The sequence below is a fragment of the Haematobia irritans genome, chromosome 3, assembly GCF_050003625.1.
Source record: "Haematobia irritans isolate KBUSLIRL chromosome 3, ASM5000362v1, whole genome shotgun sequence".
NCBI classification, from domain to species: Eukaryota; Metazoa; Arthropoda; class Insecta; order Diptera; family Muscidae; genus Haematobia; species Haematobia irritans.
This window is the reverse complement of record NC_134399.1, coordinates 167,271,820-168,425,252: the sequence shown is the minus strand read 5'-3', so window position 1 is coordinate 168,425,252 and position 1,153,433 is coordinate 167,271,820. Positions and strand designations below refer to the sequence as shown.

General features: G+C 32.5%; 11 protein-coding genes, 2 long non-coding RNA genes and 1 pseudogene across 16 annotated transcripts in view; 6 read left to right on the top strand and 8 right to left on the bottom strand.

Moving 5' to 3' along the window:
* Positions 1-43,678: 43,678 nt before the first annotated feature.
* On the top strand, positions 43,679-55,909 carry LOC142229995 (gustatory receptor for bitter taste 66a-like). Its single transcript, XM_075300601.1, has 5 exons — positions 43,679-43,970; positions 47,447-48,243; positions 55,218-55,403; positions 55,463-55,552; positions 55,635-55,909. The coding sequence occupies exons 1-5, from the start codon at positions 43,700-43,702 to the stop codon at positions 55,821-55,823; spliced, it is 1,533 nt and encodes a 510-aa protein (XP_075156716.1). The 5' UTR covers positions 43,679-43,699; the 3' UTR covers positions 55,824-55,909.
* A 47,656-nt stretch (positions 55,910-103,565) lies between these two features.
* LOC142229208 (uncharacterized) lies at positions 103,566-105,355 on the bottom strand. Its single transcript, XM_075299749.1, has 2 exons — positions 105,249-105,355; positions 103,566-105,065 (listed from the first exon to the last, which is right to left on the bottom strand). Exons 1-2 carry the CDS (start codon positions 105,255-105,257, stop codon positions 104,046-104,048), a joined length of 1,029 nt encoding a protein of 342 aa, XP_075155864.1. The 5' UTR covers positions 105,258-105,355; the 3' UTR covers positions 103,566-104,045.
* Positions 105,356-114,767: 9,412 nt separating this feature from the next.
* Positions 114,768-116,742, bottom strand: LOC142229207 (uncharacterized). The gene is made up of 2 exons (XM_075299748.1): positions 116,635-116,742; positions 114,768-116,360 (listed from the first exon to the last, which is right to left on the bottom strand). The coding sequence occupies exons 1-2, from the start codon at positions 116,641-116,643 to the stop codon at positions 115,359-115,361; spliced, it is 1,011 nt and encodes a 336-aa protein (XP_075155863.1). The 5' UTR covers positions 116,644-116,742; the 3' UTR covers positions 114,768-115,358.
* A 10,345-nt stretch (positions 116,743-127,087) lies between these two features.
* Positions 127,088-128,009, bottom strand: LOC142228590 (uncharacterized). The gene is made up of 4 exons (XR_012720216.1): positions 127,956-128,009; positions 127,787-127,829; positions 127,551-127,615; positions 127,088-127,147 (listed from the first exon to the last, which is right to left on the bottom strand). It is a non-coding gene; the product is annotated as an uncharacterized LOC142228590 (long non-coding RNA).
* A 63,156-nt stretch (positions 128,010-191,165) lies between these two features.
* LOC142230100 (lectin subunit alpha-like) lies at positions 191,166-192,319 on the bottom strand. Its single transcript, XM_075300737.1, has 3 exons — positions 192,160-192,319; positions 191,980-192,091; positions 191,166-191,917 (listed from the first exon to the last, which is right to left on the bottom strand). Exons 1-3 carry the CDS (start codon positions 192,271-192,273, stop codon positions 191,283-191,285), a joined length of 861 nt encoding a protein of 286 aa, XP_075156852.1. The 5' UTR covers positions 192,274-192,319; the 3' UTR covers positions 191,166-191,282.
* Positions 192,320-198,369: 6,050 nt separating this feature from the next.
* Positions 198,370-199,487, top strand: LOC142230517 (lectin subunit alpha-like). Its single transcript, XM_075301163.1, has 3 exons — positions 198,370-198,525; positions 198,609-198,720; positions 198,782-199,487. Exons 1-3 carry the CDS (start codon positions 198,409-198,411, stop codon positions 199,423-199,425), a joined length of 873 nt encoding a protein of 290 aa, XP_075157278.1. The 5' UTR covers positions 198,370-198,408; the 3' UTR covers positions 199,426-199,487.
* A 6,643-nt stretch (positions 199,488-206,130) lies between these two features.
* On the bottom strand, positions 206,131-207,371 carry LOC142229328 (lectin subunit alpha-like). Its single transcript, XM_075299885.1, has 3 exons — positions 207,206-207,371; positions 207,025-207,136; positions 206,131-206,967 (listed from the first exon to the last, which is right to left on the bottom strand). Exons 1-3 carry the CDS (start codon positions 207,329-207,331, stop codon positions 206,378-206,380), a joined length of 828 nt encoding a protein of 275 aa, XP_075156000.1. The 5' UTR covers positions 207,332-207,371; the 3' UTR covers positions 206,131-206,377.
* A 2,029-nt stretch (positions 207,372-209,400) lies between these two features.
* LOC142230596 (lectin subunit alpha-like) lies at positions 209,401-210,631 on the bottom strand. Its single transcript, XM_075301236.1, has 3 exons — positions 210,468-210,631; positions 210,287-210,398; positions 209,401-210,229 (listed from the first exon to the last, which is right to left on the bottom strand). The coding sequence occupies exons 1-3, from the start codon at positions 210,591-210,593 to the stop codon at positions 209,610-209,612; spliced, it is 858 nt and encodes a 285-aa protein (XP_075157351.1). The 5' UTR covers positions 210,594-210,631; the 3' UTR covers positions 209,401-209,609.
* A 6,675-nt stretch (positions 210,632-217,306) lies between these two features.
* Positions 217,307-1,014,507, top strand: Fur2 (furin-like protease 2). Of its 4 annotated transcripts, XM_075301234.1 has the most exons (18): positions 217,307-217,440; positions 293,314-293,486; positions 293,711-293,856; positions 795,253-797,134; positions 858,138-858,242; positions 859,284-859,535; positions 874,452-874,586; positions 902,140-902,299; positions 928,139-928,442; positions 939,637-940,770; positions 940,843-941,030; positions 941,189-941,345; positions 974,660-974,934; positions 982,385-982,661; positions 986,970-987,169; positions 990,276-990,554; positions 995,434-995,684; positions 1,012,982-1,014,507. In XM_075301234.1, exons 4-18 carry the CDS (start codon positions 795,812-795,814, stop codon positions 1,013,435-1,013,437), a joined length of 5,496 nt encoding a protein of 1,831 aa, XP_075157349.1. In that variant the 5' UTR covers positions 217,307-217,440; positions 293,314-293,486; positions 293,711-293,856; positions 795,253-795,811; the 3' UTR covers positions 1,013,438-1,014,507. The 4 variants fall into 4 exon arrangements, with proteins under 4 accessions (XP_075157349.1, XP_075157350.1, XP_075157347.1 ...); XM_075301235.1 differs by having other exon boundaries at positions 293,314-293,856; positions 859,284-859,526; XM_075301232.1 differs by having other exon boundaries at positions 217,314-217,444; positions 293,314-293,856.
* LOC142231278 (uncharacterized) lies at positions 426,267-431,388 on the bottom strand. Its single transcript, XM_075301893.1, has 3 exons — positions 429,451-431,388; positions 428,162-429,402; positions 426,267-427,668 (listed from the first exon to the last, which is right to left on the bottom strand). The coding sequence occupies exons 1-3, from the start codon at positions 431,386-431,388 to the stop codon at positions 426,267-426,269; spliced, it is 4,581 nt and encodes a 1,526-aa protein (XP_075158008.1).
* Positions 486,651-491,990, top strand: LOC142231277 (uncharacterized). Its single transcript, XM_075301892.1, has one exon. It carries the CDS (start codon positions 486,651-486,653, stop codon positions 491,988-491,990), a length of 5,340 nt encoding a protein of 1,779 aa, XP_075158007.1.
* Positions 935,226-939,454, bottom strand: LOC142228954 (small ribosomal subunit protein uS11A-like; annotated as a pseudogene).
* Positions 1,014,508-1,058,061: 43,554 nt separating the features above from the next.
* On the top strand, positions 1,058,062-1,058,747 carry LOC142231959 (uncharacterized). The gene is made up of 3 exons (XR_012720975.1): positions 1,058,062-1,058,229; positions 1,058,320-1,058,505; positions 1,058,560-1,058,747. It is a non-coding gene; the product is annotated as an uncharacterized LOC142231959 (long non-coding RNA).
* An 84,762-nt stretch (positions 1,058,748-1,143,509) lies between these two features.
* LOC142231276 (lectin subunit alpha-like) overlaps positions 1,143,510-1,153,433 on the top strand; it is a 14,762-nt gene continuing 4,838 nt past the window's right edge. Inside the window, exon 1 of the mRNA XM_075301891.1 lies at positions 1,143,510-1,143,593. Within this exon, the coding sequence (XP_075158006.1) occupies positions 1,143,510-1,143,593 (84 nt within the window). The remainder of the gene's footprint in view (positions 1,143,594-1,153,433) is intronic.

The following is a 1,153,433-nucleotide window of genomic DNA, read 5'->3' as shown; positions in this document are numbered from 1 at the left end:
AGTGTATATATTCTTGATTAGGGAGAAAATAAATTTTAAGACAATATAACGATGTCCGTTTTTTGTTTGACAGGTGAGTTCCTTTTGATACATTGAACGAAACAAGCTATCGACTTGAAACTTGGCACAAGTAGTTGTTATTGATGTAGGTCGGATGGTATTGCATATTGCCATATCGGTCCACTTTTACGTATAGCCCCCATATAAACGGACCCCCAAATTTGACTTGCAGACCCTCTAAGAGAAGCAAATGTCATCGGATGACATTTGCTCTATATGGTCTCTAATAACTATGCAAAAATTGGTCCACATCAGTCCATAATTATATATAGCCCCCATATAAACCGATCCCCAGATTTTTCCTCCGGAGCCTCTTGGAAGACCAAAATTCATCTGATTCAGTTGAAATTTGGTACGTGGTGTTAATATATGGCCTCAAACACCCATACAAAAATTGGTCGAAATCGTTCCATAATTATATATAGCCCCCATAAAAACCGATCCCAAGATTTGACCTCCGGAGCCCCTTGGAACAGCAAAATTTATCCGATTCGGTGGAAATTTGGTACGTGATGTTAGTATATAGTATCCAACAACCATGCAGGAATTGGTTCATATCAGTCCATAATTATATATAGCCCCCTATAAACCCATCCCCAGATTTGACCTCCGGTGGATAAGCAAAATTCATCCGATCTGATTGAAATTTAGTACGTGGTGTTAGTATATGGTCTCTAACAACCATGAAGGTATTGGTCCATATCAGTCCATAATTGTATATAGCCCCCATATAAACCGATTCCGAGATTTGGTTTTGGAGCCTCTTTGGAGGAGTAAATTTCATCCGAGTCAATTGAAATTTGGTACATTGTGCTAGTATATGGCCGTTAACAACCATGCCTAACTAGGTCCATTTCGGTTTATAGTTATATATAGCGCTCAGATAAATCGATCCCAATCTCACAAAATTGGTCCATATCAAGTTCATAATTGTAGCCACCATTTAAACGACCCCCATATTTCAATTCTGGCTCTCCACGTACCGCGCAAAAGTCCATATCGATTCGTAATTATTTGTAGACTTACCTATACATAATTTTGTCAAAATTTTATTTCTATAGAAAATTTTGTCAACATTTTATTGCTATAAAAAATTTTGTCAAACGGCCTTTTTTGTTTAATATATACCCCGTATGGATTAACTTACAATTGAGAAGACGGTGTTAGGAAGTGTTAAGATACCTTGCCATCGGTAAGTATTACCTTGCCATCGGTAAGTATTACCACAAGTAATTCGATTGTGGATGACAGTCTTTCGCAGAAGTTTCTACGCAATCCATGGTGGAGGGTACATAAGATTCGGCCTGGCTGATCTTACGGCCGTATATACTTGTTTTATATATAATGCACTGAAGACGTCCGAAAACTAACATCAGTATACAAGTAGCGTCAGGTTTCATAGCAAATAAACGAAATTATTAATTGCAAACAAGCAGAAAAGGAATATTATCACCTCAAATATGTTTCAAGAGCAACATTTAATTATTGGATGGTAACCATGTAACATGTTTATTGTAAAAATGTTGTTTTCTCGACAAACGTAACATGTTTGCCGAATTATGTATCTGATCATAATTGCCGAAAAAATAACATGGTTGCGTGAAACATTTTACACGGTCACGCCCCAAAAATAATATTTTGCTTTTGAAACATGTTTGAGGTGATAATATTCCTTCTATGGGTGAAGGAAGAACCTTAAGGCATTTTAATTTTTTATCACACAGGAAGGAGGTAGGACTATATAGGAAGGATTATTTGTCATATTTCATTCCTTTTAACGAGTATGGTATCCTAATTCCAATCATTTGATATCTAACACAATATTTCTCCTAAAACTATAAACCCAAAAATAGTCATTATTCAAAATTGAATGTTGACATGAGCTTTCACTATATATTTAGAAAATTTTACACTGTTGACAGTTTTATTGACATAGTATTTGTATTCCCAAATTGTTTTAAATTGAATTTTGAAAATACTTAAATACATTTGAACTTCAAGATTTATACAGATGTCTTGGGTTGGTGTACTTGTTAGTTTTATATAGATCCTCACATAGAGATGAAAGATAAGACACTTTTCACACACACAAAACTTTTGTGGAAGGAAGTAGGGTTGCTTACAAAAGGCATTACATCAATGGTTGCCTTTTTGCTGCCGAATATCAATTTGATGCTCTTCTATAGTCTGTTTTCGTTTGAAGTTCTTAGCAAAAGCGTATTTAATGTATTTTCTTTTGAGTTCAAAATGAACATTTTCGTTATCCTTCATAATGCAAATTCACCCGTATGCGTTGGGACACATATGGGACACAACACAGTAAAAAAACGCATTTCCGGTTACAAAGATTTTGTCTTTACTTTAAAAATTTTGGTATTGATTCCGAGCCAAAGAAGCGGAGAATACAAGTGAGGATACTTTCAAGACACAATTCTCCTTTAAATTTGGGTTTTGTGTACTTGCTTTCAGGAAGCAAATTTTAATTTTTCGTTTTTCAGCTGTTTTTCGCGTTAAAGTCCTTTAAAAACGAGTTAACGACAACTTTATTTTCCAAATTAACACCCGACTTCCAGAAATTATGCTATGTTTCAAGTAAAAAACGTCTTTAATATAAAGTGTTGAAAAACATGTCCTATATTTGAAAGATTTTTTACTTTGTAGTCAAGATGCAAAAATACAGCAAATTTAAAGACAATTTCATTAAATTTAAAGAATTTTTCTGAATCCTTAAAATCAAGTTGACCTTAGCCCAAACATTTTTTCTAGCATTTTATGATACTAATTTTTAAGTGAAATCACTCAATTATAAGGACAACACTACTTGATTGAAAAGTTTATCGACTTTTGGACAAGGAAAAAAAACTTTCTATTAGAGAAATGCGTCTAAGCAAAATTTGATTTCGTATTTTAAAGACATGAAATCTTTGACCTCACGACAATATTTTTTTTTTTCAGTGCATGCAATCACGATGTATACACTGAAAAAACAGTGAACCCACCAGGAAGAAAAATTTCTGTTAATTTTAGAAAATTTTGAATATTTTTAGAAAATTTTAACTAAACAGTATAACCAACGCTGGTATCACGCCGATGTCATAAAAATAAGTATATCTTTTTCGACAAATTCAAGCAAATGTATTAGACATAATTAAGTTTTTTCACTTGTTAAAGAAATTTTTGTAGTTTGAAGGAAAAAATTGGAGTTCAAAATTGCAAGAATGTCTTTAGTGACATACGAAGTTCATGATGAACGCATTTGTAGTAAAATTTACAAATTTAAAGAAATATTGAAATATTTTGTGGAAGACACAAATTTAGTTAATCTTTATCTGTCATTTGTGTATATTTTTCCTGGGTTTTAGTTAATTTAACTAACGTACACAAAAAATTATTAGAGTAGAGGAAACTTTCTCCAAACATAATAATTCCATGAACTAAAATAAAGTTAAATTGGCTTTAGTGAAATACTCTCTATTCACTTTTTTTTTTTGGTGTAGTAACGCATATTTCGTATACTGGTATATAAAAATTGGTAAACATATTGAATTTTCAGTTATTATAAAGAATTTTCAGTAAAACAAGGAAAGATTTCGCATTTCGCAAAAAAAAAAAAATATTTCCTACTAAACAGTTGACTGAAGTTGCAAAATTGTTCAAATAATAATTTAGTTGATACAATTAACTTTTTAGTCAAAATAGAAGCATTAAGTAAATTAAGTCAATTATATATTTTTTTAAATTTTAATTAAAAAATTAATTGATACAATTAACGTTTAAATCAAACCAGGAAAGCTAAGCCATTTAAATGTGATGGCTTTTTATTTTTAAATAATGTATTTCAAACAATCATTTTCTAATCAAACTAAAAACAAAAAGTCCGATATAAAAATAACAATTAATGTTTAAATCAAACTCGGAATCGAACCCACGAACTTGTGGATGCAAGCCGGGTATGCTAACCATTGCACCACAGTGGCTCCCAACTCGGAAAACTAGGTCAGTTAAAACAAGTATATACGGCCGTAAGTTCAACCAGGCCGAATCTTATGTACCCTCCACCATGGATTGCATAGAAACTTGTACTAACGACTGTCATCCACAATCGAATTACTTGGGTTGCGGTAACACTTGCCGATGGTAAGGCATCTTGAAACTTCCTAACATCGTCTTCTCAATTGTAAGTTAGTCCATACGGGGTATATATTAAACAAACAAAAAACAAGTATATACGGCCGTAAGTTCGGCCAGGCCGAATCTTATGTACCCTCCACCATGGATTGCGTAGAAACTTCTACGAAAGACTGTCATCCACAATCAAATTACTTGGGTTGTAATATCTTAAAACTTCTTAACATCGTTTTATAAATTGTGAGTTAGTCCATACGTGGTATATATATTAGACAAAAAAAAGTTATGTATAGGTAAGTCTACATATAATTACGAATCGACATGGAAATTGAAATATGGGAGTCGCTTATATGGGGGCTATATAGAATTATGAATTTGATATGGACCAATTTTTGTGTGATTGGGGATCAATTTTTCTGAGGGCTATATATAACCATAGACCGATATGGACCTAGTTGGACATGGTTGTTAACGGCCATATATGTTACTAGCACAATGTATCAAATTTCAACACGGATGAAATTTGCTCCTCCAAGAGGCTCCAAAACCAAATCTCGGGATCGGTTTATATGGGGGCTATATATGATTATGGACTGATATGGACCACTTTGGGCATGGTTGTTAAATATCGTATACTACCACCACGTAACAAATTTCAACCTGATCGGATGAATTTTGCTTCTCCAAAAGGTACAGGAGGTCAAATCTGGGGATCGGTTTATATGGGGGCTATATATAATTATGGACCGATGTGGACCAATTTTTGCATGGTTGTTCGAGACCATATACTAACACCATGTACCAAATTTCAGCCGGATCAGATGAAATTTGCTTCTCTTAGAGGCTCTGCAAGCCAAATCGGGGGATCGGTTTATATGGTTTATAGGCGGTTTATATGTAATTATGGACCGATGTGGACCAATTTTTGCATGGTTGTTAGAGACCATATACTAACACCATGTACCAAATTTCAGCCGGATCGGATCAAATTTGCTTCTTTTAGAGCAATCGCAAACCAAATTTGAGGGTCCGTTTATATGGGGGCTATACGTAAAAGTGGACCGATATGGCCCATTTACAATACCATCCGACCTACATCAATAACAACTACTTGTGCCAAGTTTCAAGTCGATAGCTTGTTTCGTTCGGAAGTTAGCGTGATTTCAACAGACGGACGGACATGATCAGATCGACTTAGAATTTCACCACGACCCAGAATATATATACCTTATGGGGTCTTAGAGCAATATTTCGATGTGTTACAAACGGAATGACAAAGTTGATATACCCCCATCCTATGGTGGAGGGTATAAAAAGGACCCACTAAATAAAAAGTGAACTGTTTTATAGGAAGAATGAACTACCTCGCACGAAAATTGAACTAAATTTTACTCCCCATTTTGTGATTTCCACAATACGTTGTTAAAACCAGGAAATTTTAATGCCCTCTTGTAGTTTTTAACTGCAGTTCACGAAATTACATCATCTCATAGAAGAAAAAATTAACTAAAAGTAAAGAAGAAAACCATTGGCGCCAAATCATGACCATTTTAACCATACAATAGTTCATTCTTACTATTTTTGGGAATCGTACGAAAATCTTATTTTGCTTTTGTTCATATTTAACTTATGTGTACGGTCATTGAACTCTATACTCACGCTTAGTTTATAAAATTTTTGAGACATACTTAAAAAAAGTAAGATTTCATTAAGCTGTGGAAAATTTCGATAAAAATAATAAAATTTAACGACAAGCAAATAATTTTTTTCCAATAAAAGTAAGTTAAATTTAGCGTTAGTTTAACAACGGAAATTTTTTTCTGTGTACGTATATAAATTAGTTTATTAAAATTTTCTATAGAAATAAATACAAAAATTTTCTACATAAATACAATTTTGACAAAATTTTCTATACAAATACAATTTTGACAAAATTTTCTATAGCTATAAAATTTTGACAAAATTTTCTACATAAATAAAATTTTGACACAATTTTCTATCGAAATAAAATCTTGACAAAATTTTGTTTAGTAAAAAAATTTGTTTTCTTTATTTTATTCGACCTTTTTAATTGTCTTGTGTAAATCAGTAACTAATCACCTCGAGCTTGATTAGTTACTGATTTACACAATAAAAAAAATTAGACAAAATTTTGTATAGTAATAAAAATTTTGACAAATTTTTTTTTTTAGAAATAAAATTTTGATAGATTATTTTTGAGGATCGGCTATATATAACTATAGACCGATATGGACCAATTTTGACAAGGTTGTTAGCGGCCATATATTAGCGCAATGTACCAAATTTTCCTACTCCAAGAGCTTCGGAGGTCAAATCTGGGGATCGGTTTAAATGGGGGTTATTTTTGTTAGAGACCATACACCAACACCATGTACCAAATTTCAACCGCATCGGAAGAATTTTGCTCCTCCAAGAGGCTAAAAGTAATTGAAAATTGTTGTGTTGTTAATTCAAGAATTTAATTGAGTTTTGCAATCAACATCAATTAAATTTTTAATTGCATCAATTAAAAAATTAGTTGAAATTTTCAAATCAAATTATTTAATTTTTTAGTCAAATATTTTTTATTCCCAATTAAGACCGTAATTCATATTATCATTGTCGTGATTGAAGACATTTCAATTAATTTGGGTCCATAGATATCTGTGCTGAATTTACTTTATATCGGGCAATGTTTTGGTATAGCCCGGTCTTCTAGATTTTCTTCTCGGTCACCTAGACACCATAGGATTTATTCGATTTATTTGAAGTTCGAAATATAGAGGTATATTGATCACAAAGAGGTGTGCCAGATATGGGTAAAGGGTGATACGGTCAAAATTTGGTCAAGGGAAAAAGCGTGTAAATCGGTGAAATCGTTTATTTAAAAATCAAATTAAATTTCTTTTTCAAGTTCAATTAGTATAAAATTTAGGAAAAATATTCAGTTAGGCTTTCGCTTTTCCAAATCCGAATTGCCGGGCCTCACGCTTGACACCTGCCATCAGATTTTGTACACCCACCTTGTCCACCTTCTTCGCCGCAGAAAGCCAGTTTGCCTTGAACTGCTGCTCGTCCTTAGCAGTTTTTTGGTCTTCTTTAGGTTCCGCTTGACAATAGCCCAGTATTTCTTAATTGGGCGGAGCTCTGGCGTGTTGGGAGGGTTCTTGTCCTTGGGAACCACCTGCACGTTGTTGGCGGCGTACCACTCCATGGCCTTTTTACCGTAATGGCAAGATGCCAAATCCGGCCAAAACAGTACGGAACAACCGTGTTTCTTCAGGAAAGGCAGCAGACGTTTATTCAAACACTCTTTCATGTAAATTTCTTGGTTGACAGTCCCGGAAGCTATGAAAATGCTGCTTTTCAAGCCCCAGGTACAGATGGCTTGCCAAACCAGATATTTCTTTGCGAACTTTGACAGTTTTATGGGCTTGAAAATATCTGCTACCTTTCCCCTTCCTTTTGCCGTATAAAACTCCTGTCCCGGAAGCTGCTTGTAGTCGGCTTTGACGTAGGTTTCGTCGTCCATTACCACGCAGTCAAACTTCGTCAGCATCGTCGTGTACAGCCTCCGGGATCGCGCTTTGGCCGTCGTATTTTGTTTATCATCGCGATTTGGAGTCACTACCTTCTTGTAAGCCGATAGTCCGGCTCATTTTTTAGCTCGATGCACGGTTGTAGGCGATACACCCAGCTTATTTGCGGCATCTCGGAGAGAGAGGTTAGGGTTTCGCTTGAAACTACCGGCAACTCTCTTTGTCGTCTCAGCGGCTTCCGGTTTTCGATTACCCCCCGATCCAGACTTCCTGGCTGTCGACAAACGTTCCCCAAACACTTAAATTACATTTGTAACGGTTGATTTGGCAACTTTTAGCGATTTTGCCAGCTTTGCGTGCGAGTAGCTCGGATTTTGGCGATGCGCGAGTAAAATTTTGATACGCTGCTCTTCTTGCCTGGACGGCATTTTGACAACTGAAGAGTGAATTCCAAAATCAAAATAGGAGCAACATTCTACACACACACACCTTCAAAATGAGGGGGGTTCAGGTTTTTAAAATGCAAAATTGAAAGAAATACGTCAAGTTTATTCTGTTCCAGAAATTCTGTAAGTTTCAATTAACCCGCTGCGATAAGGGAGGTTTCAAAGGAAACTGTTATATTTTATTCATGGTGCTGAGTTTGTAAATTGCAGCTCGATCCAAGTTGCTGCCGTATATATTGATTTTGATTGTAGTAGCAAATAAAAATATGTATACAATAATTTCCAAATGCCCCATTATGGAGTGCCCCATATTTAAACTACCAAACAAAATCCTATTTAAAATGATGAAATAAAATTCAAATCGAAAAAGTATAAAACTTTTCAACGAGTATCTACTTATCCTTTTTTTTTTTGTTGACTTAAAACTGTCTGAGATTTATGCACACACCAACCATGGAAACTCCAATGATGATATGTGGAAAATATTCAAGATGAGAAAAAAAAAATATTACAAAAGGAAATCATCATCATATTGTGGCTTTTGTACAATTTAAACTTGTATACTATGATGAGAGAATAAAAAAAAGTAGCGAAACGGAACAAAACTTTTACAATTTCCATATTAACTTTGATAACTGGATTCACAATAAACGCACTGTGAAATCTCCCCGACACTTGGGTAAAATCTCAATGTTAGTCCTTGGACGAATTTATTGCGAATGCGTCTAGGCGATAAGAAAGTCAAGAGCCCACAAAACTCATATCTCGTATTTGTAGTCGCAAAAAAAATGTATATATAAGGGGAAATAGTATCATATTCATAATCTGGAAATAAATAAACAAATCTATGGCATTCTCTCTGTGTGTGGTTAATGTTGTAAAAATATTTAAATGAATGGCTTAGATTTATATGGCATTTGCTATAGCAAATTCAAATATAGACAAACACAATGCATAATGTATACATATGTATATATGTCTCCACATGGGAGCAAAGGAAACTTATAGTGGGATCTGAGAAAGACTACCAGCATACCCACAAAAATATTGTATGGCCAGAGTTTTCATTAAATTGATTTAAATAAATAAGAAATAGCTACTGCGGATTTTATAATACACACGAGAGACATTCAAATTTAAATTCGATTTTTAGACTTTTGGAAAAACATCGAAAAATTTTACACGCAAATAAATAATTCTTTCCTCCCAAACGAAATTTTAGACAAACAAAGTTCGTTTCTCATTTGCTTTTCGCTGTAAGGAAGTGTATTTGGGAGAAAAGTATATAATTTTTGTGATAAACGTTTATTCTTTTCCAGGATGTAAAAACAATTTCATAAAGACAAACTCAAAAAAAAAAACAAGTATATACGGCCGTAAGTTCGGCCAGGCCGAAACTTATGTACCCTCCATCATGGATTGCGTAGAAACTTCTTCTAAACACTGCCATCCACAATCGAATTACTTAAGTTGCGGTAACGCTTGCCGATGGCAAGGTATCTTAAAACCTCCTAACACCATCTTCTAAATTGTATGTAAGTCCATACGTGGTATATATTAAATCAAAAAAGATCGATCCAATACGTATATGATTCAGTTTGACAAAATAGACATAAAATTTTGACAAAATTTTCTACAGAAATAAAATTTTAATAAAATTGTCTATAGAAATAAAATTTTCACAAAATTTTCTATAAAAATAAAAATTTTCCCAAAATTTTCTATAGAAAGAAAATGTTCACAAAATTTCTACAAAAATAAAATTTTGACAAAAATTTCTATAGAAATAAACTTTTGACAAAATTTTCTATAGAAATAAAATCTTGGTAGATTATTTTTGGCTTGAGTAGCAACCATGATTATGAACCGAATAAAAATTGAAAAAAAAAAATTCTATAGAAATAAAATTTTGACAAAATTTTCTATAGAAATAAAATTTTGGTAGATTATTTTTGGCTCTAGTGGCAACCATGATTATGAACCGATATGGACCATTTTGTGTGTGATTGGACCTATTTTGGTATGGTTGTTAGTGACCATATACTTACACCACGTTCCTAATTTGAACCGGATCGAATGAATTTTGCTCCTCCAAGAGGCTCCGGAGGTCAAATCTGGAGAACGTTTTATATGGGGGCTATATATAATTATAGACCGATATGGAACAATTCTGGCACGGTTGTTAAATATCATATACTAACACCATGTTCCAAATTACAACCGGATTGGATGAAATTTGCTTCTCTTGGAGACTTCGCAAGCCAAATCTGGGGATCGGTTTATATGGGGGCTATATATAATTATGAAACGATGTGGACAAATTTTGCATGGTTGTTAGAGACCATATACCAACATCATGTACCAAATTTCAGCCTGATCGGATGAAATTTGCTTCTCTTTGAGGCTCCGCAAGCCAAATCTGGGGATCGGTTTATATGGGGGCTATATATAATTATAGACCGATGTGGACCAATTTTTGCATGATTGTTAGAGACCATATATCAACACCATGTACCAAATTTCAGCCTGATCGGATGAAATTTGCTTCTCTTTGAGGCTCCGCAAGCCAAATCTGGGGATCGGTTTATATGGGGGCTATATATAATTATAGACCGATGTGGACCAATTTTTGCATGTTTGTTAGAGACCATATACCAACACCATGTACCAAATTTCATCCGGATTGGATGAAATATGCTTCTCTTAGAGGCTCCACAAGCCAAATCTGGGGATCGGTTTATATGGGGGCTATATATAATTAAGGACCGATATGGACCAATTTTTGCATGGTTGTTGGAGACCATATACCAACACCATGTACCAAATTTCAGCCGGATCGGATGAAATTTACTTCTCTTTTAGGCTTCGCAAGCCAAATCTGGGGATCGGTTTATAAGGGGGCTATATATAATTATGGACCGATGTGGACCAATTTTTGCATGGTTGTTAGAGACCATATACCAACACCATATACGAAATTTCAATCGGATCTGATGAAATATGCTCCCGTTAGATGCTCCACAATCCAAATCTGGGGATCGGTTTATATGGGGGCTATATATAATTAAGGACCGATATGAACCAACTTTTGCATGGTTGTTGGAGACCATATACCAACACCATGTACCAAATTTCAGCCGGATCGGATGAAATTTACTTCTCTTTTAGGCTTCGAAAGCCAAATCTGGGGATCGGTTTATATGGGGGCTATATATAATTACGGACCGATGTGGACCAATTTTTGCATGGTTGTTAGAGACCATATACCAACACAATATACCAAATTTCAGCCGGATCGGATGAAATACGCTTCTTTTAGAGGCTCCACAAGCCAAATCTGAGGGTCCCTTTATATGGGGGCTATACGTAAAAGTGGACCGATATGGCCCATTTTCAATACCATCCGACCTACATCGATAACAACTACTTGTGCCAAGTTTCCAGTCGATAGCTTGTTTCGTTCGGAAGTTAGCGTGATTTCAACAGACGGACGGACGGACGGACGGACGGACGGACGGACATGCTTAGATCGACTCAGAATTTCACCACGACCCAGAATGTATATACTTTATGGGGTCTTAGAGCAATATTTCGATGGAATGACAAAGTTAATATACCCCCATCCTATGATGGAGGGTATAAAAAACATTGTCTTCTTGCTAATTGCATTTTCCCTCACATCTTTCTCACATCCACGACGTTTTTTAGTTCTTAACACATTTTCCTGTAATACCAACAATGTAGAAGAAATTGTACGATTTTATAAATTTTTAAAATTTGTTTACCTTTCGCCTGGACGGAGAATCGAACCGTAGACCATGCACTTTGTAAGCCAACACACTAACCACTGAGCTATGTACCTGTTATGGTCATCAATAGATAAATATCCATATAAGTTATATTTATATAGCATAGCTTGCGGCGCCCACGAACCGAATAAACAAAGTTTATTTAACAGAAACAAACATTTAGTTTGGCACCGTGCAGCAGTGGTTGCTACGTCCGACTTTTTTTACATATATTCCAAATATGTTCGGAAGATTCCGAAAAAATGTTCAACATTACATTGTAGTATATTAAATTTTGAACGGTAAAATGTGTCTTATTAAAGACCTAAAGTCAGAAAAGAACAGTGTTTGATATAAACGAAAGGGACTGTGTTGTTGTTTCAAAACTAACTTTTTTTTTATTGAAAAAATAAAAATTTTGTAACGAATGAATTTTTTTGGTGATAAAAGTTTAAAAATTTCGAAGCAATTCAAAAACCTCTAACAAAAGAAAAACGTTTTCCAAACGTTTTTTTCTTTGCGTGTAAGTAGACTTGGGTAATCTTCGAGCTTTGATATTTTTTTGAAAACCGATTGACGTGGTATAATCGTCTTTCAATATTGACCAAAACTGAACTATCGATATTTCAACGACTATATAATTGAATTTTCAACATGCTTAAAATTTGGAAAAATTTTTATTTTTAAATTCATTGTAATCTCTAGCCTACAATTGCCCAGCAAAAAAAGCGTTGCCAAAAAAGTAATGCAAATATTCTTTTTGAATCCGGAAATGGTGCAAAATTGTCACAGAAGTGATGCATTTAACATGGGCTTGTCATAGGACGGAAGTTCTCAATTTCAACAGCCGTTGCACTGAATTTGCATCACTTCTTTAGGTGTGATCCGAATTCAATGGTTTGGATGTAAATTAAAAAATTCTGTGATATTTTGTCAAATAAATAATTTTTTATAATTTTTAATGGATTCTAACGCTTGTCGGAAACGTTTGACCTCAAATACTTTCAAAAATTCACAATTTTTTCAGATTGGATTTAGCACGTTTTATCGACAAAATTTTAATGATTTGTTCCATTTTATGAATTCTTATTCTGTTTTTAACCTATTTGAAACAAAGAAAGTTAAAATTACCCATTAAAAGTATGAAAAAACCAAGTTATAAAAAATTCAATTAAAAGAACTTCCTGGGTATTTAAAATAAAGAACATCATTGGGAGTGCATCTTCTGGAAGCGTTTTTAAAGTTGTGCCTTTGGAAGAACTTCCAAATTTTTTGCTGGGTGGCTTTTGGCTCCAAGAAATAAAGCCTCAATAAAATGAGGCACCAACAGAAAAATTAAATAAAGCCCCACATACAAATGAATTGGAATGGACAACAATTTTTGTGTGGAGTTTTATTTGTTATTATTTACGAGTAATTAATATGTTTATTTTGGAACTTATCACATTGTCAAATATAGTCCCAACCAATATCATATAAGGTCTCGAGAATTAAATCGATAAAAAATTTTTGAAACTACAACCAACTTTACAAACAAAAAAATGCACCGATATAACCCATATTCGATCCAGATTTTTGTAGACCTAAAATAACTCTACATTTCTAATCCCAAGCTGAATGTTCATCACACTAATTTGTTATTGAATTTCAAACAAATCGGCTGAAAATTCCGGTGTCTAAAACACCCGGAAGTCAAATCGGGAGATAGGCCTATACTGAGACTATATACAAAATATGGACCAAAGCGCACCGCATTCAACACACTTAATTATTTGTTGCCCCAAAAATAGCTTTGTATTTTCAATTTTAGGCAAGTAAGATTAAAATTGCGGTGTCTGCACTCAAAAAAAATTTTACTTGGATCCAAAGATTTTCTTTTCGCGGTATATTGATATATCAAAAAAGCCAGTTTAAAAATCCAAATTATTGCGGATACCTCAAAGTAATAATGTAATAATTAAAAACAAAAAAAAACTTTAAACCAAAGATGCTAAATCCTCAAAATAATTCTTAGTATTTATTTGAAGCATTTTTATTTTAAATCTAAAGATTCAATATTTCAGTAAGGATGATTTTTTAAATCAAAAATATGTTTCTTTATTTTAAGGAAAATTAGCCTTAGTTCAAAGACAAAGGAGGGGCGCAAATTAAAAAAAAAATTAATTTAATGAAAATCATTTTTAAAGCAAAGATTTTAAACTTTATTTTAATTAAAATTTCATTATTTTAAAGAAATTTAACCTTAATATTTTGCAAAATGGTACATCCTACAATTTAGATTGTAAAGGGTGATTTGTTAAGAGCTTGATAACTTTTTAAAAAAAAAAAACGCATAAAATTTGCAAAATCTCATCGGTTCTTTATTTGAAACGTTAGATTGGTCCATGACATTTACTTTTTGAAGATAATTTCATTTAAATGTTGACCGCGGCTGCGTCTTAGGTGGTCCATTCGGAAAGTCCAATTTTGGGCAACTTTTTCGAGCATTTCGGCCGGAATAGCCCGAATTTCTTCGGAAATGTTGTCTTCCAAAGCTGGAATAGTTGCCGGCTTATTTCTGTAGACTTTAGACTTGACGTAGCCCCACAAAAAATAGTCTAAAGGCGTCAAATCGCATGATCTTGGTGGCCAACTTACCGGTCCATTTCTTGAGATGAATTGTTCTCCGAAGAATGGCCATAGAATCGCGAGCTGTGTGGCATGTAGCGCCATCTTGTTGAAACCACATGTCAACCAAGTTCAGTTCTTCCATTTTTGGCAACAAAAAGTTTGTTAGCATCGAACGATAGCGATCGCCATTCACCGTAACGTTGCGTCCAACAGCATCTTTGAAAAAATACGGTCCAATGATTCCACCAGCGTACAAACCACACCAAACAGTGCATTTTTCGGGATGCATGGGCAGTTCTTGAACGGCTTCTGGTTGCTCTTCACTCCAAATGCGGCAATTTTGCTTATTTACGTAGCCATTCAACCAGAAATGAGCCTCATCGCTGAACAAAATTTGTCGATAAAAAAGCGGATTTTCTGCCAACTTTTCTAGGGCCCATTCACTGAAAATTCGACGTTGTGGCAGATCGTAAGTCTATTCATGATGAAATGTCAAAGCATACTGAGCATCTTTCTCTTTGACACCATGTCTGAAATCCCACGTGATCTGTCAAATACTAATGCATGAAAATCCTAACCTCAAAAGAATCACCCTTTACAATCTTTAATATCACGTAAATATTTTTTCAGTGTAGAAGCTCAAGTAGTCAAATAGTGAGATGGGTCTATATGGAGAATATATGAAAATATGGATCGATATATCCCGTATTCGACACACCTATATGTTGACCAAAAATACCTTTAGTTATATATTTTAGGAAAACCGGATAAAAATTGCGGCATCCAGGAGTCCAGAAGAAGAACTCAAATTGAGAGGTTGGTTTATGTGGGGAAATATCAATCTCGTTATTTGTTAGTACTTAACATTTTTTTCGACAAAGAAAAACATGTTTTTTTTTCGACAGAGAAAAAAATATTACCTTGATGTTAAAGATTTAAGGACAAATTTCTTTAAAATAACGAAATTTTAAATAGAATAAAATTTATGATATAAAGTTTAAAAATTTGGATTAAATATAAAAAGCTTCAAATATAGCCGATGACTGCTATTGAGTTTTATTTATTTTTTTTTTTTTTTTTGGAAACTATAAATACATCTGTTATAAAAATTCTACTAATGTCATATATGTAAAGGGTGATACGGTCAAAATTTGGTCAATATAAACTTGACGTATTTCTTTCAATTTTGCATTTAAAAAACCTGAACACCCCTCATTTTGAAGGTGTGTGTGCGTAGAATGTTGCTCCTATTTTGATTTTGGAATTCACTCTTCAGTTGTCAAAATGCCGTCCAAGCAAGAAGAACAGCGTATAAAAATTTTGCTCGCGCATCGCGAAAATCCGAGCTACTCGCACGCAAAGCAGGCAAAATCGCTAAAAGTTGCCAAATCAACTGTTACAAATATAATTAAAGTGTTTGAGGAACGTTTGTCGACAGCCAGGAAGTCTGGATCGGGGGGAAATCGAAAACCGGAAGCCGCTGAGACGAAAAGGAGAGTTGCCGGTAGTTTCAAGCGAAACCCTAACCTCTCTCTCCGAGATGCCGCAAATAAGCTGGGTGTATCGTCTACAACCGTGCATCGAGCCAAAAAACGAGCCGGACTATCGACTTACAAGAAGGTAGTGACTCCGATTCGCGATGATAAACAAAATACGACGGCCAAAGCGCGATCCCGGAGGCTGTACACGACGATGCTGACGAAGTTTGACTGCGTGGTAATGGACGGCGAAACCTACGTCAAAGCCGACTACAAGCGGCTTCCGGGACAGGAGTTTTATACGGCAAAAGGAAGGGGAAAGGTAGCAGATATTTTCAAGCACATAAAACTGTCAAAGTTCGCAAAGAAATATCTGGTTTGGCAAGCCATCTCTACCTGTGGCTTTAAAAACAGCATTTTCATAGCTTCCGGGACTGTCAACCAGAGAGTGTTTGAATAAACGTCTGCTGCCTTTCCTGAAGAAACACGGTTGTTCCGTACTGTTTTGGCCGGATTTGGCATCTTGCCATTACGGTAAAAAGGCCATGGAGTGGTACGCCGCCAACAACGTGCAGGTGGTTCCCAAGGACAAGAACCCTCCCAACACGCCAGAGCTCCGCCCAATTGAGAAATACTGGGCTATTGTCAAGCGGAACCTAAAGAAGACCAAAAAACTGCTAAGGACGAGCAGCAGTTCAAGGCAAACTGGCTTTCTGCGGCGAAGAAGGTGGACAAGGTGGCTGTACAAAATCTGATGGCTGGTGTCAAGCGTGAGGCCCGGCAATTCGGATTTGGAAAAGCGAAAGCCTAACTGAATATTTTTCCTGAATTTTATGCTAATTGAACTTGAAAAAGAAATTTAATTTGATTTTTTAAATAAATGATTTCACCGATTTACACGCATTTTTCCTTGACCAAATTTTGACCGTATCACCCTTTATGTCCGACCTCGATTTAGTTAAATGAGGAAAATTATACTTAAATGAATCATAATCATTCACTAAATTCGTAATTCTCATAAAATAATTCAGAATTTATTAAACTTTTTAAATTTTACCACAAATGCGCCCATATTGAACTTTATATGGCGCTAATGACATTTTTTCAATTTCGAATTTCAAGTTTTGGTTGGGTAATAAATTCACTTCAAAAAGATTTTCACTCCAGTACCACTGATCGCAGACATTGAACAATGGGTACAGAAAACAAGTATATAAGTTCTTAAGTTAGGCCGGGCCGAATCTTAAATTCCCACCAACATGCATCAAAAAATATTATTGTTTCCTTAGAAAACTCTTCGTCAGGTTACTTGAAAATACATGTAGAGAATTTCACGTGGATTTGATGACAGATAATCGCCAAGCAAACGTACATACCAACATAGAAGACTAAACACATGGGCGCTTTACCAAAACATGGACCGATCCACACCATATTTGCTACACCTATTTATCGGATAAAAATTGAGGTGTCTCTAAGTCAAATCCGGAAATCGGTCTATATGAGGGTATATCACAATCGATCGATACGCCCCATAATCGGCTTACTTATGTGTGGACATAAAATACCTCTTGATGTTGAATTTCAGGCAAGTCTCATAAAAATTGACAACACACTTAGTGGTCAAATTTGGATATCGGTCTATAAGAGGTAAATACGAAAACATGAACCGAAATACACCATATTCGGCGTACTTATGCGTAGACCCCAGAATTTGAATTTTAGGTAAATAGTATAAAAATTGTGGTGTTTAGAAGTCCATGAAGTCAAATCGGGAGATCGGTCTATAAGGGGGGTATACCAAAACGTGGACCGATACACACTGTATTCGACACATTTATACGTCTCGATTTAGACTTTCAGGCAGATCGGATAAAAGTTCGGATATCTAGACGCTCAAGAAGTAAAATCGGGAGATCGGTCTATATGGGGGCTATACCAAAGCATGGATCGGATCGATACACACCATTTTCGACACAATTTTAGACAAACCAGATAAAAACTACGGCTTCTAGAAGCCCAAGAAGTAAAATCGAGAGATCGGTCTATATGGGGGGCTATACCAAAACATGGATCGGCACTCCCATTTGTGGTCGCAAAATACCTTTAGATTTCCAATATCAAGCAAATCGGATAAAAACTACGGTTTCTAGAAGCCCAAGAAGTAAAATCGAGAGATCGATCTATATGGCGGGCTATACCAAAACATGGACCGATACACACCATTTTCGACACACCTATTTGTGGTCCTAAAGTACCTCTACATTTCCAGTTTTAGGCAAATTGAATAAAAACTACAGTTTCTGGAAACCCAAGAAGTAAAATCGAGAGATCGATCTATATGGGGGCTATACCAAAACATGGATCGGCACACCTTTTCGTGGTCCCAAAATACCTCTAGATTTCCAATTTCAAGCAGATCGGATAAAAACTACGCTTTCTACAACCCCAAGAAGGGGGCTATGCCAAAAAAAATTGGTTATAGCCCTAATACACACCATTTTCGGCACACCTATTTGTGGTCCTAAAATACCTCTAGATTTCCAATTTCAGGCAAATCGGATAAAAACTACGGTTTTTAGAAGCCCAAAAAGTAAAAACGGGAGATCGGTCTATATGAGGGCTATACCAAAATATGGACCGATACACACCATTTTCGACACACCTATTTGTGGTCCTAAAGTACCTCTAGATTTCCAATTTTAGGCAAATTGAATAACAACTATTATATCAAAACGTGGATATAGCCCATCTTCGAACTTGGCCTGCGTGCAGACGAATCTGTGCTAAATTTCAGGACGATAGCACCATTATTGAAAACTGTAGTGTGATTACAACAGACAGCAGGCCAGACGGACATGCTTATATCGTCTTACAATTTCTCACTGATCAAGAATATATATACTTTATATAATCGGAAAATGATATTTCGATGTGTTACAAACGGAATGACAAACTTATTATACCCCAATCATCATTCTCTGGTGGTGGGTATAAAAATGATTATGCCTAATAAATTTTCTTGAATTTTTCAAAAAAAAAAAAAACGTTGTTTCAGTATGTAATACTCAGCGTTGCCAGAATTGTTTCAACAAAAACCGCTAGATTTGTCCAAAAAACTAGCCAAAAAAAAGCTAAAAAATTTAAAAAAATAGCTAGAAAAAAGCTAGATTTTTTTCTATCAAAAGTCACATTTTTGATTGAAATTTAACAAACTTAAAGGCTCTATTTCACTTAAAAAGCATAATATTTTAATTGTATTCAATTTAATTCCATTTCTGTGAGATTGTAAGAAAATCTAAGTCATATTAGCTCTGTTGGCGTACTCGATACATTTTGATTACTATCACAAATTTTTACTGGAAGTCCTTCGTTTATATTTCCTTGTAAAAACATTTTTCTCAGTGAACTTGCAATTGTCAGTTGGTTAATCATGTCACATAGAACTGCATTAGAAAATGTCACATAGAACTGCATTAGAAAATATCTATATATTTCGTTTTAACTGAATTAATGATAAATTCGTGAACGTGTACACTTCTCCTAATTTTACCCAAGAGAATAAAACCCATTATAACTGTCTTGCAAGTTTATAATGAATAACTTTTATTCGAAAATTTCCCAAACCTACTGTTGTCCAATTTTCGTAAATGTAAATCCATCCAATTAATAAATAGCAGATTTGTTTTGATCCTATCACGACGAATTTTTTATTGCATTTTTTGGTGTTAAAAAAATAATACCACATTCAAAACTTTATTTCCTTAATTATTTCTATGTTCGGTTCCAAAGATTTTGTACACTAATGGTTTTTGTATTGATTTCGAGTCAAATTTGAATTTATTCGTTTTCTCAGCTTTTTCTTCATGAGCTATCACAGTGCTTTAAAAACGTGCTAACGAAAACTTAAATTTTCAAATTCAGACTCGACTTTAAGTAGAAATTAGATAAAAACGAAGTTTTATCCATATTTCAATAGGAACATGCCGAAAATAAAAAAAGCCAAAAATAGCTAAAAGGGTCATGAAAAAAAGCCAGAAAAAAAGCTAAAAGCTAAATGCATTTTTTTCCCGCTAAACGTCTTCAAAAAAAGCCAAATCTAGCGGGAAAAAAGCTAAATTGGCAACGCTGGTAATACTCACTGTGACAATAAAGACTTCTGTATTCAACATTTCTTTATTTCATTTCATTTCATTATCATTGAAGCACTTACATACGTTTCAAAACTTTTGGCAAAATCCACATGGAAAACTTAAAAAATAAATAAACGATAAATTTATTTATATGAATGTACCAATTTCCAAAAGTAAAGTACAGTACAGTACATAGAATATAGAGTCATCTTAAAAATTCAAAAATTATGAATTTTTTGCCAAGGAAAACCAAACGATATAGTTTACAACTTCAAGAAAATATTTGCGTTCGCTGAAAAACAAATGACATCTACACAAAACGAAAATAAAACCTTCAGAAAAGAAAAAAAAACAACGCCAAGAAACCCCGAAACAAAACCAGACAAATTTTACCATAATCAACAAAGATTTTATGGTAAAGTCGAAGAATGACATGGTGTCTGAATGCAAGGAAAACATATGAAAACAAAAAATGTTTCTCAAATACGGAAATGAATGAAAATAATGCCAAGAAGCAGGCCAGACGCACTACAGAACCCTCCTAGTATGTGTATTCAAGCAAAAGTCATGGTTATATTCATTACGAAATGTATGCTTTTGCCACATGAACATTTCATGACATCATAGACCGGAAATGGTGTAATAAAATGACAGTAAGAACATCCGTTTCAAAGTCATCTTCATTCGAGAGCAATTGTAAACAATTGCATATCCTGGTCGTCTCTGAAACAGACATTGTTAGTGACTCATACAAAAGTACGCAAAAGTTTGCGGGTATTGAGTTGTGCATAGTGAACCGTGTAAGTGTGCGTGTGAGAGACTTGTACTGTAAAATCTCCCTATTTAATGTAACGATTTGCTTTCTTCTGTTAATAATACCACTCTTGCATATTGCTTAGTATAGAATACGATCCTACGATTGTAAAACAAATTTATTTTCTCGAGTGAGAACCTTATTTTGAACTAAAGTTAATTTAATTCTATTTTAGTTCATGGAGGTATTACACCGAAAAAAAGTAAACTGTTTTATAGTTAGAATAAACCTACTCGTATCTACTTTTGGGATGTGCAATTTACAAAATATTAAGGGCAAATTTCTTTAAAATAATGAAATTTTAATTAAAACAAAGTTTGTAATCTTTATTTAAAAAAAAATTGTTTTTCATTTAGGACACAAATTTTGTAAATTTGCAACCCTTCAATAAAGTCACGTGTCTTTCTTTTTAAAATAATGACATTTTAATTAAAACAAAGTTTGTAATCTTTATTTAAAAAAAAAATGTTTTCCATTTAGGACACAAATTTTGTAAATTTGCAACCCTTCGTTAAAGGCGCGTGTCTTTGAATTAAGGAAAATTTTCTTACAAATAAAGAAACACATTTTTGATTTAAAGAAATCATCCTAAAATTAACTGAACGACTGAATCTTTAGATTTAAGATAAAATAGCTTCAAATATAGGCTAAGACTTATTTTGAGGATTTAACATCTTTGGTTTAAAGTTTTTTGGAATTAAGAAATAATTTATACTTTGTGGTAACCGCCATAATTTTGATTTTTAAACTGGCATTTGTTTGTACGTGAATAGCCTTATTAATATATCGCGAAAAGAAAATGAAAATTCGATAAACGAGATCTTAATCCAAATTTTAATTTCATTGATCATAGATTAAGGCCAGATAGGTCGCTAAAAAATGTCTTTATTTTAAAGAAGCCGCATCTTTGGCTCGGAATAAATGCCAAAATCCTTAAGAGAAAGTCAAAATCATTGGATCCCAGTTAACTTTTTTTTTTGAGTGCAGAATTTCCTAAATTTTTACCAATTCCATCTTGCCCATCTTGAACTTCATATGACCATAAATAGGTGTGCCAAAAATGGTGAGTATCGGTCCATGGTTTGGTATTGCCCCCATATAGACCGATCTCCCGATTTTACTTCTTGGGCTTCTAGAATCCGAAGTTTTAATTCAATTTACCTGAAATTGAAAATCTAGAGGTATTTTAGAACCATAAAGAGGTGTGCCAAAAATGGTGAGCATCGGTCCATATTTTGGTATGGTCCCCGTATAACCGACCTCCCGATTTGGGGTCTTGGACTTATACAAACCGTAGTTTTTATCCAATTTTCCTGAAATTGAAAATCTAGAGGTATTTTCGGGCCATAAAGAGGTTTGCCGAAAACGGTGAGTATCGGTCCATATTTTAGTATAGCCCCCATAAGAACGATCTTCCGATTTAACTCCTTAGGTTTGTAGAAACCGTAGTTTTTATCCGATTTGCCTGAAATTGTAAATATTCTGGTATTTAAGGCTCACAAAAGCGTGTATCGGAATAAGTTTCTTTATCGGTCCATTTGGTAATACCTCCATATAGACCTTTCACTTCTTGAGGGTATAGAAGGCGCACTGATCATGAAAATTGCTTGAAACTCAATGTAAAATTTCCAGATTTTACTTCTCGGGGGAAAATCTACAGATTTAAGATTTCAAATCAAGACGTTATTTCTTACACACTTACAAGAGATGTTAATGATTCCTCTAAAACTCAAACAAAAATGGTTCTTATAAATCCAGATTCTGATATAATCTTTATAGGTAAAATCTTTAACTTTATCTTCGTGAAGTGTACTGGTTGAACTGGTCTTCTTGATCTGTCCTCAAACCCCCCTGAAATTTCAAAGGAAACCCTAATATTTGATTCATGATGGTGAGTATTTAAGATTCGGCCCGGCCGAACTTACTTATGTTCGTCCGTCTGTTCAAATCACGCTAACTTCCGAACGAGACAAGCTATCGACTTGATACTTGTCACAAGTAGTTGTTATTGATGTAGGTCGGATGGTATTGCAAATGGGTCATATTAGTCCACTTTTGCGTATAGCCCCCATATAAACCGATCCCCAGATTTGGCTGCGGAGCCTCTAAGAGAAGCAAATTTCATCCGATCCGGTTGAAATTTAGTACATCGTGTATGTATATAGTGTCTAATCACCATGCAAAAATTGGTCCACATCGGTCCATAATTATATAAGGCCCTCATATAAACCGATCTCCCGATTTGACCTCCGGAGCTGTTTGGAGAAGCAAACTTCATCCTATCCGGTTGAAATTTGGTACGTGGTGTTAGTATATGGGCTTTAACAACCACACCAAAATTGGTCCATATCGATCGATAATCATATATAGCCTCCATATAAACCGATCCCCAGATTTGGTTTTGAAGTTTCTTGGAGGAGCAAATTTCATCCGATTCAGTTGAAATTTTATGTTTTTTGTAACTTATATGAGATCATATGAGATTATATGATAACTTATCGTGAGATCAAAGATTTCGTGTCTTTAAAATACGAATGCAAACTTTGCTTAGCATAGAAGACGCATTTCTTTAATATAAAGTATTTTTCCTTGTCCAAATGTCGATAAACTTTTCAATGAAGTCATATTGTCCTTATAATTAAGTGATTTGGCTTAAAAATTGGTATCATAACATGAAAGAAAAAATGTTTGGGCTAAGGTCAACTTGACTTTAATAATTCAGAAAAATTCTTTAAATTTAATGAAATTGTCTTTAAATTTGTTGTATTTTTACATCTTGACTACAAAGCAAAAAATCGTTCAAATATAGGACATGTTTTTCAACACTTTATTTTAAAGAAGCTTTTTACATGAAACATAGCATAATTTCTACTGGAAGTCGAGTCTTAACTTGGAAATTAAAGTTGTCGTTAACTCGTTTTTAAAGGACTTTGATAGCATATGAAGAAAAAAGCTGAGAAAGCGCAAAATTAAAATTTGCTTCCTAGAAGCAAGTACATAAAACCCAAATTTAAAAGAGAATTGTGTCTTAAAAGTATCCTTATTTGTATTCTCCGCTTCTTTGGCTCGGAATCAATACCAAATTTTTTAAGGTAAAGACAAAATCTTTGGAACCGGGCATGCTTTTTTTTCAGTGCATCCAAAAATTAGTCCCTATCGGTCCATAATTATATATAGCCCCCATATAAACTGGTCTCCAGATAATAATATATAGTAATAATCATAGTAATTCGATTGTGGATGACAGTCTTTAGTAGAAGTTTCTACGCAATCCATGGTGGAGGGTACATAAGATTCGGCCTGACCGTATATACTTGTTTGGTATACGATTATCCGATTTTTTGGAAGCTTAAAATATTGATATTAAAATATTTATAGTCATCGAAGTTAAGGCAATTTTGTGTAATATTGAGATTTAAACTCAGTTTGATAAACATCTTCTTTTATGTAACTAAAGATACCCATTTTTAAGTTGGATCTCACAAAGGACAAAAAAAAAAATTCACAGAAAAGTTTATCGACATTTCGTCAAGGTCAAGTTTATTTAACTTAGTTTCAGAGCAATGCGTCTTCGATTCTAAACAAAACTAGTATAATTAGATAAAACTAGCAATTGTATTTTAAAGGACCAACATATCAACATATTTCTTTCAGTATAATCTATGGGATAATAAAATCCTTTGTATATTTCTTCGATAAAATAAAGTTTACGGCTATATATATAAGTTACACAATTTCCTATCAGATCTACCATTTATAGATATTAAAATTTCTTAACTTATATTTAAATCATGGAATATTCTTGAATCTATTGGGTAATATAAGGGGGTTTGATTGTTTTAGCCAGCTTACTTTATATAGCACCACAAAAATGCATCTCTGGTAGAAAATGCACTTAAAAGACCATTATCTCAAAAAGGACATAAAAGGGGCGTTAAAACTCACATGGAAAAAAAAGGCAAAAGTCTCTTGATATGCCATAACCAAAACAGTTAAAAAAAGACAGTGATATAATAAACGCCCTATAGTACTTGTCCGTCGTCATGAACAAAGAACTAAAAACAATTTTGTAAACACTAAGAGAAATTCCTAATAGGAAGCTTAGGAAGGGTAAAGTATTCGGCAAAGAAAAGCGTAATTAAAACAATGTTCTTTTGGATACAGAAGTGGTACAAAATTGGCTCAGAATGAATTTGAGATGGCCTTGTAGTGAGCTTTTGGTATATAAAAAGTCAGCATGAAGTGTTTTGAAGAGAACATTATAGTCGATTGCACCCGAATTTAGGGCCCTACTTGTTTTTCTCTATGCTCAAGATAATTTTGTTTTTTATCTGACTACACATTTTTCCCTGAGTATTACAATTGAATGTGGTTCATTTTTCTCTCATAACAGTGGTAAAGTTCATCGTAAAAGCATCTTAAGTTTATATTTTGATTTTCCTTTCCAATGTTCACTTGGAAGAGAAAGAAGAAGATTTTCCCATTTTAGTGCAAAACAAAAATGGTAATAATTCAGAGAAGAAATTTCGGCAATAAACAAAGGTTTTCGCAGTATGATAAAAGCAGTTCTATGGGTACTTACTTTTTGACATGTCTATGCCTTTCGAAGTACGCTTGAGAGACTATTAAAGAGTACTACTCCTTCTGCATCATAAAAATTTCATACTTTTAATTGCCGAAAAACTCAAATGTATTATTCATTGATAGTTGTATGCATATTACTTCGTTTTCATTTCACTTTATTAATTGGAAAGATTATTTATAGCCTCAAAGATTAATTAAACAATTTAACGAGGACTTTTAAGATATGTATGTAGGTAAAAACTCTACTTGCATATATTTTTTGAGGGAATTATCCAATTTTATTTAACTATGCCTTGTGTATAACATCCTAACAAGTGATCCCTTTATTTGGTAATTGCATCAATATTCAACACCATATATAGAGCTCTCAATTAAATATGGTCACTTATGTGGAACATTAAAGAGAGAATGCCAGATGCCCAACGATAGAATGGTAAAAAGCTACCACAATTCAAAGTATCCTAATTACACAGACAATAAAAACTCAAATACAAATTAAATCGCTGGTCTCTGAATATGCCAAAAAAATGTGTCGCATATTTTAACAATAAGATGAAAAAAAAATATTATAAACGGCCGAAAGTTCGGACAGGCAGAATCTTATGCACCCTCCACCATGTATTTCGTCCACAGTTCTACAAAGGCTGACATCCACAATCCACGAATTACTTGGGTTGTGGTAACTGTTGTCTATGACAAGGTATCCTACAACTTCTTAACACTGTCTTCTTCGTTCTTGATCGGTTTATACATAAGCGTCTATATATTTTATAAATTTATTCATGGTAGTTAAACGTTATGTTCTCAAATTTTTCTCTTCCTTGAGGCGGATGTTATATGTGGCTATATGTAATTGTGAACCGATATGGACAGATTTTGAATGGTAGTTAGGGTATATTGACCTCACATAGAAATCAACCGGATCGTATCAGCATATTGCTCCTTCAAGATACTCCGGAAAACATATATGGGGGTTATGTAATTATGGACCGATATAGACAAGCTCTTCCAGGAGGCTCTATAAGTCAAAAATTTGGATCGGTTTATATGGGAGCTTTACCTAAAAATGGTTCGATATGGTAAATTTTCAATACCGTATGACCGACATTAGTATCAACTTCTTGTGTTTCAAGCCGATAAGGTTGCTTTGTTCGTGATTTCAACAGACGCACATCGCTAGATCGACTCTAAATTAGAGGTGTGCACGTGAGTAATAGTTTACTCACGCTCACGCACACTCACGACTGAAAAATCATATTCACGCACACTCACGCACGATATTTTTTGGTAGGACTCACGCTCACGCACACTCACGAAAAGAAAATTTGTACTCACGCACGAAAACGTCGTGACTCACGAAAAATACCATGACTCACGAAAAATACCGTGACTCACGGAAAATATCGTGACTCACGAATAATTTTATGATTAATTTACCTTGCCGAAGTGTCTGATAACATGAGCATTATTAAAATCGAGAGTGTTATTAAACTCTTAACATCCCAGGTGTTACTAAAATTGTAATTGAATTTAACTCTTACGCGTTTTATGTTGGTGAGCAGGAATATTTTCGTGAGTGTAATTCGTTACTCACGCACACTCACGAAGATATTATTTTCGTGACTCACGCTCACGCACGACATTTTGGTTTGTTAATCACGCTCACGCACATTCACGCTGTTGTATGAGCGTGACTCACGACTCACGCACGAATCACGAAAATTTTCGTGAGTCACGATAATTGCGTGTCACGTACACACCTCTACTCTAAATTTTACGACGACCAATAATTTATATATTTTATGAGATCTGAGACTGGTCCCTTGATTCGTTGCAAATGAAATGACAGTGTTAGTATATGCCCCTCTTCACCATCCTATAATGGAGGATATAAAAACACCGCAATATAAAGGCTAGATATACAATTCAAATTACAAATGGAATTGCGTGAATAAATTGCGTTTACGAATTCTCCTGAACAGAATGGCTTCAATAAATATATGTGGTTTGGTTGCCATAGATCTAATATGAATGTCGAGCGAAAAATCAAAAAACAAACAAAATACTCCCTTTTAATGAATTCGTTAAGAATGAGTACTGTAAAACAAAAAATGTATAAACAATAAAAAGGGACAGATGAGTACTAAAAAAATAAAACAAAAAGGGAGAAAAATATTTTGTACAAATACTTTAATTAGTATGACATACACAGACGAAAATTCTACTATAGAAGTAAAATTTTGACAAAACTTCCTATAGAAGTAAAATATTGCAAAAAAAAAAATTATACAGAAATGAAATTTGAACAAAATTTCCTATTGAAATGACATTTTTACAAAAAAATATGGAAATGAAACTTTGACAAAATTTCCTTTTTAAATGAAATTTTCACAAAATTTCCTTTTGTAATGAAATTTTGACAAAATATCCTATAGAAATGAAAATTTGACAAATCTTCAATATAAATGAAATTTTGACAAAATTTCCAATAGAAATGAAATTTTTATAAAGTTTCAGGTACAAATGAAACTTGGACAAATTTTCCTACAGAAATGAAATTTAAAAAAAGAAAAAAAAAATGTAATGAAATTTTTACAAAATTTTTTATAGAAATGGAATTTTGACAAAACTTATAGAAATGAACTGACAAAATCTCCTATGGAATGAAATATTGACAAACTTTGCTATAGAAATTAAATTGTGATAAACCTTCCTATAAAAATAAACTTATGACAAAATTTCCTATAGATAAGAATTTTCCTTTAGAAATGAAATTTTGATAAAACTTCCTATAGAAAGAAATTTTGACAAAACTTTATACAAACAAGTATAAACGGCCGTAAGTTCGGCCAGGCCGAATCTTATATACCCTCCACCATGGATTGTGTAGAAACTTCTACGAAAGACTGTTATACACAATCGAATTACTTGGGTTGTGGTATCTTAACTCGTTTTCTAAATTGTGAGTTAGTCCACACGTGGTATATATTAGACAAAAATGTATGTAAGTCTACAAATAATTACGAATCGATATGGACTTTTGCACGGTACGTAGGGAGCCAGAATTGAAATATGGGTGTCGCTTATATGGGGCTATAAACAATTATGAACTTGATATGACCAATTTTTGTGTGATTGGGGATCGATTTTTCTGAGGGCTATATATCACTATAGACCGATATGGACCTAGTTAGGCATGGTTGCTAACGGCCATGTACTAGCACAATGTACCAAATTTCAACTGACTCGGATGAAATTTGCTCATCCAAGAGGTTCCAAAACCAAATTTCGGGATCGGTTTATATGGGGGCATATATGATTATGGACTGATATGGACCACTTTCGGCATGGTTGTTAAATATCATATAAAGGGTGATTCTTTTGAGGTTAGGATTTTCATGCATTAGTATTTGACAGATCACGTGGGATTTCAGACATGGTGTCAAAGAGAAAGATGCTCAGTATGCTTTGACATTTCATCATGAATAGACTTACTAACGAGCAACGCTTGCAAATCATTGAATTTTATTACCAAAATCAGTGGCAGAAAATCCGCTTTTTTATCGACAAATTTTGTTCAGCGATGAGGCTCATTTCTGGTTGAATGGCTACGTAAATAAGCAAAATTGCCGCATTTGGAGTGAAGAGCAACCAGAAGCCGTTCAAGAACTGCCCATGCATCCCGAAAAATGCACTGTTTGGTGTGGTTTGTACGCTGGTGGAATCATTGGACCGTATTTTTTCAAAGATGCTGTTGGACGCAACGTTACGGTGAATGGCGATCGCTATCGTTCGATGCTAACAAACTTTTTGTTGCCAAAAATGGAAGAACTGAACTTGGTTGACATGTGGTTTCAACAAGATGGCGCTACATGCCACACAGCTCGCGATTCTATGGCCATTTTGAGGGAAAACTTCGGAGAACAATTCATCTCAAGAAATGGACCGGTAAGTTGGCCACCAAGATCATGCGATTTGACGCCTTTAGACTATTTTTTGTGGGGCTACGTCAAGTCTAAAGTCTACAGAAATAAGCCAGCAACTATTCCAGCTTTGGAAGACAACATTTCCGAAGAAATTCGGGCTATTCCGGCCGAAATGCTCGAAAAAGTTGCCCAAAATTGGACTTTCCGAATGGACCACCTAAGACGCAGCCGCGGTCAACATTTAAATGAAATTATCTTCAAAAAGTAAATGTCATGGACCAATCTAACGTTTCAAATAAAGAACCGATGAGATTTTGCAAATTTTATGCGTTTTTTTTAAAAAAAAAGTTATCAAGCTCTTAACAAATCACCCTTTAGTAAAACCGCGTACCAAATTTCAATCAGATCGGATGAATTTTGCTTCTCCACAAGGCACCAGAGGTCAAATCTGGGGATCGGTTTATATGGGGGCTATATATAATTTTGGACTGATATGAACCAATTCATGCATGGTTGTTGGATACCATATACTAACATCACGTACCAAATTTCAACCGCATCGGATGAATTTTGCTCTTCCAAGGGGCTCCGGATGTCAAATCTGGGGATCGGTTTATATGGGGGCTATATTAATTATGGACCGATGTGGACCAATTTTTGCATGGTTGTTAAAGACCTTATACTAACACCATGTACCAAATTACAGCCGAATCGGATGAAATGTGCTTCTCTTAGAGGCTCCGAAAGCCAAATCGGGGGATCGGTTTATATGGGGGCTATATATAATTATGGACCGATGTGGACCAATTTTTGCATGGTTGTTAGAGACCATATACTAACACCATGTACCAAATTTCAGCTGGATCGGATGAAATTTGCTTCTCTTAGAGGGTCTGCAAGCCAAATTTGGGGGTCCGTTTATATGGGGGCTATACGTAAAAGTGGACCGATATGGCCCATTTGCAATACCATCCGACCTACATCAATAACAACTACTTGTGCCAAGTTTCAAGTCGATAGCTTGTTTCGTTCGGAAGTTAGTGTGATTTCAACAGACGGACGGACGGACGGACATGCTCAGATCGACTCAGAATTTCACCACGACCCAGAATATATATACTTTATGGGGTCTTAGAGCAATATTTCGATGTGTTACAAACGGAATGACAAAGATAATATACCCCCCATCCTATGGTGGAGGGTATAAAAAGAAAATGTGAGAAACATTTTTATAGAAATAAAATTTTGAGAATTTTGTCTACGGAAATGAAATTTTGACAAAATTACCTATAGAAATGAAATTTTGACAAATTTTTCTATAAAAAAGAAAATGTGAGAAACATTTTTATAGAAATAAAATTTTGATAATTTTGCCTACGGAAGTGAAATTTTGACAAAATTTCCTATAGAAATTAAATTTTGACAAATTTTTCTACAAAAAAATAGTTTTGGCAAAATTTCATATAGAAATAGTAATTTTAACAAATTTCCTATAGAAATTAAATTTTGACAAAATTTCTTATAGAAATGAAATTTTGACAAAATTTCCTATACAAATGAAATTTTGAAAACATTTCCTAGACATATTTTCACAAAATTGCCTATACAAGAGAAATTGTGAGAACATTTTTTATAGAAATGAAATTTAAAGAATTTTGCCTATGGAAATTAAACTTTAACAAAATATTAAATATATTAAATATTAAATTAAATTTTGAAAAATTTTCTATCGACATAAAATTTTGACAAAATTATTTTTTTTATAAAATTTTCTATAAAAATGAACTTATATTTAAAATTAAAGTTTGAAAAAATATCCTATAGACATGAAATTTTGACAAAATTAAATTTTTCATAAAATTTCTTGAACTTCCTACGGAAATTAAATTTTGATAAAATTTCCTATATAAATTAAATTTTGATGAAATTTCCTATAGCAAATAAATTTTTACAAAATTTCCTACAAAAATTTTTACAAAATTTCCTATAGAAAAGGAATTGTGAGAATTTTTTTATAGAAATAAAAATTTAAGAATTTTGCCTATGGAAATGAAATTTTGAGAAAATTTTTTATAGAAATGAAATTTTGATAAAATTTCCTGTAAAAAAGAAATTTTGATAAAATTTCCTATAGAAATGAAATTTTGACAAAAGTTCCTATGGAAATGAAGTATTAATAAAATTTTCTTTAGAAATTAAATTTTGATAAAATTTTCTATAGAAATGAAATTCTTTATAAAATTTCCTATAAAAAGGAACTTTTGACGAAATTTCCCATGGAAATTAAATTTTGATAAAATTTCCTATAGGAATTAAATTTTGATAAAATTTCCTATAGAAATGAAATTTTGTCAAAATTTCCTATAGAAAAAAAAATTGTGAAAAAAAGTTTTTATAGAAATAAAATGTTAAGAATTTTGCCTATGGAAATGAAATTTTCAAAAAATATCTTATAGAAATGAAATTTTGACAAAATTTCCTATAGAAATAAAATTTTGACAAAATTTCTTATAGAAATGAAATTTTGACAAAATTTCCTATAACAATGAACTTTTGACAAAATTTCCTATACAAATGAAATTTTTCAAAATTTTCTACAGATATTTTCACAAAATTTCCTATAGAGAAGAAATTGGGAGAACATTTTTTATAGAAATGAAATTTTAAGAAATTTGCCTATGGAAATGGAATTTTGACAAAATATCTTATAGAAATTAAATTTTGACAAAATTTCCTATAGACATGAAATTCTGGAAAAATTTCCTATAAAAATGAAATTTTGACAAAATTTCCTATAGAAGTAAAAATTTGACAAAATTTCCTATAGAACTGAAATTTTGACAAAATTTCCTATAGAACTGAAATTTTGACAAAATTTCCTATCGAAATGAAATTTTGACAAAATTTCTTATGGAAATGAAATTTTGTTAAAATTTCCTATAGAAATTAAATTTCGATAAAATTTCCTATAGAAATAAAGTTTTCACAAAATTTTCTGTAGAAAAAAAATTGTGAAAATTTTTTTTTATAGAAATGAAATTTTAAGAATTTTGCCTATGGAAATGAAATTTTGACAAAATTTCTTATAAAAATTAACGTTTGACAAAATTTTCTATAGAAATGAAATTTTTTATAAAATTTCCTATAAAAATGAACTTTTGACAAAATTTCCTATGGAAATGAAATTTTGATAAAATTTCCTATAGAAATGAAATTTTTACAAAATTTCCTATAGAAAAGGAATTGTGAGAAATTTTGTATGGAAATGAAATATTGATAAAATTTTCTTTAGCAATTAAATTTTGATAAAATTTTCTATAGAAATGAAATTTTGAAAAAAAAAAATACCTATAGAAATGAAATTGTGACAAAATTTCCTACAAATATTTTGACAAAATTTCCTATAGAAATTAAATTTTGACAAAATATTCTATAGAAATAAAATTTTGACAAAATTTCCTATAGAAATAAAATTTTGACAAAATTTCCTATAGAAATGAGGTTTTGACAAAATTTCCTATAGAAATGAAATTTTGACAAAATTTCCTATAGAAATGAAATTTCCTTTAGAAATGAAATTTTGATAAAAAGTCCTATAAAACATATCCGAAAAAAATTGGCAATATCATTAAATGTTGGTTTCACTGCAATGTGGAACACCGTTCGGACTCGGCTATAAAAAGAAGGTCCCTTGTCATTGAGCTTAACATGGAATCGGGCAGCACTCAGTGATAAGAGAGAAGTTCACCAATGTGGTATCACAATGGACTGAATAGTCTAAGTGAGCCTGATGCATCGGGCTGCCACCTAACCTAACCTAAATGTTGACAAATTTTCTACAGAAAAAATAGTGACATAGAAATAATATTTTATCACAAAATGTTTAGGAGAAAGTTCTTAGAAAAAAACCGTCCATACATCTTAAGGAGTTTCTTGGAAATAGCAATTTCCAATCGTCATTCTCAATGTCATTGTGGTACATATACTACAAATGAATAGATTTACATATAATCAGCCTAATTATAAGCTGTCATGCAGGCAATATTTGTGCGGTAGCAAAAAATGAATAACTGTTTCCACTGAAATCTCTTACATTTGATCTTCATTGTATTGGGTATCAATTGTCCTGATACGTTTTCTTTTATCTTAAGTGTGTCTCGTTTGTTTGTCATGTAACTACTTGGGAGAAAATAATCTTACAACACTCCATATACAGATATGCTCGCATTCACTGTCAAGAATGGATGTCCTTTGAAAAGTACATAATAAGAGTATTTATTAGTTTGTTTTGTTGGTAAATCATAGTATCGTATCGGTATTGAAGATAACCGTATATTGGATTGATGAAATGAAAATTCGATTATTTATTAGGCATTTTTGTTTACTTCAGTGCCTTTTCTTTTACATGGTTTTTTTATTCTCCTCAACATTCGTACTTGACATCGTCCCGAGGCATAAGGGGACTGAAGATACCTTCTTACATAGCCCCCTAAGAATTGATCATAAATTGTTATTGGTTGACATTGTAGTCGTAAATAACGCAACAAATAACAATTTATCATAAACAATACAAAATAAGCGGGAGTATTTGGTTTGCTTGCACAGTTTTTCGGGTAAGATAGACAAGTAAAACCATTTGATACGAAGACAAGAGGTTGGAAATATTTGTTAATATATACACACAAAAAATAATTCTTTTCGCTCAAACGAAAGGAAGTTTGTTTGGAAGAAAACTATAGATGTTTTTGCGTTAAACGTTAACTATCTTAGAGGATATAAATATTTTGAATTTTCTGGCAAATTTCATGTTCATTCTAACTTCCATGTAATTTTTTAAATTTTTAAGCAAATACACTATCCACTGATCGATGTAGCTCTTATTGTCATCAAAAGACAATTATCGTTGTAGCCATCAATGCACAAGCAAACGCATACTGTCAAGCAGTTCTATTTATAGAGCACATTTCTGAGTACACACAAGCCGATGTAAAGAAACTTTATTTAAAGAAGCCAAGCCACTTTAGGTTTTGAAATACAACTTTTTGAAACTAAAACATGCAATATATAGAACGCCCACCTTGCGTACATAGGGTCCGAGGTTCAATCCCGGATTATCTCCTCTCAGCAATGCTAGTGACACTTCCGAGTGTTTCAAATCTTCTCTTGGCGGTAATGTGATACACAGTTCGGTCTCGATTATAAAAGTCCATTCAGTTAAACATGGAATTGGGCAATACTCAGTGACAAGAAAGAAGTTCACCATTGTGGTATCACAATGGATTGAAAAGTCTTAGTGAGCCAGAACTGAAAAAAATCCTATAGAAATTAAATTTTTACATAGTTTCCTGTAGAAATGAAATTTTAAAATAATTTCTTGTAGAAATGAAATTTTGACAAAAATTTCCTGTATAAATGAATTTTTGGGAAAATTTCCAAAAATTAAATTTTGACAAATAAAAAAAAATTTTGACTATATAAAAATGAAATTTTAACCAAATTTCCTATATAAAAATGAGATTTTGAGAAATATCCTTATAGAAGCGAAATTTTGAGACCATTTTTTATTGAAATGAAATTTTGAGAAAATGTTGACAAATTTTCTACAGAAAAACTAATGACATATTATAGAAATAGAATTACGTACCGGTCTCTAAGTTTAACTATTGCACTGTTAGAAAAATATGTTCTTCATATGTTCGGATATAAACAAAATGTGTTTCGGGCACAACACAATATATTTAAGTGCAAAAATATACTGTTCCTAAACTAGCACTAAATGCTTGGGACACATACGTTAATATGTTAGAATATATTATGTTTGGGGACATGAATGTTTCATAAAAATAATATGTGTGAATGTAAACATATAAAAATGTACAAATTTCGAGTAAACATATATATGTTGTGATATTTTATTCCGAGAGCGACAGATAGAGAGTATAGAGAAGGAAATAGAGATGGAAACCCGGAGGGTTGACATAAGATATCAACATAACACAGCGAGAAAATCAAAAGATAGTAATTTCTGTGACACCGCTTGTATGTTGTTTGGAAAAACTGTTTTATGATAAGGTCAAAATATTCAGACAAAGAAAATATAAAAAAGAAACGGTGGAAAAATTATAAAGCGATCTTCATAAAAATAACGAAATGGCAATATACTCTTTTTAGTGTTGGGACAGTAAAATAAAATAAGTATATACGGCCGTAAGTTCGACCAGGCCTTATGTACCCTCCACCATGGATTGCATTGAAACTTGTACTAAAGACTGTCATTCACAATCGAATTACTTGGGTTGCCGTAACACTTGCCGATGGCAAGGTATCTTAAAACTTTAGACAAATTTTCTATAGAGATAAAATCTTGACAATATTTTGTATAGTAATAAAATTTTGACAAAATTTTCTATTCAAATACAATTTTGGTAGATTATTTTTGGGGATCGGCTATATATAACCATATACCGATATGGACCAATTGTTGCATGGTTGTTAGAGACCATATACTAACACCACGTACCAAATTTCAACCGAATCGGATGAAATTTGCTTCTCTTAGAGTCCAAGCCAAATCGGGGGATAGGCTTATATGGGGGCTATATAAAATTATGGACCGATGTGGACCAATTTTTGCACGGTTGTTAGAGACCATATCCTAACACCACGTACCAAATTTCAACCGAATCGGATGAAATTTGCTTCTCTTAGAATATCCGCAAGCCAAATCGGGGGATCGGTTTATATGGGAGCTGTATATAATTATGGACCGATGTGGACCAATTGTTGTATGGTTATTAGAGACCATGTACTAACAACATGTACCAAATTTGAGCCGAATCGGAGGAAATTTGCTTCTCTTAGAGGCTACGCAAGCCAAATCGGGGGATCGGCTTATATAGGGGCTATATATAATTATGGACCGTGTGGACCAATTTTTGCATGGTTATTAGAGACCATATATTAACACCATGTACCAAATTTGAGCCGAATCGGAGGAAATTTGCTTCTCTTAGAGGCTCCGCTAGCCAAATCTGGGGATCGGTTTATATGAGGGCTATATATAAATATGGACCGATGTGGACCAAATTCTGTGATATTTTGTCAAATAAATAATTCTTATAATTTTTTATAAATTTTGATGGATTCTAACGCTTGTCGCAAACGTTTGACCTCAAATATTTTCAAAAATTCACAATTTTTATACCCTACACCACACTGTGGAACAGGGTATTATAAGTTAGTGCATATGTTTGTAACACCCAGAAGGAGACGAGATAGACACATGGTGTCTTTGGCAATAATGCTCAGGGTGGGTCCCTGAGTCGATATAACCATGTCCGTCTGTCAGTCCGTCCGTCCGTCCGTCTGTCTGTGAACACATTTTTGTGATCAAAGTCTAGGTCGCAATTTAGGTTAGGTTAGGTTAGGTTATGTGGCAGCCCGATGTATCAGGCTCACTTAGACTATTCAGTCCATTGTGATACCACAGTGGTGAACTTCTCTCTTATCACTGAGTGCTGCCCGATTCCATGTTAAGCTCAATGACAAGGGACCTCCTTTTTATAGCCGAGTCCGAACGGCGTTCCACATTGCAGTGAAACCACTTAGAGAAGCTTTGAAACACTCAGAAATGTTACCAGCATTACTGAGGTGGGATAATCCACCGCTGAAAAACTTTTTGGTGTTCGGTCGAAGCAGGAATCGAACCCACGACCTTGTGTATGCAAGGCGGGCATGCTAACCATTGCACCACGGGTCGCAATTTAAGTCCAATCGCCTTCAACTTTGGCACATGTTCCTAATTTGGGTCAGAATAGAACCCTATTGATTTTGGAAGAAATCGGTTCAGATTTAGAAATAGCTCCCATATATATCATTCGCCCGATAATATGGACCCAGCAGCCAGAGTTTTACACCGATTTGCGTGAAATTTTGTACAAACATAACACTTAGTCGTATAGTCAAGTGTGCAAAATTTGATTGAAATCGGTTCAGATTTAGATATAGCTCCCATATATATCTTTCGGCCGATATGGACTTATATGGCCCCAGAAGCCAGATTTTTGGCCGAATTTGGTTGAAATTTTGCACTACGAGTACAATTAGTAGTATAGTCAAGTGTGCAAAATTTGATTGAAATCGATTCAGATTTAGCTATAGCTCCCATATATATCTTTCGCCCGATATGCACTTATATGGACCCAGAAGCCAGAGTTTTATCGCGATTAGCTTGAAATTTTGCACAAGGAGTACAATTGGTAGTATAGTCATGTGTGCCAAATTTGATTGAAATCGGTTCAGATTTAGATATAGCTCCCACATATATGGTCCATATAATGGTCAAATTACCAACATTTTCCTTGTAAAATCGCCACTGCTTAGTCGAAAAGTTGTAAAAATGACTCTAATTTTCCTAAACTTCTACTACATATATATCGAGCGATAAATCATAAATAAATTTTTACAAAGTTTCCTTAAAATTGCTTCAGATTTAAATGTTTCCCATATTTTTTTACTAAAATTGTGTTCCATCCTAGTGCATTAGCCAACTTAAATTTTGAGATTTTGTAAAAGTCTATCGAATTCTGTCCAAATCGAGTGATATATATATAGCACCCAACACATTTGACGGATGTGATATGGTATCGAAAATTTAGATCTACAAAGTGGTGCAGGGTATAATATAGTCGGCCCCGCCCGACTTTAGACTTTTCTTACTTGTTTCAGATTGGATTCGACAAAATTTAAATAATTTGTACCATTTTATGAATTCCTACTCTGTTTTTAACCTATTTGGAACAAACAAAGTAAAAATTACTCATGAAAAGTATGAAAAAACCAAGTTATAAAAAATTGAATTAAAATAACTTCCTGGGTAGTTAAAATAAAGAACATCATGGGGAGTATATCTTCTGGAAGTGCTTTTGAAGTTGCGCCTTTGGAAGAACTTCCAAATTTTTTTGCTAGGATTATTTGTATTACAGAAAAAGGTGCCAAGAACTAAAAAATTTCGTGGAAGTGACAATTATGTGAGGGAATGAGCACAATCTTCTTGGGGAAAACATTCTTCCAAGCATACAATATTTTTGGGCTCAAAATGCTTCCAATCATATAATATGTTCACATAAAACAAACATAATAATGTTTCGGCAGTATCCAATAATATATGTGCTTCCTGCAAAATATGTTTGGAACATATGTATGTTAAGAAGCGATTTTTTTTGTGACGGTGTGGTCCTAGTTTGAATAAGAAATAGTAATATGTAAATTAAGTAAGATGTAATTTAAGAAGAATTTTTACCATCCATGGTTGACGGAACCATCGAACTCCATTTTCCTTGTTATTATTTTTTTGTTTTTTTTTCTGTTTTCTTAAGAAATTGGATACGATTCTGCATTATGGGTGCTATACTTTCCAGAAGTGACAAAAAACTACGAAATGTTTTGAAACACTGTGCAAATATTCCATAAAGCATACCTTCAAAAAGATTTAGTTTTATTTCATTTTTCGTAGACAATTGCTGTTGGTCCATGTCAATAAGCCCATGACACCCACACTCCTTGTATTAGCACTTCGACAACGACATCAACAGCTTTAGCAAACAAATTCTACCAATGTTTGCATTTATTATTAATGATTGAATGAATGAATGAACAAACCAACAAAGGACTGAATGCGTAGATAGATAGATAGATGGATGGATGATTATTTGTAGCCCATGAATGTAAAGAACAATCTTTGAACCAACTTAGAGCCAGTAAAACAATTTATTTTCGTATCTTGTTTACAGAAAAATACATAATATCTATTCCTTGGAAATATTTATTCAAAGCAAAAATATGTTTAATACATGAATAAATTTTGTTTCGATGCTTTAAGCCTGGCAATTGTGAGCCCAGGCGGAGATACCACATTGGATATAAGCATTTTTATACCCTCCACCATGGATGGGTATATTAACTTTGTCATTCCGTTTGTAACACATCGAAATATTGCTCTAAGACCCCATAAAGTATATGTATAATCTTGGTCGTGGTGAAATTCTGAGTCGATCTAAGATCCGTCCGTAAGTCCGTCCGTCCGTCCGTCCGTCTGCTGAAATCACGCTAACTTCCGAACGAAACAAGCTATCGACTTGAAACTTGGCACAAGTAGTTGTTATTGATATACGTCAGATGGTATTGCAAATGGGCCATATCGGTCCACTTTTACGTACAGATTTACCTATAGCTCCTATATATATGTATCGTCCGATTGTGCCAAATTTGACGGTAAAACTCTTATTTATGAACCAATTGTACACACAAAAAAATAAAATATGAATTTGTACATAAATTTGTACATTTTTATAAATTTATGGACTTTTTCATAAAAAATGTGTACATTTACATAATATATTGTTTTCATAAATACTTGTATTGAAATTATGAATCTTTTAATAATATATAGTGACGGTTTCATAAAATTAATGAAATTTTACTTAATATATCAAAAATACTGGTTTTCTTTTACAGTGAGAGAGCCACAACATAGAGTTACTCTCATATGTATACAAAACAAGCATATAATACGAGATAACAAAAAAACGAAACATAACGTTTTGAAGGTAACACGCGAGTTTGATGTATTTGAGTTTTTCAGTACAGTTTGAGTCGCCGTCGCGATTTGAAGATTTTTTATTGCTGTAAAAAAAATTCCGAAAAAACAATATTAACTGGAGGCGTTGGTGCTCATGTTTATCAATAATATAAAATATTATAAAATTATATTTTTTGATGTATTTGAGTTTTTCAGTACAGTTTGAGTCGCCGTCGCCATTTGAAGATTTTTTTTGCTGTAAAAAAAAAAAAATACGAAAAAACAATATTAACTGGAGGCGTTGGTTGATGTTTATCAATAATATAAAATATTATAAAATTATATTCTTTGCTGGCTTGACTTTAATGCTGATTTTAATAAATGTATTCATACATTTTGACCAATTATGCAGGCATTAAGAATCAGGAGAAAAAAATTAAAAGAAAAGAAAAGTTTTTAGTACATATTATGTAAAGATACATATTTTTCAATGACAAAAATATGTATACTTCATTTGTAATATTAAATATTCCATTCATATTATGTACACATTCATAGTCAATGAAAACCTGTATTTTTGATTTTATGAATTGTTTTCATATAATTTATGAATCCCGTGTTTGGAAAATTTTTGTGAACACTATTCATAAAATAAATGTATTATTTTTTTGTGTGTACTCAAATTTGGCTAAAGTGTGATACGGTCAAAATTTGGTCAAGGGAAAACGCGTGTAAATCGGTGAAATCGTTTATTTAAAAAATCAAATTAAATTTCTTTTTCAAGTTCAATTAGTATAAAATTCAGGAAAAATATTCAGTTAGGCTTTCGCTTTTCCAAATCCGAATTGCCGGGCCTCACGCTTGACACATGCCATCAGATTTTGTACAGCCACCTTGTCCACCTTCTTCGCCGCAGAAAGCCTGTTTTGCCTTGAACTGCTGCTCGTCCTTTGCAGTTTTTTTGGTCTTCTTTAGGTTCCGCTTGACAATAGCCCAGTATTTCTCAATTGGGCGGAGCTCTGGCGTGTTGGGAGGGTTCTTGTCCTTGGGAACCACCTGCACGTTGTTGGCGGCGTACCACTCCATGGCCTTTTTACCGTAATGGCAAGATGCCAAATCCGGCCAAAACAGTACGGAACAACCGTGTTTCTTCAGGAAAGGCAGCAGACGTTTATTCAAACACTCTTCAACGTAAATTTCTTGGTTGACAGTCCCGGAAGCTATGAAAATGCTGCTTTTCAAGCCACAGGTACAGATGGCTTGCCAAACCAGATATTTCTTTGCGAACTTTGACAGTTTTATGTGCTTGAAAATATCTGCTACCTTTCCCCTTCCTTTTGCCGTATAAAACTCCTGTCCCGGAAGCTGCTTGTAGTCGGCTTTGACGTAGGTTTCGCCGTCCATTACCACGCAGTCAAACTTCGTCAGCATCGTCGAGTACAGCCTCCGGGATCGCGCTTTAGCCGTCGTATTTTGTTTATCATCGCGATTTGGAGTCACTACCTTCTTGTAAGTCGATAGTCCGGATCGTTTTTTGTAGACGATACACCCAGCTTATTTGCGGCATCTCGGAGAGAGAGGTTAGGGTTTCGCTTGAAACTACCGCAACCCTCTTTGTCGTCTCAGTGGCTTCCGGTTTTCGATTTCCCCCCGATCCAGACTTCCTGGCTGTCGACAAACGTTCCCCAAACACTTTAATTACATTTGTAACGGTTGATTTGGCAACTTTTAGCGATTTTGCCAGCTTTGCGTGCGAGTAGCTCGGATTTTGGCGATGCGCGAGCAAAATTTTGATACGCTGCTCTTCTTGCTTGGACGCATTTTGACAACTGAAGAGTGAATTCCAAAATCAAAATAGGAGCAACATTCTACACACACACACCTTCAAAATGAGGGGTGTTCAGGTTTTTAAATGCAAAATTGAAAGAAATACGTCAAGTTTATATTGATAAAATTTTGACCGTATCACCCATTAGTCGATCGTATTTGGACTTACACGTAGCTCTTACAAAATAATATTGTCCGATTTTTACCAATTTGGATTTATTACCCACAACTAATTGAGCGATTTCCTCTTTATATACCCTAAACCACATAGTGGTCAGGGTATAATAAGTTTGATCTGCCAAAAAATGTGCCTACCAGAAATATTGATTTTAGACCCAGTATCGATCGATTCAGAATAACTTCCTGAGTCGATCTAGCGCTTGGTGTCCGTCCGTCTGTCCGTATGTACATGTATTTGTTGTGCACAGGATTCCGGTCGCAATTATTAACCGATTTTGATGAAATTTGGTATAGGAAGTTTTATGGGCATAAGGACGAACGCTATTGAATTTGGCAAAAAGTAATCTTTTTCATCATACAAATCGGTTCGGATTTAGATATAGCTCTCATATGTACCGCCCGATTTTCCCATATTTGGATACAAAACCCTTATTTATCAACCGATCTTACTCAAAGTTGGCTAAATGTAATCTTCTATAGCACTAACTATATGTGCAAAAAATCATCGAAATCGGTTCAGATTTAGATATAGCTCCCATATAAAGGGTGATGCGGTCAAAATTTGGTCAATATAAACTTGACGTATTTCTTTCAATTTTGCATTTAAAAAACCTGAACACCCCTCATTTTGAAGGTGTGTGTGTAGAATGTTGCTCCTGTATTGATTTTGGAATTCACTCTTCAGTCGTCAAAATGCCGTCCAAGCAAGAAGAGCAGCGTATCAAAATTTTGCTCGCGCATCGGGAAAATCCGAGCTACTCGCACGCAAAGCTGGCAAAATCGCTAAAAGTTGCCAAATCAACCGTTACAAATGTAATTAAAGTGTTTCGAGACAAAAAACGAGCCGGACTATCGACTTACAAGAAGGTAGTGACTCCAAATCGCGATGATAAACAAAATACGACGGCCAAAGCGCAAATTCTTATGTTTAATACTTCAGTAGGGTTGGTTTAGGGTATGATATAGTCGGCCCGCCCGACTTTCTACTTTACTCACTTGTTGTTATTGATTTTTTTATTAAAAAATTTGTTGAATCAATTAAATTTTTAATTGAACTTGTTAAAAATTTAATTAAAATTTTAATTGGTAAAAATGTTTCTGTGTAGTGATGCGTGTATGCATATGACTTTTGAATGAATGAATTCAGAGCCGGTTATAGGTGAAATGTCCCACACTTGGACATTGCATGTCTTATATATCCATCAAATAATTAAATATTACACCCTCTGTGTCATAAAACTCTTCATGACTCTAAACGCGTATACCTTCACAAAAGTCTTCACCCAATCATTTATCTATTTTATTGTAATTTTATGGGCAATACGATAGCAATATCAAAATTTATTTATTTACAAAGCAATTGGGAAATGAAAAGATAAATAAAATTTAATTACTTAATCAAGCAAACAATAATTACAATTTTATCAATTCAACAGATCACCCAGACATTCCACCGCACTCCACCCACCTCCTGTCAAATCGATTCGATGCGTTGACAATTGGCACGGCACATCGACACTTAAGTGATAATTGGTTTTAAATGATGGCCTACCATATTCACTGTTGATTGTCGTCTCTGTAGGAAATAGGTATTTGCAAAAGGCACAATGGCATATAAGAAAACGGAAACATTCAACCAAACCGGACAACGGAGGCAATTATTACCAAGGCCTATATTGGAGCAGTTTTCCCTGCTTTTCTATATTGGCAAATGTTTCGGCATTATCTCTCAGGATTTTGGAGAGTTTCGCAAATATAAACATTTGGAGAAGTCTCTAACTGGGACTTGTTTGGTTATTGTCATTATGGTGTACGTTTTCATTAGTTACAATTTAATGGTATGGCTGTTTTATGATCCAGAATATTCGATGGAAAAAGGTGAGTTAAGAGAAAACAAATGTATACGGTCGAAAGTTTGCCCAGGCAGAATGTTATGTACCCTTAACCTTAGATTGCGTAAAAATTTCTATTTTAAACTTTTATCTAAATACAATCGATTAATTGGCTTGAGGTAGTATTTCGTTACCGATGGCAAGGTATATTAAACGTTCTTAACATTGTCTTTTAAATTGTATGTTAGTCTATATGTAATATATGTTAGGTTAAAGTGGCAGCCCAATTAAGATTCAGGCTCGCTTAGACTAACAGGTTGGCTAATAATTCCCCGGTCTGACAGATGGCGTCGCTAGTATTAAATGCATATTATTTTTATATAGTACCAACCTTCAAATGATTCGTGTCAAAATTTGACGTCTGAAAGTCAATTAGTTTGTGAGATAGAGCGTCTTTTGTGAAACAACTTTTGTTATTGTGAAAAAATGGAAAAAAAGGAATTTCGTGTTTTGATACAATACTGTTTTCTGAAGGGGAAAAAATACGGTGGAAGCAAAAACTTGGCTTGATAATGAGTTTCCGGGCTCTGCCCCAGGGAAATCAACAATAATTGATTGGTATGCCAAATTCAAGCGTGGTGAAATGAGCACGGAGGACGGTGAACGTAGTGGACGCCCGAAAGAGGTGGTTACCGACGAAAACATCCACAAAATGATTTTGAATGACCGTAACATGAAGTTGATCGAGATAGCAGAGGCCTTAAAAATATCAAAGGAATGTGTTGGTCATATCATTCATCAATATTTGGATATGCGGAAGCTCTGTGCAAAATGGGTGCCGCGCGAGCTCACATTTGACCAAAAACAACAACGTGTTGATGATTCTGAGCGGTGTTTGCATCTGTTAAATCGTTATACATCCGAGTTTTTCCGTCCATATGTGACAATGGATGAAACATGGCTCCATCACTACACTCCTGAGTCCAATCGACCGTCGGCTGAGTGGACAGCGACCGGTGAACCGTCTCCGAAGCGTGGAAAGACTCAAAAGTCCGCTGGCAAAGTAATGGCCTCTGTTTTTTGGGATGCGCATGGAATAATTTTTATCGATTATCTTGAGAAGGGAAAAACCATCAACAGTGACTATTACATGGCGCTATTGGAGCGTTTGAAGATAGAAATCGCGGCAAAACGACCCCATATGAAGAAGAAACAAGTATATACGGCCGTAAGTTCGGCCAGGCCGAATCTTATGTACCCTCCACCATGGATTGCGTAGGAACTTCTACTAAAGGCTGTCATCCACAATCGAATTACTTGGGTTGCGATAACACTTACCGATGGCAAGGTATCGTAAAACTTTTTAACACTGTCTTCTAAATTGTAAGTTAGTCCATAAGGGGTATATATTAAACAAAAAAAGGGCGATTAAATACGTATATAATTCAGTTTGACAAAATTTTCTATAGAAATACAATTTTGACAAAATTTTCTATAGAAATAAAAACTTGACAAAATTTTCTATAGAAATAAAATGTTGACAAAATTTTCTATGGAAGTAAAATGTTGACAAAATTTTCTATAGCAATAAAATTTTGACAAAATTTTCTATAGAAATAAAATGTTGACAAAATTTTCTATAGAAATAAAATGTTGACAAAATTTTCGACAGAAATAAATTTTTTACAAAATTTTCTATAGAAATAAAATTTTGACAAAATTTTCTATGGAAATAAAATGTTGGCAAACATTGCTATAGAAATAAACTTTTTACAAAACTTTCTATAGAAATGAAATTTTGACAAAACTTTCTATAGTAATAAAATTTGACAATTTTTACATGGCTGTTAGAGGCCATATACTAACGAAATGTACCAAATTTCAACCGCATCGGATGACTTTTGCTCCTCCAAGAGGCTCCGGAGGTCAAATCTGGGGATCGGTTTATATGGGAGCTATATATAATTATGGACCGATATGGACCAATTTTTGCATGCTTGTTAGAGACCGTATACTAACATCAGGTACCCAATTTCAAACGGATCGGATGAATTTTGCCCCTCCAAGAGGCTCCGGAGGTCAAATCTGGGGATCGGTTTATATGGGAGCTATATATAATTATGGACCGATATGGATCAGTTTTTGCATGGTTGTTAGAGACCATATACTAACACCATGTACCAAATTTCAATCGGGTAGGATGAAGTTTGCTCCTCCAAGAGGCTCCGGAGGTCAAATCTGGGGATCGGTTTATATGGGAGCTATATATATTTATGGACCGATATGGACCAATTTTTGCATGGTTGTTAGAGACCGTATACTAACATCAGGTACCAAATTTCAACCGGATCGGATGAATTTTGCCCCTCCAAGAGGCTCCGGAGGTCAAATCTGGGGGTCAGTTTATATGGGGGCTATATATAATTATGGACCGATATGGACCAATTTTTGCATGGTTGTTAGAGACCGTATACTTAGACCACGCACCAAATTTCAACCGGATCGGATGAATTTTGCTGCTCCGGAAGGCTCCGCAAGCCAAATTTGGGGATCGGTTTATATGGGGGCTATACGTAAACGTGGGCCGATATGGCCCATTTTCAATACCATCCGACCTACATCAATAACAACTACTTGTGCCAAGTTTCAAGTCGATAGCTAGTTTCGTTCGGAAGTTAGCGTGATTTCCACAGACGGACGGACAGCCGGACAGACGGACAGACGGACAGACGGACGGACGGACGGACATGCTTAGATCGACTCAGAATTTCACCACGACCCAGAATATATATACTTTATGGGGTCTTAGAGCAATATTTCGATGTGTTACAAACGGAATGACAAAGTTAATATACCCCCATCCTATGGTGGAGGGTATAAAAAGTGTTGTTCCACCAAGACAACGCACCGTGCCACAAGTCATTGAGAACGATGGCCAAAATTCATGAATTGTGCTTCGAATTGCTTCCCCCACCCACCGTATTCTCCTGATTTGGCCCCCAGCGACTTTTTCTTGTTCTCAGACCTCAAAAGGATGCTCGCAGGGAAAAAATTGGCTGCAATGAAGAGGTGATCGCTGAAACTGATGCCTATTTTGAGGCAAAACCGAAGGAGTACTACCAAAATGGTATAAAAAAATTGGAAGGTCGTTATAATCGTTGTATCGCTCTTGAAGGGAACTATGTTGAATAATAGAAACGAATGTTGACAAAAAAAAATGTGTTTTTCTTTGTTAGACCGGAGACTTATCAGCCAACCTGTTACCATATATACGTTAAGGTCTCATGAGACCCCAAAGATCTTTCAAGAGCATATTGTTATTTTTAGACGGTGAACAGATAACTTGTATGCATCTAAAGATCCCAATTTATTGTGTAGGTGTATGTGTGTTTTACTTCGAATGATATCATTAGCTTGTTCTTATTTGTTTTGATGCTACATCAAATCCACCTAAACCTATATATACAAATAAGCTTCAATGGCCAAACTTATTTCTCTTCTTATTTATTTTTTCTTTTCCAGACAATTTCACCGTAGCTATGGGACTGTTCTTAACCTTTTTCAGTATATTCATGTATATGACTGATCGTGTTAACTATTTACGTAAAGAGGATAAATTCATAGAAGTTTTTGATACACTTCAAGACATTGATGATGAGTTTATGGACCTCGGAATAGAAGTGAATAATGGTTTCCTGTACTATCGAATATTAATCCAAATAGTGGTGGCAACTCTATGCGAGTCGTTAATTTGCATCTTCACCTTTGCCTTTCTGGTCAATCATGAGTCGTGGTTAAATTTAATATGGATCTTTACAGCAATTCCAACCCATTGCAATGCCTTGGATAAAATCTGGTTTAGTTCCTTAATGATGGTTATAAAATATCGCTTTGAACTCGTAAATGAGGAATTTAATATGCTGGCACAAAATCTTCAAAATGACGTCAAAGAGAAACAAAGTAATATGGCGATTTTCAAATTGGAGAAGGGCAAAAAATCAAATCAACAATCTTGGAAGTCAAAAATTCAACCTACAGATATTATTCAAGTCTCACCAAAAGTAAATTATAACCAAGAATTGGGTCATTTAAAAACTACTAGCAAACCGAATATTTCACATTCTCCATTGATGCCGCAGTTATCCATAGAAATGGTGGAAAATCGATGTGAAAAACTCTGTCAATTACATAGTGAACTTTGTTCAATGGGTGAAGATATTAATGGTGTCTGGTCTCTTCCGAATTTGGCATTTATGGCTTATGGATTTGTAATGATTACGGCGCAATTGTATTTCTATTATTGTGCCTATGCAAATCAGGTGAGTTTCGAAATGTGGCTATCAAACAATCAGAAATCAATAGTCCTCAGGAATCACCTGTATATAAATGCACCATCCTATTTGCACAAATATGATCATATAAACCTTCTATGTTACCGACTTTATTCACAAGATAATCGCATATAATAATGACCAAAGAACTTCAGATTTAAATAAATCTATTTTTATACCCACCACCATAGAATGGTGATGGGGGTATAATAAGTTTGTCATTCCGTTTGTAACACATCGAAATATCGATTTCCGACTATATAAAGTATATATATTCTTGATCAGGGAGAAATTCTAAGACGATATAACGATGTCCGTCTGTCCGTCTGTCTGTCTGTTGTAATCACGCTACTGTCTTCAATAATGAAGCAATCGTGCTGAAATTTTGCACAAACTCGTCTTTTGTCTGCAGGCAGGTCAAGTTCGAAGATGGGCTATATCGGTCCAGGTTTTTATATAGTCCCCATATAAACCGACCTCCCGATTTGGGGTCTTAGGCTAATATAAATCGTAGTTTTTATCCAATTTGCGTGAAATTTGAAATCTAGAGGTATTTTATGACCATAAAGAGGTGTGCCAAAAATGGTGAGTATCGGTCCATGTTTTGGTATAGCCCCCATATAGACCGATCTCCCGATTTTACTTCTTGGGCTTATAAAAACCGCAGTTTTTATTCAATTTACTTGAAATTGGAAATCTAGAGGTATTGTAGGACCACAAATACGTGTGCCAAAAATTGTGAGTATCGGTCCATGTTTTGGTATGGTCCCCATATAAAACGACCTCCCGATTTGGGGTCTTGGGCTTATAGAAATCGTAGTTTTTATCCAATTTGCCTGAAATTTGAAATCTAGAAGTATTTTATGACCATAAAGAGGTGCGCCAAAAATTGTGAGTATCGGTCCATATTTTGGTATAGCCCCCATATAGACCTATCTCCCGATTTTACTTCTTTGGCTTATAGAAACCGCAGTTTTTATTCAATTTACCTTGGAAATCTAGAGGTATTGTAGGACCACAAATACGTGTGCCAAAAATTGTGAGTATCGGTCCATGTTTTGGTATAGCCCCCATATAAAACGACCTCCCGATTTTGGGTCTTGGGCTTATAGAAACCGTAGTTCCTATCCAATTTGTTTGAAATTGGATATCTAGAGGTATTTTAGGACCATAAGAGGTGTGCCGAAAATGGTGAGTATCGGTCCATATTTTGGTATAGCCCCCATATAGACCGATTTCCCGATTTTACTTCTTGGGCTTCTAGAATCCGAAGTTTTTATCCTATTTGCCTGAAATTGGAAATCTAGAGATATTTTCGGGTCATAAAGAGGTGTGCCGAAAACGGTGAGTATCGGTCCATATTTTAGTATAGCCCCCATAAGAACGATCTCCCGATTTAACTCCTTGGGTTTCTAGAAACCGTAGTTTTTATCTGATTTGCCTGCATTTGTAAATATTCTGATATTTTAGGCTCACAAAAACGTGTATCGGATTAAGTTTTTATCGGTCCATTTGATAATGCCTCCATATAGACCGACTTCACTTCTTGACGGTGTAGAAGGCGCACTGATCATGAAAATTGCTTGAAACTCAATGTAAAATTTCCAGATTTTACTTCCACAGATTTAATGTTTCAAATTAAGACGTTATTTTATAATTTTCTTGCACACTTACAAGAGATGTTAATGATTCCTCTAAAACTCAAACAAAAATGGTTTTTATAAATCCAGAATCTGATATAGTCCTCATAGGTGAAATCTTTAAATTTATCTTCGGGAAGTGTCGTCAAGTCCTCAAGCCCTCCTGAAATTTCAAAGGAAACCCTAATATTTGGTTCATGGTGGTGGGTATTTAAGATTCGGCCGGGCCGAACTTAGTGCTGTATAATTTTTTTTAGAGATGAACTCAATTTTTACTTCACTTGAAGTTTTTTTTTGAAGTGCTAAAAATTCCTTATTTTACGTAGTCATTGATATGCGAGATGTTTCCATTTGTCTGTTTTAAGATATTTGCTTGTATTTCAGATTTTTTTTTTAATGTTATTAAATTTGATTAAGTTATTAACCAACTTTGAAATATACTTACGGAAAATTGGTACAAATTTTGACTGACGGACCTATCACAGATGGTGATGATGCTCTAGCTTATTGCGATTTTTAAGTTTTTATATAATTTCTATTTTCTCTTGATCGATTAAAATCTTATTGGAACTACACATTTATTTAAATAAAGTTATTCGGTTATTCGTTTTGTACAACCTATTCCAAAATGTTTCCTTTCTGGTGAATTCTACCGATTTCCTACCCAGCAAAAAATGGAGCAAAAAATGGAATTAGCGCTGATTTATGTGGGCGATGTTCCGATTTAGAGCAGCTTCTACATAGCTGATATAATTGCTCATTTTAAAAGAAATATTGCTCAGAAGTGATATATAATCTTGAGTATAGCAGAGTAGGCGTGAAGGAAAACAGCACTACCTTTCATGCATCTATACTGCATGAATTGGTTGCAATAACGTAAACGAATGAATAAACTAGTTTGATTACTCGTTTACGTTATTGCCATCTATTCATGCAGTGTGGATGCACTGCCTACTTTATTGTATACCAAAAAGCGCAACTAAACTCTTACTGCTGAAGTAGTTTTTGCTGGGTAGTTCACTCCGATACGAATTTAATGAATGTTGTTCAAAGTAGTTGTTGTTCCATTGCAAGGTTGTCATGTCAGCTATAGTGAGATTGAGACAACCTTAGGCATTAGTGGGACCAGCATATATTCAATATTATATGAACATTGGACTGCCAAAAAATTTGTTCACGTTGAATCGCACACAATTTGTCAGTGGCTCAAAAAGGCTCGTGTCGATTGGTCGAAAGAACTGCTTCTGGATATTTCGCAATCGTACCAGTACAATGCAGAACAGTCTATTCTTAGTGGTACACAGGAATTTGTTTTTCCACCTGTCTTGAAAGAATTTAGGAAAACATCGAAAACGCATCACTCTTCTCCACTATAATGCGAACTCTCACACATCAACTAAACCAACGAAATTTTAGAATACTCAAAACATCGATCATCCAGATTTGGCATCAAAGGACTTCTTTTTAGCCCCGTACGTAAAAATTAAATGTGAGGTTAACGATACCTGGAGAATGTATCTTTTGCAAATGCCTCAATCGGAGTGGCGAAAGTGCTTCGATGTTTGATGATTAATATTTTTTGATCTAAAGGTGGGTATTAAGTTGGAGTTTAGCCGCTAAATTCGTCATTTTTTCACTAAAGTGAAAACACAATCAGTAAAACAAGGCATAAAATTATACATATTTGTTGCATATTTCATTATAACTTGATGGGAATAGCCCAAAGCAAATTTTAACAAAGTTTGTATTCTTTAAAATGGTTTATTAAAGAAAAGTAATCGTGAAAAAATGACGATTTTAGCGGCTAAATTCGAACTTAATATCCACCTTAATACCGAAATAAGAAAGGCCTCATACCCCTCATATATCAGGGACGATAAATGATGTCGACGAACTTAGATACGAGACTAGCATATCAGTTAAAGATATTAGCGCAACGCAAAAACCAAAACCGAAAAAATTTTGGTGGTTACATATAAAGCTGCATATTTATTTTCTCTTTTATTTTCTAGACCTATCTTTTTTATTTAATACCCATCCAAAAGTGATGTTTTTTGTATATATTTTTCATTACAAATGTATATATTATTATTTCCTAAATAATTTAAAAATTGTAAATCTTAAAAAAAGAACTAGTTATAACATAATTATTATACTAGAGTGCCCTTGCATGGGACGTTGTATATAGATCCGCTACACAAAATATTGTTAACTTTTGTTTATTTAAGTTTATTCAAATTTATATTTTGGAAATAAATGAACACTAAAAAAAATGATGTCGACGAAAAAGTACTAAAAATGTATTAGAACCAAAAAGTGATAAAATTCATAATATCAAATTTAAAAACTATTGTATACTTATATTTAAATCTAGACCTTATTGGATTTTTTTTAGAATTAAAAAAAAAAAAACTAGTATATACGGCCGTAAGTTCGGCCAGGCCAAATCTTATGTACCCTCCACCATGGATTGCGTAGAAACTTCTACGAAACACTGTCATCCAGAATCGAATTACTTGGGTTGTGGTATCTTAAAACTTCTTAACATCGTTTTCTAAATTGTGAGTTAGTCCACACGTGACTTTTTTAGACAAAAAAGGTATGTAATGGGTGATACGGTCAAAATTTGGTCAATATAAACTTGACGTATTTCTTTCAATTTTGCACCCCTGAACACCCCTCGTTTTGAAGGTGTGTGTGTGTGTAGAATGTTGCTCCTATTTTGATTTTGGAATTCACTCTTCAGTTGTCAAAATGCCGTCTATGCAAGAAGAGCAGCGTATCAAAATTTTGCTCGCGTATCGCGAAAATCCCAGCTACTCGCACGCAAAGCTGGCAAAATCGCTAAAAGTTGCCAAATCAACCGTTACAAATGTAATTAAAGTGTTTGGGGAACGTTTGTCGACAGCCAGGAAGTCTGGATCGGGGGGAAATCGAAAACCGGAAGCCGCTGAGACGACAAAGAGAGTTGCCGGTAGTTTCAAGCGAAACCCTAACCTCTCTCTCCGAGATGCCGCAAATAAGCTGGGTGTATCGTCTACAACCGTGCATCGAGCCAAAAAACGAGCCGGACTATCGACTTACAAGAAGGTAGTGACTCCAAATCGCGATGATAAACAAAATACGACGGCCAAAGCGCGATCCCAGAGGCTGTACACGACGATGCTGACGAAGTTTGACTGCGTGGTAATGGACGACGAAGCCTACATCAAAGCCGACTACAAGCAGCTTCCGTGACAGGAGTTTTATACGGCAAAAGGAAGGGGAAGGGTAGCAGATATTTTCTAGCACATAAAACTGTCAAAGTTCGCAAAAAAATATCTGGTTTGGCAAGCCATCTGTACCTGTGGCTTGAAAAACAGCATTTTCATAGCTTCCGGGACTGTCAACCAAGAAATTTACGTGAAAGAGTGTTTGAATAAACGTCTGCTGCCTTTCCTGAAGAAACACGGTTGTTCCGTACTGTTTTGGCCGGATTTGGCATCTTGCCATTACGGTAAAAAGGCCATGGAGTGGTACGCCGCCAACAACGTGCAGGTGGTTCCCAAGGACAAGAACCCTCCCAACACGCCAGAGCTCCGCCCAATTGAGAAATACTGGGCTATTGTCAAGCGGAACCTAAAGAAGACCAAAAAACTGCTAAGGACGAGCAGCAGTTCAAGGCAAACTGGCTTTCTGCGGCGAAGAAGGTGGCAGGTATCAAGCGTGAGGCCCGGCAATTCGGATTTGGAAAAGCGAAAGCCTAACTGAATATTTTTCCTGAATTTTATACTAGTTGAACTTGAAAAAGAAATTTAATTTGATTTTTTAAATAAACGATTTCACCGATTTACACGCGTTTTCCCTTGGCCAAATTTTGACCGTGTCACCCTTTACTTACACCACCTACCAAATTTCAACCGAATCGGATGAATTTTGCTCATCCATGAGGCTCCGTAGGTCAGACCTGGGGATCGGTTTATATGGGGGCTATATATAATTATGGACCGATGTGGACTATTTTTTTCATGGTTATACAGACATCATGTACCAAATTTCAGCCGGATCGGATGAAATTTGGTTCTCTTAGAGGCTCCGCAAGCCAAATCGGGGGATCGGTTTAGATGGGGGCTATATATAATTATGGACCGATGTGGACCAATTTTTGCATGTTTGTTAGAGACCATATTATTACACCATGTATCAAATTTCAGCCGGATCGGATGAAATTTGCTTCTCTTAGAGGATTAGCAAGCCAAAGTTGGGGGTCCGTTTATATGGGGGCTATACGTAAAAGTTGACCGATATGGCCCATTTGCAATACCATCTGACCTACATCAATAACAACTATTTGCGCCAAATTTCAAATCGATAGCGTGTTTCGTTCGGAAGTTAGCGTGATTTCAACAGACGGACGGACGGACATGCTCAGATCGACTCAGAATTTGACCACGACCCAGAATATATATACTTTATGGGGTTTTAGAGCAATATTTCGATGTGTTACAAACGGAATGACAAAGTTAATATACCCCCATCCTATGGTGGAGGGTATAAAAAGTTATTTTGCTAAATGTTATTTATATAGAAAATTTTGTCAAAAATGTATTTCTATAGAAAATTTTTTAAAAATTTCATTTCTAGAGAAATTGTTGTCAAAATTTTATTTCTTTAGAACATTTTGTAAAAATATTATTTCTATAGAAAATGTCAAAATTTTTATTTTTATAGAAAATTTTGTCAAAATTGTATTTCTATAGTAACATTTTGTCAAAATTTTATTTACATAGAAAATTTTGTCAAAATTTTATTTCCATAGAAAATTTTGTCAAAATTTTATTTCTATAGAAAATTTTGACAAAATTTTATTTCCATAGAAAATTTTGTCAAAAGTTTCAATAGAAAGTTTATGAAGCAGTACCTCCTTCTGGGTGTTTAAAATATATGTACACTATCTTATAATAAAAGTGGTAGAAAAAAATCACATTTCACGTTTCACATTTGCGGACGAATGTGGTATAGACAATATTCCTCTCAAAAATGTTGAGATTCTGCAATAAAAACTAAAATATCCTCATTTTAGAATATGTTGATCTCTTCAATGTTCTCTATTTATAGTTTTGAGAGTTGAGTTGATATCTAAGAAACGTTCACATTTAGGGCAAAATAACTCTATATAGAGTAATTGTGATGAAAAAGTACCAAATGGCTCGCGATCGTGCCACGGTGCTCTTGGCAGACGAAATGTATCAAAAAAAGCACAACTTTATCAACCCTGTCATATATCTTTAACTCTTTCTTATTTGTAAAATCTTACTTCTTTCATTATTATTATATCAACAGACTATTCCATCGCTATTTCGATCAGCAAATAGTTTGGCATTAACCATCATATACCTATTCTATGTGTCTGCAAAATGCATTACAATATTAATGATGAGCTGGTTAACTAGCCTGGAATGTAAGAAAACTGGAATATGCATACATCGATGCGCCACATCGGCTGACAGGGAGGAAATCTATGAAATGGTGAGAGCGATTTGCAAGTACATTGTATTAACCGGCAGTAAATTGATTTTCAATTTTAGGTTAATCACTTGTCGTTGAAGCTATTCAATCATGCTGTTGAATTTAATGCATGTGCTTATTTTACATTGAATATGGATACACTTTCTGGCGTAAGTTCTTATTTATTTTTTATTTTATTTTGATTTTTCTAATGCGGACAATTTACAAAAACAAAAATCTTTCTTTTTTCAGTTTTGTGGCGCTGTTAGCTCATATCTCATAATTTTGATACAATTTAATATAGAACAGCAACAGGTTAAGTCAGCAGTCACAAATGGAGACGGTACGCAAGTCCTCAAGGATAATGGCACGTTTGTTAACTTGCTTGCTCAGAATTTTACAGCTATGATTTCACAAATATTCACAGAAGGAATTAATTAATCATTATATCTAACATAGTTCATTATTTAAGAAATTAAGTTACTTTCAGGAACTAAAATTCATTATGCACCTAATGTTACATGTTACACCCATGGTCGCCTAAATTTTGTCCACCTTTGAGAGTGTCTAGCTATGAGAGGTTAATTTTTATGTTTTAATATAGCAAACGTCCCATACAACTGTTCATGTTTTCGAGGTGCCCGGTTTTCAGAGTGTCCAAGTTTAGACACTCTGAGTTTCACTGTATTATGACGGAGAACCTGCAACCTCCAAAACAATCGCATTTCTAACATATGTGCAAAACATATTTTGCAGGAAGCACATATATTTTTGGATATTGCCGAAACATTATAGAGTTTGTTTCTTATGAACATATAATAAGTTTGGAAGCACTTTAACCCAAAAAATGGGAGCCACCGCGGTGCAATGGCACGTCTTGCAGTGGATTATCCCACCTTAGTAATGCTGGTCACATTTCTGAGAGTTTCAAAGATTCTCTAAGTGGTTTCACTGCAATGTGGAACGCCGTTCGGACTCGGCTATAAAAAGGAGGTCCCTTGTCATTGAGCCACGGGAGCCACCGTGGTGCAATGGTTAGCATGCCCGCCTTGTATACACAAGGTCGTGGGTTCGATTCCTGCTTCGACCGAACACCAAAAAATTTTTCAGCGGTGGATTATCCCACCTCAGTAATGCTGGTGACATTTCTGAGGGTTTAAAAGCTTCTCTAAGTGGTTTCACTGCAATGTGGAACGCCGTTCGGACTCGGCTATAAAAAGGAGGTCCCTTGTCATTGAGCTTAGCATGGAATCGGGCAGCACCCAGTGATAAGAGAGAAGTTCACCAATGTGGTATCACAATGGACTGAATAGTCTAAGTGAGCCTGATACATCGGGCTGCCACCTAACCTAAGCTAACCCAAAAAATATGTTATGTTTGGAAGAATTTTCTCTCAAACAAAATTGTTTTCTTACTTAAATTATAAATTATTTGTCATAAATCAAGTATAAACTTTAATATTTTTCCAGCGAATCCTATAGTTTATCTTAACGATAACCATTCAAGAGTACATTATTTTTAAAACCTAAGTAATATATTTTTATACCCTCCACCATAGGGGGGGGGGGTATATTAACTTTGTCATTCCGTTTGTAACACATCCAAATATTGCTCTAAGACCCCATAAAGTATATATATCCTGGGTCGTGGTGAAATTCTGAGTCGATCTACGTCCGTCCGTCTGTTGAAATCACGCCAACTTCCGAACGAAACAAGCTATCGACTTGAAACTTGGCACAAGTAGTTGTTATTGATGTAGGTCGGACGTTATTGCAAATGGGCCATATCGGACCACTTTTACGTACAGCCCCCATATAAACCGACGCTCAGATTTGGCTTGCGGAGCCTCTTGGAGGAGCAAAATTCATCCGATCAGGTTGAAATTTGGTACATGGTGTTAGTACATGGTCTCTAACAACCATGCGAAAATTGGCCCACATCGGTCCATAATTATATATAACCCCCTGCTGCGAAAATTATTTCTTTTCGTCAACCCATATAATACTGAAAACTATCGATCAAAATACCGTCGGAAATTTCATCCAAATAACCAAAACTTCATTAATGCACATGCAAAACTTGATTATCATCATCGGGATTAATGATCATTGATCAATTCATTAGCAGAGACAAAGCATAGTTTATTTTGTTTGTAACGTTTGCTATGCTTGCCCCTCACCGCAGCATCAAAGCCTAAGCAACATCATCGCATATCGAACCCATTACTTAAGCAATGCATGCATCGGTTCATGTTGGGAATTGCAGAAAAGAAGATGTATTATTATTGGATCCCAAATTTTGGTGTCCACATCCAGATTCTGGAGAGAAGAAATACACTCTCGAGAGGAATCTAACAAAGTATTGATAGACTGAAAACTCCCACCTGACTTTGGCACATTAAAAAGTTTGGAGATTAGGTTTCCAACAAGCATTCGCTTGTTATGATACCTTGTCTCAAAGATTCTCCATGCGGAGTCATAATTAGCCTCGGTGGCTGAAATATTACGAATTAAATTGGCAGCTTCGCCCTCGAGTGTAGCACGAAGATAATAGAATTTTTGGATTTTATTTAGCGAGTCGTTTTAGTGAACAAGTGAAAAATAAATATCACGGAAAGGGATCCAATCTATGTATTTACCTGAGAATTTTGGTAAGGAGATTTGTGGAAGCTTCGAATCGGAGCATAAAATCATGTCGGATCGACCATGTGGTGCTACAAAAGTACTTGCCATTGGTGGTTGCATCACGGAGCGATCAGGAAGAGAATCGCTTAGTTTTCCTTTGAAAATCAAGTACTTTTCCGAAAAGTCAGAATAGAAATCGTTTTCCAGATAAGGTGCCTTGTTGGTAAGAATAGAGGAATCTCTAACATGCTGTTAAAATTGTCTCATGTTGAGCCTGAAATCTATAAAAAATGTCATCTATTCTTTGGGCCATTGCGGTAACATAACCATGTGTTTTTTCGGCTGAACTTGTTTTAACTCTCAACCAAACCCATACAAAAAAACAAATTATAAAAAAACCAATCTGTGTGGAGCATAGCTGGGTGCAAACCAAATGCTACAGTTGTCCAAAAAAATAAATATTTTGAGTTTGTATTTCCTCTTCTTTTATTTGTATTATTTTCATGTGTAACAATTCGAAAAATCAACTATAAGTATCTTAACCCATATATATTTAAATTTGTATAAAGTGGCAGATTTTGAATAAAAATACAAAATGTATTGGAAATCTGCTATATTGTAAAAAATATTGTTTCATATGTACATATGTTATAGTTACTCGAAATTTCTAAATGTATATACGTTTACAACGACACATATTATTTTTGTGAAAAATTGATGTCCCAAACATAATAAATTCTAACATATTAACATATGTGTCCCAAACATTTTATGACAATTTAGAAACCTTATATTTTTGTACTTAAAAATGTTGTGTTTAAAACATTTTATTTCGAAAGCCATTTGGCTTATATCGGATCATATTAAAAACATGTATATCCGTGCAAAATTTAAAATATTAGACAGAGGAACCATAAATAAGGTCCGAATATCCTCTCTTTTAAAAAATGTACATAATTTTTTAAAGACTATTTAGAATGATGCCGAAAACAATGTGTATCCACGTATATCATTGGCTATGGCGGCTTAGTAACGAGCTCCAATTACCCGTTATAGAGAAAAATAATAGCTTCATATTTATCAAGTAAGTGAGAACATAAAGGAATTCATGCACCACTTATGATTCACCAATATCGTCAAAGTCTATAAAGAATAATCCTTAGAGTGTAGTTTAAATTTACCCAAAACCATTTGTTACAATATAAAATGCAATCGCCACTCACTCAATTTATTTGCCATATATGAGGCTTTACTACGCATGGATCGTTATACTCATTTTACGATAACCTCTACAGAATTTTATCATCGAAAATATACTACACTCTCGTTCTGGATACTATGAAGGCATTTCACCAATTTTGTATCAAAAACAATTATATTAGGATTCATTTGAAGGAACACGAAAGATGGGCTGGCTCTATAATATTGTGTGAAATACAAGTAAATGTATAACAGGATGGGTTGGAGTTATGGACATATGGTAAATGTTAAATGCAGAGCAAAATTCTTAATGTTAATACTAAGTGTTGCATTTACTGCCTTTTTAATTGATTCGATTACAGATTTAATTGATTTTGTTCACATAACTCAATTACCTTTTTTGTCTATAATAACTTCACTTTCAGATTAAACAATTTTATTGTAGAGTTACACAGTCTCATACGATTAAAGAAATTGTATTTTCTTTAAATAATAAAATATTATAAACTATGCATATACATAATTTAATTTTTGTAAAATAATTTGAAAAACAAAGTATTTGTAAATTTTTAAGAAATTGTTTTTTGGTGTGGTTTATAAACAACAACAAGAAGCATGTTTAGTTAGAAGGTTAAAAATTCAGGTATATGTAAACTTGTGTAAGACTGTGTACATCCAAACCAAAACTTGAACCCACCATGAAAAAAATTGTAGGTTTAATTTAGAAATTTTAACAAAACTATTTTACCTATTTTACACATAAGTTATTTTTTTGTCAAATTCAAGAAAAATCTTTCAAAATAATAAATGTTCTATAATGTTTAGGAAAATTCATAAGCGTAGGAAGGCCTCTGGGGAGGGGGCTTAGACCCCCCAGAAAAATTTTAGCCCCCCCCCAGAATTTGAAAACCTATTTACGATTTTACATTTTTATAAAAATTAAACAAGTATATACTCGTACAACGCACAAAGTTCCACTAAAGACTTTCATGCGCAATCGAATTACTTGGGTTGTGGTAGAAGTCTGATATTTATGAAATAAAGCTGTGGTTGAACTTATGACTTAGTTGAATAACTAAAGCTCCTTTATTATTTTGTTTAGTCTGGTTTAGTCAATTTAATTAAAAAATAGTAATTGATATTAAAACTATTCTTTCATAAATTAATATCTTTATAATGCTGCAAAAAAGCGTCGCCAAAAAAGAAGTGAAAATGTTCTTTTTGGGTCTGGAAGTGGTTCAAAATTGGCGGAGAAGCGATGAATGTAATATGAAATTGTCATAGAACGAATGTCCACCGTTTCAACAGCGTTGCAATGAATTAGCATCACTTCTCAAGGTGTGATCCAAATTCAGTGTTTTAAATGTGAATTAAAAATTTTGTGATATTTTCTCAAATAAATAATTTTTATACTTTTTTATGATTTTTAATGCATTCTAACGCTTGTTTGAAACGTTTTCCCTCGAATATTTTCAAATATTATCGATTTTTCTATAATGGATTTAGCATTTTTGTGGCAAAATTTGAATAATTTGTTCCATTTTATTTAGTCTTACTCCATTTTTGAACTATTTGAAAAAATAAAACAAAAAATTACGCATTAAAATATGAAAAAAATGAAGTAAAAAACTTCCTGTGTAGTTAAAATAGTCAACTTCTTTGTGACGACATTTTTGGAACTGCTTTTAAAGTTGTGCCTTTAGAACAACTCCCAATTTTTTGCTGGGAAAAGTGTGGAACTACCCTACGGGAAATTGATCAACCACAGAACTAGTACAGGACTAGTCTCTGGTGTGTATGGACCAGTCCCAGTTCTGGTCAAAACGTATGGAAGGGACCGTCCACTTTTACATGGACACTTCCTGGGACAATTTAGCAGGAGCACCCCATAAACAGTCTCGGACAAACTCTTAGAAATCTCTTTCAATTTGGGCTCCTAATCGAACCCGAAATGAATAAAAAAAACTTTTGAAATATATCAAACAAAAGATTATTCTTATAATTTTATTTCACTAAATGTGAAAATTGCAACTAACTGGAGCACAGGTACCAGTTCTGTGATAGGTCCGTCAGTGGCAATTTGCACCAATTTCCCGTAGGCTACTTTTAGTTGCTTTGTTAGTTGTCGAGTTATTTTGATGTCTATTTTTTTATTCAATTTTATGAAATAAAACATTAGTTGAACCTATAAGTTCAGTCCATAAAGATTTAGCTAGGGGGGCTATAGCCCCCCCTAGGAAAATTGTCTAGCTACGCTAATGGGAAAATTTCATAATTTGAAGGAAACAATTGGCTAAATGTTATCAATTTAGAAATCTCTGAATTTAAGTAAAATCTCCTTTAAAGAAAAATTAACTATTTTATCCGAATTTCGAATTTAATAAAATTGTGTACACCATTTCTTTAAAACTTATTTCTCATTTTCAGAGTCAGTTTCTCAATACCTTTTGGTTATTTATCATAAAACAGCACATCCCACACAAAAAATTACTAACCGGTGGTATATCTTCCTGTTAAGTATTAGTTGGTGGATGAGAAGCTGTTGTAATTAAAGTTAGAAAAAAAAAATAAGGAAATTGTTTTCATATTTGAAAAATGTTTACTAAATACAACAAAATTTCATGAAGTAAATTTAAAGTTAAACGATGGCTATCGAACTTTTCATTGATTTTTTCCAATGGTATGATAATATGGAAATATTTTTGTATTTAATTAAAATGTTAAATGAAAAAATTATTATATTCATTAAAAACGTAAATTATTTGAATTATATTTAACTGACCTTAGTTCACAAAGTTGAAATGTTTATTGTGGTAACTAACATAATTTTTTTTTTTTTTATTGTAGGCACATAATAGTTTGCTTTTTATACCCACCACCATAGAATGGTGGATAATAAGTTTGCCATTCCGTTTGTAACACATCGAAATATCGATTTCCGACTATATAAAGTGATCAGGGAACATGTCCGTCTGACCACCTCAATAATATCGCTATCGTCCTAAAATTTGGGACGGATTCGTATTTCTTCTGCATGCAGACCATGTTCGAATATGGACTATATTGGTATACGTTTTAATATAGCTCCCATATAGATCGATCTCCCGAATTGACTTCTTGAGTGCCTAGATACAATGGACTAAAAAGTCTAAGTGGGTTTGGCAATAAATCGAGCTGCCACTTTACCCTAGACACCCCAATTCTTATCCGATTTGCCTGAAATTCAAAATTTAGGCATATTTTAGGTATGCTGAGTATGATGTGAATCGGGCCACGTTTTGGTATAGGCCCCATATAAACTGATCTTCAGATTTGACTTCTTGGGCTTCTCAATACGGCAATTTTTATTCGATTTTCTTGAAATATGAAATCTGGGGGTACTTTAGGTGCGAATATGGTTTATATCGGTCCAGGTTTTGATATAGCTGGCATATAAACCGATCCCTCGATTTGTGGCTTGAGCACCTATACACCACAATTGTCACGCGAATTGCCTGAAATTGGAAATCTAGAAGTTCTTTAGGTTCACAAAGAGGTATGCCGAAATTGGTCTGTAGAGAACGATGTCCCGTTTTGAAATCTTGGGCATCTAGACTCACAAGTTGTATGCGATCGTCGTGAATTTGTAAATCTATATAATCCTAATATACACCGGTCTTCCCATTTAACTTCTTGACGGGATAGAAAGCGCATCTAAATTGCACGAAACTAGAAGTAACATTTCCCGAGTTTACTGCTCGTGCTCAATTAACCAGCTATACTGAAAGCAAAGCATCCCCGGTTCCAAAGATTTTGCCTTTACTTTAACAATTTTGGTATTGATTCCGAGCCAAAAAAGCGGAGAATACAAGTAAGGATACTTTTACGACATTTCTCTTTTAAATTTGGGTTTTGTGTACTTTTTTTAATTTTTTATAATTTTTCGTTTTTTCAGCTTATTTTCTTCATATGCCATCAAAGTCCTTTAAAACCGAATTAACGACAATTTTATTTTCCAAATTCAGACTCGACTTCCAGTAGAATTTATGCTATGTTTCATGTAAAAAACGTCTTTAAAATAAAGTCTTGAAAAACATGTCCTATTTTTAACGATTTTTTGCTTTGTAGTGAAAATGCAAAAAGACAACAAATTTAAAGACAATTAATTTGAAAGAATTTTTCTAATTATTAAAGTCAACTTGACCTTAGCTCAACAGTTTTTTCTTTCATGTTATGATACCCATTTTTAAATCAAATCACTTAATTATAAGGACAATACGACTTCATTGAAAAGTTTATCGACTTTTGGACAAGGAGAAAAACTTTATATTAGAGAAATGCGTCTTCTATGCTAAGCAAAATTTGCATTCGTATTTTAAAGACATGAAATCTTTGGCCTCACGACAATATTTTTTTCAGTGTACGATGATGAGTTTTCAAATGAATCTATTATATCTGATTCATGGTGATGGGTATTTAAGATTCGGCCGAGCCGAACTTAATAACGGATATAGTTGTTTTCTTTAATCCAAATATTCAAAAAAAAAAAATTATAATCATTCTTTTAATTAAAATTTGTCGTTAATATTGGTAAATTGCTTGTCCTAAAATCAAGGTTGCATAGTTTTTCATATTAGGTGAATACTTTTTTAAAATAAGTCCTTTAATATTTTTTCTCTTTAAGACAATTATTCATTAATATTCTGTAAATTTATTTCTTTTTTACTTTGGGTTCATATTAGTCATATAATTTTTTTTGTACAAAATTAAAGTTTTTTGTATTCCGCCAATTTGTATTGCATCTTCAAAGTAAAATATGGATTTTAAGCGGTCTATTCTGCATTTCTATATTTTCAGTAGAATTTGACTTATCGTTAAATTTGGGAACACACTATAAAAGGATTTGACCCTCTTTAATACGTATATTATTTTGTCAATTTCCTTAATATACGGTCTAAATTTTCGTTACGATTCTAAACTTTGAGAATACCAGTCCTCCTCTTCTTTTTCGATACAAAAATTCAATCCATCCTAATGTATATAGTCATTTGCCGAATTCTTCTAGATGATATGGTATGGGAAAACAAAAAGTAAAATCGAAAAACACACGGCAAATAATTTATCAAAGCAACAGTTTAAAGCCTTAAGTGGCATCTGCTTGAAGCACATTCACCTATACCTACTTAATCTATTGCATAAAGGATATTACACGCTTACATATGCAATAAAATAGCGCAGCAATAGAAGTGACAATAAGACCGACAACGACACCTAAAATTTTGCAGGTCATGGGGATTTTTGAAACACATGCTCTCACACCAACACTCAACCATACGTATAACACTCATACATGTTGTCTCACACATAGCCATCAAATGAATTCCAAAAGCAATTTCACGTACAATGTGTTAACCTTGAGTAATGACCGAGAGCGAAACATGTCTAAGAGAAATCCTAAAACGATAAGCTTTACTACCTTACAAAGTGGCTGTGACGTTTAAACTCGAAAAAAATGTACAACACCTTCTCACCTTTTCGTTGTTTTTTGCGACAGCACAGCTAGGGCTCAAATCGAATAATGTCTAAAAACTTATAAAGCTGAATCGAAACACATATTCTAGGCATAGGCGTAGGAAGGCCTGTGGGTAGGGGGCTTAGACCTCCCCCAGAAAAATTTTAGCCCCCCCAGAGTTTGAAAGCCTATTTACGATTTGCTGTCGTTTTTAATATAATATTAAACAAGTTCCAAGCACAAAGTTAGTGGAACTTTAATGCACAATAGAATTATTTGCGTTGTGGTTGCCGTTCCCGATATAGTTGGCAATATATAGTTTTATTTCTTAAAATTGTCTTGTAAGTTATTCCGTATGGGAATTATGTTAAATACAACAAGTATATACGGCCGTAAGTTCGGCCAGGCCGAATCTTATGTACCCTCCACCAAGGATTGCATAGAAACTTGTACTAAAGTCTGTCATCCACCATCGAAGTAATTGGGTTGTGGTAACACTTGCTGATGGCAAGGTATCTTATAACTTCTTAACACCGCCTTCTCAATTGTAAGTTAGTCCATATGGGGTATATATTAAACAAAACAAGTATATACGGCCGTAAGTTCGGCCAGGCCGAAACTTATGTACCCTCCACCATGGATTGCGTAGAAACTTCTACTGAAGACTGTCATCCACAATCGAATTACTTGGGTTGCGGTAACACTTGCTGATGGCAAGGTATCTTAAAACACCGTAATATATACCACATAGTCCATACGTGGTATATATTAAACAAAAAAGGCCGATTAAATGCGTATATAATTAAGTTTAAAGTTTCTATAGAAATAAAATTTTGACAAAATAAAATTTTGACAACATTTTCTATAGAAGTAAAATTTGAAAAAAATTTTCTATAGAAATAAAATTTGAAAAAAATTTTCTATAGAAATAAAATTTGAAAAAATATTTTCTATAGAAATAAAAATTTGACAAAATTTTCTATAGAAATAAAATTTTGAAAAAATTTCCTATAGAAATAACATTTTGACAATGTTTTCTATAAAAATAAAATTTTGGTAGATTATTTTAGGCTCGATTGGCAACCATGATTATGAACCGATATGGACCAAGTTTTGTGTGATTGGGGATCGGCTATATATAACTATAGACCGATACGGACCAATTTTGGCATGGTTATTAGCGGCCTTATACTAACCCACGTTGTAAATTTCAACCGGATCGGATGAATTTTGCTCCTCCAAGAGGCTCCGGAGATCAAATCTGGGGAACGGTTTATATGGGGGCTATATACCATTATGGACCGATATGGACCAATTCTTGCGTGTTTCTTAGAGACCACATTCTAACACCATGTTCCAAATTTCCACCGGATCGGATGAATTTTGCTCCTCCAAGAGGCTCCGGAGGACAAATCTTGGGATCGATTTATATGGGGGCTATATATAATTATGGCCTGATATGGACCGATTTCTGCATGGTTGTTAGACACCATATAATAACACCATGTACCAAATTTCAGCCGGATCGGATGAAATTTGCTTCTCTTAGAGCACTAGCAAGCGAAATTTGGGGGTCCGTTTATATGGGGGCTATACGTAAAAGTGGACCGATATGAACCAGTTTGTGCAGGGTTGTTAGAGACCATATACTAACACCATGTACCAAATTCCAGCCGGATCGGATTAAATTTGCTTCTCTTAGAGCAATCGCAAGCCAAATTTGGGGGTCCGTTTATATGGGGGCTATACGTAAAAGTGTACTGATATGGCCCATTTGCAATACCATCCGACCTACATCAATAACAACTACCTGTTCCAAGTTTCAAGTCGATAGCTTGCTTCGTTCGGAAGTTAGCGTGATTTTAACAGACGGACGGACGGACAGACGGACGGATCAACTCAGATTTTCACCACGACCCAGAATATATATACTTTATGGGGTCTTAGAGCAATATTTCGATGTGTTACAAACGGAATGACAAATTTAATATACCCCCATCCTATGGTGGAGGGTATAAAAAGGCCGATTAAATACGTAAAAAATTCAGTTTGACACAATTTTCTATAGAAATAAAATTTTGACAAAATTTTCTATAGCAATAAAATTTTGACAAAACTTTCTATAGCAATAAAATTTTGACAAAATTTTCTATAGAAATAAAATCTTGACAAAATGTTGTGTAGTAATAAAATTTTGACAAAATTTTCTATAGAAATAAAATTTTGACAAAATTTTCTATAGAAATAAAATGTTGCCAAAATTTTCTATAGTAAAAAAATTTGAGCAAATTTTCTATAGTAATAAAATTTTGACAACGTTTTCTATAGTAATAAAATTTTGACAAAACTTTCTATAGTAATAAAATTTTGACAAAATCTTCTATAGAAATAAAATTTTGGTAGATTATTTTTGGGGATCGGCTATATATAACTATAGACCGATACGGACCAATTTTTGCATGTTTGTTAGGGATCATATACTAGCGCAATGTACCAAATTTCACCACATACCAAATTTCAACCGGATCGGATGAATTTTGCTCCTCCAAGAGCTTCGGAGGTCAAATCTGGGGTTCGGTTTAAATGGGGGTTATATATAATTAAGACCAATTTTTGCATGGTTGTTACAGATCATATACTAACATTACGTACCAAATTTCAACCGGATCGGGTGAAATTTACTTCTCTTAGAGGCTCCGCAAGCCAAATCGGGGGATCGCTCTATATGGGGTCCATATATAATTATGGACCGATGTGGACCAATTTTTGGGTAGTTATGAAATAGGAAAATTGTCTGGCTACGCTAATGATTCTAGGAAGGGGAAATTTGGAACCATCTTCATAAATTTTCGACCAGTAGCACGGTCGAAGCCCAATATTTCAGGCTCATTTAGACTATTCAGTCAATTATGATCAGCATTGCCGTTGTGCCACTTTTTTGGCGATGCTACTTTTGTGCGAATTTAATTTTCTTCCGAACATATATGGAATATATGTAAAAGAAAAAAATTTTTGGTGTTCGGTCGAAGCAGGGATTGAATCCTCGACCCTTGGTATGCAAGGCGAGTATGCTACCATTGTACCCAACTAAATGTATGTTTCTGTTAAATAAAGTTTCTTTTATAGGCTCGTGGGCGCCGAAAACTATAATATATAAATATATCTCTTTGACTTTTTGCATTGTTTGTGTCTTGATGGTTAGGTTAGGTGGCAGCACGTTGTATCAGTCTCACTTAGACTATTCAGCCCATTGTGATGCCACAGTGGTGAACTTCTCTCTTATCATGTTAAGCTCAATGACAGGGGAGCTCCTTTTTAAAGCCAAGTTCGAACGACGTTCCACATCGCAGTGAAACCACTTAGAGAAGCTTTGAAACACTCAGAAATGTCACCAGCATTACAGAGGTCGGATAATCCACCAAGTGTTTCATAATAAAAACGAGATCCCTTGTCATTGAGATAAATGTAAAATCGGGCAGCACTCAGTGAAAAGAGAGAAGTTCCCGACTGAGTTTTCACAATGGACTGAAAAGTCAAAGTAAGCCTGAACCTAACCTAAGCTAACCCTCTGCGAATTTAATTTTCGTCAGACGAACGCGAAGTAAGCCATCGTCAGAAAAACGCCTATTGACAATGGGGATATTTTAACCCTGCGAAGAAGAATAAGAAATAGTCGAGGGACTATTTTGGTAGATACAAAATTTTTATTCTTGCCATAAATAAAAACCTTTTTATTGTAAAACAACAGCCGATTGTATTTAGTGCAATCGTTTGTTTTGAACAAAGTTTTTTCAAATGCACTTGTGTGTGCATTGAACACTGGTTTTTATAAATAGAAATACTTATATTAACGGTATGCGTTACTCGTGTGATAATGGCTATAGCAATATGTATGTGTTGATGACAATAAGAACTACATGGCAAAGATGCCATTTTGCTATATATATAGCCCCCAAATTTGGCTTGCGATTGCTCTAAGAGAAGCAAATTTCATCCGATCCAGCTGAAATTTTGTACATGGTGTTAGTATATGGTCTCTAACAACCATGCACAAACTCGTCTATATCGGTTCACTTTTACGTATAGCCCCCATATAAACGGACCCCCAAATTTGGCTTGCGATTGCTCTTAGAGAAGCAAATTTTATCCGATTCGGTTGAAATTTGGTACATGGTGTAAGTATATGGTCTCTAACAACCATGCAAAAATTGGTCCATATCGGTTCATAATTACATATAGCCGCCATATAAACCGATCCCCCGATTTGGCTTGCGGAGCCTCTAAGAGAACCAAATTTCATCCGATACGGCTGAAATTTGGTACGTTGTGTTAGTATATGATCTCTAACTAACATACAAAAATTGGTCCACATCGGTCCATAATTATATATAGCCCCCATATAAACCGATCCCCCGATTTGGCTTGCGGAGCCTCTAAGAGAAGCAAATTTCATCCCATCCGGCTGAAATTTGGTACATGGTGTTGGTATATGTTCTCTAATGACCATGCAAAAAGTGGTCCACATCGGCCCATAATTATATATAGCCCCCATATAAACCGATCCCCAGATTTGACCTCCGGAGTCTCTTAGAGGAGCAAAAGTCATCCGATCCGATTGAAATTGGGTACGTGGTGTTAGTATATGGTCTCTAATAGAGGTGTGCGCGTGACACGAAATTCTCGTGACACGCGTGATTCACGCGTGAATCACGTGAGTCGTGAACAAAATCCAAGCAACTCTCGTGAATGTGCGTGAATGGGACTAAAATAAATATGTCGTGCGTGAGCGTGCGTGAGAAATAAAATCGGTTCGTGAATGTGCGTAAATAAAATTCCTGCAAAATCACGCTCACGAATATAATCAACATTTAATTCACACTCTTATATTAACTGAAATTAATTTAGCTCTCTATTTTTGAATTTTGTTACCTTTGCTGATTTCCTTTGGAAAATATCGTGAGTTTCGTGAACTTGTCGTGAATCATGTAATTGTCGTGAATCGTGCGTGAACGTGAGTCTTTAAAAGTAGTTCGTGCGTGAGTACTGGTTTTCATTTCGTGAATGTGCGTGAGTGGGTTTGGCACGTATCGTGCGTGAGCGTGCGTGAATAAATATTTTGCTTCGTGAATGTGCGTGAGAGTGAGTGAAATTTCAGACACGCGCACACCTCTAGTCTCTAACAACCATGCAAGAATTGGTCCATATCGGTCCATAATTATATATAGCCCCCATATAAATCGATCCCCAGATTTGTCCTCCGGAGCCTCTTGGAGGAGCAAAATTCATCCGTTACCCGGTTGAAACTTGGAACGTGGTGTTAGAATGTGGTCTCCAACAAACACGCAAGAATTGGTCCATATCGGTCCATAATAATATATAGCCCCCATATTAACCGTTCCCTAGATTTTATCTCCGGAGCCTCTTAGAGGAGCAAAATTCATCCGATCCGGTTGAAATTTGCAACGTGGTGTTAGTATAAGGCCGCTAATAACCATGCCAAAATTGGTCCATATCGGTCTATAGTTATATATAGGCGATCCCCAATCACACAAAAATTGGTCCTTATCGGTTCATAATCATGGTTGCCTTTAGAGCCAAAAATGATCTACCAAAATGTTATTTTTATAGAAAACATTGTCAAAGTGTTATTTCTATAGAAAATTTTGTCAAGATTTTATTTCTATAGAAAAGTTTGTCAAAATGTTATTTCTATAGAAAATTTTGTCAAAATTTTATTTCTATTGAAAATTTTGTCAGAATTTTATTTCTCTAGAAAATTTTATCCAAATTTTATTTCTATAGAAATTTTTTCCAAATTTTACTTCTATAGAAAATGTTGTCAAAATTTTATTTTGTCAAAATTTTATTTCTATAGAAACTTTAAGCTCAATTATATACGTATTTAATCGGTCTTTTTTAGTTTAATATATACCACGTATGGACTATGTGGTACCGCAACCCAAGTAATTCGATGGTGGATGACAGTCTTCAGTGGAAGTTTCTGCGCAATCGATGGTGGAGGGTACATAAGTTTCGGCCTGGCCGAACTTACGGCCGTATATACTTGTTTAGTCTATATTATTCTGAAGGGTTTATAAATAAAATTGTGCATTACAGGTCTCCTATTGTATTGAGTTAAAAGAAAAATAAATAGCCACTTTTCCAAAAATATTTTTTTCATGCCTAAGTACTTATCAAAACACCTTCGTATGTACAACAGTCTTTGAATTTTTCTTAGCACCAACGTTGGATTCATGGACTAATAGGACTTCAATTTTGAATTTTGACACAATTCAACGTCAATTCACAATCGTTTTTCCCTGGCTGTAACGTCTGAACATACACTAAACTCACAGGCACAAACACTTCAACACAATCCCCAAGGAATCTCATAGAATTTTCGCTATATGACAAATTTAGATGGTTTTCTTCCGTCATACATTTCGTTTTTTCCCCATTCGCTAGCCTACTTAACAAAAGACCATTTTTGCGAAGTGAAGAATAAATATAATCTGCAAAATTTGCCACATTTTTAGAACGAAATGATACTGCAAAGAATTGGGGGAAAGGGCAGAAGATCGTTGTGGCAAAAAAAGAAAGTTAAGAATATTCCATTTTTTTTTTTTTGTCATCAAAAAGAAAGTAAATTCACAAAGGAAATGAAATGGTATGTGAACGATTATGGACGGTGTACTCGTACGTTTGTTATAATAGTAAGTGAACTACAAGGGAGGAAAATCCCCATATATACACTAGTCCTTGCCACCCTTAGAAATAGAAAAGCATTTTAGTGGCCTTTAAAGTGTCATAAATTTTACGCTTAACAAAAGCTCAGTAAAGCCTTAAATTGGCCAAAAGTTGTGGACCATCCTTGTCATCGTTTTCGTTGTGAAGGGAAAAAATTGTCCCTTTTACCATTTTATTTGGAGACTTTCATTTATCCTTCCATTTACAACTTTAATATGTATGACACAGGACCTCTTTGTTGCATCAAAGACATTTGATGTGAAAGTGTTATTATGACTCGCAGAGTACTCGTATATGTGTGTGTGTGTGCAGTAGAGAAAGAGAGAGATGGAGAGTTTGTAAATTGCTTTGAGTATGACCCCTTTTAGTGGAATTAGTTGTATTCTCCTTATTTTCCATAGGCATATGATATTGTCAGGCACTAAAACATGTTAACATGAAAATGAAGTGGTTAACTAGATGACCATAGTATAAGAACTTTCTATTTAGCCAAATGACATAAATGTTTAAGGATAAGAGCTCAATCCTAAAATTCTATGCATGTCATATACACATACACATACATACATTATGTGTATGTATAGATCTCGCAGATTCATGTATTCGAATTAACGCTTTGGTTCTCCTGAAGGCTATGATCATGTAAATCGATTATCCTGGTTCTAAAGATTTTTTGTTTACTTTATTTAGTTTGGGACTGTTTCCGAGCCAAAGTATCGGATAATTGCAATTATTGTTTAAATTTGATTTTCGTACAGGCGAAAAGATACGCCTTCTTGCATTTTGATAAAAATATTTATCAGGGGAATTATTCAAAATTTGATAATGTTTCGATTTCGTATTTGATAAAAAAAAAGGATATACGGCCGTAAGTTCGGCCAGGCCGAATCTTATGTACCCTCCACCATGGATTGCATAGAAACTTGTACTAAAGACTGTCATACACAATCGAATTACTTGGGTTGCCGTAACACTTGCCGATGGCAAGGTATCTTAAAACTTCTTAACATCGTCTTCTCAATTGTAAGTTAGTCCATACGGGGTATATATTAAACAAAAAAAGGCCGATTAAATACGTAAATAATTCAGTTTGACACAATTTTCTATAGAAATAAAATTTTGACAAAACTTTCTATAACAATAAAATTTTGTCAAATTTTTCTATAGAAATAAAAATTTTGACAAAATTTTCTTTAGAAATAAAATTTTGAAAAATGTTTTCTATAGAAATAAAATTTTGACAAAATTTTCTATAGAAATAAAATCTTGTCAAAATTTTGTATAGCAATAACATTTTGACAAAATTTTCTATAGAAATAAAATGTTGACAAAAGTTTCTATAGAAATAAAATTTTGAAAAAATTTTCTATAGAGATAAAACTTTTACAACATTTTCTATAGAAATACAATGTAGACAAAATTTTCTATAGAAATAAAATTTTGGCAAAATTTTCTATAGAAATAAAATTTTAGAAAAATTTTCTATAGAAATAAAATTTTGACAAAATTTTGTATAATAATAAAATTAAATAAATAGTAAAAGAGATATGTTTGTAACAGGTTGGCTTTTACTCCGATTTAATTGAAATTTTGCACAGGGAGTAGAATTAGCATTGTAGCTATGCGTGCTAAATTTTGGTGAAATTCTGTGTCGATATAAGCATGTCCGTCCGTCCCTCTGTCCGTCTTTTGAAATCACGCTAACCTCCGAACGAAACAAGCTATCGACTTGAAACTTGGCACAAGTAGTTGTTATTGATGTAGGTCGGATGGTATTACAAATGGGCCATATCGGACCACTTTTACGAATAGCCCCCATATAAACCGACGCTCAGATTTGTCTTGCGGAGCCTCTTGGAGGAGCATAATTCATCCGATCCGGTTGAAATTTGGTAGATTGTGTTAGTATATGGTCTCTAAGAACCATGCGAAAATTGGTCCACATCGGTCCATAATTATATATAGCCCCCATATAAACCGATCCGCAGATTTAACTTGCGGAGCCTCTAGAGAAGCAAGGTCTCTAACAACTATAAAAAAATTGGTCCACATCGGTCCATAATTATATATAGCCCCCATATAAGCCGATCCCACGATTTGGCTTGCGGATCCTCTAAGAGAAGCAAATTTAGTCCGATCAGGCTGAAATTTGGTACATGGTGTTAGTATATGGTCTCTACTAACCATGCAAAAATTGGTCCACATCGGTCCATAATTATATATAGCCCCCCTATAAACCGATCCTCACATTTGACCTCCTGAGTCTCGTGGATGAGCAAAATTCATCCGATTCGTTTGAAATTTGGTACATGGTGTTAGTATATGGTATCTAAAAACCATGCAACAATTTGTCCATACCGGTCTTAATTATATATTGTCAAAATTTTATTTCTATAGAAAATGTTGTTAAACTAAATTATATACGTATTTAATCAGCTTTTTTATACGGTCAAAATTTGGTCAAGATAAAACGCATGTAAATCGGTGAAATCGTTTATTTAAAAAATCAAATTAAATTTCTTTTTCAAGTTCATTAGTATAAAATTCAGGAAAAATATTCAGTTAGGCTTTCGCTTTTCCAAATCCGAATTGCCGGCCCTCACGCTTGACACCTGCCATCAGATTTTGTACAGCCACCTTGTCCACCTTCTTCGCCGCAGAAAGCCAGTTTGCCTTGAACTGCTGCTCGTCCTTAGCAGTTTTTTTGGTCTTCTTTAGGTTCCGCTTGACAATAGCTCAGTATTTCTCAATTGGGCGGAGCTCTGGCGTGTTGGGAGGGTTCTTGTCCTTGGGAACCACCTGCACGTTGTTGGCGGCGTACCACTCCATGGCTTTTTTACCGTAATGGCAAGATGCCAAATCCGGCCAAAACAGTACGGAACAACCGTGTTTCTTCAGGAAAGGCAGCAGACGTTTATTCAAACACTCTTTCACGTAAATTTCTTGGTTGACAGTCCCGGAAGCTATGAAAATGCTGCTTTTCAAGCCACAGGTACAGATGGCTTGCCAAACCAGATATTTCTTTGCGAACTTTGACAATTTTATGTGCTTGAAAATATCTGCTACCTTTCCCCTTCCTTTTGCCGTATAAAACTCCTGTCCAGGAAGCTGCTTGTAGTCGACTTTGACGTAGGTTTCGTCGTCCATTACCACGCAGTCAAACTTCATCAGCATCGTCGTGACAGCCTCCGGGATCGCGCTTTGGCCGTCGTATTTTGTTTATCATCGCCATTGGGAGTCACTACACAGAAAAAAATATCACCAAAATATTTCCAATTAAAAAGTTAATTGAAGTTGATTTTTTTTTTTTTCAATTAATAAATTAATTGGTACAATTAACTTTTTAATCAAGATAGAAACATTAAGTTAATTAAGTCAATGATTGAAAATTTTAAAATTTTTAATTAAAAAGTTAATTGATACAATAAACTTTTAACCATATTCGGAAGACTAAGTCAGTTAAAAAAGTGATTAATTTTAAATTAAAATTTTTTTCAAACAATCAATTGTTAATCCAAATAATAATTCTAAGCCAATTCAAAAGGTAATTGAAAATAGTTACTTTTTTTTAATTAATAAATTAATTGAGTTTTGCAATCAACATCAATTAAATTTTTAATTGAATCAATTAAAAAATTAATTGAAATTTGGTAATGAAATCAATTAATTTTTTAATCAAGATTTTTTTCTATGCCCAATTAAAACTGTGATTGATACTATCATTTTCGTGATTGAAGACATTTCAATTAAAAAATTAATTGGATCAATTAATTTCGTGATTGAATCAGAAAAAAATTTTTTGTGTGTACCTTCTTGTAAGTCGATAGTCTGGCTCGTTTTTTGGCTCGATGCACGGTTGTAGACGATACACCCAGCTTATTTGTGGCATCTCGGAGAGAGAGGTTAGGGTTTCGCTTGAAACTACCGGCAACTCTCTTTGTCGTCTCAGCGGCTTCCGGTTTTCGATTTTCCCCCGATCCAGACTTCCTGGCTGTCGACAAACGTTCCCCAAACACTTTAATTACATTTGTAACGGTTGATTTGGCAACTTTTAGCGATTTTGCCAGCTTTGCGTGCGAGTAGCTCGGATTTTCGCGATGCGCGAGCAAAATTTTGATACCCTGCTCTTCTTGCTTGGACGGCATTTTGACAACTGAAGAGTGAATTCCAAAATCAAAATAGGAGAAACATTCTGCACACACACCTTCAAAATGAGGGGTGTTCAGGTTTTTTAAATGCAAAATTGAAAGAAATGCTTCAAATTTATATTGACCTAATTTTGACCGTATCACCCTTTAATATATACCCCCTATGGACTAACTTACAATTAAGAAGTTGTAAGATACCTTGCCATCGGCAAGTGTTACGGCAACCCAAATAATTATATAGTTTTTCGAATATGCTTTAGCTTAACAGCCATGTTATGAAAACTATCGAGTTTGAGTATGATTTGATTCAAGATTTTTTTAAGATTTTGTTTGTGTCGAGTCGACTAATTCTGACCACCAAACGACTTCTTCGAAATCTTCATTGATTTTGCGACACAAAAAAGAGAATTATTAGACATATTGGAATTTTCAATATTTTGCGATCAAGGTTTGAAAACTCAACATGTAAAACAAATAATAAAGTGCACTCAAACAATGATAAGTTGAGTCCACAGATTTTAGTCTTCCCTTAAATATATTGGTATTAATTCCCAGCCAAAGATCACTGCGTTAACGCTGGGCTATATAAATTTCAAATTGAGGTACATATCTCATTTATCGAATTTTCGTTATTTTTTTACTATATATCAACAAAGGTATTCACATACAAATAAATTTCGGTTTCAAAAATCCAAATTATAACAGAAAAACATTTTTTAAATTGATTTTTTTAATTAAAATTTTTTTAATTAATTTTTTTTAATTTAATTTTTATTAATTTAAAAAAATTAACCAATGATGCAAATTCTTCAAAATAAGTATTTGTCAATTTTTGAGGTTTTTTATATATAAACCAAAAATACTATATCGCAGATAATTTAATGATTAATACCCATATTCAAATGAGTTAATGTAAACTTTAAACCTACTTTTACCATACAAATTGTTTCGATGAACTGTTGGTAAATTGTTTGAAATAACGACATAATTCTTTAAATTAAACATGTGAAAAGAAGTTTCCAGGACTTGTGTCCAAAATTCAAAGAACAGAATTCTTAAGGCAAAGATTATGAACTTTCTTTCAATTAAAATTTCTTTATATTGAAGAAATTGGGGAAAGTGTACCCGATAAGGTTCCGACATACACAAAAATTGATACTGTGTATCTTTTGGTTCTGAAAATCAATAATTTGTTTAGGTATAGGTAGCATCCACATACTGGAATATTCACAAAATTTTACTATTGCGAAACTGGGGTTACTTTACTAAAAAAAATATATATATATACACTGAAAAAAATATTGTCGTGAGGCCAAAGATTTCATGTCCTTAAAATACGAATGCAAATTTTGCTTAGCGTAGAAGACGCATTTCTCTAATATAAAGTTTTTTTCCTTGTGCAAAAGTCTATAAACTTTTCAATGAAATCGTATTGTCTTTATAATTAAGTGATTTGACTTAAAAATGGGTAGCATAACATGAAGGAAAAATTTTTTTGGGCTAAGGTCAACTTGACTTTAATAATTCAGAAAAATTCTTTAAAATTAATGGAATTGTCTTTAAATTTGTTGTCTTTTTGCATCTTGACTACAAAGCAAGAAATCGTTAAAAAATAGGACATGTTTTTCAACACTTTATTTTAAAAACGTTTTTTACTTGAAACATAGTATAATTTATACTGGAGTAGAGTCTGAATTTGGAAAATGAATTTTATAGCATATGAAGAAAAAAAGCTGAAAAACAAAAAAATAAAATTTGTTTCCTAGAAGCAAGTACACAAATTTAAATTTAAAAGAGAATTGTGTTTTAAAAGTATCTTTACTTGTATTCTCCGCTTCTTTGGCTCGGAATCAATACCAAAATTGTTAAAGTAAAGACAAAATCTTTGGAACCGGGCATGCTTTTTTTTCAGTGTACGAATGCCTGTTTTGCTTAGCAATCCAAAGGTCAAAAAACGCTGTTCGGACTAGACTATAAGAATAAGGTCCTTTATCATTGAATCGGGCAGCACTCAATGATGACGAGTGAAGTTCACAACTTGTGGAATCACACTGGACAGAATAGTGTAAGTGAGTCTGAAATATGGGGACCACTATACCTAAAATAACCTAATGTGCCCTCGAGGCATACACTGACATCATACATCTAAACTGCTCGAATGAAATTTGTTCGTCTATGGGGCTTAAGAAGTCAAATCTGTGGGTCGGTTTATATGGGGGCTATATAAAATATATAATTTTTGCATGAGTTTTATCTGATGGTTGGTTAATACCAGGTATACCGGTATGAAGTGAGCGTAAATAAACAAACGTCTCGATAGGGAACATTTGTTGTGAACGAGCCTTTATTTTTTATTTGTTTGCTATGACATCTGTGAAAAATATTTAGTATACGTCAAGTCATTGAACAGAAAACATTATATTTTTTCATCATGTTAAAAATGTTTAATTTTGTACCAGAAAGTGATGATTTGCGGAAAGCATTAACTTTTTGTTTTCATTTGAAGAAAAGTGCTACAGATTCGCATGAAAAGCTTGTCGAGGCATATGGTGATCATGCTCTATCAGGAGCTACATACATTATGATGGCTACAACGGTCCACAAATAATGATTTTGATGTGAGAAATGAAGAACGTGGAAGACCACCAAAAAAGTTTGAAGACGCCGAATTGCAAACGATACTGCATGGAGATGGACAGCAAATAGCAACAATGTTATATGTTGCACAACAACCATAGCTTTTAAACAACTGATTAAAAGCTATGGGAAAGATCCAAAAGTGTGGAAAATGGGTGCCACCTGTATACTTGGTATTTGGATTAAAATCATAACGTTCTTGAATTATTACGTTCATTTAACGAAATTGGGTACGAAACAATTGAACAAGTTTCGTAAATTTTAATGTAAATTTCGAAGTTTTAAGAATTTTTCATAAAGTGTAGAAAGAGAATCCATAAAATACCCTGTTATAGCATTTAGCTTATGTACACTCAAAAACAAGTTTACTTGGATCCAAAGATTTTGACCATCCCTTGTAACGACGAGTTTCCTCCGGTCGCTGGGGTATTGCTCGCGGGGGAAGGGTCCGTCACAGAAATTTGTTTTGTACAGAGAAAGGAAAAGACGGTGTTTTATGTCGATATTTAAGTTTTATTTATGGTAAATCGTTAGAATAGTATATAATTTGTTGGGCTGCGGGTGATGTGAGTACGGGGTACTACTTTGACGAGGCTTGATATGGTGGCCTGTTTAAGCACACCGGCCTAGACTGACGACGGATTTGGTCTGATGGACGGTAGGGGTCAGCTGATTTGCGTCGTATCTTGGTAAGGGTCTGGACACGATCCTGCACTGGCGAATTTGGGTGATGAAATGGCGACCTGGCTAAGTACGCTCTCGAAGTCCAGGCAGAATCATGCGTTGGCGAATGAGTGTGATTGACTGGCGACCTGGCTAAGTACGCTCTGAAAGACTGGGTGAGCAAATGGCGACCTGGTTAAGTACGCCACTTAAATACGGTGAGACGTGTGTAGACGAGACAGTTGTGAGTCAAAGGTGGTCCTGTGAAACATGATGTGGAGCGAGGGGAGCTGGAACAGTACTAATGAACGCGGAATAATTAGCGAACAGTGCCCTAAGGCGAACCAGAGACCAGGGACGACAAAGTGGATGAGTGTGACGATACTAGGAATGGTGACCTTGGTAAGTACAACGTTAATGGGATCGTGTAGATCTGGGGTGACAGCGACCTGGGTAAGTACACAAGTCAAACGAAGGTCAGCGACAATGGGATCGTGTAGATCTGGGGTGACTGCGACCTGGTTAAGTACACAAGCCAAATGACGGTCAGAGACGATGAGATCGTGTAGATCTGAAGTGACTGCGACCTGGGTAAGTACACAAGTCAAATGCACTGCGGGCGGTTAGTCTACGGTGCGGACTGAACACGTGGTACAACCTAAAACGGTGAATAGAGGTCAAGCTAGGACAAAGTCAATGAGATCGAAAGTGACTGTGACCTGGATAAGTACACAAGTCAAATGAAGGTCAGAGGCAATGGGATCGTGTAGATCTGGGGTGACTGCGACCTGGTTAAGTACACAAGCCAAATGAAGGTCAAAGACGATGAGATCGTGTAGATCTGGAGTGACTGCGACCTGGGTAAGTACACAAGTCAAATGTACGTGGGCTGTTCGTCTACGGTGCGGAGTGAACACGTGGTACAACCTAAAACGGTCAATGAGATCGTGAAGATCGAAGGTGACTGCGACCTGGGTAAGTACACAAGCCAAATGAAGGTCAGAGACCATGAGATCGTGTAGATCTGGAAGCAATTCGAAGTTCAATTCATGAATTTTCGCCATCGTTTTCAATGACTTGTGGCACGGTCTTGGAGGAACAACACTTTTTTCTTCTTCATATGGGGCCGTTTTGCCGCGATTTCGACCTTCAAGCGCTCCAATAACGCCATATAATAGTCACTATTGATGGTTTTTCCCTTCTCTAGATAATCGATAAAAATTATTCCATGCACATCCCAAAAAACGGAGACGGTTCACCGGTCGCTGTCCACTCAACCGACTGTCGATTGGACTCAGGAGTGTAGTGATGGAGCCATGTTTCATCCATTATGAATAATAGATAATAAGAATTCAAAATGAGAAGAAAGAGGTAGAAAATAAAAACAATTTATATAACAAAACAAACCAAAGTCAAGAGCTAAGCTAATATGTTGACGAAAACGAACGTCGGTGACTTTCGTCGTTACACCCTTAAGGATTTTGGTTTAGTTTCCGCGCCAACTTTTTCAAATTTTGTAATATCCCAAAAATTTACTATCTCAAATTTGAAAAAAGTCAGAGTTTTGATTCTCATCACAGACCTTTCTAGTCACATGGCAATGAATGAATAAATTTTATAGTCTGATGTAAAGCAATCAAAAGGAAGATTTTCCTACTACGACTCAGTCTTCCTATATATACGGTCCAAATTTATCCAAACAAATAAATTTTTTCATGCATACTTTACATCTCATATTTTTTTTTTTTGCATTTGCAAAGTCATAAAATACAAGGGAACACCTTTTGTATTATATGATAAAAATAATTGTTGTTTATATAAGCATATGATTTATGAATCAAGAAAATATTGAACTAGAGACGCAGCATAACAGATAAACAAGGAAAACCAAGAATCCAATGAATCAAAATGGGAGGAAAATTTCAATGGACAACCAAACCTATTCTTTCGTGGAGAAAGAGAGGGAATCTTAATATATTTTTGGGGAAAACTAATAGGAAAAAATGCAGAAAAAAGCGAACGCCAACAGTCATTTCTCTTCCCAAATGTTTACATTCATATTCATCCAAGCAACAAAACATTTTATACTTCAACGGATGTGGCATATCACTTGAGGATATTACAAACAAATCCGGGTGGTTCCGTTCTTTGCACAATACCGATGGCATACAAATATGCAAAATTTCGTGTTACTATTTGTAGGTATGTGTGTGTGTGCGTATTTTAGAAGACGGACTGATATGTTACATATATACACCTCTAGAGAAGCAACAATGTGAACATCAGCATCTTTCATTCCATTACTGTGGTAGCCACAAAATATCTTTAGATGGTCCCCCACATTCTTCTTGGAGACTTTATGTTATGGCAATAATATCCGTTTGTATTCGAATTTGAACGTAAATTCCTTTCCTTAATATGTGCATATGTTTGAAGCAAGGAAACGGAAGGATACTGATGTACATATTATTTTAGTGTTTCATTGTAACATTTTTGTCAATGTACGTTTGCCTGCATGCATACATAGAAATGAAATGCATCGTATTGAAAAAATAAAATATAGATGGATAAGTAACATTTTTAGAATATTTCCCCATTGGTTTCAAGCATGTATTGTTTTAGAATATGCAACAAATTTATAATAGTGAATCACTTTGTACAAACAACAATGTTTTATTGCATTCGACAAAATCTTTATCGTACTATTCTAGCTCTATTGGCATCTCTATCATAACATATCACATTGAAGATTATAGCAATATCTCGATATTTATATGAAAAATCATTAACCCTTTCGACCCTAAAGTTGCCTGTGGGCAACTTTTTGTGTTTTTGAGACTAACTATCAGCGTTGTTTTTATTTTTGTTCATAAAACTGTAATGGTATCGAAAGGTACAAGTGTTTTCTCAAGTTGAATAGAAAAAAACAGCTAATTTGGTTGTCAATTAGCATAATTTTTGTTATTAAAGGGTGATACGGTCAACATTTGGTCAATATAAATTTGACGTATTTCTTTCAATTTTGCATTTAAAAAACCTGAACACCCCTCATTTTGAAGGTGTGTGTATGTAGAATGTTGCTCCTATTTTGATTTTGGAGTTCACTCTTCAGTTGTCAAAATGCCGTCCAAGCAAGAAGAGCAGCGTATCAAAATTTTGCTCGCGCATCGCGAAAATCCGAGCTACTCGCACGCAAAGTTGACAAAATCGCTAAAAGTTGACAAATCAACCGTTACAAATGTAATTAAAGTGTTTGGGGAACGTTTGTCGACAGCCAGGAAGTCTGGATCGGGGGGAAATCGAAAACCGGAAGCCGCTGAGACGACAAAGAGAGTTGCCGGTAGTTCAAGCGAAACCCTAACCTCTCTCTCCGAGATGCCGCAAATAAGCTGGGTGTATCGTCTACAACCGTGCATCGAGCCAAAAAACGAGCCGGGCTATCGACTTACAAGAAGGTAGTGACTCCAAATCGCGATGATAAACAAAATACGACGGCCAAAGCGCGATCCGGGACTGTCAACCAAGAAATTTACGTGAAAGAGTGTTTGAATAAACGTCTGCTGCCTTTCCTGAAGAAACACGGTTGTTCCGTACTGTTTTTGCCGGATTTGGCATCTTGCCATTACGGTAAAAAGGCCATGGAGTGGTACGCCGCCAACAACGTGCAGGTGGTTCCCAAGGACAAGAACCCTCCCAACACGCCAGAGCTCCACCCAATTGAGAAATAATGGGCTATTGTCAAGCGGAACCTAAAAAAGACCAAAAAAACTGCTAAGGACGAGCAGCAGTTCAAGGCAAACTGGCTTTCTGCGGCGAAGAAGGTGGACAAGGTGGCTGTACAAAATCTGATGGCAGGTGTCAAGCGTGAGGCCCGGCAAATTCGGATTTGGAAAAGCGAAAGCCTAACTGAATATTTTTCCTGAATTTTATACTAATGAACTTGAAAAAGAAATTTAATTTGATTTTTTAAATAAACGATTTCACCGATTAACACGCGTTTTCCCCTGACCAAATTTTGACCGTATCACCCTTTAGTACACACGTGCCTCAAGAAAAAAAATTATTTGCGAATTTGGAAAAAGGCTTTTATACATGTGACTTTTTTCAAAAATTACAACAAAAGTATTGAAAGTTTTTATTAAATCTATTGTAGTACACATCAAATAAAATATTTGTGGAAATCAAATCTTAGAATTGCAAAACAAGAATAGGTGAGAAATTTTTAAAGTTGTAAAGTTACCTGTGGGCAACTTTGGCAAATTTTGGCAGTAAAATTACATATTTTTGGGCATGAGATGTAGAGAAAAAAGGTTTGAAAAACAATGATATTGAAAAAATTTTGAACTTCGTTTGGGATGTCCCAGTGACGAGGAAAATATATCTGCAGTTCTAGAGAGGAATTTGGAAGCAATCGTAAAAAACGAAAAAGTCATACTTCTTGACAAAATACTAATGGATTAGCACGAATATTGGCGCTTTATTATAAATCTCGTGAATGTGTGTGAACGGGACTAAACAAAAATGTGTGGTGCGTGAGTAAAAATCAAATTTTGTTCGTGATTGTGAGTGAGTTAAATTTCTCCGAAATCACGCTTACGGTAAAAAGTCACGTTCACGATAAAAATTCATGTTCACGATAAAATACACGATCACGATAAAATTCACACTCACGGTAAAACAGAGACACAAAAAATCACACTCACAAACAAATTCACGTTCACGATTAAATTTAAGTTCACCGATTTTATTCAAGCTAAAGATTTCAATAGCGTGAGACAAGAGAAATTTCGTGATTTACGAGAATTTTATTCAGCCACGAAAATTGTCGTGTTCCGAAAATAATCGTGATTCACGAGATTTATCGTGAATTGCGAACATTGGCGTGAATCGTGAGTCATAAACAGTGTTGGTGCGTGAGCGTGCGCGTCTATGACTTTTCATTTCGTGAATTTGCGTCACGTGCGTGATTACAAAGATTTCTTCGTGAATGTGCCTGAGCGTAAGTGAAATTTCACTCACACGCGCATTCAAGTATATATTTTCTGTAAAAATAACAATAAACTTAAAACAAGTAAGGAAAGTCTAAAGTCGGGCGGGGCCGACTATATTATACCCTGCACCACTTTGTAGATCTAAATTTTCGATACCATGGTATCGACGGATGTGATATGCATATCACATCCGTCAAATGTGTTGGAGGCTATATATAAAGGTTTGTCCCAAATACATACATTCAAATATCACTTGATTTTTGATAGACTTTTACAAACTCTATTGACCATTTTTGTCGAAATCAGAAAAAACATATATGGGAGCTATATCTAAATCTGAACCGATTTCAACCAAATTTGGCACGCATAGCTACAATGCTAATTTTACTCCCTGTGTAAAATTTCAACTAAATCGGAGTTAAAAATTGGCCTCTGTGGTCATATGAGTGTAAATCGGGCGAAAGCTATATATGGGAGCTTAGTTTTGGGAATTGTAGTTCAATGAAATGATCGCTCACTTTAAATCTTTTCCGATCAGTGAACTAGTTCGGTCAGTTAGTTCATTATCGGTCAGTGACTGGGTTATTTCAAGTTCTTTTGTTGCCCTTGTCCAGTTCATCATAAGTTACAAGTATTTGCTCTGCATCGATTTATTCATCCCGCAGAAATACCTACGAAATAATCCCGAATAATTTCTGTGCGAGAAACATTGCCAAGGGAAGCGAAAATAACTGAGTGAAAAAACTGATACCATGTCCTTGGATAAATTGACATGGTGAATGAAAAACATCGATTGATGCGAACTAGTTCAGCCCGTTCATTTCAGTGATCCGTTCAATTGAACTAGTTCGGTCGCGAACTACTCAACTCTATGGGAGTTATATCTAAATCTGAACCGATTTCAACCAAATTTGGCACACTTGACTATAGTACTAATTGTTCTTCTTGTGCAAAATTTTAAGTAAATTAGGGTAAAACTCTGGCTTCTGGGGCCATATAAGACCATATCGGGCGAAATATACATATGGGAGCTATATCTAAATCTGAACCGATTTCTTCCAAAACCAATAGGGTTCTATTGTGAGCCAAAACACATACTTGTGCCAAATTTGAAGTCGATTGGACTAAAACTGCGACCTAGACTTTGATTATAAAAATGTGTTCACGGACAGACGGACATGGCTATATCGACTCAGGAGCCCACCCTGAGCATTTTTGCCGAAGACACCATGTGTCTATCTCATCTCCTTCTGGGTGTTGCAAAGATATGCACTAACTTATAATACCCTGTTCCACAGTGTGGCGCAGGGTATAAAAATCCAATAAAAGGTAATACGTCTATCATTAGAAAACGAACTCTGCCCAAAGTTGCCCACAGCCAACATTCTCTACCGCCTAAACGAATGGGCGTGGCGACCCGAAATTTTGGCTAGACGCTACTTAAATGACTTCAACATGATTAAAAGTAAAATAAAATTTTTAGCGATACCTATAAAACTTCGGGGTCAAAAGGATTAATAACTTGACCAATAAAATTGAGTTGAAAATGTGTATTAAATATTGTGGCATACTGCTGTATGCTTTCGCCTAAAAGTATGTAATGTAAATTAAATCCAAACAATGCGTTAATGTTCAAACTGCATAATTTAAATAGCTTTGAGATGATAATATATATACACTATGCTTTTCCAACTTTGCAAATTTGTAATTGTGCAGTTGTGTATAGTTTTTGGCGCAAACGTTAAATTTTGAGATTATTGTCAGTGCTGCCAAGTGTTTTTTTCTTTTGAGACTTTATAACTACACTCGCAACATGATTCTAAACACTAATGACATTCGATTTTTTATGGATTTTGAATTTTTAGATGATTTTTATAGAAATTTTGATTTTTTGGAGGTGGTCCCGAATTATCGCCCTTTTCGCTCTAGGACGTATATTCAAGGAGATATGGCCAAAATAAGTTTTTCATTATAAATTTGATTTTTTCGAAGATTTTCATAGAAATTTTGATTTTGGCGTGTGGTCGCGAATTAATGTCTTTTTCGCTCTGGAAAGCATATTCCTGTCATGCTCAATTGAGGGGTGTTGTTCTAGGCAAGGAAGTTACACTAATAGAAAAACTTACGTTCCAAACTCGTGAACAGACGATGACAAAATGAAACGGAAACGTTCACAAAAAAAAAAAAATCAAAACGGAATGTTTACTGTTTCATCCACGGAAGTTCAGGATTTCATGAACGGCTTTCGTATTTTTTTGGCCCTGAAAAGTCTTAAAATATTAGTTGAACGTTCTTGTCGCAACTCCGTCGGTGCTACAATGTGCTAAGGTGACTGTTAACGCGTATGGAGCAGACAATTCAGGTTCGGATCACGATAGCGTTTTTTTTTTTTCTTTTTAAAAATTCGTAACCACAATTAAGGTATAATTACATACCATGCGGTCATGCGTGCGTACGTTATGGGCAATTGTCAAAAAAGTTAAAATGTGGGAAGAAAAATTGCATTGTACTTAGGTTAGGGGGCAGCCCGATGTATTAGGCTCACTTAGACTGTGATACCACATTAGTGAACTTCTCTCTTATCACTGAGTGCTGCCCGATTCCATGTTAAGGACCTCCTTTTTATAGCCGAGTTCGAAGGGCGTTCCACATTGCAGTGAAACCACTTAGAGAAGCTTTGAAACCCTCAGAAATATCACCAGAATTACTGAGGTGGGATAGTCCACCGCTGAAAAACTTTTTGGTGTTCGGTCGAAGCAGGAATCGAACCCACGACCTTGTATATGCAAGGCGGGTATGCTAACCATTGCACCACGTTGACTCCTGCAACTAGAATTTCGAACTTAAAAGTCATCAAACTAAGTCAACAGATGTTCTTGCATCAAAGCCTCTACAATTTCCTAGGCATAAAACTTAAAATCAATTATTTAAGGCATTTGTACCATATTGCGTACAATGGATATTCCAGGCCATTCTGTGATTGTGCTGCTTAATGCTGATTGCCCAGAATACTTTATCCAATTCAATTTGGGACCATTACCATCCATTAGTTTTATTATTGACATGACGGCAGTGGAGTACTATGAAATATAATATTTTAGTTCATCGTGCATCACAAAAAACAAAAAAAAAAAAAAACAAATATAGCAAATAAAATATACCGACAAAAAAGGTTGCATTGAATAAAAGGATTTGACTTCACACAAAACCTAGTGACTCTGGTCCTCATAAAAATAACTACCTGTAGTATTATTGTTCTTGGTATTGTATAGAATTCTATCTAAATGCAAATTTTCTCGTTTTAACTGAGCAGTGTTATTTCAAATGCACGCACTATGGAATGACATAGAAACCAACAAAAAAGTTACTACTGCACTGTGGTCAAGGACCTCAGTTGGGTACCTTCACAATATGCTATTTTTGAGATCTTGTTTTTGTTTCGGCTTGGGACATTGACTTTTTTCCTTCGTTATATGTTGTGGCAGTTGTGGGGGTTATATAAGCATTGGTTTTCTAATGGAAAATTAAAACTGAAAATTATTTAAATTTACACTAAAAAAAACATTTAAATACTGATGTTGATATTGGGCACATTTAATTTAAGCGGACGTTATTTCTTCGATGAAATATGAAATTAAATATTTTTATTACGCCACTGGAAATGTTTGTTTACTCTGCCGAAGTTCTATAAAATAGTGAACTTCTATAAAATAACCCATTTTATTTACTTAAGTATAAAATATTTAAGTTTTATTTATTTAAGTATAAAATATTTAAGTAACTGGATCTTAGCTGTGATAGCACTGACCTGGGTTCTCTAGGAAGTCGTCTCTCATCGTCGCTGGTAGATGGTGGTCTTCCCCCAGCACAACGCTGCATTGGTAAGAATCTATTGCCTTCTGAACTGCTGCCGTGTGTGCCGCCCTCAATGCCGTCCTTATTGCTCCATCACTGTCATCGCCGATCATCTGGTCTATTGACTGGATATCTTTCCTAAAATCAAACCGAATGAGCTTGCCTCATTCGGTTGGTATCCTCCTGTATGTGGCGTGGTTTGGATGGTTTATCCCCCTGCACTTTATCAGATGCTGTTGGGTGAGGAGTGTGCATTGTTGCCTCACCGATAGCATTTTGGTCTCGTGTTGCAGATGCTGTTCTGGTGTCTTAGAATGATATCTAGAGGCAATCCGCAACGCAGTATTTTGCACCGTTTGAAGATTTCTCCATTGTTGTTGTTGCTAAAAATGAAAATTAATCACATTTGTATGGCAAAATCCGTATTAAGGAGTGGTCACATGAAGTTGGCATGTACAACAAAGTTGTTCATAATATACATTTCTTCCCTCAACAATTCGTAAAATATTAAATAGTTCAATAGCTGTAGTCGAAAAACGGAAAAAATCAATGATAAAAGTGGTAATTTTTTCGACATTTTTCTGACTTAATAATTCAGCATTTTTGTTGGCCGAGCCAGGAGCAACAACTTTGTTGACTACCCCAAAACTAAATTCACAACATTTTTCAAGCTATGGCCATACGAATATTGCAAAAGTGCTCAAAATCGAATTTGGTGACAAAATTATAGAGGCTCATAAAAGACGAACGGCATCCAATCTAGCAAAATCCAGAAATTACTTTTCTCCTCTCATCGAGTACTTTCGTCTGGGATAAATGATTTTTTGTGTTGCACTGTGTAATCATTAATTTCGTTTTACCGCTCAGTTTCTGATTAAACTTGACAAGAATTCCGACCGCCAGAACTACCTTTTTCTTCACTTCTGAATATGCTTATTCCCAGATAGGTTACTTGCAGTGAACACGCAGTTTTTTAGACTATTCCCCTGGGAACCCCAAAAATAAAATCGCTTAAATTACTCTTAGATCTATTTATATGAACGTATTGCTTTCTATTGCCCATGTAACTCCTAAATAGTAACAACTCATCATCCATTATTCCATAGTACTTCATTTTTTTAAAGAAAATATCATGATCAAATAAATGATCAAACTCCTTTTTAAAATCGAAAAATATTCCTCAAACCCCATAATAATGTTCGTTCGAGAATTTCCCAATTGTCCTTTAAGAATTTCGGATATATTTTTATCATAGTCAGGACTCTATTTAACAGAAATATGTCATACCGTCTCAATTATATCTTGAACTTCGATATTAACACGTCTAAGACGCTTATTGTATCGACAAAATGCACTTCCATAGTTTGTATCACTTCTCTTCTGATATTTCCAAAATAATCATTAAATGTATTTGATTTGATTTCATCACAAGTTATATAACTGTCCCCCCGGGACCTATCAACTTGATTTATTTACACTTGGATCTATAAAGAGTACGAGTTTTGTCAATGAATGTCCAACATTTCTTTACATCTCTTTCCGGCAAACATGTGATTATAGATGTAGTATTTCTCTCAACACATTGCTTAATAATTAAAAACGTTCTTTTTAGATTTTCCTATAATAAATGTTAATTCCATCGCTTTCGTTCACGTTGTATCCGATATTATTTTTCGATGGTCTCTTCACCACGAAAATACGAGATGCCATGAAACCACAGCATTTTGAGAACTTAAACCATCGATTTGATGTGTCATCCAGTGTTGCCAGTATTGGGGATTCTACCCCAAAATGGGGATATTTTTCGTGAATTTATTTCTATAGAGAGTTTTGCCAAAATTTTATTTCTATAGAAAATTTTGTCAAAATTTTATTCTTACAGAAAATATTGTCACAATTTTATTTCTAAAGAAAATTTTGTAATCTTTTTGTCTGTAGCAAGTTTTGTCAAAATCTTATTTCTATAGAAAATGTTGTCAAAACTATATCTTATAGAAAATTTTTTCAAAACAATATTTTTATAGAAAATTTTTGTCAAAACTATATTTCTATAGAAAATTTTGTCAACATTTTATTTCTATAGAAAATTTTGTCAAAAATTGTGTCAAATTTTTTTTCTATAGAAAATTTTGTCAAAATTTTATTTCTATAGAAAGTTTTGTCAAATTTTTTTTCTATAGAAAATTTTGTCAAAAATTTTTTTTCTATAGAAAATTTTGTCAAAATTTTATTTTTATAGAATATTTTGTCGAAATTTTATTTCTATAGAAAATTTTGTCAAAAATTTATTTCTATAGAAAATTTTGTCAAAATTTTATTTCTATAGACAAATTTTTCAAAATTTCCTTTCTATAGAAAATTTTGTCAAAATTTTATTTCTATAGAAAATTTTGTCAAAATTTTATTTCTATAGACAAATTTGTCAAAATTTCCTTTCTATAGAAAATTTTGTCAAAATTTTATTTCTATAGAAAATTTTGTCAAAATTTTATTTCTATAGAAAATTTTGTCAAAATTTTATTTCTATAGAAAATTTTGTCAAAATTTTATTTCTATAAAAAATTTTGTAAAAATTTTATTTCTATAAAATTTTTGTCAAAATTTTTTTTCTATAGAAAATTTTTTCAACATTTCATTTCTATAGAAAATGTTGTTAAAATGTTATTTCTATAGAAAATTTTGTCAAAATTGTATTTTTATAGAAATTTTTGTCAAAGTTTTTCTATAGACAGTTTTGTCATAATTTTATTTCTATAGAAAATTTTGTCAAAATTTTATTCTTACAGAAAATGTCGTCAAAATTTTATTTCTAACGAATATTTTGTAATCTTTTTTTTGTAGCAAGTTTTATCAAAATCTTATTTCTATAGAAAATTTTGTCAAAAATATATTTCTAAAGAAAATTTTTGTCAAAACTATATTTCTTTAGAAAATTTTGTCAAAATTTTATTCCTATAGAAAATTCTGTCAAAATGGTATTTCTATAGAAAATATTGTCAAAACTATATTTCTATAGAAAATTTTGCAAAATTTTATTTTTATTTTGTCAACATTTTATTTCTATAAAAAATGTTGTCAAAAATGTTGTCATATTTTTTTTCTATAGAAAATTTTGTCAAATTTTTTTTTCTATAGAAAATTTTGTCAAAATTTTATTTCTATAGAAAATTTTGTCAAATTTTATTTCTATAGAAAAATTTGTCGAAATTTCCTTTCTATAGAAAATTTTGTCAAAATTTTATTTCTATAGAAAATTTTGTCAAAATTTCCTTTCTATAGAAAATTTTGTCAAAATTTTATTTCTATAGAAAATTTTGTCAAAATTTTATTTCTATAGAAAATTTTGTCAAAATTTTATTTCTATAGAAACTTTTGTCAAAATTTTATCTCTATAAAATTTTTTGTCAAATTTTTTTTCTATAGAAAATTTTGTCAACATTTTATTTCTATAGAAAATTTTGTCAAAACTATATTTCTATAGAAAATTTTTGTCAAAACTATATTTCTTTAGAAAATTTTATTCCTGTAGAAAATTCTGTCAAAATTGTATTTCTATAGAAAATTTTGTCAAAACTATATTTCTATAGAAAATTTTGCAAAATTTTATTTCTATAGAAAATTTTGTCAAAATTTTTTTTATAGAAAATTTTGTCAACATTTTTTTTCTATAAAAAATTTGTCAATTTTTTTTTCTATAGAAAATTTTGTCAAATTTTTTTTTTCAATAGAAAATTTTGTCAAAATTTTATTTCTATAGAAAAATTTGTCAAATTTTTTTCTATAGAAAATTTTGTCAACATTTTTTTTTCTATAGAAAATTTTGTCAAAATTTTATTTCTATAGAAAATTTTGTTAAAATTTTATTTCTATAGAAAATTTTGTCAAAAATTTATTTCTATAGAAAATTTTGTCAAACTTTTATTTCTATAGAAAATTTTGTCAAAATTTCCTTTCCATAGAAAATTTTGTCAAAATTTTATTTCTATAGCAAATTTTGACAAAATTTTATTTCTATAGAAAATTTTGTCAAAATTTTATTTCTATAAAAATTTTTGTCAAATTTTTTGTTCTATAGAAAATTTTGTCAACATTTTATTTCTATAGAAAATGTTGTTAAAATGTTATTTCTATAGAAAATTTTGTCAAAATTGTATTTTTATTGAAATTTTTGTCAAAGTTTTTCTATAGACAGTTTTGTCATAATTTTATTTCTATAGAAAATTTTGTCAAAATTTTATTCTTACAGAAAATGTTGTCACAATTTTATTTCTAACGAATATTTTGTAATCCTGTTTTCTGTAGCAAGTTTTGTCAAAATCTTATTTCTATAGAAAATTTTGTCAAAACTATATTTCTATAGAAAATTTTTGTCAAAACTATATTTCTTTAGAAAATTTTGTCAAAATTTTATTCCTATACAAAATTCTGTCAAAATTGTATTTCTATAGAAAATTTTGTCAAAACTATATTTCTATAGAAAATTTTGCAAAATTTTATTTCTATAGAAAATTTTGTCAACATTTTTTTTATAGAAAATTTTGTCAAAATTTTTTTTCTATAAAAAATTTGTCAAATTTTTTTTTCTATAGAAAATTTTGTCAATTTTTTTTTCAATAGAAAATTTTGTCAAAATTTTATTTCTATAGAAAAATGTGTCAAATTTTTTTTTTCTATAGAAAATTTTGTCAAAAATTGTTTTTTCTATAGAAAATTTTGTTAAAATTTTATTTCTATAGAAAATTTTGTCAAAATTTTATTTCTATAGAAAATTTTGTCAAAATTTTATTCCTATAGAAAATTTTGTCAAAATTTTATTCCTATAGAAAATTTTGTAATCTTTTTTTCTGTAGCAAGTTTTGTCAAAATCTTATTTCTATAGAAAAGTTTGTCAAAATTTTATTTCTATAGAAAATTTTGTCAAAATTTTATTTCTATAGAAAATTTTGTCAAAATTTTATTTCTATAGAAAATTTTGTCAAAATTTTATTTCTATAGAAAATTTTGTCAAAATTTTATTTCTATAGAAATTTTGTCAAAAATGTTTGTTTTCTATAGAAAATTTTGGCAAAATTGTATTTCTATAGAAAATGTTGTTAAAATGTTATTTCTATAGAAAATTTTGTCAAAATTTTATTTCTATAGAACATTTTGTCAAAATTTTTATTTGTATAGAAAATTTTGTCAAAATTTTATTTCTATAGAAAATTTTGTAATTTTTTCTGTAGAAAATTTTGTCAAAAATTTATTTCTATAGAAAATTTTGTCAAAATTTTATTTCTATTGAAAATTTTGTCAAAATTGTAGAAACAAACATTTTGTCAAAAAATTTTTGTTTTCTATATAGAAAATTTTCTCAAAGTTTTTTTTTCTGTATTCATTCATAAATACAAGGAACTCCGAACTCGCAGTTTCATGTCTCCAGCATTTGGAAGACGATTATCAGTCCCTTGGTGTTGTGGTTCGAAATCTTGATCTTATTGCAGTTTGCTGGATTACTATCACTGATTTTCTACAGCAGAGCCTTTTGCTTTATTTTTGTTTTCAAAAAATTGTCAAAAATGTATTGGTGATTTTTGTGAGGAACTTAAATTTATATTGGGGTTTTTTGGGGAAGAAAACATCATAATTTGGGACAAGAGCCAGTAAAATACTGGCAACACTGGTGTCATCCGCTGTATAGTTCTGACATGGAATCGAATGACTATATTTTATTTATTTAGTGTATGCGATCGTAATGGGGAATCTTTTGAAAAACCATAAAGCGGTTTTCGATGATTAATATTTGCTTTTGTTCTCCAATCCCGAAATATAAAAGACAAACCTCATATTTTATTCCCTCTTGCATTTCATTTAATTTAGTTTCATTTGAACATAATTTAATTTAATTAAATAGATTCGTTTAGCTTCGATTTTTAGTTGCATACACAAGTATCAAAATACTCTTTCTGCCCTTATTATTTTAATTCATAGACTTTGTCTCTATTTATATATTATTTCATTTAATATTTATATTTAAAGATATTAAATATAATCTATAAAATAATTTTTAAGCTTATTAATACATAAGTAATGTATTATTTTGATAATAAATTCCATTTACCTATACGTTTTTAATTGGATACCAAGTTTGTCAACATTCCACTTCATTTAGCAACATGATGCCATTCAACGCAAACAAACTCAACATGTGTAGCAACACTTAACGATTATAACATTATAGCATACCCGAAGAGCGTCTACAAACATAACAAAAACAACGTGTTGCTCTTCACCATTGTATCACGTGTTTTGTTAACTCTCTTAACGTCAGTGGTTCTTCTGCGTGGAGTATGGGGAAAAAATTGTTGTTGTTTTATAGTGGATGGTAAGTGGCATGGCGCATGACTACAATAATGAATGTAGATTTAACGGTTTTTTTCATGTCATCATGTTTTACCATGTCTCGCGTCCATAGTATTAATGTCAAAAGTCATTTACGAACAACCATAGAGAAACCAAATATATTTGTCATGTTTGTTGATGGCTATTCTGGAGAACTTGAGGGTGGGTGTGAGAGAAGATGAGTACTAGTACGGGAGAACTATGAAGGAGAGCGAAATCAGCCGTTGTTTGACAGTTGGCATGTCCATTAAACAGCTGTAGGTAAACATTGAAAACAAGTTGTCGTAGTTCGTGTTGTTAATATTTTTGCAATCTCGATGTTTCTTCTTTAATTATTTAACAATTTCGTTGTAATTCATGCTAAAAAAAGCTAAACGGGCTTAGTTTATTGATATTTCGGGTGTTTTAAATCCATACGATAGTCAATTTATTTTGAAAATTGTAAAGTGCAAAGAAAAGTGTAATCAAATTTAATGAAAAGCAATATTAGAGGATTGAAACCCGTATCAGCCTGCATCCAGGCATTAGTAAATCAATGAATAAGAAATCTAAACTAGTTTTGGCAATTGTGCAAAAATTACGAAATCATTATTTTCATCCAATACGCGTTTATTTATGTTTTGTCGGTTTTCACAGTTTCCCCCCATTCATTTTGAGATTTTATTTCACCTCCCATCCTGACCAGTAGCTGCAAGAGAGCGAAGTTTCCTTAGTTTTGTTGTGTGTTAATTGAAATGTCTTCTTCGTGTTTGTTGTGGTTAATGGCGGGGTTTTATTGAAAAAAAAAAATATCGTAATAAACAAGTCAGTGCAAGAAACCAGATCTACAATCCTCATATCCTACGTAATGATACATTTATTTATGGAATAATATAGTGTTTTTAATATTTTAAATCTGGTTTAAATTTAATTAGTGTCATCACCATACATAAAATATTGACGTCATGTCTCCACCAGACTTACTGCCTTTGTTTTCTTTGGGTTTTCCCTTTCGTTGTTTTGTTTGAGTGTTTTTGTATGTGCTGCTTGTAAATGTCACTTGCTGTGGTGTCTTCAATCCAACATTTTTGAATATTAAATGGTGAGTACGAAATGTCATTGCTTAGTGCTTCCTTACTATTTGCCTATAGAAACTCTTATACAAATTGAAATCACCATATCAATAGGTATAAGGGTTTGCAAGTTCACCTCACCTTAATACTAGTCGTATGGGGACTAATGGATTCATGGTGAAAGAATCGATTCGACCTATATTGAATTACGTATTAAGTAATTTCAATAATCTTTAATGGAGCAAAAGCTTGATCTTTTGAGTTACCCTAAAAGGAGTCACTTTTATCCACATTACCATAAGGGTCGACTCCTCATTCTCTGTTCGTATTTAACCGGATGATAAACTACCGGTATGTAAAAATTTTTATACTGCGAAAGGATTCTTAATAACCAGACATTGAGAAACCGGCGCTAAATATGCAGAGTATTAACCATACCTCGAAGAGCATATTGCTTAGACAAATTTCATTGTTTGTCAATTATTCTGAATTTTAAAAATTAAGTATTAATGAAAGTTGAATTATTGAAAATAATTTACAGAAAATGGATTTCCTTTAAATCACAGCTAAATTAATATTTTGAATTGAAACATTTTGCAAATTATTGCATGTTAAATTTGATCTTCAATAATTTTCATATTTGCAAAAAATCGAAACTTTTTGCTTGTTCATCTTTTTTCTTTCCCTGTGCAAAATTTCACTTAAATCGGATTACACATTTGACCTCTGTGGTCATATGAGTGTTAATCGGACGAGCCACCGTGGTGCAATGGCTAGAATGCCCGCCTTTCATACACAAGGTCGTGGGTTCGATTCCTGCTTCGACCGAACACCAAAAAGTTTTTCAGCGGTGGATTATCACACCTCAGTAATGCTGGTGACATTTCAGAGTGTTTCAAAGCTTCTCTATTTAAAAAGGAGGTCCCTTGTCATTGAGTTTAACATGTAATTGGGCAGCACTCAGTGATAAGAGGGAAGTTCACCACTGTGGTATCACAATGGACTGAATAGTCTAAGTGAGCCTGATATATCGGGCTGCCACCTAACCTACATCTAAATCTGAACCGATTTCAATGAAATTTAGGATACTAGACTGCACTACTAATTGTACTCCTTTCAAGTAAATCGGGGTTAAACGCTGGCTTCTGGGGCCATATAAGTGAATATCGGGCGAAATATATATATATATATGGGAGCTATATCTAAATCTGAACTTTTCCTTCCAAAATCAATAGGGTTCTATTCTGATCCAGAAGGACATGAGATAGACAAGATGTGTCTATCTCGTCTCCTTCCGGGTTTTGCAAACATACGCAGTAACCTATAATGCCCTATTCCACAGTTTGGAAAACATGTACCGAAAATGTTTTTCTTTTGTTAAAGCTTTTTTTAAATTTCAAACTTTTATTACCAATACATTTGTTTTGTTACAAAATTTTTAGTTTCGCAATAAAACTATAATTTTGATCCAAAAACACAACACATTCCGTTTATGTCAAGCACTGTTCTTTTCTGCCTTCAAGTCTTTAATAAAACACATTTTGAAGTTTCATAATAATAATTTAATGTCAAACATCTTTTCGGAATGTTCCGAACATTTTTGGAAAATATATGTAAGAACAACTTTTTGATGTTCGGTTTAAGCAGGGATTGAACCTATGATCTTTACATTGGCTCGTGGGCGCTCAAAACTATGGTATATAAATATAACTGTTTGTGTTGCTTGTGCTTTGATGGCTGTAGCCATAATTGTCTGTTGATGACAATAACAGCCCAGTGGAGGATAGTGTGTTGGTTTACAAACTCTGTGCTCTGCTGTTCGATTCTCCGTCCAAACGAAAAGTAAAATTTATAAAATCTAATAATTTCTTCTACATTGTTTTTATTACAGAAAAAGGTGCTAAGAACTGATAAAAAAACCTCGTGGAAGTGAGAAAGATATGAAGGAAGATGCAATTAGTCAGAAAAAACCGTTTTTTTTTTTAGTTAGTCTTTTGTCTCTTTTTATAAATAGTATTGTTTTTACATCTTTTAAAAGAAATTTTAAAATTTCGTTTGGGAAGAATGAATTATTTTTTTTTTTTGCGTGCCCGCCTTTACGAGTAGTCTCGTTTTTATAGTCTTGGTTTTACATCCTGTAAAAGAAATGGGAAACGATATTTGTTTGTCTAAAATAAAAAATTTCGGCGGTAAGTTACACTCAAAAAAAGTGAACTCTCTATTTCACTAAAGCCAATTTAACTTTATATTAGTTCATAGAATCATTATGTTTGGAAAAAGTTTACTTTACTCAAATAATTTTTTTTGCGTACGTTAGTTAAATGAACTAAAACACAGGAAAAAATTATACAAAAATAAAGCATAAAGGTTTCCTAATTTCGTATTTCTCAAATAGTATAGTAGTTCATTATTTCCTTAAATTTGTAAATTTTACCAAAAATGTGTCCATCATGAACTTCGTATGGCACTAAAGACATTCTTGCAATTTTGAACTCCAAGATTTCTCTTAAAACTACAAAATTTTCTATAACAAGTGCAAAAACTTAGTTATGTCTAATAAATTTTCTTGAATTTGTCGAAAAATATTTACTTATTTTTACCATATCGGAGTGATGCCAGCGCTTGTAATACTGTTTAGTTAAAATTTTCTAAAAAAATTCAAAATTCTCTAAAATTAATCGAAAGTTACCTTTCCTGGTGGGTTCACTGTTTTTTCAGTGTATCCTCTCCCAGAATTTTTAGAGTATTTGAAAGCTTCTCTAAGTGGTTTAACCACAATGTGGAACACCGTTCGGACTCGCCTATAATAAGGAGGTCCCTTGTCATTGAGCTAAACATAGAATTGTGCAGCACTCAGTGAAGAGAGAAGTTTACCACTGTGATATCATAATGGACTGAATAGTCTAAGTGAGCAAGAAATATCGGGCTGTCACTATACCTAACCTAACCTACACCAGAGGCAGTATAAGCTTCCTCTCCCACACTGAAAAAAAATATTGACCTAATATGGAAGATTATGCAACTTAAATTTTAGGAATCGAAATTTACCCAAAGTTACGGACAAAATTCTTTTAAATAATGACATTTTAATTAAATGAAAGTTTATAATCCTTGCTTCAAAATTTTTTTTTTTTTCATTAAATTTAGGACACAAATCTTGAAATTTACCGTCTCTCTGCTGAAGTTGTAGATCTTTGAAGTAAGGCTAATTTCCCTTAAAATAAAGAAAACATTTTTAATGTTAAGAAATCGTCTTTAACTCAACTGACATATTGCATTTTTAAATTTAAGATAAAATCGCTTCAAACATAGGCTAAGACTTATTTTAAGGATTTGCATCTTTGTTTTAAAGTTTTTTTTTATTTTAACATTAAGAAAACTGTTTTTACTTTGAAATACCTGGCATAGTTTGGATTTTGAAATTGGAATTTGTTTGTAAATAAATACCTTTATTAATATATCGCAAAAAGAGGATACAAGTTCGATGAATGAGATCTGCATCTAATTTTAATTTTATTTATCCTAGATTTAAAGCCAGGGAGGTCCGTCAAAGATGTCTGTATTTTAAAGAAGCCCCATCTTTGGCTCGGAATCAATACCAAAGTCAAAATCTTTGGATTCAAGTAAACTTTTTTTTTGAGTACAATAATTGATTGACCCTACCGAATCAGTCGTAAACTATCTGGCGTCAAATCACCGCAGTCGAAATCGGGTACTTCGTCATCGTAATGTAGTTTACGCGGATCACCGCAGTCGTTATCGAATTGTTTCTACTCAAAGTTGAACACGATAGGTAACATGCTATCGAAAACGAAGTATGTAGTTATTGTTGAGCGGAAAAAGATAAACGCAAAGAAACAAGAAGTTGGCGAAAATGTATTATTCTCCTTTGGCAAAATACAATTAAGAAACGATAATATTAGTTTATTTTAGAGAAACGGATCAAAGAAAGGAATGCCCAATAGCCGCTTCAAAAAAAAAAACTTATTTTTTCAAGAACATATTTAAAAGCTTCTTTTGACAGACGAAAACGTCTTTTAATTCTATGGATGTTAATAAAACACAATTAGTTAAAAGCACTACAGTTGGGAATTATAGTTCCTTTAAGTGATCGCTCCTTTTAGTTCTGTTCCGCAATAGGAACTCATTCCTTTTGCTAGTTCCTTTTTTAATCTCGTTCCCCATGCCAGTGCCGCTCATTTTATTCTCAGTGTTTAATATGCTACGTTTTTATAAACAGAAGAAACAACGAATCGGTTGATGGTTCAACGCACGAAAGGGAAAGATATAGCTGAATATAGTGAAAAAGGTTTCATACGACACAACAAATATATCTAACAATCATTTCACAGGCCATGTAAACCATATGGGAGTTTTTTCTATTAGAAATTCCCAATAGGTTTACATTGCTCGTAAATTTTTACGGGAGCATAGTAGTACCCCTAAGAAAAAAAGGAACTGTTGAACTAAAAGATCGAAAGAGCTGGAACTAGTTCCCGTAGTTCCTTAAAGTGAATAGTTCCAATGAACTAGTTCCATCCGGAACTACCCAACCCTAAAAAGCACTAACTTGAAATAGAATCACTTACTCTACTTCAGGCAATGCTAAAGGACTGCTTTTGTCACGAATATTTTTCCTTATTAATGCCACTTTGTACTCATCCCCTGAATCTGAAGACGAGGAAAACAAAAACCACTTGGATTCATAATATCCCAGCAAAAAAAGCGTCGCCAAAAAAGTAATGAAAATGTTCTTTTTGGATCCGGAAGAGGTGCAAAATTGACGCAGAAGCGATGAATTTAACATGGGCTTGTCATAGGACGGAAGTCATCCATTTCAACAGCAGTTGCACTGAATTTGCATCACTTCTTTAGGCGTGATTCGAATTCAATGCTTTGGATGTAAAGTAAAAAATTCTGTGATATTTTGTCAAATAAATAATTTTTGTAATTTATTATAATTTTTAATTGATTCTAATGCTTGTTGGAAACGTTTGACCTTAAATATTTTCAAAAATTCACAATTTTTTCAGATTGGATTTAGCATGTTTTTCGAAAAAATTTAAATGATTTGTATCATTTTATGAATTCTTACTCCGTTTTTAACATATTTGAAACAAAAAAAGTTAAAATTACCCATTAAAGGTATGGAAAAACCAAGTTATAAAAATTGAATTAAAAGAACTTCCTGGGTAGTTAAAATAAAGATCGTCATTGGGAGTGCATCTTCTAGAAGTGCTTTTAAAGTTGTGCCTTTGGAAGAACTTCCAATTTTTTTTTTGCTGGGATATTTTTACACATATATTTTAACACACAAAACAATATAAATTTCTCAGAAATAACATATTTTGATCACCAAAACTTATTTTGAAATTCTCTTTCGCTTCCAATTTCTTATTACCCTATGTTTACAGAAATGTAAAAAAGGGTAGTAGACAAAATAAACTACGATCGAATGCGGTGATCCAAAAATTTGCTGCGATCGAAATGTTTCTCTATACGAAACCGAACTCGATGACAAATGCGGTGATTTGACCCCTGATCGAACACGGAGAAGGCAATGAAGGTAAAGAATCAATAAAGAATCGTTGAATTAAAAATCGTTGAAAAAGTCCACAGTAAAAATATCACTGACATTTTTCCAATTAAAAATATGAGTGACTTAATTAACTTTTTATTTAAAACAATTAATTTTTGTGATTAATTGTTTGGTAAATGGGATGTGGCAACAAAATATGTTGGTTAGATTCTGATAGTAGATGACATCAAATAATTGGGGAGGATAACAAATTGGCTGTACCAAAAACTGATTGACCCAAAGAAACGACCTGAAGAACGAGAAGAAAATGTCTTGATACTATCTTTACAAGAAAAAAATTGAAATGATATGGGCGACGATTTTGTCGTCTTTTCATGTATATATGTATATATATTCTTGATCAGGGAGAAATTCTAAGACGATATAACGATGTCCGTCTGTCTGTCTGTTGTAATCACGCTACAGTATTCAATAATAGAGCTATCGTCCTTTTTCTTTTCTCTGCAGGCAGGTCAAGTTCGAAGATGGGCTATAGCGGTCCAGGTTTTGATATAGTCCCCATATAAACCGACCTCCCGATTTCGGGTCTTGGGCTTATAGAAATCGTAGTTTTTATCCAATTTTCTTGAAATTTGAAATCTAGGGGTATTTTATGACCATAAAGAGGTGTGCCAAAAATGGTGAGTATCGGTCCATGTTTTGGTATAGCTCCATATAGACCGATCTTTCGATTTTATTTCTTGGGCTTATAGAAACCGCAGTTTTTATTCAATTTACCTAAAATTGGAAATCTAGATGTATTGTAGGACCACAAATACGTGTGCCACAAATTGTGAGTATCGGTCCATGTTTTGGTATGGTCCCCATATAAAACGACCTCCCGATTTTGGGTCTTGGGCTTATAAAAACCGTAGTTTTTCCAATTTGTCTGAAATTGGAAATCTAGAGGTATTTTAGGACCATAAAGAGGTGTGCCGAAAATGGTGAGTGTCGGTCCATATTTTTGTATAGCCCCCATATAGACCGATTTCCCGATTTTACTTCTTGGGCTTCTAGAATCCGAAGTTTTTATCCTATTGGCCTGAAATTGGAAATCTAGAGGTATTTTCGGGTCATAAAGAGGTGTGCCGAAAACGATGAGTATCGGTCCATATTTTAGTATAGCCCCCATAAGAACGATCTCCCGATTTAACTCCTTGGGTTTCTAGAAACCATAGTTTTTATCTGATTTGCCTGAAATTGTAAATATTCTGGTACTTTAGGATCACAAAAACGTGTGTCGGATTAAGTTTTTATCGGTCCATTTGGTAATGCCTCCATATAGACCGACTTCACTTCTTGATAGTGTAGAAGGCGCACTGATCATGAAAATTGCTTGAAACTCAATGTAAAATTTCCAGATTTTACTTCTCGGGTGAAAATCTACAGATTTAAGATTTCAAATCAAGACGTTATTTTATAATTTTCTTGCACACTTACAAGAGATGTTAATAATTCCTCTAAAACTCATACAAAAATGGTTCTTATAAATCCAGAATCTGATATCGTCCTCATAGGTTAGGTTAGGTTATGTGGCAGCTCGATGTATCAGGCTCACTTAGACTATTCAGTCCATTGTGATACCACAGTGGTGAACTTCTCTCTTATCACTGAGTGCTGCCCGATTCCATGTTAAGCTCAATGACAAGGGACCTCCTTTTTATAGCCGAGTCCGAACGGCGTTCCACATTCCAGTGAAACCACTTAGAGAAGCTTTGAAACCCTCAGAAATGTCACCAGCATTACTGAGGTGGGATAATCCACCGCTGAAAAACTTTTTGGTGTTCGGTCGTAGCAGGAATCGAACCAACGACCTTGTGTATGCAAGGCGGGCATGCTAACCATTGCACCACGGTGGCTCCCTCATAGGTGAAATCTTTAAATTTATCTTCCGGAAGTGTCCTCAAGCCCTCCTGAAATTTCAAAGGAAACCCTAATATTTGGTTCATGGTGGTGGGTATTTAAGATTCGGCCCGGCCGAACTTACTGCTGTATATACTTGTTTTAACTATTGGTACGTTTTTAATTTTAATAAAAAGGGAATGTGATGTAATATAGACCAGTCCCTCAGTTTGACCGTTCAGTTAAACTTCGACACATCATACGAGTGTGTACTAGCAAAAACTAATTTTCTTCAAACGAAATTATAAACCAACGAACATCTTTCAGAAATATCGTTTTGTGGTAGAGAGGTTTGCTTGGAGTAATAGTATATTATATTTGTGATAAACTTTGGCGTCTATTGCAGGATGTAAAACAAAAAGGACTTCATAGGGTTATGGTACCGTTACCTCAATTTTTACTTCATATGGAACATTTATAATCACTTCATAGGGTTGAGGTACTGGATATTTAGTTTCATAAAGAATCTTCTTATTGACTTCATGGAGTTAAGGAACTGACACTTTCACTTCATAAAGGTTGTCTACAGTATGTATCACTTAGTCCATGTATTTCTATTTATAGCCCAGAGTGTAAGCGCATTTACATATACTTTGTTTAAAGAAAACAAACAATTTTAGTTGCAAACATCAGATGCTCCGTTTTATAGAAGCAATAAAACGTTTGAGTATAACCAAAACTGAAAGAGCAACATATTCTAAAATTTTCGATAAATCAATTCCAACAATTTCGAAAAATCAATTTGACAAACATACTTCTCCTGTATTGGTTAAGCTACTTTTGTAGTTTAGTTAACGCATGGTTTTAAGCTGAAATCAAAACAATAACGATAAACGTTTTTTGGTTTGTGTGCAACGTTTAATAAGCACACAATAATTGAGTATTAGACAAAAAGTAAGACATTCAAGATCAACTTTTGTCCTGTTTTACTTAACATTTATTTGGAAGAAGGAAATAACACTTAACCTAACAATGTCAACATGAGTACTATAAATAAGGTAATAATACATTTGGTATATTCTACAATGCAATGTCAGGGGAAACAACAATCAAATCATATGATTGCCTATCCCCTAACGTACTTGGATGAAACAGATCCCCCTAATCCTTGTTTGGCTCAAACAAGTTTCAGGTTGAATCCTCAATATGGATATCTCGTTAGATTTCTTCTCTTAGTGGTCCGTTCAGCTCAACTTTGGCGTAGTGTGCAAAGAAAAAAATTCTTGAAATGATGGAACAAAATTCTGTATGTTTTGGTATTCACTTGTAATCGCGTTCTATGCTTTTTTGGCTAAGACATCCCTTGGATATAATCGGAAGAGGCATTCAAATCGTTGATTCCTATATACAAATATCAGTTAGTCTTTTTGGTTGGTTTGGTTTGTGGAGTGATGTTATTTTTTATGATGGTAGTGCTGATAACTGGCATGATGTTCTTCATGACCATGACCATGTCCTTCTCCCTCTCCACCACCATGTCCGTGTTCATGCTTTTCAAAGATTGGCACTTCAACATGATATTTTTCGGGAACAGGAATTTCTTTGTGGACTGGAACTTTGACTTCCTGATATACGGGATATGGTTTTTCAACGGGCACTTTAACTTCATAAGGTATGGCTTTCTCTACGGTATACGGAATCTTCTTTTCCACGGTATAGGGTTGTGGAACGGGAACCTTAACGTGGACTGGATAGGGTTTTTCAACTTCAACCTTGTATGGTTTATCCACTGGAACTTTCACTTCATAGGGTACCTTCTTTTCCACAATCACTTTATAAGGTTTCTCAACCTCAACGGGATAGGGCTTGGGTACTTCCACAGGATAAGGTTTCTCTACAGGCACTTTCACCTCATAGGGAACCTTTTTGATGACCTCATAGGGTTTTGGTACGGGAACTTCCACTTTTACCTCGTAGGGAACCTTCTTAATCACTTCATAGGGTTGAGGTACAGGGACTTTGACTTCATAAGGAATCTTCTTAATGACCTCGTAAGGTTGGGGAACTGGCACCTTCACTTCATAAGGTTTGTCCACAGGATATTTCACTTCATAGGGTACCTTCTTTTCCACAGTGTATGGTTTGGGTACATGTACGGGAACCTTAACATATTCCTTTACATGAACGGGAACTTTTTTCTCTACGATATAGGGTTCCGGCACTGGCACCTTGACCTCATATGGCACCTTCTTTTCCACGGTATAGGGTATATGCTTGATCACTGTATATGGGACTGGAACCTTTTTCTCTATAGTTATGGTTTTGATATGTTCATGATGATGATGATGATGGCCATGATCACCAATATGTAATCCACGCTTTTCTAAGGTTTTGTCATTTTCATTAGCCTTGGGTGCTGCCTCCTCAGCACAGCTAACCATAGCCCAGCACAAGGCGAGACAAGGAAACACAAACTGTAAAAGCAAAAAAAAAAAGTGTAAGGAAAATATAAGTAAGACTAGGAAATGGAAAGCTAAGCTAAGTCATAGGTATTACAGCTTAATGTGAATTACAACATTTCCGTTGCACAGGTTACACTACATTTGAAAACTTTCTTTTAATTAAATCAACTATGGTCCACAACTAGCACCACCTACCATGCGCATTGTTGAGCTGATGCGGAAAAACTATCACACTAAACTTGGTTGGTTGCTTTTTCCACGAGATCCGAATTGAGACTGACTGAAGTCTTGGTGTCGCTGTTAATCTTTTATAGCTAATGATTGGAATTTTGCCACTCACCATGTTGTAATGTGGCTCCTCCTCGTGTGCCCTCAACAGACCAGTCATTCAGGCGCTAGTTTTTCTTCGAGGACGGACGAACATGAGCTGCTATTCGATGTAATGAGTAGATGCAAAAAAAAAAAGTGTAACGAGTGAGTCTTCAAAAGAGCTCTGATCACATACATACGCTCGCTTCGATATGTGAGTGCACTTGCGGTGCTTGGTTAATATCCAATGGTTCCGTTCACATACTTCCTGGCATGGAAATGGATGAACCATGTTACAGTTAAATAAATTATACAAAAAATAAACCGCAAACATCCTGTAAGATAAGATAGTTACGTTTAATTGGAGTTTCCCCGTCGTAATAGTGGTGACATAGAATACCAACCCATCCATCCAACTTTTTTTGGTTTTTGGATTGGAGTTCATAAATCTAAAATATCAAATTTTAATAATGCAACCACATCTAATATTTTTGGTAGTTTGCAGAAAATTCAGAATTACTGAAGTGTACCGCATTACACTTGAAGCCATATCAAATATCATCTTGATAATCATGAACGTTATTATATTACATATAATGTTCTTGATCATATATGTTCTTGAAAGGGCTGCCAATAAAATTTCAAGAAAAATGGTCACTATAATATAAATAATATTAAAATTGAACATATTTTTTTGGGTAAACACAAAACAGAAGTATTTATTTCATATAGAAAACAGAAAATTAATGTACACAACTATGCATTTCAATAAAATAAAATGCAAAGTAATCAGGTTTTTATGCAAATAACATTAAAGGGTGATACGGTCAAAATTTGGTCAAGAGAAAACGCGTGTAAATCGGTGAAATTGTTTATTTAAAAAGTCTAATTAAATTTCTTTTTCAAGTTCAATTAGTATAAAATTCTGGAAAAATATTCAGTTAGGCTTTCGCTTTTCCAAATCCGAATTGCCGGGCCTCACGCTTGACCCCTGCCATCAGATTTTGTACAGCCACCTTGTCCACCTTCTTCGCCGCAGAAAGCCAGTTTGCCTTGAACTGCTGCTCGTCCTTAGCACTTTTTTTGGTCTTCTTTAGGTTCCGCTTGACAATAGCCCAGTATTTCTCAATTGGGCGGAGCTCTGGCGTGTTGGGAGGGTTCTTGTCCTTGGGAATCACCTGCACGTTGTTTGCGGAGTACCACTCCATGGCCTTTTTACCGTAAAGGCAAGATGCCAAATCCGGCCAAAAAAGTACGGAACAACCGTGTTTCTTCAGGAAAGGCTTCAGACGTTTATTCAAACACTCTTTCACGTAAATTTCTTGTTTGACAGTCCCGGAAGCTATGAAAATGCTGCTTTTCAAGCCACAGGCAAAGATGGCTTGCCAAACCAGATATTTCTTTGCGAACTTTGACAGTTTTATGTGCTTAAAAATATCTGCTACCTTTCCCTTTCTTTTGCCGTATAAAACTCCTGTCCCGGAAGCTGCTTGTAGTCGGCTTTGACGTAGGTTTCGTCGTCCATTACCACGCAGTCAAACTTCGTCAGCATTGTCGTGTACAGCCTCCGGGATCGCGCTTTGGCCGTCGTATTTTGTTTATCATCGCGATTTGGAGTCACTACCTTCTTGTAAGTCGATAGTCCGGCTCGTTTTTTGGCTCGATGCACGGTTGTAGACGATACACCCAGCTTATTTGCGGCATCTCGGAGAGAGAGGTTAGGGTTTCGCTTGAAACTACCGGCAACTCTCTTTGTCGTCTCAGCGGCTTCCGGTTTTCGATTTCCCCCGGATCCAGACTTCCTGGCTGTCGACAAACGTTCCCCAAACACTTTAATTACATTTGTAACGGTTGATTTGGCAACTTTGAGCGATTTTGCCAGCTTTGCGTGCGAGTAGCTCGGATTTTCGCGATGCGCGAGCAAAATTTTGATACGTTGCTCTTCTTGCTTGGACGGCATTTTGACAACTGAAGAATGAATTCCAAAATCAAAATAGGAGCAACATTCTACACACACACACACCTTCAAAATGAGCACGCAGAGAAGGAATATGATCACCTCAACCATGTTTTAAGAGTAAAATGTTATTTTTGTATGGTGACCATGTAACATGTTTGTCACTAAAATGTTATTTTCTCGTCAAATATAACCTGCTTGCCGAGAAGATAACACCACCCAAAAATAACATTTTGCTCTTAAAACATGGTTGAGGTGATCATATTCCTTCTCTGGATGAGGGGTGTTCAGGTTTTTTAAATGCAAAATTGAAAGAAATACGTCAAGTTTATATTGACCAAATTTTGACTGTATCACCCTTTAATATAAAAATCATTTTCTAGTTAAACAAAAATATTTCGTTATTTTTGTATAAAAAATCAATTTTTCTAAAATATTGTTATTAATTGAGTAACATTTTTATTTAAAAATTAAATATTTTGAAACTCAAGAAAAAGTACCGTGTTTTCAAAAGCAGGTGATTTTTTGTGGTGTTTGCGATAGATACTCGTATGTCTATATGTGGTTATTTGTTTATACTGTGCTAGAATTGTATTATAATTAGCAAAAACTTCCTACGTTTGCTGTTGAGTGTGGAAGAATCATGATTATTTGTACGAATTTTGGCAAAACTCGAAAAGCCAAAGTATTCCATGTTTTTTGTTCAGAATTTTTTTCAGAATTTTTCTCAAAATTTTTCAAATTTATTTTAATATTTTCAAAAATTTATTCAAAATGTAAAAACTTTAACTTCCTAAACTATGTGCCTAAGGAACGGGGTTAAAATCGAAAAAAATCGGAATTGTCCATTTTGTGAGTAAAAAATCGTCAAAATGCCGATAAATCGGCAAAACTGGCAGCCCTGGTTCTTGACATTGTATTGTACATTCGAAGCTCGATTTAACGAACGATATATTGTCAGGCCCTTTCGTTATTTAGAAAAATTCGTTAAATTGAACGGGAATATTAAATGTTAACTTTTGTTGAAAATCGTACTTTTTCTTACCAGATGAGTAAAAATTCATAAGTATTAGGCAAAAATAAACAAAAAAATATTACTTTAAATAATCCTTTCAAATTGTGAACTTGATCTATCTAGGTTAGGTTAGATTAAAAAGAGGATCCAAGATTCGCTGTCTTATGGGTGCTTATAAAACAGGTTGGCTGATAAGTCCCCGGTCTAACAAAGAAAAACAAATTTTTTTTTGTCAAAATATGTTTTCATTATTCAACATAGTTCCCTTCAAGAGCGATACAACGATTATAACGAACTTCCAATTTTTTGATACCATTTTGGTAGTACTCCTTCGGTTTTGCCTCAAAATAGGCCTCAGTTTCGGTGATCACCTCTTCATTGCAGCCAAATTTTTTCCCTGCGAGCATCCTTTTGAGGTCTGAGAACAAGAAAAAGTCGCTGGGTGCCAGATTTGGAGAATACGGTGGATGGGGAAGCAATTCGAAGCCCAATTCATGAATTTTTGCCATCGTTCTCAATGACTTGTGGCACGGTGCGTTGTGCCACAAGTCATTGCTTTGCCGCGATTTCGACCTTCAAACGCTTCAATAACGCCATATAATAGTCACTGTTGATGGTTTTTCCCTGCTCAAGATAATCGATAAAAATTTTTCCATGCGCATCCCAAAAAACAGAGGCCATTACTTTGCCATCGGACTTTTGAGTCTTTCCGCGCTTCGGAGACGGTTCACCGGTCGCTGTCCACTCAGCCGACTGTCGATTGGACTCAGGAGTGTAGTGATGGAGCCATGTTTCATCCATTGTCACATATCGACGGAAGAACTCGGGTGTATTACGAGTTAACAGCTGCAAACACCGCTCAGAATCATCAACACGTTGTTGTTTTTGGTCAAATGTGAGCTCGCGCGGCACACATTTTGCACAGAGCTTCCGCATATCCAAATATTGATGAATGGTATGACCAATACGTTCCTTTGATATCTTTAAGGCCTCTGCTATCTCGATCAACTTCATTTTACGGTCATTCAAAATCATTTTGTGGATTTTTTTTATGTTTTCGTCGGTAACCACCTCTTTCGGGCGTCCACTGCGTTCACCGTCCTCCGTGCTCACCACGCTTGAATTTTGCATACCAATTAATTATTGTTGATTTCACTGGGCAGAGTCTGGAAACTCATTATCAAGCCAAGTTTTTGTTTCCACCGTATTTTTTCCCTTCAGAAAACAGTATTTTATCAAAACACGAAATTCCTTTTTTTCCATTTTTTTCACAATAACAACAGCTGCTTCACAAAAGACGCTCTATCTCACAAACTAATTGACTTACAGACGTCAAATTTTGACACGAATCATCTAAAGGTTGGTACTATATAAAAATAATATGCATTTAATATTAGCGACGCCATCTATGTGTCAGACCGGGGACTTATCAGCCAACCTGGTATTCCAAAAGTTTTTTTTGTCCCAGACTGTTGTATGTGGACCTGTCTCGTCCTACTAAGTTCTCCCAGGTCATGTACTTTGGAATGAGTCCAAGCCGTGTCCTGCAGTGTAAATTTACCCCCGTCAATGACAAACCCGTATTAAAGTGACCGGTCTCTTCCATACGTTTCGACCAGAATTGAGACTGGTCTATTCACACAAGGGAGTAGTCTGGTACTGGATCTGGGGTAGATCCATTTCCCGTAGCGGAGCTGCCACTCTATCTAACCTAACCTTACCTAGTTACCCGCGCATTGAAATCTTTGGAATGCCGTTCTTTGTGGACAATTCCTAAGGACTTAAACAATTCTCACAATCATCATATATTGCTGATTTTTTGATATTTATTTCCTTTCCGTTAAATCGAACGTAAATTTGGTTCAACCGTTCGTTAGAGTAGTCAATGTTAAGAATTTGTACGTTCGTTAAATTGGATTTTCACTTAGCTCTATTGAAATTTAAGTGTGATAGAGCCCTCCGGAATTTAAATGTGAATACATCTTTGTTAGAGACCATATACTAACACCACGTGGTGGAGGGTATAAATATAATTGGATCATTTAATTTCGTGATTGAATCAGAAAAATTCTGGGTTTGACTCTTCATCCGAGCAAAAGGTAAAATTTAAAATAATTTATGAAGTCTGCTATTTGCTTCAACATTCTTCGTATTACAGAAGAAAGTTTTGAAGAAGCAATTAGTCAAAAATTAAAAAACAAAAAAACAAGTAAGGAAAGTCTAAAGTCGGGCCGACTATTTTATACCCAGCACCACTTTGTAGATCTAAATTTTCGATACCATATCACATCCGTCAAATGTGGTGGGTGCTATACATAAAGCTTTGTCCCAAATATATAAATTTAAATATCACTCGATCTGGACCGAATTTGATAGACTTCTACAAAATCTATAGGCTCAAAATTTCAGTCGGCTAATGAATGCACTAGGGTGGAACACAATGTTATTAAAAAAATATGGGAAACGTTTAAATCTGAAGCAATTTTAAGGAAACTTCGAAAAAGTTTATTTATGATTTATCGCTCGATATATATGCCTTAGAAGTTTAGGAAAACTAGAGTCATTTTTACAACTTTTCGACTAAGCAGTGGCGATTTTAAAAGGAAAATGTTGGTATTTTTACCATTTTTGTCGAAATCAGAAAAACATATATATGGGAGCTATATCTAAATCTGAACCGATTTCAACCAAACTTGGCACGCATAGCTACAATGCTAATTCTACTCCCTGTGCAAAATTTCAGCTCAATCGGAGTAAAAAATTGGCCTCTGTGGTCATATGAGTGTAAATCGGGCGAAAGCTATATATTGGAGCTATATCTAAATCTGAACCGATTTCAACGAAATTGGGCACGCATAGCTACAATGCTAATTCTACTCCCTGTGAAAAATTTCAAATTAAATCGGAGTAAAAGATTGGCCACTGTGGTCATATGAGTGTAAATCGGGCGAACGATATATATTGGAGCTATATCTAAATCTGAACCGATTTCAACCAAATTTGGCACGCATAGCTACAATGCTAATTTTACTTCCTGTGCAAAATTTCAATTAAATCGGAGTAAAAGATTGGCCACTGTGATCATATGAGTGTAAATCGGGCGAACGATATATATGGGAGCTATATCTAAATCTAATCCGATTTCAAAAAAAATTGGCACACTTGACTACACTAATAATTGTACTCCTAGTGCAAAATTTCAACCAAATTATGGTAAAACTCTGGCTTCTGGGACCGTATTAGTCCATATCGGGCGAAAGATATATATGGGGTCTATATCTAAATCTGAACCGATTTCAATAAAATTTGGCACACTTGACTATAGTACTAATTGTTCTTCTTGTGCAAAATTTTAAGCAAATTATGGTAAAACTCTGGCTTCTGGGGCCATATAAGTCCATATCGGGCGAAATATATATGGGAGCTATATCTAAATCTGAACCGATTTTTTATACCCTCCATCATAGGATGGGGGTATATTAACTTTGTCATTCCGTTTGTAACACATCGAAATATTGCTCTAAGACCCCATAAAGTATATATATTCTGGGTCGTGGTGAAATTCTGAGTCGATCTAAGCATGTCCGTCCGTCCGTCCGTCCGTCTGTTGAAATCACGCTAACTTCCGAACGAAACAAGCTATCGACTTGAAACTTGGCACAAGTAGTTGTTATCGATGTAGGTCGGATGGTATTGAAAATGGGCCATATCGGTCCACTTTTACGTATAGCCCCCATATAAAGGGACCCTCAGATTTGGCTTGTGGAGCCTCTAAAAGATGCATATTTCATCCGATCCGGCTGAAATTTGGTATATGGTGTTGGTATATGGTCTTCTAACAACCATGCAAAAATTGGTCCACATCGGTCCATAATTATATATAGCCCCCATATAAACCGATCCCCAGATTTGGGTTGCGGAGCCTAAAAGAGGAGCAAATTTCATCCGATCCGGCTGAAATTTGGTACATGGTGTTGGTATATGGTTTCTAACAACCGCGCAAAAATTGGTTCACATCGGTCCATAATTATACATAGACCCCATATAAACCGATCCCCAGATTTGGCTTGCCGAGCCTCAAAGAGAAGAAAATTTCATCCGATCCGGCTGAAATTTGGTACATGATGTTGGTATATGGTCTCTAACAACCATGCAAAAATTGGTCCACATCGGTCCATAATTATATATAGCCTCCATATAAACCGATCCCCAGATTTCGCTTGTGGAGCCTCTAAGAGAAGCAAATTTCATCCGATCCGGCTGAAATTTGGTACATGATGTTGGTATATGGTCTCTAACAACCATGCAAAAATTGGTCCACATCGGTCCATAATTATATATAGCCCCCATATAAACCGATCCCCAGATTTGGGTTGCGGAGCCTCAAAGAGAAGCAAATTTCATCCGATCCGCCTGAAATTTGGTACATTATATTGGTATATGGTCTCTAACAACCATTCAAAAATTGGTCCACATCGGTTCATAATTATATATAGCCCCTATATAAACCGATCCCCAGATTTGGCTTGCGAAGTCTCCAACAGAAGCAAATTTCATCCAATCCGGTTGTAATTTGGAACATGGTGTTAGTATATGATCTTTAACAACCGTGGCAGAATTGGTCCATATCGGTCCATAATTATATATAGCCCCCATATAAAACGTTCTCCAGATTTGACCTCCGGAGCCTCTTGGAGGAGCAAAATTCATCCGATCCGGTTCAAATTAGGAACGTGGTGTTAGTATATGGTCGCTAACAACCATACCAAAATTGGTCCAATGACACAAAAATTGGTCCATATCGGTTCATAATCATGGTTGCCACTAGGGCCAAAAATAATCAAAATTTATTTCTATAGAAAATTTTGTCAAAATTTTATTTCTAGAGAAAATTTTGTTAAAATTTTATTCGGTTCATAATAAAATTTTCATCATTGTCAGAATTTTATTTCTATAAAAAATTTTGTCGAAATTTTATTTCTATAGAAAATTTTGTTCAAATTTTATTCGGTTCATAATCATGGTTGCCACTCGAGCCAAAAATAATCTACCAAGATTTTATTTCTATAGAAATTTTTTTTTAAATTTTATTTCTGTAGAAATTTTTGTCAAAATTTTCTTTCTATAGAAAATTTTGTCAAAATTTTTATTTCTATAGAAAATTTTGTGAAAATTTTATTTCTATCGAAAATTTTGTTAAAATTTTATTTCTACTTTTTCAAACTGAATTATATACGTATTGGATCGATCTTTTTTGATTTAATATATACCACGTATGGACTTACATACAATTTAGAAGATGGTGTTAGGAGGTTTTAAGATACCTCGCCATCGGCAAGCGTTACCGCAACTTAGGTCATTCGATTGTGGATGGCAGTGTTTAGAAGAAGTTTCTAAGCAATCCATGATGGAGGGTACATAAGCTTCGGCCTGGCCGAACTTACGGCCGTATATACTTGTTTTTAAATCAATCTGTTCTGAGCCAAAACACATACTAGTGCCAAATTTGAAGTCAATTGGAGTAAAACTGCGACCTAGACTTTGATTACAAAAATGTGTTCACGGTCAGACGGACATGGCTATATCGTCTCAGGAGCCCACCCTGAGCATTTTTGCCAAAGACACCATGTGTCTATCTCGTCTCCTTCTGGGTGTTGCAAACATATGCACTAACTTATAATACCCTGTTCCACAGTGTGGCGCAGGGTATAAAAATAGATATAAACTTTTACACAAAAAATTATTGCAAAAAATAATTGCTTCTCCCCAAACGTAACAATGTAGAAGCAAATATTCGACTTTATAATTTTTTAATGTTTACTTATTCTCCATAAGGAGAATCGAACAGCGAACCATACAGTTTGAAAGCAAGCATAATATGCGCTGGGCCATGTAGCTTCTAATTAACTACTTTATTTCATGAAATCAAACCACTTTAGATCTTTCCTTCTTACTAAGGAGATACCAGATACAAATTTGGGATACTGAAATAAAGAAATTTTACTCATATTTCGAAATTATTAGAAAAATTCGGAATGATGTGCGGTATTGCAGAGATAAAAAAAAATACAAATGAGCATTGTTTAAGGGATGAAGTCAAAACAAGTTTTTGATATAACCGAAAGCGACGTTAATTTTTGAATACAATTTTTTTATTGCAAAAATAAAAACGGTGAAATAAAAAAATTTTTGTTGATACAATTTTGAACCTTTCGAAAAAATTTAAAAATTGGTAAGAAAAAAAATTTTGTGATAGCCTTTTTCCAAAAGCTATTCTTCTTTGCATGTGGCAATTGGTTTATTTTGCAACAATTTAAATTTTAGTGTCATTTAGCTGTTCTAGGAAATGTTTCCTTAAAAATTGCTTTACACATGTCGCATGAAACGTAGATTGCTTCAATTCATTTGTTCATATCCTTCAAATAAAAAAATGTTTTTCTTTCTTTTGATTGTTCATTTCATTCTAACTTATTTTATGTATTTTTGATAGAAGAAAATATTTTGCTTAAACTACAATGTCAACATGAGTATTAGATAAGAAAATAATACATTTGGCTTAATCTAGGATTTGTTTTTTTTTTGTTTTGGGGAGAGGACAGATTACGTCAAGTGGTAACTTGACCTCTGATCCTCCCGATCACGTTTGGATGAAACAGTTCAATGCTTATTCACATGATGGTGATGGCGAATAAGACTCAGTAGTTTTCCTCAATATGGATAGCTCGTAGTGTTCCTCTCTTCTTCTTCGTATTCTCTCTTCTCAATAGGCCGTTCAGCTCAACAGTGCATGCGTTTAGTTATTTGCATCCTTAGATGTATTTTAGGATTTTGGCAAATAATTTAGTGTTTGTTTTTCACTTGTAATCGCTTTCTGTGCTTGGAGATAAGAAGCGTTTGATTGATGATGATGATTGATGGTTGTGCTTGCGTGGATTAGTCGCTGCAATTTGAATGATGGATGGATGATGGTTGTTGTCTCGTTAGTCTTATGTTATAAAGCAATGTGGAGATTTACTGGGAATCCTTATTTATGATGATGATAGTGGGAATATCCTCCATGACCACCCCCATGTCCATGATGTTCAAAGATGGGAGCTTCAACGTGGTACTTTTCAGGAATTGGAATTTCCTTGTGCAAAGGAACTTTAACCTCAGAGTACACGGGGTAAGGTTTCTCAATTGGAACCTTGACTTCATAGGGTACTGGCTTCTCTACGGTGTAGGGAACCTTCTTCTCCACGGTGTAGGGCTGGGGCACAGGTACCTTGACATGTACGGGGTAGGGTTTTTCAACCTCAACCTTGTAGGGCTTGTCTACGGGTACTTTAACTTCATATGGCACCTTCTTCTCCACAATGACTTCATAGGGTTTTTCAACTTCCACGGGGTATGGCTTTTCAACTTCGACGGGATAGGGTTTCTCGACAGGTACCTTCACTTCATATGGAACCTTCTTGATGACTTCATAGGGTTTTGGCACAGGGACCTCTACTTTGACCTCATAAGGGACCTTCTTAATAACCTCGTAGGGTTGAGGTACAGGAACCTTGACTTCATATGGGATCTTCTTGATAACTTCGTAGGGTTGAGGTACTGGTACTTTTACTTCATAAGGTTTATCCACGGGATATTTGACTTCATAGGGAACCTTCTTTTCGACAGTGTAAGGTTTGGGAACATGCACAGGAACCTTAACGTATTCCTTGACATGAACAGGGAATTTCTTTTCGACAATATAGGGTTCTGGTACAGGGACCTTGACCTCATAGGGTACCTTCTTCTCAACAGTGTAGGGTATGTGCTTGACCACAGTGTAGGGAACTGGAACCTTCTTTTCGATGGTAACTGTCTTGATGTGTTCATGATGGTGATGATGATGACCATAATCTCCTAAATGTAATCCACGTTTCTCTACAGTCTTATCATCTGTAGCAGATTTTTCGGCAGCTTTATCTTTTGCGGCAGAGGCAGCTTCTTCGGCACAGCTGACCATTGCCACGCACAAGGCGAGACAAGGAAAAACGAACTGGAAATAAAAAAGAAACAAAAGTGATCCAATTATTTTCTTGCATGTGCAATTCCCGTCTCAAGATGATTGCATAATTCCAACTGGCTGGAAACCCCAAAGACTGAAGCAACAGCTTTTGTTTTGTTGCACAAGCGCCTTCATTTCAATGGAGCGTCACCACATTTTCCGGGTTGTTGTGCAACACACAACAAAAGTACAAAGTAAAAAACATAAAAATCCCATCCACATAGCTTGGCTTGTGGTAACTCGAAAGACTTTTTTGATGGCTTACCATGCGCATTGTTGAGCTGTTGGGAGGAAACTATTACACTAAACTATTGCTTCGTATTGAACGAGATCCGAATTGATACTGATTCAAACAACTTGCAACTACTGCCTTTTTATACTACTACTCTTTATGGGCTTCTGCCCAATCGAAGCAACCACCACCATTCACCTCTACCATGTACATGTACCGATTGCCATAGCATTGGTGAAGATGACGACGTCGAGTATGCGCAATGAGCGTTGTTCAACGCCATATGCATTCAACGGTAATCTAGGCTAGCAGTCAGCAAGTTTGGCAGTCAAAAATTACACAGAGGCCGACGGACGGACAGATGCCAGTGTTTAAGACAACAACTGGCCAATGTAATGTAATTTGGAAGTGTAAAAGCCCCACAAAGGCTGTAATGGCGTAATTATAAGGTACATCTATTGTTTTGTTTCTGGTCGAGGGCGGGGGGGACTATTTGCGAGCAGCAATACTACTTGCAACGAAATCATCCAGGGGGAAGCCATGTATTGTGACTTTCGCATAATATTGTTGGCTACCGAAAATTGTTGCAAAATTTTGCTGACTGACTTTAGACACTGTAGCAAAGTGTTTAAATAAATGCCACTATTTTCCATAATGGAGAATAATTGTGCTTAGTAGAAATTAATTAAATCAAATCAATTCTAATTATGTTGAAATTACATAAAGAAATTTAATAATTGAATTAAGATTTGTATTTTAAGCTAATTTCAGTTTTAATTCAAATTTTAAATATAATTCTTTTACCGATTACTACGATAAATCTTATTTCACATCTAAGAATTTTAATTAATTTTATACAATTCAAGATTTATTCGTAAATAATATGAAAATAAAATAAAAAGAAGAAAAGGATTTGATTTGATAAAAAATGCACCTCCAGGAATCTCCGGAAATCAAATCGGGGAATCGGTTTATACGGGGGCTATGGAGCGATACACATTTTTGTGAGCCTTAAATACCAGGATATTTACAATTTCAGGCAAATCGGATAAAAACTACGGTTTCTAGAAACCTAAGGAGTTAAATCGGGAAATCGCTCTTATGGGGGCTATACTAAAATACGGACCGATACTCACCGTTTTCGGCACACCTCTTTATGGCCCGAAAATACCTCTAGATTTCCAATTTCAGGCAAATTGGATAAAAACTACGGTTTCTATAAGCCCAAGAAGTAAAATCGGGATATCGGTCTATATGGGGGCTATACCAAAACATGGACCGATACTCACCATTTTTGGCACACTTCTTTTTGGTCATAAAATACCTCTAGATTTAAAATTTCAGGCAAATTGGATAAAAACTACGATTTCTATAATCCCATGACCCCAAATCGGGAGGTCGGTTTATATGGGGACTATATCAAAACCTTGACCGATATAGCCCATCTTCGAACTTGACCTGCCAGCAGACAAAATGCGAGTTTGTGCAAAATTTCAGCACGATTGCTTCATTATTGAAGACTGTAGCGTGATTACAACAGACAGACAGACATTTCTCCCTGATCAAGAATATATATACTTTATATAGTCGGAAATCGATATTTCGATGTGTTACAAACGGAATGACAAACTTATTATACCCCCGTCAGCATTCTATGGTGGTGGGTATAAAAACTTTAAAGTTAGGTTAGGTTAGGTTTGGTGGTAGCCCGATGTATCAGGCTCACTTAGACTATTCAGTCCATTGTGATACCACATTGGTAAACTTCCCTTTTATCACTGAATGCTGCCCGATTCCATGTTAAGCTCAATGACAAGTCTTAGCCTCTATTTGAAGCGTTTTTTTTTTTTCTTAAATTTAAAAATTCAATATGTCAGTTGATTTAAAGACGATTTCTTTAAATTAAAAATGTTTTTTTTTTATTTTAAGGAACATTTGCCTTACTTCAAAGATCTACAACTTCAACAGAGGGATGCATAATTTCAAGATTTGTGTCCTAAATTTAAGGAAAAATATTTTTGAAGCAAGGATTATAAACTTTCTTTTAATTAAAATGTCATTATTTTAAAGAATTTTGTCCATAGGATTGCGTAAATTTCGAGTCCTAAAATTTAAGTTGCATAATCTTCCATATCAGGTCAATATTTTTTTCAGCGTACTTACGCACGTACCAAATTTCAACCGGATCGGATGAAATTTACTTCTCCAAGAACATCCTCAAATCCAATCTGGGGATCGGTTTATACGGAAGCTATATATAATTGTGGACCGGTATGGACCAAATTGTGCATGGTTGTTAGAGGCCGTAGACTTTCACCACGTAACAAATTGCAACCAGATCGGATGAAATTTGCTCCTCCAAGAGCCTTTGCAAGCCAAATCAATAACAACTACTTGCGCCTACAAAATGCATTTAACCCTTTCACTACCGATGTCCACTTAGAAGGACATTCGAAAAAGACACCAAATTCTATTTTCCCACTTAGTTTCGATTTATTTCTCGATGTTATTTTAGAGTAGAGGCTTTAATCTAAATAAGTTATAAATATTTTCCATATTGGTGAGCACTAAAAAACATTTTTATAAACATCTTTAACACCAAACGAAAAATATGAAAATTTGAGACAATTTCTCTACTGTATGTCTCTAGTAAATGAACATTTATACAAAAACTACACTGAGAAAAAGCATGCCCGGTTCTAAAGATTTTGTCTTTACTTTAAAAAATGTGGTATTGATTCCGAGCCAAAGAAGCGGAGAATACAAGTAAGGATACTTTTAAGACACAATTCTCTTTTAAATTCCGGTTTTTTGTACTTGCTTCTAGGAAGTAAATTTAAATTTTTCGCTTTTTCAGCTTTTTTCCTTCATATGCTATCAAAGTCCTTTAAAAACGAGTTAACGACAACTTTATTTTCCAAATTAAGAATCGACTTCCAGTATAAATTATGCTATGTTTCAAGTAAAAAACCTCTTTAAAAGAAAGTTTTGAAAAACATGTTCTATATTTGAACGAATTTTTTCTTTGTAGTCAAGATGCAAAAAGACAACAAATTTAAAGACAATTTCACTAAATTTAAAGAATTTTTCTGAATTATTAAAGTCAAGTTGACCTTAGGCCAAAAATTTTTTCTTTCATGTTATGATACCAATTTTTAAGTGAAATCGCTTAATTATAAGATTAATATGACTTCCGTGAAAAGTTTATCGACTTTTGGGCAAGGAAAAAAACTTTACATTAGAGAAATGCGTCTTCTATGCTAAGCAAAATTTGCATTCGTAGTTTAAAGACATGAAACCTTTGACCTCACGCAATATTTTTTTTCAGTGTATGAATCAATATATATATATATATATATATATATATATATATATATATATATATATATATATATATATATATATATATATATATATATATATATATATATATATATATATATATATATATTGGGTCGAGGTGAAGCTCTGAGTCGATCTAGTGATGTCCGTCCGGCCGTCTGTTGATATCATGCTTCCGAACGAAACAAACTATCGACTGAAACTTCGCACAAGTAGTTGTTATTGATGCAGGACAGACGGTATTGCGAGTAGGCCATATCGGTCCACTTTTAGGTATAGTCTCCATATAAACCGATTCCCAGATTTGGCTTGCAAAGGCTCTTGGTGGAGCAAATTTCATCAGCTCCGGTTGAAATTTGTTACGTGGAGGAAGTCTACGGCCTCAAACAACCATGCACAGTTTAGTCCATATCAGTCCATAACTATATATAGCCACCATATAAACCGATCCCCAGATTTGATTTCAAGAGATTCCTGGAGGTTCAACAACTACTTGTGCCAAGTTTCAGTCGATAGTTTGTTTCGTTCGGAAGCATGATTTCAACAGACGGCCGGACGGACATCACTAGATCGACTCAGAACTTCACCTCGACCCAAAATATATATATTTTATTATGTCTGAGGCTAATATTTCGAAAGTTAATATACCCCCATTCTATGGCGAGAGAATAAAAATGTGTACTTATATTAAATCAGAAATTAGGTTAATCCCATTGCTCAAGACTTTGGACTTGCACTGTTAGAAAAATAGGTTTTTCATATGTTCCGATATAAACAAAATGTGTTTTTTAAACACAATATATTTAAGTGCAAACATGTAATGTTCCTAAACTAACACTAAATGTTTGGGACACATATGAATGGTTCATGAATTGTTCATAAAAATAATATAAATTTACAATTTCGAGTAAACATATATATGTGGTGATATTTTATTCAAAGAGCGACAGAGAGAAAGAGTATAGAGGAAGAAATAAAATGAATTATTAAATAAAGGAAAAAGTGAAAATATGGCAATTTTAGACCGATAGAGGTAAAAATGAAATTAAGTACAAAACTATTCGTTAATATATATTCATATTTATTTGTATTTCTAAACACAATAAGTTTTAAATGCATTTAAAATTGTGTTAAATGCTAGTAAAAAACTGTTCCCGCCTAAATAAATTTATGTGTATATTATAAAATTATTTATGTATGTTTATACTCGACTCCACGTTCTTCTTTTGTTAGAGGTTTTGAATTTATTCCAAAATTTCAAACTTTTATACCAAAAACAAAATTGTTATTTTTGCAGTAAAAAATAATATTTTATCCAAAAGCTCAGACAATTTCGTTTATATCAAGCACTGTTCTTTTCTGACTGTAAATCTTTAATAAACCACATTTCGAAGTTTCATTATAAAAATTTAATATAGTATAAATATAAATGTGTAAATTAAAAAAAAAATGGTGTGCGGTCGGAAAGGTAAAATGTATAAAATTAAATAATTTCTTCAACATTATTTGTATTACAGAAAAGGATGCCATAAACTAAAAAATTTCGTGGAAGTGAAAATTATGTGAGTGAATGAGCACAATCTTCTTTGGGAGAAAATTCTTCCACGCATATAATATTTTTGGGCTAGAAATGCTGCCAAACATATATTATGTTCACATAAAACAAGCACAATAATGCTTCGGCAGTATTCAATAATATATGTGCTTCATGCAAAATATGTTTGGAACATATGTAAGAGAAGCGATTTTTTTTGAGGGTGTGGATATCGTACTGCTAATCAAATTTAAAATCATTTTATACCCTCCAACATTGGATGGGTGTATACTACCATTGGAATTCCGTTTGTAACGCATCAAAATATTGGTATCAAACCCAATAAAGTCAATAGAACGACCTGAATATATAAAGAATCCTACATGGGCGTAAAAGACAGTTTTTCATATTTTGGATGTAAAAATTAAATGTTTGGAACTCAAATTTTTTAACACAATATTTTTAAGTGCATGCATATAATGTTCATAAACTAGCATAACATGTTTGGGAAATATAAGTTAATATGTTAGAACATATTATGTTATGTTTCACTATCTCTCTCAATCGGATGATTTCACATTTGTAACCGCATATGCGACATATATTGAAATTCCCTTTTTTTGAAGGTAATTTGTTATTAAAATATGTATATATCATGTAATTTTTCAAAATTACATTTGAGTTGCGAATCTTTTCTTATCTGGGAGAGTTTTATTAGTTAATCTCAAAAACATTTAAAATATCAAATTTCACTTTGCGCCACTGTATTGCAGATTTTTCATGGAGCCCCCATTTAAATGTCCAGTGGTATTTTTACTATAACACATATTTTCGGCTGGTCTATATTTCATGTAAAAAATAATTGATAGATTGGTGATCTGGATATTGGCTTTTTCTTATCAGTTTTGCATCAGATATTGAAATGGATTGCTGGCTGTATTTGTGTATCAGAGATTTTTGTTTTTGCAAAATTACACATAATCACGGACTATTTCCCATTTACTTATGTATATTACTTTGCATTGCCAAAATAGATTGTTATTTAGTTGAAGTTCCATTTAAGTTGCTTTTGTTTTGTTTTGTCTGAGCTTGAGACATATTTGCAATACCATGCCCAAGAAAATGTATGATAGATATGTTTATCCCAAATAAGACACACAATAGCAACAACAATTAACTTCAAATTCGAGGTTATGTGGGAATAATGTCTTGTCATGTTTTATGGCTACTGTTGTGCAGAAAAAATCGCTTACATTTCTGAGTGAATTATCTCTTAATCGAAATTACATAATTCGTAATTTGTTAAATGTAATTACAGTCTCTAATGGCAAATAAAATTTGTAGTATGAGTAATAGTAGTAGTATGATTATTAGACTGGTTTATATTTATGTGAATCAAATAGTTTTCTCTACATAGAAAAAAATATTTTTTTGTCTTCAATCACGAAATTAATTGAAATGTCTTCAATCACGGATGTGATAGAATTAAAAATTAAATGCGATTTAGTTATACTACCCGGAGTCGACTCCGGAGTCGGAGTTGAGGCTGTTGAAAAATGCTGGAATCGGCTCGACTCCACAGCTCTGAATGATTTTATCAATCACCTAAGTCAATTACTTTGTAGTTGATCCAATTAAAACATTAATTGATGCAATTAATTTTTTGATTGACTTTGGCTGCAATAAACAAATTTGTTGAATCAATAAAATTTTTAATTGAATATTTTCAAAAATACAAATTAAATTTTAATTGGAAAGAATTTTGGTGCTATTTTTCTCTGTGCACTATGTTACGAGTACATTGTCGGCCAGCATTTAAATATGTGTACATATTTTGTTTCTCGTAATATTGCTCGTTACCGTGATACGGATACTATGAAAGACGGTAACAACATCAAAAATTATCCGAAAAGTGAAGGCTACATTTGATCGAAATCCAAGCCGCTGTGTTATAAAACTTGCTACCAAAAAAAAAATTGATACCAAAATCTCCGGATCTTCCACGTTTGCGAAGCGGACATGGGACAAAAAATACTAAAGATTATCGATACTTTGGTATTTTTAGTGAGAACCATATTCTCCAAACTATCCAAGACGCAAACATGGAAGATTCGGAGATTTTTGTATCAAAAAATACTGCAGATTCACTATATTGCATGCTTTATTTCGTTTAACATTTTATATGTTTACTTCATGAGTGTATCGTTTAAATATTGCTCATAAATGCTACACTAAATACTCTTGCTTATGTTGTAAAAGGGCCCGTCTAATAAACATTTTTTTATTATATTGAGCAAAATGTTCGATAACTATGAAGTTAGTGACGAAGTAGTTGGGATGTAAGAATTTAGTACAAGAAAAAAATCAAAAGAAACTAACCAATAATACACACACAGAAAAAAGAGCCTTTGGAACTAAAGGAAAAAAGTTCATCAATTTAGTTTAGCCAATTTATTTCCATTAAGTTAAATTTTTGTTTAAAATAATAAAATTTACTTGCTTCAGTAAAAAAATCCTGAACTGAAAAGGAAATAGGAATAGTTCATTAACTGGAATAGGGCATGGAATTTTACTAATACTGTTTCTTCGCTGGGTATAAGAATTTACTACTGAACAAGAAAATTTTATTCACTGATAACAAAGAATTCGTAAAAATAAACAAAATATGAACTAAAACCAAGTTTCCTCAAAATATAGTAAAATTTCTTATAAAATGATAATTCTGACTTCCTTTATTATGTTATAGAGAGATTATCATACATACGAAGAACACTTGGCATAGAAAAATATTTTAGTTCATTCGTACTAAGAAGTATTCAATCCTTTTGAAACTTAAGGAGAAACACTTGTTAGAATATAGGAAATCTTCCCACATTTCTTTTATCTACATGTAATCGATACCTGTCATCGATGTAATCGATATGTTTGCGTGTGGGTTGTTTTTTTAGTTGGAATCGCGTTGTTATGGTATAGGAGGGATTGTTCACCACCAAAGCGATACATTTGGAGCCAGTTACAGATCTATATGCCTCAGCATTTCTAGCGGCGTTTTCCCGATTCATGGCGCGTCGCGGCTGTCCGCATAAAATGTATTCAGATAATGGGCGGAACTTTGTCGGAGCTGCAGACCAATCTCAGAAAAATTGTCTCAGAGCTACGTGATGAAGTTGTATCCAAATATGGTTTACAAGGCGTGGAGTGGCACTTTAACCCGGCTTCGGCACCCCACATGGGTGGATTGTGGGAGGCTGGCGTTAAAAGCTGCAAAACACACCACAAGAAAATATCTGGACAGATACGGCACACATTTGAGGAATTTGCCACAATACTTGCTTCAATAGAATATTGTCTCAACTCGAGACCACTTTCGCCTGTATTGGACAATCAAGAAGATTTGTCCGCTCTAACCCCAGGCCACTTTTTGATTGGCACTTCGTTGTTGGCCCCAGCAGAGTCTGAGGAAATACCTTCTAAGACAGCGCTTCTTAATCGCTGGAGAAAAGTGAAGATAATCCAACAGGAGTTTTGTCGCCGTTGGAAGACGGAATATCTATCCGAGCTTCAAAAGCGTTTTCGGTGGAAGTCACCTCAAGACAATTTGGCCCTTAATGACCTCGTGGTAATACGTCAAGAATCGATTGGCCCAACAGACTGGCGTCTGGGAAGAGTAGTAAGACTGTATCCAGGGAAGGACAATCACGTTCGGGTGGTTGATGTTAGAACTCAAAGCGGTATTATTACCCGTCCCGTCCACAAGCTTGTACTTCTACCACGCTCACAAGAATAAAATAGTCATAATCAAACATTTTATCTGGCCCACAACTAGTTGATTTTAACCCTATGCTTGATTGTAAATGATGTACCTCACCTTTCACAGATGAACATCGACGACGATTATCTGTGCCCCTTGTGTATCTCGAGACATCCTCTGCGACTATGCCGCCGTTTTCTCGCGATGAACCCAATAGAGAAAAGAAGTCTTATTACAGCCAAATCTGCGTGTAAAAACTGCTTAGGACTATCACATGAGCTTGAGGGTTGCCGTAGTAAATCTGTGTGCTTCATATGTGCTATGTTGCACCACACGCTACTGCATTTGCCAGAGGAAACATACCCAACGTGTTGGCTTCAAATGACGGCTTGGGCAATAATGACAAGCGAAAATACGCCAACAGAGCGCAACTTGGTCCGGGTACTTCTAGACCCGACCATCTCATCGAGTTATTATACACCAACAACAAGCTGCCCCATGGCGTGGGAAAAGTCAGGGGTTCATGACTGCGTTAGAACTGCCACGATTCATTTGGCACGACGAATAGAGGAGGCCATGGTCAGTCCGACAGTCCAAATAATCGGTGGACCCATTAAGGAGAAGCATGGCTAGTCAGAATTGGCAGACTACGGGTTTTACATTCCGTACCCATGCAACATTGTGTTGGGAGCAGATGTCTCAAGGCTCGTATACCTAGGCTTGCCGGAGCAAGACTCAAACGGATATTTCGTTCAACGAACTATCTTTGGGACATCATTCTTTGGGGAGGTCGAGGCTGAACCAATCAACTAGAGCGAGGGCCAGTGTGTTATTAGTATAATATTCCATCATAATCAGCACATGAATTTCAAAATTTTTGGTTACAATTAATTAGACATAAGTCCGGTTGTTTACATCATGAACTTTAATTTTCTTTTCTTAAATCGATTTAACTGAATTGCTGCTAATTTAATGGAAGTCTTTGCACACTGAAAAAACAGTGAACCCTTTTCCATTGCAAAATGAACTAAACTGTAGTAATATTGACCATGATTTAGCCCTTAAGATTTTTTTCAACTTGTCTAGTTTATAATTTTCTTAAATTCTAGTTCATCTATAACATTGTAGTTTAGTTCATTTTTACAACACCATAAGATTTATATACCCCTACCAAGTTAAAAAGTCAGTATTATTTTGGTTTACTTGCTTATTTTGTGGGAAACCCGATAATAAAAATTGGTTAACAGTCTCTTTAAAATGTCGACGACTAAACTATTTTTAAATCAATCCTTCCACAATACAGAGAAATTAAATAATTAAAGGAACAACAAACCGTTTTACTATTATGAAAATTTTCATATATTAAAATTAAACTTTCTTTAAGCAAAAGTACTTTATTATAAAAACTTATGATGAAAGTTTTTAATACAATGTTTTTTGTGAATAAAAATTATGACCACGTGGAACAGAGAGTAGTTCATTTTAACGCGCTGTTTGGACATTTTGACTTATCCTTTTTTATTCATCGTAGGTAATTATTTCACATATCTTGCTGGAAAAAAATGGAAACAATAATGAAAATTGTTAAAAATTAACACCATGTTATGAAATATAATTTTTAATTCTTCATTTTAGCTTGTAACTTACCATATTTGGGGGCATTTTATCAAATGGTGTAAGGAATTCAACTTTCCTTTGGAAAACGTATCTCATAAAATTTGTACCTGAAACAATTAGAAAAATAATGAAGTATTCTATATAAACTCATAAAACTGTCTTGTTATCGATGTGAAGGATATAATAAAATAAATATTCTAGTTGAAAGAAAGCCAAAGTTTTAATATAAAACTTACAAATTCTCTATTAAATTGTACGCTGAGGGGAAATATAAAAAGTTGTCCAAATTTATTTGGGTTACTCTGAAATTAAATATTAAATAAAATTATTAAATAAGTTTTCAAAAAAACTAATGAAAAAAATAATAATAGGCATTAAAAACCAAATATTCTTGATAACCCTAGACAGTCATCATTCGTCAAAATGACGACACGTAATTTAATTTTCGATTTAAAATGGATTTTAGTCTATTGGGAAATGGTGAATTTAAGTTATACTAATTCGACCGTTTTATGAATTTTTGTTTTATACTACTTAAAACCAAATTGAATAAGAAAATAAACAAAAGTTTGGTTCACTTTTTCGCTCACGATGAAAATTTTAGCGTCTTGAAATGAGCCGTAGTCAAAATGACAAAGTCTGACGTTAATGTACAAAAAATAAGGATGACTGTCCAGGGCTAAAAGAAAGTTAAAGAATCCTTACCAATTCACTATTAAATTACAGGCAAAGGAGTACTAACAATTTGTCCAAATGTTTAAGGGGTTATTCTGAAATTAAATATTTGTTTTTACATTAAAAATATTACATTGGTTTCCAAAAAAATTGATTAAAGAAATACTAAAATAAGGCATTAAAAACCTGTAGTTTTGATGATAAAAAGGTCACAAAAACGTAAATATTCTAGTTAAAATAAAGCCAATTTTTAAAAGAAAACTTACCAATTCTCTATTTTTTATTTGTTCGAATCCATCTGGAGTTGCTCTGAAATTAAATATTGTTTTTACAACAAAGAAAAGCATTAAACTGGTTTCCAAAAAAATTAATTAACAAATAATAATATACATAAAAAATATTTTTAAAAGAAAGTCATATTAAAAAAATACTTACCAATTTATGAATAAACTATACGCTGAGATATAACAAAAATTTTCCAAATTCATCTGGAATTGAATATTAATTTTTTACATAGAATAATAAAAATTTCAATACACTTTCAATTTCAACATATTTTCCTAAATATTCGTAATAACTTTTTTCTAAACTACCGATAAAATATTAATAACTTTCATTTAAAAGGTTTAATAAACAAACACCAATATATGTATCAAAAATCCAAAATATTCCATGCCTTTATACTCCCTTGTTGCATACCTACTTAAAAGATGCAACAGCCCACGCCAACGCCAACTATACAACTGAAGCATGCCAAACAAAACCAAGCAAAGCCAAAACATTCCTACAACAACAAAAACACATGTGCCTTTATTGAAAACAACACCTCATCCAGCCAAATAAACCATCCCCGAATAACAGACACACACACAAACCACTAAATGCACAAAAATAACAAACAACCCCACGCTCATGTATACACAACAAAACTCAAGTAATGCGCTTTACAGACTATCAGTCATTCCGGACGGAATGTCGATGTTTCTAAAGAATCTTACAGTGTGTCGGATCGATACGACTTGCCGGCGATGACTAAATAATCGGTAAATGTGTTATCGATCCCATAAACATGCAGCAGTATCGATTATGCCTTCGGACTTAACTTATAATGTGCACAATATATGGGATATGTTCGACACGAGCACTGTCGTCCAGAATAACTGATAGTCTGTAAAGCGCATAACATCATCTTTACATTAATCACATTCCACTATGCCGACAAAGATCTCTGTACTATGCATTAGTTCATCGCATCTGCTAACAATTTACTCTAAGAATAATATTCGTAAAGGCACACCAGTTTACGATCAATGAAACGTTTAACTTAAAATTTGCAAAATTTTCAAGAAATGTTATCTACCATTTTTGACGAAAATGTCTATAAATTTAATTACATGTGAACTAAAAATATTTCATTGGGTAATTTTTTACCAACAATTATTAACTATAGGAATTGTCAGTAAGAAATTGCTATCCACTTTCAAGTTCATTTTTCGTAAAAAAATATTTTCTCACACAAAAAAATCTTATAGTAAATTGCACTTATTATTTACAAAATACTTCACATTTCACAAGTAGTTTTATAGCATGACAAACGAATTTTTAACTACCAGTTAAGAAATTTTTTAAGGAAATTTCCATCGTATTTTGTAGGCCATGAACTAAACGATTGCTACTTAGAATTTGTAAAATTTCCTTCCGAGTAGTTAATTTTCGTTGAAGATGCGAAAAATGAACTAAAATTCTGGAAAATTCTTGTAATAAATTAATGTAAAAATTTTCTTAAATTTACGAGACACTTTTTTTTCTGTGCACAGTGGTGCAAGGGGGGCGGCATGTCCACACGTCACGTCGACCGCTAATTATGGCTCGATCAAAGAAGTTATCGATTACGGCGTGTGGACGTGTTGACCCTCTCGCTTTTCTAGTGAAGTTTTTTTGTTTCTTTTTTTACTCTTGTTTTTTCATTCGAAAAATTGTCGTGGTTGTGAAAGGAGCCGAACTAAATCCTAGTATTTTCATAGAAGCTAACAAAAGCTAAGCTAAAAACAGTATACAATTTACAGTGTAAATAAAGTGAATTAATATTGAAACTATTGAGTTTTTATATTTGTATCGAAACAAAAATTAGTGTCTCGAATACTGCTGCTGGATTTTTAGTGAGTTGTCAGATCAAGCCCGGCGGCAAAAATCCACTTGCGCAGTTCTAATATCGATAGACGTGTGCCGGTTCGACTATTGGTGAGTGCGACCAAGGCAAGAGTTGGCCCAAACAATAGTAAAATAATATAATAAATTACAAATAAAATATATAAAACATTTGTTATTTTAAATTAGTGAGAAAAAAATATGTTCGTGATGCTGTATAAAGAAAGAAAACAGAATAACAACCCCTTCATTCGTCTTCATTTTGGAATCTTCAATTAACAGGTAACATTCAGTGACGCTAATCTTTTGGGAAAAAATTGGTTTATGATTTTTTATATTTGTAGGTATTGAAATTGTAAAAGGAGGACAAAATGCTTACGCAGCAACTTATTAAAAGTGAAAGGTACAGTTGATGACATTACATGGAAATTAAAAATAGGGAAATAATAATATTTCAAGGCCAGTCGAGGCTGTTGATTCTTAATAAATATATTTAATATATTAATAAAACGTGTATTTTATTGAAGAAAAAATTGACTATATAAATAAATAAAATTGTATTTAAAAACGAAGGTAAGCAGTTCTAAGTTTGAAGTAAAAAGGTTTACCACAAATATGTCAGATTAGTCCCCATGAATGAAAAAAGTTCAATAAAATCATTCCATATATGAATTCAATTCAGTTAAATTTGTTCATTCTGTAGTATAGTGGTACATAAATATATGAAAATTTTAACTAATATATGGAATGCATTCTACCTAATTTCAACGAAAATCACATCGTTCAAAAAAATAAAAATGTCTTTGGCGCTAAACGAATTTCAATTTTCTTCACAATGAGTTCATTTTAACTTAATGAAGGGGTCACTTTTTTCTGGGTGCAGTATACTTTTGAAAAACAAAACTGTCAGAAACTTATATTCAACTATTTTTGTATTTACTTCAACAATTTGGCGCTTAATTCAGAGCAAAGCAGCATCAAGTGAAGGATATTCTTTTTTTCAAAAGCAAAAATGTCGGAAATTACATCAAATTTTAGAAGCTGTTTAGAATCTGACCGACAATGCCATGATACTCCGCACGAATGTGGCTCTGCGGTATTTTGGACAATTTCCGGCGAAGCCGTGTCTTGAGATGATCGGCTTTTGGTAGTTTTTAGTGACAACCTTACTCTCATACAAGTATATAAAGCAGTAAGTTCGGCCGCGCCGAATTTTAAATACCCACCACCATGAATCAAATATTATAGTTTCCTGTGAAAATTTCAGGGGGATTTGATGACAAGCAGATCAGTTCAACCAGTACATTTCCCGAAGATAAATTCAAAGATTTTACCTATGAAGACTAGATCAGATTCTGGATTTATAAGAACCATATTTGTTTGAGTTTTTGAGGAATCGTAAACATCGTGTGCAAGTGTGCAAGAAAACGATAAATAACGCCTTGATTTAAAATCTAACATCTTAGATTTTTCCCCCATCATTGAAATGATTATCAGAAATAAAATCTGGAAACTATAATTCAGTTTCAAGCAATTTTCATTAGCAGTACACATGGACCGATATTCACTATTTTCGGCACACCTCTTTATGTTCCTAAAATACTTCTAGATTTAAAATTTCATGCAAATTTGAAAAAAACTATGATTTCTAAAAGCCCAAGAAGTAAAATCGGGAGATCGGTCTATTTGGGAGATAAACCAAAACATGGACCATTACACGCCATTTTCGGCTCTCATATTTAAGGTCCTAAAATACCTCTAGATTTCTCATTTCAGGCAAATTAGGTAAAAACTACGGATTCTAGAAGCCTAAAAAATAAAATCATTTCTTAACAGCTATTTATATTCTTAAAAACCTCCAGATTTTCGATTTCAGGCAAAGTGGACAACAATTACGGTTTCTAGAAGCAAACAGTAATATCGGGAGATCGGTCTATCTGATGGCTATATCAAAACATTGACCTATACTCTTTCGGCATACCTTTTTATGGTCCTAAAATACCTCTATATTTCCAATTTGAGGCAAGTTGGATAAAAACTACGGTTTCTATAAGCCCAAGAATAAAATCTGGAGATCGGTCTATATGGGGGCTATATAAAAACATGGTCCGATACTCATCATTTTCAGCACACCTCTAGGGTTCTAAAATACCTCTTGATTTCTAATTTCAGCAAATTGGGTAAAAACCACAGATTTTAGACGCCCAAGAAATAAAAACTGGAGATCGGTCTATATGGGGGCTATACCTAAACATCAACCGATAGTCACCATTTTCGGCACACCTCTTTATGGTGCTAAAATACCTCTAGATTTCCAATTTCATGCGAATTGGATAGAAACTATCGATTCTAGAAGCCCTATAAACATAATCGTGAGATCGGTCTATATGGGGGCTATACCAAAACATGGACCGATACTCACCATTTTTGGCACACCTTTTTGTGGTCATAAAATACCTCTAGATTTCCAATTTCAGGCAAATTGGTTAAAAACTAAGGTTTTTATAAGCCCAAGACCCCAAATCGGGAGGTCGGTTTATATGGGGGCTATATCAAAACTTGGACCGATATAGCCCATCTTCCAACTTGACCTGCCGGCAGACAACAGACAAGTTTGTGCGAAATTTCAGCACGATTTCTTTATTATTGAAGACTGTAGCGTGATTACAACAGACAGACAGACCGACAGACGGACAGGCTATATCGTCTTAGAATTTCTCCCTGATCAAGAATATATATACTTTATATAGTCGGAAATCGATATTTCGATGTGTTACAAACGGAATGACAAACTTATTATACCCCCGTCACCATTCTATGGTGGTGGGTATAAAAATGCTCCAGATGTAAAACACAAACGAATTGAGATCTGAAGATATTGGTGGCCACTGCACTAAGAAAAAGTTTACTTGTATCCAAAGATGTTGACCTTCCCTTAAGGATTTTGGTATTGATTCCGAGCCAAAGATGCAACTTCTTTAAAATGAAGATATTTTTTAGCGACCTATTTCGCTTTAAATCTACGATCAATAAAATTAAGATTAGGATACAGATCGCATTTATTGGAAAAAATGTTTTCTTACTTAAAAGAAAAACTTTAAACCAAAGTTGCCATATCCTCAAAATAATTCTTATGCTATGGTCACACTGGGCAAATATTTGACAGAAATCGAAAAAGAATGAGACGCCACAGTCAAACCTGCAGTCATTTTGAGCTCATATTGGATATATAACATAATGGCAGGGTTATTTTCCAAAAACCGTATCCAGATATTTGGAAAATGCTTCCGGAAAAATGTTTGATACTCATTTTGGTCAAATATTTGCCTAGTGTGACCATAGCCTTAGCCTATATTTGAAGCGTTTTTATCTTTAATCAAAAGATTCAATATTTCAGTTACTTTAAGGACGATTTCTTTAAATCAAACATGTGTTTCTTTATTTTAAGGAAAATTAACCTTAGTTCAAAGACATGCGACTTTAACGGAGAGATGCATATTTCCAAAATGTATGTCCTAATTTTAATGAAAACAATTTTTGAAGCAAAGATTATAAACTTTATTTTAATTAAAATTTCGTTATTTTAAAGGAATTTGTCATTAATATTTTGTAAATTGCGCATCCTCAAATTTAGGTTGCGTAATCTTTAATATCGCGTAAATAATTTTGTCAGTGTGTGCGATAAAAATGAGGCTGGGAAGTCACACTTGCTTGACGCTTGCTGATTCTGATTGGTCCATGGTCTCCGGCCAAAATGTTTGTCTGCCCAAATGTTTGTCGGTTTCAATATTGTCTTTAGGACATTTTCTTAATTTGACCCATCGACGACGAATACGAGTGGGGAGCTACCATCAGTCGTTAAGGCGGCCCACACCATTGTCATCGGTGGCGTTTGAGTTTTGGTGTCCAATGGAAGGGGTTAATTTTTAGCTGAGGTTTTTTACTTGTTTGGCAAGTAAACTCGATAATTTTATTTGTTCACAATATCCTCTGTCCAATTTGCATGAAATTTTAAATCTAGAGGTATTTTATGACCATAAAGAGGTGTGCCAAAAATGGTGAGTATCGGTTCATGTTTTGGTATAGCCCCCATATAGACCGATCTCCCGATTTTACTTCTTGGGCTTATAGAGACCGCAGTTTTTACTCAATTTACCTGAAATTGGAAATCTAGAGGTATTGTAGGACCACAAATACGTGTGCTAAAAATTGTGAGTATCGGTCCATATTTTGGTATAGCCCCCATATAGACCGATCTCCACATTTTACTTCTTGGGCTTATAGAAACCGCAGTTTTTATCCAATTTACCTGAAATTGGATATCAAGAGGTACTTTAGAACTGTAAAGAGGTGTGCCAAAAATGGTGAGCATCGGTCCATGTTTTGGTATGGTCCCCATATAAACCGACCTCCCGATTTGGGGTCTTGGGCTTATAGAAACCGTAGTTTTTATATAATTTGCCTGAAATTGAAAATCTAGAGGTACTTGAGGACCATCAAAAGGTGTGCCGAAAATGGTCCGTATCGTTCCACATTTTGGTATAGCCCCCATATAGACCGATCTCCCGATTTTACATCTTGGGCTTCTAGAATCCGCAATTTATATACAAATTGCCTGAAATTGGAAATTTATAGATATTTTAGGGCTATAAAGAGGTTTGCCACAAATGGTGAGTATCGGTCCATGTTTTGATATAGCCCCCATATAGACCGATATCCCGATTTTACTTCTTGGGCTTCTAGAATCCGAAGTTTTTATCCTATTTGCCTGAAGTTTTAAATCTAGAGGTATTTTCGGGTCATAAAGAGGTGTGCCGAAAACGGTGAGTATCGGTCCATATTTTAGTATAGCCCCCATAAGAACGATCTCCCGATTTAACTCTTTGGGTTTCTAGAAACCGTAGTTTTTATCCAATTTGCTTGAAATTGTAAATATTTTGGTATTTTAGGCTCACAAAAACGTGTATCGGATTAAGTTTTTATCGGTACTTTTGGTAATGCCTCCATATAGACCGACTTCACTTCTTAGTTCTTGAGGGTTTATAAAGCGCACTGATCATGAAAATTGCTTGAAACTCAATGTAAAATTTCCAGATTTTACTTCTCGGGTGAAAATCTACAGATTTAAGATTTCAAATCAAGACGTTATTTTATAATTTTCTTGCACACTTACAAGAGATGTTAATGATTCCTCTAAAACTCAAACAAAAATGGTTCTTATAAATCCAGAATCTGATATAGTCCTTATAGGTGAAATTTTTAAATTTATCTTCGGGAAGTGTCCTCAAGTTCTCAAGCCCTCCTGAATTTTCAAAGGAGACCCTAATATTTGGTTCATGGTGGTGGGTATTTAAGATTCGGCCCAGCCGAACTTACTGCTGTATATACTTGTTTGAACTCCGACATGGATTTCGATCAAATATGGGCCTCATTTCTCGGCTCATTTTTGGTTTTGTTACCGGTTTTTTTTCGCCCACTTTTTTGGACGCGATGCAGCTGCGGTTTTTAAAAATGATAGCAACCTGAAGTTAGTTACAATACATAAATAAAATCTCACATAAGAATAGAATTGATTGAGGGTATCATTTAGTCGCCTCCGCCCGACTGTAGTTCTTTTTTTATTGTTTCTCGCATATTCTTCTGCAGAGTCTAATAACATCGATTATATGAATTTATGTCTTGATTAACTAAACGTCATTGTTAATTGGTTACATATAAATTTGTTAAATGCTAACCATATGTAATAACAAAAGAAACAAAAAACAAATCTTAAGACAGTGAATGTTGCTTTAAAATCAAAATGAATAAAAAAGCCACAGTTAAATACATGCCACACAATCCAATAGGGCCCAGTTTTTTACCTGTTGAATTGGTTACGAGAGTTTATGTTGAATCATACAGCTTGTCATTACAATAGACACTCATTATCACACTATAAACCACCTGTTGTAAAAAAAATAAATAAATAATGGATGCGTATGAAGTTTTATATTTTTAATCTGACAAAAGTTAAGCCCTAAATCATCTTTTGTATAATATTTTGGAAAGAAAATCATCCGAATGTCTGTATTTTAAAGGTCACTATCAAGTTTGTTTTTTAATGTTTTATTTTAGTGCAATATAAAGATAAAAGATTTTCAACCAAATGTTTGTTTTTAATTCGTTTTAGTGAGAACTTTGATAATATTCAACAATACTCTGAATTTATTGTAGTTTACATCATATCTTATAGCCTTGACGACAAAGGATTGGATAAACAATTCAATATTTTTAATATCAAAAAGAGTTTTTTTTTTTATACCCTCCACCATAAGATGGGGGGTATATTGACTTTGTCATTCCACTTGTAACACATCGAAATATTGCTCTCAGACCTCATAAAGTATATATATTCTGGGTCGTGGTGAAATTCTGAGTTGATCTAAGCATGTCCGCGTGTCCGTCCGTCTGTTGAAGTCACGCTAACTTCCGAACGAATCAAGCTATCGCCTTGAAACTTCGCACAAGTAGTTGTTATTGATGTAGGTTGGATAGTATTCCACATAGGCCATATCGGATCACTTTTACGTATAGCCCCCATATAAACGGACCCCCAGATTTGCCTTGCGGAACCTCTTAGAGAAACATATTTCATCCGATCTACCTGAAATTTGTTACACGTTGTTGGTATATGGTCTCTAACAACCATGCGAAAATTGGTCCACATCGGTCCATAAATGTATATAGTCCCCATATAAACCTATCCCCAGATTTGGCTTGCGGAGCCTCAAAGAGAAGCAAATTTCAGCTGATCCGATTCGGTTTAAATTTGGAACGTGGTATTAGTATATAGTGTCAAACAACCATGCAGGAATAGGTCCATACCTGTCCATAGTTATATATAGACTCCACACCAAAAAAAAAAGTGAACCCACCGTGGAAGAAAATGTAGCTTTATTTTAGAAAATTTTAACTAAAATAGTTTTCTAATTGCAACATGTTACAAATAAGTTAATACTTTTTGTCAAATTGAAGAAAATTTTTTAAAAATAATTAATTTGTTTCTGTTGTTTAAGAAAATTTCATATGTTGAAAGATAAAATTGGATTTAAAAATTGTTAAAATGTCTTTACCGCTGTACGAAGTTCGAGACAGGTACAATTTTAGTAAAACTTACTCATTTGGGAGACTTATGAACTCAGTTTAAGCAAACTTCTGCCATTTTAGGAAAATATGAACTATTTTATTTTTTAGTAAAATTGTGGACTATATTTGTATACAACTTTTTTGTTATTTTTAGTTCACTTCATTAAAGTTAGCAATAAATTATTCAAATAAGGAACATTTACTCATATTATGCTAAATTTAACTAAAATCAAGTAATCTTCATGAACTAAAATAAAGTTCAGTATGCATTAGAGCCCCTTTTTTCTGGGTGCATATCAAAGAGAAGCAAATTTCATCCGATGCGGCTGAAATTTGGTACATGATGTTGATATATGGTCTTTAACAACCACGCCAGAATTGGTCCATATCGGTCAATAATTATATATAGCCCTTATATAAACCGATCCCCATATTTGATCTCCGGAGCCTCTGGATGAGCCAAATTCATCCGATCCGGTTGATATTTGGTACGTGGTGTTAGTATATGATCTCTAACAACCATGCGAAAATTGGTCGATATCGGTCCATAATTATATAAAGCCCCATATAAATCGATCCCCAGATTTGAAATGCGGAGCGTCTTGATGGAGCAAAATTCATCCGATCCGTTTGAAATTTGGTACGTGGTGTTAGTATATGGTGTCTAACAACCATGCAAAAATTGGTCGATATCTGTCCATAATTATATAAAGCCCCCATATAAATCGATTCCCAGATTTGAGCTCCGGAACCTCTTGGAGGAGCAAACTTCATCCCATGCGGTTGAAATTTGGTGTTGAGCTAGTATATGGCCGCTAAGAGCCATGCAAAAATTGCCAATGGGACATATGGGACCTTTTTTGCGTATAGCCCCTATATAAACTGATGCTCAGATGTGGTTTGCGGGGCCTCTTGGAGGAGCAAAATTCATCCGATCCGGTTGAAATTTGGTACATGGAGTAAGTATATGGTCTCCAACAATCTTGCAAAAATTGGTCCACATCGGTTCATAATTATATACAGCCTCTATATAAACCGATCCCCAGATTTGGCTTGCGGAGCCTCTAAGAGAAGCAAATTTCATTCGATCCGGCTGAAATTTGGTACATGGTGTTAGTATATAGTCTAACATCCATACAAAAACCATCGGACAATAATTATATATAACCCCCATATAAACCGATCCCCCGATTTGGCTTGCGGAGCCTCTAAGAGAAGCAAATTTTATCCGATTCGGCTGAAATGTGGTACCTGGTGTAAGTTTCTAACAACTATGCAAAAATTGATCCACATCGGTTCATAATTATATAATGGTACATGATGTTAGTATATGGTCTCTAACATCCATGCAGAAATTGGTCCACATCGGTCCATAATAACATATATAGCCCCAATATAAACAGATCCCCAGATTTGACCTCCGAGCGCCTAGGAAAAGCAAAATTCACCAGTGCATGTCGGCCAATAATTCTATGTAGCCCCCATTTAAACTGATCCCCAGATTGACCTCCGGAGCTCTTGGTGGAGCAAAATTCATCCGATCCGGTTGAAATTTGGTACATTGCAATAGTATATGGCCGCTAACAACCATGCCAAACTTGGTCCATATCGGTCTATAGTTATATATAGCCGATCCCCAAAAATAATGTACCAAAATTTTACTTCTATAGAAAATTTAGTCAAAATTTTATTACAATACAATTTTTTTAGAGATTTTTTTTTCTATAGAAAATGTTGTCAAAATTTTGTTTCTATAGAACATTTTGTCAAAATTTTATTACAATACAAAATTTTGTCAAGGTTTTATTTCTATAGAAAATTTTGTCAAAATTTTATTTCTATGGAAAATTTTGTCAAAATTTTATTCCTATAGAACATTTTGTCAAGATTTTATTTGTATAGAAAATTTTGTCAACATTTTATTTCTATTGAAAATTTTGTCAAACTGAATTATATACGTATTTAATCGGCCATAAAAAATTATAAAAATTATTTAATTGGCAAACTATGTTATCACAACATTTTTTAATTCACATCCAAAACACAGAATTCGGATCACACCTTAAGAAATGATGCAAATTCAGTACAACGGCCGTTGAAATTGTGGACATCCGTTCTATGACAAGCCCATGTTAAATTCATCGCTTCTGCGCCAATTTTGTACCACTTCCGGATCCGAACAAACGAACTTTTTTACTACTTTTTTGGCGACGCGTTTTTTGCTGGGATAGTTTGCCCTTAGTAGTAGATTTTGAACGATATTACTATATCAGCTGTATAATAAATTGGACTTCGAAATTGTTGTATATCCTAATTTCCTCATGCTAATTTTAATTTCTTGATTAAAATCGAAACCTTAATTAATCACAATAACTGCACTATATCAATTCATATAATAATATGCATTAATCATTAATTGATGATTTGCCATGGGAAATCAAATGATAATCCAATATTTGTCTATCATATGATATTTTCGGCCATCATAATTATAGCCATAAATTATATTGGGATGAGATTAATTCTTAACTATACAAACCCATTGAAATTGTGGCGCAACATTCATAATACTGAGATGATATCTTTTCAATTATCGCATTAAAATCCTAAATAAATATTATTATCATACCATTATTCGTTAACAAGCAAGTCTCCGGTGTGGCGCTCAAAACACATGGAAACCATATGTCCCCTGTTCCACAGTATCATTACAAGGCGTTAAATATACAACACTTTAGCATAGGGTGGAACTTATACGTTTTTCGGTTTGTTTTTAAGTTTGTTCGATATAAATAAAAATCAAATCTTTATTTATATTAGAAAAAATACAAATTTATCGATAATTTAAAATTTGTGGCAACTCGATTTTTTCGTAATATTAATTTTGTTTTTCGGGAAGTCGGCATTTTAACATATTACGGACAGGAAAAATTTTGTAAAAGAAAAACATAGTATCCAGTTGTCAATAACACATAATTATGGCTATAGCCGTCAACGCACAAGCAACACATACAGTTATATTTATAGACAAGATTGTTGTGTGCATACACCCTGATTTAAAGAAACTTTATTTATAGCAAACATATCACTTTGTTGCAAAAATAAAAACTTCGTAACAAAAGATTTTATTTTTTCGATAAAATTTGAACCTTTTGAAGAATAACGTTACCATACCCGTTTTTCATACGTTTATTTTCTTTGAATGTTTACGTCTCCGAAGTAATCCTACTAACAGTTGATTTAGAAAGTCGTTCAATTTCCATTAGTGCAATTCCTTTTGAAAAATTCTATTTCCGTTTTCTTTCCAAAATCTAAAAAGTCCATTATTCGATTTTTATATTCTAAGTTTAATTGAACTCAAATCGATGATTTGACTTTGGCAAAGGAAATGTGAGATGTTTGTACCAAATATTATTAAAACAAATTCGACTATCAAAAAAACCTTTTTTTCGGTTTAGTGTAATTTACTTTGGATTTAGTGCATTATCTGAATGTGGTAATTCCAAAACGCCCGTCGATCCAAACATCTTGCAGTCTAAAGGGCTTTGCCCAAATAAATTTTACTAACATATATTTTCTCTGTTGATTAAGTCACTCTTGTAGTTTAGTCAAAATTGAAAAGTATAATTTAGGAAACTCGACACTTCCCAAAATTGGAAGAGTCAGTTTTTTTTAATACTAGCGTAACCCGGCCCGCTTTGCTGCGCCTTCCGAAGCGTATTTGTAGGAATATTTTGCGTCAACCCTATCCTTCTTGCTGAAAACAAATTCGAAAAGATTTGAATTCTTTCAAACAAATCGGACTACTTGCTTTTTCGTTTATTGGTACAAAGACGGCGGATATGCATATGTAAAATGGTTCGTCTTAAAAAATGTCGCGAGAAGGGGGTACCCTTTCCTCCAAAAGTTTTAAGTACGTTCTGTATTCAAGTAGTTGGATAATCTTCTATATTTCTTGTGAATTTTAAGTGCGGTTTGTCAAGGAAAGTTATCCTTCTCCTCAACATATCTGAAAACTAAGCACTATATTATAATAACATACAAAGAATTACTGTTTCCCATCCAATAAATCGGAAAAAGCAAAAGTAGTAAAACATTTTACAACATTAACATTTGCTAAAATGTTGGAAAATGATGCACCCTCTACATTGGCAGCTAATTTCATGTAAATTTAAGTTCTTTACTAAAAAGAAGTCTGGCAGAAGCCTGTGCAAAAATCATAAAATTATGTACCGAGTTCCCATTTACGGACAACCCTCTACTTTCAATTTAAGAAAAAAAGGACAAAAGGGAACTCTATCTCCACCTTCGCTCCACTCCGACCCGATATCGGACTATCACGTACCCTATACCAATTTCACAACTACTCAATGGTCCCTATAAATTCTATCGAAGTAAATCGACAAAGTTTATTTCAATTTTCCACTTCCCCAACCAGATATCGAAAAATCATATACTAATTTAAAAATCATGTAAAAAATTTAATCACCTCCTCCCACGTTCCCTGTAAATTTCAAGTAGATCGCAGATGTTTAAATTTTGCTCTATTGTTTTAAAGGGACGTCACTTTCCCCGATACAATATCGACAAACACCTTAGTGAATAGCACCCCTAACCTTCCCTTGTCCTTCTTGAAACTTTCCTTCAAGTGTGGGGCAAGGATGGTTGCCTCTTCGTTCATAACCTTCGCCCACTGCATTTGTAAATTTCAAGAAAACTTAAGATTTTTTTGCAGTTTTAGAGGAGGACCTCCTCCCCGACCAAATAGGGAAAAGTGATGTAACGTATCTTTTGTAAACGTCTCAGAAAATGTCAAGCAAATTATAAGCCTAAAGGGGTTCAACTATTAATATCGTAACCTCTCCCCAGTCCTCAGTAAATTTCAAGTAACTCGGTAAAGTTTAATTGTTTCTCTGTATGTATTTAAGAGAAGCGGATGTCTCCCTATGCCCTTATATTTTTATTAAAAAATCAGGAACCTGATATAAATTTCATAACCTTTTGTTAATTTAAAATTTCAGTCGGGGGAGTTTAGTTTTGTTTTCACTGTTTTTTGTTTTTTAAAAAAAAAAGTCGAACAAAGGGGAGGTCCCCCTCCGCCACCAAATATCGAAATATAAAGTAGCGGATCATTGTCTAGATGCCAACCCCAACCTTCAATGAAAATTTCAAGCAAATCGCATAATTTTGTTCCAAGTTTCAAAAAGTAGGGGAAATGGAGGCCCCCCTCCCCGTCCACATACCCCATATTAATTCCATAACCTCAACGCATATTCTCTATAAATCTCAGATAATTTAGAGAATTTTAGTTTTTTTCACTGTACTTTAAAAAAAGTCGAACAAAGGGGAGGTCCCCCTCCGCCACCAAATATCGAAATATAAAGTAGCGGATTTTTTGTCTAGATGCCAACCCCAACCTTCAATGAAAATTTCAGGCAAATCGGTCAACTTGGTCCAATTTTCAAAAAGTCCGACAAAGGGGAGGTCACCCTCCGCGACCAGGTGTCAAAAAATGAGGTACCCTATTTTCACAACATGAACGCCCCTACGATCTCTGAAAGTTTCAAGTAAATCGGTTTAGCCGTTTCGGAGCCAACTCGGAACATACAACAAACAAACAATCAAACAAACAAATAAACAAACATAGATTGAATTGTAGATTTTATATATATAAAGGGTGGTTAAAATTTCAAGGGCCGATGTTGATTTTGAATAAAACACAAACTATTTAGGAAATTATTGTAATTTTATTTTATTATGATATATTGGTATTACTCATTTATGTATGGAACAAAATATCGGCCAAATGGGCGCCGCGACCTCGGTGGCACACCTTCATCCGATGGTCCAAATTTTCGATGAGGCATAATGAAGGTTCTATGCCGTTAATGTGCCGAATTATCTCATTCTTTAGCTCTTGAATTGTTGCTGGCTTATCGACGTACACCTTTTCTTTTAAATAACCACAAAGAAAAAAGTCCAACGGTGTCAAATCACATGATCTTGGCGGCCAATTGACATCGCCATTACGTGAGAAAACACGGCCATTGAAATTGTTGCGCAAAAGAGCCATTTTTTCGTTAGCTGTGTGGCAAGTGGCACCGTCCTGCTGAAACCACATATCGTCCACATCCATATTTTCCAATTCGGGCCATAAAAAGTTCGTTATAATCTCACGATAGCGAACACCATTCACAGTAACTGACTGACCGGCCTCATTTTGGAAAAAACGGCCCGATGATGCCGCCAGCCCATAAACCGCACCAAACAGTCACTCTTTGTGGGTGCATTAGTTTTTCGACAATCACTCTTGGATTCTCATTCGCCCAAATGCGGCAATTCTGTTTATTGACAAATCCACTGAGGTGAAAATGTGCCTCATCACTGAAGATGATTTTCTTCGAAAATTGATCATCCACTGTTGTCATTTCTTGGAACCATTTAACACGTTGTTGGATTGTGTATCTCTCCATGGTTCAAATTGAGTAAGTCTGAAATAGAGAAATGTCAAATAAAATTCGGAAAAAAAACTTGGCGTTTAGGTGAGGTTCACATTCAACATCGGCCCTTACAATTTAACCACCCTTTATATTAAAATAGTAAATTATTGGCTTTTGCAATTGTTGAAAAGTAGACTATTGAAATAGAGACTCCACTTTTTGATGAATTTTCCGCATGAAACGAATCATTTTTAATTTTTTCGTCAAAATTCGATGAGTGGATTTTGGTTACATCTTACAACATTAGAAATTAGACATTGTAATTAGAATCAAATAGTGGATTTTCGAGTGGAATGCCGATTTTCAATTTTATTACCAAATTTGAATAAGCCCATATTTTGTTTTTTTTTTTAATTGAAATTGAAAAATTGATTTTCGCCTTTTAAAAAAAATCGATTTTTTCACCTTTCATGAATTTGTAAGTCAATGTTTTGAAAAAGTCGATTTAAAAATTTTCCAGTAATTGAAAAGACGATAAATAAAGTCGCAACTCTTCAATTTTTGATCAAATTTTATCATGAAACGATCACATTAATCACATCGTCGATTTTTCCGTTCGATTAAAATTCAATTAGTGCATTTTGGTCACTATAAAAAATCGCTTAGTTGAGGTTGCAATAGTTCAGAATTGGATTAGTCGATTTTAAAGATTACCAAATGTTAATTTATTTTGCACAAAAGCCAATTAGTTGAAAAGTTGAAACTTGAAAAGATTTTTGTATGCTTATACACTCAAAAAAAAGTTTACTTAGATCCAAAGATTTTGACCATCTTTAAGGATTTTGGTATTGATTCCGAGCAAAAGATGCGGCTTCTTTAAAATAAAGACATTTTTTAGAGACCTTTTTGGCTTTAAATCTAGGATAAATAAAATTGAAATTATAACAAAGATTTCATTTGTCGAATTTTCATTCTCGTTTCGCGTTATATTAATAAAGCTATTCACGTACAAACAAATGACACTTTAAAACACCAAATTACAACGGATACATCAAAGTAAAAAAGGTTTTCTTAATTCCAAAAAAAAAACAACTTGAAACCAAAAATTCTAAATCCTCAAAATAAGTCTTAGCCTATATATGAAGCGTTTTTATCTTAAATTTTAAGATTCAACTTTTCAGTTAATTTAATGACAATTTCTTTAAATAAAAAATCTGTTTCCTTACTTTAAGGAAAATTTGCCTTAGTTCAACGACATTCGACTTTAATAGAGGAACGCAAATTTCCAAAATTTGTATCCTAAATTGAATGAAACAAAATTTTGAAACAAAGATTATAAACTTTATTTTAATTAAAATTTCATTATTTTAAAGAAATTTGTCCTTAATATTTTATAAATTTCGCATCATAAAATTTAAGTTGCATAATCTTTAATATCACGTAAATATTTTTTTCAGTGTAGGGAAGGTTTTGTGTGTGACATATTTTAGTAATTTTACAAAACTATGAATATGGGATGACAGATTCATTCGATTATTGGATTTTGGTTACTATAAAAAATCGATTAGTTGAATTTGACCAACATAAAAAATCAATTAGTCGATTTGACTCGATTTTCCAAAAGTTTCCAGAAATTCAGAATTTTAAAGATTTAAATATCGACTTCTTTGAAACAGAGTCGATTAGTTAAAAGGCGATTTTGTATCCTTATAGGGGCGGTCTGGTATTTGGCATATTTGAGTATTTTTTACAAATCTATGAATATCGGATAACGGTCATTATATGACTGATCTATATATCGGAACGATAGTAATTTTCATATTAGGAGAATGCAGACAAGTTCGAGAACGAAGAATAATTTCGTACAAAAACAATGAATATAATCCGAAATTCAGTATTCATGGTTTTCACTTGTCTATAGATCTACCCTAACGTACTGATTTATACAATCCTTATAAATTATGCATGAGACATGGGATTCAATATTTAATTACACCTATTATTGTGAGGATGCTTGCCATTTGATGTGGAAGAAGTCCTTCCAGCGATAGAAAGAAATGGATACAGCACAAAGGACAAAACAAAGGAATATCCCTTCGTGTACTTTTCAACGAAGAGGCTAGAAAGGATACACTTCTAAAATTGGGAGTATGATGAAAACAAAAATACCGCCTAACACCTTCTTAATCGCTATGACATCATGATATTATTATAATTATGGACTTGTGATGTCATTATCATCATCATCTTTAGAGCTAAGACTATAAAGTGTTGTTTTTCTTGGAATAAATTTCAAAATTTTTTAATATAATTGTGTTACAAATAAATGTAAAAAGGCTACATTTTTGTAATATTTATGTATAGCACACATAAGAAAAAACTAAAACAAGTCCATAGATTTTGTCTGGTCATGGTTGATTGATTGAGACAAAAGGGCAATTCGCTTTTTGTACCTGCCTATTCACCTATGTGCCTATCTATTCACTTGTCAGAGTATCACTTGCACTTTAGACGATTTGTTTTTTACATTGTATTTGGAATCGCATCAATTATTGCTATTGCTGGCAAAAAAAGGGTTAAACGAGAGCCGCTTGTGCTCATGGCAATGAGAAAGGAAATACTTTTTTTTGAGCGAATGGGGGAGTTACCACAGTAACCACCACTTTTAAACCATCTCCAGAAGTTTCATCACGTTCATAATCAAAAGCGACATGGATTTGCTCAGATTATATTTGCAGGCTCCATTAAGGCCTTTTAAATGCAATGTAAGATTACATGCGGGGAATGAATATGATAGCCTTTTAGAGCAAAATTTTATTTTTGATTGGGGAGAAAATAACATTTTCCCAGAAAAATATTGTTTTCTTGTCAAACTTAAAGGGTGATACGGTCAAAATTCGGTCAAGGGAAAACGCGTGTAAATCGGTGAAATCGTTTATTTAAAAAATCAAATTAAATTTCTTTTTCAAGTTCAATTAGTATAAAATTCAGGAAAAATATTCAGTTAGGCTTTCGCTTTTCCAAATCCGAATTGCCGGGCCTCACGCTTGACACCTGCCATCAGATTTTGTACAGCCACCTTGTCCACCTTCTTCGCCGCAGAAAGCCAGTTTGCCTTGAACTGCTGCTCGTCCTTAGCAGCTTTTTGGTCTTCTTTAGGTTCCGCTTGACAATAGCCCAGTATTTCTCAATTGGGCGGAGCTCTGGCGTGTTGGGAGGGTTCTTGTCCTTGGGAACCACCTATACGTTGTTGGCGGCGTACCACTCCATGGCCTTTTTACCGTAATGGCCAGATGCCAAATCCGGCCAAAACAGTACGGAACAACCGTGTTTCTTCAGGAAAGGCAGCAGACGTTTATTCAAACACTCTTTCACGTAAATATCTTGGTTGACAGTCCCGGAAGCTATGAAAATGCTGCTTTTCAAGCCACAGGTACAGATGGCTTGCCAAACCAGATATTTCTTTGCGAACTTTGACAATTTTATGTGCTTGAAAATATCTGCTACCTTTCCCCTTCCTTTTGCCGTATAAAACTCCTGTCCCGGAAGCTGCTTGTAGTCGGCTTTGACGTAGGTTTCGTCGTCCATTACCACGCAGTCAAACTTCGTCAGCATCGTCGTGTACAGCCTCCGGGATCGCGCTTTGGCCGTCGTATTCTGTTTATCATCGCGATTTGGAGTCACTACCTTCTTGTAAGTCGATAGTCCGGCTCGTTTTTTGGCTCGATGCACGGTTGTAGACGATACACCCAGCTTATTTGCGGCATCTCGGAGAGAGAAGTTAGGGTTTTGCTTGAAACTACCGGCAACTCTCTTTGTCGTCTCAGCGGCTTCCGGTTTTCGATTTCCCCCCAAACCAGACTTCTTGGCTGTCGACAAACGTTCCCTAAACACTTTAATTACATTTGTAACGGTTGATTTGGCAACTTTTAGCGATTTTGCCAGCTTTGCGTGCGAGTAGCTCGGATTTTCGCGATGCGCGAGCAAAATTTTGATACGCTGCTCTTCTTACTTGGACGGCATTTTGACAACTGAAGAGTGAATTCCAAAATCAAAATAGGAGCAACATTCTACACACACACACCTTCAAAATTAGGGGTGTTCAGGTTTTTTAAATGCAAAATTGAAAGAAATACGTCAAGTTTATATTGACCAAATTTTCACCGTATCACCCTTTAGAATGGTTGCCGAAATCAGATACATGTCTGATAAACATGGTTGCGACATGTTCTCCCTCCAAAAATAACATTTTGTTCTAGCAGTTGTTTCCAGAACAACAACTGATTTTGGAGGACCTTCTCGAAATTCTTCTTGGAGTGACCTACGATATCAGTTAAATTCACCACACCATCGATAAGCACTGGTCCTTGATGAAGATTCATGGTCAAAATTTGAATTAAATTCATCGATGCACTGTTGATGTATTAACCCACGTCGAAAGTTGTAAAAAAATAATCGCACGAAAATGTTTACGATTTAATTCGATTTTCTGGCGAGATCAAAGCCAGAAAATAACTTCAAAATCAAAGTCAAAATCAATCAGCCCTTAACTCTGCGAAGAATTCAATTTTCTATAGAAATAAAATGTTGACAAAACTTTCTATAGAAATAAAATTTTGACAAAATTTTCTATAGAAATAAAATTTTGACATTTTTTTTATAGTAATAAAATGTTGACAACATTTTTTATAATAATAAATTTTTGACAAAATTTTCTATAGAAATAAAATTTTGGTAGATTATTTTTGGGGATCGGCTATATATAACTATAGACCGATATGGACCAAGTTTGGCATGGTTATTAGCGGCAATATACTAATGCAATGTACTAAATTTCACTACGTACCAAATTTCAAGCGGATCGGATGAATTTTACTACTCCAAGAGCTCCGGAGGTCAAATCTGGGGATCGGTTTAAATTTGGGATACATAGAATTATGGACCGATATGGACCAATTTTTGCATGGTTGTTAGAGATCATATACTAACACCACGTACCAAATTTCAAGCGGATCGGATGAATTTTGCTCCTCCAAGAGCTCCGGAGGTCAAATCTGGGGATAGGTTTAAATGGGGGCTACATAGAATTATGGACCGATATGGACCAATTCTTGCATGGTTGTTAGAGCCCATATACTAACACCACACCCTCAAAAAAATCGTTGCTGTAACATATACCCCAAACACATTTTGCTTCAAGCATATATTTTTTCAGGATTGGTCCAAACAAAATATTGTTTGTATTGTTCAAACATATTATGTTTCACCTTAGGGCATACACTGGTAGTAAAAAATTTTAACGAAATTTTCTTTGTGTGTGGCAGCATAATCTCTAGATCTCTCTTTCTAAACACATAATATATGTTTATAGGTTATTTCCAAATTAATATATGTTTCCATCTAAGACCATAAGCGTAGGAAGGCCTCTGGGGAGGGGGCTTAGACCCCCCCAGAAAAATTTTAGCCCCCCCCCCCCAGAATTTGAAAACCTATTTACGATTTTACATTTTTATAAAAATTACAACGCACAAAGTTCCACTAAAGACTTTCATGCACAATCGAATTACTTGGGTTGTGGTAGAAGTCTGATATTTATGAAATAAAGCTGTGGTTGAACTTATGATTTAGTTGAATAAAAAATAGTAATTGATATTAAAACTATTCTTTCATAAATTAATATCTTAATAATGCTGCAAAAAAGCGTTGCCAAAAAAGAAGTGAAAATGTGGTACAAAATTGGCGGAGAAGCGATGAATGTAATATGAACTTGTCATAGAAAGAATGTCCACCGTTTCAACAACCGTTGCAATGAATTTGCATCACTTCTTAAGGTGTGATCCGACATCAGTGTTTTGAATGTGAATTAAAAATTTTGCGATATTTTCCCAAATAAATAATTTGTATACTTTTTAATGCATTCTAACGCTTGTTTGAAACGTTTTTTCAAATATTATCGATTTTTCTATAATGGATTTAGCATTTTTGTGGCAAAATTTAAATAATTTGTACCATTTTATTTATTCTTACTCTTTTTTTAAATTATTTAAAAAAAGAAAACAAAAAATTACGCATTAAAATATAAAAAAATTGAGTAAAAAACTTCCTGTGTAGTTAAAATAGTTAACTTCTTTGTGAAGACATTTTTGGAAGTGCTTTTAAAGTTGTGCCTTTAGAACAACTCCCAATTTTTTGCTGGGAAAAGTGTGGAACTACCCTATGGGAAATGGATCTACCACAGAACTGGTACAGGACTGGTCCCTGGTGTGTATGGACCAGTCCCAGTTCTGATCAAAACGTATGGAAGGGACCGTCCACTTTAACATGGGTTTGTCATTGATGGAGTAAACTTACATTTTAGGACGCGTCTTGGACTCATCCCAAAGGACACGTCCTGGGACAATTTAGCAGGAGCAACCCATAAACAGGTCCTCAGGAACTAGTCTCGGACAAACTCTTAGAAATCTCTTTCAATTTGGGCTCCTAATCGACCCCGAAATGAAAAAAAAAACTTTTGAAATATGTTGAACAAAAGGTTATTTTGATAATTTTATTTCACTAAATGTGAAAATTGCAACTAACTGGAGCACAGGTACCAGTTCTGTGATAGGTCCATCAGTGGCAATTTGCACCAATTTCCCGTAGGGTACTTTTGTTGTTTTATTATAAATTGATTGTCGAGTTATTTTGATGTCTATTTTTTTATTCAATTTTATGAAATAAAACATTAGTTGAACCTATAAGTTCAGTCTATAAAGTTTTAGCTAGGGGGCTATAGCCCCCCCCCCCCTTGGAAAATTGCCTAGCTACGCTAATGATGGGGGCTATACGTAAAAGTGGACTGATATGGCCCAGTTGCAATACCACCTGACCTACATCAATAACAACTACTTGTGCCAAGTTTGAAGTCGGTAGCTTGTTTCGTTCGGAAGTTAGCGTAATTTCAACAGACGGACGGACGGACATGCTTAGATCGACTCAGAATTTCATCACGACCCAGAGTATATATACTTTATGGGGTATTAGAGCAATATTTCGATGTGTTACAAACGGAATAACAAAGTTAATATACCCTCCATCCTATGGGGGGGGGGGGGGGGGTATAAAAATATTACAGGGTGTTAGGTAGTTGCAAATGTTTTGAACAGGTCGAATCATACGATTCTTTACCTTTCGTGAAACATAAAATATAACAGCCCATTCATTTTCCCAATTAGAATTTGGAAATAACACTCCATAAAGATTATTTTTTAAGTGGAAGCGAGACAATAAAGTTATTACTATTATGGGAGATATACCTAGATTAAGTTCATGGTAGGACTAGTTGCAAATGTTTTGAACAGCAACAAACGGAATGACAAAGTTAATATACCCCCATCCTATGATGGAGGGTAGAAAAAAAAAACAACTAGTATATACAGCAGTAAGTTCGGCCGGGCCGAATCTTAAATACCCACCACCATGAACCAAATATTAGGGTTTCCTTCGAAATTTCAGGAGGGCTTGAGGACTTCAGGACACTTCCCGAAGATAAATTTAAAGATTTCGCCTATGAGGACTATATCAATTCTGGATTTATAAGAACCATTTTTGTTTGAGTTTTAGAGGAATCATTACATCTCTTGTAAGTGTGCAAGAAAATTATAAAATAACGTCTTGATTTGAAATCTTAAATATGTAGAAGTAAAATCTGGAAATTTTACATTGAGTTATGGTCCTAAAATACCTCTAGATTTCCAATTTCAGATAAATTGGATAAAAACTACGGTTTCTATAAGCCCAAGACCCCAAATCGGGAGGTCGTTTTATATGGGGACCATACCAAAACATGGACCGATACTCACAATTTTTGGCACACGTATTTGTGGTCCTACAATACCTCTCGATTTCCAATTTTAGGTAAATTGAATAAAAACTGCGGTTTTTATAAGCCCAAGAAGTAAAATCGGGAGATCGGTCTATATGGGGGCTATACCAAAACATGGACCGATACTCACCATTTTTGGCACACGTATTTGTGGTCCTACAATACCTCTCGATTTCTAATTTTAGGTGAATTGAATAAAAACTGCGGTTTCTATAAGCCCAAGAAGCAAAATCGGGAGATCGGTCTATATGGGGGCTATACCAAAATATGAACCGATACTCACAATTTTTGACACACGTATTTGTGGTCCTACAATACCTCTCGATTTCCAATTTTAGGTACATTGAATAAAAACTGCGGTTTCTATAAGTCCAAGAAGTAAAATCGGGAGATCGGTCTATATGGGGGCTATACCAAAACATGGACCGATACTCACCATTTTTGGCACACCTCTTTATGGTCATAAAATACCTCTAGACTTCAAATTTCAGGCAAATTGGATAAAAACTACGATTTCTATAAGCCCAAGACCCAAAATCGGGAAGTCGTTTTATATGGGGACCATACCAAAACATGGACCGATACTCACAATTTTTGGCACACGTATTTGTGGTCCTACAATACCTCTAGATTTCCAATTTCAAGTAAATTGAATAAAAACTGCGGTTTCTATAAGCCCAAGAAGTAAAATCGGGAGATCGGTCTATATGGGGGATATACCAAAACATGGACCGATACTAACCATTTTTGGCACACCTCTTTATGGTCATAAAATACCTCTAGACTTCAAATTTCAGGCAAATTGGATAAAAACTACGATTTCTATAAGCCCAAGACCCAAAATCGGGAAGTCGTTTTATATGGGGACCATACCAAAACATGGACCGATACTCACAATTTTTGGCACACGTATTTGTGGTCCTACAATACCTCTAGATTTCCAATTTCAAGTAAATTGAATAAAAACTGCGGTTTCTATAAGCCCAAGAAGTAAAATCGGGAGATTGGTCTATATGGGGGCTATACCAAAACATGAACCGATACTCACCATTTTTGGCACACCTCTTTATAGTCATGAAATACCTCTAGATTTCAAATTTCAGGCAAATTGGATAAAAACTACGATTTCTATAAGCCCAAGACCCCAAATCGGGAGGTAGGTTTATATGGGGACTATATCAAAACCTGGACCGATATAGCTCATCTTCGAACTTGACCTGCCTGCAGACAAAAGACGAGTTTGTGCAAAATTTCAGCAGGATTGCTTCATTATTGAAGACTGTAGCGTGATTACAACAGACAGACAGACAGACGGACAGACGGACATCGTTATATCGTCTTAGAATTTCTCCCTGATCAAGAATATATATACTTTATATAGTCGGAAATCGATATTTCGATGTGTTACAAACGGAATGACAAACTTATTATACCCCCGTCACCATTCTATGGTGGTGGGTATAAAAACACACGTTACCATTGTGACATTAGGCCTCTGTTTTACAAGGCCTTGTGGCTATGATTCCCTTAACTTAGACTTTTATATCCCATGTGATGAGTGTATGCCATAGATATCAATTTTCATTAGTAATCCATTTCCCCGCAAGTTTTTTTTAGCTGTTATTCTTTGTCGACATTTGATTTCAACGGAGATGGCTTTAAGACCTCAATTTGGTGGAAAAGGGGTTTTATATCTAACCACAAAATCCAACACCACACCACCATCCACAACACTTTTCTTATTTTGTTTTTTTTTTCCTCCACATAACAACACTGACTGACTGACGCATGTTCGAATCAAGTGAATGAATGACGCAATGTCATAGATAGGGAAACGGGTCGTTAATTTTATCATTGTATTTTAATTTGCATATGATATAGGCTCATATGGTCTTAAGGTAATGGAAGAAAGGTCATTGCTTTTTTCTCGTTTGTGGCAACAATATATAGGGGAGGGGATTGGATAGCAAATTGGAAAACCGGAAGAATTAAATACTTTCATGTTGTTTAGGAAATTGGTTGGCAATAAAAGTTAGCTTATCAAAAAAAAAAATTGGATAATAAAACAGATAATGCGGCCAGAAACAGCTTTAAATGCCCAGTAGCAGAAATCGTATACGAGTAATTATACTTGAGAAAAAAATATGTCACTTGTGCAGTCGAACTAGAGTGATCCAAAACCGGCCAGTGAAAACCTTTGGACCGGTTTTTCGTTTTGCACCGATTGTCGGTTTTGAATAAAATCCCATTTTCTTTGGACCGGTATATGGCCGTAAGTTCGGCCAGGCCGACTCTTATGTACCCTCAACCATGTATTGCGTAGAAACTTCTACTAAAGACGGTCATCCACAATTAAATTACTTGGGTTGCGGCCGATGTCAAGGCATCTTAAAACTTCTTAACATCATATTCTAAATTGTAAGTGGGGATATATAGTAGACAAAAGAAAGGTCGATTAAATACGTACATATTCAGTTCTTGACCAGTATATATACACTGAAAAAAATATTGTCGTGAGGTCAAAGATTTCATGTCTTTAAAATACGAATACAAATTTTTGTTAGCGTAGAAGACGCATTTCTCTAAAATAAAGTTGTTTTCCTTGTCCAAAAGTCGATAAACTTTTCAATGAAGTCGTATTGTCCTTATAATTAAGTGATTTGACTTAAAAATGGGTATCTTAACATGAAAGAAAAAAATTATAGGCTACGGTCAACATGACTTTAATAATTCAGAAAAATTCTTTAAATTTAATGAAATTGTCTTTAAATTTGTTGTCTTTTTGCATCTTGACTACAAAGCAAAAAATCGTTCAAATATAGGACATGTTTTCCAAAACTTTATTTTAAAGAAGTTTTTTACTTCAATCATAGCATAATTTGTACTGGATGTCGAGTCTTAATTTGGAAAATAAAGTTGCCGTTAACTCGTTTTTAAAGGACTTTGATAGCATATGAAGAAAAAAGCTGAGAAAGCGAAAAATTAAAATTTGCTTCCTAGAAGCAAGTACACATAACCTAAATTTAAAATAGAATTGTGTCTTAAAGGTATCCTTACTTGTATTCTCCGCTTCTTTGGCTCGGAATCAATACCAAATTTTTTAAAGTAAAGACAAAATCTTTGGAACCGCGTATGCTTTTTTTTCAGTGTAGGGACGGAATAATTACGAACCGATATGAACTTTGGTGCGGTAATTATAGAGCCAGAATTGAAATATGGGGGTCGGTTTATATGGGGGCTATATACAATTATGAACACGAGTCTACCAAAAATGGCAGATTTTTAACTGTTTGGTAGATTGATAGAATTTTTGATGTTTTGGAAGATTTTGCAAAATATTTCTCTCCAACTATGAAATGCTTAATAAATTTTCAATAGAAATAACATTTTGACAAAATTTTCTACAGAAATAAAATTCTGACAAAATTTTCCATAGAAAGAAAATTTTGACAACATTTTTGACAAAATTTTGTATAGAAATTATATTTTGGCAAAATTTCCTAAAGACATAAAATGTTAACAAAATTTCATAAAGACATAAAATATTGACAACATTTTCTATAGAAATAAAATTTTGACAACATTTTCTATGGCAATAAAATTTTGGTAGATTATTTTTGGCTCGAGTGGCAGTCGTGATTTTTCTGTGATTGGGGATCGGTTTATTTGGAAGCTATATATAATATAGATCGATACGGATCAATTATGGCATTGTTGTTATCGGCCATACACTAGCGAAATGTACTAAATTTAAACCGGATCGAATTAATTTTGCTTCTCCAAGAGGCTCCGGAGGTCAAGTCTGGGGATCGGTTTATATTAGGGATATATAATTATGGACCGATATGGACCAATTCTGGCGTGGTTGTTAGAGACCATATACTAACACCACGTACCAAATTTCAACCGGATCGGATGAAATTTGCTTCTCTTAGAGGCTCCGCAAGCCAAATCTAGGGAGATCGGTTTATATGGGGACTATATATAATTATGGACCGATGTGGACCAAGTTTTGCATGGTTATTAGAGATCATATACCAACACCACGTACCAAATTTCAGCCAGATCGGATGAAATATGTTTCTCTTAGAGGAATCTGGGGATTTGTTTATATGAGGGCTATATATAATTGTGGACCGATATGGACCATTTATTGCATGATTGTTAAAGACCATATACCAAAACCATGTACAAAATTTCAGCCAGATTGGAAGAAATACGTTGCTCTTAGAGGCTCCGCAAGCCATATCTGGAGGTCCGTTTATATAGGGGCTATATGTAAAAGTGAACCGATATGACCCATTTGCAATACCATCCGACCTACGTCAATAACAACTACTTGTGCCAAGTTTCAAGTCGATAAATTGCTTCGTTCGGAAGTTAGCGTGATTTCAACAGACGGGCGGACGGACATGCTTAGCTCGACTCAGAATTGCACTACGACCCAGAATATATATACTTTATGGGGTCTTAGAGCAATATTTCGATGTGTTACAAACGGAATTACAAAGTTAATACACCCCCGTCCTATGGTGGAGGGTATAAAAAACGGTTTTTGGTTTTTTATTTTCGATGTAAACTGAAGTAAGAAAACTTCCCGAATGTGTTGCCTGCGCACTTCTAACTCTTTTCTGAACACTTCCAACATAGTATTCGCCCATGCTGTCAAATAAAATACGCTAATTTTCTAAAGAAATCCCAGACTGTTTGTGCAGTATATTCAATAAAATTTTTGGTTTTCGAGGCTCTTCAACATCGTATTTAATATAACATTTATGAAATATTCACAAAAAGCATATGAAAAATAAACAAGCATATACGGCCGTAAGTTCGGCCAAGCCGAATCTTATGTACCCTCCACCATGGATTGCGTAGAAACTTCTTCTAAACACTGCCATCCACAATCGAATTGAACCGGATCGGATGAATTTTGCTCCTCCAAGAGGCTCCGGAGGTCAAATCTGGAGAATGGTTTTAATTATATATATATAATTAAAACTGGGGATCGGTTTATATGGGGATCGGTTTTGTGGAACAACTTCCACAAACATTCAAGTTTCAAATCAATAGCTTGTTTCGTTCGGAAGTAAGCGTGATTTCAACAGACGGACGGACATCGCAAGATCGACTCAGTATTTCATCGCGACACAGAATATATATATATATATAATTTATGGGGTATTCAACCGCTCTATCTATGTGTTACAAACGGAATGACAAAGTTATCCGTCCCCCTTTGGTGGAGGGTATAAAAATAAAGTTAAATCACAATAGGATCCACCGAACTTTGTGACCTATATGTTACATGGTGGGCTCGCTTATACCAACAAAGAATCGTAGACTACTGTGAACATTAAAGGATTGTGGCTGTCGTCTATTTCATCATCATCATCACAGTTGCTACCGTTATAGCCAGCCTCGCCAATATCAACAACAGCATCATCTATTCAATAATGATATTGGCCATGGTGGAGGGGTTAATGGTTATCGGTTACAACAAATATCGCATATACAGATACTCGTAGACTGATAGTGGAACTTATAGCGATTGGTTGGTAAACTCTTTAAATTGTTAGGGGTGGCGCAGGATTATTGTAAATATTTACCAAAGAGTGCAAACATTGATGACCCTCCTTCAACCAGAGTGTCACCGCTATTAGGAACGATGGTGGTGGCTTTGCATGTGAATTGTAGGGTTTGTATATCACATTGGAAAACTTTTCTGATAATGATAAGAGATGGTCTTCCAAAGGCACACTATATATTAGAAATCGATTTAAGGACATTTGTACAGACGTGAAATACACGGAAATGTCGTCAGGAAATTGAGACATTTTAATAATGTACACAGGAAAAAAAGTTCGTTGTTAAACTGATTCCAAAAAACTATGGATATTGCAAAAATAATATTATTTATGTTTTTTTTTTTTTTTTAGAATTGTTAAGAAAATTTCTCCAGACCATTGATAATTTCTTTATTTCAAGTTTTCACTATCAATATTAATTAAAACATAAGAAGCAAGGATGGAAAATACACTTTTTAAGAAAGTACAAAAAATGTATTTTTGAGCGAAAAAGTACTTTTTACTAAATTTCAATAAAAATTCCATTGGGAGATTATTGCCAAGAGCTCCTTAGACTGCATTTTAAAGCAAATAAAATTTTATTTGTCAACTCCTCAATTTTAAAAATTTTTTGCTTAATATCCGACAACGACTACCATGGTATTGTAATCACGGTTGCCACACTTGGTAGAATTCTACTGTTTGGTAGAGTTTTAGAATTCATGATACTTCATAAATTTTCTATAGAAATAAAATATTGTTTTGTTATTGTTGGTTTTTTTCCTTAATCATTGTTTTTATTTTTGATTTCAGCTTAAAATCATGCATTGACTAAACTACAAGTGTAGTTTAACCAACAGAGGAAAAGAATGTTTGTCAAGTTTATTTGGGCAAAGCCCTATAGCAGAGAATGAAGATGCCGAGTCGCGCCGCCAAACCGTTTTTAGCAGTCGATGCCTCCGCCGAATATGTCGACTCATCTCGACTCAAATTTAGCCGTCAATTAGTCTAAAATATTGATTTATAGCAGAAAAATTTAATAATATTTGTTATAGTTTTTGCCAAAATTTTGAACTTTCCATCAAGTTTCTATAATAGTTTTAAAAAAAATTTAGCTCAAAAAATTTGAATGAAATGTAAATTTGATTGTAAGATTGGTTCTACAACTAATCTCCTTACAATTCGGAAAACTTCAAATTTATTTTATAAAAGATAATAGAATAGACAATTTTTATCGGCTTAGCCGTCAAGCCGCAGCCGCCGGAGTCAAAAATTTATTGCCAGCCGCCGCCGACAAAAATGGGTCGGCTTCATTCTCTGCCCTTTCGTTTCAGAATTACCACATTCCTCATCAGCATTCTCTACTTGCAGCAAAACTATCAACCAATTATCAGAATAAATTCAGGCAGTTCACTAAACCCATAAGTGAACCACACTTGAACCTTCGGAAAAAAGGTTTTACAAAAAATTTGACAAACGTTCTTTTCCTACACTTGTAGTTTAGTCAATGCATGGTTTTAAGCTGAAATCAAAAACAACAACAATGAAATAAAATATTGACAAAATTTTCTATAGAAATAAAATTGTGACAAAATTTTCTATAGAAATAAAATTTTGATAAAATTTTCTATAAAAATAAAATTTTGATAAAATTTTCTATAGAAATAAAATTTTGACAAAATTTTCAATAGAAATAAAATTTTGACAAAATAAAATTGTAACAACAGATGCTATAGAAATAAAATTTTGATAAAATTTTCTATAGAAATAAAATTTTTACAAAATTTTGTATAGAAATTAAATTTTGACAAAATTTTCTCTAGAAATAAAATTTTTACAAAATTTTCTCTAGAAATAAAATTTGTACAAAATTTTCTATAGAAATAAAATTTTGTCATAATTTTATTTTTATAGAAAATTTTAGATGTAAAATGTTAACGAAATTTTCTATAGATATAACATTTTGACAAAATTTTCTATAGAAATAAATTTGACAAAATCTATATTTTCTATAGAAATAAAATTTTTCTACAGAAATAAAATTTTGACAAAATTTTTTATAGAAATAACATTTTGACAAAATTTGCTATAGAATAAAATAAAATAAAATTAATAAAATTTTGACCAAATTTTCTATAGAAATAAAATTTTGACCAAATTTTCTATAGAAATAAAATTTTGACAAAATTTTCTCTAGAAATAAAATTTTTACAAAATTTTCGATTGAAATAAAGTATTGACAAAATTTTCTTTGGAAATAAAATTTTTACACAATTTTCTATAGAAATAAAAATGTGACAAAAGTTTATATAGAAATAAAATTTTGATAAAATTGTCTATAGAAATAAAATTTTGACAAACTTTTCTATAGAAAAAATATTGACAAGGTTTTCTATAGAAATAAAATGTTGACAAAATTTCTTATAGAAATAACATTTTGTCAAAATTTTATTTTTATAAAAAATTTTAGATGTAAAATGTTAACAAAATTTTCTTTAGATATTAAATTTTGACAAAATTTTCTATCGAAATAAGATTTTGACAAAATTTCCTATAGAAATAAAGTATTGACAAAATTTTCTTAGGAAATAAAATTTTTAAAAAATTTTCTATGGAAATAAAATTCTGACAAAATTTTCTAGAGAAATAAAATTTTGACAAAATTTTCTATAGAGATATAATTTTGATAAAATTTTCTATAGAAATAAAACTTTGACAACATTTTCTATAAAAATAAAATTTTGACAAAATTTTCTATGAAAATAAAATTTTGACAAAATCTTCTATAGAAATAAAATTTTAATAAAATATTTTATAGAACTAACATTTTGATAAAATTTTCAAGAGAAATAAAATTTTGACAAAATTTTCTATAGAAATAAAATTTTGATAAAATTTTCTATAGAAATAAATTTTTGACAAAATTTTGTATAAAAATAAAATTTTGACAAATCTTTCTATAAAAATAAAATTTTGACAAATCTTTCTACAAAAATAAAATTTTGACAAATCTTTCTATAGAAATAAAATTTTGGCAAAATTTTCTATTGAAATACAATTTTCTATGGAAATACAATTTTGACAAAATTTTCTATAGAAATACAATTTTGACAAAATCTTCTATGGAAATAAAATTTTGATAAAATATTCTATAGAAAAAAAATTTTCACAAAATTTTCTAAGGAAATAAAATTTTGATAAAATTTTCTATAGAAATAAAATTTTCACAAAATGTTCTATAGACATAAAATTATGACAAAATGTTCTATAGATATAAAATTTTGACAAAATTTTCTATAGAAATAAAATTTTGACAAAATTTGCTAAAGGAATAAAAATGTTAACCAAATTTTCTATAGACATAAAATTTGGACAAAATCTTCTATAGAAATAAAATTTTGACAAAATTTTCTATAGATATAAAATTAAAAAAAATCCATAGAAGTTAAATTTTGACAAAAATATTCATAGAAATAAAATTTTGATTAAATATTCTATAGAAATAAAATTTTGACAAAATTTTCTATAAAAATAAAATTTTGACAAAATCTTCTATAGAAATAAAATTTTAGTAAAATCTTCTATAGAAATAAAATTTTGACAAAATTTTCTATAGAAATAAAATTTTGACAAAATTTGCTATAGAAATAAAATTTTGACAAAATTTTCTATAGAAAAAAAATGTTGACAAACTTTTCTATATATATAAAATTTTGACAAAATTTTCTATAGAAATAAAATTTTGACCAAATTTTCTATAGAAATAAAATTTTCATAAAATTTTCTATAGAAATAAAATTTTGACCAAATTTTCTATAGAAATAAAATTTTCATAAAATTTTCTATTGAAATAAAATTTTGACAAAATTTTCTATAGAAATAAAATGTTGACAAACAATAAAATACAATTAAAAAAAAAATTCCAAAAGAAAAAAATTTTTGACAATTTCTCCAAATGTTGGTAGATTAGTTTTGTCTTAAGTTTCGACCGTGACTGTAATGCTTCGCATTATTTTAGTACGCGATCAATAGTTTCTTTTCTTTTTTTGACAAAAACATTCTTGAACTTCAATAAAATCGTGTTTTTGATTATGGCTTTCACAAAATCGTGATTTTCTTCCTGCATGAACTTGTCTGTTTTGTCAAATTTGTAAAAGACTATTATCAAATAAAGATTTTGTCAAAATATTAAAAAAAAAAATTATCAAAGCTATTGTACCATAAATCTGATATCGGCTCACAAATGGTACTATATCATTCGTGGGGGTACTACGGTACTGACCAGGGTGAAAAGGTATTGAAAAAAGTAGTATAGTACTGCATTTCCCATCCCTGATAAGAAGTGGTTCGTATAATATTTTAGTAAGAATGAATTACAGCGTGGTTAACATGGTTATTTAGCGTCAATGATATTTTTCTTTACTTTTAATTCATTTTTGCTTTTATGATGGTGAACGGTAATCAAAAATCCAAAAATGTCAAATACATACATCTCTATGTAAGCAAATTGCTTTTTTAGTTCCCTGTATCAACAATAAATGATGACAAACAATACCGCAAACCCTAACCGATAGACCTTCTTGGTGATTACAATGTTGACACAAAGTGGGTTTTGAATGATAGTTGATTGGGTTATTGAGCTGGAATTCCATAACAACGATGATGATGATGATGACGATGATTATAACTCCGAAGGGCAAAACAGGATGTGTGCAAAGGAGCACCAGGAGCAGTCATCTCTGGTGTTGTTATAAAATAATGGCATTACTGCACAAATTATTAGTGATAAGAGGATTGTCTTTGTTGTTTATTTTGCTTGCTTGGCCTGCTCTCTATATCTGGATCTAACGCTATTACTCCTTTCGATGTTTTTGTTGCCTCGACGTTGATAACAAAAAATTCTTCTGTGGATGATGGAAATTATTGACAAGTTTTTCATCGATTTACACTGGCAAATGTCTCTAACTTTGGCTAGAACTTTGATGTGTAATAGACCAAGAGAAGGGTTCAACTTTAGTCTTCGTTAAACTGAAAAACAAGCAGGATTTGAAAATCTGCAAAAGAAGACCAAGGAATGTGGTGTTATGTGTGTTTTTGATGGTTCGAATTATGGTAATGTCTGATATATTTTTGTCATGGAAAAAGTTTTCGTTTTGTAATAAAAATACCACCACAGATTGGCTTAATAGTTTTAAAAAGTTTCATCTTGAATGATAAGAATAATTCGCCGATAATATTTTCAGGAAAAATCCCATAGATTGTTTGTTTGGAGGGTTTTAAATTTTTTGAATATAAGTTGTACATGAATTTAGTTTTGCAGAACTTTCAATTTATATGACTGATGTTTCGTAAAAACACAGTCTACCTTATATTCGGTATAGATGGGAACTGGTTAACATTTTTTAATATATAATCAATTGTGGCATGATATTTGAAAATAGATAGTCTATTTAAGATAGTGACAAAATTCAGTGTTACTGCGCTTACACTGACAAAACAATGAACCCATCAGGAAAGAAAAATTTTAAAAAAAGTTAATTGTAGAAAAAGTTGATTAATTTAGAAGAAAATTTTAACTAAACTTTCAAAAAAAAAAGTAAATAATTTTCGACAAATCCAAGAAAACTTTTTAGATAAAATTATTATTTTTCATTTATTAAAGAAAATTTTGTAGTTTGGAGGAAACAATTGGATTTCCAAATTGCAAAAATGTTTTTTTGTGCCATTCGAAGTTCAGGATGGACGCATTGTTAGTAAAATTTACAATATTAAATATTAAATTCTGAACTTTGTTGTGGGAGACACGAATTTGTGTATAATTTTTTGTTCTGTTTTAGTTAATTTTATTAACGTTCACAAAAAATTATTAAAGTTATAGAAACTTTCTTAAAACGTAATAATTCCATGAACTAAAATATAATTAAATCGGCTTTAGTGAAATATAGAGTTCACTTTTTGAGTGTATGTGGGCTCATAAGCCTGAGACCCAAGATTACATGTCCTTCAAATACCAATGGGAATTTTGCTTAGCATGTAAGACGCATTTCTCCGATATTAAGTTTTTTTTTCAATAAACTTTTCATTGAAGTCGTTTTGTCCTTAAAGTTAGGTGATTCGACTTAAAACTGGGTATCCTAACATGAAAGAAAATTTCGTTAGACTAAGGTCAGCCACTAAGGGAGCCACCGTGGCGCAATGGTTAGTATGCCTGCCTTGCATACACAATGCTGGTTACATTTCTGAGTGTTTCAAAGCTTCTCTAAGTTCTTTCACTGTAAACGGAAAGGCGTTCCGACTAGGCTATAAAAGGGAAGATCCCTTGTCATTGAGCTTAACATGGAATCGGGCACCACTCACTGATAAGAGAGCAGTTCACCACTGTGGTATCACAATGGACTGCATAGTCTAGGTGTGCCTGATACATCGGGCTGCCACCTAACCTAACCTACACGGACGAAAAAGATTGTATGTTTGGGTGCAAAAATTAAATGTTTGGAACTCAAATTTTTAAACATAATATTTTTAAGTGCAAGCATATAATGTTCATAAACTAGCATAACATGTTTGAGGCATATATTTTAATATGTTAGAACATATTATGTTTGGGACATAAAATGTTTGTAAATATAATATGCTTGGATGCAAACATATATTAATTTAGAAATATACTATAAACATATATGTGTTTAGAAAGAGAGACATAAAGTGTATGCTGGAAGTAAAATAATGCAAGTAACCAATTGGCGCCTTAAAAATATATATACACAAAGAAAATTTCATTAAAGATTGGAAAAATACTATGTGTGAATATAAACAAGTATAAATTTATAAATTTGGAGTAAACATATATATGTGGTGATATAAGACGTCGCCAAAAATTGTATATGGTTAAGTAAAAATATTAAAATGAGTATTCGGAGAGAAAATTCATTCGGAACCAAGAGAAAAGACATTTGAAACAAGTATATACAGCAGTAAATTCGGCCGGGCCGAATCTTTAATACCCACCACCATGAATCAAATATAATAGTTTACTTTGAAAACTCTTCGTCATAGTGGGTTACTTGATAATATATATATAATTGTAGGGGGTTTGATGACAAATCTTCTCCCAAGCAAGTCAGTTCCCGAAGACAAACTTTAAAGATTCTACCTATGAAGACCAGATCAGATTCTGGATTTATGAGAACCAAAGAAAGAAGTGTTTACTTTTTTGAGAAACGTAATTTTAGACAAAGTTTTCATTTGATACAAATTTTAGACACAATCGTTGAAGAAACGAAATTACTTTATAAGAAAAGGAAATTTCGTTTGTCTAAAATTTAGTTAAAGATTTCTAATTTCCAGCAAATCGGATAAAAACTACGGATTCTAGAAGCCAAAGAAATAAAGCCGGGAGATCGGTCTATATTGGGGCTATACCAAAACATGGACCGATAGGCACCATTTCCTACTCACATATTTGTGATCTTAAAATACCTTCAGATTTTCAATTTCAAACAAATCGGCTAGAAAATATAGTCTCTAGACCCCCAAGAAGTAAAAATCGAGAGATAAGTCTATATGGGGGTTATACCAAAAACTGGACCGATGGTCCAAAAATACCTCTAGATTTCGAATTTCCTCTAGATTTCGAAAATATAGTTTCTAGAAACCCAAGAAGCAAAATCAGGAGATCGGTATATATGGGGGCTATACCAAAACATGGACCGATGGGTACCATTTTCGCACACCTTTTTATGGTCCCAAAAGAACTCTAGATTTTCAATTTCAGGAAAGTCTGATAGAAAATATAGTTTCTAGAAGCACAAGAAGCAAAATCGGGTCTATATGGGGGCTATACCAAAACATGGACCGATAACACCACTTTTGGCACACCTTTTTATGGTCCTCAAATACCTCTAGATTTCCAATATCAGGCAAATCGGATGGTAAATATAGTTTCTAGAAGCCCTAGAAGCAAAATCGGGAGATCGGTCTATATGGGGGCTATACCAAAATATGGACCGATGGGCACCATTTTCGACACACCTTTGTATGGTCCTCAAATACCTCTATATTTCCAATTTCAGACAAATTGGATAACAACTATGGTTTTTATAGGTCCAAGACTCCAAATCGGGAGGTTGGTTTATATGGGGGCTATATACCTCTAGATTTTCAATTTCATACAAATCGGATAGAAAATACTGTTTCTAGACGCCTAAGAAGCAAAATCGGGAGATCGGTTTATATGGGGGCTGTACCGAAACATGGACCGATATGGACCATTTTCTACACACCTCTTTATAGTCACAAAATACCTTTAGCTTTCCAATTTCAGGCAAATCGGATGGTAAATATAGTTTCTAGACGCATAAGAAGCAAAATCGGGAGATCGGACTATATGGTGGCTATATCAAAACATGGACCGATGCGAACCATTTTCGATACACCTCCTTATGGTCCTAAAATACCTCTAGATTTTCAATTTCAGACAAATCGGATAGAAAATACTGTTTCTAGACGCCTAGGAAGCAAAATCGGGAGATCGGTCTATATGGGGGCTACACCAAAACATGGACCGATAGGGACCATTTTCGACACACCTCTTAATGGTCCCAAAATACCACTAGATTTCGAATTTCAGGCAAATCTAAAAAAATTACGGTTTTTATAGGCCCAAGACCCAAAATCGGGAGGTCGGTTTATATGGGGACTATATCAAAACTTGGACCGATATAGCCCATCTTCGAACTTGACCTGCCTGCAAACAAAAGAGGAATCTGTGCTAAATTTCGGGAAGATAGCGCCATTATTGAAGGCTGTAGCGTGATTACAACAGACAGACAGACAGACAGACAGACGGACATGCTTATATCGTCTTAGAATTTCTCCCTGATCAAGAATATATATACTTTATATAGTCGGAAATCGATATTTCGATGTGTTACAAACGGAATGACAAACTTATTATACCCCCGTCACCATTTTATGGTGGTGGGTATAAAAAAGATCATGAATTTTGTTTATCATTTTCGCATTACGGGCACTTTTTTTGTTTCGTCAAAACAAATCGGAACTTACACTGAAAAAACAGTGAAGCCACGATGAAGAAAACTTTCGGTTAATTTTAGAAAATTTTGAATATTTGTAGAAAATTTTAACTAAACAGTATTACAAACGTTGGCATCACGCCGATTGCATAAAAATAAGTAAATATTTTTCGACAAATACAAGAAAATTTATTAGACATAACTAAGTTTTTTCACTTGTTAAAGAAAATTTTGTAGTTTGAAGAAAAAACTTGGAGTTCAAAATTGCAAGAATGTCTTTAGTGACATACGAAGTTCACGATGGACGCATTTTGGTAAAATTTACAAATTTAAAGAAATTCTGAACTATTTTGTGGAAGATACGAATTTAGTTAATATTTATGCTTCATTTGAGTATATTTTTTTTCCTCGGGTTTAGTTAATTTAACTAACGTACACAAAAAAGTATTAGAGTAAAGAAAACTTTCTCCAAACATAATATTTCTATAAACTAAAATAAAGTTAAATTGGCTTTAGTGAAATAGAGAGTTCACTTTTTTTTTTGAGTGTAGGACGAGTAAGTCAAAATATTCAAACAAAGGTAATTAAAGGGATCTTCATAAAAACTAACGAAAGGGCACTATACACTGAAAATAGCGTGCCCGGTTCCAAAGATTATGTCTCTATTTTAAAAATTTTGGTATTGATTCCGGGCCAATGAAGCCGAGAATTCAAGTAAGGATACTTTTAAGACACAATTTCCTTTTAAATGTGGGTTTTGTGCATTTGACTCTATGACGCAAATTTTATTTTTTCGCTTTTTCAGCTTTTTTCATATGCTATAAAAAGTCTGTTAAAAACAAGACTTCCAGTAGAAATTATGCTATATTTCAAGTAAAAACGTCTTTAAAATGAAGTGTTGAACAACATGTCCTATTTTTTAAAGTCAAATCACTTAATTATAAGGACAACACGACTTCATGGAAAAAGTTTATCGACTTTTGAACATGGAAAAACTTTTTATTCGAGAAATGCGTCTTCTGAGCTAAGCAAAATTTGCATTCTTATTTTAAGGACATGAAATCTTTGGCCTCACGACAATATTTTTTTCAGTGTACTCTTTTTAGAGTTGTGACAGTAAAATGAAAACATTGGGAAACAGTGAAAAATTAAACAGTAAGATCTATAAAAACAAAGTTTAGTTCATCTTTATTAATAAGTAGTCCAAGAGGAGTTGACGGATATTTTCGAAAATAAAAGCGGACATTGAGTTCGAGTTTTGCCACTAAAATTATTTCTCATTTTAGCGGCAAAACTCGAATCGATAATACCAGAATAACATTATAACTTTTTTCGGCAAATTGTATTATAACTTGGTGGGGAATGATACAAAGGAACAATTGAATAAGTTCACACAATTTTTTTTTCTGATTCAATCACGAAATTAATAGATCCAATTAATTTTTTAATTGAAATGTCTTCAATCACAGAAATTATAGTATCAATTAAAAAATTAATTGGCAGTCAAATAAAAAATTAATTGATCCAATTAAACAATTAATTGATTCTATTAATTTGTGTAGTTGATTTTTGTTTCAATGAAAAATTTGTTAAATCAATTAAATTTGTAATTGAATATTTTTTAAAACTCAATTAAGATTTTAATTGGAACAATTTTTGTGAAATTTTTTCTGTGTTTATTTTCTTTAAAATAAATTATTAAAGAAAGCAAACAATTGTTCGCTTTTGAGTGGTTACGTTAACTTTAGGATTCGATGGAAAAATATTTATATATATACTCAACTTAACGTTCTTCTTTTGTAAGATTTTTTAATTTCTTCGAAAATTTCAAACTTGTATACAAAAATCTTTTTTTGTTACAAAATTTTTTATTTTTGCATTTCGTTAATATCAAGCACTGTTCTTTTCTGACTTTAAGTCTTTTATAAGACACACTTTATAGTTTCGTAGTAAAAATTTAATATAGTAGTATGTAATGTTGAACACCTTTACGGGATATTCTGAAAGTATCTGGAATATATGTAAAAAAATAAAAAAAAGTGATGTTGGTCGATGCAGGAATCGAACCCAGGACCCTTGGCATGCAAGGCGGAAGTACCAACCACTGCTCCACTCGCCAACAAATGTATGTTTAACAATGTTATTTTGTTAAACAATATTATCTTTGCATCGGCTCGTGGGCGCCGCAAGCTATGCTATATAAACATAACTTATAACGATAATTATCTCTTGATGACCATAACAGCTACTTAGCCCAGTGGATAGTGTGCTGGCTTAAAGACGGCGTGGTCCGCTGTTCGAATCCCCGTCCGGCAAAAGGTAAAATTTAAAAAAAAATATAAAATTGAATATTTTCTTCTGCAATGTTTATATTACAGAAAAAGGTGCTAATAACTAAAAAAAACTCGTGGAAGTGAGGAAAATGTGAGAGAATATACAATTAGGCAGACAAAATTTTTGAGCACAATCTTCTTTGGGAGAAAATTCTTCAAAGCATATAATATTTTTGGGTTCAAAATGTTTCCAAACATATTATATGTAATAACATAATAACATATAGTTTTTTGGAAAACAACATTATTGAATTTGGATGGAAAAATACATCATGTTTGGAACTTAGACTACCAAAACATATTGTATTGTTTAGACCAATATGCTTTCAAACATATTATATATTGGAAGAAATCAAATATAGAAATGTTTGGGCAATACCCAAAAATGTATATGCTTCAAGCAAAATTTGTTGGGGAGTATATGTTACAGAAGCGATTTTTTTTAGGATGCACCATATTTGGCACACCTTTTTCTGCACCTGCAGTACCTTTGGATTTCCAAAAAAAAATCGAATGAAAATTGAGGTGTCTAAATGATCAAGAAGCCTAATTGGGGGATCGGTGTATATGGGGGTCCTGAACCTATATAGCCCATTTTCAAACATGACCTGCTTGCAGACAAAAACGAATCTATGCCAAATTTTAGGACGATGGAGTCATAGAAGGCTGCAGCGTGATTACAACAGACAGAGAGACAGACAGATGGACATGGTTATATCGTTTAGAATTTCTCAAGAATATTTACACAGAAAAAATTTTCACGAAAATGTTTCCAATTAAAGTCTTAATAGAGTTTTAAAAAATATTCAACCAAAAATTTAATTGATTCAACAATTTTTTTTTTAATTGAAACAAAAACCAATCACAAAAATAAATAATATCAATTAATTTTTTAATTGGATCAATTAATTTTTTAATTGACTTTCAATGAATTTTTTAATTGATACTATCATTCCTGTGATTGAAGACATTTCAATTAAAAATATAATTGGATCAATTAATCTTGTGATTGAATCAGAAATTTTTTTTGTGTGTATCTGTTTTATATAGTAGGTAATCTATATTTCGATGTGTTACAAACGGAATGACAAAATTTATTATACCCCCATCACTTTTTTATGGCGGTGGGTATAAGGTTGAAGTATACATATATGTCGATCCGATGTTGAGGTGTTTTACAGGTTTATTTCAAAAGATGCCATTGTCCCCAATTGATTACCATACTGAATTTACTGACTTTCGAATTTTTGAATTTTAGTCGGTCTTTGACTTTTGCATCCTTGGCCGAAATTAACCTGCCCGCACACATAAAATAGTCTGGGACAAACATCAGCACAATAATATTATTTAATACCAAAACGTGAGACCGACGGACATTGTTATATTGTTTTTATATTGTCTGCATGGAAATGGAATAACCAAATTATTATGGTGATAGTGTGAACGGCAATGACCGACGAAGAATAATTTCACCTTTCTGTCACATGGTATTGTATTACAAGAGGGGAGAGAAAATGCTATAAAAAATTCTCATAATTCAAATACGAACAATAAATAAATGAGAACTTCTGCGCACTAATAACAGAAATGTCTTGGTAGCAAAAACAACAGCCAAGGCATTACTTTCTCCAGTTTCTTATTACAACCAAGATGCCATCTCTAAGTTCCGAAAAACGAAATTTTAAAATTCTGTTGACAGTTCAAGATGATTTGTTTAAGTAATCTAAAGAAATGACAAATATAAAGTGGCCAACAAGGAATGGTTGGGTGGGTGGTTGGCTGGCTGTGTATCTGTGGTGGCAGTTGGAATGTCTCTTTGATAAGATTAAATGGGGATTAACATCTGCCGAAACGAGACCCCCACATTGAATTGAAAGACATGTACTACAGCGGCTGTGGCGCTTAGGGAAATCGTCTTATGACTGCCGATGGTTATGTCAAAAGAAGACAACAAACAAAAACAACTGTCCTCTCCTCAGAGGATTTCCGTTAAAATTAAGTTATCAATCATTTTATGACAGCAATGCTTTTTCCTTGTTTTCATGCAGTGGTTGTTTGAAATTTTAACTCCAAATGTGTGTTTGAACTTATTAAACATCTGCTCTTACTTGGCCTTGGTCCAAGGACCTAATTTTCTTAAGAATACAAAAATTACATATATTCCATTCATTGTCAAGAGGCGTAACTCATAGGGATGGGGTGGAATGACATGGGGATTGGGGGTCACTTAAAGTGGCATTAAATACTATTATCCTGTATCAACGCTAACACATTTATTTTAGGACATCTTGAATTTTAAGAAATTTCGGGAGACATGTGTACTAGTTTATACCAATGGTCAAGGCAATAAATTAAAATAATTTTTTATAAATATTGTAGGGGGAAAATTTTACCCCTCCACCATAGAATGGGAGGTATATTAACTTCATTCCCTGTGTAATATATTCAAATATTGGTCTCAGACGCTAAAAAGTATATATGTATATTTTGGGTCGAGTTGAAATCCGGACTCGATCTAGCGATGTCCGTTAGTCCGTCCGCCTATGAAGATCACGCTAACTTCGGAACGGAACAAGCTATCGCCTTGAAACTCGGCACAAGTAGTTTTTATTGATGTAGATCGGATGGTATTGCAAATTGGCCGCATCGGACCAATTTTGGGTATAGCCTCCATATAAACTGACCCCCAGATTTGTCTTGCGGTTGAAATTTAGTACGTGATGTTAGTCCATATGTGGTATCACAATGGACTGAATAGTCTAAGTGAGCCTGATACATCGGGCTGCCACCTAACCTAACCTAACCTAGTCCATAGCCTCTAAGAAGCATGCAAAAATTGGTTCATATCTGTCCATAATTATATGTAGCCCGTATATAAACGGATCCCTAGATTTGACCACCGGAGCCTCTTGGTCCATAATTATATATACCCCCTATACAAACCGATCCCCCGATTTGCCTTATGGAGACTCCTGGAAGAGTAAATCTCATCCGATTCAGTTGAAATTTGGTACGTGATGTTAGTATATGCCCCCTAAAAGGCATGCAAAAATTGGTTTATATCGGTCCATAATTACATATAGACCCCCATATAAACTGATCTCCAGATTTTACCACCGGAGCCTCTTGGAATGGCAAATCTCATCCGATTCGGTGTAAATTTGGTACGTGATATTAGTATATGTCCTCTAATAACCATGCAAAAATTTGTCCATATCGGTCCATACACTGAAAAAAAGCATGCTCGGTTCCAAAGATTTTGTCTTTATTTTAATAATTTTGGTATTAATTCCGAGCCAAAGAAGCGGAGAATACAAGTAAGGATATTTTTAAGACACAATTCTCTTTTAAATTTGGGTTTTGTTTTCTTGCTTCTATGAAGTAAATTTTAATATTTCGTCCTTTAAAAACAACTTTAACGACAACTTTATTTTCCAAATTCAGACTCGACTTCCAGTAGAAATTATGCTATATTTCAATTATGCTATATTTCTTTAAAATAAAGTGTCGAAAAACATGTCCTATATTTGAGATTTTTTGCTTTGAATTCAAGATGCAAAATGACAACAAATTTCAAGACAATTTCATTGAATTTAAAGAATTTTTCTGAATTATTAAAGTCAAAGTGACATATTTTCTTCCATTTTTAACCCTTTAACTACCGAAATAAACCTGATGTTAAAAACTTTAATTTTTCTTCTGGTACTAACATGTAATTTTTCTTCTTGTACTAACAGCACACTGAAAAAAATATTGTCGTGAGGTCAAAGATTTCATGTCTTTAAAATACGAATATACATTTTGCTTAGCATAGAAGACGCATTTCTCTAATATAATGTTTTTTTTTTTTCTTGTCCAAAAGTCGATAAACATTTCACTGAAGTCGTATTGTCCTTATAATTAAGTGATTTAATTTAAAAATGGGTATCATAACATGAAGGAAAAAATGTTTGCGCTAAGGTCAATTTGACTTTAATAATTCAGAAAAATTCTTTAAATTTAATGAAATTGTCTTTAAATTTGTTGTCTTTTTGCATCTTGACTACAAAGCAAAAAATCGTTCAAATATAGGACATGTTTTTCAACACTTTATTTTAAAGACGTTTTTTCCTTGAAACATAGCATAATTTCTACTGAAAGTCGAGTCTTAATTAGGAAAATAAAGTTGTCGTTAACTCGTTTTTAAAGGATTTTAATAGCATACGACGAAAAAAAGCTGAAAAAGCGAAAAATTAAAATTTGCTTCCTGGAAACAAGTACACAACAACCAAATTTAAAAGAGAATTGTGTCTTAAAATTATCCTCACTTGTATTATCCGCGTCTTTGGCTCGGAATCAATACCAAAATTTTTAAAGTAAAGACAAAATCTTTGGAACCGGGCATGCTTTTTTTTCAGTGCATGTAGAACAAAAATTGCCATTTTAAAAACCTACCTCAATTACTTCAAGAGCTATGTTATATGAGCTTGTTCTGAAAACTTGATTCTTGAATTGTGACCAAATGGCCTTTCGAAAATAAGCACTATTTGGCCTATAATATCCCTCAAAGTGTGAGAAAAAATACAAAAAAAGAATCCGAAATATATCAGCTATAGTTTTTGTATGAATGTCCATTTACTAGAAACATACAGTAGAAAAATTTTCTCAAATTTTCGTATTTTTCGTTTATTGCCAAAGAAGTTCATAAAAATGTATTTTAGACCTCATCAATATAGAAAATATTTATAGATTATTTAGATTAAAGCCCCTACTTTACATATATTAGAGAAATGCGTCTTCTATGCTAAGCAAAATTTGCATTCGTAGTTTAAGGACATGAAATCTTTGGTCTCATGAAAGACATTTTTTTGGATTAAGGTCAACTTGAATCTAATATTTCGATGCGTTACAAACGGAATGGCAAACTTTTTATACCAGCGCTCTGTGATGACTGGTATAATTGAATAAAATGATCTGATCTGGGTAACATTTTTTTTCAGTTTTATACTAATATACTAAACAATTAAATTGAATTAATTCAAAATTAGAATTATCCTCTATGACCTTATCATCTATGTCTATCGGACAGAATTATATACATATTTTGTTTTTGTCTTTAACAACCCAGTAAACAAAGCGTCGCCACTTCCGCCAAAAATCCGGAAGTGGTGCAAAATTGACGCAGAAGCGATTAATTTAACATGGGCTTGACATAGGACGGATGTCCACCATTTCAACATCCGTTGCACTGAATTTGCATCACTTCTTAAGGTGTGATGCGAATCCAGTGTTTTGGATGAAAATTAATTTGTGATTTTTTGACGAATAAATATTTTTTTTTTAATGATATTTAGTGCATCATAACGCTTGCGCGGTATGTTTGACATCAAATATTTTCAAAAATTCGCAATTTTTCTAGAAAGTATTAAACATTTTTTTCGGCAAAATTTAAATAATTTGCACTATTGTATTAATTCTTAATCTGTTTTTAACCTATTTGAAACAATAAAATTTTAAATTTCCCTGAAAAATATGAAAATAGTGAGTTATAAAAAATTGACTCAAATGAACTTCCTGTGCAGTTAAAATAAAGAACATCTTTGGGAGTACATTTTTGGAAGTGCTTTTAAAGTTGTGCCTTTAGAAGAACTTCCAAATTTGTTTGCTGGAAAATAAAATTATTTAAATATTAATGCAAATTTGTAAAACAATTTTTGCCATTATTCAAAACAATTTTGTCAATGTCGGAAAAATTGCATTTAAAAAGTAATTATATATTTTTTAATATTTAAATTTGTTGGTTTCTTTCTTTAATTTGGAAGACACCATTTTCTATATGTAAGATGAAATAGAGAAAATCTTTTTTTTTTTCGAAATACATTTTAATTCTTGTTCACAGCCAATGGAAATGTTTCATAAATTGCATTCAAACATTTATTTGAGATGGCTAAAGTGATGCAAATTTGACCTAATTCCATTCAAGCTTCACCAAAAATGTAAATGTATTTTTTTTTTTGGGAGAGCTCTGCTATGCTCGCCACTTTGTTTGCATAAACATTTGTGTAATTGTACACTTAAAATAAAATTATGAAAAAAGACAAAAATGAGCAAGAGAAAATAAATTCGACACTTCATTACAGCTTAAATCCGGTTTAAACCATATCATATGTTTTATGTATCATATGTTCGCGTCCGAGTTTGGTGTATTCTTAATTACCTTATTATTATTTACTTGTTTATTTTTGTTTAAAACCACCCAATTTCTTTAACTGTATGGCTATATCTACTAAAGTAATGCAACCTAAGAGCTATTTCTCATAGTTTCTTTTTATAAACTCCACCATAGAATGCGGATATAATAAATTTTTCATATCGTATGTAATGCATCGAAATATTGGTATCAGGCGCCCGTAAAATATATACAGGGTTGTTGGTTTATAACACAACAAAATAAACGCTATATTTTTTTGTTGTAATTTGTATATCCTCCACCATAGGATGGGGGTATATTAACTTTGTCATTCCATTTGTAACACATCGAAATATTGGTCTAAGACCCCATAATATTCTGAGCCGTGGTGAAATTCTGAGTTGATCTAACTGTGTCCGTCTGTCCGCCCGTCTGTGAAAATCACGCTAACTTCCGAAGGAAACAAGCTATCGACTTGAACGTTGACACAAGTAGTTGTTATTTATGTAGGTCGGATGGTATTGCAAATGGGCCATATCGGACCACGTTTACGTATAGCACCCATATAACCCGACCCCCAGATTTGGTTTGCGGACGCTCTACGAGGACCAAATTTCATCAGATCTGGTTGAAAGTTGGTACGTAGTGTTAGTATATGACCTATAATACCCATGCAAAAATTGGTCCATATCGGTCCATAATTATATATAGCCCCCATATAAACCGATCACCAGATTTGATCTCCGGAGACTCTTGGAGAAGAAAATTTCATACGATCTTGTTGAAATTTGGTACGTGGTTTTAGTATATGATCTCTAACAACCATGCAACAATTGGTCCGTATCGGACCTCCGGAGCCTCTTGAAGGAACAAAATTCTTCCGATCCAGCTGAAATTTGATAGGTGGTGTTAATACTCGTATATAGTCTCTAACATTCATGCTAAAATTGGCCCATATAGATCCATAATTATATATAGCCCCCATATAAACCGATCTCCAGATTTGACCTCAGGAGCCTCTTGGAGGAGCAAATTTCGTCCTGTTAAAATACTACACTGAAAAAAAGCATGCGCGGTTCCAAAGGTTTTGTCTTTACTTTAACAATTTGGGTATTGATTCCGAGCCAAAGAAGCAGAGAATACAAGTAAGGATACTTTTAAGACACAATTCTCTTTTAAATTTGGGTTTTGTGCACTTGCTCCTAGGAAGCAAAATTTAATTTTTGTTTTTTTTTTCAGCTTTTTTCTTCACCCTTCTACCCTTAAAAACGAGTTAACGACAACTTTATTTTCAAAATTCAGACTCCACTTCCAGAAGAAATTATTTTATCCTTTGTTTCAAGTACAAAACATCTTTAAAATAAAGTGTTGAAAAACATGTCCTATTTTTGAACGATTTTTTGCTTTGCAGTCAAGATCCAAAACGGCCATGAATTCAAAGACAATTTCATTATTTTTAAAGAATTTTTCTGAATTAATAAAACCAAGGTGACCTTACCCCAAAAAAAATCTTTCATGTTATGATACCCATTTTTAAGTCAAGTCAACTATTTACAAGGACAATATGTTTCTCAACTTTTGGACAAGTAAAAAAAAACTTTGTATTAGAGAAATGCGCCTTCTAGCTTAGCAAAATTTGCATTCGTATTTTAAAGACATGAAATCTTTGGCCTCGCGACAATACGTTTTTCAGTGTAGTATATGGTCTCTAACAACCATGAAAAAATTGATCCGTATATATGTAGGCCCCATATAAAGCGATCCCCAGATTTATCCTCGGGAGGCTCTTGGAAGATCAAATTTCTTGGAGACCCAAATTTCATCCGATTCGGCTGAAATTTGGTACGTTGTGTTAGTATATGGTCATGTCAACAACCATGCCAAAAGTGATCCATATGGGTCCATACACTGTTAGAAAAATATGTTTTTCATATGTTCCGATATAAACAAAATGTGTTTCGGGCACAATTTTTAAACACAATATATTTAAGTGCAAACATGTAATGTTCCTAAACTAACTCTAAATGTTTGGGACACATATGTTAGAATATATTATGTTTGGGGCATGAATGTTTCATAAAAATAATATGTGTGAATGTAAACATATATGCATTTACAAATTTCGAGTAAACATATATATGTTGTGATATTTTATTCAGAGAGCGACAGAGAGAGATAGTATAGAGAACGAAATAGAGATGGAAACCGGGAGGGTTGACGAAAGATATCAACATAACACAGCAAGAGAATCAAAAGAGAGCAACTTGTGTGAAACCGCTTGTATGTTGTTTCGGAAAACTTTTTTATGACAAGGCCAAAAATTTGATATGCTTAAGTCTAAATATTATTTAATTTGAATATTAGAATGAGTATTCGGAGTAAAGAGAATAGACATTTGAAAAAAAAAAAACAGCATGTGCTTTCGCCTTGAGAGCAGCATTTTATGTATGTGTGGACATGTGTTTTGTTTATCATTTTGGCGTTATGGGCACAATTTTTTTCTTGGTTCGTTAAAAGAAATAGGAACGTACGAGGAGTAAGTCAAAATATTCAGACAAAGGAAATTAAAAAGAAACGGTGAAAAATATACAAAAATTACAAAGGGATCTTCATAAAAATAACGAAAGGGCACTATACTCTTTTTAGTGTTGGGACAGTAAAATGAAAAAAGGAAGGAACAGTGAAAAATTAAACTGTAAAATGTATAAAAACAAAGTTTAGTTCCACTTTGTTAATAAGTAGTCCAAGAGGACTTGACGGACATTAAGTTCGAGTTTTGCAGCTACAACAATTGAAAAAGTTTATTTTCTTTAAAATAAATTATTAAAGAAAAGTAAAATGCAAAACAGGGCCATTTTAGAGCAATAATGCCAACTTAATACCGGCCTTAAAGGTAAACATGAAATTAAGTACAAAACACGATAAGTTTTAAATGCATTTAAAAAGGTGCTAAATGCTAGTAAAAAACTGTACAGGCCTAAATAAATGTATGTGTATATTATAAAATTATTTATGTATGTTTATACTCGACTCCACGTTCTTGTTTTGTTAGAGTTTTTGGATTCCTTCCAAAATTTCAAACTTTTATACCAAAAACAGTTTTTTATTACAAAATTGTTATTTTTCCAATAAAAAAAAAATAATATTTTATCCAAAAGCTCAGTCCATTTCGTTTATATCAAGCACTGTTTCTGACTGTAAATCTTTAATAACCCACATTTCGAAGTTTCATTATAAAAATTTAATATAGTATAAATATAAATGTGTAAATTACAAAAAAAAAAAAAAATGGTGTACGGTCGGAGCAGGGATTGAACCCACGACCCTTTGCATGAAAGGCGGACATGCTAACCATTGCTCCACGTGGCAAATAAATGTATGTTTCTGTTAAATAATGTTTTGTTTGCATCGGCTCGTGGGCGCTGCAGACTATGCTACATAAATATAACTTATAACGATAATTGTCTATTGATGGCCATAACAGCTACGTAGCCCAGTGGATAGTGTGATGGCTTACAAACTGTATGGTCCTCGGTTCGATTCTCCGTGCAGGCGAATGGTAAAATTTAAAAAAAAAAATATAAAATTGAATAATTTCTTCAACATTATTTGTATTACAGAAAAAGGTGCCAAGAACTAAAAATTTCGTGGAAATGAAAATTATGTGAGGGAATGAGCACAATCTTCTTTGGGGAGAATTCTTCCAAGCATATAATATTTTTGGGCTCAAAATGCTTCCAAACATACAATATGTTCACATAAAACACACATATTAATGTTTCGGCAGTATCCAATAATATATATGCTTCCTGCAAAATATGTTTGGAACATATGTTAGAGAAGCGATTTTTTTTGAGGGTGTTGTTATACACAGATAAACCGATCCCCCGATTTTACTTCTTCTTGGATAAGCAAATTTCATATTTTCTTGCTAACATTTGGTACTAATCACACAAAAAATGGACCATATAGGTTCATAACTGCACTGAAAAAAAGCATGCCCGGTTCCAAAGATTTTGTCTTTACTTTAAAAATGTTGGTATTGATTCCGAGCCAAAGAAGCGAAGAATACAAGTAAGGATACTTTTAAGACAGAATTCTCTTTTAAATTTTGGGTTTTGTGTACTTGCTTCTAGGAATCAAATTTTTATTTTTCGCTTTCTCAGCTTTTTTTCTTCATATGCTATCAAAGCCCTTAAAAACGAGTTAACGACAACTTTATTTTCCAAAGTAAGACTCGACTTCCAGTAGAAATTATGCTATGTTTCAAGTAAAAAACTTCTTTAAAATAAAGTGTTGAAAAACATGTCCTATATTTGAATGATTTTTTGCTTTGTACACGGATGAAAAAGACGGTTTTTCATATGTTTGGCTATAAACATTATATGTTTGGAACACAAATTTTTAAACACAATATTTTTGAGTGCAAGCATATAATGTTCATAAACTAGCATAACATGTTTGGGACATATATGTTAATATGTTAGAACATATTATGTTTGGGACATAAAATGTTTGTAAATATAATATGCTTGGATGCAAACATATATTAATTTAGAAATAGCCTATAAACATATATGTGTTTAGTAGCTTGGAGCGCTATTTAACAGGGAGCGATATTGAATTAAGTTGGTGGTTGTTGCTTGTTATTACAAAATTAACATTTTATTTTTCCTTGGGCAATTGATCAGCTACTTCTTTGATCCTTACAAACTGTGTGGTCCGCTGTTCGAATCCCCGTCCGGCAAAAGGTAAAATTAAAATAAAAAAAAATCATACAATTGAATAATTTCTTCTACAATGTTTGTATTACAGAAAAAGGTGCTAAGAACTAAAAAATCTCGTGGAAGTCAGAAAGATGTGGGGGAATATACATTTGGGCAGAAACAAAATTTTGAGCATTCAGGTCGAAAACCTATGTTGTTAGCACCTATATTACCTGTTTATTTTAATAATTCATTATGATTGTAAATATATAAATAAATAAATAAAATTTTGAGCACAATATTGTTTGGGAGAATTTTTTTTAAGCATATAATATTTTTGGGTGCAAAATGCTTCCAAACATATTATATGTTCACATAATAACATATTGTTTTTTGGAAGACAACATTATTGAATTTGGATGCAAAAATACAAAATGTTTGGAAATTGACTACCCAAACATATATTGTTTAGACCAATATGCTTTCAAACATATTATATATTGGAAGAGATCAAACATATAAATGTTTGGGCAATAGCCAAAAATGTATATGCTTGAAGCAAAATATGTTTGGGAGTATATGTTACAGAAGCGATTTTTTGTGAGCGTGTAGTCAAGATGCAAAAACACAACAAATTTAAAGACAATTTCATTAATTTTGAAGAATTTTTCTGAATTATTAAAGTCAAGTTGACCTTAGCTCAAACATTTTTTCTTTCATGTTATGATACCCATTTTTAAGTGAAATCACTTAATTAAAAGGACAACACGACTTCATTGAAAAGTTTATCGACTTTTGGACAAGGAAAAAAACTTTATATTAGAGAAATGCGTCTTCTATGCTAAGCAAAATTTGCATTCGTATTTTAAAGACATGAAATCTTTGACCTCACGACTGAATATTTTTTTCAGTGTGTATATAGCCCCGTATAAACCGACCCACATATTGAACTTCTGCCTCTTTTTTATCGCGCAAAATTTCATACAGTTCAAGAACTGAATTATATAGCTTTTTAGTTTGGCTTTTTTGCCTAATATATACCCCGCACGGACGAAAAAAGACTTTTTTTCATATGTTTGGGTGTAAAAATGATATGTTTGGAACTAAAATTTTTTAAAACAATATTTTTAAATGCAAGTATATAATGTTCATAAACTAGCATATCATGTTGGGGACATATATGTTAATATTCTAGAACATATTATGTTTGGGACATAAAATGTTTGTAAATATAATATGTTTAGATGCAAACATATATTAATTTAGAAATAGCCTATCAACATATATGTGTTTAGAAAGAGAGACCTAGAGAGTATGCTGCAAGTAAAATAATGGAAGTAACCAATTGGCGCCTTAAAAATATATCCACACAAAGAAAATTTAATTAAAATTTTTATACCCACCACCATAGAATGGTGACGGGGGTATAATAAGTTTGTCATTCCGTTTGTAACACGTCGAAATATTGATTTCCGACTATATAAAGTATATATATTCTTGATCAGCGCGAAATTCTACGACGATATAAGCATGTCAGTCTGTCCGTCTGTCTGTCTGTTGTAATCACGCTACAGCCTTCAATAATGGCGCTATCTACCTAAAATTTGGCACAGATTCGTCTTTTGTTTACAGGCAGGTCAAGTTCGAAGATGGGCTATATTGGTCCAGGTTTTGATATAGTCCCCATATAAACCGACCTCCCAATTTGGGGTCTTAGGCTTATAAAAACTGTAGTTTTTATCCAATTTGCGTGAAATTGGAAACCTAGAAGTATTTTAGGACCGAAAATGGTGCCTATCGGTCCATGTTTTGGTATAGCCCCCATATGGACCGATTTCCCGATTTTCCTTCTTGGGCGTCTAGAAAGTTTATTTTCTATCCGATTTGCCTAAAATTGGTAATTTACAGGTATTCTAGGACCATAAAGAGGTGTGCAGAAAATGAGGTGTATCGGGCCATGTTTTGATATATAGCCCCCATATAGACCGATCACCCGATTTTACTTCTTGGGCTTCTAGAATCCGTAGTTTTAATCCAATTTACCTGTAATTTGAAATCTAGAGGTACTCTAGGACCCTAAAGGCGTGTGCCGAAATTGGTGAGTACCGGTCCATGTTTTGATATAGCCCCCATATAGACAGATCTCCCGATTTTATTTCTTGGTCTTCTAGAATCCGTAATTTTTGCCCAATTTGCCTGAAATTGGAAATCTAGAGGTATTCTAGGACATTGAGGAGGTGTGCCGGAAATGGTGAGTATCGGTCCATGTTTTGATATAGCCCCCATATAGACCGATCTCCCGATTTTATTTCTTGGTCTTCTAGAATCCGTAATGTTTGCCCAATTTGCCTGAAATTTGAAATTCTAGGAAAATAATGAGATGCGCCGAAAATGGTGATTATCGGACCATGTTTCGATATAGGCCGCATATAGACCAATCTCCAGATTTACTTCTTGGGCTTCTAGAATCCGTAGTTTTTATCCAATTTGCCTGAAAATGGAAATCTTGAAGTATTCTAGGACCATAAAGGGGTGTGCCGAATATATTGAGTATCGGTACAGTTTTTTATATAGCCCCCTTATAAACCGGCCCTCTGATTTGGGGTCGAGATTCTAGAACCACAATTAAATGTGCTGAATACTGTGTGTATCTTTCCATGTTTTGGTATAGTCCCCATTACACCGAACTCCCGATTTAACACCTAGGGTTTCTAGAAATCGTAGTTTTTATCCGATTATCCACAAATTGAAAATATACTGGCAATTTAGACACATAACAAAGTGTAGTTTTATCGGTCCATTTGGTAAGGCCTCCATATAGACCGATTTCACTTCTTGAGGGTATAGAAGGCGCACTGATCATGAAAATTGATTGAAACTGAATGCAAACTTCCAGATTTTACTTCTCGTAGTCATTTAAATAATTGAGATGAAAATCCACAGATTTTAGATATCAAATCAAGGCGTTATTTCATCATTTTCTTGCACACTTACAAGATATGTTTATGATTCCTCTAAAACTCAAACAAAAAATGGTTCTTATAAATTCAGAATCTGATATAGTTTTCATAGGTAAAATCTCTACATTTATCTGTGGGAAGCGTACTGGTTGAACTGATCTGCTTGGGAAAATATCTATCATCAAACCCCCCTGAAATTTTCAAAGGAAACTATTATATTTGATTCATGGTGGTGGGTATTTAAGATTCGGCCCGGCCGAACTTAATGCTGTATTTACTTGTTTTCTACCAGTGTATACCCTAAGATGAAACATAATAATAATTTGAACAATGCAAACAATATTTTGTTTGGACCAATCCTGAAAATATATATACTTGAAGCAAAATGTGTTTGGGGTATATGTTACAGAAGCGATTTTTTTAGGGTGCGTATAGTTAGTCCATACGAGGTATAAAGGGTGATACGGTCAAAATTTGGTCAATATAAACTTGACGTATTTCTTTCAATTTTGCATTTAAAAAACCTGAACACCCCTCATTTTGAAGGTGTGTGTGTGTAGAATGTTCCTCTTATTTTGATTTTGGAATTCACTCTTCAGTTGTCAAAATGCCGTCCAAGCAAGAAGAGCAGCGTATCAAAATTTTGCTCACGCATCGCGAAAATCCGAGCTACTCGCACGCAAAGCTGGCAAAATCGCTAAAAGTGGCCAAATCAACCGTTACAAATGTAATTAAAGTGTTTGGGGAACGTTTGTCGACAGCCAGGAAGTCTGGATCGGGGGGAAATCGAAAACCGGAAGCCGCTGAGACGATAAACACAGTTGCCGGTAGTTTCAAGCGAAACCCTAACCTCTCTCTCCGAGATGCCGCAAATAAGCTGGGTGTATCGTCTACAACCGTGCATCGAGCCAAAAAAACGAGCCGGACTATCGACTTACAAGAAGGTAGTGACTCCAAATCGCGATGATAAACAAAATACGACGGCCAAAGCGCGATCCCGGAGGCTGTACACGACGATGCTGACGAAGTTTGACTGCGTGGTAATGGACGGCGAAACCTACGTCAAAGCCCACTATAAGCAGCTTCCGGGACAGGAGTTTTATACGGCAAAAGGAAGGGGAAAGGTAGCAGATATTTTCAAGCACATAAAACTGTCAAAGTTCGCAAAGAAATATCTGGTTTGGCAAGCCATCTGTACCTGTGGCTTGAAAAGCAGCATTTTCATAGCTTCCGGGACTGTCAACCAAGAAATTTACGTGAAAGAGTGTTTGAATAAACGTCTGCTGCCTTTCCTGAAGAAACACGGTTGTTCCGTACTGTTTTGGCCGGATTTGGCATCTTGCCATTACGGTAAAAAGGCCATGGAGTGGTACGCCGCCAACAACGTGCAGGTGGTTCCCAAGGACAAGAACCCTCCCAACACGCCAGAGCTCCGCCCTATTGAGAAATACTGGGCTATTGTCAAGCGGAACCTAAAGAAGACCAAAAAAACTGCTAAGGACGAGCAGCAGTTCAAGGCAAACTGGCTTTCTGCGGCGAAGAAGGTGGACAAGGTGGCTGTACAAAATCTGATGGCATGTGTCAAGCGTGAGGCCTGGCAATTCGGATTTGGAAAAGCGAAAGCCTAACTGAATATTTTTCCTGAATTTTATACTAATTGGATTTGAAAAAGAAATTTTATTTGATTTTTTAAATAAACGATTTCACCGATTTACACGCGTATTCCCTTGACCAAATTTTGACCGTATCACCCTTTATATTAGGCCGATTTAGAAGATGATGTTAAAGAGTTTTAAGATTCCTTGCCATCGGCGAGTATTACCACAACCCCAGTAATTCGATTTTGAATGACAGTCTTTAGTAGAAGTTTCTACGCAATCCATGGTGAGGGTACATAAGATTCGGTCAGTCCGCACTGATGGCCAATTGAAAGTGTACAGTTTTAGCTGACCTCTTTGGTATGTAAACTGGACCCTTTTGTTTGTAAGAGCTTCTCATCGGAGAAAGCTTAATTTAGTAACTGGCCAGTTTCGTGCAAGCGAAGCACCACCTTGGCTTTTTCGAGTCTAACTTTTTGTGCATCTCTTGAGCTTTCAAGCTCACTTTTCAATATGTGTTCTCGCGATAGGGTCAGTTCCTACCACTGCGGCGTGAACTGTCATCACATGTGGCCTTCACTTTTCGGATTATACCTGTACAGAAAAATATCACCAACATATTACCAATTAAGAAGTTCTTTGAAGTTGAAAATGTTTTCTATCAAGAAATTAATTGATAGCATTAACGTTTTAATCAAGATAGACACATTAAGTTAAGACAATGATTGAAAATTTAAAAAAATTAATTGATACAATTAACATTTTAATCAATCTAAAAACACTAAGTCAGTTAAGAAAGTAATTGAAAACAGTTGCGTTTTTAATGAAAAAATTAATTGAGCTTTTCAATCAACATTAATTAAATTTTTAATTGAATCAATCAAAAAATCAATTGAAATTTGCTAATGAAATCAATTAATTTTTTAATCAAGTATTGTTTATGGCCAATTAATATTGTGATTGATACTATCATTTTCGTGATTGATTTCGTAATTGAATCAGAATTTTTTTTGTGTGTGGTGTTGTCACGGTAACGAGCTATGGTATGAGGTATGTACAATCCATGGTGGAAGGTATATACATTTCCGTTTGGCCGAATTTTATGTCGTATTCTTTTTTTTAGTTTTTAAACAATTATTCTACAATTCCATTCATTGTGTGTTCTCCTATAGCCGATGGCCATTTATTACAAGAAATAGTTTTGTCTTGCAAAGATTCTGTTCTTGAGGTTTATTCAGAGACCTATGCTTCAATTTTGTTGTTAGTGGCCGAACCAGCATATTTTTCTTGAAACAATGAAACTTTCTCCTTTCTAGAGGAAGAATAAATGAAGAAGATTTTAATGTTTTTCCTCGAAAACAATAGAAATAGTTTTATTGGTCACAACTCAACAAGGAAAAACTAAATGGACATTAGACATATATTTTTCTGTTTAGGTTATAACAAAAACAAAAAAACATATCGATGTCTACATTCCAAAGTGTGCTAAGTCTAAAAAGTGCATTTTACAGGAAACAAGTTCAAAGTTTTGTTTTTTGAAATTTCTCAAAACCCGTATAAGATAGAAATTCCCTTTTTTTCGGTCTCAAGATCATATTTTTTATAATTTTTTTTTTTAACATGTATGAACTTAAAATAGTGATAATAGAACATGGCTAAAAATGACTTAGACCACTTTAGACCGAACAAAGCTTTTTGTCCTTTTTGGATTGGACAATTTTTAAAACTTTAATCACAGGATAAGTACAATAATAACCATGACGTTTGATAGAAGGGTCCAATAAATTCCAAATTTTGACAGGATGCAATTCACATCAATCCGAATAAAAAACAGCGAACTCCATCAAAACATGCTAAGTCGACTTAGCGTACTCTGGAATGAGGCATATCGATGGTGTATGGAAACTTTTAAGCAAATGCGGAGAAATCGTGTTTTTTTTTTTTTTTTTGTTAATTTTAAAAATACTTCGATTTATTTTACTTTAATATTTAAGGTTGTAGAGACAAACGTCATGTGCTAAAAATGTAGAAAAGCGTTTTTTGATGTGTAGATGGTTAGATAGAAACACCCTACAAAAAATATTCGTTGTAATGTTGATCCGTCTGTTATCGAGGGTTGCGCTATAAGTATTTATGTATTACATATCGTGCAGTACATTGTGTGCACTGACGAAAAAGACTGTTTTTCATATGTTTGAGTGTAAATATTATATGTTTGGTACTCAAATTTTTTAACACAATATTTTTAAGTGCAAGCATATAATGTTCATAAACTAGCATAATATGTTTGGTACATATATGTTAATGTGTTAGAGCATATTATGTTTGGGACATAAAATTTTAACAAATATAACATGCTTAGATGGAAACATATATTTATTTAGAAATAGTCTATAAACATATGTGTGTTTAGAAAGAGAGACCTGGTATGCTGGAAGTAAAAAATTGGTGCCTTAAAAATATATATATGCAAAAATTTCATTAACATTTTTTTCTACCAGTGTATGCCTAAGGTGAATAATAGGTTTTAACAATACAAACAATATTTTGTTTGGACCAATTCTGATAATATATATGCTTGAAGCAAAATGTGTTTTTGGGTACATGTTACAGAAGCGATTTTCTTTGTGGGTGTGGCTTCGGCGGAAGTGTGACTTCGGCGTATTCCAAAAAACTTAACCAGGAGGCATTTGGTGAAGATGGTGATGACAGCCGAAGCGGCCACAAGGTGATTACCATATTTTTTGGGATTAAAAAGAATGCAAGCCGATTTATTGGGACACTTTAACGATGATTTGAAGAAACACCGAATCCATATATAATTTAGTCGTGGTAACTACACGCAATGAAATTATGCGTTCCTCTTAGTCGAAAATTTAAACAAACAACTATCTTCTAACAATCTTCTTGATTCTTTTACAGAGTGTAAAGACATTTTCATAAAGACTAACTCAACGTATCCTCAACTTTTTTTGACTTCCACGTAGTTTATTTAGTTCTTAGCACCTTTTTCTGTAATACAAACAATGTAGATGAAATTATTTGATTTTATAATTTTTATACCCTCCACCATAGGATGGGGTATACTAACTTTGTCATTCCGTGTGTAACACATCGAAATATTGCTCTAAGACCCAATAAAGCAGTGTTGCCAACTTCCCCAGGCCAAAAAGCACCAAAAATATATTATAAATTGTAACATATCACTTCCCACCACAAAATCGAAAATTAACTGCTCTACTAAAAAAAAGTATAACTTCCGAAGATATAGAACTCTTGTGTATTGAATTTGTTATTTTATGATGTTATGAACCGCTATTCAAGTATACACCTTGATCAGTTTTAATGCTTTCATTCACTTCATTTTGATCAGTAATGTCTTTCACCTTTCAAAATATTAATATTTCAGTTGTGCGTGCTTTTGTGAATTTAATACAAACGTTTTTAATGACATCTTTATATCTTTATACCCTAAATAACACTATTAATAAAAAAATAATAAAATAATCAATACCACCTTCATAAAAATCAAATTCTATATTTGGCAATAAAGTTGAGTTTCTTAAGCTCTTGAAAGTCTAATCCAAATTTTTGTATCAATTAAACTTAATACTGTTTAACATGAAAAAAGCACCAAAAGCACTAAATGAAAATGCCAGAAAGCACCACGTTGGTGCTGTTTTTGAAAAGGCACCAAAAAGACAATTTGGTGCTTTTTACAAATCATAAAGCACTAAATTTAGTGCTAAAAGCACCAAATTGGCATCACTGCAATAAATTATATAACATATATTCTGGGTCGTGGTGAAATTCTGAGTCGATCCAAGCATGTTCGTCCGTCCGTCCGTCTGTTGAAATAACTTCGGAACGAAACAAGCTATCGACTTGAAACTTGGCACAAGTAGTTGTTATTGATGTCGGTCGGATGGTATTGCAAATGGGCCATATCGGTCCACTTTTACGTATAGCCCCCATATAAACGTACCCTCAGATTTGGCTTGCCGAGCCTTCAAGAGAAGCATATTTCATCCGATCCGGCTCAAATTTATTACATGGTGTCCATCGGTCCATAATTATATATAGCCCCCACAGAAACCGATCCCCAGATTTGGCTTGTGGAGCCACAAAGAGAAGCAAATTTCATCCGATCCTGCTGACATTTGGTACATGGTATTGGTATATGGTCTCTAACAACCTCGCAAAAATTGGTCCACATCGGTCCATAATTATATATAGCCCCCATATAAACCGATCCCCAGATTTGGCTTGCGGAGGCTCAAAGAGGAGCAAATTTCATCCGATACGGCTGAAATTTGGTACATGCTTTTGGTATATGGTATCCAACAACCATGCAAAATTGGTCCACATCGGTCCATAGTTATATATAGCCCCCGTATTAACCGATCCCCAGATTTGGCTTGGGGAGATTCAAAAAGAAGCCGATTTTCATCCGACCTAGCTGAAATTTGGTACATGGTGTAAGTAAAGGGTGATTCTTTTGAGGTTAGGATTTTCATGCATTAGTATTTGACAGATCACGTGGGATTTCAGACATGGTGTCAAAGAGAAAGATGCTCAGTATGCTTTGACATTTCATCATGAATAGACTTACTAACGAGCCACAACGTCGAATTTTCAGTGAATGGGCCCTAGAAAAGTTGGCAGAAAATCCGCTTTTTTATCGACAAATTTTGTTCAGCGATGAGGCTCATTTCTGGTTGAATGGCTACGTAAATAAGCAAAATTGCCGCATTTGGAGTGAAGAGCAACCAGAAGCCGTTCAAGAACTGCCCATGCATCCCGAAAAATGCACTGTTTGGTGTGGTTTGTACGCTGGTGGAATCATTGGACCGTATTTTTTCAAAGATGCTGTTGGACGCAACGTTACGGTGAATGGCGATCGCTATCGTTCGATGCTAACAAACTTTTTCTTGCCAAAAATGGAAGAACTGAACTTGGTTGACATGTGGTTTCAACAAGATGGCGCTACATGCCTCACAGCTCGCGATTCTATGGCCATTTTGAGGGAAAACTTCGGAGAACAATTCATCTCAAGAAATGGACCGGTAAGTTGGCCACCAAGATCATGCGATTTGACGCCTTTAGACTATTTTTTGTGGGGCTACGTCAAGTCTAAAGTCTACAGAAATAAGCCAGCAAATATTCCAGCTTTGGAAGACAACATTTCCGAAGAAATTCGGGCTAATCCGGCCGAAATGCTCGAAAAAGTTGCCCAAAATTGGACTTTCCGAATGGACCACCTAAGACGCAGCCGCGGTCAACATTTAAATGAAATTATCTTCAAAAAGTAAATGTCATGGACCAATCTAACGTTTCAAATAAAGAACCGATGAGATTTTGCAAATTTTATGCGTTTTTTTTTTAAAAAAAGTTATCAAGCTCTTAACAAATCACCCTTTATATAGTCTCTTGCAACCATGCAAAAATTGGTCCATATCGGTCCATAATTATATATAGCCCTTATATAAATCGATCCCCAAATTTGACCTCCGGAACCTCTTGAGTAGCAAAATTCATCCGATTCGGTTGAAATTTGGTACGCAAAAATTGGTCCATATCGGTCTATAGTTTTATATAGCCGATCCCCAATCACACAAAAATTGGTCCATTTCGGTTCATAATCATGGTTGCCACCATTAGCGTAGCTAGACAATTTTCCTAGGGGGGGCTATAACCCCCCTAGCTAAAAATTAATAGACTGAAGATATAGATTCACTTAACGCTCTAATGCCCAATCCTGCCTTTAGGCGGGCTTCGTTATATGAGGAAGTCTTTAGTAAAAAACACTTTAAGCCAACAAAACTGGGTAAAATAAAAAGAAAATTTCGTTAAAACTGTTCAAGAGGCTTTGCAGCATATACTGAATTTCACCGTATAAATTTTTCTTGTGGCAAAAAAATTGGGGCATTAGAGGGTTAATATTTTATTTTATAAAAATGAATAAAAAGTTAGACTTCAATATAACTAGACAATTAATTTATAATAAAGCAACTAATAGTTCCATAATTTTTCCCAGCAAAAAAAAAATTGGAAGTTGTTCTAAAGACACAACTTTATGGTAAAAGCACTTCCAAAAATGTCCTCATTAAGATGCTAATTGTTTTAGCTATACAGGAAGTTTTTAAATTCAATTCCTACAACTTTTTTTTCATAATTTTAATGGGTATTTTTTTAAATACGTTAAAAAAGGGTAAAAATTAATAACATTTTGCCGCAAAAAAAACCAAATCTATTCTAGAAATATCGATAATTTTTGGAAATGTTCGAGGTCGAACGTAAGAATGCATAAAAAAAATAAAAATTTTTTATTTGGAAAAATATCACACAAATTTTTAATTCACATTCAAAACACTGAATTCAGATCACATCCTAAAAAGTGATTCAAATTCAGTGCAATAGCTGTTGAAAATTGTGGACATCCGTCCTAGGACAAGCCCATGTTAAATTCATAACTTCTGCGCCAATTTTCCACCACTTCCGGATCCAAATATAACATTTTCACTACTTTTTTGTTAACGTTTTTTTTGCTGGATATATAAAAACAATGGAAAATCGTAAATAGGTTTTCAAATTCTGGGGGGGGGGGGCTAAAATTTTTCTGGAGGGGTCTAAGTCCCCTCCCCAGAGGCCTTACTATGCTTATGGTTGCCACTCGAGCCAAAAATAATCTACCAAAATTTTATTTCTATAGAAAATTTTGTCAAAATTTTGTTCCTATAAAAATTTTTGTCAAATTTGATTTCTACAGAAAATTTTGTCAAAATTTTATTTCTATAGAAAATTTTGTCAATATTTTATATTTATAGAAAATTTAGTCAAAATTTTATATCTATAGAAAATTTTGTCCAAATTTTATTTCTATAGCAACTTTTGTCAACATTTTTTCAAACTTAATTATATACATATTTAATCGGCCTTTTTTAGTTTAATATATACCACGTATGGACTACCTTGCAATTTAAAAGACGGTGTTAGGAAGTGTTAAGATACCTTGCCATCGGAAAATGTTACCGATGTAATTCGATTGTTTATGACAGTCTTGAGTAGAAGTTTCTACGCAATCCATGGTGGAGGGTACATAAGCTTCGGCCTAGTCGAACTTACGGCCGTATATACTTGTTCTAATTCATTTTTAATTTTTTTTTATGAGATGGTGTAATTTCGTTGTGGTTAAAAATTAGGATATTAAATTTTCCTGATTTTAACAACGCTTTGTGGAAATCTTAAAATATGTAATATAATTTAGTTCTAATTTCTCACGACGTAGGTCATTCTTGCTATAAAACAGTTTACTTTTTCTGTGTATGTAATTTTTGGGCAATTTTTCAAGGAGCCTCAAGTAACCCCAAAATATTTCTGGCCTAATCCTCAGACCTGAAATATTTTGGAATACTTTTTTTTATTTACGGCAAAATTGGAAATTGTGTTGATAATAAAATTTGAACTTTAATAAAAGAACAAAAACAGAAGCTTTATTTTTTCCATGTGCTGTAGGCCAATTTACCAATATTTTCCTAAAAAAACGTCTTATTTTATTTATTTATGTTTTTGCTTTGGTACCTCATTCCTCGGTGAAACGAAATAAATCCACAAACCATAATACTACACCCCAACAATTTTGGCTATGAAATCATTTTGTGAGGGCTTTCTGAATGCATTTACAAAGCGAAAAAAGATGTTAATTATATATTTTTTATTTATTTTTATTTTTTAATATTTATATTTTTCTTAACTTTTCTTTACAAATGATTAAATTACTTTGTTTTTTTTTATAATTTATAAAAAAAATTTACAATTTCTTAAAGTTGGTTCTTATTACCAAGAATATGTTCAATGGATACTTGAGCCTCTTGGAATTTCTTAGAGAATTTGTTGTACATATTCTCGGAAGCATTTTGCAATTCAGCATCCATATCACGAACTGTTTGCAGGGCAGCTTCAACATAAGATTTCAATTCTCTATTAGGGTGCTTCATGTCACGATCACCATTGGAATTATGTTCCAAATTTTGTTGCATTCTCATCAAATGGCGAGTGATCTCATTGTTCTTCTTTACCACTTGGTTGACAATGCGATTGATTTTCTCCATGGATTTGTGTTGTTCGTTCTGTTGCGAATTGAAAAGTTTGCTGGTGATATCCAAAACTTTTTGGCTCTTTTCATGCAGAGAATTATGATGAACGTTTTGAGCATGTTGCTCTTCACAAATGTAGCCAATTTGTTTGGTGCATGGTAGATCATTCCATTCAAAGTTGGCAGTCTTGGAGCAAATATGGGCACAATGTTCATTGGAGTTGGCATTGTTGGGACCGCCTTGAGCCCAATTGTTGTAATCCATACGGTTGCCCGATGCTGACCAATAGAATGGACGATGTTTATCCTTGTTGGTATTGTATTCATCATTGGCACCCAACCATAAGTCAGTGGAGCGTCCTAAAAACGAAAAACCATATAAATTCCAATTTTTTCCTTCGATTTCCATTAAAACCTCATACCGAATACAGACTTGAGTAGATTAACTAAATCCTCATTTTTCTTTTCCGATTTAATTTCAACCAATTGTAAATTTCTTCTAGAGCAAGCTTGACTAGCAGCAAGCCAGTTGTACTATTAGATTATATAAAAAGAAGAATAAGAATCTTTTATAAACAATATTTATTGCATTGTAGGATTACCTTTTGATCAGCTTCGATCAGATATTTTTTGCCTTCCCTACTTTTGTACCATTGGGGCTCGGCTATGACCATACCAACGAGGGCAGCGACCAATAAAATTTTAAAAATGCCCATTATGCAGTCCACTATTCCAAATAAAACTGATGATATTTGCCCCTTTAATCCGCTTATATATACAATCAATAGGTGAACGTAGCTGCAAATCAAATACACTAAAGAACATTTTTTGTTCTTTTGCATTAACTCACCGTGGGATAGGGGAAATATTTTGTCATTTTCCCACTTTGCAAAATTGTTAAGGCGGTGTGGCCATTCCGTCCATCATTCGAACAAATAGACATATCGGTTTGAAATTTTGCAGAAATACTTCGCATCGTAGTCCCATTGGAAGCGAACTCATTATTACTTAAACTTTTTATTTAGGAATGTTTTCGTTGATTCGCTTTCGGCTGAATTTCTGTTAAATTTAACTACATAATTATGGACATATATTTTGAACAAAACATGCCAATATTGATTTCTTCAATAATCATACAAATTTCAAATATTTTTGTTAACCAGTGTAAGAATTTGTTAATGCTGCATATGGTCAAGACACTTGCCAATTCTGCATTATTGTTCTCATAGCGTCACCAATAGCATTGACATAATCATAAGAAAATTTATATATTGAAGTCCAGTGAGACCGACTGCCTTAACTCTTACTTATACACTGCAAAATAATATGATAACTTTAAACATGTTTTTTTTTTTGTCGCAAAAATATTATTTTCTCACCACGTATATAGATACGAAATCAGCAACATAATTTCCTTCCTTATCAACTTTTGATGAATGCATGAAAATGAATAATCTTAGAACCTTTGATGGCAAACGAGTTTTGTTAGAAAGAAAATGATGAAACATGATTGTTTTACTGAAAATATGATGACAACGGAATTTTATAAAAAGACAATTTTGAAGAGAAAATTTGATAAGATAAGGAAGTTTTATGCCAAATTTGATGACAAACGAATGTTTTAAGAAAAGGCAATAATGAGGAAAATACACCCAAAGAAAAAATACTTTCCTCAGGAACGAATTTATGACAAACAAAATTTCCGAATTTATCTTGAAACACCCGTCGAGTCGACTGCTGTTAACTTTCAAGTTCAATAGCGTAAAATCACGATCTCCTAGACTTGTTTCGAAGCACCGAGATCTTATTTTTGGAGTATTTCTTTCAACCAATCGACAATCAAATTTTAAGGTTGTCTCAATCTCGTGGTAGGTCACATAACGATATTGTAATATTAAAAAAAAAAAAACAAAAATAAAAAAATTTTGGCCAAAATTTTATTTCTATAGAAAATTTTGTCAAAATTTTACTTCTATTGAAAATTTTCTCAAAATTTTATTTCTATAGAAAATTTTGTCAAAATTTTACTTCTATTGAAAATTTTCTCAAAATTTTATTTCTATAGAAAATTTTCTCAAAATTTTATTTCTGTAGAAAATTTTCTCAAAATTTTACTTCTATAGAATATTTTCTCAAAATTTTATTTCTATAGGAAATTTTCTCAAAATTTTATTTCAACAGAAAATTTTCGCAAAATTTTATTTTTATAGAAAATTTTATTTCTACAGTAAATTTTTTCAAAATTTTATTTCTGCAGAAAATTTTATCAATATTTTATTTCTGTAGCAAATTTTCTGAAAACTTTATTTCTATAGAAAGTTTTATCAAAATTTTATATCTGTAGTAAATTTTCTCAAAATTTTACTTCTATAGAAAATTTTCTCAAAATTTTATTTCTATAGGAAATTTTCTCAAAATTTTATTTCTATAGGAAATTTTATCAAAATTTTATTTCTATAGAAAATTTATCAAAATTTTATTTCTATAGTAAATTTTCTCAAAATTTTACTCCTATAGAAAATTTTCTCAAAATTTTATTTCCATAGAAAATTTTGTCAAAATTTTACTTCTATAGAATATTTTCTCAAAATTTTATTTCTATAGCAAATTTTCTGAAAATTTTATTTTTATAGGAAATTTCCTCAAAATTTTATTTCTATAGAAAATTTTCTCAAAATTTTATTTCTATAGAAAATTTTTTCAAAATTTTATTTCTGTAGGAAATTTTATTTCTGTAAAAAATGTCCTCAAAATTATATTCCTGTAGAAAATTTTCTCAAAATTCTATTTCTGTAGAAAATGTCCTCAAAATTTTATTTATATAGAAATTTTTCCCAAAATTTTATTTCTGTAGGAAATTTTATCAAAATTTTACTTCTATAGAAACTTTTCTCAAAAACTTTTTTTCTATTGAAAATTTTCTCAAAATGTTATTGGTATAGAAAATTTTCTCTAGATTTTATTTTTATAGGAAATTTTCTCAAAATTTTATTTCTATAGATAATTTTCTCAAAATTTTATTTTTATAGAAAATTTTATCAAAATTTTATTTCTATGGAAAATTTTCTCAAAATATTATTTCTGTAGAAAATTTTCTCAAAATTTTATTTCTAAAGAAAATGTCCTCAAAATTTTATTTCTATGGAAAATCTTCTCAACATTTTATTTCTATAGAAATTTTTCTCAAAATTTTATTTCTGTAGAAAATTTTCTCAAAATTTTATTTTTATAGAAAATTTTATCAAAATTTTATTTCTGTAGTAAATTTTCTCACAATTTTATTTCTATAGAAAATTTATAGTTTTACTGCAAGTAGAGGATGCTGATGAGGAATGTTGTAATTCCGAAACGTGCGTCCACCAAACTATCTTGCAGTCTATAGGGCTTTGCCCAAATAAATTTGACAAACATTCTTTTCCTCTGTTGGTTAAGCTACACTTGTAGTTTAGTCAATGTATGGTTTTAAGCTGAAATCAAAAAAACAACAACAATGGTTAAAATTTTATTTCTATAGAAAATTTTCTCTTTATTTCTATAGAAAACTTTTTCAAAATTTTATTTATATAGAGTATTTTATAAAAAATTGTATTTCTATAGCAAATGTCCTCAAAAGCTTATTTCTGTAGAAAATTGAATTGCCTCTTCAATTTTTTTCAAGAATTCGATCAATCTACCATACAGTAGAAAATCTACCACTTCTTTAGGATTCTACCAACTGTGGCAGCCGTGCTTGTGGATCCCGTTGCTTCGAATATTCCTTGCTCTCCGGTGTGAACCGAAAGTCTAATTTTCCATCGACAAAATTTTATTTCTATAGAATTTTTTCTCAAAATGTTATTTCTGTAGAAAATTTTACTTCTATAGAAACTTTTCTCAAAATGTTATTGGTATAGAAAACTTTCTGAAAATTTTATTTCTTTAGAAAATTTTCTCAAAATTTTATTTCTATAGATAGTTTTCTCAAAATTTTATTTCTAAAGAAAATTTTATTTCTATAGAAAATTTTCTCAACATTTTATTTCTATAGAAATTTTTTTCAAAATTTTATTTCTATAGAAAATTTTCTAAAAATTTTAGTTCTATAGAAAATTTTATCAAAATTTTATTTCTGTAGAAATTTTTCTCAAAATTTTATTTCTGTAGAAATTTTATCAAAATTTTACTTCTATAGAAACTTTTCTCAATTTTTTTTTTTCTATAGAAAATTTTCTCAAAATATTATTTCTATAGATAATTTATTTCTTTTGTGTAAGCTATACCAAATAAAAATAAATAACTAAAAAAAATAATTTTCTCAAAATTTTATTTCTTCACAAAATTGTATTTCTATAGAAAATTTTCCCAAATTTTATTTCTATAGAGAATTTTCTAAAAAATTTTATTTATATAGAAAATTTTCTCAAAATTTTATTTGTATAGACGGAACGACGCCGAAAATTTTGCGCAAGCAATTATTTGATATGGCTACTGTCTGAGATATATCTCGTAGAGCCGCAATTTATACACCAACAAAATGTACAGGCTTCTCGAGTCAATTTCAAGTGACGTCGTTGTGTGCACACCATAGATGGAATTTTTATACCCTTCACCACTACTGTGGTACAGGGTATAATAAGTTTGTGCATTTGTATGTAACGCCAAGAAGGAAAAGTCTGAGACCCATCGTTTAGTATACCGATCGTCTTAGAATTAAATTCTGAGTCGATTTAGCGCCGTCCGTCCGTCTGTCTGTCCGTCTGTCTGTCTGTTGATGTATTTTTGTGTGCAAAGTACAGCTCGCAGTTTTAGTCCGATTGTCCTAAAATTTGGTATAGGGTCCTGTTTCTGCTCAGAGACAATCCCTATTGACTTTGGAAAAAATCGGTTCAGAATTAGATATAGCTGCCATATATATTTTTCACCGATCTGGTCATAATTGGCGTGTATATCAACCGATCTTCCTCGAATTCCGTACATTCGAATATTTTAACAGTCTAGAAAAACTTGCAAAATATCTGCCAACTCGGTTCAGATTTAGATATAGCTCCCATATATAGCTTTCGCCCGATTTACACTCATTTGCCCACAGAGGCCAATTTTTTGCTCCGATTTAGTTGAAATTTTGCACAGGGAGTAGAATTAGCATTATTGCTATGCGTGTCAAATTTGGTTGAAATCGGTTCAGATTTAGATATAGCTCCCATATATAGCTTTCGCCCGATTTACACTCAAATGACCACAGAGGCCAACTTTTTGCTCCGAATTAGTTGAAATTTTGCACAGGAAGTAGAATTAGCATTGTAGCTATGCGTGCCAAATTTGGTTGAAATCAGTTCAGATTTAGATATAGCTCCCATATATATGTTTTTCTGATTTCTACAAAAATGGTCAAAATACCAACATTTTTCTTGTAAAATCGCCACTGCTTAGTCGAAAAGTTGTAAATATGACTCTAATTTTCCTAAACTTCTAATACATATATATGGATAGATAAATCATAAATAAACTTTTGCGAAGTTTCCTTAAAATTGCTTCAGATTTAAATGTTTCCCATATTTTTTTACTAACATTGTGTTCCATCCTAGTGCATTAGCCGACTTAAATTTTGAGTCTATAGATTTTGTAGAAGTCTATCAAATTCTATCCAGATCGAGTGATATTTAAATGTATGTATTTGGGACAAACCTTTATATATAGCCCCCAACACATTTGACGGATGTGATATGGTATCGAAAATTTAGATCTACAAAGTGGTGCAGGGTATAATATAGTCGGCCCCGCCCGACTTTAGACTTTCCTTACTTGTTTCATTTGCAAATGATTAATTTTTAATTTGTATTTAATTTTATTTTTTCCTTTGTTCTTTTGATAAAATTTTAAATCTTGTAGTAGAATATAAGATTTTGTATATAAAATTTTTGTTTTTATTTATTTATTAAAAAATGTAAAACCCTCATAAATTATGATATTAAATGTGGACGATTAGATTTTCGACCTAATATAATTATTTTAATGCAAAATGACTGATTTGTACTGTAATTCTGGTTGTGCAAAAAGAATTTGAGTCAGATGACCGCGATATAGAGTGCGATGACTGCTCAAATGTATAGACTTGAGACGTTTATACATTTCTTGATCTATGGAAATATGAGATCTTTATTCTAAACAGCCGCAATTTTATTCTATTATAGTTGTTCAAACTGGGCTTTTACGTACGGTCAAAAATACTTACTATAAAAACCACAATTTTCTTTCATTAACCCCCATTTTCATGAAGCTCCGTTAGTGTTCCGTTAGCTAACGAACTTTTAAACTGTACTATGGACATATCTGTCATTTTGCCTATATATTCCAGATGCCAGTTAGAAATTTAACTGCCGAAAAATTTTCAGTTAAAGTTGACCGAAGAGAAGATATTTGCAATTTACTTTCTGTTAACTGGCAGTTAAAGCCAAACGGAGCTACAAGAAAATGGCCGTAAATGCAAAATTTTTAACTTTAAAATTTTTTTAATTAAAGTAATTTCGCTAAAATTATTTGCTATAGGAACAACAAATCAAATATTCTCTATAAATAGATCATGCATTTTAAAACAAAAAATAATATACTCGTATTACATAATTTTTCCAACAAATATTTATGGAACTTTTATTTGGATCTATAAAAATTGTAGGGTGCATTAAAATTCGGAATATTTGTTGTCATAAGTATTTAAAATGACGCTTAAAAGAAAAAAATCAATTCAGCACTATTTGGGAGTATAATCAATGTTCGCTGAAAGCAGAAAATTTAACACCATCAATACTATATGGTATATATATTTATGAAAAACTCAAAAATAACTTAGTTCATCATAATTTTGCAACACTATTATGATGGTTTTCTTGAAATTGGTATTAGCGACAGTTTTAATTGGCCTAGCTATTGCTGAGCCCCAGTGGTACAATAGTACCAATGACAAACATTATTTAATTGAAGGTGAAGCAAAAGTGAGTGATATGAAATTATTTTAGAAAAAACAAAAAGAAATTAAAAAAATATTTGCAACTTACTTCCTTTAAAAATATTTCAGTACAATTGGTTTAGAGCCAAACATGAATGCTCCAGAAGAGATTTACAATTGGTTGAAATTCAATCGGAAGCTGAAAATCAAGATTTGATTCAGTTATTGCGAAAAGTTTTTGGTATGTTGGGAAATTAATCTGCAATAAAGGTCGATTGTAGTAATTCTCTTGCTTTCCTTAGGAACCTCCACTAGTCTTTGGTTGGGAGCCAATGATCAATTCAATGCGGACATGAATACCAAACGTCCTTTCTATTGGACTACCTCGGGTAAAACCATGACCTTTAGCTATTGGCATCAGGGGGAACCCAACAATGAACGCAACCAAGAACATTGTGTCCATACATTTTCCTTTAATCCCGATTTCAGATGGAATGATGTTTCATGCAGCAATCAATATGGTTTCATATGTGAAGAGAAAAATGGCCATATTGAGTATCGTTCATCGTTAAAGGAGAAACGTGAACAAGTTGTCAAGATTATGAAGAAATTCTCTGAATCTTTACAGCATGAGGATGAAAAGCTATTGGAAATTGTCCATCAAACACGTAGTCTAATTACAAGGAATAACAATGATGTTGAAACTTTCCTAGAAATGGTTTACAATAAACCATCAAATTGGCATGATTACAATGAAGGTGAAACCGAGAAGGACATCACAAATCGTGAGAGTGAAAGCCGCTTTACCCCTGAGACCAATCACGTGATTTCAGAACTCAGTGAGAAATTGGTGCGTTCCAGCGAAAAAGTCTATCAAAAATTGTCGCAACAATTCCAGGAAGTCCAAAGGACTATTGAAGAGGTTTTGAAAAATAATTCCGAATAATTTGATAATTTTACATTGTTTTTTTTTTTTGTAAATTTTTAATAAAAGATTTGGAAATATAAGTGTTTTATTTAAGATTTTTTTTGTGCCATACACCATAGGTAATAAGTTGGCTTAGAGGTATCAAAGACTTAGGATCGAGTAATGGTCACTGATAAGTGTGTATGTAGCTTCACTTAACAAACTAGAGCCAGGGCGAGAATGTTTCGCAAATAGTTAGTGGGATGACAAAAATGTTAGTCTACACTAGAACGAAGTTTACTTGGATACAAAGTTTGCCTTTGGTATTGAGTCCAAACCTAGGCTCTATAAAATTAAAATTAAGAATCTGATCTCATTTAACGAATTTTTCTTTAAAGGGTTAGAGGGATAACAACAATGGCAGTCTACACTCAAAAAAAAGTTTATTGGGATCGAAAGATTGTGAACTTGCCTTAATGATTTTGGTATTGACTCCGAGCCAAGTACACGCACAGAAAAACCATGTTTGGACATGGTTGCAGCATCCATTTAATGCTTATCTAGAGCATGTAATGCATTATGTCTTTGTAAAAATAGTTTTCTAGCGGAAAAAAATGTATGGTGGCAATAAGCATTCGAATGGTTCTCAAATACCGCAAACATGTTCTATCATTTAAATGATAGAATTTGAGACCATTAAATGGTCGGGAAAATCATGTACCTGACCATTCAATTTTTTTTTACTTTTTTTACAGGGAAAAAAGTATTTTTATAGGTTAAGTATATACATGTCTAAAACCATTACATGGCCATAAAGACCAGTTACATTTTTTCGTGACCATTTAGTTTTTTAACTTTTTTGCAGCGAAAAGAATTTTATAAAAACATTGAGCAGATACACACGATTTCCATTTTGCGCGTCAGTCGTGTGTTGATTGTTTCTTGGAATGGACGGAGAATACGGATTTACTGTGTTTTGTGTTAATTTATTTATTCAGAAGTGGCACGTGGTTTTATGTGAACACAAAAAAGGAAGGTGTTATTGGAAAAATGTACCTGTGTTTGTTCTGAATTTTGCAATATGGATCATTTATTTTTATTTGCAGTTACATGATGTCTGCGTTTGTACATTTGATGGGCATGATGTAAATATGGAATAATTACTTATTGTTGAAATTGAAAAAAAAGAGTGTGTAAAAATATATGATGTTTGCTTGAACGGCATTATAAATACAAATAAACAATGAATTAGTTTATAAATAAATAAAAACAAATAAATTTAATTTTGTGTTTTCTTTTCTCAAGTGGCGTCCTTTTTTCGACGATGAAAAAAGTGTTTTTCATAAAGATCAAAACATTTTAGGTTGTCACAACCATGTTCTTTTAACTAGGTGAAAAACTTACATGGTCGCCGCAAAAATAGTTCCTAAAGGATGATACGGTCAAAATTTGGTCAATATAAACTTGACGTATTTCTTTCAATTTTGCATTTAAAAAACCTGAACACCCCTCATTTTGAAGGTGTGTGTGTAGAATGTTGCTCCTATTTTGATTTAGGAATTCACTCTTCAGTTGTCAAAATGCCGTCCAAGCAAGAAGAGCAGCGTATCAAAATTTTGCTCGCGCATCGCGAAAATCCGAGCTACTCGCACGCAAAGCGGGCAAAATCGCTAAAAGTTGCCAAATCAACCGTTACAAATGTAATTAAAGTGTTTGGGGAACGTTTGTCGACAGCCAGGAAGTCTGGATCGGGGGGAAATCGAAAACCGGAAGCCGCTGAGACGACAAAGAGAGTTGCCGGTAGTTTCAAGCAAAACCCTAACTTCTCTCTCCGAGATGCCGCAAATAAGCTGGGTGTATCGTCTACAACCGTGCATCGAGCCAAAAAACGAGCCGGACTATCGACTTACAAGAAGGTAGTGACTCCAAATCGCGATGATAAACAAAATACGACGGCCAAAGCGCGACCCCGGAGGCTGTACACGACGATACTGACGAAGTTTGACTGCGTGGTAATGGACGACGAAACCTACGTCAAAGCCGACTACAAGCAGCTTCCGGGACAGGCGTTTTATACGGCAAAAGGAAGGGGAAAGGTAGCAGATATTTTCAAACAGCATATTTTCAAGCAGCTTGAAAAGCAGCATTTCATAGCTTCCGGGACTGTCAACCAAGAAATGTACGCGAAAGAGTGTTTGAATAAACGTCAGCTACCATTCCTGAAGAAACACGGTTGTTCCTTAGGTTAGGTTAGGTTATGTGGCAGCCAGATGTATCAGGCTCACTTAGACTATTCAGTCCATTGTGATACCACAGTGGTGAACTTCTCTCTTATCACTGAGTGCTGCCCGATTCCATGTTAAGCTCAATGACAAGGGACCTCCTTTTTATAGCCGAGTCCGAACGGCGTTCCACATTCCAGTGAAACCATCCGTAATGGCAAGATGCCAAATACGGCCAAAACAGTAAGGAACAACCGGGGGCCACCGTGGTGCAGTGGTTAGCATGCCCGCCTTGCATACACAAGGTCGTGGGTTTGATTCCTGCTTCGACCGAACACCAAAAAGTTTTTCAGCGGTGGATTATCCCACCTCAGTAATGCTGGTGACATTTCTGAGGGTTTTAAAGCTTCTCTAAGTGGTTTCACTGCAATGTGGAACGCCGTACGGACTCGTCTATAAATAGGAGGTCCCTTGTCATTGAGCTTAACATTGAATCGGGCAGCACTCAGTGATAAGAGAGAAGTTCACCAATGTGGTATCACAATGGACTGAATAGTCTAAGTGAGCCTGATACATCGGGCTGCCACCTAACCTAACCTAACCTAACACCATGTACCAAATTTCAGCCGGATCGGATGAACGAACGGACATTGGCAGAATGACTCAGGGCTATAGTGACAAAGACCCTTATGTGTCTTTTTTGTCTCCTTCTGTATGTTGCAAACATATGCACACCTGATCCACAGAGTGGTTCAGGGTATAAAAATGCAATTGACGAGAAGATGGCTATTTCGGATTTTTCTTCTTCATAAATTCTCTTTATCATCGTAGTCATAGTCAATCTAAAAAAACTCAAAAAAAGGAACAAAATATATTTTGTGCAATACTCCTTTCCTCGTCAAACCACGCGGACAATTGTTGCGCCTGAAAAAATGCAAAGCAAATTTTCTGTAGTGGCAAAACTTGGTTCTCCTATAAACTGTTAATTTTGAAGGATTGTTTTTCGATTAACCCCCATTTTCATAAAGCTCCGTTAGTGTTCCGTTAACTAACCAGCTTTTAAACCGTATTATGGACGAAGCTGTCATCTTGCATATATATTCCATATGCCAGTTATGAACTTAACTGACGAAAATTTTTCAGTTAAAGTTAACTGGAGAGAAGATATTTGCAATTTACTTTCTGTTAACTGGCAGTTAAAGCCTAACGGAGCTACATGAAAATGGCCGTAAATGGAAATAAATTGGTTGTTGGGTTTATTTAGATCTAGAAGTTTTTCTTCTAGATCTAAATAAACCCAACAGCGTCTTCAAATCTCATACGAAAAAAAAAACGAATCATTCAAAAATTCATTTAATTCGTTTTTCTTTTTATTATAAAAACAATAAGACTATAATTAAGTAATACATTTTATAAAATTTCCATGGATAAATAATTGAGTCACCCTGGTTCGACCATAACCCTTCTTTTGTTTATATTACGGCTGTTATTAGCGATTAACCCAGTCCCGATTAACCCTGTCCCGAAATCCCGGGATTTTATATATTTTTTTTTTTATAATTGACCCAATTTGGCTTATTGTATTATCGAAACAAATTGCAATTGGTGTCTTCATTCATTATAAACAACCCTTAGACCAGTGTTGGCTGTGAAAGATGTTTTTAATCTGCAATGATATAAGATCGCGTATATAAAGGGTGGTTAAAATTTCAAGGGCCGATGTTGATTTTGAATAAAACACAAACTATTTAGGAAATAATTGTAATTTTATTTTATTATGATATATTGGTATTACTCAATTATGTATGGAATAAAATATCGGCCAAATGGGCGCCGCGACCTCGGTGGCACACCTTCATCAGATGGTCCAAATTTTCGATCACGTTGAGGCATAATGGAGGTTCTACGCCGTTAATGTGCCGAATTATCTCATCCTTTAGCTCTTGAATTGTTGCTGACTTATCGACGTACACCTTTTCTTTCAAATAACCCCAAAGAAAAAAGTCCAACCGTGTCAAATCATATGATCTTGGCGGCCAATTGACATCGCCATTACGTGAGATAACACGGCCATTGAATTTGTTGCGCAAAAGAGCCATTGTTTCGTTAGCTGTGTGGCAAGTGGCACCGTCCTGCTGAAACCACATATCGTCCACATCCATATCTTCCAATTCGGGCCATAAAAAGTTCGTTATCATCTCACGATAGCGAACACCATTCACAGTAACTGACTGACCGGCCTCATTTTGGAAAAAATACGGCCCGATGATGCCGCCAGCCCATAAACCGCACCAAACAGTCACTCTTTGTGGGTGCATTGGTTTTTCGACAATCACTCTTGGATTCTCATTTGCCCAAATGCGGAAATTCTGTTTATTGACGAATCCGCTGAGGTGAAAATGTGCCTCATCACTGAAGATGATTTTCTTCGAAAAATGATCATCCACTGTTGCCATTTCTTGGAAGCATTTAACACGTTGTTGGATTGTGTATCTCTCCATGGTTCAAATTGAGTAAGTCTGAAATAGAGAAATATCAAATAAAATTCGGAAAAAAAACTTGGCGTTTAGGTGTGGTTCACATTCAATATCGGCCCTTACAATTTAACCACCCTTTATATGATGGAACTTAGGATGCCTTTATATTATTACGATGTTACTTAAAACCATGAAGTATAAAAGTAAATACTTAAAATCATTTGTTGAGTAGGATATCAACATAAAATAGCTTTTAATTTATTTTTGTGTTCATATATATTTAGTTAAGCAACAATTTAAAATTGCTTTATAATTTACATTTATGTTCTTTTGTTTTTTTTTTAATAAAATTTAATTAAACCAAAATTGATTAATGTACTAAAATTTTTTGATGTTGTAGATTGTTATTACTCAAAATATTGAAAAAATCACGAAAAATTCGGGATTGAGATACCGGATCCTGGGATTTATAAAAATCGATCCCGAATTGCCATGGAAGCCGCCGCCGAATATATCGACTCATCTTGAATCAAGATTTGCCGCCAGTTAATCAAAAATATTTAGTTAAATCAGAAAAATATATTAATAATTGTTGCATATTTTGTCAAAATGCTTAACTTTCCACCCAAAATCCGTCGGCATCAAGTTGCTATAATGATTTTACAAAAACTTAGCTCAGAAAATTTGAATTAAATGTAAATGTGATTGTAAGATTAGTTGTACAACTAAACTCATTACGTTTCGGATAATTTCAAATTTCCCGCCTCCGCCGACAAAAATTGGTCGGCTTCATTCTCTGTTGCATTGCAACAGAGTACAAAAGTGTTTTATTTTATTACAGATCACCCTGTAAAACTTTTCGATATACATTTCAAATTCACCTCAACAATAGTAATTGAAACATACTTTTAGGCACCCATTTGTAATGTCACTTATGGTTGCTTTATACTATGCGAAGGGAGCCACCGTGGTGCAATGGTTAGCATGCCCGCCTTGCATACACAAGGTCGTGGGTTCGATTCCTGCTACGACCGAACACCAAAAAGTTTTTCAGCGGTGGATTATCCCACCTCAGTAATGCAGGTGACATTTCTGAGGGTTTCAAAGCTTCTCTAAGTGGTTTCACTGGAATGTGGAACGCCGTTCGGACTCGGCTATAAAAAGGAGGTCCCTTGTCATTGAGCTTAACATGGAATCGGGCAGCACTCAGTGATAAGAGAGAAGTTCACCACTGTGGTATCACAATGGACTGAATAGTCTAAGTGAGCCTGATACATCGGGCTACCACATAACCTAACCTAACCTAACCTACTATGCGAAATTTAAATAGTTTTTATGAAGATAGTAATCTTTATTATTATCATAAAAATATGGAAAAATTAATACAACGAAACATGCAAAAACCAAGATGACTTAAATCGATCTAAATTTAATATACGCTATTGCGATATGTTGTGGTAACTGCACCCAGAGAAGGAATATGATCATCACAGCGACCATGTAGCATTTTTGTCGCAAAAGTATTCTTTTCTCGTCAAACATAATATGCTTTCAGAAATCAGATACATAATCTCCGAGACAGATTTATTCCAGTGACAGGTCATTTTATTGTTTATAAGCAGTTAGTGAACAAACAAAATGATCAGGATAAAATTTATGCCATCAATTTGGCCACCAGAACTCAAGCCGATGATCGATACCCGCTAAATGTCGTAAACACAGTATTGAAGCCCTCAATTGAGGCCACACTGAAAAAAGCATGCCCTGTTCCAAACATATTGTCTTTACTTTAAAAAATTTGGGTATTAATTACGAGCCAAAGAAGCGGAGAATACAAGTAACATAAGGATACTTTTAAGACACACTTCTCTTAAATTTGGGTTTTGTGTACTTGTTTCTAGGAAGCAAATTTTAATTAATTGCTTTATCAGTTTTTTTCTTCATATGCTATCAAAGTCCTTTAAAACGAGTTAACGACAACTTTATTTTCCAATTTAAGACTCGTAGAAATTATGCTATGCTTCAAGTAAAAAACGTCTTTAAAATAAGGTGTTGAAAAATATATCCTATATTTGAACGACTTTTTTTGCTTTGTAGTCAAGATGCAAAAAGACAACAAATTTAAAGTCAATTTCATTAAATTTAAAGATTTTTTTCTGAATTATTAAAGTCAAGTTGACCTTAGCCCAAACATTTTTTCTTTCATGTTATGATACCCATTTTTAAGTGAAATCACTTAAAGGGTGATACGGTCAAAATTTGGTCAATATAAACTTGACGTATTTCTTTCAACTATGCACTTTCCATTTCATTGCTAAATGACTTAGTCATCACTTCGGACATTCCAGCTAATTCAGCATGAATATTACGAATGTTTCTCATCTTATCCTCTACCACTGAATTCACTTCCCTTTTATGCTCGGCCAAAGCATGGCTAATATCGAATTCTAATTTTGTGTGAATATTGTGGAGAAGTTCTTTAAGCTCAGTTTCAATCGTCCTGATCTCTTTTAATTGAATCTCAAATTTTTCGGTGAGCAATTTTTGCTGACGATTAAATTCTTCATGCAGCTTCATATTCGTTGCCTTGGCAATTTTTTGTTTGGCCTCCATGGACTTCATAACATCGGCATGCAAATGATGGTCTTCACATATGAAACCCAAACGGGCAGTGTCACAATGATTATCGTTCCACTGATATTCAGATCTGGAACTCCAAGTGTGAACACAATGTTCATCATGTCTATCATTGTCAGGATTATTATGGGACCAATATGCAAATGTCATTGGTTTTCCAGAAGATGACCAATAGAAAGGTCTTTTGAACTCCTTATTTTTATTGTATTCATCATTGGCCCCAAGCCAGAAATTGTGAGAGTTACCTGAATCGTAGATATTTAGTTTAAGCTCTACGATATAGAAAATACGTACTAACTCACCATACAAAGGCTTTAAGATAGCTATTAGAGCTTGATTCTTTACCTGAGAATGCACTTCCACCAATTGCATATTGCGACGGGCACATTCATGGAATGCTTGAAACCAATTATACTGCAACAAAAAAATATAATTTAATTAAAATCATTTTTACATTTTCACAAATTTTATTGAATATTTTACCTTTTGATCTCCATCAATTAGAAATTGTTGTCCATCTGTTGTATTCCGCCATTGAGGCACAGCCTCTGTTATGCTAATTAAACTGAAAACAAAACCGATGACAATTTTTAGGTTAATGCGAGACATGTCTCTACAGATGTTTGCAAAAATTAAAACTGATCGAACTTTTTGCTAAACTTGGCATATATTAAGGAATCCCATTGTATGCCATCAAGAGGTTCTTCCCCTTGGGCCAACAGGTTTTTATTGGTTTTTTTGTCCATTCTAAAAAAAAACATCATGATAGCTATCATGGAAAGTCAAAGATCAATTGATGATCTTTGCCAATTGGATGGGATGGCTCATAAATACGAAGCAAATGTTCTGGTATGACAAAAAATATAAACAAATAAAAATAAAGGCTAATAACAAAGGAAAATGATGAGGTAAATTTTTGTAAACCTCTCAGAGCTAATGATGCGTTAATGAATCTTAAAGGTTTTACCACAAATATGCTTTACGTGGTCAGAGACCAATATTTCGAAGCGTTACAAACGATTTGGCAAAGTTAGTCTATCCCCATTCCTTGATGGAAGGTATAAAGGGTGATACGGTCAAAATTTGGTCAATATAAACTTGACGTATTTCTTTCAACTTTGCATGTAAAAACCTGAACATTTTGAAGGTGTGTGTGTGTAGAATGTTGCTCCTATTTTGATTTTGGAATTCACTCTTCAGTTGTCAAAATGCCGTCCAAGCAAGAAGAGCAGCGTATCAAAATTTTGCTCGCGCATCGCGAAAATCCGAGCTACTCGCACGCAAAGCTGGCAAAATCGCTAAAAGTTGCCAAATCAACCGTTACAAATGTAATTAAAATGTTTGGGGAACGTTTATCGACAGCCAGGAAGTCTGGATCGGGGGGAAATCGAAAACCGGAAGCCGCTGAAACGACAAAGAGAGTTGCCGGTAGTTTCAAGCGAAACCATAACCTCTCTCTCCGAAATGCCGCAAATAAGCTGGGTGTATCGTCTACAACCGTGCATCGAGCCAAAAAACGACTCCAAATCGCGATGATAAACAAAATACGACGGCCAAAGCGCGATCCCGGAGGCTGTACACAACGATGCTGACGAAGTTTGACTGCGTGGTAATGGACGACGAAACCTACGTCAAAGCCGACTACAAGCAGCTTCCGGGACAGGAGTTTTATACGGCAAAAGGAAGGGGAAAGGTAGCAGATATTTTCAAGCACATAAAACTGTCAAAGTTCGCTAAGAAATATCTGGTTTGGCAAGCCATCTGTACCTGTGGCTTGAAAAGCAGCATTTTCATAGCTTCCGGGACTGTCAACCAAGAAATTTACGTGAAAGAGTGTTTGAATAAACGTCTGCTGCCTTTCCTGAAGAAACGCGGTTGTTCCGTACTGTTTTGGCCGGATTTGGCATTTTGCCATTACGGTAAAAAGGCCATGGAGTGGTATGCCGCCAACAACGTGCAGGTGGTTCCCAATGACAAGAACCCTCCCAACACGCCAGAGCTCCGCCCAATTGAGAAATACTGGGCTATTGTCAAGCGGAACCTAAAGAAGACCAAAAAACTGCTAAGGACGAGCAGCAGTTCAAGGCAAACTGGCTTTCTGTGGCGAAGAAGGTGGAAAAGGTGGCTGTACAAAATCTGATGGCAGGTATCAAGCGTGAGGCCCGGCAATTCGGATTTGGAAAAGCGAAAGCCTAACTGAATATTTTTCCTGAATTTTATACTAATTGAACTTGAAAAAGAAATTTAATTTGAATTTTTAAATAAACGATTTCACCGATTTACATGCGTTTCCCCTTGACCAAATTTTGACCGTATCACCCTTTAATTATAAGGACAATACGATTTCATTGAAAAGTTTATCGACTTTTGGACAAGAAAAAAACTTTATATTAGAGAAATGCGTCTTCTTTGCTAAGCAAAATTTGCATTCGTATTTTAAAGACATAAAATCTTTGACCTCACGACAATATTTTTTTCGGTGCACAGTCCATGAACATTTGAACAGAATTGAGCACTATCACACTCAGAAAGCGTCAATAAGAATGCCTTAAAAATTAGGTTCCGCGTTTCATTTCTAACACACAATGGCCACATCCGACACAAATATCGAAAATGTACTCACTTGTTTTTCATGTTGAACTCAGAGTCCCATTTAAGAAAAAAAAAAAACAAAAAAATGAGATTTTATGGTCCACTAGTTCTGTAGGTTTGATTTACAGAATCATATGGTCCACTCCATCATTTGTCAATATTTTAATATGTAGTTTAATGGGTTTTTTTAAATTTTTTAAAGTCTATGAACATTTTCTTAAAAATTAGTTTTGATACTAAACAATTGCCTGTTTCGGTATCAGGCTAACATGTAATATTACAAAATCCCCAGTTATCACAAATTAAATAGGTCTTCATAAGCATTTTTAGCACTTTCCATTTCATTGCTAAATGACTTAGTCATCACTTCGGACATTCCAGCTAATTCAGCATGAATATTACGAATGTTTCTCATCTTATCCTCTACCACTGAATTCACTTCCCTTTTATGCTCGGCCAAAGCATGGCTAATATCGAATTCTAATTTTGTGTGAATATTGTGGAGAAGTTCTTTAAGCTCAGTTTCAATCGTCCTGATCTCTTTTAATTGAATCTCAAATTTTTCGGTGAGCAATTTTTGCTGACGATTAAATTCTTCATGCAGCTTCATATTCGTTGCCTTGGCAATTTTTTGTTTGGCCTCCATGGACTTCATAACATCGGCATGCAAATGATGGTCTTCACATATGAAACCCAAACGGGCAGTGTCACAATGATTATCGTTCCACTGATATTCAGATCTGGAACTCCAAGTGTGAACACAATGTTCATCATGTCTATCATTGTCAGGATTATTATGGGACCAATATGCAAATGTCATTGGTTTTCCAGAAGATGACCAATAGAAAGGTCTTTTGAACTCCTTATTTTTATTGTATTCATCATTGGCCCCAAGCCAGAAATTGTGAGAGTTACCTGAATCGTAGATATTTAGTTTAAGCTCTACGATATAGAAAATACGTACTAACTCACCATACAAAGGCTTTAAGATAGCTATTAGAGCTTGATTCTTTACCTGAGAATGCACTTCCACCAATTGCATATTGCGACGGGCACATTCATGGAATGCTTGAAACCAATTATACTGCAACAAAAAAATATAATTTAATTAAAATCATTTTTACATTTTCACAAATTTTATTGAATATTTTACCTTTTGATCTCCATCAATTAGAAATTGTTGTCCATCTGTTGTATTCCGCCATTGAGGCACAGCCTCTGTTATGCTAATTAAACTGAAAACAAAACCGATGACAATTTTTAGGTTAATGCGAGACATGTCTCTACAGATGTTTGCAAAAATTAAAACTGATCGAACTTTTTGCTAAACTTGGCATATATTAAGGAATCCCATTGTATGCCATCAAGAGGTTCTTCCCCTTGGGCCAACAGGTTTTTATTGGTTTTTTTGTCCATTCTAAAAAAAAACATCATGATAGCTATCATGGAAAGTCAAAGATCAATTGATGATCTTTGCCAATTGGATGGGATGGCTCATAAATACGAAGCAAATGTTCTGGTATGACAAAAAATATAAACAAATAAAAATAAAGGCTAATAACAAAGGAAAATGATGAGGTAAATTTTTGTAAACCTCTCAGAGCTAATGATGCGTTAATGAATCTTAAAGGTTTTACCACAAATATGCTTTACGTGGTCAGAGACCAATATTTCGAAGCGTTACAAACGATTTGGCAAAGTTAGTCTATCCCCATTCCTTGATGGAAGGTATAAAGGGTGATACGGTCAAAATTTGGTCAATATAAACTTGACGTATTTCTTTCAATTTTGCATTTAAAAAACCTGAACACCCCTCATTTTGAAGGTGTGTGTGTGTAGAATGTTGCTCCTATATTGATTTTGGAATTCACTCTTCACTTGTCAAAATGCCGTCCAAGCAAGAAGAGCAGCGTATCAAAATTTTGCTCGCGCATCGCGAAAATCCGAGCTACTCGCACGCAAAGCTGGCAAAATCGCTAAAAGTTGCCAAATCAACCGTTACAAATGTAATTAAAGTGTTTGGGCAACGTTTGTCGACAGCCAGGAAGTCTGGATCGGTGGGAAATCGAAAACCGGAAGCCGCTGGGACGACAAAGAGAGTTGCCGGTAGTTTCAAGCGAAACCCTAACCTCTCTCTCCGAGATGCCGCAAATAAGCTGGGTGTATCGTCTACACCCGTGCATCGAGCCACAAAACGAGCCGGACTATCGACTTACAAGAAGGTAGTGACTCCAAATCGCGATGATAAACAAAATACGACGGCCAAAGCGCGATCCCGGAGGCTGTACACGACGATGCTGACGAAGTTTGACTGCGTGGTAATGGACGACGAAACCTACGTCAAAGCCGACTACAAGCAGCTTCCGGGACAGGAGTTTTATACGGCAAAAGGAAGGGGAAAGGTAGCAGATATTTTCAAGTCAAAACTGTAAACTGTCAAAGTTCGCAAAGAAATATCTGGTTTGTCAAGCCATCTGTACCTGTGGCTTGAAAAGCAGCATTTTCATAGCTTCCGGGACTGTCAACCAAGAAATTTACGTGAAAGAGTGTTTGAATAAACGACTGCTGTCTTTCCTGAAGACACAGGGTTGTTCCGTACTGTTTTGGCCGGATTTGGCATCTTGCCATTACGGTAAAAAGGCCAAGGGGTGGTACGCCGCCAACAACGTGCAGGTGGTTCCCAAGGACAATAACCCTCCCAACACGCCAGAGCTCCGCCCAATTGAGAAATACTGGGCTATTGTCAAGCGGAACCTAAAGAAGACCAAAAAACTGCTAAGGACGAGCAGCAGTTCAAGGCAAACTGGCTTTCTGCTGCGAAGAAGGTGGACAAGGTGGCTGTACAAAATCTGATGGCAGGTGTCAAGCGTGAGGCCCGGCAATTCGGATTTGGAAAAGCGAAAGCCTAACTGAATATTTTCCTGAATATTATACTAATTGAACTTGAAAAAGAAATTTAATTTGATTTTTTAAATAAACGATTTCACCGATTTACACGCGTTTTCCCTTGACCAAATTTTGACCGTATCACCCTTTACAATTTTAAAATACAAACTAAATGCTGGGTTATGAGGATAATTTTTTGGAGGTGCTATAAGGCCAAAAAAAAATCGGTCCAGACCAGACTTTATCCTACAATAGCATGACCCGACATTATCCTATAATATCAAACTCCAAGATATTTCACGTTATTATGAAAACTTATGTTCGACCCGATTTCTACAATTTGAAAACGAGTTGAGTTCAAACGTATTTAAAGGCTATGTTTCTCTTGTAAAAAAAATATTTTTTATACCCTGCGCCACACACAGGGTATTATAAGTTAGTACATATGTTTGCAACACCCAGAAGGAGACGAGATAGACACATGGTTTCTTTGGCACAAATGCTCAGGGTGGGCTCCTGAGTCGATATAGCCATGTCCGTCTGTCCGTGAACACATTTTTGTAATCAAAGTCTAGGTCGCAGTTTTAGTCCAATCGACTTCAAATTTGGCACAAGTATGTGTTTTAGCTCAGAATAGATCCCTATTGATTTTGGAAGAAATCGGTACAGATTTAGGTATAGCTCCCATATATATCTTTCGCCCCATATGGACTAATACGGTCCCAGAAGCCAAAGTTTTACCCCAATTTGGTTGAAATTTTGCACAGGGAGTAGAATTAGCATTGTGCCAAATTGGTTGAAATCGGTTCAGATTTAGATATAGGCCAAAATACCAACATTTTCCTTGTAAAATCGCCACTGCTTAGTCGAAAAGTTGTAAAAATGACTCTAGGTGCAGGGTATAATATAGCCGGGCCCGCCCGACATTAAATTTTCCTTATTGTTTTCTTTGCTTTTAGCTCATTTTTTTCTCATATGAGAGGTTGTAATTTTATGAACTGCAGTTAAAAAATACAACAGACCATTAAATTTACCTTGTTTTAACAACGCTTTGGGGAAATCTCAAAATGTGGAATACACTAAATGGTCGATTTTCGTACGAGTTAGTTCATTCTTCGTATAAAACACACTACTTTTTTCGCCATAGCTTAACCAACAAAGGAAAGTTATGTTTGACAAATCTATTTGGGCAAAGCCCTTTCTAAACTTGAAAAATTATTAATTAATTAAAAAAAGTTCAAACTAAACAGTTTTTGTTTTTTAACAAAAATCTCTTTCGAAATGAATATTGAGGTACACAACATAGCCCCAATGTTGCTTGTTGCATTTTACAAGTTTTTGTGATTTTGAAGAGATTTACCTTAAATACAAATTGTCTCTTAGAAAAAGAGAAAATTATATCACACGCTCATTGCATTTCAGTTTCGTTAAGTTTTTATAGAAAGTTAACTACTAAGAGTAAATACATTCCGAAGAGAATTGTACAAAGCTCTTATTATGATGGCTTAATAAGAGAGTGTGTTATGTGGGTGATTGCAAATAACCAGGGTGTTGGAGAGTTTAATGTACTTGGTTTTTATTACTGTCCGAAGGAAACAAACTTGTCGTATAACAGCAACATCTAGTATATAAATATATACAATTGTTTTGTTTTTACTATAACGCGGGTGTGATGATGGGAATTAAGTAAAAAGCGGAAGTGAAAAACAAAAACTAAATGATGACATATAACACGAATAATTTTAGTAACACAATTTTAAGTTTCGTTAATTAATAGGATATAGTGTAGATTAAATGCATTATTATTTCATAATTGCTAAATATTCACTATGTTGCAATGGTTAGGATTGCCACTTGGTATTGGGGTAGTCAAGGACTGGATTCCTTTTTGTGAGGGAAGTAAAATACGTCTCACTCAAATATAGAAAAGCCGACTTTTAAAAGCTATAAAAGATCGTTCAAGTCGATAAACTTTCCAGTGAAATCGTTTTGACCTTATAATTAAGGGATTATATTTAAATATAATTAAATAGAAACGTTTCTATTAAATATTAATTCGATTTAAATATGGTTATCTTTACATGAAAGAAAATTTTGTTTGACTAAGGTTAACTTGGCGTCTGAAAAAAAATGTCTATCAACACTTCATTTTAAAGACAATTTTTACTTGAAACATAACATTATTTCTACTTTAATAGAGTCTAAAAGTAACGTGGGGTTACTTTCTTTAAAGGAATAAATTCAAATTTGTGTTCTATCATCAAGCACGCGAAACTCAAATTTAAAAGAGATGTGTGTCTTAAATATATCCTTACTTGGCTCGGAATAAAAAGCAAACAAATAGTGTAAAGGGAGCCACCGTGGTGCAATACTTAGCATGCCCGCCCAATTTTGCCTTAACATAAAAAAATTTTGATTTGTTTTGTCTTTTGACTAATTTTGATAATCTTTTTATATTCGGTTTCTTTGGCTTTTTCTGGTCTACCGATGTATCAGGCTCACTTATACTATTCAGTCCACATTGGTGAACTTCTCTCTTATCACTGAGTGCTGCCCGATTCCATGTTAAGCTCAATGACATGGGATATCCTTTTAATAGCCACGTCCGAACCTGAAATATCGGGCTTCCATTATACCTAAACTAACCGTTTGTGTAAAGATAAAATCTTTGGAACCGGGCAAGCGTTTCATTTCTAATAATGACTATGTAATCTTTCTAATAATGACTAGTCTTACAGAGGGGATGGTTAGGTTAGGTGGCAGCCCGATGTATCAGGCTCACTTAGACTATTCAGTTTATTGTGATACCACATTCGTGAACTTCTCTCTTATCACTGAGTGCTGCCCGATTCCATGTTAAGCTCAATGACAAGGGACATCCTTTTTATAGCCAAATCCGAACGGCGTTCCACATTGCAGTGAAACCACTTAGAGAAGCTTTTAAACCCTCAGAAATGTCACCAGCATTACTGAGGTGGGATAATCCACCGCTGAAAAACTTTTTTTGGTGTTCGGTCGAAGCAGGAATCGAACCCACGACCTTGTGTATGCAAGGCGGGCATGCTAACCATTGCACCACAAAGGGGATATAAACCACAGTTGAAAAACAGTTTGGTGTTGCACCGAAACTTGGATTGATTCCATGTAAATAGTTGTCTACTGAGGAAAAATTGTAGAAAAAAACTGAGAAAATTGAAAGTGCACTGAAAGCAATTTTGACCTAATACTGTCGTGTTTGCAACCTAAATTTTACCTAAAAGCAAAACATAAAAAAATTTGGGACATGAATCCACAGAATTTATAGAGCAATATTAAAAGCTAGACAGGTCTCTAAAATGTGTTTATTTAAAAAAGCCGCATCTTTGGATTGGAATCAAAATTCTAAAGGTAAGCTGAATATCTTGGGATTCCTGTAAACTCTTCTTGAGTGTGGGCATTTAAAAATATCAAGGATTAGTTCATTTCATTACAGTTGACGAAACCTATATTCACTGTTAAGGACCGAGGACAGTCGAACCAAAAAATAAGCGAAAGAAAGTGTTATGGGCTGGGATCACAGTATTCTAGGAAGATGTGATCCATCCGACGAAAAACATGCAGGTTTACGGCACTCAAAAAAAAAAGTATGACCAATTTAACGAAAAACAATTTAACTTTATTTTAGTTCATGGAATTATTAGGTTTGGAAAAATTTTTTTTTTTACTCTAATAATGTTTTGTGTACCTTAGTTAAATGAACTAAAAATGAGAAAAAAAGTATACACAAATGAAGCATAAAGATTTACTAAATTCGTACTTTTCACAATATAGTTAATTATTTGTTTAATTTACTACAAATGCATTTCTTGCAATTTCGAACTTCAAATTTAAAGATTTACTAAATTCGTACTTTTCACAATATAGTTCATTATTTCTTTAATTTACTACATTTCGAACTTCAAATTTTCCCTTCAAACTACAATTTTTTTTTAACCAGTGAAAACAATTAATTATGTCAAATAAATTTTCTTCAATTTGTCAAAAAATATTTGCTTATTTTTGATGTAAGCATTTGTAATGCTCTTAAAGTTTTCTAAAAATAATCTAAAATTTCTAAAATTAACCAACATTTTTCTTCAGTGTGCTCACCCCTCCTCGAGTGAAATTGGTCAAATTAGTAAAATATGTGCTGCCCAAACAACCAAATTCTGCTAATTTTGATAACTTTAATATCAACCACTGAAGCATTTTTCCGATTAAACGAATGAAATGGTAGAGCATTATAGCGTTAAACAACGGTGAAGTCGAAAATTATAATAAACCAAAACGTCGAATAATTATACACCCTATATCTGACCAAAAACCCGAGCTTCCCGGTAGCACATACAAGTTATGTTTATTGAATCATATTTTTCTTCTTTCCATATTTTGAATTGCATTCCATTATTTGGAATAGTTTGAAATGTTCTCCATATTTTTCATATCTGATTGTATGTACTAATGTCTTTGTTTATATTTTTTGTTTGTTTATTGTTTTGCAAATTTTCTACATAGTCTCTCCAAAAGTTGATTTCGTTTACTATTACCTTACTCAATAGGTGTACTCTTGTCATTCCATACAACAATAAGTTTTGGGGCTCTTCTCTCTATCTATCATTAATCTTAAATTCACATCTCTACAATTGAGAGAGAGAGAGTGAGAGTAAAAGGTTTCGTTAAATTGTGGAGCTTGTGTTATCTCTGCCAGGCTTGCTGTTACTGCTGCAGCAGTCAACATTTTTGTTTGCTGCTTTACCTTTTACTACTCACTGTGTATCTGTTATACTCCACCATCTCATGATTTGTTTGATTGGAGGCATAATATTAAATGCACAACTCTCCCATTAGCATCGCATACGCAATACACACGTACACACGCACAAAAACATTTGAACAATCATCAATTGAACGAAAGTGTCTGTTTGGGGGCCATCCACACTTTGAGTTTTACTACAGTGAGTGGTGTTTGTGTTGTGTTCTGCTAACGTAGTCGTTGCCGCTGTCGTCGTCGTTGTCGACGACAACCACCCATCTACCGTAAGAGTATGTGAGCCCAACATGAAATCCAATTTGAAAACTTCAGTTACAGTTGGAGCGTATAGCCAAACGGTTCGTTTTCTACCAAGTAACGCTTTGTATGTGTTTTCAACGTGTCTCGTGTCGCGTCGCATCATCGTAGTACAATCGTGTAAAAGAAATACCAGAAATTCAAATTTTTTAGTGTATGTGTGTAATTGTTGCATTATATATTTGTCGGCTTTTTCCTTTATTATCAATTTGTTGATGGGAAAATAAAACAAACTCAACTTAATTTTTTTATGCTATATTGTGCGTGTGTATATATGCCTTTTATGTTGTACTGTGGACAACGAGTATATCATCTCACTAACTAGTATTAAGCCATGGTACTCTAACTTAGTCAAAAACAACAATAAATACAACAGGAACGAAAACAAGTACGAAGCCAACCAATACCACAACCACCACCACCACCAGCACTATATAACGACTACACAACACGACGAGGGCAAATTAACGGGCGGAATTGTGAGTGTGATTTGTTGTTGTTGTTGTGCCTTTTTTGTTATTGTTTGGGATTTTCTAACCGAAAAAAAAATCAAATAGAGCTCCCATGATTGTAGCAAAGAAAGAAAATGTCAAAAAAACCAATTCGTAGAAACGCAAACGGAATTTCCCAACTTAACCAGAGGATCTTCTAAACCTGTCTCTTATCACAAACCAAAAAGTATTTTAACAAAAGGAAAATTCTTATAAGAATAAAAGAAAAAAATTATTGAGAGCACTCCAAAGTTGAAATCAAAAGTGTTTTGCCCTCATCTCATGACATTGGCAATCGTTTACCACCGAAAGTGCACACAATTCGTTTCGTCGTGATTGTCGTCAGTGGCCGTGCCTTCTCGTCGTATTTACGTACTTACAAAGTGCGTAAGTAGGTGCTCTACTCAAATTTTGTTGTTTGGTAGGGTATGACAACGTTCAACTCCGGTTTAATCGGTTACTGTTGTTCTTGGTGTTTTTGTTCTTTTTGTCTTCTTCTTCTTCTTTATTCTCGGCTTTGCGTGAGAAAAAGAGTGTACGTGTTCGTGTGTGTATGCATGTTTGGTGGAGCCTCTCGAAATATCCCAACCTACTTAAGTAATGAAAAAGAAATTGTGAAAATTATTCCATGACATCTGTTGTTGTTAACTTCATTCTGGTTAGAAATTAAAGAGAGAGAGAGAAAGAGAAAAAAGTGTTTGTATTTTATTTAAGTGAGTTTTTGTTTCCAGAGATAAAATCAGCATCATAAAAACCCAGTCCAACATAAAATTGTAAGTGTTCGAAAAATAAAAGTTATAGTTTTATTAAAATTTTATGGATTTACGAATTAAAAGAATATTTATTTAGTAGTTAATGTAGTAACATAGGCCAAGTGTAAAATGCCACCAATTTTCCCTTTTCAAATCCCTTCTTTGACTTTTGTAACAAAATGAGTGTAAGTGTAAAATAATTAACAAAAATACATATGGTTGACTGGGAAAGTAATAGCCTTACTCCCTGTACTAAGAATGGGGCTATAGTAAATATTCTTCATTCCACTTGTAATGCACCGGAATTTAGCTGTTATTGCTGTAGGTGGGTGAGAAGTGTAAATCTTGTATATTGCTTAGTTTGTTTCTGCGAAAAACGAATATCTTCATCTATCTCCGTAAATAGTGTATCAAACCCAGGGATGCTAGCTGATTTATGCGAAATAATATGCAGCTTAGTTTTTCGTGCGAAAAATCCAGGGTTATATAAATATGTGTCTGAAAGTGCTCAAAACAAAGATTTCGCATTTATACCGCGCTAACGTTTTTTATATGGAGTATAACAGTTTTTCGTGCGAAAACGTGATCTTAGTACTAGATGATTAACCCTCTAATGCCCCAATTTTTTTTGCCAGCTGATTAAATTTTCAATGTTAACGAGACAAAAGCAAGAAAACTAAATAAGAAAAATTTATACGGTAAATTTCAGTATATGCAGCAAAGCCTCTTGAACATTTTAAACTAAGTTTTCTATTTATTTTACCCATTTTTGTTGCCTTAAAGTGCGTTTTACTAAAAGCTTCCTTATTAAATGAAGCCCGCCTAAAGGCGGGATTGGGCACTGGAGGGTTAAAAACCTAGAGCTTGATTTGTGTTGCCTTAAATATCCACAATTAAATTGGAATACAAGAATGAAACAGAAAGTACACTACTACACCCAAAAAAAGTGAAACCACCACGAAAGAGTTAATTTTAAATTTAAAAATGTGTGACTAAACTATATTACAAACGCCAATATTTTTCCACAAATTAAATAACATTTATGTCTAAACTAATAATATTTATTAGATTAAATAATTTATGAGATATTTTACAAACGCCAATACGATAAAAATAAGTAACTATTTTTTCCACAAATGAAATAATATTTATTAGATATAGTTGAGTTTTTTATGGTATAAAAAATTTTGCATTTTGAAGAAAACGAAAATTGGAGGATTTTGTAAAAATGTCTTTAGCGACATAAATTTGGCGTATGGTTAATTTTGACAAATTTGTTTGTAAAATTAGGAAATTTTGAACTACCTTGTGAGAAATTCAATTTTAAAAAATTTCTTCTTAAAAAAAAAATTAAAATTTAACTTTCTCATATTTAATCAAAAAAAGTTTACTTGGATCCAAAGATTTTGACATTCCTTTAAGGATTTTGGTATTGATTCCGAGCCAACGATGCGGCTTCTTTAAATCAAAAACATTTGTTTTATTAAAATTAGGATACAGATCTCATTTATAGAATATCCATTATCTTTTCCCTATATGTTAATAAAATCATTCACGTACAAGCAAATACCACTTTAAAAATGTAAATTATATCGGATACTTTATAATAAAAAATTTTTTCTTTGTTCCAAAACTACTTTAAACCAAACATGCTAAATTCTCACAATAACCCAGCAAAAAAATTTAGAAGTTCTTCCAAAGGCACAACTTTAAAAGCACATCCAAAAGATGTACACCCAAAGATGTTCTTTATTTTAACTACACAGGAAGTTCTTTTAATTCAATTTTTTATAAATCGTTTTTTTCCTATTTTTAATGCGTAAATTTATTTTTTTTTGGTTTTAAAAATGTTAAAAACAGAGTAAGCGTTAATAAAATGTTACCAATTATGATATTTTGTCGAAAAAAAAAATTCTAAATCCATTCAAGAAATATTGCGAATTTTTCAAAATTTTTCAATTCAAACGTTTCAGAAAAGCGTTAGAATGTATTAAAATATCATAAAAAAAAAATTAAAAATTATTTATTTAGCAACATATGGCAAATTTTTTTTTAATTCACATCCAAAACAATGAATTCGGATTACACCTTAAGAAGTGATGCAAATTCAGTGTAACGGCTGTTGAAATGGTGGACATCCGTCCTATGACAAGCCCATAATAAATGCATCACTTCTACGCCAATTTTACACTACTCGAAAAAGAACATTTTCATTACTTTTGTTGCGACGTTTTTTTTGCTGGGAAGTCTTAGCCTATATTTGATTAGTTTTTATCTTAAATTTAAAGATTCAATATCTCAGTTAATTTAAGAAAAATTACTTTAAACAATATATGTGTTTCTTTACTTTATGGAAATTTTGTCTTAGTTCAAAGACATGCGACTTTAACGGTGGAATGCAAATTTCCTAAATTTAATGAAAAACTTGTCTTTATTACAATTAAAATTTCGTTTTTTTTAAAGAAAATATTTTAAATATTTTGTAAATTTCGCATCCTAAAATTAAGGTTTCGTAACATTTAACCCTCTAATGCCCAATCCCGCCTTTAGGCGGGCTTCGTAAAATCAGGAAGCTTTTAGTAAAACACACCTTAAGACAACAAAAGTGGGTAAAATAAAAGGAAAACTTAATAAAATCTGGTCAAGAGGCTTTGTAGCATATATTGAATTTTACCGCATAAATTTTTCTTGTTTCGTTTTCTTGCTTTTGTGTCGTTAACATTGAATATTTAATCAGCCGGCAAAAAAATTGGGGCATTAGAGGGTTAATATAACGTAAATATTTCTTTCAGTGTTGGAAAAATTTTAATTCAAACATAATTAAACAAAAAGTGAAAAAATTAATTTACTGACAGTAAAACTGCCTGAAAAGTCAAATCATGGTCATTTTTACTATCATTTAAAAACAGTCATTAATTTTTATAAAAATTTAAATGACTGTTTTGAACACATTTTGTAATATTTATACGTAAAAATTTCGTTACTGGCACTTTGAGTAAAATTTTTAAATAATTTTAAGTAGTCGCATAAAGTGCAAAATAGTTCAAAATAAAAATTATTACTATACCCAAAAAAGGAATATGATCACCTGAAACATATTTCAAGAGCAAAATGTTATTTTTGAATGGTGACCATGTAACATGTTTGACGCAATCATTTTATTTTCTCCCAATTTATGTATTTGATTTCGGCAAACATGCTATGTTTGGCGAGAAAATAACATTTTTGAGACAAACATGTTACATGGTCACCATCTAAAAATAACATTTTGCTCTTGAAACATGTTTGAAGTGATCATATTCCTTCTCTGCGTGCAGATATTCACAAAATTCTTTAAAATTGAATTTGAACTTCAGTTTAGTTAATCGCACAGGATGGAGGTCATAAATTACGAGCTACTTTTCATTTCTGCGTAAGAAACTAATTTCAAATTATTAATTTTTTCTACTTTTTTCTTCATGTGCTAAAAACGTTATTAAAAACGTATTAACGACAGCTTTTTTCAAACTCAGACTCGACTTCATGTAGAACCACCCAGCAAAATAATTTGGAAGTTCTTCTATAGGCACAACTTTAAAAACACTTCCAAAAAAGTCCTCCCAAAGTTGTTCTTTATTTTAACTTCACAGAAAGTTCATTTGAGTCAATTTTTTTTATAACTGGATTTTTTCATATTATTAATGGGAATTAATTTTTTTTATTTCAAATAGGTTAAAAACAGATTAAGAATTGATAAAATGGTACAAATTATATAAATTTGGCCGAAAAAAAATTCTAAATCCATTCTAGAAAAATTGCGAATTTTTGAAAATCTTTGATGTCAAACGTTCCAGACAAGAGTTAGACTGCATTAAAAATCATAAAAAATTTTAAAAATTATTTATTTGTCAAAATATCACAAAATTTCTTAATTCACATCCAAATCACTGAATTCGCATCACACCTTAAGAAGTGATGCGAATTTAGTGCACCGGCTGTTGAAATGGTGGACATCCGTCCTATGACAAGTCCATGTTAAATTCATCGCTTCTGCGCCAATTTTGCACCACATCCGGATCCAAAAAGAACATTTTCACCACTTTTTTGGCGACGCTTTTTTTGCTGGGCAACGGTAGGTTTCAAGTAAAAAACGTTTTTAAAATAAAGTATTGAAAAACATGTCATATTTTTTAACCCATTTTGTATTCATCAACAAATTCAAAGACGATTTCATTAATTATGAGGGGTTAAAGCAAAGATGATCATAGTCAAACAAAATTTTCTTTCATGTAAGATACCCATTTTTAAGTCGACTTCATTGAAAAGTTTATCGACTTTTGGTAAAGAAGGGTTTTTCCTAGAAATATCATAGAAATATGTCTTCTTTGATGCTAAGCAAAGCTAGCATTCGTATTTTAAAGGCATGAAGTCTTTGGCCTCACGGCAATATTTTTCCAGTGTGCTTCTCTTAGCATCGAAGAACAACTTTTGTTATCCAATATCTTTGCAATTCTCATTGTGAAATATAGTTAATTTCCACCTTCAAAATTTATAACTACATTGGCCCCTGTATGCGTGTTATTTTTGCGATACAATTCAATACTTGTCTCTACCTAAAGTAGATGGAGTTAATATGAGTCCTACAAAATGCACAACCAAAACATCCCAAATATTGAAGCTTATTATCTCTTCTTATATATGCTTAGTGTCATCCATTGTTGATTTATGCTTATCCCCCTCCCCTTCACCAACTCTTTCTCTATCTTCACAACCAATTCTACCTCTTGTTGAATTAACTTTCCATTTTTTTGTTTTGGCGTTTTGTTTAACATTACCATTTGTTGTCATACCCCGTTTTAATTGCTCTCTCTCAACAACAACATCAACAACAAACACAGAAAGACACTGTAGCAACTGATCTCCCCTGTGTATAATGTTTGTTTCTGTCAACAAAATTAACATTGAACGAAATGTTATTATTAACATTTGTATACGATTGACCTATCTTCACTCTAGTCTGGTCTAAATGGGGATGTATTGTGATTTTGCCTCTTAACTTATATTTATGTTATAAATAAAAATCGATAGTAAAAATTTTTTAATTTTCAATATAATTACAACAACATAATTTTTATTTTATTTTTATTAAGATTAAAAGGCCAATTCACATAATACTATGTTCGGGGTTTCCACCAAAACACTTAGAAGTGCTAAAATATATATGAAGACGATTATATTTTAATCGAATCTTGTTATATTATGAAAGGAAAAAAACTCAAGGCATTGATTGCGAAACATTTCATATTTCTAAATTAATAGGTTTAAAAAAAGTAACCCTGAAATCTAGCTGGTTTTCAGCTTGAAAACTTAACATATTACTTACCTTTGAAATCGATTAAACGATTCATAATTAAAACTAATGTTTTAAGGCCACATCAAACTATTGATTCCAGGGCTTTAAAGTAGATTTTTGCGTTGCTCTAGACTATAGGTACTATGGTTGCATAGAGTAACATGATTGCATAGAGTAAATCTTAAAAGTTTGGCTTTCATGTCCAGACTAATAATATTAGCATGATTATATAAAATTAGCAAAATAATGATTAAAGTGAAAGAATGAGTATGACTACTCTCGTTACAGTTTCAATGTGGGTGTTTCGAGGTTTTCAGATTCCATTTTAAAATGTACGTGAAATTTAATTAGTTCTTTATGTTTCCTACTTTGATATTTTATGCAGAAATAAAAAATTTTAGTTTTATATGCGGTTATCACCTTGAATTATATTTAATTGTGTTCAAATTGTTATAATTGTATATGTACGTGATTTTTTCCAAATATCCAAAGTAAGATAATTATTCATTTTTAAGTATAAACAGTTAACAAAAAGTCTTTAAAAAATACTTGTGCTAATTATAATCTGAAATTTTTGGAAACTTTTGAACATTTTTCGTTGTGGTGTCTTTAAAGATAAACATGTACTCGTATATGAAATCATAAACCAACAGAAAATTTTGTGAGCCACATTCACGATATAAGTGCAGAAATTGTGTCGAAATGACGATAAAGTACACAGATCTGATGCACATAATTGAGAGATTTCTCGAATTTCGGTTAATGATATAAAGATTTAAGTGACTCTTAAACAATAAACCAAATAGGTGAAACTATTGAATTCACAATTTTGTACATTTTTCAAAGACCCCAAATTAGGTTTTGTTAGCTATTTTGGGTCATTTCTATTGCATCAAATTTTGAAGAAATTGTGTCGAAATGACGATAAAGCACACAGATCTGATGTACATAATTGAGAGATTTCTCCAACTTCGGTTAAAGATATAAAGATTTAAGTGACTCTTAAACAATAAACCAAATAGGTGAAAATACTGAATTCACAATTTTGTACATTTTTCAAAGACCCCAAATTAGGGTTTGGTATCTATTTTGGATCATTTCTATTGCATCAAATTTTGAAAAGAAGGCTATTTTAGGACAAAAAATTTACTCAATATTTTCTACAAGTTTACTAGAAAACGAAATTTCATTTTAAAAACGATCTGAATATTTGTTTAATTTTAATCAATTGATTTGTTCTATATATAAAAAAAATTCAGAAATTAAATTACAATTTAATTAAAATTAATTTAATTAAATTACAATATTAATTATATTAATTAAAATTTAAATAAATTAAAAATAAATAAAATCTACACTAAAAAACCAAGTGAACTCTCTATTTCACTAAAGCCAATTTAACTTTATTTTAGTTCATGGAATTATTGTGTTTGGAGAAAGTTTCCTCTACTCTAATAATTTTTTGTGTACGTTAGTTAAATTAACTAAAACCGAGGAAAAAAATATACACAAATGAAGGATAAAGATTAACTAAATTCGTGTCTTCCACAAAATAGTTCAATATTTCTTTAAATTTGTAAACTTTACTACAAATGCGTTCATCATGAACTTCGTTTGTCACTAAAGACATTCTTGGAATTTTGAACTCCAATTTTTTCCTTAAAACTACAAAATTTTCTTTAACAAGTGAAAAAATTTAATTATGTCTAATACATTTTCTTGAATTTGTCGAAAAATAAATACTTATTTTTATGACATCGGCGTGATGCTAGCGTTGGTTATACTGTTTAGTTAAAATTTTCCAAAAATACTCAAAATTTTCTAAAATTAATAGAAGTTTTTCTTCCTGGTGGGTTCACTGTTTTTTCAGTGTATATTAACTTTGTCATTCCGTTTGTAACACATCTAAATATTGCTCTAAGACCCCATAAAGTATATATATTCTGGGTCGTGGTGAAATTCTGAGTCGATCTGAGCATGTCCGTTCGCCCGTCCGTCCGTCTGTTGAACTCACGCTAACTTCCGAATAAAACAAGCTATCGATTTGAAACTTGGCACAGGTGGTTGTTAATGATGTAGGTCGGATGGTATTGCAAATGGGCCATATCGGTCCACTTTTACGTATAGCCCCCATATAAACGGACCCTCAGATTTAGCTTGCTGAGCCTCTAAGCAAAGCATATTTCATCCGATCCGGCTGAAATTTGGTACATGTCATTGGTATATGGTCTCTAACAACCATGCAAAAATTGGTCCACATTGGCCCATAATTATATATAGCCCCCATATAAACCCATCCCCAGATTTGGCTTGCGGAGCCTCAGAGAGAATCAACTTTAATCTGATCCGTTTGAAATTCGGTACATGGTTTTGGTATATGGTCTCTAACAACCATACAAACATTGGTCCACATCGGTCCATAATTATATATAATCCCCATATAAACCGACCCCCCGATTTGGCTTGCGGAGCCTCAAAAAGAAGCAAGTTTCATCCGATCTGGCTGAAATTTGGTACATGGTGTTGGTATATGGTCTCTAACAACCATGCTAAAATTGGTCCACATCGGTCGATAATTATATATAGCCCCCATATAAACCCATCCCCAGATTTGGCTTGCGGAGCCTCAAAGAGAAACAACTTTCATCCGATCCGGCTGAAATTTGGTACATGATGTTGGTATATGGTCTCTAACAACCATGTAAAAATTGGTCCACATCGGTTCATAATTATATATAGCCCCAAATATTTATTCCGATCCCCTGATTTGACCTCCGGAGCCTCTTGGAAGAGCAAAATTCATCCGATCCGGTTCAAATTTGGAACGTGGTGTTAGTATATGGCCGCTAACAACCATACCAAAATAGGTCCATATCGGTCTTTAGTTATATATAGCCGATCTCCAATCACACAAAAATTGGTCCATATCGGTTCATAATCACGGTTGCCACTCGAGCCAAAAATTATCTACCAAAATTTTATTTCTATAGAAAATTTTGTCAAAACTTTATTTCTATAGAAAATTTTGTTAAAATGTTATTTCAACAGAAAATCTTGTCGAAATTTTATTTCTATAGAAAATTTTGTCAAAACTTTATTTCTATAGAAAATTTTGTTAAAATTTTATTTCTATAGAAAATTTTGTTAAAATTTTATTTCTATAGAATATTTTGTAAAAATTTCATTTCTATAGACAATTTTGTCAAAACTTTATTTCTATAGAAAATTTTGTCAAAACTTTATTTCTATAGAAAATTTTGTCAAAATTTTATTTCTATAGAAAATTTTGTTAACATTTCATTTCTAATATTATGTTAAAATTTCATTTCTATAGAAAATTTTGTTAAAATTTTATTTCTATAGAATATTTTGATAAAATTTCATTCCTATAGAAAATTTTGTCAAAACTTTATTTCTATAGAATATTTTGTTAAAATTTTATTTCTATAGAATATTTTGTTAAAATTTCATTTCTATAGAAAATTTTGTCAAAATTTTATTTCTATAGAAAATTTTGTTAAAATTTTATTTCTATAGAAAATTTTGTCAAACTGAATTATATACGTATTTAATCGGTATTTTTTGATTTAATATATACCACGTATATATTAATTTACGTACAATTTAGAAGACGGTGTTAGGAGGTTTTAAGATACCTTGCCATCGGCAAGCGTTACCGCAACTCAAGTAATTCGATTGTGGATGGCAGTGTTTAGAAGAAGTTTCTACGCAACCCATGGTGGAGGGTACGTAACATAAGCTTCGATCTGGCCGAACTTACTGCCGTATATACTTGTTTTAACTTGCAGTGTATTGCTTATCGGGTGAATGCTATGGGTCTGGCCGAACTTACGGCCATATATACTTGTTTTAACTTGCATTGTATTGCTTATCGGGTGAATGCTATTGGGTAACAAATTCTGGAGACGTTAACTTTGGAAAGAAGAACATCTGGAGCAATTTTTCCCACCGATGTATTTTCATTCAAATAAAATTATACCGTGATAGCATAATGGTATAACACATAAAATTGTTAAAAAATATATATGTTCACATAATGAATATTCTGAATTAATGACCATGGTCTTCTGATCTTCTATTTCTTGCTGATTTTCTTCTACTGGCAATCTTTAAGTTTGGAATTATAACATTGTGCATTTTTGTAATTTTGTTGTTGACCTTCTTTAAAAGAAATGGAAAGTTTTGTCATTTTATCTTGGTTATAAGCACACCAACATTTGTTCAATTCCATATAAATAACTGGATTAGACTAGATAAAAATCTTAAACATTTTATATTTTACTAATGTTGCTTTCGATGAGACCATTAATTTTTAATTTGTATTCAAAAATTCTTATTTATTATCTGCCATCACATTGTCCACAATTAAATTAAAATAAATGTTATCTTTAATTTGAATTTCTTCAAAGCTAATTTATATCGAATGACAAAAAAAAAGCCAAATTAATGAAGATACATAAACTAATGAATTAGTTTCTTCAAACAGGATAGTAAAAATTGAAGATAGTTAGCAAATAATGAAGGGGAAAGGTATTTTGAAAAATCTTCTCATGTTATGTTATTTGTCATCACTGTATGGTGCACATTTATGTTTATTGTATATGTATATTTATTAACGTAAAGCAGCTTAGGGTAAAATATTTGCATGACCACTAAACATGTTATATGTTCAACGTCCAAAAATAATATTTTTCTCTACATGCACTGGGTGCATTAACAAAATCGAAGTTATGTGTTATTTATACCAAACAAATGCTCCAAAAATGCTCTCCATAGCGTTTGAATAAATCTATTTGACAGTTTTTTTGCCCACAAACAAAAAAAATCAAATTAAGTATTATCAAAATGTCAACTACATTATTATTTGTTACATTTTGTCTATTTGCCATCGTAATTGTTCCTGTTTTGTTGTCAATGCAATTTCGTGATGTCGATTTAGTTGTGTTTTTCTATTTTTTTGTTTTTTTTTTTTTCAAATTGTAGTTTTGTGCATTTTTATATTTTATTCGTTGTGGACTTCACTTGAGTTTGATTATTTGATTTTTGAGAGTTAGTTGGCATGCCAGGCAATCATATTTGGCCATATCAAATCTTTCCAATTAAATTGTTGAAATTGATGCTCATACATTTGAATGAACATATTTGAATATAGATTATGATCAAAACATACAGAAACGAAATAAATATAAAAAGTGGTGCTATAGATTCTCAAACATTTTATATTTCAGCTAGCTAACTAATTAAAGTGAACAAAAGAATTATATTCGTATAAATAGAAGAACAAGTGGTTGTAGTACAACCACTTGAATTCAATTTTATTTAATATGATAAACAACAATATAAAAAGTAAATTAAAAATAAATTGCTTTTAATAGGGCACGAATGGGATGAAATACGAAAATAATTAGGATTTTATAAATTTATTTTTTTATGTGGTTTTATTGAGTACCTACACAACAATGCTAAAATCTTATAATTTTGGCAGGATTATACATTTTACAACATATTGTTTATCTTCCAATTTGTAGATTTTTGCATTTTCGGGCAAAATTTGATTTTCAAGTTTGGTTTTAGAATACATAGAAGTAGTATAGATTTTCCATAACTGCTTTATGATGTTTTAGATGCAACAAACTTATTTTCGTAGAATTCGGTCACAATTTTAAGGCGTAAGAATTTTTTTCTAGTTGTATCTTGAAAGACACAGTGCGTATTTAAGGGTTAAGAAATTATTCAACATTTTTACGTTTTTAATAAAAATATTAATTATTTCAATTAAATAAAGTTGTTTAAATTAAAAAAAAAAACAACAAGTATAGACGGCCGTAAGTTCGGCCAGGCCGAATCTTATGTACCCTCCACCATGGATTGGGTAGAAACTTGTACGAAAGACTTTCATCCACAATCAAATTACTTGGGTTGTGGTATCTTAAAACTTCCCAGCAAAAAAAGAGCTTCCAAAAAAGTAGTTTGGATCCCCAATCTGTGATCCGGAAGTAGTGCAAACTTGGATCATCTCCAATGAATTTTACATGGGCTTGTCATAGGACGGAAGTACTCCCTTTTTGGATCCTTTGCATTGCTTTAGAAGTTGTGCTCTGGAAGTTAATTTGAATGAAGAAATTTAAAAAGCGAAAAAAAAATTTTTTCAGCCAATTTCACTTTTTTTCATCCGTATGTTTTATTACACTATTATTTCCCAATTATATAATTTTTACAATTTGAAAAACTTTTTCGCTCCGACCAGGGACTGAACCTGGGTTTACTGGCACCATAACAGAACGCCTTAGCACACTCAGCCACAAACGCCATTGAAAATAAAGCGTCGAAAGGTCAATTCAAATGTTTGTGATATGATCGTAATACGACACCAAGGAATAACATTCTAATTGCTTCTCGAGATGTTCTTTATTAGTATGAACGAAAAAATAAGAAACGCAGTTCAAATCTCACCAGCGGCAATTTTTTATCAAATATTTTTCTAAAAAAATATTTGTTTTGTTATGCATCGTTTTTATTTTTTATTTTCGACCTATATTTTCGTATAAATATATTTTTTTCATTAAAAATCAACAACAAAATTAAAAATTCTCGTAATTTGCAAAACGTTCTCAAAAGAACTTCTATGGAAGCGAAAAAGTCAAATGGCGCAGGTTCAAATCCCAGCGGGGATGAAATTTATTTTTTATTTTTATTATTTTTTTACTTTTTTATTTATTTTCTATTTTTTAATTTTTATTAATTAGTTTTCTATTATTTTGTAAAATTGAATTGTCCAATATTTGCACATAAAATAGCCTGATTGCGTTCTTTCTAATACTTGTCCACAAGGACTGCATCGGAAGTAGAAAAAAATCATTGGGGGATCCCAAGATGCGCTTTAGAAGAAATATTTGTGTACTTGTCCAAAAGGACTGCATCGCAAGTGGAAAAAAATCATTGGGGGATCCCGCGATGTTCTTTAGAAGAAATGTTTGTGGACTTGTCCAAAAGGACTGTATCGGAAGTTGGAAAAACTCGATGGGGGATTCTGGGATGGGCTTTAAAAGAAATGTTTGTGGAATAACTTCCAATTTTTTTTGCTGGGTTCTTAACATCGTTTTCTAAATTGTGTGTTAGTCCATACGTGGTATATATTAGACAAAAGAGTTATGTATAGGTAAGTCTACAAGTAATTACGAATCGACATGGACTTTTGCACGGTACGTAGATATTTTGATATTGATTCCGAGCCAAAGAAGCGAAGAGTTGAAGTAATGGAATATTTAAGACACAGCTCTCTTTTAAATTTAGAGTTTTGCGTATTTGTTTCTAGAAAACAGATTTTAATTTATAAAATTTTTCAGATTAATGTGTCATGTGCTAACAAAGTCCATTAAAAATATGTTAACGACATCCTAAATTTCCAAAAGCATCTCGTATTCTCAAACGTTTTTTAGCTTTATAGTCAATATGCAAAAAGTCAGCAGATAACGACGATTTCATTAATTCTGAAGATTTTTCGGAAGTATTAAATCCAAGTTGACCTTAGTAAAACGAAATTTTTAATTTGAAGAGAAATCACGTAACTATAAGGACAAAACAACCTCATTGAAAAGTTTATCGACTTTTGGAAAAAAAAACAACTTTATATCAGAGAAATGCGTCTTCTGTGCTAAATTCGCATTCGCATTTTGAGGACATGAAAAAATCGGTCTCACAACAATATTTTTTTCACTATACTGAGAGGTTGCACTTCAGTTACTTAATTTTCTTAACACTACTCACTTCATCTCCAATTATGCAAATGTTGACATTATTTTGTTTGTTTTTTTTTTATTTCTGACGTACTAAAATTGTCATAGATCCAATGTTCTTGAAGGTCATAGAATTCACAGAGTTTACAATTTCATCTGCGACAAATTTACCTTAAATATTCTTGACCTTATGTCAGTATCAATTTATTATAGGGTCTCATACTCCATGTAATCACCGCCAGTGACAATAATATCCAATAGCAATTCTTAATAATTCAATCAAACACAAAAAAAAAAAACGCAAGTGCTAGAAATCTGATAATTCATAAGAAATAAGAAACATGGCTTTTGTTGTTATAATGTGGTTGTTGGTTACAAAATGCTAATGACAAGGATGGTTGTGACAACAAAGATGGTGGTTATAATGATGACGATGACTTAGATCAACATTTTTTTTTTGTTTTTAATGGCAATGTCCCTTCACAATTGTCATGGACAACAATTGAAGAAGCAATTCTAGCATTTTATGTGCGTGGGGTTTGCTTTTGGGCTCTCTTCTCCTTTGTTCTGTTTTTTGATGAAGTTGAAATGACACGAAGACCTTCAATTATGCCATAGACATTGCCCACAATGCAAAGGCATAATTAAAAAAACAAAATCTTCAAACCAATTCTTTATGGTTTGTCTTCTTTGAATTGGAAATGCTTGGAATTGAATTGAGATTAAATTTATTAAGATTTCTTCAATCTTAATTAATTCAAGTGGCCAACAGCAATAGCAGGTATTTTATGATAAAGATTACTTTGATGAGACCATTAATTAGACAACTTTGTAGTGACAATCTTTGAAAGAAGATGTCATGACAAATGTCAACAACAATAGAAATAATGCTAAAATAGAATTAAGGAAATATAAATCTGTTTGGCGATTGTATTACCTTTATTTAAATATTTGAAAAGATTACAACAATTTTTGAGTGTTAAATTTTAATTAGAGTAACGATGGATAAGAGACAGTTTTGCCAGTATTGGGGATTTGTCCCCAAATTGGGGATATATTTTCGTGAATGGGGGCGAAATTTTTGAGTTGGTGACTTTCGGATTTGGTGGGAAATTTCCATAAATTTGGGTAGTTTTGTGGGGATTTTTTCGAGAAATAGGTTTAATATTTTTTTAACAAAATTTTATTTCTATAGGAAATTTTGTCAAAATTTTATTTTTATAGAAAATTTTGTCAAAATTTTATTTTTGTAGAAGATTTTATAAAAATTTTAGTTGTATAGAAGATATTTTCAAAATTTCATTTTTATAGAATATTTTATCAAAATTTTATTTCTATCGAAAGTTTTGGCAAAATTTAATTTTTTTAGAAAATTTTGCCAAAATTGTATTTTTATAGAAGATTTTTTCAAAATTGTATTTTTGTAAGATTATCAATATGTTATTTCTATAGAAAATGTTGTCAAAATTTTATATCTATAGGAAATTTTGTCCAAATTTTATTTCTATAGGAAATTTTGTCAAAATTTTATTTTTAGAAAATTTTGTCAATTTTTTTTGTAGACAATTTTGTCAAAATTTTATATTTATAGAAGATTTTATCCAAATTTTATTTTTATAGAAGATTTTTTCAAAATTTTATTTTTATAGGAAATTTTGTCAAAACATTTCTGTGGAAAATTTGTCAAAATTTATTTTTTTTTTTTTTGAAAATTTTGCAAAATTGTATTTTGTCAAAATTTTATTTTTGTAGAAGATTTTTTCAAAATTGTATTTTTGTATCTATAGGAAATTTTGTCAAAATTTTATTTCTATAGGAAATTTTGTCAAATTTGTAAATTTGACAAGCATACTTTTCCTCTGTTGGGTAAGCTACACTTGTAGTTTAGTCAATGCATGGCTTTAAGCTGAGATCAAAAACAACAATAACGATTGAAGAGAAGCCAACAATAACAAACAAAACGAAAAATTTTATTTTTATAGAAAATTTTGTCAAAATTTTATTTTTTTAGAAAATTTTGTCAAAATTTTATTTTTATCAAAGATTTTTTCAAAATTGTATTTTTGGAAGAGGTTTTATCTAAATTTTATTTCTATAGAAAATGTTGTTAAAATTATATATCTATCGGAAATTTTGTCAAAATTTTATTTCTATAGGAAATTTTGTCAAAATTTTATTTTTATAGAAAATTTTGTCAAAATTTTATTTTTTTAGAAAATTTTGTCAAAATTTTATTTTTACAGGAAATTTTTTCAAAACATCATTTCTGTGGAAAATTTGTCAATTTTTTTTTAGAAAATTTTGCAAAATTTTATTTTTGTAGAAGATTTTGTCAAAATTGTATTTTTATAGATTTTTTTAAAATTGTATTTTAATAGAAGATTTTTTCAAAATTGTATTTTTGTAGGAGGCTTTATCAAAATTTTATTTCTATAGAAAATGTTGTCAAAATTTTATATCTATAGGAAATTTTGTCAACATTTTATTTCTATAGGAAATTTTGTCAAAATCTTATTTTTATAGAAAATTTTGCCAAAATTTTATTTTTAAAGAAGATTTGATCAAAATTTTATTTTTATAGAAGATTTTTTCAAAGTTTAATTTTTATAGGAAATTTTGTCAAAATATAATTTCTATGGTAAATTTGTCAAAATTTATTTTGTTTAGAAAATTTTGCCAAATTTTATTTTTATAGAAGATTTTGTCAAAATTGTATTTTTATAGAAGATTTTTTCAAAATTGTATTTTTGTAGGAGGTTTTATAAAAAATTTATTTCTATGGAAAGTTTTGGCAAAATTTTATTTCTATAGAAAATTATGTCAACATTTTGTTTCTATATAGAAATTATTGATGGTGAGAATTAAGACAAATTCGAAGTTTGGTTCCGATCGGACCACTCCTCTACATACTTCCCGTATAAAGGGATCACAAATATCTGATTACATAAATGAGATAAGACAAATAGAACAAGTATATACGGCCGTAAGTTCGGCCAGGCCGAAGCTTATGTACCCTCCAACATGGATTGCGTAGAATCTTCTAATGAAGACTGTCGTCCACAATCGAATTACTTGGGTTGCGGTAACACTTGCCGATGGCAAGGTATCTTAAAACTTTCTAACACCGTAATATATACCACATAGTCCATACGTGGTATATATTAAACTAAAAAAGGCCGGTTAAACACGTATATAGTTAAGTTTAAAGTTTCTATAGAAATAAAATTTTTACAAAATAAACTTTTGACAACATTTTCTATAGAAATAAAATTTGGAAAAAATTGTCTATAGAAATAAAACTTGGATAAAATTTTCTATAGCAATAAAATTTTGGCAAAATGTTCTATAGAAATAAAATTTTGACAAAATTTTCTATAGAAATAAAATTTTGGCAAAATGTTCTATAGAAATAAAATTTTGACACAATTTTCTATAGAAATAAAATTTTGGCAAAATTTGCTTCTCTTAGAGGCTCCGCAAGCCAAATCGGGGGATCGGTTTATATGGGGGCTATATATAATTATGGGCCGATGTGGACCAATTTTTGCACGGTTGTTAGAGACCATATACTAACACCATGTACCAAATTTCAGCCGGATCGGATGAAATTTGCTTCTCTTAGAGCAATCGGTAGCCAAATTTGGGGTTCCGTTTATATGAGGGCTATACGTAAAAGTGGACCGATATGGCCCATTTTCAATACCATCCGACCTACATCAATAACAACTACTTGTGCCAAGTTTTAAGTCGATACCTTGTTTCGTTCGGAAGTTAGCGTGATTTCAACAGACGGACGGACGGACGGACGGACATGCTCAGATCGACTCAGAATTTCACCACGACCCAGAATATATATACTTTATGGGGTCTTAGAGCAATATTTCGATGTGTTACAAACGGAATGATAAAGTTAATATACCCCCATCCTATGGTGGAGGGTATAAAAATGAACGTCAATTGGAAACGGTTATATATCGCCCTGTGAAATTTTGCATGGTTAGAGCCGAGATATTGGGCAAGCAGTGAGGCAAATTGTGAGACCATAGGTGGACCGAAATCCTACAGGCCTCTAAAAAATTGGTCCACTTGGCTATTGGACAAGTTCATCAATTTTAATTTTTTTTTTAGAATTTTGACCCGTTTTGTTAAAAAATCTTGTTTTATATTTGTTATTAGTTTTTTATCGAGAAAATAAAATTTTGCTAATTTTGAAAAAGTATCGCTATTTTTCAATAGTTTCAACAAAATTTACAAAATTTACAAATTTTACAAAACATAAACTTTCTAAAAAGTTATATTCTTTACAAACAAAACATTGTTTTTATTTTAATTTTTTGAATTGAAAATTAACAACAAATACAAAACAAAATAAAAATACAGAAATGAAATTCAGAGTTATAATTTGTTGCTAAAAGTCCTCAAAGTTGGTGGGAAAGAATATTAATAACTAAATTTTCACCTGTTTTAAACATTACTTTTTTTCACAATTAGCAAACAATTATTTTGTGAAGATAAAAGTGGATACTGGTTTCGATATTTTAGCCAGAAATTTAACCGTTGCAAATAAAGTGAACGACTAATAGTGAAAAACCTACAAATAATTGAGTTTACAATTTATCCTTACTGCAATTCTTCATCGCTTCATTGGCTCGGAATCAATACCAAAATCATTAATGTAAAGATAAAATGTTTGAAACGTGGAAAGGTGTTTTTCAGTTAACAACTAATTAATGTAATTTAATGTCTTTTAATCGAAGTCCATTTTCCATCGATCTGATATTCGATTCTTTTGCTGCTTGGAACAAAATCTTAAAAATTGTATTTTTATACCATAAACAATGTCTAAGATTTCATTGTCATTCTATAACGTAAAATATGTCTGTATATTCCTATCAAAGCTAAACAGAAAAATAATTGTCTATTTTTGTGTCAGTTTATCAGCTATTAAAACCTATATACATACATAGATGTATGGAAAATACGAATGTTCGTGATGGTATTGCCGCATTGCCTTTTTTGTTTTTGTCGGGTACGACCGGCGGCCAGTCGGTTCATTTAAGAGCAATTTATAATCTCAGAATATGCGATTGTCTGTTACGCTTCAGTAGTTGCAGTAGCAGTATTTAGGTTGTTGGTCCATCTTTTATGGGCGAACAGACAGACAGACAGACGACCGTTTTATTTCAATTCCCTTTCAATTTCTCGTTGTTTCTACTTCTTCCATGGGGATTTTTTTTACTTTCGTTTACTGGGAAAGAAGCAAATTATTTACTTTTCTAGGAATTATACTTGGGGTTTTTTCCGTTTTGTATTTTTTTTTTCTCTATTTTTAATGACAATAACAAAATTAATTTTATTTTCTTTTAAATCATCTTCAATTGTGCGATAACTTTAATTTATTTATTTTCGTTTTCCTTGTTATTATTCATTTTTAGATGTTTTTTCTTCTATATACATAAGTATTTATATTATTTCTTTGACAGATATTTACTTCTGTATCGTTACGCGGCGTCTTAATTTCATTTGTAAAATATTGAAATTATCGCCATTAATTTGTTTTGTGTTTAAGAATGGCTTTTTTGTTTAGATTTTTATTTTCGCTCATTGCAAAGATTTCCCATTGAACGTATAGGCTTTACTAGATATAGAAATATCCTTTGGGGTTTGTTAATGGGCCAACAAAAGAAATATTGTCTTTTGAAATGAGCCCTCATGGAATGGTGTAATTAATGACAGTTGAGTCATTCGCTATGGAATATGTGGTTTAACAGTTTAACAATAAAATACGAGTAATATATATAGCTTTGATTTGATTGTAATATAAATTGGATTAGATTTCGAATATGGTTGAAGATATAACACCGAAAGGATATAAATCCTCAAATGAAAAATAAACTGAGTTACGACTTTTTTCATAATCGAACCTTAGTAATGCTGCTTACATTTCTGAAGGTTTCAAAGCTTTTCTAAGTGGTTTCACTGCAATATGGAGCGCGATTCGGACTCGGCTATAAAAAGGAGCTTAATATAGAATCGGGCAGCACTCAGTGATAAGAGAGAAGTTCGCCACTGTGGTATCACAATGGACTGAGTAGTCTATGTGAACCTGATACATCGGGCTGCCACCCAACCTAACCTAACCATAATCGAAGAAAAATGTCCCATCGTTGTAATGTTTATAAAATCGTATCTAATTTTTTATTGCAAATATAGGATGGGGGTATATTAACTTTGTCATTCCGTTTGTAACACATCGAAATATTGCTCTAAGACCCCATAAAGTATATACACTGAAAAAGAAGCATGCCCGGTTCCAAAGATTTTGTCTTTACTTTAAAAATTTTGGTATTGATTCCGAGCCAAAGAAGCGGAGAATATAAGTAAGGATACTTTTAGGACACAATTCTCTTTTATATTTGGGTTTTGTGTACTTGCTTCTAGGAAGCATATTTTAATTTTTCGTTTTTTCAGCTTTTTTTCTTCATATGTTATCAAAGTCCTTTAAAAACGAGTTAACGGCAACTTTATTTTCCAAGTTCTGACTCGACTTCCAGTAGAAATTATGCTATGTTTCAAGTAAAAAACGTCTTTAAAATAAAGTGTTGAAAAACATGTCCTATTTTTGAACGATTTTTTGCTTTGTAGTCAAGATGCAAAAAGACAACAAATTTAAAGACAATTTCATTAATTTTGAAGAATTTTTCTGAATTATTAAAGTCAAGTTGACCTTAGCCCAAACATTTTTTCTTTCATGTTATGATACCCATTTTTAAGGCAAATCACTTAATTATGAGGACAATACGACTTCGTTGAAAAGTTTATCGACTTTTGAACAAGGAAAAAAGCTTTATATTAGAGAAATGCGTCTTCTATGATAAGCAAAATTTGCATTCGTATTTTATAGACATGAAATCGTTGACCTCACGACAATATTTTTTTCAGTGTATATTGTGGGTCGTGGTGAAATTCTGAGTCGATCTGAGCATGTCCGTCCGTCCGTCTGTTGAAATCACGCTAACTTCCGAACGAAACAAGCTATCGACTTGAAACTTGGCACAAGTAGTTGTTATCGATGTAGGTCGGATGGTATTGAAAATGGGCCATATCGGTCCACTTTTACCTATAGACCCCATATAAACGCACCCCCAAATTTGGCTTGCAGGCCCTCTAAGAGAAGCCAATTTCATCCGATCCGGCTGAAATTTGGTACATGGTATTGGTATATGGTCTCTAACAACCATGCAAAAATTGGTCCACATCGGTCCATAATTATATATAGCCCCCATATAAACCGATCCCACGATTTGGCTTTCGGAGCCTTTAAGAGAAGCAAATTTCATTCGATCAGGCTGAAATTTGGTACATGGTGTTAGTATATGGTCATTATCAACCATGCAAAAATTGGTCCACATCGGTCCAGAATTATATATAGCCCCCATATAAAGCGATCCCCCGATGTGGCTTGTGGAGCCTCTAAGAGATGCAAATTTCATCCGATCCGGCTGAAATTTGGTACCTAGTGTTAGTATATGGTCTCTAATGACCATGCAAAAATTGGTCGAAATCGGTCTATAATTATATATAGCCCTCATATAAACCGATCCCCAGATTTGACCTCAGGAGTCCCTTGGAAGAGCAAAATTCATCCGCTTCGGATGAATTTCAACAAAAAAAAAAAAACATTTTCTTGCTAATTGCATTTTCCCTCACATCTTTCTCACATCCCCGAGATTTTTTAGTTCTTATCACCTCACTTCCACGAAGTTTTTTAGTTTTTAGCACCTTTTTCTGTAATACCAACAATGTAGAAGAAATTATACGATTTTATAAATTTTTGAAATTTTTTTACCTTTCGCCTGGACGGAGAATCGAAACGCGGACCATGCACTTTGTAAGCCAACACACTAACCACTGAGCTATGTACCTGTTATGGTAATCAATAGATAAATATTCATATAAGTTTTATTTATATAGCATAGCTTGCGGCGCCCACGAACCGAATAAACACAGTTTATTTACAGAAACAAACATTTAGTTTGGCACCGTGGAGCAGTGGTTGCTAAGTCCGACTTGCATGCCAAAGGTCGTGGGTCGATCCCTGCTTCGACCAAAGTTTGTTTTTTTTTGTTATTTTTTTTAACATATATTCCAGATATGTTCGGAAGATTCCGAAAAAATGTTCAACATTATATTGTAGTATATTAAATTTTGAACTGTAAAATGTGTCTTATTAAAGACCTAAAGCCAGAAAAAAAACCGTGTTTGATATAAACGAAATGGACTGTGTTGTTGTTTCAAAACTAACTTTTGTTATTGAAAAAATAAAAATTTTGTAACAAACGAATTTTTTTGGTGATAAAAGTTTAAAATTTTCGAAGTAATTCAAAAACTCTAACAAAAGAAAAACGTTTTCGGTACACGTTTTCCAAACGTTTTTTTCTTTGCGTGTACCTATACATACCTTTTTTGTCTAATATATACCACGTATGGACTAACTAACAATTTAGAAAACGATGTTAAGAAGTTTTAAGATACCACAACCCAATTAATTCGATTGTGGATGACAGTCTTCAGAAGAAGTTTCTACGCAATCCATGGTGGAGGGTACATAAGATTCGGCATGGCTGAACTTACGGCCGTATATACTTTTTTTTCTTTAAACATTGCATAATTTCTGAATTTGGAAAATAAAGTTGTCTTTAAGTCGTTTTTAACCCTTATATTATGTTGGGGTCATTTGATGACCCACATCGTATTTTTCATCAGCCCATTTCTTACTGCTGGTAAATAAATAAAAGTTCTTACTAGTAAGTGCATGAATTGTTGACATGTACCGAATTCTTGCTGAGTAGTAAGAACCTTTAATTATATTCCAACACTAAGAATTGCTCTTATGAAAAATATGATATGAGTCATTCAATGACCCCAACATAATATAAGGGTAAAGGACTTTGATAGAATATGAAGAAAAAGGTGAAAAAACGAAAAATTTAAATTTGCTTCCTAGAAGCAAGTAAACAAAACCAAAATTTTTAAGGGAATTGTGTCTTAAGAGTATTACTTATATTCTCCACTTCTTTGGCTCGGAATCAATACCAAAATTTTTAAAGTAAAGACAAAATCTTTGGAACCGTATAGTATATTTTTTAAATCATTCAACACTTTGCACACAATATAAGATGTATATACGAAACAAATTAGGGCAATTTGTATTTAATGAATTTTCTTTATAATTATATACATATTTGTTGTAATTCGTATTGATTAAAACGCTATATTAACCCCTTTCCAAATGAACTATTTTATTATTTAATTAAATTCATAAATACTATTGAATGGAACTTTTATTACTCACCCTTAATAATAAAAACACTTTGAAATTTATTTACTCAGGCCATATGTGTTTGGCTCTATATTAATTTCCACGTATCATTCTTTAGTAACCATTTGTGTTATTTACGGTTAATGCAATAAAAAATTATTCAATAAAAAAGTGTAAATTTCTGGAATTTATTAATAAATACTACTGTTTTCTTTATGGTATTAAAGTTCATAAAACAACTGGAATTTTTCCATATATTTTTTAGGGAAAATTAATTTATTTTACTCACACTGAACAGGATATTGTCGTGAGGCCAAAGATTTCATGTCTTTAAAATACGAATGCTAATTTTACTTACCATAGAAGAAGGATTTCTATAATATAAATTGTTTTTTTTTCTCTCCAAAAGTAAGTAATTCGACCTAAAACTGGGTATTTTTATATGAAAGAAAATTTTGTTCGACTAGGTTAACTTGACTTTAATAATTCTGAAATTTTTTTTTTATATTTTTTTATATTTCTTGAGAAAGACGTTTTTGCTTGAGACGTGGAATAATTTCTATTTAAAGTCTATTGTGAATTTGGAAATATAAGTTGTCTAATTCTCCGCTTGTTTTGTTTTTTTTTCAGTGTACTTTTTATTATTTATAGAGGGACCAGTAGATAATATTTTTCATTTGAATTGATATTGACAGATAGTATATAGATTACTAATATTTTTTTTTTTCTTTGCAACATGCAGTTTACATAATAATAGCCATTAGGTGAAAATGTTCAATGAGTAAAACAGATCCTCAAATTGACGTAAGTGTTTTGTAATTCTAAAACTAAATATTTTGTTCGATACCTATCCAGTGTCCTATTGTATTATTTTATAAATAACTATTCCACAATATTTACTAAAGCGGGTAAATATTTCGATTAAATATTATATACTCAGTACGCCAGCGTTTACGACATTGAAAATGTAACACAAAACTTGAATTGAATAATTATCAGATCTTTTGACACGTGGACGGACAAATGGTTCTCCTGCTATCGTTTTAACTTCTTGAAAATCTAAAAGGCTTCGATAAAAAGCTCATACTTCCATTTCTCAATATATGCCACATTTTAAGTTGCCTGGTTTAGTTGCAATTTTGGAAAAACAATCTTTAAAAGCAAAAATAAAATAAAGCAAGTAAGTAAAGCAGAAAGTCGGGCGGTGCCACTATATCATACCCTAAACCACCCTTACTGAATTAGTAATCATAAGCATTTGTGGGATAACATTGATATAGGTCTGGGAGATAAACCGCAGTTGCATATTTAAGAAAACTACGGGGTACATGTTTATGGGTGCTTTGTCTCAATCTGACTTAGCTCATAGTCAGTGTTGCCAGGGAAAATTTAAACAAATTTTATAAAACAAAAATGGTTCTAAGTACTTAATTATCTTAAAACATGAAAATGCCTACTAAATAAATTTGTATTACCACCACGGTTGCCACAGTTGGTAGAATTCTACCAAAAATAGTATTTTTTTTTAATCTCTATAGAAATAAAATTTTGGAAAAAGTTTCTATAAACAATTTTTTTTGAGAAAATTTTCTATACAAATAAAATTTTGATAATAAATTCTATAGAAATAAAATTTTGAGAAAAAAATACAGAGAAATAAAATTTTGCGGAAATTTTTTATAGAAATAATATTTTGAAAAAAAATCTATAAAAATACAATTTTGACAAAATTTTCTATAGAAATAAAATGTTGACAAAATTTTCTACAGGAATAAAGTTTTTACAAAAATTTCTATAGAAATATTTGTTTGGTTGATTTGTGGTAATCTTCAAATTTTGTTAGATTTTTTTTTTGCACTAGTGGTAACTGTTGTTACCACACATTGTTAAAGATCAAGCCTTGCCGGCTTCTAATTTCCTCCTGTGGAGCCACCAACATGTAAAAATTATTACAAATTGTGTTGAGTGAAAATGTCCCTACATTGTGGCTCCACGTCCTTAAAGACGCTAAATATTAGAAAAAACCTACATCTAGCAATACTGGATGTCGTTGATATTGCACCTACGGGGTTAGTATGCCAATAATATTGAGACCATTATTAAAAAAAGAGAAAATCGCTCAATTAGTGTGGGTAAAAAATCCAAATTTGTAAAAATCAAGCAATATTCTTATGTAAGAGCTACAAGTACGTATAAATACGATCGGCTAGTACATCAAAATTCGGGTAACATTGGTTAATAAATAAAAGTATTATGTCCAAATTTGGGAAAATCGAGCGATGCATATATATGGAAGCTATATGTAAATCTGAACCAATTTGTATAATATTTTGCGGGTGTGATTACTACCACAAAAGGTTACCTTGTGCACAATTAGAGTAAGATCAGTCAAGAAATGAGGCCTCTTTGGTCAAAAATAAGTTTATTAGGGGCCATTTTTTTTCAAAATCGGGCGATACATATTTGGGAGCTATATCTACATCTGAACCGATTTCGATGAAATTTTGCACATACCGCTAGTACTATAGAGGACTGAATCTAGCCAGCTTTGAGTGAGATCGGTTAATAAATAAGGGTTCTATGGCCAAATTTGGGAAAATCGGGCTATACATATATATGGGACCAATATCTAAATCTGAACCGATTTCGATGAAATTTTGAACATATAGTTAGTGCTATAGAAGATTACATTTAGCCACTTTGAGTACTATCGGTTGATAAATAAGTGTTTTATAATTAAATTTAGAAAACTCGAGCGCTACATATATATGGGAGCTATAGCTAAATCTGAACCGATTTCGATGATTTTTTTCCCATATTGTTAGTACTATAGAAGACTACAGTAAGCCAAGTTTGAGTAAGATCGGTTGGCAAATAAGGGTTTTATGGCCAAATTTGGGGAAATCGGGCGATACATATATATGGGAGCTATATCTAAATCTGAACCGATTGGGATAAAATTTTGTAGAATTGAAGGGTGTTGAAGAAGATTACTTTTTGCCAAATTTGATGACGATCCATTTGTAAAAAAGCGCAACGTGACCCCATTTGTCGAAATCGGGCGATACATATATATGGGAACTATATCTAAATTTGATCCGATTTCTTCTTCGTCCTTGTGCCCAGAAAACAGCCTGTAGCAAATTTCATCCAAATCGGTTAATAATTGCGACCGGAATCCTGTGAACAACAAATACATGGATAGACGGACGGACACCAAGCGCTAGATCGACTCAGGAGGTGATTCTGAGTCGATCGGTATATTTTTATGGGGTCTAAAATCAATATTTCTGGTACGCACATTTTTTGCCAAATCAAAGTTATTATAACCTGACCACTATTAAAATTATAAAATCTCAAATTTGTCAATCGATACAATCTTTGTACACGGAAAAATTCCGCAACGCTAAATTGAACTTAACTTATAATATTATTAGTTTTTTTCGAAAATTTCCACAGCCCAATGAAAATTTTCCTCTGTGTAAGTAGGTCTCAAACATTTTGTGAACTAAAAGCGCGTATAAAGATCAATGACCGCATACAAATTATTAATATCCCAGCAAAAAAATTTGGTAGTTATTCCAAAAGCACAACTTTAAAAGCACTTCCAGAAGATGCACTCCCAATTATGTTCTTTATTTTAACTACACACAAAAAAAAAATCACGAAAATTTTTCCAATTAAAATTTTAATTGAGTTTTAAAAAATATTCAATTAAAAATTTAATTGATTCAACAAAATTTTTTAATTGAAAGAAAAATCAATCACAGAAATAATAGTATCAATTAATTTTTTAATTGGATCAATTAACTTTTTAATTGACCTTCAATTAATTTTTTAATTGATACTATCATTTCTGTGATTGAAGACATTTCAATTAAAAATTAATTGGATCAATTAATTGCGTGATTGAATCAGAAATTTTTTTTTATGTGTACTCATTCAATTTTTTTCAATTTTTTTTTTTAATTCAATTTTTTATAACAGTTTTTTTTTTTTGTTCATACTATTAATGGGTAATTTTAACTTCTTTTGTTTCAAATAAGTTGCAAACAGAGTAAGAATTCATAAAATGATACAAATCATTCAAAAATTTTGTCGAAAAAAAGTTCTAAATCCACTCTGAAAAAATTGTGAATTTTTGAAAATATTTGAGGTCAAAGGTTTCCGCGAAGCGTTTAGAATCCATTAAAAATATCACAGAATTTTTTAATTTACATCCAAAACATTGAATTCTGATCACACCTAAAGAAGTGATGCAAATTCAGTGCAACGGCTGTTGAAATGGAGGACTTCCGTTCTATGACAAGCCCATGTTAAATTCATCGCTTCTGCGTCAATTTTGCACCACTTCCGGATCCAAAAAGAACATTTTCATTACTTTTTTGGCGACGCTCTTTTTGCTATGATGAACTAAAGCAAAAGAAAATTTTTGTATGATTCCCAAAAAAATAAGAATGAACTACAATATGGTTCAAATGGTCATGATTTGGCGCCATTGATTTTATTCTTTGCTTGTAGTTCATTTTTTCTTCTATGAGTTGTAGTTAAAAAGTATAGCAGGGCATACAATTTTCCCTGATTTAACAAGGCTTTGTGGAAATTTCATAACGTGGAGTATAATTTAGTTCAATTTTCGCATTAAGTGCTCTGAAACATGTGGGTCTATCGTCTCCTTTTGGATGTCAAAGCTAAACTGTGAAATTAGTTATAAATATGGCGGAGTAATATTTATAACTAATTTCATAGTTGAATAATTTATATAAATTTATATTTCTTTAATACAGAGAATTTGCAAGTGCTTATGCTCCATAATACTTACATTATTATCAAATATTCTTTCCAAATTCCAATTAAAATTGATTTATAGCAACAGTACTCGTTATGGTCGTCAATGTGGACTCATTTCCGATTTCACGAAAATGACTTGAAATTCAAATCAATTTCCGATTTAACAATCAAGGCATTGTGAAGGACAATCAATGTGAAATTGATGAGCAAATAATTGCAGCTGTTCAAGCCGGTTTGTATTGCTTATAAAAAAAAAAAACAACTCAATTGAAACTCTTTAAATATCTTAAAATAAATGAGATTTATTTCAACGTTGTTTACTTTAACACTTGAAGAATACGAGATTGCATAAAAAATGCAAACACACACAAATGCTCATCTAACATTGTGATTTTGCCAAACAATCAAATGGGGTTTTAATAAGATGACATTATTGGTTCCTCGTGTTGTTTTGTTTGCTTACGATTTTATATTAACATTGCCAAAAATAATTAAATGTCTGATTTACTGGGTTTAAATAATTAACAAAACCGTATTTATTTTCTTGTTCTTAGTTGTTCCATAGAAAAAGGGGATCTTTTTTTTGACAAACAACAAAATGTTCTAGAAATGGGGTGTATATAAAATTAAGTATTGTTTAAAAAAATTACCATTCATAAAAATAAAATAAATATTTATTTTTATCAACACAACAAACGTGTTTGGGGATTTTCGTAAATAACTTTTTGTCATTACATAGGTTGCAGATGCCAATATTTTTAGAAAAAAAAACATTAATTAAAAAATACATTAATCGAATGGCTGATATGAATTGCAACCAATTTCAGCTTGCTATCATTTCTAAACCGCTTGTCTGACAGCAGGCCTATTTATTTCAGCGACAGTTCATATTATTGGTTACAAGTCCTACGGATTGGGAGTCACCGTGGTGCAATGGTTAGCATGCCCGCCTTGCATACACAAGGTCATCGGTTCGATTCCTGCTTCGACCGAACACCAAAAAGTTTTCAGCTGTGGATTATCCCACCTCAGTAATGCTGGTGACATTTCTGAGGGTTTCAAAGCTTCTCTAAGTTGTTTCACTGTAATGTGGAACGCCGTTCGGACTCTGCTATAAAAAGGAGGTCCCTTGTCATTGAGCTTAACATAGAATTGGGCAGCACTCAGTGATAAGAGAGAAGCTCACCAATGTTGTATCACAATGGACTGAATAGTCTAAGTGAGACTGAAACATGGGGCTGCCACCTAACCTAACCTACGGGTGGAAATTGCCACTGATGGACTGTGCGGGACTGGTGTCGGAGCTTATGTTTGTCAAAATTTTTAAATTTTAATATAATGTATTGATTTATATACCGTCTTGATATTAAAATTTTGTTGGATGTACACATTTACTGGAATACAATTGTCGGAATACAGTTAAACCTCTCAGAAGTGGACACATTTTGGGGGTGTGCACTTATGTGGAATTAATTTTTATACCCTCCACCATAGGATGGGGTATATTAACTTTGTCATTCCGTTGCTCTAAGTTGCTCTAATATTGCTCTAAGACCCCATAAAGTATATATACTCTGGGTCGTGGTGAAATTCTGAGTCGATCTGACCATGTCCGTCCATCTGTTGAAATCACGCTAACTTCCGAACGAAACAAGCTATCGACCTGAAACTTGACACAAGTAGTTGTTATTGATGTAAGACAATGGTATTGCCAATGGGCCATATCGGTCCACTTTTAAGTATAGCCCCCCATATAAACGGACCCTCAAATTTGGCTTGCGAATTCTCTAAGAGAAGCAAATTTCATCCGATCCGGTTGAAATTTGGTACATGGTGTTAGTATATGGTCTCTAACAACCATTCAAAAATTGGTCCACATCGGTCCATAATTATATATAGCCCCCACATAAACCGATCCACAGATTTGGCTTTCGGAGCCTCTAAGAGAAGAAAATTTCATCCGATCCGGCTCAAATTTGGTAAATGGTGTTGGTATATGGTGTCTAACAACTATGCAAAAATTGGTCCACATCGGTTCATAATTATATATAGCCCCCATATAGACCGATCCCCCGATTTGACTTGTGGAGCCTCTAAGAGAAACAAATTTCATCCGATCCGGCTAAAATTTGGTACATGGTGTTAGTATATGGTCGCTAATGACCATGCAAAAATTGGTCCACATCGGTCTATAATTATATATAGCCCCCATATAAACCGATCCCCCGATTTGGCTTGCGGAGCCTCTAAGAGAAGCAAATTTCATCCGATCCGGCTCAAATTTGGTAAATGGTGTTGGTATATGATCTCTAACAACTATGCAAAAATTGGTCCACATCGGTCAATAATTATATATAGCCCCCATATAAACCGATCCCCCCGATTTGGCTTGCGGAGCCTCTAAGAGAAACAAATTTCATCCGATCCGGCTGAAATTTGGTACATGGTGTTAGTATATGGTCTCTAATAACCATGCAAAAATTGGTCCACATCGGTCAATAATTATATATAGCCCCCATATAAGCGGAGCCTCTAAGAGAAGCAAAATTCATCCGATTCGGTTGAAATTTGGTACGTGATGTTATTATATGGTATCCAATAACCATGCAGGAATTAGTTCATATCAGTCCATAATTATATATAGCCCCCGTATAGATCCCCAGATTTGACCCCCGGTGTCTTTCGGAGAAGTAAAATTCATCTGATCTGGTTGAAATTTGGTACGTGGTGGTAGTATATGATTTTTAACAACCGTGCCAAAAGTGGCCCATATCAGTCCTTAATCATATATAGATCTATATAAACCGATCCCGAGATTTGGTTTTGGACCCACTGGGAAGAGCAAATTTCATCCGATTCAGTTGAAATTTGGTACATTGTGCTAATATATGGCCGTTAACAACCATGCCTAACTAGGTCCATATCGATCTATAGTTATATATAACCCTCAGATAAATCGATCCTCAATCGCACAAAAATTGGTCCATATCAAGTTCATAATTGTATATAGCCCACATATAAGCGACTCCATGTTTCAATTCTGGCTCTCTACGTACCGTGCAAAAGTCCGTATCGATTCGTAATTTTTTGTAGACTTACATACATATACATAACTTTTTTGTCTAATATATACCACGTACACGCAAAAAAATAATTCTTTCCTCCCAAACGAAATTTTAGACAAACAAAGTTCGTTTCTCATTTGCTTTTCGTTGAAAGGAAGTGTATTTGGAAGAAAATTATATTTTTTTTGTGATAAACGTTTATTCTTTTCCATGATGTAAAAACAATTTCATTAAGACTAACTCAAAAAAATTTTTTCTGGCTAATTGCATTTTCCCTCACATCTGTCCCACTTCCACGAAGTTTTTTAGTTCTTAGCACCTTTTTCTGTAACACAAACAATGTAGAAGAAATTATACGATTTTATAAATTTTTAAAATTTTTTTTTACCTTTCGCCTGGACGGAGAATCGAACCGCGGACCATGCAATTTGTAAGCCAACACACTATCCACTGAGCCATGTAGCCGTTATTGTCATCAATAGACAATTACCCATATATATATATTATTATATTTATATAGCATAGCTTGCGGCGCCCACGAGCCGATTAAACAAAGTTTATTTAACAGAAAAATACATTTAGTTGGGCACCGTGGAGCAGTGGTTGTTACGTCTGACTTGCATGCCAAGGGTCGTGGGTTCGATCCCTGCTTCGACCAAAGTTTTTTTGTTTTTTTTTTACATATATTCCAGATATGATCGGAAGATTACGAAAAAATTTTCAACATTACATTCTACTACATTACATTTTTACTATGAACTGTAAAATGTGTCTTATTAAAGACCTAAATTTAGAAAAGAACAGTATTTGATATAAACGAAATGGACTGTGTTGTTGGTTCAAAAATAACTTTTTTTACTGAAAAAAATAAAAATTTTGTAACAAACGAATTTTTTTGGTGATAAAAGTGTATACTTTTCGAAGCAATTCAAAAAACTCTAGCAAAAGAAAAACGTTTTCGGTACACGTTTTCCAAACGTTTTTTTCTTTGCGTGTATGGACTAACTCACAATTTAGAAAATTCGATTGTGGTTGACATTCTTTCGTAGATGTTTCTACGCAATTCATGGTGGAGGGTACATAAGATTCGGCCTGGTCGAACTTACGGCCGTATATACTTGTTAATTTTTATGTGATAATATAGAAAATGTATCACGAAAGATGTACACTTTTTAGAAGTTTCCGCTTTTCAGATTGTTCATCATATTCCACAAGCTTATCCTTTCTGCTGCGATTCGGATATTAAAAATGAAACAGGTTCTTAAGAGATTGTCTCAGACTGGTATATGAGGACCAGTCTATGGGGTGGTTTTACTAAAATTGTCTCAGGTCGTGTCCTAAAGTGTAAATTTACCCCGTCAAAGACAAATCCATTTTAAAGTGACCGGTCCTGGTACTGGTCCATACACACAAGAGAATAGTGCTCTACCGATCCTGGGGGTTAATCCATTTCCCGTATGGAGCTTACAAAAGCAGTTTGATCTATAGCATTCAGAAATAAAACTATTCGCCACACATGTTTTATTTTTCGTACCATTGTTGATTTCCATGACAGTGGCAATGTTGCCCCGCGCTCAAAATGTGGACGAAACAAACTAACAACATCAGAAATGATCTGAAAAATGAAGGTCAGTTTTGATCAAAATCCACGCCGCAGTGGTAGATAACTTACATTTGAACTGAATATATAGCGAGAAAGGATGTAACACATGTTGAGAAATCAGCTTGGTGAAAGTCAGTTCCAAAAAGTGCAAGAGCACAAAGATTCACAAAAAAAGATGGAATGAGAAAAGGACATGCTTCACTATGTGGGCCCACGTAAGGGCAAGGGTATTCAATGACTGTGGGGTCAAAAAAAATAAATAAATTAACATCCAAAACACTGAACTCGAATCAGACCTTAAGAAATGATGCAAATTCAGTGTAACGGCAGGTGAAATAGTGGACATCCGTCCTATGACAATCCCATGTTAAATTCATCGTTTCTGCACCAATTTTGCACCACTTTCGTATCCAACAAGAACATTTTCGCTACTTTTTGCGACGCTTTTTTGCTGGACTTTCAAATAAAACACTATTTGTCTCCAGAACCGAGGCTATTGAATTTGGACAAACGATGATAAAATCCATGTACAGTGCATTGTTAGATTCCCTCAAATTTTGGACTTTAGCTCACTCTCAAATGTTTTTGGATTTGTTTTTTTTAGTACAACGGCTAGACTAAAGTACACAAAAGCTGTTTATTCTCCAACAAAAATATTTCTAAGAATTTTTTTTGGTCTTGATGGTTTTTCTTGTTTGTCTTGTGAAGTTGGTCAAGTTCGTTTGGTTTTGTTTTGACGCCAGGTTAAAAGAAAACGCGTTTTCTTTATTTTGTTGTATTGAGAATTTTCTTAAGCCACACTACTCTTGCCACCTTAATTAGCATACACTTCTATGGTAGTAATTTTAGATTCACATGTATTCGAGTACTGTCGATTTTGAGAATTAAACATTGCTTTTTTAAAATAAATCATGATTTTTTATCGCACATCATAAATTGTATGTATAATGTTAGCAAGCAATTGGCCACTTAGCTTTATTCAATAGTTATAACTAGTGGTTTACTCTATTGAGTTGCAAGACACGTTGGTTCTGTAAAATAAATCAAAGAATTTGGAACTAAGACCTTGGCTTAGAATATGAAATTTACAGTTAAAAAAATAAAATAAAAACAGCTCAATTCAGTCAAAGGTTTTTTTTTTTTTTTTAATTTTTCAAAAAAAAAAATGTTAAATCGTAGCAAGAACACACCTTAAGTGTTAAACAATTTTTCTTAGAATTTAAAGGCTAATGATTTGTTTAGATAACTAACCTCTTATTGCAATGATTGAAAATCCATTCCTTGCGTTTTTTTTATAAAAATACTCTTACTTTTTTTAACATCTTGTCAATAAATGTCTGTTTTTCCATTCACGCGAAAAATGTTTATTTTTCAATTTTCGACAATTGCTTATGTTTCCCATTAAAAAAAAAGTTTACAATTACTCATTTCAGACAAGTGCTGGGGTAATATTACGTATTGACTGAACACATAAGCACAAAGTAAAACGAGAAAAAAACTTAATTTGTGTGAATTGAAATTTAACAAAAAGGCGTTAATCATTATATACAAAAAAAAAAAAAAAAACTTCAAAGTCTTGGGAAATTTTGGCTAGAGCATTGTGTTGATTGTTTTACCTCAGGGGCGTATATGAAAATAATTTTAATAGAGGGATTATGTTTTTAGTCGCCTAGCTACGACAGGCACGCAAAGAAATAATACTTTCCTCAGAAACGAAAGTATAGACAAATGAAATTCCTCTTTGCTACAAAAAAATCTTCTTTGCTACTAAATCGGAATATATTACAAGCTTCAAAACGTTAGTCTCCAATCGTTTTTTTTTTTGATTTACTGCCATTTTCATGTAACTCTGTTAGGCTTTAGCTGCATATTAACAGAAATATGGAATATACACAGTCAAGAAAAAAATGTTGGGTATAACATCGACTTTTAAATCAGTATATGTTTTTTTCGAATTGGCTAACTTTGACACGAATTATAACCTTCAAACGGCCGACAACCAAATACACGCTACCCGAAAGTGCCTTAGCGATATTTAGGCCCATTTTCGACGAATTGCCGGCTTGAGATGATTGACACTTTGATATTTGTTGTGTCAACCTTACTCTGCAAAATGCCCCAAGAGCAGAAGTCCGGAGGATTGAGATCGAGGTTAGTATATTTTTTACTGTTTGTTTGGATTGAAAGAATTCTTGATATTTTGGTAGATTTTGCAAAATATTTCTCTCCAACAAATTGTAGAAATACAATTTTGACAACATTTTCTACAGAAATACAATTTTGACAAAGTTTTTCCAAGAAATAAAATTCTAAGAAATAAACTTTTCTATAGAAATACAATTTTTACAAAATTTTCTATAAAAATAAAATTTTGAGAAAAATTTCTACTTCCTCTTACTTCATTCTAACCTGGCAAAGGAAAGAGAGACGTTTGTACAAAGATTTATTTACGCAAAGGCCAACTATCATAAACCTTTTTTCGGAAGGTTCGAGTGTGATTCACATTGAGTTAAGTGAACTACCCGAATTTATTCTGATAATTGGTTGATAGTTTTGCTGCAAGTAGAGGATGCTTATGAGGAATGTGGTAATTCCGAAACGTGCGTCCATCCAACCATCTTGCAGTCTATAGGGCTTAGCCCAAATAAATTTGACAAACATTATTTTCTTCTATTGGTCAAGCTACTCTTGTAGTTTAGTCAACGCAATGGTTTTATAGCTGAGATCAACACAAGAAATATGAAATAAAATTTTGGCAAAATTTTCTATAGAAATACAATTTTGGCAAAATTTTCTATAGAAATAAAATTTTGACAAAATTTTCTATAGAAATAAAATTTTGGCAAAATTTTCTATAGAAATAAAATTTTTTACAAAATTTTCTATAGAAATAAAATTTTTGGCAAAATTTTCTATAGAAATAAAAATTTGGCAAAATTTTCTATAGAAATAAAATTTTGACAAAATTTTTTATAGAAATAAAATTTTGACAAATTTTCTTATAGAAATAAAATTATGACAAAATTTTCTATAAAAATAAAGTTTTTACAAAATTTTCTATAGAAATAAAATTTTTACAAAATTTTCTATAGAAATAAAATTTCGACAAAATTTTCTATAGAAATAAAATTTTGACAAAATTTTCTATAGAAATAAAATTTTCTATAGAAATTCAATTTTGACAAAATTTTCTGTAGAAATTAAATTTTTACAAAATTTTTTATAGAAATACAATTTTGACAAAATGTTCTATAAAAATAAAATTTTTACAACATTTTCTATAAAAATACAATTGTGACAAAATTTTCTATAGAAATAAAATTTCGACAAAATTTTCTATAGAAATAAAATTATGACAAAATTTTCTATACACATAAAATATTGACAAATTTTTCTATAGACATAAAATGTTTACAAAATTTTCTATAACAATAAAATTTTTACAACATTTTCTATAGAAATACAATTTTGACAAAATTTTTGTATAGAAATAAAATTATGACAAAATTTTCTATAGAAATAAAATTGGGACAAAATTTTCAATAGAAATAAAATTTTGACAAAATTTTCTATAGAAACACAATTTTGACAAATTTTTCTATAGAACTAAAAGTTATGACAAAATTTTCTGTAGAAATAAAATTTTCTATAGAAATACGAAATAAGTTTGACAAAATTGTCTGTAGAAATAAAATTATGACAAAATTTTCTATAGAAATAAAATTTGTAAAAAATTTTCTATAGAAATAAAATTTTTACAAAATTTTCTATAGAAATAAAATTTCGACAAAATTTTCTATAGAAATACTAATTTGATAAAATTTGTTATGGAAATAAAATTTTGACAAAATTGTCTATAAAAATAAAATTTTGACAAAAATTTCTATAAAAATAAAATTTTGACAAAATTTTCTACAAATATAAAATTTTTACAAAATTTTCTATAGAAATAAAATTTTGACACATTTTCTATAGAAATACAATTTTAACAAAATTTCCTATAAAAATAAAATTATGACAAAATTGTGTATAGAAATAAAATTGAGACAAAAATTTTTGTAGAAATAAAATTTTAACAAAATTTGTTATACAAATAAAATGTTGACAAAATTTTCTGTAGAAATAAAATTATGACAAAATTTTTATTGAAATAAAATTCTGCAAAATAGGATTTTTTGTTTGGTATTTTTTTATTAAAATTTTGGTACATTATTTTTTGCTCGAGTGGCAACCGTGATTGAGATCCGCAGATTTTGGTAGCCATAGTGCTGTGGAAAGTGGAAAAAGGACCTCCTTTGTAAGTCTTTTGTCAGCCTTGCGAACAATGACATTTTGAATGTTTCAAAGCTCCCCTAAGTGTTTTGTGTGTGAAACGCCTTTCGGACTATAAGGAGGAGGTTCTTTGCCATTAAGCCAAACATTGAATCGGTATGAAAGGAAATCACCATTGTGGTATCACAATAGTCTAAGTGAGTCAGAAATAACAGTCTGTCACTATACCAAATCTAATTTACCAATAAATTTAAATATCCCAGCAAAAAAATTTGGAAGTTCTTGCAAAGGCACAACTTTAAAAGCACTTCCAGAAGATGCACTTCCAGAAGATGCACTCCCAATGATGTTCTTTATTTTAACTACCCAGGAAGTTCTTTTAATTCAATTTTTTATAACTTGTTTTTTTTTTCATAATTTTAATGGATAATTTTAACTTTTTTTCAAATAGGCTAAAAACAGAGTAAGAATTCACAAAATGCTACAAAACATTAAAATTTTGTTGAAAAAAATGCTAAATTCAATCTGAAAAAAATGTGAATTTTTGAAAATATATGAAGTCAAACGTTTCCGACAAGCATTAGAATCCATTAAAAATTATAAAAATTATTTATTTGACAAAATATCAAAGAATTTTTTAATTTACATCAAAACATTGAATTGAAAATTGGACGCTTTGTTTGCTGCCCAGCCCAAAAAGTGTCGCCAAAAAAGTAATGCAAATGTTCTTTTCGGATCCAGAAGTGGTGCAAAATTGACGCAGAAGCGATGAATTTAACATGGGCTTGTCATAGGATGGAAGTCCTCCATTTCAACAGCCGTTACACTGAATTTGCATCACTTCTTTAGGTGTGATCCGAATTCAATGTTTTGGATGTAAATTAAAAAATTCTGTGATATTTTGTCAAATAAATAATTATTATAATTTTTTTATAATTTTTAATGGATTCGAATGCTTGTCAGAAACGTTTGACCTCAAATACTTTCAAAAATTCACATTTTTTTCAGATTGGATTTAGGATTTTTTTCGACAAAATTTAAATGATTTGTATCATTTTATGAATTCTTACTCTATTTTTAACATATTTGAAACAAAAAAAGTTAAAATTACCCATTAAAAGTATGAAAAAACCAAGTTATAAAAAATTGAATTAAAACAACTTCCTGGGTAGTTAAAGTAAAGAGCATCATTGGGAGTGCATCTTCTGGAAGTGCTTTTAAAGTTGTGCCTTTGGAAGAACTTCCAAATTTTTTTGCTGGGTGGGTAATAATATTTGTATCATAAAATTTCATTAAATTGAAATCAAAATTAAACTAAATTAAATTACAATCAAACTGAATGAAACATAGTAAAGAGATATTAAATTGGGCTAATTATACAATATTATAATAAATATCACACTGTATCTTTTAATTTTCATAAAATGTAACAACTTTTGTGCCTGATTAATGATAGCTGACATCTTTGAGTTTTTTGTTTTCGAAAATTTCTTTAAGTTAGTTTTGTATTCTTCACTAGTGACATATAAATCTTGTTCTACTTTTTTTCTTAGGTTTATTCAATGTAAATATTTAAAGTCTCTAGTTGTTCATTCCTACATTCGTGAGCCCGTAGATTTGTTTATGGTTGCTACGGATGTTGTTCCATATAAAAACAGGAACATGGGGCTTGATGGCCTATTGCATATTTATATAGAGTTGGTGCTTCGTTCGCTGGAAATGCTTGTGGAATTGTCTATGGTGGCGTCTTGTTATTGTTTTTATTGTTCACGTTGTTGTCGAAAGATTATTAACAATTTATGTTAAACAAATAGCCTAGAATATAAAACGAAGTGAAAGAGAAAATTGTTTGACAGACGTATAGACGGACACCAGGGGCGGTCGATAGACGGACAGATTTGAAGATAGATTCCCAGGTATACAGTCCTACTATAACACTTGGCAGACATGCAATTGAAGCATCTTTTTAGCATGTTACATATTTATTGTTTCTTGTTTTTTTGAGTTGATATGTTTATGAAATAAAGTCGATTTACTGGTAGTTTTTTTGTTTCTTTTAAAATTTACGATTTTTTTTTGTATTATTTTTAATTCTACATTAAAGATATAGAGTTTTGTTAATGTTTTTTTTTTTAATATTGTTGAATTGCACAATACGAAATATTTCTTGAAAAAAAGAGAAGGTAAATACTTAAGTTGAAATGGACATTACATTTTCTTTATTCCCCAGCAAAGCAAAGAAAAAGTGTTTTTTGGTACGTGATAATAGTATACAATGTTAGGAGTTTCCACCAAGTTTGTGATATTTTTTCGGGGATAGCGAGAAGAAATTTTTACAAAATTTTTGAAAAAATTTTCTATTGAAACAAAATTTCAACAACATTTTCTATAGAAATACAATTTTGACAAAATTTTGGACAGAAATAAAAATTAGACATATTTTGTCATAATTTTCTATAGAAATAAAATTTCGACAACATTTTCTATAGAAATACAATTTTGACAAAATTTTTGACAGAAATAAAAATTTTACAATTTTTTCTATACAAATAAAATTATGACAAAATTTTCTATAGAAATAAAATTATGACAAAATTTTCTATAGATATAAAAATGTCTATAGAAATAGAATTTTGACAAAATTTTCTATAGAAATAAAATTATGACAAAATTTTCTATACAAATATAATGTTGACAAATTTTTCTATTGAAATAAAATTTTGACAAAATTTTCTATAGAAATAACAAGTAGTTTTTATTGATGTAGGTCGGATGGTATTGCAAATGGGCCGTGACGGACCGGTCCTCAAATATGGCCTCCGGAACCTTTTTGTTTTCACCCGACCCGCTTGAATTTGGAACATGATATTTATATATGTCCTCTAACAACCATGCAAAAGTAGGCTCACACCGATTCTGTATATATAATTATGTAGCCATGTAAATCGATCCCCAGATTTGACTACCAGAGCCCCGTGGAGAATAAATTTCATCCGATTTGGTTGAAATTTTGTACGTGATGTCGGTATATGCTTTCTAGCAACTTTGTAAAAGTCACTCGATATCGGTCCATGATTATATATAGCCGCAATATAAACCGATCCCGAATATTTTATTTAACAAAGACTCTATATGGACTAAGTTACAATTTAGTAGACAAAATGCTTAAGATTCCTAGCGATCGGCCACTGTTACCGCAACCCAAGTAATGCGATGTTGGATGACATTCTTTACACAGAAAAAAAATTTCCGTAGTTAAACTAATGCTAAATTTAACTTATTTTTATTGGAAACAAATTATTTGCTAGTAGTTAATTTTTATTATTTTTTTCGGAATTTTCTACAGCTTAATGAAATCTTACTTTTTTTAAGTATGTCTCAAAAGTTTTATGAACTAAACGTGGGTATAAAGTTCAATGACCGTACACATAAGTTCAATATGAACTAAAGCAAACGAAGATTTTCGTACGATTCCCAAAAATAGTAAGAATGAACTACTGTATGGTGATGATTTGGCGCCAAATGATTTTGTTCTTTATTTTTAGTTCATTTTTTCTTCTATGAGAGGATCTAATTTCGTGAACTGCAGTTAAAAAGTACAACAGGGCATTACATTTTCCTGGTTTTAACTTTGTGGAAGTCTCAAAATGTGGAGTAAAATTTAGTTCAATTTTAATGTGAGGTAGTTCATTCTTCCTATAAAACAGTTCACTTTTTTTTCGGTGTGGTAGAACTTCCCAGCAAAAAAAGCGTCGCCAAAAAAAGTAGTGAAGATGTTCTTTTTAGATATGGAAGTGGTGCAAAATTGACGCAGAAGCGATGAATTTAACATGGGTTTGTCATAGGACGGATGTCCACCATTTCAACCACCGTTGCGCTGAATATGAACCACTTCTTTAGATGTAATCCGAATTCAGTGTTGTGGATGCGAATTAAAAATTTTTGTAGTATTTTGACAAATAATTAATTTTTATAATTTTTTTTTACGACTTTTAAAGCAATCTAGCGCTTGTATGAAACCTTTGACCTCAAATATTTGCAAAATGTCGAAATTTTTCTAGAATGAATTTAGAAATTTTTTCTACAAAATTTTAATTATTTATGCCATTTTATTAATCCTTACCCTGTATTTTACATATTTGAAATAAAAAAAAATTAAAATTGCCCTTTAAAAGTATGAAAAAAACGAGTTATAACAAGTATATACGGCCGTAAGTTCGTCCAGGCCGAATCTTATGTACCCTCCACCATGGATTGCGTAGGAACTTCTACTAAAGGCTGTCATCCACAATCGAATTACTTGGGTTGCGATAACACTTTCCGATGGCAAGGTATCGTAAAACTTTTTAACACCGTCTTCTAAATTGTAAGTTAGCCCATACGGGCTAACTTACATATTAAACAAAAAAGGCCGATTAAATACGTATATAATCTAGTTTGACAAAATTTTCTATAGAAATAAAAATTTGACAAAATTTTCTATAGAAATAAAAACTTGACAAAATTTTTTATAGAAATAAAATGTTGACAAAATTTTCTATGGAAGTAAAATGGTGACAAAATTTTCTATAGCAATACAATTTTGACAAAAATGTCTATAGAAATAAAATGTTGACAAAATTTTGTATAGAAATGAAATTTTGACAAAATTTTGTATAGAAATAAAATGTTGACAAAATTTTCTACAGAAATAAATTTTTTACAAAATTTTCTATAGAAATAAAATTTTGACAAACATTTCTATAGAAATAAACTTTTGACAAAACTTTCTATAGAAATGAAATTTTAACAAAACTTTCTATAGTAATAAAATTTGACAAAATTTTCTATGGAAATAAAGTTTTGGTAGATTACAAAATTTTCTATAGAAATAAAATTTTGACAAAATTTTCTATGGAAATAAAATTTTGACAAACATTTGTATAGAAATAAACTTTTGACAAAACTTTCTATAGAAATGAAATTTTAACAAAACTTTCTATAGTAATAAAATTTTACAAAATTTTCTATGGAAATAAAGTTTTGGTAGATTACAAAATTTTCTATAGAAATAAAATTTTGACAAAATTTTCTATGGAAATAAAATTTTGACAAACATTTGTATAGAAATAAACTTTTGACAAAACTTTCTATAGAAATGAAATTTTGACAAAACTTTCTATAGTAATAAAATTTTACAAAATTTTCTATGGAAATAAAGTTTTGGTAGATTATTTTTGGCGATATGGACCAATTTTTGTGTAATAAGTCATCGGCTATATATAACTAAAGAGCGATATGGACCAATTTTTACATGGCTGTTAGAGGCCATATATTGACAAAATGTACCAAATTTCAACCGTATCGGATGACTTTTGCTCCTCCAAGAGGTTCCGGACGTCAAATCTGGGGACGGTTTATATGGGAACTATATATAATTATGGACCGATATGGACCAATTTTTGCATGGTTGTTAGAGACCATATACTAACACCATGTACCAAATTTCAACTGGATCGGATGAATTTTGCTCTTCCAAGAGGCTCCGGAGGTCAAATCTGGGGATCGGTTTATATGGGGGCTATATATAATTATGGACCGATATGGACCAATTTTTGCATGGTTATTAGAGGCCGTAAACTAACATCAGGTACCAAATTTCAACCGGATCGGATGAATTTTGCCCCTCCAAGAGGCTCCGGAGGTCAAATCTGGGGATCGGTTTATATGGGGGCTATATATAATTATGGACCGATATGGACCAATTTTTGCATGGTTGTTAGAGGCCCTATACTAACATCAGGTACCAAATTTCAACCGGATCGGATGAATTTTGCTCCTCCAAAAGTCTCCGGAGGTCAAATCTGGGGATCGGTTTATATGGGGGCTATATATAATTATGGACCGATATGGACCAATTTTTGCATGGTTGTTAGAGACCATATACTAACATCAGGTACCAAATTTCAATCGGATCGGATGAATTTTGCCCCTCCAAGAGGCTCCGGAGGTCAAATCTGGGGATCGGTTTATATGGGGGCTATATATAATTATGGACCGATATGGACCAATTTTTGCATGGTTGTTAGAGACCGTATACTAAGACCACGTACCAAATTTCAACCGGATCGGATGAATTTTGCTGCTTCGGGAGGCTCCCCAAGCCAAATTTGGGGATCGGTTTATATGGGGGCTATACGTAAACGTGGTCCGATATGGCCCATTTGCAATACCATCCGACCTACATTAATAACAACTACTTGTGCCAAGTTTCAAGTCGATAGCTTATTTCGTTCGGAAGTTAGCGTGATTTCCACAGACGGACGGACAGCCGGACAGACGGACAGACGGACGGACGGACAGACGGACAGACGGACAGACGGACGGACGGACGGACATGCTTAGATCGACTCAGAATTTCACCACGACCCAGAATATATATACTTTATGGGGTCTTAGAGCAATATTTCGATGTGTTACAAACGGAATGACAAAGTTAATATACCCCCATCCTATGGTGGAGGGTATAAAAATTTAATTGAAAAAACTTCCTGAGTAGTTAAAATAAAGAACGTCTCTGGAAGAACCCTTTAGGAAGTGCTTTTAAAACTGTGCCTTTAGAAGTACTTCCAATTTTTATACCCTCCAACATAGGATGGGGGTATATTAACTTTCATTCCGTTTGTAACACATCGAAATATTGACCATAAAGTATATATATTTTCTGGGTCGTGGTGAAATTCTGAGTCGATCTGAGCATGTCCGTCCGTCTGTTGAAATCACGCTAACTTCCGAACGAAACAAGCTATCGACTTGAAACTGGGCACCAGTAGATGTTATTGATGTAGGTCGGACGGTATTGCAAGTGGGCGATATCGGTCCACTTTTACGTATAGCCCCCATATAAACGGACCCCCAAATTTGGCTTGCAGACCCTCTAAAAGAAGCAAATTTCATCCGATCCGGCTGAAATTTGGTACAACGTGTTAGTATATGGTCTGTAACAACCATGCAAAAATTGGTCCACATCGGTCCAATATTATATATAGCCCCCATATAAACCGATCCCCTTATTTGGCTTGCAGAGTCTCTAAGAGAAACAAATTTCATCGGATCCGGCTGAAATTTGGTACATGATGTTAGTATATGGTCTCTAATGACCATGCACAAATTGGTCCATATCGGTCTATAATTATATATAGCCCCCATATAAACCGATCCCCGGATTTGGCTTGCGCAGCCTCTAAGAGAAGCAAATTTCATCCGATCTGGCTGAAATTTGGCACATGGTGTTAGTATATGGTCTCTAACAACCATACAAAAACTGGTACATATCGGTCCATAATTATATATAGCCCCCATATAAACCGATCACCATATTTGACCTCCGGAGCCTCTTGGAAAACCAAAATTCATCTGATTCAGTTGAAATTTGGTACGTGATGTTAATATATGGCCTCAAATACCCATGCAGAACAATTGGAATTGGAACAATTAATTTTTTAATTGACTTTGGTGATTGTCACACAATATCATTTCTGTCATTGAAGACATTTCAATTAAAAATTATTTCAATCATAAAATTTCGTGATTGAAGCCAATATATATTTTAGGTATTATTTTTTTTTAATGAAGTCCAAATCGATAGGACTTCTTCTCTATTGTCCAAATCTCAATTTACCTTAAACTCATTTACATATTTAAGCTTTCAAGAAACTACCCAAATTATTGCCAAAACTTAAATTGAATTAATTTCAATGAAATGGAATTGAATATGAAATTAAATTATTATTATTTGTCATGAAATTAATTATCGATTTGTAGATTTTGTATATCGTCCAAATCTCAGGCAATGAATACAATACAAGTAACTTTAACTTTAAAGCATCTCTACCCAAACTATTGGCCAAAGCTTCAAATTATTACCAATCAGAAAAAGGGACATTGCCATTCAGTTCCCAGATGTCTTTTCAAAAACGTTTATTTTGTGATTTACAAGAAGAAGAAAAATTAAAACCCAAAAAACACCAACAAATTGCCCATTGAGACTTATTTTACTGACCATAAAATCAAATCTAAATATACATAAATTTCATTTACACTCTCACTCTCGGTTTTGCTCCTCTCGCTTTATTTCGTTCGTTCGTTCACCATCGCAAGAGTAAATTGTCTTTGCATTTGAATCTCAAGGGCCATAGGCCACATGGCACGATTGTTCAAAAGCAAAACCCGAATTATCAATAACGACAATGGGAGCGGGTGTGCGGGTATTACCGACCATTGTGAAATTGGCCTTGGGATATACATGGCCTATTTTAGAAAACTTGAATCATTCGCTTATTTCCAAGTTTAATGTAAAAATACTGAAGAAATAAAATGAAGGAAAGAAATTGTTGTTTCAGCTGCTGCACAGTGGTTGCAAAAGGATATTCTTCAATTAATGTAGTTCAATACCGAGGAAAAATACCTGCAAAAATAGAGATGACGCACATACTGTCGTCCTCACAGCTGGGAATTGCTAAAGAAATCCATTGAAACTAGAGTCACATACGCGCAAATATTTTATTTTCTATTTCCAAAATTTTATGCATACACAAAATAGGTTTCTTTAAGGACAAATATATTCCTCAAGTAGCATGAACTATAAATATGCCATATAAGTTATAAGCTACACCGAAAAAAGTAAACTACTTCATAGGAATTTAACTAAATTTTATTCCAATCCCTCAGGGTTTTTTTTTTGCAATAAAAATAAGTTAAATTTAGCATAGTTGAATGACGAATTTTTTTTACTGTGTACCAACATCCTTAAAAATAAATTCATGCTTAGAATTGGAAAAATTAGAATTTTTAATATATTTTTTAAATGCAATTTCTTCAGTTTCGAAAACGATCAATCACAGATTTCAATTTAAAAATTATTGTTATTATGAATTTAATTATTCGTTGTGAATAATTTTTATTTTTGTTAAAATAATAATGGAATCAATTAATTTTTTAATTGAATATGTTGCAAAATTCAGTTAAAATTTTAATATTTTTTAGTGTTCCTCCAAATGTTCCCATCGACATCCAATTACACCGAAAGAATTCTCTTCGTTAATTTTACGACGAATTCTTCATTAACTATTCTTCCTGAATTCTTCATTAAAATAACGAAATTTTCATTCATTTTCGTAAATTTTACGAAGAACATTTTACGAATATACGAAACTTCTACGAAACATTCTACATTAACTTTTCTTCGTAAAAAGTTCGTACTTTTAACGAAACTTTCTTCACATTTCATGAATTTTGTGAAGAAGTTTTTACGAATATTTTACGAAACATTCTGCGTTAAAATTTCTTCATAAAAAGTACGAAACATTTTCTTTGAAATAACGAAGAAGTTTCATTGAAGTTGTAAAATTTCCGTTCGCGGCATTAAATTGTCTTTTATAATGTGCTTGAGTGTATTCCTTTATTCTATTTTTTTATGCAAGTCTATGCTACTTCTCATTTGGGTGATAGCGCGCTATGAATAAAAGTGAAGCAATAAAACTAAAAATTATTCAAAAACTTAAGATGTAAAGTAGTGATGTCATTTTTCACACTTGCAACTACAACCAAATGCACTTTCGACTATAAATTTTTTTTCTAAAAGTTCGAACATTTTTCAGAAAAAAGTACGAAAATTTTTCATAAAAAGTACGAAAATTTTTCGTAAAAACTACGAAAATTTTTCATAAAAAGTATGAAACATTTTCATAAAAAGTACGAAGATTTTTCATAAAAAGTACGAAGATTCTTCATAAAAAGTACGATTTTTTTTCTTACAAACTACGAAAATTTTTGAAGAACTTTTCTTCGTAAAAAGTACGAAATATTTCGTACTTTTAATGAAAAGTTTCTTTGGTTGTAAAACAATGACAAATTTCGTACTTTTAACGAAATTTTTCGTTCTTTTTACGAAGAAAATTCTTTCGGTGTAGAGTTTCCTTCAGCAATAGCTCATCAGGTAATATTCACATATCAGAAGCCTCATTGAGAGAGAAAACACCGAATTCCTATTTGTCTATGGAAAATATCTTCCACTGTCTGTTGTTTCGATGTTTTTGTGGAAGTCTGTAAAGAAAGAAATCTTTAAAATTACAAAAGTTTTATAGATCTTTTTGTGGAGTTTTCTATGGATTCGGGACTAGAAGTTAGACAGTGGCATCCTTTTTGTTCTGCTGTTTTTTTGTAATTTTGCTGGTTTCTTTTTCTACACCCCCTATATGTTAGCTTTTTCTGCAAAAGATTAAAGCCAAACTTTTTTCAGTAAACTCTAAATTCAATCGCTAAGGTTTCTATAGGATTTTGTTTTGAGTTCTCTAACCGGCTGGATGAACGTTGAATAGCCAACTGACTAAAATGTCTGTTGTCGTCATTGTTGACATTTCGTTTCATTTCAATGGATTTGTACGTCCATTTTCTGGTGCAGTGGCTTAAAGAAATAATAAGTATAGGAAAATTTGACTCGTTTTTACAAGTTTTCGACTTAGCAAAAAAGATTTTACAAGGAAAATGTGGATATATTGGTAAGTTTTACCCAAATCCAAAAAAAAAAAACATATATACGAGAGATATATCTAAATCTGAACTGATGTCAACAAACGTAACTTAACATTTTGTCTCTGTTGTCATATGAGTGTAAATCGGGCGAAAGATATATATGGGAGCTATATCTAAATCTGAAGCGATTATAACCAAATTGGTTACTACACTATCAGTTGTACTCTTTTTGCAAAAATTAAAGCCCATCAGGAACAAACTCTAGCTTCTGGAAGCATATAAGTACACATTGGGCGAAATATATGTATATGGGATCTATATCTAAATCTGAACAGATTTCTTTCAAAACCAATAGGGTTCTATTCTGACCCAAAATACATACTTGTGCCAAATTTGAAGTCGAGTGGATTACAAATTTGAGACCTAGATTTTGATCACAAAAATGTGTTCAAAGACAGACGGACATGGCTAGATCGACTCAGTGGCCGCCCCTGAGCATTATTGCCAAAGACACCATGTGTCTATCTCGTCTACTTCTTGGTGTTGCAAACATATGCACTAACTTATACAGGGTATAACTACATGTACACATAAAACTATACTGAAAAAAATATTTACGTGCAATGGTTAGCATGCCCGCCTTGCATACACAAGGTCGTGGGTTCGATTCCTGCTCTCTGAGGGTTTCAAAACTACTCTAAGTGGTTTCATTGCAATGCGGAACGCCGTTCGGACTCGCCTATAAAAAGGAGGTCCCTTGTCATTGAGCTTAACATGGAATCGGGCAGCACTCAGTGATAAGAGAGAAGTTCACGAATGTGGTATCACAATGGACTGAATAGTCTAAGTGAGCCTGATACATCGGGCTGCCACCTAACCTAACCTAATATCACGTCAATATTTTTTCAGTGTATAATTAAGTGATTTGAATTAAAGATGGGTATCATAACATGAAAGAAAAAAAATTGGGCTAAGGTCATCTTGACTTCAATAATTCAAAAAAATTCTTTATTCATGATAATGAATTTTCCTTTCATCAAGGAAACGTTACGTAGTATTAACGAATATTTTCATTATTTTAATAACTATTATCAATCAATGAAAAATGTTTGTTGACTCAATTTTAATGAAATTTTCTTTGTGTAAAAGAAGATCCATCGATAAGATAACTGCATTGCAATGCATTACATACAAAAAGAAAAACTTTACATATTTTCCTTTCTATGGTGATGTACATAAAAAAGAACGTAAGCCAACTAAGACAAACCAAAGCTATTTAGATGTGGCGTTAAGAGTTTCCAACAAACGAACAACAGTAACCAACAACCCAAATGTCATTATGGTTACATTCATTCGGTAAGCAACTATTGACGGCATTTTTTGCAGTTTTTCTACGTTTTGGGTATTCTTTTTGAATTTTATTTCGTGGATTTTTCGGTGGTTTTTATTTCACGTTCAATTGTCAGCTCTTAGAGTGGTATATCTTCACTCGCAAGTTTTTTTCTAGCAGAAGCAAAAACGAGTAGAACAAGCCAAATGCCGCTCATACAAAGGCCATCTCATCTCGGGCATCGACTGTTAAAAAGGAAATAAATTCCTTAAGGTATATTATTGAGATATTTGTAATACGGTATAATGGAAGGAAAGAAAACCGAATGACTTTGAGAAATTTCGAGTATATACACTGAAGAAAATAATACCGTGAGGCCAAAGATTTCTTAACCTAAAAATACAAATGTGAAGTTAGCATAGGATGGAAGACATATATAAAGCTTTTGTACTTCTCCAAAAGTCGACAATGAAGTGATTTTGTTCTTACAGTTAAGAGTTTCGATTTTATATGAAAGAAAATTTCTTTGGACTAAGTTCAAATTCGCTTTTCCTTTATACCCTCCACCATAAATTTGTTATTCTTTTTGTAATGCATCAAAATATTGGTCTTAGACCCTTTAAAATTCTGGGTTGTGGCAAACTTCTGAGTCAATCTAGCTAGCCATGTCCATCCATCCAGCTGTTGAAATCACGCTAACTTCCGAACGATATATGCTATCGACTTGAAACTTGGTACAAGTAGTTGTTATTGATGTAAGTCTGATGGTATTGCAAACTGAACCACTTTTAGATTTAGCCTCCATACAAAACAGACGACCAGTGTGTCTTGCGGAGCCTCTTGGAGGATTAAATTTAATCCCATCCGGTTGAAGTTCGGTACGTGATGTTAGTATATGCACCTCTAATAACTATGCAAAAATTGGTCCATATCGGTCCATTACTATACATAGTCCCCAATAAAAACCGATCCCCAGATATGACTTCCGGAGCCTCTTGTAAGACCAAATTTCATTCGATTCCAGTGAAATTTGGTACGTGATTTTTATATACGCCGTCTAAAAACCATACCAACATTTTTTCATTTCGGGCAATAATTATATAGAAATAAAATTTGGACAAAATTTTCTATAGAAATAAAATTTTGACAAAATTTTCTGTAGAAATAAAGTTTTCACAAAATTTTCTATAGAAATAAAATTTTGATAAAATTTACTGTAGAAATCAATTTTTGACAAAATTTTCTATAGAAATAAAATCTTGACAACATTTTCTATAGAAATAAAGTTTTCACAAAATTTTCTATAGAAATAAAATTTTGACAAAATTTTCCATAGAAATAAAATTTTGACAAAATTTTCTACAGAAAAAAGTTTTGTACAAAATTTTCTATATAAATAAGTTTTTGAAATATTTTTCTATAGGAATAAAATTATTTTTTTATTTATTGTTTATTTTAATCATACAGTAAATGTATGATAAAAAAGAAAAAGGGAAAAGTAGCATTGGCTGCTAAGGCCATCAGCTAAGGAATAAAATGTTGATAAAATGTTGTATAGAAAAAAAATTTTGACAAAATTTTCCATATAAATAAGTTTTTGACAAAATTTTCTATTGGAATAAAATTTTGACAAAGTTTTCTATAGATATAAAATTTTAACAAAATTTTCTATAGAAATAAAATTTTCTGTAGAAATAAAATTTTCTATAGAAATAAAATTTTGACAAAATTTTCTATAGAAATAAAATCTTGACAAAATTTTCTATAGAATAAAATTTTGACAAAATTTTCTTTAGAAATAAAATCTTGACAAAATTTTCTATAGAAATAAAATTTTGACAAAATTTTATATAGAAATAAAATTTTGACAAAATTTTCTGTACAAATAACATTTTCTATAGAAATACAATTTTGACAAAATTTTCTATAAAAATAAAATTTTGATAAAATGATCTATAGAAATAAAATATTGACAACATTTTCTATACACAAAAAAATATTGACAAAATTTTCTACAGAAATAAAATTTTGACAAAACTTTCTATAGAAATAAAATTTTGACAAAATTTTTTAATAGAAATAAAATTTTGACAAAATTTTCTATAGAAATAAAATTTTGTCAAAATGTTCAATAGAAATAAAATTTTGACAAAATTTTCTATAGAAATAAAATTTTATCAAAATTTTCTATACAAATAAAATTTTGGCAACATTTTCTATAAAAATAAAATTTTGATAAAATGTTCTATAGAAATAAAATTGTGACAAAATTATCTATAGAAATAAAATTGTGACGAAATTTTCTATTGAAATCAAATTTGGGCAAAATTTTTTACAGAAAAAAGTTTTGACAAAATTTTCTATAGAAACAAAATTTTGACAAAGTTTTCTATAGAAATAAAATTTTGGCAAAATTTTCTATAGAAATACAACGTTGACAAAATTTTCTGTAGAAATAAAATTTTGCCAAAATTTTCTATAGAAATAAATTTTTGACAAAATTTTCTATAGGCATAAAATTTTGACAAAATTTTCTATAGAAATAAAATTTTGACAAAATTTTCCATAGAAATAAAATTTTGATAAAATTTTCTAAAAATTTATTTTTTTGACAAATTTTTCTATAGAAATAAAATATTGACACAACTTTCTATAGAAATAAAATTTTCACAAAATTTTCTATAAAAATAAAATTTTGATAAAATGTTCTATTGAAATAAAATTGTGACAAAATTTTATTTGGGAATAAAATTTTGATAAATTTTTCTTTAGAAATCAAATTTTGACAAAATTTTCTATAGAAATAAAATTTTGACAAAATGTTCTATATAAATAAATTTTAGACAAATTTTTTCCATGAAATAAAATTTTGACACAACTTTCTATAGAAATAAAATTTTCACAAAATTTTCTATAAAAATAAAATTTTGATAAAATGTTCTATAGAAAAAAAATTGTGACAAAATTTTCTTTAGAAATCAAATTTTGACAACATTTTCTATAGAAATAAAATTTTGACAAAATTTTATATGTCTATAGACATAAAATTTTGACAAAATTTTCTATAGACATAAAATGATGATAAAATGTTCTATAGAAATAAAATTGCGACAAAATTTTCTTATGAAATAAAATCTTGAATAAAATTTTGTATAAAAATAAAATTTTCACAAAATTTTCTATAGACATAAAATTTTCACAAAATTTTTTATAGAAATAAAATTTTGACAAAATTTTCTATAGAAATAAAATTTTGACAAATAAAATTTTGACAAAATGGTCCATAGAAATAAAATTTTGACAAAATTTTCTATAGAAATTAAACTTTGACAAAATATTCTGTAGAAATAAAATGACACAATTTTCTATTGAAATAAAATTTTGACAAAATTTTTTTCTTAGTATTAAGAAAGCTAAACTCCATGTTAAAAGACAATTGTATGCTAAATCATCCTTACTTTAATTCTTCGCTTCTTTAGCTCGTAATCATTACCAAAATTATTGGTCTAAAAATAAGACCTTTGGAACCGGACAAACTTTTCTTTCCAGTGTAGAAAAATATGTCGGATGTGGAAAGTTATTTGTTGTATTAGTGGTATGTAAAATTGGATATTTTGTTCTCTGTAAAGTTTTCTCAATTATGGTTTTAACCAATATCTTTTCAAATTCATGCTTAAACCCCACACATAGAAATTACAAGTGTGTAATGGTCATAGGCGTAGTTGTGAAGGGGCTGAACAAACCCCAAAAAAAAGTTGGCCCCATTTTTATCTCAGCCTTATTGGACATGAAGATTAAGGAGTTGGTGTTATCAAGTTATTGAAAAGAAATTGCCAGATACCAATCTACACAAGCCTGACTATATATGTTTCATCGCTGACTAATTCAAATTTTCAAAATTACATACTCGAGTTATACTTCCGATTTGGGTTACCGTTTTCAGAGTTTTCTATTGAAATAGAATTTTTAGATGTAGCTAGCCTGGTTCACCCTCATCAACAAAATTCTAGCTACGCTTAAGGTAGTGGCTCAATTCAAAGGAAAATTATTTTCAAGTATCAGCGAACTCATGTGTGAATCTGTATCTGGTTGAAAAACTCATTGAATTGTGTTACACTTCTAGTTTAGGTTTTCTTATATATGTTTTCCACTTGAAGCTGTAACTGGTGTTTTTTCTTCTTTAAGAATTCATTTTTTTTCTATAAAAATTGTTTGTTATTTTGGCTTGAATGAAACTCAATGGAGAAGAGTGGAATAAAAAAAAAAGAGAGCAACCAAAATGCCAAGCATATCGACAACGACAATTACTTGTACTGGCAATCATACCATATTGTCGAGGTCATGCACCAGTTTTTTTTTGCGTTTTCTCAGCCAGTCATTCTCTTTTCCACAGACATGGTTGCTTCTCAACAATTCCAAGTAGTGGCATAAAATGAAAAGATACCTTTCGATTTTTATGGCATATTCCATATGTAAGAATAATATCTGGTACACTTTATTGGTAACACGATGTGCCAATCCTACACATAGAGAAATAGGTGTTTTTTTGTGGCAGTGATCTGGGGATGAGTGGAGAAAATGTGTGCTATTGTATTGTGGGAAAATGAAGTTAACTTACGCTCAACAAAAAATTTACTTAGATCCAAAGAGTTTGAACTAGAATTCTAACAAAAATGTACCAGTTTTGTTGTTTGTTGTCTGGTAAATTGGTGATGTTTTGGTAGATTTTTTAAATTCTTAATGTTTTGATAGATTTTGCGCAATATATCTCTCCAACTATAAGAGGTACTTTTGGAATATGTTTCTATAGAAATAAAATTTTGACAAAATTATCTATAGAAATAAAATTTTAACACAATTTTCAATAGAAATACAATTTTAACAACATTTTCTATAGAAATAAAATTTTGACAAAATTTTCTATAAAAATAAAATTTTGACAAAATGTTCTATAGTAATAAAATTTTCACATAATTTTCTATAAAAATAAAATTTGGCAAACATTTTCTATAGCAGTAAAATTTTCAAATAATTTTCTATGCAAATAACATTTTGATAAAATTTTTCTAGAAATAAAAGTCTGACAAAAATTTATATAAAAATAAAATTTTGGAAAAGTTTTCCAAAATGTATTCTAGAAATAAAAATTTTGACAAAATTTTCTATAGAAATACAATTTTACAAAATTTTCTATAGAAATATAATTTTATCAGAATTTTCTATAGAAATAAAATTTTGACAAAATTTTCTAGAGAAATACAATTTTGACAAAATTGTCTATAGAAATAAAATTTTGACAAAATTTTCTATAGAAATAAAATTTTGACAAAATTTTCTATAGAAATAAAGTTTTGACAAAATTTCCTATAGAAATAGAATTTTGACAAAATTTTCTATAGAAATAAAATTTTGACAAAATTTTCTATAGAAATAAAATTTTGACAAACTTTTCTATAGAAATAAAATTTTGACAAAATTTTCTATAGAAATAGAATTTTGACAAAATTTTCTATAGAAATAGAATTTTGACAAAATTTTCTATAGAAATAGAATTTTGACAAAATTTTCTATAGAAATAGAATTTTGACAAACTTTTCTATAGAAATAGAATTTTGACAAAAATTTTTATAGAAATAAAATTTTGACAAAATTTTTTATAGAAATACAATTTTACAAAATTTTCTATAGAAATATAATTTTAACAAAATTTTCTATAGATATACAATTTTGACAAAATTTTCTATAGATGTAAAATTTTGACAAAATTTTCTATAGATATAAAATTTTGACAAAATTTTCTATAGAAATAAAATTTTGACAAAATTTTCTATAGTAATAAAATTTTGACAAAATTTTCTATAGAAATAAAATTTTGACAAAATTTTCTATAGAAATAGAATTTTGGAAAAATTTTTTTCTATGAGGTAATGTGTCGACAAAACTTTATATAGAAAAACAATTTTGACAAAAATTTCTATAGAAATAAAATTGTGACACAGCTTTCTATAGAAATAAAATCTTTAGAAAAATTTCTTTAGCAATAAAATTTTTACAAAATGTTCTAAAGAAACAAAATGTTGATAACATTTTCTATAGAAATTAAATTATCTAAGAAATAAAAATTTTGAAAAATTTTTCTATAGAAATACAATTTTACAACATTTTTCTATAGAAATATAATTTTAACAAAATTTTGAGAAAAATTTCTATAGAAAAAATTTTGACTAATTTTTCCATAGAAATAAAACTTTGACAAAATTTTCTCTAAAACTAAAATTTTTATAAGTTTTTTCTTGAAATAAAATGCATACAAAACTTTCAGTAGAAGCACAATTTTTACAAAACTTTCTATAGAAAAAAATCTTTACAAAATTTTCTTTAGCAACACAATTTTTACAAAATGTTCTATAGAAACAAAATGTTGATAAAATTTTCTATAGAAATAAAAATTTTGAAAAATTTTTCTATAGAAATATAATTTTAACAAAATTTTGAAAAATTTTCTATAGAAACAAAATTTTGACAAAGTTTTCTATAGAAACAAAATTTTGACAAAGTTTTCTATAAAAAAAAGTTTGACAAAATTTTCTATAGAAATAAAATTTTGACAAAATTTTCTATAGAAATAAAATTTTGACAAAATTTTCTATAGAATCAAAATTTTTCAAAATTTTCTATAGAAATAAAATTTTGACAAAATTTTCTATTGCAATAGAATTTTGGCAATATTTTTTCTATGAGGTAAAGTGTCGACAAAACTTTCTATTGGAAAACAATGTTGACAAAGTTTTCTATAGAAAAAAAATTGACAACATTTTCTATAGAAATAAAATTTTGACAAATTTTTCCATAGAAATAAAACTTTGGCAAAATTTTCTCTAAAAATAAAATTTTCACAATTTTTTCTAGAAATAAAATGCATACAAAACTTTCAGTGGAAAACAATTTTGACAAAACTTTCTACAGAAACAAAATGTTGATGAACTTTTCTCTAGAAATAAAATTTTGATAAAATTTTCTTAGAAATAAAATTTTGACAAAATTTTATATAGAAATACAATATTGACAAAATTTTCTATATAAACACAATTTTAACAAAATTTTCTATGCAAATAAAATTTTGACAAAATTTTTCTAGAAATAAAATTACGATAAAACATTCTATAAAAAATAAAGTTTTTGAAATGTTTTCTCTAGAAATACAATTTTGACAAAATTTTCTATAGAAAGAAAATTTTGATAAAATTTTCTATAAAAATAAAATTTTCACAAAATTTTCTATTGAAATACCATTTTGATAACATTTGCTATAGAAAGAAAATTTTGACAAAATTTTCTATAGAAATAAAATTTTGACAAAATTTTCTATAGTAATAAAATTTTGACAAAATTTTCTATAGAAATAAAATTTTGACAAAATTTTCTATAGAAATAGAATTTTGGAAAAATTTTTTTCTATGAGGTAATGTGTCGACAAAACTTTCTATAGAAATACATTTTTGACAAATTTTTTTATAGAAACAAAAGTTTGACTTAAATTTCTATAGAAAAAAAATCCCAGCCAGATCTATACTAAAAGGCTGTGGAAAGGTTCATTCGCCCGAACCGAAACATGTACAGTCCAGGCGTGTATAGATTTGTATCTGGCGTTTTCTTTTCAATGGCTCTATTGACCATGTTCCTTAATCTATATCTGTCCATAAAGCTCGAAAAATAATTGTATAATTAGAGAAAAAAAATCTTTACAAAATTTTATATAGAAACAAAGTTTTTACAAAATGTTCTATAGAAACAAAATTTTGACAAATTTTTCCGTAGAAATAAAACTTTGACGAAAAATTTCTCTAAAAATAAAATTTTGACAATTTTTTTTTTAGAAATAAAATGCATGCAAATTTGACAATTCTCGATAGAAATACAATTACTCATTAAATTATTAATTAATTACTACTCATTAAATTATTTTAATTATTATAAAATTAAGTCATTTACGGCAATTTTCATGTAGCTCCGTTAGGCTTTAACTGACAGTTATTAGAAAGTAAATTGCAAATATCTTCTCTCGGGTAACTTTTAACTGAAATTTTTTCGTCAGTTAAGTTCCTAACGGGCCTATGGAATATAAAGGCAGGATGACAGCTTCGTCTATAATACGGTTTAGAAGTTGGTTAGTTAACGGAACACTAACGGAGCTTTATGAAAATCGGGGGTTAGACTTATGTTTTCTGTGGTGTTTCTTCTCTATGTATATCAATATACGACCAATATGAGTGGTTCTATTTTTTTCAGTATATTTTTTTCGCTTCAAGCTCTGTCGCATTCTTTTTTATTTGTGTACAATTACAAGAAAAAAAGCTTTAAGATTAAATTTGACTTGAAAATGAGAGACTTCGTTTGTTTTTTGTGTTGGTCTCATACATTTTCACAATCAATGCTCTGTCGTATTCGCTTCACTTGCTTCACTTTGCTGTCAGTTTGGATCGTTTGTCCGTCCAGACGTTTGTTTGTTTTTTTTGCCGTTTTCTGTTTTGGTAAGAGTAAGTGGTGGCTCATTCAATTTGCCCAAGGAAATCTACAAGGAATTATAAAAGAATTGATTGTCAAAAATATGATATGAGTCGTAATATTGTGTGTTTTTTTATGTTGTCTACCATCGTCTTTGGTTTGTTTTCTGACATTTATATTTTCGAAATTGTCATTGTCAAGATTTTGAAAGATAAACATCCTTTTGATGAAGTTGGTGGGAGATGAAGAGCCTTCTGTATCATGTAGATAAAGTCCAAATGTGAAACGAAATTTTTGATTTTTCTTCTTTGGTTTTACCTGGTAATGACCTAAATTAAGTCAATATTCTTGAGAATGGATGTGAAAGGAAATTGTTTTGTGTATTTAAACAAATTGATTTGGGATGGTTGAAGATTACAATGAATAATGATTGAATAACTTTTTTTTAGCGAAAGTATTGACATTCCCTTTTTGACATTGTAGACATAAATTTACAGATGGTGGGATGGGATTGCATGGTCCCCTGTATGTACCATTAGATTCAAGCTTCGTCGACTGTGAGTAATTGGTGCATGTCAAACCCCTCAAATACTTCTCTAAAATATCCAATAACTGTATACGAAAAACCGATTTTACTACCACAATATTTAGAGAAGCAATAAAAAGTGGCTGCATACATATACTTAAATCTGACTCTATATGAAAAAAAATTTGTACAAAATCTACAGACTAAAATTTAAGTCGGCTGGGCTCTGGGCTGGAACACAATGTTAGTTAAAAATATGGAAAACATATAAATATAAAATAAATTTTAGCCAACTTCGCAAAAGTGTATTTATGATTTATCGGTCGATATATATGTACTAGAAGTATAGGAAAAGTGAAGTAATTTTCCCAAGCTTTCGACTAGACAGTGGCGATTTTACTAGGAAAATGTTAGTATTTTGGCCATTTTTGCCGAAAACAGAAAAACATGAATATGGCAGCTATATCTACATTTGAACCGATTTCAACCAAATTTAGCATGCATAGCTAAAATATCAATACTACTTCCTGTGCAAAATTTCACTTAAATCGGATTACAAATTTGACCTCTGTGTTCATATGATTGTCTATATGGGAGCTATATCTAAATCTGAACCAATTTCAACCAAATTCGGCACAACTGCACACCTTGGGCAAAATTTAAAGCATATCAGCTATATCTAAAACTGAACCGATTTCTTCCAAAATTAATAGGGGTCCCAAACACATACTTGTGCTAAATTTGAAGTCAATTGGGAGACAGAAGGTCATGGCTAGATTGACACCAAAGACACCATATGTCCTCTGGGTGTTTGAAACATAGGCTTTAACATATAACACCCTGTTCCAAAGTGTGGCACGGGGTATAAAAATATGAATTAAATGAACGTATATTGACATTTTACTACATTTTACCTAAATGTGGCCCGATATGGCCCATTTGTAATACCATCCGATTAAAAACTAAGCTCATAGAACTAATTATGCTTCATTTGAGCCAATTTTGAGATCTTTAAAGGAATTCAATCACTTAAATAATAAATTTGAATTAGATTTTTCAATTTCCCTAAATAGATTTAATACTATCTTAGACTTAATTTATTTTTAGAATGTCTAGTCTGTAAGGAATGTATTCCATAGACTGAAATAAATAAATAAATAAATAAATAAAAAAAAAATTTCACAATAGTTATATAAAATGTCAATAGACCGACCCTCAGATTTCGCATACGGAGCACCTTGGAGGAGCAAATTTTATCCGATGCGATTGAAAATTTGTACACGATGTTAGCAACAGGTTGGATGATAAGTCCCCGGTCTGACGCATAGATGGCGTCGCTAGTATTAAATGCATTTTTATATAGTACCAACCTTCAAATGATTCGTGTCAAAATTTGACGTCTTTAAGTCAATTAGTTTGTGAGATAGAGCGTCTTTTGTGAAGCAACTTTTGTTACTGTGAAAAAAATGGAAAAAAAAAGAAATTTCGTGTTTTGATAAAATACTATTTTCTGAAGGGGAAAAATACGGTGGAAGCAAAAACTTGGCTTGATAATGAGTTTCCGAACTCTGCCCCAGGGAGCAGCTCGAGCTCACATTTGACCAAAAACAACAACGTGTTGATGATTCTGAGCGGTGTTTGCAGCTGTTAACTCGTAATACACCCGAGTTTTTCCGTCGATATGTGACAATGGATGAAACATGGTTCCATCACTACACCCAGAGAAGGAATATGATCACCTCAAACATGTTTTAAGAGCAAAATGTTATTTTTGGGAGGTGACCATGTAACATGGTTTTCGCAACCATGTTATTTTTTCGGAAATCATGTATCTGATTTCGGCAAGCACGTTATATTTGACGAGAAAATACACCCGAGTTTTTCCGTCGATATGTGACAATGAATGAAACATGGTTCCATCACTACACCCAGAGAAGGAATATGATCACCTCAAACATGTTTTAAGAGCAAAATGTTATTTTTGGGAGGTGACCATGTAACATGGTTTTCGCAACCATGTTATTTTTTTGGAAATCATGTATCTGATTTCGGCAATCACGTTATATTTGACGAGAAAATAACATTTTAGTGACAAACATGTTACATGGTCACCATACAAAAATAACATTTTGCTCTTGATACATGTTTGAGATGATCATATTCCTTCTCTGCGTGTACACTCCTGAGTCCAATCGACAGTCGGATGAGTGGACAGCGACCGGTGAACCGTCTCCGAAGCGTGGAAAGACTCAAAAGTCCGCTGGCAAAGTAATGGCCTCTGTTTTTTGAGATGCGCATGGAATAATTTTTATCGATTATCTTGAGAAGGGAAAAACCATCAACAGTGAGGGTGATACGGTCAAAATTTGGTCAAGGGAAAACGCGTGTAAATCGGTGAAATCGTTTATTTAAAAAATCAAATTAAATTTCTTTTTCAAGTACAATTAGTATAAAATTCAGGAAAAATATTCAGTTAAGCTTTCGCTTTTCCAAATCCGAATTGCCAGGCCTCACGCTTGACACCTGCCATCATATTTTGTACAGCCACCACCAAGCCAATTTGCCTTGAACTGCTGCTCGTCCTTAGCAGTTTTTTTGGTCTTCTTTAGGTTCCGCTTGACAGTAGCCCAGTATTTCTCAATTGGGCGGAGCTCTGGCGTATTGGGAGGATTCTTGTCCTTGGGAACCACCTGCACGTTGTTGGCGGCGTACCACTCCATGGCCTTTTTACCGTAATGGCAAGATGCCAAATCCGGCCAAAACAGTACGGAACAACCGTGTTTCTTCAGGAAAGGCAGAAGACGTTTATTCAAACACTCTTTCACGTAAATTTCTTGGTTGACAGTCCCGGAAGCTATGAAAATGCTGCTTTTAAAGCCACAGGTACAGATGGCTTGCCAAACCAGATATTTCTTTGCGAACTTTGACAGTTTTATGTGCTTGAAAATATCTGCTACCTTTCCCCTTCCTTTTGCCGTATAAAACTCCTGTCCCGGAAGCTGCTTCTAGTCGGCTTTGACGTAGGTTTCGTCGTCCATTACCACGCAGTCAAACTTCGTCAGCATCGTCGTGTACAGCCTCCGGGATCGAGCTTTGGCCGTCGTATTTTGTTTATCATCGCGATTTGGAGTCACTACCTTCTTGTAAGTCGATAGTCCGGCTCGTTTTTGGGCTCGATGCACGGTTGTAGACGATACACCCAGCTTATTTGCGGCATCTCGGAGAGAGAGGTTAGGGTTTCGCTTGAAACAACCGGCAACTCTCTTTGTCGTCTCAGCGGCATCCGGTTTTCGATATCCCCCGGATCCAGACTTCCTGGCTGTCGACAAACGTTCCCCAAACACTTTAATTACATTTGTAACGGTTGATTTGGCAACTTTTAGCGATTTTGCCAGCTTTGCGTGCGAGTAGCTCGGATTTTCGCAATGCGCGAGCAAAATTTTGATACTCTGCTCTTCTTGCTTGGACGGCATTTTGACAACTGAAGAGTGAATTCCAAAATCAAAATAGGAGCAACATTCTACCCACACACACACCTTCAAAATGAGGGGTGCTCAGGGTTTTTAGATGCAAAATTGAAAGAAATACGTCAAGTTTATATTGACCAAATTTTGACCGTATCACCCTTTATGGCGTTATTGGAACGTTTGAAGGTCGAAATCGCGGCAAAACGGCCCCATATGAAGAAGAAAAAAGTGTTGTTCCACCAAGACAACGCACCGTGCCACAAGTCATTGAGAACGATGGCAAAATTTCATGAATTTGGCTTCGAATTGCTTCCCCACCCACCGTATTCTCCAGATCTGCCTGCAGCGACTTTTTCTTGTTCTCAGACCTCAAAAGGATGCTCGCAAGGAAAAAATTTGGCTGCAATGAATAGACGGTCGCCGAAACTGAGGCCTATTTTGAGGCAAAAACGAAGGAGTACTACCAAAATGGTATCAAAAAATTTGAAGGTCGTTATAATTGTTGTATCGCTCTTGAAGGAAACTATGTTGAATAATAAAAACGAATTTTGACAAAAAAATGTGTTTTTCTTTGTTAGATTGGGGACTTATGAGTCAACCTGTTATATACTCCCTAACAACCATGGAAAAATTGGTCCATATCGGTCCATAATTTATACAGCTCCCATATAAACCGATCCCCAAAAGAACCGAGACAAAGAAGCGGAGAATTCGAGTAAGGATACTTTTAAAACACATTTCTCATTAAATTTTGGGTTTTTCGTACTTGATTCTAGGAAGAAATTTTTAATTTTTCGTTTTTTTCCATCTTGTCTGTTCATATAGTATCAAAGTCCTTTAAAAACGACAACTTTAATTTCTAAATTCAGACTTGAGTTCCAGTGGAAATTATGCTATGTTTCAAATAAAGAATGTATTTAAAATAAAATATTGAAAAATATCTATTTTTGAACGCTTTTTTGCTTTGTGGTCGAGCTACAAAAAGGTCAAAAAATTTATAGACTATTTTACTAATTTTAACAAATTTTTGAAAATTATTAAAGTCAATTTGACCTTAGTCAAACAAAATTGTCTTTCATGTAAAGTTACCCTGTTAGAAGTCGAATCATTTAATAATAAGAATAAAACTATTTCATTGAAAAGTTTATGGACTTTTGGACAAGAGAAATGCCGCATCTATATTAAGCAAAATTTGCATTTTTATTTTCATGACATGAAATCTTTGGCCTGTACAGACAGGCACTCCTGAGCATTTTTGCCAAAGACACCATCTGTCTAACTCATCTCCTTCTGGATGTTGAAAATATAAGCACTAACTTATAATACCTTGTGCCTCAGTGTGTGGCGCAGTGTTGCCAGGTTAGGGGTTTTCGCCCCAAATTTAGGGGTTTTTTTTACGTTTAGGTGGATTTTTTGGGGTAAAATTTATTTGGGGGGATTTTTGGGGGTAAAAAATTATTTCAGACCTTATAAAGTGGAGCAATTCTCAAGCACATTCGGAACAATTCTAGCATGAGTTATGAGAAAAAAGATGCGGAAAGTCAACAAGAAGATCCTAAATACAAACAAATATCCAATAGCATTATTTTCGTTATCTTTTTTAAAATCTTCTGTTGAAAGGGCATTTTTAATATTTGACAAAATTAAAAAACAATCGTATTTTAACTTAGCAGCTGAAATCTTTTTAAGAGTAAGCCCGCTTTTTAAATTGATATACATATTGTATTATTACATCCATAGAAAAAATAATTTTCTCAGGGATGAAATTTTAAACAAACGAAAATCTCTTTTGTTTTAAAGTTTTTATTTCCTTAAATAGCAAATTTTATTTTTTATTTACTTTATTTATATATTTGTGTTAAATTTAATTTTTAAAGTGTATCACCACATGATTTTTTTCGCGTAATTTTGGGACCACTTTTTGTACTTTTATATTCTGAAATTTTTTGGGGGTTTTTGAAAAAAGCTTAGACCAATTTAGGGGTTTTTTCTTAAGATTTGGGGGGGAAGAATCAAAAATTACCTGGCAACACTGGTGTGGCGCAGGGTATAAAAATACTTTCTCTTCTCGCAACAAACTGAAAGTCAACCAAAAGACATTCATTAAATCCCATGTATTAACTTTAACCTCTACCTCTAAACAAAAACACAAAAATTAAATATTTTACACATAATCTATCGTTTATATTCAATTGTTTTGTCAGACAAAAAAAAAAACACAGATATTCTTGAAAAATTCTTTGGCTCGTTTACGCGGTCTACACCCATATTGAAATTTTGGTAAATTTGGGAAAAAGGTAATAAGAAACCCCCCAAAAAAATACGAAATATTCAAGTAAAACGTGACATTGTTACAAATTCTTCTTCGAATTAATTATATTACTAAATTTGCACAAAGTATTCGCATTTTCTTGGCATCTATTTATGAAGAAATAGAAAAAAAAACAAAATAAGGACTAAATTAAATAGGATGATTTGAGAAGAAAATAAAAATTTAGCAGACTCGAGAAAAAATTTGGAAATTTGAAAAAGATGGAATTACAATGAAAAATAAATTACACAAATTTTAAAATACCTTGATTAAATATTTTCAAATACATTTAATTCTTTTTACCAGATATTACATTCTTAGAAGTTGGGTTAAAATACCCTACAAATTGATGTTACTGTGGTTACTATTTGCCTTTTTATTTCTTCGAAGTTTCTGCATTTCAACAGCCACTCGTAATTAAGGACAGTATTAACATCAAAACTTGGTAAACTGCTGCAATAAAATGTAAAAAAAAAACAACGAAACTTTCTTTAATACCCCGATTACTACGATGTCCATAAGCGAGAATATAGTCGACGTCCTCGTATGTTCACTGGTGGGAAAAAAAGAAGAACTGAAATCTATGCGAAAAAAGACGCACGGACAGTAATAGGAGAAAACTTTTCAAAAGTTGACACGTTTAAAGGACATGGTAGCATTAAAAAGTCTATACTATAGTCAAGAACATTGCTCTTAACTAAACTTAAGATTAGCTAATGAGCTCATGGTGTCATAAAAAAAGTATGAACCAAATGAGAGTGTAATAAAGTAGTCAGTAATTTGTTAAAAACATTAATTAAAGTCTTGCATTAACTTTTGGTTATGTTGAAATTATTTTGCTATTGCAATTAACAATGTAACAAAGGGAGCGATAAAAACATATTATTAACTTTAATAATTTAATCGTAGAAAAATTTTGTTACTTAACAAAGTTATTAAATATTGGAGTATTTAATTTATATTTTGGGAAGTGCCTAAATCCTAGTTAATGGATAGGCTCTAATGCAACAAAGTAAAGAGCTATATCATTTGATTTTTTATACCCTCCACCATAGGATGGGGGTATATTAACTTTGTCATTACGTTTGAAACACATCGAAATACTGCTCTAAGACCCCATAAAGTATATATATTCTGGGTCGTGGTGAAATTCTGAGTCGATCTGAGCATGTCCGTCCGTCCGTCTGTTGAAATCACGCTAACTTCCGAACGAAACAACCTATCGACTTGAAACTTGGCACAAGTAGTAGTATTGATGTAGGTCGGATGGTATTGCAAATGGGCCATATCGGTCCACTTTTACGTATAGCCCCCATATAAACGGACCCCCAAATTTGGCTTGCAGACCCTCTAAGAGAAGCAAATTTCATCCGATCCGGCTGAAATTTGGTACATGGTGTTAGTATATGGTCTCTAACAACCATGCAAAAATTGGTCCACATCGGTCCATAATTATATATAGCCCCCATATAAACCGATCCCCCGATTTGGCTTGCGAGGCCCCTAAGAGAAGCAAATTTCATCCGATCCGGCTGAAATTTGGTACATGGTGTAAGTATATGGTCTCTAACAACCATGCAAAAATTGGTCCACATCGGTTCATAATTATATATAGCTGCCATATAAACCGATCCCCCACTTTGGCTTTCGGAGCCTCTAAGAGAAGCAAATTTCATCCGATCCGGCTGAAATTTGGTACATGGTGTTGGTATATCGTCTTTAACAACCACGCAAAAATTGGTCTACATCGGTCCATAATTATATATAGCCCCCATATAAACCGATCCCTAGATTTGACTTGCAGAGCCTCTAAGAGAAGGAAATTTCATCCGATTCGGCTGAAATTTGGTACATGATGTTAATATATGGTCTCTAACAACCATGCAAAAATTGGTCCACATCGATCCATAATTATATATAGCCCCATATAAACCGATCCCCAGATTTGGCTTGCGGAGCCTCTAAGAGAAGGAAATTTCATCCGATCCGGCTGAAATTTAGTACATGGTGTTAATATATGGTCTCTAACAACTATGCAAAAATTGGTCCACATCGGTCAATAATTTTATATAGCCCCCATATAAACCGATCCCCCGATTTGGCTTGCGGAGCCTCTAAGAGAAGCAAAATTCAGCCGATCCGGCTGAAATTTGGTACATGGTGTTAGTATATGGTCTCGAATGACCATGCAAAAGTTGGTCCACAGCGGTGCATAATTATATATAGCCCCCATATAAACCGATCACAAGATGTGACCTCCGGAGCCTCTTGGAAGACCAAAATGCATCTGATTCAGTTGATATTTGGTACGTGGTATTAATATATGGCCTCAAACACCCATGCAAAAATTGGTCGAAATCGGTCCATAATTATATATAGGCCCCATATAAACCGATCCCCAGATTTGACCTCCGGAGCCCCTTGGAAGAGCAAAATTCATCTGATTCGGTTGAAATTTGGTACGTGATGTTAGTATATGGTATCCAACAACCATGCAGGGATTGATTCATATCAGTCCATAATTATGTATAACCCCCAATAAACCGATCCCCAGATTTGACCTCCGGTGCCTTTTGGAGAAGCAAAATTCATCCGCTCTGGTTGAAATTTGGTACGTGGTGTTAGTATATGATATCTAACAACCAAAAGTGGTCCATATCGGTCCATAATCATATATAGCCCTCATATAAACCGATCCCGAGATTTGGTTTTGGAGCCTCTTGGAAGAGCAAATTTCATTGGAGTCAATTGAAATGTGGTACATTGTGCTAGTATATGACAGTTAACAACCATGCCTAAATAGGTCCATATCGGTCTATAGTTAATATAGCCCTCAGATAAATCGATCCCCAATCACACAAAAATTGGTCCATATCAAGTTCATAATTGCACATAGCCCCCATATAAGCGACCCCCATATTTCAATTCTAGCTCTCTACGTACCGTGCAAAAGTCCATTTCGTCCATATACCTCTTTGTCTAATATATACCACGTATGGATTAACTCACAATTTAGAAAACGATGTTAAGAAGTTTTAAGATATCTTGCCATCGGTAAGTATTACCACAACTCAAGTAATTCGATTGTAGATGACAGTCTTTCGTAGATTGTGGAGGGTACATAAGATTCGGCCTGGCCGAACTTACGGCCGTATATACTTGTTTTTTTTTTTTTTTTTTTTTAATTTTATTGTTAGGTTAGGTATAGTTGCAGCCTGTCAGGTTCACGTTGACTATTCAGTCCATTGTGATACTACAAGTGGTGATCTTCTTTCTTATCAGTGAGTGCTGCGTGGTTCTATGATTAGCTCAATGATTTGAAAAATAGGTAATTTTATAGCAGAGTCCGAACGCCGTTAGATATTGCGGTGAAACCACTCATAATATATGTTAGAAACTTTGAAACACACAGAAACATCACCAGCATTACGGAGAGGCTATAAGCCGCCGCTGTAAAACTTTTTGTTCTTTGGTCGAAACTGGGTTTGAATCTATGACCTTTTGTATGCAAGGAGGGCATACTAAGCATTGCATCCCGGTGACTCCCTAATTTTATTGTGCGAAAATAACAAATATTGAAAATAACATGAAGTTTTAGAATCAGTTTAGATTGCTTGGAGTCAAAATTAACCAAAGTGGATTTGCAGTATTCTAGCCCATCAAAGGTGTACATTTTCAGCTTAGTAAACCTGTTAAAATTGTTTGTCCACAAACTGCTGATTTTAAGATAACTTCCCATTGGGGAAAACCAAATTCAGTAAAAGGTCTTCTTCGCGCAAGCAAAGCAACTACTTGGCTATATCCAGTCGAACTTTTTTTTTGAGCATCGTTGAGCTCATGCACTTTTGCATTAATCTCAGCTCATTTTTCATTATCACACTGCCAAAGACCCATGTAAGTAGTGTTCACCTCTCCACTCGCCCACGACATCACTACCAAATCTGTGAAGAGCCGCCGATCACCTGGCAAGTTTCGAGCAAGTTGTGGACTGTTAGATCTCGCTTCACCGCATCCAGAGATCCAAAACCCATCATAACCACAGCCAAGGAGGGCTCCATAAGATCTGACACAACCATCCTCTCCTACAAAATTCTTAACTTTGTAAAACAAATATTTCTCACAGCACTAAAGTGTATTATGGGAGCCACCGTGGTTCAATGGTTAGCATGCCCGCCTTGCATACACAAGGTCGTGGGTTCGATTTCTGCTTCGACCCAACACCAAAAAGTTTTTCAGCGGTGGATTATCCCACCTTAGTAATGCTGATGACATTTCTGAGGGTTACAAAGCTTCTCTAAGTGGTTTCACTGCAATCTGGAACGCCGTTCGGACTCGGCTATAAAAAGGAGGTCCCTTGTCATTGAGCTTAACATGGAATCGGGCAGCACTCAGTGATAAGAGAGAAGTTCACCAATGGGGTATCACAATAGACTGAATAGTCTAAGTGAGCCTGATACATCGGGCTGCCACCTAACCTAACCTAACCTAAAGTCTATTACCTTAAAACCGTAATAACGGTACCTTTCTGTGACGTACCCCGGCCTCCAAAAGTCTTCCCCTAGTCGATGTCGGCAATATCCGTCGTTAAAGTTTTGCACCCGTTCTCGCGATAAGTTCAACTCACGAGCTACACTAAAAAAAAAATATTTACGTGATACCTAACCTAAATTTTAGGATGCGAAATTTACAAAATATTGAGAACAAATTTCTTTAAAATAATGAAATTTTCATTAAAATAAAGTTTATAATCTTTGCTTCAAATTTGTTTTTCATTAACTTTAGGACACCAATTTTGTAAATTTGCGTCCCTTTTTTAAAGTCGCATTTCGTGAACTAAGGCTAATTTTTCTTAAAGTAAAGAAACACATTTTTGATTTAAAGAAATTGTCCTTAAATTAACTGAAATGTTGAAACTTTAGATTTAAGATAAAACGCTTCAAATATGGACTAAGACTTATTTTTGAGGATTTAGCGTCTTTGGTTTAATGTTTTTTTTTTTTTGAATTAGGAAAAATTTTTTTACTTTGAAGTATCCATTATAGTTTAGATTTTTAAACTGGCATTTGTTAATAAACCGCGAAAAGAGAATGAAAATTTGATAAATGAGATCTGTATTCAATTTTCATTTTTTTGGTCCTAGATTTAAAGCCAGATAGTTCGCTAAAAAATTTATTTATTTTATAGAAGCCCCAAGATGCGGCTTCGAAATCAATACCAAAATCTTTGCATCCAAATAAACTTTTTTTGAGTGTATAACAAGCCAATATGGATATATTTTTTTTGTGGTTGGGGACGGAAGTTTTGAGCTGATGATTTGGGGGTTAGATGGGGAATTTCCAGAAATTTGGGGATTTTGTTTTTTACAAAAACTTGTTAGAAATTTATTGCGGATATTTGAGGAGAAATACTGCCAACGCTGCCAACACTGATCACACTATTACGTTTGAATTTCTTTATGGAATTCTAAACCCATCAACAGGTTCTTCAGGTGTCGAAAAATGTTATCCTTTCATTTTCTATTACGGGTATAAAAAGAAATTATATGGTGTAACGTCAGGACTATACGGCGGATGACCCCTCAAATCAGATCCGATGTGTGAAAACTCCCATTGTTCGGGTGAAGAATGATCGATCTTTGTCGGTTGATTTTTCTGATTTCTTGAAGCACATTCATGTGCGACTCATAATTGACTGTTCTGCTTTGTTCTAGTGGTACGAGTGCGACAAGTTCAGTTTTTTTCCCAAAAAACATGCGATCATTTGCTTGCAAGTGAATCGTGCACGTGCACGCAGAGAAGGAATGTGATCACCTCAAACATGTTTCAAGAGCAAATGTTATTTTTGTATGGTGACCATGTAACATGTTTGTCACTAAAATGTTATTTTTTCGTCAAATATAACCTGCTTGCCGAAATCAGATACATGATTTCCGAGAAAATAACATGGTTGCGAAAACCATGTTACATGGTCACCACCCAAAAATAACATTTTCCTCTTAAAACATGTTTGAGGTGATCATATTCCTTCTCTGGGTGTGCAACAATCGTCTGCTATCTACTTGCGGACTAATATACGTAAATCCACGATTCATCACCTATCACGATGTCATAGACGTGTTTCGAAGCACCGTCATCGTAATTTTGGAGCATTTTCTTTGGAATCCAATGCGAACAAATTTTTTTCATGGTCATATGTGCATTCAATATTTTATGTATGCTGGTCCTACTAATACCTAAGGTTGGCTCAATCTCATGATAGGTGAAAGCATCAATGGTTTCCGAAACAACAACGAATTTTGGACGACCTTCACGAAATTCCTGTTGGAGTGACCTCGATTGAATTTACTATGCTATTGATAAACAGTGGTCCTTGACAGAGCTGCGTCGCCAAAAATTGAATTAATATCATCGATACCCTGTTGTTGAGTTGATTCACGTTGAAAGTTGTAAAAAATAATCACACCAAAATATTCAAAATTTAAATCAATTTTTTTGGTGCTAGATGAATCTTTTAAGTTGCTGTAAATAACAAAAATAACGCTCATATGTAATATCAAAAATATCAAGCTTTACAATAGAGCTGTCAGTTGCAACCCAAGATTGCAACACTAGGGTTGCCCAATCCCGGCGTACTTGTCTGATCACCCACGAAAAATGTGGGGTCTAAGCAAGAAAATTATTCAGATCATAGTTATTGAAACCTGAACCCCCACCTGACGTGGGGAGTTAGTCTATAAATACTGATTTTGTCTACTCAGCATAGAACTAAACAAAATTTTAATTTTTTTGCTTACTTCAATCGAAATAATAACATTCACACGTTTTGTTACAAACTGCCAATGTCATCTCACCGCAAAAGCTAGACATTCCAAAGTCTCGTGCAAAATAAAATATTTGGATTTTTTCTTTAGACTTATGGATTACCTTCACTTTTCTAGAAAAGAAAAAAAAACTTTTATGTTAACAAAAAAAAATATATAATTTTGTTTTTAAGTAGAAAAAAAAAACAATTTAAATACACATACATATATGACAATTCTAAACTTTCTTTTTTCTTTCTTTCTTTTTTTACAGACCGCAAAAATTGCGACAGCAGACCCAAAAAACAAAAGAGAGTGAAGAGGGCAAAAAACCCCACCAACAACCAACCGGCTGTCACACAATCAATGAAATCGTTAAAAAAAATCTCCATAAATAATTAAATCACATGAAGTATCGAGACTAAAAAAAATAAAACGAGATTCCACATCCACAGACAAAAAAGAGAAGTAATCGAATTTTATGTCATTCGATTTTCAAACAAAAACACAAAAAAAAATATATATTGAATTTATTTTGGGAAAAACGGTCAAAGAAGACTAATAAAACAAAATTCCTATCGTGTATTTCAATGAAGTAAATTAAGCGTGTAGTAAAAAATGTGAACTATTTCTGGATCCTGTTGAATATCGAAGAAGTGTCCATATGATATTCTCTTAATACGATAACCAACAAAAGTAAAACTTTTCTATGCGAAAAAAAGTGAAAATAAATTTGCATAATTCTGATTAAGAGCTCTATTCGAATGAGTGCCTATATCGGTGTATGGTTGACTTTTTGGTTGCTGGATTATTGGCAAATTTAGTTGATTTTTTTTTTGTCTATTGAAACGCAAAATCATTTGAAAAGTCCAATACACAAAAATTCCCGCTTATTCTGAAGTGTACTTAACAAAGAAAGAAAAAAAAATTGTATAAATGAAACAAAAGGCCCCAAAAACAAAGTGGAATCACCACAAGACAACGTTTTGAAGATTAGAGAATGCTGACTGAGGCATACATACGCATATTAACTAAAACCACAAAATAAAAACGTCACGGTCCCACTAGGGCTGGCTGGCTTGCTGGCTGAGTTGAATGGCAACGATGACGACCCAGTCAACCAATTTTTATTTTAGCTATGGGAAAGTTGGAGAGTGAGGGGAACTTCATTTGTTATTCCAACAACGTTGCAATATTAAAACAGCCATAACTGTGTGCCTTTTCCCATTGCAAACACCTTCACAGCCCCCCCCCCCCCCTTTACCATTCTAACTTACCTCTTATCTTATTTCAAGCTTGAATGGTGTTAACGAAAAAAAAAAATAAGAAAAACGAAAATTCTTAACAATTCTTGACTCTACCGGCTCACGCATTCTTTTTCATTGACATTCACCAATGAAACCGGCCACTTTTTATGGGTTATTCAGTCAAAGACAATCAAGGGAAAATCATTGAATTGTATGTCAATTTGTTTGGGTATTTGGTGGTATATCTTTAATGATGAAGTAGCTGTTTTTTTGTAAATCTAGGGATTTAGGAAAATGAAAAACAAAAATCTTGAAAAATCTTAGGATATTTCTCGATATTCAGAAAAACAAGGGCTTCACGGGATTTAAAGAGTAAGAAGCGTAGTGTTATCAATAAATATTGTGACCTCCTGACAGTTAATATATCCTGGGGTTATAAATAAACCAGCTGATTTATATGTGTAATCACTTCTTCTTTTACTACGAGTAAAGGAATAATGTTCTAATGAGAAATATCCTAAAAATGTATTTTATATCGAATTTTAAGGCCATCAATTACTAAAATGGAATAATTTAATTCCGGCTCGATATTATGAACACGATCTTCATATTGATGAAAATCGTTACATACAAGTGGTAAAAATCCCTCCGTAGAGAATTTCATAAAGAACAAATTGCAATCTCGGTAAGGTATAGTGGCAGTCCGATATTTCAGACTGACTTGTGAGTATTCAGTCCATTGTGATTCCCCAGTGGTGAACTTATCACTGAGAGCTTCCCCGATTCTCAATGACAAGGGACCTCTTTTTTATAAACGAGTCCTAACGACTTTCCAGATTGCCCTGAAATCACTTAGAGACATTCAGAAATGTTACGTGCATTACTGAGAGGTGATAATCTACCGCTGGAAAACTTTTTGGTGTTTACTAGAAACTGGGATTGAACCCATGATGCGGACATGGTAATCCTTTCACCACGATGGCTCCTCATCTCCATTTTGCGAAAGACCGATAACAGACGGATGAGCAAGAGCGAGGACAGAAAAAGGATCAGACGGACGTACATGGAAACAGCGGGAACTATTCTAAACTCTGAATCGATATTCCATGAGGTAGTCAATAAAAAACGGTTATATCATTATTTTAATGAAAATCGTCACACTGACAGGGACTTTTCGTACGATCGCCCAAATAGTTAGAACGCTTCTTTAAAATGGTCGTGATTTGGAGCCATGGGAGTATTTTCCTTGTTTTAAAAACGCTAGAGATCTATTTTCGTCCCAGGTAGTCCATTTTTCCAGTGGCCTTTTTTCTGTTGACATACAAGTACAGAAAATCGTTTCATACACATTTTCAATAAGATTAAATAATAATTGCGACTATAATCTAGCGAAAGATAAATGGACTGACGGACAGACGCAGGGGCAGGAGGGAGGACAGAAGAACCAACAGACAAACTAAATGGCAGATATAGAAAGAGCTGTCAAGCATGGTTAAGTGGCAGCCCGATGTATCAAGCTCACTTAGGCTATTCAGTCCCTTGCACCACGATGGCTCCTCATCTCCATTTTGCGAAAGACAGACGGATGAGCAGGAGGGAGGACAGAAAAAGGAACAGACCAACGGACATGGCAAAAGCGGGAGCTATTCTAAACTCTGAATCGATGTTCCATGAGGTAGTCAATAAAATATAGCTATATCATTATTTTATTGAAAATCGTCACACTGACAGGAATTTTTCGTACGATCGCTCAAATAGTTAGAACGCTTCTTTAAAATGGTCGTGATTTGGAGCCGTGGGAGTAGTTTCCTTGTTTTAAAAACGCGAAAGATCTATTTTCGTCCCAGGTAGTCCATTTTCCAGTGGCCTTTTTTCTGTTGACATACAAGTACAGAAAATCGTTTCATACAGAAGATCCAACAGACAAACTAAATGGAGACCAGGCAGATATAGAAAGAGCATGGTTAGGCTAGTTGGCAGCCCGATGTATCAAGCTCACTTGGTACGGGATGTTAGTATATGATCTCTAACAATCATGCAGGAATTGGTCCATATCGGTCTATAATTATATGTAGCCCCCATATAAACCGATCTCCAGATTTGACCTCCGGAGCCCCTTGGAAGAGCACAATTCACCCGTGGTGTTAGTATATGGTCTCTAACAACCATGGCTAGGTTAGGTTAGGTAGCAGCCCGATGTATAAGGCTCACTTAGACTATTCAGTCCATTGTGATACCACATTGGTGAACTTCTCAGTACTCAGTGCCCGATACCATGTTAAGCTCAGTGACAAGGGATGTCCTTCTTATAGCCGAATCCGGAAGGCTTTCCACATTGCAGTGAAACCACTTAGAGAAGTTTTGAAACCCTCTGAAATGTCACCAGCATTACTGAGGTGGGATAATCCACCGCTGAAAAACTTTTTGGTGTTCGGCCGAAGCAGTAAGCCACGACCTTGTGTATGCAAGGCGGACATGCTAACCATTGCACCACGGTGGCTCCCGTCAAGCATGGTTAGTATACGTATTCAAAGGGCCAATATTTCTAACAAGAATATTTTAGGCTCACCGGGATACCATTATCGTGAAGATTGTGAAGTTCTTCCTACAGATTACTTATTTATTTCATTTTTTAATTTAATCAATTTTTATTTAATTATTATTTCCGAAACAGATTCTCTCAAAAACATAAAAATTTGTTTTAACGAAATTATCAAATATTTAATAAAATACTCGTAGGGCCATATTTATTAAAATCGAGACATACTTAGAAATGAAAATTTTGTCTTACCAATTTCAAGAATTAGACAGACTAACAGATGAACGGACAGACGGACGGTCGAACTATATTCACTGAAAGTAACTTGGCCCCATGAGAGTCCCCGTCATTGCATTACATTGGTTAGAATACCTGCCATGCATTCAAAGGGTCATGGGTCCAATTCCAAAAATTCTTCTTATAGCAGAGAGAGAATTTTTCGTTAAGCTTAACATAGAATGCTACAGTATTCATTAATAACTGAAATCTTATAAATTTACTGCACTCAAATTTAATATGTCTAGGGAATTCTCTTACTTGGTAATATTCGAAAAAAGAAAAGCGTATTTCGCTATGTCCAAAAGTGTAAAACTTTCCATTAAAACTGTTTTGTCCTTAGTGTTATGAGATTCAATATAAAAATTAGTATATTTAAATAAATGAAAATACTTGTCCTTCAAAGTTAGTTCAAAGCTTTTGAAATCGTCCTTAAATTCATTACAGAAGCCAACCCGAAATTGTTTTATGCTTTTATTTTTAATTTCTCATTTCTTGTAATTTTCCTATTTCTTTTGAATTCTGTTCTTCACAAATGGATGGGATTTATTAGGTTGATATAAATCCCATCCATTTGTTTCAACCCGAACGCCATCCCTATTTCTGAAACCACACAATTTGTTAAAGCTTTCGATAACAAATGAATAGAAATCAAGGGGGAAGAAAAACAGCACTCTGTGCCAGAACCAGAAGGACATTAAAAGAATCCTTAATATTTATAACGCGTTTGAAGGGCTCGTTTGTATAAATTTTTTTGGCAAACCTAACCCAACCTTTAACTTTGGCCTGGGGGTTCATCAGTTTTACAGATGAATGAAAAAATCAATTCGATTCAATTATTTCTTCTATTTGTCATTGCCATTTTTTGTGCGCCAGTATTAGTTTGCATTCTCTTTCTCCAAAAAGAAGTCCTTGTTTCTTCTTCTCTGTTTTTTTTTATATCAACGACCCAATTTCATTTTTCTTATTTACGTGACACCATTTAAGCTTGAAATACAAATGAAAAAATACAAAACACTTGTTTTATATTCTATTTGTTTTCTCTCTCCGTTTTTTTTGTTTCTTCCTTTCGATTGCAATTAAATTTGAATACAACAACAACAACATCAATGTGATGCCGTCAATCACAGGCGTCACAGCTAGATTTCACGTCCAAGTAACCGGCAAACAACAGAACTACAAAACTTGGACTTAACTGTGTGAGAGAAGCTTAGCGCTCTACAACGACTCTCGTTTCATCGCTAACGATTCACACACGCATTTGAGATCTAGCAAAAACGCCTAAAAAAAAACCCATAATCTGGTAATTATTTCTACGCTAAACGTGTTTTCATGTGTGAGACAACCTAAATCAAAAAATCGTTTTTATCAATTTAAATTAAAATCTGCTGACGAAATTAACAAATTATACAAATAATTAAAATAACGGCAAACAACGGAATTAAACTTAAATGTTGTTAACTTAACATACTTTTGCCAATTATCGTCGTGGATTAATAGTCATCGTCAATTTTGTAACAATTGCAGCCATCATTTGCCTGAGTAAAGTGGAAGACATTGCAGGATTATCTTCGAAAATCGTCAACGTCGTTGCTGTCATCTTTGTATTTCCTGTATACGAAACGCTCAACATTGGAAGCAACAAACAACAAATAATTTTTTATAAAAAAAAGGTAAGTACAACATTTGTGTTTACCTTTATATAACATCAATTGGTGATACCTAACGAGTTTAAGAGATGATAGCATACGAGGGTTGCCTTTTATATTTCGGGATTAGAAAACGGCTCCATGAAAAAAGTCCCCAAACTCACAAATAAAAGGAGTCCCCAAAATTGATGACTTATTCCATTATGTAAGTTAGGTTAGGCATGAGACCGACGACTGTCTTCCAAATGTTCGAAAAATGAAAATGGGAGTTCGAGGCCATGTATTTATGGACGAACATTTATTTCTAAGTACTCAAAAAATAAAATTAGGTGGTAGATACATATGGAGGTGAACCATCTTCATAATTTCTATATTTATGGAATATATTGTCCAAATCAGTGATGAACACAGATAACAGGACAACATTTAGGCTCGATACTCACGAAATGATTTCACAATTGTAGACAAATGTCTTATCCTAGCTGAGTAAAATTATAAATTAGCGCTTGGACCACCAAAATAAGTTATTGCAAACCTGATTTTTTATACTGAACGGATTTCGAAAAGATCCCCACAAAGATCCCCAAATTTATGAAAATTCCCCACCAGATCCCCAATTCAAAAAAGTCGTCCCCATTCATTGGGGATTCCCCCCAATTTGGGAGGAATCCCCAATACAGGCAACAATGACTTAGAGAAGTTTTGAAACCCACAGATATGATACCAACATTACTGAGATGGGATATTCCACCGCTGAAAAACATTTTGGTGTGTGGTCAAAACTAGGTTTGAACCCACGACCCTGTGTATGCAAGGCGGGCATGCTAACCATTGTACCACGGTGGCTTCCTATATCATTATATAATAATTCCCCAAAATATAAAATTATACCCCAAAAATTGAAATAAATCGTCAAAATACAAAATGAAATATATCCCTAATATTTTGGGGACTTTTTCGCAAAATCAATAATAACAAATTTATGAACTAAATTCATTATTTCTTCATTTTAGTTCATAACAATATCAACTTCTAACAGAGGTATTAGTAGTGGGTACATATTTGTAAAGAATCCTCGACTGAGGTACGGCCATTTGGACAATCATACCTGTCCAAACCCTTTGATATACTATCAGCATGACATTCGCTACAAAATTTTAAACGTCTGCAAGGCATAGTCACGACGTTAGGAGCAGCTTTGCCACAATGATTTTTTTTTTGGACCAACAGTTTTCCAAAAGTGGACCAAAATTCGTACCAGCGGACCCTTTTTCCAAATTAAATTAATATCATTTAAAATTTTTCCAAAATTTTACTTCACTACAAAATTGTGGCAAATTTTTATATCTATACAAATGTTTGTCAAATTTTATTTCTATAGAAAATTTTGTCAAAATTTTTATTTCTATAGAAAATTTTGTCAAAATTTTTATTTCTATAGAAAATTTTGTCAAAATTTTTATTTCTATAGAAAATTTTGTCACAATTTTACTTCTATAGGAAATGTCGTCAACATTTGATTCCTATTGAAAATTTTGTCAACATTTTATTTCTACAGAAAATTTTGTCAAAATTTTATTTCTAAAGAAAATTTTGTCAAAATTTTATTTCTATAAAAAATATTGTCAAAAATTTATTTTTGTAGAAAATTTTGCCAAAATTTGATTTCTATAGAAAATTTTGTCACAATTTTACTTCTATAGAAAATGTCGTCAAAATTTGATTTCTATAAAAAATTTTGACAAAATTTGATTTCTATAGGAAATTTTGAAAAAATTTTATTTCTATAGAAAATTTTGACAAAATTTTATTTCTATAAAAAAAAAATTGTCAAAAATTTATTTGTGTAGAAAATTTTGTCAAAATTTGATTTCTATCGAAAATTTTGTCACAATTTTACTTCTACAGAAAATGTCGTCAACATTTGATTTCTATAGAAAATTTTGACAAAATTTGATTTCTGTAGAAAACTTTGACAAAATTTTATCTCTATAGAAAATTTTGACAACATTTTATTTCTGTAGAAAAATTTATTAACATTTTAGTTCATTAGAAAATTTTGACAAAATTTTATTTCTGTAGAAAAATTTATTAAAATATCATTTCAGTAGAAAATTTTGACAAAATTTGATTTCTATAAAAATTTTTGTTGAAATTTTATTTCTATAGAAATTTTTGTTAAAATTTGACAAAATTTTATTTCTATAGAAAATTTTTACAAAATTTTATTTCTGTAGAAAAATTTATTAAAATATCATTTCAGTAGAAAATTTTGACAAAATTTGATTTCTATAGAAATTTTTGTTAAAATTTTATTTCTATAGATATTTTTGTTAAAATTTTATTTCTATAGATATTTTTGTTAAAATTTTATTTCTATAGAAATTGTTCTCAAAATTTTATTTCTATAGAAAATGTTTTCAAAATTCTATTTCTAAAGAAAATTTTGTCAAAATTTTATTTCTATAGAAAATTTTGTCAAAATTTTATTGCTATAAAAAAAATTGTCAAAAATTTATTTGTGTAGAAAATTTTGTCAAAATTTGATTTCTATCAAAAATTTTGTCACAATTTTACTTCTACAGAAAATGTCGTCAAAATTTGATTTCTATAGAAAATTTTGACAAAATTTGATTTCTATAGAAAACTTTGACAAAATTTTATTTCTATAGAAAATTTTATTTTATTTCTGTAGAAAAATTTATTAAAATATCATTTCAGTAGAAAACTTTGTCAAAATTTGATTTCTATAGAAATTTTTGTTAAAATTTTATTTCTATAGATATTTTTGTTAAAATTTTATTTCTATAGAAATTGTTCTCAAAATTTTATTTCTATAGAAAATTTTTTCAAAATTCTATTTCTAAAGAAAATTTTTTCAAAATTCTATTTCTAAAGAAATTTTTGTCAAAATTTTATTTCTATAGAAAATTTTGTCAAAATTTTATTTCTATAAAAAAATTTTCAAAAATTTATTTGTGTAGAAAATTTTGTCAAAATTTTATTTCTATAGGAAATTTTGTCACAATTTTACTTCTATAGAAAATGTCGTCAAAATTTGATTTCTATAGAGAATTTTGACAAAATTTGATTTCTATAGAAAATTTTGACAAAATTTTATTTCTATAGAAAATTTTATTTTTGTAGAAAAATTTATTAAAATTTTAGTTCATTAGAAAATTTTGTTAAAATTTCATTTCTGTAGAAAATTTTGTCAAAATTTCTTTTCTTTAGAAAATTTTGTCAAAATTTAATTTCTTTAGGAATTTTTTTCAAAATTTCAGTTCTAAGAAAATTTTGCAAAAATTTTATATTTATAGAAAATTTTGTCAATATTTTATTTCTATAGAAAATTTTTCAAACTTTTATTTCTATAGATAGTTATCGCTTCTAATGAAAAAAATTGTGTATCTAAAGTTAAGCTTTAACTTAAATTTTTTTTATGAGTTTATTTCTGTTCAAAATTTTATTTCTATAGAAATTTTTGTCAAAATTTAATTTCTACAGAAAATTTTGTCAAAATTTTATTTCTATAGACCAAATTTAAAAATTAATAATTTTTTTGGACCAATCAGACCGATCGGATCAAAACGGCAACCCTGGTTAGGCGTCTTATTCTTACACACTACACTACGAATTTTTTAATTTCTGCTTTTCATACGCTCCAAAAACGAAAAAAAAACTTTTGTTTTAACATTCATTGAATTGTATGTAAATCGATATAATTTGATGAGTTTGGTTATATCGGATTGTAATCCATTTATTCTCTTATGCGTTATTGACAGTGGCTGTTTATTGCCTAAGAAGGTTTCATTTAGGACATGATGTTTTTTGCAGTATATACGTGCCTCCAAAAATGTCTCAATATTCTACCATAACATATTAGCATTCCATCTGTCAATAAGGCCACTCGCTTTATACGATATAATCCTGCACTCATACTTTTGTACACCATTGTATGCCGAGTTCTTTTGATAAATCATTTTGTAAATATACAATGTAGAGCAATTGATTTTATATCTGATTTTATAGCACTTTTTTCAAAAAGTGCGCATGAAATAACTCCCCACAATATGAACAAATTCCAATTGCCTCATTCACTTCCCAGCAAAAAAATTTGGAAGCACTTCCAAAAATGTCCTCCCTAGGATGTTCTTTATTTTAACCACACAGGAAGTTAATTTTAAGTCATTTTTTATAATTTGCTTTTTTAATATTTTTAATGGATAATTTTAATTCTTTTTTTAACAGAGTAAGAATTAATAAAATGGTACAAATTATTTAAATTTTGTCGAAAAATGTCATTCTAGAAATATTGCGAATTTATGAAAATATTTGAAGTCAAAATTTTCAGAAAAATGTTTGAATGCATTAAAAATCACCAAAAATTATGAAAATTATTTATTTAGCTAAATATCAAAAAAAAAATTAATTCACAACCTAAACACTGAATTCGGATCACATCTTAAGAATTGAGGCAAATTTAGTGCAACGGTTGTTGAAATGGTGGACATCCGTTCTATGACAAGCCCATGTTAAATTCATCTCTTCTGAGCCAACTTTGCACCACTTCCGGATCAAAAACGAATTTTTTCACTACTTTTTTGGCAACGTATTTTTTTCTGGGTTTATAAAAATTTCCATTAAATTTTTTGTCATTTCGATTCATGCCTTCTCGACTTTTTTAAGAGGTATTAGTATAAAAGATCTACATCGCATTATCTTTCCAATTCGAAGTCGCCTATTTGCATTTCTTAAAGATGTTAGCAATTTTTTTATATTATAATTTTAATGTAAAATGTATAATATAATAATGTAATGTAAAACAATATTATCAATTAAAAATTATTTTTTAATCAATTTGTGTATTAACACATCAATTGATTAGAAAATAATTTTGAATCAATTAATTTGTTAATGGAGTATTATTTATTTTAGTTAATTTAAAATTTTACTTTGAAAAATGACACTGCTACATTCTTTTCCACCGAGGATATTTTTCAGACTTTAATGATAAATAAATTTATTCAAGTAGTATTTCTTGCATATAATCACTAAGAAACTATTTCTAATATGTTTTTGTTATAGCATACATAAAGGGGTTTCTATTATCCTAAAGCATAGCATACTTTTAGGGGTTATGTAAACTCCATGGATATGCTGCATACTGTTGGAAGTTTGTTTTATGCAATTTATTTAACTAATGGATTGAATAATATCCTTTTTATATCTTGCATAACGACCCATCTAATTAATTGAAGATCTAAACAAAATTCTTTCTTGCCAAACTTGAGCTAATATTGTGCAAAAAAAAAAACAAATTTCATTTATGGCGTTTGCTAAAATTCACAAAACGAACTCGAACTCCTTCTCTCTCTATCTCCATATCTTTCGAACAAAACAAAAACTAATTGGTTTTTAGTGCATAAAACTTCATTGAGTTTACTCTGCTGGAAAAACAACAAGTCAACAGCGATCATCCATAACTTGTGCAACATTTTAAGCTTAATTAAAAAACTATGCACCATGCATCTTTGTGCACAAACGTCTATAGAATCAGGAAAGCTAGAAAGAAAATTTCATCCAGAGTTTGGCATAAATGCTGCACATAAGCATGCCATAACATATCAGGTTATTTAACCATCCTACAAATCTCCTTCCTTGTATGGCAGGTCAGGTGGCCCAAGGAATATATCCTTCGTTTAATACCTAGAGTACTATGTTATTTTGTTTTTGTTTTTTCTTTTTTGCTTAAAGCAAGGATAAGTCAGAATTTATTTAAGATGGAATAAATTTCAAAGTCATATCTTTCATAAAAACCAGAAGAAGCTGGAAAGCTTCTGGTTTCTGTTTTTTCTTGTGGCTAACAGAAGAACAACAGCAACAGCAACCTTATTCGTTAGGAATACTCCACTTGGTTGAATGTAGCAATGTGGTTAGCATCCAACATCAGCTTCCAGCCAACAAACACCATGGACTATTACGTGTGAGATGAACGTGGCCCCAGTGTATGTATATTGCCAAACGTGCTCTGCACATTGAATTTGGAAATGTTGTCGTTTTTCCCAGGGATTCTTTCCTTCTGTGTTATGTTCTCTGTGGCATTGCATTGGCTAAGGCTTCTTCTAGTACACTCGAAAAAGTCGTTTTGTGTTTGAAACTAAAGTTGTTGTTTTGACTTTAATAACAACAGTGGTCCTCCACAAATATAAACAAATAAAACGGTTTACTACCTTTCGTAGTGGACCCTTTTCATCAAATCAAACACATTGACTAAAAAAAGCTGGCATAAGAAAGCTAGGTTAGGTTAGGTTAGGTTAGGTGGCAGCCCGATGTATCAGGCTCACTTAGACTATTCAGTCCATTGTGATACCACATTGGTGAACTTCTCTCTTATCACTGAGTGCAGCCCGATTCCATGTACTCCGTGGTGCAATGGTTAGCATGCCCTCCTTGCATACACAAGGTCGTGGGTTCGGTTCCTGCTTCGACCGAACACCAAAAAGTTTTTCAGCGGTGGATTATCCCACCTCAGAAATGCTGGTGACATTTCTGAGGTTTTCAAAACTTCTCTGAGTGGTTTCACTGCAATGTGGAACGCCGTTCGGACTCGGCTATAAAAAGGAGGTCCCTTGTCATTGCGCTTAACATGGAATCGGGCGGCAGCACTCAGTGATAAAAGAGAAGTTCACCAATGTGGTATCACAATGGACTGAATAGTCTAAGTGAGGCTGATACATAGGCTGCCACCTAATCTAACCTAACCTAACCTATCACAATGGACTGAATAGTCTAAGTGAGGCTGATACATCGGACTGCCACCTAACCTAACCTAGGGAAGCTTTGATATACTTAGAAGTGCCAGCAGCTTTACTGACGGGGAATAATTCACCGCTGCAAAATGTTTTGCTATCTGTCGAAGCTGGAATTGAACTCACCACCCTTTATTTGTTTGACATACTAACCATTACACCACGATTGCCCCAATTATTAAAAATAGGATGGCGAGGCTTTAGTGCTCTCAGTCCTACGCTCATCTTAGGGTAGATTGTATTTAGGCCAAGAGCTCGATAGCTATTCGCAAACATGGTCCGGCTTCTTGAAGACTGAAGTACACTAGAGGAAATTGGATTCCTTGGCACATCTTCAACGTTTATCTTAGCATCCTTCAAATACGGGATATGTGGCAAATAGAGAAGATACTGAAACTAGGAAAACAATCAAAGTATGGAAACTCGCATCCGTTAATTGCTCTCTGGTCCTCTAGCCTTCAGTACTATAGTAATCTTTGCTTCGTATAACAGTTTGAAAAATCTCAAACTCGAATGTTATCATCCTTTTTTTTATGTGGCTCTAATGCCTAAAGATAATTCAAGGAATTCAAGATCGCCAAGAACTCGACAGCTCCAAACGATTTGGCTGTGATATAGGCTAGTATACTTTCAATGTGTGCTAACGAAATTCCGGATGTATGGAAAACAGGGAAGGATACATTATGTAGAACTCCTTCCTTGATTATCTTAACAGAATACATGGAATTTCGATGAACAACATAGGGCCAATGGAGAACCTATGTAGAGTATTTTTTTATGGTTACGTAGAGATGAGACGGAGCTTTTGGGGGGGAAGATACCTCCATTCGCATGAGGACTTCTGTGTCGACAGGACACATCCCAAGACGACAGCAAGCATATTTCCTTCTTGGACTAAACAGGTAAACAGATATACTGGTAACATAAATCCTAAGTCCTAGAACCTTTACGCCTCCTAATCGCGCAAGCCCTTTTTGGACTCCCAGCAATATTGAGATCTAAAGGGAAAATATTCAAACTGCATCAAAATACCTCCCTGCAGATTATTGCCGGCTGCCACTTCAAAAACATCGGAATAGCACTTGCAGCATGAATTCAAAATGCTCTCCATAAAGGAGCACTGTACGCTACTCACCCACTAGCATTTGATCAAAGGCAGTGGTCTAAATTAAACGCCAATTTAGAAAGATACCAATACTATTAGGTCCGACATCGGAACAGATCTCACATCCATCACCTGATTGGTAACACAGCTAATGAGACATTGAGGATCGTGTAAAAAGTTTCAGAAAACAATATTTTCTTACCATTTTAGCATTGTTCCTGTTAGTTGATGTGGTTGTAGCAGCTTGGAGAACCTGATGTGATAATCCTTAAATACATGTTGACTTCGTTCCGGCTTCATCGCATTTGATTATCGTGGGAGCCTGTTTTTACATCACTATTTACATTATACGGATTTTGTATTCTAAGCTAGAGGCACTGCTGACTATTGCTATTTATAGCTTCTTTGTTGGTGTTAGTGATGCGTTATATATTCCCTGTTTTTATGGTCTTGCTTTATCTATAGAATGGAAGTGTGACCGTTTGCACATGTATAAGCTGACACTCGAATAAATGATGAATTCAATAATTACCGAATGTAATTTATTTTTGCCAGTGCCACAAATATTGGATGTGCTTCTGGAAATACCAGATCGATGCTTTCTGGCAACTCTAGGCATTTGACTAGCAACTCTAGGCATTTGACTAGCTGCCTTTCAGTTCTGAACCATCTCATTACAAGCTGAGACTCAAGTCGCCGAGTAGTGCCGCTAATTTTTTCCTTTTTGCCTACAGTATTCCACGTCGACTTAACATAATCAAAAAAAAAATTAGACGAACTGTAGGTGGTCCCATCACTGAAAAAATAAGATTTCTTCTTTGCACTTTACGACCTCCTTTTATATTCCCCGCATATTTCCAATGTCTCGGTTCCTTTATGTTGACCCAAAGAATCTAAAAATCGCTACAAATTTTAGCCTCAGAAATTCCCTGTATGTAAAATTTTCAAATAAAAAAAACGGCGTAAGGGAAAGGACCCTACTGATAAAGATAAGAAAATGGGTTTTACTATTTTCAGATTGTAAACTCCCCTAACTGGGCATTCAAATTGATAAAGACCTTCAGTCAGGTTCTTGATTAAAAAAATAAATCCTTTTTATAGCCGAGTCCGAATGGCGTTCCACAAGCTTTGAAACCCTCAGAAATGTCACCAGCATTACTGATGTGGGATAATCCACAGCTGAAAAACTTTTTGGTGTTCGGTCGAAGCAGGAATCGAAACCACGAGCTTGTGTATGCAAGGCGGGCATGCTAATCATTGCCCCACTGTGGCTCCAGTAAATTTGCTTATATGATGTAATCGAGATTTTCAAATTTCATACATTGTCTACAGTTCGCTCAAGACCATATCATGCACAAAATGTATATGAAGATTTTGAAATTTCCTACCAAAATTTTAAAATAATTTCGAAATGCGTTTCATGCAAAGCAATTCACTTTTGGTGGGCTAATTAAAAAATTTTTTACTTTAATTAAATTAGATATAAAAACAGATAACAATTTCCTCGCGGTGTATGCACATTTCATTCTTTTCCAAAAGCATTTCCACCCAATTCATTGTTGCCTCCCGGTCTATATAAGACTAGGTACGTTCTAGTATGATCCCTTTGTACTTTTTTTTTTTGTATTTCATCCGTCGACTTTTTAGTCCCTCACCCGTTTGCCAGCCAGCCAGCCACTACCATTGTTTAGACCTCAGATTTCTCTTGTTCTTATCTAAACAAACAAAACACGTGCCAATCTAGAAACCAACATTAAATAAACAACTTGGCAAAATGAAATATTTTGAAGACATGTTAAGAAAAATTCTAGGGTTTTGTTATGGTTACTTATTGTTGTACTTTTCTCTATGGCTGTGTATGTCTGTCTGTGTGTTTGTAAATGTTTGTGTTTGTTTTGAGATCCTAATGCCAATTCACAAGTGGTTTTAGCACCGGTCATGCGTAAGTATAAAGATATTCTCTGTTTTTTTCTTTTCAGTCAGCAATCTTTTCAAGTTATAAAGTAAATTTTTAATTCTCCGAATTAAAATTAAAATGTTAGATTCCTGTTGTGGGGGTCCTTAAATTAAGTGTTGTCATAACACTTCAAGAAAATTACAATAAACACTCGGTGATGGGGGAGAGAATGCCGGGGAAAAATTTAGAGTTAATACGTTCCTATAAAGCTTTATGATATGGTATTTACATAGAAAATCCTAATGCTGTCAAATATATGGCTGAAGTTAAATGAGCTACAGTCCTATTGAAATCAGCACTATTCTAACTTAATCTGAAAATCATTTTATAAAGTTTTATAATGAAATACCAACTTAATTAATTAATTAATTTTGCATTATCTTGTATCTTATACAAGAAATTCAAGTCCTTTTTAAATGCCTCAAAAACGGAAAATTTAATGTACTCTCGGTTTCCAATATGCTTGTATTTATTTTTCTAATTCTAAATTATGCTCTCTCATGACACAATTGCTGTGTTTATAGTTGAAAAAACCAAACGGATACACATCTGTAGATTACTTATAGTTCAAATTTAGAACAACACAAGTGTTAGTAGCTACAACTAAAACATTTGCAACATATTTCGGAAAATATTGGACACTCAATTGTGTGCCAGGATCAGTAGTAGCAGTAGTGGGTGGTTGTAATATCATAGAAATCTCTCAGACCATAATTCTACAATCAAAACATCGAAAGGATGTATATATCCAAAAATGTTGTTTTTTTTATTAAGCCTTTGAAATATGTACTACATGTCTAAAAAATTAAAGTGATATGGAAGAAAATCTCAGTTGCATAAACATTTCTATAGTGGTCTATCTTCTATGTACTCGTATGGGAGCGGAAATACTCCCCAACGTTCTATGGAAAAATAAACCAACAAAAGAAATGATAACTTGCTCTCTTCTATACATACTTTGATATGACAATGGACATTTCGAAATATGCACACACACATTTTAATACATTTGTTGTTCTTGTATACGTTCACTAGTATGTGAGTGAATTACAGTAATGAGCAACACCAATACAGAACAGCAGTAGCAGCAAAACACTGACACCAGCCAAGTTTGGTATCAGTGGTTGAGTATGGTTGGTCATGATAGGTCCTTGCTGAATTTCTCTTCCTCCTCTTCTTCTTCTTTTGCTGCTGCTTCACTTCCTCTTGTAAATGTAGACCATACCATACGACACAATCGCAACCTACGTTGGAAATGTTATGACAGCATACTTGCATGCGAATTTTTGGATGTGCGTGAGTATATGGGTATCAGGGTTGCCATTTTGGTCCGATCGGACCAAAATTGGTCAAAAAAAAACTATTAAATTTTAAATTTGGTCCGATGGTCGGACCAAATGGAATTTGTTGATTTTGGTCCGTTTTTGTCAAATCGATAATTTTTCAAAATTTTTAAAATTTTCTGTAGAAATAAAATTTTGATAAAAAATTCTATAGAAAAAAAAATTTTGACAAAAATTTCTATAGAAAAAAATTTTTTGACAAAAATGTCTATAGAACTAAAATTTTAACAAAATTTTCTATAGAAATAAAATGTTGGCAAAATTTCCTAACGAAATGAAATTTTGAAATAATTTTTATAGAAATAACATTTTGCGATAACATTCTATAGAAATAAAAGTTTGACAAAATTTTCCATAGAAATAAAATTTGGGCTAAATTTTCTATAGAAACAAAGTTCGGACAAAATTATCTGTAGAAATAAAATTTGGACAACATTTTCTATAGAAATAAAATTTGGACAAAATTTTCTATAGAAATAAAATTTGGGTAACATTTTCTATAGATTAAATTAAATTTTGAGAAAAATTTCTATGGAAATACAATTTTGGCTCAATTTTCTATAGAAATAAAAGTTTGACCAAATTTTTTATACAAATGAAATTTTGACAAAATTTCCTAAAGAAATGAAATTATGACAAAATTTTCTATAGAAATAAAATTTGGACAACATTTTCTATAGAAATTACATTTTGAGAAAAATTTCTGTAGAAATGGAATTTTGACACAACTTCCTAAAGAAATGAAATTTTGGCAAAATCGTCTATAGAAATATAATTTGGACAAAATGTTCAATAGAAATGGAATTTTGACAAAATTTGCTAAAGAAATAAAATTTTGACAAGATGTTCTCTGGAAATAAAATTTTGCGATAACTTTCTATAGATATAAAATTTTGGCAAAATTTTCAATAGAAATGGAATTTTGACAAAATTTCCTAAAGAAATGAAATTTTGGCAAAATTTTCTATAGAAATAAAATTTGGGCAAAATTTTCTATAGAAATAAAATTTTGACAAAAATGTCTATAGAACTAAAATTTTAACAAAATTTTCTATAGAAAAAAAATTTTGATAAAATTTCCTAAAGAAATGAAACTTTGAAATAATTTTTATAGAAATAAAATTTTGCGATAACATTCTATAGAAATAAAGTTTGGACAAAATTTTCTATAGAAATAAAATTTGGACAACATTTTCTATAGAAATAAAATTTGGGCAAAATTTTCTATAGATTAAATTAAATTTTGAGAAAAATTTCTATGGAAATACAATTTTGGGTCAATTTTTTATAGAAATAAAAGTTTGACCAAATTTTTTTCTAGAAATGGAATTTTGACAAAAATTTCCTACGGAAATGAAATTTGACTAAATTTTCTATAGAAATAAAATTCGGACAAAATTTTCTATATAAATTAAATTTTGAGAAAAAATTCTATAGAAATACAATTTTGAGAAAAATTTCGATAGAAATAAAAGTTTGACAAAATTTTCTATAGAAATGGAATTTTGACAAAATTTCCTAAAGAAATGAAATTTTGGCAAAATTTTCTATAGAAATAAAATGTGGACACAATTTTCTATAGATATAAAATTTGGGGAAAATTTTCTATAGAAATAAAATTTGGACAGAATTTTCTATAGAAATAAAATTTGGACAAAATTTTTTATAGAAATAAAATTTGGGCAACATTTTCTATAGATTAAATTAAATTTTGAGAAAAATTTCTATGGAAATAAAATTTTGGGTCAATTTTTTATAGAAATAAAAGTTTGACCAAATTTTTTATAGAAATGGAATTTTCACAAAATTTCCTAAAGAAATGAAATTTTGACAAAATTTTCTATAGAAATAAAATTTGGACCAAAATTTTCTATAGAAATTAGATTTTGAGAAAAATTTCTGTAGAAATGGAATTTTGACACAACTTCCTAAAGAAATGAAATTTTGACAAAATCGTCTATAGAAATATAATTTGGACAAAATGTTCAATAGAAATGGAATTTTGACAAAATTTCCTAAAGAAATAAAATTTTGACAAGATGTTCTCTGGAAATAAAATTTTGCGATAACTTTCTATAGAAATAAAATTTTGGCAAAATTTTCAATAGAAATGGAATTTTGACAAAATTTTCTATAGAAATAAAATTTGGACAAAATTTTCTATAGAAATAAAATTTGGACAAAATTTTCTATAGAAATGGAATTTTGACAAAAATGTCTATAGAACTACAATTTTAACAAAATTTTCGATAGAAATAAAATAGTGGCAAAATTTCCTAAAGAAATTAAACTTTGAAATAATTTTTATAGAAATAAAATTTTGCGATAACATTCTATAGAAATAAAGTTTGGACAAAATTTTCTATAGAAATAAAATTTGGACAACATTTTCTATAGAAATAAAATTTGGCAAAATTTTCTATAGATTAAATTAAATTTTGAGAAAAAATTCTATAGAAATAAAATTTTGGCTCCATTTTCTATGGAAATAAAAGTTTGACAAATTTTTTTCTAGAAATGGAATTTTGACAAAATTTCCTACGGAAATGAAATTTGACCAAATTTTCTATAGAAATAAAATTTGCACAAAATTTTCTATAGAAATTAAGTTTTGAGAAAAATTTCTATAGAAATACAATTTTGAGAAAAATTTCTATAGAAATAAAAGTTTGACAAAATTTTCTATAGAAATGGAATTTTGACAAAATTTCCTAAAGAAATGAAATTTTGGCAAAATTTTCTATAGAAATAAAATGTGAACACAATTTGCTATAGAAATAAAATTTGGACACAATTTTCTATAGATATAAAATTTGGGCAACATTTTCTATAGATTAAATTAAATTTTGAGAAAAATTTCTATGGAAATACAATATTGGCTCAATTTTCTATAGAAATAAAAGTTTGACCAAATAGAAATGGAATTTTCACAAAATTTCCTAAAGAAATGACATTTTGACAAAATTTTCTATAGAAATAAAATTTGGACCAAAATTTTCTATAGAAATTAGATTTTGAGAAAAATTTCTGTAGAAATGGAATTTTGACACAACTTCCTAAAGAAATGAAATTTTGACAAAATCGTCTATAGAAATATAATTTGGACAAAATGTTCAATTGAAATGGAATTTTGATAAAATTTCCTAAAGAAATAAAATTTTGACAAGATGTTCTCTGGAAATAAAATTTTGCGATAACTTTCTATAGAAATAAGATTTTGGCAAAATTTTCAATAGAAATGGAATTTTGACAAAAATGTCTATAGAACTACAATTTTAACAAAATTTTCTATAGAAATGAAAGTTTGGCGATAACATTCTACAGAAATAAAGTTTGGACAAAATTTTCTATAGAAATAAAGTTTGGACAAAATTTTCTACAGAAATAAAATTTGGACAAAATTTTCTATAGAAATAAAATGTTGGCAAAATTTCCTAAAGAAATGAAACCTTGAAATAATTTTTATAGAAATAAAATTTTGCGATAACATTCTATAGAAATAAAGTTTGGGCAAAATTTTCTATAGATTAAATTTAAGTTTGTGAAAAATTTCTATAGAAATAAAATTTTGGCTCCATTTTCTATAGAAATAAAAGTTTGACAAAATTTTTTATAGAAATGGAATTTTGACAAAATTTCCTAAAGAAATGAAATTTGACCAAATTTTATATAGAAATAAAATTTGGACAAAATTTTCTATAGAAATTAAATTTTGAGAAAAATTTCTATAGAAATAAAATTTTGAAAAAAATGTCTATAGAACTAAAATTTTAACAAAATTTTCTATAGAAATGAAATTTTGACAAAACCGTCTATAGAAATATAATTTGGACAAAATTTCAATAGAAATGGAATTTTGGCAAAATTTCCTAAAGAAATAAAATTTTGACAAGATGTTCTCTGGAAATAAAATTTCGCGATAACTTTCTACAGAAATAACATCTTGGCAAAATTTTCAATAGAAATGGAATTTTGACAAAATTTCCTAAAAAATGAAATTTTGGCAAAATTTTCTATAGAAATAAAATGTTGACAAAATCGTCTATAGAAATAAAATTTGAACAAAATTTTCAATAGAAATAAAATTTGGACACAATTTTCTATAGAAATAAAAAAATTTTAACTTTTAAATTATATTATATGTAATTTATTATTATATGTTTAAATATTATTATATGTAATTTGGAAAAATGATCCGCTGATACGAATTTTGGTCAAATTTTGAAAACATGTTGGTCCAAAATGAAAATTCATTGTGGCATCGCTGATGGGTATGTGTGAGAGAGTGGCTTTTGTGGTGTACTCACATCGTGTGGATATCTATGTACAGGGGATTGAATGTAGCTAGCGAGTGTTTATTTGCATGTTTATCTTAAATTTAAATTATGCCAGTGTGTAATTAGAAAATGTGTGCCTTGAACACGAAATGGAATCACCCACATACACACACATTTACAAATTTCAACAGAAGGGCCAAGTCTATCGGAGCTAAAACATATAAAGGATGGACAATGTCAGCAACAGAGACATAACATTTAAAATATTAAAGTCCGAAAAAGTTATATGAAATATTTTGGAAATTTATTGTGCGTTATATGTATGGGCCATTTATTGTACAAGATGACAAGATAAAATTAGATGTATTGAAAAATTGTAAATAAGATTTCTAGTAACTTTAATTCGTTATACCTATAATTTAGAAATATAAAAATTATACTAAAAAAATAGTAAACCCACCAGGAAGATTTTTTTTTATCAATTTAAGTTAATTTTAGAAAATTTTAATGGAACTATATTACGACTGCCGATAATATCTTAAAAATTAATAAATATTTTGCGACAAATTCAAAAAGATTTTTTAGACATAATTAATTTTTTGTCGCTTGTTAAATACAATTTTGTAGATTGAGGAAAAAAATTGGAATTAAAAATTTCAAAAATGTCTTTAGTACCATAAACTAAGTGGGTTTGTGGTAACTAAAATGTACCAATATTAAGAAAATTTTAATTATTTTCCCCATTTTTAGTTCATTTAACTAACGTTCGCAAAAAATTATTAAAATCAAGGAAGCTTTCTCAAAACATAATAATTCCCTAGAAGATTAACTTTTTTGAGTGTTTACGCAGAAAAGGAATATGATCACCTCAAACATGCTTCAAGATCCAAATTAAATTTCGGGATGGTGACAATGTAACATGCTTACCGGCATCAGATATATAATTTATTAGAAAATAACATGATTTCGACAAACATGTTACCTGATCAACATCCAAAAATAACATTTTTCTCTTGAAACATGTTTGATGTGATCATATTCCTTCTCTGTTTGTAGTGTTGTTGAGACAAAATATTCTAACGACATTTTAATAAAAAGTAAATTGTGCAAATTATTAGATCATTAAAAAGTCTTATATACAAGTAAACACCGAAAGTATAGTTTTCTTTTCTGAGGAAAGAAATTGTAGACAAATTTCTTTAACGGAAAATTTAACAGAAAATTTGTCAAAATTTTATTTCTATAGAAAATTTTGTCAAAATAAAATTTCTATTGAAAATTATTTCAAAACTTTATTTCTATAGAAAATTTTGTCAAAATTGTTTTCTATAGAAAATTTTGTCAAAATGTTATTTCTATAGAAAATTTTGTCAAAATTTTATTTCTATAGAAAATTTTGTCAAAATTTTATTTCTGTAGAAAATTTTGTCTCAATTTTATTTTTGTAGAAAATTTTGTTAAAATTTTATTTTTATAGAAAATTTTTAAGATTTTATTTCTATAGAAAAATTTTCAAAATTTTATTTCTATAGAAAATTTTTTACCAATTTTATTTTTCTAGAAAATTTTGTCAAAATTATTTTCTATGGAAAATTTTGTTAAAATTTTGTTTTGTCAAAATTTTATTTCTATAGAAAATTTTGTCAAAATTAATAATATTACATTTCAGTTTTTACATATAAATTAATTCATATATTATTTTGTTATTGAAAAAAAAAATTATTGTTCTTTACCATTATTTTAAAACGTCTCTTGTGGTTAAGCATTTTAAATAATTTTTAATTAACATTTTCACAATGACACTTCTCAAGAATTTTCTCCCTCACACCATTAATAATGACAAGCATAAGCGGTTAATTAGTTTCGGTTTATTTCACTCCTGCTGCCAATTCGGCTTAACAATATTTTAATTTCTTTTAATTACAACATTGTGACACTAAAGTATACTTGAGTTGGATTTAATTTAGTTTTTGCCTCGCAAAAGATTGTTAACGAAGTAATCAAAGTTTTCCCTTAAAACTTTCTTTAAAATAATATGGAATGGGAGAACGTATATGAGCCGCCAGATCAAAAATGGACAATTTACATTGAAGCACGAAGACAATAATGAGCCAGAACGAATTTACATCTGAGTTAAAATGAAACAAAAAATGTTAAATGGGCACGAGTTTCGAGTTAGTTTCGCATAAAAATGTTGAAATATTTTTAATAATAGACCACCCATTACAGGGTTTACGTTAATCCTTAACATTGTGTCTTTATCTCCCCAGGTGGGAATGCGGAAGGATCTTCTGTCAGGCTATGTTGTTGATGAATCCCAAGGAAAAACTAACTTGAAAATGTCTCAATCTACTTTGCCTTTATCTTGTTATTATTTTTCTTTTAATTCTAGAACACTTATTTGATGAGGGACTTTTTGCGAAGTTTGTTGTTTTTGTTGGTGTTGCTATGTAGCACTGTTGGCATAGCATTAACCCCAATTTTCAACTCAAAACTTTGAGGTCATGTTCAATTGTTGTTGTTGTTGTTGTGTTGTCAGTCATCATGCTTTAAGGCTCGAACCATTGTCATTGGGCCATTGTCATTACACATTCATTGCCGTCGTCGTTGATAACGTTGGTATGCGTGGTTTATTCGAACAATTTAACTTTGGTACACGCAGAAAAAAGAAGAGAGGGATTTTCTAGTAAAAACAAAACTTTCGAACGCCTCGAAAAATTTATTAAAATTAAGCCAAAGATGTTTTTTTACCTTAGCATAATGACAATTTTTCATTGAGACAATGAAAGTGTTCATTAATAGTATGAATAGTTTCATTATTAAATAGAAAATTCATTACACCAGTGAAATGTTTCATTATGAAATTCTTTTGTTGACTACCCAGCAAAAAAAATGAAATTGTTCCACAAACATTTCTTTTAAAGCGCATTCCGGGATTCCCTATCGTTTTTTTCCACTTCCGATGCAGTCCTTTTGGACAAGTCTTAGAAAGTATGGAATTAGGCCGTTTTAAGTGAAAAGTTAAGTTTTGGACAATAGAAAATCAATAATAAAGTAAAAAAAAATAAAAAAAAATCATCTCCTCTGGGATTTGAACTTGTTCCGTTTGACTTTTTCACTTCCATGGAAAACCTTTTGAGAAGGGTTTTAATTAAATTACAATAATTTTTAATGTTTCGTTGATTTTTAATGAAAAAACAAATATATTTATAAAAAAATATATGCCGAAAAAAAAAACAAAATAAAAACGATGTATAACATAAAAAAATATTTTCTAAGAAAAATATTTAATAAAAAATTGCAGCTGGTGAGATTTGAGCTAGCGTTTTTTATTTTTTCCATTCATAATAATAAAGAACATCTCACGAAGTAGTTAGAATGTCATGCCGTGGTATCATATTAGGATCATATGACAAACATTTGAATAGACGTTTTGATCTATCGTGTTCAATGGCGTTTGTGGCTGAGTGTGCTAAGGCGTTCTGTTATGGTGCCAACAGACCCAGATTCAACACCCGGTGGAAGCGAAGAAGATTTTCAATTTGTAAAAATTACTTATAGGAAAATAAAAGTGCAACAAACAATACTAATAAAATTTAAAGTGAAATTGGGAAAAATAGTTTTTATTTTTTTTTATACCCTCCACCATAGGATGGGGGTATTTTAACTTTGTCATTCCGTTTGTAACACATCGAAAAATTGCTCTAAGACCCCATAAAGTATATATATTCTGGGTCGTGGTGAAATTCTGAGTCGATCTGAGCATATCGGTCCGTCCGTCCGTCCGTCCGTCTGTTGAAATCACGCTAACTTCCGAACGAAACAAGCTATCGACTTGGCACAAGTACACGCAGAAAAGGAAAATGATCATTTCAAACATGTTTCAAGAGCAAAATGTTATTTTTGTATGGTGACCATGTAACATGTTTGTCACTAAACTGTTATTTTCTCGTCAAATATAACCTGCTTGCCGAAATCAGATACATGATTTCCGAGGAAATAACATGGTTGCGAAAACCATGTTACATGGTCACCACCCAAAAATAACATTTTGCTCTTAAAACATGTTTGAGGTGATCATATTCCTTCTCTGGGTGTATTTGTTATTGATGTAGGTCGGATGTTATTGCAAATGGGCTATATCGGTCCACTTTTACGTATAGCCCCCATATAAACGGACCCCCAAATTTGGCTTTCCGATCCTCTAAGAGAAGCAAATTTCATCCGATCTGGCTGAAATTCTGTACATGGTGTTAGTATATGGTCTCTAACAACCATGCAAAAATTGGTCCACATCGGTTCCTAATTATATATAGCCCCCATATAAACCGACCCCCGATTTAGCTTGCGAAGCTTCTAAGAGAAGCAAATTTCATCCGAGGCGGCTGAAATTTGGTACATGGTGTTAGTATATGATCTCTAATGACCTTGCAAAAATTGGTCCACATCGGTCCATAATTATATATAGCCCCCATATAAACCGATCCCCAGATTTGACATCCGGAGCCCCTTGGAAGACCAAAATTCATCCGATTCGGTTGAAATTTGGTACGTGATGTTAGTATATGGTATCTAACAACCATGCAGGAATTGGTTCATATTACTCCATAGTCATATATATATAGCCCCCATATAAACCGATCCCCAGATTTGACATCCGGTGCCTTATGGAGAAGCAAAATTCATCCGATCTGGTAGAAATTTGGTACGTGGTGGTAGTATATGATATTTAACAACCATGCCAAAAGTGGTCCATATCAGTCCATAATCATATATAGCCCCCATATAAACCGATCCCGAGATTTGGTTTTGGAGCCACTTGGAGGAGCAAATTTCATCCGAGTCAATTGAAATTTGGTACATTGTGCTAGTATATGGCCGTTAATAACCATGCCTAACTAGGTCCATATCGGTCTATAATTATATATAGCCCTCAGATAAAGCGATCACCAATCACACAAAAATTGGTCCATATCAAGTTCATAATTGTATATAGCCCGCACATACGCGATCCTCATATTTCAATTCTGGCTCTCTATATGCCGTGCAAAAGTCCATATCGATTCGTAATTATTTGTAGACTTACATATATATATATATATATATATAGCTTTTTTGTCTAATATATACCACGTATGGATGGACTAACTCACAATTTAGAAAACGATGTTAAGAAGTTTTAAGATACCACAACCCAATTAATTCGATTGCGAATGACAGTCCATGGTGGAGGGTACATAAGATTCGGCCTGGCCGAACTTACGGCCGTATATACTTTTTTTTTTTAATTCTTCATCCAAATGAACTTCCTAGGCACAACTTCTAAAGCAATGCAAAGGACCCACAAATGGAGTACTTACGTCCTATGACAAGCCCATGTAAAATTCATTGGAGATGTTCCAAGTTTGCACTACTTTCGGATCCAAACAACTTTTTGGAAGCTCGTTAATGATGCGAAACTTTTTCTTTCACTATAGTTCATTCCTCCTATTTTTGAGTAGTGCACGCAAATTTTGTTCTGCTTTGGTTACCATTGAACGTATTTGTAAGATTCGGCCTGGTCCTACTTACGGCCGAATATGCTTTTGGGTACGTTAAAAAATCTCTCAGTGTACTTCTTTCGTGCTTATCACTTGAAACCATCATAGAATTTTTCTTTCCTAATTATATCAACCTCTTGTTCAATGCGTGTTATGTACAACACCCGCCAGCCCATGGGATATACACTGGCTACAGAATGGGGATCGCTATAAAAATAGCATTTGCTTGGACTACCAACGGCATGAAATAATAAAATAAAGAGCTTCTTCGTAATGGTATAACCACTGTCTAAGCTTGGATATCCTTTATTTTATGCTGTTGTCATTTAGTTTTATATCAACATCATCGTAGACATGGCCATCATGCTTGCCAATATTACTTGACGGTAATTGTCGTAATATTGCAACACGCACCTTTCAAATTTCTCACCCACTCTATCTCATAATTGTTTTTGGTGCGACCTTTAGAAATTATTATTAAATTTTCTTAGTTCTTGAGAAAATTTGTATCCTTCATGTATTTTGAGAAGGCTTCTTCATACCTTTTTGGCTGAATTTTTGTATGTTTTGTTTTTTTCCATTTGTCAGATTTTTAAGACAACATTCAAAAGTTGTTGAAATTTTAATTAAGTTTGTTTTTTACCCTTTGCGCTATTTTCGCTGAACGTAAGACTTCTTCATGGTTTGCCTTATAGGGTTCGTCGTAAGAACATCTTACATCAATATGATGATTTTACAAAAGACCTCTCATAAAGCTGACTTCATAGGTGTATGACAAAATGTTGTCTCCCAAGGTTGTCGATCTTCTCTTGTCTGAGCCTTTGCCTTTGTAATTTTAAGAAATTATTTCATTTGCCATTTTTTTTCTTATTTCTCTCTTTTACCTTTCCTGGGTCTCTTACCTTACCTTACAGCATTATTAAAGGGCACTGTCATTAATTCTTCCCTTTTTTACATTTTTAGTGTCCTTTAAGTGTGCCTTTTTAATGTCGGCACACCTTTTTTTTTGGGAAGGGAAATCATTAGGAAAAGGTATGGTATTAATATTTAGGATTTCTTTTTTCTTGCTAAAATTAGTTTGCAACATTGTTAAAATTATGTTGAAAAAAGAGCTTTAGGAGCAATTCAGAGAAATTGAATAAATCAGTGTTGTTGGTCAAGTCCCATTTTTTTTTGCTGTTGAAAATTTAAAGGTATTTTTTAGGGTCTCTTAAACTCATGATGTCTTTGAAAAGCCGTTTAAATTTGAATGAAAAATTTTGTTTCTTTTTTAAAGTCAGTTAAAAATTCACGACAAGGAGAATATTGAATACTGTTAAACACATGATTTCTTGGAAATCAAATGATTGAGTTTACCATGGGTCTATTTAAATTACTAGCTTAGATGTCCTGTCATTAGTACGAAAAAAATAGAGTCGGTTTGTATTGAATTAGAATAGTTAGGTGAATTGAAAAGATTGTCAACGTACCTATTAAGATTCCAGATATATATATAAAGAAGAACATCATTTGCGCCAAATCATTGTTCATTCTTATTATTTTTGAGAATCGTACGAAATTTTTCTTTTGCTTTAGTTCATATTCAAATTATGTGTACCGTCATTGAACTTTATACCCACCTTTAGTTCATAAAATGTTTGAGACACACTTCAAAAAAGGAAAATTTCATTGGGTTGTGGAAAATTTCGAAAAAAATCGCAAAATTTATATGCCAACAAATATTTTATTTTTGCAATTTAGCATTAGTTTAAATACGGAAATTTTTTCGGTGTAGGGCGGAATTCGTATTTTTTAAACATCCGCTGCATTGATTTCGCATTAATTCTTCAGATATAAAATTAAAAATTTTCAATCGGATCGGATGAATTTAATCTTCAAAGGTTAGGTTAGGTTAGGTGGCAGCCCGATGTATCTGGCTCACTTAGACTATTCAGTCCATTGTGATACCACAGCGGTGAACTTCTCTCTTATCACTGAGTGCTGCCCGATTCCATGTTAAGCTCAATGACATTCCAGTGAAACCACTTAGAGAAGCTTTGAAACCCTCAGAAATGTCACCAGCATAACTGAGGTGGGATATTCCACCGCTGAAAAACTTTTTGGTGTTCGGTCGAAGCAGGAATCGAACCCACGGTCTTGTGTATGCAAGGCGGGCATTCTAACCAATGCACCACGGTGGCTCCAAGAGGATACGAAAATGTGGTCGGACCTACATTGATAACAACTATTTGTACAAAGTTTCAAGTCAAAAGCGAGATTTCAATACTTCAAACGCTCAGACCGCGGTGTAAGATTTAAGCCCTAAATATTCGGTAAGAACATCAAACATTGTGGCTTCGCCGTGAATGCTTCGATTTGCATTTTGAACACCTATGCTTCATTCGGCAATTTAAAAACAAATACTGAGACTTTGGCATACAACGGAAACACTGTACACACAAAAAAATCAATCTGATTCAATCACGAAATTAATTGATCCAATTAATTTTTTAATTGAAATGTCTTCAATCACAGAAATGATAGTATCAATTAAAAAATTAATTGAAGGTCAAATAAAAAATTAATTGATTCAATTAAAAAATTAATTGATACTATTAATTTTTGTGATTGATTTTTGTTTCAATTATAAAATTCGTTGAATCAATTAAATACTAAAGACTGTGGAAAGGTTCATTCGCCCGAACCGAAACATGTACAGTCCAGGCGTGTATAGATTTGTATCTGGCGTTTTCTTTTCAATGGCTCTATTAACCATGTTCCTTAATCTATATCTGTCCATAAAGCTCGAAAAATAATTGTATAATTAAATTTTTAATTGAATATTTTTTAAAACTCAATTAAAATTTTAATTGGAAAAATTTTCATGAAATTTTTTTCTGTGTAGCTTCGTCCTTCTGTTCAAATAATGAAACTTTGACTTGACAGTTCAAGCACTAACATGAGACTTCCATCTTCATGCACTGAGATTCCAAAAAAGTATTTTGGATCCCCAATTTGTGATCCGGAAGTAGTGCAAACTTGGATCATCTCCAATGAATTTTACATGGTCTTGTCATAGGACTGAAGTACTCCATTTTTGGATCCTTTGCATTGCTTTAGAAGTTGCGCCTTAAAAGTGTATTTGGATGAAGAAATTAAAAAAAAAAACAAAAAACCTTTTTCAATTTCACTTTTTAGTTTTTATCAGTATTTTTTGCTATACTTTTATTTTCTAGATAATAAGAAAATAAAAGTGTAGCAAAAAAATGTTTACATATTGAAAAACTTCTTCGCTTCCACCGAGGGTTGACACTGGGCCTTTTGCCACCTTAACAGAACACTCAGCCACAAACGCCATTGAACACGATGCATCAAAACGTCTTTTGAAATGTTTGAGATGAACCTAAAATGTCACCACGGCATGACATTCTAACTACTTCTTGATGAATGAAAACATAAAGAATGATGGTTCACTAAAGATTTTTTTTTATTAAATATTTTTTTTTTAAATTATTTTTTTTATGGTATAACATATTGGCTGATAAGTCTCCGCTCTAACAAAGAAAAACACATTTTTTTTTGTCAAAATTCGTTTTTATTATTGAACATAGTTCCCTTCAAGAGCGATACAACGATTATAACGACCTTCCAATTTTTTGATACCATTTTGGTAGTACTCCTTCGGTTTTGCCTCAAAATAGGCCTCAGTTTCGGCGATCACCTCTTCATTGCAGCCAAATTTTTTCCCTGCGAGCATCCTTTTGATGTCTGAGAACAAGAAGAAGTTGCTGGGGGCCAGATCTGGAGAATACGGTGGGTGGGGAAGCAATTCGAACCCCAATTCATGAATTTTTGCCATCGATCTCAATGACTTGTGGCACGGTGCGTTGTCTTGGTGGAACAACACTTTTTTCTTCTTCAAATGGGGCCGTTTTGCCGCGATTTCGACCTTGAAACGCTCCAATAACGCCATATAATAGCCACTGTAGATGGTTTTTCCCTGCTCAAGATAATCGATAAAAATTATTCCATGCGCATCCCAAAAAACAGAGGCCATTCCTTTGCCAGCGGACGTTTGAGTCTTTCCATGCTTCGGAGACGGTTCACCGGTCGCTGTCCACTCAGCCGACTGTCGATTGGACTCAGGAGTGTAGTGATGGAGCCATGTTTCATCCATTGTCACATATCGACGGAAAAACTCGGGTGTATTACGAGTTAACAGCTGCAAACACCGCCCAGAATCATCAGCTCGTTGTTGTTTTTGGTCAAATGTGAGCTCGCGCGGCACCCATTTTGCACAGAGCTTCCAAATATTGATGAATGATATGACCAACACGTTCCTTTGATATCTTTAAGGCCTCTGCTATCTCGTTCAACTTCATTTTACGGTCATTCAAAATCATTTTGTGGATTTTTTTGATGTTTTCGTCGGTAACCACCACTTTCGGGCGTACACAGCGTTCACCGTCTCCGTTCTCATTTCACCACGCTTGAATTTTGCATACCAATCAATTATTGTTGATTTCCCTGGGGCAGAGTCAGGAAACTCATTATCAAGCCAAGTTTTTGCTTCCACCGTATTTGATCCCTTCAGAAAATAATATTTTATCAAAACACGAAATTCCTTTTTTTCCATTTTTTTTCACAATAACAAAAGTTGCTTCACAAAAGACGCTCTATCTCACAAACTAATTGACTTACAGACGTCAAATTTTGATACGAATCATTTGAAGGTTGGTAATACATAAAAATAATATGCATTTAATACTAGCGACGCCATGTATGTGTCAGACCGGCAACTTATCAGCCAACCTGTTACATAGTTTTTTTTTTTTTTTTTGCATATATTTTTGCATAAATATATTTTTTCCATTAATCAACAAAAAATTAAAAATTATCTTAATTTGCAAAACCTTCTCATAAGAACTTCCATGGATGTGAAAAAGTCAAACGGCACAGGTTCAAATCCCAGCGGGAATGAATTTGTTTTTTTATTATCGAATTCTTCAATTCTTCAAATATTCTAATATATAGATTCCGTAATATATGAATCCATTTTATTCTGTAATACTGTTTTTTTTACTCTTCTCCATTTTATTGGACATGAAGTCATATGTGGTCCCATATGGAGGTTTTTGAGCTTTTTTGGTTTGAAATTAACGTTTTCCACATTCCAGTCGCCCCTACATTATTGAAGGTCCCTTCAAAGAAGGTAGATTTTCAATTTATGAAGAACATTTTCCCTTTCAATATTGAAATAACTTTTGATGGACTTTTACCTGATGAAAATTTCCTGTTTTCGATTTTTTTCTCCTTCACTTCAATTTGTTCATACTCCCATTAAGCGTAATCAACACTTTTTTCTTTTTATTTTATAACAAAAAAACATCTAATAGGCAAAGTTATGACTTGTTGCGAAAAAATGAACATAAATGGATGAACAAAAGATGAAGAGGAGCTAGCAAAAAACAAAAAAACACAAAGTATGAAGTCAAGTCGAAATTAAAACAAACATTACATCACAAGTAATCTGTTAACTTAAATAAAAACGCAACAATGGCAGTAATAGGAGAAATGTTGGCATAGGCATTCCAGTATTGTACCAGTCCACCAGCCACCCATGTAGCCAAACAACCAATCAGTCAGTCACTTAGTCCCAATCATAGCCAAGAAATGAAAATGAAATACAGAAAGGCAAAAATAGAAAACACGCACCTATAGACACAAATGATAAATGGACAGACAGAAAGACAAACAATGGATGGATGGATGGATAGACGGAAGTGCGAATAGACCAGACCAGTAGAGCAACTCAAATCCAACAAAAACAAATAAAAGAAATGATTACAACCATAAAAACTTACTGAAGTGCGAAACTTTTGGTTTATATTTCGCTTCACTCACACATTCATACAATATAGATATTTCTTCCTGCTGCCACGCCCCATGGTAACTAAAAGGGTCCCCCCAAATTTTCGATTTGATTCACCAAATTGTGATCATTCCCTCTTTCCATTAGTCCTCCATTATTTTCCCCTGTACTTTAAACACTTCTTTTTGCCATTTCCTAGATATTTTGTTCTATCTCTCTTCATTTGTATTCTTCTTCATAATCATAGAATCATGGGAAGTGATGATGGTAGGAGGGAGGTAAGGAGTATGCGAGGGGAAAACTCCACAGAAAGTCGAAGAATACAAAAAAAATGATTGTATTATTATTTAAGCTTAGCATAAAAAAACAATAACAAAATCAGCTTTATGAAATAGAAGAAACGCCATGGCATAGACATTCAGCTTAAAGGGAGAAGAGTGAATTGTGTGTGGACGTGCATCTATGGACCACAATATATTCCCATTGAAACAGAGAGTGGAACTTTTTTGAAAGAAAGAAAGCAACAACGAAAACTCATAGCGAAACTATTCACAGCTACCATAAATTTCTTGATTTCAAACAAGTGAAAGGGAATCAATTCGTCGACGTCATTGTGGTCATTGTGTCTCTTTGCCATAATAACGAAATGAAATCCGTATTCACAAAATCTACAGCTCTATAGCTGATCTGGCATTGTTGGTGGTTACCTAAGCTATGACCAGAGTTATAGAACAGAATTAGGTCACATCATGATAATACCGAGAAATATACAAGAATTCAACTTTTAACTGTTGTCAAGTGCAAGCATTAATTATCATATTAGAAATTCACGATATCTTTTATATGTGGAAGTCAAAGACACAGCAAACTTTTACTTTTTTTACTCTTGAAAAGAAATTATTATTTTGAAATATCAAGTTCTGAAATTTCAGTCACGAAAATTGCTTGAGGAAAATGTTTCCTCACTGACGAAAAATGTTGTAGAAATTCACACTCAAGAAGTGAAAATGCCTATGTGGGTGTTTGCGCACAAAATTCTACCAAAAATACCCAGCAAAAAAGCGTCGCCAAAAAAGTAGTGAAAATGTTCTTTTTGGATCCGGTAGTGGTGCAGTGCGGAACCCCAACCTGGCAACACTGGCGAACAGACTATTCACTGGGCTACGTACCTGTTATTGTCATCAACAGACAATTACGCTGTGGCCACAGTCAAGCAGTTATATTTATAGAGCATAGATTTTGGCGCCCACGAGCCGATGTAAAGAAACTTTATTTAACAGAAACATACCTTCAGTTGGTATGTGTCTTATTGAAGTCAGAAATGGACTGGAGTTTGTAACAAAAATTATTTTCTCATGCAAAAATAAAAAAATTATAACAAAAAATGTTGTTTTGGTGAAATTTTGAAGAAATTAAAAAAAATGTTTTCTTTGCGTGTACGCTTCACTAAAGTTGTTCTGAGGTGCAAAAGTTCAATGGATTGGCGGTATGAAAATGGGCACCAAAGTGGCTTTATACTCCGGCCGCAGTCCGCACCCAGAAAAGGAATATGATCACCTTAAACTTTTTTCAAGGGCAAAATGTTGTTTTTGAATGGGGAACATGTAACATTTTTTCGCAACCATGTTGTTTTCTCCGAAATATATATCTGACTTCGGTAAGAAAGTTCGTGTTTGGTGGGAAACTTGTTTCAAGAGCAAAATTTTGTTTTTGGATGGGAAACATGTAAAATTTTTTCGGAACCATGTTATTTTCTCGGAAATATATATCTGATTTCGGTAAGCAAGTTCGTGTTTCGTGGGGAAAAAAATATTTTTGCGATAAACCTGTTCCATGTTCCCTATCTGAAAATAATATTTTGCTCTGGAATCATGTTTGTGGTGATCATATTCCTTTTCTTGGTGCGGCCACGCAAAAATCATATCTCGTGCGATACAATGCTGTTCGGAACAACAAAAGTGTATATACACAAAAAAACAAACGCCGAAGTATTTGAAAACAATCTTTTTTTTGTCCGTTTATTTGCCACCATTGTCAAATCCCTGAATATGAACATAGGCTCCACTTGAAAACGAAGCACAATCCCAAAACAGAAATTGAGGTATATTTTGATTTGAAATACTAGGATTTATTATCATAACCCAATTGGGCTCCAAAAATAAAATGAAGTTAATCTCCAGAAACCATGACATGGCGTCCAACGTATTACGATCGGAAGATTTTGGTGGTCAATGTGCGTTAGAAACGCAGCAAGAAACGTCCTTTCTAAGCTCTTCTTGGTTGACGCATGCTCAGTGCGATGGTGCCGAGTTGAAATGTCCATCGTATGAGGTCGAAATATTTGTTTGCCCAGGGGTTCAATACTGTCTTTCTGATATTTTATCAACTTCCATTTCCTCAAAATTTTCCGCAAAAATTAGAATTTTCCTTTTGGGTCGAGTGTGTTTCAAATCGGTTCCGATGACCACACACCAAAGCGTGTATAATCGTTACAACCAAGTAGAATAAAACTGGTATGCAAGTAAACAAACTTGTACCATATTTTGATATTGTCGAATCTGATTTAAGCATGTCGCATATTTTTATACCCTCCACCATAGGATGGGGGTATTAACTTCGTCATTCCGTTTGTAACACATCGAAATATTGCTCTAAGACCCCATAATGTATATATATTCTAGGTCGTGGTGAAATTCTGAGTCGATCTGAGAATGTCCGTCCGTCCGTCTGTTGAAATCACGCTAACTTTCGAACGAAACAAGCTATCGACTTGAAACTTGGTAGAAGTAGTTGGTATTGATGTAGGTCGAATTGCAAATTGGCCATATCGGTCCACTTTTACGTATAGCCCCCATATAAACGGACCCCCAAATTTGGCTTGCGATTCCTCTAAGAGAAGCAAATTTCATCCGATCTGGCTGAAATTTGGTACATGGTGTCAATATATGGTCTCGAACAACCATTCAAAAATTGGTCCATATCAGTCCACTTTGACGTATAGCTCCCATATAAACGGACCCCCAAATTTGGCTTGCGATTGCTCTAAGAGAAGCAAATTTCATCCGATTTGGCTGAAATTTGGTACATGGTGTCAGTATATGGTCTCTAACAACCATGCAAAAATTGGTCCATATCAGTCCACTTTGACGTATAGCTCCCATATAAACGGACCCCCAAATTTGGCTTGCGATTGCTCTAAGAGAAGCAAATTTCATCCGATTTGGCTGAAATTTGGTACATGGTGTCAGTATATGGTCTCTAACAACCATGCAAAAATTGGTCCATATCAGTCCACTTTGACGTATAGCCCCCATATAAACGGACCCCAAATTTGGCTTGCGATTGCTCTAAGAGAAGGAAATTTCATTCGCTACGGCTGAAATTTGGTACATGGTATTAGTATAAGGTCTCTAACAACCATGCAAAAATTGGTCCATATCGGTCCATAACTATATATATCCCCCATATAAACCGATTCCCAGATTTGGTTTGCGGATCCTCTAAGAGAAGCAAATTTCATCCGATCCGGCTGAAATTTGGTACATGGTATTAGTATAAGTGCTCTAACACCCATGAAAAATTGGTCCATATCGGTCCATAACTATATATATCCCCCATATAAACCGATTCCCAGATTTGGTTTGCAGGTCCTCTAAGAGAAGCAAATTTCATCCGATCCGGCTGAAATTTGGTACATGGTGTTAATATATGGTCTCTAATGACCATTCAAAAATTGGTCCATATCAGTCCATAATTATATATAGCCCCTATATAATCCGATCCCCAGATTTGAACTCCGGAGCCACTTGGACGAGCAAAATTCATCCGATCCGGTTGAAATTTGCAACGTGGTGTTAATATATGGCCGCTAATAACCATGCCAAAATTGGCCCATATCGGTCTATAGTTATACGCTGAAAAAAATATTGTCGTGAGGTGAAAGATTTCATGTCTTTCAAATACGAATGCAAATTTTGCTTAGCATAGAAGACGCATTTCTCTAATATAAAGTTTGTTTCCTTGTCCAAAAGTCGATAAACTTTTCAATGAAGTCGTATTGTCCTTATAATTAAGTGATTTGACGTAAAAATCAGTATCATAACATAAAAGAAAACATGTTTGGGCTGAGGACAACTTGACTTTAATAATTCAGAAAAATTCTTAAAATTTAATGAAATTGTCTTTAAATTGGTTGTCTTTTTGCATCTTAACTACAAAGCAAAAAATCGTTCAAATAGAGGACATGTTTTTCAAATCTTTATTTTAAAGAAGTTTAAAAAAAAAAGCTGAGAAAACGAAAAATTAAAATTTGCTTCCTAGAAGCAAGTACACAAAACCCAAATTTAAAAGAGAATTGTGTCTTAAAAGTATCCTTACCTTTATTCTCCGCTTCTGTGGCTCGGAATCAATACCAAATTTTTTAATGTAAAGACAAAATCTTTGTAACCGGGCATGCTTTTTTTCAGTGTATATAGCCGATCCCCAATCACACAAAAATTGGTCAATATGAGTTCATAATCATGCTTGCCACTCGAGCAAAAATAATCTAGAAAAATTTTATTTCTATATAAAATTTTGTCAAAATTTCATTTCTGTAGAAAATTTGGTCGAAATTTTATTCCTATAGAAAATTTTTTCAAATTTTATTTCTATAGAAAATGTTGGCAAAATTTTATTTCTGTAGAAAATGTTGTCAAAATTTTTATTCTATAGAAAATTTTGTTAAAATCGTATTTCTATAGAAAATTTTGTTCAAATTTTACTTCTATAGAAAATGTTGTCAAAATGTTACTTCTATAGAAAATGTTGTCAAAATTTTATTTTGTCAAAATTTTATTTCTATAGAAAATTTTGTCAAACTTAATTATATACGTATTTAATCGTCCATTTTAAGTTTAATATATACTACGTATGGACTACGTGGTATATATTACGGTATTAGGAAGTTTTAAGATACCTTGTCATCGGCAAAAGTTACCGCAACCCAAGTAATTCGATTGTGGATGACAGTCTTCAGTAGAAGTTTCTACGCAATCCATGGTGGAGGGTACATAAGCTTCGGCCTGGCCGAACTTACGGCCGTATATACTTGTTTTATCATCATTTCATTTTGGTAGTGTCCTTTATTTCCACTTTTATATTTCCCATTGAAAGTTTCTCCCAATCAATGATCATTTTCATTGAACTATTTTTTTTTTATTGAAATTCATGAAAATTTAAATTACATACAAACACCCCTTAACCTATATTGCTCTCTCGTACTTAACATTTAATAAACTCAGCAAGTACTTTTTCATAGTAAAAGTTTTTAATTATAAATTTCAATGTTTCCTCTCTTCTCTGGGATACTGGAAACCTTTCATTGACGTGTCAAATTCTTTCATCCCAGACTGTTCTCATCTATCGTTTGGTCGTCTTTTGTTCTTCTTAGTTATTATCCAAAAAATGGCTATAATGCCATTATTCTTGGGTGCATTGTGTTTTTTGCCTTTCTGATCTGGTGTTTTATTTTTTCACTTTATTTCTCCTCCTCCTATGGGTTTTTGTTTTTTTGGTAGCTTTAGTCTTTTGCTGCAGTTAGTCTTCTCATTTTACGGCAGCATTGATGAAAGCTTAAATGTCAGCAAGCTGTCAAGAGCTATTTTGGCTTTATTTGAGAGCCAATGTAATATAAAACTATGTTTCCGTGATACTCCCATGGAGCAATAACGTTGTGCACTCAGCCATTCAATGTGAGCAACCACTGTGAAGTTAGTCTATGGTATTTTTGCATTTTCGTGGCGAACATTTGTGTTTAAATTAAATTTTAGTTGGCTGTTCTTTTTTGTTTTGTGGAGTTTTTGGGTATTAGCTTTAGTTTTGTTTTACATCATTGTATTCTCGTTTCTCTTACTGCATTCATTGTTTTTTACGAGCAATTCTCAATTTTTTTTTTATTTTATTTTGGACAGCTATCATATTAACGTTTATGACATCAAGTATTACGGATGAATTGTAGACACTATGGCGTATATGTCTTAAAGTATCGTTGGGAAAGAAATATTCAAAGATATGCTGCAATAGTAGAGACTTAGGTTTCACTGGACTAATATGGTGGATATACCTTCGATCCCGTAGAGAAAAGTCTCATGATTAAACTACTGATATAAGTTTTTGGTTACCTCAGTCTATGAGTTTAACATAAAGTGTAGGAGAAGGTCTCAGGGTTTAAATACGGATTAAAGCCTCGGTTTTGATAGTGAAGTGACGGAAGGCTCAGCGTTTGAGGTGCAGAAAGAAGGGTCAGTGTTTGAACTGTAAACAGAGGTTTCATTGAGAGAACGAGATGAGGGAATTTTTGGGTTCAATAGTCGATTTGTGTCAACATTACCTAAGTATCTCTAGCAGCAAAGCGTGCAGGAGTAACGCCAGGTTCAATCATGGTCTCGATATCTGTTGTATAGGTGTGCGCGTGAGTAATAGTTTACTCACACACACACACGTCGGAAAAATCTTACTCACGCACACTCACGCACGATAGTGCTTGGTAGGACTCACGCTCACACACAGTCATGACTCACGAAAAATACCGTAACTCACGAAAAATATCGTGACTCACGAATAATTTTATGAGTAAGTTACCTTAGCGACGCGTCTGAAAACATGAGCATTATTTAAATCGAGAGCTTTATTACAGTCTTAACATCCCAGGTGTCACTGAGATTGTAAATGAATTTAACTCTTAAGGGTTTTATGTTGGTGAGCGGGATTATTTTCGTGAGGGTAATTCGTTACTCACGCACACTCACGAAGATATTATTTTCGTGAATCACGCTCACGCACGACATTTTTGTTTGTTAATCACGCTCACGCACACCCACGCCGTTGCCATGAGCGTGACTCACGACTCACGCGTGAGTCACGAACATTTTCGTGAGTCACAACGATTTCATGTCATGTGCACACCTCTAATCTGTAGCTGTTTCAGTTGAGAGCCACTACAGATACTATCAAAGTATTTGAACTGCCATCCGAAGTCTAAGTGTTTGTTCATGAAACCCAAAATCGTCTAGAATGAGACTAAAATAAATTTCGATATATTTGATATTACTATCGACCACAGAAATAATTATGGTCCGACACACTCGAGTGATTTTTGACGTTTCGTTCCTCTCGAGGTGAAAGAAAATTCCACGAACAGGCATTAATTGTTATACCCTGCGCCACACTGTGGAACAGTGCATATGTTTGCAACACCCAGAAGGAGACGAGATAGACACATTGTCTCTTTGGCAATAATTCTCAGGGTGGGTCCCTGAGTTAATTTAGCCATGTCCGTCCGTCCGTCTGTCTGTGAACACATTTTTGTGATCAAAGTCTAGGTCGCAGTTTAAGTCCAATCGCCTTCAAATATGGCACAAGTTCCTGTTTTTGGTCAGAATATAACCTTATTGATTTTGGAAGAAATCGGTTCAGATTTAGATGTAGCTCCCGTAGTAGGGAGCCACCGTGGTGCAATGGTTAGCATGCCCGCCTTGCGTGCACAAGGTCGTGGGTTCGATTCCTGCTTCGACCGAACACCAAAAAATTTTTCAGCGGTGGATTATCCCACCTCAGTAATGCTAGTGACATTTCTGAGGGTTTCAAAGCTTCTCTAAGTGGTTTCACTGCAATGTGGAACGCCGTTCGGACTCGGCTATAATAAGGAGGTCCTTTGTCATTGAGCTTAACATGGATTCGTGCAGCACTCAGTGATAAGAGAGAAGTTCACCAATGTGGTATCACAATGGACTGAATAGTCTAAGTGAGCCTGAAATATCGGGTTTCCACCTAACCTAACCTAGATGTAGCTCCCATATATATCTTTCGCCCGATATGTACTTATATGGACCCAGAAGCCAGAGTTTTACCATGATTTGCTTGAAATTTTGTACAAAATTTGATTGAAATCGGTTCAGAGTTAGATATAGCTCCCATATATATCTTTCGCCCGATATGGACTTATATGGCCCCAAAAGTCAGAGTTTTACCCCAATTTGCTTGAAATTTTGCACCACGAAAACAATAAGTACTATAGTCAAGTGTGAGATATAGCTCTCATATATATATTTCGCCCGATATGGACTTATATGGCCCCAGAAGCCAGAGTTTTAACCCAATTTTGTTGAAATTTTGCACCAGGAGTACAATTAGTAGTGTAGTCAAGTGTGCTAAACTTGATTGAAATCGGTTCAGATTTAGATATAGCTCCCATATATATCTTTCGCCCGATTTTCCGTCGTATGAACACAGAGGTCAAAGTTGGAGTCCGATTTATGTGAAATTTTGCACAGGGAGTAGAATTAAAATACTAAGTATGCATGTGAAATTTGGTTGAAATCGGTTCAGATTTCTATATAGCTTCTATATATATGTTTTTCCAATTTGGGCAAAAATGACAAAATACTCACATTTTCCTTATAAAATCGCCACTGCTAAGTCGAAAACTTGTAAAAGTGACTTAAATTTTCCTTTATTTCTAACCGATGTCTATCGACCGATAAATCATAAGTAAATTTTTGCGATGTTGCATCAAAATTGGTTCAGATTAAAATGTTTCCTATATTTGTTTTTTTTTTTTTTTTAATTAACATAGTGTACCATCCCAGGGGATTAACCGACTTAAATTTTAAGTCTATAGAATGTAAATTTTGTTCAGATGGAGTCAGATTTAAATGTATGTATTTGGGACAAAAACCTTTATATGTAGCACCCAACACATTTGACGGATTTGATATAGTATCGAAAATGTGGTTTTACAATGTGGTGCAGGGTATAATATAGTAGGATATCGGAAAGTTTCAACTGCGGATCAAAGTCGCAATGATTGAACTGTTGATCGACCTATAGTACTGCAGCTGCAGATTAAAACCTAAAGGATCGGATTGCAGACCAAAAGTCTCAGTGATCGAACTGCAGATCGAAGCCACAATGTTGCAGTTGCAGTGTTGGAATGCAGTTGCTTAACAGCAAACCAATAGCACTTACTAATGTCAGAATAGTAAAACAACTGATTGGGGAGTCAGCGTTTTGAAAATCGGAACCCCAGTGTTTGAACTGAAGAATTCAACTGCAAATCGAAGCCTCAGTGATCGAACTACAGATCGAAGCCTAAGTTCTCCAATTACTGATCGAAGCCTCAGTCTTGGCACTCCAGACGTAAGTCTAAGACTTTGGCTAACCAAAGTCTTTCTGTCAACTTTGAATGACAGTACACAATAACAGAAAATGCCTCCATATATAAGAGTCGTCGAAGACAGCTGCAGATTAAAACCTCAAGAATCGGATTGCATAACAAAAGTCTCAGTGATCGAACTGCAGATCGAAGCCATAATACTGCATTGCAGATTAAAGCCTCAGTGATCGAACTGCAGATCGAAGCCACAATGTTGCAACTGCAGTGTTGGAATGCAGTTGCTTAACAGCAAACCAATAGCACTTACTAATGTCAGAATAGTAAAACAGTAGATGGGGGAGTCAGCGTTTTGCAAATCGGAACCTCAGTGTTTGAACTGAAGACTTCAACTTCAAATCGAACCACAGATCGAAGCCTGAGTTCTCCAGTTACTGATCGAAGCCTCAGTCTTGGCACTCCAGACGTAAGTCTTATGGCCTGTTCCTGTATATCGAACGAAAGCTTTCTTTCGTATTCCAAACGAAAGAAAATTGATTTTTGTTCTTTTATTTCGAAAGGCAAGTCACTTCATATTTTGTTGTCGAGTAATAAACGAACATATACAATAAGTGTCAAGAAGAAAGTAAAAGCATTGTTAACATTTGAATGAATTCTCAGACCAAAAATTTAAAAATACTCATTTTTAATAATCAATGTATTCTCATACAAACGAATCGAACTTTCAAAAATAGAAAAACCCAAATTCATTCGAATTCGAGTGACTGCCTTTCTTTCGAACTGGTTTTCGTTCGATATACAGGAACAGGGCATTAGACTTTGGCTAACCAAAGTCCTTCTGTCAACTTTGAATGGCAGTACACAATAACAGAAAATTCCTCCATATATAAGAGTCCTCGAAGACATTGTTTCCACTTAAGATCATAGGAAAGCATTCAGAAATCTATTTTATTACACCAAAGAATATACTGGTATTAGAATTATTAAACGGCAGAGTGGAGATTCAGAGTTTAGACTGAAAATCGGAGTCTCAGTGTTTGAACTGCAGATTTTAATTTCAGTATTTCGATGGCTGATCGAAGTTGGATCTGCAGACTTAAGTATTCGAGTTGGAACTACAGTCCAAACCTCAGTGTTTGAATGGTTTATAAAAACCTTTGTGTAAACATTTGAATGACAGTATATAATCACATTAAATGTCTATGCATACATGGTGGCTGATATGTATTGAAACCAACGTCAACTTGCTATCATTTCTAAAATGCTCGGATGCAGTATTTGGACATTAGATCGAAGCCTCAGATATCGAACTACAGACCAACAGTATCAGTGATTGAACTGCAGATCTAAGCCATAGTACTTCAAGCGTAGATCGAAGCTTCAGAGGTCGAACTTCAGATCGAAGCCTAAGTTCCTCAATTGCTGATCGAAGCAGGATTGTAAAGGAGTTCCTTTACTGATAAAAAACTAAATTCCTTCCTATGGAATAGTCCTCATATGTCTTGTTTCAAGTTCCCCTTAGTCGATCTAGCAAATCCGTTTGTCAATCTGTCTGTGAACACATTTTTTTAAGTCTAAGTAGTAGTTTTGGTCCAATCAACTTCAAATTTAGCACAAGTATCTATTTGGAGTCAAAATAAAACCCTATTGTAATCGGTTCAGATTTAAATCTAGCTCCCATATACAGTGCACTCGCGGTAACGTGAACTAATTAAAGCCAAGAGAGTTCACGTTAGCGAACTTCAGCGAATTTCAGAACAAAACATCGCCATATTCTGGAGTTTTACACGTTCTAGCATTAAAGTCTTTTATTTTTATTATTAGTAATATTAAAAACATAATTTAACTTCATGAAAAAATTAAAAAAGAGATCTGAAAAATATCAGTGGGTACGGAATTAAAGAACAATTAAAATTCACGAAAAAAAGCTAAACTAGATCTCAAAAAATTTGCGTAGGTGTATTTTAAATTGTATTTGGCATTGTGAATCTGCCTTTAACGTAAAATTTCATGTTTTTCAGCGTTACGCAGTAGTTTGTGTCAGAAAAAGCGTGTTCACGTTATGCGGTGTTCACGAAGGATATAAGATGGTATCGAAAATTTAGGTCTACAGAATGGTGCAGGGTATACAAAAGTCGGCCCTGTCCGATTTTAGATTTTCCTCACTTGTTTTAATTTTCTCTTTAAGGAAAAAGTAGTAGTTAATATATGTCAACCTTGGAAACATTTGTTATATGGTTTAACATTTGTCTGGATTTTTTTTTTTTTTTTTGAAGATTTATACAAATATAAAAAGCCCCTCTGTGTGATATATTTATTTAAATTAGCCTTAGGTAGTTTTTGATATTTACCAGTTGCTTTTATAAAATGTAATCAAATCAATTTATTTTTCAAATATTATTAATGTGTCAAAGCTCCTCTTCCACACAAAACATCATCACTTTGTATTATAAATTCCATTCATTTGAATATCGATCGATATATCATAAATACAGAAATTCATTTATTACTAATTAAAAAGCCAATTGTAGTTGTGATACGACTAATAGACCCGCACTGAAACTGACATAGACATAAGAAATTGATTGAAATATTCAAATAAATTAATTAAAAGTGTGAGAGAATATAATATTTGAATGACAGTTTCACTCATTAGAAGGGTTAGTTTCACATTTCAATCGATGATTTTTTTTTGTATAATAATGAATTTCCATTTCATATTTCAATCAATGTTTTATTTCGTGTCTATAATTTATAACTTTTGTAACAATGGACAATTCATTGAAATGAGATACTTTAATGAAATATTTCCTATGATGGTAAGCAATTTATTTTTATATATACCACCACATAATGGGCTTCAAAAACTGTTGGTTATTTGCCCAATGTCTCTAAAGGCAATTGTTCAAATGAATTAGAACATTTCTATTTTTTTGACAGTGTATGCTGGAACAGCTTTCCGACAAGCGTTATAATCCATTAAAAATTATAAAAAAATTATAAAAATTATTTATTTGACAAAATATCACAGAATTTTTTAATTTACATCCAAAACATTGAATTCGGATCACACATAAAGAAGTGATGCAAATTCAGTGCAATGGCTGTTGAAATGGAGGACTTCCGTCCTATGACAAGCCCATGTTAAATTCATCGCTTCTGCGTCAATTTTGCACCACTTCCGAATCGAAAAAGAACATTTTCATTACTTTTTTGGCGACGCTTTTTTTGCTGGGTTAAAAAACAAAATCCGATACTCCCAAAAAATATTCTCTTTAAGCCGTGCTTACATTTTTTTCAATTTTCCAAGTAGTTTTAGAGATATCGTTCGGCCGTAAGTTCGGCCAGGCCGAATCTAATGTACCCTACACCATGGATTGCGTAAAAACTTCTACTAAAGACTGTCATTCACAATCGAATTACCGATGGCAAGGTATCTTAAAACTTCTTAACGCTGTCTTCTAAATTGTAAGTTAGTCCATATGGGGTATATATTTAAAAAAGGCCGATAAAATACGTATATAATTCAGTTTAACAAAATTTTCTATAGAAATAAAAGTTTGACAAAATTTTCTATAGAAATTAAATTTTTTGCAAAATTTTCTATAGAAATAAAATTTTTACAAAATTTTCTATAGAAATAAAAAGTTGACAACATTTTCTATAGAAATAAAATTTTGACAAAATTTTATATAGAAATAAAATTTTGACAAAATTTTATATAGAAATTAAATTTTGACAAAATTTTATATAGAAATCAAATGTTGACATATAAAATTTTGACAAAATTTTATACAGAAATAAAATTTTGTCAAAATTTTTTATAGAAATAAATTTATGACAAAATTTTATATAGAAAACAAATTTTGACAAAATTTTATATAGAAATAAAATTTTGACAAAGTTTTCTATAGAAACAAAATTTTGACAAAATTTTCTATAGAAATAAAATTTTGACAAAATTTTCTATAGAATTAAAATTTTGGTAGATTGTTTTTGGCGATATGGACCAATTTTTGTGTGATTGACGATCGACTATATATAACTATAGACCGATATGGACCAATTTTTGCATGGCTCTTAGCGGCCATATACTAGTTCAATCTACCCAATTTCAACCGAATGGGATGAATTTTTCTCCTCCAAGTGGTTCCGAAGGTCAAATCTGGGGATCGGTTCATATGGGAGCTATATATAATTATGGACCGATATGTACAAATGTTTGCATGGCTATTAGAGACCATATACCAACACCACGTACCATATTTCAACCGGATCTGAAGAATTTTGCTCCTCCAAGAGGCTCCGGAGGTCAAATCTGGGTATCAGTTTGTATGGTGGCTATATATAATTATGGACCGATATGTATAAATGTTTGCATGGCTATTAGAGACCATATATCAACACCACGTACCATATTTCAACCGGATCTGAAGAATTTTGCTCCTCCAAGAGGCTCCGCAAGCCAAATCTGGGGATCGGTTCATATGGGCGCTATATATAATTATGGACCGATATGGACCAATTTTTGCATGGTCGTTAGAGACCATATACCAACACCACGTACCATATTTCAACCGGATCTGATGAATTTTGCCCCTTCAAGAGGCTCCGGAGGTCAAATCTGGGGATGGGTTTATATGTGGGCTACATATAATTATGGACCGATATGTACCATTTTTTACATGGCTGTTAGAGACCATATACCAACACCACGTACCATATTTCAAGCGGATCGGATGAGTTTTTCTCCTCGAAAAGGCTCCGGAGGTCAATTCTGGGGATCGGTTTATATGGGGGCTATATATAATTATGGGCCGATATGTACAAATTTTTGCATGGAGACCATATACCAACACCACGTACCATATTTCAACCTGATCTGAAGAATTTTGCTCCTCCAAGAGGCGCCGGAGGTCAAATCTGGGTATCAGTTTATATGGTGGCTATATATAATTATGGACCGATATGTATAAATGTTTGCATGGCTATTAGAGACCATATACCAACACAGCGTACCATATTTCAACCAGATCTGATGAATTTTGCTCCTCCAAGAGTCTCCGTAGGTCAAATCTGGGGATCGGTTTATATGGGGGCTATATATAATTATGGACCGATATGTACAAATTTTGGCATGGAGACCATATACCAACACCATGTACCATATTTCAACCGGATCTGATGAATTTTGCTCCTCCAAGAGGCTCCGCATGCCAAATCTGGAGATCGGTTTATATGGGGCTATATATAATTATGGACCGATATGTACAATTTTTTACATGGCTGTTAGAGACTATATGCCAACACCACGTACCATATTTCAAGCGGATCGGATGAGTTTTGCTCCTCGAAGAGGCTCCGGAGGTCAAATCTGGGGATCGGTTTATATGGGGGCTATATATAATTATGAACCGATATGGATCAATTTTTGCACGGTTGTTGGACACCATATACTAACACCACGTATCATATTTCAACCGGATCGGATGAATTTTGCTTCTCCAACAGGCTCCGGAAGTCAAATATGGGGATCGGTTTATATAGGGGCTATATATAGGTTAGGTTAGGTGGCAGCCCGATGTATCAGGCTCACTTAGACTATTCAGTCCATTGTGATACCACATTGGTGAACTTCTCTCTTATCCCTGAGTGCTGTCAGATTCCATGTTAATCTCAATGACAAGGGACCTCCTTTTTATAGCCGAGTCCGAACGGCGTTCAACCTTGCAGTGAAACCACTTAGAGAAGCTTTGAAACCCTCAGAAACGTCACCAGCATTACTGAGGTGGGATAATCCACCGCTGGAAAACTTTTTTGGTGTTCGCTCGAAGCAGGAATCGAACCCACGACCTTGTGTGTGCAAGGCGGTCATGCTAACCATTGCACCACGGTGGCTCCCTAGGGGCTATATATAATTATGGACCGATATGGACCAATTTTTGCATGGTTTAGAGACCATATACTAACACCACGTACCAAATTTCAACCGGATCGAATGAATTTTGCTCTTCCAAGAGGCTCCGAAAGCCAAATCTTGGGGTCGGTTTATATGAGGGCTATACGTAAAAGTGGACCGATATGGCCCATTTGCAATACCATCCGACCTACATCAATAACAACTACTTGTGCCAAGTTTCAAGTCGATAGCTTGTTTCATTCGGAAGTTAGCGTGATTTCAACAGACGGACGGACATGCTTAGATCGACTGAGAACTTCACCACGACCCAGAATATATATACTTTATGGGGCCTTAGAGCAATATTTCGATGTGTTACAAATGGAATGACAAAGTTAATATACCCCCCATCCAACGGTGGAGGGTATACAAATAAAATTAAAAAAAAAATGTTTTGTTCTTTAAAAATTCCTAAAAAATAAAAATGAAAAAAAAACAAACTTGAACTGTGTTATTATTAAAAAAATTTACAATATTTGTATTTACATAATTTTAATAAACAATGTTGACCATTTTCGTTTTTTTTTTTTTTCAGGTATATTGAATTCTATACTTATAAAAACTTCTATAGTAAATGAATTGAAACTGTAAGTAGATTTTAAGACACAAATTTAAATCTCACCCCAAACTGAAAATCACATTGATTTATGTGAAGCAAATGTGCAATCTGACTCGAACTTGGACTGCTGCCCCGTACTTACAGTCGTCTTAGGACATTGCACCACCGACGGACTTTCCATAGGAACGTTTAACGAATATTTTAAGGATTTTCAAAGAAAGCTGAAAACCATTCATGAAATCATGAACGCTCGTAGACGAAACCGTGAACAATCGGTTTTGATTTTTTTTAACGTTACAGTTTAATTTTGTTACCGTCCATTCACGATTTTGGAACATAATTTTTCTTATTAGTGAAGCTGTGCTAATATATCGTGAAAATGGAATAAAAGTTCTATAAATAAAATATGTATTCTAATATTAATTAACAGATCTATAGCTATAAAAAAAGAAACAGCATCTTTGGCTCGGAATTAATAACAAAATTTATATAAAAAACTTGGTAATTAAAAGATATTTCGTAATCTTTGCTTCAACATTTTGTATACTCTCCTCCATAGAACGGGCCATATCAGACGTCTTTTAGGTATAGCCCCCATATAAACCGACCCCCATATTTGGCTTGCAGATCATCTCGGTGGAGTAAATTTCCTCCGTTCCACATGAAATGTGTGTTAGTATGTGGCCTCTACAACCTCAAAAAAAAAAACGGAAAAATAAATTTCATATGATCCGGCAATGACCATTCCAAAGTTGGTCCTCATGAGGTCATAATTATATACATCTCCTATATAAGCCGATCCCCAGAGTTGACTTCCGAAGTCTCTTGGAAAAAAAATTTCATCTGATGCAATTTAGCCTTGTAAGTACCATGCAAAAATTGGTTCATATCGGTTCAAAAAGGTACCACCGAGGTTGCTACTATCATGGTATACACGCACACCTAACATAAACTCTCACACCCACTTTCAAGCTCATTGTCATGCCTATGACAAAATGCTTACGTGTCCATGTGACTTGCAATGCTTTGGTGTATATCATTATTATGCCAAAGCTTCTATAATACAGCAGAGGTCTGCTGCTGATGCTACCGCTGCTTGATGACCACAGGATTTTCTAAGATTTGAATGGTGTCACGATATTATGGAGAAAGGAAAAGAGATAGAGAGATGGAAAAATCTCGCACTACATCTATGACAGTAAGGGAGGGTGTGTGTAATGTTAATGATATCATGTTAATTTCTTGTTGTTGTCAATGTATTTACTTGTACATAGTGTCCTTACTGGAATCATTATCATCCTCATAACTCCCCCGTAAGCTTGGGGATAATGATGCTCTTTCGGTTGCCTAGTTTCCAGCCCAAAAGTAAATAAGGATGAACAAGAAGAATCTGTTGCCCATACAGTAGATCCCTTTTTTGTGATGACAACAAGAATATTTTTGGGATATTTGCATAAAACGTATAGATTTTCATGCATAATCACATTAGGTTGAAGCATACATAAGTAGCAGTAGCAGAAGTAGGACTATTGTAATATACTATCATGACATGTAAGGATAAATGCCTCGAAAGCTTTCTACAAATAACGAAGATAAAGAGAAGGATGGTGTGGCTGTGATGGTGATAATGGTACAGATGGTGGTATTTGCTGTGATCATCAGGTCACTGATTCATACTTCATATACTTCTTCTTTGTCATGATTAAAGACTATGAGAACATATTCGCTTGTCTTTGGTTTGAAGCGGATTACATTTTATACATATTCCGTATGTAGGACGGAGGATAAAATGATGTTTAAAAAAACACTAATTTTGGGAGAACCGGCTATCAGTTATTCTTCATTAATCTGACAGGATGGTTGGTGTTTGGCATTTGCTGAGACCCTATATTGGGAAGCATAGTTCTTCTCTTAATAATCCTTATATTGGTATTTCTCATAAAGAAGTCCTAAGCCGAAATTCGTTATAATTAGATCAAAATTGCTAGCACGATCTTGACAATTATAAACTATAAATTCCAAGTATTACTTTGGCAATATTGGTGGACCACTCAGGAAGCTTTTAGCCAACTTGCGAATTGGTTGCTTTATTTAAATAGGTTGTCATAAACATTTGACTATTTGGAAACATTTTTTTTTTTTTTTTTAAATCGTTTAGTCAAAATTTGGTGTGTTGATGTGCAGATTCATCATCATCATTATGATTATCGTATTGTCCCCATTATATGGAAATTCTCGAGCTATATCAACTAACCTCATATATAAAATTACCACAAAATTTGCTCCTCCATGAGTCTCCGGAAATCAATTCTGGATATGGGTTTGTATGAGAACTGCATTGTTTGCATTGTTGCTAGAGATCATGTACTGACATCACGAACCGATATTGGTTAATTTTCGCATGATTATTAGAGGGAATAAAATATTATCATGTACCAAATTACAACCGGTTTTGGATGAAATTTGCTCCTCCAAAAGGTTCCGCCAGCTAAATCTTGGCTAAGCTTATTAATTAAATTTTTGGCGATGAAGCTCCATCGAGGATCAGTGTTCAGGTGAGGTTGTAATTCCCAAAAACACAAATTTCGTTAAGGTCGTCCAAAATCAGTTGTAGTTGCGGACACTATTGATGCTATGCGCCAACAAGATCGTCATATGACATATCGTGAGATTGACAAAACCTGTGGAATTAGTGGGACCATTAGAATTGATTGTCAAAAAAAAAAAAACAAAAAAAAAAAAAAACAAGTATATACGGCCGTAAGTTCGGCCAGGCCAAATCTTATGTACCCTCCACCATGGATTGCGTAGAAACTTCTACGAAAGACTGTCATCCACAATCGAATTACTTGAGTTGTGGTATCTTAAAACTTCTTAACACCGTTTTCTAAATTGTGAGTCCATACGTGGTATATATCAGACAAAAAAGTTATGTATAGGTAAGACTACAATAATTACGAATCGATATGGACTTTTTGCACGATACGTAGAGAGCCAGAATTGAAATTTAGGGGTCGCTTATATTATGAACTTGATATGGACCAATTTTTGTGTGATTGGGGATCGATTTATCTGAGGGCTATATATAACTATAGACCGATATGGACCTAGTTAGGCATGGTTGTTAAGGACCATATACCAGCACAATGGGGACCCATCGTGGTGCAATGGTTAGCATGCTCGCCTTGCATACACAAGGTCGTGGGTTCGATACCTGCTTCGACCGAACACCAAAAAAGTTTTTCAGCGGTGGATTATCCCACCTCAGTAATGCTGGTGACATTTCTGAGGTCTAAGTGGTTTCACTGCAATGTGGAACGCCGTTCGGACTCGGCTTTAAAAAGGAGGTCCCTTGTCATTGAGCTTAACATGGAATCGGGCAGCACTCAGTAATTATAGACCGATTTCGACCAATTTTTGCATGGGTGTTTGAGACCATATATTAACACCACGTACCAAATTTCAACTGAAGCAGATGAATTTTGGTCTTCCAAGAGGCTCCGGAGGTCAAATCTGTTGATCGGTTTATATGGGGGCTATATATAATTATGGACCGATGTGGACCAATTTTTGCATAGTCATTAGAGACCATATACTAACACCATGTACCAAATTTCAGCCGGATCAGATGAGATTTGTTTCTCTTAGAGGCTCCGCAAGCCAAATCGGGGGATCGGTTTATATGGGCGCTATATATAATTATGTACCGATGTGGACCAATTTTTGCATGGTTACTAGAGACCATATACTAACACAATGTACCAAATTTCAGCCGGATCGGATGCAATTTGCTTATCTTAGAGGATCCGCAAGCCAAATAGGGGGATCGGTTTATATGGGGCTGTATATAATTATGGACCGATGTGGACCAATTTTTGCATGGTTGCTAGAGACCATATACTAACACCATGTACCAAATTTCAACCGGATCGGATGAAATTTGCTTCTCTTAGAGGCTCCGTAAGCCAAATCGGGGGATCGGTTTATATGGGGGCTATATATAATTATGGACCGATGTGGACCAATTATTGCATGGTTGTTAGAGACCATATACTAACACCTTGTACCAAATTTCAGCCGGATCGGAAGAAATTTGCTTATCTTAGAGGATCCGCAAGCCAAATATGACGATCGGTTTATATGGGGGCTATATATAATTATGGATCGATGTGGACCAATTTTTGCATGGTTATTAGAGACCATATACTAACACAATGTACCAAATGACAACCGGATCGGATGAAATTTGCTTCTCTTAGATGCTCCGCAAGCCAAATCGAGGGATCGGTTTATATTGGGGCTATATATAATTATGGACCGATGTGAACCAATTTTTGCATGGTTGTTGGAGACCATATACTAACACCATGTACCAAATTTCATCCGGAGCGGATGAAGTTTGGTTATCTTAGAGGATTCGCAAGCCAAATTTGGGGGTTCGTTTATATGGGGGCTATACGTTAAAGTGGACCGATATGGCCCATTTGCAATACCATTCGACCTACTTCAATAACAACTACTTGTGCCAAGTGTCAAGTCGATAGCTTGTTTCGTTCGGAAGTTAGAGTGATTTCAACAGACGGACGGACGGACATGCTCAGATCGACTCAGAATTTCACCACGACCCAGAATATATATACTTTATGGGGTCTTAGAGCAATATTTCGATGTGTTTCAAACGGAATGACAAAGTTAATATACCCTTATCCTATGGTGGAGGGTATAAAAAGGTTTGCTTGTTTCCAGAGATAATGATCTTACCTTAAATTTCTTTACTTCAAGGACATACGACTTCAACGAAAGGACGCATATTTCAAGGATTCGTGCTTTAAATTTAACGAAGAAAATTCTTAGGGCAAAAACTGTGACATTTTTATTGAAATTATTTTTTTTTTTTAATTTCAACAAATATTTGTCCTTAAATTGTGTGTATTAAAATTTAAGTTTATGTATAGTATATTCATATTAGGTCAATATTTGTTACAGTGTAGGATTTCCCCCAATCTAATCCAGTTTAAAATTCCCCCTCTTATATTAGCAAAATAAATGGATAGACTTTGACTACGAACAGTAGTTTCGTTTCACTTCTTCCATGGAACCATACGATATGAACAATAACGGTGGATACAATAGTTTTCATTCTGGCTAGCTCAGTTTGAATATAGCCAGCCTACCCCCATACTACGTCCTTTAATGTTCTTTCACACGCTGTGCTTGTTAGTGTGTGTGTGCGTGTACAAGTACAAGATATGCAAATTTCATTTTTGTTCCTTCCGGAGCTTCATAGTTTATCCTTTGCACGATGTTTTACGCATTCTACCAAGACGAATATTCCAATTTTTTAACTTCATTTTTCTTTATGCCAACGCAAATCATTAAATTAAAGAGCAGCGGGCAAAAATAACGGACATACTTCTCTTGAGTATGGTATGCAGTCAGTGGATTTTACGTTACTACATAATGTGTAAGTTAGCCTTGTGATAAAAGCATCCGTAAAAAAACGTAAAAGAGATTGAGGATGTAGAGATAGAGAGAGAGAGAGAGAGAGAGAGAAATGAAGAAAAGTCTGGCAAATGGCACTGTACAAGCATCGTTTTTTTTTATCATGAAAGTGTTTTTAATACCCATGAACGGATTTACTATGTGAAACCGTGACAAGAAGCTAGGAGGATATTAATGTCCTTGGAAAATGGCAACTATTTCTAAGACGAAACTTTCAGTGGCGATGAAAACGGGGATTATTCAAAGTGTGATATAATCTTTAATATTATTTTTTCTATATCTTTAAGGATTAATTATAAATTAGATGTGGGTGGTGAAAGTTTTTGAGTAACGATAATTGTAAGGGGATAGTTTTATGCAATCTAGGAAGAATTAATTATTAAAATTTGCAATATTCTTAGAGTTGGTATAAGAAGCAAAGAAAACGGTTATTTCAAATCAGGCATTCATAGTACATTAATATTGCAAAGCTTAGACACCACTGTTACTCTGACCTAGTGTGAGATTAGACAACCTTATCTTTAGGATATGCAATTTTCACTATATTAAATAAAAAACAAGTATATACAGCAGTAAGTTCGGCCGGGCCGAATCTTAAATACCCACCACCATGAACCAAATATTAGGGTTTCCTTTGAAATTTCAGGAGGGCTTGAGGACTTGAGGACACAACCCGAAGATAAATTTAAAGATTTCATCTATGAGGACTATATCAGATTCTGGATTTATAAGAACCATTTTTGTTTGAGTTTTAAAGGAATCATTAACATCTCTTGTAAGTGTGCAAGAAAATTATAAAATAACGTCTTGATTTGATATCTTAAATCTGTAGAAGTAAAATCTGGAAATTTTACATTGAGTTTCAAGCAATTTTCATGATCAGTGCGCCTTCTCTTCTACACCCTCAAGAAGTGAAGTCGGTCTATATGGAGGCATTACCAAATGGACCGATAAAAACTTAATCCGATACACGTTTTTGTGATACCAGAATATTTACAATTTCAGGCAAATCAGATAAAAACTACGGTTTCTAGAAACCCAAGGAGTTAAATAGGGAGATCTTTCTTATGGGGGCTATACTAAAATATGGACCGATACTCACCGTTTTCGGCACACCTCTTGTGACCCGAAAATACCTCTAGATTTCCAATTTCAGGCAAATAGGATAAAAACTTCGGATTCTAGAAGCCCAAGAAGTAAAATTGGGGAATCGGTCTATATGGGGGCTATACCAAAATATGGATCGATACTCACCATTTTCGGCACACCTCTTTATAGTCCTAAAATACCTCTAGATTTCCAATTTCAGACAAATAGGATAAAAACTACGGTTTCTATAAGCCCAAGACCCCAAATCGGGAGATCGGTCTATATGGGGGCTATACCATAATATGGACCGATACTCACAATTTTTGGCACACGTATTTGTGGTCCTACAATACCTCTAGATTTCCAATTTCAGGTAAATTGAATAAAAACTGCGGTTACTATAAGCCCAAGAAGTAAAATCGGGAGATCGGTCTATATGGGGGCTATACCAAAATATGGACCGATACTCACAATTTTTGGCACACATATTTGTGGTCCTACAATACCTCTAGATTTCCAATTTCGGATAAATTGAATAAAAACTGCGGTTTCTATAAGCCCAAGAAGTAAAATCGGGAGATCGGTCTATATGGGGGCTATACCAAAATATGGACCGATACTCACAATTTTTGGCACACGTATTTGTGGTCCTACAATACCTCTAGATTTCCAATTTCAGGTAAATTGAATAAAAACTGCGTTTTCTATAAGCCCAAGAAGTAAAATCGGGAGATCGGTCTATATGGGGGCTATACCAAAATATGGACCGATACTCACAATTTTTGGCACACGTATTTGTAGTCCTACAATACCTCTAGATTTCAAATTTCAGGTAAATTGAATAAAAACTGCGGTTTCTATAAGCCCAAGAAGTAAAATCGGGAGATCGGTCTATATGGGGGCTATACTAAAACGTGGACCGATAGTCACCATTTTTGGCACATCTCTTTATGGTCATAAAATACCTCCAGATTTCAAATTTCAGGCCAATTGGATAAAAACTACGATTTCTATAAGCCCAAGACCCCAAATCGGGAGGTCGGTTTATATGGGGACTATATCAAAACCTGGACCGATATAGCCCATCTTCGAACTTGACCTGCCTGCAGACAAAAGACGAGCTTGTGCAAAATTTCAGCACGATTGCTTCATTATTGAAGTCTGTAGCGTGATTACAACAGACAGACAGACAGACAGACAGACAGACAGACAGACAGACGGACAGACGGACATCGTTATATCGTCTTAGAATTTCTCCCTGATCAAGAATATATATACTTTATATAGTCGGAAATCGATATTTCGATGCGTTACAAACGGAATGACAAACTTATTATACCCCCATCACCATTTTATGGTGGTGGGTATAACAAGTAAGGAAAGTCTAAAGTCGGGCGGTGCCGACTATATTATACCCTGCACCACTTTGTAAATCTAAATTTTCGATACCATATCACATCCGTCAAAGGTGTTGGGGGCTATATATAAAGGTTTGTCCCAAATAAATACATTTAAATATCACTCGATCTGGAAGAATTTGATAGACTTCTACAAAATCTTTAGACTCAAAATTTAAGTCGGCTAATGCATTAGGGTGGAACACAATGTTAATAAAAAAATATGGGAAACATTTAAATCTGAAGCAATTTTAAGGAAACTTCGCAAAAGTTTATTTATGATTTATCGCACGATATATATGTATTAGAAGTTTAGGAAAATTAGAGTCATTTGTACAACTTTTCGACTAAGCAGTGGCGATTTTACAAGGAAAATGTTTGTATTTTGACCTTTTTTGTCGAAATCAGAAAAACATATATATGGGAGCTATATCTAAATCTGAACCGATTTCAACCAAATTTGGCACGCATAGCAACAATGCTAATTCTACTCCCTGTGCAAAATTTCAACTAAATCGGAGTTAAAAATTGGCCTCTGTGCACTGAAAAAACAGTGAACCCACCAGGAAGAAAACTTTCGGTTAATCGGTTATTTTAGAAAATTTTGAATATTTGTAGAAAATTTTAATTAAACAGTATTACAAACGTTGTCATCACGCCGATGTCGTAAAAATAAGTAAATATTTTTCGACAAATACAAGAAAATTTATTAGACATAACTAAGTTTTTTCACTTGTTAAAGAAAATTTTGTAGTTTGAAGAAAAAACTTGGAGTTCAAAATTGCAAGAATGTCTTTAGTGACATACGAAGTTCACGATGGACGCATTTTTGGTAAAATTTACAAATTTAAAGAAATTCTGAACTATTTTGTGGAAGACACGAATTTAGTTAATCTTTATGCTTCATTTGAGTATATTTTTTTCCTCGGGTTTAGTTAATTTAACTAACGTACACAAAAAAGTATTAAAGTAAAGAAAACTTTCTCCAAACATAATATTTCTATGAACTAAAATAAAGTTAAATTGGCTTTAGTGAAATAGAGAGTTCACTTTTTTTGAGTGTGGTCATATGAGTGTAAATCGGACGAAAGCTATATATGGGAGATATATCTAAATCTGAACCGATTTCAATCAAACTTAGTACACTTGACTACAATGCTAATTCTACTCCCTGTGCAAAATTTCAACTAAATCGGAGCAAAAAATTGGCCTCTGTGGTCATATGAGTGTAAATCGGGCGAAAGCTATATATGGGAGCTATATCTAAATCTGAACCGATTTCAACCAAATTTGGCACGCATAGCTACAATGCTAATTCTACTCCCTGTGCAAAATTTCAACCAAATTGGGGTAAAACTCTGGCTTCTGGGACCGTATTAGTCCATATCGGGCGAAATATATATATGGGAGCTATATCTAAATCTGAACCGATTTCTTTCAAAATCAATAGGGATCTATTCTAAGCCAAAACACATACTTGTGCCAAATTTGAAGTCGATTGGACTAAAACTGCGACCTAGACTTTGATTACAAAAATGTGTTCACGGACAGACGGACAGATGGACATCGCTATATCGACTCACTAACCCACCCTGAGCATTTTTGCCAAAGACACCATGTGTCTATCTCGTCTCCTTCTGGGTGTTGCAAACATATGCACTAACTTATAATACCCTGTTCCACAGTGTGGAGCAGGGCATAACAAGTATATATCGCCGTAAGTTCGGCCAGGCCGAATCTTATGTACCCTCCACCATGGATTGCGTAGAAACTTCTACGAAAGACTGTCATCCACAATCAAATTACTTGGGTTGTGGTATCTTAACCCTATAACTATATATAACTATAGACCGATATGGAACTAGTTAGGCATGGTTGTTAACGGCCATATACTAGCACAATGTACCAAATTTCAACTGACTCGGATGAAATTTGCTCCTCCAAGAGGCTCCAAAACCAAATCTCTGGATCGGTTATATGCGGGCTATATATGATTATGGACTGATATTGACCACTTTTGGCATGGTTGTTAAATATCATATACTACCACCACGTACCAAATTTCAACCAGATCGGATGAATTTTGCTTCTCCAAAAAGTATCGGAGGTCACATCTGGGGATCGTTTTATATGGGCGCTATATATAATTATGGACTGATATGAACCAATTCCTGCATGGTTGTTGGATACTATATACTAACATCACGTACCAAATTTCAACCGAATCGGATGAATTTTGCTCTTCCAAGGGGCTCCGGAGGTCAAATCTGGGGATCGGTTTATATGGGGGCTATATATAATTATAGACCTATGTGGACCAATTTTTGTATGGTCATTAGAGACCATATGCTAACACCATTTACCAAATTTCAGCCGGATCGGCGGCTATATCTAAATCTAAATTTCAAAATCAATAGCGATTGTCTTTGAGCAAATGCAAAACTCTGTGCCAAATTTGAGGACGATCGGACTTAAACTGCGAGCTGTACTTTGCACACAAAATTACATATACAGCCAGAAGGACGGACAGACAGACGGACATCGCTAAATCGACTCAGAATTTAAGACGAAAGGCGATCGGTATACTAAACGATTGGTCTCAGACTTTTTCTTCTTGGCCTTACATACAAATGCACAAACTTATTATACCCTGTACCACAGTAGAGGTGAAGTGTATAATTACCCTTCGTCCAGACGGAGAATCAAAACTCGGAGCATACTGTTTGTTCTTTGTCATCAACATACGGTTATCGCTGTAGCAATCAACATACAAAGAAGTAGCCAAGCAGTTCTATTTACAGACCGTATTGTTGCGTACACACAAGCCAATTAAAAAAAAAATATTTGAAGTAAACGAACACCGTTACTTGATCCCTTTCTTACAATCGACCTACGAAATTTGGAAACGCAAATAATGTAATTTTTGAAGAGGTGTTGTCAAACATTTCATGTCCATAAAATACGAATGTGAATTTTGCTTAGCATAGAAGACATATTTCAAATTTTTATCCTTGCCCAAACGTCGATAAACTCTTCAATAAAGTCGTTTTCTCCTTATAATTAAGTGATTGGACTTGAAAATGGTTATCTTTACATAAAAGAAAATTTTCTTTCACTAAGGTCAACTTGGCTTTAATATTTAGTTATTTATTTATTTATTGTAGATTAATTTACAAAAAAATAACGATAAATATAATAAATATAAAAAAAAACTTTAAAAATTCTGAAAAGTTAATGAAATCGTATTTAATTTTTTTTTTTGATTTTTGTATCTTAATTACAAAACACAATAGCGTTTGTTTTTCGATTTTTTATTGTAAATGCGTTTTTTACTTGAAACGTAGCATAAATTCTATTTGAAGTCGAGCCTGAATTTGGAAATTTAAGCTGTTTTGCTTTATAGTAAAGATGCAAAAAGACAATAAATTTGAAGACAATTTTATTAATTTTGACATTAATAAAAATATGGATTCATAGTGCTTAATATAAACGAAATGATTGTGATAATAAGTTTTTTTTTATTAAAATGCATTTATCGTCTGTGATGCGCATTCAAAACCGTTATTGTGGCGGAGCACTTTTATTTTCTATTGCAAAAACAAAAATTTTTTATCAAGAAAGTTTGTTTGGTGATGAAATTTTAAACGTTTCGGAGAAATTGAAGAAATAGTCACAAAAGCATAAGGTTTGCGATTCCCCTCTTCTGTTTGTGTTTTCTTTGCATATGGCTATTTCGAAAAAAAAAAATCTAATAATTTAAATTCCTTGTAACGAACTTAATGCCCTCTCTTACCTCTATTATACGAAATTTAACTGTATGCAAAATATCAATTTTTATTCCATTTCTGTGAATTTATTCTAACAAATTTCTCTCTGTTTTCATTCACACAAGAGCGCTTATCTCAAAACAGACTTGAAAAATAAAACACATTCGCATATAGGATAATTAAGTAAATCTACCATTAAATTTGACATCTCCATCCTTGGTTCCCATGCCTGCCATGCTCAACATAATTTCACTAAATCAATGTCAGCTGGGGTTTTTTGCAGTCACAAACGAAAGTTGAAAGAGTGAGCGCAAACCAAATGAATGGTGAGAGTATGAGTGATGTGAGTATATGTATGTGTTGGTTTGTCCTATTTTCATATCAGCGATTTTTCTTTACTCATCCTGGCACCCCCCAAACCCCATATACACTTCGACACATCTACCAGCCATAAAGAAAAATCAACAACATCATACAATAAATTTTTAAGTTCGTATGAGAATTTGTTTTCTGTCTTCGTTATGTGGGTGAGTGAATGTGTGTGTGTCTGTGGATGTAGATGTGATGAGTCGAGGGAAGCAAACGAATGTACTCTATGGTTTTTCCTTTGCGTTTTTTTTGTATTATTTGCAGTTTTCCAGCCCAATTCCGGCCAGAAGACATTATCATAGTTCAACCACAGAAAAAAATCTTTGTTGATTTGGTTTTTTGTTTTGTTTTCGTTTGCAATAGGACCCAAGAAAATTTTTAAATACTTGGCTAAACAGGAGAAAAAATTTAAAGAAGATAGAGATTTAATTTTATTGTTTATATAAATATTAATATAGAGATTTAATTTTAATGTTAATTTAAATTTTAGTTTTAATTTAAGTTCTGATTTTAATTTTAATTTTAAATTTAAAATTGCATTTGTAATTTTTTTTTTATTTTCAAAATTTTATTTTTATAGAAAATCAAAAATTTTATTTCTATAAAAAATTTTGTCAAAATTTTATTTCTATAGAAAATTTTGCAAAAATTTTATTTCTATAGAAAATTTTGTCAAAATTTTATTTCTATAGAAAATTTTGGCAAAATTTTATTTCTAAAGATAATTTGGTCAACATTTTATTTCTATAAAAAATTTTGTCCATTTTTTTTTTTTTATTTTCAAAATTTTATTTTTATAGAAAATCAAAAATTTTATTTCTATAAAAAATTTTGTCAAAATTTTATTTCTATAGAAAATTTTGCAAAAATTTTATTTCTATAGAAAATTTTGTCAAAATTTTATTTCTAAAGATAATTTTGTCAAAATTTTATTTCTATAGAAAATTTTGTCAAAAATTTTATTTCTACAGAAAATGTTGTCACAATCGTATTTCTACAGAAATTTTTGTCACAATTGTATTTCTATAAAAAATTTTGCCAAAATTTTATTTCTATAGAAAATTTTGCAAAAATTTTATTTCTATAAAAAATTTTGTCAAAATTTTATTTCTAAAGATAATTTGGTCAACAATTTATTTCTATAAAAAATTTTGTCAAAATTTTATTTCTATAGAAAATTTTGTTAAAATTTTATTTCTATAGAAAATTTTGTCAAAATTTATATCTATAGAAAATTTTGTCAAAATTTTATTTCTATAAAAAAATTTTGTCAAAATTTTATTTCTATAGAAAATTTTGCAAAAATTTTATTTCTATAGAAAATTTTGTCAAAATTTTACTTCTATAGAAAAGTTTATCAAAATTTTATTTCTATTGAAAATGTTGTCAAAATTTTATTTCTATAGAATATTTTGTCAAAATTTTATTTCTATAGAAAATTTTCTTAAATTTTTATTTCTATAGAAAATTTTGTCAAAATTTTACTTCTATAGAAAATTTTGTCAAAATTTTACTTCTATAGAAAATTTTGTCAAAATTTTACTTCTATAGAAAATGTTGTCAAAGTTGTATTTCTATAGAAAATGTTGTCAAAGTTTATTTCTATAAAAAATTTTGTCAAAATTTTATTTCTATAGAAAATTTTGTCAAAATTTTATTTCTATAGAAAATTTTGTCAAAATTTTATTTCTATAGAAAATTTTGTCAAAATTTTATTTCTATAGAAAATTTTAATTTTATAGGAAATTTTGACAAAATTTTACTTTTATAGAAAATTTTGTCAAAAAGTTATTTCTATAGAAAATTTTGTCAAAATTTTATTTCTATAGATAATTTTGTAAAAATTTTATTTCTATAGACAATTTTGTCAAAATTTTATTTCTATAAAAAATTGTGTAAAAATTTTATTTCTATAGAAAATTTTTTCAAAATTTTATTTCTTTAGAAAATTTTTTTCAAAATTTTATTTCTATAAAAAATTTTGTCAAAATTTTATTTCTATAGAAAATTTTGTAAAAATTTTATTTCTATAGACAATTTTGTCAAAATTTTATTTCTATAAAAAATTGTGTAAAAATTTTATTTCTATAGAAAATTTTTTCAAAATTTTATTTCCATAGAAAATTTTTTTCAAAATTTTATTTCTATAAAAAATTTTGTCAAAATTTTATTTCTATAGACAATTTTGTAAAAATTTTATTTCTATACACATTTTTTTAATGCTATTTCTATAGGAATAAAATTTTGTCAAAATTTTATTCTGATAGAAAATTTTGTAAAAATTTTATTTCTATAGAAAGTTTTGTCAAAATTTTATTTCTGTAGAAAATTTTGTCAAAATTTTATTCTAATAGAAAATTTTGTCAAAATTTTATTCTAATAGAAAATTTTGTCAAAATTTTATTTCTATAGAAAATTTTGTCAAAATTTTACTTTTATAAAAAATTTTGTCAAAATTTTACTTTTATAGAAAATTTTGTCAAAAAGTTATTTCTATAGAAAATTTTGTCAAAATTTTATTTCTATAGAAAATTTTGTCAAAATTTTATTTCTTTGGAAAATTTTGTCAAAATTTTATTTCTTTGGAAAATTTTGTTTTGAATATTATTTTTTTTTTAATTTTATTTCTAATTAAATTTTGTCAAAATTTTATTTCTATAGATATTTTTTTATTTCTATAGAAAATGTTGTCAAATTTTTTTTTTAGAAAATTTTGTCAAAATTTTAATTTTATAGAAAATTTTGTCAAAATTTTACTTTTATAGAAAATTTTGTCAAAAAGTTATTTCTATAGAAAATTTTGTCAAAATTTTATTTCTATAGAAAATTTTGTAAACATTGTATTTCTATAGACAATTTTGTAAAAATTTTATTTCTATAGCAAATTTTGTCAACATGTGATTTTCATAGAAAATTTTGTAAAAATTTTTTTTCTAATTATACAATTATTTTTCGAGCTGTATGGACAGGTATAGATTAAGGAACATGGTTAATAGTTCCTTAATCTATATCTGTCCATAAAGCTAGAAAAATGATTGTATAATTAGATATAATGCATTTAGACGTCAATCGCCTGTTTCGGTATCAGGCTAACATGAAATATAAAAATTTTTTTCTATAGAAAATTTTATTCCTATAGAAAATTTTGTCAAAATTTTATTTCTATAGATTTTTTATACCCTGCGCCACACTGTGGAACAGTCTGTCCGTGAACACATTTTTGTAATCAAAGTCGCAGTTTTAGTCCAATCGACTTCAATTGGCCCCAGAAGCCAGAGTTTTACCCTAATTTGCTTAAAATTTTGCACAACAAAAACAATTAGTACTATAGTCAACTCCGATTTAGTTGAAATTTTACACAGGGAATAGAATTAGCATTCTAGCTATGCGTGCCAAATTTGGTTGAAATCGGTTCAGATTTATATATAGCTCCCATATATATGTTTTTCTGATTTCGACAGAAATGGTCAAAATACCAAAATTTTCGTTGTACAATCGCCACTGCTTAGTCGAAAAGTTTTAAAAATGACTCTAATTTTCCTAAACTTCTAAGACATATATATCGAGCGATGAATCATAAATAAACTTTTGCGAAGTTTCCTTAAAATTGCTTCAGATTTAAATGTTTCCCATATTTTTTTACTAACATTGTGTTCCACCCTAGTGTATTAGCCGACTTAAATTTTGACTCTAGATTTTGTAGAAGTCTATCAAATTCTGTCCAGATCGAGTGATATTTAAATGTATGTATTTGGGACAAACCTTTATATATAGCACCCTACGGATGTGATATGGTATCGAAAATTTAGATCTACAAAGTGGTGCAGGGTATAATATAGTCGGCCCCGCCCGACTTTAGACTTTCCTTACTTGTTTTTTGCTGTGTTATTAATGGTACGTCTACCGCTCTGCCCTTTCTTTTTAGCAATTTTTTTGTTGCGAAAATTATTGCTACAATGGAGCCATCTAGGGGGGACAAAGTGAAAACATAACTTTCTGACGTCTTTCGTCGACAACAACAACAACAATTATGATTATTATGACTCTGATGGTTTTGAAGATTTAAATGATTTCCTACTGGATTTAATGGTGTGTTAGAAGTTGTCGCCTGACTGCCTTTTTTCCTTACGGCGATGATCTGAAATTTATTGTCGGGAAAAAGTTGCTAACCAGGGTTGTTTGAGTTTCCGATTGTTGTGCTGTCTCCATTTATTTCATGCATGGCGTTGAGATGCTTGATGTCATTTATATTTAAATGAATTTTAAAGCTGTTCTAAAATATCCATGAACAAAAATATATCGTTATACCATGTATGTATATGTATGGGTGTGCGTGTTATGTAGGTGTATGTGTCATGTTATGATAAACATGTCCTCGAAAATTTTGGAGCTATTATTTTGAGGGAATTTTTACACTGTGGATTTTGTCACAGTGGTGGGTAGATGTGTAAAATAACGGAATGGAAAATGAATGAATGAAATGAACACAGAAAAACATATCACACATTTTTCCAGATGGTGAAAAATATTCAATTAAAAATTTAATTTTATAAAATTTTTTAGATTATTAAAAATTAATATTTTATAGTTGAAATATTTAAAATTAAATATAATGATATTTTATAGTTAAATATTAATAATTATTGTTTACTGGACATGTTCAATTGGTACTACCATTTTTGTGATTGAGGCAGCTTCGATTAATCAATTATTCAGTTAATGTAGATCACGGGAAGTTTTTAATTAAAATTTTTATAACTCGCTTTTTTCATATTTTAATGGGTAATTTTAATTTTGTATACCCTGCGACATACTGTGGAACAGGGTATTATAAGTTAGTGCATATGTTTGCAGAAGGCGACCAGATAGACATATGGTGTCTTTGGCAATATTGCTCAGGGCCGGCCCCTAAGTCGATTTAGCCATGTACGTCTGTCCGCGCCATCCGTCTGTCCGGGCCATCCGTCTGCGAACACATTTTTGTAAGCAAAGTTTAGATCGAAATTTTAGTCCAATCGACTTCACATTTGGCACAAGAAATCGGTTCAGTTTAAGATATAGCTCCCATATATATCTTCCGCCCGTTATCTACAAATATGGCCCCAGAAGCCAGAATTTCAGCCTGATTTACTTTAAATTTTGCACAAGGAGTACAATTGATATTCTCGTAAAGTTTGCCGAATTTGGTTGAAATCGGTTCAGATTTAGATATAGCACCCATATATATCATTCGACCGATATGCACTTATATGTCCCAAGAAGTCAGAGTTTTCCCCTAATTTGCTTTAAATTTTGCACAGGAAGTACCATTAATATTGTAGCTATGCTTGCCAAATTTGGTTGAAATCGGTTCAGATTTATATATAGCTCACATATATATGTTTTTTTCTTATTTCGGCAAAAATGGCTGTTACAAATCGGCTAATGTGCTGGGAGGACAATGTTAGTACAAAATAATATCCTTTCCTACAATGTAGTGATTTATCTGTCGACAGATATTTATGAGAGATAAAGGAACATTTTTAGACATTTTTATAACTTATCGACTTAGCAGTGCCGATTTTTCACAGAAAATGAGGTTATTTGGGGCATATTTGCCCAGATCGGAAGAACATAACTCTGAGCAGATGTTTACAAAATTTGGTGTTTATTGCCAAAATCACCAGGGGCCTATTTTGTTTTCTTCTAAGTATTGGAAATGCAAATTTGTAATTGTATTATTTAATTTTTGATTAGGTTTTCAACAATCATCGTTTTTTGTAATAATTTTTTCTGTTCCTGTGTGGCCGGGCTCACGAACACTTTATGCATAGTTTGTAGAATTGCTTAGTCAATATGCCGGTCGGAAAAGGTGTCTGTCCATTTCTCTGACCATGGATGGTTATTAATTTTTTACCAAAAATTCGCTTTCATTCTATATTCAATATTTCCCCATTGTTTCAATTTTTAGTCACTTGCTTATGTCGCTAGGCCACCGATCCCATACGTTTATTATGTATTTTAACTTTGCAGGGGAAGAAAAATCTACATGTAGCCTTGTCTTTTAGATGTTGTTGTTAACTGTTGAATATTAATGCAAATTATACCTTAGAGTATCAGTACACAAACACCATGTCCTGCGTATCTATGTTCAACACATAATGCAAGCACATAGGCCAATCCTCCCATGTTATGTTTATGCGACTTATTTATTTTATCGTAGCACAACATTGAGCTCATAGTAGACTAAGTCGATTGGCAATTTTTTTTGGTGAAAATCACAAAAAACTATATCATCTTATTTTCAATTAAATATCAAGATTTGTAGTTGAGCAAATATTCAATCAAAAAACAATTCTACAAATTTTTAAATCACATAAATTGATTGAATAAAAAAGGTCTTAACAACCATACATGAAATTTTTCATCGTCGCCAAATCATTACCACACTGAAACATATATTGTCGCGAGACCACAGATTTCATGTCTTTAAAATACAAATGCGACTTTTGGGTAGCAGAGAGAAGTATTTCTCTGATATAAAGTTTTTTTTCCTTGTAAAAGAGTCGATAAACCTTTAAATGACTCGACCTATAAATGGGAATCTTTGCATAAAAGTTTTTTTTTACCACGTTCAAGATGACCTAAATAAATTTTTGACAAATTTTTTTATAGAAATAAAATTTTCAGAAAATTTTCTATAGCAGTAAAATTTTAATAAAAATTTTCTATCGAAATGAAATTTTGACAAAATTTTCTATAGAAATAAAATTTTGATAAAATTATTGTAGAAAAAAATGGTACAAAATTTTCTGTAGAAATAAAATGTTGACAAAATTTTTTATAGAAATAAAATGTTGACAAAATTTTCTATAAAAATAAAATTGTGGTAAAATTTTCTATAGAAATAAAATTTTGACAAAATTTTCTACATAAATAATTTTTTGACAATTTTTTTATAGAAATCAAATTTTGACAAAATTTTCTATAGAAATCAAATTTTGACAAAATTTTCTATAGAAATCAAATTTTGACAAAATTTTCTATAGAAATAAAATTTTGACAAAATTTTTTTAAAGAAATAAAACGGTTACAAAAGTTTCTATATAAATAAAATTTTGACAAAATTTTATTTTGTCAAACTTTTATTTTTTTTTTTTTCTATAAAAACTTTGTCAAAATTTTATTTTTTTTTCTATAGATTTTTTTTATACCCTGCGCCACACTGTGGAACAGGGTATTATAAGTTAGTGCATATGTTTGCAACACCCAGAAGGAGACGAGATAAACACATGGTGTCTTTGGCAAAAATGCTCAGGGTGCGTTCCTGAGTCGATATAGCCATGTCCGTCTGTCCGTGAACACATTTTCGTAATCAAAGTCGCAGTTTTAGTCCAATCGACTTCAATTGGCCCCAGAAGCCAGAGTTTTACCCTAATTTTCTTAAAATTTTGCACAACAAAAACAATTAGTACTATAGTCAACTCCGATTTAGTTGAAATTTTACACAGGGAGTAGAATTAGCATTCTAGCTATGCGTGCCAAATTTGGTTGAAATCGGTTCAGATTTAGATATAGCTCCCATATATATGTTTTTCTGATTTCGACAGAAATGATCAAAATACCAACATTTTCCTTGTAAAATCGCCACTGCTTAGTCGAAAAGTTTTAAAAATGACTCTAATTTTCCTAAACTTCTAAGACATATATATCGAGCGATAAATCATAAATAAACTTTTGCGAAGTTTCCTTAAAATTGCTTCAGATTTAAATGTTTCCCATATTTTTTTATTAACATTGTGTTCCACCCTAGCGTATTAGCCGACTTAAATTTTGACTCTAGATTTTGTAGAAGTCTTATCAAATTCTGTCCAGATCGAGTGATATTTAAATGTATGTATTTGGGACAAACCTTTATATATAGCCCCCAACACATTTGACGGATGTGATATGGTATCGAAAATTTAGGTCTACAAAGTGGTGCAGGGTATAATATAGTCGGCCCCGCCCGACATTAGACTTTCCTTACTTGTTTTTTGCTGTGTTATTAATGGTAAGTCTACCGCTCTGCCCTTTCTGTTTAGCAATTTTTTTGTTGCGAAAATTATTGCTACAACGGAGCCATCTAGGGAGCACAAAGTGAAAACATAACTTTCTGACGTCTTACGTCGACAACAACAACAACAATTATGATTATTATGACTCTGATGGTTTTGAAGATTTAAATGATTTCCTACTGGATTTAATGGTGTGTTAGAAGTTGTCGCCTGACTGCCTTTTTTTCCTTACGGCTATGATCTGAAATTTATTGTCGGGAAAAAGTTGCTAACCGGGGTTGTTTGAGTTTCCGATTGTTGTGCTGTCTCCATTTATTTCATACATGGCGTTGAGATGCTTGATGTCATTTATATTTAAATGAATTTTAAAGCTGTTCTAAAATATACATGAACAAAAATATATCGTTATACCATGTATGTATATTCGCTAATGTATGGGTGTGCGTGTTATGTAGGTGTATGTGTCATATTATGATAAACATGTCCTCGAAAATTTTGGAGCTATTATTTTGAGGGAATTTTCACACTGAGGGGACTTTGACACAGTGGTGGGTAGATGTGTGAAATAACGGAATGGAAAATGAATCGAATAATGAGCACAGAAAAACATATCACAAATTTTTTCCAGATGGTGAAAAATATTCAATTAAAAATTTAATTTAATAAAATTTTTTAGATTATTAAAAATTAATATTTTATAGTTAAAATTTTTAAAATTAAATATAATAATATTTTATAGTTAAATATTAATAATTATTGTTTACTGGACATGTTCAATTGGTACTACCATTTTTGTGATTGAGGCAGCTTCGATTAATCAAGTTATTCAATTAATGTAGATCACGGGAAGTTTTTTAATTAAATTTTTTATAACTCGTTTTTTTCATATTTTTAATGGGTAATTTTAATGTTTTATACCCTGCGCCATACTGTGGTACAGGTTATTATAAGTTAGTGCATATAATTTGTTTTAAATTCTGCACAGGGAGTAGAATTAATATTGTAGCTATGTTTGCCAAATTTGGTTGAAATCGGTTCAGATTTATATATAGCTCACATATATATGTTTTTTTCTTATTTCGGCAAAAATGGCTGCTACAAATCGGCTAATGTGCTGGGAGGACAATGTTAGTCCAAAATAATATCCTTTCCTACAATGTAGTGATTTATCTGTCGACAGATATTTATGAGAGATAAAGGAACATTTTTAGACATTTTTATAACTTATCGACTTAGCAGTGCCGATTTTTCACAGAAAATGAGGTTATTTGGGGCATATTTGCCCAGATCGGAAGAACATAACTCTGAGCAGATGTTTACAAAATTTGGTGTTTATTGCCAAAATCACCAGGGGCCTATTTTGTTTTCTTCTAAGTATTGGAAATGCAAATTTGTAATTGTATTATTTAATTTTTGATTAGGTTTTCAACAATCATCGTTTTTTGTAATAATTTTTTCTGTTCCTGTGTGGCCGGGCTCACGAACACTTTATGCATAGTTTGTAGAATTGCTTAGTCAATATGCCGGTCGGAAAAGGTGTCTGTCCATTTCTCTGACCATGGATGGTTATTAATTTTTTACCAAAAATTCGCTTTCATTCTATATTCAATATTTCCCCATTGTTTCAATTTTTAGTCACTTGCTTATGTCGCTAGGCCACCGATCCCATACGTTTATTATGTATTTTAACTTTGCAGGGGAAGAAAAATCTACATGTAGCCTTGTCTTTTAGATGTTGTTGTTAACTGTTGAATATTAATGCAAATTATACCTTAGAGTATCAGTACACAAACACCATGTCCTGCGTATCTATGTTCAACACATAATGCAAGCACATAGGCCAATCCTCCCATGTTATGTTTATGCGACTTATTTATTTTATCGTAGCACAACATTGAGCTCATAGTAGACTAAGTCGATTGGCAATTTTTTTTGGTGAAAATCACAAAAAACTATATCATCTTATTTTCAATTAAATATCAAGATTTGTAGTTGAGCAAATATTCAATCAAAAAACAATTCTACAAATTTTTAAATCACATAAATTGATTGAATAAAAAAGGTCTTAACAACCATACATGAAATTTTTCATCGTCGCCAAATCATTACCACACTGAAACATATATTGTCGCGAGACCACAGATTTCATGTCTTTAAAATACAAATGCGACTTTTGGGTAGCAGAGAGAAGTATTTCTCTGATATAAAGTTTTTTTTCCTTGTAAAAGAGTCGATAAACCTTTAAATGACTCGACCTATAAATGGGAATCTTTGCATAAAAGTTTTTTTTTTACCACGTTCAAGATGACCTAAATAAATTTTTGACAAATTTTTTTATAGAAATAAAATTTTCAGAAAATTTTCTATAGCAGTAAAATTTTAATAAAAATTTTCTATCGAAATGAAATTTTGACAAAATTTTCTATAGAAATAAAATTTTGATAAAATTATTGTAGAAAAAAATGGTACAAAATTTTCTGTAGAAATAAAATGTTGACAAAATTTTTTATAGAAATAAAATGTTGACAAAATTTTCTATAAAAATAAAATTGTGGTAAAATTTTCTATAGAAATAAAATTTTGACAAAATTTTCTACATAAATAATTTTTTGACAATTTTTTTATAGAAATCAAATTTTGACAAAATTTTCTATAGAAATCAAATTTTGACAAAATTTTCTATAGAAATCAAATTTTGACAAAATTTTCTATAGAAATAAAATTTTGACAAAATTTTTTTAAAGAAATAAAACGGTTACAAAAGTTTCTATATAAATAAAATTTTGACAAAATTTTATTTTGTCAAACTTTTATTTTTTTTTTTTTCTATAAAAACTTTGTCAAAATTTTATTTTTTTTTCTATAAAAATTTTGTCAAATTTTTATTTCTATAGAAAATTTTGATAAAATTCTACACAAATAAATTTTTGACAAATTTTTTTATGGAAATAAAATGTTCACAAATTTTTTTAAAGAAATATAATTTTTACAAAATTTTCTATAGAAATAAAATTTTGACAAAATTTTCTATAGAAATTAGATTTTGACAAAATTTTCTTTAGAAACAAAATTGTGACAAAGTTTGCTATAGAAATAAAATTTTGACAACACTTGCTATCTAATTAAAATTTTGACATAATTTGCTATACATACATTTCTTTATAGAAATATAAAATTAGAAAAAAAATCCATAGTAATGAAATTTTAACAAAATTTTTTTTTGACGAAATTTTTATAGAAAAAAATGGGACAAAATTTTCTGTAGAAATAAAATTTTTACAAAATTTCTATAAAAAAACAAGATTTTGATAAATTTTCTACAGAAATAAAATTGTGACAAATTTTTTATAGAAATCAAATTTTGGCAACATTTTCTATTAAAAATAAAATTTTGCGAAAATTTTCTACACAAGTAAATTTTTGACAAATTTTTTTATAGAAATAAAATATGAACAAAATTTTCTGTAGAAATAAAATTTTGACAAAATTTCTATAGAAACAAGATTTTGACAAAATTTTCTACAGAAATAAAATTGTGAAAATTTTTTTATAGAAATCAAAGTTTGGCCAAATGTTCTATTAAAAATAAAATGTTGGCAACATTTTCTATTAAAAATTAAATTTTGAAAAAAATTTCTACACAAGTAAATTTTTGACAAATTTTTTTATAGAAATAAAATTGTAACAAAATTATCTGTAGAAATAAAATTTAGACAAAATTTCTATAGAAACAAGATATTGACAAAAATTTCTACACAAATAAGTTTTTATCAAATTTTTTTATAGAAATAAAATTTTGACAAATTTTTGCTATAGCCATAAAATTTTGACAAAATTTTTTTATAGAAATAAAATTTTGACAAATTTATCTACAGAAATAAAATTTTGACAAAATTTTCTACAGAAATAAAATTTCGACAAAAATTTCTATAGAAATAAAATTGTGACAACATTTTCTGTCTAATCAAAATTTTGACATAATTTGTTATATACAAAGTTGTTTATAGAAATATAAAATTAGGAAAAAAATTCCATAGAAATAAAATTTTAACAAAATTTTCTGTGGAAATAAAATTCGACATTTTCTATAGAAATAAAAATTTGACAAAATTTTTATAGAAAAAAATGGGACAAAATTTTCTGTAGAAATAAAATTTTGACAAAATTTCTATAGAAACAAGATTTTGATAAAATTTTCTACAGAAATAAAATTGTGACAAATTTTTTATAGAAATCAAATTTTAGCCACATGTTCTATTAGAAATAAATTTTTGGCAACATTTCTATTAAAAATAAAATTTTGACAAATTTTTGCTATAGCCATAAAATTTTGACAAAAATTTTTTTAGAAATAAAATTTTGACAAATTTTTCTATAGAAATAACATTTTGACAAAATTTTCTATAGAAATAAAATTTCGACAAAATTTTCTATAGAAATAAAATTGTGACAACATTTTCTATCTAATCAAAATTTTGACATTATGTGCTATATACAAAGTTGTTTATAGAAATATAAAATTAGGAAAAAAATTCCATAGAAATAAAATTTGACATTTTCTATAGAAATAAAAATTTGACAAAATTTTTATAGAAAAAAATGGGACAAAATTTTCTGTAGAAATAAAATTTTGACAAAATTTCTATAGAAACAAGATTTTCATAAAATGTTCTACAGAAATAAAATTGTGACAATTTTTTTATAGAAATCAAATTTTAGCCACATGTTCTATTGAAATACATTTTTGGCAACATTTTCTATTAAAAATAAAATTTTGAGAAAATTTTCTACACAAATAAATTTTTGACAAATTAAAAAAAAAATAGACAAAATTTTCTATAGAAATAAAATTTTGACAAAATTTTCTATAGAAATAAAATTGTGGCAAAATTTTCTATTTAAATACAATTTTGACAATTTTTTTTATAGAAATAAAATTTTGACAAAATTTTCTATGGAAATAAAATTTTGAAAAATTAAAAAAAAAAAATTTACAAAATTTTCTATAGAAATAAGATTGTGACAATATTTTGTATTGTGAGAACATTTTGTATAGAAATAAAATGTTGTCAAAATTTTCTACACAAATAAATTTTTGACAAATTTTTTTATAGAAGTAAAATTATGACAAAATTTTCTATAGTAATAAAATTTTGACAAAATTTTCTATAGAAATAAAATTTTGACAAAATTTTTTATAGAAATAAAATTTTGACAAATTTATCTATAGAAATAAAATTTCGACAAAATTTTCTATAGAAATAAAATTGTGACAACATTTTCTCTCTAATCAAAATTTTGACATAATTTGTTATATAAAAAGTTGTTTATAGAAATATAAAATTAGGAAAAAAATTCCATAGAAATAAAATTTTAACAAAATTTTCTGTGGAAATAAAATTTGACATTTTCTATAGAAATAAAAATTTGACAAAATTTTTATAGAAAAAAATGACACAAAATTTTCTGTAGAAATAAAATTTTGACAAATTTTTGCTATAGCCATAAAATTTTGACAAATTTTTTTTATAGAAATAAAATTTTGACAAATTTATCTACAGAAATAAAATTTTGACAAAATTTTCTACAGAAATAAAATTTCGACAAAAATTTCTATAGAAATAAAATTGTGACAACATTTTCTGTCTAATCAAAATTTTGACATAATTTGTTATATACAAAGTTGTTTATAGAAATATAAAATTAGGAAAAAAATTCCATAGAAATAAAATTTTAACAAAATTTTCTGTGGAAATAAAATTCGACATTTTCTATAGAAATAAAAATTTGACAAAATTTTTATAGAAAAAAATGGGACAAAATTTTCTGTAGAAATAAAATTTTGACAAAATTTCTATAGAAACAAGATTTTGATAAAATTTTCTACAGAAATAAAATTGTGACAAATTTTTTATAGAAATCAAATTTTAGCCACATGTTCTATTAGAAATAAATTTTTGGCAACATTTCTATTAAAAATAAAATTTTGACAAATTTTTGCTATAGCCATAAAATTTTGACAAAAATTTTTTTAGAAATAAAATTTTGACAAATTTTTCTATAGAAATAACATTTTGACAAAATTTTCTATAGAAATAAAATTTCGACAAAATTTTCTATAGAAATAAAATTGTGACAACATTTTCTATCTAATCAAAATTTTGACATTATGTGCTATATACAAAGTTGTTTATAGAAATATAAAATTAGGAAAAAAATTCCATAGAAATAAAATTTGACATTTTCTATAGAAATAAAAATTTGACAAAATTTTTATAGAAAAAAATGGGACAAAATTTTCTGTAGAAATAAAATTTTGACAAAATTTCTATAGAAACAAGATTTTCATAAAATGTTCTACAGAAATAAAATTGTGACAATTTTTTTATAGAAATCAAATTTTAGCCACATGTTCTATTGAAATACATTTTTGGCAACATTTTCTATTAAAAATAAAATTTTGAGAAAATTTTCTACACAAATAAATTTTTGACAAATTAAAAAAAAAATAGACAAAATTTTCTATAGAAATAAAATTTTGACAAAATTTTCTATAGAAATAAAATTGTGGCAAAATTTTCTATTTAAATACAATTTTGACAATTTTTTTTATAGAAATAAAATTTTGACAAAATTTTCTATGGAAATAAAATTTTGAAAAATTAAAAAAAAAAAATTTACAAAATTTTCTATAGAAATAAGATTGTGACAATATTTTGTATTGTGAGAACATTTTGTATAGAAATAAAATGTTGTCAAAATTTTCTACACAAATAAATTTTTGACAAATTTTTTTATAGAAGTAAAATTATGACAAAATTTTCTATAGTAATAAAATTTTGACAAAATTTTCTATAGAAATAAAATTTTGACAAAATTTTTTATAGAAATAAAATTTTGACAAATTTATCTATAGAAATAAAATTTCGACAAAATTTTCTATAGAAATAAAATTGTGACAACATTTTCTCTCTAATCAAAATTTTGACATAATTTGTTATATAAAAAGTTGTTTATAGAAATATAAAATTAGGAAAAAAATTCCATAGAAATAAAATTTTAACAAAATTTTCTGTGGAAATAAAATTTGACAAATTTTTTTATAGAAATAAAATTTTGACAAAATTTTCTATGGAAATAAAATTTTGAAAATTTTTTTTAAAAAAATAAAATTTTTACAAAATTTTCTATAGAAATAAAATTGTGACAACATTTTGTATAGAAATAAAATGTTGTCAAAATTTTCTACACAAATAAATTTTTGACAAATTTTTTTATAGAAGTAAAATTATGACAAAATTTTCTATAGTAATAAAATTTTGACAAAATTTTCTATAGTAATAAAATTTTGACAAAATTTTCTATAGAAATAAAATTTTGACAAAATTTTCTATAGAAATACAATTTTGACAAAATTTTCTATAGAAATACAATTTTGACAAAATTTTCTATAGAAACAAAATTTTGACAATTTTTTTTTATAGAAATAAAATTATATACTATACTATGTATGTGCCTGTATCAAAGACCATTGTCTATATTCCATTGCGTTTTATTAATTCTGTTATCGCATAAAGCTTATTAGTGTTAGTAGATGTAAGCATGTGTGTCATTTCATGTTGTTGTGGGTTTTATGTGCGCGTGTGCTTGTGTGGTTGATTATCCCTGGTGTTAGGATTTTATCACATTTGAACAGGCTCCTGTTACATTTGGAACTTAAATTTTTAAACGCCCATAACATGTTTCCTTTTGCTAATCTTTAAGATGCTAATCTAAGTTAATTTGCAAAGAGGGCTGGTGTCCATAAAAACGAACAAAGCCTACACGTTAATCATGACCATGACATGGCTACATAGTTTTTAAATTACGAAAGATTTATCGTTTTGATATGAAACTAAAGGAAGAAAATAAGGTTTTCATAAATTCATGACGGGCCTTGCTATCTCTGTTTAGTACTTAACCGGAGGATAAACCATTAAGTAAGTAAAATGTTTGCATGGGATCAGCTATTTTACACTGAAAAAAAAGCATACTCGGTTCCAAAGATTTTGTCTTTACTTTAAAAAATTTGGTATTGATTCCGAGCCAAAGAAGCGGAGAATACAAGTAAGGATACTTTTAAGACACAATTCACTTTTAAATTTAAGTTTTGTGTACTTGCTTCTAGGAAGCAAATTTTAATTTTTCGCTTTCTCAGCTTTTTTTCTTCATATGCTATCAAAGTCCTTTAAAAACGAGTTAACTGCAAATTTATTTTCCAAATTAGGACTCGACTTCCAGTAGAAATTATGCTATGTTTGAAGTAAAAAACTTCTTTAAAATAAAGTTTTGAAAAACATGTCCAATATTTGAACGATTTTTTGCTTTGTAGTCAAGATGCAAAAAGACAACAAATTTAAAGACAATTTCATTAAATTTAAAGAATTTTTCTGAACTATTAAAGTCAAGTGGACCTTAGCCTATAAATTTTTTCTTTCATGTTAAGATACCCATTTTTAAGTCAAATCACTTAATTATAAGGACAATACGACTTCATTGAAAAGTTTATCGACTTTTGGACAAGGAAAATAACTTTAATTTAGAGAAATGCGTCTTCTATGCTAAGCAAAATTTGTATTCGTATTTTAAAGTCATGAAATCTTTGACCTCACGAAAATATTTTTTTCAGTGTGTCGACACAATAAATAACAACAAAACATTGAAAAACCGAAAAGCAGAACTTATTTCCGAATTTATTATTTAGGTGGGCTTTTAGAGGATACTATTCCACTATTCTCATAGCAGTGCATAGAAAAAAGTAGGAGTACTCTGAAAAAAAATTATTATTATGATCAGGCCAATGATTTCTTGTTCTTAATGATGATTTCTAAGATCAAGTTGGCTTTAATAATTCTTCAAAATTAATAAAATCATTTTTAAATTAGTTGACTCTTTGTACCATATCTGCAAAGCTAAAAAGAGTTTAAAAATTAAAGATGCCTTCCATCCCTTTATTTTATATACATTTGTTACTTGACTCTGAATTTTGAAATTAAAGCTGTCACGTTTTTAAAGGACTTTGATATGAAGAAAAAAACTGAGAAAACCGAATAAATTAAAATTTGTTAAGAACGCACAACTCAAATTTAAAAGAGAATTGTGTCTTAAAGGTGTTCCTACTTCAATTCTTCATTTCTATGACTCGGCTACAATGTCAAAATCAGAATATAGAATATATGAGGATTGCCTTTTTTTGGTATTAGGCAACCCTACACTGAAAAAAAAAAAACAGTGAACCCAGTAGGAAGAAAACTTTTGGTTAATTTTAGAAAATTTTGAATATTTTTAGAAAATTTTACCTAAACATTATTACAAACGCTGGCATCACACCGATATCACAAAGTAAATATTTTTCGGCAAATTCAACAAAATTTATTAGACATAATTAATTTGTTTCACAAGTTAAAGAAAATTTTGTAGTTTGAAGGAAAAAATTGGAGTTCAAAATTGCAAGAATGTCTTTAGTGACATACGAAGTTCATGATGCACGCATTTGTAGTAAAAGTTACAAATTTAAATTTTTGTGTATATTTTTTCCCCGTTTTTTAGTTAATTTAACTAACGTAGACAAAAAAAATATTATAGTAAAGGAAACTTTCTCCAAACATAATAATTCCATGACGTAAAATAAAGTTAAATCGGCTTTAGTGAAATAGAGTGTTCACTTTTTTTGAGTGTAGTTTTGCAATCTGCCAACTGACAGTTCTATCGTACAACTTGACATTTTTTAGTTTGTGCGCAGTTTTGACATACAAGCGCTATTTGTATTGTTTACAGCCACTGGAATGATTCACCTCAATAGTGTATCGATGAAGCTTCGTGGAGGACCAGTATTTATCGATGGTATTTATCAACCGAGGCCGTAGTTCATTCACTGCCCTGTTCCAAAGATTTCGTCTTTACACTAATGATTTTGGTATTGATTCCGAGCCAAAAAAGCGGATAATTGATTTGAGGACACATTTAAGACACAATTCCCTTGTCGAGTTGAGTTTAGCGTACTTGATTCTAGGAAATACATTTTTATTTATTCGTTACTTCAGCTTTTGACTTCATATGTTATTAAAGTCAATTAAAAAGGTTTTAACGACAACTTAAATTTTTCAAATTCAGACACGACTTGCAGTATAAATTATGCTAGGTTTCAATCTCCTATTGGTCATCTCCTATTTTTAAACTCTTTTTAGCTTTGTAGTCAAGATGCAAAATATCAAAAAATTTAAATATGATTTTATTAATTTTGGAAAATTTTTTCAGAACTATTAAATCCAAGTTAACCTTAGTAAAACGAAATTTCCTGTCATATTAGGACACCCAATTTTAAGTCGAGTTACTTAACTATAAGGAAAAAAATACTTCATTGAAAAGTTTATCGACTTTTGGACATGGAAAAAATCAGAAAAATATGACTGCTATGCTAAGCAAATTCGCATTAGAAATTTAAGGACTTGAAATCTTTGGCCACACGACAATATTTTTTTTCAGTGCTCCAAGACAAATTTCGTGAAGGTCATTGAAAATCAGTTGTTGTTCCGGAAACCATTGATGCTGTACGCCAACTGATATCGCAAGATCATCATGTGACCCATCATGCGATTGAGACAACCGCAGGCATTAGTGGGACAAGCATACATTAAATTTTGCAAGAACATTTGACCATTAAAAAAAATTGTTCGCTTTGGATCCCAAATAATTTGTAAATTTCTCAAAAAGAGACTCGTGTCGATTGGTCGAAACAACTGCTTCAAAAATATAATTGCGGTGCTTCGAAACGCGTCTATGACACCGTGACAGGTGATGAATCGTGGATTTATGCGTACGATCCAAAGACGGATCCCTCTTCAAACAAGTAAGGAAAGCATAAAGTCGGGCGCGGGCGACTATATTTTCAAAAATTCCCAATTTTTCTAGAACAGATGTAGCTATTTTGTAGAAAAAAATTTAATGTACCATATTATTTATTATTACTATGTTTTTAATCGATTTGAAGTAAAAACAAGTAAGAAAAGTCTAATGTCGGACGGGGCCGACTATATTATACCCTGCACTAATTTGTAGATCCACATTTCCGATGCCATATCCAATCCGTCGAATGTGTTGGGTGCTATATATAAAGGTTTGTCTCAAATACATACATTTAAATCTGACTCAATCTGAACAAAATTTGTAAGACTTCTACAAAATCTATAGACAGGGCTAATGCCCTGGGGTGGAACACAATGTTAGTAAAAAACAAGTGAGTAAAGTAGAAAGTCGGGCGGGGCCGACTATATCATACCCTAAACCATCCCTAACGAATTAGTAAACATACGCATTTGTTGGTTGTCATTTGCACAGATTTTGGGGAAAAACCGCATTCCCATATTTAAGAACATTAATGGGTACATGTTTATGGGAGTTTTATCACAATCTGAACAGAAATGTCTGATATTAGGAGCTTTAGTTGATTCTGAACCTACAGAATTAGTATTGACTCCATTATTAAATGAAGGCAATCTGACCACATTTATCGAAATCGAGCGATACATATATATGGGAGTTATATCTAAATTTGTTCCGATTTGATTCAAATTCAATAGCGTTCGTCTATCAATTAAGTTTCGTTGAGGATCAGCATTTATCGATGGTATTTATCAACCGAGGTCGTAGTTCATTCACCTAAAAAAAAAACATGCCCTGTTCCAAAGATTTCGTCTTTATTTACACTAATGATTTTGGTATTGATTCCGAGCCAAACAAGAGGAGAATTGATTTGAGGACAAATTTAAGACACAATTCCCTTGAAAATTTGAGTTTAGGGTATTTGATTCTAGGAAATATATTTTTATTTATTCTTTACTTCAGCTTTTGACTTCATCTGCTATTAAAGTCAATTAAAAAGGTTTTAACGACAACTTAAAATTTTCAAATTCAGACTCGACTTGCAGTAGAAATTATGCTATGTTTCAAGTAAAAACATCTTTAAAATAAATTGTTAAAAAACATCTATTTTTAAACTCTTTTTAATGGGTACATGTTTATGGGAGTTTTATCACAATCTGAACAGAAATGTTTGATATTAGGAGCTTTAGTTGATTCTGAACCTACAGAGTTAGTATGCCACTAATATTGACTCCATTACTAAATGAAGGCAATTTGACCACATTTATCGAAATCGGGCGATACATATATATGGGAGTTATATCTAAATTTGATACGATTTCATTCAAATTCAATAGCGTTCGTCCCTGTGCCAAAAAAAAAAACGACACATACCAAATTTAATTTACCAAATTCGGTTACTAATTGCGACCGGAATCTTTCGAACAACAAATACATGGATCGACTCAGGAGGTGATTCTGAGTCGATCGGTATATATTTTATGGGGTCTAAAATGAATATTTCGGGTAGGCACATTTTCATCCGATTCGGCTGAAATTTGGTACATGGTGTTAGTATATGGTCTCTAACAACCATGCAAAAATTGGTCCACATCGGTCCATAATTACATATAGCCCCATATAAACCGATCCCCCGATTTGGCTTGCGGAGCCTCTAAAAGAAGCAAATTTCATCCGATGCGGTTGAAATTTGATACGTGGTGTTAGTATATGGTGTCTAACAACCCTGCAAAAATTGGTCCATATCGGTCCATAATTATATATAGCCCCCATATAAACCGATCCCCCGATTTAGCTTGCGGAGCCTCTAAGAGAAGCAAATTTCATCCGATCCGGCTGAAATTTGGTACATGGTGTAAGTATATGGTCTCTAACAACCATGCAAAAATTGGTCCACATCGGTTCATAATTATATATAGCCCCCATATAAACCGATCACCAGATTTGACCTCCGGAGCTTCTTGGAAGACCAAAATTCATCTGATTCAGTTGAAATTTGGTACGTGGTGTTAATATGTGGCCTCAAACAACCATGCAAAAATTGGTCGAAATCAGTCAATAAATATATGTAGGCCCCATATTAACCGATCCCCAGATTTGAACCCCGGAGCCCCTTGGAAGAGCAAAATTCATCCGATTCGGTTGAAATTTGGTACGTGATGTTAGTATATGGTATCCAACAACCATGCAGGAATTAGTTCATATCAGTCCATAATTATATATAGCCCCCATATAAATCGATCCCTAGATTTGACCTCTGGTGCCTTTTGGAGAAGCATAATTCATCCAATCTGCCTGAAATTTCGTACGTGGTGGTAGTATATGATATTTAACAATCATGCCAAAAGTGGTCCATATCAGTCAATAATCATATAAACCGAACCCGAGATTTGGTTTTGGAGCCTCTTAGAGGAGCAAATGATTTGTATCGGAAAAAACCCAAATAGCAGCAACTAACAAATCACATTGACTTTAGCAACGGCGTACTCGCATATACGATAAACTGGGTTTCACTCAAGGTTATCTAAATTAACTTTGTTAACTAACAACAGCAACCACAAATTGTGTTAACCCAAGTCACCATAATAAAGTTAACTTAATTCACCACTAAAAATGCCACATAAAAAATCTTTAAGAAAAATTATTAGATTTTTGTTGGTATTATTGCGCGTTTCATTCGTTGCAAATTAGTGTTATTAACATTGGTTCAACACGCAAATCGCAAGACATTTATGATAGGCCAGGAGACAAACAAACAAAAAAAAAAAACACAAAACGCTCGAAACTTCCACAAAGAAATGCTGTCAAGGCAAACTCTTAGGTTAAAAAGCTCTAAAACTGGTTACCTATAACCACGAAAGAACAGCGCAATTAAATGAGAAACATGGACAAATATCTAAATAGGACTGTAGAGAGTAGTGGAGACCCGAGCGAATTGATAAAGTGTAAAGAAAAAAGTAAACACTTAAAATAACGTCATTTAGAGACCATTAATTACACAAAAAGGAAGTAGAAAAATGAAACAAAACTATAGTAAGAAATTCCCCTTAGGAAAAAAGCACGTAGTTGCAGTAAATGAGAAAACAGTGTACCAAAACATATGAATTCAGTCTAGCGGAATTTTCCTATATAATCGTACATACACCCTCAAAAAAAATCGCTTCTCTAACATATGTTCCAAACATATTTTGCAGGAAGCATATATATTATTGGATACTGCCGAAACATTAATATGTTTGTCTTATGTGAACATATTGTATGTTTGGAAGCATTTTGAGCCCAAAAATTTTATATGCTTGGAAGAATTCTCCCCAAAGAAGATTGTGCTCATTCCCTCACATAATTTTCATTTCCACGAAATTTTTTAGTTCTTGGCACCCTTTTCTGTAATACAAATAATGTTGAAGAAATTATTCAATTTTATAATTTTTTTAATTGTTACCATTCTCCTGGACGGAGAATCGAACCGAGGACCATACAGTTTGTAAGCCATCACACTATCTACTGGGCTACGTAGCTGTTATTGCCATCAATAGACAATTATCGTTATAAGTTATATTTATGTAGCATAGTCTGCAGCGCCGACGAGCCGATGCAAACAAAACATTATTTAACAGAAACATACATTTGTTTGCCACGTGGAGCAATGGTTAGCATGTCCGCCTTTCATGCAAAGGGTCGTGGGTTCAATCCCTGCTCCGACCGTACACCAATTTTTTTTTTAATTTACACATTTATATTTATACTATATTAAATTTTTATAATGAAACTTCGAAATGTGGGTTATTAACAGTCAGAAACAGTGCTTGATATAAACGAAATGGACTGAGCTTTTGGATAAAATATTATTTTTTTTATTGGAAAAATTTTGTAATAAAAAACTGTTTTTGGTACAAAAGTTTGAAATTTTGGAAGGAATCCAAAAACTCTAACAAAAGAAGAACGTGGAGTCGAGTATAAACATACATAAATAATTTTATAATATACACATAAATTTATTTAGGGGTGTACAGTTTTTTACATGCTGTTTTTTTTTTCAAATGTCTATTCTCTTTACTCCGAATACTCATTCTAATATTCAAATTAAATAATATTTAGACTTAAGCATATCAAATTTTTGGCCTTGTCATAAAACAGTTTTCCGAAACAACATACAAACAATTTCACACAAGTTGCTCTCTTTTGATTCTCTCGCTGTGTTATGTTGATATCTTTCGTCAACCCTCCCGGTTTCCATTTCTATTTCTTTCTCTATACTTTCTCTCTCTCTGTCGCTCTCTGAATAAAATATCACAACATATATATGTTTACTCGAAATTTGTAAATGTGTATATGTTTACATTCACACATATTATTTTTATGAAACATTCATGCCCCAAACATAATATATTCTAACATACTAACATATGTGTCCCAAACATTTAGAGTTAATTTAGGAACATTGCATGTTTGCACTTAAATATATTGTGTTTAAAAATTGTGCCCGAAACACTTTTTGTTTATATCGGAACATATGAAAAACATATTTTTCTAACAGTGTATATTCAGCCAGGCTGAATAACTGGTTTCCTATAGAAAACTGTATTGCAGTCAATCTGAAGTATATATAGTTAGCGTGAATTAAAGTTTTCCTATACAAAACTGATATTCAGCCACTCTCAACAGCTGTTTTCCTACAGAAAAATGTAATGCAGTAAAGCTACATAATATATAGGCTGAATTTAATTTTTCATATAGAAAACTGTATTTCAGCCATAAAAATTTTAATTCAGCCTTGCTAAATTACAGTTTTCCCATTGAAAACTGTATTCAGCCATGCTGAATTAAAGTTTACCTATTGAAATCTAAATTTAGTCATGCTGAATTAATGTTTTTCTATAAAAAAATGTATTCAGCAACGATGAATTAAAAATTTCCTATTGAAAACTAAATTCAGCCATACTGAATTAAAGTGTTCCTATAGAATACTCTATCAGCCAGGCTGAATTAAAGTTTTCCTATCGAAAACTCTTTTCAACCAGGCTGAATTAAAGTTTTTCTACAGAAAACTATTCAGCAAGGCTAAATTAAAGTTTTCCTATCGAAAACTCTATTCAATCAGGCTGAATTAAAATTTTTTCTATAGAAAACTATTCAGCCATTCAAAATAAAACTTTTCCTACCGAAAACTCTATTCAGCCAGGCTGAATTAAAGTTTTCCTATCGAAAACTCAATTCAGCCCGGCTAAATTAAAGTTTTCCTATTGAAAACTCTATTCAGCCAGGCTGAATTAAAGTATTCTATAAAAAAAACTCCGCCAGGATGAACTCAGCTAGGTTGAATTAATGTTTTCCTATAGAAAATTGTAGTTAGCCAGGCTGAATTAAAGTTTTCCTATAGAAATCTCTATTCAGCTAAGTAAAATTAAAGTTTTCCTATATAATACTCTATTCAGCCAGGCTGAATTAAAATTTTTATATAGGAAACTATTCAGCCATTCAAAATTAAACTTTTCCGGAAAATTTTAATTCAGCCTGGTTAAATTACAGTTTTCCCATTGAAAGCTGTATTCAGCCATGCTGAATTAAAGTTTACCTATTGAAATCTAAATTTAGTCATGCTGAATTAATGAACTCTTTTCAACCAGGCTGAATTAAAGTTTTTCTATAAAAAAACTATACAGCCATTCAAAATTAAACTTTTCCTATTGAAAACTCTATTCAGCCATGCTGAATTAAAGTTTTCTTATCGAAAACTCTAGTCAACCAGGCTGAATTAAAGTGTTCCTATTGAAAACACTATTCGGCGAGGCTGAATTAAATTTTTCATATCAAAAACTCTATTCAATCAGGTTGAATTAAAATTTTTGCTATAGAAAACTATTCAACCATTCAAAATTAAACTTTTTCTGTCGAAAACTCTATTCAGCCAGGCTGAATTAAATTTTGCCTATGGAAATCTCTATTCATCCAGGCTGAATTAAAGTTTTCCTATAGAAAACTCTATTAAGCCAGGCTGAAATAAAGTTTTCCTATAAAACAAAAAACTCTGCCAGTATGAACTCAGCTAGGCTGAATTAAACTTTTCCTATAGAAAATTTAGTTAGTCAGGCTGAATTCTAATTTTCCTATAGAAAACTCTGTTCAATTCTCTAATCAGCCAAACTGAGTTAAAGTTTTCGTATACAAAACTCTACTCAGCCATGCTGAATTAAAGTATCCTATAAAAAACTCCGCCAAAATGAACTCAGCTAGGTTGAATTAAAGTTTTCCTATAGAAAATTGTAGTCAGCCAGGCTGAATTTAAGTTTTCCTATAGAAAATTGTAATCAGCCAGGCTGAATTAAAGTTTTTCTATAGAAAATTTTAATCAGCCAGACTGAATTCAAGATTTTATATAGAAAACTCTATTCAGCCAGGCTGAATTAAAGTTTTCGTATACAAAACTTTATTCAGCCAGGCTGAATTACAGTTTCCTATAGGAAACTCCATTCTGTTCTATTAAAAATATTTAAAAGAGGTCTATTAAGTTCAAAGCACTGTTCGTTTTTTCCTTTGTTGGTTTTAACTCTTCCAAAACCTTTAGTATAATGGTGTGACCTAACAATCCCACACACCGCAATACCTAGAAAACCAGTTAGAATTATGACTGAGATTACGAAAAACAATTATAGATAACAAAAAAAGGGAAAGTACAAAAACTAGAAAACAACATTCATGAAAAATGTAAAAGCATTAAAAGGAAATTTTAGCACATTACTTTGCGGGTATAGGTCTTGCTTTTGGTGTCCGTTTCCTGTTGGTGGTTGAAATCATTGTACCCTAAACATGAACCCCCTTCTCCAAACCAGCTCATTAGACATCCCTTTTTGGGGGCAAAGCTATACCATCTACATGCCACTCAAAATATATGAAATGGGCTTTTATAAATTCGTTTTCGTCTACTCTCCTTTTTCCCCATTCTTTTCTCAGCAAAAGGATATTTTCATTATGGTTGCTGTGTTGTGTGAATGGAATTTTATAATTTTCTTGAATATGGTGTAACAATGATATTGTTTACATATCTTTTCATGATATTTTAGATATTTGTAGCCTGGGGATATTTTGGTAGACATGTATATGGACACTCAATGTCAGATTAAAGACATGTGTCTGGCTGCCTACGAATTATCCCTAAATCAATGTAACTGTATATGTGTGTGTTTATTTAAAAACAAAATATCTTGTAGCTTTAGGGTTAAATTTAATGTAGGCTTTTGAGAATTTTCTTTATTGAATTGTATGAATTTCATGTAGTAGACAAATTTCGCATCAACATTATTTATAAGTGCTTGGAGAATTGATTCAGCTGATTAAACAAAAAAAAAAAAAACAATTGAAATTATTTCAAAATCCTAAATGAAGTTTTATTCATGATAGGTAGGTTTTCGGTAATTTTTAATCAGGTTGAGCAAAAATTACTCAGCAAGGCTTCATTTAAAACTGTGTAAATTAATTTTTACTTATTGGAAAATAATTTTAGCAAAGCTGAATTAGAGTTTTCCTATCAACAATTGTAATAAACCAGATTCAATTACAGTTTTCCTACACGCAAAAAAATAATTCTTTCCTCCCAAACGAAGTTTTAGACAAACAAAGTTCGTTTCTCATTTGCTTTTTACTTTAAGGAAGTTTATTTGGAAGAAAAGTATATACTTTTTGTGATAAACGTTTATTCTTTTCCAGGATGTAAACACAATTTCATAAAGACTAACTCAAAAAAAAAAAAAAAAAAAAACAATTTTTTTTGGTTAATTGCATTTTCCCTCACATCTTTCTCACTTCCACGAGGTTTTTTAGTTCTTAGAAAAAATTATTCGATTTTATAAATTTTACCTTTCGCCTGGATAGAGAATCGAACCGCGGACCATGCAATTTGTAAGCTAACACACTATCCATTGAGCTATGTAGCTGTTATTGTCATCAATAGAAACTTATCCATATAAGTTATATTTAAAAAGCATAGCTTGCGGCGGCCACGAGCCTATTAAATAAACTTTATGTAGCAGAAACATACATTTAGGTGGGCACCGTGGAGCAATGGTTGCTCCGTCCGCCTTGCATGTAAAGAGTCGTGGGTTCGATTCCTGCCGAACACCAACAAGTTTTTATACCCTCCAGCATAGGATGGGGGGGGGTATATTAACTTTGTCATTCCGTTTGTAACACATCGAAATATTGCTCTAAGACCCCATAAAGTATATATATTCTTGGTCGTGGTGAAATTCTGAGTCGATCTAAGAATGTCCGTCCGTCCCTCTGTTGAAATCACGCTAACTTTCGAACGAAACAAGTTATCGACTTGAAACTTGGTACAAGTAGTTGTTATTGATGTAGGTCGGATGGTATTGCAAATGGGCCATATCGGACCACTTTTACGTATAGCCCCCATATAAACCGACGCTCAGATTTGGCTTGCGGAGCCTCTTGGAGGAGCAAATTTCTTCCGATCCAGCTGAAATTTGATACATGGTGTTAGTATATGGTCTCTAACAACCTTGCAAACTTTGGTTCACATCGGTCCATAATTATATATATAGCCCTCATATAAACCGATGACCTCCGGGGCCTCATGGATGAGCAAAATTCATCCGATTCGGTTCAAATTTGGTACGTATTGAAATTTGGTACATTGCGCTGGTATATAGCCGCTAACAACCATGCCATAATTGATCCCTATCGGTCTATAGTTATATATAGCCGATCCCCAAAAATTATATTTCTATAGAAAATTTTGTCAAAATTTTATTACCATAGAAAATTTTGTCAAATTTTGTTGCTATAGAATATTTGGTAAGAATTTTATTTCTACAAAAAATTTTGTCAAAATTTTATTTCTTTAGAAAATTTTGTCAAACTGAATTATTTACGTATTTAATTGACCTTTTTTTGTGTAATATATACCCCGTATGGACTAACTTACAATTGAGAAGACGGTGTTAAGAAGTTTTAAGATACCTTGCCATTGGCAAGTGTTACCGCAAACCAAGTAATTCGATTGTGGATGACAGTCTTTAGAACAAGTTTCTATGCAATCCATGGTGGAGGGTACATATTGGAAAATTAATTTAGTAAGGCTGAATTAAAGTTTTCCTATTGGCAACTAAAGTCAACCGGGCTGAATTAAAGTTTTCTTATTGAAAACTTAAATTAGGCAGCCTGCATTAAAGAATTCCTATTGAAAACTAAATTCAGTCCGACTGAATTAAAGTTTTCTTATTAAAAACTATAATCAACCAGGCTGAATTGAACTAAGTTCCTACTGGCTGATTTAAAGTTTTCGTATTGAAAACTCTATTCAGACAGGCTGAAGTTAAGTTTTGCTATAGAAAACTCTATTCAGCGAGGATGAATTAAAGTTTTCCTATTGAAAACTGATTTTAGTCAGGCTGAATTAAAGTTTTTCCCTTGGAACATGGATTCAGCAAGGCTGAATTAAAATTTTCGTATTGAAAACTGTAATAATCCAGATTCAATTACAGTTTTCCTATAAAGGGTGATACGGTCAAAATTTGGTCAAGGGAAAACGTGAGCAAATCGGTGAAATCGTTTATTTAAAACTGTAATAAACCAGATTCAACTACAGTTTTCCTATAAAGGGTGATACGGTCAAAATTTGGTCAAGGGAAAACGTGTGCAAATCGGTGAAATCGTTTATTTAAAAAATCAAATTAAATTTTTTTGCAAGTTCAATTAGTATAATATTCAGGAAAAATATTCAGTTAGGCTTTCGCTTTTCCAAATCCGAATCGCCGGGCCTCACGCTTGACACCTGCCATCAGATTTTGTACAGCCACCTTCTTCGCCGCAGAAAGCCAGTTGGCCTTGAACTGCTGCTCGTCCTAAGCAGTTTTTTTGGTCTTCCTTAGGTTCCGCTTGACAATAGCCCAGTATTTCTCAATTGGGCGGAGCTCTGGCGTGTTGGGAGGGTTCTTGTCCTTGGGAACCACCTGCACGTTGTTGGCAGCGTACCACTCCATGGCCTTTTTACCGTAATGGCAAGATGCCAAATCCGGCCAAAACAGTACGGAACAACCGTGTTTCTTCAGGAAAGGCAGCAGATGTTTATTCAAACACTCTTTCACGTAAATTTCTTGGTTGACAGTCCCGGAAGCTATGAAAATGCTGCTTTTCAAGCCACAGGTACAGATGGCTTGCCAAACCAGATATTTCTTTGCGAACTTTGACAGTTTTATGTGCTTGAAAATATCTGCTACCTTTCCCCTTCCTTTTGCCGTATAAAACTCCTGTCCCGGAAGCTGCTTGTAGTCGGCTTTGACGTAGGTTTCGTCGTCCATTACCACGCAGTCAAACTTCGTCAGCATCGTCGTGTACAGCCTCCGGGATCGCGCTTTGGCCGTCGTATTTTGTTTATCATCGCGATTTGGAGTCACTACCTTCTTGTAAGTCGATAGTCCGGCTCGTTTTTTGGCTCGATGCACGGTTGTAGACGATACACCCAGCTTATTTGCGGCATCTCGGAGAGAGAGGTTAGGGTTTCGCTTGAAACTACCGGCAACTCTCTTTGTCGTCTCAGCGGCTTCCGGTTTTCGATTTCCCCCCGATCCAGACTTCCTGGCTGTCGACAAACGTTCCCCAAACACTTTAATTACATTTGTAACGGTTGATTTGGCAACTTTTAGCGATTTTGCCAGCTTTGCTGCGAGTAGCTCGGATTTTCGCGATGCGCGAGCAAAATTTTGATACGCTGCTCTTCTTGCTTGGACGGCATTTTGACAACTGAAGAGTGAATTCCAAAATCAAAATAGGAGAAACATTCTACACACACACACCTTCAAAATGAGGGTGTTCAGGTTTTTTAAATGCAAAATTGAAAGAAATACGTCAAGTTTATATTGACCAAATTTTGACCGTATCACACTTTAGACAACTTTAATCAGCCGGGAAAGTTTTTCTATTGGAAAATTAATTCAGTTTTCCTATTGAAAACTAAATTTAGACAGGCCGAATTAAAGTTTTCTTGTTGAAAACTAAATTCAGACAGGCTGAATTAAAGTTTTCTTGTTGGAAACTGTATTCACCCAGGCTGAATTGAAGTTTACTTAATGAAAACTGTATTCAGCTATTATGAATTAAAGATTTCCTATTTGAAACTGCTTTTAGTCAGGCTGAATTAAAGTTTTTCTATTGGAAAATGTATTCAGCAATGCTGAATTAAAGTTTTCTTGTAGAAAACTTTATTCAGACCGACTGAATTAAAGTTGTCCCCATTGAAAGCTCTATGCAGTCGGCAGAATTAAAGTTTTCCTGTAGAAAACTTTATTCAGCCCGATTGAATTAAAGTTTTCGCATTGAAAACTCTATTCAGCCCGGCTGAATTAAACTTTTTCCATTAAAAACTCTATTCAGCCGGGTTGAATTAAAGTTTTACCATTGAAAACTTTATTCAGCTCGACTGAATTAAAGTTTTCCCATTGAAAACTCTATTCAGCCCGGCTGAATTAAAGTTTTTTCCATTAAAAACTCTATTGAGCCCCGCTGACTTAAAGTTTTTCCATTGAAAACTCTATTCAGCCCGGCTTAATTAAATTTTTCCGATTGATAACACTATTCAGCCAGACTGAATTTAAATTTGCCTATTGCCTACAACTCCATTCAGCTAAGTTTAATTATAATTTCCTATTGAAAACTGTATTTAACCGGGCTGAATTAAAATATTCCTATTGAAAAAATTTTTTCAGTCATTCCCCATTCCCAAAAAAAAAAAACTTTAATTTCACTCTTCTAGTATGTATAGTTTTATTTCTGTGGTATAATAAATTCCATGACACCATCATAGTTTCTTTTTGATTATATTGCATATAGATAAATAGAAAAAAAGATTTAGAGCATATGCAGTAGTCACGTTTTTATGTAAAACTTCACCGTAATGTGTGATAAAACTGAATTTTCCAATAATTATCAAAATGCATATCACAATCTGAACCACATATGAATTGTGGTTGATAAATGCTTCTCGAATAGTTTTATAGAATCTGTCATAGATCTCAAAATATCTTGCTTGGTTTACAAGCAATGAATATGGTTTCCAAAACAATTTGGGGTTTTGACCTTGTTACCACATCGAGATTCTTCGAATTACAGCAAAAGCATGAAGAGAATGCAAATAAAATAAATTCACTTGAAATACGATGTATGATATGGTATCAACCAAAAAATATAAAATGTAGAAAAATACAAAGATAATATAGTATAAAAGTGGTATATGGAATATATATATAAATGTAATATTCAGAATAATTTAAAGTTTATTTACAAAAGCGACATTTTGTAAAATGTTTAGCTGTTTTAAAATTTGGTAAAAAAAAACATTAATTCATCTATGTTAAATAAAGTCTTCTATACGAGAACTGAAATTCAAATAGGCTGAATAACCTTTTCCGAAGGAAAATTGAAATTTGCTTAAGAAAACTAAAGAAATCTTTAAACCATAATTCCCTACACACAGAGAAGAGATTGGTTGGAAATCGGTTGAAGTAATGAAAATTCTACATTTATAATTAAATACACAGAGAATACAGATTGGTTGGGACGATCGAATTTATTGCTAACCTCCTTTTGGTAGTTGCAGCTACTATCACTTGGCAGTTGTGTCTCCCAAATAATTCGGTCCTGCCAATCGAACGATGGCAAGGAGGGCTTACATGACATAAAGAGTTGATTTTGTCCACCAATAAATTCTGCTGTCACCTTCATCATTCGGTTGTGTTGATCAACCATCGAAGTACATATAACCGAATTATAAAAAAAATTGGTCCCGCTATCTAAATAACGCTACCCATATCAAATGTTTTAATGAGAGAAGTTCAGTTTTTTATTAAGTATTTTATTATTATTTCATTTTGTTATAGCTCCAATATATGTTGGTTTGAAGGGGCAAATACGACAATAATACACATACATATTTTACCCACGAGACTAAACAAGACTTGACTTAATATTTTACACAGAGAGTAGATTTCACATTCTCGAAATTCAGATTTAGATAAAGCCTCCATATATATGTTCTTCCGATTTGATGAAATATGGCCAGAATTCCAACATTTTACACACAATTTGCTTTACCCATATTGTAAATATGTAGTCTACACATCGCAATTGCATACTTTCTACAGAGTCTGTTAGTTAAGCCTTCGGCTTCTGATTTGGCCACATATTGTCCAAAAACCCACAATTCACGAATGGTGCAGGGTATAATATTGTCGGGTCTCAACTAGTCCGCGATTTTAACTCCTACAAACATTCGGATCAAACAGGATCCAGGATCCAAGCTGAATCACAATCTCCAAATTTACATGCTAGAAATGGGGTACATGGAGTTATTTTGAATTATCTAAATAATATATCGAGTACAAACCATTGTCCTCTCCTTAGATTATCCATAAGGTGTTGCGCATGAGAAGCATCGACATTTTTAACCCATTTTGTTGCTTCGATTTAAAAGTTTAAAATAAAATACATTTTTGTACTTCAATTAATTTTTATTAACGCAAATGACATTTAAAAATTTCAAACGCCATTCGGCTGTGAATGCTATATGAAAATGTTGGCAACTAAATGATAGTTAAAAAATTTCCTTACGGTTGGTCGTATCAACTAATTTTACTCAAAATTTTTCAAAGGAGGTAGATTTGGCTGCTACAACCGTTTATTTTGTAGCATGACATAAATTCTGTTAAAAGTCTCATCAAATAGTTACAGTTACGAACAAATACATATAAATACAGAAAATTGGTATAAATAACCTATATTTATTTCTAAATGTAGAATGTTTATTACTACAACGGAATTCCAACCACTCTCTTCTCTGTGTGTATCAATTGCCCCAATCTATGTACTACACGCAGAGAAGGAATATGATCACCTCAAACATGTTTCAAGAGTAAAATGTTATTTTTGTATGGTGACCATGTAACATGTTTGTCACTAAAATGTTATTTTCTCGTCAAATATAACCTGCTTGCCGAAATCAGATACATGATTTTCGAGAAAATAACATGGTTGCGAAAACCATGTTACATGGTCACCACCCAAAAATAACATTTTGCTCTTAAAGCATGTTTGAGGTGATCATATTCCTTCTCTGGGTGTATATATGCAATCATACGTGGGTCTCTACTACAATGTTTCGATTATTTCAATGGATTTACATTTGTGATAGAAGACAGACAGTTGTAGGAGCTAACTGTCTCTACTTTAAAAAAGTTTGCCCGTATTCGGTGACACAACCTGCCATAAATAATTGTCGTAACTGTCACTTTGTTATCACAACTTACGGATGGCTTTCACAACCGAATGCCATTTGAATTATTGTACAAATGTCATTTCTATTAAAATATTAATTTCATGTCTAAGGAAGACGTATTTTTTTAATTTTTAATCTTCAAAACATAATTTGTTACCTGGAGAACTCGGAATGTAATAGATCGGATAAGAAATGCACTTCCACAATGGTCAAGCAGTGCTCCGAGACACCACTTTAATGTACCAATCTTCACAGTTCCAATAGGTATTTAACCCTAGCATCCAGTCTATGATTTTATCAATTAATCAAAACTTTTGTCTTTTAGTTTAGTAAACTACTGGCCAGAGAGGTTGACAACTTAATTCCGTGCTAAAGCAAATATAAACTCTCTCGATAGCTGGCGACGTCGGCAAAAAGTAAATATTTTTAATCTGCTATAATCTCAATAGTAACGATTTTCATCATTTTATGCACATATCAGCTAAACAGGTGCAGATGTTCATGCAATATGTTACGAGATGAGCCTTCAAGTAAATTTCTTATGTGTCCTCCATTGAGTTGGGTATTATACCCTCCACCATATGATGGCGTGGAGGGTATCAAGATATGGCTCTGAGACCCCATAAACTATATATTCTTAGTCGTGCTGAAATTCTGAGTCGATCTAGCCATGTCCGTCCGTCTATTGAAATCACGTTAACTTCCGAACGAAACAAGCTATCGACTTCAAACTTAACACAAGTAGTTGTTATTGATGTAGGTCGGATAGTATTGCAAATACATATTGCCCCCATATAAACCAACCCACAGATTTGGATCCTCTTAGAGCAGCAACATTCATCCGATTCGGTTGAAATTTGGTTCGTGGTGTTGGGTCGATATCGGTCCATAATCATATTTAGTCACCATATAAACCGATCCCCAGATTTGACCTCGGGAGTCTCTTGGAGGAGCAAAATTCATCCGATCCTATTGAACTTTGGTACGTGGTGTTAGTATATGGTATTTAACAACCATGAAAAATTGGTCTATATCGGTCTATAATTATATATAGAAACTGATCCACAGATTTGACCTCCGGAGCCCCATAATTCATTCGACTCGGTTGAAATTTGGTACATTGTGCCAGTGTATAGCCGCTATCAACCATACAAAGCCTGCTCCATATCGGTCTATAGTTATATAGCCCCCATATAAAACAAACCCCATATTTCAAATCTAGCTATCTAATTACCGCGCAAAAGTTCATATCGGTTCGATCTTTCTGCGTATTTAGTTGTTTTCGATACGAACATATATTAATTAATTTATTAATCAATTTTTATTTTGTTTGTAGTAAAATTTTTTTTTTGCCACATAGGATGATGCGCAAATTCATGGCGAAAGATATACGAGCTGATTTACAACCAACTTAATCGCTAAAAATTAGAAATTGTAATTTTCATAATTTGATATGAAATACAATGAATTAAGATTTATTTTCATTTCATATTTTTAAATAAAATAAAATGTAATATTTAATTGGGAAGGAATTGGTTTTTAATTTGGCCATGAGTATTATTAAGGTTGGGCAACACAACCGAATGATGAAGGCGGCAGCTACAACCAATGTCGTCGGCAGACCCAACCAATACCACATTAGGCATTGGTTGTGTCGACCGAATCAGTCGGGTGACACAACTGCCAACTGATAGTTGCTACAACTGCCAAAAAGAGGTTGGCAATAAATTCGGTTGTCACAACCAATCTGTATTGTCTGTGTATAGAAAGTTTTATTCGACACAAATTAAGGGACTACATGCAAAAAAAATTACTTTCCCCCAGAACGAAATTTTAGCCAAACGAAATTCTCCTTTCTAATAAAGTATTCTCGTTGAGACCAATTAAACTCGAATTTATGGCAAACGAATCAACGACAGCATCTAAACTGTTTCATTAGTTTTTAACATAAAGAAATATTTTAAGCGCCAAAAGAAATCTTCGTTTGTCTAAAACCTGGTTCCTCATAAAAGGAAATCCTTCTTTCAGTGTATAATCAGATACATGACCTATGGTGAGAGAGGCTGCCGAGGCGTTTACTTCCATAATTCAAGATAAAAAAAGCAGAAAACACGAGAAATATGAAACGGAATGACATGTATACAGGTAATGGCATCTGTAATATAACTCAAATCGCATTCAAGCATTTTGCTAACGTGGATAAACAAATGTACATCAACCAAAGTACATACAAATCCAAATCTGGGCATCTGTTTATATATCTGCTTGTTTACTCACTTACTTACACACCAACACTGTTGATCACACTCATGACAACCTGGAAATGCCAGTGTTTTCAACATGTAACGACATTATTTAACGAAACACAAACACATGTCTGTGCTTCTATGTTCATTTTGTGTGCATCCTTGTTTCTTGGAGCTCGCACAAACTGGCTAATAGTTCTATGCCCGTTTGCTTTCTACCCACAGAACGTTAAACACGTGGAAGGACATGTGCTGTTATTATTGCCAAAGATTTGGTAATGCCAGTTAAAGCTGGCTATTAAGGATTTCCGCTGTTTTAATATTTTATGTAAGAGCTCAATGGTCCACAATCGTGGAATGGAGTTTGTCAATGGCTGTATGGTTTAATTTAGGAGTATGTGAGGTTCTCAATTTGTTTGTGAAAAAAGGCAGCATTTGATATAACGTTTGGAAATCATTGACGATATTAAATTTTAACAAGTTACGGCCGGGCCGAATCTTAAATACCCACCATCATGAAACAAATATAATAGTTTCCTTTGAACATTTCACGGGGGGTTTGATGACAGATATTTTCCCAAGCAGATCAGTTCAACCTGTACGCTTCCCGAAGATAAATGTAAAGATTTTACCTATGAAAATTAAATGAGATTTTGGATTAGTAAGAACCATTTTTTGTTTGAATTTTAGAGGAATCATTACCATCTCTTGTAAGTGTTTAAGAAAATGATAACGCCTTGATTTGAAATCTAAAATCTGTGGATTTTCATTCCAATTATTTAAATGACTACGAGAAGTAAAATCTAGAAATTTTACATTCAGTTCCAAGCAATTTTCATAATCAGGGCACCTTCTGTACCTTCAACTGCTGAAATCGGCTTTAATGGAGGCCTTACCAAATGGGCGGATAAAAACTAAATCATATACACTTTTTTGTGGGTCTAAAATGCCTGCATATTTTCAATTTGTGGCAAATCAGATAAGAACTTAAATTTCTAGACCCCAAATCGGAGGGCCGGTTTATAAGGGGGCTATATCAAAAAATGTACCGATACACAATATATTCGCCATACCTCTACATGGTCCTAGAGTACCTCTAGATTTCCAACTTCAGAAAAATTAGATAAAAACTTCGGATTCTAGAAGCCCAAGAAGTAAAATCGGATGATCGGTCTATATGGGGACTATACCAAAACATGGGCCGATACTCACCATTTTCGGCACACCTCTTTATGGTCCTAGAATACCTCTAGATATTCAATTTCAGGAAAATTGGACAAAAACTACGGATTCTAGAAGGCCAATAAGTAAAATCGGGAGATCGGTCTATATGGGGGCTATACCAAAACATGGACCGATACTCACCATTTTCGGCACACATCTTTATGGTCCTAGAATACCTCTAGATATCCAATTTCAGGCAAATGGGATAAAAACTACGGATTTTAGCAGCCCAAGAAGTATAATCGGGAGATCGGTCTATATGGGGGCTATATCAAAACATGGATCGATACTCACCATTTTCGACACACCGCTTTATGGTTCTAGAATACCTCTAGATTTCCTATTTCAGGCAAATTAGATAAAAACTACGGATTCTAGAAGCCCAAGAAGTAAAAACGGAAGATCGGTCTATATGGGGGCTATACCAAAACATGGTCCAATAATCACTATTTTCGGCACACCTCTTTCCGGACCTAGAACACCTCAAGATTTCAAATGTCAAGCAAATTGGGTAAAAACTACGGATTCTACTAGAAGCCTAAGAATAAAATCGGGAGATCGTCCTATAGGGGGGCTATAGCAAAACACGGACCGATACTCACCATTTTCGTCACACCTCTTTATAGTCCTAGAATACCTTTAGATATCCAATTTTAGGCAAATTGGACAAAAAATACGGATTCTAGAAGCCCGAGAAGTAAAATCGGGAGATCGGTCTATATGGGGGCTATACCAAAACATGGATCGATACTCACCATTTTCGGCACACCGCTTTATGGTCCTAGAACACCTCCAAGCTTCCTATTTCAGGCAAATTGAATAAAAACTACGGATTTTAGAAGCCCAAGAAGTAAAATCGGGAGATCGGTCTGCATGGGGGCTATATCAAAAGATGGTCCGATAATCACTATTTTCGGTACACCTCTTTATGGTCCTAGAATACCGCTCGATTTCCAATTTCAGGCAAATCGGACAAAAACTACGGTTTCGATAAGCCCATGACCCCAAATCGGGGGATCGGTTTATATGGGAGCTATTCCAAAACCTGTACCGATGTTGACCATCTTCGAACTTGGCCTGCGTGCAGACAAAAGACGATCCTGTGCCAAATTTCAGGACGATAGTTCCATCATTGAAGATTGTAGCGTGATTACAACAGACGGACGGACATGCTTATATCGTCTTAGAATTTCTCCCTGATCAAGAATATATATACTTTATATAGTCGGACATCGACATTTCGATGTGTTACAAACGGAATGACAAACTTTTATACTCCCGTTACCATTCTATGGTCGTGGGTATAAAAAATCAAAAAAAAATCTATCCAAAAATAATCCTCCAAATCTTGAAGAAAAGTTTTCAATAAAACCTTATATCAAAGTTTTTTGTCGTTAACATATTTTTAAAGAATTTTGGTAGCACATGAAGAAAAATGTTGATAAAATAAATGTATTGAAATTGTTTCCTAGAATCAAGTACGCGCAACGCTCAAATTAAAAAAAAAAAATGTGTTTTAAAAGTGTCCTTACTTCGATTTTCTGCTTCTTTGGCTCGGAATCAATGTCAAAATTATTAATGTAAAGACAAAATCTTTGGTGCTGGGCATTCCGTTTTTCAGTGTAGCTCTTCCAAAAAATAGGTTTTATAAAAAAAAAAAAAAATTAATTGAAAATGTATAAAATATATAAAATATATAAATACTTTGTATGCCAAACCGTAAGATATAACTCATTGTTTTTCCCACTGTCAATCTCTGCGAAACTGTGAGAACTTGACACGTTGTATCCTTAAACAAAAATATTATTGTATACAACATGAAAAAGCTCCATTCAACTTTTGACAAATTCCTCAATATCATTCTATTTCAAATGCAAGCCTTGGGCTATGCGACAAATCATTTACCTTTTTGGATTATATTCACAAAACAAAAGCAAATAATCTGCACAAAAGAAAAATGTATTAACTTTTGAAATAACTTCCACAGGAAATTTAACGAAAACACACAATCTTTTGGCAACTCTTTACACGCGACTTGTTAACTTTTCCGCATCACTTTACAGTCAAACATATTCCCCTTGACAACCAACAAATGTTATACTTTTGAGCCACTACATTTACCATAAGACATAGAATGAAAGAGAAAGGGGAGGGAATGAAACATCTTTTATATTTTTTTTTTACTTTTCCTGAAATATTATATGGTTATAGGAAGTAGCATAAGATACAAATGTTGTATCTTTTAAAGTTTTGTCTTCTGGAATTGTTTTTCAAATTATTGTAAGCCTTAATTTCATAGTAGGTTAACTCGTAAAATTTTGAGTTTTAGAAGAGTGGGAAAAATCTTGTCTTATATTGTCGGTGTTGTTTTAAATAAACTGTTAAATTCAAATCAATGCCATATACACAGATGAAAAAAATTTTTTTCATAGGTTTCGGAGTAAAAATTGCTTACCACATTATTTTTTAAGTGAAAGTACATAATGTTCATAAACTAGTATAATATGTTTGGGACATATATGTTAATATTACGTTTGGGACATTGCATTTTCTTAAATATAATATATGTGGATGCAAACATATATTAATTTAGAAATTTCGTATCAAAATACATATGTTTAGAAACGTCAGAGAGCGAGACAGAAAATAGAAAAAAGATAAAGATGGCAACGGAGATAGATTACGAAAAACTACATCATAACATCAAATGCCAACAAATGAGAAATATTTTATTGTGGATAACTATGAATGCAAGATTCATTTTGGTATGTGTCTGACACATGAACGAGGCACCCCAATTATTTGGAATAAGAAATCCCGAACATTAACATAGACTAGAGTGGGCACCGTTACTAGTAGCGATAAGTAATGCTAAATTACATTTCAGAAAAAATTGCCAATAAAATATACCTTTGTTTTCTAAAGTTGTGTAGTACATAATTTATATTACAAAATAACATCATTGAATAGATCCATGTCGTGGAGCGTGGTATAGTGTGTTGGATTACAATACAACAGGGGTGAGTTCGCACTTTTTGGGTATCTTTATGGTAAAGATATTATTTTTAGAAAGCTGGTATGCTTGCGAAGAAGTACTTATTTTTCGACTGCTGGTATGCTTGCACGGAAGTACCTTCCTCCAATGTCATGCCCGTGTAAAAGTATTACTACTGATATATGCACAAGGAAGTTGTTACCAATTTGGCGCAGGAATATTTGTACTTATACCTGGCAATAGGAGTTTTTGCTGGGTAATGTCAAAATGTTATTCCTATAGAAAATTTTGTCAAAATTTTATTCCGATAGAAAATTTTGTCAAAATTTTATTTCTATAGAAATTCTTATCAAAATTTTATTTCTATAGAAGATTTTGTCAAAATTGTATTTCTGTAGAAAATTTTGTCAAAATGTTATTCCTATAGAAATTCTTATCAAAATTTTATTTCTATAGAAGATTTTGTCAAAATTTTATTTCTGTAGAAGATTTTGTCAAAATTTTATTTCTATAGAAAATTTCGTCAAAATTTTAATTATATAGAAAATTTGTCAACATTTTATTTCTATAAAAAAATTTGTCAAAATTTTATTCCGATAGAAAATTTTGTCAAAATTTTATTCCTATACAAATTTTTGTCAAAATTTTATTTCTGTAGAAAAATTTTTCCAAATTTTATTCCTTTATAAAATTCGTCAAAATTGTATTCCTATGGAAAATATTATCAAAATTTTAATCCTATAGAACATTTTGTCAAAATTTTGTTTCTATAGGAATTTTTGTCAAAATTTTATTCCTATAGACATTTTTGTCACAATTTTATACCTATAGGAATTTTTGCCAAAATGTTATTCCTATAGAAATTCTTTGTCAAAATGTTATTCTTGTACAAAATTTTATTCCTATACAAAATTTTGTCAAAAACCTATAAGAATTGTTGTCAAAGTTTTATTTCTATAGAAAATTTTCTCACTATTTTATTCCTATAGAAAATTTTGTCAAAATTTTATTCCGATAGAAAATTTTGTCAAAATTTTATTCCTATACAAATTTTTGTCAAAATTTTATTTCTGTAGAAAATTTTGTCCAAATTTTATTCCTCCAGAAAATTTGTCAAAATTTTATTCCTATAGAACATTTTGTCAAAATTTTGTTCCTATAGGAATTTTTGTCAGAATTTTATTTCTATAGAAATTTTTGTCAAAATGTTATTCCTATAGCAAATTTTTTTCACAATTTTATACCTATAAGAATTTTTGCCAAAATGTTGTTCCTATAGAAATTTTTGTCGAATTTTTTTTCCTATACAAAATTGTGTCAAAATTTTATACCTATAGGAATTTTTGTTCTTATAGAAGTTTTTGTCAAAATTGTATTCCTATAGAAAATTTTGTCAATATTTTATTCCTTTAGCAAATGTTGTCAACATTTTATTCCTTTACAAAATCTTGTCAAAATTTTCTTCTGAAGAAAATGTTGTCAAAATTTTATTCCTATAGAACACTTTCTCACAATTTTATTCCTATAGGAATTTTTGTCAAAATTTTATTGCTATAGAAAATGTTGTAAAAATATTATTCCTATAGAAAATTTGTGAAGTACCTATTAGAATACTACCAAACAGTAAAAAATCTACTATTTTTGGTAGAATACTACCAACTGTGGCAACCGTGTTTCCGAAAGAATCTGCAATAGACTGACCAAAGTATGGTCCCATAAAAGAAAGAATTATCACACAAATTGTCTACAACTAGAGGTAGCATTCCCGATTGTATTTCTCGTGCTCATTCGAGCAACGGGTGTAAATCTCTACAAAATTTAGACAACAAATCATATGAAAGCCGTTATTTCATTTGGTTTTCTTATAAATCCAGAATATCACGTATTCTCCATATGTGAAAACTTTAAATTTAAATACAGGATAGTTATGTACCATTTGCAAAAATCTACTAGAGTAGGTATGTTTCATCAAATTCCCTTGAAATTCTAATACTATCGGCCCAACTGATCTTTAGGCTGTATATATTTGTTCCTATTCATCAATTCTTCAAATCTTTCCTCAGGACCAACTAAAGTTTTTTTTAGAGTTTTATTGAATAATTGTATCGATTTGCATATACATACATTTCACACCAGTATTTTTTCAAATGGTTACGCTTGTGTTGAGATATTTGGGTTATTGTTTTTCTTGAGCCTATGGCATAACAACCGCGTAAAAACAACCACATTCACATAACCAACAAAAATAAAGAAGCACTCATATCTGTACACTGAAAAAAAAAAGCATGCCCGGTTCCAACGATTTTGTCTTTACTTTAACAATTTTGGTATTGATTCCGAGCCAAAGAAGCGGAGAATACAATTAAGGATACTTTTAAGACACAATTCTCTTTTAAATTTGGGTTTTGTGTACTTGGTTCTAGGAAGAAAATTGTGAAGTTTTCGTTTTTTTTTCTTCATATGCCATCAAAGTCCTTTAAAAACGAGTTAACGACAATTTTATTTTCCAAATTCAGACTCGACTTCAAGCAGAAATTTTGCTATGTTTCAAGGAGGAAACGTCTTTAATGGAAAGTGTTGAAAAACATGTCATATTTTTGAACGATTTTTTTGCTTTGTAGTCAAGATTCAATTTGTTGTCTAATTTAGAGACAATTTCATTAATTTTTAAGAATTTTCTGAATTATTAAAGTCAAGTTGACTTTACCCCAAAAAAAATTTCTTTCATATTATGATACCCATTTTTAAGTCGAATCACTTAATTATAAGGACAATACGAATTCATTGAAAAGTTTATCGACATTTAGACAAGGAAAAAAAACTTAATGTTAGAGAAATGCGTCTTCTATGTTAAGCAAAATTTGCATTCGTATTTTAAAGACATGAAATCTTTGGCCTCACGACAATATTTTTTTTCAGTGTATATGAACATTTCAGCCGTAACAACAAAATCATTTATTCGCTATTCATATATGTACATATATTTATTTGTATGTGTGAATATTCATGTCATGGTATTGACTACAATACACACATATACATATGTGTGTGACATTTCAAGCCACAACAGATTCACAAAGAATCTGCAAGTTTTTTTTCGTTGCCCTGAATATAAAATAAATTGATTGTTAATTATCGTATTGGAAATGATAAGAAGACAATGAACTTGTAGCAACATTGTATTGAATGTTCATATATTTTTATACCCTCCATCATAGGATGGGGGTATATTAACTTTGTCATTCCGTTTGTAACACATCGAAATATTGCTCTAAGACCCCATAAAGTATATATATTCTGGGTCGTGGTGAAATTCTGAGTCGATCTAAGCATGTCCGTCCGTCCGTCTGTTGAAATCACGCTGACTTCCGAACGAAACAAGCTATCGACTTGAAACTTGGCACAAGTAGTTGTTATCGATGTAGGTCGGATGGTATTGAAAATGGGCCATATCGATCCACTTTTACGTATAGCCCCCATATAAAGGGACCCTCAGATTTGGCTTGTGGAGCCTCTAACAGAAGCATATTTCATCCGATCCGGCTGAAATTTGGAACATGGTGTTGGTATATGGTCTCTAACAACCATGCAAAAATTGGTCCACATCGGTCCATAATTATATATAGCCCCCATATAAACCGATCCCCAGATTTGGCTTGTGGAGCCTCTAACAGAAGCATATTTCATCCGATGCGGCTGAAATTTGGAACATGGTGTTGGTATATCGTCTCTAACAACCATGCAAAAATTGGTCCACATCGGTCCGTAATTATATATAGCCCCCATATAAACCGTTCTCCAGAATTTAAGGCCGCTGATAACCATGCCAAAATTGGTCCATATCGGTCTATAGTTATATATAGCCGATCCCCAATCACACAAAAATTGGTCTATATCGGTTTATAATCATGGTTGCCACTCGAGCCAAAAATAATCTAGCAAAATTTTATTTTTATAGAAAACATTGTAAAAATTTAATTTCTATAGAAAATTTTGTCAAAATTTTATTTCTATGGAAAATTTTGTAAAAATTTTATTTCTATAGGAAATTTTTTCCAAAATTTATTTCTATAGAAATTTTTATCCAAATTTTACTTCTATAGAAAATGTTGTCAAAATTTTATTTTGTCAAAATTGTATTTCTATAGAAACTTTAAAATTAATTATATACGTATTTAATCTGCCTTTTTTAGCTTAATATATACCACGTATGGACTATGTGGTATATATTACGATGTTAGGAAGATTTAAGATACCTTGCCATCGGCAAGTGTTACCGCAACCCAAGTAATTCGATTGTGGAGGACAGTCTTCAGTAGAAGTTTCTACGCAATCCATGGTGGAGGACCGTATATACTTGTTTTTTTTTTTTTAAATTATTCATTTTCCAGAAATATGTCTTTATTATTGTATAAATTGCCTCGAACAATCCATTGGTACACTACTGAATAAGCAATATTTTGAAGAAATCATTTCGAAGCCAGGAAAATTTCGACCATTTACACTTGTCTCTTGCAAAAGTCTGACTCTAATGGAACAGAAATGAGTTGAAAAACTTCTGAACAAAAGGAAAAACAAAAACTCCATTATGTGTCTTCGGCACCAACATTCACGGCAAAAAAGAAAAAAAACTAATTTTCCCTTGTATTACGACTTCAATGATGTTGATAATAATAATAATCATAAAAACTAACAATACCAAAAAAAAAAAAAAAAAAACAACGAAATCAAGAGGAAACGGAAAGAATGACTAGACGATGGTTACATATACTAATACAAACTTCAACAATGATGATGACGATGACAAAGACTACTACAAGTACATGCGTTTGTTATTAAGACTCTTTTTGCTTTGCAAAAAAAAAAAAACAATATTCGAAAAAGGAACAAAAATGAAGATTTTCGTTAATGCTGAAATGCATTAACGAAAGGCTTATTTAGAATTAGCGACACATCTATCAGTGTTTATTGGTGCCCAATGGAAACAATGAAGTTTGAGTTTCTTTTGAAATTTTACTTTGTGGCATCGGCTTATAAGAACATGAATGTTCTTATACGAGTATAATTTGATGAACGCAAAAGCAAACGAGCCTACGAGAAACAGAAAATAAATAATTCGCTCAAATTGTTGAATTTCTGTTTTTTTATGGAGCTGGGTATAATAATTTAACCTCAATTAATTATTTCTTTATTCATTGTAATAAAAATTGAAATTAACCATTTTCTAATAAATATCTTCTCTCATTTTAGGTAACGAATTATTTACTGTGTAAGTAGTAAAACTAATTAAAAACAAGTATATACGGCCGTAAGTTCGGCCAGGCCGAAGCTTATGTACCCTCCATCATGGATTGCGTAGAAACTTCATCTAAGCACTGCCATCCACAATCGAATTACTTAAGTTGCAGTAACGCTTGCCGATGGCAAGGTATCTTAAAAACTCCTAACACCATCTTCTAAATTGTATGTAAGTCCATACGTGGTATATATTAAATCAAAAAAGATCGATCCAATGCGTATATAATTCAGTTTGACAAAGTAGACATAAAATTTTGACAAAATTTTCTACAGAAATAAAATTTTAACAAAATTTTCTATAGAAATAAAATTTTCACAAGATTTTCTACAGAAATAAAAACTTTGACAAAATTTTCTATAGAAAGAAAATTTTGACAAAAATTTCTACAGAAATAAAATTTTAACAAAATTTTCTATAGAAATAAACTTTTGACAAAATTTTCTATAGAAATAAAATCTTGGTAGATTATTTTTGGCTCGAGTGGAAACCATGATTATGAACCGAATAAAATTTGAACAAAATTTTCTATAGAAATAAAATTTTGACAAAATTTTCTATAGAAATAAAATTTTGACAATGATGAAAATTTTATTATGAACCGAATAAAATTTTAACAAAATTTTCTCTAAAAATAAAATGTTGACAAAATTTTCTGTAGAAATAAAATTTTGGTAGATTATTTTTGGCTCCAGTGGCAACCATGATTATGAACCGATATGGACCAATTTTTGTGTGATTGGACCAATTTTGGTATGGTTGTTAGCGACCATATACTAAGACCACGTGCCTAATTTGAACCGGATCGGATGAATTTTGCTCCTCCAAGAGGCTCCGGACGTCAAATCTGGAGAATGATTTATATGGGGGCTATATATAAATATGGACCGATATGAACCAATTCTGGCATGGTTGTTAAAGATCATATACTAACATCATGTTCCAAATTACAACCAGATTGGATGAAATTTGCTTCTCTTGGAGACTTCGCAAGCCAAATATGGGGATCGGTTTATATGGGGGCTATATCTAATTATGGACCGATGTGGACCAATTTTTGCACGATTGTTAGAGACCATATACCAACACCATGTACCAAATTTGAGCCGGATCGGATGAAATATGCTTCTCTGAGAGGCTCCACAAGTCAAATCTGGGGATCGGTTTATATGGGAGCTATATATAATTATGAGCTGATGTGGACCAATTTTTGCATGGTTGTTAGAGACCATATACCAACACCATGTACCAAATTTCAGACGGATCGGATTAACTTTGCTTCTCTTTTAGGCTCCGCAAGCCAAATCTGAAGATCGGTTTATATGGGGGCTATATATAATTATGGACCGATGTGGACCAATTTTTGCATGGTTGTTAGAGACCATATACCAACACCATATACCAAATTTCAGCCGGATCGGATGAAATATGCTTCTGTTAGAGGCTCCACAATCCAAATCTGAGGGTCCCTTTATATGGGGGCTATACGTAAAAGTGGACCGATATGGCCCATTTTCAATACCATCCGACCTACATCGATAACAACTACTTGTGCCAAGTTTCAAGTCGATAGATTGTTTCGTTCGGAAGTTAGCGTGATTTCAACAGACGGACGGACGGACGGACGGACGGACATGCTTAGATCGACCCAGAATATATATACTTTATGGGGTCTTAGAGCAATATTTCGATGTGTTACAAACGGAATGACAAAGTTAATATACCCCCATCCTATGATGGAGGGTATAACACGTCTATATATGGCCGAAAAAAGAACACCGTGAAATTTCACCAATTTCAATACACTTTGTATGGTCTGATACCCAGGGCTGTGGAGTCGGGCCAATTTTGCTCGACTCCTACTCCAGCATTTTTCATCAGCCTCGACTCCGAAACTGACTCCGGGTAATATAGCTAAATCTCATTTTAATACCACTAATTTATAGTTCTATTGTGGGTAGTATACATTTCACATTTTATGCCCATTGTACTCGGGCGGGGCCGACTATAATATACCCTGCACAACTTTGTATTTAGATCTACATATCGATGAAATCTCAAATCCTTCAAATTTTTTGACTACTCTGGCTCTGATTGCAGCAAAATCTTTTTTTAGCATAAAAGATGTTTCCTAGAATAAAGTACAAAAAAACTCAATTTGAAGAAGGGAGATTTCAATACACTTTGTAAGAAGGGATCAATTAAATTAAGGAAAGGTTTTCTGTCTCCAGCAAAAGTTGTCTTAAAAGAAACACATATTGCTTTATTATATCCATGTACTCGTACTTCTACGTAATATATATACGTCCACACATGTAACATTTCAAAATAAAGAACAAACAAAAACCCTCCACCCTTTCAACTTTCAAAACAAGCAGACGTTGAACAAAACGAATAAAAATGTGTCATTTGCAACTTATTTACAACGTTTTCCCATATCATCCTTTCTACTGGAAACTATCTGCTGATTTCACACTATGGGTATGCTATGATAGCGCTAAATTTGGGTGTATGTGTGTGGGCGTATATGTGTTTGTATTGTGTATATGCGTATGGTGCTCTTGCATTACCAGTTGGTGAAATAAAAGGTGTCATCATCATCACCATCATCATTTTACTGTCAGTTTCACATACATTCTCTTTTAAACAACTACACATATGTGCAATTGTATTCACAAAGTTATTGTGTGTTGCCAGTGTTACCAGTATTGGTGTTATTTTCGTGGATGGGGACAATTGTTGTTTTGAGTTGGAGACTGGGGGATTTGATGGAGAATTTCCAGAAAAATTGGCGATTTTTGTGAGAATTTTCGCATTAATAAATCTGATTTGGAATAATGGTAGTTTAAATATATTTGTTTGTTTTTGAAATCTTAACCCTTTAACAACCGATGTCCACTACAGAGGTCTCTGGAAAACGAAATGCGTTTTGGAACCACTGTGGGGCGTATATTATTTTTTTATGGCCTTCACCGTGTGTTGAAATCACGCTAACTTCCGAACGAACCAAGCTATTGACTTGAAACTTGGCACAAGTAGTTGTTATCGACGTAGGTCGAACGGTATTGCAAATGGGCCATATCGGACTATTTTTATGTACAGCCTTCGTAAAAACGAACCCCAAAATTTGGTTTGTGGAGCATCTACGAGAAGCATATTTCATCCGATCTGGCTGAAATTTGGTACGTGGTGTTGGTATATGGTCTCTAACAACCACGTAAAAATTGGTCCTCATCGGTTCATAATTATATACAGCCCCCATATAAACCGATCCCCAGATTTGGCTTGCGAAGCCTCAAACAGAAGCAAATTTCATCCGATCCGGCCGAAATTTGGTACATGGTGTTGGTATATGGTCTCTAACAACCAGGGAAAAATTGGATCACATCGGTCCATAATTATATATAGCCCCCATATAAACCGACCACCAGATTTGCCTTGCGAAGCCTCTACGAAAAGCATATATCATCCGATCTGGCTGAAATTTGGTACGTGGTGTTGGTATAGGGTCTCTAAAAACCTCGCAAAAATTGGTCCTCATCGGTTCCTAAGTATATATAGCCCCCATATAAACCGATCCCCAGATTTGGCTTGCGAAGCCTCAAAGAGAAGCAAATTTCATCCGATCCGGCTGCAATTTGGTACATGGTGTTGGTATATGGTCTCTAACAACCTGGAAAAAATTGGTCCATAATTATATATAGCCCCCATATAAACCGATAAACAGATTTGGCTTGCGGAGCCTCTAAGAGAAGCAAATTTCATCCGATCCGGTTGATATTTGGTACGTGCTGCAAGTATATGGTCTCGAACAACCATGCCAGAATTGGTCCATATCGGTCTATAATAATATATAGCCCTTATATAGACCGATCCCCAGATTTGGCTTGCGGATCCTCAAAGAGAAGCAAATTTCATCCGATCCGGCCGAAATTTGGTACATGGTATTGGTATATGGTCTATAATAACCATGGAAAAATTGGTCTACATCGGTCCATAATTATATCTAGCCCCCATATAAACCGATCCCCCGATTTGGCTTGAGAAGCCTTAAAGCCGATTTGGCTTGCGAAGCCTTAAAGAGAAGCAAATTTCATCCGAACTGGCTGAAATTTGGTACGTGGTGTTTGTATAGGGTCTCTAACAACCACGTAAAAATTGGTCCTCATCGGTTCCTAATTATATATATAGCCCCCATATAAACCGATCTCCAGATTTGGCTTGCGGAGCCTCTAAGAGAAGCAAATTTCATCCGATCCGGCTGAAATTTGGTACGTGGTGTAAGTATATGGTCTTGAACAACCATACCAGAATTGGTCCATATCGGTCCATAATTATATATAGCCCCCGTATAAACCCATCCCCAGATTTGGCTTGCGGAGCCTCTAAGAGAAGCAAATTTTATCCGATCCGGTTGAAATTTGGTACGTGGTGTTGGTATGGGGTCTCTAACAACCACGCAAAAATTGGTCCTCATCGGTTCATAATTATATATAGCACTTATATAGACCTATCCCCAGATTTGACCTCTGGAGCCTCTTGAAGGAGCAAACTTCATCTGATTCGATTGAATTTGGTACATTTCGCTAGTCTATGACCGACAACAACCATGCCAAAATTGGTCCGTATCGATCTATATTATATATTGCTCCCAAATAAACCGATTCGCAATCATAGAAAAATCACGTGGCAATCGTGCCAAAAATAATCTACCAAAATTTTATTGCCATAGAAAATGTTGTCAAAATTTTATTTCTATAGAAATTTGTGTCAACATTTTATGCCTTTTGGAAATTTTGTCAAAATATAATTTCTATACAAAATTTTTTCAAAAATTTATTTCTATAGAAAATTTTGTCAAAATTTTATTTCTATAGAAAATTTTGTCAGAATTTTATTTCTGTAGAAAATTTTGTCAAAATTTTATTTTTATAAAAAATTTATGAAACATTTAATAGTTGGAGTGGAATATTTTGCAAAATCTTCCAAAACATCAAGAATTCTACCAATCTACCAAATAGTAAAAAATTTGCCATTTTTGGTAGACTCGTGTTCATAATTGTATATAGCCCCCATATAAAGCGACCCCGATATTTCAGTTCTGACTCTATAATTACCGCACAAAAGTTCATATCGGTTCGTATTTATATCTTCCCTATATATACCGTTCAAGAACTGAATATATACGTATTTAATCGACCTGTCTTTTGTCTACCATATATCCCGCATGGACTAACTTACAATTTAGAAGATGATGTTAAGAAGTTTTAAGATGCCTTGCCATCGGCCGCAACCCAAGTACTTCAATTGTGGATGACCGTATTTCGCAGTATTTTCTACGTAATCCATGGTGGAGGGTACATAAGATTCGGCCTGGCCGAACTTACGGCCTATATACTGTTTTTGTTTTTTTTTTTTTTTTTTAATAAAAGTCAAAATTGTATTTTGGTTTTTTTTTTTACATAAATTGCAAAGTTTTGACGAAAGCGTCCTAATTTTGGGACAAAAGTCGGACAAATACTGGCAACACTGTTTGCGATAGTGTGAAAGGATCCCATTTTACCACTACAAATGGAACAAATAAATACATATGTATATGTGAAAATATGTTGCAATATCATTTCACACCACATTCAATATATGACTGGCCGTATGTGTATAAATATCCCAATGTGAATACACATACACATGCACTGGTGTCCAACACCACCCGCTTGTTCAAGTAACTAGTTATAGACTATTAAATTCACCTATCACCAATAAGTACCACTAGTTACTCCCAAATCTACTCGACATGTATTTAACTGGTGAATTTAACATGGGGATGTCATTGGAGGGAGCCAATTGGATATCCTTAGCATTACGTTTAGCACAAGAAATAAGTAGTAACTGTGGGATACATATATAAATACTTTCATTTCAGTATTGTAGTAATTATACCACAAATCGATTAAAATATAATTTGATTATTTTAATTTATTTATTAACATGAATTAAATTAAATTAAAATTAAATATATTTCACAAATATATTTAAAGGTAAAATTAAAAATACAAAACATAAAACTTAATTTAAATACATAATAGAAAGGTGTCTTTACGGGAACGCACCGCATAGCATGTACATCTGAATGATAGTGGTACCTGAAAATAAAGAATATAATTAACAAAATAATGCAAAATGTATACCATATTATTAGTATACTTACTAAAAAAAACTTCCGCAATATATCCAAACACGTTTTTATTAAATTGTTTTCTAATGCTCTGCAAAAAACGTCTTGCTACGAAACCAACAGAAAACTAACTAAATTATGAGTTTCTGAAAATTCTAAAGTATTGAGATGAGCTTTGTTGTTTTTTTTTGTTCTTCAAAATAACGGATAATTATCTCAGAGTGCTGTAAAAATTGTCCAGCAAATAAGAGAGTTCTCCCGCGTCGATTTTACAGGCAACCAGTTATCTGTGTTATAATTATTCGACTATTCCAAGGATTACTTATCTCCTCTTAAATAACCAGTCAACCTTGTAGTTGTTTATATAAATAGCGAAAATGCGACAATGGAATTTCTGTGTATGTGTGTGTGTGGGTGCTGATATGTCTCCCATTCAACAAACATTACACATTCTTTCTAATGAAACTTTTGTTTAATGTTTTCCCTTTATTTCCTTGTTTTCTTTTATTTTAGGTGAGCGAGAAAATCCTCTATTATACGATGTAATCTTTTTGTATTAAACTGCGTTTTTCTTCTATTCCTCTTTCCTCTTTGCTGTTTTGTTTCTTTTGACATAGTTTAGTTTTGTGTCTCTGTGTTGTTTTGTTACTCTCATGTTTTGTGTCCTTAACAAAGCATTGTTTGTAGATTTCTTTCGGTAGTGTATGAAAATAAGCCAAAAACGAAAAGAATCTTGCTTTTTTATGAGAAAAAAAAAACGTTAAAAATTACTGCATTCTTTAAGTACTTTTACCCGAATAGTTGCTAATGTTATTAGGGAGAATGAAAAGGATTCTTTTGCTTTATGTACACTTTCTACAGATATACTTTAGGTTTCGTTTTTTTTTCTTTCTTTTGCAAACAAAACTACTAAGGGCCTAACTTAATTCATAATAAAATGTAGATGAAATCTGCATCAGGAATAGTTAGAATCTAAAGCTAAAACTAAACTTTATGACAACTTTATGAAGTAAACAATAAAACTTGCTCGTTTTTAAAGATAGAAGCTATATCGCAATTTAGGGACCAAAATACCTCGAAACTTCCAACTTCAAGAAAATGGGATGAAAATTTAGGCATGTCCTTAAGACATGGTTATATCGAAATATAGATACAACGAATTTGTGGGACTTAATTGGATAAAATTGGATTAAAAAAATGGCGTATAGATGCTCAAGAAATCAAATCTGGTGTTCAATCTATATGGACCGCTTCCGTCTATATTGACCTGCTTGAAACACGAGTTTGTGCGATATTAAATTATTGAAGGTTACAACAGGCAGACAAACAGCAGAGACGCACACAGAATTATGTTTGGTGAGATGGTGGCGGATCGAGCGAAAGTATACTCCGTTCTCTGGCTAGTCACAGTCACAGTTGCCACAGTTGGTGGAATTCTACCAAAAATGGTAGATTTTTACTGCTAGGTACATTAGCAGACGTTTTGATGTTTTTATAGATTTTACAAAATATTCCTCTTCGACTACGAGGTACTTAATTTTCTATAGAAATAAAATTTTGACAAAATATTCTACAGGAATAAAATTTTGAAGAAAAAATTCTATGGAAATAACATTTTGAAAAAAAAAATCTATAGGAATAAAATTTTGATAAAAACGTTCTAAAGGAATAACATTTTGGAAAAAAATTCTATAGGAAATTTTGGAAAAAAATCTGTAGGAATGAAATTTTGAAAAAAAGTTCTAAAGGAATAAAAAAATGGAAAAAATCTATAGGAATAAAATTTTGGAAAAAAATCTATAGGAATAAAATTTTGGAAAAATAGTTTATAGGAATACAATTTAAAAAAAAATTTCTATAAGAATAAAATTCTGAAAAAATTTTGTTTCCAAACAATTTATTTTCCAATAGGAATAAATTTTTGACAAAATTTTCTATAGGAATAAAATATTGATAAAATTACGTATAGCAAAAAATTTTGAAAACAAATTTAAAAAAACAAATTCTATAGGAATACAATTTGACAACATTTTCTATAGGAATACATTTATGACATCATTTTCTATAAGAATATAATTTTGACAAAATTTCCAATAGGAATAAAATTTTGATAAAATTACCTATAACAGAAAAAATTGAAACAAAAAATCTATAGGAATAAAATTTTGGCAAAATTTTCTTTAGGAATAAAATTTGATAAAATTTTCTATGTTGAAAAAATTTTGATAAAATTTTCTATGTTGAAAAAATTTTGAAAAAAAAATCCTATGGAATAAAATTTTCTATAGAAATACAATTTTGACAAAAATTTCTATGAATGCAATATTTTTAAAAATTTTAATTTTCGTATTACGTCATACCCACAAAGTCCATTGTGAATAAGTTCTCCCCCTTTAAAGAAGTGGTAACTTTTCTTTCGAAGAAAAAAAAAAACATTTTTTGATTACTTCTAGGGTGTCCAAATAGCCGTTTCTTTTAACGGTTGTCGATTTACCCGAAAATCAAGATCATTTTATAAACCGATGTTCGGGTGTTTATTTTGCCCAAACCCGGTTAACCGGTTAAATGTTAAAGAATAAAAATCACTATAGGTCCATTGCGATACCTCCAGGTAATTTTCTGATCATCTTCTACGTGAGGTGGTCCACTTTAAAATTGCTCAAGAAATACGATTTATTCGTATATTTTTAAAGATATTTAAAACATCCAACCAGAGGTCCTGATGAACGCGATTATGTTCCTTATGCTATACTATCGTAAAACGGTGAGCGGCTGAAAGAAAAACAACCCTCCACCATGAATTGCGTAGAAACTTCTTCTAAACACTACCATCCACAATCTTAAAACCTCCTAACACCGTCTTCTATATTGTATGTAAGTCCATATTAAATACGTATATAATTCAGTTTGACAAAATTTTCTATAGAAATAAAATTTTGATATTTTTTTTTTTAACTTTACAATTATGATTCGAGCTTAATGGTCAATTTTAGATTAAGGAACTTTTTATTAATGAGTCATTGAAAAGAAAACGTCGGTTCGGGCGAATGAACCTTTCCACAGTCTTCCGTATAGATCTGGCTGGGATAGATAACTCATTTTTGGGCCCTTTATGCTAACTCCTTATGAAGAAAACATTTGGGAATTATCCCCTTACAAATTGAATCGTCTTTACTTCAGTTTGACAAAATTTTCTATAGAAATAAAGTTTTGACAAAATTTTCTATAGAAATGAAATTTTAACAAAATTTTCTATAGAAATAAAATATTGACAAAATTTTCTATGGAAATAAAATTTTGGTAGATTATTTTTGGCTCGAGTGGCAACCATGATTATGAACCGATATGGACCAATTTATGTGTAATTGGAGATCGGCTATATATAACTATAGACCGATATGGACCAATTTTGGCATGGTTGTTAGCGGCCAAATACTAACACCACGTTCCAAATTTGAACGGGATCGGATGAAGTTTGCTCCTCCAAGAGGCTCCGGAGGTCAAATCTGAAGAACGGTTTATATGGGGGCTATATATAATTATGGACCGATATGGACCAATTCTGGCACGGTTGTTAGAGACCATATACTAACACCACGTTCCAAATTTCAACCGGATCGGATGAAATATGCTTTTCTTAGAGGCTCTGCAAGCCAAATCTGGGGATCGGTTTATATTGGGGCTATATATAATTGTAAACCGATGTGGACCAAGTTTTGCACGGTTGTTAGACACCATATACTAACACCACGTTATAAAGTTCAACCGGATCGGATGAAATATGCTTCTCTTAGGGGCTCTGCAAGCCAAATCTGGGGATCGGTTTATATAGGGGCTATATATAATTGTGAACCGATGTGGACCAAATTTTTGCATGTATGGAGAGACCATATACCAACATCATCTACCAAATTTCAGCCGGATCGGATGAAATTTGTTTCTCTTTGAGGCTCCGCAAGCCAAATCTGTGGATCGGTTTATATGGGGGCTATATATAATTATATGGACGGATGTGGATCAATTTTTTTATGGTTGTTAGAGACCATATACCAACATCAAGTACCAAATTTCAGCCGGATCGGACGAAATTTGCTTCTCTTTGAGACTCCGCAAGCCAAATCTGGGGATCGGTTTATAAGGGGACTATATATAATTATGAACCGATGTGGACCAATTTTTGCATGGTTGTTAGAGACCATATACCAACATCATGTACCAAATTTCAGTCGGATCGGATGAAATTTGTTTCTCTTTGAGGCTCTGCAAGCCAAATCTGGGGATCAGTTTATATGGGGGCTATACGTAAAACTGATCCGATATGGCCCATTTGCAATACCATCCGACCTACATCAATAACCACTACTTGTGCCAAGTTTCAAGTCGATAGCTTGTTTCGTTCCGAAGTTAGCGTGATTTAAACAGACGGACGGACGGACATGCTTAGACCGACATAGAATTTCACCACGATCCAGAATATATATACTTTATGGGGTCTTAGAGCAATATTTCGATGTGTTACAAACGGAATGACACACTTAATATACCCCCATCCTATGGTGGAGGGTATAAAAAGAAATTGTTTTATTAATTGAAACCCCGGTTAACCGATGAGCAAAACCTGATTTTTCACTATAGAACGGGTAATTGGTAAATTCCAGCAAAACAATTTGGGAGTTCTTCCAAAGGCACAACTTTAAAAGCCCTTCCAAAAGATGCATTCCCAATGATGTTCTTTATTTTAACTACCCCGGAAGTTCTTTTGATTAAATTTTTTACAACTTGATTTGTTCATACTTTAAATGGGTAATTTTAACTTTTTTTGTTTCAAATAGGTTAAAAACAGAGTAAGAATTCATAAAATGGTACAAATCATTAAAATTTTGTCGAAAAAAATGCTAAATTCAATCTGAAGAAATTGTACTGCAGTGAAGATATTTGAGGTCAAACGTTTCCGACAAGCGTTAGAATCCATTAAAAATTATAAAAAATTAAAAAACTATTTATTTGACAAAATATCACAGAATTTTTTAATTTACATCCAAAACATTGAATTCGGATCACACCTAAAGAAGTTATGCAAATTTAGTGCAACGGCTGTTGAAATGGAGGACTTCCGTCCTATGACAAGCCCATGTTAAATTCATCGCTTCTGCGACAATCTTACACCACTTCCGGATCCAAAAAGAAAATTTTCATTACTTTTTTGGCGACGCCTTTTTTGCTTGGATGTTTAGGACGTCCTAATAATTGTCCCGCCCTTTACGTATGTCCCTGGTGGTGGTTATAAAAAAATTAGTAATAAGACTCGTTGCAGAGTTAAATGGGGGCAAATATGACCTAACCTAGCTTTCCAACATAAACCACCTGACCGTCAAATAAAATGTGTTTCCTACTGATTTCTATAGAATATTTTTCAAATCTTCCAAATTTGATATTTCTTTTCGTAGTAATAGGTATGTGTTCCCATGTATTTTTGACAGGTGGAACCGGATTCTTCCAGTGATATATCGTTAAAATTTTTTCCAATGTTGTAGAATTCATCGTTAATCTTTTGTGTTGTCATAATAGTACCTTGTAAACATGACAAATAGCAAAAGCCTTAAACGTTAATAAGAAAAATGACAAATACATCTGTTGTTGTAAAGGTACGCGATGGAATTGTATGTACTCGTATAACCATAATAATAATCAACACGCAAAATAAATGTTGTGACAAAACTTCATACAAAATGTTATATTAACCATAAATCATAATTAATTAATAAAACCACTAATTGAGCACTGTCATCAACAGACATTGCAAGCAAGCACGGCTAAATTGTAGAATTAAAGAAAAAATCAATAAATTACATTTAAATATAAATTAGTGTATTTACAAAAAACAAAAAAAAAACTCATTTTAATTACAGGCCGTATTTCAACAAAGGTGTAAAAACATTTATGCCCATTAACAAATTCAAATAAACTAAATGCAACCTTAATTTGAAGTAAATCCCTAATCATGGTTGCAGAAATAATCGCCTGTATTGTTAGCGGTTTTTGAAAAAAAAAACACAAACAATTGACAGCTTGGGTTCAAATGGCAGTCGGCATTGTTTCATACTCACTTAGGTGTTTTAGTCGAATATTTACTTCAGTTTCCAATGTTGTAAATCAAAAACGAGGTAGTAATTGTCCAGTAAAACAAGCGTCGCCAAAAAAAGTAATGAAAATGTTCTTTTTGGATCTGGAAGTGGTGCAAAATTGGCGCAGAAGCGATGATTTTAACATGGGCTTGTCATAGGAAGGATGTCCACCATTTCAACAGCCGTTGCATTGAATTTGCATCACTACTTAAGGTGTGATGCGAATCCAGTGATTTGGATGTGAATAAAGAAATGAATAATGAAATATATCCCTAATTTTAATTTTGTACAGTTACCCAGCAAAAAAACGTCCCCAAAAAAGTAGTGAAAAAGTTCTTTTGGATCCGGAAGTGGTGCCAAATTGGCGCAGAAGTGATGAATTTAACACGGGTTTGTCATAGGACGGATGTCCACCATTTCAACAGCCGTTGCATTGAATTTGCATTACTTCTTACTCTGTGAATCAAATTCAGTGTTCTGGATGTGAGTTAAACAATCTTGTCATATTTTGACAAATAAATAATTTTTATAATTTTTTTATGATTTTTAATGCATTAACGCTGCTGACATCATAGCTTCTCTTAAGTGGTTTCGAGATTCAAGTGATATCCCAATAGACTGAATAGTCTAATTGACCCGAAATATCAGGCTGCCACTATACCTAACCATCTGTGGTGTCACAATGTATTGAATACTCCAAGTGAACCTAAATATATCGGGCTGCTACTACTGCTAATCAAACCTTACCTTTTTGGTATTTTATTCAGAATTTTTAATTATTATGTGAGCAGCTCACTTTGCAAACGATTTTTATACCCTCCACCGTTTGTAACACATCGAAATATTGTTCTAAGATCCCATAAAGTATATATATATTCTGGGTCGTGGTGAAATTCTGAGTCGATCTAAGACTTGAAACTTGGCACAAGTAGTTTTTATTGATGTAGGTCGGATGGTATTTCAAATGGGCCATATCGGTTCACTTCTAAAGGGTGATTTGTTAAGAGCTTGATAACTTTTAAAAAAAAACGCATAAAATTTGCAAAATCTCATCGGTTCTTTATTTGAAACGTTAGATTGGTCCATGACATTTACTTTTTGAAGATAATTTCATTTAAATGTTGACCGCGGCTGCGTCTTAGGTGGTCCATTCGGAAAGTCCAATTTTGGGCAACTTTTTCGAGCATTTCGGCCGGAATAGCCCGAATTTCTTCGGAAATGTTGTCTTCCAAAGCTGGAATAGTTGCTGGCTTATTTCTGTAGACTTTAGACTTGACGTAGCCCCACAAAAAATAGTCTAAAGGCGTCAAATCGCATGATCTTGGTGGCCAACTTACCGGTCCATTTCTTGAGATGAATTGTTCTCCGAAGTTTTCCCTCAAAATGGCCATAGAATCGCGAGCTGTGTGGCATGTAGCGCCATCTTGTTGAAACCACATGTCAACCAAGTTCAGTTCTTCCATTTTTGGCAACAAAAAGTTTGTTAGCATCGAACGATAGCGATCGCCATTCACCGTAACGTTGCGTCCAACAGCATCTTTGAAAAAATACGGTCCAATGATTCCACCAGCGTACAAACCACACCAAACAGTGCATTTTTCGGGATGCATGGGCAGTTCTTGAACGGCTTCTGGTTGCTCTTCACTCCAAATGCGGCAATTTTGCTTATTTACGTAGCCATTCAACCAGAAATGAGCCTCATCGCTGAACAAAATTTGTCGATAAAAAAGCGGATTTTCTGCCACTGATTTTGGTAATAAAATTCAATGATTTGCAAGCGTTGCTCGTTAGTAAGTCTATTCATGATGAAATGTCAAAGCATACGGAGCATCTTTCTCTTTGACACCATGTCTGAAATCCCACGTGATCTGTCAAATACTAATGCATGAAAATCCTAACCTCAAAAGAATCACCCTTTACGTATAGCCCCCATATAAATGGACCCACAGATTTGGCTTGCGGAGCCTCTAAGAGAAACAAATTTCATCTGATCCGGTTAAAATTTTGTGCATGGTGTTGGTATATGGTCTCTAACAACCATGCAAAAATTGGTCCACATCGCTCAATAATTATATATAGCCCCCATATAAACCGATCCCCTGATTTGGCTTGCGGAGCCTCTAGAAGAAACAAATTTCATCCGATCCGGCTGAAATTTGGAACATGGTTTTGGTATATAGTCTCCAACAACCTTGCAAAAAGCACTTCTTACTCTGTGAATCAAATTCAGTGTTTTGGATGTGAATTAAAAAATCTTGTCATATTTTGACAAATAAATAATTTTTATAATTTTTTTTCTAACGCTTGTCCGAAACGTTTAAATTAAAATATTTTAAAAATTCGCAATATTTCTGGGATAGATTTTGATTTTTTCTTCGACAAAATTGCAATAATTTGTACCCTTTTATTAAAGCTTACTCTCTTTTTCACCTTTTTGAAACAAAAATATTAAATTTGCCCATTAAAAATAAGAAAAAATTATTATTAATTGAATTAAAAGAACTTTCTGTGTAGGTGAAATAAAGAACATCTTTGGGAGTACATCTTTTGGAAGTGCTTTTAAAGTTGTGCCTTTGGAAGAACTTCCAAATTTTTTTGCTGGGTGGTATGTGCATGGTCATCCATGAAAGCGGAAATCTGCCTCCTCCAGGTTCGAATCATGCCTAATTTGCTCGATTATAAATTCGTAACCACTATGTTTTTAGATCATGAAACCAGCGTTCTTTTGACTACGCATGGTGTCATTTTATTGTTGTCAGATTGACACCGTCTTTTCTCGGTTTGACACCAAATGTGTGTTGATTCACTTTCATAAACGGATCGTTTTGAATCGTGCACACCGTTCATGATTTGTTTTATGGGTGTTGTAGTACTAGAAATATCTTCTTCATTTGTTTCACATGCAATCCAAAATACTACAATGATATCACAACTGAAGAATTAATGCGGATGCTTAAAAAGATGATTTCCGTTCTATGGCAAACAATGTAAAACTCTTTGCTTTTGATCCGACTTTCCACCACTTCGGCATCCAAGCAGAACATTTTTTTTGCTTCTTGGTCTACGTTTTGGCTTTGTATTTTTCTTCTGAATCTAAGGAATTTACATCCCAGAAACTATTACCTTTTTCAAAGTCTGACAACAGCTATGTAACCACGAACTATCTTCGTTCTTGTCTCCCAAAATCTTACGATTCTTCGGTATTCTATTATCGGTCTTATGCAGACCTTTGGTTCTCATCAATTGTCGACCATTCGAGAAGAAATGCATGGACTATGGTGATCAGCATAATATATTTTGAAATGGCAACGGTGACACTAAGTGTTTGTCTTTTGGTGACACTTGCCTGTCAGGAGGCTGAGCAGAGTCATGAAACTGCACCCAAACGACTGCGTTAAAAGCCTTTTGGCATCAACCGGCACAAGGCAACTCAAGCCCTTCCCTCCAAGAAAGCAGAAGTCCCCAGAGCTATAAAAATTGGCGCCCAACGTGGGGCACGAACTCACGACCATGAGATTAAGAGTCTCATGCTATACCGACTGAGCTAACCGGGAAACCCTTTGCAACTCAGTCTCTCACATCAGGATGCCAGCAGTTGTGTTCCTCTAATGCTTGGAATACAAGAAATATTTGTTCAGGCTAGGGGCTTCAAGATAATAACTCTTAATACTCCGAGTAGTGTGGTGCAGACCATCGATTCTCATCAACTCCCTGCTATTCGAGAAGAAATCTGTTTACCCAGTCGATAAATTCATAAATTGGTTATTATCTATACACTTTAGTTAGCAGGAGCCACCGTTGTGCAATGGTTAGCATGCCCGCCTTGCATGCACAAGGTCGTAGGTTCGATTCCTGCTTCGACCGAACACCAAAAAGTTTTTCAGCGGTGGATTATCCCACCTCAGTAATGCTGGTGACATTTCTGAGGGTTTCAAAGCTTCTCTAAGTGATTTCACTGCAATGTGGAACGCTGTTCGGACTCGGCTTTAAAAAGGAGGTCCCTTGTCATTGAGCTTAACATGGAATCGGGCAGCACTCAGTGGTAAGAGAGAAGTTCACCAATGTGGTATCACAATGGACTGAATAGTCTAAGTGAGCCTGGTACATCGGGCTGCCACTTAACCTAACCTAACCTAGCATGAGATTTTGAACATTTAACTCAAATTCCATCATGTCACTCGAGTTATAAATAAGAACAGAAAATAATTGTCAAATCGTCAAAGTCATGCTAAATTTAACTAATTTTTATTGCGAAAAAATATTTGCTTATAGTTTTTTTATACCCTCCACCATATGATGGGGGGTATACTAACTTTGTCATTTCATTTGTAACACATCGAAATATTGTTCTAAAATCCCCTAAAGTATATATATTCTGGGTCGTGGTGAAATTCTGAGTCGATCTAAGCATGTCCGTCCTTCCGTCCGTCTGTTGAAATCACTCTAACTAACTAAGAGAAGCAAATTTCATCCGATCTGGTTGAAATTTGGTACGTGGTGTTAATATATGGCCTCTAACAACCATTCAAAAATTGGTCCATATCGATCCATAATTATATATAGCCCCCATATAAATCGATCCCCAGATTTGGATTGCGGAGCCTATAAGAGAAATTGGTCCATATCGGTCCATAATTATATATAGCCCCCATATAAACCGATCCCCAGATTTGTCTTGCGGAGCTTCTAGTAAAAGGCAAATTTAATCAGATACGACTGAAATTTGGTACATTGTGTAAGTATATGGCCTCGAACAACCATTCAAAAATTAGTCCACATCGGTCCATAATTATATATAGCCCCCATATAAACCGATCCCCAGATTTGGATAGCGGAGCCTATAAGAGAAGGAAATTTCATCTGATCCGGCTGAAATTTGCTACATGGTGTTTGTATATGGTCTCTAATAACCATGACAAAATTGGTCCACATCGGTCTATACTTATATATAGCCCCCATATAAACCGATCCCAAGATTTGACCTCCGGAGCCGCTTGAAGGAGCGAAATTCATCCGATTTGTTTGAAATTTGGTACGTGGTGTTAGTATATGGTCTCTAACAACCATGCAAAAATTGGTTCATACCGGTCTTAATTATATATAACCCCCATTTAAACCGATCCCCAGATTTGACCTCCGGAGCTCTTGGAGGAGCAAAATTCATCCGATCCACTTGAAATTTGGTACGTGGTGAAATTTGCACATAGCGCTAGTATTAGAGGTGTGCACGTGACACGAAATTGTGTCGACTCACCAAAATGTTCGTGATTCGTGCGTGAGCCGCGAGTCACGCTCATGACAACAGCGTGAGTATGCGTGTGCGTGATTAACAACCAAAATGTCGTGCGTGAGCGTGAGTCACGAAAATAATATCTTCGTGAGTGTTCGTGAGTAACGAATTATACTCACGAAAATATTCCTTCTCACCAACATTAAACGCTTAAGAGTTAGGTTAGGTATGGTAAATTAATTCGGTAAGGTAAATTAATCATAAAATTATTCATGAGTCACGATATTTTTCGTGAGACACGGTATTTTTCGTGAGTCACGACGTTTTCGTGCGTGAGTGTGCGTGAGTACAAATTTTCTTTTCGTGAGTGTGCGTGAGTCCTACCAAAAAATATCGCGAGTGAGTGTGTGTGAGTATGGTTTTTCAGTCGTGAGTGTGAGTGAGCGTGAGTAAACTATTACTCACGTTCACACCTCTAGCTAGTATATGGCCGCTAACAACCATGCCAAAATTGGTCCATATTGGTCTATAGTTATATATAGGCGATCCCAAAAAACGATCTACAAAAATTTTATTTCTATAGAAAATTTTGTCAAAATTTACTTTCTATAGAAAATTTTGTTAAAATTTTATTGGTTTAGAAAAATATACAATCTACCAAAATTTTATTTCTATAGAAAATTTGGTCAAAATTTTATTACTATACAAAATTTTGTCAAAATTGTATCTACCAAAATTTTATTTCTATAGAAAATTTTGTCAAAATTTTATACGTATTTAATCGTCGTTTTTTTTTTGTTTAATATATACCCCGTATGGACTAACTTACAATTGAGAAGACGGTGTTATGAAGTTTTAAGATACCTTGCCATCGGCAAGTGTTACCGCAACCCAAGTAATTCGATTGTAGACGACAGTCTTTAGTACAAGTTTCTATGCAATCCATGGTGGAGGGTACATAAGATTCGGCCTGGCCGAACTTAAGGCCGTATATACTTGTTTATTTTGCAAAGCAGAAAAACTCGTAACACTCTCCAAAATAGTATATGTGAACCATTGCACGGTAATGATGTCATGATTTGGCAATAATGCTATTTTTCGTTACTTTTAGTTAAATTTTTCCTTTAATGAGAAGGAATTATTTTGTAAATTGTACTTACAAATACCAGATCATTACATTTCGCTTGTTTTAGCAATGTAGTGTTATAAATTTCCCATAAAACAAATAAAATTTTTTCTGTATGTTCTAATTGGAAATTTTTAAGTGGTATCATCTGTTGGAAACATAAATTTCATACTAAAGCCAACCTTTCACTTTTTATTTCTGTTTCTAATTTAATTTAAAATAAAATCTACTTGGCAATTAATTGTCATATACGAACTCTGTTATTAACTTTTAATTAAAATAAATAATTTAATATATTGTTTGTTGTTTTTTTTTTCAGGTAAGCTCATTAATATACAATTTGTATACTGTCATTGTCTGCAATTACAAAAAAAGTAAGTAAAATTTATGGATATTTACAACGAATTGAGAGAATTAAAGCATTTAGTTGCAAGTTGAATAATTTCCAGATTTTTTTATTACACAATGTTTTTTTCTTACACTAACATGTAATTCCCACAGTTTGCCAGCAAAAGTTCCCTTCATTATGATTAATCATCATAAATACAATGAACCAAGTTGGTGATATGCTTAAACATTTTCTTTTTTTGTTATGTTTTCTTTAGTAATTTCTTGTTATAAATTCGCAATTGTATTGCTTAACTTAACACATGAACGAATTGAGGAGTGACTTCTATAGGGTAGATGCATTCACATTTAATGTGAATGAATGTTGATATGAAAATATTTTCAATTGTAAGCTTTGAAAAAGGGGGGAATGATACAAAAAAAAAACTGTTGCAATTCACTATGAGATCGTTTGCCAATAGCTAACGAAATGTTATGGGCTAGGTACTCGTAGAGTTAGCTCATTGAAATTATTCCACATGACAGCAACTGAACAATATGGTATCCATATTATGATCTCTTCAGAATATACATTTTTCTCGCTTAAATATTTTCTAGAATCATGTCTATGAAATGGCAATTGAATCACATTTTTCTCATCCCTATTTGATTTTGCTAATAAATCAAAATGTTATGGATGCAGTGATGAAGATGCAACAGCATTTTATGCAGTGTATAGATAATTTTATTGCGAAGCATAAGATAGAAGACCCATTGGAATGATGGCTCTTTTGTTCTTCTACCTTCTTGAAGTACAATAGTGCCAGTTCATCTCGAAGAAGCAGCTGGTTCATTTTGCATGACTTAATCTCAATAAAATCTTTGAAATGAACTGCACCTATTACTATTATAGACGGATGCAAGAATCCACAATACTACCATACAAACCAGAGTACCAAATTCTGGGTCGATGGGTTTCTACTGAAGTTAACAAACTGGACACTGAGATTTTTTCTAAGAAGGCGGTTTATTGTTCATTAGTCTTCAAATTTGACTTTTATTTTTTTTTGTTTTTAACAGTTCCATTTATGAGTGGAAATCTATGAAATTTTTGTCCTTTGGCTGAGTGAGCCATAGAATCGCTCTCCATAGACTGAAATAAAAGCCGGCCATCGACGAGAGCACGAAAACTCAGTTTCGCACTCCAAGATGGCATTAGTTTCCAGAGTTATAACAAAAATGGCGCCCAACGTGGGACAAAAACTCACAACCCTTTGATTAACAGTCTCATGCTATACCGAATGAGTTACCCAGGATACCGTTTCGCCGTCGACCGCCAACTCAGTTTCTCTCTCCAGATGACAGTAGTTCCCAGAGCTAAACGAAAAATGGCGCCCAATGAGGTGCAAGAACTCACAAATATGGGATTATTATTATGAATGAATGGCAATATAAAAGAAGAGTAATGAAAAGGCGCTGGTTTATAATTTGAAACAAAATATTTGGCTTTACTTAATAAATAATTGCTTCGTAGGAAGAACTCAAAACACGAGAGTGACAAAGTGGAATGTCAACAAGTATATACAGCACTAAGTTCGGCCGGGCCGAATCTTAAATACCCACCACCATGAACCAAATATTAGGGATTCTTTTGAAATTTCAGGAGGGCTTGAGGACTTGAGGACACTTCCCGAAGATAAATTTAAAGAATTCACCTATGAGGACTATATCAGATTCTGGATTTATAAGAACCATTTTTGTTTGAGTTTTAGAGGAATCATCAACATCTCTTGTGAGTGTGCAAGAAAATTATAAAATAATGTCTTGATTTGAAATCTTAAATCTGTAGAAGTAAAATCTGGAAATTTTACCTTGAGTTTCAAGCAATTTTCATGATCAGTGCGCCTTCTACACCCTAAAGAAGTGAAGTCGGTCTATATGGAGGCATTACCAAATGGGCCGATAAAAACTTAATCCGATACACGTTTTTGTGAGCCTAAAATACCAGAATATTTACAATTTCAGGCAAATCAGATAAAAACTACGGTTTCTAGAAACCCAAGGAGTTAAATCGGGAGATCGTTCTTATGGGGGCTATACTACCTCTTTATGACCCGAAAATACTTCTAGATTTCCAATTTCAGGCAAATAGGATAAAAACTTCGGATTCTAGAAGCACAAGAAGTAAAAACGGGAAATCGGTCTATATGGGGGCTACACCAAAATATGGACCGATACTCACCATTTTCGGCACACCTCTTTATGGTCCTAAAATACCTCTAGATTTCCAATTTCAGACAAATTGGATAAAAACTACGGTTTCTATAAGCCCAAGACCCCAAATCGGGAGATCGCTCTATATGGGGGATATACCAAAATATGGATCGATACTCACAATTTTTGGCACACGTATTTGTGGTCCTACAATACCTCTAGATTTCCAATTTCAGGCAAATTGGATAAAAACTACGATTTCTATAAGCCCAAGACCCCAAATCGGGAGGTCTGTTTACATGGGGACTATATCAAAACCTGGACCGATATAGCCCATCTTCGAACTTGACCTGCCTGCAGCCAAAAGACGAGTTTGTGCAAAATTTCAGCACGATTGCTTGATTGTTGAAGACTGTAGCGTGATTACAACAGACAGACAGACAGACGGACAGACGGACATCGTTATATCGTCTTAGAATTTATCCCTGATCAAGAATATATATACTTTATATAGTCGGAAATCGATATTTCGATGTGTTACAAACGGAATGACATACTTATTATACCCCCGTCACCATTCTATGGTGGTGGGTATACAAAAGTGGATTCCGAAAAGCGGGGGGTTGATGACATTTGACGTCTCTATTTTCGTACCCAATGACAGAAAAGTATAAAAATCCTAACGGTGTGATTACACTTGAAAATTAAAATGTTTTTTTTTACAAACTTTAACAAAACGGTATTTGAACTTAAATAAGTTTCATGCTCCTCCAACTGAGCTAACCGAGAAACCCTTTTGCTATCGACCAGCGCAACTGAGTTCTTCGCTCCGGATGGCAGCAGTCCCAAGAGACATAAGAAAAATGGCGCCCAACGTGGGGCACGATTAAGGATCTCACGTCGACTGAGCCATGCCATACCTCATGCCAATATCGCGGTAGTCCCCAGGGCTATGACGAATATCTAGTCAAATATAATTTTTATGACAGGTAATATCGACTAATCGAATTTTAATAGTGACCACAATTGACTAATCGATATTCTACAAAATAATTGAAAAATCGAATATGCATTAAGGACAGAAGGGAATGTAGATTGTTTTCATCATCAAAAGGAGAATTTTAAATGGTTGCAAAAGTCACATGATTGTTCGTTGATGTGATGCCATTTTTTCTCTCAGATATCAATGACAGGTTTGTAACCATCATTGTTAACAAGGCTCAATCCTTGCCATATCCAGATACGTTTTTGGGCCCAACTTCCGTGATATGCACTTGTAGATCCGCAAGAGCAGCCAGACCATTGATCCTGATATTGACAATCCTCCAACGGCATGAGAAAGCAAGAGCGCTACTTTTAAACGACTTTTCCAATTGTTAAAGGAGTCGAAGAGTCGAAGAGTCGACTATTCGACACTCACTACAATCCCGAGAGGGCTACCTTTTTGAAAAATCGAGATTTTCATAGGCCAACGAAAACAATTTTAAGGAACGCCAAAAAGCTCGATTTGGATAATACGTCTCAATCTCGCTGTTGGCGAAAAAGAGAACAACTTCTCAAAATGGGCGCCATGAATTATGGAAGCTAGCAAAATATAAGATACTAAGACCACATTACAACAATTAGTCGGCTGTATTGGCAATCTGCCCATGAATACATAAAGAGGACATAACAGAGGTGACAACAGTACCGGAATACAATCGCTGATATAGATCCTTGTAGTGACTCAGTGGGAACAAGTATATACGGCCGTAAGTTCGGCCAGGGCGAATCTTATGTACCCTCCACCATGGATTGCGTAGAAACTTCTACGAAAGACTATCATCCACAATCGAATTACTTGGGTTGTGCTATTTTAAATCTTCTTAACATCGTTTTCTAAATTGTGAATTAGTCCATACGTGGTATATATTAGACAAAAAAGGTATGTATAGGTAAGTCCACAAATAGTTGCGAATCGATATGGACTTTTGCACGGTACGTAGAGAGCCAGAATTGAAATATGGGGGTCGCTTATATGGGGGCAATATACAATTATGAACTTCATATAGACCAATTTTAGTGTGATTGGGGATCGATTTATATGAGGGCTATATATAACTATAGACCGATATGGACCTAGTTAGGTATGGTTGTTAACGGCCATATACTAGCACAATGTACCAAATTTCAACTGACTCGGATGAAATTTGCTCCTCCAAAATGGCTCCAAAACCAAATCTCGGGATCGGTTTATATGGGGGCTATATATGATTATGGACTGATATGGACCACTTTTGGCATGGTTGTTAAATATCATATACTACCACCACGTATCAAATTTCAACCAGATCGGATGAGTTTTGCTTCTCCATAAGGCACCGGAGGTCAAATCTGGGGACCGGTTTATAAGGGTGCTATATATAATTATGTACTGATATGAACCAATTCCTGCATGGTTTTTGGATACCATATACTAACATCACGTACCAAATTTCAACCGAATCGGATGGATTTTGCTCTTCCAAGGAGCTTCGGAGTTCAAATCTGGGGATTGGTTTATATGGGGGCTATATATAGTTATGGACCGATTTCGACCAATTTTTGCATGGGTGTTTGAGGCCATATATTAACACCACGTACCAAATTTCAACTGAATCAGATGCATTTTGGTCTTCCAAGAGGCTCCGGAGGTCAAATCTGGTGATCGGCTTATATGGGGGCTATATATAATTATGGACCAATGTGGACCAATTTTTGCTTGGTTGTTAGAGATCATATGTTGACACCATGTACCAAATTTCAGCCGGATCGGATGAAATTTGCTTCTCTCAGAGGCTCCGCAAACCAAATATGGGGATCGGTTTATATGGGGGCTATACGTAAAAGTGGACCGATATGGCACATTTGCAATGCCATCCGACCTACATGAATAACAACTACTTGTGGCAAGTTTCAAGTCGATAGCTTGTTTTGTTCGGAAGATAGCGTGATATCAACAGACGGACGGACATGCTCAGATCGACTCAGAATTTCACCACGACCCAGAATATAAATACTTTATGGAGTCTTGGAGCAATATTTCGATGTGTTACAAACGGAATGACAAACTTAATATACCCCCATCCTATGATGAATGAGAAGTAACCAATTGGCGCCTTAAAAATATATCCACACAAAGAAAATTTCATTAAAATTTTTTTCCACCAGTGCACTATGGGGCAAATGACCGGATTCTGCGGCAAAAAGTCAGTTTTTCGGTAGTTTAAATTGGAAAAACTGATAACGTCATTCTGTTTCAGACATCCCAGTAGCTCGAAATACAAAATATTAGAAACATATGGCAACTCATTGTTTTTAAAACAAGCTGGCAAAGTTGGCTGTTTTTAGATAGTTTACATTTTGAATCGCTAGTCAAAAAACACATTGTAGAAAATTGGTTGTAAAAACTAAACTGATAAGCGAATCTACATTGTGTAAAATGGAAAATAGTACTACAAGTACGTAAAATAATACAAAAATATTAAAAATTCGTTTGTATTTGTGCGAAAAGAAATGTGTTGTGTTAAAGTGGTAATTTTTTGTTTTATAATTTTCATGTAATGTTTGTGTTTCGTGGAATGGTACTTTTTGTATTCACTTGTATTCACCTACATTTTGGTATGGGAAGAAAGGCTATTGTGTGTACTTTCATGTGTTTTTAAGTTTAATTCCGGCAGAGTCCGGCTTATCATGAAAAAAATTCAGAAAATCCAGTGTTTCTAAATATAAAAAAATTGAATTCGTTACATTTTGACTGCAAAAAGGTCGGAATTCCTTTGGTGTCGCATTCCAATTTTTTAAGGAACGCAAAGTAAGCTTGCATGGCATCAATAATTAAGAAAATATATAATATTTTCGCTCGAGCCAAACAAAAATGGAAGAAACACAAAGAGCAGATGCGTCTCACTGGCTGTTTGCTGGAAATGCTTCACTAAATAGAAATAAATGTTATAATAAAGACTTGATCATGCAAAGAAGGACTCGAGGATTCACAGAATAAGAGGTCTTTTGAATAGAGCCATCTTTGTGTGCAATTTGAAGCAAATTAAGGTGAAACTCTGGCCTCAGGGACCAATAAAGTGCATATAAGGTGAACGATATATATGAAAGCTATATCTAAATCTGAACCGATTTCCACCAAACTGGCGTGTATTGCTAGAATGTTAATACTGCTCCCTGTGCAAAATTTCACGTAAATCGGAGTAAAACTTTGGTCTCTATTGTCACATTTGTGTAAATCGGACGAAGCATATATATGGGAGCTATATCTAAATCTACACCGATTTCAACCAAATTTAGCACACATGCAAATACTATCAATTTTACCCTTTGTGCAAAATTTGAAGAAAATTGGGATGAAACTATGGCTTCTTGGGCCTTATATGTGCGTATCGGGCGTAAGATATATATGGTAGCTATATCTAAATCTTAACCGATTTCTTCCAAAATTAATAGGGCTCTATTCTGACCCAATACTCATACGTGTGCAAAATTTAAAGTCAATTAGTTTAAAATTGCGATCTAGACATTGAATACAAAACCAGTGAAGGGTATAAATACTAAAGTTTTAAGTGGGCGTGTCAGTGGGCGGATCGGTCTGAAAATTTTCATGAGGTCTTCTGACGTTATGCACAACATGTGTTCCAAATTTTAAACCGATAAGTGCATTTTTTTAGTTTTTGCCTCAAAATCCGGTCGTTGGCCCCATAGTGCAGTGTATGCCCTAAGGTGAAACATAATATGTTTGAACAATACAAACAATATTTTGTTTGGATCAATCTTGAAAATATATATGCTTGAAGCAAAGTGTGTTTGGGGTAAATGTTACAGAAGCGACTTTTTTTGAGGGTGTATTTGCAAGCCCTTCAAAACTTCTCTTTATAATTCTTTATATCTTAAAAATTAAAACAAAATATATATATTTAATTGAAAAATCATCTTCCAAAATTATGCTTATTTTACAAAGACTGTAATGAACTTCTACTTTCTCTGGCTATGAATGTCAGACATCCATTAAGATCGAATTCCAGGAACTGTCCATCATAAACCTCTCAATCTACCCGCTGCTGGCTATATTAATCTGCTAAACCAATTTATGCAATCACCATAAGAGAGTCCTTGCCACATAAATTCAATTTATTCCTTTGAAATGGAAAAATAACAAGCTTATATGAAAATTTATCCTCTTCCACAACACCAGGACTAAAGTCTCTCTCTCGATGGACAACAAGAATTTCCTGAATTTATTAAAACCCACAATAGAGTGAAAAGTTGTTGAAAGGGTCAAGATGAAAATTTACTTAATAAAATAAAACTTTAACTGTGAAACTGAAACCATCGCCAAAATGTGAGTTTATGGAGTAATAGCGAGAAAAAAAAAATAAAATTGAAAATCGCAAAAGGAAAACAAAACAAACGTTGGCTTAAATTGAAAGCAAAATGGGGGAAGTGTCTACTCAAATGTCCATAAAGACAACATGATTCTAACATTAGCCGCAATGGTTTGAACCAAAACCTTTTTTTTTTTTGCCATATCTCACTAACTAACATGACACAATCTCCTTGCTATTTGAAAGGAAAAACAAAGAACTAGAAATGAAAACTTGAATGGTAGGATTAAGTGAGAGAGGTGTGGGAGTACAGCGTTTATCAAAGGGGTGGCAAAATCGATATGTTCTACATGGCAAAATAGAGTGTGACCTTTTTCAGTTTTTTCTTCCTTTTAAAGAAGGAAGAAGCAAAATGCCTAAGGAGTGAATAGATATGAGTGTTTAATATACACTAGTCTACAAAAGGGATCTACGGAAATTTAATTTTAGATGTATAGATGAAAATATAATTTTTGTTGAAATTTTAGTATTCCAAGCTGATTTAATTTTCTTATACCTCACGGACAGCCCAATTTCCCCACATATTTCCCTATTATACCGAAGCATTCATTTACCCAATAATCTGCAAAATGTCAGCTACATCGCTTCAGATATAGGCATAACCCTTTCATCACAATTAAGAAGTGGGAGTCTGTAAAACTTGTGCTCACCATCACCACTCTACGAGGGCAGTTCGGAAACTTCTTAGCCTAGCACAAAAAGCGCGGTATAAACAGAAAAAAGTTAAGTGTTTTCGAAACTTCCATCTCTGTTATGAACACATGTTAAATTTTGTTTCGATCTGGCAACTCCTTCATATAGAAACAGGTGTTCAAAAATGACGCATCCGCAATTTTTTTACAATGGAAACATTAGAAATGCGTGCTGTCATTAAATATTTACATAAAAAAGGTTTATCGGGACAAGAAATTCATAATGATATGGTGAATGTGTTAGGTGAAAGTACTCCTTCATATGCAACAGTAAAAAATTGGATTGCTGAATTTAAACGTGGTCGTACAAGCATTGAAGATGAACCACCTAGTGGACGTCCAAAAACAGCAACAACAACAGAAATTGTAGCCAAAGTGCATGATATGGTATTAAATGATCGACGAATAAAAGTGCGTGAAATTGCTATTATCATGGGCATCTCAAATGATCGAGTCCATTTAATTTTGCATGAAGAACTACAGATGAAAAAGCTTTCTGCAAGATGGGTGCGGCATTTGTTAACAGTCGATCGAAAACGCATAAGAATGAACATTTCTCAAACTTCTTTGGATCGTTTTAAGCGAAATAAAATGAATTTTAAGCGTCGTTTCATAACTGTTAATGAGACATGTATCCACTACTATACTCCAGAGACAATAGAACAATCCAAACAATGGACTGAAGCTGGAGGAAGTGCCCCAAAGAAGGCAAAAACAATTAAATCGGATGGTAAGGTTATGGCAACGTTTTTTTTTTGGACTTCAAAGGTATTCTATTGATTGACTATCTGCAAACGGGTAAAACAATAAATTCAGAGTACTACTGCAACCTTTTGGATCAATTAAATGTATAAATTCGAGAAAAACGTCCTGGCTTACAACACAAAAAAAATAATTTTTCATCATGACAACGCACCAGCGCAAAAGAGTGTTTTAAATATGGCTAAAATCAACGAATTATAGTACGAGTTGCTTGACCACCCACCTTATTCTCCTGATTTAGCTCCCAGTGACTTTTAATTGTTCCCAAATCTAAAAAAAATCCTTGCTGGCAAGCGTTTTACCTCAAAAGAAGATGTAATTACGAGAACAGTCGTAAACCACTATTTTGAAGACCTTGAGGAAAACTATTTTAATCCAGGAATAGAATTGCTAGAAAAGCGTTGGACTAAGTATATTCAAGTTTCAGGAGATTATATTGAAAAATAAAAATATTTTTGAAAAACTAACTATTCTCTTTCATTGATAGGCTAAGAAGTTTCCGAACCGCCCTCGTAGACTGATCTCCATATTCTCATTGCCATCTAGACAACCAATTTTTATACCCTCCACCATAGGATGGGGGTATATTAACTTTGTCATTCCGTTTGTAACACATCGAAATATTGCTCTAAGACCCAATAAAGTATATATATTCTGGGTCGTGGTGAAATTCTGAGTCGATCTGAGCATCATGCTAACTTCCGAACGAAACAAGCTATCGACTTGAAACTTGGCACAAGTAGTTGTTATTGATGTAGGTCAGATGGTATTGAAAATGGGCCATATCGGTCCACTTTTACGTATAGCCCCCATATAAACGGACCCCCAAATTTGGCTTGCGATTGCTCTAAGAGAAGCAAATTTCATCCGATCTGGCTGAAATTTGGTACATGGTGTTAGTATATGGTCTCTAACAACCATGCAAAAATTGGTCCACATCGGTCCACAATTATATATAGCCACATCGGTCTACAATTATATATTTGGCTTGCGGAGCCTCTACGAGAAGCAAATTTCATCCGATCCGGCTGAAATTTGGTACATGGTGTTGGTATATGTTCTCTAATGACCATGTAAAAATTGGTCCACAACGGCCCATAATTATATATAAACCGATCCCCAGATTTGACCTCCGGAGCCTCTTAGAGGAGCAAAATTCATCCGATCCGGTTGAAATTGGGTACGTGGTGTTAGTATATGGTCTCTAACAACCATGCAAGAATTGGTCCATATCGGTCCATAATTATATATAGCCCCCATAAAAATCGGTCCCCAGATCCCCGGTCTATAGTTATATAGTGGCGATCCCCAATCACACAAAAATTGGTCCTTATCGGTTCATAATCATGGTTGCCACTCGAGCCAAAAATAATCTTCCAAAATTTTATTTTTATAGAAAACATTGTCAAAATGTTATTTCTATAGAAAATTTTGTCAAAATTTTATTTCTATAGAAAATTTTGTTAAAATTTTATTTCTATAGAACATTTTGTCAAAATTTTATTTCTATAAAAAATTTTGTCAAAATTTTATTTCTATAGAAAATTTTGTCAGTATTTTATTTCTATAGGAAATATTATCCAAATGTTATTTCTATAGAAATTTTTTTTCCAAATTTTACTTCTATAGAAAATGTTGTCAAAATTTTATTTCTATAGAAACTCTAAACTTAATTATATACGTATTTAATCGGCCTTTTTAGGTTTAATATATACCACGTATGGACTATGTGGTATATATTACGGTGTTAGGAAGGTTTAAGATACCTTGCAATCGGCAATTGTTACCGCAACCCAAATAATTCGATAGTGGATGACAGTCTTCAGTAGAAGTTTCTACGCAATCCTTGGTGGAGGGTACATAAGCTTCGGCCTGGCCGAACTTACGGCCGTATATACTTGTTTTTTTTTTATCATATTTGCTTAAAATTTTAAATCTGTAGTTTATTTGGCTTCACAAATAGGTGTGTCAAATATAGTGTGAATCGGTTTTGGTATATTCCTCATATAATCCGATCTCCGGATTTGATTTCTTGGGCTTCCAGACAACGCAATGTTTATCCGATTTGCTGAAATAGGAAATCAAGGGGTATTTTAGGTTCATAAAGAGATATGTCAAATTTGGTTTGTATCAGTAAAAATTGGATATAGCTTCCTGAAGCGTACCTCTTGAACGAATCTTCTCGAGGAGTTTGTTTCATTAGGTTAGGTTAGGTTAGGTTAGGTGGTAGCCCGATGTATCAGGCTCACTTAGACTATTCAGTCCATGTGATACCACATTGGCGAACTTCTCTCTTATCACTGAGTGCTTCCCGATTCCATGTTAAGCTCAATGACAAGGGACCTCCTTTTTATAGCCGAGTCCGAACGGCGTTCCACATTGCAGTGAAACCACTTAGAGAAGCTTTGAAACCCTCAGAAATGTCACCAGCATTACTGAGGTCGGATAATCCACCGCTGAAAAACTGTTTTGGTGTTCGGTCGAATCAGGAATCGAACCCACGACCTTGTGTATGCAAGGCTGGCATGCTAACCATTGCACCACGGTGGATCCCAGTTTGTTTCATTAAATCAATTAACCCGCTACGAAGAGAAGGCTTTACAAAGACGCTATTATATTTGATTCATGGTAATGGGTATTAAATATTCGGCTCGACCTAACTAACGGGCATATAAAGGGTGATTCTTTTGAGGTTAGGATTTTCATGCATTAGTATTTGACAGATCACGTGGGATTTCAGACATGGTGTCAAAGAGAAAGATGCTCAGTATGCTTTGACATTTCATCATGAATAGACTTACGATCTGCCACAACGTCGAATTTTCAGTGAATGGGCCCTAGAAAAGTTGGCAGAAAATCCGCTTTTTTATCGACAAATTTTGTTCAGCGATGAGGCTCATTTCTGGTTGAATGGCTACGTAAATAAGCAAAATTGCCGCATTTGGAGTGAAGAGCAACCAGAAGCCGTTCAAGAACTGCCCATGCATCCCGAAAAATGCACTGTTTGGTGTGGTTTGTACGCTGGTGGAATCATTGGACCGTATTTTTTCAAAGATGCTGTTGGACGCAACGTTACGGTGAATGGCGATCGCTATCGTTCGATGCTAACAAACTTTTTTTTGCCAAAAATGGAAGAACTGAACTTGGTTGACATGTGGTTTCAACAAGATGGCGCTACATGCCACACAGCTTGCGATTCTATGGCCATTTTGAGGGAAAACTTCGGAGAACAATTCATCTCAAGAAATGGACCGGTAAGTTGGCCACCAAGATCATGCGATTTGACGCCTTTAGACTATTTTTTGTGGGGCTACGTCAAGTCTAAAGTCTACAGAAATAAGCCAGCAACTATTCCAGCTTTGGAAGACAACATTTCCGAAGAAATTCGGGCTATTCCGGCCGAAATGCTCGAAAAAGTTGCCCAAAATTGGACTTTCCGAATGGACCACCTAAGACGCAGCCGCGGTCAACATTTAAATAAAATTATCTTCAAAAAGTAAATGTCATGGACCAATCTAACGTTTCAAATAAAGAACCGATGAGATTTTGCAAATTTTATGCGTTTTTTAAAAAAAAAAGTTATCAAGCTCTTAACAAATCACCCTTTATAATTGTTTTCCATAACATTTTATGTATTTTTTTAGCATATATATGTTTTTAGAATATCTCTAAATAATTTGGATTTTTTTTTAATATTTTTTTTTCTTAACTTTTGATTTTTTGTATGCTAGTATTATTGACAAATATTCTGTTTTTTTACTTTGCATAGTTTCTCTTTGTTTAAGGACTGCCTGTTTTGACAGCCCTGGAATTTGTCCAATATGTAATGGGACAAATTCCTAACCCAATGGTTCGGTTTGGGTATGCAAATTGTATTGAAATATAAAATAAAACTTTACCTTGTATTTGGGCCAACTTACAACTTACAAGCTTCCACAGTTTCAGGCAACAAACAAATGGTAGTAGTAGAGCCAGCTTCCACTTTTATCAAAAATTTAATTTTATTATGGAACACTTTGGTAAGATGCTTCACTTTATGTTTCGAATATTTTCCTTTACTTTAGAAAACTCAATGTTTGACCCACAGGTATGGTACTTTCTATTTAGTTTATTTCTCTACGCAAGAGTTTTTTTTATAACACAATTGACTCAAACACCTTTTCCCATTAATTAAATGTCTCTATGAAAGAGTTATTCGAACACACTTCTAATTACTTAGAATGTCTCTATAAAAATCACTATTGGCCCACTGTAGTAAGAACACGATCGTTTCACTTTCAACACCTTTCAATAATGATTTATTATTTGCCAAACTTCAAACTTCTAATAATACAAAAAGAAGAGACAGTTATAATATATGTACATATGTATGTATGTCAGCTTGTGTTTACATTATGTATATGTTGATCGTTGCCCCAAAGTGTTGCAACAACAAAAACGAAAATATTGTAAGTAGAGAATCAAGAATGACATTTACGATATTGGTAGTAGGGATGCCAGTATGAGATACAAAAATAGAGATTCAATATCAAGACTTGAATTCAAAGTAATTTCAAACAATTTTCATGTTGAATTAAAATGAATAAATGATTGGTAAATTGAATTCATGTATACTATTTGAAACAAACAAACATAAGAAAAAACAATAAATCATGATGATTTAACATGCCGGGCCCCATTGAAACCCTTGGTTTCAATCAATTGGTAATTTCGCCAACTTTGCCACTGGACGTCTGAGTAGATTAGTTGGAGTTCGCACATCTGCAACTCTAGCATAACCATCATCACCTGAGACAATGTTTGTTACACGTCCAATTGTCCATTTCAACGGTGGGACATTATCTTCATGGATGATGACCATATCATTAACCTTAAGATCTTGCTGCGGGGTTTGCCATTTATAACGATGTTGAAGTTGAGCCAAATATTCTTTATGCCATCTGCGCCAGAAGTGCGACTTCACTGCAGAAATTTTTTGCCATGATTGCAAATGAGAGACATCTGGGTCAAAATTTTTCCTCTCTGGTAAACTGAGTAAAGGGCAACCAATTAAAAAATGTCCCGGTGTAAGGGCTTGAAGATCATTCGGGTCAGTTGAAGCTGGAGAAATTGGGCGAGAATTCATAACGGCCTCTATTTCCACTAAGGCTGTGGATAATTCTTCAAATGTGAGTCGTGCATTTGGAAGAGTGCGAAACAAGTGACCCTTAGCCGATTTGACCGCCGCCTCCCATAACCCGCCAAAATGTGGTGCTCTTGGAGGGATAAATATAAATTGAATATGTTTCGAGACAGAAAATGATTCAATTTTGGATTTTGTTTCTTCTAAGTGGAATTGTTTGTGGAATTCCTTTAATTTTGACTCAGCGCCAATAAAGTTTGTAGCATTATCGCAATATATTTTGGATGGGAGACCTCTTCGACCAATAAACCGCTTGTGAGCTGCTATGAAAGCATCACTTGAAAGGTCGGAAACGGCTTCGAGGTGGACTGCTTTTGTCGCAAAACAGACAAAAACAGCTATATACGATTTGTACGGCGTTTTTCCTCTAATTCTGAGATACGTTGCAATCGGACCAGCAAAGTCAACACCAACAACCTGGAATGGGCGAGAGCCAGATACACGATCCTTTGGCAAATTTCCCATCACCTGAGTCAAAAGCTTTGGCTTATATTTAGTGCAATGTATACAGCTATAAACCACTTGTCTTGCTAACGAGCGACAATTGATGATCCAGAATTGTTGTTGTATTAACGACACCAGAGCTCTAGGGCCAGCGTGGTAATTTGATTGGTGAAAATGGTTTATCATAACTTTAACAAATGGGTCAGATTTAGGCAGGAGGAATGGAAACTTCATATCTTCAGGTAAGTCGGAATTTAGAAGTCGACCTCCAACACGAACTAATTCGACTCCATCAACTTCTTGTATGAAGAGAGCCAAAGACGATAAATGGTTGTGTAAAGTCCCAGAATTGTTTATTTGCTTAATTTCATTCGAAAAATAGTGACGTTGAATCGCCCAAATAATACGGTGAAGTGAATGATTCAGTTCATCAGGAGATATAGTGAGGCAGTTTCTAAGTTTTTTTCGACTGAAATCGGAAAATATATGAGAAAATTCTGAGGCATTTCAAATAGTTGCTAAATTTGTGAACCGCTTGAACTATATATGGCACATCTTCTTGTTGCGCGAGTAAAATTGTTTTCCTTTTTTCTATCGTCATTTCTTCTTCGCTGACATTCGGACCATCAAACGGTGGCCATTCAGATTCGGAAGATCGTAGAAACGATGGGCCATAAAACCAATTAGAATTCTCCAGTTCGATAACTGAGCATCCTCGTGACACTAAGTCTACAGGATTTTGGTCTGTAGGTATATATTGCCAATATATATCATTTGATAAATTTTGGATTTCAGAAACTCTATTACCGACGAAAGTTGATAAAGTTGATGAATGAGTTCTGATCCAATGTAATGTAATTTGCGAGTCAGACCAAAAATTTATTGTTGAAATTGAAAAATTGAAATGATCTTTTAGTTGATTCCAAAAAATTGCAAGTAAATGTGATGCGCACAATTCTAACCGGGGCAAAGATCTTGTTTTTAGTGGGGCAACTCTAGATTTTGAAGCTACCAGATTTGTAACAACATTGCCGAATGAATCGATGCATCGGAAATAGAGACAACAACCATACGCTTTAGTAGAGGCATCTCCAAATCCATGTACTTGAAGATCAATCAAATTGGTTAAACGAATGAATCGAGAAATTTTTAATTGGGGTAGATTATGGTAATCAGCCAAAATATTAGTCCAAGCACTATCAATTTCTTGAGGCACAGATTCATCCCAATCACATTTTAAAATCCAAAGTTTCTGTAGCAAAATTTTTGATTTAATGATTAGAGGGCTGATTAACCCCATTGGGTCAAAAAGCGTAGATGTAAGAGACAGAATTGTTCTTTTCGTATTATGCGAATACGATTTTGATGGGCGAAATTCAAAGCGGAAAGTATCATCTGAGGTGTACCACGATATTCCTAATGTGCTAGTATAATCATCGTCAATTCGAACCTCTTTTATACCAGTATCAATCAAGTTTAAATTGGGACAGTTACTATGCCATTTTGAGAGAGAGAAATTTGAATGAGTCAATATTTCTGTTACCTCCTTTTTGATGGGTTGCAATGTATGCAAATCATCAGCACCAGTAATCATATCATCAACATAGAAATCTTTTGTGACAACAGCCTTGCCACATTCGTGAGAATTGGGAAATTGTTCTGCGGCATAATGAAGACTTCGTATTGCTAAATATGGGGCAGATGCAGTTCCATATGTGACAGTATTCAGGGTATATGTTTTAATCGGACTGGTAGAATGATCACGCCATAAAATCAGTTGCAAATGTCTATCATCAGGATGGACCAATACCTGCCGATACATTTTTTCAATATCGGCTGTAAGGCCATACCTATGACATCTGAAGCGCAGCAAAGTTATTAGTAACTGATTTTGAATTGTGGGACCAACCATCATGATATCGTTAAGAGACAATTGAGATGAGGATTTGCATGATGCGTCAAAAACCACACGAAGTTTGGTCGAGACACTTTGAGGTCGTAAAACACAATGATGGGGAATGTAATAGTTTGGAGAAGAAATCGATTTTTCTTCTATTGGAGACATATGTCCTAGCTCTTCATATTCTTTCATAAACTTTGAGTACTGTTCCTTCAATTCAGAATTTTTATTTAATTTTCGTTCAATAGAAAGAAAACGACGAAGAGCTATGTCTCTTGAATCACCAAGAACCATTGGGTCTTCCTTAAGAGGCAATCTCACAATGATTCTTCTATCATTTTGGACCGATACATTTTTAATGAAATGATTTTCGCATTCCTGTTGTTCCAATGAAAATGGTTGGCGTTTGCCTTCAACAGATTCTAATTTCCATAACATTTCAACATTATTATTGATTTTTGAAAATATATCTTCTGAGACAACATAACTTGTTTTTGAAGGTCGATTCAAATGATTACTTGTATATTTTCCGGAAACAATCCACCCTAACAGTGTCTTCTGTAAAGTCGGTAGATTTTCCCCAAGACGAATTTGTCCCACAGAAAGAAGTGAGAAAAATGACTCGGCACCAAGTAACATATCGATACCACGCCTACGATGGAATTCAGGGTCAGCTAATTCAATGTTGTTGGGTAGATTGAAATCCGTTATCGATAAATTCTCATCAGGATGATACCCAGTTATCTTTGGGGAAATTAAGAAATCGAGGGACAATTCGAAATTATTTAATCGAGATCGGACAGTACTTTGTGTTTTGTATGAAACTTTTACACCAGAAGCACCAATTCCCAAAATATCTATAGGATTTTTCGATTTCCGTAAATTGAGTGAATTTGAGAAAGATTCCGTTATGAAATTTACTTGAGAGCAAGAATCAAGAAGTGCTCTCCCCATTCTAAAATTCCCCTCAGAATCTCGAATTAAAACCAAAGCAGTCGCTAAAATAACATTACTTATTTGTGAGTCAGAATTTTGTCGAAATGTACCGTGAGTTGAGGCAGATGACGTAGTCGGAGTTTCTTCTTGCTCCTCTTGCTTATGTAAAAGCGAGTGATGTTTTTGTTTACAAAATCTGCATGAATATCGAGATGGACACTGCATATACATGTGTCCCTTTGCAAGACAGTTGAGACAAAGTTTATGTTGTTTTGCTTGCTCCATTCGTTGATTTGGAGGCAAAACAATGAATCGTTGACAAGTTGTTATAAAATGACCAGATTTTGAGCAATGATTGCAAATTATTTCTTGAGTCATATTTTTCGCCAGCAATGAGTGTTGCTTCGATGGTTGATTATTATGTGAATAATTCGATGAGGTAGATGGGTTTTGTTGTTTAGATGTTCTTCGGCACTGTGCATCGAGTTGTTGACAACGTCTGTCCAACATAGAGCAGCAATCAGTCCACGAAGGTAATTTCGAGTAATCAATAAACTCATCCCATTTCTGTTTTGTTTCAGGGTCAACTTTGCTCATTGCCAAATGAATTATGAATGCGTCACAAATTTGTTCATATGAGCCAAGTGATTTCAGAGAACTATAAAGGGCTGATATAGTGTCTACAATATTTCTTAATTGCTTTGGGACAGGTTTACTTGATTTAGAAATTTCAAACATTGATGTTACGTTTTCCAAAAATATCAGTGTGTCATTATCGTACCTCTCTTTGAGTCTGTCGAGGGCACTCTGATAGTTTTCATCTGTGACTTGAAACGCTTTAATTGTTGATAAGGCCTCACCACTGAGACACGAAAGTAAATGGTTGAATTTTTCCGTCACTGGAATATTTGGGTCCTTATGGACTAAATTGTTAAAAGTATTTATAAAATTTTTGTATTCTAAATACTTTCCATCAAACTTAGGAAGTTTCAAGTTAGGAAGACGACTTGATGAGTGTTGAGGGACAGAAAAAGATTGTTCAGTAACACTATGCCGTCTACCACTACCAATCAGATCTAAAATTTTGGTCTTAATAGTGATGTAAAGTTCATCTATATCAGCCCTACCATCGTCTAGAGGAGACAGCCTTTCAATTTGGTTCTGATAATACGAAGCCTGTTTGTAGTATGACTCAATAATGCCTAATCGACATTCTAACTCAGTATGAGACAATATATTTTTTCCTTCGACAACATTTTTGATTCGGGTCATACTACCTTTCGATGAGGCACGACGCTGTTTTAATTCTTCAAGCGATGGGCTTGGCTGTGTTATTTCTTCACCGTTTGGCATTGTATATTTTTTTTAGTTCAAAATTATGTATACAAAAACTCCGAAAATATACTTCCCAATAAATTTAAATTTCGAGACAGAATCAATATAATATGATTTATAATTTGAATGTTGTTGTAAAAAAATTCACCGAGGCAATTTATTTCCTATGTGAGGATTGCAATGTATGCGATGTGATTGCCCTTTGAAATTCCAACAACAATCCAATATGTGAAAAATCAAAATTAAGAAAATGGTGGAAATTCGATGTGGGCCAATAACATAAATGATTTTATTCGCGGCACAAAATATTACCGAATGCAATTTAAAAATGGCGTAAAATTTCCAGGGGCAAAAACAAATGTATTCCAATAACGTTGTCAGTGATTATGTAACCGCACGAATTATACAAATGGGTTTTCGTGGTACTGAGACACTCGCTACTGAATTTTATTAAATTCAGAATATTAAAAAATGTTACAATGCCACTGAATATTTGTCCTGTCACGGTCGCCAATGTTTAAGGACTGCCTGTTTTGACAGCCCTGGAATTTGTCCAATATGTAATGGGACAAATTCCTAACCCAATGGTTCGGTTTGGGTATGCAAATTGTATTGAAATATAAAATAAAACTTTACCTTGTATTTGGGCCAACTTACAACTTACAAGCTTCCACAGTTTCAGGCAACAAACAAATGGTAGTAGTAGAGCCAGCTTCCACTTTTATCAAAAATTTAATTTTATTATGGAACACTTTGGTAAGATGCTTCACTTTATGTTTCGAATATTTTCCTTTACTTTAGAAAACTCAATGTTTGACCCACAGGTATGGTACTTTCTATTTAGTTTATTTCTCTACGCAAGAGTTTTTTTTATAACACAATTGACTCAAACACCTTTTCCCATTAATTAAATGTCTCTATGAAAGAGTTATTCGAACACACTTCTAATTACTTAGAATGTCTCTATAAAAATCACTATTGGCCCACTGTAGTAAGAACACGATCGTTTCACTTTCAACACCTTTCAATAATGATTTATTATTTGCCAAACTTCAAACTTCTAATAATACAAAAAGAAGAGACAGTTATAATATATGTACATATGTATGTATGTCAGCTTGTGTTTACATTATGTATATGTTGATCGTTGCCCCAAAGTGTTGCAACAACAAAAACGAAAATATTGTAAGTAGAGAATCAAGAATGACATTTACGATATTGGTAGTAGGGATGCCAGTATGAGATACAAAAATAGAGATTCAATATCAAGACTTGAATTCAAAGTAATTTCAAACAATTTTCATGTTGAATTAAAATGAATAAATGATTGGTAAATTGAATTCATGTATACTATTTGAAACAAACAAACATAAGAAAAAACAATAAATCATGATGATTTAACACTCTTCTTTCACAATTAATGTTTTTTTTTTTGTTTCTTTCCAATATTTCCAAAACTCTTTACCCAGTCAAGAGTGTTTATGATATTTTTCTCCATTGGCAACTTTAGTGGTTTCTTATGTTGCTCAAAAGTTTACCAATGATTTTCGTATGGATAAACATTTTGGTCGAAGGACTAACGGAATGGAGAGATGTAGAGGATATCAGGTCAAAATGTTAAGTTTTTGCCATGGCCTTTCACACTCACATTTCAATCTAACAATGTGGCTAAGGAGGTGTTGCACAAAACTTGTACATAAAAATAAATTGGGGGCGTATATTAAACATGTCAAAATATATTAAAAAGCTTTTAAGCTGTTTGTTTTTTTTTACCATTTTGAAGGATACCCTGAAATGTTAAGCCAATAACACTGTCGTATTACGGTAGGCGTAGAGCCTTTTCCCTCAAAAAAGGGGGGAAATTCGATATACCATGTAAATCGAAATTAAATCTAAATGAAAATGACAGGGAATCTTTAGAGTTCGTTGTTTTTTTTGTTTATTTTTTGTATTCACTCTGAACAAAATAAATAAATAAATAAAAACCATAGTCAACCAGCATCCCCACCAACAAGTTCAAAAATTACACAAAAGTTTGTTAAGAAAAGTTTGACCGGAATTCACTTTGATTGGTTGCACTGAGAACTCGTTGTTGTCAGTTCCGGTTGAAAATTGAGGTAACGTTTTTTTTTTTTTTTTTGTTTTTGTTTGAGTTCTCTGGTTTATGGCAAAGCCACTTTACACACCGCATTCATTCAAGACAATTAAAGCCTGCCTTTGGGGGTTTGGCGAGTGTATTTTTTTTTTTGTTTGTTTCTCTGTGGTAGTTTTTTAACTGTACTCCAATGTGGCCAACTTAAAAGACAGAGTCAAAGTCAAAAAAACAAAAGTAGTTTTTTAAACACATTAAAGTGACCACTAAATAAAAAAAGCCAAGTGGTTAGACTTTTTCTAGGACAAGTAGAACTTTTATTGAAAAGTAAGTTGGCCTATATAATTTTGTTTTTTTAATTTTAATTTTAATTTTAATTTTTTTTTTTTTTTTTTTATACGAGTAGATATTGAGTCACTGACAAAAATGGTTTATTTGGTTCCAAAGAGGGAACACAATTTTTGTTTCTATACTTACTAGGTGAAAATGCTTAATCCCGATTTGATTTTCTATGGTTTTATAATTAATTTTCTAAACCTTAGCCTAACATAACGGCCTATTGATATAATATTCCCGGGAGATATATCCATATTTCTGATTTACAAGCCGTTCGTAATATTTTGGTGTCTCGTTTGGATTATCCTAAATACAAAAGCTATCCTATTTGTCTCTAATGGATAAAGAATTTTAAAATAGTTTGTTGCAAATTACAGTGCGGCTGATATATGATGCAACCAACTTCTGGCTACTATCATTTCTAAATCGCTCATCTGAGAGCTAACAGATGTAATCCAATAATAGTTAATTTTATTGTTTACAAGTTTACAAAAGCATTTTTATCCATTGCATTCAGAAATAACCTTGTCGTGATGGAATTTAAGCGTAATAATATGATTGTTTTATATGTGACTTGAAAGAAACAAGTAGCTTTTGTTCGAGCCTTCCAGCAATTTTATATAGAAATAAAATTTTGCTAAAATTTTCTATTGAAATAAAATTTTGACAAAATTTTCTATAGAAATAAAATTTTAACAAAATTTTCTATAGAAATAAAATTTTGTCAAAATTTTCTGTAGAAATAAATTTTTGACAAAATTTTCTATAGAAATAAAATGTTGACAAAATTTTCTACAGAAATAAAATGTTGACAAAATTTTCTACAGAAATAAAATTTTGGCAAAATTTTCTATAGAAATAAAATTTTGACAAAATATTCTATAGAAATAAAATATTGACAAAATTTTCTATAGAAATAAAATATTGACAAAATTTTCTATAGAAATATATATTTTGACAAAATTTTTCATAGAAATAAAATTTTGAAAAAAATTTCTGTATTATTAAAATTTTTACAAAATTTTCTATAGAAATATATATTTTGACAAAATTTTCCATAGAAATATACATTTTGACAAAATTTTCTATAGAAATAAAATTTTGACAATTTTTTTTAAATAAATTTTTGTCAAAATTTTCCATAAAAATATAATTTTGACAAAATTTTCTATACAAATAAAATTTTGACAAAATTTTCTATGAAAATAAATTGCTGACAAAATTTTCTATAGAACTAAAATTTTGACAAAATTTTCTATAGAAATAAAATATCGACAAAATTTTCTATACAAATAAAATGTTGACAAAATTTTCTATAGAAATACAATTTTTCACAAAATTTTCTATTGAAATAAAAGTTTTCACAAAATTTTCTATTGAAATAAAATTTTGAAAAAAAATTTCTATAGAAATAAAATTTTGAAAAAATTTTCTATTGAAATAAAATTTGGACAAAATTCTCTATAGATATAACATTTTGACAAAATTTTCTATAGAAATAAAATTTTGACAAAATTCTCTATAGAAATAAATTTTCGACAAAATTTTCTATGGAAATAAAATTTTGACAAAATTTTCTAAAGAAATAAAATTTTGAAAAAATTTTCTATAGAAATAAAATTTTGACAAAATTTTCTATTGAAATAAAATTTTGACAAAATTTTGTATAGAAATAAAATTGTGACAAAATGTTCTATAGAAATAAAATTGTGACAAAATTTTCTATAGAAATAAAATTTTGACAAAATTTTCATTAGAAATAAAAAATTGAGAAAATTTTCTATAGAAATAAAAACTTGATAAAATTTTCTAAAGAAACAAAATTTTGACATAGTTTTCTATATAAATAAAATTTTGACAAAATTATCTATAGAAATAAAATTTTAACAAAATTTTCTATAGAAAGAAAATTTTGAAAAATTTTCTATAGAAATAAAATTTTGACAAAATTTTCTATAGAAATAAAATTTGGAAAAAATTTTCTATAGAAATAAAATTTTGAAAAATTTTCTATGGAAATAAACTTTTGACAAAATTCTCTATAGAGATAAATTTTCGACAAAATTTTTTATTGAAATAAAATTTGTCACAAAATTTTCTATAGAAATAAAATTTTGAAAAAATTTTCTATGGAAATAAAATTTTCACAAAATTTTCTATTGAAATAAAATTTTGACAAAATTTTTTATAGAAATAAAATTTTGACAAAATTTTCTATGGAAATAAACTTTTGACAAAATTCTCTATAGAAATAAATTTTCGACAAAATTTTTTATTGAAATAAAATTTGTCACAAAATTTTCTATAGAAATAAAATTTTGAAAAAATTTTCTATAGAAATAAAATTTTCACAAAATTTTCTACTGAAATAAAATTTTGACAAAATTCTCTATTGATATAACACTTTGACAAAATTCTCTATAGAAATAAATTTTCGCCAAAATTTTCTATAGAAATAAAATTTTGACAACATTTTCTAAAAAAAATTTTTACAACATTTCCTATAGAAATAAAATTTTGACAAAATTTTTTATAGAAATAAAATTTTGACAAAATTTTCTATTGAAATAACATTTTTCACAAAATTTTCTATAGAAATAAAATTGTGACAAAATGTTCTATAGAAATAAAATTTTGACAAAATTTTCTATAGAAATAAAATTTTGACAAAATTTTCATTAGAAATAAAAAATTGAGAAAATTTTCTATAGAAATAAAAACTTGATAAAATTTTCTAAAGAAATAAAATTTTGACATAGTTTTCTATATAAATAAAATTTTGACAAAATTTTCTAGAGAAATAAAATTTTGACAAAATTTTCTATAGAAATAAAATTTTGACAAAATTTGCTATAGAACTAAAATGTTGACAAAATTGTCTAAAGAAATAAAATTTTGACAAAATTGTCTATAAAAATAAAATTTTGACAAAATTTTCTATAGAACTAAAATTTGCTATAGAACTAAAATGTTGACAAAATTGTCTAAAGAAATAAAATTTTGACAAAATTGTCTATAAAAATAAAATTTTGACAAAATTTTCTATGGAAATAAACTATTGACAAAATTCTCTATAGAAATAAATTTTCGACAAAATTTTTTATTGAAATAAAATTTGTCACAAAATTTGCTATAGAAATAAAATTTTGAAAAAATTTTCTATAGAAATAAAATTTTCACAAAATTTTCTATTGAAATAAAATTTTGACAAAATTCTCTATTGATATAACATTTTGACAAAATTCTCTATAGAAATAAATTTTCGCCAAAATTTTCTATAGAAATAAAATTTTGACAACATTTTCTAAAAAAAAAATTTTGACAACATTTTCTATAGAAATAAAATTTTGACAAAATTCTCCATAGAAAAAAAATTTCGGCAAAATTTTCTATTGAAATAAAATTTGTCACAAAATTTTCGATATAAATAAAATTTTGAAAAAAAATTTCTATAGTAATAAAATTTTGAAAAAAATTTGTATAGAAATAAAATTTTGACAAAATTTTTAATAGAAATAAAATATTGACAAAATTTTCTAAAGAAATGAAATTTTGACAAAATTTTCTATAGAAATGAAATTTTGACAAAATTGTCTATAGAAAAAACATTTTGACAAAATTCTCCATAGAAAAAAAATTTCGGCAAAATTTTCTATTGAAATAAAATTTGTCACAAAATTTTCGATATAAATAAAATTTTGAAAAAAAATTTCTATAGTAATAAAATTTTGAAAAAAATTTGTATAGAAATAAAATTTTGACAAAATTTTTAATAGAAATAAAATATTGACAAAATTTTCTAAAGAAATGAAATTTTGACAAAATTTTCTATAGAAATAAAATTTGGACAAAATTTTCTATAGAAATAAAATTTTGACAAAATTTTCTATAGAAATAAAATTGTGACAAAATTTTCAATAGAAATAAAATTTTGACAACATTTTCTATAGAAATAAAATATTTACAAAATTTTCTATTGAAATAACATTTTTCACAAAATTTTATATAGAAATAAAATTTTGACAAAATTTTCTTATTCATATTTTAAGGATATAAAATCTTTGGCCTTAAGATTTTCACTTTTCATATTAATTTTTTTTCTTTAAATTTGTATCCATTGGCAGTTTAACGAAGTAATTTATTTGATAAACGTAGGCTAAGCTTTTTATTTTTAACTTTTTATATATGTATGGTGCGGGGAGTATTTACCATATCTGTGAATGCAACAAAGGCTTGATCGTTCATATTGTTAATATTTTTTTAACGGAAATTCACAATTAATTACACCATTTAGAGTTTACATTTTAATATTTTCCCTTTGACATTAAAACCTTTAGATGATCTATTGCCTAGTAACAAAATCATTTTTTCAAGGGCGGTTGCGATGGCTCTTTGCATTTCACTTAACAAAATTAAATATCAAACAACAAAATTATTGCTCGTTTATACAGAAAACCATCGAGGTTATTATTGTTGAACAAATTTCAATGAAACAAAAATAGCTTGTGGTTATCATCGGTACTTTAAATCAACTAAATGAAGCATCAAAAAGCAACAAAAGAAAAAAAAAATAATCAGAAACACGAAACTTTACAAATGCTCATAAAAAACGTATTATTGTTAGAGGTAATTTGTATATTTTGGAATTCATCAAAAGGCCTTTTCACCAGTGTTATTGAAACCTCTTCAACGATCATTTGAAATAGGAGACTTATAAATGCAAAATTGTACAAACATAAACAGTGCACTTGAAATAAGCCCACAATATATTCCTAATTTTTTTTCATGTCATCATTTTGAATAGTGGTCAATATAATGATGGTATCATGAATAGTAGTATATACCAACCATTAAATAATAAGCTTAAAATCTTTAGGTAGTAAAGCTTAAAATTAGGTGAAATAAATTATTAGGAGGTGCCGTTTATATTACACCAAACCAATTATAGGAAATTGTCTCAACACAGAAAAATACACCCTCTTAAATATTGATAAAAATGTCTATCATGAAAATTATTCAAATTTTGATAAAATTTTGCATTGATAATTTCAATTTCTTTTCGTATTTGATAAAAAAAAAGTTTGGATAACAAAGGCGAAATCTCAATTTGAAATGGCTTCTAATTGGAGAAAGCCAAATACGCTATCTGGCCACTTTCGTCTAAGCAAAGCAACTCTGTAGCATTTTTCCAGTTGTGCATCGGTAATTTCTTACACTTTTTGGGAGTTGAATGAATTTTTTTTTCAGCTCTCGGTCAAGTTTTCACCATTGCGGCGTGGATTTTGCACCCGGTGGTGCAACCACGGTTGCCACTCGAGCCGATAAGAATCTACCAATAAATTGTAGAAAAGTAGAAAAACAAAAACTACCAAACAAACATTTAAATTTTTTTATAGAGTTTTTTTTAAACTTTGATTGCTATGGAAAATTTTGTCTAATTTTTTTGCTATGGAAAATTTTGTCAAAATATTAGTTCTATAGAAAATTTTGTCAAAATTTTATTTCTATAAAAATTTTTGTCAAAATTTTATTTCGTTATTGTTGTTTTTGATCTCAGCTTAAAGCCATACATTGACTAAACTAGAAGTGTAGCTTAACCAACAGAGGAAAAGAATGTTTGTCAAATTTATTTGGGCAAAGCCCTATGACTGCAAGATGGTTGGATGGACGCACGTTTCGGAATTACCACATTCCTCATCAGCATCCTCTACTTGCAGCAAAACTATCAACCAATTATCACAATAAATTCAAGCAGTTCATTAAACCCAACAATAAACCACACTTGAACCCTCCGAAAAAAGGCTTTACATTGATTTTATAGAAAATTTTCTCAAAATTTTATTTTTATAGAAAATGTTGACCAAATTTTATTTCTATAGAAAATTTTCACAAAATTTTATTTCTGTAGAAAATATTCTCAAAATTTTATTTCTATAGGAAATATTCTCAAAATTTTATTTCTATAGAAAATTTTCTCAAAATTTTATTTCTATAGAAAATATTCTCAAAATTTTATTTCTATAGAAATTTTGTAAAATTTTTATTTCTATAAACAATTTTGTTAAAAGTTTATATATTTTTTTATATATTTTTGTATATATTTATTTTGTCAAAATTTTATTTCTATAGAAAATGTTGTCAAAATTTTATTTCTATAGAAAATTTTGTCAAAATTTTATTTCTGTAGAAAATTTTGTCAAAATTTTATTTTTATAGAAAATTTTGACAAAATTTTATTTATATATTTTTGTATTTATTTATTTTGTCAAAATTTTATTTCTATAGAAAATGTTGTCAAAATTTTATTTCTATAGAAAATTTTGTCAAAATTTTATTTTTATGGAAAATTTTGTCAAAATTTTATTTCCATAGAAAAATTTCTCAAAATTTTATTTCTATAGAAAATTTCGTCAAAATTTTAGTTCTATAGAAAATTTTTTCAAAATTTTAGTTCTATAAAAAATGTTGTCAAAATTTTATTTCTATAAAAAAATTTTGTCAAAATTTTATTTATATAGAGAAAACTTTGTCAACATTTTATTTCTTTAGAAATACTTGTCAAAATTTTATTTTTATAGAAAATTTTGACAATATTTTATTTCGTTATTGTTGTTTTTTTTTTTTGATCTCAGCTTAAAGCCATGCATTGACTAAACTACAAGTGTAGCTTAACCAACAGAGGAAAAGTATGCTTGTCAAATTTATTTGGGCAAAGCCCTATAGACTGCAAGATGGTTGGATGTACAGCTGTTTCGGAATTACCACATTCCTCATCAGCATCCTCTACTTGCAGCAAAACTATCAACCAATTATCAGAATAAATTCGGGTAATTCACTCAACCCAACGTGAACTACACATGAACCTCCCGAAAAAGGGTTTGATAGTCGGCTACTGCCTAAACAAATCCAACCATCTTGCAGTCTATAGGGCTTTGCCCAAATAAATTTGACAAGCATACTTTTCCTCTGTTGGTTAAGCTACACTTGTAGTTTAGTCAATGCATGGCTTTAAGCTGAGATCAAAAAAAAAAAAAAAACAACAATAACGATTGAAGAGAAGCCAACAATAACAAACAAAACGAATGAATATTTTATTTCAATAGAAAATGTTATTGCTATAGAATTTTTATTTCAATAGAAAATGTTATTGCTATAGAAATTTTGTTAAAATTGTATTTCTATAGAAATTTTGTAAAATTTTTATTTCTATAAACAATTTTGTTAAAAATTTATATATTTTTTTATATATATTTATATTATCAAAATTTTATTTCTATAGAAAATTTTGTCAAAATGTTATTTCTATAGAAAATTTTTATCTCATTTTTAACATTTTTATTTCAATAGAAAATTTTGTCAAAATTTTATTTCTATAGAAAATTTTGTCAAAATTTTATTTCTATAGAAAATTTTCTCAAAATTTTATTTCTATAGAAAATTTTTCAAAATTTTATTTCTATGGAAAAATTTTTCAAAATTTTATTTCTGTAGAAATTCTATCAAAATTTTATGTATAGATTTTTTGTCAAATTTTTATTTCTTTAAACAATTATGTCAAAAAAATTTCTATAGAAATATATTGCAAAATCGACCAAAACATCAAGAATTCTACCAATCTACCAAACAGTAGAATTCTAGCGACTACGGCAACCGTGGATGCAACACTGCCAGTGTGACCGTAACAAGCAACAGTACGAGAAACAAAAGATTTATTCACACCTTAATGGAGGAGGACATTAACGATTACCATGTATGGTTTTCCAGCCCAATGTAAAGCAATCACAATTTAATCACGAATGACTCTATGTCGGAATGCAATATACCAAAAAGCTCTTGTTAGCTTGTAAGCAATAAAATTAACTACCCCTGGATTAAACCTACACAGAAAAAAATGTCTCGAAAATTTTTCCAATTAAAATTTTAATTGAGTTTTAAAAAATATTCAATTAAAAATTTAATTGATTCAACAAATTTTTTAATTGAAACAAAAATCAATCACAAAAATAAATAGTATCAATTAATTTTTTAATTGGATCCATTTATTTTTTAATTGACCTTCAATTAATTTTTTAATTGATACTATCATTTCTGTGATTGAAGACATTTCAATTAAAAAATTAATTGGATCAATTAATTTCGTGATTGAACCAGAAAAAAATTTTTTGTGTGTATCAGCTGTTAGACGAATGGTTTAGAAATGATTTACTATGATTTTTTGCTGAGACTCTTTGGTTGGAACTTTCCTTTGAAATACATACCGTTCAGGGATTTATATACAGTTTATTTATGTTTATGTTATTAATTTAATTTATTTATGTTTATGTTATTAATTTAGAATGTAATAAAACCCAAATTCAGCACATATGCTGAATGCTTTCGCTCGACTGAAATGTCAAAATCAGCTGATTTTTCTTTATAAATCCAGGTGTTTTGGGCATTCTAGTCGAACGACAGCTCTCTTTTCGGATATGAGAAATTGGCTGTTATTGATAACTTTTTTTAGAATTCTCATGTGTTTTTATACCCTCCACCATAGGATGGGGGTATATTAACTTTGTCATTCCGTTTGTAACACATCGAAATATTGCTCTAAGACCCCATAAAGTATATATATTCTGGGTCGTGGTGAAATTCTGAGTCGATCTAAGCATGTCCGTCCGTCCGTCCGTCTGTCCGTCTGTCCGTCCGTCCGTCTGTCCGGCTGTCCGTCCGTCTGTGGAAATCACGCTAACTTCCGTACGAAACAAGCTATCGACTTGAAACTTGGCACAAGTAGTTGTTATTGATGTAGGTCGGATGGTATTGGAAATGGGCCATATCGGACCACGTTTACGTATAGCCCCCATATAAACCGATCCCCAGATTTGACCTCCGGAGCCTCTTGGAGGGGCAAAATTCATCCGATCCGATTGAAATTTGGTACCTGATGTAAGTATATGGTCTCTAACAACCATGCAAAAATTGGTCCATATCGGTCCATAATTATATATAGCCCCCATATAAACCGATCCCCAGATTTGACCTCCGGAGACTTTTGGAGGGGCAAAATTCATCCGATCCGGTTGAAATTTGGTACCTGATGTTAGTATACGGCCTCTAACAATCATGCAAAAATTGGTCCATATCGGTCCATAATTATATATAGCTCCCATATAAACCGATCCCCAGATTTGACCACCGGAGCTTTTTGGAGGAGCAAAATTCATCCGATCCGGTTGAAATTTAGTACGTGGTCTTAGTATACGGTTTTTAACAACCATGCAAAAATTGGTCCATATCGGTCCATAATTATATATAGCCCCCATATAAACCGATCCCCAGATTTGACCTCCGGAGCCTCTTGGAGGGGCAAAATTCATCCGATCCGGTTGAAATTTGGTACCTGATGTTAGTTTACGGCCTCTAATAACCATGCAAAAATTGGTCCATATCGGTCCATAATTATATATAGCCCCCATATAAACCGATCCCCAGATTTGACCTCCGGAGCCTCTTGGAAGAGCAAAATTCATCCGATCCAGTTGAAATTTGGTACATGGTGTTAGTATATGGTCTCTAACAACCATGCAAAAATTGGTCCATATCGGTCCATAATTATATATAGTTCCCATATAAACCGTCCCCAGATTTGACGTCCGGAACCTCTTGGAGGAGCAAAAGTCATCCAATGCGGTTGAAATTTGGTACATTTTGTCAATATATGGCCTCTAACAGCCATGTAAAAATTGGTCCATATCGGTCTTTAGTTATATATAGCCGATGACTTATTACACAAAAATTGGTCCATATCGCCAAAAATAATCTACCAAAACTTTATTTCCATAGAAAATTTTGTCAAATTTTATTACTATAGAAAGTTTTGTCAAAATTTCATTTCTATAGAAAGTTTTGTCAAAAGTTTATTTCTATACAAATGTTTGTCAAAATTTTATTTCCATAGAAAATTTTGTCAAAATTTTATTTCTATAGAAAATTTTGTCAAAATTTTATTTCTATAGAAAATTTTGTAATCTACCAAAACTTTATTTCCATAGAAAATTTTGTCAAATTTTATTACTATAGAAAGTTTTGTTAAAATTTCATTTCTATAGAAAGTTTTGTCAAAAGTTTATTTCTATAGAAATGTTTGTCAAAATTTTATTTCTATAGAAAATTTTGTAAAAAATTTGTTTCTGTAGAAAATTTTGTCAACATTTTATTTCTATACAAAATTTTGTCAAAATTTCATTTCTATACAAAATTTTGTCAACATTTTATTTCTATAGAAATTTTTGTCAAAATTGTATTGCTATAGAAAATTTTGTCAACATTTTACTTCCATAGAAAATTTTGTCAACATTTTATTTCTATAGAAAATTTTGTCAAGTTTTTATTTCTATAGAAAATTTTGTCAAATTTTTATTTCTATAGAAAATTTTGTCAAAATTTTATTTCTATAGAAAATTTTGTCAAGGTTTCATTTCTATAGAAAATTTTGTCAAAATTTTATTTCTATAGAAAATTTTGTCAAACTAGATTATATACGTATTTAATCGGCCTTTTTTTGTTTAATATATACCCCGTATGGGCTAACGTACAATTTAGAAGACAGTGTTAAAAAGTTTTACGATACCTTGCCATCGGCAAGTGTTATCGCAACCCAAGTAATTCGATTGTGGATGACAGCCTTTAGTAGAAGTTCCTACGCAATCCATGGTGGAGGGTACATAAGATTCGGCCTGGCCGAACTTACGGCCGTATATACTTGTTTGGTTTGTGGTTGTTACAAGTGCATTACAGCAATTTTTTTGAATTATCTATTAGAGCATTGCATCGGTCATATATTTTTGTGTTCGAGAACATCTCGAAGCCCAACAAGTAAGGTAGAGATTTGTAGTCGTTCCCGTTTGGACCGATGTTTGTAAGTTCGAATACAACCATAACTCGTTCTCGTTTGTGTTGTATGAAACGGTCAATCAAACAACTTCAGTCTTCGGGATCAAACACAACGAGTCAAATTGTTTTCGAAAACAAAGTGAAGGAATCGAGGATTTCGAATCTTTTTTTGCCCTCACGTAGTAACAATAACAACAACTTTTATATGTATTGTACGTTTGTTTAGTTGTAAGTTGATGGAAAGGCGCTTGTGTATGAAGTAAAAAAATAACATAAAGTGGCAAAACCTTCTGCATTTCTATGTCAAAAGGTATTAACAGCAAAACAAAATATTGCTCTAGTTTTTAGGAGAAACATTTTGGATGATATTTTTGGGCATTATAGTAAGTAATCGTTAAAATTGCAATTCACTTTTTCGTATAAAAAATAAGGGGCATTCGTATTTAAAGGAAATAAAACATTTTTCCTTTTTCTATAGAAATAAAATTTTGACAAAATTTTCCATAGAAATAAAATGTCGACAAAATTTTCTATTGAAATAAAATTTTCACAAAATTTTTTATAGAAATAAAATGTTGATAAAATTTTCTAGAGAAATAAAATTTTGACCAAATTTTCTATAGAAATAAAATTTTTGATAAAATTTTCTATAGAAATAAAATTTTGATTAAATTTTTTATAGAAATATGATGTTGACAAAATTTTCTATAGAAATAAAATTTTGAGAAAATTTTCTATAGAAATAAAATGTTAATGATTTTCTATAGAAACAAAACTTTTTTTTTATATATTTACTCGTTTGCGAATAAGTTCATTGTTCTTTACTTCTAAAAAAATTTCCCTGAAGACGAACATCGGAGACGTCTCGAAATATTGGATAATATTAAATAAAAATACAACTCAAAAAACAACATCTGTTTTTATTCATATGACCTCAAGCCGAACTATACAAATATAATGTTGATAAAATTTTCTATAAAAATAAAATTTTGACAAAATTTTCTATAGAAATAAAATTTTGACAAAATTTTCTATAGAAATACAATTTTGATAAAATTTTCTATAGAAATAGAATTTTGATTAATTTTTTATAGATGTTAACAACATTTTCTATAGAAATAAAATTTTGACAAAATTTTCTATAGAAATAAAATTATGACAACATTTTTTATAAAAATAAAATTCTGATAAAATTTTCTATAGAAATAAAATTTTGATAAAAATTTGTATAGAAATAAAATTTTCACAAAGTTTTCTATAGAAATAAAAATTTGATAAAATTTTCTATAGAAATACAATGTTGATAAAATTTTCTATACAAATAAAATTTTGATAAAATATGATCCGTTTGCAATACCATCCGACCTACATCAATACATTATGCCAAGTTTCAAGTCGATAGCTTGTTTCGTGCGGAAGTTAGCGTGATTTCAACAGACGGCCGGACGGACATGCGTAGATCGACTCAGAATTTCACCGCGACCCAGAATATATACTTTATGGGGGGTCTTAGAGCAATATTTCGATGTATTTCAAACGGAATGACAAACTTAATATACCCCCTTCCTATGGTGGATGGTACAAAAAAACAGACAAAAAATACAAAAATAAATTTACTTTTGCTAGTTACATATAAAAACATAACAAATTTAAACATTTACCTTGTTAGAATTACTCATTTTATCGTCAATAAGCTTAACTATTAATTACACACTTATATCTAAAGAAACACAAACTGTATGACTTCTTTTCTCATTAAGCATGATTCCATTTTTTGTCATAACATACTCGAGAACTTTGGAAATTCCCGAAACTCCCGCTAAATGTTCGAGTATTCTCGATTATTTCGTTTTACCAAATGCAATCGAATGTTTGCTTGCGACCGAGAATGGAAACAAATGCACAACTTCAATGATGTGACGTCACAACAACATTCACTCGATACTGAATTATTGGGTGTGATTCAAACCATGTCTCATTCATACATTTACATTCATTCGAACCGATTCGATCAAGCCATTGTTCTCATTCTATTCATTCGATCAACGAAGATTATTCAGTCTTCTCGAACCGTTTCATGAGTGCAGTTGTGTGCGCTATGAATGAATGTTCTCATGCAATGCTCTATTATCTATGACATGATTTTGTTTTCTGTTTTGTTTGTGCTATTCATGATATACTCTCAGATCGTGTTCGTGATTTTTCTGCGATAGATGTGGTTATGGTGGTTTTAATTGTTTCTTTGGTTTGCCGATAAACAAAACGTGTTTTCCTCATTACCAGTTTGATTGGTGCATTACACAAAAAAACAACGTAATACGAAACGGATGTTTATTCTTATCAATGAATTTTTGTGACACGAAAAATGTACTTAACTATCTTTTTTTGTGATATTTTATTTGATGTTCATAGCTAGGTTTATTTTTTGTCTGAAGGGGAAATACAATTATTTGTTATTGCGAGTTTTACAAAAAAAAAAAAAAAACATTTATTTAAAATTGTGTCAATTTTCCCATGTTACACAATAAAATAGCTAGGATCTGTAATTTTGGCCTAATTTCATGAAGATATTCCTAAATCATGAAATTGGGCCAAAATTTTTTGATTTGTTTTTTGCAGGGATATCAAGTTATGCATACACTGAAAAAAATATTGAAAGATTATGCAAACTAATTTTTTGTGTAGTACAATTTTGAAGACAAATTTCTTTAAAATAAAGAAATTTTTATTTATTATTTGTATTAAAGACATTTTTATTATAAGAAAGTTTATCACCTGTCTGTCTGTTGTAATCAGGCTACAGCCTTCAATAATGGCGCTATCGTCCTGAAATTTGGCACAGATTCGTCTTTTGTTTGCAGGCAGGTCAAGTTCCAAGATGGGCTATATCGGTCCAAGTTTTGATATAGTCCCCACATAAACCGATCTCCCGATTGGTCTTGGGCTTATAAAAATTGTACTTTATATCCAATTTGCGTGAAATTGGAAATCGAGAGGTGTATTAGGAACATCAAAAAGTGTACCGAAAATGGTGCCAATCGGTCCATGTTTTGGTATAGCCCCCATATGGACCGATTTCCCGATTTTGCTTCTTCTATTTTCTATCCGATTTGCCTAAAATTGGAAATCTAGAGGTATTCTAGAACCATAAAGACGTGTGCCGAAAATGGGTTCATGTTTTGATGTAGCCCCCATATAGACCGATCGCCCGATTTTACTTCTTGGGCTTCTAGAATCCGTAGTTTTTATCCAATTTGCCTGAAATTGGGAATCTAGAGGTATTCTAAGACCATAAAGACGTGTGCCGAAAATGGTGGGTATCGGTCCATGTTTTGATATAGCCCCCATATAGACCGATCTCCCGATTTTACTTCTTGGGCTTCTAGAGTCCGTAATTTTTACCCAATTTGCCTCAAATCGGAAATCTAGATAGGAAAATAAAGAGATGTGCCAAAAATGGTGAGTATCGGTCCATGTTTCGATATAACCTCTTTATAGACCGATCTCCCGATTTTACTTCTTGGGCTTCTAGAATCCGTAGCTTTTATCCAATTTGCATGAAATTTAAAATCTAGAGGTATTTTAGGACCATAAAGCGGTATGTTAAAAAATGATAAGTACCGGTCCATGTTTTGATATAGCTCCCATATAGACCTATCTCCCGATTTTACTTCTTGGGCTTCTAGAATCCGTAGCTTTTATCCAATTTGCCTGAAATTTGGAATCTAGAGGTATTCTAGAACTGTAAAGAGGTGTGCTGAAAATGGTGAGTATCGGTCCATGTTTTGATATAGCCTCCATATAGACCGATCTCCCGATTTTACTTCCTGGGCTTCTAGAAACGTAGTTTTTATCCAATTTGCCTGAAATTTGGAATCTAGAGGTATTCTGGAACCGTAAAGAGGTGAGCCGAAAATGGTGAGTATCGGTCCATGTTTTGATATAGCCCCCATATAGACCGATCTCCCGAATTTACTTCTTGGGCTTCTAGAATGCGTAGTATTTATCCAATTTGCCTGAAATTGGAAATCTAGAGGTATTCTAGGAAAATAAAGAGATGCGCCGAAAATGGTGATTATAGGGCCATGTTTTGATATAGCCCCCATATAAACCGATCTATCGATTTTACTTCTTGGCCATCTGGAATCCGTAGTTTTTACCCAATTTGCCTGAAATTGGAAAACTGGAGGTATTCTAGGACCATAAAGGGGTGTGCCGAATATATTGAGTATCGGTACAGTTTTTGATATAGCCCCCTTATAAACCGGCCCTCCGATTTGGGGTCGAGATTCTAGAACTACAATTAAATGTGCTGAATACTGTGTGCATCTTTCCATGTTTTGGTGTAGCCCCAAAGTGTATATGATTTAGTTTTATCGGTCCATTTGGTAAGGCCTGCATATAGACCGATTTCACTTATTGAGGGTATAGAAGGCGTACTTATCATGAAAATTGCTTGAAGCTGAATGCAAAATTTCCAGATTTTACTTCTCGTAATCATTTAAATAATTGGGATGAAATTCTACAGATTTTAGGTTTCATATCAAGGGCGTTATTTCATCATTTTCTTGCACACTAGTCTAGTTTTCATAATAGATAAAATCTTTACATTTATCTGTGGGAAGCGTACTGGTTGAACTGATCTGCTTGGAAAAATATCTGTCATCAAACCCCCCTGAAATTTTCAAAGGAAACTAGTATATTTGATTCATGGTGGTGGGTATTTAAGATTCGGCCAGGCCGAACTTGCTGCTGTATATACTTGTTTTTTATTTATTTTGACTCAACGGTTGATGAATACGAGCTAGGAGTAACCAAACTACCAAAACAAGAAAACTTATCTACCTCATATATCCTCTTTCAATGCTCCAATAATTTTCCATTAACACTCAAGTATTGAGTTCTTTACAAAATTTTATGCCACTACCATGTTAAATATTAAGTAAAACGTAAAATTATGGAAAAAAATACTTACGAGTGGAATGCAAATGTTCGTTGAGGGAGTGTGCGTTTGTTTTCTCTCGATCTGACATAAATTTCACTCTGTTAATTAAATTCATACGAAAAGGAATTCCACTGGAAACTTCATTCATATACACTTTATATTATAGACTGCTCTGTCAGTATCCAATTTTGTACAAGTCCTTGTTTAAGCAGAAATTTCAACTGTGATTATCACACGCATATGAAATGCATGGAAGTGTGATGAAAGAAACAAAAACAAAACATGCAATATACATTTAAAATATTTAAATATAATTTACACATTACCATGGTGAAGAATTTTTGACGTAATTCATGTGTGCATTGTATAATAAGTCGTCATTTTTTACTTTTGGCAATTTTATTAAGAGGTGGGTGCTAAAATGAAATATTTACATGGGCGAGGAGTAAATAGTTCAAAAATTTATTGGAGATAATAAACACAAAAACAAATAATAAATGTATCCAAGGAAATAGCAAAAAAATTTGGCGAAATAGGCAAATCAATTAATGTCTTTTTAAATAGCAAAATATTGGCTGTTATTTTTGAAACTCGTTTACAAAATGTTTCATGTTGAGTGAAAAAAAAATATGTTAAGTATATAACGACGAAAGTCGGTTACGCTCGTTTTCGCCAACACATTTATTTTCGTTTAATTATTTTTGAATTACTTCATTTTATTCTTTGCGTTATCGAGAAATTATTAAATACCTATTATATTTATGTTGCAACAAGAATTCCCATTGCATTAAAGGATGATACGGTCAAAATTTGGTCAAGGGAAAACGCGTGTAAATCGGTGAAATCGTTTATTTAAAAAATCAAATTAAATTTCTTTTTCAAGTTCAATTAGTATAAAATTCAGGAAAAATATTCAGTTAGGCTTTCGCTTTTCCAAATCCGAATTGCCGGGCCTCACGCTTGACACCTGCCATCAGATATTGTACAGCCACCTTGTCCACCTTTTTCGCCGCAGAAAGCCAGTTTGCCTTGAACTGCTGCTCGTCCTTAGCAGTTTGTTTGGTCTTCTTTAGGTTCCGCTTGACAATAGCCCAGTATTTCTCAATTGGGCGGAGCTCTGGCGTGTTGGGAGGGTTCTTGTCCTTGGGAACCACCTGCACGTTGTTGGCGGCGTACCACTCCATTTCCTTTTTACCGTAATGGCAAGATGCCAAATCCGGCCAAAACAGTACGGAACAACCGTGTTTCTTCACGTAAATTTCTTAGTTGACAGTCCCGGAAGCTATGAAAATGCTGCTTTTCAAGCCACAGGTACAGATGGCTTGCCAAACCAGATATTTCTTTGCGAACTTTGACAGTTTTATGTGCTTGAAAATATCTGCTACCTTTCCCCTTCCTTTTGCCGTATAAAACTTCTGTCCCGGTAGCTGCTTGTAGTCGGCTTTGACGTAGGTTTCGTCGTCCATTACCACGCAGTCAAACTTCGTCAGCATCGTCGTGTACAGCCTCCGGGATCGCGCTTTGACCGTCGTATTTTGTTTATCACCGCGATTTGGAGTCACTACCTTCTTGTAAGTCGATAGTCCGGCTCGTTTTTTGGCTCGATGCATGGTTGTAGACGATACACCCAGCTTATTTGCGGCATCTCGGAGAGAGAGGTTAGGATTTCGCTTGAAACTACCGGCAACTCTCTTTGTCGTCTCAGCGGCTTCGGGCTTTCGATTTCCCCCCGATCGACAAACTTTCCCCAAAAACTTTAATTACATTTGTAACGGTTGATTTGGCAACTTTTAGCGATTTTGCCAGCTTTGCGTGCGAGTAGCTCGGATTTTCTCGATGCGCGAGCAAAATTTTGATACGCTGCTCTTCTTGCTTTGACGGAATTTTGACAACTGAAGAGTGAATTCCAAAATCAAAATAGGAGCAACATTCTACACACACACCTTCAAAATGAGGGGTGTTCAGGGTGTTTTTAATGCAAAATTGAAAGAAATACGTCAAGTTTATATTGACCAAATTTTGACCGTATCACCCTTTAATTTCTAACATACTTTATTGAACTACTATACTTTAAGTATACATGAAATAACCAGAATACCGTTATCGGTTGGCCTTGCCCATCAACATACGCGGCTGCAGCAACGACGACATGGAGGTAGCAAAGTAACGTGCAGCATATACATCGTGGTTGAAATGTAACGGCATTAAAGTGACGGCGACTGCAGCCTGACGGCCTATTTAAGGAAGCTGCAAAGGCAAATCGTGGTCATTTGGAGATCATACGTGGACGAGTCAACAGGTGGTAAATAAAGTGTGAAATAATATTCAAGGTGAAGACTTTCTAGTGGAGAGTTATTGAGTGAATGTGAAATCCTGTGTCGCATAGATTTGAACAGGCCAGTAAATCTATGTACAAGGTAATTCAAGGTCACCGGTTTACGTGGCACCACGTTGTTCCCTCCACATCAAAGACGTAACAGCCCGCAGTATTTTTGACTTTTGTACTTAACAAGGTCATTCTCGATCTTCACGATCCCATCGACTTCGCCCCATATTTTACCTGTGTACTTATCAGGTCGCGGTCACCCTAGATCTTCACGATTCCATGGACTCTACGTTTGACTTGTGTACTCACCCAGGTCGCAGTCACTCCAGATCTATACGATCCCATTGTCTCTGCCCTACGTTTGACTTGTGTACTTACCCAGGTCGCAGTCACTCCAGATCTCCATGATTGTATTGTCTCTGCGCTACGTTTGACTTGTGTACTTACCCAGGTCCCAGTAACTCCAGATCTTCACGATTGCATTGTCTCTGCCGTACCTTTGACTTGTTTACTTACTCAGGTCGCAGTCACTCCTGATCTACACGATAGTGTGAAATAATATTGAAGGTGAAGACTTGCTAGTGGAGTGTTATTGAGTGAAAGTGAAATCCTGTGTCGCATAGATTTACTGGCCTGTTATTGTACAAGGTAATTGAAGGTCACCGGTTAACGTTGTTCCCTCCACATCAAAGACGTAACAGCCCGAAGTATTTTTGGCTTGTGTACTTATGAAGGTCACTCTCGATCTTCACGATCCCATTGACTTCGCCCCATATTTTACCTGTGTACTTATCAGGTCGCGGTCACCCTAGATCTTCACGATTCTCTTGACTCTACGTTTGACTTGTGTACTTACCCAGATCGCAGTCACTCCAGATCTACACGATCCCATTGTCTCTGAACAACGTTTGACTTGTGTACTTACCCATGTCGCAGTCACTCCAGATCTTCACGATTGCATTGTCTCTGCGCTACGTTTGACTTGTGTACTTACTCAGGTAGCAGTCACTCCTTATCTACACGATCCCATTGTCTCTGTCCCACGTTTGACTTGTATACTTACCCAGGTCGCAGTCACCCCAGGTCTTCACGACACCATTGACTCTGTACATACCAAGTTCACATTTGCAATTGTAATCGCACCGATCCACTCAGCTGTTCCTAGCCCATAGCTCGCCCCGGGTCATTGTTCGTTTGCTATTCCCCATCACTTAGCATTATTCTAGCTCTTCTCGTTTCACACAAGGTTTCACTGGACCACCTTTGACTCAGCACTGTCTCGTTTCCATACGTCTCACCGGATTTACAGGCCGTAACATACTTAACCAGGTCGCCATTTAATCACCCAGATTCGCCAGCGCATGATCCTGCCCAGATTTCCAGAGCGTACTTAACCAGGTCGCCATTTCATCACCCAGATTCGCCAGCGCAAGATCCTGCGTCACCATTCAGCTCGCCCATTCCTATCATACCATTGATCAGGCCAAACACGTGGCCAGTCTAGTCCGGTGTGCTTATCCAGGCCACCATCTCACCATCCAGACCCATCGAAACAGTACCACGTTCCGGAACGTGTTCACACTACACGTATCTCCAGTCATTATATACCACTCCAATTATAGATGATTTACCATAGATAAACGTTAATCCTCTAATGCCCAATCCCGCCTTTAGGCGGGCTTCGTTAAATCAGGAAGCTTTTAGTAAAACTCTCCTTAAGCGAATAAAAAATGTTAAAATAAAAAGTCAACTTAGTTAAAACTGTTCAATAGGCTTTGCAACGTATACAGTATAATTTTTTCTTGTGTAGTTTTCTTGATTTTGTATCGTAAACATTGAATATGTAATCAGCTGGAAAACAAAATTGGGGCATTAGAGGGTTAATATCAACGTATAACACCATATTTTCTGTCACTACACAAACAAATTTCTGTGACGGACTCTTCCCCCGCGAGCAATACCCCAGCGACCGGAGGAAACTCGGCGTTACAGGTAGTGGTAGTGGCCTTAAATTCCACCGAACCGAATTTGGAATACCCACCACCATGAATCAAATAGTTGCCTTTGAAAATTCTTCGTTATTTGCAAATGTATAGAACTTCAGATGGATTTAATGACAGATTCTTTCCCAAGCAGATCGATTCAAATTGTACACTTACCGTAGATAAATTTAAAGTTTCTTCTTGTGGATTTATAACAACCACTTTTGTTTGAGTTTTAGAGGAATCTCATCTAAGCATGCAAGAAATCCTGACAAAATAACGCCTTTCATATGATTTTAAATCTGAATTTTAGAAAATTTTACCCGAATTACTCGAAAGAGCACAAGAAGTAAAATCGGAAAATCTTTCCTATAGTTTCTTGCAATTTGGATTATTAGTGTGCCTTTCATGTTCTTCCAATCGGGAGGCCGGTGTATATGAGGATTATAAAATAAAATTTTTCCAATATTATCCAAGTTGATCACAGGTATTTGGGAACCTATATTTCCGGCAAATCGGCAATCTATATTTCGATGTGTTACAAACCGAATGCCAAACTGATTATATCCCCATCGCCATTTTATGGTGGTTATACATTAGATTTGCAAAGTTGAATTCGTTCCATGAAGTATTACATTAAATCACATTACCTCTTTACCCAATCTATTATTTAATTGATGTGACTTACTTTCATATGGTATCTTGGTCATGTGTATATTTCTTGGTAGAATTACATTTAACTGAAAGTAATAAAAAAAAATAAAAATTTAATATTTGCTCTTACAGTGATAATATTAACGCGATGCTTAAGCTTCGTTTCACAAAACAAAAATCAGAGCAAAACGAAACAAAACAAAAAAAGGACCTACACAAATATTCACTACACTTATTTAACTTTTCCATTTGCATGAAGATATTATGACAAACTTTTCGAAAAAAAATGCATTAAGCGATTTATTATATTTATGATATATGTATGTATGTGTGAGGGTTATATAAATGGCTACGAAGGATGAAAAAGGGTTGTGTATGTAGGGAAGTCAACTGGCAAACAAGTGATTGTGTACCACTTAGAATTGACTGTTGTACGTAACTCTAGTGGAACGATTGCTACATTGCCAGTTTATCCGAAAAAGTGGCGATAATTTGCTTGGAAGTGCTTCGTGCGCGAACTAATTTTGTAGGATTTGGCTCATCTTGAAACAACCATAACATACGGTCGACTGCTTTTTATTTTTTAACTCATACGCTTAAATCCACGATTCATAACCTGTCACGATGTCATAGCTTAGGTTAGAGTGGCAGCCCGATTCAGTTTCAGGCTCACTTAGACTATTCAGTCCATTGTGACACATTTTATTCACGCACATTCACGAAACGGGTTTATTTCTCCCGGCCGAATCTTAAATACCCAACATCACGAATCAAATCTAATAGTTTCCTTTGAAATATCGGAGTTTTGATAACAGATATTTTCCCAAACAGAGCAGTTAACTAGAACTCTTCCCGAAGATAAATTTAACAAGTATATACAGCAGTAAGTTCGGCCGGGCCGAATCTTAAATACCCACCAGCATGAATCAAATATTAGGGTTTCCTTTGAAAATTCAGGGGGGTTTGAGGACAGATCAAGCAGAGCAGTTCAACCAGTACACTTCCCGAAGATAAATTTAAAGATTTCACCTATGAAGACTATATCACATTCTGGATTTATAAGAACCACTTTTGTTTGAGTTTTAGAGGAATCATTAATATCTCTTGTAAGTGTGCAAGAAAATTATAAAGCAACGCCTTGATTTGAAACCTTAAATCTGCAGATTTTCACCCGAGAAGTAAAATCTGGAAATTTTACATTGAGTTTCAACCAATTTTCATGATCAGTGCGCCTTCAATACCCACAAGAAGTGAAATAGGTCTAACAGGTTGCCTGATAAGTCCCCGATCTGACACATAGATGACGTCGCTAGTATTAAATGCACATTATTTTTATATAGTACCAACCTTCAAATGATTCGTGTCAAAATTTGACGTTTGGAAGTCAATTAGTTTGTGAGATAGAGCGTCTTTTGTGAAGCAACTTTTGTTATCGTGAAAAAAATGGAAAAAAAAGAATTTCGTGTTTTGATAAAATACTGTTTTCTGAAGGGGAAAAAATACGGTGGAAGCAAAAACTTGGCTTGATAATGAGTTTCCGGACTCTGCCCCAGGGAAATAAAAAATAATTGATTGGTATGAAAAATTCAAGCGTGGTGAAATGAGCACGGAGGACGGTGAACGCAGTGGACGCCCGAAAGAGATGGTTACCGACGAAAACATCACAAAAATCCACAAAATGATTTTGAATGACCGTAAAATGAAGTTGATCGAGATAGCAGAGGCCTTAAAGATATCAAAGGAACGTGTTGGTCATATCATTCATCAATATTTGGATATGCGGAAGCTCTGTGCAAAATGGGTGCCGCGCGAGCTCACATTTGACCAAAAACAACAACGTGTTGACAACGTCTGAGCGGTGTTTGCAGCTGTTAACTCGTAATACACCCGAGTTTTTCCGTCGATATGTGACAGTGGATGAAACATAGCTCCATCACTACACTCCTGAGTCCAATCGACAGTCGGCTGAGCGGACAGCGACCGGCGAACCGTCTCCGAAGCGTGGAAAGACTCAAAAGTCCGCTGGCAAAATAATGGCCTCTGTTTTTTGGGATGCGCATGGAATAATTTTTATCGATTATCTTGAGAAGGGAAAAAACATCAACAGTGACTATTATATGGCGTTATTGGAGCGTTTGAAGGTCGAAATCGCGGCAAAACGGCCCCATATGAAGAAGAAAAAAGTGTTGTTCTACCAAGACAACGCACCGTGCCACAAGTCATTGAGAACGATGGCAAAAATTCATGAATTGGTCTTCGAATTGCTTCCCCACCCACCGTATTCTCCAGATCTGGCCCCCAGCGACTTTTTCTTGTTCTCAGAACTCAAAGGGATGCTCGCAGGGAAAAAATTTGGCTGCAATGAAGAGGTGATCGCCGAAACTGAGGCCTATTTTGAGGCAAAACCGAAGGAGTACTACCAAAATGGTATCAAAAAATTCACGAATCAAATTTTAGTTTCCCTTGAAACATCAGAGTTTATATAACAGATACAACAACATTCTCTATAGAATTGAAATTTTGACAACATTTTCTATAGAAATAAAATTTTGCCAAAAATTTTCTATAGAAATAAAATTTGACAAAATTTTCTATAGGAATAAAATTTTGACAAAATTTTCTTTAGAAATAAAATTTTGCTAGATTATTTTTGACTCGAATGGCAACCATGATTATGAACCGATATGGACCAATTTTTGTGTGATTTGGGATCGGCTATATACAACTATAGACCGATATGGACCAGTTTTGGCAAGGTTATTAGCGGCCATATACTAACACCACGTTGCAAATTTGAACCGGATCGGATGAATTTCGTTCCTCCAAGAGGCTCCGGAGTTCAAATCTGGGGATCGGTTTATATGGGGGCTATATATAATTATGGACTGATATGGACAAATTTTTCAATGGTTGTTAGAGACTTTATACTAATAACATGTACCAAATTTAAGCCGGATCGGATGAAATTTGCTTCCCGGATCGGATGAATTTTGCTCCTTTAAAAGGCTCCGGAGTTCAAATCTGGGGATCGGTTTATATGGGGCCTATATATAATTATGGACCGATGTGGACCAATTTTTGCATGGTTGTGAGAGACGATACACTAACACCATGTACCAAATTTCACCTGGATCGGATGAAATTTGCTTCTCTTAGAGGCCTCGCAAACCAAATATGGGGGTTCGTTTATATGGGGGCTATACGTAAAAGTGGACCGATTTGGCCCATTTGCAATACCATCCGACCTACACCAATAACAACTACTTGTGCCAAGTTTCAAGTCGATAGCTTGTTTCGTTCGGAAGTTAGCGTGATTTCAACAGACGGACGGACGGACATGCTCAGATCGACTCAGAATTTCACCACGACCCAGAATATATATACTTTATGGGGTCTTAGAGCAATATTTCGATGTGTTACAAACGGAATGACAAAGTTAATATACCCCCCATCCTATGGTGGAGGGTATAAAAAGATGTCCGCTACAGTGACTCGAACCTGTGTTGCCTGCACAATATGCATTAATAGTCACCTTAGCTCATTGCACCAACGGCGGAGTTGCCATAATAACGTCTAACGATTATTTTAAGACTTTTCATGGCCAAATAAAAACGAATGCCGTTCATGAAATCGTGAACATCCGTAGACGAAATCGTGAACGTTCCACTTCATTTTGACAACGTCCGTTCACGATTGTGAAACGTAATTTTTTCTATTAGTGTACCCAAGGAGTTAAATCGAGAGATCGTTCTTATGGGGGCTATACCAAAATATGGACCGTACTCACCGTATTCGACACACCTCTTTATGGCTCGAAAATACCTCTAGATTTCCAATTTGAGGCAAATTGGATAAAAACTACGGTTTCTATAAGCCCAAGAAGTAAAATGTGGAGTTCGGTCCATATGGGGGCTATATCAAAGCATGGACCGATACTCACCATTTTTGGCACACCTCTTTGTGGTCCAAAAATACCTCTAGATTTCAAATTTCAGGCAAATTGGATAAAAACTACGATTTCTATAAGCCCAAGACCCCAAATCGGGAGGTCGGTTTATATGGGGACTATATCAAAACCTGAACGGATATAGCCCATCTTCGAACTTGACCTGCCTGCAGACAAAAGACGAGTTTGTGCAAAATTTCAGCACGATTGCTTATTGAAGACTGTAGCGTCATTACAACAGACAGAAGGACATGTTTATATCGTCTTAGAATTTCTCCCTGATCAAAGATATATATACTTTATATAGTCGGAAATCGATATTTCGCTGTGTTACAAACGGAATGAGAAACTTATTATACCCCCGTCACTATACTATAGTGGTGGGTATAATAATCGCACGAAAATGTTCACGATTTAGTACCATTTTTTGCGCGAGATGAAGTTTTTATATTGCTCTAAATAACAGTCGTATGTTAAAACGTTCTCAGTAGGTTGAACCTCAAAAATTGTCAAACTTTACGATAGGATTGCCAGTTGGCAGAAGGCATTACTAGGGTTGCTCAATCCTGAAATATAAAAGGCAAACCTCTTAGGAGCACTCTTTGATATTTTGCACAGTTTTCCTTTATTTTGCACAGTTTGACTTTATCAAATAACCTAAATGTTTTGTAAAGGCTTTCAAAACTGGTTTCATTTAAATTTGATAAAAAAAAATATAACAGTTTTACATTTGCCAAAATCTTAATGTAAAATACAAAACTGCAAATATAACTTTACCTATACAATTAACTTCAAACAATTTCACACAATTTCTTCTTCTGTGAAATTTTCCAAATATTTTGTTTTGAAAAAAAAAACTTTCATCATGACTTTATAACTAAGCCCAATATACTCGTATTTGGGCTTTTACAAAAGTGCTTACTTTTAAATTTAAACAAGAAACAAACTCAACAAATAAATAAAAAAGTTTAACATTTGCTAACAATCTCAAAGTATAAAAGAAAAAAATATTTAATTAACTTTATGTTCTTATTTGAATCTTAAAAAGAAGAGAGAGCTTGCTTGTTTTCAAACCCTTTCTTCATATAAGAACATGATTGTTTCTTTTAATTTCTCTTGCAAACTGTAAGACAAAACATATGAATTTTACTCCGAATTATTTCATTACTCAACAGATAATGACTGACATTTACGATGTAATAAAAAAACGAAATTTCAAAGCTTTTTGCCTTTTTAGCGTATTGCCAGCCAAAGCTACTTTATGCTTTTGATATTTTTGTATGTATAAGGATTTCCGCTTAATATTCCATTTGAACTACATTTTTTAAGATATATTAATAATCAGGATGATGGGGCTTAAAGCAGGTTGAATAATTCCTTTCCACCATTTTTTTTCGGTACAGAGTTTAATATGCAAATTAAAGTTATTTTATATTCTCTCTTTTTCTCTTAATTAATTTACTAATTAAAATGCATTTAGTGATGGAGAGTATAAATAACAAAAACCTTTTAGATATTTGCATATTTTATAATAAGATTAAATAGAAACTCAATAAACATGTCCGATATACTCTATTAATTAGTGTAAATTGAATTATTTTCCATGTATCCTTTTAGACTGTTAAAAGGATTTTAACAAGGATTTCCAATAGGATTTGAAATAAGTACACTGGTAGCAAAAAAAATTGAAAATTAGTCATTAAAAAATTTTCGTTATTTTAATGAATTTAATAACGAAATATTTCATAATAAAATAATTTCATAATATTAATGAAAAATTCTTTGGCTCAATATTAATGACATTTTCATTGTGTGCATATATGCAGCGTGGGGGTTAATTTCCTTTAATTTACAATAAAAAATTCGTCAACGTTTTGGAATAGTCACCGCCACGTCTCCTATAAGCTCTTACATCAGTTCTACACCTTAATACTGTTACTGTCCCAACACTCAAAAAACAGTGAACCGACCAGGATGGAAAATTTTGTTTAATTTTAGAAAATTTTAACTAATGTATTATAAACGCGGGTGTCACGCCGATTTCACAAAAAAATTAAATATTTTCGACAAATTCAACAAAATTTATTAAACATAATTATATTTTTTGCTTAATAAAGAAAATTTCGTAATTTGAAAACAATTCTAAAAAATTCTGAACTATTTTGAGGGAGCTACGAATTTTAGTAAATCTTTGAGCACATTTTCCACTGTGTTCGTTCATTTAACGAACGAACTCAAAACAAGTATATACGGCCGCAAGTTCGGCCAGGCCGAATCTTATGTACCCACCACCATGTATTGCGTAGAAACTTCTAGGAAAGATTATGATCCACAATCGAATTACTTGGGTTGTGGTATCTTAAAACTTCTTAACATCGTTTTCTAAATTGTGATTTAGTCCATACATGGTATATATTAGACAAAAAAGTTATGTATAGTTAAGTCTACAAATAATTACGAATCGATATGGACTTTTTGTACGTAGAGAACCAGAATTGAAATATGGGGATCGCTTATATGGGGCTTTATACAATTATGAACTTGATATGGACCAATTTTTGTGTGATTGGGAATCGATTTATCTGAGGGCCATATATAACTATAGACCGATATGGACCTAGTTAAGCATGGTTGTTAACGACCATATACTAGCAAAATGTACCAAATTTCAACTCACTCGGATGAAATTTGCTCCTCCAAGAGGTTCCAAAACAAATCTCGGGATCGGTTTATATGGGGGTTATATATGATTATGGACTGATATGGATCACTTTTGGCATGATTGTTAAATATCATATACTACCACCACGAACCTAATTTCAAGCAGATCGGATGAATTTTGCTTCTCCAAAAGGCACCGGAGGTCAAATCTGGGGATCGGTTTATATGGGGGCTATATATAATTATGGACCGATGTGGACCAATTTTTGCATGGTTGTTAGAGACCATATACTTACACCATGTACCAAATTTGAGCCGGATCGGATGAAATTTGCTTCTCTTAGGGGCCTCGCAAGCCAAATCGGGGGGTCGGTTTATATGGGGGCTATATATAATTATAGACCGATGTGCACCAATTTTTGCATGGTTATTAGAGACTATATACTAACACCATGTACCAAATTTCAGCCGGATTGGATGAAATTCGCTTCTCTTAGACGCCTCGCAAGCCAAATTTTGGGGTCCGTTTATATGGGGGCTATACGTAAAAGTGGACCGATATGGCCCATTTGCAATACAATCCGACCTACATCAATAACAACTACTTGTGCCAAGTTTCAAGTCGATAGCTTGTTTCGTTCGGAAGTTAGCGTGATTTCAACAGACGGACGGACGGACATGCTCAGATCGACTCAGAATTTCACCACGACCCAGAATATATATACTTTATGGGGTCTTAGAACAATATTTCGATGTGTTACAAACGGAGTGACAAAGTTAATATACCCCCCATCCTATGGTGGTAGGTATAAAAATATTGAAGTTAAAGAAACTTTTACAAAATATAATATCTCCTAGAACTAAAATAAAATTAAATTGGCCTTAGAGAAATAGAAGGTTCACTTTTTTTTTTAGTGTGATATCCCGGGACTTTCTCCATCAAATACGATAATAACGTGTTACAAACGTAGAGAAGCTTAGGAAATGATCGTAAAGCCAAGATAGATGCTTCGAAAGTTTTTGTTTGACTATGTAGAGGAATTGGAAAAGAATCATCCACTATGACTAGAATGATCAAAACCGGTGGATCGGTTTATCTTCTTACGCCGATTGTTGGTTTTCGTGAAAAATCCCATATTCGGTGGATCGGTAAACCGATGTTCCCATTTTGACCAAATTTCAACCGGATCGGAAGGAATTTACTCTTCCAAAAGGGAGCCACCGTGGTGCAATGGTTAGCATGCCCGCCTTGCATACACAGGGTCGTGGGTTCAAACCCAGTTTCGACCAAACACCAAAAAGTTTTTCAGCAGTGGATTATCCCACCTCAGTAATGCTGGTAACATTTCTGAGAGTTTCAAAGCTTCTCTACGTGGTTTCACTGCAATGTGGAATGCCGTTCGGACTCGGCTCTAAAAAGGAGGTCCCTTGTCATTGAGCTTAACATAGAATCGGGCAGCACTCAGTGATAAGAGAGAAGTTCACCACTGTGTTATCACAATGGACTCAATAGTCTAAGTGAGCCTGATACATCGGGGTGCCACCTAACCTATCGCACTCAGAAAGCGTCAATAAGAATGCCTTAAAAAGGAGGTTCCGCGTTTCATTTTTACCACACAATGGCCACATCCGACACAAATGTCGAAAATTTATTCACTTGTTTTTCATGTTGAACTCAGAGTCCCATTTAAGAAATGGGACTCTGAGCAGTTTTTGCTGGGATTAAAATTAATAAAAACAAGTATATTAAATAGTAAGTTCGGCCGGGCCGAATCTTAAATACCCACCACCATGAATCACATATACTAGTTTCCTTTGAAAATTTCAGGGGGTTTGATGACAGATATTTTCTCGAGCAGATCAGTTCAACCAGTACGCTTCCCACAGATAAATATAAAGATTTTACCTATGAAGACTAGATCAGATTCTGAATTTATAAGAACCATTTTTTGTTTGAGTTTTGGAGGAATCATAAACATCTCTTGTAAGTGTGCAAGAAAATGATGAAATAAAGCCTTGCTTTGAAATCTATAATCTGTGGATTTTTATCCGAATTATTTAAATTACTACGAGAAGTAAAATCTGGAAATTTTGCATTAAGTTTCAAGCAATTTTCATGATCAGTGCGCCCATGTACCCTCAATAAGTCAAATCGGTCTATATGGAGGCCTTACCAAATGGACAGTAAAAACTAAATCATATACACTTTGTTTTGGGTCTAAAATGCCAGTAAATTTTCAATTTGTGGCAAATGGGATAAAAACTATAATTTCTAGAGTTAAATCGGGAGCTCGGTGTAATGGGGGCTATACCAAAACATGGAAGGATACACACAATATTCAGCACATTTAATTGTAGTTCTAGAATCTAGACCCTAAATCAAAGGGCCGGTTTTTAAGGGGGCTATATCAAAAACTATACCGATACTCAATATATTCGGCACACCCCTTTATGATCCTAGAATACCTCTAGATTTCCAATTTCAGGCGAATTGGATAAACACTACGGATTCGAGAAGTCCAAGAAATAAATCTGGAGATCGGTCTATATGGGGGCTATATCGAAACATGGTCCGATAATCACCATTTTCGACACATCTCTTTATTTTCCTAGAATACCTCTAGATTTTCAATTTCAGGCAAATTGGGTAAAAACTACGGATTCTAGAAGCCCAAGAAGTAAAATCGGGATATCGGTCTATATGGGGGCTATATCAAAACATGGACCGGTACTCACCATTTTCGGCACACGTCTTTAGGGTTCTATAGTACCTCTAGATTTCCAATTTCAGCCAAATTGGATAAAAACTACGGATTCCAGAAGCCCAAGAAATAAAATCGAGGGATCGGTCTATATGGGAGCTATATCAAAACATGGAGCGATACATTTTCATTTTCGGCACACCTCTTTATGGTCCTAGAATACCTCAAGATTTCCAATTTCAGGCAAATCGGATGGAAAATACACTTTCTAGACGCCCAAGAAGCAAAATCGGGAAATCGGTCCATACACAAAAAAAATATCACCAAAATATTTCCAATTAAAAAGTTAATTGAAGTTGAAAATTTTTTCAATTAATAAATTAATTGATACAATTAACTTTTTAATCATGATAGAAAATTAAGTTAATTAAGTCAATGATTGAACATTTTAAAATTTTTAATTAAAAAATTAATTGATACAATTAACCTTTTAATCAAATTCGGAAGACTAATTCAGTTAAAACAAGTATATACGGCCGTAAGTTCGGCCAGGCCGAATCTTATGTACCCTCCACCATGGATTGCGTAGGAACTTCTACTAAAGGCTGTCATCCACAATCGAATTACTTGGGTTGCGATAACACTTGCCGATGGCAAGGTATCGTAAAACTTTTTAACACTGTCTTCTAAATTGTAAGTTACTCCATAAGGGGTATATATTAAACAAAAAAAAGGCCGATTAAATACGTATATAATTCAGTTTGACAAAATTTTCTATAGAAATAAAATTTTGACAAAATTTTCTATAGAAATAAAAACTTGACAAAATTTTCTATAGAAATACAATGTTGACAAAATTTTCTATGGAAGTAAAATGTTGACAAAATTTTCTATAGCAATAAAATTTTGACAAAATTTTCTATAGAAATAAAATGTTGACAAAATTTTCTATAGAAATAAAATGTTGACAAAATGTTCTATAGAAATAAAATGTTGACAAAATTGTCTATAGAACTAAAATGTTGACAAAATTTTCTACAGAAATAAATTTTTTACAAAATTTTCTGTAGAAATAAAATTTTGACAAAATTTTCTATGGAAATAAAATGTTGACAAACATTGCTATAGAAATAAACTTTTTACAAAACTTTCTATACAACTGAAATTTTGACAAAACTTTCTATGGTAATAAAATTTGACAATGTTTACATGGCTGTTAGAGGCCATATACTAACGAAATGTACCAAATTTCAACCGCATCGGATGACTTTTGCTCCTCAAAGAGGCTCCGGAGGACAAATCTGGGGATCGGTTTATATGGGAGCTATATATAATTATGGACCGATATGGACCAATTTTTGAATGGTTGTTAGAGACCATATACTAACACCACGTACTAAATTTCAATTGGATCGGATGAATTTTGCTCATCCAAGAGGCTCCAGAGTTCAAATCTGGGGATCGGTTTATATGGGAGTATATATAGCTCCCATTATGGACCGATATGGACCAATTTTTGCATGGTTGTTAGAGACCGTATACTAACATCAGCTACCAAATTTCAACCGGATCGGATGAATTTTGCCCCTCCAAGAGGCTCCGGAGGTCAAATCTGGGGATCGGTTTATATGGGGGCTATATATAATTATGGACCGATATGGACCAATTTTTGCATGGTTGTTAGAGACCGTATACTTAGACCACGTACCAAATTTCAACCGGATCGGATGAATTTTGCTGCTCCGGAAGGCTCCGCAAGCCAAATTTGGGGATCGGTTTATATGGGGGCTATACGTAAACGTGGGCCGATATGGCCCATTTTCAATACCATCCGACCTACATCAATAACAACTACTTGTGCCAAGTTTCAAGTCGATAGCTAGTTTCGTTCGGAAGTTAGCGTGATTTCCACAGACGGACGGACAGCCGGACGGACGGACGGACATGCTTAGATCGACTCAGAATTTCACCACGACCCAGAATATATATACTTTATGGGGTCTTAGAGCAATATTTCGATGCGTTACAAACGGAATGACAAACTTATTATACCCCGTCACCATTCTATGGTGGTGGGTATAAAAAGTGCTGATTTTTTTTTTCGTGATTGAAGACATTTCAATTAAAAAATTAATTGGATCAATTAATTTGGTGATTGGAACAGAAAAAAATTTTTTTGTGTGTATGGGGGCCGATAGGCACCATTGCGGTACACTTTTTGATGGTCCTAAAATACCTCTAAATTTCCAATTTCAAGCAAATTGGATAAAAACTACAGCCCAAGTCCCCAAATCGCGGGAGGTCGGTTTATATGGAGACTATATCAAAACTTGGACCGATATAGCCCATCTTCGAACTTGACCTGCCTGCAAATAAAAGATGAATCTGTGCCAAATTTCAGGACTATATCGCCATTATTGAAGGCTATAGCGTGATTACAATAGAAAGACAGAGGGACATCGTTATATCGTCCTAGAATTTCTCGCTTATCAAGAATATATATACTTTACATAGTCGGAAATCGATATTTCGATGTGTTACAAACGGAATGACAAACTTATTATACCCCCGTCACCATTCTATGGTGGTGGGTATAAAAAAACTAAAATTGTACAATTAACACAAAAGATTTCCTGTATTGGGATTTCAGAGAATGTCCTTTCTATATATTTGGCATTTACCCTTACAAGATTAAAATATTAACTTCAGTAGCCAATACTTTTAAATGGCCAACACGACGAGGCTATTGGTTTACATGTAAAAATTTAATTCAGCAACAAGAATGCCAATACAATTCCACACAGTGTCATAAGAAAACTTACAAATTGACAAAATGAGAGAATTAATAACATTAGCATGGCGGACCATGAGTATCAGCATCGGATCTACATCAGAAATTCCAAACAGCAAAGTAGAATCATGGATTTAGTAAAGGAAATGGAATAATATACACATTTCGAACACCCACGGAGCTAACAACATCTCACAATTGTAATGCTCTCAGGATATCAGAAGCCAAGAGAAATGGAAAAAACACCACAACAACAACAGAACAGTAGAGAATTGCAAGCCTGAGTAAAAAACATTAAAAATGTAATTAACATACATTGTTATGTTAATTAAACTCATTAAGCATCCGGTATTTTTTCCAACATTTTTGTATTGATGTTGGATTTGTTCTTGTTGTTGTACTCTAGTGACCGACCGTTCTGTTCCATGAGAATAAGGGAGTGAACGTTATGCTATAGTTGGTGTCTGTGTCTGTGGGAAAATTCATAAAATTCATGGGTTCAACAGGATTTCGAGAATATCATATACTCACACACACACACATCCATACATGGAAATGATTGCTCACAATGCGAAACGAATGTGAGCAGCAGCAGCACATCAGAGATATGTATATTGCGGACAAATTGTTGGGTGTATAAATGAACACACATACGCACACACTCAGGATCGTACACGAATGATGAAAGCTTTAAGGGTGTTTGTCGGTTGACTGAAAAATAACTTCCTTGATGTGTTAAAAAATTTGTGGCTTAAAACTCACAATTATGTATTTTTCCGCAAGTCTTTTTTTCTGTTTTTTGCTGTCGTCTCTGGCTTATATTGTGTTTTCTGTTAATGATGTTGGTTGGCACATTAATGTTATCCAGAAGGGATTCGAAGTGTAAGTTTATATAGTGATATAACGTTGGCAGTGGAACTGTAAACCTTTTTTTGGTAATAATTTAATACATATTGTTTTCTTGCTACATATATTTTTGGGAGCGATATTTATGAAGCCCTACACGAGTGCGTGGTCAAGTTACACCAACTTGGCTGAGGCAAAAAAAGAAAAAATAAATTCAATTAACATAAATTATATTAAAATAGAATTTAATATAAATTTAAAATTAAATCTAATCTTTAACAAAATTGAAAATTTTCTTGACCGTGAGAAAACCTTCACAAATTTCACAAATCGTGATATGACAATATTTCAAATATGTATGCGTTCCATGGCGGTGATTCTATGGTAAGATTCGAACCGGCCGAGCTTTTGGCCTTTTATACATTTTTTTATTATAATTAGAGTTTTCCATTTAGAATGAACCAATGTATTTGATAGTATAAAAATAAACCTTATCATATCCGAGCACATGTTTCTATTATATTTTCGATTGGAAATATTTTCTTTGATTTGATTAAAATTTTAATTGCGATAAGTAATATATTGTTTTGGCTTTATTTTTTAATTTGATTAAAAAATTATTTATGTCAGTTAATGTTTTAGTTTGATCAATGCCAAAATCATTAATGTAAAGGCCAAATTTTTGGAGTCAAGCACGGTTTTTCAGTTTAGAATGTTTTACGCAATCTATAATGGTGGGTGCCTAAGATTCGACCATTTATACAATTTTATTTTTTTCTGTAATTTAATGCACTATTAAAGCTTCTACATATTTCAATAATTCAATCTCTGTTGTATTTGTTCCATTTTTTTTTTTTGTTTGTTGGCCGCTTAATGTCTTTTGCTCATAATTTCTGATGCTGTTTCATCATTATCTCTCTTATCTCTTTTGTATCATTGTATTTAAGGATGTTTTAACGACACACCGGAAAACCAACCCCCCATCACAATAAAATGAGAATTATTTACTCAGTGGTCGGCAATCTGTGATCGAAGCTGATGGTAAGCCTATAGATGAAGGGTGCGGTTGTGGTGCCTTGGCGCGCCGACTGGAAAATATGGTTGGGTTGCCCTTGTCCCTTGTCTTTGTCGTGAATATTCCCTTGTCTTTGTCGTGAATATTCATAAACTTAATTAATCCACAATGTAATACAGTTAGTTAAATAAGCTTATGAAGGTATGGTGATAGTCGGTAGTGGTGTTGGTAATATCCTTGTGGCTCACATCAAGCAATTCAAGCCGATACTGCTAATGTAGTGAGGACGAGCTTTTTTTGTATGCTTTGTTATGCATTGGTGTTAATTAACATTGGCTGGTGTTGGTAATTGCCTTTGAATTGTTAATTTTGTGGAGGTCAATAAATTAATTTAAAATTTCGTTAGAAAAATAGATTAAAAGGAAAACTTTAATAGCTATGGTAAAAATATAAGGAAAGTAATATAAAGTAATTATGTGATAATGAATTCAAATTTTCCTCAAAAAAAAAAAAAAAAAAAAAATGAAGAACTTAATTTTTCTAGAGATTTTAAACTTATATTTTCCCGTAACCACAGTTGGTAGAATTCTACTCAAAAAGGTACAATGACAAAATAAAATTATGTCACAATTTTTTATATAAATGAAATTTATGACACAATTTTCTACAGAAATAAAATTTTGACAAATTTTTCTATAGAAATAAAATATTGACAAAATTTTCCATAGAACTAATGTTAAACCCAGTTTCCAAGCCAGGAAATTGTACAACTAATATTTTGACAAATTTTTCTATAGTTATAAAATTTTGACAAAATTTTCTATAGAAATAAAATGTTGACAATATTTTCTATAGAAATAAAATTTTAACATAATTTTCTATAGAAATAAAATTTTGACAAAATTTTCTATGGAAATAAAATGTTGACAATATTTTCTATAGAAATAAAATTTTGACAAAATTTTCTATAGAAATAAAATGTTGCCAATATTTTCTATAGAAATAAAATTTTAACATAATTTTCTATTCATATAGAAATAAAATTTTGTCAAAAATTTCTATGGAAATAAAATTTTGACAAAATTTTGTATAGAAATAAAATTGTGACAAAATTAGAAATAAAATGTTGACAAAATTTTCTATAGAAATAAAATTATGTCACAATTTTTTATATAAATGAAATTTATGACACAATTTTCTACAGAAATAAAATTTTGACAAATTTTTCTATAGAAATAAAATATTGACTAAAATTTCTATAGAAATAATATTTTGACAAATTTTTCTATAGTTATAAAATGTTGACAAAATTTTCTATAGAAATAAAATGTTGACAATATTTTCTATAGAAATAAAATTTTAACATAATTTTCTATAGAAATAAAATTTTGACAAAATTTTCTATAGAAATAAAATGTTGACAATATTTTCTTTAGAAATAAAATTTTGACAAAATTTTCTATAGAAATAAAATGTTGCCACTATTTTCTATAGAAATAAAATTTTAACATAATTTTCTATTCATATAGAAATAAAATTTTGTCAAAAATTTCTATGGAAATAAAATTTTGACAAAATTTTGTATAGAAATAAAATTGTGACAAAATTTTCTATAGAAATAAAATGTTGACAAAATTTTCTACAGAAATAAAATTATGTCACAATTTTTTATATAAATGAAATTTATGACACACTTTTCTACAGAAATAAAATTTTGACAAATTATAGAAATAAAATATTGACTAAAATTTCTATAGAAATAATATTTTGACAAATTTTTCTATAGTTATAAAATGTTGACAAAATTTTCTATAGAAATAAAATGTTGACAATATTTTCTATAGAAATAAAATTTTAACATAATTTTCTATAGAAATAAAATTTTGACAAAATTTTCTATGGAAATAAAATGTTGACAATATTTTCTATAGAAATAAAATTTTGACAAAATTTTCTATAGAAATAAAATGTTGCCAATATTTTCTATAGAAATAAAATTTTAACATAATTTTCTATTCATATAGAAATAAAATTTTGTCAAAAATTTCTATGGAAATAAAATTTTGACAAAATTTTGTATAGAAATAAAATTGTGACAAAATTTTCTATAGAAATAAAATGTTGACAAAATTTTCTATAGAAATAAAATTATGTCACAATTTTTTATATAAATGAAATTTATGACACACTTTTCTACAGAAATAAAATTTTGACAAATTATAGAAATAAAATATTGACTAAAATTTTCTATAGAAATAAAATTTTGACAAAATTTTGTATAGAAATAAAATTTTGACAAAATTTTCTATAGAAATAAAATGTTTCCAATATTTTCTATAGAAATAAAATTTTGACAAAATTTTCTATAGAAATAAAATGTTGACCATATTTTCTATAGAAATAAAATTATAACATAATTTTCTATTCATATAGAAATAAAATTTTGTCAAAAATTTCTATAGAAATAAAATTTTGACAAAATATTCTATAGAAAAAAATTGTGACAAAATTTTCTGTAGAAATAAAATGTTGACAAAATTTTTTATATAAATGAAAATGTTGACAATATTTTCTATAGAAATAAAATTTTGAAAAAAAATTTTTATAGAAATAAAATTTTGACAAAGTGTTCTATAAAAATACAATTTTACCAAAAATTTCTATAGAAATAAAATTTTGACAAATTTTCAATAGGAATAAAATTTTGACAAATTTTTCTATAGAAATTAAAATTTGTCATAATTTTCTACAGAAATACAATTTGACAAAACTTTATACAGAAATGCTATTTTGACAAAATGCACTATTTTCTATAGAAATAAATTTTAACATAATTTTCTATTCATATAGAAATAAAATTTGTCAAAAAATTTCTATGGAAATAAAAATTTTGACAACAATTTCTATTGAAATAAAATTTTGACAAAATTTTCTATAGAAATAAAATTTGACAAAATGTTCTATAGAAATAAAATTTTGCAAAATTTTCTATAGACATAAAATTTTGCAAAATTTTCTATAGAAATACAATTTTGAAAAATTTACTGTAGAAATAAAATTTTGGACAATATGTTCTATAAAAAGAAAATGTTTTATAGAATAAAATTAAAAAAAAAAAAAAAAAGATATATATATATATATATATATATATATATATATATATATATATATATATATATATATATATATATATATATATATATATATATATATATATATATATATATATATATATATATATATATATATATATATATATATATATATATATATATATATATATATATATATATATATATATATATATATATATATATATATATATATATATATATATATATATATATATATATATATATATATATATATATATATATATATATATATATACTTTAAAAACTTTAAACACACTTCTAAAAATGTCCTCCTAAACATGTTCTTCATTTTAATTATACAGGAAGTTATTTTAATTCAATATTTTATAACTTGATTTTTTTGCTATTTAATTATTCGAATTTTATCACAAAAAAAATGTGAATTGTTGAAAATATTTGGTATCAACGAGAAATAAACATTTTAAGAATTTTTCTATAGAAATAAAATTTTGACAAAATTTTCTATTGAAATAAAATTTCGACAAAATTTTCTATAGAAATAAAATTTTGACAAATTTTTCTATAGAAATAAAATTTTGACAAATTTTTCTATAGAAATTAAATTTTAACAAAATTGTCTATAGAAATAAAATTTTGACAAAATTGTCTATAAAAACAAATTTTGACAACATTTTCTATAGAAATAAAATGTTGACAAAATTTTCTATAGAAATAAAAATTTTACAAAATTTTCAATAGAAATAAAATTTTGACAAAATTTTCTATAGAAATAAAATCCTGACAAAATTTTCTATAAAAGTAAAATTTTGACAAAATTTTCTATTGAAATAAAATTTTGACAAAATATTCTATAGAAATAAATTTTTGACAAAATTTTCTATAGAAATAAAATTTTGACAAAATTTTCTATAGAAATAAAATTTTAAGAAAATTTACTATAGAAGTAAAATTTTGACAAAATTTTCTTTTAAAGTAAAATTTTGACAAAATTTTTTATAGAAATAAAAATTTGAGGAAATTTTTAAAATAAAATTTTAAGAAAATTTACTATAGAAGTAAAATTTTGACAAAATTTTCTTTTAAAGTAAAATTTTGACAAAATTTTTTATAGAAATAAAAATTTGAGGAAATTTTCTATAGAAAAAAAATTTTAACAAAATCTTGACAAAATTTTCTATAGTAGTAAAATTATGACAACATTTTCTATAGAAATAAAATTTTGACAAAATTTTCTATAGAAATAAAATTTTGACAAAATTTTCTATAGAAGTAAAATTTTGACAAAATTTTCTTTTAAAGTAAAATTTTGACAAAATTTTCTATAGAAATCAAAATCTGAGAAAATTTTCTACAAAAATAAAAATTTGAGAAAATTTTCTATAGAAATAAAAACTTGACAAAATATTCTATAGAAATAAAATTTTGACAAAATTTTGTATAGAAATAAAATTTTGACAAAATTTTCTATAGAAGTAAAATTTTGACAAAATTTTCTGTAGAAATAAAAATTTGATAAAATTTTCTATAGATATAAAATTTTGATAAAATTTTCTATAGAAATAAAATTTTAACAAAATTTTCTATAGAAATACAATTTTGACAAAATTTTCTATAGAAATACAATTTTGACAAAATTTTCTACAGAAATAATATTTTGACAAAATTTTCTACAGAAATAAAATTTTGACAAAATTTTTTATAGATATAAAATTTTGCCAAATTTTCTATAGAAATGACATTTTGACAAAATTTTCTCATTTTTTTTTAAGTAAAATGTTGACAAAATTTTCTATAGAAATAAATTTTTGACAAAATTTACTATAGAAATAAAATCTTGACAAAATTTACTATAGAAATAAAAATTTGACAAAAGTTTTTATAGAAATAAAATCTTTGCAAAATTTTCTATAGAAATAAAATTTTGACAAAATTTTCTATAGAAATAAAATTTTGACAAAATTTTCTATAGAAATAAAATTTTGACAAACCTTTCTATAGGAATAAATTTGTGACAAAATTTTCAATAGACGTAAAATTTTGACAAAATTTTCTATGGGAATAAAATTTTGACAAAATTTTCTATAGAAATAAAATTTTGACAAACCTTTCTATAGGAATAAATTTGTGACAAAAATTTTGATAGAAGTAAAATTGTGACAAAATTTTCTATAAGAATAAAATTTTGAAAAAATTTTGTATAGAAATAAAATTAAAAAGAAAATTCTATAGAAATAATATTTTGACAACATTTTCTACAGAAATAAAATTTTGACAAAATTTTCTATAGATATAAAATTTTGACAAAAATTTCGATAGAAATAAAATTTTGACAAAATTTTCTATAGATATAAATTTTTGACAAAATTTTTGATAGAAGTAAAATTTTGACAAAATTTTCTATAAAAATAAAATTTGGACAAAATTTTCTATAGATATAAAATTTTGATAAAATTTTCTATAGAAATAAAATTTTAACAAAATTTTCTATAGAAATACAATTTTGACAAAATTTTCTACAGAAATAATATTTTGACAAAATTTTCTACAGAAATAAAATTTTGACAAAATTTTTTATAGATATAAAATTTTGCCAAATTTTCTATAGAAATGACATTTTGACAAAATTTTCTATAGAACTAAAATTTTGACAAAATTTTCTATAGAAATAAAATTTTGACAAAATTTTCTATAGAAATAAAATTTTACAAAATTTTCTATAGAAATAAAATTTTGACAAAATCTTCCATAGAAATAACTTTTTGACAAAATTTTCTATAGAAATAAAATGTTGACAAAATTTTCTATTAGAATAAAATTTTGACAAAATTTTCTATAGAAATAAAATTTTGACAAAACTTTCTATAGAAATAAAATTTTGACAAAATTTTCTATTAGAATAAAATTTTGACAAAATTTTCTATTAGAATAAAATTTTGACAAAAATTTTATTCTTATAGAAGTAGCATTAAAAAAATGTCAATAGAAATAAAATTTTTACAAAATTTTCTATAGAAATAAAATTTTGACAAAATGTTCTATAGAAATAAAATTTTGCAAAATTTTCTATAGAAATAAAATTTTGCAAAATTTTCTATAGAAATACAATTTTGAAAAATTTTCTATAGAAATAAAATTTTGACAAAATGTTCTATAAAAAGAAAATGTTGAATATAATTTTATATAGAAATAAAATTTAAAAAAAAAAATACATATATACAAATAATATAGAAACACAATTTTGACAAAATGGTCAATAGAAACAACATTTTCTATAGAAATAAAAGTGTGAAAAAAAAATTCTATAGAATTAAAATTTGGACAAAATTTTCTATAGACATAAAGATGTGACAAAATTTTCTATAGAAATAAAATTTTGTCACAATTTTTTAAATAAATGAAAACTTTGACAATATTTGCTATAGAAATAAAATTTTGACAAAATTTTCTATAGAAATAAAATTTTAACAAAATTTTCTATAGAAATTAAAATTTGTCACAATTTTCTACAGAAATACTATTTTGACAAAATTTTCTATACAAATAAAATTTTGATAAAAAAATGTCAATATAAACAAAATCTTGCAAATTTTTCTGTAAAAAGAAAATGTTGAAAAAAAAAATTATATAGAAATAAAATTAAAAAAAAAAATATCTATACAAATAAAATTTTGACAAAATATGCTGTAGCAATAAAATTTTGAAAAATATTTTCAATAGAAATAAAATGTTGACTAAATTTTCTAGTTACAAAATTTTGACAAAATGTTCTATAGAAATAAAATTTTAACATAATTTTCTATTCATATAGAAATAAAATTTTGTCAAAATTTTCTGTAGAAATACAATTTTGTCATAATTTTTTATATAAATTAAAATTTTAACAAAATTTTCTAGAGAAATAAGATTTGGACAAAATTTTCTATTGAAATAAAATTTTGACAACATTTTCTATAGAAATAAAATGTTGACAAAATTATCTATAGAAATAAAATTTTGACAAATTTTTCTATAGAAATTAAATTTTGTCACAATTTTCTATAAAAAAATTTTTGACAAAACTTTCTGCAGGAATACTATTTTGACAAATTTTCTATAGAAATAAATTTTTGCAAGTTTTTCTACAAAAATAAAACAAAAATTTTAATTTTTGTTTTAGGAAATTCTATCAAAGTCTCCCTTTTTCTTAGGGTATATTTACTCAAATGAAATGTTGCTATTAGGAGTAAAGAAAATACAAACAATAAACTTGTAGAAAAAATGATAGAAAACTTCTTTTAAAATTTTCTTCAAATTTTGGTAAATTATTTTCTGCTCGTGTGGCAACTGTGGCCGTAACTCTTTTTTATTTTTTTAAGTCAATTATTGGTCGTAGGGAAAAAAATTATGTTTTCAGGCTTGCATATCAAATACTCTCCTATCCCCCTCCCCTCCTTTGGGGTATTTATTTATTTTTGTGTGGCTGAAAAAATCCTTTAAACAAAATATCTTTGTTGGTAATCTTTATGGAGTTGGGGTTCTGATTTCTCTCATAATTTTTGGCCCATTTCTCTACCTAGCCAAAAATGAAAAAAAAAATACGTGAAATTGGGTCAAACGAATGAAACTGGCATCCTCTTTAGTTTTTGTTGGAAAATGCGTTTCATGGCATAATGTTTTTGGATGTTGTTTCCGGATGTTGTTGGTCTCAATGTGGCGTTGATATTTTTTTTTCATTCTCACTAAGCATTGCTAAGGCCATTGTTTTTGTTATTATTATTATTTGCATAATAATAAAGCTGAGTAAAGCGTAACATAAACACAGGAAGAAATAAACGATTTATACACTGAAAATTCGATAAATGAGATCTGTATCCTAATTTTAATTTAAAGCCAGATAGGTCGCAAAAAATGTCCTGGTTTTAAAGAACCCGCATCTTTGGCTCCGATAAATACCAAAATCCTTAAAGGAAGGTCAAAATCTTTGGATCCAAGTAAACTTCTTTTTTGAGTGTATAAAAGAGAGCAAACCTGTATCGAGGATGAGAGGGTCGTATCAGCTTTAAGATATGGAAAGACCAAAAAAAATTAATTAAATAAAATAAAATAAACAAATATCGCAATTTTGGCAATTTTTTGTGTGGTTTGTTTTTTTTAAATTATTTTTTTTTACAGATTTCTCTTGGCACGTTATTAAGGAATTAACTTCAATAACCATGCTCACAATAGAAACATATTTTCACACAAAATATTTACTATATAATTTTGTGTATGAAAATGGATACAGAACACATATGTTTTGCAGATCGGTTGCAAAGCTTGTCATAAATTCGGGTGTAGAGTAGTTGTTGAATTCTAAAAGAAGACAAGACTGTTGTAACACTATCTCTTTCACGACTTCTTCTCATTTTAACAAAAAAATAAAAAAAAACTTTTTGGCGAAATTACTGCAACCTTCTTCTCAATGTAATGACTATGAGATATATAAAAAAAAAATTTAGCGAAATTCCATTTTTCCAAGTGAGACAGCAGTATTATATTTGCAATGCTGAATAGCAGAACTGAGGACACAAAGCAAATATTGTTAACGAAAAAAGTGTAAAATTTCATTAGCTAATGACAATTTTCATTAGCAAAGCAATAGTGTCGTGAACACAAGGACAACTAACTCAAAAGGTAAGCAAAAGGATGAACTTTGCAACAGAAACATTTCCAATGAAGGACAATTCATCGATAGCTGTCATTGGAAACTATTCATATGCCATGTGTTCAAATTAGTTTTTCGTTTGTTTTTGTGACATCAAATGTAAATGGAGAAAATTCTAACTAAAAAAAATTCTCTGCTGATATAAAAAACGTTAGAAAATATGAACTAGCTTTAAAAGGTTCAAAATGGTAGGATGGAGAAGGAACGTCTTTATTATCGTATCATTCGATACAAATGGAAATTTAATTACTCTTTTAATGTCGTTGTTTAAATAACTAAAATATTATTATTATATTACTGTACACTTTTAGTTGCCATATAATTTAATAAGATTTGTGTTTTTCTTTGCAGGTAATAATCCGGTATTCCCTTCGATTATGAGTGAGTAAAATCAAAAAAAAAAAAAATATTTTTTGTAAAAATTAAAAAATTAAAAAAAATTAAAACTAAATTTTATTTGCATACAACGTCCATATTAAAGTAAATTTAAAATTTTCTTTACATTCGATCAATATCGTTGTTATAGAAATTAGCAATTTAAATGATTACAAAAAAATCTTCTCTCATTCAAGGATAATTTAAGCAAAATATTTTCGATGAGAAATTTTTTCGGACCTCATCTTTAGCATTTGGTGTCAAAGACTCACTCGTATTAGAAGCAAGCAAGCAACATCGCAACCCCTACCTTCTGAATTAGTTTACCAATATAATTAAGACCATTATTAATTAAAGAGGAATTGCTATTTTATACCCTCCACCATAGGGTATATTAACTTTGACATTCCGTTTGTAACACATCGAAATAGTGGTCTATGACCCCATAAAGTATATACATTCTGGGTCGTAGTGAAATTCTGAGCCATCCGTCCGTCTGTCCGGCTTTCCGTCCGTTTGTCCGGCTGTCCGTCTGTGGAAATTACGCTAACTTCCGAACGAAACAAGCTATCGACTTCAAACTTGGCAAAAGTAGTTGCTATTGATGAAGGTCGGATGTTATTGAAAATAGGGCATATCGGACCACATTTACGTATAGCACCCCCTATAAACCGATCACCAGATTTGATCTCCGGAGCCTATTGGAGGAGTAACATTCATCCGATCCGGTCTCTAACAACCATGCAAAATTTGGTCCATATCGGTTCATAATTATATATAGGCCCCATATAAACCGCTTCCCAGATTTGACCTCCGGAGCCTCTTGGTGGAACAAAATTCATCCGATCCGGTTGAAATTTGGTTCATGGTGTTACTATATGCTATCTAATAACCATGCAAAAATTTATTTATATCGGTCCATAATTATATATAGGCCCCATATAAACCGATCTCCAGATTTGACCTCCAGAGCCCAATGGAGGGGCAAAATTCATTCGATCCGGTTGAAATTTGGTACGTGATGTAAGTATATAGCCTCTAGCAACTTCAAAAAATTGGTCCATATCAATTCATAGTTATATATAGCCCCCTTTTCAACCGATCCCCACACTGAAAAAAGCATACTCGGTTCCAAAGATTTTGTCTTTACTTTAAAAAATTTGGTATTGATTCCGAGCCAAAGAAGCGGAGAATACAAGTAAAGATACTTTTAAGACACAATTCTCTTTTAAATTTAGGTTTTTTTAAAATAAAGTTTTGAAAAACATGTCCTATATTTGAACGATTTTTTGCTTTGTAGTCAAGATGCAAAAAGACAACAAATTTAAAGACAATTTCATTAAATTTAAAGAATTTTTCTGAATTATTAAAGTCAAGTTGACCTTTGCCTATAAATTTTTTCTTTCATGTTAAGATATCCATTTTTAAGTCAAATCACTTAATTATAAGGACAATATGACTTCAGTGAAAAGTCTATCGACTTTTGGACAAGGAAAATAACTTTATTTTAGAGAAATGCGTCTTCTATGCTAAGCAAAATTTGTATTCGTATTTTAAAGACATGAAATCTTTGACCTCACGACAATATTTTTTTCAGTGCAGATTTGACCTGCGGAATCTCTCTTTGACCTGCGGAATCTCTTATATTATAAAATTATTTATGTATGTTTATACTCGACTCCACGTTCTTCTTTTGTTAGAGTTTTTGAATTCCTTCCAAATTTTAAAGTTTTGTACCAAAAACAAAATTGTTGTTTTTGCAATAAAAAATAATATTTTATACAAAAATCAGTCAATTTCGTTTATATCAAGCACTGTTGATGACTATAAATCTTTAATAACCCACATTTCGAAGTTTCATTATAAAAATTTACTATAAACAAGTAAGGAAAGTCTAAAGTCGGGCGGGCCGACTATATTATACCCTGCACCACTTTGTAGATCTAAATTTTCGATACCATATCACATCCGGCAAATGTGTTGGGTGCTGAACATATAAAGGTTTGTCCCAAATGCATACATTTAGATATCACTCGATCTGGACAGAATTTGATAGACTTCTCCGTTAATGCACTAGGGTGCAACACAATGATAGTAAAAAAATATGGGAAAGATTTAAATATGAAGCAATTTTAAGGAAACTTCACAAACTTTTATTTATGATTTATCGCTCGATATATATGTAGTAGAAGTAGAGGAAAATTGGAGTAGTTTTTACAATTTTTCGACTAAGCAGAGGCAATTTTAAAAGGGAAATGTTCGTATTTTGACCATTTTTGTCGAAATCAGAAAAACATATATATGGGAGCTATACCTAAATCTGAACCGATTTCAATCAAATTTGGCACGCATAGCAACAATGCTAATTCTACTCCCTGTGCAAAATTTCAACTGAATCGGAGTAAAAAATTGGCCTCTGTGGTCATATGAGTGTAAATCAGGCGAAAGCTATATATTGGAGCTATATCTAACTCTGAACCGATTTCGATCAAATTTGGCACACTTCACTACTAGTTGTACTGCTAGTGCAAAATTTCAATCAAATTGAGCCAAACCTCTGGCTTCTAGGACCATATTAGTCCATATCGGGCGAAAGATATATATGGGAGCTACATCTAAATCTGAACCGATTTCAACCAAATTTGGCACACATGACTACAATACTAATTGTACTCCATGTGCAAAATTTCAACCAAATTGGGCCTGAACTCTGGCTTCTGGGGCCACATAAGTCCATATCGCGCAAAAGATATATATGGGAGCTATATCTAAATCGGAACCGATTTCAATCAAATTTTGCATACATGGCTATACGACTAAGTGTTATGTTTGTACAAAATTTCAAGCAAATCGTTATAAAACTCTGGCTGCTGGGTCCATATAAGTGCATATCGGGCGAAAGATATATATGGAAGCTATATCTAAATCTGAACCGATTTCTTCCAAAATCAATAGGGTTCTATTCTGACCCAAAACAGGAACATGTGCCAAATTTGAAGTCGATTGGACTTAAACTGCGACCTAGACTTTGATCACAAAAATGTGTTCACAGACAGACGGACGGACGGACGGACGGACGGACGGACGGACAGACGGACATGGTTATATCGACTCAGGGAACCACCCCGAGCATTATTGCCGAAGACACCATGTGTCTATATCGTCTCCTTCTGGGTGTTACAAACATATGCACTAACTTATAATACCCTGTTCCACAGTGTGGCGCAGGGTATAAAAAAAGTGTTCGGTCAGAGCAGGGATTGAACCCACGACCCTTTGCATGCAAGGCAGACATGCTAACCACTGCTCCACGTGGCAACCAAATGTATGTTTCTGTTAAATAATGTTATGTTTGCATGGGCTCGTGGGCGCTGCAAACTATGCTATATAATTGTAACTTATAACGATAATTATCTGCTGGTGACCATAACAGCTACGTAGCCCAGTGGATAGTGTGTTGGCTTACAAACTGTATGGTCCTCGGTTCGATTCTCCGTGCAGGCGAAAGGTAAAATTTAAAAAATTTATAAAAGTGAATAATTTCTTCAACATTATTTGTATTACAGAAAAAGGTGCCAAGAATTAAAATATTTCGTGGAAGTGAAAATACCGAGTATGTTAGGGAATGAGCACAATCGTCTTTGGGAAAAATTCTTCCAAGCATATAATATTTTTGGACTCAAAATGCTTCCAAACATATAATATGTTCACATAAAACAAACATATCAATGTTTCGGCAGTATCCAATAATATATGTGCTTCCTGCAAAATATGTTTGGAACATATGTTAAAGAAGCGATTTTTTTTTGAGGGTGTAGAGGTTAAACAGTGCCGGAGATATCACCCCGCCCTGGGGAACTCCTTGTTTGAATCTACGGGGTTTTGATTTCTTGTCCCTGAATTCCACGTACGACTGGCGTCCACACATATAATTCACAACCCAATGCTTCGTTCCTGCCGGTAGGGACGTATTCTCGATGTCCTCAAATAGTGTGGCATGGTTGGCCGTATCGAATTCTTTCGATAGGTCAAGCGCCACCAGGACCGTTCTATGACACGGCTTGGGCTGATTAAGTCCCCTCTTGATATGTGTCGAAATGGCATGTAAGGCTGTCGTCGTACTGTGTACCTTACGGAATTCATGTTGATGATGGACAGCTAGAAAATTCTCCACAAGGCTGGGGAGGAGTAGTGCCTCAAGTGTCTTGGCTACTGGCGAGAGAAGGGATATCGGTCTGTACGATTCACTTTTATGAAAACTAGCCTTCCCGGCACTCGAAACTCGAGTGCATTGTAAGTCATTAACGGTGGGATAGAGGTCCTAGATGATACGGAACTCTAGCGAACTCTATATCATACAATTTATGTTAATTAGTTTTTAAAATAGTCTTCTCTGAATTCTGTAACTGATATTTTACATTGTTCTTCTATATTGTGTGCAAGTAAAGTTAATCGGAGTATGATATAAGTGGCGCACTATTTATACAAATGTACCCACACTTTTTTTAAAAGTTTTATAAAAAGTAGTGTTTTTTGATGTTACTCATTTAAGGTGGCAATAAAGGTCGAGTTCATCCGCTAAAATTGAGAACAAATCTGAAACAACAATAAGAAATTATAACTTTTTTGAAAAAAAATATTATAACTTGGTGGGGAATGCATAAATTTAAAAAGCATAAATTTAAAAAAATCAGTCCTCATTACTATCAGGCTAACAGATAATAAAATAATTGCAAATTTTTTCTTTAAAATGAATTATTAAAGAAAACTAACAGTGAAAAAGGCTTTTTTACTTTGATAATGTGAAATTAATACCCATCTTTATCGTAAAATTATAAAAAAAACTATTCGCATACACTAATTTGAAAACCATTTCCTTACTTTTAAACCAATAGTCTTTAAATGAAACAACAAAATGTTTTTTAATGTGAAAAACTAAAGGTTACTAAATAAAAGAGGCTCCTAAAGATACACACAGATTTTCTACACCCTCAAAAAAAATCGCTTCTTTAACATATGTTCCAAACATATTTTGCAGGAAGCACATATATTATTGCATACTGCCGAAACATTAATATGTTTGTTTTATGTGAACATATTATATGTTTGGAAGCATTTTGAGCCAAAAATATTATATGCTTGGAAGAATTTTTCCCAAACACGATTGTGCTCATTCCCTAATATACTCGTAATTTTCACTTCCACGAAATTTTTTAGTTATTGGAACCTTTCTCTGTAATACAAATAATGTTGAAGAAATTATTCACTTTTATAAATTTTTTAAATTTTACCTTTCGCCTGCACGGAGAATCGAACCGAGGACCATACAGTTTGTAAGCCAACACACTATCCACTGGGCTACGTAGCTGTTATAGTCACCAGTAGATAATTATCGTTTTAAGTTACATTTATATAGCATAGTTTGCAGCGCCCACGAGCCCATGCAAACATAACATTATTTAACAGAAACATACATTTGTTTGCCACGTGGAGCAGTGGTTAGCATGTCTGCCTTGCATGCAAAGGGTCGTGGGTTCAATCCCTGCTCCGACCGAACATTTTTTTTTTGTTTTTTTTTTTTTTTTTTTTTTTTAATTTACACATTTATATTTATACTATATTAATTTTTTTTAAATGAAACTTCGAAATGTGTGTTATTAAAGATTTATAGTCAGTAACAGTGCTTGATATAAACGAAATTGACTGATTTTTGGATAAAATATTATTTTTTATTGCAAAAATAACAATCTTGTAATAAAAAACTGTTTTTGTACAAAACTTTAAAATTTGGAAGGAATTCAAAAACTAACAAAAGAAGAACGTGGAGTCGAGTATAAACATACATACATAATTTTATAATATAAACATAAATTTATTTAGGAGTGAACAGTTTTTTACTAGCATTTAACACCATCGCTCTAAAATTCCTTTTATTTTTCTTTAATAATTCATTTTAAAGAAAATAAACTTTTTAAATTGTTTTAGCTGTAAAACTCGAACTTAATGCCCGCTTTTATATTTGATGGTGTCCGTCAACTCCTCGTGGACTAATTTTTAATAAAGAGGAACTAAAGTTTGTTTTTTTACATTTTACTGTGTAATTTTTCACTATTTCCTCCTTATTTCATTTTACTGTCCCAACTCTAAAAAGAGTATAGTGCCCTTTCGTTATTTTTATGAAGACCCCTGATTTCTTTTAACGAACCAAGAAAAAAAATTGTGCCCATAATGCCAAAATGATAAACAAAACATATGTCCACACATACATAAAATGCTGCTCTCAAGGCGAAAACATAAGCTGTTTGTTTTTCAAATGTCTATTCTCTTGGTTCAGAATGTATATTCTCTTTATTCAAATTAAATAATATTTAGACTTAAACATATCAAATTTTTGGCCTTATCATAAAACAGTTTTCCGAAACAACATACAAGCGGTTTCACAGAAATTGTTCTCTTTTGACTCTTTTGCTGTGTTATATTGATATCTTTCGTCAACTCTCCCGGTTTCCATCTCTATTTCTCTCTATACTCTCTCTGTCGCTTTGAATAAAATATCACAACATATGTATGTTTAGTCGAAATTTGTAAATTTATATATGTTTGTATTCACACATATGATTTTTATGAAACATTGATGCCCCAAACATAATATATTCTGTCTAGTTTTGGAATCTCTATAATATCATACTTGCAATTTGAAATATATTTTAACTCCAGATGTCGTTAAGAATACTTTCGTTAACTTTTGGATTGTATGAATTTTGTTACGATATTTACATTAGTTGGTAATACATCAATTGAATAAAAACTCACTTGCGATTCAACCACGAAACGACTCACTTGGTAAGACTTTTTTTCCTCCCTTGCTGGTCTAAGTACAATTGCAAACCATCCACTTTCTTCCTTTTCCTTTCATGTGGACCGAATTTGGAACATTGTTCGAGGTGATATTTCATCTGACCTATATCAGCTAATCGATTCTATTTTTTCTCCATTCTTTTGTGACTACTCAAGAAAAAAGTCCCACACGTTCATTATTTGGTCCTTCGAGCCGGATCTTGAGAGACAGTCCACATCACTAGTATTGGTCAAGGAATCATCTGCTCCTCATACTCTTGGATCATCTCGATTTCCAAATTATTCCAGGTTTGCTTTCCATTTTGTTCTCTGGTACGTACTTATGTAGCAACTAATTTAGTCTTATGCAAACGATTGATATCAATAGTGCGTGTGACCGGACGAAAAATATAAATTCGTGTCGTTATCGTTTCAAGAATCACAAATTGAGCTCAGAAAAGTGCGAGTCGCGAAGGTCTCTATGAATTTATGAATAATTTGTATAAAACATATATAATGTGCCAGTTTCAGTGGAAATATTCTCCGTAATTATATACAAAATTTCATAAAGCTCCATATAGTGTTCGCTAATATTTATAATTTTGGAGGAAATTTCGTGTTTTTTGAGGTATAATTCAAGTATAAAGTCAGGGGGCAATTTCTGTATCAAATGCAGTAAAAAGTTTGTAAGGAAAATTACCATAAACTGCCCCCATGAAACGTGAAATTTCTACATAACCTCAAAGTGTAAGATATTTAAAGAAAAAGAATAATAATATCATGTGGTGTTGAAAGAAGCAAATATACAAATATACATATATATGTCTTCTACCAATTTTCATTTCGTGGATTAACCGTTACTTTTCACATTGCGCCTTGCCTGAATAGTTATTGGTACGTACGTTCTACACTTTTTTCTCTTTGTCTATTCTATATTTCATATACCTTAGCGAGAGGGCTAACAAAGAAGATCACAAACAAAGTGTTATACTTCAAAGGCAATCTTCTCTTTCCTTTTTTTGATTGGCATATTTATTTCCAGTGTTCTCTTTGAATAATAGCTCCCTATACAAATATCTTGCTACGAGTACCACCATATATGCGAATAGACAGATTAATGTTGGATACTAACAAAATACTCAATCGAAATAAAATAGCCGAGTTTTTTTTGATGAGTACTTCCCACCACTCAATTTTTTTCCGAATTTTAGTTTTAAAATTGTTTTTTGTAATTTGTAATAGAAAATCATATTTCTCATATTTGGAGAAAGACTACATATTTTTTTGTTTTGAGAATAATACTCATCCGTAAATACAACAAATATATACTTGAAATATTCTCACGTTGGTAATCCTGCATTTGTTACACATATATTTGTGCCTGCCGACATTTTTTTTATCTGGCAAATATTTTATACTTTATACATATCGATAATCATTTATTGTTTTTGTGTACCTAACGGCTAGACCACTTTCCAAGGAGAATAAGAAGCAGCATTTACTCGTCATTGTCTTCCAATATTTTTTTTTTTTTACTCTTTATGTTCCATTCCATCATTTCCACTCGTTACATTTACTCGTTGCTGAATGCAAAATTATTGTAAACAAACAATTGGAAAGAATAATTTATTTTTTTTTTTTCACGAAATGAGACATATACATGGAATTGGCGAGTAGGAATTTCACTTTATCGGAAGAAACTTAGGAGATGTGGTGTACATATATACGCCCTCAAGTCATTATTTCATATGTCATTGGGGGACACTGAACAACGAAAGTATTCATAGGGTTGTTTTTTCTTTACTTTCCAATCCATATTTAGTTTGAAGCAATATTTGCTTTTTATATATGAAAGGGGACATTTACGTTCTTCCAGGAATTCTTGGCAAAGGTAAAAATTTTGTATGATTACACTTTTATGCGAATATAAGAGTTGTGTGCTACATCAGATCTTTGAACATCCTTCATCCAATTTCTCATTAATCGGTCTTATATCTTTCCCGGGTTGTGGATATTATACGATTCACTGCCACAACTCTACTTCGTCCCAAGTTTATCTGTATTATCCTAGTTGATCCCATATTGTTCGCAGGAGATAATGGCGTTGGATAGGTTCATCAGGGCTAATGATAAATTGGTCAAATTCGAGCAAGAGCTCACCGAACAGGTCATATCGGAATCGAGTGTGTTTGCTCTTGAAGTTCATCGAGACGAGTTGAAGGCCATATGGGTAACGATCAAGACATTGTACGAAAAGTGTATCGATGAGCTTGACGAGGAGGATGGAGTTGAGAATGGCGAAAAAACTAAAAAGATGCAGACTAGAACCCAAACTCGGACCGATAAACGAAAAGACGCGGATTCAGATTCCGAAACAGACTCCGATCAAGAGGGTTCTGAACTCGACAGCATAAACGCTAGATTCCATAAGTCTTATGACACATATGTGATGCTTGTTGCAAGGATAAGTTCCGATATTCACTCCAGATCTAGGACCGAAGTAACATCCCAGGTCACGTCCTCACGCAGTAGCTTCCATTTGCCTCCTTGTGACACCGAGTCCTTTAGGGGCGACTACCAGTCTTGGCCATCCTTTCGAGACATGTTCTCGGCTATATATATACGTAACTCGAGTCTTTCCAAAGTACAAAAACTGTTTCACCTACGTAACAAGACAAAAGGCGAAGCCTTCGACATTGTAAATAAGTGTCCTTTGACAAATGGCGGGTTTGACATCGCCTGGGCGAGTTTACAGGAAAGATTTGAAAACAAACGTCTACTTGTTCACAGCCAATTACGTATACTTTTTAATTTGTCACCAGTTGGTTTAGAATCTGGTGAAGAGATAAAATGTCTCCAACGTGACATAAATTCATGTATTTCCTCCTTAGAACTATATGACATTGATATATCGTCCTGGGATGCTATATTAGTATATATCTGTTCAACGAAGCTCCCTAGAACTACCTTGTCATTATGGGAACAATCGCTTCAAAATAAGAAGGATATTCCCAAATGGTCGGCTCTCAATGACTTTTTGTCCAACAGATTCCAAACATTGGAAACCGTTAGTGAAATCAATTCTCACCACAATTCGAGGAAGTCTGCCATATCACATTCCACCACAAAACCGTCAAACCCATCCGCTTCTAAAAAGATAAACAGCAACCATGCTCAAGTTTCTTCCAATCAAACAACCACAATATCCTGCAATCTGTGTCCATACGAGTCCCATCCTATTCGTAAATGCCCAAAATTTCTTTCAATGTCTGTCGACGAGAGATTATCATGCATTCGAGACCTTAACCTTTGCATAAATTGTTTTTCCCGAGGTCACTCGATTAAGAAGTGTAAGAGTTGGTATAATTGTTCCTTCTGTCGTAAAAGACATAACTCTCTTTTACATCGAGAACCCATAGCGCAGTCCAATGATACGACTCCTAATCTCACTAGCTCACTACAGTCCACACATTCCAATATTCAAGTAGAGTCTACTCATTCGGCTGAGCCATTTAATCAACCGTCCACCAATGTCCAATCTTGCTTCGCCGTACATGCTCAAAATGTTCTCTTGGGAACAGCTGTTGTTAAAATTAGACATTTGGGTTTGGAATATCTCGTACGAGCTTTAATTGACTCTGGTTCACAGGGAACTTTTGTTTCTCAGAAGATTTTTGATCTTCTTAAACTACCATTCCATCCGATAGAGGCCGAAATTTCGGGGTTAAATGGGGTTACCTCGGCAAACGCAAGGAAGCTTGCTTCATTTTCCATAAGCCCTCGATATGATTCCGATTTGGAGTTAAAGGTTAAGGCCTTAGTGGTTCCCGGGTTGTCTGGCAATCTTCCTACACGTTCGATCTCGCCACACATTTTAAAGAATTTCCCAAATTTACAATTGGCAGACCCAAAATTTTATGAAAGCTCCCGAATTGATCTTCTTATCGGAGCTGATGTTTTCAATCAAATTCTACTCGATAATATACGGCGTAATATTTGTGGCTCATTAATTGCTCAGGAGACGGTTTTCGGCTGGATAGTCACTGGACCTATCCAGAACAACACCAATGTATCCTCCTATTCCACCATAGTCTCATATTTTACTGAGACAACTCTGGAAAAACAGCTTAAGCGTTTTTGGGAGGTGGAAAATCTTCCGCAAAATCCTCTGCCATCCTCTGCCGACGAGTATTGCGAAAAGCTGTATTCAGATACTACTTCACGAGATTGTGATGGTAGATACATCGTGTCGCTTCCCTTTAAGGAGCCATTTTTAGATAAATCGATTCAATTGGGACAGTCAAGGGCTACTGCTTATGCACAATTCGTCAGAAACGAACATCGTTTGTTAAAAATTCCTGATCTTAAACACAAGTATGACACTGTTATCCAGGAATACTTGGATCTACGTCACATGGAAGCTGTTGCTTCTCCCCCGTTAGATGGGCATTCTGAAAACTACTATCTTCCCCACCATTCTGTTATGAAGCCAGAAAGTACCACGACTAAGGTCCGAGTGGTATTTAATGCGTCGTGTCCAACTTCTTCTGGCAAGTCCTTGAACGATATACTTTATCCAGGTCCTGTGCTCCAAAGGGACATAACTATACTTCTTTTGAAATGGCGTTTCTATCGTTATGTGTTTAGTGCCGACATCGAAAAGATGTATAGGCAGATAAAGGTGAACTCAAGGGACACTCCTTTTCAGCGTATTCTTTTTCGTTCGGATCCTTCGGGTCCAATCCATGACTACGAGCTTAAAACTGTTACGTTTGGTGTAAATGCGGCACCATTTCTAGCAATAAGGACATTGTTGCAACTAGCTGCCGATTCCAAAAGTAGATTTCCATTGGCAAGTGAGATAATTGAAAACGACATGTATGTCGACGATATCATTACTGGTGCCCATAACATGGATTCGGCTCTTGTTGCAAAAAAGCAACTGATTGCAGCACTTGACTCTGCTTGTTTTCCTCTTCGAAAATGGGCTTCAAATTCTACTGAAATCCTGAGTGACATGCCAAAACAACACTTGTTGAAGGAAGACTTTCTGAGTTTCGAGGATAGTAGCCAGACGAAAACATTGGGTGTGCGTTGGAACGCAAAATCTGATCGTTTCATATTTTCAACTAATGTATTATCCCATAGAGCTGAGTATACTAAGCGGCAGGTTCTAGCGGACATCGCTAAAATTTTCGACCCAGCTGGATGGCTGGCTCCCATAGTAATTCTTGCTAAGATACTGATGCGGAAAATATGGCTTTCTGGTGAAGGCTGGGATGAAAACATTTCACATGATTGTCTTCGAGATTGGAAAAAATTTCGTGACAGCTATTCCATGGTCGAGAGCATACAATTACCACGATGGGTTTCATACTCCCCCACATGCAAGATAGAGTTCCATGCGTTTTCCGATGCATCCGAAAATGCATACGCAACAGCTATATATGTTCGAGTTCTTTTGGAAAACAATTCAATATGTGTTAATTTGCTAGCCTCCAAATCTCGAGTTTCCCCTGTGAAAACCCTTTCTATTCCCAAACTCGAGCTTTGCGGAGCTACTCTTATGGCCGAAACAGTCGATTCCATTATTCCTTCTATGAAGATCCCTAATGCCGAAATTTACAAATGGACCGACTCGACCATTGTGCTTGCTTGGTTGCAAAGACCACCATGTCATTGGAAAGTGTTTGTAGCGAATCGAGTTTCTATTATAGCAAATAAAATCGGGACGGACAAATGGCTTCATATAAATACTGCTTATAATCCTGCGGATTTAGCCAGTCGTGGTGTCTATCCACAGGATCTTATTAATAATAGCTTGTGGTGGCATGGGCCAGAGTGGCTTCAAAAACCGGAAGATTGTTGGCCTTCTAACGCGAATTCTTTCCACGATACCGACCTCGAAAAGAAGCCTGTATGTGTACACATGACAGTTCTTCCAGATTCCGAAGACATTTTACAAAGATTTTCATCCTTCAATCGGGCAATCCGAGTTTTGTGTTATGTATATAGATTTATTCACAATACGAGTTCGAAGTATGTGTCCTGTAATCATCCCACAAGATCCTTGTCAACACAAGAGGTGTTAAAAGTGAAAAATTGTCTAATTATGCTTGCACAAAAGAAATTTTTTCCTAAGGAGTATCAGGCACTGTCACAAAAACGCGACGTACCAAAAACATCATCTATTCTGAATCTTAATCCATTCCTGGATAGTAATGGCTTAATCCGCTCATTGGGTAGACTCGTTTACTCCCCCTCTCTAGACTACGATGAGAAACACCCAATTATTTTGTCCTATCACTCCTATTTTACAAAGCTTTTGGTTCAATTTACGCATGTACATGTCTCCTTGCATGGGGGTAATCAAGAGGTTGTTAATCTTATCCGAATGCAGTATTGGGTACCCCGATTGAGGAACCTGGTGAAATCTGTAATCCATAGCTGCAAAATCTGTGTCCTTCACAAAAAGAAAACACTGTCCCAAATGATGGCCGCCTTGCCCCCAGAACGTACCACGTTTCATAGACCATTTTATTCTACTGGTATAGATTTTGCGGGCCCATTCGATATAAAAAGTTTTATTGGAAGAGGCTCCAGACTCACCAAAGGCTATGTCTGTCTCTTCGTGTGTTTCGCTACTAAGGCAATACACCTAGAACTGACTTCCTCCTTATCTACTCCTGTTTTTCTAGCGGCTTTCCAAAGATTTATTTCACGAAGGGGATGTCCTAGACACATATATTCCGATAATGGTACCAATTTTGTTGGTGCCTCGAAAGAAATTAGCAGGAATTTTCTTGAGGCTTCCCGTTCAGGAATAATTTCACAATTCATCCATCAAAATGTGTCCTGGCACTTTATTCCACCCGGTGCTCCACACATGGGCGGCTTATGGGAAGCCGGCGTTAAAAGTTTTAAGACACATTTCAAAAAAGTCTCTGGAGGTTTCAAGTATTCATTCGAAGAATTTTGTACTCTTTTGGCAAAAATTGAAGCTTGTCTAAACTCTAGACCGATTTCAACTATGTCTGAAAATCCAGGTGACTTAAATCCTCTCACTCCAGGACATTTTCTGACCGGAAATGCCATTCTAGCTCCACCAGAACCTATTTCAGACGATCGTCCAGAATCCATAGTAAATCGGTGGCAACGGGTGAAGGTCCTGCACCATCATTTTGTTCAGAGATGGAAATCTGAATATTTAAAGGAACTTCACAAAAGAAATAAGTGGAAGCAACCGGAGAAGAATATTGACATCGATTCTATTGTGGTAATCCGTGACGAAAATACATCTCCAAATGAATGGAGAATTGGGCGGGTCACACGGTTTTTTCCCGGAAAGGACAACCGCGTTCGAGTAGCTGAATTGTACACACAAAAGGGAGTTATAACGCGCCCTATTGTAAAACTCGTTATTCTTCCAACTCAATGACATTGTTTTTTGCTGTTTTATTTTTCAATTTATTTTCAGATTAAATAAGTTATATTTTCCATCCTTTTTTGAGAAAAAAAAAAAAAAACCAAAAAAAAAAAAAAAAATGCCTCGGATTATAACAAACCGTCCGGCCGATTCGAATCAAGCTCTCAATAGACGGCAACAGAAATCATTTCAGTGTCGGGTTTGCTCAAAACATCATCCATTGCGATTTTGCCATAAATTTTTATCACTGGATTCCAAAAAGAGGCAAAAGGTTGTAGAACGCTATAAATATTGCAAAAATTGTTTGGCTCATCGACATTCCCAAGCAAGATGTTTTTCTAAAACAGGATGCCACAAATGTCATCGCCCACACCACACACTACTACACCGAGACTCTGCATCATCTCATGAGAATGATCATATTGAAAACCTTTCAACAGAATCTGCCATAGCACCTAAGTTTCAAACACCGCTCATTACCATCTTACCAACTGCTACAGCAAAACTTGTTCACGATGGCCGCCTACATTCTATACGGCTTCTCATCGACACTGGCTCTTCTGTTAGCCGTATATCGAAAGAGGTCGTAACGAAATTCGGTATCGTAACTAATCGTCTTGGAGACTCCCTTATGTGTCAAGTGACTATACGCTCTCATTCAAATCGACAGTTTCGAATTACGGCTGTAATGCGTGTGGATAATCGCATAAGCATGAGAACACCTTCGAAATCTTTGCCAGGACCTTTAAAGGATAAGTTCGTTAATCTTGTACTAGCAGATCCTTGTTTTTCCGAAACTGGTGCTATTGAAATGATTTTGGGTGCCGACCTCTACCCTAAAGTTATGCTAGCTGGAATAATACCTAATATTGATGGAAATTTAATGGCCCAAAATTCAACACTAGGGTGGCTTATATCAGGCAACTGCCCATTGTAACTCAATATCGACTATTTGAAATATTTTTTGTAATATTTATGAAATTTTTTGAAGCAAATGATTTTTTTTTTTTTTTACAAACCTTATTAATTTAACTAATCATAGCTTACGAACGAACAAGAATGAAATTAATTACTATTATTATTACTTTTTTTTGATGGTACCCATCAAGGGGCCCGGAATGTCTAGTTTTGGAATCTCTATAATATCATACTTGCAATTTGAAATATATTTTAACTCCAGATGTCGTTAAGAATACTTTCGTTAACTTTTGGATTGTATGAATTTTGTTACGATATTTACATTAGTTGGTAATACATCAATTGAATAAAAACTCACTTGCGATTCAACCACGAAACGACTCACTTGGTAAGACTTTTTTTCCTCCCTTGCTGGTCTAAGTACAATTGCAAACCATCCACTTTCTTCCTTTTCCTTTCATGTGGACCGAATTTGGAACATTGTTCGAGGTGATATTTCATCTGACCTATATCAGCTAATCGATTCTATTTTTTCTCCATTCTTTTGTGACTACTCAAGAAAAAAGTCCCACACGTTCATATTCTAACATATTAACATAGATGTCCCAAACATTTAGTGTTAGTTTAGGAACATTACATGTTCGCACTTAAATATATTGTGGTTTAAAATCGTGCCCGAAACACATTTTGTTTATATCGGAACATATGAAAAACATATTTTTCTAACAGTGTATGTTAATTTTTTAATGTAATTTCCATATATTTTATTTTCGAAACCAAATTTTTAGTTAACTTAAAATTTAGGAGATTAGTATATATATTCAATATGGCTCGTGTACTGAAAGCATACCCTATTATTTCTATGCTTCATCTTACCTAAACAAACTTCTTTAAAGCGGCAGTGAATATTATTTTATTATTTCATAAACAGAACAAGTATATACGGCCGTAAGTTCGGCCAGGCCGAATCTTATGTACCCTCCACCATGGATTGCGTAGGAACTTCTACTAAAGGCTGTCATCCACAATCGAATTACTTGGGTTCCGATAACACTTGCCGATGGCAAGGTATCGTAAAACTTTTTAACACTGTCTTCTAAATTGTACGTTAGCCCATACGGGGTATATATTAAACAAAAAAGGCCGATTAAATACGTATATAATCTAGTTTGACAAAATTTTCTATAGAAATAAAAATTTGACAAAATTTTCTATAGAAATAAAAACTTGACAAAATTTTCTATAGAAAACAAATGTTGACAAAATTTTCTATGGAAGTAAAATGTTGACAATTTTGACAAAAATGTCTATAGAAATAAAATGTTGACAAAATTTTGTATAGAAATGAAATTTTGACAAAATTTTGTATAGAAATAAAATGTTGACAAAATTTTCTACAGAAATAAATTTTTTACAAAATTTTCTATAGAAATAAAATTTTGACAAACATTTCTATAGAAATAAACTTTTGACAAAACTTTCTATAGAAATGAAATTTTAACAAAACTTTCTATAGTAATAAAATTTGACAAAATTTTCTATGGAAATAAAGTTTTGGTAGATTACAAAATTTTCTATAGAAATAAAATTTTGACAAAATTTTCTATGGAAATAAAATTTTGACAAACATTTGTATAGAAATAAACTTTTGACAAAACTTTCTATAGAAATGAAATTTTGACAAAACTTTCTATAGTAATAAAATTTTAAAAAATTTTCTATGGAAATAAAGTTTTGGTAGATTATTTTTGGCGATATGGACCAATTTTTGTGTAATAAGTCATCGGCTATATATAACTAAAGACCGATATGGACCAATTTTTACATGGCTGTTAGAGGCCATAGATTGACAAAATGTACCAAATTTCAACCGTATCGGATGACTTTTGCTCCTCCAAGAGGTTCCGGACGTCAAATCTGGGGACGGTTTATATGGGAACTATATATAATTATGGACCGATATGGACCAATTTTTGCATGGTTGTTAGAGACCATATACTAACACCATGTACCAAATTTCAACTGGATCGGATGAATTTTGCTCTTCCAAGAGGTTCCGGAGGTCAAATCGGGGGATCGGTTTATATGGGGGCTATATATAATTATGGACCGATATGGACCAATTTTTGCATGGTTATTAGAGGCCGTAAACTAACATCAGGTACCAAATTTTAACCGGATCGGATGAATTTTGCCCCTCCAAGAGGCTCCGGAGGTCAAATCTGGGGATCGGTTTATATGGGGGCTATATATAATTATGGACCGATATGGACCAATTTTTGCATGGTTGTTAAAACCCGTATACTAAGACCACGTACTAAATTTCAACCGGATCGGATGAATTTTGCTCCTCCAAGAGGCTCCGGTGGTCAAATCTGGGGATCGGTTTATATGGGGGCTATATATAATTATGGACCGATATGGACCAATTTTTGCATGGTTATTAGAGGCCGTAAACTAACATCAGGTACCAAATTTCAACCGGATCGGATGAATTTTGCCCCTCCAAGAGGCTCCGGAGGTCAAATCTGGGGATCGGTTTATATGGGGGCTATATATAATTATGGACCGATATGGACCAATTTTTGCATGGTTGTTAAAAACCCTATACTAAGACCATGTACTAAAGTTCAACCGGATCGGATAAATTTTGCTCCTCCAAGAGGCTCCGGTGGTCAAATCTGGGGATCGGTTTATATGGGGGCTATATATAATTATGGACCGATATGGACCAATTTTTGCATGGTTGTTAGAGGCCGTATACTAACATCAGGTACCAAATTTCAACCGGATCGGATGAATTTTGCTCCTCCAAAAGTCTCCGGAGGTCAAATCTGGGGATCGGTTTATATGGGGGCTATATATAATTATGGACCGATATGGACCAATTTTTGTATGGTTGTTAAAAACCGTATACTTAGACCACGTACTAAATTTCAACCGGATCGGATGAATTTTGCTCCTCCAAGAGGCTCCGGTGGTCAAATCTGGGGATCGGTTTATATGGGGGCTATATATAATTATGGACCGATATGGACCAATTTTTGCATGGTTGTTAGAGACCGTATACTAAGACCACGTACCAAATTTCAACCGGATCGGATGAATTTTACTGCTCCGGGAGGCTCCCCAAGCCAAATTTGGGGATCGGTTTATATGGGGGCTATACGTAAACGTGGTCCGATATGGCCCATTTTCAATACCATCCAACCTACATCAATAACAACTACTTGTGCCAAGTTTCAAGTCGATAGCTTGTTTCGTTCGGAAGTTAGCGTGATTTCCACAGACGGACGGACAGCCGGACAGACGGACAGACGGACGGACGGACAGACGGACAGACGGACAGACGGACGGACGGACGGACATGCTTAGATCGACTCAGAATTTCACCACGACCCAGAATATATATACTTTATGGGGTCTTAGAGCAATATTTCGATGTGTTACAAACGGAATGACAAAGTTAATATACCCCCATCCTATGGTGGAGGGTATAAAAATATAATGTCCCTTAAACTTTCAAAATGTTGACATTTATAGCAATATTACTTATTTAATTATTTTAAAGATCGTCTTCTATTTCAGTAAAAGATACCCATATTTCAAACAAGTCTTTGCAATGAACTTTATTGACATAGTTATTGCTATTTATATTATAAGCATATTAATTACAACTTTATGCGGCATTGCGTAAAAACTTAAATCAATTGCGATTGTTTCATGACTATGAATTTCATTACTAATGGAAATATTCGCTAATAAATTCTCTTATTGCAACTTTTATTGCAAAAATACTAATTATAAATAATTCTATCTATATTTCTAAATTTTACTCACAAAACAAAATTTTCCAATGAAAACTTTGGCTTGTTTGTAAACTTTGGTTTTCTGTATAATTTCATCATTAAATTGGCAAATATCTACGGATGAAAAATGACTCTCGCAGTTGGAATTATTCTACTGAGAAAAAAGGATGCTGGGGTAGTTCAACTACGTTTCATGAATTCGTTGTTTTTTTTTTTTGTTTTTGGTTTTGTTTGCTCACATTTCAGCATACTTTGGCCAAAAGAAAGTAATGCAATTTGTACCATAAACAACAAGAACAACAACAATGGTAATAATAATAACGTAAACTATAAACTTTATTTTACTATGATTTGAAAAATAACCTAGTTCAAGGCTTGTAGTGCTAGCTAGAAGAGAGAAGATTCCAAAGAGAGAACGTATAAAACTCAACAGGGGCGGAACTTAAATTTCCCTTATCGCAAATAGGAGATAGAAGTTTGAAACTGTAGTTCGAAACAAGTATATACGGCCGTAAGTTCGGCCAGGCCGAAGCTTATGTACCCTCCACCATGGATTGCGTAGAAACTTCTACTGAAGCCGATGGAAAGGTATCTTAAAACGTCCTAACACCGTAATATATACGATTAAATACGTATATAATTAAGTTTAAAGTTTCTATAGAAATAAAATTTTGACAAAATTTTCTATAGAAATAAAATTTGGAAAAAATTTTCGATAGAAATAAAATTTTGACAAAATTTTCGATAGAAATAAAATTTTGACAAAATTTTCTATAGAAAAAAAAAATTGACAAAATTTTCTATAGAAATAAAATTTTGTCAAAATTTTCTATAGAAACAAAATTTTGACAAAATTTTCTATAGAAATAAAATTTTGACAAAATTTTCTATAGAAATAACATTTTGACAATGTTTTCTATAAAAATAAAATTTTGGTAGATTATTTTTGGCTCGAGTGGCCACCATGATTATGAACCGATATGGACCAATTTTTGTGTGCTTGGGGATCGGCTATATATAACTATAGACCGATGTGGACCAATTTTGGCATGGTTATTAGCGGCCTTATACTAACACCACGTTGCAAATTTCAACCGGATCGGATGAATTTTGCTAATCCAAGAGGCTCCGGAGATCAAATCTGGGGAACGGTTTATATGGGGGCTATATATTTATGGACCGATATAAACCAATTCTTGCGTGTTTGTTAGAGACCACATTCTAACACCATGTTCCAAATTTCCACCGGATCGGATGAATTTTGCTCCTCCAAGAGGCTCCGGAGGACAAATCGGGGGACCGGTATATATGGGAGCTATATATAATTATAGACCGATTTGGACCAATTTTTGCATGGTCATTAGAGACCCTATACTAACACCATGTACCAAATTTCAGCCGGATAGGATGAAATTTGCTTCTCTTAGAGCAATCGCAAGCCAAATTTGGGGGTCCGTTTTTATGGGGGCTATACGTAAAAGTGGACCGATATGGACAAATTTTTGCATGGTTGTTTTAGACCATGTATCAAATTTCTGCCGGATCGGATGAAATTTGCTTCTTTTAGAACAATCGCAAGCAAAATTTGGGGGTCCGTTTATATGGGGGCTATACGTAAAAGTGAACCGATATGGACCAATTTTTGCATGGTTATTATACCCTCCACCATAAGATGGGGGTATATTAACTTTCATTCCGTTTGTAACACATCGACATATTGCTCTAAGACCCCATAAAGTATATATTCTGGGTCGTGGTGAAATTCGAGTCGATCTAAACATGTCCGTCCGTCCGTCTGTTGAAATCACGCTAACTTCGGAAAGAAACAAGCTATCGACTTGAAACTTCACATAAGTAGTTACTATTGATATAGGTCGGATAGTATCGCAAATGGGCCATATCGGTCCACTTTTACGTATAGCCCCCATCTAAACCCTCGCCCAGATTTGGCTTGCAGAGCCTCTTGGAGGAGCAAAATTCATCCGATCCGGTTGAAATTTGGTACATGGTGTTAGTATATGGTCTCTAACAACCATGCAAAAATTGGTTCGTATCGGTCCATAATTATATATAGCCCCCATATAAACCGATCCCCAGCGTTGGCTTTCGGATCCTCTAAGAAAAGCAAATTTCATCCGATCCGGCTCAAATTTGGTACATTGTGTTAGTATATGGTCTCTATCAACCATGCAAAAATTGGTCCATATCGGTCTATGTATATAACCCACATATAAACCGATCCCCAGATTTGACCTCCGGGGCCTCATCCTAGCCGGTTGAAATTTGGTAAGTGGTCTAAGTATTTGGTCTTTAAAAAACCATTGAAAAATTCGTCCATAATTATATATAGCCCCCATATAAACCGATCCCCAGATTTGACCTCCGGAGCCTATTGGAGGAGCAAAACTCATCCGATCCGGTTAAAATTTGGAATGTGGTTTTAGTATATGGTCTTTAACAACCGTGCAAAAATTTATCCATATCGGTCCATAATTATATAACCCCCATATAAACCGACCCCCCAGATTTGACCTCCGGAGCCTCTTAGAGTAGTAAATTTCATCCGAGCCGTTTGAAATTTGGTAAGTGGTCCAAGTATTTAGTCTTTAAAAACCATGCAAAAATTCGTCCATATCCGTCCAATTATATATAGCCCCCATATTAACCGATCCCCTGATTTGGTCTCCGGAGCCACTTGGAGGAGCAAAATTCATCCGATTCGGTTGGAATTTTTATATTGTGGTAGTATACAGCCGCTAACAACCATGCCATATAGCCCCCAGATGACCCTATCCCCAATCACACAAAAATTGGTCTATATTGGTTCGTAATTGTATATAACCCCCTTATAAAGCGACCCCCGTATTTCAATTCGGATCTCTAATTACCGCTCAAAACTTCATATTCGTTGGTATTTATTTATACACTTCCCTATATACCATATACCGGGTCAATAACTGAATTATATACGTACGTAATCTGTTATTTTTTTTTTTGTCTAATATATACCACGTATGGACTAATTTACAATTTAGAGGACGATGTGAAGAAGTTTTAAGACGGCAAGGTCATCGGCAAGTATTACCACAACCCAAGTAATTCGATTGTGGATGACAGTCTTTAGTAGAACTTTCTACGCAATCCATGGTGGAGGGTACAAAAGATTCGGTACTAAAGTCATTTTTGCAATTTTGAACTGCGAGTATTTCCTTCAAACTACTAAATTTTCTTTAGTAAGTGAAAAATAATAAGTTTGTCTAATACATTTTCTTGAATTTGGCGAAATTTATTTACTTATTTTTATGAAATCGGCGTGACATTAAATTAACTAAAATATTCTTTCCTGACGTGTTCACTGTTTTTTCAGTATATAAGTGCAAGCATACAATGTTTGTAAATTAGTATAAAATGTTTGGGAAATCATTTGCGTGGATGTAAATACATATATGGGATATTGAAAGGGAGAGTATACACTGCAAAATAAGTTTACTTGAATCGAAAGATTTTGATTTCGAACCAAAGATGAGGTTTCTTTAAAATTGAGATGAGTCGTTTTTTCGGCACGTCATTGAAAAAAAATCTCGCGTTTTTGATTTTTTCTCCCAATATCGTTGATTTCAAATGTAGCAAATTTTCTTAAAAAAAGTAAAGAAATTTCCCATAAAAGTGAATTGCGCTTCCCTTTAAAACAATGATAGAGAAATCGAGTTTTTTTTTCACATCTGACCCACCCTGACATATCTTCTTGTAGTTTGAGGAAACCAAAAGTAATAATGGTTGCTACAACTAACAACTACAACTATTTGTCGTTTTTAACATTGTTTTTGACAGTTACTATTAAATATCATCTGCAAGTCATATGTCCTTCTCACTCTTTTAGGACAGAAACCTTTTTCATTGTAGCCAAGGGGTTGGTGTACATAAATGGCTGACTTTCATGGTGGTGGTTGAACATAGTGGCATTACAAAGTTATAGCCTTCAATCGCCGCCCACAAGAATAAGGCCAAATTTCAAAAGTTTTTTTTTCTTTTATTCGTTGCTCTGTATCAAGTCCTCGTTTTACTGTAACAGCTTGCATTGCAACCTCTTTGGTGGTAAGTGTAAGTGGTTACTGGGTTTAGTTACTTTAACCGTAGGAGACCTCAGCCTTCTCAAAGGAGTGTAAACCGCAATTTTTAGTTCATACTATAAAACATGGTTTACGGTTCGCATTCTGGGAAATTTTCCTTTTTTCGTTTTTTTTTTTTTGTTTTCGCGATTTTCCACTAGCGAATATCTTTTTTCGTATTCCTCAGACATTTTGAGACTTTTATATTTTTTCTCGTTCTCGTTTTAAAAATGTTTTAGTCAGAAGGTATTTGGCTTTAATGTGTGGGTGGGTAGATGCCCTTAGATATTCTGGAAAAAATTGCATCAATAAAAAAGCTTCACTTTCAGTGGCAAATATCATTTGATATCCTGTTTTGGGTGAAGTAAAGGTAATTTATTTTCAGTTGTTTACCTTAAATGCTATATTCTTGTAAAGTGACATAGTGTATGGAGAAAAATTAAACAGTAAGATATATATGAGTAGTCCCTCACTGTATGTAGAGAATTGATATCATTGGATATGAAAAAGTGTGAAAAAGCCATAAGGATAGTAATGAAATTCGTTTGATGTTTTACAGAGTCGAATGAAACAAGTCCAATCTATGGATAGTAAAGAGAACGAAAAAGGTAACTTTTAGATTTTTTCCAAATTTTTAAAAGTCAATATTTAGGTTTGGTTAGATATAGTGGATTGAATGGTCTCAGACTCACTGAGATCCATTGTGATACCACAGTGGTGAACTTCGATTTTTTGGTTATTCGACTTTTGCAAATGTCGACGTTTCCACTTTTTACAAATTTGATGAAGACCAATTAAAATTTAAATTAATTTTTCATGTTAGCCTGATACTGAAACAGGCGATTATCGTCCAAATTCATGATATCTTCATATTACAATTAATTATTCTTCAAGCTTTACGGACAAAGTAGATCAAGGAATTTGATCAATAGAACCATTGAAAAGAAAACGCCAAATACAAATCTATACACGCTTAGACTGTATATCTTTCAGTTCGGCCGAATGAACTTTTCCACAGCCTTTAGTATGGATCTGGTTGGGAGAGATAACTCAATTTTGTTCCCTTTATGCTAACTTCTTATGCAAGTAAAGCTCGAAGAATAATTAATTGTAAAATTAAACTATTGAAATTAAAATTAAAAAAAAAATGGAATCTAAAATAAAATTAAAGTGGAAATTAAAATTTTTATGTTAGCCTAATATCAAAGCAGGCTGGTTTTTCGCCCAAATATTTTACATATTATTACAATTCTAATACGAACTAATTGGACATGAAGATTAAGGAATTTGTATTATAAGGCTGCACACACGAAAAAAATCATGCAATCACGAAATTAATTGATCCAATTAATTGTATTTAATTGAAATGTCTTCAATCACGAAAATGATAGTATCAATCATATTTTCAATTTGGCACTTGATTTAAAAATTAATTGATTTCAGTTGCAAATTTCAATTATTTTTTTTTTTTTAATTGAATCCATACAAATAAAATTTTGACGATCCGGCTGAAATTTGGTACATGCTGTTGGTATATGGTCTCTAACAACCATGCAAAAATTGGTCCATATCGGTTGTTAATTATATATAGCCCCCATATAAACCGATCCCCAGATTTGGCTTGCGGAGCCTCAAAGAGAAGAAAATTTCATCCGATCCGGCTGAAATTTGGTACATGCTGTTGGTATATGGTCTCTAACAACCATGCAAAAATTGGTCCACATCGGCCCATAATTATATATAGCCCCCATATAAACCGATCCCCCGATTTGGTTTGCGGAGCCTCTAAGAGAAGCAAATTTCATTCGATCCGGCTGAAATTTGGTACATGGTGTAAGTATATAGTCTCTAATGACCATGCAAAAATTGGTCCACATCGGTCTATAATTATATATAGCCCCCATATAAACCGATCCCCCGATTTTGCTTGCGGAGCCACTAGGAGAAGCAAATTTCATCTGATCCGGCTGAAATTTGGTACAAGGTGTTAGTATGTGGTCTTTAACAACCGTGCAAAAATTGGTCCATATCGGTCAATAATTATATATAGCCCCCATATAAACCGATTACCAAATTTGACCTCCGGAGCCCCTTAGAAGAGCAAAATTCAACCGATTCGGTTGAAATTTGGTACGTGATGTTAGTATATGGTATCCAACAACCATGTAGGAATTGGTTCATATCACTCTATAATTATATATAGCTCCCATATAAACCGATCCCAAGATTTCAACTCTGGTGCCTTTTGGAGAAGCAAAATTCATCCGATGTGGTTGAAATTTGGTACGTGGTAGTAGTATATGATATTTAACAACCATGCCAAAAGTGGTCCATATCAGGCCATAATCATATATAGCCCCCATATAAACCGATCCCGAGATTTGGTTTTGGAGCCACTTGGAGGAGCAAATTTCATCCGAGTCAGTTGAAATTTGGTACATTGTGCTAGTATATGGCCGTTAACAACCATGCCTAACTAGGTCCATATCGGTCTATAGTTATATATAGCCCTCAGATAAATCGATCCCCCAAATTGGTCCATATCAAGTTCATAATTGTATATAGCCCCGATATAAGCGACCCCCATATTTCAATGCTGGCTCTCTACGTACCGTGCAAAAGTCCATATCGATTCGTAATTATTTGTAGACTTACCTATACATACCATTTTTGTCTAATATGTACCACGTATGGACTAACTCACAATTTAGAAAACGATGTTAAGAAGTTTTAAGATAACACAACCCAAGTAATTCGATTGTGGATGACAGTTTTTCGTAGAAGCTTCTGAAAAAAGAGGAAGCCGCTCAAAATAAACCCAGCCAACTGCACTCAAATCGATGATTTGACTGTGGCAAAGGAAAAGAAATATGTTTGTATGAATTTATTTCGGCATAAGCCGGCTATCATGTAAAACCTTTTTTCGGAAGGTTCAAGTGTGGTTTACTTTTGGGTTTAGGGAACTGCCTGAATTTATTCTGATAATTGGTTGATAGTTTTGCTTTAATGAACTTTTTTCCGAAACGTGCGTCCATCTAACCATCTTGCAGTCTATAGGGCTTTGCCCAAATAAATTTGACAAGCATACTTTTCCTCTGTTGGTTAAGCTACACTTGTAGCGTGGTCAATACATGGTTTTAAGCTGAAATCAAAAAAAAAAAAAAAAAAAAAACAACAATTTTTTTTAACTAAAAATTTTATAATTTTGAATCATTGAATTAATTAACTTTATGTTTCTATTGTGATCAAAAAGTTAATTGTATCAAATAATTAATTGGAACATTTTTCAACTTTAATGAACTTTTTAAATTGAAATATATTGGTGATATTTTTCCTGTGTATGGAAAAGAAAATGCCAGATACCTATCTTACAAGCCTGATTATAGATATGTTTCAGTGTTGGCTAATACACATTTCCATAGTATCTAGTAAGATCTGGCTGGGAGCCACCGTGGTGCAATGGTTAGCATGGTCGCCTTGCATACACAAAGTCTTGGGTTCGATTCCTGCTTCGACCGAGCACCAAAAATTTTTTCAGCGGTGGATTATCCCAACTCAGTAAGGCTGGTGACATTTCTGAGGGTTTCAAAGCTTCTCTAAGTGGTTTCACTGGAATGTGGAACGCCATTCGGACTCGGCTATAAAAAAGAGTTCCCTTGTCATTGAGCTTAACATGGAATCGGGCAGCACTCAGTGATAAGAGAGAAGTTCACCAGTGTGGTATCACAATGGACTGAATAGTCTAAGTGAGCCTGATATATCAGGCTGCCAACTAACCTAACCTAACCTGACCTAGTAAGATCTGGCTGGGGGAGGTGATTCAATTTGAGTTTCCTATGAAAATTACATACGAGAATCATTTCTCCCAAGTTGAACCATTTCTTCCATCTTCTCATATTACTACAATCCCTTAATCAAATATTTTCGATTTTTCAACTTTTTACAAATTTGATAAAAAATCGACTTTTGCTATTATTGAAAAGGCGACATTAAAATTGAAATTAAAATTATAATTATAATGCTTTTGAAAAAAAATATGCTAATATTGAACTAAAATACACCAAATGTCTTGAATTACCAAGATGAGGAAAATAATCGACTTTGGTCGATTATTGCTTTTTTGCCGAACATCGGCTTCGGCCATAAAACCCCGCTTCGGTCGAGCTCTAATGTACGCATAAAAAATAAGGGGAGTATAAATTGGAGTATAAAATATTGGTTATTAATAAGGGTATTGAGGCCATATTTGGAAAAATTGGACGATACACACTTTATCGAAATCCGAACCGGTTTGGATGATTTCTGACTGGTCTATGTTGATAATATAGAAGATTACATTGTGCTAACTTTGATCGGTTTAAAAAATGAGGGTTTAAGATACATATTTTATGGGAGCTATATCTAAATCAGAATTTCGATGATATTTTGCAGACCAAAAGTATTCTGAAAAAGATTACTTTGAGTCAAATATCTAGTTTGATCCGATTTCTTCCAAATAGCGTTCGTCCTTGGGCCGAAAAAACGCCCTGTACCAAATTTAATCAAAATCGGTTACCAATTCAACCGGAATATAGCTTGTTGTTCGCAACTAGGACAGACGGACGGACTCCAAGGGCTAGTTTGATTCAAGAGGTGATTCTGTGATTTCTGGTGGGCATATTTTCTTGCAAATCAAAGTTATTAAAAAGTTGACTGATAAGTCCCCGGTCTAACAAAGAAAACACATTTTTTTTTTGTCAAAATTCGTTTTTATTTTTCAACATAGTTCCCTTCAAGAGCGATACAACGATTATAACGACCTTCCAATTTTTTGATACCATTTTGGTATTACTCCTTCGGTTTTGCCTCCAAATAGGCCTCCGTTTCGGCGATCACCTCTTCATTGCAGCCAAATTTTTTCCCTGCGAGCATCCTTTTGAGGTCTGAGAACAAGAAAAAGTCGCTGGGGGCCAGATCTGGTGAATACGGTGGGTGGGGAAGCAATTCGAAGCCCAATTCATGAATTTTTGCCATCGTTCCCAATGACTTGTGGCACGGTGCGTTGTCTTGGTAGAACAACACTTTTTTCTTCTTCATATGGGGCCGTTTTGCCGTGATTTCGACCTTCAAACGCTCCAATAACGCCATATAATAGTCACTGTTGATGTTTTTTCCCTTCTCAAGATAATCGATAAAAATTATTCCATGCGCATCCCAAAAAACAGAGGCCATTATTTTGCCAGCGGACTTTTGAGTCTTTCCACGCTTCGGAGACGGTTCACCGGTCGCTGTCCACTCAGCCGACTGTCGATTGGACTCAGGAGTGTAGTGATGGAGCTATGTTTCATCCACTGTCACATATCGACAGAACAAATCGGGTGTATTACGAGTTAACAGCTGCAAACACCGCTCAGAATCATCAACACGTTGTTGTTTTTGGTCAAATGTGAGCTCGCGCGGCACCCATTTTGCCCAAAGCTTCCGCATATCCAAATATTGATGAACGATATGACCAAGACTTTCCTTTGATATCTTTAAGACCTCTGCTATCTCGATCAACTTCATTTTACGGTCATTCAAAATCATTTTGTGCATTTTTTTGATGTTTTCGTGGGTAACAACCTCTTTCGGGCGTCCACTGCGTTCACCGCCCTCCGTGCTCATTTCACCACGCTTGAATTTTGTATACCAATCAATTATTGTTGATTTCTCTGGGGCGGAGTCCGGAAACTCATTATCAAGCCAAGTTTTTGCTTCCACCGTATGTTCTCCCTTCAGAAAACAGTATTTTATCAAAACACGAAATTCCTTTTTTTCCATTTTTTTTTCACAATAACAAAAGTTGCTTTACAAAAGACGCTCTATCTCACGAACTAATTAACTTACAGACGTCAAATTTTGACACAAATCAGTTGAAGGTTGGTACTATATAAAAATAATATGCATTTAATACTAGCGACGCCATCTATGTGTCAGACCGGGGACTTATCAGCCAACCTGTTATACCCTTATATATTTACGGCCATTTTCATGTAGCTCCGTTAGGCTTTAACTGCCAGTTAACAGAAAGAAAAATGGAAATATCTCTTCTCCGGTTAACTTTAACTGAAAAATTTTCAGCAGTTAAGTTTCTAACTGGCATATGGAATATATACGCAAGGTGACAGATATGTAGATATCACGGTTTAAAAGTTCGTTAGCTAACGTAGCACTAACGGAGCTTCATGAAAATGGGGGTTAGGGTATAATTAAAGTGAAAAATAAAACTAATATAATAATACAAATAAATTTAAAATTGAAAGTAAAATACGATTAATTTTAGACCTCTTACAAAGATTAAAAAGAATTTACACCAACATGTAATATAAACAATTAAAACTACTTCCTTTAGTTTTTGTTTGTTGTTATTTACTCCCCTTCATTAAATAGATAAAGCAATTAAATCTTAAAAAAAAAAAAAACTTAAAAGCAAATTTAAAAAAAATGTAACGAGAGCATTCAGTGATGTAAAATTGTATTTACCTTTAATTTTACGCCTTGTTAAGTTTTAACAAACAATCAACACACATACATACACATAATCTCTCACTCATTCATTTTAACGAACGAACGCACACACACACACACACACACACACACACACACATAAATGTAAAATGTTCACTCGATAGACCACAAAAGAAATTAATGCAAAGATGAACGAACGTGCTTGGTTAGGTGTGCATGTCCTTGTTACACCGGTCTCACATTTAATTTAGGGCTTTGCCATTATTTTTTGTTGCTCATTGCAAACATTTGTTGTTTTTGTTAACTTTGGTTTCGTGAATATACCACTGTTGTTGTTGTTCTTGTGGTTGTTGTTTTTATATACATATAAAATGATAATTATGGCTTGAAGCTCCATAACATCAGGGGAGACGTTAAGAGTCATCATTTCTCTTATTACCATCAGGGATAAGAAAGTGACAGTGAAAAGAGAGCGAACAAGATAAAGGAAACAACCACAATGTCAGCCTGGCCAACATAGGCCGCTAGCAAGAATCTGCCCCAAAGAAAGTACCTGGCATGTTGGTTTTCCTTGTGGTTATCCCCAACTGCCTTTACTGGCTGGTAGTTGTTGTTGCTTCTGTAGCTGTTGACTGCCTCAATGTGTTAACAATGCCACATTTAAGCCAAGACAGCATTCAGCCGCACCACATACGCCATCCGGCTGCTAACACACCGGGCCCAACGGAATGCCAAGGACCAAGGGAAAAAAAGTGTCATCAAAGATGATAACAACAACGATAGCTTTAGTAATTCCGCCACCAAACACCGTTAAAAGCTTTAAATGAAAAGCGCAAGTAAACCGAAGGAATTGCTTAAATGAAAATTTAAAACTCCTACGGGGCCTCTCAGAATAAGGACAATGTGTCATCATTATGATCTTTCGACTTCTGTGCAATAAAGCAATGACTATCAGCTTTGCCATCAGCCATTTCAGTCTATTTGCTAGACTCTTATGTCAGGTGAAATGTCCTGTGCCTTGTTTATTTTTTTTTTTTTCACATCCAGATCCATATCAAATATGAGAGTGAAAAAATGTGACATTTTCTTCCTATACCAAGAAGAGATTATAATTTGTTACTTTAGTGTGTAAGTGTCTCTGTAGAATGTACTCGGCATTACTTCTGGATTGTAGCAGAATATCATCTTTTGCAAAGTGGCTTGAGTAATGCATGAATGGGACCATAGGTAATATTCCCACAGGATAATGTGGAAATTTCTGCCTTTTGCCATGTATCATTGTTGATGATAGATTCAATGCCTTATGGCAGAATATTATTATAGTGGTGACATTTTTCGTAGAACGAGGCAAATATGCTCATTAGAAATGTTCTCAAAACTTCGTTACTATAGAAATTTTATCGAAATTTCATTTCAAAAACAAAAAATTGTTCAAATTTAATTTCTTTAGAAAATTTTTAAAATTTTCATTTCTATAGGAAATTTTATCAAATTTTCATTTCTATAGGAAATTTTGTAAAAATTTCATTTCTTTAGAAAATTTTATCAAAATTTCATTTCTATAGGAAATTTTGTAAAAATTTAATTTCTTTAGAAAATTTCATCAAATTTTCATTTCTATAGGAAATTTTATCAAATTTTCATTTCTATAGGAAATTTAGTAAAAATTTCATTACTTTAGAAAATTTTATCAAAATTTCATTTCTATAGGAAATTTTGTAAAAATTTAATTTCTTTAGAAAATTTTGTCAACATTTCATCTCTATAAAACTTTTTTTCAAAATTTAATTTCTTTAGAAAATTTTGCCAAAATTTCATTTCTATAGGAAATTTTATCATTTAGAAAATTTTGTCAAAATTTTATTTCTATAGGAAATTTTGTAAAAATGTCATTACTTTAGAAAATTTTATCAAAATTTCATTTCTATAGGAAATTTTGTAAAAATTTAATTTCTTTAGAAAATTTCACCAAATTTTCATTTCTATAGGAAATTTTATCAAATTTTCATTTCTATAGGAAATTTTGTCAAAATGTCATTTCTATTGAACATTTGTCAAAATTTAATTTTTTGAGGAAATTTTGTCAAAATTTCATTTCTCTAGGAAATTTTTCCAAAATTTTATTTCTACGGGAATTTTTGTAAAATTTCATTTCCATAGGAAATTTTTTGCAAAATTTGATTTCTACGGGAATTTTTGTTAAAATTTCATATCTATAGGGGAATTTTGTCAAAATTTCATTTCTATAGGAAATTTTGTCAACATTTCATTTCTATAGGAAATATTGTCAAAATTTCATTTCTATACGAAATTTTGTCGAAACTGCATTTCCATAGGAAATTTTTGGCAAAACTTTATTTCTATAGGAGATTTTGTCAAAATATCATTTCTAAAGAAAATTTTGTAAAAATTTATTTTTTTGAAAAAAATTTGTCAACATTTAATTTCTATAAGAAGTTTTGTCAAAATTTCGTTTCTATAGGAGATTTTGTCAAAATTTTATTTCCATAGGAAATTTTTTCAATAATTTATTTCTATCCGAAATTTTGAAAATTTTCATTTCTATAGGAAATTTTTCAAAATTTCATTTCCATAGGAAGGTTTGTCAATAATTTATTTCTATCTTATTTCTCTAGAAAATTTGGTCAAAATTGCAATTTATACAGAAAATTGTGACAAAATTTTATTTCTATAGAAAATTTTGTCAAAATTTTATTTCTATAGAAAATTTTGTCAAAATTTTATTTCTATAAAAAATTGTGACAAAATTTATTTCTATAGAAAAGTTTGTCAAAATGTTATTTCTATAGAAAATTTTGTCAAAATTTTATTTCTATAGAAAATTTTATACGAAATTTTGTCGAAACTTGATTTCCATGGGACATTTTTGGCAAAACTTTATTTCTATAGGAAATTTTGTCAAAATATCATTTCTAAAAAAATTTTTGTCAAATTTCATTTCTATAGGAGATTTTGTCAAAATTTTATTTCTAGGAAATTTTGTTAAAATTACATTTCTATATTAAATTTTGTCAACATTTCACCTCTATAAAACCTTTTTCAAAATTTATTTTTTTAGAAAATTTTGCCAAAATTTCATTTCTATAGGAAATTTGATCATTTAGAAAATTTTGTCAAAATTTTATATTTTGTCAAAATTTTTATATTTTCTATAAAAAATTTTGTCAAAATTTTATTTCTTTAGAAAATTTTATCAAAATTTTATTTCTATAGAAAATTTTGTCAAAATTTTATTTCTATAGAAAATTTTGTCAAATTTTATTTCCATAGAAAATTTTGTCAAAATTGTATTTCTATAGAAAATTTTGTCAAAGTTTTATTTCTATAGAAAATTTTGTCAAAATTTTATTTCTATAGAAAATTTTGTCAAAATTTTATTTCTATAGAAAATTTTGTCAAAATTTTATTTATATAGAAAATTGTGACAAAATTTTATTTGTATAGAAAATTTTGTCAAAATTTTATTTCTATAGAAAATTTTGTTAAAATTTTATTTCTATAGATTTTTTTTTCAAAATTTTATTTATATAGAAAATTGTGACAAAATTTTATTTCAATAGAAACTTTTGTCAAAATTGTATTTCTATAGAAAATTTTGTCAAAATTTTATTTCTATAGAAAATGTTGTCAAAATTTTATTTCTACAGAAAATATTGTCCAAATCTTATTTCTCTAGAAAGTTTTGTCAAAATTGTAATTTATTGTGGCAAAATTTTATTTCTATAGAAAATTTTGTAAAAAAATTCCTTTCTATAGCGAACTTTGTCAAAATTTCATTTCTGTAGGAAATTTCGTCAAAATTTGATTTTTATAGGATTTTTAATTTTGTTTTGAAAAGTTTCAAAAATTTCTTTTTGAACAATTTCGTTTTGAAAAATTTAATTTCATTTCTATAAGAAATTTTGTCAAAATCTCATTTCTATAAGAAATTTTGTCAAAATTTAATCTCTTTAGAAAATTTTGTCAAAATTTCATTTCTATAGGAAAATTTATCAAAATTTCTTTAAAAATTTCATTTCTATAGGAAATTTTGTCAAAATTTCATAGGAAATTTTGTCAAAATTTCATTTATATAGGAAACTTTGCCAAACTTGCAATTATATAGGAGATTTTGTCTAAATTTCATTTCCATAGGAATTTTTTTCAATAATTTATTTCTATCCGAAATTTTGAAAATTTTCATTTCTATAGGAAACTTTTTCAAAATAACATTTCCATAGGAAGTTTTGTCAATAATTTATTTCTATCTTATTTCTCTAGAAAATTTTGTCAAAATTGTAATTTTAAATAGAAAATTGTGACAAAATTTTATTTCTATAAAAAATTTTGTCAAAATTATATTTCTATAAAAAATTTTGTCAAAATTTTATTTCTATGGAAAATTTTATCAAAATTTTATATTTATAGAAAATTTTGTCAAAATTTTATTTCTGTAGAAAATTTTGTTAAATTTTATTTCCATAGAAAATTTTATTTCTATAGAAAATTTTGTCAAAATTTTATTTCTATAGAAATTTTTATTTTCAAAATTTTATTTATATAGAAAATTGTGACAAAATTTTATATCTATAGGAAATTTTGTCAAAATTTTATTTCTATAAAAAAATTTTGTCAAAATTTCATTTCCCTAAGAAATTTTATCAAAATTTCTATAGGAAATTTTATCGAAATTTCATTTCTATAGGAAATTTTGCTAAAATTTAATTTCGTTAGAAAATTTTATCAAAATTTCATTTCTATAGGAAATTTTGTAAAAAATTCCTTTCTATAGCGAACTTTGTCAAAGTTTCATTTCTATAGGAAATTTCGTCAAAATTAGATTTTTATAGGATTTTTAATTTCGTTTTGAAAAATGTAATTTCATTTCTATAAGAAATTTTGTCAAAATTTAATTTCTTTAGGAAATGTTGTCCAAATCTCATTTCTATAGGAAATTTTGTCAAAATTTCATTTCAATAGGATATTTTTTCAAAATTTTATTTCTACGGGAATTTTTGTTAAAATTTCATATCTATAAGGGAATTTTGTCAAAATTTCATTTCAATATGAAATTTTGTCAACATTTCATTCATAAAGGAAATATTGTCAAAATTTCATTCATATACGAAATTTTGTCGAAACTTCATTTCTATAGGAAATTTTTGGCCAAACTTAATTTCTATAGGAAATTTTGTCAAAATATCATTTTTAAAGAAAATTTTGTCAACATTTATTTCTATAGCAAATTTTGTCAAATTCTATTTTAAAAAAATAGAATTCTATTTCACTAAAAAATCTTCTAAATTTCGTTTTTATTAAAAAATTCCTTTAACAATTTTTCCTTACCAGGTGTCGTTGTCCCTCGTACATTTGTTTGTATTCCAGTAAAATTTCATCATTTGAATGCCTATTCATACTGTTTACTTTTCCTTTTTCATAATAAATGCGTAGGGAAACCTCTTCTTTTGAGATGGAGATGAAATGGTATCGATTATTTTTTCGAACCTCTTACGAGAAACATTTCGGCTTCTATGGCCTTGAGGGACCTTATGATGTTATCATAAATAATCTTATTTCAATAATCTGACATAAGAGAGCCACATGGGTACACCAGCAGATAAGTGTATTTGGATACAAGACTTCCATAGTATTTGCAAATACCTTGGAAGGCTATCAATGTAGCAAAAAAAAAAAAAAACTAAGGAACCAGAAAAAGTGGATGCCCATTTCTGTGGAAACCCTAATATATACAAGTTTTTATATAGACAACGGCTTAGTTTGGCTTGGCTGGTAGTTTGGCAAAGGAGTATAAAAAAAAAACGAATAAAGTAAACCGAAAATATCCCACAGTCGATTATGCTTATGAGGATGATGATCCATCAACTGTCTAAGGAATTAAAAATCACTAAACTCTAAAGAGGATTGATTGAAGGCTTACTTTGCCTCTACTTTCTATGCCAAAATCGAATTTATTTTCTTCATTTTTTGTTGGACAAATATTTGTTTTAATGATGAGCCTTTGAGACCAGGAGAAAAATCTGTTGAAGGAAATGCATTTGCATTAGCTATGCGAATATATTTCATGTATTCACATATATTGAAATAAATTCCCATGAGATCGCATACACAAATACACCAATTGAATGGCTTTAATAGAAATTTAATATTTAATTTGCTTGTCTTATCTGGACCATTATGTTCACTTTTTTGGACCATGACATAATATTTGCTAGTAAATCTTCTTAAGAATCTCCATAAAGGCCACATGTTACAGTGTGTTAACACACTAGGATATTAATTTAGCTATCAGTTTTTTTGAAGTATGCTTTTAGGCAGTTGGTTCTGAAGCCAACGATTACGCAAAAACAGTAATGGTTTGTAGTTAAGGATTATGTTATTTTCATCATGCTGCAAAATATTATTATTATTTTTAATAACAACAAATTATATTGTGAAGATATAAAATATAAAAAAAGTTAATACAGATGAGTTCTAATCCAGAAATATAATACAATTAAAGGTTAAAGTGGCAGCCCGATTAAATTTCAGGCTCACTTAGACTATTCAGTCCATTGTGATAAAATAATAGAATTAAAAAAAAAACACACAAAATGATTGAATTAATAACAACAAACAGATTGACTTTATAATGATAATAATAATAAATGGAAAACTAAAAATTTAAAGCCAAAAAATGTTTTTGATGTAATTTTTTCGTGGTTTTAAATTAACTAATTAAAATAATATAAATAAAATTAATATTAATTCCCTTGAATATAGATTGTAATATCAAACTCTTCTGTAAATATTCAAGTTTTAAAGTCGCTAAGACTAATCTTCTTAAATCTTAGTATTCTATTCTATAAAAAATAAATAAATCCATTGAATTTGTTTGCTAATATGATCTATTATCGTCGAATTTGTTACGCAAATGTAAGTAAACTTTTTCCCACTTTTACCTCTCTAGTCTCCCTAAAATCGCCTTGTATTTTCATAAAATCATGGAACTGGGATTTTTTGAAGCATTCTTTTCATTCTATTTTTCCTAGGAAAAATAAACAGTTACACATAAGCATATGAACAATATTGCAATTCATTTGCTTTCTGAGAATTCTATTTAAATATTGCGAATATTTACTTTATGTCAGAAATAGATGAATGAAGAAGAAAACGAATTTTGAGAAGCGTTTCCTCCTCCTCATGCATTTCAACGTACAAACAACAAAAATGAAAGAAAATTAATTCCAAAGAATTTTATTCCAGCTTAAAATTAACTTCTGTATCAAGGATAAGTAAAAATCATGTTCTATAGATATTCTTCTTAATTAAATGTAAAATTAAAAATAAGGTAAATATGGAATGGGAATTACTACTGGCTGTATAGATTTTCCCCTATAAATTCATACACTCAAAAAAACAAAAAAAAAATGAATCCTCAACAAAAAGTTTACTTAGATCCATAGATTTTAACCTAAGAATTTTGGTATTATTTCCGAGCCAAGGATGCGGCTTCTTTAAAATAAAGAATTTTTTAACAACCTAGGTTAGGTTAGGTTAGGTTATGTGGCAGCCCGATGTATCAGGCTCACTTAGACTATTCAGTCCATTGTGATACCACAGTGGTGAACTTCTCTCTTATCACTGAGTGCTGCCCGATTCCATGTTAAGCTCAATGACAAGGGACCTCCTTTTTATAGCCGAGTCCGAACGGCGTTCCACATTCCAGTGAACCACTTAGAGAAGCTTTGAAACCCTCAGAAATGTCACCAGCATTACTGAGGTGAGATAACCAACCGCTGAAAAACTTTTTGGTGTTCGGTCGTAGCAGGAATCAACCCACGACCTTGTGTATGCAAGGCGGGCATGCTAACCATTGCACCACGCAAAAAATCGTTCAAATATAGGAAGTGTTTTTAAAAATTCTATTTTAAAGAAGTTTTTTACTTCTTAACAAGTCGAGTCTTAATTTGGAAAATAAAGTTGTCGTTAACTCGTTTTAAAGGACTTTGATAGCATATGAAGAAAAAAAGCTGAAAAAGCGAAAAATTAAAATTTGCTTCCTAGAAGCAAGTACACAAAACCCAAATTTAAAAGAGAATTGTGTCTTAAAAGCATCCTTACTTGTATTCTCCGCTTCTTTGGCTCGGAATCAATACACAATTTTTTAAAGTAAAGACAAAATCTTTGGAGTTGGGCATGTTTTTTGTCGGTGTATATTATACCCTGCACCACTTTGTAGATCCACATTTTCGATATCATATCAAGTCCGTCAAATGTGTTGGGTTAGGTTAGGTGGCAGCCCGATGTATCAGGCTCAGTTAGATTATTCAGTCCATTGTGATACCACTTTGGTGAACTTCTCTCTTATCACTGAGAGCTGCCCGAATCACCTCCTGAATCGATCTAGCGCTTGGTGTCCGTCTGTCCATGTATTTGCTGTTCACAGGATTCCGGTCGTAATTATTAACCGATTTTGATGAAATTTGGTACAGGTAGTTTTTTTGGCACATGGACGAACGCTATTGAATATGGAAGAAATCGGATCAAATTTAGATATAGCTCCTATATATATGTATCGCCTGATTTCGACAAATGGGGTCACGTTGCACTTTTTTACTAACCGATCGTCGTCAAATTTAGCACAAAATAATCTTCTGCATCATCCTTTAAGTCTGCAAAATTTCATCGAAATCGGTTCAGATGTAGATATAGCTCCCATATATATGTATCACCCGATTTTGCCAATTAGGTCATAAAACCCTTATTTATCAACCGATCTTACTCAAAGTTTGCTAAATGTAATTAAATGAAATTAGGAGCAGGCAAGGCTTGATCTTTAACAATGAGAGGTAACAAGAGTTACCACTCGTGCCAAAAAAATAAGAATCTAACAAAATTTGAAGATTACCACAAATTACCACAAATCTACCAAACAAATATTTCTATAGACATTTTTGCCAAAACTTTATTCCTGTAGAAAATTTTGTCAACATTTTATTTCTTTAGAAAATTTTGTCAAAATTTTATTTCTATAGAAATTTTTTTCAAAATGTTATTTCTATGGAATTTTTTCTCAAAGTTTTATTTCTATAGAATTTATTATCAAAATTTTATTTCTATTTAAATATTTCTCAAAAAAATTGTTTATAGTACAAATTTTTGCAAAATTTTATTTCTATAGAGATTTAACAAAAAAATTACTATTTTTGGTAGAATTCTACCAACTGTGGCAACCGTGGTGGTAATACAAATTTATTTTCTAGGTTATATACGTTGCATTTTCATGTTTTAAGATAAAGTACTTAGAACCATTTTGTTTTGTAAAATTTGTTTAAATTTAACGAAAAATATTGTAGGAAAAACTATTTGGGAATGTATGGGAAAGTAGGGAACTTTTTTTGTTCTTCTAGGGTAAACCGAACATTTTCCCTGGCAACACTGAATATGAGCTATAGTCAGATTAAGACAAAGCACCCATAAACATGTGCCCCTTAATTTTCTTAAATATGCAACTGCGGTTTATCTCCCAGACCTATATCAATGTTACCCCACAAATGCTTATGATTACTAATTCAGTAAGGGTGGTTTAGGGTAGTCGGCCCCGCCCGACTTTCTACTTTACTTACTTGTTGTACATATTACCAATAATGCGCCCATCATGAACTTCGTATGGTATTAAAGACATGTTTATCATTTTTTTATAACTAATAATTTTTTTTTTGATTTTGTCGTAAAAATTTTACTTGTCTTTGTGAAATCGGCGCGACGCCTATTTTAAAGTTAAAGTTTTCTAAAATTAATCTAAACTTAATATAAAACAAGTATATACAGCACTAAGTTCGGCCGGGCCGAATTTTAAATACCCACCACCATGAACCAAATATTAGGGTTTCCTTTGAAATTTCAGGAGGGCTTGAGGACACTTCCCGAAGATAAATTTAAAGATTTCACCTATGAGGACTATATCAGATTCTGGATTTATAAGAACCATTTTTGTTTGAGTTTTAGAGGAATCATTAACATCTCTTGTAAGTGTGCAAGAAATTATAAAATAACGTCTTGATTTGAAATCTTAAGTCTGTAGAAGTAAAATCTGGAAATTTTACATTGAGTTTCAAGCAATGTTCATGATCAGTGCGCCTTCTACACCCTCAAGAAGTGAAGTCAGTCTATATGGAGGCATTACCAAATGGACCGATAAAAACTGAATCCGATACACGTTTTTGTGAGCCTAAAATACCAGAATATTTACAATTTCAGGCAAATCAGATAAAAACTACGGTTTCTAGAAACCCAAGGCGTTAAATCGGGAGATCGTTCTTATGGGGGCTATACTAAAATATGGACCGATACTCACCGTTTTCGGCACACCTCTTTATAACCCGAAAATACCTCTAGATTTCCAATTTCAGGCAAATAGGATAAAAACTTCGGATTCTATAAGCCCAAGACCCCAAATCGGGAGGTCGTTTTATATGGAGACCATACCAAAACATGGACCGATACTCACAATTTTTGGCACACGTATGTGGTCCTACAATACCTCTAGATTTCCAATTTCAGGTAAATTGAATAAAAATTGCGGTTTCTATAAGCCCAAGAAGTAGAATCGGGAGATCGGTCTATATGGGGCTATACCAAAATATGGACCGATACTCACAATTTTTGGCAAACATATTTGTGGTCCTACAATACCTCTAGATCTCCAATTTCAGTTAAATTGAATAAAAACTGCGGTTTCTATAAGCCCAAGAAGTAAATTCGGGAGATCGGTCTATATGGGGGCTATACCAAAACATAGACCGATACTCACCATTTTTGGCACAACTCTTTATGGTCATAAAATACCTCTAGATTTCAAATTTCAGGCAAATTGGATAAAAACTTCGATTTCTATAAGCCCAAGACCCCAAATCGGGAGGTCGGTTTATATGGGGACCATACCAAAACATGGACCGATACTCACAGTTTTTGACACACGTATTTGTGGTCCTACAATATCTCTATATTTCCAATTTCAGGTAAATTGAATAAAAACTGCGGTTTCTATAAGCCCAAGAAGTAAAATCGGGAGATCGGTCTATATGGGGGCTATACCAAAATATGGACCGATACTCACAATTTTTGGCACACGTATTTGTGGTCCTACAATACCTCTAGATTTCCAATTTCAGGTACATTGAATAAAAACTGCGGTTTCTATAAGCCCAATAAGTAAAATCGGGAGATCGGTCTATATGGGGGCTATACAAAAAACTTGGACCGATACTCACCATTTTTAGCACACCTCTTTATAGTCATAAAATACGTCTAGATTTAAAATTTCAGGCAAATTGGATAAAAACTTCGATTTCTATAAGCCCAAGACCCGAAATCGGGAGGTCGGTTTATATGGGGACTATGTCAAAACCTGGACCGATATAGCCCATCTTCGAACTTGACCTGCCTGCAGACAAAAGACGAGTTTGTGCAAAATTTCAGCACGATTGCTTCATTATTGTAGACTGTAGCGTGATTACAACAGACAGACAGACAGACAGACATCGTTATATCGTCTTAGAATTTCTCCCTGATCAAGAATATATATACTTTATATAGTCGGAAATCGATATTTCGATGTATTACAAACGGAATGACAAACTTATTATACCCCCGTCACCATTCTATGGTGGTGGGTATAATTAACCAAAAATTTCCTTTCTGGTGGGTTCACTATTTTTGGAGTGAATAAATTAAATTTTCTGCGGACATGTAGCTAGTAGCAACAATTGAGTAATTTCTTTTATTTGAGCCTCAAAATAAGTTTTAGCCTATTTTGAAGCTTTTTTAAGGGAACTTTGCTGTACTTAAAAAACATTCAACTTTAACACGGGTCTAGAATTTTAAAGAATTGTGTCCTACATTTAAATAAAACAATTTTTAAATTAAAGATAATGTACTTTGGTTTAATTAAAATGTTCTTTATTTAAAGAAATTTGTCCTCAAAAATGTTTAAATGGTGTATCTTAAAATTTTGGTTCAGTGTATTCAGTGTACTTTTGCAATATGGATTTACAAAAAATCCATTTTATTCATATCCCATATTCCATGGTTTCCTTGGATAAATAAATGTTGCCTCTATTAATGTCCAACCAAAGCCATAAATGTTAACATATTTAACCATTCTCAATTAATATCAAAATTAAAAGCATTACGACTTTATGTGCAAAAGAAATTATAAAAATTTCCAATAAACTGTTGTAGGGTTTATTGTCGTGTAAATATCTGTCCTGTACCATGCTTTTAAAAAAATCACTGTAGTGAAAGCATTCGTTATTGTTCAATTATAACCCACATTTCTACCACCTCACACGCCAACGATAAATACGTTTTTATAACGCACTTATGAAAGTTAATATTAAATTATGCACTTATTTCATACTCTACTACCTCACACATTGCACGTGCAACAGTCATAGTTACTTCAGAGATATAAGAGGGAGAGAGTATAAAAAAGAATTCCTGATAAGTTAGCACACATACTAGAATCAGGTGAACATGAATTTACTCACTCACACTTATGCATATGCTCACGTGCTGATGAGTAAATGAAGATGCACGATGCAATGTACTTTTCCACTACATTATTTAAGAAACCAATATAAAAACATTCATTTACAGGGTGACTGATTTGTAATGCAACAAAGTAAAGCGATATATTTTTTAATTGTATTATTCAAAAGCGAAAAATATGGGAAATAACATAAAATTATAAAATTAGTTTAGATTTGTTCGAATTGGTTCCCTTTGGAACGAAACTTACACACAAATGAAAAAACGTTTGGAAAACATTTTTTTTAATTTCTTCGAAATTTTTAAACTTTTATAGCCAAAAAACCAGTAAGGAAAGTCTAAAGTCGGGCGGGGCCGACTATATTATACCCTGCACCACTTTGTAGATCTAAATTTTCGATACCATATCACATCCGTCAAATGTGTTGGGGGCTATATATAAAGGTTTGTCCCAAATACATACATTTAAAAATCACTCGATCTGGAAGAATTTGATAGACTTCTACACAATCTATAGACTCAAAATTTAAGTCGGCTAATGCACTAGGGTGGAACACAATGTTAGTAAAAAAATATGGGAAACGTTTAAATCTGAAGCAATTTTAAGGAAACTTCGAAAAACTTTATTTATGATTTATCGCTCGATATATATGTATTAGAAGTTTAGGAAAATTAGAGTCATTTTACAAGGAAAATGTTGGTATTTTGATCATTTTTGTCGAAATCAGAAAAACATATATATGGGAGCTATATCTAAATCTGAACCGATTTCAACCAAATTTGGCACGCATAGCTACAATGCTAATTCTACTCCCTGTGCAAAATTTCAACTAAATCGGAGTTAAAAATTGGCCTCTGTGGTCATATGAGTGTAAATCGGGCGAAAGGTTTATATGGGAGATATATCCAAATCTGAGCCGATTTCAATAAAATTTGGCACGCATAATTACAACGCTAATTCTACTCCCTATGCAAATTTTCAACTAAATCGGAGCAAAAAATTGGCCTCTGTGGGCAAATGAGTGTAAATCGGGCGAAAGCTATATATGGGAGCTATATCTAAATCTTAACCGATTTTGCTGATATTTTACAAGTTTTTCAAGACTCATAAAATATTCGGATGTACGGAGTTTGAGGATATACACGCCAATTATGACCAGATCGGTGAAAAATATATATGGCAGCTATATCTAAATCTGAACCGATTTTTTCCAAAATCAATAGGGATCGTCTTTGAGCCGAAACAGGACACTATACCAAATTTTAGGACAATCGGACTAAAACTGCGAGCTGTACTTTGCACACAAATATACATCAACAGACAGACAGACAGACGGACATCGCTAAATCGACTCAGAATTTAATTCTAAGCCGATCCGTATACTAAAAGGTTAGTCTATGATTACTCCTTCTTGGCGTTACATACAAATGCACAAACTTATTATACCCTGTACCACATTAGTGGTGAAGGGTATAAAAATCGTCTGTTACAAAATTTTTATTTTTTAATAAAAAAATATTTTTCAACCAACAACACAGTACATTTCGTTTATATCAAGCACTTTTCTTTTCTGACTTTAAGTCTTTAATAAGACGCATTTTACAGTTTCATAGTAAAAATTTAATGTTGAACACCTTTTCGGAATCTTCCGCACATATATGCAACATATTAACAAAAATTTTTTTTTTGGTGTTCGGTCGAAGCAGGGATCGAACTCAGGACACTTGGTATGCAAGGCGGACATAGCAATCACTGATCCACGGTGCCAAACTAAATGTATGTTTCTGTTAAATAAAGTTTGTTTACTCGGCTCGTAGGCGCCGCAAGCTATGCTATTTAAATATAACTTGTATGGATAATTGTCTATTGATGACAATAACAGCTACATAGCTCAGTGGATAGTGCATGTATGAAATTTTATTTAGATCCTGGAAAGGAATAAACGTTTATCACAAAAATATATACTTTTCTTTCAAATAAACTTCCTTAAAGCAAAAAGCAAATGAGAAACGAACTTTGTTTGTCTAAAATTTCGTTTGGCAGGAAAGAATTACTCTTTTGCGTGCAGCTTCAAACGACCGACATAGCCATAATATAGGGGCAGCCTGATATCTTCGACTCACTTAGACTATTCTATCCACTGTGATGCCACAGTGGCGAACTACTTTCTTATCACTGAATGCTATCCGATTCTATGTTTTAGTGTTTTGACTACAAAGCAAAAAGGCGTTTAAAAAAAGATGATGTTTTTCAACACTTTACATTGAAGGCGTTTTTTACTTGAAACATGGCATAATTTCTACCTGAACTCGAGTTCGAATTTGGAAATTTGAGGTGTCCTTGACACGTTTTTAAAACAAGTAGATACAGCACTAAGTTCGGCCGGGCCGAATCTTAAATACCCACCACCATGAACCAAATATTAGGGTTTGAGGACTTGAGGACACTTCCCGAAGATAAATTTAAAGATTTCACCTATGAGGACTATATCAGATTCTGGATTTATAAGAACCATTTTTTTTGAGTTTTAGAGGAATCATTAACATCTTTTGTAAGTGTGCAAGAAAATTATAAAATAACGTCTTGATTTGAAATCTTAAATCTGTAGAAGTAAAATGTGGAAATTTTACATTGAGTTTCAAGCAATTTTCATGATCAGTGCGCCTTCTACACCCTCAAGAAGTGAAGTCGGTCTATATGGAGGCATTACCAAATGGACCGGTAAAAACTTAATCCGATACACGTTTCTTGTGAGCCTAAAATACCAGAATATTAACAATTTCAGGCAAATCAGATAAAAACTACGGTTTCTAGAAACCCAAGGAGTTAAATCGGGAGATCGTTCTTATGGGGGCTATACTAAAATATGAACCGATACTCACCGTTTTCGGCACACCTCTTTATGACCCGAAAATACCTCTAGATTTCCAATTTCAGGCAAATCGGATAAAAACTACGGTTTCTAGAAACCTAAGGAGTTAAATCGGGAAATCGTTCTAATGGGGGCTATACTAAAATACGGACCGATACTCACCGTTTTCGGCACACCTCTTTATGGCCCGAAAATACCTCTAGATTTCCAATTTCAGGCAAATTGGATAAAAACTACGGTTTCTATAAGCCCAACAAGTAAAATTGGGAGACCGGTCTATATGGGGGCTATACCAAAACATGGACCGATACTCACCATTTTTGGCACACCTCTTTATGGTCCTAAAATACCTCTAGATTTCCAATTTCAGGTAAATTGGATAAAAACTACGGTTTCTATAAGCCCAAGAAGTAAAATCGGGAGATCGGTCTATATGGGGGCTATACCAAAACATGGACCGATACTCACCATTTTTGGCACACCTCTTTATGGTCCTAAAATACCTCTAGATTTCCAATTTCAGGCAAATTGGATAAAAACTACGGTTTCTATAAGCCCAAGAAGTAAAATCGGGAAATCGGTCTATATGGGGGCTATACCAAAACATGGACCGATACTCACCATTTTTGGCACACCTCTTTATGGTCATAAAATACCTTAAGATTTAAAATTTCAGGCAAATTGGATAAAAACTTCGATTTCTATAAGCCCAAGAAGTAAAATCGGGAAATCGGTCTATATGGGGACTATATCAAAACCTGGACCGATATAGCCCATCTTCGAACTTGACCTGCCTGCAGACAAAAGACGAGTTTGTGCAAAATTTCAGCACGATTGCTTCATTATTGAAGACTGTAGCGTGATTACAACAGACAGACAGACAGACAGACAGACGGACATCGTTATATCGTCTTAGAATTTCTCCCTGATCAAGAATATATATACTTTATATAGTCGGAAATCGATATTTCGATGTGTTACAAACGGAATGACAAACTTATTATACCCCCGTCACCATTCTATGGTGGTGGGTATAATAAAAACAAAGAAAACAGAAAAAGGAATAAATTCAAATTTGTTTTCTACCCAGCATAAACTGGGTAAGCACTAGTGATTCTTTCAGTAATACCGGTAATCAAAAAGTTACTACTTGCAGTATTACCTGGGATTTAAAAATAACTTACCTGTGTAGGCAAAAAGTGATTCTTTCTATTAATACCGGTAATCAAAAACATATCTTGAGGTCTGGGTTCGGCTATACAGTGGGCACCGTTAATAGTAGCGATAAGTAATGTCAAATTACATTTCAGAAAAAATTGCCAATAAAATATACCTTTGTTTTCTAAAGTTGTATAGTACATAATTTATATTACAAAATAACATCATTGAATATATCCATGTCGTAGAGCGTGGTATAGTGTGTTGGATTATAAAACAACATAGGTGAGTTCGCACTTTTTGGGTATCTTTATGGTAAAGATATTATTTTTGGAGAGCTGGTATGCTTGCGAAGAAGTACTTATTTTTCGACTGCTGGTATGCTTGCACGGAAGTACTTTCCTCCAATGTCATGTCCGGGTAAAAGTATTACTACGGATATATGTACGAGGAAGTTGTTACCAATTTGGCACAGGCATACTTGTACTCATACCTGGTAATAGGAGTTTTTGCTGGGTAGTATCAAGTACGCAAAATTTAAAAGAAAATTGTGTCTTACTGTGCGTTGAAACCACGTGAAGAAGCTTTGTGCGACATACACTGCACGAAAGTTGCTCTGCGGTATTTTGGCTGATTCCCGAAGTGATCGACATTTGATATATTTAGTGCCATATTTACTCTTCACAATGCCCCAGGCACAAAAGACGATTGCCAAACGAGCCAAAAATAATCTACTAAAATTTGAAGAAAATTTGACCAATAAGTACCAAATAAAACATGTATATACGGTCGTAAGTTCGTCCAGGCCGAAGCTTATGTACCCTCCACCATGGATTGCGTAGAAACTTCTAATGAAGACTGTCATCCACAATCGAATTACTTGGGTTGCGGTAACACTTGCCGATGGGAAGGTATCTTAAAACTTCCTAACACCGTAATATAGACAACATAGTCCATACGTGGTATATATTAAACTAAAAAGGCCGATTAAATACGTATATAATTAAGTTTAAAGTTTCTATAAAAATAAAATTTTGACAAAATAAAATTTTGACAACATTTTCTATAGAAGTAAAATTTGGAAAAAATTTTCTATAGAAATAATATTTGGAAAAAAATTTCTATAGAAATAAAATTTTAAAAAAATTTTCTATAGAAATAACATTTTGACAAAATTTTCTATAGAAATAAAATTTTGAAAAATTTTCTATAGAAATAACATTTTGACAATATTTTCTATAAAAATAAAATTTTGGTAGATTATCTTTGGCTCGAGTGGCAACTATGATTATGAATCGATATGAACCAATTTTTGTGTGATTGGGTATCGGCTATATATAACTATCGACCGATACGGACCAATTTTGGCATGGTTATTAGCGGCCTTATACTAACACCACGTTGCAAATTTCAACCGGATCGGATGAATTTTGCTCCTCCAAGAGGCTCCGGAGATTAAATCTGGGGAACGGTTTATATGGGAACTATGTATAATTATGGACCGATTTGGACCAATTCTTGCGTGTTTCTTAGAGACCACATTCTAACACCATGTTCCAAATTTCAACCGGATCGGATGAATTTTGCTCCTCCAAGAGGCTCCGGAGGTCAAATCTGGGGATCGGCTTATATGGGTGCTATATATAATTATGGACCGATATGGACCGATTTTGGCATGGTTGTTAGAGACAATATAATAACACCACGTACCAAATTTCAATCGGATTGGATGACTTTGTCTCCTCTAAGAGGCTCCGGAGGTCAAATCTGGGGATCGGTTTATATGGGGGCTATATATAATTATGGCCGATGTGGACCAATTTTTGCATGGGTGTTAGAGACAATATACGAACACCATGTACCAAATTTCAGCCGGATCGGATGAAATTTGCTTCTCTTAGAGGATCTGCAAGCCAAATTTTGGTGTCCGTTTATATGGGGGCTATATGTTACGTAAAAGTGTACCGATATGGCCCATTTGCAATACCATCCGACCTACATCAATAACAACTACGTGTACCAAGTTTCAGACGGACGGACGGACATTCTCAGATTGACTCAGAATTTAACCACGACCCAGAATATATATACTTTATGGGGTCTTAGAGCAATATTTCGATGTGTTACAAACGGAATGACAAACTTAATATACCCCCATTCTATGGTGGAGGGTATAAAAATACCACTGCAAAAAAGTTAAAAAATTAAATGGTCACGAAAAAAATGTAAATGTTCTTTATGGCCATGAAATGTTTCAAGACATGTCTATACTTAACCTATAAAAATACTTTTTTCCCTGTTAAAAAGTAAAAAAATTGAATGGTCAGGTACATGATTTTCCCGACCATTTAATGGTCTCAAATTCTATCATTTAAATGGTAGAACATGTTTGCGGTATTTGAGAACCATTCAAATGCTTATTACCACCATACATTTTTCTCCGCTCGAAAACTATTTTTATAAAGACAAAATACATGGTTTTCGCGGCAATTACATGCTCTAGATAAGCATTAAATGGATGCGGCAACCATGTCCAAACATGGTTTTTCTGTTCGTGTGCGATTTTCATAATGCTGTTCGTAAGAAAATTTCTGTTTATTTCACTTAAACTAGATTTTTGCTTATACCTCGTTTACGCTTACAATTTAGTTCTTCAGAGAAGTAATTTCCCCGACGGACATACTCTTGCGAAAGTGAACAAGAGTTCCATTTAGTAGTAAATGCTTACCAATTTTTAACTATGTTAACTCCAAATTTATTCGGTAATGCGAATTTTTTCTGGGTATTTTATGTACAGATTTTTTATTAAACATTTTATATAAATTTTCTGAAATGTTTAATTTTTAAATGACAAGAACTGCGAGAATTGTACTCCAATTTTTTGTCAAATGATTATATGTTTACATAGTCACTCATCTTCCGGCCTAACTTTAATACGACATATGATTAGCAAAAATCACAGCAGTATTGTCGGTTGTGAGACATTATTATTATATAAAAAAATAATTATATCCCATATCTGTGTAATTACCAATTCTTTCCTTCTAGTTGGCTTGCCTTCTAGTTGGTAATTACCAACATTTAATAAAATTTATTGAATTCCATAATTATTGAATATTTTATTCTTTTATCATTACAGGTATACCAATCCCAGAACGCATATAGCTTAAGGTAGTGTATTAAACAAATTAATACCATAATTTAGTTGGTTTTGGAAAGCATATTTCCGAAAAGGAAGATATGCCATAACTTATATCCAATTCCTAATAAATAGAAATATTTATTTTGGATAAATAGTTTAAAAATGCTTATACACATTTATGAGGTCAGAAAAATAACCATATTTTCTTAATGGAATATTTTTGCAAAATATTTTCCTAATAAATATCTCCCAAAAAGATTTTCACTGCAAAAGTTCCTTTAAATAAAATATCTAGGATGAACTATTCAAATTATTTTAAATATTTCCATTAAGTGGCCGTGACGAAAATCCTTTATCAATTAGAAATTTATAGATAAAGATGCTTTTAACACAAATCCGGAAAATAAAGTAATAATAAATAAAATTACAAATCATGAAATGGAAATGTTTGCTACCCATGCCACCAACTAGCATGCTAAAAGCTCATCATCATGGGTCTCATGCAAATATTTAAATATTCACATCTACATCTGCAAACGATTGTTTGTTTTTCGTTAAATGATGGATGTTTGGCCTCCAACACACACACACACACACACTTACACAAATACTCATACACAATGAACTCTGAGCATAGGTTAAGTGTTAAAACCATTGACCCCTCACGCTCAACGATTAATGGAAATATAAAACAAACGAACATATTTTTCGTTTATTCCAATGCCACTGCTCCGTATAACCATGGCCCGCCCACACCTACACATTTACATATGATGGCTGATGGTTTACGATTAAAGTTGCAAGGATAACTGTCATTAGTCATGTATGAGTAAAGTATTTGCACATGCACTTTCACACACATACACACAGAGGCCCGCATTTCATTCACACTTAACGAGAATCTATGAGAGAAAAACAAACGCTACGACAGGACATTGACAAAGGACATTTTTGCAGACAATCACATTGCTGGTATTTGCAATGTTTTATTTATACAAGTCCCGTGTATACAAAATGTGATCCATTGCGAATATTAAAAAAAAAAACAAATAACAAACGGACGACAACAACAACATTGTAATCATATAAAACATAAAGTTTCACACTTTGTTCTGCATCAGATCGCAAGTACTTATGTAAATACAACAAAATACACTGATTTAATGAACGTGTGTATTTTAAAGAGATTATACTGTTGGCCATAGGATGGCAGTACAGTGTTACAGTGTTTTTTTTAAGCGTTGATACTTTTGTGGCACTAAATGCCTTAATTTTAAATTTTAGTACCAACTTTTTATCATGTTGTGCCACTTTTTATACCCTCCACCATAGGATGGGGGGGTATATTAACTTTGTCATTCCGTTTGTAACACATCGAAATATTGCTCTAAGACCCCATAAAGTATATATATTCTGGGTCGTGGTGAAATTCTGAGTCGATCTGAGCATGTCCGTTCGTCCGTCCGTCCGTCTGTTGAAATCACGCTAACTTCCGAACGAAACAAGCTATCGACTTGAAACTTGGCACAAGTAGTTGTTATTGGTGAAGGTCGAATGGTATTGCAAATGGGCCATATCGGTCCACTTTTACGTATCGCCCCATATAAACGGACCCCCAAATTTGGCTTGCAGAATTTGCAGAGAAGCAAATTTCATCCGATCCGGCTGAAATTTGGTACATGGTGTTAGTACTCTAACAACCATGCAAAAATTGGTTCACATCGGTCCATAATTATATATAGCCAACCGATCCCCCGATTTTGCTTTCGGAGCCTCTAAGAGAACCAAATTTCATCCGATCCGGCTGAAATTTGGTACATGGTGTAAGCATATGGTCTCTAACAACTATGCAAAAATTGGTCTACATCGGTCAATAATTATATAGAGCCCCCATATAAACCGATCCCCCGATTTTGCTTGCGGAGCCTCTAAGAGAAGCAAATTTCATCCGATCCAGCTGAAATTTGGTACATGGTTTTAGTATATGGTCTCTAACAACCATGCAAAAATTGATCCACATCGGTCCATAATTATATGTAGCCCCCATATAAACCGATCCCCCGATTTGAACTCCGGAGCCTCGTGGAAGAGCAAAATTCATCCGATTCGGCTGAAATTTGGTACGTGATGCTAGTATATGGTATCCAAAGACCATGCATGAATTGGTTCATATCAGTCCAAAATTATATATAGCCCCCATATAAACCGATCCCCAGATTTGACCTCCGGTGCCTTTTGGAGAAGCAAAATTCATCCGATCTGATTGAAATTTGGTACGCGGTTTTACTATATGATATTTAACAACCATGCCGAAAGTGGTCCATATCAGTCCATAATCATATATAGCCCCCATATAAACCGATCCCGAGATTTGGTTTTGGAACCTCTTGGATGAGCAATTTTCATCCGAGTCTGTTGAAATTTGATACATTGTGCTAGTATATGGCCGTTAACAACCATGCCTAACTAGGTCCATATCGGTCTATAGTTATATATAGCCCTCAGAAAAATCGATCCCCAATCACACAAAAATTGGTCCATATCAAGTTCATAATTGTATATAGCCCCCATATAAGCGACCCCCATATTTCAATTCTGGCTCCCTACGTACCGTGCAAAAGTCCATATCGATTCGTAATTATTTGTAGACTTACATACATTTTTGTCTAATATATACCACGACTAACTAACTCACAATTTAGAAAACGATTTAAGATACCACAACCCAAGTAATTCGATTGTGTATAACAGTCTTTCGTAGAAGTTTCTACGCAATCTATGGTGGAGGGTACATAAGATTCGGCCTGGCCGAACTTACGGCCGTTTATACTTGTTAAATAATTCCTTTCATCACTTCTGCGCCAATTTTGCACCACTTCCGAATCCAAAAAGAAAATTTTCACTACTTTTTTTGGTACCGCTTTTATACTGGAATGGAATGCGTATAATATGCCTTCATCTTTCCCCTTAAATTCTGCCCATATAATAATACATGTAAATGCATTCATATTATGTCCAAAATCTTTGTGTTTGCTACACGCGACACCATGTCTATTGAATTTAAAACAACAACATTATAGGTTGTGCGGACATACTAGCATAAATATTACAATATAGAATTTATTTAAAGCTGTACAACATTTGACATTCACCAGTTATTTACGAAGCAATCTGAAAAAACAGAAAAATAATGGGCGGAGGAAAAATTGCTTTCGAGATTTTGTGTCGTCAATTGGGAAGCTCTTTTATAAAAAGAAAATTTGTAAATTAAAATGTAACAAAATGAGAGTACATTGATAAGACAATAACAGATTGCAAACTATTAAGCAGTTGATTCGATTACACGTAGAGCTGTATTAAATATGGTTTAGATCAATCCATGGTTTGCTACACTGAAAAAACAGTGAACCCACCAGGAAGAAAACTTTTGGTTAATTTTAGAAAATTTTGAAAATTTTTAGAAAATTTTGAAAATTTTTAGAAAATTTTAACTAAACAGTACTACAAACGCTGGCATCACGCCGATATCACAAAAGCAAGTAAATATTTTTAGACAAATTCAAAAAAAATTATTAGACATAATTATTTTTTTTTAATTGTTAAAGAAAATTTTGTAGTTTGATGGAAAAAAATTGGAGTTCAAAATTGCAAGAATGTCTTTAGTGACATATGAAGTTCATGATGGACGCATTTGTAGTAAAATTTACAAAATCTAAAGAAATAATGAACTATGTTGTGAGAAATACGAATGTAGTAAATCTTTATGCTTAATTCGTTTATAATTTTTTCCTGTTTTTTAGTTCATTTAATTATCGTACGCAAAAAATTACTGCGGGAAATTTGGTCAACATTTTATTTCTATAGAAATTTTTTCCAAAATTTTATATTTATAGAAAATTTCACTTGTTAAAAAAAATTTTGTAGTTTGAAGGAAAAAATTGGAGTTCAAAATTGCAAGAACGTCTTTAGTGACATATGAAGTTCATGATGGATCCATTTGTAGTAGAATTTAAAAATTTAAAGAAATAATGAACTATGTTGTGAGAAATACGAATTTAGTAAATCTTTATGCTTAATTCGTGTATAATTTTTTCCCGTTTTTTAGTTCATTTAACTATCGTACGCAAAAAATTACGGGAGTAAAGGAAAATTTCGCCAAACCTAATAAATTCATGAACTAAAATAAAGTTAAATTGGCTTTAGTGAAATAGGTAGTTCACTTTTTTTTTGAGTGTATGTCCCTTATATACACCAGTCTTCCGATTTGAACTCTGAATGCATTATAATCTAAGCATTATACCTACGGTTCCCGCTCGATTCACAACAAATCTACCAAAATTTGGGAAACTTTTACTGAACCCCTACCAAACAAAAATAACCCCTATTTTGTAAAATTTTATTTTATATTATATAAAAAATGTATTTCTATAGAGCCACCGTGGTGCAATGGTTAGCATGCGCGCCTTGCATACACAAGGTCGTTTGTTCGATTCCTGTTACGACCGAACACCAAAAAGTTTTCAGCGGTGGATTATCCCACCTCAGTAATGCAGGTGACATTTCTGAGGGTTTCAAAGCTTCTCTAAGTGGTTTCACTGGAATGTGGAACGCCGTTCGGACTCGGCTATAAAAAGGAGGTCCCTTGTCATTGAGCTTAACATGGAATCGGGCAGCACTCAGTGATAAGAGAGAAGTTCACCACTGTGGTATCACAATGGGCTGAATAGTCTAAGTGAGCCTGATACATCGGGCTGCCACATAACCTAACCTAACCTAACCTATAGAACATTTTGTCAAAAATTTTTTTCATAGAAAATTTTGTCAAAATTCTATTTTTATGGAAATTTTTGTCAAAATTTTATTTCTATAGAAAATTTTGTCATAAGTTTATTTATATAGAAAAATTTTGTCAAAATTTTTTGTCTGCGGGAAATTTGGTCAAAATTTTATATCTATAGAAAATTTTTCGAAAATTTTTGTTAAAAAAATTTTCCATAGAAAATTTTGTCAAAATTTTATTTCTATACAAAATGTTGTCAACACTTTATTTTTATAGAAAGTATTGTCGAAATTTCATTTCTGTTGAAAATTTTGTGAATTTTTTTTTCTATACAAAATTTTGTCAAAATTTTTTGTCTGCGGGAAATTTGGTCAAAATTTTATTTCTATAGAAAATTTTTCGAAAATTTTATATTTATAGAAATTTTTTGTCAAAAATTTTTTCCATAGAAAATTTTGTCAAAATTTTATTTCTATACAAAATATTGTCAACACTTTTTTATAGAAAATATTGTCAAAATTTCATTTCTATAGAAAATTTTTTAATTTTTTTTTAATACAAAATTTCTAAAAAAAATAATATTTCTATAGAAAATTTTGTCAAGATTATATTTCTGTAGACAATTTTGTTAAAATTTTATAGCTTAGAAAATGTTGTCCAAATTTTATTTCTATAGAAAATTTTGTCCACATTTTATTTCTATATAAAATTTTGTCAAAATATATTTCATAGAAAATTTTGTCAAAATTTTATTTCTATAGAAAATTTTGTCCAAATTTTATTTCTGTATATTTTTGTTTTCAAATTTTATTTCAAGCGAAATTTTTGACAAAAGTTTATTTCTATAGAAAATTTTGTCAATTTTTTTTTTATATAAAATTTTGTCAAAATTTTATTCCTATATACAATTTGGTCAAGATTATTTTTTTTATTTTTTTTTGTCTATAGAAAATTTTGTCAAAATTTTATTTCTAAGAAAATATTTTCAGCATTTTCTTTTTATAGAAAATTTTGTCAAAATTTTATTTCTATACAAAATGTTGTCAACACTTTTTTTTATAGAAAATATTGTCAAAATTTCATTTCTATAGAAAATTTTGTAATTTTTTTTCTTACAAAATTTCTAAAAAAAAAAATATTTCTATAGAAAATTTTGTCAATATTATATTTCTATAAACTAAGCAATACAAATTGTATTGCTTAGAAATTTTTGTCCAAATTTTATTTCTATAGAAAATTTTGTCCACATTTTATTTCTATACAAAATTTTGTCAAAATATATTTCATAGAAAATTTTGTCAAAATTTCGTTTCTATATATTTCATTTTGTTAAAATTTTATTTCTATAGAAATTTTTGTCAAAAGGTAATTTCTAAAGAAAAATTTGTCAAAATTTTATTTCTATAGAAAATTTTGTCAAAATTTTATTTCTATAGAAAATTTTGTCAAAATTGTATTTCTATAGAAAATTTTGTCCAAATTTTATTTCTGTATATTTTTGTTTTCAAATTTTATTTCAAGCGAAATTTTTGACAAAAGTTTATTTCTATAGAAAATTTTGTCAATTTTTTTTTATATAAAATTTTGTCAAAATTTTATTCCTTTATACAATTTGGTCAAGATTATTTTTTTTATTTTTGTTTTCCTATAGAAAATTTTGTCAAAATTTTATTTCTAGAGAAAATATTTTCAGCATTTTCTTTTTATAGAAAATTTAGTCAAAATTTTGTTTCTATAGACAATTTAAAAAAAATGTATTTCTATAGAAAATTTTGTCAAAATTTTATTTCTATAGAAAATTTAAAAAAATTGTATTTCTATAGAAAATTTTGTCAACATTTTATTTCTATAGAAAATTTTGTAAAGATTTTATTTCTATAGAAAATTTAAAAAAAAATTTATTTCTGTAGAAAATTTTGTCAAAATTTTATTTCTATAGAAAATTTTGTCAAAATTTTATTGCTATAGAAAATTTTGTCAAAATTTTATTTCTATAGATAATTTTGTCAAAATTTTATTTCTACAGAAAATTTTGCCAAAATGTTATTTCTGTAGAACAATTAGTCAAGATTTTATTTCTATAGATCATTTTGTGAAAATTTCATTTCTGTAGGGAATTTTGTCAAAATTTTATTCATTGTTGTTGTTTTTGATTTCAGCTTAAAACCATGCATTGACTAAACTACAAGTGTAGATTAAACAACAGAGGAAAAGTATGCTTGTCAAATTTATTTGGGCAAAGCCCTATAGACTGCAAGGTGGTTGGATGGACCCAAGTTTCGGAATTACCATATTCCTCATCAGCATCCTCTACTTGCAGCAAAACTATCAACCAATTATCAGAATAAATTCGGGTAATTCACTCAACCCAAAGTGAACTACAATTGAACCTCCCGAAAAAAGGTTTATGATCGATTGAGTGCAGTTGGCTGGGTTTATTTTGAGCGTGCTTCCTCTTAGTTTATTCCTATGTTGGTGGATATAATACAATATTGTTGTCAAAATTTCAAGTAAAATTCATTTTTCATATCGTAATTCAAAAAAATATAACAAGGATTTCATTCAACAGACATCTAAATATGCGGTTTACACACTCAAAAAAAGTTTACTTGAATCCACAAAGATTTTGACCTCCCTTAAGGATTTTGGTATTGATTCCGAGCCAAAGATGCGGTCTCTTTAAAATAAGGAATTTTTTTTGCGACCTATCTGGCTTTAAATCTAGGACCAATAAAATTAAAATTGGGATACAGATCTCATTTATCAAATTTACATTCACTTTTCGCGGTTTGTTAATAAAGGTAATCATGTACAAATTATTGGCAGTTTAAAAACTCAAATTATAACGGATACTTCAAAGTAATAAATGTTTTCTTAATTCCAAAAAAAAAAAAAAAAACATTAAACCAAAGATGCTAAATCCTCAAAATAAATCTTAGCCTATATTTATTTGAAGCGTTTTTATCTTAAATATAAAGTTTCAATATTTCAGTTAATTTAAGGACAATTTGTTTAAATAAGAAATGTGTTTCTTCACTTTAAGGAAAATTAGCCTAAGTTCAAAGACATGCGACTTTAATGGATTAACGCCAATTTACAAAATTTGTGTCCTAAATTTAATGAATAAAATTTTTGAAGCAAAGATTATAAACTTTATTTTAATTAAAATTTCATTATTTAAAAGAAATTTGTCCTTAATATTTTGTAAATTTAGCATCCTAAAATTTAGGTTGCATAATCTTTAATATATCTTACATTTTTTTTTTTTCTGTGGAAGTTGATTTTCGTTTGCAGCCACTATGAAATGAAAACAGCATAAATGAGGAAAAGTTCTGTCAACGTGATTATCTAAATTAGCTGATATCATCAATACTTAATTCCATAGAAATTTGCTAAAATAAGACATACAATACAATCACAAAACAAAACATCAATGTTTCAATTATCAAAACTTTATAGAAGTTTGCCCAAATACGTAATTTCATTAAATGACTTATTTTACCTAACTTTATCCACACTTAATCTTGATCTTACTTAAGTGAAATGACCCTTATAATATGGGCCCATTAATAATATACATTTCATATTAAATGCGAGTGTATGTGTGTGTGAATGTGTATGATTGCAAAATAAGAGGACATAGTGAATTGAAGTAGCCTAATGGTAGAGGACAAAGTTTTCGACAAATACCAATTTAGCCAAGGTTTTGCAGAATTCACCCGATGCTCTAGGAGATATAAAAGTTTGAAGTGTTGAACTGGGTTCAGTGCATAGTCATCACCATTACCATCATAAACTTCATCATCATCAACATCGTCAGTTTTATATGTCCATATTCACAAACACCTAACATCAGGGTGTTTGCACTTGGACACCAATAGCTGGCATCTTTCTCTATCCTCCTCGATCGAAATTGTCAACCTCAAAAAAGGAACATGGCTGGTAGTTTCATTTCCATTCATATAATATTTCATTTTTGTTCCATGTCCATTGGAATAGACACACACAAACACACAGGCACACACTAAAGTATACCAAAATGGATATTAGAGAACTTTTGTATCCATATGTCATATGTATATGTACACACTGGCAGAAAATATTGGACGAATATATTTTAAAAATTATGCAACCTGTACATATTTGAAAAAGAAATTATCAAGTTGATGAAAAGGGACTTAATTATATTTGGTACGACTCCAATAGTTGTAACAAATTAAAAAAAAAAATTAACCCATTTTCGTATCTGACCAATATGGCAACGTTGATTTCAAATTTTAATTTCATAGAGCGTAGATTTCGGATCTGACCAATATGGCAACGACAAATTTTAATTTTATAGAGCCTAGAGTTTACTCTCTAAAACTGTTTTTATTTTAAAGGGGCGTCATCTTTGGCTTGAAATCAATTGCAAACTCCTTAATGGAAGATGAAATTCTTAGGATTCACGTACATTTGGAGTGTTACATAGATTTGTATAAAATAGAAATTTTAGAAGTTGTATGGTTCTAAAAAACGTCTGTGTGAATGTCAAAATCTTTCCATCCAAGTAAACTTTTTTTTTATGGTGTAATCAGTTATTTTATTGTAGTTGAGTACATATTACCAGGGTTGTATTTGGGCGTTGGTACGAGTGTGTTTGTGTGTGAGTTAAAATATCACATATTTGATTTATTGTGCCATTCGTGTCAAGTTTGCTTGCAAGCCTGTTTTTCACTTCTTTAGATCTCCACTTTACATTCGTTATTAGAGGGGTTCGATATGAATAAGTTTCTCCCTCTCCTTCTCCTTCTCCTTCTCACTCTACTTCCCCCACTCCTTCTCCCTCTCCTTCTCCCCTCCTTCTCCACTAGTATGTGTATGTATATGTTGAATATCTATTGTCAATGTCGGTGCTGAAATATAGTGTCTATATATTTGTTTGTATTGTGGGCTATTCTAACATCATTTCTATGAATCTTAATGTCCTACTGGTTAACTGCTATTCTCTGGTAGGTACTAGCCAATGTCGGTGATGTTACTGGTTTGGTTGGTTGGTGAGGTTGTTTTGTGATATTTAAATAAATGTAGACATTGTCACATTGATGAATGTTTCATAGAGAGTTTCGACACTTCTTCAACAGACACGCAGCGTGTCGCTATTTTCTAAATTGTCCTTTTGGCATTACTATGAAATTATAAATAATGGCATTCTATTCATGAAATTTATTTTATTTTGGGCCATCACTATGTGTTCGATATTTTTTGTTCGTTGTTTTTTTTTTTTTTTTTAGTCCAACAACTCTAGAGGTATTTACATTTTAAATAGAGTGATATAAATAAATTTGTTTAAAAAATAGTTCCTGGAAATGGTCTATATAAATAAATACAAGTATATACAGCAGTACGTTTGGCCGGGCCGAATCTTAAATACCCACCACCATAAATCAAATATTATAGTTGCCTTTGAAATTTCAGGGGGGTTTGATGATAGGCATTCTCCCAGAAAAGCAGTTCAACTAGTAAACTTCCCGTAGATAAATTTAAAGATTTTATCTATGAAGACTATATCAGATTCTGGATTTATAAAAACCATTTTTCTTTGAGTTTTAAAGGAATCATTAACATTTCTTGTAAGTGTGCATGAAAATGATGAACAAGTATATACGGCCGTAAGTTCGGATAGGCCGAATCTTATGTACCCTCCACCATGGATTGCGTAGAAACTTCTACTAGATACTGTCATCCACAATCGAATTACTTGGGTTGCGGTAACACTTGCCGATGGCAAGGTATCTTAAAACTTCTTAACGCCGTCTTCTAAATTGTAACTTAGTCCATACAGGGTATATATTAAATACAAAAGGCCGGTTAGATACGTATATAACTCAGTTTGACAAAATTTTCTATAGAAATAAAATGTTGACAAAATTTTCTGTAGAAATAAAATTTTGACAAAATTTTCTATAGTGATAAAATTTTGACAAAATTTTCTAAAAAATACAATTTTGACAAAATTTTCTTAGAAATACAATTTTGACAAAATTTTCTAGAGAAATAAAATTTTGAAAAATTTTTATATAGAAATAAATTTTTGACAAAATTTTTCTATAGAAATAAAATTTTGACAAAATTTTCTATAGAAATAAAATTTTGAAAAAATTTTCTATAGAAATAAAATTTTGACAAAATTTTCTGTAGAAATAAAATTTTTACAAAATTTTCTACAGTGGTAAAATATTGACAAAATTTTCTATAGCAATAAAATGTTGGTAGATTATTTTTGGCGATATGGACCAATTTTTGTGTGATTGGCGATCGGCTATATATAACTATAGATCGATATGGACCAATTTTTGCATGACTGTTAGCGGCCATATACTAGCGCAACATACCAAATTTCAACGGAATCAGATGAATTTTGCCTCTCCAAGAGGCTCCGGAGTTCAAATCTGAGGACCGGTTTATATGCGGCCTATATATAATTATGGACCTATGGTTAGCTTAGGTTAGGTGGCAGCTCGATGTATCAGGCTCACTTAGACTATTCAGTCCATTGTGATACCACATTGGTGAACCATATTGGTGAACTTCTCTCTTATCACTGAGTGCTGCCCGATTTCATGTTAAGCTCAATGACAAGGGACTTCCTTTTTCTAACCGAGTCCGAACGGCGTTCCACGGTGCATTGGAACCACTTGGAGAAGCTTTGAAACCCTCAGAAATGTCATCAGCATTACTGAGGTGGGATAATCCACCGCTGAAAAATTTTTTGGTGTTCGGTCGAAGCAGGAATCGAACCCACGACCTTGTGTATGCAAGGCAGGCATGCTAACCGCTAATTGGACCTATTTGGACCAATTTTTCATGGTTATTAGAAACTATATACTTACACCACATGTCAAATTTCAACCGGATAAGATGAAATTTGCTCATCCAAGAGGCTCCGGAGTTTAAATCTGGGGATCGATTTATTTGGGGCTATATATAATTGTAGACCGATATGGACCAATTTTTGCATGGTTGTTAGAGACCATATACTAACATCACGTACCAAATTTCAACCGGATCGTATAAATTCTACTCTTTCTAGAGGCTCCGAAGTTCAGATCTGGGGATCGGTTTATATGGGGGCTATATATAATTATGGACCAATGTGGACCAAGTTTTGCATGGTTGTTAGAGACCATATGCCAATACCATGTACCAAATTTCAGGCGGATCAAATGAAATGTGCTTCTCTTAGAGGCTCCGCAAACCAAATCTGGGGGTCCGTTTATATGGAGGCTATATGTAAAAGTGGACCGATATGGCCCATTTGCAATACCATTCGACCTACATCAATAGCAAATACTTGTTGCAAGTTTCAAGTCCATAGCTTGTTTCGTTCGGATGTTAGCGTGTTGAAAACAGACGGACGGAAGGACGGACATCCCTAGATCGACTCAGAATATCACCACGACCCAGAATATATATACTTTATGGGGTTTTAGAGCAATATTACGATATGTTACAAGCGGAATGACAAAGTTTTCGATACCATATCACATCCGTCAAATGTGTTGGGGGCTATATATAAAGGTTTGTCCCAAATACATACATTTAAATATCACTCGATCTGGAAGAATTTGATAGACTTCTACAAAATCAATAGACTCAAAATTTAAGTCGGCTAATGCACTAGGGTGGAACACAATGTTAGTAAAAAATATGGGAAACGTTTAAATCTGAAGCAATTTTAAGGAAACTTCGAAAAAGTTTATTTATGATTTATGGGTCGATATATATGTATTAGAAGTTTAGGAAAATTAGAGTCATTTTTACAACTTTTCGACTACGCAGTGGCGCTTTTACAAGGAAAATGTTGGTATTTTGACCATTTTTGTCGAAATCAGAAAAACATATATATGGGAGCTATATCTAAATCTGAACCGATTTCAACCAAATTTGGCACGCATAGCAACAATGCTAATTCTACTCCCTGTGCAAAATTTCAACTAAATTGGAGTTAAAAATTGGCCTCTGTGGTCATATGAGTGTAAATCGGGCGATAGCTATATATGGGAGATATATCTAAATCTGAACCGATTTCAACCAAATTTTGCACGCATAGCTACAATGCTAATTATACTCCCTGTGCAAAATTTCAACTAAATCGGAGCAAAAAATTGGCCTCTGTGCTCATATGAGTGTAAATCGGCCGAAAGCTATATATTGAACCGATTTCAACCAAATTTTGCACGCATAGCTACAATGCTAATTATACTCCCTGTGCAAAATTTCAACTAAATCGGAGCAAAAAATTGGCTTCTGTGGTCATATAAGTGTAAATCGGGCGAAAGCTATATATGGGAGCTATATCTAAATCTGAACCGATTTCAACCAAATTTGGCACGCATAGCTACAATGCTAATTCTACTCCCTGTGCAAAATTTCAACCCAATTGGGGTAAAACTCTGGCTTCTGGGACCGTATTAGTCCATATCGGGCGAAAGATATATATGGGAGCTATATGTAAATCTGAACCGATTTCTTCCGAAATCAATAGGGATCTATTCTGAGCCAAAACACATACTTGTGCCAAATTTGAAGCCGATTGGACTAAAACTACGACCTAGACTTTGATTACAAAAATGTGTTCACGGACAGACGGACATCGCTATATCGACTCAAGAGCCCACCCTGAGCATTTTTGCCAAAGACACCATGTGTCTATCTCGTCTCCTTCTGGGTGTTGCAAACATATGCACTAACTTATAATACCCTGTTCCACAGTGTGGAGCAGGGTATAAAAACCTCCACATTTTCAATTTCAGGCAAATTGGACAACAACTACGGTTTCTACAAGCCCAAAAAGTAAAATCGAGAGATCGGTCTATATGAGGGCTAATTTCAGGCTAATTGGATAAAAACTATGGATTCTCATCATTTTTGACACACCTCTTTATGGTTCTAAAATACATATATATTTCCTATTTCAGGAAATTGGATAAAAACTACGGATTCTAGAAGCCCAAGAAGTAAAATCATGAGATCGGTCTATATGGGTGCTATACCAAAACATGGACTTAAGATTCGCCACACCAACCAACTTTCGCTCAAATTAATTAATTTTTAATTAAATTAATATATAATAAAATATAAAAGCTTATATGCTAATCGATGTGTAAAATATGAATACTATTTGCCAAGTTTTGAAAAAGATTTTAATTAGCCCTTTTCATTATTTATTTATATCTTTAATTGGTCAGTTAATGCTTCACTGAATGTTTATACAGGCATTGATGTAAATAAATCAATTTTGCAAAGCCCATAGCAAAAACATCTAACTAGAAACTCTGGGGGATGTCTATTACTATACCGTTAAGATGTGATAGAGGTCCTTGGAACATATGAAACCTACACATGTTCTTTTTTACTAGGATTTTTTTTCTATTTTCTATTTTATTTTCTTCTTGCTTTTGGTTTTCTCTATTCATTTGCTTTGAAATGGAAATTTAATATGAACAAGAAATTTCAGAATGCATCATTGAATACTGCAAATCAATTGAATTGGGTCAAGTTGTGTTAGAGCTTGATCTGGGCAAATCTGGGTCGTATTCACATAGTTGCATGTCTGAGTAGCTTTATCCTCATCTAAGCCCGATGTTTACTTTGCCATGTGCATGTTAATAATAATAGTGAAGATAAAACATGTAGAAAAAACCATGAAATGCAAGATAATCAAAAGGACGATGTTTAATCCTGACTAAAGGATGAGAAAAAGGATATGATGAATAATTAATCGGATTTAATTTCAAAAGATTGAAAAATATTCTAATTACTTTTTAGAATAAATAAAGTCAATATATGCTATTTATTAAAAAAAGAAAAAAAAAACAATCTATGGATGCTTCATACATTGGTGGTATTATACACTAAAAAATATAATCATGCGAATTTTACTTAGCGCAGAAGACGCATTTGTTTTTTCCTTGTTTAAAAGTCGATAAACTTTTTAATGAATCTTTTAGTAAAGTAAAATGAAATTATAGTTAAATGATGCCAATTAAAAAATGGGTACCATAACACAAACGAAAAATTCGTTAGACGAAGGTCAACTTGAATTTAATAATTTAGAAAAATTCTTCAAAATTAATGAAATCGTCTTTAAATTTGTTGACTTTTTGTATCTTGACTATAAAACAAAAAATTTCCAAAAAAAGGAGAAAGATATTTTTCAACACTTTATTTTAATGACGTTTTCCACTTGAAACATAGTATAAATTTTACTTGAACTCAAGTATGAATTTAAAAATTTATGTTGTCGTTAACACTCTTTTAAATGTCTTTGATAGAACAAGAATACAAAAGGAGAAAAAACGAATAAATTCAAATTTTATTTCCTACTATCAAGTACGCTAAACACATATTTAAAAGAGAATTGTGTCTTAAATTTGTCCTTATTTCAATTCTTTGTTTCTTTAGCTCGAAATCAATATCAAAATTATAAGTATAAAGCCAAACCAGGTACCAACGATTGTTGTTTTTCAGTGTAGACAATCGAGTTTTTTTTTTATCATTTATTTCAAATAACAAATTCGTCCATCAGAGCGTAGATTCATGAATTAATGAGTTCCACTGAAATATTATGACTGCTATATAATTATATTTATTGTAAATATAAAATAATATCTTAACTTTCCCCCCCATCAACCATCCTTACCGTGTAGCCAACTCATTTAATTTTCTCTATAAATATATAATTTTCTCACCACCACCAATTGTCATAAAATATTGACCATAATATTGTGAATATCACACCTGGCAATCAAATAGTGGTCGTTGATTAAATCCACATGTTATGCAGTTTCAATAAATGCCCATCGTTTTTCATTTTGTTTTCATAATGAAAAGTCGAGGCAATTTTGAGCATCACATAAATGGTGGTTATGCTATATGAGTGTTGTCATGTCGGTCATAAAACGGATTCGATTTGAAAAATGAGTCAATATAATACAAAAAACTGAAAGAACTGTGAATAAAAATGTTAACAAAAAACACAAACACTAGTTGTTCTTAAATTATGAATGGCTTGGTCAGTGTTGCCAGTATCGGGGATTTTTCTCCAAATCGGAGATATTTCTTCGTGGATGGCGACGAAAATTTTGCCTTAAGTTCGGCCAGGCCAAATCTGATGTACCCTCCACCATGGATTACATAGAAACTTCTACTACACTAATATATTCATATCCTGTTGCAGAATAGAGTACACATTAATTGAAATAAACATAAAATGCTTATTCATTTTCTTGAGAACGAACACGACCATTGAGATTTGTCAAACGGATGGACAATTGTTTGGCACGTTCAACAATTTCCTTGCATTTCTTGGAGGAAACACCGTGAGCGATTTCACCATAATATACACGGTTTTGCATCATCAAGACCTCGAGTTCTTTAACATTGTGAACTAAGAACTTCTTGAAGACTGTGACGGTGACAAAATGAAACGGAAACGTTCACAAAAAATCAAAACGCAATGTTCACAATTTCGTCCACGGGCGTTCACGATTTCATGAACGGCATTCGTTTTTCATTGGCATGATAAGTCTTAAAATAATCGTTAGGCATTATTATGGCAACTCCCTCGGTGGTGCAATGTGCTAAGGCGACTGTTAACGCGTATGGTGCAGAAAACACAGCTTCGAGTCACGCTAGCGGAAATCTTTTTTAATTTTGTTTATAAAATCGTAACCATAACGTTTTCAAATCATGAACGCTGCTTGTTGTTTTGACAACGCATGGTGTCATTTTATCGTTGTCAGATTGACACCGCCTGTTCACAGTTTGACACCACATGTGTGTTGATTCACTTTCATGAACGAATCGTTTTGTAATTAGCACGCCGTGCATGATTTTTTCTATGAGTGTACAGACTGTCATCCACAATCGAATTACTTGGGTGGCGGTAACACTTGCCGATGGAAAGGTATCTTAAAACTTCTTAACACCGTCTTCTAAATTGCAAGTTAGTCCATACGGGGTATATATTAAACAAAAAAAAAAGGCCGAATAAATTCGTATATAATTCAGTTGCACAACATTTTATATAAAAATAAAATTTTGACAACATTTTATATAAAAATAAAATTGTGAAAAAATTTTCTATAGAAATAAAATGTTGATAAAATTTTCTTTGGAAATAAAATTTTGACAAAATTTTCTATAGAAATAAAATTTTGACATAATTTTCTATAGAAATAAAATTTTGACAAAATTTTCTATACAAATAAAATTATGACAAAATTTACTATAGAAATAAAATTTTGACAAAAATTTCTATAGAAATAAGATTTTGAAAAAAATTTTCTATAGAAATAAAATTTGACAAAATTTTCTATGGAAATAAAATTTTGACAAATTTTTCTATAGAAATAAAATTTTGACAAAATTTTCTATAGAAAAAAAATTTTGACAATCTATAGAAATAAAATTTTGACAAAATTTTCTATAAAAAATTTTTTTGACAAAATTTACTATAGAAATAAAATTTTGACAAAATTTTCTATAGGAATAAAATTTTGACAAAATTTACTATAGAATTAAAATTTTGACAAAATTTTCTGTAGAATTAAAATTTTGACAAAATTTTCTATAGAAATAACATTTTGACAAAATTTTCTATAGAAATAAAATTTTCATTTGTTTTGTTTTGTTATTGTTGGTTTTGTTCTTTAAGCATTGTCGTTGTTTTTTTTTTTTTATTTCAGCTTAAAACCATACATTGACTAAACTACAAGAGTAGCTTAACCAACAGAAAATTTTGACAAAATTTTCTATAGAAATAAAATTTTAACAAAACTTTCTATAGAAATAAAATTTTGACAAAATTTTCTATAGAAATAAAATTTTGACAAAATTTTCTATACAAATAAAATTTTGACAAAATTTTCTATAGAAATAAAATTTTGACAAAATTTACTATAGAATTAAAATTTTGACAAAATTTTCTATAGAAATAAAATTTTGACAAAATTTTCTATAGAAATAAAATTTTGACAAAATTTTCTATAGAAATAAAATTTGACAAAATTTTCTATAGAAATAAAGTGTTGACAAAATTTTCTATACAAATAAAATTTTGACAAAATTTTCTATACAAATAAAATTTTGACAAAATTTACTATAGAAATAAAATTTTTACAAAATTTTCTAGAGAAATAAAATTGTGAACAAATTTTCTGTAGAAATAAAATGTTGATAAAATTTTCTTTGGAAATAAAATTTTGACAAAATTTTCTATAGAAATAAAATTTTGACAAAATTTTCTATAGAAATAAACTTTTGACAAGATTTTCTAAAGAAATAAAATGTTGGTAGTTTATTTTTGGCGATATGGACTAATTTTTGTGTGATTGGGGATCGGCTATATATAACTATAGACCGATATGGACCAATTTTGGCATGGTTGTTAGCGGCCATATGCTACCTTAATGTACAAATATCAACCGAATCGGATGATTTTGCTCCTCCAAGAGGTTCCGGAGATCAAATTTGGGGATCGGTTTATATTGGGGCTATATATAATTATGGACCGATATGGACCAATTATAGCATGATTGTTAGAGACCATATACTAACACCACGTACCAAATTTCAACCGGATCGGAGGAATTTTGCTCCTCCAAGAGGCTCCGCAAGTCAAATCTGTGGATCGGTTTATATGGGGGCTATACGTAAAAGAGGTCTGATATGGCACATTTGCAATACCATCCGACCCACATAGGTTAGGTTAAAGTGGCAGCCCGATTAAGATTCAGGCTCACTTAGACTATTCAGTTCATTGTGACCTACATCAATAACAACTACTTATGCCAAGTTTCATATCGATAGCGTGTTTCGTTCGGAAGTTAGCGTGATTTCAACAGACGGACATGCTTAGATCGACTCAAAATTTCACCACGACCGAGAGTATATATACTTAATGGGGTCTTAGAGCAATATTTCAATGTGTTACAAACGCAATGACAAAGTTAGTATACTCCCATCCTATGGTGGAGGGTATACAAAAGTTTCCTCCTATTTATTCCACGGCTTTCATAATTTTCTGTTTTCTAAGAAATTTTTCACTATTGTGAAATTATTTCGTAAGGACTCGTGTTGGCCCCGCATCTGCGTGCATCACTGATTTGGAAAATATATATCCTATACATATATAATAGAGTTCATAGCGGTGCAACAACGCTTTTTGATCGATCACCCAATTTTATTTCTTGAACGAAGTTTTGACTCATAAATGCACATGTTGACCGAACTTCCATTTTCATTTCTCGAGCATTTAGAAGACGGTTTGCATAAGGTAAAAAGTCGATGACTCTTTATACCCATAAATAATTCCGATAAGGGCTTGTATCGGATGATTGATTTGAGCACCAGTCTCCTGTTTTTATGTTTTAAAATCTTCACCTTAGTGTAACTCGCAAACTGGTATAACGAAAATTGTATATTTTTCCAATTTGTTGAGCACTATCCATTGAAAAAATCAATTAAAATAAAGGTCACGTATTAACTTCTGATTTACTTGAGCGAAGCAGTGAGTTTCAATTAAATATAAAATACATATATTGGTTTTAATGTTGTAAGGACTTTTTATCGCTAATAAGAGAAGGACAATGTTTAATCAATTTCGTAAACTGAAAAATATTTTAATTCTTAAATAACAAGCAATTATAATTAATACTTTTTTATTTCATTTTTCATTGCAGGTAAATGTTTAAGTCTTACAGGTAAATATTTAGTCTTGGTAGTGTATACCCCAAAAAAATTGGTTAGAGGACGCAACAGATAAGTCTGCTAAAACTGTCTATTGAAGCAGGTAAAGCAATCACTATTTGTGTGTGTGTTTTTTTAACACGATTACAATAAAAAATTGGTCATATACACTGAAATATATATTGTCCTAATAGGAAATGTTATGAAACTTAAATTTTAAGTCACGAAATTTACACAATGTTAAGGACAAAAGTCTTTAAAATAAAGAAAAAAATATTTAAAATTCGCATTCCTCTGTTAAAGCCGCATGTCTTTGAAGTAAGGCAAATTTTCCTTAAACTGTTAAAAAAAAACATTTTTGAATCAAAGAAATAGTCGTTAAATTAACTGAGATATTGAATCTTTGGATTACAGATAAACCGTAAGTTCGGCCAGGCCGAATCTTATGTACCCTCCACCATGGGTTGCATAGAAACTTCTACGAAAGACTATCATCCACAATCGAATTAATTGGGTTGTGGTATCTTAAAACTTCTTAACATCATTTTCTAAATTGTGAGTTAGTCCATACGTGGTATATAAAGGGTGATTCTTTTGAGGTTAGGATTTTCATGCATTAGTATTTGACAGATCACGTGGGATTTCAGACATGGTGTCAAAGAGAAAGATGCTCAGTATGCTTTGACATTTCATCATGAATAGATTTACTAACGAGCCACAACGTCGAATTTTCAGTGAATGGGCCCTAGAAAAGTTGGCAGAAAATCCGCTTTTTTATCGACAAATTTTGTTCAGCGATGAGGCTCATTTCTGGTTGAATGGCTACGTAAATAAGCAAAATCGCCGCATTTGGAGTGAAGAGCAACCAGAAGCCGTTCAAGAACTGCCCATGCATCCCGAAAAATGCACTGTTTGGTGTGGTTTGTACGCTGGTGGAATCATTGGACCGTATTTTTTCAAAGATGCTGTTGGACGCAACGTTACGGTGAATGGCGATCGCTATCGTTCGATGCTAACAAACTTTTTGTTGCCAAAAATGGAAGAACTGAACTTGGTTGACATGTGGTTTCAACAAGATGGCGCTACATGCCACACAGCTCGCGATTCTATGGCCATTTTGAGGGAAAACTTCGGAGAACAATTCATCTCAAGAAATGGACCGGTAAGTTGGCCACCAAGATCATGCGATTTGACGCCTTTAGACTATTTTTTGTGGGGCTACGTCAAGTCTAAAGTCTACAGAAATAAGCCAGCAACTATTCCAGCTTTGGAAGACAACATTTCCGAAGAAATTCGGGCTATTCCGGCCGAAATGCTCGAAAAAGTTGCCCAAAATTGGACTTTCCGAATGGACCACCTAAGACGCAGCCGCGGTCAACATTTAAATGAAATTATCTTCAAAAAGTAAATGTCATGGACCAATCTAACGTTTCAAATAAAGAACCGATGAGATTTTGCAAATTTTATGCGTTTTTTTTTAAAAAAAAGTTATCAAGCTCTTAAACAATCACCCTTTATTAGACAAAAAAGTTATGTATAAGTAAGTCTACAAATAATTACGAATCGACATGGACTTTTGCACGGTACGGAGGGAGCCAGAATTGAAATATGGGGGTCGCTTATATGGGGGCTATATACAATTTTGAATTGATATGGACCAATTTTTGTGTGATTGGGGATCGAATTATCTGATGGCTATATATAACTATAGACCGATATGGACCTAGTTAGGCATGGTTGTTAACGGCCACATACTAGCACAATGTACCAAATTTCAACTGACTCGGATGAAATTTGCTCCTCCAAGAGACTCCAAAACCAAATCTCGGGATCGGTTTATATGGGGGCTATATATGATTATGGACTGATATGGACCACTTTTGGCATGGTTGGTTAATATCATATACTACCACCACGTACCAAATTTCAACCAGATCGGATGAATTTTGCTTCTCTACAAGGCACCAGAGGTCAAATCTGGGGATGGGTTTATGGGGGCTATATATAATTATGGACTGATATGAACCAATTCCTGCATGGTTGCTGGATACCATATACTAACATCACGTACCAAACTTCAACCGAATCGAATGAATTTTTCTCTTCCAAGGGGCTCCGGAGGTCAAATCTGGGGATCGGTTTACATGAGGCCTATATATAATTATTGACCGATTTGGACCAATTTTTGCGTGGGTGTTTGAGGCCATATATTAACACCACGTACCAAATTTCAGCCGGATCGGATGAAATTTGCTTCTCTTAGAGGCTCCGAAGGCCAAATCTGGGGATCGGTTTATATGGGGGCTATATATAATTATGAACCGAGATGGACCAGTTTTTGCGTGGTTGTTAGAGACCATGTTTTAACACCATGTACCAAATTTCAACCAAATCTGAGGGTCCGTTTATATGGGGGCTATACGTAAAAGTGGACCGATATGGCCCATCCGACCTACATCAATAGCAACTACTTGTGCCAAGTTTCAAGTCGATAGCTTGTTTCGTTCGAAAGTAAGCGTTATTTCAACAGACGGACGGACATGCTTAGATCGACTCAGAATTTCACCACGACCCAGAATATATATACTCTATGGGGTCTTAGAGCAATATTTCGATGTGTTACAAACGGAATGACAAAGTTAATATACCTCCTATGATGGAGGGTATAAAAAGTTAAAATTACCCATTAAATATATGAAAAAAGCGCTGTATGAAAAAAAGTTAAGTTAAAAGAACTTTCTGTGTAGTTAAAACAAAGAATATTTCTGGGAGGGCAGCATTCATAGAAATAGAGAAATTCTCCACCTGTTCGGACTCGGCTATAAAAATGACCCCTTGCACAGAAAAAAAAATCACAAAAACTTTTCCAATTAAAGTCTTAATTGAGTTTTAAAAAATTATTAAATTAAAAATTTAATTGATTCAACAAATTTTTTAATGAAACAAAAATTAATCACAAAATTTTTTTAATTGAATCAATTAATTTTTAAGTGACTTTCAATTATTTTTTTAATTGATACTATTATTTCTGTGATTGAAGACATTTCAAATAAAAAATTAATAGGATCACTCAGTGATAAGAGAGAAGTTCAGCAAATTGGTATCACAATGGGCTATCACTTTACCTAACCTAAACCAAACTGAAGTTGGTTGCAATACATATCAGCCACACTATACACTTCACAATAGAATTACTAAAGTTATAAACAGTAAAATTGAACAAAATGGGGTAAATTTATTTTAATTAAAAATATATATGACCAAATGTATATGCAAATAAATTCCAACATTTATTTTAATTCAATACTGCCCGTAGTATGAGCGCATAATGAGCAGATCCGCCTTTTATGCGATGGCCACATGCCACAGTGTTCGAAATTGCAAACATCAGAGAGTGGTATTCTTACAATAAATATGAGTATAATCATCACGTTCTTTGGTCATAACATTGGTAAATAGGTCATTAAATTTAAATAAATATTTGAAATCAATTAAATTCAATCCAATGGTAAAACACCATTTTGCTTGTTTTCATTTGAAATCGAATAAATTTGCTGCAAAGCCTATTTGGCAATAAGACCTCAAACATTTAAATTAGGTTAATTAACGCTAGGTGAAAATACAAATTTTGTTTGAAATTTTTAATATCAGTTAAAGCAAATTTAAAGCAAGTTTTTTATTAAATACAAATTATGAAAAATTATACACTCAAAAAAAAGTTTACTTGGATCCAAAGATTTTGACCTTCCTTTAAGGATTTTGGTAGTGATTCCGAGCCAAAGATGCGGGTTCTTTAAAATAAGGAATTTTTTTTTGCGACCTATATGGCTTTAAATCTAAAAAAATAAAAATTAAAATTAGATACAGATACAGATCTCATTTATTGAATTTTCATACTATTTTTCCGGTATATTAATAAAGCTATTTACGTACAAACAAATGCCAGTTTAAAAATCCAAATTATGACGCATATTTCGAAGTAAAAAATATTTTCTTAATTCCAAAATAACTTTAAACCAAAGATGCTAAATCCTCAAAATAAGTCTTAGCCTATATTTGAAGCGTTTTTATCTTAAATCGAAAGATTCAATATTTCAGTTAATTTAAGGACGATTTCTTTAAATCAAACATGTGTTTCTTTACTTTAACGAAGGTTTGTTTTAGTTTAAAGTCATGCAACTTTAACGAAGAGACGCAAATTTTCAAAATGTGTGTCCTAAATTTAATGAAAACAAATTTTGAAGCAAAGATTACAAACTTTTTTTAATTCAAATTTCATTATTTTAAAGAAAATTGTCCTTGTGTAAATTATTATGAGGCTATAATTATAATAAATTGAGGTTGCGTAATCTTTAATATCACATAAATATTTTTTTCAGTGTAGGAAAATTAATTAATTTAAAAAAATATTCCCTTGAACTCAAAGTTCAAAATAACCAATTTTTTATTTTGTTACACATCTATGGCCCATTCAAGAAAAAGTTCTCACAATAGTCCCATGTAAATCTAATGGAAATCGCCCTTAAGCCAAAAAAATATTTGCCATAAACGAGAATAACTTCTTCTTCTTCTTCTTCTTCTTTAAATCATCATAGAAATGGCGAGAGTTTGAATAACATACTGCCAACCAATAGTTAGATCATAAATATTCTACTTGGCTAAGTTCTGTATTTTGTGGACACCAAGGACAATTGTCCTGTGTGTTGAAAAGAAGAAAAGCCCCGATGTGTATGAGTGAAATAAGTTTAGAGTTATTGCAAAAAAAAAAGAGAAAAATACCCTTTCAGCCAACAGAAGGAAATGAAAATGCAATAAAAATAGTAAACAATATAAATATATAGCATAAACAATAATAAAAAAAAAACAGAAACAAAAAATATTGTGAAATTTTTATGATATTACACATTTGCTTTAGTACTAACTCTGTAAATGCATTGCTCGCGTGTGTTGACCTCATTGATTCTGGGTATATGACCATTGTTTACACTTGCCAAAGTCCATATAAACCAATTTAGTGGAGACAGCAAATTTCAGCTGTTGGAGTATTTGCAGGAATTACGAAGGTTTTGTTTTTTTGGTTTAGATGTATGAAAGTCAGTCGTAAGTCTGATCGTATGGATTGTTTTAAATGAAATTATATTAAAGTAGACTTAACTGAATTAAAATCAAGTATATCGACCAGGCCGAATCTTATGTGCCCTCCACCAAGGCTGTGGAGTCGAGCCAATTTTGCTCAACTCCGACTCCGACTCCAGCATTTTTCATCAGCTCGACTCCGACTCCGACTCCGGAGTCGACTCCGGGTAATATAACTAAATCTCATTTTAATACCACTAATTTGTAGTTCTATTGGGGGGTACCGTAAGTGGATCGATATAAAGTATCGTATTTATTTATGTGTGCAAAAAAAGGTCTTAATTTTACATTAGATGCCAATTAAACTCTTTATTTCAAATTTAGGGCAATGTTTAAAAAATAAAATAATGCTATAAATACCCATCATAATATGAGTCGGGCGGGCGGGCCGATTATAATATACTCTGCACAACTTTGTATTTAGATCTACATTTTGATAAAATCTCAAATCGGACTTCTACAAAATCTCGGACAATATTTGGGAAATATTTATAATTGTTTAGACAATTTCGCAAAAATGCATTTATGATTCATTCATTGAAAAATTTGAGTCATTTCTACAAGTTTTCGACTTAGCAGTGAGTATCAGTGAGCATACAATTTTGGAAAAATTTTTGTCTAGTAAATAAAATTTTGCAAAATTTTCTACAGAAACAAAATTTTGACTACATTTTCTATAGAAATAAAATTTTGGCAAAATTTTTTATAGAAATCAAATTTTGACCAAATATATAGAAATAAAATTTTGAATAAAATTTTTATACAAATTAAAGTTATAGAAATAAAAGTTTGAAGAAATTATCAATAGAAATACAATTTAAAAACAAAAATGTGTAGGAAACAAAATTTTGCAAAATTTTCTATAGAAATAAAATTTTGCAAAATAACATATTCTATAGAAACAAAATTTTGACTACATTTTCTATAGAAATAAAATTTTGACTAAATTTTATATAGAAACAAATATTTCTATAGTAATGAAATATCGAATACATTTTTATAGCAGTGAGCATCAGTAAGAAAAAAATGAGAAAATTTGCTATAGAAATAAAATTTGACAATTTTTTCTTATAGAAATAAAATTTAAAAAAAAAAATTATCAATAAAAATACAATTTTAGAAAAAAATTTTGTGTAGTAAATAAAATTCTGCAAAATATTCTACAGAAACAAAATTTTGACTAAATTTTCTATAGAAATTAAATTTTGACAAAATTTTCTAATAAAAAAATTTACTACTATAAAATTTTGGCAAAATTTTCTATAGAAATAACATTTTGACCAAATTTTCTAATAAAAAATCTATTACAATAAAATTTTGGCAAAATTTTCTATAGAAATAAAATTTTGACTTGAATTTTTATAGAAATAAAATTAAAAAAAAAAATATTGTAACAAACAAACTTTTGCAAAATTTCTATAGAAATGAAATGTTGACTAAATTTTCTATAGAAAAAAATATTTCTATAGTAATAAAATTTTGATAATTTTTTTATAGAAATAAAATTTTGACAAAATTTGCTATAGAAATAAAATTTTGACAAAACTTTTTATAGAAATAACATTTTGATAAAATTTTCTATAAAAAACAACTTTGAAAAAATTTTCTGTCAATATTCCACATATGTATATGGCCTTAAAATAAAATAAAAAAATTAATTTCGGGCATTAAAATGGATCGATCCAGCCCATCTGCTAGTCTAACATTCTAGGAAACATCAAAAGATAGCCGTAATTGGAAGTTGATTTTCATTTACAATCATGCTGTACATTGATCGAATGAATAACGCAATGTAAACTAATTTGCGTAAAAACTTGCTTAGTTACAAAAATGTGAAGTGTTTTAAAAAATTTGGTTTAGCCGGAGTCGAGCAAAATTTTTACGACTCCGACTCCAGCAAAATCTTCAGAATCCGACTCCAAGACTCCGACTCCGGCTCCGGCTCCACAGCCCTGCCCTCCACCATGGATTGCATAGAAACTTGTACTAAAGACTGTCATCCACAATCGAATTACTTGGGTTGCGGTAACACTTGCCGATGGCAAGGTATCTTAAAACTTCTTAACACCGTCTTCTCAATTGTAAGTTAGTCCATACGGCGTATATATTAAACAAAACATTTTTGACAAAGGCCGTTTTGAGAAAGGCCGATTAACTACGTATATAATTCAGTTTGACAAAATTTTCTATAGAAATGAAATTTTGACAAAATTTTCTATAGAAATAAACCTCTCCCCACGTCCTCGCTAAATTTCAAGTACATTGGAAAAGTTTAATCGTTACTCTGTATGTAATTAAGGAGAAGCGGATGTCTCCTTATGCCCTTTTATTTTTCCCCGACCAAATATAAAAAAAATTAAGAACCTGATATAACAGGTTTGCTGATAAGTCCCCGGTCTAACAAAGAAAAACTAATTTTTTTTGTCAAAATTCGTTTTAATTATTCAACATAGTTCCCTTCAATAGCGATACAACGATTATAACGACCTTCAAATTTGTTGATGCCATTTTGGTAGTACTCCTTCAGTTTTGACTCAAAATAGGCCTCAGTTTCGGCGATAACCTCTTCATTGCAGCCAATTTTTTTCCCTGCGAGCATCCTTTTGAGGTCTGAGAACAAGAAAAAGTCTCTGGGGCCAGATCTGGAGAATACGGTGGGTGGGGAAGCAATTCGAAGCGCAATTCATGAATTTTTGCCATCGTTCTCAATGACTTGTGGCACGGTGCGTTGTCTTGGTGGAACAATACTTTTATCATCTTCATATGGGGCCGTTTTGCCGCGATTTCGACCTTCAAACGCTCCAATAACGCCATATAATTGTCACTGTTGATGGTTTTTCCCTTCTCAAGATAATCGATAAAAATTATTTCATGCGCATCCCAAAAACCAGAGGCCATTACTTTGCCAGCGGACTTTTGAGTCTTTCGGAGACGGTTCACCGGTCGCTGTCCACTCAGCCGACTGTCGATTGGACTCAGTAGTGTAGTGATGGAGCCATGTTTCATCCATTGTCACATATAGACGGAAAAACTCGGATGTATTACGAGTTAACAGCTGCAAACACCGCTCAGAATCATCAAAACGTTGTTGTTTTTGGTCAAATGTGAGCTCGCGCGGCACCCATTTTGCACAGAGCTTCCGCATATCCAAATATTGATGAATGATATAACCAACACGTTCCTTTGACATCTTTAAGGCCACTGCTATCTCGAAATTCCTGTTTTCCATTTTTTTCGCAATAACAAAAGTTGCTTCACAAAAGACGCTCTATCTCACAAACTAATTGACTTACAGACGTCAAATTTTGACACGAATCATTTGAAGGTTGGTACTGTATAAAACTAATATGCATTTAATACTAATACGACGCCATCTATGTGTCAGACTGGGAACTTATCAGCCAACCTGTTAAATTTCATAAACTCACCCAGTTTTTACCGTAAAATTTCAGTGGGAGAAGTTTAGTTTTGTTTTCACTGTACTTGAAAAAAAGTGAGGCAAAGGGAAGGCCCCAACCCCTACCAAAATATGGAAAAATAAAGTAGCAGTTATTTATTTAGACGCCTCCTTCAACCTTCCCTAAAAATTTCAAGCAAATCGGATAATTTTGTTCCACGTTGCAAAAAGTGGGCAAGGGGGAGGTTCCCCTCACCATCCACATATGAACACATCAGGTACCCCGTATTAAAATAAAGTAAAAATAAAGTAGCGGATATTTATCTAGATGCCAACCCCAACCTTCAATGAAAATTGCAAGCAAATCGGGCAACTTTGGTCCAATGTTCAATAATTGTGGCCCCCTCCCCGTCCACATATGAACACACCAGGTACCCCATATCAATTTCATAATCTCATCGCATGTTATCTGTAAATCCCATATAAATTAGAGAATTTTAGAGTTTTCACTTTACTTAAAAAAAAAAGTCCGACAAAGGGGAGGTCCCCTCCGCGACCAAATATTGAAAAATAAAGTAGCGGATTTTTGTCTAGATGCCAACCCAAACCTTCAAGAAAATCGGCCAACTTTGGTCCAAGGGACGTCCCCTTCCGCGACCATGTATCAAAAAATGATGTGCCCTATTTTCATCACATGAGCGCCCACTACGATCTCTGAAAGTTTCAAGTAAATCGGTTCAGCCGTTTCCGAGCTTACCCGGAACATGCAAACAAACATACTTTCAATTTTATCTATAGAAGATACTCTTAAGTATGCTTTTATTTAATAAACATTAATTTCCGTTTTGCTATTTCCGTTTCCATGAAAATATTAACATAGAAGAATATGCGCATACATGAAGAAAAAAAATCTATAACAATATTAAATAACATGAATTATGCAATGAAAGTGTAAATAAAATTCATTCATTGGCATAAGCAAAAAAATCCCTCTCGGAATCCGACACACTCATCTTTTATATATAGCAGATAGCTCATAAACTCATATACATACTGCCATATATGGTGGTTATTATGCCATGTGTGTTTATGTATCAGAGAGTACTAGAATTCTGTCGATGTAAGAACGTGTGCATGTGTGTAGCCATACGATCCCGCATAAGTGTTCAAGTGTTACAATTGAAAATGTATGAAATCTTATTATAATAATGCAACTCACACACACTCACACACACACTGACTTTTGTTGTCATAACCCAGCAAAAAAAAAAAAGAATTCCTTTATATGTTGATGTGTGTCTAAAGTGAAAAAGAACGCATACACATACACATTTGGCTGTGAATAAATGTATGAGTGCAACTCCTCTGGCAAAACGTTTGGTACACACACGTAGAAGAAATATGATTAGATTCAGTATAATAATGTTATTTTTGAACGGGGAACATGGACATTTTTGTCGCAAAAATATTGTTTTCACGACAAACATAATAATGCTTGCCGGAATTAAACACATAATTCCCGAGAAATTAAAATGAATGCGACAAACATGTTACATGTTTCCTATCCAAAAATAACATTATACTCCTGAGACATATTTTGAGGTAGCCATATTCCTTCTTTGCGTGTATGCACATGTAAAAATAGATGAACATCGGAGCACCGAGATGTGGTAGTGAAAACTTTAGTTAATTTAATTTAATTTTTTTAACATAATAAACAGGGTGACTGATATGTAATACAATCAAATAAAAAACGATAAACGTCTTTTTATTTTTTGTTTTTATATTTTATTGTTCAAAAGCAAAAAATATCGGAAATATGATCATATTTAAGAATCACTTTAGAGTTGTACGAATTGGATACCCAGCAAAAAAGTTTGGGCTTATATCCTGTTTCTGAATCGAACGAAAAAAAATTGATTTGGGTTCGACGACAAATGTTGAGAACGAAACCAACGTATACAATATGGCAGTTCATGCCACTATACAAAATTACCCAGCAAAAAACTTTGGAAGTTCTTCATAACGCACAACTTTAAAAGCACTTCCCAAAAAGTCCTCCCAAAGAAGTTCTTTATTTTAATTGCACAGGAAGTTCATTTGAGTCAATTTTTTATAACCCGCTTTTTTCATATTTTTAATGGGAAATTTAAAATGTTATTCCATTAAATATTTATTCGTCAAAATATCACAAAAAATTTTTTACTCACATCCAAATCACTGGATTCGCATCACACCTTAAGAAGTGATGCAAATTCAGTGCAACGGCTGTTGAAATCGTGGACATCCGTCCTATAACAAGCCCATGTTAAAATCATCCCTTCTGCGTCAATTTTGCCCCACTTCCGGATCCAATAAGAACATTTTCACTACATTTTTAGCGACGCTTTTTATACCCTCCACCATAGGATTTGTCATTCCGTTTGTAACTCATCGAAATATTGCTCTAAAACCCCATAAAGTATATATATTCTGGGTCGTGGTGAAATTCTGAGTCGATCTGAGCATGTCCGTCCGTCCGTCCGTCTGTTGAAACCACACTAACTTCCGAACGAAACAAGCTATCGACTTGAAACTTGGTACAAGTAGTTGTTATTGATGTACGTCCGAAAGTATTGCAAATGGGCCATATCGGTCCACTTTTACGTACAGCCCCCATATAAACGGACCCCCAAATTTGGCTTGGGAGGCCTCTAAGAGAAGCAAAATTCATCCGATCCGGCTGAAATTTGGTACATGGTGTTAGTATATGGTCTCTAACAACCATGCAAAAATTGGTTCACATCTGTCCATAATTATATATAGCCCCCATATAAACCTATTCCCCGATTTGGCTAACTTCCGAACGAAACAAGCTATCTACCTGAAACTTGGTACAAGTAGTTGTTATTGATGTAGGTCCGATGGTATTGCAAATGGGCCATATCGGTCCACTTTTACGTATAGCCCCCATATAAACGGACCCCCAAATTTGGCTTGGGAGGCCTCTAAGTGAAGCAAATTTCATCCGATCCGGCTGAAATTTGGTACATGGTGTTAGTATATGGTCTCTAACAACCATGCAAAAATTGGTTCACATCTGTCCATAATTATATATAGCCCCCATATAAACCTATTCCCCGATTTGGCTAACTTCCGAACGAAACAAGCTATCGACTTGAAACTTGGTACAAGTAGTTGTTATTGATGTAGGTCCGATGGTATTGCAAATGGGCCATATCGGTCCACTTTTACGTATAGCCCCCATATAAACGGACCCCCAAATTTGGCTTGGGAGGCCTCTAAGTGAAGCAAATTTCATCCGATCCGGCTGAAATTTGGTACATGGTGTTAGTATATGGTCTCTAACAACCATGCAAAAATTGGTTCACATCTGTCCATAATTATATATAGCCCCCATATAAACCTATTCCCCGATTTGGCTAACTTCCGAACGAAACAAGCTATCGACTTGAAACCTGGTACAAGTAGTTGTTATTGATGTAGGTCCGATGGTATTGCAAATGGGCCATATCGGTCCACTTTTACGTACAGCCCCCATATAAACGGACCCCCAAATTTGGCTTGGGAGGCCTCTAAGAGAAGCAAAATTCATCCGATCCGGCTGAAATTTGGTACATGGTGTTAGTATATGGTCTCTAACAACCATGCAAAAATTGGGTCACATCTGTCCATAATTATATATAGCCCCCATATAAACCGATCCCCCGATTTGGCTTGCAGAGGCTCTAAGAGAAACAAATTTCATCCGATCCCGCTGAAATTTGGTACATGATGTTAGTATATGGTCTCTAATGGCCATGCAAAAATTGGTCCATATCGGTCCATATTCTTCCCATTCGGTTGAAATTTGGTACGTGATGTTAGTCTATGGTATCCAACAACCATGCAGGAATTGGTTCCTATCAGTTCATAATTATATATAGCTTCCATATAAACCGATCCCCAGATTTGACCTCCAGTGCCTTTTGGAGAAGCAAAATTCATCCGATCTGGTTGAAATTTGAAGTCTTTCGTAGAAGTTTCTACGCAATCCATGGTGGAGGGTACATAAGATTCGGCCTGGCCGAACTTACGGCCGTATATACTTGTTTTTTTTCAACCCGCTCAAATTGGAATAGCTTGTCGTCGGAGAAACCAAAATTGGCTAATTGGGGATATTTTTCCACGAATGGGGACAAAATTTCTTAGTTGGGGACTTGGGGATTTAGTGGGGAATTTCCATAAAATTGGGGATTTTTGTGGGGATTTTTTCGAGAAATCGGTTTAATCTTTTTAACAAAATTTTATTTCTATAGAAAATTTTTCAAAATTCTGTTTCTATAGGAAATTTTGTCAAAATTCTATTTCTATAGGAAATTTTGTCAAAATTCTATTTTTGTAGAAAATTATGTCAAAATGTTATTTCTATAGAAAATGTACCATTTCTGATAGAGTTCTACCAACTTTGGCACCTAATCTTACTACATGAATATTTAGAAGTAAATATTCGTTCATAAATACAAGGTGACCGAACTCCCATTTTCATACCACCAGTCTCTTGGTGTTGTGGTTCGAAATTTTGATCTTATTACAGCTTGTTCGATTTGACAAAATCTTAATTTTTAAATTATTACTGATTTTGCTTTATTTTTTTATTTTTTTTTTTAACTTGTCAAACATGTATTGGAGATTTTTGTCAGGAATTTAAGTTTAAATTGGGGATTTTTGGGGACGAAAACATTATAATTTGGGGACAAGAGCTAGAAAAATACTGGTAAGTGAAACAATTGCATTCGTTCTCGCAATATGTTCTGCTCACGGGCAAGTTTTCTAGCACTGCTGCAGGAATTTCGATAAAATCTGGTCTTTACTTTTCGGATCATTTCTGGTGTTGTTACCGTTTGGTTCACTTTTTGCAGGTGATGCAATACTCACTGTAACACGATAACGAGCAATGGTGCGCGAAACAAAAAATGTATACACATTAGACATTTTATGGAGGGCTCTAACAATAGTCACTTGTGGTTTTCCAGCCTAATAAATAAGGTAATCACACTATCACGGTTGAATTCCATTATGAAAAAAATTATTCCTGAATGCAATAGATCCAAATGCTTTTGTAAGATTGTCCACAATAAAATAAACTGTCACTGGAATAAATCTGTCAGCTGTCAGACAAACGGTTTAGAAATGGTGGCATCCTGAATTTGGTTGGTTGATTTTGACCAAAATTTGGGAGCCATTGTGGTGCAATAGTTAACGTGAACGTCTGGCATTAAAGGGGTCGTGGGTTCAATCTCCGTTTCGACCGAACATCAAAAATGTTTCATACCCTCTCAGTAATGCTGTTGACATTTCTAAGTGTAATGTGAAACACTATTAGCCGAGACTATAAGTAGAAGGTCTCTTGTCAGTTAGCTTAACATTGAGTCGGATAGCACTCATTGATAAGAGAGAAGTTCACCACTGTGGTATAACAACGGACTGAATAGTCTAAATGAGCCTAAAACAACAGACTGCCACTATACCTTACCTGAATTTGGTTGGTTCTTAAAAAAATTTCTGTTCCAAAATTTTTAACTTAAATGTTTTCTTGTATTGAACTCTACAGCATTCGAGGAAATTTATATGGTCGCAATAATATGGAAAATTAGATTTCTATTTTGTTTCATTTTAACCACTGTGTTTCTGTACTCATCCTTTCAACTGCAAAGACACAGTCGTGCAAAGTTTAAACAGGCGAATGTTTACTTATTCTTTTTTTGTTCGTAGCAAATTTTTGCCCTAAATACACACCAAGTAAACGTACATTTTTCGGGAAGAGAATAAGAACCGCGTTCACTAGAACATCCCAAAATTTAACACCAAAATGATGCGGCTGCATTATGGCCATATTAGGAGACGATGCCATACAGATGCATATCAAACTCGATGGGGGGTTGCTTCAGAATTTTTTTTTTCAGTTTGGAAAATTGCTGAAAATGGTGGAAAGTGTAAAGTTGCAATTGTATGTGCCTATGGTGTTCTATGGCTAATGTGGCCTACTGCCTGGCTGATAGCTGGCGATGATGGTGATGATGGTGCTCTTCTTGTGGCTGAGTGTGAACTTTGTTTGACTAGCAAATGCGGCATTTCCCGAATGTGTAAATTGTGAATTATGTGTGCAGAAAAATCAAGTGTTTTTTTTTGGTTAGTTTTGTTTGGATGAGATAGCATCCACTTGATGTTAGAAGGAGTTTAAGCAAACGACCGCCTGACTGGCGGTCTATATGCTACATGATACGCTGACTCATTACAATTCACCCATTTTATGTATGATCATGCCAGTGGAGTTGGTGCCAAAGTTGTTCCCAGTCTAAATATTTATTTTTTGCACTCCATTGTTTTTGTTTTTTTTTTTATTTTTTAGGGAATTTTATATTTCTAATTTTAAATTACGGACTGGTTTTGTAGTTGCTACAACTAAGTTTCATGGGGTGGAAATACCAAAAATTTTGACAACATCAACAATTTTAATGGAAAGAAAAATTTAAGACACTGGCAAAAAATAGCTTAGAATTTGTTTAAAGTATGATAACTTATTAAATTGATTGAGAATAAATTATATTTTAGTAACTATTATTAAATTTAGCAAACATATGATTTAAGGTGAAAAAATAAAATTTTTTAATAGATTTTTTTAGGAAACATTTCATAAATTAATAATAGAGGCAGGCAGTGAGGCTGATATTATTGCAACCAATTGTAGGTTGCTATAATTTCTGAGCAGCTTCAAAAACTTATTTCAGTGACAGTTCATATTATTGTTTACAAACTTACAAACGTATTTTGGTCTATTGCATTCAGAAATAATGATATTCGTGGCGGAATTCAAGTGTGAGAGTTTTTATATTTGGCAAATATAAACACTATGGAGAACTTCAAGTGATTATGGAGAACTTCAGCATTTAAATGTGAATAAATTTCTTGCTCCTTGTACCATTGCTCGTTACTTTGATGTCGGCAGTGTTGCATCGCGTCGAAAAAGTGGACGAAACAAACGGTAACAAGATCAAATTTGAACGAAATCCACGCTGGAGTGGTTAAAAAACTTGGACGTGAGCTGAATTTATCGCAAGAACGAATACAACACATAGTGGAAAAAGAGTTTGGACTAAAGACATGGAAGTTCCAAAACGTGCAACAGCTCACCGATGCACAACAAATGTTAGACTGGAAAGAGCATCGTTTGTACAAAAGTGTCTAATAACTGAATTGGTTTTCGCCGATGAGAAGTCATTCCAAGTTGAGCAGATTGTGAACAAAAACAAATTGATCGAGTATAATTGGCAAAGAGGTCATCACCGCTAAAGCACCGCTGATGGTATTGATATGGGCCAAAGCTCAGTAATCGAACGAATCGAACCCACGACCTTGTGTACACAGAAAAAAATTTCACGAAAAATTTTCCAATTAAAATTTTAATTGAGTTTGAAAAGATATTCAATTAAAAATTTAATTGAATCAACAAATTTTTTAATTGAAACAAAAATCAATCACAACAATTAATAGTATCAATTAATTTTTTAATTGGATCAATTAATTTTTTAATTGGCATTCAATTAATTTTTTAATTGATACTATCATTTCCGTGATTGAAGACATTTCAATTAAAAAATTAATTGGATCAATTAATTTCGTGATTGAATAAGAAAAAAAATTTTTATGTGTATGCAAGGCGGGCATGCTAACCATTGCACCACGGTCGCTCCCAGGCCTTACCAAATGGACCGATAAAACTAAATCATATACACTTTGGGGCTATACCAAAACAGTATTCAGCACATTTAATTGTAGTTATAGAATCTCGACCCAATATCGGAGGGCCGGTTTATAAGGGGCTATATCAAAAACTGTACCGATACTCAAGATATTCGGCACACCTTTATGGTCCTAGAATACCAATAGATTTCCAATTTCAGGCAAATAGGATAAATACTACGGATTCTAGTAGCCCAAGAAGTAAATCTGGAAATCGGTCTATATGGGGGCTATATCAAACCATGGTCCGATAATCACAATTTTCGGTACATCTCTTTATTTTCCTAGAATACCTCTAGATTTCCAATTTCAGGAAAATTGGGTAAAAACTACGGATTCCAGAAGCCCAAGAAGTAAAATCGGGAGATCGGTCTATAAGGGGGCTATATCAAAACATGGCCCGATACTCACCGTTTTCGGCACACCTCTTTATGACACGAAAATACCTCTAGATTTCCAATTTCAAATTGGATAAAAACTACGGTTTCTATAAGCCCAAGACACCAAATCGGGAGGTCGTTTTAAATGGGTACCATACCAAAACATGGACCGATACTCACAATTTTTGGCACACGTATTTGTGGTCCTACAATACCTCTAGATTTCCAATTTAAGGCAAATTGAATAAAAACTGCGGTTTCTATAAGCCCAAGAAGTAAAATCGGGAGATCGGTCTATATGAGGGCTATATCAAAACATGGACCGATACTCACCATTTCCGGCACACGTCTTTAGGGTCCTAGAGTACCTCTAGATTTCAAATTTCAGGTAAATTGGATAAGTACTACGGATTGTAGAGGCCCAAGAAGTAAAATCGGTAGATCGGTCTATATGGGGGCTATATCAAAACATGGACCGATACATCCCATTTTCGGCACACCTCTTTATGGTCCTAGAATACCTCTAGATTTCCAATTTCAGGTAAATTGGAGTAAAACTACGGATTCTAGAAGCGCAAGAAGTAAAATCGGTAGATCGGTCTATATGGGGGGGGGGGGGGGGGGGGGGCTATATCAAAATATGGACCGATACTTACCATTTCCGGCACACGTCTTTAGGGTCCTAGATTAAAACTTGGATTAAAACTATGGATTCTAGAGGCCCAAGAAGTAAAATCGGTAGATCGGTCTATATGGGGGCTATATCAAAACATAGGGTCCACCGTGGTGCAATGGTTAGCATGCCCGCCTTGCATACACAAGGTCGTGGGTTCGATTCCTGCTTCGACCGAACACCAAAACGTTTTTCAGCGGTGGATTATCCCACATCAGTAATGCTGAGGGTTCAAAGCTTCTCTAAGTGGTTTCACTGCAATGTGGAACGCCGTTCGGACTCGGCTATAAAAAGGAGGTCCCTTGTCATTGAGCTTAACATGGAATCGGGCAGCAGTCAGTGATAAGAGAGAAGTTCACCAATGTGGTATCACAATGGACTGAATAGTCTAAGTGAGCCTGATACATCGGGCTGCCACATAACCTAACCTATACCAAAACATGGACCGATATAGCCCATCTTCGAACTTGACCTGCCTGCAAAATTTCAGGACGATAGCGCCACTAGTGAAGGCTATAGCGTGATTGCAACAGACGGACTGACGGACATACTTATATCGTCTTAGAATTTCTCCCTGATCAAGAATATATATACTTTATATAGTCGGAAATCGATAATTCGATGTGTAACAAACGGAATGACAAACTTATTATACCCCCGTCACCATTCTATGGTGGTGGAAATAAAAATCAATTACGAACGTGTCACTTTAAATATTTTACTGTATTTGTATTTTTTTTTATGGAAGATCAACTATCCAACAAGTATATATTTTAATTTTATAAGTGTCTTTTTTTTTTGTCAGTGTAAATGCAATGCAGCATAAAGCCGCTTTAGTAATAAATTTTCTCTATTCTCTATTTTTGCAAACACAAAAACTTGCATAAAACAGTAGCACTGGCAGCATAACATCATGGGGCATTTGCTGTTTCTGTTTCCGCCAAACACTTTGCCTTAATCTGAGGAGGTGTTAGGCTGCATTGCAAATGCCATTTGTTTTCAAAAACTTTTATTCTTGTTGCCGAGTTTGGTTATGGGCTATCTGAAGTCTAGCCCATAGCCAAATGAAGGCGACTGATGTGAATGGTGTTACTCACATCACGTATTCGGTATAATTAGAATGTCGCCAAATTTGTACAATTTGTCTGAGCATGTATGTAGGATATATAGGTCTTTCGAATAGTGGATTAGTTGGGTGAAACAGCCACCTATATATATCATAATGCTGTGTGAATTTGCAAACACTCAGCGCTCATGCTGATTACCCGAGACCATAATGGATGTGTTTGGAAATTCAATTAAACGAATTAAAAAGGTTTTGGTATGATCAAATGATTTATATATGGGATTGAAGGAATCACCATTATGAGTTTAGTCGTAGGATGCAAAGGGTTCGTTCCTATTTTCGATCATAAAAAGTATAATTCACCTAAAGCTTCAATTAAAAAATTTAAGTTAAAAAAATTTTGTTTTTGTGTGTGGCCTTAGGTTAGGTCTAGTGGCAGCCCGATATTTCAGGCTCACTTAGACTATTCAGTCCATTGTGATACCACAGTGGTGAACTTCTTTCTTATCACTGAATGCTGTCCGATTCTACGTTAAGCGCAATGGCAAGGGACCTCCTTTTTATAGTCGAGTCCGAACGGCGTTCCACGTTGCATTGAAACCACTTAGAGAAGCTTTGAAGTACTCAGAAATGTCACCAGCATTACTGAGGTGGAATAATCCACGGCTGAAAAACTTTTTGATGTTTGACCGAAACTGGATTTGAATCCACGACCCCGTGTGTGCAAGGCGGGGATGGTAACCATTACACCACGATGGCCAGTGTTACAGACTCTTCCCTACATAGAAAAAATATGTTTTGCCTTAAATTACGAAATTAATTTTTAATTGAAATGTCTTCAATGATATTATCAATCACAGAAAGTCAAGTAAAAACATTATTGTTCCAATTAAAAAATTAACTGATACAACTAATATTTGTGACTGATTTTTGTTCTAATTAAAAATTTTGTTGAAACGATTAAATTTTTAAGTGAATATATTTTTCTTTATCAATTAAAATTTTAATTGGAAAATTTTTTTTTGCTATTTTTTCTGTGTATGAACAGAATCGAAAGTGGGCTAATGCGAATTTGAATAAGTCTGAATGAAGTGACACATATTTAACAGGTTGGCTGATAAGTCCCCGGTCTAACAAAGAAAAAGACATTCTTTTTTGTCAAAATTCGTTTTTATTATTCAATATAGTTCCCTTCAAGATCGATACAACGATTATAACGACCTTCCAATTTTTTGATACCATTTTGGTAGTACTCCTTCGGTTTTGCCTCTAAATAGGCCTCAGTTTCGGCGATCACCTCTTCATTGCAGCCAAAATGTTTCCCTGCGAGCATCCTTTTGAGGTCTGAGAACAAGAAAAAGTCGATGGGGCCAGATCTGGTGAATACGGTGGGTGGGGAAGCAATTCGAAGTCCAATTCATGAATTTTTGCCATCGTTCTCAACGACTTGTGGCACGGTGCGTTGTCTTGGTGGAACAACACTTTTTTCTTCTTCCGTTTTGCAGCTATTTCGACCTTCAAATGCTCCAATAACGCCATATAAAAGTCACTGTTGATGGTTTTTCCCTTCTCAAGTTAATCGATAAAAAAAAAAAACAGAGGCCATTACTTTGCCAGCGGACTTTTGAGTCGTTCCACGCTTCGACTGTCGATTGGACTCAGGAGTGTAGTGATGGAGCTATGTTTCATCCAGTGTCGCATAACGACGGAAAAAATCGGGTGTATTACGAGTTAACAGCTGCAAACACCGCTCAGAATCATCAACACGTTGTTGTTTTTGGTCAAATGTGAGCTCGCGCGGCACCCATTTTGCACAGAGCTTCCGCATATCCAAATATTGATGAATGATATGACCAACACGTTCCTTTGATATCTTTAAGGCCTCTGCTATCTCGATCAACTTCATTTTACGGTCATTCAAAATCATTTTGTGGATTTTTTTGATGTTTTCGTCGGTAACCACCTCTTTCGGGCGTCCACTGCATTCACAATCCTCCGTGCTCATTTCACCACTCTTGAATTTTGCATACCAATCAATTATTGTTGATTTCCGTGGGGCAGAGTCCGGAAACTCATTATCAAGCCAAGTTTTTTCTTCCACCGTATTTTTTCCCTTCAGAAAACAGTATTTTATCAAAACACGAAATTCATTTTTTTCCATTTTGTTTCACAATAACGCAAGTTGCTTCACAAAAGACGCTCCATCTAACAAACTAATTGACTTACAGACGTCAAATTTTGACACGAATCATTTGAAGGTTGGTACTATATAAAAATAATATGCATTTAATACTAGCGACGCCATCTATGTGTCAGACCGGGGACTTATCAGCCAACCTGTTAATTGTTCACCAGTTGAGGTTCATTTTTACATTGTAGTTTAAATAAAAGTTTAAGTTTGCATTGGGGACGAGTTTTCTTTAAGGAAGTTTGTCTTTAATATTGTTCAAAACAACATGTGCTAAATTTTAAGTTGCATAATCGTTCATATTAGGTCAATATTTTTTTTCTCAGTGCAGATCGTCTCAGAGGGTGGAGGGCATACAAAAATTTAGGTAAGAAAGGAACTTCTCCCTACCTACTAATCCATGATGGGATCCCTTATTTGCCAAATATAATATCTACTTACGTTCTCTGAAAATTTTAAACAAATCGTTTTGTTGAGCCGTTTCCTAATAGCATACCCTTATATATCATGTCATAGATATAATTATTTCGGTGTCTTTTATTTCAAAGGTAATCCAAAGCAATAAAAAAAAAAACAAGTATATACAGCAGTAAGTTCGGCCGGGCCGAATCTTAAATACCCACCACCATGAACCAAATATTAGGGTTTCCTTTGAAATTTCAGGAGGGCTTGAGGACATTTCCGGAAGATAAATTTAAAGATTTCACCTATGAGGACTATATCAGATTCTGGATTTATAAGAACCATTTTTGTTTGAGTTTTAGAGGAATTATTAACATCTCTTGTAAGTGTGCAAGAAAATTATAAAATAATGTCTTGATTTGAAATCTTAAATCTGTAGATTTTCACCCGAAAGGTAAAATTTGGAAATTTTACATTGAGTTTCAAGCAATTTTCATGATCAGTTGGCCTTCTACACCCTCAAGAAGTGAAGTCGGTCTATATGGAGGCATTACCAAATGGACCGATAAAAACTTAATCCGATACACGTTTTTGTGAGCCTAAAATACCAGAATATTTACAATTTCAGGCAAATCAGATAAAAACTACGGTTTCTAGAAACCCAAGGAGTTAAATCGGGAAATCGTTCTTATGGGGGCTATACTAAAATATGGAGCGATACTCACCGTTTTCGGCACACCTCTTTATGGCCCGAAAATACCTCTAGATTTTCAATTTCAGGCAAATTGGATAAAAACTTTGGATTCTAGAAGACCAAGAAGTAAAATCGGGAAATCGGTCTATTGGGGGCTATACCAAAATATGGACCGATGGTTAGGTTAGGTTAGGTTAGGTTAGGTTATGTGGCAGCCCGATGTATCAGGCTCACTTAGACTATTCAGTCCATTGTGATGCCACAGTGGTGAACTTCTCTCTTATCACTGAGTGCTGCCCGATTCCATGTTAAGCTCAATGACAAGGGACCTCCTTTTTATAGCCAAGTCTGAACGGCGTTCCACATTCCAGTGAAACCACTTAGAGAAGCTTTGAAACCCTCAGAAATGTCACCAGCATTACTGAGGTGGGATAATCCACCGCTGAAAAACTTTTTGGTGTTCGGTCGTAGCAGGAATCGAACCCACGACCTTGTGTATGCAAGGCGGGCATGCTAACCATTGCACCACGGTGGCTCCCAAAATATGGACCGATACTCACCATTTTCGGCACACCTATTTATGGTCCTAAAATACATCTAGATTTCCAATTTCAGTCAAATTGGATAAAAAATACGGTTTTTATAAGCCCAAGACCCCAAATCGGGAGGTCGGTTTATATGGGCACCATACCAAAACATGGACCGATGCTCAGCATTTTTGGCACACCTCTTTACGGTTCTAAAGTACCTCTCGATTTCCAAATTCAGATAAATTGGATAAAAACTGCGGTTTATATAAGCCCAAGAAGTAAAATCGGGAGATCGGTCTATATGGGGGCTATACCAAAACATGGACCGATACTCACAATTTTTGGCACACGTATTTGTGGCCCGACAATACCTATAGGTTTCACATTTCAGGCAAATTGGATAAAAACTACGATTTCTATAAGCCCAAGACCTCAAATCGGGAGGTCGGTTTATATGGGGACTATATCAAAACCTGGACGGATATAGCCCATCTTCGAACTTGACCTGACTGCAGAAAAAAAGACGAGTTTGTGCAAAATTTCAGCACGATTGCTTCATTATTGAAGACTGTAGCGTGATTACAACAGACAGACAGACAGCCAGACAGACAGCCAGACAGACGGACATCGTTATATCGTCTTAGAATTTCTCCCTGATCAAGAATATATATACTTTATATAGTCGGAAATCGATATTTCGATGTGTTACAAACGCAATGACAAACTTATTATACCCCCGTCTCCATTCTATGGTGGTGGGTATAACAAAGTTGAAATATAAATAAAAATAGGAGTATGTAAAGATGAAGAATATGTATATATTTATCATGTTTGTTGTTTTTCATATGCCATCAAGGCATTTATCAAACCTCTTTATATGGCTTTATTGCTATTATTGTTTCTTAATCTCACAAGAGCCGAAATAAATTACACAAAAAAAAACCCAAAGCTTTAATTAATCGTCTTAGAGGCATAAACATGACTTAACAACCGTACGAATACAAGCACATGACAATTCTAACATACTTCCAAGTATATATGTATGGCAGTTGAAGCAAGAGCAAATTTCAAATAAAACAAATAGGTCAAGGCTTTATTACATTCCAAGAAATTTCCTTTGGTTTTCACATAAAAGGAATATTGAAAAAATGTATATAAGAGGAATAATATTCAAGCTAATTGGGATGTAGAGAAATTTTCTTTTGGGTTTCACATAAAAGGAATATTGGAAAGATTATAAATTGAAAATGACAAGCAAAAATTTAGGACATAAATGGAAAGGAGCACTGTGGCGCAGGGTATAAGTTAGTGCATATGTTTGCAACACCTAGAAGGAGACGAGATAGACATATGGTGTCTTTGGCAATATTGCTCACGGCCGGCCCCTGAATCGATCTAGCCCTGTCCGTCAGTCTGTCTGTGAACACATTTTTGTGATCAAAGTTTAGGTCGCAATTTTAGTCCAAATTTTGCACTAGTATGTACTTTGGGTTAGAATAGAACCCTATTGATTTTGGAAGAAATCGGTTCAGTTTTAGATATAGCTCTCACATATACCTTTCGCCCGATATCTACTAATAGGGCCCCAGAAGCCAGAATATCAGCCTGATTTACTTTAAATTTAGTACAAGGAATATAATTGATGATGTCGTAAAGTGTGCCGAATTTGGTTGAAATCGGTTCATATTTTGATATATCTCCCATATATATCTTTCGCCCGATATGCACTCTTGTGACCCCAGAAGCCAGAATTTTGCCATAATGTGCTTCAAATTTTGTACGGGGAATAGAATTAATATTGTAGTTAAGCGTGCCAAATTGGGTTGAAATCGGTTCAGATTTAGATATAGCTCCCATATATAACTTTCGCCCGATTTGCACTTATATGGCCCCAGAAACCAGCTTCAAATTTTGCGCGGGGAGTATAATTAATATTGTAGCTATGCGTACCAAATTTGGTTGAAATCGGTTCAGATTTAGATATAGCTCCCATATATAACTTTCGCCCGATTTTCACTCATATGACCACAGAGGTCATAGTTGTAATCCGATTTACGTTAAATTTTGCACAGGGAGTACAAATAACATTGTCACTATGCATACCAAATGTAGTTCAAATTTATTAAGATTGAGATATAGCTTCCATATATATCTTTTTCCGATTTGGGCAAAAATGGCCAAAATATCCACATTTTCCTTATAAAATCGACCGATAAAAGGTGATACGGTCAAACTTTGGTTAATATAAACTTGACGTATTTCTTTCAATTTTGCATTTAAAAAAACCTGAACACCCCTCATTTTGAAGATGTGTGTGTGTAGAATGTTGCTCTTATTTTTATTTTGGAATTCACTCTTCAGTTGTCAAAATGCCGTCCAAGCAAGAAGAGCAGCGTATCAAAATTTTGCTCGCGCACGCAAAGCTGGCAAAATTGCTAAAAGTTGCCAAATCAACCGTTACAAATGTAATTAAAGTGTTTGGGGAACGTTTGTCAGCCAGGAAGTCTGGATCGGGGGGAAATCGAAAACCGGAAGCCGCTGAGACGACAAAGAGAGTTGCCGGTAGTTTCAAGCGAAACCCTAACCTCTCTCTTCGAGATGCCGCAAATAAGCTGGGTGTATCGTCTACAACCGTGCATCGAGCCAAAAAACGAGCCGGACTATCGACTTACAAGAAGGTAGTGACTCCAAATCTCGATGATAAACAAACTACGACGGCCAAAGCGCGATCCCGGAGGCTGTACACGACGATGCTGACGAAGTTTGACTGCGTGGTAATGGACGACGAAACCTACGTCAAAGCCGACTACAAGCAGCTTCCGGGACAGGAGTTTTATACGGCAAAAGGAAGGGGAAAGGTAGCAGATATTTTCAAGCACATACAACTGTCAAAATTCGCAAAGAAATATCTGGTTTGGCAAGCCATCTGTACCTGTGGCTTGAAAAGCAGCATTTTCATAGCTTCCGGGACTGTCAACCAAGAAATTTACGTGAACGAGTGTTTGAATAAACGTCTGCTGCCTTTCCTTAAGAAACACTGTTGTTCCGTACTGTTTTGGCCGGATTTGGCATCTGGCCATTACGGTAAAAAGCCATGGAGTGGTACGCGGCCAACAACGTGCAGGTGGCTCCAAGGACAAGAAAGCCTTCAAACGCCGCAAAAAAGTGGTTCTGGGTATTTTGACCAATTTGCTCATCTTGAGATGATAGATACTTAGGTATTTTTAGTGTCAAACTTACGCTCCAAAATGCCCAATATTTAGTTCATAAAATTGTTGAGACCTAGAAAATTTCATTGGGCTGACAAAATTTTTTTAAAAAATTGTAACAAATAACTCAAACAAAATTAAGTTAATTTTTAGCATTAGTTTACCGACGAACTTGTTTTTTTTTTCTGTGTACAAAATAATACATTGCATTATATAGTCGCCCCAGTTTAGATTTTCCTTGCATTTTAATTTTTATACACAATTGTATACAATAATATTTAATTCGTATGAGATTCCCCACATGATTTCAATAAAATTTGCCTTTCACAAAATTTTCCTTTTGAGAAAAGTACTCTGCCCTACTTGCCCTACATCAAAGGTGCATCTGATTCTCTTTCTATTTCAACGCCTTCTTATATATTTCTCATATAATTTCCTTCTTTTAGAAATGGGATAAAATTTTTCTTATTATTTTTATAATACATTTCATATCATTAGGAAACAGAAACCAAACTTGGATGAATGTTAAATTTGTATTTATAATGCTACAGTGTATGTATGTGTGTGTTTGTGAGAGAAGAAGAGAAAGGGAGAGACATTATCCTTCATACATATTCTCAAGTAATTGCATTAAGTCTTTTTGCATATATATGTGTGTGTGTGTGTGCGTGTGTAGGTTTGTTCACAAAGCCATATCCATGAACCATCCGACACACAAGCATAGAATAATTCTAATTCCTTTGAAAGCATATGGCTAAGACTTTGTAAAGAGAATAATATATATGAGCAGATATGGTTTAAGAAGAAAAAAATATTTATTTGTATGTGAGTGATTTCTTTTTTACTTGTTGTCATCTTCCTTTTTTTTTGTTTTTCGTTTTTTTGATTTTATTTATATTTATATTTCTTCAAACATTACATTTTAATCTTCATTATAATGATTTATTTGTGGAGATTGCATTTGACTATGATGTAAATTTAGACAAGACATAAAATATAGTAGTAAAGATTTAAATATGCAAATTGAATTAAAAATGCAAATATTTTTTCGAATATAAAGTAATATCGTTAGTTTTCTAATGCACTTTACTGTACCAAGAGAATTGAGGTCTTGTGAGCACATAAGATTTCTAGTTTCCTAATTAAATATAATAGATTTCATTAACAATTACAAAAACCTAAAATAGTATTTAATTTAAAAATATAAATGAATCGGTATGGAGAAATTAAAAAGAAAAAAACAAGTATATAAGTAAGTTCGGCCAGGCCGAATCTTATGTACCCTCCACCATGGATTGCGTAGAAACTTCTACTGAAGACTGTCATCAGCGTTGCCAATTTAGCTTTTTTCCCGCTAGATTTGGCTTTTTTTGAAGACGTTAGCGGGAAAAAAATGCATTTAGCTTTTAGCTTTTTTTCTGGCTTTTTTTCATGACCCTTTTAGCTATTTTTGGCTTTTTTTATTTTCGACATGTTTCTATTGAAATATGGATAAATCGGCGTTTTTATCTATGCCTTGCTGCAAGTATAAGGGTTTCCACATATTTCAAAGCTCAGTTGAAACATTAATAATGAGTCCAGCCATTATGCGGGCATTTTTGTAGCAAATACACCTTGTTGTAAAGTTTTTTTCACTATATACATAAAAGTTATCGTAAACTTTAAATCTACTATTACCATACAAATTTGTTAGATAAACTGTCAGTAAATTATTGGGAATATTATCATTTGACTCGTTTATCCTTTTTATGTTATTATAATATTCTAAAGTTATTACGATATTACTAAATTAAAATAGTAGATGTGAATAGCTTTGTGCACTGAAAAAATATTGTCGTCTCCTTAAAATACGAACGCGAATTTTTGTTATAATAACATTTGTGAATTTCTTTTATATAAACTGTTTTCCTTGTCCAAAAGACGATAAAGTCGTTTTGTCCTTATAATTAAGTGATTCAACTTAAAAATGGGTATGTTTTCATGAAAGAAGGAAGAATTAATGAAATAGTCTTTAAATGTGAGGAGTTTTTGCATCAAAATAGCGTTCAAAAATAGAAGATGTTTTTCAACACTTTATTTTAAAAACGTATATATACAATAATTTCTACTTGAAGTCGAGTCTGAATTTGGAAATTTAAGTTGGCGTTAGCACGTTTTTAAAGCACTTTGATAGCTCATGAAGAAAAGGAAAATGTTTTTACTGGGAAATGTAAACTATAGGTATTTGCTACAATTTAAATAAAAGTAATGTATTTCGAATTTTTCACAATTTCAAAACCAAACTAAAATTTTATTTAAAAAAATGACAAATCATTTTTTTTTACCAAATCCAAAGCATGCTTAGATCATTTAATATTTTAAAATAACAAGTAAATAAAATAGAGGTGTTGGGAAGGTAGCTCCCACAAAACGAAGGACTTCCAGTAAAAAATTTGTGATAGTAATCAAAAAGTATCGAATACGCAAACAGAGCTAATATGCCTTAGATATTGTTACAGTCTCACAGAAGTGGAATTAAAATGAAAATAATATGCATTGTAAGTGAAATAAAGCCTTTAAGTTTGTTAAATTTCAATCAAAAATGTGACTTTTGATACAAAAAAATTTAGCTTTTTTCTAGCTATTTTTTAGCATTTTTTAGCTATTTTTTTTGGCAAATCTAGCGGTTTTTGGTGAAACAATTCTGGCAACGCTGGTCGATAGACATGTATTAGAATTATAGGAAAATTTTAATCATTTCTAGAAGTTTTCGACTCAGCAATAGTGATTTGGTGACAAGGAAAATGTAGTTATTTTAGCCATTTTTGTATAAATCGGAAAAACATATATATGGGAGCTATATCTAAATCTGAACCGATTTCAACTAAATTTGAAATACATAGCTAGAATGTTAATTATACACTCTGCGCAAAGTTTCACGTAAATCGGAGTTAAAATTTTGACTCTGTGGTCATATGAGTTTAAATCGAGCGAAAGATATATATAAATATTGTGTAATATTTGACATAAATCGTAGTATAACTCTGGATTCTGGGGTCATATAAGTGCATATCGCACGAAAGCTCTATATTGAAGCCATATATAAATCTGAAGCGATTGCAATCAAATTTGGCACACTGTAAGACACTATCACTTGTACTCTTTTAGCAAAATTTAAAGCAAATCGAGGAAAAACGCTGGCATCTGGAGCCAGATAAGTACATATCGGGAAAAACATATGTATGGGAGCTATACCTAAATAGAAACTGATTTCTTCCAAAATCAATAGGGTTCTATTCTGACCCAACATAGATACTTGTACTAAATTTGAAGTTGATCGGACGAAAATTGCGACCTAGGCTTAGGCTGATTACAAAAATGACGGACAGATAGACGGACATGGCTAGATCGGCGCAGTAGCCTACCCTGAGCAATATTGCCAAAGACACTATGTGTCTACACACAAAAAAAATTTTTTCTGATTCAATCACGAACTTAATTGATCCAATTAATTTTTTAATTGAAATGTCTTCAATCACAGAAATGATAGTATCAATTAAAAAATTAATTGATCCAATTAAATATTTAATTGATAATATTAATTTGTGTGATCGATTTTTATTTCAATTAAAAAATTTGTTGAATCAATTAAATTTTTAATTAAATATTTTTTAAAACTCAATTAAGATTTTAATTGGAAAAATGTTCGTGAAATTTTTTTCTGTGCATCTTGTCTCCTTCAGGGTGTTGCAAACATATGCACTAACTTATAATACCCTGTCCCACAGTGTAGCGCAGGGTATACAAATTGGACAAATTTGAATTTGTCCTTAATTTTTGAACATTAAATTAATTTTTTTTAATCTTTCTATTTTATTAAATGTACATTAACATTTTTTGTATCCATGAATTGAATAGAAAAGTACTCAATTTGTAGGTATGTCCAGTTTGGTAACTTTTCACCATTGTGAATTTTTGATCTGGATCAGTATATTATACTATTTTTCGGAATAAATTCTCACACATTTGAATAAAATCCCTCATTTTTAATTTGTGCCTAACATACAATGTTTCCTGGTAGGTTCAATTGTTTTTAGTGCAGCTTTGCTAGACTCGCTCTGTTGATCTAATATATAAAAATAAGTCGGGTTTTCCTTCCTAACGCTTTAACTCCAGAACACACACACCTATTTCCACGGTTTTGCATTCGTTGGAAAGGTCTCGGGCTCCGTAAGGTTCATAGCAAAGAAAATTCAAGAAAAGTTTCAACGGAAAAGCGGCAAAAAAGTATTTTTTTTTTGTGTACAGCGCCATCTCTAATGCAACTCCAGCACGCACGAACCGATTTCCACGGTTTTGCATTCCTTGCAAAAGTCTCAGGCTCCACGAGGTTTACAGCAAAGAAAATTCAAGAAAAGTTTCTACGGAAAAGCGGGAAAATCTTTTTTTTTTGTTTACATACAGCATACATTACAAAAATTTATTATTTGAATTCATCGCAGTTGCTTTTTTTATAAAATATTTTTTTTTTCTTCACACAAAAAATGTTCGGAGAACGTAGAGGGTAATCATGTGGTGCAAAAGGGAACCTCACTTTTTTTTGATATCTTGTGGGGGACATCCCCCTTGCCCGACTTTTTCAAAATTGGGCCAAAGTTATCCGATTTGGTTGAAATTTGCAATGAAGGTTACGGGTGATGTCTAGACAAAGACTCGCTACTTTATTTTTCGATATTAGATCGCGGAGGTGGACCACCCATTTATACGATTTTTGTTTAATATACAATAAAACAAAATTTTTGTGATTTACTTGAGATATACAGAGAACACGCCGTGAGGTTATGCTTTTATTATGGGGTACCTGATTTTTTAATATTTGGTCGGTAAGGGGAACCTCCCCCTTGCCCGACTTCTTGAAAATTGGAACAAAATTATCCGATTTACTTGCAATTTTCAGGGAAGGTTGAGGGGAGCCATCGGGGTGCAATGGTTAGCATGCCCGCCTTGCATACACAATGTCGTGGGTTCGATATCTGACTCGACCAAACACCGAAAAGTTTTTCAGCGGTGGAATATCCCACCTCAGTAATGCTGGTGACATTTCTGAGGGTTGCAAAGCTTCTCTAAGTGATTTAACTGCAATGTGGAACGCCGTTCGGACTCGGCTATAAAATTAGGTCCCTTGTCATTGAGCTTAACATGGAATCGGGGCAGCACTCAGTGATAAGAGAGAAGTTCACTAATGTGGTATCACAATGGACAGAATAGTCTAAGTGAGCCTGATATATGGGGCTGCCACCTAACCTAACCTAAGGGGCGTCTAAGGCAAATAACAGCTACTTTATTTTTCGATTTTGGGTCGGGGAGGGGGCCTCCCCTTTATAGGACTTTTTTTTGAAGAACAGTAAAAAAAAACTAAAATTTGTCGACTTACTGAAATTTTACGTAGAACTTGGGGGAGATTATGAAATTTATATGAGGTACAGTAATCCCTCGATTTACGTCGTCTCGGTTTACGTTGTTTTGATTTTCGTCGTTAAATTGTTTGTTCCATCAAACTTCGATTTACGTCGTCGATTTTTTTTTGCCCACTTTATCAGAAACGCCTTCCATAAGTAAAATAAGTATCAACGATGATCAACATCGAAACATTTTTTCTCTGAAATTCTTACCGAAATTACTGAATTACCTTTATTTTTGAAGTTTTTTTTTATTATGTACACGCACATACATACATAAATGGATTTAGGAGTAAGTATGAGCAATTTTTAATTCGGTTTACGTCGTTTCGATTAACATCGTAAAATTCCGGAACCAATCACGACGCAAATCGAGGAATTGCTGTATATGATTTTTTAATATTTGGTTGGGGAAAAATAAAAGTGCACAGGGAGACCTCATTTCTCCTCAAGTACATACTCTGAAACAATTAAGCTTGATTTATAAAAAAAATAAATATTTTTCCCATGTATTATTCATACGAATTTCCCTATCAAAAAATTTTTCTATCACTCTCACATTTCTGAAGAATATTACATTTTTAATCCGTTTTGAATATACAACACCTGATACAACAACATACACTCACCCACCTACATGCTCACCATAATGAGATATTTTAATTATACACATCTACAAAGTACATGGCACTTGACAAAACCCTTATGATATACTATAAAATTTAAAATTAATTAATCCTAATGTAAATCTCAATCTGCATAAGCTAAACAATACTCACAATAGCTCTTTTGATATTGATGAATATGAAATTCTATGACAACATGTCATCATTTAGTCAAATTTATCTTCTCCAAATAAACAAAAGCTACGCAGAGAACTCTTCAAATATCCTTAGGGAGAATGTTGAGAGAATAGAATAATAGAGAGTCAGAGAGGGGAGAATATCACATTAATTAAATTTATACATAAGTAGTAAACATTATTAAGTACCATCACTTCTTCCCACTTACTACATGCAAATCATCTATACATCTATGTGAAAATCCGATTCATTTGAATAAATATGTAGCACAATTAAGAGTTATCAGTTCCTCAAGGGGTTTTTGCTTTAGAAATTCTCCACCTTTTAAAATAACACTTTCTCATATATGTGAAGAGGTCTTAAATCTTTCATGTAAATTCACTAACACACGCATACTCTCTTAATTTGATTGCCAGAGTGATTTGTGTTCATAAATCTTATTGTTTATTCATTAGTGAAATAAAAATTAATCAGTTTACTTCCTTTCCAAAGCATATCTCGCCAATGCAACTACTCAATGTCTATGTTATGTGAGTTTTACACAAACACTTTGCATATATCACCACTACACGTTTGGGTTGTATGAATGATTACGCTCTATAGAAAATTTCTATAGCGTGTTTTGAAAAACCATTTTTTTGGTTTTGATTTTACCTACAGATAAATCAATTTAAATTAATATATGATATTTGCTATGGTTAAATATATATGTACATATATGTAAGTGTATATGTGTGTTTCGTGTGTAACGGAAAGCCTAAGAATTCTTATTACACATGTGATTTTTATGCTTGACCATATAAGTGTTGTGTTACTAAACACTTACAAGTTATTAATTATAAATATAACACACTAATGGAAATAATTATAATAATATGGGTGCTTCCCTGTGGTACGTAGATACTTCGAAATGTAAATTAATCTTGTCTATGTCCATTTATTGGACTAACGAGGTCCATCGTTGCTGGTGGTCTGAGACGAGCTAGCTTCATAGCGAGCAAAAAATGTTGCCACAAAATTACAACACAAAACAAAAACTTATTTTGCAACATTTAATTTCTAAAAAGATTTTGTCAATATCTTATTTCTATAGAAAATTTTGTCAAAATTTTATTTCTATGAAAAATTTTGTCAAAATTTTATTTCTATAGACAATTTCGTCAAAATTTTATTTCTATAGACAATTTTCTCAATATTTTACTTCTATAGAAAATTTTGTAAAAATTTTATTTCTATAGAAAATTTTCTCAAAATTTTATTTCTATAGAAAATTTTGTCAAAATTTTATCTTTAAGGAAGATTTTATCCAAATTTTATTTCTATAGAAAATTTTGTCAAAATTTTATTTCTATAGAAAATTTTGTCAAAATTTTATTTCTATAGAAAATTTTGTCAACATTTTATTTCTATAGAAAATTTTGTCAAAATTTTATTTCTATAGAAAATTTTGTCAAAACTTCTTTTTATACATAATTTTCTCAATATTTTATTTCTATAGAAAATTTTGTCAAAATTTTATTTCTATAGAAAATTTTGTCAAAATTTTATTTCTATAGAAAATTTTGTCAAAATTTTATTTCTATAGAAAATTTTGTCAAAATTTTATTTCTATAGAAAATTTTGTCAAAATTTTATTTCTATAGAAAATTTTGTCAAAATGTTATTTCTATAGAAAATTTTGTCAAAATTTTATTTCAATAGAAAATTTTGTCAACATCTTATTTCTATAGAAAATTTTGTCAAAATTTTATTTCTATAGAAAATTTTGTCAAAAATTAAATTTCCATAGAAAATTTTGTCAAAAGTTTATTTTTATAGAAATTTTTGTCAAATTATAGTCTAGGTAAAAGGTTTAGTGCAATCAACTTCAAATTTGGCATAAGTATGTGTTTTGGTTTAGAACAGAACCTTATTAATATTGGAAGTAATCGCTTCTATATCATTTATTTGTCAAAATTTTATTTCTATAAACAATTTTGTCAAAATTTTATTTCTATAAAAAATTTTGTCAAAATTTTATTTCTATAGAAAATTTTGTCAAAAATTTATTTCTTTAGAAAATTTTGTCAAAAATTTATTTCTTTAGAAAATTTGTCAAAATTTTATTTTTATAGAAATTTTTATCCAAATTTTATTTCTATAGAAAATTTTGTCAAAATTTTATTTCTATAGAAAATTTTGTCAAAAATTTATTTCTATAAAAAAATTTTGTAAAAATTTTATTTCTATAGAAAATTTTGTAAAAACTTTTTTCTATAGAAAATTTTGTCAAAATTTTTTTTTATAGAAAATTTCGTCAAAATTTTATTTCTATAGAAAATTAGTTCAAAATTTTTTTTTATAGACAATTTTGTCAAACATTTATTTCTTTAGAAAAATTTTTCAAAATTTTATTTTTATAGAAATTTTTATCCAAATTTTATTTCTATAGAAAATTTTGTCAAAATTTTATTTCTATAGAAAATTTTCTCAAAATTTTATTTGTATAGAAAATTTTCTCAAAATTTTATTTCTATAGAAAATTTTGTCAAAATTTTAATTCTATAGAAAATTTTGTCAAAATTTTATTTCTATAGAAAATTTTGTCAAAATTGTATTTCTATAGAAAATTTTGTCAAAATTTTATTTCTATAAACAATTTTGTCAAAATTTTATTTCTATAAAAAATTTTGTCAAAATTTTATTTCTATAGAAAATTTTGTCAAAAATTTATTTCTTTAGAAAATTTTGTCAAAAATTTATTTCTTTAGAAAATTTTGTAAAAATTTATTTCTATAAAAAAATTTTGTAAAAATTTTATTTCTATAGAAAATTTTGTAAAAACTTTTTTCTATAGAAAATTTTGTCAAAATTTTTTTTTATAGAAAATTTCGTCAAAATTTTATTTCTATAGAAAATTAGTTCAAAATTTTTTTTTTTATAGACAATTTTGTCAAACATTTATTTCTTTAGAAAAATTTTTCAAAATTTTATTTTTATAGAAATTTTTATCCAAATTTTATTTCTATAGAAAATTTTGTCAAAATTTTATTTCTATAGAAAATTTTCTCAAAATTTTATTTGTATAGAAAATTTTCTCAAAATTATATTTCTATAGAAAATTTTGTCAAAATTTTAATTCTATAGAAAATTTTGTCAAAATTTTATTTCTATAGAAAATTTTGTCAAAATTGTATTTCTATAGAAAATTTTGTCAAAATTTTATTTCTATAAACAATTTTGTCAAAATTTTATTTCTATAAAAAATTTTGTCAAAATTTTATTTCTATAGAAAATTTTGTCAAAAATTTATTTCTTTAGAAAATTTTGTCAAAAATTTATTTCTTTAGAAAATTTTGTAAAAATTTTATTTCTATAGAAAATTTTGTAAAAATTTTATTTCTTTAGAAAAATTTGTCAAAATTTTATTTCTCTAGAAAATTTTGTCAAAAATTTATTTCTTTAGAAAATTTTGTCAAAATGTTAGTTCTCTAGAAAATTTTGTCAAAAGTTTATTTCTATAGAAAATTTTGTAAAAAATTTATTTCTATAGAAAATTTTCTCAAAATTTTATTCCTGTAGAAAATTTTATCAAAATTTTATTTTTATAGAAATTTTTATCCAAATTTTATTTCTATAGAAAATTTTTTCAAAATTTTATTTCTATAGAAAATTTTCTCAAAATTTTATTTGTATAGAAAATTTTCTCAAAATTTTATTTTTATAGAAAATTTTGTCAAAATTTTAATTCTATAGAAAATTTTCTAAAAATTTTATTTCTATAGAAAATTTTCTAAAAATTTTATTTGTGTAGAAAACTTTTCAAAAATGTCATTTATATAGAAAATTTTCTAAAAATTTTATTTCTATAGAAAATTTTGTCAAAAATGTATTTTTTTTCAAATAGTTTTTTTTTATTGTTGGTTTGTACTTCAATCATATTTGTTGTTTTGGTCTTCGCTTAAAAACCATTGCGTTGACTAAACTACAAGAGTAGCATAACCAACAGAGGAAAATAATGTTTGTCAAATTTATTTGGGGAAAGCCCTATAGACAGAATGATTGTTGGATGGACGCACGTTTCGGAATTACCACATTCCACATCATCCTCTACATGTAGCAAGACTACCAACCAATTATCAGAATAAATTCGGGTAGTTCACTTAACCCAAAATGAACCACAATTGAACTTTCCGAAAAAAGTTTTAAGATTATTTCTATAGACAATTTTTTACAAAATATATTTCTTTAGAAACTTTTGTCAAAAATTTATTTCTTAAGAAAAAAATTGTCAAAGTTGTATTTCTATAGAAAATTTTGTCAAAGTTGTATTTCTATAGAAAATTTTGTCAAAATTTTTTTTCAAACCGTCTATTTTCTATAGAAATAAAATTTTGACAAAATTGTCTATAGGAATAAAATTTTGACCAAATTTTATTTCTATAGAAAATTTTGTCAAAATTTTATTTCTATAGAAAATTTTGTCAAAATTTTATTTCTATAGAAAATTTTGTCAAAATTTTATTTTTATAGAAAATTTTGTCAAAATTTTATTTCCATAGAAAATTTTGCCAAAATTTTATTTCTATAGAAAATTTTGTCAAAATTTTATTTCTATAGAAAATTTTGTCAAAATTTTATTTCTATAGAAAATTTGGCAAATTTTGGTCTAGGTAACAGGTTTAGTGCAATCAACTTCAAATTTGGCATAAATATGTTGTTTGGTTTAGAAAAGAACCTCATTAATATTAGAAGTAATCGCTTCTATATCATTTATTTGTCAAAATTTTATTTCTATAAAAAATTTTGTCAAAATTTTATTTCTATAGAAAATTTTGTCAAAAAATTATTTCTTTAGAAAATTTTGTCAAAAATTTATTTTTATAGAAAATTTTGTCAAAATTTTATTTCTATAGAAAATTGTGTCAAAATTTTATTTTTATAGAAATTTTTATCCAAATTCTATTTCTATAGAAAAATTGCTTAAAATTTTATATCTCTAGAAAATTTTGTCAAAATTTTATTTCTATAGAAAATTTTGTCAAAATTTAATTTCTATGGGAAGTTTTGTCAAATTAAAGTCTAGGTAACAGGTTTAGTGCAATCAACTTCAAATTTGGCATAAGTATGTTTTTTGGTTTAGAACAGAACTTTATTAATATTGGGAGTAAACGCTTCTATATCATTTATGTGCCAAAATTTTATTTCTATAAAAAATGTTATCAAAATTTTATTTCTATAGAAAATTGTGTCAAAATTTTATTTCTATAGAAAATTTTCTCAAAATTTTATTTCTATAGGAATTTTTATCCAAATTTTATTTCTATAGAAAAATTGCTTAAAATTTTATTTCTCTAGAAAATTTTGTCAAAATTTTATTTCTATAGAAAATTTTGTCAAAATTTAATTTCTATGGAAAATTTTGTCAAATTATAGTCTAGGAACAGGTTTAGTGCAATCAACTTCAAATTTGGCATAAGTATGTTTAGAACAGAACCTTATTAATATTGGGAGTATACGCTTCTATATCATTTATATGTCAACATTTTATTTCTATAGAAAATTTTGTCAAAATTTTATTTCTATAGAAAATTTGGTCAAAATTTTATTTCTATAGAAAATTTGGTCAACATTTTATTTCTATAGAAAATTTGATCAAACTTTTATTTCTATAGAAAATTTTGTCAAAATTTTATTTCTATAGAAAATTTTGTCAAATTATAGTCTAGGTAACAGATTTAGTGCAACCCACTTCAAATTTGGTATAAGTATGTTTTTTGGTTTGGAACAGAACCTTATTAAAATTGGAAGTAATCGCTACAAATTTAGATATGGCTCCCATATATATCTTTCGCCCGATTTATCCCCATATTTCCCCATTTATCCCATTTTTTTTTTTTTTAGTTTTAACGGTTTAATAAAAAGAAACAAACGAAAACGGGCTTCTCAAAAATTTAGATTATCGGATAATCCGAAAACCGCTTAAAAAACTGTTTATTCGGATACCCTAATAAGCTTTTCAATTAACCTTTTTGACTACATCTTTTCCATGATTAACATTTCCACAGAATCGAATTGCTATGGTTTAACCCATATGCAACCAATAAAGGCTTTAAGTATACGTACGAAAACTCTTTTCATTTAATGGTAAATTGTTATACAAGTATGCCCTAGACATTTCCTAGTCATTAGTGGTATTTGTGGTACACATTTTTCACCTAGCAACGATTCTCATTAGCAATTTATTATACCCCAAGTGATTATTATTCAATATCTATGTAATTATGTATACACAAACACACACGTACATATATCCGTACAATTATTTACAGGTTTTCTTTTAAAACATTAAACCGCTATATTCCTGATATATGTATGTATGATGTTGTGTCTGTCTATGTTAGTTAATACCCATATGTACATGGATATTTATCAATAAATAAACGATGATAGTGCTATAAATATCCTTGGTGATATATCCTAAGACGAAAGGATACTCCTCTGCCCCCTCCCCACAATACTAATTCATTTTCAATCAGGTGAAATTAATGTAATTACAGATATTTGGTTTGCGTGGTGTGATTGGTGTTATGGTTTCTTTAACACTTGAGTGAGTTTTTGATACGAGTACAATTAGAAGAGGTATTCTTTTGTTGTATTTGCGTCTCAGTCTACCATAAATATTGAATGTGCAAGTTACGGTAGGGTCACACTGGGCAAATATTTGACAGAAATCAAACAAGAATTCGTGGCCACAGTCATACCAGCAAACAGTTTTACATCACAATAGGAGCACCCAGAAAAAAGTGACCCCTTCTTTAAGTTAAAATGAACTCATTGTGAATATTTCTATTTAATTCTAGAGATTTTGTAGAAGTAGAAAAAATTGTCTCCATTATAAGTATTTGTATCTGGAAATGCAAACCTTTATATAGCTCCCAGCAAATTTGAAGTAGTTGAGATGGTAACACAAATGTTGGTTTACATGGTGGTGAAGGGTATAATATAGTCGGCCCTGCCCGACTTTAGACTTTACTTACTTGTTTTTTTTTTTTTTTTAATGTATGGACTTTTGGACCATAAAAAATGTGAACATGCCTACAGACCGGCTGATATGTAATGCAACCATGTTCATATTCATTTCTAAACCGCTTAGTCCATTTTATATTGTTAACTAGCTTATAATACCATGATAGTTTGTTGTTTTGACAAAATTTTCTATAGTAATAAAATTTTGACAAAATTTTCTATAGAAATAACATTTTGACAAAATTTTCTATAGAAATAAAATTTTGACAAAACTTTCTATAGTAATAAAATTTGGACAACATTTTGTGCAGACATAAAATGTTGTCAAAATTTTCTATAGTAATAAAATGTTAACAAGATTTTCTATAGGAATAAAATTTTGACAAAATTTTCTATAGAAATAAAATTTTTACAAAATTTTCTATAGTAATACAATTTGGACAACATTTTGTGCAGAAATAAAATGTTGTCAAAATTTTCTATAGAAATACAATTTTGACAAAATTTTCTATAGTAATAAAATTTTGACAAAATTTTCTATAGAAATAAAATTTAGTGAAAACTTTGCCCAAATAAATTTGACAAACATTCTTTTCCTCTGTTGGTTAAGCTACTCTTGTAGTTTAGTCAACGCAATGGTTTTTAAGATGAGATCAAAACAATAAATATGTTTGAAGTACAAACCAACAATAACTAAACAAAAAGAAATACAATTTTGACAAAATATTCTGTAGAAATAAAAATTCGACAAAATTTTCTGTAGAAATAAAATTTTGAAAAATGTTTTCTAAGAAATAAAACTTCCACAAAATTTTCTATAGAAATAAAATTTTAACAAAATTTTTTTTAGAAGTAAAATTTTAATAAATTTTTTTATAGAAATTTTGCAAATATGTTCTATAAAATTAAAATTTTGACAACATTTTCTATAGAAATAAAATTTTGACAAAATTTTCTATAGAAATAGTATTTTGACAAAATTTTCTATGGAAATAAAATTTTGGCAAAATTTTATATAGAAATAAAATTTTGAAAAAATTTTCTATAGAAATAAAATTTTGAAAAAATTTTCTATAGGAAAATTTCTATAGAAATAGTATTTTGACCAAATTTTCACTGGAAGTAAAATTTTGGCAAAATTTTCTATAGAAATAAAATTTAGTCAAAATTTTCTGTGGAAATAAAATTTTGACAAAATTTTCTATAGAAATAAAATTTTGATAAAATTTTCTATAGAAATAAAATTGTGATAAAATTTTCTATAGAAATAAAAATATGACAAGATTTTCTACAGAAATAAAATTTTGGCAAAATTTTCTATAGAAATACAATTTTGAAAAAATTTTCTATAGAAACAAAATTTTGGCAAAATTTTCCATAGAAATCAAATTTTGACAAAATTTTCATTAGAAATAAAATTTTGACAATTTTTTCTATAGAAATAAAATTTTGATAATTTGTTTCTGTAGAAATAAAACTTGACAAAATTTTCTATAGAAATACAATTTTAAGAAAAATTTTTATAGAAGTAATATTTGAACAAAATTTTCTATAGAAATTTGGACAAAATTTTCTATAGAAATAAAATTTTGACAAAATTTTCTGTAGAAATAAAATTATGATAAAATTTTTTATAGAAATTAAATTTTATATAGAAATAAAATTTTGACAAAATTTTCTATAGAAATCAAAATTTTGACAAAATTTTCGATAGAAATCAAAATTTTGACAAAATTTTCTATAGAAATCAAAATTTTGACAAAATTTTCTATAGAAATAAAATTTCGACAAAATTTTCTGTAGAAATAACATTTTGACAAAATTTTATATAGGAATAAAATGTTGACAAATAAAAATGTTATAGGAATAAAATGTTGACAAAATTTTCTATAGCAATCATAATTTTGCAAAATTTTCTATAGAAATAAAATGTTGACATAATTTTCTGTAGAAATAAAATTTTTAAAAATTTTTTCTATAGAAATAAAACTTCGACAAAATTTTCTATAAAAAAAGTGATAAAAAAAATTACAGAAGTAAAATTTTGACAAAATTTTCTATAGAAATAAAATTTTGACAAAATTTTCTGGAGAAATAAAATTATGACAAAATTTTTATAGTAATAAAATTTTGATAAAATTTGCTATAGATATAAAATTTTGATAAAGTTTTCTATAGAAATAAAATTTTGACAAAATTTTCTATATAAAAAAAAATTTTGACACAATTTTCTATAGAAATCAAAATTTTGACAAAATTTTCTATAGAAACCAAAATTTTGACAAAATTTTCTATAGAAATAAAATTTCGACAAAATTTTCTGTAGAAATAACATTTTGACAAAATTTTATATAGGAATAAAATGTTGACAAATAAAAATGTTATAGGAATAAAATGTTGACAAAATTTTTTATAGCAATCATAATTTTGCAAACTTTTCTATAGAAATAAAATGTTGACATAATTTTCTGTAGAAATAAAATTTTGAAAATTTTTTTCTATAGAAATAAAACTTCGTCAAAATTTTCTATAAAAAAAAGTGATAAAGAAAAATTATAGAAGTAAAATTTTGACAAAATTTTCTGGAGAAATAAAATTATGACAAAATTTTTATAGTAATAAAATTTTGATAAAATTTGCTATAGATATAAAATTTTGATAAAGTTTTTTATAGAAACAAAATTTTTACAAAATTTTCTATATAAAAACAAGTATATACGGCCGTAAGTTCGGCCAGGCCGAATCTTATGTACCCTCCACCATGGATTGCGTAGGAACTTCTACTAAAGGCTGTCATCCACAATCGAATTACTTGGGTTGCGATAACACTTGCCGATGGCAAGGTTTCGTAAAACTTTTTAACACTGTCTTCTAAATTGTAAGTTAGCCCATACGGGGTATATATTAAACACAAAAAGGCCGATTAAATACGTATATAATCTAGTTTGACAAAATTTTCTATAGAAATAAAATTTTGAAAAAATTTTCTATAGAAATGAAACCTTGACAAAATTTTCTATAGAAATAAAATTTTGACAAAATTTTCTATAGAAATAAAAATTTGACAAAATTTTCTATAGAAATTAAAACTTGACAACATTTTCTATAGAAATAAAATGTTGACAAAAATTTCTATGGAAGTAAAATGTTGACAAAATTTTCTATAGCAATATAATTTTGACAAAAATTTCTATAGAAATAAAATGTTGACAAAATTTTGTATAGAAATAAAATTTTGTATAGAAATAAAATGTTGACAAAATTTTCTACAGAAATAAATTTTTTACAAAATTTTCTATAGAAATAAAATTTTGACAAACATTTCTATAGAAATAAACTTTTGACAAAACTTTCTATAGAAATGAAATTTTAACAAAACTTTCTATAGTAATAAAATTTGACAAAATTTTCTATGGAAATAAAGTTTTGGTAGATTACAAAATTTTCTATAGAAATAAAATTTTGACAAAATTTTCAATGGAAATAAAATTTTGAGAAACATTTGTATAGAAATAAACTTTTGACAAAACTTTCTATAGAAATGAAATTTTGACAAAACTTTCTATGGTAATAAAATTTGACAAAATTTTCTATGGAAATAAAGTTTTGGTAGATTATTTTTGGCGATATGGACCAATTTTTGTGTAATAAGTCATCGGCTATATATAACTAAAGACCGATATGGACCAATTTTTACATGGCTGTTAGAGGCCATATATTGACAAAATGTACCAAATTTCAACCGTATCGGATGACTTTTCTCCTCCAAGAGGTTCCGGACGTCAAATCTGGGGACGGTTTATATGGGAACTATATATAATTATGGACCGATATGGACCAATTTTTGCATGGTTGTTAGAGACCATATACTAACACCATGTACCAAATTTCAACTGGATCGGATGAATTTTGCTCTTCCAAGAGGCTCCGGAGGTCAAATCTGGGGATCGGTTTATATGGGGGCTATATAATTATGGACCGATATGGACCAATTTTTGCATGGCTGTTGGAGGCCGTATACTAACATCAGGTACCAAATTTCAACCGGATCGGATGAATTTTGCCCCTCCAAAAGTCTCCGGAGGTCAAATCTGGGGATCGGTTTATATGGGGGCTATATATAATTATGGACCGATATGGACCAATTTTTGCATGGCTGTTGGAGGCCGTATACTAACATCAGGTACCAAATTTCAACCGGATCGTATGAATTTTGCCCCTCCAAAAGTCTCCGGAGGTCAAATCTGGGGATCGGTTTATATGGGGGCTATATATAATTATGGACCGATATGGACCAATTTTTGCATGGTTGTTAGAGACCATATACTAACATCAGGTACCAAATTTCAATCGGATCGGATGAATTTTGCCCCTCCAAGAGGCTCCGGAGGTCAAATCTGGGGATCGGTTTATATGGGGGCTATATATAATTATGGACCGATATGGACCAATTTTTGCATGGTTGTTAGAGACCGTATACTAACACCACGAACCAAATTTCAACCGGAACGGATGAATTTTGCTGCTCCGGGAGGTTCCCCAAGCCAAATTTGGGGATCGGTTTATATGGGGGCTATACGTAAACGTGGTCCGATATGGCCCATTTTCAATACCATCCGACCTACATCAATAACAACTACTTGTGCCAAGTTTCAAGTCGATAGCTTGTTTCGTTCACAAGTTAGCGTGATTTCCACAGACGGACGGACAGCCGGACAGACGGACAGACGGACGGACGGACAGACGGACAGACGGACGGACGGACGGACATGCTTAGATCGACTCAGAATTTCACCACGACCCAGAATATATATACTTTATGGGGTCTTAGAGCAATATTTCGATGTGTTACAAACGGAATGACAAAGTTAATATACCCCCATCCTATGGTGGAGGGTATAAAAATTTTGACACAATTTTCTATAGAAATAAAATTTTGACAAAATTTTCTATAGAAATAAAATTTTGGCAAAATTTTCTATAGAAATAAAATTTTGACAAAATTTGCTATAGAAATAAAATTTTGACAAAATTTTGTATAGAAATAAAATTTTGACAAAATTTTCTATAGAAATCAAAATTTTGACAAAATTTTCTATAGAAATAAAATTTGGAAAAAATTTTATGTAGAAATAAAATATTGACATTTTCTTTAGGAATAAAATGTCGACGAATAAAATATATAGGAATAAAATGTTGACAAAATTTTCGATAGAAATAAAATTTCGACAAAATTTTCTGTAGAAATAAAATTTTTACACAATTTTCTATAGGAATAAAATGTTGACAAATAAAATATGTTATAGGAATAAAATTTTGACAAACATTTCTATAGATTTAAAATTTTGACAAAATTTCCTTTAGAAATAAAATTTTGACAAAATTTTCGTTAGAAATAAAATTTTGACAAAATTTTCTTTAGAAATAAAATTTTGACAAATTTTTTCTTTAGAAATAAAACTTCGACAAAATTTCCTATAGAAAAACAAATGATAAAGAAAAATTTTATAAGTAAAATTTTGACAAAATTTTCTATAGTAATAAAATTTTGACAACATTTTCTATAGAAATAAAATGTTGACAAAATTTTCTGTAGAAATAAAATTATGACAAAATTTTTATAGTAATAAAATTTTGATAAAATTTTCTATAGATATAAAATTTTGATAACATGTTCTATAGAAATAAAATTTTGATAAAATTTTCTATAGAAATAAAATTTTGACAAGATTTTCTATATAAATAAAATTTTAACAAAATGTTCTATAGAAATCAAAATTTTGACAAAATTTTCTATAGAAATAAAATTTGGAAAAAAAATTTAAGTAGAAATAAAATTTTGACATTTTCTATAGGAATAAAATGTCGACAAATAAAATATATAGGAAAAAAATGTTGACAAAGTTTTCTATAGCAATCATAATTTTGACAAAATTTTCTATAGCAATCATAATTTTGACAAAATTTTTTATAGAAATCAAAATTTTTTCAAAATTTTCTATAGAAATAAAATTTCAACAAAATTTTCTGTAGAAATAAAATTTTGACAAAATTTTCTATAGGACTACAATGTTGACAAAATTTTCTATAATTTTGACAAAATTTTCTATAGAAATAAAATTTTAACATAATTTTCTGTACAAACAAAATTTTGACAAAATTTTCTATAAATTTAAAATTTTGACAAAATTTCCTTTAGAAATAAAATTTTGACAAATTTTTTTTTTAGAAATAAAATTTTGACAAATTTTTTCTATAGAAATAAAACTTCGACAAAATTTTCTATAGAAAAAAAATGATAAAAAAGTTATAGATGTAAAATTTTGACAAAATTTTCTATAGAAATAAAATTTTGAAAAAAAAATCTTTAGAAATAAAATTTTGAAAAAAAATCTATAGAAATAAAATTTTGAAAAATTTTCTATAAAAATAAAATTTTGAAAAAATTTTCTATAGAAATAAAATTTTCAAAATAAGATTATTTTGTTTGGTAAAATTTTCTCAAAATTTTAGTAGATTATTGTGTGCTGGAATAGCAACAATTAATCTACCGCTGAAAATTTGTTTGGTGTTGGATAGAAACTGAACCAATGATTCTTTGCATGCAATACGTGCATTTTCATTATATAACAACCACCCTGTAGACTGATTTCCCGATTTCAATTCTTCAGGACATGGAAGACCCAATTTTCAGCCGATTTGCTTAAATTTTGAAGTGTAGTTCGTATAATCGGATCTGTGGGCAACAATTTTCCTCGGAATTTATTTGCATATAGCCCCTATATAGACAATAAAAATTAAAATTACACTTAGACAGAAATTTAGGATTCCCCCTGGAAATTTTCCCCCAAATCTAAAATCTAATGTTATAAATTTCAAATTTATCTTCGAAAATCGCACAATTTGCAGCGATTGTTTTGAAAGAAGGGTATAATCCAACAATTCACTTCAATTATTTATATCTAACTTAAGACCTCAAGTGCCCATAACAAAGGTCTTAAATACATACAATTTACCATAGACCCTATATTACCAGAATTTGCATGCGTTCCATGGTGGTGTGTATATAAGAACTGGGCCATTTGAAATTTTTTTTAATATTAACACAGTTGATGATAGGTCAAAAAGTGAAAACTTCGTGGATGCCAGCTGCCGAAATACAGGGCAATCCAAAATAACATATCTTGTTGGCAAAGCAGTATCAGTATATTTTTCTCATTCAATATCAGTATATTTTTCTCATTCCACAAATAATTGTTTTTAGTTTTAAATAACATTTTTCATCTTAAAATGCAACGTAATCTTCATTTATCGCACTTTATAGCTAAATGCATAAGCTAATCTATTATGCTGCTGCGTTAAAAAAAAAATTCATTCAACCGTATAATTTTTCAATGGTACTCATGCAAATCCTTCTCAAACAAAACAATCAATTTAATTTGATTTATGGCTTTGCAATAAAATTAGCCTTCAATTTAATTCATGAAACCATACTGTATTGTATACATTATTAGATACGTATTCATAAAGATTTTAATCAGCTATTGATTTTTAATTTAAAAGAGTAATTGAGCTCGTAGAAAATATTCTCTTCTTCGTATTTTATTCATGAGATTTTGTAATTGAGTCTCCGCTGTCTTGAAGATATTCTATACCCCCATAGAAGATAAAATTAATCGTCGCAGTTAAAATAGAAAAATAATGTTGAAGTCTCTAAAGAAAATTGATAGTGACATGCCATAATTATCCAAGGATGTAGAAACGACAATATCTGCGAAAAGAAGAGTATGAGGAGATATGATAATTTATTTACCATCTTTTAGTCTTTCGCAGTGATATTCTTACCCAATCCAATAATAGTATGTGGTGTCTGGTTATTAATTTAATTCCATCGCATAATTTGACACATAGGATGAATAAACAAGTATCGTATTTAAATAAGGCACAAGAAAGGATTAGTAATAGAAATAGGGAATTATTTATAAGAGTATGTGTGTGATTGCTGTACAATAAACATGTTGCTTACCTCCCATCAAATATGTATAATATGTTAATTTATTTGCCTAAGGAAGGCTAATTAACTCTAAATATTGGGTACACCCACACTGAAAAAAATTATATTTTCGTGAAGCCAAAGATATACGAAAACGTTTTTTGCTTAGCATAGAAGAGGTATTTCTCTGATATAAAGTTTTTTCCTTGTCCAAATGATGATCAACTTTTCTATAAAGTCGTTTTGTCCTTATTCAATTAAAACAAGTAAGGAAAGTCTAAAGTCGGGCGGGGCCGACTATATTATACCCTGCACCACTTTGTAGATCTAAATTTTCGATACCATATCACATCCATCAAATGTGTTGGGGGCTATATATAAAGTTTTATCCCAAATACATACATTTAAATATCAATCGATTTGGACAGAATTTCATAGACTTTTACAAAATCTATAGACTCAAAATTTAAGTTGGCTAATGCACTAGGGTGTAACACAATTTTAGTAAAAAACAAGTATATACGGCCGTAAGTTCGGCCAGGCCGAAGCTTATGTACCCTCCATCATGGATTGCGTAGAAACTTCCTCTAAACACTGCCATCCAGAATCGAATTACTTAAGTTGCGGTAACGCTTGCCGATGGCAAGGTATCTTAAAACCTCCTAACACCATCTTCTAAATTGATGTAAGTCCATACGTGGTATATATTAAATCAAAAAGATCGATCCAATACGTATATAATTCAGTTTGATAAAGTAGACATAAAATTTTGACAAAATTTTCTACAGAAATAAAATTTTCACAAAATTTCCTATAGAAATAAAAATTTTGACAAAATTTTCTATAGAAAGAAAAGTTTGACAAAATTTTATACAGAAATAAAATTTTAACAAAATTTTCTATAGAAATAAACTTTTGACAAAATTTTCTATAGAAATAAAATCTTGGTAGATTATTTTTGGCTCGAGTGGCAACCATGATTATGAACCGAATAAAATTTGAACAAAATCTTCTATAGAAATAAAATGTTGACAAAATTTTCTATAGAAATAAAATTTTGACAATGATGACAATTTTATTATGAACCGAATAAAATTTTAACAAAACTTTCTCCAGAAATAAAATTTTGACAAAATTTTCTCTAGAAATAAAATTTTGGTAGATTATTTTTGGCTCTAGTGGCAACCATGATTATGAGCCGATATGGACCAATTTTTGTGTGATTGGACCAATTTTGGTATGGTTGTTAGCGACCATATACTAACACCACGTTCCTAATTTGAACCGGATCGGATGAATTTTGCTCCTCCAAGAGGCTCCGGATGTCAAATCTGGAGAACGTTTTATATGGGGGCTATATATAATTATGGACCGATATGGACCAATTCTGCCACGGTTGTTAAAGATCATATACTAACACCATGTACCAAATTTCAGCCGGATCGGATGAAATTTGCTTCTCTTTGAGGCTCCGCAAGCCAAATCTGGGGATCGGTTTATATGGGGGCTATATATAATTATGGACCGATGTGGACCAATTTTTGCATGGTTGTTAGAGACCATATACCAACATGATGTACCAAATTTCAGCCGTATCGGATGAAATTTGCTTCTCTTTTAGGCTCCGCAAGCCAAATCTGGGGATCGGTTTATATGGGGGCTATATATAATTATGAACCGATGTGGACCAATTTTTGCATGGTTGTTAGAGACCATATACCAACACCATATACTAAATTTCAGCCGGATCGGATGAACCGATGTGGCCCATTTTCAATACCATCCGACCTACATCGATAACAACTACTTGTGCCAAGTTTCAAGTCGATAGCTTGTTTCGTTCGGAAGTTAGCGTGATTTCAACAGACGGACGGACGGACGGACGGACATGCTTAGATTGACTCAGAATTTCACCACGACCCAGAATATATATACTTTATGGGGTCTTAGAGCAATATTTCGATGTGTTACAAACGGAATGACAAAGTTAATATACCCCAATCCTATGATGGAGGGTATAACAAGTAAGTAAAGTCTAAAGTCGGGCGGGGCCGACTATATTATACCCTCCACCACTATGTAGACAAACACTTGTGTTACCATCTCAACTGCTTCAAATTTGCTGGGAGCTATATAAAGGTTTGCATTTCCAGTTACAAATTCTTTTAATGGAGACAATTTTTTGTACTTTTACAACAACTCAAGAATTAAAATTTTATTTATGTTAGTAAAACAGTATACCCTGTACCACGGTAGTGGTGAAGGGCATACAAATATGAGAAATATGAAGCGAGAGAAATTTTAATGCAATTGTACAAAAGAGCATTTATGATTTACCAGGCGTTGCTTATGCATTCGAGATATATGACGATTTGAGTAACATTTACAATTTTTGCTACTCAGCTGTGACGATTTTACAAGGATATTGGTTAGATATTGCCTAGATGTGTGGTCAAGTGCGGGTTGTGATATATTATTTGATCAAGTCGGGCGACTTGGAGCCTTATTTAAAACTCAACCGTTCTGTGGAAATTCTGGCATTACAGTGTGCAGGGTATGGCTAAGATATGGGGAAATCGTCACAGAATTTTGTTTAAAGTGTAGGAATTTTGGCCATATTTGTATAAGTCGGAAAAACGGATATATGGAGGCTTAGGGTTGGTTGGGTTGTAGAGGATGACATCAATTTTTGTGTTGAAATTGATGTCCATTTAGACCAGTATAGGTCCATTGTGATTCCTTGATCTGATCTTTCCATCTTCTTCCCTCCGATGCGGTCCGCTTTGTCCCAGAGCCTCATCCTGCTCGTTCTCTTTGAAAGAAAGCTCAGAGGCTCTGATGAGTATATGGAGGCTTTATCTAAATCTAAATCAAATTAGATCAAACTTGGCACACTTAAATATCATATTAAATAAATTCTCTGTTGAAACTATCCAGTCAATTGGAGGAAAATCCCATTGAAAATGGCTCTAAAATATGAAACAGTCTACCATATTTCCCCAACTCTGGTGTACGTATATATAGGAGCTACATATAATCTGAAGCGATTTTGACTAAATTTGACATGCATAGTTAGAATAATAATTCTGCAATCTCTGCAAAATTCCACGTAAATGGGAGTATAACTTTGGCCACCGTGGTCATAAGAGTGTAAATCGGGTGAAAGATATATATGGGAACTATATCTAAATCTGATTTCAACCAAATTTGGTACACTTACCGATACTATTAAACGTACTCCTTGTGCAAAATTTGAAACAATTCAGGGCAAAACTCTGGCTTTTGAGGCCATATAAGTCCAAATCGGAAGAAAGATATATATGGGAACTATAACTAAATCTGAACGGATTTTAACCAAATTTGACACGCATAGCTACAATGCTAAATCTACTCCCTGTGCAAAATTTCAACCAAATTGGGCCAAAACTCTGGCTTTTAGGACCATATTAGTCCATATCGGGCGATAGATATATATGGGAGCTATATCTAAATCTGAACCGATTTCAATCAAATTTTGGCACACTTGACTATACTACTAATTGTACTCCTTGTGCAAAATTTCAACAAAATTCGGTCAAAAAATCTGGCTTCTGGGGCCATATAAGTCCATATCGGGCGAAAGATATATATGGGAGCTATATCTAAATCTGAACCGATTTCAATCAAATTTTGCACACTTGACTACACGACTAAGTGTTATGTTTATACAAAATTTCAAGCAAATCGGTATAAAACTCTGGCTGCTGGGTCCATATTAGTGCATATCGGGCGAAAGATATATATGGGAGCTATATCTAAATCTGAAACGATTTCTTCCAAAATCAATAGGGTTCTATTCTGATTCAAATTAGGAACATGTGCCAAATTTGAAGGCGATTGGGCTTAAATTGCGATCTAGACTTTGATCACAGACAGACTGACGGACGGACGGACAGAGGGACATGGTTATATCGACTCAGGGACCCACCCTGAGCATTATTGCAAAAGACACCATGTGTCTATCTCGTCTCCTTCTGGGTGTTACAAACATATGCACTAACTTATTATACCCTGTTCCACATAAAAATGGTATCTTAAAATGAAAGTATTAAAATTGTCTTTTTGAGAACTCAATATTTTTGCGATATGTTTGTTCCATGTCTACCGTGAAAAAGTAACATTATGGTCGTGAAACATGCTTGAGGGGATTATATGTCTTCTCTGAGTATATCGGCTTGAAACAAAGTGGTATAATAAGTTTGCCAATCTGTTTGTAACACACATACACATGTTCCAAACGTTTTTTGTCTTTGCGTGTGTAAACCTGTAACTGTAGTAATTGAAATTTTGGTCGGTATATCATACTGTGATTTTCCACTCTCTAGCTTGCATTTTATTTGTACATGTTATATAATATATAAAAAAAAGTTTTAAACAATATCTCTCTTCTTTTTATTTTAGGTGAGTCCTGTTGGCTATACACAAATCTTTTTGTTTTATTTTCAGGTAAGCTTTAATTCGTTAAAATTATAAAATAAAAGATTAGAACTTTTAATTTCATTCGTGTTAAATTAACGAACCCTGTGCCAGGTATTAAAATGTCAACCCATGTCAATGTCAAAAATTAAGAAAATGTTATGAAACAAGGTCTTGTTATCATGATATTCTTCTAAGTTACTTCTTTACTCTGAGACACTACACCTTGGCTAACTTGTAAATTAGTTTATAGAGTTCCCAAAAATTATCATCCCACAAATTGCTTGTGTCCGAAAAATATGTAGTTTTAAAGAGTTTAAACAAAGACTGGCATTCACTTACTGAAGTATTTTTTCCATAACAAAAACAAAATGTTTTAACTTAAAAAATAGGAATCAAAAGAATTTTGTGCAGGTGATAATTGCTTAAGTAAACATATGTACATACATGAAGAGTAGTGATAAATAAACAAAATGTACGGACACAACAATAAATTGTTTTGGGATATCGAGGTAAGTATGTACATTAAGGGAAATAAAAATAACATTTTTAATTTTTTTTTTTAAACGAAAATCTGTAAATTTTTGTGGAAGTATTTGCCATTCAGTTTTCTATTATCCCCGCATTCCTTTTTGGGATTACCCCTCTTTTTCAAGCGTTTGTCCTATGGACCTAGTCAAAGTGAGCTAACGCGATTGCAAAGTGTTATAAGTGGACGGCCTCCTCTTCTATGAACAGAGTACATTCAGCACATTTAATTGTAGTTCTAGAAGCTATACCCCAAATCGAAGGGCCGGTTTATAAGGGTCTATATCAAAAACTGTACCGATACTCCACTACATTTCCAATTTCAGGTAAATTGGCTGTAGCGTGATTACAACAGACAGACAGACGGACATGCTTATATCGTCTTAGAATTTCTCCCTGATCAAGAATATATCTACTTTATATAGTCGGAAATCGATATTTCGAAGTGTTACAAACGGAATGACAAACTTATTATATTTTTGAAAAACTAACTATTCTCGTTCATTGATAGGCTAAGAAGTTTCCGAACCGCCCTCGTCGGTATCTAAAATATAAATACCATTATTGTTATATTCTTCAAAAATAAAGCAATGAAAAACCACAATACCAGCCTCATCCATAACCTCAAGCCAAACAGAAATCCCAAAAATATACCATTTTTCTTTCCTCTCATTTCATACGTTCCTCATTTTTACTCTGAAAATTTTGTTAAAGCCTTTTGAAATATTTTACATTTCTTAATTTTGAAAATAAATTTTCAATACAAAAAAAAAAAAAAACAAAGAAAAGTAAGGTTTTCAACAATACCATAAATTATGTATTAAATATTTGTTGTTCACACTCATTTCCTCATTTTCCCATCTCTCTCTCACACACTCTCATGCAGCATTCACCACATACTTTAAATGTTAAGAGTACATTCAACACAACAACGACACGAGAAACAAACAACTGCATACACAAACATATTTAGCAAGTACAAGAATTTAATTTATTGCCATATTTCGCTTTTAATGAATGCTAACTTCTATACCAAATAACAAGAGAAACAACCTTTAATTTGTTTGTATCCGGTTGAGCCTTTCAATTTACCTACCATCCTTCTTCCTGTATAGCCTTGTGAAGTTTGGTTATCAGTATGTGTGTCTGTCTGTGTGAGTTTGTGTGAAGAGAGTGTTCTCTTACCTGTAGAAAGTTTTCAAATTATAAGCCTTTTAGATGGATAAATATTTAGCTTCCCATAGACTGATGTTAAAAGTTCTCCATTGAGTTTAATACAAAGAAGTATAAGAGGTAGTACGGCCGAAAAATACACAAAAATACCTTCAATGACTTTTGCCATAGCACACCATTAGTGTTTTTTTCTTGGGGGTTTGGAAAAGAAAACAGAGAGCTGGGGTGCTAAAGCAAAGTAGAAAGTCTATGCGATTGTATGATTATAGTTTCAAAAGGAAAAACTTTGTCGACAAATTAAAGTTTATTACTTCCTCCGCATAGAATTGCCAATGAAAGAAGTTTAAGTCTCTGATATGCTGATATAGAATACAAACAAAAGGTGGTAACAATTGCTTTTGTGGTTCTCCATTGTTTTGATTGTTCTATTCTACTCTATAATGGAAGAGAATAGGGTGATCAATGGTTTTGATGGGGAAATGGGAAACAATTTTATAGGGGATATTTAATACAAAATTTGTTTTGACAAAAAGAAATAAAAATATTTTTTAACTCGACATAAAGTCGGCCGATGTTCTCCCGCGCATCCAATACCTGCTTCGACTGAACATTCTCCCTTCTCAGTAATGCTGGTGACATTTCTCAGTGCATCAAAACTACTCTAAGTGGTTTCACCGCAACGTAGAACGACGTTCAGTTGCGGCTATAAAACGGAGGTCCCTTGTCATTATGCGAAACATTGAATCGGGCAGAGACTGAACATTATCCCTTCTCAGTAATGGTGGTGACATTTCTGAATGCATCAAAACTACTCTAAGTGGTTTCACCACAACGTAGAAAGACGTTCAGTTTCGGCTATAAAAAGGAGGTCCCTTGTCATTGAATCGGCTAAAGAAGTTCACCACCGTGGTATCACAATGGACTGAATAGTCCAAGGGAGTCTGAAATATTGGATTGCCACTATACCTAACCAAACATAGAAAATCGCCGATTATAATCCTGTGGGCCGTCGTAATGTCCCCGTTCACTCCCCGTCCGTATTCATCCACGAAAAAAGTGCCGAATATTATTAACATATATAAACAGATTTGAAGCCCTGGGCAGACAAACATTTTGGCCGCAGACCATGGACATTATCCTGTGGGCCGCCGTAATGTCCCCGTTCACTCCCCGTCCGTATTCATCCACGAAAAAAGTGCCGAATATTATTAACATATATAAACAGATTTGAAGCCCTGGGCAGACAAACATTTTGGCCGCAGACCATGGACATTACAACAGGAAGCGCACTCAACATACGTCAATCAAGAATGACTTAAGAGAGATGTATGTTCACCGTGATGCAATGGTTAGCATGCCCGCCTTGCTTACACAAGGTCGTGGGTTCGATTCCTGCTTCGACCGAACACCAAATAGTTTTTCAGCGGTGGATTATCCCACCTCAGTAATCGTGGTGACATTTCTGAGGGTTTCAAAGCTTCTTTAAATGGTTTCACTGCAATGTGGAACGACGTTCGGACTCGGCTATAAAAAGGAGGTCCCTTGGCATTGAGCTTAACATGGAATCGGGCAGCACTCAGTGATAAGAGAGAAGTTCACCAATGTGGTATCACAATGAACTGAATAGTCTAAGTGAGCCTGATATATCGGGCTGCCACCTAACCTAAACCTAATGTTCCTCTCTTCATTTCTACCGCATAATGACCTTAAAAATGTCTAGATCGCAATCATTTGGACTTTTGCGCCTTGGAGGCATTTCGGAGAGCACGGTTGACACCAAAAAATACCAAGGTGTCGATCATTTCAAAACTTCGTCTCTTCGCAGAGAAATGGCCAAAATACGTCAAAGGAACTTTCGTGCAGCGTGTGATGGCTTTGTCAGCCGTTACAAGGCCAAAATTCGTACCAAAGATAGCCGATTCGTACAAATCTGAATTGATTTTAAAAGTTTATGTCATTTCCGGAAAATAAAATTAAAACAAGTATATACGGCCTTAAGTTCGGCACGGCCGAATCTTAAGTACCCTCCACCATGGATTGCGTAGAAACTTCTATGTGGTAATATTTACCGATGCAAAGGTATCTTAAAACTTCTTAAGATCGTCTTCTAAATTGTAAGTTAGTCCATACGTGATATATATTAGACAAAAAAGGTATATGTAGGTAGATCTACAAATAATTACGAACCAATATTGACTTTTGCGCGGTAATTAGAGCCAGAATTAAAATATGGGGGCCACTTTATATGGGGGCTATATAGAATTAAGAACCGATATGTATCCATTTGTGTGATTGGTTTTCGGTCGAAGCAGGAATCGAACCCACGACCTTGTATATGCAAGGCGGACATGCTAACCATTGCATTACGGTGGCTCCCTGCGGCCACATACTAGCACAATGTACCAAATTTCAACTGAATCGGATGAAATTTGCCCCTCAAAGAGGTTCCAAAACCAAATCTGAGGATCGGTTTAAATGGGGGCTATTTATAATTATGGACCGATATGGACCAATTCTTTCATGGTTGTTAGAGACCATATATTAACACCACGTACAAAATTTCAACCTGATCGGATGAATTTTGCTCCTCCAAGAGGCTCCGGAAGTCAAATCTTGAGATCGGTTTATATGGGGGATATATGTAATTATGGACTGATATGTACCAATTCGTGCATGGTTGTTAGAGACTATATATTAACACCACGTACTAAATTTCAACCGGATGGGATGAATTTTGCTCATTCGAAAGGCTCCGGAGGTCAAATCTTAGGATCGGTATATGGGGGCTTTATATAATTATGGACCGAAATGAACCAATTTTTGCATGGTTTTTAGAGGCCATATACTAACACCACGTACAAAATTTCAACCGGATCGGATGAAATAGAGAAGCAAGCCAATATCTGGGGGTCGGTTTATATGGGGGCTATACGTAAAATTGGTCCAATATGGCCGATTTGCAATACCATCTGACCTACATCAATAACAACTACTTGTGGCAAGTTTCAAGTCAATAGCTTGTTTCGTTCGGAAGTTAGCGTGATTTCAACAGACGGACGGACGGGCGGACATGCTTAGGTTGTCTGAGAATTTCACCACGACCCAGAATATATATACGTTATGGGGTCTTAGAGCTATATTTCGATATGTTACAAACGGAATGACAAAGTTAATATACCTCCATCCTATGGTGGAGGGTATAAATTGTTTTGTTAATTCCATCCAATGGTGGAGAGTATCAAAATATACGACGTTACTTTGTTTGGCCACTATATACTGAAAGAAGAGTTTTCTCTTCTGAGGAACTAGTTCTTTTGTTTTTGTTTTTTTTTTTTGTTGACACTGAAAATTTGTCTTTAAAGACAAATACAAAAGGCTGGAGACAATGGTTGGAACGCTTTTCATAAATTCGGGTTTATTAGTTCTTAACAAGTATATACGGCCGTAAGTTCGGCCAGGCCGAATCTTATGTACCCTCCACCATGGATTGCGTAGAAACTTCTACGAAAGACTGTCATCCAAAAATTTCAACTCACATGGTTGTTAAATATCATATACTACCACCACGTACCAAATTTCAACCAGATCGGTTGAATTGTGCTTCTCGAAAAAGTACCGGAGTTAAAAACTGGGGAACGGTTTATATGGGAGCTATATATAATTATGGACTGATAGGAACCAATTCCTGCATGGTTGTTGGATACCCTATACTATCATCACGTACCAAATTTCAACCGAATGTGAAGGATTTTGCTCTTCCAAGGTGCTCCGGAGGTCAAATCTAGGGATCGGTTTATATGGGGCCTATATATATAATTATGGACCGATATCGACCAATTTTTGCATGGGTGTTTGAGGCCATATAATAACATCACGTACCAAATTTCAACTGAATCAGATGAATTTTGGTCTTCTAAGAGGCTCCGGAGGTCAAATCTGGTGATCGGTTGATATGGGGGCTATATATAATTATGGACCAATATGGACCAATTTTTGCATGGTTGTCAGAGACCATATACTAACACTATGTACCAAATTTCAGCCGTATCGGATGAAATTTGCTTCTCTTAGAGGCTCCGCAAGCAAAATCGGGGGATCGGTTCATATGGGGGCTATATATAATTATGGACTGATATGGACCAATTTTTGCATGGTTTTTAGAGACCATATACTAACACCATGTACCAAATTTCAGCCGGATCGGATGAAATTTGCTTCTCTTAGAGGCTCCGAGAGCCAAATCGGGGGATCGGTTTATATGGGGGCTATATATAATTATGGACCGATATGGACCAATTTTTGTATGGTTGTTAGAGACCATATACTAACACCATGTACCAAATTTCAGCCGGATCGGATGAAATTTGCTTCTCTTAGAGGCCTCGCAAGCCAAATTTGGGGGTCCGTTTATATGGGGGCTATACGAAAAAGTGGACCGATATGACCCATTTGCAATACCATCCGACCTACATGAATAACAACTACTTGTGCCAAGTTTCAAGTCGATAGCTTGTTTCGTTCGGAAGTTAGCGTGATTTCAACAGACGGACGGACGGACGGACATGCTCAGATCGACTCAGAATTTCACCACGACCCAGAATATATATACTTTATGGGGTCTTAGAGCAATATTTCGATGTGTTACAAACGGAATGACAAAGTTAATATACCCCCCATCCTATGGTGGAGGGTATAAAAAAATACTTTTTAACAAAGGGAAATTTCGTTACTGGGGAACGTATTTTTTTCTTTGGGTGTACTTATATTGGGAAAATATTTCCAGAAAATTTCCAAATTGTACTAAAACGAAACATTTGTCTTGCAAAAAAAAAAAAACAAAACATTCGTTTCTCTCAGCTAAAATATCAAATTTCTACACTTGTATGTTTTCACACCAACATTTAACTATGCTTTGAAACTTTTAGAATTTGTTTCCCCGCAAGCATTAAATTTCCATGTTATCCTTTCTAATACTCCTTAGGACTAGCTAACATAAGAAATGGACCGTTTTGCTAGTTATATGTAAGACGAAACCTAACTACTAAGTTTATTTGTTAACTATTTTTTTTTTTTGGAAAATTCTGTAGTTTAAGCAGAACAAAAACAATAACAAACCGTATATCCATTTGAAAGGCCAATGAGGTCTATCCATAGCATAGCACAGGGAATAGTATTATCCTGGTGAAAAGCCACGTTAATAACATATGGCTTCTTGATCTAACAAATATTAAATGTTCCATTTTGGCTTAAGTGACGAGCTCTTTATTCCCTGGAAGGCATTTGATTCTTTTTGAGGCATGAAAACCTAAAAGTGTTTTAAAATTATCTGCCTTCGTAGAATTCAATCGCTTGAAGGCTAAGAGGCACTATCATATCCGCATATACCTACACTCTCTTACACTTACACGTACACATACAACTTTTAACCTTTTCTTTTGCATAACATCACAAAGAAAGTAAAGGATATTTCTCTTTTTGCTGGTTTTTTTTTTCTGTTTCCTTAATAGTTAAAGGCTTCGGATTACAAAGGTTTTTTTGCGTATTTTCACTTTACCTTTTCTTTTGGCCTTTTTCTTCAAACAAAATTAGTTTTCCTTTCTCCAGGCTTCTTTGAGTTTGAAGTTGTGTTTTCAGGGCTTCACAGTTTGTATTATAGTGGCGTGTGAGTGTTTTAATGGTAGATTGAGTTTTCATATTGGAAATCTATTTCTTTTTCGAAGATTTTGAAAAACTATGAGAAATTTAAAGTATAATAAAAACAATCCTCTAAAAACTTTATAATTGACAAAAAAAATCTTGAAGAAATTATGCCAAGTTAACACAATAATTTTATGCACACGGAATAAAAACAGACAATTTAGTCGGTTTATGAAATATATGTGGCAAATTTAAAATAAAACAAGTATCGAAAGTCTTAAGTCAGGCGGGCCGACTTAATTATACCTTTCAACATAGGGTAGACCAACATTTTTGATACCATCTAAAATCCTTAAAATTTGTTGGGATCTATATAAAAGTTTACATTTCCATATACTATATGAAGGTTTATATTTCCATATATATATTTAAATCTGAACCGATTTGGAAAAATTTTTTGGAAAATTTTTACGACACATTTTTTCAACAAAATCTCTAGACTTAATCGGAAGCTACGTATGAATTAGAACTATAGGTAAATATGAGATATTTTTAAAATTTTTCCGGCTAAGCGAAACAGGCTAGATCTCGCCAATAGAGATGGTGTATTATTGATTTTTGGCCAATATTTGTTAAAATCACGCGATATTTCTAGAAGTAGAAGGCTTATTTTGATCTTAACTGAAAGTATGCAATTGCGGTGTGTACAATATGACTACACTAAAAAAAGTGACCCCATACTTCACTAAAGCCGATTTATTGCATTTTAGTTCATGAAATTTTAAGAAAGTATCCATGACTTTAACAAGTATATATAGGGACCACTGTGGTACAATGGTTAGCATGCCCGCCTTGCATACACAAGGTCATGGGTTCGATTCATGCTTCGACTGAACACCAAATAGTTTTTCAGCGGTGGATTGTCCCACCTTAGTAATGCTGGTGACAGTTCTGAGTATTTCAAAGCTTCTCTAAGTGGTTTCACTGCAATGTGGAACGCTGTTCGGACTCGGCTATAAAAAAATGAGGACCCTTGTCATAATGGACTGAATAGTCTAAGTGAGCCTGATACATCGGGCTGTCACCTAACCAGCCTAACCTAACAAGTATATACGGCCGTAAGTAAGTTCGGTCGGACCGAATTTTATACACCCTCCACCATGGACTATGTAGAAACTTCAACTAAAGGCTGAAATCCACAAACGAATCACTTGGGTTGTGGTAAAACATTCCTATTACAAAGTCCCTTTAAGATTCTTAACGTAGGGGTATATGTTAGAAAAAAAGCAGATAATGTATGTGTAATTCAATTCTTGACCGGTATATATAGGTGAGTCTATATATAATTACGATTCGATATGAACCAATTTTTGCGTGGTTTATGTGGGAGCCCACACACACAAATTTTTTTTTCTGATTCAATCACGAAATTAATTGATCCAATTAATTTTTTTAATTGAGATGTCTTCAATCACAGAAATGATAGTATCAATTAAAAAATTAATTGACGGTCAATTAAAAATTAATTGATACTATTAATTCTTGTGATTGATTTTTGTTTCAATTAAAAAATTTGTTGATTCAATTAAATTTTTAACTGAATATTTTTTAAAACTCAATTAAAATTTTAATTGGAAAAATTTTCGTGAAATTTTTTTCTGTGCATATATAAACCAATTTATGCGTTGTAGATGGGGACCATATACAAACTCAAAGCTCTTCCAAGAGGATCGTTGTAGATGGGGACCATATACAAACTCAAAGCTCTTCCAAGAGGATCGTTGCATATGGGGGCTAAATATAAATATGGGCCAATTTTTGCATGAATATTAGTGACCAAAAAAATTTCGATCAGATCGTATGAAATTTGTTTTTCCAGGAGCCTCAAGAAGTAAAATCTGGGGATATGGGGGCTATATATAATTATGGACAGATATGGTCTAATTTTTGCATGGTGATTAGAGGGCACATACTAACACCACGTACCAAATTTCAATCGAATCGAATGAAATTTGCTCCACCAAGAGGCTCCGGAGGTCAAATCTGCGAATCGGTACATATGGTGGGAGGGGGGGATCTATATATAATTACGGATTGATACACAATTTTTTGCATGAATGTTAGGTACCATATACTAATACCGGATACCAAAATTCAACTGGATCGGATGAAATTTTGTCCTTCAAAATCTAGCAAAATCTAGGGATCGCTTTATATGGGGGCTATATATAATTTTCGCAAGACAAATCGGGGGATCGGTTTATATAGGGGCTATACCTACAATTGATCCGATATGGCCTTGCAAATACCATCCGACCTTCTTATGCCTAGTTTCAAGTCGATAGCTTGTTTCGTTCGGAAATTAGCGTGATTTCTACAGACGGACGGACAGACGCACATCGCTACATCTACTTAGACTTTTACCACGACCCAGAATATTTATTTATTTATTTATGTGTTACAAACGGAATGACAATGTTAATATACATCCATCCTATGGTGGAGGGTATAAAACAAAAACACAAAGAAATAGAGGCTACTGTAGAAAATCAGTAAAAATTACTACAAAAAAATTTAACAAACATTTCAAGATTTCGAAACAAGATATCAGGAGAGCGGTGATTCAAATGCTCCAAAAATGAAAATGGCAGTTCGATCATCATGTATTTATGAACAAAAATTTAATTTTAAATACGTAACTAATAAAATTGGGTGATAGATCGATATAAAAATGAACTTAATCGGTGAGGAACACTGATGAGGGGGCAACAATTGCAGAAAATTGTTTTAGTAAGGCTGAGTAAATTTATAATTAGCGAGTGGGCCCCAATATGAAATCTTTTGCCTAACACAAAGTTTTATTTTTTTAAATTTAGACGATTCGCTGTTCTTCTTTTTTTGTAATGTTGAAATAAAAAGTATTTAATGTAAACTGGAATCCATTTCAAAAAAAAAATATCCTCAAAAGTTCCCAAATTTAAGGAAATTCCTCACTAAGTCTCCAACTCAAAAAAATCGCCGCCATTCAAGAAAAAATATCTCCAATGTGGTGAGAAATCCCCAATGCTGGCAACAATGATCTTGGGTATTCTAGCCATATTTTCCAAACATAGATATATGGTGTAACGACGGATTTTTCCCACTACTGGCTGGGGTAAGTCTCTCGGGCCGGGGCACGTCACAGAAAATACTTATTTCTGGGACAGAGGTAAGAAAAAGACTGGGTTTTCTGTTTTCAGTGGAGTTTACTTTCTTGTGAAGTTCAAAGAAATTGGGCTTAATACTATTTTTGGTATGATAGAGGCAGTGAGGATGTGTAGGTGGCGTGCGCCGAGACCCGTCGGTCCTTGGCGTTGGGTAGGAGGCTCACTGAATGCTGGCTTTAGAATGTTTGGCTGGGAAAATGGCTGTTGGTTGGAGGAACACATGGCTGGCGGCGTTGCGGAGTGTGAGTAGATGATGTGCAACGGGCTAGAGTGATCACGCACACCTCTAGTCGGGACTGGGCAGGAATGTGGGTAGGTAGAGGCACACGAACTGGATTGGTTACACACGTTTTGCTGTGGAAAAGGAAAAGGAAAAGATGAAGGGACAGGGAGAACATGTGGCTAGAGTGGTCGTACACCTCTAGCTATGGTATTTGGAAATGATGAAAGTACAGCGGGAATACGTGGATAGAGTGGTCGAACATCTCTAGCTATGGGGTGGAAAAGGATAGAGGAAATATAGGAGCGCGTGGCTAGAATGGTCGCACACCTCTAGCTATAGGATAGGGAAGGAGTAGGGAGAAGTAGGAACACGTGGCTAGAGTGGTCGCACACCACTAGCTGTGGGATAGAAACGAGGAAGTTAGAAGTAGGAACACGTGACTAGAGTGGTCGCACACCTCTAGCTGTGGGATAGAGAAGGAGGAGGGGGAGGTAGGAACACGTGACTAGAGTGGTCGCACACCTCTAGTTGTAGGACAGGAAAGGAGGAAAGGTAGGAGCACGTGGCTAGAGTGGTCGCACACCTCTAGCTGAATTATTACTGCCTTCACTCTACGACTTAGGCTACAAATTCCAAATGTCTACTGCAGTGCTCACTTACCTCGTTGATGTTACCTCCTTCGCTGCTGTTGATTCCAAATCTCACACACTGCCGGAGTTAAATTTGGGCTCTGTGTTCATATGAGTGTAAAGCGGACGATACCATATATGGGAGCAATATCTAAATCTTAACCGATTTCAATCAAATTTCGTACAATTTACGTCAATATCACTCTTCTTACTTTTACTCCTTATACGAAATTTAAAGCAATTAAGGGTCAAAATGTAGTTTCTGGGGCCATATAATTGTACATCGGGTGAAAAATATATATGGGAGCTATATGTAAATCTTTAGAGATTTTGATCAAACTTGGCTTGCATGGCTAGAATGATACTTTTAGTCCCTTTAAGCATAAATCGGAGTAAAATTTTGGCCTCTTTGGTCATATGAGTGTAAATCGTGTGAGGGATATAAAGGGTGGTTAAAATTTCAAGGGCCGATGTTGATTTTGAATAAAACACAAACTATTTAGGAAATTGTTGTAATTTTATTTTATTATGATATATTGGTATTACTCAATTATGTATGGAACAAAATATCGGCCAAATGGGCGCCGCGACCTCGGTGGCACACCTTCATCCGATGGTCCAAATTTTCGATGACGCTGAGGCATAATGGAGGTTCTATGCCGTTAATGTGCCGAATTATCTCATCCTTTAGCTCTTGAATTGTTGCTGGCTTATCGACGTACACCTTTTCTTTCAAATAACCCCAAAGAAAAAAGTCCAACGGTGTCCAATCACATGATCTTGGCGGCCTATTGACATCGCCATTACGTCAGATAACACGGCCATTGAATTTGTTGCGCAAAAGAGCCATTGTTTCGTTAGCTGTGTGGCAAGTGGCATCGTCCTGCTGAAACCACATATCGTCCACATCCATATCTTCCAATTCGGGCCATAAGAAGTTCGTTATCATCTCACGATAGCGAACACCATTCACAGTTACTGCCTGACCGGCCTCATTTTGGAAAAAATACGGCCCGATGATGCCGCCAGCCCATAAACCACACCAAACAGTCACTCTTTGTGGGTGCATTGGTTTTTCGACAATCAGTCTTGGATTCTCATTCGCCCAAATGCGGCAATTCTGTTTATTGACAAATCCACTGAGGTGAAAATGTGCCTCATCACTGAAGATGATTTTCTTCGAAAATTGATCATCCACTGTTGCCATTTCTTGGAACCATTCTGCCCATTCACGACGTCCATGGTTCAAATTGAGTAAGTCTGAAATAGAGAAATGACAATAAAATTCGGAAAAAAACTTGGCGTTTAGGTGTGGTTCACATTCAACATCGGCCCTTGAAATTTAACCACCCTTTATATGGAAGCTACATTTGAACCATCGGAACCGATTTCAATCAAATTTACTATACTCCACGACGACTATTAATTGTAGTCCTTGTGCAAAAATCGACAGAGTTCTATTTTGACCCAGAATACATACCAGTCGCAAATTTTAAGTCACTTGGAGCAAACCTGGAACCTAGACTTTGATTACAAAGATGTGTTTACAATCGGATAGACGGACGGACATGGCTAGATCGACAGAGGGGCAGAGACATCATGTGTCTATCTCGCCTCATTCTGGTTGTTGCAAACATATGTACCTGTGGAACACACTTTGTTCCACAGAGTGGTTCAGGATATAAAAATTGGATTCAATTTTATCCATATTTTCTTGGCCTTATGGTCTTCTGCACTGTTAGAAAAATATGTTTTTCATATATTCCGATATAAACAAAATGTGTTTCGGGCACAATTTTTAAACACAATATATTTAAGTGCAAACATGTAATGTTCCTATACTAACACAAAATGTTTGGGACACATATGTTAATATGTTAGAATATATTATGTTTGGGGCATGAATGTTTCATAAAAATAGTATGTGTGAATGTAAACATATATAAATTTACAAATTTCGAGTATACATATATATGTTGTGATACTTTATTCAGAGAGCGACAGAGAGAGAGAGAGAGAGTTAGTTAGTATAGAGAAAGAAATAGAGATGGAAACCGGGAGGGTTGAATAAAAAGATATCAACATAACACAGCGAGAGAATGAAATGAGAGCAATTTCTGTGAAACCGCTTGTATGTTGTTTCGGAAAACTGTTTCATTTAATTTGAATATTAGAATGAGTATTCGGAATAAAGAGAATAGACATTCGGAACCAAGAGAATATACATTAAAAAAAACAGTATATTTATATTAGAGAAAGAGATGCGAAGAACTCAAAAATTTCGTGGAAGTGAAAATTATGTGAGGGAATGTGCACAATATTCTTTGAGGAATTCTTCCAAGCATATACTATTTTTGGACTCAAAATGCTTCCAAACATGTAATATGCTCACATAAAACAAACATATTAATGTTTCAGCAGTATCCAATAATATATGTGCTTCCTGCAAAATATGTTTGGAACATATGTTAGAGAAGCGATTTTTTTTGAGGGTGTGGGTAAAACGACAAAAATGTCGAAACTTTATGCTCCACTATGTAGTCCATAATCTTCTATCTAAACTCCCTTTTGTATGGTATTTGCTAAAAAGGCTATTGCATTTTCTGAAAATCCCTTTAAGACAAGAGGATAATTACCAAAATTTTTCATACAGATATTGTCAATGACAATGCCAATTCTAGCCATTTTGATATCATTAATGGGCTCTTAGCCAAAGTCATTAACACACCAAAAAGAAGTGGAAGAAAAAAGAAACAAAAAGCCACAGATATAAATTAAAAAAAATCCCCTAAATCACACATTCTTCCTTGCAACATTCCTTATACCGCCAACTCATGTCTCCTCGCTTGGAGAGCAACAAAATTCACCAAATATAGAAAACTCTGGCAAATTAAAAGTACAAAAGAAATAAATCACATAATAAAATCTTAAAACTTAGTTAACAATATGCAAATCATTATTTAATTTATCCAAAATGCAAAAAAAAAACCATCAGTGAAAATCTAATAAGAAAAAAATAAAGCACAAAAGAATTTGCAAAGCAACCGAGAAACGAAGAAAAAAACAACAAGAAAAACTCAAATAAAATTATGTGAAATTAACATAAATTTCTCATCACAAAGGGAAAAGAGCGAGGCAATGTATAAATGGCACAATTGCAGGAAACGTCAGCCAAACGCCAGGGACACCCAGAGTAACAAATCGCCAGCGGCAATGCCTCATCATCAGTGGCAGTCAACCTTGGAAAAGGCAACAACGGGAAACCAGAAAAAAACACGCTAAAACATTGCCGCCAATTAGTTAAAACATATATCCCCTATGTTGTATTAAACACCCGCTTTATAATACCTCGAATAATAATAAAGCCAAACTTTATTTATAATTGCAAAGAAAACAAAACTGCAAAAATTAAAATGGCAGTGAAAATATACGAAGCGCCAACACAGATTCATGTACGGGCAGTTTAAATGCAAAAAGGGCTAACTGGAAATACTTAATTTTACAACAGTGCCCTTTATGTACTCTATTTCAAAAAAAAAAATCCTAGATTGATGGAATTTTATTTATTTAGTAGGAATTCGCCACAATTGTTTGCCACTAATTGTTTACTGGGTTAAATCTGTTGACAAATTAAAGGCCGGAACACAATTGCGACGTTTCAACGTACGGCGTATACAATCACGGTTGTATACAATCTTAAGGATTTTAAATGTAAATATTTTAAAGATTTAATTATTAACGATAAAAATACTTAGCCCTAATAAGTAGTTCAAAAAAGTATAATTCCGATTCATCAGAATCAGATGTTGATCTCAATTAATTTTAATATTTTAATTTATTTTGTTTATGTTTTTTTTTTTTTTTTAAGAAAATGGGATTTTTTAATTTATTTTGTTTATTTTTTAAGAAAATGTTATTCAATATGACATTCAAATGTCATATTTATTTCGTTGTTTCTATCATTAGAAACTATTATTATTTTAATTTTAACATCAATAAAATTATTAATTATTTAATAAAGAATTTTTTTATTGTAACCTCTTATTTAGTTAAGATGTTCTCTTAAAGCGAAAGTTCTCTTTTGAAAATGATCCATATGGAAACCCTAAATTTTACAATAAGTGTGTTCCCATTAATATAGAGGGAGGTCGACTTCACCGACAGGATATCGAAAATTTAGGTATTGTGGTAAACAAAAAATGTTAATAACTACATAACATTTTGCTAAAATTCGATTTTTGTCAACTTTGTTTCTTGTTTTTAAATCTTTGGCGAAATATTCCAAAGCTACTATTTACTCGTATTTCTTTGTTTGTTTATTTTTTTTTTTATTCCCCAATTGAATTTTATTAGTACACATGTGCAAAAAAAAATTTGTTAACTTCTTTTGCCCTTTGCATAATATCATGTTGCAGCGTTATTATTAATAATGAAAAGTAATTAATAATCTCATATTTAAAAAACACTCAACACTAGTGCTGACCATTCATTGTTCATATGTAAAAGGAAAATGCTTGAAATAAACGATGTTATTAAAAGGTTTCGCATGGCAAATGAAGTAACTGCTGAAGTAGAGCTCTAGAATGTTGTGTAATCCAATTGGAAAGTTTTAAAAAAATTAATCTGTTTCATGGGAGAAATGAACTACTTTATGTGAAAATTGAACTAAATTTAAATTTTTATTACGCAATTCGTTGATAACAGGTTGGCTGATAAGTACCCGGTCTAACAAAGAAAAAAACATTTTTTTTTTGTCAAAATTCGTTTTTATTACAACATAGTTCCCTTCAAGAGCGATATAACGATTATAAGGACCTTCCAATTTTTTGCTACCATTTTGGTAGTACTCCTTCGGTTTTGCCTCAAAATAGGCCTCAGTTTCGGCGATCACCTCTTCATTGCAGCCAAATTTTTCAATTGCGAGCATCCTTTTGAGGTCCGAGAACAAGAAAAAGTCGCTGAAGGCCAGATCTGAAGAATACGGTGGGTGGGTAAGCAATTCGAAGCCCAATTCATGAATTTTTGCCGTCGTTCTCAATGACTTGTGGCACGGTGCGTTGTCTTGGTGGAACAACGCTTTTTTCTTCTTCATATGGGGCCGTTTTGCCGCGATTTCGACCTACAAACGCTCCAATAACGCCATATAATAGTCACTGTTGATGGTTTTTCCCTTCTCAAGATAATCGATAAAACTTATTCCATGCGCATCCCAAAAAACGGAGGCCATTACTTTGCCAGCGGACTTTTGAGTCTTTCTACGCTTCGGTCCAATCGACGGTCGCTGTCCACTCAGCCGACTGTCGATTGGACTTAGGAGTGTAGTGATGGAGCCATGTTTAATCCATTGTCACACGCAAAGAAAAAAAAAACGTTTGGAAAACGTGTACCGAAAATGTTTTTCTTTTGTTAGGTATTTTACACACTCACCAAAAGGAATTTCAATACCCCCTAAGGAAATGGGCCTAACCGTGGGAGTTTTGCGATCTTTGCAGTACATGGCTAATTCTGATTTACCCCAATACCATTATCTTTCGCCCATTTCTCAGTCATCCTGAGTGCTCTCTGAATAATATCTCTGATTGTGGATGGGAATTTTCCCCTGACTGCTAGAGCCACATCATCTGGGTATGCCCCCAATTTTATCCTTTTTCTACTCTCCACCATAGGATGGGGGTATATTAACTTTGTCATTCCGTTTGCAACACATCGAAATATTGCTCTAAGACCCCATAAAGTATATATATTCTGGGTCGTGGTGAAATTCTGAGTCAATCTGAGCATGTCCGTCCGTCCGTCTGTTGAAATCACGCTAACTTCCGAACGAAACAAGCTATCGACTTGAAACTTGGCACAAGTAGTTGTTATTGATGTAGGTCGGATGGTATTTTAAATGGGTCATATCGGTCCACTTTTTCGTATAGCCCCCATATAAACGGACCCCCAAATTTGGCTTGCGATTGCTCTAAGAGAAGCAAATTTCATCCGATCCGGCTGAAATTTGGTACATGGTGTTAGTATATGGTCTCTATCAACCATGCAAAAATTGGTCCATATCGGGTCACATTTACGTATAGCCCCCATATAAACGGACCCCCAAATTTGGCTTGCGGTTGCTCTAAAAGAAGCAAATTTCATCCGATCCGGCTGAAATTTGGTACATGGTGTTCGTATATGGTCTCTAACAACCATGCAGAAATTGGTCCATATCAGTCCATAATTACATATAGCCCCTATATAAACCGATCCCCCGATTTGGTTTGCGGAGCCTCTAAGAGAACCCAATTTCTTCCGATCCGGCTGAAATTTGGTACATGGTGTTAGTATATGATCTCTAACAACCATGCACAAATTGGTCTACATCGGTCCATAATTATACACAGTCTCACATAAGTTTACATACCCTTGAGGGTTTTACCTTATAACTAAACATGTTTCTTGTTGTTGTTTATAATCCAGACTAAAAACATCTTCTTGAAAATGGACAAATACTTTGTTTTTCAAATTAATTTACAAAATCTAAAGCATATATATGCATATTTTATTATATTTTAATAATTAAAGAAAATACAATTTCTTAAACCGTATGTAAACTTGTGTAAGACTGTGTATATAGCCCCCATATAAACCGATCCCCAGATTTTTCTTGCGGAGCCTGTAAGAGAAGAAAATTTCATCCGCTCCGGCTGAAATTTGGTACATGGTGTTAGTATATGGTCTCTAACAACCATGCAAAAATTGGTCCACATCGGTCAATAATTATATATAGACCCCATATAAACCGATCCCCCGATTTGGCTTGCGGAGCCTCTAAGAGAAACACTTTTCATCCGATCTGGCTGAAATTTGGTACATGGTGTTAGTATATGGTCTCTAACAACCATGCAAAAAATGGTCCACATCGGTCTATAATTATATATAGCCCCCATATAAACCGATCACCAGATTTGACCTCCGGAGCCTCTTAGAAGACCAAAATTCATCTGATTCACTTGAAATTTGGTACGTGATGTTAATATATGGCCTCAAACAACCATGCAAAAATTGGTCGATATCGGTCCATAATTATATATAGGCCCCATATAAATCGATCCCCAGATTTGACCTCCGGAGCACCTTGGAAGAGCAAAATTCTTCCCATTCGGTTGAAATTTGGTACGTGATGTTAGTTTAGGGTATCCAACAACCATGCAGGAATTGGTTCCTATCAGTCCATAATAACATATAGCTCCCATATAAACCGATCCCCAGATTTGGCTTCCGGTGCCTTTTGGAGAAGCAAAATTCATCCGATCTGGTTGAAATTTGGTACGTGGTGGTAGCATATGATATTTAACAACCATGTGAGTTGAAATTTGTGGATGGCAGTCTTTCATAGAAGTTTCTACGCAATCCATGGTGGAGGGTATATAAGATTCGGCCTGGCCGAACTTACGGCCGTATATACTTGTTCCAATTAAAATTTTAATTGCGTTTTAAAAAATATTCAATTAAAAATTTAATTGATTCAACAAATTTTTTAATTGAAACAAAAATCAATCACAAAAATAATTGTTACAATTAATATTTTAATTGGATCAATTAACTTTTTAATTGATCTTCAATAAATTTTTTAATTGATACTATCATTTCTGTGATTGAAGCCATTTCAATTTAAAATTAATTAGATTAATTAGAAAAAAAATTTTTTGTGTGTAGGTCCATATCGGTCTATAGTTATATATAGCCATCAGATAAATCGATCCCCAATCACACAAAAATTGGTCCATATCAAGTTCATAATTGTATATAGCCCCCATATAAGCGACCCCCATTATTCAATTCTGGCTCTCTACGTATTGTCTAAGACATACCACGTATGGACTAACTCACAATTTAGAAAACGATGTTAAGAAGTTTTAAGATACCAGATAAGATATCTTTCGTAGAAGTTTCTACGCAATCCATGGTGGAGGGTACATAAGATTCGGCCTGGCCGAACTTACCGCCGTATATACTTGTTCTAGGGTAACCAGAAGGTTATTTATAGCAACATTCCAAAGAAGAGGTGATAGAACTCTTCCTTGGGGAGTGCCTCTGTTCACAAACCTTTGTATGTTTACTTGCCCTAGTGTGGGTGAAATACGTCTCTTCATTAGAAGTTCGTTAAACAGCCTAAGTATACCTGGATCAACATTCAGAGTTTTCAGTCCATTTAATATCGAGCTCGAATGGACGTTATTGAATGACCCTTCGATGTCTAGAAACGCCACGATTTGATATTCATTGCCAGATAGTGAGCTTTCAATAAAGCTGTCTAGTTCATGCAAAATGATGCAGTCTTAAAAACCCCTTTTGTAAATATCCACAGGATGACCCCTTTTCAATTTATGGAACAGTTCTCACTTCAGCTATTCAATTTGATTTTTTCTTTACTTTTAGTTCATTATTCTTTGATAGGGTGCAATTTTGTGAACTGCAGGTAAAAATTACAACATGACATTAACAGCCAATTTCTCATACCCGAAACGAATGATTTCGTTCAACTGGAATGCCCAAAACAATTTACAAAGGGAAATCATCTGTTTGTGGCATTTCAGATATATAAGAGACCTATATCTAAATCTGAACTGATTTCTTCAATCAATAGAGTTGTATTCTGGTTTTAAATAAAAATTTGCGCCAAATTCGAAGACGATTGGACTAAATCTACGACCTAGACTTTGTTTACACAAATGTGCTCACAGACAGGCGGATAGTCGGTGAGACGAACATTACTACATCGCCTCAGGAATCGGAGCTGAGCAATTTTGTCAAATATACCATGTGTCTATCTCATCCTCTTATAATGCCCTGTTCCACAGTGTGGCGCATATACACAAATCAAGCGTAAATATTTACTAAATCCGCATTTCCCATAGAATATTGTATGAACCTATTTTTTCAATTTCGAACTCCCAATTTTATTCATTCAAGCTTCGATTTTTTAACAGGCGACAAAAAAATAATTATGTCTAATAAATGTTCTTTAATTTGTCGAATAATATTTACATATTTGTTTGGTATCGGCGGCAGTTTAGTTTTAAAATTTCTTCAAATAACCGGAGAATTCACTTTTTCTTTAAGTGTGTTCTATTTAATTTTAATTATTAAGCAATACTAATATGATATCACTATTAGCTATGTGGTGTGTTTAATATGAAATCTATATATGTTTTCCTTCTTTAATTGTCCAGGGCATTAAACGGAAAAGTGCAAAAAATATAAAGAAAAAAAGTCTTAATATCACACGGTTACCGCATAAGCTATTCCGACATATGGTCAGAATTGCTATTGAGTTGTTCATAGTATCGAATTACTTATGCTGACTTAATAGTATTTTCTCTGTTTTTATTTTTATTCTTTGTCACAACCACTTCAATGTCAATGACTATTAACAGCTGGATATCGCTACGAATAGGTATTGAAAGAAGAATCAGTAAAATGTTTATAAATATCATCATAATAAACAAAATGCTAATAATTGATGATGGTATGGAAACTTTTACTTTCTAAGACCTTTGATTGTTAAAAGCAAAGGGAGATTTAAAAGTGAATGTATTGAAATTCTATTAAACCATCAGCAAATGACACTTTTACTTTTTCATAAAAATTAAAATGATTTGAAGATTTGTAAAAAAATTGAAAATTGTTTTTTATATATCCACTATTAATACTTTCGTTTTCCTCTCATATATTTTTGTTTAATTATTTTGAACCAGTTTATGACAAGGAAATTTTCCAATATACAAATTGCAACATTAAACTTGGCTTTGAACTTCACATATTAACATTGGCCATTATATTACGTATATGCAAATGTAGTTGCAAAACCCTGTTTCGAAGTAGTTCTGTCTGTTTTTTTTTTGTAATGTACAGGTACGAATATTTGCCATTTATCTTTCTTTCACTGAAGTTTGGTGTAGTAAGTTTTAGAGCAGCTTTGCAAGGTGTCTTTACACATTACAACAACTTTCAACATTTGCACCTTGTGTGTTAAGCTCATGCAACTTTGCTGTGTGTGTGTGTGTGTGTTCAAGAGTAAGCGAAACCTGCAGTGAAACAACTTTACTTCCGGTTGATTTTCTTTTCATTTGTGGTTGCCCCAACCTCTCTCTCTCCCTCTCCCAAGTTTTCTGCATCGAAATGCTATCAAGTGTAAAATGTTTGTTTTTGTTTTTTTTTTTTGCATTTTGTACCATCTCTTGAAAACACACGGTTTTCATTTCTTTTTACCTTTTTTCGCTATGTATGTTTGTGTGTTTTAAGTTTTCCATTAGTTTTGACTTTTAGTCATTTCTTTTCCTCTCTTTCTTTGGAAGCCAGCAACAAACAAGAAACTATGCTGTCAGCCTGCCTTTTTGTCTGGTGACTGGTGCTGGTACGTCTGCCGGTAATGGTGCTGTAACTCCCGATACACATTACTGGCTAAACAAGAAACGGAAGTTTTTTTTCCAAACAAACAAACATAAAACATGTTTTGGGATGAAACTCCATAACAACAAACCAAGTTGTAAAACCGCAAATTTATAAAGATCAGTTATATTAAGGTGGTGCTGTCCATAAAACATGGACAGCGAAATGTGACCCAAAATTATCAATCAAATTCCAAATTCGATTAATGTGTATTCCAATATATAGATACAACTCAAAGTTAATTGAGCATAATTATATTATTGCAGAAACTAAATTTTGGCAAAATTTCCTATTGAAATGAAATTTTGAGAAAAAAATCTGATTAAAATGAAATTTTGACAAAATTTCCTATAGAAATGAATTTTTGGTAGAATATTCAATAGCCATGAAATTTTGAGAAAGTTTCCCAGAGAACTGAAAATATTAAAAAATTTCCTACAGAAAGTAAGTCGTAAGAAAATTTCTTTTAGAATTGAAATTTTGGCAAAATTTCTTATCAAAATGAAATTTTGACAAAATTTCTTATCAAAATGAAATTTTGACAAAATTTTCTATAGCAATGAGATTTTGACAAAATTTCTTATAGAAATGAAATTTTGACAAAATGTCCTATAGAAATTAAATTTCGAAACAATTTTCTATAGAAATAAAATTTTTTACAAAATTTCCTATAGATATGAAATTTTGATAAAACTTTCTATAGAAATGAAATTTTGAAAAAAATTCCCATAGAAATGAAAATTTTAGATAATTTTCTATAGAAATGAAATTTTGAGAAAATATATTATTGGAATGAAATTTAAAAAAAAATATCTTATAAAAATTAAAATTTATGAAAATTTCCTAAAGGAATGAAACTTAGAGAAAATTTCCCAAAAAAGTGAAATTTTGACAAAATTTTCTGTAGAAATTAAATGTTAATAAAATTTTCTATAGAAATGAAATTTTGACAATATTTCCTATAGTAATGACATTTTGCGACAATTTTATATAGAAATTAAATGTTGAAAAAATTTCTTATAGAAATCAAATTTTGAGAAGATGCTTATAGAAATGAAAATTAGAGAAAACTTCCCAAGGAAGTGAAATTTAGACAAATTCTCCCAAAGAAGCGACATTTGAAATGAAAATTTCCTATAGAAATAAAATTGAGATAAAAATTTCATACAGATTTGAATTTTTGACAAAATTTCCTGTGGACATGAAATTTTGACAAAATTATCTAGAGAAATTAAATTTTAACACAAAGTTTTTAGAGAAATGAAATTTTGGCAAAATTTCCTAGAGAAAAAAAATTGCGACAAAATTTCTAATAATACTTAAATTTTGAGAAAATTTCCTATAGAAATGAAATTTTGACAAAATTTCCTATGGAAATGAAACTTTGACACATTTTCCTATGGAAATTAAATTTTGACAAAATTTACTAAAAAAACGAAACTTTGTCAAAATTTCCTTTAGAAAAGAAGTTTTAACAAAATCTCCTGTAGGAATGAAATTGTGACAAACTTGCCTTTAGAAATTGACTTTTGACAAGATTTTCTATCAAAATGAAATTTTTGCACAATTTTCTAAAGAAATAAAATTTTAATAAAATTGCTTATAGAAACGAAATTTGGAGGAAACTTCCTATAGAAATAAAATTTTGACAAAATCTCCCATAGAAATGAAATTTAAAAACAATTCCCATAGAAATGAAATTTAGAAAAAAATCCCATAGAAATGCAATTTAGAGGAAATTTTCAAAGAAGTGAAATTTAGAGACATATTTCTATAGAAATTAAATTTTGACAGAAATTCCTATAGAAATGAAATTTTGAAAAAATTTCCTATAGGAATTTTGACAAAATTTCCTATAGTAGTGGACTTTTGTAAAAATTGTCTATAGTAGTGAAATTTTGTAAAAATTCCCTATAGTAGTGAAGTTTTGTAAAAATTCCCTATAGCAGTGAAGTTGTGTAAAAATTCCCTATTGTAGTGAAATTTTGTAAAAATTTCCTATAGAAATGAAATTTTGACAAAATGTCCTATAGAAATTAAATTTCGAAACAGTTTTCTATAGAAATAAAATTTTTTACAAAATTTCCTATAGATACGAAATTTTTATAAAACTTTCTATAGAAATGAAATTTAAAAAAAAAAAATCCTATAGAAATGAAAATCTTAGATAATTTTCTATAGAAATGAAATTTTGACAGAATTTCCTATACAAATGAAATTTTGACAAAATTTCCTATAGAAATGAAATTTTGACAGAATTACTTATAGAAACGAAATTTTGACAGAATTTCTTATAGAAACGAAATTTTGACAGAATTTCCTATACAAATGAAATTTTGACAAAATTTCCTATAGAAATTAAATTATGAGAAATTTTCTTATAGAAAGGCAATTTAGAGGGAATTTTCAAAGAAGTGAAATTGAGGAAAAATTTTCTATATAAATAACAATTTGACAGAAATTCCTATAAAATTTCCTATAGAACTGAAATTTTGACCAAATTTCCTATACAAATGAAATTTTGACACAATTTCCTAAAGAAATGAAATTTTGACAAAATTTCCTATAGAAATGAAATGTTGACAAAATTTCCTATAGAAATGAAATTTTGACAAAATTTCCTATAGAAATGAAATTTTGACAAAATTTCCTAAAGAAATGAAATTTTGACAGAATTTCCTATAGAAAGAAATTTTGACAAAATTTCCTATAGAAATGAAATTTTGACAAAACTTTCTATAGAAATGAAATTTTGACAAAATTTCCTATTGAAATGAAATTTTGAAATAGAAATGAAATTTTGACAAAATTTCTTAAAGAAATGGAATTTTGACAGAATTTCCTATAGAAATTAACTTTTGGCAAAATTTTCTACAGAAATGAAATTTTGAAAAAATTTCCTTTAGAAATTAAATTTTGACAAAATTTCCTATAGAAATGGAATTTTGACAAAATTTCCTATAGAAATGAAATTTTGACAAAATGTCCTATAAAAATGAAATTTTGACAAAATTTCCTATAGAAATGAAATTTTGACAAAATGTCCTAAAAAAAAATGAAATTTTGACAGAATTTCCTATAGAAATGAAATTTTGACAAAATTTCCTAAAGAAATGAAATTTTGACAGAATTTGCTATAGAAATGAAATTTTGACAAAATGTCCTATAGAAATGAAATTTTGACAAAATTTCCTATAGAAATGAAATTTTGACCAAATTTCCTAAAGAAATGAAATTTTGACAAAATTTCCTAAAGAAATGACATTTTGACAAAATTTCCTATACAAGTGAAATTTTGACAAAATTTCCTATAGAAATGAAATTTTGACAAAATTTCCTATAGAAATGAAATTTTGACAGAATATTCTATAGAAATTAAATTTTGGCAGAATTTCCTATAGAAATGAAATGTTGACAAAATTTCCTATAGAAATAAAATTTTGACAGAATTTCCATTAAAAAGAAATTTTGACAAAATTGCATTTAAAAATGAAATTTTGTCAAATGTAGCTTTAAAAATTTAATTTGGACAAAATTTCTTTTGATACTGAACATTTGATAAAATGTGATTGAGAAACAAAAATTGAGAAAAATTTGAGGAAATTTTTATTCTAATACACATTTTGGGAAATTAAAGTAATACCAGAAAACATTTTAAAAAATTTAAGTTTCATATGCCACCCTAATTTCCCAAGTCCAAGTTCTCCTATTTTTAGCCCTTCACCCTTAAATGTTTCATTCGTTTAATTGCTTCTACCACGAAAAATAGAATTTATTGCAGCCACAAAAATTTCATTAACATTAAATGCAATTAAGAAATTGAAAACACAAATAATAGAAAAAGCCCAAGCAGAAAGTGCATGCTTTGGGCGAAATGACAAGAAAAAAAATCTGAAAAAAAAACGATGTCCTGAGCAAATAACAAAACAAAGGAAAAACTCATTTTAAATGCTCTCTTTTGCGGTTAAACAAGAAACTCGAAAAATGTTGTCTCTTTGTGGTGCATTATTTAATTCTCTTTATTCTATAGAATTCTAATGGGGGTTTTCCTTTAATTTGACTATGGTTTGCTCAAGGATGTGGTTTCGTAGTTTTACTCTAAAAGGAAATGTTAAATAAGAATTTTATAGAAAAACACATTTGTGGTCTGTTATCAATGGTTAGTTTTTCCTCAAATGTTGATGTATTTTTGCACTTTGACAGAATAGGTAACACAATTTTTTTTGGTTTTTTGAAGTTTGTTCAATTAGCTGTGTCTAGTCAGGACACATTGCCTATAGCCGTATTAGTGAATTTAGTAACAGTAGTGGGACCCCTATTCAAAAGTTATCTAAAAATCCTTAAACAAATATTAAAATTCTCACTCTAATTTTTCATTATTTTCTCAAAGGCTTTATTTGCTTGCCCCAAAAAGGATTAAAATATCATCTGCCCCTATACAAAGAATTAAAGTCGCATATACTATCTCAATTTCAGTGAGCAAATATGGATAGTTTAGCTTACTTAAATAAGCATTGATTAAAGTTTGAATATTATCTACATCCACATAGAATTGTGTGAGAGCGAGTCTTTGTGGGGGAGAATTAAATCGTATCTAAAATTTGGTATGCAGCTTAACAAATGACCATTAAATTTGTAGTTATTCATTGCGATTGCCTCTGTATTTGAAACAGTGGCTCAAAGGTATTGCAATGTAATTGATTTCATTGGTTACTATACACTAGATAGGAAAAAAAAGTTGATGCGGTCACCCCGCAGTTTTATAGCATATTCGACAAGACAATTTCAGAACACCAAAACTTTTTTCCGTGCACCCTACGATACGCATCAACTTTTTTTCGTGACCCTATCTAGTATACACCCTATAACTACCATTCAATAGTCCGTCCATATAATTGCATAGACTTCTTTATTATAAGCGATCGAGAACTAAAGTGGCTTATACTCGAATAGGTATTTAATCCGCCTTCTTATGCTCTCCATCATAGCATGGAAGTATACTAACTTCATTCATTCCATTTGTCAGACATCGAAATATTGATCTAAGACCCCTTAAAGTATATACAGTAGTGGAGATGTCCGTCCGTCCCTTTGTTGAAATCACTCCAATTTCAGAACGAAGCAAGTTATTTATGTAGATTGAATAGTCTTGAATATGGGCCATATCGGACCTTTTTTTAGCTATAACCTCCATATAAACTGACCCCCAGATGTGACATCCAGAGACTCGTGGAAGAAAACTGTCATTCGATCCGGTTAAAATTTTGTATGTGATTTTAGTATACGTCCAACAACAATCATGGAAAAATTATTTCCTATCGGTTCATAATTATATAAAGCCCCCATATAAATCCACACCCCTTAATTTAACTTTAGTAGCCTCATGGAGAAACAAATTTCATCCGATCCATTTGAAATTTGGTCATCTAGTAACCATGCGAAATTTGATTTACATCGGTTCATACATTTTTAAAAGCTCTTCTATATAAACCGATCAAGGATTGAAGTGGCTTGTATAGGTGTAATATCGGGCCTTTTTATCCACTTTAGAAGACAATATTAAGAAATTTTAACATTTCTTGTCATCGGCAACTGTTACCACAATCCCACACTCTAAAACAAATTTACTGAGGATTTTCCTTTAGGATGTTGGAGCAACCGTGGTGCAATGGTTAGCATGTCCGCCTTGCATACACAAGGTCGTGGGTTCGATTCCTGCTTCAGCGGTGGATTATCCCACTTCAGTAATACTGGTGACATTTCTGTGGGTTTCAAAGCTTCTCTAAGTGGTTTCACTGCAATGTGGAAAGCCGTTCGGACTCGGCTATAAATTGTCATTGAGCTTAACATGAACTCGTACAGAACTCAGTGATAAGAGAGAAGTTTACCATTGTAGTATCACAATGGACTGCATAGTCTAAGTGAGCCTGATACATCGGGCTTTAAAGAAAAAGTATTTCTTAGACCCAAAAAACTTTAAACCAAAGATGCACACGCAGAAAAAAATTTCACCAAAATATCCCCAATTAAAAAGTTGATTGAAGTTGAAAGCTTTTTCAATTAAAAAATTAATTGATTCTATTATTCTATTAATCAAACTAGAAACTAGAAACTAGAAACTAAATCAATGATTGAAATTTTTCATTTTTCAATTAAAATATTAATTGATACAATTTAACTTTTTAATAAAACTCGAAAGAGTAAGACAGTTACAAAATTATGGATATATTTTTTTTAATTCCAAATTAAAATTTTTTTGAAACTATAAATTTTTGAATCAAACTAAAAAGGATTAAAATTCGTTATAGAAAGTGATTGAAATATAGTATAGCCATTACAAATAGTTTCGTTTCTATTTAAAAAACAAGCAAGGAAAGTCTAAAGTCGGGCGGGGCCGACTATGTTATATCCTGCACCACTTTGTAGATCTAAATTTTCGATACCATATCACATCCGTCAAATGTGTTGGGGGCTAAATATACAGGTTTGTCCCAAATACATACATTTAAATATCACTCGATCTGGACAGAATTTGATAGACTTCTACAAAATCTATAGACTCAAAATTTTTGTCGGCTAATGCACTAGGGTGGAACACAATGTTAGTAAAAAAAATATGGGAAACATTTAAATCTGAAGCAATTTTAAGGAAACTTCGCAAAAGTTTATTTATGATTTATCGCTCGATATATATGTATTATAAGTTTAGGAAAATTAGGGTCAATTTTACAACTTTTCGACTGAGCAGTGGCGATTTTACAAGGAAAATGTTGGTATTTTGACCATTTTTGTCAGAAAAACATATATATGGGAGCTATAACTAAATCTGAACCGATTTCAACCAAATTTGGCACGCATAGCTACAATGCTAATTCTACTCCCTGTGCAAAATTTCAACTAAATCGGAGCAAAAATTGGCCTATGTGGTCATATGAGTGTAAATCGGGCGAAAGCTATATATGGGAGCTATATCTAAATCTGAACCGATTTGGCTAATATTTTGCAAGTTATTCGAGACTCATAAAATATTCGGATGTACGGAATTTGAGGAAGATCGGCTGATGTACACACCAATTATGATCAGATCGGTGAAAAATATATATGGCAGCTATATCTACATCTGAACCGATTTTTTCCAAAATCAATAGGGATCGTCTTTGAGCCGAAACAGGACTCCATACCAAATTTTAGGACAATCGGACTAAAACTGCGAGCTGTACTTTGCACACAAAAATACACCAACAGACAGACAGACATACGGACAGACAGACAGACAGACGGACATCGCTAAATCGACTCAGAATTTAATTCTAAGCCGATCCGTATACTAAAAGGTTGGTCTATGATTACTCCTTCTTGACGTTACATACAAATGCACAAACTTATTATACCCTGTACCACAGTAGTGGCGAAGGGTATAAAAATATGGGAACATTTAAATCTGAAGCAATTTTAAGGAAACTTCGCAAAAGTTTATTTATGATTTATCGCTCGATATACATGTATTAGAAGTTTAGGAAAATTAGAGTCATTTTTATAACTTTTCGACTGAGCAGTGGCGATTTTACAAGGAAAATGTTGGTATTTTGATCATTTTTGTCGAAATCAGAAAAACATATATATGGGAGCTATATCTAAATCTGAACCGATTTCAACCAAATTTGGCACGCATAGCTACAATGCTAATTCTACTCCCTGTGCAAAATTTCAACTAAATCGGAGTAAAAAATTGGCCTCTGTGGTCATATGAGTGTAAATCGGGCGAAAGCTATATATGGGAGATATATCTAAATCTGAACCGATTTCAACAAAATTTGGCACGCATAGCTACAATGCTAATTCTACTCCCTGTGCAAAATTTCAATTAAATCGGAGTAAAATATTGACCACTGTGGTCATATGAGTTTAAATCGGGCGAACGATATATATGGGAGCTATATCTAAATCTGAACCGATTTCACTAAAATTTGGCAGTACTAATTGTTCTTCTTGTGCAAAATTTTAAGCAAATTAGGGTAGAACTCTGGCTTCTTGGGCCATATAAGTCCATATCGGGCGAAATATATATATGGGAGCTATATCTAAATCTGAACCGATTTTTTCCAAAATCAATAGGGATCTATTCTGAGCCATATATCTGAGACATTGTGTATGCAAGGCGGGCTTGCTCCCTTGCATATGCACCACGGTGGCTCCCGTGCGTATGGTGAATCGGTGCGATTGCGTTTATTTCTTTGAATTATTTTGTATTTCCAATTCTTTACAAAATTACTCCACTAAGTGTAAACATGAAGTAAATTTATTCACTGTACCCTAGCAAATTGGGAGGCCATTTTCCATCGTCATCAAAATCATCATTACGATCATCATATGTTTAAGGACAAATCCACAAAATCGCATATAACCACAATTGTAAAAAAAAAAACTAAATTCACATAAAGCTAATGTGTGTGTAAACTTGTAGTTTGTATGCTCTATTGCCATGGGAATGCATCTGAGAACGAGTGTAGGGGAGATGAGAGTGGGGTTCTAAACCGACATATTACAACTACATATGCACTGCATACCGGAAATGCAAATATTGCGGTTCAATACATTCCTATTAGTTTTGTTCTGGCTTTTTGCTCCAAATCGGAAAGAAATAAAACGTTACATCTAATTATACAATTATTATTCGAGCTTTATGGACAGATATAGATTAAGGAACATGGTTAATAGAGCCATTGAAAAGAAAACGCCAGATACAAATCTATACACGCCTGGACTGTACATGTTTCGGTTCGGGCGAATGAACCTTTCCACAGCCTTTAGTATAGATCTGGCTGGGAGAGATAACTCAATTTTGGGCCCTTTATGCTAACTCCTTATGGAGAAAACATTTGGGAAATTTCCTCTTACAAATTGAATCATCTTTTCTCCCACTGTACATCATCTTTTCATATAACTTACAAGTCCCTTAATCTTATTTTTATTTCGTTTTGTTACATAGTAATGCAACAACACGAAATTTATTTTTAGAAAGCTTATTCGTTAGAATTCACCTAAGTGGTGAACAGTCGAACAATGCTTATTGTTTCTACAGTCAACTACAACATATGACAATTAACAGAAACTGGTTTCCAGGAAACAACAACAATTCTAACACGTACATTAGTCGTGTTTTTCCTAGTTTTACGACGGGCTCATCGTTGCTTATTATATTACATGTTAGCCTGATACCGAAACAGGCAATTGACGTCCAAATGCATTATATCTAATTATACAATTATTATTCGAGCTTTATGGACAGATATAGATTAAGGAACATGGTTAATAGAGCCATTGAAAAGAAAACGCCAGATACAAATCTATACACGCCTGGACTGTACATGTTTCGGTTCGGGCGAATGAACCTTTCCACAGCCTTTAGTATAGATCTGGCTGGGAGAGATAACTCAATTTTGGGCCCTTTATGCTAACTCCTTATGGAGAAAACATTTGGGAAATTTCCTCTTACAAATTGAATCATCTTTTCTCCCACTGTACATCATCTTTTCATACGCTTTTACCATACCCCCCACCATTGAGCACTGCCAGAATAAAAATGAATTGAAACGCTTCGATAATGGTCGATGGCTTTTGGGTTTCTAGTTCCTATTTTTTTGTTTTTTGGTTTTTGCTTTGCATTGGATGACAAAACGTAGAGATTTGAATGAGCCCTGTATTGGCATCGGCATTCAGAAATTGCTTACTAAATTCAATAGACTCTTTCATCCACTGGCTGCTGGGTATCAATAATGGAACAAACAACTGATGCTCTTCCATAATGGCAGTTAAGCGAAGATAATAACTAAACTAAGTTACAGCGGAAATATGTTGCTTAACTATGCAAAATTGGATTGGATAGATTCTTTTTGTTTTCCTAGTTTTTTTGTTTTTCACTTATTTTGTTGGAATTGTTCTCAGGAGAAGAATGAGTGGTGAATATAATGGAGTTTTGTGTCCTTGTAAAGGGCTTGGCTTGACAAGTTTTTTTTTTTTAATGGGGATTTTGGTTTTAAAATTTATTTAATGTAATGGACATAATACTATACATAATTTTATTGATTATAACAAAAATGTAATTTTACTTAATTATATTAAATTACGTATATATAAAATTAAGTATTTTTAATAATGAAGAAGTTTTTAAATAAGCTCTTTTTTCTTTTTTTTTCAGGTATGTTTATAAGAAATTCCATATCTACATTTGAACGTAAGTATTTTTTTGCCCTTCCCCATTGAATGGAGAGTCTATTAACTTTGTCATTCAGTTTGTAACGCGTCGAAAAAAGGATATCAGAACCCCAATTTTCGGTCCTGTTGAAATACTAAGTCGATCTAGAGATGTCCGACCCTCTGTCTGTTGAAATCACAAATTGTTTTAATTTGGTGCAAATTATAACAGATTACTGCTATTTATGTGATGATTGAGATTTAAAGAGTGAGAGAGAGCAATGTGGACAAACAACCATTTTATTTATGTCAACTTTTAGTACGGAACATAAAATTTTCTGTTTTTTTTTTCTGGTTGCAAGCAGTTGCAAAAACGCACACCAATCGTTTGTGTTTTACAATTGCAAACAATTTCAATGGCCAAAAGTCAATGGTGGGATTTGTTTAAGGGAAACCCATAAAAACAATAAGCCTTACGGCATAGCTAGAGGTTACTGCGGGGGAGCAAAATTGGTTATGCGGTATTTTGGTTCATTTCCGGCGAAGCACCGTCTTGAGATACTCAAAACTTTGATATTTTTAGTATCAACGTTATTCTTCAAAATGGTCCAGGTGCAGGATTGTGATGCGGGGATTTTGATGGTCATTGTGAAGCATGCGACTTCCTTTTTAAGTCATTCTTGGTTGACATGTACTGAATGCAATGGTGCAGAGTCCTCTTGGGAAGTTCATGGTCGGCCTTTGAAATTTTTATCTGCCCAGGGCCTCAATTCTATCCTTAGGACCACTACTCTGGTACAGTTTGTGCATTTGTATGTAACGTCAAGAAGGACCAGTCTAAGATCCATTTTTATACACACCACCATAGCATGGTGACGGGGGTATATGTTAATAAGTTTGTCATTCCGTTTTTAACACATCGAAATATCGATTTCCGACTATATAAAGTATATATATTCTTGATCAGGGAGAAATTCTAAGACGTTATAACGATATCCGTCTGTCTGTCTGTTGTAATCAGGCTTGAGTCTTCAATAATGAAGCAATCGTGCTGAAATTTTGCACAAACTTGTCTTTTGTCTGCAGGCAGGTCAAGTTCGAAGATGGGCTATATCGATCCAGGTTTTGATATAGTCGCCATATAAATCGACCTGCCGATTTTGGGTCTTGGGCTTATATAAATCGTAGTTTTTATCCAATTTGCCTGAAATTTTAAATCTAGAGGTACTTTATGACCATAAAGAGGTGTGGCAAAAATGGTGCGTATCGGTCTATGTTTTGGTATAGCCCCCATATAGAGCGATCTCCCGATTTTATTTCTTGGGCTTATAGAAACCGCAGTTTTTATTCAACTTACCTGAAAATGGAAATCTAGAGGTATTGTAGGACCAAACATACGTGTGCCAAAAATTGTGAGTAGCGGTCCATATTTTGGTATAGCCCCATATAGACCGATCTCCCGATTTTACTTCTTGGGCTTATAGAAACCGCAGTTTATATGCAATTTACCTGAAATTGGAAATCGAGAGGTACTTTAGAACCATAAAGAGGTGTGCCAAAAATGGTGAGCATCGGTCCATGTTTTGGTATGGTCCCCATATAAACCGCCCTCCCGATTTGGGGTCTTGGGCTTATAGAAAGCGTAGTTTTTATTCAATTTGCCTAAAATTGAAAATCTAGAGGTACTTGAGCACCATCAAAAGTTGTGTCGAAAATGGTTCGTATCGTTCCATGTTTTGGTATAGCCCCCATATAGACCGATCTCCCGATTTTACATCTTAGGTTTATAGAATCCGTAGTTTATATACACTTTGTCTGAAATTGGAAATCTATAGGTATTTTAGGACCATAAAGAGGTGTGCCACAAATGTGGTGTATCGGTCCATGTTTTGGTATAGCCCCCATATAGACCGATATCCCGATTTTACTTCTTGGACTTCTAGAATCCGAAGTTTTTATCCAATTTGCCTAAATTGGAAATCTAGAGGTATTTCCGGGCCATAATGTGGTGAGTATCGGTCCATATTTTAGTATAGCCCCCATAAGAACGATATCCCGATTTAACTCCTTGGGTTTCTAAAAACCGTAGTTTTTATCAGATTTGCCTGAAATTGTAAATATTCTCGTATTTTAGGCTCACAAAAACGTGTATCGGATTAAGTTTTTATCGGTCCTTTTGGTAATGCCACCATAGAGACCGACTTCACTTCTTGAGGGTATAGAAGGCGCACTGATCATGAAAATTGCTTGAAACTCAATGTAAAATTTCCAGATTTTACTTCTCGGGTGAAAATCTACAGATCTAAGATTTCAAATCAAGACGTTATTTTATAATTTTCTTGCACACTTACAAGAGATGTTAATGATTCCTCTAAAACTCAAACAAAAATGGTTCTTATAAATCCAGAATCTGATATAGTTTTCATAGGTGAAATCTTTAAATTTATCTTCCGGAAGTGTCCTCAAGGCCTCCTGAAATTTCAAAGGAAACCCTATTATCTGGTTCATGGTGGTGGGTATTTAAAATTCGGCCAGGCCGAACTTACTGCTGTATATACTTGTTTAGTATTCCGATCGTCTTAGAATTAAACTCTGAGTCAATTTCGTGATGTCCGTCTCTCTATCTGTCTGTCCGTGTATTTTTGTGTGCAAATTACAGCACGCAGTTTAGGTCCAAACGTTCTCAAATTTGGCATAAGGACTTATTTTGTCTCAAAGACGATCCGTATTGATTTTTGGAAAAAATCGGTTCAAATTTAGATATAGCTTTCACTATCACCAATCTTGAGATATTTGGCGTGTTTCTCTACCAAATTACGTACATCTGAATATTTTGCAAGCCTCGTAAAACTTGCAAAATATCAGCCAAATCGGTTCAGATTTTCACTCTTATGACAACATTTCACTCTTATGACCACAGAAGCCAAGGTTCTATTCCGATTTACGTGAAACTTTGAACAAGGAGTATAATTAAGATTCTTATTACACAGAAACAAATTTCGCAATTTTTTTTCTAATTAAAGTCTTAATTGAGTTTTAAAAAATATTCAATTAACAATTTAATTGATTCAACAAATTTTTTAATTGAAATAAAAATTAATAGTATCAATTAAGTTTTTAATTGATTTTCAATGAAATTTTTTAAATGATACTATCATTTCTGTGATTGAAGACATTTCAATAAAAAATTAATTGGATAAATTAATTTCGTGATTGAAGGCAAAAAATATTTGTTTCTGTGTATACATGCTAAATGTGCTTGAAATCGCTTCAGATTTATATATAGTACAGCTCCTTTATATAGTTTTTATGGCCTCTAAAACTAGAGTTTTGCCCCGATTTGCTTAAAATTTTGTGCAAGAAGTACAATTGATGGTATTGATGGTAAGTGTGCCAAATTCTACAGAAATCGGTTCAGATTTAGATATAACTCCCATATATAGGTTAGGTGGCAGCCCGAAACTTCAGTCCATTGTGATACCACATTAGTGAACTTTTCTCTCATTACTGAGTGTTGCCCGATTCCATGTTGAGCTCAATGACAAGGGACCTCCTTTTTATAGCCGAGTCCGAACGGCGTTACACATTGCAGTGAAACCACTTAGAGAAGCTTTGAAACCCTCAGATATATCACCACCATTACTGAGGTGGGATAATCCACCGCTGAAAAGCTTTTTGGTGTTCGGTCGAAGCAGGAATCGACCTTGTGTATGCAAGGCGGACGTGCTAACTATTGCGCCATGCGTTGTCAAAACTATAAACAACGTAGTGGTTACCAATGTATAATAAGGCAAATTAGGTGTAACTGGAACCAGAGTTGTCTGCTCCATACTCTTTAACAGTCGCCTAAGCACATTTCATATACGAACGATTTTTTAAAGACTTTTTTTGACCAAAGAAAAACTGATAATGAAATTGTGAACGTTCGTGGGTAAAAATATGAACATTCCGTTTTGATTTTTCCTGAACGTTATCGTTTTATTTTGTTACCATCTGTTCACGATTTTGGAAAATTCACTTTATGGTAGGTGCTTTGTCCTTAGAATTAGCTAATTCGATTTTATCATGTAAATCAAATTAAATAATTACATTCTCCCACAAATGCACAAGCAAAAGTTATTTCATATAACAATTTTTCATATGACTAACAAGACTTCACACTCTAGCTGCTTAATATGGTCAATATTGATACATTTGTAACTAGGTGTTTTTTTATACCCACCACCATAGAATGGTGACGGGGGTATAATAAGTTTGTCATTCCGTTTGTAACGCATCGAAATATCGATTTCCGACTATATAAAGTATATATATTCTTGATCAGGGAGAAATTCTAAGACGATATAACGATGTCCGTCTGTCCGTCTGTCTGTCTGTCTGTCTGTCTGTCTGTCTGTCTGTTGTAATCACGCTACAGTCTTCAATAATGAAGCAATCGTGCTGAAATTTTGCACAAACTCGTCTTTTGTCTGCAGGCAGGTCAAGTTCGAAGATGGGCTGTATCGGTCCAGGTTTTGATATAGTCCCCATATAAACCGACCTCCCGATTTGGGGTCTTGGGCTTATAGAAACCGTAGTTTTTATCCAATTTGACTGAAATTTTAAATCTGGAGGTATTTTGTGACCGTAAAGACGTGTGCCAAAAATGGTGAGTATCGGTCCATGTTTTGGTATAGCCCCCATATAGACCGATCTCCCGATTTTACTTCTTGGGCTTATAGAAACCGCAGTTTTTATTCAATTTACCTGAAATTGGAAATCTAGAGGTATTGTAGGACCACAAATACGTGTGCCAAAAATTGTGAGTATCGGTCCATATTTTGGTATAGCCCCCATATAGACCGATCTCCCGATTTTACTTCTTGGGCTTATAGAAACCGCAGTTTTTATTCAATTTACCTGAAAATGGAAATCTAGAGGTATTGTAGGACCTCAAATACGTGTGCCAAAAATTGTGAGTATCGGTCCATATTTTGGTATAGCCCCCATAAAGACCGATCTCCCGATTTTACTTCTTGGGCTTATAGAAACCGCAGTTTTTATTCAATTTACCTGAAAATGGAAATCTAGAGGTATTGTAGGACCACAAATACGTGTGCCAAAAATTGTGAGTATCGGTCCATATTTTGGTATAGCCCCCATATAGACCGATCTCCCGATTTTACTTCTTGGGCTTATAGAAACCGCAGTTTTTATTCAATTTACCTGAAAATGGAAATCTAGAGGTATTGTAGGACCACAAATACGTGTGCCAAAAATTGTGAGTATCGGTCCATATTTTGGTATAGCCCCCATAAAGACCCATCTCCCGATTTTACTTCTTTGGCTTGTAGAAATCGCAGTTTTTATTCAATTTACCGGAAATTGGAATTCTAGAGGTATTGTAGGACCACAAATACGTGTGCCAAAAATTGTGAGTATCGGTCCATGTTTTGGTATGTTCCCCATATAAAACGACCTCCCGATTTGGGGTCTTGGGCTTATAGAAACCTTATTTTTTATCCAATTTGTCTGAAATTGGAAATCTAGAGGTATTTTAGGACCATAAAGAAGTGTGCCGAAAATGGTGAGGATCGGTCCATATTTTGGTATAGCCCCCATATAGACTGATTTCCCGATTTTACTTCTTGGGCTTCTAGAATCCGAAGTTTTTATCCTATTTGCCTGAAATTGGAAATCTAGAGGTATTTTCGGGTCATAAAGAGGTGTGCCGAAAACGGTGAGTATCGGTCCATATTTCAGTATAGCCCCCATAAGAACGATCTCCCGATTTAACTCCTTGGGTTTCTAGAGACCGTAGTTTTTATCTGATTTGCCTGAAATTGTAAATATTCTGGTATTTTAGGCTCACAATAACGTGTATCGGATAAGGTTTTTATAGGTCCATTTGGTAATGCCTCCATATAGACCGACTTCACTTCTTGAGGGGGTGGAAGGCGCACTGATGATGAAAATTGCTTGAAACTCAATGTAAAATTTCCAGATTTTACTTCTACAGATTTAAGATTTCAAATCAAGACGTTATTTTATAATTTTCTTGCACACTTACAAGAGATGTTAATGATTCCTCTAAAACTCCAACAAAAATGGTTCTTATAAATCCAGAATCTGATATAGTCCTCATGGATGAAATCTTTAAATTTATCTTCGGGAAGTGTCCTCAAGTCCTCAAGCCCTCCTGAAATTTCAAAGGACACCCTAATATTTGGTTCATGGTGGTGGGTATTTAAGATTCGGCCCGGCCGAACTTACTGCTGTATATACTTGTTACTATTCACTTCAAAAGCCTTTCCATTTTGTTTGGCCATTTTGTCGGTCTTTCACTTTGCCATTTTTGTGCTAGTGAGTAAGTGAGTTTATTTTTATCGTTTATTGCATAAGTTTTGTCAGCACTCCTTTTTTGAATGTTTTTCAACGCCGTTACTACTCTAGCTGCTGTTGCCTTTGGCGAATTGCTTTATGAACTTTTCGGTTTTTTTGGAATGGCGACTGATTGAAATTTTATGTTTGCCGATATGATATTAAACTCTTGACATTTGTTTGAACCACAAATGGTGTGGTAGACAATTTCAATAAAATGTTTTGTATTTGATTTTTTTTTTCAACTGATGCCCGTACTAAAATGCACATCTCTGGTATTCGATAAGGTAATTGGAGATGGCTGTTAAACTGATGGCTACAAGGTGAATATATAGGACAAATGATTTTGAATGTTTATGGTATAACTGACATGTACCGTTGTGGTCATATTAGGATTGAAAGACTGAAATATAAAATAAAATTTGAAAAAACTAACGACACAAACAATTTCCACAAAAAACAAAATTTAAAGTAAATTAACAAAATTTCCTAGAGAAATGAAATTTTCGCAAAATTTTCTGTAGAAATTAAATATTGATATATTTTCTAAAAAAAACTGTAATATTGAAAAAATTTCCTATAGAAAAGAAATTTTGACGAAATTTCTTATAGAAATGAAATGTTGCCATAATTTACTATAGCAATTTCGACAAAATTTCCTATTAAAACGAAATTTTGAAAAAAAAATCCTATATAAATGAAATCTTAAGGAAACTTCCTAAAAGAAATTTAAGAAACAATTCCTATAGAAATGAAATTTTGAACAAAATGCTAAGAAACGAAATTTTGGCAAAATTTCCTATAAAAGTAAAATTTTGACAAAATTTCCTATAGAAATAAAATTTCGAAAAAAATCCTGTAGAAATTTGGCAAAATTTCCTATAGAAATGAAAATTTCACATTTTTTATGGTACTAAAATTTTGACAAAATTGCCTATATTAATTTATAGAAAATTTCCTGTGGAAATGAAGTTTTGACAAAATTTCCTATAGAAATGAAATTTTAACAAAATATCCTATATAAATCTAATTTAATTTAATTTAAAATTTGACAAAAAAAAATTATAAAATTTTCTATAGAAATTCAATCTTGGCAAAATTTAGAATTTTGAAAAAATTTCGTATGGGAATGGAATTTGGACAAAATTTTTTATGGTAGTGGAATTTTGTAAAAATTTTCTATAGCAGTGAAATTTTGTAAAAATTTCCTATAGTAGTGAAATTTTGTAAAAAATTCTTATAGTAGTGATTTTTTTTTTATAGAAATGAAGTTTTGACAAAATGTCTTATAGAATTAAAATTTTGACAAAATTTCCTAGCGAAATAAAATTTCGAAAAAAATTCCCATAGAAATGAAAATTTTACAGAATTTACTGTAGAAATGAAATTTAGAGAATTTTTTTTAGTACTGAAATTTTGACAAAATTTTCTATATTAAATTAAAGAAAAATAGAATAAAATTTGAAATTTTCACAACATTTTCTATAGAAATTAAATATTGAGGAATTTTCTAAAAAAAAACTGAAATATTTAAAAAATTTCTTATAGTAGTGATTTTTGTTTTATAGAAATGAAATTTTGACAAAATTTCTTATAGAATTAAACTTTTGACAAAATTTCCTAGAGAAATAAAGTTTAGAAAAAAAATTCCCATAGAAATGAAAATTTTACAGAATTTACTGTAGAAATGAAATTAAGAGAATTTTTTTTATAGTACTGAAATTTTGACAAGATTTTCTATATTAAATTAAAGAAAAATAGAATAAAATTTGAAATTTTCACAAAATTTTCTATGGAAATTAAATACAGAAAAGAAATTTTGACGAAATTTCTTATAGAATGAAATGTTGCCATAATTTCCTATAGCAATTTCGACAAAATTTCCCATCGAAATGAAATTTTGAAAAAAAAAAATTTTGAAAAAAAAAATTTCCTATAGAAATAAAATTTCGAAAAAAATCCTACAGAAATTTGGCAAAATTTCCTATAGAAATGAAAATTTCACATTTTTTATAGTACTGAAATTTTGACAAAATTGCCTATCCCGTGTAAAAATTGGCGGATCTAATTAGATATTATTAGATCTCAAAATTGGCCACTTTAGATCTAAGCAGATTCACCTTGATATAATGAGACAGAATTAGATATAATTATATATAATTTCACATATGACGAGATCTAACTTTAGATCCAACTATATACAGGGATAGATATAATCATATCTAATACATTAGATCTAGGTCAATATTGAGATCTGATCAGATCTAATCCCATAGTAATTAGATATGATTAGATCTTACCATTTTTCGGATCTACTCATATCTAATTGTATCAAATTAGATCTCTCAATTTTTACTCGGGATATTAATTTATAGAAAATTTCCTGTGGAAATGAAATTTTAACCAAATACCCTATATAAATGTAATTTAATTTAATTTAAAATTTGACAAAACAAATAAAATAAAATTTTCCATAGAAATTAAATTTTGGCACAATTTCCTATAAAAATTGAATTTTGAAAAAATTTCGTACATGAATGGAATTTTGACAAAATTTACTATGGTAGTGTAATTTTGTAAACATTTTCTATAGTAGTGAAATTTTGTAAAAATTTCCTATAGTAGTGAAATTTTGTAATAATTTCCTATAGTAGTGAATTTTTTTATAGAAATGAAATTTTGACAAAATTTCTTATAGAATTAAATTTTTGACAAAATTTCCTAGAGAAATAAAATTTCGAAAAAATTTCCCATAGTAATGAAAAATTTACAGAATTTACTGTAGAAATGAAATTTAGAGATTTTTTATAGTACTGAAATTTTGACAAAATTTTATATATTAAATTTAAAAAAAATGTCCTGTAGAAATTAAATTTGACAAAATTTCATATAGAAATGGAGTTTTAACAAAATTTCCTATATAAATCTAATTTAAAATTTGACAAAATGTCCAATGGAATTATTTTTTTTTTATAAAATTTTCTATTGAATTGAAATTTTGACAAAATTTGCTATAGAAAATAAATTCTGACAAAATTGCCTATGGAAATAAAAGTTTTACATAATTTCTTATAGAAATGAAAATTTAACAAAATTTCCTATTGAAATGAAATTTTTAAAAAAATTCCTATAAAAAAGACTGTTTTTTATCAAATTTCCCATAGAAATGAAATTTAACAAAAAATCAATTTCGATCAAATTCCTATAGAAATGAAATTTTGACACAAAATTCCTTTATGAATAAAGTTTATAGAAAATTTCCTATATAAATGAAATTTTATAAACATTTTCCATAGTAATGGAATTTTGACAACATTTCCTATATAAATGAATGTTTTTATAAAGTTTAAAAATTCTAAAGAAATTCAATTTTGTCTAAATTTTTTCTAGAAATTAAATTTTCACAAAATTTCCTGGAGAAATGAATTTTAGATAAATTTATAGAAATAAAATTTTGACAAAATATCCTATAGAAATGAAATTCTGACAAAATTTCCAATAGAAAATAGTTTTTTTTTATAAAATTTCACATAAAATTAAATTTTGACAAAATTTCTTATAAAAATTAAACTTTTACAAAATTTCTTATAAAAATTAAATTTTTACAAAATAGAAATATAATTTTGAGAAAATTTCCTTTTGAAATGGAATTTTGAAAAAAAAAAAATCCTATAGAAATGAAAAGTTAATAAAATTTTCTTCATAAATGAAATGATGACAACATTTCCTGCAGTAATGAAATGTTTACAAAGTTTCCAATAGAAATGAAATTTTGACGAAAATTTCCAATAGAAATGAAATATAAACCGAATTTATAGGTAATTTCCTATATAAATCAAATATATAGAAAATTTCCTATATAAATCAAATTTATAGAAAATCCCTATGGACGTGAAACATTGACAAAAATTTTGATAGAAATGAAGTTTTGACAAAATTTTTGATAGAAATGAAATTTTAACAAAATTTGCTATAGAAATTAAATTTTAACAAAATTTCCTATAGAAATGAAATTATGTAAAATTTTTCCAGTGTAATGAAATTTTGACAAAATTTTCTATAGAAATTAATTTGTTGACAAAATTTCCTATAGAAATGAAATGTTGACAGAATTTATCTTAGAAATGAAATTTTGACAAACTTTCCTAGAGAAATCAAATTTTGATAAAATTTCCTATAGAAATGAGCAAAAGTCATATTTTGACAACAATTTTTTATACAAGTTAAATTTTAAAAATCTAAAGAAATAAAATTTTGATAAAATTTCCTATAGAACTGAAATTTTGGTAAAATTTCCTATAGAAATGATTTTTTTTATAAAATTTCCACCACCATTTTCTTGATACCTATCGATCCCATCCCAAAAATCTGCTGGTGACATTTGATAGTTATTTCATTTTTTTCTCCAGAAACCCTTTTGAAAAAGCATGCCAGCGTTAGGATATCATTTTTTCGTGCAGCTTTTTTAAAAGCCTTTTTTTGGCTTTTTTGGAAGTTAAATTTTCACAAAATTTCTGACAAAAAATTCCTACAAAATTTCCAATAGATTTTTTTTTTAATTTCCCATAAAAATGAAATTTTGACAAAATTTCCTATAGAAATGAAATGTTGACAGAATTTATTTTAGAAATGAAATTTTGACAAACTTTCCTAGAGAAATCAAATTTTGATAAAATTTCCAATAGAAATGAGCAAAAGTTGTATTTTGACAACAATTTTCTATACTAATTAAATTTTAAAAATTTAAAGAAATAAAACTTTGATAAAATTTCCTATAGATCTGAAATTTTGGTAAAATTTCCTATAGAAATGAATTTTTATAAAATTTCCACCACCATTTTCTTTATACCTATCGATCCCATCCCAAAAACCTGCTGGTGACATTTGATAGTTATTTCATTTTTTTCTCCAGAAACCCTTTTGAAAAAGCATGCCAGCGTTAGGATATCATTTTTCGTGCAGCTTTTTTTAAAAGCCTTTTTTTTGGCATTTTCAGTTTTTAGCTCTTCCAGTGATGCCTTAAAGTTCTTTGACTGATGTTTTTCAACTCATTCTCTCTCTCTCCCAGCTGTTGCCATGGATGAAGCCATTAAATGCATAACATGCAATTCCATTAGAAAATTTAGCCGTTAAGCACGTTTCAAAGTGATTCCTTTTTTGTTTTTTTTTTTGGTTCTACCATAGCTTAGAAGCATCTCAAAATTGAGGGTAGAGAGTAGTGGGGAAAAAACGTTATCTCTGGCATGGTTTTTGGATGAGTCCATATTGAAAAGCCATTGAGTTGCGATTGCTTTTGAGTGGTATTTGCATTCAGTCAATATCGTCGTAGTCATCTCGTCAACGATGAATGCCACGATAACTCAAAGTCAAAACCAAACTTAACCAATATAGAAGTTTGTTTTGCGCGAAGAGGCGCATTTATATGGGGGTCAATGCACAGTGGGATGCAATGCAAATACTGTTTGAGAAACATTTTTAGAAAAAAAAGAGCTCTTTATATTTTTTCTGTGGTAAAAGCAAATTGGCAAGATTATGTTGGTTTTTAATGTGATTGTAAGCAAAGTATAAAAAATCAGTTCTTCAATCATACCCTCAAAAAATAACTCGCCTCTGTAGCATATACTCCCAAACATATTCTTCTTCAAGCAAATGTATTTTCAGATTGTGTTCAAACATAAAATATCTGAACGAGATTGTTGATTCGTAACACAAAGTGGCATGAATGGTGGCATAATTTCTAATGAAGAAACAAGTAAGTAAAGTGTAAAGTCGGGCGGGGCCGACTATATTATACCCTTTACCCCTATGTAGGCCAAAATTTGTGTTACCATCTCAACTACTTCACATTTGCTGGAAGCTATATAAAGGAGACAATTTTTTTACTTATAAAAAACTCTAGATTTAAAATTTAAATCTGCTAACGCTATCCAATTAATTGGAGGAAACTTCCATTGAAAATGGGTCTAAAATGTGTAACAGTCTATCATATTTCCCCAACTCTGCTGTACGTATATATGGGAGCTATATATACAATCTGAACCTGATTTTGACTAAATTTGACATGTACCACTGTGGTATCACAATGGACTGAATAGTCGCCTGATACATCGGGCTGCCACATAACCTAACCTAACCATACTTAGAATAATAATTCTGCTATCTATGCGAAATTTCAAGTAAATTGGAGTATAACTTTGACCCCCCTGGTCATATGAGTGCAAATCGGACGGAAGATATATATGTGAGCCATATCTAAATCTGAACCGATTTCAACCAAATTTGGCACAATTACCGATGCTACTAAATGGATTTTGAGGCCATATAAGTTCAAATCGGATGAAAGATATATATGGGAGCTATATCTAAATCTAAATCGATTTTGACCATATTTGGTACATACAATAGTATCGTTAAAAGTACCGCTTGTGCAAAATTTGAAGTAAAACTCTGGCTTTTGACACCATATAAGTCCAAATCGGGCGAAAGATATATATGTGAGCTATATCTAAATCTGAACCGATTTTAACAAAATTTGACACACTTAACGATACTATTAAACGTACCTCTTGTGCAATATTTGAAGCAAATCATGGCAAAACTCGTGGCTTTTGTGGCCATATAAGTTCAAAACGGACGAAAGATATATATGTGAGCTATATCTAAATTTGAACCGATTTCAATCAAATTTACCAAGCATTGGTAGAATGTCAATTTTACCCTCTGTGCAAAATTTCACGAAGATCGGTAGTAAACTTTGGCCTCTGTGGTCATATGAGTCTAAATCGGACGAAAGATATATATGGGAGCTATATCTAAATCTGAACCGATTTGCCTGATATTTTGCAAGATTTTCGAGATTCATAAAATATTTGGATATACAGTATTTCAAGAAAATCGGTTGATAAACACACTAACTATGACCAAATCGGGGATAAATATATATGACAGCTATATCTAAATCTGAACCGATTTTTTCCAAAATCAATAGCGATTGTCTCTGTCCAAAGAAACGGCCCTATGCCAAATTTGAGGACGATCGGACTTAAATTGCGAGTAGTACTTTGTGCACAAAATTACATATACAGACAGACGGACGGACAGACAGACGGACATCGCTAAATCGACTCCGAATTTAATTCTAAGCCGATCGGTATACTAAAAGATGGGTCTATGACCACTATTTCTTGGCGTTACATACAAATGCACCAGTGTTACCAGGTAATTTTTGATTCTTCCCCCCAAATCTTAAGAAAAAAACACCTAAATTGGTCTAGACTTTTTTTAAAAACCCCCAAAAATTTTAAGTATGTAAATAGTACAAAAAGAGGCCCAACATTTCTTTAAAAATCCTTTAAAAATTAAATTTAACACAAATATATAAACTGAAACAAGATTTTTTCTGAGGAACAAAATTCTAGACAAAATAAGTTTTTTTTAATGCTAAAAATTTTCTTTTGAAGTAAATAAAAATCATTGCCCCACTTGTCACAAATTCGGGTTCGATTCCTGCTTCGACCGAACACCAAAAAGTTTTTCAGCGGTGGATTATCCCACCTCTGTAATGTTGGTGACATTTCTGAGAGTTTTAAAGCTTCTCTAAGTGGTTGCACTGCAATGTGGAACGCCGTTCGGACTCGGCTATAAAAAGGAGATCCCTTCGCATTGAGCTTAACATGGAATCGGGCAGTGATACGAGAGAAGTTCACCAATGTGGTATCACAACGGACTGAATAGTCTAAGTGAGCCTGATACATCGGGCTGCCACCTAACCTAACCTGACCTTGTTTTTAATTGTATCAAATATTAAAAATGCCTCTTCAACAGATTCGTTTAAAAAAGAATGTCATTCCATACTTGCTTGTATTTAGGAACATGGGTTAACTTCCCTTATATTTTTCTCAAAATGCATGCCAGAATTGTTCCAAATTTTGTTGAGAATTGCTCCACTTAATAAGATCTATGATATTTTTTTACCCCCAAAAATCCCCCCAAATAAATGTTACCCCTAAAAATCCCCCTAAACGTGTAAAAAATCCCTAAATTTGGGGGGAAAACCCCCAACCTGGCAACACTGAAATGCACAAACTTATTATACCCTGTAGCACAGTAGTGGTGAAGGGTATAAAAAGTTACTGCGATATCGCACAATTATCCTTAGATGATATTTTCTATCAGCATTCCTAAAACGTATAAACTTAAAATTTGACAAAACTTAAAATTTGGTACCATTTATTGGGAAATTCAAATTGCAATTGAGTTAAAGTCCGAGAGTATCTTGTTTCCTTGTATGAAAACTTAATTTTTGCTATTTACAATTCCGATTTATTTCAGACTCACTTGGACTATTCAGTCCATTATGATACCATTGGAAAAGTTTCGTTGACTCAATTTTAATGCAAATATCTTTATGTTTAGCACGAAACAGTAGCAAATGTTCTACTAAAGTGGCACAGTTTTCACGCTGGTTTCCGCCATATATTGCTACAATCGAACAATGTAGTATCTGCAACAGAACGACAACTTTTCCTTGGCGATTAAAAGCTGTAACGATTGCCAATACATGGCCTGGTTGACATTCACCTAACCAACAAACAATAATTGCTTACAACTGAACTGTAAATTGAGTCATTGTTTAATCAACCAGACTATGACGACTTGTATTATTTTATAACAATTATAATTACCAACCAGCAAGTAACCATTAGCTAAGGCTCTTGCACATGATCTAAATTCCACAATAAACAAACCCAATCACCCACTCCCCTCTCAACAACTTAACCATCACCATTTGGTTTGTTTTTCTACGTTTTGTTTGTATCTCAATTCGTTCATGTGTATCAGATACATTCGTTGCATTCATTTAAACCACATGTTGCAAGTCGAAGTCACGATTACCACATTTTGCCATTCTGTCGTAGCAACCGCTATCGCTATTTTCCCGTATATCTTCCATACACACAGAGACAATGTGTTTTAAGCACGTTTATGTTTTTTTTTATTGTGGCTTCTATTATAGACTAAAAGTTTTTTCTTTTTGTTTTCTTGTGTCTTACCTTTTATTTTTGGACTTCCTTGCATGGTTTTGGATCTATTTGTTTGAGTATGGCGCCGATGGTTGCTTCGATTGTGTTTACGTTGACGTTGTAACGCATGTTTGAAAGTAATCAGAGAGAATAAAAATACAAGAGGACGAAAATTTCTCTTCTACAAAAACAACAAATTTCAACCGTATAGATGTCGCACAATGCCTGCAGCTTTGGTATTACCGACGTTGCGGTCGAAGCGCTGTTTTGATACATTTTTTGTAAAGGCATCGGCAGTTATACTTTAAAATTTTCTGCCAAAAAATTTAATAGAATGAAAAGATTTATATAAAAGAACATTTGTTATTACAAAGTAGGTTCTAAATCCTATTTTCCTTACGTTTCGTAAAGCCGGCAGAGATCTGAACTGGGTGAAGCCGACGCAAACTGTATGATATTTGAGAGAAGCGCCGACAAAAACTGCATGATGACATAAGAGAAATTTTCCTCATGACTTCCACCTACTGACGCAGTTTCGCTTAACAGTTTCGTCCTCTTGTCTTTTTATTATCTCTGAAGTAATGAAAATCACGGTTGCAACAGTTGGTAGAAATCTATAAAAACTGGTAGATTTTTTACTGTTTGGTAGATTGGTAGAATCTTGATTTTTTGGTAGATTTTGCGAAATTTTCTTCCCAACTAAGAGCTACTTTACAAATATCCTCTAGAAATAAAATTTTGACAAAATTTTCTATAGAAACAACATTTTGAAAAAAAAATTCTTTAGAAATAAAATTTTGACAAAATTTTCTATAGAAATAAAATTTTGACAAAAATTTCTATAGAAATAAAATTTTCTGTAGTAATACAATTTTGACAAAATTTTTTTGTAGAAATACAATTTTGACAAAATTTTCTATAGAATACAATTTTGACAAAATTATCTATAGAAATAGAATTTTGGCAAACTTTTCTATAGAAAAAGAATTTTGGCAAAATTTTCTATAGAAATAAAATTTTGACAAAATTTTCTATAGAAATAAAATTTTGATAAAATTGTCTATAGAAATATAAATTTGACAAAATTTTCTATAGAATACAATTTTGACAAAATTTTCTACAGAAATAGAATTTTGGCAAAATTTTCTATAGAAATAGAATTTTGACAATATTTTCTATAGAATACAATTTTGACAAAATTTTCTATAGAATACAATTTTGGCAAAATTTTCTATAGATATAAAATGTTGACAAAATTTTCTATAGAAATAAAATTTTGACAAAATTTTCTATAGAAATGAAATTTTGACAAAATTTTCTATAGAAACACAATTTTAACAAAATTTTCTAAAGAAATAAAAATTTGGAAAAATTTTCTATAGAAATAGAATTTTGACAAAATTTTCTATAGAAATAGAATTTTGACAAAATTTTCTAAAGAAATAAAATTTTGACAACATTTTCTATAGAAATAAAATTTTGACAAAATTTTCTATAGAAATAAAAATTTGGCAAAATTTTCTATAGATATAAAATTTTGACAAAATTTTCTATAGATATAAAATTTTGACAAAATTTTCTATAGAAATAAAATTTGGACAAAATTTTCTATAGAATTAAAATAGAATACAATTTTGACAAAATTTTTTATAGAAATGCAATTTAAACAAAATTTTCTATAGAAATCCAATTTTGACAAAATTATCTATAGAAATACAATTTTGACAAACTCTTCTATAGAAATACAATTTTGACAAAATTTTCTATAGAAATAAAAAATTGGCAAAATTTTCTATAGATATAAAATTTTCTATAGAAATAAATTTTTGACAAAATTTTTTATAGAAATAAAAATTTGGCAAAATTTGCTATAGAAATGCAATTGTGACAAAATTTTCGATAGAAATAAAATTTTGACAAAATTTTCTATAGAAATACAATTTTGACAAAATTTTCTATAGAATAGAATTTTGGCAAAATTTTCTATAGAAATAAATTTTTGACAAAATTTTCTATAGAAATAAAATTTTGACAAAATTTTCTATAGAAATAAAATTTTGACAAAATCTTTATAGAAATAAAATTTTGACAAATATATAATTTTGACAACATTTTCTATAGAAATAAATAATTGGCAAAATTTTTTATAGATATACAATTTTGACAACATTTTCTATAGAAATAAAATTTTGACAAAATTTTCTATAGAAATAGAATTTTGACAAAATTTTCTATAGAAATAGAATTTTGACAAAATTTTCTATAGAATACAATTTTGACAAAATTATCTATAGAAATAAAATTTTGACAAAATTTTCTATTGAAATAAAAATTTTCTATAGAAACACAATTTTAACAAAATTTTCTACAGAAATAAAAATTTGGCAAAATTTTCTATAGAAACACAATTTTAACAAAATTTTCTATAGAAATAGAATTTTGGCAAAATTTTCCATAGAATACATTTTTGACAAAATTTTCTATAGAAACACAATTTTAACAAAATTTTCTACAGAAATAAAAATTTAACAAAATTTTCTATAGAAATAAAAAGTTGGCAACATGTTTTATAGAAATAAAATTTTGACAAAATTTTCTATTGAAATAAAAATTTGGCAAAATTTTCTGTAGATATAAAATTTTGACAAAATCTTCTATAGAAATAGAATTTTGAAAAATTTTTCTATACAAGACAATTTTTCTATAGATATATAATTTTGGCAAAAATTTCTATAGAAATAAAAATTTGGCAAAATTTTCTATAGATATAAAATTTTAACAAAATTTTCTATAGAAATAAAATTTTGACAAAATTTTCTATATAAATACAATGATGACAAAATGTCTATAAAAATAGAGTTTTGACAAAATTTTCTATAGAATACATTTTTGACAAAATTTTCTATAAAAACACAATTTTAACAAAATTTTCTACAGAAATGAAAATGTGACAAAATTTTCTATAGAAATAAAATTTTGAAAAATTTTCTATAGAAATACAATTACAACTTCTATAGAAATAGAATTTTGACAAAATTTTCTATAGAAATAGAATTTTGACAAAATTTTCTATAGAATACAATTTTGACAAAATTTCCTACAGAAATAGAATTTTGGCAAAATTTTCTATAGAAATAGAATTTTGACAATATTTTCTATAGAATACAATTTTGACAAAATTTTCTATAGAATACAATTTTGGCAAAATTTTGTATAGATATAAAATGTTGACAAAATTTTCTATAGAAATAAAATTTTGACAAAATTTTCTATAGAAATGAAATTTTGACAAAATTTTCTATAGAAACACAATTTTAACAAAATTTTCTAAAGAAATAAAAATTTGGCAAAATTTTCTATAGAAATAGAATTTTGACAAAATTTTCTATAGAAATAGAATTTGGACAAAATTTTCTAAAGAAATAAAATTTTGACAACATTTTCTATAGAAATAAAATTTTGACAAAATTTTCTATAGAAATAAAAATTTGGCAAAATTTTCTATAGATATAAAATTTTGACAAAATTTTCTATAGATATAAAATTTTGACAAAATTTTATATAGAAATAAAATTTGGAGAAAATTTTCTATAGAATTAAAATAGAATACAATTTTGACAAAATTTTTTATAGAAATGCAATTTAAACAAAATTTTCTATAGAAATCCAATTTTGACAAAATTATCTATAGAAATACAATTTTGACAAACTCTTCTATAGAAATACAATTTTGACAAAATTTTCTATAGAAATAAAAAATTGGCAAAATTTTCTATAGATATAAAATTTTCTATAGAAATAAATTTTTGACAAAATTTTTTATAGAAATAAAAATTTGGCACAATTTTCTATAGAAATGCAATTGTGACAAAATTTTCGATAGAAATAAAATTTTGACAAAATTTTCTATAGAAATACAATTTTGACAAAATTTTCTATAGAATAGAATTTTGGCAAAATTTTCTATAGAAATAAAATTTTGACAAAATTTTCTATAGAAATAAAATTTTGACAAATTTTCTATAGAAATAAAATTTTGACAAAATTTTTATAGAAATAAAATTTTGACAAAATATATAATTTTGACAACATTTTCTATAGAAATAAATAATTGGCAAAATTTTTTATAGATATACAATTTTGACAACATTTTCTATAGAAATAAAATTTTGACAAAATTTTCTATAGAAATAGAATTTTGACAAAATTTTCTATAGAAATAGAATTTTGACAAAATTTTCTATAGAATACAATTTTGACAAAATTATCTATAGAATACAATTTTGACAAAATTATCTATAGAAATAAAATTTTGACAAAGATCGAGCTCTATCTCCCTCCATACAATTGGAAATATATGAGAAATTCAAACGTTGGGAATAAATAAATTAATTTTTATTGATTTATAATTAATTTCATTGTTATAAGAAATTAATATTATTAATTATTAAATAAATAATTTTTAATTTTAAATTTATTTTAAATATTTTGTTTTAATTTTTTTCTGTTTAATTTAATTTAATTTGCTATAATACGGGTTCTCATATACTTCCTAAGCCACAAGACACTCACTCTTATATTCAATAGTTTTTCTTTCTCTGCCACATGTATATGTGTGTATGAGTGTATATATGTTTGCGTATGTATTTACAATATGGCCCGCAATGGTGGCCTCGTTATTTGGGAAATGCAATGTTTGTCCGCTGCCTATATGTTGGTGGCGTTGGAGTTACAGCTGTTGTAGTTATTTACTCTCGTAGTATTTGTATTAAAGAGCAGTAGCACAATGTGGTGAAAGTAAATCTACTGCAACTGATGGAAACCGAGAAAAGAGCAAAAAAACGAAAACTTAAGCCATTCAACATGGCAATGTGGTTTACTACTCACAACAGCAATATCAGTGGTAACATGACTACAACATTGTGTTGACCAAAGACTAAAGACATTTGCTAAAAATCGACAAGGCAAAAGTAAACTTAGGAGAGAGAGAGAGCGAAAACCATAGGTGGGGAGAACGAACTGGTGCATATTACCGGGGGAGATTTCACACTCTAGTGTTGAATTAAATTGAATGCATTTGCCAGATAATGCACTTTCTGCCAAAACGAGAGCAAATAAAGACCGGGGCTATTATGTAAGTAAACATTACTGGTAAAACTAGGTTGGTGGCTGGATGGCTGGCTAACTTTGGCATGGCAAAAAACACGAAAAACGTTAACAGCGTGTGGCGTAGTCGGTTTCAGTACTGCCAATAATATTCCATGCCCAGTCACACTAATGATGAAACAAGGCTAACTAAGGTAACATAGACCTAAACAACCTAATGCAATTCATTTCCTTAAGAAATATGACAGTGTGTACACGAATGTGTTTTGTTGAGTGTAACCAAAGCAAACATTTTAATTGAATTTTATTGAATAAAAAGTGTTTCATATCTCTCGTATTGATATAGTGATGTGTGCCAATAGTATGAGCATGTGTGTTTTGTTTTTCATCTTTAATTGCAACAGATATAAAGACCACATGTCTTACACACAAAACAAAAACTACAAAAACATTTAAATATAATTAAATTAATGTCACAGTGAAAATGAATTTAGAATGAGATATTGATACCAAATAATTATGTTAAGGTAAAATAATTGAATGGCCAATTAGATAATGCGTGGTGAATTGGAATACCCAACAGGGAATGTTTTACGGTATACGATTTATAGCGTCATAGGGTATAGAATACCATACTTTAACGTACCATTAAAATAGAGATATATGCAAGAGCAATACACCGAAAAAATCAGCAGTGGAACTAACGCTAAATTTAACTTATTTTTATTGCAAAAAAAAAAAAAATATATTTTTTCGAAATTTTCCAGAGCCTAATGAAATTTTCGTGTTTTTAAATAAAAATATCAAAAAAAAAAAAATAATCCCGTAGTTAAAATAACGCTAATTTTTTATTGCAAAAAAGTTATTTGTTTGTAGTTCAATTATATTTTTTCGCAATTGTCCACATTTTATGATCTTAACGATGGTACGAAGTTTAATAAACGTACATATAAGTTCAATATGAATTGTAGCATAAGAAAATGTTCGAACGATTCCCAAAAATGGTCATAATTTGGCGCCAATCAAATTTGTCTTTACTTTTAGTTCATTTTTGTTCTATGAGTGCAGGGGTGTAATTTGGTGAATTGTGGTTAAAAAGTACATCAGGGCATTAGGTTAGGTTAGGTATAGGGCAGCCCGATATTTCAGGCTCACTTAGACTATTCAGATCATTGTGATACCACAATGGTGAACTTCTCTCTTATCACTGAGTGCTGCCCGATTCTATGTGATAGCTTCTTTTTATAGCCGAGTCCGAACGGCGATGTCACCAGTGAGTCTGAAATATCGGATTGCCACTAGACCTGGCCTAACCTAAGGTACTTTAATTCATAGGTAGGTAGATAGCTCTCTAAAATTCCTCGAAATCAATTAAATTTTTTTATACAGATCATTTAGGAACCGAATTTTTTTATTTGGTTCGTTCGGTGTATGTCTATAAGACCACGACTGCACCGATGGTGTCAGTTTACCATTATCATATTGAGACTGTATGTTATCCGATAGAGATGAAGTGTCTGTTATTCACTTAAATGAATGGATGGTGTGAAAACCTTCTAGCCATTCATAATATTTTTCTATAGGTATAAGTACGGAATTTACAAATGGTCCTCAAATTGAGACGCTTTCATACCCAAATATCGCCAATTTAAATGAAAGTTCGTCATAAAAATTTCCTATAAATTTTTCACGAGTTTTTATGAAAAGAAATATTCCCTGGAATAATAAAATTTTTGTCATACGAACAATTTTTGTCACTTAATAAGATCAAGGTTTTAAAATACAAAACCAGAACAATTGTGATCAATGTGGCGGTGAACCATCTTCCTTATCTCTATATATATATATATATATATATATATATATATATATATATATATATATATATATATATATATATATATATATATATATATATATATATATATATATATATATATATATATATATATATATATATATATATATATATATATATATATATATATATATATATATATATATATATATATATATATATATATATATATATATATATATATATATATATATATATATATATATATATATATATATATATATATATATATATATATATATATATATATATATATATATATATATATATATATATATATATATATATATATATATATATATATATATATATATATATATATATATATATATATATATATATATATATATATATATATATATATATGTATATATATATATATGTATATATATATATATATATATATATATATATATATATATATATATATATATATATATATATATATATATATATATATATATATATATATATATATATATATATATGGGATATATTGTCCAAATCACTGATAAGGGATAACATTTCGGAATGAGTCCTCTCAAAATAATGTCACAATTATAGAAAATGTTGTTAGACAATCTGAGTAAAATTATAAATTAGCATTTGGCCCCAACAATAAAATATTAGGACAGCTTCTAGTCCAAAAGCTCCATTTGAGTCCTATTGTATGTCGTAGAATAAAGGTTAGGTTAAAGTGGCAGCCCGATTTAGTTTCAGGCTCACTTATGTTAGACTTCAGTCCATTGTGATAAAGAGGAGCAATGTTTTCTTTTATAAATATTGACGATGACATATAGAATTCCATGTAAAAACTGATTTAAAAACAAATCCCCCAGAACTCCACAAATTAATAAAATTCCTCACCACAAATTTCGTCACCATTCATAAAAAAATTTCCCCATTCCCATATTCTGGGTGTACCCAAAGAAAAACTACTTTTCTCCGGAACGAAATTTTTGGATAAACGAAAATCGCTTAGTCAAAATGTATTCCCTGTAAGATCAAATTAAACCGATTAAATACGTATATAATTCAGTTTCACAAAATTTTCTATAGAAATAAAATGTTGACAAAATTTTCTATAATGACAAAATTTTGAAAAATTTTCTATAGAAATAAAATTTTCACAAAATTTTCTATAGCAATACAATTTTGACAAAATTTTCTATAGCAATAAAATTTTGACAAAATTTTCTATGGCAATAAAATGTTGACAAAATTTTCTATAGAAATAAAATTTTGGTAGATTATTTTTGGGGATCGGCTATATATAACTATAGACCGATATGGACCAATTTTGGCATGGTTGTTAACGGCCATATACTAGCGCACTGTACCAAATTTCACCACGTACCAAATTTTAACCGGATCGGATGAATTTTGCTCCTCCAAGAGCTCAGGAGGTCAAATCTGGGGATCGGTTTAAATGGGGGCTGCATTAATTATATGGAATATGGACCAATTCCCGCATGGTTGTTGGAGACCATATGCCAACACCACGTACCAAATTTCAACCGAATCGGATGAATTTTGCTCATCCACGGGGCTCCGGAGATCAAATGTGAGGATCGGTTTATATGGGGGCTATATATATTTATGGACCGATGTGGACCAATTTTTGCATAGTTGTTAGAGACCATATACTTACACCATGTACCAAATTTCAGCTTGATCGGATGAAATTTGCTTCTCTTGGAGGCTCCGCAAGCCAAATCTGAGGATCGGCTTATATGGATGCTATATATAATTATGGACCTATGTGGACCAATTTTTGCATAGTTGTTAGAGACCATATAGTTACACCATGTACTAAATTTCAGCCGGATCGAATGATATTTGCTGCTCTTAGAGGCTCCGCAAGCAAAATGTGAGGATCGGTTTAAATGGGGGATACATATAATTATGGACCGATATGAAACAATTACTGCATGGTTGTTAGAGACCATATGCAAACACCTCGTACCAAATTTCAACCGGATCGGATAAAATCTGCTTCTCTTAGAGGCTCCGCAAGCCAAATCGGGGGATCGGTTTATATGGGGGCTACATATAAATATGGACCGATGTGGACCAATTTTTGCATGGTTGTTAGAGACCATATACTAACACAATATACCAAATTTAAACCGGATCGGATGAATTTTGCTTCTTCAAGAGGCTGCGCAAGCCAAATCTGAGCGTCGGTTTATATGGGGACTATACGTAAAAGTGGTCCGATATCGTCCATTTACAATACCATCCGACCTACATCAATAACAACTACACACAAAAAAATAATTCTTTCCTCCCAAACGAAATTTTAGACAAGCAAAGTTCGTTTCTCATTTGCTTTTCGCTGTAAGGAAGTGTATTTGGAAGAAAAGTATATACTTTTTGTGATAAACGTTTATTCTTTTCCAGGATGTAAAAACAATTTCATAAAGACAAACTCAAAAGAAAAACATTGTTTTCTTGCTAATTGCACTTTCCCTCACATCTTTCTCACATCCAGGAGGTTTTTTAGTTCTTAACACCTTTTTCTTGTAATACCAACAATGTAGAAGAAATTATACGATTTTATACATTTTTAAAATTTTTTTACCTTTCGCCTGGACGGAGAATCGAACCGCGGAACATGCACTTTGTAAGCCAACACTCTAACCACTGAGCTATGTACCTGTTATGGTCATCAATAGATAAATATCCATATAAGTTATATTTATATAGCATAGTTTTCGGCGCCCACGAACCGAATAAACAAAGTTTATTTAACAGAAACAAACATTTATTTTGGCACCGTGGAGCAGTGGTTGCTACGTCCGACTTGCATGCCAAGGGTCGTGGGTTCGATCCCTGCTTCGGCCAAAGTTTTTTTTTTGTTTTTTTTTTTTACTTATATTCCAGATATGTTCGGAAGATTCCGAAAAAATGTTCAACTTTACATTGTAGTATATTAAATTCTGAACTGTAAAATGTGTCTCATTAAAGACCTAAAATCAGAAAAGAACAGTGTTTGATATAAACGAAATGGACTGTGTTGTTGTTTCAAAAATAACTTTTTTTATTGAAAAAATAATAATTTTGTAACAAACGAATTTTTTTGGTGATAAAAGTTTAAAATTTTCGAAGAAATTCAAAAAACTCGAACAAAAGAAAAACGTTTTCGGTACACGTTTTCCAAATGTTTTTTTTTTTCTTTGCGTGTACTTGTGCCAAGTTTCAAGTCAATAGCTTATTTCGTTCGGAAGTTAGCGTGATTTCAACTGACGGATGGACTTGCTTAGATCGACTCAGAATTTCACCACGACCCATAATATATATACTTTATGGGGTCTTAGAGCAATATTTCGATGTGTTACAAACGGTATGACAAAGTTAATATACCCCCATCCTATGGTGGAGGGTATAAAAATTTTTGCGCTAGGTAATCCTTTAAAGCACTCCTTGGCATATTTCAAATAAATGCTATCAAAGTACTCATGCAATTAAACGTTTTAGAAATCACTACAAAATTTGTCCAAACTTTTGCAAAACAAGAAAAATTTTCTCAAAATCATATCTACCAACAAAATTAATTTTGCAATGATAGTGACAATACCATGTGGATATAAAACTAAACATGTTGTAAATCACTACTAATTACTAATGTCAGTTTTCTGCAAGAGCTAACAAACAACTATAATTTGGTTCCGTCAACACTATTATTTAAATTAACAACTAATAGCCACATTCAACAAGCCGTCTCTTCTGTAACATTTGCGAGGTCGACCACAACGGACAAAATATTTCAACATTCAGTTGATAGGACACGACACGGAACCCTGGACCCAGGACACAATAACAGACAATCACGTCAAAAAATATTATAGGTAAACATTATTACGTGTGTCACATTAAATAAGCCACCCAAAATGGCAATACAACACCTGATGTCAAAGGAGGGAATATGCTGGCATTGATGGTGTGGGATAATTACCCAGTACCCAGCCATAATAAACCACAAGCATCCATCGCCAATTGCCCCTTTTAATTCGTAATTTTGATTAACAAAACACGCGACACAAGGGTCAGACGGTTATGTGTAGTGTAGTGACCACACCACAAAGACCATACAAACAAATAAGCATTTATTCCATCCTGTATATCGGCACATAAATTTCCACATATCCTCTTTGGGGTTGGGCCTCGGTTGTGTATATTGAGAGTACCAGTTGGTGGGGTTTATGATTGGACTTCGGTTATTTGTTTAAATATACACCTTCACATATTGTGATTATTGTGATAGGATATATATTGGTGGTTTTTTGTTATTGTTGTTGGTGTACTTGGTGGTTTGGTCACTGGCACTGTTGTTATTATAAAATTCACACGTTCAACTTCATATGGAGGGACAAGCATGCATATCCTCGCCTACCTCACTCAATCTTTTCCCATATCATTGGGTTGCATTGTGGTTACTCCATGCACATTAATTTGGTGTGGAGATTGTGTTTTTCAGTATGTAAAACATGATATTAACTCGGCCAATTTGAATTAAGAAGTCATCGAAAATATTGAAAGAATTTTCCAGATCTTTCCAGAATTTTCCAGATCTATCCAAAAACTAATTTGGTTAACAGAACAAATCGCCACTGAAAAGAGAAATGAATTGATATAAGGAATCCAACTGACATGCAATTACCTTTCAGTAGGGCGACTGTAAATCCGAAAAAACGTTCGTGTGTGCAACATTTTAGTCACGCCAACCAATTCATTTGTTAATCTGGAATACATAAAAAAAAAACAATAACAATGTACTCAGTCACTCTTGCTAGTTATAAAACAAAAAAATTGTTTCACCCATTTCCACTTCAGAATAAAAACACAATTATATTGTTTGCTATACGGTTGTTCATTATGAAAATAATAAATTAGTTTGTTTAACGGAATAAATAATTTCGGAAACAGTGTTTGAATTGATACAAAATATACCGTAAAACATCTGGCCAAAATCTTAATGTATTTTCTGTGTATAGCTGTTTTACCAATTATTTGTTAATCTAAAAACATTAAAAGCAAACAGAAATTTTTGGCAATATAAACCAATTTTTGTGTGATTGCGGATCGACTATATATAACTATAGGCCGATATGGACCAATTTTGGTTGTTCCAAATTTCAACCGAATAGGATGAATTTTATTCCTCCAAGAGGTTCCGGAGGTAAAATCTGGGGATCGATTTATATGGGGGCTTCATAAAATTATATACCGATATGGACCAATATTTGCATAATTGTTAGAGAACATATACTAACACCACGTACCAAATCCGAAGGTCAAATCTGGGGATCGGTTTATATGGGGGCTATATATATAATTATGGACCGATATGGACCAATTTTTGCATGGTTGTTAGAGAATATATACTAACACCACGTACCAAATTTCAACCGGATCGGATGAATTTTGCTCCTCCAAGAGGCTCCGGAGGTCAAATCTGGGGATCGGTTTAAATGGGGGCTATATATAATTATAGACCGATATGGACCAATTTTTGCATGCTTGTTAGAGAATATATACTAACACCACGTACCAAATTTCAACCGGATCGGATTAATTTTACTCCTCCAAGAGGCTCCGGAGGTCAAATCTGGGGATCGGTTTAAATGGAGGCTATATATAATTATGGACCGATATGGACCAATTTTTGCATAGTTGTTAGAGACCATATACTAACACCGTGTACCAAATTTCAGCCGAATCGAAATATGCTTCTCTTAGAGGCCCCGAAAGCCAAATCTGGGGGTCCGTTTATATGGGGGGCTATACGTAAAAGGAGACCGATATGGCCCATTTGCAATACCATCCGACCTACATCAATAACAACTACTTGTGCCGAATTTCAAGTCGATAGATTGTTTCGTTCGGAAGTTAGCGTGAATTCAACAGACGGACGGAAATGCTTAGATCGAGTCAGAATTTCACCACGACCCAGAATATATATACTTTATAGGGTCTTAGAGCCATATTTCTATGTGTTACAAAGTTATAAATCCGACTGCTATAGAGGAGTTTTCTAGGAATTCAATTTTTGATTAGGGTGTTAACCACCATTTTCATGAAGCTCCGTTAGTGCTACGTTAGCTAACGAACTTTTAAAACGTATTATCTACATATCTGTCATCTTGCGTATATATTCCATATGCCAGTTAGAAACTTAACTGCCGAAAATTTTTCAGTTAAAGTTAACCGGAGAAAAGATATTTCCATTTTTCTTTCTGTTAACTGGCAGTTAAAGCCTAACGGAGCTACATGAAAATGGCCGTAAGAAACAAAAACTTCTTGGAGTTCTTAAAAAACCAGAGAATTTAAAAATTTTATAAATCAGAATAAATCATTCCTGATACAAGAAATTAATTGATATAAAGAATCAGTCATAACATATATTTGCGTTTCGCGGTGGCAATAGTAGATTAGAAAGCATTTTTGTGTGTGCAGCGGAGTTTTCAGTCTATGCCACAAAACATTAACCAGTTCTTATTAAATAATTGTTCAAGGTGTTTTATTAATAAAAGCAAGTGTATACAGCAGTAAGTTCGGCCGGGCCGAATCTTAAATACCCACCACCATGAACCAAATATTAGGGTTTCCTTTGAAATTTCAGGAGGGCTTGAGGACTTCAGGACACTTCCCGAAGATAAGTTTGAAGATTTCACCTATGAGGACTATATCAGATTCTTGATTTATAAGAACCATTTTTGTTTGAGTTTTAGAGGAATTATTAACATCTCTTGTAAGTGTGCAAGAAAATTATAAAATAACGTCATGATTTGAAATCTTAAATCTGTAGAAGTAAAATCTGGAAATTTTACATTGAGTTTAAAGCAATTTTCATGATCTACACCCTCATGAAGTGAAGTCGGTCTATATGGAGGCATTACCAAATGGACCGATAAAAACATAATCCGATACACGTTTTTGTGAGCCTAAAATACCAGAATATTTACAATTTCAGGCAAATCGGATAAAAACTACGGTTTCTAGAAACCCAAGGAGTTAAATCGGGAGATCGTTCTTATGGAGGCTATACTAAAATATGGGCCGATACTCACCGTTTTCGGCACACCACTTTATGGCCCGAAAATACCTCTAGATTTCCAATTTCAGGCAAATAGGATAAAAACTTCGGATTCTAGAAGCCCAAGAAGTAAAATCGGGAAATCGGTCTATATGGGGGCTATACCAAAATATGGACCGATACTCACCGTTTTCGGCACACCTCTTTATGGCCCGAAAATACCTCTAGATTTCCAATTTCTGGCAAATAGGATAAAAACTTCGGATTCTAGAAGCCCAAGAATTAAAATCGGGAAATCGGTCTATATGGGGGCTATACCAAAATATGGACCGATACTCACAATGTTTGGCACACGTATTTGTGGTCCTACAATACCTCTAGATTTCCAATTTCAGGTAAATTGAATAAAAACTGCGGTTTCTATAAGCCCAAGAAGTAAAATCGGGAGATCGGTCTATATGGGGCTATACCAAAACATGGACCGATACTCACCATTTTCGGCACACCGCTTTATGGTCCTAAAATACCTCTAGATTTCCAATTTCAGGCAAATTAGATAAAAACTACGATTTCCATAAGCCCAAGATCCCAAATCGGGGTCCTGCCTGCAGAAAAAAGACGAGTTTGTGCAAAATTTCAGCACGATTGCTTCATTATTGAAGACTGTAGCGTGATTACAACAGACAGACAGCCAGACGGACATCGTTATATCGTCTTAGAATTTCTCCCTGATCAAGAATATATATACTTTATATAGTCGGAAATCGATATTTCGTGTGTTACAAACGTAATGACAAACTTATTATACCCCCGTCACCATTCTGTGGTGGTGGGTATAAAAAATATTTTATTTATGAAAAATTTGTACTTGTTGAAAAAGAAGTCTCACAGGCGATATTAAAGATATTAAAGTGTAAAATAAGAGATTTAGTGTTTTAGGGTCAAATTATTTTCTGATGTGACAAGTCTAAAACTAAAGCAATTCTTTAACAGTTTAAGCTACTCCTTTGCAATAAAACCATACCAATTACACTATATATTATTTTAATTAAAAATACTGCTTTATCGATAATACCATGATAATGATAAGACTCTATTGTGAAGTGGTTAAAAATTACAGATTTTTTTGCTAATTTGAATAAATCATTCCTGAAACTAGAAATGAATTGATATAAGGAGCGCAATAAAGTTTTACTTATCTTCTGACCTGGCAATGCTAAAACCTTAAGACCTTCTGTGTGTGCAGCATATTTACTGATCTATACCGCTTGTTTGTTAAACTAATTTTCTAAAGCTATTTCATATGTGCAATCGTTACTCCTGCGATTCAAAACCACAAAGACAAAAACATTGTATAACATAAAAAAAGTTTTAAAACATTTTCTCACCGTGTTTATATTTCTACCCCACTGTACGTAATCAAGTTTAAAATAATTGTTATGCGACTGATGTCACCTCTTATATGTACGCTTAAATATTATAATTCCTAAACAAATATGTCTAAATTAGATCATAAAATATTTTCCTAGCTAATGTGTTATTATTCAACACTGACACATACCCTTGAATTTCTATTACACTTAAATTTCCTTTACAAAATAATTTATTTTTGTGGTTATACATACTATATAGTATGAAGGTGTGAAATATTTCAAGGATTTGGGTAACTTGTCGTTATATCATAAATAATATTGTATACAGTAAACAACAATGTACTAGTTCTTTGGTATATATGTATACGTGTGAAATTATTGTGTGTCATTTATGTATAAATGTATATGTGGTTGTAGATATTCCATTTAATATAATGTGACCCATACAAACTTATATTATGTTAGGCTATATAAAACTGTATAATACGCATGGTTATAATATAGCAACAATGGAATGTAACGATACTAAAACTTTTTAATGGTTATAAGAATGTTAGGTTAGGTATTTTTTGGACCTTTACTTTTTATACCCTTCACCACTACTGTGGTACAGGGTATAATAAGTTTGTGCATTTGTATGTAACGCCAAGAAGGAGTAATCATAGACCAACCTTTTAGTATACGGATCGGCTTAGAATTAAATTCTGAGTCGATTTAGCGATGTCCGTCTGTCTGTCTGTCTGTCTGTCCGTCTGTCTGTCTGTCTGTTGATGTATTTTTGTGTGCAAAGTACAGCTCGCAGTTTTAGTCCGATTGTCCTAAAATTTGGTATAGGGTCCTTCTTCGGCTCAATGACGATCCCTATTGATTTTGGAAAAAATCGGTTCAGATTTAGATATAGCTGCCATATATATTTTTCACCGATCTGGTCATAATTGGCGTGTATATCAACCGATCTTCCTCAAATTCCGTACATCCGAATATTTTACGAGTCTCGAAAAACTTGCAAAATATCAGCCAAATCGGTTCAGATTTAGATATAGCTCCCATATATAGCTTTCGCCCGATTTACACTCATTTGCCCACAGAGTCCAGTTTTTTGCTCCGATTTAGTTGAAATTTTGCATAGGGAGTAGAATTAGCATTGTAACTATGCGTGCCAAATTTGGTTGAAATCGGTTCAGATTTGGATATATCTCCCATATATAGCTTTCGCCCGATTTACACTCATATGACCACAGAGACGAATTTTTAACTCCGATTTAGTTGAAATTTTGCACAGAGAGTAGAATTAGCATTGTTGCTATGCGTGCCAAATTTGGTTGAAATCGGTTCAGATTTAGATATAGCTCCCATATTTAGCTTTCGCCCGATTTAGACTCATATGACCACCGAGGCCAATTTTTAACTCCGATTTAGTTGAAATTTTGCACAGAGAGTAGAATTAGCATTGTTGCTATGCGTGCCAAATTTGGTTGATATCGGTTCAGATTTAGATATAGCTCCCATATATATGTTTTTCTGATTTCGACAAAAATGGTCAAAATACCAACATTTTCCTTGTAAAATCGCCACTGCTTAGTCGAAAAGTTGTAAAAATGACTCTAAGTTTCCTAAACTTATAATACATATATATCGAGCGATAAATCATAAATAAACTTTTGCGAAGTTTCCTTAAAATTGCTTCAAATTTAAATGTTTCCCATATTTTTTTACTAACATTGTGTTCCACCCTAGTGCATTAGCCGACTTAAATTTTGAGTCTATAGATTTTGTAGAAGTTAAATGTATGTATTTGGGACAAACCTTTATATATAGCCCTAAACACATTTGACGGATGTGATATGGTATCGAAAATTCAGATCTACAAAGTGGTGCAGGGTATAATATAGTCGGCCCCGCCCGACTTTAGACTTTCCTTACTTGTTTTTATAAAGGACGTTTAAACCTTCCTTTAAAAAAAGGTCAATGTGAAAATCTTGTTAAGCGAAATTTCCTATTTGTTCGATCGAAGAAACCATTCCTGAAGTATTCCGTGAATTGATAGATCGAATCGTAAAATGATAGCTTCTATCTTACAATCGAACAATATCTAAAGTGTATACAGTTTTTTTGTGTGCAGTCTCTTTAGGAGTTTTATAAGACGGAGCGCAGAAATTTTCTTTCTAGAAAATCTTGTTAAGCGAAATTTCCTATTTGTTCGATCGAAGAATCCATTCCTGAAGTATTCCGTCAATTGATAGAACGAATCGTAAAATGATAACTTCTATCTTACAATCGAAGAATATCTAAAGTGTATATAGTTTCTTTGTGTGCAGTCTCTTTAGGAGTTTTATAAGACGGAGCGCAGAAATTTTCTTTCTAGTATGGTATTTCTGTAACAAAACATAGAAAACTTAATGCGGCTCATTCGCTCAATAAATGAAATCGAATAAATCAAACCTGAAGTATACCAAAAAATAATTAGAATAAACTAAGTTAGGTTAGGTGGTAGCCCGATGAATCAGGCTCAATTAGACTAACCACAGTGGTGAACTTATCTCTTATCACTGAGTGCTGTCCGATTCCATGTTAAGCTCAATGACAAGGGACCTCCTTTTTATAGCCGAGTCCGAACGGCGTTCCACACTGCAGTGAAACCACTTAGAGAAGCTTTGAAACCTCAGAAATGTCACCAGCATTACTGAGGTGGGATAATCCACCGCTGAAAAACTTTTTTGGTGTTTGGTTGAAACAGGAATCGAACCCACGACATTGTGTATGCAAGGCGAGCATTCTAACCATTGCACCACGGTGGCTCCCTAGAATGAACTATAAAAAAGATTTTACAGTCTATAACTCCTGTTAACTACAATTGTAAGCGCATCTTTGTGTGAAGTCTCGTTGGTCTATTTCTGAAGACATTTACTGAGAAAATTGTGATAACTTTTCTCAAAAATTATTTAATAAAATTAACTAACTAAGCGGCGTGTGAACATTACACTCGATTTGAAAATGCAGAGTCCTCAGAGTCCTTGTACGTTAAGTATCATTGAATAAAGTCCATCAGTTTCCACAAAAGTTTAAATTTGGACAAAGTTTGTTTCTGAAAACTGATTAAAAATCAGATCATTCAAATATCATTATCTCATTCAATTTAAGCTGTTACTATAGAAAATATTTTTTTATTATCTTTAAAGTTTTTTGTTTGTTCTTCCGACTTTTCCTTCCAATCATAAAAAAATCTATGTATTTTCGAGCTTGAAATCTACGTATTTTTATTTTTTATGATTTTATTTAAATTTTGAAGAAAACGAGGTTAAATTATGTGATTTACCCCCATTTTCAAGTAGCTCCGTTAGTGTTATGTTAGCTAATGAACTTTTAAGCCGCACTATGGGCATAGCTGCCATCTTGGTTATATATTCCAAATGCCAGTTAAGAACTTAACTGCTCAAAATGTTTAAGTTAAAGTTAACCGGAGAGAAGTTAATTCCATTTTACTTTCTGTTAACTGGGAGTTAAAGTCTAACGGAGCTACATGAAAATGGCCGTTTGGCAATACAATGCCATTCGTGATAAGTCAAAATTTGTTTTCCCAAAGGTATTCGTTAAAATTTGATATTCTCAAGAACACATTCCTGAAGCCTAAAACGAATTGGTTTCTACTAATGAGTGGCAGAATATGATGAAATGTATGTTTGGTATTCCTGAAATATTTTAGTTACTTATGTGTGCATTTGATTTGAGAAATTAAAGCAATTCCCACTAACGAGACTGGTGCCGATTTTTCAATTTGTTTTAATTTTTAAACTTTCATATATTTTGTTAAATTCTCTACTACTCAAAATCTTATTGGACCGCCATTTTAACAGAAATACAGTCATGAGAATTATTCAAGTACATATTGTCATATCTTGCAAATATTTTCCAATCTGATGACCGCAAATTAATTAGATATAATTTTGATTGGGTACAAATATATCTGCAAAATTTTCCTAACAAATTGTCCAAGACTGTTTCATGAGGCGCTGTCGAAGGACTGGTCTAACTTAACTATTACAAGACTTGTACTTTGAAATAAGTTCAAGCATGTCATAAAGTTTAAATTTACTGCGTCAACCGCAGAACCAAAATTATCGGTTTTTCCTTACGTTTTGATCAGAGCTGGTACAGGTCCATACACACCAGGGATTAGATGATGTGCTGGTCCTAGGATTGATGCGATTCCCTAGGGACCCTTATGGAGAAAAAATGTCTTCCTCAAAGGTATACAATAGAGTGTCGTTAAAAATTATTATTCCCAAGAAATCATTCCTGGAGCTACCAACGAATTGTTTTTTGCTAAATGTTTATAGTATGTGATGTAATCTGGTTTTCTTATTCTTGAAACATTTGAAACTTTTATGTGTGCATTTGTAGTCCCTTTACAATATTTTTTTTTCGTATTCAAAAGAATGTAATTTAAATTTGTTTCCAACATATTGTTGGGCATGTGACTTAATGAAGATTACTGAAATTATTCCGGCCCTATACGGATATATGCGGAAAATTCGTCGCAGTAAACAATTCCTTTAAATACACCCAGAGAAGGAATATTATCACCTCAAACATGTTTTAAGAGCAAAATGTTATTTTTGGGTGGTGACCATGTAACATGGTTTTCGCAACCATGTTATTTCCTCGGAAATCATGTATCTGATTTCAGCAAGCAGGTTATATTTGACGAGAAAATAACATTTTAGTGACAAACATGTTACATGGTCACCATACAAAAATAACATTTTGCTCTTGAAACATGTTTGAGGTGATCATATTCCTTCTCTTCGTGTAGAGTCCTTGTTTCTTTTGTCCAGTCCATTAAATAAAATCTCACTGTATTGGGAAAAACTCATTCCTGTAGCGTTAAAGTCGAATATCTACTTAATTTTTTTATATCTGTTGGTCTTATTTATATATATTCTTCTTTTAGAAAATTCCATAATTTAATTTTCGTTACACCCAAATATTCTATGTAAATGTTTGTGTTAAAAACCGATATGAGCTAGTTTTGTAAAATTGTTATGGTGGTTATTCCGGTTGTCATTGGATATATTTATAAATATTTTTTTGTTTGATTTTCATAAAATTAACATAATATTTTCATGTTTTTATTTTTGCTGGTTTACCCGCACACATGAATGTTTATCGCATGTATCCGCTTCCGGTGTCACATAAATATTTTTTGGTGGTTAGCCCTATATAACACCAATGTCGAAGGCAATGAAAACACGGGAGTATCGAAATAACATTGTACCCAAAGCCTCCCTCATAAATACACCCTCATATCCACCGCCAATGTATAAGTTTTAATCCTTATGGTTTTGTTGTTGTTGGTGTTCGAAAGGACATACTTGTGATGTTTGATGACACATTAAATTTTATGATGTGATGCCATGAGTTGAATTATTTCTATCATTTTTGTTTTGTAGAGGAGAGGTTCATATAAATGCACGTATGTCTATTTGTTGTTGCCTGATGTGATTTTTTTATTGTCTTTTAACCCAAGATAATGTTGCGATAAGACATAAGTAAGTAGCTTTGATCCATTTTCATTTTTATCAAACTCATTATAGAAGTTAGCTAATAAAATATTTTTACTTTCCCATACGAAAAATAAATAAGGCCATTAAATATGACATTAATGACAAAGAAGCCTTAGTAATAAAATTCATGTGACAAATTTGAAAAACTCGTTAATTTAAAAAAAATCGATATCGAAAGAACAGTGGATGGAATTTGTTTCTTCGAGCTTGAAATCTGCGTATTTTTATTTTTTATGATTAGAAATCAATTTTGAGTAAAAAAAGTTAAATAAGCTGATTCGTGAAAAGTCCCAAATTTGTTGCCTCAAAGGTTACTGTATAAAATTCGTTAAAAGTTGATATTCTCAAGAACTCATTCCTGAAGCCACAAACGAATTGGTTTTCACTAATGGGTTGCAGAATGTGATAAAATGGACATTTTTTATACCTAAAACATTTGAATTACTTATGTGTGCATATGATTTGGCACCTTAGAGTGGTCATTTTTCTATCCAAGTCGGATTTCGTGAAGGGTGTCCAATATCATTTATTGTTCCGGAAACAATTGATGTTCCGGAAACAACCCAGCAAAAACTACTTCAGCAGTACGAGTTTAGTTGCACTTTTTGGTATACAATAAAGTAGGCAGTGCATCCACATTGCATGTATCGGTGGCAATAACGTAAACCAGTAATCAAACTAGTTTACGTTATTGTTCTGTTTTCCTTCATACCAACAATGCTATAAAATAGAAAACTCAAGATTATATATCACTTCCGAGCAATATTGCTATTAAAATGAGCAATTATGTCAGCGCTATGTAGAAGCTGCTCTACATCGGGACATCGCCCACAAAAATCAGCGCTGATTCCGTTATTTTGTAAGCAAGTGGTACTGCCTCCCTCTCTTACAATCCTGCTCAAATAGTGCTCCATTTTATAAAAATGTTAGGTTAGGTATTTTTTGGACCTTTACCTTTTTTATAAAGGACGTTTAAACCTTCCTTTAAAAACGGGTCAATGTGAAAATCATGTTAAGCGAAATTTCCTATTTGTTCGATCGAAGAAACCATTCCTGAAGTATTCCGTCAATTGATAGAACGAATCGTAAAATGATAACTTCTACCTTACATTCGAAGAATATCTAAAGTGTTTACAGTTTCTTTGTGTGCAGTCTCTTTAGGAGTTTTATAAGGCGGAGCGCAGAAATTTTCTTTCTGGTCTGGCATTTCTGTAACAAAACATAGAAAACTCAATGCGGAGAAATTTTAAAATTAATTTTTTCATAACATGAAGCTTTACATGTACCAATATTAATCTGTTCCAATCTCTACAGTTTTTATTTGTGTGGAGTTTAGTAAAAATCGGAGGCTCATTCGCCAGCATTACTGAGGTGGGATAATCCACCGCTGAAAAACTTTTTGGCTTTCGGTCGAAGCAGGAATCAAACCCACGACCTTGTGTATACAAGGCGGGCTTTCTAACCATTGCACCACGGTGGCTCCCTATTTTGTAGATACCTCAATCCAAGTGGCAAAAGTGCTTCGACAATTGGTTCAAATGCATGCGAAAGTGTATAGATCTTAATGGGGAATAGTTTGCGAAACAATAAAGCGATTTTCGATAATTAATATTTGCCTTTTATCTTTAATTCCGAAGTATAAAAGGCAACCCTCGTAGATCACACATAGTTTGATTCGCCGTTTTGATTTCTTGGGGGCATAAAAGCCTGACGTTTCTTCCGATTCATTTGCAATGTGAAATATTCCCCTGTTCTGACTACGAAACTTAAAGTTTGTTTCCGATGTTTAGGACAAATTTACCTTAATCGACAAGGAATTTTCTTTTACATAAAGATATCCATTTTGAAGTTGAATATTTTAGATTTAAGGAAAAACACCTTTCATTGAAAAATTTATTGATTTTCGTCAAGGAAAATACATTTCTATCAGCGAAATACGTTTTCAATGCTAAGCAAAAAACGAATTCGTATTTTAAGGATAAGAAATCTTTGGCTTCAGGATAATATTTTTATATCCTCCACCGTAGGATGGGGGTATATTAACTTTGTCATTCCGTTTGTAACACATCGAAATATTGCTCTAAGACCCCATAAAGTATATATAACAGGTTGGCTGATAAGTCCCCGGTCTGACACATAGATGGCGTCGCTAGTATTAAATGCATATTATTTTTATATAGTACCAACCTTCATATGATTCGTGTCAAAATTGGACGTCTGTAAGTCAATTAGTTTGTGAGATAGAGCGTCTTTTGTGAAGCAACTTTTGTTATTGTGAAAAAAATGGAAAAAAAGGAATTTCGTGTTTTGATAAAATACTGTTTTCTGAAGTGAAAAACTACGGTGGAAGCAAAAACTTGGCTTGATAATGAGTTTCCGGACTCTGCCCCAGGGAAATCAACAATAATTGATTGGTATGCAAAATTCCAGCGTGGTGAAATGAGCACGGAGGACGGTGAACGCAGTGGACGCCCGAAAGAGGTGGTTACCGACGAAAACATCAAAAAAATCCACAAAATGATTTTGAATGACCGTAAAATGAAGTTGATCGAGATAGCAGAGGCTTTAAAGATATCAAAGGAACGTGTTGGTAATATCATTCATCAATATTTGGATATGCGGAAGCTCTGTGCAAAGTGGGTACCGCGCGAGCTCACATTTGACCAAAAACAACATCGTGTTGATGATTCTGAGCGGTGTTAGCAGCAGTTAACTCGTAATACACCCGAGTTTTTCCGTCTATATGTGACATTGGATGAAACATGGCTCCATCACTACACTCCTGAGTCCAATCGACAGTCGGCTGAGTGGACAGCGACCGGTGAACCGTCTCCGAAGCGTGGAAGGACTCAGAAGTCCGCCGGCAAAGTAATGGCCTCTGTTTTTTAGGATGCGCATGGAATAATTTTCATCGATTATCTTGAGAAGGGAAAAACCATCAACAGTGACTATTATATGGCGTTATTGGAGCTTTTGAAGGTCGAAATCGCGGCAAAACGACCCCATATGAAGAAGAAAAAACTGTTCCACCAAGACAACGCACCGTGCCATAAGTCATTGAGAACGATGGCAAAAATTCATGAATTGGGCTTCGAATTGCTTCCCCACCCACCGCATTCTTCAGATCTGGCCCCCAGCGACTTTTTCTTGTTCTCAGACTTCAAAAGGATGCTCGCAGGGAAAAAAATTGGCTGCAATGAAGAGGTGATCGCCGAAACTGAGGCCTATTTTGAGGCAAAACCGAAGGAGTAATACCACAATGGTATCAAAAAATTGGAAGGTCGTTGTAATCGTTATATCGCTCTTGAAGAGATCTATGTTGAATAATAAAAACGAATTTTGACAAAAAATGTGTTTTTCTTTGTTCGACCGGGGACTTTCAGCCAACCTGTTATTTTCTGGGTCGTGGTGAAATTCTGAGTCGATCTGAGCATGTCCGTCCGTCTGTTGAAATCACGCAAACTTCCGAACGAAACAAGCTATCGACTTGAAACTCTGCACAAGTAGTTATTATTGATGTAGGTCGGATGGTATTGCAAATGGGCGATATCGATCCACTTTTACGTATAGCCCCCATATAAACGTACCCCCAAATTTGGCTTGCGGGGACCCTAAGAGAAGCAAATTTTATCCGATCCGAGTGAAATTTGGTACATAGTGTTAACATATGATCTCTAACAACCATGCAAAAATTGCTCCACATCGGTCCATAATTATATATAGCCCCCATATAAACCGATCCCCCGATTTGGCTTGCGATTGCTCTAAGAGAAGCAAATTTCATCCGATCCGGATGAAATTTGGTAAATGGTGTTGGTATATGGTCTCTAGCAACCTTGCAAAAATTGGTCCACATTGGTCCATAATTACATATAGCCCCCATGTAAACAGATTTAACACCAGATTTGACATCTGGAGCCTCTTGGAAGACCAAAATTCCTCTGATTCAGTTGAAATTTGGTACGTGGTGTTAATATATGGCCTCAAACTCCCATGCGAAAATTGGCCGAAATCGGTCCATAAGTATATATAGCCCCCATATAAACCGATCCCCAGATTTGACCTCCGGAGCCCCTTGGAATATTAAAATTCATCCGATTCGGTTGAAATTTGGTACGTGCTGTTAGTATATGGTCTCTAACAACTATGAAAAAATTGGTCCACATCGGTTCATAATTATATATAGCCCCCATATAAACCGATCCCCCGATTTGGCTTGCGGAGCCTCTTAAAGAAGCAAAATTCCGATCCGATCCGGCTGAAATTTGGTAAATGTTCTCTGTTAGTATATGGTCTCTAATGACCATGCAATAAATGGTCCACATCGGTCTATAATTACATATAAACAGAACACCAGATTTGACCTCCAGAGCCTCTTGGAAGACCAAAATTCATCTGATTCAGTTTATATGGGGGCATAATTATATATGCCCCCATATAAACCGATCCCCAGATTTGACCTCCGGTGCCTTTTAAAGAAGCAAAATTCATCCGATCTGGTTGAAATTTGGTACGTGGTGGTTGTATTTGATATTTAACAACCATGCCAAAAGTGGTCCATATCAGTCCATAATCATATATAGCCCCCATATAAACCGATCCCAAGATTAAGTTTTGGAGCCTCTTGGAGGAGCAAATTTCATCCGAGTCAGTTGAAATTTGATACATTGTGCTAGTATATGGCCGTTAACAACCATGCCTAACTAGGTCCATATCGGTCTATAGTTATATATAGCCCTCAGATAAATCGATCCCCAATCACACAAAAATTGGTCCATATCAAGTTCATAATTGTATATAGCCCCATATAAGCGACCCCCATATTTCAATTCTGGGTCTCTACGTACCGTACAAAAGTCCATATCGACTCATAATTATTTGTAGATTTACCTATATATACCTCTTTTGTCTAGTATATACCACGTATATACTATGTATAGACAATGTTAAGAAGTTTTAGGATACCACAACCCAAGTAATTCGATTGTGGATGACAGTCTTTCGTAGAAGTTGCTACGCAATCCATGGTGGAGGGTACATAAGCTTCGGCCTGGCCGAACTTACGGCTGTATATACATGTTTTTTTTTTTAGGTGTATGCTAAGCAAAAAACGAATTCCTATTTTAAGTATAATAAATCATTGGCTTCAGGACAATATTTTTTTCAGTGTAATCATTATCCTTCTCTGCTTGTATTTGAAAGACTTCAAACCCAACATCAATTTGAGATCTTTAAATTTACCAAAAACATTTTTTGCTAATACATACGTCCGAAAAACCTATTAAAATTTATGGAAAACTTTGCCGGGGCTAGCTCTTATTCGGTAGCCCGTATAAAGCACTCCATTTATTTGTTACTTTATAGACTATGAGGTTTTTCTTGTTCTCCTATTTTGGGATTGGCAAAAAAGGATTTTCATAAATCTATTAATTTGTTGGGCAAAAAGTTTAATTGAAATTTTCATGCTTCAGTTAATTTGCGGTCGTACGAATCCTTTTTCGCACTCTGCAACTGTCTCTTGTCTAACCAAGGCTAAAAGCGAATGTTCAAATAAAGTTAAGAGGAAACTTTTTGATTTTACTATGGTGCGAAATTGGTTGGATTGGAGGTTGATCAATGCGAGGAGTATGAGGATAAGGTCTTACATCCTTTTAAGAGCAATGTAAGCCCATGCACAAAAAGCAAGAAACAAGGACGAGGAAATGAACTCAAAACTATGGAAAGAAGTTTTACATGATTTGTGGATTTACAAACAATGGTCTCTCTGGCTTTGCCATACATAATCGATGAGAATTGTATGAATTCAAAGGCTATAGGGCATATAAAGAAATATTATTGATAGAATTATAATTGAAATTGTAATTTAATGACTTTAAGCAGATGTTTGAATTGTACTTTGTTTTTGGGGGGAGGGTATATGAGAAAGAGAGAGAGAGAGTGAGAGAATGCAAAAGACATTCATTAGGCTATAATGCCTTCGAAGGATTTTATTCAATTTTATATTATCCTAGATTGGTATTATATCACAATTTCTTTGAAATGGAACCCAAAATAAGCTAAGTGCAAAAAAGGCAAATTTAAAGGAAAAAGAAAAAAAAGCATCCAAAGAGGCCATACGTTTTAAAGGATTAAATAAGGCAACTTCCTTTAGGAGTTTTTCTTCGCTCATTTGGGTTATTCAATTTTCTTGGCCTTTCATTCTTTTATAAAAATATTTCAATTAATTTAGCATTTTTTTTCTTCGAACTTTTAATAATTGACTTTCTTTGTTCTCTCTCGTTTTCTTTTCATTTCAGGTATGTGAAATGTGTGCTTATAGAGCTGTGATATACACAGAGCTTTTTGCATTAATTTATTTGTTTTTCCCTATCTTGCATTTTATGTTTTGCGGTAAGTTTTTCTTGGCAGTTTTTCTACGTTCGTTCATTCATTTTTTGGGTTTGCGGAAAGTAGACAGGATTTGTGTGAAAAATAAAGTTTTTCAATTAATTTATGGTGGTAAGTTAGTGTTTGCACGCATGGTAAATGTGACCCTTAAAAGTGTGAGGGTGCATGTGTTTATCGTTTACGGGGTTAGTGACACGAATAAACTTTAAGTGGGACATTTAAAGCTTTTTCCTACAGTTTTGGTTATAGAAATTTATGATTGTGAAATGAAATAATTAAGAGGAAAAAAAAATAATAAGCTTCCCACACTGAAAAAACAGTGAACCCATCAGGAAGAACAATTTTGGTTAATTTTACAAAATTTAGATTAATTTTAGAACATTTTAAGTAAACCGTGTTACATACGCTGACATCACGCCGTTATCTCAAAAATAAGTAAATATTTTTCGACAAATTCAAGAAAATTTATAAGGCCTTTAAAGGAAACAAGTATATACGGCCATAAGTTCGGACAGGCCGAATCTTATGTACCCTCCACCATGGATTCCATTGAAACTTGTACTAAAGACTGTCATTCACAATCGAATTACTTGGGTTGCCGTAACACTTGTCGATGACAAGGTATCTTAAAACTTCTTAACACCGTCTTCGCAATTGTAAGTTAGTCCATACGGGGTATATATTAAACAAAAAAAAAACAGGTTAAATACGTATATAATTCAGTTTGATAACATTTTCTATAGAAATACTATTTTGACAAAATTTTCTATAGAAATAAAATATTGACAAAATTTCCTATAGTAATAAAATTTTGACAAAATGTTCTATAGAAATAAAATTTTGACAACATTTTCTATTGAAATAAAATTTTGACCAAATTTTGTATAGAAATAAAATTTTGGCAACATTTTCTATAGAAATAAAATTTTGACAAAATTTTCTATAGAAATAAACTTTTGACAAAATTTTCTATAGAAATAAAACTTTTGCCAAATTTTCTATAGAAATAAAATTTTGACAAAATTTTCTATAGAAATAAAATTTTGACAACATTTTCTATAGAAATAAAATTTTGACAAAATTGTCTATAGAAATAAAATTTTGACAAAATTTTCTATAGAAATAAAATTTTGACAAAATTTTCTATAGGAATAAAATTTTGACAAAATTTTCTATACAAATAAAATTTTGACAAAATTTTCTATAGAAATAAACTTTTGACAAAATGTTCTATAGAAATAAAATTTTTGCCAAATTTTCTATAGAAATAATGTTTTGGCAACATTTTCTATAGAAATAAAATTTTGACAAAGTTTTCTATAGAAATAAAATTTTGACAAAATTTTCTATAGAAATATAATTGTGACAAAATTTTCTATAGAAATAAAATTTTGACAAACTTTTATATAGAAATAAAATTGTGACAATATTTTCTACAGAAATAAAATTTTGACAAAATTTTCTATAGAAATAAAATTTTGACAAAATTTTCTATAAAAATAAAATTTTGACAAACTTTTTTATAGAAATAAAATTGTGACAAAATTTTCTACAGAAATAAAATTTTGACAAACTTTTATATAGAAATAAAATTTTGACAAAATTTTCTATAGCAATAAAATCTTGACAAAAATTTTGTACAGTAATAAAATGTTAACAAAATTTTCGATAGAAATTAAATTTTGACAAAATTTTCTATAAAAATAAAATTTTGACAAAATTTCGATAGTAATAAAATTTTGACAAAATTTTGTATAGCAATAACATTTTGACAAAATTTTCTATAGAAATAAAATTTTGACAAAATTTTCTATTGAAATAAAATTTTGACAACATTTTCTATAGAAATAAAATTTTGACAAAATTTTCTATAGAAATAAAATTTTGACAAAATTTTCTATAGCAATAAAAATTTGACACAATTTTCTATTGAAATAAAATTTTGACAACATTTTCTATAGAAATAAAATTTTGACAAAATTTTCTATAGAAAAAAAATTTTGACAAAATTTTCTATAGAAATAAAATTTTGACAAAATTTTCTATAGCAATAAAATCTTGACAAAAATTTTCTATGGCAATAAATTCTTGACAAAAATTTTGTATAGTAATAAAATTTTGACAAAATTTTCTATGGAAATAAAATTTTGGTAGATTATTTTTGGGGATCAGCTATATATAACTATAGAACGATATGGACCAACTTCGGCATGGTTGTTAACGGCAATATACTAGCGTCCTGTGCCAAATTTCACCCCGTACCAAATTTCAACCGGATCGGATGAATTTTGCTCCTCCAAGAGCTCCAGAGGTCAAATCTAGGGATCGGTTTGAATAGGGGTTATATATAATTAAGACCGGTACGGACCAATTTTTGCATGGTTGTTAGAGACTATATACTAACACCACGGTGGATTATCCCACCTCAGTAATGCTGGTGACATTTCTGAGGGTTTCAAGGCTTCTCTAAGTGGTTTCACTGCAATGTGGAACGCCGTTCGGACTCGGCTGTAAAAAGGAGGTCCCTTGTCATTGAGCTTTACATGGAATCGGGCAGGACTCAGTGATAAGAAGAAGTTCACCAATGTGGTATCACAATGGACTAAATAGTCTAAGTAAGCCTGATACATCGGGCTGCTACCTAAGCTAACCTAACACCACGTACCAAATTTCAACCGAATAGGATGAATTTTGCTCATCCATGAGTCTCCGGAGGTCAAATCTGGGGATCGGTTTATATGGGGGTTATATATAATTAGGACTGGTATGGACCAAGTTTTGCAAATTCCAACCGGATCGGATGGATCCAACCGGATCGGATGAAATTTGCATCTCTTAGAGGCTCCGCAAGCCAAATCGGGGGATCGGTTTATATGGGGGCTATATATAATTATGGACCGATATGGACCCATTTTTGCAAATTCCAACCGGATCGGATGGATCCAACCGGATCAGATGAGGTTTGCATCTCTAGAGGCTCCGCAAGCCAAATCTGAGCGTCGGTTTATATGGGGGCTATACGTAAAATTGGTCCGATATGGCCCATTTGCAATACCATCCGACCTACATCAATAACAACTGTTTGTGCCAAGTTTCAAGTCGAAAGCTTGTTTCGTTCGAAAGTTGGCGTGATTTCAACAGACGGACATGCTTAGATCGACTCAAAATTTCACCACGACCCAGAATGTATATACTTTATGGGATCTTAGAGCAATATTTCGATGTGTTACAAACGGAATGACAAAGTTAATATACCCCCCATCCTATTAGAGCGATATACTTTTTTCATTTTTTTTAATTTTATTGGTCAAAATTAGAAAATGTCGGAAATAATATCAAATTCAAGAATCAGCTTCGATTTGTCCGAATTGTCTACCCTTTACAAGAATTATGACCTTCAAACGGGCGACAAAGTAATTATACGCTTCACGAATGTGGTTCCGCGGTAGTTTGACCCACACCCTCAAACAAATAAAAAATCTTCTGTAACATATACCCCAAACACATTTTGCTTCAAGCATATATATTTTCAGGATTTGTCCAAACAAAATATTGTTTGTATTGTTTAAACATATTATGTTGCACCTTAGGCATACACTGGTAGAATAAAATTTTAATGAAATTTTCTATTTTGTAAGGCGCCCATTGGTTCTTTTACTTGCAGCTTACTCTCTAAAGAAATAAAATTTGTCCCAGGCGCTAAAGTCCAACGGATCGAGATCCGGTGATATTGGAACCAATGTGCCGCAGAAATGAAGCATGAAACCTTCTTTTTTAGACATTCTTGGTTGACGCGTGCTGACTGCGATGATGTTGAAACACAGAAAGTAACTCTAAGAGGTTATTAATTGATATTCGCTTCATGGGAGGCTTGTCTAACAAGATAGTCTCAATTTTTTTACCAAAAGAAATTAGGAGCCGAGGTGGTGCAATGGTTAGCAAACCCGCCTTGAATACACAGTGTTTGAACCCAATATCGACAAAACACCAAAAAGTTTTTCAGTGGTGGATTATCCCACCTCAGTAATGCTGGTGACATTTCTGAGGGTCTCAAAACTTCTCTAAGTGGTTTCACTGCAATGTGGAACGCCGTTCGGACTCGGCTATAAAAAGGACGTCCCTTGTCATTGAGCTTAACATGGAATCGGACAGCACTCAGTGATAAGAGAGAAGTTCACCAATGTGGTATCACAATGGACTGAATAGTGTAAGTGAGCATGATACATCGGGCTGCCACCTAACCTAACCTAACCTAGAGTCATGCAGCACTCAGTTAACCCCTGTGGTATCATAATGGACTGAATAGTCTAAGTGAGCCTGTAATATCGGGCTGCCACTATTTCTGAACGAACCTTAAGAAAGTCATAATGAAATGGGACAAAATGGCGCATATTCAATCTAAATCCAATTGTTCTAAATATGGTAGTTAAAGCTTTCAGTTTCATGCGAAAACAACATATTACTCTTTTACAACGTTTGATATTTTATATAACCAAATTTTGTAATATAATCGAATTATTTTCAACTTTGATTTAATTAATATTCATATATATCTACATACAGTTTTCGATTTTCCTACAAAAATGTTCTTTCAAATGCAAGTTTAAAACATCAAAATTCTTCAAATGTAATCCAATCGAATTGAATATATTTTTTTCTTTGCATTTCTATGGCAATTCAATGGAATATCTATAGCATGCTTAAGATGATAGGTAACTTACCAACTTTTGCAAGGAACATGCTACTTGCAAAAATTGGGCATCCAAAGAAAGAGAAAAGATACACAAAAGGAAGACCTAGGATAAATGCAGTTACAGCAAAAGAATTGAGTCCTTTGAGCATTCTTTTGAGAGCTCTATTTTCTGCCCTCCTCTTTTATACGCTTCATTTTCCACTTTTCAATGGATCCTTAGTACTTTCTTTGGGCAATATTTACACATATGTTTAAAGGTTTTTAAGGATTTCCTCTTTCTCACACAATTCGATATTGAAACAGACGGTGGGGTTCGTTTCGCCTTTGCCATATGGACGTCAGACATTTGAACCATGCCTGCATTTTCACTTATTTAATCGCTTAGATTTGTAGCTACAAACGTAAAACATTTGTTTAAAGATCAATTTTAAGCGACTTCTACTAAATTCAGTCTTATATATGTGGCTGCATAAGGTAGCTGGTATTGAAATAAAATTTTTATTTTTCCTATGCAATGTAAAATGTCGGTAGAGAGGTAAAGCTCTTATTCTGATTACCTTTGTGGAAGTCACGTTGAGAAGATATTTTTTTTTTTGCAATCTGTAAGATTTTCGTTGGCATTAAAGGATGTTTGATTGTATAAGGATTTAATTTAGGGAATATTGAAGGTATTTATATAACTATCTTAGTCCAAAAGGGTGTTAAAAATACCGACACCATAGCTCAGTCATAGGCAAACTCTCACTAACAAGAAAGAAGTTCAACAAATGATGCTACACTGCACACAAAATTTTTTTTTTCGGATTCAATCACAAAATTAATTGATCCAATTAATTTTTAATTGAAATGTCTTCAATCACAGAAATGATAGTATCAATTAAAAAACTAACTGAAGGTCAATTAAAAAGTTAATTGATACTATTATTTTTGTGATTGATTTTTGTTTCAATTAAAAAATTTGTTGAATCAATTAAATTTTTATTGAATATTTTTTAAAACTCAATTAAAATTTTAATTGGAAAAATTTTCGTGAATTTTTTTTGTGTGTAGGATATATATGATACTCGTACACCAGGCATCAGAATATACCTGAATTTAGCTAATGATTTTCAATACTGAATTGAATAGATCTGACTCAATAGAGTTATTTTAAATTTTAATTAATTTTGTTAACTTAAATTGAAATGTCATTTCAATTTCAGGCTCAATTTCAGGCAAATCCTTTGCGAATTTCAATACGAAGTTGAAATTAATTCTAATTGAAATTTTGTTCATCGGTTTGGAAGTAGAAACAATCAAATACATTAAAAATATTTCCTTCCACCACATAAGATTTTGATTAAAACTGGTACATCTTTTCCCAAATGTTAATTACTATCAGAAAAATATGTCTTCTCCATTATTTCTTTGCCTATCAGGCGTAACGAAAAATACAGACACTTTATTCGTAACCATACCAAGTGTAGTTGTGACTTGACTTCTTTCCGGTGCTGTTTTTTTTCGTATTTACTACTCTGTTTGTTTTACGGAAAATTCGTACAAATTGCTTGCATTTTATTTGCGGTTAACCCGACTGTTTTAAGCACCATGGGTGTGCTGGTTTTTACTTACAACCTCTGGAAAATCTACGTTTTTTCCAATTTCTATCTCTCTTTCTCTCAATGTGCTCATTTAGCAAAAACCTCAGTTAGCACAAAGTTTATAATGGAAAACCAAGGTAGCGGTAAGAATGTTAAAGTTTTACTGTATTTTAGCGGTTTTTTATGTGCCCAAAGTTAATGGTGGAAAAAATTTCGGTTGAAAAAATTCATTCGCTAGATTTGTTGCCAACTTTTCCTTGTATGCTCACACAATATCGAGTGAAAGGAAATGTAAAAATTCAAATATTCTTTTATTTTTAAATATAAATAAATATATTTCAAAAACAAGTATATGCAGCAGTAAGTTCGGCCGGGCCGAATCTTAAATACCCACCACCATGAACCAAATATTAGGGTTTCCTTTGAAATTTCAGGAGGGCTTGAGGACTTGAGGACACTTCCCGAAGATAAATTTAAAGATTTCACCTATGAGGACTATATCAGATTCTGGATTTATAAGAACCATTTTTGTTTGAGTTTTAGAGGAATCATTAATATCTCTTGTATTAAAGTGTGCAAGAAAATTATAAAATAACGTCTTGATTTGAAATCTTAAATCTGTAGAAGTAAAATCTGGAAATTTTACATTGAGTTTCAAGCAACTTTCATGATCAGTGCACCTTCTACACCCTCAAGAAGTGAAGTCGATCTATATGGAGGCATTACCAAATGGACAGATAAAAACTACGGTTTCTAGAAACCCAAGGAGTTAAATAGGGAGATCGTTCCTATGGGGGCTATACTAAAATATGGACCGATACTCAACGTTTTCGGCACACCTCTTTATGACCCGAAAATACCTCAATATTTCCAATTTCAGACAAATTGGATAAAAACTACGGTTTCTATAAGCCCAAGACCCCAAATCGGGAGGTCGTTTTATATGGGGACCATACCAAAACTTGGACCGATACTCACAATTTTTTGGCACACGTATTTGTGGTCCTACAATACCTCTAGATTTCCAATTTCAGGTAAATTGAATAAAAACTGCGGTTTCTATAAGCCCAAGAAGTAAAATCGGAAGATCGGTCTATATGGGGGCTATACCAAAACATGAACCGATACTCACCATTTTTGGCACACCTCTTTATGGTCATAAAATACCTCTAGATTTCAAATCTCGGGCAAATTGGATCAAAACTACGATTTCTATAAGCCCAAGACCCCAAATCGGGAGGTCGGTTTATATGGGGACTATATCAAAACTCGGACCGATATAGCCCATCTTCGAACTTGACCTGCCTGCAGACAAAAGACGAGTTTGTGCAAAATTTTAGCACGATTGTTCCATTATTGAAGACTGTAGCTTGATTACAACAGACAGACGGACAGACGGACATCGTTATATCGTCTTAGAATTTCTCCCTGATCAAGAATATATATACTTTATATAGTCGGAAATCGATATTTCGATGTGTTACAAACGGAATGACAAACTTATTATACCCCCGTCGCTATTCTATGGTGGTGGGTATAATAATTCAACAGGAAAACTTTAATTCAGCCTAAATGAATACAGTTTCCCATAGGAAAACTTTATAGAAAAACTTTAATTCAGCTAGGCTGAATAAAATTTTTTATAGGAAAACTTTAATTAAGCTTGGCTGAATACAGTTTTTATAGGAAAACTTTAATTCAGCTCAGCTGAATACAATTTTCTATAGAAAAACTTCAATTCAGCCTGTCTGAATATTGTTTTCTATAGGAAAACTTTAATTCAACCTGTTCGAATACTGTTTTTTATGGGAAAACTTTAATTCAGCGTGGCTGATTCAGTCTGACTGCGTACAGTTTTCAATAGGAAAACTTTAATTCAGCTTGGCTGAATACAATTTTCTATAGGAAATCTTTAATTCAGCTAGGCTGAATACAATTTTCTATAGAAAAATTTAAATTCAGTCTGTCTGAATACTGTTTTCTATAGGTAAACTTGAATTCAACCTGGTTGAATACTGTTTTCTATGGGAAAACTTTAATTCAGCCTGGCTGAATACAGTTTTCAATAGGAAAACTTTAATTCAGCTTGGCTGGATACTGTTTTCTATAGGAAAATTTTGATTCAGCCTTTGATTCAAACAGTTTACAATAGGAGTAATTTATCTGAAATATTGAATCTTTAGATTTAAGATAAAAACGTTTCAAATATAGACTAAATCTTATTTTAAGGATTTTGCATCATTGGTTTAAAGTTTTTTTGGAATTAAGAAAACTCGTTTTACTTTGTTATAATTTGGATTTTTTAAACTGGCACTTGTTTGTACGTGAATATATCGCAAAAAAATTGAAATTCCGTAAATGAGATCTGTGTCCTAATTTAAAGTATATGATCCTAGATTTAAAGCTACACAGGTCCCTACAAAATGTCTATATTTTACAGAAACTGGATCTTTCACTCGGAATCAATACCAAAATCCAATTTATACTTCATAAAGTTGTTTATCGATATTTAGATGTGTAACAAGCGAAATGACAAACTTATTATACACCCATCACCATTACATCGTGATAAGTATAAAAAATATATTTTTAATTATTGTTGTTTTTGATCTCAGCTTAAAGCCATGCATTGACTAAACTACAAGTGTAGCTTAACCCACAGAGGAAAAGTATGCTTGTCAAATTTATTTGGGCAAAGTCCTATAGACTGCAAGATGGTTGGATGTACAGCTGTTTCGGAATTACCACATTCCTCATCAGCATCCTCTACTTGCTGCAAAACTATCAACCAATTATCAGAATAAATTCGGGTAATTCACTCAACCCAAAGTGAACTACACTTGAACCTCCCGAAAAAGGGTTTGATAGTCGGCTACTGCCTAAACAAATTTGCCAGCATATCTCTTTTTCTTTTTTCGGGAGGTTCAAGTGTAGTTCACTTTGGGTTGAGTGAATTACCCGAATTTATTCTGATAATTGGTTGATAGTTTTTTTGGCTCGATGCACGGTTGTCGACGATACACCCAGCTTATTTGCGGCATCTCGGAGAGAGAGGTTAGGGTTTCGCTTGAAACTACTGGCAACTCTCTTTGTCGTCTCAGCGGCTTCCGGTTTTCGATTTCCCCCCGATCCAGACTTCCTGGCTGTCGACAAACGTTCCCCAAACACTTTAATTACTCACTTTTAGCGATTTTGCCAGCTTTGCGTGCGAGTAGCTCGGATTTTCCCGATGCGCGAGCAAAATTTTGATACGCTGCTCTTCGTGCTTGGACGGCATTTTGACAACTGAAGAGTGAATTCCAAAATCAAAATAAGAGCAACATTCTACACACACACACCTTCAAAATGAGGGGTGTTCAGGTTTTTTAAATGCAAAATTGACAGAAATACGTCAAGTTTATATTGACCACATTTTGACCGTATCACCCTTTAAATGTAATGTGTGTATAGCACTCACTTAATTTAATGTAGCTCTTTGACCACAACCAATTCCATAAGCCCAACCTTAACATACACAACCTATGCTAAGATATTTTTCTTTGTATTAGAACTCTAACAAATACATACGCATATATTTACATTAGTATTGGCTTTGTTTGAGCTATTATAAAATAAGCTCTCTCTGCTTCGAAGCATCCTGATGAAGCATCCCTCTCAAAAAATAGCCATTTAATGAAAAATAAAAACAATTTCAAATATAAGTATGCTCTTTTCTTGAATTTACTCTCAATCACACATACAAACACACACATATGTACACTATTCGCATCCACAATAAGGTGGAAAATCCTTATCACATAAAAACATACACGCTCCACACACATCGAATTAAAGTCACGTTAGTTGGCACAATCTCTTACCAACATTGGATTTCTACTAAAACATGTCCTGCCAAAGCAAAAGAGGGATACTATAACAATCTAGTAATCGAACTTTGCTATTTGCTAACATTTTTTTATATAAATATTTAAAGAAGACACATTTTGTGTATGTTTCACTTGATACTTGGATGGTTGGCCGACAGGATTTGTTATCTAAATGGACTATGTGAAGAGGATACTTTTCAATGGAAAGTTTGTTTTAGAGCTTAATAAACATTTAAGTTTATTTGGTACTTAGTAGAGACAAGCTGTTGTGGCAATGCTGGTTGTTTTATTTAAATAAATTTAAGGCATTTAGTCTACCGCAAATAATAATTTAGTTTTACTTTAGGTTAACTTTAAGTTAACCATATAAAAATTTCTATAAAAAAATTTAAATGAGACTGGCTGAATAGAATTTTCTATAGGAAAACTTTAATTCGGCCCTGTTGAATAGAGTTTTCTCTAGGAAAACTTTCACTCGGTCTAGCTGAATAGAGTTTTCTATCGGAAAACTTTAATTCGGCCTGGCTGAATAGAGTTTTCTATAGGAAAACTTTAATTCAGCTTGGCTGAATACAGTTTTCTATTGGAAAACATTATCTCAGCATGGCTGAATTGAGTTTTCTATAGAAAAGCTTTAATTCAGCATACCTGCATAGAGTTTTCTATAGGAAAACTTTATTTCAGCCTGGCTGAAAACAGTTTTTTACTGGAAAACATTAACTCAGCATGGCTGAATACACCTTCCTTTTATATAAGAAAATTTTAATTCAGGCTTGCTGAATATTTTTTTCTTTAGAAAAACTTTAATTCATCCTGGCTGAATACAGTTTTCTATGGGAAAACTTTAATTTCTATAGGAAAACTTTAATTCAGCTTGGTTGCATAGAGTTTTCTCAACTAAAACTTTAATTAAGGTTGGCTGAATAGGAAAACTTTAATTCGTAACGGCTGAATAAAGTTTTCTATAGAACAACTTTAAATCAGCCTGGCTGAATAAAGTTTTCTATATGAAAACTTTAAATCGGAGTGACTGAATACGGTTTTCTGTAGAAGAACTTTAGTTCAGCCGGTCTGAACACAGTGTTCTATGGGAAAACACTAATTCCACCTGGATGAATACAGTTTACAATAGGAAAATTTTAATTCATCCTGGCTGAATAAAGTTTTCTATAGAAAAATTTAATTCAACCTGGCTGAATACAGTTTTCTATAGGAAAGCTTTAATTCAGCATACCTGAATAGATTTTTCTATAGAAAAACATTAAATCAGCCTGGCTGAATAGAGCTTTCTATAGGAAAACTTTAAATCAGAGTGGCTGAATAGAGTTTTCTATGGGAAAACACTAACTCAGCATGGCTGAATACAGTTTTCTGTAGGACACCTTTAATTCTGACTGGCTGAATAAAGTATTCTAGGTTAGGTTAGGTTAGGTTATGTGGCAGCCCGATGTATCAGGCTCACTTAGACTATTCAGTCCATTGTGATACCACAGTGGTGAACTTCTCTCTTATCACTGAGTGCTGCCCGATTCCATATTAAGCTCAATGACAAGGGACCTCCTTTTTATAGCCGAGTCCGAACGGCGTTCCACATTCCAGTGAAACCACTTAGAGAAGCTTTGAAACCCTCAGAAATGTCACCAGCATTACTGAGGTGGGATAATCCACCGCTGAAAAACTTTTTGGTGTTCGGTCGTAGCAGGAATCGAACCCACGACCTTGTGTATGCAAGGCGGGCATGCTAACCATTGCACCACGGTGGCTCCTTTAATTCATCCTGGCTGCATAGAGTTTTCTAACAGAAAACTTTAATTCAGCCTGATAGAATAAAGATTTCTATAGGAAAACTTTAATTCAGCATGGCTGAATAGAAAACTTTAATTTGGCCTGGCTGAATAGGGGTTTCTATAGGAAAACTTTAATTCAGCTTGGCTGAATACAGTTTTCTATGGGAAAACATTAATTCAGTCTGGCTGAATACAGTTTTATATAAGAAAATTTTAATTCAGACTTGCTGAATACATTTTTCTATAGAATAACATTAATTCATCCTGGCTGAATACAGTTTCCTATGGGAAAACTTTAATTTATGTATAGAGTTTTCTATCGGCAAATTTTTAATTCAGCTTGGTAGCATAGAGTTTTCTAAACTAAAACTTTAATTAAGCCTGGCTGAATAGAGTTTTCTGAATTTGTCACGGCTGAATAAAGTTTTCTATTGAAAAACTTTTATTCAACGTGGTTGAATGAAGCTTTCTAAGGAAAACTTTAATTCAGCCTGGCTGCAAAGAGTTTGTCTGTCTAGTTTTCTATGCAGATAGGCTGCAAACTCTTCAGCCAGGCTGAATAGAGTTTCCTATAGGAAAATTTTAAATCAAGAGTGGCTGAATAGAGTTTTCTGCACACAAAAAAAATTCTGATCCAATCACGAAATTAATTGATCCAATTAATTTTTTAATTGAAATGTCTTCAATCACGAAAATGAGAGTATCAATCACAGTTTTAATTGGGCATAGAAAAAATTCTTGATTACAAAAATAATTGGTGTCATTAGCAATTTTCAATTAATTTTTTAATTGATTCAATTAAAAATTTAATTGATTTTGAATGCAAACCCCAATTAATTTTTTATTTAAAAAGGTAACTATTTTCAATTACTTTCTGAATTGGCTTAGAGTTTTTATTTGGATTAAGAAATGTTCATCACTTTTTTTAACTGACTTAGTCTTCAGAATTTGATTATAACGATAATTGTATCAATTAATTTTTTAATTAGAAATTTTAAAATTTTCAATCATTGACTTAATTAATGTTCCTATCTTGATTAAAAAGTTAATTGTATCAATTAATTTATTAATTGAAAAACATTCAACTTCAATTAACTTTTTAATTGAAAATATTTTGGTGATATTTTTTTCTGTGTGTAGAAGAACTTTGATTCAGCCTGTCTCAACACATTTTTCTATGGGAAAACACTAATTTAGCCTGGCTGAATACAGTTTTCTATAGGAAAATTGTAGTCCATCCTGGCTGAATACAGTTTTCTATAGGAAAACTTTAATTCAACCTGGCTGAATAACGTTTTCTATAGAAAAGCTTTAATGCAGCCTACCTGAATCGAGTTTTCTATAGGAAAACTTTGCTTCAGCTTGGCTGAATACAGTTTTCTATGGGAAAACACTTATTCAGCCTGGCTGAATACAGTTTTCTATAGGAAAATTGTAGTTCATCCTGGCTGAATACAGTTTTCTATAGAAAAACTTTAATTCAACCTGACTGAATAACGTTTTCTATAGAAAAGCTTTAATTCAGCCTGGGTGAATAGAGTTTTCCATAGGAAAACTTTAAATCAGAGTGGCAGAATAGAGTTTTCTGTAGTAGAACTTTAATTCAGCCCGTCTGAATACAGTTTTCTATGGGAAAACACTTATTCAGCCTGGCTGAATACGGTTTTCCATAGGAACATTTTAATTCATTCTGGCTGAATACAGTTTTCTTTGGGAAATTTTTAATTCAGCTTGATTGAATACAGTTTTCTATAGGAAAACTTTAATTCACCCTGGCTGAATGGAGCTTTCTAAGGAAAACTTTAATTCAGCCTGGCTGCATAGAGTTTGTCTGTCTATGGAATGTTCAACTATCAGCTCTATTCTTCTTTCGCCTCTTCAAAATTAAGAATGAAACTTCAGTTAGTTGTTAGTTTAATATTCAATGAATATTAAGTTTCTTCAAGTCTTTTGTTTTCCAAGGAGTTGAGTGTCTTCCTCTTACAAAAGGTTTCTTTTTTTTGTGTGCATAGCAAAATAGCACCATTGTAGGAAAGAAACAAAAATTTATTGTTCAATATTGATGTGGAAATATTTTTACTTGCTTGGAATATAGTTTTCCAATTGAAAAATATGTAATAGAACACATTTAGAATAACAACGTTGTTGTTTTTTAGCCTTTGTCTTTTAACGTTTCCCTATAACGTAAAAATCAAAATGTACAAAGTTCCTTGAGCTTTTAAGGGGGGGGGGGGGGGGGAATTGCTGAAATTCGCTTGTTAAAATGCCAGACACTTGAATAATTTGTTCATATCTCTGATTACCTTTGGCAGCAGGCTCCTGACTGCTGAACAATAAACTCCAGATAAGAAAGGCACTTTGAAACTATTTTAATAAATTTACAACATACAATTTTTATAAGTTTACTAACCCACCAAGTGTTCTTAGAATCTTCTTTGTTAATAAATTATTTATATTCTCCTTAGAAATTACGAAGTAGGTTTTCTTAGGATTTAATCTAAATTGATAGCGGGAGAGTTTTTTTAAGCATACTTATCTGAAATAAATTTTCCGGGGGAACAACTGCTTTAAATTAAGCTCTTTTTGATATCTGCCTGCTTTTTATGAGTGCGAATAAAACAGCTGGCATTGTATTTCTTTTGTTGATATCATTACGATTTACAGGAGCAAGGTATACATCGCATAATAGCATTTAGTATTTAATTGTATCGCAAAGCATATGTGGTATTTAATAGTCATGCATTTAACTACAAATTACATACTTTAAACGGAAACCTTTTTTCCCTCGAAACTTTTCTAGTGTTACAAGCAATTATTCCCAGAATATCATAATTCATGCACCGCATGTAGACCTTTTCAGTTTTTATTTATTTTTGTTTTGTTTCTTTAGACCTCTAGACTTAAAACATTAAAAAAAAAATCACAAATTGTAAACGAGTATACTATATAGGCAACCTAACCCAACCTAACCTAACCTTGTCCGGTGTATACATTCGTCAAAATGACCACAAGCAATGCAACACAATTTTTTTTTTTTTTGTATTAAAGGATACAAAGTATTTTGCTTTTGAAAATTTCGTAAGAATACAAAAAAAAAAAAAAAAAAAAATTAAGGAAAGTCTAAAGTCGGGCGGGGCCGACTATATTATACCCTGTACCACTTTGTAGATCTAAATTTTCGGTACCATATCCATTAGCGTAGCTAGACAATTTTCCTAGGGGGGGCTATAGCCCCCCTAGCTAAAAATTTATGGACTGAACTTATAGGTTCAATTAATGTTTTATTTCATAAAATTTAATAAAAAATTAGACATCAAAATAACTCGTCAATTAATTTATAATAAAGCAACTAAAAGTAGTTCCACACTTTTCCCACCAAAAAAATTGTGAGTTGTTCTAAAGTACTTCCAAAAATGTCCTCAATTATTTTAACTACACAGGAAGTTTTTTTACTTGATTTTTTTCATATTTTAATGTGTAATTTTTTGTTTTCTTTTTTTTTCAAATAGTTTAAAAAAAGAGTAAGAATAAATAAATTGGTACAAATTATTCAAATTTTGCCACAAAACTGCTAAATCCATTATAGAAAAATCGATAATTTTGGAAATTGTTCGAGGAAAAACGTTTCAAACAAGCGTCAGAATGCATTAAAATTATAAAAACAATATAAAAATTATTTATTTAGGAAAATATCACAAAATTTTTTAATTCACATTCAAAACACTGAATTCGGATCTCACATTAAGAAGTGATGCAAATTCATTGCAACGGCTGTTGAAACGGTGGACATTTGTCCCATGACAAGCTCATATTACATTCATTGCTTCTCCGCCAATTTTGCACCACTTCTAGACCAAAAAGAACATTTTCACTACTTTTTTGGCGACGCTTTTTCGCAGCATTATTAAGATATTAATTTATGAAAAAATAGTTTTAATATCAATTACTATTTGTTTAATTAAATTGACTAAACTAAATCAATCATAAGTTCAACCACAGCTTTATTTCATATCTGACTTGAAACATTGCCATCGGCAACTGCTACCACAACCCAAGTAATTCGATTGTTCATGAAAGTCTTTAGCGGAACTTTGTGCGATTGTATATACTTGTTTAATTTTTATAAAAATTAAAAAAAAAAAACTTTTGACATTTATTGAAAAATGGAAAATCATAAATAGAGTTTCAAATTCTGGGGGGGCTAAAATTTTTCTGGGGGGGTCTAAGCCCCCTCCCCAGAGGCCTTCCTACGCTTATGACCATATCACATCCGTCAAATGTGTTGGGGGCTATATATAAAGGTTTGTCCCAAATACATACATTTAAATATCACTCGATCTGGACAGAATTTGATAGACTTCTACAAAATCTATAGACTCAAAATTTAAGTCGGCTAATGTACTAGGGTGGAACACAATGTTACTAAAAAAAATATGGGAAACATTTAAATCTGAAGCAATTTTAAGGAAAGTTCGCTCGATATATATGTATTAGAAGTCAAGGAAAATTAGTCATTTTTACAACTTTTCGACAAAGCAGTGGCGATTTTACAAGGAAATTGTTGGTATTTTGAGCATTTTCGTCGAAATCAGAAAAACATATATATGGGAGCTATATCTAAATCTGAACCGATTTCAACCAAATTTGGCACGCATAGCTACAATGCTAATTCTACTCCCTGTGCAAAATTTCAACTAAATCGGAGTAAAAAATTGGCCTCTGTGGTCATATGAGTGTAAATCGGGCGAAAGCTATATATGGGAGCTATATCTAAATCTGAACCGATTTTAACCAAATTTGGCACGCATAGCTACAATGCTAATTCTACTTCCTGTGCAAAATTTCAACCGAATTGGGCCAAAACTCTGGCTATTAGAATCATATTAGTCCATATGTCTGTAGTCCGTCTGTCTGTATGTATGTTGCAATCACGCTACAGAAAATTTTTGTAAAAAATTTCTAGGTGTTAGAATGCCTGAAACATGGTAAAAAATATGAAAGTTATTTGCTGGGAAAAATATCACAATGTTATTTAATTCACATACAAAACTCTGATTTTGGATCACACCTTAAGAAGTGATGCAAATTCAGTGCAACGGCTTTTGAACTGGTGGACATCTGTCCTATGACAAACCCATGTTAAATTCATCACTTCTGCGCTAATTTTGCACCACTTTCGGATCCAAAAAGAACATTTTCACTACTGGCGGCGCTTTTTTTGCGCCGCTAAAAATTTAGTTTTGTTTAACTTTAGTTTGCCAGATTTTGCCAATAAAACTCAAGTATTAACGAAAGCAATATAGAAATTTCAGAATACCTATCGCATGACTAAACTGATATGTTTTTTTTGTTTGGACGATACAAAAAAATTATTCAAACACGTAATCCTTTTTTATGCTATTGGATTCGAAAAACTGAAAATAAAGTGGTTAGAAAAAGTTCATACAAATAATCAAATACAAATAAAGGATAAATCTAAAATCTATAAAAATAAATTAGATCAAAACAATTTTTGATGCCAAAAAGAGTTTAATAGGAAAATACATAAATAAGGAAAAAACTAAAATGAAATTGTCAAATACTATCAATGCTATAAAATAAAAATGAAACCAATTTTCATGAAGCTCGGTTAGAACAAGGTTAACTAACCAAATTTTAAACCATATAATTGATATGTATGATACGTATGACGCACATGTCAGTTAGAAACTTAAGAGCCAAAAATTTTCAATTAAAGTTAAACAGGAACAAAAATATCTAATAATTAATACCTAACGGAGTTGTATGAAAATGGCCGTTGTATATATAAAATAAAACAAATATCAATATTTCAAACTGAAATAAAACAAACATAAATCTTATCTATGAGGGCAAATTGATTAAATTATCAACTAAAAATCTCAGTCAATGATATTAAACATGAAAGAGGGAAACGGGGGACTCCCCCCCCCCCCACCCCCCCGCCTTTCTAAACTCGCATAAAGAACTTTAAGCCAAAACATAGAAATTCCCTAGGTTTTATTCTACTTGCCAAAGGGGAATATATCAGGACTAAAAAAATATATATGTCTATATGCAGAAACATGATTTATGATGAGAATGACCAAACCAAAGAGGTGTGGGGTCACCTTGGAACTAAACCAAACCAGTAACCAGGCACCAAACCCAACACGTACTCTACACAGCTATCACCATTGCTAAAGTGCTGAAAGTCCTTAGTGCAGCTAAAGCAAACGAAATGTGTTGATGGCACAAACAACTCGTGTTGTCGTCCTAGACGATGACTCCAAAGTCCTTATAGTTATCGTTCCTGTCGTCAGGGTAGAGTGCGTGCGTGTCCTGTACAATCTCACATGTGGTAAAAACATAGACGTTTATGTCTATGTGCCAACGGGGTTTCCAACTAAACCACACAAAATAGTTGGCAAATCGCTTTGACGTGTACGTTGAAAAAAAAAAGGAAACAGAAAATGAAGGGAAATATGTTGGGACATCGGACACGAAGAAACAAAAGCATATTTCATTAATAAATAATAAAAAGAAATAAAAAATTGCTTGAAGCTTCAGGAAGGAAAGTTTGACATTTAAAACATTGTTGCCTCGAACTCCCTCGTTCCCACTTAAACAAATCAGGGTAACGTAGTAGAGAGGATTTCATTGCTTGGAGACTACAAATAGTTTTGCAAACTATCCAAATGCCATATTCATTTGTATGCTGTACAGTAAGGGACAAAAAAAAAACCTAAAAAAAATAAAATTTAAAAGTCAAAAAAAAAAACAACAAATGATGAAAGTCCGTATCGATCTAGCGATTTCCGTCCGTCTATTGAAATTGAAAATAAACGGCAACAACTCCAGAAATTATACGAAAAGTAATGGCCAGATTTGATCAAAATCCCCACCGCGGTGGTAAATAAGTTCCTCGTGAGCTGAACATATTGGATAAATGAGTTAAGACGAACCCAATGAAGTTCCACAAAGTGCAAAAGCTCACCGATTCATTCTGTAAGCACGGCTGAAAAATAAATTTTGGAGAGTTACGAAATTCAAATTTGAAATGAAAATAGAAAAGGAACCTCTTTGAGATACTTATGTATGATATAGAGAAAAAAAAAATGAATTTGGGTTGAGGAATTAAAAATAAAATATCGTTTCTTTGAAAAATCTTATAATTCCAACTCTGACTGTAAAAAGGCCTTAAAGAATAAAGTCTTCCAAATATCAAATTAGCAGCAGTCATAAAACAAGAGTACTAACAAATTTGTAAAACGTTTATTTCAATAGAAAATTTTGTAAAGACTTGAGTCCATAGAAAATTTTGTGCATCTACAAATTGTAGTCAATAATTTTTGTGTCCATAGATTTTTTTCAAAATTTTGTGTCTATAGAAAGTTTTGTCAAATTTTTCTATTTACAGAAAGTTTGACACAATTCTACAGATTTTTTTTTTTTTATTTTATGTCTGTAGAAATTTTTGTCAAACTTTTGCGTCTATTGATTTTTTTTTTCAAAGTTATGTGACTATAGAAATTTTTTTTTTTTTAATTTTACGTCTACAAAAGATTTTATGGATATTTTGTGTCTGTAGAAAATTTTGTATGTACTCGTATAGAAATTTTTAAAAATTTTGCTGAAATTTTATATCCATAAAAATTTTTTAAAATTGTAAGTCTATAGAAAACTTAGTAGAAATTTTATGTCTAAAGTAAATTTTCTCAGAATATTGATTGGTTTCTATACTTTGTGTCTATAGAAAATTTTGTCAAAATTTTGTTTCTATAGAAAATGTTGTCAAAATTTTTTGGCCTATAGAAAATTTTGTCAAAATTTGGTTTTTCTTGAAATTTTTCAATATTTTATGTTTATGGAAGCTTTTGTCAAAATGTTGTAATTATGGAAAAGTTTGTAAAAATTTTGTTTCTGTAATGAATTTTGTCAAAATTTTATGTCTATACAATTTTTTTTGTCAAAATTTTGTGTCTTCGGATTTTTTTTTCAAAACTTTGTGTCTATAGAAATTTTTCAAAGTTTTTTGCCCATAGAAAATATTGTCAAAATTTTAAGAAAATGTTGTCAAAATTTTGTGTCAATAGAAAATTTTGTCAAAATTTTTTGCTTATAAAAAAATTTTGTGAAAATTGTGTGCCTATAGAAAATTTTTCATAATTTTGTTTCTATTGAAATTTTTCAATATTTTGTGTATACGGAAACTTTTGTCAAAATGTTGTGACTATAGAAAAATTTGTAAAAATGTTGTGTCTGTAAATAATTTTGTGAAAATATTATGTCTATACAATTAAACAAAAATTTTGTATCTAGATTTTTTTTTCAAAATTTTGTGTCTATAGAAATTTTTCAAAATTTGTAGAAATTTTATGTCTTAAGAAAATGTTGTCACAATATTGATTTGTTTCTATATTTTGTGTCTATAGAAAATTTTGTCAAAATGTTATGTCAATAGAAAATGTTGTCAACATTTTTTTGACTATAGAAATTTTTGTCAAAATTTTGGTTTTATTCAAATTTTTCAATATTTTGTGTTCATGGAAACTTTTGTCATTATGGAAAAGTTTGTAAAAATTCTGTAAAGAATTTTGTCAAAATTTTATGTCTATACAATTGTTTTTTTTTTTCAAAATTTTGTGTCTTCGGATTTTTTTTTCCAAAATTTTGTGTCTATAGAAATTTTTCAAAGTTTTTTGCCCATAGAAAAGAAAATTTTGTCAAAATTTTGTGTCAATAGAAAATTTTGTCAAAACTTTGTATCTATAGAAAATTTTTCATAATTTTGTTTCTATTGAAATTTTTCAAAATTTGTAGAAATTTATTTGTTTCTATATTTTAAGTCTATAGAAAATTTTTTAAAAATTTTATTTCTATAGAAAGTTTTGTCAAATTTTATTTCTATAGAATGTTTTGTCAAAATTTTATTTCTTTGGAAAATTTTGTCAAAATTTTATTTCTATAGAAAATTTCGTCAAAATTTTATTTCTACAGAAAATGTTGTCAAAATTTTATTTCTATAAAAATTTTTTCAAAATTTTATTTCTGTAGAAAATGTTGTCAAAATTTTATTTCAATAGAAAGTTTTGTCAAAATTTTATTTCTATAGAAATTTCGTCGAAATTTTATTTCTGTAGAATATTTTGTCAAGATTTTATTTTTATAGAAAATGTTGTCAAAATTTTATTTCTATAGAAAATTTTGTCAACATTTTATTTCTATAGAAAATTTTGCCAAAATTTTATTTCTATAGAAAATTTTGTCAAAATTTTATTTCTATAGATAATTTTGTCAAAATTTTTCATAGTTTTGTTTCTATTGAAAATTTTTTTTTTGTATGGAAACTTTTGTCAAAATGTTGTGACTGTAGAAAATTTTCTAAAAATTTTGTGTAAATTTTATTTCCATCCAATTTTTTTTTTGTGTCTAGATTTTTTTTTTTTAATTTTTTTACTCTAGAAGTTTGTCAAATTTTTTACCTATAGAAAATGTTGTCAAAATTTTAAAAAAATTTTGTGACAATGTTGTGCCTATAAAAAATTTTGCCAAAAATTTTTTCAAAATTTTGTGTCTATAGAAAACTTTGTAAAAATGTTATATCTAAAGAACTTTTTGTCACATTACTGTGCTTATAGACATTTTTTGTCAAAATTGTTTGTGCCTATAGAAAATGTCTTCAAAATTTTGTGCCTATAAATTTTTTTGTTTTAAAATTTGTGTCTATGGAAATCCTGTCACGATATTGTGCCTCTAGAAAATTTTTATCAACATATTTGTGCCTATAAAATTTTTTAAAATTGTGTTTCTATAGAAATTGTGCCAAAACTTTGTGGCTATGGAACATTTTTGTATCTGTAAAAATTATATCAAAATTTTATTCCTATAGAAAATTTTGTCAACATTTTGTGGCTATGGAAAATTTTGTCAAAACTTTTTGTAAAAATTTTATGTCTAAAGAAAATTTTGTAACAATGTTGTGCCCATAGAAAATTTTTATGATTTTTTTTTTGTCTACAGAAAATTTTGTCAAAATGTTGTGTCTATAGAAATTTTTGAAAATTTTGTTTATTTGGAAATTTTTCAAAATTGTGTGTCTATAGAAAATTTTATCAAAATTGGGATTTTTCAAAGTTTTGTTTCTATAGAAATTTTTGAAAATTTTGTTTATTTAGAAGTTTTTCAAAATTGCGTGTCTACAGAAAATTTTATCAAAATTGGGATTTTTAAAAATTTTGTTTCTATAGAAATTTTTCAATATTTTGTGTCTGTGGAAAATTTTGTCAAAATGTTGTGTCTATAGGAAATGTTGTGCCTATAGAAAATTTTGTCGAAATGTTTTGCTTGAAAATATTTGCCAAAACTTCGTGGCTATGGAACATTTTTGTATCTGTAAAAATTATATAAAAATTTTATTCTTATAGAAAATTTTGTCAAAATTTTGTGGCTATGGAAAATTTTGTCAAAACTTTGTGGCTATGGAACATTTTGTCAACATTTTATGTCTAAAGAAAATTTTGTAACAATGTTGTGCATTTAGAAAATTTTTATCAATTTTTTTTGTCTATAGAAAATTTTGTCAAAATGTTGTGTCTATAGAAATTTTTGAAAATTTTGTTTATTTAGAAATTTTTCAAAATTGTGTGTCTATAGAAAATTTTATAAAAATTTTTTAGCTATGGGATTTTTCAAAATTTTGTTTCTATAGAAATTTTTCAATATTTTGTGTCTGTGGAAAATTTTGTGTCTATAAAAAATGTTGTGTCTATAGAAAATATTGTCAAAATGTTTTGCCTATAGAAAATTTTGTCAAAATTTTGTGTCTTTAGAAAATTTTTGTGTCTATAGAAAATATTGGAAAAACTTTGTGGCTATGGAACATTTTTTTATCTGTAAAAATTATATCAAAAATTTATTCCTATAGAAAATTTTGTCAAAACTTTGTGGCTATACAACATTTTGTCAACATTTTATATCTAAAGAAAATTTTGTAACAATGTTGTGCCTATAGAAAATTTTTATTAATTTTTTTTTATAGAAAATTTTGTCAAAATGTTATGTCTATAGAAATTTTTGAAAATTTTGTTTATTTAGAAACTTTTCAAAAGTGTGTGTCTATAGAAAATTTTATCAACATTTTTTAGCTATGGGATTTTTCAAAATTTTGTTTCTATAAAAATTTATCAATATTTTGTGTCTATAGAAAATTTTGTGTCTATAGAAAATATGTGTGTGTAAAATTTTGTTTATATAGAAAATTTTCAATTTTTTGTGTATATGAAAACTTTTGTCAAAATATTGTGGCTATAGAAAATTGTGTGTCTGTAAAGAAAAATTTTCTCTCTTGGGAATACTTTTCCAAATTTTTTGTCCATAGCAAATTTTAGCCAAATATTCTGTCGGTATGCATGTCTGTATACATTGTTCGAACCAAAGGTAGCCAATTCGGAAAAAATCTAAAATTTGATGTTATATTTAAAAAGTAAAAAAATAAAAATTACAATCAGCCTACAGGGTGGTTAATACTAACTATTTTCCATATTTGTGGTTAAGAAATAATACAGTCAATCGCAAAAAAAAAAACCAATCCACCCTCTTAATTGTAGTTTATTCTCCTTTTTTTACAACAACAAAATACATTCACAATTATATTTTATACTCTGAATTGCTTTCTCGCTGTGACAAAAATTAAATCATCTTTGTCCTTTACACACTAAAATTACAAATGGGGTTTTTTCGGAATCAATATTGTTAAATTTAATAGGAAATTTAATTCATAAAAGGGCATCCCTTTCGCGGCACCATATGTCACACACAGCGCATGGAAGTCGCCGCCCGCATTTCACCTTCAATAGTTGTGACTGTAGTACGGTGTCCATTCACATACGCCTGCTTTTTTGACAACCAATAAATTTTATTAAAATTTACTTTATGGTGCCACATGCAACACATGTACTATAAAAGATAAAATTTTGTAACAATGGAGCAAGAGACAAACTGACAAAAAAAACCAAATAGGGCAAAAAAAAAATTGATAACAAAAAACCAAGTGAATGCAATGTTTAAAATTGCACAGAAAACTTGTTGGTGTAAAAAAATGGCTATACCCTCATAGGAATACATACTCCTCAATAGATGAAATTTATTTTTCATAGCAGCAAAAAAAGAAATCCAAGTAATTTTTTTGTCCAAATGTTTTGTTTAATCTTTCATTTTTATTGTCAAACGAATAAATTGAAAAAAAAAAATACAAACTTTGTTAAGTTTAGAATGAGTGGATTTCTGTTTTATTTTTGTTGCTCAAAAAAATTTTCCAAGCTGCAGTACTGCGGTTAGTTTCCTCTATACGTTTTTGAGGGTGGATAACTTTTGGTTAAAACACAAATGCACATTGTCACCAGGAATTTCTGTGATGTGGAATATATATTTTTTTTAAAATACTATCTCTAGGCTACAGAGGATATTTTATAACCATTTAGATGAGACTTACAGCAATGTTGCCAAATGTTTTTTGGAGATTGTTTTGTTTGTTACTAAATTTCAATTTATTTTGTTGATTTCATACGCATGAATATCATTTAAAAATAGAGATTATATTTTTTTATACCCTCCACCACATCGAAATATTGCTCTAAGACCCCATAAAGTATATATATATTCTGGGTCGTGGTGAAATTCTGAGTCGATCTGAGCATGTCAGTCCGTCCGTCTGTTGAAATCACGCTTATCTTGCGAACGAAACAAGCTATCGACTTAAAACTTGGCACAAGAAGTTGTTATTGATGTAGGTCTAATGGTATTGCAAATGGGCCATATCGGTCCACTTTTACGTATAGCCCCCATATAAACGGACCCCCAAATTTGGCTTACCGATCCTCTAAGAGAAGCAAATTTCATCTGATCCGGGTGAAATTTGGTACATGGTGTTGGTATATGGTCTCTAACAACCATGCAAAAATTGGTCCGCATCGGTCCATAATTATATATAGCCCCCATATAAACCGATCCCCAGATTTGGCTTGCGGAGCCACTAAGAAAACCAAATTTCATCCGATCCCGTTGAAATTTGGTATATGGTGTTAGTATATGGTTTCTAACAACCATGCAAAAATTGGTCCACATCGGTCTATAATTATATATAGCCCTCATATAAACCGATCCCCAGATTTGACCTCCGGAGCCTCGTGGAAGAGCAAAATTTAACCGATTCGGTTAAAATTTGGTACGTGGTGTTAATATATGGCCTCAAACACCCATGCCAAAATTGGTCGAAATCGGTCCATAATTATATATAACCCCCATATAAACCGATCCCCAGATTTGACCTCCGGAGCCCCTTGGAAGAGCAAAATTCATCCGATTCGGTTGAAATTTGGTACGTGGTGAAATTTGGTACATTGCGCTAGTATATGGCCGCTAACAACCGTGCCAAAATTGGTCCATATCGGTCTATAGTTATATATAGCCGATCCCCAAAAATAATCTACCAAAATTGTATTTCTATAGAAAATTTTCTCAAAAATTTATTTTTATAGAAAACCGATCCCCCGATTTGGCTTGCGGAACCTCTAAGAGAAGCAAATTTCATCCGAACCGGCTGAAATTTGGTACATGGCGTTAGTATATGGTCTCTAATACCCATGCAAAAATTGATCCACATCGGTCCATAATTACATATAGCCCCCATATAAACCGATCCCCCGATTTGGCTTGTGGAGCCTCTAAGAGAAGTAAGTTTCATCCGAACCGGCTGAAATTTGGTACATGGTGTTAGTATATGGTGTCTAACAATCATGCAAAAATTGGTCCACATCGGTCCATAATTATATATAGCCCCCATATAAACCGATCACCAGATTTGACCTCCGGAGCCTCTTGGAAGACCAAAATTCATCTGATTCAGTTGAAATTTGGTACGTGGTGTTAAAATATAGCCTCAAACTCCCATGTAAAAATTGGTCGGTATCGGTCCATAATTATATATAGGCCCCATATAAACCGATTCCCAGATTTGACCTCCAGAACCCCTTGGAAGAGCAAAATTCTTCCCATTCGGTTGAAATTTGGTACGTGATGTTAGCATATGGTATCCAACAACCATGCAAGAATTGGTTCCTATCAGCCCATAATTATATATAGCTCCCATATAAACCGATCCCCAGATTTGACCTCCGGTGCCTTTTGGAGAAGCAAAATTCATCCGATCTGGTTGAAATTTGGTACGTGGTGGTAGTATATGATATCTAACAACCATGCCAAAAGTGGGCCCTATTAGTCCATAATCATATATAGCCCCCATATAAACCTATCCCGAGATTTGGTTTTGGAACCTCTTGGAGGAGCAAATTTCATCCGAGTCAGTTGACTCGGACAGCACAATGTACCAAGTGCTAGTATATGGCCGTTAACAACCATGCCTAACAAGGTCCATATCGGTCTATAGTTATATATAGCCCTCAGATAATTCGAACCCCAATCACACAAAAATTGGTCCATATCAAGTTCATAATTGTATTTCAATTCTGGCATTCTACGTACTGTGCAAAATTCCATATCGATTCGTAATTATTTGTAGACTTACCTACACATACCTTTTTTGTCTAATATGTATACGTATGGACTAACTCACAATTTAGAAAACGATTTAAGATACCACAACCCAAGTAGCTCGATTGTGGATGACAGTCTTTCGTAGAAGTTTCTACGCAATCCATGGTGGAGGGTACATAAGATTCGGCCTGGCCGAACTTATGGCCATATATACTTGTTTTATATTTTTATACCCTGCGCCACACTGTGGAACAGGGTATTATAAGTTAGTGCATATGTTTGCAACGCCCAGAAGGAGACGAGATAGACACATGGTGTCTTTGGCAATAATGCTCGGGGTGGGTCCCCGAGTCGATCTAGCCATGTCCGTCTGTCCGTCCGTCTGTCTGTGAACATATTTTTGTGATAAAAGTCTAGGTCGCAGTATAAGTCCAATCGCGTTCAAATTTGGCACAAGCTCCTTTTTTGGGTCAGAATAGAACCCTATTGATTTTGGAAGAAGTCGGTTCAGATTTAGATATAGCTCCCATATATATCTTTCGCCCGATATACACTTATATGGACCCAGAAGCCAGAGTTTTACCCTGATTTGCTTGAAATTTTGCACAAACATAACACTTGGTCGTATAGTCAAGTGTGCAAAATATGATTGAAATCGGTTCAGATTTAGATATAGCTCCCATATATATCTTTCGCCCGATATGGACTTATATGACCCCAGAAGCCAGAGTTCTACCCTAATTTGCTTGAAATTTTGCACCAGGAGAACAATAAGTACTATAGTCAGGTGTGCCAAATTTTATTGAAATCGGTTCAGATTGAGATATAGCTCTCATATATATCTTTCACCCGACATAGACTTATATGGCCCCAGTAGCCAGAGTTTTAGTCCAATTTGGTTCAAATGTTGCACTAGGAGTACAATTAGTAGTATATTCAAGTGTGCTAAATTTTATTGAAATCGGTTCAGATTTAGATATAGCTCCCATATATAGGTTAGGTTAGGTGGCAGCCCGATGTGTCAGGTTCACTTAGACTATTCAGTCCATTGTGATACCACATTGGTGAACTTCTCTCTTATCACTGAGCGCTGCCCGATTCCATGTTAAGCTCAATGACAAGGGACCTCCTTTTTGTAGCCGAGTCTGAACGGCGTTCCACATTACAGTGAAACCACTTAGAGAAGTTGAATTTGAAACCCTCAGAAATGTCACCAACATTACTGAGGTGGGATAATCCACCGCTGAAAAACTTTTTGGTGTTCGGTCGAAGCAGGAATCGAACCCACGACCTTGTGTATGCAAGGCGGGCATGCTAACCATTGCACCACGGTGGCTCCCAGCTCCCATATATATCTTTCGCCCGATTTTCCGTCATATGGCCACATAGTTCAAAGTTGTAGTCCGATTTACATGTAATATTGCACAGAGAGTAGAATTAAAAGACTAAGTATGCATGTCAAATTTGGTTGAAATCGGTTCAGATTTCTATATCGCTTCCATATATATGCTTTTCCGATTTGGGTAAAAATAACCAAAATACCCACATTTTCCTCATAAAATCGCCACTGCTAAGTCGAAAACTTGTAAAAGAGACTTTATTTCTAATACATATCTATCGACCGATAAATCATAAATACACTTTTGCGAAGTTGCTTCAAAATTGGTTCAGATTAAAATATTTCCCATATTTTTATACCCTTCACCACTACTGTGGTACAGGGTATAATAAGTTTGTGCATTTGTATGTAACGCCAAGAAGGAGTAATCATAGACCAACCTTTTAGTATACGGATCGGCTTAGAATTAAATTCTGAGTCGATTTAGCGATGTCCGTCTGTCTGTCTGTCTGTCTGTCTGTCTGTCTGTCTGTCTGTCTGTCTGTCTGTCTGTCTGTCTGTCTGTCTGTCCGTCTGTCTGTCTGTTGATGTATTTTTGTGTGCAAAGTACAGCTCGCAGTTTTAGTCCGATTGTCCTAAAATTTGGTATAGGGTCCTTCTTCGGCTCAATGACGATCCCTATTGATTTTGGAAAAAATCGGTTCAGATTTAGATATAGCTGCCATATATATTTTTCACCGATCTGGTCATAATTGGGGTGTATATCAACCGATCTTCCTCAAATTCCGTACATCCGAATATTTTACGAGTCTCGAAAAACTTGCAAAATATCAGCCAAATCGGTTCAGATTTAGATATAGCTCCCATATATAGCTTTCGCCCGATTTACACTCATTTGCCCACAGAGTCCAGTTTTTTGCTCCGATTTAGTTGAAATTTTGCATAGGGAGTAGAATTAGCATTGTAACTATGCGTGCCAAATTTGGTTGAAATCGGTTCAGATTTGGATATATCTCCCATATATAGCTTTCGCCCGATTTGCACTCATATGACCACAGAGGCCAATTTTTAACTCCGATTTAGTTGAAATTTTGCACAGAGAGTAGAATTAGCATTGTTGCTATGCGTGCCAAATTTGGTTGAAATCGGTTCAGATTTAGATATAGCTCCCATATATATGTTTTTCTGATTTCGACAAAAATGGTCAAAATACCAACATTTTCCTTGTAAAATCGCCACTGCTTAGTCGAAAAGTTGTAAAAATGACTCTAATTTTCCTAAACTTATAATACATATATATCGAGCGATAAATCATAAATAAACTTTTGCGAAGTTTCCTTAAAATTGCTTCAAATTTAAATGTTTCCCATATTTTTTTACTAACATTGTGTTCCACCCTAGTGCATTAGCCGACTTAAATTTTGAGTCTATAGATTTTGTAGAAGTCTATCAAATTCTGTCCAGATCGAGTGATATTTAAATGTATGTATTTGGGACAAACCTTTATATATAGCCCTAAACACATTTGACGGATGTGATATGGTATCGAAAATTCAGATCTACAAAGTGGTGCAGGGTATAATATAGTCGGTCCCGCCCGACTTTAGACTTTCCTTACTTGTTTGTACTAACATAGTGTACCATCCCAGGACATTAGCCGACTTAAATTTTAAATCTAAAGATTATATCATACATTTGTGCTCAGATTGTGCCAAAACTCCCATAAAAAATGTACCCTTAATATTCTTAAATATGGAAATGTGGTTTATCGCTCAAATCAATACCAAAGTTATCCCACAAATGCTAATCTCTTCCAACTCAGTAGGTGTGGTTTAGGGTATGATATAGTCGGCCCCGCCCAATTTTCTGCTTTACTTACTTGTTTAATAATGGACTTAATATTAGTGGAGCTATACTTGATTGTAGGTGTACAATCAAGTTCTTAAATATGGAAATGCCGTTTATTTCCCAAACACAGAAACAAATTTCACGAAAATGTTTCCAATTAAAATCTTAATTGAGGTTTAAAAAACATTCAAATAAAAATTTTATTGATTTGACAAATTTTTTAATTGAAACAAAAATCAATCACACAAATTATTGGTATCAATTAATTTTTTTATTGGATCAATTAATATTTTAATTGACTGTCAATAAAATTTTTAATTGATACTATCATTTCTAAGATTGAATACATTTCAATTAAAAAATTAATTGGATCAATTAATTTCGTGATTGAATCAGAAAAAAAAATTTTTTGTGTGAAATCTATTCCAATGATACCCCACAGATTCTTTTGTTTAGTAATTCAGTTGGGGTGGTTTGAGGCATGATATAGTGGGCCCCGTCCGAATTTCTATTACTGTGTTTTATATACCCCTTACCAACAGTATGTTCTGGATGATGAAGTTTTCGTTACATCCTAATTTTATGGAATTTTAATTGTTCTGCACCCTAGATGACTTTTTAAGTTTGCATATCCTTCCTTTTTAACAAAGCCAGTATATATGGTCATACCATGACCAACCTAACTATTAACCCCTTGACATCCGCTTAATTTTGATTTTGTTCTTAATGTACCTTTAAATAATTGACTGTTATCTAAATATGTTATAAAGATATTTCATGTTTATGTGTATACTAAGATGTATTTTTATAAATTGGTTTTAAAATTTACACAAATTATAAATTAATGGTTCTTCAAGCTCGAGGTCTTTTTAAAAAATTTTATTTATTATTCCCAATATTTCGCGATTACGATATTGAATCGCTTCCTCAGGGGTCTACAATAGATTTATAGAAATTACATTTCATAAATATCACAGTATTAAACATTTAATAATTTAAATAAGTGTAAATCTTAATTACTTTTAGTTAATAATCTCAAATGGTATTATAGGATAATATAATTATACAAAAATCGGACAGACATATCTTAATCTCATTTTTCAAGTATCAGGCGAACAGAAAAATTAAAACAGCAACACAACCAATGACTTACATGTATAGTATCCACAACACAAAATACTTAAAGCTACTGTAGATTCACTACCCTCGTCAGCTGTCTGTATTGCACTGAGTTGTTTTTACTATTGCACGATGATCACTACCATGTATTTGTTGTTTCCTTTTCCGAAGCAAATGCCTGTAACAGTGAGCGATGTTTTCTGTATCAACTTTGAAGTTCATTCGTTTGCTTGCAGGTACATTGTTTATGTGAAGTGTTTCTAGTGTAAACCTTTTGCTATAATTATTCTCTCTTTCTAATATTCTTACGTCGTCAAAGTTTGGGGTATGATTTACACAAATGTTACATCGGTAGTGAAAGGGTTAAATAAAAATTCGAAATTGGAAAAGAATTGAACAAAAAAAGAAAAAAAAACGGAGCAAACTTTTTGAATGTCATTTACTTTGTTACTAAAGCTTAAAAAAAAAAAAAATAAATATGTGTGTTGGAAAGTAAAAGAGTACAAAAAAGTGTAGGGCATAGTTTAAAGGACAAAAATAAAACGAAAAGAATTCATATAACATTTGTTCCATTACCCACACACCAACACGCCCATCTGAACATGGACATAAAATGCAATCATTTTGTTATTTAAAATCTGATGACATCGAGTATTCTGTTGAGTTTCAAAATAGAAAACCATTAGACAAAGCATTTTGGCTCTTTTTTTGTCATACTAGATGTTAGGGAAACGTTTCCCCCCCCCCCCTCCCTCTTAACATTAGTGCTTTAATAAAAGCAAACAAGTAAATCCGCTTAAGTCATTTCAATAAAAGGCGCCACAATCCACAGACATTGGGACACATTTCAATAGCTTAAATGTTGATATTTATGTGGGAGGGATGGGAGGTGGCTTGGGCATTGGCCCATTTCAAGACTCAGGTGATAGTAAAGAAATATAGGTGGCAAATATGACTTAGAGCATGAGCATTAGTAAGACACTGAGCTAGGATATAAATCAAAGATTTAGAGCTTTGACAAACGAAAGATTAATTTTGTTAACCATTAATAATAACAAAGCTAAGAATAAGGTCAAAAGCGTTTATCACTAGTAACACTTGCAATTAAGAGACATTAGGCCACCGTAGAATTTGATGATCTATACATTTGTTATGTGAAGAAAGATTCTGTTCATTATCATGATACTGGCAGTGTTACATGGCATTCAAAAAGTGGACGGAAAAACATGAGCTTGGAAATTGTGAACATCCGTCCTATTACAAGCCCATGTTAAATTCATCGCTTCTGTCCCATTTTTGCACTACTTCCGGATCCAAAAAGGGCATTTTCGCTACTTTTTTGGCAACGCTTTTTGCTGGGCTGTTTTTAAACTGTATCTCCTTACAAAAGCTTGTATATGCACAAACACATATACACTCATAAGTAAACTTCGCAAATGCCATTAAAAAAATTACACAAAATAGCTTTTAGTTAAAAGTGTGTGTCCTTTCTTGCATTACATACTTTATTTAACTTTTTACAATATCTTCATTAACTCACAGTCGTCAGTCAAGACCATAAATTCAATTGTGTATGTATGTGTGCGTATGTGTTAGTTAGTTGATACGATTGTATTTTTGTATTGCTGTAGAATGCTGTATAGAGGACACAAGGACATCTTTTCCAATTGTCAATTTAACTTATGACAGTTTTATGGAGAGAAATACATCAAGCAATTTATTTGTTTGTAATATGGGTTCATTACAGAAATTATGTATTTAATATGATGTATTGAAAAATGACAAATGAGACCTTATTTTTTTCTACAATTTAAAGTAAAGCAAGGAAACTGTCTTGTAAAGAATTTACCAACAAATGATGTTATTTTGAATCTCTCGTTATTTCCGCAGCTGCAACTCTGAAGCTTCCATCAAAGGACAATTGATACTATGCCATTACGAATATGTATGTTCGACTAAAAATTCAGATCGATATTTAGCCTCCTCCTTCGTTTAGAAAAAAATTAACGGAATCTAGATTACTCGAGGGTGCTTCAATAAGTACCATCTATTTCCATGCGAAACCAATTCATAGAGAATCTTCCTGGAATTTTGACTTAACAGTTGTTTTCAATGTGAACCTCGAAATGATGCTGATTTACTGAGACTTATCCTGTGCTTGAAAAGGATCTTGCTAATCGTATTTCGAGCTTGGGTGAGCAAGGGTATTGATCGATACAATATTGTCAAAATCAACAGAATTTTTCGGTTAACATAAAGGTCCAAAAAATATGGTTTTCTTGTCTGTATGTCCGCAAATTTCAACATTCCTTATAATTCAGCTTTTTAATTTTTTTTCTTATTAAATTCTTAATTAATTCCTCGAACACCTTTTCTTTTTCGAGCGTAGAAAATTTCTGACTTTTCCAAATTTTTTATAGCCTCCACCATAGGATGGGAGGGGATGTTAACCTTGTCATTCCGTTTGGAACACATCGAAATATTGCTCTACGACCCCACAAAATACATACAATATGTCAAGAAAGTGTTTTGACAATAGGATAAATATTATGTTTTGTTCCAAAATTAAATATAATGAAATTTAAAAAAAAAAATATTTTGAAATATAAGCTATTTTATTTTTTGCATTGCTGCAAAAATTAAAATAGCTTATATTTCAATTATTTCTTTAATTTGAAATATTTGGCTATGTCAAAAGACTTTCTTGACATACTGTATATTCTGGGTCGTGGTGAAATTCTGAGTCGATTTAAGCGTGTCCGTCCGTCCGTCTGTTGAAATCGCGCTAACTTCCTAACGAAACAAGCTTTCACCTTGAAACTTGGCACAAGTAGTTTTTATTGATGTAGGTCGGATGGTATTAGGTTAGGTTAGGCCCCCATATAAACGGAACCCAGATTTGGCTTGCGGAGCCTCTAAGAGAAGCAAATTTAATCCGATTCGGTTAAAATTTAGTACGTGGTGTTAGTATATGGTCTCTAACAACCATGCCAGAATTGGTCCATATCGGTTCATAATTATAAATAGCCCCCATATAAATCGATCCCCTGATTTGGCCTCCGGAGCCTTTTGAAGGAGCAAAATTTATCCCATCCGGGTGATATTTGGTATATGATATTGGTACATGGTATCTAACAACGATGCACAAATTGGTCCACATCGTTTCGTAATTATATATAGGCCCCATATAAACCGATCCCCAGATTTGGCTTGCGGAGCCTCTAAGAGAAGCAAATTTCATCCGAATCGGTTGAAACTTAGTACGTGGTGTTAGTATATGGTCTGTAACAACCATGCAACAATTGGCTCATATCGGTTCATAATTATAAATAGCCCCCATATAAACCGATCCCCTGATTTAGCCTCCGGGGCCTCTTGAAGGAGAAAAATTTATCCGATCCGGTTGAAATTTGGTACATTACGCTAATGTATGGCCGATAACAACCATGCCAAAATTGGTCCGTATCGATCTATATTATATATAGCCCCCAAATAAACCGATCCCCAATCACAGAAAAATCACGATTGCCACTCGAGCCAAAAATAATTTACCAAAATTTTATTGCCATAGAAAATTTTGTCAAAATTTTATACTTCTTAGAAAATTTTGTCAACATTTTATATTTCTATAGAAAATTTTGTCAAAATTTTATATTTCTATAGAAAATTGTTTGAAAATTTTATTTCTATAGAAAATTTTGTCAGCATTTTAGGTATTTAGGAAATTTTGTCAAAATACAATTTCTATAGAAAATTTTGTCAAAAATTTATTTCTATAGAAAATTTTGTCAAAATTTTATTCCGATAGAAAATTTTGTCAGAATTTTATTTCTGTAGAAAATTTTGTCAAAATGTTATTTCTATAGAAAATTTATGAAGCATTTCATAGTTGGAGATTAATATATTGCAAAATCTTCCAAAACATCAAGAATTCTACCAATCTACCAAACAGTAAAAAATCTGCCATTTTTGGTAGACTCGTGTTCATAATTGTATATTAGCCCCCATATAAAGCGACCCCCACATTTCAATTCTGACTCTATAATTATTTACAGCACAAAAGTTCATAATTATTTCTTCTCTATATATACCGGTCAAGAACTGAATATATACGTATTTAATCGACCTTTCTTTTGTCTACTATATATCCCGCATGGACTTACTTATAATTTAGAAGATGATGTTAAAAAGTTTTAAGATGCCTTGCCATCGGTCGCTACCCAAGTAATTTAATTGTGGATGACCGTCTTTAGTAGAAGTTTCTACGCAATCCATGGTGGAGCGCACATAAGATTCGGCATGGCCGAGCTTATGGCTGTATATACTTGTTTAAATTTATTTATTTATTTTTTTTTTTTTTTTGAAAAAAAACAAACTATACCAAACCTATTCAACTGCCATCTATGTTATCAAAGTACCTGGAACCTAAAGTATTTCTAAATAAAATTTGCGAACCCGAATCCTAAATACCCAAAACCATGGAAAATATACTATTATTATTATCTTTGAAATTAATTATCATATATAGTCCATACATAATATGTCGCTTTGTCGCCCGTTTGAAGGCCATAATTCGTGCTAATGATAGCCAATTCGAATAAATCTAATGTGATTATACAATTTTATATTATTTACGAGATTTGTTTCTTTGAACAATAAAAATACAGCACTTTATTGTGTTGCATTACCCATTACTCAGAAAAATTCTAAAGTATATTATTTGAAATCCCCATGTTCTATATCCCTACCAAAGTATTTAATTTCCGCAAAAGAAATTTAAATTTTCAACTTTCAGTTCATTAAAAAAAAAAAATCCTTTTTTTCTTTTACAGGTACGTGCTGCCACCATCTGGTTGTCTTTTTGCATTTCATTGAAGATAGGTAAGCAAGGTGAATTTTATCTAAATAAGTAACTACAGCAACCATAAGCGGATATCATTTTCCCACCATGGAAAATCTCTTTTCATAGTATTTCAAGTACATAATACCTGACGTTGACCTATTTTCTATGTTGCTGCTAAACTTTTCAACATTAAAATTATTCTTTGTATTTTCGTAGTGCAGTACCATGTAGACAAGTTCACAATTTTTACTATGGAGAAAATGGGGAAGATGAGAGGTGGCCATGGACACTGGTTGCTACTTGTAGATATTAGAGTACGGTGGGATAATATTACTTTCGGATAAAATGACGCAAATATTTCTATAATAGTTTTCTAGATGATGTCAAAAGGTCGGAAAATCGACAAATTAAAAAAAAGTAAAAAATTTGAGAAGTCGATGTTTTCACATTTTCGGAAGGTAGAATACTCGAAAAGTTGAATATAAAGATTCTCCTAAGATTGATTCCGAGCCAAAGAGACAGCTTTTATAAAATGAACTTTTTGAGGGAGCTATCTAGCCTGTAAATCTCTATAAATTTGAATACAGTTCTGCGTTGCCACAACGAATTTTTATTTTGGACCCACACTTTTCCAAAATTCGACCAAAATTCGTGCCAGCGGACCATTTTCCAAATCAAATTAATATAATTTAAAAGTTAAAATTTTTCCTCAATAGAAAATTTTATCAAATTTTTATTTGTATTGAACATTTCTATACAACATTTTGTAAAAATTTTATTCCTATAGAAAAATTTTCCAAAATTTTATTTCTATAGAAATAAAATTTCGACAAAATTTTCTTTTCTATAGAAAATTTGACAAACTTTTATTTCTATAGAAAATTTTGTAAACATTTTATTTGCATAGATAATTTGTCAAGCTTTTATTTCTATAGAAAATTTTTTCAAAATTTTATTTCTATAGAAAATTTTGTCAAAATTTTATTTCTATAGAAAATTTTGTCAAAATTTTATTTCTATAGAAAATTTTGTCAAAATTTTATTTCTATAGAAAATTTTGTCAAAATTTTATTTCTATAGAAAATTTTGTCAAAATTTTATTTATATAGAAATTTTTGTAAAAATTTTATTTCTATAGAAATTTTAGTAACAATTTTATTTCTATAGAAAAATTGTTCAACATTTTTTTCTATAAAAAATTTTGTCAAAATTTTTTTTCTATAAAAAATTTTGTCAAAATTTCATTTCTATAGAAAATTTTTTCAAAATGGTATTTCTAATTTTATAAAAATTTTATTTCTATAGATAATTTTTCCAAAATTTTATTTCTATAGAAAATTTTGTAAAAATTTTATTTCTTAGAAAAATTATTCAAAATTTTATTTCTATAGAAAATTTTGTCAAAATTTTATTTCTATAGAAAATTTTGTCAAAATTTTATTTCTATAGAAAATTTTGTAAATATTTTATTTCTATAGCAAATTTTGTCAAAATTTTATTTCTATAGAAAATTTTGTAAAAATTTTATTTCTATAGAAAATTTGTCAAACTTTTATTTCTATAGAAAATTTTTCCAAAATTTTATTTCTATAGAAATTTTTGTAAAAATTTTATTTCTTAGAAAAATTATTCAAAATTTTATTTCTATAGAAAATTTTGTCAAAATTTTTTTCTATAGAAAATTTTGTCAAAATTTTATTTCTATAGAAAATTTTGTCAAAATTTTATTTCTATAGAAAATTTGTCAAACTTTTTTTATTTCTATAGAAAATTTTGTCAAAATTTTATTTCTATAGAAAATTTGACAAACTTTTATTTCTATAGAAAATTTTGTCAACATTTTATTTCTATAGAAAATTTTGTAAAAATTTTATTTCTATAGAAAGTTATCACAAAATGTTATTTGTATACAAAAATTTTACAAAATTTTCTTCCTATATAACATTTTTGCATAATTTTGTATCCATACAAAATTATTTTTTAAAGTTTATTTCTGTACAAAATTTTATTTCTATAGACAAAATTTTCTTTTCTATAGAAAATTTGACAAACTTTTATTTCTATAGAAAATTTTGTGAAAATTTTATTTGTATAGAAAATTTGTCAAACTTTTCTTTCTATTGAAAATTTTTTCAAAATTTTATTTCTATAGAAATTTTTGTAAAAATTTTATTTCTATAGAAAATTTGTCAAACTTTTATTTCTAAGGAAAGTTTTGTAAAAATTGTATTTCTATAAAAAATTTTGTCATTCTTTTATTTCTATAGAAAAATTTGTAAAAATTTTATATCTAAGAAAATTTTGTAAAAATTTTATTTCTATAGAAAATTTGTCAAACTTTTATTTCTATAGAAAATTTTGTAAAAATTTTATTTCTATAGAAAATTTGTCAAAATTTTATTTCTATAGAAATTTTGTCAAACTTTTATTTCTATAGAAAATTTTTTAAAAATTTTATTTCTATAGAAAATTTTGTCAAAATTTTATTTCTATAGAAAATTTTTCCAAAATTTTATTTCTATAGAAAATGTTGTAAAAATTTTATTTCTATAGAAAATTTTGTCAAAATGTTATTTCTATAGAAAATTTTGTAAAAATTTTATTTCTATAGAAAATGTTGTCAACATTTTATTTGTATAGAAAATTTGTCAAAATTTTTTTTATTTCTATAGAAAATTTTGTAAAAATTCTATAGAAATAACAATTTGACAAAATTTTTTATAGAAATACAATTTTTACAAAATTTTCTATAGAATCAAAATTTTGACAAAATTTTCTATAGGAATAAAATTTTGACAAAAATTTCTACAGAACTAAAATTTCGACAACCTTTTCTATAGAAAAAAAAAATTGCCAAAATTTCTATAGAAATAAAATTTTGCCAAAATTTTGTACAGAAATAAACTTTAAAAAATAATATATAGAAAAATATAATAATTTTCTATAGAAATAGAAAATATAGAAAAATCAAAATTTTATTTCTATAGAAAATTTTATAAAAATTCGTCAAACTTTTATTTCTATAGAAAGTTATCACAAAATGTTATTTCTATACAAACATTTTACAAAATTTTCCTCCTATATAACGTTTTTGCATAATTTTGTATCCATACAAAATTATTTTTTAAAGTTTATTTCTGTACAAAATTTTGGCAAAATTTTATTTCTATAGAAATTTTGGCAAATTTTTTTTTCTATAGAAAAGGTTGTCGAAATTTTAGTTCTGTAGAAATTTTTGTCAAAATTTTATTCCTATAGAAAATTTTGTCAAAATTTTGATTCTATAGAAAATTTTGTAAAAATTGTATTTCTATAAAAAATTTTGTCAAATTGTTATTTCTATAGAAAATTTTTGTCAAAATGTTATTTCTATAGAAAATTATGTACAAATTTTATTTCTATAGAAAATTTTGTCAAAATTTTATTTCTATAGAAAATTTTGTAAAAATTTTATTTCTATAGAAAATTTTGTAAAAAATTTATTTCTATAGAAAATTTGACAAACTTTTATTTCTATACAAAATTTGTCATACTTTTATTTCTATAGAAAGTTATCACAAAATGTTATTTGAAAAAAAAGTTAAAAAAGTTTCTTCCTATATAACATTTTTGCATAATCACAAAATGTTATTTGAAAAAAAAAATTACAAAATTTTCTTCCTATATAACATTTTTGCATAATTTTGTATCCATACAAAATTATTTTTTAATGTTTACTTCTGTACAAAATTTTGACAAAATTGTATTTCTATAGAAATTTTGACGAAATTTTATTTCTATAGAAATTGTTGTCAAAATTTTATTTCTACATAAAATTTTGTTAAAATTTTATTTCTATAGAAAATTTTGAAAAAGTTAACGATTTGACGAAAATGGACCAAACTCAACCAAATTCCATTTGGTCCGACCATCGGACCAAATTTAAAAAATTAAAATTTTTTTGGACCAATTTTGTTTTCTCCATAAGGAGTTAGCATAAAGGGCCCAAAATTGAGTTATCTCTCCCAGCCAGATCTATACTAAAGGCTGTGGAAAGGTTCATTCGCCCGAACCGAAACATGTACAGTCCAGGCGTGTATAGATTGGTATCTGGCGTTTTCTTTTCAATGGCTCTATTAACCATGTTCCTTAATCTATATCTGTCCATAAAGCTCGAAAAATAATTGTATAATTAAAAATTTTTTATTTTAAAGAAATTGTTCCTTAGTATTGTGAACATTTCGTTTTATTATTTTCTTTTTTAGATTTTTGTCAATCTTTTAATTAGAATATAAATATAATAATTATTCGTATTAATTTAGGTTTTTTAATCTTTCTTATTGAGTCAATATTTTTTTTTCAGTGTAAATTTTTAAAAACTCAAAAATTTTAGAAGTAGATTTTTCCAAATTTTTAAAACGTCAAAAAATCCAAGTTGGCAAATTTTGAAAAGTCGATTTTTGCTATTGGAATGGCTACCCTTAAGTAAACCAGTCCTATTGAGACAAGCTCTATAACCACTAAGATATGGCCATTTTACTTTTTTATACCACTATAATTTTTGATTAATTTTCCATTTCCCTTTGTCTAGATCCATGCCACATCATGTGACTATGACATGTCCAAGTCATTTGCTGATATTCCCTTTTTTCGTCTGGAACACCATCCATGGCAGCACTTGCAGATTTTGCTACATGGAACGTTCGCTAAAAACAAGAAACTCCCAACAATGTCAACAACACCATTATCATCATCACCATCGTCATAGGTAGTAGCAATATATGTTTTTCCAATGTTGTTATTATGATGATATTATGTCATCAACACTTCTTGTCCCCCCCAAAAGCTCATTGTAGAAAACAAAAAAAAAAAAAAGAAATCAAAAAAGACCTAGAGTAAATATGACCCAACCACAATTGGTGACTTACCAACTATCGAGTTGGTAGGTGGGTAACATAGGGTCCTACGATATATAAAGGCCATAACACTTTTGTGGCCAAATGTAGGCTAGTTATGTATTCGAATAAGCCCATCTCTTTCTAAACTATGTACCTGTGAACTGTACCCATTTATCTATTGGTGACACAGATTTTCGTATATTTTTTAATAAAAAACAAAAAACAAAAAGGTGTTACACTTATCCTTAATATGGTTATTTATGTGTCACGAAACTAAAGTTTGGCGGGGGTAATGGATTATTTACATACATACATATAAAGAGTATTTAAAATTACTTGACCTAAAAAATTCTAAAGTTAGCCAGAGATTTTAACAGACGGACGGACTTGGATCCACTCCGAAAATTATTATTATAATATTAATGATTATGCAACCTAAATTTTGGGACTTGTAAATTGCACAATATGTTATAAGGGACAAAAGAAAAACTTAATAATCTTTTCTTTAAAATATTCTTTTGTTTCGTTAAATTTAGGACACTAAGTTTTTACATTACATGTTTTTGAAGGTAGATTTACCTTAAAGTAAAGCAATTTTGTTTTCATTTAATAAATTAAAAATAAACAAGTATATACGGCCGTAAGTTCGGCCAGGCCGAAGCTTATGTACCCTCCACCATGGATTGCGTAGAAACTTCTACTGAACACTGTCATCCACAATCGAATTACTTGGGTTGCGGTAACACTTGCCGATGGCAATAGTCCATACGTGGTATATATTAAACTAAAAAGGCCGATTAAATACGTATATAATTAAGTTTAAAATTTCTATAGAAATAAAATCTTGACAAAATAAAATTTTGACAACATTTTCTATAGAAGTAAAATTTGGAAAAAATTTTCTATAGAAATAAAATTTGGAAAAAATTTTCTATAAAAATAAAATTTGGAAAAAATTTTCTATACAAATAAAATTTTGACAAAATTTTCTATAGAAATAAAATTTTGACAAAATTTTCTATAGAAATAAAATTATGACAAAATTATCTATAGAAATAAAATTTGGAAAAAAAATTTCTATAGAAATAAAATTTTGAAAAAAATTTCTATAGAAATAGCATTTTGACAATGTTTTCTATAAAAATAAAATTTTGGTAGACCAATTTTGGCATGGTTGTTAGAGACAATATACTAACACAACGTACCAAATTTCAATCGGATCGGATGACTTTTACACCTCTAAGAGGCTCCGGAGGTCAAATCTGGGGATCGGTTTATATGGGGGCTATATATAATTATGGGCCGATGTGGACCAATTTTTTCATGGTCATTAGAGAACATATACCAACACCATATACGTAAAAGTGGACCGATATGGACCAATTTTTGCATGGTTGTTATAGACCATATACTTACACCATGTACCAAATTTCAGCCGGATCGGATGAAATTTGCTTCTCTTAGAGGGTCTGAAAGCCAAATTTGGGGGTCCGTTTATATGGGGGCTATACGTAAAAGTAGACCGATATGGCCCATTTGCAATATCATCCGACCTACATCAATAACAACTACTTGTGCCAAGTTTCAAGTCGATAGCTTGTTTCGTTTGGAAGTTAGCGTGATTTCAACAGACGGATCGACTCAGAATTTCACCACGACCCAGAATATATATACTTTATGGGGTCTTAGAGCAATATTTCGATGTGTTACAAACGGAATGACAAAGTTAATATACCCCCATCCTACACTGAAAAAAAAGCATACCCGGTTCCAAAGATTTTGTCTTTACTTTAGACAATTTGGTATTGATTCCGAGCCAAAGAAGCGGAGAATACAAGTAAGGATACTTTTAAGACACAATTCTCTTTTAAAATCGGGTTTTGTGTACTTGCTTCTAGGAAGCAAATTTTTATTTTTCGCTTTTTCAGCTTTTTTTCTTCATATGCTATCAAAGTCCTTTAAAAACAAGTTAACGACGACTTTATTTTCCAAATTAAGACTCGACTTCTAGTAGAAATTATGCTTTGTTTCAAGTAAAAAACGTCTTTAAAATAAAGTGTTGAAAAACAAGTCCTATATTTGAACGATTTTTTGCTTTGTAGTTAAGATGCAAAAAGACAACAAATTTAAAGTCAATTTCATTAAATTTAAAGATTTTTTTTTAATTATTAAAGTCAAGTTGACCTTAGCCCAAACATGTTTTCTTTCATGTTATGATATCCATTTTTAAATTAAATCACTTAATTATAAGGACAATACGACTTCATTGAAAAGTTTATCGACCTTTGGTCAAGGAAAAAAACTTTATAGTAGAGAAATGCGTCTTCTATGCTAAGCAAAATTTGCATTCGTATTTTAAAGACATGAAATCTTTGACCTCACGACAATATTTTTTTCAGTGTATGGTGGAGGGTATAAAAAGATTAAAATTTATTCTGATGATTTTGAATATTGGGTGTACAAACAGAAATCGAAAATTCTATAAATGAGATCTGTATCTTAATTTTATACGGCGTACATTTAAGGCCAGACATTTACCTAAAAAGTTTCCTTATTTGAATGAAGCCGCATTCTTGGAAGTAATACCAAAATCCATAGGGGAGTTGGTTTTAATTAAACGTTTTTGAGTGCAGTTACACTGCTTTAAAATTGCTGAAAATCCGTTCCAAAGATCTATATAACATCAAAATCGGGTAACGTGAACAAAAGTTGCTGTGTCCTTACTATATTAAAAAAAAAAGCGCTTGTCCGTTTCCAAAGGATTTTGCCTGTACGTTAAAGGTTTTGGTATTAATTCCGAGCCATAGATGGGGAGAATTAAATAAAGGACAAGAAATCGCTGGCCTCATGAAAATATTTTTTTCAGTGTGGGGCTATACCTAAACATAGTCCGATCTAATACCCATTTACCTATGAAAATGAGAAGTCTTTGTACCAAATTTGTAGCAGAAATCTCAATTTGTGCGGAGATTAGTGGGATTTCAACCGATGGGCGGGCGGAAGCTCTTGGCTGCTAATTTGACCCAATTTGTTTTCCTTTATTAAATATAGGTAACGAATTTTTAAATTTGCGTCTCTTCGTTATGTCTTTGAAGCAACGCCAATTTACTTTAATGTAAAGAGAATAATATTTGATTTCAATTAAAAAGAAAAAAACTTCAAACTTCTTGTGAGGACTTTGGATCTTTGGTTTAAAGTTTTTTTTATTAATATGGCCTTTGTGGCATAAAATAAAATTTTATGAGATCTGTATCCTAACTTTATACGGCCTAGATTTACAGACAGATATTTTTATAAAACAACTTTATTTCAAATAATCCGCATTGTTTCGCAATCAATATCAAAATCCTTGCGGGAAAGGTCAAAATCTTTAGATCAAAATGTCCATTTTTGAGTGCAGTTACACCGTTTTAAACTTGCTGAAAATGTTTCCCAATCCCTCCCCTTCTTTCACCCTTTGTAGGCATAACATATTAACATTCCACACCCTGTATCTGCAGAACCCATTAAGTAATGGGACTATGTTCTCGAAGATTTGGATTTGGGGATGGCTAACAGAATCAAAAAGTTGACTTTTCGGTCATTCGATTTTTTTTCTAAATTTTGAAAAGTTATTGATTTTAAGAAAATTTAGAACAATTTTTAATCGAAATTTCTTCCATACAAATGTCATTAAATAAACCAATTTTATGACTGGCAAAATTTATTTATTACATTTTGTTTGTAAGCGAGCAATTAAAGTTTGATTTTCCCCAAAAAAATTGTTTATTCGGTTTTGGATTTCAATGTTTTACAAACAGAACGGCAAACTCATTATATCCCCTAAAAAAAAAGAAAAATGCTAATAATCTTTAACATCGGTCCTAAAATGAAAATACCTTAATAACATTTTATCCTCTTAACTCATGAGCGAGTAATGTGAAAGGGCAATACTGAATGAAATAGCCTTGCCAAACAGTTCATTTATTTCCTCAAAGAAGAATTTCCATCAAGTGAATACAATTATCGCTTTGGCCTTTTTCCTATGGCAATTCGAGGTTACACTTGTCACCTGTTTGTGGACTTACCCATGTTCTTTTTACTTGCACAATTTCTTCAAATTAAGGTCATCACAAATGCTATGAAGCAACAACGGTAAAACAAATGTAACTAAAACGTGGTGACTTTTGGGGACACATTTTCTTTACTTAAGTTATAGCCTTTTTTGTTTGAGTAAATATAGGAAATTTCTCGTGACATTTCATTTATTTTTTAGTTTTGCTATATTAAATTATTTTGTGCTTTTCTCCTCCCTATTTCCTTTCTGTAGATGCAAAGGCGTGTTTTTTATTTCATAAATAAATGACCAAATAACGTGATGTTAAATTGATTGATTTAAATTCTATGTGACTTCTACATTTTGAAGTGACCTTTTTCGCATAGAAAATAGCTGGTCGTTATTGGAAATGTGAACTAAATTTATTGATTTGTTAAATGAAATAAGCGTCTGAAATAGAAAATACTTTTTACACGTAATGAATTGATTTTCCTCGTAAAATAAAAAAACTTGGCACACAGCGGCGAAGCATTGTCAAGGAAACTTTAATTTAATTTACAGGCTATAGATTTTATACCCTCCAGCATAAGATGATGTCATTCGATTTCTAATGCATTAAAATATCGATTTCTTAACGATTTTGGGCCACTGTATATGGTAGGTAACGGATACAAAATGCATATAAGAATGTTTAACAATAAATTCCATAAACCCTAATCCCATTATATTATATTGAATTGAAAATTTTTCAAAATTTTATTTCTATAGAAAATCTTGACCAATAGAAAATTTCAATAGAAAATGTTGACGAAATTTTATATCTACGGAAAATGTTGTCATAATTTTAGTTCTATAGAAAATTTTGTCCAAATTTTATTTCCATGGAAAATTTTATCATAATTTTATTTCTATAGAAAATTTTGTCAACATTTTATTTCTATAGAAAATTGTGTCAAAATGTTATTTCTGTAGAAAATTTCGTCAAAATTTTATTTCTATAGAAAATTTTGTCAAAATGTTATTTTATAGAAAGTTTTGTCAAAATTTTATTTCCAATGAAAATGTTGCCAATTTTTTATTTCTATAGAAAATTTCGTCAAAATTTTATTTCTATTGAAAATTTTGTCAAACATTTTATTTCTATAGACAATTTTGTCAAAATTTTATTTCTATAGAAAATTTTATCATAATTTTATTTCTATAGAAAATTTTGTCAAAATTTTATTTCTATAAAAAATTTTGTCAAAAATTTTTTCAAAATGTTAATTCTATAGAAATTTTTTTCAAAATTGTATTTCTATAGAATATTTTGTTAAAATTTTATTTCTATAGAAAATTTTGTCACAATTTTATTTCTGTAAAAAATTTTGTCAAAATTTTATTCTATAGAAAATTTTGTCAAAGTCTTATTTCTATTGGAAATTTTGTCAAGATTTTATTTCTATAGAAAATTTTGTCAAGATTTTATTTCTATAGAAAATTTTGTCTCAATTTTATCTCTATAGACAATTTTGGCAAAATTTTAATTCTATAGAAAATTTTGTCAAAATTTTATTTCTATAGAATTTTTTTTCAAAATTTTATTTCTATAGAAAATTTTTTCAAAATTTTATTAAGATTTTATTTCTATAGAAAATTTTGTCCCAATTTTATTTCTATAGACAATTTTGTCCCAATTTTAATTCTATAGAAAATTTTGTCAAAATTTTATTTCTGCAGAAAATTTTGTCAAAATTTTATTTCTATCGAAAATTTTTTCAAAATTTTATTTCTATAGAAAATTTTTCAAAATCTTATTTCTATAGAAAATTTTTTCAAAATTTTATTTCTACAGAAAATTTTGTCAAGATTTTATTTCTATCGAAAATTTTTTCAAAATTTTATTTCTATAGAAAATTTTTTCAAAATTTTATTTCTATTGAAAATTCTTTCTAAATGTTATTGCTATATAAAATTTTGTCAAACATTTTATTTCGTGGCAAAATTTTATTTCTGTAGGAAATTGTGGCAAAATTTTATGTCTATAGAAAATTTTGTCAAAATTTTATTTCTATAGAAAATTTTGTCAAAATTTTATTTCTATAGAAAATTTTGTCAAAATTTTATTTCTATAGAAAATTTTGTCAAAATTTTATTTCTATATAAAATTTTGTCAAAATTATTTTTCTATAGAAGATTTTGTCAATTTTTTTTTTTCAATAAAAATTTTGTCAACATTTTCTTTTAATAAAAATTTTGTCAACGTATTGTTTTTATAAAAATTTTGTCAAAATTTTGTTCTATATAAAAATTTGTCAATATTTTTTCTATAGAAAATCTTGTCAAAATTTTATTTCTATAGACAATTTTGTAAATATTTATTTCTATAGAAAGTATTGTAAAAATTTTATTTCTGTAGAAAATTTTGTGAAAATTTTATTTCTATAGAAAATTTTGTGAACATTTTATTTTTATAGAAAATATTGTCAAAAATTCTAGTTCTATAGAAAATTGTGTCAAAATTTTATTGCTGTAGAAAATTTTGTCAAACATTTTATTTCTATGGACAATTTTGTCAAAATTTTATTTCTATAGATAATTTTGTCAAAAATTCTATTTCTATAGAAAATTGTGTCAAAAATTCTATTTTTATATCTACGGAAAATGTTGTCATAATTTTAGTTCTATAGAAAATTTTGTCCAAATTTTATTTCTATAGAAAATTGTGTCAAAATGTTATTTCTGTAGAAAATTTTGTCAAGATTTTATTTCTATAGAATATTTTGTCAAAATGTTATTTTATGGAAAGTTTTGTCAAAATTTTATTTCCAATGAAAATATTGCCAATTTTTTATTTCTATAGAAAATTTTGTCAAAATTTTATTTCTATTGAAAATTTTGTCAAACATTTTATTTCTATAGACAATTTTCTCAAAATTTTATTTCTATAGAAAATTTTATCATAATTTTATTTCTATAGAAAATTTTGTCAAAATTTTATTTCTATAAAAAATTTTGTCAAAAATTTTTTCAAAATGTTAATTCTATAGAATTTTTTTTCAAAATTGTATTTCTATAGAATATTTTGTTAAAATTTTATTTCTATAGAAAATTTTGTCACAATTTTATTTCTGTAGAAAATTTTGTCAAAATTTTATTCTATAGAAAATTTTGTCAAAGTCTTATTTCTATTGGAAATTTTGTCAATATTTTATTTCTATAGAAAATTTTGTCAAGATTTTATTTCTATAGAAAATTTTGTCAAAATTTTACTTCTATGTAAAATTTTGTCAAAATTTTATTTCTATAGAAAATTTTGTCTCAATTTTATTTCTATAGACAATTTTGGCAAAATTTTAATTCTATAGAAAATTTTGTCAAAGTTTTATTTCTATAGAATTTTTTTTCAAAATTTTATTTCTATAGAAAATTTTTTCAAAATTTTATTTCTATAGAAAATTTTTTCAAGATTTTATTTCTATAGAAAATTTTGTCCCAATTTTATTTCTATAGACAATTTTGTCCCAATTTTAATTCTATAGAAAATATTGTCAAAATTTTATTTCTGCAGAAAATTTTGTCAAAATTTTATTTCTATCGAAAATTTTTTCAAAATTTTATTTCTATAGAAAATTTTTCAAAATTTTATTTCTATAGAAAATTTTTTCAAAATTTTATTTCTACAGAAAATTTTGTCAAAATTTTATTTCTATAGAAAATTTTTTCAAAATTTTATTTCTATAGAAAATTTTTTCAAAATTTTATTTCTATTGAAAATTCTTTCTAAATGTTATTGCTATATAAAATTTTGTCAAACATTTTATTTCGTGGCAAAATTTTATTTCTGTAGGAAATTGTGGCAAAATTTTATGTCTATAGAAAATTTTGTCAAAATTTTATTTCTATAGAAAATTTTGTCAAAATTTTATTTCTATAGAAAATTTTGTCAAAATTTTATTTCTATATAAAATTTTGTCAAAATTATTTTTCTATAGAAGATTTTGTCAATTTTTTTTTTCAATAAAAATTTTGTCAACATTTTTTTAATAAAAATTTTGTCAACGTATTGTTTTTATAAAAATTTTGTCAAAATTTAGTTCTATATAAAAATTTGTCAATATTTTTTCTATAGAAAATCTTGTCAAAATTTTATTTCTATAGACAATTTTGTAAATATTTATTTCTATAGAAAGTATTGTAAAAATTTTATTTCTGTAGAAAATTTTGTGAAAATTTTATTCCTATAGAAAATTTTGTGAACATTTTATTTTTATAGAAAATATTGTCAAAAATTCTAGTTCTATAGAAAATTGTGTCAAAATTTTATTGCTGTAGAAAATTTTGTCAAACATTTTATTTCTATGGAAATTTTGTCAAAATTTTATTTCTATAGATAATTTTGTCAAAAATTCTATTTCTATAGAAAATTGTGTCAAAAATTATATTTTTATAGAAAATTGTGTCAAAATTTTATTACTGTAGAAAATTGTGCCAAAATTTTATTGCCGTAGAAAATTTTGTCAAAAATTTTTGTCAAAATTTTATTACTATAGAAAATTGTGTCAAAATTTTATTGCCGTGGAAAATTTTGTCACAATTTTATTTCTATATACAATTTTTGCAAAATTTTATTTCTACAGAAAATTTTGTCAAAATTATATTACTATAGAACATTTTGTCAACATTTTATTTCTATCGAAAATTTTGTTAAAATTTTATTTCTATAGAAAATTTTGTCAAAATTTTATTTCTATAGAAAATTTTATCAAAATTTTATTTCTATAGAAAATGTTGTCAAAATTATGTTACTATAGAAAATTTTTTCAATTTTTTTTCTATAGAAAATTTTATTTCGATTGAAAATTTTGTCACAATTTTATTTCTACAGAAAATTTTGTCAAAATTTTATTTTTATAGAAAATTATGTCAAAATTTTATTCGTATAGAAAATTTTATGAAAATTATATAGATTTTTTTTCAAAATTTTATTTCTATAGACAATTTTGTCGAGATTTTATTTCTATAGAAAATTTTGTCAAAATTTTATTTCTATAGAAAATTTTGTAAAATTTTTACTTCTATAGAAAATTGTGGCAAAATTGTATTTCTATAGGAAATTGTGGCAAAATTTTATTTCTATAGAAAATTTTATCAAAATTTTATTTCTATAGAAGGTTTTGTCAATTTTTTTTGCTATAAAAATTGTGTCAAAATTTTATTTCTATAGAAAATCTTTTCAATTTTTTTCTATAGAAAATAGTGTCAAAATTTTATTTCTATAGAAATTTTTGCCAAAATTGTATATCTATAGAAAATTTTGTCAAAGCTTCTATAGAACATTTTATCAAAATTTTATTTCTATAGAAAATTTTGTCAAAATTGTATTTCTATTGAAAATTTTATAAAAATTTTATTTCTATGGAACATTTTGTTAAAAAAATTTATTTCTCTATAAAATTGAAGTACTTCTTTGTTGGAGAGGAGTGTGTGCAAAATCTACCAAAATATCAAGAAATCTGTCAATTTACCAAACAGTAAAAAATCTACTATTTTTGGTAGATTTTTACCAACTGTGGCAACCGTGACCATTGGCATTAAAGCCTATCAGTGCAATGTTATTAACTAATTGGAAAAAATAGACCTCCATGCAAACAAAATTTGCTAAATGAAAAATACGAAAAAATACAAAAATTGCTTTTATTTTAAGATAATAATAATATCAATAGGTAAAAAAACAACCTTAAATTTTTTATTAGAATTCATTCACTTTCACAAAAAAATTAGGATAACGAAGGAACTCCCACTCAGTTTAGCTGTCTATAACTACGAACTGATCAACTTTAACCACCCTCAAGTATAACAAAACAACAATAAAGAACTGCGGCAAATAAAAAGCAATTTTCAACACATTATCCATTCAAAGCAATTGAAATTGAAATAGAATAGAAAAGAAAAGAAAAAAAAAACGTAAAAGCAAACGTTTTAAAAAGCCATGAATGATTCCAAAAAGGCGACCTCCTTTCTTCACGAAACACTTGTGGAATATACTATTTTATACCATATATAGAAACATTACCTTTCACTAACAGCATAAAGGGGGAAATTCTCTGATGGTAATAATAAAAATTCAAAAGTGTGTTTCTTAATACTTTTCTACTGCTATGTTAAGTACTCATGACTTGAGTCAAAAAGCTGGCATCCGTATCCTATGTCATTCTGTTCCTATCTCTCTCACACACAAATTCAAACAAATATGCTCATACACCTATGTTTTCTATTAGAGAGCTTAGTGGTATTGATGCTATGATGATTGTGGTGGTTTCTTCAGACGTACTAAGCATGGAAATGAATTTTGTAAAAGAAAAATACCTTCTTTGTTTAGCTTTACATAATAAAATTCTCTCGATATTCCTTTACATAACAATATCCGTTTCCATTTAGCAACCATTTTATTACAATTTAATCATAACATTTTTGCATCGAAATTTCTTCCCTCACAGTAATAGTCGTTAGATGTTGTCACTGCACCGTGTGGTAATGTGTTCTTAAATAGTCATATATGTTACAACATATATAACAGTTTTAAATTTTCCGGCTAGACAAATTAATTGTTAACCCTTTGACTACCGATGTCCACTAAGGAGGACATTCGAAATCGACATTCCCCACTTAGTTTCGATTTATTTCTCGGTGTTGTTGTAACGTAGAGACTTTCGGATTCTTCTGTGTATTTTGCTCACACTCCGATAGATATTATAGGATTTTTTTCGTAAGGCCATTTGGCTCATACAGCTCTTGATCTAATTGAGATAGGTCATCAAAATCAATTAATTAATCATCAAAATTAGTTAATTAATTCTACATGCTCTTAATCAGAGAAAAAAAGAAGAAAAATTAAAGTTTTTATTATTAGGTTTATTTCAGTAGTGAAAGGGTTAATGCATGTAAATGCAGTCAAAAAAGTGAACCCATTAGGAACAAAATACTGGTTAATCTTAGACATTTGCAACTAAAGCACATTACATATGCAGATATAAAATATATACCTAAATATTTTTCGAAAATTCAAGAATATTTATTAAACTTAAGTATTTTTGTTTTTTTGTGCAAGAAACTTTCTTATTTTGATGAAACAAATTTTTTGAAAAATTCGAATTGAGTAAAATTTTATGCTTCATTATACCCACCACCATAGAATGGGGACGGGGGTATAATAGGTTAGGTTAGGTTAGGTGGCAGCCCGATGTATCAGGCTCACTTAGACTATTCAGTCCATTGTGATACCACATTGGTGAACTTCTCTCTTATCACTGAGTGCTGCCCGATTCCATGTTAAGCTCAATGACAAGGGACCTCCTTTTTATAGCCGAGTCCGAACGGCGTTCCACATTGCAGTGAAACCACTTAGAGAAGCTTTGAAACCCTCAGAAATGTCACCAGCATTACTGAGGTGGGATAATTCACCGCTGAAAAACTTTTTGGTGTTCGGTCGCAGCAGGAATCGAACCCACGACCTTGTGTATGCAAGGCGGGCATGCTAACCATTGCACCACGGTGGGGTATAATAAGTTTGTCATTCCTTTTGTAACACATCGAAATATCGATTTCCGACTATATAAAGTATACATATTCTTGATCAGGGAGAAATTCTAAGACGATATGACCATGTCCGTCTGTGTGGCTGTCTGTTGTAATCACGCTACAGTCTTCAATAATGAAGCAATCGTGCTGAAACTTTGCACGAACTCTTTTGTCTGCAGGCAAGTCAAGTTGGAAGACCGATATAGTCCAGATTTTGATATAGTCCCAATATAAACCGAACTCCCGATTTGGGGACTTGGGCTTATAGAACCTTCCTGCGTACAAGACATGAGTTTATGCAAAATTTGAGTACGATGGCTTCATTATTGAAGGCTCTACTTTATTTGCAACAGGCAGACGGACATCGTTATATCATCTAGAAATTGCGATGTGTTAAAAGCGGATTGCGAAACTTATGACCTCATTATCATCCCAGCAAAAAAAGCGTCGCCAAAAAAATAGTGAAAATGTTCTTTTTGGATCCGGAAGTGGTGCAAAATTGGCGCAGAAGCGATGATTTTAACATGGGCTTGTTATAGGACGGATGTCCACCATTTCAGCAGCCGTTGCATAGAATTTACATCACTTCTTAAGATGTGATGCAAATCCAGTGATTTGGATGTGAATAAAGAAATTTTGTGATATTTTGATGAATGCATAATTTTTAAAAATTTTTATGATTTTTAATGCATTATATCGCTTGTCCGGAACGTATGACATCAAATATTTTCAAAAATTCGCAATTTTTCTAGAAAGGATTTAGCATTTTTTTGTTCGGCAAAATTTAAATAATTTGCACTATTTTAATAATTTTTAATCTGTTTTTAACCCATTTGAACCAATAAAAAAGTTAATTTCCCATTAAAAATATGAAAAAAGCGAGTTATAAAAAATGGACTCAAGTGAATTCCTGTGCAGTTAAAATGAAGAACATATTTGGGAGGACATTTTTGGAAGTGCTTCTAAAGTTGTGCCTTATGAGGAACTTCCAATTTTTATACCCTCCACCATAGGATGGGGGTATATTAACTTTGTCATTCCGTTTGTAACACATCGAAATATTGCTCTAAGACCCCATAAAGTATATATATTCTGGGTCGTGGTGAAATTCTGAGTTGATCTAAGCATGTCCGTCCGTCCGTCTGTCCGTCTGTCCGTCCGTCCGTCTGTCCGTCTGTCCGGCTGTCCGTCCGTCTGTGGAAATCACGCTAACTTCCGTACGAAACAAGCTATCGACTTGAAACTTGGCACAAGTAGTTGTTATTGATGTAGGTCGGATGGTATTGGAAATGGGCCATATCGGACCACGTTTACGTATAGCCCCCATATAAACCGATCCCCAGATTTGACCTCCGGAGCCTCTTGGAGGGGCAAAATTCATCCGATCCGATTGAAATTTGGTACCTGATGTAAGTATATGGTCTCTAACAACCATGCAAAAATTGGTCCATATCGGTCCATAATTATATATAGCCCCCATATAAACCGATCCCCAGATTTGACCTCCGGAGACTTTTGGAGGGGCAAAATTCATCCGATCCGGTTGAAATTTGGTACCTGATGTTAGTATACGGCCTCTAACAATCATGCAAAAATTGGTCCATATCGGTCCATAATTATATATAGCTCCCATATAAACCGATCCCCAGATTTGACCACCGGAGCTTTTTGGAGGAGCAAAATTCATCCGATCCGGTTGAAATTTAGTACGTGGTCTTAGTATACGGTTTTTAACAACCATGCAAAAATTGGTCCATATCGGTCCATAATTATATATAGCCCCCATATAAACCGATCCCCAGATTTGACCTCCGCAGCCTCTTGGAGGGGCAAAATTCATCCGATCCGGTTGAAATTTGGTACCTGATGTTAGTTTACGGCCTCTAATAACCATGCAAAAATTGGTCCATATCGGTCCATAATTATATATAGCCCCCATATAAACCGATCCCCAGATTTGACCTCCGGAGCCTCTTGGAAGAGCAAAATTCATCCGATCCAGTTGAAATTTGGTACATGGTGTTAGTATATGGTCTCTAACAACCATGCAAAAATTGGTCCATATCGGTCCATAATTATATATAGTTCCCATATAAACCGTCCCCAGATTTGACGTCCGGAACCTCTTGGAGGAGCAAAAGTCATCCAATGCGGTTGAAATTTGGTACATTTTGTCAATATATGGCCTCTAACAGCCATGTAAAAATTGGTCCATATCGGTCTTTAGTTATATATAGCCGATGACTTATTACACAAAAATTGGTCCATATCGCCAAAAATAATCTACCAAAACTTTATTTCCATAGAAAATTTTGTCAAATTTTATTACTATAGAAAGTTTTGTCAAAATTTCATTTCTATAGAAAGTTTTGTCAAAAGTTTATTTCTATACAAATGTTTGTCAAAATTTTATTTCCATAGAAAATTTTGTCAAAATTTTATTTCTATAGAAAATTTTGTCAAAATTTTATTTCTATAGAAAATTTTGTAATCTACCAAAACTTTATTTCCATAGAAAATTTTGTCAAATTTTATTACTATAGAAAGTTTTGTTAAAATTTCATTTCTATAGAAAGTTTTGTCAAAAGTTTATTTCTATAGAAATGTTTGTCAAAATTTTATTTCTATAGAAAATTTTGTAAAAAATTTGTTTCTGTAGAAAATTTTGTCAACATTTTATTTCTATACAAAATTTTGTCAAAATTTCATTTCTATACAAAATTTTGTCAACATTTTATTTCTATAGAAATTTTTGTCAACATTTTACTTCCATAGAAAATTTTGTCAACATTTTATTTCTATAGAAAATTTTGTCAAGTTTTTATTTCTATAGAAAATTTTGTCAAATTTTTATTTCTATAGAAAATTTTGTCAAAATTTTATTTCTATAGAAAATTTTGTCAAGGTTTCATTTCTATAGAAAATTTTGTCAAAATTTTATTTCTATAGAAAATTTTGTCAAACTAGATTATATACGTATTTAATCGGCCTTTTTTTGTTTAATATATACCCCGTATGGGCTAACGTACAATTTAGAAGACAGTGTTAAAAAGTTTTACGATACCTTGCCATCGGCAAGTGTTATCGCAACCCAAGTAATTCGATTGTGGATGACAGCCTTTAGTAGAAGTTCCTACGCAATCCATGGTGGAGGGTACATAAGATTCGGCCTGGCCGAACTTACGGCCGTATATACTTGTTTTTTGCTGGGATGCTTTAGTTGTGGGTACAAGAAGTGAAATTTTTATAGTTATGGTTGCTATATTGCATACTGAACGTTATCAAAAAAACTTATTGGAAACCACTGTAGTTATATGAATTGGAAGCTCCTAGAACTTTGAATAAAAAAGGAAAACTCACAATGAGGTACATCTATACGACACACATCAATGCCATGCATGCTTCAATGTTTAAGTTGTTGTTGGTGTTGTAACACAGACAAACTGGAAATGACGCGACATATCCTGAGGCAAAAGAAGGTCTTTCTTTTCGCATCAATGACAGCAACAAACAAAAACCATCTGATATTACACACACACACATACATATAATAGAATATATTGTATTTGGATGTAAGGATATGTGCGTAGCCATGTCAGGATACAATCTTGAGGGTGCACTGAAAAAAAAGCATACTCGGTTCCAAAGATTTTGTCTTTACTTTAAAAAATTTGGTATTGATTCCGAGCCAAAGAAGCGGAGAATACAAGTAAGGATACTTTTAAGACACAATTCTCTTTTAAATTTAGGTTTTGTGTACTTGCTTCTAGGAAGCAAATTTTAATTTTTCGCTTTCTCAGTTTTTTTTTCTTCATATGCTATCATAGTCCTTTAAAAACGAGTTAACGGCAACTTTATTTTCCAAATTAGGACTCGACTTCCAGTAGAAATTATGCTATGTTTGAAGTAAAAAACTTCTTTAAAATAAAGTTTTGAAAAACATGTCCTATATTTGAACGATTTTTTGCTTTGTAGTCAAGATGCAAAAAGACAACAAATTTAAAGACAATTTCATTAAATTTAAAGAATTTTTCTGAATTATAAAAGTCAAGTTGACCTTAGCCTATAAATTTTTTCTTTCATGTTAAGATACCCATTTTTAAGTCAAATCACTTAATTATAAGGTCAATACGACTTCATTGAAAAGTTTATCGACTTTTGGACAAGGAAAATATCTTTATTTTAGAGAAATGCGTCTTCTATGCTAAGCAAAATTTGTATTCGTATTTTAAAGACATGAAATCTTTGACCTCACGACAATATTTTTTTTTTTTTTTTGGATTATTAAAGTGCACTCAAAAAAAGTTTACTTGGTCTAAATATGTTCATCTTCCCTTAAGGATTGTGGTATTGATTCCGAGCCAAAGATACGACTTCTTTAAAATAAAGACATATTTTAGCGACCTATCTGGTTTTAAGTCTAGGACCAGTAGAATTAAAATTGTGATACAGATCTCATTTATAAAATGTTCATTCTTTAATATCATACATAAATTTAACAAGTATGGAAAGTCTAAAGTCGGGCGGGGCCGACTATATTATACCCTGCACCACATTGTAAATCCACATTTTCGATACTATATCAAATCCGTTAAATGTGTTGGGGGCTACATATAAAGGTTTTTGTCCCAAATACATACATTTAAATCTGACTCCATCTGAACAAAATTTATAACTTATAGACTTAAAATTTAAGTCGGCTAATGCCGTGGGATGGTACACAGTGTGGCGCAGGGTATATATATGGGAAACATTTTAATCTGAACTAAGTTTGAGGCAACTTCGCAAAAGTGTATTTTGATTTATCGGTCGATAGATATGTATTAGAAATAAAGGAAAATTTAAGTCACTTTTACAAGTTCTCGACTTAGCAATGGCGATTTTATATGGAAATGTGGGTATTTTGGCCATTTTTGCCAAAATCGGAAAAACATATATATGGAAGCTATATAGAAATCTGAACCGATTTCAACCAAATTTGACATGCATATTTAGTATTTTAATACTACTCCCTGCGCAAATCGGACACATAAATCGGACTCCAACTTTAACCTCTGTGGTCATACGACGGAAAATCGGTCGAAAGATATATATTGGAGCTATATCTCAATCTGAACCGATTTCAATCAAATTTTGCAGACTTGACTATACGACCAAGTGTTATGTTTGTGCAAAATTTCAAGCAAATCAGGGTAAAACTCTGGCTCCTGTCCATATAAATGCATATCGGGCGAAAGATATATATGGGAGCTATATCTAAATCTTAACCGATTTCAATAAAATTTAGCACACTTGACTACACTACTAATTGTACTCCTGGTGCAAAATTTCAACCAAATTGGGCTAAAACTCTGGCTTGTGGTGCCATATAAATCTATATTTGGCGAAAGATATATATGAGAGCTATATCTCAATCTGAACCGATTTCAATCAAATTTGGCACACTTGACTATAGTACTTATTGTTCTCGTGGTGCAAAATTTCAAGCAAATTAGGGTAAAACTCTGGCTTCTGGGGCCATATAAGTCCATATCGGGCGAAAGATATATATGGGAGCTATATCTAACTCTGAACCGATTTCAATCAAATTTTGCAGACTTGACTATACGACCAAGTGTTATGTTTGTGCAAAATTTCAAGCAAATCAGGGTAAAACTCTGGCTTCTGTCCATATAAGTGCATATCGCGCGAAAGATATATATGGGAGCTATATATATAAATCTGAACCGATTTCTTCCAAAATCAATAGGGTTCTATTCTGACCAAAAACAGGAACTTGTGCCAAATTTGAAGGCGATTGGACCTAAACTGCGACCTAGACTTTGATCGCAAAAATGTTTTCACAGACAGACGGACAGACGGACGGACGGACAGACAGACGGATATGGCTAGATCGACTCAGGGACCCACCCTGAGCATTATTGCCAAAGACACCATTTGTCTATCTCGTCTCCTTCTGCACTCAAAAAAAAGTTTACTTGGATCCAAAGATTTTGACCCTTCCTTTAAGGATTTTGTTATTGATTCCGATCCCAAGATGCGGCTTCTTTAAAATAAAGAAAATTTGTATTAGGATACAGATCTCATTTATCAAATTTTCATTCTCTTTTCACGGTTTATTAATAAAGGTACTCATGTAGAAACAAATGCCTGTTAAAAACAAATCCAAATTATAACGGATACTTCAAAGTAAAAAATGTTTTCTTAGTTCCAAAAAAAAAAAAATTTTTTTAAACCAAAGACGCTAAATCCTCAAAATAAGTCTTAGCCTATATTTAAAGCGTTTTTATCTTAAATCTAAAGATTCAATATTTCTGTTAATTTAAGGATAATTTCTTTAAATCAAAAATGTGTTTCTTTACTTTAAAGAAATTTAGCCTTATTTTAAAGACATGCGACTTTAACGGAGGCACGCAAATTTACAAAATTTGTGTCCTAAATTTAATGAAAAAAAATTTTTTAAGTAAAGATTCTAAACTTTATTTTAATTAAAATTTCATTATTTTAAGGAAATTTTAATTCTATTTTAGACTTAATGTATTTTTAGAATTGCTAGTCTGTAAGGAATGTATTCCATAGACTGAATAAATAAATAAATATAAAAAAATTGTCCTTAATATATCGCTAATTACGCATCCTAAAATTTAAGTTGCGTAATCTTTAATATCACGTAAATATTTTTTTTTTTTTCAGTGTTTAATATACCCTGTTCCACAGTGTGACGTTGGGTATAATAAACATTTTTTGAGGCAAAGATTATAAACTTTATTTTAATTAAAATGTCATTATTTTAAAGAAATTTGTTCTTAATAAAAGCTTTAATATCACGTAGATATTTTTTTTGTGTGGTAAATGTTTAAAAATTCGCATTAGAGCAACAAACTTTAAACAAAAAATGCAAATCCTCAAAATATATATTTGAAGCTTGTTTAGTTTTATTTCAAAAACACTCAGGTATTTTAAAAATTATTTCCTTAAATAAAAAATATGAGTGTTTGTGAAGAAACACAAATTGCAAAGATGAGGTTCCCAATTGTAATGAAATAGCATTTTAAGCAAACATCATAAATTTTCTTTTAATTAAAATTTCTCGATTTTAAAGAAATTTATCTAAACATGTGTTTAAATTGTGTGTCCTAATATTTAGATTGTATTCTCTTTCATAGATGGTTATTATTTTTGCAGTGTAGCATAAATGAAACAGCGAATGTTATTTGCATTCATCCATATCCTGCTATTTTGTGTTTTTGAACAAGGAAATGCTTTAAAACTCATTCATATAAATGCGTGAGTGAATAGGAAACTACCACCGACTTTGAGCCATCAAATGACATAACCCGCGTATCTTGAAACTTTTCGCTCCCGCTTATTATTATTGTAATTATTTGGTAATTTTATATTTATAAAATTTAGGGTGATAATAATTTGAGTTATGGGACGAGGCGAATAGTAAAGCCATAGTCTTCAAGACATTATTATGTTTTTGTTTTGTTTGTAAAACTACTCTAAAAATATCGTAAATATTTATGAGTATAAATTATTTATTTTCTAATAATTTTAGTTTTATAGATAGAAGTGTACAGTGCACAGTGCTTTGGGGTTATAATTGGATACTGAAAGATTTGGATCACATCTTTTTGTGATTATTGGAATACATATACACAGAAAAAAGTCCGTTGTTAAACTAATGCTAACCTATATCTATTGCAAAAAAAATAGTTCATTTTAGTTTATTTAACAAAAATAATATAAGACATTTTTTTTAATTGGATGAGGCGTGCACCGTAAAAAGTATGTCCGGTTCCAAATATTTTGTCTTTACACTAATGATTTTGGTTCTGATACCGAGCCAAAGAAGCAGGGAATTGAAGTAAGGATACATTTAATAGCGATTTCGATTCGAATAAAAGGTGCAATATTCTCGAAACTGATTGCAAAATATGAAGGTCATTGTCATAGGTTTTGGGATCAGGATCCCTCAAAATATTATGAATTGACAATAACTTTGAAATGACAGTATCAATTCGGCGAAAACACAATGGGGAAAAAGTAGTGAAACACCCAGGCGTGGTTTCGATTCCTGCTTCGTCAGAACACCAAAAAATTTTTCAGCAGTTGATTATCCCACCTCAGTAATGCTGGTGACATTTCTGAGGGTTTCAGAGCTTCTCTAAGTGGTTTCGCTGCAATGTGGAACGCCGTTCGGACTCGGCTATAAAAAGGAGGTCTCTTGTCATTGAGCTTAACATGGAATCGGGTAGCAGATAAGTCCCCGGTCTGACACATAGATGGCGTCGCTAGTATTAAATGCATATTATTTTTATATAGTACCAACCTTCAAATGATTCGTGTCAAAATTTGACATCGGTAAGTCAATTAGTTTGTGAGATAGAGCGTCTTTTGTGAAGCAACTTTTGTTATTGTGAAAAAAAAATGAAAAAAAGGAATTTCGTGTTTTGATAAAATACTGTTTTCTGAAGGAAAAAAATACTGTGGAAGCAAAAACTTGGCTTGATAATAAGTTTCCGGACTCTGCCCCAGGGAAATCAACAAGAATTAATTGATATGCACAATTCAAGCGTGGTGAAATGAGCACGGAGGAGGGTGAACGCAGTGGACGCCCGAAAGAGGTGGTTACCGACGAAAACATAAAAAAATCCACAAAATGATTTTGAATGACCGTAAAATGAAGTTGATCGAGATAGCAGAGCCCTTAAAGATATCAAAGGAACGTTTTGGTCATATCATTCATCAATAGTTGGATACGCGGAAGCTCTGTGCAAAATGGGTGCCGCGCGAGCTCACATTGGACCAAACACAACAACGTGTTGATGATTCTGAGCGGTGTTTGCAGCTGTTAACTCGTAATACACCCGAGTTTTTCCGTCGATATGTGACAATGGATGAAATATGGTTCCATCACTACACTCCTGAGTCCAATCGATAGTCGGCTGAGTGGACAGCGACCGGTGAATCGTCTCCGAAGCGTGGAAAGACTCAAAAGTCCGCTGGCAAAGTAATAGCCTCTGTTTTTTGGGATGCGCATGGAATAATTTTTATCGATTATCTTGAGAAGGGAAAAACCATCAACAGTGACTATTATATGGCGTTATTGGAGCGTTTGAAGGTCGAAATCGCGGCAAAACGGCCCCATATGAAGAAAAAACAAGTAAATACGGCAGTAAGTTCGGCCAGGCCGAATATTATGTACCCTCCACCACGGATTGCGTAGAAACTTCTACGAAAAACTGTCATCGAATTACTTGGGTTGTGGTATCTTCTTAACATCGTTTTCTAAATTGTGAGTTAGTCCATACGTGTTATATACTAGACAAAAGAGGTATGTATAGGTAAGTCTACAAATAATTACGAATCGATATGGACTTTTGCACGGTACGTAAAGAGCCAGAATTGAAATATGGGTGTCGCTTATATGGGGGCTATATACAATTATGAACTTGATATGGACCAATTTTTTTGTGATTGGGGATCGATTTATCTGAGGGCTATATACAACTATAGACCGATATGGACTTAGTTAGGCATGGTTGTTAACGGCCAAATTTCAACTGACTCGGATGAAATTTGCTCCTCCAAAACCAAATATCGGGATCGGTTTATATGGGGCCTATATATGACTATGAACTGATATGGACCACTTTTGGCATGGTTGTTAAATATCATATACTACCACCACGTTCCAAATTTCAACTGAATCGGATGCATTTTGGTCTTCCAAGGGCCTCCGGAGATCAAATCTGAGCTCTGATTATATGGGGGCTATATATAATTATGGACCGATATCGACCAATTTGTGCACTTGTGTTTGAAGCCATATATTAATACCACGTACCAAATTTCAACTGAATCAGATGAATTTTGGTCTTTCAAGAGGCTCCGGAGGTCAAATCTGATGATCAGTTTATATTGGGGCTACATATAATTATGGACCGATGTGAACCAATTTTTGCATGGTCATTAGAGACCATATACTAACACCATGTACCAAATTTCAGCCGGACCGGATGAAATTTGCGTCTCTTAGAGGCTCCGCAAGCCAAATTTGGGGGTCCGTTTATATGGAGGCTATACGTAAAAGTGGACCGACATGGCCCATTTGCAATGTCATATGACCTACATCTATAACAACTACTTGTACCAAGTTTCAAGTCGATAGCTTGTTTCGTTCGGAAGTTAGCGTGATTTCAACAGACGGACGGACATGCTCAGATCGACTCAGAATTTCAACACGACCCAGAATATATATACTTTATGGGGTCTTAGAGCAATATTTCGATGTGTTACAAACGGAATTACAATGTTAATATACCCCCATCCTATGGTGTAGGGTATAAAAAGGTGTTGTTTCACCAAGACAACGCACCGTGCCACAAGTCATTGAGAACGATGGCAAAACTTCATGAATTGGGCTTTGAATTGCTTCCCCTCCCACCGTATTCTCCAGATCTGGTCCCCAGCGACTTTTTCTTGTTCTCAGACCTCAAAAGGATGCTCGCAGGAGAAAAATGTGGCTGCAATGAAGAGGTGATCGCCGAAACTGAGGCCTATTTTGAGGCAAAACCGAAGGAGTACTACCAAAATGGTATCAAAAAATTGGAAGGTCGTTATAATCGTTGTATCGCTCTTGAAGGGAACTATGTTGAATAATAAAAACGAATTTTGACAAAAAAATGTATTTTTCTTTGTTAGACCGGGGACTTATCAGCCAACCTGTTATGTGGTGTTACTATACAGTCTCTAATATTCATGCATATCGCTGGATAAATATTTTTAGACCACATATAAACCGATCCCTAGATTTTGCTTGCGGATCTTCTAGGAGGAGCATAGTTCATCCAATCCAATTTAAGTAAGTATATGGTATATAACAACCGTACATAAAAACCTCAATATAAACCGATCCCCAGATTTGATCTCCGGAGGTTTGTGGAGATGCAAATTTCATCCGATACGGTTAAATTTTGTACGTTGTGTTAGTCTATGGCCTTTAATAACCATGCAAAAATTTGTCCATATCGTTCGATAAATATTTATAGCCCCTATATAAACCGCAACCCCAGAAATTGCTTGCGGATCCTCTTGGAGGAGCAAATTTCATTGGAGTCGGTTGAAATTTCGTACGTAACGTCAATATATGGCCTCTAACCATCTTGCCTAATTACCGCACGAAAATTGGTTCGTGTTGGTTGGTAATTATTTATATACTCCCCTATATATACCCGCCAAGTACGGAATTGGTTTATATACACTGAAAAAAAGCATACCCGGTTCCAAAGATTTTGTCTTTACTTTAAAAAATTTGGTATTGATTCCGAGCCAAAGAAGCGGAGAATACAAGTAAGGATACTTTTAAGACACAATTCTCTTTTAAAATCGGGTTTTGTGTACTTGCTTCTAGGATTCAGCTTTTTTTCTTCATATGCTATCAAAGTCCTTTAAAAACAAGTTAACGACGACTTTATTTTCCAAATTAAGACTCGACTTCTAATAGAAATTATGCTGTGTTTCAAGTAAAAACGTCTTTAAAATCAAGTGTTGAAAAACATGTCCTAAATTTGAACGATTTTTTGCTTTGTGGTCAAGATGCAAAAAGACAACAAATTTAAAGACAATTTCATTAAATTTAAAGATTTGTTTCTAAATTATTAAAGTCAAGTTGACCTTAGCCCAAACCACAACCCATGTAATTGTGGATTACACACTGAAAAAACTATTTCCGTAATATTAAAAATTACGCAACCTAAATTTTAGGATGCGAAATTTACAAAATATTAAGGGCAAATTTCTTTAAAATAATTTAATTAAAACAAAATTTATAATCTTTGCTTCAAAAATTTTTTTCATTAAATTTAGGACACAACTTTTGTAAATTTGCGTTCCTCCGTTAAAGTCGCATGTCTTTGAAATAAGGCTAATTTTCTTTTTAATTTAAAGAAATTGTCCTTAAATTAACTGAAATATTGAAACTTAAGATGTAAGATAAAAACGCTTCAAATATAGGCTAAGACATATTTTGAAGACTTGGCATCTTTGGTTTAAGGTTTTTTTGTTTTTTGGATCCGTTATAATTTGGATTTTTAAACTGGCATTTGTTTGTACGTGAGTACCTTTATTCATAAACCGCGATAAGAGAATGGAGTCTTGATAAATGAGATCTGTATCCTAATTTTAATTTTTTTTTTTGGTCCTAGATTTAAAGCCACATGGGTCGCTAATAATTTATTTATTTTAAAGAAGCCGCTCGGAATTAATACCAAAATCCTTAAGGGAAGGTCAAAATTTTTGGATCCAAGTAAACTTTTTTCTGAGTGCAGCCTTTAGTAGAAGTTTCTACGCAATACAAATGCTTTTTTCCACGATTTAGTGTTCGCTGTTCGATTGAAGAACTCAATGCAACATACATAAATTGTGAAAGTGTTTATTTAGTTAAAGGGTGATACGGTCAAAATTTGGTCAAGGGAAAACGCGTGTAAATCGGTGAAATCGTTTATTTAAAAAATCAAATTAAATTTCTTTTTCAAGTTCAATTAGTATAAAATTCAGGAAAAATATTCAGTTAAGCTTTCGCTTTTCCAAATCCGAATTGCCGGGCCTCACGCTTGACACCTGCCATCAGATTTTGTACAGCCACCTTGTCCACCTTCTTCGCCGCAGAAAGCCAGTTTGCCTTGAACTGCTGCTCGTCCTTAGCAGTTTTTTTTGGCATTCTCTAGGTTCCGCTTGACAATAGCCCAGTATTTCTCAATTGGGCGGAGCTCTGGCGTGTTGGGAGGGTTCTTGTACTTGGGAACCACCCGCACGTTGTTGGCGGCGTATCACTCCATGGCCTTTTTACCGTAATGGCAAGATGCCAAATCCGGCCAAAACAGTACGGAACAACCGTGTTTCTTCAGGAAAGGCAGCAGACGTTTATTCAAACACTCTTTCACGTAAATTTCTTGGTTGACAGTCCCGGAAGCTATGAAAATGCTGCTTTTCAAGCCACAGGTACAGATGGCTTGCCAAACCAGATATTTCTTTGCGAACTTTGACAGTTTTATGTGCTTGAAAATATCTGCTACCTTTCCCCTTCCTTTTGCCGTATAAAACTCCTGTCCCGGAAGCTGCTTGTAGTCGGCTTTGACGTAGGTTTCGTCGTCCATTACCACGCAGTCAAACTTCGTCAGCATCGTCGTGTACAGCCTCCGGGATCGCGCTTTGGCCGTCGTATTTTGTTTATCATCACGATTTGGAGTCACTACCTTCTTGTAAGTCGATAGTCCGGCTTGTTTTTTGGTTCGATGCACGGTTGTAGACGAAACACCCAGTTTATTTGCGGCAACTCGGAGAGAGAGGTTAGGGTTTCGCTTGAAACTACCGGCAACTCTCTTTGTCGTCTCAGCGGCTTCCGGTTTTCGATTTCCCCCCGATCCAGACTTCGACAAACGTTCCCCAAACACTTTAATTACATTTGTAACGGTTGATTTGGAAACTTTTAGCGATTTTGCCAGCTTTGCGTGCGAGTAGCTCGGATTTTCGCGATGCGCGATCAAAATTTTGATACGCTGCTCTTCTTGCTTGGACGGCATTTTCACAACTGAAGAGTGAATTCCAAAATCAAAATAGGAGCATCATTCTACACACACATACACCTTCAAAATGAGGGGTGTTCAGGTTTTTTTAAATGCAAAATTGAACGAAATACGTCAAGTTTATGTTGACCAAATTTTGACCGTATCACCCTTTACTAAAATATCATTTTCATTTGGGCAGAAATTTTAACGAATCTGTCTCCAGAAAAATTTTCAGTCACCGTATACGATTGCAACTCCACATCCCTGATTGTATGTAATTCTACCATGTAATGATTTTTCCTTTTCAAACACTGTGCCCTGATAAATTATCGAAATACATACATACCACCACTATGCTTTTTCATAGTTTTATTGGATCGACAAATTTGTTGTACACTTTCTATTTTTGCAAATATTCCTCTTAAATATGTGTTTACATGCCAAGTCAAGTATAAGTTTTTATTTTTATTGAATTTCAATAGCAGATAAAAAAATGAAAACAAATAGTAAGAAAAAGTCTTGATGGAAAAAGTTATATCATCACAAAATCTAAATCCTGCCACATAGACTCTCAGACAAACAGGCAGTTTAGACAAACAGACAGACAGATAGACATTTAGCAAGTATCAAAAGAAAACGGAAAACAAAAAAGCCATGTTTATTTAAGACTTGAAATAAAATTCTATTTGAAATTAATATTTGCCTTTTATTTTCTTATGCGTTTACAGAGAATTTATGGAAATTGTTTTCTTGTAGTTTTAAAATTAAATTCGTCTTTGCAAACATTTAGGCAAATAATAATAAATAACCTTTTTTCTGGCACAACTGTCTATCTGCAGAAATGAACATCTTCTTCTTCTTCTTCTTGCATTTGTTGTGGGTACCTTAGACAATACCAGTAGTATAAGTCCTTGGTTTATTGTTCATTTGGATTTTTCCGTTTAGGTTTTTTGTTTCTTAATTTGACTTTGGCTTTGCAAATGAAGGTTGTTAACGTGATTTATTTAACTTGATTGTTGAATGTATCTTCTCCTCCTTTGTTTTTAAATTTGTTGAAATCAAAGGGGGTGTTTGAATGACTTGTAAATGGGTGTGTTAAAATTTGAGACAAGCGAGAAAGAGTTACACTCGGGAAGGGGCAAAACAAAAATGCTAAACTAAATTCAAATGAATTAAATTTTATAAAACGACATGAAATATTAGTGAACGCAAGGTAACAAACTGAAACGGAAACGTTCACGAAAAAATCAAAACGGAATGTTCACGTGTTCTTCCGCACGTTAACGATTTCATGAAGGGTGTTCGTATTTTTCACATTTTTAGTATTTAAGGATAAAAAAAAAACTAAAAAATTTTGAATTTTATATAAAAATACAATAAATAATTGTACAATAAAAAATTGTACGATGCGGCATTCCGAACTTGGATTTGACACCATATGTGTTTTGATTCGCTTTCATAAACAGGTCATATTGAAACGTGAACGCCTGGTTCCTGGTTTTTCTACACAGTTTCCATACTGAGACCTTCGGGTCTTCAGATGCCATCTTTGAGCCTATAGTTCCCATACTGAGACCTTCAAGTCTACATTTGTCATGCAGAGGTCTTCAGGTATCCAATTCCCTCACAGAGACCTTCTTTAATGAGACTTTCGATCCTTCAGCTTTAGTACTGAAACCAATTTCCCTACTTATATCTTCGGACACGCAGTTCCAATAGTAAGACCTCTTGGAACTACAGTTCCCCTTCTGAGACTTGATATCCGAATCCCATGGTGAGACATTCGGGTTTACAGTTCTTATACTTAATCTTGAGGAACTACAATTCCAATATTGAGACCTTCCGTTTTTTTTATACCCTCCACCATAGGATGGGGGTATATTAACTTTGTCATTCAGTTTGTAACACATCGAAATATTGCTCTAAGACCCTATAAAGTATATATATATATATATATATATATATATATATATATATATATATATATATATATATATATATATATATATATATATATATATATATATATATATATATATATATATATATATATATATATATATATATATATATATATATATATATATATATATATATATATATATATATATATATATATATATATATATATATATATATATATATATATATATATATATATATATATATATATATATATATATATATATATATATATATATATATATATATATATATATATATATATATATATATATATATATATATATATATATATATATATATATATATATATATATATCGATCTGAGCATGTCCGTCCGTCCGTCCGTCTGTTGAAATCACGCTAACTTCCGAACGAAGGTTAGGTTAGGTTATGTGGCAGCCCGATGTATCGGGCTCACTTAGACTATTCAGTCCATTGTGATACCACAGTGGTGAACTTCTCTCTTATCATTGAGTGCTGCCCGATTCCATGTTAAGCTCAATGACAAGGGACCTCCTTTTTATAGTCGAGTCCGAACGGCGTTCCACATTGCAGTGAAACCACTTAAAGAAGCTTTGAAGCCCTCAGAAATGTCACCAGCATTACTGAGGTGGGATAATCCACCGCTGAAAAACTTTTTGGTGTCCGGTCGAAGCAGGAATCGAACCCACGACCTTGTGTATGCAAGGCGGACATGCTAACCATTGCACCACAGTGGCTCCCGAACGAAACAAGCTATCGACTTGAAACTTGGCACAAGTAGTTGTTATTGATGTAGGTCGGATGGTATTGCAAATGGGCCATATCGGTCCACTTTTCCGTATAGCCCCCATATAAACCGATCCCCAGATTTGGCTTGCGGAGCCTCTAAGAGAAGAAAATTTCATCTGATCCGGCTGAAATTTGGTACATGGTGTAAGTATATGGCCTCTAATAACCATGCAAAAATTGGTACACATCGGCCCATAATTATATATAGCCCCCATATAAACCGATCCCCCGATTTGGCTTGCGGAGCCTCTAAGAGAAGCAAAATTCATCCGAGCTGGTTGAAATTTGGTACGTGGTGTTAGTTTATGGTCTCTAACAATCACACAGGAATTGGTCCATATCGGTCCATAATTATATGTAGCCTTCATATAAACCGATCCCCAGATTTGACTTCCGAAGCCCCTTGGAAGAGCAAACTTCACCTGATCCGGTTGAAATTTTGTACGTGGAGTGAGTATATGGTCTCTAACAACCATGCAAAAATTGGTCCATACCGGTCTTATTTAATTATATATAACCCCATTTAAACCGATCCCTAGATTTGACCTCCGTAGCTCTTGGAGGAGCAAAATTCATCCGATCCGGTTGAAATTTGGTACGTGGTGAAATTTGGTACATTGCGCTAGTATATGGCCGCTAACAACAATGCCAAAATTGGTCCATATCGGGATCGGCTATAATCCCCAAAAGTAATGTACCAAAATTTTATTTCTATAGAAAATTTTGTCGAAATGTTATTTCTTTAGAAAATTTTGTCAAAATTTTATTTCTTTAGAAAATTTTGTCAAAATTTTATTGATATAGAAAATTTTGTTAAAATTGTATTTCTATAGAAAATTTTGTCAAACTGAATTATATACGTACTTAATCTGCCTTTTTTTGAGAAGACGGTGTTACGAACTTTTAAGATATCTTGCCATCGCAAGAATCTTCGTGACTTATGGCCTAAAGTTCTCATGTAGAGACCTTCGGGTCTTAAGTTCCCCCACTAAGACCTTCGGTAACCTTCCCTCCTGCAGTTTAAATGCTTCAACAATCACTAATACAGCTCCCATACTAAGAACTTCGAACCAGCAGTTCCGATAGTGACACCTATGGACCCAGAGTTCCCGCGTAGAGAGGTCCAGGCCTACATTTGCCCTACTGAGGCTTGTCCTACAATTGCCACAGAGAGAGTACAATTCCTACCCTACGGGAAATAGGTGCAAATTGCCACTGACGGACATATCACAGGACTGGTACCGGTGCTCCAGTTTGTCGCAATTTTTAAATAGTCATAATTTGATTTCCATACTCGCTTGAAATTAATAGTATTTCACATTTAGTAAAAAAAAGGAAACTGATTCCAAATAGTTTGTCCTAGACTGGTTCGTGAGTACCTATCTATGAGGTGCTCCTACTAAATTGTCCCAGGACGTGTCCTTTCGAATGAGTCCAAGACGTGTCCTAAAGTGTAAATTTACCCCGTCAATGACAAACCCATGTTAAAGTGACCGGTCCCCTCCATACGTTTTGACCAGAACTGGGACTGGTCCATACACACCAGTGACTAGTCCTGTGCCGGTCCTGTGGATGATCCATTTCCCGTAGGGTATATTGAGGACTTTTGGCCTGCAATTCCCATATTGATACCTTCGGGCAGAGAGTTAGCATATTTTCACATCCGTCATTCAGTTCTCATACTTGAACCTACAATTTGGGAGCCACCGTGGTGCAATGGTTAGCATACCTGCCTTGCATACACAAGGTCGTGGGTTCGATTCCTGCTTCGACCGAATACCAAAAAGTTTTTCAGCGGTGGTTTATCCCACCTCAGTAATGCTGGTGACATTTCTGAGGGTTTCAAAGCTTCTCTAAGTGGTTTCACTGCAATGTGAAACGCCGTTCGGACTCGGCTATAAAAATGAGGTCCCTTGTCATTGAGCTTAACATGGAATCGGGCAGCACTCAGTGATAAGAGAGAAGTTCACCAATGTGGTATCACAATGGACTGAATAGTCTAAGTGAGCCCGATACATCGGGCTGCCACCTAACCTAACCTAACCTACAATTCTGAGACCCAGACCTTCCCGTACTGAGACGTTTATTATTACAGCTCCCATGCTAAAATCTTCAAGTCTACAGTTCACCCTACTGAGACCTTTAGGTGAACAGTTTCCGAAACGAGACCTTCCATTCGATTTTTATACATAAACCTTCGATAGTACAGCTCTGTACTAAGAACTTGGGACAAGCAGTTCTGATAGTGAGACTTTTGGGCCTACATATCTCCAATTACTAGGAACTTCAGAACTACAATTCGCACGCTGAGATCTTCAGGCCTACAGTTCCCTATGGGTGAACTGCCCACATTATAAGACTTTCGAGCTTGTAGTTTCCATACTGAACCCTTGGGCCATCCCGCTCCCGTATCAAGAACTTCGGGCAAGCAGTTCCAATAGTAAGCATATCGGACCCACAGTTCCCTTACAGAGATCTCCAGGTGTACAGTTCCCCTACTGAAACCCTTTCTCCAATTCCCATATTGAGCCCATCAGCCCCTTGCATTTGCCTGTGACCCATAATGGTTTTTGGGAGACCTCTACGTCTACAGTTTCCCTACTGAGACCAGGTCTGCATTACCCTAGTGAGACCTTCGGTACAGTGGTACTGATATTGAAAACTTTGGGCTTGCAATTCCCATATTGAACCCATCGGGCAGAGGTCCCTTATAGGGACCTTTGGCCCAGAATTTCCTTTGAAAGACCTTCAGATCACCTCACAGACCACTAATGATACATGGCTTTCGATTCCCACAGTGAGACCTTTGGGCCTGCTTTTAGGCTTCAATTCTCATATTGAGCCCATCGGACAGACAGTTCCCTTACAGAGACTTTTGGCCCAGAATTTCCATATTGAGCCATCCTTTCGTCAGTCCTCATACTTGAACCTCCGGCTCTGAAGCCAGAAAAGTGCAACGGGATATCTCCGAACCAATTGTAGTCAAAAGAATCCATCCGCAAACCAACGAATTTCCGATCAAGTGCAAATCGAATGTCACGTCGACATTTCATTAAAATCGAACATTTCATTAAAATTGACCCAACCAAAATTAGGAAATTCTTGGACCTTTGGCCCAGAATTTCCTTTGAAAGACCTTCAGATCACCTCACAGACCACTAATGATACATGGCTTTTGATTCCCATAGTGAGACCTTTGGGCCTGCTTATAGGCTTCAATTCTCATATTGAGCCCATCGGACAGACAGTTCCCTTACAGAATTTCCATATTGAGCCATCCTTTCGTCAGTCCTCATACTTGAACCTCCGGCTCTACAGTTCACATATCTTTGCGCCTGAAATTCCCATATTGAGACAATCGGGCATACACTTTCCATACTGAGACCCGTCCTTCAGTCGTGAAGCCTTGGGACTGCAATTCATATACGACTTTTACATACTTAGACGTTCGTTCCTACAGTTCCCATGCTGCGATTTTCTGGTCTACGGAACAACTCACAACGAGTAACAGATAGGACAGACAGTTAAGACTTTTCGGTTAAGCATTTCCATATTGGGGTCTTTGAGCATACAGTTCCCATTCCTTACCCTACCATTTCCGTTTTGAGACCTAAGTGCTTCGGTTCCCATAGTGAAAACCGCACATAAAATAACTAACCAAATCGGTTGCAACCCCACACGAAATTACTACCGGCACCGAAGCTGAAGCGACGGGATATCTCCGAACCAATTGTAGTCAAAAGAATCCATCCGCAAACCAACGAATTTCCGATCAAGTGCAAATCCAATGCCACGTCGACATTTCATAAAAATCGAAGATTTCATTAAAATTGAGCCAGTCAAAATTATTCATTGGGGAAATGAAAAACTTCATTGTTATAACGAAATGTTTCGTTTACTAATAGAAAAATTAAAACAATCATGAAAAGTTTCATTGTATTTATGAAATTGTTTCGTTGGCTCAATTTTAATGAGTGATGTCATTAAGATCAACTGGAAAACAAAAATAAAAATATTACAAGAGGTTTTTTTTTAGCAATTTTAGAACTTTATCTAAGGAGCAGCTAGGTGATATTTATCGCTTCGAGTAGAACCAGGTATTCTTTGAATCAAAAACGGCATTAGCTGCCACTCCTTTATCCTTTACAACATAAATGGTCTGTGACAATTTACAAACAAATTTTCCGGAGTTTAATTTGATGTTTGCCATAATTTTATCGATTTTCTTTTTCAAATGGAATTTAATGTCATAAATATGCCCACATAAAAACAATAATGGAAACGGTAATCCTCAAATTGTTGTTCAAATGTCAATAAAACTTTGTCACAAAGTCACAGCAGCCAGATGTAATTTACACCTTAAATTATCTCTCTTTCCAACCCGAACGGAAAGATCCCACATTCCCTAAGGTTTTCTTCGAAACTTTTACGAAGCGAAAAAAAAAAACGAAGATTAAGTAACATAACATTCTTCTGAAAATTGGTAATGCAAAATCTTTCAATTTATTACGTCAAAGAATTTAAGCATCAAGGTGATTTTCATAAAAATGCATAAAATATAAAGCGGAAGAAAAGTTTCTTCTGGTATTTTAACATCAAACTTGGAGAATGTAAAAAAAAAATTGTCAGGAGATACTTAAATGGAAATAGACTTTTATGATGGTGGCAGAGAAACGCAAAAAGGTGGGTAAGCAGGATAATGATATTCACAAATGTTGACGAAGAAAGTTTTAAAAGTTTGTTGGTTTTTTTTTTCAAACTGTCGGAATATTTTGAATTTTTATAATATTTCATGTAAATGTTGGCAAAACGCCTTAAGAAATGTTGCAATCATTTAAATTTTCTTTCGACAGCCTTAAGGTAGGCTATAGAAAATTTTAAAACATTTTAAGAAGAATACTTAGCTACAAATTTGAAACAATTGTACCATCATTAGATGTATAGAAATTATTTTCAAAGAAAATGCCTTAAGTTATGATTTAATATTTAAGAGTTTTTTTTCTTATAGCCTTAAGATAGACTATGGAAAATTTCAGTTGTTATACTCAAATGTATGGCTACAAATTTAAAATAATTTAATTTAGTTTTCTAAATTTTTTTTCTTCCCTAAAAAGACTCCTAATTGATGTTATTTACAGTTTTCATTTTTTTTCTTTCATTATTTTCCACAAATTTCCTCCTACCTCCTTTCTTTGCCAGGGCCTTGCAGTAACGCTAAATACCTTTTGTTGGTATTTCTGTTATTTTAAGAATTTATTTGTTTTTTTTTTGTCTTTCGGTCTGTCGTCTATGGACAAATTGAAAGACAAATAACAAGAAATAATTGCATAAAATGCCATCGCCTTTATCACTCCTATTGTTTAAAACATTTCGATTGCTTTTCACATCGTCTCTGAATGAAGCATTCCCGAAATAAACGACATCAAAAATGGACACCGGAAATATTTTTCTTTCCCAGCCAAGAAAATTAAAGTTTGGTCTGAAAACTTTTGCAGATAACTCACCTATATCCGCAATCAGAACACAAGAGACAAATAATAATAACAAAAAAATAAAACTATCCTGAAAACAAAGGACGAAACTGAAAACCAAATTCAGTAATTTAAAGCAGTTTTGTTGGAAAATATAGACTGGCAATATTTAATTGAATGTGACTTTGGAGTTATTTATTGAAAATGGAAGAGGTAAATTTCAATGACAATTTTGACAAGTAGCTGCTATTGATGTAGGTCGGATGGTATTGTAAATGGAGCATATTGGACCACTTTGAGATATAGCCTTCATATAAAAACAACCCAAGATATGACTTCCGACGCTTACCTAAGGATATCTGGGCAAAATAAATTTTTCTTGTAAAAATTTCAATTCTTTCAGGATTTGAATGGATTTTGTGATTTTTTTTTGGGGTGATCACGACTTAACCCCCTTATCGTTCTATGACACTTAGTTTAGGAGATTTAGGCAAAAGATTTAGAGCTAATTTTTGGCTCAATGGGTACGTATCTCATCAGAATTGTCGACTTTGGAGTGAATATCAGCCAGAAGCTTATGACATTTTTTATAGGATGGGGGGGGGATAATCCACCGCCGAAAACCTTTTTGGTGTTCGGTCGAAGCAGGAATCGAACCCACGACCTTGTGTATGCAAGGCAGGCATGCTAACCATTGCACCACGGTGGCTCCCAAGACCCCATAAAGTATATATATTCTGGGTCGTTGTGAAATTCTTATTCGATCTAGCTATGTCCGTCTGTTCGGATGTCCGACCGTCTGTTGAAATCATGCTACCTTCCGAACGAAACAAGCTATCGACTTGAAACTTGGCGCAAGTAGTCGTTATTGATGTAAGCCGTATGGTATTGCACATGGACCATATCGGACCCCTTTTAGGTATAGCCCCCATATAAACCGACCCCCAGATTTCGAAGCTCCGCAAGTTCTTAGAGGAGCAAATTTCATCAGAACCGTTTTAAGTTTGGTATGTGGTGTTACTAAAGGGTGGTTAAATAAATTGTAAGGGCTGATGTTGAATGTGAACCACACCTAAACGCCAATTTTTTTCCCGAATTTTATTTGACATTTCTCCATTTCAGACTTACTCAATTTGAACAATGGAGAGATACACAATCCAACAACGTGTTAAATGGTTCCAAGAAATGGCAACAGTGGATGATCAATTTTCGAAGAAAATCATCTTCAGTGATGAGGCACATTTTCACCTCAGTGGATTCGTCAATAAACAGAATTGCCGCATTTGGGCAAATGAAAATCCAAGAGTGATTGTCGAAAAACCAATGCACCCACAAAGAGTGACTTTTTGGTGCGGTTTATGGGCTGGCGGCATCATTGGGCCGTATTTTTTCCAAAAAGGGGCCGGTCAGGCAGTTACTGTGAATGGTGTTCGCTATCGTGAGATGATAACTAAGTTTTTATGTCCCGAATTGGAAGATATGGATGTGGACGATATGTGCTTTCAGCAGGACGGTGCCACTTGCCACACAGCTAAAGAAACAATGGCTCTTTTGCGCAACAAATTCAATGGCCGTGCTATCTCACGTAATGGCGATGTCAATTGGCCGCCAATATCATGTGATTTGACACCGTTGGACTTTTTTCTTTGGGGTTATTTGAAAGAAAAGGTGTACGTCGATAAGCCAGCAACAATTCAAGAGTTAAAGGATGAGATAATTCGGCACATTAACGGCATAGAACCTCCATTAAGCCTCAGCGTAATCGAAAAGTTGGACCATCGGATGAAGGTGTGCCACCGAGGTCCCGGCGCCCATTTGGCCAATATTTTCTTCCATACATAATTGAGTAATACCAATATATCATAATAAAATAAAATTACAATAATTTCCTAAATAGTTTGTGTTTTATTCAAAATCAACATCGGCCCTTGAAATTTTAACCACCCTTTATATAACTTACATATAAACCCATCCCAGATTTGTCTTGCAGGAGGAGAAGCAGGAGAAATTGGTCCATATCGATCCATAATTATACTCGTATAGCTCCCATATAAACCGATCCACAGATTTGACCTCCACAGAAAAAATATCACCAAAATTATTCCAATTAAAGTTTTAATTGATTAAAAAAAAAAAAGTTTTTAATTGAATAAAAAATCAATCACGAAATTTAATTGACTTTGGTGTACCAATCATTTCTGTGATTAAAGACATTTTAATTATAAATTATTTGGATCAATTAACTTCGTAATTGAAGATAAAAAATGTATTTTTCTGTGTCCGGAAGCTCTTGTTGGAGTAAATTTCATTCGATTCGATTACAATTCGGTATATGATGTTAGTATATGCCCTCTAAAAACCATGCAAAAAATTGTCCATATCGTTCCATAATTATATGTTGCTCCCATATTAATCGACCCCCAAGGTCGACCGAACACAAAAAAGTTTTTCAGCGGTGGATTATCCCACCTCAGTAATGCAGGTGACATTTCTGAGGGTTTCAAAGCTTCTCTAAGTGGTTTCACTGGAATGTGGAACGCCGTTCGGATTCGGCTATAAAAAGGAGGTCCCTTGTCATTGAGCTTAACATGGAATCGGGCAGCACTCAGTGATAAGAGAGAAGTTCACCACTGTGGTATCACAATGGACTGAATAGTCTAAGTGAGCCTGATACATCGGGCTGCCACATAACCTAACCTAACCTAACCTAGGTTCCTTGTTATATATAGCCCTCTTGAACAGGCAAATTTGATATATGGCCCATGATTACCCTGCAAAAATTGGTCCATTTCGGTCTATGATTATATATAGCCCCCATATAAACCTATCTCCAGATTTGGCTTGCAGAGCCTCATGGAGGAGCAAATTTCATCCAATCAGGTTGAAATTTGGTACATGACGACTATATATGGCCTCTAACCATCATGCAAAAATTGGTCCATATCGGTCTATGATTAAATATTGCCCCCATAACAGTCTGTGGTCATATGAGTGTAAATCGGGCGAAAGATATATATGGGGGATATATCTAAATCTGAACCGATTTCAACCAAATTGTGCGCGCATAGCTACAATGCTAATTCTACTCCCTGTGCAAAATTTCAATTAAATCGGAGTAAAAGATTGGCCACAGTGGTCATATGAGTGTAAATCGGGCGAACGATATATATAGGAGCTATATCTAAATCTGAACCGATTTCAATAAAATTTGTCACACTTGACTATAGTACTAGTTGTTCTTCTTGTGCAAAATTTTAAGCAAATTAGGGTAAAACTCTGGCTTCTCTGGGGCCATATAAGTCAATATCGGGCGAAATATATATATGGGAGCTATATCTAAATCTGAACCGATTTCTTCCAAAATCAATAGGGTTCTATTCTGAGCCAAAACACATACTTGTGCCAAATTTGAAGTCGATTGGACTAAAACTGCGACCTAGACTTTGATTACAAAAATGTGTTCACGGACAGACGGACATGGCTATATCGACTCAGGAGCCCACCCTGAGCATTTTTGTTAAAGACACCATGTGTCTATCTCGTCTCCTTCTGGGTGTTGCAAACATATGCACTAACTTATTATAACTTGATCCACAGTGTGGCGCAGGGTATAATTAATATCGAAATTAAAATTAAAGTAATCTACTCAAGAAAAGCAAATTAAATCAAGGCTTGTACAATTGAAATCCTTTTGTTAACAATACACTACCCCTTAACCCGTTTGATTGTAGTCAACAAGCATTCCGAATTCGATGACAGGGGTGAATGAAAAACGAAACTGCAAAAAAAAAGACCGAAAAATATGAAAATAAAAATATAACAAAAAAAACATACATGACAACGATGCCAAAGAACAAATGTAAACGTTGTCATATTTGTATGAAATATAACGAGAAGCAAATACTTGCTATGGAAATACTGAAAACTATATGCTTTCTTGTCATCAACAATGCGAAAGATATGGTTTCGAGATAAATGTGACACATTTTTTTGTGAGAAATTTCAGATCAGTTATTCGAAACTAGGTACAAGTGCACTGAAAAAAATATTGTCGCGAGGCGGAAGATTTCATCAAATTAAAATAGGAATGCGGATTTTGCTTAGCATTGAAGACACATTTCTCCGATACTAAGTTGGTTTTCCCTTGTCGAATAAACTTTTCAATAACGTTGTTTTGTCCTTATCATTAAGGGATTCGATATAAAAATGGCTATCTTTATATGAAAGACAATTGTGTTTGACTAAGGTCAACTCGACTTGAATATTTCTATAAATTTCTTCAAAATTAATGAAATCGTCTTTAAATTTGTTGATTTTTGTATCTTGGCTACAAAGCAAAAAGCGTTTGAAAATAGTTTTTTTTTTTTTCAATACTTTATTTTGAAGACGTTTCTTTCGAGTCTGAATTTAGAAATTAAAATTTTGTTTTTAAAAGACTTTGATAGAACATGAAGAAAAAAACTGAAAAAAGGATTAAATTAAAATTTGTTTCCTAGAATCAAGTACGCAAAACTTAAATTTAAACAAGTAAATACGGCCGTAAGTTCGGCTAGGCCGAATCTTATGTACCCTCCACCATGGATTGCGTAGAAACTTCTACGAAAGACTGTCATTCACAATCGAATTACTTGGGTTGTGGTATCCTAAAACTTTTTAACATCGTTTTATAAATTGTGAATTAGTCCATACGTAGTATATATTAGACAAAAAAGGTATGTATAGGTAAGTCTACAAATAATTACGAATCGATATGGACTTTTGCACGGTACGTAGAGAGCCAGAATTGAAATATGGGGGTCGCTTATATGGGGGCTATATACAATTATGAACTTGTTATGGACCAATTTTTTGTGATTGGGATTTATCTGTGGCCTACATATAACTATAGACCAATATGGACTTAATTCGGCATGGTTGTTAACGGTCATATACTAGCACAATGTACCACATTTCAACTGACTCGGATGAAATTTGCTCCTCCAAGTGGCTCCAAATCCAAATATTGGGATCGGTTTATATGGGGCCTATATATGATTATGGACTGATATGGACCAGTTTTGGCATGGTTGTTAAATATCATATACTACCACCACGCACTAAATTTCAACCAGATCGGATGAATTTTGCTTCTCCAAAAGCCACCGGAGGTCAAATTTGGGGATCGGTTTGTATGGGGGCTATATATAATTATGGACCGATGTGGACCAATTTTTGCATGGTTGTTAGAGACCATATATTAACACCATGTACCAAATTTTAACTGAATCAGATGCATTTTGGCCTTCCAAGAGGCTCCGGAGTTCAAATCTGGTGATCGGTTTGTATGGGGGCTATATATAATTATGCACCGATGTGGACCAATTTTTGCATGGTTGTTACAGACCATATATTAACACCATGTACCAAATTTCAACAGAATCAGATGCATTTTGGTCCTCCAAAAGGCTCCGGAGTTCAAATCTGGTGATCGGTTTGTATGGGGCTATATATAATTATGGACCGATGTGGACCAATCTTTGCATGTTTGTGAGAGACCCTATACTAACACCATGTACCAAATTTCAACCGAATCGGATGAATTTTGCCCTTCCAAGGGGCTCCGGTGGTCAAATCTGGGGATCAGTTTATATGGGGGCTATATATAATTATGGACCGATTTCGACCAATTTGTGCACGGGTGTTTGAGGCCATATATAACACCACATACCAAATTTCAACTGAATCAGATGCATTTTGGTCCTCCAAAAGGCTCCGGAGTTCAAATTTGGTGATCGGTTTGTATGGGGCTATATATAATTATGGACCGATGTGGACCAATCTTTGCATGTTTATGAGAGACCCTATACTAACACCATGTACCAATTTTCAGCCGGATCAGATGAAATTTGCTTCTCTTAGAGGCCCCGAAAGCGAAATTGGAGGATCGGTTTGTATGGGGGCTATATATAATTATGGACCGATGTGGACCAATATTTGCGTGGTTGTTAGAGACCATATATTAACACCATGTACCAAATTTCAGCCGGATCGGATGAAATATGCTTCTCTTAGAGGGTCTACAAGCCAAATTTGGGGGTCCGTTTATATGGGGGCTATACGTAAAAGTGGACCGATATGGCCAATTTGCAATACCGTCCGACCTACATCAATAACAACTACTTGTACCAAATTTCACGTCGATAGCTTGTTTCGTTAGGAAGTTAGCGTGACTTCAACAGACGGACATGTTCAGATCGACTCAGAATTTCACCACGACCCAGAATATATATACTTTATTGGGTCTTAGAGCAATATTTCGATGTGTTACAAACGGAATGACAAAGTTAATATACCCCCATCCTATGGTGGAGGGTATAAAAAGTATTGTGTCTCTAATGTATCCTTACTTCAAATATTCTTTTCTTTAGTTCGGAATCAATACCAAAATCATCAGTGTAAGGACAAAATATTTTGGAACTTTTTTTTCAGGGTATTTGTTACCGATGTAGGTCGGAGGTATTGCAAAAATGCGCCATATACAACCACTTTTAGGTATAGCCCCCATATAAAACGATCCGCAGATTTAACTTAAGTAGCCTCTTCAAAGAGCAAATTTCATTCGATCCGATAGATATATGTATCTGCCATATATGTCTTTCGCCCGACTTACACTCATATGACCATGAAGGCTAAAATTTCATTGCGAAAAAATTTAAATTTTGCATAGAAAGATGTTCTTAATAATAACCCTATTGTGATAGATATCGCCTGCTCTAGCAACACATTAAAACTAGAGACATACATTTTTGTGTTCAGATATTTTATGCATACAAATGTTAAATATTCAAATATTTAATAATAAAGGAATTTTTGCTTGCTCTTATTTGAGTGCAAATTTTTTCCCATTAAACTTTGTTTGACATCGTTTGTGTATGTTATAAAATACAATTGGCAATCAAAGTAGCCTACTTATACGCTTGTTAATTAATTAAAATATAAAATAATTCTCAAATAAAACATTTTTATTTGCCAATCCTACTTTAAAATATTTGTTGAATGTGTTGTATTTTTTTGTTGCAATTAATTAATATGTAATTAATATAAAATATAATACATCAGCGAATGAAGATTAATTTCGTTATTGTACGATTAATTTTAAAATAGGATAAAAATAAGTTTACGATTTATACAACATTTTCAATTATTGAGATTAATGCTTGCGGGTCATTATTAAAAAAAAAACAGGTCTTATGATACTTTTAGACACCCAAAAAAGTGAACCCACACTAGAAAACTGCAGCCTTATTTTAGAAAATGCTAAAGTATATAACAAACCAAATGAGTTAATGTGTTTAATCAAGTTGAAAACATGTATATATGGCCGTAAGTTCGGCCAGGCCGAATCTTAATCCCCACCATGGATTGAATAGAAACTTCTACTAAAGGCTATCGAATTACTTGGGTTGTGGTAAACTTGTCGATGGCAAACTTCTTAACATCATCTTCCAAATTATAAGGTATATGCAGGAAAGTCTACAAATAATTACGAACCGATATGAACTTTTGCGCGGTTATTAGAGAGCCAGACTTGAAATATGGGTGTCGCTTTATATGGGGGCTATATACAATTAATGACAGATATAGGCCATGTTTTGTGTGATTGGGGATCGGTTTATCTGGGGGCTATATATAGACCGATATGGACTAAGTTTGACATAGTTGTTTGCGGTCATATACTAGCACAATGTACAAATTTCAACCGAATCGGATGAATTTTGCTCCTACAAGAGGCTCCGGAGGTCAAGTCAGGGGATCGGTTTATATGGGTGCTATATATAATTATGGACCGATATAGACTAAGTTTTGCATGGTTGTTAGTGTCCATATACTTCCACAGAATACAATCGTATGAATTGTGCTCTTCAAAGAGGCTCCGGAGGTCAAATCTGGTGGCCGGTTTATATCGGGGCTCTACGTCAAAGTGGTCCAATATGGCCCATTTGCAATACCATCCTACCTATACCAATAACAACTACTTGTGCCAAGTTTCAAATCGATAACTTGTTTCGTTCGGAAGTTAACGTGATTTCCACAGGCGGTCGGACATCCGGACAGACGGACGGACGCAAATTTGCGTCCCTCCGTTAAAGTCGCATGTCTTTAAGCCAAAGCAAAATTTCCTTAAAGTAAAGAAACACATTTTTGATTTAAAGAAATTGGCCTTAAATTAACTGAAATATTGAATCTTTAAATTTAAGATAAAAACGCTTCGAATATACGCTAAGACTTATTTTGAGGATTTAGCATCTTCGGTTTAAAGTTTTTTTGGAATTAAGAAATCGCTGTTTACTTTGAAGTATCTGTTATAATTTAAATTTTAAAACTGGCATTTGTTTGTACGTGAATAGCTTTGTTAATATACTGCGAAAGGAGAATAAAAATTCGATAAATGAGTTCTGCATACTAATTTTAATTTTATTGATTCTAGATTTAAAGCCAGATAGGTCGCAAAAAATGTCTTTGTTTTAAAGAAGCCGCATCTTTGGTTCGGAATCGATACCAAAATCCTTAAGGGATGGTCAAAATCTTTGGATCCAAGTAAACTTTTTTTTAGTGTTTGTGGGGTCTTAGATCAATATTGTGTTCTGTGTTCTTGATTCTAGGAAACAAATTTTAATTAATTTGTTTTGTTTTCAGCCGTTTCTTCATGTGCTATCAAAGTCATTTAAAGGCATATTAACGACAGCTTACATTTCCACAATCAGACTAATTTCAAGTAGAAATTAGTCTAAGGTTCAAGGAAAAACGTCTTTAAAATATACCCATCATTTAATTTTGAACAATGTTTTGCTTTGTAGACACAAGACACAAAAAGCCAACAAATTAACCGATGGTTTCATTAAGTTTGAAGAATGTTTCAGAATTATTAAAACCAAGTTGACCTAAGTCAAACAAAAGTTTCTCTCATATGAATAAAAGCCAGCTTTATGTCGAATTACAAAACAACGTCAATAAACAGTTTATTGATATTTGCACAAGGAAACATTTTTATATCACAGAAATGCATCGTCTATGCTAAGAAAACTTCACATTCGTATTTTAAGGACATGAAATCTTTGGAATCACGACAATACTTTTTTCAGTGTATATACAATTACACTACTTTCCTTTCCAAAAATTGTATTGTACATCGTTTGTAAGAAGAAGACGGAATAAAGTGGTTTGTTTCCATTAAAGAAAGTTTACAAATTTAGTTTTGTGTGCCCAACAATGTGGTCTATAAATAGAATGGGTTGACAATATTGGTTGCTTGTGCATTCGTTTATGGCTATAGCGATTATTGTGTGTTTATGGAAAAAGAGCTACATGATCCAGTGGATCGTGTGTTTCTATATAGTCCGCGGTTCGGTTGTCCGTCTGGACAAAAGGTAAGAATTGAAAAATGTATAAAATCTAATAATTTCTCTACATAGTTTGTATTACATAAAAAAAAAAATATTTTCACACCCTTTGAAAAAGTCAACGTTTACTACAAAAACTTTATAAAATGCATTAATATTTATAAACTACTTTTGATCCAACCAAACGTCCTTACAATAAAAATCAGATGGTAAATGATGGTTGTTTGTCTAAAATTTCGCTTGCGATGAAAGAATTATGTTCTCATCTCTTGCATTGATGTCCATCATATGTAACAAATTTGTTATCCTGTTTTTTTGTGTAGATAAACTTATCGAATAAATAGATCTTGTATTAATAGCTTCCGTGAGGCTAAAAAAAAATTGTATCTATCGAAAAATAATTTGGATCAAAATAGATTCGGCAAATAAAAATGCAATTATTTGAAACAAAATAGCATTTTGATAGCCTTTTTTTAATTTCTCATTCTCATTGTTCCAATGGGGCTCTCTTACATTATAGCATCACAATCCTGAATCAATAGGATGTTAGAATCCATTTAGGAAAACCTTTTGAAAATTGTCCGTATAAAGCCTATTTCTATAGATGGCCTTCAATATCCCATTATTTGATAACTCAATTTTCTACATCACGTTTTTAAAATTAAATTAGATTTTCGATTATTTTATTACTTGGCCAATTACGTGCTATATATGATATCTACGTCTCTTTCTCTCTCTCTCTTCCTGTCTTATCATATCGGTCAGGAAATAATAAAATTTATTTACAACAAAACGATTTTTAATATGACCATAAAAACTACTGCTACTCCCCCTCAATATTCGTAATGTGTGTTTAAGTAAACTTTTTTTTTTTTTGGTTTTAATATCCACATTTACGATTTTTTGATATTTTCATGATTTCGTGGATATTTTTTATTATTCACCATGGAAAAGGGCTCTCAAATGGACTTTTAATATAGCCCAGAGAATATATAAAATGTTTTACTTTGTAAACTCTTACACGCGCCTTTATAATGGAAGCAGCAAAAAGCCAAAAAGTAATAAAACATGTAAAAGTAAAAAGAATGCTTTAAAAAATGCTTTAAGAAAATCTCATTTTCTGTTTTAACAAATCAAATTAAAAAAATCTGAAATTGTCTTAAATGTATATTGCCGCAAAAAAAAATATATTAAAAATGTTGCGATTTATTCTTATGTCTAGAGTTAATATTCTTTTAATCAAGATATGCCCAATGGTTATGAAAACGGTATATATTTAGACATTCAAGACACCAAACAGAGATAGATATCTTTTGACCCCTCCTACATGTACAATGTTTGAGCCTTTCTATGGATATGTGAAATGGTATCTATGCCCCAGTAGGGCAAGTCCTGAGGCCTTCTCTTATAAGGGCTAAAACCCTCAAAATAAGTCTTAAGCGTTTTTATCTTTAATTTAAATTTATTTAATATTTAAGTTAATTTAAGGAGGATTTTTTTATATCAAAAACAGGGTTTTTTCCTTTAAAGAAAAATTTACTTAGTTCAAAGGCATACGACATTAACGGAGGGACGAAAATTAAAAAAATAGTGTCCTAAATTTAATAAAAACTATTATTGAAGCAAAGATTATAAACTTTATTTTTATTAAAATTTCATTATTTTAAAGAACTTTGTCCCTAATATTTTGAAATTGTGCCTCTTAAAATTTAGGTTGCGTAATCTTTGGTATCACGTAAATATTTTTTCAGTATAACTTCCGAAATAACGGCTGCTTTTGTAATCATGCACTGATAAAAATATTGACCTGATGTGAAAGATTATGCAACCTAAATTTTAGGACACACAGTTACAGAATCCTGAGGAAAATTTCTTTAAAATACATACACTGAAAAAAATATTTACGTGATATTAAATATTACGCAAACTCGAATTTAAGATGCGCAATTTACACACTATTAAGGACAAATTTCTTTAAAATAATGAAATTTTAAATAAAAGAAAGTTTATAAACTTAGCTTCAAAATTTTTTTTCATTAAATTTAGGATACATATTTTGAAAATGTACGTCCCTTCCCTAAAGTTGCATGTCTTCAAACTAAGACAACTTTTCCTTAAAGTAAGGAAACACATTTTTGATTTAAAGAAATCGTCCTTAAATTAACTGAAATATTGAAATATTGATTTAAGATAAAAACGCTTCAAATATAGGATTATATTATTATTATAATTATTATTTTGAGGATTTAGCATCTTTGGTTTAATGTTTTTTTGGAATTAGGAAAATATTTTGCACTTCGAAGTATCCGTCATAATTTGGATTTTTAAACTGGCATTTGTTCGACCGTGAATGGCTTTATTAATATACCGGACAAATAGAATGAAAATTCGATAAATGAGATCTCTATCCTAATTTTAATTTTTTAGATCCTAGATTTAAAACCAAATAGGTCGCAAAAAAATTCCTTATTTTAAATAACCCACATCTTTGGCTCGGTATCAATACCAAAATCCTTAAAGGAAGGTATTTTACTTAATTGACTTCCTTAACTACAATCAATATATAGAAAACACTCTACCAACAGAATAGAGGATGAAATTTTTTTTTTTTTTTAATTTTATTGTTAAAAAGAAAAAAGTCTTAAATAATATTAAATTTAAGAATCAGTTTAAATTTCTTCCAATTGGCTACCTTTGGCACGAAATATGGCCTTTAAGCGACCGACAAAGCCTCCACATGCTGCACGAAAGTGGCTCTGCAGTATTTTGGCCCATTCTTAGTGGAGCACCTTAGTGAGACACTCGGTACTTTGCGATATTTTAGTATGGGGGCTTTATATAATTATGGACCGATGTGGACCAATTTTTGCATGTTTGTTAAATACCATATACCAATTTTTGCATGGTTGTTAGAGACCATATACTAAAACCAGATACCAAATTTCAACCGGATCAGATTAAATTTACTCTTCCGAGAGGCTCCGGAGTTCAAATCTGGGGATCGGTTTATATGGGGTCTATATATAATTATGGACCGATATTGACCAATTATTGCATGGTTGTTAGAGACTATATACTTACCCCATGTACCATATTTCAAACGGATCGGATGAAATTTGCTTCTCTTAGAGGCTCCGGAAACCAAATCGGGGGACCTGTTTATATGGCTGCTAGATATGATTATGGACCGATGTGGAACAATTTTTATATAGTTGTTAGAGACCATATACTTACACCATGAACCAAATTTCAGCCGGATCGGATAAAATTTGCTTCTCTTAGAGGCTCCGCAAGCCACATCTGGGGATCGGTTTATATGGGGGCTATATATGATTATGGACCGATGTGGAACAATTTTTGCATAGTTGTTAGAGACCATATACTTACACCATGAACCAAATTTCAGCCGGATCGGATAAAATTTGCTTCTCTTAGAGGCTCCACAAGCCACATCTGGGGATCGGTTTATATGGGGTCTATATATAATTATGGACCGATGTTGACAAATTTTTGCATGCTTGTTAAAGACCATATACCAGCACCATGTACCAAATTTCAAACAGATCGGATGAATGTTGCTCCTCCAAGAGGCTCCGCAAGCCAAATCTGAGCGTCGGTTTATATGGGGCTATACGTAAAAGTGGCCCGATATGGCCCATTTTCAATACCATCCGACCTACATCAATAGCAACTCGTTGTGCCAAGTTTCAAGGCGATATCTTGTTTCGTTCGGAAGTTAGCGTGATTTCAACAGGCGTACGGACGGACATGTTTAGATCGAATCAGAATGTTTCGATGTGTTACAAACGGAATGACAAAGTTAATATACCCCCCATCCTATGGTGGAGGGTAAAAAAATTGGAGTTAAAAATTTCTGAAGTTCAAGATGGGCGCATTTGTAGAGAGAGAAATACGAATTTGGTAAATCTTTATACTCCATTTGTGTATAATTCTTCCCGTTTTTAGTTCATTTCACTAGCAAACTTTTTTTTTGAGTGTATGCTAAGCAAAACTTGATTGATATTTTAAGGACAATAAATCTACTCATGAAATATTTTGTGCAATGCTATTACGCTACAAGGTCTACCTAAAAAAATCAACTACATTATGGGGAAAATGAACTATCTCGTGCGAAAATTGAACTAAATTGTATTCAAAATTTTGAGATTCATTAAATTAACGACATGTTTGAGATTTTTAACTACCATTTACGAAATGCATCTTTCTTGAAAACAGAAAATGAACTAAAACTAAAACTAAAGAAAAAACCGTAGGCGCCAGATCATTCCCATTTTAACTACACTCAAAAAAAGCTTACTTGGATTCAAAGATTTTGAACTTCCCGTAAGGATTTTGGTTTTGATTTCGAGCCAAAAATGACATTTATTAGCGACCTATCTGGCTTTAAATCTAGGATCAATAAAATTAAAATTAGGATACTAATCACGTTTATCGAATTTTCATTATCTTTACGCAGTATATTAATAAAGCTATTCACGTATAAAAAAATGCCAGCTTAAAAATTCAAATTATAACGGATTTTTTTTCTTAATTGCAAAAAAACTTTAAACTAAAGATGTTAAATTTTCAAAAAAAGTCTTAGCCTATATTCGAAGCCTTTTGATCTTAAATATAAATATTCAATATTTCTGTTAATTTAAGGACGATTTTTTTTTTTAAATTCAATAATGTGTTTCTTTACTTTAAGGAAAATTTGGCATAGTTCAAAGACATGCGGCTTTGACGGAGGGACGCAACATTTACAAAATTTGTATCCTAAATTTAATGAAAAAAAATGTTTGAAGCAAAGATTATAAACTTTATTTGAATTAAAATTTCAGCAGACTTTTTTCTGTGTATTGATAATTTTAGACTGAGTATATTCACCTTTGTCACAGTACGAGTAAGACCTCAAAAGTTTTCCAACTGGGTGTAGCCTTGGCTTTTAAATATTCCATTTTCTCTCTTTAAAGGACATTCATAGCAATGTGTGTTTAATTGTTTTAAGTACTAAAGTAAAATAAAGTTTGTCTCTTCTCTCTTTTTATCCTGTCACATAATTGAATGACATTCTTTGAAGTTTTTTCTCTTTAATAAGTTTAGTGGTCGGAATTTTACGTTTGAGAAAACTGTGATAACAAATCTTGACAACATTTCAAGTAGAATTGTTTGGGGTCGTTTTACTATTTTTTTTTTAATTATTGTTTAAATGGTTTTGAACTTTATTATTTTTTTTGTTGAGTACACTTATGTTAAGTATTACTAAGGGAAATATTAATATGAGAGCAGATTACATTAAATACTTAAAGTGTTAGAATTAGGATTGCGGAGTAGGACTTTAAGTATCTTCGACTCCGACAAAAAAAAAAAAAAAAAAGTATATGCGGCCTTAAGTTCGGCCATGCCGAATTTTATGTACCCTCCACCATGGATTGCGTAGAAACTTCTACGAAAGACTGTCATCCACAATCGAATTACTTGGAATGTGGTATCTTAAAACTTCTTAACATCGTTTTCTAAATTGTGAGTTAGTCCATACGTGGTATATATTAGACAAAAAAGTTATGTATGAATCGACATTGACTTTTGCACGGTACGTAAAGGGTAATACGGTCAAAATTTGGTCAATATAAACTTGACGTATTTCTTTCAATTTTGCATTTAAAAAACCTGAACACCCCTCATTTTGAAGGCGTGTGTGTGTAGAATGTTGCTCCTATTTTGATTTTGGAATTCACTTTTCAGTTGTCAAAATGCCGTCCAAGCAAGAAGAGCAGCGTATCAAAATTTTGCTCGTGCATCGCGAAAATCCGAGCTACCTGCACGCAAAGCTGGCAAAATCGCTAAAAGTTGCCAAATCAACCGTTACAAATGTAATTAAAGTGTTTGAGGAACGTTTGTCGACAGCCAGGAAGTCTGGATCGGGGGGAAATCGAAAACCGGAAGCCGCTGAGACGACAAAGAGAGTTGCCGGTAGTTTCAAGCGAAACCCTAACCTCTCTCTCCGAGATGCCGCAAATAAGCTGGGTGTATCGTCTACAACCGTGCATCGAGCCAAGAAACGAGCCGGACTATCGACTTACAAGAAGACAGTGACTCCAAATCGCGATGATAAACAAAATACGACGGCCAAAGCGCGATCCCGGAGGCTGTACACGACGATGCTGATGAAGTTTGACTGCGTGGTAATGGACGACGAAACCTACGTCAAAGCCGACTACAAGCAGCTTCCGGGACAGGAGTTTTATACGGCAAAAGGAAGGGGAAAGGTAGCAGATATTTTCAAGCACATAAAACTGTCAAAGTTCGCAAAGAAATATCTGGTTTGGCAAGCCATCTGTACCTGTGGCTTGAAAATCAGCATTTTCATAGCTTCCGGGACGGTCAACCAAGAAATTTACGTGAAAGAGTGTTTGAATAAACGTCTGCTGCCTTTCCTGAAGAAACACGGTTGTTCCGTACTGTTTTGGCCGGATTTGGCATCTTGCCATTACGGTAAAAAGGCCATGGAGTGGTACGCCGCCAACAACGTGCAGGTGGTTCCCAAGGACAAGAACACGCCAGAGCTCCGCCCAATTGAGAAATACTGGGCTATTGTCAAGCGGAACCTAAAGAAAACCAAAAAAAACTGCTAAGGACGAGCAGCAGTTCAAGGCAAACTGGCTTTCTGCGGCGAAGAAGGTGTACAAGGTGGCTGTACAAAATTTGATGGCAGGTGTCAAGCGTGAGGCCCGGCAATTCGGATTTGGAAAAGCGAAAGCCTAGCTGAATATTTTTCCTGAATTTTATACTAATTGAACTTGAAAAAGAAATTTAATTTGATTTTTTAAATAAACGATTTCACCGATTTACACGCGTTTTCCCTTGACCAAATTTTGACCGTATCACCCTTTAGAGAACCAGAATTGAAATATGGGGGTCGCTTTTATTTGGGGCTATATAGAATTATGAACTTGATATGGACCAATTTTTGTGTGATTGGAGATCGATTTATCTGAAGCCTATATATAACTATAGACCGATATGGACCTAGTTAGGCATGGTTGTTAACGGTCATATACTAGCACTATGTACCAAATTTCAACTGACTCGGATGAAATTTGCTCCTCCAAGAGGCTCCAAAACCAAATCTCGGGATCGGTTTATATGGGGGCTATATATGATTATAGACTGATATGGACCACTTTTGGCATGGTTGTTAAATATCATATACTACCATCACGTACCAAATTTCAACCAGATCGGATGAATTTTGCTTTTCCAGAACAATCGCAAGCCAAATTTGGGGGTCCATTTATATGGGGGCTACACGTAAAAGTAGACCGATATGGCCCATTTGCAATACCATCCGACCTACAATAACAATAACAACTACTTGTGCCAAGTTTCAAGTCGATAGCTTGTTTCGTTCGGAAGTTAGCGTGATTTCAACAGACGGACGGACGGACGGACATGCTCAGATCGACTCAGAATTTCACCACGACCCAGAATATATATATACTTTATGGGGTCTTAGAGCAATATTTCGAAGTGTTACAAACAGAATGGCAAAGTTAATATATAAAAACAAAAAAAAAAAAAAACAATTTAAAAAAATCTCATAATTTTCTAGCTAAAAGAAATATTTGAACGACAGGTCCTCATTAACCGCTCTTGGGCGATTTCCTCAAAACATGTTGCAGATGCGCCTCTATAGTACATTTGGACTCAGCTCTGTGATGTGTCCTTCAGAGGTAATATGACCCAATTTCGAAAACACAAAATATTTATATGGAGTCGGAGGAGTTTTTTTTTCAGTTTCAGTTCAGTCAAAAATTCTTAAAAAAATTAATCAAATTAACTAAATCAACAATAGTCTACTGGACATCAAAACTAACAGAGTTTTAACTTAGATCCTTGTATTCCAAACCACAAATTATATTCTTTTAGAATGTTCAATAGATTATTCATACATTTTTAGAGCATGTCCTAGACCAATTTATTCTGGTTTATTAGAAAAATGTCACAAACTATGATAAGAAATAACCCAGTCTTCGACATTTCTCCATTCCAGCTTTTTAAGAATAGAAACAGAAACAGTTCCTCCGGTATATGAAGATAGAATATCAATTGTTTCCTTAACAATGTCCTGAATAGCTAGACATTGTTAGTTCATAATTTAGCCGCTAGCATTGCAAGAACATTGTCTTCGACGCAAAACTAAGACAGAATCGTTTTCATTCCCTCTCTCTCTCTCTCTTTGCTGTTGCATCTTTGGCTATTTATTGTTCATATTAAATTGCCAATGTACGTGTTGCACATCTACTATGAACTTCTTTCCGTTTACCTCCTCCTCTTTCAAATCCCCTCAACTTTCTTGTGTTACTACACCAAATACAATCCAACAAAAGTGTTGCAATTAATACATAAAGAGTCCTGGGGGAAAAAGAGAAGTTGGATGGTATACTAGGACCCATTACACAAGGCTCTTAAGGATGAAAAACATCCTTACGACAACAAAACACAAATCCTTCATTTACTACAAACATTATGTACTATTACAATAAAAAAAAGGCTAGGAGAGAAATAGGAAGAAAACAACAAAGAAAAGTAAAATAAAAATGTCCTCTTAAAATTGCAATGAACCAAAAGAGGAAGAAATGGTTGGAAAAATGCTTAGAGCATTTCAAGTACATAAAGTGTTATGTCCGTTTAAGTGTCAGTGTATGAGTTCTGTACGAGATAAATGCAAAATCTTTAACGGAAAATGGAAAAGGCTGGCAACATTAGCTTTGCAAGAAGAACATAATAAGAAAATCACAGTTAGAAATATTTTATGGGTCATGGGGAAATAAGGAACAATAAATAGAATTTTACTTATTCAACATTTTTGAGCGTTACCATAAACCTAGAGCCAAATATCAAATACCAAATATCAAGCACGTCAATAGTGTTAGCACACCCTGAAACTATCGAACATGTATCAAATATTTATTGAATACATCATCGATTTTTTACATTATTCTTATGTTAGAGAAGGGGAGCCACCGTGGTGCAATGGTTAGCATGCCCGTCTTGCATACACAAGGTCGTGGATCCGATTCCTGCTTCGAAGGAGGTCCCTTGTCATTGAGGTCAACATGGTATCGGGCAGCACTCAGTGATAAGAGAGAAGTTCACCACTGTGGTATCACAATGAGCTGAATAGTCTAAGTGAGCCTAATTGGTTATAAACCAATTTTGTATTACTTCACAAAAGTCATTAATGTAAAGCCAAAATTTTTGGAAATATTCCATTGCAATTTTTTACCTTACAAAGATTGTCGAATGCTTCCAATCTATGTAAACTAAAATAAGATTCATGAAAATAAGCAAATTTTACGGAGATCTAAACCAACTTGCAGCTTTTTTCCTAATAGGTGTAAATAAGAACTTTTCAAGTATTTGTTTTATAACCTCCACCATATGATGGGGGGTATATTAACTTTGTAATTCCATTTGTAACACATCGAAATATTGCTCTAAGACCCCATAAAGTATATATATATATTCTGGGTCGTGGTGAAATTCTGAGTCGATTTGAACTTGTCCGTCCGTCCGTCTGTTGAAATCACGCTAACTTCCGAACGAAACAAGCTATCGGCTTGAAACTTGGCACAAGTAGCTGTTATTGATGTAGGTCGGACGGTATTGCAAATGGACCATATCGGTCCACTTTTACACGTATAGCCCCCATATAAACCGACCCCCAAATTTGGCTTGCGAATCCTCTAAGAGAAGCAAATTTCATCCGATTCGGCTAAAATTTGTAACATGGTGTTAGTGGTCTCTAAAAACCGTGCAATAATTGGTCCACATCGGTCCATAATTATATATAGCCCCCATATAAACAGACCCCCAAATTTGGCTTGCGGAGCCTCCAAGAGAAGCCAATTTCATCCAATCCGGCTAAAATTTGGTACATGGTGTTAGTATATGGTCTCTACTAACCATGAAAAAATTGGTCCTCATCGATCCATAATTATATATAGCCCCCATATAAACCGATCCCCAGATTCGGCTGGCGGAGCCTCTAAGAGAAGACAATTTCATCCGATCCGGCTAAAATTTGGTACATGGTGTTAATATATATGTTAGTCTCTAACAACCATGCACAAATTGGTCGATATCGGTCCATAATTATATATAGCCCCTATATAAACCCATCCTCAGAATTGGGTTGCGGATCCTCTGGGAGAAGCAAATTGCATCCGATTCGACTGAAATTTGGTACATGGTGTTAGTATATGGTTTCTAACAACCATGCAAAAATTGGTCCACATCGGTCCATAAATATATATAGCCCCCATATAAACCGATCACCAGATTTCACCTCCGGTGACCTAAGATTTGTCTTCCGGAGCCTCTTGGAAGGGCAAAATTCATCCTATTCGGTTTAAATTTGGTACGTGATATTATTATATGGTATCCAATAGCCATGCAGGAATTGGTTCATATCAGTCCATAATTATATATAGTCCCCATATAATCCGATCCCCAGATTTGACCTCCGGTGACTTTTGGAGAAGCAAAATTCATCCGATCTGATTGAAATTTGGTACGAGGTGGTAGTATATGATATTTAACAACCATACCAAAAGTGGTCCATATCAGTCCATCATATATAGCCCCCATATAAACCGATCCCAAGAATTGGTTTTTGGAGCCTCTTGGAGGAGCAAATTTCATCCGAGTCAGTTGAAATTTGGTACATTGTGCTTGTATATGGCCGTTAAAAACCATGCCTAACTAGGTCCATATTGGTCCATAGTTATATATAGCCCTCATATAAATCGATCCCCAATCACACAAAAATTGGTCCATATCAAGTTCGTAATTGTATATAGTCCCCATATAAGCGACCCCAATATTTCAATTCTGGCTCTCTACGTACCGTGCACAAGTCCATATCGATTCTTAATTATTTGTAGATTTACCTATACATACCTTTTTTGTCTAATACATATATACCACGTATGGACTAACTCACAATTTAGAAAACGATGTTAAGAAGCTTTAAGATACAACAACCCACACCCAGAAAAAAGTGCCTTCGAAACTAAAGGAAAAAATTTTCATCAATATAGTTTATCCATTTTATTTCCATTAAGGTAAATTTTTGTGAAAAATAATAAAATTTACTCGTTTCTGCAAAAAAATCCTAAACTGTAAGCAGTTAGGAATAGTTCATTAACTAGAATAAGGCATGGAATTTTACTCATACTATTTTCTTCGCTGGGTATAAGAATTTACTACTGAAAAAGAAAATTTTATTCACCGATAACAAAGCATTCGTAAAAATAAACAAAAACCGAACTAAAACCAAGTTTCCTCAAAATTAGTAAAATTTCTTATAAAATGATAATTGCGACTTCCTTTATAATAGAAAGTTTTTCATACATACGAACAACACTTGGCATAGAAAAATATTTTAGTTCATTCGTACTAAGAAGTATGAAATCCTTTCAAAACTTAAGGAAACACACTTGTTAGAATATAGGAAATTTTCCTAAATTTCTATTGTCTACCTGTAATCGATACCTGTCATCGTAATCGATGTGTTTGCGCGTGGGTGTAATCGATATATTTGCGCGTCGGTTGTTTTTTTAGTTGGAATCGCGTTGTTTCGGAGAGATTGTTAAAAAATAATATGGTAAAATAATATAATAAATAACAAATAAAATATATAAAATATTTGTTATTTTAAATTAGTGAGAAAAATTTTCGTTTTTTTAAATAAATCTATCAATGTTCGTGATAGTGTATAAAGAAAGAAAACACCAGCAGAATAACAACCCTTTCATTTGTCTTCATTTTGGAATCTTCAATTATCAGGAAATATTCAGTGACGCTAACCTTTTGCAACAAAAATGTTTTATGATTTTTTATATTTGTAGGTATTGAAATTGTAAAAGGAGGACAAAATCGTTAGGCAGCAACTTATTAAAAGTGAAAAGTACAAGAAGAAGAAAAAGTGCGTTTTACAGTTGATAATATCACACGGAAATTGGAAATAGTGGAATAATAAACTAATATTTCAAAGAGATTCGATGCTGTTGATTCTTAATAAATATATTCAATATATTAATAAAACATGTCTTTTATTGAAGATAAAATTGCTTATAGAAATAAATAAAATTGTATTTAAAAACGAAGGTAAGCAGTTCTAATTATGAAGTAAAAGTTTTACCACAAATGTGTAAGATTTGTCGAAATGAATGAAAAAATTTCAATAAAATCATTCCATATATGAATTCAAATTAGTTAAATTTTTTCATTCTGTAGTATAGTGGTATATAAATATAGGAAAATGTTAACTAATATATGGAATGCATTATTCCTAATTTCTACGAAAATCACATCGTTCAAACAAATAAAAATGTCTTTGGCGCTATACGAAGTTCAACTTTCTTCACAATGAGTTCATTTTAACTTAAAGAAGGGGTCACTTTTTTCTGGGAACAAGTAATTCAATTGTAGATGACAGCCTTTCGTAGAAGTTTATACGCAATCCATGGTGGGTACATAAGATTTGGCCTGGTCGAACTTACGGCCGTATATACTTGTTTACTATACAAAGATTGTCGAGTGCTTCCAATCTATGTATAATAAAATGAGATTCATGAAAATAAGCTAATTTTACAAACAAACTTTGGGTGTAAATAAGAACTTTTCAAGTATTTATACCCTGCGCCACACTGTGGAACAGGGTATTATAAGTTAGTGCATATGTTTGTAACACCCAGAAAGAGACGAGATAGACACATGGTGTCTTTGGCAATAATGCTCAGGGTGGGTCCCTGAGTCGATATAACCATGTCCGTCTGTCCGTCTGTCCGTCCGTCCGTCCGTCCGTCTGTCTGTGAACACATTTTTGTGATCAAAGTCTAGGTCGCAATTTAAGTCCAATCGCTTTCAAATTTGGCACATGTTCCTAATTTGGGTCAGAATAGAACCCTATTGATTTTGGAAGAAATCGGTTCAGATTTAGATATAGCTCCCATATATATCTTTCGCCCGATATGCACTAATATGGACCCAGCAGCCAGAGTTTTATACCGATTTGCTTGAAAATTTGTACAAACATAACACTTAGTTGTATAGTCAAGTGTGCAAAATTTGATTGAAATCGATTCAGATTTAGATATAGCTCCCATATATATCTTTCGCCCGATATGAACTTATGTGGCCCCAGAAGCCAGGTTTTTGTCCGAATTTGATTAAAATTTTGCACTAGGAGTACAATTAGTAGTATAGTCAAGTGTGCAAAATTTGATTGAAATCGGTTCAGATTTAGATATAGCTCCCATATATATCTTTCGCTCGATATGGACTAATATGGTCATAAAAGCCAGAGTTTTGGCCCAATTTGTTTGAAATTTTGCACTAGGAGTACAATTAGTAGTGCAGTTAAGTGTGCAAAATTTGATTGAAATCGGTTCAGATTTATATATAGCTCCCATATATAGCTTTCGCCCGATTTACACTCATATGACCACAGAGGCCAATTTTTAACTCCGATTTAGTTGAAATTGTGCATAGGGAGTAGAATTAGCATTGTAGCTATCCGTGGCAAATTTGGTTGAAATCGGTTCAGAATTAGATATAACACCCATGTATATGTTTTTCTGATTTCGACAAAAATGGTCAAAATACCAACATTTTTCTTGTAAAATCGCCACTGCTGAGTCGAAAAGTTGTAAAAATGACTCTAATTTTCCTAAACTTCTAATACATATATATCGAGCGATAAATCATAAATAAACTTTTGCGAAGTTTCCATAAAATTGCTTCAGATTTAAATGTTTCCCATATTTTTTTACTAACATTGTGTTCCACCCTAGTGCAGTAGCCGACTTAAATTTCGAGTCTATAGATTTTGTAGAAGTCTATCAAATTCTGTCCAGATCGAGTATGTATGTATTTGGGACAAACGTTTATATATAGCCCCCAACACATTTGACGGATGTGATATGGTATCGAAAATTTATTTACAAGGTGGTGCAGGGTATAATATAGTCGGCCCCGCCCGACTTTAGACTTTCCTTACTTGTTTTTTTTTATGGGTTTTCTTCAAGCTTTTCACAAGTTATTGCTTTACTAATAGTATAGCGGAATAGTACTTACATCAAACAAAAACGTAGATATAGATGTCGAATGTCAAATTTTAATTCTATATTCACAAATCTGACGAAAATTTTCTATAATATAAGCTAACTCCAGCCACTATTCATTGTATTCTATTCCAAAATACCCAACCCCACAAATGTATAATAACATTTTCATACCCGTAAGTGTAAATTTTTTACCAATTTTGTTAAATAAATGTCCTTTGTTTCACACACATTTCGCAGAATTTATACAATCATCACATTTGTACACTCTACAGATGAATGAAGAAAAGAAATGAATGTAATATTAAGGAAACATAGAGAAATGTCATTGGTATTGCTGCCACTTCTTCACAACCAAAACAAATGATAACAATTTGAATAAAACTTCCATCAACCACACTATTGACATGACATTCCCACATTGACAGACAAAAAACCAAAAACAGAACAGAAGCATTGACGCAATTTCTCTAAGGTAGAACATTTAATTCGCACTAACTGTCTATCTCTCTCTCGTTCGCTCCCTTTATATATCACCCACATCAAATTCATAAAAAAACCAGACCAGATATTGTGAGTGGTGATGGTAGTGCGTATGTGGGAGAAACCAACAACAATAACATTCACTAGAATCCAACACAAAGGTGCTCATTTATGCTAAGTATTATCTGTAAAACGTGTTAAGCTAATATTTTCTCTTCGTTTCGTCAATGTGAGAGGGGGAAATACTACTTTGACGATGAGATACACATGTGAAGTGACGTACGTGTCCTCTTTGATGGTAATCCTTACACTTCATTGAAATGTTCTTAAAACATAGGTTTTTTTTTTTTTCTTTTTGTAACTTTTTAATACACTACAGAAAATCGCATCTACGATTAAACTGTTGATCTGATACACAAGAAACTATGACTACACTGTACATATGATTATGTTCAATCACAGTATCAGCTGAGGAGAATGGAGTACTACAAAACAAAATTGTATATCGTACACAAATATGTATATTAAACTCAGTTCAAATCTTCTCTACAGCCAAAGATTTATGGGTGCACTTCCGGGTCATCAGACTACTTGACCCCACTAACTTCTCCGGTTTAAAAATATACCCCGCCGCAGCATCTGACACCGAATATTCTTGTACCAGTTTCGGAAAAAGATTTGCAATTTAATTGCAACGCGATCCGAACAGGTAGATCAGTGAGATTGTAGATTTCATAAATCGGAAGAGAATCAGGGTCGTGGCGATCCAAGCGACAAAAGTGGTTTCACTGCAATGTGGAACGCCGTTCGGACTCGGCTATAAAAAGGAGGTCCCTTGTCATTGAGCTTAACATGGAATCGGGCAGCACTCAGTGATAAGAGAGAAGTTCACCAAAGTGGTATCACAATGGACTGAATAGTCTAAGTGAGCCTGATACATCGGGCTGCCACCTAACCTAACCTAAGCGACAAACGTAAATGCCTCCTGTAGTTTACGCCATTGTGGTGATTACAAGGATCGCCCAAAGAATGGAGGTGGAGGCCTGGCTTTCATATTGCACCCTTCCGTGCAGTATAGACCTATCTCGCCTTCGCCAGACACTAGTGAATCCTACATGGGATGTATGGGGGCAGCTGTCAAGTATGGGGCTATCATAAAAGAGATATACAACATGTTGGTATCTGCGCTCCGGGTTATAGACCAAACACTGAGTTACTGTTGTGTGAACATAACCGATTGGTATTAGGAGACTTCAATGACATTGGCATGCTCTCCTAGGTAATGTCCAGAGCACATAACTTTGGCAGAACAAAAAGATGAGTCCACATTTTGCACGATGAACGAAGGGACCCCACGAGATTTATGGACGATTGCAGCAGTTATATTTTTAGCGCCAGATATATCTTTCTCACCATTGTTCCGGGAGACCATCAATGCAGCAGCGATCGCTTCACCCCCGTTGGTCGAATTGCCCAGGGTAGGCCCAATTTTCCAGCATAAGCAGCGGGTCTCGCAGGCAAGCGTGATGAATTCCCTGGTGCTAACCCAGCTGACCCTAGAATCAGATAACTGAATCTTGAGATTAGTATGATAGTCGACAAGCACACGCGAAATACACGGTTAGAGCACAGATAAGTTGTGGTCAACAGTAAAACTCCTCTCGCACCCCGCTATAAGGGATGATTAGATCTCAGTCACATTTAGCGACGTGACGGTTGCTGATCCGAAAATATTTGCGGGGTTTTTCAACCGACAGTTTATTGAGCATCACGCGAGTGATAGTGAGAAAATGAGAGTCAGCTACGTACTACAATTGGAAGCCACAGTGGTGCAATGGTTAGCATGCCCGCTTTGCATACACAAGGTCGTGGGTTCGATTCCTGCTTTGACCGAACACCAAAAAAAGTTTTTCAGCGGTGGATTATCCCACCTCAGTAATGCTGGTGACATTTCTGAGGGCTTCAAAGCTTCTCTAAGTGGTTTCACTGCAATGTGGAACGTCGTTCGGACGCGGCTATAAAAAGGAGGTACCTTGTCATTGAGCTTAACATGGAATCGGGCAGCAATCAGTGATAAGAGAGAAGTTCACCAATGTGGTATCACAATGGACTGAATAGTCTAAGTGAGCCTGATACATCGGGCCACCTAACCTAACGTACTACAATTTATCCCAGCCGAAGTTACCAATGTTAACAACAGTCAGGGCGCTAGGGCCGAAAGGAATTTCTATGCTAATACTGAAGAATCTGGGAATACTTGGAGTTGAGTACTTACACAGACACCTCAATTTGTTCTTGGACTCACTCATTATATCTGATGACTGGGAAAATTGATAGGATGATTCCACTACTTAAGCCAGGCAAAGTCTCGGCTGTAGAAACAAGGTCTTCAAGTCGCTTGGGGTTCGTACAAGGAAACCCTGTTGACTACATACGATCAGTGTTAAACTATGCAGCATCAGTGTTGACACCTCAAACTGCGGCAGAATGTTCCCGCAGTACACCCTTGGATCATATTTATCAGACCAAGTTCATCCCTGTGCGTAGACAAAATAACATGTTGCACTATCTCCCGCAATGTTATCGCGGTAACCATTTCAATCACCACACTGAAAAAACAGTGAACCCACCAGAAGGAAAACTTTCGGTTAATTTTAGAAAATTTTGAATATTTGTAGAAAATTTCCATCAGGCCGATGTCATAAAAATAAGTAAATATTTTTCGACAAATACAAGAAAATTTATTAGACATAACTAAGTTTTTTCACTTATTAAAGAAAATTTTGTAGTAGAAAAAACTTGGAGTTCAAAATTGCAAGAATGTCTTTAGTGACATACGAAGTTCACGATGGACGCATTTTTGGTAAAATTTACAAATTTAAAGAAATTCTGAACTATTTTGTGGAAGACACGAATTTAGTTAATCTTTATGCTTCATTTGAGTATATTTTTTTCCTCGGGTTTAGTTAATTTAACTAACGTACACAAAAAAGTTTTAGAGTAAAGAAAACTTTCTCCAAACATAATATTTCTATGAACTAAAATAAAGTTAAATTGGCTTTAGTGAAATAGAGAGTTCACTTTTTTTTGAGTGCATCGTGTGGGTAAGCAACCACCACAAAAGATGGTAAGGGTTAGTCATCACCTTCTAGACCGCGAAATCCATCGGCCCAAAAGAGAGCATCTGAATTAGGTTGCATACTAGGCAGATCTGAAGAGTATTCAATAATATACTCTTCAAATGGAGCGGTGAGAAGCGCAAGGTTACTCCTGTTCTCTGAGCTCGAGCAATGCCCATATCACAGGAGGAAAAAGACCTTCCGCGGCGGATCAAGTCGAACTAAGATCAGGAAAGTGCACCCGCCCCAATTCCTAGCTATCAGTGAGTGATAGCAGCGTGTCTCTCTTCAACCAATGACCACATGGCACGCGCCACCTTTCCGCTTGCCTAGTTCACCACCAGATTCCTCTAAACACCGAGTTCCTTGATCTGGATACAACTGTTTGCATGGGGCATTTTGAAAAGCAAGTTTGGCACGAAAAAATACAAAGACGATGATCATCTCAAGGCGGCGCTTTGCCGGGAATGAGTCAGAATACCGCAGAGCATCTTTCGTGCAGCGTGTGATGGCTTTCTCGGCCGTCTGAAGGCCATAAATCATGCCAAAGGTAGTCAATTTGAACAAAGTTTGATGTTATTTCGGACATATGTTGCTTTTGAAAAAATATGGCGTTTTACTTTGCAAATTTTTAGTGCTAATGGTGACATATGGATCATGACTTTTGCTACTCACTGTATGCATGTATGAGTTCTTCACTGTGAACGTTTGTGTATACCTTTTTTTGTACTATGATCAGTATTTAATATAAGACGAAGATTTTCTTCCTTGATTTTCTCTCAGTATATATATCCTATGTTCCATTTCTAGACTTTTGTGATGCATGATTAGTTTTCATGGCAAAAGGTTGTCATAGCCTCAGGTTGTAGGTAGGTATATCAGAGATATTCATTTGGCTCACCAACATCACCATCAACCACTGAGCTATCCATCCTGTCATCTGTTCGCTTTACATTCAGAGCTTTTGCCTTTTTGCATTTTATAACAAACACAACGATTTTTGATGCGTTGCGAATGTAGGTAGGGAGCAAGTGACGAACAAAGTATTCACATGTTTTCCTTCTTTTATGTCCTTTTGGATCCTTTGTTTTCACTTTACATCATCAACGTCATTTACTTGTTCATGTACCTTACATAACCTGCTGTCAGTTTGGCTTGTCTGTAGCAGTGATTTCTTTAGTTAATAATATGGTAATATTTACTTAAGAGATTAGTGCAGGGGCGGAAGAGAACAACAGCGGCAGCAGCAGGAAAAAAACAGAAAAAATTAGGATAATGTGAGAAGTCATTATGGCATCCTGTGAGACGTGACAATGTCATTAGAAATTAAGGTAAAATGTATGTTTTTATTTCTTTTTTTGTTCGCAAGACATTTTGCTGTTAAGTTTTTTTATTTATCGTATTTTCCTCTGGCTCAGTAAATAAAATTATTGCCTTATATCTGCGAAAACATGACAACTACTTGAGTAATGGTAAAATGCAGAATGGAAAATTATGTGATTGACTTTGAAGTTTAATGCTGGGATAGTACATAAATATCTCACACGAGTTGGTCATTAAATTTAATGATGTTCACTTTGATGGGTGGTGATTTAAAACAAAGTGCTTTAATGTGTTAATGAATATAAATATATGCGGCAGATTACTTTGTGAGGAATTATGAAGCATAATTTTCTGAAGACATCACGTGGTGCTATGGTTAACATTCCCATCTATCAAGCAGTTGGTAACAAAAGGAAAAATATTATAGAGCTAACCTTATTGATGTGAGAAAATTTACCGCAGGTTATTCGAAAAAGAGGTGTCCTTCGGTATGTTAACGAAGTTTCCATATTGGAAAGTTCCATTTAATTCTGAACAAACATAACGGTATCATTTGTATTGTACTTATATGCTTCCTGATGTATCATCTGAATCTTACACTCCGCGAAATAAAATGTTTCGAAAACAATTATAATAAACATTGTGAAGGAGATGCAAAATCACATCATACGCCCAAAAAGGATTCTTCCTCCCAAACGAAATCGTAGGCAAAGAGAATAGTTTACCATTCTCTTCTCGCTGAAATTAAGGTATAGACTATTTTTGATGAACGTTGGCCGTTTTAGAGATTACGAGATTATTTAAGAACTCTATTTGGAGAGAAAATTAAGAATAAAGGATAGAGGAACTGAAGTATTGTACACTGCATGCCACTACTTTTTTCCATATTATTGGTAAAATAAAAATAACGCGACGAAAACCTTCTCGACTATTTTCTCAATCCACAAATCGACCTAATTTTTGGCTTCCTCATCAGAACAACTTAACAGGCTGATAAGCCCTCGGTCTAACAACGAAAAACACATTTTTTTGTCAAAATTCGTTTTTATTATTCAACATAGTTCCCTTCAAGAGCGATACAACGATTATAACGACCTTCCAATTTTTTGATACCATTTTGGTAGTACTCCTTCGTTTTTGCCTCAAAATAGGCCTCAGTTTCGGCGATCACCTCTTCATTGCAGCCAAATTTTTTCCCTGCGAGCATCCTTTTGAGGTCTGAGAATAAGAAAAAGTCGCTGGGGGCCAGATCTGGAGAATACGGTGGGTGGGGAAGCAATTCGAAGCCCACTTCATGAATTTTTGCCATCGTTCTCAATGACTTGTGGCACCGTGCGTTGTCTTGGTGGAACAACACTTTTTTCTTCTTCATATGGGGTCGTTTTGCCGCGATTTCTATCTTCAAACGCTCCAATAGCGCCATGTAATAGTCACTGTTGATGGTTTTTCCCTTCTCAAGATAATCGATAAAAATTATTCCATGCGCATCCCAAAAAACAGAGGCCATTACTTTGCCAGCGGACTTTTGAGTCTTTCCACGCTTCGGAGACGGTTCACCGGTCGGTGTTCACTCAGCCGACTGTCGATGGGACTCAGAAGTGAAGTGATGGAGCCATGTTTCATCCATTGTCACATATCGACGGAAAAACTCGGGTGTATTACGAGTTAACAGCTGCAAACACCGCTCAGAATCATCAACACGTTGTTGTTTTAGGGCAAATGTGAGCTCGCGCGGCACCCATTTTGCACAGAGCTTCCGCATATCCAAATATTGATGAATGATATGATCAACACGTTCCTTTGATATCTTTAAGGCTTCTGCTATCTCGATCAACTTCATTTTACGGCCATTCAAAATCATTTTGTGGATTTTTTTTTTGATGTTTTCATCGGTAACCACCTCTTTCAGTGCTCATTTCACCACGCTTGAATTTTGCATACCAATCAATTATTGTTGATTTCCTTGGGGCAGAGTCCGCCGCTATAAATATGGGCCACATCAAAATGAGTCTCAAATCCTAAATGAAGTAGGATCCCAAAAAATAAATATAAACAAGTATATGTTAAGTTAGGTTATGTGGCAGCCCGATTGTATCAGGCTCACATAGACTATTCAGTCCATTGTGATACCACAGTGGTGAACTTCTCTCTTATCACTGAGTGCTGCCCGATTCCATGTTAAGCTCAATGACAAGGGACCTCCTTTTTATAGCCGAGTCCGAACGGCGTTCCACATTGCAGTGAAACCACTTAGAGAAGCTTTGAAACCCTCAGAAATGTCACCAGCATTACTGAGGTGGGATAATCCACCGCTGAAAAACTTTTTGGTGTTCGGTCGTAACAGGAATCGAACAAACGACCTTGTGTATGCAAGGCGGGCATGCTAACCATTGCACCACGGTGGCTCCCGTATATACGGCCTTAAGTTTGGCCAGGCCGAATCTTATGTACCCTCCACCATGGATTCCATAGAAACTTCTACTAAAGACTGTCATCCTCAATCGAATTACTTGGCTTGCGAATTACTTGGGTTGTGGTATCTTAAATCGTTTTCTAAATTGTGAGTTAGTCCATAAGTTGTATATATTAGACAATAAAGGTATGTGTAGGTAAGTCTACAAATAATTACGAATCGATATGGACTTTTGCACGGTACGTAGAGAGCCAGAATTGAAATATGTTGGTCGCTTATATAGGGGCTATATATAATTATGAAGTTGATATGGACCAATTTTTGTGTGATTGGGGATCGATTTATCTGAGGGCTATATACAACTATAGACCTATATGGACCTATTTAGGCATGGCTGTTAACGGCCATATACTAGCACAATGTATCAAATTTAAAACTGACTCGAATGAATTTTGCTCCTCCAAGAGGCTCCAAAACCAAATCTCGGGATCGGTTTATATGGGGGCCTATATATGATTATGGACTGATATGGACCACTTTTGCCATGGTTGTTAAATATCATATACTACCACCACGTACCAAATTTCAACCAGATCGGATGAATTTTGCTTCCCAAAAGGCACCGGAGGTCAAATCTTGGGATCGGTTTATATGGGGGCTATATATAATTATGGACTGATATAAACCAATTCCTGCATGGTTGTTGGATACCATATAAAGGGTGATTCTTTTGAGGTTAGGATTTTCATGCATTAGTATTTGACAGATCACGTGGGATTTCAGACATGGTGTCAAAGAGAAAGATGCTCAGTATGCTTTGACATTTCATCATGAATAGACTTACTAACGAGCAACGCTTGCAAATCATTGAATTTTATTACCAAAATCAGTGGCAGGAAATCCGCTTTTTTATCGACAAATTTTGTTCAGCGATGAGGCTCATTTCTGGTTGAATGGCTACGTAAATAAGCAAAATTGCCGCATTTGGAGTGAAGAGCAACCAGAAGCCGTTCAAGAACTGCCCATGCATCCCGAAAAATGCACTGTTTGGTGTGGTTTGTACGCTGGTGGAATCATTGGACCGTATTTTTTCAAAGATGCTGTTGGACGCAACGTTACGGTGAATGGCGATCGCTATCGTTCGATGCTAACAAACTTTTTGTTGCCAAAAATGGAAGAACTGAACTTGGTTGACATGTGGTTTCAACAAGATGGCGCTACATGCCACACAGCTCGCGATTCTATGGCCATTTTGAGGGAAAACTTCGGAGAACAATTCATCTCAAGAAATGGACCGGTAAGTTGGCCACCAAGATCATGCGATTTGACGCCTTTAGACTATTTTTTGTGGGGCTACGTCAAGTCTAAAGTCTACAGAAATAAGCCAGTAACTATTCCAGCTTTGGAAGACAACATTTCCGAAGAAATTCGGGCTATTCCGGCCGAAATGCTCGAAAAAGTTGCCCAAAATTGGACTTTCCGAATGGACCACCTAAGACGCAGCCGCGGTCAACATTTAAATGAAATTATCTTCAAAAAGTAAATGTCATGGACCAATCTAACGTTTCAAATAAAGAACCGATGAGATTTTGCAAATTTTATGCGTTTTTTTTTTAAAAAAAGATATCAAGCTCTTAACAAATCACTCTTTACTAACATCACTTAGCAAATTTCAACCGAATCGGATGAATTTTGGCCTTCCAAGAGGCTCCGGAGGTCAAATCTGGTGATCGGTTTCTATGGGGGCTATATATAATTATGGACCAATTTCAGCCGGATCGGATGAAATTTGCTTCTCTTATAGGCTCCGCAAGCCAAATCTGGTGATCGGTTTATATGGGGGTTATATATAATTATGGACCGATGTCGAGCAATTTTTGCATGGTTGTTAAATACCATATATTAACACCATGTACCAACTTTCAGCCGGATCGGATGAAATTTGTTTCTCTCAGAGGCTCCGAAAGCCAAAACGGGGGATCGGTTTATAAGGGGGCTATATATAATTATGGACCGATGTGGACCAATTTTTTCATGGTTCTTAGAGACCATATACTAACACCATGTACCAAATTTCAGCCGGGTCGAATGAAATTTCCTTCTCTTAGAGGGTCTGCAAGCCAAATTTTGGGGTCCGTTTATATGGGGGCTATACGTAAAAGTGGACCGATATGGTCCATTTGCAATACCATCTGACCTACATCAATAACAGCTACTTGCGCCAAGTTTCAAGTCGATAGCTTGTTTCGTTCGGAAGTTAGCGTGTTTTCAACAGACGGATGGACGGACATGCTCAGATCGACACTGAATTTCACCACGACCTAGAATATATATACTTTATGGGGTCTTAGAGCAATATTTCGATGTGTTACAAACGGTATGACAAAGTTAATATACCCCCATCCTATGGTGGAGGGTATAAAAAGGGCTATTAAATACGTATATAATTCAGTTTGACAAAATTTTCTATAGAAATAAAATTTTGACAAAATTTTCTATAGAAATAAAATTTTGACAAAATTTTCTATCAAAATAAAATTTTGACACAATTTTCTATCAAAATAAAATTTTGACAAAATTTTCTATAGGTTAATATGTTGACAAAATTTTCTATAGAAATAAAATTTTGACAAAATTTTCTATAGAAATAATATGTTGACAATATTTCTATAGAAATAAAATTTTGACAAAATTTTCTATAGAAATAAAATTTTGACAAAATGTTATATAAAAATAAAATTTTGACAAAATTTTCTATAGAAATAAAATTTTGTCAAAATTTTCTATCAAAATAAAGTTTTGATAAAATTTTCTATAGAAATAATATTTTGACAAAATTTTCTATAGAAATAATATGCTGGCAAAATTTTCTATAGAAATAACATTTTGACAAAATTTTCTATAGCAATAAAATTTTGACAAAATTTTCTATTGAAATTAAATTTTGACAAAATTTTCTATAGAAATAAAATTTTGACAAAATTTTCTATAGAAATAAAATTTTTGACAAAATTTTCTATAGCAATAAAATTTTGACAAAATTTTCTATAGAAATAATATGTTGACAAAATTTTCTATAGAAATAAAATTTTGACAAAATTTTCTATAGCAATAAAATTTTGATAAAAATTTTCTATAGAAATAAAATTTTGACAAAATTTTTTATAGAAATAAAATTTTGACAAAATTTTCTATAGCAATAAAATTTTGACAAAATTTTCTATAGAAATAATATGTTGACAAAATTTTCTATAGAAATAAAATTTTGACAAAATTTTCTATGGAAATAAAATTTTGACAAAATTTTCTATGGAAATAAAATCTTGACAAAATTTTGTATAAAAATAAAATGTTGACAAAAATTTTTTTTGGTAATAAAATTTTGGTAGATTATATTTGGCGATACGGACCAATTTTTGTGTGATTGGGGATCAACTATATATAACTATAGACCGAAATGGACCAATTTTTGTATGGTTGTTAGATACCATATACTAACACCACGTACTAAATTTCAACCGAATCGGATGAATTTTGCGCCTCCAAGAGGCTCAGGAGGTCAAATCTGGACTTTTAATTTGATGAATTATTTTTTAATTGATAGATGTGGTGGATACTACCATATATTTTCGTACTAATTCATTTCTAATAATAAAACATATACCAAAAGCAATCCAGACAATTTTTTCTGTGTTATTTTTTTTTATTTATTTTTTTTTTTTGCTGTGATATTCCTAAAAATTCTTTGATAATTTCTAAAGGAAAATATTGCTACTAAAGCACCTATAACACTTCCAAACCTACACAAGACAATTGCTTTTTTTTATACATGTATATGCTATACACTCTTTAATTTAGGAGGCGCAAAAAAAAATACTAATACAAAAGTAAAAGTGCTCATAAAAACAAATTTCCCAAGAAGTAAATGAAGAAGCCTAGAATAAGAAAAAAACACTGACATGGTTTAGTTTTGCACATAACCCAAGTGGCCATAAACACAACAATTCCTAAATATTCCCAAAAGAAAGAATTTTGTGTTTCTATAAAACAGAGGGAAAACTCTCTCTCTCTGTCTTGTTTTTCAAACTCAACTACTTTAGTGTCACTAGTGTGTATCACAATTGGAAAGGTGCCTCATTATTGTCTAAATGGTCATGGTGTAGACAATATTAGTAAATGTTAGTGACTGGCTTTATACACGTTGGTTGGTCCCCCTTGGCGGAGTTGGTAATCCACCAGGAGCAATCACCTATGGCTATGCATGTAAACATTTAAGATTCCAAGGCCCACGTGTAGACACGTGTTCGCCCAAAAATGTCCGAATATTTGTGGCTTGAAGGCCAACCTTAGGGTGAATGCGTAGGTAGGACTTTATAGGATTTGTATTAAGATGGGAAAGTCGTATATTTGGGTAAGCTTTTAGATGGCAGAGGATGGGAGATATATTCGCACTTGGACAAACACAGCTACACAGGTATGATTGGGTGCAGAAAAGTAATAGGAGACATTTAACGAGGCCTTCATCAAAATCTGACCACAAAAATATTGGAAGTTCTTTGTAAGACATTGCACTTAATGTACATCTAAAAAGCTCTTCTAGAGATGGACCTTATTTTCACTTAACAAGAAGTTTTTTGAGGTGATATATAAACATCATTTGTTTTACTCCGATTTCGCTATAAATAAGCGAAGTAATGGAATTTCCACAAAATATTTAGAAATGAATACAGAAAACAAGTAAACTGTTTTATAGGAAGACTGAACTACCTCGTGTGTAATATAAATCGCACCAAAATCAATCAATCAATAAGTTTAAGTTTAAACGTGGTAAAACTATTCTATAAAGGCCATCTTCTCTCTCATTTGTCACGGGAACCCCCATATAATCTCAATTTAGCCTCTGGAAAAATTGCCAAAGTTTTTGTTTCGAATAACTATCTGGGTGCGTGTGTGTTAGTCCATTGTTTATGTAGGTAATAACAATAGTCATAATCATGATAATACAAACCTCATCACCACCAGAGTCAATGCCACAATAACCACCGTCTATCACCAACCTCCTCTGCCCTCCAAAAACTTTGTGTAACACCAATCGCATCTTAATCTTAAATGTAAAGAAATGAGTTGATGCTTTTTTGTGTTTCTCCGAGCATTTCCTAAAAGCTCATTTCCACAACTATAGAATGGTTTGTTTCAGCCACTCAAGTACTCAACATTCCAATACATGTGTAGACATCCTAACGACATACGCACACACACACACACACATCAGCATTTACTACGCATCCGTTTTCTTTCGTTCACATATGAGTATAGTTGTTTTGCAGGATATGTTTGCAACGACAACAGGTGTAATAGAAATAAAACAAAAGTTCTCTCTACCTGCTTCAATACTAAAAAGGAAAAAAGTAATTTTGGAAAAGGTCAGTGGCTTGTATAAAAGCCAAGGTAAAAGGAACAGTGATTTGAGGGGAGTTTTTTTGTTTTGCGTGTTTGTAAACAAAAATCATTTTTTGCATCTCGAAAGCTCAAGACTAATTTAATATTCATTAAGGTCCATACCCCGTTATTGGGGGCCTTATTTCATGTCCTCTTTGAGACGTCATTTCGTAGAGCTTTCATATCCTTTTGATTCACATGAAACTAGATTTTCCTACGAGATTTTTCATTCTCCATTTGTATATTTGCTTGTATGTACCAAAACGACTTCTAGAATATTTTGATTTAATATATTTTTTTCTTGCAATTTTATGCAAGAAAAAATCACATCCACTGTATCACATATTTTACACGATTATATTCCAGTGTTACACTTGCTTGTTAGGTCACTTGGAAAACATTTTCCCAAAGAAATAAAAACAAAAACATTTTTCAAATCCTCAAAGAGCAATGACATATGCAAGAAATACATCAAGCCCTCCCACTCAACTACAAACATATTTTCTTGTAGTAGTTTCTTCAAAAACATCCGTGCCTATATATAAAAATGTTTTATTATTCATAAATAAAGAAAACATACATATAACATATATTTTGCCGCATACAATCTATGTGATATTCATCTACCTTTTGTGTAGTGGAATTTTAATATTTTTCCATTTCAAAAACGGAGCAATATGGAAAAGAATGAAAGTGATTTACGTAAAAGAACACACACACATACAAAATCCCTTAAATCTTTTGTCCTTTTCACCTGCCGGCAAAAGCTTTACAAAAAATAAACATTCCAATTTGGACGAGTGTAAGTATAATTTTATATGTTTGTGTAAGTGTGTGCGGGAGTGTTGGCTATACATTGATGTGGCCTCTAAGGCATTTTACTAAAAAAAAAATTTGCATTCGAAATTTATGCATTTGAACTCTTTTTTTCTTTCATCCCTAGTTTCCATTTATATGAGGTCTTTTCAAAAAACCACCTTAAACTTTTGTATCCTTGAATTGTTCGATCTAAGATTACCAATATTCATTGATGCCCCTAAAGGCAACATTTTAATGGAGTTAGAGGTTTTTTTCATTTTCTGTTTGTGTTTTTCCATTCAGTTTGCAAAAGTAAAGGGGGTCTATGTAAATAGAATGAAAATAAGATTTTGAAATTTTCTGTTAAATATACAAAAATTGAGCAATAGGGCCACTCAATTTTTTATACACTGCGCCACACTGTGGAACAGGGTATTATAAGTTAGTGCATATGTTTGCAACACCCAGAAGAAGACGAGATAGACACATGGTGTCTTTGGCAAAAATTCTCAGGGTGGGCTCCTGGGCCATGTCCGTCTGCGACATAGGTCGCAGTTTTAGTCCAATCGACTTCAAATTTGGCACAAGTATGTGTTTTGACTCCGAATAGATACCTATTGATTTTGGAAGAAATCGGTTCAGATTTAGATATAGCTCCCATATATATATTTCGCCCGATATGGACTTATATGGCCCCAGAAGCCAGAGTTTTACCCTGATTTGCTTAAAATTTTGCACAAGAAGAACTATTAGTACTATAGTTAAGTGTGCCAAATTTTATTGAAATCGGTTCAGATTTAGATATAGCTCCCATATATATCTTTCGCCCGATATGGACTAATACGTTCCCAGAAGCCAGAGTTTTACCCCAATTTGGTTGAAATTTTGTACTAGGAGTACAACTAGTAGTGTAGTCAAGTGTGCCAAATTTTATTGAAATCGGTTCAGATTTAGATATAGCTCCCATATATATCGTTCGCCCGATTTACACTCATATGACCACAGTGGCCAATCTTTTACTCCGATTTAATTGAAATTTTGCACAGGGAGTAGAATTAGCATTGTAGCTATGCGTGCCAAATTTGGTTGAAATCTGTTCAGATTTATATATAGTTCCCATATATAGCTTTGGGCCGATTTACACAAATATGACCACAGAGGCAAATTTTTTGCTCCGATTTAGTTGAAATTTTGCACAGAGAGTAGAATTAGCATTGTAGCTATGCGTGCCAAATTTGGTTGAAATCGCTTCAGATTTACATATATCTCCTATATATAGCTTTCGCCCGATTTACACTCATATGACCACAGAGGCCAATTTTTAAGTCCGATTTAGTTGAAATTTTGCACAGGGAGTAGAATTAGCATTGTTACCATGCGTGCCGAATTTGATTGAAATCTGTTCAGATTTAGATATAGCTCCCATATATATGTTTTTCCGATTTCGACAAAAATGGTCAAAATACCAACATTTTCCTTGTAAAATCGCCACTGCTTAGTCGAAAAGTTGTAAAAATGACTCTAATTTTCCTAAACTTCTAATACATATATATCGAGCGATAAATCATAAATAAACTTTTGCGAAATTTCCTTAAAAATGCTTCAGATTTAAATGTTTTCCATATTTTTTTTGTACTAACATTGTGTTCCACCCTAGTGCATTAGCCGACTTAAAATTTGAGTCTATAGATTTTGTAGAAGTCTATTAAATTCTGTCCAGATCGAGTGATATTTAAATGTATGTATTTGGGACAAACCTTTATAAAGGGTGATGGTCAAAATTTGGTCAAGGGAAAACGCGTGTAAATCGGTGAAATCGTTTATTTAAAAAATCAAATTAAATTTCTTTTTCAAGTTCAATTAGTATAAAATTCAGGAAAAATATTCAGTTAGGCTTTCGCTTTTCCAAATCCGAATTTCTGGGCCTCACGCTTGACACCTGCCATCAGATTTTGTACAGCCACCTTGTCCACCTTCTTCGCCGCAGAAAGCCAGTTTGCCTTGAACTGCTGCTAGTCCTTAGCAGTTTTTTTGGTCTTCTTTAGGTTCCGCTTGACAATAGCCCAGTATTTCTCAATTGGGCGGAGCTCTGGCGTGTTGGGAGGGTTCTTGTCCTTGGGAACTACCTGCACGTTGTTGGCGGCGTACCACTCCATGGCCTTTTTACCGTAATGACAAGATGCCAAATCCGGCCAAAACAGTACGGAACAACTGTGTTTCTTCAGGAAAAGCAGCAGACGTTTATTCAAACACTCTTTCACGTAAATTTCTTGGTTGACAGTCCCGGAAGCTATGAAAATGCAGCTTTTCAAGCCACAGGTACAGATGGCTTGCCAAACCAGATATTTCTTTGCGAACTTTGACAGTTTTATGTGCTTGAAAATATCTGCTACCTTTCCCCTTCCTTTTGCCGTATAAAACTCCAATAAAATTTGGCACACTTGACTATACTACTAATTGTACTCCTGGTGCAAAATTTCAACCAAATTGGGCTAAAACTCTGGCTTCTGGGCACATATAAGTCTATATCGGACGAAAGATATATATGAGAGCTATATCTCAATCTGAACCGATTTCAATCAAATTTGGCACACCTGACTATAGTACTTATTGTTCTCCTGGTGCCAAATTTCAAACAAATTAGGGTAAAACTCTGGCTTCTGGGGCCATATAAGTCCATATCGGGCGAACGATATATATGGGAGCTATATCTAAATCTGAACCGATTTCAATCAAATTTTGCACACTTCACCTCAGTAATGCTGGTGACATTTCTGGGGGTTTCAAAGCTTCTCTAAGTGGTTTCACTGCAATGTGGAACGCCGTTCGGACGTGTCCTTTTCAATGCGTTTAAGTCGTTTCCTATAGTGTACATTTACACGCCCAACACAAACGCCAGCTTAATGTGACTGAACCCTTCCATAGTTTTTAGCCCCAACTGGGACTGGTCCATATTAGAGGTGTGCACGTGACACGAAATTGTCGTGACTCACGAAAATTTTCGTGATTCGTGCGTGAGTCGTGAGTCACGCTCATGACAACAGCGTGAGTGTGCGTGAGCGTGATTAACAAACCAAAATGTCGTGCGTGAGTGTGAGTCACGAAAATAATATCTTCGTGAGTGTGCGTGAGTAACGAATTACACTCACGAAAATATTCCTTCTCACCAACATAAAACGCTTAAGAGTTAAGTTCAATTACAATTTTAGTGACACCTGGGAAGTTAAGAGTTTAATAAAAATCTCGATTTTAATAATGCTCATGTTTTCAGACACTTCGGTAATCATAAAATTATTCGTGAGTCACGATATTTTCCGTGAGTCACGATATTTTTCGTGAGTCACGGTATTTTTCGTGAGTCACAGCGTTTCCGTGCGTAAGTGTGCGTGAGTACAAATTTTCTTTTCGTGATTGTGCGTGAGCGTGAGTCCTACCAAAAAATATCGTGCGTGAGTGTGCGTGAGTATGATTTTTCAGTCGTGAGTGTGCGTGAGCGTGAGTAAATTATTACTCACGTGCACACCTCTAGTCCATATACACCAGGGACTAGTCCTGTACTGGTCTTGGATTTGAATTTTAATCTTTTTGGAACATCATCGTATTGTGTCTTCAACTTTTCATGATTTAAAGAATTTATCTTGTATCTTAAATTTAGTTTTATTTTCACATACATAGCCAAACTTATTTGGGTATATGTTTTGTATAGCATCAAAAACATCCTTGGTAAGAATTCTATGTCACGTTTTAATATTTATTTTATTGCTTGACCTTCACAATGCCATAAATGTTGGAGTTTCCGTTTATTTCTGGCTATTCATTGCTAATCAATAATTTATATCAAAAAAAAAGAATTTTTTTCTATTAGAACATAAATCATGTGCCATATATGGGTCATTTATGTTTATTTGTACATACAGTAAGAGACGAGAATTTCGATGACATCTCAAGGTCTAAATAAAATTGCCATTTTATTTGATGATTTATGGTCGATTTGTCAAATGAATGGAATAACCTAAAATGTGCTCCGTTTTTATGACACAAAAATGCAAATTCTTTTCATATTGACCTTGAATTGATTTTATTCTGAGAAAGGAATTTAGTAACGATACACAGATTTAGTGGAAAATGGAATTCATATTCATAATCATATTTCTTCCATTTTTAGAAGATGGAAGAAAAAAGCAGTATTTTTAAAGTATGCCATATAAAGAGGCGCCTATTAACACTCATCCATAATTTTTTATTCCACTAAACTGAAAACAAAGCACAGACAAAAAGAAAACTGTTTTATAGCAAGTATGAATTACCTCATGCGAAAATTTAACCCAGCAAAAACTTGGTAAGCACTAGTGATTCTTTCAGTAATACCGGTAATCAAAAAGTTACTACTTGCAGTACTACCTGGGATTTAAAAATAATAATTTACCTGTGTAGGCAAAAAGTGATTCTTTCTATTAATACCGGTAATCAAAATCATATCTTGAGGTTCGGGTTAGGCTCTACAGTGGGCACCGTTAATAGTAGCGATAAGTAATACCAAATTACATTTCTGAAAAAATTGCCTTTGTTTTCTAAAGTTGTATAGTACATAATTTATATTACAAAATAACATCATTGAATATATCCATGTCATGGAGCGTGGTATAGTGTGTTGGATTACAAAACAAAAGGGGAGAGTTCGCACTTTTTGGGTATCTTTATGATAAAGATATTATTTTTGGAGCGTTGGTATCCTTGCGAAAAAGTACTTTTTTTCGACTGCTGGTATGCTTGCACGGAAGTACTTTCCTCCAATGTTCTGCCCGTGTAAAAGTATTACTACTGATATATGTACGAGGAAGTTGTTACCAATTTGGCGCAGGCATACTTGTACTCATACCTGGTAATAGGAGTTTTTGCTGGGAACTAAATTATACTCACCATTTTGAAATGTCCACAAAGCGTTGTTACACCCTCTCGTAGAAGAAACAAGTATATACGGCCATAAGTTCGGCAAGGCCGAATCTTATGTATGCTCCACCATGGGTTGCGTAGAAACTTCTAAATACGAAAGACTATCATCCACAATCGAATTACTTGGGTTGTGGTATCTTAAAACTTCTTAACATCGTTTTCCAAATTGTGAGTTAGTCCATACGTGCTATATATTAGACAAAAAAGGTAAGTGTAGGTAAGTCTACAAATAATTACGAATCGATATGGACTTTTGCACGGTAAGTAGAAAGCCAGAATTGAAATATGGGGGTCGCTTATATGGGGACTATATACAATTATGAACTTGATATGAACCAATTTTTGTGTGATTGGGGATCGATTTATCTGAGTGCTATATATAACTATAGACCGATATGGACCTAGTTAGGCATGGCTGTTAACGACCATATACTAGCACAATGTACCAAATTTCAAATGAAATTTGCTCCTCCAAGAGGTTCCAAAACCAAATCTCGCGATCGGTTTATATGGGGGCTATATATGATTATAGACTGATATGGACCACTTTTGGCATGGTTGTTAAATATCATATACTACCACCACGTACCAAATTTCAATCAGATTGAATGAATTTTGCTTCTCCAAAAGGCACTGTAGGTCAAATGTGGGGATCGGTTTATATGGGGGCTATATATAATTATGGACCGCTTTCGATAAATTTTTGCATGGGTGTTTGAGGCCATATATTAACACCACGTACCAAATTACAACTGAATCAGATGAATTTTGGTCCTCCAAGAGGCTCCGGAGTTCAAATCTGGTGATTTTTGCATGTTCATTAGAGACCATATACTAACACCATGTACCAAACTGCAACCGGATTGGATGAAATATGCTTCTCTTAGAGGCTCCGCAAGTCAAATCGGGGGATCGGTTTATATGGGGGCAAGATATAATTGTGGACCGATGTGGACCAATTTTCGCATAGTTGTTAGAAATTTCAGCCGGATCGGATGACATTTGCTTCTCTTAGAGGGCCCGCAAGCCAAATTTGGGGGTCCGTTTATATGGGGGCTATACGTAAAAGTGAACCCATATGGCCCATTTGCAATACCATCCGACCTACATCAATAACAATAACTTGTGCAAAGTTTCAAGTCGATAATTTGTTTCGTTCGGAAGTTAGCGTGATTTCAAGAGACGGACGGACGGACATGCTCAGATCGACTCAGAATTTCACTACGACACAGAATATATATACTTTATGGGGTCTTAGATCAATATTTCGATGTGTTACAAATGGAATGACAATGTTAATATACCCCATCCTACGGTGGAGGGTATAAAAATTAAGTAAAAACAAGTATATACGGCCGTAAGTTCGGCCAGGCCGAAGCTTATGTACCCTCCATCATGGATTGCGTAGAAACTTCATCTAAACACTGCCATCCACAATCAAATTACTTAAGTTGCGGTAACGCTTGCCGATGGCAAGGTATCTTAAAACCTCCTAACACCATATTCAAAATTGTATGTAAGTCCATACGTGGTATATATTAAATCAAAAAAGATCGATCCAATACGTATATAATTCAGTTTGACAAAGTAGACATAAAATTTTGACAATATTTTCTACAGAAATAAAATTTTAACAAAATTTTCTATAGAAATAAAATTTCCACAACATTTTCTATAGAAATAAAAATTTTGACAAAATTTTCTATAGAAATAAAAATTTTGACAAAATTTTCTATAGAAATAAAAATTTTGACAAAATTTTCTATAGAAAGAAAATTTTGACAAAATTTTCTATAGAAATAAAATTTTAACAAAATGTTCTATAGAAATAAACTTTTGACAAAATTTTCTATAGAAATAAAATCTTGGTAGATTATTTTTGGCTCGAGTGGCAACCATGATTATGAACCGAATAAAATTTGAACAAAATTTTCTATAGAAATAAAATTTTGACAAAATTTTCTATAGAAATAAAATTTTGACAAAATTTTCTATAGAAATAAAATTTTGACAATGATGAAAATTTTATTATGAACCGAATAAAATTTTAACAAAATTTTCTCTAGAAATAAAATTTTGACAAAATTTTCTATAGAAATAAAATTTTGGTAGATTATTTTTGGCTCTAGTGGCAACCATGATTATGAACCGATATGGACCAATTTTGGTGTGATTGGACCAATTTTGGTATGGTTGTTAGCGACCATATACTACACCACGTGCCTAATTTGAACCGGATCGGATGAATTTTGCTCCTCCAAGAGGAGATCAAATCTGGAGAATCTTTTATATGGGGGCTGGATGAAATTTGCTTCTCTTGGAGACTTCGCAAGCCAAATATGGGGATCGGTTTATATGGGGGCTATATATAATTATGAACCGATGTGGACCAATTTTTGCACGGTTGTTAGAGACCATATACCAATATTATGTACCAAATTTCAGGCGGATCGGATGAAATTTGCTTCTCTTTGAGGCTCCGCAACCCAAATCTGGGGATCGGTTTATATGGGCGCCACATATAATTATGGACCGATGTGGACCAATTTGTGCACGGTTGTTAGAGACCATATACCAATACCATGTACCAAATTTCAGCCCGATCGGATGAAATTTGCTTCTCTTTGAGGCTCCGCAAGCCAAATCTGGGGATCGGTTTATATGGGGGCTATATATAATTATGGACCGATGTGGACCAATTTTTGCATGATTGTTAGAGACCATATACCAACACCATGTACCAAATTTCAGCCGGATCGGATGAAATATGCTTCTCTTAGAGGATCCACAAGCCAAATATGGGGATCGGTTTATATGGGGGCTATATATAATTAATTTTTGCATGGTTGTTAGAGACCATATACCAACGTCATGTACCAAATTTCAGCCGGATCGGATGAAATTTTCTTCTCTTTGAGGCTCCGCAAGCCAAATCTGGGGATCGGTTTATATGGGGACTATATATAATTATGGACCGATGTGGACCAATTTTTGCATGGTTGTTAGAGACCATATACCAACACCATATACCAAATTTCAGCCGGATCGAATGAAATATGCTTCTGTTAGAGGCTGCACAAGCCAAATCTGAGGGTCCCTTTATATGGGGGCTATACGTAAAAGTGGACCGATATGACCCATTTTCAACACCATCCGACCTACATCGATAGCAACTACTTGTGCCAAGTTTCAAGTCGATAGCTTGTTTCGTTCGGAAGTTAGCGTGATTTCAACAGACGGACGGACGGACGGACATGCTCAGATCGACTCAGAATTTCACCACGACCCAGAATATATATATATATACTTAGAGCAATATTTCGATGTGTTACAAACGGAATGACAAAGTTAATATACCCCCATCCTATGATGGAGGGTATAATAAAGAACAAGATCATTGGCGCGAAATCATCACCATTTTAACCATACACCCTCAAAAAAAATCGCTTCTTTAACATATGTTCCAAACATATTTTGCAGGAAGCACATATATTATTGGATACTGCCGAAACATTAATATGTTTGTTTTATGTGAACATATTATATGATTGGAAGCATTTTGAGCCCAAAAATATTATATGCTTGGAAGAATTTTTCCCAAAGACGATTGTGCTCTTTTCCTAACATACTCGTAATTTTCACTTCCACGAAATTTTTTAGTTCTTGGCACCTTTTTCTGTAATACAAATAATGTTGAAGAAATTATTCAGTTTATAAATTTTTTAAATTTTACCTTTCGCCTGCACGGAGAATCGAACCGAGGACAACACACTATCCACTGGGCTACGCAGTGTACCGAAAATGGTGCCAATCGGTCCATGTTTTGGTATAGCCCCCATATGGACCGATTTCCCGATTTTGCTTCTTCTATTTTCTATCCGATTTGCCTAAAATTGGAAATCTAGAGGTATTCTAGAACCATAAAGACGTGTGCCGAAAATGGGGTGTATCGGTTCATGTTTTGATGTAGCCCCCATATAGACCGATCGCCCATTTTACTTCTTGGGCTTCTAGAATCCGTAGTTTTTATCCAATTTGCCTGAAATTGGGAATCTAGAGGTATTCTAAGACCATAAAGACGTGTGCCGAAAATGGTGGGTATCGGTCCATGTTTTGATATAGCCCCCATATAGACCGATCTCCCGATTTTACTTCTTGGGCTTCTAGAGTCCGTAATTTTTACCCAATTTGCCTCAAATCGGAAATCTAGATAGGAAAATAAAGAGATGTGCCGAAAATGGTGAGTATCGGTCCATGTTTCGATATAGCCTCTTTATAGACCGATCTCCCGATTTTACTTCTTGGGCTTCTAGAATCCGTAGCTTTTATCCAATTTGCCTGAAATTTAAAATCTAGAGGTATTTTAGGACCATAAAGCGGTATGTTAAAAAATGATAAGTACCGGTCCATGTTTTGATATAGCTCCCATATAGACCGATCTCCCGATTTTACTTCTTTGGCTTCTAGAATCCGTAGCTTTTATCCAATTTGCCTGAAATTTGGAATCTAGAGGTATTCTAGAACTGTAAAGAGGTGTGCCGAAAATGGTGAGTATCGGTCCATGTTTTGATATAGCCTCCATATAGACCGATCTCCCGATTTTACTTCCTGGGCTTCTAGAATACGTAGTTTTTATCCAATTTGCCTGAAATTTGGAATCTACACCCTCAAAAAAAATCGCTTCTTTAACATATGTTCCAAACATATTTTGCAGGAAGCACATATATTATTGGATACTGCCGAAACATTAATATGTTTGTTTTATGTGCACATATAATATGTTTGGAAGCATTTTGAGCCCAAAAATATTATATGCTTTGAAGAATTTTTCCCAAAGACGATTGTGCTCATTCCCTAACATACTCGTAATTTTCACTTCCACGAAATTTTTTAGTTCTTGGCACCTTTTTCTATAATACAAATAATGTTGAAGAAATTATTCACTTTTATAAATTTGTTAAATTTTACCTTTCGCCTGCACGGAGAATCGAAGCGAGGACCATACAGTTTGTAAGCCAACACACTATCCACTGGGCTACGTAGCTGTTATAATCACCAGTAGATAATTATCGTTATAAATTTCATTTATATAGCATAGTTTGCAGCGCCCACAAGCCCATGCAAACATAACATTATTTAACAGAAACATACATTTGTTTGCCACGTGGAGCAGTGGTTAGCATGTCTGCCTTTCATGCAAAGGGTCGTGGGTTCAATCCCTGCTCCGAACGAACACTTTTTTTTAATTTAACTTAAAAACTTTAAAATTTGGAAGGAATTCAAAAACTCTAACAAAAGATGAACGTGGAGTCGAGTATAATATATAAATAATTTTATAATACAAACATAAATTTATTTAGGCGTGAACAGTTTTTTACTAGCATTTAAAACCATCGCTCTAAAATGCCTTTTATTTTTCTTTAATAATTCATTTTAAAGAAAATAAACTTTTTAAATTGTTTTAGCCGCAAAACTCGAACTTAATGCCCGCTTTTATATTTGAAGGTGTGCGTAAACTCCTCGTGGACTGCTTATTAATAAAGAGGAACTAAACTTTGTTTTTATACATTTTACTGTTTAATTTTCCACTATTTCCTCCTTTTTTTATTTTATTGTCCTAACTCTAGAAAGAGTATAGTGCCCTTTCGTTATTTTTCTGAAGACCTCTGATTTCTTTTGACGAACCAAGAAAAAAATTGTGCCCATAATGCCGAAATGATAAACAAAACACATGTCCACACATATATAAAATGCTGCTCTCAAGGCGAAAACATATGCTGTTTGTTTTTCAAATGTCTATTCTCTTGGTTCCGAATGTCCATTCTCTTTATTCAAATTAAATAATATTTAAACTTATTTTAATATTTAATATTTAAAACAGTTTTCCGAAACAACATACAAGTGGTTTCACAGACAATGTTCTCTTTTGATTCTTTTGCTGTGTTATGTTGATATATTTCGTCAACTCTCCCGGTTTCCATCTCTATTTCTTTCTCTATACTCTCTCTCTCTCTCTCTCTGTCGCTTGGAATAAAATATCACAACATATGTATGTTTAGTCGAAATTTGTAAATTTATATATGTTTGCATTCACACATATGATTTTTATGAAACATTCATGCCCCAAACATAATACATTCTAACATATTAATATAGATGTCCCAAACATTTTATGTTAGTTTAGGAACATTACATGTTTGCACTTAAATATATTGTGTTTTAAAATTGTGCCCGAAACACATTTTATTTATATCGGAACATATGAAAAACATATTTTTCTAACAGTGTAGTGAAGTTCATTCTTACCATTATTGGGAATCATACAAAAATGTTCTTTTACGTTAGTTTATTTTTTGAATATTGAATTTATGTGTACGGTCTTTGAACTTTATACCCATATTTAGTTCTTAAAATGTTTGTGAAAAATGGACTGTGGGAAATTTCGAAAAAAAATAAAATTTACCTAAATACAAACAAATAATTTTTTTTGCAATAAAAATGTATTAAAATTAGCGTTAGTTTAACTTCGGATTTTTTTTCAGTATCTTAAAAATAAGGAGTAAGATTGAAAAACTTGTACCCAGTTAACTCCGCCATTATTATGTCTAATTTTGCTAAATATACCAGATTTTAAATTAATTTAGTTTTCTATTTAGTTTTCTTAGTTGACCTTTGGAATTTTATAATTATTGGAATTGTTCTATTGGCTTCAGGTCATGATAAATAAAAAATGCTGGTGTAATTACTTTTCATTGTTTTATTATTGAAATATTGCTATTTCGGATATTTCGATACACCTTCGGTGATCATCTTCAGCGAAATATTATCTATAATTCTTATATAAATTCTTTAAATATTTCAAAAAATATAGTTTTTTACTGATTATTTCCTTTCGCTCTTCTCTTTCCAGCATGATGACGTTCTAAACTAAAAATCTCCTTAAATCAAAATCTCTAGGAAAATCTCAATTTTCAAAAAAAAAAAATAAACATCATCCACTATCCCTGTTTCGGACAATTTTAATCCTTAAAATCAGCACGCATGTGGTCCCAAAAAGCTGACATCAAATTAATGAGACCATTTTCAAATTCCAACAACATCAACAACTTAATATCACATATGAAAAACAAACGAAATTTCTTAAGATTTGATTAGAAATTCAATATCCCTTTTACTATAAAACCCCATCAGCATCACCACCATCATCACGTTCTGGAAAAAGCACCAACAATCGAATCTAGTCTCTCTCTCTCTCGCGCTCTCTATCACACTCTCTTGTTGCTTGCTATAGAAAGTCACAAAGCAATACAATATCCTTAGCAATTTCCTTAGTACGGCTGCTATAGCATTTGTGGAAATTTATTCACCGGTTTTTACACAACGGAGACCATCATTCGTCAAAATAGAATCCTCCTGGGCCTTTCCCCAAACCCCTCCAACCATAATTTAACCCAGAAATCAATTCAGCTATGAATTTATATCATAATCCAAACAATGATGATGAATGTGACAATTCAATATCATCTCAATATGGAGTTGTCGTCGTCGTCAACAACACCATCAACAACATTGAAGATGACAAACACATTTGCCAACAGGAAACGGAAATGCTTACAACTACAAATGTGAACTCCAAAAATGGCAAACTTCTAACACAGAATAGTTGCAAACCGGAATATAATCAAAAGGGAATAGGGGAAACAGATATGAGTTGGTGGCCCCAGCAAACATTTCCACAAGTAGAAAATAAAGGAGGTGGTGCAGAAGGAGGTGGTGGTATTCACAACGATGAGCATATGGATGAAATGACTACATCAGCGAATAGATGCTGTCCGAAAATGTCATTTGATTGCAATACCTACCCGGAAGAAAGTATAACGGATAAGCAAACGGCGGTAGTGGTCACAACCAGGGTAACAATATCAAATTTCCATCAAACTCAAAAATGGCGTCAAAGACCCCGGGGGCGGCATTTGAACAGCAACACCAGCACCAACAGCAGCAATAGCAATATTTGCAGTATCAGCAACACTAGTAGCCCAACGAAACCAGTGATATGGAATCTATTCAATTTTGGCCAACTCTACTCACATCGTCGTCATCATCAGCATCATCACCGTCGACCACAAGCATTAGCCAAGACCCAAACTTCCCCATCCCCATCAGCAACAACAGCAACACTCACCCAATGGTGTAAATATATCCTAGTGATGCTTGTGATATTGCCTTGCATATTAGCCACTCCCAGTCAAGAGCTGCAACATCTAAGCCAGAAAAATGCATTGCCTTCTCAGCATGACAGCATGAAACAACCATCGAAGACCACCACAAATAGTTGGAATGCCGCCACCGCCGCCGCCGATACCACCTCATCCACCGTCGTCGTCAATAGAGGAATATCAGAAACAGAAAATAGTCAACATGTAAATACTAGCAATAATTATCTCCAAAACCAAAACCAGTTGAGCTCGAAATCTACTCCCAACCACGACAATGACCTCTATAATATAACCGGAAATAATGTGAATGCTACCAATGCTGCTGTTAAGATAATCCTTAACGATTATCATGATGCCTTCTCACAAATAATCAATAATGAAAATGAGCAATTGCAACAGCATGGACAAGAATATTTAACAGAACTCCATAATGATTTGTTGGATAGTTTCCGTGGTACTCATAGTTTGCCACGACGACCTTTGTATACGAATGAGTTTGCTGTTCATATACCAGCTGGTCCCGAAATTGCCGATATAATTGCTGACAAGTATGGTTTTACCAATATGGGTCAGGTAAGTCTAAATACCATATTCCAAATGAGAAAAAAAATTCAATTGAATTTCGTTGGGAAAGAGTATTTTGAAAATGTTTCAAACAGAGTGAGATCAAAATGTGAAGAAAGCGGATTGGGAAAGTTTTAAAAGGTATTTATTATTTTCTTCGTTTGCTGGAATAATATACATGGTACCTGATACGAAACACTAACACATTCACACCTGTATGACTGTCAAGCTAAAGAGGTGTTATTTTGATTACCCGATAATTCGGTAATTGCCACTTTACGCCATTTTCGACTTTTAAAAAACCTGGATATGTCGCCTTTTTAATTTTTTGTAAAATTTGACATAGTTGCTTTTTGGAATTTTCGACCTTTTTAAAATTGAGAAAAAGTGTTCAAAATTACAGTATGTTAAGGTATCAATAGCATCCGTAATTTGAAAAGTATCCAATATAAAAATTTCCTAAAAGAATTGAATTAAACAAGGAACAAGTTTCATCCATATCGGACGAAAATTGCCCTTGCAAGAGGTTCTGCAAGTCAAATTTGGATGTCGGTTTATATGGCGGCTATAAATAAAAGTTGTCCGATATGGTTTATCTAACCTAGTCTAATAATAGTTACCTGTACCTTCAAATTGATAGTTTTTTTCGTCCGGATTTTAGCGTGATTTTACCAGTTGAACGGATAGCTTAATGGATGGGCATCGCTAGGTCGACTCAGAATTTCACCACGATCAACAATAAATACTTTATGAGTTCCGAGCACGGTTGACACAGTTGATAGAATTCTACCAAAAATGGAACATTTTTCACTGTTTGGTAGAATTCTTGATGTTTTGGTAGATTTTGCGAAACATTCCTCTCCAACTAGGAGGATTTTTTACAAAATTTTCTTTAGAAATAAAATTTTGACAAAATTTTCCATAGAAATAAAATTTTTAAAAAATTTTAACAACATTTTCTATGGAAATAATATTTTGACAAAATTTTCTATGGTAATAATATTTTGACACAATGTTCTATGGAAATAAAATTTTTGTCAAAATTTTCTATAAAAATAAAATTTTGACAAAATTTTCTATAGAAAAAAAATTTTGACAAAATTTTCTATAAAAGTAAAATTTAGACAAAATTTTCTATAGAAATAAAACTTTCACAAAATTTTCTGTAGAAATAAAATTTTGACAAAATTTTCTATAAAAATAAAATTTTGACAAAATTTTCTATAGAAATAAAATTTTGACTAAATTTTCTATAGAAATAAAATTTTCACAAAATTTTCTATAGAAATAAAATTTTCATAAAATTTTCTATAGAAATAAATATTTCACAAAATTTTCTATAGAAATAAAATTTTCACAAAATTTTCGATATAAACAAAATTTTGACAAAATGTTCTATAGAAACAAAATGTTCACAATATTTTCTATAGAAATAAAATTGTCTATAGAAATAAAATTTTCACAAAATTTTCTATAGATATAAAATTTAAACAACATTTTCTATAGAAATAAAATTTTGACAAAATTTTCTATAGAAATAAAATTTTGACAAAATTTTCTATAGAAATAAAATGTTGGCAAAATTTGCTATAGGAATAAAATTTTGACAAAATTTTCTATAGAAATAAAATTTTGACAAATTTTTCTATAGAAATAAAATTTTGACAAAATTTTCTATAGAAATAAAATGTTGGCAATAAAATTTTGACAAAATTTTCTATAAAAGTAAAATTTAGACAAAATTTTCTATAGAAATAAAACTTTCACTAAATTTTCTGTATAAATAAAACTTTGACAAAATTTTCTCTAAAAATAAAAAAATGTGACAAAATTTTCTATAGAAATAAAAAAATGTGACAAAATTTTCTATAGAAATAAAATTTTGGCGAAATTTTCTATAGAAATAAAATTTTGACTAAATTTTCTATAGAAATAAAATTTTCACAAAATTTTCTATAGAAATAAAATTTTCATAAAATTGTCTATAGAAATAAATATTTCACAAAATTTTCTATAGAAATAAAATTTTCACAAAATTTTCGATATAAACAAAATTTTGACAAAATTTTCTATAGAAACAAAATTTTCACAATATTTTCTATAGAAATAAAACTTTCACTAAATTTTCTGTAGAAATAAAACTTTGACAAAATTTTCTCTAGAAATAAAAAATGTGACAAAATTTTCTATAGAAATAAAATTTTGACAACATTTTCCATAGAAATAAATTTTCCACAAAATTTTCTATAGAAATAAAATTTTGACAAAATTTTCTATAGAAATAAAAATTTGACAAAATTTTCTATAGAAATAAAATTTTGACAAAATTTTCAATAGAAATAATATTTTGACAAAATTTTCTATAGAAATAAAATTTTAACAACATTTTCTATAGAAATAAAATTTTGACATTTTCTATAGAAATAAAATTTTGACATTTTCTATGGAAATAAAATTTTGGCATTTTCTATAGAAATAAAATTTTGACAAAATTTTCTATAGAAATAAATATTTGACAACATTTTCTATAGAAATAAAATTTTGACAAAATTCTCTACAGAAATAAAATTTTGACAAAATTTTCTACAGAAATACAATTTTTAGAAAATTTTTTATAGAAATAAAATTTTTTGAAAATTTTCTATAGAAATAAAATTTTGACAACATTTTCCATAGAAATAAATTTTCCACAAAATTTTCTATAGAAATAAAATTTTGACAAAATTTTCTATAGAAATAAAAATTTGACAAAATTTTCTATAGAAATAAAATTTTGACAAAATTTTCAATAGAAATAATATTTTGACAAAATTTTCTATAGAAATAAAATTTTAACAACATTTTCTATAGAAATAAAATTTTGACATTTTCTATAGAAATAAAATATTGACATTTTCTATGGAAATAAAATTTTGACATTTTCTATAGAAATAAAATTTTGACAAAATTTTCTATAGAAATAAATATTTGACAACATTTTCTATAGAAATAAAATTTTGACAAAATTCTCTACAGAAATAAAATTTTGACAAAATTTTCTACAGAAATACAATTTTTAGAAAATTTTTTATAGAAATAAAATTTTTTGAAAATTTTCTATAGAAATAAAATTTTGACAACATTTTCCATAGAAATAAATTTTCCACAAAATTTTGTATAGAAATAAAATTTTGACAAAATTTTCTATAGAAATAAAAATTTGACAAAATTTTCTATAGAAATAAAATTTTGACAAAATTTTCAATAGAAATAAAATTTCGACAAAATTTTCTATAGAAATAAAATTTTAACAACATTTTCTATAGACATAAAATTTTGACATTTTCTATAGAAATAAAATTTTGACATTTTCTATAGAAATAAAATTTTGACAAAATTTTCTATAGAAATAAATATTTGACAACATTTTCTATAGAAATAAAATTTTGACAAAATTCTCTACAGAAATAAAATTTTGACAAAATTTTCTACAGAAATACAATTTTTAGAAAATTTTTTATAGAAATAAAATCTTTTGAAAATTTTCTATAGAAATAAAATTTTGACAACATTTTCTATAGAAATAAAATTTTGACAAAATTTTCTTTAGAAATAAAATTTTGACAAAATTTTCTATAGAAATAAAATTTTGACAAAATAATCTATATAAATAAAATTTTGACAAAGTTTTCTATATAAATAAAATTTTGAAAAAAGTCTTAATGCAAAGCTTAAAATTAAAATTTTTTTAAATTTGGTAGATTTTTGGTAAAATTTTGGTAATCTACCAAAATTATTGCCACGGGATGCAACCGTGGGTCCGACACCAATATTTCGAGCGATTTTTATGGCCTTCTATCTCCTCAGGAAGTAAAGTTTTAGTCCTAAGATATGAATAGATTTACAAATCGGATAAAATCTAAAATTTCTAGCAGCCCAAGAAGTCAATTTGGGAGATCGGTCTATATGAGGGCCAAAATCCTCTAAATTTCCAATTTAAGGAAAATCGGATAGAAGTTACGGTTTCTAGAAGACCAAGATCACAAATCGGGGAATCTGTATATGTGGGGGCTATGTCAAAACCTGAACCGAACTTCAGGACGATAGCTTCATTATTCAAGACTATTTAAAGCGTGATTACAACAGACGGACATGGTTATATCGTCATAGAATTTCTCCCGGATCATTACGTTAGATACTGTGGCCTGTTATTTCATGTTCACTACACTAATATAAAAAATCGTGAACGGACGGTGACAAAATGAAACGAAAACGTTCTCAAAAAATCAAAACGGAATGTTCACGATTTCGTCCACGATCGTTCACGATTTCATGGACGGCATTCATTTTTCTTTGGCCATGAAAAGACTTAAAAAACTAATTGGTCGTTGGACAACTCCGCTGGTGGTGCAATGTGTTAAGGCGTCTGTTAACGCGTATGGTGCAGACAACATAGGTTTAAAGCATTTAATTTTGTTTATAAATGCGTAACTTTTTCAGATCATGAACGCTGGTTGTTGTTTTGTCAAGGCGTTGTGTCTCTTAATCTCTTTGTTGATTTACTTTCATGAACGGATCGTTTTGAAATGAGCACGCCCTTCATGAGTTTTTCTATAAGTGTAAGACTATTCAGTCCATTGTGATACCACAGTGCTGAACTTCTCTCATATGTCCGACCCTACGGACCAGTCCAAACGTCGTTTCCTTGAAACGTTCAGAAATGTCAGCAGCATTAATGAAAAGGCATAAACCATGGATAATAAATTTGTTAGTATTGGGCCGAATCTGGTATTTAACCCATGACCCGGACATGCACCATTGTGTCTTAGGGCGTTTTCGTTTCGCAAAAAATATGTTGCCCTGGTGTTACACTACTTTTTTCCTCATTGTATTTTCTCTCAAATTAAAGTGTCATTCCAAAGTTATTGTTAATTCATAATGTTGTGAGGGATACAGGATCCAAAATCTATGATAATGTCCTTCACATTTGGCAATCAATTTCGAGAATGTTGCACATATTTCCCCAATCGAAATCACCATTAGTTTTTCAAATTCTATCTAACACACACGCCACGAAACAATTACTCTTTTTCGGGAGAAGTTGTCTTTTGGAGAGATTGCCACCGTGATCTGGCGATTTAACACGCGTGAAGGTTACAGGCCAGCGTCGATTTCAGACCCCAAAGATGGAATTCAGGAGGCTATTGAAAACATAGGGCAGCCAATTTGAGATTTGATTATGCAAAATGTCATGAAAAGATATGTAATCGTGGTTGTGCTGCCTCTAAACTAATTCAAGCCCTATTTATTCGGCATTTTGATATAAATCCACTGGAATCGCAGCTGCTTAAGGTCCATTTCATACTACATTATAATATAATTCCTATGGCGGTAGATGAGTTTGTGTTTCCAATAGAAATTGAAGCACTTTGCCTTGATTTAACCCAACATGTTTGCATCGGTTGGTAATAATTTCTTTAAGATAAGCAATGCATAATTGAATCCTTTGGATTTCGTTGGATTGTAAAAAGCACAACTTGTCAAAGTTGTGCTACAACTTCTCGACCGTCTATATGGTGATTCTTATCACCTAACGTTTAGTCATTTCAAAATTGATAACTTCAGTGGAAACCTGTCCGCTTCCTTGAAATTGGATGTTTTGTTTTTCTCTGGCATGATGACTTCCTGAAACTCTTAACTAGAAATTCTGTATAGGTACTTCGGCGAATAAAGTAAAATTTCAATTAATATGTTATATCCACATATGATCAACTCTACAGTAGAATGACATATTTGTCTGTTAGGCTAAGTTGGTATCCCCTTCCCTCTTTGGTTTTAAATGTTATGATTTTATTAAAATCTTGTTTTTAGCAATTTCATTAATACCATAGCATTTTATGATACTAGGCGACATATCACTTAGATTTTATTTGTATATGGGAGTCTTCAAAGTTTATTATTTTTATTTGCATATAAAAAAGATTTTCACAAATACTCATGGTATTTGGTATGATACAAAAATGGTTGCTGTCAATCCTTAAGGCTCATGATGGAAAACCATAAAACATTTAGCATACTTTTAGGCAATAAAACATTAAAAATCCCAAAGAGATTTTCTCTCTTTCTATCTCTCTCTCTCTCTCTCTCTCCATCTCACTTCCACAAAATACAAATAAAACTAATGGCTTCGAATGCTTCATAGGTCTTAACAAAGAACCCTTCGCACAATCACAGCATTCGTAAATGCTGTACAAAGGCCATGAAGTTTTATTTTAATGCCTAAATATATGCATTGATTAATCGTAAAGTATTTTTATGCCTTAAGGCTATGTGGTGAGAAAAAAAATACAAACAAACTCTATAGAAGACCATCATAAAGCAAGGAAATCTTAAAACCATATGGCCAGACAGGAGTATATTTTTATTTTCCTGGAAACTTCATCATTTTTCCCAACTCCTTAGACTCATGAAGAGGGGGGTTAGCCATTGCTTTTGCCAGCTAGAAGCCTACAACAACCGAAAGTTATCCATATTAATTTTATTGACTTTATCATCGAAAAAAATGACCAATGAATTTTTATATTTCTATAAATTGTTTCACAAAGCATTGGGGTGGTCAGCATGAAGACAATACGGACAATGATAAAGCCCGACCCATCCCCTTTCTTATGAAATCCCTGTAAATGCTCAAAGCTCCCCACAGATTTTGTAGGATTTTCCACGGATCTTCCTGAGGGAGCAACAAACCAAGGAGAAATTTAGTAGTGTGGTCAATGGCCTGGCAATTTTGGGGGTATTCACCGGAAGGAAGAGGAAATGCCCATAATATGACTTCCATATGATAGTCTGAGCTGTACAGACTTTCACTAAAATAAATGAGCCATATTATGTGGCGGATGTTTGGCTGTTAACATGAAAATAAAATATTATCAAATAAAAATTTATGACTTTATATATTTATAGGCCATTTGTAAACCAAAATATTGCCAATGGGCTTTTTGGTGGGAATTAGAATCTCTTCTTCGAATGCTACCTTGGTCACCGCAAACAGGTGGAGGATGATTTTGTTGAGCCCCAAATAAGGCAATGTTAATGCCAACATTGGTCCTTCGAGCTAATTAACGAAATTGTTATTTTTATGAGTATTTTTGTGTGTATTTTTGTCGTTGGCTTTCGTGCTATTTAGACATTTTAGCCAATGAAAAATCTTTAATGGCATTTTTTTGTATTCTCTGCTGCTTAGGAATGTGAAATTAGCGTGAAATTAAAACATTTTTTTTTCTCACCATCACCAGTGAAATTATTGGTTAGACGAGTTTATTAGGTGTTATCAGAGACATCATAGGAAAGCGGTAAGGGATTGTTAATTAGATCATTAATGGTGGTTAATTTGCGGGAAGTTAAAATTAATGACAACCATGGAAAATTTACTTTGTTTTTTTTTTGCCACTAAAATAAGGCCTCGGAAATATATTTTGTAGATTTAAATTAAAATAAATGGCCATAGCGATATATAAATAATTACAAAATTTAATGATATTGTAAATCAGTATTCAATGTGATAATGATTACGAAATTGAAATTTAAATGGAATTTCGTGCTAAGCTCAATTTTTATAATTACACAACAACAATTAATTTCTTTTGTTATACAGAAAAACAAAGTAAACTGTTTTATAGCAAAAATTAACTACGTCGAACGAAATTGAATTAAATTATACTCCACATTTTGAGATTTTCACAAAGCATTTTTAGAATCTGGAAAATTTAATGCCTTGGTGTACTACAATTCAAAAAATTGCACCATCCTATAGAAAACAAGTATGTACGGCCGTAAGTTCGGCCAGGCCGAAGCTTTTGTACCCTCCACCATGGATTGCGTAGAAACTTCTTCTAAACACTGCCATCCATAATCGAATTACTTAAGTTGCGGTAACGCTCGCCGATGGCAAGGTACCTTAAAACCTCCTAACACCATCTTCTAAATTGTATGTAAATCCATACGTGGTATATATTAAATCAAAAAAGATCGATCCAATACGTATATCATTCAGTTTGACAAAATTTTCTATAGAAATAAAATTTTACAAAATTTTCTATAGAAATAAAATTTTGACAATAAAATTTTAACAACCTTTCCTATAGAAATATAATTTTAACAAAATTTTCTATAGAAATAAAATTTTAACAAAAATTTTCTATAGAAATAAAATTTTAACAAAATTTTCTATAGAAATAAAATTTTGACAAAATTTTCTATAGAAATAAAATTTCGACAAAATTTTCTATAGAAATAAAATTTTGATAAAATTTTCTATAGAAATAAAATTTTGGTAGATTATTTTTGGCTCGAGTGGCAACCATGATTATGCACCGAATAAAATTTAAAAAAAAAAATTTCTATAGAAATAAAATTTTGACAATAATGAAAATTTGATTGAACCAAATAAAATTTTAACAAAATTTTCTATAGAAATAAAATTTTGACAAAATTTTCTGTTGAAATACAATTTTGACAAAATTTTCTATAGAAATAAAATTTTGGTAAATTATTCTTGACTCGAGTGGCAATCATGATTATGAACCGATATGGACCAATTTTTGTGTGATTGGAGATCGGCTATATATAACAATAGACCGATATGGAACAATTTTGGTATGGTTGTTAGCGGCCATATACTAACACCAAGTTCCAAATTTGAAACGGATCGGATGAATTTTGCTCTTCCAAGAGGCTCCGGAGGTCAAACCTGGAAAACGTTTTATATGGGGGCTAATATAATTATGGACCGATGTGGACTAATTTTTGCATGGTTGTTAGAGACAATGTACCAACATTATGTACCAAATTTCAGGCGGATTGGATGAAATTTGCTTCTCTTTGAGGCTCCGCCAGCCAAATTTTGGGATCGGTTCATATGGGGGCTATATATAATTATGGACCGATGTGGACAAATTTTTGCATGGTTGTTAGAGACATTGTACCAACATTATGTACCAAATTTCAGGCGGATTGGATGAAAGTTGCTTCTCTTTGAGGCTCCGCCAGCCAAATTTTGGGATCGGTTCATATGGGGGCTATATATAATTATGGACCGATGTGGACCAATTTTTGCACGGTTGTTAGAGACCATATACTAACACCATGTACCAAATTTCAGCAAGATCGGATGAAATTTGGTTCTCTTTGAGTCTCCACAAGCCAAATCTGGGGATCGGTTTATATGGGGGCTATATATAATTATGGACCGATGTGGACCAATTTTTGCACGGTTGTTAGAGACCATGTACCCACACCATGTACCAATTTTCAGCCGGATCAGATGAAATGTGCTTCTGTTAGAGGCTCAACAAGCCAAATCTGAGGGCCCCTTTATATGGGGGCTATACGTAAAAGTGGACCGATATGGCCAATTTGCAATAACATCTGACCTACATCAATAACAACTACTTGTGCCAAGTTTCAAGTCGATAGTTTGTTTCGTTCGGAAGTTAGCGTGATTTCAACAGACGGGCGGACCGACGGACGGACACGCTTAGATAGACTCAGAATTTCACCACGACCCAGAATATATATACTTTATGGGGTCTTAGAGCAATATTTCGATGTGTTACAAACGGAATGACAAAGTTAATATACCCCCCATCCTATGGTGGAGGGTATAAAAATGAACTAAAATTGAATGATATGAAATGAGGCTATGGATATGAAAATCGATCAGGACCATCCACCATACGATGGGGATATATTAACTTTGTCATTCCGTTTGTAACACATCGAAATATTGCTCTAAGACCCCATAAAGTATATATATTCTGGGTCGTGGTGAAATTCTGAGTCGATCTGAGCATGTCCGTCCATTCGTCCGTCTGTTGAAATCACGCTAACTTCCGAACGAAACAAGCTATCGACTTGAAACTTGGCTATTGCAAATGGGCCATATCGGTCCACTTTTACGTATAGCCCCCATATAAACGGACTCCCAAATTTGGCTTGCCGATCCTCTAAAAGAAGCAAATTTCATCCGATCTGGCTGAAATTTTGTTCATGGCGTTAGTATATGGCCTCTTACAACCATGCAAAAATTGGTCCACATCGGTCCATAACTATATATAGCCCCCATTTTATCCCATCAACCGATTTGGCTTGCGTAGCCTCTAAGAGAAGCAAATTTATTTTTTTTAATTCATTTTATTTCATATTTTAAATTTACAATATGTACATTTTGAGGTTTCAGCGCCTTATGGCTTTAAAGAGTCCAAACCATGGCAACTTTAACTAATATTCAACGATTTCATCCGATCCGGCTAAAATTTGGTACATGGTGTTGGTATATGGTCTCTAACAACTATGCGAAAATTGGACCACATCGGTCAATAATTATATATAGCCCCCATATAAACCGATCCCCCGAAATTTGGTACATGGTGTTAGTATATGGTGTCTAATGACCATGCAATAATTGGTCCACATCGGTCCATAATTATATATAGCCCCCATATAAACCGATCAACAGATTTCACCTCCGGAGCCTCTTGGAAGACCAAAATTTATCTGATTCACTTGAAATTTGGTACATGGTGTTAATATATGGCCTCAAACACCAGTGCAAAAATTGGTCGAAATCGGTCCATAATTATATATAGCCCCCATATAAACCGATCCCCATATTTGACCTCCGGAGCCCCTTGGAAGTGCAAACTTCATCCGATTCGGTTGAAATTTGGTACGTTAGTATATGGTATCCAACAACCATTCCGGAATTGGTTCATATCAGTCCATAATTATATATAGCCCTCATATAAACCGATCCCCAGATTTGACCTCCGGTGCCTTTGGAGATGCAAAATTCATCCGATCTGGTTGAAATTTGGTTCGTGGTGGTAGTATATGATATTTAACAACCATACCAAATGAGGTCCATATCAGTCCATAATCATATATAGCCCCCATATAAACCGATCATTGGTTTTGGAGCCACTTGGAGGAGCAAATTTCATCCGAGTCAGTTGAAATTTGGTACATTGTGCTAGTATGTGGCCTTTAACAACAATGCCTAACTAGGTCCAAATCAGTCTATAGTTATATATAGCCCTCAGATAAATCGATCCCCAATCACACAAAAATACGTACCGTGCAAAAGTCCATATCGATTCATAATTATTTGTAGACTTACCTATACATAACTTTTTTGTCTAATATATACCACGTATGGACAAACTCACAATTTAGAAAACGATGTTAAGAAGTTTTAAGATGCCACAACCCAAGTAATTCGATTGTGGATGACAGTCTTTCGTAGAAGTTTCTACGCAATCCATGGTGGAGGGTACATAAGATTCGGCCTGGCCGAACTTACGGCCGTATATACTTATTTACTTTTTACAAAAAAAAAAAAAAAGAAAAAAACAAATAATAGCAGAGCATTTTAATCAAAGGATAAAATATTGAGTTATATAATAATAGATAATAAACAAGTACAATTGAAAAATAAAAAACTTTCTAGTTGTTATTACAAAAAAATATATATTTTTTTTATTTACAGGAAATAGACCATTTATCATAGATAACACTTGCGTAAAAAGTTTCACAATTCAAATCCCAACTTGATTACATATACAATGTCATAAAATGACCCAGATTGAAAGTTTATTTTTTCATCTTAATTTTAATTACTTCGAAAAACAATTGGTGTTCTAAAGCTTATAATCACTCTCTGGCAAGGACAAAATTTTTAATATTGTTTTAATTAATTGTGGAAGTTGTCAGTATTATCAGTCATCTGATATTCCACAATTTACACTTTTCCCATTTTTCAATTAAATTCGAAAAACATCGGAATGACAAAAACCAAAATATACAGAATCCTAGACGAAGAAGAATTTTCGGTTCCATTGCAATAGCAAGCATCTGCTCACACTATTCCTGACACTTACATGCATATAATGCCTTAGGATAGTATGCATCCATATGGATGGTTTTATTTGGACACTCTCTCTCTGGCTGCCAGAGAGACCGACAACATTTTGACAATGACAGTAAATTTGGGTCAATATGAAAATTATACATTCAAACGAGAGCAACTAAGCTATAAGATACACATAGAAATTAGTTGCAGCCCAGCAAAAAAGTAGTTTAAATGTTCGTTACAGATCCGAAATTGGAGCAAAATTGGTGCAGAAGCATTGAATTTAACACGGGCTTGTCATAGAACGGATGTCCATAATTTCAACAGCCTTTGCGCTGAATTTGAATCACTTCTTAAGGTGTGATCTAAATTCAGTGTTTTGAATGTGAATTAATAACATTTGTGATATTTTGCCAAAAAAAAATATTTTATAATAATTTTTAATGTATTCTAAAGCTTTTCGTTTGACCTAAAATTTGCTATTTTTCTATAACACTTGCGTAAAAAGTTTCACAATTCAAATCCCAACTTGATTACATATACAATGTCATAAAATGACCCAGATTGAAAGTTTTAGATTTTTTCTGAATAATTTATACCAATTTAGAATTTTAATAATTCACAGAAAAAAATATCACCAAAATATTTCCAATTAAAAAGTTAATTGAAGTTGAAATTTTTTTTAATTAATAAATTAATTGATACAATTAACTTTTTAATCATGATAGAAACATTAAGTTAATTAAGTCAATGATTGAAAATTTTAAAAATTTTAATTAAAAAATTAATTGATACAATTAACTTTTTAATCAAATTCGGAAGACTAACTCAGTTAAAAAAGTGCCGATTTTTTTTTTTAATTAAAAATGTATTTCAAACAATCATTTGTTAATCCAAATAAAAACTCTAAGCCAATTCAGAAAGTAATTAAAAATAGTTACCTTTTTTAAAATAAATTAATTGAGTTTTGCAATCAACATCAATTAAATTTTTAATTGAATCAATTAAAAAATTAATTGAAATTTGCTAAAAAATCAATTAATTTTTTAATCAAGAATTTTTTCTATGCCCAATTAAAACTGTGATTGATACTATCATTTTCGTGATTGAAGAAATTTCAATTAAAAAATTAATTGGATCAATTAATTTGGTGATTGAATCAGAAAATTTTTTTTTTGTGTGTTTATACCAAGTTATTGATTCTTATTCTGTTTCTAACCTATTTAAAACAAAACAAACAAAAAATTACCCATTAAAAATTGAAAAAGCGAATTTTAAACCTTGAATTAAATGGACTTCCTTTGTAGTTATAATAAAGAACATCTTTGGGACGACATTTTTCGAAGTACTTTCAAAGTTGTGCATTTATAACAACTTACAAATCTTTTTGCTGGGATTCTATGCGGATACTCCTACAACGAGATATATGTATATATATGTGCGTATGTATGAGTGGTGGTCTCCTAAAATGTAAATGTTTTCCTCAATGCAGTTGTGTATTAGACTACTACTAATACAGTTCTACCGTATGAGAACATGTTGGTTAACAAAGGGAGCTAAACATGTTTACAAAGCAATTGCAATTCTTGTGTATATTAGTAAATGTGCGTATGTATGTGTGTATATATCTACTGCATACATACATATATGTCACATTTGGATAGCAAATAATATCACACATATAGTACTAGCACTTGTGATTTCCTCTCAGAATGCAAGGACTTATATATGTCTGTATCCACTTTATATTGTTGTGTGAACACAACTACTTGAAAGACGAAAAGACAGAGATAGAGAGAGAGTCATCTCTATGGGCAAGTAAACAGCATTCAAACACTAACTACCATGCAAATACGATTGTTGACATATACAACAGTACACCTGATAGAGCATACACTTACTCACATACCGCTATGAGGGAGAGCAGGTAATAGGAACACAAATTGCCATGTTATTGGCTGTATAGTAGCTAAGATTGCACAAACTATTTCAAAGACTAATTTAATGCAGTGATTAATATGATTGGCTTCAAAGGTGGAATCCCAAATAGCCACCAAAATAAAAAGAATCAATATTTTTTAAATACAATTGTGAGAACAAAAATAGTAAGAATTTGTTAATATTTCAGGCTCACTATTACTATTCAGTCCATTGTGATACCACAGTGGTGGAATTCTTTCTTTTCATTGGTTGCTGTTCGATTCAATGGTTAGCTGAATGAAAACCAAAGAAATGCTTGACGAAATATTATCGCAAGAAATAACAGGTGTCGTCTCACTATTCCCGCCCTATTTTATACCTTTTTCCAATGGAATACAAACTTGTCATTTGTAACACATCCAAACGTTGTTCTCAGAACTCATAAAGTATGAACATTCCTGGCCGAAGTAAAATTCTAGCAATGTCCGCCTATCAGTTGCTATAGCTTTGCCACGGTCGTTAGAATTCTACCAAAAATGGTATATTGGTAGAATTCTTGATGTTTTGGTAGATTTTGAAAACCGTTCCTCTCCAACAAGATGTGCTCAATTTTCTATAGAAACAAAATATTAACAAAATTTTCTTACAACAAAAGACAACAGTTTTAATGGAATTAAAATTTTGACAACATTATCTATGGAAATCAAATTTTGACAAAATTTTTTATGGATATAAAATTTTGACAAAATTTCTATGGAACTAAAATTTTGACAAAATTTTCTAGGGAAATAAAATTTTGCCAACATTTTTAATGGAATTAAAATTTTGACAAAATTTTCTATGAAAATAAAATTTTGCCAACATTTCTATGGAAATAAAATTTTTACAAAATTCTCTATAGAAATAAAATTTTAACAAAATTTTCTATGAAAATAAAATTTTGACAAAATTTCTATGGAAATAAAATGTTGACAAAATTTTCTATGGAGATAAAATCATGACAAAAAATTTCTGTGGTAATAAAATTTTGAACATCTTTTCTATAGAAATAAAATTTTGACAAAATATTCAATGAAAATAAAATTTTGACAAAATTTTCTATGAAATTACAACTTCGACAAAATTATCTTAGCAATAAAATTTTGGCAAAATTTTCTAAAGAAATAAAATTTAGACAAAATGTTCTAGGGAAATAAAATTTATTTGTAGAAAATTAAAATTTTCAAATTTTTTCATTAGAAATAAAATTTTGACAAAATTTCTATAGCAATAAAATTTTGACAAAATTTGCTATAGAAATAAAATTTTGCCAACATTTCTATGGAAATAAAATTATGACAATATTCTATATAGAAATAAAATTTTCTATGAAAATAAAATTTTGACAAAATTTTCTATGGAAATAAAATTTTGAATCCCTTTTCTAGAGAAATAAAATTTTGACAAAATATTCAATGAAAATAAAATTTTGACAAAATTTTCTATGAAATTACAACTCTGACAAAATTATCTATAGCAATAAAATTTTGACAAAATTTTCTATAGAAATAAAATTTGGACAAAATTTTCTAGAGAAATAAAATTTATTTCTAGAGAAATAAAATTTATTTCTAGAGAAAAGACAAAATTTTCTGAAATAAAATTTTCTATAGAAATAAAATTTTGACAAAATTTCTATAGCAATAAAATTTTGACAAAATTTTATATAGAAATACAATTTTGACAAAATTTTCTATAAAATGAAATTTGGAAAACATTCTCTAGAGAAATAAAATTTAGACAAAATTTTCTAGAGAAATAAAATTTAGACAAAATTTTCTAGAGAAATAAAATTTTGAAAAAATTTCCATAGAAATACAATTTTGACAAAATTCTCTATAACTAGAAATAAAATTTTGACGAAATTTTCTATGGAAATAAACTTTTGACAAAAATTCCTATGGAAATAAAATTTTGACAAAATTTTCTATGGAAACACAATTTTGAGAAATGTTTCTGTAGAAATAAAACTTTGACAAAGTACTCTATGAAAATAAATATTTGACAACATTTTCTATGAAATTAAAATTTTGACAAAATTATCTATAGAAATACAATTTTGACAAAATTTTCTATAGAAATAAAATTTTGAAAACATTCTCTAGAGAAATAAAATTTAGACAAAATTTTCTAGAGAAATAAAATTTAGACCAAATTTTCTAGAGAAATATAATTTTGACAAAATTTTCTATAGAAATAAAATTTTGAAAAAAATTTCCATAGAAATAAAATTTGGACAAAATTCTCTATAACTAGAAATAAAATTTTAACAAAATTTTCTATGAAAATAAAATTTTTACAAAATTTTCTATGGAAATAAACTTTTGACAAAAATTCCTTTGGAAATAAGATTTTGACAAAATTTTCTTTGGAAACACATTTTTGAGAAATTTTTCTGTAGAAATAAAACTTTGACAAAGTATTCTATGAAAATAAAAATTTGACAACATTTTCTATGAAATAAAAATTTTGACAAAATTATCTATTGAAATACAATTTTGACAAAATTTTCTATAGAAATAAAATTTGGAAAACATTTTCTAGAGCAGGGCTACTTAAACTTTTTTGTAATGTGACCCATTTTCGTAATACGAAATTTTTAGTGACCCCCAACATAGTATACTTTAATTTTGAAAATGTAGGTTCTAATGATTTTTTATAGAATGTATTTAAAATAATAAGAATGAATACAGATTAATATATTTACTATAAATTTCTTATTACAAAAAAATTAAAATTAATATCAAAATTCCGAAACCAAAAAAAAAAAAAATTGCGTATGTACGTCCATGTAAGAATTAAAATTAATTCAAAATTCAGAAGCAAAAACAAAAAAAGTATATAATTAATGAAATGGGTGTGCTTGCATTAATCCAATCCAATATCGGGATTATTTCAGACAGCGCAGGTCACAGGGCTGTTTCAACATTAATAAGGCAAGAACGATTTTTTGATTTAATTGCAACAAGCGTTGAAAACGCTGATTTGCACAAGTATGTGGTAGCATATGGCAGTACCATTTTGAACGCTAAGTTGGAGAGTATTGGCAATTCGCCTTTAACCTTGATCCAAAAAGAATTTAAGTTTGTTTGAGCAAATCTAGCTTTAAATTTGTATCGCTTGAAAGTTCCGCGAATTCTTCTTGAGCTTGGAAGATGTGTGACGTTTATAAAATCAAGGAATAAAATCCTGTTTCTTGCGACCACTCATAATCTTTTCACGACCCCTAGTTTAAGAAATATTGTTCTAGAGAAATAAAATTTAGACAACATTTTCTAGAGAAATAAAATTTTGACAAAATTTTCTATAGAAATACAATCGCCTTTAACCTTGAGAAATATAGAAATAAAATGCTGACAAAATTTCGCATAGAAGTAAAATTTTGGCACAATTTCGTAAAAAATGAAATTTTGACAAAATTTCCTAAAGAAATGAAATTTTGACAACATTTTCTAGCGGAATAAAAGTTTGAAAAAATCTTCTACAGAAATAAAATTTTGACAAAAGTTTTCTAAAGGAATAAACTATTGACAAAATTTTCTACAGAAATAAATTCTTGACAAGATTTTCTAGAGAAATAAAATTTAGACAAAATTTTCTATAAAAATAGAAAATTTTTAAATCGACTACAACAACAATGATTAAAGGAAAAAAAACCAACAATAACAAAACAAAACGAATGAGAAAAGAAGAGGAAGCACGCTCACAATAAACCCAGACAACTGCACTTAAATCGATGATTTGACGGTGGCAAAGGAAAAGAGATATGTTTGTACGAATTTATGTCGGCATAAGCCGGCTATCATGTAAAACCTTTTTTCGGAAGGTTCAAGTGTGGTTTACTTTTGGGTTTAATGAACTGCCTGAATTTATTCTGATAATTGGTTGATAGTTTTGCTGCAAGTACAGGATGCTGATGAGGAATGTGGTAATTCCGAAACGTGTGTCCATCCAACCATCTTGCTGTCTATAGGGCTTTGCCCAAATAAATTTGACAAGCATACTTTTCCTCTGTTGTTTAATCTACACTTGTAGTTTAGTCAATGCTTGGTTTTAAGCTGAAATCAAAAACAACAACAATGAATAAAATTTTGACAAAATTCCCTATAGAAATGAAATTTTGACAAAATGATCTATAGAAATGAAATCCTGACTAATTGTTCTACAGAAATAACATTTTGGCAAAATTTTCTGTAGAAATAAGCCATTGAAAAAATTTTTGACAAAATTTTCTACAGAAATAAAATTTTGATAGAAATGAAATGTTGATAAAATTTCCTATAGAAATGAAATGTTGACAAAATACCTATAGAAATAAAATTTTGACAAAATTTTCTATAGAAATAAAATTTTGAAAAAAAATCCAATAGAAATAAAATGTTGACAAAATTTTTAAAAACAAGAAATAAAATTTGGACAAAATTTTCTATAAAAATAAAATTTTAATAAAATTTTCCATTGAAATAAAATTTAGACAAAATTGTCTATAAAAGTAAAATTTTGACAACATTTTCTACAGAAATAAAATTTTGACAATGTCAAAAAAATTATTTGCGTTCGATCGCACACAAGTTGTCAATCGTTCAAAATAAGGTGCCTGTCGAAAGGATGAAATGGCTTCACTAATATGTTTATCAACTTTTGAACAATTAAAAAAAACTTTATATCAGAGAAATGCATCTCCGCATGCATTCCTATTCGTATTTTAAGGACATGAAATCCTTGGCCTCACGACAATATTGTTCTTTTCAGTGTAATTTAAACAAATATTAGGGATCAAAAATGGTATTCCTCTTATATATAGAAATTGACAAATATTTTATCAATAGATTGTACATCTAAAATCAAATAACCATGTATTGCTTGCCTTAAAATTCCCCCAATACATTGTCCTTCGATGTAAGTAACATGGATGTTGACAATAGCAATTCGTAACCTTATTTACATGGAGTTTCTATTATTCAGCAATCCAACATTTTTGTTACTACACTAACCATGTACTTGGGATACATAACTACCGGCCAACAACATATTTTCCATTATATCCCAGTAAAAAAATTGAAAGTTACTTCTAGCTCAGTGTGGAATATGATCGCCCCAAACAGCCTGGTGAAGCATAATGCTACTTTTTCAGGGGAAACTAGCAACATTTTTGTTTCAAAAATATTATTTTCTTACCAACCATAAACTACTTGCCAAAGTAAAAATTTCCGCGGAAATAAAATGGTTGCAACAAAAGTATTACTTTTTCCCCGTGAAAAATTGACAGTATAGCCTTGCGACAGGTTTTTGGTAATCGTATTTCTTTTCTGATTTCCGCCCTATGAAGAGAGTATTTTCATGGACATGGAATTAAATCAAAAGCAATAAATTATAATTTATTGCTTTTGATTTAATTTTGCATCACTTCCGGATCCGAAAAGAATATGGTCATTGCCTATTTTTGCTGGGATGCTTTGGTCCTATGAGCTAAGGTAGGCTAAAAAGTAAGGTACGATTCAACCGAAAATGGGTCTATTGCATGCTATTGTGTGTATAACGGAAATGTAATTAAATATTATGCATGTTAAACATTTTGTGCCCTGCTAATGCACTGTTGCATAGACGCAAACACACACGCACACACAAACATTCTCTCACACAAATATTTATTTTCACACATAGTTGAAAAAATGCAAAGTATGTGGCATGTGGGGCTATAGAGGAGAGTGTGGTGGAATGAATTTTCGTAATTGTCGCTATGTGTGTTAGTTTAAGAACATTTTTCATTATTCCTAGGACCTTTGTAGAATACAAACATATACATGCACATACAGACATACATGTATACCCCGGGGTATCGGGGCTAAACAATTCATGTAGTGTGTAAGCATATTTGTATTTTACTTGAATTGTATGCTCATGCAAAACAGTATTTTTTTTTTTTGTTAATTTTACTCTACGAGTAGTAACTGCAGTTAGAATCTCCGGTCGGATATCTCAAAAATTGTCATTCAACTTTTGAGAATATGGCTTCCTGGTATACAAAATGGTAGGGTTCAAAATATGTTAGTCAAACATTAAATTACAATGAAGAGTAAAGAATTTTTTCTGAGGAAATCAAAATTTCTTTCTTGTCATTCTTTTGTTAGATTAATGTCTCGGAAGTGTTGTTGCATATTTGCATGCATAAACACATGATGTCCTTTGTTGTCACTACACTGCAGTGATAAAAACAGAAATACATGGAAATATTAATGCATGGTCAAAAAGCCGAATCTTATGTACTCTCCAACATAAATTGCGTACAAAGTTCTACTTAGGCTGTCCCAATAACTTGTTTGTACCCTCCGCCATAGGATGGGGGGTATATTAACTTTGTCATTCTGTTAGTAACAACCCGAAATATTGCTCTGAGACTCTGGGTCGTGGTGAAATTCTGAGTCGATCTAAGCATGTCCGTCCGTCCTTCCTTCCGTCTGTTGAAATCACGCTAACTTCCGAACAAAACAAGCTATCGACTTGACTCTTGGCACAAGTAGTTGTTATTGATGTTGGTCGGAAGGTACTGCAAATGGGCCCTATCGGACCACTTCTACGTATAGCCCCCATATAAACCGACGCTCAGATTTGGCTTGCGGAGCCTCTTGGAGGAGCAAAATTCATCCGATCCGGTTGAAATTGGGTACATGGTGTTAGTAGATGGTCTCTAACAACCATGCAAAAATTGGTCCATATCGGTTCATAATTATATATAGCCCCCATATGAACCGATTCCCAGGTTTGGCTTGCGTAGCCTCTAATAGAAGCAAACCTCATCCGATTCGGTTGAAATTTAGTACATGGTGTTAGTACATGGTCTCTAACAACCATGCAAAAATTGGGCTGAAATTTGGTGCATGGTGTTAGTATAGGGTCTCTACCAACCAAGCAAAAATTGGTCCACATCGGTCCATAATTATATATAGCCCCCATATAAACCAATCCCCCGATTTGGCTTGCGGAGCCTCTAAGAGAAGCAAATTTTATCCGATCCGGCTAAAATTTGGTATATGGTGTTAGTATATGATCTCTAACAAACATGCAAAAATTGGTCCACATCGGTCGATAATTATATATAGCCCTCATATAAACCGATCCCCAGATTTTACTTGCGGAGCCTCTAAGAGAAGCAAATTTCCGGCTGAAATTTGGTACATGGTGTTAGTATATGGTCTCTAACAACCAAGCAAAAATTGGTACACATCGGTCCATAATTATATATAGCCCCCATATGAACCGATCCCCCGATTTGGCTTGCGGAGCCTCTAAGAGAAGCAAATTTCATCCGATCCGGCTAAAATTTGGTACATGGTGTTAGTATATGGTCTCTAACAACCATGCAGATATTGGTCCACATCGGTCCGTAATTATATATAACCCCCATATAAACCGATCACCAGATTTGACCTCCGGAGCCACTTGGAAGAGCAAAGTTCACCCGATCCGGTTGAAATTTGATATGTGGTGTTAGTATATGGTCTCTAACAACCATGCAAAAATTGGTCCAGATCGGCCCATAATTATATATAGCCCCCATTTAAACCGATCCCTAGATTTGACCTCTGGAGCTCTTGGAGGAGCAAAATTCATTCGATCCTGTTGAAATTTGGTACGTGGTAAAATTTGGTACATTGCGCTAGTATATGGCCACGAACAACCATGCCAAAATTGGTCCGTATCGGTCTATATATATAGCCGATCCCCGAAAATAATCTACCAAAATTTTATTTCTATAGATAATTTTGTCAAAATTTTATTACTATACAAAATTTTGTCAAAATTTTACTACTATACAAAATTTTGTCAAGGTTTTATTTCCATAGAAGAGTTTGTCAAAATTTTATTGGTATAGAAAATTTTGTCAAAATTTTATTTCTATAGAAAATGTTGTAAAGAAGTTGTAAGATACCTTGCAAGTATTACCGCAACCCAACTAAAGGGATATTTGTTAAGAGCTTGATAACTTTTTTTTAAAAAAAAACGCATAAAATTTGCAAAATCTCATCGGTTCTTTATTTGAAACGTTAGATTGGTCCATGACATTTACTTTTTGAAGATAATTTCATTTAAATGTTGACCGCGGCTGCGTCTTAGGTGGTCCATTCGGAAAGTCCAATTTTGGGCAACTTTTTCGAGCATTTCGGCCGGAATAGCCCGAATTTCTTCGGAAATGTTGTCTTCCAAAGCTGGAATAGTTGCTGGCTTATTTCTGTAGACTTTAGACTTGACGTAGCCCCACAAAAAATAGTCTAAAGGCGTCAAATCGCATGATCTTGGTGGCCAACTTACCGGTCCATTTCTTGAGATGAATTGTTCTCCGAAGTTTTCCCTCAAAATGGCCATAGAATCGCGAGCTGTGTGGCATGTAGCGCCATCTTGTTGAAACCACATGTCAACCAAGTTCAGTTCTTCCATTTTTGGCAACAAAAAGTTTGTTAGCATCGAACGATAGCGATCGCCATTCACCGTAACGTTGCGTCCAACAGCATCTTTGAAAAAATACGGTCCAATGATTCCACCAGCGTACAAACCACACCAAACAGTGCATTTTTCGGGATGCATGGGCAGTTCTTGAACGGCTTCTGGTTGCTCTTCACTCCAAATGCGGCAATTTTGCTTATTTACGTAGCCATTCAACCAGAAATGAGCCTCATCGCTGAACAAAATTTGTCGATAAAAAAGCGGATTTTCTGCCACTGATTTTGGTAATAAAATTCAATGATTTGCAAGCGTTGCTCGTTAGTAAGTCTATTCATGATGAAATGTCAAAGCATACTGAGCATCTTTCTCTTTGACACCATGTCTGAAATCCCACGTGATCTGTCAAATACTAATGCATGAAAATCCTAACCTCAAAAGAATCACCCTTTAATTCGATTGTGGATGGCAGTCTTTAGTACAAGTTTCTATGCAATCCATGGTGGAGAGTACATAAGATTCGGCCTGGCCGACCTTACGGCCGTATATATTTGTTTTTTTTTTTTAAGTCAATTTTCAGTTTATTCAAAAATCCCAATTTAAGTATAAAAATTAGTGAAAATTAAAATGAACAATTTCTTCTAATAAAATGAACATTTTAAAACAAACTAATGGTGTTTTTTTTTTCTTGAAAAAAATGCGCACTTTTTTTTGCATTTTGCTCGGAAAATGTACTTTTTAGGTTCTCTTCTAAAAAAAACATGAAAATGTGCGAAAAGGATTCGAATTTTGTTGTGAAAATAGTGTCACGCCGAAAACGAAAGTACTGCCATTGTCCTGATAGCTCCCTTGAGTTCTTTTCTTCACGATGAAATTATAAAATTTTTTAAGTTGCTGGCAACATTTTAGAAATGCGCATTCTGTACAAACAAAATGAAGCAATGCACTTATTTCAGAAAATAAAATACCATAAGTCAGCCTTTTTCTGTATGTCGAAAGAGCTCTATCGATCGGCTGAAATGCATGGAAACATCTGAGTTCTGATTATAAATTCAGCTGTTTGTTTCCATATCAGTCGATCGATAGAGCTCGTTCGGCATACAGAAACCGGCTGTAAGTATTAATTCATGATGTCCTTCTAGTGTGCTTCAGTTGTTTCTCATCTTCAGTATCTCTCTACAAAAAGTTCGGCTTGGGAACTAACATAACAGGTTGACTGATAAGTCCCCGGTCTAACAAAGAAAAACACATTTTTTTTGTCAAAATTCGTTTTTATTATTCAACATAGTTACCTTCCGGAGCGATACAACGATTATAACGACCTTCCAATTTTTTGATACCAGTTTGGTAGTACTCCTTCGATTGTGCCTCAAAATAGGCCTCAGTTTCGGCGATCACCTCTTCATTGCAGCCAAATTTTTTCCCTGCGAGCATTCTTTTGAGGTCTGAGAACAAGAAAAAGTCGCTGGGGGCCAGATCTGGAGAATACGGTGGGTGGGGAAGCAATTCGAAGCCCAATTCATGAGTTTTTGCCATCGTTCTCAATGACTTGTGGCACGGTGCGTTGTCTTGGTGGAACAACACTTTTTTCTTTTTCATATGGGGCCGTTTTGCCGCAATTTAGACCTTCAAACGCTCCAATAACGCCATATAATAGTCACTGTTGATGGTTTTTCCCTTCTCAAGATAATCGATAAAAATTATTCCATGCCCATCCCAAAAAACAGAGGCCATTACTTTGCTAGCGGACTTTTGAGTCTTTCCACGCTTCGGAGACGGTTCACCGGTCGCTGTCCACTCAGCCGACTGTCGATTGGACTCAGGAGTGTAGTGATGGAGCCATGTTTCATCCATTGTCACATATCGATGGAAAAACTCGGGTGTATTACGAGTTAACAGCTGCAAACAACGCTCTGAATCTTCAACACGTTGTTGTTTTTGGTCAAATGTGAGCCCGCGCGGCACCCATTTTGCACAGAGCTTCCGCATATCCAAATATTGATGAATGATATGACCAACACGTTCCTTTGATATCTTTAAGGTCTCTGCTATCTCGATCAACTTCATTTTACGGTCATTCAAAATCATTTTGTGCGTTTTTTGTGATGTTTTCGTCGGTAACCACCTCTTTCGGGCGTCCACTAGATAGGGTAACGGCCTAAAGGAAAAAAAAGTTGATGCGGTCACCCCCCAGTTTTGTAGCATATTCGAAGATAATTTCAGAACAACAAAACTTTTTTTTTCGTGCACCCTACGACCCCCCCGAAATACAATTTATTGTGCTGTGTCGTCATTTGAAGTCCGATCGAAAAGAAACGCATATCGTTGTTCGTGGTTAATCAGGGGCTATATTTCGTGGTGTGTAGGGTGACTTATTGACTTTTTAAAATCTCTGTAACTTTTTTGTTTATGAATATAAGTAAATACTTCAAAAGCAAAAGTTTCATATTTTGTTAAGATCTTTATAATGGTTATCAGAAATGGGCATCATAGGGGTATACGAAGCGAAATAAAAAATTAAAAATCAAATTTGACGTTGGAGTCAAAAATGACCAATGCACGAAATATAGCTCCTGATTAACCACGAACAACGATATGCGTTTCTTTTCGATCGGACTTCAAATGACGACACAGCACAATAAATTGTATTTCGGGGGGTCGTAGGGTGCACGTAAAGAAAAAGTTTTGGTGTTCTGAAATTGTCTTCGAATATGCTACAAAACTGGGGGGGGGGGGGTGGTGACCGCATCAACTTTTTTTCGTGACCCTATCTAGTGTCCACTGCGTTCACCGTTCTCCGTGCTCATTTCACCACGCTTGAATTTTGCATACCAATCAATTATTGTTGATTTCCCTCGGGCAGAGTCCGAAAACTCATTATCAAGCCAAGTTTTTGCTTCCACCGTATTTTTCCCCTTCAGAAAACAGTATTTTATCAAAACACAAAATTCCTTTTTTCCATTTTTTTCTCACAATAACAAAAGTTGCTAAACTAATTGACTTACAGACGTGAAATTTTAACACGAATCATTTGAAGGTTGGTACTATATAAAAATAATATGCATTTAATTCTAGCGACGCCATCTATGTGTCAAAACGGGGACTTATCAGCCAACCTGTTATCTTGTAATAAAATTAGTTTTTCACTAAGAAATCTGATACAATTCATCGATATTAAATCCTTTTTTATTCCATGATCTGGGCAATATTTCAAAGAGATGAAATGTCCTTGACGATTTTAGTTTTAAAGATGTTTTTCTCTAGGATGGTACTATGTTTTCTTATCCATTATGGGAAAATAATGAAGTAATTCAATATAATAAAGAGAAGTTCTGTGGTTTCGGTTAAAGTTTTCTTTGATGGATTGATTGATGTAAGCGTCAGTGGTATAGCTAGAAATTCCCTAGTTCCGTCAATGATAACCATTGAAATTTATCGTTAAAATTTATTTATTATTTTTTTTTTAGTGTATAGAAATGCAACATGATATTTAGTTACTTAAACCTCGTCCTCTACTAGAATATTCTCTGTGAGCTACACAGTTTTGTTTTCTACCAAAATGTTGCTTAATTGTGCTTACCCATCTAAAGGCAGACTTTTTGTTTTCACTTCCTGGCCTCATATGACCCATGCTAAAATACTTTTTCTAGCTCTGTCTTTTATGCTTCCCCAAGAGAATAGAAAGTTTTGCATATGAGATCCCTCGTTTTTTGTTTCTTCTTTAATGCTTAACATTGTGACAGTTTTAATTATGAAACATTATTTTGAAGGCATTGTTGCAACTAACATTGGGGATATTTTTTGTCATACATAGAATTTATTTTTAGTTTTTTTATTTTTGGTCTCCCTAAAGGATACAGGCACAGTATGCAGATTTAAAGCCTTTGTGTCGTTCATTCTAAAAACTTTGACATATATGTCACACACACGAACATACATTCACATATTATACACCATGCAAATAAAAACTCTTCATGCACAAAATGCAATGCCGTATGCTAGCGGAAAAGCTTGCATCCTTCCTCAAAATTTAATTTTTTTTTTTTTAGAAAATTTAATAAAAATCCAAAATGGAAATGATGCAATTTTGTTACGGGCTCTTTACTACGCACACATACATATATGAAGAAGCTCACATCAGCTGTATAAAAAAACTATTATGATAATAACAAAAAAGTAGGCGGCCATACATAATAACATTTGAAAATCCTGAAAATCCCATAGGTGTTGTTGTTTAAATAAATTCACTCTTGTTCTCAATTTTGCACAAAACTAAACTCAATTATTTATGTATGTATTTGTGTGATGAAAAACGTAAACTAGGTCCCAGGCCGATGATAATTGTGTGTAAGTGTGTTTCTTTTTTTTTTAATAAATTTATGAATGACACAAAAATATTATATAAATATTACACAAATAACATGTTATATGATAGAGAATAAAATATTTGTTGACCTAACTTAATAAGTTTTACTAGAGTTTTTTTTTTTTATTTTATAAAAAAATGGGAGATAATTAAGTTCTAACTTTCTATTGAATTAGTATACCAATGTGGGTAAAACTATAGAGACTTGTTAATTAAAATTTTGATCAAGAATCCTTTAGCTCCGCGGAAACGGCTTTGTGCATTAAATATATATCAACATAACTTTGCCCAAATAAATAAAAAAAAACATAATTATGAAGAAAGTCTTACTACATTGAAAATAATATTGACATAATATGGAAGATTATGCAACCAAGATTTCAGAAAACTTGTAGTGTCTTGATATGTAATGCATCAAAATAAATTGATTTTTTTTATTATTTATTTCTAAACCTTCACCCATAGGATAGGGGGTATATTAACTTTGTCCTTCCATTTGTAACCATAGTTGGTAGAATTCTACCAAAACAGGAAGATTTTCTACTCTTTGGTAGATTGGTAGTATTTTTGAACTGTATAATATTCCTCTCCAACAACGAGTTACTTTAATTTCTATAGAAATAAAATTTTGAAAATATATACTTTAGAAATAAAATTTTGACAAAATCTTCTATAGAAATAAAATTTTGAGAAAATTTTCTATCGAAATAAAATTTTGAGAAAATTTTTACATAGAAATGAATTTTTAAGATAGAAATAAAATTTTGACCAAATTTTCTATAGGAATAAAATTTTGACCAAATTTTCTATAGAAATAAAATTTTGACAAAATGTTTTACAGAAATAACATTTTGACAAAATTTTCTATAGAAATAAAATTTTGACAAAATTTTCTGCAGAAATAAATTTTTTAGACAATTTTTATATAGAAATAAAATTTTGAGAACATTTTCTAAAGAAATAAAATTTTGACAAAATTGTCTATAGAAATAAAATATTGACAAAAATCTCATATTTAAATAAAATATTCTAAAGATATACAATTTTCTATAGAAATAAAATTTTACCAAATTTCCTAAAGAAATAAAATTTTAAGAAAATTTTCTATAGAAATAAAATTTTGAGAAAATTTCTTTCTATAGAAATAAAATTTTGAGAAAATTTCTTTCTATAGAAATAAAATTTTGAGAAAATTTTTTTCTATAGAAATAAAATTTTGAGAAAATTTCTTTCTATAGAAATAACATTTTGAGAAAATTTCTTTCTATAGAAATAAAATTTTGACCAAATTTTCTATAGAAATAAAATTTTGACAAAATTTTCTACAGAAATAACATTTTGACAAAATTTTCTATAGAAATAAAATTTTGACAAAATTTTCTGCAGAAATAAAATTTTTAGACAATTTTTATATAGAAATAACATTTTGAGAACATTTTGACAAAATTTTTTATAGAAATACAATTCGGACTAAATTGTCTATAGAAATAAAATATTGACAAAATTTCCTATTTAAATCAAATATTCTTAAGATATACAATTTTCTATAGAAATAAAATTTTACCAAATTTCCTAAAGAAATAAAAATGAAAAAATAAATTGCTATAAAAGTAAAATTTTAAGAAAATTTTGTATAGAAAAAAAATTTAAGAAAATTTTCTATAGAAATAAAATTTAAAAAAAATTTCTTACTATAGAAATAAAATTTTGACCAAATTTTCTATATTTGACAAAATTTTCTATAGAAATAACATGTTGACAAAATTTTCTATAGATATAAAATTTTGACAAAATTTACTACAGAAATAAAATGTGAAGACAATTTTTATATAGAAATAAAATGTTGAGATCATTTTCTAAAGAAATTAAATTTTGGCAACATTTTTTTTATAGAAATAAAATGTTGACACAATCTTTTATAGAAATAAAATTTTGACAAAATTGTCTATAGAAATAAAATTTTGACAAAATTTTTTATAGAAATACAATTCGGACAAAATTGTCTATAGAAATAAAATATTGACAAAAATTCCTATTTAAATAAAATTTTCTAAAGATATACAATTTTCTATAGAAATAAAATTTTACAAAATTTCCTAAAGAAATAAAATTGAAAAAACAAATTGCTATAAAAGTAATATTTAAGAAAATTTTGTATAGAAATAAAACTTTAAGAAAATTTTCTATAGAAATAAAATTTAGAGAAAATTTCTTTCTATAGAAATAAAATTTTGACCAAATTTTCTATAGAAATAAAATATTGACAAATTTTTCTATAGAAATAACATTTTGACAAAATTTTCTATAGAAATAAAATTTTGACAAAATTTTCTACAGAAATAAAATTTTTAGAACATTTTCTAAAGAAATAAAATTTTAACAACATTTTTTATAGAAATAAAATTTTGACACAATTTTTGATAGAAATAAAATATTGACAAAATATTTTATAGAAATACAATTTGGACAACATTGTCTATAGAAATAAAATATTGACAAAATTTCCTATTGAAATAAAATATTCTAAAGATATACAATTTTCTATAAAAATAAAATTTTACCAAATTTCCTAAAGAAATAAAATTGAATAAACAAATTGCTATAAAAATAAAATTTTAAAAAATTTTTTACAGAAATAAAATTTTGAGAAAATTTTCTATAGAAATAAAATTTTGGGAAAATTTCTTTCTATAGAAATAATATTTTGACATAATTTTCTACAGAAATAAAATTTTAAGACAATTTTTATATAGAAATAAAATTTTTCTAAAGAAATAAAATTTTGACAACATTTTTTTTATAGAAATAAAATTTTGACACAATTTTTTATAGAAATAAAATATGGACAAAATTGTCTATAATAACATTTTCTTAAGATATAAAATTTTCTATAGAAATAAAATTTCAACAAATTTCCTAAAGAAATAAAATTGAAAAAAAAAATTGCTATAAAAGTAAAATTTTCTATAGAAAACAAATTTTGAGAAAATTTTCTATAGAAATAAAATTTTGAGAAATTGTAAATGGACCACATTGGACCACCTTTAGGTATAGCCGCCATATATACTGACCCCCATAGATGACATACGGAGCATCCTGAAGGTGTACATTTCATCGAATCCGGTTGACATTTGATACGTTGAGTCAGTAAATGGCCTCCAACAATTATAAAAAAATATGTATGGCCTCCAAACACCATGCAAATTCATATCGGTTCTTTTTTATTTAGTCCATATATAATATATAGGGCTCCCAAATAAACCAATCCCTAATTTTGATTTCGGAGCTTCTTGGAGGTGCAAATATCATTCGATCCGGTAGAAATTTGATACGTAGTGTTAGTCTCTAGCAACCATGCAAAAACGGGGTCAAAGTCATATTTATTAGAATTTCGACACTGATTTTTGCCAATTTAGCCGCAGTCTTGAAGTAGCTCATCTGTGAGGGGAGAAAAGTCAATGGGAGTCAAGTAATATTTGTTAAAATTTCAACACTGATCCAAAGTGGATATACGTACGTAGAAGCATCCTTTGAGCAATTTTTCGGATCATTTCTGGCATCGTTAACATTTCTTTTTCTGCACTTTTTGTATGGTATGCAGCACTATCAGTATCACTGTGAGAGCCCTTTATCACTCTTACGATAATATATGGTTTCCAGCCAAATTTAAAGCAGTCACACTATCACGCTTGGATTCCATTACGAATTATTTTATTTCTGAACGCAATGCATCACAATTCTTTTGTAAGCTTGTAAACTATAAAATCAACTATCACTGGAAGACATCTGTCAGGAGAGCGGTTTAGATATAATAGCAACCTCAAGTTGGTTGCAATACATATCAATCACAATGTCTGTTACCGTTGCTTCCTTTCTAGAAGGTAATGAGATTCCTTGTTCATCGTTTGACAATCCCAAAAATTTTATATACATTAGAACTAAATACTTTCGTATAAAATGTAGAAACTCCACACAAATACATTCTTAAGAATATTCCTTCGAAATAGTTGCTAAACCTTCAAGAGAAGTTCTTGTATACCCAAAACAATCCGTTCACATCACCAAATGCAAGTGTCTATGTATTTTGCCAAAATTGAGTTGCGTACAAATGTTTATTTGCATAAAGCTTAAAATCCTGACTTATGTACAAATATTTTTCGAAACCAAAATAATTCACATATTTGCTGTAACACTCGTTTTACTATCATTGCAAAGGTAATAAACATGGAAGCAACTGTGGCAGAGACAGTGAAAACATGATGTGCTGCTGCTGCTGGTACAACCATGGAATGTTAAAGGCTGTTACATAGAATGCCAATATAATAAATTTCTACATACATGTAAAAAGGTACACAGAGAATAATAAGATGTTTGGCGGAAAGTTTTTTTTTATAACCTAACATATAATGTGGTGATGGGAATCGTTTTCAACACAACCGTATAACAAAACAAAATAGCCATAAGATTTGAATTTTTACTTTGTATAGAAATTATTTTTTTATAGTAATAGAGTAAGGACATAATTGTTAATATTGATGCTACAGAATTTTCAATATGTCTTTCCAGTATTTCCAATATTTCATTTCTCTAGGAAATTTTGTCAAAATTACATTTCTATAAGAAATTTTGTCAAAATTTCATTTCTAGAGGAAATTTTGTCAGAATTCAATTTCTATAGGATTTTTTTTTTTAAATTTCATTTCTACAGGAAATTTTGTAAAAATTTCATTTCCATCGGAAATTTTGATAAACTTTCATTTCTATAGATTTTTTTTTCAAACTTTTATTTCAATAGAAAAGTTTGTCAAAATTTCATTTATGTAGGAAACTTTTTCAATATTTCATTTCTATAGGAAATTTTGTCAAAATTCCATTTCTACATGAAAATTTAAAGAAATTTCATTTCAACGAGGGCAGTTAGGAAACTTCTTAGTCTAGCAAAAAAAGCGCTGTATAAACAGAAAAAGTTAAGTGTTTGGAAACTTCCATCTCTGTTATGAACACATGTTAAATTTTGTTTCGATCTGGCAACGCCTTCATATAGATATAGGTGTTCAAAAAAGACGCATCCGTCCAATGGAAAAATTAGAAATGCGTGCTGTCATTAAATATTTACATAAAAAAGGTTTATCGGGACAAGAAATTCATAATGATATGGTGAATGTGTTAGGTGAAAGTGTCCCTCATACGCAACAGTAAAAAATTGGGTTGCTGAATTTAAACGTGGTCGTACAAGCATTGATGATGAACCACGTACTGGACGTCGAAAAACAGCAATAACAACAAAAATTGTAGCCAAAGTGCATGATATGGTATTAAATGATCGATGAATAAAAGTGCATGAAATTGCTAATATCATGGGCATCTCAAATGATCGAGTCCATTTAATTTTGCATGAAGAACTACAGATGAAAAAGCTTTCTGCAAGGTGGGTGCCGCATTTGTTAACAATCCATCAAAAACGTATAAGAATTAACATTTCTCAAGCTTGTTTGGATCGTTTTAAGCGAAATAAATGGACGTCGTTTCATAACTATTGATGAGACATGGATCCACCACAAGACTTCAGAGACAAAAGAACAATCCAAACAATGTACTGAAGCTGGAGGAAGTGCCCCAATGAACGCAAAAACTATTCAATCAGCTGGTAAGGTTATGGCAACGGTTTTTTGGGACTTCAAAGGTATTTTATTGACTATCTGCAAAAGGGTAAAACAATAAATTCAGAGTGGTATTGCAACCTTTTTGATCAATTCGAGAAAAACGTCCTGGCTTACAACACAAAAAAAAAAAATAATTTTTCATCAAGACAACGCACCAGCGCACAAGAGTGTTTTAACAATGGCTAAAATCAATGAATTAAAGTACGAGTTGCTTGACCACCCACCTTATTCTCCTGATTTAGCTCCCAGTGACTTTTACTTGTTCCCAAATCTAAAAAAAATTCCTTGCTGGCAAGCGTTTTACCTCAAATGAAGATGCAATTACAGTTGTAAACCACTATTTTGAAGACCTTCATAGGAAAACTATTTTAGTCAAGGTATAGAATTGCTAGAAAAGCGTTGAACTAAGTGTATTGAAGTTTCAGAAGATTATATCGAAAAATAAAAATATTTTTGAAAAACTAACTATTCTCTTTCATTGATAGGCTAAGAAGTTTCCGAACCGCCCTTATCAAATTTTACCAAAATTTAATTTTTATAGGAATGTTTATCTTTATAGGAAAAATTTTTTATAAATTTAAAATTTATCTCTATAGGAAATTTTGTTAAATTTTCATTTCTATAGGAAATTTTGTCAAATTTTCATTTCTATAGGAAATTTTTTCAAAACTTTGTTTCTATAGAAAATGCTGTCAATATTTGATTTCAATAGAAAATGTTGTCAAAATTTATTTTCTCTATAAAAAATTTAGCTGAATTTAATTTTTTAGGAAATTTTGTCAAAATGTTATTGCTATTGATAGAAAATTTCCATTACCGATTTTCATGAACTAAAAAAGTTAAATTGATTTTAAAAATTTTTTTTGCAGTTGCCTTGTGTATTCGATACGTTTTTTTTTTTGCTTAGTGTTTTTATATGACACTCTTGCACACTCGCTCACACATGACATTAAATCTTGCTCGAAGAAATAAAACAAATCCCACTTTCTTAACAGGAAATGTTCAGATCATTCTTGTATTTCCGTATGCAACACACGTAAACAAATGTTGTGCATCCAAAAGCAAATCAAGAGAAACAAAAACAACAACAATGCCGGAGAAAATACAATAAAAGTTTCAGCAACAAGCAAAAGACTGTTGAATAAATTCTTACTACCTCTGTCATGGGTACAACCAATAAACCACCCACTCTACACTCACCCATTGTGATAATAATGCACATTCATACTCTCTTACGCGTATACTCTCCGTGTTTTACACTCCACACACACGCACACGCACACCCTTTGCATTGTGCCCTTGCATGGCAAATATTTGTTCTGCTGCTTGCCATGTACATGTATAGTGTTCTCGGCACTCTTTCTCGATTCCCATTCACACTAAGGTATTCTCTACGTCGGAGGGCTGCTAAAAGCATTGGCAAAATGTTCATTTCCCAACAACAAGGTAAAAAATTCTTATTGTTCTTTGCATAAATTTACAGGTCTTCAGGGAGATAAAGAAGTAAAACACACACAAAAAAAGAACATTTACATAGTTGTACCAATATTTTTTAGATTAAGAAAACTGCAACATCTCTCGTATATTTTGAAGGAATGTAGAGAGTTGGCATGTTTTTACTGTTAATAGCAACTGAGAAAGAGAACTTTGCTTTAGAATTTCAGTATTGAAGAATTTTAATGCGTTTATAACCTCCACTAGTGGAGGAGGTATTACAAATGGGCGATATCGGGTCATATCTAAACCAATTATTCTACACTGGAGTTGTGTGTGTGTGACACCTAAGATTCACGCGAGTCGTGAACAATATTCAAAGCAATACATAGTGGCTGATATGCATTGCAACAAAATTTTAGGTTACTATCATTTTTAAACTACTCGTCAGAAAGCTGAGGGATTTATTCCAGTAACAGTTAATTTTATTATATAGAAGCTTACAAAAGCATTCAAAAAAGTTAATCGTGATGAAATTCAAGCATAATAGTGTGATTGCTTTATATGTATGTGGCTGAAAACCCACTAGTGGCTTTAATTCGAAATTTATACTCGTTTTCAGATATAATATATGCGATATTTTCAAGTAAGACGCATCTTTGATATAAAGAAATACTTCTTTTTTTCAAAGCTTTTTAGTTTTGTTGTCAAAATACAATCAAAAAAGAATTAAAAGATGATTTCGAAAATTTTTCGGAATCATTAAAGGCAATTTTCTTTTATGTACAAATACCCAATCAAATCACAAGTCCAAGGACAAAACGCCTTCAATTAAAAGTTTATCAACTTTTGGTCAACTTAAAAAATCTCTGTATCAATGAAATGCTACTTCTATACTAAACAAAATTCATAAGTGTATTTTTCTTTCTTTTTCTCTTTATTTGCAATCTATTTAAAATACAATAATAAGCAAATTTATTAATAACTAGGTAACACAAAAATTTAGTTAATCACCATTGCAATTAACATTTCTATAACGTTTTACACTTTTAGCATATACTATACAATATTATATTATTTATTCAAAAAAGGCAAATCAAGAATATGAGTGCGTTTGAGGCGTCTTTTTTCGTAAGTGTCATCTAATAAAGTTATAGCTAAAATATTTGGATGATAGCTAAGTCTGTTTAGATAATTGGTAATCTTAGTGGCTATTACATCTTTAAGAAAGGGGACACCAAGATCTTTGTGTATGTTGCTGTTTTTCATGTACCAAGGAGCGTTTGATATTGTTCGAAGTGTTTTAGATTGATATCTTTGTAAGATTTCTAGGATGGAGTTGGCAGCAGTACCCCAAAGTTCGATTCCATAAGTCCATATGGGTTTTAAAATAGTTTTATATAGTAGAACTTTATTTTGCAATGACAGCTCTGACTTTGGGCCGAGGAGCCAAAACATACTTTTAGTTTTGATATTTAATTGATTTCTATATGTTTTTTCCAAGTCAGACTGCTATCTATATGAAGCCCCAAGTATTTCACACTAGTGTGTTTAGGTATTAACTCTCCATGAATTTTTAACGTATACAATTCATCTGCTCTCAGGGTATAAGTAACGTGAGTTGATTTTTCAGGATTAACTTTGATATTCCACCTTTTTAGCCATTTGCCAGTTGAATTGAGCTGCTTTTGAACAAGTTTGGATGCTTTAAATGGAGAAGTATTAGATCCCAATATTGCAGTATCATCGGCGTAGGTGGCAACAGTTACATCATTATTTACAGGCATATCTGATGTGTATATAGTGTATAGAACCGGGCCCAGTACACTGCCTTGTGGTACTCCAGACTTAACAATCCCAATACCAGACTTGACATTATTAACATCAACATAAAAATGCCATAAGATTTTATTAAAAGATAGTAAGGAGATGGAAGCATAATCTTGATTTTGTATAGTAATCCTTCGTGCCAAACACGGTCAAAAGCTTGTTTCACATCTAAGAAGGCGGCAACGCAGTACTCTTTATTTTCTAGACTGGAACGTATTTCTTTCACAACTCTGTGACATTGTTCAGGGGTCCCATGGGAAGTTCGAAATCCAAACTGGTGTTCTGGAATAATATTTAATTTTTCCAATACTGGTAGCAACCGTTCCTGAAAAAGTTTTCAAACAATTTCGAAAATGTTGGTAGAAGACTTATAGACCTGTAAGAGGAGACTTCATTTTCTTTTTTGCCGGGTTTTAACACCATGATAATTTTCTATACTAAACAAAATTCATAAGTGTATTTTAAGGACATATTTGCCTAACGACAATATTATTCTTCAGTGTATGAATACAAATTATAGATGTAGTAAAGCACTTCATTTATTCTGATGCAAAAAAGCCAAGAATTGCTATCATCATAGTAGCCAAGGAAGGAAGTAAAAGAGTTTTGCCTCAGTCGTGATGCCACAGTTAGTTTTTCTTTTCCTTCCGCTGTGAAAAATCTTCTTTCTTTGGAATATCAATTAATTATCAAATGCCTTGGGAATAAGGCCATCGGAATAAGGAATATGTGTTGAATTTCTCTATATATACAACCTCAAGAAATGTGTTAACTTAATTAAAACTACAGCAAAATACAGCTACAACAAATTGACTAAATTGCTTTGGTGCAAAATTGTTTTCTCACTTTTTTGTAATTACATTAAATTAGATGCACAAAAGCTATGTACTGTTGCTTTTTGTTTTACTCTGGCATTAGTCAACCTGAGAAATATATTGCCTGCAATTAAGATAAAAATGTAAAATATTTGATTACAAAGTGGTTTTTGAAGACATTTTTCTACATGGTAAAATTATATTTTAGACAAAATTTGAAGCAGAGAAATACTTTTTCTGGCAATCTTTTATCATGAAAACGACATCGATGATATTTAAGGCAATTAAAGAAATAAATTGTTATACAATTAGATATGTATTTTTATGGTTTCATTTCAAATTCAATTAAAACCATGACAACATTTTGAAATTGGTTTTTCTTCAAAAAAAAAGGAAAAATTTAATAATTATGAAAAAAAGGAAAAATTAAATAATTATCACATTACCCTAAACAAAATTGAACAATTGACAATAATTTACAAAATATTAATGTTAAAGGTCTCTCTCGTTTATTGGAAAATGGATATGTGAAGTTTCTATTTTTGAGTTTCTAGCAAACCAAAATACATATACATTTTGATCAATTTTGAAAAATTGTCAAGAGCCGAATATTTCATAATTTAAAAAAAAAAAATAGCTTATTAACATTGACAAAAGTAAATGTTTTTCAAATATATTGATATTTCGGACAATTCGCTTTATGGGTGATTTTGACAAAATCGAAATTGTGTGATTTCAACTTTTCCGCTGGATACAAAAGTCAAAAATCGACTTTTGTAAAAAAAAAACAATATTTTTGTTATCATTAAATTGACTAGGTATAGTGGCGGCCCGATATTTCAGGCTAACTTAGACTCATCAGGCCATGGTGATACCACAATGGCGAGATTCTCTATTATCACTGAATTCTGGCCTTCTCTTTTTAACCGATTCGAATGGTGTTTCACATTACAGGGTGACCACTTAGAGATGCTTTGAAACACTCAGAAATATCACCATCATTACTGGAGGGGATAATTCGCCCCTGAAGAAATTTTTGGTGATTAGTCGAAACCGCCTTTGTATGCAAGACTGGCATGTTAACCATTGTACCACGGTGTGCATTGTTATATTTAAAATCAACTTTTCACTTAGTTTTAATTGAATTAAAACGACTAGAATACTTTTGAAATTTTGAAATTTGTCAAAATTGTTATTTTATTGTGACCAAAATCGACTAATCGAAATTAAGGGAATAAAGTAGAGCTCATTTCTAATCATACAGGGTTGACCCGTGTTAAGTCCACTAAAAAAATCGAATTTTCCAAATTTTGACAAAATCGAAAGGTCGTACTCCGATCTTGGTTGACGATATGGTGATAAGTCCTTTTTTCTAAAAGTCACAAGGTCGACTCGACAATATCGAAAAGTCGACTTTCCCAACTTGTGAGAAAGTGGAAAAGCGAGTTTCATTTTAAACCATTCTTGTTGGACGTGTGGTTATTGCGATGGTGCTGAGTAGTCGAAATTAAAAGAAAACAAGTAAGGAAAGTCTAAAGTCGGGCAGGGCCGACTATATTATACCCTGCACCACTTTGTAGATCTAAATTTTCGATACCATATCACATCCGTCAAATGTGTTGGGTGCTATATATAAAGGTTTGTCCCAAATACATACATTTAAATATCACTCGATCTGGACAGAATTTGATAGACTTTTACAGAATCTATAGACTCAAAATTTAACTTGGCTAATGCACTAGGGTGGAACACAATTTTAGTAAAAAAATATGGGAAACATTTAAATCTGAAGCAATTTTAAGGAAACTTCGCAAAAATTTATTTATGATTTATCCCTCGATATATATGTATTAGAAGTTTAGGAAAATTATAGTCATTTTTACAACTTTTCGACTAAGCAGTGGCGATTTAACAAGGAAAATGTTGGTATTTTGACCATTTTTGTCGAAATCAGAAAAACATATATATATGAGCTATCTAAATCTGAACCGATGTCAACCAAATTTGGCACGCATAGCTACAATGCTAATTCTACTCCCTGTGCAAAATTTCAACTAAATCGGAGTTAAAAATTGGCCTCTGTGGTCATATGAGTGTAAATCGGGCGAAAGCTATATATGGGAGATATATCCAACTCTGAACCGATTTCAACCAAATTTCGCACGCATAGTTACAATGCTAATTCTACTCCCTATGCAAAATTTTAACTAAATCGGAGCAAAAAATTGGCCTCTGTGGTCATATGAGTGTAAATCGGGCGAAAGCTATATATGGGAGATATATCTAAACCTGAACCGATTTCAATAAAATTTAGCGCACTTAACTACACTTTTAATTTTACTCCTAGCGCAAAATTTCAACCAAATTGGGCTAAAACTTCGGCTTCTGGGGCCATATAAGTCTATATCGGGCGAAAGATGTATATGAGAGCTATATCTCAATCTGAACCGATTTCAATCAAATTTGGCACACCTGACTATAGTGCTTATTGTTCTCCTGGTGCAAAATTTCAAGCAAATTAGGGTAAAACTCTGGCTTCTGGGGCCATATAAGTCCATATCGGGCGAAAGATATATATGGGAGCTATATCTAAATCTGAACCAAAAATCAATAGGGTTCTATTCTGACCCAAAACAGGAAGTTGTGCCAAATTTGAAGTCGATTGGACTAAAACTGCGACCTAGACTTATAATACCCTGTTCCACAGTGTGGCGCAGGGTATAAAAAAAAGTCGAGCTTCTTTTGAATCCATTCTTGGTTGAGTCATGGTGAGCGCTATGGTGCTGAGCAGAGAACCGCAACCGGTGGCTTTTTTTCGTATTGCAATCTTATCCACAAAATGTCGGTGGCAGTGAGTAAGACACCAATTACTATGCGATCTTTTACATTGATACAAATGCGAGAATAAAAACACCAATAGTATATAACAATGTTCGTATGCAGTGTCTTGCAATCTTAAACCAATCGACATCGTAACAACGCTCGGTAAACAAAAAACGAGGTTGGCACTTAAGTGTGATTGCACTCAACAACAACAAGTACTGGCAGTTGGCATTAGCTCAAGAGAATTGAGAGAGTACCAAATAAGAGAATATCAAACTGCTGAGATATGGGTAACCAACTTGTGTGATTGCTTTACTACGGTGTTTTCGAGAGACCAACACTCATACTAACAAACACCGACAGTCGTCGGTTGCATTGGATATTGGTGGTTGAAATTTTTTTTACCAATTGATGTTTTAAGATTGCAAATGTTGGTGTTTACTAAATACACTGGTCGGTTGCGGTAGATCGCAGCCGTTCTCTGGTGCTGAGTCACTTTTTTTTACTTAAATTTAAAAAACAGGCCTCGACTCGAAAACCGTTTAAACGCGAGTTGAAAAGGCGAGTTTATTTTTAAGTCATTATTGGATGACGCATGCTGAGTTCGATGGTGTTGAGTCCTATTTATTGTCTAAAAGTCAAAGGTTAGGTTAGGTTATGTGGCAGCCCGATGTATTAGGCTCACTTAGACTATTCAGTCCATTGTGATACCACAGTGGTGAACTTCTCTCTTATCACTGAGTGCTGCCCGATTCCATGTTAAGCTCAATGACAAGGGACCTCCTTTTTATAGCCGAGTCCGAACGGCGTTCCACATTGCAGTGAAACCACTTAGAGAAGCTTTGAAACCCTCAGAAATGTCACCAGAATTACTGAGGTGGGATAATCCACCGCTGAAAAACTTTTTGGTGTTCGGTCGTAGCAGGAATCGAACCCACGACCTTGTGTATGCAAGGCGGGCATGCTAATCATTGCACCACGGTGGCTCCCTCTAAAAGTCAAAAGGCCCACTCGACAAAATTGAAAAGTCGACTTATCCAAATTTTTCAAAAGTCGAGTCGAGCCTTTCTTCTTTGGGTGCGATGGTGCTTAGTCCTGTTGTTTATTTAAGTCCAAAGATCTACTCGACAAAATCGAAAAATCGACTTTTTCTAACATAAGTTGACTCGGGCTGATTGCGATGGTGGTGAGTCCAAGATCTGCATCCGAAATATTTGGCTGTCCATGGCTTCACTACAGTCTTGAAAACATTTCCCCGATAATATTCGGAATTTGTTTTGACCCCATGTCGATATATATTAGCGGGAGCGATCATTGGCCCTTCCGCGGCCCTTAATTTCTCGTGACCAATCCAAAGTGTAAATTTTCAGCTTACAAAAAAAAATGTCACGAACATTTTTCCAATTAAAATTTTAATTGAGTTTTAAAAAATATTCAATTAAAAATTTAATTGATTCAACAAATTTTTTAATTGAAACAAAAATCAATCAAAAAAATAATAGTATCAATTAACTTTTTAATTGACTTTCAATTAATTTTTTAATTGATACTATCATTTCTGTGATTGAAGACATTTCAATTAAAAATTAATTGGATCAATTAATTTCGTGATTGAATCAGAAAAAATTTTTTGTTCACAACTACTCATTTTGGAATGACTTCTCTGTGGAGTATAACAAATTTGGTAACAGCACCACAAGTCTAACTTTTTTGTGCATCGGTGACCTCTGCCACTTTTTGAAAATTCAATGCCCAGTAAAAAATCTTTCCCAAACAAGTAGTGAAAATATTCGTTTTGTATACGGAAGTGGTGCAAAATTGGTGCGGAAGCGATGAATTTAACATGTGACTTAAAAAATTCTGTAATATTTTATAAAATAAATATTTTTTTTTTGACTTTTATGAAACGTTTTACCTTAAATAATTTTAAAAATTCGCAATTTTTTTAGAATAGATTTAGCATTTTTTTGAAAAATTAAAAAAAAAAACCTGTACCACCTTCTTAATTCTTACTGTGTTTTTCATAATTGAAAGAAAAAAAGTTAAAATTACCCATTAGAAATATGACAAAAGCATGTTATAAAAAAATTAATCAAAATAACTTCCTGTGTAGTTAAAATAAAGAACATCTTTGGAAGAATATTTTAGGTAGTGCTGTTGAAGCTGTGCCTTTAGAACAAATGTTTTTGCTGGGTGATTTTAGTTCAAGCCAATTTTTCAATATTTGGTACGAGATTCATTGACATTTAAATGAAGGAAGTACAAACGTTAGCCACTTTTGGTTCTCCAGCCAAAAATAAAGTATTCCTTTATGAATAACTTTATTTCTGAATGCAATAGATCAAAATGGTTTTGTACACTAGTAGACAATAAAATGAACCATCATCAGTCACCTTAAGTTTGCTGCAATACATATCTGTCACCCTGTACTAAATAAAAACAGACTACTTGAAATACTAAGGACCCTAGGTGGTACGGCACTCTATTAACGCGCCCTTAAAGTTGATCACTTCTGCTTTATTTAGTTTGCCAAGCTTTTGGCACCTTTCAAAATTTAGATGTCCTTACGCAGATAAGGATTTGAGAGCGAGACGAAATTCTCGCGAGACCGTTGGCATATTTTCAATATATAATAGTAGTAGGTTCTAATTTTACAAACGTGTAGAAGCGACGTATATTGGCAAGTATAAGCCACTTGTTAAAGTCCTATCACAATCTTCCGTACATTCATCAGTATAATTTTCAGAAAACCCCATTGTGGTTGACATTTTTGTTTATTTTCATTTCCCTGGCCCAAAATATTCAAATCGTCAAGTTTTCAATATGCTATAACATTTTGTCAATATTACATTTACAACCCCTTGAGAACTCAGCGAATAGCAAAACTTCATTCATATTTAAGCACTTCGTTTGTTGCCTTTTTGGAAACATATGTCTGTCTCTTGGTATCTTAGTACAGGTTTCTTCATCTACGATAATGTTTATGACACATTGATGATGGTTTTCCTTCTTAACTTATTTTCCCAAGCCAATTGTATTGACTGCCATACTGTGTTACATCAATAGCACGTTGGTAGTACCATCCAAGAAGGTTTGCCACAACAGCTCTATCAAATGGCATTGAAATTGATCTAAAGTAAATTTGCTGCACTTTCAGTTCACATCAATAGTCAAGAGCAGGAAGCCAGAAAGAAAGAGAAAAAAGAAAAGATGATTGAATTCTGTTCTCTATTCTACATCAGGCAATGCCCCACAAACAACGACGAAAGGATAAACGTTTTGTGTACCATAAAGGATGTCGTACTGCAGTTACGACAACGACGAACTCTTGAGACAAGTGTGGTTTCTTGAGTCTCACTCTGTAGTGTTGCAACGAAAGTGCGGAAAACAAAAACCCCTAGCACTTAAACATAGTAAAATGAAATGAAGATTATTGGGAGAAATGCCAAGACATTTCATCGTTATTTAATGTGATTGGTTCATTGTATTTGTACTGCCATAGCATTTCGACGAAGAATGCTTCACTCTCCCCCAAAGGGGAATGATGCAAATGAAGATTAATAAAAAATTTATTCCATCAGTTGTAATTATCATTATGAAATAAGTAAAAGCATTGTCTCAAAAGGGAAACTAACAACTACGGAAAATCAAAAGTCGAGCGGGGCTGACTGGTTGCCTTTTATATTTCGGGATTGAACAAAGTTGCAATCTGCCAACTGAGAGCTCTATAGTGAAACTTTTGAGGTTATACGAGCCAAGAACGTTTTGTCATACGAGCGTTATTTGTGTTGCTTACAGCAACTTCATCTCACCCAAAACAAAAAGGAATTAATTTTTGAACTCTCAAAACATTGATTTGGTGGGTTATCTGCACAATAACCACTAGATATTATTTCTATCCACTATAGATATTATTATATATAAAATTTTGTCAAAATTTTATTTCTATATAAAATTTTGCTAAAAATTTTTTCTGTAGAATTTTTTTTTTTTCAAAAATTTATTTTTATAGCAAATGTTGTCAAAATTTTATTTCTATTGCAAATGTTGTCAAAACTTTATTTCTATAGAAAATTTTGTCAAAATTTTATTTCAATTGTTAATTTTGTTAAAATTTTATTTCTATACAAAATTTTATTTCTATAGAAAATTTTGTCAAAATTTTATTTCTATAGAAAATTTTGTCAAAATTTTATTTCTATAGAAAATTTTGTTTATTTATTTATTTATTTAGGGTAAATTAATTTACAAAAAATATAAAAAGTAACATTAGGACTGGTTGCCAGGACCTTCACCTAAGAAAATGTTGTAAAATTTTATTTCTATAGAAAATTTTGTTAAAACTTTATTTCTACACAACATGTTGTCAAAATTTTATTTCTATAGAAATTTTTTTTAAAGCTTTATTTCAATAGAAAATTTTGTCAAAATTTTATTTCTATAGACAATTTTGTTAAAACTTTATTTATATACAAAATTTTGTCAAAATTTTATTTTTATCGAAAATTTTGTCAAAATTTTATTTCTATAGAAAATTTTGTCAAAATTTATTTATATAAAAAATTTTGTCAAAATTGTATTTCTATAGAAAATTTTGTCAAAATTTTATTTCTATACAAAATTTTGTCAAAATTTTATTTCTATACAAAATTTTGTCAAAATTTTATTTCTATAGAATATTTTGTCAAAACTTTATTTCTAAAGAAAATTTTGTCAACATTTTATTTCTATTGAAAATTTTATCAAAATTTTTTTTCTATAGAAAATTTTGTCAAAATTTATTTATATACAAAATTTTGTCAAAATTTTATTTCTAGAAAAAATTTTGTCAAAATTTTATTTTTATGAAAATTGTCCCAAAATTTTATTTCTGTAGAAAATTTTGTCAAAATTTTATTTCTATAGAAAATTTGGTAAAAATTTTATTTCTATAGCAAATTTTGTCAAAATTTTATTTCTATAGAAAATTTGGTAAAAATTTATTTATATAAAAAATTTTGTCAAAATTTTATTTTTATAGAAAATTGTGCCAAAATTTTATTTCTGTAGAAAATTTTGTCACAATTTTATTTCTATAGAAAATTTTATCAAAATTTTATTTCTGTAGAAAATTTTGTCAAAATTTTATTTTAATAGAAAATTTTATCAAAATTTTATTTCTATAGAAAATTTTGTCAAAATTTTATTTCTATAGAAAATTTTGTCAAAATTTTATTTCTATAGAAAATTTTGTCAAAATTTTATTTTTATAGAAAATTGTGCCAAAATTTTATTTCTGTAGAAAATTTTGTCAAAATTTTATTTCTATAGAAAATTTTGTCAAAATTTTATTTCTATAGAAAAATGTGTCAAAATTTTATTTCTATACTAAATTTTGTCAAAATTTTATTTCTATACAAAATTTTGTCAAAACTTTATTTCTGTAGAAAATTTTGTCAAAATTTTATTTCTATTTAAAATTTTGTTAAAACTTTACTTCTATACAAAATTTTGTCAACATTTTATTTCTATGGAAAATTTTGTCAAAATTTTATTTCTATAGTAAATTTTGTTAAAACTTTACTTCTATACAAAATTTTGTCATCATTTTATTTCTATGGAAAATTTTGTCAAAATTTTATTTCTATAGTAAATTTTGTTAAAACTTTACTTCTATACAAAATTTTGTCAAACTTTTATTTCTATCGAAAATTTTGTCAAATATTTATTTCTATAGAAAAGTTTGTCAAAATTTTATTTCTATACAAAATTTTGTCAAAACTTTATTTCTATAGAAAATTTTGTCAAAACTTTATTTCTATAGAAAATTTTGTCAAAATATTATTTCTATAGAAAATTTTGTCATTGAATTAATTGCTTCTTCAGAAAATCGCCTCTGAAGAAGCAATTCAATGATAATTGCGAAATATTAGGAATGATGGATTAAAAATAAATAAAGGAAACTAAGATCTCAAGCTTAATAAAACTATTGACATTTTATTTCTATTGAAAATTTTGTTAAAACTTTATTTCTATAGAAATTTTTGTCAAAATTTTATTTCTATAGAAAATTTTGTTAAAACTTAATAACTATAAAAAAATTTTGTCAAAATTTTATAACTATAAAAAATTTTGTCAAAATTTTATTTCTATAGAAAATTTTGTCAAAATTTTATTTCTGTAGAAAATTTTGTCAAAATTTAATTTTTTATAGAAAATATTGTCACAATTTTATTTCTATAGAAAATTTTGTCAAAATTTTATTTCTATAGAAAATTTTGTCAAAATTTTATTTCTATAGAAAATTTTGTTTATAAAGAAAAATTTATTTCTATAAAAAATTTTGTCAAAATTTTATTTCTATAGAAAATTTTGTCAAAATTTTATTTCAATAGAAAAATTTGTAAAAATTGTATTTCTATACAAAATTTTGTCAAAATGTTATTTCTATAGAAAATTTTGTCAGAATTTTGTTTCTATAGAAAATTTTGTTAAAACTTTATAACTATAAAAAATTTTGTCAAAATTTTATTTCTATAGAAAATTTTGTCAAAATTTTATTTCTATAGAAAATTTTGTCGAAATTTTATTTCTATACAAAATTTTATTTCTATAGAAAATTTTGTTAAAACTTTATATCTATAAAAATTTTTGTCAAAATTTTATTTCTATTGAAAATTTTGTCAAAATTTTATTTCTATACAACATTTTTGTCACAATTTTATTTCTATAGAAAATTCTGTTAAAATTTTATTTCTGTAGAAAATTTTGTCAAAATTTTATTTCTAAAGAAACTCTTGTCAAAATTTTATTTCTATAGAAAATTTTGTCAAGATTTTATTGCTTTAGAAAATTTTATTTGTATAGAATTTTTTTTTCAAAATTTTATTTCTATAGAAAATTTTGGTAAAACCTTATTTCTATACAAAATTTGGTCAATTTTTTATTCCTATAAAAAATGTTGTCAAAATTGTATAAATTTTGTTGAAATTTTATTTCTATAGAAAGTTTTGTAAAAATGTTATTTCTATAGAATATTTTGTCAAAGTTGTATTTCTATAGAAAATTTGTGAAGTACTGGGAGTGTAGTGGGAGAGGATTATTTTGCAAAATCTACCAAAACATCAAGAATTCTACCAATTGACCAAACAGTAAAACAATCTACCATTTTTGGTAGAATTCTACCAACTGTGGCAACCGTGGTCATCCGCCGTATGGTCCTGACTTGACACCGGTTGACATCTTTTTGTTCCTGTACGTAAAAAAATAAAATTCATTATGTGGCCATACAATTCAGAGTTTCATCAGCTCTGAATTGTATGGCCATATCGGCCGGAAGATTTATGTATTTTTATATATACCAATGTATCCAAAATCAATGGGGTTCGATTGTGACCCAAAACACATTCTTGTGCCTTGCGACCAGCGTTGCCAATTTAGCTTTTTTCCCGCTAGATTTGGCTTTTTTTGAAGACGTTTAGCGGGAAAAAAATGCATTTAGCTTTTAGCTTTTTTTCTGGCTTTTTTTCATGACCCTTTTAGCTATTTTTGGCTTTTTTGTTTTCGACATGTTCCTATTGAAATATGAAATAATTCGAAGCTCAATTGAAGCATTAATAATTATTCCAGCCATTATCCGGGCATTTTTGGAGCAAATACACCTTGTTGTAAAGTTTTTTCCTCGTATTCGTAAAAGTTATCGTAAACTTTAAATCTACTATTACCATACAAATTCCTTATATAAACTGTCAGTAAATTAACAGGAATATTAGCATTTGACTCGTTTATCCTTTTTATGTTATTATAATATTCTAAATTTATTATGATATTACTAAACTAAAATAGTAGATGTGAATTGCTTTGTACACTAAAAAAACATTGTCGTGAGGCCAAAGATTTCATGTCCTTAAAATACGTCCGCGAATTTTGGTTATAATAGCATTTGTGAATTTCATGTCCTTAAAATACGAACGCGAATTTTGGTTATAATAGCATTTGTGAATTTCTCTTATATAAACTTTTTTCCTTGTCCAAAAGCCGATAAAGTCGTTTTGTCCTTATAGTTAATTGATTTAACTTAAAAGTGGGTATCTTTACATGAAAGAAGGCTAGGGTCAATTCTACAAAATTCTTAAAATTAAATTTGTGGAGTTTTTGTATCTTGACCACAAACCAAAATAGGGCTCAAAAATAGAAGAGGGGTTTCAACATTTTATTTTAAAAACGTATACATAGAATAATTTCTACTAAGAGTCTGAATTTGGAAATTTAAGTTTTCGTTAGCACGTTTTTAAAGCACTGTGGTAGTTCATGAATAAAAAGCTGAAAAAACGAATAAGTTCAAATTTGACTCGGAATCAATACCAAAATCATTAGTGTTCAAAATCTTTGGAACCGAACATAGAAATAATATAATAATAATAATAAATAAAATAATAATAATAAAGTTTTGAATGTGGTATTATTTTTTTAACATAAAAATATGCAATAAAAAAATTCGTACTGATAGGATCAACAAATCTGCTATTTATTAAAGGAATGGATTTACATTTACGAAAATTGGACAACAATAGGTTTGTAGGGAAATTTTTGAATAAAAGTTATTCAGTATAAACTTGTAAGATAGTTAGAATGGGTTTTATTCTCTTGGGAAATATTAGGAGAAGTGTACTCGTTCACGAATTTATCATTAATTCAGTTAAAATGAAATATGTTGATATTTTCGAATGCAGTTCTATGTGACATTGTGCAATATATCGCACATTTGACTTGTTGATGATTAACCAGCTGATAATTGCAAGTTTACTGGGAAAAATGTTTTTACTAGGAAATATAAACGAAGGACTTCCAGTAAAAATTTGTGATAGTAATCCAAATGTATCGAGTACGCAAACAGAGCTAATATGACTTAGATTTTCTTACGGTCTCACAGAAATGGAAATAAAATGAATACAATTAAAATAATATTCATTTTAAGTGAAATAAAGCCTTTAAATTTGTTAAATTTCAATCAAAAACGTGACTTTTGATACAAAAAAATTTAGCTTTTTTTCTAGCTATTTTTTAAAATTTTTTAGCTTTTTTTGGCTAGTTTTTTGGACAAATCTAGCGGTTTTTGGTGAAACGATTCTGGCAACGCTGCTTGCGACCTTGACTTTGATTACAAAATTGTGTTGACGGACATATAGACATAGCTGGACCGACTTTGGGCGAATGATATATATGGGGGTTATATATAAATCAAAGATAGAACACGTGACGACACCATTAATTGTACTCCTACTGAACCGAAGCTAGTTTCACTGGCTTAACCGTTGTCTGCTTTCGTACGTGAATGGTTAATTCTTCCTTGAATCAATTGTGTATATCATACGCTCCATGTTCAATTTGTTAAGAATTGTAATAACTGTTCCGGTATATCGTACATGATCCCAAAAGCAGAATTCGAAAAAGTTTTGGTTTTTTAAAATTTTTTTAAAGTTCGTTTGTATGAGAATATATACAATTTCAAAAATTATTTTTTTTAATTTTTGGCCTGAGATTTTTGTGTCAAATTTTAAAAATATTTTTTCTTTCTTCTTGACTTGGAACTTCTTCCGGTATATCGTACATGATCCCAAAAGCAGAATTCGAAAAAGTTTTGGATTTTTAAAATTTTTTTAAAGTTCGTTTGTATGAGAATATATACAATTTCAAAAATTATTTTTTTTAATTTTTGGCCTGAGATTTTTGTGTCAAATTTTAAAAATATTTTTTCTTTCTTCTTGACTTGGAACTTCTTCCCAAGTCGTTAAAAAATTGTTACAAAATGTTGTCCCCAAATACATTTTCCACATAAATTTTATATAAGCAGAGGTTTCCACATTATTCCCTATAGAAATGAGAGTTTTTCTTAGAATAGTTATTTAAAACAATGTCTTTGAGAAATTTAATTTTAATAACAAGCAATATAGTTTCTTTAGTAATCGAGATTTTTTTTTTTGAACGAATTCATCATTTACATTTTCTTGACTAAATTCTTATGATTCATTTGACTTTAACTTAATTTTATCCTCTTTCGATCGAACGTATTTTTTTTGGCGTTTTGTAGTAAACTCCCAAAGGCAAAAAACTTTGATTTCAACAAACAAACAAATACCAGAAAATCTTATTGATTAAAAGATTGAATAGAAATCAAGGATAAAAACGACCCAGAAAAAAACGAAACGAAGACGAATAACTTCACGGTAAGTGAACTTATCAAATAACTCGAAGTGAAGTTGTTTCCCTTGCCCGGCTAATATTAAAGCCACTTGCACATCATCCACCAACTCTATGGTTGGTGGAGCTACAGCTACTGCTTCTTAATCCAAAAAAACATACTTGATAGTTAAGTAAACTTCGTTAGATTGCTTGCATATCAGCGAATAAAACTCAAAATCAAATAGAACCTCTAGATGTTTTTTTTTTGTGCTCTGCCCCAAGGACGACAGACTTTGCGAGTGGCACAACATTTCGAAGCCATTTGGAAATCAAATGAAAAAAGAATAAAATCCATGGAAAAGGAGAAAAAAATCTATTGGCGATGAAAACTTAAAAAGTTTTACAGCTTCTGGTGAAGTTAGTTTTTTTTTTTTTTTTTTGAGCAACCATCACCGACTCTTGGCCCACCAAAGGGCTAAGTAAATAAGTCAAGTTGTGCGAATTGCACTGACCGTATCCTGCACACTTTTGCAGTGGCAATTTCTTGACATATGTACGAGTACAATCTTTTATTTTATTTGTTAGCTTTGTATTCGCCAATGGAGGTCAATGTTTAAGTTTTGTTAACAAAAAAAAAAATAAAAATTAAACTTAAATCAAATCTTTAGATTTTCATTTTCGAGCGAATGTGGTAAAGGAAACTTGAAGCAGAAACTAATCAACATTTGCATATCTATTCGATGTGGCACAAAATACCTCTTGCATTTGTTTCTAAACCTCTTACCTGTCTAATTTATTCGAATGATTTATTTATTTTATTGTTTAAAAGCTTACAAAAGCATTTTGTACTATTGCATTCAGAAAAAAGTTAATGGAATTAAGCTTCATAGTATGATTTTTTTATATTAAGCTGGAAAACCACAAATGGCTATATTTAGAATTTTAATCGGAATAAATCTTTTGTTTCTCGTGCTTGTGATATTGTATTTTTGTATCGGGTCCACAAAGTGGATGAAAGAAAACGGTAACAAAATCAGAAATGATCCGAAAAGTGGACAACTTTTATCGAAATCAAAACCGCACTTATAGAAATCGGATGCAAAATGAAAAATGAACTTGCACTAAAGCCATTGAAATTGGGAAAAGTACAAGAGTTCACCAACACACTAAAAAGTTAGAGGGAGCATAGTTGTTTAGCTCACACAAAAATGGATAGTTCCCGAATTTAAGCAGTTTGTGAACAAACAAAATGATCGGGTTTACTTGTCAAAATTGCTATTGGCCGCCGGAGCTCAAGATTCGCCTATGGCAATAGTGTGCTCCAGCGTAATGGCCTTTGGTTCCTTTACACTGCAAGCAATTCTAAGTACTCATATTTTTAAGAGATGCCGTTTTGGACTCGACTATAAAAAGGTTGTCCCTTGTTATTGACCTACGGAATGAATCGGGTACACGGTTACCACTCTTGTCTCCTAAACTTTAAGAAACATTTACCAAAAATCTTACAGATTTAAAAACCAAAAAAAAATCTTATTTTGAAGTCTTTAATCAAATGGTTTTTTCTTCGAAAGAATTGTTTTAATTATTTTATTTCAGAATTATATTTCAGTACATTGAATATTATATATTATGATATATCCTATCAGCTACAATTTTTTGGGTGTAGAAATATTCCTTGACTTGTAAATGTGGATACTTTTTAAAATGCGTTTTTAATTTTGTCAAAATTTTATTTATATAGTAAATTTGGTCAAAATTGTATTTATATAGTAAATTTGGTCAAAATTGTATTTCTATAGTAATTTTGGTCACAATTTTATTTCTATCGAAAACTTTGTCAAAATTGCATTTCAATAGAAATAAAATTTTGTCAAAATTTTATTTCTATAGAAAATTTTGTCAAAATTTTATTTTATAAAGGAGTTTGTCAGAATATTATATCTATCGAAAACTTTGGCAAAATTTTATTTCTATAGAAAATTTTGCCAACAGTTCATTTCTATAGAAAATTTTGCCAACATTTTTTTTCTACAGAAAATGTTGTCAAAATTTTACTTCTATAGAAAATTTTGTCAAATTTTAATTTATATAGAAAATTTTGTCAAAATTTTATTTCTATAAAAAATTTTGCCAAAATTTTATTTGTATAGAAAATTTTGTCAAAATTTTATTTCCATAGAAAATTTTGTCCAAATTTCATTTCTATAGAAAATTTTATCAAAATGTTATTTCTATAGAAAATTTTGTCAAAATTTAATTTATATAGAAAATTTTGTCAAAATTTTATTTCTATAGAAAATTTTGTCATATTTTATTTCTATAGAAAATTTTGTCAAAATTTTATTTCTATAGAAAATTTTATCAAAATTTAATTTCTATAGACAAGTTTATCCAAATGTTATTTCTATAGAAAATTTTGTCAAAATTTTATTTCTATGTTATAAATTTTTTTTTAATTTAATTTATGTAGAAAATTTTGTCAAATTTAGTTTCTATGGAAAATTTTGTTTAAATTTTATTTCGATAGAAAATTTTTAAAAATTTTATTTCTTTGTAAAATTTTGTGAAATTTTTATTTCTGTAGAAAATTTTGTCAAAATTTTATTTCTTTGTAAAATTTTGTGAAATTTTTATTTCTATAGCAAATGTTGTCAAATTTTTATTTCGATAGAAAATTTTGTCAAAATTTTATTTCTATAGAAGGTTTTGTCAAAATTTTATTTCTGTAGAATATTTTGTCAAAATTTCATTTCTATAGAAAATTTTATCAAAATGTTATTTCTATAGAAAATTTTGTCAACATTTTATTTCTATAGAAAATTTTGTCAAAATTTTATTTCCATAGAAAATTTTGTCAAAATTTCGTTTCTATAGAAAATTTTATAAAAATTTCATTTCTATAGAAAATTTTATCAAAATGTTATTTCTATAGAAAGTTTTGTCAAAATTTTGTTTCTATAGAAAATTTTGTCAAAATTATATTTCCATGGAGAATTTTGTCAGAATTTTATTTCCATAGAAAATTTTGTCAACATTTTACTTCTATAGAAAATTTTCTCAAAATTTTTTTTCTATAGAAAATGTTGTCCATTTTATTTATATAGAGAATTTTCGTCAAAATTTAATTTGTATAGAAAATATTGTCAAAATTTTATTTCTATAGAAAGTTTTGTCAAAATTTTATCTCTATAGAAAATTTTATCAAAATTTTATTTTTATAGAAAATTTTGTCAAAATTTTCTTTCTATAGAAAATTTTGTCAAAATTTTATTTCCAAAGAAAACTTTGTCAAAGTTTCGTTTCTATAGAAAATTTTTTCAAAATTTCATTTCTATAGAAAATTTTATCAAAATGTTATTTCTATAGAAAGTTTTGTCAAAATTTTATTTCTATAGAAAATTTTGTCAAAATTATATTTCCATAGAGAATTTTGTCAAAATTTTATTTCCATAGAAAATTTAGTCAAAATTTTATCTCTATAGAAAATTTTGTCAAAATTTAATTTATATAGAACATTTTGTCAAAATTTTATTTCCATAGAAAATTCTGTCAAAATTTTATTTCTTTAGAAAATTTTGTCAAAATTTTATTTGTGTAAAAAATTTTGTAAAAAATTTATTTGTACAGAAAATTTTGTCAAAATTTTATTTCTATAGAATATTTTGTTAAAATTTTATTTCTATAGAATATTTAGTCAAAATTTTATTTCTATAGAAAATCTTGTCAAAATTTTATCTCTATAGAAAATTTTGTCAAAATTTCATTTCTATAAAAAATTACGTCAACCATTTATTTCTATAGAAAATTTTGTCAAAATTTTATTTCTATAGCAAATTTTGTCAAAATTTTATTTCTAGTGAAAATTTTATCAAAATGTTATTTCTATAGAAGATTTTGTTAAAATTTTATTTCTATGTTACAGAATTTTTTTTAAATTTAATTGCTGTAGAAAATTTTCTCAAAATTTTATTTCTATAGAAAATTTTGTAAAAATTTTATTTCTATAGAGAATTTTGTACAAATTTGTTGTTTTATGTAGAAAATTTTGTCAAAATTTTATTTCTATAGAAAAATTTGTCAAAATTTTATTTCTATAGAAATTTGTCAAAATTTTATTTCTGTAGAAAATTTTGTCAATACTTTATTACTATAGAAAAGTTTGTCAAGATTTTATGTCTATAGAAAATTTTGTAAAAATTTAATTTCTATGGAAAATGTTGTCAAAATTTTATTTCTATAGAAAGTTTTGTCAAAATTTTATTTCTGTAGAAAATTTTGTAAAAAATTTTTGTGTTATGTAGAACATTTTGTCAAAATTTTATTTCTGTAGAAAATTTTGGCAAAATTTTATTTCATTCAAATTTTGTCAAATTGTATTTCTATAGAAAATTTTGTGAAAATTTAATTGTTATAGAAAATTTTGTGAAAATTTTATTGTTATAGAAAATTTAAGTCATCTTTGTTAGAGAGGAATATTTTGCAATATCTACTAAAACATTAGGAATTCTACCGTATAACTCTACAGTAAAAAATCTATCATTTTTGATAGAATTCTTTCAATTGTGGCAACCGTGATCGAACATCACTCATTGTTAAAAAGAGAAGTTCACCACTGTGCTTTCACAACGGACTGAATAGTCTAATGGAGTTTTCTTTTCTTGTAAAAAATGCGCACATTGCCCAGAAAAAATTACTTTTTAGGTTCTTTTCTAAAACAAACAGGCAAAAGTGCGAAGAGGCTTCGAATTCTCTTGTGAAAATAGTGCCACACATAGAGGCAAATAGCGGGCATTTTCAGCACTGCCGACAAACGAGAGTGTTGCGATTGCCCTTTAGCTCCTTTGAATTCTTGTCTGCCCGCTGAAATGATAGCATGTTTTTAGGTTGCTGCCAACATTTTAAAAATGGCCATTCTGTATAGACAAAATGAAGGCAAAGCACTTTTTCAGAAAAGAAAACACCATAAATAAGCCTTAAAATAACCTGCTGCTGGCTAATAAGTTTCAGGCCAAAGGAAAGGGGGAAGTTATGTAGAGAAACAAATGGTCGCCGTATATGAGCAATGTCTCCTTTCTCACACTTATATCACCAATACTTATTTTCTCAGTTGTTGCTGTCATCGAAAATACATTGCGTGAACCATATATGAAAAGTTTCTGTTGCAATGCCATTGCCTTCAGCAAAATGTAACTACCAAAACAGTGCAGAAAATCATGTTTGGAAATCTTTTGGATTTTGATTTGATTTCTTTCTTATTCCCCAATCACAAGCACACCCTCAAAAATCTATCCTTATCCGTCATTACCATCGACTATACGGAAGTTAGATTTACGTTTGCTCATGAGTGCAATTGAAATTCTTTTGCTTTATAGCTGACATATACGCTTGGGTTTTGACTTTTACTTCTACGATTTTATTTATTTTGTTATGAAACGTGTATTGAATTAAGGATAAGATTGAACATACAATTACACCCACTTGGGGGGTTTCCTCTATTTCGTTGTTTTATTATATTTTTCTCCCCTCATCATCAAATATCCCCTATGAGACAGAGAGAATGAAGGGAGAAAATAAGCGCTCAGCGTAAATCAGCTCTAGGGCTATGGCAGAAGGAAAACAAGAAAATAACAATGCGAATTGAAAAAAAAAATAAATAAATTGATTTTCAAATAAACGTTAACAAGCTCTCGCTAACGGAAATCAAGTGTATGCTATTGCATGCAATGTTACTTGAATGGCAACGGAAACGGAAAGCCAGGATAAATTGGTATACTAAGGATCCTACTTGCTGGCCATGATACGGATGTATTACTAGCAAGCTAGGACCCGTTTGCCAATGCAGATGCTACAGTTATTCACAATAGCACCCACCGCGTATATATATATTTTAGCTGAGGATATTGTATGTCCTCTGATGAGCGCTCTCTTTCTTCCATTCTCTGCGATAACTACAACGGATGTTTGTTTCGCCATATTGGCACACCACTACCGCCACCATCAATGATATAGCCAACAATATTCGATTGGGTTTTCATTTACCTGACATTCAATTCAAACAATTTAATTAAATTCCATGTTATTTCTCAATTGTGGTCTTGTTGTGGCTGGACATTGGTGGATAGTGGAAGTTATGTCGCCAATGACCTATTCCCACACAGACATACACAAACACACACCCCCAAACCAATTGTTGATCATTTAGAGTTATTGGCCATGATGTCCGGTGCTTGACGTTATTTTGTTAGCCATAATAATTTTTCCTTAAAAACAAAAAAAAAAAAAAAACTTTTCTGCTTCCCACTTTTGCAATTGAATTTCGAATCAGTAATGAAGCCTTAAAGGCTTCATTTCAATTCATATTCTCATGACATTGTGAGATATTACGTACAAATGCTTTGAGAATTTAATTATGGTGATTCTCGTGAAGGAATTGTGTAGGATTTCCTTTGCAGATAATCGAAGAAATTTGCATTTTTAACACGCAATGAAATATTCTTAAGCATAGAATTGAATAAACTACATCGATCCAAGCATTTTATATAACAAAGAGATGGCTCAGACCGGGAGTAGTGTGGCATAAAGAAGGGTCAGGGATTTTGACCTTACGCCGATACATCGCAAATTATGCCCATATATATAGAATTGAACCAAAAAATAAAATAAAATTTCCGATGTTGTCGCAATTTTAGTAACATTGCATTTTTTTAGTACTTATAATTGTATGTCTTAAAATCGAGGCATTTTTTTATTTTTTTTTTAAGAATAAATTGGGAAAAATTAGGAATTGTAAACTGATTAAAAATAAATTCAAAAATATATTTTTAATAAAACGTGTTAATTTTAAATAAAGAACACCAGCAATATATCTTGTTAGACATACTTCAAGGTTTTTTTTTGTTTTGTGCAAAACAAAAAATCGTAAAATAGCGTAAACATATTTATGGAGCGCAAAATAGTAATGGGATATAGGCATCAGTCAATACTAAAATAAAGCGTATTCCCAAAAAGCAATGATTTTTTTGGGATTTGGAAGTGGATGTTATGATAATTCAGTTTTTTGGATTACATTTTTAGAAATAGGGAGAAACTTCAAATAATATTTTTTACTTTTATCTCTACGTTTTGAGTAAAATTAGCAAATATTTAATCGCAAGGATGTGAAGTTAAAGTTGTTTTAGCGAAGACACAATGAAAATTAAAATTTTTGTTGTGAATTTAAAACTTTTTGGCAAGAAATTAAATGTATTTTGCTTCATTATACATTTTTTGAACGCAAATGCGTGTATTCTTAACATAATTTTGAGCAAAAAGTTATTTTGAGTAATATAGACGCCATTTAGAAAATATGGAAAGAGGAATTTTTACATTCATTAGACTTTTTCGGGCATTTGCACGGAGAGCTAAAAACAAAAGTGGGTATAGCGCATTGGCTTGGAGATGGGAGAACACCCCCGTAAAGAGGGAAGTGGCGTAGGTTTTAAAAAACACAGTTTTTAAAAAACATTAATTGTTTCTATTAGTCTTAAGAACGTAGAAGACTATTCTGGAGATTTCATGATCGTAGCTGGGCGTTATGTCTGGGGGGGGTCAATTATATTTAGGTAAATTTTGTGGGTCGAATTTCGGGCATTTCTAAGAAAAGTTAAACGGCAAATTGGACATAGGATATTAGCCCCAAGCTAAGAGAATTCTCTCCCCCAAACGCCAGAGGCTTAGGTCATCTAGTTAACGAGATAAAAAGGGGGATATTAATATATTTTCTAAGAGCTAAAAATCATTGATGGGACACAGTTTAAAAAAAAATTAATTACATCTATTAGCTTTAAGGGTGTAGAAGACTATTCTGGAGATTCCATGAGCGTAGCTGGGCGTTAAGTCTGGGTCTTTTTGGCAAGAAACAAAAAGTCTTAAATTCGCAACAAAAAATTTAATTTTCAAAATATATATATATAAAGTGGTTTGTGTCTTCGCTAAACACAACTTTAGAAAACAACTTTAACTTCACACCCTTGAGAAATTGATAGAATACACTTTTTATACCCTCCACCATAGGATGGGGGGTATATTAACTTTGTCATTCCGTTTGTAACACATCGAAATAATGATCTAAGACCCCATAAAGTATATATATTCTGGGTCGTGTTGAAATTCTGAGTCGATCTGTCCGTCCGTACGTCCGCCCGTCTGTTGAAATCACGCTAACTTCCAAACGAAACAAGCTATCGACTTGAAACTTGGCACACGTAGATGTTATTAATGTAGGTCGGATGGTATTGCAAATGGGCCATATCGGTCCACTTTTACGTATAGCCCCCATATAAACGGACCCCCAAATTTGGTTGGCGAATCCTCTAATAGAAGCAAATTTCATCCGATTCGGGTGAAATTTGGCACATGGTGTTAGTATATGGTATCTAACAACCATGCAAAAATTGGTCCACATCGGTCCATAATTATATATAGCCCCCATATAAACCGATCCCCCGATTGGGCTTGCGGAGCCTCTAAGAGAAGCAAATTTCATCCGATCCGGCTGAAATTTGGTACATGGTGTTAGTATATGGTCTCTCAAGGAGCCACCGTGGTGCAATGGTTAGCATGCCCGCCTTGCATACACAAGGTCGTGGGTTCGATTCCTGCTTCGACCGAACACCAAAAAGTTTTTCAGCGGTGGATTATCCCACCTCAGTAATGCTGGTGACATTTCTGAGCGGTTCAAAGCTTCTCTAAGTGGTTTCAATGCAATGTGGAACGCCGTTCGGACTCGGCTATAAAAAGGAGGTCCCTTGTCATTGAGCTTAACATGGAATCGGGCAGCACTCAGTGATAAGAGAGAAGTTCACCAATGTGGTATCACAATGGACTGAATAGTCTAAGTGAGCCTGATACATCGGGCTGCCACCTAACCTATTCTATCCTAGTATATGGTCTCTAACAATTATGCACAAATTGGTCCATATCGGTCCATAATTATATATAGCTCCATATAAACCGATCACCAGATTTCAACTCCGGAACCTCTTGGAAGATCAAAATTCATCTGATTCAGTTGAAATTGGGTACGTGATGTTAATATATGGCTTCAAACACCCATGCAAAAATTGGTCGATATCGGTCCATAATTATATATAGCCCCTATATAAACCGATCCCCCGATTTGGCTTGCGGAGCCTCTAAGAGAAGCAAATTTCATCCGATCCGGCTGAAATTTGCTACATGATGTAAGTATATGGTCTCTAACGACCATGCAAAAATTGGTCCATATCGGTCCATAATTATATATAGCCCCCATATAAACCGATCACCAGATTTGACCTCCGGAGCCTCTTGGAAGATCAAAATTCATCTGATTCAGTTGAAATTTGGTACGTGATGATAACATATGGCCTCAAACACCCACGCAAAAATTGGTCGATATCGGTCCATAATTATATATAGGCCCAATATAAACTGATCCCCATATTTGACCTCCGGAGGATCTTAGAAGAGCAAAATTCTTCCCATTCGGTTGAAATTTGGTACGTGATGTTAGTATATGGTATCCAACAACCATGCAGGAATTGGTTCCTATCAGTCCATAGTTATATATAGCTCCCATATAAACCGATCGCCAGATTTTTGGAGAAGCAAAATTCATCCGATCTGGTTGAAATTTGGTACGTGGTGGTAGTATATGATATTTAACAACCATGCCAAAAGTGGTCCATATCAGTCCATAATCATTTATAGCCCCCATATGAACCGATCCCAAGATTTGGTTTTGGAGCCTCTTGGAGGAGCAAATTTCATCCGAGTGAGTTGAATTTCGTAGCAGTTTCTACGCAATCCATGGTGGAGGGTACATAAGATTCGGCTTGGCCGAACTTACGGCCGTATATACTTGTTAAATATATATATTTTGGAAACTTCTACTATTTTATTTGCCCCTACTGTGTTTTATATACAGCATCATTTAGAAAACAATAATTTATTACGAGAACTGTATAAAACGAAGTTTTTATACATTTGGATGTTAATGACATAGGGCGAACTTCCTTTCCTTGTTTTCTTGATGGGATTACGATGTATACTAGTATTTATCTTGGCTATAAATATGTTAGGTTTCGCGCCCACAAAATAGCATTTGTGGGAAGTTTTGATTTACTACTTTAATTTGGAGAAAAGTTCAGCTGAGTTGAAGCCGAAAGACGTCGTTATGCCATTTCTTGTGCCTCAACATCAACGAACGAGCCAAATCATCATGATCATCTCCTAGCGGAAAATGTTATTTTTGAATGGGGGGATATAAAACTGTTGTCGAATTCAGATATGCAATGTCCGAGAAAATAACATGGTTGCGACAAAAATGTTACATGATCATAGTCCAAAAATAACATATTCCTTCTCTGGGTGTAGGACCAGCTGATAAGCTGCTGCATAATACACCACATCCAACTTTGATTGATGCTATTGAGCAGAGGGTCGCGTGATAATTGGCCACGATATTTGGAAAGGCAAGAAAAAATGATTTTGAATGTGGAAACACTGAAATTTGAAGTTCTACTTTCGCCTATTTATAGCCCAGACATTGCTACTTCTGATGATAAGCACGATCGATGATCCATGACTGAATTGATCATGATTTTCGTTTTTTTTTTTTTTGAGGGAGCCCAAAATTTTGATAATTCGTGGATTGAGTCAAAAGGCGAATCGTGTTTTCGTCACAGTATCCATGTGTTGCCACAAAGTAGTGGATAGCGATGGACAACACTCCGATTGATTTCTCTGTTAAATGTTTGCAAAATCCCACATTTTTAATTTTTTTGTAGTTTTCACAATTTCTTTCTCAGTATAGTAAAATTTTTATTTTTTCCCGTTTTATTCCTTAAAAGCAACATAAAGAAATGTGCAAATGTATGTTGAGTATCTGTTGAGATATCGAATTCAGAAAAATGCAAAAAATTCTGAAGTTTTCAATTTTAAGTAGCAACAGCAAATGCGGTAATTGCATCTTCATTTTTGACATAATTTTATATAGGAACATAACCTTTCAATTTATTGACAAATGACATGATATTGTAGTAATTTTTTATACCCTCCGCCATAGGATGGGGGGTATATTAACTTTGTCATTCCGTTTGTAACACATCGAAAATTGCTCTAAGACCCCATAAAGTATATATATTCTGGGTCGTGGTGAAATTCTGAGTCGATCTAAGCATGTCCGTCCGTCCGTCCGTCTGTTGAAATTACGCTAACTTCCGAACGAAACAAGTTATCGACTTGAAACTTGGCACAAAAAGTTGTTATTAATGTAGGTCAGATGGTATTGCAAATGGGCCATATCGGTCCACTTTTACGTATAGCCCCCATATAAACCGATCGCCAGATTTGGCTTGCGGAGCCTCAAAGAGAAGCAAATTCCATCTGATCCTGCTGAAATTTGGTACATGGTGTTGGTATATGGTCTCTAACAACCATGCAAAAATTGGTCCACATCGGTCCATAATTATATATAGCCCCCCATATAAACCCATCCCTAGATTTGGCTTGCGGAGCCATACTTGTTTTTAATTGGAATGCCAAAATTGTCACTATATATTTTTTATAAAATAAACAAAAAAAGCTAATCAATTGTTGTTTTTTTTATTTTCAGATTGGTGCTTTGAAGGACTATTATCTCTTCCATCATAAGCGTATCTCAAAACGTTCACTTAAAACCAGTGATGAACACCATAGCGCCTTAAACTCGGAACCAGAGGTATGTATTAGAGACAGACGATATGGAATTCTACGAGTATATCATTCTATATCTAGAAAGTACACATTTCTCTACATATAACCACTTATCACTTTTCTAAAACATATCACAAAACGTGTCGCTTGCAATGAAAAGTGGTATATTTTTCTAGAAAGAAAACTGATATGAATTATTTTTTCCCGTCCAAAAAGAACTTTATGATCTTGAAATATTTTTGAGGTGCTCATATTCCTACACAGAAAAAAAATTCACAAAAATTTTTCCAATTAAAATCTTAATTGAGTTTTAAAAAAATATTCAATAAATATTTAATTGAATCAACAAATTTTTTAATTGAAATAAAAATCAATCACACAAATTAATAGTATCAATTAATTTTTTAATTGGATCAATTAGTTTTTAATTGATACTATCATTTCTGTGATTGAAGACATTTCAATTAAAAAATTAATTGGATCAATTAATTTCGTGATTGATTCAGATTTGTTTTTTGTGTGTACCTATGGATCTATAGTATAAACCAATACACGAGTCTTCAATCTTTCGATTATTGACTTTTAATCAAAAATTGGTTTTCGATTATTTTTACCAATCAAAAGTAGAATATTCGAAATCTATTTTAAATAATCAAATTAAAAGTTTGTTGAACATAAAAACGATTTTGCGATTATCTTTAGGTTAATAATCGATTTCGATTTTTTTCGAAAAATTTTATAACAATAACGAAAATTTTCAGTTTTAATTTTGCGAAGCTTTTTCTACCGCTATGTGCTCTTTGTTTGGAACAAACAAACGAGGCACCCATTGCTCCAAAAGTTCTAGCATGGCGAAAATTTTTTGAAAGATGCAATCTGGTCTTTTAAAGCTTCCACTGCTACTTAAACTTTGTCACTGTTTCGTACTGGGTTTGACGTTCGGGGCACCTATACCCAATGAGTGACCACTTTGATACACATTTAACTAAATACCCATTTATAAAATTCTCAAAATCATTTTCCTTCAATGCCATATATTTATCAATAATTCCAATTTCAATTACAGGTCAGATGGATGCAACAACAACATGAAAAAATACGAGAAAAACGTGATGGTTCCTATTCAACGCTACCCGGTTATAGTCCATACGATCTCATACGTCAGACAACAGGCTTCGGTGGTTTGCCTCCATTACATGTTGATACCTCGTATCGCAGCACTTTGCCTCGAGCTCCTCGCATACAATACCGTGATGCAGGTCCACATAATATTTTCCCCGATCCTTTGTTCAAGGAACAATGGTATTTGGTGAGTAAAGTATGTGTAAGATATAAATTTTTTGTTGTTTCCGTTTATTTTGTTACTTTGATGGGTCTTGGTGTAATGGAAATAATCTTCACTCCACGTACACAAAATTTGTGATGGATCCAATTAATATAATCCTGGAGAGTCCTGGTGAAATGGTAAAATACCTGATACCTATATTTTTTGTAATAATGGAAAAAGGGAGAAAATGGAAATGGTAGAAACATGGATTACACTAGTTTACAAAATAAAATTTTTTCATGTAGATTTGATGAGATGTGACTTTTTATTTATTTATTTATTTATTTCATATTTATACTTATAAGTAAATTACAAGCATAAAGGATAAATCTATGACAACGGAGGTCTTAAGCTTTAGCGACTGCGTATATAAGAATTCAGCAGATTAAAATACAAAAGAAAAATCACTTCTCATCAAATTTATATTTCAGTGTAAACTAGTGTTATTAACAATTGTTATTTCGTTTTATTTATTTATTTATTATTATATATTTTTGGTCAAAAATTTTATATAGCATACTCTAAGGGATAAAGTAATATTTTTCAGTGTTTACGTGTACCTCCTAAAATTATTCAAAGAAAATTTTCTATAGTAGATAAACCGGACTAATCTTCCGAATATAAAGTTTCAAAAAATGATTTTCAGATAAATCAGATTTGCAGATAAAATTATTGATAGGTTAGTTAAAATGTAAGTTTAAAATAGTTATTTCATAATGTTATACATTGCCTCATTTCAATATGCTCTAACTTTCTCTTATTTAACAACAGCCTTAATATATGCAATATTTTGTTTTCAAATTGCAATTTCTGTAGATGCCTGAATAAATTGACTATAGAAAATAACAAACCAAGCTACCAAAAAACTAACGGTCAAAGAGGCAGAGTGGAAACAAAAATATTTAATACGGCTGTAGTAATATTTACTTTTACAAGAAATAATCCCAAATAGCTGAAAGCATTGGAAAAAACATTGGAATCTATACATATCATATGCGATATTAGCATGCTGGAAAGAAAAATAAATATGCATTTTTTTTATTGGTTAAAATAACATTTGCAAATACAAAAACGATTGTGCAAAAGCCAAATTTAGTTGTAAGAGAAAACGAGGACAGGATAAATCAATGACCATGCATTGATTTTCCAAAAAAAAACATACACGCAAAGAAAAAAAAAACGTTTGGAAAACGTGTACCGAATATGTTTTTCTTTTGTAAGAGTTTTTTGAATTGCTTCGAAATTTTTAAATTTATATCACCAAAAAAATTGGTTTATTACAAAATTTTTATAATATATATATATATATATATATATATATATATATATATATATATATATATATATATATATATATATATATATATATATATATATATATATATATATATATATATATATATATATATATATATATATATATATATATATATATATATATATATATATATATATATATATATATATATATATATATATATATCGAACCCACGACCCTTGGCATGCAAGTCGGACGTAGCAACCACTGCTCCACGGTGCCCAACTAAATGTTTGTTTTTGTTAAATAAACTTTGTTTATTCGGTTCGTGGGCGCCGCAAGCTATGCTATATAAATATAAATGGATAATTATCTATTGATGACCATAACAGTTACATAGCTCAATGGTTAGTGTGTTGGCTTACAAAGTGCATGGTCCGCGGTTCAATTCTCCGTCCAGGCGAAAGGTAAAAAAATTTTAAAAATTTATAAAATCGTATAATTTCTTCCACATTGATGGTATTACAGGAAAAGGTGTTAAGAACTAAAAATCCTCGTGGATGTGAGAAAGATGTGAGGGACAATGCAATAAGCAAGAAAACATTTTTTTTTTGAGCTAGTCTTTATGAAATTGTTTTTACATCCTAGAAAAGAATAAACGTTTATCACAAAAAGTATATACTTTTCTTCCAAATACACTTCCTTACAGCGAAAAGCAAATGTTTTTCGCTGTCTAAAATTTCGTTTGTCTAAAATTTCGTTTGGGAGGAAAGAATTATTTTTCTGCGTGTATATGCTTATTTAAGACACAATATGTTTTGAAAGGATTTTAAATGCCATAGAAATAGCAAAGAATTTTATATATCGTTGTTGGTTCTTAAATGAAAGGTATTAAGAAAACAAATAATCGTGTGTAATTGGACCTGTCATAAGTTAAGTGGTTCAAAAAATATCGATGCTATAAGGCCGATCTCCTGATTTGACTTCTTAGACTTCTAGACACTGCATTTTTTTATCCGATTTGCCTGAATTTCAATATTATAAGGTATTTTGGGTGCATAAATAAATGTGTCGAATATGATGTGATTCGGTCCATATTTGGATAGCCCCCATGGTTAGGCGAAAGCTATATATGGGAGATATATCTAAATCTGAACCGATTTCAACCAAATTTGGCACGCATAGCTACAACGCTAATTTTACTCCCTGTGCAAAATTTCAACTAAATCGGAGCCCAAAATTTACCTTTGTGGTCATATGAGTGTAAATCGGGCGAAAGCTATATATGGGAGCTATATCTAAATCTGAACCGATTTCAACCAAATTTGGCACGCATAGATACAATGCTAATTCTACTCCCTGTGCAAAATATCAATTAAATCGGAGTAAAAGATTGGCCACTGTGGTCATATGAGTGTAAATCGGGCGAACAATATATATGTGGGAGCTATATCTAAATCTGAACCGATTTCAATAAAATTTGGCATACTTGACTACACTACTAATTGTACTCCTAGTGCAGAAGTTCAACCAAATTGGGGTAAAACTCTGGCTTCTGAGACCGTATTAGTCCATATCGGGTGAAAGATATATATATGGGAGCTATACCTAAATCTAAACCGATTTCAATAAAATTTGGCACACTTGATTATAGTACTAATTGTTCTTCTTGTGCAAAATTTTAACGAAATTAGGGTAAAAATCTGGCTTCTGGGGCCATATAAGTTCATATCGGGTAAAATATATATATATATATATATATATATATATATATATATATATATATATATATATATATATATATATATATATATATATATATATATATATATATATATATATATATATATATATATATATATATATATATATATATATATATATATATATATATATATGTATATATATATATATATATATATATATATATATATATAATATATATATATATATATATATATATATATATATATATATATATATATATATATATATATATATATATATATATATATATATATATATATATATATATATATATATATATATATGGGAGCTATATCTAAATCTGAACCGAATTCTTCCAAAATCACTAGATTTTGGATTAAAATTGCGACTTAAACTTTGATTTCAAAAATGTGTTCACAGACAGACGGACATGGCTATATCGACTCAGGAGCCCACCCTGAGCATTTTTGCCAAAGACAACATGTGTCTATCTCGTCTCCATCTGGGTGTTGCAAACATATGCACTAACTTATAATACCCTGTTCCAAGGTGTGGCGCAGGGTATTCAGATTTAGATATAGCTCCCATATATATCTTTCGCCCGATATGGACTAATACGGTCCCAGAAGCCAGAGTTTTACCCCAATTTGGTTGAAATTTTGCACTAGGAGTACAATTAGTAGTGTAATCAAGTGTGCCTAATTTTATTGAAATCGGTTCAGATTTAGATATAGCTCCCATATATATCGTTCGCCCGATTTACACTCATATGACCACAGTGACCAATCTTTTACTCCGATTTAGTTGAAATTGTGCACAGGGAGTAGAATTAGCATTGTAGCTATGCGTGCCAAATTTGGTTGAAATCGGTTCAGATTTAGATATAGCTCCCATATATATGTTTTTGTGATTTCGACAATAATGGTCAAAATACCAACATTTTCCTTGTAAAATATCCACTGCTTAGTCGAAAAGTTGTAAAAATGACTCTAATTTTCCTAAACTTCTAATACATATATATCGAGCCATAAATCATAAATAAACTTTTGCGAAGTTTCCTTAAAATTGCTTCAGATTTAAATGTTTCCCATATTTTTTTTTACTAAAAATATGTTCCACCCTAGTGCATTAGCCAACTTAAATTATGAGTCTATATATTTTGTAAAAGTCTATCAAATTCTGTCCAAATCGAGTGATATTTAAATGTATGTATTTGGGACAAACCTTTATATATAGCACCCAACACATTTGACGGATGTGATATGGTATAGAAAATTTAGATCTACAAAGTGGTGCAGGGTATAATATGGTCAGCTCCGCCCGAGTTTAGACTTTCCTTACTTGTTTTTTAGTGCGAACACTACTTTCTAAAATGTTCGAAATGCAAAGTGCAACGTATTGAGATCCCGAGATTTTGGCCATTTTTAGGTAAAAATGAAGCAAGGAACTTTCTTCTTATGCCTATCTTGTTTGACGCTTGCTGAGTGCAACGGTGCTGAGTCCTGTTGGAATGTCCATGGCCTTCCGATGAATGTTTTTAGCCTAGGGCTTCAATACGGTCTTTAGGACATTTTCCGATAATAATCGGCATTTATTTAGACCCCATGGATAATAAATACGAGCGGAGAGCGACCATGGACCCACATCGGCGGCGCTTAATTCTGATGACCTAGCGAAGGTGTAAGTTTTCAACCGATCTGTTTGGAAAGTAAAGCCGATTTTTTTTCTTTTCACAATCTGCACAATTTGTAATGGCTCCTCAACCAAATTTTGTGAAAGTAAAGCAACTGCGAACGAAATGTTTGTATGCCCAGGGTTCCTATATTGTCTTTAGGACTTTTTCTCGATAATATTCGACATTAATTCTGAACGCATAGAGGATGAATACAAATGGGGAGCGACCATCGGCCTACAATATTACCATTGGTGGCGCTTGAACTCTGGCGATTAATCGAAGGTGTACATTTTCAGCTGATCACTTTGGAAAGTGAAGCCGACCATTTTGTTTATTCACAAACTTCTCAATTTTGAACGGCATCTCATTGGTACGAGTAACTGGCCACTTTCGTGCCAGCAAAGCCGCTCCTTCGATGTTTTAAGTCTAACTTCTTTTTTGTCCATCTGTGAGCTCTTTTACTTTTTGTAACTTTACTGACTTTAGTCCAAATTCATTTTTCATTATGTGTTGCATCCATTATCACAGTTCACCACTGTGGTATCACAATGGACTGAATAGTCTAAGTGAGCCTGATACATCGGGCTGCCACATAACCTAACCTAACCTATTATCGCGAAATGTCCAGTTCACGAGTAAATTTTCTACCACTGCAGGAAGGCTTTCGTCAAAGCTAGCCTTCTTTTTTAGGACCATTTCTAGTGCTGTTAAGTTTTCTTTATGCCCACTTTTTATACGCGATGCAATTCTTCCAGTATCACGGTAACGAACAATGGTATGAGAAACACAAGATTTATTCGCAGTTAAATGCTGGAGGTCTCTGACAATAGCCATTTGAGGTTTTCCAGGCAAATAGAAGCCAATCACACAAACGCGCTTGACTTCCATCACGAAATTGAAATTGGTTGCCAAACATATCAGCCACACTGTATATATAGAAATGCTTGGACTTGTTTTATTTATAAGAAAGTTGTTTTTCAACAACCTTAATTAATCATACTAATATAAGTTTGTTATTTTATGTAGACATTTATTTGCTGTTGTACGTAAATGTGGTCTTAAATGAAATTTGCTCTTAACCATCTGAAAGAAACTTTCAATTTCATTTGGTTACTTGGTTTATTCTTGCGGTCTATCAAAATGCATGTAAAGTAGTAATGGTGAGTTTGTAGTTTAGTAAGCTTTTAAAGCATATTTTAGGGAGTTGGTGAAAAATCTTTGTGGGCTATTGATTGAAGCCTAGAATTCCTATAACAAACTAAAAACCCACCCATCTACAATCAAATAACTCAAATTGATTTGGACAAAATACTAATGGATATTCCTATGGCTAAAGAAAAAAGTTGTATTTTTTCTTTTATTCTATCAAGAAAAAAAAAAAATGGGGTTAATGTTTCTCCCACAAAGTGTTAATTTTACACTCTTTAATTCACAACACAAGATAATTTGCTAAAAGCGAACAAGCCTTTAATTTGTTGTAACCCTTTTGGGTCTCTCATTAATGTGCTGATGTCTGCTGTCAGTTTGATTAACATAATTAGGTCAATTATATCTTTTTGTCGCCTGCAATTAGTGTCTGTAAAAATTCTTTCTTGGGCTTTTACAAATATTCTTAGCCCTTAATGTGTTTTTGTGTACCAGGTTTTTTTTCTTCTTATCTTTGGTTTCAACCTCAATTCGTCGAAATCTTAAGAGAATCTTTTATTTTTGCCCAAACCGTCAATCCTTTCTTCTGGCTCATAGCAATGATGATGATGGTGATGAATCCCCTATTGAAAAAGAAATACTGAAAAATGCCAAAATGAAAACAAATCTTAATTAGCTTCAAGACAAGAGTTGAAAAAGGAATATGGAAGGGTGGGTAAATGCCAATCCTTTCTAAACTTGAGTTGGCTTGTGGGTAAGGAAAAAAATCTTGAGATGCTAAAGCTTAAATGAAGACATTTCCGACATTCCTTAAATAAATTATATTTGAGTTAAGTTTTGTGTTTTTTTTCCTTTTATTGTGAATACTCACTCTTCTGTCTCCTTGCTGTTCTAGATTCCTTGGTTGCTGGTACAAGTAATTAAAAATATATTAGTCCAAAACAAACAGAAACAGGATATAACAGCGAAAAGACAGTTTTTAACTGTGTGCTTAAGCAAAATGACCATCACCACCAATGAAAGCAAAAATTATATTATATTAAAACAAGTATATACGGCCGTAAGTTCGGCCAGGCCGAATCTTATGTACCCTCCACCATGGATTGCGTAGGAACTTCTACTAAAGGCTGTCATCCACAATCGAATTACTTGGGTTGCGATAACACTTGCCGATGGCAAGGTATCGTAAAACTTTTTAACACTGTCTTCTAAATTGTACGTTAGCCCATACGGGGTATATATTAAACAAAAAAAGGCCGATTAAATACGTATATAATCTAGTTTGACAAAATTTTCTATAGAAATAAAATTTTGACAAAATTTTGTATAGAAATGAAACCTTGACAAAATTTTCTATAGAAATAAAATTTTGACAAAATTTTCTATAGAAATAAAAATTTGACAAAATTTTCTATAGAAATAAAAACTTGACAAAATTTTCTATAGAAATAAAATGTTGACAAAATTTTCTATGGAAGTAAAATGTTGACAAAATTTTCTATAGCAATACAATTTTGACAAAATTTTGTATAGAAATGAAATTTTGACAAAATTTTGTATAGAAATAAAATGTTGACAAAATTTTCTACAGAAACAAATTTTTTACAAAATTTTCTATAGAAATAAAATTTTGACAAACATTTCTATAGAAATAAACTTTTGACAAAACTTTCTATAGAAATGAAATTTTAACAAAACTTTCTATAGTAATAAAATTTGACAAAATTTTCTATGGAAATAAAGTTTTGGTAGATTACAAAATTTTCTATAGAAATAAAATTTTGACAAAATTTTCTATAGAAATAAAATTTTGACAAAATTTTCTATGGAAATAAAATTTTGACAAACATTTGTATAGAAATAAACTTTTGACAAAACTTTCTATAGAAATGAAATTTTGACAAAACTTTCTATAGTAATAAAATTTGACAAAATTTTCTATGGAAATAAAGTTTTGGTAGATTATTTTTGGCGATATGGACCAATTTTTGTGTAATAAGTCATCGGCTATATATAACAAAAGACCGATATGGACCAATTTTTACATGGCTGTTAGAGGCCATATATTGACAAAATGTACCAAATTTCAACCGCATTGGATGACTTTTGCTCCTCCAAGAGGTTTCGGACGTCAAATCTGGGGACGGTTTATATGGGAACTATATATAATTATGGACCGATATGGACCAATTTTTGCATGGTTGTTAGAGACCATATACTAACACCATGTACCAAATTTCAACTGGATCGGATGAATTTTGCTCTTCCAAGAGGCTCCGGAGGTCAAATCTGGGGATCGGTTTATATGGGGGCTATATATAATTATGGACCGATATGGACCAATTTTTGCATGGTTATTAGAGGCCGTAAACTAACATCAGGTACCAAATTTCAACCGGATCGGATGAATTTTGCCCCTCCAAGAGGCTCCGGAGGTCAAATCTGGGGATCGGTTTATATGGGGGCTATATATAATTATGGACCGATATGGACCAATTTTTGCATGGTTGTTAAAAACCGTATACTAAGACCACGTACTAAATTTCAACCGGATCGGATGAATTTTGCTCCTCCAAAAAGCTCCGGTGGTCAAATCTGGGGATCGGTTTATATGGGAGCTATATATAATTATGGACCGATATGGACCAATTTTTGCATGATTGTTAGAGGCCGTATACTAACATCAGGTACCAAATTTCAACCGGATCGGATGAATTTTGCCCCTCCAAAAGTCTCCGGAGGTCAAATCTGGGGATCGGTTTATATGGGGGCTATATATAATTATGGACCGATATGGACCAATTTTTGCATGGTTGTTAGAGACCATATACTTACATCAGGTACCAAATTTCAATCGGATCGGATGAATTTTGCCCCTCCAAGAGGCTCCGGAGGTCAAATCTGGGGATCGGTTTATATGGGGGCTATACGTAAACGTGGTCCGATATGGCCCATTTCCAATACCATCCGACCTACATCAATAACAACTACTTGTGCCAAGTTTCAAGTCGATAGCTTGTTTCGTACGGAAGTTAGCGTGATTTCCACAGACGGACGGACAGCCGGACAGACGGACAGACAGACGGACAGACGGACGGACGGACGGACATGCTTAGATCGACTCAGAATTTCACCACGACCCAGAATATATATACTTTATGGGGTCTTAGAGCAATATTTCGATGTGTTACAAACGGAATGACAAAGTTAATATACCCCCATCCTATGGTGGAGGGTATAAAAATATAATATATGAACCTTTAAAAAGACGATTTATTGTCATTATAGGAATTTCCTTCTGGTTTTTCGTAAACCCACTAATACCTAACAAATATATACCTGCCTGTGATGTTTTAATGCCTGTATTACAACTGACCACCATTACCATTGCAATAAAAGTTTCATTCCTAATAAAAAGTAGAACAATTATTTTCAAAAATTTTCCTGAAAAGTAGGAATCCTTCTGATAAAGTTGAAAAGCGAACAATAAAAACATTTATATATTTTGAAATACTACTGAACTGTATAGAATTGCATTTTCAAATTCGATCTAATTTAACTTAAAAACCATTTTTATTAACTTAGTCATAAATTACTGCTTGATAGTTGCATACTTTTAGGAGGTACACTTGTCCAATTATTTGTTATGCCACCCATAGCACAGTTTCCGACCTTCTTGTCATATTATCGTGCTGATAACTGGTGATTACCTCCCGGATAAATATTTATGGATGAATGAGTAAACGGCCCCAGATAAAATCTTATCATACACCAAAAAAAAAAACAGCAATTGAAGAAAATAATAATGGGGTAATTATTCGAATGAGTGCGAGAAGTAAAAACTGCAAATTTTACTTTTAGTTTTGGGCATTTTGATAATCAGTGTGACGGTATATTTCCACAATATTCGGCACAACTGTTTGTGGCTTTAAAATACTATTAAAAACAAAAAACGGACAAAAGTAGCCGCTTCTAGAAACCTAAGAAGTGATATGGGGAGATCGGTTTATATGGGAGCTATACCACAATATTGAACAATACACAACATATTCAGCACATCTCTTGGCGGCAGCAAACTACCACTAGGTTTCCAATTTCAAGGAAATCGGATTAAAAATTGAGGGTTTTAGAAGGCCAAGAAGTCAATTCGGTAGATCGCTCTGTAGGGGACTATAACAAAACGTGAATCGCACTTAATTTTATACTCTCCACCACAGGGTGGGGGTATACTAACTTTGTCATTCCCTTTCTAACACACCGAAATATTGGTCTCAGATCCCAAAAATATATTCCGGATCATCGAAAAATCTGGCTATCATGCAAAACCTTTCTTCGGAAGGTTCAAGTGTGGTTCATTGTTGGGTTTAATGAACTGCCTGAATTTATTCTGATAATTGGTTGATAGTTTTGCTGCAAGTAGAGGATGCGGATGAGGAATTTGGTAATTCCGGAACGTGCGTCCATCCAACCATCTTGCAGTCTATAGGGCTTTGCCCAAATAAATTTGACAAACATTCTTTTCCTCTGTTGATTAAGCTACACTTGTAGTTTAGTCAATGCATGCTTTTAAGCTGAAATCAAAAAACAACAACAATGCTTAAAGAACAAAGCCAACAATAACAAAACAAACGAATGGAAATAAAATTTTGACAAAATTTCTATGGAAATAAAATTTTGACAAAATTTTCTATAGAAATTATGATTCTGACAACATTTTCTAAAGAAATAAATTTTTGACAAAATTTTCTATAGAAATAAAATTTTGATAAAATTTTCTATAGAAATAAAATTTTGACAAAATTTTCTATAGAAAAAAATTTTGACAAAATTTTCTATAGAAATAAAATTTTGACAACATTTTCTACAGAAATAAAATTTTGACAAAATTTTTTATGGAAATAAAATCTTGACAAAATTTTCTATGGAAATAAAATGTTGACAAAATTTTCTATAGAAATAAAATGTTGACAAAATTTTCTATAGAAATAAAATTTTGACAAAATTTTCTATAGAAATAAAATTTTGACAAAATTTTCTATAGAAATAAAATTTTGACAAAATTTTCTATAGAAATAAAATCTTGACAAAATTTTCTATAGAAATAAAATTTTGACAAAATTTTCAATAGAAATAAAATTTTGACAAAATTTTCAATAGAAATAAAATTTTGACAAAATTTTCTATAGAAATAAAATTTTGACAAAATTTTCTACAGAAATAAAATTTTGACAAAATTTTCTATAGAAATAAAATTTTGACAAAATTTTCTATAGAAATAAAATTTTGATAAAATTTTCTATAGAAATAAAATTTTGACACAATTTTATATAGAAATAAAATTTTGACAAAATTTTCTATAGAAATAAAATTCTGACAAAATTTTATATTGAAATAAAATTTTGGCAAAATTTTCTATTGAAATAAAATTGTGACAAAATTTTCCATAGAAATAAAATTTTGACAAAATTTTCTATAGAAATAAAATTTTGACAAAATTTTCTATTGAAATAAAATTTTGGCAAAATTTTCTATTGAAATAAAATTTTGACAAAATTTTCTATAGAAATAAAATTTTAACAAAATTTTCAATAGAAATAAAATTTTAACAAAATTTTCAATAGGAATAAAATTTTGACAAAATTTTCTGTAGAAATAAAATTTTGACAAAATTTTCTATAGAAATAAAATTTGGATAAAAATTTCTATAGAAATAAAATTTGGATAAAAATATCTATAGAAATAAAATTTTGACAAAATTGTCTATAAAAACAAAATTTTGACAAAATTTTTTATAGAAATAAAATTTTGACAAAATTTTCTATAGAAATACAATTTTGCAAAATTTTTTATAGAAATAAAAATTTTGACAAAATTTTCTACAGAAATAAAATTTTGACAAAATTTTTTATGGACATAAAATCTTGACAAAATTTTCTATGGAAATAAAATGTTAACAAAATTTTCTACAGAAATAAAATGTTGACAAAATTTTCTATAGAAATAAAATTTTGACAAAATTTTCTTTAGAAATAAAATTTTGACAAAATTTTCTATAGAAATAAAATCTTGACAAAATTTTCTATAGAAATAAAATTTTGACAAAATTTTCAATAGAAATAAAATTTTGACAAAATTTTCTGTAGAAATAAAATTTTGACAAAATTTTCTATAGAAATAAAATTTTAACAAAATTTTCTATAGAAATAAAATTTTGACAAAATTTTCTATAGAAATAAAATTTTGACAAAATTTTCTATAGAAATAAAATTTTGACAAAATTTTCTATAGAAATAAAATTTTGACACAATTTTATATAGAAATAAAATTTTGACAAAATTTTCTATAGAAATAAAATTTTGACAAAATTTTCTATTGGAATAAAATTTTGGCAAAATTTTCTATTGAAATAAAATTTTTACAAAATTTTCTATAGAAATATAATTTTGACAAAATTTTCTATAGAAATGAAATCTTGTAAAAATTTTCTATAGAAATAAAACTTCGGAAAAATTTTCTATAGAAATAAAATTTTGACAAAATTTTCTATGGAAATAAAATTTTGACAAAATGTTCTATAGAAATAAAATTTTGACAAAATTTTCTATTGAAATAAAATTTTGACAAAATTTTCTATAGAAATAAAATTTTAACAAAATTTTCAATAGAAATAAAATTTTAACAAAATTTTCAATAGAAATAAAATTTTAACAAAATTTGCTATAGAAATAAAACTTCGGCAAAATTTTCCATAGAAATAAAATTTTGACAGAATTTTCTATAGAAATAAAATTTTGACAAAATTTTCTATAGAAATAAAATTTTGGCAAAATTTTCTATTGAAATAAAATTTTGACAAAATTTTCTATAGAAATAAAATTTTAACAAAATTTTCAATAGAAATAAAATTTTAGCAAAATTTTCAATAGAAATAAAATTTTAACAAAATTTTCTATAGAAATAAAATTTTAACAAAATTTTCTATAGAAATAAAATTTTGTCAAAATTTCCTATACAAATAAAATTTTAACAATTATTTCTATAGAAATAAAATTTTCGCAAAATTTTCTATAGAAATAAAATTTTAACAAAATTTTCTATAGAAATACAATTTTGACAAAATTTTCTATAGAAATAAAATTTTGGCAAACTTTTCTATAGAAATAAAATTTTGACAAAATTTCCTATAGAAATAAAATTTTAACAACATTTTCTATAGAAATAAAATTTGTACACATTTTTTTCTATAGAAATAAAATTTAAAAAAAAATTTCTATAGAAATAAAATTTGGATAAAAATTTCTATAGAAATAAAATTTTGACAAAATTTTCTATAGAAATAAAATTTTGACAAAATTTTCTATGGAAATAAAATGTTGACAAAATTTTCTATAGAAATAAAATTTTGACAAAATTTTCTATGGAAATAAAATGTTTATTTCTATAGAAATAAAATTTTGACAAAATTTTCTATAGAAATAAAATTTTGACAAAATTTTCTATGGAAATAAAATGTTGACAAAATTTTCTATAGAAATAAAATTTTGACAAAATTTTCTATGGAAATAAAATGTTGACAAAATTTTCTATAGAAATAAAATGTTGACAAAATTTTCTGTAGAAATAAAATTTTTACAAAATTTTCTATAGAAATAAAATTTGGATAAAAATTTCTATAGAAATAAAATTTGGATAAAAATATCTATAGAAATAAAATTTTGACAAAATTGTCTATAAAAACAAAATTTTGACAAAATTTTTTTATAGAAATAAAATTTTGACAAAATTTTCTATAGAAATACAATTTTGACAAAATTTTCTATAGAAATAAAAATTTTGAAAAATTCTCTATAGAAATAAAATTTTGACAAAATTTTATATAGAGATAAAATTTTGACAAAATTTTCTATAGAAATATAATTTTGTCAAAAAATTCTATAGAAAGAACATTTTGATAAAATTTTCTATGGAAATAAAATTTTCTATAGAAATAAAATTTTAACGAAATTTTCCATATAAATATTTTTGTATTTTTTTTTAATTTGGTAGATTTGTGGTAAAATTTTCTAATTATGGACTACTCTATATAAAACAACCACGAACTAAGAGGGGCCTACATGGGAAGTTAATCTTCTTTTTTATCTAATATAGATTCCATTTGGACTAACTTACAATATAGACGACAATGTTAAGAAATGAAACTCAAACTTCGCATCGCCAACTGTTACCACAACTCCAGTAATCCGATCGTGGATAACAGTAGAATTTTGTGGTGGTGGAGGGTACATTAGATACGGCCTGGCCAAAATTGCGGCAGTATATGCTTGTTTAATTTTTTATTAAATCAAAAAAATATATTTTTCAATAACTTATCCAAACAAACTTCTTTGCTGCTTATATTGAATGTATATAAATTATAAACTAATTTTTTAAAATTGAACCTCTCCCTCGCCCCTCACCAATAATTCAGTTGGTCATTTATATTAAATAATTTGTAAATAGAAATACATTTATTTTATTTCGAATTAATATGTTCGTCAACTTATATATTTCCTTCAAATGTTTTTTTTTTCATTACATGTTCTTGCTGTATCATATTCGCAAACAATTTAATTTATTAATGGCGCAAAAACAAAACAAATTCAACACAACCAACAATTGCTACATCAACAATTTTTACATGGATTTTTATTGTGTCTATCGCGCCCACTGAATGTTTTCGTTGGTATTTCACGCGAATTCTTTGGCTTCAATTGTTCGATTATTTGTTTGTATCTGGACTGAATGGTGCTGTTGCTGTTTGCTGATGCCATTGCTTTTGGAAACCATAATGGATTTGAACTCGATTTGTTTACAACATGGTGTCGCTGAATGGTTGATGGGATATTTGGCTGTTGGTTATTTGTATGTGTGCGTTCTCAATTATTTGCTTGGTTGTTGTTGTTGTTTCGCTCAATTCAAACATCGTATCCTGCAAAATAATTCAAACCGCCAATAACAACAACAACAAAAATTTGCCAATAACATCAAACTCCAATCAACATTTACTTTTGGCCCCATTCCCCACACACATATACACACTCTCGAACATAACATCACACAGAATGGAGGCGCCAAAGATGGTTTGGATATGAATATTGGTCCAGCTTGGCAAAAAGGATATACGGGCAAGGGTGTGGTTGTCTCAATATTGGACGATGGCATACAAAAGAATCATCCTGACCTTGCGCAAAACTATGTAAGTATTTTCATTTCAAATGAATTTTCAATTTATTTTTTTTTCTTTTCTTATCATTTTCAATGGAGGCTAATGTTGAATACTTGAAAATTCAAATTGAAACTGAAAAGTAAACAAAAAACGTTGCCAATTTTTGAATGAAGCAAATGGAAAAATGTAGACATTACGCGAAATTTTTGGAGTGCATTAGAGGAGTTTTTTCCTTTGGTTTGTGTACTAGACCAATAAAACAGTCAATGACCAAATAATCGACAACAGAATAAATTTTCATCAAGAATTGTTAAATACAAAATTGTTAAATTTTCTAGAGGGGTCAGGCCAGGAGGAGTGCGACATAGGGGCTCAGGGATTTATGAGGTATTGTTAATACGAGGGTTGCTTTTCATTTGGCGGGATTGGGCAACACTCCTCTAACTGAAACCTCTATCGTAAATTTTTTCATTTTTGAGCTTATACGTACATAGACATTGTCGCAGTACGAGCGCTATTTGTGTTATTTTTACAGCAACTTAAAAGATTCTCGCCCGAAAAATAGAATTAAATCGTAACCATTTTCGTGCGATTATTTTTTACAACTTTCGACGTGGATTAACTCAAAAAAAGTGCATCGATGAACTTAACATTTTTTTGGCGATGAACCTCCATTAAGAATTAGTGTTTATCGATGGTATGGTGTATTCAACCGAAGTCGACCGATGTAACTACACTTCAAGACGAACTTCGTGAAGTTCGTCCACGAAACCATTGATGTATGCGTCAACTGATATTGCGCCAACTGTATGGTCATTTGACCTATCGTGTGATTGAGGGAACCCTAAGCATTAGAGGGACTAGCACACATTCAATATGGCATGAATATTTGACCGTAAAAAAAAAATGTTACGCGTTGAATCCCTCACAATTTTTCAATTGCTCAAAAGGCTCGTGTTGATTGATCGAAAGAAATACTCCAAAAAGTTATACCACGGTGCTTCCAAACGGGCCTATAACATTGTGTCAGTTCCTGAATTGTGAATTTACGCGTATCAGTGAAGAGCAATCGACTGTACGAGACCTTAATCAAAGTGACAAAAATGTGACAATTGGTTCAAACGCATGCAAAAGTCTATAGATCTTACTTGGGAACATTTTTGTAAACACTCCGATGTTTTATATTTGTTTTTTTTTTCTAATTCCGCAAACTAAAAGGTAATCATCGTATATCTGAAAGACATAACAATATATAAAATTTTGGTAAAAATTGAAGTCAAATTCCCACGGTTGTTGGTTTGAAATTACAAAGTTGAAAATGTTAGAAATTTTGAATATTTATGAATTGCTTAAAATCTTTATCTTCGAAGTAGCTGTATATGTTTGCAAAATCTTTTTTTTTCAAATTTTTAAGAATAAAATGGAGAAAAAATTAAAACGTGGAAAATTACCGTCACTGAGAAGTTTTTCTTGAAGATATTTTGAATAACAAATTGGAATGTGCTATATTTTTATACCCTCCACCATAGGATGGAGAGTATATCAACTTTGTCATTCCGTTTGTAACACATCCAAATATTCCTCTAAGACCCCATAAAGTATATTCTGGGTCGTGGTGAAAATCTGACTCGATCTAAGTATGTCCGTCCGTCCGTCTGTTGAAAGCACGCAAACTTCCGAACTAAACAAGCTATCGACTTGAAACATGGCACAAGTATTTGTTACTGAAGTATGTCGGATGGTATTGCAAATAGGTCATATCGGACCACTTTTACGTATAGCCCCCATATAAACTGACGCTCAGATTTGGCTTGCAGAGCCTCTTGCAGGAGCAAAATTCATCCGATCCGGTTGAAATTTGGTACATGGTGTAAGTATATGGTATCTAACAACCATGCAAAAATTAGTCCACATCGGACCATAATTATATATAGCCCCCATATAAACCGATCCCCAGAGTTGGTTTGCGGAGCCTCTTAGAGAAGCAAAACTCATCCGATCCGGTTGAAATTTGGTACATAGTGTTAGTATATGGTCTCTAACAAGCATGCAAAAATTGGTCCACATCGGTCCATAATTATATATAGCCCCATATAAACCGATCCCCCGATTTGGCTTGCGGAGCCTCTAAGAGAAGCAAATTTCATCCGATCTGTTTGAAATTTGGTACGTGGTGTTAGTATATGGTCTCTAACAACCATGCCACAATGTTAGGTTGGGTTAGGTTAGGTTAGGTGACAGCCAAATGTATCAGGCACACTTAGACTATTCAGTCCATTGTGATACCACATTGGTGAACTTCTCTCTTATCACTGAGTGCTGTCCGATTCAATGTTAAGCTCAATGACAAGGGACCTCCTTTTTGTAGCCGAGTCCGAACGGCGTTCCACATTGCAGTGAAACCACTTAGAGAAGTTTTGAAAAACTCAGAAATGTCACCAGCATTACTGAGGTGGGATAATCCACCGCTGAAAAACTTTTTGGTGCTCGGTCGAAGCAGGAATCGAACCCACGACCTTGTGTATGCAAGGCGGTCATGCTAACCGTTGCACCACGATGGCTCCCACAATTGGTCCATATCGGTCCATAATTATATATAGCCCTTATATAAACCGATCCCCATATTCGACCTCCGGAGCATCTTGGAGGAGCAAAATTCGTCCGATCCGGTTGAAACTTAGTACGTGGAGTTAGTATATGTCTCTAACAACCATGCAAAAACTGGTCCACATCGGTTTATAATTATATATAGCCCCCCCCCCCATAAAACGATCCTCATATTTGACCTCCGGAGCCTCTGGAAGGAGCAAATTCATCCGATCCGGTTGAAATTTGTTACATTTCGCTAATGTATGGCTGATAACAACCATGGCAAAATTGGCCCGTATCGATCTATATTATATATAGCCCCCAAATAAACCTATCCCCAAACACAGAAAAATCACGATTGCCACTCGAGCCAAAAATAACCTACCAAAATTTTATTGTCATAGAAAATTTTGTCAAAATTTTATATTTCTATAGAAAATTTTGTCAACATTTTATGTCTTTAGGAAATTTTGTCAACAATTTATTTCTATAGAAAATTTTGCCAGAATTTTATTTCTCTAGGAAATTTTGTCAAATTTTTATTTCTATAGAAAATTTTGTCAGAATTTTATTTCTGTAGGAAATTTTGTCAAAATTTTATTTCTATAGAAAATTTATGAAGCATTTCATAGTTGGAGAGGAATATTTTGCAAAATCTTCCAAAAAATAAAAAAGAATTCTACCAATCTACCAATTAGTAAAAAAATGTGCTATTTTTGGTAGACTCGTGTTCATAATTGTATATAGCCCCCCTATAGAGCGAGCCGCATATTTCAATTCTGGCTCTATAATTACCGCACAAAAGTTCATATCGGTACGTAATTATTTCTTCCGTATATATACCGGTCAAGAACTGAATATTTAAGTATTTAATCGACCTTTCTTTTGTCTACTATATATCCCTCATGGACTAACCTACAATTTAGAAAATGATGTTAAGAAGTTCTAAGATGCCTTGCCATCGGCCACAACCCAAATAATTTGATTGTGGATGACCTTCTTTAGTAGAAGTTTCTACGCAATTCATGGTGGAGGGTACATAAGATTCGCCCTGGCCGAACTTACGGCCGTATATCCTTTTATTTTTAATAACATCAACTAATTTATTGGATTTATAAATAAATAAAAAAGGAAAAGGATTAATTGACTTCATTGAATATAAAGTTATTTTAGGAAACATTATTGCCACTGCATTCACCAATGTATACTTTTTCGAAGAAGGAGATTTCCAAGTAAATGCATGCACACCAAATTAATGAAATCTTGGAATTCTGGAATTTATTTCCTCTTCCCTGGAAACCCGAAACCACAAATGTTGAATTTATTGCTAGCTAACATAAACTTATTTTCTTCCATATTTTGTCTCGCCATATAAAATTATGGCCCAAAGAAATTAACATTTCTGTCTACAGTTTATAGAACTTTGTGAAAGAGTTTTATTTTGCCATTAATTCATTAAAGTTCATACTGATAATTTTTTTCTTAAAAAGTTTTTAACTAAGGCAAAACCTACACGCAAAGAAAAAAAACGTTTGGAAAACGTGTACCGAAAACGTTTTTCTTTTGTTAGAGTTTTTTGAATTGCTTCGAAAATTTTAAACTTTTATCACCAAAAAAAATCGTTTGTTACAAAATTTTTATTTTTTCAATAAAAAAAGTTATTTTTGAAACAACAACACAGTCCATTTCGTTTATATCAAACACTGTTCTTTTCTGACTTTAGGTCTTTAATAAGACACATTTTACAGTTCAAAATTTAATATAGTACAATGTAATGTTGAACATTTTTTCGGAATCTTCCGAATATATCTGGAATATATGTAAAAAAACAAAAGCAAAAAAAAAAAACTTTGGTCGAAGCAGGGATCGAACCCACGACCCTTGGCATGAGAGTCGGACGTAGCTACCACTGCTCCACGGTGCCAAACTAAGTGTTTGTTTCTGTTAAATAAACTTTGTTTATTCGGTTCGTGGGCGCCGCAAGCTATGCTATATAAATATAACCTATATGGATATTTATCTATTGATGACCATAACAGGTACATAGCTCAGTGGTTAGTGTGTTGGCTTACAATGTGCATGGTCCGCGGTTCGATTCTCCGTCCAGGCGAAAGGTAGAAAAAATTTTAAAAATTTATAAAATCGTATAATTTCTTCTACATTGTTGGTATTACAGGAAAAGGTGTTAAGAACTAAAAATCCTCGTGGATGTGAGAAAGATGTGAGGGACAATGCAATTAGCAAGAAAATAATGTTTTTTTTTTTTTTTTGAGCTAGTCTTTATGAAATTGTTTTACATCCTGGAAAAGAATAAACGTTTATCACAAAAAGTATATACTTTTCTTCCAAATACACTTCCTTACAACGAAAAGCAAATGAGAAACGAACTTTGTTTGTCTAAAATTTCGTTTGGGAGGAAAGAATTATTTTTTTGCGTGTAAAGGGAAATATAATGGTTTTCCCCAAAAGCATGGAAAGCTACTGTCTGTTTCGTTCCGATGAAACTAAAATTTCATGACAACGGCAAAAATGAAAAGTTTTATGCCAATGTTGCCTCTGTGCTGGGCTTCACTGCTGTTAAGAGTTTTTATGTCTTTTATTTTTAAGACATATGAGCATGAAAATTAGTTTATAGAACTTTATGCCATGAAATAAAATGAAATTATTAACATTCAGGCAATATTATTATGTCATCGTCAACATAGACGCCACCACCAACACCATTGCCGCTTATTCTTCATTTTATTTTGCATTATTCACTGTCATGGAGATCATCATCATAATTTATTCAGATACGAATGAAACACTCGGAGAAAATATTTAAAAGTTTATACATATAAGGCAAATATTTTCCTAGAAATTTGTTTTCAACATATACGTTAAAAAAAAAAAACAAACATTTTAAGAATTTTTTCCTATAGAAAATTTTGTCAAAAATGTAATACTATAAAGATTTGAACAAATTTTATTTCTGTAAACAATTTTGTTAGAATTTACTCTACAATATTTTCTCAATTTTTTTTTTTTTTTTTTTTTTTGATATAAAACGTTTTTTTTTCTTCACAATTTCATTTCTATAAGTTCTTTCAAAACCTATTTTCTGTAGATGAATTTAACATCTAATTTTGTTAAGACTTCTTATCTGAAGAAAATTTGATCCAAATATCATTCATATAGAAAATTTTATTAAAATTTTTATTACTATACAAAGTATCAAAATTTTCTTACTTTTAATCCAGTTGTCTCTTATAGCAAAAATTTGGTAATATCTCATTTGCGTAGAAAATTCGTTCAAAATGTCATCTCAATAGTAAATTTGGTAAACATTCTATTTCTCTAAAAATTTGTTTAAAATTACATTTCTATAGCAAAATTATATTTTTGTTAAATAAATGGTCACAATATTTTATCTATACAAATGTTTAAACATTTGGTTTCTAACATAAAATTTATAAGAATTTTATTTTTATAGAAAATGTTGCAAAATTTTATTTCTATAGAAAAAAGTATATTTCTATAATAAAAATTTTATAGCAATAAAAATTTTGAAAACATTTGATTCTGTAGACATTTTTGTGAAATATTTCAATTCTAAAGAAAATTTTGTCAAAATTTATATTACAGAAAATTTCAATTTTAAAAAATTTTATTTCTATAAACAAAGTCTATACATAATTTTATTTCTAGACAAAATTTCATTTCTGTTGCATATAAAATTTTATTTAGAAATATATTATTATTAAATCAACAATGATTAAAGAACAAAACCAAACGAATGAAAAAATTACTATTAAATTTTATTTGTAAAATTTTATTTCTATGGAAAATTGTTTAAAAATTAAATTTTTATATCTTTAAAAAAATTCCTTCCAGAAATATTGATTTTAGACCCCATAAAATATATACCGATCGACTCAGAATTACCTCATGAGGCGATCTAACACTTGGTGTTCGTCTGGCCCTGTATTTGTTATTCGCAGGAATCCGGTCGGAATTACCAACCGGTTTTGATAAAATTTGGTACAAAAAAAAAAATATTTTATAGAAATAAAATTTTGACAAAATTTTCTATAGAAATAAAATTTTAACAAAATTTTCTATAGAAATAAAATGTTGACCAAATTTTCTATAGAAATAAAATTTTGAAAAAAATTTCTATAGTAATAAAATTTTGACAAAATTTTCTATAGAAATAAAATCTTGACAAAATTTTGTATATAAATAAAATTTTGACAAAATTTTGTATAGAAATAAAATTTTGGCAAAATTTTCTATATTAATAAAATTTTGACAAAATTTTCTATATTAATAAAATTTTGACAAAATTTTCTATATTAATAAAAGTTTGACAAAATTTTCTATATTAATAAAATTTTGAAAAAATTTTCTATATTAATAAAATTTTGACAAAATTTTCTATAGAAATAAAATTTTGACAAAATTTTCTATAGTAATAAAAGTTTGGTAGATTATATTTGGCGATATGGACAAATATTTTTGTGTAATTGGTGATCGACTATATATAACTATAGACCTATATGGACCAATTTTGACATGACTGTTAGCGGACATATACTAGCACAATGTACCAAATTTCAACCGAATCGGATGAATTTTGCTCCTCCAAGAGGTTCCGGAGTTCAAATCTGAGGAACGATTTATATGGGTGCTATATATAATTATAGACCGATATGGACCAATTTTTGCATGGTTACTAGAGACCATATACTAACACCACATACCAAATTTCAACCGGATCGGATGAATTTTGCTCCTCTAAGATGCTCCGGAGGTCAAATCTGTTGAACGAATTAGGTTGTTAGAAACGATATACTAACGCCAAGTACCAAATTTCAACCGGATCGGATGAAATTTGGATGGCTACTAGAGACCATTTACTAACACGACCTACCAATATTCAAACGGACTGGATGAATTGTGCTCCTCCAAGAGGCTCCGTAGGTCAAATCTGGGGGGCTATATATAATTACAGACCTATATGGACCAATTTTGGCATGGCTGTTAGCGGCCATATATATAATTATAGACCGATATGGACCAATTTTTGCATGGTTGTTAGAAATGATATACTAACGCCAAGTTACAAATTTCAACCGGATCGGATGAAATTTGGATGGCTACTAGAGACCATTTACTAACACGACCTACCAATATTCAAACGGACTGGATGAATTGTGCTCCTCCAAGAGGCTCCGTAGGTCAAATCTGGGGGGCTATATATAATTACAGACCGATATGGACCAATTTTGGCATGGCTGTTAGCGGCCATATACTAGTGCAAAGTACCAAATTTCAACTGAATCGGATGAATTTTGCTCCTACAAGAGGTTCCGGAGTTCAAATCTGGGGAACGGTTTATTTGGGGGCTATATATAATTATGGACCGATATTGACCAATTTTTGCATGGTTGTTAGAAACGATATACTAACGCCATGTACCAAATTTCAACCGGATCGGATGAAATTTGCTTCTCTAAGAGGCTCCGGAAGCCAAATCTGGGGGTCGGTTTATATGGGGGCTATATATAATTATAGACCGATGTAGACCAATTTTTGCATGGTTATTAGAGACGATATACTAACACCATGTACCAACTTTCAGCCGGATCGGACGAAATTTGCTTCTCTAAGAGGCTCCGGAAGCCAAATCTGGGTGTCGGTTTATAAGGGGGCTATACATAAAAGTGATCCAATATGGTCCATTTGCAATACCATCCAACCTACACCAACAACAACTGCTTATGCCAATTTTCAAGTCGATAGTTTGTTTCGTTCGGAAGTTAGCATGATTTCAACAGACGGACGGACGGACATGCTTAGATCGGCTCCGAATTTCTCCACTACCCAGGATATATATACTTTATAAGGTCTTAGAACAATATTTCGATGTGTTACAAACGGAATGACAAAGTTAATATACCCCTATCCTATGGTGGAGGGTATAAAAATTGATCAAAATTTTAAACATATACTTTTATTAGAAAATGTAAAATTTATTTCTATAGAAAATGGGCTGAATTGATTAATAAAAATTTAATTTAAAAAATTGTAAAATTTAATTGATAAGAAAATTTTGTAGAAATTAATTGAAAAGAAAATTTTTGAAGAGGTTAGTCTTACCACAAAAATGTTGTCTAAATTTCTTATCTATGGAAAGTTTTGGTCAAATATAATTTGTAAAGAAATTGTTTTCAAAATTCCATATTGTTAAAATTTTACTGTAATAGAACGTTTTTTGATGCGATTGAATTTTTATAGAAATTTTGATCAAGATTTCATTTTTAGAGAAAGTTTTGTAAAAAATTTTATTTCTATACAAAATTTTGTAAATATTTAATTTTATTAGGAAATGTAAACTATATTTCTATAAAAAAATTAGTCAACATTTTATTTCTATAGAAAATTTTGTCAACATTTTATTTACAAAGGAATTTAGGTCAAATTTTTATTTCTATATAAGTCTCAGTCAAAACTTCAAATTTATATTTCTGTAAAAAAAATTATATATAAAAGTGGTCCAATATGGCCCAGTTGCAGGAATTTAGGTCAAATTTTTATTTCTATAATTCTCAGTCAAAATTTCAAATTTATATTTCTGTAAAAAAATATATATAAAAGTGGTCCAATATGGCCCAGTTGCAATAAATATATGGGGTCTTAGAACAATATTTCGATGTGTTACAAACGGAATGACAAAGTTAATATACCCCCATCCTATGGTGGAGGATATAAAAATTGATCAAAATTGTAAACATTTACTTTTATTAGAAAATGTAAAATTTATTTCTATAGAAAATGGACTGAATTTATTAATAAAAATTTAATTTAAAAAATTGTAAAATTTAATTGATAAGAAAATTTTGTAGAAATTAATTGAAAAGAAAATTTTTGAAGATCTTATCACAAAAATTTTGTCTAAATTTCTTATCTACTATTGGAAATTTTGGTCAAATATCATTTGTAAAGAAATTGTTTTCAAAATTCCATATTGTTAAAATTTTACTGTAATAGAACGTTTTTTGATGCGATTGAATTTTTATAGAAATTTTGATCAAGATTTCATTTTTAGAGAAAGTTTTGTAAAAGATTTTATTTCTATACAAAATTTTGTAAATATTTAATTTTATTAGAAAATGTAAACTATATTTCTATAAAAAAATTAGTCAACATTTTATTTCTATAGAAAATTTTGTCAACATTTTATTTACAAAGGAATTTAGGTCAAATTTTTATTTCTATATAAGTCTCAGTCAAAACTTCAAATTTATATTTCTGTAAAAAAAATTATATATAAAAGTGGTCCAATATGGCCCAGTTGCAGGAAATTAGGTCAAATTTTTATTTCTATAATTCTCAGTCAAAATTTCAAATTTATATTTCTGTAAAAAAATATACATATAAAAGTGGTCCAATATGGCCCAGTTGCAATACATATATGGGGTCTTAGAACAATATTTCGATGTGTTACACACGGAATGACAAAGTCAATATACCCCTAACCTATGGTGGAGGGTATAAAAATTGATCAAAATTTTAAACATTTACTTTTATTATAGAAAATGTAAATTTTATTTCTATAGAAAATGGGCTGAATTGATTAATAAGAATTTAATTTATAAGTTTGTAAAATTTAATTGATAAGAAAATTTTGTAGAAATTAATTGAAAAGAAAATTTTTGAAGAAATTAATTTTACCAGAAAAAATTTTGTCCAAATTTCTTATCTACTCGTATGGGAAATTTTGGTCAAATATCATTTGTAAAGAAATTGCTTTCAAAATACCATTTTGTTAAAATTTTACTGCAATAGAAAGTTTTTCGATGCGATTGCATTTTTATAGAAATGTTGATCAAAATTTTAGTTTTATGAAAGTTTTGTAGAAAATTTTATTTCTATAGAAAATTTTCTAAACATTTAATTTTAATAGAAAAGGTGAATAATATTTCTGTAAAAAATTTGGTCAAAATTTTATTTCTATATAAGTCTTAATCAAAATTTCAAATTTATATTTTTGTAAAAAAATTGGTAAAAATTTTATTTCTATAGAAAATCTTGTCAACATTTTATTTATATATGAATTTAGGTCAAATTTTTATTTCTATATAAGTCTTAGTAAAATGTCATTTCTATATAAATTTTTGTCAGAACGTGTTTTTTATAAATGTCTATATTTCTATAAAAATTAAATTTTGGTCATAGACTAATTTCTGTTCTGTTAATAAAAATGTCTTTCTTTGAGAATACATGGTCAAGGTTTATTGAAATTAAAAAAAAATTGTCGAAATTTAATGTCAACAAAATTAAACGTTGATATTTTATTTATACCATGTATTTTTGACATGTCTTTTGTGCACACAGAAAAATTTTTCACGAAATTTTTTCAATTAAAATTTTAATTGAGTTTTAAAAAATTTTGAATTAAAAATTTAATTGATTCAACAAATTTTTTAATTGAAACAAAAATCAATTACTAAAATTAATAGTATCAATTAATTTTTTAATTGGATCAATTAATTTTTTAATTGACCTTCAATTAATTTTTTAATTGATACTATCATTTCTGTGATTGAAGTCATTTCAATTAAAAAATTAATTGGATCAATTAATTTCGTGATTGAATCAGAAAAATTTTTTTTTGTGTGTGCATATGGAAATACATTCGTTCTCTAAAAAATCGTTGCTATCCCTGGAAACTGTCAAGATTTTCTTCATATTACTACACATACATAACAGAGCACATGTGCTGCAAATTGTTGTCTGCTTGCTTGGATGGGAGTGAGTTCGCATGCATGTGTTCGAGGCAGTTTGAAAATATGAAATTCGCATAATTTTTTTTTTGTTTGGCATTTCAAATTGGAATTATAACAATTCTTATTTATTTCATTTTTTTTTTATTTGAATTCTTCTTATATTTATAAATATTGAAATATTTGTACGTACGAAAAATATCGTTTCGATAGAAGTCATGCGTTGAAAATATGGCATGAAATAAACAAAAAAAAAAAAAAACAAGTAAGGAAAGTCTAAAGTCGGGCGGGGCCGACTATATTATACCCTGCACCACTTTGTAGTTCTAAATTTTCGATACCATATCACATCCGTCAAATGTGTTGGGGGCTATGTATAAAGGTTTGTCCCAAATACATACATTTAAATATCACTCGATCTGGACAGAATTTGATAGACTTCTACAAAATCTACAGACTCAAAATTTAAGTCGGCTAATGCACTAGGGTGGAACACAATGTTAGTAAAAAAAAAATGAGAAACATTTAAATCTGAAGCAATTTTAAGGAAACTTCGCAAAAGTTTATTTATGATATATAGCTCGATATACATGTATTAGAAGGTTAGGAAAATTAGAGTCATTTTTACAACTTTTCGACTAAACAGTGGCGATTTTACAAGGAAAATGTTGGTATTTTGACCATTTTTGTCGAAATCAGAAAAACATATATATGGGAGCTATATCTAAATCTGAACCGATTTCAACCAAATTTGGCACGCATAGCTACAATGCTAATTCTACTCCCTGTGCAAAATTTAAACTAAATCGGAGTTAAAAATTTGCCTCTGTGGTCATATGAGTGTAAATCGGGCGAAAGCTATATATGGGAGATATATCTAAATCTGAACCGATTTCAACCAAATTTGGCACGCATAGCCACAATGCTAATTCTACTCCATGTGCAAAATTTCAACTAAATCGGAGCAAAAAAATGGCCTCTGTGGTCATATGAGTGTAAATCGGGCGAAAGCTATATATGGGAGATATATCTAAATCTGAACCGATTTCAACGAAATTTGGCACGCATAGCTACAATGCTAATTCTACTCCCAGTGCAAAATTTCAACTAAATCGGAGCTAAAGATTGGCCTCTGTGGTCATATGAGTGTAAATCGGGCGAACGATATATATGGGAGCTATATCTAAATCTGAACCGATTTCAATAAAATTTTGCACACTTGACTACACTGCTAATTCTACTCCCTGTGCAAAATTTCAACCTAATTGGGGTAAAACTCTGGCTTCTGGGACCGTATTAGTGCATATCGGGCGAAAGATATATACGGCAGCTATATCTAAATCTGAACCGATTTCAATGAAATTTGGCACACTTGACTATAGTACTAATTGTTCTTCTTGTGCAAAATTTTAAGCCAATTAGGGTAAAACTCTGGCTTCTGGGGCCATATAGGTCCATATCGGGCGAAATATATATATGGGAGCTATATCTAAATCTGAACCGATTTCTTCCAAAATCAATAGAGATCTATTCTGAGCCAAAACACATACTTGTGCCAAATTTGAAGTCAATTGGACTAAAACTGCGACCTAGACTTTGATTACAAAATGTGTTCACGGACAGACGGACAGACGGACATGGCTATATCGACTCAGGAGCCCACCCTGACCATTTTTGCCAAAGACACCATGTGTCTATCTCGTCTCCTTCTGGGTGTTGCAAACATATGCACTAACTTATAATACCCTGTTCCACAGTGTGGAGCAGGGTATAAAAATATGGGAAACATTTAAATCGGAAGCAATTTTAAGGAAACTTCGCAAAAGTTTATTTATGATTTATCGTTCTATATAAATGTATTAGAAGTTTAGGAAAATTAGAGTCATTTTTACAACTTTTTGAGTAAGCAGTGGCGATTTAACAAGGAAAATGTTGGTATTTTGACCATTTTTGTCGAAATCAGAAAAACATATATATGGGAGCTATATCTAAATCTGAACCGATTTGGCTGATATTTTGCAAGTTTTTCGAGACTCATAAAATATTCGGATGTACGGAATTTGAGGAAGATCGGTTGATATACGCGCCAATTATGACCAGATCGGTGAAAAATATATATGGCAGCTATATCTAAATCTAAACCGATTTTTTCCAAAATCAATAGGGATCGTCGTTGAGCCGAAACAGGACCCTATACCAAATTTTAGGACAATCGGACTAAAACTGCGAGCTGTACTTTGCACACAAAAATACATCAACAGACAGACAGACGGACAGACAGACAGACAGACAGACAGACAGACAGACGGACATCGCTAAATCGACTCAGAATTCAATTCTAAGACGATCGATATACTAAACGATGGGTCTCAGACCTTTCCTTCTTGGCGTTACATACAAATGCACAAACTTATTATACCCTGTACCACAGTAGTGGTGAAGGGTATAATAAGAAAATAAGAAGCTCTTTATTTACGACCATAAACGGTTAAAGCTTTGGAAAAATAATAACAATTTGATTTCATTGTTTATTTTTTTTTTTCAAATGTTATTTAAAAGCCAAAGAAGGAAATTATTTAAGTTCATATAAATAGGCATATAAGGAAAATGTGGGTTTTTCAGATTATAAATAAAAAATTATGAAAATCAAGGAATTTTCAGTTTAAATTTCTCTTTCTCTCCTAAAAACGCAACTCCGGAAATTAAAATTTTTACAATTATTATTTCTAATTGACTTTTTTCCCTAATTTTAATTGGCGTATTATTTTTACTTTAAATATACAATTTTTTTAAATTTTTTTCTTGTAACTTTATTTTAATAACCTTATGATGCATTGGTAACTTGGTATTTTCCTTTGCCAAATTCTGAATGAATATATTGTTTTGCCATACATTTAGCAGACAAATAACAATTTTTATAACTACATTACGTTGGGCGTTATCTTCTTCACAAATTTCGATTGGAGTCTACAATATACACCCACCTTTCTGTGCGCCTCCCCTTTCAACAGTCCTTGTTTTCCTTTATATGTTCACGTTATTTTTGCCAATTGTTTATCTGTCGTGATGCGGTGCAATCCACTACCCTGTATTAAAACTGGGCCAGACCTCACATCTGTAGATGATGTGGTGGTTGGAGGAGCCATAAGTTCGATTTCTGGGGTGCTTATAGTAGTAGGGGGTTATGTGATGATAAATTGAAAACAATTGAAAATTCAATTTCGATTATTGAAAAATTTTTGTAAGAGTATGGTATAGAAAGAGGAAGCATATTTATACATATACAAACACACACACACATATATATGCACAAATAATATTTAAAGGTTGCATGTAAACAATGTGCGGATGTGGATGAAGAGCTATGGTTATACCCATCACCATAGGATAGGGGTATACTATGTTTGCCATTGCTTTTGTAACATCGCAAATTATCATCTTCGAACGATATAAAGTGAATATAGTTGCGGTTAAGTTCCCAGCAAAAATGGCATTGCCAAAAAATTTGTGCAAATGTTCTTCTTGGATCCGGAAATGGTGCAAAATTGGCGCAGAAGCGATGAATGGACTTGTCATAGGACGGATGTCGTCATTTCAGCAGCCGTTGCACTGAATTTACATCACATCATAATCACAATGGACTGAATAGTCTAAGTGAGCCTGAATCTTGATCGGGCTGCCACTGTAACCTTACCTAAGGGGTGATCTGAATTCAGAATTGGATGTGAATTAAATTAAAATATTTTGCTAAATAAATAACTTTTATAATATTTTATGATTTTTAATTCATTCTTAAGCTAGTCTGAAACGTTTGACCTCAGCTATTATCAAAAATTCGCAATTTTCTTGGAAAGGATTCAGCAGTTATTTTCGATAAATTTGAATAGTTTGTACAATTTTATTATTTCTTACTCTGTTTTTAACAAAACAAAAACAAAGTTCAAATTACCTATTAAAAATATGAAAAATACGAGTTATAAAAAAATTATATTAAAACAAGAATATACGGCCATAAGTTCATCCAGGCCGAATCTTATGTACCCTCCACCATTGATTGCGTAGAAACTACTACAAAAGACTGTCATCCACAATCGAGTTACTTGGGTTGTGGTATCTTAAAATTTCTTAACATCGTTTTCTAAATTGTGAGTTAGTTCATATGTGGTATATATTAGACCAAAAAGTTATGTATAGGTAAGACTACAAATAATTACGAATCGATATGGACTTTTTGCACGATACGTAAAGAGACAGAATTGAAATATGGGGGTCGCTTATATTTGGGGCTATATAGAATTATGAACTTGATATGGACTAACTTTTGTGTGATTAGGGACCGATTTATCTGAGGGCTATATATAACTATCGACCGATATAGACCTAGTTAGGCATGGTTGTTAACGGCCATATACTAGCACAATGTATCAAATTTCAACTGACTCGGATGAAATTTGCTCCTCCAAGAGGCTCCAAAACCAAATCTCGGTATCGGTTTATATGGGGGCTATATATGATTATGGACTGATATGGAACACTTTTGGCATGGTTGTTAAATATCATATACTACCACCACGTACCAAATTTCAACCATATCGGATGAATTTTGCTTCTCCAAAAGGCACCGGAGATCAAATCTGGGGATCGGTTTATATGGGAGCTATGTATAATTATGGACTGATATGAACCAATTTCTGCATGGTTGTTGGATACCATATACTAACACCACGTACCAAATTTCAACTGAATCAGAAGAATTTTGCTCTTCCAAGGGGCTCCGGAGGTCAAATCTGGGGATCGATTTATATGGCGCCTATATATAATTATGGACCGATTTCGACCAATTTTTGCATGGGTGTTTGAGGCCATATATTAACACCACGTACCAAATTTCAACTGAATCAGATGAATTTTGGTCTTCCAAGAGGCTCCGGAGGTCAAATCTGGTGATCGGTTTATACGGGTGCTATATATAATTATTGATCGATGTGGACCAATTTTAGCATGGTCATTAGAGACCATATACTAACACCATGTACCAAATTTCAACTGAATCAAATGAATTTTGGTCTTCCAAGAGGCTCCGGAGGTCAAATCTGGTGATCGGTTTATATGGGTGCTATATATAATTATTGACCGAAGTGGACCAATTTTCGCATGGTCATTAGAGACCATATACAAACACTATGTACCAAATTTCAGTCGGATCGGATGAAATTTGTTTTTCTTAGAGGCTCCGCAAGCCAAATCGGGGGATCGGTTTATATGGGGGTTATATATAATTATGGACCGATGTGGACCAATTTTTGCATGGTTGTTAGATATCATATACTAACACCATGTACCAAATTTCAGTCGGATCGGATTAAATTTGTTTCTTTTAGAGGCTCCGCAAGCCAAATCGGGGGATCGGTTTATATGGGGGCTATATATAATTATGGACCGATGTGGACCAATTTTCGCATGGTCATTAGAGACCATATACTAACACTATGTACCAAATTTCAGCCTAATCGGATGAAATTTGCTTCTCTTAGAGGCTCCGCTAGCCAAATCGGGGATCGGTTTATATGGGGGCTACATATAATTATGGACCGATGTAGACCAATTTTTGCATGGTTTTTAGAGACCATATGCTGACACCATGTACCGAATTTCAGCCGGATCGGATGAAATTTGCTTCTCTTAGAGGATCCGCAAGCCAAATGTGGGGGTCCGTTTATATGGGGGCTATACGTAAAAGTGGACCGATATGGCCCATTTGCAATACCATCCGATCTACATCAATAACAGCTACTTGTGCCAAGTTTCAAGTCGATAGCTTGTTTCGTTCGAAAGTTAGCGTGATTTCAACAGAAGGACGGACGGACGGACGGACATGTTCAGATCGATTTAGAATTTCACCACGACCCAGGATATATATACTTTATGGGATCTTAGAGCAATATTTCAATGTATCCTATGGTGGAGGGTATAAAAAATTCCTGTCCAATTAAAATAAAGTTCTTTTAAAGTTGTGCCTTAAGAAGAATTTCCAATTTTTTTTTTTTGCTGGGTTGCAATTCTAAGACAATATTTCGATGTATCCTATCCGTACGTCAAGTTATCGTCCTGAAATTTGTCACAAATTTGGTTTTCGTTTGCAAGCTGATCAAGTTCGAATGTGGGCTATATCGCTCAAGATTTTCATCCATTTACCATAAATATTGCGTCATATTGGATTGGGATCACCTTATAGATCCGAATCGAATACGACGCAATATTTATCCAATTATTCTGAAATTAGAATCCCAGCAATGATGAGTTAAATTTTGTTGATACACGTCCACGATTTTGCTACGAGGGTTGCCTTTTATATTCAGAATTGGCCCCAAAGGTTATACGTACTCAGAACGTTTTGACAACTCGCCCAAAAAGTGGAATTAAATCGTGAACATTTTAATACGATTAGTTTCACAACAACAGTGCATCGATGAAAAAATTTTTGGCAATGAAGCTCCATCAAGGACTATGTTAGTGTTTGTCAATCGAGGTTGTAGTTCAGTCCAAAATGAATTTCGTGAAGGTCGTCCAAAATCAGTTGTTGTTCCGGAAACAATTGATGATGTCCCCCAACCGATATTGCAAGATCGTCATGTGACCTAAAGTTATATTAGGTCAACCTTAGGCACAAGGCCGTATTCAGGGGGGGATGAGGGGGATCAACCCCCCCCCCCCCCCCGAAATGAATGAATATTTTTATATAAATAAATATATATTTTTAGCTGCATAGAAAAATCTTGTCGAAGATGGTGAAGAAAAGCTGGAGGTTTTATTTTGAAAAACGCTTACCTATAAAACTTGCACAAATCATAGAATACTAGTTGAAGAGTCCGTCAAACGACGGCCGAAAAAACAAATTGTTTTTGTTCTCGCACCACAAATTTCATTTTTGGAAAATGTCTTTCTGCTTTTTATTTGTGTTTGTTGTTCTTTTTGTGAACATGACTCGCTTTGTTTAGCCATAGCAACAACAACGAAATAGCCAAACACACATGTGTAAATGAAATGGCGCAAAACCTGCGAAAAGAACCTGCCTAATTCAGCAATGGAAGCACTTGGAGAGTGCAATAAAGAGATATTTCCAAACGTGCATATTCTTTTAAAAATTTTGGTCAATTTGCCAGTTACTCAGGGATGGAAAATACAAAAATTATTGTCAAGAGACTAAATTTTAAAGAAAATAAAATTTTGACAAAATTTTCTATATAAATAAAATTTTGACAAAATTTTCTATATAAATAAAATTTTGCAAAAATTTTCTATAGAAATAAAATTTTTACAAAATTTTCAATTGAAATAAAATTTTGACAACATTTTCTACCGAAATAAAAAATCGATAATATAGAATCGCATTCTTTTTTCGACTAAAACATTCTTGAAGATCAATAAAATCCTGTTTTTGACTATGTCTTTTACAAAATCGAGATTTTCTTCCCACATGAACATGTCTGTTTTGCCATATTTGTAAAAGACTATTAGCAAATAAGGTTGATAAAGACTTTCTCAAAATATTAAAATATTTTGTCAAAGAAATTGTACCATAAATCTGATATCGATTCAAAAATATGTACACAAAAGGTACTAAATCATTCGCGGGGGTGCTGCGGTACTGACCGGGGTGAAAAAGTATTGAAAAAAGTACTATAGTACTGCATTTTCCATCCCTGCAGTTACTACGTACTCATCCGAACTTTCATTTTCAACAATGAAGAGATTAAAGACGTATCTTAGAAATTCGACTAGCGGATTGGCATTAATGTCGGTTCATCGCCGAATAAATGTGCCGATTGAAGAAGTCATTGATTTATTTGCTGTCCAAAAAGCCCGTCGGCTCAATTTAATATTGTAAAAATATTGTATACATACCTATGCATAAATAAAATTTTCTACACATGAGATTATATGAATATTTTTTTTTTAAGTTTTTTTTTTTTTTTTTGAAAAACTGGGCATGACGCAATTGTACAACCTAAAAAAATCAATTTTGACACAAAACCATATGTTTGTCAGTTGTCTTCTAAGAAATCAGGAAAACGAATCGCCGAAGACGGGTCACTCTTCACTATGAGCATGCAAGCACTCAAACATCGGTTCACACAACTTCAGTTCTGAGCACACAAAACATCGATTTGATGGTTCATCCGCGGTGTAAGTCTGACTGGCACCTAATGATTTCTTTTTATTCTCGTACATAATAATAAATAATAATAATCAGATTGGCAAAAAGAGTGTCTTTGACAATTGATTCAAATTGACTTTAATGGGGAATATAGAATAGAGCAATACAACGGTTTTCGATGATCAATACTTGTTTTTGGTCTCTTATTCCAAAATCAAAATCAAAGGCAACCCTCGTATAGCTCCCATATAGACCTATCTCGCGACTTCATACGAGTTGCCAGAAATTTGAAACGCAATATCGGTCCATATTCTTGTATAGCTCCACATATTCTCCCCATCTCCCGATTTGACTTCTGTTGTATTTCAGATCCCTAAAGGTTTATGCTAAAAAAAAAATGTATGGAATCCATGATGTTGGGTATTAAAGATTCGGCTCGATCGAACTTACAGCCGTACATACCAACTCTATGTTTCATTTATATTTGGTGCAGGCAAGAGAACACAATTTATTGTATTGGTAAATATGGGTCAAAATACTTGGACTTTGTGGAAGGTTTATATATCAATAAACATTAAATAGTAGGTTATTTGAGCCAAAATGGAAGTAATTTTTTTTAACTACGAGAGATAGACAAAAATTCATGCATACTTTTAATGATTTTCTTTTATATGTTCATCATAGTAGTTTTCTATTACTTCACGGATCAATACAATAATGTTAATTTCAAATCTCAATGAAGTCAAGAGCAGTTTTTTTATAAATATTGGAAATTTTTTCTGTACAGAAAATTCTAATAAGGACAGTCATATGAATTTATCTGGAGCCTATGTTAGATATAGAAAATCTTTGATTATAAGATAGTTCATTTTTCATTTTTTAGTTTAATCGATTTCGTAAATTATGATACCGGACGCATTCACAATGATTTAGAATTATGAATGTGATCGATGCTTTAACATAAAATCTAATTAATTTAACATAAAATCCAGTAATATAATAATAATTTTGACAGTTCCTTTCCACTTCAGGCGGACAATTGTGACGCCTGAAACTATGCAGAGCAAATTGTTCGTAATAGGTAAACCGAAATGTTAATTCTCAATTCCACGGGGGAAATCTTAATCAGTTTTTATGCCCCTTTAATAAAACTCAAATATGATATTTTTTACAAGTTAACACTGGCCCTTATTCTACGGTGGAGGGTATAAAAATGTACATAAAATTGATATTTAGAAGATGTAAAAATTTTTAGAAAACTTTTTATAGAAATCAAATGTTGACAAACTACAAAGCAACAAAAAACAACAACAAATTTCCTTTGGAAATGAAATTATGAAAAAAATTATTAAAGATATGAAATTTCGACAACATTTCCTATAAAATTAATTTTTGACAAAATTTCCTACAGAAATGAAATTGTGACAAAATTTTCTATAGAAATGAAATTTCCTATAGAAATAAAATTTTGACAAAATTTCCTAAAAATGAAATTTTGACTAAATTTTCTTATGGAAGGAAAATTTTTAGCAGAATTTATTATAGAAATGAAATTTTGACCAAATTTTCTATATTAATTCAATTTTGACAAAATTTCTTTATAAATTAAATTTCTCATAGAAAATAAATTTTGACAATATTTCTGACAGGGATGAACATTTGACAAAATTTCTTATAAAAATGAAATTTTGACAAAATTTCTTATGGAAATGAAATTTTGAGAAAATTTCCTATAAAATGAAATTTTTAGAAAATTTACTATAGAAACTAAAATTTTGACGAAATTTTCTATAGAAATAAAATTTTGACCAAATTTTGGATATGAGTTCAATTTTGACAAATTTTGGATATGAGTTCAATTTTGACAAAATTTGCTATAGAGATGAAATTTTGACAAAATCTCCTATAGATATAAAATTTTTACAAAATTTCCTATAGAAATGAATTGTTGACAAAATTTCTGACAGGGATGAAATTTTTACCAAATTTCTTATAGAAAGGAAATTTTGACAAAATTTCTTATGGAAATTAAATTTTGACAAAATTTCCTATAGAAATAATATTTTTAAAAAATTTTCTATAGAAATGAAATTTTGAGAAAATTTCCTATAAAATAAAATTTTGACAAAATTTACTATAGAAATGAAACGTGACAAAATTTCTTATAGAACCGAAATTTTGACAAAATTTACTATAGAAATGAAACTGTGACAAAATTTCTTATAAAACCGAAATTTTTACAAAATTTCCCTCAGAATCAAATTTTGACAAAATTTCCTATAGAAATGTTTACAAAATTTACTATAGGAATGAAATGTTGACCAAATATGCTATAGAGATGAAATTTGGACAACATTTTTTATAGGGATGAAATGTTGACAAAATTTCTGACCAAATTTCTTATAGAAAGAAAATTTTAACAAAAAAAATCCTATAGACAAGAAATTTTGACAAAATTTGCTATAGAACTGAAACTTTGACCAAATTTCTTATAGAACCGAAATTTTGACAAAATTTCCCTTAGAAATAAAATTTTTAAAAAAATTCCTATAGAAATAAAATGTTGACAAAATTTACTATAGAAAAGAAATTTTGACCAAATTTTCTATCTTAATTATATTTTAATAAAATTTGCTATAGACATGAAATTTTGTCAAAATTTCCTTATAAATTAAATTTTCCATAGAAAATAAATATTGACAATATTTCTGACAGGGATGAAATTTCGACAAAATTTCTTATAAAAAGGAAATTTTGACAAAATTTCTTATGGAAATTAAATTTTGACAAAATTTCCTATAGAAATGAAATTTTTAGAAAATTTTCTATAGAAATGCAATTTTGAGAAAATTTCCTATAAAATAAAATTTTGTCAAAATTTACTATAAGAGGTTGGCTGATAAGTCCCCGGTTTAACAAAGAAAAACACATTTTTTTTTTGTCAAAATTCGTTTTTATTATTCAACATAGTTCCCTTTATGAGCGATACAACGATTATAACGACCTTCCAATTTTTTGATACCATTTTGGTAGTACTCCTTCGGTTTTGCCTCAAAATAGGTTTCAGTTTCGGCGATCACCTCTTCATTGCAGCCAAATTTTTTCCTTGGGAGCATCCTTTTGAGGTCTGAGAACAAGAAAAAGTCGCTGGGGCCAGATCTGGAGAATACGGTGGGTGGGGAAGCAATTCGAAGCCCAATTCATGAATTTTTGCCATCGTTCTCAATGACTTGTGGCACGGTGCGTTGTCTTGGTGGAACAACACTTTTTATACCCTCCATCATAGGATGGGGGTATATTAACTTTGTCATTCCGTTTGTAACACATCGAAATATTGCTCTAAGACCCCATAAAGTATATATATTCTGGGTCGTGGTGAAATTCTGAGTCGATCTAAGCATGTCCGTCCGTCCGTCCGTCCGTCCGTCCGTCCGTCCGTCCGTCTGTTGAAATCACGCTAACTTCCGAACGAAACAAGCTATCGACTTGAAACTTGGCATAAGTAGTTGTTATCGATGTAGGTCGGATGGTATTGAAAATGGGCCATATCGGTCCACTTTTACGTATAGCCCCCATATAAAGGGACCCTCAGATTTGGCTTGTGGAGCTTCTAAAAGAAGCATATTTCATCCGATCCGGCTGAAATTTGGTATATGGTTTTGGTATATGGTCTCTAACAACCATGCAAAAATTGGTCCACATCGGTCCATAATTATATATAGCCCCCATATAAACCGATCCCCAGATTTGGCTTGTGGAGCCTCTAACAGAAGCATATTTCATCCGATCCGGCTGAAATTTGGTATATGGTGTTGGTATATGGTCTCTAACAACCACGCAAAAATTGGCCCACATCGGTCCATAATTATATATAACCCCCATATAAACCGATCCCCAGATTTGGCTTGTGGAGCCTCTAACAGAAGCATATTTCATCCGATCCGGCTGAAATTTGGTACATGGTGTTGGTATATGGTCTCTAACAACCATGCAAAAATTGGTTCACATCGGTCTATAATTATATATAGCCCCCATATAAACCGATCCCCAGATTTGGCTTGCGGAGCCTAAAACAGAAGCAAATTTCATCCGATCCGGCTGAAATTTGGTACATGGTGTTGGTATATGGTCTTAAACAACCATGCAAAAATTGGTTCACATCGGTCCTTAATTATATATAGCCCCCATATAAACCGATCCCCAGATTTGGCTTGCGGAGCCTAAAAGAGAAGCATATTTCATCCGATCCGGCTGAAATTTGGTATATGGTGTTGGTATATGGTCTCTATCAACCATGCAAAAATTGGTTCACATCGGTCCATAATTATATATAGCCCCCATATAAACCGATCCCCAGATTTGGCTTGCGGAGCCTAAAACAGAAGCAAATTTCATCCGATCCGACTGAAATTTGGTACATGGTGTTGGTATATGGTCTCTAACAACCATACAAAAATTGGTTCACATCGGTCCTTAATTATATATAGCCCCCATATAAACCCATCCCCAGATTTGGCTTGCGAAGTCTCCAAGAGAAGCAAATTTCACCCAATCCGGTTGTAATTTGGGACATGGTCCATATCGGTCCATAATTATATATAGCCCCCATATAAAACGTTCTCCAGATTTGACCTCCGGCGCCTCTTGGAGGAGCAAAATTCATCCGATCCGGTTCAAAGTAGGAACGTGGTGTTAGTATATGGTCGCTAACAACCATACCAAAATTGGTCCATATCGGTTCATAATCATGGTTGCCACTAGAGCCAAAAATAATCTACTAAAATTTTATTTCTATAGAAAATGTCAAAATTTTATTTCTAGATAAAATTTTGTTAAAATTTTATTCGGTTCATAATAAAATTTTCATCATTGTCAAAACTTTATTTCTATAGAAAATTTTGTCAAAATTTTATTTCTAAAGAAAATTTTGTTCAAATTTTATTCGGTTCATAATCATAGTTGCCACTCGAGCCAAAAATAATCGACCAAGATTTTATTTCTATAGAAAATTTTGTCAAAAGTTTATTTCTATAGAAAATTTTGTTAAAATTTTATTTCTGTAGAAATTTTTGTCACAATTTTCTTTCTATAGAAAAATTTGTCAAAATTTTTATTTCTATAGAAAATTTTGTGAAAATTTTATGTCTACTTTGTCAAACTGAATTATATACGTATTGGATCGATCTTTTTTGATTTAATATATACCACGTATGGACATACAATTTAGAAGATGGTGTTAGGAGGTTTTAAGATACCTTGCCATCGGCAAGCGTTACCGCAACTTAAGTAATTCGATTGTGGATGGCAGTGTTTAGAAGAAGTTTCTACGCAATCCATGATGGAGGGTACATAAGCTTCGGCCTGGCCGAACTTGCGGCCGTATATACTTGTTTCTTCTTCATATGGGGCCGTTTTGCCGCGATTTCGACCTTCAAACGCTCCAATAACGCCATATAATAGTCACTGTTGATGGTTTTTCCCTTCTCAAGATAATCGCTAAAAATTATTCCATGCGCATTAGAAACTGAAATTTTAACGAAATTTCCTATAGAAATACAATTTTGACCAAATTTTGGATATGAGTTAAACTTTGACAAAATTTGCTATAGAGATGAAATTTTGACAAAATTTCCTATAGAAATAAAATTTTGTCAAAATTTTCGATATGAGTTAAATTTTGACAAAATTTGCTACACAGATGAAACTTTGATCAAATTTTACTATGGAAAGAACATTTTGACGAAATTTGACATAGAGATGAAATTTTGACAAAATTTCGTATAGAAATGAAATTTTGACAAAATGTCCTATAGAAATGAAATTTTGACAAAATTTCCTATAGAAATGAAATTTTGACAAAATTTCCTATAGAAATGAAATTTTGACAAAATTTCCTATAGAAATGAAATTTTGACAAAATTTCCTATAGAAATGAAATTTTGACAAAATTTCCTATAGAAATGAAATTTTGACAAAATTTCCTATAGAAATGAAATTTTGAGAAAATTATCTGTAGAAATGAAATTTCGACAAAAGTTGCTGTAGAAATGAAATTTTAAAATTTTAACTTAATTCGACGCATGATAAAACTACGAAAGGTACTACATTACAGTCAGCTATTCGCAGCTGAGTACATCCAACTGTCAAAAACATGTCTTAGTACTATTGGTTACATTTTACATTCCACAGGTTACTATTGTCAAAAATATGTATGGTTACTATTGGTGACATAAGTAACTATTGGTTACATAGGTTACTATTGGTAACTAACATTAAAATGTAAACAAAACAAATTGACAATATTTAATATCTGTTGTTTACTAACATTAAATTTGTAAACATAACTGATATATGGGTGTACTTGAATTTTGTTGTTTTTGTAATACTGCAACTACCTGGGAATTATTTTACCATGATTCGACGCAGATCTTTGTGGGCCTAAAATACTTTTAAATACAGCCAGATCGGAGGACAAACTTATTATACCTCCATATTCATTCTATGGTGGTCGGTATAACAATATGCAATGTCACTCCTCAGACCTTATTTAAATTATATCGATAAAACATACACCGAAAGAATTCTCTTCGTTAATTTTACGAAGAATTCTTCATTAACTATTCTTCCTGAATTCTTCATTAAAATAACGAAATTTTCATTCATTTTCGTAAATTTTACGAAGAACATTTTACGAATATACGAAACTTCTACGAAACATTCTACATTAACTTTTCTTCGTAAAAAGTTCGTACTTTTAACGAAACTTTCTTCATATTTCATGAATTTTGTGAGGAAGTTTTTACGAATATTTTACGAAACATTCTGCGTTAAAATTTCTTCATAAAAAGTACGAAACATTTTCTTTGAAATAACGAAGAAGTTTCATTGAAGTTGTAAAATTTCCGTTCGCGGCATTAAATTGTCTTTTATAATGTGCTTGAGTGTATTCCTTTATTCTATTTTTTATGCAAGTTTACGCTACTTCTCATTTGGGTGATAGCGCGCTATGAATAAAAGTGAAGCAATAAAACTAAAAATTATTCAAAAACTTAAGATGTAAAGTAGTGATGTCATTTTTCACACTTGCAACTACAACCAAATGCATTTTCGACTATAAATTTTTTTTCTAAAAGTTCGAACATTTTTCAGAAAAAAGTACGAAAGTTTTTCATAAAAAGTACGAACATTTTTCATAAAAACTACGAAACTTCTTCATAAAAAGTACGAAACATTTTCATAAAAAGAACGAAATTGTTTCATAAAAAGTACGAAGATTTTTCGTAAAAAGTACGAATTGTAAGAAACAAACTACGAAAATTTTGGAAGAACTTTTCTTCGTAAAAAGTACGAAATATTTCGTACTTTTAATGAAAAGTTTCTTTGGTTGTAAAACAATGACAAATTTCGTACTTTTAACGAAATTTTTCGTTCTTTTTACGAAGAAAATTCTTTCGGTGTAGTAGCCAGATGGGATAAAGGGGTTTGCATAAAAATATCTGGTTTAATTCCGTTGATTACAATCACATTAAATATCCATATATTTAATGTGTTATTAAACACTCCGTTAGTATAATACTTGCTTGCATTTTTGTTTTTGGTAGGAAAGTTTTAATTTTTATTAATTATATGACATTTCATATAAATGTATATGAGGTCTATTGATATCCATTAGCATATGTAAACAAAAAATCCATATGGACTCTCACTGGCCCACTCAATCTCGGTTGGCTCCTATGGCTCGGGGTGTATATCAGAAAGTTATACTATAAACACTTATGAATATATAAACTTTAATAATAGGGCGGACCAAAACGAATTTAATCGGTCTGGTGGTATTTAGTTGGGATATTTTTTTTTTACAATAACACGAACTATTTTCAAAAAACAAAAATTAATCAAAATCTTGCTTTGGCTAACGTATATATACAAATTATGGCAATATAAAATTGTATTCCCCATATGTTACACCCTTATATACCTATCTGAGGTATATGTGTTCGTATGTACATATGTATTTTTCAATACTATCGCATAGTTTCATTTGTTTGCTTCCACTTTTATTCCACAGGATCCAGATGCATCATTTGACATTAACGGCAACGATTCTGATCCAACACCACAAGATAATGGTGATAACAAGCATGGTACCAGATGTGCTGGTGAAGTGGCCGGTGTGGCTTTCAATAATTACTGTGGTGTAGGTGTTGCATACAATGCCAGTATTGGTGGTAAGTTAAACACACATATATGTATACATGAATATATTATTAAATTTATCATTACCATTATCTATATAAAATATATTATTATTATTATTTTTTATTGTCCATTGCAAACTCTCTGATGAGATGAGGGTTAATATGCTGGAATATTGTTAATGAATTTTTCATTTATTTTTTGCCATCAGTTGTATAACCTAAAGGGATAAACCTTATAGGTTACATTAATTAAAATATTTTACAAATTTTTATCAATAAATAAAATAGCTTTGCAGATATTTTTATTGACATTTTTAAAGCCATAAAATATAAGTAAATTTTATATTTTAAATAACTTTAAAAATCAGAAAATATCTTCTTATGTTATTTCCTCAGGAAGATGTCTGTGATAATCTATAAAGAGTTTTAATTCTTCAAGAAATGAAATCGTAATTGTACAATCTATAGAGGAATTGCTATGTCAAATCAACGAATAATCCAGTAGTAAATAAATTTAAATTGGCACAATCTAAAATTAATGTATGTCATTCAAATTTTCCAAATTTTTAACTTCAGCTACACGGACGAAAAAGACTGTTTTTCATATGTTTGGGTGTAAAAATTATATGTTTGGAACTCAAATTTTTTAACACAATATTTTTAAATACAAGCATATAATGTTCATAAACTAGCATAACATGTTTGGGACATATATGTTAATATGTTAGAACATATTATGTTTGGAACATAAAATGTTTGTAAATATAATATGCTTAGATGCAAACTTATATTAATTTGGAAATAGTCTATAAACATATATGTGTTTAGAAAGAGAGACCTAGAGAGTATGCTGCAAGTAAAATAATGGATGTAACCAATTGGCGCCTTAAATATATATTTTTACTACCAGTGTATGCCCTAAGGTGAAACATAATATTTTGTTTGGAACAATCCTGAAAGTATATATGCTTGAAGCAAAATGTGTTTGAGGTATATGTCACAGTAGCGATTTTTTTGAGGGTGTAGAAATGGGGATTTTAATAAGATCGAAACGTTTTCTTTTCGACCTTTCATCTCTTTCACAATTCGGAAAAGTCGTCATTTCGGAAACTCGAATCTCGCTATATAGACTATATAGTAATTCTTGGGAATATAGAAACCGCATTTGCGTTCGTTTTTCATCCTCAAATTTGAAATTTAGTAATATTTATGATATATTTCAAATTTGGAGTATATTCCATATACTCCGTGTCTCTGATTATAACATAACAGGTTGGCTGATAAGTCCCCGGTCTAACAAAGAAAAACACATTTGTTTGTCAAAATTCGTTTTAATTATTCAACATAGTTCCCTTCAAGAGCGATACAACGAATACAACGACCTTCCAATTTTTTAATAACATTTTGGTAGTACTCCTTCGGTTTTGCCTCAAAATAGGCTTCAGTTTCGGCGGTCACCTCTTCATTGCAGCCAAGTATCCTTTTGAGGTCTGAGAACAAGAAAAAGTCGCTGGGGGCCAGATCTGGAGAATACGGTGAGTGGGGAAGTAATTCGAAGCCCAATTCATGAATTTTTGCATCGTTCTCAATGACTTGTGGCACGGTGCGTTGTCTTGGCGGAACAACACTTCTTTCTTCTTAATATGGGGCCGTTTTGCCGCGATTTCGACCTTCAAACGCTCCAATGACGCCATATAATAGTCACTGTTGATGGTTTTTCCCTTCTCAAGATAATCGATAAAAATTATTCCATGCACATCCAAAAAAACAGAGGCCATTACTTTGCCAGCGGACTTTTGAGTCTTTCCACGCTTCGGAGACGGTTCACCGGTCGCTGTCCACTCAGCCAACTGTCGATTGGACTCAGGAGTGTAGTGATGGAGCCATGTTTCATCCATTGTCACATATCGACCGAAAAAAATCGGGTGTATTACGAGTTAACAGCTGCAAACACCGCTCAGAATCATCAACACGTTGTTTTTGGTCAAACGTGAGCTCGCGTGGCACCCATTTTGCACAGAGCTTCCGCAAATCCAAATATTGATGAATGATATGACCAACACGTTCCTTTGATGTCTTTAAGGCCTCTGGATTTTGTGGATTTTTTTGATGTTTTCGTTGGTAACCACCTCTTTCGGGCGTCCACTGCGTTCACCGTCCTCCGTGCTCATTTCACCACGCTTTAATTTTGCATAGCAATCAATTATTTTTGATTTGCCTGGGGCCGAGTCCGGAAACTCATTATCAAGCCAAGTTTTTGCTTCCACCGTATTTTTTCCCTTCAGAAAATAGTATTTTATCAAAACACGAAATTCCTTTTTTCCCATTTTTCACAATAACAAAAGTTGATTCACAAAAGACGCTCTATCTCACAAACTATTTGACTTACAGACATCAAATTTTGACACGAATCATTTGAAGGTTGGTACTATATAAAAATAATATGTATTTAATACTAGCGATGCCATCTATGTGTCAGACCGGGGACTTATCAGCCAGCCTGTTAATAATTGATATTCCAGAAATTACATTTTTTATTTTCTGTAAACATTTGGTTTTATTTCGGTCACGTAAACAGATGGTTGATATTATGGTCAATATCGGTCTAACCTTCGATATAGCCCCATATAATATCCCGATTTAATTGACCTGAAACAATGAAAAATCCATACTGTAATCCGAATTCCTTTTGCACTAAGTAAGCATTGCAGCTCGAAAGAAAGTCTAAAGGGTGTAACGGTCAAAATTTGGTCAAGGGAAAACGCGTGTAAATCGGTGAAATCGTTTATTGAAAAAACCAAATTACATTTATTTTTCAAGTTCAATTAGTATAAAATTCAGGAAAAATATTCAGTTAGGCTTTCGCTTTTCCAAATCCGAATTGCCAGGCCTCACGCTTGACACCTGCCATCAGATTTTGTACAGCCACCAGAAAGCTAGTTTGCCTTGAACTGCTGCTCGTCCTTAGCAGTTTTTTTGGTCTTCTTTAGGTTCCGCTTGACAATAGCCCAGTATTTCTCAATTGGGCGGAGCTCTGGCGTGTTAGGAAGGTTCTTGTCCTTGGGAACCACCTGCACGTTGTTGGCGGCGTACCTCTCCATGGCCTTTTTAGCGTAATGGCAAGATGCCAAATCCGGCCAAAACAGTACGGAACAACCGTGTTTCTTCAGGAAAGGCAGCAGACGTTTATTCAAACACTCTTTCACGTAAATTTCTTGGTTGACAGTCTCCGAAGCTATGAAAATGCTGCTTTTCAAGTCACAGGTACAGATGGCTTGCCAAACCAGATATTTCTTTGCGAACTTTGACAGTTTTATGTGCTTGAAAATATCTGCTACTTTTCCCCTTCCTTTTGCCGTATAAAACTCCCGTCCGGGAAGCTGCTTGTAGTCGACTTTGACGTAGGTTTCGTCGTCCATTACCATTTGGCCGTCGTATTTTGTTTATCATCGCGATTTGGAGTCACTACCTTCTTGTAAGTCGATAATCCGGCTCGTTTTTTGGCTCGATGCACGGTTGTAGACAATACACCCAGCTTATTTGCGGCATCTCGGAGAGAGAGGTTAGGGTTTCGCTTGAAACTACCGGCAACTCTCTTTGTCGTCTCAGCGGCTTCCGGTTTTCGATTTCCCCCCGATCCAGACTTCCTGGCTGTCGACAAACGTTCCCCAAACACTTTAATTACATTTGTAACGGTTGATTTGGCAACTTTTAGTGATTTTGCCAGCTTTGCGTGCGAGTAGCTCGGATTTTCGCGATGCGCGAGCAAAATTTTGATACGCTGCTCTTCTTGCTTGGACGGCATTTTGACAACTGAAGAGTGAATTCCAAAATCAAAATAGGAGCAACATTCTACACACACACACTTTCAAAATGAGGGGTGTTCAGGTTTTTTAAAAGCAAAATTGAAAGAAATACGTCAAGTTTATATTGACCAAATTTTGACCGTATCACCCTTTATGTGTTTAAATTTTCTGACTTTTACCGAATATGAAACATAATGGGAACAAATAAAATACTGGATATTTCCCAATAAAATATTTGAAAAGTTTTGCGGTCCTTAGCATAGGTGGTATTTGTTATTAAATATGTTCTAGTATTGTTCAAAATGTCTTTATTCCAGCAAAAAATTTGGAAGTTCTTCCTAAGGCACAACTTTAAAAGCACTTCCAAAAATGTCCTCCCAAAGATGTTCCTTATTTTAACTGCACAGAAAGTTTATTTGAGTCAATTTTTTATAACTCGCTCTTTTCATATTTTTAATGGGAAATTTAAAATTTTATTGTTTCAAATGGGGTAAAAACAGATTAAAAATTAATAAAATAGAGCAATTTATTTAAATTTTGCCGACAAAAATGCTAAATTCGTTCTAGAAAAATTGCGAATTTTTGAAAATATTTGATGTCAAACGATCCAGACAAGCCTTATAATGCATTGAAAATCATAAAAAGTTTTAAAAATTATTTATTCGTCAAAATATCACAAAATTTTTTTTATTCACATCCAAATCACTGGATTCGCAAATTCAGTGCACCGGCTGTTGAAATGGTGGACATTTCTATAGAAAAGTTTGTCAACATTTTATTTCTATAGAAAATATTTCTTCTCAGCGAATACAGCTGGGTTTTGATTTTATAACAAATTTATTTAAGCAAATAAATATGCCTTAAATATACACATGAACATACGCATATAAATCTCCTATAAAAACTACAAACTACAAACAGGATCTGCTATCATGTATTTCTACTTTAATGCATGCATTATTACACACTTACATATGTTTCCATGTGAGTTTGGTGTAAGTGAGCGAATGCACATATATAGCCCCACGACCACATTCTTAGAAACACTCACCGAGAGACAAAAATGCCATTCAAATTGGTACCAAAAGATAACAAACATGCCAACCAAACAAAGCCTCCTATTGAGCACTGTTAACAAATGAGAATTTATGCAGCCACGGACAGCAAAATTCTGTCTGTGCTTACGCGCTCATTCCGTGTGAATGAATGAATATCCTTTCTGCTATGGGTGAACATCAGAAACACGCTCCTATGGCAACATCACCAACAACATACTCGAGCACCAGTTCCAACATCATTTCTGGCTTACTCGCTGTACTAACAATGATTCTGGCATTGCGCTCTTAATGATTATGAGAATAACAACATGAGGAAATATTTCGCGCGCACACACACACACAAAAGCCTTATGGTTGTGTGGGAGCCAAAGTAAAATTCCTGTAAACTATGGAATGGTGGACGTATATTAAGGAATGGTAAAGTTAAATTTAAATGAAAATATTGCGAGCACAAACAGAAGAAACAATATCTCTCAGAAATTCTGGTAACTGTTACTAAAATCAATTCCCAAGCGATTCATTTTTAATGCCTTCAATTAACTCAAAGTGGTATCCTTGGATTGATCGCTTGAGTTGTACTGGAACGATATTGGTTGAATTTTTGGACAGAAAAAAAAATCACCGATAATTAATGCAGTATGCCACGGTCAATTGTTGTTATAAACAAATGCAAAAGTAATCATGCAATAATTCTGGCCTGATCGAACAGCTTCGCCAAAATGATAACACGCAAATAGTATTTCGAGGTTAATGGATTGACTGAATTCGGAGTACACACGGGAAAATAGTGAAAAAGCAACTCTCTTTTAAATTTGAATGGTGTGTACTTGAAGTTAGATAAAGTTAGTTACACTAGGAACCAAATTAAAAAAATCATTCTTTTTTCTTTATGTCTTACACTTAAAAAAAGTTAACTTGAAATCAAAGATTTTGGTCTCCCTTTAAGGATTTTGTTATTGATTCCTAGCCGAAGATGCGACCTCTTTTAAATAAATACAATTTTTACAGTATATGGCTTTAAATCTAGGCTAAATAAAGGGAGCCACCGTGGTGCAATGGTTAGCATGCCCGCCTTGCATACACAAGGTCGTGGGTTCGATTCCTGCTTCGGCCGAACACCAAAAAGTTTTCCAGCGGTGGATTATCCCACCTCAGTAATGCTGGTGACATTTCTGAGGGTTTCAAAGCTTCTCTAAGTGGTTTCAGTGCAATTTGGAACGCCGTTCGGACTCGGCTATAAAATGGAGGTCCCTTGTCCCTTTTCATTGAGCTTAATATGGAATCGGGCAGTACTCAGTGATAAGAGAGAAGTTCACCAATGTGGTATCACAATGGATTGAATAGTCTAATTGAGCCTGATACATCGGGCTGCCACCTAACCTAGGCTCAATAAAAATCAAATCTTTTAATTTTTTTTTTTTAGTTTTAAGAAAAATTTTCCTTAATGTTGTGTAAATTGCGGGTCGTGATTAAAGGGTGATTTTTAAGAGCTATATGAACATTAAAAACAGAAACACATAAAATTAAAACAAGTATATACGGCCGTAAGTTCGGCGAGGCCGAATCTTGTGTACCCTCCACCATGGATTGCGTAGAAACTTCTACGAAAGAATGTCATCCACAATCGAATACTTGGGTTGTGGTATCTTAAAACTTCTTAACATCGATTTCTAAATTGTGAGTTAGTACATACCTGGTATATATTAGACAAAAAATTTATGTATAGGTAAGTCTATAAATAATTACGAATCGATATAGACTTTTTGCACGATATGTAGAGAGCCAGAATTGAAATATGGGGGTCGCTTATATACAATTAGGGAGCCACCGTGGTGCAATGGTTAGCATGCCCGCCTTGCATTCACAAGGTCGTGGGTTCGATTCCTGCTTCGGCCGAATACCAAAAAGTTTTTCAGCGGTGGATTATCCCACCTCAGTAATGCTGGTGACATTTCTGAGGGTTTCAAAGCTTCTCTAAGTGGTTTCACTGCAATGTGGAACGCCGTTCGGACTCGGCTATAAAAAGGAGGTCCCTTGTCATTGAGCTTAACATGGAATCGGGCAGCACTCAGTGATAAGAGAGAAGTTCACCAATGTGGTATCACAATGGACTGAATAGTCTAAGTGAGCCTGATACATCGGGCTGCCACCTAACCTAACCTAACCTATATACAATTATGAACTTGTTATAGACCAATTCTTGTGTGATTGGGAATCGATTTATCTGAGGGCTATATATAACTATAGACCGATATGGACATAGTTAGGCACGGCCATATACTAGCACAATGTACCAAATTTCAACCGAATCGGATGAAATTTGCTTCTCTTAGAGACCTCGCAAGCTAAATCTGGGGATCGGTTTATATGGGAACTATATATAATTATGGACTGATATGAACCAATTCCTGCATGGTTGTTGGATACAATATACTAACATCCATGTACCAAATTTCAGCCGGATCGGATGAAATTTGCTTCTCTTAGAGGCTTCGCAAACCACATCTGGGAGTCGGTTTATATGGGGGCTATATATAATTATAGACCGATGTGGACCAATCTTTGCATGGTTGTTAGAGACCATATATTAACACCATGTACCAAATTTCAACCGGATCGGATGAAATTTGCTTCTCTTATAGTCTCCGCAAGCCAAATCTGGGAGTCGGTTTATATGGGGGCTATATATAATTATGGACCGATGTGGACCAATTTTAGAGAGACCGTATACTAACACCATGCACCAAATTTCAGCCGGATCGGATGAAATTTGCTTCTCTTAGAGGATTCGCAAGCCAAATTTGGGGGTCCGTTTATATGGGGGCTATACGTAAAAGTGAACCGATATGGCCCATTTGCAATACCATCTGACCTACATCAATAACAACTACTTGTGCCAAGTTTCAAGTCGATAGCTTGTTTCGTTCGGAAGTTAGCGTGATTTCAACAGACGAACGGACGGACGGACCGACATGCTCAGATCGACTCAGAATTTCACCACGACCCAGAATATATATACTTTATGGGGTCTTAGAGCAATATTTTGATGTGTTACAAACGGAATGACAAAGTTTATATACCCCCCATCCTATGGTGGAGGGTATAAAAAAATGCATAAAATATATATTTGAATTGAGAGTACCGTCCATATAATTTTATGTTTGAAGATTATTTCACGTAAATGTTGAACGCGGATGTGCCTCAAATGGTCCGTCTGCACTGAAAAAAAGTATACCCGGATCCAAAGATTTTATCTTTACACTAATGATTTTAGATTTTAGTATGGACAAGTTTTAGACGCAAGCCTCTTTTTTCTCTGATTCAATCACCAAATTAATTGATCCAATTAATTTTTTAATTGAAATGTCTTCAATCACGAAAACGATAGTATCAATCACAGTTTTAATTGGGCATAGAAAAAATTCTTGATTAAAAAATTAATTGATTTTTTCAGCAATTTCAATTAATGTTTTAATTGATTCAATTAAAAATTTAATTGATGTTGATTGCAAAACGCAATTAATTTATTAATTAAAAAAGGTAACTATTTTTAATTACTTAGTTAGATTGGCTTAGAGTTTTTATTTGGATTAACAAATGATTGTTTGAAATACATTTTTAATTAAAAAAGTAAAAAAAATCAGCAATTTTTTTTACTGAATTAGTCTTCCGAATTTGATTAAAAAGTTAATTGTATCAATTAATTTTTTAATTAAACATTTTAAAAATTTCAATCATTGACTTAATTAACTTAATGTTTCTATCATGATTAAAAAGTTAATTGTATCAATTAATTTATTAATTGAAAAAATTTTCAACTTCAATTAACTTTTTAATTGGAAATATTTTGGTGATATTTTTTTCTGTGTACTTGATCCTAGGAAAGAATTCATTCGTTGTTGTTTTTGTTTTTCAGTCTTTTTTTTATAAATGCATATTGGAACGTATTTTCAGCTTTTTTCTTCATTTGGTAGCAGTGTGCCTTAAAATCATGTTAAGGGCAACTTAAATTTGCCAATTCGGGCTCGAATACAAATAGAAATTATGCTTCGTTTCAAGTATTAATTTCTTTTTTTTTAAATGCTTGTTTTGCTTTGTAGTGAAGATACAAAACGTCAACAAATTTAAAAACAATTTAATTAATTTTGAAGAATTTTTTTCGGAATTATTAAAGCCAAGTTGACCTTAATCAAAAAAAAAAATTCTTTAATTTTAGATACCAAATTTTAAGTCGACTGACTTAACTATAAAACAAAATTGCTTATATAAACATGAGTTTTAACGAAGCCCCCAAAACAGTCGTTGAATCACTATGACCAGACAAGTGGTTAAATCAAATGCTCAGCGAACTGCCCTCAAAAATGTCCATAGTTACGTGCGCTGTGTGGCATGTGGCACCGTTTTGTTGAAAGTGAAACAAAATACGAAACGTGCGTCAGCTGTGTTGCCAAAAAGATAATAGCTAAAAAAATCATCCTTTATTTCGTGGACTATTCTGACAGAATTCCGATCTTCACTTCAATTAAACATTATTTTTCGAGTACAACCAACATTTGCTTTCTTAAAGACTATAAAAAAAGGACATCATGACCAATTTAACTTGGAATTCTGCAAAACTCTCACTTTCAATGGTTCCCCTGCCTCTCTCTTTTTTTTATAACAACAGATCACCAGCGTCGTCATTATCAAACCAAAACACCCTCATCCACATCATCATCATCATTCAAGCATCACCATGAGATAGCCGTCAAAGCACTTTAGCGTACAATAACACAATAACAACAACAAAATTCAGTCATTGCGATATACGCCACATTAAACCACACCACATGAGAAATAGAGATGAAGCTTTCATTGAACCAAAGGAAGTGTCTGTACGATGGCTTTAAACACAGCACAAAGCCAAAAGGAATGGGCCCAATGTAGTGAGCCACCATTGGTTTACATCGTATGTTTAAGCCTTGTAAGCATATTCAATGTCCTCCTCCTCATCGCTATACACTTACACACAACATAACTCAACTGTAATGCAATGCAATGCATTGTGTGTACGTGTGTATGGGGTATGTGCGTATGTATTATGGATGCTATTCATCGAAACCCGCCAAAGGAACACAATACATTATTGGTAGTGAACACACACACACACACCGGCATAATTTCGCGTACATATAGGAACATGTGAAAAACAATAACAACAAAACGAAAACCTTCTCACCAGGGCTATACAGAATTAAAAAAACTTAAGAAATAACAACAACTAAATTCCAGCATTCAGAATATATTTAAGAGAGACATGAATGTGCAGTAATGTTTTGCCATACATAACTCTAAGTTTGTTCGAATACATTTTGAAATTCTTTTGCTTAAGTGCGATAACGATTGTGTGTATGTGTGCGTGTGTGTATTTTTGCCACTGCATTCAAGGATATTCTTTACCCCACACAAAGCATTACCAGGGTAAAATGCATAAATAATAACATATGTATGTGAATATGTATCATGTGTGTGTGTTTGAGAGAGAATGAGTGCTTTTGACTGAGTAGTATGTCCAAGTAGAAGCATGCCTCATGGAGCGCCATCATTATTGAAAGTTTTGAAATGGTATTGAATGTATTCATCGAACAATATTTAAGACATGATTTCATAAAAGTGATGAAATACAAACCTAAATAAAAGACAAGAAATAATCCTGTCAAAGTAAACATTGCCAAAATAATTTTTGGTGAATATTTTCTAGAAATATGGTATCTAAGTAGTTTTAGGGATTTTATACCCATTTCCGTAGGATTATGATGTGGATATAATATGTTAGGTATACACTGAAAAAACAGTGAACCCACCAGGAAGAAAAATTTCGGTTAATTTTAGAAAATTTTGAATATTTTTAAAAAATTTTAACTAAACAGTATTACGAACGCTGGCATCACGCCGATGTCATTAAAATAAGTAAATATTTTTCGAAAAATTCAAGAAAATTTATTAGACATAATTAAGTTTTTTTTCACTTGTTAAAGAAAAATTTGTAGTTTCAAGGAAAAATTTGAAGTTCAAAATTGCAAGAATGTCTTTAGTGACATATGAAGTTCATGATGAACGCATTTGTAGTAAAATTTGCAAATTTAAAGAAATACTGAACTATTTTGTGGGAGGCTCGAATTTAGTTAATCTTTATACTTCATTTGTGTATATTTTTTTCCTCGATTTTAGTTAATTTAACTAACGTACGCAAAAAATTATTAGAGTAAAGAAAACTTTCTCCAAAACATAATAATTCCATGAACTAAAATAAAGTTAAATTGGCTTTAGTGAAATAGAGAGTTCACTTTTTTTTTGAGTGTAGTAGAAGCCAGTTATTTCAGGAAAATTTAGACTATTCACTCCATTGTGATACCACAGGTCGTGATCTTTAATTTTAGCACAATATTAAGAGAATTGATTTTTATAGTGAGTCCTAACGGCGTTTCACAATGAAACTACGTTGAGAAGTTTTGAAACACTCAGAAATGTCAACAACATTACTGAAATGTAAATCATTGCATCATGGAGAGTGTTTAAGTTTGGAAATCTGTTCACGGTTGCCCCAGTTGGTAGAATTGTATCAATAATGGTACATTTTTTACTGTTTGGTAGATTGGTAGAATTCATGATGGGTTGGTAGATTTTGAAATATATTCCTCTCCTATTAAGTACGTGCGTACAAAAATTTCTATAGAAATAACATTTTGACAAAATATTCTATAGAAATAAACTGTTAACGAAAGGTTCTCAAAAACAAAAATTTTGACAAAATATTCTATAGAAATAAAATTTTGACAGAATTTTCTATAGAAATAAAATTTTGACAGAATTTTCTATAGAATTAAAATTTTGAAAAAATTTTCTATAGAAATAAAATTTTGAGAAAATTTTCTATAGAAATAAAATCTTGACAAAATTTTCTATAGAAATAAAATTTTAACAAATTGTTCTGTAGAAATAAAATGTTGATAAAATTTTCTATAGAAATAAAATTTTGACCAAATATTCTATAGAAATAAAATGTTAACGAAATGTTCTATAAAAATAAAATTTTGACAAAATTTTCTATAGAAATAAAATCTTGACAAAATGTTCTATAGAAGTAAAATTTTAACAAAATTTTCTATAGAAATAAAATTTTGACAGAATTTTCTGTGGAGATAATATATTGACAAAATATTCTATACAAATGAAATGTTAACGAAATATTCTATAAAAATAAAATTTGGACAAAATATTCTATGGAAATAAAATGTTGACAAAATTTTCTATAGGAATAAAATGTTGACAAAATTTTCTTAGAAATAAAATTTTGACAAAATTTTCTATAGAAATAAAATTTTGACAACATTTTCTATAGAAATGAAATTTTGACAAAATTTTCCATAGAAAGAAAATTTTAACAAAATTTTTTATAGAAAGAAAATTTTGACAAAATTTTCTATAGAAATAAAATCTTAACAAAATTTTCTATAGAAATAAAATTTTAACAAAATTTTCTATAGAAATAAAATTTTAACAAAATTTTCTATAGAAATAAAATGTTAACAAAATTTTCTATAGAGATACAATTTTGACAAAATTTTCTATAGAAATAAAATTTTAACAAAATTTTCTATAGAAATAAAATTTTAACAACATTTTACATAGAAATAAAATGTTAACAAAATGTTCTATAGAAATAAAATTTTGACAAAATATTCTATAGAAATAAAATTTTAACAAAATTTTCTATAGAAAGAAAATGTTGACAAAATTTTCTATACGAATAAAATTTTGACAAAATTTTCTAAAGAAATAATATTTTGACAAAATTTTCTATAGAGATACAATTTTAATAAATAAAATTTTAACAAAATTTTCTATACAAAGAAAATGTTGACAAAATTTTCTATACGAATAAAATTTTGACAAAATTTTCTAAAGAAATGACATTTTGACAAAATTTTCTATAGAGATACAATTTTATTAAATAAAATTTTCACAAAATTTTCTATAGAAATAAAATTTTAACAAATTTTCTTTTTATAGAAAATTTTGACAAAAGAAAATTTTGACAACATTTTCTATAGAAAGGAAATCTTGACAAAATTTTCTATAGAAATAAAATTTTTACAAAATTTTCTATACAAATAAAATTTTGACAAAATTTTACATAGAAATAACATTTTGACAAAATTTTCTATAGATACAACATTTTGACAAAATTTTCTATAGCACTAAAATTTGACAAAATTTTCTATAGAAATAAAATGTTGATAAAACGTTCTATAGAAAATAAAATTTTCTATAGAAAAATATTCTACAGAAATAAAATTTGACATAGAAATAACATCTTGACAAAATTTTCTATAGAAATAAAATTTTGACAAAATTTTCTATAGAAATACAATTTTTACAAACATTTTTATAGAAATAAAATTTTAACAAAATTTTCCATAGAAATACAATTTTAACAAAATTTTCGATAGAGATAAATTTTTGACAAAATTTACTATAGAAATGAAATTTTAACAAAATTTTCTATAGAAATAAAATTTTATCAAAATTTTCTATAGAAATAAAATGTTAACAAAATGTTCTATAGAAATAAAATTTTGACAAAATTTTCTATAGAAATAATAATTTTGACAAAATTTTCTATAGCAATAAAATTATTGACAACATTTTACATAGAAATAAAATTTTGACAAAATATTCTATGGAAATAAAACTTTAACAAAATTTTCTATAGAAAGAAAATGTTGACAAAATTTTCTATACGAATAAAATTTTGACAAAATTTTCTATAAAAATAAACAAAATATTCTATATTTAGAAATAAAATTTTGAAAAAATTTTCCAAAGAAATAACATTTTGACAAAATTTTCTGTAGAGATACAAGTTTAATAAATAAAATTTTCACAAAATTTTCTATAGAAATAAAATTTTCACAAAATTTTCTATAGAGATAAAATTTTGACAAAATTTTCTATAGAAATAAAATTTTAACAAAATTTTCTATAGAAATAAAATAACCTGTCTAAATCAGCTTGCGGTAAGATTACATAAGATAAGCACCTAATATTTGCAAATATCTTAATATCATATGCATGAAATCGATTGCTCGATTTGAATTCTTGAGCATATTGACACCGCCAGACGCTTTATTGGTATATCAAAATTTTATACATACTCTTGAAACAAAAAATTACATTCCAAAATCCAATCCAGGTTCGAGTCACCGTAGTTGATTTTTTTTTATAAATTCGTAACCTTACGTTTTTAGATCATAAACGCTGGTAGTTGTTTTAACAAGGCATGGTGTCATTTTATCGTTGTCAGATTGACACCACCTGTTCTTACTTTGAAAGTGAACCCATGTGTGATGATTCACTTTCATGCACGAATCGTTTTGAAATGACCACACCGTTCATGATTTTTTTCTATGGATGTATCGGTCCACGTTCTTATATATTGCCCCATTACAAATAAAAGCCCATGTATTTTTCAGTTTACATAATTATTAACAGTAATCCTTACTAGAAAATTTTTGCTCTAATAATTTTAGCTATAATTCTTCCTTAACAATGTCATATTTTTAGATTAATTGCTTTTATACCGTTGAGAGTTTAAAATTTCTAATAATTTGAGATACGAATAAAATCAAATGTAGCATTGTATGTGAGAATGTATCCATGATATTACAACTATTCCCATGTTCTATGTATAATTATTTTGTATGACAAATGTGCACATGAAAATTGCATATCAAAAAAAAATCTAATCAAATTCAAAATAGTCTCGGAGGATCAATTATTAGAAATATTCGATTATTTTGAATGAAGAATTACTTATGGTTGCATATGTTTTAAGAGTTATTTAAAAATAAGTGTTTTTTTTTTTTTGTGGGAAATAAAAAAAAGGTTGGAAATATTTGGTTTGACTTTTCAAATTTGTGTAAACGCATACACGATACATAGCAAAACTGTCTGGACTGGGTATAAGATGACGTTACCGAATGATAGCGGATATTAACATGAAACTTGGCATAAACTAATACCGGATCGGATAAAATGTGCACCGCCAGGAAGATCCAGAAATCAAATGTGGGCATCGTTTTATATTGGGGCTATATACAATTATCGACCGATACGAACCAACTTTTTGCAAATTGAGAAGGAATGTATATTAATTTGTTTGTGTCACCACAAAATTCGAATTTTTATTAAAAACTTTTGCCAAGACAAGACAACCAAGTAAATAGCATCGACTAAGCTCTGGGGCCCTAGGGAGACTAAAAAAATGCAAAGTTTATTGCACAAATCCTTTTTCTACCCCTCTCTTACTAAATTTAGTTTGTTACGATTGAAGTGTAGACATGGCTAGCAGCAAATATTGACAAAACTCTATCTGAACAACTCAGTTTAAAAAGGACAGGAATCAGGCAAACACAAAAGCATCGATCCAGGCAAGCAAAACAAAAACAACAACGATGAAACAAAAAAATAAAACAAAACAACGAAAATCTGGAAAAAAAACTTTATCGGTATAAATTTGTTAACAACTCTCCGACCACAAAAACCGCCAACACTTCATGTTGACAAGACACACAAAAATCTATGACAACACAACAGCAAAGGCTTCTGTGTTAAGAGTAGGAGGCCAAAGGAGAACCTCTGCAGAAAAACATTTTGGTTAAAAATCCCCCAAAAAGGATACAAAACAAAATAAGATAAAATGGCATTTGGAGAAGATCGACGGCTGAAACTTTAGGGAGTTGCCAGGAACAAGAAATGAATCTTTTAAGATTTAAAGTGACTTTTGACGGATGAGTGTCGGTTCCAACACCAGCAACGATGGCAGACGGAAGCACTTCCAACCACGACTCAAAACAGAAAGCAGACAATTTCAACAAAAACTCTCAAAGGGGAATACACAGAGAAACCTGATTACATGAACAAACGCTTAAACCCTAACACACCCCCTCCCCCATACACATTCACACATACACACAGTGGTCTAGTATGTAGTAGTCATCTTTGCCATAAATTAAAGAATACTGTTTCTCTGAGTATCACAGGCCCATAAATAATTCACATGTATATAGAGGATAAAGGGTGAAGTAGTCTAGTGGTTTGTTGGTATATGCAAGATGCTGTTTTGTATAAGAAAGAAAATCCTTAAGTCATGAAAATATTGTGTCAATATTTTCGAATAGTCTGTGAAGCTTTGGTGAAACTTTGTTCACTTAAAACAGAATTCTCCTTCGTTAAACTTTTCATCATCTCTAGCTTAAACATTTGGGTGGTATAACTAAAAAACTGAATTTTAAATAAAATTAATTAAAATATTAAAAAGAAAATTACATTATGTTTATTACACAATAATATTAAGTAAATTTATTAAAATTAAAATAACTTAAATCAAACTTAATTAAAACTCAAAGTAAAAAGGATTTAAAAATAATTGTACCTAACATACTAAATGATGCCGAATATTCGGCCGTAAGAAAATTAAAATTTTTCCAATTAAAGACTTAATTGAGTTTTAAAAAATTTTAAATTAAAAATTTAATTGATTCAACAAATTATTTAATTGAAACAAAAATCAATCACAAAAATTAAAAGCATCAATTCATTTTTGAATTGAATCAATTTATTTTTTAATTGACTTTCAATAAATTTATTAGTTGACACTAACATTTCTGTGATTGAATATTTCAATTAAAAACAAGTATATACGGCCGAAAATTCGGCCAGGCCGAATCTTATGTACCCTCCACCATGCGTAAAAACTTCTGCTACAGACTGTCATCCACAATCGAATTACTTGGGTTGCGGTAACACTTGCCGATGGCAAGACGTCTTAAAACTTCGTAACACCGTCTACTCAAAAAAGGCCGATTAATTTAGTTTGACAAAATTTTCTATTGAAATAAAATTTTGACAAAATTTTCTAAAGAAATAAAATTTTAACAAAAATTTCTATATCAATAAAACTTTGACAAAAATTTTCTATAGAAATAACATTTTGACAAAAATGTCTATTGAAATAAAATCTTGGAAAATTTTTGTATAATAATAAAATTTGGACAAAATTTTCTATAGTAATAAAATTTTGACAAAATTTTCTATAGAAATAAAATTTTGGTAGATTATTTTTGGGGATCGGCTATATATAACTAATGACCGATATGGACCAAATTTGGCATGGTTGTTAGCGGCCATATACTAGCGCCATGTACCAAATTTCGCCACGTACCAAATTGCAACCGGATCGGATGAATTTTGCTCCTCCATGAGCTACGGAGGTCAAATCTGGGGATCGGTTTAAATGGGGGCTATATATAATTATGGACCGATGTGGACCAATTTTTGCATCGTTGCTAGAGACCACATACTAACACCGTGTACCAAATTTCAGCCGGATCTGATGAAATTTGCTTCTCTTAGAGGCTCCGCAAGCCAAATCTGGGGATCGGTTTATATGGGGGCTATATATAATTATGGACCGATATAGACCAATTTTTGCGTGGTTGTTAGAGACCATATACTTACACCATGTACAAAATTTCAACCGGATCGGATGAATTTTGCTCCTCCAAGAGGCTCCGAAAGCCAAATCTGAGCGTCGGTTTATATGGGGCTATACATAAAAGTTGTCCGATATGACCCATTTGCAATACCATCCGACCTACATCAATAACAACTACTTGTGCCAAGTTTCAAGTCGATAGCTTGTTTCGTTCGGAAGTTAGTGTGATTTCAACAGACGGACGGACGGACATGCTTAGATCGACTCAGAATTTCACGCGACCCAGAATATATGGAGTCTTAGAGTCTTAGAGCAATATTTCGATGTGTTACAAACGGAATGACAAAGTTAATATACCCGCCATCCCATGGTGGAGGGTATAATTAATTGGATCAATTCATTTCGTGATTGAAGATAAAAAATATGTTTTTGTGTGAGCATTAAAATGCGGATAAATTCTTTGTTTCTGGCACCATTGCTCGTGGTGGCTCGGGTGCCACGGAGTGCAATGGTTAGCATGTCCGTCTTGCTTGATGGTTTCAAACCGAGTTTCGACCAAACACCAAAACGTTTATCAGCGGTGTATTTTCATCGTGTAATATCGGGCTGTCACTGCACCAAAACTAGAGATGGTTAGATTAGGTAAGCAAGGGTCGAACTCACGACCCTTTGTAGGCAAAGTGGAATGATTGATAGAAAACTTGCTCTGAGCTGAACATATCTTGAGAGTGGAACACATATTATAAATATAAGCTTGGACTAAAATGAGCTTGGACTAATGCCTCACCACCGATGCATAAAAAAGTTTGACTGGAGAAAGCCAAGGAGTACCTTCGCTTGCACGAAAGCATACAGATACAGAATTTGATTTTCTTCGATGGGAAGCCGTTCCGAATTAGTCAGATTGCGAATAAACAAAATAATCGCGATTGCTTGACAAAGATATTTACTCAAAATGTTCACCATCGATTTGCCACAAAAGTTCGAGCACCACCAATGGTAATGGTGTAGGCCGCCCTCTTGTATTCGGGAATTTTCCTAAAGACAGTAATGAAGCCCCTGGACAGACAAACATTTCGGCAAACCTATTGAACTCAGCACCTTTGGACTCAGAACGCGTCAAACAAGAATGGTTTAAAAAAGAGGTTTCTCGTTCCATTTCTACCACAAAAGGGCAATCAAAATCTTTGGATCTCAATCCGTTAGACTTTTGTCCATAGAATGTTTTGGAGACTAAGCTGGCAACCCCAGCAAACTTATTCTGATTTTCCTGAAATTGTAGACCGATCTCCCGATTTGACTTTTTGAATTTCTTGACACCTCAATTTTTATCCGATGTAACTGAAAATGACAATCTGGTGTATTTTAGACTCAGGAAGACCTTTGTCGAATTTGGTTCATTGTTTGGCCCCCATATAGGTCGACCTCCTGAATCGGCACTTCTGAATCCTGTCGTATTTTGGAAAACTAGAGTTATGTTTGGTCTATAAAGAGATATTTCGACTCTGGTTTATATCTGCATGAGTTTACTGTACTACACATATACAACGGCCTGCTGATTTAACTTTTTTGAGGGAAAAGAAGACGCAAAGGAAATAGGAGACGAAACTAATAATTCCATTTTACTTTTCGAGCTCATTATCTTAATGGATGTAAATACTGGCAGAACTTTGATTTCAAATCATACAAAAGGAGTTATTTCATCGGATTTCTTGCATGCTTAAATTCGATATTAAAAATTCCTCTAAAACTCAAAGCAAAATGGTTATTATAAATCCAGAATCTCATGTAGAAACTTTTAATATAACTTCAGGAAGCATGTCATTTGAACCAATCTTCTGGATAGACTATTTTTCATCAAAACCACCTGAAAGTTTAGAAATTTTCAAGTAACCCGCTACGATGACTGATTTTCAAAGTATTATATTTTACTAATACTTTGAAAATCCGGTGGTTATTTAAGATTCGCCCCGATCGAACTTACGGCCTTATATACATATTTTTATAAAGTTATTTTTTCTAATTTATTATAAGATTGATACTATAATTATCGTAATTGAAGGATTTTCAATTTAAAAAATTATTAGATCAATTTATTTCGTGGCTGAATCGGCAAAAAAATGCTGTGTATTGTAAAATATGAGAAATGAAATTTATAGACTTACCGCCCAATTCTTCGAACCACCCCTATACACACATATATCTACAAGTATCATGCCTTGAACATCTTGATCTTTTTATCTTTTCAAGTACAAATTTTATACTTTTGCTGTTGCAAATTTGTTTCATTTTAATTGCTGTTGCTGTTTTTGAAGCTTATCATTGCCATGTTTCTTTTATTTTAAACCAAGAAAAGGAAATGATAAAATATACTCATGTCGTGACATATGTTTGTGTGGTGTACAGGTATAGTCCTTGTGCATTCTTCATATAGATAATTATTTATGATTTTTGCAATTCTTACGTTATCCTTATTGCGAACACAAGGCTATAGAAAAAAGCAGTTGTATCTCTTTGGAGATATTTCTTTACTCAAAGTGTAATTAACCCAACTTTGTTTGTAGTGTACACACACATACAAACACACAAACATGGGGATAATAAAAATTGTTGAACAACTATAACATGAGAATTCTTTGGTTAACATATTTCTCGTGCATTTTCTGTAGTTTTCACTTGACAATAGTCCTTTTCTTGTATGCCTTACCGCAAACATTTGTAGTCAGGTGAAGCACACAAAAATATATCCGTTCTATAGATATGGTTTCCTTTGCCAGAAGTTCATGGAGTTATTCCCAACTAAATCAAAAAATCCCAATTGAGTATTTAACAATTAAATTTTCTTTACAAAGTTTTGATTTTTGTATAGAAAAAATATGAAGAATAATTAAGGGAATAATGTATTTTGACAGGACGTCAAGATTTTGTTATCGGTTTAATGCCGAAAATTGAAATTGGTTTGAAGGAACTAAAAAAGACGTAAATCTGAACGTTTATATGAGAGCTATATCCCAGCGAAAAATGCGTCGCCAAAAAAGTAGTGAAAATGTTGTTTTGGGATCCGGAAGTGGTGCAAAATTGGCGCGGAAGCGATGAATTTAACATGGGCTTGTCATAGGACGGATGTCCACCATTTCAAAAGCCGTTGCACTGAATTTGCATCTCTTCATAAGGTGTGATTCGAATTCAGTGTTTTGGATGTGAATTAAAAAATTTTATAATATTTTGCCAAATAAATAATTTTTATAATTTTTTATGATTTTTAATGCATACGCTTGTCGGAAACGTATTTCAAAAATTTGCACTTTTTTGTAGATTGGATTTAGCATTTTTTCGACAAAATTTTAATAGTTTGTATCATTTTATTAATTCTTACTCTGTTTTTAACCTATTTGAAACAAAAAAATTTTAAATTACCCATTAAAATATGAAAAAAGCGAAATATAAAAAAAATTATTAAAAGAACTTTCCTTTGGTTTAAAATAGAGAACATCTTTGAGAGGAAATTTTTGGAAGTGCTCTTACTATTGTGCCTTTGGAACAACTTCCAAATTTTTTTGCTGCGATGTAATGATAGATCGATATGGATACATTTGTGCATTATTATATAGTATATTCTGACATCAGAATGCAGCTTTCAACCGGATTGGATGAACTTTGTTTCTGTCAAATCCTGGGATCGATTTAGTCAAGTCTGGGTATCGGTTTATATGGGGGCTATATCTTAAAGTGACCCGATATGGCCTATTCATACATGTATCCGACCTACATCAATAACAGCTACTTGCGCCAAGCTTCAAGCCGATAGCTTGTTTTGTTCGGAAGTAAGCGTCATTTAAACAGACGGACGGACATCGTTAGATTGACAAAGAATTTCACCTTGACACAGAATACTAGAAAAAAAAATTGTGAATTGTTCCACAAACATTTCTTTTTAAGCGCATCCCGAGATCATCCATCAATTTTTTTTTCCTCTTCCCATGAAGTTTGGACAATTAAATATCTGAAAACAGAAAAGAAAATTAACAAAAAAGTAAAACAACAATTAAAAATAAAATTAAAACTTCCACCCCCGTGAAAACAAAAAACTATATAAAATATTTGATACAAAATTGCCACTGTTGAGATTTGAATAAAGAACATCTTGAGAAGTAATTAAAATTGTATGTCCTGGTGTCATATTACCATCATATGAGAAACATTTGCATTGATGTTCTGTTATGGTGCCAATAAACCCAGGTTCAACTTCTGGCGGTGGAGCGATTTTTTTAATTTAAAACTCAGATAATAAAAAAAAACAAGTATATACGGCCGTAAGATCGACCAGGCCGAACCCTCCACCATGGATTGCGTAGAAACTTCTACGAAAGACTGTCATCCACAATCGAATTACTTGGGTTGTGGTATCTTAAAACTTCTTAACATCGTTTTCAAAATTATGAGTTAGTCCATACGTGGTATATATTAGACAAAAAACGTATGTATAGGTAAGTCTACAAATAATTACGAATCGAAATGGACTTTTACACTGTACGTAGAGAGCCAGAATTGAAATATGGGAGTCGCTTATATGGGGGCTATATACAATTATGAACTTGATATGGACCAATTTTTGTGTGATTGGGGATCGATTTATCTGATGGCTATATATAACTATAGACCGATATGGACCTAGTTAGGCATGGTTGTTAACGGCCATATACCAGCACAATGTACCAAATTTCAACTGACTCCGATGAAATTTGCTCCTCCAAGAGCCTCCAAAAACCAAATCTCGGAATCGGTTTATATGGGGGCTATATATGGCATGGTTGTTAAATATCACATACTACCACCACGTACCAAATTTCAACCTGATCGGATGAATTTTGCTTCTCCAAAAGGCACCGGAGGTCAAATTTGGGGATCGGTTTATAAGGGGGTTATATATAATTATGGACTGATATGAACCAATTCCTGTATGGTTGTTGGATACCATATACTAACTTCACGTACCAAATTTCAACCGAATCGGATGAATTTTGCTCTTCCTATGGGCTCCGGAGGTCAAATCTGGGGATCGGTTTATATATATATAATTATGGACCGATTTCGACCAGTGAACACCACGTACCAAATATCAACTGAATCAGATGAATTTTGGTCTTCCAAGAGGTTCCGGAGGTCAAATCTGGTGATCGGTTTATATGGGGGCTGTATATAATTATGCACCGATGTGCACCAATTTTGGCATGGTCATTAGAGACCATATACTAACAACATGTACCAAATTTCAGCCGGATCGGATGAAATTTGCTTCTCTTAAAGGGTCTGCAAGCCAAATTTGGGGGCTATACGTAAAAGTGGGCCGATATGGCCCATTGGCAATACCGTCCGACCTACATCAATAACAACGACTTGTGCCAAGTTCCATGTCGATAGCTTGTTTCGTTCGGAAGTTAGCGTGATTTCAACAGACGGACGGAATGCTCAGATCGATTCAGAATTCCACCACGACCCAGAATATATATACTTTATGGGGTCTTAGAGCAATATTCCGTTGTGTTACAAACGAAATGACATAGTTAATATACCCCCATCCTATGGTGGAGGGTATAAAAATAAAAGTCTTATAAAAAGGGAGAAAGATAATATGTAATTCGCATGGGTCTGAGACCAATATTTCGTTGCGTTAGTATACCCAATAAACATAAATTAATTTTAGCATTGTCTTTATATATGTACACAATAAAAAAAGTAATGAATTTTCTTGTCAACACAACTAAAATTATGTTTAAATTTGAGCTAACAACGTAATTTGTAAATACAATTACGATTTTACTAATATTTTGTCACATTAGCAACCAATTTTGTTATATCAACAAAACTTTTGTTGAACTTAAAATTTTTCTTTAACAACAATTTATTGTTCAAAGTTCAAAAATTATTATTTTATTTTGCGTATTATACCTCATCAAAACATTTTGGAAGTTATTCTAAAGGCACAACCACAAATGTCCTCCCATACTCGTAGATGTTCTTTATTTTAAATACATAGGAATTTCTTTTAATTAAATTTTTGTAAATCGTGTTGTTTTCATATTTTCAATGAGTAATTTTATTTTTTTGTTTCAAATATGTTACAATTAGTAGAGTAAGAATTAATAAAATGGTACAAACTATTTAAATTTAAAAAAAAATGCTTAATCCATTCTAGAAAAATTACGAATTTTTGAAAATATGTGAAGTCAAGCGTTTCAAACAAGTGTTATAATGCATTAAAAAATTATTAAAAATGTACAAATTATTTATTTGGCAAAAAACCACAAAATGTTTAAGACGTGATGAAAATTCATTGGTGAATGTTGAAATGGTGGATGTCGGACCTATGACAAGCCCATGTTAAATTCATTGCTTCTGTGCCAATTTTGCACCGCTTCCCGATCCAAAAATAACATTTCCACTGCTTTTTTTGCGACGATTTTTTTGCTGGGACTCTAAAGATGACCTTGTAAAAATAAACCAAACAAAAATATTAGAATTTATCCCTTTCCCGATTTTGGAAAACATGACCATATTATTACGACATTGGGCCGATAATTTCCAAGACAGAAAAATTTATTTTTTTATTTTTTATACAATCTCCTTTGAATTTGCTTGACCATGACAGAGCACTTTCTTCTTTAAATTCCGGAATAAGAAGTTAAATGAGACAAAATCCGGAGAATAGGTTTATGATTCAGCAGTTGGTAGCCCAATTTAAATGTTGCAAGGCGAAAGGTCGGAGCCGGTTAGTTATTATGGTTTGTGGTCACTTTTTTCCACACCTAAGGTGACAGTAATTGTTGTGAGATGTACCCAAAATTGTTTTTCTAAAGATGGACTAATTTTCACATCACAAGAGGTGAAGTCTGGTGATATATAAACATTTTTTGCTTTACGTAGTTTTTTGTTTTTTAATTAGAAATGTCTAAATTAAAAAAAAAAACTAAAAAAGTTAAATTTCCAAACTACTTTAGAAAAACGTACACAAAAAAAACAACTCACAAACATTTTTCCAATTAAAATTTTAATTAAGTTTTAACATGCGCCCCCTATTGGGGGGCACCATGAGGTTCGAGGGGGGAGCGCAGCGTCATTTTTAGTTGAGCAGGTTTTGTATCATTATCGCGAAGCAAATTGGGTTGGGAAGCTCTGGTTTAATTGGATCAATTAATTTTTTAATTGACCTTCAATTAATTTTTTAATTGATACTATCATTTTTGTGATTGAAGACATTTTAATTAAAAAATTAATTAGATCAATTTATTTCGTGATTGAATCAAAAAAAATTTTTTTTTGCGTGTACCGATCTATTTGCCGGCAGACGCCGAGTTTGCGATGCAATATATTTTTTTTGTAATTTTTTCCCCTATTTTTTAAAATCCAAAATAGTATAATATCATCATATCTATAGAAATAACTATAGAAAACAATGTAGCGGATGCTTAAAAGCATCAATTTCTCCCTATGACAAGTCTATTTAAGTCTATGAGTCCAATTTACACCACATCCGTATCCAAAAAGTACGTTTTTATTACTTTTTTCGCTTTGATTTTGTTTTGATAGGTAACCACCTAGTTTTTGTTGTATAACTAAATTTTGGTCAGAGCACTGTAACATTGACCAAAGGGGTCAAAGTGGTTGATGCATATGCTACATACAGTCTCATTATTTTCTTAAATTCATTATTTCAGTTATTCGTCCATTTTCCAAAGAAAATCCCTCCTGTATATGTCGCTCATTTAATGCAAAACTTGTCTGTATTGACCCATTTTTGTAGAATGTCCATTCACACACACACAAGCTTTTTCTTCTCATTCATAAAACGACCACGATACCTTAAACGAATGGTAAGTAGAGATAGAACAAAAAACTTGTTTTTGCGAGTGCTTAAACTGTCATCAGCTTGATGGAGGAGATTTTCATAGTGAAAACGAGACAGAAGCGTCTTTAGGCAGGGAATTCTTCTGACAGACAATAGCCTTTGGGTTTCATTATGATTTTCCCGGGCCACATATATTCAGAGGATCGTTCGTGGTTTATTTTCCTTCCTTAAGCATTCATGATGAATTGATTGTTTAAAGAAAATTTATGGCATGAAGAGGCGAAATTCCAATGTGGATGATATGTTGTTATACACACTACGAGAGTATATGCCATACCTTCAGAGCTTATAGGATTTCCTTCAAGGAGACTTGAAGCACTGAACCCGTTGTGAATGGCTGTAGGGGTTAATAGACTTAAGCAGTACGAGTACAAAGAAAATAAAAGATGACTTGAATTTTCAATAATTTTATTGTTGAATTTAAATGGATTTCTTCAGGAAGAGAAATAATATTTAACAATTGAATTAATAAATAAATTTTAATCAAATAGTGTTTCAAACAAAATTCATGTTTAATAAAACTCTATTTTAATCACTGTTTTGTTTTTTAATCTTTTCCAGGTGTCCGTATGTTGGATGGCAAAGTCAATGATGTTGTCGAAGCCCAGGCTTTAAGTTTAAATCCTTCCCATATTGATATCTATAGTGCCTCATGGGGTCCCGAAGATGATGGGTCAACAGTAGATGGTCCTGGACCTTTGGCTCGTCGAGCTTTCATTTATGGTGTCACGAGTGGTCGCCAAGGAAAAGGTTCCATATTCGTATGGGCTTCGGGCAATGGTGGACGTTATACGGATTCTTGCAATTGTGATGGTTACACAAATTCCATTTTCACTTTGTCTATATCAAGTGCTACACAAGGAGGGTAAGTTAATATCTAATAATAAGACTAAATATAAATATATTAATATGGCAAAATCATATTAACCCTTTCACTACCGATGTCCGCTTAGAAGGACATTCGAAAAAGACGCCAAATTCTATTTTCCCATTTAGTTTCGATTTACTTCTCGATTTTAATTTAAAGTAGAGGCTTTAATCTAAATAAGCTATAAATATTGTCCATATTGGTGAGGTATAAAATACATTTTTATAAACATATTTAACAATAAACGAAAAATACGAAAATTTGAGACAATTTTTCTAATGTATGTTTCTAGTAAATGAACATTTATACAAAAACTAAAGCTGATACTTTTTCAGGTTCTTTTTGTATTTTTTTCTCACACTCTGAAAGATATTACAGGCCAAATAGCGCTTATTTTCGTAAGACAATTTGGTCACAATATTAGAGTTTTCAAGCTCATATAGCTCTTGAAGTAATTGAGGTAGTTTTTCAAAATGACAATTTTTGTTTTACATGCTGTTAGTATGTTACAAGTAAAAACAGAAGAAAATGAAAGCTTTTACATTAGGTTTATTTCGGTTGTGAAAGGGTTAAGTTAGTAAGACCAAATGTTGAGACGAAATAAAATTGCAGTAGTGACATTTTTGATTCGTTCATCATGAAAAAAAACAAAACAATTAATTTCGTCAGAAAGTTCGAATTTTATGTACCCTCCTTCATGGATCTACCCCAAGGATCCACTAAAGACGGTCATACACAATCGAATTACATGGTATGTGGCCGATGGCAAGGTATCTTAAGCCTTCTTAAAACTATCTACTAAATTCTAACTTAGTCCATATGGAGTCTTTGTTAAAAAATAGATTTAATACGTATATAAGACAATTTAATTCAAGATCGGTTTATATAGAGGTGGCTATATTTATGAACCAATATTCGCATGGTAATTACAAGGCCAAATTTTAAGCAAGCGGCTGAAATTTGTACCTCCATGAGGTTCCGGAATTAAAATCTTGACAGTGGGTTTATATTGGAGTTATATACAATTATGAATCGATATGGTAAAGTTTTTTATACCCTGCACCATAGGACGGGGGCTATATTAACTTTGTCATTCCGTGTGTAACACATCGAAATATTGCTCTAAGACCCCGTAAAGTATATATATTCTGGGTCGTGGTAAAATTCTGAGTCCATCTAAGCATGTCGGTCCGTGCGTCCGTACGTCCGTCCGTCTATTGCAATCACGCTAACTTCCGAACGAAACAAGCTATTGACTTGAAACTTGGCACAAGTAGTTATTATTGATGTAGGTTGGACGGTATTGCAAATGGGCCATATCGGTCCACTTTTACGTATAGCCCCAATATAAATGGACCCTCAGATTTGGCTTGCGGAGCTTCTAAGAGAAGCATATTGCATCCCATCCAGCTGAAATTTATTACATGGTGTTGGTATATGGTCTCTAACAACCATGCTAAAATTGGTCCACATCGGTCCATAATTATATATAGCCCCCATATAAACCGATCTACAGATTTGGGTTGCGGAGCCTCTAAGAGAAGCAATTTTCATACGATCCGGTTGAAATTTGGAACATGGTGTTAGTATATGGTCTCTAACAACCGTGCGAGAATTGGTCCATACTAGTCCATAACTATATATAGCCCGCATAGAAACCGTTCTCCAGATTTGACCTACGGAGCCTCTTGGAGGAGAAAAATGTATCCGATCCGATTCAAATTTGGAACGTGGTGTTTGTATATGGCCGCTAACAACCATACCAAAATTGGTCCATATCGGTCTATAGTTATGTAGCCGATCCCCAATCACACAAAAACTGGTCCATATCGGTTCATAATCATTGTTGCCACTCGAGCCAAAAATAATCTACCAAAATTTTATTTCTATAGAAAGTATTGTCAACATTTTATTTCTTTAAAAAATTTTGTTAAAATTTAATTTCTATAGAAAATTGTGTCAAAATTTTTTTCTATAAAAAATTTTGTTAAAATTTTATTTCTATAGAAAATTTTTTCAAAATTTTATTTCTATAGAAAATTTTGTTAAACTGAATTATATACGTATTTAATCGGTCTTTTCTAATTTAATATATACCACGTATGGACTTACTTACAATTTAGAAGACGGTGTTAGGAGGTTTTAAGATACCTTGCCATCGGCAAGCGTTACCGCAACTTAAGTAATTCGATTGTGGATGGCAGTGTTTAGAAGAAGTTTCTACGCAATCCATGGTTGAGGGTACGAAAACTTCGGCCTGGCCGAACTTACGGCCGTATACACTTGTTTTGGTTGATTACTAAGAAGCATATGCTGGTATGCCGTACCGAATTTCAGCCGCATTGTATGAAATTTGCTCCTTCACGAGGCTCCGGAGGTTAAAACTGGCGATCGGTTCGAATGGGAGCTAGATAAAATTACGGACCGATTTATGGGGACCATATATAATTGTAGACCGATTTTGGCAATTGTTTGGGAAAATTCGGTTATCACATACGCTTTCTGACGAAAGGAGTCTCTACGTGCAGCCTATATGTCAGTTTGGATTTATAAGAACCGATATAAACCAAATCTGACACTGGTCTTTGTGAACCCAAGAAGTCAAATCGGGAGATCTATTTCTATGGAGACTTTGCCAAAGTAGATACCGTTAAAAACCAAATTCGACCCAGGACTTTGTGGACATCAGATACCTCTAGATTTCAAATTTTAACCATATCGGATAAAATGCACTTTCTAGTAGCCCAAGAAGTCAAATAGGAAGATCGGTCTATATGTTATGTGGGGGCTATAGCAAAACATGGACCACATGGAAACCATATCCGACATACTAATTTATGGACTAGATTTCAAAAATCAGGCAATTACGGCAATACGTTCAATATTTCAAATCGAGAAATCGGTCTATATAAGGCCTATGTAAACCTGAACCGATACACACCAAATTCGTCACGCTAATATCTCTAAATAATATCTCTAAATGTCAAATTTCAGACAAAACGGATACAAATTGGGATGTCTTGAGATCCGAAATCGGGGTACGGTTATATGGGGGCTATATCAAAACCTAGACCTTTATATTCCAACTTTAAACTTGACCTGCTTGCATACAAAAGGTGAATATGTGCCAAATTTCACGATGATAGCGTCATTTTGGAAAACCGTAGCGTGATTACAATAGACAGGCAGACGGATATAGTTATATCGTCTTAGGATTTCACCTTGATCAAGAATATATATTCTGTATAAAGGCCGATACTATGTTCATTCTTGCGAAAACATTTTATAGAAACCATTATTTCGCACATAGCAAGCGGTGTTTATTTAGGTAACAGGGAGCGCTATTTAACAGGGAGCGATATTGGATTAAGTTGGTGGTTGCTGCTTGCTATTACAAAATTTACATTTTATTTTTCCTTGGGCAATTGATCTGCTACTCCTTTGATCCTGAATATTTTCGGAACAAAAATATGATCCGTGTTTGCGTTATAAACCCACACAAATAGTTTTAATAAATAAATTATTTCTTAATTCACATTGCAAATGGCGCCATTCTACAAACGTCAGCTTTTCAACTCGAAAAAAATAAAGTACCACAAATGGAAAAAAATTCGCTAGTTTTTCGCATTTTTTGGTTTTGTACGGAGTTTCAACGCAAAAACCGAAAAGAGTACCGGCCTTAAGTCGAAAATTGATATTGCGATGTGTTACAAATGGAAAAGCGATGTCATCACCATCCTATGGTGGTGGGTCTAAAATCGCCGGATATATAAAATACCTCCAAAATATTCCAATTAATAAATTATTTGAAGCTGAGAACTTTTTCAATTAAAAAATTAATACAATTAACTTTTTAATCAAATCGAAATATTAATTAAAAAATTAATTGGTAAATTAACTTTTTAATCAATCTCGGAAGACTAACCCCCATTTTCATGAAGCTCAGTTAGTGCTCCGTTAGCTAACGAAATTTTAAATCGCACTATGAACATATCTGCCATCTTGCCTATATATTCCACATGCCATTTGGAAATTTAATTGCTGAAAATTTTTCAGTTAAAGTTAACCGGAGAGAAGAAATTTGCAATTTACTTTCTGTTAACGGAGCTACATGAAAATGGCCATAAGTCTGTTAACCAAATGTTGAATTTTTTTAATCTTTAATAAAAAATTAATTGATTTTAATAAGAAGGAATTAAAATATTATTTGGTGCAATACTTGTTTTTATTAAACTAAAGTTAGTTAGGAAAATTAGTGAACATTTTTACGGTTTTTTTTTTAAAATAATTACCCGTGTAAAAATTGGGGGATCTAATTAGATATGATTAGATCTCAAAATTGGCCACTTTAAATCTAAGCATATTTACCTAGATATGCTGATACAGAATTAGATATAGTTATATATAATTCCACAAATGACGAGATCTAACATCAGATCCGACTATATATATGGATAGATATAATCATATCTAAGACATTAGATCTAGGCCAATATTGACATCTGATCAGATCTAACTTCATAGTAATTAGATATGATTAGATCTTACCAATTTTCGGATCTACTCATATCTAATTGTATCAAATTAGATCTCTCAATTTTTACTCGGGTAATTGAGAAATTTAATCGATGTCGATTGCCAAACTCAATTGTTTAACTGATTTATTTACAAAAATCAATTAAAAAACTGATTCAATTTTCCAATCGACATAATTTAAATTTTCGATTGAATCAATTAAAAAATGTATTGGTTTTGCAATCAACGTCAATTAAATTTTTAATTGAATTAATTAAAAAATTAAAATTCTTTTAATCAAAATATCTTTATTTAAAACAAATTTTGTAAATTGCGTGTCCCAAAATTTAGATTGCACATTAGGTAAATATTTTGTTAATTCAGTATGGTTGAGAGTACGTAATTTTGGTCTGGCCAATTTTTCGGACACATATACTCATTTGAACATATTCTTACTATAATATTGTTTATTTACTAATATTTTTTTATAAGCTATTAATAATATAGCCATCATAATACTGTCCATATAATTTCAAAATTATCATATGACATGCAAAATGCAACTACATATTATATCATGTACACCCACTCTATAAATATTAATTATTCCATGTGTTATTAATGACTCAATAAACATTAATTTCACTTAAAAAATAAATTTAAATTAAAAAACAAAAAAACAACAACAACAAAAATTGGTCCAACCGACATTGTGACAGGTATTCGGTTAATATCTCGTTTCCACTATAACAAGCCAGTTGGCCTGCCAATTACTCATATCACTGACCAATATCAAATGCCATGTTCTGTTAACATATCCTACCGCCCATTCGTTTCTACTCCATATAGGTTGAGAATAATTCCAAAAAGGATTCGAAAATAAAATATAATATATGTTATTGATATAAAAATTGGTTAACTGCGTGGCCAGAAAGCCTATGGCGTTCAATTGCTGTTAATACAGAATTATGCCTTCGAGTGATAATATTGAAAAACTTGAATGTTTGCAATCTGCAAAGCCTCTAGCAAAAGCCCTTTGAGCAAGTAATGAGCCTTTTAATTTGTTAAAAACCATAATATGTATATTTATTTCAAAGAATTATAATATTAAAACAAAAAACCAACCACAACTGTTACAAATAAAGTGTACAAAATGTCCATGGAAAATAAATAAATGTCAAAAATTTTATACATATGTATATAATATATAAAATTTCAGAGTTTCATAACTGTATATATATACATATGGTGTTCATGAATGTCAATTATGAAATATAAATAAATGAATGGATGTTCTTATGTACGTTTGTATAGACATGTAGTAAAGAGTCAAAGACCAAAACATATGAAGTGCATTTTTATTTTTTTATTTTCTACGAAGTATTCATTGAAACAGGTATTTTGCATATAACTTCTAATTAAAATTTAATTTGTTGCACAAAAAGTTCATTAGGTTCGCTTGAAACAAGGACCCAGGCATCCTTATCTTATCTTACATATACATACACCTTAGCAAGTACTAGTCCTGTTCTGCGCTCTCCCCTGTTCTTTTCAATTTATAGAAATTCTGTAGATTTAACGAATTCCGCAATTAAACATAATTTTCACTTACAAAGGGAACATCCATAAAAATCGGATAAAAACCTATACAGTATTACGTTAGGTTAGTAATAGTGTCGTCCCGATATATCAGGATCACTTAGACTATTTAGTCCATTGTGATATGACAGTGGTGAACTTCACTCTCTCTCTCTCTCTCTCTCTCTCTCTCTCTCTCTGCGCAGTTTTGCCAGAAGCTTTTCATTTAAACTCATCATAAGTCCAGAATCGAACAACCTAAAAAATTTTAATTTTGCATACATCCCAAAACTGTATGCCAATTGGAAGCAAAAGAAGAATTCCATTGTTTACTGAAGCAATATACGTGGGATGCCTTTTATGTTTCGGAATTATAGAAAAAACACAAATATTAATCATAGAAAATAGTACATCCTTAAACTAACCAGTTGATATTATGTTGTAAAATTAAAAATAATAATTGTTATATTATATAATGCCAGATTCAATAAAAACACCATCCCTAAAGAAGCTGGAAACATCCAGCGAAATGATTTAAAAAACTTGTAATTGGACAGAAAACTTATTTTATCCATATAAAGATACCGTTGTCCTTATAATACGGCGCTAATTTTCGAGTTTCCTAGGTTGAACGTGTTGATAATTAACCCCCAGAAAACAAAACTTATTGTCTTTTTTTATTCACGATCACTTATTAAAACAAACAACGTAAGTGCAACAAAATGTATTCCATCCATCCAAAAATAGCACAATGGACTTGAATTCTTGTTTACAAACGGCGACCACCCTTTCTGCGTGTAGAAACGGAAGGAATGGGGCATTGGTTTTGTTGCCACCGGTGGCATGTAATTTGATATGCAATGAGGTGATATCCAATGTTATGCATTTTTCAGCAACATCTTCAGTAGCCTACATAGCAGCATAGGGGGAAGCTTCATTACGATCGGCTTTTACCTTCATACCGCCAATAACACGAGCAATGATTTTACGGCCGGACAAATCGGTGACATTAACGAAGGTATCGTTAGGTTAGGTTATGTGGCAGCCCGATGTATCAGGCGCACTTAGACTATTCAGTCCATTGTGATACCACAGTGGTGAACTTTTATAGCCGAGTCCGAACGGCGTTCCACATTCCAGTGAAACCACTTAGAGAAGCTTTGAAACCCTCAGAAATGTCACCAGCATTACGAAAACCAAAAAAAAACTTTTTGGTTTTCGGTCGTAGCAAGAATCGAACCCACGACCTTGTGTATGCAAGGCGGGCATGCTAACCATTGCACCACGGTGGCTCCCGTATCGTTGAAACTGGCATAGATATGGCAAACACAGAAAACAAATTCGCCATCATGCACTTGATCGCAATTTGCGATACCATATCACATCCGTCAAATGTGTTGGGTGCTATATATAAAGGTTTGTCCCAAATACAAACATTTAAATATCACTCGATTTGGACAGAATTTGATAGACTTCTACAAAATCTATAGACTCAAAATTTAAGTTGGCTAATGCACTAGGGTGGAACACAATTTTAGTAAAAAACAAGTATATAAAGCAGTAAATTCGGCCGGGCCGAATCTTAAATACCCACCACCATGAATCAAATATAATAGTTTACTTTGAAAACTCTTCGTCGTGGTGCGTTACTTGATAATATATAGAATTGTAGGGGGTTTGATGACAAATCTTCTCCCAAGCAAGTCAATGAAGACCAAATCAGATTCTGGATTTATGAGAACCAATTTTGTTTGAGTTTTAGAGAATTATAAACATATCGTGTATATGATGAAATTACGACTTGATTTGAAATCTTAAATCTGTAGATTTTTTCCGCCATTATTTAAACAAATACGATGAGTTAAATCTGGAAAATTCTACTTTCAGTTTCAAGCAATTTTCATGACCATGAAAGAAGTGTTTTCTTTTTTGAGAAACGTAATTTTAGACAAGCAAAGTTTTTTTTTTTTTGACACAAATTTTGGAGACAATCGTTGAATAAAGGAAAATACTTTATACGAAAAGGAAATTTCGTTTGTCTAAAATTTCATTATAGATTACTAATTTCCAGCAAATCGTATAAAAACTACAGATTCTAGAAGCCCAAGAAATAAAGCCGGGAGATCGATCTATATTGGGGCTATACCAAAACATGGACCGATAGGCATCATTTGCTACTCACATATGTGTGATCTTAAAATACCTCCAGATTTTCAATTTCAAACAAATCGGCTAAAAAATATAGTCTCTAGACGCCCAAGAAGTAAAAATGGAGAGATCAGTCTATATGGGGGTTATACCAAAAAATGGACCTCGATTTACCTCAATTTCGGCACACTTATTAGTGGTCTAAAAATACATCTCGATTTCAAATTTCAGACAAATCGGGTAATAAATAAAGTTTATAGAAGCTCAAGAATTTCAGGCAAATCGGATGGTAAATATAGTTTTTAGAAGCCCAAGAAGCAAAATCGGGAGATCGGTCTATATGGGGGCTATACCAAAACATGGACCGATGGGCACCATTTTCGACACACCTTTTTATGGTCCCAAAAGAACCCTAGATTTTCAATTTCATGAAAATCGGATAGAAAATATAGTTTCTAGAAGTCCAAGAAGCAAAATCGGGAGATCGGTCTATATGGGGCCTATACCAAAACATGGACCGATACGAACCATTTTCGACACACCTCTTTATAGTCCCACAATACCTGTAGATTTCCAATTTCAGGCAAATCGGATGGTAAATATAGTTTCTAGACGCCCAAGAAGCAAAATTGGGAGATCGGTCTATATGGGGGCTATACCAAAACATGGACCGACACGGACCATTTTCGACACACCTCTTTATGGTTCCAAAATACCTCTAGATTTCCAATTTCAGGCTAATCTGATAAAAACTACGGTTTTTATAGGTTCAAGACCCCAAATAGGGAGGTCGGTTTATATGGGGACTATATCAAAACTTGCACCGATATAGCCCATCTTCGAAATTGACCTGCCTGCAAACAAAAAACGAATCTGTGCCAAATTTCGGGGCGATAGCGCCATTATTGAAGGCTGTAGCGTGATTACAACAGACAGACAGACAGACGGACAGACGGACATGCTTATATCGTCTTAGAATTTCTCTCTGATCAAGAATATATATACTTTATATTGTCGGAAATCGATATTTCGATGTGTTACAAACGGAATGACAAACTTATTATACCCCCGTCACCATTTTATGGTGGTGGGTATAAAAATATGGGAAACATTTAAATCTGAAGCAATTTTAAGGAAACTTCGCAAAAGTTTATTTATGATTTATCGCTCGATATATATGTATTAGAAGTTTAGGAAAATTAGAGTCATTTTTACAATTTTTCGACTAAGCAGTGGCGATTTTACAAGGAAAATTTTGGTATTTTGACCATTTTTGTCGAAATCAGAAAAACATATATATGGGAGCTATATCTAAATCAGAATCGATTTCAACCAAATTTGGCACGCATAGCTACAATGCTAATTCTACTCCCTGTGCAAAATTTCAACTAGGTTAGGTTAGGTGGCAGCCCGATGTATCAGGCTCACTTAGACTATTCAGTCCATTGTGATACCACATTGGTGAACTTCTCTCTTATCACTGAGTGCTGCCCGATTCCATGTTAAGCTCAATGACAAGGGACCTCCTTTTTATAGCCGAGTCCGAACGGCGTTTCACATTGCAGTTAAACCACTTAGAGAAGCTTTGAAACCCTCAGAAATGTCACCTACATTACTGAGGTGGGATAATCCACAGCTGAAAAACTTCTTGGTGTTCGGTCAAAGCAGGAATCGAACCCACGACCTTGTGTATGCAAGGCGGGCATGCTCACCATTGCAACACGGTGGCTACAAAAAAAATTAACTAAACGGAGTAAAAATTGGCCCCTGTGGTCATATGAGTGTAAATCGGGCGAGCTATATCTAAATCTGAACCGATTTCAACAAAATATGGCACGCATAGCTACAATGCTAATTCTACTCCCTGTGCAACATTTCAATTCACTCGGAGTAAAAGATTGGCCACTGTGGTCATATGCGTGTAAATCGGGCGAATGATATATATGGGAGCTATATCTAAATCTGAACCGATTTCAACCAAATTTGGCACGCTCAGCTACAATGCTAATTCTACTACCTGTGCACAATTTCAACCAAATTGGGTTAAAACTCTGGCTTCTGGGACCGTATTAGTCCATATCGGGCGAAAGATATATATGGGAGCTATATCTAAATCTGAACTGATTTCAATAAAATTTGGCACTCTTGACTATAGTACTAATTGTTCTTCTTGTGCAAAATTGTAAGCAAATTAGGGTAAAACTTTGGCTTCTGGGGCCATATAAGCCTATATCGGGCGAAATATATATATGGGAACTATATCTAAATCTGAATCGATTTCTTCCAAAATCAATAGGATTCTAATCTGAGCCAAAACACATACTTGTGCCAAATTCGATTGGACTAAAATTGCGACCTAGACTTTGATTACAAAAATGTGTTCACGGACAGACGGACATGACTAGATCGACTCAGGGACCCACCCTGAGCATTATTGCCAAAGACACCATATGTCTATCTCGTCTCCTTCTGGGTGTTGCAAACATATGCACTAACTTATAATACCCTGTTCCACAGTGTGGCGCAGGGTATAAAAAGATCCAAGTCATATTTATGTGAAAATGTTGAAACGCTCCTTTTGCAGTTTGTTTTCCTGTTTTACTATTGGATTTATATTTGGTATCACATTACTTTATTAAAATGTTTATTTTTTTATTAAAATTTTAAGTTTTAATAAAAAAAATTATGTTGAAGTGAACAACGAACTAGGTTGAATTCACCATACCATCGACTTTGGTCCCGGACGGGGCTTCAAAAATTGAATGCATTGTTTTTGAGTTTATTCATGGCGTGTCATATTTTGGAGAAATTTTTCTTTTTATTCCGGAAATATTAGCGCCATTAATTTTTTTCAAACCAAAATCATTTATATAACTTTTTTTTGGAAAATTTTAGAAATATAACATAGATTTTCTTAATTTAATATTTTCCCTTTCAATTTATTTTACAGTTTCAAACCATGGTATTTGGAAGAGTGTTCATCAACTCTGGCCACCACATACAGCTCTGGTACCCCTGGTCACGATAAGAGTGTGGCCACCGTTGATATGGATGGTCGCTTAAGACCCGATCATATCTGCACCGTTGAACACACAGGAACATCGGCTTCAGCTCCTTTGGCAGCTGGTATCTGTGCCTTGGCATTAGAAGCAAATCCCAATCTAACATGGCGTGATATGCAATATTTGGTCGTTTATACCTCAAGACCTGCTCCGCTAGAAAAAGAATCTGGATGGATGTTAAATGGTGTTAAAAGGAAATATTCTCATAAATTTGGTTATGGGCTAATGGATGCTGGAGCCATGGTATCGCTGGCCGAACAATGGAGTACAGTACCTCCCCAACACATATGCAAATCGAGGGAAAATAATGAAGATCGTAAGATTGAGGGCACCTATGGTTATACATTGGCCACGCATATGGATGTGAATGGTTGTGCGGGGACCATAAATGAAGTGCGTTACTTGGAGCATGTTCAGTGTCGTATTACCTTGAGATTCTTCCCGAGAGGTAATCTACGTATTTTGCTTACATCACCTATGGGAACAACCAGTACTTTATTGTTTGAGAGGCCACGTGACATAATCAAATCGAACTTTGATGATTGGCCTTTCCTAAGTGTCCATTTCTGGGGTGAAAAGGCCGAGGGAAGATGGTCTTTGCAAATTATCAATGGAGGTCGTCGTCGAGTCAATCAACCTGGTATTCTATCCAAATGGCAATTGATCTTCTATGGCACCGCTGTACAGCCAATGCGTTTGAAGAGTGATTTGGTATCACAACCAATACGAGACCCAGTCTATACGTATCCAACAGAATCGGATTTGGGACAACCTTTGAATACGGATCAATTTAGTAGCTTTTTGAATTTCCAAAATCTATATACAGGAGCTGGTTCAAATCCTGAGCAGGCAGTGACCACAGTAGATGGTCATAATATACCCACACCGCAGAGGCAAAATGTAATGGCTGATTCGAATAATAAACTGGTTCTGCATGATTGCGATCCTGAGTGTGATTCTCAAGGATGCTATGGACGCGGACCAACCCAGTGTGTGGCTTGTAAACATTATCGTTTGGATAAGTAAGTCTGGATATGTGTATGTGTGTGTGTGAAAATTTTGAATATCATTTGTTTTCATTTTCTTTGTAACAGCACCTGTGTAAGCCGCTGTCCTCCTCGCTCTTTCCCCAATCAGGGTGGTGTATGTTGGCCTTGCCATGAATCTTGTGAAACTTGTGCCGGGGCTGGCCAAGACAGTTGCCTGACTTGTGCTCCCGCACATTTGCATGTCACCGATTTGGCTGTGTGTCTACAAGTTTGTCCTGAAGGATATTACGAGAGTAAGTAGAAAAGTCATCACTACAATGCTAAAAAGAAAACTTTACTTATTTCCTTTGTTTATCTGTGTGTGTGTGCTTGTCTTTCTACTTTTCCCGGATGCTGCAACGCTCTGTATATATGTGTGTGTGGGTGGGTGTGTTCTTTGCAATCCTTACAGATTATGACAACAATACTTGTGTACCCTGTGAAGCTAATTGCGGCTCATGTCAGGATCGACCTGATTACTGTACATCATGCGAACATCATTTAGTGATGCACGAGCATAAATGCTTCTCATCCTGCCCCCTGCATACTTATGAAACCGAGGAATACAAGTGAGTACTTTTATGACATTTTTGTTTGTTTACATCGCGTCGCCCGTTTATATTCTTGCTCTTTGCCCTGTCTGCTATAGAGTTAAGTACTGTATGCGTGGTTGTTAGATGACACCAATCTTCTTTACCTTGACACTTTTTTTCCCCAAGCATACAAATGATAGTGAAAAAGGAAAAATTTTCCCCATGGTCATGAGGCGGGGGAGAAGATGTAGTGTAACTCTTTCATATTGCAACATGTGTAATGCTGTACTTAAGAAAACAAAATGTAAACATAGATAATCAATATAACTGGAGTCAAAATTTCTCGAATACGATGGGAGTATTAGAAATTTCAGAAATTTAAGATAGATATAATGATACGATTTTAATAATTTTATTTGATGAGTAGTCAGCATATGAAAAAAAAATAAAATTTAACTTCGGGAACCGTACCATTTAACCGATCTTCTTGCATGGATATAATTCACCAATCCAACTGAAATTCTACATACAGTTTTTATGCTATATATTGCAACTCGTGGTTGCTATCATTTCTAAACCGCTAGTCTGATAGTTGACAGATTTATTCCAGTGACAGTTCATTTTATTGGGCAGTTTATGAAGAAACAAAATTATCTGATTTATATTTCACAAAGACAGCTGAAAATCTACATCTTCGATTGGCCACCAGAACTCAATCGCCGCCGATGTTAATAACGTGGGACACCGTAGGTTAGGTTAGGTGGCAGCCCGATGTATCAGGCTCAGACCGATGTAGACTACTCAGTCCATTGAGATACCATAGTGGTGAACTTCTCTCTTATCGCTAAGTGCTGCCCGATTCCATGCTAAGCTCAATGACAAGGAACCGCCTTTTTATAGCCGAGTCCGAACGGCGTTTGCAGTGAAACGACTTAGACAAGCTTTGAAACATTCAGAAATGTCACCAGCATTACTGAGGTGGAATAATCCACCGATGAAAAACTTTTTGGTGTTCGGTCTAAGCAGGAATCGAACCCACGACCTTGTTTTTGCAAGGCGAGCATGCTAGCCATTGCACCACGGTGGCACCGTGGGACACCGTAACGGCGGATTGTAGCTTCCGCTCGTATTTATCGACCGTGTTATCTAAACAAAGGACGAATATTATCGGGAAAATGTCTTTAAAAACATATTGTAGCACTGGACAGACAAACATTTCGACCGCAGACAGGACTCAGCAACACTACGTGTCAATCAAGAATGACTTAAAAGGAGGTTCCTCGCTTCTCGTTTCTACTGCACGATGGCCACCAAAATCTCTGGATTTTGGTGGCCATTCCGCGCCAAATCAAGACAATATGTCGGAGAACCTATCAAATCGATGTTTTGAGTGATCACAAATGCAGTTGTTTGAGCTGATTTGAAAAAGCTCACACTGTGGTGGTGAAGAGTTATTTTTTCGGCGGTTGGTTTTCCTCATTTCTTGGAAGACAACTGGCAAACACTCAGAATTGACCGTTCTGTGTTGTTCTAGTATTCTAGTTCCGGAACCTCAATTCATTGTATATAAAACAAGTATATACGGCCGTAATTCGGCCAGGCTGAATCTTATGTACCCTCCACCATGGATTGCGTAGAAACTTCTACGAAAGACTGTCATCCACAATCGAATTACTTGGGTTGTGGTATCTTAAAACTTCCTATCATCGTTTTCTAAATTGTGACTTAGTCCATACGTGATAGAGAGCCAGAATTGAAATATGGGGGTCGCTTCTATGGGGGCTATATACAATTATTAACTTGATATCGACCAATTTTTTTGTGTTTGGGGATCGATTTATCTGAGGGCTATATATAACTATAGACCGATATGGACCTAGTTGGACATGGTTTTTAATGGCCATATAATAGCACAATGTACCAAATTTCAACTGACTCGGATGAAATTTGCTCCTCCAAGAGGCTCCAAAACCAAATCTCGGGATCGTTTTATATGGGGGCTATATATGATTATGGACTGATATGGACCACTTTTGGAATGGTTGTTAAATATCATACACTACCACCACTTATCAAATTTCAACCAGATCGGATGAACTTTGCTTCTCCAAAAGGCACTGGAGGTCAAATCTGGGGATCGGTTTATATGGGAGCTATATATAATTATGGACTGATATGAACCAATTCCTGCGTGGTTGTTGGATACCATATACTAACATCACGTACCAAATTTCAACCGATTCGGATGAATTTTGTTCTTCCAAGGGGCTTCGGAGGTCAAACCTGGAAATCGGTTTATATGGGGGCTATATGTAATTAAGGACCGATTTCGACCAATTTTTGCATGGGTGTTTGATGACATATATTGACACCACGTACCAAATTTCAACTGAATCAGATGAATTTTGGTCTTCCAAGAGGCTCCGGAGTTCAAATCTGGGGATCGGTTTATATGGGGGCTATATATAATTATAGACCGATGTGGACCAATTTTTGCATGGTTGTTAGAGATTATATACTGACACCGTGTACCAAATTTCAGCCGAATAGGATGAAATTTGCTTCTCTCAGAGGCTCCGCAAGCCAAATCGGGGGATCGGTTTATATGGGGGCTCTACACAATTAAGAACCGATGTGGACCAATTTTTTCATGGTTGTTAGAGATCATATACTGACACCGTGTACCAAATTTCAGCCGGATCGGATGAAATTTGCTTCTCTTAGGGTCCCCGCAAGCCAAATTTGGGGGTTCCTTTATATGGGGGCTATACGTAAAAGTGGACCGATATGGCCCATTTGCAATACCATCCGACCTACATCAATAACAATTACTTGTGCCAAGTTTCAAGTCGATAGCTTGTTTCGTTCGGAAGTTAGCGTGATTTCAACAGACGGACGGACGGACGGACGGACATGCTCAGATCGACTCAGAATTTCACCACGACCCAGAATATGTATACTTTATGGGGTCTTAGAGCAATATTTCGATGTATTACAAACGGAATGACAAAGTTAATTTACCCCCCATCCTATGGTGGAGGGTATAAAAATTTACATGCCATTATGACGTCCCATTTTCTAATTTTATTTTGTGATCATATTCAGCATTACTTATATATTGCACTAAAGCTATGTACATGCTGGCCCTAAAGGTGCTAGTAAAGTGATTGGAACATGTACCAAAACGTTTATGATGGTGCTAAAGCGAACAACAAGTGCCTCATTAGTGAAGGTTTTGGGTTTGTAGCAGCACACCTCTAGCTAACCTCTGTCACACTGGCAATGAAGGAGCAAGTCTTACACTTACCTTCATCTTACCTTTGACGCTTTCGTTTTTGCTTATATGAGAATACAGGCCAAATTCTTTGGATACCGATACCTTTTCAAAGGATTTCTCGGTTTCATTTTACATCATGAAATTTATGACAAGGTTATGTGTTTTTTCTTCTTCTTCTTCTTCTTCTTCCTCCTTGTGTAACAACATTCTAATTACAAAAATGTTCACACTCCTTGTTGCAATGTAATGTAACATGTTAATGAGTAGTACATGTGAACCAAGCACTGGCAATGATGGTGTTTCGCTCTCTGTATAGCTGCAAATGAGGTGCAAGTGGATGAGTGTGTGTGTGTGAGTGATTCCAGAGTACAAGAGCAGATGTTTTACTTTGAATTATGCTATCGCATGCAACACTACTACAACAGCATAGTTATAAACAGTGTTGCCAACTCCCCAAGGCCAAAAAGCACCAAAAATATATTATAAATTCTAACATACCCCCTTCCACCACAAAATCGAAAATTAAATGCTCTACTAAAAAAAAAAACAAAAAAAAAAAAAAAAACAAACTTCCGAAGATGTACCTATTATAGAATTTTAAGAAGTTAAGGTGGGTATTAAGATCGAGTTTAGCTGCTAAAATAGTCATTTTTTGACAATTACAATTTCTTTAATAATTCATTTTAAGGAATACAAAATTTGTGAAAATTTGCTTTTGGCTATTCCCCATCAAGTTATAATAAAATTTGCAGCAAATATGCATAATTTTATGCCTTTTTTACTGATATAGTTTTCACTTTAGCGGCAAAACTCGAACTTAGTACTCACCATTATGAACCGCTATTCAAGTATACACTTTGATCCGTTTTAATGCTTTCGTCCAATTCATTTTGATCAGTGATGTTTTTCAACTTTCAAAACATTAATATATGGAAGGAGTCTATTGCTTATTTCAGTTGTGCGTGCTTTTGTGAATTTAATACAAACGTTTTTAATGACATCTTTACCAAATTCGAAAATTCGACACTCATCGCTCGACTTTCCTACAGAATACCCTAAATAACAATATTAATTAAAAAATAATCAATACCAACTTCATAACAATCAAATTCTATATTTGGCAATAAATTTGAGTTTCTTCGGCTCTTGAAAGTCTAATCAAAATTTTTGTATCAATTAAACTTAATACTGTTCAAAATAAAAAAAGCACCAAAAGCACTAAATGAAAATGCCAGAAAGCACCAAGTTGGTGCTTTTTTTGAAAAGGCACCAAAAAGGCAATTTGGTGCTTTTTAGAAATCAAAAAGCACTAAATTTGGTGCTAAAAGCACCAAATTGGCAACACTGGTTATAAACGTCGTCGTCATTGCCATAACTATTAAGGCAACACTTGTATGTGTTAAGTACTGCCACAGGATAAATATTTTCCACTATAAACTTTGCTAAAAATTTCAATTATATATCACTCATGGCTTGTGATGCCTCATTAAATCGTTTATTTTTGTATGATCAACTTTTACGGAGGAAAATGGGAATTTTTTGCTATGCCGAACATTGAACATTAAAAAATGTTGACCTTGATTTAAATTTCATTGAAATTGAAAAAAAACTTATGTTATTGTATAAACATGTATAGCTGTCCTAAGTTCGGCCAGGCCGAATCTTATGTACCCTCCACCATGGATTGCATAGAAACTTGTACTAAAGACTGTCATCCACAATCGAATTATTTGGGTTGCGGTAACACTTGCCGATAGCAAGACATCTTAAAACTTCTTAACACCTTCTTCTCAATTGTAAGTTAGTCCATACGGGGTATATATTAAACAAAAAAAGGCCGATTAAATACGTATATAATTCAGTTTGACAATATATAGAAATAAAATTTTGACAAAATTAATATAAATAAAACTTTGTCAAAATTTTCTATAGAAACAAAATTTTGACAAAATTTTCTATAGAAATAAATTCTTGACAAAATTTTGTATAGTAATAAAATTGTGACAAAATTTTCTATAGAAATACAATTTTGACAAAATTTGGATAGTAATAAAATTTGGACAAAATTTTTTATAGTAATAAAATTTTGAAAAAAATGTTCTATAGTAGTAAAATTTTGACAAGATTTTCTATGGAAATAAAATTTTGGTAGATTATTTTTGGGGATCGACTATATATAACTATAGACCGATATGGATTTTGGCATAATAAATTTTCTTGAATTTGTCGAAAAATACTTACTTATTTTTGTGATACCGGCGTGATGTCAGCGTTTGCAATACTGTTTTGTTACAATTTTCTAAAAATCATCGAAATTTTCTAAAATTAACCAAAATTGTTCTTCCTCGTGGGTTAACTGTTTTTTCAGAGCACATAACTTTTCGGAATATGGACACAAGTGTTACCATCTCTCTACACTGAAAAAAATAATAAAAATATTAATTAAAAGAAAGTTTACTATCATTGTTTCAAAAACTCTGTTAAAGTCATCTTTGAGCTAAGACAAATTTTCCTTAAAAAAAAAAACTTTTTGAGTCAAAAAAATCGTCGTTAAGTCAACTGAAATATTGAATCTTTAGATTTATGATAAAAACGCTTCAAAGACTTATTTTGATGATTTTGTATCTTTGGTTTGAAGTCTCTTGGAAATAATAAAACATTGTTGACTTTGAAGTATTTAAATTTTTAAATTTGTGTGGTAGCTCTATATATCGAGAAAATACGAAAAAAATCGTCTAAGAAAGTTTAGTTAATAGCCTAAAACGCTATTTTGTATTTTATGTCCAATTTCGTTGTTATACCACTACTGTGGTACAGGGTATAATAAGTTTGTGCATTTGTATGTAACGCCAAGAAGGAAATGTCTGAGACCCATCGTTTAGTATACCGATCGGCTTAGAATTAAATTCTGAGTCGATTTAGCGATGTCTGTCTGTCTGTCCGTCTGTATATGTAATTTTGTGTGCCAAGTACAGCTCGCAGTTTAAGTCCGATCGTCCTGAAATTTGGCACAGAGTTTTACATGGGCTTAAAGACAATCGCTATTGATTTTGAAAAAATCGGTTCAGATTTAGATATAGCTGCCATATATATTTATCACCGATCTGGTCATAATTAACGTATTTTCTCAAAATTTCGCGCAGCCAAATATTTTGGGGTTTTCGTAAGATATGCAAAATATCAGCCAAATCGGTTCAGATTTAGATATAGCTCCCATATAGATCTTTCGTCCGATTTCGACTAATATGGTTACAAAAGCCAGAGGTTTGACCAGATTTGCTTCAAATTTTGCACAAGGAGTACGTTTAATAGTATCGTTAAGTGTGCCAAATTTGGTTCAGATTTTGATATAGCTCCAAAAAGTCAAATTTGGTCAAAATAGGTTCATATAGGTCCCATATATAGGTACGCCAGAGTAGGGGAAATATGGTAGAATGTTTAAAAAATTGTAAATATTACTCATATTGTCCTATATCTCGAATACATATATATCGCCCGATAAATCATAAATGCTCTTTTACATCAAAATTGCTATAGCTTTATATTTCCCATTTTTTTACTAATATCGTGTTTCATCCCAGGGTGTTAGCCGATTTAAGTTTTAATTCTAGCGATTTTGTAGAAGTACAAACAATTGTCTCCAAATCGTTTCAGATATAAATATTTGTATATGGGAATATAAACCTTGATAATAACTCCCAACAAATTTGAAGGAGTTGAGATGGTAACACAAATTTTGGTCTACATAATGGTGAGGGATATAATATAGTCGGCCCCGCCCGACTTTAGACTTTACTTACATGTTTTTTTATTTTTATACCCACCACCATAAAATGGTGATGGGGGTATAATAAGTTTGTCATTCCGTTTGTAACGCATCGAAATATCGATTTCCGACTATATAAAGTATATATATTCTTGATCAGGGAGAAATTCTAAGACGATATAACGATGTCCGTCTGTCCGTCTGTCTGTCTGTCTGTCTGTCTGTCTGTCTGTTGTAATCACGCTACAGACTTCAATAATGAAGCAATCGTGCTGAAATTTTGCACAAGCTCGTCTTTTGTCTGCAGGCAGGTCAAGTTCGAAGATGGGCTATATCGGTCCAGGTTTTGATATAGTCCCCATATAAACCGACCTCCCGATTTGGGGTCTTGGGCTTATAGAAATCGTAGTTTTTATCCAATTTGCCTGAAATTTGAAATCTGGAGGTATTTTATGACCATAAAGAGATGTGCCAAAAATGGTGAGTATCGGTCCACGTTTTAGTATAGCCCCCATATAGACCGATCTCCCGATTTTACTTCTTGGGCTTATAGAAACCGCAGTTTTTATTCAATTTACCTGAAATTTGAAATCTAGAGGTATTGTAGGACTACAAATACGTGTGCCAAAAATTGTGAGTATCGGTCCATATTTTGGTATAGCCCCCATATAGACCGATCTCCCGATTTTACTTCTTGGGCTTATAGAAAACGCAGTTTTTATTCAATTTACCTGAAATTGGAAATCTAGAGGTATTGTAGGACCACAAATACGTGTGCCAAAAATTGTGAGTATCGGTCCATATTTTGGTATAGCCCCCATATAGACCGATCTCCCGATTTTACTTCTTGGGCTTATAGAAACCGCAGTTTTTATTCAATTTATCCGAAATTGGAAATCTAGAGGTATTGTAGGACCACAAATATGTGTGCCAAAAATTGTGAGTATCGGTCCATATTTTGGTATAGCCCCCATATAGACCGATCTCCCGATTTTACTTCTTGGGCTTATAGTAACCGCAGTTTTTATTCAATTTACCTGAAATTGGAAATCTAGAGGTATTGTAGGACCACAAATACGTGTGCCAAAAATTGTGAGTATCGGTCCATATTATGGTATAGCCCCCATATAGACCGATCTCCCGATTTGGGGTCTTGGGCTTATAGAAACCGTAGTTTTTATCCTATTTGTCTGAAATTGGAAATCTAGAGGTATTTTAGGACTATAAAGAGGTGTGCCGAAAATGGTGAGTATCGATCCATATTTTGGTATAGCCCCCATATAGACCGATTCCCCAATTTTACTTCTTGGGCTTCTAGAATCCGAAGTTTTTATCCTATTTGCCTGAAATTGGAAATCTAGAGGTATTTTCGGGTCACAAGAGGTGTGCCGAAAACGGTGAGTATCGGTCCATATTTTAGTATAGCCCCCATAAGAAAGATCTCCCTATTTAACTCCTTGGGTTTCTAGAAACCGTAGTTTTTATCTGATTTGCCTGAAATTGTAAATATTCTGGTATCACAAAAACGTGTATCGGATTAAGTTTTTATCGGTCCATTTGGTAATGCCTCCATATAGACCGACTTCACTTCTTGAGGGTGTAGAAGAGAAGGCGCACTGATCATGAAAATTGCTTGAAACTCAATGTAAAATTTCCAGATTTTACTTCTACAGATTTAAGATATCAAATCAAGACGTTATTTTATAATTTTCTTGCACACTTACAAGAGATGTTAATGATTCCTTTAAAACTCAAACAAAAATGGTTCTTATAAATCCAGAATCTGATATAGTCCTCATAGATGAAATCTTTAAATTTATCTTCGGGTTGTGTCCTCAAGTCCTCAAGCCCTCCTGAAATTTCAAAGGAAACCCTAATATTTGGTTCATGGTGGTGGGTATTTAAGATTCGGCCCGGCCGAACTTACTGCTGTATATACTTGTTTTTTTTAATTTGGACCTCATAATAACGTTAAACTACCATATTTGAAATCCTTGTCTATTTGTTTTTCCTTCAAGTCCAATGCTAGTTTCTAAACCTAGATGATTGTTTAAAACAAACGGCAGAATATGAAAATTCAATTACCTCAGAATTTTGCTGCTGGTGACATCTCTTTTGAATGGGTCTATCATCAGCCAAAGTTACTGGCAGTTAATTTATTTTCTGAATAACCCTCAGCAAATTCAATACAAGCATGCTCCAGTAGATTATGGGATCGAAAGGAAGATATACCAATGCAATGTTCAGACTAAAGCCAACTAGTTACCACTTATTCCATTAGCTGATGTCCTCATGTCCATCGTGATATACTACGTAAAGGAAGTGTGTGTATAGCCGTATAACCCTGGGCATGTGTACATAAATTACAGTGTCCTTAAACATTTCCAATGCCGTGTTGTATATGCATATGTGTGTGAGTGTGTGATACCAGTTTGATCACTGTCAATATAATTGACTTCATGTAAACATTCGGGGATATTTATCTGTAAAGACATATACGACTATGTTTGCCAGTAGAGTTGAGTGTTTTTGCATACGTATCTATATGTTGGTATGGATCATGGCTATGTGCCCGTATTCCACTCTATCTTCCTGATTATATTTGGAAAGGAAACTCCATACACTTTAATAGGAATAAATGATGCCTTCCAACATACAGTTAACTGATTTCCATCTTGTGGACTGTCCATCATGGTCAATGTGAGAGTGAGTGTATGGCATACATGCCCAATCTGGTGAATTGGTGTACTTCAAGGATTTCGAACTTCGAACAAACACAAGTTGATGTTAATACCAATATCAAGGGGTACATGTATATCTGGTTGTATGTATGGTCAGTCTATAAGCATAAATAAAATTACGTAGTATATCTTTGAGAGATGTTATCCGTTACTGTGGCTCAAAGGTGGAAGATATGAAAATAGGTGGAATATATAGAAATATTGCGAATTGAAAGTTATGTCCTTCACGACAGTACTTTATGCAGCATTTCGGCCAATTCGAGGGCAATATCTTTCTTGAAATGGACGAGACTTTGATACTTTTTAGTGCCAACCTTACCTTCCAACGTATGCTGAGTACGATAGTGCTGAGTATTTGTCTGCCCAGGCCTTCCAGGTGGTCTTTAAAATATGTTCACGACAGTACCTTATGTGGTATTTCGGCCAATTCTTGGACAAGATCTTTCTTGAGATGGACAAGACTTTGGTATTTTTTGTACCAACCTTATTTTCCAACGTATGCTGAGTTGGATATTGCTGAGTGTTTGTCTGCCCAGGCACAACTCTAAAAGCACTTCCAGAAGATGCACTCACAATGATGTACTTTATTTTAACTACCCAGGAAGTTTTTTTAATTCAATTTTTTATAACTTGGTTTTTTCATACTTTTAATAGGTAATTTAAACTTTTTTTGTTTCAAATAGGTTAAAAACATAGTAACAATTCATAATATGGTACAAATCATTTAAATTTTGTAGAAAAAAATGCTAAATCCAATCTGATTCGGCCGGGCCGAATCTTAAATACCCACCACCATGAATCAAATATTATAGTTTCCTATGAAAATTTCAGGGGGATTTGATGACAAGCAGATCAGTTCAACCAGTACACTTCCCGAAGATAATTTCAAAGATTTTACCTATGAAGACTAGATCAGATTCTGGATTTATAAGAACCATATTTGTTTGAGTTTTAGAGGAATCATAAACATCGTGTGCAAGTGTCCAAGAAAACGATGAAATAAAGCCTTGATTTAAAATCTAACATCTGTAGATTTTTACCCCCTTTATTTGAATGATTACCAGAAGTAAAATCTGGAAACTATAATTCAGTTTCAAGCAATTTTCATTATCAGTGGACATGGACCGATATTCACCATTTTCGGCACACCTCTTTATGTTCCTAAAATACTTCTAGATTTAAAATTTCATGTAAATGTGATAAAAACTATGGTTTCTAAAAGCCCAAGAAGTAAAATCGGGAGATCGGTCTATTTGGGAGATAAACCAAAACATGGATAATACACGCCATTTTCGGCTCTCATATTTAAGGTCCTAAAATACCTCTAGATTTCTCATTTCAGGCAAATTAGATAAAAACTACGGATTCCAGAAGCCTAAAAAATAAAATCATTTCTTGCACACCTATTTATATTCCTAAAAACCTCCAGATTTTCGATTTCAGGCAAAGAGGACAACAATTACGGTTTCTAGAAGCCCAAAAAGTAATATCGGGAGATCGGTCTATCTGATGGCTATATCAAAAAATGGACCTATACTCACCATTTTCGGCATACCTTTTTATGGTCCTACAATACATCTAGATTTCCAATTTGAGGCAAGTTGGATAAAAATTACAGATTCTAGACGCCCAAGAAGTAAAAACTGGAGATCGGTCTATATGGCACACCTCTTTATTGTTCTAAAATACCTCTAGATTTCCAAGTTCAGGCAAATTGGATAAAAACTACGGATTCTATAAGCCCAAGACCCCATATCGGGAGATCGGTCTATATGGGGGATATACCACAATCTGAACCGATACTCACCATTTTTAGCACACCTCTTTATGGTCCTAAAATACCTCTAGATTTCCAATTTCAACCAAATTGGATAATAACTACGGATTCTAGAAGCCCAAGAAGTAAAATCGGGTAATCGGTCTATATGGGGCTATACCTAAACATCAACCGATAGTCACCATTTTTGGCACACCTGTTTATGGTGCTAAAATACCTCTAGATTTCCAATTTCAGGCAAATTGGATAGAAACTAAGGTTTTTATAAGCCCAAGACCCCAAATCGTGAGGTCGGTTTATATGGGGACTATATCAAAACCTGGACCGATATAGCCCATCTTCGAACTTGAGCTGCCTGCAGACAAAAGACGAGTTTGTGCGAAATTTCAGCACGATTGCTTTATTATTGAAGACTATAGCGTGATTACAACAGACAGAGAGACGGACATGGCTATATCGTCTTAGAATTTCTCCCTGATCAAGAATATTTATATATTTTTTATATAGTTGGAAATCGATATTTCGATGTGTTACAAACGGAATGACAAACTTATTGTACCCCCGTCACCATTCTATGGTGGTGGGTATAAAAATTGTGATTTTTTGAAAATATTTCAGGTCAAACGTTTCCGACAAGCGTTAGAATCCATTAAAAATTTTTAAAAATTATAAAAATTATTTATTTGCAAAATATCACAGAATTTTTTAATTTACATCCAAAACATTGAATTCGAATCATACCTAAAGAAGTGATGCAAATGCAGTGCAATGGCTGTTGAAATGGAGGACTTTCGTCCTATGACAAGCCCATGATAAATTCAACGCTTCTGCGTCAATTTTGCACCACTTCCGGATCCAAAAAGAACATTTTCATCACGACACTTTTTTTGCTGGGTAGGTGTAAATTTTCAGCTGACCTCTTTGGCAAGATAACCCGACCTGAACTTTTACCTTCAAGGAACTATGTTTGGCCTGGACGCAAAAACCCCTTTAGAAATTAGTTTTTGTGTATACCTCTCGCTTGGCTAGTTGTTTGCAAAGATTCTCTATATAACTTCCCCTTGAGCCACTGTAATTCATTTGCATGTGTGCACATCATTGGTAACAACTTTATGTGCGAGTGAATGCCTTTGACTGACAATCACTTTTACAAGTTTTGACATGCAATTTCGGTGAATATGTCGCATTCACGAAATATATTTATTTTAAAACATGCAATCGGAAAAGTTGAATTAATTTCAGTTTTTTTTTTTACTTTCTTTCATCTGACACATATTGGTAGGAATGTGAAGAGGGAAACGTTTTAAACAAATTAATTTTCGAACTTTTTTCGGTTTTATATAATGAAAAAAAAAAAAAAGAAACTTTTTTAATTTACTTCATATCTCTTTTCTAGAAAATTGATAAAGTTTTTGTTTTATCAAAATTATTGGCCACAAATCGCATGAGGAAAAATGTTGAAAACTAAACAAACAAAAAATACAAATGTGGTTGAAACAGCTGGCGTATTTACTACTATAATGAAGAATATAATAGAGGGTATATAACCATTGTATTTGCTAAGCTGGCACCCTAGAAAGTGTAACTATACTTAAAAAAATGGAACCAAAGATTCTGACTTTCCCTTAAGAATTTTGGTATTCATTCCGAGCCAAAGATTTCACTTCTTTAAAATAAAGACATTTTTTGGAGAGCTATATAACTTTAAATCTATTTGATACAAAACTAAAATAAAGATACAGATTTCATCGAAATTTTATTCTCTTTTTTCGATATATTAACTTCCTGGTCGGTTCACTTTTTTTTTTTTGAGTATAACTTTGGGGCGAATTATGGACTTCAAGTGGCCAAACAGCGTCGCCGCTGACTTTTTTCAGAAAGAGCCGTGAAAAGAGCTCTTTTTTAAAATTTGTAAATTTTACTACAAATACGCCATCATATGACACGAATTTTGAACTCCAAATTTTTCCTTCAAACTACAAAAGTTTCTTTAAAAAGTGAAAAAAAAAATAATTATATCTAATAAATTTTCTTGAATTTGTCGAAAAATATTTACTTTTTTTTTTGTGATATGGACACGATGTCAGCTCTTGTAATACTGGCTAGTTAACTTTTACCAAAAATAATCTAAATTTTCTAAAATTAACTGAAATATTTCTTCCTGTGGGTTCACTGTTTTTTTTTCAGTGTATATTTTATTAAACCATCTCTTTATAAACGAATATAATTTGAGAACAATATCGTGGTGGGGTCCCCAAAACACACTGGTTCCATCCATTTTCATCCGTTCAATTTTTTTCTTTATTATAGTATTTTTTTTTTATTTGTGGCATACACTATTCTAAAATATTTGAATGCCTTACAATCAAATAATCGCATTAATATACCAAATCCTTTCATTCCAAATATCCCAATGTTTGTATGCAAGACCCAATTAAATCTAAATTAATAAAATAATTAAATTGACAGTTGGTTTAGGTATTTATATCGACTTTTTTTTGCAATACTTGTATGTTATTCATTTTCGTATTATTGTTAATATGTTAGCACTCCACACTAATTTGTTTGAGGGTATTTACACTTGCATAAACAGTAGACTTGCTAGTATGAGTAGAATATAATAAATAATCACTATACAGATGTCAGAGATTTTTGTTATAATTTGAATATTATTTAATATAAATTTATTCTAGTCCATGCATAATTAATTAATTTGAATGTTGACATACAAATTTTGTATACGTATGGATACAAATATAAAATTTTGCATTTATTATAAATAGCCTAGCATTTAATTAAATTTCATTTTCAATGTTTTCATTTAATGTTCTTTGTCTGTATGAAGTAGCGATTATATGCCATCAAAAAATAACGATTCAAAACAAGTCGTGGAAACAGCCTTATTGGATTTGAAAATGGTGCAAAATCTAACCAGATATATTGAAAAGTTTTATGATTTGACTGTTAGGGTCTTGAGGTTGTTATTTTATTTTATATAAGTTTTTTATTATTTATTATAATTAATTTGAAAGAAAACATTGTTTCAAGAGCTTTTTATAGAATGTGATGGGGTTATAATTGATAGAATTCTACTAAAAATTGTAGATTTTTTACTGTTCGATAGGTTGAGAGAAATCTTGATGTTTTCATAGAATTTGCACAACATTCCCCTCCATCTAAGAGGTATTTCAAAATTATCTATAGAAATAAAATTTTGACAAAATTGTCTATAGAAATAAAATGTTGACAAATGTTCTATAAAAATAAAATTTTGCCAAAATTGTCTATAGAAATAAAATTTTTACAAAATTTTCTATAGAAATAAAATTTTGACAAAATTTTCTATAGAAATAAATTTTGACAAAATTTTCTATAGAAATAAAATTTTGAAAAACTTTGCTATAGAAAAAAAATTTTGACAAAATTGTCTATAGAAATAAAATTTTGACAAAATTTTCTATAGAAATAAAATTTTAACAAAATTTTCTATAGACATAAAATTTTGATAAAATTTTCTATAAAAATAAAATTTTGACAAAATTTTCTATAGAAATAAAATTTTCTATAGATATAAAATTTTCTATAGAAATAAAATTTTGACAAAATTTTCTATAGAAATAAAATTTTGACAAAATTTTTTATAGAAATAAAATTTTGATAAAATTTTCTATAGAAATAAAATTTTCTATACAAATAAAATTTTGACCAAATTTTCTATAGAAATAAAATTTTGAAAAACTTTGCTATAGAAATAAAATTTTGACAAAACTTTCTATAGACATAAAATTTTCTATAGAAATAAAATTTTCTATAGAAATAAAACTTTCTATGGAAATAAAATTTTGACAAAATTTTCTATAGAAATACAATTTTTACACAATTTTCTATAGAAATAAAATTTTGACAAAATTTTCTATAGAAATAAAATTTTCTATAGAAATAAAATTTTGATAAAATTTTCTATAGAAATACAATTTTGACACAGTTTTCTATAGAAATAAAATTTTCACAAAATTTTCGATAGAAGTAAAATTTTGACACAGTTTTCTATAGAAATAAAAGGTTAACAAATTTTTCGATAGAAATAAAATTTTGACAAAATTTTCTATAGAAATAAAATTTTGACAAAATTTTCTATAAAAATAAAATTTTGACAAAATTTTCTATAGACATAAAATTTTGATAAAATTTTCTGTAGAAATAAAATTTCTACATACATAAAATTTTGGCAAAATTTTCTATAGAAACAAAATTTTGACAAAATTTTCTATAGAAATAAAATTTTGACAAAATTTTCTTTTTTTCAAATTTTCTATAGAATCAAATTGATCAAATTTTCTATTGAAATAAAATGTTGACAAAATTTTCTATAAAAATTAAATGTTGACAAAATTTTCTATACAAATAAAACTATGTTTTCTATAGAAATAAAATTTTGATCAAATTTTCTATAAAAATAAAATGTTGACAAAATTTTCTATAGAAATAAAATTTTGGCAACATTTTCTATAGAAATAAAATTTTGAGAACATTTTCTGTAGAAATAAAATGTTGATTAAATTTTCTATAGAAATAACATTTTTTATAGAAATAAAATTTTGACAAAATTTTGTATAGAAATAAAATTATCTATAGAAATAAAATGTTGATAAAATTTTCTATAGAAATACAATTTTGACAAAGTTTTCTATAGAAATATAATTTTTACACAATTTTCTATACAAATAAAATTTAGACAAAATTTTCTATAGAAATAAAATTTTGACAAAATTTTCTGTAGAAATAAAATTTTGACAAAAATTTCTATAGAAATAAAATGTTTTTATCGATCCATCTTTTGGTGTTGCCCCCATATAGACGAATCTCCCGATTTGAATTCTGCACGTCAAGAAACCACAAGTTTTAGTCGATTTGCCTGAAATTCCAAATACCGGATACAATTTTCCGAAATAAAATTATACAAATAAAATTTTGACAAAATTTTCTATAGAAATAAAATTTTGACAAAATTGTCTATAGAAATAAAATTTTGACAAAATTTTCTATAGAAATATAATTTTGACAAAATTTTCTATAGACATAAAATTTTGATAAAATTTTCTATAGAAGACAAAATTTTCTATAGAAATAAAATTCTGACAAAATTTTATATAGAAATAAAATTTTGACAAAATTTTCTATAGAAATAAAATTTTGACAAAATTTTCTATAGAAATAAAATTTTGACAAAATTTTCTGTAGAAATACAATTTTGACAAAATTTTCTATAGAAATAAAATTTTGACACAATTTTGTATAGAAATAAAATTTTGTATAGAAATAAAATTTTGACAAAATTTTCTATAGAAATAAAATTTTGACAAAATGTTCTATAGAAATAAAATTTTTACACAATTTTCTATAGAAATACAATTTTTACACAATTTTCTATAGAAATAAAATGTTGACAAAATTTTCTATAGAAATAAAATTTTGACAAAATTTTCTATAGAAATAAAATTTTGACAAAATTTTCTATAGAAATAAAATTTTGACAAAATTTTCTATAGAAATAAAATTTTGACAAAATTTTCTATAGAAATTAAATTTTTACAAAATTTTCTATAGAAATTAAATTTTGACAAAATTTTCTATAGAAATACAATTTTGATAAAATTTTCTATAAAAATACAATTTTGACAAAATTTTCTATAAAAATACAATTTTGACAAAATTTTCTATAGAAATAAAATTTTGACAAAATTTTCTATAGAAATAAAATTATGACAAAATTTTCTGTAGGAATAAAATTTTGGGAACATTTTCTATAGAAATACAATTTTGACAACATTTTCTATAGAAATAAAATGTTTTTATCGATCCATCTTTTGGTGTTGCCTCCGATTTGAATTCATGGGCGTCAAGAAACCACAAGTTTTAGTAGATTTGCCTGAAATTCGAAATCTTGGTCGAAAAACAGGTTACCGAATACAATTTTCCGATTTGATTTCCTGGCCTTCTAAAAACCGCACTCCATTTTTGTTCCGACATCTAAGCATCCCAAATATTTAACTGATTGTAAATTGTAAATCTAGTGGTATGATCGAACCCTAAAGAAATATATCAAGTTTTTTTATCGGTAAGTGTTTGATAAAATCGCCATATACACAAATCTCCCGACTTAACCTCTTCACGGATAGACTGATTATCCAAATTGCATGAATCTAGAAATAAAATTCCCCGTGCTCATTAATACGGGTAAAAATCTATAGAATGTAAAACTCAAATCATACGAATTGTGTTCTTTCATGTGATTTTCTTGTGCGCTTAGACGAGATGCTTATAATTCCCCTAAAACTCAAGCAAAACTGGATCGTATTTTAAATCCAGAATGTGATGTAGTCTCCAGGTATAGACTTTAATTTTATCTTCGGGAAGCGTACCATTTGAACGTATATGCTTGGGAGAATACTTTTGAGAACTATTCGAAGCAATTTTTATATTTGATTCATGGTGGTGCGATATTTAAGATTCAGCCTGATCGAACTGAAGGCCATATATATTTGTTTTTAATTTAAATTTTATATATTTAATATCTCCATTGCTATTGAAATAGTATTAAATAATTTTGTTATATCATTTGAAACCCCATCTAAATCTTTATGTATAGCACTATGGCCATGCTGAAAAGATGGTCTTAAACTAGTTTCTGGTCATCTCGATTCACCGATTTAATATATACTTAAATATGTTTAAATTTATTTAATATGTGCCTTTATATAATATCTTTGTAGTCTGTGTTTTATTACAATTCTAATACATAAAGCGCCCTTTAAGGCATTAACTTTGGAATTTTTCTTTGAATTCTATAATAAAGCTACATATAAACAAGAGCAAAAAAACTAATAGCTCACTGCGTAACAGAAATGAAAGGACCGAATATATAACCTTCGTCCTTTGTAAAGGCCAACGACAATTTCATTCATCTTCTTTTTGAATGGTAGCCTCGAATAGATTGTCCACTTTTATTTAATTTAATATGAAATAAGGGACACACAACTTTGCCATTTTACAAAGTCTTAGAGGTCTCAGACATTCAGTTTCAACTTAATCACATCATTTTCGAATGAAATTTAATGTAATTTTAAATTTGATTAAAGTTATTACATTAACTTGAATTTTGGCCTAATGGCCTTGAAGTGCAAGAAGGATATATTTTTATGTAAAAATGGAATACAAATTTAATATTTTCATTTTAAGTACAATATGAATAAACACCTGAAACAGAGCATTTTTTGAGATGACGTGGGTAATAATTTCTACGAAATTTTGAATATTTGCTCCTGCTTTTTCGTAACGACGAATTTCGTTAAAATAAAAAATTTTTTGCTGCTAAGGATTGCAATGAGACCCCAAAAGTCGGGTTTTCGGCTTTTATCAAAATTAAAAAAAAAATAGATTTTCAAAAATCGACCCATAACAAAGGTAAATTAGTCAATTTAATTCGATTTTCAAAAATAACGATACTTAAGCCAACAAAAATTCGCCTTTTGTATTTTTAATACAAATTCCATTGATTGCCCAAAGTCCATTGATTGTACAAAAGTCAATTAGTCAAAAATGATAAAAATTGATTTTAATGTCAACAAAATGCAGATTTCGATTTTTTAATATTTATACCCTTCACCACTACTGTTGTGCTGGGTAAAAAAGTTTGTGCATTTTTATGTAACGCGAAGAAAGAAAAGTGAGAGACCCATCGTTTAGTATACCTTAGGATTGAATTCTGATTCGATTTAGCTATATGTTCGTCTGTCCGCCTGTCTGCCTGTTCATGTATTTTTGTTTGCAAAGTACAGTTCGCAGTTTATGTCCGATAGTGCTCAAATTTGGCATAGTGTCTTTTGATAGGAAAAAGAAAATCGCTATTGATTTTGGAAAAAATCGGTTCAGATCTGGTCATAATTGGCGTGTTTATCAACCGATCTTCTTCAAATTCCGTACATCCGAATATTTTATGAGTCTCGAAAAACTTGGAAAATGTCAGCCAAATCGGTTTAGCCCCCATATATATATCTTTCGCCCGATATGCACTTATATGGTTCCAGAAGCCAGAGTTTTGTTCTGATTAGCTTCAAATTTTGCAAAGAGAGTACGTTTAATAGTATCATTAAGTGTGTCAAATTTGGTTGAAATCGGTTCAGTTGTAGATATAACTCCCATATATATCTTTCGTCCAATTTTCACTCATATGACCACGGAGGCCAAAGTTATTCTCCCATTTACGTGAAATTCTGCAGAGATAACAAAATTATTATTCTAACTATGCATGTCAAATTTGTCCAAAATCTGTTCAGATTTAGATATAGCTCCCATATATATGTAGGCCAGAATTGGGCAAATGTGGTAGAATGTTTCATGTTTAAGATCCATTTTCAATTGACTCGATAGTTTCCACAGAGAACATGTTTAATATACTATGTGTGTCATATTAAATAATAAAGCCTCAATATACTTATCTTCCGATTTATCAAAATTTACGCAATGCTAAGGACAAAATTCTTTAAAATAGAGACTTTTTAATTAAAAGAAAGTTTATAATCCATGCTTCAAATTTTTTTTTCATTAAATTTAGGACACAAATCTTGAAATTTTGCGTCTCTCTGCTGAAGTTGTAGATATTTGAAGTCAGGCAAATTTTCCTTAAACGAAAAACATTTTTAATTTGAAGAAATCGTCTTTAACTCAACTGATATATTGAATTGTTAAATTTAAGATAAAAACGCTTCAAATATAGACTAAACCTTATTTTAAGGATTTGCATCTTTGATTTAAAGGTCCGTACAAAATGTCTTTATTTTAAAGAAGCCGCATCTTTGGCTCGGAATCAATACCTAAATCCTTAAGGGAAGGTCAAAATCTTTGGATCTAAGTAAATTTTGGTCTACATAGTGGTGAAGGGTACAATATAGTTGGTCCCACCCGACTTTAGACTTTACTTAATTGTTTTAACAAAGGTTTATTATTTAAAAATAGATTTTTTGTTTGATATTTTCTCTTGTTTTTCTTATACAAATTCCATTAATTTCCCTTTATACATGATTTTTCCTAAAGATTTTCTTGGAATATTATAATGTCTATTGAATGATACATTTTCCATAATTTACAAAGTAATTGTTCTCACTCATTGTTCCATTTCTTCAAAATGTTTATTGTGTTCTTTGTAACCGTGGGCGAATGAGCATTTATTACTTATACGCCTCATAGGACTTCCTAAATTATTATTGCGTAATTTCATTTCATTTCGATTTCTATGTTTTCCTGTTTATGGGCCTGTATGTGTGTGTGTCTTTTGTTTGCTTAAGGCACAATACCGTTAATATATAATTTTTTCATACTTGATTGTTAATATCGCTGTTACTGAAAGTTGTATATTTTCCCTAGAATTATTTTTATAAAAATTAATACGAATCATTTTCCATTAAAGATTTCAATCAATGTTAAAAAACAAACAGACGATAGACAGATACATATATGTTTTCCTCAATCGAGAAGGGCCCTTGTTACATTTATTAGGGAATAAGAACCCTTGTGAAATATTCAGGAATGTTAGCGGATATATTGATTGGTTTCGTTTTTATGGGAATACATTCATGTCCAAAAAATGTAGTTTTAAATGTTTGACCTAAGCATTCATTCTAATAAAAAATATGTTTTTACTCTTTTCGGGACATATTTTGTATGCTTTAAACTTGGCAGCAAAGTTTAAAGTGATTTGGTGTTCAAAAGAAAAAAAAACTCTACTATCTTTAATTTGATTTGAAACCTAATTGAACCAATTAATTTTGTAATTGAAAAATGCAAAAAAATAATGTAGCATTACAGATTTAGGCAGGAGAAGACCTTTTACTGTCACAAAAAATTAAAATACTTCGAGTTTACCCCATTGTTTCACGCATGTATCCTCTATATATGAAACAAATCAGAAAACTTGCTTTTTGATTTTTGGGGTATTCGTACAATGAAAAAAATATTGTCGTAAGGTTAAAGATTTCATGTCTTTAAAATACGAATGCAAATTTTGCTTAGCTTTGAAGAGGAATTTCTCTAAAGTTTTCTTCCTTGTCCAAAAGTCGATAAACTTTTCAATGAAGTCGTATTATGCTTATAATTAAGTGATTTGACTTAAAATTTGGTATCATAATATGAAAGAAAAAAATATTTGGGCTAAGGTCAACTTGACTTTAATAATTCAGAATAATTCTTTAAATTTTAATGAAATTGTCTTTAAATTTGTTGTCTTTTTTGTAAAGCAAAAAATCGTTCAAATATAGGACATGTTTTTTAAAACTTTATGTTAAAGACGATTTTTACTTGAAGTCTTAATTTGGAAAATAAAGTTTCGTTAACTCGTTTTTAAAGGACTTTGATAACATATGAAGAAAAAAGCTGAAAAAGCGAAAAATTAAAATTTTCTTCTTAGAAGCAAGTACACAAAACCTAAATTTAAAAGAGAATTGTGTCTTAAAAGTATCCTTACTTCTATTCTCCACTTCTTTGGCTCGGAATAAAGTAAAGACAAAATCTTTGGAACCGGACATGATTTTTTTCAGTGTACAAACATACGGGAATATACAGGTTTAAAATGGTCCGTTTTCACCATAGCTAAAAAAATCCTATTGCGACTGCATAAAAAACTCAAAAAAAAATCAACATCAAAAGATGTCTCTCCTGAACATATAACGAAACTGAAGCGACAATTTAAGTTTTCTGGCACGAAGGAGCTTTCCCCTTCAGAAAATTTGCTGCTCTACCTTTCCTATCAATTCAGGTAAATCACAAAAGTTAAATTTTTTAAGGGGTACGGGAAAGTACGCCTACCTGCCCAAATATAAAAAAATCGGATATTAATATTAAAAATAAATAAATATTTTAATATAATTTATGAAAATCAAGGAAATTTACTCAAATTGCAGAAATTTTAACCAAAGGTTAGGTTAGGTTAGGTGGCAGCCCGATCCATTGTGATACCACATTGATGAACTTCTCTCTTATCACTGAGTGCTGCCCGATTCCATGTGAAGCTCAATGACAAGGGACCTCCTTTTTATAGCCGAGTCCGCACGGCGTTCCACATTGCAGTGAAACCACTTTGAAAAGATTTGAGACCCTCAGAAATGTCACCAGCATTACTGAGGTGGGATAATCCACCGCTGAAAAACTTTTTGGTGTTTGGTCGAAGCAGGAATCGAACCCACGACTTTGTGTATGCAAGGCGGGCATGCTAACAATTGCACCACGGTGGCTCCCAAAAATTAGTAATTTCCACAAACTACAATTAGCTTTAGTGCCCTGGGAAGTTCACTATTTCTTTGAATGTATTGAATATGATTTATATCCGTCATTTTTATATGGTTTCCATGTAAACTGAGTGAAAATTTTGTTTTATTTCATTGAAAAAAAATATTTTCATGAGGTCAAAGATTTAATATCATTAAAATACGAATGCTTAATTTTGCTTACTATAGAAGACGCATTTCTGATATAGAGAAGAAAAAACGATTGAAAAGCAAATTTGTTTCCGAGTATTAAATACGAAAAACTCCAGTTTAAGTGAGATTTTTGTCTTAAAGGTATCCTTACTTCAATTCTCCCCTTCATTGGTTCGGAATCAATACCAAAATCATTAGTATAAAGACCGAAGAAACATTTTTTTATAGTGGAGTCATCGACAATATTACCTTTTGGCGACATATAAAAGATATTTGTCCGACATGTCTTAAATTTGGAATTTGCAATAGCATTGGAATTTCATGCTTAAAGTTCATGTTCAATTCTTTAGCTTTATAATCTTTATGCTTTAAACTATGATGTTGTCAAATGTTTTCCTGTTATCAATATAATTGGCTTAATTGTATTTTGCAGCTAAAACCTTCTAGTATACATTGTTCTAAGGACAAAGTTATACACGTTTTTTTTTTTTATATTGCCTGATGTATATCGTTAGGATTTAAGTATAAAAGTTCCCTTTCCTCAATATACCATACACCCAAAACCATATATTTATGTTTGTATATGGGCACTGAACCAAACTTAAAGCTTTAACTTTAGGGAGAGATGGTGGTAATGGTCGTGTTGTGTTTTTAGAACTTTGACGTTTGTTTATCCATACGTATGTATATACATCGTATGCTGGAGCTTACGAAATATTCGTAAGTATATAAAACTATTACAACGACTGGCAGCATAATAATTTAATATTGTTAAACAAAAATAAAGTTATAGTAGTTTGTTAATATACCCATCCATTCAACATGTATGTACGCAGAGATATTTTCTCTTTCGTTTCCGTTTCCTCTTGCAGAAAGAGAGCATAGAACAAACATACACACACACACACACACGCTCGCGCACCCAACAATTTTCAAATACAATTCTTTCACATCTTCCTCGTAACGGTAGGCATATATACCATGCCTAGCATAAACATTTCTTTACCGGCTTTATATAAAAGATCACGAGTGTGTGTGCGTGAGTAGGAAAGTGTGTTAGTACATTCGTGGAGTAGGTCATGTTCGTATCACAAATGAGCCCAAGGCAACGGAAGCCGGTTGAACAAAATTGAATTATGGTAATGGTATTTAGCACAAATGTGTTCGCATAAAAATGGCAATGTGTTGGGTGGGTGGTGGGCTCCTCTCTTACCGGCCATGTTATTCGATTGAAAAAGTTTTTGTTTGTGTTTTTTTTTTTTTGTTTTTGCTCTCTTCTGCACAAATTTATAACCTTTGTCTATATAAAATAAATAAATAGACAACTTTCTGATTCTGATTCATTATTGATGAGCTGCTTGTATAAATGTGTTGTTTGCTTGTGTATGACTATCATGATGTTGAATAATGTTTATCGAAAGAATGCATTTTAATTAAATATTATGCTTAAATAAAGTTCAAAACACAACTGTATGGGAAATATTATATTACATACTATATGGAAAAACTTACTAGAAAAGCGAGGTTAATTAAATTATCGTAATAATTGAAGCAATTTTAAAATCATTTTAAAGTCGTATAAAGTTCATTGTGTAATAATCACAGACAATAGATTTCAGATTTTTTGCTTTGAAAACGATTGCACTGTTAGAAAAATATGTTTTTCATATGCTCCGATATAAACAAAATGTGTTTCGGGCACAATTTTTAATCACAATATATTTAAGAGCAAACATGTAATGTTCCTAAACTAACACTAAATGTTTGGGACACATATGTTAATATGTTAGAATATATTATGTTTGGGGCATGAATGTTTCATAAAAATAATATGTGTGAATGTAAACATATATAAATTTACAAATTTCGAGTAAACATATATATGTTGTGATATTTCATTCAGAGAGCGACAGAGAGAGAGAGAGAGGGAGAGAGTATAGAGAAAGAAATAGAGATGGAAACCGGGAGAGTTGACGAAAGATATCAACATAACACAGCGAAAGAATCAAAAGAGAACAATTTCTGTGAAACCGCTTGTATGTTGTTTCGGAAAACTGTTTTATGATAAGGCCAAACATTTGATATGCTTAAGTCTAAATATTATTTAATTTGAATAAAGAGAATAGATATTCGGAACCAAGAGAATATACATTTGAAAAACAAACAGCATATGTGTTCGCCTTGAGAGCAGCATTTTATGTATGTGTGGACATGTGTTTTGTTTATCATTTTGGCATTATGGGCACCATTTTTTTCTTGGTTCGTTAAAAGAAATCAGGGCTCTTCATAAAAATAACGAAAGGGCACTATACTCTTTTTAGAGTTGGGACAGTAAAATAAAATAAGGAGGAAATAGTGAAAAATTACACAGTAAAATGTATAAAAACAAAGTTTAGTTCCTCTTTATTAATAAGTAGTCCACGAGGAGTTGACGGACACCTTCAAATATAAAAGCGGGCATTAAGTTCGAGTTTTGCAGCTAAAACAATTTAAAAAGTCTTTTTCTTTAAAATGAATTATTAAAGAAACACAAAAACAGTTTTTTGTTACAAAATTGTTATTTTTGCAATAAAAAATAATATTTTATCCAAAAATCAGTCAATTTCGTTTATATCAAGCACTGTTACTGACTATAAATCTTTAATAACCCACATATCGAAGTTTTATTATAAAAATTTAATATAGTATAAATATAAATGTGTAAATTAAAAAAAAAAAAAGTTTTCGGTCGGAGCAGGGATTGAACCCACGACCCTTTGCATGCAAGGCAGACAAGCTAACCACTGCTCCACGTGGCAAACAAATGTATGTTTCTGTTAAATAATGTTATGTTTGCATGGGCTCGTGGGCGCTGCAAACTATGCTATATAAATGTAACTTATAACGATAATTATCTACTGGTGACTATAACAGCTACATAGCCCAGTGGATAGTGTGTTGGCTTACAAACTGTATGGTCCTCGGTTCGATTCTCCGTGCAGGCGAAAGATAAAATTTAAAAAATTTATAAAAGTGAATAATTTCTTCAACATTATTTGTATTACAGAAAAAGGTGCCAAGAACTAAAAAAATTCGTGGAAGTGAAAATTACGAGTATGTTAGGGAATGAGCACAATCGTCTTTGTGAAAAATTCTTCCAAGCATATACTATTTTTGGGCTCAAAATGCTTCCAAACATATAATATGTTCACATAAAACAAACATATTAATATTTCGGCAGTATCCAATAATATATGTGCTTCCTGCAAAATATGTTTGGAACATATGTTAAAGAAGCGATTTTTTTTGAGGGTGTGACAAAAATCAATATATTCAAAAGTTTCAGTGAAAATTTAATGCTTTAAAATTATAATAAATTATGTCAATTATAATATTCGATAAGAAATTGTGGTTAATAATATTCGATAAGAAATTCTGGTTATAGATAATATAAATCAAAATAAGAAAACTAATTAAACTGAAATCTTTTAGAAATACAGCGAATGCAGATCCCCAATACTTCCCACAATAATAAATATAAGTTTTCCTATAGTGAAAAAGGGCAACAAAAACGAATTTTTGCTAAATTTACTTTCTACTTTTAATATCGAGCTAAAGTAACTAATCTGACTTTTATGTTGGGTGAAATTGAATTTTTATAGTGACCAAAATCGCTTAGTAAAAGGTGGTTAAAATTTCAAGGGCTGATGTTGATTTTGGATAAAACACAAACTATTTAGGAAATTATTGTAATTTTATTTTATTACGATATATTGGTATTACTCAATTATGTATGGAACAAAATAGCGGCCAAATGGGCGCCGCGACCTCGGTGGCACACCTTCATCCGATGATCCAAATTTTCGATGACGCTGAGGCATAATGGAGGTTCTATGCCGTTAATGTGTCGAATTATCACATCCAGGCTTATCGACGTACACATTTTCTTTCAAATAACCCCAAAGAAAAAAGTCCAACGGTGTCAAATCACATGATCTTGGCGGCCAATTGACATCGCCATTACGTGAGATAACACGGCCATTGAATTTGTTGCGCAAAAGAGCCATTGTTTCGTTAGCTGTGTGGAAAGTGGCACCGTCCTGCTAAAACCACATATCGTCCACATCCATATCTTCCAATTCGGGCCATAAAAAGTTCGTTATCACCTCACGATAGCAAACACCATTCACAGTAACTGCCAGACCGGCCTCATTTTGGAAAAAATACGGCCCGATGATGCCGCCAGCCCATAAATCGCACCAAACAGTCACTCTTTGTGGATGCATTGGTTTTTCGACAATCACTCTTGGATTCTCATTCGCCCAAATGCGGCAATTCTGTTTATTGACGAATCCACTGAGGTGAAAATGTGCCTCATCACTGAGGCATTCTGTCCATTCACGACGTCCATGGTTCAAATTGAGTAAGTCTGAAATAGAGAAATGTCAAATAAAATTCAAAAAAAAACTTGGCGTTTAGGTGTGGTTCACATTCAACATCGGCCCTTATAATGTAACCACCCTTTAGACTTTTAATTCAAAAAAAAAATCGATCTTGAAGTGACTCAAAAAATAAACGACCTTTCCAATTTTCCATAAAGTCGATTATTGCGACAGTAAAATCGGAAAGTCGACATTTTCATAATTTGACAATCAACATTTGCAACAATGTCTTTGAATACAGAAATTGATTAAATCGAGAAAATCAAAATTTTAAGCCATTCGCAGCGAGAATCTATCCGATTCGTTTAAATATGAATTTAATAAAATTATTGTTTTGTATTAGAGTACACAGGGGGACTAATGGTCATTCAACAAAGCAAAGCGCAATATTTTTTTTTTTTTTCAAATTGAATCATAGGATAGGGATATAGCAACTTTGCCATTCCGCTTGTAACACATCGCAATATGGTCTCAGACATCATAAAGTATATATATTCTGGGTCTTGGTGAAATTTTGAATCGAAGTCCGTCCGTCTACCTTACAAACTAAATAAGCTTTCGACATGAAACTTGGCGCAAGTAGCTATTATTAATATGCCAATGGGTAATACCAATAGCCACCATATAAACAGATTCCCAGGTTTGACTTCCGAAGCCTCTTGGAACAGCAAATTTTATCCGATCCGTTTGAAATTTGGTACATTATATTCGTATATGGACCATATCGGTCCGTATTGATATACTCGTTTAACCCCCAAATAAACCGATCTAAAATTTTTACTTCCTCAAACTCTTAGAAGTATAAATTTCATTCGATACAGCCAAACTTCGGTACGATACAGCCAAACTTCGGGCTGCATCATTATATGCAGCCCCCATATAAACTGATCCAAAGATTTGTGTTTCTACGGTTTTTGGCCCACTCCCAGCGAAGCGCCCTTTAGAGATGATCGACAAACTTGTATTTTTTAGAGTCTACTTAACTCTCCAAAATTTCCCAGGCGCAAAAGTCCAACGGATTGATTTGCGGAAATGTTGATGGCCATTGTGTGTTAAAAAGGCAGTCATTATTGGTTGACACGTGCGGAGTACGATGGTGCTGAGTCCTGTTGGAATACCCATGGTCTGAGTCGATCTAAGCATGTCCGTCCGTCCGTCTGTTCAACTCACGCTAACTTCCGAATGAAACAAGCTATCGACTTGAAACTTGCCACCAGTAACATAGTTGTTATTGATGTAGGTCGGATGGTATTGCAAATGGGCCATATCGAAGCACTTCTGCGTATAGCGCCCATATAAACGGACCCCCAGATTCGGCTTGCGGAGCCTCCTGAAGGAGCAAGATGCGATTGAACTTTGGTACGTGATGTTAGTATATTGTCTCTAATAACCATGCCAAAATTGGTCCATATCGGTCTATAATTATATATAGCCCCATATAAACCGATCACCAGATTTGACCTCCGAAGCCTCTTGAAGGGGCAATATTCATCCGATGCGATTGAAATTTGGTTCGTGGTGTTAGTATATTGTCTCTAATAACCATGCAAAAATTGGTCCATATCGGTCTATAATTATATATAGCCCCCATATTAACCGATCCCCAGATTTGACCTCCGAAGCCTCTTGAAGGAGCAAAATTCATCCGATGCGATTTAAATTTGGTTCGTGGTGTTACTTATTGTCTATAATAACCATGCAAAAATTGGTCCATATCGGTCTATAATTATATATAGCCCCCATATAAATCATCCGATTGGGTTGAAGTTTGGTACATTACGCTAGTATAGGGTTGCTGATAGCCATGCAAAAATTGGTCCATATCGGTCTATAGTTATATATAGCCGATGGCCAATCACACAAAAATTGGTCCAATTCGCCAAAAATTATCTATCAAATTTTATTTTTACACAGAAAAAAAATTCACGAAAATTTTTCCAATTAAAATCTTAATTGAGTTTTAAAAAATATTCAATAAAAAATTTAATTGAATCAACAAAGTTTTTAATTGAAATAAAAATCAATCACACAAATTAATAGTATCAATTAATTTTTTAATTGGATCAATTAATTTTTTAATTGACTGTCAATTAATTTTTTAATTGATACTATCATTTCTATGATTGAAGACATTTCAATTAAAAAATTAATTGGATCAATTAATTTCATGATTGGATTAAAAAAAAATTTTGTGTGTATAGAAAATTTTGTCAAAATTTTATTTCTATACAAAATTTTTTAAAAAATTTATTTCTATGCAAAATTTTTAAAAATTTTATTTCTATAGAAAATTTTGTCAAAACTTTATTTCTATACAAAATTTTGTCATAATTATATTTCTGTAGAAAATTTTGTCAAAATTTTATTTCTTTAGAAAATTTTGACATATTTTTATTTCTTTAGAATTTCAATAGAATTGTCATCTGGTATGATTGTAACATAAAATGGTTCTTTTATCCGTTTTTTTTTTCTGATAAACGTTTTTCTTATACGAAACCTTTTTCCTACCAAAGAACACCAAAAAGACAAAGTGTTTCGATAACATTTTTTATATGCGTTTCGAGCCACCGTGGTGCAATGGTTAGCATGCCCGCCTTGCATACACAAGGTCGTGGGTTCGATTCCTGCTTCGACCGACCTCCAAAAAGTTTTTCAGCGGTAGATTATCCCACCTCAGTAATGCTGGTGACATTTCTGAGGGTTTCAAAGCTTCTCTAAGTGGTTTCACTGCAATATGGACCGCCGTTCGGCTATAAAAAGAGGTCGCTTGTCATTGAGTTTAACATGGAATCAGGCAGCACTCAGTGATAAGAGAGAAGTTCACCAATGTGGTATCACAATGGGCTGAATAGTCTAAGTGAGCCTGATACATCGGGCTGCCACCTAACCCAACCTAACCTATGCGTTTGTTTTCTTATATGAGATATCCTTATATCCGTTACCTACTGTAATGATTTTAGAACGTCTTCCACCGGCGCATAAATTTTGGTGGCCAATCGAATTTATAAATTTTCAGCTGATATCTTTGGCAAGTAATCACGATCACTTTGTTCACAAACTGCTCTATTTGGAATGGCTTCTCATCGGAGAATACCAAAGCGAAATAACTCCATGGCTCTTTCCAGTCTAACCTTTTTGGGCATCGGTGAGTTCTTGCACGTTCTTGTGATATATTAAGCTCACGAGCAAGACTTTAATAAATACGATCAAATTTGGCATTCATATCTCGCATCAGTTGTGTAGTTGTTACCGTTTTTCTCCTCCACTTTTTGGATGCGATTCAATACTGCCAGCATCATAGTACCGAGCAATGGCACCAGAAATGAAAGATTTATTCACATTTAAATACTGGAGGCTCCAATGATAATCATGTGTGGTCTTTCTTCCAAATATAAAGCTATCAAGGATGAATTCCATCTGTTCGCATAGAGTTGTAAGCTTGCAAACAATAAAATTAACTGTCTCTGGAATGAAACTATTGGCTCTCAGTCTAGCGGCTTATAAATGGTATCAACCTGAAGCTGGTTGCAGTATATATCAGCCTCGCTGTTTACACATTATGATTATGTTATTTTTTAGTGAATACATGGAGTTATTCCCTATCATGAATCCTACAAACCACGCGTTCACTCCCATAGATATTTTCGCAATTAACACTTGATACATTTATCGCCATCAAGTGGAGAAAGTAGCCAACAAATGCTAATATGGATATAATTGATCAAATGAAATGAGAAATCAAGCAGATTTCATAACTAGCATAGGGAATTATTAATGCTCTTGGCTTCATCACAATTTACATATTACGGTAATATAATGTATCTCAAAAATTTTTAAACGGTTTTATTGTACAAACATATTATATTAACTCCATATCCAATTTTTTTGTTTTAACAGCACTTAAAATTTACCCTCAAGAGAATGCTTATTCGAATATATGTGCCTATATTAAGGGTTTAATAAATAGTGTTACGTTAAAGCATACTTTAGGGAGTAATGTGATAAAATAATTGCTGTATACAATTTGGAGTGGAAAATTGTATGATTATTTAATGGTTAATTGAGAAGAAAATGTAGTGGACACTGCCTCAATTACAGGAATTATAATATCAATTGAAAAGTTTAAGTAAATTTGAATAAAAAGTAATTTAATTCCATTTATTCGTGTGCTATTAATTTTTAATCAATTAATTTTGTTATCAAATATTGTTACAAATGCATTTAAGATTTTAATTGATATAAAATTATGGGTAGAAATAATAATTTACATTGAAGCTTTCCTTACATCATACAGTACACACAAAATTTATTTTTCTGTTTATTATCACCAAATTATTTGAAATAGCTTCAATCCAGGAAGGAAATTAGGAGTTTAGTTGAAAAACTGTTTGTGATATTTGTTACGGTGTACCCATCATAATTTATATTGAATTATTTTCTTGTTGCATACATTTAGGCTTTTCCACAAAATTTTGTGGAAAAACTTTTTCTGCCTTAGGAAGTTATTTGAAATTGTTTCAACGCCGGAAATGATAATATCGATTATCAACATCAGTTCAAAAATATATTGATCGATGTGAAAAGATTAATTGATCCAATAGAACACATTATTTTGTACAAGTTACTTTTGTAGATTGCTGTTTGTTGTAAAATTTCGGACTGGTTGGCTTCAAAATGAATTCTGAACCCTTTTTTAATTGAAAAATTTCGCTACTGTTTGCTTCTTGTTGTGTATACGTATGTCATAATTTTTAAAATTTATAATTTAAAATTTTTAAATTTTCTCGTTTCATACATTTAGGCTTTTCCACAAAATTTTGTGAAAAAGCTTTATTTAATAATATTTTTCTGCCTTAGGAAGTTATTTGAAATTGCTTCAACGCCGGAAATGATAATATCAATTATCAACGTCAATCCAACAATGTATAACTAGATTGATTTAAAACAAGTAAGGAAAGTCTAAAGTCGGGCGCGGCCGACTATATTATATTATATTATATCTACTCCCTGAGCAAAATTTCAACCAAATTGGGCCAAAACTTTGGCTTTTAGGACCATATTAGTCCATATCGGGCGAGAGATATATATGGGAGCTATATCTAAATCTGAACCGATTTCAACCAAATTTTGCACCCTTGACTATACTACTAATTGTACCCCTAGTGCAAAATTTCAACCAAATTCGGCCAAAAATCTGGCTTGTGGGGCCATATAAGTCCATATCGGGCGAAAGATATATATGGGAGCTATATCTAAATCTGAACCGATTTCAATCAAATTTTGCACACTTGACTATACGACTAAGTGTTATGTTTGTACAAAATTTCAAGCAAATCGGTATAAAACTCTGGCTACTAGGTCCATATTAGTGCATATCGGGCGAAAAATATATATGGGAGCTATATCTAAATCTGAACCGATTTCTTCCAAAATCAATAGGGTTCTATTCAGACCCACATTAGGAACATGTGCCAAATTTGAAGGTGATTGGACTTAAATTGCGACCTAGACTTTGATCACAAAAATGTGTTCAGAGACAGACGGACGGACGGACAGACGGACATGGTTATATCGACTCAGGGACCCACCCTGAGCATTATTGCCAAAGACACCATGTGTCTATCACTAACTTATAATACCCTGTTCCACAGTGTGGCGCAGGGTATAAAAATTAGTTAGTTACTTTTGTTGATAGTTGTTTGTTGTAAAATTTTGGATTGCTAGATTTCAAAATGAATATTGTACCTTTAGGCTTTTCCACTAAATCTACTATTCCCTTTTCGGATGCATTTTCAGAATTTGGTATTGTAATTTTTTCTTTTCCTTTAGCAAAGACATCTCTCATTTTTTTCAAATAATTCTTAACTCCTCATCTTTCTGTTTCTGCTTCTTTGCAGTTGTGCCTCCTGCCATTCATCTTGTGCCACATGCAATGGGTCTGCCGAATCTCAATGCATCACTTGTCGTTCCGGTCGCTTTGCCCACGATGGTAAATGTTTGAATAGCTGCCCCGATGGTTATTATGCCGATAAAAAACGTCAGGAATGTGTAGCCTGTCCAACGGGCTGTGCCACATGTACCACAAATGGTTTCTGCCTCACATGCCAAGACAACTGGACGCGTAATAAAAAAGGAAAATGTATCATCACCGGCAGTGAAAATTGCGATGAATGTGAGTATCAATTTGAATTTCAATGCGAATCCTGATGTTGATGCGTAACCGAGTCCAGCAAAGTCGGCGAAATGTTTTAGACAGCTTTAGTAAAGAGAATTTCTTTTGAGATATGCAAAGTGAATGTAACGGGATGGCTTTGATAGTGGGTGCTAACATGAAATACGAGCGATATTAAGGGCAATGCCAATTTTCTGATACACAGAGAAAAATATGTAACAACACACGTAGGGTAGGAATATGATCACCTCAAATATATTTCCAGAGCATAATGTTATTTTTTCATGGGAGGAATGGGGGGACCGTCTTGGCCCACATAGTATAGCCCACACACAAAACAAGGAACAAGAAGTAAATGCATAAAAAAAAACTATTAAAAAATTTTTTATTGAATTATTGTTTCAAACTGTTACTTGATATTTTGAAGAAAGGTGATACATCGATGGGGTCCCTATATACACCCAGAGAAGGAATATGATAAACTTCTAGGGCAACATTTTATTTTTGGGTGGGGATCAAGGAACATTATTGCCGCAAAAATATTGTTTTCTCGCCAAACATTAAATGGTCAGGTACATAGAGTCCGAGAGGATATCATATTGCTTCTCTGGGTGTATATAGGGACCAGTGTTGCTAGGGAAAATTTTTGGTTTTCCCTAAAAGGAAAAATAAAATTCCCTACTTTCCCCCTACATTCCCAAAAAATTTTCTCTACAATTTCCCCCACAATAATTTTCATTAAATTTAAACAAAATTTATAAGCAATGTACATACATTAAGTAAAAATAAATTTATGTTACAACCACGGTTGCCACCAAAGTTGGTAGAATACTACCAAAAATAGTAGATTTTTTCTTTTTGGTAGATTGGTAGAATTCTTGATGGTTTGGTAGATCAAATTTCTATAGAAATAACATTTTGGAAAAAGTTTATATAAAAATAAAATTTTGAAAAAAATGTATATAAAAACAAATTTTGAGAAAAAATTCTATAGAAACAAAATTTTGACAAAATTTTCTACAGAAATAAAATTTTGACAAAATTTTCTATAGTAATAAAATTTTGACAAAATTTTCTATAGAAATAAAATTTTGTCAAAATTTTCTATAGAAATCAAATTTTGGCAAAATTTTCTATAGAAATAAAATTTTGACAAATTTTTTCTATAGAAATAAAATGTTGAGAACTTTTTTCTATAGAAATAAAATTTTGACAAAATTTTCTATAGAAATAAAATTTTGACAACATTTTTTATAGAAATAAAAGTTTGACAAAATTATTTATAGAAATAAAAGTTTGACAAAATTTTCTATAGAAATAAAATTTTTACAAAATTTTCTATAGAAATAAAATTTTTACAACATTTTCTATAGAAATAAAATTTTTACAAAATTTTCTATAGAAATAAAATTTTGACAAAATTTTCTATAGAAATAAAATTTTGACAAAATTTTCTATAGAAATAACATTTTGAGAAAATTTCCGATAGAAATAAAATTTTGAGAAAATTTTCTATAGAAATAAACTTTTGAGAAAATTTTCCATATAATTAAGATTTTGACAAAATTTTCTATAGAAATTAAATTTTGGCAAAATTTTCTATAAATATAAAATTTTGAGAACATTTTTCTATAGAATTAAGATTTTGACAACATTTTCTATAGAAATAAAATGTTGACAAAATTTTCTATTGAAATAAAATTTTGAGAAAATTTCCGATAGAAATAAAATTTTGCAAAATTTTGTATAGAAATAAAATTTTGAGCCAATTTTCTATAGAATTAAGATTTTGACAAAATTTTCTATAGAAATAAAATTTTGACAAAATATTTTATAGAAATAAAATTTGACAAAATTTTTTATAGAAATAAAAGTTTGACAAAATTTTCTATAGAAATAAAATTTTTACAAAATTTTCTATAGAATTAAAATTTTGACAAAGTTTTCCTTAGAAATACAATTTTGACAAAATTTTCTATAGAAATAAAATTTTGAGAAAATTTCCGATAGAAATAAAATTTTGAGAAAAATTTTTATAGAAATAAAATTTTGAGAAAATTTTCTATATAATTAAGATTTTGACAAAATTTTCTATAGGAATTAAATTTTGGCAAAATTTTCTATAAAAATAAAAATTTGACAAATTTTTTCTATAGAAATAAAATTTTGAGAACATTTTTCTATAGAAATACAATTTTGACAAAATTTTTTATAGAAATAAAACTTTGCAAAGTTTTCCATAAAAATAAAAATTTCCAAAATTTTCTATAGAAATAAAATTTTGCAAAATTTCTTATAGAAATAAAATTTTGACAAAATTTTCTATAGAAATAAAATTTTGACAAAATTTTCTACAGGAATAGAATTTTGAAAAAATTTTCTATAGAAATAATGTTTTGACAACATTTTCTACAAGAATAGAATTTTGACAAAATTTTCTACAGGAATAGAATTTTGACAAAATTTTCTATGGAAATATTTATTTGGTAGATTTGTGGTAAGATTTGCTTCAAAATTTGGTAGATTTTTTTGGCACTTGTGGTAACCGTGGTTAAAGATCAAGCCTTGCCGGCTTCTAATTTCCTCCTCTAGAGCCACCAAAACGTAAAAATTACTAAAAATTGTGTTGGGTGACCCTAAATATTAGAGAAAAAAACTACATGCAGGGAATTTCGCCAACTTCTGGCAACACTGGTGGGGAGCCTATCGATGTTTAACTCTTCTTCAAAATATCGAATAACCGTTTTAAAAAATAATTCAATCAACATATTTTTAATTGATTTTTTTCTCTGTGTAACCACTTCTTGCTCCTTGTGTTGTGTTTTGGACTCTAATGTGTTGTTTGATAAACATACCAAAAAGGAACATCCTCTTCTCAACTGCCCATTCTACACTTAATGCATGTTTTTGTACATACAGTTGACCATTTGAACATTTCTTCTGATGTGGCCTCTAGGTGTCAGGATATTGTAGTTTGAGGTTTCCTTTTGTGATTTATGGAGAGTGATTGTTTACCATTCTTCTTCCTTTTTTTTGCTTCTAAATTGACTTTTTTATTATGATGGAGTGGAATCGGAAAACATGCAAAAACGCGATAGAGAGAACGCAAAATTGTTTGGATGTCAACGGATGCGTTAACCTTTTTCAAAAAAAAAAAAAAAAAAAAAAAACCTGAAAGGCATTTGAGATTTAAATTTCCAAGAGGGAGATTATAAGTTATTTTGTATGCCATAAATTGGAATTTTCGGAGATTTTAAAAACCTCGAACGATACTTGAAATAACATTGGGGGTATGAAAGGTAATTTTTGTTTTTGTTAAATCTTTTTAAAATAAACTCCATCAAAATGCAAATGGACAGCTTCGGCTGTTTAAGTAGTACGAAAATTTTGTCAACTTCCCAAGCCATCGAAGTTGATCGTTATTAATTATTTTCTATTTGACCACGAAATGTTTCTTGCTATTAATTAACATTTTCATTAACCTAACAGAAAGTATTTATTATATATAATTAACAGTGAATAGTATATTTGTACGAAAGGTCTAAGACGGTCATTCTACAGACCGTCTAGTTTTACTCGTAACTGTATCAAGACATTGATATAATCGAATATGACTGAGATTGGATTTTCCTAAAAGAATTTTGCTGGCAACAATTTTAAAATAGGCTACATTCTTTCATATTTAAATACAGATAACAAATAGGTCTTATGGACCCGATCTTCTGATTTTATTTGCTCAGAATTTAGGAAAACCATTTCCCATACGATTTGCCTGGTATTCGAGGTCTGCTGCTTTTTCAGCCCCAGGCACAGATTTTAATGCCATGACTTCAATGATATTTCCATATTGTCCAATTGTCAATCTGAAATTGAAATTGAAATATTGCAAAAGAGCAACATACAAATATTCTACGGGAAATCGTTGAAAATTGCCAATGACGAATCCATCATTGGACTAGTACCGATGCTCTGGATTATCGCAATTTTTATAATTACATATAATTTATTAATTCTATTCTCATTTACTGAAATACAATTATAAATAGAATCTATTGTTCCACATATCCCAAAAGTTTATCCGTTATGGTCCGATAGAATGCTGAAAATAATGCAGGTTCCTCAGAGTTTGTCAGAGCCTATCCATGGGGTAGTCCTATTAAAATATGCCTGGACATGGACCTTTGAAATGAGTCCATGTCGTGCCTTAATGTGTAAATTTATCCGCTCAATGACAAACGTTTTGACTAAAATCAGGACTGATCCAAACGCACCAGGAAATTGTTCTGTACCCACCCTGGGATTGATTCATATCCATAGGTTTGTTTATATCGATAATTTTTTTTTTAGAAGGACACAAGCTAACTAAATTGACATGAAGTTTGTAGATGGGTTAGGGTAGGTGGCAGCCCGATGTATCAGGCTCACTTAGACTATTCAGTCCATTGTGATACAACAGTTGTGATTTTCTCTCTTATCGCTGAGTACAACCCGATTCCATGTTATGGTCAATGACAAGGGAGCTCCTATTTATAACCAAGTCCGAACGCCGTTCAACATTGCAGTAAAACCATTTAGAGAAGCTTTGAAACACTCAGAAATGTTACCAGCATTACTGAGGTGGGATAATCCACCGCTGAATCTTTTTTGGTGTTCGGTCGAACCCACGCTCTTGTTCATGCAAGGCGGACATGCTAACCATTGCACCACGGTGGCTCCCAGTTTGTAGATGACTACACTAAAAAAAGAAATAATTTAAATTGATCCAAAGAATTTTTCATTGACATAACGAAATTTTTTCGTTAAAACAAGATTCACTTAGACTGTTCAGGTCATTGCGATACCACAGTGGTAAACTTCTCTCTTATCGCTGACTGCTGCCCAGTTTTACACTTTACTCAATAACTACGGACCTCTGCTTAGAGAAGCTTCGAAACACTCGGAAATTTCACCAACATTACCGAAAGGGGATAAGGCATCGCTGAAAAACTTTTTGATGTGTGGTCGAATCTGGGATTAAACCCATGACTCCAAAGTACCATGATATCACTGTAGCTCCCAGTCGTATTCGTTAAACGTTTATTGAAAATAACGAAAACGGTCATTGTATTTATGAAATTTAATTAAACATTTCGTAATATTACGAAGCTATTTCTCTCAGTTTATTTTGATACACTCATCAGCCATTTGGACTTCGCGAGTATCGAGATTACAATTTTGTAACCCAATTCCCATAAACTTTGATATCTGGAAGTACCAAACACTTAAACCTGTTATGGTTGCTGTGTCAACACATCATTTGGCCATCAAACTTTTTTGGACACACCCTTTCCAATTAAATTGAAAATCTAGTCTAAGTGAGACTTAAGTACAGTGTTACCGTTGTGCCATTTTAGTTGCAAATTTGCCACATTTTTCAAGCGGCGATACCTTTGCACTACTAAATGTGATACTTTCCATAAATTTATGCCACCATTTAATTACGTTGTATTTATACGGTACATTTTGATTCTAAACATCGTTAAAATTACGGATATGATCGGTGTCTTAAAAATAATCGAGTTTTCCAGTCGTATACTAAATTTGTGAACAATTTCCCCTTTTGCGTCGTAATGTTTTCAGCGAACAATTAGGTCGCCTTAAAGTATGCAAAAAAATGTTTTATTGTAGTTAAACTGTGCTAATATTCCTTGAAGCTTGCATCATTGCTGTGGTACAAATTGTGTAAATTTAGGGGGAAGCCTAAAAGTATGCTCTTTGAAATAGGTTAAATATCAATTAAATTCAATGCTGAAGAAAACATTATCAATTTCTTTTTCAAATAAAATCTTAATTGAAAGAAGAGACGAGCCGGAAAATAATTATAATATAGAAAATTAATTTAGGAACACATAATATCACATGGCCTTCATTAAAATAAAACCCATTTTACCTTGCCCTTTTTACCATAAAATCTGCAAAGAAGTATGTTTCGATCATAAAATTTCGGACACAATTCAATCAGTACAAGTTGTTCTTGATTCTAAGGCATTATTTCCCTTACCAAAGCAATGATGGCAATTGTTTCCAACAACAAGCTTTGCAGGTGTGCTTTTTACATGTAATATCCTTCAACTCAATCCTTCTTCCATTTGTAAGGGTCATAATAATTTTTGGCCCATTTACTTTAATAAATTTCACTAGAATGGTTTTGGCCATACAGCCATATGTCTTGCCTTTCTCTCCGAGATTTAAAAATAGCATAAGGCACTGTAGTAAAACCAAAAAAAAAAAGTAAACAAAAATCATTCCATTCCATGTTGGCTTTATGTGAGCAATGACCAACATTCTGCTAAAATTATTTGCTAGAGTGCTTTTGCTATGTTGATACAAAAGAGGCTGAACTATAAAGAAGTGTAGTTTTTAAATGCCCCCACTGGAATTTTGCAATCTTGTGTTTCTTTTATTTGGCACATTTTTCCTATACTAAGTGTTAAATGATGTCGCATATTTTCAGGCTGATCGAATATAAAAACTGCTAGCTGTTACATGAAATTGAAAACCCATTGCATAATTTTTGGCTGTTTTTTTGTTAACTCGTTGACTAAGAACTTCAAAGTTATAAGTTTTGAATCCCAGAAAAAAATTGGAAGTACTTCTAAAGCACATCTTTAAAAACTCTTCCAAAAATGTCTTCCCAAAGATGTTCTTTATTTTAACTACTCAAGAAGTTATTTTAATTCAATTTTTTTATAAATGCGTTTTGCATATTTTTAAAAGGAAATGTTTCAAATAGGATAAAACAGAATAACGATTAATAAAATGGTACAAATAATTTAAATCTTTTCGAAAAAAGCTAAATCAATTGTAGAAAAATAGCGAATTTTTAAAAATATTTGATGTCAAACGTTTCCGACAAGCGGTATAATGCTTTAAGAATCATAAAAAATTATAAAAATTATTTATTTGGCAAATTACTGCAAACTTTTTTTTAATTTACATCCACAACACTGAATTCGCATAACACCTTAAGAAGTGATGCAAGTTCAGTGCAACGGTATTTGAAATGGTTGACATCCATCTTATAACAAGCTCGTGTTAAACTCATCGCTTCTGTGCCAATTTTGCACCACTTCCGGATCCAAAAATAACATTTTCACTACTTTTTGGTGACCCCTTTTTTTTTTGCTGGGATGTTATAAAGTATAAATTAAAAATGAAATTTAACTGAATTTACTTAATTGAAATTTTATATTAAAAAGTGACGTTAGGCTTGTCTGATGATTTCAAAAACCAAATATTTATGTTTTCGCCTTCCTCTTAATCTTATGTGCCATTTATCCGCACAATTTCATATTCATTTTAAATCCTTTGAATTTACCTTTTATTAACGATTGTTTTCTTTTTCTCCCCCCTCGATCTCTCTCTCATTCTATGTGGATGTGTGTGTGTGCGTGCGTTTGCTTGATTGCAGCTGAATACTATGATAACAACCATTGTCATCCATGCCATAGCACTTGTGAGACCTGTGATGGACCCACCGAATCCAATTGCTTAAGTTGTCCCCAGAGTCTACTGTTGCAGAATAACCACTGTGTGAGCACCTGTGATGATGGCTACTACATGGAGGCTGGAGTTTGTGCGAAATGTTTGCATACGTGCACCCAATGTGTATCACGAATGAATTGCACGGCATGTGCCAAAGGATTACAGCTACAAAGTGGCGAATGCCGTACCACCTGTGCTGATGGGTAATTATACGAAATATGAATTGCATTTTAAGTTTCAAACGAGCCACTCAGAAGAGTGAAATGTCCACACATTCTGACTAGGTGGCAGCAACCAGATTTTAATGGATAGTACCAAATGGAAATATTTCAACGTCATTGCAATGTTGGCAAAGCTATAAAAATTGGGACATATAATTACAGTTTCTTTTTTCACAACGAGTAAATGGAGTTGCTACAGAAGTTATATATAAAGTGGGCAAATAACCTCTTTATGGCCCATTATTGAAACATCCCACATAGGCATGGGGTGTGTCAATGCTACAAGCTGCGAAAATTCGAATATTAATTAATCTCTTGACAAGACTTCATGAGGACTTGAGCACAATAGTAATGCAAACAATTTTCAAAATTTTTCTCTATATGTGATCATAATATCTGGATCAGGACAAATTCCTGCTTTACCTTCCTTTTTATACCCTGCGCCACACTGTGGAACAGGGTATTATAAGTTAGTGCATATGTTTGCAACACCCAGAAGGAGACGAGATAGACACATGATGTCTTTGGCAAAAATGCTCAGGGTGGGCTCCTGAGTCGATATAGTCATGTCCGTCTGTCCGTGAACACATTTTTGTAATCAAAGTCTAGGTCGCAGTTTTAGTCCAATCGACTTCAAATTTGGCACAAATATGTGTTTTGACTCAGAATAGAATCCTATTGTTTTTGGAAGAAATTGGTTCAGATTTAGATATAGTTCCCATATATAAGCATCGCTCGATTTAATAACCCATGTTACTCAAATTTCAAATTTTGATCTATTAGCCGATGGTATTTAGACTTATATGTAGCTCTTACATAAATATATTTTCAGATTTTCCCAAATTTGGATATATTACCCACACAAATTGAGCGATATCCTTGTTATACCCTAAACCACATGGTGGTCAGGGTATAATAACTTTGATGAGCCAAAAAATGTGCCTAGTAGAAATATTGATTTTAGACCCCATAAAGTATCCGATCGACTCAGAATCACCTCCTGAGTCGATCTAGCGCTTGGTGTCCGTCTGTCCATGTATTTGTTGTCCACAGGATTCCGGTCGCAATTATTGACCAATTTTAATGAAATTTGGTACAGGGTGTTTTTGGGGCACAAGGACGAAAGTTATTGAATTTGGAAGAAATCGGATCAAATTTAGATATAGCTCCCATATATATGTAACGCCCGATTTCGACAAATGGGGTCACGTTGCGTCTTTTTTCTAACCGATTCTCTTCAAATTTGGCAGAAGGTAATATAATTCACCTCCCTGCAAGTGTACTAAATTTCATCCAAATCGGTCCAGATTTAGATATAGCTCCCATATATATGTCGCGCCCGATTTTGAAATTGCACTAAAAAAAAAGTGAACTCTCTATTTCACTAAAGCCATATTAACTTTATATTAGTTCATAGAATCATTATGTTTGGAAAAAGTTTATTTTAGTCAAATAATTTTTTGCGTATGTTAGTTAAATGAACTAAAAAACGGGAAAAAGTTATACACAAATAAAGCATAAAGATTTCCTAATTTCGTATTTCTTACAAAATAGTTCATTATTTCTTTAAATTTGTAAATTTTACCAAAAATGTGTCCATCATGAACTTCGTATGTCACTAAAGACATTCTTGCAATTTTTAACTCCAAGATTTCTCTTAAAACTACAAAATTTTCTTTAACTACTGAAAAAATTTAGTTATGTCTAATAAATTTTCTTGAATTTGTCGAAAAATATTTACTTATTTTTGCCATATCGGAGTGATGCCAGCGCTTGTAATACCGTTTAGTTAAAATTTTCTAAAAAAGTTCCAAATTTTCTAAAATTAATCGAAAGTTATCATTCCTGGTGGGTTCACTGTTTTTTCAGTGTGCCCTTTATAACCTTATTTTTGACCATAGTGGCCTCATTTATAAACCGATCTTACTCAAATTTAGCATAGGATAATATCCTGTAATATCAACTCAACCTGAAAAATATAATCCAAATCGGTTCAGTTTTAGATATAGCTCCCATATATATGTATTGCCAGTTTTTGAAAAATTTACCCCTCATAACTTAATTTCTGCCCATAATAACCTTACTTAGTAACCAATCTAACTCAAATTTAGCACACGGTAACCTTCTGTTATATCAACTAAACCTAGAAAATTTCATCCCTATCGTTTCAGATTTAGATATAACTCCCAACGCTCGATTTTCCCAAATTTGGCCATAATACTCTAATATTTCAAAATTCAAATTTTGAAATATTAGCCGATCGTAGTTAGACTTATATGTAGCTCTTATAAGTTTCACAACTTTGGATTTATTACCCACACTAATTGAGCGATTTCCTCTTTTTTAATTGGTCCACATCGGTCCATAATTATATATAGCCCCAATATAAACCGATCACCAGATTTGACCTCCGGAGCCTCTTGAAGGACCAAAATTCATCCGATCCGGTTCAAATTTTTTATTAGCCGATCGTAGTTAGACTTATATGTAGCTCTTATAAGTTTCACAACTTTGGATTTATTACCCACACTAATTGAGCGATTTCCTCTTTTTTAATTGGGCCACATCGGTCCATAATTATATATAGCCCCAATATAAACCGATCACCAGATTTGACCTCCGGAGCCTCTTGAAGGACCAAAATTCATCCGATCCGGTTCAAATTTGAAACGTGGTGTTAGTATATGACCGCTAACAACCATAGCAAAATTGGTCCATATCGGTTCATAATCATGGTTGCCACTCGAGCCAAAAATAATCTACCAAAATTTTATTTCTATAGAAAATTTTGTTAAAATTTTATTTCTATAGAAAATTTTGTGAAAATTTTATTTCTATAGAAAATTTTGTTAAAACTTTATTTCTATAGAAAATTTTGTCAAAACTTTATTTCTATAGAAAATTTTGTTAAAATCTTATTTCTATAGAAAATTTTGTTAAAATCTTATTTCTATAGAAAATTTTGTTAAAATTTTATTTGTGTAGAAAATTTTGTCAAAATTTTACTTCTATAGAAAATTTTGTTCAATTTTATTTCTATAGAAAATTTTGTCAAAATTTTATTTCTATAGAAATTTTTGTTAAACTTTTATTTCTCTAGAAAATGTTGTCAAAATTTCATTTCTATAGAAAATTTTGTCAAAACTTTATTTCTATAGAAAATTTTGTTAAAATTTCATTTCAATAGAAAATTTTGTTAAAATTTCATTTCTATGGAAAATTTTGTCAAAGTTTTATTTCTATAGAAAATTTTGTCAAAATGTTATATCCATAGAAAATTTTGTTAAAATTTTGTTTCTATAGAAAATTTTGTCAAAATGTTATTTCTATAGAAAATTTTGTCACACTGAATAATATACGTATTAAATCGATCTTTTTTATTTAATATATACCACGTATGGACTTACATACAATTTAGAAGACGGTGTTAGGAGGTTTAAGATATCTTGCCATTGGCAAGCGTTACCGCAACTTAAGTAATTCGGTTGTGGATGGCAGTGTTTAGAAGAAGTTTCCACGCAATCCATGGTGGAGGGTACATAAGCTTCGGCCTGGCCGAACTTATGACCGTATATACTTGTTTTTAATAAGTTCGTTTAATATGTCAGTTTAATATCAATAAAAATATCACCAATTTGATAAAAAATATCGTAAGGTGTTTATCACAATTTTTAACTTGTCTTCTGTATATTTAATTTGGCTGAGATATTGAATCCGGATTACAGATAAAAAAACTACCAACAAAGGCTAAGATTTATTTTAAAGGTTTGTTTGTTTTGGTTTAAAGTTTATTTTTTTTAAATAATAACATTTTGAAGTATCTCTAAATTAAATTTTAATTTTTAATTTGATCTTTAAGAGAATGAAATTAAAAATAAATATTGTTATTATTCTGTTTCCCATGTGCAAATAACTATGTATCAATCACATTAGCCAACATGCAATGATTTGAGCCAATTTCCCTTAATAATGTCATTCATATTCAAAAAGCATTCACGAATCATGCAATTACATAATGCGTTGTAAAAGCTAAAATAGAGCCAATTGAAGGGTCATTATCGTCATCATTATCGACACTGTCAGTTTGTCTACTTTCCATAACTACTTCGACCATAGACCACCACACAATTTTCGCCTTGTCACCAAAGACACGGACATAAGTCGAAGAAACATAAAATGCAATATAACTTTTGTTTTAGTGGTTAACTTTATCCGTTTGTTTTTCTCTTCTTCAGCGAACTTACTAACTTTTAGTCTCTAACGCATTTTTGTTCTTTCTTCTTTTCGCAGCTATTACAGTGACCGTGGTACTTGTGCCAAATGTTATCTCAGCTGTCATACCTGCAGTGGTCCACGACGTGATCAATGCGTTCAATGCCCCAGTGGATGGCAGTTAGCGGGTGGTGAATGTCATCCTGAGTGCCCTGAAGGTTTCTACAAGTCAGAGTTTGGCTGTCAGAAGTGTCATCATTATTGTAAAACTTGTAATGGTAAGTTGAACTGGATGGACAAAGTCAAGAGTTGGAATGCACTCCAAGTTATCATCATTCGACAGAGTAGTGTGTGTGTGTGTAAATGGTACAGGGTTATTCAAATTTATTACACTTCAACGTTGACGTTTCACTAGTCTATATTTATGTTTGTATGTGTGTGTTTTATGTGATGGTATTGGTATATTGTCAATTTTTTGCTTTACAAACGTGTGAATATTTCATGGAATGAAGCGGGTGTCAAAAAGGTGATAAACTGCTAATGAATGTCAAGGCACGTGGCTATTGCTATTTAATGATTGTAGTTTTTTATGCATCTTTCCAAATTTATTACATAATTATAAGACGTGCAACACATATGGAGCTCTATGTCTACACGCAAAGAAAAAAAAAACGTTTGGAAAACATGTACCGAAAACGTTTTTCTTTTGTTAGAGTTTTTTGAATTGCTTCGAAAATTTTAAACTTTTATCACCAAAAAAATTCGTTTGTTACAAAATTTTTATTTTTTCAATAAAAAAAGTTATTTTTGAAAGAACAACACAGTCCATTTCGTTGATATCAAACACTGTTCTTTTCAGACTTTAGGTCTTTAATAAGACACATTTTACAGTTCAAAATTGAATATACTACAAAGTAATGTTGAACATTTTTTCGGAATCTTCCGAACATATCTGGAATATATGTAAGAAAAAAAAAACAAAAAAAACTTTGGTCGAAGCAGGGATCGAACCCACGACCCTTGGCATGCAAGTCTGACGTAGCAACCACTGCTCCACGGTGCCAAACTAAATGTTTGTTTCTGTTAAATAAACTTTGCTTATTCGGTTCGTGGGCGCCGCAAGCTATGCTATATAAATATAACTTATATGGATAATTATCTATTGATTACCATAACAGGTACATAGCTCAGTGGTTAGTGTGTTGGCATACAAAGTGCATGGTCCGCGGTTCGATTCTCCGTCCAGACGAAAGGTAAAAAAAAATTTAAAAATTTATAAAATCGTATAATTTCTTCTACATTGTTGGTGTTACAGGAAAAGGTGTTAAGAACTAAAAAACCTCGTGGATGTGAGAAAGATGTGAGGGAAAATGCAATTGGCAAGAAAACAATGTTTTTTTTGTCTTTATGAACTTATTTTTACATCTTGGAAAATAATAAACGTTTATCACAAAAAGTATATACTTTTCTTCCAAATACACTTCCTTACAGCGAAAAGCAAATGAGAAACGAACTTTGTTTGTCTAAAATTTCGTTTGGGAGGGAAGAATTATTTTTTTGCGTGTAGGTATTATATTTAAATTAGTGATGTAGTTTTTAGTTAATTTTTTCTTGTACGAGAGTATGTAATTTTTTGAATTGTAGTTAAAAAGTATCCAAGACATTAAATTTTTGAGGTTTTACCAACCTTTTGTGGAATTCTCAAAATGTGGAGTAAAATTTAGTTCAATTTTCCCACAAGGTAGTTCATTCTTGTCGCGAGCGGTTTTGACAGCCTTTTTTGTCCTCGATGTAAAGTAGGCTGCGAAAATTCTGAGTTTTCCTCCATTGCTGAGCCTGAAATTGTCAAACAATAAAATAATAAAAAATAAACCCCCTATGCAAAAAAGTTAAAGAAAACTTCAAGCCTACTTTTACCATATAAATTTCTTCGATAAACTGTCAATAAATTATTTTACATATGGGCATAAAAATTTATATATTACAACAACAGAGTCTTTTCGAACAAATATATAAACTTAGTTAAATAACAGACTAAACCGTTGCAAAATAACTCTATTCTATGTTGCAACCCAATACATTAATTGTTCACCTACCCTAAATGTATCACTCAATGGCAAATGTCATTTAATTACCCCCTAAAGGTATGCAATTCATAATACCACGTATTAAACTCTCTTGCCCATAATGTGTGTGCTCATAATTTTATTTTCATTTATTTTGTAATTATTATTAAAAGTATAAGTGTACAAACGCATACATATACAGAGGTAATATACACAAGCAATCATAACTATCACAAATCGCAATCACATCGATTTAAGGCCTTATAAAGGGTGATTTGTTAAGAGCTTGATAACTTTTTTTTTTTTTAAAAACGCATAAAATTTGCAAAATCTCATCGGTTCTTTATTTGAAACGTTAGATTGGTCCATGACATTTACTTTTTGAAGATAATTTCATTTAAATGTTGACCGCGGCTGCGTCTTAGGTGGTCCATTCGGAAAGTCCAATTTTGGGCAACTTTTTCGAGCATTTCGGCCGGAATAGCCCGAATTTCTTCGGAAATGTTGTCTTCCAAAGCTGGAATAGTTGCTGGCTTATTTCTGTAGACTTTAGACTTGACGTAGCCCCACAAAAAATAGTCTAAAGGCGTCAAATCGCATGATCTTGGTGGCCAACTTACCGGTCCATTTCTTGAGATGAATTGTTCTCCGAAGTTTTCCCTCAAAATGGCCATAGAATCACGAGCTGTGTGGCATGTAGCGCCATCTTGTTGAAACCACATGTCAACCAAGTTCAGTTCTTCCAGTTTTGGCAACAAAAAGTTTGTTAGCATCGAACGATAGCGATCGCCATTCACCGTAACGTTGCGTCCAACAGCATCTTTGAAAAAATACGGTCCAATGATTCCACCAGCGTACAAACCACACCAAACAGTGCATTTTTCGGGATGCATGGGCAGTTCTTGAACGGCTTCTGGTTGCTCTTCACTCCAAATGCGGCAATTTTGCTTATTTACGTAGCCATTCAACCAGAAATGAGCCTCATCGCTGAACAAAATTTGTCGATAAAAAAGCGGATTTTCTGCCACTGATTTTGGTAATAAAATTCAATGATTTGCAAGCGTTGCTCGTTAGTAAGTCTATTCATGATGAAATGTCAAAGCATACTGAGCATCTTTCTCTTTGACACCATGTCTGAAATCCCACGTGATCTGTTAAATACTAATGCATGAAAATCCTAACCTCAAAAGAATCACCCTTTAATAAACATCATCATTTCATAGCAACATTTAGTACTATGTGTGTGTCTGCGTGTATATTTTTGTAAATTTGCATCTGTAAGTTTAGTTCTTTCATATATCATCCTCTACTTCCGCAGGTGCTGGTCCATTATCCTGTACATCATGTCCTGCTCACTTTATGTTGGATGGCGGTCTATGTATGGAATGTTTGGGTTCCCAGTACTATGATTCACCCACACAGACGTGTAAAACATGTCATGAATCCTGTCGTTCCTGTACAGGTCCCGGTCAATATTCATGTCAAACGTGTGCCTTCCCATTGCATTTGGATCGACTGAATAATCAATGTGTGCCGTGTTGTGCAAATGATGCATCGCCCGAGGATCAGTCATGTTGTCATTGTGACAAAGATACTGGTATGTATAACAAATGGAAATTTTTGTATATTTCATATATCTCCACATCACACATACGAGTATGTATAGTTGTCATTATAATTATTTACTATTATTTATCAATGGTTGTGAGGTGAAATGTACGTAGTTTGCTGATTGGTTTTTGAATTTATTTGAGACAAATATTAAAATAAATTTAATGACACTTTATTTGTATTGCTTTGGGAAAGGGGAAGTACTCAATGATTGAACAACATTTTCAATAATGGTTAGCTTAGATTTGAGACCACCTGTGAGATTTGAAGGACTTTTTAGATATTAAGGAAGCTTTTGATAGAGTGAATACGAATTCAATAACTAAACTATTGCCAACTTCAGGTTGCAATTGATTTTAAACCACTCATCTAGCAGTTAATTTTATTGTTTACAAACCTTCAAAAGCATTTTGATATATTGCATTCTCAAATATGATTATTCGTGATTCTCCTACCATTGCTCGTTACCACGATACTGGCAGTGATACATTGCGTCCAACTAATAGTCGAAACAAATAAATTAATCCAAATTTTTAGCCAGGTCGAATCTTATGTACCCTCAATGGATTGCATACAAATTTCTGCTGAAAACTGTCTTTCACAATCGTGGTAACAATTGTCTTTTAAATTGTATGTTAATCCATATGTTAAGTAAAAAATAAACACCTATATACGCCCCTTTAGTTCTTGATCGTTTTATATAGATGATTCTGTAGGTAATTGGAGCGCCCAATTTTAACCGGATCAGATGAAATTTGTTCTTCCTAATTAAATCTAGTTCCTATATAAACCGTTCGTTAGCTATAATATCCGGAGATTCTTATGTTTTGGTAAATTTTCTATAGAAATAGAATTTTGACAAAACTTTCTATAGAAATAAAAATTTGACAAAATTTTCTATAGAAAAAAATGTTGACAATATTTTCTATAGAAATAAAATTTTGACAAAATTTTCTATAGAAATAAAATTTGGAAAAAATGTTCTATAGAAATAAATTTTTGACAAAATTTTGTCTAGAAATACAATTTTGACAAAATTCTTTATAGAAATAAAATTTTGACAAAATTTTCTATAAAAATAAAATTTTGAAAAAATTTTCTATAAAAGTAAAATTTTGAAAAAATTTTCTATAAAAATAAAATTTTGAAAAAAATTTCTATAAAAATAAAATTTTGACAAAATTTTCTATATAAATAAAATTTTGGCAAAAATTTTCTATAGAAATAAAATTTTGACAAAATTTTCTATAGACATAAAATTTTTACAATATTTTCTATAGAAATAAAATTTTGACAAAATTTTCTATAGAAATAACATTTTGGCCAAATTTTGTATAGAAATAAAATTTTCTAAGAAATAAAATTTTGACAAAATTTTGTTTAGAAACACAATTTTTTCTAAGTTTTGTATAGAAATACTATTTTGACAATATTTTCTATCGAAATAAAATCTTCATAAAATGTTCTATAGTAATAAAATTGTGACAAAATTTTCTATAGAAATAACACTTTGGCAAAATTTTCTATAAAAATAAAATGTTTTAAAAAAAATTCTATAGAAATAAAATTTTGACAAAATTTTGTATAGAAATATAATTTTGACAAAATTGTCTATAGATATAATATTTTACCAACATTTTCTATCGAAATAAAATTTTCCTAAAATTTTCTATAGTAATAAAATGTTGACAAAATTTTCTATAGGAATAAAATTTTGACAAAATTATCCATAGAAATAAAATTTTGACAAAATTTTCTATAGAAATAAAATTTTGACAAAACTTTCTATAGAAATATAATTTTGACAAAATTTTCTACAGAAATAGAATTTAAACAAGATTTTCTGTAGAAATAGAATTTTTACAAAATTTTCTATTGAAATAGAATTTAGACAAGATTTTCTGTAGGAATAGAATTTTCCTAAAATTTGCTATAGTAATAAAATGTTGACAAAATTTTCTATAGGAATAAAATTTTGACAAAATTATCCATAGAAATAAAATTTTGACAAAATTTCTATAGAAATAAAATTTTGACAAAATTTTCTATAGAAATATAATTTTGACAAAATTTTCTATAGAAATAGAATTTAAACAAGATTTTCTGTAGAAATAGAATTTTGATAAAATTTTCTAAGAAATAAAATTTTGACAAAACTTTGTATAGAAATACAATTTTTTCTAAATTTTGTATAGAAATACTATTTTGACAATATTTTCTGTCGAAATAAAATCTTCATAAAACTTTCTATAGTAATAAAGTTTTGACAATATTTTCTATAGAAATCACACTTTGGCAAAATTTTCTATAGAAATATAATGTTGGCAAAATATTCTATAGAAATAAAAGTTTGAAAAAATTTTCTATAAAAACAAGTAAGAAAAGTATAAAGCCGGGCGGGCCCAACTATATTATACCCTGCACCACTTTGTAGATCTACATTTTCGATACCATATCACATCCGTCAAATGTGTTGGGGGCTATATATAAAGGTTTGTCCCAAATACATACATTTAAATATCACTCGATCTGGACAGAATTTGATAGACTTCTACATAATCTATAGACTCAAAATTTAAGTCGGCTAATGCACTAGTGTGGAACACAATCTGAAGCAATTCTAAAAATTGTCTATAGATATAATATTTTACCAACATTTTCTATCGAAATAAAATTTTCCTAAAATTTTCTATAGTAATAAAATGTTGACAAAATTTTCTATAGGAATAAAATTTTGACAAAATTATCCATAGACATAAAAATTTGACAAAACTTTCTATAGAAATAAAATTTTGACAAAACTTTCTATAGAAATAGAATTTTTACAAAATTTTCTATTGAAATAGAATTTAGACAAGATTTTCTGTAGGAATAGAATTTTGATAAAATTTTCTATAGAAATAGAATTTAGACAAGATTTGCTGTAGGAATAGAATTTTCCTAAAATTTGCTATAGTAATAAAATGTTGAAAATTTTCTATAGGAATAAAATTTTGACAAAATTATCCATAGAAATAAAATTTTGACAAAATTTTCTATAGAAATAAAATTTTGACAAAATTTTCTATAGAAATATAATTTTGACAAAATTTTCTATAGAAATAGAATATAAACAAGATTTTCTGTAGAAATAGAATTTTGATAAAATTTTCTATAGAAATAAAATTTTGACAAAATTTTCTATAGAAATATAATTTTGACAAAATTTTCTATAGAAATAGAATTTAGACAAGATTTTCTGTAGGAATAGAATTTTGATAAAATTTTCTATAGAAATAAAATTTTGACAAAATGTTCTATAAAAAGTAAATTTTGACAAAATTTTCTATAAAAGTAAAATTTTGACAAAATTTTCTCTAAAATTTTAATTTTGACAAAATTTTCTATGGAAATAACATTCTGGCAACATTTGCTATAGAAATAACATTTTCTAAGAAATAAAATTTTGACAAAACTTTGTATAGAAATACAATTTTTTCTAAATTTTGTATAGAAATACTATTTTGACAATATTTTCTGTCGAAATAAAATCTTCATAAAACTTTCTATAGTAATAAAATTTTGACAATATTTTCTATAGAAATAACACTTTGGCAAAATTTTCTATAGAAATAAAATGTTGGCAAAATATTCTATAAAAATAAAATTTTGACAAAATTTTCTAAGAAATAATATTTTGGCAAAATTTTCTAAGAAATAAAATTTTGACAAAATTTTGTATTGAAATTAAATTTAAAAAATTTTGTATAGAAATAAAATGTAAAAAAAAATTTTTCTGTAGAAATAAAATGTTGCCAAAATTTTTGTATAGAAATACAATTTTCACAAAATTGTCTGTAGATATAATATTTTGACATTTTTTATCTAAATAATTTTTTTTCAAAATTTAGACAAAATTTTCTATAGAAATAAAATTTTGACGAAATTTTCTACAGTAGTTAAATTTTGACAAAATATTCTATAAAAATAATAGTTTGACAAAATTTTCAATAAAAAATAAAATTTTGACAAAATTTTCTATAGAAATAAAATTTTCTCTAGAAATGAAATTTTGACAAAATTTTCTATGGAAATTAAATTTTGATAAAATGTTCTATAGAAATAAAACTTTGACAAAATTTTCAATAGAAATAAAATTTAGACAAAATTTTCTATTGACATAAAATTTTGATAAAATGTTCTATAGAAATAAAATTTTGACAAAATTTTCTATAGAAATAAAACTTAGACAAAATTTTCTATAGAAATACAATTTTAGCAAAATTTTCTATAAAAATAATATTTTGACAACATTTTCTATGTTGACAAAATTTTCTGGGACATTTTGGATAGTAAGGTTGGCACTAAAAGAAATCAAAGTGTCGATCATCTCAAAAATGTCGAGAAATATCAAATGTTAATCATATTTGAGACCATGAAGCGGGGTCATCGCGTAGCTCAATTTGAAGAAAAACGTTGAGATAATTTAATAAAAATTAATAAATATAAACTATAAAGACAGACTTCGAGATAATTTTTATAAATAATTTTAATTGAAAAAACAATAGTAAGATAATATTTTTATTTTGTGTTCTTTTAACTGGTGAAAACTTTGTTGGCAAATGTTTTTTTAAATATATTAGCTTTACAACTATTGCATATGATGGTATAAAACTGCTAAGCAAACAAAATGCAAACGCCCAAAAGTATGCTTCAATTATCTTAGCTTCTTTAAAGTGGTAGCTTAAAATGGGGAGAAATATGAATAACTATGTTTTATTTCTTATAACTTCAAAACTATATTAAAATTGCAATTTTCTTTTACTAATTACAAAATAAATCTTTTTTCTTCATACAACAACAACTATCTTCACACATGTATACAGGTGGCTGTATCAATGCTTCACCCGCTGGCAAACGTCGCATTGCTGCCGCTGCTGAACAACAACAATTTGGAAGTTCTTATGGCAATAGTGGTGGTCTCTATGGTAACCTCATAGATGATACAGATGGCACAACAGGTGTTGGTGGTTTGTTCTCACGAGTCGGTTCACCTTTAACAACTATCACAGCAATTGCGGTTGCTGCTTGTCTTCTCATTGTTACCGTATTTGCTGTCATTTTTGCCGTCTTACAGGTTGGTATTAAGGGGTCTTATGCTTTAAGTTCTCATACATCTTATAAGCCCACAAGCGCACCCACCCTTGGGTAAATAAAAGCCAAAGAAAAGCAAAGCAATCCAGCTGATTCCAGGACACTAATATCTAAACACACATACACACATAGTCAAATACGAGATATCACCGAGTATAACTATAACTTTATTAGGGTGTTGGTAGACCACAAACATGGTTAGTAAGTAGAACATTTTCATTCTTAAGAAGACGTGAAAGAGGGTATTTTGCAGACAAAATCAAAAAGCGGATTAAGGATACCAGGAGACGTGTGCATGAATGTTTCTCTAGGTGTAGGTGTTTGTGATTGTCCTTAAAAGTCAACTCATGTTTGTTAACATTACTACGTTGTATTACTATTAGACATTATGCTAAGATTGTAGCCAGCCATCTCTTCCTGTATTCTTTGTTCACCTCTATACGAACGTCTATGACTTAAATTCCAAATAATGTCCTTGCGTGCCTTATTCTATGGCAAAGCACAAACGTAGAATAAAGAAGAGATCCTTATGGAATTTTCTTGTGTCCGGATTACAATTTCATCTTGTTTATTTAGCTAGGCAACTATGGTATGAATCTATGAGGGCCAGTGGTGATGCTACTGTTAGTGCTGTGTTTGCTGATATTTTGCTTCAGTTCGTTATGATGTGTCAACGTCTACAATTTCCAGACGTCATTAAAGGATTTAACACATAAAAAGTGCAAAATATGATCATCAGATAAACACTAACCATTTTGTGTGTTTGGTTAGAGTTTGTTCGTATGTGTAAGTGCTACATCCTGTGTAGTAATAAACATGGCAGGAGATAGTCGACTCAAATCTTTTAGACACTTTTCCAATATATATTTTGTATTTTTATTTGGCATTAAAGAATTCTGGAAAATCTTGAATTAAGATGGGATTTATTAGAAATTTGAAATGATCTTTCAACTTTGAATATAATAAAATGTTGTATCGAAAAAGATTTTATGAAAAATTACTCAAGAAAACGTGTTTTGCCAACACATGGACTTTTGACAGATCTGGGCGACAGAAAGTTCAGCCAAACACCATGCTTTTGTGATAGGAAAATTTTCTCATGTAAGAAACCAGTTTATAATAAAACAAACCTGATAAATGACGAATTTGAAAATCACGCCAGAATCTAGACTTAGCAATTTAAATAGAGGTTAAAACAACGGTTGCCGACGTTGTTAGAATTCTGTTTGGTAGAATTTTTTACTGTTTGGTAGAATTTTTGATAATTTGGTAGATTTTGCAAAATATACCTCTCCAACTGGGAGAAAATTCTATTTTCTGTAGAAATAAAATTTTGACTCAATTTTCTAAAGAAATAAATTGTTGACAAACTTAAATAAATTTAAATGGAAATAAAATTTTGAGAAAATTTTTATAGAAATTTTCTATAGAAAAAAATTTTTGACAAAATTTTCTATAGAAATAGAATTTTGACAAATTTTTCTATATACATAAAAATTGCGAATTTTTTAAAATATTTGAGGTCAAACGTTTCAGACTTTTTGGCGTCGTTTATTTTGCTGGGTTACTATAGGAATAAAATATTGACAAAATTTACTATAGAAATAAAATGTTGACAAAATTTTTTATTGAAATAAAATTTTGACAAAATTTACTATAGAATAAAATTTTGACAAAATTTTCTATAGAAATAGAATTTTGTCAAAATTTTCTAGGTTAGGTGGCAGCCCGATGTATCAGGCTCACTTAGACTATTCAGTCCATTGTGATACCACATTGGTGAACTTCTCTCTTATTACTGAGTGCTGCCCGATTCCATGTTAAGCTCAATGACAAGGGACCTCCTTTTTATAGCCGAGTCCGAACGGCGTTCCACATTCCAGTGAAACCACTTAGAGACGCTTTGAAACCCTCAGAAATGTCACCAGCATTACTGAGGTGGGATAATCCACCGCTGAAAAACTTTTTGGTGTTCGGTCTAAGCAGGAATCTAAGCACGTTTCGGAATTACCACATTCCTCATCAGCATCCTCTACTTGCAGCAAAACTATCAACGAATTATCAGAATAAATTCAGGCAGTTCATTAAACCCAACAATGAACCACACATGAACCTTCCGAAAAAAGGTTTTACATGATAGCCGGCTTATGCCGAAATAAATGCGTACAAACATATCTCTTTTCCTTTGCCACCGTCAAATCATCGATTTGAGTGCAATTGGCTGGTTTTATTGAAATCAAAACAACAACAATGATTAAAGAACAAAACCAACAATAATAAATAATTTGGGAGCCACCGTGGTGTAATGGTTAGCATGCCCGCCTTGCATACATAAGGTCGTGGGTTCGATTCCTGCTACGACCGAACACCAAATAGTTTTTCAGCGGTGGATTATCCCACCTCAGTAATGCTGGTGACATTTCTGAGGGTTTCAAAGCTTTTGTAAGTGGTTTCACTGCAATGTGGAACGCCGTTCGGAATCGGCTATAAAAAGGAGGTCCCTTATCATTGAGCTTAACATGGAATCGGGCAGCACTCAGTGATAAGAGAGAAGTTCACCAATGTGGTATCACAATGGACTGAATAGTCTAAGTGAGCCTGATACATCGGACTGCCACATAACCTAACCTAACCTAACAGTAATAAAACAAAACGAATGAAAGAAAGAGACATTTATTTGCCCAAATAAATTTGACAAACATTCTTTTCCTCTGTTGGTTAAGCTACACTTGTAGTTTAGTCAATGCATGGTTTTAAGCTGAAATCAAAAACAACAACAATGAAATGAAATTTTGACAAACATTTTTATAGACATGAAATTTTGAAATTTTTTGTTTTATAGAAATAAGATTTTGACACAATTTTTTATAGAAGTCTATAGAAATAAAATTTTGATAACATTTTGATTTTGCTATAGGAATAAAATTTTGAATTTTTTTTAATAGAAATAAAATTTTGATAAAATTTTCTATAGAAATAAAATTTTGACAAAATTTTCTATAGAAATAAAATTTTGACATAATTTTCTATTGAAATAACATTTTGACAAAATTTTCTATAGAAATAAAATTTTGACAAAATTTTCTATAGAAATGAGATTTTGACAAAATTTTCTACAGGAATAAAATTTGGACAAAGTTTTCCATAATATTATAATTCTGTTACAATTTTTTATAGAAATATAATTTAGACAAAATTTTCAATAAATTCAATATCTTCAGCAAATTTAATTTTCATGTAAGGTCATGGAAAACTTTTAAAATTCGACACATTTACAATTCAAGGGATATTTATGCACCCAAAAAATTGTCGCTAATAGGACGGATCATAATATATAAAACGTTAAAACAAAAACTAAAGTAAATTTATGAAATAAAATAACATTTTTTTGTTCGAAGAAAAAATATGTATGAAAAAGCATATAAGCACAAAATTTTAAAATAAATTTTAAATTTGATATATTTTTGCTAAGTTTTCTTAAAATTTTGGTATAGTATTTTTTACACCAGTGGCAACTGTGTTTAAAACGCTTTTAAAGGAGTTTAACCACGGCAATACTTATCACCACAATAATCATATTATCCTAATTATTTGGCCAATCTAATAAACATTTGCAAGCTAATGGTAATTTAGGTTTTAATTGTGGCCCTTAAATCTGCTCATATTTGTTGTCATTTATAATTAAAGAGTGTTTTTGAATGGTGTTCCGATTTAAAGAAACACACTTTTTAATTTAATAAAAATGTTTTGCAATTTTTCCCTTTATAAACTAGACACAACATTTCTAAGAATTAAATCCATTTTGATAAATAGTATTTCTGGATTCTTTTGTCACCAGCTACAATAGATTGGGGGTGAACAATATAAAATTACTTTTAAAAACAATTAATTTAGTACCAAGTTCAATGACACCTTCATGCCTCAAAAATGTTCCGCAAACCATTAAAATGTCTGAATCTTAAGACTCAATCCAAATGCCTTTAAAGATTATTTATCTTTTTCCTTTGCATTTTAAAATTTTTCCCCATTAATCACCTGTTACGCCATTGTGTAGTATTGAAAGCTATAGCCTACTGTCTGTATAGAAAACCATTAATTTCAAATGTGTCAGCATAACCTACAAATGAAGAAAACCAAAATTATCAATTATTCGCTATAAATCACTTTAATCAAAAATGTCATTTTGCTAATGCTGTATAAATACCAATTAATCACATACCTGCAGGTGTTAGAAGATTTTATAGGAAAAAAATTTTTATATGTAGATATAGAAAACTTTAAAGGATACACAACAAAAAAAAATTAAGAAAAACTGATTTCTTTAAAACTCCAACTTTTATAACTTAACATATCACATGTTTTGTTTAATGGGTTGCAATTTGAATGGTTTCTTATTTTTCAAGTTTTTTTCTTCTCGTTTTCTGATATTAGTTTTTATTTTTTTTTTTGCATTTCTATATGTGAAATCCTTAGTATGTTAGTATGAAGTATGTGTGTGTATGAGGTATATTCGTTATATGGTAGTGACATCAAGTACTAAAGTAATGACAAAAACGTTTCGTAGGCAATTTGTCAAATATGTGCTGTACTCATATATGTTTCTTTCGATGGTATGGGTGTTGAGTTTGATTGTACAAAGATGTATGTATGGTATGGTATGGTAAAGAGTATGATTGGTGTGGTTAAGCATTTCTGAATACTTACAAAAATGTTTCATGAAATATTTTGCTGAGAAATGGTATTTAGCATTTGGTAATTGAGATCAATGTTATCGTTGCGCCATTTTAGTGGCAAATTTGCCACTTTTTTAAAGCGGTTATACTTTTGTGCCACTAAATGTGATGCTTTTAATTTTTTTTGCTACCTTTTAGTTATACTGTGCCACTTTTTAATAGCATTTAATAAGATTTTTTATACAAAAAATTATTAATGTTCCGGAATCATATTGGAAAAATTTTAACTAAAACATAAAAATTTATATCACCTCCAGTAGAATTAAATTAGGTTTAGTGCCCTGACGAGTTCCCCGTTTTCTAAGTCTACTGCACATAAAATACTAGACAAAGACAAAGCTTATGCTTGTCGGGTTATTGGGATTATTCACAAAATGCCAAAAATAGTGCATACATGTCACAATAACGTAAAAACTATTACATTTAGTAGACAAGTTCCTCTTAATAGGTATAGTGGCAGCAATGTTGAAATTGGAACGCTTTAATCGCCAAAAATACCTAACATAAATTAAAATTCCTCACAAAAATTCCCAATATATTTGTAGAGGCCTTTTTATGAAGAATTATTAAAAAAAAAGTATAAAGGGTGATACGGTCAAAATTTGGTCAATATAAACTTGACGTATTTCTTTCAATTTTGCATTTAAAAAACCTAAAGACCCCTCATTTTGAAGGTGTGTGTGTAGAATATTGCTCCTATTTTGATTTTGGAATTCACTCTTCAGTTGTCAAAATGCCGTCCAAGCAAGAAGAGCAGCGTATCAAAATTTTGCTCGCGCATCGCGAAAATCCGAGCTACTCGCATGCAAAATCGCTAAAAGTTGTCAAATCAACCGTTACAAATGTAATTAAAGTATTTGGGGAACGTTTGTCGACAGCCAGGAAGTCTGGATCGGGGGGAAATCGAAAACCGGAAGCCGCTGAGACGACAAAGAGAGTTGCCGGTAGTTTCAAGCGAAACCCTAACCTCTCTCTCCGAGATGCCGCAAACAAGCTGGGTGTATCGTCTACAACCGTGCATCGAGCCAAAAACCGAGCCGGACTATCGACTTACAAGAAGGTAGTGACTCCAAATCGCGATGATAAACAAAATACGACGGCCAAAGCGCGCTCCCGGAGGCTGTACACAACGATGCTGACGAAGTTTGAATGCGTAGCAATGGACGACGAAACCTACGTCAAAGCCGACTACAAGCAGCTTCCGGGACAGGAGTTTTATACGGCAAAAGGAAGGGGAAAGGTAGCAGATATTTTCAAGCACATAAAACTGTCAAAGTGCAAAGAAATATCTGGTTTGGCAAGCCATCTGTACCTGTGGCTTGAAAAGCAGCTTTTTCATAGCTTCCGGGACTGTCAACCAAGAAATTTACGTGAAAGAGTGTTTGAATAAACGTCTGCTGCCTTTCCTGAAGAAACACGGTTATTCCGTACTGTTTTGGCCGGATTTGGCATCTTGCCATTACGGTAAAAAGGCCATGGAGTGGTACGCCGCCAACAACGTGCAGGTGGTTTCCAAGGACAAGAACCCTCCCAACACGCCAGAGCTCCGCCCAATTGAGAAATACTGGGCTATTGTCAAGCGGAACCTAGAGAAGACCAAAAAAACTGCTAAGGACGAGCAGCAGTTCAAGGCAAACTGGCTTTCTGCGGCGAAGAAGGTGGACAAGGTGGCTGTACAAAATCTGATGGCAGGTGTCAAGCGTGAGGCCCGGCAATTCGGATTTTGAAAAGCGAAAGCCTAACTGAATATTTTTCCTGAATTTTATACTAATTGAACTTGAAAAAGAAATTTAATTTGATTTTTTAAATAAACGATTTCGCCGATGTACACGCGTTTTCCCTTGACCAAATTTTGACCGTATCACTCTTTATACGGCCGTAAGTTCGGTCAGGCTGAATCTTATGTACCCTTCACCATGGATTGCGTAGAAACTTCTACTAAAGACGGTCATCCACAATTAAATTACTTGAGTTGCGGCCGATGGCAAGGCATCTTAAAACTTCTTTACATCATTTTCTAAATTGTAAGTTAGTCCATTCGGAATATATAGTAGACAAAAAAAGGTCGATTAAATACTTATATATTCAGTTCTTGACCGGTATATATACGGAATATACATATGAAAACGTGTCAAAAATTGCAGATTTTTTTACTAATTGGTAGATTGGTAGAATTCTTGATATTTTGGGAGATTTTGCAAAATATTCCTCTCAAACTATGAAATGCTTCATACATTTTCTATAGAAATAGCATTTTGACAAAATTTTCTACAGAAATAAAATCCTGACAAAATTTTCTATAGAAATTATATTTTGACAAAATTTCATAAAAACATAAAATGTTGACAAAATTTTTTATAGAAATAAAATTTTGACAAACTTTCCATAGAAATAGACCATTTTGAAAAACTTTTCTACAGAAATGGACCATTTTGACAAAATTTTCTATGACAATAAAATGTTGGCAGATTATTTTTCGAGTGGCAACCGTGATTTTTCTGTGATCGGGTATCGGTTTTTTGGGGTCTATATATAATATAGAACGATACGGACCAATTTTGGCATGGTTGCTATCAGCCATACACTAGCGAAATGTACCAAATTTCAACCGGATCGGGTGAATTTTGCTCCTTCAAGAGGATCCGCAGGTCAAATATGGGGATCGGTTTATATATATATATATATATATATATATATATATATATATATATATATATATATATATTATATATATATATATATATATATATATATATATATATATATATATATATATATATATATATATATATATATATATATATATATATATATATATATAATTATGAACCGATATTGACCAATTTGTGCATGGTTCGTAGAGACCATATACTAACACCATGTACTACGTTTCAACCGGATCGGACGAATTTTATTCCTCCAAGAGGCTCCAGAGGTCAAATATGGGGATCGGTTTATATAAGGGCTATAAATAATTATGGACCGATATGGACCAATTGTGGCATGGTTGTTAGAGACCACACGCTCACAAAAAATCGCTTCTGTAACATATACTCCCAAACATATTTTGCTTCAAGCATATGTATTTTTGGGTATTGCCCAAACATTTATATGTTTGATCTCTTCCAATATATAATATGTTTGAAAGCATATTGGTCTAAACAATATATGTTTGGGTAGTCTAAGTTCCAAACATTTTGTATTTTTGCATCCAAATTCAATAATGTTGTCTTCCAAAAAACAATATGTTATTATGTGAACATATAATATGTTTGGAAGCATTTTGCACCCAAAAATATTATATGCTTAAAAAAAATCTCCCAAACAATATTGTTCTCAAAATTTTATTTATTTATTTATATATTTACAATCATAATGAATTATGAAAATAAACAGGTAATATAGGTGCTAACAACATAGGTTTTCGACCTGAATGCTCAAAATTTTGTTTCTGCCCAATTGTATATTCCCCCACATCTTTCTCACTTCCACGAGATTTTTTAGTTCTTAGCACCTTTTTCTGTAATACAAACATTGTAGAAGAAATTATTCACTTGTATGATTTTTTTTATTTTAATTTTACCTTTTGCTGGACGGGGATTCAAACAGCGGACCACACAGTTTGTAAGGATCAAAGAAGTAGCTGATCAATTGCCCAAGGAAAAATAAAATGTTAATTTTGTAATAACAAGCAACAACCACCAACTTAATTCAATATCGCTCCCTGTTAAATAGCGCTCCAAGCTACTAAACACATATATGTTTATAGGCTATTTCTAAATTAATATATGTTTGCATCCAAGCATATTATATTTACAAACATTTTATGTCCCAAACATAATATGTTCTAACATATTAACATATATGTCCCAAACATGTTATGCTAGTTTATGAACATTATATGCTTGCACTCAAAAATATTGTGTTTAAAAATTTGTGTTCCAAACATATAATGTTTATAGCCAAACATATGAAAAACAGTCTTTTTCATCCGTGCATATACCAACACCATATACCAAATTTTAGCCGCATCGGATGAAATTTGCTTAGTCCACCGATGTGGACTAATTTTTGCATGGTTATTAGATACCATATACCAACATCATGTAGCAAATGTCAGCCGGATCGGATGAATTTTGCTCCTCCAAGAGGCTCCGCAAGCCAAATGTGGGGATCGGTTTATATGGCACTATATATAATTATGGACCGATGTGGACCGATTTTTGCATGGTTGTTAGAGACCATATACCAAATTTCAGCCGGATCGGATGAAATTTGTTTCTCTTTGAGGCTCCGCAAGCCAATTTGCAAGTTTCAATATGTCCAACATTTCAGAATAGAAAGCAGGAGACCGGTAATTAAAGTATCATTCGATACAAACCGTCGTCAGAAATGTCTCGACAATTTTCAAATGGCATATTGTCAATTTTTTAGAAATTCCGCATCGAATCCCCAATTAAAAATCCACAATAATGGCAACGCTGAGTGTCGTCCCAATATTTCAATACCCTAGAATAAATTGCCTACTATGGCCAACGCCAGAAAATTTTTGATCTTCCCAGAATCGTAAGAATTTCATAAATTTGTAGTTACCCTCCGGGAAATTAGTGCCAATTGCCACTGAAGGCAATGTCGCTTGTATTTTTCTGGTTCTTCGGAGTCTTGGGGATGACCCCAATAAATTTATGAAAAGTTCTTATGAAAAAATAAAGAAAAATGCTCTTTTGTAGAAAATCTGCAATATTTTAAACATTTAAAAAAATATATAAAATTTTATATATTTATATATAAAATATATATTACTAAAAACAAAGTTTACTTAGACCCAAAAATATTTTGACCTTTTCCTAAGGATTTTGGTGTTGACTCTGAACCAAAGATGCGGCTTCTTAAAAATAAATACAGTACACCCATTTTGGCTCTTGGATCAATAAAATGAAATTGATCGAATTTTCATTCTCTTTCAGGGGTATGTTAATAAAGCTATTCACATACAAACAAATGTCGGTTTAAAAATCCGAATTATAATATAGATACTTATTATATAGATACTTAAAAGTAAAAAATGTTGTCTTAATTAAAAAAAAAACCAAAGATGCTTAGTCTATATTTGAGGCGTTTTTATCTTAAATCTAAAGATTCAATATTTCAGTTAATTTAAAAACGATTTCTTTAAATCAAAAATATGTTTCTTTACTTTAAGGAAAAGACATATAAATTTAACGAAGAGACGCAAATCTCTAAAGTCTATTTTCATGTAGCTCCGTTAGGCTTTAACTGCCAGTTAACAGAAAGAAAAATGGAAAAATCTTGTCTCCGGTTGACTCTAACGTATTTCCCCGTCTGTAGCAAACCCAGTGTCCGGTCTCTCCCATATGTAGAACTGCACTAAAAAAAGGCTTGCCCGTTTCCAAAGACTTTGTCTTTACTTTAACAATTTTGGTATTGATTACGAGCAAAAGAAGCGGAGAATGCAAGTAAGGATACTTTTAAGACACAATTCTCTTTTAAATTTGGGATTTGTGTACTTTCTTCTAGGAAGCAAATTATAATTTTTTGTTTTTTTCAGCTTCTTTTCTTCATAAGCCATCAAAGTCCCTTAAAAACGAGTTAACGACAACTTTATTTTCCAAATTCAGACTCGACTTCCAGTAGAATTTTTGCTATGTTTCAAGTAAAAACGTCTTTAAAATAAAGTGTTGAAAAACATGTTCTATGTTATTTTTGAACGATTTTTTGCTTTGTAGTCATGATGCAAAAAGACAACAAATTTAAAGACAATTTCATTAATTGTAAAGAATTTTTCTGAATTAATTAAGTCAAGTTGACCTTACCCCAAACATTTTTTCTTTCATGTTATGATACCCATTTATAAGGCAAATCACTTGATTATAAGGACAATACGACTTCATTGAAAAGTTAGTCGACTTTTGGACAAGGAAAAAACTTTATATTAGAGAAATGCGTCTTCTAAGCTAAGCAAAATTTGCATTCGTATTTTAAAGACATGAAATATTTGGCCTCATGACAATATTTTTTCAGTGTGGGACAGATCCATTCACTCCATAGTTTAGTCCTGAATCGATCCTAGGATTTGTCCCTTTGCCTGATCTTGGAGCATATCATTGAATATTGAGATCCAAAAGAATGTATTTACAAATGCAACATGCAAAATTTTGGATGGTTTTTTTATTTTCTTTTTTTGCCAAATTTTTAACTAATCATTTACATACCTCCCTCTATTTTTTCAAGATTTCGTTTCTTTTTGTAATGCAAAAATATTAAAACCCCTTTTCATTTTTACCATAACCCTTTTTCGGCATCTTCTTTGCACTTTTTCATTTTTTTTGCGTTCCTTAATAGCGATTCCTTCTTGCTCCTTTTTTAGCCATGTCGTTTGGGCTACACGATGGATAGCATCACCACTACAGCATGGCTTTAGCCTAAACCGATGGCATATCTAATGAGTTTTTGCCAACATCGACTACAACGACGATGACAACGATGGCAACAGCCAAATGAAACGAAACTTGATGGGGCCAGAACATAACCAAAGAAAAAAATGAAATGAACACAAAAAGGATATAAAAGGGATTTTATTTGCCAACATGATGCTTTGGCTAAACGTTTCAAGTATTTGATTTCTGGGCTTTTTTCTTTCTCTCGTTATACTGGCAGACATTTTTGTGTCTTTTTCACCAACTAACTCTATACACTGAAAAAAATATTTACGCAACCTAAATTTTAGGATGCGAAATTCACCAAATATTAAGGACAAATGTCTTTAAAATAATGAAATTTAAATTAAAATAAAGTTTATAATCTTTACTTAAAATTTTTTTTTTATTAAATTTATGACACAAATTTTGTAAATTTTCGTCCCTCCGTTACAGTCGCATGTCTTTGAACTAAGGCTAATTTTCCTCAAAATATAGAAACACATTTTTGATTTAAAGAAATGTTCGTTAAATTAACTGAAATATTGAAACTTTAGATTTAAGATAAAAACGCTTCAAATGTAGACTAAGACTTATTTTGAGGATTTAGAATCTTCGGTTCAAAGCTTTTTTTGGAATTAAGAAAACACTTTTGCTTTGAAGTATCCGTTATAATTTGGATTTTTAAAATGGCATTTGTTTGTACGTGAGTACCTTTATTAATAAACTGCGAAAAGAGAATGAAAATTCGATAAATGATAATTTTAATTTTATTTGTCCTAGATTTAAAACCAGATAATGAAATTTCTTTAAAAATTTTTATTATTTTAAAGAAGCCGCATCTTTGGCTCGGAATAAATACCAAAATCCTTAAGTGAAGGTCAAAATCTTTGGATCCAAGTAAACTTTTTTTTTTGAGTGTAGAGTGTTCGGGTTGCATGTGTAGATGGCAGTACCGGTTTTATCTTTATCCTTTGGCCCATTAAAAAACGGCTGTGTATCATTTATTTAAATGGTCCTTAAATACGTGTGTAAGATTCTCAAGTACTAAACCCTCCCCCCATCAATCTGCCAATACAAGAAGAAAGATTGAAACAGAGAGAGAGAGAGACAGATAAAGAGTAAAACAATAACCAAAGAGACAGACATTTCTTTCTTAGCATAATCCTTAAACTTTCTTTGTATGCTTCTTTTACGGTCATATGTATTTTGTTTAAAGGCTTAAACATTTGCATTTTTTATTTTTATGAATATTGTCGGTTTTTATATTTTTGGCTTTTTGTTTCTTTTACCAATTTTTATTTTATTGTTGCTTTATTTTATATTTGACGATTTTTCTTCAATTTTTTTTTGTTGGTGTCCATAATATTGCTAGAATTTATTGGTCAATTTACAATTTTGTCATCTGCTCGTAATACTTATAAAGGACATACAAATCATATGTACAAATAGAAATTTCTTTACAGAATATTTTTACAAATTACTTTCTAACACAATGAGAAATGGATAATGGTGGGGAGATAAGGAGACAAGTGACAAATTTTATTTTATATCATAAACCACTTTTGTGGTATAGCCTAAAGAAGATCTATGACGTCATGACCAGATGAGCAAGCACTTTCTAATTCCTTTTCATTGTGTTGGTATGCCAATTATTATATGAAAGATTCTATAAATTTGCGGTGAGGGTAAATGTATACTAGGAATCGTCATAGCCGAAACAAAATCCCATAATTGAACATATTTTCTAGGAGATGGAACTACATCGGAAAATAAATCATGGACATTGGTATATATTTGCACTAATTTAATCGAATCTTTAAAAATATCTTTAAAAATATTGTTGCATATTTTAAGGGAGAATAAGCATATTGAAATTTTGAAAAGTTTAAGAGACACTTACTGTATATTCTTGTTCAGAGAGAAAATCTAAAACGGTATAACCATGTCACTCTGTCCTTTTTGTGTTGTAATCACGCTACAGCCTTCCAGTTGAAATTGAAAGATGGCTATATTGGTGCAGGTTTTGATATAACCCCATATAAACAAATCTTCCGATTTGACTTCTTGGGCTTCTACACATCGCAATTTTTATTGAGTTGCTTGAAATTGGAAATCTAGGTTCTGGGAAGATCAAAAATTTTCTGGCGTTAGCCAGAGTAGACAAATAAGCTATGGTATTGAAATATTGGGACGACACTCGTGTTGCCATTATTGTGGATTTTTGAATTGGGGATTTGATGCGGAATTTCTAAAAATTTGGCAATGTGCCATTTGAAAATTGACGAGACATTTCTGACGATGGTTTGCATCGAATGATATTTTAATTACCGGTCTCCTGCTTTCTGTTCTGAAATGTTGGACATATTGAAACTTGCAAATTGGCTTGCGGAGCCTCAAAGAGAAGCAAATTTCATTCGATCCGGCTGAAATTTGGTATATGGTCTCTACCAACCATGCAAAAATTGGTCCACATCGGTCCATAATTATATATAGCCCCCATATAAACCGATCCCAGATTTGGCTTGCGGAGCCTCAAAGAGAATCATATTTCATCCGATCCGGCTGAAATTTGGTACATGGTGTAAGTATGTAACAACAATGCAAAAATTGGTCCACATCGGTGAATAATTATATATATATAGCCCCTATATAAACCGATCCCCAGGTTTGGCTCGCTGAGCCTCTTAGAAGAGCAAAATTCATCCGATCCAGTTGAAATTTGGTACATTGTGTTAGTATTTGGTCTCTAACAACCATTCAAAAATTGGTCCAGATCGATCCATAATTATATATAGCGCCCATATAAGCCGATCCCCAGATTTGGCTTGCGACGTCTCGAAGAGAAGAAAATTTCATCCAATTCGGTTGTAATTTGGAACATGGTGTTAGTATATGATCTTTAACAACCGTGCCGGAATTGGTCCATATCGGTCCATAATTATATATAGCCCCCATATAAAACGTTCTCCAGATTTGACCTCCGGAGCCTCGTGGATGAGCAAAATTCATCCGATTCGGTTGAAATTTGGTACGTGGTGTTAGTATATGGTTTCTAACAATCACGTAGGAATTGGTCCATATCGGTCCTTAATTATATGTAGCCCCCATATAAAACGATCCCCAGATTTGAACTCCGGCGCCCCGTGGAAGAGCAAAATTCACCCGATCCAGTTGAAATTTGGTACATGGTCTTAGTATGTGGTCTCCAATAACTATGCAAAAATTGGTCCACATCGGTCCATAATTATATATAGCCACCATATAAGCCGATCCCCCGATTTGGTTTGCGGAGCCTCTAAGAGAAGCAAATTTCATCCGATCAGGCTGAAATTTTGGTACATGGTGTTAGTATATGGACTCTAATAACCGTGCAAAAATTGGTCCACATCGGTCCATAATTATATATAGCCCCCATATAAACCGATCCTCAGATTTGACCTCCGGAGCCTCGTGGATGAGCAAAATTCATCCGATTCGGTTGAAAGTTGGTACGTGGTGTTAGTATATTGGCTCTAACAACCTTGCGGGAATTGGTCCATATCGGTCCTTAATTATATGTAGCCCCCATATAAACCGATCCCCAGATTTGAACTCCGGACACCCTTGGAAGAGCAAAATTCCCCCGATTCGGTTGAAATTTTGTACACTGAAAAAAATATTGTCGTGATGTCAAAGATTTCATGTCCTTAAAATACGAATGCAAATTTGCTTAGCGTAGAAGACGGATTTCTCTAATAGAAAGTTATTTTCCTTGTCCAAAAGTCCATAAACTTTTCAATGAAGAACAATACGTTCTTATAATTAAGTGATTGGACTTAAAAATGGTTATCATAACATGAAAGAAAAAATGTTTGGGCTAATACAGAAAATTCTTTAAATTTAATGAAATTGTCTTTAAATTTGTTGTCTTTTTGCATTTTGACTAGAAAGCATAAAATCGTTCAAAAATAGGACATGGTTTTCAACACTTTATTTTAAAGACGTTTTTTATTTGAAACATAGCATAATTTCTACTGGAAGTCGAGTCTGTATTTGGAAAATAAAGTTGTCGTCAATTTGTTTTTAAAGGACTTTGATAGCATATGAAGAAAAAAAGCTGACAAATCGAAAAATTGAAATTTGCTTCCTAGAGATAAGTACACAAAACCTAAATTTAAAAGAGAATTGTGTAACCTTAGTTGAATTTTCAGCTTCTTGGCTCGGAATCAATACCAAAATTGTTAAAGCACACACAAAAAATTTTTTCTCTGATTCAATCACCAAATTAATTGATCCAATTAATTTTTTAATTGAAATGTCTTCAATCACGAAAATGATAGTATCAATCACAGTTTTAATTGGGCATAGAAAAAATTCTTGATTAAAAAATTAATTGATTTTTCAGAAAAATTCAATTACTTTTTTAATTGATTCAATTAAAAATTTAATTGGTGTTGATTGCAAAACGCAATTAATTTATTAATTAAAAAAGGTAACTATTTTTAATTACTTAGTTAGATTGGCTTAGAGTTTTTATTTGGATTAACAAATGATTGTTTGAAATACATTTTTAATTAAAAAAGTAAAAAAAAAATCAGCACTTTTTTTAACTGAATTATTCTTCCGAATTTGATTAAAAAGTTAATTGTATCAATTAATTTTTTAATTAAACATTTTAAAAATTTCAATCATTGACTTAATTAACTTAATGTTTCTATCATGATTAAAAAGTTAATTGTATCAATTAATTTATTAATTGAAAAAATTGTCAACTTCAATTAACTTTTTAAATGGAAATATTTTGGTGATATTTTTTTCTGTGTAAAGACAAAATCTTTGGAACCGGGCATCCTTTTTTTTCAGTGTAGAATTTGTAATTTCCCAAAGTGGTGCAAATTAAAACCGGTTGGTAATTTTTTTTTTTTGGCCCGAGTGGCAACCGTAGCTTGTGGCGCCCTGATTTTCCAAGTTTGCTGAAACGAAAAATAAAGTTTGCCACTTTTGCTTTCTCGTGCTCATTTGAGCAATGGTGGTAAAGTCTGCAGAATAACGATTTCAAATCATATCGATGCCCTCATTCCAGAGTACGCTACGTCGACTTAGCATGTTTTGATGGAGATCGCAGTTTTTTAATCGGATTGATGTGAATTGCATCCTGTCAAAAGTTCGAATTTATTGGACATTTCTATCAAAAGTTATGGTTAGCCTGTGTCTAAAGTTTTAAAAAATGTCCAATCCAAAAAGGGCAAAAAGCTTTGTTCGGTCTAAAGTGGTCTAAGTCATTTCCAGCCATGTTCTATTATCACTATTTTGAGTTCGTACACACAAAAAAAAAATTTCTGATTCAATCATGAATTTCTTAATTGAAATGTCTTCAATCACTGAAATGATAGTATCAATTAAAAAATTAATTGAAGGTCAATTAAAATTAATTGATCCAATTAAAAAATTAATTGATACTATTAATTTTTGTGATTGATTTTTATTTCAATTAAAAAATTTGTTGATTCAATTAAATTTTTAATTGAATATTTTTTAAAACTCAATTAAAGTTTTAATTGGAAAATTTTTCGTGAATTTTTTTTTTCTGTGTATATACTAAAAAAATATAAAAAATATGATTTTGAGACCGAAAATAAGGAAATTTCTATCTTATACGGGTTTTGAAAAATATCAAAAAACAAAACTTGTTTCTTGTTTCCTGTAAAATTCACTTTTTCGACTTAGCTCACTTTGGAATGTAGACATCGATATGAATGTTGTTATTTCATTGGATTGTTTGCACGCCTAGAAGAGATAGTTAAAATTCCTAAAAAACACAAATTAAGATGATTCTTATAAAACCAGGATTTGATGTAATCCCCAATGAAGTAAATTTTACTATAACTTCGGGAACTGTGCCATGTAAACCGATCTTCTTGAAGTAGTATATTTCATCAAATCAAATTTTATATACTCGTATTTTCAAGTACGTTTTGCTTCATGGGTATTTAAGACTCGTCCATGTCGGACTTACGCCCGAATATACTTGTTTATGTTTATAATTGATCAAAATTGATATACACAACCTTGTTTTGTAGATTCCATCAACTAATTGTTTCTTTTTTTTATTTTCGATATTCTTGCAGCGTTCCAGTAATCAAGCGGCTCGTAAAACTATACGCTACAACAAAGTACCCACCAATAGTAGAAGAAGAAATCGCATCACATCCTCGAGTAGTCTATTAAAAGTTGATGCCGAGGCGAATATCGAAGATGAAGATGAAGAGGATGAAGACTACGAAGAAGATGAAGAAGAGGAGGTTTTCATGAGCCGCGACATATCGAGGCCAATATCAGGGCCTCGATCTCAAAATGATCATCTCATGCAGCAACAAAAGGAAGAGAACGTAGATGAATCGGATGATTTAGAAGTATTTGATAGAAATGTGAAAATTAATATGGGCAAAAAACAACGAAATAAATCAAAGACGACACATCAAAAACACAAAGAAGAGAATGAACTTAACACTTTTGTAAAACTACCAATGAGAAAGTCAACTTCAAGATCATCGAGTCCCGAAGAGAAAACGCAAAGAACATAGAAGTGTCTGCTTATACCCATAAATCAAATCTAAAATCCCATAAAGGTGTAACCTATGGAAGGAAAAAAAAAACAAAAAGAAAACAACTGAAAATCACAATTAATTGTAAATTTTGTATAAAGAAAATTGTACCTTATGATATAAAGAAATTAAACAAACAAAAAATCAAACGAAAGAAAATTAAAACAAAAACAAAGAGAAGAGGATACAAATCCCTCTACACACGAGAAAATAGAGAGTAACTCCTTGAGAGATGGGAGATTAAAATGAATTGGAAAAATTGTAATTGTAACAGCTCTAAGCTTAGATTATATAGAGTAATTGTAATTTTTTGTGTTTGAATTTCTGTTAAATATATATATAAATTTTTTTGTATTAACCATAGAAAATCGGTAATTTAAAAAATCTAAATAACAAGAGAATATTTCACTTATGTTTATAGACAATTAATCACATTCTTATCCCTTCTCTGATTGCCGTTTACTAAACATATAAACAAAAAAATCCCATGTAATATTACAAATCCCTTGATAAACTTAAAGAAAACAAAAAAAAAAAAACCTTAAACGAATATTTTATCAATTGGCTTTTATTTACAAAAACAAAAATGAGAAAATTCAATGAAATATGTTATCATTATTATTATATGCAAAATATATTTTATTCTTTTTCTGTGTAAAGTTTATATTTATGTATCGATATATGTATGTATTTTTTATTTTTGTTTTTATTCGTTTTTCTTCTTTTTTATAGCAAAATGCTTTCAATTTTAAAATGTTTAACAACAATGTATTTTTTTATATATCTGTTATTTTTTGTCTTTTTTTGACGTGTGTGTGTTTTCTTCTATTGTCCTGGCTTCCGCAAAGGATATCAGAATATAAACAACACATTTTTTTTTTAATTTATGTCCTATTTTATTACCAATACCCTTGACGGGTTTATGTTATTTCAATCATACACACACACACACCCAAACACTTTTATTTGTAGATTTTAATTAATGATGTATGTTTATTTTAAAATTTAAATAAAACAAAATTGGATGAGAAAATCTTAAACCAAAACAATACTATGTTTTAATTATTTTTTCATTGTTTTCTACATTCGAGGTAATTTGGCAATGGCCTTTTAAGGAGAAGATAATTGGGGATGAATTTAAAATGTTTTCGTATTAGTTCTGGAAATTTCTTAAATCTTGTATGAATTGGCAAATAGATTGTTAGAAACTTAAAAACTACACATTACACTGATAGGAAAAGGCTTTATAATATTCAAGAAATTTGTCATTAAAATTGTGTCAACGGCAACAATTTCACAAATTCAATGAGCCTTTTTTGTTATTGTTATAATTTTTGTATAAAATAACAAAATATTTCCTATATATTCCAATGTCAATTTTTTCTTATATCAATGAAAAATGTCGTTGGCTCCAATTACATTAGCATTTCTTTCTGTCAATATGATTTATTATACAATTCAATAAACTTAACAACTTTTTTTAGAGTTTTCTTTGATTTATCTTGAGGTTTTTAAACTTTATTTATTTTTGCCAATTTTTCACGAGTACCATATTGAATAGCTTTCTCATAAATATAACAGTAGTAAACTTTAGTATAATTAAAAAAAAAGAAAAGTATTGATTAAGTCGGGCGCGGCCGACTTTATCATACAATAAACCATCTTAGACCCCACACCCCATAGGCCTTCCTACGCTTATGGGTTATACTATGGAAGATTACTTTGTGACAACTTTGAGTAAGATCGATTAATAAATTATATATATTATAATAAAGGGTATTAGGTTCCAATTGGGGAAGTTTTAGGAAAATCGGGCAATACATACATATATCTAAATCTGAACAAATTTCTGTAATTATTTGCAGGTTTATATAATGCTACAAAATATTACTATGTGTCAAATTTGAAAACGACCGGTTGGTAAATAATCGCAATATGACTTCATTTGTTGAAATCGAGTGATGTATATATATATATATATATATATATATATATATATATATATATATATATATATATATATATATATATATATATATATATATATATATATATATATATATATATATATATATATATATATATATATATATATATATATATATATATATATATATATATATATATATATATATATATATATATATATATATATATATATATATATATATATATATATATATATATATATATATATATATAGAGAGAGAGAGAGAGAGAGCTATATCTAAATTTGATCCGATTTTTTTTTAATTCTATTGCGTTTGTTCCTGTGGCGGATTCATGCGAACGACAAATACCTCACATGGACAGACGGACGAACACCAAGGGCTGGCTAAATCGATTCAGGGAGTGATTCTGAGTCTATCGTTATATGTTTTTTTTTTTTTTTGGATCTGAAATCAATATTTCTGGTATGCACATTTTTTGCAGGTCAAAGTTATTATACCCTGATTCTGAGTCTATCGTTATATGTTGTTTTTTTATCTTAAATCAATATTTCTGGTATGCACATTTCTTGCATGTCAAAGTTATTATACCTTGACTACTATAAAATAAACAAAATTATTGGAAAAATGTCGTACAGGAATTTCATTACATTTGCTTTTACAAGTATCAGGCCAACAGAAAATTAAGACAGTAACATAACCAATCAGATAACACAAACACACTTAAAGCTCCTATAGATTCACTACACCTGCTAATGCAGTGTTGCCAACTATTGAGAACCCAAAATCGCTAAATCCAACAAAATTTATACCAAACAAATAAGGACAACAATGTTAGTAAAAACAAGTAAGTAAAGTCTAAAGTCGGACGGGGCCGACCATATTATACCCTTCACCACTATGTAGACCAAAATTTGTGTTACCATCTCAACTCCTTCCAATTTGTTGGGAGTTATTATGAATGTTTATATTCTCATATATAAATAAAGGGTGATTCTTTTGAGGTTAGGATTTTCATGCATTAGTATTTGACAGATCACGTGGGATTTCAGACATGGTGTCAAAGAGAAAGATGCTCAGTATGCTTTGACATTTCATCATGAATAGACTTACTAACGAGCAACGCTTGCAAATCATTGAATTTTATTACCAAAATCAGTGGCAGAAAATCCGCTTTTTTATCGACAAATTTTGTTCAGCGATGAGGCTCATTTCTGGTTGAATGGCTACGTAAATTAGCAAAATTGCCGCATTTGGAGTGAAGAGCAACCAGAAGCCGTTCAAGAACTGCCCATGCATCTCGAAAAATGCACTGTTTGGTGTGGTTTGTACGCTGGTGGAATCATTGGACCGTATTTTTTCAAAGATGCTGTTGGACGCAACGTTACGGTGAATGGCGATCGCTATCGTTCGATGCTAACAAACTTTTTGTTGCCAAAAATGGAAGAACTGAACTTGGTTGACATGTGGTTTCAACAAGATGGCGCTACATGCCACACAGCTCGCGATTCTATGGCCATTTTGAGGGAAAACTTCGGAGAACAATTCATCTCAAGAAATGGACCGGTAAGTTGGCCACCAAGATCATGCGATTTGACGCCTTTAGACTATTTTTTGTGGGGCTACGTCAAGTCTAAAGTCTACAGAAATAAGCCAGCAACTATTCCAGCTTTGGAAGACAACATTTCCGAAGAAATTCGGGCTATTCCGGCCGAAATGCTCGAAAAAGTTGCCCAAAATTGGACTTTCCGAATGGACCACCTAAGACGCAGCCGCGGTCAACATTTAAATGAAATTATCTTCAAAAAGTAAATGTCATGGACCAATCTAACGTTTCAAATAAAGAACCGATGAGATTTTGCAAATTTTATGCGTTTTTTTTTTTTAAAAAAGTTATCAAGCTCTTAACAAATCACCCTTTATTTATACCTTAACCGATTTGGAGACTATTTTCTATACTTCTACAAAATCTCTAGAATTAAAGTTTAAAACGGTTAACGTCCTGGGATAAAACACAATGTTAGTAAAAAAACAAGTAAGTAAAGTCTCAAGTCGGGCGGGGCCGACTATATTATACCCTGCACCACTTTTTAGATCTAAATTTTCGATACCATATCACATCCGTCAGATGTGTTGGGTGCTATATATAAAGGTTTGTCCCAAATACATACATTTAAATATCACTCGGTTTGGACAGAATTTGATAGACTTTTACAAAATCTATAGACTCAAAATTTAAGTTGGCTAATGCCCTAGGGTGGAACACAATTTTAGTAAAAAAATATGGGAAACATTTAAATCTGAAGCAATTTTAAGGAAACTTCGCAAAAGTTTATTTATGATTTATCGCTCGATATATATGTATTAGAAGTTTAGGAAAATTAGAGTCATTTTTACAACTTTTCGACTAAGCAGTGGCGATTTAACAAGGAAAATGTTGGTATTTTGACCGTTTTTGTCGAAATCAGAAAAACATATAGGTTAGTTTAGGTTAGGTTAGGTGGCAGCCCGATGTATCAGGCTCACTTGGACTATTAAGTCCATTGTGATACCACATTGGTGAACTTCTTTCTTATCACTGAATGCTGCCCGATTCCATGTTAAGCTCAATGACAAGGGACCTCCTTTTTATAGCCGAGTCCGAACGGCGTTCCACATTGCAGTGAAACCACTTAGAGAAGCTTTGAAACCCTCAGAAATGTCACCAGCATTACTGAGGTGGGATAATTCACCGCTGAAAAACTTTTTGGTGTTCGGTCGAAGCAGGAATCGAACCCACGACTTTGTGTATGCAAGGCGGGCATGCTAACCATTGCACCACGGTGGCTCCCTGAAAAAACATATATATGGGAGCTATATCTAATTTACTAATTGTACAAAATTTCAACCAAATTGGGCCAAAACTCTGGCTTCTGGGGCCATATAAGTCCATATTGGGCGAAAAATATATATGGAAGCTATATCTAAATCTGAACCGATTTCAATCAAATTTGGCACACATGACTTTACTACCAATTGTACTCCTAGTGCAAAATTTCAAGCTAATCGGGATAAAAATCTGGCTTCTGGGTCCATATAAGTGCATATCGGGCGAAAGATATATATGGGAGTATATCTAAATCTGAATCGATTTCAACCAAATTTGGCACGCATGGTTATAATGCTAAATCTACTCCCTGTGCAAAATTTCAACCAAATTGGGCCAAAACTCTGGCTTTTAGGACCATATTAGTGCATATCGGGCGAAAGATATATATGGGAGCTATATCTAAATCTGAACCGATTTCTTCCAAAATCAATAGGGTTCTATTCTGACCCAAATTAGGAACATGTGCCAAATTTGAAGGCGATTGGACTTAAATCTAGACTTTGATCACAAAAATGTGTTCACAGACAGACGGACGGACGGACAGACGGACATGGTTATATCGAACCAGGGACCCACCCTGAGCATTATTGCCAAAGACACCTTCTGAGTGTTACAAACATATACACTAACTTATAATACCCTGTTCCACAGTGTGACGCAGTGTATAAATATGGGAAATATTATAAAGCTAAAGCAATTTTAATGCAATTGTACAAAATAGCATTTATGATTTATCAGACGATACATATGTATTCGAGATATAGGACATTTTGGGTAGTTGTTACAATGTTTGCTACTTATCAGTGGCCATTTTAAAAGGATATTGGTTAGTAGATCTCACCAAGATATGTGGTCAATTGTGGGTTGTGATATATTATTTGGCCAAGTCGGACGATATTTCCACAACTCGGAGCCTTATTAAAAACTCAACCATTCTGTGGAAAGTCTGGCATTACAGTGCCTAGGATATGTCTAAGATATGGGGAAATCATCACAGAATTTTGTGTAAAATGTGGGTGTTTTGGACATATTTGCATACACCGGAAGAACAAATATATGGAGACTTTATGTAAATCTGAACCAAATTAGATCAAAATTGACATACTTAAATATTATATTAAATACGTTCTCTGTTTAAAGTACCGAGTCAATTTGAGGAAAATCCCATTGATATGGGTCTAAAATGGGAGCCACGGTGGTGCAATGGTTTGCATGCAGATGTAATGAGATCTAGTACAATTTTGAATAAATACAATATAAAGTATTTTTGCCTACCTTTTATCGGGGAGCTTCTAAATTAAATTTAAAAATATTCACAATTTCTTTAATTCCAAATTAAGTTTTCTACACTAGGTTTACGATTTTTCGACATACGTATTATACCGTCGTAAACGTATGTCGCAAAGGTTACAGTTTGCGACAGGCCAACCCTGGTGCCTATAAATTTTGTTGGATTTAGCGATTTTGAGTTCTCAATAGTTGGCAACACTGCACTAGCAGGTATAGTGAATCTATAGTAGCTTTAAGTGTATTTGTGTTATCTGATTGGTTATGTTACTGCCTTAATTTTCTGCTCGCCTGATACTTGTGAAATTAAATGTAATGCAATTCCCGTCCGATATTTTTCCAATAATTTTTTTATACCCACCACCATAGAATGGTGACGGGGGTATAATAAGTTTGTCATTCCGTTTGTAACACATCGAAATATCGATTTCCGACTATATAAAGTATATATATTCTTGATCAGTGAGAAATTCTAAGACGATATAACGATGTCCGTCTGTCCGTCTGTCTGTCTGTCTGTTGTAATCACGCTACAGTCTTCAATAATGAAGCAATCGTGCTGAAATTTTGCACAAACTCGTCTTTTGTCTGCAGGCAGGTCAAGTTCGAAGATGGGTTATATCGGTCCAGGTTTTGATATAGTCCCCATATAAACCGACCTCCCGATTTGGGGTCTTGGGCTTATAGAAATCGTAGTTTTTATCCAATTTGCCTGAAATTTGAAATCTAGAGGTATTTGATGACCATAAAGAGGTGTGCCAAAAATGGTGAGTATCGGTCCATGTTTTGGTATAGCCCCCATATAGACCGATCTCCCGATTTTACTTCTTGGGCTTATAGAAACCGCAGTTTTTATTCAATTTACCTGAAATTGGAAATCTAGACGTATTGTAGGACCACAAATACGCGTGCCAAAAATTGTGAGTATCGGTCCATATTTTGGTATAGCCCCCATATAGACCGATCTCCCGATCTCCCGATTTTACTTCTTGGGCTTATAGAAACCGCAGTTTTTATTCAATTTACCTGAAATTGTAAATATTCTGGTATTTTAGACTCAAAAAACGTGTATCGGATTAAGTTTTTTATCGGTCCATTTGGTAATGCCTCCATATAGACCGACTTCACTACTTGAGGGTGTAGAAGGCGCACTGATTATGAAAATTGATTGAAACTCAATGTAAAATTTCCAGATTTTACTTCTACAGATTTAAGATTTCAAATCAAGACGTTATTTTATAATTTTCTTGCACACTTACAAGAGATGTTAATGATTCCTCTAAAACTCAAACAAAACTAGTTCTTATAAATCCAGAATCTGATATAGTCCTCATAGGTGAAATCTTTAAATTTATCTTCGGGAAGTGTCCCCATGTCCTTAAGCCCTCCTGAAATTTCAAAGGAAACCCTAATATTTGGTTCATGGTGGTGGGTATTTAAGGTTCGGCCCGGCCGAACTTACTGCTGTATATACTTGTTTATTTTATAGTAGTCAGGGTATAATAACTATGACATGCAAGAAATGTGCCTATTGATTTAAGACCCCAAAAAACATATAACTACAGACTCTGGATCACTCAGTGAATGGATGTAGCCCTTGGTGTTCGTCCGACTGTCTATATATTTGTCGTTCGCAAGAATACGGTCGCAATTATTAGCCGATTTTGATGAAATATGGCACAGAGTGTTTTCCGCCACAAGAATGAACGCTATTGAATTTAGAAAAATTCGGATCAATTTAGTTCGCCATCAGTTTCACATATTCCGAGCATATTTCTGTACGAATTTCAACTTTGAATTACATTTTTGGTACTATTTTGTGTAGCGCGGTCGTAGTGCTTTTTTATATCCACGTTTCACAAAAATATTACACCAGTGCAACTTATTTAGCTATTAATGTGAAGCTATACATACGTTCTATACCTTTACATACAAACAGAAAAGGGCTTTTAATTTTTAGTATCTTTTTTTACCAAAACGCATAACTTTCCTTATTCTTTTTCAGAGCAGAAATCGCCTATTTTGCAAAGAAAATGATTTGTTATGAAAACAAAAGGAAGAGAAACACAAATTTTAACAGCGTTTCTTAATTTCGTCTACATATATATCACACCAAATTTCTTTTATCAAAAAATCTTTCATTTTATATGTATTCGTAAATACAAAAGACGATTAATGCGACTGTCCTTATTATTTTTCACACAAACTGTATATATAAAATATTTCATAGAACATTGTATATACAGTAAGTGGCAAAAAAGATCAACATACTCGTATAATGACCAGCAGAATTTAAATCAAAAATGCCAACACAGTTTAGTTTTCTTCTCATTCAATTACGAAATTAAATGATCCAATTATTTTTTTAATTTAAATGTCTTCAATCACGAAAAATATAGTATTAATCACAATTTTAACTAGGGATCAAAACTTCATCATTGCTCGTCATTAATTACACTGTACTGTTTCTACAGATGTTGTGTTACTGTTTTAATTTTCTGTTCGCCTGATACCTGTTAAATGGAATGTAGATATACCTATTCGATATTTATCGAATATAAAATATATGTTTATACCCTAAACCACATAGTGGTCAGGGTATAATAAATTTGATCTGCCAAAAAATGTGCCTACCAGAAATATTGATTTTAGACCCCATAAAATATATACCGATCGACTCAGAATCACCTCCTGAGTCGATCTAGCGCTTGGTGTCCGTCCGTCTGTCCATGTATTTGTTGTTCACTGGATTCCGGTCGAAATCTAATATTCTATAGCACTAACTATATGTGCAAAGAATCATCGAAATCGGTTCAGATTTAGCTATAGCTCCCATATATATGTACCCAGAGAATGAAGCCGCCGAGTCGCGCCGCCGACTAGTTTTTACCAGTCGAAGCCGTCGCCGAACTTGTCGACTCATCTCGACTCAAAGTTATCCGCCAATTAATCAAAAATATTGATTTGAATCAGAAAAAAATTATTAATAATGGTGGCATTTTTGTCAAAATGTTTAACTTTCCACCCAAAATCCGTCAGTATCAAGTTGCTATAGTAATTTTGCAAAAATTTGGTTCAGAACATTTGAATTAAATGTAAATGTGATTGTAAGATAAGTGGTACAACTAATCTCATTACCATTCAGATAACATCAAATTGATTTTATTATGGATAATTGTCCGCCGCCGATAAGACAAATTTATGTCGGCTTAGCCGTGAAGCCGCCGACGCCGGAGTCCTCTATAGTACTAACGGTATGTGCAAAATTTGATCGAAATCGGTTCAGATGTAGATATAGCTCCTATATATGTATCGCCCGATTTTGAAAAAGTTCCCCTAATAACCTTATGTTTGACAATAGAGGCCTCATTTCTTAACTGATCTTACTCAAATTTTTCACAAGGTAACCTTTTGTGGTAGTTATCAAACCCAAATTGGTTCAGATTTACATATAGCTTCCATATATATGCGTCGCTCGATTTTCCCAAAATTGGCCATAATACTTTTACCAATACCAATACCAACGTTACTCAAACTTCAAATTTTAATGTACTAGCCGATCGTATTTATACGTACTTGTAGCTCTTACATAAGAATATTGCTCGATTTTTACAAATTTGGATTTAGTAACCACACTAATTGAGCAATTTTCTCTTTTTTTAATAATGGGCTGAATATTAGTGGCATACTAACTCCGTAGGTGCAATATCAACTACAGCCAGTGTTGCTAGAAGTAGGGGAAATTCCCTATATGTAGGTTTTTTTCTAATATTTAGCGGACATTTTCACTCAACTCAATTTGTAATAATTTTTACATTTTGGTGGCTCAAGAGGAGGAAATTAGAAGTCGGCAAGGCTTGATCTTTAACAATATGTGGTAGCAACAGTTACCACTCGTGCCAAAAAAAATATCTAACAAAATCTGAAGATTACCACAAATTACCACAAATCTACCAAACAAATATTTCTATAGAAATTTTTGTCAAAACTTTATTCCTGTAGAAAATTTTGTCAACATTTTATTTCTATAGAAAATTTTGTCAAAATTTTATTTCTATAGAAATTTTTTTCAAAATATTATTTCTATAAAAACTTTTCTCAAAATGTTATTTCTATGGATTTTTTTTTTCAAAATTTTATTTCTATAGAATTTATTATCAAAAATTTTTTTTTCCCAAAATTTTATATCTATAGAGATTTAAAAAAAAATTCTATATTTGGTAGAATTCTACCAACTGTGGCAACCGGGGTGGTAATACAAATTTATTTTCTAGGTTATATACGTTGCATTTTCATGTTTAATGATAATAAAGTACGTAGAACCATTTTCCCTGGCAACACTTACTATGATCTACAGTCAGATTGAGACAAAGCACCCAAAAACATGTACCCTTTAATTTTCTTATATATGCAACTGCGGTTTATCTCCCAAATTCTTATGATTACTAATTCAGTAAGGTTGGTTTAGGGTATGATATAGTCGGCCCCGCCCGACTTTCTACTTTACATACTTGTTTTTATACCCTGCTCCACACTGTGGAACAGGCTATTATAAGTTAGTGCATATGTTTGCAACACCCAGAAGGAGACGAGATAGACACATGGTGTCTTTGGCCAAAATGCTCAGGGTGGGCTCTTGAGTCGATATAGCGATGTCCGTCTGTCCGTCTGTCCGTGAACACATTTTTGTAACCAAATTCTAGAGTCGATGTCCGTCTGTCCGTGAACACATTTTTGTAATCAAAGTCTAGGTCGCAGTTTTAGTCCAATCAACTTCAAATTTTGCACAAGTATGTGTTTTGACTCAGAATAGATCCCTATTGATTTTGGAAGAAATCGGTTCAGATTTAGATATAGCTCCCATAAGCCAAAGTTTTACCCTAATTTACTTAAAATTTTGCACAAGAAGAACAATTAGTACTATAGCCAAGTGTGCCAAATTTTATTGAAATCGGTTCAGATTTAGATATAGCTCCACATTTTTGTTACACATTTTTGTAACCAAAGTCTAGAGTCGATGTCCGTCTGTCCGTGAACACATTTTTGTAATCAAAGTCTAGGTCGCAGTTTTAGTCCAATCAACTTCTAATTTTGCAAGTATATGTTTTGGCTCAGAATAGATCCCTATTGATTTTGGAAGAAATCGGTTCAGATTTAGATATAGCTCCCATATATATATTTCGCCCGATATGGACTTATATGGCCCCAGAAGACAGAGTTTTACCCTAATTTACTTAAAATTTTGCACAAAAAGAACAACTGGTACTATAGTCAGGTGTGCCAAATTTTATTGAAATCGGTTCAGATTTAGATATAGCTCCCCTATATATCTTTCGCCCGATATGGACTAATACGGTCCCAGAAGCCAGAGTTTTACCCCAATTTGGTTGAAATTATGCACAGGGAGTAGAGTTAGCATTGTAGCAATGCGTGCCAAATTTGGTTGAAATCGGTTCAGATTTAGATATAGCTCCAATATATAGCTTTCGGCCGATTTACACTCATATGACCACAGAGGCCAATTTTTTGCTCCGATTTAGTTGAAATTTTGCACAGGGAGTAGAATTAGCATTGTTGCTATGCGTGCCAAATTTGGTTGAAATCGGTTCAGATTTAGGTATAGCTCCCATATATATGTTTTTCTGATTTCGACAAAAATGGTCAAAATACCAACATTTTCCTTGTAAAATCGCCACTGCTTAGTCGAAAAGTTTTAAAAATGACTCTAATTTTCCTAAACTTCTAATACATATATATCGAGCGATAAATCATAAATAAACTTTTTCGAAGTTTCCTTAAAATTGCTTCAGATTTAAACGTTTCCCATATTTTTTTTAGTAACATTGTGTTCCACCCTAGTGCATTAGCCGACTTAAATCTTCAGTCTATAGATTTTGTAGAAGTCTATCAAATTCTGTCCAGATCGAGTGATATTTAAATGTATGTATTTGGGACAAACCTTTATACATAGCCCCCAACACATTTAACGGATGTGATATGGTATCGAACATTTAGATCTACAAAGTGGTGCAGGGTATAATATAGTCGGCCCCGCCCGACTTTAGACTTTCCTTACTTGTTTTTTACTAACATTGTGTTCCACCCTAGAGCATTAGCCGACTTAAATTTTGAGTCTATAGATTTTGTAGAAGTCTATCAAATTCTGTCCAGATCGAGTGATATTTAAATGTATGTATTTGGGACAAACCTTTATATATAGCCCCCAACATATTTGATGGATGTGATATGGTATCGAAAATTTAGATCTACAAAGTGGATCTACTAGATCTACTTTAGACTTTCCTTACTTGAACATTTTATCAAAATTTTATTTCTATAGAAAATGCTTTCCAAATTTTATTTCTATAGAAAATTTTTTCAAAATTTTACTTCTATAGAAAATGTTGTCAAAATTTTATTTTGTCAAAATTTTATTTCTATAGAAACTTTAAACGTAATTATATACGTATTTAATCGGCCTTTTTTAGTTTAATATATACCATATATGGACTATGTGGTATATATTACGGTGTTAGGAAGTTTTAAGATACCTTGCCATCGGCTTCAGTAGAAGTTTCTACGCAACCCATGGTGGAGGCTACATACAGCTTCGGCCTGGCCGAACTTACGGCCGTATATACTTGTTTAATTATACAAATGTTTAATACTGTGATATTCGTGAATTTTTATTTCTAAATATCTATTGTAGAACTCCGATAAAACGATTCAAAAAATTGGGAAAAACAAATAAAGTTATTCAAAAGATCTGTCTACAGCTTGAAAAAAGAAATACTATGTTATTAAATAATTATTGTTTCTTTCTGTAGTTTTTTTGGTCAACGTTTTCATTGTATTCTAAGATTAGGTCCTATATATTCAATAGAAACATATTCGAAACAAAAATTGTATTGGGTCCAGAAGTTTTGACCCTCATTTGAAGTTCATGTTTCACGAGAGTGAAAAATAAGAATAGAGATATGGCTTCTCCTTGCAAAACGTTATATAACTTGGAGGGACTGATAAAAGCATCATGGCAATGCAATAAGTTATCTTCCATCGCCGAAAAGACAAATTTATATCGGCTTAGCCGTCAAGCCACCGCCGACAAAAATGGATCGGCTTCATTCTTTGGAGACTTTTTATTGCCCAGAAACTCATAAATAGAAATGTAGTCAACCCATTTAAATGGCAGTAGAAATTGGTGGCGGGAGCTTCATTCTCTACTCACAACACCTGAGATCGTACAGTTATAAAATAATGTTTAAAATTTTAATCAAGGTGAGTATAATATTACACTGTGACTCAAAATTCAACTTTTTGACTTCAAACAAAAAATCACTTTTCCCAGCCGAAAGTAGTCGATGAGAGGAGAAAAGAAATTTTTGGATTTTGGTAGATTGGTTGCCGTTCGTCTTTTATGAGCTGCTAAAGTTTTGTCGCCAATTTCAATTTTGAGCACTTTTTCCAATTTTCGTACGACCATAGCTCGAAAAATGCTGTGAATTTATTTTTGAGTTATCAGCAAAGTCGTACCACTTGACTCGGCCAACAAAAATTTTGAATAAATTAAGTCGGAAAATTTTCATCTTCATGCTCAAAATCGCAAAAATTTCGAAAAAGTCACCACTTTTATCACCGATTTCTTCCGTTTTTCGACTACAATTCTTGAACTATTGAAAAATTTATCAAACAATCGAGGAAAGAAATGAAGCCTATAAAATTATGGACAACTTTCTAGTACATACCAATTTCAGACGACTATTCCTTGATACTTCTTTTGCAATTTTATTTTATTTTTTGTATACCAAAAAATAACACAAATTCATATTTGTAAAATCGTTGTTGTTAAAAATGAAAATTAATCACATTTGTATGGCAAAATAAGAAATGCGATGATGATAAAAATGACTTGGGTCACCAAATGATCCCATCATAGTATAAGGGTTAATTTAGCTCGTGGACTGGTAAGGTTTTTGACTACAGAATGACAATATTTTACATCCATCGTAGTCTATAAAATAGCTGTACACGTGACAAATGATGTTTATTAAAAAGCAGAAACAGACATAAGGTGCTGCATTTCAATTCTATCGAAAAATTGTCTATAGAAATAAAATTTGCTATAAATTCTGACAAAAATGTCTATCGAAATAAAACTTTGACAAAATAAATAAAATTTTGACAAAGTTTTCTGTGGAAATAAAATGTTGACAAAATTTTCTATAGAAATAAAAATCTGAGAAAATTTTCGGGGCAGCAGTTCATGTGGGTTCTATATATACAGCAAAAACAGTGTAGCCAAACATACAGTAAAACAATTCTTTTTGGATTGAGAAGTAGTGCAAATTTAACAAGGGCTTGTTAACTTTATTAGAATGAAGGTAAATTTGTTATCTACCTAATTGATGAAATATACTAACTTTACTTTATGAATAAATTTTCCACGTTTTCTAAATAAATGTGCGTTAGTGGCACTTTTTGAGTTAATTTGATGAATTATCCGCTGTAAGTATGGTAACAACTTTCTTTGTATTTTGTTTTTTTTTTTATTAATTATGGTACACCCTCAGAAAAAATCGCTTCTCTAACATATGTTCCAAACATATTTTGCAGGAAGCACATATATTATTGGATACTGCCGAAACATTAATATGTTTGTTTTATGTGAACATATTTTATGTTTGGAAGCATTTTGAGCCCAAAAATATTATATGCTTGGAAGAATTTTCCCCAAAGAAGATTGTGCTCATTCCCTCACATAATTTTCACTTCCACGAAATTTTTTAGTTCTTGGCACCTTTTTCTGTAATACAAATAATGTTGAAGAAATTATTCAATTTTATAATTTTTTTTTAAATTTTACCTTTGGCCTGGACTGAGAATCGAACCGGGAACCATGCAATTTATAAACCAACATACTACCACTGGGCTACGTAGCTGTTATAGTTACCAATAGACAATTATCGTTAGAAGTTACATTATAGCATAGTTTGCAGCGCCCACGAGCCGATGCAAACAAAACATTATTCAACAGAACCATATATTTGTTGGCCACGTGGAGCAGTGGTTAGCATGTCCGCCTTGCATGCAAAGGGTCCTGGGTTCAATCCCTACTCCGATCGAACACCAATTTTTTTTAATTTTTGTATTTATTTTTTTATATTATTAAATTAAATTTTTACAATGAAACTTCAAAATGTGTGTTATTAAAGATTTACAGTCAGAAAAGAACAGTGCTTGATATAAACGAAATGGACTGAGCTTTTGGATAAAATATTATTTTTTTATTGCAAAAATAACAATTTTGTAACAAAAACTGTTTTTGGTATAAAAGCTTGAAATTTTGGAAGGAATTTAAAAACTCTAACAAAAGAAGAACGTGGAGTCGAGTATAAACATACATAAATAATTTTATAATATACACATAAATTTAGTTAGGCGTGAACAGTTTTTTACTAGCATTTAACACCATTTGAAATGCATTTAAAACTTATCGTTTTTGTACTTAATTTCATTTTTACCCTTAAGGGCGGTATTAAGTTGGCATTATCGTTCTAAAATGAAATGTTTTGCCTTTTACTTTTCTTTAATAATTCATTTTCAAGAAAATAAACTTTTTCAATTGTTTTAGCTGCAAAACTCGAACTTAATGCCCGCTTCCGAATGTCTATTCTCTTTACATGAGTATTCAAATTAAATAATATTTAGACTTAAGCATATCAAATTTTTGGCCTTATTATAAAACAGTTTTCCGAAACAAAATACAAGCAGTTTCACAGAAATTGCTCTCTTTTGATTCTCTCGCTGTGTTATGTTGATATCTTTCGTCAACCCTCCCGATTTCCATCTCTATTTCTTTCTCTATACTCTCCCTCTCTCTCTGTCGCTCTCTGAATAATATATCACAACATATATATGTTTACTCGAAATTTATTAATTTATTAACATATTAACACATGTGTCCCAAACATTTAGTGTTAGTTTAGGAACATTACATGTTTGCACTTAAATATATTGTGTTTAAAAATTGTGCCCGAAACACATTTTGTTTATATCGGAACATATGAAAAGCATATTTTTCTAACAGTGTAACTATTATTTTCCACAACAACAAACAAAATCAAACAAAATGTAATATAGTTGTAACATAGACATTGATCACAAATCCGTTAGTATATTATAGAGTATATAGTATTAAGTAGATAGTTTAATAATAAATTTAAAAATATTTAAAATTTATAGAATTACATATTGCGAATAGATATGATTAAATGTACAGCAAATTTGTATAAATTGGCTAAAATACAACTCATATATTTGTATACAAAACTAGTCCCTTGAATTTTATAAACAAAATTAAAGGATATGTAAATTAACAATAATAATTAAAACAATTATATTCCCGAAATTTTGTTTAAATTGATATGAATTCTCTTATTCGTTTGATATGCTCCGCCATTTTTGACATACAAAAACTCATTAATGGAATATTTAACTAAACGATTATATTTCTTAATAAAAAACAAGAACTTTGGATCCCCAACAAAGTACTTTAGTTCCAATGAATTTTACATGGGAACAAAAGCACATTGTTTTCATAGTCTTTGCATGCGTTGGAAGTTCATTTGGATTATGACAGTTTAAAAACCTAAAACAAATTCAAAATTTTACTTTTTTTTTTGTTTCAATATTTTTTTATTACACTTTAATTTCTTCCGACCTGGTGTTGAACCTAGTTATGTGGGCACTATAACATAACGCCTTAGCATTATGTTATAGTGCAAAATCTTCTCAAAAGAACTTCCATGGAAGTGGAAAAGTCAAACGGCACAGATTCCAATACCCGTGAACGTGAATGTTTTATTTTTTTATTGATTTTCTTTCTGTCACATTTAAAATTTCACTTGAAAAGGCCAAATTGATTAAAAATTGAAGGACATAAACTAACTAATGCCCCTGATGGTATGGGAAGAACAGGAAAAAAGGAATAATTCCTTCGGTGTACGAAATTGGCCAAGACCAGTGTTAAGTGATTCATAATATCCATAGATAACTAAATAATAGATGACCCATCGGTGTCAAACGCAGTCTGACAGTTCCCAAAATGAGGAATAAACGAAGAAAATAGGAGGAATTACAAATTCTCTCTTAGATTCGTTTTTACAATTTTCCTATTTTATCCACAATTTGAACATTTTTGATACACTAAATGATTTATAATCAAATTAAATATTCAAGAGTTCATATTAGAAGAAAATTGCGACTAAAACCGCGAAAATACAAAATTTAGTTTTGAGCAAATTTTCTCTTTACGAAAAACCCAAAACGAAATGTCAAAAAATTCATTTGGGCTTCATCAACATTTTCTGGTCGGAGAGCGACGGGCCATCTATTAGTTAGGTTATCTATGATTATATCAGTTGCAATAAAACTAATCCAATATTTCTCCAATAGATGGCATTATTTTCGCAGCCTGAAAGTATGCAAGGTATTTTAATGGAAATTTTGTTTATATGCATAGTTGCAAAGCAAAATATTTCCAAAGTAGTCAACAGTGTTGCCAGTATTGGGGATATTTTTATGGGGTTGGAAACGAAATTGAGCTGGGGACTTGGGATTTTGTGGAGAATTTCCATAAATTTGGGGGATTTTTTTCCATGGAAAACTGTTCAGTATAATAACCTGATGTTTACATTAAATTCTGATTATTTCTACATTATTAAAGCGGATTTTCAAAATAGATATTCATTGCTCCTCTTTATTCCGCAGCAAAATATACCAAACTATTAACAATTCTACCAATCTATGAAACAGTAAAAAATTTACCTTTTGTGATACAATTCTACCAAATGTGGCAACCCTGTCTACTACCCAATTTTACTACTTGAGGAGTAAATTTTCGTTCATAGATACATGCACTGAAAAAAATATTGTCGTGAGGTCGAAGATTTCATGTCTTTAAAATACAAATGCAAATTTTGCTTAGCATAGAAGACGCATTTCTCTAATATAAAGTTTTTTTTCCTTGCCTATAGGATGATAAACTTTTCAATGAAGTCGTATTGTCCTTATAATTAAGTGATTTCACTTAAAAATGGACATCATAGCATGAAAGAAAAAATGTTGTGGCTAAGGTCAACTTGACTTTAATAATTCAGAAAAAATCTTTAAATATAATGAAATTGTCTTTAAATTTGTTGTCTTTTAGCATCTTGACTACAAAGCAAAAAATCGTTCAAATATAGGACATGTTTTTCAAAACTTTATTTTAAAGAAGTTTTTTACTTGAAACATAGCATAATTTTTACTGGTTGAGTCGAGTCTTAATTGGAAAATAAAGTTGTCGTTAACTCGTTTTTATAGGATTTTGATAGCATATGAAGAAAAAAAGCTGAAAAAGCGGAAAATTAAAATTTGCTTCCTAGAAGCAAGTTCACAAAACCAAAATTTAAAAGAGAATTGTGTCTTAAAATTATCCTTACTTGTATTCTCCGTTAACTCGTTTTTATAGGATTTTGATAGCATATGAAGAAAAAAAGCTGAAAAAGCGGAAAATTAAAATTTGCTTCCTAGAAGCAAGTTCACAAAACCAAAATTTAAATGAGAATTGTGTCTTAAAATTATCCGTACTTGTATTCTCCGCTTCTTTGGCTCGGAATCAATACCAAAATTTTTCAAGTAAATACAAAATCTTTGGAACCGGGCATGTTTTTTTCAGTGTGGTGACCAAGTACCCATTTTCATCTCTCAAGCATTTGATAGACGATCACCGGTTTCCTGGTTTTGTGTTTCGAAATTTTGATCATATTGTAGCTCGCAAGTTCCTAGGACAAAAATTTTATATATCTTTGGGATTTTTGTGGATAATTGTAATTTAAATTTGAGATTTTTGCGGACAAAATATACCAATTTGGGGAGAAAGGCCACAAAAAATACTGTCAACATGGACAGTCAATTAAAAGGTGAGCTCTCTATTGAAAAGAAGTGTAAGGGGTTTTTCATACCCGAAACCTTAATGACAACAATAGTGACATAAGTATACCAATTTTTGTGCAATTTTTCCAAAATAAATATTTAATGTTTCAATGAAAAAAAAAAATCTTTCCAAGCTATCAAGACGGACATGCCATTCAACAAAGATGGATATGTTATGCAACACAGTAAAGCGCAATATATTTCGCATTCTTTTAAATTTTATTGTTCAGACAGCAAAATATGTCGGAAATAACATCAAATTTTAGAATCAATGTAGATTTTATCGAACTGGCTACTTTTGAAACGAATTATTTTTTTTTTTTTTAGTTCGTCTAATACATTTTTCCATGCTTAAATTGACATTTTAATCTCACATAAATAAACTGAATTTCTATAAAATATAAAATAAGTTGTTTTCTTTGGAAGCGAAGATCCGCCTTGAGATGGTCGACTTTGGTATTTTTAATGCCAATTTTACTCTTCAAAATCCCCCTTGCCAACGGATTGAGATCCTGAGATTTTGGTGGTCATTGTGCGGTAGAAATGAAGCCATTCTTGGTGGAAGCGTCCTGAGTGCGATATTGCTGATACTTGTTGAAAAGTCCATGGTCTACGGCCCACGGCTTCAAGACTATTTTTAACATATTTTCTCGACATTATTCAGGATTTAATTTCTGAAAAATCCAAATTTGGTAACTGGCCACATTCGCGCAAGTGAAGCAACTTCTTAGTTCTTTCCAGTCTAACTTTTTTTCATATATCGGTGAGCTCTGTGATTTATTCCAAATCTTCGAAAGTCGAAAGGTGTTTTTACCATAATTTAAAGCATCGCAATTTGAAATTTTTCAAAAAGAAAAAAATTAAAAAATTCAACTGTCAGAGTGAAAAAGTCATCTATGAAAATTCGAAAGATTTTTGATTCGATCTTTGGAATGCAGTTTTTTGGTTTGCTTCGTAATGACTGCCCAGCAAAAACATGTGGAAGTTCTTCTAAAGGCACGATTCTAAAAGCACTTCCAAAAATGTCCTCCCAAAGATGTTCTCTATTTTAACTACACAGGAAGGTCGTTTAATTCAATTTTTATAACCCGCTTTTCATATTTAATTTAATTTTTTTTGCTTCAAATTGGTTAAAAACAGAATAACAATTAATAAAATCGTACAAATTATTTAAATTTTGTCGAACAAAGTGGTCAATCGTTTCAGAAAAGCGTTAGAATACATTTAAAGTCTTAAAAAAATTATAAAAATTATTTCTTTGTCAAAATATTACAAAATTGTTTAATTCATATCCAAAACACTGAATTCGTTTGACACCTTAAGAAGTAATGAAAATTCAGTGCAACGGATGTTAAAATAGTGGACATCCTCCTATGACAAGCCCATATTAAATTCATCGCTTCTACACCAATTTTGCACCACTTCCGGATCCAAAAAGAACATTTTCACTACTTTTTTGGCGACGATTTTTTTTTGCCGGGTGCATTCAACACCGCTGCATAGATATTTCAATTAATTTATAATATCTAAAAAATTATATCATTCTCTGAATTCTATTTAATAATGTTGTTTGTATATAAGTAATATAATTCATTTAAAATTATGTTTTTATTATATATTATTTACATCTATGAAAAATCTTTTTTATTTAAAAGTAAAAGTTTTATACAGTTTAAAAATAAACTATTTTTTCCCATATTTTTTTGTTTTTTACAATAAAAATACGAAAAATAAAAGTATCCTATATACAAACAAATATATATATAAAATGAAGATAAACCAAACTAAGAACAAAAAAAATATTCAAAATGTTTAATAGTATATTGATACCTAAAACCAATAACAAGAAAAACAATGTAACAATTTTTAATGGTTAAAAATTAAAAAATAAAAAAAACCTACATAAACAAATATAAACATGAAACATGAAAAATTGATTAAATAAGAATTTAAATTAAAACAAAAAACCCAGTAACCACAAAATCGGCAGCACACACAAACAAACTCATTTAAATCCTGTTGATTTTATTTAAGTAACGAGTAAAAAAAAAATAAATAAAATAATTCATTGTAACAAAATTACAACACAAATTTATTAATAAAAACATGCAACCAACATCAGCCACTGAAATATGCAACAAAGGGATAAAAATAACACAAAAGATATAATAATAAAAACAGACATTTAAAAAAATCAAAAGATTTTTTTTTTGGAAAAATATGGAAATGCTGGTAGGTAGATGTGTACACATCATAAATATGAAAGGCAACATTAAAATATTCGTTCTTTGTATAATATATGAAACATAATTGCACAAAAAAACCTTGTATTCTACACTTTTTTAAATCCGTACCCACACTGAAAAGAACAATATTGATCTAACAGGTTGACTGATAAGTCCCCGGTCTGACATATAGATGGCGTCGCTATTATTAAATGCATATTTTTATATAGTACCAACCTTCAATGATTCGTGTCAAAATTTGACGTCTGTACGTCAAATAGTTTGTAAGATAGAGTGTCCTTTGTGAAGCAACTTTTGTTATTGTGAAAAAAATGGAAAAAAAGGAATTTCGTGTTTTGATAAAATACTGTTTTCTGAAGGGAAAAATACGGTCGAAGCAAAAATTTGGCTTGATAAGAGGTTCCGGACTCTGCCCCCTGGGAAATCAACAATAATTGATTGGTATGCAAAATTCAAGCGTGGTGAGCACGGAGGACGGTGAATGCTGTGAGTACCGACGAAAGAGGTGGTTACCGACGAAAACATCAAAAAAATCCACAAAATAATTTGAATGACCGTAAAATGAAGTTGATCGAGATAGCAGAGACCTTAAAGATATCAAAGGAACGTGTTGGTCATATCATTCATCAATATTTGGATATGCGGAAGCTCTGTGCAAAATGGGTGCCGCGCGTGCTCACATTTGACCAAAAACAACAACGTGTTGATGATTCTGAGCGGTGTCTGAAGCTGTTAACTCGTAATACACCCGAGTTTTTCCGTCGATATGTGACAATGGATGAAACATGGCTCCATCACTATACTCCTGAGTCCAATCGACAGTCGGCTGAGTGGACAGCGACTGGTGAACCGTCTCCGAAGCGTGGAAAGACTCAAAAGTCCGCTGGCAAAGTAATGGCCTCTGTTTTTTGGGATGCGCATGGAATAATTTTTATCGATTATCTTGAGAAGGGAAAAACCATCAAAAGCGACTATTATATGGCGTTATTGGAGCGTTTGAAGATCGAAATTGCTTCCCAACCCACCGTATTCTCCAGATCTGGCCACCTTGTTCTTGTTCTCAGACCTCAAAAGGATGCTAGCAGGGAAAAAATTTGGCTGCAATGAAGAGGTGATCGCCGAAACTGAAGCCTATTTGGAGGCAAAACCGAAGGAGTACTACCAAAATGGTATCAAAAAATTGGAAGGTCATTATAATCGTTGTATCGCTCTTGAAGGGAACTATGTTGAATAATAAAAACGAATTTTGACAAAAAATGTGTTTTTCTTTGTTAGACCGGGAACTTATCAGCCAACCTGTTATGCGATTGAAATTCGGTATTTGATGTTAGTTTGTGCTCTGTAATAATCATACACAATTTGTTGAAAATTATTGATTTTTGTTGTTATTGAGTCCATATTTATATATAACCCCAATATAAAATGATACCCATATTTGATTTCCAGAGTCTGTTGAAAGAGGAAATTTCATTTGATCCGTTTGAAATTTGAATCTACAAAGCTTCTTTACGCGATCTTCTATTTTTCCTACGAAAATTGGTTCATAGCGATTCAAAACTTTTTCTAGGCTCCTCTATATAACCGGTCAAGAACTAGAGGGGCTTATACAGGTACACTGAGAATAAAGCATGCCCGGTTGCAAAGATTTTGTATTTACTTTAAAAATTTTGGTATTGATTCCGAACCAAAGAAGCGGAGAATACAAGTAAGGATAATTTTAAGAAACAATTCTCTTTTAAATTTTGGTTTTGTGAACTTGCTTCTAGGAAGCAAATTTTAATTTTCCGCTTTTCCAGCTTTTTTTCTTCATATGCTATCAAAATCCTTTAAAAACGAGTTAACGACAACTTTATTTTCCAATTAAGACTCGACTTCCAGTAGAAATTATGCTATGTTTGAAGTAAAAAACTTCTTTAAAATAAAGTTTTGAAAAACATGTCCTATATTTGAACGATTTTTTGCTTTGTAGTCAAGATGCAAAAAGACAACAAATTTAAAGACAATTTCATTATATTTAAAGAATTTTTTCTGAATTATTAAAGTCAAGTTGACCTTAGCCAAAACATTTTTTCTTTCATGCTATGATGCCCATTTTTAAGTGAAATCACTTAATTATAAGGACAATACGACTTCATTGAAAAGTTTATCATCCTATAGACAAGGAAAAAAACTTTATATTAGAGAAATGCGTCTTCTATGCTAAGCAAAATTTGCATTTGTATTTTAAAGACATGAAATCTTCGACCTCACGACAATATTTTTTTCAGTGTATTTAATCTACCATTTTTATCTAACATAGAATCCATAGTATCAAAATCCCAGTAATTCGATTGTGGTTGACGGTCTTTAGTAGAACTTTGTACGTCATCCATAGTGGAGGGTACATAGGATTCGGCCTGTCCAAACTTTTTCGAAAACGAAAAAATAAATATACTCTACATTACTCAAACTTTTAATATAAATGTAATTTGAACTTAACTTTATAGAGAACTATATTTTTAAAAATTTAAGTTTTCATGTTTTTGGAATACAGAAACTATCGCCAACCGAATTACGAATTTAAACAAAACTGTTTTATCAAATCCACCTGAAATATATAAATTAATGATCTTCCAAAATGGCAGAGATTGTTCCAGTCCACCAAATCGAAAACAAGTGCCTATCTTTGGTAAACCCTATCAACGGTGGCCAGTATTTTTCTTGTTGTTGTCCCAAACGCTTTCGTCCCCAATTTAAATTAAAATACCTCAAAAAATCCCCAATATTATTTTTATGAGGAGACAATAAAGAAATAGGCTCTGCTGTAGAAAATCCTTGTCTTAACAGCTTGCGAGTTGCAGTATGATCAAGATTTCGGAATACAAAACCAGAAGACCGGTAATCGTCTTCCAAATGCACGAGAAATGAAAAAGGTATTTCGGCAACCATGAATTTATATAGGAAAATTTACTTCTAATACTCAAGTAATAAAATTTGATGATAGATCAATATGAAGATGACCTATCTTCATAATTTCTACCATATATTTATTGGACATATCGTCCAAATCTGTGATGGAAAGTGATAGCCCGAGTCCCAACCAAATGATTCCACATTTGTAGGAAAATGTCTTAACAAAGCCAAGTAAAATTATAAATTAGCGCTTGAGGCCTCAAAATGAAATCCTGTGTCCATTTCTAGTCCTATTGCTCTCTATATATGCCGTGGATTAAGGAGGAGCAAAGTTTCCTTTTTTTTAATTTTCGACTATCTGTGCTTCTTTTTTAATAATGGAGATATAAAACAATTGCATGCAAACCAGTATCGTAAACTTGATTTATTAAACTGAACATACTTCGAAAAAATTTCCCAAATTAATGAAAAATCTCTACCAAATCCCCATGTTCCCAACTTAAAAATTTCGTCCCCATCCACGAAAAAATATCCCAAATTTGTGGGGAAAATCCCTAATACGGGCAACACTGACGGTGGAAACTTTGCCTCTAATACATCCACGCTATAGTGGATGCGAAGTTTGCTTAACATATAAGACGCTTTTCTCTGATATAAAGTTTTTTTCCTTGTCCAAAAGTCGATAAAATTTTCAATGAAGTCGTTTTGTGCTTATATTTAAGTGATTCGACATAAAATTGGGTACATTCATAGGAAAAATCATGCACGGCGTGCTCATTTCAAAACGATTCGTTCATGAAAGTGAATCAACACACATGTGGTGTCAAACTGAGAACAGGCGGTGTCAATCTGACAACGATAAAATGACACCATGCGTTGTCAAAACCACAACCAGCGTTCATGATCTGACAACGTTATGGTTACGACTTTATAAACAAAATTAAAACAAGTATATACGGCCGTAAGTTCGGCCAGGCCGAAGCTAATGTACCCTCCATCATGGATTGCGTAGAAACTTCATCTAAGCACTGCCATCCACAATCGAATTACATAAATTGCGGTAACGCTTGCCGATGGAAAGGTATCTTAAAACCTCCTAACTCCATCTTCTAAATTATATGTAAGTCCATACGTGGTATATATTAAATCAAAAAAGATCGATCCAATACGTATATAATTCAGTTTGACAAAGTGGACATAAAATTTTGACAAAATTTTCTACAGAAATAAAATTTTAACAAAATTTTCTATAGAAATGAACCGATATGGACCAATTTTTGTGTGATTGGACCAATTTTGGTATGGTTGTTAGCGATCATATACTAACACCACGTGCCTAATTTGAACCGGATTGGATGAATTGTGCTCCTCCAAGAGGCTCCGGAGGTCAAATCTGGAGAATGTTTTATATGGGGGCTATATATAATTATGGACCGATATGGACCAATTCTGGCACGGTTGTTAAAGATCATATACTAACACCATGTTCCAAATTACAACCGGATTGAATGAAATTTGCTTCTCTTGGAGACTTCGCAAGCCAAATCTGGGGATCGGTTTATATGGGGGCTATATATAATTATGAACCGATGTGGACCAATGTTTGCATGGTTGTTAGAGACCATATACCAATATCATGTACCAAACTTCAGGCGGATCGGATGAAATTTGCTTCTCTTTGAGGCTCCGCAACCCAAATCTGGGGATCGGTTTATATGGGCGCCATATATAATTAAGGACCGATGTGGACCAATTTTTGCACGGTTGTTAGAGACCATATACCAATACCATGTACCAAATTTCTGCCGGATCGGATGCAATTTGCTCCTCTTTGAGGCTTCGCAAGCCAAATCTGGAGAACAGTTTATATGGGGTCTATACATAATTATGGACCGATATGGACCAATTTTTGCACGGTTGTTAGAGACCATATACCAATACCATGTACCAAATTTCAGGCGGATCGGATGAAATTTGCTTCTCTTTGAGGCTCCGAAACCCAAATCTGGGGATCGGTTTATATGGGCGCCATATATAATTAAGGACCGATGTGGACCAATTTTTGCATGATTGTTAGAGACCATATACCAACACCATGTCCCAAATTTCAGCCGGATCGGATGAAATATGCTTCTCTTAGAGGCTCCACAACCCAAATCTGGGGATCGGTTTATATGGGGGATATATATAATTATGGACCGATGTGGACCAATTTTTGCGTGATTGTTAGAGACCATATACCAACACCATGTACCAAATTTCAGCCGAATCGGATGAAATATGCTTCTCTTAGAGGCTCCACAAGCCAAATCTGGGGATCGGTTTATATGGGGGCTATATATAATTAAGGACCGATATGGACCAATTTTTGCATGGTTGTTAGAGACCATATACCAACATCATGTACCAAATTTCAGCCGGATCGGATGAAATTTGCTTCTCTTTTAGGCTCCGCAAGCCAAATCTGGAGATCGGTTTATATGGGGGCTATATATAATTATGGACCGATGTGGTCCAATTTTCGCATGGTTGTTAGAGACCATATACCAACACCATATACCAAATTTCAGCCGGATCGGATGAAATATGCTTCTGTTAGAGGCTCCACAAGCCAAATCTGAGGGTCTCTTTATATGGGGGCTATACGTAAAAGTGGACCGATATGGCCCATTTTCAATACCATCCGACCTACATCGATAACAACTACTTGTGCCAAGTTTCACGTCGATAGCTTGTTTCGTTCGGAAGTTAGCGTGATTTCAACAGACGGACGGACGGACGGACGGACGGACATGCTTAGATCGACTCAGAATTTCACCACGACCCAGAATATATATACTTTATGGGGTCTTAGAGCAATATTTCGATGTGTTACAAACGGAATGACAAAGTTAATATACCCCCATCCTATGATGGAGGGTATAAAAAGATTTCTGCTAGCGTGACTCGAACCTGTGTTTTCTGCACCATACGCGTTAACAGTCGCCTTAGCACATTGTACAACCGAGGGAGTTACCATAATAACATCTAACGATTATTTTAAGACTTTTCATGGCCAAAGAAAAACGAATGCCGTTCATGAAATCGTGAACGCCCGTGGACGAAATTGTGAACATTCCGTTTTGATTTTTTGTGAACGTTTCCGTTTCATTTTGTCACCGTCCGTTCACGACTACGGAACGTAATTGTTATACCCTCCACCATAGGATGGGGGGTATATTAACTTTGTCTTTCCGTTTGTAACACATCCAAATATTGATCTAAGACCCCATAAAGTATATATATTCTGGGTCGTGGTGAAATTCTGAGTGAGCATGTCCGTCCGTCTGTTGAAATCACGCTAACTTCCGAACGAAATAAGCTATCGACTTGAAACTTGGCACAAGTAGTTGTTATTGATGTAGGTCAGATGGTATTGCAAATGGGCCATATCGGTCCACTTGTACGTATAGCCCCCACATAAACGGACCCCCAAATTTGGCTTTCGAGGCCTCTAAGAGAAGCAAATTTCATCCGATCCGGCTGAAATTTAGTACATGGTGATAGTATATGGTCTCTAACAACCATGCAAAAATTGGTCCACATCGGTCCATAATTATATATAGCCCCCATATAAACCGATCCCCCGATTTGGCTTGCAGAGCCTCTAAGAGAAACAAATTTCATCCGATCCGGCTGAAATTTGGTACATGATGTTACTATATGGTCTCTAATGACCATGCAAAAATTGGTCCATATCGGTCCATAATTATAAATAGCCCCCATATAAATCGATCACCAGATTTGACCTCCGGATCCTCTTGGAAGACCAAAATTCATCTGATTCAGTTGAAATTTGGTACGTGATGTTAATATATGGCCTCAAATACCCATGCAAAAATTGGTCGATATCGGTCCATAATTATATATAGGCCCCATATAAACCGATCCCCAGATTTGACCTCCGGAGAACCTTGGAAGAGCAAAATTCTTCCCATTCGGTTGAAATTTGGTACGTGATGATAGTATATGGTATCCAACAACCATGCAGGAATTGGTTCATATCAGTCCATAATTATATATAGCCCCCATATAAACCGATCCCCATATAAACCGATTTGACCTCCGGTGCTTTTTGGAGAAGCAAAATCATTCGATCTGGTTGAAATTTGGTACGTGGTGGTAGTATATGATATTTAACAGCCATGCCAAAAGTGGTCCATATCCGTCCATATTTAATCATTTATAGTGCCCATATAAACCGATCCCGAGATTTGGTTTTGGAGCCTCTGAGGAGCAAATTTCATCCGAGTGAGTTGAAATTTGTGGATGACAGTCTTTCGTAGAAGTTTCTACGCAATCCATGGTGGAGGGTACATAAGATTGGGCCTGGCCGAACTTACGGCCGTATATACTTTTTTCTATTAGTGTATCCCAACATGAAAAACATTTCGTTTTCCTAAAATCAACTTTGTTTCTGAAAAAAAAAACTTCAAAATTAATGAAACAGTCTTTATCTTTGTTGACTTTTGGGATCTTGGCTACAAATCTAAAAGGCGTTTAATACTTTATTCTTGTTTTATTTATTTTTAATACTTTATTTTCAAGACTCTTTTTCTTGAATCTTTGCATAATTTTTACTTGTAGTCGAATTTTAATTCGCAAATTCGGAATTCGGAAATCTCTTAAAATGCATTTAGCTGCACGGACGAAAAAGACTGTTTTTCATATGTTTGGGTGTAAAAATTATATATTTGGAACTCTGATTTTTTAACATAATATTTTTAAGTGCAAGCATATAATGTTCATAAACTAGCATAACATGTTTGGGACATATATGTTAATATGTTAGAACATATTATGTTTGGGACATAAAATGTTTGTAAATATAATATGCTTAGATGCAAACGTATATTAATTTGGAAATAGCCTATAAACATATATGTGTTTAGAAAGAGAGGCCTATGCTGCAAGTAAAATAATAAAAGTAACCAATTGGCGCCTTAAAAATATATCCACACAAAGAAAATTTCATTAAAATTTGTTACTACCAGTGTATGCCCCAAGGTGAAACATAATATGTTTGAACAACACAAACAATATTTTGTTTGGACCAATCCTGAAATATATATGCGTGAAGCAAAATGTGTTACAGAAGCGATTTTTTTTTGAGGGTGTGCTATGTGAAAATAATTTGTTTTTAACTGTGTCAAATATTAAAAATATCCTTTCGACAGAAGCAATTGAAAAGGATAATGAATGTTATGGTAAAGCATACTTGCTTATATTTAGGAACTTGGGTTGACTTGCTGCATCTTTTTTTTCTCCAAATTCATGCCAAAATTGTTCAAAATTTGGTTGAGAATTGATATTTGTTTACCCCCAAAAATCCCCTCAAATAAATGTTACCCCTAAAAATTCCCCTAAAAGTGAAAAAAGCTCCTAGATTTGGAAGGAAAACCCCTAACTTGGCAACACTGATCTGATCTACGATATGTGCGCCTAAGGATATGCAACACTTCGATGACAGGTTATGTAGTATAATGAAATTGCGGAAGATGGAGCTCGTGGTTACACACACCACTTCCACTAAGACATCGAATATTGCCTAAACCTTGGACATCATATTCAACCTATTATGAAGCACTATGTTATTCATGCTGCCCGTGTTGAAATCAAACATTTGTCAGTTCATTGGGTATGTACACAACAAACACCCACCCAAATACATTATGTACGATTATGATAGATTGGCCAGCTTTAGAAAATTACAAACAAATCAAACTAAATGAAGCTGTCAATCTATTCTAGATGTTATGTGCTAATGCAAATAAACTCCACAGTCTCTCAATCATTTGCATTGTTTGTATGTACTGAGCTCAACTGACCACTTAAATGGTTGAGTTGTGTGCCTGTCAATAATCACAAATCATCGATTACTTTCGATGTATGTTTACTCATGGATAAATTTGCAGATATTGAATGGAAGGATTGGACGAAATCGATATAAGACAAATACTTCGATTTAATGAAATTCATTTTTATTTATTTAAGCGTTAGGTTCAGCATGGAACAATTATGAAGAGTGTGTTTTGTGAGAATGTTTGGTTTGTACACAGAAATATTTTCTTTATAATTAAGGCTCTTCGTTATGTGACGTAATTTGCTATATCTGTTTGTACAAAATATATGAACATAAAGGGTAGAAAAAACTTGGTAATAATGAAGGGCGCTTCAACGGATTACCAAAGTTGCTAATATTGAAATATCCAATAATCTGATAACACAAAGGACTATAGGTTTATCTTATATTGCTGTGATATTTTTTCCAACTATAATTATTATTACCAAATAATATTCCAGATAATTTAGTTTAAAATTTTAGTTTAGGGAAGTACTTCTCATGGGGGCTATAACAAAAAATGAACCGATCCACATCATATTCGCTACACTTTGTTATGGACCTAAAATACCTCTAAATTTTGAATTTCATGCAAATTGGATAAAAATTCGGAATTCCAGGCCAAACCGAAACAAATTCGGAGATGTAGGTTAGGTTAGGTTAGGTGGCAGCCCGATGTATCAGGCTCACTTAGACTATTCAGTCCATTGTGATACCACATTGGTGAACTTCTCTCTTATCACTGAGTGCTGCCCGATTCCATGTTAAGCTCAATGCCAATGGACCTCCTTTTTATAGCCGAGACCGAACAGCGTTCCTCATTGCAGGGAAACCACTTAGAGAAGCTTTGAAACCCTCAGAAATGTCACCAGCATTACTGAGGTGGGATAATCCACCGCTGAAAAACTTTTTGGTGTTCGGTTGAAGCAGGAATCGAACCCACGACTTGTGTATGCAAGGCGGGCATGCTAACCATTGCACCACGGTGGAGATGTAGACGTTTAAGTAGTCAAGTCGGGAGCAGGGCTGTGGAGTCGAGTTAATTTTGCTCCACTCCAGCATTTCTTATAAGCCTCGACTCCGACTCCGGAATCGACTCCAGGTGGTGTACCTAAATCTCATTTTAACAGTATTCCAATGGTATTTTTAAGATTTCAAAAAAGACCGATATTAGTATTCTATTTGTCCAAAAGAACTCTAATTTTAAATTTGGTATGGACTTTTGCACGGTACGTAGAGAACCAGAATTGAAATATGGGGTCGCTTATATGGGGGCTACATACAATTATGAACTTGATATGGACCAATTTTTGTGTGATTGGGGATCGATTTGTCTGAGGGTATATATAACTATAGACCGATATGGACCTAGTTAGGCATGGTTGTTAACGGCCATATACTAGCACAATGTACCAAATTTTAACTGACTCGGATGAAATTTGCACCCCCAAGTGGCTCCAAAACCAAATCTCGGGATCGGTTTATACGGTTTATAACAACCATGCCAAAAGTGATCCATATCAGTCCATAATCATATATAGCCCCCATATATGATTATGGACTGATATGGACCACTTTTGGTCGGGAGATTGGGTTGTACCAAACCATCCATTGTTAAATATCATATACTACCACCACGTACCAAATTTCAACCAGATCGGATGAATTTTGCTTCTCCATAAGGGACCGGAGGTCAAATCTGGGCATCGGTTTATATGGAGGCCATATATAATTATGGACCGATTTCTACCAATTTTTGCATTGGTGTTTGCGGTCATATATTAACACCACGTACCAAATTTCAACTGAATCCGGAGGTCAAATCTGGTGATCGTTTTATATGGGGACTATATATAATTATGGACCCAAGTGGACCAATTTTTGCATGGTTGTTAGAGACCATATACTAACTAGAGGTGTGCACGTGACTCGAAATTGTCGTGACTCACGAACGTGAGTATGATTTTTCTGTCGTGAGTGTGCGTGAGCGTGAGTAAACTATTACTCACGTGCACACCTCTAATACTAACACAATGTACCAAATTTCAGTCGGATCGGATCCCCAAGCCAAATTTGGGGGTCCGTTTATGTGAGGACTATATATAATTATTGACCGATGTGGACCAATTTTTGCATAGTTGTTAGAGATCATATACTAACACCATGTACCAAATTTCAGCCGAATCGGATGAAATTTTCTTCTCTTAGAGGCTCCGCAAGCCAAATCTGGGGATCGGTTTATATGGGGACTATATATAATTATGGACCGATGTGGACCAATTTATGCATGGTTGTTAGAGACCATATACTAACACCATGTACCAATATTCAGCCGGATGGGATGAAATTTGCTTCTCTTAGAGGGTCTGCAAGCCAAGTTTGGGGGCCGTTTAAATGGGGGCTATACGTAAAAGTGGACCGATATGGCCCACTTGCAATACCATCCGACCTACATCAATAACAACTACTTGTGCCCAGTTTCAAGTCGATAGCTTGTTTCGTTCGGAAGTTAGCGTGATTTCAACTGACGGACGGACGGACATGCTCAGATGGACTCAGAATTTCACCACGACCCAGAATATATATATATACTTTATGGGGTCTTAGAGCAATATTTCGATGTGTTACAAACGGAATGACAAAGTTAGTATAGCCCCATCCTATGGTGGAGGGTATAATAAAACAAATTTGTTTAACAGAATGAGTCAAAATTATAAAAAATTAAAAGTTGATAAACTTTCCCCATAGCCAAGAAGACAAATTGTAGAGGACTGTCAGTCAGGCTCCGGTCCACCTAGGGTCTCAAAATTTGGCTCAACGTGCAATCTATAATCGTTCCCAAATGACGGAAATTTTGCTATTTGTGTTATTTCACCCCTCTATGCAATCAAATATTTTTGATTCCTTTGTGTGGGAGGTACGTGAAGGAGTGGTCCGACTTCACACTTATATTAGTTTTGACCATCAGGAAGGCCCTTCAAAGTTTCGTTTTCTTAAGAATCAAAAAAATGTCCATTCAGTGTATGGGAATTTAGGGGAATTATTAAAATAAGTTTGGGTATTAAACCAAAATCTCGTACGATATAGCTGATGCAAAAATTAATCAGTACAAATTTATGGATTTTTTTTTAAACCTGAACCTGATAGGCCAGATCTATTTAAAATTTAAGAGATGAAAGCATTGTCTAAATCCGAACCGATTTTAACGATTTCAAGTATATTTGGTGCTATGGAATATTAAATTAAGCCAACTTTGGGTAGAAACTGGTAATAAATAAATGTAATATTGGCAAATTTGGGCAAATCGAGTGAACGTATGTATGGGAGTTATATACAAATCTAAGCCTATTATGATGATTGTTTGCAGGTTTAGTTGATACTAAAGTACACTGAAAAAAAGCATGCTCGGTTCCAAAGATTTTGTCTTTACTTTAACAATTTTGGTATTGATTCCGAGCCAAAGAATCGGAGAATACAATGACGGATACCTTTAAGACACGATTCTCTTTTAAATTTTGATTTTGTGTACTTGCTTTTAGAAAGCAAATTTTAATTTTTATACCCTCCATCATAGGATGGGGGTATATTAACTTTGTCATTCCGTTTGTAACACATCGAAATATTGCTCTAAGACCCCATAAAGTATATATATTCTGGGTCGTGGTGAAATTCTGAGTCGATCTAAGCATGTCCGTCCGTCCGTCTGTTGAAATCACGCTAACTTCCGAACGAAACAAGCTATCGACTTGAAACTTGACACAAGTAGTTGTTATCGATGTAGGTCGGATGGTATTGAAAATGGGCCATATCGGTCCACTTTTACGTATAGCCCCCATATAAAGGGACCCTCAGATTTGGCTTGTGGAGCCTCTAACAGAAGCATATTTCATCCGATCCGGCTGAAATTTGGTATATGGTGTTGGTATATGGTCTCTAACAACCACGCAAAAATTGGTCCACATCGGTCCATAATTATATATAGCCCCCATATAAACCGATCCCCAGATTTGGCTTGCGGAGCCTCAAAGAGAAGAAAATTTCATCCGATCCGGCTGAAATTTGGTACATGGTGTTGGTATATGGTCTCTAATAATCATGCAAAAATTGGTCCACAGCGGTCCATAATTATATATAGCCCCCATATAAACCGATCCCCAGATTTGGCTTGCGGAGCCTCAAAGAGAAGCAAATTTCATCCAATCCGGTTGTAATTTGGAACATGGTGTTATTATATGATCTTTAACAACCGTGCCAGAATTGGCCCATATCGGTCCATAATTATATATAGCCCCCATATAAAACATTCTCCAGATTTGACCTCCGGAGCCTCTTGGAGGAGTTAAATTCCGATCCGGTTCAAATTAGGCACGTGTTGTCAGTATATGGTATGGGAGCCACCGTGGTGCAATCGTTAGCATGCCCGCCTTGCATACACAAGGTCGTGGGTTCGATTCCTGCTACGACCGAACACCAAAAAGTTTTTCAGCGGTGGATTATCCCACCTCAGTAATGCTGGTGACATTTCTGAAGGTTTCAAAGCTTCTCTAAGTGGTTTCACTGGAATGTGGAACGCCGTTCGGACTCGGCTATAAAAAGGAGGTCCCTTGTCATTGAGCTTAACATGGAATCGGGCAGCACTCAGTGATAAGAGAAAAGTTCACCACTGTGGTATCACAATGGACTGAATAGTCTAAGTGAGCCTGATACATCGGGCTGCCACATAACCTAAACCTAGTATATGGTCGCTAACAACCATACCAAAATTGGTCCAATCACACAAAAATTGGTCCATATCGGTTCATAATCATGGTTGCCACTAGAGCCAAATATAATCTACCAAAATTTTATTTCTAGAGAAAATTTTGTTCAAATTTTATTCGGTTCATAATAAAATTTTCATCAGTGTCACAATTTTATTTCTATAGAAAATTTTGTGAAAATTTTATTTCTATCGAAAATTTTGTTAAAATTTTATTTCTGTAGAAAATGTTGTCAAAATTTTATGTCTACTTTGTCAAACTGAATTATATACGTATTGGATCGATCTTTTTTGATTTAATATATACCACGTATGGACTTACATACAATTTAGAAGATGGTGTTAGGAGGTTTTAAGATACCTTGCCATCGGCAAGCGTTACCGCAACTTAAGTAATTCGATTGTGGATGGCAGTGTTTAGATGAAGTTTCTACGCAATCCATGATGGAGGGTACATAAGCTTCGGCCTGGCCGAACTTACGGCCGTATATACTTGTTCGTTTTTTCATCTTTTTTTTTTTTTCTTCATATGCCATCAAAGTCCTTTAAAAGCGAGTCAACAACAACTTTATTTTCCAAATTCAGACTCGACTTCCAGTACAATTTATGCTATGTTTCAAGTAAAAACGTCTTTAAAATAAAGTGTTGAAAAACATGTATTATTTTTGAACGATTTTTTGTTTTGTAGTCAAGATGCAAAAAGACAACAAATTTAAAGACAATTACATTAATTTTAAAGAATTTTTCTGAATTATTAAAGTCAATTTGACCTTACCCCAAAAAATGTTTCTTTCATGCTGATATCCAGTTTTAAGTTAAATCACTTAATTATAAGGACAATACGACTTCATTGAAAAGTTTATCGACTTCTGGACAAGAAAAAAAAACTTTATATTACACCGAAAGAATTCTCTTCGTTAATTTTACGAAGTATTCTTCATTAACTATTGAATTCTTCATTAAAACAAAGAAATTTTCATTCATTTTCGTAAATTTTACGAAGACCATTTTACTAATATATGAAACGTCTACGAAATATTCTACACTAATTTTTCTTCGTAAAATTTTTTCGTTCTTTTTACGAAGAAAATTCTTTCGGTGTAGAGAAATGCGTCTTCTATGCTAAGCACAATTTGCATTCGTATTTTAAGGACATGAAATCTTTGGCCTCACGACAATATTTTTTTCAGTGTAGACAACATTGTGTCAACTTTGAGTAAGATCTGTTAATAAACATGGGTATTATGACCTAATTGCGGAAAATCGGTCGATACATACATATGGGATCTATATTTAAATCTGAACCGATTTCGATGACATTTTGAAGACCTGAAGGGTGATGAAACATATTATATCTAAAGGCCGGTACTCTGTTCGGTTTTCGCGTTGAAACTCCATACAAAATTAAAAAATGCGAAAAACTAGCGAAATTTTTCCATTTGTGGTACTTTGTTTTTTTCGAGTTGAAAAACTGACGCTTATAGCGTGGCGCCATTTGCAATGTGAATTAGGAAATAATTCATTTATTAAAACTATTTGTGTGGGTTTATAACACAAACACGGATTATATTTTTGTTCCGAAACTATACAAAGGATCAAAGGAGTAGCAGATCAATTGCCCAAGGAAAATAAAATGTTAATTTTGTAATATCAAGCAGCAACCACCAACTTAATTCAATATAGCTCCCTGTAAAATAGCGCTCCAAGTTACCTAAATAAACACCGCTTTCTATGTGCGAAATAATGGTTTCTATAAAATTTTTTCGCAAGAATGAACATAGTACCGGCCTTATTGCGGCAAATATTTACTACGATAGGTTTATAAACAAGAGCAATATGATGCAATATGTCGAAATCGGACGATACATATGTATGGGAGCGGAAACATCCCGTGCAAAATCAACAAATACATGAACAGACTAACGGACATAAAGAGTTCGACCGACTCAATAGGTGATTCTGAATCTATCGGTATGGGTTTTATGGGGTCTAAAATCAATATTTTTGAAAGGCAAATTTTTTTCCTGATCAAACTTTTGGGGTCTGAAATCAATATTTCGGAATGGCACATTGTTTCCTGATCAAAGTTTTAAATAAAGTACAATAGTTTCGTTTGATTGCTAAATATAACCGGTTATGTTGGATCTGTTCAAAGGATGTCTCAAGCTTGTGAGACACACGATTCATACATCTCTTGATTGTTCATCAACATGGTTTCAGAAATTTTTCTACAAAAGTTAAAATGATAAAATGTTAAGCATTTAAACATACAATGTACAATTATTCATTCCTAAGTTGCATATTTGTACACCATGAAATGGTCTATTAATGTTCATTATCCTTGGTCACAAAGAATTTCAAGTCAAAGAAAAAAATAGACCAGTGCTATCTAAAGAATGACGAGTATAAACCAATCGAAATATATTCATCATTTGGTCAATGGTCGAACAAATGATTGAATGAATAAACGAAGCATGAATAAATCTTATATCCGTCCCACCAATAAATCGTTAAGATTTGATGGAAGAATAAAAACAAAAACTACTACAACTACCATGTTCATTCGGCCATTTATTGGGCCTACTAAAGACATCAACCTTAAATGGTTTTTATATTCCATCTTTGTTTCTTTGTCCTTCTTTGCCTAGTTCCCAGGAATATGGTCATCAATTCATGAGCCAGAAATAAACGCAAAAAAAAAAAAACGTTGACAAATTGCCAATATTGATATTTTGAAGACATGGAATTTTATTGGAATTTCGAAAGTAGGCATAAAATGTGGAACATGTGCCATGAATTACGAATGCATTCATTGGGCGTTGGAGATTTTCCTGGACTTTTATAATACCTCAACCGTATACGATAAATGAAGAAAATATGATAAATGGGAGGAAACAAAAACACATACACACATAAAGGTGGGAATATTTTGGAAATTAATTACAATTTTGTGGTAGGTTAAGAATTTCAGAGTATATAGAAGATTAAAGTTAGCTTAACTGAAAAGTGCCTTAGGAGTAGCTATTGGTGACTATGTGGTTCTCGGTTCGTTGGCGGATATAAATTAGGACAAAATTTCGTTTCATAATTCGTATTTCACTTCTCAGAAAGAAATACTGGACGGTTGGTTTAAGGTAACACAGACAAAATATCTCCAATTAAAAAGTTGGTTCAAATTGAAAACGAAATCAATTTAAAAATTACCCGATACATTAAAGTTTTTGATCAAATTAACCAATAAGGTCAGTTAAGAAAGTGATTAAATATTATTACATTTTTAATTGAAATAATAATTATCAAAATTAACATTTTAATTAAATAAAATAAATATTTTCAATTAAAATTTTGTTTGTTGTTCGCTATATTTGGCTCAAATCTAGAGAAAAATCCATCGGAAAATTTATAAGAAACGATCGAAATTTCAGCCACACTGAAAAAAAGCATACTCGGCTCCAAAGATTTTGTCTTTACTTTAAAAAATTTGGTATTGATTCCGAGCCAAAGAAGCGGAGAATACAAGTAAGGATATTTTTAAGACACAATTCTCTTTTAAATTTAGGTTTTGTGTACTTGCTTCTAGGTAGCAAATTTTAATTTTTCGCTTTGTCAGCTTTTTTTTCTTCATATGCTATCAAAGACCTTTAAAAACGAGTTAACAGCAACTTTATTTTCCAAATTAAGACTCGACTTCCAGTAGAAATTATGCTGTGTTTGAAGTAAAAAACTTCTTTAAAATAAAGTTTTGAAAAACATGTCCTATATTTGAACGATTTTTTGCTTTGTAGTCAAGATGCAAAAAGACAACAAATTTAAAGACAATTTCATTAAATTTAAAGAATTTTTCTGAATTATTAAAGTCAAGTTGACCTTAGCCTATAAATTTTTTCCTTCATGTTAAGATACCCATTTTTAAGTCAAATCACTTAATTATAAGGACAATACCACTTCATTGAAAAGTTTATCGACTTTTGGACAAGGAAAATAACTTTATTTTAGAGAAATGCGTCTTCTATGCTAAGCAAAATTTGTATTCGTATTTTAAAGACATGAAATCTTTGACCTCACGACAATATTTTTTTCAGTGCAGGCTTAGTCTTATGTACCCTCCTCCATGGATTGCGTACAAAAAATCTAACAGGTTGGCTGATAAGTCCCCGGTCTGACACATAGATGGCGTCGCTAGTATTAAAGGCATATTATTTTTATATAGTACCAACCTTCAAATGATTCGTGTCAAAATTTGACGTCTGTAAGTTTGTGAGATAGAGCGTCTTTTGTGAAGCAACTGTTGTTATTGTGAAAAAAATGGGAAAAAAGGAATTTCGTGCTTTGATAAAATACAGTTTTCTGAAGGGAAAAAATACGGTGGAAGCAAAAACTTGGCTTGATAATGAGTTTCCGGACTCTGCCCCAGGGAAATCAACAATAATTGATTGGTATGCAAAATTTTAGCGTGGTGAAATGAGCACGGAGGACGGTGAACGCAGTGGACGCCCGAAATAGGTGGTTACCGACGAAAACATCAAAAAAATCCACAAAATGATTTTGAATGACCGTAAACTGAAGTTGATCGAGATAGCAGAGGCCTTAGAGATATCAAAGGAACGTTTTGGTCATATCATTCATCAATATTTGGATATGCGGAAGCTCTGTGCAAAATGGGTGCCGCGCGAGCTGACGTTTGACCAAAAACAACAACGTGTTGATAATTCTGAGCGGTGTTTGCAGCTGTTAACTCGTAATACATCCGAGTTTTTCCGTCGATATGTTACAATGGATGAAACATGGCTCCATCACTACACTCCTGAGTCCAATCGACAGTCGGCTGAGTGGACAGCGACCGGTGAACCGTCTCCGAAGCGTGGAAGACAAAAGTCCGCTGGCAAAGTAATGGCCTCTGTTTTTTTTTGGGATGCGCATGGAATAATTTTTATCGATTATCTTGAGAAGGAAAAAACCATCAACAGTGACTATTATATGGCGTTATTGGAGCGTTTGAAGGTCGAAATCGCGGCAAAACAGCCCCATATGAAGAAGAAACAAGTATAAACGGCCGTAAGTTCGGCCAGGCCGAATCTTATGTACCCTCCACCATGGATTGCGTAGAAACTTCTACGAAAGACTGTCATCCACAATCGAATTACTTATCTTAAATCGTTTTCTAAATTGTGAGTTAGTCCATACGTGGTATACACTAGACAAAAAAAGTATATGTAGGTAAGTCTACAAATAATTACGAGTCGATATGGACTTTTGCACGGTACGTAGGGAGCCAGAATTGAAATATGGGGGCCGCTTATATGGGGGCTATATACAATTATTGATATGGACCAATTTTTGTGTGATTGGAGATCGATTTATCTGAGGGCTATATATAACTATAGACCGATATGGACCTAGTTAGGCATGGTTGTTAACGGCCATATACTAGCACAATGTCCCAAATTTCAACTGACTCGGATGAAATTTGCTCCTCCAAGAGGCTCCAGAACCAAATCTCGGGATCGGTTTATATGGGGGCTATATATGATTATGGACTGATATGGACCACTTTTGGCATGGTTGTTAAATATCATATACTACCACCACGTACCAAATTTCAACAGAATCAGATTAATTTTGGTCTTCCAAGAGGCTCCGGAGGTCAAATCTGGTGATCGGTTTATATGGGGGCTATATATAATTATCTACCGATGTGGACCAATTTTTGCACGGTTGTTAGAGACCATATACTACCACCATGTACCAAATTTCAGCCAGATCGGATGAAATTCGCTTCTCTTAGAGGCCTCGCAAGCCAAATCGGGGGATCGGTTTATATGGGGGCTATATATAATTATGGACCGATGTGGACCAATTTTTGCATGGTTGTTAGGGACCATACACTAACACCATGTACCAAATTTCAGCCGGATCGGATAAAATTTGCTTCTCTTAGAGGCCTCGCAAGCCAAATCGGGGGGTCGGTTTATATGGGGGCTATATATAATTATGGACCGATGTGGACCAATTTTTGCATGGTTGTTAGAGACCATATACTAACACCATATACCAAATTTCAGCCGGATCGGATGAAATTTGCTTCTCTTAGAGGCCTCGCAAGCCAAATCGGGGGGTCGGTTTATATGGGGGCTATATATAATTATGGACCGATGTGGACCAATTTTTGCATGGTTGTTAGAGACCATATACTAGCACCATGTACCAAATTTCAGCCGGATCGGATGAAATTTGCTTCTCTTAGAGGCCTCACAAGCCAAATTTGGGGGTCCGTTTATATGGGGGCTATACGTAAAAGTGGACCGATATGGCCCATTTGCAATACCATCCGACCTACATCAATAACAACTACTTGTGCCAAGTTTCAAGTCGATAGCTTGTTTCGTTCGGAAGTTAGCGTGATTTCAACAGACGGACGGACGGACGGACGGACGGACATGCTCAGATCGACTCAGAATTTCACCACGACCCAGAATATATATACTTTATAGGGTCTTAGAGCAATATTTCGATGTGTTACAAACGGAATGACAAAGTTAATATACCCCCCATCCTATGGTGGAGGGTATAAAAAGTGTTGTTCCACCAAGACAGCGCACTGTGCCACAAGTCATTGAGAACAATGGCATAAATTCATGAATTGGGCTTCGAATTGCTTCCCCACCCACCGTATTCTCCAGATCTGGCCCCCAGCGATTTTTTCTTGTTCTCATACCTCAAAAGGATGCTCGCAGGGAAAAAATTTGGCTGCAATGAAGAGGTGATCGCCGAAACTGAGGCCTATTTTGAGGCAAAACCGAAGGAGTACTACCAAAATGGTATCAAAAAATTGGAAGGTCGTTATAATCGTTGTATCGCTCTTGAAGGGAACTGTGTTGAATAATGAAAACGAATTTTGACAAAAAAAAATGTGTTTTTTCTTTGTTAGACCGGGGACTTATCAGCCAACAGTGTCATCAACAATTGAATTACTTGGGTTGTGGTAACACTTATAGATGACAAGGTATATTAAACATTCTTAATATTGTTTTCTATATTATTAAAATTATAAAGCCTATATTGGATAAAAAAATTATATAGGCATCCGTCTTTTAGTTTTTGATCGATTTATGTAGGAATTATGAACCTATATAAACCAAATTTTCCCGTGGTAATTAGAGGGCTAAGTTTAAACAAGATCAGATGGAATTTGTTTCTTTATGAGGCTTCAGAATTTAAACCTTGGGGGTCGATTTATATGGGAGCAACATATAATTATGGAACGATATGGACAATTTTTTGCATGGTTTTTAGAGGGCATATACTAACATCATGTACCGAATTGTAATCGAATCGAATGAAATTTACTCCAACAAGAGCTTCCGGACACAGAAAAATACATTTTTTATCTTCAATTACGAAGTTAATTGATCCAAATAATTTATAATTGAAATGTCTTTAATCACAGAAATGATTGGTACACCAAAGTCAATTAAATTTCCTGATTAATTTTTTATTCAATTAAAAACTTTTTTTTTAAATCAATTAAAACTTTAATTGGAATAATTTTGGTGATATTTTTTCTGTGGAGGTCAAATCTGGGGATCGGTTTATATGGGAGCTATACGAGTATAATTATGGATCGATATGGACCAATTTCTCCTGCTCCTCCTCCTGCAAGACAAATCTGGGATGGGTTTATATGTAAGCTATATAAAGGGTGGTTAAAATTTCAAGGGCCGATGTTGATTTTGAATAGACCACAAACTATTTATGAAATTATTGTAATTTTATTTTATTATGATATATTGGTATTACTCAATTTTGTATGGAACAAAATATCGACCAAATGGGCGCCGCGACCTCGGTGGCACACCTTCATCCGATGGTCCACATTTTCGATGACGCTGAGGCATAATGGAGGTTCTATGCCGTTAATGTGTCGAATTATCTCATCCTTTAGCTCTTGAATTGTTACTGGCTTATCGACGTACACCTTTTCTTTCAAATAACCCCAAAGAAAAAAGTCCAACGGTGTCAAATCACATGATCTTGGCGGCCAATTGACATCGCCATTACGTGAGATAACACGGCCATTGAATTTGTTTCGTTAGATGTGTGGCAAGTGGCACCGTCCTGCTGAAACAACATATCGTCCACATCCATATCTTCCAATTCGGGCCATAAAAAGTTCGTTATCATCTCACGATAGCGAACACCATTCACAGTAACTGCCTGACCGGCCTCATTTTGAAAAAATACGGCCCGATGATGCCGCCAGCCCATAAACCGCACCAAACATTTAATCTTTGTGGGTGCATTGGTTTTTCGCACCGTCCTGCTGAAACAACATATCGTCCACATCCATATCTTCCAATTCGGGCCATAAAAAGTTCGTTATCATCTCACGATAGCGAACACCATTCACAGTAACTGCCTGACCGGCCTCATTTTGGAAAAAATACGGCCCGATGATGCCACCGCACCAAACATTTACTCTTTGTGGGTGCATTGGTTTTTCGACAATCACTCTTGGATTCTCATTCGCCCAAATGCGGCAATTCTGTTTATTGACGAATCCACTGAGGTGAAAATGTGCCTCGTCACTGAAGATGATTTTCTTCGAAAATTGGTCATCCACTGTTGCAATTTCTTGGAACCATTTAACACGTTGTTGGATTGTGTATCTCTCCATGGTTCAAATTGAGTAAGTCTGAAAATGAGAAATGTCAAATAAAATTCGGAAAAAAACTTGGCGTTTAGGTGTGATTCACATTCAACATCGGCCCTTACAATTTAACCACCCTTTATATAGGGTCTCAAACAAATATTTCAATGTGTTACAAACGGAATGATAAAGTTAATATACTCCCCGTCCTATGATAGAGGGAATAATAATTGAAAGTACCGATGTGAATTGAAGTGTATTTTTTAATCAAGTCTATTTTTTATTTTCAATTAATTCTGTGATTGCTACTATCATTTTCGTGATTGGAGAAATTTCAATTAAAAAGTCAATTAGAGCAATACATTTCGTGATTGAATCAGAAAAGAAAATCGGAGAATGAAAGTTGTTAAATTCGCCCAAACTAATTGAAGACAACGCACAGTGTGTCCTTCCCATACATTCGACGGCCAAAAATAGAAGGAGTTGTACGAGAGTAATGAAATTTGGCGCGAGTTCCTAATATAATAGAATTAAGAAAATTTCAAAGTATCGACAAAATCGGTTCAGATTTAGATATAGCTCCCATATATATCTTTCGTCCGATATGCACTTATACGGCCCTAGAAGCCAGAGTTTTACCCCAATTTGGTTGAAATTTTGCACTAGGAGTACAATGAGTAGCATAGTCTAGTGTGCCAAATTTTATTGAAATCGGTTCAGATTTAGATATAGCTCCCATATATATCTTTCGTCCGATATGAACTTATACGGCCCTAGAAGCCAGAGTTTTACCCCAATCTGGTTGAAATTTTGCACTAGGAGTACAATTAGTAGCATAGTCTAGTGTGCCAAATTTTATTGAAATCGGTTCAGATTTAGATATTGCTCCCGTATATATCTTTCCCATACAAATAATATTTCAAAAATGCCATATCTTCTGTAAATTTATAACTAGAATGTTTATTTTTCGCAAAAATGCATACAGCATCTATTAAATGCTGTTTTGAAAATATGAAGAAAATCAGCCCACTGTAACACCCGTCCCGTACAGTTCACTCTATTTAATTTATTAACAACATTTTCACATCTTCGTGATAATCTAATTTTTTAAGCTTCAATTTCGTTCTTAATGAATTGATGTATGGGTCGGAGGATATCAACAAATGATGCATTACGTCTTCGTTAGTAGAACAGCGCCCAGTCTTGCGCGAGTTATATAGCCTATAACGTTTATAGTCTTTATTCCTCGCTTCCTGCTTCATTATGGTATGTAAAAATTTATTAAAAAAAATAATAACTGATATATATAGCGTTATATTTTCTAATTTTGCAAAAATAAAATGCACATCAACATAGGTTCTATTTTTAGAATGACTGCAAGAACTGCTACAATTTTAAAAGATTCTACACATTGCGTGTAATAATAAGTGACGTTATTATTCATTCAATCCCAACGTCTTTAATAGCTCAGTGGATAGAGTTGGCGGCTGGTGTGCGAACATCTGGAGTTCGAGCCCAACTCATGCTCAAGTTTTCATTATGGTATGTAAAAATTTATTTAAAAAAAAATAATAACTGATATGATTTTAATTTCAGTGTACGAGCACTTTATACACAATTATCTTACAAATATACTATTTATAGTAATAGACATGCACACAGGCAAAACAACAACAAGCTGTAACGAAAGAAAGAGTGCGCAGTTGTTGATGCACTCGTAAAATAACGCATAACTCATATTTTTTACTGTAATTTTTTGGTTTTCCATTGTTTTTTTGGCCGCGGGCAAATATAGGCACAATTTTTTTTTTTTTTTGAATCTGTTAGCTGAGACCCTCAGCTTTAATTTGGTATAGGACTCCATGTTTCGCACTGCTTCGCACACAACTAAAAGTTTAACGGAAAATCATAAATGTTTATTTTTTTGGCCCAAAATAAAAAAAAATAATTTGTTGTTTTTTTTTTAAATTTTTATTTTTTATACCCTCCACCATAGGATGGGGGTATATTAACTTTGTCATTCCATTTGTAACACATCGAAATATTGCTCTAAGTCCCCATAAAGTATATATATTCTGGGTCGTGGTGAAATTCTGAGTCGATCTAAGCATGTCCGTCCGTCTGTTCGTCTGTCCGTCTGTCCGGCTGTCCGTCCGTCTGTGGAAATCACGCTAACTTCCGAACGAAACTAGCTATCGACTTGAAACTTGGCACAAGTAGTTGTTATTGATGTAGGTCGGATGGTATTGAAAATGGGCCATATCGGCCCACGTTTACGTATAGCCCCCATATAAACCGATCCCCAAATTTGGCTTGCGGAGCCTTCCGGAGCAGCAAAATTCATCCGATCCGGTTGAAATTTGGTACGTGGTCTAAGTATACGGTCTCTAACAACCATGCAAAAATTGGTCCATATCGGTCCATAATTATATATAGCCCCCATATAAACCGATCCCCAGATTTGACCTCCGGAGCCTCTTGGAGGGGCAAAATTCATCGGATCCGGTTGAAATTTGGTTCCTGGTGTTAGTATACGATCTCTAACAACCATGCAAAAATTGGTCCATATCGGTCCATAAATATATATAGCTCCCATATAAACCGATCCCCAGATTTGACCTCCGGAGCCTCTTGGAGGAGCAAAAGTCATCCGATGCGGTTGAAATTTGGTACATTTCGTTAGTATATGGCCTCTAACAGCCATGTAAAAATTGTCAAATTTTATTACTATAGAAAGTTTTGTCAAAATTTCATTTCTATAGAAAGTTTTGTAAAAAGTTTATTTCTATAGCAATGTTTGTCAGCATTTTATTTCCATAGAAAATTTTGTCAAAATTTTATTTCTATAGAAAATTTTGTAAAAAATTTATTTCTGTAGAAAATTTTGTCAACATTTTAGTTCTATAGACAATTTTGTCAACATTTTATTTCTATAGAACATTTTGTCAACATTTTATTTCTATAGGAGATTTTGTCAACATTTTATTTCTATAGAAAATTTTGTCAAAATTTTATTGCTATAGAAAATTTTGTCAATATTTTACTTCCATAGAAAATTTTGTCAACATTTTATTTCTATAGAAAATTTTGTCAAGTTTTTATTTCTATAGAAAATTTTGTCAAAATTTTATTTCTATAGAAAATTTTGTCAAACTGAATTATATACGTATTTAATCGGCCTTTTTTTTGTTTAATATATATCCCTTATGGACTAACTTACAATTTAGCAGACAGTGTTAAAAAGTTTTACGATACCTTGCCATCGGCAAGTGTTATCGCAACCCAAGTAATTCGTTTGTGGATGACAGCCTTTAGTAGAAGTTCCTACGCAATCCATGGTGGAGGGTACATAAGATTCGGCCTGGCCGAACTTACGGCCGTATATACTTGTTTTTAACTTACATAATGCTTGATGCCTATTTAAAGTGAAAAAAATTTCTATAAGGTACACCCGGTGTATAGTTTATAAGTAACAATGTTTTAAATATGACATAGAAAACTAACCTATTTGAGACTTGTTCACATATGTCAACTTTGCGCTGCTCGGGACAGAAAACCAATGGAGATATTTGCATAAAATTTTACACACATGACCTTTGTAATATAGTTTAACCAACTGTGCAAAAATCATCAAAATCGGAGAGCAGGTCCAAAATGATTTATTGCCGCAGCGGACACAGTGTGCAACGCTTCTACAATAATCTGGAAATAATCATGCCCATTACAGATGAATAAAATGTAAATTCTATTATAGGATTAGTTGTATAAATACCCAGCAAAAAAAGCGTCGCCAAAAAAGCAGTGAAAATGTTTTTTGTGGATCCGTAAGTGATACAAAATTGGCGCGGAAAAACGATGAATTTAACATGGGATTGTCATAGGACGGATGTCCACCATCTCAACAGCCGTTGCACTTAATATCCATCACTTCTTAAGGTGTGATCCGAATTCAGTGTTTGGGATGTGAATTAAAAAATTTTGTGATATTTTGCTAAATAAATAATTTGTATAATTTTTTATGATTTTGTATGCATTCTAACGCTTGACTTCAAAAATTCGCAGTTTTTCTAAAATGGATATTGCATTTTTTTTCGACGAAATTTTAATAATTTGTACCATTTTATTAATTCTTACTCTGTTTTAACCTATTTGAAAGAAAAAAAAAGTTAAAATTACCCATTAAGAATATGAAAAAAAGCGAGTTATAAAAATTGAATTAAAAGAACTTCTTCTGTAGTTAAAATAAAGAACACCATTGGGAGGACATTTTTGGAAGTGATTATAAAGTTGTGACTTTAGAAGAACTTTCAAAATTTTTTGCTGGGTAATTCAAAGCGGTTCAGATTGCCTTTTTATTTTTGCTTTATAATTTTTGTAATTTACCAAGTTTGTATCGGCTAGACAAAAACTGTACGTATACAAAATTTTCCAACATTTGAATTATTTTACAAATTTTCATTACTGATATAAAAAAGCATTAACTACATTAGAAGAAGTCAAAACTTATTAATTAAAAATTTTTCCATGAACAAGGCCACTGGGTATATCCTAATGATGAATGCCTTGGGGATTATTTTTCCCAAATATCTTAAAACTTATCAATATAATTACATTAAATGATTAAATATTGATCACTTAAGAACTCATCTGCACCAGGAACTATTTCAATAGCAATAGCAAACCCACTTGACCTTATTATGACTTAGACAATATGCAAATAGAATTGTATATTCATATTTATTAGAATGTAACGACTAGATTCTATCAGAAATATATTCCATGATGCCAATGTAAAACATCACACTGATGTAAATGAAACTTATAAATTGGGTTATTAACAATGATTTAGCAACTTTTAGAACTGGAAATTTTTTAATGTAATTCCTACCACAATCAAAAATAAGTTTACTTGGATTCAAATATATTGACCTCTCAGTAAGTGTATTGATTCAGAGCCAAAGATGCGGCTTCTTTAAAATAAAGACATTTTTAAGAGTCGTTTAAATCTAGGATCAATAAAAACTGTTTTCTTTATTCAAAAAAAAAAAACTTTAAAACAATACACAATATTAAAGAAAATTTATTTAGAAAAATTAAATTTTAATTAAAAGAAAGTTTATAACATTTATTTAAAAAAAAATTATTAAATTAAGGACACATATTTTAGAAATTTGCGTCCGTCTGTTAAAGTCGTATGTCTTTGAACTAAGGAAAATTTTTCTTAAAGGAAAGAAAAACATTTTGGATTTAAAGACATTTTGATTTAAATTAACTGAAATGTTGAATTAGATTTAAGAGAACTCTTCAAATAAAGCTTAACATTTATTTTGAGAATATACACGGATGAAAAAGGCTGTTTTTCATATGTTTGGCTATAAACATTATATGTTTGGAACACAATATTTTTGAGTGCAAGCATATAATGTTCATAAACTAGCATAACATGTTTGGGACATATATGTTAATATGTTAGAACATATTATGTTTGGGGCATAAAATGTTTGTAAATATAATATGCTTGGATGCAAACATATATTAATTTAGAAATAGCCTATAAACATATATGTGTTTAGTAGCTTGGAGCGCTATTTAACAGGGAGCGATATTGAATTAAGTTGGTGGTTGTTGCTTGTTATTACAAAATTAACATTTCATTTTTCCTTGGGCACTTGATCAGCTACTTCTTTGATCCTTACAAACTGTGTGGTCCGCTGTTCGAATCCCCGTCCGGCAAAAGGTAAAATTAAAATAAAAAAAAAAATCATACAATTGAATAATTTCTTCTACACGGATGAAAAAGACTGTTTTTCATATGTTTGGCTATAAACATTATATGTTTGGAACACAAATTTTTAAACACAATATTTTTGAGTGCAAGCATATAATGTTCATAAACTAGCATAACATGTTTGGGACATATATGTTAATATGTTAGAACATATTATGTTTGGGACATAAAATGTTTGTAAATATAATATGCTTGGATGCAAACATATATTAATTTAGAAATAGCCTATAAACATATATGTGTTTAGTAGCTTGGAGCGCTATTTAACAGGGAGCGATATTGAATTAAGTTGGTGGTTGTTGCTTGTTATTACAAAATTAACATTTCATTTTTCCTTGGGCACTTGATCAGCTACTTCTTTGATCCTTACAAACTGTGTGGTCCGCTGTTCGAATCCCCGTCCGGCAAAAGGTAAAATTAAAATAAAAAAAAAATCATACAATTGAATAATTTCTTCTACACGGATGAAAAAGACTGTTTTTCATATGTTTGGCTATAAACATTATATGTTTGGAACACAAATTTTTAAACACAATATTTTTGAGTGCAAGCATATAATGTTCATAAACTAGCATAACATGTTTGGGACATATATGTTAATATGTTGGAACATATTATGTTTGGGACATAAAATGTTTGTAAATATAATATGCTTGGATGCAAACATATATTAATTTAGAAATAGCCTATAAACATATATGTGTTTAGTAGCTTGGAGCGCTATTTAACAGGGAGCGATATTGAATTAAGTTGGTGGTTGTTGCTTGTTATTACAAAATTAACATTTTATTTTTCCTTGGGCAATTGATCAGCTACTTCTTTGATCCTTACAAACTGTGTGGTCCGCTGTTCGAATCCCCGTCCGGCAAAAGGTAAAATTAAAATAAAAAAATCATACAATTGAATAATTTCTTCTACAATGTTTGTATTACAGAAAATGGTGCTAAGAACTAAAAAATCTCGTGGAAGTGAGAAAGATGTGGGGGAATATACAATTGGGCAGAAACAAAATTTTGAGCATTCAGGTCGAAAACCTATGTTGTTAGCACCTATATTACCTGTTTATTTTCATAATTCATTATGATTGGAAATATATAAATAAATAAATAAAATTTTGAGCACAATATTGTTTGGGAGAATTTTTTTTAAGCATATAATATTTTTGGGTGCAAAATGCTTCCAAACATATTATATGTTCACATAATAACATATTGTTTTTTGGAAGACAACATTATTGAATTTGGATGCAAAAATACAAAATGTTTGGAACTTAGACTACCCAAACATATATTGTTTAGACCAATATGCTTTCAAACATATTATATATTGGAAGAGATCAAACATATAAATGTTTGGGCAATACCCAAAAATGTATATGCTTGAAGCAAAATATGTTTGGGAGTATATGTTACAGAAGCGATTTTTTATGAGCGTGTAGTATCTTTTGTTTAAAGTTTTTTGGAATTCGTTTTGTTTGTTATTGTTGGTTTCTCTTCAATCATTATTGTTGTTTTTGATCTCAGCTTAAAACCATGCATTGACTAAACTACATGTGTAGCTTAACCAACAGAGGAAAAGTATGCTTATCAAAGTTATTTGGGCAAAGCCCTATAAACTGCAAGATGGTTGGATGTACAGCTATTTCGGAATTACCACATTCCTCATCTGCATCCTCTATTTGCAGCAAAACTATCAACCAATTATCAGAATAAATTCGGTCACTCAACCCAAAGTGAACTACACTTCAACCTTCCGAAAAAAAGGTTTGATAGTCGGCTATTGCCTAAACAAATTTGCCAGCATATCTCATTTCCTTTGCCAAACTCAAATCGTCGATTTGAATGCAGTTGGCTGGGTTTGTTTTTGAGCATGCTTCCTCTATCTTCATTCGTTTTGTTTGTTATTGTTGGTTTCTCTTCAATCAATTTTGTTGTTTTTGATCTCAGCTTAAAACCATGCATTGACTAAACTACAAGTGTAGCTTAACCAACAGAGGAAAAGTAGGCTTGTCAAATTTATTTGGGCAAAGCCCTATAGACTGCAAGATGGTTGGATGTACAGTTATTTCGGAATTTGGAATTAAGAAAAAAAAATAAATTGGAGAATCTGTTATAATTTGTATTTTTAAATTGGTATTTGTTTGTACGGGAGTAACTTTAGTACCCTAAAAAAAGCATGCCCGATTCCAAAGATTTTGTCTTTACTTCAAAAATTTTGGTATTGATTCCGAGCCAAAGAAGCAGAGAATACAAGTAAGGATACTTTAAAATACAGTTCTCTTTTAAATTTGAGTGTTTGTTCACTTGCTTCTAGGAAGCAAATTTTAATTTTTCGTTTTTCAGCTTTTTTTCTTCATATGCTATCAACGTCCTTTAAAAACGAGTTAACTACAACTTTATTTTCCAAATTCAGACTCGAATTCCAGTTGAAATTTTCCTATGTTTAAAGTAAAAACGTCCTTAAAATAAAGTGTTGAAAAACATGTCCTATTTTTGAACGATTTTTTGCTTTGTAGTCAAGATGCAAAAAGACAACAAATTAAAAGACAATTTCATTAATTTTAAAGAATTTTTCTGAATTTTTAAAGTCAAATTTACCTTAGCCCAAACATTTTTTCTTTCATGTTATGATACACATTTTTAAGTAAAATCACTTAATTATAAGGACAATACGACTTCATTGAACAGTTAATCGAATTTTGGACAAGGAAAAAAACTTTATATTAGAGAAATGCGTCTTCTACACGCGAAGAAAAAAAAACGTTTGGGAAACGTGTACCGAAAACGTTTTTCTTTTGTTAGAGTTTTTTAATTTCTTCGAAAATTTTAAACTTTTATCTCCAAAAAAATTCGTTTGTTACATTTTTTTTTCAATAAAAAAAATATTTTTGAACCAACAACACAGTCTATTTCGTTTATATCAAGCACTGTTCTTTTCTAACTTTAAGTCTTTAATAAGACACATTTTACAGTTCATAGTAAAAATTTAATATAGTATAATGTAATTTTGAACATCTTTTCGGAATTTTCCGAACATATCTGGAATACATGTAAACAAAAAAAAAGTTCGGTCGAAGCAGGGTTGGAACCCACGACCCTTGGCATGCAAGGCGGACGTAGCAACCACTGCTCCACGGTGCCCAACTAAATGTTTGTTTCTGTTAAATAAAGTTTGTTTAATCGGCTCGTGGGTGCCGCAAGCTATGCTATATTAATATAACATATATGAATAATTATCTATTGATGACAATAACAGCTACGTAGCTCAGTGGAGAGTTTTTTGAGTTAGTCTTTATGAAATTGTTTTTACATTCTGGAAAAGAATAAACGTTTATCACAAAAAGTATATACTTTTCTCCCAAAGAAACTTCCTTACAGCGAAAAGCAAATGAGAAATGAACTTTGTTTGTCTAAAATTTCGTTTGGGAGGAAATAATTATTTTTTTTTGCGTGTATGCTAAGCAAAATTTGCATTCGTATTTTAAGGACATAACATCTATATCCTAATTTTAATTTTATTGATCCTTAATTTAGAGTTACATAGGTCTCTAAAAAATACCTTTATTTAAAAAACGCATCTTTGGCTCGGAATCAATCCTTGAGGTCAGGTAAAAATCTTTGGATCCAAGTAATCTTTTTTTTGTGTTTGCAAGGAGCACAATTAAGAATCTTTAAATCAATGGACGGCCATTACAAACTGAATGGCCAGTCTAATACAATATAATAATATCTTTATCCACTGCCATATAAGTATCGAAATTTTCCACGTTGATCAATTTGTACGTCTCTATATTCCTGTTAAGGAACTACGCTGTTCATGTTAATCTAATAAACATTCGTACTCTTACAGTAAACAGATAACAATTACACTTTTCCATAAGTTGGAGGTCGATAACAGGAGAAAATGGATGAAGGTAAACTTTAGATTTGCCCAAGTATAGGTGAGCCACGGTAATGCTGAGGGCCAATAGAGAGCATATTAATTTGTGACAATGATTTCTACCAAGCAGCAAATGCGACTAATTACCACTGAGCAAGAAAACGAATTAAGGCACAAGAAGACAGGAAAATAACTTCATAAGTAAGTTACCATCACTACCATCGCCACCATCGCCACCGCTAAATGGCTAGAGACGTAGACCAATAGGTACTGCGGATAAGTCAATGACAGTTAACCAACCAAGCAAGAACTGCTGAAACACAAGGCACAACCAGTAGACCATTCAACCATGCTACAGCAGCCTCCTCAAATTATGGCGATTGTCATAGCAACAAAGTGTGGATGCTGCTGCCGCTGATGCTATAGCCCCACCACGAAAATCTAAGAAACTCAGCAAAACCATTTAGTAGTTGTTAAGTAACAGCTCTCTCTCTCTCTCCAGGCGGAAGGAAGGAAGTTGGGATATGCGAACATAAGCTCTAGTTACATTTCCGCTTCCTTTGACTTTGAACTCATTCGACTCATTAGCATCATTAATCAGCTGGAAGAAATTGGATGAAGATCACAAACACATTGCCTGCCTGCGATGAGCTGAGCTAAGCTAAGCCGAGTGTGGATACTAAAAATTTGCACGTGTGTGTATGTGTTGGTATACAGGCTAGTTAGCCTATGGCTTGTAGTGCAAGGAAATGGAATGAAATGAATTAATGGCTGTATATGACCTTAAAATGAAGCAAAATGAAAATATTTTCTTATGGTTTTGGCAAATGTGGTGAATTTAGAAAATTAATGAGCGGAGTTTTGACATGCTGTGGATACAAATAGAAAGTGGAACTAATTAGGTGGAAATATAAAAGTAAAATTATTATTTTCAAATAAGTAGGACACGAGCTCGGAGATTTATTGTTCTTGACATACGAAGCTATATTTGCTTTGTATAGACGACGCATTTCTCTGATTAAAAGAAATTGTCGCGAGCACAAAGTCTTCTTCTCCTTTAACTACGAAATCGGATTTTGCTCAACATTTCTCTGATTCAAAGATTTTTTGGATAAATTTCTCAATGAATGCCTTACACTGAGAAAATATATTCTAAATTGCAAGGTTATTTATTTATAAAATAAAAAATTATAATTAAAAGATAGTGCATAATATTTGATTTACATTTTATTTCGTTAAATTTAAGATACAAATGTTTGCTTCTCTCCGTTAATGCTATACGTCCTTCAAGTAAGATAAATTTTTTCATAAAGTAAAGAAAATCTTTTTTGATTTAAAGAAAACAAGTATATACGACCGTAAGTTCGGCCAGGCCGAAGCTTATGTACCCTCCACCATGGATTGCGTAGAAACTTATTCCAAACACTGTCATCCACAATCCACAATTACTTAAGTTGCGGTAACGCTTGCTGATGGCAAGGTATCTTAAAACCTCCTAACACCATCTTCTAAATTGTATGTAAGTCCATACGTGGTATATATTAAATCAAAAACTATCGATCAAATACGTTTGTAATTCAGTTTGACAAAATAGACATAAAATTTTGACAAAATTTTCTACAGAAATAAAATTTTAACAAAATTTTCTATAGAAATAAAGTTTTTACAAAATTTTCTATAGAAATAAAAATTTTGACAAAATTTTCTATAGAAAGAAAATTTTGACAAAAATTTCTACAGAAATAAAATTTTAACAAAATTTTCTATAGAAATAAAATTTTGACAAAATTTTTATAGAAATAAAATCTTGGTAGATTATTTTTGCCTCGAGTGGCAACCATGATTATGAACCGAATAAAATTTGAACAAAACTTTCCATAGAAATAAAATTTTTACAAAAATTTCTATAGAAATAAAATTTTGACAATGAAGAAAATTTGATTATGAACCGAAAAAAATTTTAACAAAATTTTCTATAGAAATAAAATTTTGGTAATTATTTTTGGCTCGAGGGGCAACCATGATTATGAACCGATATGACCAATTTTTGTGTGATTGGAGATCGGCTGTATATAACTTAAGACCGATATGGACCAATTTTGGTATGGTTGTTAGCGGCCATATACTAACACCACGTTCCAAATTTGAACCGGCTCCGGAGGTCAAATCTGGAGATCGTTTTATATGGGGGCTATATATAATTGTGGACCGATATGGACCAATTCTGGCACGGTTGTTAAAGATCATATACTAACACCATGTTCCAAATTAAACCGGATTGGATGAAATTTGCTTCTCTTGGTGACTTCCCAAGCCAAATCTGGGGATCGGTTTATATGGGGGCTATATATAATTATGAACCGATGTTGACCAAGTTTTCCATGGTTGTTAGAGACCATATACCAACATCATGTACCAAATTTCAGGCGGATCGGATGAAATTTGCTTCTCTTTGAGCCTCCGCAAGCCAAATCTGGGGATCGGTTTATATGGGGGCTATATATAATTATTGACCGATGTGGACCAATTTTTGCATGGTTGTTAGAGACCATATACTAACACCATGTACAAAATTTCAGCCGTATCGGATGAAATTTGTTTCTCTTAGGGGCTCTGCAAGCCAAATCGGGGGATCGGTTTATATGGGGACTATATATAATTATGGACCGATGTGGACTAATTTTTGCATGGTTGTTAGAGATCATATACTAACACCATGTACCAATTTTCAGCCGGATCGGATGAAATTTACTTCTCTTAGGGGCTCTGCAAGCCAAATCGGGGGATCGGTTTATATGGGGACTATATATAATTATGGACCGATGTGGACTAATTTTTGCATGGTTGTTAGAGACCATATACTAACACCATGTACCAAATTTCAGCCGGATCGGATGAAATTTGCTTCCCTTAGAGGGTCAGCAAGCCAAATTTCGGGGTCCGTTTATATGGGGGCTATACGTAAAAGTGGAGCGATATGGCCCATTTGTAATACCATCCGACCTACATCAATAACAACTACTTGTGCCAAGTTTCAAGTCGTTTGCTTGTTTCGTTCGGAAGTTAGCGTGATTTCAACAGACGGACGGACGGACGGACGGACGGACGGACGGACATGTTTAGATCGACTCAGAATTTCACCACGACCCAGAATATATAAGTTAACGGCACATAGGTTATTAATACCAAAAGAAAAAGTACTTTGTTTGCATTTTGAAATGCAAATACAGTAGCTGCAAGTGCATTGACACAATAAAGGTTCACTAACTTGTAATTCGAACCCTTTTTTCATTTCTTTCCGAATTCAATTCCACATTGTCAGTAAAATTTGAATTAATAATAAAATCAAGTCAATAACCCAAATTCATAGGAAAATGCAAACAAAGCCATTTGCAATATTTCATTTTTTTGTATTAATACTGCAGAGTTCGATTTAACAAGAAATAAAGTAAAAAATGTAAAATTAATTAATAAGCATTTTGATTAATATTTGTAAGCCATAGTTTTAAGTAATGAACTGTAGCTAAGTACACTTCATTTTTATTCATCCAATAAATGAGTAGTCCGGCGCTCGACGCGTCGTCAACTAAAGTAAAAAGTTTTTTATTTTTTGGTTGGGAAATTGAAAGAGTCCAGGCGACTCTAAGAAATTATTTTTTTTCTATTCAAAGACCCAACCATCATAACTGGCGCCCGAGCGAATAAAAAAAGTGTCGCGAGTGAAAATCGTAGATCACCGCGTACAAATCCCGTGAAAAAACTGTCGTGATAAATTTAAGTTGTAAAGGTCAGGCCCCCGAGTATCTTCGGAAAAAGGGTTGTGTAGAATCACAAGCCGCTTTACCCGCGACGAAAACGAAAGACTTGTGAAAGTGAAAATAAAACAAGTTGAACTTTGTCAAATATAATAAAGAAAAATAAAAATCCACATAGTGGAGAAAAAAAAATCAAACAATAAATGTGAAAAACAAAAAAAAAAAACCTTGTCAAAAGTAAATGGACATAAAACATTATAAAGAAAAACAAAAATCTACATAGTAGAGAGAAAATCACATAATAAAAGAAAAAAACTTAAACTTAAAAACATAAAGACTTAAAGACTTACATAGAGAAGAAAAATACAAACATAAATTAAAAAATTCACATAGTGGAGTAAATAACAATCAACAGCCATTGACAAGAAGGAACCAGTAAATCTAAAGTAGACGGAAAGTGGGTTTCCCAAAGGACAACCAAGAAGACGGAACGCTGGAAAAAGTCACCAAAGAAACGCTGGAAATGAAGCCATCAACAATATTATTAATCCTCCTAATTCTCCATTCTACCTCCGCAAATGAACTGAAAATTATGAATCATACCCTATCCCACCTCGTAACTATCAACAACGGGCATGGAAAAATTCAGGACGGTTCAGTTAAGGTCCTTCATATCATTGAGTTGGACAGATATAAAAATTTTTTGGACGAAATAAGATCCCAGATAGAACACTCTATTCCCAAATCGAACCCATTCCTTTCATTACTTAACCATGAATTGTATCAAATTAACAACATCCTAGAATCCCTAGAACCTAAGGAGTACATTAGAAGTAAGAGAGCCATTAATATATTAGGAACCGCTTGGAAATACATCGCCGGATCTCCTGATCACGACGATCTTGAAGCTATAACGGAAATACTAAATAAATCTGTAATAAATAATAATAAACAAGTAATCATAAATGAAATGTTCTCTAAAAGATTGAATAAACTCACAAACATAACAAACCAGATTAATAATGCTATAAAAAAGTCTAGCGACTTTACAAATGAAATTGCAATCAGCGTGCAAATAAAACTACGTTTTGTAAAAGAAGAACTGATGAATATAAAATATGCCATACAATGGGCAAAGCAGAATATAATAAACTCAGTTCTTCTTAATAAAGAAGAAATAAAAGTAGTATTAAAAAACATAGCAGAAGACGAATTTTCATTTTCATCCACGGAGGAAGCGCTCGAATTTGCAGACATAAAAGTATTGTATAATCAAGGAAAAATTTTGTATGTAATTGTAATTCCATTGACCAGTAAAGAAACATATGAAATTTATGATATCAAAGCGGTTAAAAGAAATGGTAAAATTATAAATGTTAAATTTAATACGATCATGAAAAATAATCACAAAATATTCGGTTTACTAAAGAAATGCCCTGTAATAAACAACTTTACTATATGTAAAAATGAGCAAATCGTTGACATATCCAACGACACATGTATTTCACCACTTCTTAGTGGAACGAATTCATCTTGTCCAATTTCCTATGGTTACCACATACCTCAAGTAGAAATCATTTCCCCAGGTGTAATATTTCTTAATGATTTTACCGGCAGCATAAATAATAAAACCATTAATGGAACATATTTGATAAAGTTTCGTAATGTAACTCTAAAAATTAACAACAAATTATACAGGAATTTGGAAGCTCCCCATCTGGAAGTTTCACCCCCAGTAATGCAACAAGCACCTGTTGAAGATGAATTCGTTAGCTTACTATCATTGGAAATGCTCAATTACTTGCACATAAATAACACCAAAATTATAAATAAACTTAAGTCGGATTCTGTAGTCGTAAAATATACTGCTTTTTCTTCATTTACTCTGTTGCCTTTAATTTCGGTACTAGTCATATTTCTTGCAAGGAAAGGAAAGAAAATAGTTGTTCACTCAGTAGCCCCAAGTGTTGGCGCAATGCAGACAATTGCTCAGCCTAAATCACATGAGTCGAGACCCCACAAAATTGATGACTTACCTTATTTTTAACGATTGAGGACAATCGTTTTTAAAGGGGGAAGAGTTAACGGCACATAGGTTATTAATACCAAAAGAAAAAGTACTTTGTTTGCATTTTGAAATGCAAATACAGTAGCTGCAAGTGCATTGACACAATAAAGGTTCACTAACTTGTAATTCGAACCCTTTTTTCATTTCTTTCCGAATTCAATTCCACATTGTCAGTAAAATTTGAATTAATAATAAAATCAAGTCGATAACCCAAATTCATAGGAAAATGCAAACAAAGCCATTTGCAATATTTCATTTTTTTGTATTAATACTGCAGAGTTCGATTTAACAAGAAATAAAGTAAAAAATGTAAAATTAATTAATAAGCATTTTGATTAATATTTGTAAGCCATAGTTTTAAGTAATGAACTGTAGCTAAGTACACTTCATTTTTATTCATCCAATAAATGAGTAGTCCGGCGCTCGACGCGTCGTCAACTAAAGTAAAAAGTTTTTTATTTTTTGGTTGGGAAATTGAAAGAGTCCAGGCGACTCTAAGAAATTATTTTTTTTTCTATTCAAAGACCCAACCATCATAACTTATATACTTTATGGGGTCTCAAAGCAATATTTCGTTTTTTAGAGGCTCCGCAAGCCAAATCGGGGGATCGGTTTATATGGGGGCTATATATAATTATGGACCGATGTCGACCAATTTTTGCATGGTCATTACAGAACATATACCAATACCATGTACAAAATTTCAGGCGGATCGGATGAAATTTGCTTCTCTTAGAGGCTCCGCAAGCCAAATCGGGGGATCGGTTTATATGGGGGCTATATATAATTATGGACCGATGTGGACCAATTTTTGCATGGTTGTTAGAGACCATATACTAACACCATGTACCAAATTTCAGCCGGATCGGATGAAATTTGGTTCTCTTAGAGGCTCCGCAAGCCAAATCGGGGGATCGGTTTATATGGGGGCTATATATAATTATGAACCGATATGGACCAATTTTTGCATGGTTGTTAGAGACCACATACTAATACCATGTACCAAATTTCAGCAACATCGGATGAAATTTGCTTCTTTTAGAGCAATCGAAAGCCAAATTAGGGGGTCCGTTTATATGGGGGCTATACGTAAAAGTGGACCGATATGGCCCATTTGCAATACCATCCGACCTAAATCAATAACAACTACTTGTGCCAAGTTTCAAGTCGATTGCTTGTTTCGTTCGGAAGTTAGCGTGATTTCAAAAGACGGACGGACGGACGGACGGACGGACGGACATGCTCAGATCGACTCAGAATTTCACCACGACCCAGAATATATATACTTTATGGGGTCTTAGAGCAATATTTCGATGTGTTACAAACGGAATGACAAAGTTAATATACATCCATCCTATGGTGGAGGGTATAAAAAAGAATTTAAAAATTGTTAAAATGTCTTTAGCGCTGTACGAAGATCAAGACAGATACAATTTTAGTAAAATTTACTCATTTTAGAGACGTATGAACTTAATTTAAGCAAACTTTTGCCATTTTAGGAAAATATGAATTATTTTATTTTGTAGTAAAATTGTGCACTATATTTGTATATAACTTTTTTTCTTATTTTTAGTTCACGTCATTAAAGTTAGCAAAACATTATTCAAATAAGGAACAGTTACTCAAATTGTGCAAAATTTAACTAAAATCAACTAATCTTCATGAATTAAAATAAAGTTCAGTTAGCATTAGAGCCCCTTTTTTCTGGGTGTATATTTGCTTTGTATAGACGACGCATTTCTCTGATTAAAAGAAATTGTCGCGAGCACAAAGTCTTCTTCTCCTTTAACTACGAAATCGGATTTTGCTTAACATTTCTCTGATTCAAAGATTTTTTGGATAAATTTCTCAATGAATGCCTTACAAATAAAAAATTATAATTAAAAGATAGTGCATAATATCTGATTTACATTTTATTTCGTTAAATTTAAGACACAAATGTTTGCTTCTCTCCGTTAATGCTATACGTCCTTTAACGGCCATTTTCATGTAGCTCCGTTAGGCTTTAACTGCCAGTTAACAGAAAGTAAATTGCAAATATTTTCTCTCCGATTAACTTTAACTGAAAAAATTTCGTCATTTAAGTTCCTAACTGGCCTATGGAATATAAAGGCAAAATGACAGCTTCGTCTATAATACGGTTTAAAAGTTGGTTAGTTAACGGAACACTAACGGAGCTTTATGAAAATGGGGGTAAGTAAGATAATTTTTTTCTTAAAGTAAAGAAAAACATTTTTGATTTAAAGAAAAAAACATTAAATGAACTGAGATGTTTAATGTTTTTTATTAAAGGAAGAAAACTTTCAAATATAGGCTAAGACTTGTTTTGAAAATTATGCATCTTTGGTTTAAAGTTTTTTTTTTAAATAAAACAAATAGTTTTAAATTTGTATACACACCACCATAGAATGGTAATGGGGGTATAATAAGTTTCTTAAACTGTTTTCCCAATTCAATTTTCTTTGCCACATAATTTATGACACTTTAACTAGCTGGCATAGCATAAAAACAAAAAACAAACTACTTTTCAATTTTCTTTTAACATACAAGATTATGGATATAAACCTATGGATTACCTTTTGACAATCTTTGGGTTTTGTGACTTATTTATTATTTCTATTATGTTATAAATCAATAAATATAAAAATAAAAATCCACAGAAAACAGGTTTTTTATTCTTCTCAAAAAAAAAAAAAAGGTTAAATGAATAAAATGAAAAAGAATTTATGTAAATACGAAAACATAAAGTTTTAACTTGAAATAAAAAGAAGGAGGAAGAATAGACGAAATAAAAAATAATTTTTATTATGATTTATTTTACCCTTATCAACTCATTCCACAATCAATAAGAAACCATAAACACATATGGACAAGTGGATAGAAATCATAGCATAGGCATATAAATGTGTACTAAGGTGGAGCGTCTCGAAATAAGGGTTTATCTATCAACAGACAGACTTATGATGTTTGCCCAAAATGTACTAATCGACTTTTAATGTAAAAGTCTAGAGGTCAATATTGTATGAAGAGGGAAGTATAAAGCAAATATTTTTATGGTAACTACAAGAGTATGTATAGACGATATCATTTATTTAAAAAACAAGTATATACGGCCGTAAGTTCAGCCAGGTCGAAGCTTATGTACCCTTCACCATGAATTGCGTAGAAACTTCTACTGAATACTGTCATCCACAATCGAATTACTTGGGTTGCACGCACAGAAAAAACATGTTTGGACATGGTTGCCGCATCCATTTAATGCTTATCTAGAGCATATAAATGTCGCAAAAACCATGTATTTTGTCTTTGTAAAAATAATTTTCGGGCAGAGAAAAAATTATGCTAGCAATAAGCATTTAAATAGTTCTCAAATGCCGCAAACATGTTCTACTATTTAAATGATAGAATTTGAGACCATTACATGATCAGGAAATCATGTACGTAACCATTCAATTTTTCGAATTTTTTTATAGGTTAGGTATAGACATTTCTAGAACCATTACATGGCCATAAATACCATGTACATTTTTTCGTGACCACTTATTTTTTTAAGCGTGACCATTTAATTTTTGCATCGAAAAGAATCTTATAAAAACATTGAGTAGGTACACACGATTTTCATTTTTCGCGTCAGTCGCGTGTTGATTGTTGCTTGGAATGGACGAAGAATACGGAATTACTGTGTTTTGTGTTAATTTATTTATTCAGAAATGGCACGTGGTTTTATGTGAACAAAAACAGGAAAGTGAAATTGAAAAAATGTACCTGTTTTTTGTTCTGCGTTTTTTATGGTATAATTTATTTTTATTTTTTACATGATGCCTGCTTTTGTATATTTGATGGGCACGAAGTTAATATGGAATGATTACTTATTGTTGAAATTGAACCAAAATAGTGTGTAAAATTATGTGATGACATTATAAATACTAATAAACAATAAATTAGTTTTTAGATAAATAAAAACAAATAAATAATGGTTATTTTGTGTTTTCTTTTCTCAAGTGGCGTCCTTTTTTCGACGACGAAAAAAGTTTTTTCATAAAGATCAAAACATTTTAGTTTGTGACCATGTTCTTTTAACTGGAAGATAAACATTTTTGACGAATACGATAACATTTTAGATCGTGACCATTGTCTTTTGATTCAAACAAAATTCTTTTTATCAATATAATAAAATTTTAGATGAGGACAATTATATTTTTCTTAGAACCATGTTCACTGATCCAACATGGTTGCAGGTGAAAATGTTACATGGTCGCCGCAAAAATAGCTCCTATCATATTATTTTGCTCTTCGAATATGATTGTGGCAATCATGTTTCTTCTCTGCGTGTGGGTAACACTTGCCGATGGCAGGGTTTCTTAAAACCTCCTAATACCGTAATATATATAGTCCATACGTGGTATATATTAAACTACAAAAGGCCGATTAAATACGTATATAATTAAGTTTAAAGTTTCTATAAAAATAAAATTTTGACAAAATTTTCCATAGAAATAAAATTTTGACAAAATTTTCTATAGAAATAACATTTTGACAATGTTTTCTATAAAAATAAAATTTTGGTAGATCATTTTTGGCTCGAGTGGCAACCATGATTATGGACCGATATGGACCAATTTTTGTGTGATTGGGGATCGGCTATACATAACTATAGACCGATATGGACCAAATTTGGCATGGTTATTAGAGGATGAATTTTGCTCCTCCAAGAGCCTCCGGAGATCAAATCTGGGGAACGGTTTATATGGGGGCTATATAAAATTATTGACCGATATGGACCAATTCTTGCGTGTTTGTTACAGACCACATTCTAACACCACGTACCAAATTTCAACCGGATCGGATGACTTTTGCTCATCTAAGAGGCTCCGGAGGTCAAATCTGGGGATCAGTTTATATGGGGGCTATATATAATTATGGGTCGATGTGGACCAATTTTTGCATGGTCATTAGATAACATATACAACACCATGTACCAAATTTCAGCCGGATCGGATGAAATTTGGTTCTCTTAGAGGCTCCGCAAGCCAAATCGGGGGATCGGTTTATATGGGGGCTATATGTAATTATGGACCGATATAGACTAATTTTTGCATTATTGTTAGAGACCATATACTAACACCATGTACCAAATTTCAAACGGATGGGATAAAATTTGCTCCTTTTAAAGCAATCGCAAGCCAAATTTGGGGGTCCGTTTATATGGGGGCTATACGTAAAAGTGGACCGATATGGACCAATTTTTGCATGGTTGTTAGAGACCATATACTAACACCATGTACCAAATTCCAGCTCGATCGGATGAAATTTGCTTCTTTTAGAGCAATCGCATGCCAAATTTGGGGGTCCTTTTATATGGGGGCTATACGTAAAAGTGGACCGATATGGCCTATTTGCAATACCATCCGACCTACATCAATAACAACTACTTGTGCCAAGTTTCAAGCCGATAGCTTGTTTCGTTCGGAAGTTAGAGTGATTTCAAAAGACGGACATGCTCAGATCGACTCAGAATTTCACCACGACCCAGAATATATACACTTTATGGGGTCTTAGAGCAATATTTCGATGTGTTATAAACGGAATGACAAAGTTAATATACCCCCATCCTATGGTGGAAGGTATACAAATATTCTAAACGGCATACACTGCAAAAAGGTCTGATACTAAACTGATGCTAAAATGAACTCTGAAGGATTATTTTGAATTTTTTCCCAGCCTAATGAAATATTCATTATGTAAAGTATGTCTCAAAAATTGTATGAACTGAAAATAATTTAAATGTTTACTAAAGCAAAAGCAAAGGTTGTAAGTTAGACCATACGGGGTTTATATTAAATAAAAAAGGCCAATTAAATACGTATATAATTCAGTTTGACAAAATTTTCTATAGACATATAATTTTGACCAGCGTTGCCAATTTAGCTATTTTCCCGCTAGATTTGGCTTTTTTTATTTATTTATTCAGTCTATGGAATACATTCCTTTGTGAAGTCGTTTAGCGGAAAAAAAGCATTTAGCTTTTTTTCTGGTTTTTTTTCGTGACCCTTTTAGCTATTTTTGGCCTTTGTTATTTTCGACATTCTTCTATTGACAGATCAAAGCTCAATTGAAACATTAACACCGATTCCAGCCATTTTGCGGGCAATTTTGCATCAACTACACCTTGTTGTAACGTTTTTTCCTCATATTCATAAAAGTTATCGTAAACTTTAAATCTAATGGTAGATACAGATATATATTCCTTAAATAAACTGTCACTAAATTATTAGGAATATTAGCATTTGACTCGTTTATCGTTTTTATGCTATTATAATATTCTAAAGTTATTATGATATTACTAAATTAAAATAGAAAATATGAATTGCTTTGTACACTGAAAAAATATTGTCGTGATGCCAAGGATTTCATGTCCTTAAAATACGAAAGCGAATTTTGGTTATAATAGCATTTGTGAATTTCTTTTATATAAATTGTTTTCCTTGTCCAAAAGCCGATAAAGTCGTTTTGTCCTTATAGTTAAGTGATTCAACTTAAATCTTTACATGAAACAAGGCATGCGTCAATTCTAAAAAATTCTTAAAATTAATGAAATAGTCTTTAAATTTGTGGATTTTTTGTATCCTAGCCACAAACCAAAAAAGCGTTCAAAAATAGAACTAGTTTTTAAACACTCCATTTCATTTCATTCATGAAGAAAAAGCTGAAAAAACGAATTAATTCAAATTTGACTAGGAATCGATACCAAAATCATTAGTGCACAAAATCTATGGGACCGGACATGCTTTTTTCAGTGTATGTAAGAAATAATTAAGGAAATAAAGTTTTGAATGTGATATTATTTGTTTAACATCATAAACATACAATAAATAAAATCTTATTGATAGGATCAAAACATTTTTAAACGCACGATAAAAAACAAATCTGTTATTTATTAATGGAATGGATGTACATTTTCGAAAATCGGACAACAATAGGTTTGTTTGGGTAATTTTCCAATAAAAGTTATTCAGTATAAATTTGCAAGACAGTAAGAATGGGTTTTATTCTCTTGGGTAAAATTAGAAGAAGTGTACACGTTCACGAATTTATCATTAATTCAGCAGTTTTAAACCAATTAAAACGAAATATATTGATATTTTCTAATGCACTTCTATGTGGCATTGTGCAATATATCGCACATTGGATTTGTCGATGATTAACCAGCTGATATTTGCACGTTTTTACTGGGAAATGTAAGCGAAGGACTTCCAGTAAAAAATTCTGATAGTAATCAAAATGTATCGAGTACGCAAACAGAGCTTATATGGCCTAGGTATTGTTACAGTCTCACAGAAGTAGAATTAAAATGAATACAATTAAAATAATATGCATTTTAAGTGAAATAAAGCCTTTAAGTTTGTTAAATTTCAATCAAAAATGTGACTTTTGACACAACAAAATTTAGCTTTATTTCCAGCTTTTTTCAAACATTTTTTTTAGCTTTTTATACCCACCACCATAGAATGGTGACGGGGGTATAATAAGTTTGTCATTCCGTTTGTAACACATCGAAATATCGATTTCCGACTATATAAAGTATATATATTCTTGATCAGGGAGAAATTCTAAGACGATATAACGATGTCCGTCTGTCCGTCTGTCCGTCTGTCTGTCTGTCTGTTGTAATCACGCTACAGTCTTCAATAATGAAGCAATCGTGCTGAAATTTTGCACAAACTCGTCTTTTGTCTGCAGGCAGGTCAAGTTCGAAGATGGGCTATATCGGTCCAGGTTTTGATATAGTCCCCATATAAACCGACCTCCCAATTTGGGGTCTTGGGCTTATAGAAATCATAGTTTTAATGCAATTTGCCTGAAATTTGAAATCTAGAGGTATTTTATGACCATAAAGAGGTGTGCCAAAAATGGTGAGTATCGGTCCATGTTTTGGTATAGCCCCCATATAGACCGATCCCCCGATTTTACTTCTTGGGCTTATAGAAACCGCAGTTTTTATTCAATTTACCTGAAATTGAAAATCTAGAGGTATTGTAGGACCACAAATACGTGTGCCAAAAATTGTGAGTATTGGTCCATATTTTGGTATAGCCCCCATATAGACGGATCTCCCGATTTTACTTCTTGGGCTTATAGAAACCGCAGTTTTTATTCAATTTATATGAAATTGGAAATCTAGAGATGTTGTAGGACCACAAATACGTGTGCCAAAAATTGTGAGTATCGGTCCATATTTTGGTATAGCCCCCATATAGACCGATCTCCCGATTTTACTTCTTGGGCTTATAGAAACCGCAGTTTTTATTCAATTTACCTGAAATTGAAAATCTAGAGGTATTGTAGGACCACAAATACGTGTGCCAAAATTTGTGAGTATTGGTCCATATTTTGGTATAGCCCCCATATAGACCGATCTCCCGATTTTACTTCTTGGGCTTATAAAGGGTGATTTGTTAAGAGCTTGATAACTTTTTTTTAAAAAAAAACGCATAAAATTTGCAAAATCTCATCGGTTCTTTATTTGAAACGTTAGATTGGTCCATGACATTTACTTTTTGAAGATAATTTCATTTAAATGTTGACCGCGGCTGCGTCTTAGGTGGTCCATTCGGAAAGTCCAATTTTGGGCAACTTTTTCGAGCATTTCGGCGGGAATAGCCCGAATTTCTTCGGAAATGTTGTCTTCCAAAGCTGGAATAGTTGCTGGCTTATTTCTGTAGACTTTAGACTTGACGTAGCCCCACAAAAAATAGTCTAAAGGCGTCAAATCGCATGATCTTGGTGGCCAACTTACCGGTCCATTTCTTGAGATGAATTGTTCTCCGAAGTTTTCCCTCAAAATGGCCATAGAATCGCGAGCTGTGTGGCATGTAGCGCCATCTTGTTGAAACCACATGTCAACCAAGTTCAGTTCTTCCATTTTTGGCAACAAAAAGTTTGTTAGCATCGAACGATAGCGATCGCCATTCACCGTAACGTTGCGTCCAACAGCATCTTTGAAAAAATACGGTCCAATGATTCCACCAGCGTACAAACCACACCAAACAGTGCATTTTTCGGGATGCATGGGCAGTTCTTGAACGGCTTCTGGTTGCTCTTCACTCCAAATGCGGCAATTTTGCTTATTTACGTAGCCATTCAACCAGAAATGAGCCTCATCGCTGAACAAAATTTGTCGATAAAAAAGCGGATTTTCTGCCAACTTTTCTAGGGCCCATTCACTGAAAATTCGACGTTGTGGCTCGTTAGTAAGTCTATTCATGATGAAATGTCAAAGCATACTGAGCATCTTTCTCTTTGACACCATGTCTGAAATCCCACGTGATCTGTCAAATACTAATGCATGAAAATCCTAACCTCAAAAGAATCACCCTTTAGAAACCGCAGTTTTTATTCAATTTATATGAAATTGGAAATCTAGAGATGTTGTAGGACCACAAATACGTGTGCCAAAAATTGTGAGTATCGGTCCATGTTTTGGTATGGTCCCCATATAAAACGACCTCCCGATTGGAAATCCAGAGGTATTTTAGGACCATAAGGATGTGTGCCGAAAATGGTGAGTATCGGTCCATATTTTGGTATAGCCCCCATATAGACCGATTTCCCGATTTTACTTCTTGGGCTTCTAGAATCCGAAGTTTTTATCCTATTTGCCTGAAATTGGAAATCTAGAGGTATTTTCGGGTCATAAAGAGGTGTGCCGAAAACGGTGAGTATCGGTCCATATTTTAGTATAGCCCCCATAAGAACGATCTCCCGATTTAACTCTTTGGGTTTCTAGAAACCGTAGTTTTTATCTGATTTGCCAGAAATTGTAAATACTGATCATGAAAATTGTTTGAAACTCAATGTAAAATTTCCAGATTTTACTTCTACAGATTTAAGATTTCAAATCAAGACGTTATTTTATAATTTTCTTGCACACTTACAAGAGATGTTAATGATTCCTCTAAAACTCAAACAAAAATGGTTCTTATAAATTCAGAATCTGATATAGTCCTCATAAGTGAAATCTTTAAATTTATCTTCGGGAAGTGTCCTCAAGTCCTCAAGCCCTCCTGAAATTTCAAAGGAACCCTAATATTTGGTTCATGGTGGTGGGTATTTAAGATTCGGCCCGGCCGAACTTAGTGCTGTATATATTTGTTTTAGCTATTTTTTTTTGGGCAAATCTAGTGGTTTTTGGTAAAACAATTCTGGCAACGCTGATTTTGACAACATTTTCTATAGAAATAAAATTTTGACAAAATTTTCTATAGAAATAAAATCTAGACAAAATTTTCTATAGAAATACAATTTTGGCAAAATTTTCTATAGAAATAAAATTTTGACAAAATTTTATATGGCAAAATTTTCTATAAAAATAAAATTTTAAAAAAATTTTCTATAGAAATAAAATTTTGACAAAATTTTCTATAGTAATAAAATTTTGACAAACTTTTCTATAGTAATAAAATTTGGTCCACATTTTCTATAGAACAAAAATGTTGGTAGATTATTTTTGGCGCGAGTGGCAACTAGCGGGATGTACAAAATTTCAATCGTATCGGAGGAATTTTACTCCACCGGTTCCGGAGGTCAAATCTGGGGATCGATTACTATGGGGGATATATATAACTATAGACCGATATGCACAAATTTTGGCATGGTAGATAGAGGCCATATACTAGCGCAATGTACCAAATTTCAACCGGATCGGATGAACTATGCTCCACCGGGAAGTTTCGGAGGTCAAATCTGAGAATCGATTTCTATGGGGTCTATATATAATTATGGACCGATATGAACCAATTTTTGCATGGTTGTTAGATACCATATACTTACATCTCGTACAAAATTTCAACCGGATCGGATGAATTTTGCTCCTCCAAGAGGCTCCGGAGGTCAAATCTGGTGATCGGTTTATATGGGGGCTATATATAATTATGGACCGAAGTGGACCAATTTTTGCATGGTCATTAGAGACCACATACTTACACCATATACCAAATTTCAGCCGAATCGGATGAAATTTGCTTCTCTTAGAGGCTCCGCAAGCCAAATCGGGGGATCGGTTTATATGGGAGCTATATGTAATTATGGACCGATGTAGACCAATTTTTGCAAGGTTGTTAGAGGCCATATACTAACAACATGTACCAAATTTCAGCCAGATCGAATGAAATTTGCTTCACTTAGAGCAATCGCAAGCCAAATTTGGGGGTCCGTTTATATGGGGGCTATACGTAAAAGTGGACCGATATGGCCCATTTGCAATACCATCCGACCTACATTAATAACAACTACTTTTGCCAAGTTTCAAGTCGATAGCTTGTTTCGTTTGGAAATTAGCGTGATTTCAACAGACGGACGGACATGCTCAGATCGACTCAGAATTGTACCACGACCCAGAATATATATACTGTATGGGGTCGTAGAGCAATATTTCGATGTGTTACAAACGGAATGACAAAGTTTATATACCCCCATCCTATAGTGGAGGATATAATTATATTAATTTAATTAGGAAAAATGGTCCGCTGGTACGAGTTTTGGTCCAATGTTGAAAAAATGTTGGTCTAAAATAAAAATTCATTGTGGCAACGCTGCTCACATGGCACACATCTAGTTTCAAATATAACGGCACACTTATTATAACATACTTCCATTTTGTTAACATTTTTCGATCCAATGATCCATAATTTTAACAATATTTAATTTTCGTTGAAAATTTATTGAAATATTTACACCCTTCTCTATTGCTTTGTAAACCATCTTGGTGACGAAAAAAAACCAACAACCTTTTTCCAGGCTATTTTTGATACCATATTGTGAAGAAATTGAGTCATTTAGTCGTTCATTCATTTACAGGCCGGCATGTCCTTTTTATGGGTCAATGTATACGTGTGTATGTGTGTTTGTAAACAACGAAAGCGTACTCAATATGAATGAACTCTGGTATATGTTGTAGAAATGAACCATAAGTTAAAAGGTAACGAATTCAACAAAAGTTTATACCTTTTTGTTGCCAGTGTCCTTATTTCTCTGTCTTTTGTTTGTGAGACATTTTAAGCTTTTCCTATCCCCCGAAAAAAACCATTCAAACCGTGGGGTATTCTATGTGATAATCGTTAAAAACTTTTCTTTCCATTCATCGTGTGTGTGTGTGTTTTTGTTTTGTGAGAATTTCTTTCGGTTTGGCATTTCCGGTCGTATGGGTTTTTGTTGTTATTGTCGTTGATGTCATTCCTTCTGGTTGTAGGATTATTTATGGATTGCTATGGAACCTTTTGTATGGTGTTGGGCTCTTCATAAACAGATAAGAGCCCCCAAATAAAGTGTTTTGCAATTTTTATAACGAATATATAGACTAAATACATATCCTATTTCAGCATTCCCTTCAAAAAGGCCATTGTATTACTCTCGGGGGAATGCTGTAGGCTGGTGTTTTTTTTTTTATTTATTTTGTGAATATATGATATTTTGGTTTTTTCGTGTCTCTGTCGGTAGTTTCCTGGGTAGGTGGTCAGCATGTGGTAAGGATGGCAAGAATCAGCAACATGTGCTCTAATGTTTGCCTGTGCTCTGTGTAAATAATAAATTGTATTTCTTTTAAATTATTATTGTTGTATCCATGGATGAATTTTGTTTTTTTTTTTTTGGTGTCATATTTAGGAAAATTTGTTTCTATCATTGATAAACTAGAGGGTTTAGGATATAAATCAAAATCCCTTTCAAAATGTATGCCCTGTAATATGTTTACGTATGGTTAAATGGATGTGAATGGCATAATTTTGAAATGGAGGGTAATAATACACATGTATATTAAAAGTTATAAATAGTTGAATTGCATATTTAAAAAAAATCTGGGTAAACTTGAAAAAAAAACTTTTTGAAAGAGTGTGGAAAGAACATTTAAAATATGTACACATAAAGCTCTCCTACCCTTTACAGGGTAAATGAAAGAACCCAAAGAAATGCCAATACGCATACAAACACTGTATTTTAAGTTTTATTTTTGCAGAATTTTATATTTGTGAGTGGGATTATGTAGTGAATAGGGTTTTTGATATCATGTCGCAGAGTGGGACATTCCTTTGCCCAACATTTTGGAAGGGTCGGGATGGCCTTTAGACAAAGATCCGTTGCTTTACTTAACGATATTTGGGACCTCCTCTTGTCCGTCTTTTTTTCAAGTATAGTGATAAATAAACGAATAGTCCGATTTACTTGAAATTTACAGGGAATGAAATTAATATTGAGTACCTGGCATTTCCGCATCTGGTCGAGAAGAGCATCTCCCATGTGCATGCAGATCGAAGCAAAGTTCTCCGATATGCTTCAAATTTTCAGGGTACCTCCTCTTAGTCCGACTTTTTTTTAAAACCCACCACCATAGAACGGTGATGAGGGTATAATAAGTTTGTCATTCAGTATATTCTTGATCAAGGAGATATTCTAAGACGATATAACATAACCATGTCCGTCTATCTGTTGTAATCACGCTACAGTTTTCAATAATGAAGATATCGTGCTGAAATTTTGCATAAACTCGTGTTTTGTCTGCAGGCAGGTTCGAATATGGGCTATATTGGTCCAGATATTTATATAGCCCACACACAAACCCACCCCCGATTTGGGGGTGGGTTTGTGTGTGGGCTATCTTGAGCATCTAGACATCCAAATGTTTTGGTATAGCCCCCCATATAGACCGATCTCCCGATTTTACTTCTTGGGCTTCTAGAGTCCGTAGTTTTTATCCAATTTGTCTGCAGTTCGAAATCTAGAGATATTTAAGGACCATAAAGAGGTGTGCAAAAAATAGTGCTTATCGGTCCATGTTTTGGTATAGCCCCCATATAGACCGATCTTCCGATTTTACTTATTGGACAAGAATCCGTAGTTTTTATCCAATTTGCCTGAAATTAGAAATCTATAGGTATTTTAGAACCATAAAGAGGTGTATTAAAAATGGTGATTATCGGTCCATGTTTTGGTATAGCCCCATATAGACCGATCTCCCAATTTTACTTCTTGGGCTTCTAGAATCCTTATTTTTTTTTATCAAATTTGCCTGAAATTGGAAATCTAAAGGTATTTTAGTACCATAAAGAGGTGTGTCAAAAATGGTGAGTATCGGTCCATGTTTTGGTATAGCCATAATTTAGACCGATCTCCAGATTTTACTTCTTGGGCTTGTAGAAACCGTAGTTTTTAACCAATTTGCCTGAAATAGGAAATCTAGAGTTATAATAGGACATAAAGAAGTGCGCCGAAAATAGTGAGCATCGGTCAATGTTTTAGTATAGCCCCCATATAGACCGATCTCCCGAAATTACGTCTTGGGCTTCTAGAAACCGTAGTTGTTGTCCACTTTGCCTGAAATCGAAAATCTGGAGGTTTTTAGGACTATAAATAGGTGTGCAAGAAATGATTTTATGAACTCAAACAAATATGGTTCTTACAAATCCAGAATCTGATCTTGTCTTCATAGGTAAAATCTTTGAATTTATTTTCAGGATGTGTACTGGTTAAACTGATCTGCTTGTCATCAAGCCCCCATGAAATTTTGACAGGAAACTATAATATTTGAATCATGGTAGTGGGTATTTAAGATTCGGCCGGGCCGAACTTACTGCAGTATATACTTGTTTTATTATTTATTGACTAAAGTAAGTACGATATTTATATATGAAAAATTGTGTTATAGTTAATTTTTATTAGGGGAAAAATCCATATCTGAATTTAAATTCATATCTGTTATTCTCTTACATCCAATCCAAATTTACTAGTCGCAATTGTTGAATATATTCCCCCGTGGACTGAAGCCATTAGACAAAGTCAATGGATAAAACAAAAGTCATTATCATTTAGCAACAGCTCCTCGCATAAAGTATCACGATTCCATAAACATTGGCGTGTAAACTAGCATGGCTCATAAATTTTGTGACATAAGTCTAGACGAGCTACAATGAATACCTGTATGGTTTTGCGAAAATCATCGTTTATGGCAAGTGAGTGAGTGAGTCTTTTTTCGGCGTACTCACACAGTTTACATACGCTTAAAGGATATAAATATTCCTTAAGGACATGCTGTTGTTTGTTCTTGGTTTTTATGACTTATAAATCAATGGCAAATGCTCAACATACCCTTTAGCCACGATTCTCTTGTAACTGGCGAGGAGTTGGTGTGGGTCCATACGACGGTCTCGTTGCTGTTTTTCTGTCTGGCGGCAATGGTGTTGAATACGTAAAATAAATTGCTTTATGTTTTTGTATGATGGTGGCAATGTACATATTTTGTATGTGAGTGAAAGGGAATGCATACAGTGGATCGCGGCTTTTCTCATGTGATGATATTCCATAATATCCCAGCAAAAAAAGCGTCGCCAAAAAAGTAATGAAAATTATCTTTTTGGATCCGAAAGTGGTGCAAAATTGACGCAGAAGCGATGAATATGGGCTTGTCATAGGACGGAAGTATCCATTGCAACAGCCGTTGCACTGAATTTGGATCACTTCTTTAGGTGTGATCCGAATTCAATGTTGTAGATGTAAATTAAAAAATTCTGTGATATTTTGTCAAATAAATAATTTTTATAATTTTTTTACAATTTTTAACGGATTCTAACGCTTGTCGGAAACGTTTGACCTCAAATATTTTCAAAAATTCACAATATTTTCAGATTGGATTTAGCATTTTTGTTGTATAAAAAAACCAAGTTATAAAAGATTGAGTTAAAAGAACTTCCTGTATAGTTAAAATAAAGAACATCATTGGTAGTGCATCTTCTGGAAGTGCTTTTAAAACTGTGCCTTTGGAAGAACTTCCAATTTTTTTGCTGGGATGGTTATTAAATATAAATACGATATGGTGTATCGTTTAATGTGGTTTCATTTTCATAAGCCTGAATTAATTTCTAGTTGGGGCTCATATTTAATGTAAAGCGGCGCCCTGCAATCGGGGCACTGTTTTTCTTTCTTTTTATATATAATAAAATCCCAGAAAAAAAATGGAAGTTGTTCCACAAACATTTCTTTTAAAGCGGACAGTTATAAAAATGACTCTAATTTTCCTAAACTTCTCATACATATATATCGAGCGATAAATCATAATTAAACTTTTGCGAAGTTTCCTTAAAATTGCTTCAGATTTAAATGCTTCCCCTATTTTTTTTTACTAAAATTGTGTTCCACCCTAGTGCATTAGCCAATTTAAATTTTGAGTCTATAGATTTTGTAAAAGTCTATCAAATTCTGTCTAAATCGAGTGATATTTAAATGTATGTATTTGGGACAAACTTTTATCTATAGCCCCCAACACATTTGACGGATGTGATATGGTATCGAAAATTTAGATCTACAACGTGGTGCAGGGTATAATATAGTCGGCCCCGCCCGACTTTAGACTTTCCTTACTTGTTTTTTTTTTTTTTTTAATTTTTTGTTGACTTTAATGGTATATTTATTTAAAAATATATGCCGAAAACGACACAATAAAAACAATGTAATGTACATAATTTTTTTTTTGTTGAAAAATATTTAATAAAAAAAAATCCGTTGGTGAGATTTGAACCAGCGTTCTTTATATTTTCATTCATAATAATAGAGAACAGCTCAAGAAGTACTTAGAATGTCATGCCGTGGTGCCATATTAGGTTCATGCCACAAACATTTGAATAGACGTTTTTATGCATCGTGTTTAATGGCGTTTGTGGCTGAGTGTGCTAAGGCGTTCTGTGATGGGGCAAACAGACCCAAGTTCAACTCCCGGTGAAAGTGAAGAAGTTTTTCAATTTGTACAAATCAGATATTAAGAAAATAAAAGTATAACACAAAATACTGATAAAAATAAAAAATGAATTGGAAAAAAATTTTTGTTTTTTATTTTTTTTTTTTTTACATTTCAAATGAACTTCCAAGGCACAACTTCTAGAGCAATGCAAAACTCTTAAATGCAGGGCGCTTTATATGGGGGCTATATACAATTATGAACCGATATGGACCAATTTTTGTGTGATTGGGATTCGGTTTAACTGAGGGCTATATATAACTACAGACTGGTAATGACCAAGTTTGGCATGGTTCTTAGCGGCCACATACTAACACAATGTACCAAATTTCAACCGAATCGGATGAAGTTTGCTCCACCAAGAGGATCCGGGGGTCAAATCTGAGGATCGGTGTATACGCCATATAATTATGGACCGATATGGACCAATATGAGCATGATTGTTAGAGACCACATACTAACACCACGTACCAAATTTCAACCGGATCGGATGAATTTTTCTCCTCCAAGGGGCTCCGAAGGTCAAATCTGGGGATCGGTTTATATGGGGGCTATATATAATTATGGACCGAAATGGTCCAATTTTTGTGTGGTTGTTAGAGATCATATACTTACACGTACCAAATTTCAACCGCATCGGATGAATTTTGCTCCTCCATGAGGCTCCGCAAGCCAAATCTGGGGGTCGGTTTATATTGAGGCTATACGTAAAAGTGGTCCGATATGCCCCATTTGTAATACCATCCGACCTACATCATCAATAACAACTACTTCTGCCAAGTTTCAAGTCGACAGCTTGTTTCGTTCGGAAGTTAGTGTGATTTCAACAGACGAACGGACGGACATGTATAAATAGTAGAGGTGTGCACGAAATTCTCGTGACACGCGTGAATCACGTGAGTCGTGAACGAAATCCAAAGCAACTCTCGTAAATGTGCGTGAATGGGACTAAAATAAATATGTCGTGCGTGAGAAATAAAATCGGTTCGTGAATGTGCGTGAATAAAATTCCTGTAAAATCACGCTCACGAAAATAATCGAGATTTAATTCACACTCGTATATTAACTGAAATTAATTTAGCTCTCGAACTGTATTCTATTCTCGTCTCGTGAATTTGTCGTGAATCACGTGAATTGTCGTGAATCGTGCGTGAACGTGAGTCTTTAAAAGTGGTTCGTGCGTGAGCGTTCGTGAGTACTGGTTTTCATCTCGTGAATTTGCGTGAGAGGGATTAGCTACCACACGTATCGTGCGTGAGCGTGTGTGAATATATATTTTGCTTCGTGAATGTGCTTGAGTGTTAGTGAAATTTCAGCCACGCGCACACCTCTAATGCATAGATCGACTCAGAATGTCACCACGACCCAGAATATATATACTTTATGGGGTCTTAAATAGAGCAATATTTCGATGTGTTACAAACTGAATGACAAAGTTAATATACCCCCCATCCTATGGTGGAGGGTATAAAAATATGTTAATATTCTAAAATATTTTCTACTTTGGCCCATTGTACATGTATGTGTGACACTAAGGCAATAGATACTGTATTATGTTCGTATCGTTGGATCTGGTGATTAATCAATGAAGATGTATTTTACTGACACTTTTATAGACCTTTTGGGTTAATTTAAGGACATTACTGTCTATGTATGTATGGGTGTTGCTATGTATATAATTACATTTGTGTGTTGTGAAAAAGCGAAATGTTTGGCTGTTGATGATATTTTCGTTATGAAATATGAACTGTGGGTGTGTATCTAACTATGTAACTTTAGCAGCGAAGCCATTTCAAAATTTGAATATAAATTCAAAGATGCAAATATTAAAGAAATTATTTAAAGCTAAATCCAACGTAATCAGAACAAAGAATGTTTACATCAAAAAAGTGACTTACAACAGATCATCCTTTAAATTTAAAAGATTAGTCCACAAGGTGTTTGTATATTATAGGTGTAAGCAAAGGAGCCATTAAAAGGGAAACTTGTGTTAAACATAGAGTAGGTACTCTACTGGTACACGGTTGCCATTCGTGCCAAAAATAATCTACCAAAATTTGAATAACATTTTACCACAATACACCAAATTAAAAAAATCTTAATTTGAAGTTTTTGTTCGAATCTTTGTGGTTAGAGTGAAAAATATATTGTTTTCCCCGAATGAATGTGGAGGGATCATTCATTCATTCGAAGAAAACAATTTTTTGAGTGTCTAAATACACGATTTGAGTGTATAAATATACGACTTTAGCTTAAAATAACAAATAAAAATTTCTACTTCTACAAAAATTTGCTGAAAATTTTATTTTTATAGAAAACTTTGTCACAATTTTACTTCTATAGAAAATTTTGTCAAAATTTTATTTCTATAGATTTTTTTTTTTAAATTTTATGTCTATAAAAATTTTTCTCAAAATTTTATTTCTTAGAAAATTTTCTCAAAATTTTATTTCTATAGAAAATATTATCAAAATTTTATTTCTATAGAAAATTTTCTCAAAAATTTATTTCTATAGAAATTGTTCTCAAAATTTTATTTCTTTAGAAAATTTTCTCAAAATTTTATTTCAATAGAATATTTTCTCAAAATTTTATTTCTATAGAAAATTTACTCAAAATTTTATTTCTATAGAAAATTTTCTCAAAATTTTAATTCTATGGAAAATTTATTTATTTAAATTTTGTCAAAATTTTATTTCTATAGAAATTTTTTTCAAAATTTTATTCCTAGAGAAAAATTTCTCAAAATTTTATTTTCACAGAAAATATTTTCATAATTTTGTTTCTATAGAAAATTTTTCTCAAAATTTTATTTCTTAGAAAATTTTCTCAAAATTTTATTTCTATAGAAAATATTCTCAAAATTTTATTTCTATAGAAAATTTTCTCAAAAATTTATTTCTATAGAAAATTTTCTCAAAATTCTTAGAAAATTTTCTCAAAATTTATTTCAATAGAATATTTTCTCAAAATTTTATTTCTATAGAAAATTTGCTCAAAATTTTATTTCTATAGAAAATTTTCTCAAAATTTTATTTCTATGGAAAATTTTCTCAAAATTTTATTTCTTTAGAAAATTTTCTCAAAATTTTATTTCAATAGAATATTTTGTCAAAATTTATTTCCACAGAAAATATTTTCAAAATTTTATTTCTATAGAAAATTTTCTCAAAATTTTATTTCTATAGAAAATTTTCTCAAAATTTTATTTCTAAAGAAAATTTTGTCAAAATTTTATTTCTATTGAAAATTTTCTCAAAATTTTATTTCTATAGAATATTTTGTCAAAATTTTATTTCTGTAGAAATTTCTCTCAAAATTTTATTTCTATAGAAAATTCTTTCAAGATTGTATTTCTATAGAAAATTTTCTCAAAATTTTATTTAAATTTTATTTAAATGTTTGTCACAACTTTATTTCTATAGAAAATTTTGTCACCATTTTTTTAAATTTTTGCCACAACTTTATTTCTATAAAAATATTTGTCAAAATTTTATTTCTATAGAAAATTTTCTCAAAATTTTATTTCTACAGAAAATTTTCTCAAAATTTTATTTCTACAGAAAATTTTGTCAAACATTTATTTCTATAGAAAATTTTTTCAAAATTTTATTTCTATAGAAAATTTTATTTCTATTGAAATTTTTGTCACAATTTTATTTCTATATAAATTTTTCTCAAAATTTTATTTCTATGAAGAATTTTATCAAACTTTTATTTCTATATAAAATTTTCTAAAAATTTTATTTCTATAAAAAATTTCCTCAAAATTTTAAGCTTTATTCTACAGAAAAATATCTAAAATCGTGTAAGACGATATCTTCATTCTATTTTCTTGAACGCCGATTGTCTTTAGAGAGGGGTATGTTTAATCAAATTCCGATGAAGATCTTTACATTAAATTTATGGCCTTAAATGTCTATAAATAAGTCCATAAATGTCTAGAATTTCCCGCGGCCAAAGTCGTGATGTTATATATGACAGTCCAAAAAACAAGTAAGGAAAGTCTAAAGTCGGGCGGGGCTGACTATATTATACCCTGCACCACTTTGTATATCTAAATTTTCGATACCATACCATATATATAAAAGTTTGTCCCAACATATAGAAATAAAACATACATTTAAATATTTATCACTTGATCTGGACAGAATTTGATAGACTTCTACAAAATCTATAGACTCAAAATTTAAGTCGACTAATGCACTAGGGTGGAACACAATGTTAGTAAAAAAAAATATGGGAAACATTTAAATCTGCAGCAATTTTAAGGAAACTTCGCAAAACTTTATTTATGATTTATCGCTCGATATATATGTATTAGAAGTTTAGGAAAATAAGAGTCATTTTTACAACTTTTCGACTAAGCAGTGGCGAGTTTACAAAGAAAATTTTGGTTTTTTGACCATTTTTGTCGAAATCAGGAAAACATATATATGGGAGCTATATCTAAATCTGAACCGATTTCAACCAAATTTGGCACGCATAGCAACAATGCTAACTCTACTCTCTGTGCAAAATTGCAACTAAATCGGAGTTAAAAATTGGCCTCTGTGGTCATACGGGTGTAAATCGGCCGAAAGCTATATATGGGAGCCATATCTAAATCTGAACCAATTTCAACCAAATTTGGCACGCATAGCGACAATGCTAACTCTACTCCCTGTGCAAAATTTCAATTAAATCGGAGTAAAAGATTGACCACTGTGGTCATATGAGTGTATATCTAAATCTGAACCGATTTCAATAAAATTTGGCACACTTGACTACACTACTAATTGTACTCCTAGTGCAAAATTTCAACCAAATTGGGGTAAAACTCTGGCTTCTGGGACCGTATTAGTCCATATCGAGCGAAAGATATATATGGGACCTATATCTAAATCTGAACCGATTTCAATAAAATTTGGCACACTTGACTATAGTACTAATTGTTCTTCTTGTGCAAAATTTTAAGCAAATTAGGGTAAAACTCTGGCTGCTGAAGCCATATAAGTCCATGTCTGGTGAAATATATATATGGGAGCTATATCTAAATCTGAACCGATTTCTTCCAAAATCAATAGGGTTCTATTCTGAGCCAAAACACATACTTGTTCCAAATTTGAAGTCGATTGGGCTAAAACTACGACCTAGACTTTGATTACAAAATTGTGTTCACGGACAGACGGACATGACTATATCGACTCAGGAGCCCACCCTGAGCATTTTTGCCAAAGACACCACGTGTCTATCTCGTGTCCTTCTGGGTGTTGCAAACATATGCACTAACTTATAATACCCTGTTCCCCAGTGTGGCGCAGGGTATAATTATTGGCCGAATCTTGAATGCCCACCGCCATGGAACACGGTGCTGCGTATTTAAGATTCGGCCTGGTCGGGCTTTTGGCTGGATATATTTTGTTTTTGCGTATATAGGAGATGTGCTTTTATCCATTACAGACTAAATGCAATAAAAATATATTTATTATATTTAATATTTAATTATATGTACTATTTGAACTTACATCTAAATCACAAAAATTAATTTAAATTCTTTAATTTCATTGCAAAATTGCATCAATATCATTTTTGTTTTGCTCAAGCTTTAAAGCAAATAGCGAATTTTTATCACAGATAATCTGCACGGTATTATCATTTGTTTCTTTCATTTTACGAAATATCTCCTCGTCATATTTATTCTGGATTTTTTGTAAATCCACAAAAAGTTGTTCTATAGATTTGCCTATATCTGCTTGAACAGCTTGTAGATATGGTTTACTTTGAAATATTTCATCTAAAGAATTTCTAAACTCTTCAACATTATTTTCTGTCGCCTTAATGTAGTCGAGAAGTAAATCCGAATTAATATCTGCCGCTGCTAAAATTGCTTCATTCACTTCACTTCGAGTTTGCTCAAACTGAGATGATAATTCGGAATTTTTTCTATTAACTATTTTACGTTTCTCTGATATGTTCGTACAATTATCACAACTGTTGATAAGATAATGTTCTTCACATATATAACCGTAATTGTTTTCACATTGTACATCGTTCCATTTGTATGATTCGGTTGTAATGATGACACAGTGTTCTTTGGACGCTGAATTATTGGGACTGTCTAAATTCCAGGAACTGTAGGTCAACTTTGCTCCAGTTGCGGCAGCATAAAATGGTCTAGATTTATCTCTTTCATCGTTAAATTCGTCATGGTGGCCAATCCACATAGGTCGTGGAGAATCTGAAAGAAGAATAAGTGCAAATGAAGGTAATGTCGGGTGATGGTGACAATATGATAGACTTGCAGCACTACACTGATAGAAATATTTAATTATGAAATGAATATAGTTTCAATATTATCTGATGCGTATATCCCGCACTAAGCCACCTATTGTCAACCCCGGATTAATACGCTGTAAAAAATTTTTGAAAATTTTCCACAAACAGTTTTAAGAGCATCCCGAGATCCCTCATCAATTTGTTCCACTTCCATTGAGGTTATTTTAGACGGATCTGAGAAAATACGCTATTTGTCTGTTAAAAGTGAAAATTTAAATTTCGGGAAATTAAAATTTGCAAAAAAGTATGGAAAATTACCAAAAAATAAAAAATTTGAAAATAAAAATAAAAATTTCACCCCCGTGGCCATTTGAACCTATGTCTTCTATTGACTTTTTCACTTTCGGGGAGATTCTTTTGAGAATATTGTGCAAATTACTGGAATTGAGTTTAAATTGAAAAAAATATATACAAAAAGAAAATGCGTGTACAACGATGGTGTTCGAAATATTGGAAAGAATTTAAAATAAAAAACTAAGATTTTGTTTTGTTTTACTACAACATGACCTCAAGCCGTACAAACTCTACAAATAATAAATAATTAGAATATAAAAAGTGTAATAGAAAATGATGATACATTTAAAAAGAAAAGTGACATTGGCGAAAAAATTCTCATGTCCATGTAAAATTCATTGGAGATGACCCATCCCAGCAAAAAATGGAGCATTATTTCAGTACGATTGTAAAGGAGAGAGGCAGTACCAACTGCTTACAAAACAGCCGAATCAACGCTGATTTTTGTGGGTGATGTCCCGATTTAGAGCAGCTTCTACATAGAGCTGATATAATTGCTCATTTTAATAGAAATATTGCTCAGAAGTGATAATAATCTTGAGTATATCATTGTTGGCGTGAAGGAAAACAGCACCAACTTTCATGCATGCATAAATTGGTTACAATAACGTCAACGAATGATCATAAAGCAGTTTGATTACTCGTTTACGTTATTGCCACCAATTCATGCAGTGTGGATGCACTACCTACTTTATTGTATACCAAAAAGCGCACCTAATGTCTTACTGCTGAAGAATTGTTTGCTGGGATGTTTTTTCTTTTGCTGGTTAATTTGCATAATGAAATATTTTATTGTATTTACGAATTTGTTTGGTTGGCTCAATTGGAAATTTTTGACTGGTCGAACTGGACCGTGTTTATTTTTTTTATACCCTCCACAATAGGATGGTGGAGGGTTTGTAACACATCGAAATATTGCTCTAAGACCCCATAAAGTATATATATTCTGGATCGTGGTGAAATTCTGAGTCGATCTGAGCATGTCCGTCCGTCCGTCTGTTGAAATCACGCTAACTTCCGAACGAAACAAGCAATCGATTTGAAACTTGACACAAGTAGTTGTTATTGATGTAGGTCGGATGGTATTGCAAATGGGTCATATCGGTCCACTTTTACGTATAGCCAACATATAAACGGACCCCCAAATTTGGCTTGCAGACCCTAAGAGAAGCAAATTTCATCCGATCCGGCTGAAATTTGGTACATGGTGTTAGTATATGGGCCTTAACACCCACGCAAAAATTGGTCGAAATCGGTCCATAATTATATATAGCCCCCATATAAACCGATCACCAGATTTGACCTTCGGACCCTCTAAGAGAAGAAAATTTCATCCGATCCAGCAGAAATTTGGAACATGGTGTTAGTATATGGTCTCTACCAACCATGCAGGAATTGGTTCATATCAGTCCATAATTATATATAACCCTCATATAAACCGATTCCCAAATTTGACCTCCGGTTGCTTTTGGAGAAGCAAAATTCATCTGATCTGGTTGAAATTTGGTACGTGGTGGTAGTATATGATATTTAACAACCATACCAAAAGTGGTCCATATCAGTCCATAATCATTTATAGCACCCATATAAACCGATCCCGAGATTTGGTTTTGGAGCCTCTTGGTACATTGTGCTAGTATATGGGCCTTAACAACCATGCCTAACTAGGTCCATATCGGTCTATAGTTATATATACAGTTTGTCAAGAAAGTGTTTTGACAATGGGATAAAAATTATGTTTTGTTCCAAAATTAAATATAATGAAATTTTAAAAAAATATTTTATTATGTATTTTGCAAAGTATACATACACAGAAAAAAAATTCACGGAAATTTTTCCAATTAAAATTTTAATTGAGTTTTAAAAAATATTCAATTAAAAATTTAATTGATTCACCAAATTTTTTAATTGAAACAAAAATCAAACACAAAAATTAATAGTATCAATTAATTTTTTAATTGGATCAATTAATTTTTTAATTGACCTTCAATTAATTTTTTAATTGATACTATCATTTCTGTGATTGAAGACATTTCAATTAAAAAATTAATTGGATCAATTAATTTCGTGATTGAACCACAAAAAATTTTTTGTGTGTGTACGTACACAGAATTAAAAATTTAATAAAATATTTAATATTTCAATTATTTCTAGAATTTGAAATAGTTGGCAATGTCAAAAGACTTTCTTGACATACTGTACGTACCGTGCAAAAGTCCATATCGATTCGTAATTATTTGTAGACTTACCTACACATACCTTTTTTGTCTAATATATACCACGTATGGACTAACTCACAATTTAGAAAACGATTTAAGATACCACAACCCAAGTAACTCGATTCTGGATGACAGTCTTTCGTAGAAGTTTCTACGCTATCCATGGTGGAGGGTACATAAGATTCGGCCTGGCCGAACTTACGGCCATATATAGGGTAAGTGCAGCAAATGTGGTATAGGCTGGTAATGTGGTATAGTAGCTTTTTTCTCTATCTAACAACATACGAAGAACTAAACCAAGCTGAATAGATTGTGGCTGTCAGAAAATGAAGCTATCAGAGATCAATTTGATTTTTGCAACTCTTTCTTTGTGCCAGTTGAAAGAATTCACATTTACCCGTGCTCGAAGGTTTTTTTTCGTGGTTCTTAATCATTTCGTTTTGTGTGAAGATATATTTTAAATTTATTAATTTTCGGATGTAAATAACTGACGAGAACTAAATAAGCATAAAATTTATGCAATTGTGATACACATATTGCATTTATTTTTTTTTTACAAAAAAATCTACATTATGGTGTACCAGCCTGCACATTTTATGAATCCATGCTTAATGTGTTTTTTAATAAATTCGCAAATATATCCGAAATTATGGGTTTCTAATTTTTCGCTCATAGTTGCGTGGATGGCTAACACTAGTAAAATGAATGTGGTAAAATCTTAGCCTCGTCGAAGAAAAACAAAAAATTTGGCTTTCGAAAAACAAATGGGTATACCACATTTGCTGCACTTACCCTACTTGTTTTGTAATTAAAATTATCAGACAATATTGCGAATATTTGGATCCGATTGGGAACAATAATAATAGTAGTTGAGCTATTAGAATGTTCGGTCTACTTCTTTGCATCTCCTGAGAAAGAGTCTAATTCATTTCAGATTTCATTCGAACTCTATTACGATATTAGGGGGTACTACATAAAAATTTGTTCTTTAATATTTGATTTAGATTTACCATAAGCCGATTTAAGCAGAGCAACTACATCACTATTTTTACTGGCACTGTCGATTACCACCAGTTGCATTTGTTCTCTGGCACATCTATCGGAAGCTTCCAACCAATTGAACTAAAAAATAAAATTAATCAATTTCCGTCCTGCTACCAAAATATGTATATTAATAGAAATTTTACCTTATTCTCATTTTCGAATATATAACGACGACCATTTTTATCGGTAATATTTTGGGGAACTGATGACACAAAATTGAATGAAACCAAAATTAAAAGGAATATACTTCTGTGCGACGAATGAAGATATACAATCATTTTGGTTGTAGATATGGTTTGATAATAATCAACGACAACAATTTTGGCGGCATTTTATAGGGTAGATTTCGTTGAACTTCAAAATATTTTATTATCGTTTATATTCCATGGCGTTGACTTATGTGACATTGACCTTTTTGATTTATTATACCAAATGTATTTAAACATAAATTATTATTTAAAAATTTACGAAATAATATTTCGACTTTTTGCATCATAAAAAAAATGTTTTGCGTCTATAACCCAACGTCTTTGTAACTAGCAATGAATAGTCTAGTTTGTTGCACAATATTTTGTCGATTTTTATACCCTCCACCATAGGATGGGGGGAATATTAACTTTGTCATTCCGTTTGTAACACATCGAAATATTGCTCTAAGACTCCATAAAGTATATATTCTGGGTGAAATTCTGAGTCGATTTAAGTATGTCCGTCCGTCCGTCTTTTCAAATCACGCTAACTTCCGAACGAAACAAGCTATCGACTTGAAACTTGGCACAAGTAGTTGTTATTGATGTAGGTCGGGTGGTATTGCAAATGGGCCATATCGGTCCATATAAACGGACCCTCAGATTTGGCTTGCGGAGCCTCTTGGAGGAGCAAAATTCATCCGATTCGGTTGAAATTTGTTACATGGTGGTTGGTATATGGTCTCTAACAATCATGCAAAAATTGAGCCTCAGTATCCCAGGATCACCGTTCAGAGTCGACAATGCATTTACTTTGCGATTCGGATGAACGCTGGTATAGGGCAGCCTTATTCCCTATTAAGCTTATTGACAAGGGACCTCCTTCTTATGGCCGAGTCCGAACGGTATTTCACATGAAACCACGTTTAGAGATGTGTAATCACGGTTGCCACGGTGTTAAAAATAGTCTGCCTAAATTTTAAGAACAATTCACCAAATTTAAAAAAAATATATTATTTTGAAATATTTGTGGTTAGTATAAAAAAAATGTTTTTTCTGCGAAAAAAATTGTTCATTATTTTATTTCAGTATATGTAGTATTATTTCAATTATCCCACCTTAGTAATGCTGGTGACGTTTCTGAGGGTTTCAAAGCTTCTCTAAGTGGTTTCACTGATATGTGGAACGCCGTTCGGACTCGGCTATAAAAAAAGGTCCCTTGTCATTAAGCTTAACATGGAATCGGGCAGCACTCAGCGATAAGAGAGAAGTTCACCAATGTGGTATCACAATGGACTGAATAGTCTAAGTGAACCTGATACATAGGGCTGCCACCTAACCTAACCTTGTATTATTTCAATAGAACATTTTGTAAAAATTTTATTTCTAGAAAATTTTGTCAACATTTTATTTTTACAGAAATGTTTGTAAAAATTTTATTTCTATAGAAAATGTTGTCAAAATTTTAATTCTGTAGAAAATTTTGTCAGAATTTTATGTTTATAGAAAACTTTATCAAAATTGTATGTCTAAAGAAAAATTTGTCAAAATTTTATTTCTATAGAAAATTTTGTCAACATTTTATTTATATAGAATATTTTATATCGGGCTGCCACCTAACCTAATATTATTTCACTAGAACATTTTGTAAAAATTTTATTTCTACAAAATTTTGTCAAAATTTTATGTCTATAAAATTTTTTGTCAAAATCTCATTTCTATGGTGAGTTTTTGTCAAAATTTTATTTCTGTAGAAAATTGCGTAAAAATTTTATTTCTATAGAAAATGTTGCCAAAATTTTATTTCTGCAGAAAATGTTGTCAAAATGTTATGTTTATAGAAAACTTTATCAAAATTTTATGTCTAAAGAAAACTTTGTAAAAATTTTATTTCTATGGAAGATTTTGTCAAAATTGTATTTCTATGGAAAATTTTGTAAAATTTTTATTTCTATGGTAAAATTTGTCAACATTTTATTTTTATAGAAAATTTTTTCAACATTTTATTTATATAGAATATTTTGTCAAAATGTTATGTCTATTGAAAATTGACGTTCCTCTTATTCGGAGATCTACATTCTGCACAAAACCGTAAAAATCTACCATTCATAACATTTTGCTCTTAAAAAATGTTTGGGGTGATCATATTCCTTCTCTGGGCGTATTACTTAACTCCATAGATCACCATAACAGTTTAAAGGCGTTTGTAATCAATTCCACCACGAGATCGCGATACCACAGTACTCATACTTGTCTTTGGTCGAAAAAAATATATATTTAATTATTTTTATCAAATCGGCATTTGTAAAAGAATTAAGTAAACAATTTCTAAAATTAACCTACATTTTCTTTCCTGGTGCACCCTCACAAAAAATCGCTTCTGTAACATATACTCCCAAACATATTTTGCTTCAAGCATATACATTTTTGGGTATTGCCCCATTTATATGTTTGATCTCTACCAATATATAATATGTTTGAAAGCATATTGGTCTAAACAATATATATTTGGGTAGTCTAAGTTCCAAACATTTTGTATTTTTGAAAATTCAATACTGTTGTCTTCCAAAAAACAATATGTTATTATGTGAACATATAATATGTTTGGAAGCATTTTGCACCCAAAAATATTATATGCTTGAAAAAATTCTCCCAAACAATATTGTGCTCAAAATTTTATTTATTTATTTATATATTTACAATCATAATGAATTATAACATGTATATATAGCAGTAAGTTCGGCCGGGCCGAATCTTAAATACCCACCACCATGAACGAAATATTAGGTTCTTTGAAATTTCAGGAGGGCTTGAGGACTCTTCCCGAAGATAAATTTAAAGATTTCACCTATGAGGACTATATCAGATTCTGGATTTATAAGAACCATTTTTGTTTGAGTTTTAGAGGAATCATTAACATCTCTTGTAAGTGTGCAAGAAAATTATAAAATAACGTCTTGATTTGAAATCTTAAATCTGTAGAAGTAAAATCTGGAAATTTTACATTGAGTTTCAAGCAATTTTCATGATCAGTGCGCCTTCTACACCCTCAAGAAGTGAAGTCGGTCTATATGGAGGCATTACCAAATGGACCGATAAAAACTTAATCCGATACACGTTTTTGTGAGCCTAAAATACCAGAATATTTACAATTTCAGGCAAATCAGATAAAAACTACGGTTTCTAGAAACCCAAGGAGTTAAATCGGGAGATCGTTCTTATGGGGGCTATACTAAAATATGGACCGATACTCACCGTTTTCGGCACACCTCTTTATAACCCGAAAATACCTATAGATTTCCAATTTCAGGCAAATAGGATAAAAGCTTCGGATTCTAGAAGCCCAAGAAGTAAAATCGGGAGATCGGTCTATATGGGGGCTATACCAAAATATGGACCGATACTCACCATTTTCGGCACACCTCTTTATGGTTCTAAAATACCTCTAGATTTCCAATTTCAGACAAATTGGATAAAAACCGTTTCTATAAGCCCAAGACCCCAAATCGGGAGGTCGTTTTATATGGGGACCATACCAAAACATGGACCGATACTCACAATTTTTGGCACACGTATTTGTGGTCCTACAATACCTCTAGATTTCCAATTTCAAGTAAATTGAATAAAAACTGCGCTTTCTATAAGCCCAAGAAGTAAAATCGGGAGATCGGTCTATATGGGGGCTATACCAAAACATGGACCGATGCTCACCATTTTTGGCACACCTCTTTATGGTCATAAAATACCTTTAGATTTCCAATTTCAGGCAAATTGGATAAAAACTACGATTTCTATAAGCCCAAGACCCCAAATCGGGAGGTCGGTTTATATGGGGACTATATAAAAACCTGGACCGATATAGCCCATCTTCGAACTTGACCTGCCTGCAGACAAAAGAGGAGTTTGTGCAAAATTTCAGCTCGATAGAATTTCTCCCTGATCAAGAATATATATACTTTATATAGTCGGAAATCGATATTTCAATGTGTTACAAACGGCATGACAAACTTATTATACCCCCATCACCATTCTATGGTGGTGGGTATAAAAATAAACAGGTAATATAGGTGCTAACAACAGAGGTTTTCGACCTGAAGGCTCAAAATTTAGTTTCTGCCCAATTGTATATTCCCCCACATCTTTCTCACTTCCACGAGATTTTTTAGTTCTTAGCACCTTTTTCTGTAATACAAACATTGTAGAAGAAATTATTCAATTTTATGATTTTTATTTTATTTTAATTTTACCTTTTGCCGGACGGGGATTCGAACAGCGGACCACACAGTTTGTAAGGATCAAAGAAGTAGCTGATCAATTTCCCAAGGAAAAATAAAATGTTAATTTTGTAATAACAAGAACAACCACCAACTTAATTCAATATCGCTCCCTGTTAAATAGCGCTTCAAGCTACTAAACACATATATGTTTATAGGCTATTTCTAAATTAATATATGTTTGCATCCAAGCATATTATATTTACAAACATTTTATGTCCCAAACATAATATGTTCTAACATATTAACATATATGTCCCAAACATGTTATGCTAGTTTATGAACATTATATGCTTGCACTCAAAAATATTGTGTTTAAAAATTTGTGTTCCAAACATATAATGTTTATAGCCAAACATATGAAAAACAGTCTTTTTCATCCGTGTGGGTTCATTTTTTTATTCATTTATAGCATAAAAGAGATTTTATTCACCTATAGCATAAAAGAGGCACATTTTCTTCGTTTGTATGCTAAGGTGTTAATGCAATCCTCCAAAGTTTCTTCATGGATAAATAATACAGTCAGCGAATATATTGCGAGCGCATTCTCACATGAACATTGGCACCATGGTATTAGGCAAATAGGTACTAACAACTTTTTCAACTTTTGTTGAGAAAATTTAATGCGTTTCATTTTTGAGTTTTGCTATTTTTCTAGAGTGTGTGAATTTCATTTCCGTTTCCATTCGCACTCTTGTACTCATTCAAACTTTGTTCAAGTGTAATACAGTTTAGAGATAAAAAGTAGTTCTTGTAGCACCAAAAATAATACGAGTTTGCAAACTCCTGCTTTCCAACTGGATGATCTGAACACATAAACTGGATGTGGTGTCATCTAATATGTACCACAATGAAGCACGAGTATATAGTAAATGGAACACTGCACAGTTGTGGTTTCAAGTGTTTAAGTTGACGGAAATTCTGCTTGTTTTTCTATGCTGTTTGTTTTTAAATTATGTTATTGTATACCTTGATAGAATCATAACCGTTGGGAAATAGGGTCTTAATTTTGAGGAAGTTGAATATTTATAAATTCATGAAGAGGAAGAAGCATCCCAAAATTATAGAAGGAAACTGATTAGCTGAAAGCTAATCATCAAAAAGTTTACGTAGATCGAAAGATTTGGGTATTAGTTACGAGTCCAAAACTCGGATTCATAATAGACATGACACTGCGGAAAATGTATTAAGACTTTGTTCACAATGTTAAAATTTTTTGTATTTTGGAAAATCTATTTCATGTCCCTAAAAATAATCCAACACCCATCACCATCCTACCGACTGCAAAACACATATGCAAATTTTTTTATGCCCACCACTATTTGGTTTGGAACAACCAAATATTGGAACAACAACCACTATTTGGTTTGGAACAACTATGGTGACGGGGGTATAATAAGTTTGTCATTCCCTTTGTAACACATCGAATTATCGATTTCCGACTCTATAAAGTATATATATTCTTGATCATGGAGAAATTCTAAGACGATATAACTATGTCCGTCTGTCTGTCTGTTGTAATCACGCTACAGTCTTCAATAATGAAGCAATCGTGCTGAAATTTTACACAAACTCAAGGTCAAGTTCGAAGATGGGCTATATCGGTCCAGGTTTTGATATAGTCCCCATATAAACCGACCGCCCGATTTGGGGTCTCGTGCTTATAAAAACCGTAGTTTTTATCCAATTTGCCTGAAATTAGTATTTGCCTGAATTAGTAGAAGTATTTTAGGCCCATAAAGAGGTGTGCCAAAAATGGTGAGTATCGGTCCATATTTTGAAATAGCCCCCATATAGACCGATTTTCCAATTGTATTTTTGGGCTTGTAGAAACCGTAGTTCTTACCCAATTTGCCTGAAATTTGAAATCTAGAGGTATTCTAGGACCATAAAGAGGTATGCCAAAAATGGTGAGTATCGGTCAATGTTTTGGTATAGCACCCATATAGACCATTCTCCAGATTTTATTTCTTGGGCTTATAGAAAGCGTTGTTTTTATCCAATTTGCACGAAATTTGAAATCTAGAATTATTTTACGACCGTAAAGGGGTGCGCCGAAAATGGTGAGTATTGGACAATGTTTTAGTATAGCCCCCATATAGACCGATTTCCAAATTGTACTTTTTGGGCTTGTAGAAACTGTAGTTTTTATCCAATTTGTCTGAAATTGAAAATCTAGAGGTATTGTAGTATCACAGATACGTGTGCCGAAAATGGCGTGTATTGGTCCATGTTTTTGTATATCCCCCATATAGACAATCTCCAAATTTTATTTCTGAGCTTATAGAAACCGTAGTTTTTATCCAATTTGCACGAAATTTGAAATCTAGAATTATTTTACGACCGTAAAGGGGTGCGCCGAAAATGGTGAGTATCGGACAATGTTTTAGTATAGCCCCCATATAGACCGATTTCCCAATTGTACTTTTTGGGCTTGTAGAAACTGTAGTTTTTATCCCATTGTCCTGAAATTTGATATCTAAAAGTATTTTAAGACCATAAAGAGGTGTGCCGAAAACGGTGAGTATCGGTCCATTTTTTTAGATTAGCCCTATTAAGATCAATCTTACGATCTCCTTGGGTTTCTAGAAACCGTAGTTTTTATCCGATTTGCCTTAAATTGTATTTTAGACTCACAAAACCGTGTACACTCAAAAAAGTAAACTCTCTATTTCACTAAAGCCAATTTAACTTTATTTTAGTCCATGAAATTATTATGTTTGGAGAAAGTTTCCTTTACTCTAATAATTTGTTGTGTACGTTAGTTAAATTAACTAAAATTGAGGAAAAAAATTAACTAAATTCGTGTCTTCCACAAAATAGTTCAGTTTTTCTTTAAATTTGTAAATTTGACCAAAAATGCGTCCATCATGAACTTCGTATGTCACTAAAGACATTCTTGCAATTTTGAACTCCAAGTTTTTCCTTCAAACTACAAAATGTTATATAACATGTGAAAAAACTTAGATATGTCTAATAAATTTTCTGGAATTTGTCGAAAAATATTTACTTATTTTTATGACATCGGCGTGATGCCAACGTTTGTAATACTGTTTAGTTAAAATTTTCTACAAATATTCAAAATTTTAAGGCCTACATATAGATTTCACTTCTTGAGTGTATAGAAGGCGCACTGATCATGAAAATTGTTTGAAACTGAATGTAAAATTCCCATACTTTACTTCTCGTAATCATTTAAATAATGGGGCTGGAAATCTACAGATTTTAGATTTCCAATCAAGATGTTATTTCATCATTTTCTTGCACACTTACAAGTGATGTTAATGATTCCTCTAAAACTCAAACAAAAATGGTTCTTATAAATCCAAAATCTGATATAGTCTTCATAGGTAAAATCTTTAAATATATCTTCGGGAAGTGTACTAGTTGAACGGCTCTGCTTGGGAGATTATCTGTCATCAAACCCCCCTGAAATTTTAAAGGAAACTATAATATTTGATTAATGGAGATGGGCATTTAAGATTCGACCCCTGCTGTATTTACTTGTTATACTTTCAATGGGTAATTTATTGTTTTTATTTCAAATAGGTAAGAATTAATAAACTGATACAAATTATTTTAATTTTGCCGAAAAATATGCAAAATCTATTTTTGAAAATATATGAGGTCAAACGTTTCAGACAAGCGTTTAAATACATTAAATATAAAAAAATATAAAAATTATTTATTTGACCAAGTATCACAAAACTTTTCAATCTACAGAAAAACTGGATTCGGATCACATCATAAGAAGTGTTTCCAATTCTGTGCAACGACTGTTGAAATGGTGGTCATCCCTCAGTTAAATTCATCGCTTCTGCGTCAATTTTGCACCACTTCCGGATCCAAAAGGAAAATTTTCACTACATTTTTGGTGATGTTTTTTTTTGCTGGGCTATTTGCAATAAATTAATAAAGCTGTTAACGTACAAACTAATGAAAAAATATAAAAAATACTTCAACGCAAAAATATTTTTTTGTTTTTCCAAAAAAAAAAATTAAATCAAAGATACAGAATCTTCAAAATAAGTCTAAACCTATATTTGAAGCATTTTTATATTAAATCTAAAGATTCAATATATCAGTTAGTTTAAAGACGATTTTTACATCAAAAAGTTTTTCTTTTCGTTAACAAAATTTTGCGTTACTTCAAAAACATACGATGCAAATTTCCCATATTCGTGTCCTAAATTTAATGAAAAACAAGTATATACGGCCGTAAGTTCAGCCAGGCCGAATCTTATGTACCATCCACCATGGATTGCATAGAAACTTGTACTAAATACTGCCATCCACAATCGAATTACTTGGGTTGTGGTATCTTAAAACTTCTTAACATCGTTTTCTAAATTGTGAGTTAGTCCATACGTGGTAGAGAGCCAGAATTGAAATATGGGGGTCGCTTATATGGGGGCTATATACAATTATGAACTTGATATGGACCAATTTTTGTGTGATTGTGGATCGATTTATTTGAGCGCTATATATAACTATAGACCGATATGGACCTAGTTAGGCATGGTTGTTAACGGGCACATACTAGCACAATGTAACAAATTTCAACCAGATCGGATGAAATTTACTCCTCCAAGAGGCTCCAAAACCAAATCTCGGGATCGGTTTATATGGGGGCTATATATGATTATGGACTGATATGGACCATTTCTGGAATGGCTATTAAATATCATATACTACCATCACGTAGTAAATTTCAACCAGATCGGATGAATTTTGCTGCTCCAAAAGGCACCGGAGGTCAAATCTGGGTATCGGTTTATATGGGGGCTATATATAATTATGGACTGATATGAACCATTTTTGCATGGTCATTAGGGACCATCTACTAACACCATATACCAAATTTCAGCTGTATCGGAAGAAATTTGCTCCTCCAAGAGGCTCCAAAACCAAATCTCGGGATCGGTTTATATGGGGGCTATATATGATTATGGACTGATATGGACCATTTCTGGAATGGCTATTAAATATCATATACTACCATCACGTAGTAAATTTCAACCAGATCGGATGAATTTTGCTGCTCCAAAAGGCACCAGAGGTCAAATCTGGGTATCGGTTTATATGGGGGCTATATATAATTATGGACTGATATGAACCATTTTTGCATGGTCATTAGGGACCATATACTAACACCATATACCAAATTTCAGCTGTATCGCAAGAAATTTGCTTCCCTTAGAGTCCCCGCTAGCCAAATTTGGGGGTCCGTTTATATGGGGGCTATACGTAAAAGTGGTCCGATATGGCCCATTTGCAAAACCATCCGACCTACATCAATGGCAACAGCAATCAATAGCAAATGAAACTTGGCACAAGTAAGTTTCAAGTCGACAGCTTGTTTCGCTCGGAAGTTAGCGTGATTTCAACAGACGGACAGACGCGCATGCTCAGATCGACTCAGAATTTCACCACGACCCAGAATATATATACTTTATGGGGCCTTAGAGCAATATTTCGATGTGTTGCAAACTGAATGACAAAGTTAATATACCCCGTCCTATGGTGGAAGGTATATGTTAAACATTTTTGAAGCAAATATTAAAAATTTTATTTTTATTATAAATAACACTAGTTTACACTCAAAATGTACACTTGATGAAAACCAAATTTTCTTATGTATTTTGTGCTGTTGATTCGAAAAAAAATGTTTAAAATTTTTTTGGAACAGTTTTTGAGACATCCCGTTATTTTTAAATTTTCGCTCTTTTTTCACTAAACACAATTGTGAATTGTATGAAAGGTAATAAGATGACGAATAATCGTGTGTAATTGGATCTGTGATAAGTTAATAAAATATCAATGCGAAAAATCAAAATTTCAAAAAAAAATTTCAATTGCTTATAACTTTGACATTTTTCGGTCATTTTTCTTCTAGTTAGTTTTATTACTTATGTTAGAGTATCGTCTATGAAGAGAAAACAATTTTAAATGGTTTATACTTTTCTGGCGGAAAAGGTCCATTGTAAAATACGATTTTTTTTTTGAAAATTTTGACTTTTCGCATTAATATTTTTTGAACCACTTAACTTATTATATTTCCAATTACACAAGATTATTCATCATCTTATTACCTTTCATTTAAGTACCAATATAACTAACTCGAGATATATTGTGTTTAGTGAAAAAAGAGCGAAAATTTAAAAATAACGGGATATCTCAAAAACTGTTCCATAAAAAATTTTAAAAAATTTTTCGAATTCAGCAGCTCAAAATACATAAGAAAAGTTGATTTTGATACATGCATTTTTTTTGTAGACTAGTGTAATTATAAATTTACTTTATTCCTCCGAAAAAAATATATAATATATAATAAAAATGGTAAATAAAGAACATCTGTATACCACATTAAAAAAAAAACTTTTTGTGTTTTTTAATAGTGGTTGTATCTAAAAAAATACATTGCGCTTTAAACTAAGTTTTTATTTGTAAATAAACAATTTAATTTTAGAGAGGATAGAGAATAGAAATATTTTTGTATACAATACAGATTTTTTACCAACATTACTTTAATTTCTGGAAAATTTTATTTAACTTCCAATTTGTAGTTTTTTGTATTTCTGCTAAAAATATTGAATTTTTAATTTTGACTGCAGTTTACTCGTAAGTACAAAATATTTTCCGGAAAAACATATTTCTAGAAGTAGAGTTATTATGTATTAAATACAACAAACTCGATTTTATAGAATTCGGTAAAAATGTTAAGATGTAAGAATTTTTTTCTGGTTGTATCTTAAAAGATACAGTGCGCATTTAAGGGTTAAAAAAATTTGCAATTAATATTGTGTACATTGCGTGTCCTAAAATTGAATTTGCATATAATGCCAATATTTTTTCAACGCAATTATTATTTAATATTTCTGAATATATGTCATTTAATGTATAATATCATTTAAGCCTAAATACTTTAAAATATTTACACAAATTCAATAACTTTAACCATAAATGCTATTAAAATGTATAGCATATACCTTAGTATGACTATTACAATACTATTTATTTTTTTTTTTCATTTGCTTTCCATCAAATGCCTATTACAACCCACATCTCTATAAACGTCATCAGCTGTACAAATACAGTTCGTTTATTTTTTTTTTTTTTTGCAGAAAAATCGCGCACAATCAAATTTGTTAGTGCAAAGCATTTATATAAAATTGCATTTAATTTGTTTACACAAATAATATTTCACGGTACGATAACTACCAAACACCGCAACAATTTCTATTCGCATCTATGAATGATGGTCTCTGACGCTCAGTTCAATTGATCGTCCTTACAGCAGTAGAGTTCCTGCAACCACTGGTTGTATTCTCAGCCACCTGCAAACTTCCTATTCCACTTATTGGTGGCTTTGATTATGGTTTTGTGAATAATTTTTAAATACATTTGCGGTTAGACTCTATCAAAAATCAATAGAAAAAAAACAGCAATTTGCTATAGTAAAATGCACACACTTTGTAATTTAAATAGTTTTATGTGTAAAGGGAAAATATTTGAGGCTTGATTTACACATCAATGATTTTGATAAATATCGCTCGAGTTTTTTTCGTGGCCTTAGAAAAAAAAAAAAACACAGTGTTCTAGTGTATTGGAAAAGGTTGATCCTATCTCATATGAATGGTGTTTTGTAAATAGTTTGTGGTTTTTCCAATTTTATTTTGTGACTATATGATTTTTGATACGCATTACATCATAATTTGGTTAACCAAAATTACACAGGTTTATACCAAATTTTATTGACAATTTTGTGGAGTAAGGAGAGAGAGAGAGAACTTTTAAGTATTAGATTTATGTTATTGCACTTAAAAGTGGGAAAGAAAATGTAGGTTAGTTTTAGAAAGTTTTTACTAATCTATGTTACAAACGACGATATGATAAAAACAAGTAAGGAAAGTCTAAAGTCGGGCGGGACCGACTATATTATACCCTGCACCACTTTGTAGATCTAAATTTTCGATACCATATCACATCCGTCAAATGTGTTGGGGGCTATATATAAAGGTTTGTCCCAAATACACACATTTCAATATCACTCGATCTGGAAAAATTTGATAGACTTCTACAAAATCTATAGACTCAAAATTTAAGTTGGCTAATGCACTAGGGTGGAACACAATGTTAGTAAAAAAATATGGGAAACGTTTAAATCTGGAGCAATTTTAAGGAAACTTCGAAAAAGTTTATTTATGATTTATCGCTCGATATATATGGATTAGAAGTTTAGGAAAATTAGAGTCATTTTTACAACTTTTCGACTAAGCAGTGGCGATTTTACAAGGAAAATGTTGGTATTTTGACCATTTTTGTCGAAATCAGAAAAACATATATATGGGAGCTATATCTAAATCTGAACCGATTTCAACCAAATTTGGCACGCATAGCTACAATGCTAATTCTACTCCCTGTGCAAAATTTCAACTAAATCGGAGTTTAAAATTGGCCTTTGTGGTCATATGAGTGTAAATCGGGCGAAAGCTTTATATGGGAGATATATCCAAATCTGAACTGATTTCAAGCAAATTTGACACGCATAGTTACAACGCTAATTCTACTCCCTATGCAAAATTTCAACTAAATCGGAGCAAAAAATTGGCCTCTGTGGGCAAATGAGTGTAAATCGGGCGAAAGCTATATATGGGAGCTATATCTAAATCTGAACCGATTTTGCTGATATTTCGCAAGTTTTTCGAGACTCATAAAATATTCGGATGTACGGAATTTGAGGAAGATCGGTTGATATACACGCCAATTATGACCAGATCGGTGAAAAATAAATATGGCAGCTATATCTAAATCTGAACCGATTTTTTCCAAAATCAATAGGGATCGTCTTTGAGCCGAAACAGGACCCAATACCAAATTTTAGGACAATCGGACTAAAACTGCGAGCTGTACTTTGCACACAAAAATACATCAACAGACAGACAGACAGACAGACAGACAGACAGACAGGCAGACAGACAGACAGACGGACATCGCTAAATCGACTCAGAATTTAATTCTAATTCGATCCGTATACTAAAAGGTTGGTCTATGATTACTCCTTCTTGGCGTTACATACAAATGCACAAACTTATTATACCCTGTACCACAGCAGTGGTGAAGGGTATAAATATGGGAAACATTTAAATCTGAAGCAATTTTAAGGAAACTTCGCAAAAGTTTGATTTATCGCTCGATATATATGTATTAGAAGTTTAGGAAAATTAGTCATTTTTACAACTTTTCGACTAAGCAGTGATTTAACAAGGAAAATGTTGGTATTTTGACCATTTTTGTCGAAATCAGAAAAACATATATATGGGAGCTATATCTAAATCTGAACCGATTTCAATCAAATTTGGCACACATGACTATATTACTAATTGTACTCCTAGTGCAAAATTTCAATTAAATTGGGCCAAAACTCTGGCTTCTGGGGCCATATAAGTCCATATCGGGCGAAAAATATATATGCAAGCTACATCTAAATCTGAACCGATTTCAATCAAATTTGGCACACATGACTATACTACCAATTGTACCCCTTGTGCAAAATTTCAAGCTAATCGGGATAAAACTCTGGCTTCTGGGTCCATATAAGTGCATATCGGGCAAAAGATATATATGGGAGCTATATTTAAATCTGAATTCTGACCCAAATTAGGAACATGTGCCAAATTTGAAGGCGATTGGACTTAAATTGCGACCGTCACAGACAGACGGACGGACAGACGGACATGGTTATATCGACTCAGGGACCCACCCTGAGCATTATTGCCAAAGACACCATGTGTCTATCTCGTTTCCTTCTGGGTGTTACAAACATATGCACAAACTTATAATACCCAGTTCCACAGTGTGGCGCAGGGTATAATGAATTCAACAAATTCAAGAAAATTTATTAGACATAATTATTGTGTATATCATCTCTGATGCATACACACAAAAAATTATTTTTCTGATTCAATCACCAAATTAATTGATCCAATTAATTTTTTAATTGAAATGTCTTCAATCACGAAAATGATAGTATCAATCACAGTTTTAATTGGGCATAGAAAAAATGCTTGACTAAAAAATTAATTGATTTTTTCAGCAAATTCAATTAATTTTTTAATTGATCCAATTAAAAATTTAATTGATGTTGATTCCAAAATTCAATTAATTTATTAATTAAAAAAGGTAACTATTTTTAATTACTTTCTGAATTGGCTTAGAGTTTTTATTTGGATTAACAAATGATTGTTTGAAATACATTTTTAATTAAAAATTAAAAAAAAAAATCAGTACTTTTCTTAACTGAATTAGTCTTCCGAATTTGATTAAAAAGTTAATTGTATCAATTAATTTTTTAATTAAAAATTTGAAAATTTTCAATCATTGACTTAATTAACTTAATGTTTCTATCATGATTAAAAAGTTAATTGTATCAATTAATTTAATAATTGAAAAAATTTTCAACTTCAATTAACTTTTTAATTGGAAATATTTTGGTGATATTTTTTCTGTGTATTCAAGACTGTTTGTTGTAAATAGGCAGCACATTTGACGTATCTTAGTACATATAATGATATAATGGTTAGCCTATCATTACTGATTTGTGTACCCGCCACCATAGAATGGTGATGGTTTCTCATTCAATTCAATAACGAAGCTATCATGCTGAAATTAAAAAAAAACTCGTCTTTTGTCTGTAGGCAGGTTAAGTTTGAAAAAGGCTATATCGGTCAAGATTTTGATATAGCCTCCATACTAACCGACCCCTCCAATTTGGGGTGTTGAGCGCCTAGGTTAGATTAGGTATAGTGGCAGCCTGATATTTCAGGCTTACAAACTGTATGGTCCTCGGTTCGATACTCCGTCCAGGCTAAAGGTAAAATCTAAAAAAAAATTATAAAATTGAATAATTTCTTCAACATTATTTGTATTACAGAAAAAGGTGCCAAGAACTAAAAAAATTCGTGGAAGTGAAAATTATGTGAGGGAATGAGCACAATCTTCTTTGGGGAAAATTCTTCCAGGCATATAATATTTTTCAAAATGCTCAATGCTTCCAAACATATAATATGTTCACATAAAGCAAACATATTAATGTTTCGGCAGTATCCAATAATATACGTGTTCCTGCAAAATATGTTTGGAACATATTTTAGAGAAGCGATTTTTTTTTATACCCTGCTCCACACTGTGGAACAGGGTATTATAAGTTAGTGCATATGTTTGCAACACCCAGAAGGAGACGAGATAGACACATGGTGTCTTTGGCAAAAATGCTCAGGGTGGGCTCCTGAGTCGATATAGCGATGTCCGTCTGTCCGTGAACACATTTTGTAATCAAAGTCTAGGTCGCAGTTTTAGTCCAATCGACTTCAAATTTGGCACAAGTATGTGTATCGGCTCAGAATAGATCCCTATTGATTTTGGAAGAAATCGGTTCAGATTTAGATATAGCTCCCATATATATATTTCGCCCGATATGGACTTATATGGCCCCAGAAGTCAGAGTTTTAGCCTAATTTGCCTAAAATTTTGCACAAGAAGAACAATTAGCACTATAGTCAAGTGTGCCAAATTTTATTGAAATCGGTTCAGATTTAGATATAGCTCCCATATATATCTTTCGCCCGATATGGACTAATACGGTCCCAGAAGCCTGAGTTTTACCCCAATTTGGTTGAAATTTTGCACAGGGAGTAGAATTAGCATTGTAGCTATGCGTGCCAAATTTGGTTGAAATCGGTTCAGATTTAGATATAGCTCCCATATATAGCTTTCGCCCGATTTACACTCATATGACCACAGAGGCCAATTTTTAACTCTGATTTAGTTGAAATTTTGCACAGGGAGTAAAATTAGCATTGTTGCTATGCGTGCCAAATTTGGTTGAAATCGGTTCAGATTTAGATATAGCTCCCATATATATGTTTTTCTGATTTCGACAAAAATGGTCAAAATACCAACATTTTCCTTGTAAAATCGCCACTGCTTAGTCGAAAAGTTGTAAAAATGACTCTAATTTTCCTAAACTTCTAATACATATATATCGAGCGATAAATCATAAATAAACTTTTTCGAAGTTTCCTTAAAATTGCTTCAGATTTAAACGTTTCCCATATTTTTTAATTAACATTGTGTTCCACCCTAGTGCATTAGCTGACTTAAATTTTGAGTCTATAGATTTTGTAGAAGTCTATCAAATTCTTCCAGATTGAGTGGTATTTAAATGTATGTATTTGGGACAAACCTTTATATGCAGCCCCCAACACATTTGACGGATGTGATATGGTATCGAAAATTTAGATCTACAAAGTGGTGCAGGGTATAATATAGTCGGCTCCGCCCGGCTTTAGACTTTCCTTACTTGTTTTTTTTTGAGGGTGTGAGTGCTGCCCGATTCTATGTTTAGCTCAATGACAATGGACTTACTTTTTATAGACGAGTCTGAACGGAATTTCGGTGAAACCACTAAGAGAAACTTTGAACTCACTTAGTAATGTCGTCAGCACTCACAGAATAAAATTTCATGAAAAATTTCCCAATTAAAATTTTAATTGAGTTTTAAAAAATATTCAATTAAAAATTTAATTGATCCAACAAATGTTTTAAATTAAACAAAAATCTATCACAAAAATTAATAGTATCAATTAATTTTTTAAATGGATCAATTAATTTTTTAATTGATACTATCACTTCTCTAATTGAATCCTATTTCAATTAAAAATTAATTGGATCAATTAATTTCGTGATTGAATGAGAAAAAAATTTTGTGTTGTACTGAGAGGGGGTAATGCACCGCTGAAAAACTTTTTGGTGTTCGGTCGAAACTGGGGTTGAACCCGCGACTCTATGTGTGCAAGGCGGCATACTAAACACAGCACCAGCATTGATACGAAATAACTTCACCAATGTGGTATCACAATGGACTGAAAAGTCTAAGTGAGCTTGATACATCGGGCTGCCACCTAACCTAACCTTAGGTTAGGTTAGATGGCAGCCCGAAGTATCAGGCTCACTTAGGTTATTCAGTCCATTGTGATACCACATTGGTGAACTTCTCTCTTATCACTGAGTGCTGCCAGATTCCATGTTAAGTTCAATGACAAGGGACCTCCTTTTTATAGCCGAGTCCGAACGGCGTTCCACATTGCAGTAAAACCACTTAGAGAAGCTTTGAAACCCTCAGAAATGTCACCAGCATTACTGAGGTGGGATAATCCACCGCTGAAAAACTGTTTGGTGTTCGGTCGAAGCAGGAATCGAACCCACGATCTTGTGTATCCAAGGCGGGCATGCTAACCATTGCACCACGGTGGCTCCCTAACCTTGGTTGGGTCCATAAATAAGACTGCCGAATATGGCGTGTGTTGATCAATGGTTTGGTACAACCCGATTTCAGTTCTTGAACGTATAAACATACAAATTTTTATCCGATTTGCCTGAAAATCCAAATCTAGAGTTATTTTTAGTCCATAAATAAGTGCGTCGAATATGGTGTGTATCGATCCATGGTTTGGTATAACCCTCATATAACACAGTCTACCCATTTTATATTTTAGACTTCTAAAAAAAAATTTGTTTAGCCGTTTTGCCTAAAGTTGGGATCTAAAGGTATTTAGGTCCATATATAAGTGTGCAGAAGATGCTGTGTATCGGTCAATGTTTTGGTATTTTCCCCATATAGACCAATCTCTGGATTTGACTTCGTGGGCGTCTAGACATCCCAATTTTTATCCGATTTGCAAAATCTATCTAGAAGTATTTTTGGTCCACACATATGTAAGCCGAATATGGGGCGTATCTATCCACATTTTGATAATCCTCCAGATAGACCGATCTCCCTTCCCTCCCGATCTTCTTGGGCTTCTGGACACCGCAATTTTCATCCGATTTGCCTGAAATTCGCTTTTAAAGAAAATATTTTATAAGGAAGGGGGTATTTCGTTTGTCAAAAATTTCGTTCCCGCTGAAATTATTTTTTCTTTGGGTGTAGCCAAATACCTCTTCATAAAAATATGTTGCTTCTATGGTCTCAAATTTGCCAGAGCTTTTTAATGAAATTTCAAGCAAATCGGATGAAAACTATGGCTCCAATCCCTCAAAAAGTCAAATCGCGAGATCGGTCTATATGGAGGCTATATCGAAACATAGTCAGATGTAGGCAATCTCCGAACTTGAACTGCTTGTGGAAAATTTCAGCACTTTAGCTTCATTACTGAAGGCAACAGACAGATGGACATCGGAAGGTGGTCTTCGAATTTCTCCTTGATCAAGAATATATATAGACTGCATATAATCGGAAATCGAAATTTCGATGCATTACAAACCATCACTATCCTATAGTGGTGGGTATAAGAAACGATAACTTCCCAAAGGGCAAATTTTGGCCTGTATTGACCCTAAAATTTTGATGTTATTTCCGACATTGTTTGTTTTTGTATAATAAAATTAACAAGTATATACGGCCGTAAGTTCGGCCAGGCCGAAGCTTAAGTACCCTCCACCATGGATTGCGTAGAAACTTCTACTGAAGCCGATGGCAAGGTATCTTAAAACTTCCTAACACCGTAATATATACCACATAGTCCATACGTGGTATATATTAAACTAAAAACCAGTAAGGAAAGTCTAAAGTCGGGCGGGGCCGACTATATTATACCCTGCACCACTTTGTAGATCTAAATTTTCGATACCATATCACATCCGTCAAATGTGTTGGGGGCTATATATAGAGGTTTGTCCCAAATACATACATTTAAATATCACTCGATCTGGAAGAATTTGATAGACTTCTACAAAATCTATAGACTCAAAATTTAAGTCGGCTAATGGAACACAATGTTAGTAAAAAAATATGGGAAACGTTTAAATCTGAAGCAATTTTAAGGAAACTTCGAAAAAGTTTATTTATGATTTATCGCTCGATATATATGTATTAGAACTTTAGGAAAATTAGAGTCATTTTTACAACTTTTCGACTAAGCAGTGGCGATTTTACAAGGAAAATGTTGGTATTTTGACCATTTTTGTCGAAATCAGAAAAACATATATATGGGAGCTATATCTAAATCTGAACCGATTTCAACCAAATTTGGCACGCATAGCTACAATGCTAATTCTACTCCCTGTGCAAAATTTCAACTAAATCGGAGTTAAAAATTGGCCTCTGTGGTCATATGAGTGTAAATCGGGCGAAAGCTTTATATGGGAGATATATCCAAATCTGAACCGATTTCAAGCAAATTTAGCACGCATAGTTATAACGCTAATTCTACTCCCTATGCAAAATTTCAACTAAATCGGAGCAAAAAATTGGCCTTTGTGGGCAAATGAGTGTAAATCGGGCGAAAGCTATATATGGGAGCTATATCTAAATCTGAACCGATTTTGCTGATATTTTGCAAGTTTTTCGAGACTCATAAAATATTCAGATGTACGGAATTTGAGGAAGATCGGTTGATATACACGCCAATTATGACCAGATCGGTGAAAAATATATATGGGAGCTATATCTAAATCTGAACCGATTTTTTCCAAAATCAACAGGGATCGTCTTTGAGCCGAAACAGGACCCTATACCAAATTTTAGGACAATCGGACTAAAACTGCGAGCTGTACTTTGTACACAAAAATACATCAACAGACAGACAGACAGACGGACAGACAGACGGACATCGCTAAATCGACTCAGAATTTAATTCTAAGCCGATCCGTATACTAAAAGGTTGGTCTATGATTACTCCTTCTTGGCGTTACATACAAATGCACAAACGTATTATACCCTGTACCACAGTAGTGGTGAAGGGTATAAAGACCGATTAAATACGTATATAATTAAGTTTAAAGTTTCTATAGAAATAAAATTTTGACAAAATTTTCTATAGAAATAAAATTTTGACAAAATTTTCTATAGAAATAAAATTTTGTCAAAATTTTCTATAGAAATAAAATTTTGTCAAAATTTTCTATAGAAATAAAATTTTGACAAAATTTTCTATAGAAACAAAATTTTGACAAAATTTTCTATAGAAACAAAATTTTGACAAAATTTTCGATATAAATAACATTTTGACGATGTTTTCTATAGAAATAAAATTTTGGTAGATTATTTTTGGCTCGAGTGGCAACCATGATTATGAACCCATATGGACCAATTTTTGTGTGATTGGGGATCGGCTATATATAACTATAGACCGATATGGACCAATTTTGGCATGGTTATTAGCGGTCTTATACTAACACCACGTTGCAAATTTCAACCGGATCGGATGAATTGTGCTCCTCCAAGAGGCTCCGGAGATCAAATCTGAGGAACGGTTTATATGGGGGCTATATATAATTATGGACCGATATGGACCAATTCTTGCGTGTTTGTTAGAGACCACATTCTAACACCATGTTCCAAATTTCAACCGGATCGGATGCAAAATTCATCCTCTCTTCATCCTCTAAGAGGCTCCGGAGGTCAAATCTGGGGATCGGCTTATATGGGGGCTATATATAATTATGGGTCGATGTGGACCAATTTGTGCATGGTCATTAGAGAACATATACCAACACCATGTACCAAATTTCAGACGGATCGGATGAAATTTGCTTCTCTTAGAGGCTCCGCAAGCCAAATCAGGGGATCGGTTTATATGGAGGCTATATATAATTATGGAGCGATGTAGACCAATTTTTGCATGGTTGTTACAGACCATATACTAACACCATGTACCAAATTTCAGCCGGATCGGATGAATTTTGCTTCTCTTAGATCAATCGCAAGCCAAATTTGGGGGTCCGTTTATATGGGGGCTATACGTAAAAGTGGACCGATATGAACCAATTTTTGCATGGTTGTTAGAGACCATATACTAACACCATGTACCAAATTTCAGCCGGATCGGATGAAATTTGCTACGTAAAAGTGGACCGATATGGCCCATTTGCATTACCATCCGACCTACATCAATAACAACTACTTGTGCCAAGTTTCAAGTCGATAGCTTGTTTCGTTCGGAAGTTAGCGTGATTTCAACCGACGGACGGACGGACGGACGGACATGCTCAGATCGACTCAGAATTTCACCACGACCCAGAATATATATACTTTATGGGGTCTTAGAGCACTATTTCGATGTGTTACAAACGGAATGACAAAGTTAATATACCCCCATCCTATGGTGGAGGGTATAAAAAGAAAAAAAAAATATATAGAGTGCTTTAGGCTGTTGCATTACGTACACAGAAAAAAATATCACCAAAATATTTCAAATTAAAAATTTAATTGAAGTAGAAAATTTTTTTCAATTAATAGAATAATTGAAAAACTAAGTTATTTTAATTAAGTCAATGATTGGAAATTTTGAATAAAAAATTAATTGATAAAATTAACTTTTTATTCGATTTCGGAAGACTAACCCCATTAACTAACCAACTTTTGAACCGTATTATGGACGAAGCTGTCATCATGCATATATATTCTATATGCCAGTTAGGATCTTAACTGACGAAAATTTTTCAGTTAATATTAACTGGAGAGAAGACATTTGCAATTTACTTTTTGTTAACTGTTTCTGTTAAAGCCTAACAGAGCTACATGAAATTGGCAATAAGTCAGTTAACAAAAGTGATAAATTTTTTTTTTTTTAATTTTTAATAAAAAATTTATTTCAAACAATCAATTGGTAATCAAACTAAAACCACTAGGCCAATTCAGAAAGTAATTGAAAATAGTAACCTTTAATTAAAAAATTAATTGAGTTTTGGAATAAACATCAATTAAATTTTTAATTGAATTAATTAAAAAATTAATTGAAATTTGCTATGAAATCAAATAATTTTTTTATCAAGAATTTTTTATGTCCAATTGAAACTGTTATTGATACTATCACTTTCGTGATTGAAGACATTTCAATTAAAAAGTAATTGGTTCAATTAATTTCGTGATTGAATCAGAATTATTTTTTTTTTTTTTTTGTGTATTAAACATTCCGAGTTCGAGTCAGGCTCTACTGAGTTCGCTTTTGAGGCTAATATTAAGATCACGTTTTCACACGAAAAACCGTTAAACTCCATCGAACCCTGGATACTATATAACTTCAATGCGTTAATGATTATATTGTTAATAATCTTCCGGTTTATCGACTTTATCGATCTTAGGGCATAGGATTTAAAATTGACAGGAAATGTGTAAAATGAAATATATTTCTTATAGATTTTTCTCGAAAGCATATTCGAAATCTCCTCCAAATATCTGTTAGGCAAAGACATTCCACATATCACAGTATTCACCAATGCAAATTTGTGACTCATTTCAAAAACCATACTAAAAATTACATTCACGAATTTCATCGACACCTTTAAAAAAGGCAGCATCATTTTGAAATTCAATACCACACAATCTATCCTTGGGCCTGCAAACACTACGATAAAGTGTCATTTCGATGTAACCATATATGAGAATATGGTCACGTATGGCATCATTAGCACACCTGATTAGGCGGATATTCCATTGAAATTCAAACTGGACTCATTTGCAAAACATTACGATGAAATTAACTGCATTTTTATGCACACTGCAAATTTGCTGATGAGTTCACATACTGCAGTAATTCATCTCACTGGTGGTTAGTTTCTATAATGGTCGCTATTTTGTGGAACAATTTGTGATGTAATTGTCCTGTGTATTTTAGCAAATATGTGCAAGTCCTATAGGTATTCATATATGAATACCACAGTGACCTATTTTACCTTGTTCATTGTTCATAAAATGACTATTTAGAATATGTGAAATATGTGGATTGTAAAAATTGGAATTGTTTATAAATGATTGGGAACCACATCAAGTATTGGATGAAGTATTAACGTAACGCATAAACAGGGTACGTTTTATTCCGAAAAGTTATGATTTTTTATGTCAACATGTAATATGTTTGAAGCTCTTTCATCCACAAATTATAAGTTTTTGGGCAACATCTTCTGCCAAACAATATTTTGTCTGATTTAAAATATTTGTCGCAAGTTGAATATAATTCATATTTTCACATCGAATCATATAGGTCTTTAAGGGCAATCATTGATAATTAAAATATTTCTAAATCCTAAAGAATAATTTTTTTAACCGACACATACTACATCGAAAAAAAGAAATTCTGTATTTAACGCTAAATTTAATTTATTTTTATTACAAAAAAATTAATTGTTTGTACTTAAATTTCATTATTTTTTCTTTTTCGAAAATTTCCAGAACCCAATGAGCCCATTAAATTTTCCTAGTTTTGCACGACGTAGTTCATTCTTGCTATAAAATAGTTTACTTTTTCTGTGTAGGAGTGAACTAAATAATTACAATTTATATAGGACTGAATTATTTTTACTTGCATTTAAACACCATTTTGATTGAATTGCTTGGTAGTTTTCCCCTCTCAGAAATGCTGGTGACATTTCTGAGTGTTTCAAAGCTTCTTCAAACGGTTTCACTGCAATGTGGAACGCCGTTCGGACACGGCTATAAAAAGTCTGTCCTTTGTCTACACACTCAAAAAAAAAGTGAACCCTATATTTCACTAAAGCTGATTTAATTCTCTTTTAGTTCATGGAATTATTACGTTTTAAGAAAGTTTCCATGCCATTAACAATTTTTTGCGTACGTAAGTTAACTTAACTAAAGCAGAAGAAAAAATTATACACAATTGAAGTATAAAGATGAACTAAATTCGTGTCTCCCACAAAATAGTTCAGAATTCCTTAATATTTGTAAATTTTACCAATAATGCGTCTATCATGAACTTCGTATGGCACTAAAGTCATTTTTGCAATTTTGAACTCCAATTTTTTCCTTCAAACTACGAAATTTTCTTTAATAAGTGAAAAATAATAATTTTGTCTGATAAATCTTCTCAAATTTGTCTAACATTTTTTACTCGTTTTTGCGAAATCGGAGCGACATCAGCGTTTATAATACTGTTTAGTTAAAATTTTCTATAATTAATCAAATTTTTCATAAGTTAACTAAAATTTTCTTACCTGGTGGGTTCACTGTTTTTTCAGTGCACGCAGAGAAGAAACATGATTGTCACAATCATATTCAAAGAGCAAAATGATATGATAGGAGCTATTTTTGCGGCGACCATGTAACAGCGATGAATTTAACATGGGCTTGTCATAGGACGGAAGTCCTCTATTTCAACAGCCGATGCATTGAATTTGCATCACTTCTTTAGGTGTGATCCGAATTTAATGTTTTGGATGTAAATTGAAAAATTCTGTGATATTTTGCCAAATATATAATTTTTATAATTTCTTATAATTTTTAAAGGATTAAACGTTTGACCTCAAATATTTTCAAAAATTCACAATTTTTTCAGATTGGATTTAGCATTTTTTCGACAAAATTTAAATAATTTGTACCATTTTATGACTTCTTACTCTGTTTGCAACCTATTTGAAACAAAAACAAGTATAAACGGCCGTAAGTTCAGCCAGGCCGAATCTTATGTACCCTCCACCATGGATTGCGTAGAAACTTCTACGAAAGACTGTCATCCACAATCGAATTACTTGGCTTATGGTATCTTAAATCGTTTTCTAAATTGTGAGTTAGTCCATACGTGGTATATATTAGACAAAATAGGTATGTGTAGGTAAGTCTACAAATAATTACGAATCGATGTGGTTTTTTGCACGGTACTTAGGGAGCCAGAATTGAAACATGGGGGTCGCTTATATAGGGGCTATATACAATTATTGATATGGACTAATTTTTGTGTGATTGGGGATCGATTTATCTGAGGGCTGTATATAACTATAGACCGATATAGACCTAGTTAGGCATGGTTGTTAACGGCCATATACTAGCACAATGTATCAAATTTCCACTGACTCGGATGAAATTTGCTCCTCCAAGAGGCTCCAAAACCTTCGTGATCGGTTTATATTGGGGCTATATATGATTATGGACTGATGTGGACCTCTTTTGGCATGGTTGTTAAATATCATATACTACCACCACGTACAAAATTTCAACCAGATCGGATGAATTTTGCTTCTCCAAAAGGCACCGGAGGTCAAATCTGGGGATCGGTTTATATGGGTGCTATATATAATTATGGACTGATATGAGCCAATTCCTGCATGGTTGTTGGATACCATATACCAACATCACGTACCAAATTTCAACCGAATCGGATGAATTTTGCTCTTCGAAGGGGCTCCGGAGGTCAAATCTGGGGATCGGTTTATATGGGGGCTATATATACTTATTGACCGATGTGGACCAATTTTTGCATAGTTGTTAGAGACCATATACTAACACCATGTACCAAATTTCAGCCGGATCGGATGAAATTTGCTTCTCTTAGAGGCTCCGAAAGCAAATCGGGGGATCGGTTTATATGGGGGCTATATATAATTATGGACCAATGCGGACCAATTTTTGCATGGTTGTTAGAGACAATATACTTACACCATGTACCAAATTTCAGCTGGATCGGATGAAATTTGCTTCTCTTAGAGGGTCTGCAAGGAAAATTTGGGGGTCCGTTTATATGGGAGCTATACGTAAAAGTGGACCGATATGGCCCATTTGCAATACCATTCGACCTACATCAATAACAACTACTTGTGCCAAGTTTCAAGTCGATAGCTTGTTTCGTTCGGAAGTTAGCGTGATTTCAACAGACGGACGGACGGACATGCTCAGATCGACTCAGAATTTCACCACGACCCAGAATATATATACTTTGTGGGGTCTTAGAGCAATATTTCGATGTGTTACAAACGGAATGACAAAGTTAATATACCCCCATCCTATGGTGGAGGGTATACAAATTAAAATTACCCATTAAAAATACGAAAAAAAAACAAGTTATAAAAATTTGAATTAAAAGAACTTCCTGGGTAGTTAAACTAAAGAACATCATTGGGAGTACATCTTTTTAATTTCCATTTACGAAATTCATCTTCCTCGAAAAGAAAAAATGAACTAAAAATAATAAAAAAATCTTAAGCACCAGATCATTCCCATTTTAACCACGCTGTAGTTTATTCTTACTATTTTTGAGAAGTGTACGAAAACCTTCTTCTGTTTTAGTTAGAATTGAACTAATTTGTATGCGATTAAAATTTTGCTGCCATTTAGTTCATAAAAATTTTGAGACATACTTGGAATAAAGAAAAAATCGTTGGACTGGGGAAATTTTCTTACAAAATTTTAAAAATGAACTAAAACAAAATAAATATTAGTTAATTTTAGCATCAGTTTTAGAACAGACTTTTTTTTCTGTGTGAATAGCATAGACGAGATATTTTACGTTGGTCTAAACCTCAAACAAAACTGGTTCTTAATAATCCAGAATCTTATGTAGTATGGCAGAGTTTGGAACCAATTGAACCATTTCAACCAATTTGTTTGGAGAATATCTGCCATTAAATCCACCTGACATTATCTATAGTTTCAAGTAACACGCTACAATGAAGGGGTTTCAAACGAAACAATTATATTTGATTCATGGTGGCGGGTATTTGAGATTCGGCCGAACTTAATGCCATATATACTTGTTCTCCTCCAAACTACGAATCGCAATTTTTAATTCACTATAATTAAAAATTTGTTAAAATTAACCTACATTTTCCATCCCAGTGGGTTCATTTTTTTTTTGTGTAGTAAATATAAAGACAAATGACAACTTTTGTGAACCCTCAATTATTTCATAGGTTCGGTTTTCGCGTTTACAAAAATAAGAGAAACAAAAATGAAATATAAATTATTTCTTGTTTGCTAATAGTTTTTCTTACATCTTAATCTAAAATTAATATGTAAATTATCAACAATATAAATAAAATGTTTCCAACATTTGTTTAATTCTTATGTTGGATTTACTAAATCGTACAAAATCATCCATTTCAAAATTGCAAAGGACTTTAGGTCTTTAAAATATTTTAATAATTTCACCTCATTTTTTAAAACAATTCATGTGCTAGAAAACTTTTCTTTGTTTGGCAATCCAGTTTTTAGTTCGTGCTTTGGTTTTATTAGTCACCCCCAAAAAACGTTGTAAAAATCCATTAATGTTAGTCTACAAATGAACTGAATGACTTGCCGACCATTTCGATGGGTTGGTCAGTTTTATGAACATTCATTTTACTTATCCAGCAATGTAATCGTTTCCATATTGCTGTGTATCAGGAGGTGACAAGGCGTAGTAGGAGTTTTAAGGACTTTATATTGTCCGTATGGTGTAGAAAAGACAATGATCACATTCAGGGTCAGTTTCAACAATGTCTGTCATTTGCTATCGTATTCGGCTAAATGTTTATGGGACATTAGATGTGAGTAGCGATGGGTGGGTTTGACCATAACAATTGCACTGATGCCCTTTTGTGGTATGATTTTGGATTTCTATGTCTACCACCCACCTACATTTTGATCTAAGTTTTCAAATTCATATATTTGGCCATTGTTGTACACTGCGAAAAATTCCCAAAGTATCACAGACCATTAGCGATCTTGGAATTCAGAATATTCAAATTCACACCCAGAGAAGGAATATGATCACCTCAAATATGATTCAAGAGCACCATGTTACTTTTTCACAGCGATCATGTAGCATTTTTGTTACAAAAATATTATTTTCTCGTCAAACATAGCATGCTTTCCGAAATAAGATATATAATTTCCGAGAAAAGAACATGGTTTCGACCAACATGCTACATATTTTCCGTGAAAAAGTAACATTTTGCTCTTGGAACATGGTTGGGTTGAGCATATTCCTTCTCTGCGTGCAAGTGTGATAGTGTGATTCCTTTATATTTGGCTGGAAATTACAAGTGGCTATCGTTAGAGCTCTTCAGCATTTAAATTTGAACAAATCGTTTGTTTGTCACACCACTGTCCGTTACCATGATAATGGGTGGGTTGCATCGCATCCAAAAAGTGTATGAAAAAGGTAACAATAACAAAACTGGTACAAAATATTAACCTCAGTGGTATAAAACTTGCTTGCGAGCTGGACTTAACGCGAGAATGGATGCAATACCTTTTGAAAAATGAACTGGGACTAAAGCTATTGAAGTTCCAAAAAGTGCAGCAGCTCATCGATGCGCAAAAAGTTAAACTGGAAAGAATCAAGGACTTGTTTTCTTTTACCGTACCACTTACCGAATTTAGTTTTTTCCTACGAGAAGACATTCCAAATTGAGCAGTTTTTAAACAAACACAATTACAGGGTTTAAATTTACATATTCCATGGGCCACCAGAACTCAATCGCCACCTATGGTATTGGTGTGGACCGCCGAAATGGCCTATCGTCTCTCTCCTCTCGTATTCAAAATATGTGACGAATATTATTGGGAAAATGTACTAAAGACACGTGCAGAGAAGGCATATGATGACCCCAAATATGTTTCAAGGGAAAATTGTTATTTTTGTCGAGAAAATGTTGTTTTCTTAGCAAACATATACATAGTTGCCGAAATCAGATACATAATTTTCGAAAAAATAACATGGTTGCAACATGGAGCCACCGTGGTTTAAAAACTTCTCTAAGAGGTTTCACGTCAATATGAAACGCCGTTCGGACTCGGCTATAACATGAGGTCCCTTGTCATTGAGCTTAACATGGAATCTGGCAGCACTCAGTGATAAGAGAGAAGTTCACCAATGTGGTATCACAATGGACTGAATAACCTAAGTGAGCCTGCTACATCGGGCTGCCACCTAACCTAACCTAACCTAACCTAAGGTTAGGTTAGGTGGCAGCCCGATGTATCAGGCTCACTTAGACTTTTCAGTCCATTGTGATACCACATTGGTGAAGTTATTTCTTATCAAGTCTGATACATCGGGATGCCACCTAACCTAACCCAAGGTTGCGACAAACATGTTCCAAGTTCACCGCCAAAAAATAACCATTTTTCTGGGTGCAGTATTGCTTGTTAAAGAAAATTTGTTAGTTTGAAGGAAGAAATTAGAGTTCAAAATTGTGAAAATGTCTTTGGTACCATTTATGGTAAACGGACGAAAAAGACTGTTTTCCATATGTTTCGGTATAAAAATTTTATGTTGGGAATTTAACTATTGAACACATTATTTTGAAGTGCAAGTATATAATGTTCATAAACTAGCATAACATATTTGCGACATATATGTTTGGGACATATATTTTTTATACCCTGCTCCACACTGTGGAACAGGATATTATAAGTTAGTGCATATGTTTGCAACACCCAGAAGGAGACGAGATAGACACATGGTGTCTTTGGCAAAAATGCTCAGGGTGGGCTCTTGAGTCGACATAGCGATGTCCGTCTGTCCGTGAACACATTTTTGTAATCAAAGTCTAGGTCACAGTTTTAGTCCAATCGACTTCAAATTTGGCACAAATATGTGTTTTGGCTCAGAATAGATCCCTATTGATTTTGGAAGAAATCGGTTCAGATTTAGATATAGCTCCCATATATATTTCGCCCGATATGGACTTATATGGCCACAGAAGCCATAGTTTTACCCTAATTTACTTAAAATTTTGCACAAGACGAACAATTAGTACTATAGTCAAGTGTGCTAAATTTTATTGAAATCGTTTCAGATTTAGATATAGCTCCCATATATATCGTTCGCCCGATTTACACTCATATGACCACAGTGGCCAAGATTTTACTCCGATTTAATTGAAATTTGGCACAGGGAGTAGAATTAGCATTGTTGCTATGCGTGCCAAATTTTGTTTAAATCGGTTCAGATTTAGATATAGCTCCCATATATAGCTTTTCCCCGATCTACACTCATATGACCACAGAGGCCAATTTTTAACTCCGATTTAGTTGAAATTTTGCACAAGGAGTAGAATTAGCATTGCAGCTATGCGTGCCAAATTTGGTTGAAATCGGTTCAAAATGGTCAAAATACCAAAATTTGCCTTTTAAAATCGTCACTGCTTATTCGAGAAGTTGTTAAAATGACTCTAATTTTCCTAAGCTTCTAATACATATATATCGAGCGATAAATCATAAATAAACTTTTGCGAAGTTTCCTTAAAATTTCTTCAGATTTAAATGTTTCCCATATTTTTTACTAACATTGTGTTCCACCCTAGTGCATTAGCCGATTTAAATTTTGAGTCTATAGATTTTGTTGAAGTCTATCAAATTATGTCCAGATCGAGTGATATTTAAATGTATGTATTTGGGACAAACCTTTATATATAGGCCTCAACACATTTGACGGATGTGATATGGTATCGAAAATTTAGATCTACAAAGTGGTGCAGGGTATAATATAGTCGGCCCCGCCCGACTTTAGACTTTCCTTACTTGTTTTAAATATAATATGTGTAGATGCAAACATATATTAATTTAGAAATGTTCTATAAATATATATGGGTATAGAAAGAGAGACCGAGAGAGTATGCTGGAAGTAAAAACATGGAAGGAACCAATTGGCGCCTTGAAAATATATACAGACAAAGAAAATTTCATTAATTTTTTTTTACCAGTGGTGAAATATAATATGTTGTTTGCACCAAATCTGAAAATATATATGCTTGAAGCAGAATGAGTTTGGGAGTATATGTTACAGAAGTGATTTTTTTTAGGGTGTAGACGCATTATTGGTAAAATTTACAAATTTTAAGCTATTCTGAAACATTTTGCGGGATTAACGAATTTGCTTCATTTGTATATAATTTTACCCTCTTTTTTAGTTCATTTAACTAACATACACAAATAATTATTAGAGTAAAGAAAATTTTCTCAAGACATTATAATTCCATGAACTAAAATATAATTAAATTGGCTTTAGTGCCGTGTAGGGTTCTCTAAATGAAATACCATAGTGTCAGTGTTGCATGTCCCCAAATTATGATGTTTCCGTCCCCAAAAATCCCCAATTTAAATTTAAATTTCTCACAAAAATTCCCAATACATTTAAGATAAGTTTTTTTTTAATAAAGCAAAAGGCTCTGCTGTAGAAAATCAGTAATAATTTAAAAATTAAAATTTTGTAAAATCCAGCAAGCTGCAATATGATCAAGATTTCGAACCACAACTCCAAGAAACTGCACGGACGACAAAGACTGTTTTTCATATGTTTGGGTGTAAAAATTATATGTTTGGAACTCAATTTTTTTAACACAATATTTTTAAGTGCAAGCATATTAGATACAAACATATATTAATTTGGAAATAGCCTATAAACATATATGTGTTTAGAAAGAGACACCTAGAGGGCATGCTGCAAGTAGAATAATGGAAGTAACCAATTGGCGTCTTAAAAATATATCCACACAAAGAAAATTTCATTAAAATTTTTTACTACCAGTGTATGCTCTAAGGTGAAACATAATATGTTTTCACAATACAAACAATATTTTGTTTGGACCAATACCAAAAATATATATGCTTGAAGCAAAATTGTTTGGGGTATATATTACAGAAGCGATTTTTTTAGGCTGTGGTTTTGAGGGGTTCCAAATGCTGGAGATATCAAAATGGGATTTCGGTCTCCTTGTACTTATGAACGAAAATTTACTGCTAAATATTCAAGTAGTAAAATTGGGTGTTAGACTCGTTGCCAAATTTCTACCAGAAATGGTAGATTTTTTACTGTTTGGTAGAATTTGTCATAACTTTTCTATAGAAATAAACTTCTGACAAAATTTTCTATATTTTTAAAAAATTTTCTATATTGAAAAGAAATTGAGAATTTTTTTTACATAGAAATAAAATTTTAACAAAATGTTGTATATAGACAAATAAATTGACAAAATTGTTTATAGAAATAAAATTTTGGCAAAATTTTCTATAGAAATAAAATTTTGACAAAATTTTCTATAGAAATAAAATTTTGACAAAATTTTCTCCAGAAATAAAATGTGAATGAAATTCTTACAAATAAATAAAATTTCAAGAAAATTTTCTATAGAAATAAAATTTTTGGATTAAATCGCTTTTTCGAAAAAATTAAATCGCTTTTTCGAAAAAATCCCCAAATTAATTGAAATTTCCCAACAAAACGCCAGCTCAGAATTTTCGTTCCCATATACGAAAAAATATCCCCAATTTGTGGCAAAATCGCCAATACTGGCAACACTGCATAGTGTACATCATCTCAAGACGATGGAAATGGGCCAAAATACCTCAGTGTGCCGTTGTTGTAGGCTGTTATGGCTTTGCCGGCTGTTTGAGGGTCATAATTCTGCCAAAGGTGCACAGTATATAATGAAATACCTTATACGAAAATAGAACTAAAGTGCCCTCCACGTTTTTGGGGTTTCCACAATGCGTTGGTAAACATTGCAAACGTAATGCCCTGATGTAATTTTTTTGTATAATTACATCCTTTCAAAGAAGAAAAATGAACTAAAAATAGAGAAAAAATTACCGGTGCCAAATCATGACCATTTTAACCATACAGTAGTTCATTCTTGTTATTTTTTGAGAATCGAAAATATTCTTTTGCTTAAGTTCACCTTGAACTTATCTGTACGTTCATTGAACTTTATACCCACGCTAAATTTATACTTGGGATAAAGTAAATTTCATTGGGCTGTGGACAATTGTGAAAAAATATAAAATTTAAATACAAACAAATAATTTGGTTGCGATAAAAATAAGTTAAATTAAGCATTAGTTTAACTAAGGACTTCTATTATTTGTAACCAATTCGAATAAACCTACTATCATTCCAAAATTTTGCTATTTGCGACATTTTCTGCTTTTGAACTGTAAACTTAAAAAAAAAGTGAAAATATATCTCGCTTTACTTTGTTTCCTTATATATCAGCTACCCTGTACAATCTCTATTGAATATTATTTCAACCGAAGCTGCAAGCTTTTACTCCTTTGTATATTAGGATCGTCTTTATCTTCAGATAGATTTTCCTTGTCAACTTCATCAGGGTAGGAACTAAGGAACGAAATTATAAACATACGAAGTATTCTGTAAACTACAACAAATTGCCTTTGCAATCCAAAAGAAAATATTAGGAACAATCGTTGCAAGCCTAGAGGTTTAGTTGCTAATAAAGAGCATATGTATGTGTCTTATGACAAACGGAATTTCATTTGTCTAAAATTTCGTTCCGGAACAAAGGATTTTTTTGCTTTGGGTGTAGATTCAACTTAAGGGGTTTCGTTTTCGCATTCTCTTCCTACAGCGTCATCGAACTTCATAAACCATCTTCATAATTCTACCCTTACATTTTTCACTGTGTACCATTTTTAGAGTAGAAAATCATAACGAAAAATTAAAATGATTTTTCCGTAGTCGCTGTATTTACCAGCCATTATAGTGACCGCATTAAATGCTTGTTCCAAAAATGTCCATTACATTAAAATGATAAAAGTTTTTCGAAATGTTTTTTATATGTAAATTAAATATTAATTTTTATTAACTCGGAAATGGTAATGACATATTTTTCGCAGAGTGCCTGTTCTCGAATACATAATGGAAGGGGGAGGGAAGTACCATTGCCCACGAAACGTTTGTGCCCTTTAATGGGTCGGTCACACACGCGCCAACTGTTTTGTTATCAAAGTTTGGTCATTCAAAACTGGTCCTTTGGTATTGTTATCGTCCAAATGGATGTTTTTAGGAACTAAGATTACTTTTTAAATAATATTTTAGGTTTGTAAACAAATTATAGATAAATGTCCTATGTGAGAGACCAAATGGTGCCTATTAGAGGCAGGGGGATGGGTGCCTTGTGCCATACTGCATTATTGTTGTTGTTGTTGTTGACGGGGAGAAGCCTACATTCAATGATGGTAATTGTTTTGTAGATGGTTATGTTACTGGAATGTATTTGTTTTATAAATGAGTTTTAATTAAAATCTGAACTGATAAACGATTATGAGGATAGTGACTATCAATGGAATTGAAAAATAATTTCTAATATAATAAAATGGAAAAATCTGTAATTTTTATTCAAACTAATCAAAAATGTTCAGGAATTATATAAAATATAAAAAATTCATGAAATTTTTAATGGAACCAGTTAAAAATGAAAGTGCCGGAAAAAATCAAAAAAAAATTTTAACCAACTATATTTTTTATTCCTAATTTATTATGGGATAGATATTATCATTTTCGTGGTTGAAGAAATTTCAATTTAAAAACAAGTATATACGGCCGTAAGTTCGGCCAGGCCGAAGCTTATGTACCTTCCATCATGGATTGCGTAGAAACTTCAACTAAACACTGTCATCCACAATCGAATTACTTAAGTTGCGGTAACGCTTGCCGATGGCATGGTATCTTAAAACCTCCTAACACCATCTTCTAAATGGTATGTAAGTCCATACGTGGTATATATTAAATCAAAAAAGATCGATCCAATACGTATATAATTCAGTTTGACAAAGTAGACATAAAATTTTGATAAAATAGAAATAAAATTTTCACAAAATTTTCTATAGAAATAAAAATTTTGACAAAATTTTCTATAGAAATAAAAATTTTGACAAAAATTTCTACCGAAATAAAATTTTAACAAAATCTTCTATAGAAATAAACTTTTGACAAAATTTTCTATAGAAATAAAATCTTGGTAGATTATTTTTGGCTCGAGTGGCAACCATGATTATGAACCGAATAAAATTTGAACAAAATTTTCTATAGAAATAAAATTTTGACAGTGATGAAAATTTTATTATGAACCGAATACAATTTTAACAAAATTTTCTCTAGAAATTAAATTTTGACAACATTTTCTATAGAAATAAAATTTTGACACAATTTTCTATAGAAATAAAATTTTGGTAGATTATTTTTGGCTCTAGTGGCAACCATGATTATGAACTGATATGGACCAATTTTTGTGTGATTGGACCAATTTTGGTATGGTTGTTAGCGACCATATACTAACACCACGTGTCTAATTTGAACCGGATCGGATGAATTTTGCTCCTCCAAGAGGCTCCGGAGGTCAAATCTGGAGAATGTTTTATATGGGGGCTATATATAATTATGGACCGATATGGACCAATTCTGGCACGGTTGTTAAAGATCATATACTAACACCATGTTCCAAATTACAACCGGATTGGATGAAATTTGCTTCTCTTGGAGACTTCGCAAGCCAAATCGGATCGGATGTAATTTGCTTCTCTTTGAGGCTCCGCAAGCCAAATCTGGGGGTTGGTTTATATGGGCGCCATATATAATTATGGACCGATGTGGACCACTTTTTGCACGGTTGTTAGAGACCATATACCAATACCATGTACCAAATTTCAGCCGGATCGGATGCAATTTGCCCCCCTTTGAGGCTTCGCAAGACAAATCTGGAGATCGGTTTATATGGGGTCTATATATAATTATGGACCGATGTGGACCAATTTTTGCATGGATCGGATGAAATTGGCTTCTCTTTGAGGCTCCGCAAGCCAAATCTGGGGATCGGTTTATATGGGGGCTATATATAATTATGGACCGATGTGGACCAATTTTTGCATGATTGTTAGATACCATATATCAACATCATGTACCAAATTTCAGCCGGATCGGATGAAATATGTTTCTCTTAGTGGCTCCACAAGCCAAATCTGGGGATCGGTTTATATGGGGGTTATATATAATTAAGGACCGATATGGACCAATTTTTGCATGGTTGTTAGAGACCATATACCAACATTGTACCAAATTTCAGCCGAATCGGATGAAATTTTCTTCTCGTTGAGGATCCGCAAGCCAAATCTGGGGATCGGTTTATATGGGGGCTATATATAATTATGGACCGATGTGAACCAATTTTTGCGTGGTTGTTAGAGATCATATACTAACACCATGTACCAATTTTCAGCCGGATCGGATAAAATTTACTTCTCTTAGAGGCACCTCAAGCCAAATCGGGGGATCGGTTTATATGGGGGCTATATAATTATGGACCGATGTGGACTAATTTTTGCATGATTGTTAGAGACCATATACTAACACCATGTACCAAATTTCAACCGGATCGGATGAAATTTGCTTCCCTTAGAGGGTCTGCAAGCCAAATTTCGGGGTCCGTTTATATGGGGGCTATACGTAAAAGTGGAGCGATATGGCCCATTTGCAATACCATCCGACCTACATCAATAACAACTACTTGTGCCAAGTTTCAAGTCGATAGCTTGTTTCGTTCGGAAGTTAGCGTGATTTCAACAGACGGGCGGACGGACGGACATGCTTAGATCGACTCAGAATTTCACCACGACCAAGAATATATACACTTTATGGGATCTTAGAACAATACTTCGATGTGTTACAAACGGAATGACAAAGTTAATATACCCCCATCCTATGATGGAGGGTATAATAAGTATATACGGCCATAAGTTCGGCCAGGCCGAATCTTATGTACCCTCCACCATGGATTGAGTAGCAACTTGTACTAAAGACTGTCATCCACAATCGAATTACTTGGGTTGCGGTAACACTTGCCGATGGCAAGGTATCTTAAAACTTCTTGACACCGTCTTCTAAATTGTAAGTTAGTCCATACGGGGTATATATTAAATAAAAACAAGTATATACACACAAAAAATTTTTTTTCTGATTCAATCACGAAATTAATTGATCCAATTAATTTTTTAATTGAAATGTCTTCAATCACAGAAATGATAGTATCAATTAAAAAATTAATTGAAGGTCAATTAAAATATTAATTGATCCAATTAAAAAATTAATTGATACTATTAATTTTTGTGATTGATTTTTGTTTCAATTAAAAAATTTGTTGATTCAATTAAATTTTTAATTGAATATTTTTTAAAACTCAATTAAAATTTTAATTGAAAAAATTTTCGTGAAAACTTTTTCTGTGTACAGCAGTAAGTTCGGCCGGGCCGAATCTTAAACACCCACCACCATGAATCAAATATTAGGGTTTCCTTTAAGATTTCAGAGGGTTTGAGGACAGATCAAGCAGAGCTGTTCAACCAGTACACACAAAAAAATTTTTTTCTGATTCAATCACCAAATTAATTGATCCAATTAATTTTTTAATTGAAATGTCTTCAATCACGAAAATGATAGTATCAATCACAGTTTTAATTGGGCATAGAAAAAATTCTTGATTAAAGAATTAATTGATTTTTTCAGCAAATTTCAATTAATTTTTTAATTGATTCAATTAAAAATTTAATTGATGTTGATTGCAAAACTCAATTAATTTATTAGTTAAAAATGGTAACTATTTTTAATTACTTTCTGAATTGACTTAGAGTTTTTATTTGGATTAACAAATGATTGTTTGAAATACATTTTTAATTAAAAATTAAACAAAATCAGCACTTTTTTTAACTGAATTAGTCTTCCGAATTTGATTAAAAAGTTAATTGTATCAATTAATTTTTTAATTAAAAATTTTAAAATTTTCAATCATTGGCTTAATTAACTTAATGTTTCTATCTCGATTAAAAAGTTAATTGTATCAATTAATTTATTAAGTGAAAACATTTTCAACTCCAATTAACTTTTTAATTGGAAATATTTTGGTGATATTTTTTTCTGTGTACACTTCACGAAGATAAATTTAAAGATTTTACCTATAAAGACTATAACAGATTCCGGATTTATAAGAATCATTTTTGTTTGAGTTTCGGAAGAATGATTAACATCTCTTGTAAGTGTGCAAGAAAATTATAAAATAACGTCTTGATTTGAAATCTTAAATCAATAGATTTTCACCCGAGAAATAAAATATGGAAATTTTACATTGAGTTTCAAGCAATTTTCATGATCAGTGCGCCTTCTATACTCTCAGGAAGTGAAATTGGTCTATATGGAGGCATTACCAAATGGACCGATAAAAACTTAATCCGATACAAGTTTTTGTGAGCCTTAAATACCAGAATATTTACAATTTCAGGCAAATTGGATAAAAACTACGGTTTCTATAAGCCCAAGAAGTGAAATCGGGAGATCGGTCTATATGGCGGCTATACCAAAACACGGACCGATACTCACCATTTTTGGCACACCTCTTTATGGTCCTAAAATACCTCTAGATTTCCAATTTCAGGCAAATTGGATAGAAACTAAGGTATTTATAAGCCAAAGACCCCAAATCGGGAGGTGGGTTTATATGGGGACTATATCAAAACCTTGACTGATATAGCCCATTTTCGAACATGATCTGCTGCAGACAAAAGACGAGTTTGTGCAAAATTTCAGCACGATTGCTTCATTATTGAAGACTGTAGCGTGATTACAACAGACAGACAGCCAGACAGACAGACGGACATGGTCATATCGTCTTAGAATTTCTCCCTGATCAAGAATATATATACTTTACATAGTCGGAAATCGATATTTCGATGTGTTACAAACGGAATGACAAACTTATTATACCCCCGTCACCATTCTATGGTGGTGGGTATAAAAAGGCCGATTAAATACGTATATAATTCAGTTTGACAAAATTTTCTATAGAAATAAAATTTTGACATCATTTTCTATAGAAATAAAATTTTGACAAAAACTTTTTGACACCGTCTTCTAAATTGTAGGTTAGTCCATATAGGGGTATATATTAAACAAAAAAAAATGCCGATTAAATACGTATATAATTCAGCTTGACAAAATTTTCTATAGAAATAAAATTTTGACAAAATTTTCTATGGAAATAACATTTTTCGTTTTGTTTGTTATTGTTGGTTTGTCTTCAATCATTATTGTTGTTTTTGATCTCAGCTTAAAACCATGCATTGATTTAACTACAAGTGTAGCTTAACCAACAACTACACTTCGGAGTTCAAATCTGAGGATCGGTTTATATAGGGGCTATACATAAATATGGACCGATATGGACCAATTTTTGCATGGTTGTTAGATACCATATACTAACACCATGTACCAATGAAATATGATTCCCTTAGTGGTTCCGCAAGCAAAATCTGGGGGTCCGTTTATATATGCGGGCTATATGTAAAAGTAAACCGATATGGCCCATTTGAATTATCATCTGACCTACATCAATAACAACTAACATACTTGTGCCGAGTTTCTAGTCGATAGCTTGTTTCGTTCGGAAGTTAGCGTGATTTCAACAGATGGACGGAGGGACATTCGATCGACTCAGAACTTCACCACGACCCAGAATATGTATATCTTTGGATGGAAGCCACCGTGGTGCAATGGTTAACATGCCCGCCTTGCATACACAAGGTCGTGGGTTTGATTCCTGCTACGACCGAACACCAAAAAGTTTTCAGCGGTGGATTATCCCACCTCAGTAATGCTGGTGACATTTCTGAGGGTTTCAAAGCTTCTCTATGTGGTTTCACTGGAATGTGGAACGCCGTTCGGACTCGGCTATAAAAAGGAGGTCCCTTGTCATTGAGCTTAACATGGAATCGGGAAGCACTCAGTGATAAGAGAGAAGTTCACCACTGTGGTATCACAATGGACTGAATAGTGAGCCTGATACATCGGGCTACCACCTAACCTAGATACCATATACTAACACCACGTACCAAATTTCAATCGAATCGGATAAATGTTGTTCCTCCAAGAGGCTCCGGAGTTAAAATCTGGGGATCGGTTTATATGGGGGCTATACATAATTATGGGCCAAAAAATGTTGGTATTTTGACCATTTTTGTCGAAATCAGAAAAACATATATATGGGAGGTATATCTAAATCTAAACCGATTTCAACCAAATTTGGCACACATGCTAATTCTACTCCCTATACATAATTATGGGCCAACATGGACCAATTTTTGCATGTTTGTTAGAGACTATATACTAACACCACATACTAAATTTCATCTAGATCGGATGAAATATGCTTCTCTTAGAGGCTCCGCAAGCCAAATCTGAAGGGGTCCGTTTATACGGGGCCTATATGTAAAAGTGAACCATCCGACCTACATCAATAACAACTACTTGTGCCAAGTTTCAAGTCGATAGCTTGTTTCGTTCGGAAGTTAGCGTGATTTCAACAGATGGACGGACGGACGGACGGACATGCTTCGATCGACTCAGAACTTCACCCGACCCAGAATATATATACTTTATGGGGTCTTAGAGCAATATTTGGGTGTGTTCCTATGGTGGAGGGTATAATTAATAGAATTCATTAATTTCGTGATTGAATCAGAAAAACAAATGTTTTCTGTGCACACAAGAAAAAAGTAGTGAGATCTAATACAAATTTTCATTCATTTGCGTAAATTTTAAGAAGAACATTTTACGAATATACGAAACGTCTACGAAATATTCTACATTAATTTTTCTTCGTAAAAGTTTCGTACTTTCAACGAAACTTTCTTCAAATTTCATGATTTTAGTGAAGATTTTGCGTTAAAACTTCTTCATAAAAAGTACGAAACATTTTCTTTAAAATAACGAAGAAGTTTCATTGAAGTTGTAAAATATCCATTCGCGACATAAAATTGCCTCTGATAATATGCTATTATGAATAAAAGTGAAGCAATAAAACTAAAAATTATTCAAAAACTTAAGATGTAAATTAGTGATGACATTTTTCACTCTTGTTACTACAACCAAATGCTCTTTCGACTATACATTTTTTTTCTGAAAGTTCGAACATTTTTGAAAAAAATTACGAAAGTTTTTCATAAAAAGTACGAAACATTTTCATAAAAAGACCGAAATTATTTCATAAAAATAGGAAAATTTTTCATAAAAACTACGAAAATTTTTCATAAAAATTACGAAACGTTTTCATAAAAGAAAGATTCTTCATAAAAAGTACGAATTTTTTTCTTACAAACTACGAAAAATTTGGATGAACTTTTCTTCGTAAAAAGTACGAAATATTTCGTACTTTTAATGAAAAGTTTCTTTAGTTGCAAAACAATGACAAATTTCGTACTTTTAACGAAATTTGTCGTTCTTTTTACGAAGAAAATTCTTTCGGTGTAATCAACATCAAAATCATTAAAGTAAAGACAAAATATTTGCAAATGTGTAAGATGTTTTTCACTGTACCCTCCATATTTATCACGTCGTCATTTGAATATGATACATGAACTTTGATTATTTAAACGAAATTCCTTTTAATGAATAAAATCTTGTACATCGACATTTTGTAAACCACACACTTGTTTTACACTTCATTCTCATTATTGGTAAATTACATAAATTAGCACTTATAATTTGGCCAGTCAATTGTATACGGGTATGTAGTTTACATGGCAGTCGGCTGCGAACATGCTGTAATTTTCACAATATATGGAAACTAATTTGCAAAATAAACTGCGGTCAAATATTGTTGAGATTATTTATGATAGCATTGAAGTAATTGCACAATCATCGGTGTGAATTGAGGCGAAAATTTTGCATTGAAGGAGGTGTTGGTTGCTGCTTCCACTATCGGACATAGTAAGGAAGTACCTGTGTTATTTTTGTTGAATGGACTATTCCGTAAGTGGACTTCAAAGTAAGAACGATTACATGCAAACCCAAACATTGCTGTATTCAAAGGTATATGTTATATATCGTTCGTGTTTAATATTTTTCAGTTATTTATTCATATCATAGGGTGGTATGGTGATATTTGGACTTACATTTTATTTAACTTAAAGTAAAGTAGTAACCAAAGTCTAAAATCTGACGGGGCCGACTATATTACACCTGGCATCAATTTTGTCGATCTACATTTTCGATCCTATCTAAGGTTTATGTTTCCATATACATTTATTTAAATCTGAAGCGATTTGGACAACATTTGTTAGACTGCTATAAAATCTCTACACCCTCAAAAAAAAAACAAGTAAGGAAAGTCTAAAGTCGAACGGGGCTGACTATATTATACCCTGCACCACTTTGTAGATCTAAATTTTCGATACCAAATCACATCCGTCACATGTGTTGGGGCTATATATAAAGGTTTGTCCCAAATACATACATTTAAATATCACTCGATCTGGACAGAATTTGATAGACTTCTACAAAATCTATAGACTCAAAATTTAAGTCGGCTAATGCACTAGGGTGGAACACAATGTTAGTAAAAAAAATATGGGAAATATTTAAATCTGAAGCAATTTTAAGGAAACTTCACAAAAGTTTATTTATGATTTATCGCTCGATATAAATGTATTAGAAGTTTAGGAAAATTAGAGTCATTTTTACAACTTTTCGACTAAGCAGTGGCGATTTTACAAGGAAAATGTTGGTATTTTGACCATTTTTGTCGAAATCAGAAAATCTAAACCGATTTCAACCAAATTTGGCACGCATGCTAATTCTACTCCCTGTGCAAATGCTAATTCTACTCCCTGTGCAAAATTTCAACTAAATCGGAGTTAAAAATTGGCCTCTGTGGTCATATTTGGCACGCATGGCTACAATGCTAATTCTACTCCCTGTGCAAAATTTCAACCAAATTGGTGTAAAACTCCGGCTTCTGGGACCGTATTAGTCCATATCGGGCGAAATATATATATGGGAGCTATATCTAAATCTGTACCGATTTCAATAAATTTTGGCACACTTGACTATAGTACTAATTGTTCTTCTTGTGCAAAATTTTAAGCAAATTAGGGTAAAACTCTGGCTTCTGGGGCAATATAAGTCCATATCGGGCGAAAGGGAATAGGGATCTATTCTGAGTCAAAACACATACTTGTGCCAAATTTGAAGTCGATTGGAGTAAAACTGCGACCTAGACTTTGATTACAAAAATGTGTTCACGGACAGACGGACATCGCTATATCGACTCAAGAGCCCACCCTGAGCATTTTTGCCAAATACACTATATGTCTATCTCGTCTCCTTCTCGGTGTTGCAATCATATGCACTAACTTATAATACCCTGTTCCACAGTGTGGCGCAGGGTATAGAAATCGTTTCTGTAACATATACCCCAAACACATTTTGCTTCAAGCCTACATATTTTCAGGATTTTCCCAAACAAAATATTGTTTGTATTGTTCAAACATATTATGTTTCACCTTAGGCATACACTGGTAGAAAAAAAAACTTTATGAATTGTTTTTTTTTTTTTGTGAATATATATTTTTAAGGCGCCAATTGGTTACTTCCATTCTTTTACTTGTAGTATATTCTCAATGTCTCTCCTTCTTAACACATACAGTGGCGTGCAGAAATGAGTACATAATTATTTTTTTTTTTTTTCAATTCTAAACGAATAAAAAAGCACCAATAAGGAAACTCAAAATAATTTTACTTTTCCTTTATTCCTTCTTCCGTTCTAAATAAAACACCGAAAAACTCAAAACAAAAAGTAAAGAATTCAGAGAGATAAATAAACGTAACGAAAAAAACTCGCCTGTACTCAATTTTGCACTTTTTGATGTACTCAGCATTTAACCAAAATATACCGTTAGTTTTGTATTTTTTTCATCCTTTATGATCAGAAATACAGCTTTGTGACGTGTACTGCAATAATATCAAATAAAAATGTGGAGGACAATATAGTTTTCTTAACTAATAATGGGTCTTCATCGCGGAAAATAGCCAGGGAACTAAATATAAGGCAGTCTGTGGTCATTCGCGTCCAAAAAAGACGAAATGCTACTCCCAAAGAGAGGCCGCTGAAAACTGTTGACCGAAGCGGACGCTCGCCTTATGATGGTAGAAATGAGGCAGACAAGTCCGTAACGCCAAAAAATACTACTGTTGCCAAAAATAGGCAAGTTAATTAATGGACAGCAAGACGAACGCTCCACAACATTGGTTATGTTTCAGCTGTAAAAAAATATAATCCTGCATTGTCCGAAAAGAATCAAAAAACTCGAATGAAGTTTGCAAGAGAGCATAAAAATTGGACGACAGATGGCTGGAAACGTGTTATCTGGTCAGATGAATAAAAATTTATCCGTTTCCAATCGGACGGTAAACAATATTGCTGGCGTCGTCCTGATGATACCATTCAACGCTATCATGTTAAGCAACCTCTGAAGCATGCTGGTGGAAGCATCATGGTTGGGGCTGCTTCACTTGCGGGCACATTGGCCCTTTGCAGGAAATTGATGATATAATGAAGAAGGAAGACTACTTCGCCATATTGCAGACTCATCTTCCCGAGTTTGTTGGCAAGAGTGCCTATCCTGAAGATGAAGTCGTATTTCAACAGGATGGTGATCCGAAGCATAGTGCAAAAATAGTGAAAAAATGGTTTTGTGAGCAAACATTTGAAGTGATGAATTGGCCAGCGTAAAGCCTCGACCTCAACCTGATTGAGAATTTATGATCAATCGTGGGAAGACGGCTGGGATTGTACAAATCAGCTCCATCAAAATTAGAAGACCTGCGGCAACGAGTACAGCTTGAGTGGCAGAATATACCAGATGAAATTATACATGGAATTGGTTGAAAGTATGCCAAAACGTATAAATATGGTATTAAAAAAAAAAAACAAGTATATAAAGCAGTAAGTTCGGTCGGGCCGAATCTTAAATACCCACCTCCTTGAATCAAATATTACAGTTTCCTTTGAAAATTTCAGGGTGATTTGATTACAAGAAGATCAGTTCAACCAGTACACTTCCCGAACATAAATTCAAAGATTTTACCTATGAAGACTAGATCAGATTCTGGATTTGTAAGAACCATATTTGTGTGAGTTTTAGAGGAATCATAAACATCGTGTGCAAGTGTGCAAGAAAACGATAAAACAACGCCTTGATTTAAAATCTAACATCTGTATATTTTTACCCCCATTATTTAAATGATTACCAGAAACTATAATTCAGTCTCAAGCCATTTTTATTATCAGTGCACATGGATATTCACCATTTTCGGAACACCTCTTTATGTTCCAAAAATACTTCTAGATTTAAAATTTCATGCAAATTTGATAAAAACTATGGTTTCTAAAAGCCCAAGAAGTAAAATCGAGAGATCGGTCTATTTGGGAGATAAACCAAAACATGGACCAATACACGCCATTTTCGGATCTCATATTTCAGGTCCTAAAATACCTCTAGATTTCTTATTTCAGGCAAATTGGATAAAAACTACGGATTCTAGAAGCCCAAAAAATAAAATCATTTCTTGCACACCTATTTATATTCCTAAAAACCTCCAGATTTTCGATTTCAGGCAAAGTGGACAACAATTACGGTTTCTAGAAGCCCTAAAATATCTCTAAATTTCCAATTTGAAGCAAGTTGGATAAAAACTACGGTTTCTATAAGCCCAAGAATAAAATCTGCAGATCGGTCTATATGGGGGATACATAAAAACATGGTCCGATAGTCATAATTTTCAGCACACCTCTTTAGGGTTTTAAAATACCTCTAAAACTACAGATTTTAGACGCCCAAGCAATAAAACCTGGAGGTCGGTCTATATGGGGGCTATAGCAAAACATGGACCGAAACTCACCATTTTAGGCGCACCTCTTTATTGTTCTAAAATACCTCTAGATTTCCAATTTCAGGCAAATTGGATAAAAACTACGGATTCTAAAGCCCAGGACCCCAAATCGGGAGTTCGGTCTATATGGGGATATACCAAAACCTGGACCGATACTCACCATTTTTAGCACACCCCTTTATGGTCCTAAAATACCTCTAGATTTTTAATTTCAATCAAACTGGATAATAACTACGGATTCTAGAAGCCCAAGAAGTAAAATCGGGAAATCGGTCTATATGGGGGCTATACCTAAACATCAACCTATAGTCACCATTTTTGGCAAACCTCTTTATGGTCCTAAAATACCTCTAGATTTCCAATTTCAGGCGAATTGAATAGAAACTACCGATTCTAGAAGCCCTAGAAATATAATCGGGAGATCGGTCTATATGGGGGCTATACCAAAACATGGACCGATACTCACTATTTTTGGCACACCTCTTTGTGGTCCTGAAATACGCCCAGATTTCCAATTTCAGGCAAACTGGAGAGAAACTAAGGGTTTTATAAGCCCAAGACTCCAAATCGGGAGGTCGGTTTATATGGGGACTACAGATTTACGTCGTCTCGGTTTACGTTGTTTCGATTTGCGTCGTCAAATTTTTTGTTCCATCAAACTTTGATTTACGTCGTCGATTTTTTTTTTTTGCCCACTTTATCAGGAACGCCTTCCATAAGTAAAGTAAGTATCAACGATGATGACATCGTAACCTTTTTATACCCACCACCATAGGATGGGGGGTATATTAACTTTGTCATTCCGTTTGTAACACATTGAAATATTGCTCTAAGACCACATAAAGTATATATATTCTGGGTCGTGGTGAAATTCTGAGTCGATCTGAGCATGTCCGTCCGTCCGTCCGTCCGTCCGTCTGTTGAAATCACGCTAACTTCCGAACGAAACAAGCTATCGACTTGAAACTTGGCACAAGTAGTTGTTATTGATGTAGGTCGGATGGTATTGCAAATGGGCCATATCGGTCCACTTTTACGTATAGCCCCCATATAAACGGACCCCAAAATTTGGCTTGCGAGGCCTCTAAGAGAAGCAAATTTCATCCGATCCGGCTGAAATTTGGTACATGGTGTTAGTATATGGTCTCTAACAACCATGCAAAAATTGGTCCACATCGGTCCATAATTATATATAGCCCCCATATAAACCGATCCCCCGATTTGGCTTGCGAGGCCCGTAAGAGAAGCAAATTTCATCCGATCCGGCTGAAATTTGGTACATGGTGTTAGTATATGGTCTCTAACAACCATGCAAAAATTGGTCCACATTGGTCCATAATTATATATAGCCCCCATATAAACCGATCCCCCGATTTGGCTTGCGAGGCCCGTAAGAGAAGCAAATTTCATCCGATCCGGCTGAAATTTGGTACATGGTGTTAGTATATGGTCTCTAACAACCATGCAAAAATTGGTCCACATCGGTCCATAATTATATATAGCCCCCATATAAACCGATCCCCCGATTTGGCTTGCGAGGCCCGTAAGAGAAGCAAATTTCATCCGATCCGGCTGAAATTTGGTACATGGTGTTAGTATATGGTCTCGAACAACCATGTAAAAATTGGTCCACATCGGTCCATAATTATATATAGCCCCCATATAAACCGATCACCAGATTTGACCTCCGGAACCTCTTGGAAGACCAAAATTCATCTGATTCAGTTGAAATTTGGTACGTGGTGTTAATATATGGCCTCAAACTCCCATGCAAAAATTGGTCGATATCGGTCCATAATTATATATAGGCCCCATATAAACCGATCCCCATATTTGACCTCCAGAGCCCCTTGGAAGAGCAAAATACTTCCCATTCGGTTGAAATTTGGTACGTGATGTTAGTATATAGTATCCAACAACCATGCAGGAATAAGAAGTTTTAAGATACCACAACCCAAGTAATTCGATTGTGGATGACAGTCTTTCGTAGAAGTTTCTACGCAATCCATGGTGGTGGGTACATAAGATTCGGCCTGGCCGAACTTGCGGCCGTATATACTTGTTTTTTTCTGAAATTCTTACCGAAATTGTTCCGGAAACCGTTGATGCTGTGCGCCTGATATGATGCAAGACCTATCGTGAGTTTGGGACAATCTTAGACATTACTGGGAGCAGCATACATTCAAAATTGCATGTACATTTGACCGTCAAAAACATTTATTCACGTTGGATCCCCCGTAATTTGTCAATCGCTCAAAAAGATTCGTTTCGATTGGTAGAGAGAAATGCTCCAAAAATACGATCGCATCGAGAAACGTCTATGGCATCGTGAGAAGTGATGAACCATGGATTTTCGTGTATGAGCCCGAATGTAAACAGCAGTCTATTGTATGGAGGTTGCTCGCGAACAAAGCACTTCCAAGCAAACGAAAAACTGGACACATCACAATCGTAGCACTAGAACGACGCAGAACGGTCTATTCTGAGTGGTACACAACCATTTGTTTGCCAGTTGTCTTCTAAGAAATCAGGAAAAACAAACGTCGAAGACGGATTATTCTTCACCGCTGGAATGTGAGCACTCACACATCGGCTCAATCAGCTGCAATTCTTTTTATTGCATCACGTAAAAAATAAAATGGGAGGTCTCTGTGACTTTCATGTGAATTGAAAAAGGTAAATAGGTATGATCTGGAATATAAACCTCTGGAATGCAAAACTCTAAATGTTCACTTTTGCCATGTAGCCCAATGTAAGACGAGAATTAGCAAGTTGATGATATTTGAAATTAATTTTGGTGGAGAGCTCTGAATGAATTACCGAATTACCTTTATTTTTTTGAAGTTTTTTTTATTATGTACATGCACATACATACGTAAGTGGACTTAGGAGTAAGTATGAGCAGTTTTTAATTCGGTTTACGTCGTTTCGATTAACGTCGTCAAATTCCGGAACCAATTACGACGTAAATCGAGGGATTACTGTATATCAAAACCGGGACCGATATAGCCCATCTTTGAACTTGACCTGCCTGCAGACAAAAGACGAATTTGTGCGAAATTTCAGCACGATTGCCTTATTATTGAAGACTGTAGCGTGATTACAGCCAGACAGATGGACATTGCTATATCGTCTTAGAATTTCTCCCTGATCAAGAATATATACTTTATATAGTCTGAAATCGATATTTCGATGTGTTACAAACGGAATGACAAACTTATTATCACCATTCTATGTTGGTGGGTATAATAAAGGGTTATGGACCAAGTACTAAAAAATGTTCCAAATGACACCGGTATAGAAAAGTTCAAAATTGAGTACATGCGAGTTTTTTATACCCATCACCATAGAATGGTGACGGGGGTATAATAAGTTTGTCATTCCGTTTGTAACACATCGAAATATCGATTTCCGACTATATAATATTCTTGATCAGGGAGAAATTCTAAGACGATATAACGATGTCCGTCTGTCTGTATGTTGTAATCACGCTACAGCCTTCAATAATGACGCAATCGTGCTGAAATTTTGCACAAACTCGTCTTTTGTCTGCAGGCAGGTCAAGTTCGAAGATGGGCTATATCGGTCCAGGTTTTTATATGGTCCCCATATAAACCGACCTCCCGATTTTGGGTCTTGGGCTTATAGAAATCTTAGTTTTTGTCCAATTTGCCTGAAATTTGAAATTTAGAGGTATTTTATGACCATAAAGAGGTGTGCCAAAAAAGGTGAGTATCGGTCCATGTTTTGGTATAGCCCCCATATAGACCGATCTCCCGAATTGAATTCTTGGGCTTATAGAAACCGCAGTTTTTATTCAATTTGTCTGAAATTGGAAATCTAGAGGTATTTTAGGACAATAAAGAGGTGTGCCGAAAATGGTGAGTATCGGTCCATATTTCCCCATTTTACTTCTTGGGCTTCTAGAATCCGAAGTTTTTATCCTATTTGCCTGAAATTGGAAATCTAGAGGTATTTTCGGGTCATAAAGAGGTGTGCCGAAAACGGTGAGTATCGGTCCATATTTTAGTATAGCCTCCATAAGAACGATCTCCCGATTTAACCCCTTGGGTTTCTAGAAAACGTAGTTTTTATCTGATTTGCCTAAAATTGTAAATATTCTGGTATTTTAGGCTCACAAAAACATGTATCGGATTATGTTTTTATCGGTCCATTTGGTAATGCCTCCATATAGACCGACTTCACTTCTTGAGAGTGTAGAAACGCACTGATCATGAAAATTGCTTGAAACTCAATGTAAAATTTCCAGATTTTACTTCTACAGATTTAAGATTTCAAATCAAGACGTTATTTTATAATTTTCTTGCACACTTACAAGAGATGTTAATGATTCCTCTAAAACTCAAACAAAAATGGTTCTTATAAATCCAGAATCTGATATAGTCCTTATAGGTGAAATCTTTAAATTTATCTTCGGGAAGTGTCCTCAAGTCCTCAAGCCCTCCTGAAATTTCAAAGGAAACCCTAATATTTGGTTCATGGTGGTGGGTATTTAAGATTCGGCCCGGCCGAACTTAGTGCTGTATATACTTGTTTTTTGTTATGTTTATTTATCTCTCTGAATTCTTTACACTTGTCATACGTGTAAAGCCTATATTTACAGGAAGATAACTTACTAAAAATGTCTGCATTTTAATGAAGGTGTATCTTTGTCTCGGAGTCAATACAAGTACTACAAAATATTTATGCCTATTTAATTTAAATTAATGTGTACTTTAATTATTTTTATATTTATTTTTATATTAATTTAAATTTGCTATCAGAACCAGATCGATATAAGGAAAGGGATACCCATTGGATAATCATTAAGGATATTTTATTTCTACTTCCATTGAATTCATAAAATTTGAGGGACACTCTAATATTTGAAAATTCAAAAAAAATTATTTCATGCCATTTATCTTCAACGATAATTGTAGGTAAAAAATAGTGGTAAATTGTGTATAATCTACAAAATTTACCATGTATTACTTTTATTACTATATTTCAGCCTTATTATTGATAGCAAGAGATGTAATGATCCATATTTTGATAGGGCAATTTGCAATACCAATTTCTTGGTATTTCAATTGGCTTATGTAAAATTCAAATTTTTTTGCTGGGTTGTTATACAAATTTCTTGCCTTCATTTGTGTGTGTGTGTGCACTTTTTTTACAACTAAAGACCAAATATGATATGTTGACTTATGCCAATATAAAATAACATTTTTATTAGAACATGTTATGATGCGATGTTTTTGTGTTTTATGTTTTTCTTTTGTGGCAAAAATAAACATTTACATATGACTAAACATTTCATTACAGAACTAAAAAGCATCAATTATAATTATTTTCAAATTAATTTATGTATTTTCAAATCGACTAGGCATTACATCCATGCTCTTTACATTCAAGTAGCCAGTTATAATGAATACAACTATCTGCTCCGTTAAATTGTAGTATACAGGCATTCAAAGATATGAGACATTTTGTTTGTAAAGGGCTAGAAACTAAAAAAAATTTAGGACCATAAGAAGGTGTGACGAAAATTGTGAGTATCGGTGAGTATATGTTTTGATATAGCCCCAAATTAAACCGAACTCCCGATTTGTGGTCTTGGGCGTTTTTTCTATCCGATTTGCCTGAAATTGGATATCTACACCCTCAAAACAAATCGCTTCACTAACATATGTTCCAAACATATTTTGCAGGAAGCACATATATTATTGGATACTGCCGAAACATTAATATGTTTGTTTGATGTGAGCATATTATATGTTTGGAAGCATTTTGAATCCAAAAATAGTATATGCTTGGAAGAATTCCTCAAAGAAGATTGTGCTCATTCCCTAACATAATTTTCACTTCCACGAAATTTTTGAGTTCTTCGCATCTTTTTCTGTAATACAAATATGCTGTTTTTTTTCAAATGTCTATTCTCTTGGTTCCGAATGTCTATTCTCTTTATTCCGAATACTCATTCTACTATTCAAATTAAATAATATTTAGACTTAAGCATATTACATTTTTGACCTTATCACGAAACAGTTTTCCGAAACTACATACAAGCGGTTTCACAGAAATTGCTCTCATTTCATTCTCGCTGTGTTACGTTGATATCTTTTTATTCAACCCTTCCGGTTTCCATCTCTATTTCTTTCTCTATACTAACTCTCTCTGTCGCTCTCTGAATAAAGTATCACTCGAAATTTATAAATTTATATATGTATACACTCACACATATTATTTTTATGAAACTTTCATGCCCCAAACATAATATATTCTAACATATTAACATATGTGTCCCAAACATTTTGTGTTAGTTTAGGAACATTACATGTTTGCACTTAAATATATTGTGTTTAATAATTGTGCCCGAAACACATTTTGTTTATATCGGAACATATGAAAAACATACTTTCTAACAGTGTAGAGGTATTTGAGGACCACAAATAGGTGTGCTGAAAATGGTGTGTATCTGTCCATGTTTTGGTAAAGCCGCAATATAGACTGATCTCCCGATTTTAATCTTGGGCTTCTAGAATTCGTAGTTTTTATCCATTTGAAACTAGAAAGGGGTCTTTTAGGTATTTTAGGTGTGCCGAAAATGGCGTTTATCGGTCCATGTTTTGGTATATTTTCCACTTAGACGGACCTCCCAATTTTACTTCTTGGGCTTCTAGATCCAATTTGCATGAAATTGAAAATCTATAGGTTTTTAGGACCACAAATAGGTGTGCCGAATATATTGTGCATCGGTACAGGTTTTGATATAGCCCCCTTATAAGCCGGTCCTCCGATTTGGGGTGTAGATTCTGTAGGGGTTTCAGAACCACAGCTAGGTGCCGAATATGGTGTGTATCGGTCCATGTTTTTGACATAGTCTCCATAAGACCGACCTCCCGATTTTACTTCTTGGGCTTCTAAAAACCGTAGTTTTTATCTGCACCCAGAGAAGGAATATGATCACCTCAAACATGTTTCAAGATCAAAATGTTATTTTTGTATGGTGACCATGTAACATGTTTGTCAATAAAATATAATTTTCTCGTCAAATATAACCTGCTTGCCGAAATCAGATACATGATTTCCGAGAAAATAACATGGTTGCGAAAACCATGTTACATGGTCACCACCCAAAAATAACATTTTGCTCTTAAAACATGTTTGAGGTGATCATATTCCTTCTCTGGGTGTGATTTGCCTGAAATTTTAAATATACAGGTATTTTAGACACACAAAACTCTGTATAGGATTTAGTGTTTATCGGTCCATTTGGTCCATAATTTGTATCGGCCTCATTACACACCAATGTCACTTCTTCAGGCACATTGATCATGAAAATGGCTTGAAACTAGAGTTGTGCACGTGAGTAATATTTTACTCACGAACACTCACGACGTACAAATCTTACTCACGCACACTGACGCACGATAGTGTTTAGTAGGACTCGCGCTCACGCACACTCACGAAAAGAAAATTTGTATTCACGTACACTCACGCACGAAAATGTCGTGACGCACGAAAAATACCGTGACACACGAAAAATTTCGTGACTCACGAATAATTTTATGAGTCATTTACCTTAGCGGCGTGTCTGAAAACATAAGCATTAGTAAAATCTAGAGCGTTGTTAAACTCTTAACATCCCAGGTGTCACTAAAATTGTAAATGAATTTAACTTATGAGCGTTTTCTGTTGGTGAGCGGGATTATTTTCGTGAGCGTAATTCGTTACTCACTCACAATCACGAAGATATTATTTTCGTTAGTCACGCTCATGCACGACATTTTGTTTTGTTAATCACGCACACTCACATGAAAGCTCAGAAAATAAATACACCGAAACACACAAAAAAATTTTTTTCTGATTCAATCACGAAATTAATTGATCCAATTAATTTTTAATTGAAATGTCTTCAATCACAGAAATGATAGTATCAATTAAAAAATTAATTGAAGGTCAATTAAAAAGTTAATTGATCCAATTAAAAAATTAATTGATACTATTATTTTTGTGATTGATTTTTGTTTCAATTAAAAAATTTGTTGAATCAATTAAATTTTTAATTGAATATTTTTTAAAACTCAATTAAAATTGTAATTGGAAAATTTTTCGTGAAATTTTTTTGTGTGAAAACGTGAATTCAATAAAAGTTGTTTTTTTTTGGGGGTAATATTCCAAATCTTTATGGAACGAGACATACATTTCTATTGAATATTTGAAACGCACTATACTCCGATATAAATATACAATATGGGCTAGCTGATACAGCCAAAGCCCATACAACAATAGCAGCATAGATCACATCGCTGACCAAATGTGATTGCCGAAGACCACAGACAAGGGACCATTTTATAAAAATTGATATTTAAAGTCGTTGTTGTTGTTGTTCTTGCTATTGCAACAGTTACCGAAACATAAATCAAAATCGTTATAACAAAATGTTTGCTTTATACAATCAAATAGGTCTGGTCTAGAATTTCTTTGTAACAACCGCATGCGAATGCATTTAAATGCAGACAAATTACGGCCTCAGACCACGTTTTACTAATTACACACAACGGACAACTGTTGTTGCAAT

What these genes read in the sequence shown, in the direction of transcription:
- LOC142229995 (XM_075300601.1), top strand. Translation starts at nt 43,700, where the DNA reads ATGGCATATAAGAAAACGGAAACATTCAACCAAACCGGACAACGGAGG. An exon ending in GGGAGGAAATCTATGAAATG is followed by an intron (nt 55,404 to 55,462) that starts GTGAGAGCGATT and finishes TTTCAATTTTAG; the next exon opens with GTTAATCACTTGTCGTTGAA. An exon ending in ATATGGATACACTTTCTGGC is followed by an intron (nt 55,553 to 55,634) that starts GTAAGTTCTTAT and finishes TTCTTTTTTCAG; the next exon opens with TTTTGTGGCGCTGTTAGCTC.
- LOC142230100 (XM_075300737.1), bottom strand. Translation starts at nt 192,273, where the DNA reads ATGGGCATTTTTAAAATTTTATTGGTCGCTGCCCTCGTTGGTATGGTC. An exon ending in TGATCGAAGCTGATCAAAAG is followed by an intron (nt 192,092 to 192,159) that starts GTAATCCTACAA and finishes ATAATCTAATAG; the next exon opens with TACAACTGGCTTGCTGCTAG. An exon ending in TCTACTCAAGTCTGTATTCG is followed by an intron (nt 191,918 to 191,979) that starts GTATGAGGTTTT and finishes TTTCGTTTTTAG; the next exon opens with GACGCTCCACTGACTTATGG.
- LOC142230517 (XM_075301163.1), top strand. Translation starts at nt 198,409, where the DNA reads ATGATGGTTTTCTTGAAATTGGTATTAGCGACAGTTTTAATTGGCCTA. An exon ending in TAATTGAAGGTGAAGCAAAA is followed by an intron (nt 198,526 to 198,608) that starts GTGAGTGATATG and finishes AAAATATTTCAG; the next exon opens with TACAATTGGTTTAGAGCCAA. An exon ending in GTTATTGCGAAAAGTTTTTG is followed by an intron (nt 198,721 to 198,781) that starts GTATGTTGGGAA and finishes TGCTTTCCTTAG; the next exon opens with GAACCTCCACTAGTCTTTGG.
- LOC142229328 (XM_075299885.1), bottom strand. Translation starts at nt 207,331, where the DNA reads ATGTCTCGCATTAACCTAAAAATTGTCATCGGTTTTGTTTTCAGTTTA. An exon ending in TAATTGATGGAGATCAAAAG is followed by an intron (nt 207,137 to 207,205) that starts GTAAAATATTCA and finishes TTTTTGTTGCAG; the next exon opens with TATAATTGGTTTCAAGCATT. An exon ending in TATCTTAAAGCCTTTGTATG is followed by an intron (nt 206,968 to 207,024) that starts GTGAGTTAGTAC and finishes TCTACGATTCAG; the next exon opens with GTAACTCTCACAATTTCTGG.
- LOC142230596 (XM_075301236.1), bottom strand. Translation starts at nt 210,593, where the DNA reads ATGTCTCGCATTAACCTAAAAATTGTCATCGGTTTTGTTTTCAGTTTA. An exon ending in TAATTGATGGAGATCAAAAG is followed by an intron (nt 210,399 to 210,467) that starts GTAAAATATTCA and finishes TTTTTGTTGCAG; the next exon opens with TATAATTGGTTTCAAGCATT. An exon ending in TATCTTAAAGCCTTTGTATG is followed by an intron (nt 210,230 to 210,286) that starts GTGAGTTAGTAC and finishes TCTACGATTCAG; the next exon opens with GTAACTCTCACAATTTCTGG.
- LOC142231278 (XM_075301893.1), bottom strand. Translation starts at nt 431,388, where the DNA reads ATGCCAAACGGTGAAGAAATAACACAGCCAAGCCCATCGCTTGAAGAA. An exon ending in AAAATCATTTCATTAAAAAT is followed by an intron (nt 429,403 to 429,450) that starts GTATCGGTCCAA and finishes TTGCCTCTTAAG; the next exon opens with GAAGACCCAATGGTTCTTGG. An exon ending in AAAACAAGATCTTTGCCCCG is followed by an intron (nt 427,669 to 428,161) that starts GTTAGAATTGTG and finishes TTCCGATTTCAG; the next exon opens with TCGAAAAAAACTTAGAAACT.
- LOC142231277 (XM_075301892.1), top strand. Translation starts at nt 486,651, where the DNA reads ATGGCGTTGGATAGGTTCATCAGGGCTAATGATAAATTGGTCAAATTC.
- Fur2 (XM_075301234.1), top strand. Translation starts at nt 795,812, where the DNA reads ATGAATTTATATCATAATCCAAACAATGATGATGAATGTGACAATTCA. An exon ending in ATACAATGCCAGTATTGGTG is followed by an intron (nt 902,300 to 928,138) that starts GTAAGTTAAACA and finishes AATCTTTTCCAG; the next exon opens with GTGTCCGTATGTTGGATGGC. An exon ending in TCAAGTGCTACACAAGGAGG is followed by an intron (nt 928,443 to 939,636) that starts GTAAGTTAATAT and finishes TTTATTTTACAG; the next exon opens with TTTCAAACCATGGTATTTGG.